The sequence below is a fragment of the Gopherus evgoodei genome, chromosome 2 (assembly GCF_007399415.2).
Source record: "Gopherus evgoodei ecotype Sinaloan lineage chromosome 2, rGopEvg1_v1.p, whole genome shotgun sequence".
NCBI classification, from domain to species: domain Eukaryota; kingdom Metazoa; phylum Chordata; order Testudines; family Testudinidae; genus Gopherus; species Gopherus evgoodei.
Genome location: NC_044323.1, coordinates 206,756,098 through 207,740,551, shown reverse-complemented (window position 1 = coordinate 207,740,551; position 984,454 = coordinate 206,756,098). Strand labels below are relative to the sequence as shown.

The 984,454-nt window shown below is 41.1% G+C and overlaps 3 protein-coding genes across 4 annotated transcripts; all 3 read left to right on the top strand.

Annotated features, from left to right (window-relative positions):
* Positions 1–30,970: 30,970 nt before the first annotated feature.
* LRRC30 (leucine rich repeat containing 30) lies at positions 30,971–32,384 on the top strand. The gene has a single exon (XM_030549549.1). The coding sequence runs from the start codon at positions 31,217–31,219 to the stop codon at positions 32,111–32,113; it is 897 nt and encodes a 298-aa protein (XP_030405409.1). The 5' UTR covers positions 30,971–31,216; the 3' UTR covers positions 32,114–32,384.
* Positions 32,385–169,829: 137,445 nt separating this feature from the next.
* On the top strand, positions 169,830–889,652 carry PTPRM (protein tyrosine phosphatase receptor type M). The gene is given in 36 exon segments (XM_030552787.1): positions 169,830–169,995; positions 345,808–345,929; positions 443,705–443,976; positions 460,925–461,003; positions 465,788–465,903; positions 489,478–489,652; positions 502,203–502,496; positions 570,356–570,664; positions 576,594–576,703; positions 581,443–581,644; positions 588,629–588,731; positions 630,119–630,392; positions 631,509–631,545; positions 636,809–636,883; positions 668,743–668,875; positions 675,718–675,747; positions 746,057–746,208; positions 750,579–750,653; positions 750,901–750,927; positions 755,341–755,352; positions 756,133–756,191; positions 756,193–756,321; positions 808,225–808,312; positions 814,447–814,523; positions 817,678–817,714; positions 844,930–845,027; positions 860,550–860,666; positions 865,775–865,929; positions 866,233–866,368; positions 866,940–867,089; positions 867,614–867,787; positions 869,680–869,811; positions 875,130–875,255; positions 879,145–879,308; positions 881,299–881,434; positions 888,878–889,652. Coding segments are annotated over 35 exon segments (4,317 nt in total). The 5' UTR covers positions 169,830–169,995; positions 345,808–345,919; the 3' UTR covers positions 888,932–889,652.
* A 53,410-nt stretch (positions 889,653–943,062) lies between these two features.
* Positions 943,063–984,013, top strand: RAB12 (RAB12, member RAS oncogene family). Of its 2 annotated transcripts, none has more exons than XM_030552784.1 (6): positions 943,063–943,291; positions 962,115–962,175; positions 976,809–976,947; positions 977,484–977,573; positions 980,342–980,446; positions 981,925–984,013. In XM_030552784.1, the coding sequence occupies exons 1-6, from the start codon at positions 943,063–943,065 to the stop codon at positions 982,036–982,038; spliced, it is 738 nt and encodes a 245-aa protein (XP_030408644.1). In that variant the 3' UTR covers positions 982,039–984,013. The 2 variants fall into 2 exon arrangements, with proteins under 2 accessions (XP_030408644.1, XP_030408646.1); XM_030552786.1 differs by having other exon boundaries at positions 981,909–984,013.
* The last annotated feature ends 441 nt before the right edge of the window (positions 984,014–984,454 follow it).

Sequence of the window (984,454 nt, the reverse complement as noted above, 5' to 3'; positions counted from 1 at the left end):
CTTGCATCCAAACTCGAAAGCCTCTTGGGAGTGATTCTCAGATCCAGTATTGCTTCTGAATTGAGTCTCAGATCCAATATTGCGTCTGGAAACCCCCCCCCGTTTGGTTTGCTCCACCAGTAGCTGTGGTAGCAAGAGACGCTGAGTTGTGGGGCGGGGTGTAAGTTCCATGTGCGAAAAGAATTCCGAGCTCCTGAGTGGGTGAAATAGTGTAGCAATAAAAAGGGTCTGCAAGCCTCTAACTATTTAAGCTCAGCATCCTCTTAAAAAAATAAATGTCATTTTACAAATATAGTGAACAAATGATTGCTGGTAGAACATGTAATAAGTGTGTAACAAGGAGTAGAGTAATAAAATTAAGAAAAGGATCATTAAAGCTGGATTTCAGAGAAAACTTTCTGGCAATGAAATCTAGGGAACGGGAAATGGTGGAAACCCCGTTGTTTTCCACATTTAAAAATAGACTGGGGAATGCAAGGAAGAATACACAATGGAGATCAATCCTGCACTCGAAGTGGTCATTTCCATCAAAAATTTCTCCGACTCTTTGACTTACAGTATAGTGGAGCTCATCATATTGTGGCTTGTTTTCTTTTCACTACTCATTTTTTCACAAGATGTGTTTTTCTATACTGAGATGTCAAATCAATAACTAGGACTTCAGTGGTTTAACAACAGAAATATTCAGCTTACCATCAAGACACAACAAGTCATTAACGATGGGACATTTAAATAAACCCTTTAAACTATATTAACATAAAAAGTAACAAAGATGTCTTTATTATTATCTAATTTATTTGGGCATCAGCTTTTGTTGACTAAAACCGACTTCCTCAGATGCATGCAGTGGAATATATTTTCCAAATAAATTTGTTAGTCTCATAGTTTCCACAAGTACTCCTTGTTCTTTTTGTTGATATAGGCTAACATGGCTACCACTTTGAAACTGTTTATTATTATCATTATTAATAATAATTCCTAACATTTATGTGTTGATCAAAGTAATTTGAAGAATGACAGAACAATATTTTAAAAGTTTCTTCTGATTTTTAATGTGTTTATACATTAATATTTTTCTGATGTTCTTAATTTGAGACATTTAAATTTTGTCTTTAGGGTTTATTAGAGCTAGGGCACAGTAACAGCTTACATTTAAGGTTGCTAGAGCAGTTCCATTCTAAGACCCCATCCTTCGGTCATTCATAAATATATGAAAAGTTGCCTTTTTTGCTGTCTTTTTCAGTCATGGTCTCTGCCCAGGTGGAGAAATTCAGACATTTTTAAAAGTGAAAGGATTTGAATAAATATACCTTTGGCGTATATTACATTGGTGGACCTGCAGGTGAATGAACCAGTGATGGTGTGGCTGATCTGGTTAGATCCTGTGATGGTGTCCCTGGTGTAGATATGTGGGCAGAGTTGGCGTCGAGGTTTGTTGCATGGATTGGTTCCTGAGCTAGAGTTACTATGGTGCAGTGTGCAGTTACTGATGAGAATATGCTTCAGGTTGGCAGGTTGTTTGTGGGCGAGGACTGGCCTGCCACCCAAAGTCTGTGAAAGTGAGGGATCATTGTCCAGGATGGGTTGTAGATCCCTGATGATGCATTGGAGGGGTTTTAACTGGGGACTGTATGTGATGGCCAGTGGAGTTCTGTTGGTTTCTTTCTTGGGTTTGTCTTGTAGTAGGAGGCTTCTGGGTACACGCCTGGCTCTGTTGATCTGTTTCCTTATTTCCTCTTGTGGGTATTGTAGTTTTGAGAATGCTTGGTGAAGATTTTGTAGGTGTTGGCCTCTGTCTGAGGGGTTGGAGCAGATGCGGTTATACCTCAGTGCTTGGCTGTAGACGATCCATTGTCCATCACAGGACCTAACCAGATCAGCCACACCATCACCGGTTCATTCACCTGCACGTCCACCAATGTAATATACGCCAGCATATGCCAGCAATGCCCCTCTGCTATGTACATTGGCCAAACTGGACAGTCCCTACAGAAAAGGATAAATGGATACAAATCAGATATTAGGAATGGCAATATACAAAAACCTGTCGGAGAACATTTCCGTCTCCCTGGACACACAATAGCAGATTTAAAGGTAGCCATTCTGCAGCAAAAAAACTTCAGGACCAGACTTCAAAGAGAAACTGCTGAGCTTCAGTTCATCTGCAAATTTGACACCATCAACTCAGGATTAAACAAAGACTGTGAATGGCTAGCCAACTACAAAAGCAGTTTCTCCTCCCTTAGTTTTCACACCTCAGCTGCTAGAAGAGGGCCTCATTCTCCCTGACTGAACTAACCTCGTTACCTCTGGCCTGCTTCTTGCTTGCATATATATACCTGCCCCTCCAAATTTCCACTACATGCATCTGACGAAGTGTGTATTCACCCACGAAAGCTCATGCTCCAAAATGTCTGTTAGTCTATAAGGTGCCATAGGACTCTTTGTTGCTTTAGTAGTCAGGGAGTGATTCTTAGCACTTTTTCTGAACATTATACGTGAATAGTGGCTGAGCTGAAAATTAGCTCATAAGACACCTGTTCAGCATGCACAGAACAGGACCTGTCCATTAGTATGCAGTTAAGGTGAGATTGTGACGGGTGTGGAAATATTTAACACAGCAGACTTTGCCTCAGTTGCAAATTATGTATTCTCATTGACAACCTAGGGTGGGTTACAAAGTATAATAAGGCATATGAATTGCATAAGCAACGTCTAGGTTGTGCACACATCCTTAATGTTCTCTTAAGGTGTGTGGGGGCACTGTAAGTGTGGTGGTGGTGTTGCTATGCTGTCCTACATTAATCTTATCAGGCCATGAAGTTCAAGAATGAATCTGGCAACTTGTACAGGGGCCTTTGTAAGAGCTTGATCCAAGCTGTCAAATTCAAAAAGTTTCCCTTTTCTTACAATATTACATTCTAAAGTATGGGCAGGTGTTAAAACCTGCTCCCAACACATCTTGCAGAGGGGACATCTCTTGGTCCCATTTCTATTGATTTTCATTCTTGCAGTCCGCCCTGTCCACAGTCTCACAATAATGGATGTCAGCTAATATTTTCCTTGGTAGGGTGACAGTATCATTGATGTTGTCATTCCAGCTTGAGTTTCCAATCTTCTTCTAATTTTTGCCGGGTCATCAGCTACAACACTCTCATGTACATCAGCGTATGATGGAATCTTTTGAAAAGTCAATATATTGCCTTGCTTTCTGATCCTCCAAGCCTCCTTTTGAATTGCATTGTTGATAGCACTCTGGTTTATTCTAAAGTAACCAAGGATCACCATCTGCAAGCCAACAGTTATTATGACGTCCACCTCCATTTCTGCTCTGTTTATTTCTTGCAGTGCAGTGAGAATAGCTTTCAGTTCAGTCGTATAGTTTGAGCTGATAGATCCTGAACTAGTGCATTTTCTTGTATTTTCTCCATTAAACCACTGGGTAAAGACACCACCATTCTTGAAAGATATGTCTGATGAACCATCAGTGTACATAGGAATGGGTTTGTCTTGTGTCTTATATTGTTGAAGGGTCTTTTCTACAATTTTCCTTTAGTTGACAGTCTGTTCCTTTGAACAAGATTCCAAAGGGAAAGGCATTTACTAAAACAAATAGGTTCATGTGAAAAAATGACTGGTATACAAACTTCTTCACGCACACACTTTACCTTTCTAACATCATCAAGTGCTTCTTTTTCTTCAGTTGCCTTTACACACCTTTCAAAACAATATGATCATTGCGGTTTTGTTTTCCAGTTTTTGAGCAGATCCTGAACACTGATGATATTCAGATAGGGAAGGAAGACAATTTCCGTATCAAATTAGCTTTTCTTTTCTATGATTCTCAGGAGGTGGAACATCAGACTCTTGTTCACAAATTGCTTTTGGAGAGGATCTTACAGCTTATATTGTGAACTACAGCTGACTGCACAACACTGATCTTAGTAAGATTACTGGGAGCTGTATGTGACCATACAGGTAAGGCATATGCAAGTATTGCACAAAGTATCAAGCAGTAAGTTCATGTTCTAACACATGAACCCTAACTGGTACCAGCAATACATCACAGAAGATTCAATCTCTTCTTTGCTTTGGCTGTCATTTTTCTGACTTGTGGTCCAAATCTTAGTTCCGTATCCAAGGTCACTCCAAGGTATACTGGATTCTTCTCAGTGTCAATACATTCTCCATCCAATGTCAGTTTCAAACTGTACTTAAATCTCCTATGATTTGTGGTAAAGTAGACTGACTTTGTTTTTGCTGCATTCAGCTGAAATGTATTTTCCTTTGTCCATCTAGTTACAATTTCTAAGTCCTCATTCAGTTCATTTTCCAATGCATCTATTTGACAACCAGTGACACGAAGCACGCCATCTGCATACATGCATACAGATGATTTCAAGCAGCATGACTACTCAGAGGAGAACAGCAGGAAAATAAGAGACTTTAAACTGAGTCCTGTGGAATGCCTCCCTGATTGGCCTTGTCTTCGAAAAAGGAACATTTAGTCTATTATTTTCCTATAGTATAGGAAATTTCTTCTCCAAAGGTACATTTTACCAGATTCTCATCTCCCTGAGTTTAACTAAGAGCATATCATGTCAAACTCTTTGAAATGCTGCACTGAGATTCAAAAAGACTTTGCTGGCTTTTGTTGGAATCCATCAATAACAGTCTGACAGAAGGCCACCAATAGGCCCTTAATTAAGTGCCTGTATGCCATTTGGGTAGGTTTTATTTTCCCTTCTTTTAAAAGCCGCCACAGAAGCCTTGATTGTACCATTCTGGCTTTAGTCTTCTTCCCAAACTGCTTTATCATGTGGCCACAGACAAGGCCCAGCCTTGTAAAAGGATTAAATATGTATGTACTAGCGTAAACAAAGAAGATAAAAGAAACAGAAAACAGCAAAATAAACACAAAATAAAGCTAGAAATTATCACACAATATAGTGTACTCAAGATTATACATAGAAATGTTTAAATTCAAAACAGACAAATAGGAAAAAAATCAGTTCAAGGACAGAATAAGAGTATAAACAAAATTCCTATGCCGGCTATAAAATATTATCAAGGGCATTTAAGCCTAGGAATAAATAGTGTTCAACATCTGTCCATTTCTATAGACCAGTCATTTGCTAACACCAGGAACTTCTTACATTTCAGTGCAGACATGAAGGAGGAAAGCAAAACATCCGTAGAAAGAAAAGTCAACTCATTTCCAGAAGAAAAGTGTCATATGTCTTAAAATCATAGAAGTCAGGCTAAAGAATCCTCTGTGCAGGGTCATAAGCATCAGTTGGAGGCGAAGAACAAAGGACAAAATGTTGGTAAAGGAAAGAGGAGCATATGTGCAACATAAAGTCTCACATGGTCACAATCCTAAAATATATGTAAAATGGACTTAATCTTCTCCCCAAAATTCCAGCAGATTGAAGATTGATCTCTTAATTGCTGTAATAAATGAGTCCCTGTTTCTTTTTCTTTTTAGTTTAATGGTCATCACAACATTCCAAATGAAGCTAGCTACTGCATATTGAGACACAGCTCAGAACAAAACCATCAGACCTGTTACTGTTTTTTAACTAAGCATCTGTGTAAAAACCTTGCAACTGAAGAATCCAGTCTGAATGAATATATTTGTGTTTTTCAGTGTCTGTTATAGTCATCTCCATAGTACACTGATCCAGATCAAATTTCCCTTGAGCATTTAGTTCTGTTTAGATTAAAAACATAAAATGTTCTATATCAGAGATTGGCAACCTTTGGCATGCGGCTCATCAGGGAAATCCGCCAGCACATCCCTCGGCCCATGCCACTTCCCGCAGCCCCCATGGAATGGCGAACTGCAGCCAGTGGGAGCTGCGATCAGCTGAACCTGTGGACGCTGCAGGTAAACAAACCATCCTGGCCTGCCAGTGGATTTCCCTGATGGGCCGCATGCCAAAGGTTGCTGATCCCTGGTATAAAGTTAAACTCAGAGGCCAAGATTTTAATGCTGGTAATGTAAGCATGGCCTTCAGTGGCCTGGCTGCATAGCCACCCACTGCCTACGTTGACAGAGGGTTTTTTCTGCTGAGTAGATAATCCATCTCTCCAAAAGGGGGTAGATAGGTTAATGGAAGATTTCTTCCATCAACCTAGCCACGTCTACCCCAGCTAGATCAGCTTATCACAGTGCTCAGGGGTGTGTTCTTTTTCACACTCTTGAGCAATGCAGGCGAGGTCAACCCATATTTTAAGTGTAGACCTAAATAAGTGGCCTGACTTTTGACAAGTGCTGAGAACCCAACATCTCCCATTGATCTCAGAAATTTTGAAATCTTGTTCTTTAGATTCCTGAATATGCATTAGAAGCTTAATTTCATGCTTCTCTTCTTGAAAAAATTTAGTAATCAAATTTAAATTAAAGAGTCTATGCAATTTAGAAAAGAATAACATGTTCATAAGCCTAGCAATATTTGAATTATCTTAATTAATGTTTCTGACTCTTGCAAAAAGTTCCTTGCTCTCATTTTGGAAGCCATGACCTCCATCTGGCTTTTACTATTTCAACCTTTTCAAGCATTAAGTCTAGAGATAACAAAAGGCTAACTTAAACTTCATCTAAAATTTAAGGGCTAAATTGGTTTCCCACAGTAAGGGGGCAGCACAAGGTATTGTGCCCTAGTGGGAGCTCCTGGAAGCGTAATTCCAGTACCAACGCTAATTCTGCTCCCTGTACCTCACTAGTTCTCTCTATATAGGCAGAAGACCCTATCTTCCTATTCCCCCTCCCTGAGGATACAACTGGAGACCCACTCTTACCTCCACAGATCTAAGACAACCTTGTGTGAGCCAACCGCTCGATCCAGAGGCCTTCTTGTACCCCAACCTCCCCCTATAGTAGTTAGACTCACTTTTCTGACCACAAGCCACCCAAATAGGTTGGAATCCTCAATAGGTTGCTCATCCTCCCTTGTCCACCCCTCAATCTACCAATATCCATTCTCCTAATTTGTGCTGGAGACCCCTACCCCAGAGGACAGTGGGGATTTCATTACAATGTAACAAAATATTGTCAAGGGGCAGAGTTAAGGCTGGTGCTGGAACTTTAACTAAAGCTTTCTGGACTTTTTTAACTTTTAACTTTTTAACCTTAACTTGCATTACTACAAGCTTATGATGTAGGACTACTGAATTAAATACCGGTCGTCTGTAGGTTTATTCATTTAGTAGTGCATTGAAGAATAACCTGATTGTCAAAACTGTAAAAAATCAGGTGTGTCCTTCATAGAAAATAAGAATTATGAGAACAGAGTTCTTATGAAAATCCTTTGTCACTTGCTAACATGTGAAATTGCTATTTATGTAGATTGGGGCTGATTAGCATTTTACATTGCCTTTGCATTGTAAATGAGTACATAAAGTGCGGGGCAGTGGCCAGTCAATCCGAAATTACATAGATTCAGAACTGCTTATCAGTTGAGTTAGAAACTATTATTAATTACAAAATGTTACTAGGGGGGAGAGGCTTAAGAAATTGGAATTGCATAGGTCCTAAATTGTCTCACAAGAAGGGACAGCCCTGTCCTTACAATATTGTCAAAGTAAATATTACACAACTGATGGATGGGTTGATAAAATGGATTTACTCATTCATGAAGATAGTGTTTCCATGTAAACCAGGTCTTTAATTAGAGGCTTGTTCTGGAGAGAAAGATACACAATGGAATCAGTTTGAGGTGATAACTCAAGAGGTGGGTTTTCTACTTGGGGATTTATCAGTGATTCCATCAGGAGATGTCTGCAGTTAGACAAGTGAAAACATTTTCAGGTGTTTGTGAATTATCTCTAAAGGCATGTCATCTGTTTGTTTACCATGCAGAAATTCCTGTAACCTTAATCTTAGGCCTTGTCTACACTACAAAGTTGCAGCGCTGCTGAGGGGGTTACAGCGCTGCAACTTAGGGTGTGTACACACCTGCAGGGCATTACCAGCGCTGCAACTCCCTGTTTGCAGCGCTGGCCGTACACCCGGTCGTGCCTCGGGTGTAGAGGATCCAGCGCTGGATCACCAGCGCTGGTCATCAGGTGTAGACACTCACCAGCGTTTTTGTTGACCTCCATGGAATAAGCAGGTATCCCAGCATACCTGAGGAAGCCTCTCTGGTAATTAAGCAAACGCCACTGCCCTCCAAGCAGGTCTCCTTCCCCCCTCCAAGCAGGTCTCCTTCCCCGCGGTGTGCTCTGGCGTTCCCCGACCCCCCTCCAAGCAGGTCTCCTTCCCCGCGGTGTGCTCTGGCGTTCCCTGACCCCCCCTCCAAGCAGGTCTCCTTCCCCGCGGTGTGCTTTGGCGTTCTCCGACCCCCCCTCCAAGCAGGTCTCCTTCCCCGCGGTGTGCTCTGGCGTTCCCCAACCCCCTCTCCAAGCAGGTATCCAGCCCTGTGGTGTGCTCTGGCGTTCCCCAACCCCCCCTCCAAGCAGATCTCCTTCCCCGCGGTGTGCAACAGCGCTGCAGTGTGGCCACATCTAACACCACTTGCAGCGCTGGTTGCTGTAAGTGTGGCAACTCTGCAGCGCTGGCCCTATACAGCTGTACTAATACAGCTGTAACAACCAGCGCTGCAAAATTGTAGATGTAGACATACCCTTAGATACAGTTCATGGGTGTACACTTCTGATTTGCTCTGACAAAATTCGCTGCCCCTAGGTGTGGAGGAGCCATAGGTGTCATCTTCAAGGCAGCAATTAGAATTCTTCCCTCTCTAAAAACCACAGCTGTACTTCCCTTGGGCACTTTTCCTTTCATCATCATGCACCTGAAATGGTTTAATCAGGAACACGGGAACTTCAGTTAGGGGCACCATCAACTTGAAAATCACACTTGTGCCTGAACAATTCTGTTCTTACTGTAGTTACTAAAATATTTTCTCTATTTTTTTTATTTCCTTTGTGTATCAGAGAGCACTAAATACACAATCAGTTTCACTGTTTCTTCAGCATAGTTATTTAGGTAGTTTTTCTCTTACTTAAAAGACTCTTATAAATATCAGTGAGGAGCAGGGAGAAAAGAACTATAAATATTGTTACAGGAACCTAAAAAAAGTAAGTACATACTAATTAAAGATGTGTCAGACACATCTAAATTTTAAATTAGTCACTTCCAAAATGTTCAAGTTGTTGTAATGTCAAGTTTAGACAATGGTTCCTAGTAAATACTAATTATATTGTATAGACTTTATAGTGCCTTTCATTCTGAAGAATTGCAAAACACCATAATGCATATAGCTCAATTAGCTGTTCAGAAATGCATCCACCACTGGGATGAAGCACAGCTAGAAACATAGGAGAGAAAGTAAAGAACAATTATGCTGTAGAGATAGAAGCATACTGGTAGCATGTGACTTAAGATATTTCCTCATTCTAATTTTTAGATGCAATTCAGTTTTCATTTTCTGATCATTGTAGTTAGGACATCTGTGAAAAGTCTGTTATGGTGTATTATTCTTGTGCTAGCATAGAATATTTTATTTAGTTTCACTTTCCAAGTCCTATGTTCTGTTTTTATCCACCCTGGAAATCTTATTAAGCATAGAATTTCTGAAGATTTTGGAGTCTCACACTAACAAATTCAAAGAGTGCATTCTGGGAATTTAATTCTGCAGTTATTTTAAATGTCCACTAGATGGCACTATTAAACTGTGGCCTTAAAAGAAATCTACAATTTTTTTTTCAAAATAACACCTATACCGGTTTTACAGAAATAATCATAACTAGATTATTAACACACAAATTTCAAAATCCACTTACACATAACTGTCTAATTTTGGTACTTTTTGCACCAAAAATGCAATGAAAATCAATGCAGTCAACTTCATTTTTATTGACAGGACTTTAGGAAGTGTCACATTGGCCCAGAACCATCTAGTCTAGTATTCTATACCTCATCTGTGACAGTGGCTAGTTCCAGATGCTTCAGAGGAAGATGAACTCATGCTAATGAAAAAATTAGTAATTTGCTTGACTGAAGTGGAGTTTATTCCCTGCTGAACAGAGTTGGCTAATGTCCTAAGCATGAGGTCTATAACCTTTGTGCATTTTTTATCCAGTCTAATGCAGCGCATCTTCAACAAATGTTCTCCACATGCACATAAATGACTAAAGATTCAAAATTTGGAGCAGTAGCTCCCCACAGAGTGTCAGTTTTACTCTGAATGCTGTTCAGCGGGATTGCATCTTTGTAAGAAACTGTCCCGTGAAGGTGGGAGTAATGCAGATGGGAGGGGAATGTGAATGGATGTTGTTATTAATGTGCAAAACTGACAATTACTATTTATAACATGGTTTCAAATAACATGTTAAAGCTTATGAAGATGCAGTATCTTTTGAAACCAAGTGCTTCCTACCTGCTGGGCTTCATTTCATTAAAAGAAAATAGTGACTGCCTTCTTTCATGTGCCACTTTACACATATCTTTCTGCATTGGTGAGGTTGTCATTGCCTGAAAACTTCAAATCTTTGGTCCCTGCTGAAACTAGTTCTGTGCACCATATGCAACTGGTATGTCAAGAAGAGGAAAGCTTAGGGTTCATGGATATAATTGCTTTGTAAAGATGTGTGTGATTACTTTTGCATATGTCATGTAATGCTGACAGAGGACCCAATCCCGCATGCCTTATTCAAGTAAATCTCCCAGTAAAGTGACCAGCAGTTTTGCCTGAGCACAGAGTGCAGGATTGGGCCCAGAGTTTGTAAATATCACATGCTAGAATTTGCAGCAGTGATTTCAGTGAAGCCAAGAAATCTAAAAGCATATTTTGTTTGAGATTAGAACTTTCTGCTTACAGGAACCAGTTCATATTTGTGCTAATAAAACCTCTCTGGAACCTAAAAAACCCACCAAAACAAATATTAAGCTGTACATGATGTGTTTTTTCATAGATTCTTTTTAAAAACAATCTGTTTTAAAAACAAAGCTTGTTTGTTGGTGAACTATGTGAAATGGCCTTGCAGGAGTGTCAACACGCAGGAGTGACAAGTGGCAATAATTGGTACCTGGGTGGAAGTTTCAGAACAGACAAAAAACTAAATGGAGATTAAATTACTCATTCACTCCAAAGGTGATCCTCCTACATCAGAACTTTGGAGATTGGTCTTGGGACGCTTGCACTGCTGTTACCCAGGCTGGACCTACTCTGTGGATAAACAGAAAAACGGCGTCTCCCATAGGTTTGCCCAGGGGCGGCTCTAGGCCCAAGCACGCCAAGCGCCTGCGGCAAGCCGTGGGGGGTGCTCTGCCAGCGCCGCGTGAGCAGCAGGCAGGCTGCCTCTGGCAGCTTCCCTGCGGAGGGTCCGCTGGTCCCGTGGCTTCAGCGGACCTCCTGCAGGCCCGCCTGTGGGAGGTCCGCCGAAGCCGCAGGACCAGCGGACCCAGCACAGGCAAACCGCCGGAGGCAGCCTGCCTGCCGTGCTTGGGGAGGCAAAATCCCTAGAGCCGCCCCTGGGTTTGCCAACTTTCTAATCAGATAAAGTATCTAAAAGGGTGTCATAAGGAGGAGGAAGAAAACTTGTTCACCTTAGCCTCTAAGAATAGAACAAGAAGGAAGCAATGGGCTTAAACTGCAGCAAGGGAGGTTTAGGTTGGACATTAGGAAAAAGTTCCCAACTGTCAGGGTGGTTAAACACTGGAATAAATTGCCTAGGGATGTTGTGGAATATCCATCTCTGGAGATATTTAAGAGTAGGTTAGATAAATGTCTATCAGGGATGGTCTAGACAGTTTTTGGTCCTGCCATGAGGGCAGGGGACTGGACTCGATGACCTCTCAATGTCCCTTCCAGTCCTAGAATCTATGAAAACCGAACACCTCTGCCCTGCCCATACTCCAAGGCCCCTCTCTGCTCACTCCATTCCACCTCTCTTTGTAACTCACTCTCCCCAACTCTCACTCACTTTCACCAGGCTGGGTCATGGGGTGAGGGCTCCAGCTGAAGGTGCAGTCTCTGGGGTGGGCCCGGAGATGAGGGGTTTGGGATGCAGTGGGGTCTCTGGGATGGGGCCAAAGGGTTCAGAGTGTGGGAAGGGGGGTGCAGGCTCTGGGGCTGGGGATGAAGGGTTTGGGGTTCAGGACAGGGCTCTGGGCAGGGCTTAGGGTGCGGGCTCCAGGAGGAAGTTTGGGTGTGGGAGGTGACTCTGGGTTGGAGCAGGGAGTTGGAGTCCAAGGTCCTGGCAGCGCTTACCATGGCTGCCAGGTCCCTACAGCCCCTAGGCGCAGGGGCTGCCAGGGAGGTTCTGTGCACTGCCCTCACGGCTGCAGGCACCACCCCCACAGCTCCCATTGGTCACAGTTCCTGGTCAATGAGAGCTGCAGAGCTGGCACTAGGGGTAGCGTGCGGGACCTCCCTGGACACCTAGGGGCCGCAAGGACCTGGCGGCCTCTTCCAGTAGCCAAGTGGAACTAGGGCAGGCAGGGAGCCTGCTTTAGGCTTGGGCCCCCACTGCACCGCCGACTAGACTTTTAACAGCCCGGTCAGTGGTGCCAAACGAAGCTGCCAGAGTCCTTTTTTGACCAGGTGTTCCAGTCAAAAATTGGAAGCCTGGCAAACCTAGTCTCCCAAATAGGGTTGCCAACTTTCTAATTTCTGAAGACTGGACACTACAGCAGGAGAGCTGGAACGTCCCCTCCCTCTATCTCTTCCTCCGAGTCCCACCTCTGCTCCACCTCTCCCCCATCACTCACTACTCTCTCCCTCCCTCCTCGCTCGATCCTGTCTACCTCCCTCACCCCTACTAGCTGAGTTCCCTCTGCTCCAGGGCTAGGATCCTGCCTGCCCTCAAGATGCAGGAAGGAGGTGGCGTCAGCTGAGCAGGGGCTGATGTGGGTTGATGTCCCAGCCCCTCCTCCCTTGGCCTTCCCACCCATGGTAATCGGACTTTTGGTGTCCAGTCAGTACATGTGACTGGACACAACCCCTTTCACACAGACTTTCCAGTTGAAAACTGGACACCAGGCATCCCTTTTCTCAAACCTTCATTCGCTGTGTGGGATTTCCCTGCAGAGAGGGGAAGAATAGCCAAGGACTTGATTATGCTGGGGATCGGCGTTCTTAGGCATATGTGGCTGCATAGGGCACCCAAAAATTTGGGGCACCTCTGGGTCTTAGTGTTCACCCTCCAATTTTCCTGTCCCTGACCCTTCCTTCAGGCTCCCACCACAGCTGTTTGCTGCAGCCTGAATAGACTTCCTCTGGAGGAGATCTAGTATTTAAAAGTGAAAAAGCCTTCCAGCCTGCCAGACCTATTAGAACAACACTGAAACTGTTAAAGAGCCATTCAAGTTGTAATGAAGCCATTTAATAGACATTTGCCAACCCCTAAGTTTATACTGTCCGTTTCTGAATTTACTGACAAAAACAGTTGTGCATTACTGTAATATTTACTCAGAACATGTTAGTCTACAGGACCTTAGTTTAAAATTAGCTTTAAAAATATTTCATTAGTGTGTTGCTGAAGATTATAAAATCACATCTCTAAAAAATCCCTGCTTAGATTTTTAGATGCACAATATGAATATTCATCTTTAGCCTTAAATGCTTGGATCTTCCAGTTTTTTTAAATAAATCCTTCAAAAGACTACCCTTATCTAAAATACACATCCGAGCCCAGGCTGCCGTTGGGCATAGGGGCACCAGTTTAATAATACTGAATAGGGCCCCATAAATCCTAAGGACAGTCCTGCTGGGTATATTCATACTGGTGTGCCTACACTGGTGCTATATCCATGCAAAGCCCCAGTGTAAATAAACTGCACTAGTGTAATACAGGGCTCACACCAACTGCAGTTTACAAAAGTTGAAAAGTGAAGTAAGATGCACCAATGCAAGTTTAATTTTTCACTGGTGCAGATTATCTGCACTGGGCATTTGGACCTGTGTGACTACCTGGGTGACTACCAATACAAATACCTTCAGGAGAGATGCACCCTAAATTAATGTTGACATTATCTGCCTTTAAGACAAGATCAACCCCCAAGTCCTTCTCCCTTCTGTCCCTAGCACACACCCATCCTAGCTACAGAATCCGACATTTGTGAAGAATCACGTGTAGAGCCAGCAGCCACAATGTGGTAGAAGCACCACTCCCTGCATGCTCTCTCCCTAGAACTGCCAGTTTTCTGTCTCTTTTTCCTACAGTGGTGAAGGAGACAACCTGGCCCTTAGTCGGGAGGGCATTCTTGATGATCAGATTAACCGCTGAAACAAGAGGTTGGTTATAAAATAAGAATGATTTAAATATAACGATTGTTAAACTGAATACACTACTGTATTCAAAATATGTTCACTGAACGCTTACTTCCCCAAGGAACTGAATATTTTGTGTCTCAGCAAGTTTCCAAATGGAATCATCTTTTGTAAATAGCAAGCTCTCAGTCATAGGGCAAATGACACTGACAAAGTTCAGGCAACAGTTTTGGCCCCCAGGTAGCATCTCTTAAAGAACCAGTAAAAAGGACAATGTATGCACAGTTCAATTTCTTAGATCGATTCCTCCAGCCAAAATACAAAACTCAGTGAGACTTGTGCTCTTAAGTCACTCAGATGAACTTAGATAATGTTTTCACCCCTCAGAAATATTAAAAGCCCTATTCTTAGTAACCGTCTGATTAAAGGAACTTTTAACTTTCAAATATTTGGGTAGTGTTCGAATTCTCTGAACTGCACTTTCCTGAATTATGTATTACCAGCTCCAAACCTTATTTCTTCACACCATGATAAACCCAGAGCCGTAGCTCTTCCTGAAAATGCAGATCATTGACACCTTTTTAACCGTGTAATAATTATTTTGGATACAACATTATTAGTATCATACTTAGCTCTTGTCTTTAGATTATATGACTGCACATATATTTTAGCATATGAAAGTAATTGTTCTTAAATAATGTTTCACTCACTCCTTTGTGCTCCTCTGGGGAACCAGTGCTGTAAAACAGAAAGCATTCTGAAAGAAATTGCCAGCTCCAGAATTTCACAAATGCAGATGCATCTATTCTGATGGTATCTTTTACTTTTAAAAATCCTTGAATAAATGAGCATAACACTTTTATGTGATATTTACAATGTCATTTTATTTCCTAGATTTAATCAAACACCAGAAATTTTCAATTAATAAACGCATAGCATAAGTACATAGACAAAGTGGGTGAGGTAATATCTTTTATTGGTCTATGTAAGCTTAAAAGCTTGTCTCTTTCATCAACAGAAGTTGGTCCAATAAAAGATATTACCTTACCCACCTTGCCTCTGGGACCAGCATGGCTGTTGCAAGTAGCATAAATGAAATAAGTTTAGCATCGCATGGAAATCTTCATCCAACTAACAGATGTGACTCATAAGCCCCTATCCTTGCAATCTTCCCTGCCACACTAAGTCAATGGGTGTTGAATAACTCTAAACTACTAAAAATGTCACTATTGTGTTAAAATAAGAGGAAAGCAGCTGTGATTTTTCTGTTTTCAACAAACATAGAGCAACATCCCCGTCTAGTGTCAGAAGTGTGGAAGTGAATGCTTATTTTAACAGATACCAATCTGATGACTTAATTGTAAGAGCTTGTGATAAACTGCCTAGGTTTTTAACTTTGAGACTGTGAATGTTTTTTAAGATTCAGATCACTGGGCCAAATTCATACCTGATGTAAACAGGTGCAACTTGAAGCATCAAATGTATAAGCAGCAAAGAATCCTGTGGCACCTTATAGACTAACAGACGTTTTGGAGCATGAGCTTTCGTGGGTGAATACCCACTTCCTCAGATGCATGTAATGGAAATATCCAGGGGCAGGTATATATATGTGTGCTAGCAAGCAAGCTAGAGATAACGAGGTCAGTTCAGTCAGGGAGGATGAGGCCCTGTTCTAGCAGTTGAGGTGTGAAAACCTTTGGCTTGCCAATTACAGAACCAGTTTCTCCTCTCTTGGTTTTCACACCTCAACTGCTAGAACAGGGCCTCATCCTCCCTGATTGAACTGACCTCGTTATCTCTAGCTTGCTTGCTAGCACACATATATATACCTGCCCCTGGATATTTCCATTACATGCATCTGAGGAAGTGGGTATTCACCCACGAAAGCTCATGCTCCAAAACGTCTGTTAGTCTATAAGGTGCCACAGGATTCTTTGCTGCTTTTACAGATCCAGACTAACACGGCTACCCTCTGATACTTGACATCAAATGTATGATACCTGTTTACATTGGTTCTGAATTTGTTTTTCAAATCATGAACCAAGTGGCTGTTAACTCAGGAATCAGAACACAAAATGCCTTAATCCAACCATGGAGTCCCCAGCCTACCTAACAGCAAGGAGTTGTATTTAAAAAAAAAAAACACAACAATCTCTGAATCGATATTTGATTCTGGAACAAAGTAACATATTTTAACTTCAGGATCAGAGAGAGACTTGGCAGTGATTTGAGTTTGCATATTAAACTTTTTCTGCTGGAGCTGTGGGTTCCCATCCAGTCTCAGACAAACAGGTGAAAATGAATATAGTGGATTTCATCCTAAGGGCAGACTCATGCACTGGTTTAGGGAAAGACAGACAGCTTGAATATTCCCTATTCGGGGATTGGTGCAACCCTTTGCTTCACTCTACATTGATGCAGAAAAGCCAGCAAGCATATCTGCCTTGACTATGCCTCATCTTCTTCCCTCCTGTGGCCCACCTCTGCTCCTGGTCAGCTTTGGAACATCTGAGGAGGTGTCACAGAGAGCCAGAGATATTTCTTGAGTCTTTTTATATGTGCTATGCATTGTCAGCATTGTCTACGTCAACAACAAATCAGACCTTTAATCTTTATTTTCCACATCACACAATTGTGAGTACCTGCTCAAGGTAGTTACATGATTAGAGTAATGGGAATATTGTAGGTTAGGATGAAGGTGATCTGGTGGTGTTGTCTTGTGAACATTGTGCAATGCTCATCTATATTCATAAGCTAGAACTACAGTCTCTTGCTTTCATGTCACACTAAGGGCTTGTTTCTGAGAGGTGCCGAGGGCCACAACTCTCCGTGAAATTACAAGAAACTAAAGTGCTCAGAACTTTACAAGAATACTTAGCATTGTGCAGAATCAAACACCCACCAATTAAATAAAACACTTAAAATGTATGTTCAGTGACTGAAGATCTGGAGACATGGCCTCAAGCTGAAAAATGATGGAAAAAGCGAATGGCTTTCAGAAATAATGGTAAAGTCACATTAAGTGAAAATAACCTGAATATAACAGGTTTCAGAGTAGCAGCCGTGTTAGTCTGTATCCGCAAAAAGAACAGGAGTACTTGTGGCACCTTAGAGACTAACAAATTTATTTCAGCATGAGCTTTCGTGAGCTACAGCTCAGAAACACACAGACAGGAGATATTTATACACACAGAGAACATGAAAAGGTGGAAGTATGCATACCAACAGGAAGAGTCTAATCAATTGAGATGAGCTGTCATCAGCAGGAGAAAAAAAAATCTTTTGAAGTGATAATTGAGACTACCCATAGAAGGTGTGAGGAGAACTTAACATAGGGGAATAGATTCAATTAGTGTAATGACCCAATCATTCCCACAGTCTCTGTTTAAACCTAAGTTAATTGTATCTAATTTGCATATTAATTCGAGTTCAGCAGTCTCTCTTTGGAGTGTGTTTTTGAAGTTTTTTTGTTGCAAAATTGCCACTTTCGCTTACAGACAGCCTCCCAACCTGAAGCAAATACTCACCAGCAACCGCACACCATACAACATAAACACTAACCCAGGAACCTATCCTTGCAACAGAGCCCGATGCCAGCTCTGCCCACATATCTATTCAAGTGACACCATCATAGGACCTAATCACATCAGCCACGCCATCCAGGGGCTCGTTCACCTGCACATCTACCGACGTGATATATGACATCATGTGCCAATACCCCTTTGCCATGTGCATTGGCCAAACCAAACAGTCTCTACGCAAAAGAATAAATGGACACAAATCTGACATCAGGAATCATAACATTCAAAAACCAGTGGGAGAACACTTCAACCTCTCTAACCACTCAGTGACAGACTTGAAGGTGGCAATTTTGCAACAAAAAAAGTAAAAAACAGACTCCAAAGAGAGACTGCTGAACTCAAATTAATATGCAAATTAGATACATTTAACTTAGGTTTAAACAGAGACTGGGAATGATTGGGTCATAACACTAATTGAATCTATTCCCCTATGTTAAGTTCTCCTCACACCTTCTATGGGTCGTCTCAATTATCACTTCAAAAGATTTTTTTTTCTCCTGCTGATGATAGCTCATCTCAATTGATTAGACTCTTCCTGTTGGTATGCATACTTCCACCTTTTCATGTTCTCTGTATGTATAAACATCTCCTGTCTGTGTGTTCCATTCTATGCATCCGAAGAAGTGAGCTGTAGCTCACGAAAGCTCATGCTGAAATAAATTTGTTAGTCTCTAAGGTGCCAGAAGTACTCCTGTTCTTTTTTCTGAATACAACAAGTGTTCACACCTTGAAAATTAGTTATAGCCAGCCAAATAAATGGTTAAACTTTCCATGCAGCACACATCTCATGTACCGGAAGCACTTCAGAAATATTGTTATCCATATTCTTTTTCTGTCAAGCTCGCTTTTGGATTCTGGATGCATTTCTGTGAGAAAGGAACATTGTTACATTAAAAATGTCTTGTAAAGAAATAAATACCTTTCTTTAGTTGTGTTACTGAAAATGCTTAGATGACCAGTTAGTTTAACTTCTGTGCCAGGGAAGATAATGGAGCAAGTAATTAAAGAAATCATCTGCAAACACTTGGAAGGTGGTAAGGTGATAGGGAATAGCCAACATGGATTTGTAAAGAACAAATCGTGTCAAACCAATCTGATAGCTTTCTTTGATAGGATAATGAGTCTTGTGGATAAGGGAGAAGCGGTGGATGTGGTATACTTAGACTTTAGTAAGGCATTTGATACGATCTCGCATGATATCCTTATCGATAAACTAGGCAAATACAATTTAGATGGGGCTACTATAAGGTGGGTGCATAACTGGATGGATAACCGTACTCAGAGAGCAGTTATTAATGGCTCCCAATCCTGCTGGAAAGGTATAACAAGTGGGGTTCCGCAGGGGTCTGTTTTGGGACCGGCTCTGTTCAATATCTTCATCAACGACTTAGATGTTGGCATAGAAAGTACGCTTATTAAGTTTGCAGATGATGCCAAACTGGGAGGGATTGCAACTGCTTTGGAGGACAGGGTCAAAATTCAAAATGATCTGGACAAATTGGAGAAATGGTCTGAGGTAAACAGGATGAAGTTCAATAAAGACAAATGCAAAGTGCTCCACTTAGGAAGGAACAATCAGTTTCACACATACAGAATGGGATGAGAATGTCTAGGAAGGAGTATGGCAGAAAGAGATCTAGGGGTCATAGTGGACCACAAGCTAAATATGAATCAACAGTGTGATACTGTTGCAAAAAAAAGCAAACATGATTCTGGGATGCATTAACAGGTGTGTTGTGAGCAAGACACGAGAAGTCACTCTTCTGCTCTACTCTGTGCTGGTTAGGCCTCAACTGGAGTATTGTGTCCAGATCTGGGCACTGCATTTCAAGAAAGATGTGGAGAAATTGGAGAGGATCCAGAGAAGTTCAACAAGAATGATTAAAGGCCTTGAGAACATGACCTATGAAGGAAAACTGAAAGAATTAGTTTGGAAAAGAGATGACTGAGAGGGGACATGATAGTAGTTTTCAGGTATCTAAAAGAGTGTCATAAGGAGGAGGGAGAAAACTTGTTCACCTTAGCCTCTAATGATAGAATAAGAAGCAATGGGCTTAAACTGCAGCAAGGGAGATTTAGGGTGGACATTAGGAAAATGTTCCTAACTATCAGGGTAGTTAAACACTGGAATAAATTGCCTAGGGAGGTTGTGGAATCTCCATCTCTGGAGATATTTAAGAGTAGGTTAGATAAATGTCTATCAGGGATGGTCTAGACAGTATTTGGTCCTGCCGTGAGGGCAGGGAACTGGACTCGATGACATCTTGAGGTCCCTTCCAGTCCTAGAGTCTATGAATCTATGAATCACAACTGAAAAGTTTTAAATCCACTTAGGGTTTTTAATGCTTTGTTTATTCTTAAAATTTCTCTCTACTTGGACAACGAAAATCAGTGAAATCAGTTTAGCTTGTTATCGTTAATTACACTCACAGCATGTCATCTCAGCCAACATAATATTTGTTTAAAATGTGTAATTTAGAGAGAGAACTCCTGATGCCCTGAGCTCTCTCTAAAACTCTGCAACAGATTCTGCCACACTGACCTGCATGAGGACCTTATTATCCAACTGAACTACTTAAGGAATATGGTATTCTTCAACATGAGTAAAGGTATCAGAATCTTACAGACACACCCTTTTTTCTTTTTTCAAAACGAAAGGTGAAAATTTTGAAATTTAAAGAAATCTGTCTATAAGTAAAGCACCTACATAAGGACATCTATGAATCTAATTTTAGCCACCCACAGTGGAAAACTTCAGCCTAAATTTCAGGCCAAATTTCAATGTATAATGTAATTTTATGATGCAAAGATCTTTTAGAGTAATGCTAAATTTTTGGCCCTACTATACTTATCCTGTGTGTCTATCTAGTCCTCCTTTCACCTCTTAAGGAGTTAACAGTTTACTGAAGCTTTTTCAAAATACAAATGTTTCATCTTATTGAAATGCTGATTCCAAGCAGTTATTATTGCTCTTGAGTGAGTTTAATTTGCAAAATAATGGTTCAGGTTTCTATAGTTCACATTCACCTTTTCCCTCTCGTTCAGCCATGCTATCTTGTTCAGCACAAACATTCTACCACTCATATAGGAATGGGCATATCCTTTGACTTATCATCATCTGTGATTTTTCCCTTGACAGATGGAAAAATGTGAAACCCTATTTTCTTTAATGGTTCCCTTACTATTTGAGGCTAAGGCTTTGTCTACACTGCGAAATGAAGGACAAAACTTTGTTGCTCACAGGTGCTTAAAAAAGCATCCCCCAAAGTTTGTTGTAGGCAGGAGTGACAAAGAGAACCCCGCTCGAAGGAGATGGAAGTATTTTGTTCTCAGAAGTGCCAACAAACAGTGTTTACACTGCCTGACTTAGCAACACGGCCATGTTGCTAAAAACTGTTTCGTGTAGACAAAGCCTAAGCCTACTCAGCCATTCAATTTTGATTCTGGAAGCAATGGTAAGGCAATTAGTTGTGTCCACTTAAGGATGTTCTTATAAAACCTGACATGCTTATTAATCACAAATTTGGTACACATTCTGCTTCAGTCTTCCTAGGGTCTGCTGTTGCTTCACTTATTTTATGAAGTCAGACTTTTAATACTTTCAGATCTGTATTTATGGTGTATAATATTGCAGACCATGTTTAGTATTTCCGTATTAAAATTTGTGCCCATGGAAAAGTACTTGGTTTATTTCTGTTTGTATTATATATAGTTCACTCCAGAGTTATGTAATGAAAATATGAAGTTATGAAAGTTCAAGATGATATGCTAAACAGACAAGGTTCACTGTTTCTAACAGTGGCTTGAATAGCCTATCTACAACTGTAGGAAGAAATATTACTCAAGCATCATCACATCATTATTTGATGGTTGGGGAAAACAAAATCCTCATAAATATTTTTCTCTTGCCAATCCATTCTGCCACTCTTTTAAAGTGATGCTGCTAAAGAAATTAGACCTGTCTTAACTCTTAGAATGCTAGCGTTTGCCGGGCTGCTACCTAATGAAAGGAAGGTGTTCAGCATTGTGTCAAACTGGCCTGAATAAGGAGTATGTAAGGTCCCCAAAACTCAGTCCAGGTTCATAGACCAGTTCACCAGAGTTCATGAATGTTGAGCAAATCCAAATCCTGTTTTGAGTGAGACTTCTCCACTCAGGGTTTTGAGGGGAAAAACCAACATCATTCTGTTTATAACTTCATTTTTTCCAGAGATTATCTGTATTTGTTCAAACCCAGAATCTAAAAGTGAAACTCATGAAAGGGGATCCCACACAAATCAGCAAAATGTGCACATAGTGTCTTGTGAACAGAATCTGCTGTATTTTGCACAAGGAAGGGAGGGAGGAGTTGGTTTTTGTGTAGAGAGCAGAAGAGGTGGATCAGACTTTTGCCGTTGCTGGTAAATCTTTCATGACAAATGCATAGGAGCTTCCACCAACACACAGGCTGGCCCTATTTTATCATTTCTGCTGCAAGTACTTCATGAAGTCCTTCTGAGCCTAGAAAACAAATGGAAAAGAAATCCTCTTATTTTTGTATGAGTGATTCATCCTTGGTTTTCCTTAAGTGACGTTCCTGTTCCTTTTAAGCTGCATGTTCTTTTTCCCCTTTTGTGTAAAAAAAAACCCCAGACCTTGCCTTGTTGTTGGTTGACCTGGATACAAGTTATAGCTCTTGAGACACCTATTTATTTCCAAGGCTGTTGAATGTACTGTTCCACCTCGGGTAGAATCATTAACTATAATATATCTTCCAAGAGTCCAGTCACTCTAATGAAACTCCATTGACTTATGCCACAGTTAATCATCTGTGCTGTTTTGCTGCAGAACAATTTCATATTTTATTTCCTCTCTTAGGAAATTGCTCATTTAGATGTTCTTAAAAAGAGAGAACCATTTTGTGTAGGCCTTCCTTTTACTGTACTGGTTTAAGATGTGTTTGTTATTTTTCCTTTGATTTTTACTGTTCTTGCAAGTTATTTTTCACGTTCTTAGGCCATAGTCTTTCTGTCTCTGTGAGGTTCAGAGTGCCCTCACTTCCCTAACATACATCAAGAGTTAAAAACACACTGCACCTTGCAGGATCAGTCTCTGTATAATTTCCTATAAGACCCCAACTCACTTCACGAGATTTCAGATATCAGTGTCATACCACTGACACTGAGATGTATTGCTCTGCTGATTCTTTTAGAACTTCTATTTGCTCATTCAAACCTTTTGAAGCCAAGTCAATGTGTTTTTCTTAAGTTACAGCTCAATAATTTAAAAGTTGAGTTATTATTCAGTCTTCAAAAAATGGTGAGACACCTGCCCTTTCATTTGATAGTGTCTCTGATAAACAGAAGTGAGTTGGTGGGATGCATTTTAGGGGGTTTTAATTGGATTCTGTTTTGACATTTATGAGGCATATCAAAGTAAATGCACTGAGTTCCTTTTTATAACTGTAAAATGTGTGTAACATACGACTCATTAATCTGGGATTAATATCCCACAGAAGCTTTGAGTGAATTAACTTCTTGATTCTTTTTGTAATCTTTGTTGTATTGTATTGGAATTGTAGTTGGAACTTCCTAACCCCGTCACACTGGGTCCAATTGATTTACAGTGCTGACTTCCCAGTTTTCATCATGGCTACAAAAAAATTCTGGGGTTCTCAGTTTGAAGAATATGTGTTAGTTTTCAGTTCAAGAGAAGTCAGAACCAGATGGCTCTTTTGGTATTTTATTTAATTTAATCAAATACTTCACAGCTTCTTTTCAGTCCCTAGAGACATTACGGAGTATGGTAAAATTTTCAAAAGCACTTAAGCAATGTAGAAGCCTAAGCCCCATTTTCAAAAGTGATGTAGGCACTTAGCAACTTAAGTCCCATTGACTTGCACTTAGACTGCTAAGTGCCTAAGTCACTTTAGAAAATGGAACATAGGCTACTAAGTCATTTAGGCTCCCTTGAAAATTTTTACCCCCAGTCTAGTAAAATGAGCATGGTGCCAGGAGTACTTGACCTGCAGTGTGGCCTTGAGATAGTTTCTTAACTTTTCCTTGACTTGATTTCCCCATCTAAGCTATGAGGATAATGCTACTTACCTTCCTCACAGCGGTTTTGTAAGTTTATTAGTAAATGTTAATATAACACATCGCAACATTCACTGTTGTTTTTATGATGCCATGCACGTGTGTGAGGTCTATCAGCTCCAGCAATGCTATATGCCAAGGAGACCTATATCCCTCAACAGGAGCAGGACTGACCACTGGTCAAACAGCATCTAACATGAGCCGGAATTCAGAGTGCACATAAAAGGCACTTTGCTCAAAATATTTATATTTTGTTCCTATGAAAAAATATACTGAGTATTGTGACAAAAGTTCACCTCCTCCATAATGTGGAGTGGAGAGACTACTAATGAAGGCAAAGATTTTCAAAAAGTAACTACCTGATCTTGAAGGCTTCAATTTTTGGATTTCCAGCTTGAAACTCTTCGAAGGAGTCTAGTTTTCAGAGAGATGGGCTCCACAATTTCTAAAAGATATCCTAAGTTAGGCACCAAAATATCCTTTCTTAAGGTATCCTAAGTTAGGCACCAAAATATCAAGGCCTTTGATACCATTACTTACTTTTTACAGTCTTGGTTGGAGATATTCTATGCACCCTAGGGAGGGGCCTCTGCTGGAAGGCCTATTATCTGAATAACCCTGTTATTTGATGCATCCTGAAATTCCTTTTCAAAAGTATTATAATAAACAGAGATAAAGCATTTATGGCAGGGATGATGTAGCAATATCCAGAGAATGAGTAACTATATCCAATGCAAGGAATTCACTTCAACATTACCTTCAACTTGATGGCCAAATTTTAACAATTGTGTCCTGGAAACTCCACATCTGTAAGTTCTTAAGTACTTTGGGGTAAGATCTTTTGGTCTTGTTTCCCTGTTCCTCTACTTCCTTCATGGTCAACTAAAATTCTGTTAGTTCTCATATTTTAATAAGGAAATTGTTCCATCCCTATGGTATCTGTTACATTTTCAAAGCAGATGGGAAAACAAATAGTTCTAATGACATTTACTAATTTTATATATTTATTGATAACAGGCAGGTAATATAGTACCATTTTTTTCACAAATATGGGCATTCAGTAATTATAAATATTATTTCAGATTTCAATACCCCTTCCACATGATGACCACAAATCACTTTACGAACTAATGAATGCATCCTCCCAGTGACCAAGGATGGGATGTACTAATAGCCCCACTTTACATGTGAGGAAACTGAGGAATAGACAAAGTAAGTGATTTATCCATGGTCATGCAGGATGAGAATTGAACTCAGATCTCCTGACCTACTAGCAGTTAATTTATATTTATTTTTGTTGTTTTACTTTTAAAATGCTTTTTATATTTTAAAAAATAGAAACAAAACTAGCTGTTATTCCCTGGGATGAAAGAAGCATTGTTGGTACCTTGGTTACCTGGAGGAATAGTGCCTTTGGCTCTATACAGAAACTCATTTGGATTTATTCTGTAGTACGTATGTCCTGGATAGTCTGAACTTAACTTCTATGTCAGCAAAAGACTTGGGTTGTCTGCCAAAGCTCTTGTTAAATGAGCCCCTACAAGGGAACTCGTTCACCTCCAGTTCCAATTCTTCATGTGTCAGGGGAGCCACCAACTTCCCATAGGATCTTAGTAAAACATTGCAGCAGAGATCCATAGATATACAGGTGTGAAAGGCTCTGAGCAGCACCACAAACAAAAACAAATGAACAGGAAATCTGAAATTACCTTCAGAGTTGTTTCTTTTTTTGTATCAACTCTCATAAATCTCAAATTGCCTTTGAAATGCGACTGGTCATTCTGAATAGCTATAATATCGACAAACCACTGTAAAGAAGTCACAGAATTTGTAGTTGGCTGTAATTTCATTTTGGGGATCTAAGACTTGAGGATTGCCTGGGCTGTAATAAGTGTGTTATGACTTTAAAAAAATGATTTAATGAAACGGAAAACAGGAGTATAGTGGTTCAGTGTTTATTATGGACACTTTCCTATTAACAATCATTGCTAGCATAGGCATTCACATGATACGGCATTCCTAGTGGACCTGTAATGAGCAGGCAATGTTTACCTGAAACATTTCATCTGATAGAGAAAGCAGAACCTGTTTAATCCTGACTTACTGAGATAAGATAATTAAGGAAGGTGAAAGTGGACCTTTAGAAACAGAGGAACTAGAGCAGAGGTGGACAAACTATGGTCCGCTGGCCACATCCAGGCCACAGGACCCTCCTGCCTAGCACCTGAGTTCCTGGCCCAGGATGCTAGCCCCCAACCCCTCTCCTGCTGTTCCCCCTCCCCAGCAGCCTCAGCTCACCCCACTGCCAGCGAAATGCTCTGGGTGGCAGGGCTGCAAGCTCCTGGGGCACTGCAGCTGCAGAGCCCAGCCTGACCCAGTGCTCTGTGCTGCGGTGCATGGCTGTAGAGCTGCCAGCCACCGGTGCCCCAGGCAGTGCAGTAAGAGTGCAGGAGGTGGGGGGGTGTGGATAGGGGTCAGGGCAGTCAGAGGGTGGGTTGAAAGGGGGCAGGGGTCCAGGGAGGCAGTTAGGAAGGAAGGGGGGGTTGGATGGGGCAGCAGAGGGCAATCAGGGGTAGGGGTTCCAGGGGCAGTCAGGGGACAGGGAAAAGGGGTGGTTGGATGGAGCAGGAGTCCAGGGAGGCAGTCAAGAAGGAGGGGGTGTTGGATGGGGTGGTGGAGGGCAGTCAGGGGTGGGGGTTCCGGGGGTGGTCAGGGATAGGGAGCAGGGGTGGATGGGGCAGGAGTCCCGGGGGGCCATCAGGGGGCAAGAAGCAGGGGGGTTGATGGGGATGGGAGCCGAGCCATGCTCTCCTCCCCTAACTGGCCTCCATACAATTTCTAAAATCTGATGTGGCTCTCAGGCCAAAAAGTTTGCCCGCTCCTGATCTAGAGTGTTGGCTGAACACTAATGAGGTAGGAATCCTAGGAACAACTGAGCCTGTGGCAAAGGCTCAAGCTGAGCTTCCGGTTATCTTATTAATGTATTTGTTAATAAAGCCTACTCCAAGGAACTGGGTGGATTTTTGGCTTCACACAGAAGGTGGACTTTGCTTAAAAGTAGGCTGAGCAAGGCATAAAATATTTAGTATGAAAATACTACAGTGGTGGAGTATAGTTTTAGCACAAAATGTACAGTATTGAAATTTCCTTTAGAACATTGGCCTTTACTCTGTGTTTCAAACTCTCATAGTTTTTAATAGATTCAGAGATTCTAGAACTGGAAGGGACCTCGAGAGGTCATCGAGTCCAGTCCCCTGCCCTCGTGGCAGGACCAAATACTGTCTAGATCAGTGCTTCTCAAGCTATCTGATGTGGGGGACCGACAATTTTTTTTTCCAATAGGCCAGGGACCGGTGCTATATTATTATCTATTCGACGCTCTTATGAGGACTCTCGCCTCAGACCAGCAGCTGATGGCTCTCGGACTGGCACTGGTCCACGGACCACCACCTTGAGAAGCACTGGTCTAGACCATCCCGGATAGACATTTATCTAACCTACTCTTAAATATCTCCAGAGATGGAGATTCTACAACATCCCTAGGCAATTTATTCCAGTGTTTAACCACCCTGACAGTTAGGAACATTTTCCTAATGTCCAGCCTAAACCTCCCTTGCTGCAGTTTAAGCCCATTTCTTCTTGTTCTATCATTAGAGGCTAAGGTGAACAAGTTTTCTCCCTCCTCCTTATGACACCCTTTTAGAGACCTGAAAACTACCATCATGTCCCCTCTCAGTCGTCTCTTTTCCAAACTAATTCTTTCAGCTTTCCTTCATAGGTCATGTTCTCAAGGCCTTTAATCATTCTTGTTGATCTTCTCTGGATCCTCTCCAATTTCTCCACATCTTTCTTGAAATGCAGTGCCCAGATCTGGACACAATACTCCAGTTGAGGCCTAACCAGCGCAGAGTAGAGCAGAAGAGTGACTTCTCGTGTCTTGCTCACAACACACCTGTTAATGCATCCCAGAATCATGTTTGCTTTTTTTGCAACAGTATCACACCGTTGACTCATATTTAGCTTGTGGTCCACTATAACCCCTAGATCTCTTTCTGCCATACTCCTTCCTAGACAGTCTCATCCCATTCTGTATGTGTGAAACTGATTGTTCCTTCCTAAGTGGAGCACTTTGCATTTGTCTTTATCAAACTTCATCCTGTTTACCTCAGACCATTTCTCCAATTTGTCCAGATCATTTTGAATTTTGACCCTGTTCTCCAAAGCAGTTGCAATCCCACCCAGTTTGTTATCATCTGCAAACTTAATAAGCATACTTTCTATGCCAATATCTAAGTCATTTTATCATGTGTCTTTATCATGCTATTTGATGTTTTACTTAAAGCCCTGGCTCCTGTAGACAAGTGATTATGTGAGAATCTCAGCTTTCATTTGAAAACTAAGTACATTTTTAAGTCTAATGATTCCAAAAAAAGCTTGAAAATGTGTCTCAAGTGCACGCTAACAGCTCAGAAACAGAAGGCAAATTAAAAAAAAACAGCATTTATTTTTATTTAAAAACAAATATATCCTGTAAGTCAGTCTCAGGATTTTTTGGAAACCTGTCTCACAATTTTTGAATGTTCAGGGTTGGCAATATTGCTTACTTTTCTTGGATAAAAAAGCATATCCTAGTTACGTACTATGTCACACAGTTCCCTGGTATGCTCTTATTTGCCCATCAATTACTGAGATCTTTATCAACCTTTTTTTTATCATATTCTTACATCATAAAGATTCTTAAACCCAGCAAGTTTCATGTGTTGATATTTTTGTTTAATCCAAACCCCACTATGGGCTAATTCCTGCTACTTTATTTATGCAAAACTTTCATGGGTGAAATTCACCCTTGTGCAAAGGGCTAGCATAAGGCCTGTAGGTCATTTAAAGTGTATTTTAAGAGGTGTAAATAGGTGTTCAGTGATAGACACCTAGGGCTGGCCTTCTCAAGAGGACAGAATGTCACCCCATATGAGTATCCTAGGTAAATAAAAGTTGTTGATATGGAATAATGCATTAACTAGATAATTAACCAGATAATAGGTGTTCAAACAAAGAGGGGTTAAATTTGACCAAGTCTTTCTTCAATTAATCCCGGAAAGCAATATAAAATTCCTCAAAATCTTTTCACTAGGACATAATAATTTCCCTCCAGTAGGAGGTGTAGACCTGCCCCTTTCGAGCACTAACTTAACCATAATGCAGAAGAGGGGAACTAGGATCATGTTTCAACAAGAACATTAGTAGGCAGGGGACAATTCTGACTAGAAATTCAGTTGTGGACAGTACAGATGTGGCTACTGTTTTCTTATTCTGATCTCAAGAGAGAACTTAATTCAGTTATCTGCGAGTTTTCTCTCTCCCTGACAGTAAGAGTGCACTCAATTATCTATGGTTCTGTTGGAGAATACAAGAAAAAAAGATTATTATTATTGTGTGCAGTAGTTGCGTGACATTCAGAAGCAGGAACAGTGCTGGACAATGGAATCTGCTGAGGTGGATTCTTTTTATCCCCGCTGCTGCTGACTGAATGGTAAATAAAGGTTCATCAGCATCATGGCAGGAGTTACCGTGGGAATGAAGTAAAACAGGGATTATAATGGTATTGTAACAGGATGGTGAGATTCTTCTGTTGACCCACTGTGTTAGGTGGTGGTGGACCTGTATGTGCAGATGCTCACTGCGCCCTGCATGCATCCTGGGCAGGTAGGTGCCGCACACTGGAGATAAAGGCAAAGGAGATGGCTCTCTGATCAAAAGAATCTATGGAGTTGAACAGTCTTAGGCATGTGGAGGAAAGCTCGGACAGTACTTTGTGTTTGTTTTGTATTCATTTTTTAATAAAGCCAAACTCCAGGAAGGGATGCGTTTTGATCCCACAATGTCTCTTGATTATTTTGGAGCTGGGTGGAAATGCCACTTGCGTTTACAATTATGGGTTGCTGGTTCAAACTATTAGATTTGGGCCCAATTACTAGTGAGGGAAAACTATTACTTACCAAATGGTTACCTGTGGATCATGTAGAATTATGGAGAAGTTTCAGTCTAGTGCCTAGTGTACAAGTTTCCATATTACAAAATCACTACCAGGGCACCACAATGTTCATCCTCAATAGAAAGGCCAATGGCTGAGCAGTGAAACTGAACCACTCACTTGCCCCTTCAAGGGGGACCATCCTGTTGAAACTTCAGCACGTTATTGCATCACTAAGAATATGTCTTCATTCCAGGGTTCATCCGGGCTATTACTTGGATGTTGTCCATAACCCCCCTCCAGTCCACACACAGCGCCTCTCACCTGAGTTCACGGGTGCTTTCAATCTGAGTTACCTGGCATGGCTGGAGGTGTGGATTAGAGCCAGGTTTCACTTTCACTCAGGCTCGTAATCCATCCACACAGGCTAAATCACTCAAGTGTTGATGTCCTCCAATAATTTGCAACAATTCCTCCTGTGTGCTCAGAAAGACAGACAAGTTCTCACCTAATCTTCTGGGAAAGAATCAGAGCAACTCACCTTACTCAAGCACAAAAGAATCATGGGATATGTCCCCAGAAGTCCTAATGACACACATGTATGTGACTGCACAGTAACTTGGGTAGGACTTTGATCCCAGATGTGAGTAGCTGTAATGCACCCAGGCTAACTGTAGTGAAGATATATCCTAAGGGGCAACTCCACTTCTGCTATGTGTTCTGTACCCTTTCTGTGGATAAAGAGAGGAGTGTCATCACCATAGAGTGGAAAAAGGCCAGTACCTTTCACAAGCACTAAATGCATTTTATAAAAAAAATGGAAAGGAAAACAAGATGTGAAGATTCTTCACCAGTCCTTCTGTGGAACGTAAAATTTGCTACAGGGTTCTAAGCTGTTTAATGAGCCCCGTAGGAGTCACTTTTTAAAGTCACTCTTGTTGATTATCTGCATGCACCAGATATCCAAGAAAGCTGACATAGTAAAGTTATATACAGCGTCTCAGTGACCTCTTTGCAATGAAGATAATATCTGTCCAATAAAGCCTCGACAAAATGACAGTGACAGCTGCACTGTGGTATTCAGTTTGATTTGAACAGGTCTGTTCAGCAGTGTTGGGAGCAAGTCTTTCATTACAGTCTGCAGCACCAAGAAAAACAACTTAAACCCATCCTAAAAAAGTGAAAATTTCCCTTCATAGCTGCAGAAGCTGGTTTTGGTAACCAGAAGCAGGTGATCTTCATAGTTTTCTCCATATCTCTATGGTTTGATTTTTTTACTGTCTTCAAAAGGCTGCAATCCTCTCTTCATTACTGATTTCAGAAAGGAAGGAAACCTCACTTCTTTCAAAAGCAGCAGCAGTCTGGAGTGTTATGGGAGCAGAACACTCGAAGGACAAGCATCAGAGAAGAATGTTTTTGCTGAGGAAAGGTCAGAGACTTCCTGCATGGGAAGAAGCTCTTATCCCAGGAAAAGATCCAAAGTCACTGCTGAAGCGTGGATTGCGTTATGTCAATCTGAGCCTCATAATGAAGGGGATGACAAATGTGCCTGATTTTTTGTGGGGCTTGTCGGAGGTGCAGAAATTGAACCTTTCACACAACCAGCTGGTGGTTCTTTCTCCGGCTTTGGGGAAACTAGACAGATTAGCAGTGCTGAACTTGTGTGGCAATCGCCTCAAGTGTCTGCCTAAAGAGACCGGGCTACTCAGAAACCTGAAGGTTTTATTTGTCGATATGAATTGCCTGAGTGAAGTGCCAGCAGAGCTCAGTCTGTGCACAAAGCTGGAAGTTTTGAGCCTTTCGCACAATTGCATCTCACAACTCCCTTCAAGCTTCACTGATTTGACAAACCTAAGGAAGTTAAATCTGAGTAACAATCGTTTCGTTAACATCCCCTTATGTGTTTTTGCATTGAGGAGTTTAGATTTCTTGCACTTAGGCTCCAACAGACTTGAAAACATTGCAGAAAGTGTCCAGTACCTGGTAAATTTGCAGATCTTTATTGTAGAAGATAACAACATTCGCACCTTGCCACGGTCTCTCTGCTCCATCACTGCACTTGAGTTACTAAATGTAGCTTACAATTCTATTCAGACCCTTCCACATGATCTCTATCTGCTGCACAGATTGCCAAAAATTGCTTGGAATCCAATGGATAAAGGGCTCCATATTTTACATAACCCATTGTCCAGACCACTGCCAGAGATTGTAGAGGGAGGACTGGATGTGCTCTTCAACTACCTTAAAGAGAAAAAGCAACACAACTAAACTTGCACTGTGTTTGGGATCAACGCTGTCACCAAGACTCAGTCCTGTCAGTGCACTTTCTTAATCAGTGGTTTCCATTTCATGACACAGGGAGACAATAAAGACTAAAGATGGTTTCAGTAAAGTTTGCTGAAAACGTGAAATCTGACTATCTGGTTTTAACTGTGCATAGAGTGTATTTTCTAAAACATCCCTCTCTGTAACTTTTTCAGTATTTGGTGTGTCTTTTAGGAAAAACTATGGTCAAAATTTTGCTCTTTATTATAAATAAACAGATTAATGCAGGCCATTAGCATTGTCAAGAGTACATTTGCCATCTTTCAGACTGTAGTAATATTAATATAAATGAGATTTTCTGTATGTGGTGTGCATTTGCACTTTAATACGTGTTCATTTCTTCCTACACAGATAAACCACTCCACAAACATTCACTGCAATCTAAGTGACTTTCAAGGGGGAACATTTGATTTATTCACAAAAGAGATTTGCTAATATGTCCCAAACTCTATTAACGGTCAAGTATTACATTATTAGTGTGGTTCAACACCATGTGGCTATGGGCCAGGATGAGCAGGGATGGTGTCTCTAGCCTCTGTTTGCCAGAAGCTGAGAATGGATGACAGGGGATGGATCACTTGATTACCTGTTCTGTTCATTCCCTCTGATGCACCTGGCATTGGCCACTGTCAGAAGACAGGGCACCTTTGGTCCAACCCAGTATGGCTGTTCTTAAGTTCAATTTTACAGCGTGAGCTAACCACTATAAGTTAAAAGTAAATTTTGAAGGCAATTGGGGGATATCCCAGTTGTTTGGATCAAATGTCCTCGAAGGTAAACAAGTCTCTCACCCTCCGCACCCCGCAACATGCAAACTTCCCCACAAAGGCTGCCAGGGCCCCTACAACACTATTATCACAGAAACCTGGATCATCAGAACTTCTAGATGGAATTCACACATGCTTTCATGAGATATCATCATTCTACCAAATGAAGATTGTCTGAATAAGATGTGACTAATATTACTGGATAAACAACTGCACTCATTTCCTTGCCATACTTCCCTACACCTGAGCCATAAAGTAACTTTATTCAGGAGACAGAATATATTTTAGGTGAACTAAAAGTATTTTTTTATCAGGAAAGCACTACCCATCCAATCATCAGCTTGTGAGATCCTCAAAACCAACTACTTCTGTAATTTTCAGCATTAGTGGGGAGCATATAAGTCATGTCTGATGCAGTTCTATATATTGATCTTTTGTAAATGACCATTAAAATTTCATACTCAGTGAGAGCAGGTAATACACAAGAGCTGTTAAAAGTTGTTCAACCTAATTCTCCTCTCAAACCAGTATAAACAGGCTTGGCAGTATTCAGTTTTAATTTTTTTTATAATTTTGATAGTATATCACTTATTTTTAAGAATTTTTCAATGTTTATCTATTTAACTTTCAGTTGCAGAAAGTTATAGGGGGCGTCAAACAATAATTATTTAATGACATCAGATAGATTCAAAACATATATTTATAACCGTTAAAACACAAATTGTCAACATCAGGTTTCAAAACATATAAAGAAAATATCCTTAAACTCTAATACATTCACAAGTTCTCACTTAGCCTAGCTGTAAATATCTGTTATCAATGGAAATATTTTTTCGTTGGTTTGTATTTGTATGCTGCATTTGACATTTACTGATAAAAATCTAATCCTTCCAAGCCTTAATATAACTCTGGAATAACTCCACTGAGGTCAGTGGAGACTGGTGTAAAGCTGGTAAAAATGAAAGAAAAAGCAGGCCTCTTGTTTTTAAAAAAATTAATTAAGAAAATACAGAAAAACTTTGAGAATTTAACTTCTTATGTCAAATCTCAGAAATCACTGGTTCTTAAATTTAATTTGTTCTCCTTCTGTAGTTGTGGGGTGTAGAGCCTTCCCCCCAGTGAATTTAATGGAAAACAATTGATTGCTGTGAATAACCATTTGTTTCACTGGCAGCAGAAACAGCCTAATATCAACAAACAGTGAAGTAATTTCTGGATAAATGCAATGTACTTTGTAAGTTGTGAAGCTAATAGCTTCAGCTGTTACCCTAGTGCTGCAGTACAAATGCAGTATTGAGCTAAAGATTCTGCTAATTAAAGGGGTGAGAACCAGTTACCATAATTTTTGATGTTGGTATGGTTTGCATCTCATGTGGTTCTTTTAACAGAGGAATTTCAGTGCTATGCTCAGCAATTGCAGTTTTCAAACGTACAATTAAGGATTAAACCCTATGTTCCTAGAGAAGGTAGAGACCTTTCTAAAAGGCACTTTGGTTTGAGGAGTAGTACAAGAAAATGAACAAACCTGCTGTGTATCAGACAGCAAAATGTAGTCTTTACTTGAATTGTTAATGTAAAATAGGGTTGATGAATTCATTTACTGCATACTCAGGCTTTACATTTATTTATTTTTTTTACTCAAGTAACAGGATATATAGTAAGTTCTGCTTTTTATAAACTTTTATTGAGCATACATTTGTGTTTCATACAGCGATAAGTGAAGCAATACTGCAATTATTAGTAATGAGAGAGAAATATAACCCCTGTTTTTATTTCAGGCATGGATTATTATACTTTTAAATGTCCATTTCGCAAGCTCTAAATCTTCCACTGCATGTGAGTGTTGATAGCCATGCATTAGAGGGCTACAGGAAGGTTAAATGCTTGTAACATTAATCACCTGGAAATTTTATTCCCCACCCCCACCCCCTTATATCAGTAGGCAAGGATAGCATGACACTAATTTGTACATGAAATGAGTTGACTGGGAATGCAATTCACAGTAATTTATATGGAAGGTAGAGAGACTGGTCAAGATGTTTTATGCCCGAACTACAACTCCCATGAAGCATCAGTGACATTTTCAAATAGAAATTTTTGGATTTCAACCAAAAGCTTTTAAATCTCAACTGAAAGGTTTTGGATTTGGGTTGAAAAATCTCAGCATTTTCTGTTAATTTTTTGTTTTGTGTTCATCAACATTTTTCATCGGGAAAAAAATCATTTTCTGAGCAGCTCTAGTATATATATGCAAAATCACATAATTGTATGGCCTTATTCATTTTAAACTGTGCTAAGGTATGAACAGATTGCATTCGGTTCCAATTATTGTACTGTAAGTAATTTAATGAAAAAACAGTAAATGACAGGCTTTTAGACTTTAAGGCCAGAAGGAACATTGTGAACATCTAATCTGACCTCCTGTATAGCAAAGTGCATAGAACCTCATCCACCCACTCTCCTAATAACCTAAAGGTGAGTTACTGATGTCCTCAAATCTTGATGTAAAGAGTTAATGTTACAGAGAATGCACTATTCCCTGTAGTTCAAAGCAGCAAGTGACCTGTGCCCCAGGCTGCAGAAGAAAGTGAACTCCCCTCTTCTCCCCATGATTTCTGCCAATTTGACCTAGGGAAAATTCCTTCCTGACCCCAAATATAGTGATCAGTTAGACCCTGGGCATCTCCACGAGACCCACCAGCCAGACATTTGGGAAAGAATTGTCTGTAGTAACTCAGAGCCCTCCCCCTCTAGTGTCCCATCTCCAGCTGTTGACTAATTAGCTAATAGCAGTTGCGGATGGGCCATATGCCATGGTAGGCAATCTCATCTTATCATCCACTCCATAAATGTATCAAGCTCAGTCTTGAAACAAGTTAGGTTTTCCCTCCCACTGCTCCCCTTGGAAAGCTGTTCCAAAACTTCTCTCCTCTGATGGTTAGAAACCTTCTTCTAATTTCACACCTGAACTTATTGATGGCCAATTTATATCCATTTGATCTTGTGCCAGCATTTCTCCTTAATTAAAATAACTTCTTTCTTTCTCTAGTGTTTATCGCCCTGATGTATTTACATAGAGCAATTATATCTCCCCTCAGCCTTAGTTATGTTAGACTAAACATGTCAGGCTCCTTAAGTCTCCTTGTCCTGTTGGTATCCAGGAAGCTCTGCCTGCTCACTGCTAAAGGACCTCCCCCCAGCCTAAGGGGAGGATCCACAGGTCCGTGATACCAAATAATTGTGGTGGACAACTAATGAGATAACAGGAATGGGAGTGAGGTCACAGGGCTAAATGAAGGGAACCTCATGTAAGGTAGGTTCTTCATTCATCTGATCATTCTAGTAGCCTTTCTCTGCACCTGTTCCAGTCTGAATTAATCGTTCTTAAACATGGGAGACCAGAATTGAACACGCAGTATTCCAGATGAGGTCTCACCACTGCCTTGTATAATGGGTGATAACACTTCCCTGTCTCTACTGGCAGTACCTCACTTGAGACATCGTAGGTCTGCATTTGCCTTTTTCACAGACTCATCACATTGGCAGCTCATAGTCACCCTGTGTTGACCAGTACACCCAGGTCTTTCTCTGATAGTCATTTCCAACTGATACATAATCAGTTTAAAGCAAAAATTCTTTTGGTCAGTCCCTAAGTGCATGACTTGCACTTCTAAATGTTCAAATCTTCTAATTCTCCTCCCCGTTGGCAATACCTCCCAACTTTGTCATCTGCAAATTTTGTTAGCGCACTCTGACATTTTTATTGCCATGCCCTCCCATTCCCACTGCTCAAAGGGGAGGAAGGGGAGGGTCAGGTGGTATTGGCTCTGTGTTCCTGGGTTGCCCTACTGGAGCCAGCTCTAGGTAAATTGCTCCCCCCACCCACTTGGGGGGCAGGGGTAGAAGCTGGAGGTCACATGATGCCTCTACAGTGGCTGAGGGGGGGCTGTGTCCCTATGGAGCTCTGTGGCAGGTCTTTTGCACTGGTCCCTCACCCTGCATGTGGGAGGAGAGTCTGCGGGTGTACTGCAGCTGCTGCAGGAGCACACTGCTTTTTGTGTCCGGCTGCAACCCCCTCCAATTCCAGCTTCTGGTGGGACAGAAAAGGCTTGTGAGGCCTTAGCCAAGTACAGCCAGCAGGCCAGCAGGAGCCGCTCGGCGGGACCCAGGCAAAAACCAAGTTCCTTCTGCCACCTCCCTTCCCCCCCCCAAAGCGGCAAGAGTCGGGACGTAGGTGGTAGTGTGCCTTCTTGCAGGCACAGAAGGGACCCAGCTCTGCCCTAATGGAGTCTGTGATGCTGGCAGACCAGGTGCCAACTAATGTCCAGGCCCTGTGCCTCACTGAACACAGACAAACGCATAGCTGCAAATCCGTGTGTTACTATTGTTAAAATAGATATTAGAATTACAAGAAAGTGGTTAGTGTTTTGAGTTTCAGAAGTTATCCAGAGCATATGCAATATTTGGACTTGTGGGCGCCCTATGGTGCATTGGGCCCGCAAGAGGGTAACCAGGATGGCAGCCAGATCTCAGTTGGGCTTCAGGACCAAAGCTGTTCTCGTCCAGAAGAGGCATTCAGTGGGATCAACCCATGCTACTTCTGCACACTCACTGAGAGGCCAGGGCTGGGAACAGATCCAGCCCACATGGCCAAAGCTAGAAAGAAAGTAAATAAGGGGTTTACCAAGATATTCCTGGGAAAAGGGGATTCGGTGATACAGCACAGGGGCATCCTTTACAATCGGCTAGAAGTTCTGAGGAATGATGGCATACACCTGTCAGATGGAGGTGCTGACACGTACAACTGTAGCATGTGTAGCCATGGATTGGGCTAGTGTCTGATACCAGACAGTGTGGTTGGGTGAGAAGTGACCAAGCTAGTCACTGGAGCCTCCTGTGGTCAGTGTGGTTAAGACATGGAATATCCATAGACTTTTGTATCTATAAATGCTACATTATATATAAAATCTTTTTGAGTTAGAGATTGTATTCTAGCTCCAAGAGGAGGGTTGCAGGGTTTCCTCCAAGATCTAAAATCAATGCAAGGCTTTGGACAATTAAACTGCTTCAGGGAAGTACAACCTTTGGGTGGACAATTATTGGAGTTTGGGCAATCATCCACATTGCCTAGGTCCCTAGAATTTCGTGAAACCTCTACATCCCCTGGGTGTATGCTGGTATCACCTGGTGTACCGGTAAGACACCAGATCTCAATGAACTAAAAGATGTCCACTAAAAGATGTCCTGCGTCACTGTGGAGATGCCTTGAGTGTAGGATGTAGAGGCTTTATGAAAAGTTACCATAATCATCCAGGATTATCTCCAGTGCAATACTTCAGGAATCATGAGCTAATCCCACTGTGAGGATTGAGAAACCCCCAGGGTTAGGCCAAGATGTTCCTAAATTCCCTAGGTCCCAGCGTTGGCCAAATAACCCTAACCCACATAGTAACCTTAGACCTTCGAGTGGGTCTGCCCCTCAACAGGTTTATGCGTTTGGATCCCATGTAGGAGCCCAGGACTGTGTTCCTTTCTTTTCAGATACCGCACAGAACAATTCACACCTGCAGAGACCTAAGTCACCACTTCCCAAGTCAAAAATGAGAACTCAGTTGTAATGAGGTTTAAGCAGACACTTGAGGCTCAACTCTGGGATATCTGGAAACTCCGAGCTCACGTGAATGAGCTAATAATGGAAGGCCAAGGCCTGGTACCCTCAAACTGTCCAGTGGCCTCCATTAACTCAGGTATATGAAGGTCCTTGGATGGCTTTGCAAATTGACTTTGTAGGTCCTTTGCCAAGGACTCAAAGAGGTAATCAATACCTATTAGTGGTCGATTCTTTTTCAAAGTGGGTAGAGGCATTTCCTCCTAAAGCCAATAGTGCAAAAGCCACTGCCAAGGCCCTAGTAGAGCAAGTCTTCTCTCGATGGGGGATCCCTGCAAAGATAAAATCAGACCAGGGATCACATTTCACTGGACAGTTCTTTAGGGACTATCTTAAATTATGAAAGTCATGCAGAGACTACACATCCCATACAGACCACAGTCATCTGGGATGGTGGAACGAATCAATCGGACTATAAAAGTGATTTTGAGGAAACTGGTTGATGCCAATGAACGTAAGTGGAACACTCTCATGCCTCTAATTTTAATGACATTTACTGCATAAAACACTCTTTTAGGCAATTAAATTACAGGAACATTTAATTGGGCACACCAGTAGCACTCAATTAGAGGAAATAAAAATGGGCACCTACCTGCAAAATCTGTAAAAACATTTAAATCAAATCCACTTGCAAGTAGCAGCAAAATTGGGAAATCCAAATGAAAGGCAAAGGCTTACTTTGACAAAACCAGAGAGAGAATACTTGAGAGGTTAAAACCCGGTAATGTTGTTGTTATATAAATCACCAAAACATGGGCTGTGTAACTGATGGCTTTGTAAATTCTGTGGATCCTGATTCGGGACAGGAACTTTTATCTTCTGATCAAACAGATTGGCAAGCCTAAGACCCATACTAATTAATATTAATGATTACTTGTGTTTATTATAAATTTAATTAAATTGATAAATTACATTAATATTATTAGTGCACCCTAAATCAGACTACAGGCACATCTCAGCATAATAGTCTATTGAATTTTCCATGATGTCAAGGGCTCATATCTGTCACAAGGCTGAAGCAATACTACAAAATATTTTAGAAAAGACAGGGATCTACTTTTTCATCACTGGGAAGGAGTTAAAGCAGGCCGGTTAGAGCCATGAGGCAACAGCATCCAAAAAACCCTCAACTGCTGGCCTGATCTGTATGCTGCACATGGTCTCGGACTTGATCCCACCACCGTTAGACACAACTCTGCCTTTGGATGACTTTCTGCTCTTCAAATAATGACTCCTAGCCTGCTGGCTAAGTGATCTGTAAGCCTGAGCAGCTTTTCCACTCGCACTTGTCACTCGCACATGCTGCACAAAGGCAGTTGCTCGGTATATGTCAGCTGGCTAGCAAGCAAAGAAATGGTGCTCAAGTGCAGCAAACCAAAATGGGAACCTGATCCTGTAAGCCCCTCATCTGTTGAACTCCTAGTGAAGTCCATGGGTATTTAATGCACATGGGGGCATGGATCAGTGTTCATGCACATGGGGGCATGGATCAGTTGTGCTTCCCATCAGTATCCTGGCTGGGCCAGAGAAGCTAATGATCCAACCAGCATACGAAGTTCGGTGATGAATCCTGGTCACATACCACCTGAGGCATGTTGTGCATATGCTAAGAAGAAGAGTGCACCTAGAAGGCTCCCAAGACTGGGATCAAGGCATATACAGCACATTAAGACATGGTAGAAATTTAATTTACTCTCTCTGGTTGCCTGTTCATATCAGAATCAAATGGGGCTGGGGATAGTGCTGTCATTAGCTATTGGTCCTCTAGTTGTGGTATGGATCTCACTGAGGTTGCATAAGCCTTTGCACTTTGGGGAAGGAGAGAAAAGTTTCTGTTCACACACCATAGTGAGACTTCTGATTTCAGGACCCTTTCAAGACTCAGAAATAGACCTGAACTGGTTATTCGCTATCAGCTGAATTTCCTTCCCGGCCCAAGAGAATAGAATATAAATTAAATCACTGTTTAATATAATAGAGGAAACTAGGAAGAGCCATGCTACAAACAGTCTAGCAAATAACATGACCAGAAGGGCAGTTTAATAAATTATAGCAGTAACTTGGTAATTTGCTGTCAAATAGATGACATATTAAACAAGATGTAACAATCCCTCCAGTAACGTAAAAATGATCACATTTGTTAAACTAAAGGTTTCACTGTTAACACAGTGCGATGGTTCAACATGCTGAAAGGCTGCTTTCTAAATCACAGTGTCCCCTGTGGTAAAAGAAGGAGGGATCTCAGACATCATGGAAGGAGCTCTTTTGTGTTCTCCCTAGTGGCATTTACATTTTAGCCCTGCAGCAGATTGAGTCACTCATGATGCTTCCTAAATTAACGAACACTACATTTAGGGATTCCTGGAAGGCTTATCTCTTGTCTAATATATCATTAGCTCAACATATAATTTCTTACATAATGTGCATAGCCCTTCTCAAAGAGCAAGTCTCCCACAAGTTAAATATAGTCTCATAGTGTAATTTTGTATCTGCACAGGAATTACAGCTAAATACAATAGAAACTATTTACCTCAGACCCCATAGTTTCTGTGCTTTCATCACCACAGGCTTGTGGTGGAATTGCTGGTCCCTTTTGTCATCATTTCTATATGAGACTATCAGAGAAAACAGCCCCACCTTCATATAAGAAAGCTGTTATTTTAAAGTTAGGATACTTGTTTCTATATCCAAAGCTCTTCTGGCTGTCTCAAACATCTACCTCGTAGTTACCTCCAGGCCAATCGCGTATCTCCATGTCACTGCTCAGCATAGTGCCAGGAAGCAAAGCAAAGAGACTAAGTGGGTGTTCTCCCACAAAAGCTCATGCTTCAAAACGTCTGTTAGTCTATAAGGTGTCACAGGATTCTTTGCTGCTTTTAAAGCAAAGAGAAGAACTGTGATAGAACAGTTCCCATTGGGAAGTAGTTGCTCATTTATATGCTTTCAAACAGTCATGTTTTGGTCAAAGGCATTTTCAACACTGGAGATCAACTACCTTTTCACCTCCTAAGCCTTTTCCACACTAGAAAATTTGACCCATCGCTGATGAAAGATGTGAGCAACTGGTGCAGCTGAACCAGTACTGATGATGGTTGAACCATCAACATAGGTAAGTTGTGCCCAGTTTTATATATCTTCCTTGAATCACCCATTTCTCTGCTTCTGCAATAGAGCGATCCTGTTAGCACCAGGATGTCAGGCTAGATTCAGGTAACACCAGCTTCTGGTGACTTATTCCCAGGCACAAGGCCACAGCAGCAGAAAGCTGTGTTTAGAAAAAAGCATCCTTCCCTTTCAAGGGGGATTCATGGAGGCCAGCACAGACCTTAAGGCGGCAATGCTGGCTGTGGAGTCATAGCCATAGCACACGGGCTATAGTGATTCATCACAGTGCAAAGGCAACCTGTACCATTGGGGTTCCTGTGGAAATTTTAAATTGCTTTCTCTTAGTAGAATTACTGGGGAGTGAGGTAGTACAAATGTTGATGGCATGCACATTCCTATTCTGGCACCAGACCACCTAGCCACCACGTACATTAATTAGAAAGAGTATTTCTCTATGGTTCTCCAGGCACTTGCAGATCAGCGTGGGCATTTCATGGACATTAACGCAGGCTGGTTCGGACTCATGATGCATGCATCTTTCGGAACACTGGCCTGTTCAGAAAGCTGCAAGCAGGGACTTTTTTCCCAGACCAGAAGATCACCATAGGGGAAGTTGAAATGCCCATTGTGATCCTGGGAGACCATTCCTACCGTGGCTTATGAAACCATACACGGAGCAACTTGACAGCAGCAAGGAGCAGTTCAACAACAGGATGAGCAAGTGCAATGACTGTTGTATGTGCTTTTGGCCATTTAAAGGCCTACTGCTGCTGCCACTGTGGAAAACTAGACCTGACCAATGACAATATTCCTATGCTTATAGCTGCATGCTGTACCCTCCATAATATATGTGGAGGGGAGGGTGAACGCTTCACTCAGGGCTGGACTGCAGAAGCTCCAAGCCTGGAGTCTGAGTTTGAACAGCCAGAGACCAGGGCTATTGGAGGGGTGCAGCATGGGGCCATAAGGATCAGGGATGCCTTGATGCAGTAATTTGAAGTTGCAAGCCACTAATATTTGTTGCCGTGCTTGTAAGGCTAGGAGGTGATTGTGATTAGTGCAAACAATGCAATATGAAAGTTTAACATAATTATCTGTTGCTTTGCAGGGCTCTATTTGCTTTCAGTTTACAGAATAAAGATTGCTTTCAAACCAATACAATTCTTTTATTAAAAAGCAACAATTGGAGGAGGCACACACGCACACACACACACACACACACACACACATACACATCAGCAGTGAGGGGAATGGGGGAACGGAAAGTCCCAGGAGAAGGTAGGGTCCTGGAATGGCTAAAGAGTTGTGTATGTCCAGGGATCATATTCAACCTTCTCCTTTGGATTACAATGCAGCAGGTACTGCATTGCCAAACTGCAGAGAAATGGATGTTGAGTGCAGTGGGTAGTGGGAGTCAACAGTGCTGGACTGTAAAGGGGGAGGAGTCAAATGCTACAGGTATAGACTGGAGCCAGGAGGTTGGTAAGAGTGTGTTGTTGGTGTCTGGGGGGAGCATGGGAAAGAGTTTTGAAACAGTGGCTGCAGGGGAGTGCGGGCGCGGAGCTGCTTGGTTTGCAGAGCTAGTATCGCCTGGAGCATGTCTGCTTGGCTCTCCATAACATTTAAGAGCTGCTCCATGGCTTCATTCTGGCTTACCACGTTCTCGTTGAGGTCCTTCTTCTCACCGTCCTGCCACTCCTTCAATTCCTGTTTCTTAGTGATGAAGTGCCTCCTCTTCTGTTTGTTCTTCACCAGCATCTGACAGCTGAGACTGGGTAGCCGCCTCTGGGTTAGAAAATAGCTCCTGGCTGCATGCATCTCTGACCTCTGAGTCATCCTCTGCCTCTGGGTCCCCCTCCCACTCCACATCCTTGTCCAAGATTTCCTCCTCCTAGCTCGGTCCACTCTTGACTAGCATGTGAGCTAACAAAGTATCCACAATGGTCTTTGCAGTGGAGGTGGAGTCACTGCTGAGTATTGCACCCAGCTCTTTATAGAACCATGGCTCGTGGGCGCAGCACCGGAGTAGCAGTTTGCCTCCCATGCCTTGTGCTAGGTGTTCCGCAGCTCCTTCACTTTTATCCTACACAGCAATGTGTCCTGGTCATGGACCCTTTCTGTCATAGATCACGAAATCTGTCTGTAGGTATCATAATTCCCATGGCTGAACTGCAGCTGGGACTGCACAGCCTCCTTTCCCCAAATGCTGATGAGGTCCAGCAGTTCGGCATTGCTTCAAGCAGAGGATCACCTGGTGCGTGGAGCAGGCATGGCCACCTGGAAAGTTTCGCTGAGACCACTGCACACATCACTGAGCAAACAGGAAGGGGACTTACAAAATTCTAAAGGAATTTATGGGGTGGGGATGATGGTTGGTCACCTGAGGGCAGGGCAGCAGAGTTCAAAATCTCTAACTTCTGAAGATACCCATTACCAACAAAGCCTCCCTGTTATAAACAGATAAGTAAGAGTTAATAGAACAGAAGTACTCCATATCTCTTTTGCCTGGAAAGGGTTAACAAGATCAGTGAGCTGTCACCTGACCAGAGGACCAATCAGGGGACAGAATACTTTCAAATCTTGAGGGAGAGAAGCTTTTGTGTGTGCTGTTAGTTTTTGGTGGTTGTTCTCTCTGGGTTCTGAGAGTGACCAGACGTGCAACCAGGTTTCTCTCCAATCTCTCTGATACAGTCTCTTATATGCCCAGAACAGTAAGTACTAGGTAATTAAGGCGAGTTAGGCTTATGTTTGTTTTCTTTATTTGCAAATGTGTATTTGGCTGGAAGGCGTTCAAATTTGTATTTTGCTGAAAGGATTTTAATTTGTACTTGTATACTTGCGCTGGGAGGGTATTCCCAGTGTCTATAGCTGAAAGACCCTGTAACATATTCCATCTTAAATTTACAAAGATAATTTTTACTGTTTTTCTTTCTTTAATTAAAAGCTTTTCTTGTTTAAGAACCTGATTTTTTTTTTCTGGTGAGACCCCAGGGGACTGGGTCTGGATTCACCAGGGAATTGGTGGGGAGAAAGGAGGGAAGGGGGAGAGAAAGGATTACTTTCTCTCTCAGGGAGAGTCTGGGAGGGGGAGAGATAAGGAGGGGGAAGGTGAATTTTCCTCTCTGTTTTGAGATTCAAGGAGTTTGAATCACAGTGATCTTCCAGGGTAACCCGGGGAGGGGAAGCCTGGGAGAGGCAACGGTGAGGGAAAGGGTTTAGTTTCCTTGTGTTAAGATCCAGAGGGTCTGGGTCTTGGGGGTCCCCAGGCAAGGTTTTGGGGGGACCAGAGTGTATCAGGCACTGGAATTCCTGGTTGGTGGCAGCGCTACAAGTACTAAGCTGGTAATTGAGCTTAGAGGAATTCATGCTGGTACCCCATCTTTTGGACGCTAAGGTTCAGAGTGGGGAATTATACCATGACACTCCCACTGGAAACTTGTGGGGTTTTAAACATAACAGTCTGTCATCCAAGTAAATAATTGTTGTGAAGCCTCAAGATTTGATAGCTACTTCAGTCTAAAGGAGTTAAAGAGACCCAGATATTGTCATATGAAAGACAGTAATTGGAGGTATTTTTGGTACTTCCTGTAAGGGCTGGTCCACACTGGGGGGGGGGGAAATCGATCTTAGATACGCAACTTCAGCTACATGAATAACGTAGCTGAAGTCGAATATATAAGATCGGATTACTCACCCGTCCACACCGCGCGGGATCGATGTTCGCGGCTTTCCGTGTTGATTCCGGAACTCCGTTGGGGTTGATGCAGTTCCGGAATCGATATAAGCGCACTCGGGGATCGATATACTAGATTAGACGCGATATATCGATCCCCGAGCAATCGATTTTAACCCGCCGATACGGTGGGTAGTCTGGACGTGGCCTAAGGCAACATATGGTGAGTCTTCATGTCAGCCCTTGTTATCTAGTTTATATGCATATGTAACCCTTCTGCCAGGCCAAATTGATAGCAGCAAGGGTTACATATGCATATCAACTAGATAACAAGGGCTGACATGAAGACTCAGGGGTACCTTCCCTACAACGTAATGCAAAACCGGCTCGAGCCCCACCCAGTGACCTGGGAAAATCTTACACACACCCCTGGGCACCTCAAAGAGGCAATACTTCCCCTGTCGCAAGCACAGAGTCTCAGTGTAGCAGAAAATGTTGAATAACATGAGATAAACAACATCAACATTAAAGTGGGAAAACACTTTGACTAGAGTTCATAGACCAAACCATGAGCAGACTCAACCCAGGAAATTGGGCCGTGTCCTTTTCCCTGGGCTCTTGAGTCCGGCAATCCCCAAATCACCCCAAGACTCCAAAGTCCAATACCCTAAATGCCCCTAGAGTCCAGCAACCCCAACATCACCCACAGTCCCAAAAGTCCCACAAGCCAAAAGTCTCTGTCCCAGGTCAGTGCAGCCACCGAGTTCAAGAGTCTATCTGCAGGGTTTCCCTCCCCCACCAGCCTGGGTAGAAAGGGGCAACTTACATGGTCCAGGGCCAACTGCCCTGCCTCTCCGTGGGGTTCTGCTTCTGCCTTCACCACAAACTGCTCAGCTCTACCAGCCACTCCGCTCTGCTACTCCAGCCGTCCCCACAAACTGCTCAGCTCCTCTCCGCTCTGCCAGCTGCTCTGCTCCACCAGCCGTCCTGTGACCCATTCCAGCCGTCCCTGCAAACCACTCGGCTCCGCAGGCAACTCCAACTGTCCCACAAACTGCTCCGCTCTGCAATATAGCTTCAGGCTGCCCCACTAGTTAGCACAGCACTCAGTGATCTCAGCTAAGTAATTTCAGCTCTTTAGTGATTTCAGCTCATAGTATGAGAACCCCAGTGCTGGCGCACCATTAGCCCAAAGCGAGTTCAGCTCAGTAACCTGTAACTAGATTCTTAATGGAATCAAAAATCAGCTCTGACATTCAACAGTAGAGAGAGAAGGAGGTGCAATTGGTGCTTCCAGCTCACACAAGGGGCCCACACCACCAGGTCCATATACCTATCCCCAGCTTCTCTCAATTCACTGGGTTTTGGAGCCCATGTCCCTTGTCTAGAAAGTTTTACTTAGTTTATGGTGAGACCCTCTGTCATAAAACAGTTTCATAGTTCCTCATTCACATAATCAGGGTGACAACACTTTATTCCTCCTGCCCCAATAAGAGAGAAATTGGGGATCCCACAGCTGTCAAAGTGACCATTTTAGGCTGCTGTGGGCTATGCTAGGCAGGGTAGGTGTGCCTATGCAAACAAGATCAGCCCCTGAAATTCTTTTCCACACTCATCATAATTCACCACCAGATGTCAGGGTATAGCTCATCCTGACTCTTCTTACACATAAAATGGCTGTGATGCTTCCTGGGGGCACCCAGGGTTGCAAGGCACCTCACTACCATCTGCCCTTAGCATGAGAAAGCTTCCTCTGTGCCTTCCGTGGTTCAGCTCCCTGACTCTCCAAGCCACAGGCAACACAAGCTCTCCCTTCTCAGCCCATACAGGCTTTTCAGTCCCTCTCTAAGTAAGTAATAGGCACACACCAACCCTTGAGCACTCTGAGCATTTGTATGCCCTCTGCGATTTGGCCCTGGGTCACAGTGATACCATGAGTTAATGCATTAGTTATTATCACCTGTAGTTACCTTGAGTCAAATCCATTTGGAACCCAGATTAAAAGTGAGTTTGGTGGTCTTCTAGTTCCCGATGGCTATTTCTCTACATCACCTAAACTTCAGCAAAACAGGCAGCTTCTCCTCCGTATGAGGATTCAGTCTGTTCAAAACCTCTACTAAAAGAGTCATATACACAACATGAGGCCTTTAAAGCAGTCATTGTCTTATCTCTGAGCAACTGGGGCATCATGCCACTGAGAGAATTAAAGTAAAGTAAAATAAATTTATCTTCATCCCAATCCTATGTGTCATTCACAGCTGTTAATTTAACAGTGTAGCACTTCTCCTGTGTTCCCAATGATCCATCCTGTAGGGCATTGTTTCAGTGTCCCAGGTGGAGTTCAAAAACACTAGCAGAAGCAATGCCGTGGGGGCATCCACACTTCACTAATGAGTCCAACAGCAAGAGCAAACAGAGACGACACATCCAAATGACGGAGCAGACTGCAGATTTATAGAAAACTAAAGAGCTTAATACTCATAATGGAAATGTCTCAGGGCTCTTTCAAGTCTACTTAATGAATGAGTGCATGTATCATGTTCATGGTATCAAAAAGAGCAGGTATCGGAGGACATCTAGATTACATCTTCTGGTATCCTTTGCAATGATTTTTAAATAGGGCGGTCCGATTAGTGTGGATAGTTTAGCAGGTTCTATTGAGTTCAACATCCATTGTAGCCAAACATGCAAGACTATGCCTACTATACCCACCATCAGCTCAGGATTAAACAAAGACTGTGAATGGCTTGCCAACTACAAAACCAGTTTCTCCTCCCTTGGTTTTCACACCTCAACTGCTAGAAGAGGGCCTCATCCTCCCTGATTGAACTAACCTTGTTGTCTCTAGCCTGCTTCTTGCTTGCATATATATACCTGCCCTTGGAAATTTCCACTACATGCATCCGACGAAGTGGGTATTCACCTACAAAAGCTCATGCTCCGATTCGTCTGTTAGTCTATAAGGTGCCACAGGACTCTTTGTTACTTTTACAGATCCAGACTAACATGGCTACCCCTCTAATACTTGCATTCTAGGTTACATTCATTGAACCCTGTCCATGCCAGTGAAAGTACTTGAGAAAAGGCTCTGGAGCTGGTTTTGATATTATCTAAACCAGCTCATTTTCCTAAGATTCTGATCAAATTACGTTACTGTTTGAAAGTACAGAGGTGGTCTAAAGTCCAGGGAAATGGGAATCGTTGTTGTTTTAAGCAGCAGGAAAAGATTGTTTGCAAACTTTTTTTAACAACAGCTAAATCAGCTGAGAGTCTACACAAAACTAGTGTATCTCATCAGTCTGGACAAGAGGAAAGAGCTCATCAGGGATGACAGGTCATCATACCAGAACCAATAACATGCTAGAGAAAATTTGGATATTTAAGCAAATCAAAGGGAGCAGTCTAGAAGTATTTAGAGCCCACCACTGGGAATCAGGAAGCCTGTGTTCTACTTATAGCTCTGCCAGTGACTCCCTATATGATATTGGGGAACTCCCTTAAATAGGCAGGGGCTTGAACTGAAACTCAGAATACTACTCCCCTAGAGTTCAAGTCCAAGCCCAAATCAAATTTTTTGGTTTGGGCCCATCTCTATGTCTAACCTCCCCATTCCTTGGTTTCCCGTGTAAAGTGATAAAACAGACATTTAAGGAATGATGTGAGACTTAATTAATATTTACAGAGTTTGGAGGGCTGCAGATAAGTATATTCATTACTACATTTTATGTAGTTACAAGACAAAATAAGGTTTTCTATAATTGTTTCAGGACACGTGTGATGGGAGTGTACACCTTACAGGCCTTGAAGGGATTAATGTGGGCCTGAGAAGCCAATTATGTTACCTGGCTGCACCTGGAGAGAGAGCCAAGGTTAACTGAACATGAATAATATATCATTTAGATCCGTAGTTCTCAACCTGAGGGCCGCTTGTGGCCCAATCAGCACTCAGCTGCAGCCCATGTGATATCCTCAGGGCCATAAAGGTAGTATGTATAGTGTGTGTATGTGGCCCACATAATGAGCTGCATATGTGGCTTACAATGGTAAAGAGGTTGAAACCACTGATTTAGATAATATTTAGCCTTGTCATGGGTGCAGGAGACTGGACTAGATGACCTCTTGAGATCCCTTCCAGTTCTATGTAACCCAGCTGGGCAGGAACAGGCTGGTTATTATAACGAGAGTAAGTTTGGTGTGGAAGTGGGCTGTAGAGAAAGGAGTTGGTCTCTGGGAGCAGGAGGTGGTGAGAAGGAAACCCAGGGGAAGAATAAGCCCTGGAATTCTAGCCCTGAAAGAAAAGTCAACTCAGAAAAGTGGTGGGGAAGAGAGTCTGAAAGTGTGGGTAGGAAGAGGCCTGTGGAAACAACAACAAGAACTAGGTGCAGACCTTGGTTGCTGGTTGTAGAGTCCCTGGGCTGGAACCCAGTGTAGAGGGAGGGCCTGGGTTCCCCTACCAGGTGCTGGGAAATTTGGCACAAAGTCCCATGATGTATGGGGATAAGGACATTCAAAGTCGTGAACCAAGAAGGTGCATAGACTATGTGACCCAGAGTTGAGTCTGAAGACCAGTTGTAATAACCTGGGACTGTTATTTGTGGAACTTTGTTACCCAGGAAGGGGAAGACTCTGTGGTGACCTGGCTGGAGGGCTGAGTTCTCACAAGGGAGCACCTCAAGCAGTGGAGAAAGGGTAGCTGATGGAAGAGGTTGCCAGATAGGGTTAAAGCTAATTTCCCAGAGGAGGCACTCCTGTGGTAAGTGGACCTCTTTACAACATCTAACATATATAAGTGCTCAGATACCATGGTGATATAAGCAGTTTTTATGCATTCAGGTAAAAAACCTATATAAAATACCCCCAGCTTTCCACTGTTTCTGAAAACAAAAGCTACCCTCTATTACAAAGTGACAGAGTTATGGAAGTGGAAAGTGGTTGGTCAGCAGTTGTTTGGTTATTTGTGCACTTGCTGGTATATTTCTCGATGATGTGCTAATTTCTGGCTAAACTGTATTCTGTGTGGATTGAGAGGGTGTGTGTGTGTGTGTATCTGTGTGTTTTAATACACCTAAGGAAAGTAACTCACTTTCTTTAATAGACTATTATTATTAAAGACACTCTTTAAAAATGATTTCCATATAGCTTCAGCATCTTATAAACCCAAACGCCTACAGTAGGTGAGCCCAATATAAATTACCATACAACTGCCAGTGACTTGACCCTGCCCTGCAAAACTCAGTGTACTTTATTGCTGTATGTATCAACATGTCAAATTAGCTACTGTAAATGCACCCAAACTGTTACAGCATAACATTAAAATCTGCCTTGTTCATGTAAGATTGAGCAGCAGATGGTGCTCTTGCTTTAGGAGTCCTAGTTCATACTGTAACTGTCTTTTTTCCTTTGTGGGAAGTTTTTCCTTTTGGGGTTGTTGGTCTTAGTTTTTCCCCCTTGCCAGGAGTCTACTCCATTTTCTTTAATCAGGTTCATTTGCAATCCTACTGTGCTGCTTTACTCCTGGAATAGACAAGCCTTTTTTTGTGTGCGCATGTGCTTTTCTATAAACAAGGCACTAGGGTGGAGATTCACTAGAGTGTTTGGCTAGTACTGCATTGATTCATAGCAGTTGCTTCATGCAGTGAAAACATATTTGCATAATTTATTCCCATTGGTTTCCTTGTATGCCCAATTTAATTAGTTTAACATTTCAGTAGTGTTTTTCTTGGATGTTAATAACATGCTGGGGAAGCCAGGCATGTTTCTGCCATATGTGGTCTCTTTTTGTTTTGTTTTTTTTTAAACCTCCCTTATAATGCTATCAGACACTTATCTGGTTCCATAACTTTGTTTCAGCACATTTCTTCATTTGGATTTTTTATTTCAGAAGTTCCTGATATTTATCTCCATTCACTTTACAATTCTTATGCACAATAAATATGAAAAATAAAGGGCTAAAATTTCTATTCTTTTGTTTCCTTTCTCATTAATCATTTAAATGCTAAATTAGTTTAGGCTTTCTTTGGTGTTTTTTAATTGGAGAGATTAGTTTTGTTTTATATTGATCACATGGTCTGGGCTGGCTGTGGTGATCAAATACTCCATTCCAAAAGCTGTTGTGCCCCCTATTCCCACTAATATCAATGAGTGTTAGGGTACCCAGCAACTGTCAAGATTGAACCCTTAATGAACTAATTAAACTGGGATTTTTGGTGTGGATTTTATAACTGAAGGGCCTAATCCAACAAACCCTTACCTGCACAGTCATTACTCAAATAAGCATACTTCTTTGCACCCCAACAATGTAATCAGGTCTGTCCCCACCGGGAGCCTCAATGATTTCCAGAACTGTACAGTGAATGAGACTCTGGCCAAGACTTGTAAAATTAAGCCAGTGGGGTTCTTCATGAGTGAAGGGGTTCACCTGTGTGGATCCAGTTGTGGGGACCAGAACCAAGGACTGAAGTGGGAGTACTGAGTTTTCAGGATCAGGCCTGAAATGGTAGAGATCCATAATGCTCTTTTGGCAAAACTATTCCCTGTCATTCTGTAAATTCTGTCCTTTTGTCTTTGAGTTAATTGAAATAGAATTTAGAGAGGGACTGGATGATCTAATTTCCCCATCTTCTTGTAAGTGCAGGGTTGTTATCCATACCACACAAATTGGTACATCTGTTAGACTGAACTATTGTTCCTTCCTTTGATATGTTTCCAATTAGTTCAGTCAGCATAGGAAGAGTCTCAAATGTGTGTGGTGGGGAAAAGATTACAAAAGACACATGAGGCCAAAAGGTTTATACGGAGTTGAACAAAATTAACACTGTGGGCTAGGTGCTGCAGTCCTGACTCTCATAAGTAATACTATTGATTTCACTGGGACCTCTCAGATGAGTATGGGATGGAGAATTAAGCCTGATACCTTTATAGACATGCTCCTTGATCAAAGAGGTGGAAAACAATGCAGTCTTTAATGACATTTGTAAGTTAATATAAAATGTATAGTCTCTACTCCTCTAATATGCATGAAATGAGCACATCAATCATGGAAAATTAACCAATAACATCTTACATGAACACATAATTCAATGAATATATTAAAAATAGACATGTCAGTTGGCTAGAACTGTACCATAGACATTGGCCTCCATTTGTGAAATAAAAAAACTGCGTTGGTCCAAGAATATTAGCGAGACAAGGTGGATGAGGCAATATTTATTTTAGTGGACCAACTTCTGTTGGTCAGGAGCTGAAGATGAGCTCTGTGTAAACTCCAAAGGTTGCCTCTTTCCACAACTGAAGTTGGTCTAATAAAACATTGCCTCACTCATCTTGTCTGTCTCATTGTTTGCTATAGCACTTTTGAAAAGTTGGATTCTGATTAACTTTGAAGATAAACTTGTTCTCCGTTCTAGCCACTGAAACATCATTTAATAGGATTTTTATGCATTGGCTATACCTTTCTGACTAAGGTAGCTATTTAAGTTAGTCATGACAACATATGATCTGTCCACATCACCACCCACTCATTTCATCCATAATGACTATACAGAGGGACTAAAATATTATTGTCAAGCCTAAAGAGTTCTGTAATGTTTGGTTCCAAGGACAGGAAATAGTCTGGCTGGTTCTGATTTAATCTCAGGCAGTTTGCCCTTCTCTTGCTGCAGGAAACATTAATATTTCTATACCTCTCAAGCACATTGGATTTTTGCGGGATGTTCTGTATTTTTTCTGAATCAGGTTACCTCTTCTACTTAACTACAAAATCAGACAATGTTCTGCAGAGAGAGACAGATGGAGGCCCACAAACTACCCTGTAGCTCAGTGTACCTTTCCTTCTGCTTAAAGCCAGGTGAGCAAACGTCTTTAAACCTCCATTCTACAGATGGCTGTTTCTACTTGCTTGCCTTTTGTTGCACACAAGAGCTTGTACTTGCAACCCAGAAGGCTGGCCAGTATTGCTCCTGATTTTACAAATAAGTTAACAGAGATTGCACAAGGTTACCTCAGGCAGAGCTGGAAATGGAAACCTAACTGTAAAATTTTCAAAAATCAATGAAGCGACTTAGAAGCCTAAGTCCCATGGAAAATCAATGAATCTTTGGGCTCCTAAGTCACTTTGACACTTTTTAAAAGTAAATTTTATCCTGTGACTCTTACATTTGACACATTCAATTTGAAAGACAGTATGGGTGATGGGATAAGATTTGGGTTTCCAATGTATGTGTTTTGGGTATTCTATCACTAGCTAAAAGACCACAAAAAGAACAGAAGTACTGTTGGTACCTTAGAGACTAACAAATTTATTTCAGCATAAGCTTTCATGGGCTACAGCCCACTTCATTGGATGCATAGAATGGAACACACAGACAGAATATATTTATACATACAGAGAACATGAAAAGGTGGAAGTACCCATACCAACTGTAAGAGGCCAATCAATTGAGATGAGCTATCATCAGCAGGAGAGAGAAAAAAAACCTTTGAAGTGATAATCGAGATGACCCATAGAAGGTGTGAGGAGAACTTGACATGGGGAAATAGATTCAATTAGCGTAATGACCCAACCATTCCCAGTTTCTGTTTAAGCCTGAGTTAATTGTATCTAATTTGCATATTAATTTGAGTTTAGCAGTCTCTCTTTGGAATCTGTTTTTGAAGTTTTTTGTTTCAAAATTGCCGCCTTCAAGTCTGTCACTGAGTGGTTAGAGAGCTTGAAGTGTTCTCCCATTGGTTTTTGAATGGTATGATTCCTGATGTCAGATTTGTGTCCATTTATTCTTTTGCATAGAGACTGTCTGGTTTGGCCAATGTACATGGGCAGAAGGACATTGCTGGCACATGATGGCATATATTACATTGGTAGATGTGCAGGTGAACGAGCTCCTGATGGTGTGGTTGATGTGATTAGGTCCTATGATGGTGTCACTTGAATAGATATGTGGACAGAGCAGGCATCGGGCTTTGTTGCAAAAATAGGTTCCTGGATTAGTGATTATGTTGTATGGTGTGTGGTTGCTAGTGAGTATTTGCTTCAGGTTGGGGGGCTGTCTGTAAGCAAGGACTGGCCTGTCTCCCAAGATCTGTGAGAGTGAGGGATCATCTTTCAAGATAGTTGTAGATCTTTAATGATGTGCTGGAGAGGTTTTAGTTGGGGGCTGAAGTTGACGGCTAGTGGTGTTCTGTTATTTTCTTTGTTGGTCCTGTCCAGTAGTAGGTGGCTTCTGGGTACTCATCTGGCTCTGTCAATCTGTTTTTTCACTTCAGCAGGTGAGTATTGTAGTTTTAAGAATGCTTAATAGAGATCTTGTGTGCAACCTACTGGCAAGTATATGTCACATCCTTTTCAAAGGGTCTGGTTCACAGAGGATAGCAATTACATCTCTACCCCGATATAAGGCTGTCCTTGGGAGCCAGAAAATCTTACTGTGTTATAGGTGAAACTGCGTTATATTGAACTTGCTTTGATCTGCCGTAGTGCGCAGCCCCCCCGGAGCGCTGCTTTATCGCGTTATATCGAGTGGCTTTTTATTGGGGTAGAGGTGTACTCCTATAACTGAAGTAACTAAAAAATTGTTCTAGTGATCTGAAGAACTATGGTTCAAACTGTACTGTCGACTTAAGCGGGGCAGGGGTTTATGGTTGCATATGATATAATTATTTTTGCTTTTTTTTTAAGAAAGTAGTTCAATTCATGCAGTGAGAACATCCTATAAAACAGATTTTAGAATTAAAATCCATTATATCATGTGGAATGACTGTGTTTTGTTGCATTGTGCACCATAATTTACATCAGCCATTTGTCTCACATTTTGATTGCTAGTGCTTCACATTGGGAGAGCTGTAGGTTGAGGAGTGTGGCTATTTCTAATGTGATAGGGACCTCTTTCTTCCATTTCTTAGACTATATAAGTTTGAAATGTCACTGGCAAACTAGGTGTTTGGAGGATACTCTTACATCATGGGATGCATCCTAAAGAACAACAGTTTAGCAGTTATGATTTGCATACATGTGACTCACTTCAGGGATAAGTATAGACTATATAGGATTAGATTCACAAGGGAGAATTAGGTTCCTAAAGCCAACATTTAGGCACAACTGGCATTCACAAACTACCACTCAGCAACTGCCTAATCCTGTAGGCACCAAGGGACTTCAGGCACCTTACTTTTCACTGTTTGTCCCTGGAGTGGGGCACCTAAATGTGAACAGCTGGGAAAGTTCTGACACTGCCCTGCAGCTTAGTGCCTAACTCACACTTAAATCCCAGTGGGATTTACAAATTGGACATTTCCTCACTTATCTTGCCTACTGGGTCTGATCTGGTAGGTGTGCTGGGAGCATGAAGGATCTCGAAGGAGGAGCAGCCTCTCTAGTTATCCAACAATTAAAGTTCTCAGATTGGATGTTGTAGACCTTGGTTACATCGCTGCTGTATATCAGGCAGAAGGGGAGGGGGTGTTTAAACCCAGGTTTCCCACATGCCACATGAAAAGGCTAACAATGGGGTTATTTGGGAGGTGTCATGTGAGTCCCCCAACCAGTGGGCTCTGGGTATTGTGGAGCAGATATTTCTCATTTCTCCTATTGAAATTGTTCCATTGTATATAAATAATTAATATTCATTGGAACAGGGCCTGGAGCTGGGTCTCCCACCCAAGTGTCAAAACCACTAAGCTATAAAGTCATTCTCGCTCTTTTTGGTGCAGTGAATAGTTAGTTTATACACAATGGAACAATTCCAACCGGAGAGATGGAAGACAACCCATTCCATAATACCCTATAGTCCAATGCCCCTAGGAGAAAGGTCCTGCCCCTAGGAGACAGAAGAGAGAGGTTCAAGTTCCTATTCCACAAAAGGGAACTTGAATGAGGCTTTCCTACATCCCAGGTCAGTGCTTTAACCAGTGAATTATTGTGTATAACAGTGGGAAAATTCGCCTCAATATTCCCACACACACACACACTCCCCTGCATTTGCTTGATTGAAGGATCTAATTACAGAAGAATGCTCACAGCTGTGAATTCTGAATGGAGTGCAGTGCCTTTCTCTAAGCCAGACTTAGGTACCTAACAACCTCTGAGGTCAGGGTTTAGGCTAAAGCCCTGTAGATGGCATTTTTGACTGACTGCTAGAGATGGCGCCCTGCTTAGTGTGCTGGTTCCTCTGAATGCCTTGTGATTAGGCACCTAACTCCCCCTATGCCTGGGCACTTAGCTCAGGCAGTCTGTCACCAAGTAGAACAACCCTAAGTCCCTCTTATGAATCTAGACCTATAGTCTTTCCAATGTATTTAATTTTTTTCATAACCTTCAAGACAGCTTTCCTAAGCAATTTCATGATTATATCATCCAGTTCCATCACCATCCTAGTGGATTCCCTGGCCTCTATTTAGTGTTTGTCAGTCTAAAGTGTCTCTTTTAGGAACTGTTTCACCACCATGCCTTTCCTGAGTTGATCCTTTAAATTTGGCAGCCCTAAAGTGGCCATTTTGCAATTAAGTGTTGCTTGCTGCCCTCTCTCTCATTTCCAGATGGTATATACTTGTGTTTTTCCTTTGTTATTGCTGAGGAGATGGAACACTCCCAGCACTTTATGGCTAACTCTCTCCCTCTAGGTTGTCCTTGGTTAAAACTTTCAAAAGCGCTTGAGTGGTTTAGTAGGCCAAGTACTATTGACTTTCAGGCTCCTAAATGCCTATCTCATGTTTGAAATGCAATTTAGACTTCTAAGACACAGCTGCTTTTGAAAATTTACCTCTTGTTTTAACTGAGTACCTGCCCCAAGGGGATACAGTCTTAATTTTCCTTGTAAAACTTGACACAGCTGTGGCATTGTGTAAGAAATAACTAGTAACCGTCTTAAAGTCAGATTTTGTTCCCTTCAACTCACTTTTACTTTATCTTTATACATGTTGGATCTGACTTCATTTGTAGTCAGATTACAGTATTAACTGCTGTATTAACTGCAAAATGCAGTCTTGATTTGGTCCAAAGCCTAATATTATCTGAACAATTTTGACAGAGAACGGGCTGAACTCATCCCATTGATTTCCATTGGCCTTCTGATTTTGCTGAAACTTCTGCAGCAATATTAGTGGTGACATTCCATTAAGTCCTTTGCTTCTATGTATCTTACTGCTGTGTATCAGTTCTTTCATTATCATCTGTAAAGGTCATAAATGAAGTTAATAATTATCCTAACAAAACTGGAATGTTTCTCATACACCATGATGTGTAATAGAGTTTGTTTTTCTTTAAGATCATATTTAGAGATGAGCCCACATCAGAATTTTGGTTCAGAACTTCCCCAAACATTGGACTTGGCTCAAGATCAAAACTTTCTTTTGGGATGCAATTTTCATGATGGACCAAAGCCATGAATCTTCCCCAAGTTGAGTGGAAAGGTGGAGGGAAAGTTCAGATTTGAACTTTAAAGCTCAGGCTGCTACCTGTTTAGAGTACATGGAAGTGTTGGTAGAAGGCAATGTGCTGCTGGAGGAGATGTATTTCTACAGGATATAAAACTTGCGCACCTGTGGTCATTAAAGATGCTGGCTTTGTTGGCCTTGTAAATTTCCAACTAGGTATTTAGTAGTGCAAATACCATGCACAGGAGCTTGCCAGAATGAAGTTGTTTTATTTAACAACCAGAGTGAAACAAGCTTGCAAATCTGGACTGGGGCATTCACACCGCATCTACTGGCAGCCCACTTCAGAGCCACATCTCTCCTGGCAAGGCCCCTTGGCCTCCTCACATTACCTTTTGATTTAGGGGCAGGAGTGATTCAGTGTTCCTGCAGTAACAACTTAACACACTCATGTATGCTCCTAAATATTTGTTTGGTATTGATAGACTGTTGCCATGCACTCCCCAGACATGGTTCAGCATTAGATTGTAATCTTCTATTTAGGCACTGAATAGGCCCACCACAGGCAGTGGCAGTGCAAGCTAGAAGTTACTTTGATTGAAAGGTCAAACACTTAGTGAAAAGTACCAGTTAACAAGCTGCAAATGTGTTTCTCAATCTTTTATCTTCACTACAATACATTCTGAGTCCATCTTTATCTACTAGGCAGCCTATTTACTTGCATAGTAAATTGAACTACTTTAAACTTTTGTGTACCCTGCGGAGTTAAAGAAATATGGTCTGTGTCACCAAATGCTTGATCTACTAATGCCCTCTGGCTTTAACAATAAATTACCTTACGTTTGGGCTGCCAAATGCATGCTTCTCTTAGCACAAATAATTGTGTTCAATCAGTGTGCTAATTTGCCTGTTTGCATAAGGCGCATTGTTACAAAATAGTCTATTAGCGTGTTCGAATTTTCAGAAACGTGCATTAAAAAAGATGTGTTCCAAAGGGTTAATAGCTGATTATACTGTACCTGCAATGGGTGTCTGCTCCAAGAGAAAACTGTTCTATATGAAACCTAAATGGAATCTCTGTAATTCACAAAATGTGAATTTTCATTTAAAGTATGTCCTTTCCTCTTTTGTGCTTCAAAAGATAATTTGACACATTTCTTCCTTGGCAGAGGTCTAAGCCTATCAAAAGAGGCTGAACCTGAATAGTGATAAATTGACTTGTTTTTAAAATTACTCCACCACTGACCATCAGTAGAGTTCTACTTCATTCCTGTGTGAAAGTTTCAATCAATTCTGAAGGTTCATTAAGTCATCCTAACTCATTTTTAATAATAAAACCAGTTGTATTAACATAATGCGCAAGATAATCCATGTGAGTTAAGATGAGTCCACAGAGTTCATTTGAGTTCTAATTAGAATCTGGAAATACATTTTCCACAATATGTTATATGGGCTAATCTTTCAAATTACCTACTCAGACCATATTAGTTCTATATTATAATTGTGCCTTTCATATGAATATCAATATAAAAAGGATTACTAACTTTAGTCATTTATCACAAGCACTGATCTGTACCTGTGGGAGTGATTATATTAAAGCTATTAAGCATATAGGAGGCATAAAGCTGCTTCTATTAAAATCAATGTGTTTTACCACTAACTTAAATGGAAGCAAGATTAGACCTATGATCTAGGTAGGTAAGATGCATCCTTTTAACTCTAGTGAATATTGAAAGGACGCTATCAGTAGAGGGCCAATTCCTCCCTTTGCTTAACACAGATGCCACTTCCACTGAGAGTTTTTTAAAAAAAAAAATCTCTCACTAATAGAGCTAGGTGAAAAACTTTCTTTTGGACCTGCCAGTGAATTAAAAAAAAAGTAACAATTTTTTTTTATTTTGGGGGAGAGGGTCAAAACACATCCACTAAATTTTTGGGGGCAGTTTTTGAATTGAGAAAAATCAGGGGTTGGGTGAAATAAATCAACCGGAAACAAATCAGAGTGGCTTCCCATCTATGTTTTATTAACATTAGTGATTAAGCACTCACCTGGGATGCGGGAGATGTGGGGTCACTTCCCCCTTCTGCCTGATGTGAAGCACGGATTTGAATGGGGGTCCCCCACATGGCAGGAGAATGCCCCAACGATTGGCATAATCTGGTTTGGATCTTTCTCAATCTTTCCTGTTGAAGTTGTTCTGTCATCTATAAATCACTAAATGGTCAACGAAGAAGGGACTTGAACATGTTTCCTACGTTGTAGGTGAGTTATTCTAAATCCGCTCCCGGTCAATGACTATTAATGGTCACTGGGAATGATTATATGGCAAGGGCACTCTTGTAGTCAGGTTGTTTTCTGTTGTCTTTTGCATTTTCTCTATCTTCGATAATGAAACTTCATTCATATATTCAGTTGCTTTTCAATTTCCTGTTCACATGCATTAACACAATGATGCTATGGTTGGATTTTTGAAGGGGATTTTTTTTATGAAAACAAACAAAAAAGAACGTGACCTGTTACCCCGGGGTTAAAAAACAAACAAACAAACAAACAAACATGGAAGCGTTTGTATTGGTTTTAGACTCCATAAAAATAAAACCTCAATTTGGGGAGTAGTCTGGTCTAAAAATAAAAAATATGCAATGACCAATTGAAGAATAGCCCCATATTACAGTTGCATTAAAAAATAAGAAAAAAGTGCTTGTAGGATGCTTAAGAAAAAATCAACATCTTGTATACAAATGCCAGCATCTATCAAATGTATACTACATTTATCATGTGTTTTCTGGTTCTATTTCCCCCGCCCCTATTTTTTTATCCTGCAAATGTCCTCATGTATGTTACATTGTAAGATGATTAATTTAATCCATTTTGGCACAAATCAATTTACAGCTCAATGTGTTTTAGTATTGTATTGCAAATCTGTTTTTCTGTGTAGGAAGGGATTTTAACTCGTTTTTCCCCTCTTCCCTCCTCCACTGCCTTCCCCCCCCCCCCAAAAAAGCTGCCTGCAGGTGTATTTTCAACTTTTAAACATATAATCATGTATATACATGGACTTGCTATTTTTTTTAAATCAAATGCCTAAAGCTGTCTAATTTTGCATAAAATAAATTATTTCCATCTCAACTTTTGTCTTTTCCCTCAAAGGAGTAGGATTTAAAAAGCAAAAAGTATCCTCAGCTGATGTTGTCTTCTTTTTCAGTGTCTTTCTTCAAAACCGTTTATATCTGCAGTTTGTAGCATCTTTATCCCCACCTTCCAGAGACTCTTACTGCTATCTCTGGAGGTTATCCCTGGTTTCACTGTGGGAGAGTTAAAAGATACAGGAAATCATGTATCATTAAGAACAATACAAACTTTTGTTTACTGAACACTTAAGAAAAGTAAGACTGAGGGGGAGGATGCTCTCAGCCACTCCTCCTGATATCCCAGAAGAACAATGGAACTTTATTGAGCATCAACTCTACATGGTGCATTCTAATTACATTGAAAATATTGTCGAGGTGCATAATTTTTTCTGGCATTTTCAGGTCTAGGATGTAAGTTGTCTATTGCTTCTAAGAACCGCTTTGAGATGTTTGGCAAATTGATCAAACCAACAAGATCCAACAAGTTGTGACTGCTGCTTCTGAGAACTGAATATTATCACAGAGCTGTCTGTTTCATATCGGTGATGTACAGTAGAACTTCAGTTATGAATATCTTGGGAATGGAGGTTGTCCGTAACTCTGAAAAAGAAGTTACGGATTTCAGCCACACGAAGGGTGGACCTGCAACCACGGGGGGGGGGGGCAGGGGAAGGGGGACTCAGGGCTCTGGGGCGTGAGGGGGAGTTGGGGCTTCTGACTCTCCAGGCAGGGAGTTCAGGGCTTCTGCCCCCAGGGCGCACTGGGGTTCAGCGTGTTAGACCTGGGAGGAGCGCTGGGGCTCGGGGCTTCAGCACCGTGGCTCTGCTCCTGACTTCTGCCCCATGGGGGCGGGGTGCTGGAGCTCAGGGATCCCTAGGTGTGGAGGGGAGGGCCCCAGGGCTCGGGGCTTTAGTATTGGGGTTAAAACCAGCACTGCCCTCTTAGCTAAAGCCCTGAGCCACAGCACCTCCCGCAAGGCTGAAACTTGGAACAGAAACACAGGGCTGAAGCCCTGACCCTGTGCTCCCCCTAATCTAGGGTGACCACGTGTCCCAATTTTATAGGGACAGTCCCGATTTTGGGGTCTTTTTCTTATATAGGTTCCTATTACCCCCCATCCCCTGTCCCGATTTTTCACACTTGCTGTCTGGTCACTCTACCCCAATCTAAAGACCTGAGCCCTGGTGCTCCTGAGGGTCAGAAGCCCTGGGGGTGTCCCATCCTCCCCACCTCACCTGACACACAGAGCCATGATTCCTCCCCACCCACCCTGGGGCTGCAGCTCTGAGGCAGTACAGAATTTACTCTGGTGTTTGTATCTCTGATGGTATACTGTTTCTGGCTTTGTTTTTAAGAGTAGCAGCCAATCCTACAATCCAATTGACTACTCTGTGGAATTGTAACATGGCTATTTTCAGAACCAGAAGCAGGCTTGCACAGAATTCTTCCCCTGTTCTCACCACAATTGAATCCTATGGCCATGGCTTTCACAGGGGCAAAATGGCCAGCCCAGGGACTGTGACTAATCTGATTATTTTTTTAAAAGTGATGATCTTCCCATACTACTCAAACTTTGCTGGTTTTTGTTTTCAATGTTGCTTTTGCAATGGAAAGGGAGCGACATTAATTTAGATCGATAACTAAGATTCTTCGTTTCCACAAAATGGGGGAGAGGTGCCTAACTACTAGCTTTGAAGGCACCAAGAAGCCAGCTCTGGCTATTGTTGATTATTGCAAATAGAAGACAGCTTTTTTTACCCTTGGAAACCATAGCCTTGCATTTTGTTAGTTTTACTCTTGAGTTACAAAGAACATTGCCAGTAAGTGCCTTGTACCAGTGTCGATGTTGAAAAACTTAGCAAGGCTGCTGTAAACATCCTTTTTAAACCATAAAAAGACTGTGCATCAGCAGGCCAAAACAGATCCATTTAAAAAAGAAAGAAAGGAATGCCACTTCCTTGAAGACCTAATAAAATTAGCCATGTGACACAAAAGCAATGTCCAAATAAGAGTCTATTGTTGCAGCTGCTTGGGATACATATGTCACTGCTCTGTTTGACTTACATGTGGGACTGCAGCAAATTGAAAGGAAAATTGGATCAGGTTATGCCAAGTCAACCAAAGAAATGTATTGTCTCCTTAAATGCACCTTTTCTCTGCCCCACTTTTTTTCTGAATAGTATCCAGAGGCTTTGTTATACTATCAGCAATGTCTGTATTATGACTTTTGTAAGCTTCATCATTCCATTGTGACATTTCATCCGTGAGGAACTCAGATGAGATTTAGCTTCATAAAGTTTCCTGCTTCTCTAGAAGGGGAGTTGAGTTGTGTATAACTTTCCCCTGCCTGCATTGAAGGATGCTTTGATGGTAGACATAAACTTGCGCAACTTATCATTTTGTTGACACTAACAATATCTTTTCCAGTGAATATTTCTGTCCTTAACCTTCTATGGTTCTCCTGCTTAATATGACTTCTTATACCATTTGTTGCATCATATAATCAGTATTGTGCCTTTTTGAATATTCCCATTATTAAAATTGTTCAGGTATTCCAAAGAGCGTTTATTTTCAGTCCCTTTCTCTGGCTGTGTACAGGGAATTGGCAACAGGGGATGGATCATTTGATTGCCTGTTCTGTTCATTCCCTCTGAAGCATCTGGCATTGGCCACTGTAGGAAAACAGGATACTAGGCTAGATGGACCTTTGGTCTGGCCCAGTATGGCCATTCTTATGTACAGGCTAGAGAATTTTAAAATATATAGTTTCATGAGATTATTTTTAAAAATGCCATTGTGGTGCAAACTGGGAATTGAGGCTGTCCTATTTGGCGGAGATAGGTGTTGGTATGATGTAGAACAAAATCATCTCAGTAATGAGAGGCTCGAGGGTACGATAATGTACCCTTTTGAATGTAATGCATTGCAGAAAAGAAAAACCTCAGACCATTCCTCCCCTGACAGTAAAAGCCCAGCTCTTCAAGGTGTCATAAACAGATGGTTAAGGGTTAGTCTCTTTTACCTGTAAAGGGTTAAGAAGCTCAGTGAACCTGGCTGACACCTGACCAGAGGACAATAAAGAGAAAAGATACTTTCAAATCTTGGTGGCGGGAAGTCTTTGTTTATGCTTTTTGTTTGGTTGGTTGTTCGCTCTCAGGACTGAGAGGAACGGGACATCATTCCAGGTTCTCCAATCTTTCTGAATCAGTCTTTCATGTTTCCAAATAGTAAGTAGTAGCAGGCAAGGCGGATTAGTCTTATGTTAGTTTTCTCAACTGGTAAATGTGTCTTTTTGCTGGAAGGATTTTTACCTCTGTTTGCTGTAACTTTGAACCTCAGGCTAGAGGGGTGGAGTCCCTCTAGTCTATATGAATCTAAGTACCCTGTAAAGCGTTTTCCATCCTGATTTTACAGAGATAAATTTTACCTTTTCTTTCTTTAATTAAAAGCTTTCTTTTTAAGAACCTGATTGATTTTTCCTTATTTTAGAATCCAAGGGATTGAGTCTAAACTCACCAGGAATTGATGGGGGGAAAAGGAGAGGGGGATGGTTAATTTCTCCTTGTTTTAAGACCCAAGGGGTTTGGGTCTTGGGTTCCCCAGGGAAGGTTTTGGGGGAACAGAAGTGTGCCAGACACAGACTTCTGGCTGGTGGCAGCGTACCAAATTTAAGCTAGTAATTAAGCTTAAAAGTGATCAGGCAGGTCCCCACTTCTTGAATCCTAAAGTTCAAAGTGGGGAAAAAACCTTGACACAAGGTGAGCAGCTCCCAAGATCAAAGTGTGGGGAGAGGTGCAGTCTACATTTTTCAAAAATGATCTTGCACGCTTTGACTTTTGGGTGCCCAAATTAGACACCAGAAAATGATGATCATCCACCTTCTGAACATCAGGTCCCTGTAGGGTGCGTCTAGATGGGGACCCAAAACATGAAGAACCTAAAGTCACAGGATATTTTTGAAAAACTAGGGTGTGCATGCAGTGACCACAATGAAAATATTTCCACCAGTTTGTAAGTTTTAACCTGTCTGAAAGATATTTCCTATGTATATAAAATAAGCAATATCAGTGGCAATAGTAAAAACTTTCAAATGATGTAATCTTTTTTCCACTGTGCAGATTCATAATAGACAACACAGGTAGCAACCTCTATAGTTATGATTGCCCAATACTTTCTATTACGACACTGTTTTCAGTTACTATTGACTTAGTCAAACTTTAACTTTTCAGGCTGAAATTTTCCATGCCAGCTACCTGCCTCAGTCTGAATCTTTTTGGGAAGCTTCAGTTAAAACAGTTCAGCTGATTCAAAGAATGAGATCAGAGGAAAATGGTTTTGTCCACTGTAAAACAGTTCTTAATTGCGGTATTTAAAAGCTCTAGCACCTCTTTGAGTTGAAGCATGGGCTTGAAACTTGCCAAGGAGCTCATCTTGGTGTAAGGGATGTGCCCTTTACTATGCCTGTGGAAACTTTGGCCAAGTTATAAGCCTATTGTCATAACTCTAGTCCCAGATTTGAACCTTAGCGTCCAAATTATGGGGGTTAGCATGAAAACCTCCAAGCTTAGTTACCAGCTTGGACCTGGTACTTGCTGCCACCACCCAAAAAATTAGAGTGTTTTGGGGCACTCTGGTCCCCCCGAAACCCTTCCCTGGGGACCCCAAGACCCAAACCCTTGAGTCTCACAACAAAGGGAAATAAATCTTTTCCCTTCCCCCCTCCAGGTGCTCCTGGAGAGATACACAGACACAAGCTCTGTGAATCTAAACAGAGGGAGTCCACCCTCTGTAATTCCAACCCTGGAAACAAAAGCACTTTCCTCTTCACCCAGGGGGAATGCAAAATCAGACTAGTAAATTTAGCCCACACAGACCTCCCCATGATTTCTTCCTCCCACCAATTCCCTGGTGAGCTGCAGACCCAATTCCCTGAAGTTCCCCACTAAAGAAAACTCCAACAGGTCTTAAAAGAAAGCTTTATATAAAAGAAAGAAAATACATACAAATGGTCTCTCTGTATTAAGGTGACAAATACAGGGTCAATTGCTTAAAAGAAATATGAATAAACAGCCTTATTCAAAAAGAATACAATTCAAAGCACTCCAGCAACTATATTCATGTAAATACAAAAGAAACATATAAATTCTATCTGATCTTTTTGTACTTACAACTGGAAACAGAAGATTAGAAGACAGAAATCACCTCTCAAAGCTGAGAGAAAAGCAGGCAGACAGACAGAGACTCAGCCACAAACTTCCCTCCACCCAGAGTTGAAAAAAAAATCCTGCTTCCTGATTGGTCCTCTGGTCAGGTGCTTCAGGTGAAAGAGACATTAACCCTTAGCTATCTGTTTATGACACCTATGAAAAATAACAATTTGTACATGATCAGTTTAGCTGCAGAACTAATTGATTCTCTGCTATCTGAACAGGGGCGGCTCTAGGCATTTTGCCACCCCAAGCACAGCAGGCAGGCTGCCTTTGGCAGCTTGCCTGTGAAGGGTCTGCTGGTCCCGCGACTTCAGTGGACCTCCCGCAGGCAAGGTCTGCCGGAAGGTCCGCCCAAGCCACGGGACCAGCAGACCCTCCGCAGGCAAGCCGCTGAAGGCAACCTGCCTGCCGCCCTCGCAGTGCCAACAGAGCACCCCCCGCGGCTTGCCGCCCCAAGCATGCGCTTGACGTGCTGGGGCCTGGAGCCGCCCCTGCATCTGAAGATGTTTCCAGTACTGTGCATGCTTCAGACAGACTTTCCCTGCAATTGCTGCATCCATTGACAGAAATATCTGTGGCCCTAGGCACAGGAACTGAGAGCAAGGAGAGGGTCTCCTGTTTTCCTCAGTGTTCATCCTGCTGGCACCCAGGCAGCATGCAGGAGGAGAAAGCAACCTTGAATGCAGATGGAGTGGGGAGGGAGAGTGAGGATAGGAGCCATGTGGGGTCAGGATTGGGGGATAAGGAGTAGGAAAAAAGTGTTGGAGAGGGGCAGAAGCCAGGGAAGAGAGATGGGAACATGAGCAAATAGCTGTGAAATCCACTGGCAAAGTGTCTCCATCCCCCTTTAATGTCTGAGTCAGAAAAAGGATAACAACCTTCTGCTGCTACCAGTTTCTCCGTTTGCTGAAGCAGTAGAGAACTGTGCTTCAGAGCTAAGGATCCCAATTCTGCTAATGACAGATTGGGGGATAGGGGATGGTGATCAGTATGGCTTCACATGAAGGCTGTTTGTTTGTTTGTTTTGTTTTGTTTTCAATGTTTGAGGTTTTTAAAAATCTTTTTAAAACTGTTAAAAGAACACTAAGGCTGCAAAGTCAAGCACTCAAGTTAGGAAATGCCAGAATTAAGGTTGCCTGTGTAAATTTAATTTGGTCCCCTGGTGCATATGTATAATGATATGTGATCATGGAATGAAAGATTACCTTTTCCACATGACCTCTGCCTAATTCATTTTACAGGGTGGAGAGTACTCATGGAAGGAATCTGGGTATGTGGTGAAGGAGACTGTTATCTGTGGGAGTCCTACCTGGTTTGTTGCAAATGTTGAAAGATGTGGGATGAATGAAACAGGGGACTGCAGGAGGGGAGACCATGGCATCATGACCGAGCAGAAGAATCCAGTTCTTCAGGGCAGCATTCTGTCTCTGCCACAGAGTTCCTGTGTAATGCTGGGAAAGCCACTTAAACTTTTCACAGGTGGTCACTAATTGTCTTTCTCAATTTCTGGGTGTCCAATTTGAGACACCTGAACCAGACTTGCAGATGCACCAAGCACTTAGAGGTGCAACTGAAGTCAATTGGAGCTGTGCTTTGAACATATACAGTGCTATAAAAATGCAAAGTACTCTGAAAAATTGGACCTAGGCATCTGAATTTGGGCACCCAAAATTAATGGAGACTTGACAGTTTTGTATCTCCATTCTCCAGCTGTAAAATGGGGAGGATAATACCATCTTATCTCACTGGAGTGTTGTGAATATAAATTCATATTTGTAAAGAACTAAGATGATACAAGGAGAGCAACTTAAAAAAGCCCATGAAGAAATTAATAATTCTGTATTCAGTGCACGGTTTGGATGGTGTGTAGTAAATAATGCATGGGACCATGCATTGAATGATGAAGATAAAAAGATTTGTGAATAGCTATCCATTCAAGGAACACCAACAATCCTGTGCACTGAATGAGTCAAGGGTCCTGTGGAAAAATGGTATATGATCAAGTAACTAAAGACAGTAGCATAATGCAGATGCACAAGGGGGGCTGAAGATTGCTTGGACAACTTTAAAATTAGCAATTAACTTTGGAGTGCTTGATTTTTTGCAATCTTTGTTTTTATGTAACTTTTAATATAACATGTATACAATCAATCCATATTACTACTTCCTTGGTAGATGGGTGTGTGTATAAACACAATGCAAGTATTCATCACCACTGAACAGCCATGACCTGACTTTCGATGTCAAAAATGTAATAGTGATTCAGTAAGTGTCCAAAACGGAATTTGGAAATTCTGTGTCTTCTCAGTATGACATAATCTCGTATTTTTCTCTCCTGTGTTTTTTGCTGGGCTTTGTCATGACAGTCCTTTTAAAAACTATTTACGTAATATAATTTCAGCCTTCAGAACTCAGTTGAAGGCTGACCACTTTAGTTTCATTGTTTTCTCTCTAGTGATCTAAATATTATTGGTTCTTTTGTTGTTTTTCTGGGTTACATTGCAAGAGGTTAACTTGTAGCCAGACAATTTTTATATCTTCATAGCATCTCCATTCTGTTTCTTTTGTTTCCTCTGAGCATGTCGTGAGAATCTTTTATGAATACTTTTCTTAGCTCCATTAACCTGTGAGCGACAAAGAGGTATGTTGTGAAATATCGTTTGTTACTTTATGAATAATAAGCTCTTCCAGAAACAAAAGGAGGTTGGTGCTGTGGAAGAAAAAACAATTTAATAATGCTTAGCACTACAGTTCTTAGACTCTCTTCATGTCTAAAACCATTCAGAATGGTATATTTAGAAATGCCCAAATGATTGTACTAACCACTTTGTGGTGTATTGAAAACTGTATTAAAATTGCAAGCTCTTCAGGTTTCACCCTAATTTCGCAGACTACGGGGTTCCATAGGTAAGCATGTGATCAATCAGTTCTGCAGACAGCCTAGAATAAGATGGCATGAGCTCTCTGTTTTAGGGAGCAGCCTGGTTTGTTTCTCTTTTGGGTTCGTTTGTTCTGAATTCTAAGAAATGTAGGAGGCGGAGGTAAGCTGGGGCGAGGGGGGAGCTGCTGGTGGGTGTTAAGCACCCATCAAGTTTTTTCCATGTGTGCACCAGGGCTGGAGCACCCACAGAGTTGGTGCCTATGTGTGCACTGTGAACGTAACACAGTTCTCCAGAGATATTGTCTGTTTCTTACCTTCTGCTCCCTAAGTACACATAGATGGAATTCTTGGCAAAGTTTACTAAAATAATCCTTCCTCTTTGACAGAAAATGCTAATCTGTTTTTGCTAGAGACAACTACTCAAGAACCCCTTTTAAATACCTTTCGTTATCAGAGAAAACATTGCCAATCTCTTGTAACTCCCAAGGGGTAGGATTTCATGGTTTATAGAAGACGATGTCCTGGGAAAGCCAAGGGTCAATCCGATCTTTAAAATGACAGTGTTGTAGCTGAGGTAGGAAAGATTGAACATTTCTTCAGAAAAATCAATCCTGTTGAGGAGTGGGAAAGATTGAGGGTATTTTCCCCAAACTGGGTATCCATTAACAGCTTTAATACATGTTTGTTGTACATATTCTCATCTCATTTACCCCCATATAATTCCAGAGTAATTCTGATTTCAGTAAAGTTGCATTGAAAAAACCCCAGTGCAACTGAGGAGGATGTGTCTTTCTCCAGAATAACAACAAGGATTAGTTTAATGAAATGATAGACAGAGTGCAATGTTTCTGATTATGCTAATACAAAATTGAGTGAAATCCTTCAATATCACATGTACATGAACAGTGGAACAAAATTTCTTACATGCATGTCAAACAGCAATTTCTTTCCTTTCTCTTACAGACAGGTTTAAAAGGAAAGATGATGAAACAAAATGACAGCTGAATCTGTAATGTCTGCATTACCCATCATTGCAGCAGTGGCTGTGTACTAGTGATAGGCATATTAGAAATGCTGAGAGAGATGAGATGTATATTTGTTTTTATTTACCAAGTGCCCAAAAACATGCTTGGTGCCTTTATAAAAGCAAGCTAAGGATGTGATTTCTGCCCCAAAGATATCTAATTTGTGTCTAGAGTTCTAGAGCAGCCTTCTAAGGGGAGTAGTGGGGATGAATATGGAGGGGATAGTATGATGAGATTTCCTGCAATGGCATATGGCCTATCCATGACCGCTATTAGCAAATATTTCTAATGGCCCCAAATAGGACACTAGATGGAGATGACTCTGAATTACTACAGAGAATTCTTTTCTACGTGTCTGGCTGGGGGACCTTGCCCACATGCTTAGGGTCTTACTGATCACCATATTTGGAATTGGGAAAGAATTTCCCCCAGGTCAAATTGACAGAGACCCTGGAGTTGTTTTGCCCTTCCTCTGCAGCATGGGACATGGGCCACTTGCTGGTTTGCATTAGAGTAAACAGTGGATTCTCTAACTTGAATTCTTTCAATCAAGATTTGAGGACTTCCAGAACTCAGCCCGAGGTTATGGGCCTGCTACTACAGGAGTGGGTGGGTCAGGCTCTGTGGCCTGCTGTGTGCAGGAGGTCAGACTGGATGATCATGATGGTCCTTTCTGACCTTAAAGTCTGAGAGGTGAGCAAAACATGCTGAGACCATTCATTCTGGCCTGGCGCTTGCCCCTTTTTGTGTTCTCTTCCTACCGACCTTGCCTTGGAATGGTGGAGCCTTACTTGTACCACTTATGAATGTATTTTAAGCTTTCATGCACAAATATGTGCACTAGCAATGGTGTATTTTATATTGGATAGGAGATGGCTTGACACAGCAGGGAGATAGGGAACTCAAATCCACTCACTAGAGTCCTTGCACTGGCAATTAAATGAGCCAGACAAGGCTCTGATCATACCATTGCAGCCAGAACCATGTATTCCTTTACACTTACTGTGTGCATATCTCATGGCTCGACCCTGCAAACACTTAAGCTTGTGAGTAACTTTCCTCATGAGTAGTCCCACTGAACTTATGTTGGTATGTGTTTACAGGATCTGGTGCTTGACTGCTTCCTCATGAAGACAGAAAATGCTGTTGGTCACAATCAAAGCACACAGGAGGTCTCTGCTTCATGCGAATGACATGGAAAAGGTTATTTTTTTAAAGGATAAACACAGACAAATGTAGACCTTACTCCCAGTGCACCTCTTACATGGGCACAGTACAGGTGTGGTGTGTTTTGTTTGTTTTTGTTGTTTTGTTTTTGTTTTTTTTGGAGGGGGGGTTGTAAAGGTAAAAAACCTGCAATCATTGACAGTGTCCTCTAACTTTTTTACCAAAACTAATAATAAAAAATAGATTAGTAGGGAGGCTCTCAAAGCTCTTGGACACTAAATAATAAATCGAGAACTGGACTGATGTATCCAGTCAAATGTTCTCAAACTTTGGGATCTGGATTTGTTGCTTGGGCCCATCTCTATTAATAATAATTTGCACTTACATTGCGTTTTTTCAGCCTAGGATCATTACAAACGCAATTCCATTTTACAGGCAGAGAAAATGAGGCAGTATAAGCTTCTCTGCATATCAGGTTACATAGCATATCGGAGACAAATTGGACCCAGGACTCCTTTAAAAAAAGACATTTTCACATTATCTAGCAACCCCTTTCAAATCTGTGCTAGCCAGTTCTGGGGGAAAACCCTCGAGATAGAGAACTGAGAGTTTGGCTAGTAGTGTAAATATGCTATTTCTTAAATCAGTTAACATTATTGCTGATTGCTTGTATCACAGGAGTCTTTGGCTGGGCCTCTGTAATAAGTGCTGTACAAACAGCATGAGTGTCTCTACCCCAGGGCTTCTCAAACTTTTTTTTCCTGGGACCTCCTCTGAAAATATTTCAGTCAGTGATGACACCCCGCCAATACCATGCCACCCTTAGTTCTCCGCTGCTGCTGGCGACAGCGCTGCCGTTAGAGCTGGGTGCTCAGCCAGCAGTTGCCACTCTCTAGCTGCCCAGCTCTGAAGGTGGTACCGCTTCCAGGCCTGCCAACAGCAATTCCAGGCCCTGGGGCACAATAGTCAATGCACCTCTGTGCACACATAAGCCGCACCTGTGTAGACATGGGCCGCCAGACATTTGGGTGGTGCTGCACCCATGCTGGCTGGTACCCATGCTCTTCCAGCACTGCCAGGGCTTCCACATGCCCACCTGTAGGGTTGCCAATTGTCTAATCCTGCAAACCCAAATAACCTTGTCCTGCCCCCTGCTCCGCCCCTTCCCTAAGACCACACCCTTGTCCTGCCCCTTCTCCAAGGCCCCGCCCCTTGCTCACTCCATTCCCCCTCCCTCGGTCACTTGCTCTCCCCCACCTTCACTCACTTTCACCAGACTGGGGCAGGGAGTTGGGATGCAGGAGGGGGTGCAGGCTCTCGGAGGTAGTTTGGGCACAGGGTGCAGGCTCTAGGCTGGGGCAGGAGATTGGGGTACAGGAGGAGTTCAGGGGCTGGCACTTATCTCCAGCAGCTCCCAAAAGTGACTGGCACACCCTTCTGGCAGTAGCTCCTAGGCAGGAGGTTCAGGGAGTCTCCACACACTGCTGACCGCAGGTACCACTGCCCAGAGGTACAGCCTCCACAGCTCCCATTGGCATTGGTGCTCGGGGTGAGGGCAGTGTGCGGAGACCCCTCCCCCGCAGGAGCCACATGGATGTGCTGATTGCTTCCGGGAGCAGCACGGAGCAAGGGGAGGCAGGAAGCCTGCCTTAACCCTGCTGCACTGCCGGTGGTGGTCAGGGGCCCCTGGGCCCTTTTAAATCTCCCAAGCCCCATGGCAATTGTCCCCTTCCTCTCCGCTCCCATTGGCAGGCCTAGCCACTTCTAGCAGCAGAGAAGTAAGGGTGGCAATACCATACCATGCCACCATTATTTCTGCACTGCTACCAACAGCAGCCCTGCCTTCAAAGCCGGACACCTGGCCAGCAGCTGCTGTTCTTGTGACCCCCCTACACACACACAATTGTCTTGTGACTCCACCCCCCTTTTTGGGTTTTGGGCCCCCGTTTGAGAAACACTACTCTATCCAGAAGTGCTTACAGTCTATATAAAGGATAGCGAGAGGCGAGATAGGCACAGAGATGAACAGACTTGCCCGAGGCCATACACCAGGTCACTCGCAGAGCTGGGAATAATACCCTAGTCTGCTGATTCCTAGCCCATTGTTCTGTCTACTAGACCTTGCTGCCTCCCCTAGAAATGCTTTATTTCAAGCACTCGTTTGCTGGTCTCCATGCAACTGACAGGACATAAGTGTTTGTTTTTCTTCAAAGAATCTCACAAAATAAAAACAGCTTTCAGTCCTGCGGCTAAGGCTTCTAAAGTAATACACAGCCGTTCCACAGAATGACAGCTTCCTGTACGTGCATGCTGCTAAAATGTATGAGTGAAAGATGACTTTGGAGATCCTCAGAAGGAGTAGCTCAAGAAGTTTGTGTCCTTCCACAGACAGAATGAGAAAATTACATAGTCAGGGACAAGGTGAAATCAAAACTGTTTTTAATTTGGCACTCTCCTCTGTTGTTAGGATTATTATCTCTACTGTCTTCAAACCGTAAATCTGGTTCTCCCCTTAGCCATGTCATTACAATTTTGGATTTTTTTGCTGGGGATGAAGAATCTAACTTGAGCAGAACAAAATGACAGACCAATATAATTAGTTTAAAGGGGAAAGATTCCTTCCTTTAAATAGTATATTTTGGGAAAATAATGTATGGGGACAATCAAAAATTTGTGGTGACTTTCTGGAATAAAAACAAGGGTTTAATTAAACATCTATCCCAGAATATATATTTGTTCCCTACTTGTAACAGTGTAGTTACAGGGTTTGTAAAAATATGAAGATGCTGTAAAAAGTTTCAATTCAGGCTGCAATTTTTGTCCTCCCCATTCCGTGTAATTCCAGGAGCAGCAAAAAGTGGTACTATGATATTAAAGGATATTTCTACTAGAGTAACAAGTTTAAAAGCTATAATTAGAGTCTTTGGGTGATAGTATACAGTGAGTCCTACCAGCAGTGAAATGACACATGAGCTTATCTTTGCTATTGATGGCAAAACCATATAAAGAGGAAACTTGCAATGTAACTCATTGAGGGGAAGATTTCCAACCTTAGATTTGATACTGAGAGCCACAAACCAAGCTGGCACCTTCATGGTCTGCATTACAGATTTTCTATTTAGCTGGACAATGGGAATCTGCTGTTACAATAATGTCCACAATTACAACACTCTTGAGTGTGTATTGCATTGTAATGTACTTGTTTACTTTATTCTGTGCCTCTTGCTTATGGCAATAGTATATCAGTATGATCAGGAGCCCAAGTCTAAGGAAATCGTTGTGCCTCATTATTTGGTAGAGCTGTCCTTAAGATAGACGCAGGTGAGAGTCACAGGTATTTAGTTTCCCTTCTGAGATTGTTCCACTGTAACTCAGATATCTGTCTCCAAAGAAAATCCCCTTTCAGCAGAGCTCTATAATTCTATAGCAGATACGTCTGTACTTCAATCATTTAGTCTGTTGAGGATACTCAGTCACATATAGTAGCGCAGTCATAAGCTACATAACACAGCAGAACAGACTTTTTCCTCTCTTTGTAGAACATGAGTTGAGAAAACTAGCCGGCACATTGCTTATATTTTTCCTAGCCTCTTTCAAAAATATGTGAATCTCTAAACAAAACTGTCTAGTGTTCCTATGATAGGTGCAGTCAGCTAGGACTTTGCATCTCTTAGCTCAGTCCAGCAGAAATGTGCCAGCCATGAAATGGCCAGACTGTCCTGGAACTTTAAAAGGGAGCTTTTCAAAGGCACAAAAGGGAGTCAGTTTCTCCATTCTTACGGAAAATCAACAGGAGCAAGACACCTAATTCCTCTTTGCGCCTTTGAACATCTAACAGTTCACTTGTCCCGAAGGCCGAATACCAATAAATACATCACTTTGTGCAAGATACCGTCCTGAAAATTCCACCAGACCTACAGAAGAGGAATGTATGTGGAGGAGACTCTTTCCCTTTGAATAGTGGTCAGCATCTCAAAGCTGGAAAACCATGAATGTGACTCGATCATTGTGCTTGAATTATTTGTAAAATAAATTCTGCAACTTTGTGTTCACATTGTGTTCACTTTGCCTAGTTCAGGTGAGAAAGTAGACCAGACAGGCCATGGGCCAGTAGCAGGATGGTTATTGTGCAGACAGTGGAGGTCTACAATGTGGATAGTTGCTAGACACAACTCAGGCAAAGCAGTGGTTGGCATACCAGTGCCCCATTAGAAACACTTTGTGAATATAAGGTGGTAAGGGGATCACGAGGTGATTTGGATGCTCTCTTCCTCAGCTATAGAGCGAATCACATTGTGAGGCATATACTGTGACTATCTGTCACTACATGCTAAATGGTGAATGAAATTCTTATTAATATTTTGCTAAAATGTAATAAAGTGCTGTTTTCACATAGCTGTATTCACTCTAAACTGTTACTTAATGTGTCATTAAGTCTGATCAAAAGCAAGTGTACCTTAGTTTCCCTAACATAGCTTATATTTGACTGAAAGTAACTGGCGTACACCACCTCCCATCCAGCCATTCCTGTTATTGCTATTTTAGGGCTATTAATTCACTGCAGTATACTTTAATGTGCTATAACACTTAAATATGTCACTTTGGATGTGCAGTATTATTTTACTCAATTAACTTATGGTCCCCATCAGTGTGAGCATTTTCAGAAGTAATATCAGTTATGCTATTTTCAAGTTAGAGTTTTTGTTCTTGCTGCTAGGATGTCCTTTTCTCAGATATTAGTAACACCCATTGAATTGTAATAACACCTTTATAGTCCATACAACACAAAAATTATAAGCCGGAGATGAGCCCAATCCCAACCTTAGACCTTAGTCCATCCCATGCTTTGCTGTACATTGGGTTACCCACACTTGCTATCCTTTCCTGTCAACTGTCCTTCTCTCCAAATCTTCCCATTTCATGTTGAGGTGCTTGATGTCATTCAGAACATTCCATGTTACTCACAGTCTTCCTCTCTTTCTTCTTGCGTTTTCTGGTTTCTATTCAAGGGCGGTATTTGGTAAGCGTTCTTTTTCCATTCTCAATACGTGTCTCAGCCACTGATGTCATCTTTTGTAGATTATTTGAGAGGGTGCCTTGTCCAGTAATTTTTCTAACTTCATTCATCTTCCTATCTCTATATGTTCCCAATATTCTTTTCAGACACTTGTGATGAAATGCATCCAGCTTTTGAGTCTCTTTCTTGGTAAGTTGCTCTGTCTCACTGCTATATCTTTTGATGGTGATAACAATTGCTTTGTACATGCTCAGTTTTGTTTTGAGGGAGATGTTTTTGCGTCTTCCAAATGCAGTGTTTGCCTTCCCGATTCTTATTATTTCCTCAGATCTGGTACCATCTTGGCTGATGGTACTTCCAAGATATGTAAAATTGTCCACCTTCTCCAGTTTCTTGTCTTCAGTTTTGATTTCTGGCCCAATCCCAAACCCTTGATTAAACATCCTCAAACTCAAGTGCTTGAAATCCAAACCCAGATCCAGATGCCCATTTTCCAAATGACCCTTTTTTCTGTTTATAATGAACAAAAAAAAATCTCCAAATGTGGATGTATCAAATCTCATTCAAGTCCAAGTTCTACAACTTGAGACCAGCCTAGTATATAAAAATTATTGGATGAATTTGACTATTTGTGGAAATGAGAAACCAAAGGGACTTGTTTAAAGCCTAGTATGGAGAAAATTGTTCAGGATTACCCAGATAATGATGTCAGTTTTAGGCAGCATACTCCTGTTATTCCAAACCGGGGCCTTTCCTGAGCAGAGACTTAGGTTCCAAAGTATGTGGTGGTTTTGAAGTCATCTTTACTTTTATTGGGAAGTATACAGATTTATTTCTAGGATACTGAATTCTTTTGGCATTCTTTTCAACAGCAGCTAGTTGACAATATCTCCTCTGGTAGGAGCTTGAAATTTAAGTGGGTTCTGTGTATTTAGAATGTCCCAGACCAAGTGCTGAACTCACTCCTGATTTGAGTAACACCTCTGAAGTCAGTGGAGCTAAGGACTTCACACAACGGTAACTGACAGAATCTATCCCTTAGTAGCTCTAATGAGCAAAATTTTACTTAGATCTACACACTGGATCTCAATTTTGATATTCTGCTCTCTCAACATCTCTCAACGCTACTCTTGACACCAGAGCAGAATATCATTGTCAAGATCCACCATGCAGTCTGAAAGAAGATTTCATCTGCAAGGATTTGAAACATGGAGGTTCAACTCTGATCTCTTACTTAGGTATTTTAAATGCATGTCACTCCATTTACTTCAGTGGAGTTACTCCAAACTTCTGATCCTAAGAGCAGATTAGACCCAGTAAGTGAAAATAGGCACTCAGTTGTTCAAGCATTACTCTTATTGACACCTATGGGAATTGTATGTGCACATCTGATGGCAGAATTTGGCCCAGGGTTTTCAGATCTTAATATTTACAAAACAGATTAAGTGCATGTCACTGACACAAATATATAGTTTTAATACTGCAGAGTTTTAAAAATGTATGTTCATGCATAAATGTGATATATCAGTAAAAGTGATGGAAGATCTTCCTAGTTACTGTGCTTATTTTCAGAGAGCAATGACGTCATTCAGAAAACAACTCTCCTCTGTGTACCACTTGCACTGACTTTCATCCAGCACCACAAAGGTTTTCAGGATAATATGTTCTTAATTTACTCCCCTCTCTAGATTTTTCTAATCTGTGGCTGGTACGATCAATCAATTGTGCACACACTTCTATCACCTGCGCTGTAAAAAAATATTTTCTATGTATTTTTTTAAAATAAGCTTTAATGTGTAACCAAGTTTGTGCTCTTCATTCTAGATTTCCAAGCAAAAAGTACATGTAATGAAAGGCCAACACTAATGTTAAAGAAAGAAAACAATATAAGAGACACTGTCAGCAAAGTCTTGCTCTCAAGTACACATGTAGAGTCAGAGAAAACGTTGGGGTTGCATTTGTGTAACTGGGAGCAGAGTTTGGCTTAAGGGATTCATCCCATTACTAAAAAAACGATAACGATTTGATCGTACATAGCACAAATGTAGAGTATTGCATGTAGATGTGGAGATGAAAGATAAAAAGTGATAAGCAGCATGGGGAACATGGGAGAATACCGCTGGATGGCCACCAAGTCACTCCTGCTTAATAGCAGGAATGAGGTCCAAAAGGGTTGTTGGTGATCCCTCAGAGTTTGAGAATGATTGTCTTCCATAAAATGATAGCCAGGCAGATCCTCAGGTGGCTAATGAGACTGATCTAGGATCCATAAATCTTGTCCCAACTGGGGAAGACATTTCCCAATGGAAGGGGAAGATCTCAATTGTTGAGTCGGGTTGTGGCACGTTCTTTCCTCCTTTCCCATTTACTCTGTTAGATCTTGAAATACTGGGATCCTTGCCACAAGGTCCTTTTCCATTTTGGTGGGTCAAGGGCTTGGGTTTCCCATGAGTTTGTCAATATTGCACTTCTTCATGTTGGCTCTGAGGGTGTCTGTGAAGCACTTTTTTTTTCTTTGGGGGGAGGCCACCCTTCATCCATTGGCCATGCCTTCGGGAGTCAATTCTCTGGCATTCAAAGAACATGACCAGCCCACCGGATTGGGTGGTGGATGATCACAGCTTCAGTCCTGGAGGTTTTGGCTTGGGACAGAACATTGATGATAGTGTGTCAGTCAATAGGGTAATACACAGCCAAATGCCTCATTAGCATACTGATGATAATACTTAAGCCAATATGTCCTCAGACATGCCTGTTCTTTGGCCACTCTCCTATTTTTAACCCTGAACACTTGTGAATAAAGGCATGGGTACACTGGGATCTGGACATTTACTGCCACTCCATGTGAAGGACTATGCTCAATATTTAACTTCACTTGTACTTATGAACACTGAAACACAACAGCTTTGTGCGCCATGTAAATATCTGAGAGGAATCTCAGATTCCTGAGGTCAGATAGTCCTGAAGTTACGGTATTAGACGGGAACTTGGGAAATTTGAGTTCTAATATATCCTATGCCATAGGTGTTCTGGGCGATCTTGGACAAGACACTAAGGGTACAGTTTTCTATTGCTCTGTGCCTTGTATAGTCATTTACATTAGTGCAGACTGAGTGTACTATACTGCCAAACAATAAAGGTAGCACTTTGCACTGATGACTACACAAAGTTCAAGACAATAGTGAATGTGGCCCTAAATCTATCTCTGCTTCAATTCCCCATTTCTCACATGAGGCTAATACGTCACTGTCTCTCACAGGGATTTAACACTTGTCATTTAGATAATATGATAAGTGCCTTGGAAAACATTATATATAAATGAGTTCCAGGGTAAAGGTTCAGGATCTCATTTAACAGTGCTGGTCATAAATTTTTTTTTTAAATAGATCATGCATCTTCACATTTCTCATAACAGTCTTCATATGTTTTTTTTTCTTTCACTCCCTCCCCAAGTTCACTTGAGCTACCACCTCTCTCTATTTGTCCCTCTTCTAATTTTATTCTCTCATCTCAGTTCTTTTTTCCCCCTCCTTCACCTCTCCTCCCTTTTATCACCCACTCTTGCCAATGTCACCTTTCACGTCGCTTTTCCATTTTCAAGCTTCTCTTCTTCCCATCACTCCATCTGTCACTTCTGAAAAGCCTGCCTCATGTCCCTTGGGCTGGCCAGTGAGTTCCACAGCTCCAGGAAGGTGACCTAACAGCTGTTAAATCTGAGCGAAAATCTCCAACCAATGTAAACATGATTGGATTTGTGATTTTTTTTTCTTAGGGATTTGGGACTCAAGTCCTTAGCTGTAATGCAGCATACAAGATACATGTGTATGAAAAAGACTGAATCTTCAGATAAAGTAATTCAGCAGTGTGCCCAAAAATAGTGTCTTAAACAGTGTAAAGTTATCTGTTTGCTAAAGTACCATAAGAGAGTATAATCCATAGATTCTGTAGCAAGTATAGATTTGAGTTCTCTTGGCTTATTGGAAAAAGGAGGCAGAATAATAGAATTTGTTCTGTCACAGAAGAGTCTTTTGTGCTGCTAATCAATTCAGTGGCCAAACTTGCCATTGTGATCTGAGGCTTTAGCTCTGCCAACTCTTCTAATTATCTCTTTCCCTTCTCCTTTAGTAGATTTTTCAAAGGATCTGAGTTTTCACATTGTCAGATTATGCAATGCGGCGAATACCACACCATAAATGCTTTGCAAACATAATACACCATAAATGTCTTACAAGTTCAGTCTCTTGCAATGGTACGGGAAAGGTGCAGTATGGATGTTCTTAAGCTTCAGAGTTGTGGTTACATGATATAACCCTTTCCTCCCTTTTCTGCACAGATTATGAGGTAGCAACAGTGCTTAATTTGTAAAGAAGGAGATGCCAAGGCTCAAGTAATTAGGTCCCAGAGCTCAAGCAATTTTTTTACATTCATACGGCAAGCCCAGAGATGCTGAGGCTATGAAGTGCCAAGCCTAGAGGTGCCAGGGCTCAGCCCTGGCAAGCCCCAGAACAAATTAAGCTCTGGGTTGCAGATTTTGTGCTCTATGATTAGGTTAAGAACAATTAGACCATATGAGTACCATCATATCTCTTCATATTTTCCACTGACAGGTAGCATAATAATTCAAGACCAATTAGAATACTCTAACCCATCATGCACTCTGTTATATTTCCCTGAAGCAGCACTTTTTAGAGGCTCTATTACAGGAGTGGGAAAACTACGACCTGAGGGCTGTTTTAAGCCAGCCCGCAGATGCGTAGCGAGTGCCCTCCATATCCTCTGACCGGAGGGGGCCCCGCAAGGAAGGGGGCCCCTAAAAGTGGCAAAAAAAATGTAAGGTATAACTAGGTAAGTGACATTTATTGACACTATTGCACAATCCATGTCGGTTTTACTGACAAAACCGTGAAGTCATTATGATACATCATAATGCTATTGGCTACATCAGTTGTCTGTCGGTCAGTTTCGAATTTTAGTTGGACCCATTCAAAGAATGTGTATTTGCGTTCATAATGGCGGTCGGCGGATAAATGTTATTAATTTAGTTGTTTAGTTTTTTATCGTTTCCAATGCAGAAGCATGCTTTGTGATGTTTAAAAGAATGTATAAGAGCGGAGCTAATAAACGAAAGGCAGCAAAAGATGCCGAGAAGGTACTTGAGAAAATTCCAAAGTTGTCAACGTATTTTGCGCTGCAATCCAACGTACAGGTACAGGCACATGAAACGGACAGCACTAGCAGCGACAAATCCTATCCAGAAGTGCTTCAAGTGAGGTCGAAGGTGAAGCCAGTTGTTCTACCAAACAAACTGTGACAGATATTCCGGCTGCTGCCGGGAAAGAAGTATCTGAATCTGAACCACTGATTGATGATCCAGGAGATTGGCAGTCTATAATATCAGACAGGCAAGTGTGTGACATTGTTGCACGTGGCCCACAGCAGCAGAATGAAAGTTACGAATTTCCATTTAACGAGGAAAGACGGAGGTTCACAAGTACTCATTTCTATCGAACCATGGCAAATGGCGAGAAAATAAGACGTTCATGGTTAATGTACTCAGTTCAGAAAGATGCCATTTTTTGTTTTTGTTGTAAATTATTTGGCACTGGCGACATACCGCTGCATCGTGGAACATCTGCTTGGAAAGCACTGTCAAAAAGACTTCAGCAGCATGAAACAGGCAAAGGTCATCAAGACTGTATAGTGAAATGGTTTGACCTTCAGTCAGGCATAGTAAACCGTACATCCATTGACCAACTCGAATTGCAGGCTTTTCTGAAAGAAAGAGATTTCTGGAGAAATGTTGTCAAATGCACGGTTGATGTCGTTATTTTCTTGTCCGAAAGAAACTTGGCATTTCGAGGAAGTAATGAAAAGCTCGGCGATCCTTCGAATGGCAACTTTTTGGGACTGTTTGAATTGCTTGCAAAGTATGATACTGTCCTCAGCGAACTTTTACAGAGGATTAAGAAGGCAGAGATACATGTTCAGTACCTCAGTCCACAGATCCAAAACGAGCTGATTCAACTTGTTGCCAGTAACATTCAAGAGGCCAACATAGCGCAGCTTAAAAAAGCAAAATATTTTTCAGTTATTTTGGACTGTACTCCCAACGTGTCACATGAAGAACAGATGTCTGTGATGTTACGCTTTGTTGAATGCAACGGTGAAGATGGTGTCAATATTCGTGAAGCGTTTGTTGGTTTTCTTAATGTTCATGATACAACTGGCGAGAGCTTATTGGAAGCGTTTCTTGAAAAGGCAAACAACTTAGGAATAGACATTGCTGACATGAGAGGCCAAGCTTATGATAACGGCGCAAATATGAGAGGAAAGAATAAAGGAGTTCAAGCCCGCATGCTAGAAATAAATGACCGTACCTTGTATGTACCATGTAGAGCTCACGCTTGGAATCTTGTGATCTCAGATGCGGCAAAGTCATCGAAATATGCCGTTGACTTTTTCGGTCTGATTAACAGAATATACGTTATCTTTTCTTCTTCACCTTCATGTTGGGATATACTTCAAGAACATATGCCAATATCTGTTAAAGGGTTATCGGACACTCGTTGAGAGTCGAGAATTGATGCTGTGAAGCCATTGCGTTATCACCTTGAAGAATTGTGCAATGCTTTGTCATCTTTGAGAGAATATGCGCTCGAAAAGAAAGATGGCAATACAGCAACAGAAGCCTGTGCGCTTTTAGACCATGTTACTACGTGGCCTTTTGTTCTGACTGTGTACACGTGGTACGATATACTATTTCACGTCAATAAAACCAGCAAATTAATTCAGTCACCAGATGTGTCAAGTGACGTACTGCAGGCAGAAGTCGGTGCTACAATGAAGTTTTTGGAAGACTATCGAAATACAGGATATAACTCTGTGGTCACAGATGCACGTGAAATAGCAGAGCATATGGGTATTGAGCAGGTGTTTCCAGAAACCAGGGTGCGACGTAAGAAGAGAATGTTTGATTACGAATGTGCTGATGATTCGAGTCGTCTTTCTGCCGAAGAAAAATTCAAATCGCAGTTCTTTCTTGTTCTCACTGATCAGGCCATATCTTCTGTTTGGTCGCGATTTGACCAACTCGTGAAGTGGTATAAGTTGTTTGGATTTCTGTACAACGCTAACAGCCTGAAGCAGTGTCACAGAGAAAATGAACTGGAGAATCACAGCAAAAATTTTGAAAGAAAAATGGGAGACATTGATGCCAACGAACTCATAATGGAATTGAATCATTTTATTTATGTCATCGAGAAAGAGAGGACTTGTCACGGCAAACAATTTTTTAACGTACATATACAAGAACAGCCTTCAGGAGATATATCCGAATCTTTGCATTTGCATCAGAATTCTTCTGACCACACCAGTTACTGTCGCTGGTGCTGAAAGGAGCTTCAGCAGAATGAAACTGATCAAGAATATCCTGCGCTCAACCATAACAGATGACAGGCTTTCTGCGCTTGCAGTTATCTCAATCGAAAACAAGATTGCTAGATCTCTGGACTATGACGCATTGATTAACCAATTTGAGGAGAACAAGGTTCGAAAGAAGCGCTTTGTGTAAATACGGAATACATATACACTGTAGGCCTATGTATACATAATATGAACCCTGTATATTGTATAAAATAAATACTGCATTCCAGTTTCTGCATTGTAAGAGGCCCCGGACATATGTTTGGAGGGGGCCACATTCTTTGTTGCTACGGCTCTGCCAGCCCGTGAGCGCCCGCTGAGGAGCAGGGTCTGGGGCTTGCCCCACTATGGTGGTCCGGCCAGGGCACTGGGTTGGGGGCCACACCACATGGCTTGGCCCCACTCCAGCCATGGCAGGGGCCGCACCAGGCGGGTCCCAGAAGCAGCCACATAGCACCACTCCGGTGCAGGATCAGGGGCCGTTCCACACGGCTCCTGGAATCTGCAGCATAGCCCTGCTCCAGCTCCTGTGCACTCCACTGGCCCCCTCCAGCATTCCAATGGGAGCTGCAGGGGTGGTGCCTGCAGATGGGGCAGCACGCAGAGCCACTTGTCCGTATCTCCATGTAAGAGCTAGAGAAGGGACATGCCACTGCTAGATATAATGGCAAAGCATCATCCAGCAAGAATATAAACCAAACTCTTCGAAGTTCTGTTCACTGGGAGCTGTACCCCATGCACTGATAGCAGGTATCTAAGTACCTGCTCTACCTGTGGGCCAGCATGCAGTGGTATGATTGAAGGCACAATGTCCGCTTTGACTAAAGGGAGATATAATGTATATCTAGAAACTAAAACCTGCTTCTGTGTTCTGTTTTAAACATCACTGCAGCATAGCACTTGGTAAACCCAGAAGTAACATGCTACAAACCTCAAACAGCACTTTTATTGAGCAAAGAGATGATTCCCAAGAGAATCTGATGATTAGCTGGCTAAGTCAGGACATCTGCAGGATGTAAGAATAATAGAAGGAAGCTGGGGTTTTGGCTACCACATTTATAATTAGCAATTGTAATGCTCTTAGCGGCGTTCTCCTGAAAGAACGTGAATATTCATGTTGAGGCATAGCATTATGTTTCAGTGCTTTTTGTAACTATAGCCACTTGCATAGAGTCAAGCACACACTCATATTAGGAAGTCAAAATGAGTGTTCCAAATGCTTCCTGTTGAAAATTATAAGGAAAGAGGTTGTTTGTAAGAGGGGGGTGAGAAGCATAACATCCAAGAGCTCACTTAGGCAGTTAGTTTCCTAAGTGATAGTGCTGTTTCTGTCCCATTTCTCACTGTCTAGGAAAGGTCATGCATTCATCCATCTCTTGTTGATTGGAATTTCATATGTAGCTACTTTTCAGTCCCCAGTTGAGACTGTAGCTCATATAGGCTTGACTTGTTACCCCACTGAACTATGATCACTTTAAAAAAAATTGAAATTCCTTGTTTAGTTCTAGTCCTTTCACAATTTAATAACATGCATATCTTGCTCCCCTGATCAGTGTCTCCCCTAAGTTTGTCAGGCAGGAGAGCAAAAGTATACAAGATACACCCCATGTCCCTAACAGCAGCAGAAGGTACATTAAATAGAAAGTACCAGTTGTGCATCTGCAAAGCAGTGGAAAAGTTGCTCCCCTATCTGCAGCTTTTTTGGGGCATAAGTTTTTGTGGGTAAAAAGCTTCACTTCTTCAGATGCATGAAGTGAAAGTTACAGATGCAGGCATTATATAATGACACATGAAGAGAAGGGAGTTACCCCACAAGTGGAGAACCAATGCTGACAGAGGCAATTCGATCAGGGTGGATATAGTCCACTCCCAATAATAGATGAGGACGTGTCAATTCCAGGAGAGGCAAAGCTGCTTTTGTAATGAGCCAGCCACTCCCAGTCCTTATTTAATGGTGTTAAATTTGCAAATGAATTTTAGTTCTGCTGTTTCTTTTTGAAGTCTGTTTCTGAAGTTTTTTTTGTTCAAGAATAGTTACTTTTCAATCTGTTATAGAATGTCCAGGGAGATTGAAGTGTTCACCTACTGCCTTTTGAATATTACCATTCCTGATGTCCAATTTGTGTCCATTTATTCTTTTACATAGGGACTGTCCGGTCTGGCAAATGTACCTGGCAGAGGGGCATTGCTGGCCCATATAACATTAGTAGACGTGCAGATGAATGAGCCCTTGATGGTGTGGCTGATGTGGTTGGGTCCTCTGATGGTGTCACTAGAGTAGACATGGAGACAGAGTACACAGCGAGGTTTGCTACAGGGATTGGTTCCTGTGGTGTGGTGTGTAGTTGCTGGTGAGTATTTGCTTCAGGTTGGGGGGTTGTCTGTAAGCGAGGACTGGCCTGACTCCCAAGGTGAGTGAAGGATCATTTTCCAGGATAGGTTGTAGATTGTTGATAATGCACTGGAGAGGTTTTAGCGGAGAGCTGTACATGATGGCCAGTGGTGTTCTATTATTTTCCTTGTTGGGCCGTCTCGCTCTGTCCCAGTGGGGTCCCCGGCAGACGGTACCACAGCATAGTTAACTGCTGCCATTGATGTATTCCTAACATCTGCAGTTATGATTGTCCATTGCTCTTATACTATTTATATATGCGAATTCAGGATAGAGTGCACTCTACAAGAGGGATTCATTATCCGAGAATGGGAGAGTACCAGGAATCCATACATCAGATATAAGAATATGTGGCCTGACTGTGATGAAGTGGTATCTGATGCAGAATCATCCCACTTCTTAGTGCCATCTTCAGTGAGTGTTAGTGGCATCCATCTCACAGTACAGCCAGGGTGAGACCCATCTTACCAGTTGGCCATACTTCCTATAGCATTGTGAACCTGCTGGTCCTGTCTCCTGCACTCCAGTCAGCCAGTAGAGGGATCTCCATCTACAGCACTAGCCCTATACTGACACTATCTTTGGTCCTTTGTTGTACAGGGAACTGACTATATCGGTTCCCTGGACAACAGGGAGACTCCTTTCTGTATCTTTTTTTGACATAGAGCACTCTTGCTAACCATGGAAGTCTCCATGCTTCCATTTAACTGCCAATCTGTATTTGTATGTCATGTTCATCACCATGATGTGAGTGCCTATCGTGCCCTGCAGAATGTGTTTTGGGGAGACTATAAGGATCAACTTCTTTAACATTGTGAGCATATTTTTGTGTGCATCTTTCTCTCCTGGCTACGTGTTTGCTCAAGTGGATGATAACCCAATATTTTGGTCTCACTTGTTTTTGTCACAGTGAGCATCACCGGCACAAGCATCAATTGCAGACTCTCTTTTGGCTGGGTCCTAATGTGAAAGCTGCTCAAGATGGGATCATTAAGCTCATTCTTTCAGTTATATTGTTTATCTTAATATGTGTCTATGGTACTTGGTGGCAAGAGAACAAAATACCAAACATATCCTCTGCCACCCTCTGCAAATGGTCTGACTCCTTCTGAAGCTACTGCCAATGATGCCTTGTAAACTAGATAGCCATTGCATTAGCTTTGTTGCTCCTCCTCAACTCACACTCCAGTCTTTGGTCTGGTGTTAATGGGCATCACCATTAGGATGCTCCTGAAGTCCCATCAGTTTGAGGACCAGAAATCTGAAGGTCCATCCTTGCTCTGGGCTGGCCTCTAAGTCTACAGCACTGTGGTTCTTTTTTCATTAGCACACAACATGTCTATTCTAAATCCCTCTGTCTTGCCTCAGTGAGCACTTTATTATCACACACAAATGTCACAGGGATGGCTTTTCCCCTTGCCATTTGTACAACAGTATATTCTCCAAGATTCAATTAAAATTGAACTTCAAACCATACTGTTACAGACAGTCAAACCTATTTTAAGTGAGGAAAGATCTGCATATGCAGAAAGGTTAAGTAAAACCAAGACAAGATAATGACAGTTGAGGGTGTTCAGCAACTCTGAAAATCAGCCACTTATTTAAGGACCCAATTCAGCAAGTTACATATGCATATGTTCAGTTTTATGCATGTGAGTGTTCCCATTGGCTTCAAGGAGATTACTCGCACTTATTTTGCCACGTGGGTAGATGCCTTGCTGAACTGAGGACCCTGGTGCCCAGCTGGATTTAGTTGCCCAACTTTATGTACCAACATTTAAAAAATTTTTGCTTCAGTCTTTTAAATGTTGTCTTGAGTTGGGATTATTTTTTTAAAGCAGCAACTTGAAATCTGTAGCTTTACAAATCCACTTCGAAAGTTTGGAAAGGAGACATGAGTAAAAGGAGGGGGAAATAATTTCTTTTTAGGAAAAGAAACTGTAGAAAAAACATTTTCTCCCAGCATATAAAAATCAACAGTTCAGACTTGTTCAAATTCTAAACATTTGCAGATAAACATTAGCTTGGTGTTTGTTGAAGACTTTCCTTTAATTCTAAAGTAAAAAGGACTTAACATTAAACAATATTTAAATTTTGGATTGGGTTCATATATGCAAATGTGCAACAAGTGAAATAGTTTCCATCCTAAATAATGGGATGGCACTGGAAGAGAGAGAGAGAGTTCAGAAACAACATGGTCAGATTCTCTATTACATAGAATCTAACAATGCAAACAAATTAGGAAGCTGGATTTTTTTTTCATTCAGATGAAATAACATTTGCACAGAAGACAAAATAATCCAAAATTCTCATGGACGGCAAAAGCCATGTAAAAAAATCATTCTTGCCAATAACCCTCCGAGGGTCTAAGCCTAGACTGTTGGGTATAGCTGGAACAGCAATTACAACTGCTGGGGAGACTCTTCTTTCTCAGACAAATGCTGGCTTGGGGTTGGTGGAAGGAAAAGGAGTGGCATCCTGTCTGTGTGAATTTCCCTGAAAGTAAAATAGTGATGGCAGAGCCAGGAAAGATGCTTTTCTATGATAGATCCAGTGTTTATTGTTTTGTACAATGTGGTTAGGATTCTTAAACACAGCATTCATGCTAAAATGCATTGTCTTATAGAAAATGTTAATACATGGATTTGAGTTGATAAATGGGTTTGCCCATGTGTGGGGGAGATGAAATAATTCCCAGAAGACACTGTTCCATGTGTAGGAACATAATTCAGAACTATTTCTATGTCACTTGTATCAAAAAGCTGCATAGTACTGTTGTGTGTACCTAAGACAACTTCACTTAAGGAATAAGGATATATTTCCCAGTTCCAAGTAACATGAAGACTGCAGCAAATGTGATGTTAGATTCCTTTCTATCAGTATGAAACAGACAATTGCCTCTTTACAGTATAGTATGCTTACAGGTTTTGTTGCTGCTTATACTCCACTATAGTTCAAGCTTGAAGAGAGAGGAAAAGCAAGGGAAAAAAAGTGATGGCAGGGCCAGTTTGTTACAACTCCCAAATATTTGGATACAACCAAATCCTGGTTTGGCAACCCATGAGTAAAGAAGTAAAAACACATACACACTACTTACATATACAGACAAAATCATGCCCTCTCTTCACTGGAGCTAGCTAAAACAGGATTTTCAGTTTGCAGGGAATTTTGAAATTTAGGTAGAACTTGCAATTTGTCAACAATTTGTTCAATCAAACTATTTTCATGAAATATTTTCCCCCATATAGTAGTACTTTGACTAACAAGTGAAAGAGTGCATTGTGTAGGTGGGGACTAGGGAGCATAATGGTAGTAGTCTGTGTGGAGAAGCAGAAGATTGTGCTTTGACTCCTGGGTTGCCAGTTTCTTGCTCCTTGAACTTGCATGATCTAGGAGGAAGAGAATGCAAAGGAAAAGACCATTTTATATTGCCCAACAGCAAATTGCCTCTACATTTATCTGGGAGACTATTTCATAGAAAATAATTTACTCAATGCATTTACCTATTTTTCTATTTGAAAACTGTCCACAAAAAAATCCCAAATTTTCACTTCTCTTCAGTTATTCAGTGAAGAATTTAGTGTGCAGATCATGCACAAGCAGATAATTGTTAATTTTATGTATGTGAAATTCTAGCTGGTTTGATTGTGAGCATCGATCATAGTATGTTTCCTTTTCTTGATTGAGCACAATCCTTTTGAATCAGGTTTCTGTTATGAATATTCACAATTATGCATCTGAAATTTGCTTTCCACTTAGGATGACCAGGTAGCAAGTGTGAAAAATCAGGATGGGGGTGGGTGGTAATAGGCGCCTATATAAGACACAGCCCTGAATAGTGGGACTGTCAGGGATGACTCCAGGCCCCAGCATGCCAAGTGCGTGCTTGGGGTGGCATGCCACGGGGGATGCTCTGCCGGGTGCCGGGAGGGCGGCAGGCAGGGCTCCAGTGGACCAGCAACTGGGAGAGCCCCCCCCATGGCATGCTGCCCTGCTTGAGGCGGCGAAATGTCTAGAGCCGCCCTTGAGGACTAGCCTATAAAATAGGGACATCTGGTCACTCTATTTCCACTAATATTCTGCTATACTTGTATAAAATACATTGTTTTGGCAAATGTTCCTGCCCAATCCTGTGAGACTCTTCAGGGATGTGAAAACAAAAGAAATGCAAAGCAAATGTAATTTAAAAGCTCAAATGTATATTTATGGAAAAATATTGCAGTGTTTGCCTAGTTCTGGAGTCTAATACTATTCCAGGATTGGAAGAATATTAGCCATGATGTGGTACTTTCAGGGAGTGGTCAAACACAGAACATAGGGAGTGCTCAAGGCTATGTCAGGGCAAAAGCAACATCTATGTTCTGTTGGTTGTGTTACAAAAATAGCTTTCAAAAGTGTTGGTATTTCATTTAATATGGATTTTTTTTATTTTAGCTGCTATTCTCTGCATATTTTTTTTACTGAAGTAATTGTCAATTTGTTTCTGTATTTGAATTATTTTTTATTCATATTGTCTCTATAGTATGTTTTCCAGAAGAAACATTTTAGAGAACTCTTCTGTTACATAACTGACAGTGAAGTATACTGGGTATAAATATCAAATTCAAGCATGCGGGGTGAAGGAGGGGGAATCAATACTTTTTCTTCTCTCCGCTCCTTATGTGGCCCCTTACCTAACTTTCTCCACACTGTTCAAACTTTGCTCTGAATACTGATTTCTTGATCTTCATGGGTTTTTCTATTATGCTTATCACTGTAGTATCTGAGTGCTTCATAAACATTAACAAATATATTTTCAAAAAGTCCGGTGAAGTTAGGGAGTGGAATTATACCCATTTTACAGATAGGGAGCCGAGGCATAAAGATTAAGGTCCAAAGTATTCCCCAATTTTGGATGCTCAATCTGAAATCTAGGACCTGATTTTTTTTCAGAGTACTTGGCTTTATATAGCACTCTGTGTTCAGAGCACAACTCCCACTGACATCAATTGCAGCTGTGAGTGCTCAGCACTTCTGCAAATCAGAATCCATGGTTTCATATTGGGCACCCAGAAAATGAGGAACACACAATTAGTGATCACATGTGAAAAGAGTTTGGTATTCGCAACTCACCTTGCATCACACAGGAATTCTGTGGCAGGGATAGAATCCAATTCTCCAGGGCAGTATCCAACTGCTTGATTGACTTACTTATTTACTTCCTAGCTCTTCTCATGGACTAGGACCCCCATTGTGCTAGGTGCTGTACAAATACAGAACAAAGAGACAATTTCTCCCTCAAGGAGCTTACAATCGAAGTATAAGACAAAAGATGGATATAGGTGTTTAGAGGAGGAATTTGAAGGAGGATAATGAGATTGCTTTGCACATATTTACAGGGAGCACTGCCCAAGCATGAGGAGCAGCCTAGGGGAAAAGCACAAAGGTGCTTGTATGAAAATTTAACACGTCAGACTCTATTGCATATGGTGTGTCAATTGGGAGTGCTTGATGGCGAGCAAGTGATAGGGTGGGGATTGATTGTGAAGGGCCTTGAAAGTAATGTAAACAACTGCTGTCTGATGTGATAGACAGTAGGAGCCTGTGGGAGGCATGCAAAGAGGAGTGACCTAGTCAAAGTCATGGGCTAGGAAACTCTTTTCAGTGGCTTGCAGAATGGATATTAGCTGGACAAGATTGCATTTGTCAAGGCCAGAGAGAAGAATGTTGCAGCAACTGAGGTACTAGATGATGAGAGCTTTAGCTATGTGGATGAGTTGGGAGAGGAAGTATCTCGGAAAAGTGATTTAGAAAGAATCAGCAAGATTTAAATATAGCCTGTATGTGAGGAAGAAGTCAAGAATGATGCCCAGAGTACGGGCCTAAGCAACAGCCACAATTGTGGTGTTGCCCACAGGGATTGAAAGAGAAGGTAGTGAAAAGAGTTTTGAAGGAGCAGAAAGTATGGTGACAACCCTGATTCATCCCAAGAGCTGGTCTATCCCATGCACTGAAAGAGGCAGGGGTCTTGTGGGGAAAAATACTGTGTAATCATGTAACTAATTATGTATAAGGCTAAGGTTGGTCATGGATATCTTTAGTGAAATTCATGGACAGGTTATGGGCAATAAAGAAAAATTCACAGAAGCCATGACCTGTCCCTGACTTTTACATAGAATATCCATGATAAAATGGGAAGGGGCTGGGCAGCTTCAGGGTTGCTGGGAGCTCCAGGGCCCCCACCACCCTGGGGACTCAAAGCTTCAGGGCCCCCTGCTCCCAGGACTGCAAGTGGCTGCGGTGGTTCCTTTGCTGTTGCCGTCATGACTAGGGGGCCGTGGGGGTCCCACTGCTGCCCATAACAGCTTGGAGCTTGGGGGCCTGCTGCCTCAGACTGCAGGGGTACCTCATAGCTCCCTGTTGCTCTGGGAAGCAGCAGGACCCTGCAACTCCCAGCCGCTGGGGCTGAAGTCATGGAGGTCTTTGCAAGTTGCGGATTCCATGACTTCCGCAACCTCTGTGACAAAATCATAGCCTTAATAATGTATGATGATGCATATACAAAAGGGACCAAATTGGGCACCCTCTGTGAGGTGGTATATGTACAGTCTTCTCACACATAGGAGCGGAAGGGAAAAATCTTCCCCTCAACTCATTGCCAGAATATCAATTCTTCAAGAGGCTTCTTGTCTCACCTAAATTAATAGCAATCTGTTCTTGTTAGTCTGTCATTCTTCTGCGAGGAGCCTTGCAACCTCTTTATTTCATTCCCCTTTCTCTCACTCCTGAAGAAGTAGCACATCCTCACACCAGGGAATCTGCACAAATCAATTTGCAATGATCCTCTTGTGGGCCATTCTGGCTGCTTTCTTTTGCAACCTTAAAATGAAGTAATAGCTAGCCTATTATAACTTTAAAGGGAACTGGACAAGGAATTGGATTGAAATGCGAGCATCTGAATACTGTGTGGGCATATTGTGCCTGATCCGGCTCTCAGTGAAGTCAATTGCCTTAACTTCAGTGGAAGCAGGATCAGTAAAACCTTAAAATCAAATCCTGGCCCTATTGAAGTAAAAGGCAAAACTCCTATTGTCATTACATGGGGTGAAATCCTTTGCCCTACTGAGGACCTTGTCCTGCATGGAAAGGGGGAGTCAATGTCTCTGCAAGCAAATTCCTCATCCCGTGGAAGGCTTTTTGTGGGAATGGAGATCCATAGATGGGGAAAGAGGTGTAAGGGGCAGTGGGAACAATACATTCGTAATAATTCAGGGTTGAAACCCCTCCCCCTTCACAGGTGGTTTTGGGGCCTACTGACAGCTGGGGAAGATCTCTTCCCCATCCCCTTCAATAGAGGAGTTTTGAGGAATCTGTGAAATATTGTGAATGTTTTTCTCCTCCGCCTCCCCACCAGTTGATATTTGTGTGGGATGAAACACTGACATATTGAAAGACAAAGGTACACATTCTGAAATCACTTTTCAAGAAGAGGAGAAATCTAAACCTTGCTCCCTTTCCTTGCCATCTTGATGCTTCAGAAAAACACAGTCTGCCTTTTTGGAAGTTTATCTTAATAAATAACTGGTTTCTAATAGTCTGAATCATGCAATAGATCTGTTCTCTAAGCCATGTAGGTGGACTCTGACTTCCAAACTGCTGCACTAACATCCATCCAATAAAATGACTACATTGCTGTAAATTATTTGGTGTTATAGAAATTGTTATAGAACATAAATGCTTTGACATCAGCTGTTTTAAAAATTAAATGTACTATCTCTGTCCCTACATTTTTTGTATCAGAAACTGTTACTTTGTGACAACAGTCTGTTCCGTCAATATCTTCTGGTAAATACATCCTAAAGATATGAATAAGAGAGAGAATTGCCTGGTCTAGGATTCTGATATCATCCTGGGCCTGACTGGTCCTAAAGTTCGGGAGGGAGAGGAAACCTCACAATATTCTCACACCATGATTAGGGGGATGGGTAGAGATTGGATAGATTTTATCCCAAAAAGGTCAGTGTTAAAGTAACATCACTCATTGTTCTTTTGGACAAGCCCCTCTCTCAGCTCACCCAATCACTGGACAAACAATAAGAAAGATTCTGAGAGAAGTAACTTAACTGGGCGCACACTGAGAGCAGAGATTGGCACATGAACCTTAGAGTTCAGTAAGAATAAATGGCAGAAATGAACTAGTCAGTCAGGTCTTCCTTGTTCTTTTGCTAGACTACACAGTGATGAATAGCTGGCAGACCCAACACTTCATTTTAATTTAAACTTTTCAAGGGTGAGTTTTGCTTGATGTCAGAACATAACTCCCACTAACTCTATTCAGAGTTATGCCTGGGCACCAAAGATGCCCCTCATTGTTCACAAGATTGGTTTACTGCAAGAAAACAACATACACAAGCAAATCTCTCAAATAGGACAGGATCCTAACAGAGCTATGAATTCTCTTAACGTTCAGAAAAACAGCATTAATAACCACTACCATAAACTAAATCCTAAAAACTGCAGAAATAATAATAATAAAAAATATTTATAGAGGGAATGCATGAGTTGCGCTAGTAAAAGACCCTTCCTTCAGATCATCAGGTCATGAGTTTTGTGAGCCTGGATAATGGCCACATTATCCAAAATAATAAAACAAAATCACATCACACCTTCATGACCACTATCATTCCCCTGGCACTCCTTAAAGGTGAATTGCAGCAAATATACACCTTTTAATATGTTGTAACTACTCTGTCTTCTACTATGAAAGGGAGTGAATTTCATAATATTGACTGGAAATCATTCTTTATTTTAAATTAACTTTAAAAAATGGTCATGGCAAATGGACCTGGCACAATATATAGACAATAGCATGGTGCTCATTGGCACAGCACCACAAGAAGAATAATCTGCCAACAATGGTGTCAGTAACATTAACTGGCTTGTAGTGCCTCCATGCTCTTTACTGGGCAGCAATCATGACCAAGAAAATATAATAGCGTGCTTAGCAGTCTAATCAGCCACTTTGCATTATTGAGATTCTGCGGACTTAAGTCCCCACTTCACCCTCGCTGGTCAGTTTGCTCTTTAAGTCTTGTGAATTAGATGCATTAAATACCATGCTTTCATTTGGGACCTTAAAAGCAGACATGAGGAGCCTGATTCACCACTGATTGCTCCTTGCATAGTAATTTATACTTGTGCAAAGTGGGTGTAAAATATTACTAATCCACATTCTCCACTCCCATCCCTGGTACCATCTTATCTCTGCTTTACACAGCTGTAGGATATTCAAGTGGCAATAGCTAAGAACCAGGGCCCTGTTATTTCTTCTGGGTGGACATTAAAGAATCCATGTCACTTTCTAAAAGTGTAAAAGATTTTTTTCACTGGTAGCCTTGGCCAATGTTTTCCCTACTTCCCAAAATTGTAGTGAGGTTTACTGTTAATGTTTAAAACACACATTACTGTGATGCCTAGAGGGCCCAGTCAGGATCAAGGCTAGATGTTTTACAAGCAGGTTCAGATCAGAGTCACAAAATTTACACTCTAAGGAGATGAAATATGTGAAGAAGGGGAGAGGAAAGGGAAGGAATGAAGTAAAATCTATAATCCAAACAGTATGTGTTCATTTATCATTACTATAGTAAATAGACAACCATGTACCAGCTAGCTCAACCTGAACATCATTAACTGGATTCCCTATAGGTGTCATGGTAGAGGTGGATCTTGAGAGAGCTAAAGGCAAAGAGGGTCTTTCTGATTGCCACTCTTCTGCCCCAATGGTCGGAGAAGTTGTCCCTTAATATTTATTGAAGTAAATGGAGTTTCAAGTCACGCCCATAGTTTGTAATATGTGTTGAGATGAAAAGAGCTATATAAATGCCATTGCCATCATTTCTGTTTTCTATGATTCTGGGAATCACCCAGCACCATAGGGATCTGGCCCCGGAATAATTATCATCTAACAGGAGGATGCAGCTTAGATTTTAAAATGTAAATTGTGTTACTTGCCAATAATGTGAGTTTTGCTTTCTTTGATAGTAAATTATTTAAAAAATAGTACAGTTCTACTAGCGAACCAGTCCTGAACTTTGGGGTCATTCAGACCAGGATCTGAACTTTGGGATTTCGGCCTATTGATAAATAACACTAAACAGAAGGTAAAATAACACTGTAAACATGAAAGAAATACAAAAACAGCAACATATGGTACATAATGCAATTACAAATCAGACCCCCACAAATCCCTAGTCTACCCCAAGAAGAGAGCCCCAAATGACCTTTTAATAACGCCACAGTAAAACACAGGATATTTTGTCTGTGATCCAATTTGAGGACCTCAGGGTTTGTTAGTAAATCATCAAACAGAAAAACTATTACCAACACTTGTATGTCTAAATGTAACTATTAGTCTTGTTTAATGCTTTAAGTTACTATTTGTAGCACCATATACAGTTCTAGCTTAATTCCCAAACTCAGACCAGGCAGTGTGGCCAAAATCAGATGTCTGAAGAAGTTTGTCTATTCCAGTGCATTCAAATCATAATCTACGCTCTCCTCTAAGAGATGAATTAGATAAGAGGTGAATTAGAACAGCAGAAATGTTGTCATTAAGAATTTAAGAAGGTAACCAAGAATTAGATATTAAATTTCCCTTTTTGGTTATTTATTTAGTACCAAGCTGTAAAAATGTCAGATGTAGACAATCCTTCATCTGACATTTCTTCACTTTGTTCCCTTATGAGGAATCTATCCCAGCAGGGACTTAAACTTGAGCCCTTTAGATCCCCAAAGTAGTAGTTCTAGCTGCTGCGTTAAAGGAGAATCTTGATTAGCTAATAGCAGTGGAAGTGCTGTCATCTTCTTTCAAACATCAAGACATCATAAAGAACAGACCATTCCCCTACCCCCCACATTTTCCTCAGCTACAACAGCAGAATGTTGCACTTTGCTGCAGCTCATATACTTTATTTGTCCAGGTCTTCATTTGCTATTTTCTTTCTTTGCTTAACATCACAATTTACAAGCAGGTGCTTGTGCTCAGGTACAAAGTGAAAAGGTAAGGAGAATCTCTGTTCTTTGACACTGGGAGCCATGGTCAGCATCAGTATGAGTTGCAGCCATAGGCAATGTGTCTCATTATGGAGCTATACTAATTCTCCCTTAACTAAGGTTGAAGCTAGGATCCATTATGAGGCCCAACTTTGAGCCATCTAATATTTTGGCTAAAAACTAAACCAAAGTGTCTGAAACTCCATTTGCAAGATCTTGTGCCAAGGTAGTGTTTTTTTTTCTGGAAAATCCAAGGTATTTTGGAGATGAATTCAAAAAGCAAAATCACCTTGCAACTTTGAACATTTACCTTTGTGTGTTTGTCTTAACTGCAGATCAGCCTGACCGATTTGTTTCAAGCTGCTTGCCTTGGTAAGGACTGGTATTTCTTGGGATGGAGAGTGCTTCCAGGTAGAATTATTTGGTTCTTAGGTCATCTATACCAAATTTAGTAGCTTTGCAGAGTTCTCAAATCCACATATTAACTTTTGGAGCTTAGGCAGCCTAGAGTAGCTGAATGTAAGTTTCCTAGTTTTCTGTGATGATGCATGCCTATCTTTGTCTATCTTTACAGTGATGAAATAGCATGTCCAAACAGATATGTACATAGGCACATTGTTTTTCTTGCATAACAGGCAAGACACTGCAGGATTTTCAATAGACAGAGTTGAGCAGAAGGTGGTGTTTCTACCCACCATCACAGACCACACAATTCCCTTGAAGTTTGGAACCCTAAGCTACCACATATCTCAAGATCTCCATGGAAATGAGCGTGCCTTCAGAGGCCCACTGACTTCTAACAACCACCCTCCTGGCCTCTTTCCCCAGGCAGCATGGTTCCTTCAGTAGCTAAGCTGCCAATAATTGCTTGACCGTGCAGCTATGCTGCATCACTTGCAAAAGGACATTGAATGGAATATCTGCAATATCTTTGTCAATATTACTGGGGCAATAGGAGTCCCAATCCTAAATATGTAAATCTCCAGTGGCCAGAAGGGGACGGGTGCAGGCACAGAGATATATGCTGCATAATGGAACTCATCCATTTCAGTTCCTCCAACTGGATTCCAACTTCTTTGTCTCTCCTCTTTGCTCACTGAAGCAGAGAGGAGAATCTGTTCCACAGAGACCTGTGAGAAAGAGGGACAGAATACATCGTTACTTATGTGTGTACTTCTCCCTACCACAGCACTGGAATTTATGGGTCACTGACCTTGAAATAAGGAATACAATATTTCCCGTATTGTGCCTCTGTTACTCACAGATGTTTCCACTTTTCTTTTCTGTGCCTCCATTAGTCCCATACCTGTGACACTGGCCCCAGCAGTTTAGACTCTTGAGGGGCAGGTCCAAAAGAGAAGAGATATGAGTAGCAGCAAAGATGGGTGCAAACTAATGGAGGGGGTGAAGTGGGAGTATGGCCCTTAGTCCTGCTCCTCTGGGTACAGCTGAGTGGTGGCACAGAGGAGTTTTTCCCCCACTGCTCTCTACTGGTAGAATGGAACAGGGGAAGTTTACCCAAGTTTTTCTGCTCCTGACCATCACTGCTACCCATATAGGTGATATTTGCCTGTGCTCTGCTCCAGTTGCCACTGCTGCTGTTGCCAAATGATGGAAACTTAAAAAAAAAATGTAAATATCCACAGGTGGCATCTGGAACCAGCTATGCAAATCAAGTTCTGCAAGGGGCCACCACCAGACAGGCGGTGACAGATAGTTGGATTCAATATAAACAACTCAGGTATAGGGTCCAGAAAGTAAACATGTGTGCTCTCCTGCTTCGTGTGGGATAATGGGGAGTACTCTTAAAAACTTGATGGTTTTTTAACCTTGGAAAATAAATAGTTAAGGGCTGTGTGAATGCCTGCAGTATTGTCTTGTCCTTTCCTTGACTTACTATAAGATATCTTGAATAGCAAAATGAAGTTATTGAGTGCTCTAAGGCCACTGTATACTTTTATAAGGGTGATCACTGAAGTTGTATCCATACTAAGGAGGAAGAATCCCTCATCACTTTGAGTTATGCTTATTTTAGGCCAGGAGGGTAGGACTTGTTTTGGGCCTGCGAACTTATCGGTGGCTGTAGGAGAAACCCAGATCCTTGAATCTCTGCTTGGCAAGTAAATATGTGCAGTTGCTACGTGTGTATATGCCCCCCAGACTCATCAGGCTGAGAAGCAGCGGAAGAATGGGGCACAAGTTGTCCACTTACTATTTTGCTCCACCCTACAGTGCAGTGACCTCACTCCAAAAGTCCTCAGTACCGGGAGCTATAAAGTTGCCTTTGAGGGGTTGGTTTTAGGGGCCACCAGGGCTGGTTCTATGGTTATGCATGTACATTCTCATTTCAGTCACACTGGTGTCAATCCAGAGTAATTCCACTGAAGTTATCCTGCATTATCACCAACATGACTGAAATAAGAATCTGGCCCTCTGCTGGCTCCTCTTTTGAACCACTTTCTCCTCAATTTCCAAGATTCAGTTCATTTTGTTTTAAGAGGTGATTTGTTATTTAAAATAAGCATATATAGTTACTGATTTGGGATCTTAATCAGTTTTATAATATTTTTTAATAAAAACTGTTCAGTTTATCTAAAACAAAATCTTAAATTCCTTTGTGAAAGGATCAGTTTGTTTTATTTCTTCTTTGGGCTTGCTGATTATTTCTGGTGATAGCTGGTTATTAGCATTAAAGTAAACATCAGATACAACATATATTATATTCTTTATCAGGCTGTTTAATCTGTACTTTAACAGCTATACACTGGAATCTCTTTAATAAACAATTTAATGGAAAAAGTAGCATATTAGTCTACATTAACTCTATTAGAAGAAATATGAAAAAACTGAAAAACACAGCAGTTGTGTATTTAAAAGCAATTTCATAGCTAAGTGAAAAATAATTACATTCAACTATATTAAAGTTGTGCTATGAGCTAGCTCTTCATATATTCAGTTCAAAATACACTAATATATTTTTGTGGAGTTAGCAGTCTGGATATCATTGGAAATTAAAGGTATTCTCATTTGCTTTTCTGTATTTATATGTTTAACTCATCTGCAGACTTGTATCTAATTAAAGCAAAAGCAGTTATGCTGTAAATAAAATTGTCCCATATCCATTCCAGTAGCAAGGGCCTAAATTGAAAAATATAACACAACAATTGTTTAGAAAATATCTTGCATGCATTGCTGTAAACCTGACTTATTTTCCTTGTATAAAATGTTACTTGTCCTTCAGAACACTGGATAAATGTATTAAACTGGACTTCAATGTCCCCCTTTAATAATATTCCTGTTGCTAGGTAACAGACCCCACAAGCCCTATCTTTGGGATTCTATTCATATTCTACCTAAAGCCCCTGCTCTGGCACTCGTGAAATTTTGCTTCCATTTTTCATTGTCTTTGCTGCTATTTCCCCCCATTTGTTTTTGCTTACAGAATCTAATTTTGCAAATGAGGTGGTACATATCATGTAACTAACCAGCTGTATAAAATGGAGACTTTTTTTAAAATGAACAGCCTTGGTGTATGCCCAAAGGTATTGCTGGAGTAGCTTTTTCTTTTTTAGTATATGTCTCAGAGTAGGTGTTACTATGTGTGTCGTTGCATATGGTGGGTCACCATGTGTTAAGCATTTACATACATTGCTGTATTCCTATGTAAAACTGAAGAGTTTTTTGCCCCTACCCCCCCATTTGACGCATCAGGTATTCACTACATTCCATTATTGCAAGGCTGTGTCTAGCTGACAACTTTTATTACTTTATCTGATGCTAATTTAGATGATTTAACTGTATGTGTGAAACAAACCATGGATTATTAGGGAGAAAAGAAAAGGGAACGCTGTGCTCTTGTTTATTAGGATTGTAACTAGATTTCATAGTATCCGGAAAAAAAACTAGGAAAACCAAAATGATAATTATACTTTTATAATTATATAACTATGTCCCTAGCTGAGCTTGTTATCGCCTCTCGAACATAGAAAAAGATGCTTTAGAATTGATGAGTGTTTTTTTGGTCCATCTTGTCTTACAAAGCACAAGTAAGTAGGTTCCCTCTAAAAGTCATGAAAGGTGGTAGAAAAGGGTGGATTCAGCATTCTGCTAGAGGAGGTGCTTCTCAATATCCTCCAAGGAAGTTTCTAAGAAGCAGGATTGAGATTTTTTTTAAAAAAACCTTCTATGCTTACCCTGTTTAACCTTTTACATATCCCTGATTCATCACAATCCACAGAATGTTACTGGGATGCTTTTCCATTACAGTATCAGGCTTCTGACCTTGCAGTTGCTGTAAGTCAATCACTATGACATATCCTAATGTACCATGTTATAAATAAAGGCGACTTGCTCATCCACTGTCAGAACTGCCAGTACCATTTGCTCTGATTGTGCAGTTCTTACCTGGGCAAGATTACCACTGAGTTGTGACTGTGTATCACTAATGGCCTGATTCTCTTCACACTGACAATTGTATAAATCAGGACTAACACCAGTGAAGTCAATGAAGTTACACTAGTACAAAAACAAGTGTGAGTGAAGAACCAGGCCCCTAGCAACAAAAATAAAATAAAATAAAAAGACAAATTATCTGCTGGTATAATCCTGTTGACCTCTGTGGTATTCTGTCAGCAGAGAATTTCACCCCCAAGTGTCTGCAGCCATTGGGAATTATGCCTGTGAGAGAGCTACAGTATTGGTTTAACTAGCAGAATTCCTGAAGAATTTTCAATCTTAACCTACTCATGTTTTACATGATATTATTGACTTGTTTTTCAGTTCTGTATGTTGGTTCCCTAAACTATGTAATATTACATTTAATTGTATCACAGAGAGGGCATTATTCAGGCCTGTAACAGCTCTTCTTCCCACAAAGAAAATTCCACTGAAAAGATATGGTTTTTAGTCAACATCCCTGATAGCTCTTGCTATGGGAATGTTCCTATTGTTTTGAAAGAAGGATCCTGATTTTTCTGTTCCTGGTTATAGGCCTCAGATTAATCATTATTCAGGAGCTGAAAAGCTTGATTTATATCACTAATAAGTATGTACTTGTGTTGCTGCCAATGCATGCTGTTCAGAATGTACAATGGAGAGGCTGTGAATTGATATACACAAACTGTAGATCATGCTGAGCTCAGAAAGGGGACAACATTGTAAAACAAATCTGTATCCCAGAGTGTGGTGCTGATATGCAAATCCCAGTGACCGTGATAACTGCCCTTTGCACACTAGAAATTGCCCAGCGAGTTTTCTTCATCCAGTGTTTGTTTGACTGGAAAACACAAGCATTTTGTCATAGATCTTGCAAACAAATCAAAGCACCACCTGAAAATCCTGGCTTCAGAAAAGACTAATTGCTCCCCTGATATGGTTTGTGTTTGGGTAGGATTGTTGAGGTAGCAACATATTTATAAGCCAAATTCAAATACAGATTTAAGCAAAGTTTTTGTTTCCCATGGAAGGGCTGATCACCACTTCCATCATTGGAATTAGTGTGACTGTCATTCATTAAAATAGGACAGTGTTTCTCAAACTAGGGTCGCTGCTTGTGTAGGGAAAGCCCCTGGCAGGCCGGGCTGGTTTGTTTACCTGCCCTGTCCGCAGGTCCGACGGATCGTGGCTCCCACTGGCCGCGGTTCGCCGCTCCAGGCCAATGGGAGCTGCTAGAAGCGGCACGGGCCGAGGAACTTACTGGCTGCTGCTTCCAGCAGCTCCCATTGGCCTGGAGCAGTGAACCACGGCCAGTGGGAGCCGCAATTGGCCGGACCTGCAGACGGGGCAGGTAAACAAACCGGCCCGGCCCACCAGGAGCTTTCCCTACACAAGCGGTGACCCCAGTTTGAGAAACACTGAAATAGGAGTACCTGCTATTTCACTCTGGGCCCAGTGACAAGACTAAATAGCAGCACGGAAAAGAACTGAGATACACTCCAGCTGTCCCTTGCAGCTCATCCCATACTCCAAACAAACTCTTTAGCAGTTTGTTTTAGTTTTCAAAAAGAATAGAAAATGCCAAGCTTTAAACAGGGTTAACAAATTTAATTGGCAATTTAAAAAAAAAAAGAGAGAGGAAGGGGTCTTGAAAGAGGTTTGTTTTCACAACACAGCACAAGGTATAGCATTTGAGAAGATGCTTCTGTGCCTTGAGTTAGTAAGAAATTTACAGACATAAGTCAAGCATCTTTTTTGCTATCCTCTTTCAAACCCTCTGTGTGATGCCTACAAAAAACTTAACAGTTAGGTTGCTGGTATGCTGGGGCCACTGCCTGCTATTTTGACCAATATAGTCTCATCGTGTCCTTGTACTCATCCCTCTGCCTATCCATCTGTTTTCTCTTGTCTTATAATTAGATTGCAAGCTCTTTGGGGCAGTTACTATCTTTTCATTTTGCATTTGTATAGCCTCTAGCACAATGAGTCCCTGATCTGGGGTGGGGGGTTCATAAGCACTACAAGAATACAAATAACTTTTATACCCCAAACTCCTGTTGACTTCAGCTGGAGCTTTGGATAAGCATGAAATGCAGGATTTGACTGCTGGAAATTTAAAATTCCACCTGTTTGTGTCAAGGGTTTCCTAATTTGTATGGTGAACTTCAAGAAATATAATTGCATTTACCAAAACAAAACTTTACTTTCTGCAGGGCTGACTAGTTTTAAGGTTCCAAGACTGTATGTGGGATTCAAGCATATTGTGCGTGTGGTGGTGTTGGCTCCTCCCAGACCTTACTGAATGAGTAGCTGGGCCCATAGCTGAGCCACACCGATCACCAGTTCCATCTGCAAGGTGACCTATGCCTCCACAGCAGCTCCAACCCCAGGTATTCTTCTGTTCATGCAAGCTCCACTGTGCAGCCCACAGAACTGAAGCTCTGTGAATCCATTGCTACCTAAAGGAAAGGTCCAGTATTCTTCATGGTCAAGTCCCCCTAATTACTAGGTTTCTCTACAGCAATTGAGATACATTGATGAGAAGGAGGCAGGCTGGGAGAGGGAGATGTAGCCATTCTCTTGCGACGCCATGGGGAATTTTTAGGAAAGCTGTATGGTTAGAAGTTGTATCAACTTCCCTGCAGAGTCCCTTGTTTGTTACCGCTCCTCCCAGCATAAGGCCCAGGGCTCTAGAACCCAGGTCTGAAAAGCTAGTAGGCAGCTAGTATCTCCGTGCTCTCACCTAGTAGCAACTATAACTGGTTTGTGCGCCACTGCCCATGACCTGCTGTGGATAGAGACCATGGGAAGTCCCACCTGAGAGTCACACAGACAGAAGCCCCATGGCTCGTGATTGGCACCCTGCTCTACATAAACCTAAGGGGTGTTCAAGGAAGTATCCAGGCAACAGTGTGGAATCACTGTAGATGTCATGACCATTCCTTGCTCCTAAACTCCTGACTTTGACTTATCTCTTGTTTATGACTTTGCCTTCTGACTCAAACCCTGAAGCCTGAGTCAGATGCTGATCCTCAGTATCAGCCCTGGTCTGGAGCCTCACTATGCACATCTCCACTATCCCGTGTCTCAGGTTTGCCCCTGCTCTGGCTGTTGAGCATGACTGTCTGTGTTGGGATCCTGACACCCAGGGCAGAGTCATCCCAACAGTGTAGCTCTAATGAAGTCACATTGCATGGGAGTTGAAGGATGGTCAGGGAGCCGCAGACCCTGGGACCTATGTGCAGATGGCCCTGAGAGCCCTGGAATTAGGGGGATGAATGCTCCTGATGGGAGAACGTGGAGGAAATTGCCAGAGGAACCATGCAGTCACCCTCCTCTGAAGCCTTTTTCATAGGGGCATGAACTAATTCTGGAATGGTTTGCAGGTGTCTGCACAGACATGCCACCTCTCTCATATTTGCTGTAATAAAAGAAATGCTCAATCCCTGTGACTTAATTATGGCGAGACTAGTTTTCACTTTTTCATAATGATTATAACTGGGAGGTTTCTGGTCCTCAGCTAAGCCAAAGTGTTTGTCACTGTAAAGGTATTAGGGCCAAATAAGGTCTGCCTTCAGATTTACATGTGCAGTGTCCATTTTTCTTTTTCACACTGCTTTTCTGGTAGTACAGATTCTGCCAAGCACCCTGCCTGCAGCGAAATAAATACAAGTGGGAGCATCAGTTAATGCAGTTTACAGGAGTGCAAATTTAGGCAGCATAATTGTTTGGGGGTCTGATGCACAGGAGGGTGGCTTTTCTGCTTTTTGTTCCTCACCTTGCCTCCAAAACTCTGGAAAATCCAAACTCCATTTTGTACCTCTATACGATCTGTTGCCCTGACAGGTGGGGATGATTCAATTAAGCTAGACCTTCTCCTCCTCTGATCCCCCTGGGTTAGGGATTCATCCTGTTAAAGAGAATCTTCTATAAACCCTGTACCTGACTCCTGAAAGTTTACTGGCTTGTTCAGTGGACTATTTTTCTTGTTCAGTTTAACACAATTTTGTAAAGCAGAATAATTTTGGTTCCACAATCCTAAGTCTCATTTCTTTTGATCTTTACAGTTCCTTCCTGTTGTGAGCCAAATAGTAAAGATATTAAAAGCTTTTCATCAGCATTCAGTCATTGGGAGCTTTGAATCTTATAGTAATAAAAGAAATGAACACAATATAAAATAGCCTCTTGCTTTTGCCTCTTGGCAGTCTCAGTTGAATAACCTATTACTCAGCAGTAGAAAAGGAACCCTTGGCTTTCATCTTGGCATCAATACTTATGTAAACAGCCCTTAGGACAAATCATTAGATTTTTTTCTATCTTGCTGGCTGTTTCACTACCAATTTATCACTTCATCCAAATTCAAGGGAAGCTGATCGGTCCTGTTTTCACCATAAATTCAAATCTGATTACTTATTCAGGGTCATCACAAGCTACAGCTCTGAACCTGATGTTTTCTTAGAAGATGTCCTTATTATTTTCTTGGAGGCTCTTTATCTGTGGTTATTACTTTGGCTGACTTAATAAATAAGAGCCATCTGGAGGCATGGTTGACCGAACTTGCACCTGCGTCTACATCTGCACTGTCTGGCCAAGTCAGGTGCCTCTTCACTTAACAGATCCATCTCTGTTTTGAAAAAAAGGAAAAGAACAGGAGAGAAAGGACATAAGACTATTATTACCGCCTCATTGCAACAGCAGGTGCACCAGATGGTTCACAAAGTAATCAGGGTGAAGTGGGAATGTCAAGACTTTGGGTGGTGTGGTCTGTAAATTATTATCAAATCAAACTTCATCAAAGTTCTCTCTCTCCATTGGCAAATCAATACACATTTAAACTGCACTTCTGATTCATTTCCTTACGTGTAGGAACCTTGCAGCCAGTGAAATCTGGTCAACAGACCACACTTTCTAGGCAACCATCTTAGGAACCTTGCAGCCAGAGAAATCTGGTCAACAGACCACACTTACTAGGCAACCATCTGTCTTAACAGCCAGCCCCAAAGTACCTCCAGGCCTGCTGAGTACAATTATACTCCACATTTATAAGAAGATCATCTATACTAAGTAACATTTTTTCAGTTCCTTATGTGGTCAGTCAGGACAAATTTCAGTGTACAGTGTTTGTGGTAAACTGAACAGAGCTTTCTAGCAACCTAGTTATTTAACACCATAACATAAACCCCAGCCTAAATTTCTTCCCCAAGCTTGATTCTTCCTACAGTTTCCCTCGGGGTCCTCCTCTGATTAACCTTTGTTAGGTTCAAAAGACATACAATGTCCTGCTGGGAGCCTGCTGGACCCACTTGCCAGCATGCCAATCTCAGTGTAAGATTACAGCATTTCATTTTAGGATGACTCAACGGAAGAGCACTGCATTCTCACACAGAACACTTGTCTGCCACCCTGTTACAGGCTGACACTACCCAGCTATCATGTATTCTTTCCCATATCCTGCTGCTTTTTGGGAACTCACCCAAATAACCATTCTAAGCCATTTGATCTTCTACTTACTTCTCCCAAATGCTCCAATACCCAGCCCATGCTGACTTTGTCCCATATTTCAGTACCTCCATCACACAAAAGTCCCTGGTGGCTCTGCATTACCTTAGAGCCTGATTCTTTCCCTTGTGGCAGTAGCAGCTCCAGCAGAGCCCTCTAGGCTCCTAGGTCCCCAAGCATTACTGGAGGGTTTGATAATAGATCCTAGACTCTTGGACACTTTCATCAAGGAGATCAGAAAGAACCCAGCCCTTACTCTCTGCCAGTTATGTTCTGGGACATAACTCTTCGATAGAATGAATAACCATGGTAGAGTAACATCACACTCAAAAGTAGCAGCCACATGTATGCCTAGAATAGGAAGGAGCTCAATTTCTAACACTATACTCAGAATTATCTGCCCACAATTAGATACAGAATAAGAGGAAGAACTGTCTGCCCACCTGGGCAACTCTTATTTTGTTTTTTGTACAATGCTTAGGAACTACCATGATAGGTACTTTAGAAAGACTTACTGATAAATAAAGAGAGAAAAGTTGTCTAAGATGTCTAAGATGGATGAACTATTAGCCTGTTGATATTTAATACAAAACTTCGTTATTGAAAATGGTTTGACTGTCAGCTTACCTGCCAAATGATCTCTTGCTACAGTACGCACAGGAACACGGTACTTGTAAAAGAGCGGTTATATGGTCTTGTGGTCAAGTTCATATGCTTTGCACAAGCAGAATGTAACAGCCACCAAACGTAGCAGATGAGAACCTTTGACTGGTCCAAGCAGAAGTTAGACCTCTAAAGGTTTCAATAGGCTTACCCCTAACTCCAGGCTAAAAGATACTTTAGGTGGATTGTAAATGCATTCCTATGCTGTTAGCTTAATTATGAGCCCTGTACATCTACATTAAAATAAGGGCTTGAGTCTCATTTCCAGCTCCTTACATCTATTCAAATAGCTGCTGATTTTTGCTTAATTATCTAATTCCCTAGTTAAAATTTTAAGTAGGCAGTCAGATCACTTATGCCTGCACATCTCCTATGTCCTGGTGGCTATCCACTGGGATGCTTTTCTGCTACACTCTAATTAAATGGAGCCAATTTTCACCACAAGTACTTCTAAAATTCCCTTGGCAAACTCAGCCTAAGCAAAGTCTTTTTTTCCCCCAAAAGTGGGTAGAGATACAAGATGCTTTGTATCCCACAGTTACTCATTTTGGCATCTGCACCAACCATCAAACAGGAGTCATAAAATATTAACTTGAGAAAACAATACATCTTTGAAATGTCTTCATATTCATTTCCTTGTAAAATATGTCTGAGGCAATTCCTTCAGTCTCTGTGAACCAGTTTTTGAATTTTTGTTTAGCCTTTGTTTGTAGTATCTTCATAGGAACTTCCCTATTGCTTTCGACTAATTCCTTTGTAAATACTGAAGTTTTATGGGTTTCTGATGTAACAGAAACCAAGATGACTTCCTGTCCACAAGCAGCATTAGTGATGTCAGCAGGAGGGGAGCATAAGCAGCACTGAGAACAGTGTTTTTAGTCCTCTATAGTTATTGAGAAAAAAAGGGAATTCATACATTGCAGTTATTAGTCAGTGTAGATAAACCTATAGTAAAAAGTAAGCAGTGGGCCAAACCTTAGATTCAGATTAAAATTGCTTAACTTTTGGCTTTGTTCCCTAAAGTTAACCAAGGCTGACTTTGCACTTCTTTAGTTCTTTTTTGTTTGTGTTTTAAAGGTTTGGGGTTCTGCTTGTTCTCCTAGCTTAGATATAACAGGAATATCTAATTTTAGCTACCATGGGTTCCCCAACAAAAAAAAAAACCATGGGAGTACTAGAAAACATGGCTGGGAACTATTTCAGTCCTCAGCGGAAGAGGCATGGAATTTGATTTGTAACAAAGAAAGCTTTGGAGGATAGGTCCATCAATGGCTATTAGCCAGGATGGGCAGGGACGCTGTCCCTAACTTTTGTTTGCCAGAAGCTGGGAATAAGCAACAGGAAATGGATCACTTGATGATTACCTGTTCAAGCAATGAGGAGTCCTTGTGGCACCTTACAGAGTAACAAATTTATTTGGGCATAAGCTTTCGTGGGCTAAAATCCACTTCATGCATATGATGAAGTTGGTTTTAGCCCACAAAAGCTTATGCCCAAATGAATTTGTTAGTCTCTAAGGTGCCACAAGGACTCCTAGTTGTTTTTGATGATACTGACTAACATGGCTACCACTCTGAAACCTGTTCTGTTCATTCCCTCTGGGGCACCTAGCATTGGCCACTGTCGGAAGACAGGATACTGAGCTAGATGGACCTTTGCTCTGACTCAGTATGTCCGTTCTTATGTTCTTTTCTCACAAATGCTTGTTAGAAGTTTGAGTTAAACAAAAGGAGGCTAGATTCACCCTGGAATGCCTGGCTGTAAAAACTGCAATCTGCAAACAAATGGAATGAATAAATTATTAATAATGAAATATATTTCACTTGGATCTCTTTGACAATGTCTCTTCAGAACACATGATTTGACTAATCTATTCAATATTGTTCCTACTTCACTGATGCTTAGATGGCCCCTATCACTATAGTATCTAAGCACTTTAAACACTCATGAGGTAAGGAAGTATTATTTATCTCCATTTTAGAGGTGAGGAACTAAAGCATAGCAAGAGTCAGATTCCTGCACTACAAATATTTATGTATTTGCTTAATGTCACTCATGTGAATAGTTTCACTGTATTCAATGGGACTTCTTATATGAATAATATTAAGCATACAAATGAGCCTTTGAAAGATCAGAGGCAAGAGACTTGCCTCAGGTCAAAGAGACAGACTGTGGAAGAACTCACTGAATTCAGGTCTCCTGTGGCCCAGTTTGGTACTTTAATCATAAAACTACCCTTCTTCTCTGACTTTGGTTGGAAGCTTTCCTGAGTATGGACTACAAATTCGGGTCCATATCATGTTATCAAGAAAATACACACATTGAAAAATAATTCCTTTACTAATTGAAAAATGTAAAAACCATATTTCCTTTTTTCCTGCCCAAGGGCCCTGTTTGCTCTGCATACATCACCTGAAGCTTCTGTACCCTATATATGTGTGGGACCGGACAACCGTAGCAGTGGGACAGAGCTGATGTCATTGAGAGGCATGATTGGACCAACAACAGCTCAGCAGGCCAGTGGCAGCAGAGCTGATGTAATAGAACTGAAACCCAGGTAGCTACCCATCAGCGTGGGACCTGGTGAAGCAATTCTCTCTGGGGTGAAGCAGACTAGTGGAGAAGGATTGCCATCTCTTGGTTACCACTGTGTTAATTAGACCTAGGAGTGGGGCTTGTAGTGTGACAAAGCACTCTAGACCTCAATGAACCAGACAATGATTATTTCAACTGTGGGGCTCACCCAACTCCTGATGGATTTTTCCCCAAATAAAATTATACTTGTGGTTCTATGTTCCCTCAGTGCTCATAAGTAGGGAAGAATCACTGCAAAGGTGACCAGGGAGGTTTTGTTTCAATTTCCCATAGTTTTGTTTTTAAGTACCTGTATTGGACCCTGCTCTTGTTGCTTCCATTGACACTAGTCAGGAGAGTTGTATAAAAATATTTTGAATTTTACCTCCATTTAGATCTTCCTAAATGTTGTTTTATTATGTCCATTATTCTCTGTCTCGGTTATGCTGATCGGAACTGCCTAGGTGGAAAAAAAAAATGTTAGTCAAAAAAATATGGTTCTGGTTTATAGAATAACTATTCATGAAGAAAAAGGCCTTGAAACATTTCCAGAACTGGAGGCACACAATTTATTTTTCCTGCTGGAACCCAGAATAACTACTGCTTTGTGTCATCGTTTTATAATCCTTATGTCAATAAACATAACTGTGGCTAGCAATAAAAATGATACAGGCTCAGTCAGGCAGTGCTACTCTGGTGAAACAAACTTTTAAGTTGGTTAATATTTTTAATCATGTTACAGAGATGACCTCAAAACCCCAACTATTTATCTGACCCTCTCTCTTCTCGAACACTGTGTTCGGGCTGGTGGGATTCAGATAAATAGAACCTGTATCTGAACTGTGCCTGGTCTTGGTCTGGAATTTGGAAAACTAAAACTCAACCAATGTGACTTTGCAGAAACTGAGAAGCTGCATTTGTACAGATGGGCCAAATGATATTGCAAATTTCAGAAACCTGTTCATATGACAACATAAAACCTAGGAAGTATGTCATATTTTTCCAGTCTGCACATCAATCACAAACCACTGATGGTCCAAATCCCTCAGAACAGTAATCCAAATTGACTTCTAATATTGGGGACACAAAGGGGGTGAGGTAATATCTTTTATTAGACCAACTTCTGTTGATGAGAGAGACATGGTCCATTCCATTTAAACTGCTTCACAAACTTCTGTAATTGTCTGGTCTACAGTATCTATTACACATACACGATACACTGCATTTTTACTTTTCACTAATTCTTTTTATTGTTTACTTGTATGATATGGCAATGGCACTGACTCTGTGTGTGTGGTTACTGTGGAATGCCAGATAGTGAACAGTTTTTTGACTTTTGCCCCTACCAATACAAATTTGACTGTTAATAACATGTGATGGTAATACCAGCTCTTTGGCAATCGACAGGGCACGTGCTTGGGCCTTGTTTTCAATGCTGTGACTAAACTGCCTTATCTTTGTAAATGGTGTTGAGATGTGTAAAGGCTACCAGCTGCTGCTGAGGAAGGGCAATTACTGCTCCTGCAGAATTAGGAAAATAAACATATATGAACCCTCACTGTTTTAAATCTCAGTCATATGGGTTCCTGGGAGATGAAATCCAGTTGGAGTTCCTCCCTTCCCACATTGTCTGGGTCTGGGAGGGCAGCTGAGGTTAGTCTGTAAGACAGCTCATCAAGACAGGTGGTCTCTACTACATTAACAAGCTCATTAAACCAGCTTCTAAAAATAAAGGGAGTGGGGGCACAGGGACAACACAGTGACCCAGATCCACAGAGGTACTTAGGCTCCTAAATGCTATTTATTTCAATAGAAATAAAGAATCTAAATAACTTTGTACCTCTGAGCAGTCTCACTGGTCCAGCAGGTCTCCTTGTTTATGAAAATCAGATAAGCAAATCTTGTAATAGATTCCACTGTTTGTTTTACCACTAATGCTTGTTTGGTGCATGAGACAGAATGATCCTCTGGACAGTCATCCTTGGAGTCAAAAAAGAAAATAATTTAAGTCCAAAAAAGAAAGTTTTTTTCATCTCAGCTATTTGTACAGTATATATGTTCTTAGACTCTGATACAGACCCTAACCTTCCACATTAGCTTGTATTTTTGATAGACTAAGTATTAAATCTAAAAATGCCTTATACTACACATGGTTGTGTCTGGAAACTGTTGAACAGGCAAATTGAAATGGTGCTTTTTAGAGATGGTGTCAGTTAATTAGTGAGGTTTGTGATGATTATTTAGGAACTGGGGTGTAATTAGCTAAAGTTATGGATAATGGAAGATTACCAGATAGGTGAAAGTATATGTAGGTACCTGGTTAGGTGGGAGAGAGGGATTGAATTTGAGCACTCTCACCCCCCCTTTTTTTTTTTTTAATTTGGGGATGTTAAGGACTTGCAGCCACCAATGAAGTAAGTCAGAGTCGTGTATGCTCATCAGCTTTGAAAATCAGGGCACAAGATTCTTTTTTATCCTGTTATATGCTTCTAGTGTGTGTTCTAAAATTAAATTAGGAACCAAGCAGGCTGCTGTACATTAAATTAGATTTCTGTGACTTTTTGTAACACATGACTCTTTGTGCATTGCTTAAAAATGGATAGGGACTAGACGGCATTCACCAGAAAAATTAATGTGCCCGAAAAAGTTTTTAAAAACTAAGTTTCCATTCCATCTAGGAAAAATAACTTCAGGCAAATAAATGTTAGGTGTAATAATAGAACACCGACTATAGCAAGAATATATCATTAATTTTTAGTAATTATAATGTCTCTCTGGGTTCGATTTGGAAGAACCCTTACGAGACTTAGGAGGTAAGAGCCCAAGTTTTAGATGAGCATAGTGGAAAGGCACACTTAATTAGTGATGCTATAGGCTGAAGTCTAAGGATAACCAATCCTTACATTTTGTTTTCTTACACTACTGCAAGAAGGAGGCCATGCATGATTTTAATCAGTTATGATGCTACAGGCTAATAGCGAATCCCTGCACTTTTTACCCCATGTAGCATGCAGTTAGGCTGGCAAAGAGAACATAAGAATGGCCATACTGGGTCAGACCAAAGATCCATCTAGGTCAGTATCCTGTCTTCCGGCAGTGGTCAGATAAACTGACGAGTTCATTATGAGTAAACTGATGAGTACAGCCTGGACAAAATAACTGATGCATTTTTCTTCAAAATCTGCTCCTGAAAGAGCAAACGTTTCCCCAGTTTGATCTGATTCCCCATCTTCAGTTCAGGATGAGTTTCAAGTTTTACCTGTGCATGTTCGCCCCCCGCCCCCGCCATATGTGCTTTTCTGTTTTCTTTTTTCACTTGCTAGATTGTTCTTTGTTTTCTCCTTTTGATCATAACAGTAGTGCATTCAAAATAAAAAAAGACAAAAAGAGTGAAGACACCAATAAAATAAAGAATACCTCATTGAGTTTTTGCTTTCCATTCTCTTGGACAGTCCTTTTCCTTATGGTGAAAGCTTCAGAATTAAATTGAGGAGGACCACAATCAGAGTGTTACTGAGCAGGCATCCAGCTGGAGACAAAACTCAGCAACTTCATACATATAAGGTGATTTAAGCCCCTGGTACATGAGATCTGTCTTTCCCTCTCCTGCACAGTGCATGTAACCCTGGCTCTTGTCACACCAACTGTCCCAACAGACAGTTTGACATTCATTTCACAAAATGCCACCTCCAAAACACATTTTCAAAACTTTATTGATGATTAGAGAGGAGAGCTGAAGACTTAACATTTGAATCAAACTAACTAGCTCTTTACTGAGTTTGCCCTGAGCTGTCATTGTGTTGTACCAATTATATTAGACCAGTAAAAACCAGCAGGATCTTATTAAAGGGGACAAGGCAAAGATGCCACATTTATTATGATAACAATTTATGACTAATAACTAATATCTTAATTCTTATACACACACATTATACCTAATACCTATATATACACACATTATACCTAATACCTATACACACACACACACACTCACACACACACACACACTCACTCATCAGGTGTTCTGCAGCTGCTGCATAGTTACCAATCCTGAAGATAGCTTAAGTTCATGGCTTGATTTTGCAGCTTGGGTTCGTAGCTTGTGGCAGCTAACTGGCCAGGAAAGCTGGGCACAAGGCTGAGCTGGATCTCTGTTGGGCAGGCACCGATGTTCTTCCATGTTGGCAGCAGAATGTTACCCAGAGTCTCTCATCTCACCCTTCTTTTTTATAGGCTTTTCGTTTGGATTCAAAGTCTATAGGTCTTGCTGTGTCACGCTGCCTCTGGGTTTAGACTGATCACCCATCAATTGCAGGCGTGACTTTCAGCCTTGGACCTGGCTTTGATCTTCCTTCTGTTGTTCTGTTGTCCTTTTCTTTTTAGGGTGGATGCTTCTTACTTTGTTTAGGGCTGTTGTCTAGGTCTTCAGCCGTTGGTATTTGAACTTTATCTCATCAGGACAGGCTGGGGCTGGAGGTTGATTCCATCATTCATACATACCTCATTCACACATCTAAACTAAACTAATAAGATTACAGCAGGGTTTGCAAAAATGAAGGTTGGAGGAAGCTTTTACAAAATGGAGTGAGTGTTTTAAAATGGGGTTTCAATTACAATATGGAACAGAAGTTACAGTATAGGCAACTGTAGTGACTGGTGAACAGAAGTTACATTAATAAAGTGAACAATTGAAAACAATTTCGTTTATCAGTTCTACAATTGTAGATGAATCTACTAGAAGAGTCACAATGAGTAATCGGAGGGAGCCAGTGTGCTGCAGCTTTTATGCTTCTGCAATGTCTCGCACGCAGTTTAGAATTAATCTAGGGCATCTTTTTTTTTAATAAATTAATATTCTGTGAAAACATTATCACTCCTCGATCAAGTTTAAGGATGGAGTGATAGTTATGGAGTCCCCGGGTCTACGCATTTAACAGAAACAGTGCCACAGATTTCATCACGTGGCTCTGTTCATGTGCCTTAGTCCTACTATGGAAGGACCTAGGCTAGATGTGTGGAAATAGCTCATCCTTGAGATCCATTTAGACTTTCACAGGAAGCTCTTGGTTGAAACTGTTCTTTGAGAGCCGGAGGCTTCTACTCAGTGCACATATTCAGTTGAATAATCCACCATTGATAACTTGTTCTCTGCTGGTCTGTGCTGAATCTGAGCCACTAACTAAAAAGTGAAGGGCTACATAATTCACTACTAATGCCTATTCTTTTGCATGAATACCTTTGTTAGGAATTCTGTACAAAAGATTTTCAAAACTAGGAAACTGAAGCTTAATTTAGGCTCCTAAACCCATATTTAGGTACCTAAAAGAGTGGCCTGATTTTAAAAATTGCTTAGCACAGGGGAGCCAGTGTGGTCCAGTGGATTGGGCACTGCACTGGGAGTCAGAGGACTTTGATTCTATTTCTAACTTTGGCATGGACTGATTCTGTGTCTGTGCCTTGATTTCCCTTTCCACCCTTTGTCTGTCTTGCCTATATTGTAAGTGCTGTGGGTCAGCATTTGTCTTTTACTATGCATTTGTACGGTGCCTAACACCTTGAGGTCTCTAGTTGTTACAGTATTACAAATAATAACTTAATCAGATGCCTAACTGTGGATGTAAAAACTTAACTTCAGTTCATGATTCAAATTTGGCAGGGACTGAAGGGTATTACACAAAGCTCTGCCCACCTGAGTTGGCAAAATGAGATGCTTGCACTCACAGTAGATTATTCAAAATATAATCATGCATGCTACTATCACACATGCTTTCATGAGCATTGAAATAATTTACAATGTTATTTGAAAATACCATCTTTGATACCTAACTTCACATTTTTCAGAGCCATAGTTTCAGGCTTTCTGCGGACTCGGGTAGATGTTACTGCATTTAGTTCACATTTTCAAGGTTTGCTTTGCAACAGTAACAACTAGAAGACTTTCTTGAAAGTTGAGATTCTGAAGCACAAGGTGGCAGAATGGAAAATGTGTCAGTATCCGATACCTCTGCATACCAGCCCAGTTTGATTCCAGATTGAGTTTCCTATTTTTTGCTAGATATTTGACAATAGCTTTAAAGATTGTGTTATTAATTAATAAATTATTTGTTCACATTATAACTTGTGGATGTAAATATTGCAACTGAGGTAAAATAATCCAAAACAAAAACCGATGTGCAAAATCATAATCTATATTCTTAGAGCAATAGTGAGAAACATCATAATAAGAAAAGGCTATGCTCACGCATAGAATTGATGTCACTGGAAACAATATGAAGTTATGTATTTATACTCACAATAACAATTTGTATACTGGACGTGTTCAATGTGGAGAGATTAAAGAAGGATGTATTACAGTTTAACACCAATGGTCACTAAAATGTAGTATTCCTGAACGGTTTTTGTCACAGAATTCTGGCAATTTGAGAATGAGGGAGCGGGGAAGGAACTTTTTGTATGGTGTAGGCATAACTCAGTGTTCATAAAGATACTGTAGCTATTAAAAGACAGAAAAGATTAATAGTTCTAAAATAGCAAATTTTAAATGAACACTAATATTAAATATGAATTTATTTCTAAATGCAAAAAGGAACCACAGCATTACAAACATTCTGAGGTCTCTTACTACTACAGGTCATCTTGTACTAATAGCATTGCTAAGCATTCAAATTCTAGTCAATATTTACTTCCTGTACTTCTAAAAGTACCAGCAAGTGATTGTTTTCTGTGTATATCTCTGGAGATTTATTTTTAACAAGAAACCACATTTCTACAAATAAAGATTACCTAGTTGCTCTTTACATAGACACTCCAAATACGAGCAGTCATGCAATAAGGTGTTATTTTCTTGGTGTAAGTACTATTTAAACGTAAATTGCCTCTGAAGAGACTTCAGTTATGTTTTTCTCCTTGTTAGGTAACCTTCTAATTAAGTGGATGTCCTTTAAAACATGATGGTAAGTGTTACCAGACTGCAAGGCACATCAATAACTTGCATCTTAAATTGAAAACATCTGTTAGTCTTTAAACAAAAATTTAAAAAAGCACCCTTCATGGCCATCAGTGCTATTAGGTGCTTGTTTACAGCTAATATCCTTAAGGAAAAATAACTGAAACCTTGTCATAATGGTGGAAACTAAAATAGAAAACCAGCTAGCTCCCTTACTTCATTTCCGTTCTAAGTGGCTGGAGTAGCAGCACTGTTCAAAGCATCTTCCTGTGTGATATAGTCAAAACTTAACAATGGTGCATGTGGAAAACATTTAAACAATTTTTTTATAGTTTAAACTATACATGCCGTTCTAAAACAATGTTCAGCTATTTGTTCTTGTTTGGCAGATCTTTTAAAGTAAAGTTCAATAACATGCCTGCAGTGTTTTAGTAGTTACAGTGTTTTAGTAGTTACAGAAGTTATATACGTCAAAGATTATTTTTTGGGGGGAAAGTTTACCCCTCTGGTTTCATTTTAAACACAAAGTCGTATGAAAGCAAATTCCTCAATTATATCTTTCCTCAGTGTTGGAGGGGAAGCCGAAGGAGGAAGACTGTCAGTTTAAAACATTGGGAGAGTGTTAATGTCATTCCTTTACTTGTGTAGCAAACATCTGGAACATCAGAACTGTGAGTATTCATGGCAAGAAGAACTCAAACAATTCAGTGAAATGTCTATTATAGGATACTGTATTTGGAGTCTATACCGTAGCTGTTTGAATTCATGAGTGACTGACTCAATTATAGCAATCCTGGTATTGTTAATCATTGAGAGGAGCAAAGTAATTTTGATAATAAAATGGGCTTCGATATATTGCCATGCTAATGTGTAAGGCTATGTCTACACTATTCTCCACTTTTGGGGGTTTGTAGGGTATGCATAGCTACACGTTGCAGCGAAAAGCAGGCTACATCCACAATGGGGACGTGTAGCTACACGTCAGTAAAAGGCTCTGGCAAGGGATAGGCTGAGCCTTTCCTTGCTGTCTCCCTCCTGCCAGAGCCTTTCTCTGCAGCCAGAGTCTTTACAGGCAGCAGGGAAAGGCTCCAGCAGGAGGAAAGCAGTTGGGAAACCACACAGCTAAAAATAGCATTGACTTGGGAAGGCGTGGCTTGGGTAAGTAGAGATCTGGGTGGGCTGTGTATTCAGATACAGTAACACCCCACTTAACATCCTCTCGCTTAACGTTGTTTCAATCTTACGTCCCTGCTCAATTACAAAACATGCTCCATTTAAAGTTGTGCAATGCTTCGCTATAACATCCTTTCGCTACCTGCTTTGTCCACAGCTGGCAGCCCCCCATCAGCTCCCCTATACCGCCCACAGTGCCTCCTACCCACTGGCAGACCCCGCGGAACAGCGCTTTCCCCCTCTTCCCCTGCCTCCTGCCCGGACAATCAGTTGGCTTGAGGCATTCAGGAGGGATGGGGGAGGAGTGAGGACTTGACACGCAGGCTCCCCCTCCCTCCCCTGCCTAGTGAATGCTGCAAACCAGCTGATTGCCATGGGCAGGAGGCAGGGGAGGGAGGGGGGAGCCTGCGCGCTGAGTCCTCTCTCCTCCCCCCTCCCTCCTGCCCCCAAATGTCATAAGCCAGCTGATTGCCGTGGGCAGGAGGCAGGGGAGTGGGGAGAGGAGCGAGGACGCAGTGTGCAGAGTAAAGGTTGGGAGGAGAAGAGGCAGGTTAAGAGTGGGGGCTGCGGGGAGGAGTGGAGTTGGCGGGCCAAGAGTTGAGCCCCCTGCCCCTGGTGCTTGCAGAGTAGGGGAAGCTGCCACTGCTGCAGCACAACGTGCTTCTCCTAGCCTTCAGCACCTTCAGCCTCCTTGCCTGCCTCATTGTCTCCAGTGCCAGTGGGCTGCACCTGTGTAGGGTAAGGCAGGGACACCTCCCAACTATAGTACTGAACCGTACTGTGTGGCCAAAAAAAAATTCCCTGTAACCTAACCCCTCCCCTCATTTACATTCATTCTTATGGGGAAATTGGATTTGCTTAACATCGTTTCACTTAAAGTCACATTTTTCAGGAACATAACTACAACGGTAAGTGAGGAGTTACTGTACATACCCATGACCTTCAGGCCTATCTGTACTCTACCCGCCTAAGCTATGCTTCACTGTCTACCCAGCTACTTAAACCCGTGATAGGGGGGCTACTCAAGTACACATTCTACACACTTGCCAAAAGATATATAGTATATATATACAGTATAGATGTAGCGTAAGAGATATTTTGGTTGGTTATATATATATATTTAGGAGTAGAGGATCAGAGTGAAGTACGGATTTCTGTAGGGGGCTGAATTTTGTTGGTTGTCATGGATTTGTTTTGTTGTTGTAATTTTATGATGAGAGGTCTAGTGTTTGAATAGGCACCCCAGCTTTTTTTCTGTAAATCAAAATGAAAAAATAGAAGCAAATGGGAGCTATGTATGTACATAGAATCATAGGGATCTCATCTAGTCCAACTCCCTGCTCAAAGCTGGACCAATCCCCAATTTCTCTCCCCATCCCTAAATGGCCCCCTTGACAGCTGAACTCAGAACCCTGAGTTTAGCAGGCTGATGCTCAAACCACTGTGCTATCCCTCCATCCACAGGAGACAATAGAATTTGGTCCATATTACACAGACAACAGTTTAAAATATCCATGGTGATTATTAGAATACCTTTGTGTGTCACACTGTAACCTTTCACTAAAAACTGGAAAATGGTATAGTGCTCAAACATAAGGGAGGAAATAAATCTTCACTTAATAATATACATTGTAAAATATAATTCAATCTGACAAAGCAGCACTGACTTAAAGACAGCAGTGTTAGTGAGGATTCTCTTGGTTGATGCCAGAAGATGGTGATTTTGTGGAGTATAAAATGTGATGGAGGTTAAATCCTTCTGGTCTTACTCATGCAAAATGCCGCTCATATCAAATAGGAAGGTTGTATGAGTCAAGGAAGCAGAATTTTGGCTGGAAAAAGTAAAGACTTTTTCCTTCCACTGAACATATACTCACTTCAGCAAGAACAGGATTCAGTTTAAAAAAAAAGTCACAGCTGGTTACAAAATAAAGATACAGAAGAAGAAATTTTTGCCTTAAAGATCACACTTCTTCAACTCCAACCAAATACTTTATCCCAGTGCTAAGATAAAATATCAGCTAATCTGTCTAAGCAGCTCTCCTTGGTTTAACCTAAGCCACCTTTGAATATGTAGCATGATTGTTCCAGTTTTGAAAACAATAACAAACCAATACAAAATGCTTCCCACCAGGATATATTTTTCACCTTAACATCATTAAGCAAAATGTTCAAAGCAGTTTTTCCTTTCACTTTGAAAAATTAAAAAGCTGTTTGCTGTGTTCTTTGGTTCCACACACTCCTTTAGTGTTTTCCTCTGGTTTTGCGTGCAGCAAATGCTTCCAGCATTGCCAGCTCTACTTTAGGATGTGTGCAATGAAGCTGCAAGTTCCCCTTGCAATTTATGACCTTAATACCGTTCCTGGCATTGAATACACAGTTCATAACATAAAGAGAGGGAAAAGTCCAGGAGTGGATGATGTTTGGCCGGAATATCTCAAAGCAGGGGAAGATACTCTCTTCAAAGCATTGGCGTAACAGTTCAGGTCAATAGCAAGCATGTTCCAGATGCATGGAAGAAATTGAAAACAATACTATTGATGAAGAAAGGGGATCCAGAAAAACTGAGCAACTGCCATCTGATCACACTCCTCTCACAAGTGTATAGTCTTCACCCACATCATACTCAATTGGATTAAGAAGGATCTTGGAATGCAGGAAAGCAGAGAACAAGCTGGCTTCTGCTCAGGATATTCGACAATTGATCGCATCTACTCAGTTCAGCAGCTCATCGAAAAATGCTAGGAATACAAAGTACCATTGTGTATTGCATTTGTTGACTACCAAAAGGCATTCAACTTGGTAGAGATTAACGCTGTACTCAACATACTCAATGAAATTGGAATTGACCAAGGTACATCAACCTGCTGGAAGAAATTAACCACAATTGTTCGGCAAAGATAACATTATTCAATGTCCTCTGCATTATTACTATATGCAGAGGAGTCAGACAAGGCAGCACAAGCGCACCAAAGCTGTTTGCAGCAGTACTGGAGTCACTGTTCGAGAAATTGAACTGGGAGGAAGGAATCAGAATTGATGGAGAACAGTTAACTCATCTTTTCTTCACTAACAACTGTGTAATACTGGCAAAGGACATAGCAGAACTGGAGAACAAATTGCAGCAACTGCAAACACTTTTGCATGATATTGGGTTGGAAGTGAACATGTCGAAGACGATGTGGATGCAGAATGAGCACTGTGCAGAAGGAATCATCACTGTAAACAGGAAAGAAATTGAGGAGGTTGACAAATACATTTACCTGGATCAGCAGCTGAGCAGAGACAACTAATTCGAAGGGGAATGCAGTAGGAGGCGAAAGGCGGGGTGAGCAAGTTTCAACACAATAAAAGAGTCTCTAACTGATGATGAGCTGCCCATGAAGAAAAGAAAAGAACTGTTTGACTCTACTGTTCTGCCAGCAATGATATACGGAGCAGAAAGCTGGTCAACGGCGAAAGCAGAGGAAGAAAAATTCTCTGTTACCCAGAGAGCAATGGAAAGGCGAATATGTAAGATATCACTCCATGATCATATACCAAATAAGGAGATCAGAAGGCATACAGAAGCGACCAATGTAGTGCAGGCAATGTACGACGCAAAGCAAAGATGGGCCAGTCATGTAGTCCGCAGGCAAAACAATAGGTGGACAACTCGCATCCCCAGAGACCACAAGCGACCTTTGGGGAGACTGAAAACATGGTGGGCCAATCCCATGACAAAACTATTTGGCCAGAAATTGAAAGAATGTGCTCATAACAAAATAGAATGTTATGGTGTCAACTTGTGTTTGTGGAGGGACGGATGAGGACAAGCCAGACAAAACTGAATGCCTTTCCTAAGCACTGGCATTTCAGGCCTGGGAGACTGCAAAAATGGAATTGCTAGATGTTAACTCTCTCATTAGCCTTGACAAAAGCACTGACCTCCACTACTAACTTCCTTAACATGGTTGTCATCAAACATCAGACTCCCCTACCCACTGGCCTAGGTATCTCACCATGGTCACTCCCTTATCTTCCTGCCTGCTTGATTCTTTAACTATAATATACATACCAAATATATACTTCCAGCCCCCCAGGTCCCATTGCTGATTCTAACCCATTTTTCTTTACCTATCCTGCCTGCTGTACCTCTTGAGACTCTGTTCTCTATAAAGCATGGAGTTTAGCACTGGTTGTTAGCATGAACAGTCTAAAAAGTTTCTTGCCACCAAAGCTATGCAAAGCTCTTGATGCATTTTTCTGTTATCACACTAGTCAAAGTACTGAAACAGTAACCTCAAGGAAGGCTTTCCTTATCCTTGCATCAGCCATTATTTCTGCTGATCACTGATATTCTTTCTGAGCCTGGCTTCAATATGCTGGACACTGTTCCTCCTGGCTCATGCTTGTTCTTTGACTGCCATCTGACCATAGTCCCCCACAGCTTTTAGCTGTGTTCATCCAAAGGCTTTTTCTAAAACGTAAAATGCTGGCCTCCAGCCAGCATGTCTCTTACTTGTACCATGGCCCTGACCCGAACCACTAAAGCTTTAACAAAAGCAGAAGAGCTCTGCCTCAACTGGAATAAAGTGTCAAAGTTTTCCAGAATGGAATGCTGGACTTTTCGAGGGCAAATCTTAACTTCTACTCTTCACCAGCAGAATAGTAACCATTAAAATTTAAAACAAGCTATGTTCATGGCAAAGAAGGAAATTGATTTTGTGAGGAAAAATCTAAACGTACTCCAGGAATGGTGTGTAATTTTTTCTTGTGCTTGATTTTATTTTATTAAAGCTACATATTTTTTGCTGAAAGACTAAAGCAAATTATATTGTGTATCTGGTGGGATGACCTTTCTGCACTTTTCAGTGTTGTTCTGGGAACATGGTTTAATGACAGCTGCTTGCACTTTAGTGAAAAACACTCCACATGGCTTTTACTTGTAAACCTGTAATCAGGCCTCCTGGCTCCCCAGGGCAGAAGTGGTTGTTGTGAGTTCTTCCTCATGTTTGTAAGATTCCTCTCTATGCAAAGATCTACATGCCGAGTGGAATGTCTGGCTTTGGCAAATGGTGTATACCCAGTGGCAAAGTGTTTGCTTTTGAACATCAGAAGCAGATCCCCCATTTTAACAAACCACTCTGAGATAAAACTGTTCTGCTCAGGGGAATCTGCTTCATAAATCCTGTTGAGAGGGAAAGATGGTTGAAAGCCAATTATCTACATGCTTATTACACTGTGAGATTTTGCTTGATAATGCCATGAATTTACAAGTGGAGAAACTCAGATGAAAGGGGGTGTGTGAGGTAAACTCTTTCCCTCCCCTTTCCAAATGACATCTTTACTGCAACATTTTTATATACAGTATTCCTAGCAAGCTTTTACAAGTATAAAGTGCTGCTCAAACATCATGATGATGACTACAATTTTCTGTCTTTAGCTCACAGAAATTGGAGAGTTAAAGGATCTCTGATTGGGTCATTTGCATGCCAGGGATTGGACCAAGGTAGATCCCTACACTATATGGTATATTAAATTTTTTCCCTCCCTGTGCAGTAGTCATGAGTTCAGTGTGAATGCGTGTACCCATGGGAGCAATAGGAGCGTGTGATGCATAGATTTTTTTTCCTATTGTGGGGGAAGGAAGTACTAGAGGTATCATTGAAAGAGAAAATTCAGGGGGGATTCATGGAAGAAAAACATTTCTGTATGAATATGACAAGCATGTTTACAATATGTGACAAAGTAACATGGTCTGACTGGATGAATACGATTTATGAGTAGGCAGTGAATTTCTACCTTGATAACTTTGAGAGAGGGAGACTGTTTTATGTTTTTTTTCCTTTCCTTGCAACACGCTAAGCTTTGCTACTTAGTTCTCAGAAATGTCTTGTTCAACATACAGTGGACCATAGTTTCTGAACCATTAGTACAGTAAGTTTAATTCATGAAAATACAATTAAATTGGTTAATAATTAATCTTTAAGATTTAGTTTCATATAGTGTTTGTATATAAAGTTGGACCAGTTCTTTTCTTTCCATGCTCTTAGATATTGTCATATTTGATCAACTGTATATTTTATCTCTCTTTTTTCTATGGATTCTGGCACAAGCTTTCGAAGCTGAAGCTCTGTTGGTGGAGAAGTTGATCTGTTGACTCCTGTAGAACCTCAAGATGTTCCAGTACATCTTAGTTAGCAACTTTGGGTCACAAATGTTGGCATTTCATATGATGTTCAAGGATGATCATTAACTAAATTGAGGAACCTACTCCTGGTGCCAGGTGTTCAACACTGTCTGTGGATGAGGAAGGGAATAAATGTGTGGTTAGGTGCAAGAAGGCAGGTAGGTGACAAAACAGTTGGTGAGTGGAAAGGAGTAAGTAGGGGAGAACATAAAGAGAAATACAATGGGCAGAGAAAGACACAAAGAATAGAGCTCACACTGAATAGAAACAAAAAGAGAAAGGCAGAGGATGTGAGAGCAAATCAAGTAGGATACAGAACAGGAAACTGTGAAAATACACTAAATTAAATGTAAAGACATTGGGCCTGCAGGGACAGGGAATACATATATGTACATAGACATACATAAATGTAGATAAAATGCATAATTGTGTTTGTATTAGGATATAGATGACCTTCAGAGCTCACTCATGGCTACTTAGAACCCCTGTTGTCAGACAAGCTAACACTCATTTTGAATGTGGGATGTTGTCTCTTGAAAAAATTACTGACGTAGGGTATTTTCACCTGAGACATTTTCAATGGGAACCAAAATGTTCTAAAGTATAATGTCTATATTATAGCATTCCTGCCCTTTGAAATACCTTTAGACTGTATCTTCCTATGATAACAAGATAAGAATGCCCTGAGAATTGTTTTAGCAGCATTTCACTCAGTTCCTGACTAATAAAGATGCAGATGAAATTCCCCACAGTACAATCTGGACTGTTGGACAGTCTTTAACACTGATTCTGGTCTGTTTACACACAGCTTCTAGCATTCAAAAGCACTCCCGGATGAATTATATGAGTGCTTCTAGCTAGCCACTCCCGAATTACACTGCAGAGTGACACCAGCAAATTCCCAGTTCCAGACTTGTCCCCAGAAACATGTATCTTGAACTGCCCAGCTCTTAACATTTGTGCAGTACAAGCTCATAAAAGGTCCATCATTCCATTAATAGAAAATGATATGCACAAACTCTGTTGTCTCAAATGGAGGTTTCAAACATTTCAGTCAAAAACACACTGGTTTAGATAAAACAATAAAACAAGTTTATTAACTATAAAAGATAGATTTAAAGCAATTACAAGTAATGAGGCATAAAAGTCAGAACTGGTTACAAAGAAATAAAAGGTAAAACACAAATTAATATCTAACTTAACAAGCTAAGTGAATTCAAAGCGAAGATTTTTCTCACCATAGGCTTAGAGCAGTCTTACTGGCTGAAAGCCAGTTCTAGCCAGGACCCCTCTCTTGGTTCAGTGATGCTCCTTTCGTCTTTCAGATGTTGTTGATACTGTGCATAGAGATGAGGGGAGAGAGGTAATTTGTGTCCACTGTTCTTCCTTCTTATAGCATTTCTCTTCTTGGAGAGTCATCTCCAGCTAGCAACAGCAAGTCTGTCAGCCCAGATGTAAATTTCTTGCTGACACCTTTCTTGCTGCCAAAGAATGGCCTCTCAACCAATAATAGTTCCATTTATTATGTTAATATGTGGCTGAAGTACTGGCTAACATTTTATCTCTGAGGAACTCATTTGGGCAACTTTTCTAAACTCGGAGTACGTCTCAGCAATGTTGTATTGTAAATCTTATAACCTTGCACACAGTGTTGCTACACACATTTTACCAGGACAATAATGTTCAGTAGATTGAGTGTTCAAATTATACCTCACAAGGCATACTTTGTACAAAATGTATTACAGTCTTGTAAAAGTGGTGAATATAGGAGTACAATCTGTCACACCAGAAAATTTATATGGAGTGAATTTTGTTTTGAAAAATGTAAAAAGCTATATTCCTATATACCGAAAACCTTTGCTTGAAATGGATGCTTTTGGCATTTGCAGGTGCCAAAGTTTGGCTCTTCTGCATGTCATAGTTTGCAAGTATCTCTGCCTTGTACAAGAGAGATTTTTTTTCACAAGGATCTTCAAGAGGATTTTGTACTATCTGCAAATTCACAGTTAGAATGTGTGATTTGTCAGGGGCAAAAAAAATAAGATTTCAGTTATATTGTGGTCACAATACTTCCTTCTTCCAATTTTTTGTTCTATTCACAAATACATTCTTCGAACACTAGTTCCTCTCCACTATAAAACTTTTCTTCTCATTTTCATATTCATACTGTTTATATGCTGACTCATTAGCATGGTCCTAATATGGTGTGTTTTACATAAAACCTGGCTGCACTAATAGGGATCCTTAACTAGATACTTTCATAACTACAATAGAAGAAGTGTCAAGTACAGTATAAACAGCACAAACTAATAACAGCATCCGTGGTGTTAAGTCTCTGAAGTCTATTTTCCAAGCATTTGATAATCTTTTCCTGACTTGAACAACATGACTCAGGAAAGTCACACCAAAATGCATAATAATGAGTTAGAGAAGGAGGAAGCTAAGGAAACAGCAGATTTAAAAAATAAGGCTGGTTATGAGTGTCATATGTTGAAATAAACAACATTGAAAAAACAGAGAATGTTGTGCTAATCAAAGAAGATAACAAAATAACTATCATTCAGAGTGTTTCAAACATCTTTTTATAGCCACTCTTTTTCTGCAGTGATTCATTGTTTTTTTTCCCTTTGATTAATAGAAAACAGGGCTGCCCAGAGGGGGAGGGGCAAGTGGGGCAATTTGCCCCAGGCCCCACAGGGCCCCCCACGAGAATATAGTATTTTATAGTATTGCAACTTTTTTTTTATGGAAGGGGCCCCTGAAATTGCTTTGCCCCAGGCCCCCTGAATCCTCTGGGCAGTCCTGATAGAAAAATATGTTCAGTGCCTCATGCTTGTGGATGAAGACTAATGCAATTAGATTTATTTAGCCACTGAGTACTGAAGAAGCATCTGAACACAAATTGTATGCTCAATTGAAAAGTAAGAAAACATATAGTCAGACCAGAACTAGATCCTGTTCCAAAGAGCTTATCACTAACTCTGTATTAAACATTAAGAATAATATCTTTGAGCTAGATTCTGCCATATTGACTCAAAGTAAATAATAAATAAAACTGGTTTGTGATTTTTTGACACACTTTTTTTTTTACAAAAAAAGTGCCAATTCATTAAAACCAAAATTGTTCACAAACTGAGGTCAGTTTTGATTAATTATACAACTAAAATAAATATGTGGGGGGATGTTAAAATATCCTGTTTTCACATTTTTGAATTGGAAAGTTTCAGTTTTTCAAATCAAAAGGACTTTCCATTTTGAGATTTTAGTAAATTTATACTAAAGTAGGTTAAAAGAGATCAGAATATTGTGTTTTCTTTTTAAAGTAATCAAAATGACACATTTTGATTGACTGAAAGTGAAAATTTTGGATTTTCAGTTTGTGAACCCTACTGTCCAATTCTGATTACCTGTTAGCAAAACTGAAATTTATTTTTCTCTTGAGAGGAAGCTATTAAAGTAACATGAATTAAATATTTAAACTAGATATGAGCTAAATAAAATTAGGCTTGATGCTTGTAGAGGCTTTTGGACAGATGTTAAAAATATGAAAGGAATTTAGTTTAAACAAGTTGAGAGGGAATATATATAACAAGCTTAGAGTTACGTTGTTTTACAGGTGGTGTCGTAGAACAGACTTGCAGATCAATGCAGGAATCAAGAACTTTTAATATTTTCAAACAAAAGACTCATAGACTTTAAGACCAGAAGGCACCATTGTGACCATCTAGTCTGACCACCTGCACATCGCAGAACCTCACACACCCACTCCTGTAGTAGGCCTACAATCTCAGGCTGAGTCACAGATGTCCTCTTGACTGAAAGACTTTGAGTTACAGTGAATCCATCATTTACTCTAGTTCAAATCATCAAGTGACCTATGCCCCGTGCTACAGAAGGCGGCAGGAACCCCCTAGGGTCTCTGTCAATCTGACCTGGGGGGAAATTACTTCCTGACCCCAAATGTAGTGATCAATCAGAATCTGAGTATGTTCCCACAGTCAGAGACTGGGAAAGAATTATCTGTAGTAATTCAGAGCCCTCCCCCTCTAATGTTAGTCTTTGGTCATTAGAGATATTTGCTAACAGCAGTTGTGGATGGTGCACAGGTTATTGTAGGCAGCCACATCATACCATTCCCTCCATAAAGTTTTTATAGTTCAGTCTTGAAACAAGTTAGTTTTTTTGCCTCAACTACTCCCCTTAGAAGACTATTCCAGAACTTCAATCCTCTGATGGTTAGAAACTTTCTTCTAATTTCAAGCCTAAATTTATCGATGGCCAGCTTATATCCATTTGTTCTTGTGACAACATTACCCTTTAACTTAAATAACTCTTCTTTCTCCCGAGTGTTTATCCCCATGATGTATTTATAGAGAGCAATCATATCTCCTTCCAGTCTTCATTTTGTTAGGCTAAATAAACCACGTCCCTTAAGTCTTCTCTTGTAAGGTAACCTCCATTCCTCTGATCATTTTATTAGCCTTTCTTTGGATCTGTTTCAGTTTGAATTCATCTTTCTTAAACATGGGAGACCAGAACTTCACACAGTATTCCAGATGAGGTCTCACCAGTTCCTTGTATAATGGTACTAACATTTCCCTGTCTCTATTGGAAATACCTCACCTGATGCATCCAAGGATTGCATTTGCCTTTTTCATGGGCGCATCACGTTGGTGGTTCATAGTCCTCCGGTGTCAAACAATATACCCAATATACCCAGATCTTTCTCCTGCTCTGTTGCTTCCAACTGATACATCCCCAGCTTATAGCAAAAATTCTTCTGGGTCACTAACTGTATGACCTTGCACTTTGCACTATTACATTTCATCCCATTTCTCTTACTCCAGTTTTCAAGGTTGTTCAAATCTTCTTGTATGATGTTCTAGTCATCCTTTCTATTGGCAATACCTCCCAACTTTGTGTCATCTGCAAATTCTGCCCAGGTCATTAATGAAAATGTCAAATAAGATTGGTTCCAAGACTAATCAATGAGGAATTCCACTAATAACCTCCCTCCAGCCTGACAGTCCACTTGTCGGCATGATCCATTGTCTCCTCATTAGTTAGTTCCTTACCCACCTTTCTATTCTTGTATTAAGTCATAGAATAATAGATGATTAGTGTTGGGAGAGACCTCAATAGGTCATCTAGTCCAACCTTCCTGCTCAAAGCAGGACCATTCCCAACTAAATCATCCGAACCAGGGCTTTGTCAAGCTGGGCATTAAAAATCTCTAAGGATGGAGATTACACCACCTTCCCAGGTAACCCATTCCAATGTGAAATAGTGTTTCCTAATATCCAACCTAGACCTCCCCTGCTGCAACTTGAGACTATTTCTCCTTGTTCTATCATCTGCCACCACTCTGAACAGCCTAGCACCATCCTCTTTGGAATCCCCCTTTAGGTAGATAGCTGTTATCAAATCCCACCTCACTCTTCTCTTCTGCAGACTAAATAAGACCAGTTCCCTCAGCCTCTCCTCATAAGTCATGTGCCCTAGATGCCTAATAATTTTCATTGCCCTCCATTGGATTCTCTCCAATTGGTCCACATCCTTTCTGTACTAAGGGGCCCCAAACAGGACACAATACTCCAGATGTGGCCTCACCACTGACAAATAGAGGGGAATAATCACTTCCCTCCATCTGCTGGCAATTCTCCTACTAATGTAGCCCAATATGCCATTAGACTTCTTGGTAACAAGGTTACACTATTGACTCATATCCAGCTTCTCATCCACTGCAATCCCTAGGTCCTTTTCTGCAGAACTGCCGCTTAGCCAGTTGGTCCCAGCCTGTAGCAGTGCATGGGACTCTTCCATCCTAAGTGCAGGAATCTGTACTTCTTCTTGTTGATCCTCATCAGATTTCTTTTGCCCCAATCCTCCAATTTGTCTAGCTCGCTCTGGACCCTATCCCTATTCTCCAGCATATCTACCTCTCCCCCCAGTTTAGTGTAATCCACGAACTTGCTGAGAGTGCAATCCATCCCATCATCTAGATCATTAATGAAGATGTTGAAAAAAAAGGCTCCAGGACCGACCCCTGGGGCACTCTGCTTGATACTAGCTGCCAACTAGACATCGAGACGTTGATCACTACCTGTTGAGCCCGACAATCTAGCCATCTTTTTATGCACCTTATAGTCCGTCCATCCAATCCATACTTTTTTAACTTGCTGACAAAAATACTGTGGGAGGCCATATCAAAAGCTTTGCTAAAGTCAAGATATATCATGGCCACCGCTTTCCCCATATCCACAGCACCAGCTATCTCATCATAGAAAGCAATCAGGTTGGTCAGGCATGACTTTGCCCTTGGTGAATCCATGTTGCCTGTTCCTGATCACCACCTTCTCCTCCAAGTGCTTCAAAACGGATTCCTTGAGGACTTGCTCCATGATTTTTTCAGGGTCTGGGGTGAGGCTGACTGGTCTGTAGCTCCCTGGATTCTCCTTCTTCCCTTTTTTAAAGATGGAAACTATATTTGCCTTTTTCCAATTGTCCAGGACCTCCCCCAATGGCCACAAGTTTTCAAAGATAATGACTAATGGCTCTGCAATCACATCATCCAACTCCCTCAGCACCCTCGGATGCATTAGATCTGGACCTCTGGACTTGTCCATGTCCAGTTTTTCTGAATAGTTCTTAACCTGTTCTTTCACCACTGAGGGCTACTTACTTCCTCCCCATACTGTTCTGCCCAGTGCAGCAGTCTGGGAACTGACCTTGTCTGTGAAGACTGAGTCCCATCTTCTCCAATTTAGCTAATAATTTCCCATGTGGGACTATATCAAATACTATACTGAAATCTAGGTAGATTAGATCTACTTCATTTCCTTTATCTAGAAAATCAGTTGTCTTCTTAAAGAAAGAGATATGATTGATCTGGCACAATCTACCTTTTGCAAACCCATGTTGCATTTTATCCCAAATACTGTTTACATCTATATCCTTATCTGCTCTCTCTTTCAAAACTTGTTCTAGAACCTTGCATACATTTTGAGGTCAAACTAATGGGCCTGTAGTCTCCTGAATCACTTTTTTCTTTCTTAATTATAGGTACTATATTTGTAATTCTCTAGTCAGAGGGTATATTCTATATTCTATACACTATATTCTGTAGTTTACAGATTCATTAAAAATCCTTGCTATTGGGCTTGTAATTTCACGTGCCAGTCCTTTTAATATTCATGGATGGAGATTATCTAGGCTCTCCAGTTTGGTTCCATTAACCTGTTTGAATTTGGCTTCCACCTCAGATGTAGTAATTTCTGTTTACATATCTGTGCTCTCATTAGCCACCCCACTACTGCTCCCTAGCTCCTTATTATCCTTATTTAAAATCTGAGGCAAAGTATTTATTTAGGTGTTGGGCTATACCAAGACTATTTTTAATCTCTGCATTGGAGGATTATGAAATTTCATGTATCAATTAGGCATTGAGATCCATCCTGTGAGACGAACATCCTCAGAAGAGTTGAGTATCCTTAACTTCCATTGATCTGATTAGGAATTGATGGAGAGTACCAGCACTCGAGAGATCAGACACGTATTCAGTTTTGTGCTTTGAACTTGTCGACCAACTACCTTTTCTTGAGGTGTAATGTCTCTGCTCTTTAGAGATTTAGCACCTCGTGAACTGCTTGAGGAAAATGCACTTAACTTCTTTTCAGCTTGAAGCGATGAGAAGTGTGTAGATATGGCATGTCCAGTTCAAATGCTGGGTGCAAGTTGTATATTCTTTTTCTTCTTCTCTCTCTCTCTCAAATGTGTACACAAATTTCATTCCCTAGAATGTTAGTACAACAGCCATATGCTGGTGGAGCAAAAATGCTATTAAAAATCTACCAATGTTACAGCTTATTACTGGACACAATGAGAAAAAATTAGTTAGCACCCTCTATAAAGCAGCTTATAATGACAAAATGGTCCTTGGCTGCACAGAAAGAAATAGAGGACAAAATACTAAAGCAGTCACTTAAAAATATAATAATTTTGCTAAACTACTGATCTTCACACACATACATATCTGGGGGGTAAGCAGCCTTAGCCACCTCTGTAAGTACTTTGTTAAATTAAAACAAGAATCATGATGCTGAAAAAAAATTGCTTCTATTTTAATTCAAATTAAAATCTTTAGTAGCAAAACAAAAATATAGAAGTACTGAAAATAAACATAGAATGTTTTCTTATATAATTCCAACACATTTTAAAAGTAACTTAAATAATGTTAGTATTACATGAAAAATGCCAATACAGTTTAAAAATCTGATTGCATTACAGATTTTTTTAGGTTAATAGGCACACTTAAGGGAACAAGTTCTGTAAAACTCCATTGACTTTACTGAGACCAGAACTTGACCCAGTGGAAGTTTTTGTTGAATAATGAATGAGTAAAGAGAACAATGTAAAGCTTTTGATTAACATATGTAGTGCTCATGTGGGAGAATGATAGTTAGCATAACATAATTTTTAAAAACACTTCAAATATCTGTGCATATTTCATAGACATATCTTTGTATTTGTTGTATTTCTTTTATAACAAGCGCCATATTGCATAGTGGGATGTTGCCTTATTTTCACTTATTTTGAGATCTCTAAATGTTTGTCTCTTAAATTGTGCATGTATAACACTTGTAATTCAGTTGAACTCTCCCAAAACATGGCCTCAGTTTATCCCACAAGAATGCTTCAGCAAAAGTCTGAGTAAATGGGTAAGATCTATGCTGTTGCTGAGGTCAACAAACTCCAACTTTGGTCAGACAGCAGCAGGATTTAATTCTGGATATTAGAACTCCCCCCTATAAACTCCTGGTCTCCTGTCCCACAGATTTTGAATACCGAGGTTGTTAGTAGAAGCACCCAGAGGGTCTCTCTGAGAAAAACTAGGACCCAAACCATGTTACAGACCAGAATCGATATTATGAATTGCACCTGAATATGAAATGGGAATCAGTGTAGCCTTTGGAGGTCAGCTCCTCCTAGATAAAACACATGCCCTCTCCTGGAACGTGCTCCCTATCTCAGTGCAGCAAATGCTCGACATCTCCTCTTTTTCAAATCCACCCTCAAAATTCGCTTATTCTACAAAGCACATCAATGTAAAATTATGACTTATCTGTTTGTGTATATAATTTAAAGATGACGACAAGAAAGAAGTACTCAACTATAGAAACATTCCCCTGTCCTCCTAATGTGATTTTTTTTTGTGTTTTGATTGACCTATTTAGCCTGTATGTTCATTGCATTGCTTTATCTGTTTAGGCTGTAAGTTCATTAGGCCAAAGACCATGTCTTCTTCTCTGTCTTGAACAGCGTCTAACCTGAAGCCAATGTTAAATGGTGCTGGCTGGGATTTTCAAACAGGCCTAAGGGAATTAGGTTCCCGACTCCCATTGACTTTCAATGGCAGTTGAGCACTAAATACTAAATTCCTTAGACTTCCAACTGCTATCATTATTAGTTTGAGGGCTAGCCGTGTTCTACATTAGCTTAATCTGAATAACTTTTGAAGTTAACCCTATGTAGTTCCCATTACAGATAACCAATATAGAGGTCCCAAAGCATGGTTCAATATGGGGCGGCCACAATAACTTACAACATCTTACAAAACTTATCAGAGTAAAAGGAATGTGGGGCTAATAATGCTGCCTGATTTTCCGGTGTAAATGTAGCTCCAGAAATAACTTCTGTTTGCAGAGATTTTTACTGGTAAGGTAGGTGCACTCCAATCACAGGGGCAAATGCACTTGCTATGACCTTTATGATCTCCCAACCAAATAGCATCACTTCTTATCTAGACAGAGTTTCAGCCAGCTCACTCTTGTCCATGCTTTTATTTTGTCCAAGTACTGCAACAGCCAAGAAATCTCCCCATCTGGTCTGATATGAGGGAGAAGGAGGTGGCAAAGTGGAGGTTATCAGTATACTGATGATACTGAAGCCCAAATTGTCTCTGTATTCCTCTAGTGGCCTTCTCTGTGTTAGTAGAAATCTGAGGGACTCCAGGATAGGAAGGATGAACAATTGTCCAAAAACGTCTTTGGGAATTTCTTTTAGAATCGAATGAACAGAACCACTGATGCATGACTAAGGAGGGTGACTTAAGTCTATAAATGTTAGAAAGGTGTAAATATTATGGAGGAAGATGCCCTAGCTATGACAATAGTAGGTGGGGGATAATTTATTTTAATTTTCTACGGTATTAATTTTGTATTTAATTTATATAAATTTTCTAACGTCAGAAAATAAGTCTGTCAGTTGGAACATTCCTAGAAGATTTGAAGGTGGCTTCTTATACCATAGCATTCCTTTAATCATTTTGCGATTATTTTATTTCTTAAGACTAGTGTTTGAAAACAACTAATAAAAATTTTCTGTTAGTATCATCTCTGTGGAAAGAATTCTCACAGTTCTTAGTGATCATTCCAATCCTCAGGAGAGACTTGCTGGTTCATTTCATTTTCCCAGTATAACTTCATATTGTCAATATTGCCATGTAGTTCTTTAGGAAAATGTATATACCTATTTGTTTTTAATGGAGATCTGATTATCTTGTAATTTCCTTACACAGTCCTGAATTGAAGATAAATCTAGTTTAAATTGTTTTTATTTCTTACAATTTTGCAAATAGTATCATCAGTACAATGTAAGAAAATAGAAAAACATAACTGATATTCTTGCAATTGTGTGAAAGACTTTAATTATTTTAATCAAATTTCTTATGTATTTTAATCTATTTTTCCCATCATTCCTTTATTTTTTGTGAAATTAATATCTGATATACTTTAAATGGTGATCAGTTAAAGGGAGATGCCTATTTAGAATCTTTATGAGTACAGCCAATAAACATATTTAATCACTGTTTGCAAAAACTTATATTATTACAGAAATGTGGTTGAGAATAAATTGAGATAAATGGAATAATTGCATTAATTACAATTGAATTATTTGATGAAAGGACAAGTGGGATAGATTTTTGTTAAAAAGCCATTGACCTCCCATAACCAATTACTTTCCTGCTTCAATGTGCTCGTTTAATTTGTATAACAAACACCTTCCTTTATGCTTATATGAGAAAATGATTTGTATTATCACAAACTTTTTGGTAAGGAGACTTTTTTATAGAATTAAAACATTGCTTTGTCTCTTGGAAAATCTACATTCTGAGAAATAATCCATTAACCTGGCTTTGACACTCATCCAAATATAACCCAGTGAATGCTTTAAACATAAAGCCTGGTTTTATGTTCATTACAACATAGTAAGTTTGTGACTGGCTTTCTTTTAAAGCCATACTACTCCATTCTGTTTCAGATGCATTTGACTGAAATATCCTATCCATGATTCATAAAAATGTTTCATTAACTGATTATAGATCTTATCTCATCCACAGGAAGAATGAGAAGTGCACTTCTTCTGACCTAAAACTCCCATTGCACAGATTGAGTGATAGTCTAAGTGTTACTATTCCCTGTGCAATTGCTACTGAATGTAAGAGCTACAAAACTGAGAAAGGAACATTCCTTTTTAACCAAGAGACAACCACACTTTAAACAGAAACTTTTTCCTAGTCCTCTTGAAAAACGGAAATGTTGGGATGTTTTTAAATGTACAGATTTCTATAAATGGACTGATTTTCTAGGTAATCACATTACGGAGCAAACAGATTTACATTAGTAGGGATGCCTGATTATGAACCTCCCATTGGTGAGCAGCTATTCATATATGTAATCCCACTGAAGTCCCCAATGGGACTAAAGAGTTCACAGTCTGACCCACATTGGACATTATGGGTTAGGCTGGAAGTTGAGACAACCCTGAGCAAAAGGTGTTAGCAGCACCAATCCAGGAATAGCCCCAGGAGGGCTGTAGAGATACTCCTCTGAGTCATAACTCCTTCCCTGCTTTCTCTTTCCTCCCTGGGGTAAAGGGGTAGTAATTTGTTGCTGGCCTATAGAAGAGGTAAATTATCACCTAGCATTCAGTACTGGCTCAGTTACATAGATCTAAGATCTTAATCACTGACGTAAGAGTATAAGAAGGTGTCAGGGGGAGAGGTTCTTACTGAGTTGTCTCTGTATGTAATCAATGAGACTCTTCCCCTTAAAAATTATATAGGGCCAGATTCAGCCATCCTTGCTCACCTTGTGTAGTCCCATTGATTGTCAATGTGGTTACCTGTGGACTGAAATACTACTCAGCATGAGGAAGGGTAGCAGAATATGGCCATATGGGTATGAAACACATATTGTATTTTTAATCAGTCTCATTCTCTGCTAAGCTAAACCCTCTGATGCAACAAAACCATCTGGGTCCAAAGTGGTTGCACTTTACTGATGCCACTAGGCCCACTCCATAAGAACTGAGCGGATTTGACCTTCTTAGTAGACTTTTTAAAAACTAGAATCCAAAATCTAAACAGACAATAGGATCTCATAGCTGCTTATAGCTATACCTATCAGCTTTGTGTTTACTTTAGAAGTTTCCTTTTAAGTTTCCTGCTGTTACCCCACTGCAGCGCAGTTTACTTCAATAGAATTGCACCAGTGCAATTGATACCATTTGACCAAGTGCTACTAACTATTCTCAGTGAGACGACTGAGGGTCTTGTTCATACACTAAAAGTATGTAGCTTTTTCTTTTTTCTTTTAGAAGCCAAAGTGAATTTTTAAAATGGAATGGTTTCTTGGTAAATGTTTTGCAGACCGTTTTGCCCCGATTAAATTATGACCTTGAAGAAACTAGGTGAAACCACAAAAAGACAGACTATTAGTTCTAATTGTTTCAGTTCCTGGAAAAATTGCTACTAAAATGTTGCTTTTTTAAAAATTAGGAAAAAGGCAACTGTAATGTATATCATAATACAAAACTAAGTATTGCTCTTATCCTATGCAAGTAAGTACCAATTACTTTCAATTGATCCTGAATCAAATAAGGACTTCTCCTGTATGTCTCATGCCAAGAATTAGATAAGGTTTTCTCTGCCACAAGATCTCATAGGCTAAGTACTGTAGAAGTGCTTTCCTTCACCAAAAAAGAGACAGACGTGTTAAAACTGTGAATACAAGATGAAACAAGGCTCATGAAAAGGAATATATAGGGAATAGGCATTAGGCTTAATATCTATAAAGCAAGCAACCAAATGAAGCGCTAGTAATTAAGGATGGAGACCAGTGGTTACATATGATAAATTATTTGGCAGTGGCTATTTGTTTTAAAACTCTCCCCCTTAAAGGGGTGTATTTATTATTCCAGAAAGCTTATGCAGGGTCAAGGAGAAACTCCAGATGAAGGTGAGATGCAGTGACTGGAACAACTTCCCAAATGATTTATTTTGTAAAGGCTACATATTATTTCTAAATTATTTATGTATATAGATTTTTTTTATAAATTACTGGTATAATTATAATACATAATAAATTCATAATTGTTTTATGTATTTATTTTGTATACAGTGGTTTCCCAGTTATGATTTAAATCAAATTCTGTTTGCGTTCATATTACAAATTGTTATTGTATAAACAGTTGTTTAAATTTTTCAGTTATGAATAAAATGGAATATCAAATTTACTATACTTTGAAACTGAGTCAGCAGTGATACATGAGACAGTCCATTTAAACTCATGACCAGTTGCCAGAATTGCCCATTTACTGAGCAGTTAGAAAGTATTCATAACTAACAAGATGCATTTCTTTATCTTGAGATGACAACCCATTAAATAAGACTATTAAGAGGTACTTTTTCATTTATATTGCAAATAAAGTTTGGAGGTATACTGCATCTTTTCATTGCTATGATTAAATCCAGAGTAAAGGTAAACATACAAGCTAGTAAAAGCAGCAAAGAATCCTGTGGCACCTTATAGACTAACAGACGTTTTGGAGCATGAGCTTTCGTGGGTGAATACCCACTTCGTCAGATGCATGTAGTGGAAATTTCCAGGGGCAGGTATATATATGCAGGCAAGCTAGAGACAATGAGGTTAGTTCAATCAGGGAGGATGAGGCCTTTAAGGTCTTAAATCCTGCTTCATACCTCTGTAGGGACTTTGCTACAAACAGAAGCTTTACACAAAGGACTGACGACCCATCCCAGCTGTGGATGTACTCCAGAGACTTGATTTGAACTTGCAGTTTATTCTATCACTGCTACAAGCCTGAACCAAGAACTTTGCCATTACTGTATGTAATTGATTCCATTTGGCCAATTCTAGCTCTCATCTATATCTTTTTCCTTTTACGAATAAACCTTTAGATTTTAGATTCTAAAGGACTGGCACAGCGTGATTTGCAGCACTTCAAGATAAAATTAACAAATACATGAAGGAATCCAAAGACATACTTTGCTTTTGATTGCTTTGAAAACAACTACAACAAGGCCTTGGGTGGCAGGCCAGTCCTCGCCCACAGGCAACCTGCCAACCTGAAACATATTCTCATCAGTAACTGCACACCGCACCATAGTAACTCTAGCTCAGGAACCAATCCATGCAACAAACCTCAATGCCAACTCTGCCCACATATCTACACCAGCGACACCATCACAGGACCTAACCAGATCAGCCATACCATCACCGGTTCATTCACCAGCATGTCCACCAATGTAATATATGCCATCATATGCCAGCAATGCCCCTCTGCTATGTACATTGGCCAAACTGGACAGTCGCTACGGAAAAGGATAAATGGACACAAATCAGATATTAGGAATGGCAATATACAAAAACCTGTAGGAGAACACTTCAGCCTTCCTGGCCACACTATAGCAGACCTTAAGGTGGCCATCCTGCAGCAAAAAAACTTCAGGACCAGACTTCAAAGAGAAACTGCTGAGCTTCAGTTCATCTGCAAATTTGACACCATCAGCTCAGGATTAAACAAAGACTGTGAATGGCTTGCCAACTACAAAACCAGTTTCTCCTCCCTTGGTTTTCACACCTCAACTGCTAGAACAGGGCCTCATCCTCCCGGACTTAACTAACCGCATTATCTATAGCTTGCCTGCATATATATACCTGCCCCTGGAAATTTCCACTACATGCATCTGACGAAGTGGGTATTCACCCACGAAAGCTAATGCTCCAATTCGTCTGTTAGTCTATAAGGTGCCCCAGGATTCTTTGCTGCTTTTACAGATCCAGACTAACACGGCTACCCCTCTGATACAAGCTTGTATTTCCAGCTGAGCTGACTACCTCCTTGTTAGGGAATAGGTACCTTCCCAGTAAGATCAATTTTAGGATACGTTAACACTAATCATCTCAATAAAACCATACTCAAAGTCTATAGCGGAAGCAATACTTACCAAAAAGATATTGCATCTAATGAACTTCCAAATTGTGCATTTAAATACTTACAAAGCTATTTGCACACATGTTCCATTTGTAACATTCATGTTCCATTATGGCTTCATGTTTTCTCCCCCTTCCCACCTTACAATCATTTCTGAGATGAGAGAAAGGCCAGTTTCTTAATGGGGTGGGTGGAGTAATATCTTTGTTGTTTAACCTATAGAGGCCCCTGACTGATGTTCTCACTTTGCTTCCTGACTGCAGTTAGGAGCTCCACTCACACCCTTACATTATATAGCAGGACTTAAGGCCAACTTGGCTAGGAGCTGCAGTAACTCTAAGGAGACACGGTGAGGTTAGCAAAGATACATGCACCTGTATCTCCTTGACTCAAAGTGGTTTAGAACAAACTTTTTTTATCCATCTGTGCTGTCTTCCACAAGAGGCCATTTTGGAGTGCAGAGAGTAAAGCCCAGGCAGCACTAACCATAGCTTTCCCCCATTTCTGGAAGTGCGAGTCGCAGCCTTAATTTTCTATAGAAATATATTACTTAGGGCAACTCTTCTGCCAACTCTCATTGCCTGTTTGTTCTTTCAACTTCTTCCTTTGTGTTGGCCCACTACAGCCTGATGACCTTCTCGCTTGCTGGAAGCACATGCTTCTGTACTTGCCTTTTGATTGAGAGCGAGAGAATAATTTTCTCTACAGCACCTCTCATCAGAGATTATAGGTTTTTTTTTTCCCTCTGTGATGTTGGCATGAAATTACTCATTCATTTTTTATTTTACAGACACACCTTAGATCCTCTGCCTCAACTAGTTCCATCGCTATTAAATTCTATAATTTCATAATGGTTTGTTCCCTACTTCCTACAAATAAAACCAGAGAGGAAAAGGTTTGATTTTTGAAATATTTGAATAATTTTGAACATTTGGTTAATTAGAATTAGAAAAAGGTTTTTCACTTTAATATTCTGCTTTTTAAAAGTGGGGAGACAGAGATTAATGTGTGTTGTGCTTTTAAAAATACATGTGGAGCTGTGCCTAATTTTATGTGGCTGGCACATTGGACCTCAATTCTTTTAATTTTCTCTTCTCTTTTCTTTTCTCCAGTACCACATTCTGCAGTACAGAGAAATGTCTATAGTAACATTTGTGAAAGGAAAGCTAGAGTGCCTCAGTTTAGGCATTGAGTTTCCCCTAGGGCCAAATTTACAAACACAGACCCTGATCATTCATTCTTATGCAGATGCTTAACTTTATGTATTGTGAGTAGTCTAATTTACGTGAACATGTTTTTGCAGGACTGGGTCCCCATCCTGACTCTTGAAACTTGCTCCACACTGGGAAAAATTTCCAGTAATGTGGCCTGCAGAAAACCACCCAGGAAATCATTAAGAGAATAAACTATTTAAACTTCCTTAGGTTATTCTTTAACATTCTTGAAAGAAGCAGATTGGGAAGGGAGGCACTGTTAGTTTTTCCTTGTTTGCCTTGTTACCTCTGGAAAAAATTGCTATCAAAATGTTTAAAATTAATGCATAATCATACAAGATGGAAAGCCTCTTTTAAAAACAAAGCTGTTAAGGAATCCAATGTAATTCACCCAGGAGCAAGGTGAAACGTATTGACCCCCTTCCACATGATGTTAAACTGGGGTATATGCCCAGTTATGTTTTGTAATTCAGAGGAACCATTGTAATCCTAAATCTGACTGTAGACTAAACTTCATCTATGGGTGTCTGGGTAAGACTCAGGGCCGGCTCCAGGCACCAGCTAAGGAAGCAGGTGTTTGGGGCAGCCAATATCAAGGGGCGGCCCTCTGGCCACTACTAGGGCAGCACGTCTGAGTCTTCGGTGGCAATTTGGTGGCAGGTCCCTCAGTCCCTGTCAGAATGAAGGACCTGCTGCCGAATTGCTGACGAGTGGAGAGGCACGATCTTGCTGCCGTGGCTTCTTTTTTCTTTTTTATTTCCACTTGAGACAGCAGAAAACCTGGAGCCGGCCATAGTAAGACTCCCTTGGAAGTAGGGTGACCAGATAGCAAATGTGAAAAATCGGGATGGGGGCAATAGGAGCCTATATAAGAAAAAGACCCAAAAATCAGGACTGTCCCTATAAAATCGGGACATCTGGTCACCCTACTTGGAAGTCAACAGGGAGCTGTGTTTACATCCAAAGGCCAAAACTTGTTCTAAGGACAGTTAGTCCTTCAGCATAAGGCACTCTATGGTTTTAGTGGTTTTAATTTCAAAATGAAGGTGAAGAATATTTGGTCACTGTAGAGATTTGATTGGTGGCTTTAATAGATGCAGATGAGTAACCAGCATAGCATATACTGTATAATCATCTATATGTTTTTTGTTTAAAGCAGGAAAATAAAATGATACAAATGTAGCTACTAATTATTTTTCCAATAACTGAAACAATTAAATTAGTCTGTCTCTTTGGTGGTTAAAATGGATTTTTTCTCCAAGGCTATATTAGTTTGCCAGGATGTACATCAAAAGAAGTTCATGAAGTCCAGGTACTATGTTTATAGACCGTATAAGTGAGGGGAACTGTCACAATACACATGGTAAAATCTCAAGTGAGCTATGATACCCCTTCCCCTTTTGAAGGGGTAGTGAAGACAAATATACTATCTCAGATCTCACCATGTTGAGAGTAAGATGTAAGTGCCATCTTTTTGTTATTGTTGTCTCACAGTAGCAAACCAAGAATAGATCACTATGGAAAGACAAGGGCCCTGTCTGCAACAGGGAAATTTTAACATTTCTTATAACACCATTGAGAGTAGATGGGGTGATAATTTTTTTAATTATGTATTATGAAACACTGTTCAGAGCAAATTTATCTGAAACAATGGTTAAAAATGGTAGCAGTGACCTGCCTAGGCTATGGTTCTTAATGTCGCTAACATAGTAGAGTTGAACTGGTTTTAGCAATGGTGGGAAGTTTTTTAAAAAATTCCTTAGCATAGCTGGATCACAGATAAGGAAAGTGAAGAGGACAAATAAAAGAAACTGTTTTGGGGGGGTATTTAAGACCCTGAATTAGTGCCCTCCATAAAAGGCATGGAGACTAGTCTTTCTGAATAATTGTATATTTATATTATAGGTCAGTGCGCAGAAGATGTGAATTTTAAATCCATGGATGGCTAGAGCATGTATGCTGTTTATACAGTATCACTAATTACCTTATCCTAAGTAGACTTAAAGAAAATATCATAAAAAGTAATATAACAGTGATACAGATATCAAAACAAATAGATCCAAGAATTGTTGATGATCATTGGACTGGAAAACAGACCTTGAAATTTGAAATCTCATTATCCCTGTTACAAGGAGCTGTCCAATGCTGTGAGTCATCTAGAGCAGAGGTCAGCAACCTTGCAGAAGTGGTGTGCCGAGTCTTCATTTATTCATTCTAATTTAAGGTTTTGTGTGCCAGTAATACATGTTAACGTTTTTAGAAGGTCTCTTTCTATAAGTCTAGAATATATAACTAAACTATTGATGTATGTAAAGTAAATATGGTTTTTAAAATGTTTAAGAAGCTTCATTAAAAATTAAATTAAAATGCAGAGCCCCCCGGACCAGTGGCCAGGACCCGGGCAGTGAGAGTGCCACTGAAAATCATCTCACGTGCTGCCTTTGGCACACGTGCCATTAGGTTGCCTACCTCTGATCTAGAGCAATCTTTTTAATGTTTCGGACAGTGGTCTTTTTGTCTTTGATAGTGCAGGTCTGAAGGCAAAAAACTGGTTTGGTTTCTGGTTGGAATATGTTCAGGATTAGTAAAAGGTCATGCTGGATCCTTCAGAATTTGCTTCTTTCAAGGCCTTGGATCAAGCAAATGATTCCTCATGAGCAATGCTCTTGGTTCAATACAGCTTCTAAAAATGTATGGTGCACCCTCTTTCCAGGGTCTGAGCAGACTGCCTCCATAGCAAGCCAGCTTATGTCAACTAGGGACTGAGTTAAGACCCAAATTTGCTCCTTATGACCACCCACAATTGTAATTTAAAGTTTTGTAATCCTAACCATTTATTTAAAAAATGTACATCTAAATAGATTAAAGGAATGAGATCCTTTACACCATGTAAGAGTGCCAGAGAAGCATAAAGAGGCCCTAAAAGAGCTGGTTGTGGGTTGAGAATGATTGCTTTTATACAAGAACTGCAGTAGACAGCTGTAAGGCTGGCCTCCAAGGACCAGCCTGCAAGTCCTGGACAGTATAGGGGTTGTGTCAGGGACAGGACTGGGGATAAGAAGAGTGGGTTGGGGCAGAGCCACAGCACACAATGCTGCTGAAATTCTGAGTGGTGCTGTAGCCTATAGTGTAGCCCTGGGCAGATGCAGTAACACAGATCCCAGGGTTTTAGTCAGGATTGGGATGGTTCAAAGTCATCTTAGCCCTTGCTCCCACTCATGTGCAAGTTCTATGCTATGCCTCTTAAAGGCAAGCACAGACTCTCACCCTTGGGCCCCAATCCAAAAAAGTACTTAAACGTGCATAATTTAAAGTATGCATAGAGTCCCATTGTCCTTTGGAAACTGTACGGAGGCCACCAATTTATTTCACACAGACCACTGAACAAAGAGCAGATGATAGTATCTAAAATTCAGCCTAGACAAAGAGCTGAGTCTCACTACCCTATTACCAGTTCCCTTAGCTCTCTAGTCCCCCAGCATCTTATATGTTTCTCTGGTCCCTTTTTGATTCTCACATACTTTTCAGTATACTACTGTTGTAAAATGCTTTAGATATGATACATAATTTTCATTCTACAAATTAAATTCAATAGGCTGTTCGGCCCACACTGCTTCAGAATTGTTGGCTATTTATAAAAAGTATGCATAATTAAATTCTGTCTCAATTAAAGCCCCATTTTACATATTCAGCTACTGTTGTCAGATTCCTTTATATCCACCACCTTCTTATCCTTTTTTCCTTCTTTCCTTTGTTTGTTTCTCTTTCATTTCCCTTTTTATTTTTTTCTGTTCCCTTTGATCCTGCTTGTTCACCTTGATCTTCACCCATCTTCTGTTCACATTCTTTTCCATTTCAAATCTTCAGGTACAAACAACATATGTTTTCACACACTCTTCTCCTTCAGCATGCTCCCACTTCTTCAGCTGAGTCAAACCTCATTCACATGGTGCCTGGTCCTGTTCTTCAGTACTATTTACACTGAACACTAGACACAGTATCTTAATGAGATAAATTCAGATGGAAACGAAGCATATGGGTGGAAGGAACAGTGGGAAAATGTGGTTATGCAATCATCAGTATGAAAACTAATTTAATTACATTATTCTTATCATTCTATCATCAAAATGATCATTTGCCTTGAGAATAACTTCCCCTCTGCATATATGACATTCCTGACATATACTTAATACAGAAGTTTGTCTCTCACATATGGAAAATCTTTGATTTATCATTAAAAACACAGCGAGATTAGCTAAATGAAGTCAGAACAGAACAGAAGAACAGTTACATGAATAATATAACTGAAATCCACTGTGCTGTGTTGACGGGAGACGCTCCCCCGCTGACTTACAGTACTCTTCTTGGGTGGTGGAGTATACAAATTGACAGGAGAGCGCTTTCTCATTGATTTAGCATGCCTTCACCAGACCCTCCAAATCGATGCCGATTTAGCTCTGTAGCGAAGACGTGCCCTAACAGAGAATGATCCTGCCAAGACCTTGCAGGTCACATCTATATCCATCTGTTTTGCTTACTCTCATATAATATGTATTTGTGCATATGTATAATGTGAATAATGCACATATGAATCTGTGTTAGTGCTGTTCATAGGTGTTACACACAACTAGCCCTGTAACTCACTCTATGATCACCAGTCTGTTGCAAGTGGACCCAGTCACTCAGTCCCACGTGCTTCCAAACCAATTGGGTAGGGTCTAGTCACTGTTTCTAGCTCAGGGACTCTAGGAAAAACTCCTGGGCTCCTTGTCTGATGCCCCTCTTTGGGGTACGTGAGGCTGGACATTGGTGTCCCTAGGCACTGAAACCAGTGTCTGAAGCCTTCCTATACCCCTTTCCCTAACGTCACTTACACACACTTCCTTGGAGCTGCATCTTGGTTGTGGGCTCTCTGGGCTCATTTAATCTATTGAGAGACAACACAGTAGGAAAACAAGGAACACAGGTTTAGGAGAGAAATTTATTAATTGCAGGAACTTTATACTTAAAACCACTCAAGCGTTACAGGTCTTTGAAAATAACAAATGTCCTAAAACACACCATCCTTTCTGTGAATTTGTGGTTCACCAGTATTTCAGGCTGGGCAGAGTCCTCCCAGCCCTCTCGTCCTGCATGTTGTTATAAGTGGCTATGGTGGGCAGAGCAGAACCAGCTCTTAAATGGGGCCTCCATCTCTGTACTATGTGCTTAAATGGGGAAGATACAGATCCACTAGTCATGATTAAACCTCCCTTCCCTGTGTAGAAATGTCATTGTTCCATATGGGTGGGCCAGTAGTTCAGAATCAAAGTTTATATGCTTGATGGTTCTTATGCCTGTACGAAATTAGGTCGGTATAACTGAAAAATCCACACCCTTTGAGAAATGCAGTTAAATCAACCTAACGCCTGGTGTAGACAGCACTAGGTCAATGGGAGAATTCTCCTTTGACCTAGCTAACCCCTCTTGGGGAGGTAGATTACCTATGCCTAGGGCCCTAACAAATTCACAGCCATGAAAAATATGACATGGATCATGAAATCTGGTCTCTCCCATGAAGTCTGGCTATTATACAGTGTTGGAGTATAGCCACCCTTACTTCTGCACTGCCTTCAGAGTTGGACAGTCAGGGAGCAGTGGCTGCTAGCAAGGCACCCAACCCAGAAGGCAGCACCACCCTTACTTCTTTGCTACTGCTGGCCGCAGCGGCATTGCCTTCAGAACTGGATGCCCTCCCAGCAGCCACCACTCTCCAGCCACTCAGCTTTAAAAGCATCACCGCTATTAGCAGCAGCACAGAAGTAAGGGTGACATGGTATGGTATTGCAAGCCTTACTTCTCTGCTGCTGTCAGTGGTACTGCCTTCAGAGCTGGGTTCCTGGCCAGCAGTCGCCACTCTCCAGCCACCCAGCTCTGAAGGCAGTGCAGAAGTAAGGGTGGCAATACTGCAACATCCTATAACAGCTTTGTGACACACACACACCCTGTGACTCTCTTTTGGGTCAGGACTCTCATGGTTTTAAGATTTAACACCATGTAATTTAAGATTTAAATATCTAAAACTGTGAAATTCAAGATTTTTAAAATGCTATGATTGTGAAATTTACCAAAATGGACCATTAATTTAATAGGGCCCCACTTATGCTGATGGGAGAAGCCCTCCCATCAGTGTGGATAGTATCTTCACTGAAGTGCTACAGCGGCACAGCTGCGGCAGTTTAAGTGTAGACAAGCCTTTCAACAAGGTGTCAAACCCTTTTGTCTGGATGGCTGCATAATAGCCTTCTCTTGTGCAAGTCCAAACTAGTACAGCCTCAGTCCATTCCCTTCAACACACAGTATATAAACAGACTCCATGATTTACTATAGTTATACTCCCCACCCTATCATAATACTAAAAAAAAATGTTTTCCATGTTCTATAGAAATCTTTTGTCCTGTTTATGCACTACTTACATCCCTTTCTTAATATGTAAAGTAATTTTCTGCAACCTTTTGGTATATGAGGATGTTCATAAAATTGAATTATTTAAGTATATAAAATAGTTTGTGTTTAACACTATTTAATACAATAATCAATATAAAAATGAGTATTGTGCACCTATAACACATGATGGTTCATCTTTATTATGACCCTCACATTTACCTTTAATCCTGAGTGGAGCCAAGAGAATGCCACTGGGGCATTTGCCTATTTCTCTCACCTAAAGCACTTAGAAAATTCATAAAGAGAAATGTCATCATCAGAGAGCAGCAATCCTATAATGTATATAATCAGGGTTTTCTGTCCATTATGTCTGGTAGGATGTTCTCTAATATTTTTTTTAAATGCTATGAGTTCAAAAGATCTATTATATGTTAAGGAGGGGGGCAAAGGGAGGAATTATTTCATAAATTCTGTTAATCACAGTAGCTTCTAAATTGCATTGTTCTGTGTCAGTCACATCTGTTTCATGTCCCCCCACCCTTTCTTTATTCTAGGCCTTTGTTTCATTTCCTACTCTGTCATTCATCCCTCTTTGATTCTGTTTCTGTCCCAACTAGTTCCTGTGTCGCGCACACTTGCCTTTGGGTTTCTGTGATTCTCTTCCCCTGCTTTATTTCTCTCTCTTCAGTCCTTACTTTTCTCTAGTTTCTCCATCTTTCCCCACCCCCACACCGGCTTTGTCAAAAGAAATGAAATCACTGAAAAGAATTAAGAAAAATGAGACAAATTACTCTCAAGGGCATCAAGAGCTGCCCAGAAAAAGTTCTCTTTCTTTGTAAAAACTAAATTGTTCAATGAATGTGAGAGACGTATTCACTCACATTTATCTGAAATGGATATTACTAATATCGCTGGAGCTCTGCTGTTAGCTTAGACGGTCTCATGGCGATGTGACCAGAAACAGAATAAAAAAGCGTAAGAACATTTAGGTCAAAAAGGCATTTGTAAAGGTTAAAATACAACTTATGTAAGCTTTCAGAGAAAAGTCTTGCATTTGGTTTGAAGAAAGTAATTTCCAGTGGGCAAAAATAATCTTATACTATGACATGAGGTATGGGTTCCTTGGTTACTCTTTCAACCTGCAGAGCAATGGCTTTTTATTACAAAGCTCAGTGACAGCCATTATATTGACTATGACAAGCTTGTGACCTAAAATAATACTTATTCACCTCCTATTTTATTAGTATTTTAAATAGTAACTGACATGGTGTCATATGATACACAAGTTGGGTTAATAAAAAACTATTAATCTATAAAATTTCAATCCCCTTCCCCAACTATTCCCAAATCCCATCTGATAAAAACATAAAATAAAAAATATCCATATACACAATATAGATAATTTACAGATATTTCTTGCTAAATTGCTAATATATTCACAAGCAGAATCTGAACTCAGATCTGACCAGATTTAAACAAATCAGATGTTTCCTTTTGATACCCACATAGTATATGCTTAATCATGCTACTACAGCAAGTATTTTAAAACATTGGGCCCCTCACTTTGAAGGATATAACCTGTTTGTAAATGCAGAGAGGCAGGAACTGAGAAGAAAGGCTAATGCAGACAAGACTCAGATAGGTTCAGGCCTGCAGGGTTAGACTATACAGTGATAAAATGCCAGAGTTATGTCTACATTAGAGCTACAGTGGGCAAAGCTGCATTCTCTACAAATTATGAGTCTGAAAAATCCTAGTGTAAGACAAGGTCTTATCCCACTGGGGAAAACTACACATGCAAGCATGAAAAAGGGAAAGTTGTCTGATTTCCATTCTCAATTTCTTTATAGTTTCTTCACCTCACATATTGTGTCTATTTTTTTAAGTCTTTAAGGCAGTGGTCCCTAACGCGGTGCCCATGGGCACCATGGCACCCGCGGGGGCATCTTAATGCACCTGCATCCTGACTCGTGGGATAGCACCCGCTGAAATGCCACCGAATTTCAGCAGCATTTCGGCGGGGACGTCTCTCGATGACGATGCTTGTCGCTGACAAGTGATGTCATTGAGAGGCATCCCTGCCGAAATGCCACCAAAATTCGGCAGCATTTCAGCGGGTGCTCCACCGCCGCAATGGTCCTTTGGCTGGCACCCGCCAGCCAAAAAGGTTGGGAACCACTGCTTTAAGGAAACTTATCGAAACAAGGAGAAAAGTAGAAGCAGCTAAGTTCTGGTCCAGATTTGACTTTTCTTGAGGTGTTCAGATCAGAGAACTTCTAGTTCAGATCTGCTTCTATTTTGAAATGAAGATTTTTTGCTTACATTATCTGGGATCTGATTATGACCCAAGATCGTAGGTTACCTAACACTTTCCACGTTAAAAATCCTTCCAGCTATATTCTGAAGAGCTATAATATCTCCAAGACTTGCAGCAGAACCTTGAAATTTATCAGGAAGATAGTTCTGGGGTCAGGGAAGTGACTTTTAACCCCGCAACCTTAATTCAGATGTTTCTTGACTTATAGGTAGTTTGATTTTGAAATTTAGTAGCATTCTTTTAGTGTCTCCTTTTCTGTAATACAATATATAGTTTATATATAGACTGGAGTTAATGGTGACAACATATTGCTTCTTGGGTATAGTCCCTGCCACTCTCTGGAAATAACATACCCTTAGCTTATGGCTTCAGACAATAGCTGGTCGGGTTTTGAACATGAGGCAATAATTTTCCTCAACTCTGCTGAACATACCATTAAGAAGAAAACAGAATTGTTTCAGTAGCCACTGAGGTTCATCTCTCTGAGACCTGTAAATGATGGCAGACTTTGGCCCTTTGATTCTCCTTTGCAAAGGCTGAATGTATCTTAATAGATTTTCTTTATGCTGGTTCTGACACATATGTAACCCTCATTAATGCTGATGTGAATTATACTTGCTTATCAAGAGGAAATCAAAAGACCTACCACTCTGTAGCCTTCCTGTGCACAGAATTCCCATTGACTTCAATGGGAGTTCTGCCAATAAATAGCTGTGGGATTAGCCCAAAGTTTGAAAAGCAAAGTAATACGTAATGATTTGCACATCTGCAAAGCCTTCCTGGCTTTTATTTTGTATTTTATTGGTGTTTGGTATTTTATTTAGTAATCACTCTTGTTTCACTGGAGTAGTTATTTCAGACTGAGAGGAATCTATATGAGCATTATGAGTTTTAGGGCATATATTTGTATTTATCATAACTCTTAATTTATACTTAATAAAATAATTGAACAGTTATTATAAAATCAATTATTAAATAATAGAATTCTTTTTAGTATTGTTAGTACCATAGTGAATGCAGCAGGAGAGTTAATAGCATTCATGACCACAACAAATTGCAAGTAGTTGTTCCAAATGGCTTTGATAAATCAATGGAACAGCTGAATTCCTACTAGTTTTGTTATTTATAACTTGTTAAAAATTTTCACTGCATGCAAATACTGAGCACATTTCAGTTCTTGTCTTCTCCTGTGTAACATCTCCTTGCTTACTCAGAGCCATACTATTTAAATAAGCTCCCGTTATTGTCAGTGGAATGACTTCCTACAGGGAAATATTTGTGTCCCTTCATTGGACATCTGCTGTTGGTACTAAAGCAATCAAGGGGGAAAAATGACTGCATGAAGCACATTTAACTTTCATGCCTCTTCATCCTCCCGCACAAGTGAACACCAGGCAGTGCTTCAATCAAAAGAATTATGGAAGGATTTTCCCTTCCTACCCTAAAAAAGCAGTAATATAGAAAAGGGAGACAAAATGGCATATATGATGATGATTGATTTTTACATTCAGACAATTTAGTTCCAAGAGCCTTACCCATCCTTCACTATTATCATTTTGCTTCCAAAAAACTAAGTACTTCCAAATGCAATTATCTTTTCTTTTCTACAAAACAGCACTTGACACAAATGGCATAATTTGAGAAAACCACAGGGTCTACATCTTTAACCTCTAAATTTATCCCCTCTCAACTTGATAAACCTTTTAAAATAAAATATAAAGTCAGTGCAGGTGGTGGGATTAAGGGTTGTAGTGACACCTGTGCTTCCTGCATTGCCTCTTTCATGGACTTTGCATCACTGATGTATCTGCTTGCTCTGAGTTGTTTTAGATTAGATGGTGGCACAGTGCTTTGCAATGGTATGAATTGCTGTTAAAGTAGTGCTCATGGAAAAATCAATGTTTTCATGAAAGATAGGAACAAGATATAAAGTGCACTTCCTTTACTGTTCAAATATAACAGCGAGAAACAAAACAAAAAAAGCCACCTACTTCAAATTCCCATAGGACCCCATTTAATTACATGTCATACATCCTATGAAATGATTGTATCAAACCAGCTGTAGAAACAGGTCTAACGGTGGTGTTGACAACATGAACATAACAATGAGTAAAAAAAACATCTCTGGAGAAGTGTTAACCATGTAAAAATGGAAGTAACTTTCATTCTATTTGCACAGTCAACTTTTTTAAACAAAAGAGAGAGAGAGAGTTAGGAAGAGAAACAAAGTAGCTGCATATTTTACTTCTTGTATTTCCTAGAATGTTAATTAACCTGCAAGCTGTACTTTTTTGGGAAAAAAAATACCATCTTATGCCAGGGTACATAGGCTGATATACAATGCCAGCTTAAAGCCATAGAAAAAAATATTTAGAAGTAGACAAACTCTAGACAAGTCCATTAGCTGAGCACTAACTAATTAGACAAAGTGTGGCTGCTTAGTTAGCTACTGCTGTTATACATCTTAAATAGAATGAACCTCAGACATAGAAATATTTTTCTCCTGTCTGTGAAAGGAAAGAGTCTGAAAGTGATGGAAATGAATGCAAAGGTAACATCACTGCGTAGCAGGAACACAAAGATATTTGGGAAGGCTGTTTTCTTGCCACAACTCTGGGTGTTACCAATTAAGGGAAGTGTTCCACCCATTAGTAAGCTGCAGAGAACTCTCCCTTAGACATGAAGATATAGGATACTGTAGCTATTGTGGAATAATTATGCTAATATAGCTATACCAGTACAACTCCCTGTGTGAGCACTCAGTTCTGGAATAAAAGTGACTCTATTCCAAAATAATTATTCTGCTTTGGAATTTTGAGAAGTCTGTTTGTCTTATAGTGCTATTTTCCCAAAATTGTATTATTTTCAGTCTTATTGCTTGAGATAGTTGGAAGTAGAAACATTGTTAAGCAGTGATGGTGGCAAACCAAAGCTCAGCTAAGTAGAAACGGGCAGAACAATGTAGAGCTTTGAACGTGGTGAAAAGAACTTACATTTGTTGTGGATGGAGACCTGAGAAGGAGATGAAAATAGGTGAGTCACATGGTCTTATCAATAGGCAAGGTTATGACGTTAGGGTCTGCATTTTGTATAGGCAGAAGACGGGCCATGCCTGTGCTTGGGAAGCCAGACAGAATATCAGACCATGGTTCTGTGATATTTTTGAGAATGTAAAGAACAATAGGCCAAGACTGGACTCTCAGTCTGTGTCATGATAAAGTAGTTTTAAATAAAAAGTAAAAACCCACAAACCTTTTCAACCTTTGTAGACAGCTAAAGGGGCCAAAGGTCCTGCCTTAAATGTAGGACATCAGAAGGACAGAAAGGATTTGAGTTGGCAGTGGATGCAGCTTCCCTAAAATATATTCAAGCAGGATCTAGTTTAAGGTAAATTTCTTCCATCTTAATTCATGGGAATATATACAGGGGTTGATTGAGACTACACTGGACTTGGGTCAACCAAAAGTTTGCTCTCTAGCTGAGTTAGTCATGAAACTACCAGCTGATGTCTGCTCACACCTCACTTGACCTCACCCATGGTCTCTCAAGTCACATCATGACAACCTATGACATGATGGAGGGTACTCTCTTGTTCCATGGTGCATTTCCTCTCTAAGTCATAAGCCAGCAGCAAACAATGGTGTTCTGTACCACCTGCTGCTCACTGACCCACTCCTGCATCTGGGCCCTGTCTTAGGTCTCAGACTGTAAGATGCTGATTTCCCCTGAATATTTCAGCTCTTCTCTCAACTAATTTCTCTCCTCTCCCCCAGAAAACTACATATTGGTAACTAGGAACTCCTAGGTTCCCAATGAGTCAAAGTTAAAAGTTGTTCCTCCTTTTCCTTTTGGAGATTTTTCTTAAAGGGACCTCTATTTTTCACTTCAAGATCCAGACACAGTTTAAGAGTAAGTAAAGAAATGATAAGTAGGATTTTTCTAAAACATTTTTAGGGCTTTGGTTTTTCATTAAAAACAAACAATTAAACCCCAATTTGTTTCCATCATCCCCACCCCTCACACTGCTCACATATCATCAAGAGGGAGTGAATAAGAAAAGGATTCTTTGGTACAATTATGTCTTTCATTTTGCTTGCACAAATCATCATCAGTACCAAGAAGGCATCCAATCATGTTACACATGACAATATTTCAGTAGATTTGGCAAAGCTTGCGGTGGTTTAAGCATTGCACAGCCAAGTGAGAGACTTTGGAACAATTCCAATGCCAGCAGGCCCTGGTAGTAATGAGCAGGAAATATGATCAGCCTTTGTGGGTGATGGAACATCTTGCATCACTCTGCAGTGATTCTTTTAGATGAGCAAGGAGAGACCTTGGACTCCAAAAAGCATTCAGTCTAGCTTTCCACATTTGAGAAAAAAGACAGAGCCTGAGGATGAAGAAGATTTTTAAGAATCTTTCAAAAAAGAGAGACTTAACTATATTTGATACTACTACACCTTTACCCTGATATAACGCAGTCATGGGGAGCCAAAAATTCCTACCGCACTATAGGTGAAATGCCGTTATATTGGAATAGCGGTGGCAGGGCTGCAGCAGTGATTTAAAGAGCCCAGGCTCCGGCTGTGGGGAGCCCCAGGCTCTTTACGTCGCTGGCAGAGCCCCGCTGCCGCAGCCCTGGGGTAGCAGTGGCAGGGCTCCAGCGGTGATTTTAAGGGCCCTGGGCTCCCTGCAGCATCTGGAGCCCTGGACCCTTTAAAGTGCCGAGGGAGCCCCGCTTCTACCTCACTATATATGAACCCGTGTTATATCGGGTGGCATTATAGCGGGGTAGAGGTGTAGTAGTAGGCTTACTCAAAATACTGAGCACTTATTCAACACTCTTCATCATCAAAACACTTCACAAATATGAAGTCATTCTCACTACATCTCTGGATGTATGTAATTTTAGTACTATTCCTCTAAGATAACTAAGATTTTATTTTAAATGAGCTGGGTGAATAACAGATTTTTCAGTTTATTGGCAATTCTGAAAAAAATAGCAAAAATGTTTGAATAAAATGTTTTTGTTTTTAAATGTTTTTGAATTTTCTTTTAATAAAAGAAATTTTTAAATATCAAAACATTCCGTTTCAAAAATGTCAAAACTATTTTTATTTTTTCAGATTTTTAAGGCCTTTTTAATAGACCAAAACAATTAGGCAAAACCGACATGAATTTGTGAAACATTATGATGTTGCTTAATGTGCATTTTTCAATGAAAAAAGATTTGGCCAAAAATTTTGCCCAGCTCTAATCTTAATCTGGAGTTGGTTAAGATTTTTATCACTGCGGCATGGTAACACATGGGATTAAAATCTGTACTATTTAGACCTTTTTTCCATCAAGGTATGTCAGTATATGTAGCTGCTATGAAACATCTAGCTGCCAAAAATGAAGTGAGAATACTCTGTTTACCAGAGCTGTGCTAGACCCCTGCCTTCCCATTCCTTCTTCATACTTTGCACTGTAGTTCCTTTTCAAGAATCAACCAATTACTGCCCTTCCATTAAAGCAATTGTGACACAAGTTGGGATATGACAGTGAAAGGAAGTCTCTCCTATTTGCCCTACAGTGTGCAAAATAATTTAGGGCTGTGTATGTGATGCTATCTGCCACTGATCTAAAAGGTCAGGAGACAGTCCTGTAGCTTGCTCTCCTGACCACTTGATCAACATTGTCATGGACCAAAAAAAGGCCCGGGGATGATCCAACATAATTTTTGGGCCTTCCTCCAATATTTGAATAAGAATCTCCAATTTTCTATTTGTGTTGTAACATGAGTAACAAAGAGTTCCTGCTTCATATCTTTATAGGAAGGGTGACTTCACACTATGATCATGTGGGATGGCCTTGATGTCTTATGGGATTTGAGATATGTTTATTTGTTCTTGTGCCAGTGGCACAGAAAAGATAGCTGTCTGTGAGTATCCTTAGCACCTTAAAGGAAAACTGCAGTTATTGGGTATAGATAAATATATTCAAGATAAATATTTACAGTATAAGCATGTGTCTCCCACTGCAAACCTAGTAATCTCCTCTTCCTGTTAGTACCAAGCACCTGTTTCTATTCCTGCACTGTACTGTTGTGAGAAATTGGACAGTAAATAGTATATACCTAGATAGTATTCATCACCATGTATTTTTGATAGGTTTCCAGGCCCCATTTTGGGGTTATGTCCCACCCTCCATTCCCATTTCCATTGGTGTTGAGGTTTGGCACCATCGGCCATTTTAATTTTTTTTTTATTATTTCTGGGTTTGAATAGGTTTGAATTTATCTGTGCTTCTTGTGCCACTTGATTGTTTAGAGGAAAAGGCTGAAAGAATAGCGTGAGAGAGCTTAAAGAAAAGGACTTTTTTTTTAAAGAAAGCTTTGGTTAGGTTTAGAGTGAAAAAGGAAAGAAAGGTTATTAAACAGAAGAAAGATTGTTTGGTTAGGGTTAGTAAGGAGAGATGATTTTAAAGGCCTACTTTGGCATGTTATTAAAGAATAGAAAGAACTTAAAGAAAAATAAAGATTTTTCTTTTTAAAGGGTTAGTTTGAAAAATATGGAAAAAAAGAAAGGTTAATAGAAAAACATTTAAAATATTAAATATAAGGGTAGATTAACAAAAGAGCATTTAAAAGAGTTAAATAAAAGAGAAACATATAACGGTAAGTTAAAAGAAAGAACATGGCAGGAAAAGGGAAAATGGCAAAGATAAGCAGCATGTGGTTGAGTCAGAGAGAGAGAGAAAGAGATCTTACCTGTGCGACTGTTCCTGGGGAAAGAGGGAGCTCCAAAGACTCACAACCACCCCGGCTAGTTATCTCCTCTTTTGGATCAGATCAGTCAGATGCTGTTCTACAGCTGTGTCACAGAATTTATTTTCCTGAACCAATCCTATAGTCCCAAGATTTGTAAACAAGAGCTATCTCTCTCCCCTCCCTTCACTCCCCCTGTCCCTTTTAACTGCCTTATTCTTATCTGAAAAAACAGACCCAAAGCATCTTTCCTGCCATGTAGTACTTTTACATAGGTGCTTTAATAAAGGTTAAAACCATTAACCCTTAATAACAAACAGTTTTTAAAAGTTTTTCTCTATGCTTTTGGTGAGGACAATTTGAAGCTGCAGCAAAAGCAGTGAATTACAGATAAAGAAGGCTGTTAGATGTCCAGAATGTAGAGATAAGAAGTTTTTCTTTTTAAACTTTTGAACAAAAGCAAGTTATATTAAATTTTGTAAAGGAATAAAGCTCTATTTTATAATCACTTGAAAAGCCTATTTGAAGAAACAGCCCTTTATTTGTAGTTGTTTTAATAAAAAATGAGCATGCAGAAACACCCCAGGGTTAAAACCACAGATAACCAGTTTATCAAAGTAATTTAAAGTAATAAAAAAAGTTTTCCCCTGTGCTTTTGCTAACATTGGTTATTTTTTTAGTGAGGACAATTTGAAGCAACCTTTTTAAGTTACTGGATTAGAAAAGAAGACCACTTTGAAAGAGAAGCCTATCAGAAGAAACATCCCTCCATTCATAGGTGCTGACTATGTGGTTATTCTGGGGCTAGAGCACACACGGGGAAAAATTAGTGAGTGCTCTGCACCCACCAGCAGCCAAACTTCCCTCCCACCCCGCCCCACCTCCCCCCGAGTGCGCTGTGTCCCCACTCCTCTGCCTACATCCCAGAACTTTCCACCCAGCCACTGCCAAACAGTTGTTTCTCAGCGTAGCAAGCTCCAAGACAGGGGGGTGAGGAGCAGGAACATGGCACATTAAGGGGAGAAGGCATGGAAGAGGTGAGGCTGCGGTAGGGATTTGGGGCAGCAGTTGGAATAGATGCAGGGAGAGGGCAGAGTTGGGGTGGGTACTTTGGAGAAGGGATTGGAATAGGGGCGAGACAGGGCTGGGAGGTAAATGCTATCTGTGCTCCACAGCCTCACAAATGCTGTTTTTGCTAACAGTAGTTTTGCTGCAAAAGAATGCTGTTTCAAATTGTCCTAATTAAAAAATTACCAATGTTAGTCTAAAACAGGAAAAACTTTTATATCACTATAAATTACTTTTATAAAGAGTTTGTCCATGCTTTTAACCCTGAGATGGTTTCTGTGTGCTAATTTTTTATTGAAATTAATGTATAAAAGTGCTAAGTGAAGGTATATGTCTTCATATAGGCTTGTGTTTTAAAGTGTTTACTCCTTTACAAGATTTAATATAACTTTCATGTTTATTTGTTTTATCTTTTAAATTTAACTCAAAATTTTTATTCTTTAATAACATGCCAAACTAGTCTTTAAAAACACCTCTCCTTACTAACCTTAACCAAAATCTTTATTTTCTTTAATAACTTGCCTCTATTGTTTCAAACTAACCGTTTAAAAATAAAAAAAATTATTTTTCCTTAAGTTCTCTCTTTCAATTCTTTAATAAACATGCCAAACTAGGCCTTTAAAATCATATCTCCTTACTAAACCTAACCAAACAATATTTCTTCTGTTTAATAACCTTTCTTTCCTTTTTCCCTTTAAACCTAACCAAAGCTTTCTTTTTTTTTTAAAAACCGCTCCTTTCCTTTAAGTTCTCTCACTCTGTTCTTTCAACCTTTTTCTCTAAACAATCAATAAAATGTATCAAAGCACAAGCATGCAACATACCCCTATTCAAACATAAAAAAAAAAAAAAAAAAAATTAAAATGGCCGTTGGCACCAAACCTCGACACCAATGGAAATGGGAATGGAGGGCGGCACATAAACCCAAAATGGCTCATGGAACCCTGTAAAAAATACATGGTGATGAATACTATTGAGGTATATACTACTACCGTAAACCATAATCTGTGCTAATCATTCTTGGACTTAGCCAGATGTAGTTGGAGCAGGGGAAAAGAAAGGAAACATTTTTCTGGAAGTCTAACATTTTATTAAAAATGGAATCTGCTTGAAGCTGCTCAGATGTCTGTAATATTGGAAATGGACCTGGGAAAGATATTTGTGAGCAGAGACAAATGAGCCAGTCAAGGATACATAATAAATTGTGGAATAATGTAATAAGTTTTATTTATGACATGATTGTACAGTTCAGCATTACATGTGTAATATATATATATCCCCACATTTAAAAATAAAACAAAAAACGTGCATTTAAGATTGCTCAGCTGCATTTCTTGTCAACATAATTAAAATGTAGGAAATCAACAGTTACGTCAACATTCCCATTCACCTCAATCTCATCTTGCATTCCTTACCATCCAAGCAACATATTACTATTATTCCTTTTGAGTTGACTCAAGCAGTTAGCTAAAATTCAGGGTTTTATGGGTTGTTTCTGTTAGGGGTAGCAAATGATGATGAAATCAGGTATTTCTTTATGCAGTCCTGTTTATTTACAAAAAATGTACAAGTCCTGTTTCCCTGAACACATTAGGATTAAAAAAGCAGGAGACATTTTCTTTGCTGACTGTTCCAAGCCCCCTTTTAGCCAGTATTTAACCCAAAGCTTTCTTTATTAGCTTTTTCTTATGATCACGCTACCAGTGCTTCTGTAGCCATACCTGGCACTTCCTTGCTGCCTTCTCTGTCTATCTGCATCTGCTACATACACATGCAGACCCCTCCAACAATCAATAGCCAGTAACCTGCTTGGCCTGTGTTTTTGGGCAGCAACTCCTATATATGCTGTATTGAAATCTGTGTAAAATAAATTACAAATTGTCACTTTAAATTTCAGGGGGTTTCTTGCTCCTGCTTGCAGTCTATTGAGGTCTGTAGGGAAGTGTGCAGTCTGGGCCTAGCCCTATCAGCAGAATCAGTCTTCACACAAACAGCCTAGAGCAGTGGTGGGCAACCTGTGGCCTGCGGGCCTCAGTTTGCCCACCACTGGCCTAGAATAAGTAGAGATGAACTGTACCTCACTGTCTTAGGGAGCATCCTGCTCTCTCTCTCTCTCTTTGTGTGTGTGTGCATGTGTGTGTGTGTTTTAGGTATCTGTGTGATATCATTCTGAATTGTAAGATGTAAAGTCATGTTCCATTACAACCTTCCAGCAAGAGTATTTTATGTTTGTATCTAACTTTTTCTGTTTATGGAACAGAAAACTGTTGTTTCAAAAATGTATTCCATAAAAGAGCTTGTTTCTTACATTTATCCTGAAACAAGGGCATCAGTTATTCTCACCATCTTCAAGGAGCTTTAGCCCAACTCCAAGCCTTACATTATCAAACACATCTCATAAGAACAGCCAAACTGCATCAGACCAATGGTTCATCTAACCCAGTATCCTGTCTTCCCACAGTGGCCAATGCGAGGTGCTTCAGAGGGAATGAAAGAACAGGTAATCATCAAGTGTTTACCAGTCACCCATTACCAGCTTCTGGCAAACAGAGGTTAGGGACACCATCATTGCCCATTCTGGCTAATAGCTATTGATGGATCTATCCTCCATTATCTTATCTAGTTCTTTTTTTTTTTTTGAACTCTGTTATAGTCTTCGCCTTCACAACATCCTCTTGCAAATAGTTTCACAGGTTGACAGGGTGTTGTGTGAAGAAATACTTCCTTCTGTTCATTTTAAACCTGCTACCTATTAATTTCATTTGGTGACCCCAGTCCTTGTGTTATGAGAAGAAGTAAATAACACTTCCTTATAGGGTGACCAGATTTCCTGATTTTATAGGGACAGTCCTGATATTTGGGGCTTTTTCTTATATAGGCTCCTATCACCCCACCCCCACCCCACACTCTGTCCCAATTTTTCACACTTGCTGTCTGGTCACTCTACTTCCTTATTTACTTTCTCAGCACCAGTCATGATTTTATATACCTCTATTATATCTCTCCTTAGTCATCTCTTTTCCAGCCTGAAAAGTCCCAGTCTTATTAATCTTTCTTCATATGGAAGCTGTTCTGTACCGCTAATAATTTTTGTTGCCCTTGTCTGTACCTTTTCCAATTCCAATATATCTTTTTTGAGATGGAGTGACCACATCTGCATGAGTATGTTTTCAGAAAGGGGATGTTTTCAGAGAACTGTCCACAATGGCTCAAAGATCATTTTCTTGAGTGCTAACAGCTAATCTAGATCCCATCATTTTATATTTGGGATTATATTTTCCAATGTGCAATGCTTTGCATTTATCAACACTGAATTTCATCATCCATTTTGTTGCCCTGTCACCCAGTTTTGTGAGATCCCTTTGTAACTCTTTGCAGTCTGCTTTGGACTTAACTATCTTGAGTTGTTTTGTATCATCTGCTAATTTTGCCACCTCACTGTTTACTCCTTTTTCCAGATCATTTATGAATATGTTGAACAGTACTGGTCCCAACACTGAAGTCCATAACTATTTCAGACCTCAGCTAGACAGAAAGAAATTACCTGTAGACATATGAGAAATGGCCTGAAATAAATTAGATGAAATTCAATAAGGACAAATATAAAGTACGACATGTAGGAACGACTAATCAATTGCACAAATACAAAATAGGAAATGACTGCCTAGGAAGGAGTACTTCAGAAAAAGATCTGGGGGTTATAATGGATCACAAACTAAATGAGTCAACAATGTAATACTGTTGCAAAAAAAAGTGAACATCATTCTGAGATATATTAGCAGGAGTATTGCAACCAAGATGTGACCTGGTATGCCTGGAGCAGCCCTCACTGAAAATGCTATGGTTAGGGCAGGCTGCAAAAAGGAGAGCAGATATTCCCAAAACTGGTGGCTAACGCTGAAGTTAAACTCATCAACCAGTCACAAACTGTGCTTCAGATCCCTCACACTGGTTATCAAGAAGCTGAAAAAAGAAATCATACAGCCCCCTTTATTGCATTTCAGTTCTCTGGCCCAAATCAGCACATAGGTCTGGTACGGTGAGAAGTTATTTAAAAACTCTGCTCACATATACAAAATGTTCTTCTGACTCCAAAGTGTCAGCCACGTTACCAGGTCAATATTAGTTTGGATGGTACCCAAAATACCACGCTGGCAGCCAATCCTTTAATATTTAAAACTAAAGGTTTATTATAAAGAAAGAACAAGAATTGTTAAATGGTAAAACAGTCAGATACATACAGAGACTTCAAAGTCCATATATCAGGTTCTTAGCAGTATTGGTGAGTTCAGAGGCTTGAAAGTCCCTCTGGAACAAATCCAAAGCTTGGATGGGTCATTCAGTCCTTTGTTCATTGCTTCATTTGTACAAAAGCTACTCCAGAGGTAAGAAGCAGGAATGAAGACAAAATGGAGAAGATGCAGCTTCCTTTTTATATCCATTGCCATGTGGCTTGTAATTCCTTTGTCCCAAACACAAGCTTCACAGCACAGGGCATGGAAAAGCCTTAGAGTTTTGTTCATAGGCATGTCCCTACATATCTTGCTGACTCATACGATGTATTCCCTGTACAATAAGTTAATTGTACAGCTGATGACCCTTCCTGGGGCATCAAACAGGCTAGGCAAGGTTGATGCCAATCTGTCTGGAGGTGTCACCCAGCAACACAGCGCGAGTTTTGAAATACAGATATATTATACATATCTATAACTCACAATACAAAGGTGATACAAACATATAAACAAGATTATCATGCTTGCAAATCATAACATTTCACTGACACCTTATATGCCATACCTAATACGATTTACTGCAATTTTATCATATTGGTATTAATAATATAAATGGTCACCCATATTCCATACAGCATCACACAAGAGGTGTAATTCTTCCACTCTACTCAGCACTGATAAGGCCTCAACTAGAGTATTGTGTCCAGTTCTGGGCACCACACTTCGGGAAAGATATGGACAAATTGGAGAAAGTCCAGAGGAGAGCAACAAAGATGATTTCAGGTCTAGAAAACATAATCTACAAGGAAAGATTGAAATAATGGACGTGTTTAGTCTGGAGAAGTGAAGACTGAGGGGAACATGATAACAATCTTCAAGTATGTAAAAGGTTGTTATAAAGAGGAGGGTGATAAATTGTTCTCCTTAACCACTGAGTTCAGGACAAGAAGTAACAGGTTTAAATTGTGACAAGGGAGATTTAGGTTAGACATTAGGATAAACTTCCTAAGTGTAAGGGTAGTTATGCACTAGAGCAATCTATCTAGGGAGGTGGAATCTCAGTCACTGGAAGTTTTTAAGAACAGGTTAGACAAACACCTGTCAGGTATGGTCTAGATAATACTTAGTCATGCCTTAGTGCAGGGAACTGGACTAGTTTACCTGACAAGATCCCTTCCAGTCTCACATCACTGTGATTTTATGTGCCGCTAGGTTAATTGTATGTAATTTGCATATGACTAGGGCAGGGGTCAGCAAGCTTTCAGAAGTGGTGTGCCGAGTCTTCATTTATTCACTCTAATTTAAAGTTTCGCGTGCCAGTAATACATTTTAACATTTTTTAGAAGGTCTCTTTATATAAGTCTATAATATATAACTAAACTATTGTTGTATGTAAAGTAACTAAGATTTTAAAAAATATTTAAGAAGCTTAATTTAAAATTAAATTAAAATGCAGAGGCCCCGGACTGGTGGCCAGGACCAGGGCAGTGAGAGTGCCACTGAAAATCAGCTTGCGTGCCGAAGGCGGCACGTGTCATAAACAGATAGCTAAGGGTTAATGTTCTTTTACCTATAAAGGGGTAACACCAGTAACCTGAAACACCTGACCAGAGGACCAATCAGGAACAAGACTTTTTCAAATCTGGGTGGAGGGAAGTTTGTGTGTGAGTTCTTTGTTCTTTGTCTTGGGTCTGACCCTCTCGGCTATGAGAGTGATTTTTCTATCTCCTGGCTTTCTAATCTTCTGTTTCCAAGTTGTAAATACAAAAGAAAACAATATAAACCTTATTGTCTTACTATCTTTGTACTTACAACTTGGAAACAGAAGATTAGAAAGCTTGGAGACAGAGAGAGATCACTCTCATAGCTGAGAGGGTCAGACCCAAGACAAAGAACAAAGAACTCACACACAAACTTCCCTCCGTCCAGATTTGAAAAAGTCTTGTTTCCTGATTGGTCCTCTGGTCAGGTGTTTCAGGTCACTGGTGTTACCCCTTTACAGGTAAAAGAACATTAATCCTTAGTTATCTGTTTATGACACGCCCCCAAATTGCAGACAGTGGGGAACCTCACTGGCGGCGATTTCCTCCTAGAACTTTAAAATAAACAGATTAATACAACACATGCACCTTTACATATACCACTAAGTATATAACTAACAGACTTTTACATTTTAAGAACACCTTTTAACTACTGGATTCTGGGAAACTCTCACGGGAGAGTGCATCAGCTACTTTGTTAGAAGCTCCTGAGATGTGCTGAATTTTAAAATCAAAATCTTGGAGAGCTAAACTCCAACGAAGAAGTTTCTTGTTGTTCCCCTTGGCAGTATGAAGCCACTTTAGTGCAGCATGGTCAGTTTGTAGCTGGAACCGCCGTCCCCAAACATATGGGCGTAGCTTTTCCAGGGCGTACACAATGGCGTAGCATTCCTTTTCACTGACTGACCAGTGACTTTCCCTCTCAGACAGTTTCTTGCTGAGAAACACGACAGGATGGAAGTTGTGATCCGTTGCTTCCTGCATGAGAACTGCTCCTATACCATGCTCAGATACACCTGTGGTTACTAGGAATGGCTTGTCAACGTCCGGGGCCCTTAGCACAGGGTCAGACATGAGTGTTGCCTTAAGTTGGGTAAAGGCCTTTTGACACTCATCAGTTCACTTAACTGCATTTGGCTGGGTCTTTTTGGTCAGGTCGGTCAGTGAGGCAGCGATTTGGCTGTAGTGTGGTACAAATTGCCTGTAGTACCCGGCCAAGCCTAAGAAGGATTGGACCTGTTTCTTTGACTTTGGGATAGGCCACTTTTGGATAGCATCCACCTTGGCCTGTAGGGGGTTTATAGTTCCTCGACCCACCTGGTGTCCCAGGTAAGTTACTCTGTTTTGGCCTATACAGTTAGTCCGGCCTGCCTGATGCGCTCAAAGACCTTTTCCAGGTGTAGTAGGTGTTCGGGCCAGGAGTCTGAAAAACCCCTGGACTAGGGTGAGGTCAGAGTTAAGATGGTGTATAGGAGTTTGATTTTGGTTGGTCATGTGTTGGAACTGAAAGGGAGTAGGGTGGATTGATTTAAATAATTGATTTTAATCATGCAAGCAGGAAACCTTGATTTAAATAATTGATTTGAATCTTGTTTTGCATTTGTACTTTTACATTATTTTCCAAAAGATAATTTAGTCTTTTTGGTGGTATAACCATTAGAACATGCTGGTTTGCAATCAGATATAGCATTTACACCAAATTTGATACTTCTTTTTACAAATCAGGAGGATAGGCTGTATCTATACAAAGTTATTTAAGCAATTATACAGCTTAATATAAATTTATTCTGTTTTTTAGTTTTTACATTTTTATGTTAGAAAATGGTGAATGGTACATTTCTTATTTACTAGATGCTTTTTTTAAAAAATCATGATTGATATTGTCATAAATGGATAGTTAAGAGTTAATAGAACAGAAGTACTTCATGTCTCTTTTGGCTGTAAAGGGTTAACAAGATTAGTGAGCCTGGCTGTCACCTGACCAGAGGACCAATCAGGGGACAGGATACTTTCAAATCTTGAGGGAGGGAAGTTTTTGTGTGTGCTGCTAGATTTTGGTTGTTGTTCTCTCTGGGTTCTGAGAGTGACCAGATGTGCAACTAGGTTTCTCTCCAATCTCTTTGATACAGTCTCTTATATGTCCAGAATAGTGAGTACTAGGTAGATAAGGCGAGTTAGGCTTATGTTTGTTTTCTTTATTTGCAAATGTGTATTTGGCTGGAAGAAGCTCAAATTTGTATTTTGCTGAAAGGATTTTAATTTGTACTTGTATAGTTAGGTTGGGAGGGTATTCCCAGTGTCTATAGCTGAAAGACACTGTAACATATTCCATTTTAAATTTACAAAGATAATTTTTACTGTTTTTTTCTTTCTTTAATTAAAAGCTTTTCTTGTTTAAGAACCTGATTGTTTTTTTTTTCTGGTGAGACCCCAGGGGACTGGGTCTGGATCCACTAGGGAATTGGTGGGGAGAAAGGAGGGAAGGGGGAGAGGAAGGTTAATTTTCTCTCTGTGTTAGGATTACTTTCTCTCTCAGGGAGAGTCTGGGAGGGGGAGAGAGAAGGAGGGGGAAAGGTGGATTTTCCTCTCTGTTTTAAGATTCAAGGAGTTTAAATCACAGTGATCTTCCAGGGTAACCCAGGGAGGGGAAGTCTGGGAGAGGCAATGGTGAGGGAAAGGGTTTACTTTCCTTGTGTTAAGATCCAGAGGTCTGGGTCTTGGGGGTCCTCAGGCAAGGTTTTGGGGGGACCAGAGTGTATCAGGCACTGGAATTCCTGGTTGGTGGCAGCGCTACAAGTACTAAGCTGGTAACTGAGCTTAGAGGAATTCATGCTGGTACCCCATCTTTTGGATGCTAAGGTTCAGAGTGGGGAATTATGCCATGACAGATATCAAGCTGCATTTGGATGAAAACTGGAATGAAAATTAAAAATGTACATTTTTTTTTACAAATAGTTTTATTTAACCAATAAAATAATCTTAAATGTCCTGGATACATATTTTTTTCTCTTATTAAAACCTATTTTTTCACTTAAAATTAACTGATATATTAAATGAAATATTAACTGCACTTAGTGAAATAACACATTGTTTCTGGTCAACATGGACCAGATTTTCAAAGGTATTTTGGTGCCTAAAGATGAACATTGGCAATTCTGAAAATACCACTTGGCCCTAACCTGCTTAAGTATCTAACTCACATTGAAATTAATGGGAGATGTGCTTAGACTGGTACAGGGCTTTTGAAAATCCCACTGACCACTTATCTGCATTTTTAGTTGCCTAAATACCTTTGAAAATCTGTCCCCATGTCTTTCAGAATTTTGGAATTAGTAGATCTCATATTTTCCCACCTGGTTTTAATCTGGTGCTTGGAAGAGAAAAACAAACTTCCGCGCTTGTTTCCTCATTGGTTTCTTGAGTTTGAACTAGTCCAAATGAGTGAGTAATTTGATCTTCACCTGCTAGTTAAATTGAACCCAAAAATAATTAGGACAAAATCTTTTCTGCACAACAGAAAATAAAAGTAACTACATTTGGGAAAAAATACCAGCATTTGCTCCACTGTATAGAACAAGAATAATATAATTAATGTAGTATATGACATTGTGACATTTATAAAGGTTGAGTAGACTTCAAAAGGTAAGGTTTCTCTCTTGTTCTGTATGTAACTGCATGTAAAAAACAACACCCCTTAACTCATTACAATTTGAGGGAGACTCCTTGATGCAGCATATTATTGTTTTTATTTATTTAAATGATTTTTAATAAATGTTAGTAAGTTTTATCCTTAGCATGTTATCACAATTTTCAATTTAATTTTTAAAAAAACCCACAATGTACTTAATTGAAATGTTAAAAGTCCAGTTTAAATTAAAAAGATTGATATATATAAAAAAGTCAATTTTTATCCACCTTGACAGGGAGTTTGCTATAGAAAGGAGGCATATAAATTTGCTTGAGTATTATGAAATTAAAGTGGTGATGAATGCAAGTTTAGGTCAGTGTAGATGAGAGATTGGATTAATAGGTGATTTCCTGGATTTTAGTGATTTTGTTAATAGCAAATGCATCTTGAGTGAATTTAACTTTAAGTTAAAGAACTTCTTTGCGTAGAAATGTCTTGTTTTCAATAGCAATATACAGAAATCAAAATACATACTGAAACAAGGCCAACATTTTCAAAAGGGGCCTTTCCTTTTGGGTTTATGATGTTAGAGCCATTCAGCTTTTGAAGCTCAGAATAGACAGGATCTTTTTTGCACAACTCCTAAACTAAACAGGACAGGTGGGTGAGAAGACCCAGTGGTGTCTAGACAAGTAGCCCAAATTATAGAAGCAACATGTGCTATTGCCAATTTGCTCAGAACCAGCCAAACATCAAAGTTTTCAGGAATGAACTGTCTTATTTTTTAAAAGCTAGGAAATTCCATACAAATAAGTGAAGAAAATGCTCAGAATTCAGTTAAATACTCACATGCCAGGAACTTGGTACAATTAATGTTATTCTGCTGCCTTGTGATAGTTTTTCAGTTAACTGCCTTTTCCCTAAAATTTTAAATGCTACCTAGGGAATGTATTGGACAAGGAATTTGTCAATAACGTTATACTGAGCCATTAATTGTGACAATTAAATTAGTTTATAAGAAAATGGGAAAAATGTAAGGTAGCACAACTACATAAACTTGTAGACAAAACTGTATAATATATTCAATATTACATGAACATGTAACTAAAATATATTGTAACCTGCAATACACAAGGGGACAGAATTAAGGCTTCATCTGCAACCAGGGCCAACCCTGCTAATTTGCATGTAAGTGACAGTGAAATCAAGTCTAAGTGTGAGTAAAATTATACATATATGTTTGCTGGCTAAGCCTCTGTGGCATTTTCTGACTTTTTAATGCTTAACTGTGGAACCTTAAAGAATCTGTGTGAAATTAAATTTGGCACATTTAAATTTTATACAAAAATAAAGCTTTTATAAAACTAGGAAAAATAAACATGTTTCCACAATAAAAATTTTTTTTAAAACATTTGTATTTAAACAAACATCTCCTGTGCAATGTTTGAAACCTAAATAATACATTAGGGAAAGTGAAACTGACTATAAACAAAATAACCAGATTTTCATTGTCAAAGTGGAGAGATATGCAAGAAATAGAGAATGAACAGCAACTGGAAAATTGAATTTTAAAAATTATTTCACTTTTAATAGTACCCAACCTTGCAAACACTTAAGCAAGCACATGCTTAATTTTACTCTCATCCCTAGTCACACTGAAGTTAATGAAACTAGGTTCAAGAATGGTCTTTTTGTGCTGTTTGTACAGCATCGCTCATGATGCTGGTCCATGACTAGGGTTCCTAGGTGCGATGGTAATTTAAATATTAATAATAATACCCACAAAAGTAAAGCAGCTGCAGATATGGTTGTAGGATTAGGGGTCTAGAGTTTTAGCAGCAGCCTACATAAAAAAATATGTTTACACACTGGCATTTTAGTGCACGGAAACATATTTAAGATGTTTTACTTTCTTTTTGAGAAGGACTCTTTGCTGTACTTAAAGGCTGGCATACAAACTCGCAGTTTTGCTGTTTTTACATAAAAATGAGTGGCCTGGAACCAATTCTTCCTGCTGCCAGGGTCTCCGTGTAAAAAAACACCACCACTAGTTGCGGTCGCTTTTTTGCTTTTTCCCCTGGCGTTTGGTGCCTCGGAATAACACCAGGGCAGTGCATGTGGGGAAGGTGGAGACTGGCTCAGCTGTCAAAGGGCCAGGGCTTCAAGGAAACTGCGCAGCACGGCAAGGGAGTGCGGATTAACTACTGTGTGGGAAGCGTCTGCTGCTCGTGGTGTGTTACGCTGTATTAATCAGCCGCATCTCTCTTCCGCTGGAGCGTTAAGAGGAACGAAGCTCTCCACACTTTTCCCTGGACTGTGCCGCGGCTGCCCTGCTGAGTGGCAGCCGAGGAGCAAGTTAAGGAGGGTTTGGGGCCGTGCTGAACCGCGGGCTTTCCGATCCCCCAGCTGAGGAGAACTTTTCAAGCCTTCCCGCGGGGACCCAGGCGCACAGCACCCAACCCGGCTTTGGGGAAGGGGGAACCCCCCCCGCATTTACCTCCCCCCGCACCCTCCGCAGCCGCTCAGCTCGCCTCCCAGCCCCGGAGCTGCAGCCCGGGCGGCACTCGCCCTCTAGCGGGGGCCAGGCGGCGGCAGTGCTGGCGGCTGGGCGTGACTTCAGCGCAGTCTTTAGCCCGCCTGCCGGGGGTACCGCGAGGCAGAGAGGGAGGCGAGCAAAGCGCTGAGACTGCAGGGCTAGGGCTGCGCAACAGGACGGAAAGCGGCGGGCTGGAGGAGGCGGGGACGGGACTCCCAGGCGAGGGCAACGGCGGGACTGGGAGGCGGCTCTGCGACCCCCCTCCTTCCCCCGAAACAGGAAAACAGCGCCCCAGAGCCAGCCCCGCCCCGCCGCCGCACCCCGCCCGGCTCCAGCCTGCCCCCGGGAGCCGGCTGGCCGGGAGTGGGGCGCCTGCGAGCGCCCAGCTGCCTTGCACCTCGCGGAGCCGCGCGCGGAGCGGGGGAGACATGGGGAAAGTTGGAACTTGCCTGCTGACTTTGGCTGGACTTTTGCTGGCAGCCGGAGCGGAGCCCTTCACAGGTAAGAGGAGCCTCCCCCGAGCCCCGCTGGCTGGGAGGCTGCGGTGGGGAGCCGGTTTGCCCGCAGGGTGTGAGCCTAGGAGCGGTGGTGGACGCGAGTCCAGCCCCGGGAACCAGGGGAGGGGGAGGAGGGCAGCTGAGCGCCGACCGGTCCCGTTAGACTGGGCGCTTCGTGCCCCGGTGGAGAACAGAGAGGGGAAGGCGCTGAGTTGTTTGGAGTCAAGCGGGACGGAGCCCCCCCTCCGGCGCACCGCACCTAGAGGCGGCAGGGAGCAGAGCCGCGGGCACGCGGGGCCGGGGGGGTTACATTATTTTATTGCTAGGGGATCTTCTTCTTTTCCTTGGAGTCTCTCCAAGTTTCCTGCCGCCCAGAGTTACTTGGAGGCGGAGTGGGGTGCGCGGAGTGCAAAGGGGCTGGGTCTCTTCCTGGGCACATCCTGGCCGGGCACGAGTGCTACAAGGTGACAAGCAAGGGTGCAGCACGCTGCGCTTAGCGGAATGCTGGCAGCCGGCTGGGCTGGGGCTTGGGCCGGGAGGGAGACGGGCAGGGGTTGCTTGCGGAGTGGGTTGGAGTTGCACTAGACAGCCGAGCAGCGGCTGAAAATTTGGGAGAAAGAGAACTTTTGATTTCCACCAGACAGGTCTGGGAGCCGCACCCTGCCTCCAGAAAACAACGCACGGAGGGGCAACAGCAAACTTCCAGCGCCGCCCCCCCCCCATCGCTCTTCCTCCTTTCCCATCAGTTTGTCCCGTCATCAAAGCTGAAGCTTCAGTATTAACTTAAAAATTCGCACTGCATTTAAGTGCGATTGTGCAGTGACAGCGGTTGATCAGTCTAAAAAGCGGGGGAAGGCCCCTTTTAAAAGCACAGAAGAGTCTTCAGCCTATAGTGAAAACCCTCGGAAAGGGGAAAAACTCTGTGTGTCCTAGACATGCTAGGTTTTTATGTCCATGGTGCAACTCCAGAAAATAACTTTTTTTTGTTTTGTTTTTAATTGCAATTTTAGGTTTGCCCTTCAATGTCTTTATTGGTCTGTGTTTTTCCTCCCCCATCCATAACAAAATCCATCATATATTTAAAATGTATATTAAAGAAACCTATAATTCTAGGTGGAAAGTTGGGTTGTGAAACAGTGCATTTAAGACATCTGGCCTTCACTTCATGCTAAATGTGCTTTCTGGTCGGGAGTAGTACTCTCTGCTTGACTTATTTCTGAGGTTGCTGGGTGGTTTGTATTTTGTATGTTACATGTTGCTTGCATGCAGCCTATAGTACAGCCAAGTTTTGTGCTTAAAGGATTTTTTAAAAATAAACTTATTCTGGTTCAGTGGTACATTTCGAGAACACTGTATGTTCAAGCTGTTTTTCCTCTAGTTTCTTTTGAACATTTGCAGATAAGCCGGAGGATTCAAGTGTGTGTGGGTGGGGGGAAGAGGGGGGAAATGGTCCTGAGGATGCATTAGGATGATACCTCTTCCAGTAATCTTGTTAGGATGAGGCTATCCTGAGCAGTGGGTTATAGAACCGAACTCATGTATATTAGTGCTATAACTCGTTAATGTTGGAAATCTAGGGTTCGGACTTCATAGAAGCATAGGACTGGAAGGGACCCCAAGAGGTTATCAAGTCCGGCTCCCTGCGCTGAGGCAGAACCAAGTAAATGTTGACAACAAGTCTCACTTTATTAAGATAAATCCATAATGCATTCCGTACCTGCATGATCTTATTACAGTTTGTTTAAAGTTAAACTAGGGCAACTATCCTTTTGTTAGATTTTTAATTTAGTTGCATGCAAGGATGTGTTAATACTTGCATTAGGGTCAAAATTTAAGTGCTGTTCATCTTGCTTCAGTACAGTCCTGCCTTAGTCTTATTGTTGTTGCTCTTGGTTATAGTATTAGTTTACATTACCACATGCTGAGAAGAAGATCGTGATGTGGAACACAAACTATTCAGAAATGTTTTTATGTTGCTTTAATGTCCTATGTATAGAGTTAGTTCAACTGTATAATTATATAGCACTCTCTGTGAACTGGCTGGGCTTTGGAGTGTTGCATGAAACTTTTTTTTTTTTTTTTTTTAAAGCTTAATGGGCCAGTGGATATAACTGAGCACAGAATTTGGCCTACTCTGTATGGTTATTTTTTGTGTATATGTAAAAGTAAGGCATGAATTACCATGCATTTACTAAGAACAAAATTGATGAATTTTGCCGTTGTGATACTGCATCATAAAAAGTGTCAAGGGGTTATTTTTGCTCTTTGTATGCCCTGGGAAAAAATGGTTGCTGCTGCTTTTGTTAAAAGCTTGATGCACCAGTCCCATTGATGATACATTACAATACAGTTTGTCTATGAGTTGTGTAGTTGCCTGTCTCCTGCCATAAAAGTGAACTATGTGATCACGCTATTAAAAAAGCAAAGAAACAATCTTTTAAGCAAAGAATAGCAATGGACTGGAAAAGTAATCTTTGCAAGTTGTACTTTCATCTTTATTTTTGCACTGACTTATTTGTACAGAAGTTCATTCTGTCGTCTTCAGGTGTTTATCTTCTTATCTGGGAACTAAGGAAAAAACAGATCTTTTTGTTATTTAAAGTCTTGAAGCTTTCAGGTAATCATCTGAAATTAGCTTAACAGTTAATAAAAATAGGGTTTCTGTGATGGTCTTAATTGATGAATCTGAAATTCTAGGTTCATCAATTCAAGATGAAAATGATCATAAGAAATAAAACTCAGGAAACAATAACAAAGAGGATAGCTCAGTGGTTTGAGCATTGGCCTGCTAAACCCGGGGTTATGAGTTCAGTCCTTGAGGGGGGTCATTTAGGAATCTGGGGCAACAATCAGTACTTGGTCCTGCTAGTGAAGGCAGGGGGCTGGACTTTATGACCTTTCAGGGTCCCTTCCAGCTCTATGAGATAGGTATATCTGATTTAAAAAGAAAACATTGGTTGTCTGGAGCAGTTAAAAACAAACCTAGGTTTGTTATTCAAAAGCATGGTGTGTTAGTCCTTACAGTAGTCTTTTTTTGAGAAGCATTTTAATTTTTAAAATAATTACTTCTTTTAATAATTTAACAGGTTTTTCTTCATTTTAGTTTGACTGTGTATTTAATGGCCCTATATGAAGACTGATTTCTAAAATTACAAAAGTTTGTAAACACCGAGAGGTAGGATTATTGTGGTTATATGAAATCCTAATTTGAATTCATAGTATTTCTTCTTTCGTCTCTTTGGTAGATTACTCAGACTAGAAGAATCAAACTATTTCTGAAAATGATATGGGTCAAACAAAAATATGATGCAAGCTGTAGTGTTCCAAAGAATGTTGTAAGCCTAAATGTCACCTTTTATATAAAATGAAAGGTCTAGACATGATGAGCTCTGTCAAATATAAAATTGCTTAACTGAAATTGAAGGTAGAGATGTAGTAGAATTCAAAATCTATGCATTTTTATAAAAGCATCACGTTTCTCATAAACTTAAATACACACATCCTTCTGAAATTGGTGCTTTTTGCTTATAACCCAGGCTTGTCCTAGAGAGAGGCCCGTTATTAGATTGTACTGTATTTTGTTGTTGTTGTAGAAATTGACTGTCAAGTTGTATGTCAACTAATTTTTTACCCATAATTGTTTTTTTTCACTTGTATCTGATGAGTCCAACTGCAATTTAAAACAACAACAAAAAGTCTGGCTGAAAAGTGTGTGTAAGTAGGTCAGGGGTAACTTGTCTGGTGCCAGTACTAACTCTGATTATGAAGAAAATAATTTGAAATAAAGTGCCTTACAAAAATTGGAAATTATTGCCTTGCCTGTCACATTTTCATTTCTTTGGGCAGGGACTATGTAAATAGGAATCTCAAATTTTTCACAATAAAATCTGCAACAACACACAGTAATCAGCACTCATAAGGGAACAGTTAACTCACTGGGCTTTAAACTTCATAGGGATAGTACTGATATTTGGTCACTGAAAAGAAAGAAGATATACTCAGATCCATAAGTGCTCTCTTAGCTGAAATGAAAATTCTGGTACAGTGAAATATGTAGATGTTGATAGAACATTAACCTGATTTAAGTTTGTTTTTTTGCTTTTGTAAATTAGGCCAGGCCTACACTTGGAAGGCTTTACTAGTATGCTATATCTGCACAGCACTTCTGCTTTGGATGTAGGTTATACTGGCAGAAGGGCACTTCTGCCAGTATAAACCTATTCCAGTCAAGTGCCCGTCTGCCCCTCTTCCCATTCCTTATAGGTGAAATAAGCTATACCAGCAAATGTATAACCGTGTCTACGCTAGCGGTTTCTGCTAGCTCAGCTGTGTCATTCAAAGATCACGTCTCACTACATACAACTCTGGCCAACACAGCAAAGGTTTGTAGTGTAGACCAGGCCTCAGTGAACCAAACCAAAGCCATTGCAATCTAAGGTCCTCCTGCTGTTAACTCCAGGAGTCACATGTGTAAATGGTATCTCATTGATTTCAATGTGGCTACTCATGTGAGTAAAGTTGCAAATGTATGTAAAAATTTGAAGGATCAGGCCCTAAGTGCATAATTATTTAAAAAAAAATTGAAATCATAAACAAGTGCTCTTGAGTAATATAAACATAAACACATCTTTTGCTGTAAACTGAAACAATACTTGTGATGTTTCATATTAAATAATTATTTAGGTATTAAGCTTTAATATTTTATGTGAGAAAGGTATTTCTACAAAAAGAAAGTGTTCATATTTTTCTAACCATTATTGCTATTCTGACTTTGTGTGCATATAACAAGTTAAATAAAACCATATCAGTCTTAGTTTTGTGTTACTTATTAAAAATTAAAGCTTTTCTGTTAAGTCATTGATTAAGATGATGGTATTATTATGATGATAAATGGGAAAAAGTATACGCTACAGGATATTACAAGGAGGTTATGACACTGAAAAATTCCTATAATGTCTCTTTGGTCTCACAGTTGAATCATCAGAATCCATGGGAACAAAAATTACAGTTTCTTGAAACAACCCAGCAGGATATAATATTTTTGAAAGTAGTATTTTTAATGCTCATGGAAGCTGCTGGATTGACAGCAGTAAGGACTGAATCCCCTGTCTAGCCACAGAATATGTGCAGGGTGAATTGAATAAACTTCTTCACACCCCTTCCAAGTCACGGTCAAATTACATTACTGGAATGTATTGAAGGTAGTTCATTTTCCATGCGTATTCATTCATCATCGGGGATAATGGATAAGTGTGCCAACCAGTTGTAATGTGTGCACCTGCCCTGCTCACTAGAAATTGGACTGAGACAATCAGCTCACTTCATATAAATCACTGACCACGCATCTGAAAATAATTGGTATGGATTCGATTTGGCAACCCGGAGAAGTAATCTCCATGGACCTGTTCTAAAGCCTATTGAAGTCAGTGGGATCGGGACCCATACACCAGTCCTCTAGATCACTTGTAATTTTATATTAATGAATCATTTGAGAGAATGTTTTTTAATTTAGGGGCTATTGCCAAAATACTTACTTGATGTTTTAACAATCTTGCCTTGAGTAATGACAAACATCTAGAACTATGAGACTTCCTAAATGTGACATTAGCACTAAACAGTTTAAAAGATACATAGCTTTGAAAATTCTAGCCATGGTAAGCTATTTGTATACTGTTGTAATAAAATTAAACCTTGATATTTTTTTCTTTTTCTTTTTCAGTTCACTGATAGTGTAACCTTATCAATGCATATGTTAAGGACAAAGTCTTTCTGACAAGTTTGGCATTCCTTTTTAAAAATAATTTGTTAATAATAATTCTACTGTTTTACTTCTCCTACTCCATTATTTTCAGCTTCCCCCCACCTCCCTTTTCTGATTTCACCTATGCAAAATTACCGGTGTTTTTAGTTGTAGTGTTTTGCCTGCTGTGATCTGTTGCTGATCACTAGGTGTAGCTGCATCTCTAAATCCACTTTTTCCAGGCAAAGAAAGATGAAGGATTGTAAACTGGGTTTTCTGAGCTAGCTCGAAGTGTAGAATACTGTGTCTTTGTAGCCATATAAAACTCTGATTTGACAGAAATTTGCGAGCACAGGTTTGAGGTTATACAGATTAGCTGTTGGTTAATTTTGCAAAAAGGCAGCTTTCTTGGAGTATGTTCTAGTGACATTCAGCATTTGACTGAACAAAAAGCAGAGAATGGGGGATGAATGTGCCTGTGTAGTAAATGCAGTGCCTATAATCAGATTACAAAAAAGTGCTAATATTTGCTAGTGGCTTAAATGTAGAAGTAGTAACTGACAAGAGTATCTTACATGTATGCTGGTAAGGTTACATTTTATGCCTCTGGATAGATTCATAAATCCGTCTTCAATAACAGTTTAAGTATTTGCTCAAAGTTACTTTTTTTTTTTTTAAAGGTTGATGTCTTGACAATTGAATTCTAAATTGACTTTGGAATGGCTGTGGGGTGGATATTGAGTGTTGTATGGGATTTTAGTCATTTGAGTTGCATTAAGTTTACTAAGAATTGCATGGATAAATCTCTGCCTGCACTGTGCTACAAAAAATGTAGAGAGAAATATATGTTTATGTACAGGATTTTTTATTTACGTTTCTAAGACTAATAGAGCAAATCCAAATTTTTTTTTAAGCTTTATGAAACTTGAGTATCTGTTAGCTGCGGGGAATGGGAAATAGTGTCTATTACTCTGCAGTGACCCTTTGCCAATTAAGGAGTGATGGTAAGGACCAGAGTCCTGTCCTGGTTTACTGAGACAAAATAATGGTCATGTTAAAGGGGAGTTCTACAGACACTAGAATTAAAGTTATGAGATTTTTGGGGGGAAGGGGGGAATGTGAGATTTCCAGAGCTTTGTGAAGGAATTGGTGAAATCCATGGAGGGGGAAGGGAGGGAGCGTATGGAAGATTTCTTATATCGGGGTAGACAACCTATGGCATGTGTGCCGAAGGTGGCACAAGAGCTGATTTTCAGTGGCATTCTCACTGCCCAGATCCTGGCCACTGGTCCAGGGGGCTCTGCATTTTAATTTAATTTTAAATAAAGCTTCTTAAACGTTTTAAAAACCTTATTTACTTTCTATACAAAAATAGTTTAGTTATATATTCTAGACTTATAGAAAGAGACCTTCTAAAAACATTAAAATGTATTACTGGCACCTGAAACCTTAATTTAGAATGAATAAATGAAGACTCGGCACACCACTTCTGAAAGGTTGCCGACCCCTGTCTTATATAAATAAAAGTATTAGATAACAGCTAGAAAACATGCCTTGAAATGTTTTTATTATACTTCTTTTTATTTTCTTAATTTTGTACAGGCCTTGTTTTTTTCATAGTATATAAAATAGTCTTGAGGATTAGTCAAAACTTTGTTTTGCAACAGCTTTACATAGTAGCAGTTGGTTGTTTTTTTTGCATGTGTCATTGTGTGATGTTAATGATTAATGTGTAGAAAGCTATGAAAACAATGTCCTCCTTAAGAGTCTTATTTTCTGCACATATTTGCACTCTGTTTCTGAACTTAGGTGTCCTAATATGCAACACCAGAAGCTGTAGCTACATGAGGGTTTTTTTCTGCAGTATGCAGCTATTCTTATTATAACTGTCCTTTTATGACATTCTTTTGTAAGGCAATAGCATGACATTTGTATTTTTGCTTTCAATTAAGTAATATCTAATTACTTCTTTCTTCACTCTATTTTGGTGTAATTTCTCCTACCAATTGCTTTATCTCTTAATGTACTTCTATATGAAATATAATACATATGATTATTATTTATGAGCAATTTGTACCATATTTATTAAGAGGGAGACTTCCTATGGGACTTGTGCTTCTAAAATCCTTAGATGCTTTGAAAAATGTCCTTAAATAACTAATTTATATAATTCTTTGGCTTTATTTAAAAAAAATGGAAAAGAATGGGTTTGAGTTTGAAGACCTTTTTGAAACTTTGTGCTGTAACTATACTTACATAGATTCCTTATTTATAATAACCATTTGCAGTCATCCTGATTTTAAGGTAAAATTCTTCCCTTGAAATAAAAATAGGAAAAAGTCTGAGAGAGTTTCAGCTTACTTATGCACCCCAAGAGAATAACGGAATTTATAAAGTATTCTGCCATGTGATATTTATCATGGATCTGTTCTTGTGCATCAGCCTGTGGTAAATAATGAAGAGGACAGGTCACTGACTCAGAGCGATCCAGATCGTTTGGTAAACTGGGTGCAAGCAAACAATATGCGTTTTAATATGGCTAAATGTTAGGGACAAAGAATGTAGGCCATACTTGTGGGATGGAGGATTTTATCTTGGGAAGCAGTGACTCTGAAAAAGATTTGGGGGTTATGGTGGATAATCATCTGACCATGAGCTCCCAGTGTGATGCTGTGACCAAAAGATGTTATCCTGGGATGCATAAACAGGGGAATCTTGACTGGAGTAGAGAGGATATTTTATCATATATTTGGCATTGGTGTGATCATTACTGGAATTACCGGTTCTGGTATCCACAATTCAAGAAGGGTATTTTTAAATTGGAGAGGGTTCAGAGAAGAGCCACGAGAATGATTAACAGATTAGAAAACATGTCTCCCAGTGAGAGACCCAAGGAGCTCAATCTAAATATCTTAACAAAGAGAGGATTAAAGGGTGACTTGATTACAGTCTACAAGTATCTACATGGGGAACAAATATTTAATAATGGGCACTTCAGTCTAGCAGAGAAAGGTAAAACATGATCCAGTGGATCTGGAAGTTGCAGCTAAAGAAATTCAGACTGCATATAAGATGTGAATTTTTAATGAGAGTAATTAACCATTTACCAAGGATTGTGGTGGATTCTTCTTTACTGACAATTTTTTAAATCAAAATTGGATGGTTTTCTAAAAAGATGTTCTAGGAATTATTTTGCGGAAAGTTCTAAGGTCTGTGCTATACAGGAGGTCAGACTAAATAATCACAGTGGTTTGTTCTGGCCTTAGAATCTGATTTGGCTTTGACTGAATAATTAATTTCCATTTCTAATACATATATTTCTGTACTTTATAGATCATTGTAATCCATACCCTGGTTTAGAGACCCAGATCTTCTAGAAACAGTGCCTGGTTCACGTTTTCCCTTAGGGCAATATTTTGCATTTTCCTTGATATAGCTGAAAGCATTTTGGTTTTTTTGGAGTTTATTTTGGACTTGTTTAAGTCATCCATCTGAACAGCTAAGTGAGCTGGTCCTTCTAAATTATTGTACAGTGGTTGGTATTCGTTTGTGATCATAAAATAAACCCACAATCACCAGTTTCAGATGATTGTATGAATACATCTTCAAGTTTTGGTGTAAACCATTGTGTTAAGATCAAACCCATTCTGTTTTTCAGGCTTTACCATATGGAAAAAGATATTCAATACTGGAGAAAGGCAGAATGCTGGCTGCTGATGATTTAAATGCAAAAGTTGGTACTATCTCCTCAAGATACATACTGTCCTCCATCTGCATTAGTAATCCCATTGATATCAGTGGGAGTTCTTTACATGGGCTCAGGGCAGCATGCTACTCTTCGGGTACATCTATACTACCTGCTAGATTGGCGGGTAGTGATCGATCTATCGGGGATCGATTTATCATGTGTAGTGTAGATGTGATAAATCAATCCCTGATCACTCTCCCGTCGACTGCTGAACTCCAGCAGTGCGAGGGGTGGAAGCAAAGTTGACGAGGGAGCCGCGGCCATCGATCCAATGCCACAACGATGCAAAGTAAGTAATTTTTTAATTAGATCTAAAATACGTCGACTTCAGCTATGCTTTTATTGTAGCTGAAGTTGCATATCTTAGATCGACTCTTGCCTCCCCCCAGTGTAGACCAGGCCTCAGATGCGGGGCTGCTTCCAAGTTTTAATGAAGTGCAGTTCAGAGCTGATAGCACAATTTGGTGGCAAACTTAAAAGTAGGGAATATTATAAAGGTTGATAGGCCACTTTCTATATCTGGTTGCAATGTCTGTTCCATCCTCTTACCTGTGGTTTTGCTTCATTCCAAAATATAGATTTCAATATTACCCATTTCCTCCTGTGTCCTCTGACACACTAAAAATAAAATAAATATTAAAAGGCCAGAAGCAGCATACTCACCAGCAACTCTGCAGTCTGTTTATAGAGTGCTTGCAAAATAGAGAAAATATTTGTGCAAGGTTATTTCTTTCACCTTGGACTTGCGGGGTGTGTGTGTGTGTGTGTGTATACATACATGTATAATTTAAATTATGGTTATCTTGATGTTACCATCAAATTAAACACTAAAATGCAGTATCTAAAAGTTTTTTACTAGAGCTTTTGGAAGTTTGAAGTGCTACATGATGATTTATATAATCCCTCTTGTTTTATAGTTTAAGATATAATGTGAAATCCTAGCTCCATAAAGGAAATGAGAGTTTGGCTATTGGCTTCAGTGAGGCCAGGATTTCTCAAAGATCTTAACAAATCCTAGAAATTTTGTACTTACGTCTGGGGAAATAGGAAATAGAAGGACAGACTGACTCAGACATATGTAGGAACTAAAATATTCAGTGAATACCCTCTAACATTTTGAGAATTACTCTAGTTCTTTTTCCCCTTTACCTACCTACCCTTTTCTGAAATCTACTAAAAAAACTAAGGGGCTTTCAGCTGTCGCATTTGAACTGCATTTTCCCTTTGATTTCTCCTTCAGCGGTGGTTACTAAAACACAAGCCAGCCTTTCATTACAAGATGGATTTAATGGTGTCTTCTAAGAATAACTGTAAGGCAGGGGTAGTCAAATTTTTTTTTTTGTCAAGGTTCAAATTTCTTCGTCAAGGTTCAGACTCCAGAGAAAATAATACAAACAGTAATGATAACTATAAGTAAATAGAGTTCAGGGTCCATTCAACAGTAGTTGGTGGTTCGAATTTGGCCTGCAGTCCTCTTATAGACTAACCCTGTTGTAAGGAGTTCTGCTGTTGATGCCCTTTTCTATGTATCTCAAGAATATCCTGTTTGTGGCATGCATTCTTTTCAGCACTGTCCCAGAAGACAAAACACAAGGTTACTTGCACTTTTAAAACTATTGGTTAGGGAGGTTCCCGCTAATGATTAACAAGCAGGTCTGCCCCTGATGTCTTTTTAAATTAACAAACAAAAAACCCCACAATGAATGAGCAAGTATTTATTTAAAAATGAAAAGTTGAAAATGAGAAGTTTAGGGCCATAAATTGTATGATATGACTGTACTCTGTTTATGGTGACAGTATAGGACGTGGATTGAGGATGGCATAAAAGGCCCCTGAGAGGTTTCATTTGTGTTTACTTTCAATACTGTCTTTGAGAGTTGCATATGTATACCTAGGGCAATAAGGGTTTTATGTAGATTACTCTGATATTTTGGATGTTGAAGATGTTCGCCTCTACTTTGATTTACTCTGCGGTGTCTTTAAGAAAAGGTAAGTCCTTTAAAAGATATATACTGTACATCCTGAGGTCTAGAAGCAGTGGTGGATTAGCCAATTGGAGGCCCCTGGAAAAATGGATGCCCCTGTGCCCCAACCTGCTTCACTGCCTGCCTGGCACTCCTTTTCTTAAAGACACCGCAGAGTAAATCTCTCTTCCCCCACTGTGCCCGCCCGGTGCTCCTGCTGGGAATCAGGGGAAGCCCCTGCATCCCGACCTCACTCCCCGGCAGGAGTGCCGAGCCATGGGGGTGGGGCAGACCCCCACACCCTGACCCCATTTCCCTGGCAGGAGCGCTGGTGGAGTTTGGACTGTAGGGGGAAGGGATGGGGAAGGTCCCAGAAACCCCTAATCCACCTCTGTCTAGAAGCCCAGGACTAATAGAAGTGTCATCTGGGTGAGTAAGATATTGGCTTTCCTGCCTGCTAGACAAGGACAGTAGGGGAGACTAGGGCAGGCTGTCTTGACATCAGACACAGCAGTATGTAGTGGGCTATTCAGAGAGAATAGTGGCTGTTGGGGCTGAGAAGGAGTGGAGCAGAGAACTGAGCTTTCAGGTGTAGGAAAATAAGGGGCTCAACAGAGCAACAGAAATCAGCTGCCAGTCAGAAGAGTGAACAGGAGGCGGAAAGGCTGGGCGGAGCAATAGAATTGAAATGCCAGTCAGAGGAGAGGAAGATGTCATATGCACAAGTAAATGGGGACAGTAGGTGCAGGGACAAATGTGCTCCTGAGGAAGCCTCAATTTCAGTGTGTGTTTTTTGTTAGTTCACTAATCAGAAGTCTGTGGTGACTGGGGGAGGGGAAAGATTGAGGTTGAGCTTTCAGTTAGTCAGGTTGCTATCCTTGCCAGAAAATTAAGCATAAGTTTAATTTGCTATCAAAGCCAGAGTAAGTAGTAAAAGAGAGAGTCTGATTTCCTGCTGGTGCAAAACAACCGTATTGATTTTTAGGAGGGAGATGTCCTCTTTCTAATACTTTATTACAGGCTTGCAGTTGAAGACATAGCTGCTGATGTTTGTGCAAAAAAAATTACTTTTAACATCAGTCCTCAATCATACATGTTGTTGTTACACACAGACTGTTTTAAATACATGTGTATAAAATGCACTGTTGGATGATTTTTAAAATGAAGTATTGAAAAATGTTTGGAATATATCAATTTACCTAAACAAATATGGGCTTGAATCAACAGAGTAGAGTACTGAAGTCATGCAAAGGAAGCATCAGGAGCATGACAAAGGAGAATATGTGGAAAACTTAAACATAAATGCGTTTCCCACAATTACAAAAAACATTTATTTTTTTCATTAATTTGCAGTAATGTATAGGAAGTAGGAAAAGCTTTCTGGTGAGGGCTGGTGTTTTGTAAATGAATAGTACAATACCTTTAGAGTTTATCTTTTACATGTATGTGAACTCTCTGCTGCTAGTGTGGCAGCAGAAAATGTCTTTGTCCACCAGAATCTCATATGACCAGATTGCTCTATGAAATGAAACATCTGGAGAACTTAAAGTGTACCATCTTATTTTGTGACTGTGTAAACAGTTTTAAACATGATTTCAGCTTTAGAGATTTTTTTTAAATACTCTCCAATTTACAGAACACAGTTTGCCTTAATGGAGTCAGATTTCAAGATTAACACCTATAGAGTGAAATACTCTATAGTTGCTTTCCATAGTATCTTAAGGCTTGTCTATACTTGGAAACATTCCAAAATAGTTATTCCATTATAAGTCCACATAGGAGTTTATACTGAAATAACTTTTCTGGAATAATTATTCTGGAGTAACTGTTTTGGTAAATTTCCAAGTGTAGACATGCCCTTAGGAATGCACACAAAAAGTTAAATGCATGACTGTTGTCTGATGGATTCACTAACAGATCTGTTGCTGAACAATGATCCGTGTACATTAAATTTATTCAGGGAAGGAAACAGTTATTTTCTTTGATGTAGAAGACTCATAATCTGGGACAACTGATGATGATACCTGTAGGGTTGAAACAGCTTGAGGTGCTGTGAACTTCAGAGCAGTAGAGCTGGCTCTAGACCAAATGGTGCCCCAGGAGATGAGTGTCTTTGATGTCCCCCCTCCATTTGTTAAAATTTTTAATACTTAATTTTTTTATTACATGTGTAGCCCATTTCACGACTTTGATGCATGATTTATCCCTTTCATATAAGATAAATTTGCACACTAGGATCTGTAAATCTGTATTTATTCATGCCATATATAAGCAAATAAAAAAATTCTTCCTTCTAAGCTAATAGAAACTTTTTAATTCCAGAAATAACTGAAATGTAGTAACATCAAGAATTTGAAATGAGCACCAACATTGGGTAGACCAGCATTAAATAGTGTTATAGTAGTTGACAGCCTCAGAATGTTAAGCCTAGTCCTTTAGTTAAAAATGTTGCTTTTTTTCATCTTTGCCCTTATGAACTGAAGCACTGAATCACAGAGATCCAAAGCGATAAAATAACAAGCAATGTTAGTCTCTCATCAGCCATCATCTATCGAAGATATGTTTTAATGAGCCCGAGCTTTGAAAAGCTGAGCTCACCACTTGCGACTGTGACCGGCAGTGTGAGCAGAATCCTCAAAGCTATCCACACATTACGATAAGTGTCCTTCAGCTCTGCATCATGAATGAATTGGAGAACTTGAAATGGAGAGTGTTTCCTGTGTGGCAAAATGTGATGGAGGTTGTCCAATTTGATATAGAGGTCTTTATCATTGACGTCTGAACATTCCCCATGTGTCAGCCTCTGTTGAAGGTCTGTACAGTTGTTCAAGAGTGTTTTCTTGGCAGCTTTTGAAGGCCGTACAATCCCCACCCAGGTCTTTTCGTGGTGCTTCATTTGTCTAAATGTTTATTCAATGGACACTTGAGCAGTGTCAGTGAGCGTGGAAAAAACCTCCCTCTTGAATTTTCTTTTGAGCTTCCCATTGTCTCATCTCTGCCATTGTAACCAAACTGTCCCTTCTTGTGATGAATACATGTTTCCTTGAAGACAGGCTCAACTCTTAAATTTTCTGTCATTTCTTTGGCAGCAGTGATAGCATCTTCAACTTTATCCTTGTAGGCCAAAATGCAATCAAGGCAGCTTCTTATCACAATAGTAGCGGTTGTGATGTCCATCAACTGAGTTTGTATTGTCTTGCTTACAGCATTTACTTGTAAAGGATATCATGCCAAACCATAACTGAGACCAGAAATTTGAAGTCCGTGATCTGGTTTGCCAGGCTTTGTGCCTCATGTTAGATTTCAGCCTTAGCTTTACTCGACTGCACCAGTTACATCAGGGTGTCGTAAACCTCAGTCACTTGATACCTCACTGGCCTTACATTGGCAATGCGGCTTTCCCAGTGAGTGTTACTTAGTGGCTTCATGGTCAGCTTTGTAACCTTGTACATGAAGTTCTTCCTCCTGATAGTTGATGCTGAAAACAGGACATATATACTTTATAGTACTCTGAAGAGAGATCCTGAATCTAAAGAAGATGATGCTGCATCTGACACAACCAGGTTGAGGGAATGGCAGTCATATGGCACAAAGAAAGCTCTTCGATTCAGCACAAGGATCCTTGCCTGGATGCCATTGTTCATGTTCTCTTTGGCTGCGGCAGTCCCGAAGCTTTATTTAATTCTTATTCAAAATGTTCATAAACAGTTCTGTTAGGAATTTTCCAGTAGTCATCTGCAGACCGGAAACCAAAAAGTGTTTTTACTTGGGTACAGCCATCCAGGTCATCAACAAATCTTACTGTAAATGACGTCTTTACACTGACTAATCTTAGGCGTGCAGTCCAGTATTACGGTGTGGTACTTCGTTTTGCTGAGCTTCATCAGTATGTTATCAAGCACCTTCCTTGTCATAAGGTCAATCAGTTAGTTTTGAATTGGTTTTGCTGCAGTCATGGTCCATAGCTTCTTTGCAAACTACTTGACGTTGGTGTTCCTGCATGACATCATTGTATTTCCCAAGGAGCTCTACCAAACTGAGGAAATTACCATTATGTTCAGTGAGCAATTTATCCGAGTCCCAGAAAGCCAAATTATTCTTTGCAAGGAAGAGGGTAATTGAGATCAGATGAGATCCTTGAGCAGTTCCTCCAGTGCTGGATTTCTACCTTAATAATGCGCTGGTTTTCTGTGTTTATGCATTTATTCAGCTTGAACCTGGACTTGAGCTCCATCCATTTGGAAGCCATAAAATGGTTGGGTGACTTTTCATGTTGCTTCAGAGCATCAGCTAAATTATGTCAGTAACTGTACCCAGAAAGCACAAGGAATAATTTGGTATTCTTGTCAAATATTGTGCAACAAAAACAGAATACTTTGAGTTGATTTTGAGTAAATTAGCTAACACTGATTCAGTTTCTCACCATTCTTGAGTACTCTTTCGCAGTGTGACTTTGAGAAGTGTCACTTCTGCTCAGTGACTGGAAACGTCATATCTTTGGTTTTGTGTTTGCCCAGCCCATTCAAAATGATATAATCAATAAAGGCAGAGTTTAGGATCGCCGCCGGTCACAAAGCAGAATCTGATGTATCTATTTGTGGTGTGCAATTTTTCTCAGTGCTGTTTTTGTTATCATGCAAGACTAATTCATCTTTATCCTTTCTCTCCTTTTCATGTGAGCCAGATTTTTTCTTTGTCATAATTCTCTTTTTCATGTGAGCCATGTTCTTCATCATCACTCTCCTTTACGCCACCAGGAAAACTGGACAATTCTCCATCTCTTTCTTCACATTGCCATTTCTTATCTTCAGGTAAATCTCTGCTAATTCCTTAGTAATAGGACTTAACATCATTTACACTTTGTGCCTCAATTTCTTCTGCACTGAGATGATCACTACTGCCTGAATTAACTTCCAGAATTAAACTAAACTGAATAAATGCCACTTTAATTCTGATTAACAGTGTTCCTCACACCAGGGTTCAATGCAGTTTATTTTGAAAAACTTTTTCGTTTGTTTCTAAGGCTGAAAAGATGAGTACATCTACAAACTCTTTCTGGTGCTCACTCTGAGCTGTTTTGGAGGTATTAGCCATGTCTGCTGCATTTCTTGTTAGATCAGAACACTGAAGGCAATGGCCTAAAACTTTTATTTGCTTGTCAATCATTGCCTGGAACACATTGCAGAAACTGAGTCAGTATCCGATGTAGTCTGAGTTAGGGATGTTGTTAAGGAAATTGACACAGGCATCACAGAAACCCCTTGTGAACTGCCAACTGATGTGCTGAGACTACCTCTGAGCCTGTTTTCCCTGGCAGCTTGATACTTCAGTATCCTACCTGGTTGGAGCCAGACACGCTAGCCTGCTACAAACACAGACCCAGCTCTGAACTGCTCCTCCCCCCCCCCAAAGCTGCAGGCTTAACTGAAAACCACTTAAGAAGTGTGCTTGTCACCCACACTCAGATGCCAAGCTCCCAATGGGGTCCAAACCCCCAAATAAATCTGTTTTACTCTGTATAAAGCTTGTGCAGGGTAAACTCATAAATTGTTTGTCCTCTGTAACACTGATAGATAGAGATGCACAGCTGTCTTCCCCTCCCCCCAGGTATTAATACATACTCTGGATTAATTAATAAATAAAAATTGATTTTTATTAAATATAAAAATAGGATTTAAGTGGTTCCAAGTGATAACAGACAGAACAGGGTGAATTACCAAGCAAAATAAAATAAAACATGCAAGTCTAAACCTAATACAGTAAGAAAATGATTACAGATGAAATCTCACCCTCAGACATGTTCAATAAGTTTCTTTTACAGACTAGCCTCCTTCTAGTCTGGGTCCAGCAATCACTCACACACCTGTGCTTGTTGCCTTTGTTCCAGTTTCTTTCGGGTATCCTTTGGGGGTAGAGAGGCTACCTCTTGAACCAGCTGATGACAATATGGCTTAAGTAGACTTTCTCATGTGGATGGAAACCCTCTCCTCTCTCTGCAAACTGGAGTTTTGGAGTCACATGGGCAAGTCACTCAGAACTTTACAGGTGGCAGCCATTGTTCACATGCTACCTTGATCATCCCTAGGTTGACTTCTTATGTGGATTTTAGTCTTCCAAGGTTCTATTGTCCATTAAGTGTTTCTTGATTGGGCACTTAACTTGCAAATTCCTTTCTTAAGAAGCTGACCAAATGCCTTACTAAGGATACTTAAACAAGTACACAGCCAATATTCATAACTTTGAATATAAAAATGATACATGCATACAATATATTCAGTATATCATAATATTTGCAGAGATGTTACATGGCATATGAAGGATAAAACATATTCCAGTTATGTCATATATACATTGATATGCGTATTTCCATAAAGCATTATGGGGTGTAACCTTGCACATTGTATTTTAAGATGGGTTTAAATCACCATTGTGGCTGAAGTCTTTCTTGATGTTTGCGGCTTTGCAAAAACTAGGAAGTGCTCTTCTGGAACTCACAGCAGTAAAAGATAATCCTGGCCCTTATGTCTCTGAATTTGAAGGAGTACAGATTTCTGGACCTTCAGTGGCAAAGCTACAGAAAAATCAGATCTACATACGTTAAGCTGCCATTAAACAAATGGATGCCAGATTTACCAGAAACCCCCATTCTCGTGATTACAGTGGTTTGACTTGACATAGTCTAGCAACAAAAGAAAGAAATTGGCCATTATAGCAATCTGCTACAGCACTGTACAGTGGTTTTATGGGGGTGGAGGGAGGGGTGCTTCTAAAAGTGTACTTTAATACCATCTAATCCCCAGCAAATAACATGTACATTTAACATTGCTGTTAACCAGCAGGCCATCTTTTAAGAATATACTGGGTAAATACCAAGTTGTGTGCAACTCAATGTGTCTCTTATCTCCCCTAGCTCCCATTCCCTCAGTCTGTTCCCTTCTGATCTTCACCACTGTGCCAGCAAGTCATTTGTGCTGCTTCCTCCTTCTCTTGCTTGTTTGAATGTGAGTCAAAGTAGCAATGAAAATAGAAGAGGCAACCCCCCATGCCTTCAGTGCTGGTGCTCTGAGTTGCATTTACCCTCTGGCAAATGGGAGGAACTGCAGGAAGGCTGTAAAGGTCTGGCATCCTTCTGAGTTCATGAGTCCAGTGACTGCAGGAATGCCTGACAGTCCTGCCAAGTAAGTGATACTTGGCTATGCTAGTATCCCTAGTGAAAATAATGTTCTGTTGAGTAATATCACAGTGATACAGCATGGTTTTTCTACTGTGAACTTAAATCAAAACAAGCACATGCAAGGATATGATACAGGTGAAAGAGAGTATACTTATTCTTTATTATTTGTATTCCCCTATAAACTAGGGGCTCTAGTCCTAGATCAAGATCCCTTTGTGCTAGTTATTTTTAATTGTTTGAAAGGAACACAGCCCAAGTGAACACTGAAACCCAACAGCAGGCAGCACTAGTGGAGCACTAGACTAGTTACTGTAATGTATGACACAATCTATGGACATTATTGGTGGTGATACATTTTATTATTATTTTTACTTTAACTTGAAATAAACTGACATACAGTCGACTGATGTGCAAACTCAAGATTGGTGGTCGTGGCATTTCTAATGGATACTAAAGCAAGTACATAAGACTCAAGTGAGAGTCGGACACACTATAAACAATAAAAAATGAGGAATGCTCACAGTAATCCTAAACAAAGCATATGTAATGCAGAAAAACATCTCTAGACAATCACAGCAACAATACTATTTCATTCTAATAAACTTGTGAGAATGATAACATAGCTTGAAAATTGGGACAGGTACATTTTTGGACATCCCCATTTGGAGTCTTAGCTGCCTGGGAACAAATGATCAATATTTTCTACCCTTCTCAACCTGCTTTGAAAATTCAGTCAGAATTGATTTCTGAGAGGTCTAAAGTGGTGTTAAGTAATATATATCTTATCAAAGTTTGGTAGAGGTGGTCATTGTGGGCTCTATAAATATGGGATTTTTAATGTAACTTTTTGTTTTTCACAGAGAGGCTAGTGAAAAATCTAAGGTGGACATACCTACTACTTACATTGAAAAATGTATAATTTTTGTATACAGACAATTAGAAAATTGTTACATTTTTACTTTTTATTTATGTATTTTTGCAATATTACAACTGGATTTCTTTTAAGGCTAAAACCTCTTGGTCTGTGTCAGTAGTATGCCTTTTAAAACTGATTGTTACGTCCGTTAGTAATACATTCCATATTGCTGTTTAATTTGAAAGAGACCATTTTACAATATGTATTTTGGCCAGTTCAAGCTGTTGCTTTGATAGATGGGCTTGGGAGTTGCCAGTTTCCATGCAGTATAATCCAAACTGTTAATGTTTCCCATCATTAAATGGTAAGTAGAGTAACAGGAGGAAAATATTGCTTCACAATATCCTTTAATTTTAAATATATTCATATCTTCCTGTGCAATAGAAAAAGCAATCTATTGCAGGATTCAACATTGCATTCCTTTTTGGGAGCAGCAGATTTCCTCTTAATCTTCAGATTGGCTGGTGTTTCTCTGGAATTGTCTTTGCTGGAGTGTTAATGGACTGGTTAATTTGTGAGCTACATTACTAATTGTATTAAGGGTCTAAACCTTATTAAGCCTTTGTGTAGAATTAGATCACAGAGCTTTGGGAAGTTGAATTGGTCGAAGAATGGTGGAAAAAATAAGTGAGCTTCCCTACTCTACTCTAATCAATGTAACAGCTAAGAAGGAACATGAAGGGAGATTTGCTTAAAGACACTGCAGTGAAACCACAACATAGGAACACTGGCTTATTTTCTTAACTGAGTAACTATAATGTAGATCTCTTAATCTTTGTTTGGGAGTAGGAATGTGGCCTTAAACTGTATGGAAAGGGATGGGGAAATTAGAAACTGCTATCCCTGAGGATTCAAGAGGTTAGTGTCAGTCTACACTGAAAAGATGCTATGTAAAAAGTGGCACCTTGTGTGTAGTCAAGGCTCACTTCAATGATGAGGAAATTTTAGTACCATATTTCCTGTAGAGGTGGGACAGCTCTGAGAGAGCTAACTGAATTCTTTTGTTGGCTCACATATTACTGACATAATTGCGAATACCAGTTGCAGGGAGTCTTGGAATTACTTTCAAACTGAACTCTGTTACCTGTGCCACCCCACAGAAAGTAAAAGGCTTTTCTGCATTTAATTGAGGGAAAATTTTGAATGCAGAAGTGTTGCACAGATGTCACATGGGCAGTATTTGACCTGCCGAAGCTTTGGACTTGTCCACATACACATGCACTTTGTGTAACTTTATATATATGATCCCTGCCCTACTGTCTATGCAGTTACATCAGTAGAAAGGTGCTTATACTGGTATCACTTGTACTTGTAAAGGAAGGGAAATAATCTATATTGGTATATGGCATCTTTTATATCAATACAATAAGTCCTCAATTTACGTCATCCCGGTTAACGTTGTTTCATCATTATGTCGCTGATCTATTAGAGAACACACTAATTTAAAGTTGTGCAATGTTTGCTTATAACGTTGTTTGGCGGTGGATGCTTGGAACCAGGTTGGTCCGGCAGCTTCCTATCAACTCCCCTCCACCCACTCCCCCAGCACCTCCCGCCCGCTAGTGGCCCCATAGATCAGCTTCCGCCGGCACTTTGGAAAGAACAGCAAGAGGAGCAGCTGGACGATCCACCCTCTGACTCTACTGCCTCAACCAGGCTTCACAATCATTATTGCTCAGCTTGATATTAAATTGTTTAAAACTTGGACTGTATATGTATATAATGTCTTTTGTCTGGCAAAAAAAATTTCCCTGGAACCTAACCCTCCTCTCCCATTTGCATTAATTCTTATGGGGAAATTGGGTTTGCTTAACATTGTTTTGCTTAAAGTTTCATTTTTCAAGAATATAACTACAATGTTAAGCAAGGAGTTACTGTATAATTGTGTCCACAGTTGTACTGATATAACTGTTTTGGTAGATAATCATACTCTTGTGTGTAGACCAGGCCTATATGAGTGGTGACAATGCATAAACCAGAAAGAACATAGCTTAGTCTCAATGTGAGTTTAAAGACCTAGCAGCTAGAAAATACATTTGTACTTGTTATGAAAATTGTTGTTGTGCAATATGTGGAACCTGAAAATGCCATTCTTTTACAAACTTACTTTATGAGTAGAACCACACATAAACCACTGAAGTTTTTCTGAATTACTTTAGTTTGCATGCTAGAGACTTGACTGTATTGTATGGTGCGCCTTACCATGTGCTGCTTTGAACTTGAAAACAAAATGTTAGAATATTTTTTTAAAAAGACTGGTCTGTACTTTTTGCATTTTGAAATAGTATTAATGAAATCTGCATGTGAAAATTCCAAGATCAGGCAGGGCTACTGTGCCACTGATACACGGGTGTAACTCCCATTAACGGTGTGCATGCAGGTTATGCAAGAGGGAGCAATCAGGACTCCTCCCTGCCCCTTTCTACAATGAAAAGGTAAGATGCATCCTGAACGGTATCACACTTTACTAATGTTAGAAAAAGATAGGACTAATCTATAACCTGTTCTCATTTATCTAAAATTATCTCAGTCCCACAAGCATGTAATACTGTTGCAAGTTACTGAAATTAATATGCGGTGACATTAAATGAAAATAATAAACTATGTAACTCATGTTAAATGAATTCCACATCTTCTTATAGCTTCCTATAGTTTATATATAATTTTCTCAGTTTAGGCGTGCCTGTGGTGAGGAAGGGAAATGAGAAACTGTTTGCATGAAATTATTGGTTGATTCGTTCACTTTGCCCTTGTGTTGGTTCTGTGAACTACAGACAGTATATTTATACAACTGTGGGGATATCAGTGTGTTCTGGGAGCTCTGAACCAAGTATCTTATGGCATCTGGCACAGCCAACTTGAACAAGGGCTTCTGAGGAACATCCAAAATGGGTGTCCTAGTGAAGTATTTTGGAAGATGAAGGACTTTGAAATATCATAGAGTTGCCTAGGCTTAGTCGCTACTATTTCCTCTGCTAGCATGGACCTCTTGCAGCCCATGACTCTTACTTATGTGAAGTGCCAGTTTTGAATCTGATTATAGTGTGCTGGCTTGTGGGATGATGTAGAGTTGGGATCCTGGTGTGTGTGTGTGTGAATGCTTGGAGAATATCTGAATGTTTAAGGTTGCCTCTTACTATGTCTCTGTGAGGTATGGCTAGACTGTATAGTGAGGCCTGGTCTAAACTACGCATTTAAACCGAATTTAGCAGCATTAAACCGATTTAACCCTGCACCCGTCCACACAATGAGGCCCTTTATATTGATATAAAGGGCCTCACTGCATATTAATTTCAGTAACATGCAACATTGATATAAAGGGCTGTTTAAACCGGTTTCTGTACTCTTCCCCGACGAGAGGAGTAGCACTGAAATCGGTATTGCCATGTCGGATTAGGGTTAGTGTGGCTGCAAATCGACGATATTGACCTCCGCGCGGTATCCCACATTGTGACCGCTCTGGAAAGCAATCTTAACTCGGATGCACTGGCCAGGTAGACAGGAAAAGCCCCGCGAACTTTTGAATTGCATTTCCTGTTTGCCCAGCGTGGAGCTCTGATCAGCACGGATGGCGATGCAGTCCCAAATCCAAAAAGAGCTCCAGCATGGACCGTACGGAAGATACTGGATCTGATCGCTGTATGGGGAGACAAATCTATCAGAGTTCCGTTACAGAAGACGAAATGACAAAGCATTTGAAAAAAATCTCCAGGCTATGAACAGAGTCCACAGCACAGTGCTGTGTGACAAGCGTAATGGAAAGCCAAAGAATAAATGGATGCTCATGGAGGAAGGGAGGGGGTACTGAGATCTCCAGCTATCCCACAGTCCCCGCAGTCTCCGAAAATCATTTGCATTCTTGGCTGAGCTTCCAGTGCCTGAAGGGTCAAACACATTGTCCGGGGTGGTTCAGGGTATGTTTCGTCAATTTACCCCCCTCTCTCCTCCCGTGAAAGAAAAGGGAAAAAAATTGTTTCTTGACTTCTTTCAATGTCACCGTATGTCTACTGCATGCTGCTGGTAGACGCGGTGCTGCAGCACTGAACAGCAGCATCCTCTCCTCTCCCTTCCCCGGTGGCAGACGGTACAATGCAGAATGACTGATAGCCGTCCTCGTCATCATCCTGTGAGTGCTCCTGGCTGGCCTCAGGTGAGGTTGTCCGGGGGCGCCTGGGTAAAAACAGGAATGATTACCGGTCATTCCCGGCAGATGGTATAGAACGGCTGGTGACCATCTTCATCATAGCAACTGGGGGCTGAGCTCCATCAGCCCCCCACTTTCAGATTCTGTACTGCCTGGACTATCATAGCAGCGGGATGCTGGGCTCCTCTCTCCCCCACCGTTTAATGTGCTGCCTGGACTATCATAGCAGCTGGAGGCTGCCTCCCCCTCATTTTATCTCACTAAAAAGTGTTTCTTATTCCTGCATTCTTTATTACTTCATCACACAAATGAGGGCACACTGCAACGGTAGCCCAGGAGGGTTGGGGGAGGAGGGAAGCAACGGGTGGGGTTGTTGCAGGAGCACCTCCTAGAATGGCGTGCAGCTCATCATTTCTGCGGGATCTGACACGGAGCGGCTGTGCTCTCCGGTTCTCTGGTACTCTAGTACACTTGCCCCATATTCTAGACAGGACTGACTCTATTTTTAGATAAAACATAAAGGAGGGAATGACTCAAATTTGTCTTTGCGCCCCCAGCCAACCTCAGCGAAGGCCAGCCAGGAGCACCCATGACAGCAGCAGACAGTACAGAACGACTGATAACCATCATCTCATCGCCAATTTACACTGGCACGGCAGATGGTACAGAATGACTGATAGCTGTCTCTGCTACCTTGCAAAGGCAAATGAATGCTGCTGTGTAGCACTGCAATACCGCCTCTGTCAGCGGCATCCAGTACACATACGATGACAGTGACAAAAGGCAAAACGGGCTCCATGATTGCCATGCTGTGGCATCTCCCAGGGCAATCCAGGGAAAAAGGGCGTGAAATGATTGTCTGCCGTTGCTTTCACAGAGGAAGGAACGAGTGACAACATTTACCCAGAATCACCCGCTACACTGTTTTTGCCCCATCATGCATTGGGATCTCAACCCAGAATTCCAATGGGCGGGGGAGACTGTAGGAACTATGGGATAGCTACAGGATAGCTACCCACAGTGCAACACTCCAGAAATCGATGCTAGCCTCAGTACATGGATGCACACCGCCGAATTATTGTGCTTTGTGTGGCCGCATGCACTCGACTTTATACAATCTGTTTTACAAAACCGGTTTATGTAAAATCGGAATAATCCCATAGTGTAGACATACCCTGAGAGTCTACCTTAATCTGACCTGTGATCCTCCTGGACAGGTAAACAGAATAGAGCACATACTTAATATGAGGAAGTCTATAGTCTGCTTAGACCATAAACTAAGCCATTGTGCTAGAGGTGTATATAAAAATAAAACCCTGTGAAGGCATGTTACTGCTTTTAAAAATATCCCTGAGATAACAGAAGGGTTTGAGAATTAATATACTTCCCCCAAGTATAATGAAGTTTTTGTAAGAACTTGTTTTTCTGTTTTCTGTCTACCATATAAAGCACTGGAGTATCTTACCCAGAGAGTCTGCTACCTTATTGTGAAGCAGCTCTGATGGATCAGAGGCAAGTTTTTAGGCTGACCAGGCAACGCAGATGGCACACATTTTCAGTGACTCAGGCATATATAAAAGCAGAAAGAGACTCTTTCCTACCACAAACCTTAAAAAATTACAAAGTCTCTCTTCATACTAGGATTCTTGTTTATCTTTTATTCTTTCGGCTTATGACGTTAAATGTCATTGTTGAAAAGTTTAAATGTGCCTTTCGAGGCTGCAGATGAGGTACGTGCTTTATAAAGCATGATGATTGATGATGATATGATATTGATGTTCCTCGTGGTGTTTAGTACGGTTTATATATTTGTGAATCAAAGGGAAGAAGACTTCTTCAGGAAATGGGATGAGCAAGGCAGAAAGGGGCTACTGAATTTCACCATAGAGAAGCACCAGGGATGAAAGAATCAATTGCTGCTGCTAGTCTCAGAAAAAGCAAATGTGATAGGGCAGGGGTAGGGAACCTATGACACGGGCGCCAAAGGCGGCACGTCAACTGATTTTCAGTGGCACTCACACTGCCCAGGTCCTGTCCACCGGTCCGGGGGGGCTCTGCATTTTAATTTAATTTTAAATGAAGCTTAAACATTTTAAAAAACCTTATTTACTTTACATACAATACTTTAGTTATATATTATAGACTTATAGAAAGAGACCTTCTAAAAATGTTAAAATGTATTACTGGCACGCAAAAGCTTAAATTAGAGTGAATAAATGAAGACTGGGCACACCACTTCTGAAAGGTTGCCGACCCCTGTGACAGGGGATGCCGTGTGCCTGTATTCTGAGGCTGTAGTGGAAGAGGAGGAGGGAAACTGTTCACTGACATCCATTGTCAATAGTAGCTGCTCTGGGCAACAATTAAGCAATTTGTTAATTGAGTTTAGCTAGCTTTCTGATTATGTATGCTTGTTTATCACATCATTCTTGGATATTGAGAGTGGGACATGAAACTGCCTGTGGAACAGTAACATAAGTTCTTTTGTGTTACCTGTCTTTGACATTTTGTTTAAGCATGTCCGCTATGATGCATTTTACTCTGTAAATGTGAGACAGATTTGATGATGACTAACCTTGTGCTGAAAATGGGTAACACTTTTCTAGCACATTTGGATGAGGTCTCTCAGCTTCAGAGGGAGAAATACTTTATAAGTTGGACCTATTGAGTTTTTGAAATATCTTATTAATATATGGCCTAACAAAGGATACGGGGGAAAGTACAGGGGACAGTGGGTAGGTTGAGGGAGACTGGAGATTGTGAAGGGCTTAGGGCTTGGCTACACTCGAAACTTCAAAGCGCTGCTGCGGGAGTGCTGCCGTGGCAGCGCTTTGAAGTGTGAGTGTGGTCGCAGTGCCAGCGCTGGGAGAGAGCTCTCCCAGCGTTGCATGTACTCCACCTCCCCATGGGGATTAGCTTGCAGCGCTGGGAGCCGCGCTCCCAGCGCTGCGGCACTGTTTACACTGGCACTTTACAGCGCTGTAGCTTGCAGCGCTCGAGGGTGTTTTTTTCACACCCCAGAACAAGAAAGTTGCAGCGCTGTAAAGTGCCAATGTAGCCAAGGCCTTAAAGCAGTAACTAGACTGGAAAGTACTTGACTTGACGAGGCTGGCAGAAGGAAGTGTGAGGCTGCTGTTCCTGACTGTCCCTGCTCTATGCAGTGCTGTTATACTTATAAAAAGAACAGGAGTACTTGTGGCATCTTAGAGACTAACAAATTTATTTGAGCATAAGCTTTCCTGGGCTATAGCCCACTTTATCAGATGCACGTAGTGGAAAATACAGTAGGAAGATAGATATATACACACAGAGAACATGAAACAGTGGGTGTTACCATACACACTATAAGGAGAGTGATCAGTTAAGGTGAGCTATTATCAGCAGGAGAGAAAAAGAACTGTTTGTAGTGTAATGAAAATAGGCCATTTCTAGCAATTGACAAGAAGATGTAAGGGACTGTGTGTGTGTGTGGGGGGGGAGGGAATAAATATGGGGAAATAGTTTTACTTTGTATAATGGCCCTTTCGCTCCCAGTATTTATTCAAGCCTAATTTGATGGTGTCCAGTTTGCAAATTAATTCCAATTCAGCAGTCTCTTGGAGTTTTTTTGTTGTAATATTGCGACTTTTAGGTCTGTATTCGAGTGACCAGGGAGACTGAAGTGTTCTCCAGCTCGTTTTTGAATGTTAAAATTCTCGACGTCTGATTTGTGTCCATTTATTCTTTTACATAGAGACTGTCTGGTTTGGCCAAAGTACATGGCAAAGGGGCATTGCTGGCACATGATGGCATATATCACATTGGTAGATGTGCATGTGAACGAGCCCCTTATGGCGTGGCTGATGTGATTAGGTCCTATGATGGTCTCCCCTGAATAGGTATGTGGACAGAGTTGGCAACCAGTTGGAGAACACTTCAGTCTCCCTAAGTCACAATATTACACCAAAAAAATTTCAAAAACAGACTCCAACGAGAGACTGCTGAATTGGAATTAATTTTCAAATTGGACACCATCAAATTAGGCTTGAATAAAGACTGGGAGTGGATGGGCCATTACACAAAGTAAAACTATTTCTCCATGTTTATTCTCCCCCCCCACCCCAGTTTCTTACATCTCCTTGTCAATTGCTGGAAATGGGCCATTTTGATTACCACTACAAACAGTTCTTTTTCTCTCCTGCTGATAATAGCTCACCTTAACTGATCATTCTCCTTATAGTGTGTATGGTAACACCCATTGTTTCATGTTCTCTGTGTGTCTATATATCTTCCTACTGTATTTTCCACTACATGCATCCGATGAAGTGGGTTTTAGCCCATGAAAGCTTATGCTCAAATAAATTTGTTAGTCTCTAAGGTGCCACAAGTACTCATGTTCTTTTTGCAGATACAGACTAACATGGCTGCTACTCTGACACCTGTTATACCTATGTTGGTCACAGGATATTGGAGAGACAAGGTGAATGAGGGTAAATATCTCTTATTGCAGTGGCTCTCAACCTTTCCAGACTACTGTACTCCTTTCAGGAGTCTGATTTGTCTTGCATAGCCCCAAATTACACTTCACTTAAACTACCTGCTTATAAAATCAGACCTAAAAATACAAAAGTGTCACTGCACACTGTTTCTGAAGAATTGCTCACTTTCTAATTTGTACAAAATTTTAGTTTGTACTCACTTCACTAATGCTTTTTATGTAGCCTGTTGTAAAACTAGGCAAATATCTAGATGAGTTGATACACCCCCTGGAAGACCTCTGGATACCCACAGGGTACATGTAGCCCTGGTTGAGAACCACTGTCTTATTGGACCAACTTCTGTTGGTGAGGAGAGAGACAAGCTTCTGAGCTTGTCTCTGCTGGTCTTTCTCATGATGGCTTGGAATCTATAATGTGCTTGATAAATTGAGGCTGGATTTTCAGGGAAGAGGATGTATAAAACACAGGACTGGGAGCTGGAGATGGGTTCCATTCACAGCTCTCCCACAGGCTTCCTTTGTGACTTTGGGCAAGCTACTAAAGGCCAGATTTCAAAAAGTGACACTGAGTGTGGTTACCTCAGCTTTTGGCTGCCCCAAAATGGAGGTGCACAAAATTAATGTTTACGTTGAAGGAATTGACTTTACCAGATGTATGCTTAAGGCTCCTCATCTGTAAAATAATACATTTCTTCATAGGAATATTGAGGCATTAATGTTTGTAAAGTGCTTTGAGACCTTTGGGTTGAAGAATACAAAGTATTACTGTCACCATTCACCTCATACTATCTAGTGTTCCATATACTCATAGCTCCTTTTTGTGTTTTGTTCTCCAACTGCAGACGGCATTCTCTTTCTCCGTATTTACCTTCTACATTTATTCTCTCTGGGCTTGTCTATGTGGTGTGTTAGTGCACACCAGCTGGGGTGTAAATTCTAGTGCGCATTAGTGTGTCATACATTTACCGTCCATGTGAACCCTGCTGGTGCATGCTAAGGGAAAGTGCACTAGGGAATTTTTAGTGTGTGCCAATAGAGTCCACATGGACAGTTAGTATGTGATACGCTAGTGCCTGCTAGAATTTACAACCTAGCTGGTGTGCACTATGCACTGTGTAGATAACTCTTTCCCCACTCCCCGTGCCCTGCGTCCTTCTCCAGAAGATTTTGCATTCTGTCTCCTCTCACCCTGAGTGAGCTGCAGCACTGACCTTCTTTTTATCCCCTGAATATTTTGTACTGTGATAACTTCTTCCTTAAATTAAAGTATGATGTGTTTCTCTCTTGCTCCTTTAAAACAGCTCTGGTGGTATGGGAAAGGATATTGTGGGAGGGGGTCATCAACAACCTTCTCATTTGGCACACTGGTCTTCTGTGATGGCAGAAATTCAGAGAAAGGGCACACAGAGTTTTATGATAGCTTTGAACTGCTTAAATGTTGCAGGTTTGGAATGCAGCTGTTTAGTATGGAGATACGGCTTTACAGAGCTCAGTTAAGTGCTAGGTTTGGAAAATCAATAGTAAAATGCTGCGTACGTATTCCTAAACTACATCAAATGGCAGACTGTTTTATTCTTGCCTGTAGCAATTGAGAGGAAAAAGAAGAAAACAGAAATGCAGGCCATTATGGTAATTAAACTCTTCCCCCCCCAGATTATTTTATTTTTTATTTTTGGAATTGTTTGAATTCAGTTTGGATGCTTGGCAACTATCTGTGTTATAGGGCAATGGAAGAAGGCGAGAAGGTAATGGGTCAGTGATAGATGTTGCACGGTAGAAGATCTTTCTATCACGGCCTTTAAATGGAAGTGTCTTTTTGGTATTGCTTGAGGATATCCTGGTAAATTGTTTTATATGGATCACTACTGATACTCTGATTCATTGGAAGGGACATCTAATTACATAGGATGTGGGGTGGGGGATAGCTCAGTGATTTGAGCATTGGCCTGCTAAACCCAGGGTTGTGAGTTCAATAGAGATCTGGGGCAAAAATCAGTACTTGGTCCTGAAGGTAGGGGGCTGGACTCAATGACCTTTAAAGGTCCCTTCCAGTTCTAGGAGATAGGTATGTCTTCAATTATTATAGAGACTCACTCAGAAAAAAGAACATTTTGCCTGTGTAATCTGGTGAGGAAGGTGGAGGAGTAGCTCAAGAGTGTACTGCATTCACAGCAGGAAATTTGAAAGACTGGATCCAAGCTGAATGTGTCCTGATCACACCTGTCAATTATAATATTCTAATTTACATTGATCAGTATTTTTAACTGGATCATTGGTGTAGCCTGTGGGACATACTGGAATAAATAGTTTTGTTTTCTGAGTAGGTTTTTTAAAACATCTTTGTTTTTAACTCCATAATCATTTTTGCGCTAACCACAATGCAAGTGAAGTAATCCACAGTTGCAGAAGGCAGTTTCTTTCTTGAGAGTGATCAGGGGCAGCTCCAGGCACCAGCACACCACGCGTGTGCCTGGGGTGGCAAGCCACGGGGGGCGCTCTGCCGGTCGCCGCTAGGGCGGCAGGCAGGTTGCCTTCGGTGGCATGCCTGCGGAGGTTCCGCTGGTCCTGTGGTTTCGGCGGACCTCCTGCAGGCTGCCGCCGAATCCACGGGACCAGGGACCTCCCGCAGGCAAGCCACCAAAGGAAGCCTCCCTGCCGTGCTTGGGGCGGCAAAATACCTAGAGCCACCCCTGAGAATGATAGTAATAGTGGCAATGGGTCTGGGTTTATTGCATAGGGAGTGATCTGACTACAGAGATGGTGTGTCAAGATTTACTGTGTTAATGCAACTTCTGAGCTTGGTAAACACAGCCCAAGAGAGATTCTATGCTTTGGTTGCCATTTTGCCTCCATCAGAAAACTAAAATTTTGTATCTCACTGAATTTCAATTCATAAAATAATGTGTGGCCACCCAGTAACTCAGTTTTCCATAGACTGAATGAATAAATTTATCATCCCTTCAAACAAATACTATAAATGCTGTTCAGTTCCTTATATGGAGGATCCCATGTCTCCAGCCTGACTGCAGTTGTCTTGTTAGTGTGCTGACTCCATGACTACTCTTAATCCTGTCCCTCACCATTCTCTTCCTTTTCAGAATTGTATCATATGTTGATATCCTGGGTTGGCTTGCTGAAGGGCTTATTTGCCAATGTAGCCCAGCATCTCATGGAAAGGGCAGGTGATGTAGACAGCTCTGGAGTCTGGTTCTTCTCTTGGATTTGATCTTGTTCCAGTACTGCTTAGCACTATAGTTAGTGCTCAATTGGTCAAACTTCTGTGACACCACATTTTAGGTCTGGCTGCAGACAAAAGTAAGTTCCACCTGTGTTGTTTGAGTTGCTTCAGATCCCAAGCTGAGCTGTCAGATAAGCCAAAGGTCAGTTTGAAGCTTGAGTCAGTTTTTTCCCCTATTGGAGCAGGTGATGGAGAAGGCAAAGGCTGGGGATAACTGACATTTAAATTAGGCTCTCTCTCAGAAATGGTTGCTGACAACCAGGTGCATATTGTAGCTATAGGAAGCACTGGATTTTCTATGTTAGTAAGGCACTTCCTATTGTTACAGGCAGAAATACCCCATTGGAAGTCAGATGCAGAAGTACAGAGTGCTGAGAAGCCCTGGCCTATATTGCTCACTACAGAATGCAAGGCTCTGAATTATGAGATGAAGTTGGAAGGATTGACTGAAGCAGAGCTGCTGTAAACCATGAAGCTTCGCATCCATGATAGGGAAAACCATTGCAGGCTGTACTGATTCAGACAGAACTGAGCTAAAGAATTTTTGTTCCAGGAGTTTTCCAAGAAACCATTATAACTGACACTTGTGAAACCTAGGGACAATTTGTATGTGGACACAAAGCACCATAGAAGCATTGCAAACTAATAGCTTTTCAGATAACATTGTGTTGTAATGACTTTTTGCCTAATGTAGACATAGTTGTTAGTCTTTATCCTCCATTTAGACCTTGGGATGCTGAGAACTGTGGTCTTGGGAGGGAACAGTTGTAAACTTTAAAAATAAGTGGCTGTTATGCTAAATGAATTTTCAAGTGGCATTCCGAAGACAGGCATTCAGAGATGGGAATATTTGGGGATAGAAGTGATAGTGCAGCGGAGCAGCTTCCTCCCCTCGAGGGCTTTGGGCAGGATGGAGAAGAAGCAATGCATCCTGAAGCCTTGTTTATGGTCTTTCACTTACTGTTAATAAAATGAGGATGCTTTAAAAGGTTTCCATAATTAAAATGCAATCCTTGAGTATGGCGTATGTTCAGAATAGTCTAAAAAGCAATTGCCTTTCAAGTAGCTTAAACAAATGCTGCAGTGGACTTGGTATTTTGTGTGTCTGGTATTTTGAAGCTGTTTTTCATTTAGAAAGATGTTAAAAACGTTGGATAATGAATAAATGAAAGTAGAACTTGTGGTGAAGCTGATAAGTGTACAAATTGACTGTTAAGTGACTAATTACCAGTGCGGAGATTTTTGTTGCCCTCTTGTTTCTTAATTGGCTGAATATTTATAAATTCAGTTTATTTCTGAGACACACAAACTTTAATGGATTTACAAAAATTTATCATGAAAAGCTTCAGAATTAACATAATAAATAATTATTGCTTCCAGGGTTTTTGTTGCTAAGATAATAAAATGTTAAAAAGCAAACCACTTGAGTAGAAAGTAATTGCACTGACAAGCACCACACAGCTAGCATTCACAATAAAGTAAACCTCCCTCAATGTCAACCTGATTTGCTACCCACGTAAATGCTTCCTCACATTATGGAAATGAGCTTTTTCCTATCAACAGAAAAGAATAAAACTCCGGGCATCTAATTAATCTTGTCTGACGTTTGGTTTCATACCCAGGTTAAAGGCAAAAGGCAGGTGGGTCTGTGTGTCTCCTCCTGCCCTCTCCATGTGCATAACCACAGGCAAATCTCTCCATTAATGTCAAACTGCATCTGTGTGTCTCCGAGTTGCTGCCACATGTCAGTCATTAATGCATTAGTGTTACTTGTATTCAAGTCATATCCATCAGTTTTTTTTTGTCTGGAGGGCTTGGTAAATAGGGAACTACAAGCTGCAGTTATACATCACTGGCTTTTCACCTTGACTCTCCCTGTAAAAGAAGAGGCACTGTGCTCCTGAATAAGAGAAGGATTAGAAATTGTAGTTTATGGCAAAGAAAACTGTTTGTGAGACTAAACAGAGAAGAGCAACAAAACCAATTTAGTTTTGTTGTTTTCATTGACTATGTACATTCTTGTGCTGTACATGCTTGAGAACATTTTAATATTGGGTAATTCTGTATTACCCACACTGTTTAACATGTTGTTGAAAGGAATTATTTTATTTCATGTACATTACAGCATCGGACAGCTAGTCAGATATATTAAGGCTATTTTGTCTTCTTCTGAAACATCAGTTAATAGTTGTTGCCAGAGGAAGGATACCAGATTTGAAGGGCCAGTGGTTCTACCTAGTATGCTAAAATCTCTGCACCTCTACTGTGAATTACTCGATATTTATTGTGTTATCTTAAAATGACATTGTCAGGTAGGTAAGTTCCAAATTATAGGCTTTGTCTGTTTAAAAAGAAATCCTAATATTAAATGTGTTCACGATATTTAAAATAAAAAAAGCTTATGTGATGAAGATTTTTCACATTTAAAACATTCCCCTACAGCATTTGCAGCCCAGAAGCTATAGTATATTGCTTAAGAAATCTGAAAGTGACCTATCAATAACAAACAGCTTAGTTCCACTGACACCTTTTGCATTTCATCCAGAAGAAAGTGGCATCAGTTGTGAAAAGTAACTTAATTCTTTAACATACTTTTATTTGTAATAATCAAATATTACTCTCTAATGTAGGTAAGAAAAGTGTGTGTGCGGGTATGTGTAATCTTTATTTTACTAGTTTGCATATAGACGCAATCCTGTTTTGCAAGAGGTGTGTAGTCCCCTAAATTTGCATTAAAGTCAGTGAGAACTGAGGATGTTCAGCATCATGCATCAAGTTCTTACTCAATCTGAATACAAATAGTGGATGTCGAGGTGTTGGAAAAGGTATCTGGAGCAAGACTAGGAACTGCCTTGTCTCAGAGGGGGGTAATGAGGAAACCAAGCAGTAGTTGGGAGTATGTGGAGGGAGGTGATGGTTTATGACTACATTAGGGAAGATATGTGTGGGAGAGGGCATCTGAGGAACTTAAAGTCAAGCAGAGGTAGCAGGGGAGAACCATTAAGTAGGAAAAGGAGTCCCTGAAACTTGAGGAGGCATGTTAGGGTGGAACCGACTAGTAAGCTGAAGAAGATAGGTGAACTCAAAGGTTAGTTAGCTGAGAGATGGAGCAATAGGCTTGGTTTGGAGCTGGCATGACAAGACAGGTGAAGTTCCCTTTAAGAGACTTGAGAGTAAATGGCATAGCTAAAACAGCATAGGATTTTTAAAAAGATTTGTTCTATTTAAAAACAAAATATATGGGAATCACGTTCTTCTGAGAGGTGCCAAACTGACTCATGGAAACTAAGCCTTCTCCGTGCAGGCTTTCCGACACTGCCAATGCAGTATGCTTCCTACAGACTACAGGATCACCCCTTGAGGTGAGGCTAATTCAGATTCAGTGACTATTACATTCTTCACACATCTGTGGAGATGGCCAGTAAGAATGCAAGTTGTGGTGTTAATTTTTGTGGTGTAAACACCATGTCCCCTGAGAATTGAGACCACTAGTTCATTTCAGTGAGGCTATATGCTAACCTTCAGAGGATAGTTTTAGATCTCTCTCTTTTCTTATGTGGTTGCCTTCACCATAGTAATTGTTGACCTGGGCTGTGTTTGAGCCTTGGCTCTACCTAGAGTTCAAAGATTCTCAATCTCATTACCAACTAGTGCTCACCTATTTTAGTTTCTCCTGAATACTTATTCTAGTGTGAACACTTTTTAGTGTTCCATTTTAGGACAATAAATCCATTTCTGGCTTATTGTTTCGATATAAGAAAGTAATATTTTATTGAGAAAACAGATTCTAGTGTATATTAAAGCTAAAAGTAAAAACCTAAAGGATTTGTTTGGATTCTGAGCATCTGTTGTGTTCAATATATATAGCAATGAGCTAGTTGTTAATAGCTTTTTCCAGTGCTCATAGAATTGTATATAAAAGCCCTAAAGGGTGCCAAAAAGCTAACTTTTGAAGTTTATTTTTTCAGTCTAGTTTTGTTTGGCATAAATATGTCTTTACTAAAACCACCTATTATAGCTTATATTATTTTTGAATAATGAATTGATGACGTGTCCTCTGTAAGAGAGTATTCATTCCAGAAAGCAGGTTTTAACTTCTACGTTTTAAAAAACCCCAAACACTTTGAGCTAAGGCATGTTTTTTTTTTTCTCAAGAGCAAAGATTCTCAGATGTTACTAATAGCAGAGTACGTGCAGAAGACCACTCCAGAAATAATAATTTTTTTGGAATACAATCTTTATTGGAGAAAAAATACATTTAGAAAGTAAACAAGGAACAAATTACAAAACCCCGAAAAAGAGAAATGTGTGCGTGTTCCAGAGGAAAATTGGGGCATGGAGACCGTGGACTTCTGACTAATTTTGTGTTTTGCCTCTATTACACAAAGGCAAGGAAAGAAGAGGGTTTTTTTTGGTCACTGTTTGCTTTGGGACTTCTACTCTGTGGGAGAGATTTAAAAAGGAGCATTTATGGCTCTGGACAGGTTTTGTAAACAATGGTATAAATACATTTTCCCCTGTCATAGCTGTTGCAGTCAAACTAGATGTTGTTAAACCATTCCCAAACACTTTTTTGTAATGTCATTAAATATTCTTGCTACAGTTGGATTCTTCTCACTCCCAAGAGCGAGAGAAGCCTAAACTTGCCTCTGTACGTCGACGCCAGATTATTAAAATCCCAGAGGGGCAGACCTAACTAGACATTGTTCAGATCCCTGGCACACTGGAGAATTCAGGGATGCTAATTAATTGGGGGCTACTCCTTCTTTTGTAATTTTTTTTAAGTGGTCTCCTTTCTCATCCACTTCCTTTTGTTACTACTTTTCTTCAGTGAACCAGTCTCCTGGTTTACCTTCTGTAGGACATTTGTTTCTCACCTAGAGTGCATCCAGTGATGGCACAGACTATGCACTTCTAGGGGATTAAAATTTACATTTTGAGAACTCTTGCTTTTAGAATTATAGTCACTGTAAAAACATTTTTCTGGTAATCACTGAACAGTGAAAAGGTTATGGGTTATCCCACATTTAACTTAATTACCATGACAGATTTCTAATTAGGAGTTGGCATAGTAGCTGAGATTTCAGGAATGAATACAATAAATTAATACAGCCTTTCTTCCTTTCTAGAAGCTCAACAGGGTCTGCAAAACAGACCTGAGTATCAAAATCTAAGATTCAGTCTGTTTTGCTTCTAAGATAATGAATATATTAAAGAAATGTAGTGAGGGGACACCTCAAAACTGAGAAGTGCAGGCTAGTTTATTTTCAGAGCTCTTTTAAATATTTTAAATTGGCTCTTCTCCTACCCGCTATCTCATGCTGCATATTTTAAGTGTTGTCCAACATTTTTATCTAAAACATAGAGATGAAATTACTACATGGCTCTGCAGTTTATTACATTGCTAGAGGTGTCATTGGGGTGGGTGGGTGCCTGGTGGCGTGGGTGGGTATGTGAGACATTTTTATATTTGCTTGACACAGTTGTATATACTGTCAGTGCAGTGCAAAAGTGGATTGGTTTTGAATATGAATTTTATACTCTGATAAAGTCTAGATTTTAAATAATAAAACATTCATTAATTTTAAATACACATAGAACTTTGAAGCAGTTAGGGTTGCTACACAAATAAGATAATTGACATTTTTTCATTTCACTGCATATGTAGGTTTAAGCCATCTTGCAGTACATATTCTCTTCTCCACCCACCCACAGGCACATACATTGTTGTTACCAAAACTACAATACAACACTTACTGCAACTTTAACTCTGCTTCCTGCAAGATACCTTTCTCCAAACCCCCGGTTATCAGACTATCCTCTTCTAATGCTATTCTGGTATGTCTCCACAGCAGCTGAGAGAGTGCTTCCAAGCACAGGTAGACAGACAGCCAGGAGCTCTGCTCAACCTAGTATGCTAAATATAGCAGTGTGGCTGCAGTGGTTTAATTGCATCATCCACACCCCTGAATGACCCAGTTAAACCAGCCCAACCCCTGATGTGGACATCGCCACATCAATGGGAGAATTCTCCCGTCGACCTTGCTATCACCTCTCGGGGAGATGGATTACCTGCACCAACAGGAGAGGCCTTCAGTCGGTGTAGGTAGTGTCTTCACTGAAGTGCTACGGCAGCACAGCTGCAGTGTTTTAAGTGTAGACAAGCTCTTAGTGGGGGAAGGGAAGTAAGCTAAGAAAATAGTCAACATAGGTTGAATGTTCAAAGCAACTTAAGATGGAATGCTGAAGTTGGAAACTATAAAGAAATGCTTGGAAAAGTTATACTTTCTTAAAACAAAGGCAAGAATTAGCTTCTGTCTTTGGTGGACTCTCAGCCCGATTGATAAGACAGAAAGCCTTTCTTTTAATTTTAATTTTCATTAGAAGTACTGAAGTAATTTTTGTATTTAAATTTATAAATTACTTTAACTCCATTGTAGTAGAGAGCCAGATAAATTGTGAACCACTGATTTCTTGATTTGATCATTATATTGTAATATATGATTAGGGAAATTAGAAGTAAATTAGTGACATTTCTCAAACACATACTTGATATTTGTTTATTCTTTTAATAAATCCATAAAAGTACACTGAACTGATTTTTCTCTCAAAACTTCAGTATGGGGCAAGAACCTAGAGATAAAGGTAAACACTCTGAGTAGCTCCTGGCCCTGTATCTTAATTATTGGATTAAAATCCTGTTACCACAGTGAGCAGCATTGTGAGAAAACAAATGTATATTTTTCCCATATTGTCTTCAACATCTATTATTTGGTGGTGGTAGGGGGGGAGAAATTGAGTGAAGCAAGAAAGGAAAAGACATAATCAAAGTAAGAGATGCAATATGTTAAAATGCTCTATTTAATAAAGTGAGTACTGTTTAGTTGTAACATATTTCAAAGTTTGGACAGCTGTTTTTTGTCACTTCCCCCCGCCACCCTCCCTGGGGAAGACATGGTGACAAAGGTATTTTTCATTCTGGCTTGTAGGCTTGGTCCTGAGGCTAGTAAGTGTTAGGCCAATTTTTCAAGCACTGGTCTACACTTCATTTTTAAGAGGACCTGTTCTGCTATTTGGTGACAGCTGTGAATATTTTTCTTCTTAATTTAGAGTTACGGAATGCCTTACAGAAGTTGGAAAATGGTTTCAATGCTTTATAAAAAATCCTTTTAAATTGGGCAAACACTTTTTTTTTTTTTTGGTTTGCCCTGAACCAACACTCTAGTCATGGTTTAATTGAGCATGAAATTAACATGGATTTCTTTACTTACTTAGTTTGTGTCCTTCATGCTATCAATGAGTGTAACACAGCAATGGGAACAGATTGTTAGTTGACTCTGCATTTATTTTGTTATCTAGGCCCACCATAAACTAGAGTGATGGTATCTTTTTTTAAAAAAAGATACAAAGTTTTAAAGGGGAGGAGGAAGCGCTCAGTCCTGTGCTCAGTCAAGTTGATATATATTGTTTACAGGCCAAATAGCAGATTTTTTTTTTTCAGGGTAATGTCATTTGTGTATTTACCACCTTAATATTTGATTTCATAGAATCAAAAGATATTCTTCACTATAGCTGGTGGAAAAATGCTACTTCTTGTGGGCAAATGGGGGGAAAAATGTCATTTTCATCAAAATTTCCTCTTAAAAATAATCTTTTCAAAAAAATGAAAACCTGAAACTAATCCCCCCCCCCCGAATTTTTAGTAACCTTTTTGGTTTTTAATTAAATCAATATCATCCCAATTTTTGAAAACCAAAATGTTTGCCAAAACTTTAGTTTTCTGCCTTCTTTTTAATTAAAAAAAGTTCCCAGTTGCAATTTTTAATTTTCATGAAAAGTACTTTACAACATATTTTCCACCATTCACGCTAGTCTATTGTAGTTGTCATTTAAATTAACTGGCACTTTAATGGCATCAATGAAAGAAAAATGTCAGACTTGTCTTTGAATTATCTGATTTAATTCTTTTTCATAGTTTAGTTATTTTCCTATCATTTTCATTTCTGATTTAATTTTATTTTGGAATGTATAAATAGGATGAAAAGCTCTGTGTTTATGGGCAGTTATAAAATGTGTACTACTTTCTGCCAAGATAAAAATACAAAATTGAGTAGTGAAATCACTTATTGATATGCTTGCCAGTCACAGGTTGTTTCCAGCCTGAAACAAACTGTCAAATTTCAGTCTTGAGTTAAAATTTTAGCAGAATTACATCCCAGCCCCTCAAAAATGTAATATGTAGTAGAAATGTAAAATGCCAAAGTGGTTTCAGTTAGAATCATAAAAATGTAGGGCTGGAAAAGACCTTGAGGTCATAGTTCATCTCCACCTGATCTGAGGCAAGACCAACCATTCCTAGTCCATCCATGACAGGTGTTTGTCTAACCTGTTCTTAAAAACCTCCAAGGGTAGAGATTCTTCAGTCTCTGTAGACAACCTGTTCCAGTGCTTAACTGCCTTTACAGTTAGATTTCCCCCCCTCCCCCATATCATGCCTAAATCTCCTTTGCTGCAATTTAAGCAGATTATTTCATGTTCTACTCTTGGTGGATATGGTGAAGAATTGATCATCTTTCTCTTTACATATTTGATGAATTACATCTCCCCTCAACCGTCGCTTCTGTAGACAAAAAATGCCCACTGCTTTCAACTTTTCTTCGTAGGTTGTTTTTCTAAACCTTTTCTTGTTTTTGTTCTTCTTCTTTACACTCTCTTCAATTTGTCCACATCTTTCTTTAAAGAAGGTGCCCAAAACTGAACACAGTACTCCTGCTGAGTCTTCACAAATACTGAGAAGAGCAGGTCAACTACCTTCCATGTCTTACTATGATACTCCTGAATGACACTTGTCTTTCACATAGCTGCATCACGTGGTTGACTTGTATTCAGTCTGTGATCCACTATAACCTCAAGATCCTTCTTTGGAATACCACTACCTATCTATTTATTTCCCTTTTTGTAGATGTGCATTTAACTTTTTCCTACAGAAGTGTAGTACTGTGTACTTGTCTTTATAGAATTTCGTATTGGATTGCAGACCAATTCTCCTAATTATCAGAATAATTTTGAATTCTAATCATGTCCTTTAAAGTGCTTGCAACTCCTCCCAGCTTGGTGATATTTGCAGATGTTATAAGCATGCTTTCTACTCTGTCATGTGGGTCCTTCATGAAAATATTGAATAGTACCAGACAGAAGCTTGCAGGATCTTACTTTATATGTTTTTCCATTTTGTCAGGGAGCCATTGATAACTACTCCTTGAGAACTGCCTTTTAACCAGTTTTGCATAATCTTTATAGGAATTTAATTAATTTAATAGACCATATTTCCCTGGTTGTTTTATGATACTGGCATGTGGGACTGTCAAAAGCCTTTCTAAAGTCTAGATATAGCACATCTTCTCTTTCCTCCCTATCAACTACGTCGATTACCCTGTCAGAGAAGGAAATTACATTAGTTTGACATGATTTTTTTTCTTGACAAATCCATTTTGGTGATTCCTTCTTATCTGCTAGATTTGAACAAAGTTATTAATTGCACTGTTGTAATTTAAGGAAGACCTATATTATTACTTTGCATATAGTTTGTACAAGCAAACTCAAGGAAAACTGTTTCACTATCATGTACGATTGTATAAATCAAAGAAAAAACAACTTTGTGTATATATATTCAGACTATGGAGGCTGCCAGTAACCCTTCTTGCATTATGTAGTCTGACATAACAGTTAACTACTTTCTTAGGTGGAGTTCATATTTTCATTCTACTGTTAGCTGATAATATTGCTGACATTGAGTGAAACACATTTTTGGGTTTCACATGGATGACTGTATTGTTGAAGTTTTTTATTTACTTGCTCTTCATTCCTCTGCAATGCCACTTTAATCTACAGTGTTATAACTGGTGTGTTTGATGTGAGTGTGGTATTATCCTTTAATGGGTACATTTAGATGAAATCAATTATTTGCAGGCAGAATTTTGTGTTTTGCAGAGTATCCTCTGTATATTATGAATAAATTACCTTTTCATTTAAAATATTTATTAAATACATTGTTTCTGCTGCAGATGCAATGGTACCAAGAGCAAGTAAGACTTATCTTAGAGAACTCCTCTGTGTGTATTTGTACATGTGTGCACATTCTGTTGTTTTCTCATACCTATCTTGGCCTCATTTCTAGCCTTAGAAGAATCATCATCTGTACATAATTTTTGAGGTACAGATGTGAAATTAATATGATGATCGAGGCAGAGCGTTCATTCGCATGCACTAACATGTCTGTTCCTTTCTATTAGTGTGTTTCAGCCTCTTATGAATGTGTCCAAAAGATTATTTCCCCTTAAAATTGTTTTCATACCGGTCATCTGCTGAGCAACAGGTGAATTTGAATCTTCAAGTTTGCTGCGATTTTGGCTTTGTTATTCACCAGGATAAAGATAATGCAGCAGTTTCTCCTGAAAACTTTCTCACCTTGTAGTCTGGCCAAAGTGGCCTTCCTTCCTTTGACTCCTGAAATGAGAGAGGTGTCAGAAGGGCTTTGATCATGTGTCAGAAAGTGACCTTTAAACTAGGAGAGAGACAAGATGGGTGAGGTGGTATCTTTTTATTGGGCTAACTTCTGTTGGTCAGAGAGACAAGCTTTTGAACCATTCAGAGCTCTTCTTCAGGTCTGAGCAAGGTACTCACAGCAGCAGAGCACACTTTGATTGGTCCCTTACAATGACACTGGGGTTCCTTTCCCAGACATAAAGAAATGCTATGTGTATCTCAAAAGCTCATTTCTTTCACCAACAGAAGTTGGTCCAGCAAATGGTTATTCCTCACCCACCCTGTCTCTCTAGTATCCTGGAACCGACATAGCTACAGCTTCAAACAAACTATAAGGTCGTTCATGGCTGCCAAGAAGGTACTGAAGACTTCTAAGAGTCTCTGCCTAGTCATAAGGATGCTATCTGTGCGATGACAACCTCATGGGCTTAAAAAATGGGAAACTTCCCCCTAAACCAGTTGGTTATGTATCCCTGAATGCTTTTTTTCTGTTACTATGGATTTGATGTGGAGGAGCTATAGACATCAGAGACAGATAATGCATTCTGGGGTCCATCAGGATTTCAGTTTCACTTCATTCTGTGTTCTAGGGTTTGGTGCTTCTGGTGGGGTTAATGCTATCTGTGATATTGGAGAAAAACTGTTTATTTTCTGTATCCCATAGTATATCATCCTTAACATCTTGCTTCATTTGCTGTAGTGGTGGCAGAGCCAGGAACATCCTTAGTATTAGATTTCTGTAATATATTTACTGTACTTTGTTTTCCATATGCATTTGTGTGGGATTTGCTGATGCTTTACAGCGTATTTTAATAAGTGTTTCAAACAGATTCTACATACTTATTTAATTTTATTGTGTATTTATTATATTCCACTTCACTTTTGCTGTCATTTCCCATGAGGATTTGAATAGAATTAGTTGAGCTGGTCAGGCCTGCTTGCTGTGGTTTGTCATGTCATAGTTTCCCTCCCCCGCAACAATCTGCATTTGCTGATTGGAGGATTGGCTGGAATTGGCATATTACGGGATTTGAAGAAATCAAGTTAATAGAAAATAGTAGAAGTTAGTAGTGATTTATGTTGCCAAAACCTTTGGAGGAACATGCATAAACATTACAGAATACAGTCATTCTGTATTTTTTTCTGTATTAAATTAAACCTTCCAAGACTACGGTTTTCCTTCTTAATATTATACAGTCCAATGCTGATCTCTTAAATTCACGTGCAATTTTCTGGAATTATATTGTTCACCTCTTAAAGTACCTACCTTTTTACTGTACCCATTAATTTGATCTTCAGATGTGTATGTGTAGAAATAATTTTTTTCCCCCTATTCAGTTTCTCTGAAGACCTCAGTGTTTTGTAAATATTAATTAAGCCATGGCATACACCTGTAAGGTACAATAATTGATCTATTACAGATTCAGAGATGGGGTAACTGAGGCACAGAGAGGCTGTGACTTGCACACTGTTACACAAGAAGTTGTGGCAGAGCCAAGAGCAGCATCTTAGGCCTCTTACCTTCAAATCTAGCACCAAGTCCATCTGGTTTTTGCCATATAAAATTTTTAATGAAACCTTCTGTATAGTCACTTTTATCTGAGGATCTCCAACACTTTGGCAAACATGAATGAGTTAAGCCTGTCATCATTCCCTAATATAAATACATTGTTATATGATCACAGGTAATTCCCACTTTATTTCATTGACTGTGAAAGAAGCACACATCATCTGCATAATTGAAATGATTCTGTGATCTGTCCCTTTATAAATGCATTACTGGATGCAAAGGGAAAACAAAACATTTCCTCAAAATGATGTGGGTCAAGTAGAGTCTCCTTAGGGATCCCTGCAAAGATCAGTTTCTAATATTGATGAAAACAGGTTTAAATGATCCTGGCTGTGCTAATATTAGCACCGCCGAACTGCTGGTACGTTATGTATAGTTTTAAATGTTCATACAAGTTGCTAAAAATAAGTGGCTTTTTTTAGGAACAGTTCTTCTGGTAAACCATGTCACAAGTAGCCACCACTGTGTTTATTCTAGCAAATTCTAGGTTCTTCTTAATTCAAGTATAGGCTCTTAATGCTTAAGATAGGTCATTTTTAATTTAGTTAGAAATTGAAGTAAACAACCTATCTCAAGCTTCATTTACTTTTTAAACAATAATTGAAAATACACACTAGGTAAAAATGCAAATCTAGGATCCAGTCCTCCTGCTTTAACAAAATTTAAACAGGACAGAAATGTACAAATTGAAAATAGTATATTCTCCTGGATAACCACGCTTCAGCATTCTCTTTCCCTCTCCCCAAGTCCTTGTCTAAAACCCAGGGGAGACAGGGGCCTGGTCCACACTACGCTGTTAAACTGACTTTAACAGCGTTAAATCGATTTAACGCTGCACCCGTCCGCACTACACTGCTCTTTATATTGATTTAAAGGGCACTTTAAATCGATTTCTGCACTCCTACAAAATGAGAGGAGTAACGCTAAAATCGATATTACTGTATTGATTTAGGGTTAGTATGTACGCAAATCGACGTTATTGGCCTCATTCTTTTACAGTAGCTACCCACAGTGCACCGCTCCAGAAATCGACGCTAGCCTCGGACCACGGACGTACACCACCGAATTAATGTGCCTAGTGTGGACGCGCACAATCGACTTTATAATATCTGTTTTATAAGATCGGTTTAAGCTAATTCGAGTTTATCCTGTAGTGTAGACATACCCAGAGAGGTATGCAGAGATTTGGGTGCTTATCTGAAACCTGTGAAACCACTCAAAGGGTTCTGTGACTTCTCACATGGACATACTTGTTTGGAGGAGGGGATGTGTGATTCTTGATAGCTACTGCGCTTGTACTGGTGATGGGGGCCGGTAGCCAGCTGTATATCCCCAAATGGTTTCCTTAGAGATGGGGAGCATGGCCCATTTGTGCTTCTGGAATCTTTAGCAAGGATGGCAGGACTATCCCATTCTATCATCTTAAAGGGCCACTCATTCTTTTTCCCTTATGTCTTTCCTCTAGATGAGAGAGAGAGTTTGGGTATTCCACTAGCTCCATTTAGTTTATTCCTTGTCTTGGTTCAGTGCTTCCATTTCCCTTTTCTTCCCTCATCTTGTCTCTGTCCGTCTCTGCTTTCCTACTTTCCTCCATTCACTACAGCAGAGGAGGCATGGATAGTATGTGTGTGTAGCTGTTTTTTTCCCTTGCGACTCTTCCATCTCTGTGATCCAGTCTTAGTCTTCAGCAGAGAACAATAAAGCTGAGGCAGGGAGAAGGGAATAATAATGATTAATAAATTAGGGCTATGATTTTTGTTATAGAAATTTTTAATACATTTCATAGCAGAGGTGCAGGGTGGAGGGGAAGATGAGTCACTGAAATGGGAAGAGCAGCGGGCCCGGGGGTGGTGGGAGTTGGAGAACAAGCTTTCCCTTCAGTGGCAGCTCCTGTTCTGCAGGGCTGGTCCGGGCTTCCTGCTCTGGGTGTTACAATCTGGCAGGCATAGTTGGTCACAGTGCCACTCAGATTTAGGATCTCTGCCCCTATGTAGATGGACATGCAGATGTGGAGGGTCTGATTTGATTGGCATTGCAATCTAGCTCATATGGTCATAGTGCCACTCAAATTTGGCTCTCTGTCCCTATCTATGGAGTGGTGGATGTGCCAGACCTGAGTGGCATTGTGACCATGTGGGCCAGGTCACAATGACTGGAGTTGGTCCCAGCTCTGCAGGACAGGAGTCACTGTTGCAGGGTCATGGACTTTATTTAAATGATTACTGTAACCCCAGTGACCTCCACACCAAGATAGGCAGTAGTATTATTAAAGCTTGACCATCTTAAAGTTTGTTATAGCTTTCGTCTTGAAAGTTCCAAAGCACTTAACAAACTATATATTCAAGGCTCATTTAGCACTCTACTGAGACACAGTTCCAGCTCAGGTGAAATAGGGTAGCTCTTTCTGTATTACAGCAAACAGCAATGTTATATTTATACTGGTAGCTGTCCAGGTTTGGAGGAATTACAAGTGGAATATGATTACCATGGTTATAAGATAGCCAGGACACAGGGGCTAACACTTCAACTGTAACAAGGGATGTGACTGTAATAACTATGACTGTAGATACTGTTAGATCAAAACCACTTTCTCATTGGCTGGTTGGGGCTTTTTGATGATTTGCATTTATGCATAACCAGCAAAGGTGCACAGCTGGGACCTTATCAGTGAAACATATAAAAAAATTCTGGGCCAGTTGAGTTAAATGGGGTTGGGGAGGAACTGTGATAATAGCGTCTGGATAATAATGCATGCGGTAGAGTTGGGGAGGAGGTACAGAGGAAGGGGTTGAAGGAAAACATGGAAACTTTAAACATTTAAACTCCTTCCCCACAGAGTTCCATATCTCAGTTTCAGCAGCAGTTTGTAGTCTGCCAACCTCTTTTAAGTCACTTTCTAGTGTAAGACATAAATTGGAAGGTGTTCCAATACTCCAAATTTAGAATATTTTTATAAAACAAAATGGTGCCGAATGGGTAGCTAGATTTCTGGTTTTGGGGGGTATGTTGTGGAACCCTAATGACGAAGACCTATAGAATTCTGTAGCATGGTTAAACACTATAGAAAAACTGTTAATTGTTTTCTATAGATTTTATGGCTAATACTCTACTAAATTTCTGTAGTATCCTATAGTCAATATTCCTATTATACTCTATTGGACTTTAACTGGATCTTTTCCCTGTTCAGTAAAATAATCTAGGGTACCTTAATTTTTTTTTTTAAAAAGCCTGACAAATATATTCGAAATAGAAGGAATTTATAACCATTTCCCTGTTACTTTCCCATGCTTTTTTACTAGAAGTTACTTTCATAGAGGAAGGTTATGTTGCATAAACCGTCTCAAAACATATTTTTATTTTTTTAGTTGAAATCTGTAATGAATCTTTTAGAAGTATGTTTTTAAAAAAATGTTTGTAGGCAGGTCACTAGATCTTTTATGGACCTCTGTTGTGCTCTGACAACTTTTTTGTGTGTGCTGGATTAAACTAGAAATGGTATGGGAAGGACAGTGGTGGAATTTTTCTTAGTTTTGTTTTAATTGGACAAGTTGTGTTAAGTTAAAATATAAGGGTGTTTTTTTTTTACAAGCCTAGTCCAAAGTATTTTGCTGAATATTTTTGCTCTCCATCTAGCTAGTGTGAATTACTAATCCAATATAATAATCATTCCTTATTGGCAGAAGGTCCTGACAAAGAGATAACAAAGCTGACATGACTCAATAAGAGTGTTAGTTTTGTACATAGCAAGTGCTTATCCCATACTTACCTGGTGAAGTTCTGGTTCTCTTAAGAGGATTTTTGTTTGCTGAAAATAGTATATGAAAGCTGATACTTCCTGGTGTTGAGCACATTCTAGAAGTTTAAGGTTAAAGTATTCACAGTTGGACTTGACTAAATAATAATGTGTGCAGAAATACACTTTTTTCCTAATGTTGCTAAAGAATATTTCTTCCTTCCTTGTTTTGTTCTTGTCCCACAATATTAGTTAGAACAAACAAACAAAAAAGTTAAAGAATTGTTGGCTCCATGTTGAATTTATTTTCCTACTGAAAAGGCTTGTGAGCAGCTCCCTTTCTACCTTAATAGGGCTAGATTAGAAGATTGCTGAGGTACCCAAAGCTGGAGATGGCTGCTCTTTTATGTAGATAAATCTGAGTAAAGTAATAAATATTTCAGGAATGGATTTTGGAGCCATACAACAGGGATTCCACCCACACACACACAGTTAGTGGGGTGGCTGTAGAAATCCTGTAATTTGTGTGCAGGTGTGTCAGAAGTAACTTCACAGAGTACATTCAGAAGGTCACAATGTTTTCTCTATTGCGGGGGGCGGGGGGCTATATATTTTATAGTACTGTGGCAGGGAAAGGCTCCAGCACCTGGGAGGTAGAGGCTAACTACGCTGCTACAAATAGTAATATAGATGGAGAGGCATGGCTTGGGCGAATAGAGATTTAGTAAATAGTGTGTGTTTACTTGCCTATGCCATGCCTCGCTGGCTACACCACTATTTATATTCATGCATGAGGGCTTCACACATATGTACACGACACGCACATGCCGTTGAAAGAAGCATGCAGTGTAGATGTACCTTAAGTATTAACACCATAAAGTAATTTGTCTTTATTGGGCTTTTATATGAATGTAGATAGGATGATCGATTACTAATCATATTTTACCTGCATGGAGAAGCACAGCTATTTTGTACACTTACTATCGTCAACCATCAAGTTATAGGAATAAACCATGTCCTAGATGGAAAAAATGTCATGAAGCAAAAAGGTCAAGTTTGATTGTTTTATTTTTTGGTCAGTTTTTTTTCATTTCTGGACATTTTAAACCTTTTCAAGAAAGGAAACTAAATACAAATTATTAAGGCTTTAGACTGGAAAATGCCAGACATCTCAAAGTTAGTTTCCCCTTCACCTAATCATATTTAATATGCAATGCCTATGTATTGTAGCACTCACTATACAGTTTACTCTATTCTAAGACTGCTGCAGAAATTTAGCACAACAGCAGCAATATAAACCCTATATTTGGTCCACTACATGAAGTAACACAGAACAGAAAATGACTAATTATTTTTAAGTGTCTTGACTTGAATGAAAAAAATAGCAAGTTTTCAGCCTATGTCTGATGACTTAAATAGGAAGGAGAAAATGCAGACCAAATTAATACTGGAGAAAGCCAAGGCTCTCAAAGTTGATTTAAGGTCTGTTGTGTTTTATACTCAAATTAACAGTAAGCAATTGTTAAGAAGTGTAAGTATAACTATATTTGTAACTTGTGCATAGGTCTTTATAAAATTTCTATTTTAAATTCACTCTGAATAAAAGGCTACACAATGTTACCTGTTATTTAAAAGAAATATAACTTGCCTCCCAATAACTATGGAAGTTTCTTCAGTTCCCATGTTCATTTTCTTGGCCCTGTTTTGGATTATTAGCCACTCTCTTGTTGGGAAGCACTGTTAAAATGGAAGAATTCACTGAAACTATTCATAGCTATGAAGAATATGAAAGAGTGACAAAAGAATTTTTAAAAACTGTTTTGAGAATTTGTGCTCTGGGAGAATGAGCATAGGGCTGGAAGTCAGAAGGTCCTTTTAATCCTGGTCTTGCCACTGATTTGCTGTCCACTGTTGGACAATCTAGTACACTTTTCTTCCTCAGTTTCCTGACGATTAAATGTGAATAATTACCCAACAGTCTCTCACAGAAGTGTTTGAGCATGTTGTTAAATGCATATACTGTGCTTTGAATATGTGAAGTTCTGTATAAATGCTAAATGTTAACTGTCCATTTCTGCTGTCTCCTACATTTCATCCAGCCTACCACTGAAGTTAGAGGCTGTATGTGTTGCAAGGGAGATCAGGATTTAGCCCTAAGTGTCTAAGGTATAGCTAATCACTACAGTTTCTATTTAATGTGGATATTCTTTCTTTTGTCATCTCAAGTATGACCCTTAAGGTTTCACCAGCAGTATTTTGCCTTCAACACTGCATAAGATTACAGCAACATTTTAAAAGAATAGTTTTTGTAATTCTACCATGAGGCTTCTCTTGTCAATTAAGGTATGTTGCAACAGAAAGTAATTATCTTTTTTCCCCGAGTCGGTTGATACTTGTTCTGAACTCTTTCTTTAACATTGCTGAACTTTTGTTGACAGAAAATGTAAACTAGAAGATAAGTATTCTTATGACATATGCAGTAGCGATGTATGCCATTCAGGGAGTGACAAAGTGACTGAATTCTTGAAAAAGCTTAATAATGTACATGGATATGAGTTAACGTGGCAGAAAAGATTTTCACGTATACTTTCTAAAGCATGTCTAAAAATGCCATCTTCAATCTTCCAGTAGTTCATTTAACATATATATTTGTTGCATAAAAGAAAAGGTTGGAACAACTAGTATTTTTACAGCCATATATGCAGTTTTGTTAGACTCGTGTTCTTCAGTGATAGGTCAATTTTCTTTGATATATAAAGTTACTTATTGACAGAAAGAAATGAGGAACGGCTACTTTGGCTCACCTTAACCACCTCCTAGGTCTCTCCCCAACATTACTAAACTTCACTTTTGTGAAATCTCTAATGTGTATTACACAAAATATAGTTGTTTGCTAACCAGCTCCATAGACCTTATTAAGCTTTTCTATTCTTCAGAGGCAGTAGCTCTGAAATACAGAAACAATTGCATTAAATCCTTGCCTGGCAATTCTGTGTGGGATTGAGTATTGAAATGCAGCAAAGCAAATAATGAAGGCATATGTTTACCTATAATTCTTTTTACCTTGGGAGAAGGATTAAATAGGAACAGTTTGGTTGTTGTCAAATTCTTAACAGTTGCTTTCAAGCATGAAACAGTCCCCGGGCTCTCGGAGGATTTACTTAGCAGTTTGAATAGAGAGGTCTTTACTGCTAATGGAACTGAGATGGCAGGCTTAAGCAATGGGGTGCTTTATAGCCTCTTTAGCCACTTGAGAAGATGTAACATCAAATAGCTGAAATCATCCTGGTCTCCACTGGTGTTTGGGAAGTTGCACAAAGATTGTTGAATAAATAATTCAGAGTTGTAAGAATGTCTGAATGCCAGTGTGTTGCAAGTATCTAAAAGCTTGGTTCACAGAAGAGGTAGTACCAGGGGACATTCAGTAGTTTTTACTTGAGCTTTGCCCCGAGGGAACATTTACTGATGATTTAAAAAAAAGAAATAAAAAAAAAAACTCTATTGGGAGTGACTGAGGTTTGTACAGAAGTATTTTGCTGGGAACATTCACTTTCAAAATGTTCTCCATTAAAAAGAATATTTTATCTTTTGTGCAGATGGCTGACAATTACTGTATTTTTCAGTTTTTATGTAAAAAGGAAATACCGAATACATAGTATATAAAGTACAGTATATTGGCTATTAAATTCCTGTTCTGTATAATGACAAATGTAGTATGCAAATAGTAATGGGCTCTTTCATAAAACATCCAGTAATGTAGGTAGGTAAACTATGATCAGGTATGAATACCTGATACCATCTGTAAGTCAGATTTCTACTTGTTTTAACCTTGCAGTTCCTTATAAATATTTTTGTGCATACTTAGGGATCACAGTTCTATAGAAGCTTTAATGCAGGAACTTGCTGGGCAATTAATTTGAGATTACCTTGGCCTCCTACTTTTGAAGATTTGAGAGAAAATTACATAGTCTCAGATAACCTCATCTTTTTCTCCTGATAATTCCTGTGTTCAGACTCTGATCTCATGCCAGGTGTACATTTTAGCTTCTCTGGTTCTACCCTAAAAGCCATCAGGTCTCTGCTATTGACTCGGGGTATTTCAATGAGGTGAATATGTTGTTTCATAGGTTCACAGATTTTAAGGCCCAAAGGGACTGTTATGGTCATCTAGCCTGACCTTCTGCATATGCAGGCCATAGTATCTCGCTCAGTAGACTCTCTGCCTCAAGCTTATAACTTCTGTTTGAGCTGTAGCATATACTTAAAAAGGTATTCAATCTTGATTTTAAAGACTGCAAGTTATAGAGCAGGGCTTGGCAATTTACGTCATGCGTGCCAAAGGAGGCACATGATCTGATTTTGCCTGGCACATGGTTGCCAGCTGCCAGCCCCGCTCAGCTCGCTGCTGGCTGAGTGAACGGAACCCCAGGCCGGCAGGAGGCTGAATGGGGCTGGCCTCAGAGACCCCAGACCGGCGGCAGGCATGCTCCTTGGCTCCCCTGTCACTGCACTCGGGTTCTGCGGGAGTGGGAGCTGCCAGAGTGCAGGGCCCTGAGCCTGCTGCGGGAGGGGCAGCGGCTCACAATCCCGCGAGCTACAGAGCCCGAGTGCGGTTAGGGAGGAGTTGGGGGGGGGCGCTCAGGGGCCGCCGCCCGCATGCATCTGCTACAGGAGCCCCCCAGGTGGGGCCACTGGGCTGCAGCCCGATCAGGCGCGCTCCCCGGTTCCCCCCTCACCGCGCTTGGGTTCTGCGGCTCCTGGAAGTGTGAGCCATCGCCGCTGCTGGCCCCCCCCCACAGCCCCTGCCCCCCTGCTGCCTCAGCACTCCACATGGAGCCAGCGTCTGACCGGCATGGGCATGGTAAGGGGAGTCCCTGGGGGCAGTCAAGGAGCAGGGGGAGGGTTGGATGGGTCGGGAGTTCTAGGGGTCCTGTCAGGGGCGGGGAGTGGTTGGATGGGGTGTGGGTGTCCTGGGGGTCTATCTGGGGGTGGGGGGTGTGGATAAGGGTTGGGGCAGTCAGGGGACAGGTAGGGGGTAGGGTCCTGGGGGGCAGTTAGGGTGGGAGGGTCTCAGGAGGGGGCAGTCATGGGACAAGGAGCAGGGGGAGACTGGGGGTTCTGATGGGGGGCAGTTGGGGTGGGAGTGGATGGGGGCTAGGGCAGGGCTCTCCCCTCTTTTTTAATTGTTGAAATATGGTAATCCTAGGCAAGGGGGGAGCTGGGAGGTGCATGGGACTGGTGTCTGCATACATCCACTGCAGCTGCAGGAGCCCCTGGTGGGTGCTGGGCCACAGCCTGGCAGGAGGAGCAGGGGGGCGCAGGGGGGCGCGGCTGCTCCCCATTAGCAGTGTCACCACCTTAGCAGGGCTTCTTCCCCCCACACCGCGCCGGCTCCTACATGTCTGGGGCTCGCTGCTGCTGCAAGCGGAATGCTCTGGCTCTCCGGTGCCTCTGGAAGGCGGCTCCTCCCTGCCGAGCTGCTGCAGCAGCCCAAGCTTGGCAAAGCCAGTGAGTGGACTCAGGGCGAGGACCACCGGAGTGGGGTGGGGAAGGGAGGACTTGCGGGGGAGCAGCCCCTGGGCACAGCTGGCCCCTGGGATCTGTAACGGCTCTTTGGGATTTGCCCCTCAATGAACCAATGTGCAAGTGGGGGGCGGGCAAGGTGGAAGTTTTGCTTAGAGCACAAAATATCCTTGCACTGGCCCTGCCCCAAGGGGTGCATGCACCCCAGGTTAAGAACCACTGCAGTAAACTGATAAGATCTGCATTTTAATTTATTTTTAAATGAAGCTTCTTAAACATTTTAAAAAACTTGTTTACTTTACATACAACATAGTTTATAGACAGAGAGAGAGACCTTCTAAAAACGTTAAACTGTATTACCGGCACACAAAACCTTAAATTAGAGTGAATAAATGAAGACTCGGCACATCACTTCTGAAAGGTTGCCGACCCCTGTTATAGAGAATCAATCACATCGTAGGTAAGTTGTTCCAGTGGTTAATTATCCTCATTGTTAAAATGTATGCCTTATTTCTAATGTGAATTGGTCTAAACTCTGCTCCCGGTCACTGGATCTCATTATGACTTTTTGCACTAGATCAAGGGCATCAAACTCACTTCATATGACAGACCTGATCCAATACCCTCCTGCTTGGCATAGGTCAGTGGTCACCAACTGGTCGATCGTGAACGACTGGTATCAATCCTAGAGGACCTCCCAGTCGATCGCAATCTCCAGTGGTGTAGTGGGGCTGCCATTAAGGCAGGCTCCCTGCCTGCCCTGGCCCCACAATGCTCCCGGAAGTGGCCAGCTGTCCCTGCAGCTCCCATTGGTTAGGAAAGGGGAGCTGTGGCTAATGGGAACTGTTGGGGTGGTGCTTGCAGAGAGAGGCAGTGCATGGAGCCATGTGCTCCCCACCTCCCTGCCCAGGGGCTGCAGGGGTGTGTTGGCCCTGTCTGGGAGTGGGGTGGGGCTGGGGTAGGCAGGGAGCTTGCCTTAGCGGTAGCCACGCTACACTGTGGACTGGGTACCACTGTACGTAAGTGCTGCCTGGCAGGAGGCTGCACCCCAACCCCCAGCCCTGAGCCCCCTCCTGGAGCCAGCACCCCGACCCCCTTCCTGCACCCTGAACCCCAGCCCTGACACCCCCTTCCCAGAGCTCGCACCCCTCACCCCTTTGGCCCCAGCTTGAACCCATACTCCAGCTTGGTGAAACTGAATGAGAGTTGGGGAGAACAAGTGATGGAGAGAAGTGGGGATGGAGTGAGCGGGGTGGGGCTTTGGGGAAGGGGTGGGGTAGATCCAGGGTTGCCCTTAAATTCAAAAAGTGATCTTGGGCGTAAAAAGATTGGAGACCACTGCCATGTTGGTAATTACTTACTTACATTCATCCTTGACCTATATGAAATTTCCTTTTCTTTGACTTTGCTAGGTTGGGATATCTACTTTGCAGTTGGTGGGGGACGTGCTCTTCAGAGCCATTTCCTGCTTGTACATACAGATACCATTTTCCACCAGACTTATGCTTCTCCAGTGTGTCTTAAACACAACCAAGTGGTTCTACACCTGTAAGTGATGTTTTGCTGGATTGCTACACCAGAGTCTGGACTACAGCGGTGTGATTTATATAGCAAACCAGTGTGATGTGCTCTAATCCCCTGGGTGCACCCGACTGGCATGCACTAAATGTTCCTCATGCACACTGAAGTAGTCCTGTTAAAAATATACTGCACAACAAACTGGTATGTTCTATAAATCACATATGTGTTGTGACTCTGGGGTTATACAGACAAGCTTGAAGATTCATGGGAAGTCTGTGGGCTGGATGAAACTGTTCTGTTGGCCATATCTGGCCCACATGCTGTACGTTTGACACTTCTGTGCCAGATTATGAAGCTGTCTATTGTCAGAAATCTCTTCCCCAGCTAGCTACTTGCAGACTGTGCTCAACTCCTCTCTTAACCTTTTCTGGGGTAAACTAAATAGATTGAGCTTAGGTCTCTCGCTACAAGACATGTTTTCTAGACCTCGAATCATTCTTGTAGCTCTTCTAAGGAAGCTTCCCTCTCTTTCTGAAAATAGCAATCTTCAGTGCACAATCTACCTAGCTGAGGGGGGTGGGGAGAGGAGGGGAGGGGAGGGGAGGGGAGGGGGGAAGGAATTTCATTTGAGAATTTGTCTGCCTCTGAACTTCAGGGATGCAGTGTTGACAGTCCCTAATGTTCAAAAATCATGAGTCAGATCCCCCCCGAGTAATGAGATTCTCTTGATTTATAAGCCATTTAAAATGTTTTTTTCTTTGCTTTCAGGTTTTTGAGCCTTTAGGTTATACGTGGGCTATGTTTTCCATTTTTTGTCCACAACCACAGGGGCTAGAAACTTTATTTAATTTTTAAGTGACAGTTAAGAGTCTGACTCCAGAAACTGAGGCATTTAGGAACAACTCCAAATATTGAGCAGAGGAGGGATACAATGTTCTCAAGTTTCATGATTTTATCTGGTTATGGGCACTACTCAGATGTTTAACAAAGGTTACATCCAGTGTTTCAACAGACCTGGCTTGTTTCACCTAATGTGGAACTTTTGCTTGCTAATGTTGACAGAAATTGGAACCCAGTATCAAGTTCTGACATCCTAGTCTCTCTGCCAGGTTTTATCCCAGGAGTCAGCAACCTCTGGCACACGGCTCGCCAGGGTAAGCACCCTGGCTGGCTGGGCCAGTTTGTTTACCTGCCGCGTCAGCCGGTTCGGCCGATCGCAGCTCCCACTGGCTGTGGTTCGCCATCCCAGGACAGTGGGGGCATCAAGAAGCAGTGGGGGCAAGGGATGCTTACCCTGGCAGGCCATGTGCCAGAGGTTGCCAACCCCTGATTTATCCAATTACTTTTTAGCAAAACTTACCTTCTCGGGAGCTGAAGCCGAGGTAGAATCTATAGTAATTGAAAATTTTTTCTTCCCTCTGAGAAAGGGCAATATTGCCTTAGGGGGGCACCCTGAAGAAAAGATGAATGGCTGCCTTAAAAGTGGTTGAAATAATTCGTTTCTCAAATGTCGAACACTGCATGCACTTTACACTGCAAGGGTCCTGTCAGAATGGTAGGATAAATTTAAAGGCCTCTGTGCGGGAGTGGAAAAATTAAATCCTTCTTCCAGAGTCTGTCTCTCTAAGAAGTTTCTGCCTTTGTTAGCTTTTAGTTGCATTCCTATATTTTTGTGCCAAAGACAACCTTCGATTAGTGATCCATTTAGTGGCCTTTCACTGTGGAAGGGATGGCATCTTTGTTCAGGTCAGCAGACCTACTCCTAATATATTGTTCTATTTACGTGCCTTTTAAAAAATTAGTATCTCTTCAGGGATATTCTTGACCAAACTTTGAAAGATTTTGCTGAACCTAAGGATTGCCCACCTTCTGTTATCCAAGAAACATTGTTCCGTGCATGTCTTCCAGTCACAGGCGACTTTTACAGGCTTTTCTTCTCATTGTAAAGATACAAAGGCACAGTTTTCCAGGTCACCCATGTCTTTTTCTCATCCTTTAGATGAGGCAGAGTCTCTTAAAGCTCACCAAGTATAAAATGGGACAAACTACCTCTCACTGAATCTTTTGGGAGCCATACTGTTATAGAAAGTCTTACTGCCTGCCAGTATTTCTGTAAAAGGAACAGGGTGAACTGCTTGTAAGGACATGTGACACTATATGAATAATCAGTTTGGAAGGGGATTGGTAAATTCTGGAAAAGAAATCCAGTGATAAAGTGCAGGTAAGTTCTTAAGTGCCATATACTGTTTTGGAATTGCATGCTGTGAAGCTGCCCAGGACCAGTTTGGCCTGAAGTAATTTAGAGCAGCCTCCCATCTTCCCTAAATTTGTCACTTTGTAATGGCCCCTGCCTGAGGTTCAAAGTGCTGAAGTTCAAGGCCACCTCTGCTGCAGAGCAAGGAGTGACACAGAACTACTCTGCTTCAGCCCAGATCCTGTACTTCACAAGACTCCTTACATGGCCAATTGTTGCAGCTCTAAATCCCCTTTTTGCTGCTATAACATTGCAAAGGGGCCTATGCATAGATTAGTATCTGGCCTAGTTTCTGGATATAAATATTAAATCCCTAGTAGAATGGTAATAATTTAAATTGATTGTTTTACTTCAATTCATTGCTTTTCCATAATATTGTATGTATATTTACATTGAGATTTTCTTAATTATTATAAAAAGCCATGCTTCAGTAACTACCCTCTTTGCAGATTATTTTTTATATACCACACGGTAATTGTTTTTGTTACTTTCTCTGCATTTTTTGGTTGTGCAGTTTCCCAAGCTAATTAACTCTCTCACACTGGGCTTGTTTTATTGTAGAAACTAGCAATGTTTCATTCCTAGCTTTACTTCCTTTACAATGTTTTAGATGCTGTGGTGTCTTTGTTCTGGTCTGGGATTGCCTCAGAAAGGAACTATTTTGTTAGTAATATGATTATTAGCAGATATTAGGGAAGAGTGTGCATTGCTATTTCATAGTCCCATATCTATAAAACCTGTCATATTTCAGCTCCTTTTCAAGAATGCCTAGGATGCTCCTGAACCTGATTCTTGTGGATGCCTTAAAGACTTAATCCTGTCAAGTATCTGTGGAGTACAGTTATTAATATAAATGGGGTTTTGTGTAGGCAGAAGTATAAGGCCTGTGTAATTCTTTTTGCCATATCTGGGCCTTAAAATGTTCATATTAAAGGGAGTGAAATAGTCTCCTTCTTCTGATGTTGAGTGGCATTCTTTGGTAACATCTTTCATTGTTTGATCTGAAATTTCTACTTTGCTGAGGTTTTTTGAGGTATTTGTGAAGGTATTGGATTTTTTTTATGATGTCAGTTCAGTGGGTTACTTAAATAATTTTTTAGAGACATATTCTTTGGAATTATCTCGTTACAAGCTAAATGCTAAAATGTCACTTCCAAATCTGTGTGCAATATTACAGAGACAACATGGTTGAGGTAATAACATTTATTGGAACAACTTCAGTTGGTGAGAGAGATGAGCATAAGTTGGTCCAAAGAAGATATTGCTTCCAAAGCTCTCATTCTCTCAAGACTGTTGGCTACTATATAAATGTGGTAGGTAGCTGCATTATGCTGAAGCAGAAATTGTATCTATTTTCACTTGTGATAAACCATAATATGTGTATGTGTTTCATGGACTTTAATATGTCTTAGTTACGTATCTATTACCTGACTCTCCTAGTTAAATCTGACGTAAATGTTGAATTCTGGATAAGTGAATACCAGCTGGATGTATCGGAACTTCCAAAGTTACCAATTTAGGTATATTTTTATTTATTTGTTTTGGTTTAATAGTAACCACTCTCTTTTAATTGTCTGCATGTTATGTCATGTGCGTTTTATAGCACTACTATAGAAGTCATGTATGGGCCTTTTGTTCAGGAAAGACAAGGTCAGCTTCCAGATTGCTGCACTGGGCAGCACGGTATGGGGAGGAGGTGAGCAGCCCTCAATAGTGAAAGAACAGGTTAAGGACTATTTAGAAAAGTTGGACATGGGGTCGTATGCAATGTATCTAGGTATGCTGAGGGAGTTGGCTGATGGGAATGCAGAGCCATTGGCCATTATCTTTGAAAACTCACAGTGATCGGGGGAGGTCCCGGACAATTGGAAAAAGGCAAATATAGTGCCCATCTTTAAAAAAGGGAAGGGGAATCCAGGGAACTACAGACCAGTCAGCCTCACCTCAGTCCTCAGAAAAATCATGGAGCAGGTTCTCAAGGAATCCATTTTGAAGCATTTGGAGGAGAGGAAGGTGATCAGGAACAGTCAACATGGATTCACCAAGGTCAAGTCATGCCTGACCAACCTGATTGCCTTCTATGATCAGATAACTGGCTCTGTGGATATGGGGAAAGTGGTGAACATGATATATCTTCACTTTAGCAAACTTTTGATATGGTCTCCCACAATATTCTTGCCAGCAAGTTAAAGTAGTATGGATTGGATGAATGGACTATAAGGTGAACAGAAAGCTGGCTCAATAGGTAGCGATCAATGGCTTGATTTCTAGTTGGCAGCCAGTATCAAGCGGAGTGCCCCAAGGGTCTTTCTTGGGGCCTGTTTTTGTTCAACATCTTCATGAATGATCTGGCTGATGGGATGGATTGCACCCTCGCAAGTTCGCGGATGACACTAAGCTGAGGGGAAAGGCAGATACGCACGAAAGTAGGGATATGGTCCAGAGTAACCTAGACAAATTGGAGGACTGGGCCAAAAGAAATCTGATGAGGTTCAAGAAGGACATGTGCAGAGTCCTGCACTTAGGATGGAAGAATTGCATGCACTGCTACAGGCTGGGGACCAACTGGCTAAACGGCAGTTCTGCAGAAAAGGACCTGGAGATTACAGTGTACGAGAAACTGGATGAGTGTTAATATTGTGCCCTTGTAGCCAAGAAGTCTAATGGCATATTGGACTGCATTAGTAGGAGCATTGCCAGCAGATGAAGGGAAGTGATTATTCCTTTCCATTTGGCACTGATGAGGCCAAATCTGGAGTATTGTGTCCAGTTTTGGGCTCCCCACTACAGAAAGGATGTGGACAAATTGGAGAGACTCCAGTGAAGGACAATTAAAATGATTAGGGGGCTGGGGCTTATGGGGAGAGGCTGAGGGAACTGGGCTTATTTAGTCAGCAGAAGAGAAGAGTGAGGGGGAATTTGATAGCAGCCTTCAAAGAGGATGGAGCTAGGCTGTTCAGAGTGGTGGCAGATGACAGAACAAGGAGAAATGGTCTCAAATTGCAGTGGGGAGGTCCTAGATTGGCTATTAGGAAAAACTGTTTTAATAGGAGAGTGGTGAAGCTCTGAAATGGGTTACCTAGGGAGGTGGTGGAATCTCCATCCGTAGAGATTTTTAAGGCCTGGTTTAACAAAACCCTAGCAGGGATAACTTAGTTGGGGTTGGTCCTGCTTTGAGCAGGGGATTGGACTAGATGACCTCCTTAGGTCTCTTCCAACCCTAATCTTCTATAATTCTATCAAGATTGTAATCAGATATTATGAAAACTTGATTTACTGGTTTTCTGCTGTAGCAACCCTCTTCGCTCCTATGCAGTTACCCTTTAATTATGGCAGCAGATTGCTCAGAAAAACTTCTTGGCTTCAAAAAGAAATTGAACTAAGACTAACTTAGTCTAAGTCTAACTTGCCCATTAAAGACCAATTTCCTTCTTTTGTTCCTTTCTTCACTTTCAACACCACCTAATCTGGATTTAGAATATGGAAATTGTTATATAGATTCATACATTAGAAAATCAGAAGGGACCATTGTGATCATGTGGTCTGACATCCTGCATAACAGGCCATAGGAGAGTCCGCCACAGCCCTTGGTAAGTTCTTTTTCCAATGGTTAATTATCTTTGCATTTGAAATTTGCCACTTATTTCTAATCTGACTTTGTCTAGCTTCACCTTTCAGTCATGGGATCTTGTTATACTGTTCGTTTGCTAGATTAAGGAGCCCTCTGTTTGTACTCACAGCGTAGGTACCTATAGACCAGGGGTCAGCAACCTGTGGCACGTGGCTCTCCAGGGTAAGCACCCTGACGGGCCGAGCCAGTTTGTTTACCTGCTACGTCAGCAAGTTCGGCCAATCACGGCTTCCACTGGTCACGGTTTGCCGTCTCAGGACAATGGGGGCGTCGGAAAGCGGCGCAGGCGAGGGATGTGCTGGTCGTGGCTTCCTGCCACCCCTATTGGCCTGTGACGGCAAACCACGGCCAGTGGGAGCCCTGATCAGCTGAACCTGCCGACGCAGCAGGTAAACAAACTGGCCTGGCCCAGTCCGCCAGGGTGCTTACCCTTGCAAGCCACGTGCGAGAGATTGCCGGCCCCTGCTGTAGACTATGATCAGCTCATCCCTAATGTTATCCTTTCTAATCTGAACTGATTGAGTTCCTTGAATCTGTCAGTCTAAGATGGGTCTTCCAATCCTTTATTTGTTCCTGTGTGTCTCCTCTGAACCACCTTCAGCTCATCAATAACCTTCATTAATTTGTGGAGAACAGAACTGACACTGCATTCTGGAGATGATCACACTAGTGCAAAATACATAGGGAATAACCTCTCTGTTCTTACTCAAAATAACCCCTGTTTGTACATCCAAGGATTGCATTGGCCCTTTTGGCCACAGGGTTGCACTGGGAGCTCAGATGATTATCCATCATGATGCCCAAGTCTTTTCAATCACCACTTCCCAGGATAGTTAATCACCCTATAAGTAAGGCCTTCATTCTTTGTTCCTAAATGTATCACTTTACACTTTGGATGCATTAAAAACACATATTGTTTGCTTGTGGCCAATTTACCAAGCGATCCAGATCACTTTGTATTGGTGTCATGTCCTCTTCAATATTTACCACTCTTGGAACACTGTTACTGTTATCAGCCAATCTTGTAATCTCATTTTTAAAAATATCATTAGTTTGACAGGATCTGTTTCCCATAAATCCATGCTGTTATATTAATATTCTTTTGTTCTTTATTAATCCAGTTCCATATCAGCCATTCCATTACTTTGCTTGGGATTGATTGTCAGACTGACAGGCCTATAATTACCCAGGTCATCCCATTTACCCATGTAAAACATTTGCACACTAGCTTTCTTTCTATCCTCTGGAACTCGTCCCAGTGTTCCAACACTTACTGAAAATCAACATAGACACTCCAGAGGGCTCCTCAGACTGTTCTTTTAAACCTCTTGGCATGTTCCAAGTCTGCTAATTTTAAAAATGTCTAGCTTTAGTAGCTCCTCTTTACCATCTTCTTAAATTACTATTGGAATGAAAAGTGTGTTATCTTCATAATACTAATACAGCATCTGTTTTATGTAAGGTAGTTGCAACTTCCTATTAAGATTGAAAATGGAGAAAAAGATGGCAGAGGAGTTCCAGAAATTAAAATATGATCTGTTAAAACTAATTTGATCTACTTTAACAACTTGGCATAATGCTGTTACTGATGTTTTTGCTTTATTTGCTTCAATAAATGATTCTAATCTCTGATGGTTAGCAATTTTTTTGGGCAAATTCATTGGTCAAATTCTGGCTTTATTTACACCAATGTAAATCTGAAATAATTTCTTTAACTTTAGCCAAATTCCTCTGGATCAATACTGCAAGCAACTAAGATTAAATACATGGAGGTAAATGAAATTTCTCTGGATTTATAGAGGTGTAACTGTGTCAAAAACTGTAACGTGAATCTGTCTTAGTCTTATTATACTCTACTGCGACAAAACAAATTTACTTCTTTATTTGAACACAAAGGTCAGGAAATATTACACATAATTAAGGATTATATTGGATGTAGTGTTTAAAATCTGGAGGATGAGAGAGGGGATGAGAGAGAATTTGAGAGTTAGAATAGGCATTCTATTTTTTTCTAAGTTATCTTTTCATACAAGGGAGATACTGAAGGTGAGATGCTTGCTTTTCAAAATCATGCAGTAGAGTTGTCTGGTCTTTGATATCAAAGCGCTCCAGCACTTCATTGCTGTTTAGTTTCTTTCACAATTTTTTAAAATTTATTTTTAATATTAAAAAATAAATTAATCAATGATAGGGGACAGTTTTTAAAGCTCTCTAATTTTAGTAGATTACCATTATTGAGTTAATACCCTTATTTAGTTTTAATGCAGTTTATTTTTATGCCGTGCTTTTTGCCCAAGATCACTTGCCCCAGGTAGTAACTTGAATATGGTCAGCTGGTTCGTCTCTCTTCTCCTATTTTTATTTTTTGCTTTTAATTCTAGCTTAAACCAAAACCAGGATTATTGAGTTGACAAAACATGCTTTTTATGGTTATGGAGGTCCAAAAATCAATAGAGAAGAGAAGAAAACAAAATACACAGCAGCTTGTTTGTGTTTCTGTTCAGTTATATTATTTCTTAGGGTCTTATTTTAGGAAAGTCTTAATTTGTGCATGTAAGGAAAATTTAGAAATGTTGATGGATGTGCATTTTTAAAAAAATATGGACAAGAGTTCTGCTTTAGGCAGGAGAGGAAAAGGTCATGGAGCTTTGCTGCACAAATGAGTTATTTGGTGCCAGCAGGATGGGCAGCAGCTATAATGAAACTCTTGGATTAGCCTGAATTGGTTCCTTTTGTTTCAGTACTTCAGGTAATGTTGAGTAAAAAAGAAAAATCGAATAACTTAAAATGCTATTTAAAAGGTTAGCATTTGCGGACAGCTACTATGCAGAGATATCTGAGATGCCATAGCTTCCCACTTTACTTAAAATAGTAAATAAATGTGGTGGCTGTGTGGTATCAAATGGAAAATTTAGACTTTTTCTAACAGTGAGCATTTTAAAATGCAGAGCTAAAACTCTGCAAGTTGCGAGTCAGATGTGTTCCATACCCCAAAGAGATTACAAAGGCCTCTTCTTTGCTTCCAGTCTGCCATCGGCATGTCCATTCCAGTTCTTTTCCTCAGAGAAAGGGGGGGAGTAGCTGGAGTATGCAGTTTGAAGAGGCCCATACACAAGGGGAATTCTCTTGTTAATCTGACCTTAACTCCTAAGAGGTGTGAGGACAGATTCTCCAGAATACTGGATTCATTTTGTGCTGTTTACGAAGTGCAAAATCATCTTAAACTAGCTGGAAGTTCCAACAGTATAATAATTCTATCCAGGAGAGGGAGTCTCTGCTGGTGTGAAGCTGATGTGAAGGTGGCATGCATTTCTTACATCAGCTTCCTTCTCCAACCCCTCCAGTTTAAGATGGAGGCAAGTGGGTGGGCACGGGAGCTGAGAGGGACAGGGTTTAATGCAACTGAACTGTAGTACGCCAAATCTTACGCTGGCATAAGCTCCATTATGCCACTGCAGAAGGTAGAATAAGCCTTCTCGTGCTCTAACTTCAGCCAGGGTTGGGAGGCTTAAGGAGCTACAACTGCCTCCATGTACAGGCCACTCTCTGCTTCTTCTGAGCATAGTTCAGATATAATGGCCACTTTCTCACTTCATCTGTTCTTTCTGTAGGTGTTACTTTATCCAGAGACACACAAATATAAACATTTTAAACTGGTTGCTAAACTTTTTAAACTGAAAACGTACCGATTTAAGAGCAGGTTCTCTTAGAACTTTGCTAAGGGGTTGAAAAAATTATTTAATTGTATTCCAACCTTCTTTCTGTCCCTTCACCTTTCTAAGCATTATTATAGCCCCAAACCACACAGATAATATGGGGCAAATCTTTCTCGCTTGAAAGGCTGTGAATGTGGTGGAGTGGCTGATGTTTTGCTGAGCAGAGGGTGAGGCAAGATGGGGGGAGCTTGTGCAGGACTTTTGGTAGACAAGGCAATGCAAACAGATGCATAAGAAGATTCTTCCATCTGACCCCTGTGAAACTGCAGTACATGCAGCCCGGGGCTCAGTCAGTGTTTAGGAAACCAATCTCTTGCCTCAATAGATGATTCTCAAAGGAGATACCAGTATGTAAAATTAAAATAGCCAGGGATTGCATTCAATACAACATCATTTTTTTTTCCTGGTTACCACAGTCTTGATTAGGAAACGGTTTAAAATAAAAGCGCAATAACATTAGTAAATACTGTTACATCCCAGTAATGTTAAAGATACAACTATTTGCAATATTAGTATACTGTGAAATATATATATTCTAGCAGTTTAATTTGTAAATTCTAATTTATAAAAAGCCAATACTTCAGTGCAAAAAATTAACAAAACATCGCTACTGAAATCCAAAAAACCCAAACAAACTGTAAACGCTGTCTATATTTTCAGTCCTTTTGCCTTTTTATATAAAGACAGGAGATTTGAAATGAATTCATTAACAATTTGTCTAAAACAAGTTTTGAGCTTCTTCCAATAGGAACGTGCTTGATATCAAATTAGTTAAGATTGCATTTAATATAATTGCATGTGACATTTCTTGTTCATGTATGTAAAACTGTACAGAATGATATGTAAAGGTCTGCAGAAAAAAATTAATGACAGGCATAAAAAATGTGAGCATATTTCTTAGTTAGCAGTTGCACTATGGAGTTGATCTGTTTAGATTAGTAGCTGTATAGTGAAGTACGTACTGTATTTTCCCTGTATAATACACTCCTGTAAACTACTAAAGCAGACTGTGTATAATATAATATAATAAAATAAAAATAGCGGTTGCCCAAATGTATGTAAAATTGCAAGATGTGTATATAACCAGCTTTTAGATACAAAATAGAGAACTTGCTGTTGATTGTAGAGTATCGCCAGTAAGCCATTTTTTTGTTTCAGTATGCTGTTCCAATGCCATTTCTGTTAAGGACGTAGTGTAGCATGATGCATCAGAGGCTAATCCCAAGGTTTAAACAAATGATTCTCCATTATCTCTTGCTCTTAGAATGTGCTGCATCAGAAATCTGTTGGATTAATGAAACATTGCTACTGCTAATTGCTGACATAGGAGTATTCAGGGCACTGAGGCAATCATAGGAGTGGGAAAAAACGTTTTCATAGCTTCCATGTGCAATGTATTTAATCAGTCATGCTAATTTCTAGATAAATAGTGCATGTCTCTTGTGAAAGATCTCTTAAAATTGTTCATTCTCACTTGGTCTCAAATATAATATGCTTGTTCCACATTAATGGTTGTTCAGGTTAACAGATGTACTAAGCAAAAAAATTGAAGCTTAAAGGGGAAAAAGGGCAAAATGTTCTTATGTCCATTTCCTGTTACAGTGTATTTAACACAATAAGAGTAATTCTGTGTAACTGATGAGAAGAGTCCTCAGCTGTAAAAAGTAGTGGGGCCTGATCCTGAAAGCTTTGGGAATATTGGCATGAGTAAATTTTCAGGATCTGGCCTTCAGTAACCATTTGTCCAGAGTATACATCTAAAGTTTTCCTTTGAAATGAAACAGCATTTTTTTTGTTTAACTTGCATACTTCTTTAAAGGCAGTTGACCTTACCAAGGAGTGTAAATCCATATGAGCAATTTTGGTATTTTGCAGGATCTTCTAGGAGAGTTTTTATATAGGGTTAAAGTATGTGTGTGTGTGTGGTGTGTTTGCATGCATGTACGTATTTATGCTTAATAATTAGAGGCCAGGACTTTCAAGAGAATGGGTGCCAGAATACAGGCTTTTCATTTAGGATTGTCAAATTCCTGTTGGCACAAAACTGTGTGCCGTAGCTCTGCCCCTTCGCTGAGGCCTGCCTGCCGCTCACTACATTCCCTCTGCCTTCTCCACCCTCACTCACTTTTTTACTAGGCTAGGGTTGGGGTGTGGGCTTTGGTGTGGGGCCAAAAATGAGGGGTTCAGTGTGTGGGAGGGGGCTCCGGGCTGGGGAGATGGGGCCAAGGGATTTGGAATGTGGGAGGGAGCTGCGGGTTGAGGCAGGGGTTGGTGTGTGAGAGGGATGAGGGCTTTGGACTGGGGGTGCTGGCTCTCGGGTGAGTGATCTGGGGTGGAGTGGTTTGGGGTGTAAGAGGAGGTGAGGGCTGGGGATGGGTAGAGTGATTTGGAGTGTGGGTTCGTGTTGTGAGAGGGAGCACTGGGTTGGGGCAGGGGGTTGAGGTGCAGGGGGATGAGGGCTCTGGGCTGGGGAGTACAGGGCTCCAGGTTTGAGGGGGCTCAGGGCTGGGGGTTGGGGTCCAGGAGGGTGTATGGGCTTGGGGATGAGGGGTTTGGGGTGTAGGAAGGGGCTCTGGGTTGAGAGGGCTCTGGGCTGGGGCAGGGGGTTGGGTGCGGGCTTACGTCTTACGGCTCCCAGTGAACGGCGTAGCAGGGGTGCTAAGGCAGGCTGCCTGCCTGTCCTGGGGCATCGCACTACACCCCGGAAGTGACCAGCAGGTCTGACTACTAGGTGGTGGGAAGGGGGTGCAGGAGGCTCTGCGGTGTGGCCTGCTCTCGCATGCAGACACCAGCCTCCTCAGCTCCCAGCCAGTGGGAGTGTGGAGCAGGTGCTTGGGACAGGGACAGCATGCAGAGGCCTGTTTTCCCCACCCACACACCTAGGAGCTGGACCTGCTGGCCACTTCCGGAGCGCAGCGCAGTGCCCCAGGACAGGTAGGGACTAGCCTACCTTGGCTCCACAGCACCGCCAACCAGACTATTAATGGAGCTCCCAGAGTCCCTTTTTGACTGAGTGTTCTGGTTGAAAACCAGACACCTGGTCACCCTATTTTCATTCCATACCTAGGACCTTAAGTGTCCTGACTATCGAAAATTTCTCAGAGGCTTTCCTTGATTTATCATGTATGTGCATTTTTTTGGTGTCTAAATATGGATTTAGAAACCTAACTTTAGACACCCATTTTTTTAAAATCTCAGTCATGATGTGTGTCCACTGTATGCAAAATATACATCACATAGACAAAGATGAAATACATATGATGAATTGCAAAGCCATGTAATAAACACATTGATCATGTACCTTTCTGACTCTTTCTTTGCCTCTGCCCACTAATTTATCTCCTCCAAGTCTGTTTTCTGATCATTTCAACTCTGGCCATTTGAAAACATCTGCCGTTTAAAAAAACAAAAACAAATTAACATAACCAGAAATATTTTCTCCCCGCTCCCCCTCTCCATTCTGAACATGGGATTGTCCCCAAAACTATATTAGGATGGACGAAGTTCAGGCCTCCACCAGCAATAGTTTTTCTAGAACAGTGGTCCCCAACCTTTTTCGTCTGGTAGGTGCTAGATGAGCCACGGAGGACTGTGGCGGCGGACGAGCATCCACCGAAATGTTGCCAACAAGCGGCAACGTCAATAGGCATCACTGCCGAAATGCCGCCCACGAGCGGCAATGTCAATAGGTGTTGCCGCCGACCAGCAGCGTCATCCATAGCCGTTGCCGCCGAAAATCAGCGGCATTTTGGCAGTGACGCCTCTGGATGACGCTGCTTGTTACCCAGTACACGGGTGCACTTAGGTGCCCTGGCGGGCGCCATGGCACCTGCTGCGGGCACTGCGTTGGGGACCCGTGTTCTAGACAATAAAGATGCCATGATATTTTTAGCTAAGGAATGTGTATGCCCTAAGTGGTCCTGGTATGGATTATGAAAAATCTATCATGACTCTATAGTGCTAGAAATGGAACTGTAAAACAGATGTGGCATGAGTGCTGATAAGTGTGATTTTCTTGTGGGGGTGGGGGCGGGAGGGAACCCCTAATCGTACAACATAAAATCAGAGATACAAAAGGGTATGTTACTGTCATAGCCTTGCACAGTTGGATTGATGGTAAATTAAGCATCTGAGTTTACAGATAGAGGGAAAGAAAAAAACAGTATCAACAAAGTGTTTAAAGCTCTCTAAAATGTTCCTACAATGTTTTTCTGTTCTATATGTGGTATATTATGGGGGGAGTGGTGGCAACGACTGTATTTAAGTTGTCGAATACTTTCCTTTATTAAAGTTGCTGGTAACCTTTTTATTTCTTAAGCTCTAACACCTTTATTGTTTCCCACAGACCTTTGAATTCTGCAGTCAGAAAGCTCTTGAGGATGATAGGGATCTTGTTTTTGTCCCATGAAATTTTGTCCAGGTTTTGCTGAGCTATAAACTGTTGTCTCTTGTGCTGTTCAGGAACTTTAAATACATGGTCACATACTACCTTTCAATGGCACTGTTGTCTCATTTTATACACAAGATGGAGGGGAAAAAAGGAAGGGGTTGCACAGACAACCTTAAATCTGGCATTTTAGCTTTTGAATCGAAACCTGACTTTACACCTAAATGGTGTTCTTCTAACATAGGTTCTTCTTCGAGTGCTTGCTCATATCCATTCCAGTTAGGTGTGTGCGCACTGCGTGCACGTTCGTCAGAGGTTTTTACCCTAGCAACACTCGGTGGGCCGGCAGGGCGCCCCCTGGAGTGGCACCGCTATGACGCCTGATATATACCCCTGCTGGCCCACCCGCTGCTCAGTTCCTTCTTAACGCCCGTGTCGGTCATTGGAACAGTGGAGCACGGCTTAGCTGATCTCCACCTCCCCAGCTCTTCGCTCGTTTATATAGTTATTGTGTACATAGTTCATTTTCTATAGTTCTAGTTAGCATTTATATTAGTAGTTCTTATAGTAGTTGTGTATATAGTTAAAGAGGATTGGGGGCTAGCCCCTTCTCCTGCCCCGGTACCGGGGCCCATGCTCGGTTCACCAGGCTTCAAACCCTGCGCGGCCTATCATCAGCCGATGCCCACAGGAGACCCGCACGACTCCTGTATAAAGTACCTGGGCGAATCCCACCTTGTGGACAAGTGCCGAATCTGCAAGGCTTTCAAGCCCCGGACAAAGAAAGAGCGGGACATTCGCCTCAAGCAACTTTTGATGGAGGCAGCTCTAACTCCTCCATCCTCGGCACCGACTCCGGCACCGGGGACAAATACCTCCTCCGCACCAGAGCGCACGGTTCCAGTAAAGGCTCCTCAGCACCAGCTTTCACTGGCTCAACCTTCTGGCCGGCACCGATCCCTCTCCCCAAGGAGCAAGAGGCACAAGGCTCCTGCGGCACCTGTATCTATGCCGCAGTTGGAGCGTACATCCAAGGCGGACCGCCTTGCACTGTCAACTGCCACGGCACCGCTTGCCTCCGCACCGTTGATTCCGGTCTCTCACAAGCCGTCGAGTCCGGTGCCTACCAGCTCCCCAGCACACGCTGTGGTTGAGCTCGTCGTGCCCTTGATGCCGGAGACCTTCTCCATGGCTTGGGAACTAATTGCTTTGACGGCGCCTGAGCTGCCCCAACCCCCGGCACCACCGGTGTGGGTTGTTCAGTCATTGGACAAGCCCGCCATGATGAGGCCATCTTCGCCAGGCACTATCGAACGCCGCTGGTCCCGATCCAGGTCCCGCTGACACTCTCGGTCCCACCATCGCTCCCGATCCCGACGCCACTCGCAGTCCCGGTACCGCTCTCCATCCCGGTACCGGTCGTATTCGCGGCACCGCTTGAGATCCCATTCTCTATCGTGGTACTCTTGGCACTGGTCCAGATCCCGGCACCGCCATACCTCTTGCAGATGATCTCGGCATGGAGACGTGAGGCACCGGTCGACCTCCCGGCACCGCACTGGTCGCAGGTCCCGGTCCTGCTCCCGGCACCGCTACGACTCCCGGTACCGTTCGCCGATACCGCGCAGACAAGAGTCCAATGGACACAGAGACCTGGTCCAATCGACTTCAGCTCCTCCATGGCCTTCGTGTCATTCATCCGTCTCCTCCCATGCCTCCTACCGGGATTCGGATACGCATGCCCATGGCCTGGACCACGGACCTCATCAGTGGTCCTTTTGGACACCTTGGGCTTATCATCAAGCCCAAGGCGAACTGACTGGCCCATCACGCTCCGGTCACTCAGAGCACTGTGTGCCCGAGGCCACTGTCAGCCGACCTCCCCCCACTGGCACAGAGGAAACCAGTGCACACGCACCGGACCTGCATGATCTTCCGGAGATGGAGGTTCCCCTGGACCAGGCGTCAGTGCAGGACCCACTCGTCCCGGAGCTGTCATCCTCCTCTTCCCCAGATGAGGCAGTAGCGGGGACATCCTCATCGGGGCCACTTCCAATTGATCTCCAGTCACACCAGGACCTTCTGCGGCGTGTCGCCCAGAATATCAACCTTCCGGTAGAGAAGGTTCCAGAGGTGGAGGACCCGGTGATTAGCATCTTGTCCGCAGAGACACCCACCAGAGTGGCTCTCCCATTCATCCATTCGATCCAGGCTAGAGCAGACACTATCTGGCAATCCCCGGCTTCCATCCCACCCACAGCCAAGGGGGTCGAATGGAAGTACATGGTGCCTTCCAAGGGGTATGAGTACCTCTATGTGCACCCCGCTCCCTGTTCATTGGTGGTACAGTCCGTCAACGAACGGGAGCGCCGCTGCCAACAAGCCCCTGCGCCTAAATCTAGGGAGGCCAGGCGCATGGTTTTGTTGGGACGGAAAATCTATTCCGTGGGAGGCCTCTAACTCCGCGTAGTGAACCAACAAGCCCTCCTGAGCAGATACAATTACAATACCTGGGAGGCAGTCGGGAAGTTTGCCGAGTTGGTTCCGCAGGATTCCCGCCAGGAATTTGCAGCACTCCTGGAGGAGGGGAAGAGGGTCGTGAGGACCTCCTTAAAAGCCTCGCTAGATGTCGCCGATTTGGCTGCTAGAACAGTCGCCTCTGGCATAGCCATGCGACGTATATCATGGTTGCAAGTGTCTGGCCTGCCACCTGAGCTGCAACATACCATACAAGACTTGCCGTTTGATGGCTAAGGCTTGTTTTCGCAAAAGACGGACCCCAGACTACAGAGTCTTAAGGACAACCGAGTAATTATGCATTAATTGGGAATGCATACGCCTCAGACTCAAAGATGATCCTTCCGCTCCCAACCTCAGCGCCCTTACCCCCCGCCTTGGCCAAGGCAAGACTTTGCCACAAGACGAGGTTGTACCAATCGCAGACATCAGTCTGGACCTCAAGGGGGTAACAATTCTGGTCCCACCAAACCAACACTGGGACCCAAATCAAACTTTTGAGCGTGCGCCCGAGAGCAGTGTACCAATTGCCTCCCCAGATCCCTTTCAGTTCTACAACCACCTTTCCCCGTTCCTTCCTGCGTGGTCCCAGTTGACTTCAGATCATCAGGTCCTACGTACGGTGGAGCTTGGATACCATCTTCAGTTTGTTTCACTCCCCCCTTACACACACCCCCCCTCGTCCCTCTTCAGGGACCCCTCTCATGAGCAACTCCTCATCCAGGAGGTCCGCAGGCTCCTCTCAATCGGAACTATAGAGGAGGTACTGGAGGAGTTAAGGGGCAAGGGGTTTTATTCCTGATATTTCCTAATTCCCAAGGCGAAAGGGGGCCTCCGGCCTATCCTAGACCTGCAAGGACTGAACAAATTCATCAAAAAGTTCAAGTTCCGCATGGTATCCCTGGGAACCATCATTCCTTCCCTGGATCCCGGAGATTGGTACGCCGCTCTCGACATGCAGGATGCATACTTCCACATTGCAGTTTATCCCCCGCATAGGCAGTGTCTGCGCTTTGTGGTAAATCATCGACACTACCAGTTTACTGTCCTCCACTTTGGCCTCTCCTCAGCCCCTCGTGTATTCACGAAGTGTATGGCGGTCGTCACTGCTTCCCTATGCCGGCATCGAATACACGTCTTCCCTTACCTCAACGACTGGCTTATCCGAGGGGCCTCCAAGGCACAAGTCATTAGCCATGTGACCATTATCAAAGACCTGTTTATGCGTCTAGGCCTGATCATCAATTTAGACAAGTCCACTCGGGTGCCTACGCAGAGGATAGAGTTTATCGGGGCAATGCTGGACTCCAACCTCACAACGGCCAGTTTACCCCCCCACCGGTTTCAGGCCATAGTCTCCCTTGTCCAAAGTCTTCGGAGTTTTCCAACAACCTCTGTTCATACTTTCCTTGGTCTCCTCGGTCACATGGCTGCATGCACATTCGTGACAAAGCACGCCAGGCTGCGAATGCGTCCTCTCCAAATCTGGCTCGCCTCCATCTATCGACCGGGCAGAGACGCCATAGACATCATTCTGACAGTTCCGCCGAGCGTTCGCGGCTCCCTCGACTGATGGCGAACGTCTTCCCGGGTGCGTGCAGGTCTGCCGTTCCATCCTCCCCAGCCCTCCACGTCCCTAACAATGGACGCGTCCTCCCTGGGCTGGGGTGCTCACCTAGGGCACCTACACACCCAAGGCCTTTGGTCGTCCCAGGAGTTGATGCTACACATCAATGTCCGAGAACTGAGAGCGGTCCGGCTGGCGTGCCAAGCGTTCCAGCGCCATCTGCAGGGCCATTGTGTTGCAGTATTCACGGACAACACAATGGCCATGTATTATATAAACAAACAGGGAGGGACACGGTCCTCCCCCTTGTGTCAGGAAGCGATCCAACTGTGGGACTTCTGCATAGCCCACTCCATAGACATAGTAGCCTCCTTCCTCCCAGGAGTCTGGAACACGCTCGCAGATCAGCTGAGCAGGTCCCTCCTGTCGCACGAGTGGTCCATCCGTCCGGACATTCTCCATTCAGTTTTCCGGAGGTGGAGCTTTCCCCACATAGACCTGTTTGCCTCCAGAGTGAACAGGAAATGCCAGGTGTTCTGCTCCCTACAAGGTCGCTCCCCGGGCTCCCTGTCGGACGTGTTCCTCATTCCATGGATGGGTCACCTCTGTTATGCCTTCCCACCGTTTCCTCTTGTCCACCGAGTTCTACTCAAGCTCCACAGGGACAAAGCTCGCCTTATCTTGATCGCTCCGGCTTGGCCGAGGCAGCATTGGTACACCATGCTGCTCGACCTGTCTCTGTCAGACCCGATTCTCCTGCCACTCTGCCCTGACCTGATCACGCAGGACTTCGGCAGGCTGCACCACCCGGACCTGCAGTCCCTTCATCTGACAGCAGGGCTGCTGGCTGGTTGAGCCAATCGGAGTTGCATTGTTCCGCCGCAGTGCAACAGGTGCTGCTGGGAAGCAGAAAGCTCTCCACGCGATCAACATACCTCGCTAAATGGAAGCGCTTCTATCACTGGTGCACCCAGCAGGACCTTTCTCCACAATCTGTATTAGTCCCCACTATCTTGGGCTATTTATGGTCTCTCAAAGAACAAGGTCTAGCGATCACTTCTCTAAGAGTGCATCTTACAGCTATTTCCACCTTCCATCCTGGGGAGGCTGGCAGTTCCATTTTTTCCCACCCTATAGTTTCCAGATTCCTCAAGGGCTTGGAGTGACTTTATCCCCAGGTCAAATGCCCAACCCCTACCTGGGACCTGAACCTCATCTTAACCAGGCTCATGGGGCCCCCCTTTGAGCCTTTAGCCTCATGCTTACTGCTGTACCTGTCCTGGAAGACAGCATTCCTAGTTGCTGTCACCTCGGCTAGACGAGTCTCAGAACTTCGAGCTTTGACTGTCGATCCTCCATATACGGTGTTCCATAAGGACAAGGTACAGCTGCGACCACACCCGGCATTCCTCCCTAAGGTCGTCTCTGCCTTTCACGTTAATCAGGACATCTTCCTGCCAGTGTTTTTTCCAAAGCTGCACTCATCGCGACGGGAACAGCAGCTGCATACTCTGGATGTCCGCAGGGCTCCCGCCTTTTACATCGAGAGGACCAAACCCTTCCGGCGTTCACCTCAGGTATTTGTAGCGGTGGCAGAACATATGAAGGGCATGGCAATCTGTTCCCAACGGATTGCATCTTAGGTGACATCCTGTATTCGGGCATGCTACGACTTGGCTCACGTTCCGACTGGCCATCTCACCGCCCACTCTACTTGGGCTCAAGCCTCATCTGCCACGTTCTTGGCCCATCTTCCCATATAGGAAATCTGCCACGCGGCCACCTGGTCTTCCATCCACACCTTTGCATCGCACTATGCATTGGTCCAACAGTCCAGAGATGATGCCGCCCTTGGCTCAGCGGTGTTACATTCCGCAACATCTCGCTCCGACCCCACCACCTAGATAAGGCTTGGGAATCACCTAACTGGAATGGATATGGGCAAGCACTCAAAGAAGAAAAGACGGTTACTCACCTTTGTAACTGTTGTTCTTCGAGATGTGTTGCTCATATCCATTATACACCCGCCCTCCTTCCCCACTGTCGGAGTAGCTGGCAAGAAGGAACTGAGGAGCGGATGGGCCGGCAGGGGTATATATCAGGTGCCATGGCGGCGCCACTCCAGGGGGCGCCCTGCCGGCCCACCGAGTGTTGCTAGGGTAAAAATCCCCAAACGTGCACACGGTGCGCGCACACCTAACTGGAATGGATATGAGCAACACATCTCGAAGAACAACAGTTACAAAGATGAGTAACCGTCTTTTCTTTTGTTATGTGATATAGAATATTGAATGACCCTACAGTGGTTTAATTGGCACACATTTTGGATGACTTGCATAACTCATTCCAGACTTCATCAGTTGTGAGTAATTTTTGACTACTAAATTCATGATTATAATGGGGTTCCCACTCACTGCTAGTGTGCCTCCTCCCCATGTTTAGGTCTGAGAAAGTAGCCCTCAGCATCAGGTGCTGCCTTCTGCTCTCTGGTAGCTCTGCAGTAGTTTCTCTTCTGGTAACTTGGTAGTCTGGCCAGGTCACTGTTTACTCAATCCCTTCTGGGGTTACCAAGTCCAACAGGACCACTGTCTCCACTCCAGACAGTGTTCAGCCCCAGCTCAGGGCTGTATGCCACTACGCTAGTGCCCATTGTACCAGGTTCCAGCCCAGGAACCCTATAAGCAGTAATCCAGGTTTGCTCTGTCCCATCTCTGTTGCTGTTTCCCTGGGCTCCGTCCTACCCTTCTTCTCTATCTTCTTGCCTGTTCCTGGGTTTATCAGTGGAGCTTACTCTACTCCCCATGGCTACTTCACCCCTTTGCCAGACTCCTCACTCCAGGGTGGGATCTCTAGGCATACTCTCCCCCGGACTTCTTCCTTGTCACTCTCTACCTCCCTCCTCTCAGGGAGTGACGGAGGTTCCTTCTCTTGCAGCCCCCTTCTGCTTTCAGTGTCCTTCCCCAGCTGGACTTTGCTCTTAATTTACCCCGACTCTCCCTCTCACAGATGATGCCAGGTGACCTAATTGGCCTCTCAGGCCCTCATTAACCCTATTTAGCTGGTGTGGGGTGCACACCCCAACTTAGTGATGATAGAATCTTTATTTCACATCATGTATTCTCTTTATATAGAGTGTGCTCATGTATCCATGCACACTATAATACTGTGTGTGTAGATAGGTAGCCTACGTGATGGGTGTTTCTCTTCTGTCACTCAGACAAGTTGCAGCCAGACTGGAGCCAGGGCATGCTTAGTCCTTCCTCTCCATCAGGAAGACAGTTTTCTCCCCCTTCCTCTCATGCCTTTTGCTTGAGAAGCTGCAGCTGGTGCCCTTTCTGTTGTGTTGTCCTCAGTATCCAGGGGGCCTTTCTTTATGGAGCAGAAGACTCCTCTAATATGTTGCTTTTGAGGGACAGAAATTGCACTACTGCTGTCTCGCACCTGTTGTCTATTGCAGGACTGTATTAGGCAGCATGCCCTGCTACTGCCAGGCCCAGTGGGAATATGTATGGGACCAGAAGTGATGTTCAGCCACTTGTGAAGCAGCCAGCCTGCACCAGGAATTTGAGTGGCACAGCCCAAGAGGAGATTATCAAGAAGACCCAGTGGATTTAGACTTTGAAGGAGAAATCAGCCTTGTGGAGGAAAGAGACACCAAGTTTCTTGGTCCCGCTACCTTCTTGTGGAGAGAGGTCCTCCATCTGGTGCCATAGCAAGGATCAGTTTTATGTTTGCTCATTTCCTGCATCCCCCTCATTAAGCAATCCCTTCATTTTCATTCCCTTAACACCCATTTTTGTTGACCTCTGCCTTCCCTCACTCGTCTCCATAACAACAAAATATCTTCTCCATCTGCCCCTTGCCAGGGAATCTCCATGGGAGGAAGTATTATACCCAGATTCTGATTGCATTTCCGCTTGCACTTTGCCCTATTTCTCAGTAGAGCAGATGTTACAAGAGAGTAAAGCCAGTCTCTTCTAGCTTTTCTAAAAAGAGGTTCATCAGAGCTTCCAGTTCATTGATATATCTTCAAAATGGGCATGGTAATGGTCTTACCACTCCTGCCCTTCTTAGAGAGTTCCTACTCTCTCTTCTCACTCCTAATCCCATATCTTTGTCTCCCTGGATCTTCAGAAGAAGGGTCATGTGTTGTATCACTTTTTGAGATAGGAGCCATCTCTATCCTCCTCAAATTCCCCTTCTTGGTGATCATAGTTAGTTTGGTTACCTCTGATGTGCTTTCTCTCTCAAGAGTTTAGATACCTCGTCTTCCTCTTTTGGGGAGCCCTGCAGAGGGGAAAAGGCCACTAAATGTGCCCTTACTCACAGGATTAGAGTATTTATGCAGCACTATTAGTCTTTAGTTGATTTCCTGGGCCCAGAAAACCTTATAGTGCACCAGAAAGGTAACTACCTCCTGCGGGGGGAAGGCTTTTGTGATTTTGAGCTTTGCTGTATGGCCTTACGGTATTCAGTTTGCACCTTCTTTAAACACTGCCAACTGGATAAATCCATGATGAATTACATACATTTTGGCTTCTATCATTTTGGTTTAATCTCTTCATATTCTCCGTTTTTTACGTTTCCCACTTACGGTATGGTCATTACTAGTCAAACTCATTTTACATTCTGATGTCAGCATCATCAAAAAAGAGAAAACATTTTCTAACACATTCTGGATGTTTTCTGTACACCAGAAGGTGTACTCACCCAGGACATCCCAACTGATGAAACATGCTCAGGCAAAGTGTCTAGCTAGCTATGATTGCAGGGCAGTCTAACTAATTTTTTTTTCCAGGTCTGGAAGTCTCATAAAGTGGTCTAGAGAAAAGAATTGGTTTCCTCCTTTCTTGGCTCCAGATGGGTTGCCACCTTTCTGTTAAATGAAAGAAGAGACACATCTTTGTAGATAGTAAATGTTCCCACTTCATGAAAAATGAATTTATTTTTAGAAACTAACCTATACACAATTTAAATGAAAAATAGTACTGTTCATGATTAAAATTTGGCACAAAATTTGACAAAGCTGCAGCTCTTGACTATGGACTGACAGCCTTTGGAGATTAGCAGTCTACAGTTAAAAAGTATGTTTATGGGCCAACTTTTTCTTCCCTGTACAATTATCTGAATATACACAAATCCAGATTCTTGAAATTTTAATCACTGGGATCCTGGCATAATTTTTTTCCACTCCAGTGATTGAGAGACATAACATTAGTCAATTCTACATGATCAGCCCATCATGTATTTTAATTTCAGCAGTGACTTGAAATTTGGATCAGAATAGCAAGAAGATAAAGTAACACAGAATATTTGGGTTGCATTGTAAGAGAATAATTTTATTTCTAAGTTACACCCAGGAAAACTTCTTTCTTGAGTTCAGACCTGAGCTGTATTGGCTTGCAATCGACAAATTTTTTTAACTGTTCCATACAGAATGTTCTAGATGTTAAAGGTGGCACAACTCACACAGTTGCCACAGTAATTAAAACTTGAATACCTCACAGCTAGTTCAGTTCCTCTGTTATGGTTTGATATGGAAAATCTTCCTGATGGTGGTTTTTCATGACCAAAAATGGCTGAAATTCTGGGTTTTCATCAGTAGTAAATTACGTCCAATATTCATGTAGTGGTACTGTAATACAAAAGTCTAACTTTGGCAATAAGCACATTTTTTTGAGATTATATTTATTTTTTATACCAGAAGAATGTTGCAAAGGTGATATTAAAGGAATCTATTATCCACATTCAGTATTCCACAATGGAAACTTCATGTTGCTGCTTGTTAGTGTTTTTGAAGAGTTCTTCAAAGTGAAACAGATGAAGTGAAAATATCTGCTAAGTTAACTCGTCCACGGATGAAAAAGAATAAAGTCACTAATGCAGACACAGAAGCCTCATATGTTGTTTTTCTGATCTGTTGACTTCTCTGTTGTCTTTACTCTTACTACAAACACCTATACTAAAATATTGCTTACATCTGTTTTTACATGTCCATTTTCCCACATTTTGCATTGTTCCAATAATGCAATCCTATTTGCTTGTTTCAGTATCAATGAGATTTCATTTTTAAATAATAGCTATTGCAGGATTAGAAGATATTGTCTATCGATTAAAAAATGAATTGATACTTTGTTATGAAAAAAATGAGAGAGTACAAATTACATGTTGTGTGATAGTATTTTAAATGTGCACTCCTGTAGGTTAAAGAAGAACCTACAGGATTGTAACTTCATCAGGAATGTTCTCCATACTAAAACTGATCCTTACATTTCTGTGTAGTGAAATATTTTGATTTTTAAATATGGAAATTTATGAAATCTCATAAATGTCTGAAAATTAAAATTTGGGAATTAATTGATGTTGTGGAAGGAATTTTCAAGCAACTAGAATTCCAGAAGCCCTACAAGTTGTAGTCCTGTTCTGCCAGTGAATAGTACCCAAGCAGGCTGCATAACTTCTGATGTCCATAATAGGAGTTTTTTTTCCAGTGCCAGACCCAGTGATAAATATTCCTGAGTTGGACACAACTCTGTTAGTACATTCTAATCCTATTCTGCCAACACTCCTAAATACCAGTCTTGAGCAGAGAATTCCGGTTGTATGGTGGACTGGTGAAATGCACAGTGGGTATAACAGAATGGCATTACTAGATCTGTATGTCTGAAAGCAGTTTTCTAAAGTTAAAAAGTGAACTGAATGCACCACTCAAACCCTGGTCTATTTTCTACAAAAACTACTATCCGTGCAAGCTTGGTTTATGTGACATAACATCCAAAAATGAGCATTTGCAGTTGATTAGTGGAGTAAGAAGAATACAGTGGCATAGCCCCAGAAAGTGAAATAACCCTACTTGTCTTTCATAGAAATGTCTACTGCAGGTCTTTAGACAGAAAAGTGATAAAGTGTAAATCTCATGACTTCTAAAATATTGATAGTACAGTTTTGTTAGATTAAATTTTAGCAAACTAGGCAGGAAAAAACCACAATAGTGCACGTAAACATTGCTGTGTTCTCTTTGGTGCTGCAGCATTTTACAAAAAAATAGGGAGGCGGCATGATCCAGTAGATCAGGTATTAGGGTGAGAGTCAGTGTGTGCAGGGATGTTTCCAGTTTTTCCATTGACTAGTGATTTGATGCGTGACCTTAGGCAAGTCACTTGCCCTCGCTATATGATAGGGGTGATAACTTTACGAATTGATAAGTATTTTGAGATCTACAGGTGAAATGTACCATATATTGTTAAATATACTTTGTGCTGCATATATTATAAGGCTAACAGCAGAAGGAGTGAGAGAGTAATTTAATAAGGTAGGCCAGGAGAAAAATCTTCCTTGATTAGGATTTAAACAGGGATGGATAGAGAAAGTAAGGTTCTTCCTTATGGCAGGAACCAGTGGAGAATAAAGACTCCTGCCAGCAATGTAAAAGTTGTGGAAAAGGATATTGAGGAGGCCTGTGTACAGTGGGTGGTAGGGGAGAGATCAGATCTGAGGGGCAGGATTGAAGCACTACATGAAATATTTTCTAGACTAGGCCAACTTTTAACTGGATTGTGATGGTGATGGGGAGCCAGTGAAAGTACTTGAAGTTGGTATGAAAAGATCATATTTCCTGATATGAGAAGCAAAAAAAAAAGAGTAACCAGCATTCTCCACATGTTGGAGAGCTGTCTTGGGCTGGTAACTTAGGAACATAAAATTAGCCGTACTGGATCAGATCAGCAGTACATCTTTTCCAGCATTCTGTCTCTGACAGTGACTAGAACTGGGTGTTTCAGGGGCTATCATAGGGACTGTACAGTAGACAGGTGAGGAATAATCTCCCGCTGCCCCCCCCCCAGGTTTCATGCTGACCCCTGGTCATTATTGATTGGCATAAGCCTTGAAGCACAAGATTTATATCCAGTCTAAAGAGTTGCCCTTTTGGTTTTTAAGTATTGTTTGACTATGGAGCCGGTGAATCACAGGCCATGGCTGAGCAAAGACAATTGCTCTTCATAGGAAATTTTGCCTCAGTTCCTGATTTCTGTAGTCCAGGTTCTGAGCCCATTCAGTTCATGAGCTCTTTACTAAATCTGCCAAAATGGTGTGTGTTCTGAGTACTAGCTCTCTTATAGGTCACCAAACGCACCAAAGCTCATTGGGTGTTAATTGACCTCTGTCAGGCTAGGTTTCCAATGGCCATTGTGAATGGTAACACACTTCTCAGGCCATACACCAACTATAAACAGAATATACAAACTGTCCCTTGTCACCAGTTGTTACATCTGTCTGCCTAGAAAATCATAACAGTTGTGACTGCAGTAGTCCAAGAAGTGAAGATGATTAGTTTCTGTTGTGTTGCCCTTTATTAGCAGATCCACCACCTACATGGTTCTGAAAGGTATGTGTCATTCAAGACAGTGCCGTGAAGCAGTTTTGATGTCTGTTCGATTTCCAAACACTGAAGGATTGGGGAGAAAAAAATATAATAAAGCATCTAATGATGTTTTAGATGTACTAAGTATTTATAGTCTTTTGCACATCACCCATTTTTAAAAGAAATACTGTAAGTCAGACTCCAAGTGTTTTGGTCCATTTCCGAACACTGCTAATCACTTTAATAAATGCATGCAGCGTACTGGACTATTTGTCTCAGAATTAGTCTCATTCTGATTTTTAGTGTAATTATTTTATCAGAGAAGATTTATTACAATTACTTGCTGTGGGAACAATGTAGTGGCACAAACAGAATTATAACTTCAGTGTATGACTGAGCAGGCAAAGCTTCATTAATGGAGACAAAATAATTAGAAATTCTCAAGAAAAAACTAGAAAATACCTGAAAGAGAGATGGCCTTATGTAAAGTGTCATTTAAATAAAAACTAGTTGACAGAGCAAAGGTGTTACAGTTCAGACTACTTAATTAAAATGGGGTGGTTTGCTGCTTTTAGAAACTTTTGTCTCCTTTTCTTTATTTTTCTGTTCAACAAATAAATTAGATTAACATTCACAAATCTACTTCTGGATTACTGGTAAACTTTCTATCTAATATAGTTCTTCTAGTAATTTCATCTAGAATTAGTATCCAAGCCTAGGAAATTGGTCTTTGCAAATAGAGCAGATTTTCAAGGTTCTTTATAATTTTATTAGAACTCCATTATTTACCATTATTCCCTTTTCAAGCTTTCTATCTTTTCAAACCATGCTCTAAGAGGGTAAAATTCCACTGGGGAGCACTTTAATTAGCCTAAATCCCGTTGTGAATACTGCCCAAAACACAGTATTTCTTCTTGTTTTTAGTACTACTCTCAGAAAGCAAACATATCTCCTACTAAGATTTAGTATAGCTATTGGTAGTGTGGTTTCTAGTTCCAGCTAGACTGGCTGCATCATGATTTGTAACAGCATGTGAGTGGAATAGGGGCAATCCACTGTTGTTCAGTTGTGCTGAACAACATGTACATGTACTAAATGTGCATGTGAGTCTTCAAACTTTTAGCCCATTAAAGCTTTTGAATTATTTAAAAATTCACTTGAATTGGTTGAGGACTTCTATGTAGTGTAAATCTTTGAATCTCTAGTCTCTGTTTAATTCTTTAAATTAGTATTGCAGTATTAATGCTTCCATTATTTGGACATTAATCTGCTGATTTCTTGTTGATTTAGTTTTATTAATGGATGCATTCAGTGCTCCCAGTTAATGACTTTTACTACTGACAAATTTTTTGGGAGATAGTGGGCAAACCACTCACTTTTTTTAGATTCCTGTGGAGCTTTCCTTTAGGCTCTCTCTTGCAAACTTATGCATTTGCTTGTGTTTTATGAAATACAAAAGTCTGCCCATTGCAGAAAAGAATATTCCTTTTCATCAGCAAATTAAACTGCACTTTTATTACTGGCACTCATAACCAGGTTGCTTGTGTTTAATGTTTTTTCTGTTTTTTGACCTCTCTGTTCTGCCAAATTGTTGTTTAGAACTTCATTTAAATGTTTCATTTTTATCTGCCCTTTCTCCTTGACATGTACATTATATGTTGTTCTTGTGATTGTTATATTGTTGTTACTACCCTAGTATAGTGATATACTGACCTACTTCTGTGCTTTCTGAGCTGCACTGCTTGGCGGTTGATTTCCAAGAGAAATTTAAAATTTTGGGTCTGACCTATAAAGTGCAAAATATTTTTGCACTTGGTTATTTGATAGCCCTCCCCGCCTTCCTGTGTGTTACTGTAGCAGGGCTTTTCAGTGGAGACTTTCTATGTCTGCAGTGGGTTGGGTTTCCAGAGCCCCAGGTTTGGTGACCTTAATGAAAAGCTGCAGAACACTCTAGTCCTTCCAGGCTTTTCCTAGGGAATGAGGGCTTATCTGAGTAGATCAGTGGAAAGGGCGGTGCCTTTGAGCTGGAAAAATTTTCTTTAGGAGGTCTGTGTTTATATGATTTGAGGTCTCCTTAATTTTGTATATTAAATTTTTGTAATGCACATAAAATGCTGGATAGGCACAACCCGGAATAAAGAGTCTAAGCAAACAGCAGCACTTTCTTCAAATTCCAGTACAGGAAATATCTAGGTTTCCTAACCTATGGTTCCTGGAGGAACAGAGCTAGCCAATATAGTTCCCTTGCTTTCACTGCCTCCTCCCAAAATTCAGCATCTGATCAGAAGAGAGAGTCTACCGCCACAAAGTGGGAAGAATTTAGGGATGCTTCTGTATATGTTTCAGTGCATTTACTACTTGTACTCGCTCTGGTTTTAATGGGAACCCTAAACCAACAAAATCTGTTTAAATTGTGTGGAACCTCTGTTTAAGGACTTTTTTTCCCTTTGAATTCATTGACAACCATATAATATGCTTCTGCCCCTTTTAAACCATTTGATTAGAAATAATAGAACCACTTCTACACAGATGGCTGATGGGAGGCATAAGTTGTTATTATTGTAGGGCTGCTCATATTCTCGATCAGAAGTATTTGTACAGCATCTGCCTCAATGTGATACTGAAGATGCAATCCTTGTAATCTAGGAAAACGTGGGGTGAATTTGTGAAGGAAGTTTACGGTCTCCAACATAGGCCTCCTGGTGTGCCATCCAATAAAGAACTTGCATATTCCCATTGAATAAACAGGAGCACCTGTCTTACTCCAGACGCTACCCTGTACATCAGCATCCATCACAATGATGGCATAGCTGCCTGCCTCAAATATTTACAAGAGAATAGATAACCCTGAGAGATTCACCCCAAACATATTGCCAAACTCATCCATTTCATCCTCACCATAACCATTTTATATTCGCTGGTCAGTATTGTCCTGATATAATGTGTGGCAACTTTGTATGTGAAGTTATAAGATTTCCCTGTATGATGTTATTAACACGTTCCAAACCCTATAACCCTGCCCAAACAACAAGTGAGCGAACAAGTCTGTACTAAATAAAGGAATGCGTAATTGCCTTAATTTGCATTTAAGCAATGAACAGAATAATCAAACAGGGATGAAAAACAATGAAAGTTCAAACAGGTGAGAAAAAAGAGGGAGAATACCTTTCACATAGACTCTTTTTTTGTCTCCTGGGTCTCAGCTGGAAATGTTTTTCAAGTGGGGGACTGAAACTATAAAAAGGAGGGACATACCTCCCAAGACACCCTTTTCTCTCTTCCTGCCTATTGCATTTGCAGAACCTGAAGAGACAAAGGAAGCAGCCATTGGACTTTGTGCTAGGGGTCCTGACCTAAAGAATTTTGTCAGTAAGACTGCTGAAAGCATATGGTGAGAGAACTTTTGCTTTGAATCTAATGTAGTTTATTAGGCACCTGTAAGCATTTTATTTCATTTTTCTTGTAACCGCTTCTGACTTTTATGTTTCATTACTTAGAATCTCTCCCTTTGTAATTGTTAAACTTGTTTTATTATTTGATACAGTTTTTTCATGTTGAAGCGTTTGGGATCTTCACTTGGGGGTAATCCCTTAACGGACTCAGTATATTTGTACTGTACAGGAGAGGGCTTGGCTGTACAGAACGTATGTTCCTGGAGAGGAAATCTGGGACTGTGAGGGTGTTAGGGTCGTGCTGTGGTAATTTTTAAGATTAGTAAGAGCCAAGGTGTGGCTTGCTGGCTGCAGCACACACAGACATAGCTGGAAGTGATTTACATGCTGGAGATGTTTGTGAGTGGTCCAGGTTGGAAACTACAGCAGCAACTCATTGTAAAGGGTTCCCCAAGTTGCAGGACAGGGGTGACCCAGCTACTGATTGGTCTGGATTGTACCCTGCTATGTCACAGGGGTGAAAGCATTTCAGTGTTTTAAAATTAAATTGACAGTGTTAATATACCAATTTTATTTTAATATTAAACTTTAATGATTTCTTCTGTTGTATTAACCAGCTATAATTTTATTTATGAGGAGTTCCTGGCCGAGGCTCTCAGGGCAGTACCTAAACTTTTAAAAAAGTACAGTAATAATATCATCATGGAATATACTTTAAAAATCAGAGGGGTGTGTTCCTAAAGTCAGGCTAAGCAGTTTAGGCTCTTACAACCCAATCCTGCCAACACTTACTGCTGGGCATAATGCTAGTGCATTTCTGTTTTCAGGATGAAGCCTTTCTTTGTAGCACTCATACTGCTAGAGTCACCAGTTTAATTTATGCAGCTGCCATTTGGCATTTAAAAAGTGTGTGTTTGTATTTATATTTTCATGACTTATTCATGGTAAGAATGCTCCTTTTGGGGCTTTCAGAGTGCTGGGCTGAAAAGAACACTGGCATTTCTCATTAAGATTTATAAAAATTATAATATCAGAATTAGTGAAACCTCTTTGCTTTCAAACTGCTGTTTGTTAGTTTAAAAAAAAGTGAATCACTTTTATATGAAAAGGATTTTACTACTTAGAGAAAAATGGTAGTATCCACCCTAATACTGCTGAATTTAGAAGGAACCACTGAGGAATTTACCACTTACTTAAGTCTTCTGTGGCTTTCATCTTCTTGTAAATTTATTGTTTTCTTCTGAGATCATTGCAAATTAACATTATTTTAAGCAGTTTGGATGTGGTCAGTCAAGCACGTGCTACTATTAGAGAGATACTGTTATGATCAGAGAAGGCTGAAGCTCAATTACTTTTACATTTGGGTTGCCATTTATGCGTGTAGTAATAATCCATTAAATGAGAAACCATTTTAAAATGTGCATTGAGAGTAAAGCTATCCGGCTAAGAAAATCTCTCCATCTCTTATGGATGGTGAATCAATAATTTCCTGCCATATAAAAAGTGTTCGACAAAGACGTTTCCATTTTAGTAGAATAAATTGAGAGAATCCCTTCTCTGATAGAAATTTTGTGTGATCAATCTCCAAGCTGCTTTCCCCTTCCCCACACATTTTTGTTTCATATAAGGCATATAAGGAGTCAAGAAAGAAAGAAAAACTCCTGAGAATATCCCCAGTTTTGGATTTTCCAGAAGGGAGTATTGAGAGACAGTCAAGGAATCCTCTTAAGTCTCTTTATATATAGAGGTACTTTTTTTTAGAAGGGTGACCTTCAGTTTGTTATTACAGTTTGTACCCATCTTTTTCTATTCTGTTCTATTGTTTCAGTTTAGGATCTTATATGAGGTGCACTTTGTGTCTTCAGTCTGGAAGTACACACTTTTTTTGGTCAGAAGAAAACTTCTATGTTAACAGAGGACCTAATTTAATTGGGACAACTCTAGGATTTAAGATACTCCATTTCATGAGTACAGGTGGCAGAATCCGGCTCAGAGAAAGATCAGGTTTACATCCTGTATTAATCAACGCACTCATTTAATATCTCCCACTATACTCCAACTTGTTATTTCATAAAGGAAGAGCAAATCAATACCAACATCTAGGAGTTGGGTGTAAAATGTGCATCACTGGGTGTTCAGGCACAAACTTTCTTACAGGTAGGTGCCTGGGCCACACTTCGGGTCATCCAAGTTTTGAGAACATGGTTCTTTGTATAATAAGGAGGCTTTTCAATTAAGTAAACCTCTCTTCCATGGAAGATGATATGACTTTCAACAGAAGCTTTTTTTCATGCCTGTGAAATGTAGCTTTACTTGTAATGAATTTATCTTAATCTGCAGAATCTTAAAATTACATAAAATATGTAGAATGGGTAAGGAAACTGAACCTGAACTCCACTGCATGCAGTATCTTTAAGGGAGGCACCAGAAGAAGCAGTGTAGGTCTATCAGCCTTTCCAGGGCTTCCTCAATAGATTATTTAAAATTCAATAGCTGCCTCAGAACACTGTGTCCAGGTGTAAATGTACATAGCACAGAATTCCTGTTTAGAGCTTTATCTTTCTGTGTAGTGGCTCCGGAGGAGAAACATTGGAATAGAAGATTTCGTATACAACGTTTGCTGTGGACTTGGAGTAGATGGGATTCCTCTGTGATATGAGAGAGTGAAATTGTGTGGTCAGTGCTTGTAGGAACGAATCCCTGCACAACAAAGTAACCCAGCCAATCTCAAAATATGTGATGTAGTGTACAGTAAATGCAGTGTAATGCGTAAATATACTGTGACAAAGTTCCTCCTCTACCTTGGTGGGTCCTGCACTTATTGGCAGATTTGCTCACCTCAGTGATCTTCCCCACAGTCTGGGTCAACTCCTTCTGTGACTGATCAGGAGTTGGGAGGCTTGGGGGGAACCCGGGCCGCCCTCTACTCCGGGTTCCAGCCCAGGGCCCTGTGGATTGCAGCTGTCTATAGTACCTCCTGTAACAGCTGCTGGACAGCAACACCTCCCTGGGCTACTTCACCATGGGCTCCTCCAAACACCTTCTTTATCCTTGTCACAGGATCTTCCTCCTGGTGTCTGATAATGCTTGTACTCCTTAGTCCTCCAGCAGCACACCCTCTCACTCTCAGCTCCTTGTGCCTCTTGCTCCCAGCTCCTCACACACACTTCCTCTCCTCTGGCTCCCCCGTCCCTGACTGGGGTGAGCTTTTTTTTAAATCCAGATGCTCTGATTAGCCTGCGTTGATTGGCTGCAGATGTTCTAATCAGCTTGTCTGCCTGAATTGGTTCTAGCAGGTTCCTGATTAGTCTAGTGCAGCCCCTGCTCTGGTCACTCAAGGAACAGAAAACTACTCAGCCAGTGACCAGTATATTTGCCCTCTACCAGACACCTGTACCCCACTGGCCTGGATTTGTCACAGTACATAAAGGAAGAGGTTTATTGCGTAACTTTAGATCAGTGGTTCCCAAACTGGGGTTCACAAAATGTTACAGGGGGTTCTCAAGGAAAAAAATCCCTAATAGTGGACAGAGCTGTCCCTAGGAACCTGGCGGCATGGGGCCAGCAGCCTCGAGCCCCTGGACTTCCAAGAGCTAAGCAGATCAAAGCAAGCATATCTATCACACTGAGGTGATTTCAACTTCAAGACTCCTTATAAGAAATGGAAAGGAAGGTGGATAATTTTTTGCTGTTTTTAAAATTAAATAGGTAGCTAGTGTTTTAAAAATTATGAAGAAGAACAAGTTTAAGCTTTGTTTTAACATGCATTGTTTGCCTGGACTGCTCAAGACCTGAATGCTTATGTAGGAGGATCTCTTTGAGTTGGCTTCTTAAATACCTTCATGCTGTTTCACATCTGACATTCTTTGATGAAAAATAGGAGCCTTGTCTTATAACAGGTTTATTCAAAGTAATACAAGCTATGAAAATGAGATCTTGGAAGAGTGTTGCCGTTTTCATAATGTAATAAAAATTTTGCCATGATTAATTATTAATAGTGTGTAATAAGCATGTCATAAAAACAAATTTTATATTTCCAAGATCATAGCTTTTATAATTTATACTCGGGTAAAGGAGAAAATCGCCTAGAAATGTTCATTTTCAGGAGGGGGTTCATGAGACTTGACATTTTAGTGAAAGGGGTTCACAGGTTGTTAAAGTTTAGGAACTACTGCTTTAGATTTGTGGTATGGTCTATACCCACCTGCTATGCTTGAGTCTGATCAACTCAGCAATAGCCTTGCAGCATGCCAACTAAAAATGCCTGAATGACTATTCAGTCAAACTGAATTATTGGGAAGCTGAGTGGAAAGAGCTCTTGGAGGGAATCCCAACACACAGCCTATGATTCTTTAGCTGCTTGACTGATATGATCAAATAATAGGGATAAAATTGTTGGGGTGGAGAGAGAGAGAATAATAAAATAAAACATTATGTATTGCCCCCCATTTTAGAATTTTGAAGCTCCTGCACTTGAATATATATCACAGATCTGTCCACTGATGTACTTGTTTATAGGTGAAACTCATTGTCCTTGTCTGTGTATGCCTGGTATATAGATAGTGTGATCAGATGTTCTGATTCTATAGGCTTTGTCTTATATTTGGAGCTTTGTCTTATATAGGTGTATATTACCCCTATCCCTGTCCTGATTTTTCATACTTACTGTCTGGTCACCCTACTGGTATACAAAAAGTGCCTTTGGAATATTTCGGAAAGAGAGCCCAAAGAAGAAGACCATACTCTAATCACTTTATCTTCGGTTTATTCATTTTGGGGGAAGAAGGGTGGTGGAAAAGCATGCAAAAACATGACCTGTCTTGCAAAATGACCCTATAGGAAAAATTCAGTAGACTCATTGGTGACAGAATCAGATTTAAAGTGACTGCCTTTTGCCAGGTCACCTGTGCCAACAAACAGTTACGATTCTGGAGCCTATTCAAAAATCCTTTTTAGCTAACAGCCATAATTCTAATAACTGTATACTGGAGGCCTGTTGACTTTTGTCTGGCTGCCTGCTTAAAGCATCTGGTAATTGGATATGAATCCCCACAGCCAGAGCATTCATGTTTGTATTTTCAGCATCCATTTCACCTTCTTTGTTAAAGTGCCAGCATATGTTTGGTCTTTAGTGGGTTGATGTGCGATTGGAAGATCACAAATTTTGCACCAAACTAGCAACAAGCTTAATAGTGCCATCATCTCCAGTCATAAATAAATGAAATGTAAATGCAACATTAACACAATGAATGATATGTGCATAGACAAATCTTAGGTTATTTTGAGTTAAGATTCCTGTAGCAGCCAGAATTCATCCCACTCATGCATGTGTAGGATAAGATTTCCAAAACCTACAAGTGTTGGCCTAACTCTTTCACTGAAGTCAATGGAAGTTTTAACATTGACTTCATTGACAGTGGAGTTTAACCAATATTGATTACTTATGAAATCACAGTCTATTTTCTATTGTTGCATATAGTGGGGACTTCTACATTTTGTGCACGTATGTGTACACTGTACGTGATATTGAGCATAACTTAAAAATTCTTGACTTTTCTGTGTTTAAAATGTCAAGCTTTAAATGAAACAAAGTGTTTCCTCCTTTGATATTTCCAGAATATATAAATTGATTGTACGTTATGTGATTATTTCCATGGGGTAAATATGTATCCCAATTTTAATTAACTCACAATTTAAACTTCACAATTTCAGTGCAAGATCACATTATGATCCAGAATCCTTAAAAAAGTTGGTGCATATATTTAGGCAACTTCTTGATAAATCTGGTTAGAGATTTGAGTTTGTAACTGAAGATGAAAGGTTAATTTGTCTTGTTGATTATTATTTCAGACAATTCACAATACTTTATATGCCTTCTCTGATTTGCATTATATTCACATTATGGCATCTTTGTAGACTTGTACTTCTTGCTGGGTGGTGGTTGTTTTGTTTTAAGTGCTATAAAAATTTAGAAGCAAACAAAAACCAATAGCCCAGCTTTAAATCTCTTGTGTCTGATCAAATACAGTAACTCCTCGCTTAACATTGCATTTTTCAGGAACATAACTACAACTCTAAGTGAAACGATGTTAAGCGAATCCAATTTCCCTCTAAGAATTAATGTAAATGGCGGGGTTAGTTTCAAGGGAAATTTTTTTTCACCAGACAAACTATATATTATATAGATACACACACAGTATACATTTTAAACAAACAGTTTAATACTGTTCACAGCTATGATGATTGTGAAGCTTGATTGAGTAACGTAGCCTCTCACACAAGGCAGCACGAACACAAGGGAGGGGAGACAGCATAGCAGACAGAGACAGACAGACACCGTGTGTGTGGGAATGAGAGAGAGAGATGCACACTACCCCTTTAAGTAAACTGACCCACTCTTTTTAAGCCCATTGTCTTTTAAAGTGGATCAGGAAGTTGAGACAGCAGCTGCTGCCCCAAACTCTCTCTATCTCTCTTCAACCATGTCTGGGGTGACCAGTTGTCCCGATTTTATAGGGACAGTCTCGATTTTTGGGTCTTTTTCTTATATTGGCTCCTATTATCCCCTACCTCGTGTCCCAGTTTTTCACACTTGCTGTCTGGTTGCCCTATCTATGTCCCCTCCGTGTCCCCTCCCTGCTCTATATGGAGAAGGGGTAAGCGGGGTGCATGGGGGAGGGGGACACACTCACATTAGGCCTCCCCTTCCCCCCCGTAGAGAAAGCAGGAGTCTCTGGGAGCAGCTCCAAGGCAGAGGGCAAGAGTGGCATATGGCAGTAGGGGGAGGGACAGCTGAACTGCCTGACACTTTATAGCCTGCTGGGTCACTGCAGCACAGGGAACTTAGGGGAGCGGGGAGCTGACAGGGGGGCTGCCGGTCCACCCTGGTTCCAAGCCCCCACCAGCTAGCTGCAACAGGCTGCTCTTCCTGCAAGCAGTGGGCAAAGCAGGCAGCTGCCAAACAATGTTAGAAGGGAGCAGTGCACAACTTCAAATGAGCATGTTCCCTAATTGATCAGCAACAAAACAACGTTAACCCGGATGACTTTAAGTGAGGAGTTACTGTAGGATGTTAATCCACATCTTAGGGTATAGTTGGTGTTTCCTTGTGTTTTGTTTTTGCGCGCGTGTGTGTGTGTGTGTGCTCCTTTGCTGGATGTCCTCAGGAAGCTTATGTAGGGTATAAGATTTCTGAATTAAGAATTCTCTTCAGGGTGTCTTCTCTTTGCCATGTGCTCAAACATCTTCTTCTTCCCGCTACCATTTTTTAAAATAACTCTTCAGCAGTACTGGATGTACCTAGCTGAGATAAGATGGTTGAGATACCCAATATGTCAGTGCTTACACGATTTTCAAATGCTAGTACACCACTGGCTTTTTAATTAGCATTGTCTTGCTTCCCTGTGCTACAGTATCTCTTTGGACCATATACAGCGTACAATCCATTAGTTTTCCTCCAGCGTAGTCTCTCTTTACTGCCAAGGAGACCTAAACTGACATGACAGCAACTTTACCTTATTTCAATGTCTCTTCTTTTCTTTTTTATCATCTTTAACTATGTCACTGTAAGCTTCTTTTATTCCAGTGCTATGGCCATTTCCTAGGGTGACTGTGAGCATGCTGAAGGGACTCCTGTTTCCATATTCTTTATATTGACATTAGAACTTCCTTTCACTTTCCCAGCGCATATTTTTATTTCATGGGCAGATGGCTATTTGGGCCAACCACCTCTGGTTAGTCTTTCAGCCATCACAAGTGGTTTAAGAGAGAGAAATAGGGCAAACCATACTCAAGTACTCACCCCCCTCCCATGCTTTTATCCCTCTAGAAAATGCCTCTTCCATTGTTTATCACTTATAAAAGTGTATAGCCTTTATTCTGAAGGCTATAAGTCACATCAGATTTCAATATCTGAATTTCACATTGACAGGAGGCAGATTGCAGTGAAGACCATAAACTGACAGTTTAGGGCAAGCATGCTATTGCCTCAGGCAGTCAGTGATGTAGCCCACTCCATCCTTCTGACTTAGGACATTCATCCCTCCTGAGGTGCCTTGTCCTTTCTGATGATAGATTGAGAAAGACAAGCAGCACATGGGTAGACAAACACCTCGCCCGGGCACTTGGTGCCATTTAACAGTTTCCTCTTGCTTTTGACATTTTCATTTTCCTTCTTCACCCTTCTCATCACTAAATGTTTGTATCTTATTTTTTATGAATAGCACTAATGTAAAATGACAGAATACATATACAAGCTCCATTACTCATGTGCTTTATATTCTAACTAAATTACATAGCGAGTCTTACACTAGGTGAGCCATGAAAGCAACATTTTACAATTTTAATTGTACATTGGCTTCATGCAAACATCATTCAAAATAAACTGAAATTTGTAGAAAACATAGCTGCTCAAAATATATATACGTGTTCCACTTATAGCTTCCATAGTGTGGTTCTGATCTTAGTTACTATCACAATATGCTTTATTTGAACACATGCTAATCTTACAAGTTCTCATTCCCTTGTTTATTACATATCATTACTATATTTGTATCCAGCTTCAGTGGTACAGTAGGATTCTAATGTAGAGATAAGAAATGGCAACGCAAAACAAATTCCTTGTACGACTTGAGACATGAGTTTCATGAATTTTCAAATGTAACATTCTGTTGTGGATCACACTTGCTTTCTCTGAGGTCTCAGAAGATGTAAACTCATTTCTGTAGTGCAGGTGTCTTGAAGAGCATATTTTTGCATGCTACTTTTTTTAAAGGTATGCATCTGTTTACTAACTTTATTTCATTAAAGTGGAACATGCAAAGCAAGGCTGAGTGTTTTTTATTTATTTATTTTAAATTAGCCATCTACTATCCATAGACCATAAGAAAGGTGGTGGGCTGGGCCACCAACAAAGTCTAGAGACAGGGCTTTGGTGTGAAGCCGGTACTCACAGTTTTCTTAGGGAATAGCTGCAGCGTGAGGAAAAACCTGATATAATTATGGTCAGTTTCACTGGTACCTACAGAGTTTGATAAGCAGCAATAAAACTGGCTAGAGACTTCAGCTTCACTCTGCTGCCACTTGGAAAAGCCTTGAACATCAGCAGACAAATTGGAGGTATATGTTGATTAAAATCAGAGTGCCTCAGTTCATTCATTTCACATGTGGAGATTTATCTTTTCAGCGACATATCCAGAAAACGTTTATTTTTAAAGGAAAGCTTAAATTCTATGGAAACGGATGGGTTAGATCAGCATTTTCCAGAGAAGGTTTCCTACTTCACAGAATCAGGAGTTAGCTGTGTTAGTCTGTATCCACAAAAACAACAAGGAGTCCGGTGGCACCTTAAAGACTAACAGACTTATTTGGGCATAAGCTTTCGTGGGTAACTTGTGAGGTAACTCCCTTCTCTTCATGTGTCATTATATAATGCCTGCATCTGTAATTTTCACTCCATGCATCTGAAGAAGTGAGGTTTTTTACTCATGAAAGCTTATGCCCAAATAAATCATCTTCACAGCGTTGAGCATGAGTACATTTTCCCCGCCCCCTCCAGTTCTTGTGGGGGAAGATCCAGAGACACATGGCTGGCTATTGTTGGGAAAGAAAATAATGCTGATCATAGCTCAGAGTATTTGAACCACACTCCACGAAAAAAATTCAAACATCATTAGTAGTTGACAACTCAATCTGAATTCTAAGAAAATGGAGGCTTTTGCTCCTGCTTTCTCTCTACCACTCTTCTCTTCTTCATTTGCTGAAATTCATATTGTAACAAAGTTTGGATTGCTTAATTATCTGCTCCATTATCTTGACTCACAGTAAACATCTGGCCCTCAGGCTGCATGTTAGGAACCCCAGGCTTTTTGGGGAAACTTAATTCAAGCTTCTTTTAAAACACTTCAGGAATATGTATGATCACATTTTATAGCAATCAATTTGCAGACATCTAGAAAATAATAAGGTGATAAGTAACAGTCAGCATGGATTTGTCAAGAACAAACCATGGCAAGCCAACCTAATATCTTTCTTTGACAGGCTAACAAGCCTTGTGGATGTGGGGGAAGTGGTAGATGTGGCATACCTTGATTTTATTAAAGCTTTCGATACTGTCTTGCATGACCTTTGTCATAAACAAACAAGGGAAATACATCCTAGATGAAGCTCCTATAAAATGGGCGCATAACTAGTTGGAAAACCATTCTCAGAAAGTAATTATCAGTGGTTCACAGTCAAGCTGGAAGGGCATATCGAGTGGGGTCCCACAGGAATCAGTTCAGGGTCCGGTTCTGTTCAATATCCTCACCAATGATTTAGATGATGGCATAGAGAATACACTTACAAAGTTTGTGGACAATACCAGGCTGGGAGGGGTTGCAGGTGCTTTGAAGGATGGATTAACATAACAATGGCCATACTGGGTCAGACCAAAGGTCCATCTAGCCCAGTATCCTGTCTTCCGACAGTGGCCAATGCTAGATGCTTCAGAGGGAATGAACAGAAGAGGTAATCAAATTCAAAAAGATCTGGACAAACTGGAAAAATGATCTAAAGTAAATAGGATGAAATGCAATAAAGACAATACAAAGTACTCTGTTTAGGAAGGAACAATCAGTTGCACACAATCAAAATGGGAAATGACGGCCAAGGAAGGAGTACTGTGGAAAGTGGATCACAAGTTAAATATCACAAGCTCAGATTAGGCCTCAACTGGAGTATTGTGTCCAGTTCTGGGCACCACATTTCAGGAAAGAAGCGAGCAAAGTTGGAAACAGTCCAGAGAAGAGCAACAAAAATGATGAAGGGTCTAGAAAACATGACAATGAAGAAAGACTGAAAAAAAAATGGTTTTCTTTAGTCTGGAGAAGAAAAGACTGAGGGGGGACATAAGTTTTCAAGTACGTAAGAAGTTGTTACAAGGAAGAGGGAGAAAAATTGTTCTCTTTAACCTCTGAAGATAGGACAAGAAGGAAAGACTTAAATTGCAACAAGGGCAGTTTAGGTTAGACGTTAGGAAAAACTTCCTAACTGTTAGGGTAGTTAAGCACTGGAGCAAACTGTGTAGGGAGGTTGTGGAATCTCAGTCACTGGAGATTTTTAAGAGCATGTTAGTCAACCCCCTGTCAGGTATGGTTTAGATAATATTTAGTCCTGCCATGAGTGCAGGGTATGGTATTAGAAGACCTCTGAATGTCCCTTCCAGTCCTATGATTCTGTGATAAAACCCTGATTGTCTTCTCCCTGTGAATGCAAGGTGAAGATGAGGCTGATCAGCTGCAGGTTTCAGTTGCTGGAGAACTCAATCAGTTTCTGAACATCTTTTCAGGGATGATATGAGAAAAAGATAATTTTGTTAATTTGTGTGTGTGTGTATGTACATATTATAATATGCATGCAAATTATGTGCATCCGTGGGCCTCCTGCCAAGTGGGCAGTGTAGCTTTAAGAACATGAATGGCCATGCGGGGTCAGACCAATAGTCAATCTAGCACATCCTGTCTTCTGATAATGGCCAGATGTTTCAGAAGGAGTTAACAGGGCAAATATTGAGAGATCTATCTTGTCACCCAGTTGCAGCTTCTGGCACTCGGAGGTTTAGAGAAACTTGGAGCATGGGGTTGCACCGACCATCTTGGCTAAAAGCCGTGAACAGACCGGTCCTCCATGAACTTATCTAATTCTTTTTTGAACCCAGTTATACTTTCGACTTTCATAACATCCCCTGCCTTATATTTGTTGTAAGTACTGCCTTATGTTTGTTATAAACCTGTTGCCTGCTAATTCCATTGGATGAACTCCAGTTCTTGTGTTATGTGAAGGGACAAGATGCATGTAGATACAGTCATATAAATTAGCTCCTTTTCAGTGATGCTAAATTAATCATTGAATTAAATAAGAATGTTTTACCAACTTGCAAAAATTGATCAATGAAGTCGTCTTCCTCCATATACCCCAAACAGGACCAGATTATGTCAAGGCCTTAAGGAGGTGTTTTGGAATGAGAGGTGAAGAAATATAATTGAGGTTAGTACATCCATTGAGTTGCCAGTCACCTCTTATGTTGGTGTGGCTATGTAATCCCCCTGCATGCTAACTTGCTTGGGGAGAGATTGTGAAAGTCTGAGGAACTGCTACAGGTAGGTCTGTATTGTATAGTGGTTTAGTGTGCCAGGAGGTTCAGAGGTTATACATGTGGATGATGTGTTCATTTATTTCTAATGTCAAACTCAAGAAATATTAGTTTCTCACTATGATGAAGCTGGTTTTGGTCAGTACGGTATCCATTTTATCTTTTTGTAGAAATTGCTTGTTAAAATTCAAACGTATTCAGAAGATGCTGCTAATGTACTTTTAGTATTTATCTAGAAAAGCTGCTTGTTTAAAGTGTGTGAATGAATGACTTGAATATTTACAAGCTTTTCCCTGTGTTTTAAAATGAGGAACAGATAGCAAGATTGCTTCAAGGGAAAAAAAAAACTATTTGAAAATTATTTTTTATAAGAAAACATGTCACTTATATGTTTTCCAATTTCTTTGCTATTTGGCTGTCCTACGTTATTTGGAACATAAAAGGTATTAATTTTAAAAGACTGATCTCTAGAGAGAGCCAACTATCCTTTCTAATAAACCATTGGAAGTACAGTGTGCCTAGCAGGAGTTTTTGCTGATAATATTTCTGATTTCATTAAAATGATTGCTGAGTTCAGGTAGCATTCATACAGACACTTGCACTATTATGTAGACATAAATATCTTGCTTCAAGTTGAAGGATTTAGACTTCATTAACAAGTAACAGACATGGCTGTTTATACTGTATCTAATACCTTTACTCATGTTGAATAGCACCTTACTCTTTTTTAGCATTGAGCTTTATGGAGTAAGGTACTACTTGGCATGGGTAAAGAGATCAGAATCTGGTCCTTAAAGAGTTACTGTTAGCCTAAGAATATTTGTAAAACCTTTTCCTTTGCTTTGTTACTAATACCAGTTTAGAAAATGTTTCTCTTTCCCATCAGTGTTTCACTTTTTCCTGCCTTGAAATTTATTTCTCTTCCTCACAAATATTTATGAAAATCGAGGCACTTTTGTATATATGTCCTGATATTTGTTTATTCTTAGGTGTTACAGTCATGCTCATGTGCTGCTATACAATCCTAGACCATATGTACATGTTATCATTTTTTCATCTTTTTAGATTGTGAATGGAAAAAATCCAATAGTTGCTCTGTTTGTTAGATTAATATTATATTTAGAGTGTTTGGGAAATATTAGCTCTCTGTGGAAGATGTCTTCAGAAAAGACCCTTGAGGAAAACTCAGATTTTTTTCTGTCGAGGAGTTCATCCACAATGCATTTGCTTAGTGGTGGGGAAGTTTGATGCCATCCTCCACCCTAGAATAAGTAGCAGGTACTAACCCCAACCATCGTGGCTCCATCTAGATATCTGTGGATCTTGGACAATCCACTGGATGCTCTGTGCTGGCACACCAGCATTTCTTTGAAATTGTGTTGTCAGGGTCTCACCTGCATGCAGCTACCCTGCAACTCTCTTTAAAGGAGGGTTCACCAGTGTGGAGGAGGCGCTGTCCAAATATTAATGCAGCCTTAGTCCTTTCTAAATGACTCTCTGCCTCAGTTTAGGACTAGTGGGCTCTGGGTTCCGTATGCTCCTTTGGCTGATGGCAGGTGTCAGCCTTTAGCTTGCTGGCTGCTGGAGTTGTACTGGATTCTTAATGCACGTTGTTGCTGCCTAGTGGCTATGTGAATAAATTAATTTACACAACCTATGATTTCTAGGACTTGTAGAATTAAAAGGAATCTGGAACTTTTCTCTTTCAAAAAGAAACACACTGCATCAGGGAATAGTGTTGTGTTAAAAGTTGGGCTAGGAATTGGGTAAAAAGGAGAAGATGGGTGTCAAGAGGAATAAATAGCTAGTAAATAAACCCCACAATGGTCACCAGACCTCCCCATTAAAAATGTATCTTCACGTTACTGAATATAAACAAGTTGGTGAGGCTGGCAAACATTCCTCTTCCTCTAGATATGGAGTCTTGGGGGCTCTCCCTGTTGAGATGGGTTTGTGGCTGGTGATTGCTTGGCTTCTTTCTCCACCCAAAGTCTTCTGCAATCAAGCTCTTTCAGCAGTAGCTACCTGGTGAGGACACTCCCAGCTGGGAGATAGAGGAGAATGAGCTGCATGTTGCCTGGGAAGAAGCCCAGCTGGCTCTGTAGAAGACCAGAGTACTACAGTATTTGTTTACACAATCAGTGCAAGAATGGAATTTGCTAACCAGGTCATCTCTTAGATCTGCAGCTGATGAAGACTTTAAGGCAGTCTCAGATTTCAAGCTCTTGCCAGGTTATGAGTGGCATATGCTCTTACTCTCTGCTTCTTTTGCAACCAACACAAGACTAGATTTTATAGTTTTATCTGTGTGATGACAGATTGTTCAAGGGTGGTGGAAAATTGGTGTTCCAATGGCAAGCGTAATACCATCTGTTTCTCTTGTCCAGCATAAGTTGGACTTCAGATGTTACATTTTTCCCATGCAATTTCAGAGCAAAATCAGGGAAATGTATATATCTTTTCTTGGCTCAGATAATGCGGCTTCCTTCCTTTATGCAAAACTAAACCCAATGCATCTTGAAACATCCCTGCATCCCTCGAAGTGGATGGTGCTGTAAGTTCTGAGTTAATACAAAACATAGTGTATTGTTGGTCCTGTGAAACAACAAATGATCATGTTTTGGAGAAGAATTAGGAATTTAGGTTTGATATCAGAATTTTTAGTTCTAATCTGACATAATTTACTATTTTAATTTATAAATATTATTTCTGGGTATATATGTTGTATCCAAATCATTCTGATCCTGCAGGGGCCTGCTATGGGTTCTGCACACCTGGGGTTGGGGTAGCTTTAAGTGCCGTATCCGTAAGGTAGCTTTAGGCTCCGTATCCATTGGCTACTTTTATTGGATTGAGCCATTGTTGGCTGGGAGTTTTCTGGAACACAGTGTTCTCTGGTCTTGCCCCTTCTTGTCTGGACATGTGGCCTATGCTTGGAGGGGCTAATTACCAGCTGAGGATGCCCCCAGCATGGAGGAATCACCAGGTGCCCATTTAGCTGGGAAAAGCACAAAAGGAGGGTTCTAAGCAGGGAGCAAGATTGATCTCTAAATCTGTTATAGGGTATGTTGTAGGTTTGCACTGGAACACTCTTCCTCATAATGCTCAGTTGTCAGACTTTTGATAGTAATCTTGATCAATTTTTCTTGCCCTATCTTGTCCTTCCAATTACTACATACAATTTTGGTGTCTTCTGTCAGATTTGGGTGCATTCATGTTGTTGTATGAGAATATAAACTTCTTTATTTAAGGAGAATTTTTATCCTCCTTCAGTTTTCAAGCTTAATCTGCATTGTGATTTTTTTCAGAATGTATGCTTCAGGATTAGAGGGTGCATGCTTTGCCTTTTTTCCAAGAAATCTGTCTTTGAATTAACATGTTTTTATGTAGTTCATTTGGTACACACAGGGCAGAAGGGCCCTGATTCTGCAACAAGTTTGGCACGGGAGGACCCCTAAGTCATAATTTCTAACCAATTTAAGCAAATACCAGGGCATGCGGTAACAAATGCTTGTAAGATCAGATGTTTATTTGTGCAATCCTTATCTTAGCAAACTGTGACTCTAGTCCATTTCACAATCAATAGAGGCAAGAGGGAACTTTTAGAGGTAGTAGTCTTCCAAACTTGAAGATTTTTTGGAAAGGAGGATTACATTCTAACATACCTGGACCTTTTATTTAGGATGAGTACCACTCTACACCCTTTCCCAGCAGCAATGATGCTTCCTAACTTTTCAACTTGTTTGTCTTGTTGTTTATAAAATCTGGTTTTTATTACATATTCAGTAATTAAGAACAGCAGGACTGTGCTGCTCTGAACAAGACTGTTTTCATTTGATTGGTTTGGAATGGTAGGCAGAACCAAGTCTACTTAGTATTTATCTTAGCCAGGGGGCTTCAAAGGTATAATGTTTCCCTACGTGGCAGATGGAGAGGTCGGGCCTCAAAAGGCAAGATGCTTGTCTCAATCAACCAAAATCCCAGGTAATAACATGTTGAGCACGTTCTACTGGCAAATGGTATTACAGTGAGGGAAGAGATAGATATCTCCCCAGTTTGGACTGGCCTCATCTACTGCCTTCCTTCCTACATCCTGTGTTAGGGAATCAGGCACTGGGTTTCAGAGCCACTTCATCCTGCATAAAGGTGCCTGAATAGCAGCTCTTGTAAACAGTGTCTCTATTGCATCCAGGCATGCAATGAACATAACCTTTACTCGTTGTGTACAAAAATCAACAACCTCAGCCTGAATTTGTTGACCTTTTGGGCATGTTGCCAGGTTTGTCTGCTCAACTGGACATCTTTGGAGGGCAGAAGCTGTTGGGAGTAGGATTTTTTTGCCTGTTGAGAAAATGAGGAGTAGATGAAGGAAGGAAAAGTGCTGCTGTTTTGATTGGGTTTTGTTTATAATTTTTTTGAGTGGTATTTTAATTTTTATCAAGGACCCCTCAGGGCTTTGGATGGGCATTTTTTGGCCTATGTAGCTTAAATCAAATAATAAACAACAAAACAAATTGTAGGTATAAATTTGTTATTTTGACACAATTTGAAACCATAAATAGAGAATTTATACATGAAAACTTTAAATGCAATGTTTTAGAGACACTTTAGTCGAAGTTCTCTGTTTATACAGAAGTTCTCTTGTGATTAAGACTTGTTTACTTATGTTCTAATACAGAATATGGCCTGTTTATAAATATGTATGCTAGGCTTAAAGCGGAAGAATGTTTTTATTCATCTTGTATACATACATAGTAGCTCTTCTGTTTTGGATCAAAAGTAGAACTCAAACTGTCTGCACTGCAGAAAAAAAAGAAAAAATATGAATTTCTTTTTAGTAATTGCATACAGGAAAACTTTGTAGTAAATGGGGTTTTCAATAGACAAATGGTATTGAATGGTTCTAATGAGTTTATGCATTCTGACTGAAAATAGAATTTTGAAATTGATTCAAGTTTCTGTGCTTGAAATGATGCTGTACGTTATCTATGTAAACTAATGCAAAAATTCTCTGCAAAGCACATTTTTTTTCAGCAGGATTGCTCAAAATAGTTTGATTTATGCTATAGATCATATTAAATCCACTGTTGGAAAAATGATATTGTCTTTACCAGAATTCAGTTTTAAATAACTCAAAAATGTAATCATTGTAAAGATCAATACATACAGTAGTTAGCCAATAGCTCCCAAAGTGTAAAGGAAGTTTGGAGTTTCAGTACTTCAATGAATTATTGAATGATACTTGGAGAGGCAGACTTAAAAGTGAGACACTCAGTAAACCATCCATAGGCTGGGAAGAAAAGACTGTTTGCATAGAAGTCACTTACCAGGCAAAATGTGCCCCAGAATAATTTGGAACAATAGTATAATAAATGCATGGACTTTCAGAGTTACATACAAACTGCATGCAAAATGAATAATAAATATATAATAAATTATTCATAACAGCCCAAAGGTATAATTATTCAGTGAAGTGAAAACTAAGAAAATTAGTTCCTTATTAATATTTGTTTATGGTGATGATTATTTTTATTAATGTTGATGCAAGATTTTAATCCTAAAATCTTTGGGGCCAGTTTCTATAGAACATATTCATAACTTACATGTATTTTTCCTCCATGTTACTGAATACAAAAACATGAAAGATGTATAAAATATATATTGAATATTTTTGAACAAATTACATATTTTATTTCACTAGCACCCTGTTTAATCTTACATTTTCAAATAACCACCTCATTTATCTCAAGTGAGTGGAGAATAAAGACTTTCCACAATGTGTCGCATGTTGTAATGCATAAGAGGACAGTAGAAAAGCCATAGGTGAAAAGGTTAATGAAAGTGAGGAACTCCAAACTGCAACATATAAAATGTTAGCATAGGATATGGAAAATAAAAAATCCTTTGCATAAAAAGAACGACAAGTAGCACAATATGCCTTTAAGGTCTGAACCAGTAAATACATATGCAGGTGAATAACTGACTGACATGAATAGTCCTACTGAATAACGTTAATCACACGTCTGAGTGCTTGGAAGTTGAGCCCTATATCATCCCCACACCCAAAATTACATAACTTACTATAGCAATTTCTCTACTGCATGTCAAGATCCTGGGTGAAGGTGGGCGGGTCTAGTTGCAGGAGGTTGGTAGACAGTTCAGAGTCAATATCAGGGTCAGTAGTCGGAGCTGGAAACAGGTTGGAGATCAGGCTGCTGGTCAGTACTGGGTATCAAGGTATGTGTGGGTATTGTGAGGTTCAAGTGGGACTCAAGTCCAAGTCAGAGCTGAGGTCAATACAGGGAGGTCAGGAACAGAGAATGCACAGGGTCTGTGGCAGCTAGCTAATGATCTGCCTTATTGCCTGGACACTTCTTGGAATACCCATTGGGGTTATATAGGGTGGGGAGCCAATCAGGTGCCACGAGGCTGCTGCTTGTTGAACTCCTTAAGGTGTGACTTCCTATAGTCTGTGTCCGCAGTGGGTTGTGGGTAGGGGAGCACAAGCTGGTTACAGCTGCTGCTGGGTGGCAGTAAGAAGGTGTTTCTTGCCTGGCAACTCTGCAAGCCTGTGTCACTGGGATGCCAACCTGAAAAGCAGAAATTGACAACATTCAAGTTTTTTTGTGATAACTTTTTATGAACAAAATATCAAACACAAGCAAGGCCATTAAACTCAGAGGACACATTGAAGAAAACATTTTACAAATACGTTAGAAGCAAGAGAAAGACCAAGGACAGAGTGGGCCCATTACTCAGTGAAGGGGGAAAGACCGTAACAGAAAATGTGGAAATGGCAGAGGTGCTTAATGACTTCTTTGTTTCTGTTTTCACCAAGAAGGTTGGTGGTGATTGGAGGTCTAACATAGTAAATGCCAGTGAAAATGAGGTAGAATCCGAGTCTAAAATAGGGAAAAAATAAGTCAGAAATTACTTAGACAAGTTAGATGTCTTCAAATCACGAAGGCCTGATGAAATGCATCCTAGAATACTCAAGGAGCTGTCTGAGGAGATGTCTGAGCCATTAGCAATTATCTTTGAAAAGTCATGGAAGACGGGAGACATTCCAGCAGACTTGAAAAGGGCAAATATAGTGCCAATCTATAAAAAGAGAAATAAGGACAACCCGGGGGATTACAGATCAGTCAGCTCAACTTCTGTACCCAGAAAGATAATGGAACAAATAATTAAGAAATCAGTTTGTAAACACCTACAAGGTAATGAGGTGATAAGTAACAGTAAGCATGGAGTTGTCAAGAACAAATAATATCAAACTAACCTGATAGCTTTCTTTGACAGGGATAGTGGGGAAGTGATAGATGTGGTATATCTTGACTTTAGTAAGGCTTTTGATACTGTCTCACATGACCTTGTCATAAACAAACTAGGGAAATACATCCTAGATAAGGCTCCTATAAGATGGGTGCATAACTAGTTGGAAAACCATTCTCAGAAAGTAGTTATCAGACTGAGATATGACATAACAGTTTTCAAGTACATAAAAGGTTGTTACAAGGAGGAGGGAGAAAAATTGTTCTTCTTAACCTCTGAAGATAGGACAAGAAGCAATGGGGCTTAAATTGCAGAAGGGCAGTTGGGCATTAGGAAAAACTTCCTAACTGTCAGAGTGGTTAAGAACTGGAATAAATTGCCTAGAGAGGTTGTGGAGTCTCCATTATTGGGGAATTTTAAGAGCAGGTTATACAAACACCTGTCGGGGATGGTCTAGACCAGTGTTTCCCAAACTTGGGATGCCGCTTGTGTAGGGAAAGCCCCTGGTGGGCTGGGCCAGTTCGTTTACCTGCCGCGTCTGCAGGTTCAGCCGATAGCTGTCCCAGGCCAATGGGAGCTGCTGGAATCGGTGGCTAGTATGTCCCTCGGCCCGCGCCGCTTCCAGCAGCTCCCATTGGCCTGGGACAGCGAACCGTGGCCAGTGGGAGCCGTGATCAGCCAAACCTGCGGACGCATCAGGTAAACAAACCGGGCCGGCCCGCCAGGGGCTTTCCATACACAAGCGTCGTCCCAAATTTGGGAAACACTGGTCTAGATAATACTAAGTCCTGTTTTGAGTGCAGGGGACTGGACTAGATGACCTCTCGAGGTCCCTTCCAGTTCTATGGTTTGATGAAGCCCTGGAGAGGACCGAGTTCTGTTCCAAATTATGCCTGAGCAACCTAGCTGACTTCACTGGTTTGAGATTCACTAAGCCTTACACTACACAACAAATGGTGTAAAGAAATATTTCATCTTCATCAATATTTCATCCTCACTTTTCTGTTTTAAACAGGGGTAGAAAACAAGACCACCATGTATTAGGAAATAATATTTAAAATTAATTTCAGACAATTGAATCTACAGTTTCCCAGCATGCTTTGTAGTTCTGGCAGTAAGCAAGTTCTGACAGTAAGCATCTTTTCACCGGAGTTTTCCTTTCTTTACCTTTCCTTTGTGTTGTTTTCTTCTATTTGGATATATCATTCATCTGTATTTCATAAAAAAATGTGCAGCATGCTGTTTTAGCTGAGATAAATCAAGTTATACATATCGCAGTCATGTGTATCAATCACTTCTCGGTTCTCTGAGCTAAGAAGTGAAAACATTATCTAAAAGATGTATCATAACCAATTTTGATTATCCCACTCATTGGTCCTTTTGCAAATGAGGCCACTTCACCTTCCTGTTTAGAATCAATATAGTAGTCTCCCGTATCTTAGTGTGTGTGTGTGTGTGTATAATCATATCATTTATATGTAATATAAAAATAACTTATGCCAATGACTCTACACAAACCCTCTGAATCCATCCATGGATTTTGAACTAATGTCCATCACTGCACTATCTTGAATTCTGTAAAACATAAATATACCAGTGCTCTTTGCCCTTTTCCTTTTCCTTTTCCTTCACCTCCGTTAGCTTCTTTCCTCTCCTGGTGGTTCATTTTTTAGTGCAGCAGAAAGATTTAGAAGCTTAGCCTTTAATTATTATATAATGTGTAATAACACAGTTGTTGCTGCAACAGTTGTATGTTCATATTTGAGAATATTGAGTGATTACATATGTCAGGAGTGGCCATCCTGTAGGTCTGGAGCCATATGTGGCTCTTCAGAAGTTAATATGCAGCTCCTTGTATAGGCACCAACTCTGGGGCTAGACCTACAGGCGCCAACTTTCCAAGGTGCTGCGGGGTGCTCACTGCTCAACCCCTGGCTCTGCCAGAGGCCCTGCCCCCACTTCACCCCTTCCTGCCCCCTCCCCTGAGCCTGCCGTGCCCTTGCTCCTCCCCCTCCCCCTAGAGTCTCCTGCACGTCACTAAAGAGCTGACTGGGAGGTGTGGAGAGGGAGGGAGAGGCGCTGATTGGCAGGGATGCCAGTAGTTAGGAGGCACTGGGAGTGTGTGTGTGTGTGGGGGGCTGCTGACATATTACTGCAGCTCTTTGGCAATGTACATTGGTAAATTCTGGCTCCTTCTCAGGCTGGCCACCCCTGATATATGTAATTACTCCAGATTGTCATTAAGTAAAATATATGTTTAATAAAGATTAATAATTTGATAAGTATCACCCATAGTTTTGTCTGACTTTCCATGAGTCACTTCAATAAATCAGTTGGATGAAGTTGCTATGTCTGTTGGTCCATTATCATGTCAGAGGCATAAAAAAAATTGTAAAGAATTTCCCTCCCACAAAAATGCTTGTTTGTGAGATTTAAAAAATGTGTCTGAAATAAAGCAACTCATTGAAAAATCTAAATTTTTAATAACAAGAAATCAACAAAGCTTACAGCAACTTTGATTAACATTTTGAGATGGGAATTTGGATTGGTCAGTATTGGTTGTGTCAGCCAGCCTGGAAATGAAAATCACATCAGAGTGGCAGAGCCAATTTCAAGTCCGATCCTCAGGGAATGACTCTGTGCTCAGCTTTCTGTAGAAATAGTAGAAAGAGAGTAGAAAGATAACAGAAAAAAGGTTTTGAAATTTTATGGCCCCGCTCTCAAATGCTGTCTCAGTGCTCAACCTGGAGGTCACTGTAACTTAGAAATCCATCACCAAATGTATTAGATGGAGAAGAAACCTCCTGGTATTTCCCTAACTGAAGAAAACATAAGTTAAGATTGAACAGGGATTGCATGGTGTTAGAAACCCATATGGCTTGGTGGGGGATCTTCTAGGTCACAAAAGCATCCAAGCTCTTTCCAGTGTTCCACATAATTAGATTTACTTGTACATTGTTTATGTTGAAGCTGACTTCGAGTTGGTCTCCTGCTTCTTTATCAACAAGTAACAATAATGGCCATTATGGCCTTATCCTCGAATTTCCTTCCCTTATGCTGTATAGCAAAAAATATCTATTATGAAGTTATAGATCTCTCTGTGTGGTTAGTGTAGGATCTGATGTAGATCGCTATGATGCTTCTGGAGTTGGAAGCAAAGCATATGGAATTCTGGTCAATTTCATTCCCACACTAACCTTATCTCTCTCTATGTTCATTTGTATTTGAGTCACTCAAATTATATGAAACTTGTTTGTACAAGTAGATTTGCCAAACTTCATGACAGAATTTTTTAGCAACTTCAGCCAGCCCAAAATATCACCTCTAAGTTGTATAAACACCCCAACGATTCACTGTGATAAATTTGTCATTTATCTTAATATCATGACCTGAGTGCCATCAGCACTAAGAAAGTTGATGGGTGAGAGATTTAGGATGATTCTCTGTCCGCAGCTATGGTGACACGGAATACTCCATTCTGAACTACTTTACTTTTCAAGGACTGCCTTTCAGAAACAGCACAGTAGTACAAGACTTTTCTCTTATCTCTTGACCTTTAGTTGATGTGCTGTTTTTTCTGTTCCACCATTTTACAGAATTCTAATTTTTTGGTGAAAGTTCAGTTTCAGCAGCCTTTTGTGGGCAATGCACACACACACAGTTGGATTGTATTTAGCTATATTTCTCCCACTTTCTGTAACTCTTACTTTTGTTTTTGCATTTAACTCTGCACTGTAGTGAATCTTGTTCCCTTCTATTTCTTATATGAGTGTAGATGGACGGCATACTTGGGAGGTTATGGAGTCAATCTGGCATTTAAAATGGCTGCTTAATGCTAGAGACTTAGGTATTTTTCTTGCCAAGGCTTTTTGCCAAGGGCGGCGTTTGTCATGCTGACTCTTTTGATAGATACACTTAAGAGTTCTATTGTATACCCAATATCAAACAGGGTCAATGTGTTGGAGATAGTGTTGCATGAATCGTGCTTCGGTGAGTTTTTCTGAGTCTTTTGGCTAAGATACAGCATAGTATCAGTTCAGTATCAGATTATTTATATATATATATATACACACACACACACACACACACACACACACACACACTCTCTGTCTGTCTGTCTGGCTCCCAAGAACAGTTTTAAAAACATGAAAACCCCAAAATTAGGAAGCCAGAGTATACTGTTCTATGTGGGATATAGCTTCATGAAGAAATGTATTCTGAATTTCAGCCCTGTTCCAATGTCCACTGAAACAAATGGGAGTTTTTCCATTGACTTCAGTGGTTTTGGATGAGACTTGTTTTATGATGAAGAAGGGAATCCTCTTAAACTTTATTTGAATTTCACATGTAATTCACATGTGAAGTTAGAAATTTCACCTCTACCCAAATGTGTATCTACATGAATTAAGAATGTTCATTGAAGATCTCTGAATGGAACAGACTCCAAGTTATATATATATATTTATTTTTCATAAACCAGAGCCTTTTAGGAAAAAAATAGACGTTATGAAAGTAAAAGGTAAATAACTGACTGTTTCTGAAGTTTAACTAAATTTGAAAGTAAGTCTCAAATTCGTTCTATGTGCAGTCTGGGATATTTCATTTGTTGACTTATTTTTCTTTCCCCTTCACTTTAACAAGTGATCACATGCGCACCAGCTAAATGTCTAATAAATCTCCAGGCAAAGTTGGGTTGTCTTGTGTGGGACTGACTTTAAAAATATTTGATGGAACATTGCTTCAGTCTCTGAATACTTGTCAGATTGGATTTATTAAAGCTGCTCCCATTACAAAGATGTGCACTTTGGTCCTAAGGGATCTTTCTCTTTTGGCATATAGTCCTAGCATTGAGGTGTCACAGTCAATCAATTATTCACTTTGACACTCTCAATCTGGCAGAACATTAAGAGTCACTTTTCACAGTAACTTTACTTTCTTATTTTTTCTTGTATATAGAAATGTTTCTCTCAGTGTAGAGCCCATTTACATTTCAAAGTGGGTGGGTGCCTATTACACTGCAATAATTGGAAATGAAATCTCAAAGGCTTTTGGAAGAATCAGTGTATTTTGAAAGAAACGAATAAATCAAACGTCAATTCCTTTTCTTAATATGTGTAATATCTAGGTTATATTTGTGGTACAGTAATACTAGGAAAATATTTTCGTTCAACCAGCAGTTCAGTTTTATGTCAGAAATATGAAGTTGGTTTATTAGAAGAAATAGAAAAATAGTGCCTTTGACCATATTACTGTCAGATCTTTTAAAAATGGAAATGGTTGGTAAGCAGAATTATGTTGGAGGTGAGATGAAACTTTTCTCTGATTCGCAGCCTAATTATACATAAACACAGATAGATAAGTATATACAAAGTCATTGAGAGTTGGGTGAGGGGAGAGGCTGAAAAATGATCTAGAATAAATTAAGAGTTAAAAGCATAAAATAAGTTAAGATCATAACATTTTTTAAGTCGAACTTGGCTTTTGCTTATGAAGATTCAGCATAAAATTTAGGATGATTCTGTATAAAATTATAGCTAGTATGCCATATTCTGTTAGTAATTATGATTGTAAAACAATTTTTTAAAAGTTTTTTCCTTTCTGTAACCAGTTCCAAAATCTCAGCTCAGATTGATATCAGCAGGAAGCAGAAGTTTTAGTCAAATTGGTGGAATGGGCCCCCACAGGGGATTTCTCAGGAGCAAGCAGAAGTGGTTGTATTCATTGTGTGCAGTTACTTAATTAGTGTTAAGTGACAAATATATACATTAAAAATCTCTTTAAAATGTCCTCCTTCCAAACCACGTGAATTTACGTACACTCAGTGTTAGTGTTTGTATGTAGAAAATATATTTGCTCATTTCAGGGTGAAGGCAATATGTGCTGTTTAAATTTGAAGCAACATTATTAAACCAAAAGACACAAGGGAGCTTATTGATCTTTTGGTTTTTCTACACTGCCTCACAGTTGCAATTACAGAGATCTATAGCAGTGCATACCGCAGTGCTGCACTGTAACTTCCTCATATGGACACCGTGGGTTCAAACTAAAAGGTTCCTAGTTCTCATAAATGTAACATTGTTTAAAGAGTATTGCATTAATGCAAACTAGGAATCTTATAGTTTGCACCCGCAGCATTCATACAGGGGAGTTACACCACAACACTTTGGTGCATGCTGCTATTCCCACCCCTGTAATCCAAATTGTGAGGCTGTGTAGATATAACCTCTGTCTGAAAAAAAAAATAGAAGAGCTAATTTCATTTCAGTGTATCTACTGCCGCATTTCATATCTTAGGAAATCTCAGAAACAAAACAAAGTCTCGGCATGGTTCAGGGTCAAATATGAAGTAAGCATGTTTGTTACTATCAGTAATAAAAAGGATATGATATGAGACAAATGTTACATAAAATAGAGGTCTATTTTACTCCCCCCTCCCGGCCCAACACAAAATTCTTTTCTATGCTTTTAAGCTTCAATGTAAGGTCAAAACAGCAGGTCTTTTAGTGTTAGTGATCAGTGACAGTTTTTAAAGTTCTTAAAAGCGGAACCATGCAGAGCTAGTCATTTCCCATTATAGAGTGGACTGACTTAGCACTGTGAGGTCAGTCAAATGCTCTTTCACTAATTTTCTTCTGTTCTCTGCCTTGGGGTAAAAAACAAAACAAAACAAAAAGTTGACTTCTTCCCAACTCTTGTCAGGCATTGTGCTAACAAGCTTGAAAGCAATTATGATCATGACACACAGCACTGAACCTCCTCTGCTTCATGATCAACTGCGATGCAAATTTACCCATTTTTCCTTTGGATGGCAAATCCCTCATTTCTTGCTCATAGTCAGATAAGTTTAGAGTTTTGTTTAATTGAAACAAAAACCTCTCTGCTGAACTATCCGAGTCTCTTCTGGAACCAAGTGATTTTGATTACAAATGAATGAGTGTATTAGTATTTTTTTTCCTTTTGGATTTATAAAAGCTTCTGTGGGTAACCATCCCAGAAATGAGAAAAACAAAACAAAAATACAAACAATACAATGTCTATAATGGTTCATCTCAGCTGTACTAAATATCCATCAACAAATATAATGATAAATGTTGAAAGACTCCTGTTTTTAGGCATGCCCTAATATTCTCAACATAAGTGCTCCATATATGGCAAGCACACATAAGACATATTTAATCAACAGCAGCATCCAAGAGGTTTTTTACTACTACAAAGTATATTCTGGACTGACTCTTTTTACTGTTTACCTTCATAATTAATCTGAGATTAAAATATTTAGAGCATGTTCTCTGCTGGAATGACTCATTAACTTCCTTGGAGTTGCACCATCAGAGAATCTGGCCCTTAGTTTTTAACTTTAATAGAGCATGTCATATTAACTTGAAAATCACACAGCTGAACTATGGTATGATGTTGATATTTCTACTGCTGTTTAATTTTCAATTGTGATTTTGAATAAAAAGTTACTTACTATGTTTTTGTAAGCTTTAATATTGGTCATGGTAAAGCTATGCATTCAAGCTCATCCATCTTTTTTCTCAAGTGACCTTAGAGTTTCTGCACCATGTGATCAGGCAGTACAGTGATGGGTAAGGCTACGATTTTGTCATAAATATTTTTAGTAAAAGTCAGGGACAGGTTACCGGCAGTGACCAAAAATTCATGGAAGTAGTGACCTGTCTCTGACTTTTATTAAAAACATCCCTTACAAATGGGCAGGGAGCTGTAGGAGGTCTCCTGCCGCTGGTGGGAGCTGTGAAACTCCAGGGGATCCCCCCCGCCCTGCAGAGCAAGGAGCTGGATGGCGGTACCTCCCCCAGTGGCTGGGAGCTGCGGAACTGGGCTGCTGCGGGGCCACAATGTCACAGAGGTCGCAGAAAGTCACAGAATCCATGACTTCTGTGACCTCTGTGAGATACTCCTAGCCTTATTAATGGGTCAGGGGCTGCCAGCCTGCAGTTTGCTTCTTTGAGGTTCAGTGTCTGTATCATACATTTATTTGCATTGAAACATTCATAACTCGGGAATCTAATTCTTTTCTTCCTCTGCTGCAACACGGTAGCAAGATTGATTTCATTCTGCCAAACCAGAATCCCTGATAGATAAATATCAGATCCAGCCTTGCATGTGGCAACAGATGTAATTGTTAAAGGTTAGCCAGGAAAAGGAAATTAAAACTCTCAACCGACCAGGTGACTCCCATGAAATGTGAAATACACAGCATAGCGCTATTGGTGTACACAAATCTAAAGAAAAAACTGTTCACGGTTAGATACTTCAGATTTAAAATACCTAAAAATGCAATGTGGGACACATCAGTTGGAAGTAACAGAGGAGGAGAAGGACCTTGGAGTACTGGTTGATCACAGGATGACTATGAGCTGCCAATGTGATATAGCCGTTAAAAAAGCTAATGCGGTTTTAGGATGCATTAGACGAGGTATTTCCAGTAAAGTTAAAGAGGTGTAGTACCATTATACAAGGCACTGGTGAGACCTCATCTGGAATAGTGTGTGCAGTTCTGGTCTCCCATGTTTAAGAAGGATGAATTCAGACTGGAACAGGTACAGAGAAGGGCTACTAGGATGATCTGAGAAATGGAAAACCTATCTTATAAAAGGAGACTGAAAGAGCTTGGCTTGTTCAGCCTAAGCAAAAGAAAGCTGAGAGGAGATATGATTGCTCTTTATAAATATATCAGAGGGATAAATATCTGGGAGGGAGAGGAATTATTTAAGCTTAGTACCAATGTGGACACAAGAACAAATATATATAAACTGGACACTAGGAAGTTTAGACTTGAAATTAGATGAAGGTTTCTAACCACTAGAGGAGTGAAGTTCTGGAGCAGCCTTCCAAGGGGAGTAGTGGGGGCAAAAGACATATCTGGCTTTCAAACTAAGCTTGATAAGTTTATGAAGGGGATGGTATGATGGGATAGCCTAATTTTGACAATTAATTGATCTTTGTTTATTATCAGGTAAATAGTCCCAATGGTCTGTGATGGGATGTTAGATGGGGTGGGATCTGAGTTGCTACAGAGAATTCTTTCCTGGATGCTGGCTGGTGAGTCTTGCCCACATGCTCAGGGTTTATCTGATTGCCATATTTGGGTCGGGAAGCAATTTTCCTCCAGGGAAGATTGACAGAGGACCTGGAGGTTTTTTGCCTTTCTCTGCAGCATGGGACACGGGTCACTTGCTGGAGGAGTCTGTGTACCTTGAGGTCTTTAAACAACGATTTGAGGACTTCAGTAACTCAGACATAGGTTAGGGGTTTGTTACAGGAGTGGGTGGGTGAGATTGTGGCCTGCGTTGTGCATGAGGTCAGACTAGATGACCATAATGGTCCCTTCTGACCTTAAGTCTATGAATCTATGAATAATGTTTCTTTTGAGTCCTGGGACTTGCGTTATTTTTAAAATTATTTTTTCAAATCATTGAGGGACATTTAGAAGTCCCTGGAGTACTATTAGCTGTCCCTGCTTATTTCATTTTTTGCAAGTGAAGTTAGTGATAAGCCAAGAGGGACAATCATAGAAATTATTTATACAACTCCAAGATTTCAAGTGGCATTTTTCACTAACCAGCAAATGTATTCTCGACAGGTGAAGTTCGGTATACTAGCCCAATTGTTTTCCTGTTTCTTCACTGTGAAAAGCAGATGCAGAAAGCTTGCTTTATATTTCAGCTTGGCAGAATTTTATTTTTATTTTTTATGATTATGACAGATAATGTCTAAGCATTTTTTTCTGATTTTTATCAATTTATATGTTCAGTTATGCAAAATTATGGGACTTAAGCATTTTAATTTTTTTTATCTAGTTAAATTTTCAAAGTTACAGGAAATTATGGACGGGGGTCAGACAGTGGGGACATCATACAATAATTCTTTAATGATAGTAGATGTTGAGATTCAGAAAGTTAGTTTTATAACAGTTAAAACACAAATTTTAACATCACATGTCAAAATATACAAAGTAAATATCCTTAAACTCCAATAAGTTCTCAACCAGTATTCTTACTTTGCCTATTTGTAAATTTATATTATCGTTGATGGAAGTAATTTTTATCAGTTTGTGTGTATGGTAAAATTGACATTTACCAGTAAAAATCTAATCCTTCCAAGCCTTTTATACATTTGTAGAAGCAAGCTGAAGTAGATAAGCATTCATCTGCTACTTTTTTGAAATTCCATTGATTCTCACTCTTGTGTCTCGTGCTTATGCTTTGTGGAAAATGTTGACATTTTGCCATGTGATTTTACTTGAAAACCTGTACTATTAATTTCATAGATTTGATGGCTAGGCTGATTCAACATTCAAAAATAGTTTATAGTTTAAAATGCAGATCAGTCCAATGCTTTTAAGAAGATGAGCACAGCAAGTGATTAAGATTATCAGCCACAGCATTTTGGGTTTGATTTTGATCTGAGAGATCACCTGTGCTGCCCCAAGTGTATGATTTGAGGATTGAGCTGAGCAGCTTCTGCTTAAAGTAGCTGTGACAAGAAATGTTTGTCCTCCAAAACATGTCTAATATACCTGGAAAATGGGAAGGTTCATCTTTGTGCATCAGTGGTGTATTCCTAGTAAAAACAAATGTAGCTGGTGGCACATCTTGTCTCCTCGATTTAAAAAAACAACTAAGGATGTGATTAATTCATTACTTTGGTTTTTGCCATTAGACAGTTTTTCTTTGAGTGCTGGTCCTTATGTGTAGCCCACATGTGGGAATGCATGCACTCCATGCACCTGACGTGAGAGAATTTGCAAGTAGTGTCTGTTAGTTGGTGGCTGTGCCTTGGCACTCCATGAGCTCAGCACTGAGAGTATAAGGGGAGATGTGGACCGACCGCCTCACCAGTTCCTTCTTACCGTCGCATTGCCTCAGTCTGAATTTTCTGTGTCTAAAGTTGTTTCAGCATTTTATTATCTGTAAATGTATAGTAAGTAATTTTTAGTGCTTTAATAATCTTATAGTTTAGAGTAGCTTCCCCTCCACTTCCCAGGACCTGTCCTGGTTATCCTTCAGAAGAACTACTATGCCCAGCATTCCAGGGTTTAAGAATTGCATCTCCTGCCCACACACCACCTTGGTTAGCAATGCCCACAAGTGCTTGCCTTTACTGCCTTGGCAAGGTTTGTATCTCTGCCAAGCACAGCGTCTGCTGCTCCTTACTCCAACCCAAGAGGGATGAGAGCTTCACTGGGGAAGTACCTAATGGAGATACCCCAGTTGGATCCATGTCTGGAGGATTCTCTCCCCTGCCCCCTTTGTACATTGGCTTGAGTCAACAAGTAGCGCCATGCTCAGCATGCGCCCCAGAGCTGAGGCCAGAGTTGTGAAGCCTAAGGACCCATTATGCTGACCCTCTCATAAGAGCAATGGTCACTCTCATAGGCACAAGACTAGGTCCCTTTCATATCTGCTCCCAGAATAAAAGATCCCTCCCTGACTCCTTCCAAATTGGGTGAGTTCCTATGCACAGGTTCTAAGGACTTAGGCCCTCCCCCGCCTCCTGAATATGAAGGTGAGGCGTGTAGGATAAAGGATCTGGCAGTACTGGCCTTGGTATCAACTCATAAGCCAAAAGATTGACACCCACTGACACCGATCAAGAGTTCCAAATAGGATGACTCTTTTCTGATGGTACTGACTTGGCAACTTGGTGGGAGGTCTGGATCTGTGTCCATTCCTTGCCCCCAGCCCAGTTGGGACTAGCAGCTGAGCCTGGTGCAGGGTAGAACCCCAGCCATGGCATCCCGGCCCTCCCCGTGGTGATTTACCTCTCTACCTGCTGCTCTGGGCATCCAAAATGATGTGCCCGTGCTTCTGCGGAGTGGCGCATGACCACTCTTGCGACTTCCCTTTGCTTCCCTGTCAGTCATTTTTCTGGGGAAGCAAAGAAATCTGCGGGGTACATGAATTCTGCATGTACGCAATGGCACAGAATTCCCCCAGGAGTACTCCTACAAGAAATGCCTGGGCTTATTTCTCAGCTAAAAGTAACTCTGTTTTAAGAAGTGTATATCTCTTTTGTTTTTTAAGAGGGGAATTGAAAAAATATTGGGGCAAAATGTTTATGGGTTGCTTGTAGTTACCTTGAGAGGATACTTGCGACACCATTGATTATATTCTAATTAATATTAGCCTTTTGAGAATAATTTAGTAAGTGATCAGCATAGAACCCTCTCTCAAACTGAACAAATACTTGTGAGTTTGGGGGTGGGTGACTTCTAAAAATTTGAGTGGGTAGTATTTTCACACATGCTTAGGGGAAGGAGTTTTATAATTAGTTCAGGATTTGGTTGTATGCGTACTTTGGGGGGTGCGGGAGAGTGAAATATTATTTTAAATCTGTGACTTCAAGTCTAATGACTATTCATGGTCTGTATCTCAAGTTTCTATAGAGTCCCCATTGGTGTAGAATCTTAGCCCCTTCCATTCTTAATGTATTTACCCTCACAGCACCCTGTGAGGAAGAGAAGTACTGTTATCCCCGTTTTACAGAGCCAAGGCAGAGAGAGACTAAGACCAAGTCAACACTAAAACCTTTTTCCAGCATAGCAGGGTCAGGTAGGGGTATTTATTTATTTTATGATGTTTCTATGTTTGCAAAAGCCCTGCGGCAGAAGCAGTTGTTTGAGTGCTTGCTCATGTTGATTCCAAGCAGGTGTGCGCGCCACGTGCTCAGTCGCCATAAGGTTTTTTTCCCCTGGCTCAGGAGCCTCCTGGAGTTGTGTCTTCATGGTGCCTCATATAGGGCCCTGCCGACCCACCACCTTTCCAGTTCCTTCTTACTGCCAGTGATGGTTGTTTGGAGCGTTCTTTTCTCTTTCATTTCGAACGATCCCCTAATGGACTTCTAGTTCCTACCTGTAAATAATTTAAATAATTTAGTTAATAGTTTTTAGTATAGTGTAGTGTTTGAACCCTCCTTGTTAGCTGGGGTTCTCTTCCCCATTCCCTTCCCCTTGCTGTGGCAAACCTCGATCCCAGGGGTTTAAGCCATGTGGGGTTTGCCAAAAGCCAATGCCAAAGGGACTCCAGGCTGAAAATGTTGCTGATGGGAGGCAGCCTTGCGGAACTGGCACCGGGTACTTTGACATCAGTGAGTAGCGCAACGGCTTTGATCAGGGAGGTTGCGACAATGAGGAAAGACTCTCAGGTCAGAGAACCTCAGCACCGACACTCCTCGGCACCAAAGGCTTGCTTGTGTGCGGAGACCCAGCAACGCTTGCAGTTGCCAGTGCCTTGCAAAAAACCCAAGAAGACAAACAGGGCGGTTTCCCACTTGAATGACAGAGCGTGAGCCTGCTAGCGGAGCGTGCCCTGTGCTGGGCCGCTCTGCACTATCCATGCCTAAGGTGGTACCATTGACTCCGGGCCCGCAGAGGGGTCTGTTGAGTCTGGTGCCAGTAGAGGAGGATCAAGTGGAGGACTTAGATCTCCCTCCATGCCATAGACCTTTGAGGCTGCCAGGGACCTCATAGCCCTAAGGGGCCCATGCTCTCCTGACCAACGCAAGAGATATTCAGTCCTGAAGCCTCCGGCACCACAAAGACCTTCAGTGGTGTCCAGGAGTGACACAGCACTGCTTGCCCTCACTGCAGCACTAATCTCCAGCATTGTCTGGCAGCGTACCAGCCTGATCTTTGCACTTGGACTCCTCAGCATCAAACTCAGAAGCGTATGCATTTAGGAGGAGCCGGCACCGAGAGGAACGGCATCCCCAGAGATCAGACATGGGAGAATCCTTCCTACCTGTGCCATGGCCAGCGCAGTGGCAGATGCCAGCGCAGAGGTCATTTTGGATCCTGTGGATATACCAGCAATCACAGGGATCCTTTTCATGGTCATCTTTCTCAGTTGCCTCAGATGGATGAGCCCCATCCATGTCTAGAGAGCTCTCTTGCGGCGTTGAGGTTGGCAATGCAGTTGACACCAAGACTGGCATGGATACTGATGACTGGGAACACATTGTCTAGGCAGAGACAGTCTGGACAAGGTAATCACACTCACTGTGGGTGCATGAGGCTCTTCAATGGTGGTTCAATCTGCAAGTGGTTGTGCAGGGGTCCCCTTCTCCAAACTGAATCCCTCACTGTGTATGGTCACTGATGTGTCTTTGATGGGATGGGCACTTCACCTGGGAGGATTCTGCCTCTGGTCCAAGCGGAGCTGTCACTTCATATCAATGTCAGGGAACTGAGAGCAATTCCAAGCTCATTTGGAAGGGAGATGTGTATGAATCCTGACCGACTTTATATAAACAGAGAGCGTAGAGCACACTCCTTTCCCCTATGTCAGGAAGCCCCCAATTCTGAGACTTCTGCATTGCCCATTCAGTACTCCTCGAGGCATCCTACCTGCCTGGATCTCAAAACTAGCTGGCGGATCATCTCAGCAGCTCCTTCCAGAATCAGGAGTGGCTTGTTCTCCCGGACATGGTGAACAACATTTTCCCATGGTGGGGAGTTCCTGCTGCTTTTTGTGATGAACAAGTTGATCTGAGGAAGTGTCTGCAGTTCTTCTCCTTCCTGAATCACAGTCCGGGCTCACCTGCAGACACATTCCTCCTCCTTTGAAAGGACCACCTGTTCTACACATTCCCACTTATTTGGCTCATCCACAAGGTTCTTCTCAAGATCCAGAGGGAAGAAGCCTCAGTGATACTGACAGTGCCCGTCTGGCCCTGCCAGTACTGATGCACCATGCTTCTGGAGCTGTTAGTGGACACCCCAATCACTCTACCTTCCATTCTGGACCTGATCATTCAGCACCACGGCCAACTTCAGCATCCTGACCTTGAGTCTCTCCACCTCATGTTTTGGAAGCTGCATGGTTAAACCTGGTAGGGCTGACATGCTCAGAATCTGTTAGGGAGGTTCTGCTTTGCAACAGGGCGACCTGCCTGGCCAAGTGTAAGAGATTCTCAATCTGGTATTTTCAGTTGTACCTCTACAATGCAATCATCAGTATCCTTTTATCTTAGACTATCTGCTACATTTAAAACAGCAGGACTTGTCGATCTCATCAATAAAGGTTCTCCTGGCCGCCATTTCGGCATTCCACCCAGGAGTGGCAGGCCGCTCAGTCTTTGCTAACTCGATGGTGAGTCGTTTCCTTAAAGGACTGGACGGGTTATACCCGCAAGTTCGGCAACCCATCCTGGCTTGGGACCTCAAGCTGGTGCTTTTGAAGCTGATGGGGCCTCCCTTAGAGTAATGACCATGTCGCTAAGGGCTCAATCTGTTATGGAAAGTGGCTTTCCTGATCACAATAACTTCAGCTAGGAGGGTGTCAGAGCTCAAGGCCCACACATCTGATCCTCCTTACGCACTCTTTTACAAGGGCAAGGTGCAGCTTCAGCCTCCCCTGGCATTTATCCCTAAAGTTGTCCCTCAGTTTCGTGCCAATCAAGACATTTTTCTTTCAGTCTTTTCCCCTAAGCCTCATGCAAACAGCCGGGAGCAGAGGCTCCATTCCCTGGACGTTCGGTGGGCATTGGCCTTTTATATTGATCATATGAAGCCATTTGGTAAATCGAACCAGCTGTTTCTTGCAGTAATAGACAGAATGAAGGGCCTCCCAGTGTCCTCCTAAAGGATCTCATTGTGGATCATGTCCTATATCCAAGCATGTTATGATTTGGCAAAGATACCTGCCCTGTGCTGATGGCACATTCTATCAGAGCACAGGCCTCCTTGGCGGCACCCTGGCCTGGGTCCCGAGCCAGGAGATCTGTAGGGCGGTGATGTGGTCCTCGATCCACACATTTACTGCTCACTATGCCATTACCTAGCATACCAGGGATGATGCAGTGCTTGGCAGAGTGGTGCTTCGATCAGTGAATGTATGAACTCCAATTCCGCCTCCTAGGTAAGGCGGGAGAGTCACCTGCTTGGAATCGACATGAGCAAGCACTTGAAGAAGAAAAAATGGTTACTTACATCTCAAAATGCTGTTCTTCAAGATGTGTTGCCCATGTCCATTTCAAGACCCACCCCCCTTGCCCTCTGTTGGAGTATCTGGCAAGAAGGAACTGGAGAGGAGGAGGGTCAACAGGGGCCTATATGTGACGCCCTGAAGGCTTGACTCCAGGGGGTGCCTGAGCTGACCCAATGGGCAATGCTAGGGGAAAAACCTTCTGGTTACTGTGCGCGTGGCGTGTGCATACTTACTTGGAAATAGACACGAGTAACACATCTCACAGAACAACAGTTATGAGAGGTAGGCAATAGTTTTTTATATGGATGTAAAAGTGCTTTTGCCAGTACGGTTTATTTCGTTTGCTGAAATGGTATAAGTCAGTGATTCCCAAACTTGTTCTGCTGCTTGTGCAGGGAAAGCCCCTGGCGGGTTGGGCCGGTTTGTGTACCTACTGCGTCCACCGGTTTGGCCAGTCGCGGCTCCCAGTGGCCGGAGTTCGCTGCTCCAGGCCAATGGGAGCTGCTGGAGGCAGTGGCCAGTATGTCCCTTGGCCCGCGCCAATTCCAGCAGCTCCTATTGGCCTAGAGCAGCAAACTGCAGCCACTGAGAGCTGCGATTGGCCAAACCTGTGGATGTGGCAGGTACACAAACCAGCCTGGCCCGCCAGGCTCTTTCCCTGCACAAGTGGCGGAACAAGTGTGGGAACCACTGGTCTAAGCTATATCTGCAAAAGCACTTTTTTTGCCAATATGAGCTGAGTATACTAGGAGAGTTTTTCTGTATAGCTATACCAGCAAAACCTTTTAAGTACAGGCTAGGCCAAAGTGAGTTGCCCAGGATCATGTAGGAAGGCTGTGGTACAGCAGGGAATTGAGCCCTGGTCGCCTGAGTCCCCAGATAACACTCTAACTGCTGGACCATGGTTCCTCACTTTGGTTCTCTAAATTGTTTGTCAGACTGTGAACCTCTGAGAAATGATGGTGTTTGTATATAAAACAAATTTTTGTTTTATCCTTATAAACAACACACAGTCTTCCCTAGATTCATAGTCAAAAAGGAATTCTGTGCATACACATCTTTCATCAAACTGTGAGATCTAAATTTAAAATCGAGTACTCAGGGATATCGTGTGGATTTGTACGCTCTCCAGAGGATTGTGTTCCATAAAACAATGAAGAGATTACGCTTATCCATGCTTATTGCATCTGTGACAGATGTAATAGTAATAATATTTTTATTTAAGTCACTCAGGTATAATCCAATGCAAATGACTAATACAGTAGAAATAGTCTTCAGTTTATTTTAATATTTCAGAATACCATGTGTGAGAGAACAGAGCTGAATGGAAGTCACTTATAAAAATTAGATGATGTTGAGATAGCAGCACTCGTTTTGGCATGTAGCTTGACTTTCACTGAAATAAGACATGTCACAGAGTGATTCATCCATTAAGCCATGTCACAGCCTTGGTGGCATGTCTGCCAAATAGTCAGCTTGCAATATGCCTTTTACTTTGTACTATAAAACGTTGCTGTGTTAACTGCAAAATACACCTCTACCTTGATATAACGCTGTCCTTGGGAACCAAAAAAATCTTACCATGTTATAGGTGAAACTGCATTATATTGAACTTGCTTTGATCCACCAGAGCGCGCAACCCCTCCCACCGGAGCACTGCTTTATCGCGTTATATCTGAATTCGTGTTATATTGAGTTGCGTTATATCGAGGTAGAGGTGTACTGTACAGTGAGGAAGGAAAAGAAAGGCACAAGACTAATCTCAATTCCCCCTGTGTGAGAGATCCTCAGTAGGTGTATTGTTAGCATAGCTGTCTCTAACACCACCTCACCCCCAGTATGCTTACCAGGATAGGAGTCATGTTGGGGCAGGGAGTGTGCTCCAGCTGTCCTCAGTTGGCCCCTTGGTATAGTTTAAAACAGGTATAATTTAAAGCTGGTATAGAACCCTTTTCTCCATATTTTGCCAGCTGTGCATAACCGAGTGTTTGACCCATGGTATTTCTTGCTCATACGTGTGCTTTGGTTAGCAGGTTCAGCCGAAGATTTTTTTGTTGGTAATGCTAATGTCAGTCACTATTGGTTTATGCATGTATATGTTTGTCAGTAAAGAAATAGTTTATAATCCCTAATTTGGATTGGAGCTGGTAGAATGAGGTGCATGGTGAATAAATGCATGTAATACAAGAGTAGTGTATTCTCTGTATTAGTTAAATATGGAGCATCTTACACAGTAGTTTAGGTATTGACATCCCATTATTGTTAGTGTAAATCATTGATTTAGTGCCCCAAATTTCCTCATTGCTTTATAAACATAGCAAGACACATTTCTTTATCCAGATAAAATGGCAAAATAAATTGTGTATATTGTGCTACCTTTATGATTTTAAAGAATACATCTTTTTTGCCTTGTGATTTGCTTTTCTATTTGGGCCTTTTTCCTTACAGAGTTCAAAATTTGAACCGTTAATTATATTGTTTGTATATTTTGGGGAGTTTTGTAAAATTAGCATAATTAATAAACAATTTCTTTTCACTTATAGTTAATATTCTGATATGAGAATTTGAGTGTCCTATTGTAGGTCCCTTGTAACGGGATTATGAAAACGTATCGAGAATGCGTTAAAATAATCCTATTTCTGTCATTTTGGAACAAAATATTTCTTTTTAAATTAACATGTATGTCTAACATACATTGATTTGACAGTTTATGGGTAAGCTATCATCATGTAATAGCATTGTACCAAAAGCTGCTTTTCTAGATAAGCCTTTATGTTTAATCCCTTGAACCAGCAAGCAACATGCTGCCCAGGGAATTAACTTCAGATTGAAGATAAAGAAGAGGCCAAAGTTAATGACCTCTAGAGAAAGGAACTGAAAGATGTAATATAATTCCAGTAGGAGCATGACAGTTTTGTAAAGCAAATATTATTTTGTAAAGAACAGCTAGTGTAGAATTAACTGTGTTGTTCACACTCGTACAAAACCATATTTTTTTTTGGTAAATATGACCTTAACTAATGCTACCATAAACATATTTTGAAATCAAGTTATAGTGGTCATGCTTGGAGTGATATTGGCCACAATGTTGCTGTTTGCACAAAATTGTTTAAACCTGATGATGCAATCTAAGGCTAATACAAAATAATTACTGTGGAGGGACTTATATTTTCCACTTCACATTGAGATGTTTTTGTTTTTTAAAAAACAAACAAAAGCAACCCTCCTCCCCAAACGATAGCCTTCTGCTTTACTAGGGAAGTACAAAATAAATCTAACTTAGGTTTGAAGTTTATGGTGTCAGGTACCATATTTTAAACACAAGAAAAAATGTTAATATAATTGTCTGAAGAAAATATTCTAAATTTTAGTAAGTATTCTGTAAACTATATGAACTAAAAATTAAAACTGTTGTTTCATTGCTTTTCAATAACATTTGATTAGATAAATATTTTATTTACATATTAATCTCCTTTTGGTTCCTAATAATTGATTTGATGGCTGCAAACCAGCTAATAGATAAAGATGATAAATTGTGGCAGAATCTGCTATTGTCTTAATTGCTTTAGGAAACCTTTACTTTGTTGAGTTTGTCTAGAATAATTTAATTTCAGCCTGATCGAAGGCTACATGTGTTAGCAACAAAGATGTTGAAGGACTAGCTAGAATGTCTAGCTCTTACAAAATGGTTCAGTTTAGGTTTGTATTGTCATAATTACAGATTCTGCTCATATATATTTTTCCTTATGGTAAATAAAAGAGAACTTATTACATCCCTCTCTCTTTACATTTATCAAGTGTAGCGGGATGAAAAAAGGTGTGTGATTCCACTGCTACCGCCTGAGGAATCCAGAGCTGCATGTATCCTACAATGTGTGCTAACAAAAACTGGGTATCTGTCCAAAACAGAGAGTGCTGTCTCAGCCCCTTCCTCTTCTGCTCCCTCATCAGTCAGCATCACTTCTCTGATCCAGACTAATCTATTGGTTTGGTCTCTTCCAAGTCTTCACTACTTTCAGACATTGGGATCCCAGCATCTGGATAAATGGGTATCTCCCCCCTATTGTTAATGCCAGAAACCTACGTTCTTTGGACCAGGGTTGTTTTTTATTCTGGTTTTGTGTAGTCCTTGGCATGCTGGGACACAAACTGTTATTGGGGTTCCTAACTGCTGCTGCTAATACTATTAATCGTACTGTCTTCCCCAAGTAGACATGTATGCAGAACAATAGAATGAAGCCTTTCAGGCCCTCAGCTTTACTTTTACCTCTGAGGCGGTGGTTTCAAATCCAGGTCTTGGGAAGACTAAGGACTTGTCAGGGGTGATGTGTAGTTTGGCCTGCTGGGGGTGGGGAAGGAGAGGGACTCAGTCCTTCTCTCCCTGCACCTTCCCACTGTATGTTCGGCTGCTCTCCCTGGCTGGGAGAGTCTCTCTCAGGCAGAAGCAGCTCTGTCCTGCTCCCCACCCAGTTGCGAGGGAGAGCAGCCGAAGGTATGAGGAGGTGTCACTGGGCAGAGGAGACACATGGAACAGTTGCATACCTCCCCTTAGCTTGTCCCTTCTGCCCCCCACTATGGGGAGGCACCTGTCCATGGGCGTGTCTACACTTCCCCGCAGTTTGGTGTGCACTGCTGTTCACAACCCTCCTGTACAAAGTGCTCTGCTGTAACTCCACCATGTGGATGCTGCAGGTGTGAACTTAAAGTTTGGAAGTGTGGGACCTTTTAAGTTTGTGGCCAAAGCATCCACACAGGGGAGTTAGTGCAACACTTTATGCCTATTGTTCACACCCTTGTAGTATGAACTGCAGGACAGTGTGGATTTGCCCTCAGGTTGCCTTTGCAATGCAGAGCTATTGAGGTCAGGAGTAAGACAGCTATTTCCACACAGTTAGAAGTATTATTATTATTATTATGCTGAGATGATAGGCAGAAGAGACCTTGGTTCATCTCTTTGTTGTCAGGGTAGAAATTAAGGATGTGACGGCACTTCTTGACAATAGTAGATGACGACCTTGGTATCCTAGAAACCTGCTTGACTACTCCAGTTCACATATACCAGACTATGTGTGAGCTAAAGCTTTGGCTGATGCGTATTAATTGTGATTTGCTTGTACGGGTCTTGCATTACTGGTATCTGCTGTAAAGCATTGACCAGTAAAGCATTAGGGGATACAATGAGTTTAAAAAGCACTATGCAAAATCAAATTTTAATTCTGAAAGTGTGCACAAAATCCAGAAGTACAGTAAAACGATTATGTAAATACTTAAAAATATTAAAGTAATGCAGCTATCAAGATAATATTCTAGATAGCAAGGCAAGAAAAGACACTAAGATCATTACATTCTCATCCCTAAAATATTTTTTTTATCCATTGTTGTACCTTTCAATACGAGAACTTGACCCTTAAAATACATGTATACTGTATTTAAACTAGTATTAAATCCTGCCTGTCTTCCCAATGAAATGAATAAATGGGTACTGTATTTTGGTAGGAACTGTCACTGTCAATGAACACTGTATACTGAAGTGCCCACATTAGGAACATTGATTTTAATCTGCAGAAATGTTACATACTTTAATCAACACCACGTAAATCTCTTTTGATGATACATCTGCTACAATATTGAGGGTTAAGTAGGACAGTTTATTAAAACACAGAGTAAGTGATCCATTGCGAGCTTTTTCAATCTCAGTTAGTAGACTAGAGCTGGAATAAGTACTACACAAGGGAACAGTTTAATGACAGAATCCTCTTATTTGAGGAATCAGGCAATAAAGATAGTTGTTGTTGTCTGGATGCATCTAGTTTAGCCTTGCTGTTAAGTACCATGAATAAGAATCTGTCTTTTTAAAGAATAACTAATGTGATAGGGCTAAGAGAGTGGGAACTGCTGTTTTTTTCTTGTGGGGAAGGTAGCAGGGAATGCCTTTTTTGGATATATCTGTAAATAGTTTATCAGACATTAGAGTGCAAAATGCTATGGTTTGTCTTAAAACAAAATTTAAGAAATTCTAAATATATTGGAGCAGACACCATTGTGCTGAGTGCTGTACAAGCACATATGAAGATAATTGCTGCCTTACGAGTTATCCCACAAAAAGCCCACTTGTGAAGTGCTGTATACCAATAGCACAGAAGTCCCCAAACTGTAAGGTGTGGATGAACATTGGGAGGGAGGGTGCGGCAGGGCCCCTGCGCCACCCAGCTCCTCTCTGCCCCTGACTGCTGTCCAGCTGCAGCTTCTGCTCCTGGCCCTGGCTCTGGCCCCAACCTTGGCTCCTGGCTGCGACTCTGTTCTGGCTCCAGACCCACACCCAACCTTGGCCCCCTTGCCCCTGTCCACACCTTCTTCCCCCCCCCCACGAGCTGTGGCCCTGCTCCCCAACAGGAGTGGGTTTTGCAGACAACGATAAGTGTCGCAGACAACGATAAGTGAGGGCACGACATGAGAAGTTTGAGGATCACTGTAGTAGCAGCATGTTATTTATACCAGTGCTCCTGGGTCTGTAATAGCTTCCTATTGTCTTTGGTGGCCCTTAAGGTGACAGGTTTTAGCTAGAGCTGGGAGAAATTTTTCAGCCAAATAGTTTATTCGCTGAAAAATGCAGTTTCAGATCAACTGAAACTAAACGTGAATCTGACACAAATTTGCCAGTGCTTTTGCCAAAACATTTGGAGAGGCAGCTAGATTCACCATTCACAAGGGAACTTAATTCCTCCTCTTCCTCCATGAATGGCACTTAAATATTCATTGGAGCAGGGACTTTTAATTCAGATGTTCCCACTCCTAGGTATGTCCCCTAAACACCACACTATACAGTTATTCTCTCTCTGTCTTAGTGACTATCATAAGCAGCGGGTTATATGGGCTCGAGGTGCCCGGGCTCCAGGAATATTTGGGGCTGGGTGCCCCGCTCCAGTGATATTTGGAGCTGGGTCTCTCCCCAGGTCCTGCCTGGATTGGGCCCCGGCCCCGGCCCCCGCACGTCTCCCCCCACCACCCCGCCCCGCCGCGTCCCTGCCTGGAGCTGGTCCCGGCCTCCGCCTTCCACCCCTCCCCCTGCATCCCTCCTCCGCTGCGTTCCTGCCTGCTCTGCTCATGCTGCCAGAGAACGACTCCCGGCAGAACTGCTGTCTGCTGTCCCAGGGTCCTAGCGCCTGCTCTCTGCTAATGGTAAGGCAGGCTGCCCTTACCCTGCCCTAGGCCTGAGCCTCTCCAACACCCCAAACCCTCAGCTCCAACCCTCATCCCCCTGAACCCTGATCCTCTGCCCCAGCCAGAGCCCTCATCCACCCGCACCCTGATCCTCATCCCCAGCCAGAGCCCTCATCCCCCTGCACCCTGATCCTCAGCCCCAGCCAGAGCCCTCATCCCCCTGCACCCTGATCCTCAGCCCCAGCCAGAGTCCTCATCCCCCTGCACCCTAATCCTCTGCCCCAGCGAGAGCCCTCATTCCCCCGCACCCTGAGCCTCTCTCCTAGCTCTGAGCGCCCTCGCATCATGAACCCCTCATCCTCAGCCCCAACCCTCATTCCCCTGCAGCCTGAACCTCTGCCCCAGCATGCACTACCTCCCCCTTCCTACAACCCCACTCCCAGCCGAGCCTGCACCCAAACTCCATCCCAAAGCCTGCACCCCTCACCCCCTCCTGCACACCCACCCCCTGCCCCAGCCCAGAGCCTGCACCCAGCACCCAAACTCCCTCCCAGAGCCTGCATCCCTCACTCCTTCCTACACCCCCACCACCAGCCCAGAGCCTGCATCCAAACTCCTTCCCAAAGCCTGCACCCCTCACCCCCTCCTGCACACCCACCCTCTGCCCCAGCTCAGAGCCTGCATCCAGCACCCAAACTCCTTCCCAAAGCCTGCACCCCTCCTGCACCCTAATCCCCAGCCCAGGACCTGCACCCCAGACCTCCCCACTGAAACCCTGCCCAGAGCCTTAGGCAGGTAGAGGCGGAGTTGGGGGGGCGGAGTTGGGGGGGCAGGTTCTGGGCACCACCAAAATTTCTACAAACTTGCCTCGCATGGTGACTATTTAAGTATTTATACACAGTAGAACAGCTTCAGCTGGAGAGAATGAGACCCCCACTGCAGAATACCCTGTAAACCAGCCACTGACCTTGCAGGTGGGTGATCCAAGTTCCAATTCCTTCTCTGAATCAGAAAGAGTGAGGCTTGAACTTGGCTCTCCCACATCATGGGTGAATCCTATCCCAGGTCTCTGAACCTCTTCTGTGCCCATTCCTCGCAACAGAGAAAAACAGATTAGTAGAATATTCTGGGTTAAATAAAATCATCTTATCTCTAAAACATTCCACACTTGCATGCTGCTAGTAATGACAGCAGTCATAGTACGTTCTCTTCTTTCATCTCTCTTTTAGGGACACAGTTCTTGCCAACAAATTCCGTAAGATTAGTAAAATTTGAAGTTTGTGAAACTTCAGGCAATCACTCTATCCATGTTGTCCTGTTTTCATTCTACTGAGGTAGCCAGTTTTTAAGGCATATCTGTTTTACATACACTAGTTACTCTCATAACATTTCTGTTTGAGCCGGAAGACAGGAAGTCTCCCAGCACACAGAAGTCGATCACGACTGGCACTAGGATCCAGGAGGTGGCGTTCAGCCTCAGAGTCAGTGGAGCTGAGATGCAGCCTCCTTCAGCTAGGCAGCTATGCGCTTGCAGAAATGAGGGGGAGCAATGGCATGTAACCCTGTGTACCTCCCATGCCCTTGCTTCTGGAGGGACGCTTCCCCCCCCCGACCAACTGCACCCATGATAGTCTCCCTCTGGTTTCCCTTTGCTTCCCTGCTGTTTTCTGCTGGGGGGCATTTTCTGTGGGCATGCAGTCCCGCAGAATTCCCGCAGGAGTAATACGCGTGTAACCAAATTAACCTGTAGTTGTTAAATCCTTTACATTATGTATACAGTTATACTCTATTGACATTAGATCAAAAGGCATGTAGCTTTAGGTATGAATTTACTTATTGGAGAATTGTTTGGTTATCACATTGTGTCTTACAAGACCTAAGCCTTAGGTCTGAAGCATTTGGTCTTCAAAGCAAGTGCTACTGGGACTTTTCACACACTCAGATATCTATTCTTTGTCAGAAGAAAGCACATGCTGGGATGGATTTTCTGTGAAGACACCTGTCAGCTTGCTTTCTGTGTGAGAGAGCTATAAATATGGATTCATGAGACTGATTCAACATCTCTGATTTGCTGAACTCTAAATGGGCGGAGTTAGATCTACAATGGAGTGAGATCTACAAAAAAAATGTTCATGGAGGGACTCTAAGAGACTTTTGGAGAATTTTAGCAGATATATCTGTGCTAACAACTGGACTCATTCTGATTCCATGGTAATGTATTTTATCTGCTTTGACCTTTTAATAACTCTCATTTCTTTTCTTAATACACGTATAGTTTAGTTATTAGAGAATTTGGCTACAGTGTTGGTTTTTGGTGAGATCCTGAACATCCAGTGCCTGCGGTGAATGACTGGTCTTTTGAGACTGGAAGAACCTGATGTGTGGTGTTTTTGGTTTTAATAACCAAACTCCAGTTTGCCTGAGTAATAAATAGGGGCTGGAATGCCAAGGGGATTGTCTATATTCCATGGTAAAACTAGTGTAATGATTCAGGAGTATACTTCATTAATGGCTGGGTATAGTCTACCTTTAGATTCACCATCAGTTTAGGGGTGTCTGCCCTATTTTCTGACAATCTGTCCTGAGTTTTGGTATTCGTGGCTGTAAGTCACTCCAAGCACCACAACAGCGTATGCTGTGTGCATGTAAAGAGTGCAAAATTGAAGAGGTCGTCATCATCATCAGAGCTTATCACTTCCAAACTGCAGCCAAAATCTGGTGATAAATAGGGTCCTCAGGAGTACAGGATGTTGACAGAGGGTACTGCATCGGGCTATGTTCAAGTGTTTGACTAGACTCTCCACATTCACAGTTGGCATCATTCCTCAGGTTCCACTCTCACTTGATTTAGAGTACACCACTGTTTTTGTCTGAGGTCAGTGCATGGAGAGAGTTGTCCTGAAGGAATCAGATTCGCTAAGATTATTGGCATTTCCCATCATTTTGCTACTCTGTAGACTTCCACAGTAGTATTTTGGGGTAAAGGATTTTCAGAGGCAAAGCAGTTTCTGGACTTTAGCATCTGGATTGATGGGATGTATCCAAGTAGTGGGTGTTCTGGATCACATGCGTGGGCTGGTTTTTTTTTTGTCTCACCTTTTTACTAAAGCATCACACCTCATTGGTGGTGGTGCAGTCCCTGCAAGGCAGTATAGCAAGAGTGTAGGAGTCAGTTTCAAAGACATTGTGTGATGATCTTACAAGATCAATTAAGTTCAGTATCAATTTTGTGTGCATGGCTCCAGTGTGACCACACTGGGGCACAGTACTCTGCAGCTTAAGACTAGTCTTGCCCTGTGTTACTCAACTGTGAAGTGCCCCAGTGTGGTCATGCTTCAGCCAATTAAATAGGTAATAAAAAGGCCTTTATGCAATTTCTATGCCAAATTTTAATTGTTAACTCAACCTTTTTGGTGCCAGAATGTTTTTATTTTAAAAAAGCTGTTAATTCCAGGTCTCTCGATGATCTGCCCTCTATACTGTCTATGGAGGCATGTCGTTAACTTTAATGCTTTTTTAGGAAACATTACACTAAATATTGATGGGGGTGGGAGCAATAGTTCCTTATCAGCTATGTAAATATAGCTGTCATTTAGGTTCCTGGTATTCTAAACCACTTGTTTCATCTTTGGGCCTGATTGTGCTCCTTCTGAAGTCAGTGGCAGAAATGTTTGTGATGGGCTGGACCCCTGGGATGTCACCTGGTGTGCTGGGATGCCACTGAGTCAGACTATTCTGCCAGTCTGGGCCCCCTTTTACCTGGTCTTGCTGGGCTAGGCTCCCTGTCTTGCTGGGCTAGGCTCCCCAAGCACACAGGCAGGATCATACCAGGCTGCATAGAGAGACAGAGATCTGCTCAGGGAAGCCTCAGCTTAAGGGACTTTCCACAGCACCTCTTGGAATGCAATTATATGAAATTTGCCTCTTCCCTCAACATGGAGGAGGGTATGCACAACTTCCCTCTGTCCCTCCCATCTCCCGGGTTAGAAATCACATAAACTGGGTTATATTGTAAACCAGAAATTAATTTATTAACTATAACAGGTGTATTTTAAGCAATTAAGGAGGTAGCAGACAAAACAAGGCAGATTACTAAGAAAATAAAACAGAGCATGCAAACTAAGCTTAATACACTGGTTACATTTAAGTTCTCACTCTAAATGTGGTTCTAATAATTATCTTCACAGGCCAGACACCCTTCCAGTGTGGTCCAGTTCTTTCGTCCGAGTTCAGTCTTAGTTGTTTCCAGCAGACTTCTTGGGTGGGGTAGCAGTGGAGAACTGAGGACCTGGATTACTTCACTCCCTTTGTTTCTAGTTTGAACCCCTTCCCCCCCCCCCAAGCTTCTTGTGGAAAAGTACAGAATTGAAGATGGGTTCCAGTATCAGGTGACATGTTCACATGCCTCTGTAGGGGCCCTCTAGCCATTCTTCACAGCTGACCCACATGTTCACAGGAAGACTATAAGCTCTTTTACAGTCCATTCTGTCTCGCTGATGGGCTTTTTCATTGTTGTACCTGGCAGGGGGCGTCATCCAAAGTAACATATTTGAAACATAGATATATAGTCAATATTCCTAATTTCAGATATAGATATGATACATGCATATAAATAGGATAATCATATTCAGTAAATTATAACCTTTCCAATGATACCTTATAAGAGTTATCTTGCATAAAGCATATCTTAGTTATGTCATATTCCTACCACAAACATATTTTCATAAAGAATATGGAGTATAATGTCAGTGTTGTTTGTTTTTAATGTTTAAATTAAAAATGGCTTATGCTGACTGGTAGGTTCTGAAAGTTACTGTTCAATGCTTCGGTTTTATGTCACTGTGTTCATAATGAAATTTGATAGTCTAATTAGCATACTTGTGTAATTTATGGCAGAACTCACATCACTAGGTAATCATCATCATTATTTGATATCTTCACTGAAACAAATTAAGGTTGACAGGAATATTGACACAGCTCCTTATCAGTGTTTAAGACAAATATTAAATACTGATTTTTTTTAATGTAAAATTAGTTCCTGTATACATTCTTTTCCGTATCCTGCCATACAACATTATTGATATATTAAAATTCCATTGTCAGCAATAGTCTTATACTGATTTAATCATTTTAATGGTTAACTTTGACATTTAACGTGTTCAATTAAATATCCCAGGAGAGTGTTTGATCTTCTTGAACAGATTTATTTTTCACTCTGGAAACTATGCACATCTTTTAAAATATACTCTTCTAGGTTTGGCTAGCCTAAAATCAAATCAGTGAAGCTCAAGCCTTTTTTAATGTCAAAAATTTAACCATTTTTTTTCATAAACATCTTTGAATATTTAGTTTAATTGGCTTATAAAATTACTGGTGTGTTTAGTTTGCAAGCCTGATTTTTCCTGAAAGGAATGTCCATACCCATCTTTGCTTGTCAAGACTTCTTGGTTTAAGACTAAAACTGCAAAGTTTAGTCTCTTATTTTTCAAAGGAAAAGATTTTTGTTCATATAGAATAGCACATGAGATTGATAACATTGGTAATTATATGAATTGTTTGTGGTTTATGGTGTCATGATGATAATGTATGGAAATGTGTAGCTTCATCATCGAATGTAAGAATATAAATGCACTGTGTAGCTGTGATTTTTTTCTCACAGAATACTGTATTTCCATATTTATCCTGTTTATGCTAATCATACTGTTGCCATATTTTCATTTTAGCATATTTCTATTCAATGCCCATATATGTGGCTGTTTTAACTCTGCAGTCTTTATGTTCACAGATGATCCATAGAAATACAAACAAGGCATTGCAGAGGCAGTATTTCATTACTAAAACAGAGAGGTGTCAGACATGATTACTTAGACTAACATCTGGAATGATTTATTGTAGGGAAAAATGCCAGGACAGTTAGCATATACATAGCTGTATTATCCATATGTGTGAAGCTTTATAATTATTGCAAGTTAGGTAAGTATTGTAAGAAAAAGGCATAAAATCTAGCAAAGATAGTCTGAGTACACCTGCTGCAATGATCTTTTTTTAGTTGAGCTCCATAGAGGAGTTTATCAGCAACAAAATAATAAGCATCATCCATCTGTAAAGGTGTTTGTGAAAAAAGGTACAGGTGCACTTGTGCTTGCATTGGGAACTAATTTTCACAAGTCTCCAAAGAGCTATTACCTGTTCCTTTGACCTTCCTTTATACAATGGGGGGAAAAAATAAGCTAGTTTTGACTTTCACAGTTTGGGAGGAATACAACTCAGGACTCTGTTCAGAAGAAAATAGATCTGCCGTCAGTGTGGGAATGGAGAACTTAGTGGTGAGCATTTCGCTGAAATAAGCAGGAGTAACCACCTCCATTTGTAGAGACATTTTTTCCCAGCTACATGATTGTTTACTGTACAGAACTTTTTGTAAGTTCTGAGGCCTGTTGCTAATGGGTTCTTTGCCACTAAGGAACTGTTGTCACGATCTAGAAAAATTAATTGACCTTTTTATAAATTCTGCCCTATACAACTGCAGACAGTTGTATGTAGTTCCTCATTACCAGCATGTGGGTACAAGGAAATGCCTAGAGATTCAGTGTTAGATTGCAACAGTGATCCATCTTTTCTGTTTAATTGATGCAGGATACGTGGGTATTGTCGCAGAGAAAGAGTAGAATGGTAGCCCATAAACAGTGTTCTATGTACTTAGAAAGGAAAGCCTTTTTCTTTCCTGAGTGAGATTTCCAGTCACTGCATCATAGAATTCTGTGCAACCTGAGTTTCTATTGAGCAAAGGCCTTCCATAGAACTGTGCTTCTTTTCAAAATCAGTCCCCAACACAATAAAAAATATGTACTGCCCTGTGTTCTATATAAGCAGTCTCTTCTCCCTTTAATGGCAAGGGATTCACATTGGCAACTCTCATTAACAATAATGTGATTATCCTCGTAAATCCTCCACACCCCTAAATGTGTACTTAGCAGCATCTCCTTAAAACAGTTGGATTAGGTTAATAGGTTATCAGTAAGAGCATTGGAGGGATAAATTGGATATTTTAAATAATGCTGCTGTTTTTCCTCAACATTAGTTAAAAGATTTTTATTTTATCCTGCTTTGTTATTTACATCAATATTGTCACAGGTATTCACTGCCTCTTGTGCTTTTTTCATTTGGATCCTTAATCTGCAAGATGATAAACTGATTGGCAGGATGACATCAAATACTTAATGATGTCAAATACTGCTTAAATAAGAAGAAAAAACAACACTGGCAATCTACATTTTTTAAGTGTCAGCTCCATTCAGCTATTAATTAATTTATTCTCTTATTAAATTCTATGAGGTTTCTTTTCAAAATTTGCTAGTGACAGAGGACACGAAGTGTTATGTCATTCCTTTGAACTCACTCGAGTATGCACAGTGTGATACTAGAATGTATAGAGAGATACATTTCAGAGTAATACTTGGCTGCATGTGAATTTGCCAAATAATTTTTCTGTAATTTTATGAAAGCTAATCTCCATTTTTTTATTTGAAGTACCTGAAATATTCATATTGTAATTTAACGTGATGTAGGCTCACTGAGTATAGACCAAACATTTGTACTGAAACCCGTATGTTGTCTTTGAATGTTGCTATGAGTTAGCAGTCAAATAGTTGTCCCAGCATCCTCCTGTTTTGATCACTACTGTAAACGCATGTTTGCAGATCTTTCCTTAGCAGGGGTTTAATTATTAAACACAAATATGTCACTGGGATAACTTCATTTATTCCATTATATATGGAAGGGCTAGAGCACCACTGTGCATTTCACATGCGTTCCTCACTTTCACCTATTTCACTCCCTTTAAATACATAATGGGAGTTTCCATGGTTTTCCTAAAAAAGTATTTGTATCCAGTAAAGAAACAGAAGAGTCTTGAAAAATCTGCAGTCTTTCCAGTCAAAGACAAGAGTGCTTAGTAATATATTGAGAAATTCATGTCTATATTGTAATTCCCAAATACACAACTTCATTAAAATGGAAGTAAGGTTGTTAATAGGCCATTAATTTAAGACATAGTAGAAAATTGTACTGTTTAAAAAAATTGCCATATAACATCAAGAAATTCAAAGTCAAGCTTAAAAACCAGTTTGAAACTGAAGTACTTAAAAATATTTTCTGCTCCTCCCTGCTCCCAACCAAAAAGCTAGAAACTCTGGACATAGACAGACATTAGCTCTGCCCTATAGTTTTGCCTTAGAAGTGGGTAAACCCCCCCCAACTTTTCACATGAAGTAAATTGTCTTCCTTGTTGCATGCATAGATCATAATACTGTGGTCTATTTGATGAAATAATCTGTGCTTTCCTTGCCTACGAGATGCACTGTTTCCAGGTTTCTCTTGCAGAGGCTTATTAGGCATTTCAGGTCTTCATGTGTCTATATTCAGGAAAGTACTGGAAAATTCAGTCTGTGGCCCATATATTGAATGTGTTGTCTGAATAGTTTTGGGAATATGAAAGGGATAGTTATCTTTCCCTCAGCAGAATGGTGGAAAGGAGAAAGGCCTAGAATGGTTGTAACATTCTGGGTTGCAATACAGGCCTGTGAGGCACCCTGCAACTGTGGTTGTCTCACTATGCTTTGCTGTTGTAGCTCCCAATCTGGGTTGCTCACAAACTTGTTGAGTGTGTGTGAGTGAGTGTGTGTGTAGCGGCAGCCCTGGTTCAACAGCTCTGAACCCAGGAGCCTGTCAGCAGCACATCAGCCACACTCTGGCTTCCACCTGCCTTGGTTACTACTTGCAAGATGACCCCACCACACCCCTAGCCTCGAATTTTCCCAAAAATTGTGTTCTGCACAGTCTAGACCTCTTCTGGGTGGTTCAGATATTAAAGTTCATTGCTCCTGTATGGAGTCGATATTCAACAGTTTGTTACTTAATTGGAGTTATTAAACAGTTCAGTTTGAGCACAGTGCTAGATTGGTTTAGATTAAAAAATAAGTTCATTAACAAAAGAGGATAGGATTTTAAGTGAATTCAGGTATAAGAGATTAAGTTAGAAAGTGTTACAAGCAAATAAAAGTGAAAATTTACTAGATTAAGTTTTGGGTCAAAGCTTTATTTATGATTGATTTTCTCTCCCATGGTCTTCAAGCAAGATGGTGACTGACCCTTTCCTTGGTCAGGATCTCTCCCAGAGGCCTAAAGGTGCCAGTGCCTTTGTCTTTCTTAGGTCAAAGAGAGAATTCGGGGTTTTACGCCCCTTTCTTTTATAGGTTTTGAAGTGGATTTTTCTGAAGATTACTGTTCAAAGCAAACTTTATTTAAACAGTGAGGCAGGTGACATGGAGTCTAGTGATGGAGGCTCCATTGTCTTTCTTCCCAGCTGTGTTTTCTGAAATGCAGGTTTGGCCTGTCTCCTGCCATCTTTCTTCCCCTGCTGTTTTGCTGGCCCTGTTTACTACTTATGTGTAAAATTCCTTTGTTTAGGATAGACCTATTTAACAGGCTTTGCCTAGGCAGGGCTGTGGTTTTGAACAGTTCTAATATCATATAAGGCGATTTCATAACTTTACATATAATGTTGCTGTATACATTTCACCATGATATTTTTGGCAAGTGAGTTATTAGTTTTCAAATGATACCTTTCAAGGCATATTTTCTACGAAGACTATTACAATAGCGTGTAAGGTGTGAATACAGAGGTGTTTTCGGTCAGCGGTTCTTATCGGCAGGTAATATGTGCGTAGGAAAACTGGTGTGCCCGGTCTGTAGTAAGAAGTGCCGTATACATGAAGGTGTGTGCCCTTTTTCAGTTTGATGGTGGTGATCTGTGGTGCAGAGCTAGTAGTAAGGAGTAGTTAAGGATACTGTTGAGATCTCTGCAGAATATTTTCAGAAACTCTGATGTTGAGTTTTGTGAACTATGATCTGAATTCTTGCGAGTCCAAGAATTACAGTAGCAACACAATGAACTCTTGGAAGATGTTTATCAATCACTGGCAGAAAAAATGGGGTATGGAACTATGGCAGTATCCAAAAGGAATTCAGTGAAGACTGCAGCCTAATAATTTGACCGGAGCTTCCCCTCTTTCAATCCATGCAGTAGAAAAAGACTAAGTAGACTGAACCCTTGCTTTCAGAGCAGGTGAATACCTTTTTGCTGAAAGGCTTTCAAGGATAAAAATGCTATTTCATTCCAGATGGGTGAATTCAAGACAGAGACATAATTGATGGGTTAAAAAAAATATTCTTCTAAAAGGAAAAAGTACTCTTACTATAATGGAACATTCAAGTGGAGGAAATACAATCTACATTACCAGCCAATCAGGACTGCAGTTGTTCTGAGAGCTAAACAAGGTAATATATTTAGCCAGATCAGAGTGCTTTAAAACTTTGGGAAATCCTCAATGGTAGTTGGGTGGGAAGGAGATAATCATTTATGAATACAATGTAACCTTGATTTTTACAAAGGTTTTGGAGATGGGGTGGAATGAAACATTTATAATAACATGGGTTTGGATTATTGGGATTCAGTACTGTAAAGCTCTGCAACCTAGTTTGAGTTCCATAAGACACAGGCTCCTGCAGGAGAGGAATTTCAATCATTGCAACCACAAGGGAAATAACTGACCTTCAGTTAACTGAGAGGTGGACAATTAGAGCTGAATTTGTCAGATTACATATACCATTTATAAATAATCACAGCAGCTGTAAATAATCGGAATGTTCTGTTCCTAAAGCTGTACCTTTGTGGTGAGCAGAAGCAGATTCCAAGCTTTGAAATTCTCCCTTAGAGGTGCACCACAACCTGTTTCCTGGGAATTTTTTTTTTTTTTTTGTATGGTACAAGACAGATTTAAAAAAAAAATTGGGACCAGTTGCTGGGGTCGTGTACTTTTTCCATCAAGAGGTGGAAGTCCAAGAGAACAGGGCAGACTTAATTTTGTCCCATTGTAAATTTTATAATCTGTTTTCATGTTTATAATGTAGTCTCAGATATCACAACCACAGGCATATTTTTCTTAAAAGGTAGTACTCAGACTTTGATATTTTATTTTTTAGAACATTTCATTTTTTTTTCTGTCTCTTTGTCATGGAAAAATGATGAGATTATTTCATCTCATTCATGGACGGTCTCCGTGGACAAAAATGCAGTCTATAATGTGGCTGTTCAGACTTGAATCTGTATTTTGAAATGATACAAATCTAACAAATTTGTTGCCTCCAAATTTTCCTAGACAATTAGAAGGCTCAGGTTAAGAAATTTTTATTTTTTTATTTTTATTACTTATTATGAAAAGTAAAGAAGAATGAAAACAACTCTCCCAAAAGCTTAAATAAAATAGTCCAAATACAAATTTATAACTTAAACTTCCAAACGGAATTTAAAAAAAAACCTCTTTAATAACCTTCTTGTAATCCTTTAATCCTGTAATCCTGTATCTTGGGCTTTGTGTATATTACCAGAGCAACTTTTTTTTTATTACCGCATCATCAAAGAATAGCATTCTGATGTTCTATAGTACATAAGGGACATTAAGGAAGTGGGGGGCTTATATTTATCTTTCTTTTGCTGTCTCTGCTTGGGCTCTTGTAAAATAGTGGGTCCTTTTCAAATGTATTTGGAAGCAAGAGAAGGAGAGAGAAAGAACTAAGAATGGATGTTTAGAGGTTTAATTATTAGAATTTTGGGACTCGCATATCTTATCACTTCACCAAAAAGCACTTTAATGTGGAATAAGATTGAATTCTGGAAAAATGTCTTGTAAATACAATCCATTCAGCTGTAGTCTGAGAGAGCTTTTTCTCTTGGGTGTGATGGGACACAGTACAGTAATGTTGATCTGCACCAAGTTATTGGGAATGCTGATAGTTGGAGAAATGAGAATATTTTCAGTGAAATGAAAGAAATTAAGATTTTTTTTTAATGTGGAAACAGTGTGTTTGTCATAGGTACTGGATTTTTGGTACTGAATGCTTGTTTTAAGCATGATCGAGGCACTAGTTTTGTGACTATAGTAGATTGAGTTCCAGTTTCCCCTTAAAGCAGGGATTCCCTCTTTTTGTTTTGTACTGAAAAATACAGCATGTCCTACCTAAACTTGTAGCACTGACAGATTACAGAATGAATTTTCTAATGATTCACAAGTAGACAATAGGATTAAGACCTGAAGGTGAGCTCTCTCTGGGAAGAAGAGTAGCTGCCAATCATGATACTCTGAGATCTGCCCAAGAGGAGACACAAACAGCACTTCATACATACTTGTTAGTCACTAGTTGGTCTAACAGTGTTGTCATGTATGGCCTAGCAAGATCATCTATTAGTGCAGCCAGCACAATCTCCATACCATACTCAAGTCTGAAGCTTGGAAAGGGTCTAAAATGTTGGGTGAGGTGAGGTGTTACTGAAGTTAGTTCAATGGTTCCTTGTGTGGCATTTTTCCTTCAAGGGGTTATTGTCGAGTGGTGATTTCCTGAGTGCTGCTTGGGCTGTCATGTTTAAAAATGGTCAGTAGTTTGCTTTCTTTGAGAACAACATGAACAATTCACTACAATGAGTGCATCACTGCTCCTGGACTCCATACTGACTTGAGCTAACAAACAGCTTGAGGAAATGGCTTAATTTCTTTCAGAATCCTAATTTGCATTTCTGGGCTCAGCTCTTTCATATAAGGTGGTAGGATTGTTGCCTTCCTCCTTGACTTTGTTTTATTGAAGGTAGAGAGATTCCCTTGAATTCGTTATTCTTTCTTGAGAAGAAGGTTGAAAGCTCCTCCTGATAGGATAGATCTTTTGAAAACAACACAGGTTGGTTAAGTCATTTGCTGACCCTAACAGTTCTGCAGATTGGGAATTATTAGAAGTCCTAATGGAGGAGAATCCCTCCTTCACAGCTCTGACATAGGATCATACACTTACTCTTCCATAGTTACAATACTCAGAGAATGTCTCATGTTATCTTCATTCTATTTTCTTTCCTTCTGATTCATCTGTTTTAGGTCACTGTAGGGAGAATGTTTTACCCTTTGTATCCTCTTCCTGTATCAGTGGTTGTGAACAACAGATAGCTGTAATATCCTTCCAACCTGTCAGTGAGGTACTGGTCTCATGGTTGGACAGCTGTTTTCACCAAAGACTTCTGAAAATCCACTGGACCCAAGAGTTTCAGAAGACAGACTAGTTTCACTGTGGTTTCACATCCCAAAAGTGAGAGTGTGAAAATCCTTACATCTGTTATTAAAAAAATGATAGTAAGACTAGCAGGGAGTATGATTGTGGTAACCCCAACATCTACATGTTGAAGATCTAGTCCATTGTGTGTCCAGCTGTGTACACGGTCCATCTGAGACATCCCATGGTTGCCATTAAGGCCATGACACCTCCATCTACTGGTCTGAGACCTCATCCAAATAAATATTAAATTCATCCAAGGCAATGAGGGGAAGATATTCAAAGGCAGATATGGTAATTAGGTGCCTGATGCTAGACACCTAGGTTACTGACTGCCATTTGTGCCTTTGAAAATCTTTGCTTCAGTGTTGGAGATTTCAGTATTGGGGTTTATCTAAAGGTGGCTTTAGTGCAGGGCAAGCTGGGGTTGTAAATCTATCACATGCTCGCCTGCAGTACACTGAGTGGCTGCGTGGATGGTGCATCACCTTCCTTACTCTGTACGGATTTGTGCTGTGCTCCGTCAGCTGGAGTGAACTGTGAGAGTGCAGGGTTTTGCGAGATGTCCAGCGGGGTGCTGGTGATACAAGCACGTTGTTCAAGATTAGATTATAGATGGTGCTTGTTTTATTGATCGAATAACCTTACAATAATCAATGGAAGCCTAAGTGTTTTATGTTGTTCTCCTGTTGAAGTGTTATATGTGAAGTGGGAGGTTAATGCCAGTTTCTGCATCCTTGTCTGGGGGCTGCTTCCTAGAATGTATTCTCATGCAAATTGTGGTGAGGTCACTGAGAAGTATCTTCAGTTCCCACTCCTAGAGTGTTGATCTCTTGGTCTGCCATAGCCCAAATACAGGAAAGAGATGTTTAAACTTTTTAATTTTATTTCTCATTAACCTTTTCAGCAATTGTACTCTATTAAAATAATTTTATAAACATTTTATTTCCTTTTCTGACACTTACAGTAACTGAAATGAAACAAAGTTTGGATTCCTAGGCTTTGTTTTATATAGCTTTGTGGTCAAAACTCATATACAGGATAACTGGCAGTAAGGAAAGCCCTTGTGAAAATGAATGTTCTTCCAACTTCTTCATGATAAATTACCCTATTCTAAAAAACTGCAAACTAATTAAAATGTTTTTGTGTAATTTACTAGAGATTACAGTTTTAAGAGAATAACATCCTTTGCTAAAAGGCTTTTAACACATTATTGCCATAAAGTGCACTTTCCATCCTTTTGAATGAAAGTTTCTAACCTAATATTACCTTCTCTGGGCTTTTAACCTGTAAACTATTACAGAGACAGTGTAATAGGTATTGAAACTTATCCAGATTATTCAAAATGGGGTTAAATTAACTGTGGCACTTCACTTGCCCTTAAGAGGCAGGGAAAAAGTCATGTATTAAATGTTTGTGTATATTAGAAAGAATTTTTTTCAATGGTAATAAATGGCATGGTGCTGAGAGTACAGTATGATTAGTTCAGTTCAAGATTAAAATAACTGAGATATTAGTGCATTTCCATAATAGTCTTTCTAGCTGGAAAATATTCACTGCTGATTTTTATATTTTCTGTTCCTTCATACCAACTTAATTTTTGAGCAATCTAAGCTTATATTCAGTTTTATTGTCTGTAGTCAGTTGACCTTCTCCCCTCTTAAGTTTCCATCTCAGGAAAAAAAGATGTAAGGACTCTTTTTTAGCATCTCTTGGTGCTTGAGTTCAGCCACAGCAGAAGTTAGTTTGCTTAGGTGAACTGATGCAAGAAGGGTGAAACCTTGCCCTAAATAACAATTGAGATAAACTTGCTTTGCAAGACCTCAGACCCGTGTTATTTCTAAGCTATCACTAAATTTAGCACACTGTTCCAGGGATTCATTTTAGTTGCTCCTTCACCATCTGATTAATTTGTTGAGGATACTGGGCCTTCAGTATCAGGGAGTAGGCGGAGTTCCAGTCCACAGTTGGATTTGGGGTGGGAAGTAACATAAATGTCACTCAAGAAGCGATGAGATATTCCAGCATTTTCTAAACTTTTTCAAGTAGCTGTGAAAAGTAGGGATATGGCATATCCCTCTATCACCTACAGTTTAAATATTGGTTCTGGTTACACAAATGTGGTCAAAGATAGAAATGGTACTGTGGTAGCATGGTACCTTAAATAGTTAAACAGATCTCTGGCTGCAAAACTTCCACACACATACATTGTATGAGAAAGTCAGGTGTTGACTGGATTAAACGGGAAGTCTAGAGAGGAGATAGTGCCAGATGTTTATCATCAGTCCTCTATTCTTCAAGCAATCTTTGGCAAATGAAAGAACAGCTTTGGCCAGTAAGCAGTTACAGCATATAGTCTGGAAAGCATTGTGTTACAGGTTTGAACAGCAACCCGCTTTGCTTGTTAGCAATTATTCTCAGTTATTGCTGCGGGGGGGAGGGGGGGAGTTGTGCTCAGTATTCTCATTGGGTGGGTAAAAGTTCACAGTAGCAATTTAAGCCCCAATTTGCTCCTCAAACTACTTCGGTCAGTGGCCCTCAGGATCCATCAATTAAATTAAATTGCATGTTCTTACTAACAAACTGCTATATGTGCTGCCCCCTTTTCCCCTCAAGCTATTGTTCTTGTAAAGCAAGTGGTGAACTTGACCCTTTAAGTCTCATTATAACACATGATGCTCACAAGGGTAGAAGTACCAAATAAGCTTTGTAAGTGCACTGTGTCCCTTAACTGGATGTATTTATCCCCTTTGATAGTGACCTCTAAACCCATTACAGGTGCCAAGGGAACTTTAAAGTCACTATGACCAACATCAGCCCCTCAAGTCTCTGAGTCAGTGCTGTGCCTGAGCTCCTCACTCCAGTTATCAAGTAGCATATCTGGAGTCTCTCCATTCATGCTGCTCTTTATTTCCTGGATAGCCAGGCTGTCAGTTTTCCCGGTCACTTACATTCCAGTTGACAGTTGCTGCCTGTGCAGTGAGATTCCAGAGTAAAACTTTGCTGCTGGCAAGTTTCACTTTGCCAGAGTCACCAGCTCTAAAGCAGAATGGAGGAGAGGAGCAGAACCATGTGTTCTCCTGTACTGTGAGACAAATTTAGACTTACTAGTAAACTACATGGAGGGAGAGATAGCTCAGTGGTTTATGCATTGGCCTGCTAAACCCAGGGTTGTGAGTTCAGCCCTTGAGGGGGCAACTTAGGGATCTGGGGCAAAATCAGTACTTGGTCCTGCTAGTGAAGGCAGGGGACTGGACTCAATGACCTTTCAGATTCCCTTCCAGCTCTATGAGATAGGTATATACACACACAAGTTTTACTTTAAAAAGCGACAGAGTCCCGTGGCACCTTATAGACTAACAGAAGTATTGGAGCATGAGCTTTTGTGGGTGAATACCCACTTTGTCAGATGCATGTGGTGGAAATTTCCAGCTGTACTTCTGCAAGTTTCTTCATGAGGTTGATGGATTTCCACTCCATGCGGCTAAATGCAGTGCCTTGCATGGTGTCAATCCCACTCTGCAGAAAGGCCAGTAGGCTGTAAAGCACCTCCCAGCTGCCAGTCAGCTGCCCACATTTCCCCTTGTCCATCTAATGCAGGAGTCGGCAACCTATGTGCCAAAGACAGCACGCGAGCCAATTTTTAATGGCATGCTGCTGCCTGCCATGGTCCCGCTCAGCCCACTGCTGAACCCAGGCAGCAGGCTGAAGTGGATCCTGACAGACAGCAGTGTGCCATTAAAAATGTTGTCCAACCCAGCCCGCTCTTCTCTGCCCCTCGCCTACTGCTCTCTCTGACGGGGGCAGGAGGCAGAAGCAAGCTTGGTCCTGCCGGCTGCTGCTGTATGGCAGGCTTCACCAGCAGCCAAGCTTCCCCCTCCCCTGCCTCTTCCCCTAGCGTGCTGCGTTGAGCCCTGCATCCTCTCCCTCCCTGAGAGCATCCCCCTGATCCCAGCCCACTCACCCCCAGCCCTCTGCCCTGACCCCTGCACCCCCTTGCACCCAAGCCCCCTGCATCCCCCCCACTCCCCACACATACCCAGCCTCCCCACACCCCCTTCCCTGACTCTTGCACCCCCCACATCCCCACCCTGAGAACCAAATGGGAGCTCCTTCATCCCCTGCACCCACATTCCCACCTGCACCCCTTGCACCAAATGGGAGCTGCCCAGATAAGCGCTCCACACCCAAACCTCCTGCCCCAACCCTGAGCCCCCTCCCTCATTCTAGCTCTTGGCCAGACCCTGCACCCCAACCTCCAGCCTGCTCCTTCACCCCCAGCCCTGTGCTCAGTGCACCCCCACTCTCAGCTCAGTGCAGAGAGAGAGAGAGAAAGAGAGTGGGCCAGAACCAGGGAGAAGGTAGGTACTCACTCTATGTGGGCAGGGTTGGGACCCCAGGCTGGCAGTGGGCTGAGCTGGGCTGGTGGCTGGGACCCCAACGGCAAGGGGCTGGCAACCAAAACCCCAGACTGGCAGCGGGCTGAGCGGGGCTGGCAGCCAGGACTCGGGCTGGCCGAAGCCAGCGAACGGAACCCCAGATTGGCAGCGGGCTGAGCAGCTCGGCCTGCTGCTAGTCTGGGGTGCTGGCCCCGCTCAGCCCACCGCCGGTCTGGGGTTCTGGCTGCTGGCTCCTTGCCAGTTGGGGTCCCAGCCACCGTCCCCACTCAGCCTGCTGCTGACCTGGGGTCCCAGCCGCAGACCCCGCTTACCCGCTGCCGGCCTAGATGAACAGAACCCTAGGCCAGGAGCGGGCTGAGCAGGCCAGCGGCTTAAGATCAGCATTTTAACTTAATTTTAAGTGAAGCTTCTTAAACATTTTGAAAACCTTGTTTACTTTACCTACAAGAGTAGTTTAGTTATATTCTATATAGACTTATAGAGAGAAGCCTAAAAAAACGTTAAAATGTATTACCAGCACACGAAACCTTAAATTAAAGTGAATAAATGAAGACTCGGCACAGCACTGCTGAATGATTGCTGACCCCTGATCTAATGGCTAAACAAAAAGTAGATTTTGGGGTGGCACATGTGCATTTTGGGCTTCTCTGGTTCCCTGCTGTCCAGCGAAAGGTCCTTCCCTGCTAAAGTTGGTCAGAGGACAGTGGGAGGGTGAGAGAGTCAAAGAAGGTAGCAGTGAGGTGTGGAGAAGGGATGGAATAGAGAAGTGGGAGAAAAGACTACATAGTTTGGGGAAGCAGGAGGAAGAGAGAAACCAGAAGGCTTGACCGTAGAACAGAGTGACTGTTCCAGTCATATTTCCAGCTCCTACAGGTGTTGTGGTACCAGAATGGGATGTCAAACGCTGCTCTAAGGAGTGCCCTCTTAACACAACATGTTTCTTTCTTGACCCCCCACTCTGGCCATGTTGATCTTTTTAAAAGATTCACTGTCAAATGCTATAATGCAATAAAAACTGTGTTACTCATATTTTTCTTCAGAGAATTTTTTTTACTTCATTAGTATAGGCATGCTTGATTTGGAATCAGAAAAAATGGTGGGGTGTATCCTTTTTAACTTCTTCAGTTTTTTTTTTTCCTCCCCCTAAATATCAGGGAAGTAACAATGATGAAATAGGAAACATTTATAGCAAGTACAGGCTCAACTACTTAGGATAAAGTAAAAAATACAACAATTTGATTGCTCTATATATTGTTGAGGGACCTTTTCTGTAACATTTTTGGCCTTCATCACCTTTATCATAATTATGAGATGTTAGAATCCCACGTTTATCCTTTATCATAATTTTGGGATGTCACATTGTTCTGATGGAGATTGATTGAGAACAATTGTTGATTGGATGTTTTTCATGAAAACAGGGATTGTGCACTGAAATGCAGTTATGTACATAATTCATCTATCATAATTTAAGAAGTGGAAAAGATGAAGACAAGCTGCCATCCATCGTATCTATTTAACTGCTTTCCTGAATGAATTAAATTGTATTTAACAACTTTTACCTTAACTGAGTAAGAAAATAATATAGAATAAATCGCATTGCTTTTATACACTTATTGCTTTCTGTTTATTGATTTACAGTGGAGAAACTTGTGACAAAACGTTTCATTTGTGGTACAGGGTTTTTAAAAAATAAATAAATTTGTAGGTGTGGGGATAAAGTTTTATATGTGTAACTTCTGAATAGCAGGAACAGAACATGGAAATCAGGAGCAGTAGTATTGTAAATGCAAATAATTAACTGAGGGCATCCTAGAAATTTACAAAAGTTACTGTACAAATATGAGGCCTGGTCTCACAGCCACACTACAGCGTTAAATCGATTTAAACAGCGTTAAATCTATTTAACGCTGTACCCGTCCACACTACAAGGCACTTTAAATCGATTTTAAGGGGTCTTAAAATCGATTTCTGTACTCCTCCCCAACGAGAGGAGTAACCCTAAAATCGATATTACTATATCGATTTAGGGTTAGTGTGGATGGAAATCGAAGTTATTGGTCTCATTCTTTTACTGAGCTACCCAGAGTGCACTGCTCCGGAAATCGATAGTAGCCTAGGACCATGGACGCACACCACCGAATTAATGTGCCCTAGTGTGGACGTGTAAAATCGATTTTATAAAACCAGTTTTATAAAACTGGTTTTAATAATTTCGATTTTATGCTGTAGTGTAGACGTGGCCTGAGGCTTTTACAGCTGTAAAGACCACGACAAATTTTACTAGGCATAAGATAGTGAGCTTTACATCACGTGAAGTTCTGCTGTTTTGAGAGTATATAGGGACCTGAATTCAACTTTTATTTCAAATGGAAAAACAGCATTTTAATTAAGGTGTCATTCTCCCCTGAAAGGTGACAGTGTTTTTGTACCCACCAGATCTGCTTCCATGTAATGCTGACAGAGAGATCTATTCATTTCTTCTGGGCAAGAGAGGGGGATGTGGTCACCTGACTGGGTGCAGCGTGGTGCTTTACAGCCTATTATGTTTTCTGAAGAGTGGGACTGAAAAGTAGAACTTAGTCTCAATTTGTCTTGCATCTTATGGCTCTCACAGCACAGAGTACACTTGGTTCTGGTCCTCTCCCCTGTGCTTCTAGTGCCACCAGCTCTAAAGCAATGTGAAACTTGCTAGCACCAAGACTTTGCTTTGGAATCTCGCAGGGCAGGCAGCAACTGTAATCTGGGGAAATGAGTGACAGGGAGAATTGACAGTCTGGCTATGCAGGATATAAAGAGCAGTATGAAGGGAGAGACTCCAGCTATGCTGCTTGATAACTGGAGTATGGAGCTCAGGCAGAGCACAGTATTCATCTCGGTATAAAGAGTGTAGGCCCTGTTTACAGGATAGGGGACTATCCTGGGAAGCAGTGACTCTGAAAAATAATTTGAGCATCAGGGTGGATAACCAGCTGACTATGAGCTCCAAGTGTGAAGCTGTGGCCAAAAGAGCGAATGTGATCCTGAGATGCATAAATAATGGAAACTCAAGTAGGAGTAGATAGGTTATTTTACGGCTATCAATTAATCACAGTTAACTCAAAAAAAAGTAATTGCGTTAAAAAATTAATCGTGATTAATCACACTGTTAAACAATAGAATACCAATTGAAACTTATTTAATATTTTGGGATGTTTTTCTACATTTTCAAATATATTGATTTCAATTACAACACAGAATACAAAGTGTACAGTGCGCACTTTATATTATATATTGTAAAAACTATAAGCAAGAGTATTTTTCAATTCACCTCCTGCAAGTACTGTAGTGCAATCACTTTATTGTGAAAGTGCTACTTACAAATGTAGGATTTTTTGTGACATAACTGGGAAAGAGGTTGGAGTGGGGGTGGGGAAGGGGTGGGAAGAGGGGCAGGGGTGGGGCCTCATGGAAGGGGTGGAGTGGGGGCGGGGCTGGGCGCAGAGGGGGGACTTTTGTATCTTTATATTAAAAGGTGTCAGTGGTAGGCCCTTGGGCCAATGTACTAGTCCTCATGTGGCCCTAGTGGTGATTTAAGTTTGATATCCCTAATATAGCGCTTAGCTGCTGCCTCCATTTCCCTTTTCTGTGCCTTGGTTTTTGTCTGCTCATATGGGAGTGTAGCTGTCTGGCCAAGCTAAAAATCCTTCCCATTTCAGTGTAAATAGAGTCCTCGAGAGAACAACCCATATATATCGGGTAGCTATTGACTATTTTTCTAGTTTTGTAGAGATCGTCATTAGATCCCTATGTCAACAGCCCTTAGATAAGTTAAGGGAGAGTAATGCGTACTACAGAGAGGATACTACAAGAGAGAGAATCTATATTAGCTCTGCTAGGCTGCAGAGCAACCCTCACATTAGTTACTGGAGTTAGCCTAGCTTGTGGGCTGACACACTAGAATAACATTGCCAACTACAGAGTTAAATCTTAATCCTGTGGCCATGTTAACAGGATGTGAAACACATCAAATGTAAGAGCTCTGACTTCCATCTTTAATCAGTGAAATGCAACCCAAAGCTTATCCCTATGCTTAGACCTGGAGACCCACCCTTAATAGAATTTGAAGAGTCACGTATCTATTGACACGAGTCAATACTTGTTATGTAGGTAAAGTCAGTCAACTGAACACATTGTCATGAAGGCTAAAGTGTGATCAGACCAGGTTGTGTGGCGAAGCTGGTGATTCAGACATATAATTTGTTCTTAAATATTAATTCTTGTTAAATGTTGTTTATACAGAGGTGAAAAAAGAAGAGAGAGATGAGGATTTTTGTACTATATGTTTCAGTGTATCTCTGTAAGCCAGTCTGGATGGGATTATGGAGGTCTTTAGGCAGAAGCTCGGCAGTGAAGCAAATGGAAACTCAGACAGAATAGTTGTAGAGATGATCTTTTTTTCTGTATTCTGATAAAGTTCCTTGTTTGGCGTTGTAAGGAAGTGACTTTATGATATTTTATCATTGTCATGGGATAGATCTGCACCTGGAGCCATATTTTTTATCTTGTATAAATCGTATAGATCAGCATAGGTTTATGGATTTCAGTGGAGCTGTGATGACTTGCACCAGCTGAGGATCTGGCCCTTGAAATTCTAGGTGGAGCTACATATTCATCAACCATAATGCATAGAGTTTTGTTTCTAAAATGCTGCAGTTGAATTGTGGAATGGATTCATAAGCTATGATACTTCATAAGCTGCAGCTCCTCTTTTATATTTTGATCACGATGCAGAGCAATCTCTACAAAATATACTAATTACAAGAGTAGAGAATTACAACTTGTGCGTATTTAAGTTCCAGTTTTTCTTGATCCTAACATTATCTCAATAAACTTGAATTAACATAATTTTGTTTAATCTTAACACAATAACACCATCCCCTCAGACTTGCATTGACATCGACTTAGGGACTTTATGTTATTGCCCTGTGTCATTAAACTGAGTGCCGAATGAGCATTGCCATAACAAATATATCTGTATGTGAAAAGTGCTTGTGCATTTTCAGTAGATATTTGTGAAACCTTTTCTGGTGCTCTCAAAACATTTTTATAAAACTTCGGGCTTTTTGTATTAAGAACCTGATCCTTCAGTATCCTGAATATGCTCATCTCTGCTAATGTGGTGGAAGTTGAGTGCTCAGCTCCTTGCAAGACCAAGCCTTGTTTACTTATTTTTGTCCTTTGATAATTTAAATGTTCATTTAGTTACCATTAAATGAACTGGATTAAGAACTCCAGAGTGCCGTGCAAGCTTTTAGTTCCTCTACCAGCATTTCTCAGACCTGAACCAGAAGCTCCACCATTCCAGGTAAGAGGGTTGTTCAGTCTTCGTGCTCATTAAATACTGTGCTTCTCTGCTGAGGCTGACCACCAAAACAGACACACTGTTTTCATTTTAAAAAGTTAGGACTTGTAAAGGAAAATATTTGTAAAGGCCTGCAGGAAACTTTTTGCCTCTAAAATTAATAATAAGCTTAATGATTTTTAATTTTTTTTTCAAAAACTGATTTTAACACAATTTTTTGAAAAAGGTTAACTATTACATCTTGAAAATGTATTCCCATTTTACTCTCCCCTGGCTATCGTGACTAACGCTTCTCTTGGTCATCTACCGCTGTCCTTTCACACGCACTCTTTCAATGAGTCATCTTATTCTCCTCTCCCTCTCTTCATAGGGATCCCATCTATAGTTCCCTTCTCTTCTCCTTTTACATCCTTTTCCTGAATTATCTCCTTTGCTTCTCCTTCCACAACTTATCTTTATGATGGTGACTCACAAATCCATTTCTCTACTTCTGTCCTGTGTTCCTCAATCCAGTCCAATTTACTATGGCCAAAATTGAACTCATTATCTTTCTTACCAAATCCTTCCCACCTTTCTCGGTTACTATTGGATACCCCCATCCACTGTGTCAGTAAGGCCTTGTACATAGGGTACTTTTTGACCCTTCCCCTCTCTTGTTGCATACATCCAAGCTGTCTTCAAATGTTGCCCTTCCTGTAACGTTAAGAGCTGATATTTCCTTTTGTTCATGAAGCCACAACTCTCATGCAGCCCTTCATTATTTCCCATTGTAATTATTTCTCCGATACCCACATCACTTTTCCCTAGTCCATTTAGAACTCTGCTGTTAAGGTCGTTTTCCTTGCCTGTTGTCCAAACGATGTTACCTCTTCCCAATTTCAGATTCCTCCACTGGTTTGCTCACTGCATCAAGTTCAGGCTTCTCCTCTCCTTTTAAGTCCTGTCACAGATCTGTCCCTCCAACTTCATCTCTTGCTGCATCTCTCTAACACTCTTCCTCCTGTTTCTTCTCGGCCAGTGACGTTAGCTTTGTCTACCCGCTCTTGGTCCACTTCTCCACAATTGTCTTTGTGACTCCTTCCATGCTGTATGGAACGTCCTCCCTCTGCTTATCCTGAAGGACATTCTTTCAAAAATGAAAAACAAAAATAAAACAAAAATCCCTCCTCAAGACTGACTCATTTGTGATGTGTTGTGTTGTATTTTATCCAGCTGAATAGGTTGAGGGACACTCAGACATAGTGTTATAACTAGAATTAACAGAGCGCCTATGAGCCCTAGTCGTGGTCCAAGACCCCATTGTGCTTGGTGTTGCATAAATAAAGAGCAGAAAGATGATCCCTACTCCAAAGAACCTGCAATCAAAGTATAAGTCCAGAGACAACAGATGGGAAAGTGGAGACAATGGGACAGTATTGATCAGCATGATAGTCAGTGGTCTCAGCACATTTGCAGCCTGTTGTCAAGTTAATTGTAGATATCATGGTAAGGGAGAATTTAAAGGAGAATAAGGAAATGGGCTTTACACTTCACCCAAACATGAGGTTAGGAATGGCGGCATGAGGGGGTGCAGGTGGTGGGGACAGGTGTGGGACATAGAGAGGGTAGGGATGGATGGAGGGAGGGCTGGGGCTCAGGCAAATTTCACCAGCGATATGAAGGAGGGAGTGAGTGGATTTGAGATATCTGGATTTGTGCTGGTGGGAGATTGGGATGGAGAGGAGAAGAAGGGCAGGTAGAACTGTAAGGGGTGAGGGTAACAAAGATGAAGCCAGTGTAGGGGAGGAGGAGGATGGATGCCATGATACAGAAGAGTGTGGTGAGAGCTTATAGGTCAAGGGTACATGTACACACAATCTCCCCCTCAGGTAGCTAGAATGCATTCTTACCCTGCTAGATATGGGCAGTGGTATAGCTGAATGGATTTATTTCTTTAGAAAACAACCCAATATATATAAAAATCTATTAAGTATATAAAAATTGCTTCCATTGTATGCCTCCTTTCTACCCTCCATAAGTTGCTTGTTTCTTAAGGCAGGTTTACATTAGAAATGTAAGTCAACCTGTGTTAGACCAACTTACAGCCATCGGAGTAATTACTGTGGTGGTGCATGGCCACACTGTCCTCCTTGGGTTGTTAGTATGTGTCCTCAGCAGGAGCCCTTCCACTGATCTAAGAGGGTTAGTGTGAGGAGCTGAGAGCTGGTCTCTCAGCTCTGCTGGCAATTCCCTGCTGGGAGCCCGGCTGCCCCACACGCTCCCGGTGGGCTACCTCTCTCGCATCCCCTTGCCTGCCTTCAAATCAGGGCCTGATAGCTATTGTACATGACACTGAGTCTTGAAGATATCTTAACAAAGGGATTGCTTTATCCCAGCTAAGAAAATGCTGAGAGAGCTTTTACGTATGCCATGGCCAAATACAGCCATTGGGCTCTTCCATGATGGATAGGGACATTCCTCAGGTCAGCAAGGAACAGCTGTTCTTGCCATCTATTTGTCTTAATATATTTACCTTTATATTGGTGATGTAAGATAGAGGATAGGGGATGGTATAAATATTATAGGTCTTTCTGGCCTCAGGAACAGATCTGTCATTTAACAGCGGTGAAGGAGCCAGACATGGAATGGAATACTTTGTTGTTTTTTTTCAAAAGTATTTAATATAGCAAACTTTTTACTTTAAGAAACTAGTAGGTATTGGTGCAGTACCAAGAACCAACTGAAAATGGACCAAAACACACACTTAACAGATTAGAAGAATAAAGGATGTCATGTGCATAAGGAAAGGATAACCAACATTGGCACAAGAAAGCGATTGCTTCATCCTGTTGACACTGATTTTTATTGCTGTTTACTTTAGTGCATGTACGAAGGTTAAATACATTTAGAAAGGAGCAAGTGTTAAACCTCAAGGAGCTCATGAAAATATGGCTCTGTGTGTGTTTAAAAAAAAAAAAAAAAAGCTCCCATGGCAAACTTGAGCTTTCTTATGAATAGGGCAGCCTACCTTAGACAGGATCCATGATGATGCAGCACATTCACATCTGTGAAGGTCATAGTTATGTTTTGCTAAATAGGACTTAAATTTATGGAATATTCTGTTAGTTTAAAATACCACTGAGGTAGCTTTGGTGGTACTATCAGAACAAATAAAGTGGAAATTGGCAACTTTTCTTTAACTGCTTATTTCAATTTTGTAGAACAGAAATTTAGTATAAATCTTTCCTGAGGAAGTTCGCATGCAGAGAAGTTCCTGTCTGCATGAATGTCTGCTTAGTCGGTTATTTATTTTTGCCAAGACCCATTGTAGTCCTGATGTGCATTGTTTGAAGCTCAGCACATTTATAAAGAAATGTTTCCCAGAATACTGTTAATTAATTCTTACCACAGATGAGTTGGTTGCAAATTTTTCTTTCCCAGAATTTAAAAAAAAAAAAATGGCATAGGGTAGGATCAAGAGGTTACTTAAAATTATGTGACAACAAATTGGCAATTGTTAGGATTAGTGGCGGTACTGAATAGGAGTCGCCTAGTTTGGCAGGGAGGGCATTCTCTTCTATATGCCCTCTGCTTTGGAACTTATTCTTCCTGCCAAATCCCAAATTAGTTTCCCTTCCAGGTATTATGCTACACGCTCTTTTTCCTGGGGCATTTTGGGAGTGGAGAGACTGACGGGTTGGGATAGAATGAATAGTTTTGCTCTGGTGTTTTGGCTGTTGTGTGGGTAGTTTCAGAACTGGTACAGTTGCTAGTGAAATACTGTCCAGCTGTCATATGTTGAAAAATTGTAGAGGGTTCAGAAAAGAGCTACAGGAGTGATTAAAGGATTGGAAAACGTGCCTTATAATGATAGGCTCCAGGAGCTCAACCTGTTTGGTATAAAACAGAGGGATGAAGACTTTTATCACAGTCTACAAGTACTATGTGCTAATTACTTATGCTAAACTATCTGTTTGATCTTCTATTTAGCTGTGATACTGAGTGTCTTTTCCAGACCTGAGGAAGAGTTCTTTGTAGCTCAAAAGCTTGTCTCGCTCACCAACAGAAGTTGGTCCAATAAAAGATATTACCTTATCCACCTTGTGTGTCTACCTGAGGAAGAGAAATTTGATAGAGGGCTCTGCAACAGACTAGATCTACGGCACACCTTTAACAAAGTGAGGGTAATTAACCATTGGAACAACTTACAAAGAACATGATGGATTTTCCTCTGGTGAACATAGAACAGCTATGTAATAATCTAAGAATACTGAGATGTAGTAATTTTATCAACACTGTGTGACCTAGCTGGTGATTTTAAGGTTCTGACTTTCATGTCTGAATGTTTAGTCGGATTTATTAGGGGGCAATTTGAAAAACAAGCAGGAAATGCAATAGCTATCAATCAGTAACCTCCCACTGAACATGGGGGTGGGAGGCAAGTACAAGACAGTGACCTACTCCCAGGCCAAACTGATACTATTCTGCCAGTACTGGGAACTAAGAGATCAAACGGTCATAAATAGTTGAAAAGCCCAACACAAGAGAAAAATGAGGAGGGGATCAAGTGTCAGGAGCTATTTTGGGGGCAGGCTGACAGAGTGAGAGTTTAAAGAAGATGGGCCTTCTCCCAGAGCCAAGGAGTGGTAAGCCTTAGGAAAAGTGAGGCCTGAGTATAGACTAATTTATTATTTCAAGAAGTTTTATTTGAAATGCTTTTGTTCTAAATAAGTAATACTTTGCTTTAAGAAGGCTGCTTGGTTACTGGTTACCACTGCCATTGCTCCCAGAAGGAACAGAATTACAGGGTCTGAATATAAGTCAGACCTGCTGAGGTAATCACAGTTGATTGCAGAGGATTACAGCCCAGGACCCAGGCTAAGAGTGGAAAACCATGTGATTCCACCTTGAGAAAGGTGATGGCTGAAGCCTGAAACCTGAGTAGAGTGCTCTCAGGCCACGTCCAGACTAGGTATTAAAATCGATTTTAGATACGCAACTTCAGCTACGGGAATAACGTAGCTGAAGTCGAATTTCTAAAATCGAGGTACTCGCCCGTCTGGACGGCGCTGCATCGATGTCCGCGGCTCTCCGTGTCGATTCTGGAACTCCGTTCGGGTTGATGGAGTTCCGGAATCGATGTAAGCGCGCTCGGGGATCGATACATCGTGTCCAGACTAGACGCGATATATCGATCCCCGAGCAATCGATTTTAACCCGCCGATGCCGCGGGTTAGTCTGGACGTGGGCTCAGAGATCAGGAGAGGTTAGATGTGCAGATAGCCTGTTAACTGTGACACCTCCATCACTTGGCAATTTTTAAATGAAGAGTGGATGTTTTTCTAAAAGAGATGCTCTAGTTCAAACAGCAATTAATTCAGGGAAGTCCTGTGGCCTGTGTTATGCAGGAGATTAGACTAGATGACCACAATGATCCCTTTTTGCCTTAGAATCTATGAATACCTCATAGTTTATTGCATATATATGTCCTATGTTGGGCTGAAACTTTAGTGCACAAATTGTCAGCACAAATTCAATTTCCCAACCCTCTCCATCTTTCCCCTTTCTCAAATAAAGATCAGACAAAAGCAAATTGTCATTAAGCTTTTAGAAATTGTAATGGGGGAAAATGCATCTCACTAACTTTAGATACATTTTGAAAAGAAAAGCTTAAAAAACAATAAATGAATGTTGCCTTTTCTTGCATAAAGTTGTGGAATGGTTACAGTTAAATGGAAAAGTCAGTGAGTTAGTATAAATCAGATGGTATAAAACAATGGAACTATACTCATTTACATCAGTTGGTAATATAACCCTAAGGTTTACCAAATAATCTTGTCTAGGGAGTAACATTTAGGAGCCCACATAGGGGGAAAGGTGATGAAGGACATGGCCTTCCAACTCCAGTGATGTCCTAGGGTCAGTGAGGTCATCCTGCATAACACCTGATTCTTTTTACAAAAGATCAGACCATTAGTGACACTCTCCTTGTCAACCCTCCGGATCTTCCCAGTAGTATGGTGTAGTGGTTGCACTCTGTCCTGCCATGTGGGAGGACTTGGGCTAGCAAAAATGTCAGTGTTGTGGGGAGGGAGAGTCTCAGGTTCACATGCATCTCCTAGCTGTCCAGGCACTGTAGAAATATCAAGAGTTTCCTAAGTTAATTCCTGTATATCTCTCCAGCAGATTATAGATGAAGTAAAGAATAATTATTACCAGAGATAATGCATAAGAATGAAAAACCAGCAGCAAACTAAATTGAAAAATAGAATGTTATTTATACCTGTAGCACTGTGGAAGCATGTTGTGCTGACTGATTTAACAAGCAGACTTGGAAACTTGGTTTGGGGCTGCAAGAGACCAGAGGTGGTATTGATGTAGTGAACTAATTACCAGTGTGCTGAGGTTGCCTAGTGGAGGTTTTTTGAGTGTTTCGTTGTCGTGTTATCTCCTGCTGGCTAATTCATTGAGTAGCCGAGGTCGTGGTGGGCATCTGCTACAGACCACTGGACGAAGAGGATGAGGTAGATGAGGCTTTCTTTGGACAACTAACAGAAATTTCCAGATCACAGGCCCTGGTTCTCTTGGGGGACTTCAATCACCCTGACATCTGCTGGGAGAGCAATACAGCAGTGCACAGACAATCCAGGAAGTTTTTGGAGAGTGTTGGGGACAGCTTTCTGGTGCAAGTGCTGGAGGAACCAACTAGGGGCTGTGCTCCTCTTGACCTGCAGCTCACAAACAGGGAAGACTTGGTAAGGGAAGTAGAAGTGGGTGGCAACCTGGGCAATAGTGACCATGAGATAGTTGAGTTCAGGATCCTGACAAAAGAGAGAAAGGAGAGCAGCAGAATATGGACCCTAGAATTCAGACGTTGACTCCCTCTGGGAACTAATGGGCAGGATCCCCTGGGAGGCAAATATGAGGAGGAAAGGAGTCCAGGAGGGCTGGTTGTATTTTAAAGAAGCCTTATTGAGGGCACAGGAATAAACCATTCCAATGTTCAGAAAGAATAGCAAATATGGCAGGTGATCAGCTTGGCTTAACAGAGAAATCTTCGGTGAGCTTAAACACAAAAAGGAAGCTTACAAGAAGTGGAAACTTGGACAGATGACAGGGAGGAGTATGAAAATATTGCTCAAGCATGCTGGGGTGTAATCAGGAAGGTCAAAGCACAACTGGAGTTGCAGCTAGCAAGGGATGTGAAGGATAACAAGAAGGGTTTCTGCAGGTATGTTAGCAACAAGAAGGTGGTCACGGAAAGTGTGGGACCCTTTCTGGAGGATAGGTATAGGCTCCAGAATGACCTAGACAAATTGGGGGATTAGGCCAAAAGAAATCTGATGAGGTTCAACAAGTGCAGATTCCTGCATTTAGGACGGAAGAATCGCATGCAATGCTAAGTGGCAGTTCTGCAGAAAAGGACTTGGGGATTACAATGGTTGAGAAGCTGGATATGAGTCAACAGTGTGCCCTTGTTGCAAAGCAGGCTAACAGCATATTGGGCTGCATTAGTGGGAGCATTGCCAGCAGATGAAGGGAAGTGATTATTCCCCTCTATTCAGCACTGGTGAGGCCACATCTGGAGTATTGAGTCTAGTTTTGGGTGCCCCACTACAGAAAGGATGTGGACAAATTGGAGAGAGTCCAGTGGAGGGCAATGAAAATGATTAGGGGGCACATGACTTACGAGGAGAGGCTGAGGAAACTGGGCCTACTTAGTCCTCAAAAGAGAAGAGTGGAGGGGGGGGATTTCATAGCTACCTGAAGGGGGCTTCCAAAGAGAATGGAGCTAGGCTGTTGTCAGTGGTGGCAGATGACAGAACAAGAAGCAATGGTCTCAAGTTACAGTGGGGGAGGTCTCGGTTCGATATTAGGAAAAACTATTTCACTAGGAGGGTGGTGAAGCAGTGGAATGGGTTAAGTAGGGAGGTGGTGAAATCTCCATCCTTGGAGGTTTTTAAGGCCCGACTTGACAGAGCCCTGGCTGGGATTCTTTAGTTGGAGTTGGTCCTGCTTTGAGCAGGGGGTTGGACTAGATGACCTCCTGAGTTCTCTTCCAAGTCTAATCTTCTGTGATTCTAAAGCCTCTAGAGCAGGGGTCGGCAACCTCTGGCATGCAGCTCACTAGGGTAAGCACTCTGGCAGGCCGGGCCAGTTTATCTGCCGTGTCTGCAGGTTCAGCCGATTGCGGCTCCCGCTGGCCACGGTTCGCCACTCAGGCCAATGGGAGAGGCGGGAAGCCGCAGCCAGCACATCCCTCGCCCGCGCTGCCTCCTGCCTCCCTCATTGGCCTGGGATGGCGAATCGCGGCTAGTGGGAGCCGAGATCGGCTTAACCTGCAGACACGGCAGATGAACAAACTGGCCCGTCCCGTCAAGGTACTTACCCTGGCGAGCCACATGCCCGAGGTTGCCGACCTCTGCTCTAGATAGGAGATATTGTCCTCTTTTCAGCCAAGAAGTAAAGTGCTGTACTGACAGCTGCTCTAAAGGAAGGTATCTTCATTCTTCTAGGCCAGTTTTGATACCTAGAGTTGAGGCATAGGGCTGAATAGATTGGGATGTGTTTATGGGAGCCCTTTAGCATCATAGTCACAGAGTGGAAAGAAACATACTTTTCAATTTAAAAAGCAAAATAAAATGTAAAATACCCCTCTCCCCCAAACTAAATTAAGCCCTACAGTTGGGTATAGAAGTTAGGGAGGGAACCTGTAGATCAAAAAATATATCTGTATTATGCATAGTGTATTTCAACAGGCTTTTTGTTTTATTTCTTTCGGTGTATAAAATTCTCACATTGACACCTGTTCTAATGGGAAAGGGGATGGAGGGCATTATTCAAAATAAAATTCGTAACATACATTGTCACCTGTTCAAATACAATGGGCTGCGTACCTCACTTCAAAAATAGATAAAATGCCCACCACCTCCAGCAAAAACTTTAGTAATAAAGTATAATAAAATAACAAACATAATGGCTGCCAATATTTACTGTAAACTTGGTGGATTTAGAGAGTATATTTTATTATATATTCTGTTTAAATTTGGACATAAGAAATATAAAATACATTATACATGTTATATATCATTTATAAAAGTATTTTAAAACTGTAGCACCTTTACTGTGGAAGTGTTTACTGTTTGTTTTTAATTGAAGAATAATTGAAACCCCTTAGACTAATAAAACTAATATTGCTTCTTTGCTTAAAACTTGAAATGCATTCTGAAATGGTCTGGATTTCTCATCCCAGTTTAATATACTGTTCTCTAGCAGGATGCACTGAGAGTTCTTTAACAACCGCAAAACTCATCAAGCAAATGGAGAAGACTATCCATGAAATCAAGCTTCAAACTTTTATTTTCTCACAATCGATAGAGCAATGCACTTGGATTTATTATGATATAGAGATTGACTATTTAAATCCTTTATAAAGTTCAAAGCACGAAACAGACTGTTTGCACAAGTGAGCCGCTGTGGAGCTTCAGTCCCATATGGGTTTAAGGGGAAGATTTCAGGCTCAAAAAGACAGGGTTTGGGGAAGCATCAGGTATTGGTTTCAAATTACCTGAGATTGCTTTGTGGATTTTGTCTTCCGGGAGATGAGAAGACAAGATACTCTTTAAAGATGAGCAGCACCGTAGAGGGTGATTGAGCATCGAGTACTCTTGTGGTTGTTAGCTTAAAGAGTTTAAAGATGAAAATATCTGTTTTAAAAGCTGATGTAGCAGATGAAGAGGAATACTGCCAGGTTTCTCATTGAAATACCTTATATATGTATTGTGACATGGTCGGGTCAGATGGTTACAGGAGAGTGATAGAAGGCAGATATATTAGCCTTAGATTAAGCAGGCCCCTTTTCCCTGGGTAAGAACAATCAGGAACTTGCTGGAACCAGTTAAGGCAGGCAGGCTAATTAAGATACCTGGAGCCAATTAAGAAGCTGCTAGAATCCATTAAGACAGGCAGACTAATCAGGGCACCTGGTTTAAAAAGAACCTTACTGCAGTCAGTGAGGGGTGTGCGAGGAGCTGGGAGCAAGAGGTTTGCAAGAAGCTGAGGGTGAGTAGGTGTACTTCTGGAGGACTAAGGAGTACAAGCATTATCAGACATCAGGAGGAAGGTCCTGTGGTGAGGATAAAGAAGGTGTTGGGAGCAAGCCATGGGGGAAGTAATCCAGGGAGTTGTAGCTGTCACACAACTGTTACAGGAGACACTGTAGACAGCTGCAATCCCCTCATCCCACCCAACTCCCTATTTGATATAAGAAGAGTTGATCTGGACTGTGGATCCCACGAGAGGGGAAGGTCTCTGGTCTGCCCCCTGACCCATTAGGTGGGCCAGCAGAGACTGTGGGGATTATTCTCCTCCTTTTCCCCATGCTGGCCAGTGATGAGGTTAGCCGAATGAACAGCAGGTTTGTGCCACTAACAAAAGGAGTCAAACTGAGGGCTGCCGTGAACCTCTGAGGCAAGCAAATCTGCCAGAAAGCACAGAACCCACCACGGGAAAGGAGGAACTTTGTCACAGAATATAAAAAGAAATTTCGTATAGTGTTTCTGACAACAGCAAAAAAAAAAAAAAAAGTGTTCAGAATATCCTGTGTGTGAATGAAATGGCTGAAACATCATCTTGGATTTGATAGCATTGCAAGCCCTTAGTTCTTCTGTCTAGTGAAATCAAAACTGTAGCGAGAATGTGAGAGTATTCATCATGTAAATGAATACAGATCTTCAGTGGAAAGAAGATGTATGTCCCTATAATGACTGAAGGACAAAGTGCCATTGATCTCCACTTTAATATCATAACTGACTACTATATCTGACCAGAGCCAAACATGAAAGTTACCTTTCCTCCTCACTTAGCCTGTAAACAGCACCAAAGAACAGTTGCACCCATGTTGTACTTGAGGTGAACACATTGGTGTGCTCTTCCTAAAGAAACAGGAGATGCAAATTTGACGTGATTTTGCAGTTAAACACAAAATACATACATACACACACATTTTGGGGAGAAAAAATTCCCTTCACCTTTATTATTTGGTTTATCTTTTCTCATCATTTTGTTTGAACTGTCTTTGCTGTATTCTGATTTTGGTGCAGCCACACTGTATTATGTAGGCTTCACATTCTTTTCTTTCATTTGACTTTATACACCTTATTACATTTTGGATGCAGTTACATTCTATAGTGTTGAATTTACTTACTTTGTTCTTTTTGCGCTCCTAAGTTTTTGTTTTACTTCATAATCATTCAGATGACTGATGGATGGCAGGAGAGAGTTCACTTGATCATAGCCTCTTAGGTTCGCTCCCTCTGGGGCACCTGGCCTTGGCCGCTGTTGACAGACAGGATACTGGGCTGGCTGGACCTTTTGGTCTGATCCAGTATGACCGTTCTTATGTTCACTTGTACATTTTAAGCCTTTCGTATACGGCTTTAATAATGGGCTTTAATAGTTCTTTTGATCCCAAAGGGTCAGCCGCACACTCAGATGAGTATATAACTCAGATCTTATCCAATAATCACTCTGTTGCCAATCCTTTAGTATCTAAAATCTAAAGGTTTATTTATAAAAAGAAAGAAAAGTGAGCATTAAAATTGGTTAAAGAAATCATACATACAACAATTGCAAAGTTAATGGTTCAGGCTTGTAGCTGCTGGCTTAAGTCAAGTCTCTGGTTGCTTCCAAATCATTGGATGGTCCTCAATCCCTTGGTTAGAATGCTCCCATTAGTATAAGTCCATTGTTCAGAAGTTTGAGCAGGAAAGAGGCAAAATGGACGTGTTTCCAGGGCCTTTTATAGCTTCTGCCATGTGGAGGGAAATAGATTGTTTCAAACAAAGCTTTCAGCACAGCTAGTGGAGTTTGATGGAGTAGATGGAGTTTGGAGTCACAAGGAAAAGTCACATGTCCATGCATGATTTCACTTACGGTTTGTCTACACTGGCAATTAATAGCACTGCAACGTTCTTGCTCAGGGAAAAAACCACACCCCTGAGTGCAGCAACTTGCAGCACTAAAGCGCCAGTGTAAACAGTGCCCCAGCACTGGGAGCTATGCCCCTTGTCGAGATGTTTTTTTTACACTCTGCCATCACTGTGCTGCGACCACACAAAGCATGTTAAAACGCTGCTGCGGCAGCGCTTTATGTTGCCAGTGTAAACTAGCCCTAAGTCACAGAAGAAGCCATTACCTATGTCCCAGACAGAATGTTCATAGGACACTCCATTCAGTGTACATGGATGTTGTCCATTGTGAGTTAAGTGTCCTTTTGATGAGCCACTTAACTTGAATAGTTCCTTCACAGTGTGCTGGCTAAACACCTTGTTGGTGTTTCCCAGAAGCAAACTCTTTAGAAATACAGGTACATAGTTAATATTCATAACTTTATATACAAAAATGATACATGCATGCAAATAGCATAATCATATTCAGCGAATCATGACCTTTCCATAGACATCTTACATGCCACATTTTGTACAGGATTTGTTGCAATTATATAACAGTGGTGGTAGAAACAATGGTCTGTGCGGTCATAGTTTAATCAGATAATGCCACAAGCTGCTAAAGTTAGACCTTTTTAAATCAGCAGGTCCAGATAATTTGCATACAGGAGGGTTTTGTTTTTTTTAATATCTGGCTCAGGAGTTCACTGTACTGTTAAAGTTTTTTTCAATGTGTCTTGGAACACTAGGGAAGTTCCAGAAGACTGAAAGAAACTTCTGTTTTGCCAATATTTAAAAAGGGCAAATGGGATGACCGGGGTAATTATGAGCCTGTCAGTCTGATACTGATTCGTGCTGATATGTACTCAATTAATAATAAATTAAAGGAGGATAATGTTAATGTCAATCAAAGTGCATTTTTGGAAAATAGATCTCAAACTAACTTGATTTTTTATGAGATTACAAGTGTGGTTGATAAAGGTGATAGTATAATATACTAAGACTTCTGTAAGGCATTTTATTTGGTAGCACGACATTTTGTTTAAAAATTGGAAAGACATTAAATGGATTAGAAGTTGGTTAACTGTTAGATCTTAAAATGTAGTTATAAACAGGGAATCATCAGAGCATGTGTGTTTTATCACTGGGTTCCTGCGGTGGTTCTTGGCCCTAGACTGTTTAACATTGTTATTAATGACCTGGAAGAAAACAAAATAATCACTGAAAGTTTGCAGGTTACACAAAAAGTGGGGGAATTGGTAAATAATGAAGAGGATAGGTCACTGACACAGGAATGTTCTTGTAAGCTGGGCCAACTAAAAATGTGTTTTAATACAGCTAAATATATACATTTGAAGAACAAAGAACGTAGGCCTACGTAAAGGAAAGGGCGGGGACGGACTGTATCCTGGGAAGTAGTGACTCAAAAATATTTTGGGGTCATGGTGGATAATGAGAGATGCTCCCAATTTAATGTTTTGACCAAAAGGACTGATGTGATCCTGAGATGCATAAACAGGGGGATCTCGAGCAGGAGTATAGAGGTTATTTTACCTCTGCGACAATGATGTGACTGCTTTTGGAATACTGTGTCCAGTTCTGGTGTTCACAGTTCAAGAAGGATGTTGATAAATTGGAGAGGGTTCAAAAAAGAACCACGAGGATTTGAAATCATGCCTTGTAGTGATCGACTCAGGGAGAGAATCTGTTTATCTTAACAAAGAAGGTTAAAGGATGACATGGTTACAGTCTGTAAGTATCTGCATGGAGAACAAATATTTAATGATGGGCTCTTCAATCTAGCAGAGAAAGTTATGACATGATCCAATGGCTAGAAGTTGAAGCTAGACAACTTCAGACTGGAAATAAGGTGTAAATTTTCAATGGTGAGAGCAATTGCCCATTGGAGCAACTGTCATAAACAGATAGTTAAGGGTTAATGTCTCTTTTACCTGTAAAGGGTTAACAAACTGTGAACCGGACACCTGACCAGAGGACCAATCAGGAAACAAGATACTTTCAAATCTCGGTGGAGGGAAGCCTTTGTTTGTGGTTTTTGGGTTTTGCTTTGTTCTCTCTGGGTCTTGGAAGGGACTAGACGTGCAACCACGTTTCTTGCCAATCTCCCTGCTACAGTCTTTTATATATTCAGAATAGTGAGTATTTAGTAGAAAAGGTGGTTATAGTCTTTTGATTGTTTTCTGTATTTGCAAATGTGTAGTTTGCTGGAAGTATTTTAAATTGTATTTTTGCTGGGGGGAGGCTTCTTTCTAGTGTCTATAAGCTGTAAGACCCTGTAACTTTTACCATCTAAATTACAGAGATAACTTTTACTTTTTTTCTTTCTTTTTATTAAAAGTTTTGCTTTTTAAGACCTGTTTGATTTTTTCCCCTTGTTGAGGCTCAAGGGAATTGAGTCTTTACTTAACAGGGAAGGAGAAGGGAGGGGGGGAGGGTGGAATCCTTTTGTTTTAGATTCACGGAGCTTGAATCTGTCTATCTCTCCAAGAGCCCAGGGAGGGAACACCTGGAGGGGAAGAGAAGAGTGGGGAACAAACCTGATTTCTCTGTGTTGTTATTCAAGGAGTTTGAATCACAGTAGTCTTCCAGGGTAACCCAGGGAGGGGAAATCTGGGAGAGGCAACGGTGAGGGAAGGAGTTTACTTTCCTTGTGTTAAGATCCAGAGGGTCTGGCTCTTGGGGGTCCCCAGGCAAGGTTTTGTGGGGGGCCCAGAGTTTACCAGGCATTCCAAGTCCTGGTTGGTGGCAACTTATCAGATCTAAGCTGGTAATTAAGCTTAGGGGAATTCATGCTGGTACCCCAACTTTTGGACTCTAAGGTTCAGATTGGGGAAATATACCATGACAGCAACTCACCAAGATCTTAGCAGATTCTCTATCATTTAAAAATTATCAATCAAGGTTGGCTGTTTTTAAAAAAGATCTGCTCTAGGAATTATTTTGGGGATTTCTATGACGTGTGCTATACAGGAGGTCAGACTAGATCATCACCTCTGGCCTTGGAATCTATGAATCCATAAACGAGCAAAACATGCATATTTACACGCATGATTTACCAACTTATCCTAACCTTTCTCCAATTGTAATAAATGGGAGAAGAGATCAGCACTAACCACATCATTTTCCTCTCTTTTCCTGTTTGTTAAAGTGAGAAGTCGTACATAATTGACGGAGTAGGAAGTAGCATGATCCAGTGGATAGATTTCCAGCTTGGAAATCTGGGTTCTATTCTTGGCATTGCCATTGACTCATTTTGTTATTTTTTGTCAAGACACTTAATTTCCCTGCACCTCAACTTTGTACATCTGGGGTAATATTTACCCGTCTTCATAAAGCACTTTGAGCTCTTTTGATGGAGAGCTGCATAAGTGCTAAATATTAGACAACTCAATGATGATTATTATATCAAGACTTCCCCTAAAAGTGGGAGGATGAATTATGTACTTCTGATAATAGCTTATATGTGTGTGCATGAACAACTTGCTTTTGTCATATATTACCTCCTGGAATTTGGTTGAGGAAGTTGAGTTTTCCAGGAAGGGAATGAAGGAGCAGGTTTATGGAATGGGCTGGAGAGCATGATCCCTGATTTAGTGAATGACTAAATGCACATGGAGGGAATCCTGTTTTATTGAGAACTGCTAGCCGAGAACTACTATGCGCATAGTTCCCTAGCAAAGAAAAATAAGTCATTCCTTGGGACTGAGGCTAAAGCATCACTGATATGCATGTGTATATATAAATATAAATAGCAAGAATGTGTAGTTCTTGAATTCATGGAGTTATGCATCAAAAAGGTTTTATGTGGGGTTTCATTGTTCTTGGTCACTTTATTGAAAGCAGATATTTAGGATCATCTTCTTGAGAAAATCGTTTCAAAGGAATCGTATAAGATCAGAGTCTTCTGTTGTATTTCTCGATTTGTATAAGGCTTTTTCCCCCTCCCCAATGGCAGAAAATCTTTTAATGTGTGAATTCTATTTTGAAGACATTGCATATTCCTCCTCCAGTTATTTGTAGCTTAGTGTTTTTGGTCTAAGCAATTGAAGCAATTTATGAAAGAGCTTTTGGTATCTGAAATATGGCATTGTCATTTATATGTAACAAACAGGATACAAAGCATAAAGAAGTTTGACTTTGATTTTGATTTAATCATTTTGTAGAATTTTTTTGTCAGAACTGAATATTTTTGTAGTTTGGGACAATTCCAAAATACATGTTGATCACTTGCCTCCAGTTTGACCCTCCTATGCATGATTGATTTTTTTTTAAGTTGCCTCTTTGTTTAGAGGGGTTTGTTTGTATCTATTTACCAATTATATATAAATTTCAAATTTATATACATATATATAAATTTGAAAGCTGATCTGCACCGCCCACCCCAGCATTCTAATTGCATGACATACCTGAGCATATTAACGTTTTACACAGACTTCAGTCTTTGGCAATACAGAGGGATTGGTTCCCGATGGGCTGCTTTGATAGTTATTTCCTTTGTAGTAAAGCATTTGCCAGTATATTTCTACTGTAGGTGTCATTTCTGGCAGAAGGTGTGAGGCTTTGATCACCATTTCTTCTCCTTGTTGTTTGTTTTGATTATTTCAGTTTGTATGTTTTGTTTATGTATGTTCCTGCTGTGCTTTTTCTCTCCTTGTTTTTATTAGTCTCAATGAGTTTCTTATTTTACGTTTGTGTATATTTTATATATAAACTTAAGTTGTTTGGAAATCAATTTGTTTGACAGAGTATAACTTTTACAACTTTTAAAGTAGTATTAGTTACGCTATATAAACAAGTAAAATAATTAAAATGATATAAAAAGGAATCAAATTCTAAAAGGTTATGGTGGCTTTTGTTTTGTACCAGTAACTTATCTTTGTTAATATTAACTTATAATCTTATTAAAAACCCACATGCTTATTTTAATAGCTAACATGATACCTTTCATACTATTAATCCATAAAACTCTGAATAGATTCTGTGAACATCTGTTTTAGTAATTCTTTCAATACTAGTAAAAAACCCTTTAAATTTCTTATGAATTTGAGGATCTGTCTGTTTGCTTTGGTGCATGTTCTGAAAAACCCTTCATGGCTGACTTCTTAATGGAGGAGAGGTCTATCAATGGTTGTTAGCCAAGATGGTCAGGGAACAACTCAATGCTCTGGTGTTCCTAAACCTCTGACTTCCAGAAGCTTGGACTGGATGTCAGACAATGAATCGCTCAATAAATTGCCCAGTTCTGTTCATTTCCTCTGAAGCATCTGGCACCTGCCACTGTCAGAGGACAGGATACTAGGCTAGACAGATCATTGGTCTGACCCAGTATAGCCATTCTTGTGGCTGTAATATACAGCTATTACACACACAATTGTCAAAACAACGTAATAATTAAATCTGAAAAGTCAAGCACTCAAAGTTGGGAAATCCAGAATGAAGGTTGCCTGTATGCAACCTTAATTTGGCATTCTTGTGCATAGGCATTCTGAGACATTCTTGAATTATATGATTGCATGTTATTTTCCCCACAATAATTCTGCCTCATTCAGTGCACAGAACTCACTTAGTGAGCAGGTATTCATTGTTTCCTTTATTCTCAGTGTTCAGTGCATGGCCCCGTGCCTTATGTACAGCACAGTATTCAAACCATCTCTGGAGAGGGAGGCTATGGCTACATAGCCCCATATTTCAGACTGCAGGGGTCTGAATTGCACTTGTGTGCTGCACTGTAACTCCCCCATGTGGGCACTGTGAGCACCAACAAAAGGTAGCTAATTCGCATTAACATAGTACTCTTTTTAAACATAGGGGGTAGGGGGGTTCAACGCAGCATGTGACCTTGCACCGCAGTTCAAAACCCCTTTAGCCTGAACTGTGGGGCTGTGTAGACAAGTTAATAATTTCATTATGGGTTTTTCTGTGGCACTCATCACTACAATATCTGAGTACTTCACAGACCTAAATTAATTTATTTTTGCAACACCCTTGTGAGATGGTGGGGTATTATCATTTTATAGATAGCAAGCTGAGACACAGAGATTAAGGTCAAAAGTTTCCACTAATTTTGAGTGCTCAATTTGAGATCTGTTCTTTCAGAGTACTTATTCTATAGCACTGCATATGTTCAAGGCAGAGCTCTCACTGACCCCAGCGGCAGCTGTGAGTGCTCACCACTCCTGCAAATCAGACTCTAATGTATCAAGGCACCCAGAAAGAGGAACACGCAATTAGTTACCACCTCTGGAAAGTTTAGTTTAAGTGACTTGCCTAGCATCACACGGGAACTCTGTGGCAGAGGGATGAATAGAAACTAGTTTTCCTGAACAGCATACAACTGTCTTAATCGTTAAACCATCTTTTTTCCTTCCTGCAATCCCTTACCTCATTCACTGCATGCCTTCCAACTTGTGCAACAAATGAGGAAGGGAGTCCTGCATAGAAATAGCCTCCTTTACTACACAGCTCTGATTCATCACCAGAGTAGATTTATCCTTTGATCTGAGTGAGGCAGGAGTCATGTGGAAAAAAATGCATGCACACAAGAGGGCCAGATTAAGATTGCCTGCACAATCTGGCAGTTTCTAAAGTAAGAGTTCTACTTTGCAACCTTAATAATGTTCTTTTAACTAGTTCATGTATAATAATTTCCTAGGTGTGTGTGGTTTTTTTTTAAAGCAAACTAATTTCATCATGGAGTATCATATTGACGCCCACATAGTTCATAAGATGGGACAGAAACATTCGATTCACCAAACTGACTTCTACCCCTTGAGATTATAGTATAACTGATAGCAGAAGTAGGTTGTTATCCTGTATATGGACCAACACTAGAGGGTGATGAAATACTTCACCAGTGGGGTTTATAAATATTTGCTGATAGCAGGGGAATGGAGAGACTCAGGAATTTTAGCTTCCTTTTCCAGACACTGGAAAAATATTTGTACAGTGGGCATAGACCAGGGGTAGGCAGCCTAAGGCATGCATGCCAAAGGGGGCATGTGAACTGATTTTCACTGGCACTCTCACTGCCTGGGTCCTGGCCACTGGTCTGGGGGGCTCTGCATTTTAATTTCATTTTACATACAACAATAGTTTAATTATATATGATAGACTTATAGAAAGAGACCTTCTAAAAACGTTAAAATGTATTACTGGCTCACACAACTTTAAATTAGAGTGAATAAATGAAGACTCGGCACACCACTGCTGAAAGGTTGCAGACTCCTGGCATAGACTCTTCTGCCTGTTTGACCAAGTCTGACCCCTTCTGTCCTGCTCCAATCCATTCTGTCATGTCTTGTCTTTTTTCCACTCCTGGCTCTTTGTCCCAATCCCATTCTCCTAGCCTCCCCTAAACCGTAGGTTTCTTGTCCCAGTCTCTTTGCCCAGCCAATCCTAGTCTCCCCTTCTGGGTTTCCTCTGAGTCCCAATCCCTCTTCCCCCTGTCCCCAATTCCCAGTCTTCATGCCCAGCTAGTCGCTGTTCTCCCTTCCTGGCTTGCCTGTCTCCCATTTCCCTCTCCTCACTGGCTCGCAGGCCTAGTTTTCCTGTCCAGGTTTCTCACCCAATCTTCCCCGAACCCTTTCTTTGGCTCCATCCAGTTTCCATCATTCCTGGCTCTTTGTCCCAGCCTCACTACATTCATTGTTCCAGTCAACTCCATTACCTCCTCCTGGGTCTATTCTTTGTCTAGTCTGCATTTGAATCAGACAGCTTCTTCTCCCATGCTGCCTGGATGTCAGGATGAGAGTCATTGAGAGCACAGGTTCCCTATTCCCAGTTCTGGGGCCTAACCCATCCTGCCCAGGACAGCCATTACAGGGAAAGGCCATTTTAGGCAAAGGCCAGCTTCACCCCTGGGCTGGAGCATGGCAATTCCACTGTGGGGAAGGTGCATTCAGTCTGGTCAGCACTAGGAGCTGAGAACGCGTACTTGGTGGTTTGGTAGCATGGCACATGCAAAGTCCAGTCAGCAGATGTGAGGAGATGAAGTATGCTTAGTGAGGGTGCAATCTTCATGAGTTTTAGCAACTAAAATCTGTGAAGTCTCTGAGCATGTGCAAATGGATTTTTTTTTTTTTAAGTCTTATAGTAACTTGAACAAATTTGGGCAGATTTTCAGAGGGGCTTTCTAGTTGGTTGGAACATTGCTGAAATATGCTGCTCCGTAGTTGAAATGTTTTGCAGAGACATATTGGTGTTGACAACATTTTGAAAGGGGTGGAGGGTGGGAGAACAGACAGAATGGCAACAAATGTTTGATGAAAATTCTCGGTTGTTTTTGAAGTGTCATCAAAACTTTTTGACCCTCTTTAATGAAACATCAAAATTGGATTCTCCACTCTACCAGCCACTATGAGAAGCTCCCAAAACCTTTCTAAGCTCCAGAACAAGCCTGTGCCCATACTCGCCCACCCATACACCCCAGTGCAACTCCCTAGCATATCCCAGCTGTGAAAGTCCTCCCACACCCCTCAGGATAAAACTTTCCACATCAACAACTGCATCCCAGGCTGATAAAACCCTTCCATGGTCCTAGGACAGCTTCCCCCTCCCCCCCCCTTTGTCAAAACCATTCCTGTACACATGCAAACCTACACGTACACAATATGGCGAATAGTGTCCCAATTTTCATTTGAAAAATCTCTCTGCCCCCTCTCCCCTATATCCACATTATTCACTCACTATTAATCTAGAAGTAATCAGGCTTTTATTTTATGCAACAGATTTCTTTTCAGATTCTATAACCAGTAATTTATATTAGAGTATTGTTAACAACTCTGGACATTAGCCCAATATTGCAAATTGAAGTCTTTGTATATTTTGAAAACCCAAAATAGAAGTAGTTATTTGGTTTCAAAAAGAGTTGCTGCACATGCTTGAGACCTCTCTTGCAAAATGTTTATAAGAATTTTTTTATATGTGTACTTCATTGCAGACATGTGTCAGTTGTATTGACACATTTGAGGCGGTTGCAGTTTGTTGTGATAATTATCTGTGAAATAAGACATCTGGAAAGTCCTTTTAACTTGATAGGCTATAATAGCACTGAAGGAATAGTTTTATATTGTTTTGTCAAGAATCTGCATAGAAAGGACTTTCCAAGTAAGTCAGTAAGCCACATGCCTAAATACAAAAGTCTGTTGAAAATTGCCCATTCGCCTAGCCTTATTAGGACAATCTAAGTGCGATCACTGTCTTTGCAAATTTGACTGACTGCGGGGCCTCCAGCAGGGGCTGCAAAGGCAGGGGGCATCCCATCACAGATAGGATTCCCTTCCTCTCTGCCCCTCTCCCTTTCCCCCCCCCCCCAAAAAGTCCACTGGCCCTGTGCGCCTGTCATTGAGGAAAGAGGAATTGCTTCCTCTCCCCGTTACCAAAAGCACCAATACCTCATGGGTGCTAAAAGCTCAAATTGCTTCCCATGTCTTCTCTTCTGCCAAAAGCCCCAAATATCTTTGAACTAGCTGTTAAAACCTTTATCCTCTTCCAACATCTCTTACAGTGTAGTTATGTTTCGACAACACAACCATCTGTGCCACATTAAACAATGAAAATATGAGGACAACAAAATGTAAATTAAAATTAATATCAACCAGGACATAAATAGTGCTTTACTTGTATTATTCATGTTCATGTTTAATTCAGTAAACTCAAACTGAGTTTACCTGTCTCTGCCACAGAATTTTCTATTTGCTTTTCATAGAAGTGCTGCAGAAACCAGCCTTACAGTGAAAATTGGATTTAATTTGTCACAGAGTATTTGGGTTCTTGGTTATGGTGCATTGTGTTAGCCTGCATACATTTCCCTGGCAAAACAACTAACATTTAAATCTGATACTCCTAGCCGTAACATGTGCCGTTACCCTTACATTTTGTAGCATATATTTGGATAAAACACCACAAAGAGGTCTGATATCCCTGTGGTATGTAAACACAGCAGGAACAAGGCAAAGTGTCTGGCTTAGCTTTGAATTTCTTTATTTTTGTTGAGTTGTGTCATACTGCCAACCTGAATGCCTTTTTAACATTCAAAATTATGTTGTATCCTTCCATACAATAAGCCTAATGTAAAATAAATACCTTGAAAAACTTAATTCTTGTTGGAAAAAATTAAGTCAGTAATAGCTTCTATTTTATCTTAACTTTCTGGCTGAATCCAACAGTGTATTCAAGATCTGCAATAAATTAGCCATGTAAAAACAGAACATTTTTTCTCAAGAAATAGAGTTCTACAGTTGCACAGTGGCATAAAGTGAACTGGATGCAACACTACAATTACTGAGGACAATTTTATTCATTCTGAATGCCACAGCTTTTAATATCTATAAGAAACAATAAACTCTTTGTCCATTGAATTTTTCTCAAGAATCCACAAATTTGTATAAAAGCAGTACAAACCAGAGAACCTTAATGAAACAGACACATACTATTTTCTTTAAAATATTTCAGCAAGTCTAGAAATAGTACTTTTAAAATAAAGTTCAGCTTGTGGACACTTTAATACCAGGGTAACAAGGAAAATTGCTTTGCTTGATTAAATTGTATAACTTTAAAAATAATGAGGGAGGGGGAGGGATAGCTCAGTGGCTTGAGCATTGGTCTGCTAAACCCAGGGTTGTGAGTTCAATCTTTGAGAGGCTACTTAGGGGCAAAATCAGTACCTGGTCCTGCTAGTAAAGGCAGGGGGCTGGACTCAATGACCTTTCAGGCTCCCTTCCAGTTCTGTGAGTTAGGTATATCACCATGTTTCTGCAGTGCTCAGTGTCACTAGATGTGATTAAAGTTAGGATGCATTTTATTCACCTTTGTCAATTAAATTCAGAAGTGAAAACACGATTTAGAGAAGGTGATGTATTCTGTATTTGAATTGTTAAAATAAACTCAGTTAAATAGAATAATGATTTTAAGTAAAACCTATCAAACATTTGTAGCTGAGCATTAACAATCCTCTAATTTGTTGGTTGCAAGTGTTTTTTCTAGAAAAGTGGAAGAGACATGAGGAACTGAGGTCGTTTGGGAATATTGATGCATATTTTTCCTTGTTGTCTGTCTATATCATGTACAATTAACTGAACATCAGTGCAGAAGGAAAGCATTCAGTCTTCATTTTGTGCAGATAGATACCAAGTATAGTAATAGCATTGTGCCAAAACAGGGAGTAGAAAAGAAAGATGGAGAGCTTGACTAGAAATGAGTGTAAGATATTGTTGTCAGCTGTTTTGACCTATTTATGAACAGCTTTGCCACATTTCTAACTAAATTATAAGTGAATATCAGAATTACCTGCGAACAAAAAAAAGCCATTCAGATTGACATGATTCTTGATTGTCAATATTTTGTTCTCTCATTCAGTTATGCTCTCCATTTGTTTCTCAAATATCCTCAGGTTTTAGTTCAGCCTGTGAAAGTTCCCCTGCACCCTGTATACGTATCTGACACACAGTTTTTAATCTACAAAACACTTTCTAATAAGTCAAATTTTGTCTAATTGAATGTATTAACCTATGTCTTAACCTCTGCATTGGTTTGCAGCAGGTAACATGGGTTGACATCTGTACTATTAAGGATCTTATGTACTTCAGTCAGTTCAGTTGTCTTCTTACCTAACTATTTAAGGCTAGGCTATCTTCCAGTGTGATAACTTGGTCACTGTGGTAGCATAGAATGTAAAAGTTCATATTAAGTCTTCCTCTTACATATCGTGTCCATGTGTGAAGATTAGATTAATTTAACTTTTAAAAGAGCTAAATATATATAAGGCGATGACTGTCAAGTGTTTGATGGGTATAAATGCCAAAGATGGAGAGCAGTTATTTGGGGAAACACATATGGTCAGTAATAGGAAAAAAAACCCTATACAAATTATCAGACTTCATGATGTATGACTTTGCAATAGTTTCACAAGCGAAATGAGGGAAAACAGTAGAAATGCTGTGGTGAGAAATGCTCCTGCATTGGCAGAGAAAGATGGCCTGGATGGACTTGTAGGTCTTCCCATCTTCTCAATTCTGTTTATCTATATTTATGTGAACTTCATAACTGGAGAGAATGGGAGAAACATCTAATGGCCATATAAAATTCACAAAATTTTCACTTTTTACAAGTATTGACTTTCTAGGAGCTCTGTTCTTATCCTGGGTTTAGGAAAGAATGGATATTTTTATGTACCATTTCAGTTCATAAAGACCTTTTCATAATGGAGAGAATTAAATTGATACACTATACTTTTTCAACTGTAAATCCTAATGTAGTGCTAACTTTTTATTTGGTCATATGTATTCTTCCAGTATTTACTTTGTAAATCATCCCTTGAACCATCCCCTGGGTTTTCTCTGGATCCCTTTTCTGAGAGACATTCCCTATAAAAAATTCATGCATATTTTTCTCTTCAGACTGTGAAATGCAAGGTCAAGTCTGCTTTGCTCTGTGTCTGAAACTAGGCACCTAGACAAAATTTACTACATCAAGTAATATTTATGTGAACATTGGAGCATATGTCCTGCAAATGACTGCATAATAGTTTAGACCTTCCCACCAAAAATGTTACAGATGTCGCTTCATGCTTTAAACAAATCTGTTTTATTTCTGAATTTGATAAACTTGGTAAGAGTGATGACTTAAATCTGTTGTCAAGGTGAACGATTGAGTTTCATGCTGTAAGTTCTTTAATGAGTTTTTTGGTCCCAATGGAATATCTATTTGAGACTCTGTACTCCTAAAAGTGATACAGAAAGACAGTGTCGATTGGTGTTAATTTCCCTGGCATACCTAGAGCTAATGAATAAGACTCTTCTACATAGCATGGTTTAGAACAGTGTAGGTTGACCTATGCCTCTGAACTAGGGCATACACAGTATGTTAAGTGAGATTCACAATAAAAGGAAAACAGATGGCAGTATTTAGGTGAGGGGGAGGGGAAGGAAGAGTTGCTTTATTGACTGTTCATTAATGAAAAAAATAATTTTATAGTTGTCTCATTTCTCAGTTATGAGCTAGCTAGGGTGACCAGATGTCCTGATTTTATAGGGACAGTCCTGATATTCAGGGCTTTTTCTTATATAGGCTTCTATTACCCACTACCCTCTGTCCCAATGTTTCATACTTGCTGTCTGGTCACTTCAGAGCCAGCAGTATGTAACAGGAAGGCAGTAATACACCTAGGCTCTTCTTGTGGGTTGTGGTAAGACTGTTTTGCTTATATTTTGTTTATTTTATCCATAACTCATTTATTTCCTTAAAGTATTTTGGAAACTCTTTAGTCATGGATTTAATAATATTGTAGAAGCAATTCAGGGTCTTTTTAAGGTTTTGTATCTATATTTTGTTTGAAGCTCCCTTTTCAGTGAAGCTTGGCAAATTTAGGTCTTTTATGTCTGTGCAGACTGGTCTCAAAATTGAGGGACAGCCCCGAAGTTTAATTTCATATGAACAAGTGCATCACCTGTTTTAATGTGGACTGGAGTATGCATGACTCTGGCTGTATTTTTTTTCCACAAAGTTTCGTTTTCATGGAGTAAAATGGCAGACGTCAGGGGACAAGATAGCATTTTATAAACACATTTTAGTGACCTTAATGAACAGAACTATGTTAAGAATGCTTACACACCTGAGAAAAGAAACAAAGAATTTCCATTTCCGTTGTGGTTACTGGACCCTTACTATGTTCATAATGTATTCTCTAGGAGGTTGAGGAGTGAAACAGTACTGTTAACAAAATAAAGCTCTAGCAACTATAAAAGTGAGCAGACATTCTAGGTTTTCTTTCATCGTTATGCTTGATATTTTATTTTTCCTCTGCTCTGCCTTTGAATGTTCTAGTCCCCTGAAACAAGGATCCTGCTCTGATGACTGGACAACTGAGGAGGAAGGAAAGGAAAACACAGAAACAGTACTGTTTCTTTTTGGAGAATTTTCTCCAGAGCTGCCTGTGTTTTCTTCTCCCTTCTCTCCTGCTTGCTGTCAAAGATGTGATCTTCAGGGTCAGGTCTGTTGGCTCCAGCCAGTGCTCAGTGCTGAAGGCATGTGCCCTCAGATTGTTTTTGATTTGCATACTTGGAGTTCTCTTGTACTCCTTTTTTTTTTGTACTGGACAACCAAATAGTAAGTGAAACATTGACTGAAACTCTAAATTTCTTTTTTGTGCCCTCTGAGATCAGTTTTTCACAGCAAAAAGTCTGTTTCCTATTTTCTGTGAATCTATCATGACCATAAAATAGTCATATGATTATTTATTCTAAGAAACTCAAATTCAGTTTGGTATCCAAATGATTCGAAAGGAGTAAACTCATCTGATAGTTGCTTGCTTGATTAATTTGTACCTGTGCATTTATTTTACAGGAGGTTGTTCTTCGATGAGCCATTTAGCTCCTGTGGATATAGTCAATCTGATGATGATGATCTTAACTGGGACCAGGTGAACACACTGTTAAAGCCCTCATCTGATCCATGGATGCCATCAGGTTGTTTCAGCTGAAACTCCTTTTCTTTCATTTTAGGCTTGTAGCGCTGTGTGACAGTGCTATTGATAGAACATTGCTTTATCTAAATCTTATTGCAGTTGTAGTACTTAGCTCTTAAATGTGATTTGGTTAACTGTGCAAAACGAAATTATATTTTGTTATGGTTAAAACTGTAGGCAAAAGGTTTCAAACTTTGATACCTGTAATTAGGGAAGAGAGAAGAAAACTACAATGAAGGAATAAAAATTAATATTGTAGTAGTAGTAGTAGATAGAAATCTTTTAAAAAGGAATATTCAAAGGGAAAAAAATCTTGGAGGGAAAACAAAGATGGTTTTAATATTTTTTTTTAAACAAACTGAAAGGTAATACAAACTGTTTTGAAGAGCAACACTCAAAAAAAGACTAAATAAGGGGCCAGATGCAAAATACTGAACAAAGTTCTGCTTATTATATGTGCTGTATGCACACAGTATTTAAAAAGCATTTTGATTGTGGTATCTCATGAAGGGAATGTGCTGTGGCCACAATCCCTAGTTCTTCTTCGAGTGATTGCTCACATCCATTCCAGTTAGGTGTGCGCGCCGTGCGTGCACGTTCGTCGGAAACTTTTTACCCTAGCAACTCCAGTGGGCCGGCAGGTCGCCCCCTGGAGTGACGCCGCCATGGCGCCCAATATATATCCCTGCCGGCCCGCCCGCTCCTCAGTTCCTTCTTACCGCCGTGTCGGTCGTTGGAACTGTGGAGCGCGGCATAGCTGTCCTCCACGTCCCTAGCTCTCCTAGTTCTCTATCGTTTATCTATCGTTCATCTCTAGTTCCATTATAGTTGTTAATTAGTTTGTTAAGCAGATAGTTAAGTTAAATAGTTGCTAAGTAGTTCTTTGCCGGGGGCTTAGCCCTTCCCGGCACCCGGCGCCAGGCTCATGCCTGTTTCGCCGGGCTTCAAGCAGTGTGCGGCCTGCAAGAAGCCCATGCCTACCAGCGATCCCCACGAAGCGTGCCTGAAGTGCCTCGGGGAATCGCACAGATCCGACAAGTGCCGCATCTGTAAGGCCTTTAAGCCGAGGACAAAGAAGGAGAGGGATCAAAGGCTCCGAACTCTCCTAATGGAGGCGGCACTTGACCCGACGGCTTCGCAGGCCGTGGTATCGGCACCGGCACCGGATCGCTCTGGCACCGAGAAGACTCCTCGGCACCGACCCTCTCCGGCACTGGAGTCAGAGCCAAGGCCGTCGAAGTCTGATACTCCGCCAGGAAGACCCGGCTAGAGCGCCCGGCCTCGACATCGGCCGTGCGCCGCCGGCACCGTCAGCACCGTTGACTCCGGGCCAGCGGGTCCGTTGAGTCCGGTACCCGCCGAGCTCCCCCATGAGATCTGGGGTTGAGATAGTGGTCCCGTCCACACCGGAGACCTTCGCCTCGGCTCGGGACCTTATTGCCCTGACTGAGCCCACTCGGCTGCCACCCCCGGTACCTCCGGTGCGGGTCGTGTCCAGAGGCAAGCCCATGATATCGGCACCGCCCAGAGACAGTCGTTCACGATCCAGGTCCCGACGTCTTGGGCGCTCCAGATCCCGACGCCGCTCGCAGTCCCGGCACCGCTCCCCTCAGCGGTACCGGTCGCACTCGTGGCACCGGTCGGCATCGAGACGGTCGCGGTCAGGCTCCAGTCCGTCGACACCGGCACCGCGATTCCAGGAGCGGTCCCGACGCTACTCGCCGCAACCGGTCGACCTCCCGGCACCGAGCTGGTGGCAGGTCCCGGTCGACCTTCCCGGCACCGAGCTGGTGGCAGGTCCCGGTCGACCTCCCGCACCGAGCTGGTGGCAGGTCCCGGCACCGAAGCGGCGCCTGGTACTGATCAGGATCCCGGCACCTGACAGATCCCGGTCCCGATCCCGATCCCGGCACCGATATGACTCCCGGCACCGGTCCCGGCACCGAGACGATCTTCCGTGCCGGCCCGCGCAGACCCTTACCATCCAGGTCGGCCCCACCATGGCCCTCGAGACAGCCGTCCGTATCGTCCCAGACGGACAGCGGGTATGCGCTGGGCACCGACAGGCAGGCGGCGCTGTTCGGTGATCCGCCGCTGCAGGACCAAGGCCCACAACAGTGGGGATTCTGGACACCCTGGGCATACCATCAGGCCCAGGGCCCCCAGCAGCTCCCTGCTAGACCGGCGACTGCGGAGCGTAGGGCCCCTGAAGCCTCGTTGTCTCGCCCCCCTCCCTCCCCGGAAGGGGAGGAAGGGTCCAAGCAGAAGGACTTCCGCTACGGCTCCGGAGGCAGAGAGCGAGGGCTGAGGAAAGACCCTCAGTTAGACCACTCTCGTGCCTGGGTCTCATCTTCCTCCTCCCCGGATGAGGCGGTGGCGGGTACCATCCTCCAAACAGTCCCCCCCCGCTGGATCTCAGGGCGCACCAAGACCTCCTCAGGCGCTTGGCTCAAAATCTGAGTCTGCAGGCAGAGGAGGGTCTCGGAGATAGAGGATCCAATTGTAACCATCCTCTCTTCTGATGCTCCCACCAGGGTCGCCCTGCCCTTCATACGGACCATCCAGGCCAACGCCAATACCATCTGGCAGTCCCCCGGCCTCCATCCCTCCGACAGCGAAAGGGGTCGAGAGGAAGTACATGGCCCCTTCTAGGGGATACGAATATTCTCCATGTACACCCGACTCCGGGTTCACTGGTGGTGCAATCAGTGAACGATAGGGAGCGTCACGGCCAGGAGGCTCCAGCCCCCAAATCCAGAGAAGCCAGGCGGGTGGACCTCCTTGGCCGTAAGGTGTATTCGGCTGGGGCGCTGCAGCTCAGGGTCTCCAACCAGCAGGCCCTGCTGAGCAGATATGCCTTTAATTCCTGGGTGGCAGTGGACAAATTTAAGGAGCTGCTGCCACAGGATGCCCGCCAAGAGTTTACGGCCATCTTGGACGAAGGCAAGAAGGTCGCACGCACGGCCTTACAAGCCTCCTTGGACGCTGCGGACTCGGCTGCCCGTACCCTCGCGTCAGGAGTTACGATGCGTCGCATCTCCTGGCTGCAGGTTTCCGGACTTCCGCCGGAGCTCCAGCATACCATACAGGACCTTCCTTTTCGAGGCCAGGGCCCTGTTTTCTGATAAGACAGACCCCAGACTCAAGAGTCTAAAAGACAACCGGGTTATTATGCGGTCCCTCGGGATGCACACCCCCGGACGCAGCGTAGACCCTTTAGGTCGCAACAACAGAAGCAACGTAGGCCGTTTTCCCAGTTCCGCCAGCGGCAGGACCTTTACAGGCGCCGCGGCAGGAACGGAAGCGCAGACAGTCGGGGAACCAAGGGGGGCAGAACCAAGGCTCCTCAAAACCCCCGCCTGGTCCTAAGCCTTCATTTTGAAGGTGCGCCCGAGGGCGCGGTAACAGTTTCCCCTATGGATCCTTCCCCCCCGTTTTCCAACCGCCTTTCGTTTTTCCTCCCGCTTGGTCCCAAATAACATCGGACCGCTGGGTCTTGAGCATGGTGCAGACAGGATCCGCCTGCAGTTTGTTTCATTTCCTCCTTCCCGCCCTCCTCGTCCCTCTTCAGGGACCCCCTCTCACGAGCAATTCCTTCGGCAGGAGGTGCAGACGCTTCCTCAGCAAAGGAGCTATAGAGGCGGTTCCGGAAAACGAGAAAGGCAAGGGGTTTTATTCCCGCTACTTTCTGATCCCCAAGGCCAAGGGGGGCCTCAGGCCTATCCTCGACCTGCGAGAACTCAACAAATACCTCGTGAAGTTGAAGTTCCGCATGGTATCCCTGGGGACCATTATTCCATCCCTGGATCCGGGAGAGTGGTACGCCGCCCTCGACATGCAGGACGCGTATTTCCACATTGCCATTTGGCCACGCCACAGACGCTTTCTCCGCTTCGTTGTGGGGGCTCTTCATTATCAGTTTGCAGTCCTCCCATTCGGCCTGTCCACGGCCCCGAGGGTGTTTACAAAATGCATGGCAGTTGTCGTGGCGCATCTTCGGCGCAACCGTGTCCACGTGTTCCCTTATCTGGACGACTGGTTGATTCGGGGCACGTCGGAACAGCAAGTCAACAGCCATGTCCGCGTGATCACCGGCATGTTTGCAAGTCTGGGCCTCTTGATAAACACAGACAAGTCCACCGTGAGGCCCACGCAGAAGGTGGAATTTATCGGGGCCGTCCTGGATGCCACTGTGGGCAGGGCCTCCCTGCCTCTGCAACGGTTTCAGACCATGGCGGCGATCGTTCAACGTTTGCGGTCAGCCCCATTGACGTCAGTGAGGACATGTCTAACCCTGTTAGGCCACATGGCGGCGTGCACCTTTGTGATCGACTACGCTCGGCTCCACATGAGGCCTCTCCAGCTGTGGCTTATCAGTCATTACAGGCCGGCAAGGCAACCGTTAGACATGTTAGTCACAATCCCCCAGAAGGTCTTAGATTCTCTCGGCTGGTGGTTAGACCAGTCCGTATTATGTGCGGGTCTTCCCTTCCACCCCTCTCAGCCCTCGGTATCCCTGACAACGGATGCCTCAGATCTAGGCTGGGGGGCCCACCTAGGGGCCCTGCGGACACAGGGCCTGTGGTCCCAGGAGGAGGTGGGGCTACACATCAACATGCGGGAGTTGAGAGCGGTCCGCCTTGCTTGTCAAGCGTTCTGTCATCAGCTTCAGGGTCGTTGTGTCGCCGTGTTCACGGACAACACGACGACCATGTACTATATCAACAAGCAGGGCGGCACCAGGTCCTCCTCCCTGTGCCACGAGGCGATACGACTCTGGGACTTTTGCGTAGCCCACTCCATTCACCTCAGGGCTTCCTTCCTCCCTGGAGTATGGAACACGCTGGCGGATCGATTGAGCAGATCCTTCCTGTCACACGAGTGGTCCCTTCGCCCGGACGTCGCTCTCTCCATTTTCCGGAGGTGGGGTTATCCCCGGGTGGACCTCTTCGCGTCCAAGGGGAACAGGAAGTGCCAAGCGTTCTGCTCCTTTCAGGGCAGGGAGCCGGGGTCGATAGCGGATGCCTTCCTCATCCAGTGGTCGACCCACCTGTACTATGCGTTTCCCCCGTTCCCTCTGGTCCACAAGGTCCTCCTGAAGGTGCGCAGAGACAGGGCTCTCGTGATCATGGTGGCCCCGGCATGGCCCAGGCAGCACTGGTACACCATGCTGCTGGACTTGGCCATAGCCGACCCAGTTCCCCTGCCCCTTCATCCGGACCTGATTACCCAGGACCACGGGACCCTCTGTCACCCAGACCTGCAGTCGCTGCACCTAGCGGCGTGGCTCCTGCGTGGCTGACTGGTTCCGAGCTGCGCTGCTCCACGCCTGTGAGAGAGGTGCTCTTGAGCAGCAGGAAACCGTCCACAAGAGCCACATATTCGGCGAAATGGAAGCGCTTCTCCTGTTGGTGCGTAGAGAGAAATCTCCGCCCTATGGAAGTTTCGGTAACCGAAATCTTAGACTACGTTTGGTCCCTCAAAGGGCAAGGTCTGGCCTTATCGTCGTTGCGAGTCCACCTAGCAGCTATCTCCACCTTTCACCCGGGTGCGGACGGTCGCTCCGTTTTTTCTCACCCGACGGTGTCGAGATTCCTGAAAGGGCTGGAACGTTTATTCCCTAACGTCCGTCCCCCTGCTCCAACCTGGGATCTTAACCTGGTGTTGTCCCGGCTCATGGGGCCCCCCTTTGATCCGTTAGCTACTTGCTCCCTGCTCTACCTCTCTTGGAAAACTGCCTTTCTAGTGGCTATCACCTCAGCTAGACGGGTGTCGGAGCTCCGAGCTCTTGTGGTAGACCCCCCATATACGGTCTTCCACAGGGACAAGGTGCAGCTGAGACCACACCCTGCTTTTCTGCCCAAGGTGGTCTCAGCCTTCCACGTCAACCAGAGATTTTCCTTCCGGTTTTTTTCCCAAACCTCACTCCTCAGGCAGGGAGCAGCAGCTCCACTCGCTGGATGTCCGTAGGGCTCTCGCGTTCTACATAGAGAGGACTAAGCCCTTCCGAAAATCCCCCCAGCTTTTCGTGGCGGTAGCAGATCGTATGAAAGGGCTTCCTATCTCCTCCCAGACGGTATCCTCTTGGGTTACGTCCTGTATCAGGACCTGTTATGACTTGGCCCATGTCCCTACGGGCCGTGTGACTGCGCATTCTACCAGGGCGCAGGCGTCGTCGCTGGCTTTCCTCGCCCGCGTGCCCATCCAGGAAATCTGTCGGGCAGCGACCTGGTCATCGGTCCACACCTTTGCTTCCCACTACGCCCTGGTCCAGCAGTCGAGGGAGGATGCGGCCTTCGGAACTGCAGTGCTCCGTGCCGCGACTTCTCACTCCGACCCCACCGCCTAGGTATGGCTTGGGAGTCACCTAACTGGAATGGATGTGAGCAATCACTCGAAGAAGAAAAGACGGTTACTTACCTTTGTAACTGTTGTTCTTCGAGATGTGTTGCTCACATCCATTCCACACCCGCCCTCCTTCCCCACTGTCGGAGTAGCCGGCAAGAAGGAACTGAGGAGCGGGCGGGCCGGCAGGGATATATATTGGGCGCCATCGCGGCGCCACTCCAGGGGGCGACCTGCCGGCCCACTGGAGTTGCTAGGGTAAAAAGTTTCCGACGAACGTGCACGCGCGGCGCGCACACCTAACTGGAATGGATGTGAGCAACACATCTCAAAGAACAACAGTTACAAAGGTGAGTAACCGTCTTATTCCAATGCAATATTTATTTTATTCTATTTCCATGAAATGCTCTTTTGCCTGTATCCTCTACCCCACATGTAAGAATTGAGACCTGTGCCTCAGGGTTGAAAACATTCATGGATATAAAATTCATTATTGATTATTTTCAAGGATGCCCTCCTGTGGGTCCCTTCTGTACTCCCTGACTGCCAACTCCTGTGATGTTGGCTGGGTAGCTTTTAGATATCGAGACGTCATGTAGTCATTGCTATCCACCTTCGAATGCCAAAAATAAAAACATCACCTCCTGAGTGTAGTGGTTTTTAACAGTACAGCACTTCCTCTGTATTAATGAACAGCACCAGCTATTATGTATTATCCTCACACTATGTAAGAAAATTATTTCTATTTTAAATATACCCAGACGGTTTGATAGCCTTACAGACTGGTGGTGGTGGTGGTGGTTGTTGTTTCATTAATGTCCCAGATAATTTAGTGCCGTAACATCCCAGTACTATACCTTAGGGGTTTGCTTGAAATCCCATTAATTGTCTTCTCTGTATAAGAATAAGAAAATGCTATTAAAGTGTATTTTTAAAAATACATAAAAACTATTAGAAGCAATCACTGCATGAGCGTACATAATAGTCCTTTAGTACATGCATCTATTGTTCAAAGATCCCTTCTTCAACCTATTATAATAATTCTGCCAACTAAGTGATATAAAAGGAGAGTTTAGGGTCTAATCGACATGGCTGATTCTTAGTAAGTTTATAGCAGTAGTTGTCTAATGAATTTAATTGGCCAGACCACTTTGTCAAAGAGAATTATCTCATGGGTCCTAACCTCCCATTGAACATTACAGTTCTGCACTGCTTGGTTCCAATGTTTCATTCAGTGTGACAATGGATGTGTAAAGTATGTGCTGACTTGTGGTTATCTACCATGCACCCTTTCCTAAATACATCCTCAGAGGTCACCAAATACATGGGGGCATGGAAAATATTATTCACCAGAGAGCAGGGGGTTGTTGGATGGAGAGAAGAGAATAGGAAGGGCTGGGGAAATTTGAGGGGCAGATGTAAGTGATAGTGTTGTTATACTCTGTGGTAGAAATGCACATGGCTGGTTGGGGGGAGTGGAGAAACATCCTTAGGAATCTTGCAAAAACCTGGGATTTTGGATCTACAGCAGTTATATGGACCTTCTTCCTAGAAAACAAGAAGCAGGGAAAGCCAGGGTGCTCTCTGGATATATATCTGTCACTGCCAGTCATCTATTATTATAGACGGAATCAGATCTGGTGTTGACACTTGCACTGAAATGCCTTTCCACTTTCCTTTCGGTTTCCTATGTCTAAATTAGAACTCTTTAAAACAAATGCTCCTGTTGACTGACTGACTACTGGGATTTGACCTTCGTGTTAGAGTTCATCCTACTTGTTTAAGGATGTTTTAGAAGATTCCTTATAAAGTTGGTCCTTGTCGTCTAGCCCTGCCACTTGCTATATAAATTTCTAGAGCATTTTATTAATGAATAGTAAAATTTCTCAAACAGGTGCTAGTGCAAAAGAATCAATATCTTAATACTTGAATTGCTTTCAGTACAAACCATATCTTCTTGTCCTCAGAGTCGTCATGGTGCTAACAGTTCAATGTCTATTTGAGGGTTTCTCGTCAACTTTCCCTCTTTCTGTTCATGTAAGGGAAGAGATTTCAGGAAGTTTCCCCAATTTGGGGCTATTTGGAACACCTCAGACGGGTTTTTGCTCTACTACAATTTGATGAATGTACTTTTCAAGGTGCTCAGTTTCCAAGGACGATGATCTAGTTAATGTAGGTAGTGTTATTGTTAGAGAAAGGAAAATGACTTGTATGTAATATAATTTATCATATGTCACTTGACTTGATTCTTTGTCCTCCTGCCTTCCTGTCAGAGTGGGAGGTGAAAATCCTTTATGTGTTAACTTCCTGGTTATCTAGTTACATGGATATTTAATTTGGGAATAAATTATATTTGAGAGATTAAGGAGCTCTTTTCTCTCCATTCAGAAAGGAAGTGAAATGTTCTCGGAGTTCTGGACAAGAACATGGACAATTGCTCTCTGGAAAGGACATACATACTGATGCTTTGAAAGGTCAAAAACCCCTTTGAGAGCAGAGGAATTTTCATTTGTCAAACAATAAAGGCAACAGATTCAAGGGCAGAGATCCAGTCAAGTAGTATCAATTTTTTCTCGTCACTTGGTGTAGACATTTTTTTTCTTTTCTTCTTGTTCAAATCGTTTTCTTGACAATTTTAATTAATTTTCAGTTAGCCTTGAACAATGAGTTATTCGAAATGTTAAAAAAAATTGATTTGAAGTAGTTTGTCAGCAGTTTCTGAGCTACATATTTTAGAAAAACTAATTTCTGATGGTAATGAATAGAACATCTTAGATTAATGGTTTGTGGGGAATTCTTGACTTTCACAGCAAAAAGTTTTATGCCACAGTATTAAAATACTAGACTAAAACAAGTACACTCAGTTCAGTAGTCCCTTGGCAACAGCAAAATTAATGTATATGACATGGCTAATTTTAGGCAGTATGCTTCAGTGAGTGAGTTGATGTCAAAATATAACATTTCATATTAATTAGGTGGCAGTGGGGGGAAGCACACCATTTAGTTCTTGAATTGGGTATTTGATTTATTTTACTCCACAGAGACTATTAAAGGTTAAGATAGCTCTGCTTCAAATAGATAGCTGTGTTAGCTTTAAGCAGTAAACTATTTAAATAGGACCAAAAATAAGAAGTATTATATTGCAAAAAAAAGAGAGGATTTTTAGAATTCCTAATATTTACCAAAATTCTTTTGTCAGATTTACAGTGTTGTAACATCTTTCTGAACTGCATTAAAAATAAAAGCTGGAATCAAATGTGTTTTTACAACACTTTGCACAATGGGGTTCTGATCTTAATTGGGGCCTTGGCATGCTACTGCACTGCAAACATAAATAATGAATTAATTGTTACTAAAAGAAGTAGGAGCATTCAGTGTCCTGTTTTATTTGGAAACTATCATCAATTTACTATAGATGTTAATCTGAAAATGGATAGAACAGACCAAGAAAGGAATGAAATTTGTGCATTTATACACAAAATCATATAGCCTGAATATTTGTTTAAAGTATTACGAGCAGGGCCGGCTCTAGCCATTTCGCCGTGCCAAGCATGGCGACACGCTGCAGGGGGCGCTCTGCAGCTCGCTGGTCCCGTGGCTCCGGTGCCTGCGGGAGGTCCACGGGAGCCGCCTGCCGCCCTCCCAGCAATCGGCAGGGCGTCCCCATGGCATGCCGCCCCAAGCAAGCGCTTGGCGTGCTGGGGTCTGGAGCTGGCCCTGGTTACGAGTCAAGTGTACAGGGAGTCAGCTGAAATAAACAGTTTAGTTTTAGAGTTTAGTTTAGTAACTTATTTCAGAAAAGATGTTCACACGATGAAAATAAATTCATTTAAACTGTAAATTTGGCTTCACAATTACATCATCTTATTCCTGCACATGAAAATTCTATACCAATGGTGGCCATTCCTTCTCTCTAACCCTCCATCTCTCTCCTCACATTCTTACTTTATGAACTTTTATCTTTTATAAATGATATTAGAAAACCAGATTTGATTAACATAGTATAATATTCAGTAGTTACATCTAACTGCATAGCCCGACTGAATTCCTGCCCCTTGTTACTTTGACATAATGGCATGCATGCCTTACTGAAAATTGTGCAAATGATTAAATCCTGTTATAGCTGCAGGAAAACGTATGAAGAGCATAAGGAATTATTTTGGACCAGTGATCAATATCTGACCTCTTACTAGCAGACTGGGTTAGGAGCTGAGTTTTTGTTTTAGGTTAATTGTCCCTTGGCTGGGATTCCTGCTAATATGGTCCCTAGAGATGCCACCTCCTCCCCCCAATGTGTTTGTACCATATAATGAAATAATAGGCTGTAGAAGAAAAAATTTCTTCATCCAATTACAATCTGCCCTCTGCCTGATCTCAGGCTCCTTTCCACACCCGTTTTACTCCTTTTCTCTTTCTTGCTTGTGTTCTGTTTCTGTCTCTCAGGCCTGGTCTACACTACACGTTTAAACCGAATTTAGCAGCGTTAAACCAATTTAACCTTGCACCTGTCCACACAACGAGGCCCTTTATATCGATATAAAGGGCTCCTTAAATCGGTTTCTGTACTCTCCCCCGACAAGAGGAGCAGTGCTGAAATTGGTATTGCCATGTCGGATTAGAGTTAGTGTGGCCGCAAATCGACGGTATTGGCCTCCAGGCAGTATCCCACAGTGCACCATTGTGACCGGTCTGGAAAGCAATCTGAACTCGGATGCACTGGCCAGGTAGACAGGAAAAGCCCCGCGAACTTCTGAATTTCATTTCCTGTTTGCCCAGCGTGGAGTTCTGATCAGCATGGGTGGCGATGCAGTCCCAAATCCAAAAAGAGTTCCAGCATGGACCGTACGGGAGATACTTGATCTGATCGCTGTATGGGGAGAGAAATCTGTTCTATCAGAGCTCCGTTACAGAAGACAAAATGACAAAGCATTTGAAAAAATCTCCAGGCTGTGATAGACAGAGGCCACAGCAGGGACTCAGCACAGTGCTGCATGATAAGTGTAACGGAAAGCCAAAGAATAAAATGGACGCTTATGGAGGGAGGGAGGGGGTACTGAGGACTCCAGCTATCCCACAGTCCCCGCAGTCTCCGAAAAGCATTTGCATTCTCAGCTGAGCTTCCAATGCCTGTAGGGTCAAAAACATTGTCTGGGGTGGTTCAGGATATATCTTGTCAATTTACTCCTCCCCTCTCCATGAAAGAAAAGGGAAAAAAATCATTCCTTGCCATTTTTCAGTGTCACCGTATGTCTACTGCATGCTGCTGGTAGACGCAGTGCTGCGGTACTGAACAGCAGCATCCTCTCCCCTTCCTTTCCTGATGGCAGACGGTACAAAATGGTGGAAAACCATCATCATCCCATGAGTGCTCCTGGCTGGCCTCGGTGAAGTGGGCCGAGGGCACCTGGGTAAAAATGGGAATGACTCCCTGTCATTCCTGACAGATGGTACAAAATGCTTGGTAACTGTCTTCATCATAGCAGCTGGAGCCTGAGCTCCATCAGCCTGCCCCCCCCCAACTTTCATGTCTAAAGAAAAGATTCTGTACTCCCTGGACTATCATAGCAGCGGGAGGTTGCGCTCCTCTCCCCCACACCCTTTAATGTCCTGCCTGAACTATCATAGCAGCTGAAGGCTGCCTCCCCCTCATTTTATCTCACTAAAAAGTCAGTATTTCTTATTCCTGCATTCTTTATTACTTCGTCACACAAATGGGGGGACATTGCAACAGTAGCCCAGGAGGGTTGGGGGAGGAGGGAAGCAACGAGTGGGGTTGTTGCAGAGGCACCCTCTAGAATGGCGTGCAGCTCATCATTTCTGCGGGATCTCGGGGGCTCTGACCCAGAGCGCTGTGCTCTCTGGTAGACTTGCCCCATATTCTAGGCAGGACTGACTCTATTTTTAGACAAAACATAAAGAAGGGAATGACCCAGGGAGTCATTCCCATTTTTGTCCATGCGCCCCCGACTGACCTCAGCAAGGCCAGCCAGGAGCACCCATAACAGCAGCAGACGGTAGAAAATGATTGATAACGGTCATCTCATCGCCAATTTACAATGGCAGATGGTGCAATAGGGATGTAACCTCTCTGCTGCCTTACAAAGGCAATTGAATGCTGCTGTGTAGCTCTGCAGTACCGCTTCTGTCAGCAGCATCCAGTACACATACAGTGACAAAAGGCAAAACAGGCTCCATGGTTGTCATGCTATGGCATCTGCCAGGGCAATCCAGGGGAAAAAGGGCGTGAAATGATTGTCTGCTGTTGCTTTCACGGAGGAAGGATTGAGTGACGACATTTACCCAAAATCACCCGCGACACTGTTTTTGTCCCATCATGCATTGGGATCTCAACCCAGAATTGCAATGGGCGGGGGAGACTGCAGGAACTATGGGATAGTTATGGGATAGCTACCTACAGTGCAATGCTCCTCAAATCGACGCTAGCCTCCGTACATGGATGCACACCACCAAATTAACGTGCTTAGTGTGGCCGTGTGCACTCGACTTTATACAATCTGTTTTACAAAACCGGTTTATGTAAAATCGGAATAATCCCGTAGTGTAGACATTCTAGCATTCCCTTCGTACCTGTCCCCATCCCATCCCGTTCCCCTCCCCCCCCCCACACCATGTACACCTTTGCTGATGTCCTGACAAATGCATCATGGAGCCTCAGTGTTCTGAAGATAGCTTCTTGCTCCAAACTCATTATCTCTGGAGTTTCCTCAGAGAAGCCCCAGAGTGGCATAATAATAATTCTAATACTTGGTCACTTAATGGTGCTTTACATTATTGTCAAAGCAGAGTACAGAGATTCTTGAATTATCACATGCCCCTGATATGCATAGGAATGTATTTACGTAATACATGAGATTTGTAGAGAGCAGCTGGCCCTGCAATTATGAAACCTCACAATGACACTTGGTGGGTGGCCAAAAAAGTAGGGAGGGGAGGCAGAACTTGGATCAGGAAAAGAGAAGAATAGAAGAGAAGAGAGCAATGTAGCTGAATGGATAAAGAATGAGAAAAAGTTAGGATGTAGGCTGGAGTTGGGGGATCTATGTCAAGGAGATGACTGTACTCAGACGGAGGACAGGAAGCAGGATCAGATTCTAGATCACAGGATTGAGAAGGAATTAGATAGGGATCTGCAGAAAAAGGTGGGATGAAAGAGAATATTCAAATGGCTCAGATAAGAATCTGAAGTTGTTCAGACTCTTCTGAATCAAATAATGTTCCCCTATTATCAGTTTGCATGCTGCAGATGTGACTCTTCTCACTGATTGTGTTGTAATGATAAATGTAAGTGAGAAATAGAAATATTACCAATAGTGTGCTTATGTGTTTGGCACTTCCTGCTTATAATTTTCATTAGTGTTCTTGTAATAAAATACTTAATTCAGTTGTGCGCCGTCCTTTCTGCTTCACAGTCCTTCCTCAGTTAATTTCCAAAGTGTAGTGGAATCATTTCTCTTATCTGCGGCAGCAGTTTGATGTCAATGAAAGAATGTCATTGAATTCACAGAGTGGCTGATCTCTCATTCTGTTGTGATTTCGGATTGTTCAAGATCAGTTGTAAATCATGCAGTCACAGGCTACCTTTTGGATACTCAAAAGGTGTTCTAAGTTTAACTACCTTCATGCTATTCATAAATGTGGTATTGGTCAAATTTTGGGGGAGGAATTTTGTCTGTATCGTGTGAGATGAAAAATATGTGATTTTCATAGTTGTTTTTGGATGTGGTTATGCTTATTTGCATCATGTATACAGAGCACTGCTGAATGCATAACAATACACATACAATTCATTGGCAAATTCACATAATGTTTGATGCAAATGATTATATTTTAAGTAAGTGGCCTGTTAATATATGGCTAACTGATATTCCATACAATGAGATAGTGATTACATTAAGTCTTTAATATTAAGGACCTTTAAGTGGTTGAAGTTACAATTACACAAATTTATTTTTATGTCAGAATGTCATTATCCCTCTCTGGAAGGTGGATAAATCTAATAGAAATCAATTGATTAGCCTACTATTTTAAATTCAAATAGTGTCTAACCATAAAGTGGTTATGGTACTTTGCTTTGATTACAAGAGCAGTGTTTTAGCATTTAATATATTTTCTCAGTAGGTTTTGTTTTCCTATTTAGCAGCAATGTTCCTGCTTCATTTAAATTTTTGTAGCATAGGATTATATGTCACCATATCTCTCTCATGATGAGCTGTTTCTCCTAAGTAATGCTAAATAGCTATGTTCTGAGGTTTGTTCAAGTGTTATCTACAGAAAATGTAAATTAACATCAAAAGGTGGGATTGGCATGTGCCACATTCTTTGTTTAAAATTCCATGACAAATAAAATGTAACTTTAAGATTTTACAACACTGGAAAATGAAGCGTATTATTCTGCCCGAGTGGTACCAATACAAGCTTTCCTCTATAGCCTCAAATGGGTGCCTTTCAAACACCCAGAAAGTAGTTCACTTTACGTATCTTGTCAATGTTTGGAGCCTCTGCTGAGACTGCCAATAAGGGTGCCACTAACAGTGGCTGAATTTGTCATGTGATGACTGTAGCCTGATTTTAGGATGTCCTGATAATATTATTTTGGATATGGGAATTTAGTTTATTAATATTTTATTTTATCTTAATAATATTAATAATTATTAATATTAATTAGTATGGGTTTAGGCTCGCCAATCTGTTTGATCAGAAGATAAAAGTTCTTGTCCTGAATCAGGCTCCACAGAACTTATAAAGGACAGATATTGATTTTAATAAGTCTTCAAGGCTATAATAAGTAAAATGGTAAAATACTCAAGAGTTACAAAGTTACAATTGCATTTCTGCTATTGAAGAGATACGTATGAGAATATAGTATTATATGCAACAAATCTTTGATTAATATACTCACACTCTTCCTTGATAACCTGGTGGTAAGAAACACAGGACCAGCCTCGCAGTTCGGGTTTCTCAATTCTTGAGTGAGGGATGCAGTGCTTAGAAAATCCTAAGAACTGTTAAAGATAGCTAGAGTTTACTTGACTATCTTAAACTTAAATCAAAACCTAATAAATAAACTAAGAATAAAACTTAGGGAAACCAAGCTTACCCTAGTTCCCTTGAAACTTAAAGTTTAAGAAGAACAAGTATAGCCTACAAATAGTAGCAATCATCATAGATAGAGTGGAAGAAGTGAGAGAGAAATGGAGATAGCGAGAAATGGAGTGCATGAAAAAGAGAAATGGAGAAAATGGAAATCTAAAGCTAGTAAGCAAATGGAGATACTCTATTGAGGGTGGTTACCTCTTTTATAGGGCAAATGCTGGATCTCCTTCCTCTTATGCCCAAATCTTTCATCACCCACAGAAATGTTAGGGTACACTTACCCCATAGGCTAGTATGTATGTGCATATTGATGACAGCTATGTACGCACATTAGTCTCTTGTGGTGTACTTGTTAAGTCTGTGGGAAAACCTCCCTATGCCATTCATCATTGTCTATCAGTCTAAATAAAAGGTCATAGACAGAGGCGTGGGTACTCATCTATTTAGATGACAAGATATAGGTCAACTTTGCTTTCTGAATAAAAGGTATTAATATAGATATGCCAACTTTGGTTTAGCTTAACATACAGGATATGGCTTGTAGGTCTCTTGCATTACAGTCAAACTTACTTTAATATAAATCTATAAACCTATTACAATAAACCAAATACTTAAACTATAAGAAAAGATACACACATACGCACACACGTAAGCAAGCAGATTAGTCCTATAGGCTACAGACACGAGTCATGAAGTATTGTTTTTGTGACCCTATCCAACACCTTCCTGTTGTTTCCTCATTTACTTGAGGCTTGTCTACAATATAATTTGTAATCTGCTCAGGCCAGGGACGTTGTCTGTCTGTTCTTGGAGGTTCCTAGCATAACTTTGGTCATTGTACAAATAATTTAATATTAAAAGCATTCACCCTTATTCTCATGAGGAGGGAGCGTGTGGGGGGAGGGAAACCATTACAGAGATGACCACATTTTTCTTTTCTGAACAGTCCACTTCCCTTGGTCAGAAATGTGTGTTTTGTTTTTTTGTTTTTCCAAATTGTATGAATTCTGTTGAACTTGTATAATATACTGGTAACCCTAGCCCAGTTCAGGGGAAATTGGTATTCTCTATTTTCTCTTTTGTAACATTTGCTAAAAGTTGCTTGTGGCTAGAGCACAGAAGAGTTCATGTTTCACTCTGAATCATAGGGTAATAGATTAGTTCCCATCATCTGCAGGGCTGAGATGTGATGGTGATATGTAGGGCTGTCAAGTGATTAAAAAAATTAATTGCAATTAATCACATGATTAATCCCACTGCTAGACAATGTTGTTAAATATTTTTGGATGTTTTCTACATTTTCAAATTGATTTCAATTACAACATAATACAAAGTGTACAACACTTATTTTATATTTATTTTTATTACAAGTATTTGCACTGTAAAAAAACAAAAGAAATAGTATTTTTCAATTGACCTAATACAAGTACTGTAGTGCCATCTCTTTATCATAAAAGTTGAACTTACAAATGTAGAATTATATACAAAAAAACTACATTCAAAAATAAAACAAAGTAAAATTTTAGTGCATGTAGATCCACTCAGTCCTACTTCTTGTTCAGCCAATTACTCAGACAAACAAGTTTGATTACACTTGCAGGAGATAATGCTGTCTACTTCTTCTTTACAATGTCACCTGAAAGTGAGAACAGGTGTTCTCATGGCATTGTTGTAGCCGGCATCGCAAGATATTTGTGCCAGATGTGCTAAAGATTCAAATGTCCCTTCACGCTTCAGCCACCATTCCAGGGCATGTGCGACCATGCTAATGACGGGTTCTGCTCAATAACAGTCCAAAGCAGTGCGCAACGACGCATGTTTATTTTCATCATCCTAGTCAGATGCCACCAGCAGAAGGTTGATTTTTCTTTTTTGGTAGTTCGGGTTCTGTAGTTTCTGCATTGTAGTGTTGCTCTTTTAAGACTTCTGAAAGCATGCTTCACACCTCGTCCCTCTGAGATTTTGGAAGGCACTTCAGATTCTTAAATCTTGGGTCGAGTGCTGTAGCTATTTTTACAAATCTCACATTGGTACCTTCTTTGCGTTTTGTCAAATCTGCAGTGAAAGTGTGCTGGGTCATCATCCAAGACTGCTCTAACATGAAATATATGGCAGAATGCAGATAAAACAGAGCAGGAGGCATGCAGTTCTCCCCCAAGGAGTTCAGTCAGAAATTTAATTAATGCATTATTTTTTGAATGAGCATCATCAGCATGGAATCATATCCTTCGGAATGGTGGCTGAAGCATGAAGGGGCATGTGAATGTTTAGCATATCTGTCATGTAATACCTTGCAATCTTGGTTACAAAAGTGCCAGGCAAATGCCTGTTCTCACTTTCTGGTGAAATTGTAAATAAGAAGTGAGCAGTATTATCTCCCGTAAATGTAAACAAACTTGTTCGTCTCAGTGATTGGCTAAACAAGAAGTAGGACTGAGTGGGCTTGTAGGCGCTGAAGTTTTACATTGTTTTGTTTTTGAGTGCAGTTATATAACAAAAATCTACATTTGTAAGTTGCATTTTCAGGACAAAGAGATTGCACTGCAGTACTTGTATGAGGTTAAGTGAAATATACTATTTTGTTTATCATTTTACAGTGGAAATATTTATAATAAACATACACTTGGATTTCTATTACAATGCAGAATACAAAATATGTGAAAATGCAGAAAACCATCCAAAATATGTAATAAATTTCAATTGGTATTCTGTTGTTTAAAAGTGCAATTAAAATTGCGATTAATCGTGATTATGTTTTTTAATCGCAATTAATTTTTTGAGTTAATTGTGGGAGTTAACTGCGATTAGTCGACAGCCCTAGTGATAAGTGTTACATAAGCTAGAGATATTATCCAGCAGATTGAAGCAATGGTGCTGATTCTTCTCTCAATTTAATGAATATAATTTAGGAGTTGCCCCATTAAAATCAATGGAGTTATCCCAGTGTAAATGAAAGGAGAATCGGGCCCAGTGTGTAGTTCTTTATTTGTCACGTAAGCTAGTTCTCCTTCTATTGCTCTACTACTAGAGGTTTTGTTTCCTGCCTGTGATGGAATTGCTCCTCCCCCAGAACCCACCTTGGTTATGATGACTTCTGCAGATTTTCATTCACTTAATGTCCAGCTTCCTTTTCCTGCTTGGCTAGGTCAGAGTCCTCACTATTCACTCACAACTCTCATCATATGTTGCAACATTCCCAACAGGTTGGCACAATATTTTTCTTCTCTAATTCAGGGGATGATTAGGCACAGAGCATAAGAATATTTCCGGGATGTGAGAAGGACATTAAAATCTTATGCAGTTGATTCATGGGCAACAATCAGTGATTTTTCTATAGGTTGCCTAAAACGCCAGTCATCTTTCAAATCGGGACAGGATTCTGCCACAGATGGCAGTGGTTAGCAAGCAGTTTGCAATAACCACCTGTCATTAATGGACAAAGTAGAAACCTAAGAGGGATCCTCAGTGTGGTTCTGATAGGAAGGGACCTTAATATTTTCAGCCTCTCTCTAAGGTCATTTCTGCACTAGAAGCACTACAGTGGGATAGCTACAGTGCCATAGCTAAGCCTGTAGTGTAGCTGTAAACTGCAGCCACAGAAGGGTTTTTTCCATTGCTGTAAGAACTGCACCTACTTGAGTTACAGTAGCTAGTTTGACAGAACCATTCTTTCATCAACCTAGCTGCATCTGCCCCAGGGGTTAGGTCAGCGTAGTTACAACCGTTGGGGTATGGATTTTTCATAAGCTTGAGCACTGTAGCTATGTTCACATACATTTTAAGTGTAGACCAGGCCTCAGATTTCCTCTCTTTGTTACTTTCACCAGGCCCATTATACATTTAGCTCTCACTGAAAGATAGTCTAAGGGAGGAGCTGAAAACAGGAAGAGCCTTTGTCATTTGAGGAGAGGAATGAATTTTTTCTTCAAACTCCTTGCTGGTCTCTAACATCTGTAGCAGAATTTTTCCATTTCTGTCCTAAGATGAAAGTTGCTAATTTTTCCAGGTGAGGACTCATCTCAGTTAAGCAGTTGGCAGAATAGCCTAGAGACTATTGCCTCTGAAGAGACTGTGTAGGATTTGTTTATTCTTCTCTATGCCCCAAAAGGACTCTTGTGCTCTGGAACTCTTGTGCTCAGTCACAAATTTAATTAACACTTTTTTTTAAACAAGCATCATCAGCAGGGACGCATGTCCTCTAGAATGGTGGTTGAAGCATGAAGGGACGTAAGAATCTTTAGCACATCTGGCACAAAATATCTTGCGATGCCGGCTACAACGCCTACAAACACCTGTTTTCACTTTCAGGTGACATTGTAAACAAGAAGCAGGCAGCATTATCTCCTGCAAATGAAAAAAAAATACTTTTGTCTGACTGGCTGAACAAGAAATAGGACTGAGTGGACTTGTACGCTCTAAAGTTTTACATTGTTTGATTTTTGAATATAGTGACTTTTTGTACATAATTCTACATTTGTAAGTTCAACTTTCATGATAGAGATTTCACTACAGTATTTGTATTAGGTGAATTGAAAAATACTATTTCCTTTATTACAAATATTTGCACTGTAAGAAACAGTGAGCACTGTACACTTTGTGTTCTGTGTTCTAATTGAAATCAATTTTTTTGAAAATGTAGAGAACATCCAAAAATATTTAAAGAAATGGTATTCTATTATTGTTTAACAGCACGATTAATCGCACGATTAATTGTGATTAATCTTTTTAATTGCTTGACAGCCCTAGTTTTAATGAGTCTGACTCAAGCTCTGAAAAGCTACGCTCACCTCTCGTGACTGTGACCAGTATAGTGATAAGAATCCTCAAAGCTGTCCACACATGAGGAAAAGTGTCCTTCAACAGCATGAATGAAGTGGAGAACTTGGAGAGTGCTTCCTGTGTGACAAAATGTAATGGATGTTGTCTGCTTCAACATAGATGTCTTAATCATTGATGTCTGAATGTTTCCCATGTGTCAGCATCTGGTGAAGGTCTGTACAATTGTTAGTGTTTTCCTGTTCACCAGCAGCTTACAAAGAATCACCAAGTCTTTTCTTGGTGCTTCATTTATCTGAATGTTTCTTCGATGTACATCTGAGCAGTGTAAAAGAGCGAACAAAAAAAGCCTTGAATTTTTCTTCTGAGCTTTGCATCACCTTATCTCTGCCTTTGTAACCAAACTGTCTTTTTTTTTCCAACAAATATGAATTTCCTTGAAGACAGGCTCAATTCCTAAGTTTTCTGACATTTCTTTGGCAGCTTCTCATCTGTCAAAGTTAGAATCAGGACTCACAATTTGTCAGACCACTCTGTTTATTAGCGCAGCGCTCCGCCAATAACATTCAGAATATGTGAGTGGCCATGCAAGGCCCAAACAGTCTTATTTATACAGATAAAAGAGCGGGAATTTAGACAAAGGGACAAAGAAATCAAAACAGTAAAATTCACCTGGGACACAGCATGCATATCCTATTTCCTTACTAACTGTTATCGATCTAAGGCTAATGCTTCACCAATTGCCCTTAAACAGTGCAGTTGTTCTATGTTAATGTCTGTATTCCTGACACCTGGTTGTAACATTCCAACAACTTTGCTTAAAGGTACAGACAACATTTCTTTAATCCTTTCTATTCTTACTATATAATTCATTCTACTTTCACACATCAAAGTAGTGGAGATCGCAATGTCCATTGACTGAGTTTGTAATACCTTTCTTACAAAATTTACTTGGAACAGGATATTGTGCCAAACTACAGTTGAGACCAGAAATTTGAAGTCTGTGATTTGGTTTGCCAGGCTTTGCACGTCGTGTCAGATTCCAGCCTCCGCTTTACTCAACTGTGCCAGTACCATCAGGGCATCGAAAACCTCAGTCTTGGTATCTCCCTGGCCTAACACTGTCAATGTGGCTGTCCCAGGGAGTATCACTTAGTGGCTTTATGGACAGATTTATAACATTGTCTATGAGGATCTTCTATCTGATAGCTGATGCTGAAAACAGGATGGACATCCTCTGCAGTACTCCAAAGAGAGATACTGAATCTAAAGAAGATGACGCTTCATCTGACATAACCAGGTTGAGGGAATGACAGCCACAAGGCCTGAAGAAAGCTCTTGGATTCAATGCAAGGATCCTTGTTTGGAAGCCACTGTTTCTTCCCTTCATGTTCATGCCATTGTCATAGCTTTGGTTGCAGCAGTCCTGAAGCTTCATTTTACTCTCATTCAAAACAGTTCTGTTAGGCATTTTCCAGTACTGGAAATGGATAGTGTCTCTTTGCTTGGATTCAGCCATCCTCGTTGTCAACAAATCCTACTGTAAATGACATATTTTCACAGTGACTAACATTAAGAGTGCAGTCCATTATTATGGCATAGTACTTCACTTTGCCAAGCCGCATCAGTGTGTTATCAAGTACCTTTCTTGCCATAAGATCAATCAATCAATTCATTTTGAATTTGTTTTGCTGCAGTAATGGTCCATCACTTCATGAACTACTTGATGTAGGTGCTCACGCATAACATCATTGTATTTCCCAAGGAGCTCTACCAAGCCGAGGGAAATTACCATTATGTTCAATGAGTAACTTATCCGATGAGCCCTGAAAAGCCAAATTATTCTTTGCAAGAAAGAGGGTAATTGCGATCAGATGCTCGAGCACGTTCCTCTCATGCTGGGTTTCTACCTTAATAATGAACTGGTTTTCTGCTTCTGAGTCTGGACTCAACTTCCATCCATTTGGAGTAGGCCATAAAAGGGCTGGGTGATTTTTCATGTTGCTTCAGAGTATCAGCTAAGTTATGCCAGTAATTGTACTTGGAAAGTGCAAGCAATGATTTGGCATTCTTGTTAAGTATTCGCAACAAAAACAGAACACTTTTACATGAAATAAACTGCCAACTAGCTAACACCGATTCAGTTTCTCACCATTCTCAAGCACTCTTTCGCAGTGTGGCTTTGAGTAGTGTTGCTTCTGTTTATTTACTAGAAACATCATATCTTTGATTTTGCCCGGTCTGTTCAAATTTGTGCAATCAGTATTGGCAGAATTTAGGGTCACTAGTCATAAAGTAGTATCTGATGTATCGATTTGTGGTGTGCAGTTTTTCTCACTGCTGTTAGTGTCATCATGTGAGGCTGATGCTTTATCATTTCTTTCCTTTTCACGTAAACCAGATTTTTTTTTTGTCATTACTCTCTTTCATTTGAGCCACATTTTTCTTTATCATCCCTATCCTTAGTGCCGCCAGGAAAACTGGACGATTCTCCATCACTTTCCTCACATTTCCATTACTTATCGTCAGGTAAATCTCTAATTCCTTAGTAGTAGGGCTTCCATCATTTACGCTTTGCCTGTTAATTTCTTCTGCACTGGGACGATTGCTACTGCCTAAAGCCCAGTTGGTTGTTCTGTTTCAGATATTTTCCCATCAAATTTGCCCCTTGCTGCCAACTAGGTTGCAATTGAGCTTTTCGCTTCTAATACTGAGCTCCTGAAGGCTTCTTCAGGGGCTTCTTTTTTTTTTCTACTGGGGAAAAAAGACATTATTAGGAAGAGCAAAAGTCTATGTTCCACGGTCAGAGTAAGTCATCAAAAATTACATGTTAAGCATGGCAAAAGAATATAAAAGAAATACTGTTACTTGTTTTGTAAAGATGACAGATATCTATTGAATCCCTATAATTGTCCTTTATTAATCAGTACTTACACTCTTCAGGTTGTAAAACACAAGTACATTTTCACAATTACACAATAAAACAAGGTTCATAGTATCACAGCTGAGCTGTCACTTCACTTCAGTTATTTCTTGTATCTCACTGACTGAATGGTGATGCCTCACCCTTTACATACCCACATAGGCATGGCTGACAACCTTGTAGGAGGTTCGAGGAAAATGTAGTTCTCAAAGTTTGGAAGATTCCATGAGATTCTGAAAAGGTTGATAACATTCTAGGAGGTTAGTGAAAAATGAATCCACATACAGAATAGCTGAAACATGTTATTTCAGACATTCTATTTTCCACTTTGACTAACAACGAAAACAGCACTCCAAGCCTGGCGCGCGTACTCCTCCTCCCCTCCTTCCCCCCCACAGAGTCTGGTATCCCTGGTTGCCTATGCTATCTGTCCCTAAATTTGGCTCTGGAGCTCACTGAGCAGGAGTCACAGAACCTTGCAAGTTCAGGATGGAGGGGAAATATCACTGTATTGCCTATTTACTAATTGTTCTAGTGAGGAAAAAAAATCTTAATTCATTATAAGGCTTTTCTTTCTTTTTGCCACATTGGTTAGTCCCATTAGATTTCTTCTCATGGATCCTTCCATTTAGAAATGAAGGAATGGGCCAAAGCTCTTCCTAACTAGATCTGGCTAAAATGTGGGATTTTTGGTTTGCAAGAAATTTTGACATTTTTGAAAATTTCCCATGAACTGGAAAGTCCATGAATTTTTCATTTTGTAAACACTGACACATTTTTTTTTCTAAATCTAAAATATGCTCCCAGCCACCTTGTCATGTCAACCAGCATCTGTCAGGGCCTCCAGATTCTGTGACTCTGAGGCAGCTTCACGATGTGGACTGTGCTGGGGTTTCCAGGGCTTCCTAGCTGCCCACTCTGTGGAGTTAGAAAGCCTGGTATGATGGGGCTGCCCCAGAGCCTGGGATCCCCACTAGCCTATCATGATTCCATCAGAAACATACCTGGTTTCATATCTCTAAGGTGCCACAAGGATGCCTTGTTCTTTTTGCAGATACAGACTAACATGGCTACCACTCTAAAACCTGAACCAGAGATGTTTCTGCAAAAATTCCTCACCAGCTCTATTCCTAACATCTAAAAGTTTACTAAAAGAAGTGTGTAACATGACCCCTTCCATTTCCATGGCTCAATCAGTTATTTTCCATTGATCTTTTAAGACAGTTGTTCTAGATAAAAGGGCATATAGTCAGTCCTACTCAAAGTCAAAATTCAGGTGAACAGAAGATGGCCTCAGTCACTCCCCTTTACAAGCAATAGTATAATTCTCCAGGGAGCCATTTCCTTGGCGTATTATTTTAAGGCTTACTGCAGAAATTAAAGAGGGAATTATTACCTCAATCAGATTTGTGGGAGATTAAAAAGATTTTGTTCATCCCTCTTTATAGCATTTAATGTGTTGTTAATTGTTGATCTTTGACAGTATTTTTGTGGGCATTTGGAGCTGTGGCTTTAGGAAAAGCAGCCAGAAAGTCACTATCTGTGAATTGGGGCAGAGGTCATTGGATGCTGCACCGTAGATAGGCGAGGTAGAATTCGATTTTTATTTTTGTGTAATTTTGATGGATAATAGAAAAGTTTAAAAATAAAAACATTGATATTTTCATCTATTTAAATTTTCACAGTTGCAGGAAATTATGGGTTGTGTCATGCAATGGGAGAGGGGCAAACAATTTTTTTAAGACAGATGTTGATATTCAAAAAGTTAAAGCTTCATAAATTTTAAAATGAATTTTCAACATCGCATGTCAAAATATACAAAATTTCTTAAATCAAACTCTAATTTCACAAGCAACACTTTTCCTTCTTTTCATATCTGTGAATTTCTATTATCAATGGAAATATTTTTTAGTTGCTTGGTGTGTGTGATGAAATTGACATTTATCAACACTTACCGATATAAATCTAGTCCTTCCAAGTCTAATCACAAAGCCATTTAATAAATCTGCCATTCACAGAGTGCTTGTTGTTTTGAGTTGAATTTGATATCACTCTGAAGTACATAGAGAAGATAAAAAAAAAAAATCTTTTCTTCCACATTGGTGCCAAAGACCAAGTCCTTACTCTGCCAAATAATTTATAACATCTTTAGGAACAATATTTTTTTTTTAGTATTTAATGTGTTCTTACTTTACTTATCAGTAGATTTCTATGTTCCCATTATTTAATTAACATTCTTTTTATGTGGTTCACAGTACTCTGTGATACTTTATACTCTGTAAAAATGCACAAAAAATTGTCTGTACAAGAGGAAAATGTTGAATTTAAAACATTTTCTTCACTTACTATTTGTGCATACACAATATTTTTCAATTCAAAGTAATCAGCTCAGCCCAAATCACCACAGTTAGACTATATATATAAACTTTATAATATAATTATCTCACAATATCATCTCTAAGCCTAGACTTCTAATACTTTCAGCTCAGCTCCCAAAGTCTTGATCATTAACATGGAAGCATGTCACGTTGAGTGTTTTCACTGCTCTAGCTTAATGGTCACACAGAAGGGACCAGTTTTATCTTGTATTAAATTTAAGTTACCTTGTATCTGAAACCAAGACATTTTCCATAGTGATAAACTCTGAATTCCACTCTACGTTTTCAAAACTTCTCCAGTCGTGGAAGAAGCAATTAAATTGCTTTCATGAATTTCATATGCTGAATTAAAGAGCTTAATACTTCTGTGCTGTGTGTGAAATCAGTGTAGTTATTTTCCCTACAAACTGAAATAATGCAGTCTTCATCTAAAAGTCACAACATTTCTAATCAGCTGCATTTCAATAGCACAATGACAAGAAAATATCATTTGGACCTTAGGGAAAATGTAATGTTGTACACAGCCATTTAATTACAGGAAAGCAGGTGCAGGTAATTATCCTAATCATAATGTTGCGATAGTTAATAACGTCAAATATCTAATAATTCCACACATGCAATTCATATCTGTAGTTCTGCTTCATGCATATTATGATACATGGCATGTATTTTTTTTTAAAACATGAGCAAATATGTATCTATATTAAAACGTTGAAATTGCTCATTATAAGAATCAGGTCAATATACTATATATTTATTTACTGTATATACTTGCATTTTTAACTATTAGAATTTTGAACCTATTTCTAAATCTTTATATTATTATTTTGTTTTTCTCTCCCTTTGATTTTGAGGGAAGAGACATCTTTATCCATCAGACTCCTCAGAGTCCTTTATTCTTCAAACGATAGCTCATGTGTATTCCCCAATAGGTGTGCGTGCTCGCCACGTGCACTGGTGCTGGAAGTTTTTCCCCTAGCAGTACCCGTAGGGAAGTACCCCTAGCGACCCCTGGAGTGGCGCCTCTATGGCACAGTATAAGTGGTGCTGCACACTCCCCCTACCCATAGTTTCTTCTTGCTGCCAGTGAAGGTGTATCGGAACTGCTCTGCTCCAGCTTGTCTGCAGCTTTCCTCTTGAACTCTTGTTCATTCACATTTAATAGTACCTGTAATTAAGTAGTTTAGATTAGTGTTAGTTTAGTTTAGTGTGCCTGGCTCAGGGCATGCCACATGCCCCGGGCTTTAAGTCGTGCGACACTTGCAGGCGGCCGATGCCAGTGAGTGACCTGCACACGGACTGTTTGTGCTGTCTAGGGGAAACCCATTTCAGTGATCGCGGCAAGATTTGCAAATCTTTCAAGTCTCTGACCAAGAAGGAAAGGGACATTTGGCTCCGAGCTATTCTGATGTAGTCAGCATTGGCGCCCACTCCGGTGAGACGCTCCAAGTTGGCACCGGGTACTGTGGTGTTGGTGCACAGCAACTCTTTGGTGCCTTCTGCCAGTCGGCACCACTCCCCATCCGCAGGTCACACGAAGAAGGGTAAGAAGAGGTCTTCTCTGCCAAGGCACCAGAGTAAGACTGGAGGAGAGACTAGACCCACGTTGGGTAGTTCTCAGTCCCTATCAGTCTTCAGGCCTCCGATTCAGGTTGAGCGGAGTAGCCCAACCCATTTGGCGCAGGCTTACCCAGATGTCCAGGTGCCCTCCATGCCAGAGGCCCTGCAAGCAACCCAGGATATTACATCTGCTGGTACCAGGGGCACCGCTACTGTTGGCTCCGCGGTCCAGAAGCAAGCCACTGCTTGGGTCTCCACAGGTGCCGCCTGGTCGGTACTGTTCGCAGTTGAAGAAATGTTCCTGGTGCTGTTTGCCACTCAGCAACCACCCCCTGCGCAGTCCGCGCCGGTCCCCGACGACCCCCACCAGGTTGTCTGGCTGGGTTCCAACTGATGGAGGATCCAGGCACCGCTCCGCCTCGAGGGACTGAGACAGATGGCACCGGAAGTCCTTGTCTCCGAGAGGCTACTGTAGCCTGACGCGATATGGGCATTGGCACCATTCCCATTCTTTGTCTTGCTCCAGGACCCCGTGGTGGCACCGCCCCCGCAGTCTCAGACGTTGATTGCCGGCACCTCGCCGTCACAGAACTGCCTGCTGGAGCCGATCGCAGAGCAGCTGCTACTGGTGGTACTGCTCCTCCATGTCAGGATCACAGTCTCATGGTTGGCACTGTTCCCGACGCCACCGCTCCTCCCAGTCCAGGGACAGCGGCAGGTCATATGCCAGCCTGGCCTCCCTTCGTAGTCGTCAGTCGATGGGACAGACTAGTCAGGCTGAACAACCTGCTTCTTGGCCGGCACCATGGTACCAATGGGCCCCTTGGCCCCCAACGCAGCAGGGCTCGCTCCGTGGCCGGAACCTCGGAGAGACCATTGGCCTCCCTTTCCCAGCCTCCCAGAAAGGAGTTGATGGGGCTTGCATCTTCAGTTCTGTGCCCAGAGGGTGACCAAGGGGGGTGGGACCTCCGGTACTGCTGGGTACACAGAATACCACACCCACATCCTCATCCTCCTGAGGCGATTATGGCACCTCCTCCCTCTGTTCTGCCAGAGGACTCTAAGGCCCACCAAGAACTACTGAATAGGGTGGCATCAAGCCTCAATCTTCAGGCCAAGGAGATGAAGAGGGAGTGCAAGGGTTCCTCCAATGTCCTCTCGACCTTGGCACAGGGCAGGGTGGCTCTTCCACTCCACGAAGGGGTGGCAAAAATTTCAAATGCCTTGTGGCAAATCCCGGCTTCCTTGCTCCCCATCTCTAAGATGAGAGAACGGAAGTACTTTGTGCCCACCAAGGGGCATGAATACCTGTACACTCACCCTGTCCCCAACTCCCTGGTGATTGAGTTGGTCAACCACAGGGAGAGGCAGGGCCAATCAGCCTCTATACTGAAAAATAAAGACTCGAGGCTGGATTTGGGGGAAAGGTTTATTTGTCCTCGAGCTTCCAGCTAAGGGTGGTGAACCATCAGGCTCTCCTGGGTCGGTATGAGTTCTATTTGCAAAGCGCTCTACTCAAATTCGAGGATTCCCTCCAGAAGCAACAAGAAGGAGTTCAAAGCTGTGATGGAAGAGGGTACAGCAGCTGCCAGAGCAACCCCGCAGGCAGCATCGGGTGCTGCGGATACAGCTGCAAAGTCTATGGCCTCCGTGTTGTCCATGAGGAGGGCGTTGTGGCTTCTGCTGTCTTCGCTGTCCAGTGAGGCCCGGAACTCCTTGCAGGACCTCCCGTTCAATGGCAAGGTTCTGTTTGTGGAACAGACAGACGTGAAATTGCATGGCCTGAAAGATTTCCGCACAATGCTTAAGACACTTGGCCTCTACGTCCTGGCTCTGGCCAGGACCAAGCTTAAGCCTCAACAGGCGGCCACCCACTCTAAATATGGGCACCCTTATAAAAAGTCACAAGACTATAAGAAACGCCCGCAGGGGAAGTCCCAATCTGCCTCCCAGCTGGACCCTCCAATGGTAATCAGGCGGGGAAATGTCAGTTTTGACGGGATGCCTGTGGGTAACCTACCAGTTCATACCAGGGATCCACCCTGATAAAGATTCCCTTCTCCAACTAGTTGTGTGCTTTTCTCCCAGAGTGGCCACGGCTGACTTCAGACTGTTGGGTCCTCAACACCATCTCCCAGAGCTACGTCCTCCAGTTTACCTCTACCTCGCCCAACCACCCTCCGCCCCCATTCCTCCTGTGGGACCCTTCTCAAGAGGCCCTGCTCGAGCAGGAGGTGGGGTGGCTCATTGTCTTAGGAGCGGTGGAAGTGGTGCCAGTGGAGTTCAAATGCAAGGGGTATTACTCCCACTATTTCCTGATCCTGAAGGCCAAAGTGGGGCTGGGCCTGTGAGGCCTGAACCAGTAAATGATAAAGCTCAAGTTTCGCCTGGTCTCTCTGGCCTCCATCATACCCTCCTTGGATCCTGGGGACCGGCACTTCCACATTTATATATTCGAGGGACAAGATGCTTCCTCCATTTCATGGTTGGGCAGGAGCACTACCAATTTATGGTCCTCCTGTTTGGCCTGTCCACTACTCCTACGGTATTCACAAAGTGAATGTCTGTGGTGGCGGCCTACCTCAGACATTGTGGGGTCCAGATTTTCCCCTATCTGGATGACTGGCTGGTCAAGGGCTACTTCCGGTGGCAGGTGTGGGATCATGTGGTGCCCCTCCTGTCTGTGTGCCACCCTGGGTCTGTTGGTGAATGACACTAAGTCCATGTTAGTCCTGGTGCATCACATAGAGTGGGGCAGTCCTGGACGCGACTTCAGCCAGGGCCTCCCTCCCACCAGACAGATTCGAGACCCTGAAGGGCCTCATGGACACAATTGCAAGGTTTCCTGTGACCACAGCCAGAGTGTGCCTCCAGCTCCTGGGTCACATGTCTGCGTTCACATATGTTGTTCACTACTCCAGACTCGGGATGAGGCCCCTCCAGCTATGGTTGGCCTCAGTGTTCTCCCAGGCCAGAGACAGGATGGACAAAGTCCTCACAGTGCCGGTGCCGGTGATTGCCTCCCTACAATGATGGTCCTTCTCAGGGAACATGCTCCATGGGGTCCCGTTCAGGGGCAGGCCCCCATTGGTGGAGCTGGTGTCCAATGCGTCAGACCTGGGGTGGGGAGACCATGTAGGGGATGTTCAGACCCAAGGTCTGTGGTCAGTGCAGGACCTTGCTCTTCATATAAACGTCAAGGAACTCAGGGCGGTCCAGCTGGCATGAGTGGCCTTTCGCTCGCACCTGGAGGGCAGATTAGTCAGGTTCTCACAGACAACATGGCCTCGATATTTTACATCAACAGGCAAGATGGGGTCCGCTCCTTTGCCCTCTGCCAGGAAACCCTCAGGCTGTGGGACTTCTGTATAGCTCACAACATTTACCTATAGGCCTACCACCTACCAGGTGTCCGGAACTCATGGGCGGATCTCCTGAACTGAGACATCTCCTCTCAGTATGAGTGGTCACTACACCCAGAGGTGGTGCACAGGATTTTCCAAGAGTAGGGAACTGTGGACCTGTTTGTGACTTGGCAGAACTGCTGGCGTCCCCTGTTCTGCTCCCGAGGAGTTGGGAGTGGATGCCATTTCCGATGCCTTCCTCCTGTCCTGGTTGGGCCAGCTTCTCTATGCCTTCCCCCTAATCCCGCTGATCAGCAAGGTCCTGGACAAGATAGAAACAGACAGGGCCCGGGTCCTCCTGATTGCCCTGGCGTGGCCCAGGCAACATTGGTATGGGACTCTCATGAGCCTGGCAGTCACCCCACCGTGGCTATTGCCCTCACGCCCAGACCTGCTCTCCGAGGACCAGGGTCGCCTCTTCCACCCCAACCTAGTGGCACTCCAGCTCACAGCGTGGTTGCTTGATGATTAGGAAAGGACGTGCTTGGAAGGGGTTCAGCGTGTCCTCTTGGAAAGTAGGTGACCCTCCACATGTTGAGTCTACTTGGCAAAATGGTCTCAGTTTTCCCGGTAGAGAGCTGAGCGGGGTGTTTCACCCATGGCTGCCCTGATTCAGCTCATTTTAGACTACCTCCTTCACCAAGGCCTAGTGTCCTTGTCCATCAAGGTGCACTTGGTGGCCATATCGGCCTTCCACTCACCAAGGCAGGGGTACACACAGTATTCTTCTGTGCTATGACTGGCCGATTTCTTTAAGAGATTGGATAGTCTCTTCCCATACATTAGACCCCTAGTCCTGCAGTGGGACCTGAACTTGGTGCTGGCCCGGTTGATGGGTCCCCCACCTTCTGATCCGCCAGCTACATGCTCCTGGTCGCACCTCTCGTGGAAGGTAACCTTCCTGGTGGTGATCACATCAGCTAGACAAGCCCCTGTACATACCCATAAGGGTAAGGTCCAGCTCCGACCAAGTCTTTCATTACTCCCTAAGGTGGTCTCCGCCTACCACATGGGTCAGGACATATTCCTGACGGTCCTCAGTCCCAAGCCCCATGTGTCCAGGGAGGAGCGCTGCCTCAACACGCTGGATGTGAGGCGGGCTCTGACCTTTTATGTGGAGCGGACTAAGTCTTCGCTGCTGTTCATTGCCTCGGCTGAACGCATGATCTCCACTCTGGCTCTCCAACAGGAGAAACTGCTTTTGTAGTTGGCAAAAAAAAAAAAAGAAAAAAAAAAGCCAACTACAAAAGCAGTTTCTCCTCCCTTGCTTTTCACACCTCAACTGATAAAAGAGGGCCTTATCCTCCCTGATTGAACTAACCTCGTTATCTCTAATCTGCTTCTTCCTTGCATAGTTATACCTGCTCCTGGAAATTTCCACTACATTCATTCGACGAAGTGGGTATTCACCCCCAAAAGCTCATGCTCCAATACGTCTGTTAGTCTATAAGGTGCCACAGGACTCTGCTGCTTTTACAGATCCAGACTAACATGGCTACCCCTCTGATACCAATTGGTTAGTTTAATTGCCCTTGAGCAACATGGGTCACTCAGTTCTCCACAGCTCTCTAAGTCCTTCAGACCAGGAGAGAGAGAATAATACATAGAAATGAACTGGGGTCTCTGGCATTGCAATGCAGATCTCTGTCACTGGGACATAGTCAGCCTTTATCTGTTGTAACTGAAGCATGCACTGTTTCTACATACAGCTAAGGGCATGGATAAGCACTCATTAATTGGGACATTGTGACGGGGTGCACTCACCCCACACTGGATGGGGAAGGGTTAACTCCTCATGATGGGCTGAGGAAGCTACTGGGCATGCTTGAGGTGTAGCACCAGTATAAGAGGGAGCAGCCCAGATCAGTCGGGGCTGGCCGCCAGACAGGAAGGATGCATGCTGCAGGCTCCAGCTCAGGAGCTGCCGAAGACCCAGACTGCAGGAGGTAGAGACACTGAGACTCAAGGAGGTGCCCAGATACCTGAGGATGCCACTCAGAAGTCAGAGAGCCCGGGAACAGCACAACCCGAGGACACCAAACACCATGAAGATGGCTGGACCAGGACTGCAGGAGTCATGGTAGGAAGTAGCCCAGGAAGGGACTAGCTATTGTTCCTACAGCAGTCAATATATTACTGGCAGATCCTCGCTGACTTAGTGGTGAGGCCACTCGCCACTACCAGGGCCCTGGACTGTGACCCAGTGGAGCAGAGAGGGCCAGGGTTTCCCTACCCCAGCCACCACCTGCTTGGGAGGTGGCCCAACCTTATTGACTCCAGTCCCTAAGCCTAACAGCACTGCGGACAAGGGCAAACCTATTGATTCTGGCTGCTAGGCCTCGCTCCCCTGAGAGTCAAGGTATTGATATGGACTCTAACCACTAGGCATTACTGCCCAGGGAGTCAGAGGACCACTGTTGACTGACTCCTAGGCCGCACAATCCTACAGCAAGGAACCAATTGGTGGACTTAAACCCTGAGGCCTCATCGGCTAGATGCAGAAGGCAGATTGAGGAATGGGGTGCACTCACCCTGCATAGGACAGGGACATCACTGACGTAACTGATTTATACAGTAATAAATTGTATTTTTGTTTGTTTTACAGTAGTGCTTAGGGGTTTCCATTAGGAATCATGATCTCGGGCACTATTATCCTAAGTGCTATACAAATATCTAATAGACCATCCCTGCTCCAAAGAGCTCAACATTAAATGTTTTGTTGTATGATGATATATTTTTTGTATAAAAAATGACATTAGGGATGTAAAATATTAAACCGTTACATGATTATCCAATAAGTATTAGTCTTACCATTAACATATTGTAGTTACTGTTTAAAACAGATTGGTAAAATCATTTGTGACACTAGAATATCTAATGTACACATTAAAAACATCATAGCTGTACCAGCAAATATGCAGCAATTGTGTTGAGAATTGAGTTTTAAGTGTCATTATTTTATGTGGGCTTTATTTCCTTACTTGTATATTTTTCTACAGTTCCTAGTGTATGCAGAACTAGGTTCCGCATTATTAGGACCATTGCTATGGAACTGATGTCACACTTTGGTAGCTTAAAACTTCAAACAGCATCACGTAGGTTATCGCTGATTTTGGTAACTACTTTACCAGAGCAGTAAGCTCACCCATAGTTAGAGGATGGAGCGATTGAAAAGGAGTAATGCCTGGAATTATTTCACAAAAATAACAAAAGACACTGCTGAATGGAAACTGTAATACAGAGCTGAGGTATGCAGACAGCACTGGAGCACTGCTGAAACGTCCATCTGTTTCATGGGGAAAAGGTCAACATTTGTTTCTGGAAGTTCAAGAAAATGCAACACACAACATGCCGAAAAACTTATGGAGTAGTTGTGCAGCATGATAACTATATATATGTTGCCTTTAAGTGTCATTCAGGGTGCAGGTTTTGTGCATTGATGAGTTTTGTAGAACCTGAATACTGTCTGCCTGTGAGACAGACTATAACCTTGCAACTAGAGAAGTGCTATGAAGTCTCTCCGGGGAAAAATTGGAAAACACCAATTACCATCTACCATCGTAATATATATGTGGGGTAGATTGTGAACTTGTTAATGATTAAACAGTTAACCAATATAATTTTAATAGTTTAAATAGCTACTTTTTAAAATATTTACATCCCTAAATGACATACGGGTCATTTTAAGAATACTTAGCTGTTGTGTATGCAATTTTGTTTTTCTTGGCATATTTAATTTTAACATAAAGGATACAATGCAATAATGACAATCTAAATTAAATTGTAATGAATTGCGAGTCTGGTATTAAAACATTTGGGTGGTTTGGATTTGGGGGAGTTCTGATGCTATATGATTGACTATGACAATTTATATAATTTGATATTGCCACTGTTACACAATTGCAGAAATACTTGTATAAAGTAGGTCATGTATGGTGTCAATGGAAAGTTATAATTTGCTAAGTACGATTATCCTGTTTATATGCATGTATTATTTTTGTATATAAAGTTATGAATGTTGCTCATTGATTTGTTTTGCATTCCTGGAATGCAAGGTTGTTTTGAGGGATTCCCTTTTGTGGAAGAACATCAGCACAGGCATTTTACTTATTTGAGTTAATAAATAATATTACTGGGAGCATAAAAAGTGGTGTTTCTCTTTTTGTTGTCTGTTTAGTACAGCAGAGGCAATAATTGTATAATTTAGTAAGATATTTGTTATTTACATAGTACTGCTTACATATAAGAAAAATCTGTTTTACAAAAGTATATTACAGTGCACATTAAATTTAAAATGTCCATACTGAAAAAGTCAATATGTCTACTGCCAAGCTTGCTTTTAAATTATGTAAAGCGTTGGAATGACTGATCTTAAGGTCTTGTGTAGGGCTGTGGATAAGCTGTTGGAATATATCTTGCTATGATGTTTAGTAAAATGAATGATTGGGATTATCATGCACATAAAATTAATCTATTATGTTGCATTCATGTGAAGCACAAGCGCTGAATGGCATCTTAAAAACATGCACAGCATTTTAAGTCCCAACGTTTCTGTATGTTAAGCTATAGATTTCATTATGTGTTTGTAACCCGCCTCTAATTAGCTCCATGCAGCTCCCGGAAGTGGCCGCCAGGTGCTTAGGACGCCAGGCCCTTGGGCACATGGATGGCCAGAGTGGCTCTGCATGCCTCCCCTGCTCCTAGTGCTGGCTGTTCAGCTCCCAATGGGAGCTGAATTGGAACTGCAGCCAATGGGCACTGCGAGGGCGACACCTGTGGGTGTGACAGCAGTGTACGGAGCCTCCCTGGCCACCCATACACCTAGAGGCTGGACTGCAGGGACTGCAGCCGCTTCCTGGGACCCGCGGTAAGCACCACTGGGATCCCACACCTCAACCCCCCTCCTGCACCCCAATCCCCTGCCCCAGCTTGGAGTCCCCTCCTGCACCCAAACTCCTTCCCAGGGCCTGCTCCCCGCATGCCCCCCAACACCCTGTCCCAGCCCTGAGCCCCCAGCCCCACCCCAGAGCCCATACCGCCAGCCCTCCCCCTTCCCCCACAACTCTGTCCCATCCAAGAGCCCCCTCCTGCACCCCAAACCTCTCATCCCCAGTCCCCCAACCCCCTGCGCCAACCCAGAGCCCTCTCCCGCACCTTGGACCCCTCATCTCCAGCCAGAGCCCTCACCTCCCTCCTGCACCCCAATCCCCTGCCCCATCCCAGTGAAAGTGAGCGAGGGTGGGGCAGAGTGAGTGAGTGACTGAGGGAGGGGGGACTGGAGTGAGTGGGGGCAGGTCCTTGGGGAAGGAGTGTTCAGTTTTGTGCAATTAGAAAGTTGGCAACCATAGCATCAGGGAGATCATGGAAGATCTTTTCCAACATGGATTACTTTTTGAATTTTATTGCCTTGAACAACACACTGAAAGTTTACTCACTCATGTGAGTTTGAAGTTAGGATCCAGCTGCAGATGAAATACTTTGTAGTTAACCTTTTGGTTAATTTACCTTATAAGTTCCAAGAAGAAAGTGGCCAAGAGTTTGTCATCTTTGCTGCAATACAGATAGGCTTTCGAAAAGGTTTATTCTCCATCTGTTCTTTATTGAAACTGCAGAGCCACTGCTGGCACTAGAGCACTGCCATTTATTTGGGTTTTAAAACTTATAAATGGGACCAACACTGTTTTTCTTAAGGGAGCACTATATCTATGAGGCGAGTGCATGGAAAGTACTGTAGTATAATCTTGAGTCCGGCTGAGGCTCCAATTTTATTTTTCTTAAGAAGTCAAAGTGATTGAAATTATGTAACTAGAGGCTACTACTTTCTTTAGACCATTGTATGTCCTCCTTAATGACTCCTTTAATCATGCAGGTACACATCATCGTCATTATACCAATGTCTTTGAGAGCCAACTATTTTTTGAGTGCTACTGTAAGGCTGATTATAATGAAATCTAATATAGTTAAGAAGCCCAACCAGCATTGTCCTGTATTAAAGAGAAGTCTTAGATGAGAGATCCTAAAAATGAGAGCAGAGTTTAATTTTAAAAGGGCTATTCATTTTTATCATCTTCAGGAGTTTGTCCTCTTCCCTGTTCGCAGTTTACATGCTTTAATGCTTCTTGAGAGGACGTGGTATTTGGCAAATGTTTCATGCTGTTCTCAATTGTCCACTTAAAAACCTGTGTGCGCTTGTATGGTCAGGGCACTGTTGCAGTCCGGTCCTTGATTCTACTGATTATGTTACACCTAGACTTCAGTCTTTCCATAAACCATTATGTCTGTTATTAGATACCATTTTTCTCTGCTTAAGTGTTATTACTTCTTTGCAGATTACAGTTTCTTATGTAAAGCTTAGTGTTGATTTTCTGCATTTTAACATATCAATGGAATGGAGTCTAGATAGCATGGACTGTCAGATTCCCTGAAGCATTCTGGGAAATCCCTGTTGGCTTTAGATGGCTGCCTAAGCTTTGCTCTTCCCATTAAAATTCATCCCTTTGTTTCCCATCATTTAAAGAAAATTTGATGGAACAGTCGATAAGACTGAAAAACTGCATACATTAGTATTTATGGCTTTATGAATTCCAGCTCTGGAAAACTCGACTAACAATTGGTTGTAACTACATTGATTATTTTGAATATATCTGGCTATAGGATATTCTGAGCCAGATATTTGACCTTCTCCTGAAATGAACATGTGAAGCAATTCAGCCATTTAAAGATCCCCTACAGTTTCACTTTGCTTACAAATGTATTATTTACATTACAGATAAACAGTTATGGTTTGTTCTTCAGTACTCAGCACAAAGCTTCACAAGATGTGCTTGCTTCTGTGCCAAGGCCAAATATGTGAACAGTGTGGTTTTTAGAAACATACAAATTGAAAAAAGAGTGTATTTAATTAAGCAGAAATAACAGTGGATAAGACAGAATTTTATCCCACATCTGATATTGATTCTTTGTCTACAATGCTAAAGCTTATCTATAGCATTTTAATTATAGCATAATAATTAAAAGTATAATTACTGTTTTTCTTTGTTCAGTGCATTCTTTGTGTGGTATCACAAAAGCATTTTGCTATAGTTAGATATTCTCAATATTCTAAAAGAGCCAAATCTTGTTTTTGCAAGCAAAATTGCTAAATGAAAGTGAATCTTAACATATCCTTTTTTTCCCCAGAGGTAGGTAAAGCATTGTGTTGGCATGAAGTTATCTCTTCACAGGAACTAAAGAGTACCATAATATCCATGGAAATATGGAGACTTGTACTTGAGCTCTGTATACCAATATTTCACTGAATTTTTATTAGTACATTATTTTAAAAAATTAGGGCCCTAACCTTAATTGAGCTTACGATTATCAACTGCTATTGACTTCACAGGTCTTGATTATTGCAGAATCAGGCCATTAATTAATAATGCTACAAACCTTAAGTACTATTACATTTCCTTTTAAGTTTGTTGCTGCTACTATGTAAGAATGTACTTTTTTTTAAATAGACTGTGGCAAAGTGATACTTCTCCAGTAGACCCAAAAGGTAGAAAATAGACTGTTGTTCTGGGGTCGTGCTAGTTGTATTTACATATACAAATCTGAACTGGCCTACAGACATGTAAATGTAACTTCATGGTAGTAAATGAGTTTTATTAAGAATTCTTGTAGCAGGGTGGACCCCTGCTCCTGCCCTGAAGGGGTTAAAAACAGCCCTGGGAAGGGGCTGTGGCTGGAGAAAGCAGCCTTTAGACTGGGGCAAGAAGCCTGAGCTGATTGGGGAAAGTAGGCCCAGCTATGGCCATGCTCCACTCAGGCCCAGCTGGCCCCCTATAAGAGGCTGTGAGCCAGAAGCCCAAAATAGTCTCTCTCTGTTTGTAGAGGGAGAAGGGCCTGGCTGCAGGGAGCTAGACACAAGGTACCTGAGTGAAGCAGGGCTGGGGAAAGGCTGAGGAGCTCCAGCCTAGAAAGCCCCAGGCTGTGGCCTAGCGTTGGGCTAAAAGGTACTGGGGGTTGCAGAGGGCAGCCCAGGGGTAGGCCAAGGCAGCAGGTCCAAACCCTCCTTGCCAGTGATGAGCAGGCTGATACTGCAGTCTGCTCCAGGGCATGGGGCTGGACAATGACTGGCAGTAGTCATACACTGAGGCAAGGTGGGGATAGAGAATGGGGGTTCCCTGGGGAGGGGAGACCCAGCGAGTAAGGAGTTACTGCTAGGAGGCAGCACCCCATGTAAAAGGGCACTGGGTCCAGGGAGGGACATGGGGGCCAAGAGGACAGGTGGATCACTGGCCTGCAGAGGGTGCTCCGGAGCTGAATCAAGAAGTCACCAGCAGGAGGCACCGCAGGGGTGAGTCGGCATGTCTACAATCCTGAAATGTTGCTTTTTTGAGAGTTTCACAGGAATATACTTCTGTTTTCATCTGAGTGACTTTGGGAAAAGGGAACTATTTTTGTTGTGAGTAGTTTTGAAAAGAACTACCCTACATATGTCATTATTCAGCATGCACTTCTTGTAAATGTGTCTTCTTGCTACCTGTCTGGACAAGAGTATTATTTATTTGTTTTGTTTTGACACGTGCAGAAATCCACACACTAATGTTAGGACACAGGGCAGAAACCAGTCTCTTCTGTCTCTCTCTGTCATTTGCTCTCAGAGTTCAGATTAACTATTCTGTCCTTCCTGCTAATTGTCCTTAAGGTTTCTCTAGTGCAGTAGTCCCCAAACTATGGGGTGCGTCCACTTAAGAGGAAAAGGGGAACATTCAGGGGAGCGCATAGCAGGCCCCTGGACCAGCCCCCCCCCTGGGGGCAGTGGAGAGAGAGCGCCTCCCAGCCCCAACTCTGGCCCCCAGCTGCACTCTCTGCCCCTTGCTCTCTCCACTCTAACACCAGGTCTTCCCCCATCCCCAATTCTGCCCCAGCTCTGCCTTCACCCCAAGCTCCTCTGCTCCTCTTTGGCTGTCCAGTAACGGAGGAGGTTGCGGACAGATTCCATCACTAGCTTTCATGCCCCCCTTACCAAAGTTGGGACATCACTGCTCTAGTGTGTCCTCATTTCTTCACAACAGTTGGTTTCCATTTTACAGCTTCATGTGGGAGTCTGCTGACATCCAGAGTACTTGCCCCAGATATGTCCAGCACTGCCTTCTGATTATGAGGGAAACACTCTGGTTGATGATTTCTTTGATCTCTTCTTTGGTAATGAAGTATTTCTAACCACTGCCCAGAATCATTCATAGGCACTCATTTTTGAAGGTGTCTAGTTTTTCTAATGTTTTGGTAGATCTCCAGCTCTCACATCTGTTAGCACCGAGATTGTCTTTGAATTGAATATCTTCGGTTACCAAATGTTGTTGAGCTTAGTAAATGCTGTGGATGCCTTTCCTATCATTGGTGTCACTTCTTGAGGTCTCAGTTGGCTAATATAGTGCTGCCCAGAGGGATGAACTGTTTTACTTTCTTGATATTTTTGCTGTCCAATATGATTTTACTGCTTGTTGTCTGGGTTTCAAGGATATTTGTTTTAGTATAACTAATTTTGAACCCCACATGGGCCACCTATTTTTGCCCCGTTGTCCAACTTTGTAGCTTTTCAGGGATGTTGCTCACTAGTGCAATATCACCAAAGTCTAGTCTTTATGTCTTGCCATCTACCTATGCTATATCACTGTTTGTGTGTATAATACTTAATTATTCAGTCTGTGGCAATGCCAAACAACACTGGAGATAAAATGTAGCCCTGTTTCACACCAAAGTCCATGCTGAACCACTCTGTTGTCTGACTGTTCACCCTTACAGAGCACTTCACATCCATGTACGTGATCTTGATGATGACAATAAGTTTAGCTGGGAATCCTTAGGACTGAAGAATATTTCACAATGTCTGTCTGTTCAGATTGTCAAATGCCTTTTGACAATCAATTAAATTGATGAAGAGGGGAGCTTGTCATTCTATACGGTCTTCTGTGGTAGTCCTTAGTGTTTTCAGGGTCCTGGCATCCGGAGACGGGCTTTCACCAGGAGCCTTCATGCAGCATGAGGGGTCAGCCGTGTTCATTTTTACCAGAATGGTAGCCTGATTCAGTTTCTATTACCGGTGAATGTTTTTATGAGGGTGGGTGTGGCTAGCTTTGCACTCAACCTTTCCCTCTTTATCTAGGCTTGGGATCAGCATCCACATCAAGGAGAAGCAGGTGGGGTTATTGTGCCCCTAATGAAATACAGGTCTTCTGTTCTCAGTTTAAATCAACCAATTTATAAGCCAACCAGTTGTGTGCATTTGGTTGTATAATTATGCCATGCAGTGCTTAATGTCAAGCTGCCTGCAGTGATTCAAGACCATGAGTACTAACCTCGGGACAGACCATTAAGAACCAGGGCACAGACTTCAGATTGGTTGTGATCTATAGTTACACTTGACAATGGGCAGGCAATGTCTAAACTTCTCCGACACTAGAACAGCCTTAACATGGAGTCAGACAGTCCCCAATCTAGCTTGACACCTAGGTGAACATCCCGTTGTGATAGATGATCCCTTACACCATGGATCACAGTAATAGTTAAGTTACTCTCAGTCCCAAAGGACCAGTCACTTTCCCCAGGTCAATTGCACCTTGGATCTCACACCAAGGATTATGCTTGTAGCCAATCTTATAATAAACTATATAAAGATTTATGAAGTAGAAAAAAGGAAACAAGGATTATTTACAAGGTTAAATCAGATAAACATAGATACATTTTGAAACTTAAGATTGCAACTCATTTGTATAATAGAAGCTTTTGTGAAAAGCATGCCCCTCTAGGGTTGACCCAGGCTAAGTACTGGGATGTCTTGCTTGTGCCTAGTAAAGCTTGTCCCCTAGAGTACAAGCAGCATAGAGATAATCAGTTCTTTTTGTTTAGGGTTTTTATCACCCTTCTGCCATGTGCTCTGAGTTGCAAACTCAGCTGATGAGAGGAATCCACTTGAGGGGTTCATCTTCATGGGGGGTGGGTGGGGGGAGAAGAGTGTAATAGCAGAGCAACAAATTCTTTGTCCACTTTAATGTTCTGTACCAGTCCATCTGATGTTGATCGGTCTTTCATGGGCAGGATGTAACTCCTTCTGTTGCAGATAGTCACTTCACACTAGTTATTGTCTCTCTCCTGTCTTGTGATTTAATATTCGCAGAGGCTCGCTGTACAACTGCTCAAATGATAGCCCGTACCCTATATTGTGAGGTATTAGGAGTGAGATTAATACATACAGCAATTCACAATGATTCAATAAAGTATTTATTTTATTTAGCATTTGCATATTTGCCGAGCCAAGCAATAGCATTATAGAGGCCAAGTGGAGCTCTCAGAGCCCACTGCTGAATTTAGTTAGCGGGCACTCCTTGACAATGTGTATCATTGTTTATTTGATCTGTGCCCACGCTTCAGCTTGTATTGTCTTGAAAACCCCAACAGTACTGCATGGAGGCCTTGACCAGTCTGCAATTGGTTAAGAAGGGCTCACTGATGATGTAGCAAGTTGAAGTTGGGTGGGTGAGCAGTAAGGTCTGTGACGAGGAACTGATTTAGTAGTTGATGTTAAGCACCAGTCCAAACACATTCTTATAATTCTAATACCTATTTTAACAATACTGACACACAGCTGAGCTAGACTGATTCCAGCTATGCGCTTTTCAGCATTCCATTGAGGCATAGGCACCTTGGCATGAGCTGGCACCTGGTCTGCCAGCATCATGCTTAAGAATTACAATGTAACTAGTGTATCCTAATGTCAGGTGCCACATGTCCGTACACAGAGCTTTAAAAAAAAAATAAAAACTTAAGAAGTAAAAAACCCTCACTAGATTGTAAAGTTATTTATAATTAAGCACCTACTCTGGCTTTAGCCACTATTACAAATTTAAAAAAATACTTAATACAGAATAAAAATCACAACACTGGAATATCTACTGTATATCCTATATGATATAAACAAACAAACAGCAGTGGTCCAAATCCTCAGCTATGTAAATTGGCATGGCTGAGTGAAGCTATGCCAGTTTTCACTATCTGAGAATTTGGCCTAGTAGTATTTGCCCACTACACCTATAAATACCTATAGGGGCCACCCCATAGGGATGTGAAAGTATATTGAAGTGTCCTGTGTATACAGATATGTGATCTCTTCTGCTGTTCCAAAAAACCAAAACCACATGAAAGATCTTCTTTGTAGTGAAGTTGCTATAGGTATTGCCACTAAGTTGGGAACTTCAGGCTCTCCTATGAGACTGACTGGCCTCAGATGGAAAAGAGTGCTGGTAGACCTTTAAACAGAGACTTGATGAGATCTAGGAGAGTCTTTCAACTCTTATAGAGGCACCAGTAAGATGTTGAATTAAATTAAGGTGGGTTATAAATTCTTTTTCTGGACATGGAAAAAAAATATTGATTGGCAATAGAATTACACTTTCAACTAAAGAGATTTAATTTTGGAGAAAACTGCAAGTCAATATATTCAGTAATTTAGGAGTTTGAAAGAGTTTTAAAAATGACTCATTGCCATCCATTGGCAAGCCCACAGATTCTAGCAGTGGTTCTTTGGGCGCCCTTGCTGCTTTGGAGGGACAGACAAACTTGTTAGCTATGGATGCCAGCTAAGACCTTCTCACAGAAGTACCAGGGCTGCACAGGATGTGATAATACAGGTCCCTCTGCAGAGTATGAGGACCGGGAAAATTTATTCCCCCCCCCCCCCAAAAAAAAAAAAATTCTGTTTAATTTTTATACTTGACTTCTAGGTAGTTTTTAATCAACATGGCTTCACTTTCTGATGTGATTTTGTTGGTTTTTGAATTTCTTGCTCCTGCACCTTTCCCTTGCTACAGGAGTGGGGCTTGCTGCAAATGGCAGACTTGCTCAGCGAGGAAACCAGGGGCACAAAAGGCCTGTGCACTGAGTGTGGCTTCTTGCCTTATTTGCAACCAGGGGAACCCTATGGTGCAGGGTATAGGTTTGACTCCAGAAATCCCCATGTCTTTCTTCAGGGCTTAAGTCAGTCTCTTAAATCATCTTATGTGTGGGACAGATTGTCCCACATCTGCCTATTGCATGGTTCTCACACCTTCCTCTAAAGCATCTAGTGCTGGACGCAATCAGAAGCAGAGTATTGGATTAGGATTAGGTTATGATCAGGCTCCCCAACCTGTAGCAGCTGTCAGTGAGAGGGGAAAAGAGGCAAGTTGTTCTCAAACACTTTCCAGACTGTGTTCAAAACAGATCTGTTTTTCAGTGTGTAAGGCTTCTTAATTTACCACGTCATGTTGTAAAACACTTTATTGCTTGAGTGATGGAAATATTAATGAGATTACAAATAAAACATTCTCAGCGCAAATACACAGATGTGACTTTACTAAATCAGTTCTCCTAACTAAACACAGGCATAAGAACATCCATACTCGAGACCAAAGGTCCATCTAGCCTAGTATCCTGTCTTCCGCCAGTGGCCAATACCAGGTAACCCAGAGGAAATGAACAGAACAGGTAATTATCAAGTGATCCATCCCCTGTCAACCCTAGGTAAGACAAACCTAGGTAAGGAAGAGAACTTGAGAAGGAAAAAAAAAGACAAAAGAATAGGTGCTCTGATTTATAGTCTATTGGTAGGTGGATAATTATTGTGAGCTTACAACCAGGATCTCTTCCTTCGGGTAAGCAGAATCCTTTCTCCAACAGAAGTCATGTTGGAAGGCTGGGTTGAGGATGCATATATTTAAGTTTTTCTACTCTCCTTGTGTCAGGAACTAACAAATTTTGCTAGATGAGCAGACAGAGATGAAATTTTGTAGCCTGGTAAGGATATGTTGGTGAAACATCAGGGTCTGTGGTCAATAGACTTAGTTGACCCATAGGTTGGAGTACAAAACAAAGAAGGCAAAAGAGTAGAATATAAGGGAAAAATCTAACTAAAATGGTGTTGAGACATTCAGAGTACTTGAGGTAGTATAATGCATATATTAATTCCAAGGAAAACTACTAAGCTTTCTTGAGCAGCCCTTTTCAGGGTTTTTCTGTTTTTGTTTTGGTTTTTTTACCCAGATGACTCTGGGCAGTGTCAGAATGTGTCTGTCTTACTGGTCCTGAAATATAATTTACAGACCGTCTGAAACCTATTAATGGAAGTTCAGTTTTTGGAACAAAGTTCCACAAGGTTCCAACATGTATTAGATGGTTCTTTGTAGTTCTACAAAAAAAAAATCACATACTAGAATATAGGCTTAAATCTATTTCTCTCTCTCCTGGAGGTAGGCTATGACAGCGATAATTGAGCTACAATCAATTTTTAACCTAAGGAAGTTAAGACTGTTTCCAGAAGAAGATTAAGGATGAGCAGTTGCAGACTTCCTTCTTCAGTCTGTTTTTCTGTAAAACTGTAGCTGTTACCGTTGCTGTGGAGAAGAGACTAAATTAAATTGAAGTTATATGATATGAGTTGTTGAAGGAGGAGTTAAGATAAGTGTGGTTAAGGGGTATTGTGCAGTGGGGTATGTTGTTGTAAGAAGACCAAATGCGCACATGCTTCTAGGTTCCCACAGGCCTTTGCTCCTGGATAGAAGATCCACGCACACTGCTTGTTGGAAAGTTTTGGGGGTATTTAATTTGAAAGTTGTCAGCTGGCACCTATGGAAAGAGTGAGCAGTCACAGAGATGGAGTTAGACTGTGATCAGGAAGGTGAAGCACTGCTGGGCTTTTATAAGATTAGGTTTTCCCTCTGGGGCATTTCTGCATTGCAGCTGGGAGGTGTAATTCCAAACTCACGTAGACGTATACATGCTCTAACTGGCACGCTAAAAATAGCAATGTGCCAGTGGAGGCATGGGTGGTGGTTTGGGCTAGCCACCAGAGTCCAAATCTGTTCAAGATCCTAGGTACATATGAAGGCAGCTAGCTTGAGCTGCTGCCTGGGCAACTGTGGCCACGTTGCTATTTTAGCATGATAACTTGAGCAGAGCTACTGAGTGTGTCTGTCCAAGCTGGGAATTACAGCTTCCAGCTGCATTGTAGGCATACCCCAGAGGGAAAACCTAATTTTATAAAAGCCCAGCAGTGCTTCCCCTTCTTATCATTTGTTCATTTCAGTGGGTGTTATCTCTTACAGTAGTTATGATGCTTTTAATATCAATATTGCTAACTATTTCACTGGTCATCAAGGCATGTAAAACAAGAGAGAAGGTATCAATGAAGCTCTGCAATAGCATTTCCCACAGGTGGGCTAAGGAGATGTATAAATTGAGATGTATAGGCCTTTAACAACACATGGTGGGTTGTGGTGAGGTGTATGATTGGTTTCATTTTCTTAAAAGGGGACTCAGTTTTCAAAAGTATGGGAAACACTAGGTTAAGGAGACCGTCGTTGGAATGATTCTTTGATAGTTTCCACACATTTGCCATCCAATGTATTATACATGTGGTACACAGTTCTACAGCCATTCCATACTCCATTTTGTCACTTCCAAACAAATATCATTCTTGCCTTGAAGTACCATGTAAACAGGCAGACTCACCCCAGTGGCGCCTCCTGCTGGTCTTCCTCAGGAATTAGCTCTTAGACCCAGGAGTGCCCTCTGCAGGCTGGTGATCCACATATCCTCTGCTGGCCCTGGGCCCATCCCTGGACCTCAGTGCCCCTTGTATCAGGGTCTCCCCTCTCCGAGGGGAACCCCCACTCCCTTTCCCCACGTCACCTCAGTTGTGGCTACTGCCAGTCTCTATTTAGCCCCTGCACCCTGGGGCAGATTGCAGTGTATTAGCCAATCATCACACGCAACAAGGGGTTTTGACTGGCTGCTTTTACCCACCCTCCGGCTGCCCCTCTGCAAGCCCAATACCTGGGAGGCCTAGAGCTAGGCCCTGCAGCCTGGGGAGTTGCTAGCCTAGGGCTTCCCAGCTCCTAAAGCCTTTCCCCAGCTCTACCTTCCCCTAGGACCCCTCAGTGAGTTCCCCAGCAGCCAGGCCCGTCTCCTTCTCCAGTCAGAGAGAAACTCCTTTTGCGTCTGACTCCCCTGGCCTTCTTATACCACCTTGTGGCTCAGTTTGGGGCATGGCCCCCAGCTGCAGCCACTCCTGCCATCAGCCCAGGCTTCTGGCTCCCTTCCCAGGGCTGCTTTTAACCCCTTCAGGGCAAGAGCAGGGATCCACCCTGCTACATACCATATTAGATATTATTTCAGTGGTAGTTCAAGAACTCCATTGTCTGTCTCAAAAAGAAGTCTACTTCTCAAGAACACATTCTCAGGGTGCAACTAGATAACTCCTAGACTAGTGAAAAATTAGTGTGCGCTCTGTTTTCCAAAAGTTTGTTTTCTAAAGACAGAAAATAGCTTACCTCCATTTTTTATTTTCAAAGATTGGTTATTTTACTGACAAGATGTTTCCTAGCAGTAGGCCAATACAAGTATATCCTTACACCACACTTCCCTGTAGTTGACATCTGTTCGACAGCTAAGGTCATGCTTTTCTTCTTGCCATGCCTCTACTTTTAGAGTCAAGCAAAAAAAAAAGTACAGTCCAACTTACTGTCAGTACATTTAACCCTCCACATTAATGGTAGAGTGCATATAAACATCTCCTCTGACATTTTGTAACACATCTGTCAAAGAAATAATAGCAAGCCCTGGTAAACTGTAGTCTGAGAGGATCTGGATTTGTGACCGTGCCATGTCTAAGCTTGCAAAGAGTGGCATAGAAGCTTTTCCTATTCTATGTGAACTCTTTTTGACTCTTCTCTTTGGTTTTGTAGTGAGACCTGAGGGCCAACAGCACAAATCTCTGGCCACATGTGCCTGTCCGTCACATGTTCCTTTTGGTTTCCACTTTTACCATCACTGCCATTATCAAATTATCCCCTCCTGATACACCAAACATACACAATAAGTATTCGGAGGCGATAATGCAAAATTGGCTGTGTAGAAAGGAATGATAAGAAGGTTTCTGATGTGTTTGCAGGGGGAAGTTTGGTAAAGGATATCCAGGTCTGGCATCCCAAGAGTAGCAGAATTAAAGTTGTGGTATATGGTCTGGGATGCACAGTAATCATGGATGTAGGAATAAAGTGTATGTACTATTGGGTGGCTTAACTTATCTTTTCCTTGCTTTTGTGGTTGTGTGTGAGAAATGTTGTGCAACTATTTCATTACTTCAGTGTATTAGTAAATCTAGAGGGTCATACTTCATAGCTTCTGTAGGCCAAGCTCGCTGCATATACCATGGGCTCCTTGCATCTTTCCATTTTCCCTGCTCCAAGCTTTCAATGTGCCACATTCCCATCACCCTCTCTTCAGGGAGTCCCTGCAACTCCCCCAAGCTTTCCCCCTGCATGACATTCTGTATGCTCCTATTCCCCTAGGGTCTCTGTGTGCTGATCCTTTCAGGCTGTCAACATGTTAAACTATTTAGAGGATAAGGGTGTTTGTTCTGCTGGAAGGTATTAATGGGTGCCATAAACCAGTTGCGGCTGTACTAAACATATGATGGTCTCCATGTGTCCCTCATTTCCCCCACTCTTGGTTTTCTGATTTTCCCCCCAAAATCTCTAGGGTTCTGGTCTTTGAGGCTTAGATAATTCCCTGAAACTTTAGAATTTGTCAGACATGCCATTGAAAAGTTGCAATGTTACAGACAGATGCCACCAAGTTGAGTATAAGACCTTTGCCAGATCAGCTGGCCATTAATATGATATGTAGTTTAAATGCACACAAAGTAGAAAACAGTTTTGAGAGGGAGAAGCTGGCCAACTAATGTTCAAAAAGCTGCTCTTGCTGCAGTCCTGCAAGTGGAATTACGCTGGTGAATTGTAAGTTGTTCTGCTTCTGCTGTTTGTTCTATCTTTGTTCAAGCTGATGTCCATAAGCGAGTGGCTTTTACCCTTCCCACATAAAAGTTAGTCTGCATAATTGACTTTTTGTAAGGAACTTCAGAAGGGCTGAGAGCAATGACATTCACCACCTACTAATACTATTATAGCCCAGTTTGTTGGCTCAGCGGTGTCTGCTGGGCTCTGCATATCCTTTTAGGGTGCTTAGGGCAGTCAATTCTGCATGAACACAGTCCCAGTATCCCACTTTGGTTCTCTTCTAATTACCCCTTTCGTGATTACTCTAGATAGGTCTCCCAGTATTGCTGCCCCACCCACTCACCTACCTTACTCTTCTGCACTTCATTGTGGGGTTGAAATAGTGCTGAGGGCAATGTATGAGGCCAGTGAACCTAGATGAATTTTCATGTTATAAATAAAAATGGATTACGAAAGACTTGAGTCCTGTATCCACTCATTGCTCTTCTAATGAGGAAATAACCTACTCCAGGAGTTCAAATGATTCTTGGCACATCATTCACAGAATCCAATTAATATCTGCCAGGGAAACTTTTTTGTATTAATGCACTGGAATTTAATTTGAGACTCTTATTTTAATACGTTGTGGACATCTACCTGATGATGCATCAAACAATATGCACATTCCTTTTAAGATTATTTGATGCTCTGTGGCAGTTTTGATATTATTGCATAAGAGAACATGTAATGTTTTCCTCACTGGAATTGCATCCTGAAGTGAAAGAGTTGTAAGGTTGTGTGTCAATCTTGCTGTGTAAGGATTTATGCTTTAGCTTTAATGAAAGATATGTAGAGGATATATTAATTTGAAAATACAGTCCATTATTTATTTAGCTTTATCTTTAAAATGGCCTGTTCTCTTGCCCAATGAATATGTATAGCAGAAATATAAACAAGTCACATAAAATAAGGCCATGAACCTTCAACACTTACATGAACAGTATTAACTTTACATATGTGAGAAGTCCTACTGAACTCACTAATGTGTGCAGTATTTGAAGTAGTGGGCTTTTAATCATTTACAAAATACAAATGACTGTCATTCATTTCTTCCTATCAGGATTAATAAATACCTTTTCTCTCCCTAGTTCCTTATAATATCCATGTTTTGAGGAAAGTCATGTAAACTCTGTCATCTTGCTTTAGTAAATATCTTCCTAAGCTTTAAAACCATTACTATTTTGGGTCTTAATTACTTTTGGACTGATTTGGTTCTTCTGCCAAATGTAAACAGTTTACTGTATTTTGAACAAATTCAACCCACACAGCTGAGATACTAATTCATTGTAGTCCTTGAGACTGATGTGATTTCTTGCATCAGCTTGTATTTGTTTTTTAGAGACAAACAAACAGAAAATAACTAAAGCTGATGGTGACCATGACGATAACTTGGAATTAAACCAGTATAAAATATTTTTTAAACTTTTTACACACTTCTGTAATATTTGGTTTCAATTTAAAATAGCGAATATATCCTTTTTGCAAGGAACAGTAACTTTAGACTCAAGTGTACCAAAATTGTTTTAAAATAAGAATATTATATTGTTGTTTTTATTCTGGTTGTCCATCCAATATTTTCCTACTGATAAACCAGTTCGAATGGACACTAATTGAAAGATCATGTTCCACAGATGCCAATGTCATCATTCAATTTGGCATGTTGGTCAGCTGGTGTCTGACCTTTCAGTCACACACATGTGGCTTTTTATCAGGGATGTAACTAATTTACTTCGCAAGTTGCCTCAAGATGAGTTTCGGTAAATAAAGTCTAGCTTATGTCCTAGTGGCATTTGGCAGCTGGGGTTTTGAGTTGATTCTTGTTTTGTTTCCTTCTTTCATTTGAAACAGAATTGCATTTTCTCATAATTATAGCCAGGCAAGAATAACTCCTTAAACTGGTGCTGAGCAGGGCAGAAAAGCACCACAAAGACATGGGAAAACACTCTTAAAAATCTGGATACTGAAATATGATTTCACATGCAAAATAATCATAACTGGCACAATGTGGCGCATTTATTGCCCTGTCATACAATAATGGCCCATCAGATAACAGTAATATACTTGTATTGCATTATTTGTCTGTGGATCTCAAAGGTGCTTTACAAAAATTAATTATGCCTTACAACAAACAATGAGATTCAGGTGTACTATGCATGTGATACAGATGGGCTAACTGAAGTACACAGGTTAAATGACTTGCTTGAGATCACAGTGCATCAGTAGCAGAGCATGAGATAGGGTCCAGAGGTACTGATGCCAGTTCATGGTTCTAAACTCTATAACACATTGCCTCCCACTCAGTAACAATGATGCTGTCATCCAGTGGCATACTGAGCGTGATTCAGCAGTCTGTACTTAGTGAAAACTCTCATTGACTTAAAAATTGGTCTCAGGGGAAGGATTGCCTGAGGATTGACTGCAGAATTGGGGTAATTATTTACTTGGTGTGAGAAGTATTTTAAAATAGATATTTTGCTTCTATTGTTTAGTAATTACTCTCAAGAACTATAATAGAAATGTAACATTTAAATCTCAGTGCACAGAAAGCTTAAAGATCATCGGTTTGATTGTAATCACCTATTTCTCACCGGTGTGCCTGTATGGACTCAAATTTACTTTGATTTACTTATGCAGGATCAGAATCAGGCCTGCCTATCCTTTGAAGAGCTTCTTTAATTGCACTCATGTCGTGTGAAAATGGGATTCTTTAAATTGACACTAGAATAAACTGAGTTTCAAGCGAAGCCTTTCTCTCTGGATATCATTTCCTTTGGGGGTCAGACACAAATCTTAATGTCCTGCTATCAGTTTCCAACAACACTTTGCTCAATCAGGATGTATAAGCTCCTTTTGAAACTTTAATGACCAATCAAAAACAAAACCACACTACATCATATCAATAAAATATATTAATTATAAAATAATCTTAAAACAAATTATATAAGTAAGGGTATCTTGTGCCATTTAATAACCCAAACTGAGAGGCAGTTTGGAGCTACACAATGCCAAGAGGAGTTGCTTGCTATCACCGGCATTTTGTGGGGGTGTCTTCATTTCCACCACCTTTGTGACCAACCATTGTCATGGGGGAAAGAGGCAGTGCAATGGTTCTGTTCTATGCTCCCCCAAGAGACCAGGAAGAGAGAAGCAGGGGTGGCTCCGGGCACCAGTGCAGCAAGTGTGTGCCTGGGGTGGCAAGATGCGGGGGCAGCCTACCGGTCGCTGTGAGGGTGGCAGTCAGGCTGCCTTCGGTGGCATTGCCGCGGCAGTGCAGCAATTCAGCGACAGGTACACCGAAGGCGTGGGACCATCTGACCTCTCACAGGCATACCGCTGAATCCGCGTTACCAGCAGATCTCCCACAGGCGCACCGCCGAAAACTGCCTGACTGCTGTGCTTGGGGCAGCAAAATACATAGAGCCGCCCCTGGAGAGAAGTTCTGGTACTTGGCAGGGTGGCTGGTCTGCAGTTCTGTTTGACCATTACCCTAGCCCACAAAATGTGAGGAGGGGTGCTCTTTACGCTCATCCTCCACCATTATGAATCTGTGTAAAGCCAAGGCAGAATCTGGCTATAAGATACGACAATAGAGGTTTTTATGTTTGTGTGTGCAGTTCAGACAGCTTGCTATACTCCCAGCCCCTTGCTTACACAAGGAGAACTTGTTAAAAGGCTGGAGAGTTGCCTCTACTGGAATCTTTAATTTTTTTAACTCTCTCTCCTATCTGAGAGACTGCATAGAGAAAAAGGCCCTGATCCTTCAAATGACTCCATGCAGGTGAACACATGTGCCAGTACATAGTCCCACTGACTTTGTTGGTGCTCTTCACAGATGTAGGAATCTACCCATGTGGTGTCAATTGAAGGATTGGGAACCCAGGAGTCCTAAAAGAACATAAGGACGCATGGAAGAACAGGACATGACATAGCTGTTGGGGAAGAAGGTATCTCATCTCCTAAGTGAGGTGGTGTGTGTTTGTTTCCTTGGGTCACCTGACTCTGACAAACCATTCTTCTCCTACTTTTAATGTTTGGATTGTGTGTAAATACTAGAGCTGGGGTGAAGATTTTTCAACAATGTTTTTCTGAGGGAAAATGAGTGCCATTTTTGTCAAAACTGAAATGTTTTGTGGAAGCATTTTGAAATTTCATTGGGAATGGCATTTCTGCTCAGAATGAGAGAGAGAGAATGTCTCTCTATTCTGCTGGCTAGGGCACTGGTTTGGGATATGGGTTCTTCCCCAATCTCCCCACCCCCCCCCCCACCAATGCAGAACAAAACAAAATTTCAAAACTTCAACATGTTTTGTGAAATGGAATTGTTGTTTTCTAGCCAGCTCTGGTAAACTTAAAGGGTCTTAATTTAAAGGATCAAATTTGTCCCCAAATTTAGGTATTGTAAAAATAACCCTAAGCCCAGTAGAAATGTTTGTATTGTGCTTTTTTAAGTTCTCAACTAGCTTTTTACAATCTGTTTAAATATTTGACATCCCTCCCTCCCCCCCCCCAACACCCTATAATCTTACTTGAGCTCTTCCATGGTATCTAACCTTAAAAAAAAAAATGACCTGCAATGTTTGCAACATCCAGGTCTGCTAGACTTCTACACTCCTTAGGAGGTTTTAAAAAAGAGAAGGTGGGGTCTGTAGGTTTTTTAAACAGTTCAGTGTTGGTTAAGCCTGAGTTCTACCCAAGCACTAAGATATTACCTTGATGGGAGCCATATCAATACCGAGTGAAATTGACTAGGACAAAAGTAAAAATGACTAGCCTACATCTATTCTCCTAACTGAGATAAATGGAGTGTAATAAACAATCAGCACTAGTCGAGTAGCAAATAAAAATTAAGCTTCTGATTTTTCTCCCAATTTTAATTGTATTTGGTGTTGGGAAAGGAAGGTATAAGTGAGGGAATATGTGGGTTTGCTTTTTTTAGATATGATTGCCAACCTAAATTTCCTTGTAATGGTGACTAGATAGCTCAGAATATTAGTTACTTCTGGAGGTGTGCTTTTAAAATTAACAAATATTGTTTGTGTTTTCTGAATGTGTGTAACATAGTTGGAGAGAATAAATCACTTCCCAGTTGTAGATGAGTGGACTTACCCCTGTGACACCTCCTGCTGGTCTCTCAGGGAATTAGCTTGATTTCCAGCCTCTAGAGCACACTCTGCAGGCTGGTGATCTGCCTGTTCTCTGGCCCCATGTCCCTCCTTGGACCCTGTGCCCTTTCGCCTGGGGTGCTGCCCCCTGGCAGTAACCTCTTTCTGTCAGAGTCTCCTCTCCTCAGGAAACCCCCACCCACTATCCCCATCTTGCCTCAGTATAAGGCTACTGCCAGTCATTGTCTAGCCTCCGCACCCTGGGGCAGACTGCAGTATCAGCCTGCTCATCACTAGCAAGAAGGGTTTGGACCTGCTGCCTTGGCCTACCCCTGGGCTGCCCTCTGCAACCCCCAGTACCTATTAGCCCAATGCTAGGCCACAGACTGGGGCTTTCCAGGCTGGAGCTCCCCAGCTCCTCTTCCTTTCCCCAGTCCTGCTCTAATCAGGTACCCTATCTCTAGCTCTCTGCAGCCAGGCCCTTCTCCCTCTACAAACAGAGACTGTCTGAGCTCCTGGTTTCTCTGCCTTTATCGGGCTAGCTTAGTCTGGGGCATGGCCCCAGCTGCAGCCACTTTCCCCAATCAGCCCAGCCTAAAAGCTGCTTTCTCCAGGCACAGCCCCCTCCCAGGGCTGTTTTTAACCCTTCAGGGCAGGAGTGGAGGTTCACCCCGCTACACTATTCTTTCCTTTCCTAATTGTTAGTGATCTGTTCATGCTCTTTTGAGAACTCTTAAGCAAGTATTCTGCTATTTTCACCAAAATCTGACAATACACAGAGACTTGAGCTTTTTCTAATGGATTGAACTGGTGAATTTAACTTTAAAAATTTGCTTTTATCTTCCATGAAATGAAATTTATGCTATAAAGACTGAGAACTGGTGATTTTCTGGATAAATCACTATATTTATATATTTCAGAAAGTCATTTGAGATTCCAAAGATATGTAATTTGATTGTCATTCTCTAATCCCTAGTAGAAAACAGGTCATCCAACAGGTTTGTTTCATGTGTAGTTGATGAACTGTGTGATGGGATGATCCACTCAGTGGTAGGATGGCGCTTCCTTCTGGTCACTCAGGGGATTAGCTTGCAAGGTGGACACCCCTTCTCGTGTTTACATGACATCCTCCACCTCTCTGTGTCTGCGGCCCCTCTCTCGTGACATGAGCTGCTGCTGCCTCTTGTGATTGAGACATCTTGCCAGGTCACTAAACATGTTGTCCCCTTCTTGGGGTATCAAAGACTTTCTTCAGCAGCCTTCCTGTTCACTGCCAGATAGTGCCACTCCCTCAGTGGCTGGCAGGGGAACCCAGGCTTGCCCTTTATTCCAGGTTCTGGCTCAGGGTTGCTGTAGCCAGATGTCAAGGTTTGGTCCCTTCTAGACCTTACTGCCTTTCCCTGATACTTTCTGGCCTCTCCCCACTCTGAGTTTGCCAACCCAAATCACTCCCTGGAAGTGATTGTAGACTACCCCCCTGCAGCCCTCTTTCTGCTGCCAATTTCCTGCTTTTATAGCCCCAGCCCAGATCATTCCTCCTCAGCTGGGTGCCCTCACTCTGTCAGGGAATAACTTAGTCACCTGATTCCTTTCAACTGAGGCCTGTTGTATTAATTTAACCCTTTCAGGGCAAGTGTGGGGATGGACACCCTATCACAGACTGTGTGTAACAGATTTGAATATTAAAGTAGTAAAAATCCTTTTCCTCAGGGAACCATCTCTCCATATTTGATTTGATATTTATTATATGTTAAGCAATGGTGCTCTGGTATTGTATAAAACTGTACACTTGTCTTAATCACTTTCAATGGGAGTTTACAGTCTAAGCCCCTGATCTTGCAGTCAGATCTGCCCAGGTGTATGTTTCAATTTGTGCAGTCTCATTGATGTCGGTATGGCTCTCTGCAGTCTCAGGGGTTCAACCACATGGACCCAGTTGCAAGATTGGGGCCAAAAAGATGAACATTAAACAAAGACACATACATAAGAGACAGTAGATATATTTTTCCCCAATAATTTTTATGGCAATTAAGGTTACAATGATAGATCTTGGCAAAAAAAAATCCTGTTTTTCCCAAGTGGGTTTGATTTGAATGGTGAAGGGAACAGATAATTGTGCACTGATATAGGCAATTAATTTCAGACTTGGAAGAAGACATGAAAGGTAGAAGTAGAGGGAAATGAACGGGGAGTGGTTCAGTCTGGCATAAATGGTGGAGTTAAAGAAGTGAGGTTAAAGAAGTGAAGTGGAATAGAGTATAAACTTCTTGGGACAAGGACCGTCTTTGTTCTTTCTTTATACAGCATTTAGTACAGTGGGGTCCTGCTTCATGACAAGGGGTCCTAGATGCTATGGTAACATAAATTAATAATACTAATGTGCTAAGATAAGAATGATATAATGGGGAAGATTTGGGAAAGCAAGAGTGAGAATCTTAAACTTCTTTTGGTAAATGTAAAATAAGTGGCAATCTCTTTTAGAAATAAATACATTCAGATAGTAAAATTGAGTGGGGAGAATGAAATACTTAGAAGTCTGATCCCACAAGCACTTTTTGTCAGGATTTGCAGAGCGTTTATAGGAACTTTCTTTTCCATTTCTGACTTTGATTTTTGTTTTGAAGGATCTGAAAGTGGTAGTTTGTATACAGAGAGAGGACACATTACCATAGGTGAAATGTTTACCCAGGATTGTAAAACAGCCCAGACAATGGCCAACTTTAATCCAACAGCAGTTTTTTCAAATCAAGTTTAAAGATTTTTACATCAGTGAAAACTGATCTTATAAATTGTAATCAATGGGGAGTAAATTTTCATTCCAGACCTTCCTTTCTCTTTGAGATGTGTGGCTGACAAAGAGAATTACAGAGAAAATTAACCAGCAAGTTTATTCTTCTAGATCTGCCATGCCTACATTGCAAAGGCATATGGAGTTACTGCAGTGACCATTGTTTTGCATTTCAGTATTTTTCCCCTTTGATTTTTGACCAACTACAAAGCAAATCCTAACACATTGCTCTCATTCACCAAAAGAGGCTGAAAATTAAATTTCATTTTAACAAAACCCCCACAGCTAAAGGAAGTGCAAGATGTAATTTAAAAAAAGTAATAAGAACTTGCCTCCCATTGACATTTTACAGTCATTGTCTTTTCCCTTTCCCAGTATGACCTCTGAATTTTATTACTAAAATACAAGAATAGGTGACCAAGCATTAGCAAAAGGTACTCATTCTGCCTGACCTCTATTATAATAATTGTATCAGCCAGTCCACCCACTGAAGTGATAATGAAGTAGAAGTAAGGAGGATTTAATAAAAATCTTACATTTTTCTTTCAGCAAATTAGTGTAAAATTTTTAAAGCTCACTGAGCTTTACCTCCTGTATCATGACAAATCTTACCAAAGAAGATGAGCACGGGTGGAGAAAAAAAGACTAATTGCATTTAACTATTAACTACTCTTTGTAGAGTGAAGGCTATATGACTGCTGACTAAATTAACAAACAAGTCTAGGAATATCAACTTTGAGGTTACCTCCTAACTGAGGAGCATTCTTTGAAAATATGCTTATTTCAAACTGATTCTAAAATGAACATCTGCATTTGTACTAAGACCTATACTGGGAAGTTCAAAAGCAAAATATTTTTTTATCAGATGGTATTTTGTTTGAGTATCCAGGGTCAATTCAAATTTTACTATCAGAAAAATAAGATTTCTACGTGTTTGCTGTTGTAGAAGATCAAACATCTGTAACTAAATGGACATTCTGTACTGTGCCTTTCAGAATGCTTAGCATGGTAACGTCCATATCCCAGCAGTTTCAGAACTCTAGTTTAAAAAAATACATAAATATTAACTACTTTTGATAGTTATCTGTAACAGTACATTTTAAAGCATTTTGCATTTATTCTTGAAAGCCTAGTCTCTGCAACCTACATGCAGTGCCGCCATACACTATTTTGGCAGTTCTCTAACTGCTGTCCCCCACTGCTTTGTGAGTGTCCATTATTGACTTGTCCATTTGCCCTCTACCAAATGGCTCCTGTCCCATTTACAAGCTGGAGAAATGCCAGGATTGGCCAGTACATCAACATTACAGTGATATTACTCCAGCTGCCTTTGTAACATGCTGCGACCCTAGCTCTATCACAGCATCAGTGCAGCAAGCTCTTAGGGCCAGGCACTGCAATAAAGATGTGTTTTGTGGACATTGCCAGAGATATTTTCTTTAGGGATCACAATTGGGATGCTGACTAGTGCCAGATAAGGAGCAAACAGTTCAGAGGAACTGACACTATAACCATGGATACTAGGAAATAATCTGGCTGTGGAGACATAACCTGTCCATTTTTTGAGAAGCTGGACAGGATTTTATGCAATTACACTATTACTGAACCCAAGGAGGTTGTGGACTCAGCCTCTGTAAAGATAAGCAGCAAGAGTCCTCACCAGAAGAGGGCAGTGAAGAGCTCTCCCTGGAAAGCTAGGATCTTTTCAGGACTCAGGACCTGGGGTTGACTGACTGTAGGAAGAGAGCCCAATTCCCAGCCAGAAACCAAGGCTGGGACTGAGGAGGCAGATTCTGTTTGGGAAAACCTTGGACTGCAAGTATGTCTTTACAATTTATTATACTATACTGCTGTACTAGCTGCTGTTGTGGGTGCCTCACTTCTGTGATTTTTGGCTAATGTGAGCTAGGAACCTTTCAGTCTCCAGCCCCTGCCACCCACAGCCCACACTGTGCCCCTTTGTTTACTTGCCCCCACTCTTGTCCACATTTTCAAATTGGCAGCTAGACTGGTTGGGCAGTCAGCTTCTGTCTTAGATAGCCCTGACCACTGACTGTGTTTACAAGCCCATGATATAGAGGGCACATACCGTTTTTTCCCTCCCTTTATCTGTCCTCCTCAACTTAATGCCCACTCTCAACACATTCGCCTGCTCAGAATAGTGGCTAGCAGAATGGTGCAGCCACACCCTCTATCCCACCTCCTCTCCCCTTACATGACACATTTAAATAACGAAAACGGTTGAGAATTCCACAGTTGATTGACACAGTGGATATAGGCAAAAAATTGGTTAGTATTCTCAGTTTACGTGAAGCAGACATAAACATTGCATGCCCATAAAAGCATTAAGATTGCAGCTCCCTGTGGGGTGTGTGTGTGTGTGTGTGTGTATACATAATATGCTTTGTATCAGACATTCATAAAGGGAAACAAGTAGGGCTGTCGAGATTAAAAAAATTAATTGCAATTAATCGCACTGTTAAACAATAATAGAATATCATTTATTTAAATATTTTTGGATGTTTTCTATACTTTCAAATATATTGATTTCAATTATAACAGAGTACAAAGTTTACAGTGCTCAACTTATATTTATTACAAATATTTGCACTGTAAAAACAAAAGAAATAGTATTTTCAGTTCACCTAATACAAGTACTGTAGTGCAATTGCTTTATCATGAAAGTTGAACTTACAAATGTAGAATTATTTACCAAAAAACTGCATTCAAAAATAAAACTTTGAAGACAAGTCCACTCAGTCCTACTTTTATTCAGCCAATTGCTCAGACAAACACATGTGTTTACATTTCCAGGGGAGAATGCTGCCTGCTTCTTGTTCACAATGTCACTTGAAAGTGAGAACAAGTGGTTACATGGCACTGTTATGTAGCTGGCATTGCAAGAGATTTACATGCCAGATGTGGTAAAGCAGGGATTGTCAACCTATGGCACGGATGCCGAAGTTGGCACGTGAGCTGATTTTCAGTGACACTCATACTGCCTGGGTCCTGGCCACCAGTCCAGGGGGCTCTGCTTTTTAATTTAATTTTAAATGAAGCTTCTTAAACATTTTAAAAGACTTATTTACTTTACATACAACAATAGTTTAGTTATATATTATAGACTTATAGAAAGAGACCTTCTAAAAATGTTAAAATGTGTTACTGGCATGAGAAACCTTAAATTAGAGTGAATAAATGAAGACTCGGCACACCACTTCTGAAAGGTTCCCGACCTCTGTGCTAAAGATTCGTATATGCCTTCACACTTCAACCACCATTCCAGAGGATATGCGTCCATGCTGATGATGTGTTCTGCTCAACAACAGTCCAAAGCAGTGCGCACCGACGCATGTTCATTTTCATTATTTGAGTCAGCTGCCATCAGCAGACGGCTGATTTTCTTTTATTGGTAGTTGGGGTTCTGTAATTTCTGCATCAGAGTGCTGCTCTTTTAAGACTTCTGAAAGTATACTCCATACCTCATCCATCTGAGATTTTGGAAAGTACTTCAGATTCTTAAATCTTGGGTCGAGTGCTGTAGCTATCTTTAGAAATCTCACATTGGTACCTTCCTTGCATTTTTTCAGATCTGCAGTGAAAGTGTTCTTAAAATGAACATGTGCTGAGTCATCATCTGAGACAACTATAACAGGAAATATATGGCAGAATGTGGGTAAAGTAGAGCCAAAGACATACAATTCTCCCCCGAGGAGTTCAGTCAGTAATTTAATTAATGCATTATTTTTTAACGTGCGGCATCAGCATGGAAGTATGTCCTCTGGAATGGTGGAAGCATGAAGGGGCATACCAGTGATTAGCATATCTGGCATGTAAATACCTTGCAGTGCCAGCTACAAAAGACCCATGCAAATGCGTGTTCTCACTTTCTGGTGATACTGTGACTGAGAAGAGGGCAGCATTATCTCCCGTAAATGTAAACAAACTTGTTTGTCTGAGGGTATGTCTACATCTACAATTTTGCAGCGCTGGTTGTTACAGCTGTATTAGTACAGCTGTATAGGGCCAGCGCTGCAGAGTGGCCAGACTTACAGCAACCAGCGCTGCAAGTGGTGTTAGATGTGGCCACACTGCAGCGCTGTTGGGCGGCTTCAAGGGGGGTTCGGGGAACGCGAGAGCAAACCGGGGAAGGAGACCAGCTTCGCCGCGGTTTGCTCTCGCGTTCCCCGAACCCCCCTGCAAACCGCAGGGAAGGAGACCTGCTTGCTCGGGGATTCGGGGAATGCGAGAGCAAACCGCAGGGAAGGAGACCTGCTTGCACGGGGGTTCGGGGAACGCGAGAGCAAACCGGGGGAGGAGACCAGCTTCGCCGCGGTTTGCTCTCGCGTTCCCCGAACCCCCCTGCAAACCGCAGGGAAGGAGACCTGCTTGCTCGGGGTTTGGGGAACGCGAGAGCAAACCGGGGAAGGAGACCTGCTTGATTACCAGAGGCTTCCTCAGGTATGCTGGGATACCTGCTTATTCCACGGAGGTCAAGAAAAGCGCTGGTAAGTGTCTACACTTGATTACCAGTGCTGGATCACCAGCGCTGGATCCTCTACAGCCGAGACAAAACGGGAGTACGGCCAGCGCTGCAAACAGGGAGTTGCAGCGCTGGTGATGCCCTGCAGATGTGTACACCTCCTAAGTTGCAGCGCTGTAACCCCCTCACCAGCGCTGCAACTTTGTGATGTAGACAAGCCCTGAGTGACTGTCTGAATGAGAAGTAGGACTGACTGGACTTGTAGGCTCTGAAGTTTTACATTGTTTTGTTTGAGTGCAGTTATGTAACAAAAAAAAATCTACATTTGTAATGTGCACTTTTACAATAAAGAGATTGCACTACAGTACTTGTAAAAAATGAATTGAAAAATGCTATTTTTTCATTTTTACAGAGCAAATATTTGTAATAAATATAAAGTGAACACTGTACAGTTTGTATTCTGTGTTGTAATTGAAACCAACATATTGAAAATGTAGAAAAACATCCAAAATATTTAATAAATTGTAATTAGTATTCTGTTGATTAACAGTGTGATTAATATTGATTAATTGTGATTAATTTTAACCACAATTATATTTTTAGTTAATTGCATGAGTTAACTGTGATTAATCAACAGCCCTAAAAACAAGGCATAATATAGTAGTACAGCTCTTAATCGCTTTTCACAGATGCACATGGAGAGAGAGAGAGAGCAGTTCAAACGATCAGTGCAGAACCCTGACTATATTTCTTTGCACTTTCAGCATGTCTGCAGAGAAGATAAAAACCAATGCAATAATATAATAATAGGAGATATACCAATCTCCTAGAACTGGAAGGGACCTCAAAAGGTCAGAGTCCAGCCTCCTGCCTTTACTAGCAGGACCAAGTACTGATTTTTGCCCAAGATCCCTAAGTGGCCCCTTCTCAAGAACTAAACTCACAACCCTGGGTTTAGCAGGCCAATGCTCAAACCACTGAGCTATCCCTCTCCCCTAAGAAGTGCTCAGTTATTGATCCAGACATTGTGGAATAGCTGCATGGTAATTGATCCCAGCATAACTCACAATTCCCTTCCATTCTTACACTGCTTCTGGGGTCCATCTTGGCAAACAACTTCACAGCATCCCTCACTGGTCTGTCCTTAGCTTTACTCAAAAAGGCAGTCTGCCTCCTAGTCACCTCTCAGTGTAAAGTCACAGAGTCAGGACAGCCTAATGGTGATTACTATCCTGCTTACCCTCAGGTGCCTTCTGCTAATCCCTCTTAGCCCCTGTATCTCCAAGGCACAGCCAAATTGCAAAGCCAAACTGGGAATATAATTCCCAAACCCCACTGCTTCCATGGCACAAAAGCACACCCAAACTGCATACACTACACTCCCCAAATGCCTAATCTAGTCCCCCTCATGTACGTACACTTACCATCTTTGATGTGGCTTCCTCCCCGCTCCCCACGACTGTGATAAATCTCGGAGAAGAAATCAGAAATGCATGTTAAAAATGCCATCTTAGCCTCTCTGGAATGTGAACAATTAAATTTTAGCAGACTCCCCTCAAAAATGAAAAGCAATGGAGTGATGGAGCTTGTATTTAAATTCAGAGAGGAGGAAAAAAGACAAATCTAGTCAAAGAGAGCATTGCAGTAGCCAGAGAAGGTGTTGCAGTGGCCGGAGACACTGGAGAAAGACAGGGATGTGTAGGGGTAACAGAAGCAGAAAGCTCTGCTGTAGAGCATGCTACTAGCAGGCACATAGACAATTCAGTGCCCTCAGCCAGGATCCAGCTAGCTTCTGCATCCCCTGGACAATATGGGGTACTGAGAACACCAGCAAATGTTCCGTGTTGCACCCCTGCTGCCACCCAAAACTCAGTGCACTGAGAACAGTCACAACTGGGAGCCCAGCATATTTGAGTCATCCCCCAATAACTTCAAGCCCTGATGCTCCACACCAGAAGGCCCAAGAAGAAGCAGAGGCAAGGTGTGTGTACCTGCTTGAAAGTGGAGCTCCGACTTGTTGCTGTGTTCTGCCCAGGGCCGTCCTTAGGATTTATGGGGCCCTACGCAGTATTATTAAACTGGTGCCCCTATGCCGGATGGCAGCCCAAGCTCACAGCCTGGTGGGGGAGGGGGAGGAGGGACTTGACAGCAAAGGATAAGGAGATGCCCGGCCTGCCTCATGGTGGCAGAGTCACAGTTCCCCGCAGAGAATTCCATGCCCTCTCCCTCATGCAGAATGGACATGAAGAAAGTACCTAATTAAAAGCACTAAAATTTGGGAATAAAAAATGTCAGTCACAGGTTTTTTGATATGCCCTGAAGTTTGTCAGAGATTTATTTGCAAAAACTTCATAGTAAGGGTGAGTCAGCTGTCCTGCTGAATACAACATTACATATAATGGAATACATGGTGCAGCTCTTCTCTGTTTTACATTTTTTTAATCAGTATTTCTAAACTGAATTTATATTTTAAATGTACTCAGATCTTAAGCCAGCGTTCCAGATTACTACATATTTAACTCACTGAAACAAAGACATTCTTCTAAATTAATCAGAGAGGTTTAGTGTGTTCATAACAATGTTCCTTGCTTTTAGAAAAAGGGAACAGTAATTTACTTTGTGTGATCTCCATAACAAGAGACATGGTTATGAAATTTCACCAACTTTAAAAAAATATGTTTCCAAAGATTTTAGGTATAACAAGGATTTTGTCTTACTAAGGTACTGATTTTGCTGGAGAGTTCTTTTAAAACTAGTTCGTCGGATAGTCAGAAGTAAAGAAAGGGAAACTCTTTGTCCAGCTATCTGGAAGGGAAGGACTGTTGTCCCTTTAAGGGCTCTCTTCAGTGGGGAGTGAGGGGTGAGGTGGTGAAGGGATGGACAGAAAGGACACAGGAAGACTTGGAAGCACTTTTTTTTTTAACTATAGTAATTAAAATGTGTATTTTAGATAAGGGAGGTCTTTTGAAGGATTTATTTAAAAAACTGTATGTCTGAAGATCCACACATTTAAGGCTAAAGATGATTGTGCATCTAAAACTCTATGCAAGCATTTTTTAGAAATGTGATTTTATAATCTTCACCAGCTCACTAATGAAATATTTTTAAAGCAAATTTTAAACTAAGGTCCTGTAGACTGACATGTTCTGTGTAAATATTACATTAATGCACAACTGTTTTTGTCAGTAAAGTCAGAAACTGACAGTATAAAAATTGATTTGGGCATAAGCTTTCGTGGACATCTGATGAAATGGGTTCTAGTCCACAAAAGCTATGCCCAAATAATTTGTTAGTCTTTGAGGTGACACAAGGACTCGTCCTTGTTTTTGCTGATACATACTGACAGGACTACCACTCTGAACCTGTCAGTATATACCTTGGGGTTGGCAAATGCTTGTTAAATGGCTTTATTACCCCTTGAATGTCTCTTTAACAGTTTCAGTGTTGTGCTAATAGGTCTGGCAGGCTGGAGGTTTTTTCACTTTTAACTACTAGATTCCCTCCTAAGGAAGACTCACCAGGCTAGAGCAGCCATCTGTGGGAGCCTGCAGGAAGGGTCAGAGCAGAGATAGGAAAACAAGAGGGTGGACACTAAGACCCAGTGGTGCCCCAAATTTTCAGGTGCCCTACGCAGCTGCCTATGTTGCCTATGCCTAAGGACAGCCCTGGTTCTGCCTTTCACTGCACTGTATCATTTTGAAGCTGTTTTATTGTTGTTTTAATTAAAAAGTTTATTTCTGCTTGCTAGATAATAAATTGTAGTTTAGTAATAAAACCCATTAAATTGATTCATAAAGAATTTGCAATGCATTGTATACAGAAAATCTGTGACTTCTGCATACATCACATTTTTTACAAAAAGTATAAAGGCACAGACAAGATGAAATAAGAAGTTGCCACTTCTTCTACTACTCTGTGAAGGAGTTGAATCCATTCTAGAGCCTCAGTGGAGCCAGGCATAGCTGCTCTTGCTCCATCAGGGTACCTTCTGCTGACAGTTGCTGTGGTGGTCAATCACTTCCTGCAACTTGGCCTTCCAGCTGGGTCACTTTAAAGTCTCTTTTTCCTTTGGAATTAGTCAATGAATGGAAAACGGAGAATTAACACAAATGAATTGTCCCAAAATTGTGTCAAGGTTCTCTTCCATCAGAGGGTGCGTGTTGGGCTGTGGCCTAAACTAACTTCACAAGTAATAGAGGGGAATGGTTCCCTCTCAAGGTGGCCTGAAAGGAAGGGGCCGTGTGGCAACATTCATCTAGAGTGCTCCTACCTTCATCAGCCCTCTCTCCAGGAGTGTAAGGCCTTGTCTACACTACAGAGTTGCAGCGCTGGTGAGGGGGTTACAGTGCTGCAACTTAGGATGTGTACACACTTGCACAGCACGGGCAGCACTGCAACTCCCTGGTTGCAGCGCTGGCTGTACACCTGGTCGAGCCTCGGGTATAGAGGATCCAGCGCTGGTAATCCAGCGCTGGTCAGCAAGTGTAGACACCCACCAGCGTTTTTATTGACCTCCGTGGCATAAGCAGGTATCCCAGCATACCTTAGAAGCCTCTCTGGTAATCATGCAAACTCCACTGCCCTGGACTCACCTGACCCCTCCTTTAAATGCCCCAGGAATTTTAAAAATCCCCTTCCTGTTTGCTCAGCCAGGTGTGGAGTGCAATTAATCAATCACTCAGCGACCATGCCTCCATGCACCAAATGAGCCCCAGCATGGACCAATGCAGAGCTGCAGGACCTCATAAGTGTTTGGGGAGAGGAGGCTGTGCAAGCACAGCTGCGCTCCAGAAGGAGAAATTATGATATCTATGGGCAGATATCGCAGTCCTTGATGAGAAGGGGCCATGAACAGGACGCGTTGCAGTGCAGGGTCAAAATTAAAGAGCTGAGGAGTGCTTACTGCAAAGCTCGTGAGGGAAATCGCTGCTCAGGAGCTGCCCCCACGACCTGCCGTTTTTACCAGGAGCTGGATGCCATACTTGGGTGTGACCCCACTGCCAATCCGAGGACCACGATGGAGAGTTCAGAGCAGGGAGAAGTGGGGGAGGTTGTAGAGGACGGCGACAGTGAGGCTACTGGCGTGGAGGGAGACACCCCGGAGTCCCAGTACACATGCAGCCAGGAGCTCTTCTCAAGCCAGGAGGAGACTAGCCAGTCACAGCAGTAGGAAGTTGATGGTGAGGAAGAAACTGAGGATCGTGCTTGGGGTAAGTAGATTTTTGTGTTTTGGGAGAGGAGGGTTTTGGGTATGGCTGCCTGCATGCATGCCTAAACATGGAATAGCCCATTGATTTGCTCTATCACGTCTCTGTAATCTGCCTCGGTAATCTCTTGAAAAGTTGCAGCAAGAGCGTTTGCAATTTGCTTTCTCAAGTTGATCGGGAGAGCCACCGTGGTCCCTGTCCCGGTCAGGCTAACTCGTCCGATCCACTGTGCAGTGAGGAGTGGGGGGACCATGGCTGCACACAGGCAAGCTGCATAGGGCCCAGGGCGGTATCCACATTCCTGTAGAAAGACCCTCCCTCTCTTCCCAGGTAACACGCAGCAGTGATATATCTGGCAGTAGGAAACCCTGTTGAGAATTTAGGGATACTTGAGTGCAGGGCGCCAGGTTCGCGTTTCCCCAGCCCATTGCGCTCTGTTGTTAACCCCCCCCTCCAAGCAGGCATCCAGCACCGCGGTGCGCTCCGGTGTTCCCCACCCCCCCTCCAAGCAGGCATCCAGCACCGCGGTGCGCTCCGGTGTTCACCACCCCCCCTCCCAGCACGTAGGCATCCAGCATCGCGGTGCGCTTTGGTGTTCACCACCCCCCCTCCCAGCACGTAGGCATCCACGCGGTGTACTCCGGTGTTATGCACCCCCCTCCAAGCAGGCATCCAGCACCGTGGTGTGCTCCGGTGTTATGCATCCCCCTCCAAGCAGGCATCCAGCACCGCGGTGTGCTCCAGTGTTCCCCACCCCCCCTCCAAGCAGGCATCCAGCACCGCGGTGCTTCTCCCCCCCCCCCCACCAGCAGGACGGCGTGAATGCGGACCAAAGCCCAACCCCCCCCCCAAGCAGCTCACCACCTTCCTGTTCACTACTGTCCCCTCTTCAGGACACCAGCTACCTCCTGTACCCATTGCAGATAAACCCCAGTGAACCATTGGTCAATTCCCACTCCCAAGGGGAAATCGGGGGAAAACCACTCACCCCATTTCTCGCCATGACGTTTAGCTTCCCTGCCCTCTCTGTGTTATGTGAGGTATGTGAGAAGGACGCTACCAAAAGTCTAAAAAGTCCTTCACTGTGTGATAATAAACAATGTAGCCTCTGTGTATTATATGGTTCTCTCTCTCTTTTTTCTAGTGACCTTGACTACTGCAGCCGGATCACCGGCCTCACGTAGGTTGCAGAACTTGAGAAGGAATCCCAGAAAATCAAAAGAGGAATTGATCAAATCAGTTATGAGTCACTACAACGGAGAAAGTAGGAAGACACAGGAATGGAGAGAGAAAATGTATGAATGGAGACAGAGTGTACATGAATGGAGGCAAACAGAAAGCAGGAGAAAGGAATTGTCTGCCAAAAAAACCACAAAGCAGATGATAAGCCTCCTGGCTCGCCAAACTGAGTCTTTCGAGTCTCTCGTAGCCATGCAGACAAATATGTACCGTTGTAACCCACAGCCCTCCCAAAGCCCTCTTTCTTGTTCCCCAGTATTTCCACAAAACAACTTTCTCCAGCAGCCAGTTCCTTATTATCCCCAGCTGCCCCCAACACCTGCCCCCATCACCTACCAGCCCTGATAACTATAATTCTTACCCTGTTCACTCCACCCCCATTATCCTGCAGCATAGTAATCCTGAAGTGCAGCAGACATTGAATAGTGATCAAAGTAGGACATATTCAAACCTGTGAATGTACAGTCCACCACCCCAACCCCCTTGCTTTTTATGTACTGTATGTTGAATAAAGGATTTTTTTTCTTTTTCACTACGTTATATTATTGCTGGAAGTGGTAAATATTGTACCCCAAGGTACAGCAAAGCACATCAAATGCACCAAACATTACTGTTGGCTCTCAGCATCAAATTGCTCCCTTAAAGCATCCCTAATCCTTGAAGCCCTTTCCTGGGCCTCCCTATTAGCCCTGCTCTCTGGCTGAGCAAACTCATCCTCCAGGCGTCGAACCTCGGAGGTCCATTCCTCACTGAATCTTTCACTCTTCCCTTCACAAATATTATGGAGGGTACAGCACGCGGATATAACAGCGGTGATGCTGCTTTCCCCCAAATCTAGCTTCCCATAAAGACAGCGCCAGCGTGCTTTCAAACGGCCAAAAGCACACTCCACAGTCATTCTGCACCGGCTCAGCCTGTAGTTGAACCGGTCCTTGCTCCTGTCAAGCTTCCCTGTATATGGTTTCATGAGCCAGGGCATTAAGGGGTAAGCGGGGTCTCCAAGGATCACAGTGGGCATTTCGACGTCCCCTACTGTGATCTTGCGGTCTGGGAAAAAAGTCCCATCCCTCAGCCTCCTGAACAGGGAACTGTTCCTAAAGATGCGTGCATCGTGCACCTTTCCAGGCCATCCTGAGTAAATGTCAGTGAAACGCCCACGGTGATCCACAAGCGCTTGCAGAACCACGGAGAAATTCCCCTTGCGATTAACGTACTCTGATGCCAGGTGGGGTGGTGACAGAATAGGAATATGCGTCCCATCTATTGCCCCTCCACAGTTAGGGAAACCCATTTCTGCAAAGCCATCCACAATGTCCTGCACGTTCCCAAGAGTCACGGTTCTTCTTAGCAGGGTGCGATTAATGGCTGTGCAAACTTGCATCAGCACCATTCCAACGGTAGACTTTCCCACTCCAAACTGGTTCGCCACCGATCTGAAGCAGTCTAGAGTTGCCAGCTTCCAGATTGCAATAGCCACCCGCTTCTCCACTGGCAGGGCAGCTCTCAATCTCGTGTCCCTGCGCCGCAGGGTAGGAGCGAGCTCAGCACACAGTGCCATGAAATTGGCTTTTCTCATCCGAAAGTTCTGCAGCCACTGCTCGTCGTCCCAGGATTGCAGGACGATGTGATCCCACCACTGAGTGCTGGTTTCCCGAGCCCAAAGGCGCCGTTCCACGGAGCTGAGCACGTCTGTTACTGCCACAAGCAATTTATTGTCTTCACCGTGAGGCGATTCAATATCATCGTCTGACTCCTCACTGTCACTGTCACTCTCATTTTGCAGCTGAAGGAATAGCTCCACTGCCATGCGTGATGTGCTGGCAACATTCATCAGCAAGGTCATCAGCAGTTCAGGCTCCATTTATAACAAAAACCGCAGAAATCGCGCTGCAGAATCACAATGCCGCCGAACTGCTCGAAATGTGTAGCAAAGCACCACGGGGCGTTGGAACAGGAAGCGGAAAGACCTCACACTTCCTTCCCCTTCCCACAAGCCACAGCACCGAAATGGGACGAGGTGATCTGTGGGATAGCTGCCCACAATGCACCACTCCCAACAGCGCTGCAAGTGCTGTAAATGTGGCCACACTGCAGCGCTGGTTGCTGTAAGTGTGGCCACTCTGCAGCGCTGGCCCTACACAGCTGTACTAACACAGCTGTAACTACCAGCGCTGCAAAACTGTAAGTGTAGACAAGCCCTAAGACTGAAGATCTCTACTCCTCCTAGGTCTGCCATTAACTGAGCTGAATTTCTCCTCCTTAAGCGCCTCCCTCCAATTCTGACATCTCTGAAGTGCGATGTGGTGGAGCCACCTGAGTCCATATTAGCTCATTAACCCTTCGTTGTCTGATATGAGGTTTGTATACCCCATCACACATCCATAAAAGCAACTGTGATGTTCACAAACCATTTCTCCACAATGGGATAACAGCTGGAGGTACAGCTGCACATTTTCAGCCCTGAGACTCAAAGTAAGAGCAACAGGCATCCCTGACAGTACTGTCCTGGCTGTTCCCATTTTATAGCGGACACCTCACTAGCTGCTCAAAGTAGGTCTCTGCAGCCTCCCATCCATTGTTACAGCTTTCTTCTTTCTTCTTACAAACTGCAAAATACAACATGCAGCTATAATCTTAGGCAAGTTTTTTTTTTGCTGCAGCTTCTAACCTAGCCCATATGCAGTGCCACCTTCCTGTCAGAAGGCCAAATGCACAGTCCAATGTCATTCTGCAACTACTGAAGCAATAGTTAAACAGTTCCTTCCTTCTGTCCAAGTGGCTAGTCAATGGCTTTGCTAGCCAAGGAAGCAGAAACTAAGCTCGATTTTTCAGGAAAACCAAAGCAATCTCTATTCCATTAATATGGATATGGAGGTTTCATTAAGGTAAATAGAGCTGAGTTCCAAAATGCACTAGCATCATGGACCTTCCCAGACCACCCTGCATTTATATTAGTGAAGCTGTCATGATGGTCAACCAGCCCTTTGAGCACCATGGTGAAATACCGCTTTGTTTATAAACTCCTAGCCCTGGTGCAGGCAGCAAATAGGCACATGGGTCCCTTCAGTTGCCCCAGTGTAATTTGGGAACTCTATGCCATTAATAATCTGAGCATAACCAAGTTTTATAACCCAGCGCAACATTATCTTTTGCATGGCATCACACGCCTGCATAACAATGGCTCAAACAGTTGATCTTTCTATGGTGAATTGGTTGGACTGATAACATTTGGGGGTGGTCAGCTCCTGATGGCAGTAGCAACGCACTTCTCCATAAGGATAGGTCATTGGTTGGTAGGCTGTCACCGCAGCTTCGAAGCCAGTTCAGTGTGGAAGTCCAGAGTTGCCTTCGCCATCCTGAAATTCTTCTGCTGCTGCTGATCACCCAGGTCTAGAATGATCCTGGTTTTCTGGGCCCAGAAACTGCGCTGCACTGTGTGAAGCTGCACCAGGAAGAGCTTGTGTAATAGTTGCTTGGGGTTGTCCTTGTCCTCATTCCTCTGCTGCTGCTGGAGGAGCTGCAGACACATCATCTGTTCAGTGGTGCAACAAGTGAAGTCCAAATCTGAAGCTGCTCAGTGCTAGGAGCTCAAATACAGCCCAAACAGCCTCTGTGTATTTGTGGTTACCAGCATAGCAGCACGGAGTGTTGTTGGGTCTGTGGTGGCTGGCGCAGTTCAGAGATGGTGCTCACCTGTCCAGAAGGAGAGGAAGCATGGGACAGAGATCTGAACCATGACATTTTTAGAAATGGATTCTCAAGTCCCAGAATTCCACCGGCTTCTGTGCATCCCACCGTGCACAGTGGGGAAAAAAATTCCAGAATGCACACAGCATAAAAGCAAAGGGCATAAGAATACACTCCTAGAATCACTCACTCACTCAAGAATACCATACACTTAGTATGTACCAAGCCCCTGCCATGCGTACACAATGATGTGACTGGAAAGAAGGCACAGCAGTCCCATGTGCACACTGTTAGTACAGCTTCCATATTGTGCACCAGCTAGTGCATGTCAACTCAGTGTGAACTAAACCCCCCATGTAGATAAGCCCTGAATATACAGAGAAAACTGTGGATTTTACTGTACTTAGAGTACTGTCAAATACAAGGAAAACTGGGAAAAAACATTTCTTTTGCCTCTGATCCTTACCAATTATAGCAATTTTACCAGTTAGTGGTAACAGAAATAGTTTAAAAAATAAGTTGGGCATAAGTGTGATCTAAATTGATGGTATCCCTTTTAAATTCTAATCCTGCCACTGACTTGATGATCTGCCTTGTCACTTGCGGTAAAATTTTCAAGCTTGGGTTTCTAAAGTTAGGTTCCTATTTAGGTGGCCTGATTTGCGAAGGTGCTAAGTCTTGACAACTCTCATTAAAGTCAATGGATGCTCAGCAACTCTAACAATCAGCTGCTTAAATGGATATTTAAATGTGACCTAACTTTAAACTCCCAAGTTTGAAAAGGACAGAGAATGGAAAAAGATAAATAGTGGTGTCCCCCAGGGGTCTGTACTGGGACCCGTGCTATTCAACATATTCATAAATTATCTTGAAAAAGGGGTAAATAGTGAGGTGTCAAAATTTGCAGATGATGCAAAACCACTCAAGATAGTTAAGTCCAAAACAGACTGCGAAGAGTTACAAAGGGACCTCACAAAACTGACTGGGCAACAAAATGGCAGATGAAATTCAATGTTGATAAATGCAAAGTAGTACACACTGGAAAACATAATCCCAACTATACATATAAAATGATGGGGTCTAAATTAGCTGTTACCACTCAAAAAAAGATCTTGGTATCATTGTGAATAGTTCTCTGAAAACATCCACTCATAGTGTAGCAGCAGTCAAAAAAGCTAACAATGTTGGGAATCATTAGGAAAGGGATAGATAATAAGACAGAAAATATCATATTGACTCTATATAAATCCATGGTACGCCCACATCTTGAATGCTGCGTGCAGATCTGGTTGCCCATTTCAAAAAAGATATATTGGAATTGGAAAAAGGACAGAGAAGGACAACAAAAATGATTAGGCATATGGAACAGCGTCCATATGAGGAGAGATTAATAAGGCTGGGACTTTTCAACTCGGAAATGCAATGACTAAGGGGGGGATAGGACAGAGGTCTATAAAATCATGACTGGGGTGGAGAAAGTAAATAAGGAAGTGTTTATTCCATCTCATAACACAAGAACTAGGAGTCACCAAAAGAAGTTAATAGGCAGCAGGTTTAAAACAAACAAAAGGAAGTATTTCTTCACACAACACAGTCAGTCTGTGGAACTCTTTGTTGTGAATGCCAAGATTATAACAGGGGTAAAAAAAAGAACTGGATAAATTCATGGAGGATAGATCCATCAATGGCTGTTAATCAGGATGGGCAGGGATCCAAAACCAGGCTCTGAAGTGTCCTTTGCCTATCTGCCAGAAGCTGGGAATAGGCAGTGGGGGATGGAATGCATGACTTGATGATTACCTGTTTGTTCATTCCCTTTGAAGCACCTGGCCATTGTAGGCAGATGGCATTACTGGGCTAGATTGACCATTGGTTTGACCCAGTATGGGTATTCTTACGTTCTTATCTGGTCAGTAAGGAATTCCCACAGAGTAAGTCAGAAGTTGTGCTACGTATGTTTTTGCAGCATTTGTTCCCCGTAAAAAAAATTTACTTTAAGAACTTTGCAAAAATTAAAGTTTCTCAGTACAGTAAAATAATAGAATCTCTTTAAAAATTGATATGTCTTTCCTCTGATTACATTCTCTAAACTATTAAAGCTGGGAAACAATGGATTTGCACCTATTCTCAGTATTAAAGTAGCTGTGCCTCGCAGTAACAAAGCGAAAATTACATGAGACAATTAGAAATTGTTGTGTCATCATATTTTAAATTAATCAAACCAGCTGTGTATTAGATGCTGACAAAACAAGGAAACAAGATGAGATGAGAGATTAAAACACGTAATGAAATAGAGACTTTGTTAAAACTCAGTACTTACAGTTCTCTTGTTTGCCTGAAAAGGAATTTGTTTTCCAGTTTCAAGTTCCTGTTTCTAACACAAGCAGAATAGCAGTCTGTGTGAAACATACTGAGTATTTATTGAATTATGAAAAATAAGTGAGGCTGACAATTATTCACACAGGATTTTCATTTTCCTTTCATATTTGAATGCAGTCTGGTTTATTATGGCAGTGTTTTTCAAGTGACAGTGTAATATTTTTTTTAAAAATTGTCTTGTTCTTCATCAGCATTTTTGTACAGCTTATTTTAGATTAGATGAAAAAGGCTTTTAAAATAACAAGGAAAAAACCTACAGTATTTAAGAAGTTCCATTAACATTTATATTTACAGAAAGTGAATGGAAATATGATGGAATTATGCTTTAAATATCATAGTTCACTCAAACTTAATAGACTAAATTACAATCAAATGCAGTGAATTTGAATCAGTTGGTAAACTACATTTTTAGCTGAATGTAAAAATACAAAACCATTATTTGATCAATCAGTGGTGCATAGAGTGCCTACTATTAAACTATTTTCTACATTACTTATGCTTTTTGTGGTTACCAGGATACAAAATTAAGCTTAACAAAGTCTGCTTTGCATAGCAATTTGTGTGTCATATTAAAGGGATCTGAGATCCAAGTTATTGATTTGAAACAGCTGTTAATAATGAGTGACAAGCAAGTGCTATTAAAGAAAATATGTATTGAAAACTTGCTGCACATACCATTGTTATGGTCAACCTTGAACTCTCTTGCCCATTGCAAGGGGACAAATTAGTTGGCCACAAAAAAGGTTTCACACTATTCATCAGCAGTTCAACAGCCATTACTTAGAGAAATTGACAGTTTAAACTACAACTTAGAATTCAAGCACAAGTTTTGGTTTATATTTAATGAAGTTTGAAATTGTTTATTGGTGTTGTCAGACAACTGTTCAATGACAGGATACCAGTCCATCCATCTTTAAAACCACAGAGGCTACTAAGAAATAGGAAAAATGCAAAGCTGTTTGTTGTTCTTGTTGTTTGGACTCTCCTTGTCTCTAGTTATCTTATGCGCATTTTAGAAAAAACATTTTAAGTATATTATAGGCTAGGAAAAGCTATTTAAAATGCCCTTTTTTCCAGATTTCCCCAAATCCCCAACTATTTCTTTTGAACCTAATATTTTCAACATCCGGGCTAATTAATTATAGAATGGGTGAAATTTTCCAAAATACCTAAGTACCATTTTCACCTAGTCTACTTTGAAACAGAGCTAGATCAAAGTGCATTAAGGAACTGTCAGTAAGGTGCACGTGGACAGTTAGTGTGTCGCCAATTGGGATGGAGTGGATTCACACCCCAGTTTTCCGTAAACTAAATATTTGTGTAGATGAGCCTTAAGTGTCATTGGTAGTCAATGTGACTTAGGTTCCTATATGCTTAAGTTGCCTCTGAAAATGGGATTTAGGTTTCTAAGACACTTAAGCGCTTTTGAAGATTTTTACCCTTGATCACGATACTATTTAGTTCTGGAAAGATTAAACTAGATGTGGAATTTAATGTTCCTACAACAGCTATGACTTAGGACCCGATTTTGGAAGCATCGCTATTCAGGAAGGCTTCTTAGGCACATGCTTAATTTTAAGGCCCATTTGTGTTTAAGTCCCATATAAGTCAAATTAAGCATGTGTTTAAATGTTTTTCTGAATAGCATGTTTCACATAATTAAATTCTTTCTTCAATTAGAGCCTTAGGTCTTGATTCATTTAAAAAAAAAAAAAGGTTTTCCCTACTGCTTTGCTGAACAGACTTCTTCAAAAATGAATATACGTCTTTAGGGCTCATGAAGTGTGGCAAATGAGAGGATTAGTATCTTGCTGAATCATGTCCAGATTAATGTACTAAATGTGTTTTTCTCCAGCAAACTAGAACCATATAAATTGACATCAAATAATATGGTTGAAGAGTTGCATAGAGAATAAACCAATATGTAATCCCATAAGGTAGATATGTCCATATCTTTGTGTAAATGGGTTAAATGATTTAGATTCTTTAAAAAAATATTTGTGTCATTAAGGATGGGCTCAAATTGATTCTCAATTAATTGGGGATTGAAACAAAAGCATAATAGGATAAGACTCTAAAGTACTCCTGCAATGGCTGGGAAAAATCTCCCGGAAAGATTTTTGTATGAGAAAACTCATGGCTCATCAGTACTCAGATGGCTTGTGAAAGTCTGGGATTTTGCTACAATGGTGTAAAATATTATGTGAATAAACATATAGATAGAGTGACAGCCTGGACAGTGTTGATCATGTATGGTTTAGGAAATGACATCATCTCTGCTAGATAAGAACTTGTAACATTTCATTGTACTATAACGATTAAGGTATCTGAGGAAAAAAAGAACAAATAGTTACAGAGCTCTTTTTTTCTGTTTTCTTTTTATGGTGATGTTATCTGTAAATAGATGTTTATAAAGTTTAGGGGTGGCTTTTCAGATTGCTATAGTATCTGGAGTAGTTCACCTATCCTTATTTCATAACATAATATCCTCATCTATTAAATTAATTCTTTTCTCTTTATATCCTATACTTAACCTTTTTCCATTGCATATTATAGCCTACATGCTGAACAACAACTAAATTTATATGTTTTTACTTGTCTTCTGGAAGATAGTATAGGAAATTGGGAATCTGAACTCTTGGTGTGTCTCCCCATTCCCCTTGTTGTTTTTCCTCTGCCCCATGAGAATACACGCATAGAAGGCACCTTGTGCATGTAGTTCTGCACTTTCTGTTATATAGAAAGTGGTGCCCACTGCTTTTGTGATAAAAGTGTCTGTGCATTGGGAAAGATATTTCAGAATGGGGGGTGGGAGTGGGGACTTTAACCATGAATCCAGGGGCTACTTAGGCACCTGAAAACGCTAGGCTTTTTTTTTTTTTTAAATATCATAGAAATTAGCGCTTAGAAGCACTGTATCTAATTCTTATATATATAAAAAAAGAGAACGAAATAAATATTAGACCCACTGAGCTCTAATACTCAAATCTTGTGTTCTCACATCTTGTGTCAAATCCCTTAAAGGTTACTAGTTAGGTTTAAAATTTCAATGTATATTCTTACTCTTAAATACAACAATTGAAACAATTTATAGAAAAATCTCTTTCTCTCTCTCTTGCACTTTTTTGCTGTTCATTAAGCTTGGATTAGATCATTTAACTTTGAAAACATCCTACTAGGCTAAGTGAGTTTATACTCCTACTTCTTGGGCTTTAGGTGTGTTACCTCACTACGAATAATAGACTAGAAACTAACCTTAAACAGGAGTGAAATGGACACTTTCAAATCACGTTCTCAATATTGCCAGGCCCAAATGTCCAAAAATCATGAATAAGGCTCACCAAAAACCACAAGATTGGCATTACGCTCACGAGATTATGTAAAAATAATAGATTTGTGTTTTTTTAATTTGCCTTCTGCTTTTTGAACCTTTAGAGTGCCCTGGGATCATATTTGGAAGCTTTCTCTGCAGCCATGAGAGTTAGAAACTTCATTTCATTATAACAGAACTGCTCTACCTCACCGAGGGGCTGTGAGGAGAAATAGGTTAGATCGTCTGAGGTGCTCAGAGAGTATAGTGATGGGGCCACATAAGTACCAAAGATAAAGTGGGAACTTCTCTATACCACTGCTATCCCTTCCCCTGGTTTTGGTCCTTTCTTTTCACCTCCAAACCTCCCCCTTTTCTTAATGTAACCTTGGTTCAGAGGGCTTGGCTGTATTTTTTTTCCTGAGTCCCCTGTGTTCACTCTAAAACCCCTCTTTCCCCCTCCTCCCAGGTAGTCCTGTTCTACAGGTTAGACTTCCAGATCCTTTACTGATTCTGCCTCTGTTTGTAAACAAAATACTGACTCCCTGCCCCAGGGGCACCTCTCCTCTGCAGAACTTACATTTCACACTAATGTTATGCTGTAGTTAAGAGCTCCATCCATGAGCTTGCACATTTCCTGTAAAAAACTCAGGGTCTGGGGGAGCTCCTCCCTCCCCCCCCAATGGTGCCCCAGGGTGCGACTCCTCACCTGGCTGCGGGCCTGGCTGCTGCTCTGCTTCCGCCCTCAGCCTTGGCCACTGGCTGCAGCTCCATTCTCGACCTGGTGCTGAGGCTGGGTCGGGGATGGGTTTGGGAACAGAGCCACACCTAGCCCTGGCCCAGCTGCCGGGCCCCACTGCAGCCCTGCTTCTGCCCCCGACCCTCAGCCCCTGACCATGGCCCCCTTACCCCTGACTGTGCCCCCACCCCGTGAGCCACTTCTCCACTCCTGGCCCTGGCTCTAGGGATGCGGGGCATGGATAGGAGTAAGAGGGGCCTACCCATGAATGTTTGAGGGCCACTGGTTAAGTTCTTCTCTACACATAAAAATAGGATGATTGTGACATAACCTCATAAGTCACTTAATTACTTTGGAAATTTTTATCCAATGAATCTAAATTACTATTTGTAAAGTGTTTTTGAATTTTTGGAATTAAAACGCCATAAATTCTAATTGAATATTGAGTTCTATTAAGTAGTATAAAAGTTAGCTTAATTGGGAAAAATACTTTCACGCAGTTGTCTAGAAGAGTAATGCCTTTTTAAAAAAAGACTTTACAGATGAATGTTACTAATTGTAGAACTATGTACATATCTAAACAATATCTAATATAAACAACATGTCTAAACTAAAACAATCTTGTTTGCAGTGTTGTGGTCGTATTGGTCCCAGGATATGAGACACACAAGGTGGGTGAGGTGTTATTATTATTTTTTCTTTTTTTTTTTTTTTGGACCAACTTCTGTTGATGAAAGAGACAAAGTTTTGAGCTATACAAAGCTGCTCTTCAGGTCTGAGAGCTGAAGACTTTCTGGGTAATAAAACTGCTGTGGCTGGTCATGTCAGCTGACTCAGGCTCGTGGGGCTTGGGCTGCAGGGCTATAAAATTGCAGGGCCCCTTTGCGGGGTCCAGAGCCTGGGCTCAGAGGGTCGACACTGCAATTATATAGCCCTGCGAGCCTGAGTCAGCTGACAATGGCTAGTGTCCGGTGTTGTAGTACAGTATAGACATACACTCTGAAACACAGGAAGAACTCTGTGTAATGTGAAACTTTCTCCTTCATCAACAGAACTTGGTCCAATAAAAAATATTACCTCACCTATCTTGTCTTTAAAATAATTTTGACTTTTATATGTTAGCGTGGGGGAGGGGGGAAGGGGAGGTTTAAAAATGAGTGTGCTCAGTGTATCAGAAAAAAGTGGTAATTTTGGTTCAAAGAGAAGCATTAATCATTATATTATAGTCAGGAAACTAACACTGATAAATCCTATTATAAATCTATGGAGCATGTTTTTATTTCACCTTATTTTTTGACAGATAAGGGAGATTTCTTGTGGGTTATCTTTGTTCAAAAGCATAAAAAAGGGAGTAAATTACTCGGTATCAGAATGGCCCCTGAGGCTAATATGCTTATAAAGTTACTGATACATCAAACAAGATTTTCAGAAGTCTTTGTGTAGTTATAGGATTTAGTGCCATAGAGAGTCATTGTATTTTGTTCCTATATTACAAGCCAGTGACAAACTGTCAGCTATTGAGTGCTTGTGGAAGTGGAATTCGAAAAATGGATGTCATTTTAATGTGCTATTGTTGCAAATACTAATCTGAACAATGCCTTATTAGTAGTTTATACACCTGACAGTATTATGGTGGCAGTCTGCCATTATCAGTAGTTGGGAAATTGGTAATTAGCCAAGTGACAGTAATTCTTCCATGGATACTATCTGCAGAAAGCATGATGACAGCCTGCTTCTGAATGAATAGTAACTTACTGCTGGTGTAGTTTGAAAACGTGAACAGTATATATAGATAAAATCATTAGTCAAATATTAACCCAGGAACCCTAAGCTGAAACAAAATTGAATTGCTATAAAAGTTGCAAAGCTCACTATCTTCCTGCCTCAAGAAGCTTTTTGTATTAACCTCTGTGTTTAACAAAGCTTTCAGCCTGTCATTGGGAAGGGAGGGAAATAACAATAGCACTTAACCCTGCTCTTGAAGATGTCCCCTTTTAATAAGGATAACATGCAACTTCATTCAAGGTTCTTTTGTTATTTCCCCAAAGGTTGTACCATCTTCTGAGAAACAGAGTTTGCCTTGGGAGCTCACCTATTACATGTTAAAAGCATTCTGTTTGATTTTCCTCCTGGGTGTATTGTTTAGTAAGTTCCTTGCTTGAATGCTTTCTTTCTTTCTTTCTTTCTTTCTTTCTTTCTTTCTTTCTTTCTTTCTTTCTTTTTGTAAAGGCATTGTTATGATGAAACAATGTATACATGCAGCCAATAGGAGAGAATGTGAGATGATGTAGCCTACAGTATTACCATTATGCAGCTGGTAATCAGCTCTACAGTATTTATCCTTGAAACAGGTACTGGAGAGAAAACTGGTTCATGCTATAAAAGCAAAATATATGCTGATTAGTAAGGGAAAACCTTGGAATTGTGCTTGCAGTTCTTGTTGTGTGCAGTGTATAACGCACACAGGCCCTAAAAGGATAAATGTGGGCCTAAGAGGCCAATCTTGCTACCTTGTTGCATTGCACAGAGGTCAGGAAGGAAGGAGAGTCAGATGAGAGGAGATCACTTAAGTCTCAAGGGTCTGCACTTGGAGAGTGGGCCAGGCTTAACTTAACTGATGATAAAGCTCAGCTGGGTGGTTAGTATAAAGAAAGGAAGTTGAAAGCAGAAAGGATTTGTAGGGAGAAAATCTGCAATCATTCCCTGAGATGTAGTGATGAGAGGAGGAAGCCCAGGCAGGGAGAGTTAGCCCTGGGGACCTTGCTTGACTGGTGAAGGCAAGTGGCCAAGACAGATGAAGCAGCTGTTGGTGGAGGGGGCAAGGCTGCACAGCTCCCTGCCTGCACTGTGATATTTACAGCAAGCCAGTCTGCCTAAAGCCCAGGGCTTGTCCTTTGCTTTCTCTCTCAGGTCCATGGACAGTGTATTGTAGAACTGATAAATGAAATTGGTTTTTAATTGTTCACTTTATTAATGTAACTTCTGTTCACACACTAACTTCTGTTCCATATTGTAATTCAAACCCCAATTTAAAACACTCGCTCCATTTTGTAAAAGCTTCCTCCAACCTTCATTTTTGCAAACCCTGCTGTAATCTTATTAGTTTCGTTTAGATGTGTGAATGACATATGTATGAATGACGGAATCAACCTCCAGCCCCAGCCTGTCCTGATGAGATAAAGTTCAAATACCAACGGCTGAAGACCTAGACAACAGCCCTAAACAAAGTAAGAAGCATCCGCCCTAAAAAGAAAAGGACAACAGAACAACAGAAGGAAGATCAAAGCCAGGTTTAAGGCTGAAAGTCACACCTGCAATTGATGGGTGATCAATCTAAACCCAGAGGCAGCATGACACAGCAAGACCTATAGACTTTGAATCCAAACTAAAAGCTATAAAAAAAGAAGAGTGAGATGAGAGACCCTGGGTAACATTCTGCTGCCAACATGGAAGAACATCGGTGCCTGCCCAACAGAGATCCAGCTTGGCCTTGTACCCGGCTTTCCTGGCCAGTTAGCTGCCATAAGCTATGAACCCAAGCTGCAAAATCAAGCCATGAACTTAAGCTATCTTCACGACTGGTAACTATGCAGCAGCTGCAGAACACCTGATGAATGTGTGTGTGTGTGTGAATGTGTGTGTATAGATATTAGGTATAATGTGTGTGTGTATAAGAATTAAGATATTAGTTATTAGTCATAAATCAAATTGTTATCATAATAAATGTGGCATCTTTGTCTTGTCCCCTTTAATAAGATCCTGCTGGTTTTTACTGGTCTAATATAATTGGTATAACATTTTGGTGGAGAATAGCGAAGGGGGGATTATTGGTTTACAATAAGTGAGGCAAAAATACCAATCTGTGTGCACGCAGCCAGCTCTACAGAGCATAGTTCTATTCTTGGTTAACCAAACCTGCTGGCCCCCGTGTGGGTAGCAGGAAAATAAAGAGCTCATAAAATTGTTAACAAAACCTGCTGGCCTCCGAAGAGGTAGTAGAAAACATAAAATTGTTAACAAAACCTGCTGGCCTCCGAATAGGTAGCAAGAAAAGAAAAAAAAAAAAAACAGGGGCAGCAAGAGGGTCCCAGGGGCCAGCAGTGCTGCTTGCTGAACAAAATTAAAAATGTTTAAAAAAAAAAAGGCAAGGGAAAACAGTCTCAGAGGGAGGAATGGAGTCAAAAGTAGCTTCTGCCTCACCTTTTATTAAAAAGATAATGCCTTCTAAACAAATCCTTCAGAGATATGGGCACAGTCCTTAGACTGAACAAGCCCTTAGACTGAACAAGCACCATTTCGGACCTAGAGGATAGGTTGGTCCAATATATCCTCATACGTAAACCCCCAAATGCAACAAAAACAGACGCTGCAGGAATCTGGCTGCTGTGGGAGGCTTGTAATGACAGCTACCTCCACCTAACAGCCTGTAAAAAGAAAAAAATATCTCTAAAAGAGAAACTATTCCAACTGAAAAAAGGGGTAGAAAATTGGAAAGTAATGGAACATTGGGAAAAAGAGGCTTGGGACCCCCCGGGAAATGTGGGAAGAAGATATGTGAAACAACCGTTGTAAGCTGCTTTTTTTTTTAGAAATTAGGAGTTATAGTGCTTAATATTAATATTTATCAATTTGGTTTTGTTGTGGTTGGTTGGTTGGTTGTTCACAACTGTTGGGAAAATGTTTAAGAAAACACTATCTAAAGAGATCCTTAAAAACAAACAAACAAAAACAAACAAATGGGCTAGGTACATATTAATATATAAACCCTCAACTCCAATCAAAAAGGAAGCAGCTGCAGTTTGACTCCCATGGAAAACCTGTAATGAGGTATTCCTTCAATTGGCTAAATGTAAAAATGAAAAACTGCACCAAGATTTACAAGCCTCTTCTGCAAAAGCAGAGAAATAAAAATGTATGTAGTACTCAAACCTAGTTAAGTGCCCTTAAGGTTGGGCACAGAGAGTTAAAACAGCACTCTCACATCTTACAGCAGCAGTAATATAAAAAAAAAAACAAAAAAACATTTGAGACCCCAGAAGGGGCAGATTTTTGGGACCCCCCTGGAGAGTGGGAAGGGGGATATTTGGGTAGATTCCTCCTCCCAGGGCTAAAATGCCATTGCAACAGTAACAACAGTCCTGCTTCTGCCTCAAACCTCCAGGCCATGGCAAAGTGGCTGGAGATTTTAAAATAAAAAAAATCTAAAGTCACAAAGAAATGCACCACTTAATTGGCATTTGTGCAGCCCCAAGTACCGAACACACTGTGGCAAAGACTGAGCAGGGTCTGCCATGTGGGAGCACTGTGCTAATTTGTTTCTAAGCTTCTGTCTTTCAGGCTCTGAACCAGAACATCACGAAAGCTGGTACCAGCTGAAGAGTTATAAAATACCATGGTTATAGTGTCGCGACAAAGTCTGTGTTCATTGTTCTGTGTTGCATGTTCTGTGTCTGTCTCTAGTGGTGTCCTGTGCTAGCATTGGTCCAGAAAAAAAAAATACTACACTAAATAGGGCAAATGTCTTTTCCTTTTTCTACTTCTCCATGCCCTAAAGGGTAGTTCTTGGGCCCCCATAACCTGTAAGACGTTGGCCCATAATTGTAGGGCCCCATCTTTCAGGTCCCCAGAAACCTCTTGAAAACAACTGTTAAAAATAGGGGATTCTGCAACATTTTAGCAACAAAATGTTAGTTTAAGTCCAAATCAGCGTAACCTTGCATAACAACTGTGGTCCTCCTACAAAATCTTATTTGTTGTGTGTGCTTAAGGAGGTCCTGAACTCAGTAACTTTTATTGTTTAATGGCTATTGCAGCATCAAACTTGGTCCTCATTTTATTTGTCAATATACCCAAGAATTATAATGGTTATGGTTTTATTGTATTCCCAATTAATATAACTATAATTGTTTTCATTTGTGTGTAGATTATATCTGGTGTTTAGTCAATTGTAAAGGGTTTAGTTATATTCACCTAGTTATAATTGGTTTGGTTGCAACAAATCACTTTGCCCTACAATGTCAAGAACTACTGTAATGGTCATAAATCAAGGGGCAAAGTGTTGTAGAAGCAGCCCACCTGGTCAGCAGTTCTGAACATAATTTTTCATCCCCTCATTGTCCTATTAGTAATCCTAACTGTTATGTTGGTTCTGCCTTAAAACAATTACATAAAGTGTGACCCATTCAATGCCCCTGGATTGAAGGGTCAAAAGGGGGACAATGTAGAACTGATAAATGAAATTGTTTTTAATTGTTTACTTTATTAATGTAACTTCTGTTTGCTATTGTAATTCAAACCCCATTTTAAAACACTCCATTTTGTAAAAGCTTCCTCCAATCTTCATTTTTGCAAACCCTGCTGTAATCTTATTAGTTTAGTTTAGATGTGTGAATGAGGTATGTATGAATGACGGAATCAACCTCCAGCCCCAGCCTGTCCTGATGAGATAAAGTTCAAATACCAAAGGCTGAAGACCTAGACAACAGCCCTAAACAAAGTAAGAAGCATCCACCCTAAAAAGAAGAGGACAACAGAAGGAAGATCAAAGCAAGGTTCAAGGCTGAAAGTCACACCTGCAATTGATGGGTGATCAATCTAAACCCAGAGGCAGCATGACACAGCAAGACCTATAGACTTTGAATCCAAACTAAAAGCCTATAAAAAAGAAGAGTGAGATGAGAGACCCTGGGTAACATTCTGCTGCCAACATGGAAGAACATCGGTGCCTGCCCAACAGAGATCCAGCTTGGCCTTGTGCCCGGCTTTCCTGGCCAATTAGCCACCACAAGCTATGAACCCAAGCTGCAAAATCAAGCCATGAACTTAAGCTATCTTCAGGACTGGTAACTATGCAGCAGCTTCAGAACACCTGATGAGTGTGGGTGTGTGTATAGATATTAGGTATAATGTGAATGTGTGGGTGTGTATAAGTATTAGGTATAATGTGTGTGTGTATAAGAATTAAGATATTAGTTATTAGTCATAAATCAAATTATCATAATAAATGTGGCATCTTTGTCTTGTCCCCTTTAATAAGATCCTGCTGGTTTTTACTGGTCTAATATAATTGGTATAACAGTATTACCAGCAGTTACGAATTACCACACAGCTCTTTCTAAAGAAGCCCATTTATTCTAAAGGTAAAAGCATTAAAGAGAAAACATATAACATCAAAACAATAAATGTTCTTTTATGCATGCTAAAAGTTCACCAGAGATTACCCATCAGTTTTATGGTGCCCTATTAGACCAAGTCTTTCCAATCCTTTTGCAAAGGTTGGGGAGACTCTCCTTTGAACAAAAGGTTCTGCCTTTTTTGCTGGATGAGAAAAAAGGCCCCATGTCAAGTTAAGCTCACCTTTTTATACCCAAAGCCCTTTATTTGTCTTCTAGTTTCTGAGAAACCCAGCTTGAACTGGTATATGCAGACAACTCTGGGGGTACTACCCAAGGGTTTTGTTGTCTCAGTGATTCACCTTAATAACCTCCCACTTTTTAAAGCTTCTGCTGGAGCTGTGGTAACCCTCCCCTGTGGAACAGAACACGATAATTTTAACTATTCATAAATGTAATACTATATGGTCTGCGAAGACTTAGCATGTTATTTCAATATCTGTCACAGTATACATCAAGCCCTAAATGGTGTAGGAGCCAGCTATCTTTGAGAAACTGCTTCTCCACTCTGTTTTCAATCATTGGCTGAGATCTCTTGGATTCTTACTACTGTCTGTTCCTGGAATTGTGCTGTTTAGGACTGTTGGCTAAACAGTATTGACAGGGCTGATATGTCAGTTTCTGCAGGGGTAGTGAGAGGAGGTCGATCGAGTATCTAGAGTACTATGTCCTGCTTTGAACAGGTGGCAACTTTCTTGACCTTTGTGAAATCTCTAATGACATCATCACGTGGACTGCTTGCTGTGTGACACTCTTCTGAAACGGCCTGTTATCTGAAGAACAGCGTTGCTGCAGGGGGAGGTTGAAGTCTATTAGCCAAACGAGAGACACATCAACTGCTCTGCAATCTCTCCAGTGGTATTTTTAGAATTAAGATTTTTTGATATCTGTCTTTCTACTCCTGTTTCCCCACGCTAATGCTCTGCATTTCCTGCATCCTGGGTTTCTCCCCTGCCAAGGAGCCTAGAGTGCTGTGCTTCTCTTCCTCTATCGTGACTACACTGAGAAATGTTTAGAACTCTTCTGCCAAAGATGTTAGAGTGCTGTGCACAACCACAGGTAGCAAAATGTACAGTGTGGAAATTTTCTTTCTTCCTGTAGGAGAGATGAATGCACTATAGTCCAGGCTCTGTAATTACTGAGTTGGCTGGATTGGAATGATGTTTTGCAGAACAGTCTTTTTTGTGCCCTGTGAGAATCTCCGTATAGATACAGTAATTCCACACAGTGCAACTCTAAAAGGTGCTACTGTACTGACTAATTTCCTTGTATCCTTAGGAAATGCATAGAGTTGTGTTGTCTAGATTTTGCATGTCAGGTTTATAGATTGCAAAATGCTATATTTTTTCCACTGTTTCCCTCTCTTTCCCATTGCGAGTGCTGTCTTCAGTTCTAGGAGAGAGATTAAAGTTAAACTGGAGAAATTGGCACCCTTTGTTGTTTGTATAAAATCACTGTACTGAATTTCGATCATATGCTATGTATTTTGGAGGTTCATGCTATATATTCTGGATACCATTTATCAAGAATCAGTTGAGTATGCTTGCAGCATCACCTGTCAGCGCTTTCTGTGCCCCTAGAATATCTGTTGTCAAAAACTCTGCAGGAAGTGAGAAAATTACCTCTGGAAAAAAAGCATATTCATTTAATGAGAAAAATGATCTTACCTGAAAATTTTAAAGTTTATTTAAATGTAGAAATGTTACCGAGTGTATATATATTGTTATGCTGGCAGTGTTGTTAGTTTCCAGCAACTGTGCTTTGATGTGTTTGCAGTTGCAGACCTCTTGAAGCTGATGGGCATGCTAGCCACTTTTAATTTAATGAGGGAGCATTAGATGCTTCTTTTTTTAATGCTGCTTCTTTTTTTTTTGCCACCTGAAACAATAGCAGTCTCTGCCCAAAGCACTAGATCGTTTGGGAAGGCCTGGGCAAGAACTAATGCAGGTAGATTAGGAGGAGTTCCATATATTCATAGAGTTTCAGGCCAGAAGATGTCAGGTAGTTTGACCTCTCTTATATCACAGGCCATTAAATTTCACAGTTATCAATGTATTGAGCCCAATAACTTGCATTTTGGCTAAAGCATATCTTTCAAAAAAGCATCCAGTCTTGATCTGAAGACATGGAGATGGAGAAACTATCACTTACCTTGGTTGGTTGTTCCAATGGTTAAGAGCGTGCCTTATTCTTAATTTGTCTGGCTTCAACTTCCATCATTTGGTTCTTGTTATGCCTTTCTCTGCTAGTTACGAGCCCTTTAATCCCCTGCATTTTCTCCCTAGAAAGGTACTTATACATTGTAATAAAATCACATCTCAGTGTTCTTTGTGATGAACTAAACAGATTGAACTCTTTAAGTCTCTCACTTTAAGGCATTTTCTCCAGCCCTCATGTCTTTTCTGCACCCTCTCCCATTATTCAACATGCTTCTTAAAATGTGCAGACCAGAATTGTACACAGTATTCATCTCACTAATGCTCAGGTAAAATCGCCTCCCAACTCCCGTTTGCTACTCACCTGTTTATATTAAGGATCACAGTGCCCTTTTTGGCACATCATTGCAGTAGGAGCTCATGTTAAATTGCTTGTCCACTAAGATCCTTTTCAGAGCCACTGCTTTCCCTATCCCCCATTGTGTAGGTATGGTCTGCATTCGTTGTTCCTAGATGTATAACTTTGCATTTGGCTGTATTAGAATGCATTTTGTTTCAGTGGGCACAGATTACCAAGTGATCCAGTGGTTCCATGTGGCTGTCCTGTCCTCTATCATTCTGCCAATCTTTGTGTCATCCGCAAATTTTATCAGCAGTGATTTTATATTCACTTTCCAATCATTGAAAGTTTGGGGTCGAGTACCAATCCTTTGCTTTTCCACTGGAAACATCCCTATTTGATGATGATTCCTATTGTCGATTACTTTTTAAGGTAATCAGTTAACCAGTTCTTTATCCATTTAGCATGTTCTTTACTGATATTGTATAGTGCTAATTTTAATCAGAATGGCGTATAGTACCAAGTATGTGACAGCTACACATGTAACCTCTATCAACCAAATCTGCAATCTCAAAGAATGAAAGCAGGTTTGTTTGTCAAGTCCTATTTTCCATATATAAATCCATGTATTAATACTAACGCTAAATGTTTTCTTAGGGCATCAATCTTATTGCAGTCTTTCAAGATCATAAACATAAAGCATGATCTTGGAACCTCATTCTGCTCCTCAATACTATCCAGATTGAACTCTTGTAGAGGTGTTGTACTTTCTATCACTTAGAATAAGCCTTCTGATGCCTATTATTGCCAGTTAGCTCCCAACTCCAAATTAAAAATTCATCTTCCTTTAACGAGACCCAGTAGTGTACTTTGAATTCAGAGTGGCAGTCCTCACAGTTTTTGTAGAATTCATTCCCAAAGTAAATTAGGAAATATTCCTCTTTTGGTTAAGCATCTTAGTCCAAACCTTAGGAGCACTGAGTCTCAGGGCAGAGTAGTCATGCCTCCTGTACTGAGATCTACTAAAAGCAGCAAAGAATCCTGTGGAACCTTGTAGACTAACAGACGTTTTGGAGCATGAGCTTTCGTGGGTGAATACTCACTTCTTCAGATGCATGTGGTGGAAATTTCCAGGGGCAGGTATATATATGCTAGCAAGCAAGCTAGAGATAATGAGGTCAGTTCAATCAGGGAGGATGAGGCCCTGTTCTAGCAGTTGAGGTGTGAAAACCAAAAGAGGAGAAACTGGTTCTGTAGTCTTTGTTCCACATATCTACACCAGCCCACATATCTACACCAGCGACACCATCACAGGACCTAACCAGATCAGCCACACTATCACTGGTTCATACACCTGCACATCCACCAATGTAATATACGCCATCATATGCCAGCAATGCCCCTCTGCTATGTACATCGGCCAAACTGGACAATCTCTACGGAAGAGGATAAATGGACACAAATCAGACATTAGGAATGGCAATATACAAAAACCTGTAGGAGAGCACTTCAACCTCCCTGGTCACACTATTGCAGACCTTAAGGTGGCCATCCTGCAGCAAAAAAACTTCAGGACCAGACTTCAAAGAGAAACTGCTAAGCTTCAGTTCATCTGCAAATTTGACACCATCAGCTCAGGATTGAACAATGACTGTGAATGGCTTGCCAACTACAGAACCAGTTTCTCCTCTTTTGGTTTTCACACCTCAACTGCTAGAACAGGGCCTCATCCTCCCTGATTGAACTGACCTCGTTATCTCTAGCTTGCCTGCTAGCATATATATACCTGCCCCTGGAAATTTCCACCACATGCATCTGAAGAAGTGAGTATTCACCCACGAAAGCTCATGCTCCAAAACGTCTGTTAGTCTACAAGGTGCCACAGGATTCTTTGCTGCTTTTACAGATCCAGACTAACACGGCTACCCCTCTGATACTTGAGATCTACTAGATATCCACGTACCCTCAATACATAAGGTCACCAAACTCTGCAGTCTTTGTATTACATCTTTTCTTTTGGCAGAAGTCTTCCCCCTGCCTTACTGCCCAGAGTAGGCTAGAGGTAATGTTTCTATATAATCAACCTCATTTTTGGATGTCTACATTTAAAGGATGATCCTCCTTCTCACCTGGTAGGCACACTGCTGTGAAAATCCCATTGTAATGGATCTGTGGCCCTTAACATGAAGAAGAATAGGAAGATATAGAATCATAGACGATTAAGGTTGGAAGAGACCTTAGGAGGTCATCTAGTCCAGGACCAACACTAACTAAATCATCCCAGCCAGGGCTTTGTCAAGCCAGGCCTTAAAAACCTCTAAGGATGGAGATTTCATCATCTCCCTAGGTAACCCGTTCCAGTGCTTCACCACCCTCCTAGTGAAATAGTTTTTCCTAATATTCAACCTAGACTTCCCCCACTGTAACTTGACACTATTGCTCCTTGTTCTGTCATCTGCCATCACTGACAACAGCCTAGCTCCATCCTCTTTGGAACCCCTCTTCACGTAGTTTCCCCCCTTCCTCCCCAAAAATCCCCCATCACTTCTCTTTTGCAGACTACACAAGCCCAGTTCCCTCAGCCTCTTCTCTTAAGTCATGTGCCCCAGCCCCCAGATCATTTTCATTTAGCTCAGCTGGACTCTCTCCAATTTGTCCACATCATTTCTGTAGTGGGGGGGCCCAAAACTGGTTGCAGTGCTCCAGATGTGGCCTTACCAGTGCCGAATAGAGGGGAATAATTACTTCCCTCCACCTGCTGGCAGTGCTCCTGCTAATGCAGTCCAATGTGCCATTAGCCTGCTTGGCAACAGGAGCACATTGCTGACTCATATCCAGCTTCTCATCCGCTGTAATCCCTAAGTCCTTTTCTGCAGAACTGCCGCTTAGCCAGTTGGTCCCCAGCCTGTAGCAGTGCATGGGATTCTTCCATCCTAAATGCAGGACTCTGCACTTGTCCTTGTTGAACCTCATCAGATTTCTTTTGCCCCAGTCCTCCAATTTGTCTAGGACACTCTGGACCCTATCCGACCCTTCAGCATATCTACCTCTCCCCCCCAGTTTTGTGTCATCTGCAAACTTGCTGAGAGTGCAGTCCATCCCAACAGCCAGATAATTAATGAAGATGTTGAACAAAACAACCCCTGCGGTATTCTTCTTGATACCGGCTGCCAAGTAGACATTGAGCCATTGATCACTACCCATTGAGCCTGACAATCTAGCCAGCTTTCTATCCACCTTATAGTCCATTCATCCAGCCCATACTACTTTAACTTGCTGGCAAGAATACTGTGGGAGACCGTATCAAAAGCTTTTCTGAAGTCAAGGAATAGCACATCCACTGCTTTCTCCTCATCCACAGACCCAGTTATCTCCTCATAGAAGGCAATTAGGTTAGTCAGGCATGACTAGCCCTTGGTGAATCTATGCTGACTGTTCCTGGTCACTTTCCTCTCCTCTAAGTGCTTCAGAATGGATTCCTTGAGGACCTGCTCCATGATTTTTCCATGGACTGAGGTGAGGCTTACTGGCTGTACTTCCCTGGATCCTCCTTCTTCCCTTTTTTAAAGATAGGCCTTATATTTGCCTTTTTCTAATCATCTGGGACCTCCCCTGATCGCCGCGAATTTTCAAAGATAATGGCCAATGGCTCTGCAATCACATCAGCCAATTCCCTCAGCACCCTCAAATGCATTAGATCTGGACCCCAGACTTGTGCATGTCCAGCTTTTCTAAATAGTCCTTAACCTGTTCTTTCACCACACGTCTGTGCTTACCTGAAAATTTCCTTTTTTGGAGTAATAAAGTCCACAAATCTAGTCCACCTTGCCAGAACCACATTTATTTAAAAAAGCTCTGTTCTGCTGTAACAAAGATCTTGACTTGAAATGCTGCAGTGAAGAAGGTTGTGTTTTAGAACAGTGTTTGTTTTTCCAGAACACTATACATTGCACTGAACTGAAAGCCAAACAAAATCTAACCTTTTCTAAATCCAGGTCTCTGACTTTGCAATCCTGGTGGCATTGCAGTGAAGTAGACATTTTTATTAAAGATAATAATGAATAATTTTATAAGTAAAGCTATGTGTTTAATCAAATGAAACCATTTTATTCATGTAATAAGGTGATTTAATAACATCCTACTCACCAGCTTGATCTAGACACTCATAACAAAATATTTGAGTTGAAGTTAATATATGAAAAAGTATCTGAAGACCAGATCTGTTTCTCTGTTGTATTTAACACTCTTCTTTTAAATATTGAGAGCCAAAATCATCATTCAATCATGCACAAACAAATGATACCCCAATATTTCACCTACTGCATTACCATTTCAGCTAAATTACTTTTTCAGGGTAGATTTCATGTATTGAAGGAAAGCTGATCACTGTACAGGAGTCATGAAAAACCAACAAAGCAAATTTCTGCATTCTCTAGGCATTTTTTTTCTTGCGTGAAAAATGATGCTGCATTCAGTGTTATTGGATTTGACATTCCAGATATAAAAACTGTCTTTCAACAAGTTGATGTGACACTGTGAGAACTTGCAGAAGTGATTGAAAAATATCTCTTGTGCCATTTCCATCATTTTTGTAGGCGAGCATATTGCTATTCCAGTTGTCAGATTATTTAGTACAAACTAGACCCAGTCACTGCTCTTGGGCCACTCCATCTTTTGGTCATACCTTTTTATGTAAGAAATTCAAGCAGAGCTTCTGTAAATATAATTTATTATTTATTACTTGGAATAGCTGGTGAAATAAAGATTACAGACAGAGTCTTTGCTTCCTTTGGTACTTCTCTCACCTAAAACTCCCATTGATGTTAATGAAAGTTATGGGGATGTTTTCTGTCTAGAATAGATGCTTTTGTTTGCTCTTTCTTTAGTTTTTGTTCTCTTTCATGTCTTTCACCTTTTTGGAGGTAATATTTTGATGGTTTTCATATGAAACACTAAACTTTTCAGTGCTTAATGAAGTACCAAGTACTTGCTGAATTATTGATGAAGCACATGCAAGTTTTGGAAATAATTGTTGAACCACTGGTTGGTTGGTTTGTTTTTATTATTATTATTCATCCATTATTTAATTTATTTAGACTTTATAGTCAATATGTTGACATGGATGAACAAAATATATGGGTGATTATATATACACCTAAATAAAAGCAGTCTGATTTTTCACAGATGCTGAGCGCTCCTGTTGGCTTCAGTTGGAGTTGTTGGTGTTCAGTACCTCTGAAAAGCAGGGCACTTTCATTTACATATAGGTGCCTAAATATGGATTTAGGTGTCTCGTACTAGAAACTCACATTTAAACTTTTTGACTTACACTACCAGAATAAACCTCATATTTAAACATGAGTATTAGATCTAAGCAAATAATGTATTGTAAGCCAAGCACTTCTGTAATTGTTGGCACATTTGCAATGTTTTTCTACTAAAAATGCACATTGAGTATTATATTTTTCCCTTTGGGTAACCCAATAAATTTCCTATGTTCTTACAGGTAATCTCCTCTTCTTAATAATGCATGTTTCTGTCTGGATGATACTGATGAGCAGTAACGTTAATTTAATGCAGTGCTGTTCTCGTATTGCATCTTCTGTATACTGTACAATATGTGATAAACCTTTCTGTAGAGCTGAAATGCTCTCTTGCAAAGTATGCCATAATTTTTCATTCTTTGTAGCTGAGAAAGTCAAGAATGGTTTGCTTTTGCAGTGAAAACAGAGTGTTTATCCACTAATTTATCTAATTTAGCCACATACCCAATATTTATATAACCATCTGGCAGAGCAATATTTTAGCAGTCAATGTAACAGATGAGAATAGTAGAAGTTGATAGAGAAAATTTCTGCATGACTTACCTTTGAAGATAAGTTGATTAGGTTTTGAAAAGCTTCATAGAAAATATTTTAATGGGTTCAATTTGCATTTGTCTTTCCTGTGTACACTTTGTGTTTTAAGAAAAACGTATTTAATGTTTTCTGTCCAAACCTTGCCAGTTTAATAGTATGAGATTATTCTCATGGGAGATGCAAGATTTAACTAGATATACTTTTTAAGGACCAAACTCAGATGCGTTATTCTTGCACTGATTTCAACGGAGTTGCTTCTGTTTACCCCTGATTTTGAATTTGTCCTATGCCATTTTTTGCAACCATCAAAGGTGATCTTTTTTCATATCAGAGAAGATGCTGATGAAAAATTAGCACTGTACAATATCAATAATGCACATCTTAATAAAGATAAAGACCAGCTAACTGACAGATCTCAAAAAGTAGTTGGAAATTGGAAATTATCAAATAGAGATGTTTCAGGAAGTGAGGAAAGGAGTTGCGGAGAGATTGGTACTAGGCCCAATGTTGTTCAACATTTTCATCAGTGATCTGGAAGCAAATATAAAATCTTTGCTGGTAACATTGGTGGATGACACATGGATTAGCAGGATAGTAAATAATGATGACAAGTGATCTGGATTGCTTGGTAAGCTGGGCCCATGCAAATAAAATGTATTTTAATACTGCCAAATGCAAAGTCACATATCTAAGATCAAGGTCGTACCTACAGAATGGGGGTGTTATCCTGGCTCTGAAAGAGATATAGAGATCATAGTTGACAAGCAACTCAATATACAATCCTATTGTGATGCTGTGGCAAAAAGGGCTAATGTGATTGTTGGATAAATGGGGGAGTGATGATTAGGAGTAGGGAGATGATTTTACTGCTGTATTGGCAAGTACATTGGCAAGACAAACGAGAATACTGTGTACGGTTGTGATCTGCACATTTTAAAAAGGATGTAGAAAAACTTGGAAAGAGTGAAGAAGACCGAGACAACAGTGATTTGAGGTCTGGAGAAAATGCCTTACAGTGAGAGATCTAGAGTTCAGTCTGTTTAGGTTATCAAAAACAACACTGAGAGGTGACTTGATTAATGTATTTTCCTGGGGAGAAAATATTAAGTACTAAAGGTCTCTCTTTATCTAGCAGAGAAAGGCATAAGAACAACAGTCAGACAAATTCACATTAGAAATAAGGCATGTATTTTTAACGGTTGGGTAATTACCCAATGGAACAAATTACTGAGGAAAGTGTTAAATTCTCCATCTCTTGATGTCTGCAGATCAAGACTGGCTGCCTTTTTGGAAGATGTGTTTTAGTCAAAAACAAGATATGCTTTAGCGAAACACAAGGTGTTTTGGCTCAATACGGGGTAACTGAACGTAATGTAATGGCCTGTGTTGTGCAGGACGTCAAACTAGACAATCCTCATGTCCCTAAACTCTTTGAATCTATATAAAAAGTTTACACTGAGTGTGTGTATACTGGTCCTTGAACAGAAAAATGGCTTCAACTTCAAAGTTGTTGGTTATTAATACCTTCACAGGTGGGAAATCAAATAGTCCCATAAGACCCTTCTGAAGCAGGCTACCTGTCATGGCTCTGTTGTACCACTTGTATTTCATTTCCTGAAACCATTAGTTTAATCAAAGTATTAAAAGGCTCAATTTACTTTACTCTCAGATACTTCTTGCCTCATGTATTAAAAAATATATAAATGCCAAATATTTTCTAGATAAGCAGCTAAAACAGCTCATCTAAATATCATACTATAACTTAATTTAGTTTTCATTAAAGATTTACTTTTCTTGTAAAGGAAATCACATCCGTTTTCTAAATGGAACCGATAGGATTTCTTCTGTTTATTGGGAAGTTCTTTGCTGCTTGCTTGTTTCCTTTTAAAAGTTGGGTATCAAAAGTCTTTTTCACTATGTGTTGATTAATGTCTCTCTTTTCGTAGTCCACTGATGATTGATTGTTCATGTGCTTCAAGTCATATATGACTCATCTATTCAGGCTTTGGAAAACTAAGTGATTCTAATGTAGTCATATAAGAGTTTTATGATTCGTAATACTTGAATGTAGAAAACTGTGCCATGTTGTCACAAAAGTGTTTGGATGTTCTTTTTGAATGATTTTAAGAAAATAAGGGTTATTTTTCTCTGATACTGCAAATGTTAGAATAATGTGAAGATCCTCCTCAGTTTTTTGTTAATGCATCCCATAAACACTTTAAACATTGTTTTGCTGGTTAAAAGAAATTATAACCAGATTTTTTTTATTTAAAAGAGTAATACTTGGAATATACAAAAGTATAAGTTGAGCTTCATACTGTATGTACTGGAGTCTGACAGGATGAAAATTAATCAGTAGGTACTAGGAAAACAAAACTTGCCCTCCCCTCTATTTTTAAGCAACAGTCTAGCACACAGTTTTCAAATGTAGCTGTTTTGTTTTCGTAATGGACCATTTGTGGGGAGAGGCGTACATTTTATTGTAACCCTTCCCTTCAGTGTTATCAACGTGGAGAAAATGTGTTATCAAAAATTAATAGAGCCTGCCTCTGTTGGTGCTTGCCTACTCACAATTCTTTACACATCAGCACTTCAGCCAATCAGCAAAGAACAGGAGCTGAAATCAAGATACTTGTGCATATGATGTGGTTATATGCATAAAAAAAGCAAAGAAACAAATTAAAAAACTCATAATACTAAACAAATCGTGGTACATAAATATAAAAATGGTTGAGTGCTAAATAGTGGCTGTTCACCTTCCTTTGCACTCAGATGAGGGCAGGAGCCTTCTCCCTTTTGCTCCTTTGTGCAGAAGACAGCTGTGTTCCCAGGTATTGTGTTTTCTGAACCGAGGCACTGAAGAAATTTGTATTCCTATAGATAGGGTGTGTGTATGTTACAAGTGCTACAGCAGCACAGTTGCTGCTATATCCCTGAGCAACGTAGCTTGGTTGACCTAAGTTTTCATCATAGATCAGGTCTGACATAGTAAAGGATTGTAATGTTGGTACTGTTCCACTACACACCAGCTGACAGAGGGAGGGAACACGTTATTAATCCAGAAGCTAAAATAATCACTGCCCCTCAGTGTACTCCCACAGTGAGTCCAGAGGCATTCTACCTGTGTCCAGAGCAGGCAGATTTCTTCCTGTTCTTCCTTAGCAATCGGTGTGCACCCATCCTGCTGCAGCATTGATTATTAAGGCCACCGGATAGCCTAAAAATACTTCAGATGCCTGGATGTGTACATGAAAGGAATTAAATATAATGAAAACTGTGATTCACAAAAAACAGATTTTTGATGGAAAAGCGTTAGGATTTTTTTTCCTCTGCTGAATCAGAAACAAATGAACAAGCTTCTCCATGAATATATGGACAGCCAATATTCAGAATCCTGAGAAATTTAAATTTAAATTAATTAGAAATGGTGGTATGGACCAAATCTTTGCTTTCTTTAATCTGGCAAGAAATTCCAGTGACTTCTATTCATGTTAATAAAGCAAACAAGCCTTGGCCCAGTGTGTAAAAGTATTTACCATTACATGATCATATTATGCAATAATAGTTTACCAGGAATCAATAATACATGATCAGTTCAGATCCTTCATTATCACAGCTTATTGTAGTTTTTATCAGCTTTGGAAACTGGACTATTTTTGGCTAGAATAAAAATGATTTCAGGATTTTTGCTTCTTTAATAGTTCAACACAGCTAGAAAACTAGGTTCTTTAAACTTTATATCTATGTAAGACACATGAAAAATCTGGGGTAAAGTTTCTAAATGTGCTAAGTCCCATTTTCAAAAGATTACTTAAGGAGTTTTTCTCATTGAAATCAATGGAAATTAGGCTCCTAAATTCCTAAAATCGTTTCTAAAGATGTGATTTAGGCTCCTGATTTGCTTAGGCAAAATGAATCCTAGTTTATTATTGTGAAATTACTTGATCATCCATTTACACCTCATAGTTTCAATAACATATTCATTTTCATGTTTGGGGGAAACATAATAGAATTTGAATGAGCTAAAATGGTCTTCTGTCAGATTGTCCTTTACTCAGATTATTCATTCAATCATATTTGAAATCCATCCTTGTAACAATAATATAAGTATTGGTAGACAAGCCTCCATGTAGGGTTTAAGTTTTAGTTGTATACAGAAATAGAATTTCTGGAAAACCGTTTTTATCATTCTAATCAAAGACCTGTACAGCAATTACAGCTTCTTTATTTATTCATCAGTAAACTGATCCATTTCTTCCAATTTTTGCTTCAGTGGAATGAGTTTGTTACTGATGAAATGAAGAATCATTTTGCAGGGTGATTTAAGATCATCTGAATGCTATTTTAATCACTTTAGGAGTGCAACCTATACACTTTACTGATCTGTTATTTACTTGTTTGTTTTTTATAGTATTTGGAAATTCAAACACAAACCACTTTTTTTAAAGCTTAATTATCATGTCTGATCTTTTACTTTCTACAGTCTTGATAGGCCAGAAGTGTCACCTCAATGAAGGTGAAATTTCATCAGTCACAGAAGTGGTGGTGGTTAGAACAGTGGCCTGGAGTTCAGGAGATCTTTGGGCCTGATCATCCCGTCATTTGTGCATGCGTAATTCACCTTGACTTCAATGAGAGTCACATACCCGCAAATGATGCGGTGACTGGGACACTGGATTCTATTCCTAACTTCCGTTGACTCATCATGTGGCCTTGGGCAAGTTGTGTAGTCTTTCTGTGCCACTGCCTGTCAAATTAGGAAGATAATACTTACCATACTTCTGCAATACATACTACACTTGGAAAAGGTCCTTCAGATCCTTGAATGAAAGGCCTTGTATGAATGCTAAGTGCTATTATTAGACATAGAGCAGAATTGTTTTTTTCCTTTTAAATACAGGATGATGGTGGCAGTAAAGAGACAAAAACTGTGGCTGAGACTGTGGCTGTTTATTTTGCAGGATCTTTCATGCTGGTGAACACTTCTGGGAGGTTTGCTGAACAAAGAGCTCACCTCCTGCTACCCCACCTAAAAGAAAATGACACGCATTGTATCGATTTCCATTACTATGTTTCAAGCAAGAGTGGGTCCAATCCTGGTTCTCTGAATGTTTATGTGAAGGTCAATAATGGTCCGCTTGGTAACCCCATCTGGAACATGTCTGGAGCAGCTACTGGCACTTGGAACAGAGCAGAACTGGCAATTAGCACCTTTTGGCCTAATTTCTATCAGGTACATTTTATTTGTTGTTAAATTTTGTTTCTCATATTGAACGAATTTGCAGCCTAAATTTACAACTTGCTTTTTGTCATCAGCAAGACTGAATACAGGCTGAGATAGCCTGATTAGTGAGTAAAATCTAATGTATGTTATGTTGGTCAGTTTGTTTTAATTGGTCTTTTTTACAGTTGATGCTAAATATATATTTACTTATTTTAATATTTAAGAATGGATGATTTGTCATTGATTTCAATGGCCCAGGATTTCACCCATTACCTGTACATCAGGAACATTAGAATTTAGTAACAGAAGATTTTACGTTGTTAGGCTTGTTTATTTTGCTTTATATTGATAACACTCAGTTGTGGCTCTAGAACCAGATGTGTATGAGTCCACAGGCCTGAATTGCAATTTTAGTTTGTAATTTCAGTTTTTGATTACAGCAGCATTCTTCTGATTAAAGCCTAAAGGTGAAGTAGTAGTAGCTTAATGTGGCCATTTCTTAAGATGCTGCCTTTCTGTAGGAAAGTTTACCATGGTTCCACAAACACACACATGTGCACCCTATACCCCACACCCCAAAAGGATGTGGGGGGAAAGGAGATTTTGGCAAACTTATAGTAAAATATTTCTGTAACATAAGAATGAGGCTAAAATGCCATATTGATAGAGATACAGGCAATCTCAGAAGACATTCATGTGCTCTCCCTATCTATATAATCTGCATCAAATTTCAACTAATATATTTTAGCTAATTGAAGTCCAAGGAATCAAGATACTTCCAAATAGCTTTTTTCACTCTAATGGGACCAGTTTAACAGAAGTGTGTAGCTCAGGCTACCTAGATAACTGCAATCCAGCTTTTCAGGCTTAGACACAGCCTCAGGGGAAGATCCTTAGCTTTTGCAAGAAGCTCCAGTGACTTGAATAGTTACTCTGATTTACACCAGCTAAGGATCTGTCTCTCTGTTCCCAATTGCTGTGCCATCTCCTGTCTCTTTGGTTGCATCCTCGCTCTCAAGGATCTCTGTCATAGTCTCCTCAGCTTCCCCATCACAATTATAATTTCCACAGCTGTTTCTGTACTCCACGCCTACCTTGGTCCCACTGCTCTTAAAGCTTCCCCTCTAATGAACTCCTTAACCATTCATCTTTTGTCACAGAATCCCTGGGAGTAGGTTTTTCACATCCTATCCAGAACTTGGGTGTCTTTCCCAGTGACCCACCAGATGCTGCAGCACTTATTACTTCTCACAAGGCTTTAGCCATCTTGTCTCTGCTCTATTTCCTAGAAAGAATAGGGACAGGAAAAACCTTCATAGCAGAATGTGCAGTGGTCTTGCAACAGTAGTGACGGAAGCCCATTACTTGCCATATATAAAAGATAATGGGACAATGTACAAATAAATAAGTACTGCAGGAAAACATCCTGCATTGGTGTGGGGATGGACTAGGTAATGTAACAATAGTTTTGTTTTTTATTTTTATAATCGTAGCGATACCTGCCTACATGACAGTGCTATACAGTTCCAATCCATTAATAGGACACCCACGGTGTACCTACCAACAAACAAATCAAAATTAAGGCATAAATATTAACACAGGCTACATGGTAGTGTTTTAAAGAAATAGTATTTGCACAATGCAGATCTCTTAAAAACATTTTTGAGTCTATTTTCCTAATGATTCATGAAAAATGTAGGCAAGTAACTCCCACTAATGCTAACTGAATAAAAAGCAAGACCGATTATTGTGGAGTAAATCCAATTCTAGTCCAACCGCTTAGTATTTATTTGGTATTTAAAGTGGTTTTAGCCTGCATATTATTAACATAAACACAGGCAAAGCTTTTAAAAGATTTAATAATTAGCTTTTTTCTTATATTATGTTCCTATAGTTAATTCGTGTTATGGCACCTTTTTATGTCAGGTTTCCATTTAGAAATGACTCTTTAAAAGTACAGGCTCTGAGCATAGTAATCATGTTCATCCAATATATATTTTCTTTGTACCAGATAATTATTTGTGTAGGTTTTACCCTACATGGCAAACTACTGTACTAGATATATAAATCACATTGATAACCTGCATCTAGCAAAGCTAATTATAGGTGAATTACTTGTCATTTCAAATTAAATTGTCAAGTATTCTGATTATTAAGATGTGTTTAATTCTTCAATTAATTCTTGTTCAAATTGCTGCTACTTGAAGCCTGCCCCTCACTTAGAACTGCACCAGTCAGGAAGTATTGGCTATGTGCTTTCATCAGAGGGCAACAGAATAAAATATCTGATTTCTTTAAGTATATATGACCTGCTTGCTACCTCTTTAATAGGAGAAAAATTTGTTATTTCATAGGGTTATTTTATGTTGTCAGACCAGTGTGCAGTATTAAAATGTGCTTTAATTTTTTAAGCATAAATAATTGTACAACTCCATAGATTGTAAGATACAATACCCCCCAGCTGAGTTCAGATTGGTGAGTTTCTCAGCAACTGTTGCAAACAGGGCCAGCTCCAAGTTTTTTGCCGCCCCAAGCAAAAAAATTTTCCCGCATCCCCCCGGCTCTGCCCCAACTCCTCCCCTTCCCCGCTCCATTCCAATCCCTTCCTCAAATCCCCGGTCCACCTCCTCCCCCGGGCGCAGCGCATTTCCCCTCCTATCCCTCCCTGTGAGGGAGGGGGAGAAGCGGAGCAGCTGTGCACTTGGGGGAGGAGGCGGAGGTGAGCTGTGGGGGGGAGGAGCGGTTCCTCTGCTCCCCCTCCCCTTACTTCCTGCGGCCCTCCCGACACCCCGCACTGCCGCAGGTCACCGCCACTCAGGGCCAGCACCCAGCTTTTCACGCCGCAAGCAAAAAAAAAAAAAAAAGGTGGGGGGGAGCCGGAGTGCCGCCCCTTGGAAGATGCCTCCCCAAGCAGTTAGGCATACTGTTAAGGGCTTTTCTATGCTAAAGAATTTTGTCAAAGCAAGTTACTCTAACAATCAAAAACTTGTATAATTATGTTGTTTGTGCATGTTCACACAACGTTCCTTCTATTGGTGAAACGCATCCACAGGTATTGCTCTAGCATCGACAGTGAGAACAGTGCACTGTGGGTAGCTATCCTACTGTGCTACTAGTCACCTTCTGCAGCTAGGAATTGTGGGAAGGGAGAGTGGACAATAACGCATCATGGGTGTGGGCTCAATGTCCAATGATGCAGTTTTTTCGGTCCCATCATTCCATGGACTGCATGTTGTGGCATTTTTCAGTGGTTCCTGTTTACTATGCACCCACCATCTCCGTTTGAAAGAGTTGATCCTGCACTGCTCTCTACTGTTGTGGTCACTGTTAGGAACACATTTCAGCTGATCATACAGTATATCATGAAAATCTGAACAGGAATCAGAGATGCCTGACCTTCTGCGTGCCATGAAAAGAAACAACACCAGATTACTTTTGGCATTCTAGAGTAGTTGCACACTGTGGACCATCATTTCTGGGCTTGAAAAATAAGCACTGAGTGGTAGGATCACATCGTTATGCAGGTCTGGGCTGCAGAACTTTTGGATATGGAAAACCACCTTCCTGGAACTGTGTGCGCTGCTTGCCTCAGCGCTGTGGCGCAAAGACACCAAAATGAGGGCTGCCCTCTTGGTGGAGAATCATGTAGCGATCTCTCATGGAAACTGGCGACTCCAAATTGCTACCAATCAGTGACAATCAGTTTGGAGTTGGAAAGCCCATCACTGGGGCTGTGTTAACGCAAGTGTGCAGAACCGTTAATCACATCCTGCTACAAAGGACTATGACTCTTGGCAATGTGTGTGAAATAGTGGATGGGTTTGTGCAATGTGTGCAAGTGTGGCAGGACGATCAATTACATGCATATCTCAATTTTGGCCCTGGATCATCTGGCGACTGAGTACATCAATAAAAGGGGTACTTTTATTGGACGCATTTGTGGATCACTGTGGGCATTTCACTGACATTAATGTGGGGTGGTCTGAGAAGGTGCATGACACATGCGTCTTTAGGAACACTGGCCTGTACAGAAAGCTGCAAGCAGGGACTTTCTTTCCAGACCAGAAGATTCCAATAGGGGATGTTGAAATCCTGTAGTGATCCTGGGAGACTCAGCGAACCCCTTACTTCCATGGCTCATAAAACTTTACACGGGAAACCTGGACAGCTGCAAGGAGCACTTCAACAATACGCTGAGCAGGAGGAGAAGGCCTGTATAATGTGCTTTTGGCAGATTAAAAACATGTTTGCACTGCCTTTATGGCAGGTTAGACCTAAAAGAGGAAAATATTCCCATGGTCATAGTAGCTGGCTGTGCACTCCATAATATTTGTGAGGCTAAGGGTGAAAAGTTTCCCCTAAAGTGGAACACAGTGACAGATTGCCTGATGGCTGATTTTGAGCAGCTAGATACCAGGGCTATTGGCAGGGCACAATGGGGGACTATTCGAATCAGGGAGGCTTTGAGGCACCATTATGACAATGAACACCAGTAATGTGTCTTTCTTTACAGCACTCTGCCATATTTTGTTAACTTGTTGCCTTCCATGAAAATTGTGGTGATTCCCGACGTGATATGTAGTCAGCAAATGATCAAATTGCAACTGTGTATTAATTTCAGCAACAATCACCATGTATGAGAGACAAATAAAGATTGGTTATCTTTCAGAGAGTATGTTTTTCTTAAATATCAATTAACAGCACATACAAAAGGCTTGGTGGGAATGCAGATAACAAGGAAGGGTAATGTAGGCTCTTCTAGTTATGTGTAAGTCCAGCTATCATTTTGGAAGCTGTCCAAAGGAGTAGAGTGAACACGGTACCAAGATGGGCTGGAAAGCTGCAAGGAACATGTGGGAGGAGTTTGGGGAGGGCATAGAAGGCAGTTCTGTATTGGCTGCAGGTGGGACTGAGCATGCATGTATTCTGCCTGCAGCATGATTAGGGACTTCAACATCTCCTCCATCGCTTTTATAATCTGCTCCTGGCCCATTACAGTTTTATCTTGGCTCTCCTCTCCTGTCTTTTTTATAATTTTCTTTTAAAGCCTCTCTCTACATTGTGCATTCTTGTTTTTCTACCTGTGAGGATAGAAGCACCTCTTTAAACATGTCCTCCTTGTTCCTTCATGGTTGTTTCCATATCTGGTGTAGGTACTCGCTGGTGTGTAGGAGGTTCCCCTAAACGACACATCTGCAGAAACACAAGAAACAATAAACATAAACATGATTGTTAGTGCACCTTTTTTTAAAAATACGAATCAGTTTCTCACTGTCCCTTGGCAAACACAGAGCTTGGCAAATGCCCTAAACATGGTGAGTTTGGCCTGTAGGGGCTCAATATGGGGCAAAGGTCTAGGTTTTTTTTTAAAAGAGGATCACTGCAGGCGACTAGGAACAATATTGTAAATTCTGCCACCATTTTCACAGTGGGGATGTAGAGCGGGGGAAGGAGTCATTGAAGCCGATATCTCACTTCTTAGGATAAGCAAGGATGCATCTCCTTATGCTGCTCGCCTGTGTGCCATTTTGGTCCCTGCACAAGTGACTGCCAATTGGCACGGCAAAGTTTCCTACAATGGGGGAAAGAACAAAGCAGCTCTGCCAAGGAACCTTCAGCAGAGGGATTGACGAGTACCTCCAGGAAAGTTTCTTAGAGATCTCTCGGGAGGATACCTGTGAAATCTCGGTGTGCATTAACACATTGTTCTGCCGTACTGCTTAGCTGTACAGGGGAATGTGAAGCACGTACAAACACAACTAGTCTTGTACATTTCTATCCCTTTACCCACTTCTAGAATATACAAAGAAAAGAACAGCTTCACCTCATATAACCAAGCAGCATCAACTCAAAGATTACTTACCAGAGCTCTCCTTTCCTGCATCATGCATGCCAGAGATGGCCTCCGGAGACTGGCTAGACCCCCTCCGAAGTAAAAAAGAGGTCCCAGCTTTCCATGCTACAGTATGGCCCTGCCATGTGCGCCTCATTGTCATCCAATTCAACCTCCTTGTCCATGACTTCATCCTCCAGGTTGAGTCTGCTCTCCGCTGTCTCTAGCCCTGCCAAAGCATCCACAGGGCTCTTGGTGGTGGAGGTGAGGTCACTGTTGAGGATGGTGTCCACCTCCTTATAGAAGAGGCAGGTCTTTGGCGCAGCACCAGAGTGACGGTTTGTCTTCCTTGCCTTCTGGTACGCTTACCCGAGCTCCTTTATCTTCACACAGCATTCATGTGTGTCTCATTCAGATCCCTTATCCAACATGCCATAAGAAATCTAACCGTAGTTATCGAAGTTCCTATGACTGGAGCAGAGCTAGACTGCACAGCCTTTTCTCCCCACAGTGCCAGCAGATCCAACAACTCAGATGTGCTCCTAGCAGGAGAGCTTTTGTTTCATGGAACTGCCATGATCAGCTAGGAAGATATGCTGTGAAATCTCCACGCTAAGGAAACAGGAAGTGGAATTTCAGAAATTCCCAGGTCCTTAAAGGGGGAGGGGCAGATGCTTGTGTACATGTGTGCAAGGCAGCGGAGTTCGAACTGCTGATCAAAGCAGTCAGGATGGGCATTGTAGGATACCTCCTGGAGGCCATTTATAGTGACATAACCAAGTGCCGTGTCTACACTGTCATTTTGTTGTTCTAAATTTGCCACAAAAAGCTCTACGCCTCTTGTTGATGGTTTTGTTTTGTCAGCAAAGTGGGAGAGTTTTGTGAGTGAAAGGAGCATTGTCGTGTATACACTGCTACTATTTTGTCGACAAAACTATGAAGGGTAGACAAGTCCTTAGTTACACTCTCTCCCCTCTTTTTGAATGATTTGCTTTCTAATTCATTCACTCTGGAAATGCAGAAAAGGACTGTAATACTTGATTAAAAAATTCCAACAAACATAATTTTAAAATAAGAAATGAAATTTGAAGAAAGATATAAAGTATTTTTAGTAGAGTACGCTTGTCTTTAGGCTATTGCATTTTGTTTAACATCATCTCTTAAGTAATTTGAAGGGCTGAGAGGGAATAAGAACTCTGTGGGAATTCTAGATTTCTTTCTAGTAACCACACACACGAGTTTGAAGGTATAACTTTACACTAAGCTAGGTTTTACCCTGTACTGTCTAATACCTTTCCTTATAAATGAGGAGTTTAGGGAATATGAAATACTAGATCCATCTTGTCTCTTCAAAACTGGTTGAAATTGTCCTTCGTGTCATTATCTGAATGTACTGTACTTGATGCTTGGGAATTAGGTTTAGACCCTGTACTTCAGAGTTTATCAGGAAGGACAAAGAGTGAAGTTTCTTGTACTGTAAATGTCAAACTCATATTCACATGCTTATATGTGGCATCAGTTGGGCTTAATACATTTAAAATGAGAAAGAAATGTTGTAACTGACAATTTTTAAGCATTGCCCCAAGTCCCAAGGGCTTAAAAAAAACCCCAAAAAACCTTGTTAAATTATATAGTTTATTACTAGAAATTCTGAAAAAGATGCATCTCTGCCTGGGTCATCCAAGTTTTTAAAATTGCTTTGTTTTAAACTTAGTTATGTGTCCAACAGTAAGCAGACATTTGATCCAAGTCATATCAGTAAGAGTCTGCCATCAGTTCTGACCTCCTATCCTTAAAATCAGAGTTGCCGGGCAGTTGTCGGAGAAATAGGACAAAATAACCTGCATAAATACAATTAATTTCTCTAGCTTTAAATATTATAAGCCCCATTTTCAATGTTTGGCATGGAAAGACATCCTCCTTTGGATTGCTCAGGTTGGCTGTAGGCACTTAAATGCCACTTTATGTGCAAATTTGGAAGCAGGATGATATTTGTAGGGGAGAGTGATAATGTAACATACAGCAGAAGAAAAGAGCTATGGGGAGAAGAGTATAGTATATACATAGGGGAGAAGTGAAGATGTGCTGTAAACAAAGAAACCAATACCTGCCCTGAGATGTAAAACTAATAGGAATCCCTGCAGGATTATTGATTTTTCTTTTTCTATATCCTTACATTAAGTAGACTTCTTAATATACTTTATTTCCTTCCCTTTTTCAGATAGATATTTTTAAATTATATGAATTACAGTGTGTTTATAATGAGGTACAGTGCACCTTTTGATTAAAAGTTTCGTAATTTCTTTGCAACAACAAGGGCAAGAATTTACTAAGTGAGGTCATTCATTAGAGGTAAAAATTACTTATTTCTTTTGTTCTTTGGAACCGGCAAGTTATCTGCAACAGCACATTTTCACTAGTAAGCATGTTGATAAGGAAACTCCCTTTCTTTGTTCACATATAGAAGGGGAAGTGGCAGAAATGAAAAGTTAATTTTGCTCTTCACTGAAGCAAGCAGGATCAGGGATGGTGTGATGTTAAACCGCTTCACTATTTCCTGTTTGGCAGGCATCTGAGGAATAGCCTGATGTAAAACATCTCTCAGCCAGACATTCAGCATAGTGTTTCATGAGCAAATGAAATCAGTGTTTTAACCAGTTGTTTCCTAACTGATAAGACAGCAAAATAATTTCCAAAGAAACAAAGGATTGTCATGTTTAGTGCAGGTTGCTGTGCTAGAATGTTGTTTTATTTTGATTAATGTGCCTCATGTATTGTCTTCAGATGTTGTCAGCTGTGATGAATAGAAAGTTGAGATTCTAGAATGAAAATGTTTATATTCTTCAGACCAGGCAACTCATCAAGTAGAAAAGTGATGAAAAAACTGTACATAGTTTTCACAAGAAATACAGGATGAGGGAGTTATAGTCTGCTCCGTAGGTTTGTTTTTGTTTTTTTTTAAATGAAGTTGATAAAAATTCAGAAAAAAATTAGTAATGGTGGAAGAATACAGCCAAAGAAGAGAGCTAGTAGGGGAGGGCACGTGTAGTAGAAAGCATAGGGAAGGAGTGGGGATGTGCTGCATACAAAGAAAGCAATACCTGTCCTGGGATGTTAAATTAAAATTCCCCTACAATTACCATCCTGTTTCCATTCTGCATTCAGATTTTCACTTAAGCATATAAAGCAGCATTTAATTGTCAGCTACTAGTAAATGCAAACTTCTTAGACACACAATTTGAATACTGGCCCAAATTCTAATCTCAGTTATACTATTGTAAATATGAAATAACTCCACAGAAGTCATTGTAAATTTCCACCAGTGTAACTGAGATCAGAATCAGACCTATTGTGTTTAAACCTTGTTATCTAATGATGACATTCACCATCAAATGCACATGCATAACTCTGTGGAGTAAGCTATGGCCTTTCCATAGCTCCTTTACAAGATGACCCCCCAGAACACTTATGTACTTTGATTGTCATAACCCTCTGCATGTGAAACTGGAAACCTCTAAAGGGCTGCTGTTTGACTCCAAGTGATATTATGGTTTGATCATATAACTGTCTTTACACTCTGCTGTCTGAAGTAAATAGTTCCTCAGTTCATATGATGGGTATTATATAGGGAGGCAAATGTTTATACATTTGTTAGCTAACTGACCTATTTACATTTAGAGTCATGTTTTTATGACAATAGACATTTAGGACAAACCTGCAAACATGGCAAGTACATGCAGTACATTTCTGCATGTACTTTTGTTCTTGCAACTACTGTAGTTGTCTGCCCAAAGACTTATATCCCTTACCAGTTCTTTGATCTACAGTAATCTGTTTGCGAGTGTGATCACACTGAGCGTATGCTTGTGATGTTTTTAAAAATCTGGTCTTTACTTCTAGTATATGTGGACAACCAGCATGTTTACTTGTGGAGTACTTATTGTTTAAGTGGAGTATTTATTGTTTAAAACTCAGTGTGACTTGGGATTTATAAACTTATTAATGAATTTATAACTTATGTACTAGTATAGGTGTACTAGTAATTTTGAAAATGTGTGATCTATGTAGGGTCAAATATCCTGCTGGTGTAAATGGGCAAAAATGGAGCTGTCCTCATTTACACTAGAGAATTTTGGCCCATAATCTTCATTCATTAATCAGAGTATAAGGGAATACTGTTTACTGATGCACATGCTAATATTATTTTAGAACACTGTGAACAGATGAAAATTATACTGTGAGAGAGATTTGCAGCTTTTTGTAGCATGTCATGTCTTTGAGTAAAGTGAAAGGCATGTCAGTGATGCCTTTTCGGCTGAGATATGTCACTGCTGGTTGTGGTATCTCTTTCACTTCACTGACATGCATATTATGTGTCAAAAAGGACTCGGTCCTGTTCCTATTTAAGATGGCAGCAGTCTGGCCGTTGACTTCAATGATTGTGTGATCTGGCCCAATGTATTTCAACTAGTGCTACTATTGATTGAAACCTAACGCCTGTGTGACTGTAACTGTAGTAACAGGTGCAAGAAAGAAAATAACAGAACGCCACTAGCCGTCACCTACAGCCCCCAACTAAAACCTGTCCAGCGTATCATCAAAGATCTACAACCTATCCTGAAAGATGATCCCTCACTCTCACAGATCTTCAGAGACAGACCAGTCCTTGCTTACAGACAGCCCCCCAACCTGAAGCAAATACTCACCAGCAACCGCACACCATACAACATAAACACTAATCCAGGAACCTATCCTTGCAACAAAGCCTGATGCCAATTCTGTCCACATATCTATTCAAGTGACACCATCATAGGACCTAATCACATCAGCCACGCCATCAGGAGCTTGTTCACCTGCACATCCAGCAACATGATATATGCCATTATGTGCCAGCAATGCCCCTCTGCCATGTACATTGGCCAATCCAGACAGTCTCTGCGCAAAAGAATAAATGGACACAAATCTGGCATCAGGAATCATAACATTCAAAAACCAATGGGAGAACACTTCAAGCTCTCTAACCACTCAGTGACAGACTTGAAGGTGGCAATTTTGCAACAAAAAAACTTCAAAAACAGACTCCAAAGAGAGACTGCTGAACTTAATTTAATATGCAAATTAGATACAATTAACTTAGGTTTGAACGGAGACTGGGAATGGTTGGGTCATTACATTAATTTAAATCTATTTCCTCATGTTAAAATATCCTCACACCTTCTATGGGTCATCTCGATTATCAGTTCAAAGGTTTTTTTTCTCTCTCCTGCTGATGATAGCTTATCTCAATTGATTGGCCTCTTACAGTTGGTATGGCCACTCTCACCTCTGTTCATGTTCTCTGTATGTATAAATATCTTCTTTCTGTGTGTTCCATTCTATGCATCCGATGAAGTAGGTTTTAGCCCACAAAAGTTTATTCTCGCATAAATTTGTTAGTCTCTAAGGTGCCACAAGTACTCCTGTTCTTTTTGTAGTTCAACAGAGAGTCCAGCACTGCTTTTTTCATTATATACCATGGGACCTTTATGGTATGTTATCTGGGAGTATGGTAGAATATTTTAGAATGCATCTCTGGTCTGTTACAAATGTCTTGTTTAAACTATCCTAATCTTGTAATTTCAATCTATGAAATTGCTTGAGAGATTATTTTGTATTTAGAAGCTCACAGCTTTGTTTGTTTATATGCATATTATAGCAATCAAGAACTTTGCTCCAGCCTTTCATACAGGTTCTGGACTGAAGACTACTGACCATTGTAGTGTTCGGAAAATATCCCCCTTTTTTTCTCCCCCTTCCCTGGAAATGTCATCGCAAATGAAAACAATTCCAGCTTCAGTGGAAAAAAAATGATTTGAAAACTGAAAAAAATTATTCAGCAATGCCGCTGTGATGCCTCAGTGGGATTTTTATTTTGGGTGCCTCTTGCTCCCATTCTTTATTGGCCGAGCTACCTGGTCATACTACATTTCCCGTGATGCACCGTAGTCTCTCTAATCACTGAGATACCATACAATCATAGAATGTCAGGGTTGGAAGGGACCTCAAGAGGTCATCTAGTCCAACCCCTGCTCAAAGCGAGACCAATTCCCAACTAAATCATCCCAGCCAGAGCTATGTCAAACCTGACCTTAAAAACCTCTAAGGAAGAAGATTCCATCACCCCCCTAGGTAACCCATTCCAGTGCTTCACCACCCTCCTAGTGAAAAAGTTTTTCCTAATATCCAACCTAAACCTACCCCACTGCAACTTGAGACCATTATTCCTTGTTCTGTCATCAGGTACCACTAAGAACAGTCTAGATCCATCCTCTTTGGAACCCCCTTTCAGGTAGTTGAAAGCAGCTATCAAATCCCCCCTTATTCTTCTCTTCTACAGACTAAACAATCCCAGTTCCCTCAGCCTCTCCTCATAAGTCATGTACTCCAGCCCCCTAATCATTTTTGTTGCCCTCTGCTGGACTCTTTCCAATTTTTCCACATCCTTCTTGTAGTGTGGGGCTCAAAACTGGACACAGTACTCCAGACGAGGCCTCACCAATGTCAAATAGAGGGGAATGATCATGTCCCTTCATCTGCTGGCAATGCCCCTACTTATACAGCCCAAAATGCCGTTAGCCTTCTTGGCAACAAGGGCACACTGTTGACTCATATCCACATTCTTGTCCACTGTAACTCCTACGTTCTTTTCTGCACAACTGCTTCCTCACCATTCGGTCCCTAGTCTGTAACAGTGAATGAGATTTTTCCATTCTAAGCGCAGGACTCTGCATTTGTCCTTGTTGAACCTCATCAGGTTTCTTTTGGCTCAATCCTCTAATTTGTTTAGGTCCCTCTGTATCCTATCCCTACCCTCCAGTGTATCTACCACTCCTCCCAGTTTAGTGTCATCTGCAAACTTGCTGAGAGTGCAGTCGACGCCATTCTCCAGATCCTTAATGAAGATATTGAACAAAACCGACCCCAGGACTGACCCTTGGGACACTCCGCTTGAAACCGGCCGCCAGCTTGACATGGAGCTGTTGATCACTACCCATTGAGCCCGACAATCTAGCCAGCTTTCCATCCACCTTTCATCCAGCCCATATTTCTTTAACTTGCTGGCAAGAATACTGTGGGAGACCATATCAAAAGCTTTTCTAAAGTCAAGGAATAGCACATCCACTGTTTTCCCCTCATCCACAGACCCAGTTATCTCCTCATAGAAGGCAATTAGGTAGTCAGGCATGACTAGCCCTGGGTGAATCCATGCTGACTGTTCCTGATCACTTTCCTCTCCTCTAAGTGCTGCAGAATTGATTCCTTGAGGACCTGCTCCATGATTTTTCTGTGGACTGAGGTGAGGCTGACTGGCCTGTAGTTCCCCCGATCCTTCTCCTTCCCTTTTTTAAAGATGGGCACTACATTAGCCTTTTTCCAGTCATCCGGGACCTCCCCGATCGCCATGAGTTTTCAAAGATAATGACCAATCGCTCTGCAATCACATCTGCCAACTCCTTTAGCACCTTTGGATGCAGCGCATCCTGCCCCATGGACTTGTGCTCATCTAGTTTTTCTAAATAGTCCTGAACCACTTCTTTCTCCACAGAGGGCTGGTCACCTTCTCCCCATTCTGTGCTGCCCAGTGCAGCAGTCTGGGAGCTGACTGACTTTGTGAAGACAGAGGCAAAAAAATCATTGAGTACATTAGCTTTTTCCACCTCCTCTGTCACTAGGTTGCCTTCCTCATTCAGTAAGAGGCCCACACTTTCCTTGACTTTCTTCTTGTTGCTAACATACCTGAAGAAACCTTTCTAGTTACTCCTAACATTACTTGCTAGCTGCAACTCCCAAGCGGGATTTGGCCTTCCTGATTTCACTCCTGCATGCCTGAGCGATATTTTTATACTCCTCCCTGGTCATTTGTCCAATCTTCCACTTCTTGTAAACTTCTTCTTTGCGTTTAAGATCAGCAAGGATTTCACTGTTAAGCCAAACTGGTTGCCTGCCGTATTTACTATTCTTTCTACACATTGGGATGTTTTTTTTTCTGCAACCATGGTGTATCACAGGAGTCCATGGCCAGGATACCTCCCAGGAGATGTAATCTGTCTAGGGAACCCAGCCCATAGTGGAGTACTTGGGGCATGAGACTTGCAAACTACAACTCTCATGAGGCAGCACAGCAGCTTTTCCAATTACAGATATTTGGGGTTTGAGGTGATTAGTTTTTCCAGAAAAAAAATTACTTTTTAATGAAAATCTGACACTTTAAAAATATATATATATTTGGTTGAAAAACCAGCTTTGCATCAATTGTCTTGTTGGTATATTTTCCAACAAAAGCCCTATTGGTCATTTATTTAAGATGTGTGTGTCTGGAATTTCCTCCAATACTTTCCCAGAGCTCACCTAGAAATCTGCATATGTTAAAGGGCAAGATTTGGAGTAAGTTCCCTTGCTCTGTTGAAAAAGAGATATGTCATGTCTTTTTTTTTCCCCAGGCAGTTGGACCAGAGGATAGAGCTCTGAACTATGTTAATAGAACTGGGTTCTATGCTCGACTCTGCTGCTGGATGACCTTGGGGGAGTCAGTTCCCCTCTCTATGCCTTCATTGCCGCATCTGTAAAATGAGGATGATAATTACCTCCTTTGCTAAAGCACTTTGAGATCTTTGTATACAAAATGAACATAAGAATAAGAACATAAGAATGGCCATACTGGATCAGACCAAAGGTCCATCCAGGCCAGTATCCTGTCTACTGACAGTGACCAAGGCCAGGTGTTCCAGAGGGAGCGAACCTAACAGGTAACGATCAAGTGATCTCTCTCAAACCATCCATCTCCACCCTCTGACAAACAGAGGTTAGGGACACCATTCCTTACCCATCCTGGCTAATAGCCGTTAATTGACTTAACCTCCATGAATTTATCTAGTTCTCTTTTAAACCCTGTTATAGCCTTAGCCTTCATAACCTCCTCAGGCTAGAAGTTCCACAGGTTGACTGGGCACTGTGTGAAGAACTCCCTTTTATTTGTTTTAAACCTGCTGCCCATTAATTTCATTTGGTGGCCCCTAGTTCTTATAGTATGGGAACAAATAAATATTTTTTCCTTATTCACTTTCTCTACACCACTCATGATTTTATATACCTCTATCATATCTCCCCTTAGTATCCTCTTTTCCATATCTCCCCTTAGTATCCTCTTTTCCATGTGCTCTAAAAGAGTTGGATACTACTACTCCGTTGCATTGTTTTCTTCAAAAGATTTCTTGAAGGATAGTTTTGTTGGTGGTAGAACCAGTTTTGTGTTTGTAGGACACTGTTTCCTTGAATCTTTAAATGGACTTGCACTGGATACTGTAGTAAACAGTAGGAGCCTATAGAAACCTGTACAACTCACTTTAGCAAATGGAATTGAGGTATAAGTGAGGTTAGAATTTGGCCTTAGTTTAGAATTAGTTATTAAGGGTCACTAGCTGTAACTGAAGAATACTCTTAGATTTTTTTTTTAGCAGAAATTGTTTTATGGAGTTTTAAACTGCCAGTCTTTCTCTTTTGGCCATGGTAAGTTTTTTTGTTGTTGGTTGGACCCACAAGGAGAATTCTGAAAGACATGCTGAGATTTTAGTTTGGAGATTGGTTCAGTGTCCAGAGGTAGATTTGTTATAAAGATGATGGACCTCTGCCCAATGAGACCCCCATCAAAAGGGGGAGAAGTAGCAGAAGCACCAAGTGAACAAGACACCAAAGGAGCAGTTACAGAGGTAGGAGAGGGCAGAGCCAAGAACGCCCAGGGTTGACAGGATTTCAAGAAGACGAGTATGGTCAATGGTGTTAAAGGAAGCTAGCGGGTCACAAAGGAAGAGGATGGAATTAAAGCCCTTATATTTGTCCAAGAAGAGTTCATTAGGGATCTTGGTGAGAATTGTTTAGTGGAGTATAGGGAATAGAAGCCGCATTTGTGGACTGGGGGGTCCAAATGAAATTATATGAGAGGAGTTTAAGGCTGCTTATTTGTTCAGTTAGTATAGAGATGAAGGGCAGAAAGACGATGGAGTGAAACTTTTACTGGGAGTTGTGACTAGAGCTGTGTTTTTTAAGATGGGACAAACCAATTCATGTATCTGTTGTGAGGACAAGGAATGATGAAGAATACTGTCATCTCAGGATTTTATTTTAAATTCATGATCCATGATTTTATAGTATTTATTCAACAGCAGAAAACCCATTACCTTATTTTAATATTATGCTAGCTCCATATTGTCATTGTGACATATTGCATTCTGTATTGGACTCTTGTCATTTAAATCATTGCAGCAAAGGATCATGGTACACTTGTGTCTTTATGCAACTTCTCCAAGGTCAAATATAGAGCATACCCGTGAAATTTCTCCCAAACTTTTTTTGTATGCTTTTGGAGCACAGTAGAGAAAAACAATTGAGGATAAATTTCCAAAGAAAAGCAGGATTAAAAAAAATAGCAGGATTTGAGCATGCATCTCCTGTGTATTACTTTGAAAAAGTACCCATTAATGCCACTGGCATTTTCTTTTCCTGTTCTGCATAAACAGACTTGAGTTGTTCAAAGAAGGGCTGCCAAAGTTTGCAGACGTTTACTTTTGAATGCTCTTAATTCGGCTGACAAGAGCAGTCCATTTATCTTGTGACCTATTTATAGCCATCAAACAAACTGTAGCCAATGGATCTGCTTTACTTAACTTAGTACAGTAGGTGCAGGAGTAAGAGCATGTCTAATGCACTCATGAAAGTAGCCATGCATATGTCTGATACAGTTCACTACAGAAATGTGGCTATACTGTATAATTGTCATGTATTAAATATAAACGGGTTTGCACTATAAAAGGCAGAAAATGAAAAGTTAATCTGACTGCCTTGTAGATCCAATAGCTTTTGGAGTCTCTTTAATGTGGTGTTTAACCCAGTGGGGAGTAACATTGTGAAAATGCAGTTTATGTTCTGGTCCTAAATCATCTGAAAGATGCATTCTTGACTTTTTATTATGAGTTCTCAACATACTATTTAAATAAACACTTAGTTGTCTTATTTTTCCATAGTAATGTAATGGATATAAGAGACTTTATTTCCACTGTGTAATTACAGAGTTCTCTCTTCACTTCTCAGGTTATTTTTGAAGTAGTCACTTCAGGTCATCAAGGATACCTGGCAATTGATGAGGTGAAGGTTTTAGGACATCCGTGCAGTAAGTGCATATATGTTATTTTGTAATAGTCTTCCTAAAATGTATTTGAGACATTATTCCAATATATGTCTAAAGCAAAGGAAACAGGAAATGTCGATAACAGTTCCAGTGTTATAAAAATTTGTTGACTTTTGAGCAACCATTGTAAGCATTAAGGTGCTTTACATCACAGCTGTAGAGATGATTGCTTATTCAAGTTTGTACAGTGCCTAACATGATGGGGCTCTCAATCCCTGATTGGGGCCTCTGTGTGCTACTCCAGTACAAATAATAACACTGACCCATGCCAACTCCACTTATCAGATATCACAGATTGCAGTAAAATTACGATGAACTAAACACGTGTGATTTCCTTCAGACCTTTTCAACCAGAACACTTATTTGGCTATGTGTCTGTTGCTTTGTTATGCAACATTGCATAATATACTTTCCACGGCACTGTTATTTGGGCCCAGGGCTTAAAGTTCTGCACATTTTTAATTTGTTTAAAATGTGTTTCCTGTAATATTCTTCCCCAGCTTAAAGGTTTATAGTCCATAGATATAAGTAAGTGTTTAAAGAAAAGTGGTACTGTAAGAATACAATAAATAAAATGCTTTATATGTAGTAATTTGTCATGGCTTTCAACAAACTGACCAAGTAAAATAAAATTATTTAGAATTATTAAAGCTTATTAAATTCAACTAATAAAGATTTATTAATATTTAATCATCATCACCTAATGGTTTGTAAACAGGCATTGTGTCATTTTAAATAAACTGTAGTTTATTGTTGAGTATTGGAGTGCCTCATAAAAATGGTTTTAGTGGTTAGTGTCAGGAAGACATAGAAACATCTTGAAATGTGGAGATGGGTATGCAGAATCAGCAGCTCTGTTATTTCTGATTCACTTAAGTTCTAATAAACATAGAATGTTCTCATGCTCCTTGTTCAGTTTTTGTGCTTAAACTACATTTTGAATTTGTATCTGTAGTTCAAATAGGCTAAGTAGCATTTTGTCATATTAATAATTTTGCCTGCAAAATATTTGAGTTTTGATCTGTGCGTTTATAATGATCAATTCTCAAAGCATGCATGTACTTCTTATTAAAGCAGAGAGCAGAATACACCCCACAGTGCACAATGTGCTAGCATAACCAATGAAACTTGTCTTGAAACTTAATTACTTTAATTAAACAGTAAAGCAATTAATTTTGGATATTAAGAATTCATTCTAAACATCGAAACAGTTATAGCATATAATAGAAGATTTAAAATATTGTGTTTGAATTGTTAGCGTGTAATTTTTTTGCAAAACAGATAATGCTATTCAGACACTGTACCAAGTTTTACAATGTTGCTGCCAAAATAAATAAACTCAGAGTAATTATCTTCAAATTTTTAAACAAAAAAATGAGAATGATAGAAGTTGGAGGTGGAAGTGTAGTTAATAGGTCGTCAGGTAGATTATGACCTGATTGCATTTCGTGTGGGCAAACAGAAGACAGTTCCAGTCAGTAAATATGTATATATTTGGTGCTTCAAAGGGAGTAATTTCCCAAAGCTGAGGAAAACTGAGTGAAATGGATTGAGTGGAAAAATGTACACAGAAAAATATGAATGAAAATTGGAGTTCTTTAAGAATTTGTATTAGATGGCCAAAAAGCTGATTCTGCAGTCCATAAGAGGACAACTTTAGCTATACCCCCATCCTAGTTCAATGATGAAGGGAAGACAGCAATTAGAAATTTAAAGCAATAAATCACAAACCAGAAAAAAGACGGAATTATATAGCAGTCGGTATAAATATGATATGGTGGGTAGAAAGTTGAGAAGGAAGGCTAAAGACAACAGAGGGGAAAAAATCCATTTTCTGACAGGGCTATGCAGAAAAAGGAGGAAGTTTTAAAGTATATTAAGAGTAAAGGAAGTCCTAGAAATGGGATAAGCCCATAACTATATTGAGATGATAAAATTGTTAATGGGGCAGAAAAAGGCAAAAGTGTTCAAAAATATATCTGTTCTGTATTTGGAAAGAAGCAGGATGATGTACTGGTATCACATGAGGACAATCAAATACTTTCCAGTCAATTAGTGACCAAGAAAAATGTTAAACAACAACTACTAGGGATAAATATTTTAAATCAGCAGGTCCCAGTAACTAGCACCCAAGACTCCTAAATGAGCTGGCTAAGATCATCTCTGGCCAGCCGTCTGCCCAAAAGCAGCTCTCTCTCTCTCCATTTTTTCCCAGAACCACACTGATCAGTGCTTTTCTGGTCCTGTCTGCTTCTGACACACATTACTCCACCTATCAATCTCCCTCTACTTGCAGTCAGTCCCAGAGAAACTGCTGGCCACTTAGCCTGACATCAGTCCTGGTCAAGATAATAGAAAAGCTGGTATAAAGTTCAAATAATAAAGAATAAAAGGATAGGATAATAATTTAATGCCAGTCAATGTTGTTTTATGGAAAATAACTCTTGTCAAACAAACCTGATTTCATTCTTCGAGGCATTCACAAGTTTGGTTGGGAAAGGTAACTTTGTAGACTTAATACACAGCAAATTCTGCTTAATAGCAATCCTGATACTGGCAACTTCTGGTTAGTGGCAACATTTTGCTGGGGATATTTGACCATTGTTAATGGGATTCAGATATTGGCAATGGCATGCCACTTACTAACAACTTTTCTTGAGACAGGCCCCAGCTGCATACAGATTTACAAGGCTGCACGTGGGGAAGGAAGTACTGAAACTTCCCTGGCTGCAACCCCACAAACCTGCCTGTGGTTGATGCTAAGCCCATCCCAGCACTTCCTTCTGAGGCTGCCGCCCAGCAAGCCTGCCTGCCTGCACATAGGGACCACATAGGAGATAAGAGGCTGCGGGCAGGGCAGTAGCAGGAGGAGGGTTGCAGCATGGATGTCAGAGCTGCACAATACCTCTCCTTGCACTCTGCCATGGAACTGCAACCAGTGAAGGAAGGGCTGGGATGTGCTGAGCCCCAGTTCCCAGAGAGCATGGGGAGAGGTACAGCCCCAAGGGGCCTCCAGGATCCCGCTCCCTGTAGAAAGCCCTGGCATCCTGGTCGCAGCCCAGTCTCCCCACTGCTTCTCTGCCTTCAGGAAGGTTTGCTGGGCTGCAACAGCCAAGAAAGGTATGACCCAGGGCTTCCTTTCCTGCCTGCTTCCTCACAAACCTGCTTTCTGCTTATTAGCAGTAGCAGAGACAGTAGCTAGGCTGACGAAAGAATTCTTCGGTCAAACTAGTGCTTTCTACACTGGGGGTTAGGTTGGGATAGCTATGTCTCGGGCATGTATTTTTCTCACCCCTGAGCAATTCGTAACTACACCAATGTAAAAATCCTAGTGTAGACTAGGCCTACGTCTTTTCCTTTGAACTCCCTTCTCCATGCCTGACATTGGCTGCAAGTTAATAGGCCAGGGTCAAATGGGTCTAAAGGCTCTCTTTAATTTTCTTGTTGCCAGTGTGGAGCCTAGCTGCCCCATTAGTCCCCTCATTGCTAGTGTGGTTCCTATCTGGTTCTTTATTGAGTCTGGTTTTAAAGGGAGGAGGTTCCACCACTTGCTTGTGAGACAAGTACTTGAATCCTGTACCCGAAGTCAATGGGATTTTCCCATTGACTAGAAGCAAGCAGGATCAAATCCCTATTACAAAGTCTAATAGCTTTCTCCACAGAGACATTTTTCATAGTATTCATCCAAAGTTTCTCCTGGTTATCGTATAATCCCTTGTGCTGACACTTAAACGATTGTTCCTCTTGAATTAATATAGATCTTTCTTATATCCCCTGTTATGCTTATGATTCCCGAAGTTATGCCTACAAAATTCTTTTAATGTTTTTTTTTAAGTCATCACCTTAATCGTTTGTTGTTCATCTGGTAGATCTCTTCAGTTTGTTGAAATATTTCTAGTACTGAGGTGGCTATAACTAGTCAATGGAAAGATTCCTCTTGACTTCTTTGGAGCTGGATTGTTTGGAACTATTGTCTTAGAGAGAATACTCTCTAATTTCTGATTTTTTTTCTTTGACTTTTTCTAGTAAAAACAAAAACCAATATAATATGTGTACCCAGTTAGGTGAAATTGAGATAATTCTCCTTTATATAGGTGTCATACTGAAAGAGTATTTACAGACACATTGCTTTTCTGTTATTGGGGGTGTTCTCCCAGCCTAATCTGGAAATAAGTATCAGCATGTAGCAGCTACTGTGTTTGTTTTCCTCAAATAGTCTTCAGAAGAGCTGTCTTTAAAGAATACCGCTCTTCTTGGTGGAAATGTTATGCTAGAACTGTAGCATACCAAGGAATCATGCTAAAATGCATTATCTACACACATTGTATCTAGTTAAAAGGAAAAAGTAGTTTCCTTGACAACATAATTTAACTTTTTACTGTTCTTGTCTAGTTGCTAGTAAAAATAGCTAATATGTTTTTGTTCAAAACATCAATTAGATTTCAGTATAATCTTTATTAATATAGAAGTGTTAATACAAGAGGGCTGTTGAGCTAAGATAATTTGCACAGCAGGAACAATAAGATAGCACCCTTCTCTTCTGTTGTATCCCAGATACATGCAAAATGAAATGAAGCTCACTTAACAGATTGTAGTATCTTCTACAAATAGAATCAAATACTTAAGACACTTGTTAGCACTTTTTTTCTCCAATGTAAATTTATTACTGGAACATTTTAAAACCGTATATATTTAATAAACTAGTATGAGTCTATCCCAGTCACACTGTGTGTTAATAACTCTATCCTTTTTTTCTCGTCCATCAGCCAAAACCCCCCATTTCCTGCGTCTTCAGAGTGTGGAAGTCAATGCTGGACAGTTTGCCACTTTTCAGTGCACTGCCAATGGTAAAACGAATTCAGGTGACCGGCTGTGGTTACAGGTAACTTATTTTCTTTCACAGTACAGTGAGATTTTTTGAAAGTATTATTCAGTCATCCCAAGGAGTGGCACAAAAGGAGAAATGATAGCTTAATCTCCTGTCTCATCAATACTAGCCTAATGGATTTGATAATGGATTTGAACCTTTCCATGGTATTTGTTCTTTTGCAGTATCTGATATTTTCTCACATGTCAATTATGAGTGGGTGAACGTAGAATGAGAAAAACTGTGGTAGCTCTGTTACCACTGTGTGGTAATTAAGGGTAAATACTCACTTTTTCCATAGTGACAGCTGTGCCTTTTGTTAGCAGTTGCTGTGACTGACCTAGGTGTAAGTGGTGATGATGGTGTGCATCTATTAACTAGAATGCTCTGTAGCACTGCCTATATCCAAGATAGGATGCCCTATGTTAAAACAGAATTGCTTTGCATAGATTCATTTATTTTAAGGGCAGAAAGTACTAATGAAGCCTGCACATTTAAATTATAAAATGTAATGAAGGGGTGAAAATATTAGCAGGTAGTCACCTTAACGCATATCCAAACAGAAGACTGTATGTGTAGCAGGAGGAAAGTGTAGCAGGTCCAGCTCCTACAAACAAGCAGATAAACCCCAGCCATTGGGGTGAGTACACAGGGCCTTCCTCTCCAGCCATCCGGCCTTAGGGTTGAAGATGAGGCCTAATACTACTACACCAGTCTTCTTGGGGCTATGGTGGGTACAGGGCCATGGAGTGAAACCACTAGGACATTGTACTTCAATGTGCTTAGGCCCCAATTTGCCTCAATCCAGCTCTGTGTACTTTACAATCTGTACCAGACAGAGTGCTGACTAGTGCCCACAACTCATTGGCTTGGCCCCTGACTGCCATGTTCTCCCTCTAGGACACACATATTGTATGAGCCAGGATGGTCCTGATGAACTAGGAGAGCTGTTGCTCATGCTTCACCTCAGTGAAAGCAGCACAGGAAGAGGAAGCAATAGTCAGGTCTGGCAGGACAGAAAAAACAAAATATTGGGCACCTGGCTGCAGCAAAATGGCAGATTCTAAGGCCAAAAATGGAATTCTGTGATATCTGGGCAAAACAGACAAAAACATATCCTTGTTAGAGAGAATATAGTTTGACAAAATGTTCCCATAGAGCTGTCTACTTATAACCTTTAACCCCGTGGTCAGGGCACTCACACAGGTTGTGTGAGACCTGTCTTCAATTCTTTCCTCTGCCTGTTGTGGAGCAGGGATTTGAACTTGTCTCCTAACTGGTGGGCGATAGTGTATTCTGGGGTGGATCTTGCACAGTCTAGTCTATTGAAGCTGTTCCAGTGTGTGTAAATAATTAAATATTCATTGGAGCAGGGGCCAGAACCTGTCTCTCCTGTAACCCATTGGAGTGCCCTAACCACAGGGCTGTAGAGTCATTCTAATTCTCTTTTTGGCCCAGTATCTGTTTATTCACAGTGGATCAGTTCCAACAAAAGAGACTGAGAGAGAATATCCAGAATATTCCACAGTTCAGTGATTAAGGGAATTCCCCAGAGTTGGGACAAGACCCAATTCTCTACATCTGGCAGAGGGGAGAATTGAACCTATGTCAGAGCCCTACTCACTGGGATAAAACTGTATAGTAGGAGGCAGCACCTCTGAGCATGCTTTGAGCATGCCTACCACATCTGGCTCTGAGCATGCCTACAACACAGGTTGTCTTGTTCTTCATGTACTATTTTTGTTTCTTCTGAGTTAGTTTGTTCTCCTTGGCTTTGCCCAGTAGTTGCTACCAACTACACCGATTATCTCCATTTAAAGGTCAGCAGGTCTTTAAAGTACTCCAGTGAAATGCCTGGGGAACACCAGTTCCCTTTAAAGTACACTTGGCTGATAGGGGTTTTATATTTTAGATGTGAAGGTAAGGAGAAACCTGGCTGTCTAGAGAGTGCCAACATTTTTCATTCCATATTAATTTCATTGTCTGAAAGAGGCTGTGGCCATCAGGTGACAAATACCCAATTCACAGATAAGAAATTACTGTTTTTGGCATTATGACTGTGCACTGGAAACAGAAAAACAACTGACCCAAACATTTGAAATTGAGAGCCATATCCTCAGCAGGTGTAAGGTGTAAAGAGCTTCACTGAAGTCCATTGTAAATTGATAACTGAAGTAGTTACTATTCATGCTCTTAGTTTTTTATGGGTTATTTGAAAACATTCATAATACAAACATATTAAAATTATACAAATCTTGTATCATCTGTTCTGAAGAACTGTCTTGAGATATTTTAAAGCACTTACTTCCACCCACAGTAGAAAAAAATGTTTTCTTTAAAATTTCCATTAGGATGTCTCATATGGAGATAAATTCACATCACATAATGCCATTCAACCCCACATAAAACCATGCATGCCTATTACAGCAGTCTGTGGGAAAACGCATATAGAACTCTCGTTAGCTAGTATGTGGGTTGCACGCCTAATTGTCCCTGCAGCGTGCTATAAGTTTCCTTGATACAACTCTCACATCATGGATAGTAAATTATATCCACAGCTTGTGAATTCATATCTATCTCTGTTCACTGAATATTCAGCGGCTTTCTGTAAGACTTTATGGTAATAGGCTGCCACTTGTGTAACAGCATTGATTGTGAAACAGAATAATATACATTGCCTTTTTTCGTGAAAATGTAGGGCATTGGCAGAAAGCAAATGATGCCCATTTACTTTCTTAACTATTGATGCACCTGCAATTGTAGGGTTAAGTTGGGGCAGCATTTACACAGCTCCCTAATGTTTTGGGGTTAGCCATTGTTGAAGAGCATTGGATTTGCTTTCCAAACACTTATTTCAACATGTGCAGTGACCATCATCTGATGTTTCAAAGAAAGAGGGACAAAAAGCAATTCATGTGATCAATTGTGCAATGATTTACATGAAGGAAAAGTACTCATCCTGACCCCTTTAGAAAATCATGTAGCCTGAAGCACAAGACTTTACGTGCTGTGCATGCAATTGTGAAGATAAATTGCGAGTAACTGAGCCAATATAACCTCAGGTTAAAGTCAAATGAAGGAAATTATGAATATAATATATTCATGAATATATGGAACCATATCTAAGTTCTAATTGTTTTCCTTCTGTTGTCACCAGCATTTAGTTTAAAAGGTCATTGGCTAGATCATAAGCACTATGAATTAAATGTCCTCATTAGCTGATGCGTTGAATGTAAACACACCACAAAAATAAATCTGATGACACTAATGAAGGAATGTTTATGATTAGCAGATGTGTCCCATCTGCTTACATTTTCTTTGTCACATCTGTGGACAGCACAGGTTATTGCCAGTATGTGACTAGTTGTTCTTTTGTACTGAAAGAATAAACAAAAATGTGATTCTTATGCATTCCATATGAGATTGTTTTTGTTTTAAACCATTCTCTTTCAAAAGTGCAAACTTCAAGAGTTAGTACTAATATTGAGTTAGATATATGCGTGTAAAGCAGTAGGAAAGCCAAAAGAGAGGAGATAGGATGTCAAAAGGAAGACAACATATATTTTTCCTTGTTCCTCTGCTAAGGTATATTTCTAGACTGAGGCAACGTTTCACAAGGGGGAAGAAATGAACATGCAAATAGATGACAGTGAATCAAAAAACAGTGAACAGTGAATCAAAAAACAAAGTACAAGTAGCCTGGGCAACATCTTTTGAAAAGTTCATATTATTAACATTTAGTAAATTGCCAGAAGAAATACCAGTCCTTATTGAGGGCCATGGGTGGGAGAGATGGGGTTGGGGGGGAATTTTAGAAAATACCTACCATTTGGTGCAATTTAGCCCCTTCTAAAGGCATGCTTCTGCTTTCCAGAGCTGCTTTTGAGACAGAATAAAAGGGGCTGGACTTAATCAGAGCCAAATAAATCGCTACCCTCTAATCCCAGCTTGTAGTCAAACAGTGATAACTCCATAGAAAGTTAGGGCTGGAAGTGACCTTGAGAGTTCATCTAGTCCAGTGGTTCTCAAACTTTTCCAATCATGTCACCCTTACCAGTGTCTGTGCCCTGTCCCCATTATTGCATAGCCAAGGCTCCCTCAACAGTGGGTTGGAGGTGGAGCTGGGGGTAGAACTGGGGGATAGGGGAGGAGCTGGTCTGGGGGCAGAGGGGGAATGAGGGCAGAGCTGAGCAGGGGGTGGAGTGGAGCTGCATCTGGGGGCAGAGCTTGGGGGTGAAGAGGAAGTGAGACAGAGCTGTGTGTGGAGGCGGTGCAAAACTGGTGACTGAATGGAATTGGAGGCGGAACTTGTCTGGGGGTGGAGTGGGGCTGGAAGTGTGGCACTCCCTCCCAGTCATTCCCCCCCCCCGAGGGGGCAGGCCCTGAACCTGAATATGCATCTACAGACATGCCAAACCCATGAAAAAACACAGAAATTGGGCTTGTTTTTGGCTTAATTGGCTTGAGTTGCTTGTTGGGTAGTTTTTGGCTTGTAGGTTGTTGCTTGTTGCTTCTTTTTTTTGATCGGCTTCCAGCAAGCAGGGGCATGAGAGTCAGGGGTGCACAGTGGGCCCAGCACAGTCCTAGACTGCATGCCAGGAGGATCTAGTCACATAGAGTTTTGGGGTTCTTAGGGACTGACTTGTTTTGGCATTGTTTTGAAATTGGATTCGTTTGATTTTTGGCTTATTGTGAAAGTTGGGGTGCTTATTTACTGCATGAAAGATGACAACTGTGCCTTCACCCCACACTTAAAGAACCACTGATTTAGTCCATTCCCTGTGCTGAGGCAGGACCAAGTATATCTAGACCATCCTTGAGGAGTTTTGATGGGGTGTGCATACCCCACACGGAGCCAGAAGAGGTTAACCACACATTATGGGTGGAGAAAATCCTGCCTCTCAGACTGTGCTTCAAGTACTATGCTAGTATAAAAGGGAGCATCCCAGCTCAATCTGGGCAGACCGCCAGAGAGGAAGGACCTTCAGTGAAGGCTCCAGCTGAGGAGCTGTCGCAGTCCTTGCCTGCAGCAGCCAGAGATCCCAAGATCTGGACTGGAGATCTGTGGCCAGTGGATCCCCAGGGAATTTCCTGTACTAAGGAGCCTATAGACACCGATGCCTCATGGACTGCAACTTCAGGAAGCGTGGTAGGAAGTAACCCAGGGAGAATGAGTGAGTGGTATCTTCCACCCATGTGAGTCAGCATGTTTCAGCATGGGATTCCCCACTGACCCAGTGGCGGACCACTTCACCACTGATAGGGCCCTGGGTTGGGGTCCTGTTGAATCCGGTAGGTCCAGGCCCCGCTACCAAGGCCACAAGCCCCATGGCAGCGGCCCCTTGGGTACTGGCCACTAGGCCATACTGTCCTGAACTCAAGGGCCACTGTATTGACTGTGGCTGCTAGGCCACGCTGCCAGGAACAAAAGGGCCGCTGTTTTGACTCCGGCCACTAGCCCACCGAGACCTGACCCTTGAACTTAGTGTGGTGAAGCCAAAAACAGTCAGGTAGACATTAACCATGGTGTCTGCACACCCCCTATCCGTGCAACCGGAGACGGGATATGCATACACCGCCACAAAAGTGTTTGGTAAAAAATCTGTTCTTAAAAACCTCAAAGCCCATTACAGTAATTAACTATCCTTTTAGATAGAAAATTTTCCTAATATTTAACATAAATCTCCCTGGCGGCAAATTGAGTCAATTACTTCTTGTCCGTGGACATGGAGAAAAATTATTCACAGTCCTTCCCATAAAAACTCTTAATATATTAGAAGACTGTTTTCAATCCCACACTCCCAATCTTCTTTTCTCAAGATTAAATATGTCCTTTTCTTAACTCTGCCTCAGAAATCAGGTTTTCTAAACCTTTGATTGTTTCATAAAATACGTGTTTGCATTTGTGTCTGTGTGTAAAGCTGATCAAAACTTGGAATTTCCATTCAGCAGAAAATTTTGATATTTCTAAGTTTGTTTTTGTTTCAAACTGGAACAAAAACAGAATTTCGGTTTTGGAAAATTTGTATAGGCATTTCAATTTTTTTGGTATGATTCTTACATTATTTCATGACATGTCAGTAGTAACAGTGGTGCACATTATGCCTATTATGAGCAGCTGCTACATTGCACTGCTGCAGACTAGAGACTGAGTGGCTAGGCAGCAGTTCTGTAGAAAAGGACATGGGGTTACAGTGGATGAGAAGGTGGATATGAGTCAACAGTGTGCCCTTGTTTCCAAGAAGGCTAACAGCATTTTGGGCTATATAAGTAGGGGCATTGCCAGCAGATCAAGGGACGTGATCATTCCCCTCTATTCAACATTGGTGAAGCCTCATCTGGAGGACTGTGTCCAGTTTTGAGCCCCACACTACAAGAAGGATGTGGAAAAATAGGGAAGAGTCCAGTGGAGGCGAACAAAAATGATTAGGGGGATGGAACACATGACTTATGAGGAGAGGCTGAGGGAACTGGCATTTAGTCTGCAGAAGAGAAGATTGAGGGGGGATTTGATAGCTGCTTGCAACTACCTGAAAGGGGGTTCCAAAGACGATGGATCTAGACTGTTCTCAGTGGTGCCAGATGACAAAACAAGGAATGACTGTCTCAAGTAGCTGTGGGGTGGTTTAGGTTGGATATTAGGAAAAACTTTTTCACTAAGAGGGTGGTGAAGCACTGGAATGGGTTACCTAGGGAGGTGGTAGAATCTCCTTCCTTAGTGGTTTTTAAAGTCAGGCTTGATAAAGCCCTGGGTGGGATGATTTAAATTGGGATTGGTCCTGCTTTGAGCAGGGGGTTGGACTAGATGACCTCCTGAGGTCCCTTCCAACCCGGATATTCTATGATTCTATTGATTGGAAGATCTACTTTAGAGCAACGGAGTCTTTGTACTCACTAAAGGTCTCCACTTCCTGGGTGTATATATATACCAGTCCTGAAGAGAAAACACCACAAATATCCCTATAAAGCAAGGCATATTCCTCAACTGTTTCACCAGTGTGATCCTCTGAACTGCCTCATAAAAGACAGACCCTGCACCTTACATGTCAACCACATCAACCTAACCACACTCCCCACCTAAAAGATACTTTGATGGGGTGTTCAGGAGTTGTGAACCACTACTAGTGCTATCTCCACCCAGTCCTCACACATTGTTTGGTGGATATCTATCACTGTTTTCCCCACATCTGGAGTGCAATAAGTGCATGCATTCATTCTGACTATACCACTGAGTTTCTCTCCCTAACCCCTCCAAAACCCTCTTCTCCATCCTTCTTCAGGAATCATTCTCACAAGTAGATCCTCTACCAGGAGGGGGGAATTCATTCTCCAGTAGTGAGTGATAGAGTGGGTACTACTTCAGCATAAAAGAATTTAAGAATGGCCATACTGGGTCAGACCAGTGGTCCTGTCTTCCAACAGTGACTGGTGCCGGGTGCTTCAGAGGTACTGAACAGAGCAGCCGGAGGGGTTCCAAACAGTATATATACCAAGCAAATACAGCACAATAGTGACGTTTCCTACCAGGGCAAGGACTGCACTAACTTGGTGGAAAGTTTCCCAGATGACATGTGTGACTATTTCTTTCTTATCCCCCACACTCCACAAAATGATAGTTATGGATTCCTCCCGGGTAGGCTGGGGAGCCCACATTGCGGTCATATGGTGAAAGGTGCTTGGATGCCCAGTGAGACCAGAATGTATATCAGACTTCTGGAACTCCGAACATTCTGACATTCATCCAGTTTCACCTTGTATTCATAATGTCAAAGAACCGTAAACAGGGAGGAAGAGATGCATCCCCCTGTGTATAGAAGCAGTCACCTTATGGCACTATTGTATCAAGAACCATATTGGCCTATCAGCAGGAAAACAGAATTTGCTGGCAGACAACCTCAGCGAGCATTTCACTACTGATCGTGAATGGGAGTTACATGATTCAGTAGTGAATAGCATTTTCACTCAGATGCGAACCTCCCCCCCTTTGGACCTGTTCACCTCACAGACAATAGGAAATGCAACTGCTCCAGGGGAACTCGGGCACTCCAGAGGTGGTGATCTCATACTGCCATGGCTTCCCTTCAATCCCACTACTATGGAAGATTTGACAGGATGGCATGATTCATCCTTGTCACCCCCAAACAGCCCTGACTATTCTGGTTTCCAAGCCTCCTCTGACTGTCATCCCATCCACTCATCAGCATCCGGTCCTTTCTGAATCTCTTGACTCATGAGAATGCCAGAGTCAAGCATCCCAACCCTGAGGTGCTTCATCTACCAGCTTGGTATTGGGATGTGTATCAAGCCTTGAGCGTTCCTGCTCGGAAACCATGCAGACCCTTCTTAATAATAGCAGAAAGGACTCCGCCAGAAAATGTTATCTAGCCAAGTGGATATGTTTCTCTGTCTGCACCCAGCAAGTTCATATATATCCAGAGAGAGTGGATGTTTCCACTGTTTTAGGCTGTCTTTTTATTCTCAAGATAATTGGTCACTCCCTTAGCTCACTGCAGGTTTCATCTAGTGGCAGTAAGCACTTTTCATGTGCCATTGGATGGTTACTCAATCCTTACTCACACAATTTTTTCCACCAGTAAAAAACAAAACAAAACAAAAACCAACCAGTCACTGGAACTTTAAATTGGTACTTTTGACACTCACTAAGTCACCCTTTGAACTGCTAGCTATGTATTCCACATTCCACCTGTCAATTAAGATTACCTTGTTTCCATCACCTTGGCCAGAAGGGTAAGTGAACTGAGGGCACTGACTGATTCACCATACACAATATTTCATAAGGACAAAATGTTGCCACAACTGCACCTGAAACTTACTCCTATGATAATTTGGAATTTCACATAAACCAGTCAATTCACTTGAATTCGCTTACCAGTGAGTTTTTTCCCCCTAAACCTCCATGCTTCTGTTGAGGAGAGGAGACTTCATTCCCTAAATGTGTGACAAACGTTGGCATTTTACCTGACGAGAATGAAACCAGGTATGTAGTAGATATGTAGTAGAGAAGGAACTGGTGAGATGGTCTATCCACCCTGCCCCATACCCTGCATGAGAATAGCAGGGGCATGGGCACAGACCAACGGAAACTGCTTGCAATAATTCTCCAGTTTCAGGCACATGGAACATATGTGTACTCACAGTGGAATACAGATAGGAACCATGTATTGTGAAAAGCTCCAGTTACAAGGTAAGTAACTTTCTGCTCCAAAGAATGGGGACGCTACAGCTTTTCAAAGAAAAGGTCACCAGAATGTTTTATCGGGGACAAAAAGACGTATTTTCCCATAGCCTCGTTCTTGGAAATGGCTGAAATACCCTGCCCCTCAAAAAAAAGGAAAAAAAAAAAAAAGGCAAGGCACACTTTGGCATGGAAAATTTTATTCCGTATAATTAAAGTTTAAGGTCTTATAATGGAAAGTTGGGGGCAACTTTAACAATAGGCGGTAATAGAACTGCTATAGAAGTGTTGTTTTGTTTGTTTGTTGTTACTGAGAAGTCTTATGAACATTCCTGCCTCAGAGATTGTTCTGGAAAGAAAATTGTTGCATATCAAAGTACACCGAAGATAGGTATTGAAAAAACAACCCCCCAGTAGAATATAGCACAAGGGGTTCTTATCTTCCTGGCAAATTACTAAATGGTATGTGTGGGGGGAAATATATATGAATATATCCTGGTGCAGTACACCCATAGAAGAAGCAAGCAACCATTAGTTAAATTTTCACAAGCATTATGTACCATCCAAGTTCTGTATTTTCAGTCCTACTCAGAACTTTTTGAAACTTTCATCCATATAGTTGAAATTTTCCTGGATCAGTCTGGAGACATCTAAGCAAAACTGGTTCAACCATTTTATGAGTACTGGGAGTACAACACCATTTTCCCTATTTATAAATAAAAACTTGTGCAACCTCTTTTTGAACAGTTTAGTAACCAAAATGGGTGGCAACCTTGCATAGGAGATAGTCATGAGTAAGAAGTTCTTTTGAAAATTTTAATAGTAAAAAAAAAAAAAGTAGTTTTGATCAAATTTGATTTGCGTGCTGCACTGTTCTTTCTTCTCTCCTCGTGAAGAGCTGAATCATACAAAGTGTCAAGCACTCTTGCCTTGATTCAGCAAACTTTTCTGGATTGGGATCAGATTGCTAAGCACCTTTCATGATCCAAGCCCAAAGTGTACAGCTAAGGAAGGATATGCAGTGCATTGGGTGTTAGCTAACTCTACTGCATCCCTGAAAACGTAGTGTGTTGTCATTGCCTTTGTCGGGGTGTGTGGTAAATTTTCATAGCTTGCTTTGACTTCAGTGGAGCCAAGGCGATGTATGTCTGTTGAGGATTTTGCCCAAAGTATATCCATTGCATGATTTCTGATTTCTTTCTCTTATCTGTTGTTCAAAAGACCTGCAGTGGTTCCACTGTTTGAGGGACCTCTGGAGCCATGTAGAAGTGGGGAAAGCTTGGGCCTAAGTGAATAAAATAAGAATGGAAATCTTAACATGTTCTCTCTTTAATCCAAATACTTAATGTTAATTCAATTTTTGTATTTTATTCACACTTTTTTTCCAGTGGATTTTTCTGCACAGTCTGTTTCTTGCATTCCATATGTTTTTCTATTGGTATCATTAACTGCATAGTATTCTTATTGCATAATGAAAAAAAAGCTTGTTTTCATTTGGATAATAGAATAACTTGCATGTAAATTAACACGATGCTACTGTGTAGTGATTATCTTTTAAAATGCAGTGATATTTAAAATCAGTATTCCGGTGCTGTTATATCAGGGTAGAGGTGTACTATAAAATGTAACATGATCCGATATAACATACATTCGGATATAATGCGGTAAAGCAGTGCTCTGTGGGGGCGGGGCTGCGTGCTCCAGCGGATCAAAGCAAGTTCAATATAACATGGTTTCACCTATAATGTGGTAAGATATTTTGGCTCCTGAGGACAGCCTTATATCAGGGTAGAGGTGTATATCTGATAGGAAATAAGTATTTCATAGTATTTTTGTGTTTATGTGGGGGGGCGCAGAAATTTAAGTGGTTGGTTGGTTTTCCTTTTCTCTCCCAATTTTAACCTGTCTGACTATCCTGCTGTTAATTCCTATTTGTGCCACTGCTGAGTGCTTTTACACCCTCTATTTCCTATTTAGTTTCTGTGTCAAGCACCGAGGGGAAGAAAAGGAAATGCTTAGCAATCAGAGCAAAAGGGAAAGATCAGCAAAGTAGAGGGGATAGGTTTGGCTATCAATGAACACTGACCTATTAAACCTTCGATCATGTTTGAGTTTCAGCAATTTATGTGGGAGAATAGAAAATAGCTCGGAAAGTGTCAGAAATAGAAAGGCTTTCGTTAATGCGGAGGCTACAGAGCTCTACTGAAACTGAAGTGACAATATAAAATGGAAAAAAAAGTCACTTTCTTCATGATTGGTGAAAGTGAACCAAATAAGAACAATGAACAGGTATTTATAAAGCATTTATAGTGCAATGTATTTTATTACCTGTATATTCTTATTCCCCAATTTTATTTTATATTTCAAATCCTGTCAGCAGTCATATGTAATATTCTCATATTAGTTTTTTGGTTTATATTAATGCAAACTATGCTTGAGATTTTAAATGCACAAATTAAATGTGGTCAGGGAGGTATAAAATAAAGTAATATAGCAAATCAAACACTTATGTAACCCTTCTGCCCATCTGAGTTGGCAGCAACAAGGGCCAGGTTCAGTATCTAGGGGTTCCGTTTCAATAACACAATGCAAAACTGGCTTGAGCTCCCACCTAGTGACCTGGGACAATTAATACCACCCCCCGGTCGCCTCTAAGAGGCAATACTTCCCCACTCGCAAGCCCGGAGTCCAACTGTAGCAAAATCCTTTTAATAAAGGAGGGAAACAATGAGAAATATGGGGAAATACCACAAACAAGATTTATAACACAACCCATGAGCAAAACACACCCTCTCCTCAACGTCTTAAGTTCAGCAACCCAAAAAATCACCCAAAGTCCCAAAGGTCCAACACCCCAAAAGTCTCTGTCCCTGGTCAGTGCAGCCCCAGAGTTGAAAAGTTTATCTGCAGAGTTTTACCTCACAGCCTGCAGGGTGGGCAGTGCAGCGGTGTTAAGGGGCACCTTACGTGGCCGAGGCCAACTGCCCCACCTCTCCATGGGGTTCTGCTGCAGCCTTCACCGTGAGCCACACCACCAGCTGCTTCGCTCCTCCAGCCATCCCATGAGCCACTCCAGCTGTTCCGCGAACTGCTCCGCTCCACTAGCTGTCCCACGAGCCACTCCAGTAGTCCCACAAATTGCTCTGCTCTACTGCCTCTATGGTCCCGGCCCTTTAAATAGCCCCCGGAGCCCTGGGGTAGCAGTGGCAGCTGGGGGCTCTGGCAGTGGTTTAAAGGGCCCGGGGTGGTAGTGGTAGCTGAGCCCTGGGCCCTTTAAACTGCTGCCAGAGCTCACGGCTGCCGCCGCTACCCTGGCAGGGGATGGGGAGGGCACTTACAGGGCAGGCTGGGGCTGGCTCTGACCCATCCCTTCCACCTGAGGCCCCGCCCCTACCGGGGACCAGAGCCAGCTCCAACCCAGTCCTGTACTGGTAAGTCCCTATTTCTACTTTCACCCCGGCTACAGCCTGTGAAGTGGACAGACAGAAAGGTAGAAAGCCAGTGGCACAAAATCCGTTTTGAATCCATCTGCCAGCAGCAGAAATAGCTCCTGCAGGACTGCACCACTTCAGTAAAGGAGGGAAAGAATCTGCCTACTCCTCCACAATCAGCATGGCTGTTTCGCATAGTGAACTGGTGAATCAACCAAGACTGCGTAGTCCAGATGCCAGACCTGAGCATCAACAACTGTGAAGTGTCAACACATTTTGTTGAGAGTATCATTCTTAAAATGGAGTGTTACAGCCTATGTCCGATTAAACCTCTACCATCATTAAAAAAGTATGAATTAAATTGAGTCCAAAGGGAAGACTATAGGACAGAGATACGAGTAAAATTTCTGGTTACTATGTCTGGTTTCATAATTCAATTTGAAATACCTCTGTCAAAAATGTCAACCTCCTGCTTACTACTTACTATTTATTGTTATTGCTATGATTATGTTTACAGTGCCAGTATTGTCCTAGGTACTTTTGTCCACCTCTGGACCTGTCTTGCTGTGGATTAGTCAGATATCTAACTTCCCATGCCCATAGGGATGTTCCTTCCGCTCCAAAAAGTCTCTCTTTCAGAAGGCTACTAGGTGGCTCACTGTCTTCCAGAATGTGGCCGAACAGCATGCTCCATTTGTCTGATTTATCTTGTTTCTTGTACCACTCCGCATTGCCCACACTTTGTTACATCAGAACCCAGTAGCGATTTTGATGGGTCTGCTACTCTGATGAGAACTTGCATATCAGAATATATTAAAGGGTTGGAATGTTCTTATTCCATCCCTCTTTCTCTTCCCAGGAAGTTAACACTTATGTGAAGAGGCTTGGGATGTCAGGTGTATCAATTTTATCTACCCTGTGATGCACTTAGATGGAAGAAGCAGGAAAACATTTGCAATATTCTATATAGCACTATTCTAATGAATTAAATCTTTAGCAGGAAACCCTTTCCTCCGCCCCCAGCCTTTCATGAAGTCGATATCTATAGAGCTCCAAAGAGGACAGTTATAAATATTTATTTTATGCTCGCTTCCTGGACAGGTGCTGATCCCAATTCTCAAGATTTTTAATAAGCAGGTGAAATATAATGTATTTTATATTTCAGAGAACCAGCCACGACTTGAGGTGTTGGCTACTTATTAATGGCATTTTATTAGCTGAACAGATTTAGACATGGACAGATTTATTAATGTGGGGGGAGGGATAGCTCAGTGGTTTGAGCATTGGCCTGCTAAACCGAGGGTTGTGAGTTCAATCCTTGAGGGGACCACTTAGGGATTTGGGGCAAAATCAGTTTTTGGTCCTGCTAGTGAAGGCAGAGGACTGGACTCAATGACTTTTCAGGGTCCCTTCCAGTTCTATGAGATAGATATATCTCCATATAAAAAAATTAAACATCAGAAATTTTTAACAATATTATATTTTGTTTCTGCTTCAAAGGTACAGGATTGCTGCAACAATTTTTCTTACAAAGAAGCACAAAGCATTTCTTGGGGGGCAGGGGTACATTTTCTAATTGTATAGTCTTTCTGGATAAGCTAGAGTTATCAACATGTAGGTTTGCTTCTATTCTCTTATGTTCTATTTAAAAGTGATGGAAAGAGGTTCTGTATAATTCTAATAAGCATTAAACGTTTAAGAAGCTGTAACACTTTTTACAGACCAAAAATATAAATTGTAGTGTGAACACTTTCTTTTAAAAACACATAGTAGTAATTAAAAAAACAAACAAACCTGGCTTTTGTCAGCATGATACCAAGGAACTTTAGTACATAAACTCAGAGCAACTATTGTGGGGAAATTACACTTAGCTTAATGACTCCAGGAAATGCAAAAAAGCCCTTGATACTTTCCTTCTGTCTATTTAATTTCATCTTCAGATAGGATGATTGGGATCACAATGTCATCAATAAATATTTGTTAATCAGACTGCTAGATCTGTAACTTGTATAGTATTATCTGATTGCTTTATTGAGCATTCATTTGCAGATGAAAAACACAGACTTACAGATAGCATTGTAATTTGGGGAGAAAGCTCAGTAACCAAATTTGAAATCTTCGCTGTATAGTCCCCCTGCCCCAATAATGTTTCATCTGAATATCTGATACTGACACTTGTACAATGCAGTTCCAGCTGGCATTTGAAATAGACTTATCCTAAACAGGACAGTAATATTTAACATTTCCATCTTTCAAGGTTGGCCTCGTTAGCTGATTTAAATGTACTTGTTAATTTATGCATGTGGAATAATCATGGGATAATCAATCACAGGATCTGGTTTTTCTGTCTAGGTTGGCAAACATTTTTCTTCTTTTAAAGCAATTCTAGACATTCAGAAGTCCAACTGTCTTCATTATTAGAATGAAAACAACTCTAGAAAACAATTGTGATGAGGAATTAAATGACTGCTTGATTATATTATATGCATGGTTTAAACAAAATTATTTCCGGCACTACTGCTGTTAGTAGTGATCCCAGTGGTATGAATTTAATAGTCCATTTTACAAATGTGCATATTTGAAAGTAGAATAATGCAGACTCTTTCTTTTATTAAATAAAGGAAAAGCTGCTTACTCCACCTGTATGAATATAAAGGATGATTGACCTAGCTTTCCTTTTAAGCCTGAACTGGCAGAAGAGTTTATTTAAAAAAAAAAGAAAAAAAAAAGCCTGGAGATTGATTAATTTACTTAAATTGCTGGAGTTAACATCCTGGAATGTCAATGTCTTTAAATTTATTGCTCTGATTTTTGTTAAAACTTACTGTATATCTTGTTGCTGGTAAAATGCTGTTCATTTATGTTAATTCATTGCATAAAGGAGACTGAAAGTCTATTTCAGGGGTAGGCAACCTGTGGCACGTGTGCAGAAGGCGGCACACAAGCTGATTTTCAGTGGCACTCACACTGTCCAGGTCCTGGCCACCGGTCTGCGGGGCTCTGCATTTTAATTTAATTTTAAATGAAGCTTCTTAAACATTTTTAAAACCTTATTTACTTTACATACAACAATAGTTTAGTTATATATTATAGACTTTTATAGAAAAAGACCTTCTAAAAATGTTAAAATGTATTACTGGCACACGAAACTTTAAATTAGAGTGAATAAATGAAGACTGGGCACACCACTGCTGAAAGGTTGCCGACCCCTTGTCTAATTTAACCATCAGCCTATTTCGTTTCATTCTAGATTGGCCACATTGAAAGTTGTGTGCATTTTAAGATGCTTCCAGTTTTCTTTTGTGTGTCTTTAACATGTTGTCACCATTACAGCTGGGGTTTCAGCCTGTGTATGTCTTCAAGTTAAATATAATGTTTTTCCACAACCATGAATACTAAATAATGAATGCTGGAGTATTTGGTTTAACAGAAATCTTTGTTCTAATAAGTGACTCATCAGTTAAAACTTAATCATCCAGGGTATGTCTACACTGTATTGTAAACCTGGGTTTGCAGGACCTAGGCTCCTGGGCTTGGAGTTTCTAAGCCCATACTTGAGCCTCCAGACTGTACTGAAAACCTGGGTTTACAATTGCTGGACTTGGATCTCCTGGCATACTCCATGCTGCACTATGCAGACCTTCTGACTCAGGTCTGCAGCTTGAGCTGTGTCCACACTGCAAAATGACAAGACTTGTACCCAAGTCTCAGTGGGACTCTGGCTCTGATCCACTCCTTCTCCTCCATTAGGGTCCTAAGATCTTCATTCTGCATAGAGCCCTACCAAATTCACAGCCATGAAAATTCTGGGCTGTGAAATCTGATCTTTTGTGTGCTTTTACCCTATACCAGAGGTTCTCAAACTGCGAGCCCCATTCAAGTGGTCCATAGATAGTTCCTTCTAAGGTGCGCACCTGAGTGGTCGCACTAGAGAGAATGAAGGACCATCCACCTAATTAGTGAAGTGTCGCAGGCGTGGCTCCACTAATTAGGTGCCTGGACCCTGGAAAAGACACATGTGTAAAGTGAGATGGTGGCCTTGGGAGAAATAGAAGGTAAGTAGGAGGGGGCAGTGGGGTGAGAAAAGGGGGTCTGGGAATTTGGGAACTGCAAGGCTGCAGTGGCCAGAGAAAGGTGACTTTCCCCAGCTCCAGAGCTGCAGCTGCCCGGAAGAGACAGCTTTCCTTCCCAGCCTCAGCTCTGTGGCTGCTGTGGCGGAGGAGAGACCCCCTACTCCTTCCCAGACCCAGCTCGGGGGCTGACGTGGTGGTTGAGAGAGGGCACATCCATTGCATTATCCATTGCAAATCCACTGATATTAAAATATGAGTCGAGTGCTTATATTTGTAGAACAAAAAATTTTAATTATTAGGGTTTTTTTTTATGTAGCGCTTTTATCCTGGAGTGTCCTTTACAATGCTTTCCTGTTGTAGCTTCCAGCCTGGACTGCTCACAAATAGCCTCCAGCATGCCAGCTGTGTCTTTATATGTGCAGCAACCTACCAGCACACCTTGGCTCTTACTAGGCTTGGTTATGCTGCAAGGTGACCCAAAACACTCCTAGTCTTAGATTTTCCCTCAGAAATGTATATCCTATACTGCCCAGCCCTCTCCTGAACAATACAAGTTTATATAAATGCCATTATTTCTTTAATAGAAATAATGTGCACACAACTTGCTATCACAAGTGGAGTTTCCCAAACTGCAATTAGAATAAAGTAAGTTTATTAACTACAAAGAGAGATATGAGGCATAAAAGTGAGAAATGGTTGCAAGAAAATAAAGGTAAAATGCTATTGGTGCCTGCCTTAATAAACTATATCAGATTCAAGCAAAGTTTCTCACCATATGCTTTCAGCAGTCTTACTGACCAGACTCTCTAGGTCAGGACCCCTTCTCTCAGAATCCAATGAAGGTTACCTCCGTTGCTTCAGGTGCAGAGAATCGATGGGCAGGGAGAGTGGGGCTGTGCGTTGGGGTATTTGTCCCTCCTTTTTACAGTGTCAGTCCCCCTCTTGAAAAACATTTCCTGCTGAGATGCAGGAGACAAAAAGTCTGTGAGTAAGAATATTTCCTGCTGCTTTTTCCTCGTGTTTGAGCTTTCTTTGTTTCCCCTTCCTGCTTGATGACTCTGTTTACTGCTTAAATGCAAATTAAGCAGAGCGCACATTCCTTTGTTTAGGACAGAGCTGTTTGTAGATTGCCAACTTTCTAGTTGCACGAAACTGAACACCCTAGCCCTGCCCCTTCCCCGATCCCCCACTCACTACATTCCCCCTCCAGCGGGGGCTTGCTTTCCCCCAAACTCACTCGCTTTCGCTGGGCTGGGGCAGGAGGTTGGGGCACGAGAGGGGGTGAGGGCTCTAACTTGGAGTGCAAGTTCCAGGGTAGGACCAGAAATGGGGCATAAGGATGTGGGATGGGGCTGCAGGCTGGGGCAGGGTGTTGAAATGTGGTAGGGGCTGAGGGCTTGAGATGGGGGCATGGGCTCTGGGCTGGGGCCTGAGATGAGGGGTTTGGGGTGCAGGAGGGGATTCCAGACTGTGGGGTGGGGCCAAGGGATTTGGAGTATGGGAGGGGGCTGTGGGTTGAGGCAGGGGGTTGGGGTGTGGGAGCAGGTGAGTGCTCTGGGCTGGGGCTGCTGGCTCTGAGGAGGGGATGAGAATGAGGGGATATAGGTGTGGGAGGAGACTCTAGGCTCGGGTAGGGCTTTGGGGTGCAGGAGGGTCCTCAGGTTTGGGGGGGCTCAGGGCTGGGGCTCGGGGTTGGGGCATGGGCTTACTTTGGGAGGATCCCAATAAGTGGCACAGCGGGGGCGGCTTCCAATCAGCAGTGCAGTGGGGAGCTAAGGCAGGCTAGTCCCAGAATAGGGTGACCAGACAGCAAATGCGAAAAATCGGGATGGGGTGGGGGATAATGGGGGGGGATAATAGAAAAAGACCCCAAAATCAGCACTGTCCCTATAAAATCGGGACATCTGGTAACCCTACCCCAGAAGCAGCCAGTAGGTCCAGGGGGCAGGGGCAGGGACAGGGACAGGAGACTCCACGCACTGCCCCTGCCTGCAGGCACTGCCCCTCCCAGCTTCTATTGGCTGGGAACCGGCTAATGGGAGTGCGGAGCCAGTACTTGGTGCAGGGGAAGTGCGTGGAGCCCCTTTCCCCCCTCTAGGTCAAGGGTTGGGAGGCATAGGCGAGATTACTATCTCTGTACTGTACTTTTTCTTTGGATAACAGGAATGGTGTTCCCTGGGACATCCATCTAACATCATTCACTGACATTAAATTTCCTTTGAAAAATCATTTTTTGAAAAGGGTGAAAATGAAAAAAAAATGTTTTTTCTGAGATCATCTCTGGAATCTTATGTTAATGATTTATTTCATCACTGTTTGAGTTCTGCCAGTCTCACTAAAATGGCAACTTAGAACTAGAGCTCTTTAAATGGGGGGGAAAATTTTTTTTTTAATTCAGTTAAGAATAATGTTTACTAATATCCATTTAACAATATTCAATAACTGTTGTAATGTTCTTCAGTAAAGTAAGCAATAAATATGTCTTGTTCTGGAAGTCATTTATGATTTTTAGAGCAACCTGTAACAACCTATTTGCTAAACTCTGTATTCTTGAGGGAGCTGAAATTGTGCAAAATCATCTCTAGCCAAGCTGTGCTCCGTTTGAGTTTCATGTATAGTGTTTATTTGAGCAAGAGAATGGAATAGATTGCGTTCAGGAAATGTGCTCCATGCTCCTCTAGTTTCAGTCAAGGTTATTGATATAAGAATAGCTGATGTGTACCTTACAGCTAAAAGTTCCCACACTTGGTCAAATCATTTTCCCTTTTTTGGGGCAGGAAGTGGGATATTAGAAATCAGGCAAATTAGCTTGTGTATGAGAACCCACCAGAGGCTTAAAGGGTGGCAGGATCCCAGTAGAACAGTAGGTTATATGTTATAATAAACTCCGCAGTTAGTCTCTCAAATGCATAAATCATTCTGGTTTCTCATTTTACATATGCACAGAAAAAGATATGAAATGTGCCCTTTAGAACCAGTATGAAGACAATTTTCTTCTTGGACTTCCTATATTTTACTTTTGGTAGATCTGAACCACAAAACAGACATACAAAAAGTATGTGGTGTTAACTCAGGTTAGCTAACCTGTGTTAGCTAAATTGGATTAAAATGACAGTGAATACACAGCAACTTGACTTAAAGCTCAGGTGAGCATCTTGAGTTAAAGCCTCTATGGGTATGTCTGCACTACAGTTGAGCAATGTGATTCCTAGTTCAGATAGACAGACTTGTGCTAGCTCCACTTGACTTAGGACTGCACTACTCACCGGATCGGTGGGCAGCAATCGATCCGGGGGGGATCAATTTATTGTGTCTAGCCTAGATGCAATAAATCAACCTCCAAGTGCTCTCCAGTTGACTCCTGTACTCCACTGCTGCGAGAGGCACAGACGGAGTCAATGGGGGAGTGGCAGCAGTCGACTCACCGCAGTGAAGACACCGCAGTGAGTAGGTCTAAGTATGTTGACTTCAGCTACATTATTTACATAGCTGAAGTTGTGTAACTTAGTTTGATGCCCCTCTAGCGTAGACCAGGTCTTAGTGTGCTAAAAATATCAGCATGGACAGTGTGGTATGGACAGCGGCTTGGGCTAGCACCCGCCCTCCACCTCCCCCCCCAACCAAACCTAAGCGGGGTTGGGTGGGCTTTGAATCAAGATGCTAGCCTGGGCTACTGGCTGTACTGCAACATCCACGGTGCTATTTGTAGCTGCTAACCCAAGCTCAAGCTGCTAACCAAGTTAAAAGATGAGTTGCCATGTTTTCACTGCTATTTTAACTGGCATTAACAACACACTTTTTTGTGCGGTATAGACGTGCCCTTTGTGTATGTTACAATCAGGTCTGTATTGGAGTAGGAATGGAGTGGCACAACCTCAGGAAGACCTCCAAGGAGACCAATCCTGGGAGAAAGGGGGAGAGTACGCAGTAAACCACTCTTTTGCCTGGTCTAGCCTTCTCTCCTCTTTCTGTTTGCTACCTGTGCAAATGGATGTGAAAGTTATGTAAAGTCATAACCCTGTCTCTCCTGACCTGCCTTTGGAGGGCCTTGTGCCCTTGCCATAGGAGGGGTCAGGACCTGAGCTCTACCAAGTGCAGGGAATATGAATGTGACTTGATCCTCCATGAGGGCAAAAGGCCAGTGGTTGGGAGCTTCTTATGGACCCTCCCACTCCCTTCACTGTTGCGAGGACAGGGTAAACTAGCCATCTGTTTCTTCTCTACTCCTGGCATCTAAAGTCAGTGAGTAAGTAAAATGTGTTTTCTCTGCCCAGAGGCTAAAATTGCCATCTTTTTGCTGTTTCTCCTGCAAAACAAACTGTTCACCTTATTATGCCATGAAGAGACATCATGTTAGCTAGAAGTAATTTTCAGTATACTTCGATAGTTCTGCAGTTGTAATTGAGACAATCCTGTAAACTTCAAGCTGGTCAGGAACTTGAGTCTAAGCCTGTTATCTGCTTTACTCACAACGCTAGCCTACTCTTAAAGCGTCCCAAAGCAGTCCACAAGATGAGTCTTCCAGCACCTTTTTTTGTGCCTGTCTGTCTTGTGTCTAAATTATATTTTTCACATTTGTTAGTAGGTTAGAAAGGAAGAAGATAGGTGCTGAGTACACAGAACTCTGCTTGAAATCAGTGGCAACTGTGATTGCTCAGCAGCTCTGATAATTAGGCCTAAATGACTGTTGTGTTAAAAATGAAATTAGTACTGCACTTAAACATTATTAATTCCTTAAATTCCTAATTAATCTTATCTGCTAACTTCCTAGTCTTTCTGCCAGAATGACATCACAACTACCGTAAGCAAAGGGAATGAAAATAGTAGTTTAGCTTGAAATGGTTCTTTCTCAGCTTTGCTTACAGTAATTGTGATGTCACTCTGGCAGGGGAAAAGATTTCTAGGAATTTTAAGGAGATGGTAATTGTTTCAAGTCGTGCTCAGATACAGGGCTAAATAATTTTAAAACAATGGCTCTCATACAGTTTTCCACTTCGGGAATCTTACATAGTTTTAAAATTTTAAATTACAATGCTGTCACGACAAATTTACATTTAAAAGAGAAATGACATATTACTGTACTCGTTAAAATAATGCAAATAGTTATTTACTGTGTAATATCCTGCTACGTTGGCATTAATACTGAATTATGTACAATAGCCAATTTAATGTGACCATTATTTGCAGCTTTCAATGGCTAGTAACAGTATTTTAAGGTTACTTTCAATATGTTGACAACTAAACACAACAACTAACAAACTGAGCTCAGCATTTCCTTAATGGGTCTTAAATTTTGCAACACAAACTACAAATTCCTGGGATAGAAAACAGTAAGGGCTAGCTGTCTTAGATAGTTAATAGGGCAGGCCTCATACAGTTTTGTAGCCTGCTCTGTGTTTTTAAATAAAGTCACAGGAACATAACAAAAACAACAAATACAGTTAAATGGAGTAGGCCGTTGCATTCCCCTCTGCGGAAAAAATGGCACCAAGGGCCTGAAATGCCACAAGATTCCATGAGCGGCTGGGTCACAGAAACCCCCTTGCGACTTCCACCTGATGTGCTCAAATTGCCCCTAAGCCTGTTCTCCCTGGCAATTTGGGACTTCAGTACCCTGCCTGGTTGTGCCAGAGACGCTAACCTGCTACAAACACAGACTCAGGTCTGAGCCACGTCCCCCAAAAGTTGCAGGCTTAACTGAAAACAGCTTAAGAAGTGCTCCTGTCTCCAACACCCAGGTACCCAGTTCCCAATGGGATCCTAACCCCAGATAAATCCATTTTACTCTGTATACAGGGTAAACTCATAAATTGTTCGCCCTCTATAACACTGATAGAGAGAGATGCACAGCCGTTTGTTCTCCCAGGTATTAATACTTGCTCTGAGTTAATTAATAAGTAAAAAGTGATTTTATTAAATATAAAAAGTAGGATTTAAATGGTTCCAAGTAATAACAGACAGAACAAAATAAATTGCCAAACAAAATAAAATAAAATACGCAAGTCTAAGCCTAGTACAGTAGAAAACAGCAGGTAAATCTCATCCTCCGAGATGTTCCAATAAACTTCTTTGACAGACTAGACTCCTTCATAGTCTGGGTCCAGCAATCACTCACACCCCTGTAGTTACTGTCCTTTGTTCCAGTTTCTTTCAGGCATCTCTTTGGGGTGGAGAGCCTATCTCTTGAGCCAGCTGAAGACAAAATGAAGGGGTTTCTAGGGGCTTATATAATCTTTCTCTTCTCCCACCTCACAGCCACAAGATGGGATCTCTAGCCACCTGGGCAAGTCACATGTCTCTGAATGATTCAGCTTTTTGCAGGCCAACACCATTGTTTACATGTTAGTTTGAATGTTCCCAGGAAAGCTCAGATGTGGATTGGCGTCTCCAAAGTACATTGCTAGTTAAGTACTCCCAGTTACTTGAATAACCCAACCCCGTCACACTGTGTTGACCAAATCTCTTATGTGCTTCCTACAGCAAACACTTTAAATACAAGCCTAGAGCCAACACTTATAACTTCAGATATAAAAATGATACATGCATACAAATAGGATGAATATAGTCGATAGATCATAACCTTTGCAAATATATGTTACATGGCATATGCAGCATAAAACATATTCCAGTTATGTCATATTTACACTCATAAGCATATTTCCATAAGCATTATGGGGTGCAACATCACAGATTCCTCTCAGGGTTTTCTGTGAATTCTTCCACTAGGGGAATGATGTTTCCTTTCAATCCTGTGGAAATTCAGAATAAGAAAGGGTTCAGCTCTCAGAAACTCCAGGTCCCCCTCTTTTGAGAGAGTTGGAGAAATAAAGTTGTTTTTCAGTATGTTTTTATTTTAAAACAATATTTTTACTTTTGTGTCTTACTCTAGGGCATTTATGTAAGGGATGCACCTTTGAAGGACATAAAGGTGTCTAATGATCGTCGATTCGTAGCTCTTTTTAATGTGGTGAATGCTACAAAGCGAGATGCTGGCAATTACCGCTGCATGATTCGTACAGAAGGAGGAGCTGGAGTATCAAGCTATGCAGAACTCATAGTCAAAGGTATTTCGGAATATAATATGTACATATTTGGTGTATGAAATAAGAGCATGCAATTGTTAAGTATGTCACCCATAGCCCATTAAAGCCAATGGGACTCAGCAAAAAGGTCCTGTGACTCAGGCCATTTTACGTAAATCTCAAGATCCTGTCCTGCTCTTAAAGACTGGTGGGAGATGCCACACTGGAGGGTTATTTATTAAATTCTACTATTGCTTGTGTACTAAAAGCATTATTTAAAAATATATGTATGTTCCTTGCAACCTATCTCCTATGTGGAGGCTTCATCCTAAAAATGTATTTAGTGTGAGCTATGAGAAAATAAAGGGAAACTCTTAAAATATAACTATTCAGCGTATGGGAGATATTAAAACAGCAGGAAAAGTTCAAAATGTGAAATGAACATGTATGAACATGACCAATTGCATCATAGAAAACAGTGCTAATGCAACTATATTGTGTTCTATTTGCTTCCTTCTTCTTATATCAGATTTTGAGAGAATATATTTGGGATCTTTTCAGAGAAATACAGATTCTGTAGCAGCTGGCCCTTGGAAGCTCTGCAGGGTACTCTAACGTGGAGGTTGATCCTGAGTCTGAAGAGTACTTAACCATAACAATGGCCACCTAATCTGTTCATGATTCCTACTTTCTAAAGGGAGTAGTCACAGATAAGGCCAAATGCTATAGATAGTGAACAGGAACCCTACAGCTAAAATGGGGCAAGGTCAGTTCTTGTATGACTGATATGCCATTAACTGATATGTTTTTTATAAAGCTCCATGCCATCTAAATGTGTTACATCTCTCTGGCTGACAGCTCCATACCTACCAGACAAGAAGAGGGCCTGGGACTGAAGACTGACTTATCGTCTCTTTCCTTTCACCTCCAAAGAAACTAATATTTTATTTGGTGGGTGAATGGGGACATAGAGAGTGTCCCCACACCAAACCCCCTAGGCAGTTAGGATCAGGATGCACTGTCCCTGAAAACTGATGGGGGTAAAGAAGTCCCCACCACAATAGCAGATTTTTTAAAAAATAGCATCCTCTAAGCTAGAGAGGGCCCATCTTTCTCTTCTTTTTGAGCCAGGATCATAACTCCCATAAGCTGTATGGCCCCAGTGTTGTGGTTGGTGTAGGGTGACCAGACATCCCAATAAAATTGGGACTGTCCCGATATTCAGCTGTCTGTCCCGTGTCCCGACGGATATGTGGTTGGGGGTGCCATTTGTCCCGATATTTGGCTTCGGTAGCGCTCTGGTTTTTTAATTTTTATTATTTTTTTTTTTTTGCTTCGGCGGCAGTGTCCTCATATTTTGTTCTTGTCATCTGGCCACCCTAGGTTGGTGTGAAAGGAGGTGATAGAACAGGGAATAGCAGGGTAAGGGAATTAATTTCAATAAACTCTACTCCCTTAATCCATCATCAGGGCAGTTTAATTTTTTGGCCTTAAGCGACAGGTTAACACTTCTGAATGGATCCACTAGTTTTGGAAAAAATACGCACAGCTCTATAAGAGGTTGCTGTAGTTTAGCCAGTGGATAAACAGGGCACTTGTAAGATATTGTGGTGGTAGGTGTGATATAAAATGTATCTAGGTAATTAGAATGGACAGATGGCGAAAAGGAAAGAATACAGCAGAAGAGGTGGGAGTCGGCATAGACCTGTGGGATTGAATGAGTGAGTAGAGGAAGACGAGGATGTGGCCTAGAATGTAAATATGTAGGACTCCAGCAAAGAGAAGGAGGGGCTGGAGAATGAGCCCTGAAGGAAATGCTGAAAGCTGGGTCAATAAGGTAAGAGGACGTCATGAGAATACAATACCACAGAAGCTCAGCAAAGGGGGAATGAGGAGGAAGAGGAAGTGATCAGAAAGAAAAGGGAAGGTGAGAAGGGGGACAGGGCAAGGGAGAAGAGGAAAAGAGGAGCATGTATGGACTGACAGGTGAATAGATTGTGAGGGAGAAGGAGGGTGAGGGTTGATGCAAACGGCCAGTCAGGCACAGGGCAGAAAAAAATCCAGGCAAAATTGTAGAAAGCACTCTGAGTGTCCAAGGGTCCCTGTTTTGGCTGTTTCTGCCTCTACCATCTGGAGTCTCTGTCTGGATCCTCTACGCAGTTTTTCCCCCAGGCCATGTGGCAGGAAGGCACCAACCAGGCTCTAGTGCCCCAAGAATGGGCGAGTTAATGGAAAGACTGCTAACTCCTTTGGGCTGTGGAGCCAGTCCAGGGAGCACAAGAACTGGGATTGTGCCTAGGGTTGCTAACTATCTAATCACACAAATCCAAACACTCTTGCCCTGCCCCTTCTCCCAAGCCCCACCCTGCTCACTCCATCCCCTCTTCTTCCATCGCTCGCTCTCCCCCACCCTCACTCACTGTCACCGGGGACTCTGTGTGCTGCCTGCACCCGCAAGTGCCACCCAGCTCCCATTGGCCGCAGTTCCTAGCAGCCAATGGGAGCTGCTGAGTCGGCGCTGGAGGTGGGGGCAATGCATGGAGATACCTGCCACGCCCCTCCCAGGGGCTTCAGGGACATGCCAGCCACTTTTGAGAGCGGCACAAGGCCAGGGCAAGCAGGGAGCCTGCTTTAGTCCCTCTGCACCACTAGACTTTCAGTGCCTAAAATCTCCCAGTTTGGCTCTAGTAGCCTCTAGGAAATCAGGCCTGATTCTGGGAGACTCCCGGTGAAACCGGGTGGGTTGGCAACCCTAACTGTGCCTGGCTCATGTGCAGGGATAGGAAAGCTCATTGTATCCTTACCCTAAACTTGTGTATCTGAGCAGGGATGGGTGTAACATAGCCTTTAGTATATGGGGGGGGAAGCCATTAAAGAGCTGTCAGTTAACCCCCAATGGTATGTTATTGTTGTACATTATTATTCTGGTAAATATGAATATTGCCTGGTTAGTGAACAAAAAGTTTGCCATTAAATAATGTATTAGGTCTCCACACATCAAGAAGAAAAGACAAAGACTACTGTTTATACATCTTCTGTCTTTTACATGAAAGTGAATAAAAGTAATGACTGCTTCATTTAAATAAATCCTAAAAGGAAACTTTTCAATTTACCTAACTGTTTGTTCTGATGGAAAAGACTGAACTGAGTCAGTGACTTGTCATTCTGTGTGTTCAGACTACACAATATCCTCATCTGTTTGTCAGGGAATTGGATTGAAATGTCACTTTATCTCTGTCTAATGTGAGCCATGAAATTGGTCTTGTCAGATCACCTGCTTATTGTAAAAAACAGCCGCTCTTTTCTAATAGGTGACATAAAAGTAATCAACTACTGAACAAAAAGCAAAAGAGTGGGGTGGAATTGAATAAGTGTATTTGGTAAAGTAAATTAGTCTTCTATATATGGTCCATGGATTGAACTTTTCTAATAGTGGTCAGATCCAGCATAGATTAAATTTAGGAGAACAGAAGGAACCTTTCTGAGAAGGACATCAGATTATTAGAATATGAACTGCTTATTGAGTTCAAACAAGGTAAACCTAGGTGTCAGACTGGTTAGTAGGAGGTTTGTTAGGTTTTTAAGTAAGGGCAGCCATCTGTACAGTCTGTGGCTCTTATTTCTGCATCTTGTCAAATGGAAGATTTAGCACTTTGAATAGAATTCAGTGTGTTTTGGACCTTTAGAAGAAAGAGTGTGTTACAAAATTGAGGGCAAGATCATTTTGAGACCAGGGCAAGATTTAAGAAATTATTAAAGACTTGTCATCAAGGGTGTCAACAGTTGTGAAATAGAGAATGCTTAAGTATATTTAAGTGTGTATATTCTCTTTATTTGCTTGCCTGCCTGTGCCTGTTTTTCTCTATACCTGTCTCGCATATAAGTAGAGCTGGTAGCACTGCCTGACACTTTCCAGTATAAGATCCTGTCTTTAGTTGCTTATAACTTTGCTGAATGTTAAAATTTTGAGCTAAAAATTTCCATACCAGTTTATTAACTACAAAGAGGGATATCAGCCTCTGCCTCTGTGTTATCTGATTTAGGCTCACAAATCAACAATCTAGAACCATTACCTGCTACTCTTGATTCCAGAGTTGTTGGGCCGTGTGGGGACTGCTCACATATTCACAAAACTGGATCTCTGGGAAGCTTAGAATTACTTCTATGTCTGAAAGAGACAACCTCTTGGAGCCTTATGGCCATGTTGAATATATATTGATGCAATTTGGACTGACTAATGCCCCAGAGAGGATCCAACACTTAATGAAAGATGTGCTATGAGACGTACTGGACCAGTTCATGGTGGTATGCTTAGTTTGAGAAGATCAGTATATTATCTATCTGGACCAAAATGCCACTCACGTCCACACAGTTTTGGAGAGACTATAACAACATGGTCTTTACGCTAAATTTAAGAAGTATGCATTTGATCAGACCTCAGCTGAGTTCCTGGGTTTCATCTTGTCCACAGAAAGAATCAAGATTGGTTGAGCTTTGCATGGATCTATCTGCAAGAGGGCATGCCCCCACAATATGTGTGACCTACAACAGTTTTTAGGCTTTGTAAATTTCTACTAGAGGTCATTTCAAATTTTTTGAAACATGCCAAACACACCTGTCCTCTGCCTACCATCCTTGATTGACCAGCTAAATGGAAAGAATCAACGAGATGCTCAAATACTTACGATGCTACATCAGTTGTCACCAGGATGACTGGTCTTCACCATTACTCTATGCAGAGTTCTCGTGCAATAATGTGAACCATGTATCTGCAGGCCACAGCCCCTTCTTTATCAACTATGGGTACCACCACCGATTTCACCTACAATTGTCCATATCCTCCCCCAGTGCATCTGCCTCAGACCTAGTACAACACATCCATCACATTCAAGAGAACGTGAAGGGACACCTTGACAAGGTCAAGAGGGAATACAAAAAGTGCATGTATAACAGGTCTCCATCTCCTACTTCATAGGGCAAAAAGTATGGCTTTCAACATACTTTCAACAGAACACCTCTGTAGTCAAACAGTCTCGGAAACTAGATTGCCAGTTCCTTGGCCTGTCCAGATTTGGCTACAAAACAACATGGTCACTTTAGAGCTCCTCTCAATCCTATAGAGTCCACCCCATATTCCGTGTCTCACTTCTAAAGCGTACACTGAGAACACATTTCCCCATATAGCCCAACCACCACCCCCACTGTTGCAAATACAGGTCAAGAGGAATACATTGTTCACAAAGTCCTTGACTGTAAGATCAAGCAAGGAGAATTATGGTACCTGACTGATTAGGAAGATTATGGCCCACAGGAATGCTTGGGAGCCAGATGAAAATGTTCACGTTCATGCTTCTGCTCTGGTTTGGGCCTTCCATGGCAGCTACCTTGAGAAACCTGGATCCATGTTCTAGAGGAGAGGGTGATGTAATGACCCCTGGGTCTCAAACCTGGACCTTTGTTCCAGTCCTCCAACTGGTAGCCTATAGCTTGATGATAACTCTGCCCCAAGGTCCTATTGGTGCTATCCCAGAGCAGCTGACTGGCCACTGACCGTATTTAAACCACCAACAGGAACAGGAAGCTGATCAAACAACTGGGTTCCACTCTGCTCTGGACTGGGTGCCTTTTGCTTCCTGCTCCTGCTACCCATTCCTGCTTCCTTGGCTTGATTTCCTGGTATCCTGACATAGCTTCACTCTTGGCATCCCAACCTCCAGTTTGTCTCCTGCCTCTCACCATTGGGTAGACCGGGGACACTGGAACAATTTGTATAGTGGAGGCGCTGAGAGCCATTGAACCAAACCACTTCAATGGAAACCACTTCAAACCAGGGGTGCTTCAGCACCTCCAACACCTGTGATAGACCTGACTTGGCCTCATTCTCGCCTCATGGCTCTGATCTCCAGTGTGTCATCTGCTTCTGACCTCTCAGTATTTGGACAGAGCCAGCTCTTGACTCCTGTCTCGTGACTGCGCATTCTGGCTATGACTATTAGGTTTGGCTGCCCACAAACCAGCCGTGACACTTTGAGCTGTATTTTTCTGGAAAATTTAAAACACCACAGTTGAATAATTTTTGAGAGTGAGGCCAGGGAAAAATACGTTGTTTTGCCCATGTTAAAAAAATTCTGGTGACCTTTTTCTTTGAAAAGCTGTAGCACCTCCATGCTTCAGAGTGGGACTTGACATTTGGTGAGACCTCAGCTGAAGTAGTGTGTCTAGTGATGGGCCACACGCTTTAAGAAGGATGTGGAGAAATTGGAGAGAGTCCAAAGGAGAGCAATAAAAATGATGAGAGGTTTGGAAAACATGATCTGTGAGAAAAGGTTGAAAGAACTGGGCATGTTTAATCTCAAGAAGAGAAAGCTGAGGGGGACAGAACAGTCTTCAAATATGTAAAAGATTGCTATAACGAGGATGGTGGTCAATTGTTGTCCATGTCTGCTGAGAGTAGGACAAGAAGTAATCAGCTTAGTTTGCAGCAAGGGAGATTTAGGTTGGAAATTAGAAAGCCTATGTTTCTACGATCCTGTGATCCAAATGAAAAATTGCAGGGCTCAGTGAGAATATATCTGTCATGTAGCTTTGGCCACCTCACCTGCTCTGTACCTGCTGAATCATCTTGATGGAACTAACTCTGAAATTCCAAATCTTTGAGTGTTTTTAACCAGTTGCTAATTACTTTTTTTTTAAAGCCTACTTAAGCCCAGAATGTGCAAGATTCCATAACAGCTTCTCTTAACACAAAAGCGTGACTGCTATGAAGTCAGATATCTTGCAGTCCTGGAACAAGCTCTACTAAGTAATCAACAGACAGGGCATATTTGTTTTTGACAGTGTGTAACTCATTTTAAACTGAACAAATTTTCATGAGGACAGAAAAGGAACTCTCTGCTTCCAAGGCTATTCTCCCTGCCAAATTTCACGTCTTTATGGAAAACCAGGGAAGTGCTAGAGCTCTTCCAAAAATGTTCAGAAGAATTTTATAATTAAAGTGTAAGGCAGCCTAAATATTGGGATTGTGCGCTCTCTCGTTCTCTCTCTCTCTCTCTCTGTATGTATGTCTATATGTATGCATGCATAGATAGATAGATAGATATACATACAAGTCCATATTTGTACATGTATTTAATATTTTACTTTATTGCATGTAACTCCTTTAGCATAAGCAAAAGGCTACTTTTCATTTTGGGTGTACTGTTTTTGTTCTCATTTTAATTGGTCCATTGGTGTTGGCCACCATTATAGCATCTATTTAAAGCTTTCCATTGTTCTGCCATCAATGGACATTAACTTCTGGTGCTGTAACAGGAGAGTGTTTGGTCCAGAGTTGTTAAAGCACTAAATCTGCTCCATGAAGAAATGAACTTTCTTTATCGGTCTGTATTGATATTTACTGTAGTTTTAAAAGCCAAACTGAAAAGGGGGTTGCAGTATCGAATAGCTTGGTTTACTTTACATCCATAAGAGTTAAGTGAGAAATAACTTTTTCTAACTTAAATAGTTTTATTGCCCTGATATTGCTACCTGCAAACTCCCCACAAAACAAATTAAAGTGTATTTTAAATATAAATAATTCCTACAGCCATTAAAAATATATCTTTTTGGTTAAGCCAACTATTTTCAAATTAAGATACAGTGCACCTGTATCTGGAAGGCTGGAGAAATAAAGATGAGAAAATATTTAGGATATTTAGTGAGACTCTATTTGATGGCCACCACTAAAATTGCCTCCAAGGGAAGAAAAAACCCATGCTGCTCCCAACTATAACATATGCAGAGTCTGGTACTTAATGGAACAGATCCCAACTCTTCATCGTCATACACAAAAACACTCCTTCTAGTGAAAAGGAGGAAAAGCTAAGCTATATGAAGGAATAACTTGGGTAAAACAATGGTCATTATGAGTTCATTATATAAAGTTTCATATTTTAACATATGCAGAAATAATATAGCCATTTATCTTTCATTTCATATCCTCTACTACTTCAATTTTCTTCTGTTACAGTATATACTTAACTTCAGGACCCTTATTTTTTTAGCCAATTGCCAATTAAATATAAGTGCTATATGTGTGATGATAGGTTTGTTTTATACGTGCTCAACCGTTAGCTGGAAGATTACCTTCAGAGTAAAATCGTGATATGTGCAGGCTTTTGCTGGAACCACACAACTGAATTGAACCTATTTTGTACTTTGGTCATAGGGAAATGAAAAAATACCCCAGGGGATGAAAAAGCAATAAAACAATGTCTATTTCAAATACTTGTAAGACTTTAAATGAATTGGTGTAACTACTGACCTTTATGACCTTACTCCTGAGTTTGCATTTTGATAGCAGTTGAACAGCCATTACTAGCATTTGAAACTCGAAAGTAATTAACTGTTCTTTCAGCCTGGCTACATAAATGGCTTAGAATGCTCTATAAAAGTTCTATTTCACGTCCTGGTTCAAGAGGGAGCCTAATGATTTCAACTGATGCTTAATCATTTTGAATTAAATCAAAACTATTTAAAGTTATACAGTTTCTACAGGAAGCCATAGTAATATATTTCAGAAACAATAATGTCAATAAAACTCTACTAAATTTCTAATTCCCAGAAGCTGAAGCTAGAGTTTGTCCTATATTGATGCTGACATATAATATAGTTTTTCTTGATAAAAATTAAAAAGCTTATAGGATATTGCTGTACTCTACATGTAGTAGCTTACCACTATAGTTTAAACTGGATTTGTGTGTCTGTACTAAGTAGTAATAATTCGTAAGCATCTTTGGAGACCTTTGGACTGTTGTCTAGTTTTACCCTGTTTTTTTCTTTCGGAATCAGTGAGAATATCTCATTAAGGCAAAAATAGGTAATGTATCTTGTATCTTCCCATTATGTGATGTCATACTTCAGCATGGCATTTACTATCCAAGTGCAGTCATTATTATTGGCACAGATCTAGGCCTGGCAGTAGCATGTAAAATAGGGGTTTATTGGGTCTATTTTCCAATAAAGATATAATATAGATCTCTTGCTCCTCCGTCCATAAGAGAAAATAGACTTTTAGTATACTTAGTGTACATCAAGTCTTCTTCAGTAATAAATTAAGTATGCTTATCCTACTTTTTGTAAGAGAAGTCCGTGTTAGTTATCGAGGCCTCATCTACATTACAGAGTTAAGTTGACATAAGACAGCTTACATCAACCTAACTCTGTCTGCAGGGCTGGTGCAAGGATGTTTCGTGCCCTAGGCGAAACTTCCACCCTGCGCCCCTCCCCCACCTTGAGGCACCGCCCGCGGCAGCTCCCCACCCTCCGCCCTGAGGTGCACCTCTTGCGGCAGCTCCCCGCCCTCCCCCCTGAGGCAACTCCCTTGCGGCAGCTCACCCCTGCTCCGCGCACGAGCACCCCGAGCACGCCATCGCTGCTTCACTTCTCCCGCCTCCCAGACTTGCAGCACCTAAGCTGATTGGCGCTGCAAGCCTGGGAGGTGGGAGAAGTGAAGCAGCTCACCGCTGCGGGGCAGGGATGAGCTGGGGCTGCAAGTTCCTCTGCATGCTGCCCCCCCCTTACTTGCTGCTGGCGGCCCTCCCCGCACTCCCCTGCCCCAGCTCCGTCCGCCTAAATGCTGGCGGCGACTGGGGCAGCCGAAGATCCATCCGCCGAAGTCACTGCCAAAGAAAATGGCGCCACCCAAATCCCAGCACCCTAGGCGACCGCCTACATTGCCTAAATGGTTGCACCGGCCCTGTCTGTCTGTCTGTCTACATTACAATGGTGATCCTGCCTATGTAAGTCTCCCACTACATTGAGTTAACAACTCCACCTCCATGAGCGGCGTAGCGCTTAGGTCAATGCAGTTAGGGCGATGCAGTGTCTGTGTAGACACTGCACTACTTACATTGCTTGTTGGCTGTCAACCCTCTCTCCCCATTCCCCAACATTAACAGCCCAAGCTGTGAGCCCCGCATGAGCCTCAATTTCACAACAGGGAGCCTATCAGCAGAGAAATTGACATTCTTGTCAGTGTCACAGCTGCTGCTATTTTAGATTTTGTCTTTGGCTCAGACTGTCAGACCCCGGGTGAGGCAAAATGTGAAATAGCAGCAGCCATGAAACTGAAAAGAATGTCAATTTCACTGCTGGTAAGTTCCCTGCTCTGCAGTTGAACCCTGCAACAGTTCAGGCTGTCAGCCCTGGGGCGGAGGGGCTTCAGCTGTAAGACCTGTGGAGCTGTCAGTGCCCCACACTCCAGCTGTCAGTGCTCCAGAATACCCCACTTCAGTCGGTGCAAGCGCTTTTGGTGAGGATGTGCATCACCAGCGGAAGGAGGGTAATGTGGACACCAAAAGCCAATTTAATTACTGCGGTGACGGTGGGTCAATCTAGCTTAAGTTGACCTAATTTTGTAGTATAAACAACCTTACAGTTAAAACAGGATATTGACCACTTTAAATCATCAGGAAATCATTAGTTTCACTCCATTCCTTACAACCTCATCCTCACCTACTGTTTGTCCCTTTCCCTCCCTCACTTAAGCTTCCACTTTGAGGCCAATCAGAATTCTTGAGAGGAACACGCATGCAGCCTCTTTTTTTTTTTTAAGTGATATGTTAACATATTAGCAAATGTACATCAGAACATCATATAGAACTGAAACTGTTGTGGGAGAACAAGCATTTATTCTTCTTTGTTTGGGTACTGTTCACAGAATAAGAAAAAACAAAAACCTTCTTGCTCTTCATGGTTTAAGTATGTTGGGCCAAATTCTCCTCTGTTACACTGGCATGATTCCATTCCAGTGAACCTGATTAGCCACTGTGTTACAACAGTTTTACCCTGGTAACCCAGTTGAAATCAGTGGAGTAACATTGGCATGAAAGTGGAATAACTTAGTGGTGACTCAGACTGATTGTGTAGGAAAAAAATGAATGTATCATTATTTACCTTTCATATGAGAGATGGCAGCCTGAAATTATAGCAGTTACCATATATATTCTTTCATAAGCCAAATTTTTTTAGTAAAAAAGGGAAGTATCAGAGAAGGGAGTCAGCCTATGAACGGATATAGAAAGAGGGAGAGGTGGGACACAGCCCTTCCCCCAAACAGAGGGAGCAAGAGAAGGCAGCACAGCCAGCAATGCCAGAAGGGAAGAGGTGGGGCCAGAGTCTCTTCGCTTCTGGCCACGCTGCTCTCCCCCCAGCCTCCATAGCAGCTGCAGCTCCAGGGCAGGCAAGCTGTGGCTGTGCTGCCCAGCCTGCCAGTGCTAGAGCAGCTCTGGCCAGGCCAGAGAAATCCTTACCTGGCCCACCCCAGCTAAGTTGGGAAGGGATGGGATGAGGAGAGTGTGGGGGGCCCCAGGCTAGGGGTGGGGTCATGTGGGGGGTGGTCACAGGGGTTATTCCCCCCCCACCTAAAATTTCCCCATCAGTTGCTGTCCCGGCCTATCAGGTAAGCCGCTGGCATGCTGGGACAGTTTATTTACTTGGTGTACCTCCGTGCCTGCGGACGCTCAAGGTAAACAAACCATCTCGGCCCACCAGTGGCTTACCTGATGGCCTGGGAGCCCAAGTTTGCTGACCCCTGAATTATATGGTTGGTTTATGAATGAGTCATAAAAAATTTCCATTTTTACTTATCCATCTTGGGGTAGTGGGGGGTCAGCTTATAAATGAACTGGCTTATGATTGAGTATACACAGCACGTAGTTTGAAAATGGAAAGTGATATATATCTGCTTATTACTAGCACACAGTAACAAACTTTTTTCAAAGTATTTTGAAAACAAACTGTTTGGTATATGAGGTGGTAGTATATCCCTTTCGCAGTTAGGGAAACTAGCATAAAATGATTTGCCCAAGGTCATTATGCAAAGTAGAGTCAGAATAAGAACAAGAACTCAGGAATTCCTAGTTCCCAGCTCTGGGCTTGCTCAGGTTGACAACACTGCCTCATATTAGATAGAAAAGTGCAGTATACTGAACCTGAATGAACAATTCATCCACTCTGCTCAGCTCAGAAGCCTGAAAGTTTACATAGTGAGAAGCACAAACTAAATTTTTTTGAAAATAAATATTCTCATTTCCTTTTCATCACAAATAATATCACAATTCAGCAAGATGGCTGCCATCAGAAATGGACTCAAATATCCATTTTAATTAAATACATTACTTTTGAATACAAGTCACAGGTTACACCTAGAGAGAGATGTCTTAACATGTGAACTTGGGTTCACCTCCCTTTTAAATTGCAAGTGAAAAGGATGCTGGAAATGCACACAGCTAACATTTGGTGAATAGGTAAAATATAAAATCAAGTTGTTTGGAATGTTTATATAAATGGAGTCTATATGTTAACCTTTCAGTAACATAATGTGAAAAAGTACATTTAGCAGGTCTTTATGAGTAGGAGTTTCTGTGTTGTGATTTATCCTTACACAATAAATAGGTAACTCTGACATTGTTTATAATCTCTTATATTTATGTTTGTTTGGTATTTTTAAGGCAGACTTCCAAATATGGTTTAGTGAAGATTGTTGTTTGATATTTTGGAAGTAGAAACAAATATTGGTAGAATAACTGCTTACAATTTTTTTTTGTTATAGAGCCACCTGTTCCCATTGCGCCCCCTCAGTTGTCTTCAGTTGGTGCAACCTACTTATGGATACAGTTGAATGCTAATTCCATCAATGGGGATGGGCCGATCATTGAGAGGGAGGTAGAGTATCACACTTCAAGTGGAAGCTGGTATGACAGACAGCCAGTAGACTCCACAAGCTACAAAATCGGGCACCTGGATCCTGATACAGAATATGAAATCAGTGTGCTGCTTACAAGACCGGGTGAAGGAGGTACCGGATCCCCAGGCCCAGCTCTCAAAACAAGGACAAAATGTGCTGGTGAGTACCAGAAGGAAGCCAGAAAATTGTAAACACTTTGCTTTGGTTGAAACTAGCAAGCTACTTTACTAACAGTTGTCACTGTATAGCTTGAACCTGCATGACACAGAAACTAAGTCCAGAATACTTATAAGTATAAACTATTTAGCTTTTGCGAATGATGACCTTGAAGCCAACCTAAGAAGTCATGGTACATTAAATCATACCTGTTCATGACTGGCATTAATTAGTACAGAATACAGTGCAGAATACAGTGCAGTTTCAAAACAGCAGACTTTCCTGATGTACTGTTGGGCTCCCTTCATTTCATGATATCCTACCTGCATCAATGCTAGCTTTTATCCGTTATTTTCTGAGCTCAAATTAGTAGCTATTTTTTGGCGTCAGTAGCAGATTCTTAAGTCTGTAGATGATGTGGAAAAATAGACTTCATAGTAGCAAATGCATTTACTGTTGTGTCTCCATTAATATATGGGATTTAACTAAGGGCTTCTTTCTCGGATGGCTGTCGGTGGGTCCTTTTGTTAAATGAAATACAGTGATTTATGTTGTAGTATAGAGCGTTTGGCTCTTATATTGTTAAGTGGTAATCAGTGGTGCTGATGTGCTTGTAAATGGATGCAAAGCAGGGCCATAGTAGAAATACAACTGTATAATAATCCTGTAGAAAAGTAGCAGTGATATTAGCATTGTTATTTATTTGCTATTCAGCTGTAGGAAGAATAAATGAAGGATAGTGAGATACAAAACATTTTTTATGTCAGCATTTTCATTGTCATTTTTTATGGGACTTGAACATTTGTTTTAAAATTGAGGAGTTTTCTAGGGTGAAAATAAGATTATGGGGACAAATTTTGAGAATCAAATTTCCCTTTCAGAACATGAATTATAGTAAGCAATACTGTGAACTGAGGTACATGCAGATTTTCAAAAGTGTAGCGGCCCATTTGAGTTTGGCCTTCCAGTAGGTCCCATTGGTCTGGAGCAGCGATCTGCAGCCAGTGGGAGCTGCGATTGGCCGAAATTGCGAATGGGGCAGGTAAACACACTGGCCTGGCCCGCCAGGGGCTTTCCCTGCACAAGCGACGACCCCTGTTTGAGAAACCCTACTGTATGTGATGTCAAATGTAGACATAGTGACTTTTTCAGCTTCCTAGTAATATGCTGTTGTCTCCAAACTATATTCTAAATAGTGGCTGATTTGTTGTTTTTTGTGTATGTATTTGTTGGTTTGTATGTTTAGGGTTTTTTTACAATCGCACTCCCGCCGCTCCTCCCCAAAAAATAGGACTAAAAAGGCAATAATAAAGTATCTCTGTATTTCTGATCTCCAAGATTTTCCTCATTAGAATATATTGATTTTAGGACAGTAAATGTTTTGGCATAAAATCCATTACAGAGTTCCTTTAACAAGGGCCTCTAGTCCAAGATGCCTTTCCTAAGTGAATAAAACATAATTATCTTTCCAAGTTATATATACTCCTTTCAGACTCACTCTAACTACCTTAAAACGAATCTATTTTTCTTTATATTTTGATTTCCTGCTTCTGTGAGTAGACACAATAGTGTCAGATGAGTTAGTGGAGAATCATTACTCAGAGAGTTACGTGGAGAATACAGAACTTTAATTACATGCAAATTCATCATATGTTTTTTCTGCTGTCATTTCAGTGGTAGGTATTATGGAGCATTAAGACAAACACCCATTCACATAAAATGTTAACTCAAAGTGTTTTATTATCTGGTAAACTATTGTAATATATCCCTATTATTTGTGATTTCATTAAGCTAACCAGTAACCTGCTGCATTCCTTTCTCAAATGAAATGCATAAAATGGAAGCTGAGTGAAAAATTGAAATTATGAATGACACTATTAAATCTAGCTCCACAAATTGGCTTTTTTATGTCTGGAAATGCTGCTTTGAAGATGTAGTAGTTGTTGTTTAACTACTAGTGAGCGACAGGCTAATAACTGGCTCAAGGGGTTAAAAAAGAGATGCTGATAAACTAATAAAGTAATTAAACTGGGTAGCAGTGAAATGATGCCATTCTCAAATGTGTGCCATAAAATGAATAATACAGGAGGCTTTTAAGAGAAGAATCATTGTATCTTTGTAATTGCTTTAATAATTGTGTGCTGCTTGCCTGTTCCCTTTGGGTCTAGAGTACTACTTTGAGACTTGAAGCAGCATGTTAGACATTCAATAATTCTCCAAAGTGCTTGAACTGTGTTTTTATTTTGGCAGAATGAGATTTCGGGGACTTATAATAGACAAGTGCTGTCTCTAGCTCTAGTAAATAAAAGCATCTATAAATAGAATGGAAAGAATATAAAGAAAAAACAATCTCTCCAAGGTTGGCAGTATCATCCACAGTGGAGCAGCATTGGTTAGCTTTGAAAAGTGCTTTGTTTCCTTGCGATGAAACATAATATAAATGGCAGATGATTTTTCTGTCAAGAGGGTTTGAAGAGATGATGTTTGGATTAGGATTAGGGTTAGGTAGTGGTTCGGAGCTCAGACTGGAGAAGAGCAATGGCTAGGGTGCAGGGTGGTGGCACTGAAATCTCTAGAATTTCTTGCTCAAGCTTTCTACATTTGAATCAGATCCAGAAAAAAGGCCTTTGCTAGTTTTGGGTCTGACCTGGTACCAAAACCTGCAAGAGTGAGTTTGGAGTTTAAAATTTGAATCTTAAGCCACCACACTCCAAAAATTTGACATGGGTGAAATGGTGGCTGCTGCTAAGAAAGCACCAACTATATTATTTATGAGAACACTTCTTTTATACTGTATATCACTGATTATTCTCATGCTTTCTCTCTCTACACACACACACACACACACCTGTACACATATGGAATGTGGACCAATTATTATTGCCATGAGAATTAACATTAGTTTTGCGCCCATATCACAGTGTTGAGAAAATTTAAATAAGGCAAAGTATAGTGAATTTCCTCAAAATACCTGTACATGTAAAGCAAAATATATGGTCACTAACGTTGCCCCCTATTATACAGTAACTCCTCACTTAAAGTTAGCCTGGTTAATGTTGTTTCGTTGTTACGTTGCTGATCAATTAGGAAACATGCTCATTTAAAGTTGTGCAATGCTCCCTTCTAACATCGTTTTCGGCAGCTGCCTGCTTTGTCCAGTGCCTTCAGGAAGAGCAGCCCAGTGGAGCTAGCTGGTGGGTGGTTGTAACCAGGGTGCACCGACAGCTCCCCTATCAGCTCCCCGCTCCCCTAAGTTCCCTGTGCAGCAGCTGCCCAGCAGGCTAGCAATTGCTGGCATTCAGCTGTCCCTCCCCCTACTGCTATGTGCTGCTCCTGCCCTCTGCCTTAGAGCTGCTCCCGGAGACTCCTGCTTGCTGTGGGGGGTGGGGAGGAGGGTTAATGTGAGGCTGTCCCCCTCCCCTGCACCCCGCTTACACCATCTTCCATAGAGCAGGGGGGACACATGACAGAGGGAGTTTCCAGGCAGCTGCAGCTGTGGTCCAATCCACTCTCAGCTTGGTGATCTAATTAACAAGGCAGTGTACTTCTGACCCCACTCTTTATACTTAAAGGGGAAATGCGCATCTCTAACACACACACACACACACACACACACACACACACACACACACACACACACACACACACACACACACACACACACACACACGGTGTGTGTCTCTGTCACTGTATGCCCTCCCTCCTTTCCTGCTGCCTTGTACAGTAGAGTGTGAGAGTTAGCCCTTGAGGGCTCAGCCAATTGCTAGTTCATCATTTAGCAGTAAGGCATTCCCTGGAAATATCCCACTCTCTGACTCCTCCACCTCAACCAAGCTTCACAGTCATCATCACTGTGTACCAGTATTAAATTTTTTGTTTAAAACTTTATACTCTATGTGTGTGTATGTGTGTGTGTGTAGTCTTTTTTCTGGTGAACATCATTTCGCTTAAAGTCACATTTTTCAGGAACATAACTACAATGTCAGGTGAGGAGTTACTGTACTTGGGTATTAAAATGCATGCTATCTGTTATCCCTTCCTTGATTGCATGCTTTTTTTTGGGTCCACAGCTATAATATTATTTATACATAATTTGTTTTAATTTACTTTTTTACGTTTGTTTTAAAAAGTGTTATTAACATACAGTATCTCCCATAAAATAGCAAAGACATCCTAATTCCCAGCAAATACTTAAGTAAGCAAGGCACATAATAATTACATAGCAACTTGAGCATATATTAGATCTTGTTTCTTTAGCATTCTGCCATATAGATTCTGTGTATTGAATACATTTGAAACAACAAAAAGAAACAATCCTAACGAACTCTTTAAGGTTTTGGGTCATCCATTTGAAATGAATCGCATAAAGTTGATGTCCCAGAAGGTCAGCAACATATGAAAGTTCCGTGCTGATATGACAGATAGTTTAAAAGAAAATAAATTTGCTCTGGTTCAGAAAAGGGAAATGAGAGTAAGTATTCCACCAGCTAGCAGGCTATGCGGTTTCTAGCTAGCATTTTCTCTCCCTTCTCGGAGGACAAGGGCTTGGGGCTTATTTTACAAACTGATAGTGAATGCAAGAAGAATTTGTTCTGATTTACACACAAAAATCTCATTTAAAAAATGCTGAATTATCCACTTTTTATTTTCTGTTGCTGTTCTGTGCTTTATGATAAAAATCCACACTTCATTACCAGTGTGGGAAAATTATTTGTGTGCTGGGAAGATGCTGTTAAAAAGAGCGAAGGTGAGGAAAAAAATCTTCCTCCGTCTTGTCTCTGATCATGGAGCAGCAGTGCTTCTCCCACCTATATCTAATGCAGTAGGTGCTTTTAAGAGGTTGCTCCCTCCCCAGTATCTAATGACCCCAACTCTACTGGTCAGACCCTGGGTGTTAGAGCCATTTTCTGCCCATTTCTATCCTCCAAGGGATTAGAGAGGAACCAGTGTCTGCCCTGTGGGGCTGAAATTCTCCCTAGTCCTCAAGTAGGCCACATAAATGGATGGGGAAAGATTCCATGTGCTCTCTCCCACCATTGCACATCTGCATGAAATCCAAGTGGAAGCTGACCCATAATTATATTAGGCTGATTACAGACAAATGAAAAACTTGAATATTAAGAGTGTAAGTATAGAATATCAGGATTGGAAGGGACCTCAGGAGGTCATCTAGTCCAGCCCCCTGCTCAAAGCAGGACCAGTCCCCAGACAGATTTTGCCCCAGATCCCTAAACGGTCCCCTCAAGGATTGAACTCACAACCCTGGGTTTAGAAGGCCAATGCTCAAACCACTGAGCTATCCTTCCCCCCATGTCAATATGTAAATGTCAGTATAAAAAAAGGCAATAGAATATGAACGCAAGAAACCGTGGTACAGAATGACAATATGGAATACTATGTCAAGAGAAAAATGTGATCCACCAATAGAAATAGGGCTGTCAATAAGGTTATGATTTTGGACTGGTGGATTCCAGAGCCAATGTAATCTCATTCCTGAGATGATCCTTTTAGAATGAGTAACGTGACCATTCATCTAAAATATTCTTAACACCTAGATTTTCAAATATATAATACTAGCTACTGGTATCTGAGTTAAGGCACATTTTCATATCTAACATCAAAGTATCTTTGTAGCATCCTTTTTATTGTTCTAAGAACAGGAGAAAGAAATCTGTGTGTCTGCCCATATTTATCACTGGGTCTCTTTAGCGGGATTAGATTTCTTGGAAGGAACAAAGAATATTTTTCAATTTTACCCATTAATATATATACCCTTCTACCCCGAGATAACGTGGTCGTGGGGAGCCATAATTCCCTACCATATTATAGGTGAAATGCTGTTATATTGGGGTAGCGGTGGCAGGGCTGCAGCAGTGATTTTAAAGAGCCCAGGGCTCCAGCCATGGGGAGCCCTAGGCCCTTTAAATCACCGGCTAAACCCCGCTGCCACAGCCCCAGGGGAGCAGCAGTAGGGCTTTAGCGGTGATTTAAAGGGCCCGGGGCTCCCCGCAGCAGATGAAGCCCTAGGCCCTTTAAATCACTGGTGAGCCACGCTGTCGCAGCCCTGGCGTAGCAGCGGCAGGGCTCCGGCAGTGATTTAAAGAGCTCAGGTCTCCAGCTGCTGCAGGGAGCCCGGGCCCTTTAAATCGCCAGCCGAGCCCTGCTGTCGCACCCCCGGGGTAGTGGCGGCAGGGCTCCAGCGGTGATTTAAAGAGATCGGGGCTCCCTGCAGCAACCGGAGCCCTGGACCCTTTAAAGCACCACTGGAGCCCCGCTGCTACCGTGCTATATGCAAACCCATGTTATATCGGGTCGCGTTATAGCTGGGTAGAGGGGTACTGTTAAGTACACTTTAGTTTGTAAACTAATATAGTCAAGAAGTGTTTTGGGTTGGTGTATTTTTGATAGAGTTTTTTGGTCCAGAAAGTGTGTTCTGGAAGATAAATAATGTTTACATTGGACTTTGTTAGCTGCTAGCACTATTGTATACTGAGAAAATAATTTTAAAGCAAATGAGTGTAGTAACTATTTAATCAGTCTTGATTGGCATTTTGGATATTAAAATTAATGCATTTTGAAAATAAAAATCAAACTGTCTGTCAGCTGCTATTTGTTTTGACAATTTGTAGAGCCATTTTATTTGCAATCCTTTTTTAAAAAAAAAGTCTGTTCAGTAATTCACTTCATTACTGTTGTACTGTGTTCAATTTAAGAAGATGACCTGATGTATAACTGGCATATTTGGCCAAGTAAATGACAAAATATCACTTTTTATGACCTGTGATAATTATGGATTGCTTTGAAATGACAACTGGCTAAACTTGTACTATAATTACATTTCCATTATAAAAGTTTCATCTTTTTATCTGACATGTAAGGCTAGATTGTGAAGAGCATTCATTTTTATAAGAGGGAGAATTAAAGAGCTATAATTTATAATTCAAGATTATCAATATAAGCATTTATTCTTTCAGAAGAAACTTTCACTGTCAAATACCACTCTGCATCGTTAGTTAGTTACTTAAAAAGGAAACTGACAATTCCTTGGGCATTTATTTAATTGATTATAAAAACAGATAAAAAGTATTGATTGTTTAATCATAGCATGCAGTAACTCAGAGGGACACTTTGAAGATAGATTTCATTTTTTTACATGAGCCTGGTCTCTGTCCCTCTATCCACAATTAATGCTCTTCAGCCAGAAGTACAATCTCTGTGAGGGTCCTCTATGGAGGCTCAAGAGACCTGTGGTTCTACCCAAATTAGAGAATCAAAAATGTCTTCTTAGTCCAGACAGAGATTAACTTTAGGAAAAAAGTCTGATTCCAAAGATTGCATTCTACATTCTTGTCTTTTCTCCAGTATTGCAACATTGTGACATTCTTCCTTTGGAAGTTGCATGCAAGTGATGTCTTTGGATAGACATCAAGTGAATATGGTCAGGAAATATAGGCTTTCTTGGGCTACCAGTAAGCAAGGTGCTCTAGGACCAGGGTTTCTTAAAAAGCTAAGAAGAAGTTTAAAATTGAAAAAGTAGTAAAAATAATGACTACAGAGTATAGTGTCTTCATCTGATTATCATAGAATTTTTTTACTAGAGTTTTTATAGGGATTATATCTATATCTCTCTATATAGAGAATACTGTACAACAGTTGGCATCACAGAGACCTGGTGGGATAATTCACATGACTGGAATATTGGTATAGAAGGGTACAACTTGCTCAGGAAGGATAGGAAAGGAAAAAAGGGAGGTGTTGCCTTGTATATTAAAAATGTATACACTTGGACTGAGGTTGAGATAGAAATCGGAGACAGACTTGTTGAAAGTCTCTGGGTAAGGATGAAAGAGGTAAAAAACAAGGGTGATGTCATGGTAAGGGTCTAGTCTAGACCCCGTAACCAGGAAGAAGAGGTGGATGAGGCTTTTTTTAAACAGCTAACAAAATTATCCGAATCACAGGACTTGGTGGTGATGGGGGAATTCAACTATCGAAACATCTGTTGGGAAAATAACACAGCAGGGCACCGATTATGCAATAAATTCTTGGAATGTATTGCAGACAATTTTTAATTTCAGAAGGTGGAAACAGTTCCTAGGGGAGAAGCTATTTTAGATTTGATTTTGACAAATAGAGAGAAACTTGAATTTGAAAGTGGAAGGCAGCTTGGGTGAAAGCGATCATGAAATGGTAGAGTTCATGATTCTAAGGAATGGTAGGAGGGAGAACAGTAAAATAAAGACAATGGATTTCAAGAAGGCAGACTTTAGCAAACTGAAGGAGTTGGTAGGTAAGATCCCATGGGAAGCAAGTCTAAGGGGAAAAACAATAAAAGACGGCTGTTTTTCAGAGAGACATTATTAAGGACACAAGAGCAAACTATCCCTCTGCATAGGAAAGATAGGAAGTATGGCAAGAGATCACCCTGGCTTAAGCAGATCTTCAGTGATCTAAAAATCAAAAAAGGGTCCTACAAAAAGTGGAAACTAGGTCAAATTATAAAGGATGAATATAAACAAATAACAAAGTATGTAGGGACAAAATTAGAAATGCCAAGGCACAAAATGAGATCAAACTAGCTAAAGACATAAAGAGTTACAAGAAAACATTCTACAAATACATTAGAAGCAAGAGGAAGACCAAGGACAAGGTAGGCCTGTTACTGAATGAGGTGGTGGTGGGGAATAACAACAGAAAATGTGAAAATGGCAGAGGTGCTTAATGACTTTTTTTGTTTCGGTTTTCACCATGAAGGTTGGTGGTGATTGGACGTCTAGAGTAATGAATACCAGTGAAAATGAGGTAGGATCAGAAGAGGCTAAAGTAGGGAAAGAACAAGTTAAAAATTACTTGGACAAATTAGATTTTTTCAAGTCACCAGGGCCTGATGAAATGCATCCTAGAATACTCAAGGAGCTGACTGAGGAGATATCTGAGCCATTAGCAATTATCTTTGAAAAGTCACGGAAGACAGGAGAGATTCCAGAAGACTGGAAAAGGGCAAATATACTGCCCATCTATATAAAGGGAAATAAAGACAACCCAAGGAATTACAAACCCATCAGTAGGACAAATAGCAATAGGCTTAAATTGCAGCAAGGGAGGTTTCGGTTGGACATTAGGAAAAACTTCCTAACTGTCAGGATGGTAAAGCACTGGAGTAAATTGCCTAGGGACGTTATGGAGTCTCCATCATTGGAGATTTTTAAGAGCAGGTTAGACAAACACCTGTCATGGATGATCTAAGTTTCTTTTTCATTGGTGGCCTGGGCTACAAAAGTCATGTGCCTTCTTCTCTCCTCCCCACCCTCCCACAAAAGTCTTTTGATCTCTTCACATTTCCCTTTCTATCCACAAGTTTGGACAGCACTACTTGTGTGAGCAATAGTGCACAATAAGATGTGTAGTTATAGTCTAGAGCAGTATCTTGCTGATAACTGCCTTAAGTATATGGTTACATGTGCAATATTTTTAATGAGGTTATATTTTGTGACTGGATAATGGTGTGTCACAGAAAAATAACTGCTGAGGCAAATTGAAAGCATTCATCAAAGATGAGTGTGAAAAGGAAGCAGAATTTTTTGTTTTCAAGGAAGCAGAAAGTAATCTGATTATAGCCGATAATTCTATTAACTTCACTGTTCTTATTCCAAGTAATTTTGTTTTAAAAAATGAAAAGCCAATGAGACCTGGCTAATTTTGATTTATACTGGTAGCCCAAACTAGCAACTTTCCTTGGATGTTTTATAAGAATCTTTGGGCTAAAATATGTCCTGAAACTCTTTGTGGTCCCAGTGACTTCAATGAGGCTGTGAGTGATGTGAGAGCAGAATTTTGCTCCTTCTCAAGTCCATGTCAAGAGCTCCTTGACCATAGTATGTAAACTATCTGTGAAATTCTTCACTACACCATATGAAAGTTTTTTCTTCTTTTTAAGAGAGCTAATCTCTTACTGTAAATTTTCAGTTTGAATTTTTCTTTTGATTAACTCACATCTCAACCTTCGTAGGGCTTCCATATATATATTTTAGACCGATCATGTGCTAATATTATAGTAGAGACTAAACCTTTTGTATGAAACCATTTTGACACTATTTTTGGGGATTTTTTTAAAAGGATGGTCAAGGCTTGTCCAAGTTTGATTTGACCTTTTTATCCTTTTTTTCGTTTTCTTTATGTAGAATCTGATATAAGATAAGGTTATATTTGATGGCCCAAATGGAAATAAGATTTGTTATATCTTGTGGGTCAGATTCAACTCTGTTCTTCTTTTTTCTTACGCAGTGTTTCCTCTACTGGAAAGTTTGCAACCTTGATAGCCCATTCTCTGTGATCGTCTACTAACCTCTTTGTGGCTGAATAGTCCTCTTGATCCATCCAAAATCTTTTCTTTCCTCGTGTTCTTTGGCCATCAGCTTTCCTTTCTGATGCCTGAAAATATGCATAGCTCACTAAACCTCTCAAAATGCACCTCACAGATCAAATATTTAATTTCATGGCATGTCTGACTAGGATTTGCTGACTTCCAATAATCACTAATATTTTTTCACTGGTTATGTGGTCCCTTCTGATAAGATGTTTATTCTTCCAGAATGTCGTTTCTGCTCTTGCTATTATGGTGCTAACTTCAATATCTAATCTTCCATCTTCTGTAAGATGCTTCTTAGGTAGAAGTAATTTCTCATGATGTACCAGTTTGCAGTTCACAGGAATCTTGCATGTTTTCCCAGAATCCTTACATACCACCATTGTTCTTGTCTTGCCCACATTCAACTCTAGACCATATTCTTTGCCATATTCATATATAATTTCCACCAACTTCATCAGACCTTCTAAATCAGCCAATAGCATTGTCTTCTGCATAACAAAGGTTATTAATCCATTCTCCATTCATTTTAATATCTTCTTCTGTTTCTTCATTAATTTCATCAAACGCTTATTATAAATGTTGATAAAGTTGGTGATACTATACAACCCCTTCTCTCACTGCTCTTGATCTCTATTAGATTTCCATTTTCATCTACCATTATAATTACCTTCTGATTCCAGTATAATTGTTATATTACTTGGAGTTTGTATCCATCAGTCTCTACAGATCTTAATTTGTTGAACAATTTCCAGTTGCAGATTCTGTAAATGCTTTTTTGGAAGTCATTGAAACACAAATATACCATTTTCCTCATTTCAGCTGATCTTTGTAATATGAACGTCAAGTCCATGATGGTATTTTTCATGCCCTTGCCACATTTAAAGACGTATTGTTGTTTGTTTATTTCCTTATCAGTCTTTCCTTGTATTCAGTCTGAACAACTTACAAAAATATCTTAGAGGCAAGCTTATACTAGGCTGATTGTATTAGGAAAGTGTGATGGCTTAAAAAGAAATAAGATTTTTTGTATCTTGTGGGTCAGATTCAGTTCTCAATTACATCAGTGTAAACCAGTGGAATTGTTCATGGAAGTTAATGGATTTATCCAAGAAACCTGTCTATTTTAGGCCACTGGGTACAGATGTTCATAAATTAATTGTTCTTGAAGCGGAAGATTTCATTCTTTGAAAAACATGCTTTCTTACTATTAATATAATAAAGATTTAGTCTGATGTAATTTAAAAGTATGGCTCTGGTGAAGCAAACACTTATTTGTTTTTAATTGGGCAGTAATGTGGAAAGCTCAGTGGCACTGTTCCCATGTGTAAAGTTATTCACATGCAGGATCTGAGCCCATATTTTTTAAATGTTATAGTAGATTAAACTTGTTATTTTAAGAAATCAGTAGCACATGTGGCATTTCTAAATTCTGTGATTAAAAAAAAGGTCATTCAAATTTAGAACCTACTGATGGCATTTCATCCCAGTTTTAGCTGCAGACATCTAATACATGTGAAGAAGACTGTCAAGAAAGGAAAATCTCAACACTGGAACATAGACAGAATTATGAGCAGTAAATTGCTATGGATTTCATGCATTTAAGGTGAAACACGGGGAAAGAAAGCAGTGAGCCTCATTGCTAAAGCGTAAATTAGCAGCAGTAACATAACAGTAGAATTACATCTTCTAGAACAGAGGTTCTCAACCTTTTTCTTTCTGAGGCCCCCCCAACATGCTATAAAAACTCCCCAGCCCACCCATACCACAACAATTTGTTTTTCTGTATATAAAAGCCAGGGCCAGTGTTAGGGGTTAGCAAGCGGGGCAGTTGTCTGGGGCCCCATGCCACAGGGGCTCCCACAAAGTTACGTTGTTCAGGCTTTGGCTTCAGCCCCATACAGTGGGGCTTTGGGTTTTTGCCCTGGGCTCCAGTGAGTCTAATGCTGGCCCTGCTTGGCAGACCTCTGGAAACCTGTGTGCAGCCCCCAAGAAGGCCCTGGACCCTTGCTTGAGAACCACTGTTCTAGAAAACTGGGGTCTTAATCAGGCAAACATAGTCTTATTACTTTGCGGGTTATTTTTGCTGTAACTGTTCTTACTAGAGAAGGGTCTTGTTTTTTGTCCCTTACATTTAATGAAAAACACTAAAAGATGCCCAAAAATTATGACTGAATTGCATGTGGTAAATATATATTATATGATTTTATCGAGTTCAGCTACCCAATTGAAAACTGCATTTCCTCTTACTGTGCCAATAGTTTTACATATCTACACATCTTTTTAAATGTGTGTTCAATCATACATGGTTATGCACTCAAATAGTTATGAAAATATATTTATTGAAACCATGTATTGTTGCTTGCCAAATTAGACAGGAAGTTACAGTGACTGTGCTAAGGTGATTGACCTGTTTTTTATCTTCTTGTAATAGTCAGTTCAGCTCAAATGCAATGATTTTCATTTTACATGTGGCTGACACTGAGAAGAACAAAGCTGTGATTTCAGCCAGTTTTCCTTTAATAAAACTAGGTAGGGGGAAAAGCCTGCAAGGGCTAAAGAAATAAGTAGCAGGAGAGGGAGAAAGAAGAGCCAAGGGAGGGGGAAAAGGCCAAGTGTACTAGAATCAAGGGAAACACAAGATTGAAAAGAGATACAGGAAGTTCTCTGATAAGTGCTTCACCAGCCATCCTTATGGTCAGGTGATCCATGCATCGATCAGAGTTCAGCGGTATTCTGCAAGCTGAAAGCTGGATAAAGACTAAATAGTTTTCCCTAGCCACTTGTTTGCCTCCATTCTGAGCAAGAGTGTAGTCTTTTGTTGCTACTTTTCAAGTTGTAGGCTTTCTTTTCAGCTTACAGTGGTGGTGAACAGTGCAGAATATCTTCTCTGCCACACTGTAGTCTAATTGCCATTCCTTTATTTTTAGCCTCAACTATTACGTTCTGGCTTCGGCTGAGAGGCAAAAGTAGTAAGTCTGGGTTCAAGTCAGAAAGTTGGAATTTGGTACTGGTCAGATAAATTTTAAAAACCCTGTTGTATTTCTCCCTTCCCGTTCTTTTCTGTAAATTTTGCTCCTATATGATGCATAACTTGTACTAATCAATATAAACTTGGTTGTAGAGCAACTGGCACATTTTATATTTGTTAATATAAATAATAATAAGGTCTACTGTTTTGTGGGCTTCTTGGCATAGTGTGAATTTGTGAGGAAAGATTATGGATAAGCCACTGAAGGCCAAGACCAGATGCCCTGGTGCCAAAGTAAGCTGAAAGACACAGTGACCTCCTATTTAAAGTATTCTGCCAATGAATAGCACTGCTAAATCACTAGAAAAACAAAACTGAAACACATCCGGTTAGCAGCACAGGACAAAAAGGGCACTTGATCACTCTCCGTTCATTGTATTAGCTCATACAGAGCATGAACTCAGCTTGCAGAACATGAACTCAGTGATGCAGTTCCCCATCTCCCTTCATCAGCAGATGACCCATTCCCCAGGAAGTGTATATACTCTGGAGAAGTCATCACCTACCAAAGTTTAAGCCTCACTGACAGTATCTTTGTGAGTTGCAGGCACTTCTGCTGATGTGTCACAGAGTGCCTGGCCCTTTAAGGGGATTTGGTGCCAGCCCCACATGTGACTAATCAGTTGTCTCCCAGCTGATGCTCTGAGGCTGAGGATCAGGTGACAGCTTGATGATTACCTGGTCTTCAGAACTGATCAACTTACTGGCTTTTAAGCTGAAGAGCTGCAGAAAATAGGAAGGCTTCAGCAGAAGAAGTCCAGTATGGACAAATCCTTCCCACAGAGACTGAATATATGGGCAATAGAAGTAGCCCCACCATAGCACTACTTCTTGAGTTGTAATTTAAAAAAAATTGAATGCCTGAGGGTAAAACTGGATTTGTCGGATACTGGATTCCATTCCCTTGACCAGGATGGAAACATCAGTCATTATCTTAAGCTCCAGGAGACTTCCTGACCTGAACTGGTATGTCAGATGCACATGTTTCCACACTGAAAGTTCCTCTGGACATGTATTAGACTCTGCCCAAGGGTTTGCAGGACGATTTGGTACTTGTCATTGTGGTCTTAAGGGAAAAAGGAATTCACTTTGTTCCATTACTTGGATGACACTTTCATCAAGGTATCATCCGAGGAAGACGTAATTCAGAGTGCACGCAGCATGATTTATGAGCTCTATGCGCTGATCTGCCATAATTCTAGACAAAAGCAATCTCATCCCCAGCTGGGCACCGACTTGTCAAGGGGTTCAGATAAATGCCAAAATAGACAGAACTATTATTTCAGAAGCCAGATTCAGAAAATTTGAAAGGTACTACAGCATAGATTGCCAGAGATACATTGTATTGGGTATGATGATTTCAAGCATAAATATTATACAGTGGACTATATGACACATCAACTTTTTTAACATTGTTTTTTTTTTCAATGAGATCATGTTGAGAATCCATGAGTAGATGAGATTCAATGCATAACATTCCACACCATCAAAGTCCCATCTGTCACTGTGCACAGAGATATTCTATTGGCAGATTCCAGCATCCTGGGATTGGGAGCATATGTGGAAAAGTGGTAGTACAGTAAAAGCTTTACCAACTGGAAAGCTCTAGAAACTGGCATTTTGGCATGCTGGATCCAGGCGGCGCTCACCTTGGATGGCTTCCTGCAAGTGGCAACATGTCCTTGATGCTCCCAGGAGGAGGAACGACCACAGGGGCTCTGTGCACTGCCCCTGCCTCTGCAGCTCTCATTGGCTGGGGACCACAGCCTATGGGGGCGGCGCTTGCAGGCAGAGGCAGCGCGCAGAGCGGCCTGACTGTACCTCTGCCTAGGAGCAGCAGGGATATGTTGCTGCTTGCAGGGAGCCGCCCGAGGTGAGCGCTGCCCAGATCTGGCACCCCAAAAACCCTCCTACACCCCAGCCCCTCCTGCACCCAAACTCGCTTTCTCCACTGGTAAGTGTAATTCTTAGTTAACTGGAATTTTTGACTAACCAGCACCCCACATTCCTTCAACATGCAAGATAACAAAGTTTTACACTAGTAGGAATTTGGACAACACTAAAAGAAGGCTTCAAGATCTGATAGCTTAAAAAAACCCATTAAATCTCTGAGAAAAGTCCCTAATGAGGGGTCTTTCAGAAGATAGTTTCTTGGTTTGAACTTCAGCTAGTAAATTTCTGCAGAAAGGGACCAGATCCAGGAATAGAAGTAGTGAATAATACCCTTTCCTAATCTTGGAAAAAAAACATATAACTGGTCAGAAGACCAAGGTAGCTATTAGATACCTGTCCATTTGGGAATTAGGCAAGATTTTGGCCCAGGGCTTTTCTCCTTCATCACTACTCAGCTTCTTTTCAATCTAACTGCCTTACTTTTGAAAGTGAAGCTTTGCGGAAGTTTGGATGTTCAGAAAAAGTTGTTTTTGCTCTCCAGTCATCTTGGACACCTTCCCCTCCTCCTTTTATTCTTTGATAATGGGGGGAATGCTGAAGGACATTTTCACTCTTTGTAAATCCTGTGACCATATGGCTAAGAAGCCAAGGTTCCTCTAGGTTGTGATCTGTGGGCTTTTTGATATAGCTTGTCAGAAAATACAAAAGTGATTTTTAAGTATTGTAATAAATAAAGGTAGTAAATTCATTCTGCTCCTTCATAGAATCAAATTATTCACTGTCTTAGTATTTTGCATGAACACCAATTTATAAGTGTTTGCAAATCTCAGATGTGTCATGAATTTTAGCACAAATAAATGTATCCAGTATATAGTTTCTCAGGATACAGTTATGCATAATTTGAGGATCACTACTAACGGAAGAACAGAGGAAGGGGTAATGTGGTCCAATTGTTACTGTAAGCTGCCAGCCATAGTGTTTTCCTATCACAAAATCAACATTCTGATGTACTCAGAAAGAAAGCAAATACGCCCTTTGTGTGTATGTGTTGTACGTTCCTGTTTGGAACACACACCAAGTTTAGAGTAGTTAAATGTTTCATGGAAATCAGAGATTATCTATTGCCATCTCATCTTCATACCAAAATTGACCGATGAGTTCAAAGTTTGTATTCCAGTTAGATGCTCTTTCCGAGAGAGAGATTGTAATGACCCTCAAACCAATGAAATATCTAACTAATCCTCAGTCACTCAGCTATCTCCAGCAAGTTGTTCAAAGTAAATGCGCCACAGCTTGCACTAACCTATACTGTAGTTCTTCAAAACTTCCTACAGTTCATTCATTAAGACTATTGTTATTGGAAGAACAGATAATCAAATTCAAGCCCTTCATATGTGCCCCTGGTGGCTAATCTGTGGTTGGTAGACCTGCAAATGCTTCTACCATCATAAAAGAAACAATTCCTTAACTTTAACGATGCCTGTAGTTAAATGTGGTTCCAAAACACATAGCACTAATGATGTAGAAACTACAGTATATGAAACTACTTACAGTATATGACTTTCCTTTATAACTTTGTCTTGTATAATAGGACCAATATCTGTTTTAATTCTGGATCTCATTCTTATATGGTTTTATCATACCTTGCATTGTCATCAACTCATCATTTTCTTTTTAATCAGTAGGTCTCTGATGTTTTCATGTTGTGTTGCCTTTTTCCTAGTCCTCTAATGAAAGAGGTGGTTAGTGCTCCCGACTGGATGCATCAGCACATTGCAAAATATCTAGAGCCCAGTTCTGCTCTCACTCTAGGATACCTCCACTGACTTTAGTGAAGTTACTTCTGTTGGTGTTGGGAGGAGAATCAGGTCCTAATCTCCAATGGCCACTAGTGCAATACAGCTGTTTTGCCTCAAGTTCAGATCTTGGTAATGAGCATCTTGTGTAACGTGAACATTCTAGCAAGCAGAAAAATAATTTTTAGTACCACTTCATTTTTAATTGGTATTCCTAAAACAATGACCGACAACTTTGTGTATTGCTTGTATAGTTTATTTCATTTTATAGTTTTCGCTTAATTTCTTATTCATGCTCCATATTAAGGAGGAGGGCAGAGTTTTTTGTTTTTTAGTTTTATTATATAATGAGCCATATGTTAAATATGAGAAAATGAAAGGGATGAAAAGTGAAAAATGTTCTGATTTTTCTCATATATTTGGATGAAGGATTTAGTGATTTTTGTGGAAAGTTATATGCCAAAATGTTGTTAGCTGCATGAAATCAAACTTTAAAGAATTGGAAAGATTATTGTAATATCTAATGAAATTATATGTGTGTCTGCTTGTTGTTGTATTGTTTGCTGTGATTTGACTTCAGGCATGAATTGACTTTCAAATATACAGGAAAATACAAAAACCTCTTATAGTCCCCTTCTCCCTTATCAAGAGACAAGGCAGAGAACAACTGCTTTGAGGTCTGTCCTTGCCCTGCCCCAATCTGCACCACCCAGTGAGGCATATAAACTGGTTTGACCAGTTTAAGGGACCAAGGGTATACCCAAAAGACTTTGGGGTTGAAGAAAGGGACACATTCCCTACAGGGAGGAGTCAGAGAGATGCGCTCTCTCTCTCTCTGCGCTAGAAAATAGTCTGAACCCTATTCCCAGATCAGGGTGCATGAACTAGGTCTACCTTAGCTTTAGGTAAGACAGTAGGGTTGCCAGTTTTGGTTCAATGTATTCCTGAAGATTTCATCACATATCTTTAATTAAAGATTAATCTTTAATTCCTGGAGACTCCAGGGCAATCCTGGAGGACTGGCAACTGTATAAAACAGCTATGCATGCAGATTGTTGTATAAAAACCATTTGGCCCCTGTTATGCTTTGTTGCTACTGCTGATATTATATAATCCTTTGTTTGTGAAAAGGCGGTATTCACACATTGGTCATGGCTACTGAAGTGAAGATGGCAGGCTTGAACCCCAGGGAACCTGCTGAGGAATCATGGTTGGTACTTACAGTACAGCACCGCAGGGTCCAGTGAGAGAGAGGGAGAATCACAAGATTCCTCCCTGGGAGCGGTTGAGGTAAAATGGCTTGTCACCTGAGGGGGGCACCCTTGGAGACCGTAGAATGGGGTTAAAGGTACAGATAGCCCTGAACCTTGACACAGACCAAATTGCTATATTTACTGTAAAATATTTGGAATAACTGATTATTATATAGAAAGCTTCTCAGGTTAAAAAGTTTTCTCATGAATGCAGGCCTTTTCTAAATTTAAGATAAAAAGTACATACAGCAACTACTGAGCATAATTTCTGTTCATTGTTTGACAGATAAAATATATGTTCTGTATTGGTAATGGTTGGTTAGCAGGAAGCATTTAGATATTTGTATTGTGAAGTTTCCTGGCTAGCCTTCCTGCAATTTGGTCTGTTCAAAATAGAGGTTACATTATGTATAGAACAAAGCAGTGATTAAAAGGAAATACCACCATTGTTAGAGTGTTTTATATGTCCAATGTTAAACTAATTTTATTTTAGAGACAATGAGACTAAATATTTTCAAAGATGAACTATAATAGATCCTTTCTGAGTGGCATCTGGTTCAGGGAGTATTCAGTAATTTGCTCTGAGTGGTTTTAAGAATGGTGCAATTGAGCTGTAAATCATTTGAGCATGATATCTGCTTGGTGAGGAGGGAAAAAAAGTGTAGTTGCTTCTAAAAAAACAGATGAAAATTTGAAGAGTGCAAATCTGCTGTGTTTGTATTTTGTAAAGTTTATAAACTGAGCAGTCTATCAATAAAGTTAGATCCAGATCCTGCGAACACTTAAGCAGTTCCATTGAAACAAATTTGAACTAAACTCAGCTGAATAAAGTTATAGACCTGTATAATAATTGCAGATTCAGGTCCTTATAGTGCAGTTATGCCTTCTTCTGCATTTCTAGTTTGCCATAAATGTGTTTACAAACAGGTTTTCTAAAGTAAATGAAACATATCCTCAACCTTTATTCGTGAACATATAGCGTTGCTTATACACACAAGTTTTGTATTCAGAATTGGCTGGCTATATTGGGGAAAAAAAATCATTGAAAGTTTAACACAAGGTTTCTAAGTAATCTCAGACTGAATATGCAACGTGTTTCATAAAACATCTAGACTGGTTTAAAAGGATCTGTGCTGCAGCTAATAAGCATGGGCAGATCCCCACTAAATTCAGTGGGTCTCTACATAGGCATAGGGCTCCGTCTCCACAGTCAGATTGTAGGGGTAGAGTTTTTGCTAAATAGAAGCTGCATAAAAGAAAAAAAAGATTAAATTAGGAAGGAGAGAGCAAGGATGACATAAAATAGAATTGTTAAGTTCTCAGTTCTTCCGTGTTACAGGTTGTGTTAGTGACACAGTCTTTTAAAAATAACAAACAATAATTTGGATTTAATTAAGTTGTCATGGAAGTGTGTGTTGTTGGAATGGCTGTGGAAAGAAGCAAGTTTTGATGTGGGAATTTGCAGGAAGAGTGGGATGTTGCATGGCATATAGGATCTGAGAGGATGTCAAGGTATTTTTCCCCCAGTTTGAACTTTAGCGTCCAAAAGTGGGGACCTGCATGTACCCTTCTAAGCTTAATCCCTAGCTTAGACCTGATAGCGCCACCACCAGCCAAAAATATAGTGTTTTGGCACACTTCCTGTTCCCCCAAAACCTTCCCTGGGGAACCCAAGACCCAAACCCCTTGGGTCTTAAAACAAAGTGAAATAAACCATTCCCCCTCCTTTCCCCCTCCCAGACTTTCCCCTCCCTGGGTTACCCTGAGAGATTACACTGATCCAAACTCCTTGGATCTTAAAACAGAGAGGAATTAACCTTCCCCTCCCCTTTCCCCCCACCAATCCCTGGTGAGTTCAGACCCAATCCCCTTGGGTTTTAAACAAGGGGGAAAAAAATCAATCAGGTTCTTAAAAAAGAAAGCTTTTAATTAAAGAAAAAAAAAGTAAAAATTATCTCTGTAAAATCAAGATGGAAAATGTTTACAGGGTATTCAGATCATATAGACTAGAGGGACTTCCTCCCCCTTAGCCTGAGATTAAAGTTACAGCAAACAGAGGTAAAACTCCTTCCAGCAAAATACACACTTGCAGTTAAGAAAACAAACATAAGACTAATCTGCCTTTTCTAGCTAGTACTTGCTATTTTGAACATGAGAGACTGTTTCAGAAAGATTGGAGAAACCTGGTTGCACGTCTGGCCCCTCTTAGCCCCAAGAGCGAACAAAGAACAAAACAAACAGCACAAAGACTTCCCTCCACCGAGATTTGAAAGTATCTTGTCCCCCGATTGGTCCTCTGGTCAGGTGTCAGCCAGGTTTACTGAGTTTCTTAATCCTTTACAGGTAAAAGAGACATTAACCCTTAACTATCTGTTTGATAGAGGAATTCTAGGTGGGCAGCATATAAGTATTCATTGAATATATTGTACTCCCCTGGATTTCTTGCTTCTGAAGTAATATTTCCATGTGATATTAATTTAGATAATGTGTATTTTACAATGTAAGTCGTGAGAAGAATATAAGGTATTTTAATATGTGCTCTCAAAAGAAGGCTGGCCAGCAGAATAAACTAGGGTCTGCTTACACACAGGTTTCAAAAGTTTAACTAAAGATCTGCTTTTAAACTGATTTAGTTTAGCTGTTTGCACAATTAGCTCTTATTTAAGTTTAAATCAGGTTATGGTGCTTCGGCTGTGCTATAGAGCACCAGGATCTGATTAGGGTATGGACAAAGACCTCTTTAATGTTCTTAATTAAATAAATGCTGCTGGGAATTGTGTTATTATGGGAGATTTTTAAATTCTCAGATACAGATTGGAGGGCAAGTGCTACTAATAATAGTGGAGCCCAGATTTTCCTGGATGTGATGATAATTGTTGATCTAACAAGAGGTGATGCCATTTTTTACTGGATATTGGTGAGTAGTGAGGACCTCATAGAAAAACTGGTTTAGAGGACAACCTTGGTTTGAGTGATTATGACCTAATTCAGTTTTAACTAAATGGAAGGATAAACAAAAATAGATCTGCAACGAGGAACCTTGATTTCAAAAGAGCTAACTTTAAAAAACTAAGGGAATTAGGGAAGTGGACTGGACTGAAAAACTCAAGGATCTGAATGTGGAGAAGGCTTAGAATAAGTTTCTGCAAGTTTAACTTAAAGTATCTGAATCCTACATCCCAGGCAAGAGGAAAAAATCCGTAGGGAAGAGTTGCAAACCATATTAGAAGAGCATCTCAAACAGGTGATTAAGGAAAGCAGAAAACCTATAAGGAATGGAAGATGGGAGGGATCAGCAAGGAAAGCTGCTACTTGGAGGTCAGAAAGTGTTGGGATCAAGTGAGAACTGCCAAAAGCCAAGCAAAGTTGGACCTTGCAAAGGGAATGAAAACCAGGAATAAAAGGTTCTGTAGCCATACAAATAAGAAAACAAAGAAGGAATAAGTGGGACGGCTAATCATTGAAGGTTATCTAGGCACGGCCCAACAGCTAAACAAATACTTTGTCTCAGTTTTTAATAAGGCTATTGAAGAGCTTAGGGGTAGTTTCAGGGTGGCTAATGGCAATGAGGATATGGAAGTAGAAATTACCACATCTGACGTGGAAGTCAAACTCAAAATGTTTAATGGGACTAAATCGGGGACCCCAGATAATCACCATCCAAGAATATTAAAGGAACTGGCACATGAAATTTCAAGTCCAATAGCAAGGATTTTTAATGAATCTGTAAACTCAGGGGTTATACCCTATGACTGGAGAATTGCTGATATAGTTCCTCTTTTTAAGAAAAGAAAAAGAACTGATCCAGGAAGCTACAGGCCTGTTAGTTTGACCTCAAATGTATGCAAGGTCTTGGAACAAATTTTGAAAGAGAAAGTAGTTAAGTACATACAGATGAATGATAATTGGGATCAAATACAACATGAGTTTACAAAAGGTAGATTGTGACAGACTAACCTGATCTCCTTCTTTGAGAAGATAACTGTTTTTTTAGACAAAGGAATGCAGTAGATCCAATTTACCTGGATTGCAGTAAGGCATTTGATTCAGTTCCACATGGGAAATATTTTGTTAAATTGGAGAAAATGGGAATTAATATGAGAACTGAAAGATGGATAAGGAACTTGTTAAAGGATAGACTAGCGGTGGTCATACTGATAGGTGAACTGTTAGGCCAGAGGGAGCTTACTTGTGGTGTTCCTCAGGAATTGGTCTTGGGACCAGTCTTATTTAACAGATTTATTACTGTGTACGGGAAAATTTTGGCAAACCAGTACAGTGCTTGAAACCACTCTGGGTTATTGCTAAAAGCAGCCTGGTTAGCAGTCTCAACTTAACCAAGTTAGAAGGGGAGGGGGGTTTTGGGTGCCACAAAAAGGGCAGCTTGACCCCGCGTCCTTCCTGATAAGAATTGTGTTGAAGTTGCTGATACATGCATTTTAGAAGAGCAGGATGTGCCCCAGGAATGTCTATTGGGGCCTCAAGGCTGCAAACTCTGGAAAAACCCACACCTGGTTAATCAGTAATCAGAAGGAGCCTCTTGCTTGACCATTGGAACTGCTTACTTAACAAGTTTTCTTTAAGGGACATGTCATTCTATTACTAATGTATAAATAAGGGTGGTAAGTTTGAGGTAGTTGGACTCTTTTGGGATTGTTTGGACTCTCCCTCTGGATACATCTTGCAGTCCCCACCAGCAGACGGAAGATTTGGCTACCGGAAGCCTGCTGCTGTGTCACTTGAGAGCCACACTCAGCTTCTGTAATTAACAAGGGTTGGGGGTGTTTTACTAACCTGTTGTGGACATGTGTAAGCGCTTGAAACTAAGTAAAGTTTAGCTTTAAGTGAAAACACTCTTGTGTTGTCCTGTTTGTGCCAGCCATCTATCGGTCGGACGGCCGTGTCTCCGCTGATTTATTTCCTGACGCCACCTCGCACAGAATAAAAGTTACCAAGAGCTTTGGGTTGAAAGAACCCCAGGTGGTAAGTGATCTTAGCCCAAAAAACTGAGTGTGCTAATAAAATTTGTGGATTACATAAAGTTGGAAGGTATAGCCAATATGGAGGAGGACCAGAGTGTCATAAAAGAAGCTCTGGATGACCTTATAAACTGAAGTAATAGAAATGGGATGAAATTTAATAGTGCAGGATCATGCATTTAGGGACTAACAAGATGATTTTTTTGCTATAACTGGGAAGTTATCAGTTGGAAGTGGGACCGTGCTTTCCAGCATGGGTAGACAGACACACACAATCTCTTTTTGAGCTAGTAAACTCGAAATAGCAGTGTACCCAGAGGTAGCACAGACAGTAGCTTGAACTAGCCACCTGAGTACAGATCTGCCCAGGCCCAGGCCACTGTACTCCAAATACACTGCTATTTTTAGTATGCTAACTGGAGCAGAGCTAGTGCCAGTCCATGTACTGGGAATGGGAAGCATGCTCCCAGTCACAGCATAGACACACCCCTAGATTCTTTTACACCCTTTTCTAGCACAGAGAGAGATGGAAAAGTACCAGAAACTGTGTCAGTTCACAATACTTCATGGAAAAGAACAGAAAGCAAGTCATCAAGATTTGTTTTTGATTTTCTAGAAAAGCAATACTAAGTTTTGGAATTACTACAAGGATATTAATACATTTCTTCTGTTGGAAGTTTCTTAACAAACATAATCAAGATCATAGAATGAGATTTTCTGTTCTTTTTTTCCTTTAACTATCTGTTCCAAAAACAATAACTAAAATTTATTTTAAGCTTAACAATCCAACATTTCACCACCTTTCTCTGTCACCCTTTAATTTTCCTATAGTGTGTCAGCAGCTGTTTATTGATTTCTTAGACATCTATTTTGTATTGTACAGGACTGAACTGTCGACCTCCTACTGTACACGTCTGATACTCTGCAATTTCCATGATAGGTAGGAGGATGATCTGATATTGGCTGTTAACAGGGCAGCAATATTAGCATCTCATTATGTAGGCACAAACTTCTTACACAATGTCACTCTGCTGGTTTACCAGATATCCAAATTATAGCAGACTAGAAACAATTAATCTATATTTTATGGATCACTTTCACAAAAAAAAAATTGCTACTTCTCTGAGGGGCCCTGCAGGGCATTTTCCATCTAAAAACTTTGCAATCCATATAAATCAGGTTGAATACTAGGCAACGGTGCAAAAATTTTCCAGAATGGTACCAAAATAGTACGTCTTTCATGCAGATTATAAAGATATTTCTAGACAGCATTTAAAAATTAGAATGCTTTACCACCTTAGACTATTTGTATCATACTTGCATTAGTGTTTTAGAGCCCCTTCCAAGTAACATTTTACGGTTGGCTCATATTCCCCTTGAGTCTTAGGATGGTACTATCAGTTCAGAGGCTCTAAAAGTTAAGAGACTTCTGAGGAACATATGACTGTGCCCTTCAAGTAGACTACTGTAGTTTGTGTATGCGGGATAGAATGATTAAGGTAATACAGTTTTATTTTGATGTTGTACTTTTTCATTTCTTAATTAAAGCGCATGGGGAATTGAATCTGATTATATTCTGTGATTATGGAACAGACACAGAAGAGGTACACTGATATAGTATGCGTGGCTCTATTCTGGTCCATCAGGTTTGGCAAACAAAAAGCTCCTGTATACACCTGCAGAGTAGGAGCTGTATAATCCTGATACCCCCTTCCCTCCTCAGCTGCCATTTTGAGTTTGCTGCTTAAAAGGAGAGAGATTCCCCAGGGCTTTTTTTTAAACTGCAGAAGCATATTTGAGCAAAGGCAGTGCTTGAATATAGCTCCTTAAAAAAAAGGAAAGCAAGCTTTTAAAAGCTTTAAAATAGCCCCCAAGTACTTGGTCTGTCCTCAAAGGAATAAATTCAAACAGGTGGAGGGGATTTCACAGCTCATACAAAACCATATAAAACCCTACATTTTGTTCTGCTGTTCTGTGACACTTCTTAAAAACAAAGTTATTGTACTGTGGACACGCATTATTTAAGTTTCCACCCACATCTTTTTACCAAATACCTCAAACCAAGTCTGTGGGACCTATCTTTATTCTAGTTTTGATCCTCTTCTAACCATATACTGCTAGTAATGCCAGGACATACGACCAACTGAGGTTGCAGACAGATATCCTCTAGAAACAGGATGAGACCAAAGTGATTCTATTTGTGATTCATCAGGAAAAAGGTTCAGCAAGCAGTTATCAACACTCAAATTTGCAAAACCTCAATAAAACCAGAGCAAGGCCCAGGGTGGATTCTCCTATTTAAGCTTCAGCATGGCTTACTTCAGTTTTGCTCAAACCAGTTCTTGGTTCACTTAAGTTAAACTGAAAGGGACTCAGACTCATAGATTTAAGGTCAGAAGGGACCATCGTGATCTAGTCTGACCTCCTGCATACTGCAGAAAACCTCACCCACCCACGCCTAACCTCTAGCTGAATTACTGAAGTCTTCAAATCATGGTTTAAAGACATCAAGTTACAGATAATTCATTATTTACACTCGTTTAAACCTGCAAGTGACCCATGTCCCATGCTTGCAGAGGAAAATGAAAATCTCCCAGGGTCTCTGCCAATCTGACCTGGGGGGGGATTCTTTCGCAACATCAAATATGGTGATCAGTTAGACACTGAGCACATGGGCAAGACCCACCAGGCAGATACCTGGGAAAAAATGCTTTGTAATAACTCAGAGCCTTCCCCATCTAGTGTCCCATCTCCAGCGGTTGGGGATTTTTGTTACTGGCCTTTGCCAATGGGCCACATGCCATCATAGGCAGTCCCATTATACCATTCCCTCCATAAACTTCTCAAGCTCAGTCTTGAAGCCAGTTAGGTTTCTTTCCCCCACTGCATCCCTTGGAAGGCTGTTCCAGAACTTCACTCCTCTGATGGTTAGAAACTTCCATCTAATTTCAAGCCTAAACTTTTTGATGGACAATTTATATCCATTTGTTCTTGCGTCCACATAGGTTCCTAACTTAAATAACTCTTCTCCCTCCCTAGTATTTGGGACCACTGGGCGTCCCCCATGCCAGCAGCTCCTTCAGTGTAGCTGCTGTATCACCCCCAGCCCCATCCTCCGGCAGTGCTGGCTGCCGTACGGACAGAAGACATCCTGCATGGAAGGGCTTTGGTGGTACTGCAGCTTTGCTGGGAGGAGGACAGACCGAAATCCCCTTTCCTGGGTAAGGGAGTGGATCATAGGGAGGGGATGGGGAGAATGTGGTTGTCCTGGGCTGGGGATGGGGTGGGAAGAAGTCACATAGAGGGTCACATGCCCCCTGGAGGTGGAGGGGCGGTGCACCAGTAAGAAATGGATTCCACTTGTACCACCGTCCTTCTCTGTATCTGTTCCAGTTTGAATTCATCTTTCTTAAACATGGGAGACCAGAACTGCACACAGTATTCCAGATGAAGTCTCATCAGTGCTTTGCATAATGGGGCTAACACTTCCCTGTCTCCGTTGAAAGTACCTTGCCTGATGGATCCTAGGACCTTTTCGTGGATGCATCACATTAATATTGTTGGCTCAGAGTCAGATCACATTGATACTGATGGCTCATAGTCATGATATTGATAGTCATAGTCAATCACACATCACATTCTGAGCTGTGCAAAAACATATGATTAGGGGGAAAGTCTAGTGGCAACATTTTGCTCTCAGATCTGTACTCCTAAGATGCATGGATCTCCCACTGGGACATCAATTAAAGTTCTGCAAAATAAAGGAAAGCAGCATTTCAGAATAAAGCTCCACCAGGGGGATCTCGGAGCAGATTTTTTTTTTTAATTATGGCATCATAATACCATATCTGGATCAGGATGCCAAAAGCCAAAATTAGAAGCATTTGGTTCTTTTTGAAGCATGTTTGGAGATGCCTAAAGCAACGAGGGTGGGGGAAAATACAGCAATATCAGAGCATCTAGATATGTTTTGCTCTGCTTTTTTATTGCTGCTTTCCAAACAGGCGAATCAAAAACCTGCAGAGAGCAATTTGCATGCTCCCCAGTGCATTTTCTTCAAGGGATGTAGGATTGCTGTACTGTGTTTGGAATCAAAGTTCTTCTTTGTAAGCAAAGTTTAATACCAATGAGATGAGTGTGAAATACAATAGTTTTTAACTGCTCAAAAGATCAGGAAAAAAGTGTGGAATTCATATTCACTTCTTATCAAATTAAGAGAGATGAAAGAGTAGTACATTTGAAATATAAAAGTAACTGCTCTGTCACTTTGTCATTATGTTAACATGTGTGACCACGGGCACACAATAATTTCTCATTCGCACCTATCATTTATATTTTTAATAACATAACATTTTTGGCCATCACAATGTCCCTTGGCCATGATTTCCACAGTCTTATTGTCTTGTGTGAAAAAGTATTTCTTCTCATTTGTATTTAACCTGCTGTCCATTAACTTCATTGGGAGACCCACCTCCCAGCTTTTGTGTTGTAGGAAAGAGTAAATAACACTTCTCTATTCATTTTTTCCACACAGTTTTATAGATTTCTATTATATCCCTGCTTAGCAATCTCTTGTCTGAACTGAACAAACCTAATCTGTTTAATCTCTCCTTGTGTGAAAGCTGTTCCAAACCCTGAATCATCTTTGTTGCCCTTCTCTGAACCTTTTCCAATTCCACTATATCCTTTTTGAGATACGCTGACCAGAACTGGATACAATATTCAAGGTGTGGGCACAGCTAGGATTTTATATAGTGGCATTATGATATTTTCTGTCTTATTTTCTATCCCTTTCATATTAGTTCCTAACACGCTGTTAGCTTTTTTGGCATCTGCTGCACATTGAGCTGAAGTTTTCAGAGAACTATCCATGGTGACCCAAGATCTTTCTTGAGTAGTAACAGCTATTTTAAAACCTATTGTTGTATATATGTAGCTGGGATTATTTTTCCAATGTGCATTACTTTGCGTTTATCAACATAGAATTTCGTCTGCCATTTTGTTGCCTAGTCACTCAGTTTTGTGGGATCCCTTTATAACTCTTTGCAGTCAGCTTTGGAATTAACTTGAATAATTTTGTATTTGCAAACTTTACCAGTTGACTGATCACTCTCTTTTCCAGATCATTAATGAATATGTTGAACGTCATTGGTCCCAGTACAGATCCTAGGATGGACCCCACTGTTTTCTTCTATCAGTCATGAAAACTGACCATTTATTCCTACCCTTTGGTGCTTATCTTTTATCCTGTTACTGATCCATGGAATGGCCTTCCCTTTTATCCCATTACTGCTTAATTTCCTTAAGATCCTTCGATGAGGGACCCTGTCAAAAGCTTTCTGAAAATCCAAGTACACTGTATCAACTGGATCACCCTTATCCTCATGCTTGTTGACCCCCTGTGATGGGTTCAGTCACAGAGACCCCTTTGGGACTGTCACGTGATGTGCTTAGACTACCTCTGACCTCATTTTCTCTGCCAGTTTGGGCCTCCAGAACCCTGCCTCATTGAGCCAGACATGCAAGCCTGCTGACCCATGCCCCTAAAGCTGCAGACTTAACTGAAAACAGCTTAAGAAGTGCTCCTGTCTCCAGCACCCAGACACCCAGCTCCCAATGGTATCCAAACCCCAAATAAATCCGTTTGACTCTGTACAAAGCTTATATAGGGTAAACTCATAAATTGTCCGCCCTCTATAACATTGATAGAGAGATATGCTCAGCTGTTTGCTCCCCCAGGTATTAACCTCTTACTCTGGGTTAATTAATAAACAGAAGTGATTTTATTAAGTATAAAAAGTAGGATTTAAGTGGTTCCAAGTAATAACAGACAGAACAAGGTAAGTTACTAAGTAAAATAAATCAAAATATGCAAGGCTAATGTAATACACTAAGGATCTAGTTACAAATACTAACTTCTCAGCCTAGATGTTATCTCAGGTACAATCCTTTTCAGACCCACATTGTAGTTTATGGCCTGGGTCTAGCAATCACTCACACCCCTATAGTTAGTGTCCTTTGTTTCAGTTTCGTTCAGGCATCTCTTTGGGGTGGAGAGGCCATCTCTTGAGCCAGCTGAAGAAAAAATGGAGAGGCTTCCAGGGTCTTTTATATTCTCTCTTTTGTGGGTGGAAACCTCTTTGTTCTCTGCAAAATCACAGCAACAAGATGGAGTTTGTAGCCACCTGAGAAAGTCACATGTCCATGAATGATTCAGCTTTTTGCATGCTGATGCCATTGTTTACGTGTTAGTTGTTCCCAGGAAAGCCCAGATGTGGATTGGCATTTCCCAAAGTCCATTGCTAGTTAAGTACTCCCAATTACTTGAAGATATGTTTGCCAAACCTCCCTTATGTGTTTCCTACAGCAAACACGTCAAATACAAGCATAGAGAGAGCGCTCATAACTTCAGATTTAAAAACGATACATGCATACAGAGAGGATGAATATATTCAGTATCTCATAACCTTTGCAAAGGTGTCACATGGCATATCTAGCATAAAGCATGTTCCTGTTATGATATATTTACACTTATAATCATATTTCCATAAACATATAGAGTGCAACATAACATATCCCTCAAAGAATTCTAGTAGGTTAGTGACGCACAACTTCCCTTTACAAAAGTCATGTTAACGCAGGTCATGTTTATCTCTGTGTCTGATAATTCTGTTCTTTACCATAGTTTATACCAGTGTGGTAATAAAGTTAGGCTCACTGGCTTGTAATTGTCCGGATCGTCTCTTGAGCCCTTTTTAAAAATCGGCATTAAATTAGCTACCTTCCAGTAATCTGGTAAAGAGGCTTGTTTTACCGAGAAGTTACATGCTACTATTGCTAGTTCTGCGATTTAATATTTGAGTTCCATCAGAACTCTTGGGTGGATACCATCTGGTCCTGGTGACTTATTACAGTTTAATTTATTAGTTTGTTCTAAAACCTCTTCTGTTGACAGTACTTCAGATTTGTCCTCCAAAAAGGATAGCTCTGATGTGGTATTTTCTCCACATCCTCTGCAGTGAAGACTGATGCAAAGAATTCATTTAGCTTCATTTGTCTTTCTTGAGTTGTCCTTGGTCATGAAGCAGCCCAACTGCCTGTTTGGCAGGCTTCCTGCTTCTGATGTACTTTAAAAAAAAAATTACTGTTAGTTTGTGCATCTTTAGTAAGCTGCTTCTCAAATTCCTTCTTGGCCTGTTTTATTACACTTTTACACTTAAGCTGCCAGCGTTTGTACACCTTCTTATGATCCTCACAAGGATTTGAATTCCAAATTTTAAAGGATGGCTTTTTGCCTCTAACGGCCTCCGGTACTCTGGTGTTTAGCCATGGCAGCATATTTTTTATCCTCTTATTGTCTTTTCTGATTTGGGGTATACATTTAGCTTCAGCCTGTATTGTGGTGTTTGGAGGCATTTAGCCCTTGTGATAGCTCCTTTTAGATAGCTTCTGTCTAACAAGCATCCATGTTCTTGTGTAGTTCCCCTTTTGATAGTTAAATGTACACATGGCGGGAGGGGGGGGGTATTTTCCCCCCTACAAGCATGTTACTTGCCAGCTGGTTCAGCTATAATTACCTTGTGGATCAGTCGTGTCTTCCACTTAGGACTAACCCCTTCTGGGTTCCAGGACTACCTGCTCCAAGAAGCAGTCACTTGTGATGTCTAGAAATTCTATCTTTGCATCATGCCCTAAGGTAACATTTACCTAGTGAATACGAGAATAGTTGAAATCACCCATTATTATTGCACTTTCATCTTTTGTAGCCTCTCTAACGTCCCTTAGCATTTTGCAGTCCCTGTCACCACCCTAGTCAGGTGGTCGGCAGTACTTGCCAATTGCTGTACTCTTTATTCAAGCATGGAATGTCTGTCTATAGAGTTTCTGTGATACAGTTCGTTTCATGTGAGATTTTTAACTTATTTGACTCTATGATTTAACATAATACTACTTCCCCACCAGTACTAACTACTCTGTAATTCCTAAATATTCTAAACCTAGTATTACAGTGTCCCATTGATTATCCTTATTCCATCAAGTTTCTCCATTGCCTACTATATCAGTATCCTCATTTAAAGCCACACACTCTCTAATTCATCCATCTTAGTATTTAGACTTCTAGCACTTGCACTTGCCAATATTCAGTTGCCTGCCTTCATGCATTATACCTAAATGAGATTCTATTTCATTCCTAAACTATTGCTTTGAAGGATGTGATTGAGAGTATGTCTGCACTGCAGTTGAGAACCTGCAGCTGACCAGTAACAGCTGACTTGGGATTGTGGGTCTTGGGCTTAGGGGCTGCCTAACTGCATCGTATATGTTCTGGCCCAAGCTCTGGGACCTCCCACCTTGCAGAGCCTAGAGCCCAGGCTCCAGCCGAAGCCTGAACATCTACACCAGGGGTCGGCAACCTCTGGCATGCGGCTCGCCAGGGTAAGCACCCTGGCGGGCTGGGCCAGTTTGTTTACCTGCCGCATCTGCAGGTTCAGCCCATCACGGCTCCCGCTGGCTGCGGTTTGCCACTCCAGGCCAATGAGGGCAGCGGAAAGCTGTGGCCAGCACATCCCTCGGCCTGCACTGCTTCCTGTAGCCCCCATTGGCCTGGAGCAACAAACCGTGGCCAGTGGGAGCCGCGATCGGCCGGACGTGCAGACACGGCAAGTAAACAAACTGGCTCGGCTCACCAGGGTGCGTACCCTTGCGAGCCGCATGCCAGAGGTTGCAGATCCCTGGTTTACATCACAGTTAAACAGACCCTTAGCCCAAGCTCTGCAAGCCTGAGTCAGCTAGTATGGGCCAGCTGTGGGTTTTAAATTGCAATGTAGACAACACCCCGAGTTATTCGTGTTATTAACTGGAATTGTATTGTCTGAATGTGTGTGCTTTTTTTAATTTGAAATTTTTGCTGTTTATTTGTAGGGGTGGCATTTTAATAGATTAGTGGAGTGTCTTAGAATAGCATAATCTTTTTCTTAGCTTTTTTCAGGAAAAAAAATACAAACATTTGCATGCTGTCATTCTTAATGAAGAGTTGCATATTTATTACAATTAGAACTGTTAAGATAAGTTTATTTTATGGGTACATTATGCCTCAGTTGTTTACTGCTAAATTAAATGTAAAAAGTTTATATGAAAGTGGGCAATAATGTAAGAGAGCTAAATATAAGAGGGGTTTTTTGGGTTTTTTTTTTGTTTTTTTTTTAACTTGCAGAACTAGACTAAATTAAGACGTTTGTCTGTTTATCTGTCTACCTGAAATGGAATATGTGAACACACTGATTTAGATCTATACATACTATCAAAAAATCTTCTGTGGCAAATATATGCCGTTCGCTGTGACTGCTCACCCTTTACATTGCATCCCAGTGATGTATCTCTGTGAATCCAGAGAACATTTGTCAATTACAAATATTCACTTCACATGCTCTGGTTGCAACTAGTGCCTTCTAGAAAAGGACTTTACTCATCTCTGTCCTTCACATTTCATTTCTAAGGGTGTCATGTGGTTTCATCTGCAGAACTCATTCTGATAAGCTCACTGAACTGAAGAAATTGTGTCCTTGCAGTAAATCCACACTTGCACATGTTGTTTAGAGCACTCGCCACTGACTAAATCACAGTATGAAAAGGCATAAAATTTGTACATGACAACGAATACAATGTATACACTTCCTTCTTCACTGACCCCAATCACTGCCTTAACCGAATGGCCTACCCCACAGAGATAGCACGTTCTAGACAAAATGAAAAATTGTTGTTCCCAAGCTCTCTAGTTACTTTTTTGCCATTTCATTTCATTCCCAGGAGGGAAAAAAGAGATTAAACATGTCTCAAACCTTTGGCTGGTATATGTTAAATAAAGTTATTCCCTTGTCCAGGTTACCCTCATAATGTGGCTTGGTTTAAAGAATACATATCAGTGTCATATAAAAACAAACCAAAATTTGACCAGTAGAAACTGGAGGAGAGGCATATATTATCATATTTGCAACTGAATTGATGCCAATTTAACCTCACTTGACAGTGGAATTAACTGAAGGTCAAATTCAGCAAATATCAATCTGACCCTAAATTAATCAGTGGAACTATTTGCAGAGTGAAGTGCTGCTCAACTTATGTAAGGACTGCAGAATTTGGCCGTGTACAGTGTAAGTCAGTAAATGACTTTTGTAGAGTTTGTCCTGTTTTCTTGCAGAAGAGCCATTGCATTAAAGAACAGAATACCTTGTTTTCCTATTCGAAACATTTCTTCTCGGGATGCTTACTTGCTCCAAAATAGAAACAGTGCTGATTACACACCATAGCTGCAGCAGACATTTCTGAGATGGAGAACGTACTTTGACCCAAAGGGACTTTTTAATCAGACTCACACTATATACCATCTATGAGGGGAAATGATTGATTTGCATCAGTTATCATGGAGGCAGAAACCCTGTGAGGATATATGTACAGCTTTGTTCATAAAGCCATACTTAAATCTGGCCATAAAGCAAACATTAAAATCTAGGACATCAAGTGGACATTTCCTGGAGGATTGTTTTCAGGTGAGCAATTTGTAACAAGTAAAATCTGGTTTCTGTGATAGGTTTGTCAAGCAAAAACTATAGTAAATGTATTATATCTATGTTCCTCATATCATTACAGTAAAAGGCCTAAATATTGGACACATTGCATGAGGGCACTCAGTGGAAAAGTACCATCTCTTTAAAACGGAGATCTCATCAAAGCACTGAATGGATGGGAGTTAACCACTGTTGAACACCTTCTGTTACTTCTCCATCCCTTCCATATTCGAGCTTGTGTCTGCATAGCTAAAATCTGTGACAGTCAGAAGAATTGCAGCAGTAGTCTGCGCTCTATGGCTGTAGCTGCTATGTTAGGATTCTATACCTTGTCACCGCGTTGAATGCAGGGAGTCTTAAGCCTATATGAAGATGAAACACTTTTTGGGCTGCACACTGCCGTATCTTGGTTCATATTTTACATGTGCTATAAGAATTATGTCAATTCTTCTTATGTTGGTTGACGATGACGGGTTTCGTTACGCATGTCTCCTTTTTTGTATACCGCATCTCTGTGATCTTTAAGGTGATAATTAGAGGGTGATGTTTGTAGTTTTCTATCATCTATGAAACTTGTACGTTTTTGTGATAATATGGTTTTGGTTGGCAGTACACCTCTACCTTGATATAACACTGTCCTTGGGAGCCAAAAAATCTTACTGCATTATAGATGAAATCATGTTATATTGAACTTGCTTTGATCCACCGGAGTGTGCAGCTGCACTCTCCCCCCCCCCCCCCCCCGAGCACTGATTTACCATGTTATATCTGAATTTATTATATTCATAGAATCACGGTTAGAAGGGACCTCAGGAGGTCATCTAGTCCAACCCCTGCTCAAAGCAGGACCAATCTCCAGATTTTTACCCCAGTTCCCCAAATGGCCCCCTCAAGAATTGAACTCACAACCCTGGGTTTAGCAGGCCAATGCTCAATTTGTGTTATATCGGGTGGTGTTATATCGAGGTAGCAGTGTATTTGATAAAGAGCATGAATTGATGAAAAATAGTCCAGTTGGTATTTAATTGGTCATCTGAGGATATGTGGCTGTTAGGGTAAATGTTCCTGTAACAAGGTCCTCCGCCACGCCTCTTCCTGGGACCCACTGGCTGCCCCAATAAAGCCCAGAGAGGCTTCTCTTGCTGCAGCACCCCTGGCTTTATTTACACAAGTTCCCACCACCAGTGATACTATTTACAGAGCTTGCAGACCTGACAATCTCCTCTCCTAATTGGAGTCTGCCCTCAGCCTGGAGACTGACCTTCCCCTGGCCATTTCCCCCCTTCTTCTGACTGCCAGCCAGCTTTTATAGCCCTTGAACCCTGAGGCCCTCAGGTGCAGCCAGTTCTAAAGGCTGGGCACCAGACTTCTCCCTAGCCCCAATCTATTTCCCCTGACTGGGGCTGGCTGAGCAGGGGCTAATTAGGTGCCTTTGCACCAGCACCCTGCTACACACCTCCCCCCTTAAGCTGGTGCCAGGCCTGTTCTTCCTCGGCCTCACTTTCCTCAGCTGGGGATTTTACTCTGGGGTTGGGCCCCCTGCCCAGCCGAGGGATCCCCAGGCAGAACCCCAAGGGGCTTTGGCACACCCCCCACCCACAAAAGGTGCATTGGATAGGGAGTGGGGCACCCCACAGGTCCACATTCACCCAGAGGTCCTCACACCAGTCACATGGTTGGGCCAGCCACCCCGAAGGCTCCCTTTCCTTTTCTAGTGGGGGTGATGGCTCAGCGCTTGCTGCCCCGAGTCGGCCCCCTGTCTCTGGTCCACGCCCTCTGTCCCTTTGCTGTTGGGCCTCCTCCACTGGGTTTCTTCCACCCTCCCCGGGGTTCCCTCCCCCGGGTGGTCCTGCCCAGGAAGCTCCCTTTGCTTCTCAGTTACTCCCTCAGGCTGCCTGTTTTGGCTTGGTTGTCTAGGCTGCTCGGCTTTTCCCCCTGGAGATTGTGGGGCCTTGCCTTGCTCCAGCTCCACCTCCACCTCCACCAGGGTCTTGCCCTCTCTTTCCAGGGTTCTCTTTCCCCCTTTTCATCGACGGTCCCTTTTCCATGGTCTCTCTCCCCTTTTGGGGAGGGCACCAGTCCAGCCCCAGGACCACGGGGTAGGCCAACCTTTCTATTACCCCCACCCGCTTCCAGGTAAACCACCCTTGCACTTCAAGGGGTACCTGGGCCACGGGACAATATTCCCTATCCCTGTGGATGCATTCTACCAACACCTGCTCCTCAGGGATAAGCCAATGCTGCTTCAGTAAGTGCAGCTGTATAAGGGAGCGAGTGGAGGCCGTGTCCACTAGACCCCCGTGGGGCCTTTTCCCCACCCGCACTGGGATAGTGGCCAACCCGCGTCTCTTTTTCCGCCCTCCAATCTTAGTCCATCCACAAAATTCAGCTGCCCCACACTCCATCTCTGGACAGTCCCAGCTTTTATGTCCCAGCTGTCCACCCCGCCAGCATATAAACTGCCCCAGGCTGCTAGGGGTCCCCTTGGGCTCTTCCCATATCCTGTCTACTGGCTTCACACTGGCATGCTCATGGGGTTTCCTGCCCCTCTCTGTGTCCCGCAGGGCTCGATGCTCCATCGGTTGGAAGTCAGCCTCTGCATACTCCTCCATTCTTTGCACGGCAGCTTCTACGGTGGCCGGCTGATGTCGCCGCACCCAAACCCGCACGCTGTCAGGGAGGCACTGGATAAACTGTTCAAGGATCACTTGTTCCATTATCTGTCCCACGGTGTGGGCATCGGGCCTCAACCACCGTGTTGCCCAGTCTGTTAATTTTTTAGCAAAAGCCCGAGATAGCACGCCCCCCACCCACCAGGTTGCCTGAAAATTTTGCTAATTTTGCCGAAAGCCCGAGGCGATCCAAAATCGCTGCCTTCACTGTATCATAGTCCCTAGCTTGGGCATCTGTCAGGGCCATATACGTGGCCTGTGCCTCTCCAGCGAGATAGGGGGCCAGCCTCAGGGCCCAGGTTGTCCGGTCCCATCTCGCGCCCAGGACCACGCGCTTGAAGGTACCCAAAAAGGCATTGAGGTCATCAGCTGGGACCATCTTACAGAGGCTGAGGCCTGGGGCTGGATGCCATCTCCCACAGCAGGACTCACCAGCTTTTGCAGGAACTGCTGCTGCACGGTCAACTGCTCCTTGATGAAGTCCTGTAGGGCCTTCTGCTGCTCTGTCTGCCAAGAGAGTAGAGTCTGCCTCTCTACCTGGTGGGACTGCGGGAAGGACTGAAGTGCCTTCTGCATTTCTGTCTGTTGCTTGGTGAGCCACTGCAAGGTGCTCTCCATTGCCAGGTTGCCAAACTGTGTCTTTGGCACTAGGATTCCGGACAAGCTCCCACTTGTAACATGGTCCTCCGTCCGCCCCTCTTCCTGGGGCCCACTGGCTGCCCCAATAAAGCACAGAGAGGCTTCTTCTTCTGCGGCACCCATGGCTTTATTTACACATTTCTCCCACCACCAGTGATATACTATATACAGCTCGCAGGCCTTACAATCTCCTCTTCCGCCCAGTGTCTGCCTCAGCCCAGAGACTGACCTTCCCATGGCCATCTCCCCCCTTCTTCTGGCTGCCAGCCAGCCTTTTTAGCCCTTGAACCCTCAGGCCCGCGGGTGCAGCCAGTTCTAAAGGCCAGACACCAGACTTCTTCCAAGCCCCAATCTGTTTCCCCTGATTGGGGCTGGCTGAGCAGGGGCTAATCAGGTGCCTTTGCACCAGCACCCTGCTACAGTTCCATAAACCAGATATCCATCAGTACCTGATATTTTGGCCAGTCTTATCAGTATCACGGCCAGTTTGTGTTTCTGTGTTTTTACTACATGGGTGGAAGAATGGGAGAAATGCATTTGGCTTTGTTACATTGGTCAGTGTAGCAGGTGAAAAGGAGAAGGAAAGAGCTGTTTCCTTGCATAGTTCTGTGGCCACAGAACAAAAGTCTCTTCACAGGGAGATCCATAATGTCCATGTTAACTAAGTGGAAAGGAAAGAGTTCCAAATGAGATCTACTCTTACATGTAGAATTGCAGGAGATAAGGGGATCTGTGCATGGATCTCCTTGGTGGGAAGATTTTCCCTTATAAAATAACTTTGCTAAGTATTTCACTATGTATAGAATGTTGTTAATTAGAAAAATCCCTAATGGCTATGTTTTAAAACTTCTATCTCAGCCTGGACCTTATGTATATATATAACCTGTTTAAATCCTTAAGGCATCAGTGGGAGAATACTACTCATTCTCTTGAACGTTTAATGACAAAACATATCTATAATTTTATTTAAATAGTGTCATATATTGAAGGCAGGCTGCTGTTGAAAGCCATGTTACAAATATATATATGACTGGTTCTTTTTAAAAGCCTTTTTTGAGGAATGTTTTCTCTGAACGATTGCAGTCATTTTGGGTGGGTTTGTTGCTTTTTATTTCTGCTTATACACTAGTCCATTATCCTCTCTGGGAAACCAGTGTTGCATTTTAAACCAGTCAAGTGAGTCGACTAGATTTGGCCGTGTACGTGTGTGGAAGGCTTGAAGAGAATGACACAATTGATTCCTTGTATTTATCTCCATTATCCCCCTTCGCTTTCGATAGATGGCCATTCAGAAGATGACTAGTTGGTGAAGACTTCAGTGAAATAAGGTGCTAATTGTTAAGAATATTAAAGGTCTCTGTAATTGTTTTTACTATCCAGTCTCGAATGAGAAAGTATTGTTGTCATTCTAATTGGGTATAACTAGAGGTTTACAATTTACATAATACAGCGAAGTATCAGAAATTTTTAGCAGGTAGCAATGAGGAAATGTTTTTGTTGTTTGTTTTTTTCCCCTCTTCTTTGTCACAGAACATTAAACCTCTTTTCCTCCAGGCAAAACCAGCCGTCTGCTACTTTGGCCTACTTATGAAGAAATGAAACTTTTAGTGACATGACATTCTTTTAAAGCTTCATCAGAATACAGGGAAAATAGATGGTTTTCAGGATTTCTAGTTTCTTTTTAGTAGAGCGCAGTATTGAGCTGCAACTGAGCACTGGAAGCCCATTCCCCTCTCCTTACTCTGTCCTTTGTGGGGAGTGGGAAAGAAGACTGTATTTTTGCTTTGGTGTTGAAGGAACCAGGGCGTCCCCTTTTGACCCTTGCCTCTCCCAGGGCGAGAAAGGAGAATGCCCCTGGCACCAGTCAGGAGGACCATGAAGCAGTGGCATTAACCAGATTTCAGAGTTAATACTTTATTGACATGAATGATGCATAATGCCCCTCTGAGACATTGTGTTAGGCAGTTGGCAGACTCAGAAAGACAACACTTCATCTGATTACCAGATGTTCACAGGTTAATGGTAGTTTTCACAATCATAAGGTGTAGAAGCTTTTTATTAAATATGAAAGCTGGGATTCTGGAGCTCACTTCTGGCTAGGATCAATTCTGTGAGTACAGTATACCTGAGACCTGCCATACATTCTTCTTACAAGATTGGAATTTTTCATTCACCCAGTGTACCATGATCTTCAAGGAGTTCATAAAATTTACATATAAAACACTGCTTTCAAGCATTTCCAAGAGGAAACTACTTTTTACCTTGTTTGGACTGTACAGATTATGGGTAGACTCCATATTTAATATCTTATTTCAATACTGTGCCTGCTTACAAGAACAGAACAAACAGGTACAGTAAGGGGACAGTTTTAGTCAAACATATATATACTCAGGTTTTCGTTCTTTTACTAAAATTCTTTGCGAGCAAATAGGATCTTATATTTTTTAGGGGCTAATCATCTCGAGTGCCTCAATCTGAAGTTGTAATCTTAAATCTGTGGCATAATAATCATCTGCAAAGCAAATAACTTTTGACACAAACAGAAGGGATAAGGCCTTTTAAAAAAAAATCAAGCGGTGACAATGCGTGACTTTGGCTCTTTGAGGAAATATACGTATGACATGATCCTTTTACTCATTAACTGAAATTTGACCCTCGTGTTTTTATAACTTGAACATGACTCAGTGACACAGTATTCTTAGACAGAAGAATATCATTTTCAAATGCTGTAAGCAACAGAAGAATATCACATCAAAAGCAGCCACACACATGTCAATTATTTGAGAACACCAGCTCTCAATTACTATGCTGTACTGGTATATGAGCAGTTACTTAGTGAAAGCCATAAACGTTTTCAACATCAATGGCTTGTTTAAAAAAAAATTAGTATTTGTTCTATTCAGTTTTAGGGTAGCATATTTTGTTTATCTGAGAATAGTTTTTCTGTCAAGATATGATTGACATTTTCAAATGAACAGCATTAAGATTCCAACAACAACCCAGACTACTTACACAACTCCTTAACTGTCAGAAGGCTTAGTAAGCTGGAAACTCTTTTACAAGTTTTATAAACCCATGAGAATTTCTTAGAAAATTATTTTTAAAAATTGAATGGCCTCTATGGATATAAAAGTACACCAAGTTTGGACATTTTGAATTAGCTAATTGAATTACTCCATAGACTCTTGGGACCTACTTAATATACACAGTCCAATTACATTTTCAGTTTGTTTTCTCCCCCCCCCCTTTTGAGTTGGGATATTGATTCTGTTCATTATTCACAAGAACATTTTCAATTTTATCCAAACATAAAAGACTATAGCAGCTTAGAAAAATAAAGCAGAGCATAGGATATATACAGGCTGAAATATATAATGCAATATATAGCATACACTGTAGGAATGATAACTTACCTCCTTATCATTTGTTTTCAGTATGTGTGACAGAGATATAAATACATTACTTGCACTAAAACCCTTGTCAAAGTTAGCAGTGCAAATAACACTCACATATCTCTTGTTTGTGTGTGTGTATGTACACCATAAAATATAATTCAATTTGTTTCTTCAAGATTGCAGTAACCTGTGCACTGGCCACTTTATATTTTATACTTTTCACTCATGCAGTGCAACCACATTCCACCTTATGGGTCTGACCCAAGGCCCATTGACCTCAATGAGTTTTAGATGCAGTTATATATTAGAGTTCGATAACACTGACTAGAGTCAGGCTAAACTGAGTAGGCACTATGCAAATCTTCTCACAGTATTTCAGTACACCTCATTTGTTAGTCATAATACTCTTGTCAATGCCTTTTTAAGTCTCATTACTACAGATGGAGACAGCCAGGTTGAATTATATGGTCCTTGTATAGTACTACTTTTAAAGTTGTATTATGAACTGTAGGAAATAAATAGATTACAAAAATGTGTAAGTGAGAAAAATGCAGAAAAGGTATTTACTGCGTAAAATGTCTGATTGGGGTGCTTTGGTTATAGCCATATCAGTCACTAATTGAAAACAGTGTACATTGGTTGCACTAAAATCTTTCTCAAAACTAGTTACATATGGGTACATTTATTTTACAAATTGACATTTTGAACATGAGTGGTAATTGAATTTTTTCTTATCCTAATGAGAGCAGGTTAGCTATAATACAAAATCTAATCTTATCTATCTATCTATCTATCTATCTATCTATCTATCTATCTAGTGTGATTTATGTGTGATTTTTTTTTCTAGAATGAGGGGTGGGTGTCAACTGAAGCGTAAACTCTGGCAAGTCAAGTGGAAAAGTATAATAAGACAGGCCAAGAAAGAATTTGAAGATCAACTAGCCAAGGACACAAATAGCCATTTTTTAAAAAGTACATCAGAAGCAGGAAGTCTGCTCTACAGTTAATGAGGCCACTGGATGATCAAGGTGCTAAAGGAGCACTCAGGGAAGAAAAGGCTGTTGTGAAGAAGTTAAATTTAATTCTTTGCATCAGTCTTCACTGCAAAGAATGGAGGGGAGATCCCCACACCCAGGCCATTCTTTTTAGTTGACAAATCTGAGGAACTGTCCCAGATTGAGGTGTCAATAGAGTTGGTTTTGGAACAAAATGATAAATTAAACAGCAATAAGTCGCCAGGACCAAATGGTATTCACTAGAGTTCTGAAGGAACTCAAATGTGAAATTTCATAATTTAAATCAGCTTCTGTACTAGATGACTGGAGGGCAGCTAATGTAACACCTGTTTTTTTTTAAAAAAGAATCCAATGATGAGCCTGGCAATTACAAGCCAGTGAGCCTAACTTTAGTACCAGTCAAATTGGTTGAAACTATAGTAAAGTACAGAATTATGAGATACACAGACTAACACAATATGTTGGTGAAGAGCCAGCCCCAGAATGATTAGGGTGTGGAACAGCTTCCATATGAGGAGAAATTTAAAAGACGGGGACTGTTCAGCTCAGAAGAGAGAAGGCTGAGGAGGGATAGGATAGAGGTCTATAAAATCATGAATGGTGTGGAGAAAGTGAATAGGGAAGTGTTATTTACCCCTGCACATAACAAAAGAACTAGGAGTCGCCTGATGAAATTAATTAAAACAAATGGAAGTACTTCTTCACACAATACACAATCAACCTGTGGAACTCATTGTCTGGGGATGCTGTGAAGACAAAGTGTAACTGGATTCAAAAAAGAATTAGAAAAGTTCATGGAGGGTAGGTCCATCAATGGCCAATAGCTAAGATGGTCAGGGACCCAGCCCCATGCTCCAGGTTTCTCTAAACCTCTAGCTGCCTGAAGCTTGGACTGGACAACAGGGGATGGATCACTCAGTAAATTGTCCTATTCTGTTCTCTCTCTCTGAAGCATCTGGCAACTGTTGGAAAACAGGATACTGGGCTTGATGGACCATTGGTCTGACCTAGCATGGCCATTTGTACATTACATAGAAGTAGCTTCTGTGCAGCATTCCAGGATTACTTGACAACACTGGACGGATTCCACTACCTGCCTGTTTTCTGTCCTGGCTATTAGAACTGGGTGTTAATGTTATACATATTTGGTATTTTGAGCTTGTCTTGTGCACCATCAATAAATACTGGTTCATTTCAATTGCTCTCTAAAATTTTGTTCAGGTAATTACTATATTTTATTTTTCTTTCTCTTTGAACTTAAATGCATACATGAGAAGCTGGATGTTAGGGCTTATTTTACTCAACAGATGTTAATGACTTCCTTACATCTTCATCCTCTTGAAGATCGTGTAATGTAACCAATTGGAAATGAATGCTGTAAATTTACAGGAAGGGATTTCAGCGTTGCTGTAATCAATATTTTGCTGATAGTGCTAACAGTTTATTCATATGAAATATGTTGGCTGTACGGTGGAAAATCAATGTTTGGAAATGAAAAACCACTGTCGAGTTCGACAGGGACATCATATGTCTGACGTTTGGAGGCCAGAGGGCTCTGTCAGCAAACAGCAGTAATTCTGCCAAATACAGTATGTGAAGAATTAATGAAAAAATCAGGAACAATGTATCCTCTGAGCCTGAGTTCTAAGTAATGTATTGATCTATTCTTGTTATTATCCCACATCCCTTATCCCCCATTTACTTTTAAGCTGCAATTCATAATACAAAACATATAGCCTCTCCCTCCTCCTCTATAACATGTTCTGAGAGCTGATTTTGTTTGATCATGGAGTGAGGCAAGCAAATGTAGTCTACTTGGTGTTCTTAACAAAAGTACTTAGTCAAAAGAGAGCTAGAACTGTAATATCATGCAAACTGTGAGTAGGCATCATAGAAGAAACTTTCAAAATAGCTGAAGTAGGCTTTTCTTTGCATGCATAAAATGGAATAATGCCAAACGTAATATGGAAAACGTAGCAGACTTTTTGTAAAACCGCTGATCTGAGACAAATAGGCAGCATCTCCAGGATAAATGTATACACACTTCTTCTGAGCCATAGGAGTTAAGTGAGAAGTTAAATCAGATCTAAAAATCTGATTAAAAGCTGAAGAAAAAATCAAAGACAGGTTGACTTAAGAAAGATAGAAATTAATATTTAGTAGATCAAAGTGATTCAATTTTGCCTTATTCAGTTTCTACATGTAAACTGACTGTCATTAAAAAAAAAAGCAACAGTACCATAAGGCACCATTCATCTTTCCTGTGATATTACCTGTATTCCTATTTTCAAAATACTATGGTAAAAATGTAGCAGCTGCCGATGCCAAATATCCAGTTTATAATGGAGTATAATGCATGTGTAACAATTTTATTACGGGAAAAAGTACACCCTTAAAGTAAGGTCTGCCAGGCTCCACTGCTGCTGTAGGAAATGGAGTAGATAGAGTTCTAACAATCACAGAACAACTGCTCAGGCTTTTCTTTGTGCAGTCACTCACTGGGAGCTCAGGCTCCATCACCTGCCATAGTGGTGTAGTCTAGCGTGTAAAGGGAGAAGGGAATGCAGCCATTCCTTCACTGCCAACTGCTGGGAGCCCTCAGAGCTCTGCCTCCACTACCTATGGCAGCTGCAGAGGCTGTTATCCTCAGCTCTGCAGTGGGATAAGTATCCAAACCAAGGCAAAAACTCCCTACCAGCTGAGGAGCACAGGTGGAAGACCTGTAAATTATTCTGCCCTAACTAAAATCAGAAGTTCGCATTATGGGCACCCACTAGGAAATGCAAACACGCTCCTCCATGCCACATGTACTTTGATCTGTTACTCCAGTTTCACCTTTACAAGAACTGCTGTGCGAACTCTTGACAAAATTTTAGCACAGTGCGGCCAGGCCCTTGAAATCTGTAGGTCTGAAATGCCTGCTCCTTCCATGGATCCAGGTCACAAATATACTTCCAGCTGTTACTAAGATGGAGAGCTGAGACCTGAGAATACTATGCCTGTGGGATAGCCCTCCAAACAGACACATGAGGCTACTTCTCCTAATATCCTTACCCCAAAATACCAGTAATTATGGCAGCAAAACCATTAAGCTTCTGCTGATGAAGCCAGAGCTGGCCACCAACAAAATCAGTATAATTTGTAAACAAATTCTGGATCTTTCCTGCCATCTCCAACCCTGTTCTAGTTAATCTAGTACCCAAAGGAAATTCAGGAGAATACAAATGAAGAAAAATTCCATAATGAGCCAAAAAGAAGAAAATTAAGGGTGGAGTATGATTCTGTGCATATTCATATTAATTATTTATACTACCATCGCATCTAGGAGTCCTACTCAGGGATCAGGACCCATCTCTTCTAGGCAGCGTACAAACACACAACAAGACGACAATCCCTTCCCCAGAGAATTTACAAGAGACGTTACAGATGGAGATGGATTGGCCAACAGGTGAATTCAAGGAAACAGTGAGACAGTATTTGGTTAGCATGATAGGCAGTGGTCTTAGCACACCACTGGCTTAACTGTTATCATGTTTTTGTAGGGATCCTGGCAAAGAAAAGTTGTAAGGAAAGTTCTGAAGAAGGATAATGAGCTTCCAGATGAACAAACATTATTTCTTAAATCCAGGGAAGGGAAGAGATCAGAAGACTCATGAAATCTACAGGGGCTCTCACTATTCAGCGCTCATTTATCTCGGAAGCATACATTTACATTTTACAGTGCTATAGAATACACTAGTATTATATTAGTCTATTCTGTAGTACAGAGAGAATGTAACATTTTTGTTAGTAAAGGAATCCAAGTGTTCCAAAATAATTTGGAAAATCTATATTCCTGCAGAAGAAATTCTGATGAACAGGTTGCTTTTAAAAGCCACACACAATTGTTTGGGTATGACATGTTAGATGCACACACATTATTTTGAATTATGCTTTTCTTGAAAATAATGCCAGCATAATTTTTGTTTCATTCCATAAAGAGTACCTAGCTTAGTTTTAAAGGCATAAAGCCTTCCTGACGTATGTACAGCCCTTAATGGAATATCCTAAACCTGCAAATCCTTGGAATTTTCTCTGCAAGAGCTAAGTAATCACCGCATATTTAAATAGAGTAAATGCTGACAATATTTTATCACACTAGGAATCACCAATATGAAAAATTAAATAAATATAATGTAAAGTAACTGGAAGCCATCAAGTGAAAATACATGTAAAACAGTTAAATTAACAGGAAAATATTCTGAAAGCACTGCTACACTGTAAATCTAAGGACCTCCAGTCCTTTCTCTTTTTCTATGTTAGCACCAGTAGATGAACAGTTTGCATGAGGTTCAAAATCCCCTAGTGGTGTAGCTTTGTCATTTGTCTTTTGTTGAAAGGATAAATTCATTTCTTTTTGCATTCATACGGCAAATTGTGCCCTTGGATATGTGCATATGGCAGCAGTTTGCCTGAATCAAGGGCCAGTGTTTAGTCTGTAGTAGGTAATATTTCACTGTAGTGCAAGATGTAGCCTTTAGTTTTTAGTCATTATCCTGGACACATGGGAAAAAATACAAGATGCAAGGATGTGGTTTAATTAGGTCACAGCTTTATTCACTTAACTCATCTGGGAACTATCTGGCAATAACTCATACAGTGCAGGCCATTATTCCTTCCTTAATTGTTTCTACCTGGTGGAGGGCAGCTCCCAACCTTCCACAGCTGGGTCCCAGTCCACTGCTGGGACCTCACTGCCTTTCCTTCATATGAGGATTAAGAGGCTGGTAAAAAGGTATTGTCTTCTCCCTGTACCAGGCATTAAAACCGCCAGCTTCATTCCTTGGTTTCTTTAGGAAATACCTTCACCACCTTTAATTCCAGTTTATCAAGGAATAGGGTTGCCAGGCGTCTGGTTTTCAACCAGAACGCTCGGTTGAAAGGAACCCTGGCAGCTCTGGTCTGTACCACTGACCAGGCCATTAAAAATCCTATCAGTGGTGCAGCGGAGCTAAGGTGGGCTTCGCGTGACTCCCAGAAGTGACCGGCATATCTGGCTCCTAGTCTCAGGGGCCAGGGAGGCGCCGTGGTCTGCCTCTACCCTGAGTGCCGGCTCTGCAGCTCTCATTGTCCGGGAACCATGGCCAATGAGAGCTGCGGGGGTGGCGCCTGGGGGTGCGGGCAGAGTGCAGAGATCTTTGGCCCCGGCACCTAGGAGTTGGACATGCCTGTCAGTTCTGGGAGCTGCACGGTGCCCTACTGAGCCACCGACTGGGAACCACCTGAGGTAAGCAACATCCGGCCAGAGCCCACACCCCACACACCCTAACCCCCTGCCCCAGCCCTGAACCGCCTCCTACATCCAAACTGAATCCTGGAGCCTGAACCACAAACCCCTGCCCCACCCCCGAGTCCAAACTCCCTGCCTCTTCCTGCAGCCCAAACCCCTCCCCTGTCAAGGAACCAGACCCATTGTGGAATGAAAACCAGCACCAGATATCAGCCACCTGCTAAATTGTGAGAACTTGTACCTTGTCTCCTGCCCTACCCTGCCAGGTCCCTGAACTGCTATGTGGGGAAGGTGAAAAATCCCACCCCAAACAATTGAGTGGGAAGGAAAAATTCCTTCCCACTCTATAAAGGATACTAATGCAATGCCACCAGCATACCAAAGAAACTGGTCCTACTGTGATTCCAGGGATCGGAGTGTGGGAGCTGTTCATTGTGTGTGAGAAGGGACTCAAGGAGAAGAGACAGGATTTATACACTCTCCCCTAGGTCCTCAGGGACCATTGGCTTACCTGAGCCCCACCACTCTGCCCCCGAGCTCAGGTGATGCCTTCCTCCAACTCCTATGATGTGGGGAGAGGGAGAGAGGAAATGGGACCTTTAAAGGAGCCACTACCCTTTTTTCCTGCCAGTTCAGACAACACTCCCCTCCTTTTGAGGTTGTGGGTGTTCCATTAGGCAAGTCGTTTGCCATTTGATGGAATTATTTGCATTTTTGCTGCAACTAAAAGAATTTCAGTTAAAAACAGTTATTAATAAAATCTTTCTAAACAATTGTCTGTATTTTATCAGATATTGATAAGACATAAAGACAACAGAGAGCAGTTTGTTTTATCCAAAGGATTTCTCTGCTCTGTGCTTCACACATACTCCATTAAAAAAGCTTTTTATCTCAGCAACAGCCTTTGAAAAGTGACTTTATTTACAGCAGCAAAGCAAAAACCTCTTTGCTAATCTCTGTTTGCATATAAAGTGGGTGAGTGAGATCATCCATTCACTCTTCAGATTAGGGTGATAAAAAAATAAGCTATTATTTTGTCCCCAGAAAATAGAGTCACCAGGTACCTCTTACAAACCTTTCTATGAGGAAAGAGGACTTTGTGTCCTTTCTGGAATCTGAGCCTATTGGCCTTATCTAAACTCCACTCTAATACCTTTTGGTATGTTTAAATCACATTCTTTGTAGCAAAACCAGTCACTTGTAAAATGCTGATTGTGGCATGAGGTAACTAACCCTCCTTTACTTCCAGCCATTACAGCCAGCTGTACTGCTGTACTGAACTGCTGCTGCCATACCATCAGGATGACTTTAATATTCAGTATATAATGTTTTAGGGGCCAGATCCTGCTGAGTGCTTTTTCACACATATAGTCCCATTTACTTCAGTGGGGTTACTTGTCAATAAGAAAACCCCTGTGAGAAAGAATCAAATAAATCAAGTCCATTCATTTGGTTTGGAGCAAGGAGGTCATGTTTCCAATATATTTTGTGGAAATTTAGTTTTCAGTAAAAACAAAACTGCTTTAATCTTGAGGTTAGTACATCCCCTATTCCCTGTTCAGTGACTTTTTTTTCATTTCTTCTTGACCCTTTCTTTACCACTTCAAGTAATGACGCTTAAAATCATCCATTCTTTTAATAAACTAAGAAACTACTTGTGAAGCTCATGCTGCTCTCAGTAGCGATTTATATAATGGCTATGGTATTTTCAAATAACTTAATTTTATTTTATATATACCTAATTTTGGAGACAAAATTAGTGTATCAGCATATTCTAATCTTAAATTTTGTACAACATCATAGAACAGGGGTAGGCAACCTATGGCACGAGTGCCGAAGTTGGTATGTGAGCTGATTTTCAGTGGCACTCACACTGCCCAGGTCCTGGCCACTGGTCCAGAGGGCTCTGCATTTTAATTTAGTTTTAAATGAATCTTCTTAAACATTTAAAAAACCTTATGTACTTTACATACAACAATAGTTTAGTTATATATTATAGACTTATAGAAAGAGAGCTTCTAAAAATGTTAAAACGTATGACTGGCACACGAAACTTTAAATTAGAGTGAATGAATGAAGACTCAGCACACCACTTCCAAAAGGTTGCCGACCCCTGGCATAGAACATGCCTTTTATATTAATACAGCATCTGCTAGTGTTGTACTTTGCACTCAGAACAAATACACTGCTAGCGTAACCCTACTTTTGAAACTAATGTTCTATACATTACTTTTCAGATTCTCTACCTGGAAAATATACAACTATACTAATTTCTACATTTAATATTAAAAAGCATTTAACATAACACAAGAGTGTTTGGTGGAGGTCAGAATTGTTTCTTTTGATTACTTTGGCTTATAATGGACTGGATCCTCAACTTGTATAAATCAGTATAGTTTTATTGACTTAAATAGAGCTACAGCAATTTGTGCCAGCTGAGGATCTGGCCCATTGTTTTTTACTGATGTATGTGATCACGTGCTTTTGTTTTGAATTACGATTAGCAAACTTAACTTTGAGTTAATAACTGTGTGTGTGTGTAAAATTGTTTTTAAACTACTGAGTATTAAATTGAATACACTGAGCTCTGTGTATGCCACTGTTGTAGGTAGATAACCTCCAGAGTATTTCAGATGCTCTTCCTTGATTCTTCCTCAGCTGGTTGAATAGAGAAAGCTCAAACAAGCTGATTTTCTGGGACATTTCAAACAGTGCCTTAGGCAAAAGTAAAATATTTGCATATATATTTAGTACATCCTTTATGTATGCATATATATGTCTGGGTGTATGTATATGTATATTTTATGGGTATATATACAGTGTCTGTTAAAGTCCACTAAATTCATTTTTCTGTCTTTTCCTTTTCTGTTTTTAGAAATACCCTTACATTAAGAAAAGAATAACTACTTGCCATTTTTAAATTTGAAATCAAGTGCAAACTATGTCAAAGCAAATAGGGACTTCTACTGGTATCTTTGAAGAGATTTTGTTTGCAATGACAGGAAAAATATGTCAGCATCTCACAGCCACACAGCTAATAATATAGCCTGCTCTACATACTGTAGGACTAATGTATTCATAGCTGTAAATAATATGGTTTTAATTCCATCAAGATGTTCTAGCAACATCATAAACAACAAGAATGAGACTTGGGTCATTTGTTCATGTCATCAGTTGCCATGGATGGAATTACCGCCTTATTTTATGTTGATTCTGGGGAGATCCTTTTCTGTATGGATAGTGATAAATGCTATGAAGCTGCCATATACCTTCTAGCTGCCATTTTGTAGTTAATTTGTGTATGTGTTCTTAAACTTGCTATTGCAAATATATCTAGAGATTTATGCTAGGTGAATAGTATTAACTGAAAAATAAATATTGTGAACCCCATTTTGGATTTCCCCTATCTGAAGATGGAATCTTCAAGGTCACATCTGCAGCCTTTATTTACAAAAAAAAAAAAAAAAATCACCGCACAAGCAAGCAAACAAAAAACTTCCCTATTATGGAAGCTTTTCCTTTCTGAATCAAAGTGTGAGATAGAGATATGCAAATCTGTAACATGAAATGTTATGATACTTCTCTCTGAGGATTTGTTATTTGATAGGAAATTGTGAGCATTACGTGTCTTTCTTACCTATTTGACCTGCAGTAATAGTAGTTGTACATCCAAACTTTAGGTCTATTGAGGGCAAACCCTGTCCTCCTCCACTTCCCCATCACTGATAAGTTTGGACTCAGGTTGAACTGGTGAGGGTCTTGTGCATGGGGGCAGAGGGCTGGTGCAGAGAGCATGTACAACACAGAGCCCTGTGTGAACTCACTGTGCATTGTCATATTGGGGAGGAGCAATTGATTTATAACTTATGGATCCACTGGCTATTCCCCCGGTGTATTGGGCCACTATGCAGGAGTAGCCACAGTAACACTTCTACTACCCCATGGCCTCTGGAAAGGATTTCTTTCCCTCATAGAATCATAGTTATGTAGGGCTGGAAGGGACCTTGAGAATTCGTCAAGTCCAGCGACTTGCACTGAGAAAGGACCAAGTTAAACCTAGACCATCCCCAACACGTGTTTGTCCAACTGCTTTTAAAAACCTTGAAGGATGGAGATTCCACAACCTCCCTTGGAAGCCTATTCCAGAGCTTAAATATAATTATAGTTAGAACATTTTCGCTTATATCTAACCTAAATCGCTCTTGCTGCAAATTAAAACCATTACTACTTGACCTACCTCCAGTGTACATGGAGAACATCTTAACCCAGACACCATGTGTCAAGGCTGAGTGCACACTTATCTCAGGCAAACTGATCTGGGGCTTTCTGGATGGCCTTTTGCATCTCTTATTTTCCCCAATTCTGTAATATTCTTTGCTGGTGACTCAAACTTGTGTTATGGAAGATCATGTGCAGGGAACTGCACTGCCTCAGAATCCTTGCCCCTTGTCTTCAGTGCCAAAAGAGGCGTGTGTGTTTTATATTCACATAAGTATCTCAGTGTAAAATCCTAGTGAAAACAAAGCATGCGGGTAGTTTTTATTTCAGTTTAGCTAGGCAAGCTATAAGGTTGACCTTGACACTCCCGTGTCTACACAAGAACATTCCCTTCCAGTCCTATATTTCTGTGATTCTGTAGTTAGCTATCTAGATGTAAAACCACACTTTTTTGCTGTTAGACATAGCCTTGCACTTCACTCCCAACATGCAAACATTTTTAATAATTCTTTAAAGATGCCCCAAATCCATTGAAATGCAGAAATAATAAAACTCTTTTATAGTTTAGATCACGTACAAAACCAGTTACCGTGAATGGTATGACATCTGGCTCCTGCATATTCTGATATCCACAGTAGCTCTAGCAATTGATATGTTCCTGTCGGATGGACGTTTCTGACGGTACGTCTTCACTTGCTGGTAGATCAACACTGCTGCATTCGAAGCATCGAGTGTCGATTTAGCAGGTCTCGTGAAGACACGGTAAATCGATGGGAGAGCACTCTCCCATCGATTTGAGTACTCCACCTCTCCAAGAAGCACAAGGGAAGTTGACGGGAGACGCTCTCCCATTGACACAGCACAGTGAAGCCACTAACAACATCAACTTCAGTTATGTTATTCATGTAACTGAAGTTGCTCAAATTAGAGTGATTTACCATGATAGTATAGACCATCCCTGAGAGTCCTCATTTCTAATAAATAACTTATCTGGCTTGATTTCACAAAGGAACAGATGATCGGATGTTACAGAGAGGGAGAGCAGAGTAACTGTGTGTCCTTTAAGTCAGTGGCTCTCAACCTTTCCAGGCTACTGTACCTCTTTCAGGAGTCTGATTTCTCTTGTGTACCCCCAAGTTTCATCTCACTTAAGAACTACTTGCTTACAAAATCAGACATAAAAATACAAAAGCGTCACAGCACAGTATTTCTGAAAAATTGCTGATTTTCTCATGTTACCATATAAAATAAATCCATTGGAATATAAATATTGTACTTACATTTCATTGTATAGCATACAGAGCAGAATAAACAAGTCATTGTATGAAATTTTAGTTTGTACTGACTTTGCTAGTACTTTTTATGTAGCCTGTTATGTAGCCTGTTTTTATGTAGCCTGTTGTAAAACTAGGCAAATATCTAGTTGAGTTGATGTACCCCCTGCCTAGAAGACCTCTGCATACCCCTGCTTGAGAACCATTGCTTTAAATTACAGTCAACTAGCAATTTCACTTTGTGTGATTCCATTCAGGCCAGGAATGCATTTGGTCCAGTCTAAACAATGTTAGCATTTTACATAATAAGCTGTTGTTTGGATTTCCATACCTCATCTGTGTGTTATAGTTTTTTCCTGCTAAGCAGAATAAACACTTTCTATTTATTGTTAGACTCAGTGCTTACTTATATTTATAACGCTTGGTTGCAGGTGCGTGCATAGCAAATAGGTTGAAATGGAGTTGTATGCTACGCTGTCATGCAGGGATGCCCAGAGGATTCAGGGGGCCTGGGGCAAAGCAATTTTGGGGGCCTCTTCCATAAAAAAAGTTGCAATACTATAGAATACTATATTCTCATGGGGGCACCTGGGAGGCCGGGGCCTGGGGCAATGCCCCTCTCCTCCCCCCTCCCCCCCCCCGGCAGCCCTGCTGTCATGAGAGCATCTTGTGCCTGAACTCACAGAAGGCCTGATTTTTGCAACCATTTCTCAGTTGTTTCTGGAGTAAGGTACTGGTCAGTGTGAATAAAGATAGTAAAACCATGCCATACTCTTAAGAGTTTGTGGGGGTTAAATGCATTAGGACTTTGAGGCTTCTTGGAAGTCTTACTCACTTTCCATCCCTCACTTAATTTAATTTTTTATTAGAATAATTATTCTATAGCATCTGTACCAATTTAGTTAACAGAAATAGAATTTTGCTGCATCACTGTTAATTTTGCAGACTCTCAGAAATGTTATCAGGAGAAGTATTTTCTTTCTCAGATACTGGTTTCTTAGATGTCTGAATTGTCTTTTCTAATTTTGTAGAGACAATTGCTCTATTTAATTATCATGGGAACATGCTACCACTTTGTTACTGCTGAAGCAGCTTTTTAAGTTGACTAACTTATACTACAATACTTACTAAACTGTGCACTTGTCAAACATTTCAAAAAAACTGTTTACCTTCTAAATGCAGATCTCTGCTGGATTGTAGTCTTCTCTACTATAGTCCTGATCCTGCAGTCCTCATGCAGTCAAAACCCCCATTGCAAGCTGGATCAGACACTAAATACCGTATATACTCATTCATAAGCCGAATTTTTTTAGTAAAAAAAGGAAGCACCAGAGAAGGGGGTCAGCTTATGAACGAGTATAGAGACGGAGAGGTGGGACACAGCCCCTCCCCCCACAACAGAGGGAGGAAGGAGAGGCAGCACAGCCAGAAGGGAAGAGGCGGGGCCAGAGTCTCTCCACTGCAGCTCAGCCCTGCCCCCCAGAGCAGGCTGTGGCCACGCTGCTGGAGCACGCTGCGGCTGTGCCACTCTGCCCAGCCCACTGGAACAGGTTGCATCTGCGCCACCCGGTCTGGGTTGCTGGAACAGGCTGCAGCTGCACCACCCGGTCTGGCTCGCTGGAACAGGCTGCGGCCACGCAGCCCAGCATGACGGAGCAGCTCCAACCAGGTGAGAAACATCCTCGCCTGCCCCTCTCCAGACAATGTGGGAAGGGATGGGATGGAGAGAGTGTGGGGGTCCCGGGCTAGGGGTGGGGTCATGTGGGGGGTGGTTACGGGTTACTCCCCTGACTCCCAGCTTCTCCCCCAAAAAAAAGTTGCTGTCCCGGTCCGTCGAGGTAAGCAGCTGGCGCGCCAGGACATTTTGTTTGTGCCTGCGAATGCTCGAGGTAAGCAAACCATCTCGGCCCACCAGCGGCTTATCCTGGTGGCCCAGGAGCCAAAGTTTCCTGACCCCTGAATTATAGGGTCGGCTTATGAATGGGTTATAAAAATTTTTCCATTTTTACTAATCAATCTTTGGGGGCGGTCGGCTTATAAATGAACCAATTATGATCTAATATATACGGTACTTAAATGACGCAAAGCAATCTTAATTCATCTGCTCCTCTAAATTAAACGTGATTCTTTATTTTCTCCTTTAAAAAACTTTTAATTTTTCCCCTTTGTTGGGGACCCCTATCTCCATCGGGGTATGCCTGGCTCACTGGGCTTCAAGAAGTGCCTCTCATGTGAGGAGGCCATCCCTGTGGTGGATAAGCATTGTCATCGTATACGCTGCCTCAGGGAAGGCCACATTCCTCGGAATTATGGTCTCTGTCAACAACATAGACCCAGCTTAGGGAACTGAGACAGAAAATTATGCTGATGGAGGCAGCCCTTCTGCCTTCCCCGGATCTGTGCCAGGAATCACTCAGAAGGTGCGAATCTTCTCCACGGCCCTGGATATCCAGGGACTGTGGGTCAAAGAAATTTAGTCACAGACCCCTCATGTAAAGGCTTCTAAAAAAGAGCTCTGAGTCCCCAGAGTGAGCCCTAAGCTAGCCAAAAAATATTGCTGGCATGTTCAGTATTGTCAGTACCATCAGAACCGAGACCGTCCAAGCATGGTACTCAGCTCACAAGGGTCTGGAGCGCCAGGTACCACTGATGCACCTAAAAACCTGATGGGTGCCCGTGGATAAGGACAGGAGCAGGGAGCACATTGGAAGATGCTGTAGATACAAAGGATACCTTCGGCACCATTAATAGTGAGCCAGTCAGCACTGGAGTGCTCAGTATGGGCAAGATCCCTGACTCCCTCCATACCACTATCAACACTAGGTCTGTTGGCACCACAAGAGTTCTGGCACTAAAGAGAACTCTCAAAACAGCACACCAGTCAGCCCTGAATGCAACTGACACAGGAACCCCCCCCCCCTTTCTCCACTGTGGTGGTTATGTGGTGAGCGTCTTGATTGCACTATCTGGTTTCCCTAAGGAAGTGCAGACTGCTATAGAAAACCTTCTCTTCAAAGGCATCAAACTGTTCGCCATAAAGACTGATGCATCCCTCCATATCCTTAAAGATTCCAGGGCCACTCTCCACTCATTAGGGATTTGTACTCTTGAACAAAAGAGAAAGTTTAGTCCACAACCTCAACATAAATCCTGCACTTAGCAATTACCAGCCCAGCATTTTTATGACTAGACTATACCAGGGTTCAAAAAAGAACTAAATAAGTTCATGGGGGATAGGTCCATCAATGGCTATTAGCAAGGATGGGCAGGGATGGTGTCCCTAGCCTCTGTTTGCCAGAATCTAGGAATGGGTGACAAGGGATGGATCACTTGATGATTACCTGTTCTGTTCATTCCCTCTGAAGCACCTGGCTTTGGCCACTCTCGAAAGATAGGATACTGGGCTAGATGGACCTTTGGTCTCACCCAGTATGGCCATTCTTATGTTCTTGTGAGTCTCAGAGAAAGAAATCCAGAGACCCATCAGGTTACATTGCAACCATCTACCTCAAAACATCAGTTTGATGTTGGTTGAGATGTTGACAGACCACTCCCCTCAATCGCTACAGCTGACCAATGCATTGCATCCATTTGGTTACTGACTTGCCCCATTCAGCAGCAACTGGCGTGGGCTGAAGGATGTGCTGGCCGCAGCTTCCCACAGCCCCCATTGGCCTGGGATGCTGAACTGCAGCCAGTGGGAGAAGCGATCTGCCGAACCTGCGGACGTGGCAGGTAGACAAACTGGCCCGGCCCGCCAGGGTGCTTACTTGCAGAGCTGTGGTTATTGCTGGATAAAAAGGGCACGTAGCCAGAATACCCCTCACAATGTCCTGAAGCAGCCAGAAAGGCTTCTTGGGATTGCTGGCAACTAGCAAAGTTTAGAGCAGCCTTCAGATTGCTTTGATCTTCACTGGATGCCACCACACAGCACCTATGCCCACCTCCCTCCTGGTCTGCACTATGTACTACTCAGTTGCAGCTCATGATCTGACGGGTTTGTATTTCAGACAAATGTGTTTGTTTATTCAGTATGAATAAATAATATTAAATATTAAAGTGTTATATTTTGCACATCTATATTGTCTTATATCTAAAGATTTCAGTGCTCTTTACAAACATGTTAACTTACCCTCTCAGTTCCCTTATTATGTAGGTAGATTTTATCCCCTTTCTACAGATAAGGAAACTGAAGCACTGACTGATTAAGTGATTTCCCAGATATGGCTGCTGCATAGCTTGGGGAGAAAGAATCAGACCTTGTGTTTCCCAGTCTTAATTTACAAAATTGTATCTTAATTTACAAAATTGTCCTTCCAGTGTCTGAGAGGAATGCTAGGCCTTAATGAATAAATGCTGTAAAATGTCAACAATGGTTGGATTTACTCCAGAACAGATTTGTAGCAGTTATCTTGAAGTTCTTGCCTGGATGATTCTTGCATGTATATCCTACGCAGGCAGGAGAGAGTCTGTGGTCAGAAACCCCTTCTAGCAGAAGAAAAAAAAATCATTTGCAACAGATGTCAGCAATGTATAAGTTGAAAATAGAGCACTATAAAAATAGCCCCTTTTGTGAAGTGTTCCTTTTTGTATTACTTCATAAGCGGCCTTTTCCTGAGTAGCAATTACTTTCCATTAGTTTAGTTCAATTGAGAAAAACAGAGTTTAATGGACTTTGGATCGTGGATCGTGGGTCACTGATGATACAAGCAGACAGTTGCCAGCATTATGTAACCGCTTTCATATACAGTCCAGTAGCTCCACTCCACCAGTCAAACCTTGGTGACTGTGTACGTGGCCCCTTCCACCCTTTCTTCAAACTGTGTAGGGCTTGTGATCAACCTGGAGCTGCTTTTATCATAATGGTAAAACATCTGTCAGTCTTCAAGCTATTAAACTTCCTGCTAACTGTAACCCAGACCTGGCTTCTTTCCTCTTTTGAGGCTTCCAGGGAATTTTTTTTTTTAACCGAGTGTATCCCCATTCACCCCCACTTTTCTGAATCTTCCATTGCTGCTTCATGTCTTTCTCTGTCAGGTGTGGTTCTAGAATAAATCCAACCATTGTTCAATTTATTTGACAACACTAAATTTGGAAGGGTAGAAAACACACAAGAGGACATAGCCAACTGCAATGTGACCTGTGGAGATTTGAGAAGTGGAGGTTTCAGGCAATAAGGGACTATTTGGTCTTAGTAAATATGAATCTTACACCAATAGGGAGAAAATAACACAGGTTCAAGACTGAGAGTGCTGGACAAGAAGGGCATTACCTAACTAGTGATGCATATCACATGAAAGCAAGCTTATTTTCATCTGTCCTTACGTTCTTTTGTGAACGCTATTTTAATATTACCAACTTTCACACTGTTATCATGAGCCTTAGTATTTTGGTGTTTTTCCTCAAGTCCCAACTCCTAAGGTACGTCAACACTGCAATAAAAATCCCATGCCACTGAGTCTCAGAGCCTGGTCAATTGACTCAGACTAACATATTCAGAGTCAGAGTCCTGCAGGCTCTGAGACTGTAGAGCTAAAAATAGCAGTATAGATGGTTGGGGTCAGACTGGAGCCCAGGCTCTGAGACCCACCCCACTCACTGGGAGTGAGAGCCTGGGTTGCAGTCCATGCCCGAATGTCTACACTGTAATTTTTAGTCCTGAGGCCTACAAGTGTGAGTTAGTTGACCCAGGCCAGCTTTGGCAGTGACGTGGGTCTCTTATTGCAGTGTTGAAATACCCCTAGAGTGATGTCATTATATGGGAATCTGAACTTCCATTATTTTAAAGAAGAAAGTTTCTAGCCACCATGGTTGTGGAGAAAGTCTTGAAAACATGACCCCTTAAAAGCTCAATCACCAGAAGGCAAAAAAATCCCCAAACCCAAAATGTAATTATTTTTAAAAGTTCATAATTTTTAAGCTAGTATGATTTTTCAAGGCCTGATGCATGATTTTTGACTCCTTGGAGTCGGCAATGCTACGCTAGTAATGGGATGGGGAAAATGATCCACAAGGGCTCTCTTTCATATGAAGTGGTCTGATACACAGAAGGCAAGGGAAGAAAATTTAAAAAAAATAGTTTTAAAAGGAATTACTGTTCATGTTAATTTTATTTTAAATTTCAGTTGATTGAAGCAGCCTAAGTGTTGTAAATATTCCAGATAAAATAGCAAAAATACATGTTTTGTTTTTATAAAAATGCACAGAAAAATTACTCTTATCAAATGAGCTGGCCTGAGTGAGGAGTCAGAGTTCAACACTTCAGATCATAGTCTGACTCTCAGTTTTGTTAAGGGCTCAGCATAGTCCGAAGATAATGTCTTCCTCGTGGTAGTCTTGGGATGAGGGGTACCACCTTTCATTACTCTGTAGCTAGTAATCCTCTGGCAAATGTATGCTCCTTGTTTATAGGCTCCAGAAGTTAGACAAGTCCAGTCATTCCAGAGGATGAGACGTGGGGGAGGCAAAAGGTGTAAAGTGTAAGGGAACCTTAAGGCTCTGAGTCTGATAAGCTCTTACCCCCCAAAATAAATAAATAAATTTAAAATATAAGTAGTTATGGGGAAAGAGCCTTTGCTGTGTAGTGAATGGAAAAGTTATTTTTAATCTCGCATTTTCTGAATCCTACAGTAATTCTCTCTCATTTTATCTTGTATCTAGATGCTTAAAAAAGTTCATATGTAATTACGTAGTAGGGAAAGAAACAATGTTCTGTTCACTTGTGACATATGTATTTTAAAGCTAAAAGTTTATTTTATCAGTTGAGCCAGAGAATCCTATTCATTTATCAGTTTTATCCATTTGAGAGTTATTTGTCAAGGCTGATTTCATTCTATATCTCTTGGTTAAGGTTGGTTGCACATATTAGATTAGAAAAATTTTAAATATTCTTCCTATATGAGCAGCATTAATTGGTGGCGTTTTCTCTTTTACATAGATTTATATGACCAAGCAGTCCTGTCACTTAGGTTCATTGAAGTCCTGTCTTGAATCCCCAATTTAACTAACAGTGCTGTGGATAACAGCTCTGAATTAATTTAGTTTGTCGGTAGCAACAAACTGCAGTGATAGCTAGAACACCCTGCTACATCATCTTCTGACTGATCTATGAAACAGCCTCTCCCATTTATTTTTGCACAATATAATAAACAACCTCTGTGCCTCTGCACAGCCAAAAGCCCAAATTCATTTACACCAGTGTTTATAAATTGTTCCAGGCGATTTTCATAGTAATCTGAAATGTTATGCCTTAAATTTTAACACCCCTCCACCCAAAAAAACCCCCAATCACTGCTGTAATAATTTATTGAAATCAAGTTTTTCTGTTGTTTAATTGGGGGTGCAATATTACATCTTTCACCTTCAGATGCCAGGTGCATACTTTACTGTTAATATTAATGAGTGTTAGCATAGCACTTTGATTTTACACTGTTAGTGTCCATATCATCCAATAGTATAAGTATGTGCGAGCCATTTCCATCTCACTGTACACTGTGGATGATGCAATATGAGCTTTATAAAACAGTGTATGTTGGCCCATGAGTGTTCCCAGTATTCCTTAACATGTGGTGAGTTTAAAGATGTGTGTCTAATGAGTGCACAGTGGCAGGGTGTGAATGGCTTTCATAATTATGGACTCAGGGCCTGCATTATCTCTAGTATAACTTGAATGGTTTTCTTTATTCCTAGCTGCTTAAACATTTTGCCAAAAGCCTTAACCCAGAAGGTCAGCATCAGTATTTGTCAGTCAACAGAGCTGACCCCAAATCCTTGGCTAGTTTAAATCAACATAGCTCCATTGATTTCAATGAGTCTATGGCAGTTTACCTGAGCCAAATCTCTACTGAAGACTTGACAGTCATACTATGTAAGTATGTTCTTGAGCAGTGAAGTCACCTCTGTGTTGTAGTAGTTCTTCCTAATTTGTGCTGAAAGAGAATTATCAGAGCCTTTTTATTTCGTGTCGATTTGCATAGTCACCATGGCACCAGGGGTGCATTTGGGGTAAATTGTCACTGACATACATGTGAAGTGAAAAGTATATGTCTGCACTCCTTTATTTTTCATTTATCAGTAAGACGCCTGTTTCCTTCAAGCAAAAGAAAGAAAACCATAAGAGCACATGCTTGTCTGTCATTCGAACTCTCTAGAATTAGCTTGTCATGAAATGTAAAACTAATGTGTACTTGTAAAAACCACTGCAGCATTCTCTTCACTACTGGCTGATGTCTAAGTAGATTTGGAAATGAAAGGGGTTATTATAAAGTGATTACTGAATAGCTAGGTATGTCATTTTAACAAGCAGCTAAATTCTCTGTTACAGATTCAAAATGTAATCTTGTTTGTATCATGCATAGTTAAAACCTGATTTTCGTTGTAGAGGAGCAATCAAGCAATGGAGGTAATTTGAGAGAAATATATTGAATGATGTTTTTCTTTCATTCTTTATTCAAATACATTAGAATTTAAATGAGTCACTCTAAAATCACTATAAAATGGCAATAACAAAATAAATATTAGAGTCACTTGGCCTTGGTTCATATTTAAGTTCTGCTATAGACTAAAAAGTCCTCAACAAAATCAGTAGATGTCTGATGGAAGAACACACTGAAAAGAAACAGCATATATGAAAATACTGCTGACTTTAAAAGGGAATTATTGATGATTACACCAATATTTTACGACTGCGAATTTGAGCCTGGAGGACACATGCCTCAGGGGTATGTGCTGCCATGAATTGAAGGATGTGAAATGAAAAAGATTAGAAAAGCTGTTTCTTGCTGGGATTTTTTCACTCTTTCATGTTTCTCTGTATTGAGTAATTTTTGTGGTATATTATTAGATAGCTCCATTCAGATATAACATCAGTAAAGTGCAATCTGAAAAGCTTGCATGCTTATTATGTATCTCAAATGAGCCTTCTGTACATGGTTAGACATCTTGGGGAGACCAGGATTCTGTCATCAGATTTCCTGGACTTCCAGCTTCTGGCCAAGCTAAACATACTTCAAGAAGAGTCCACCTTGTGGTATATCTGGATTAATGCTTCTGGTCTAGGATAGAGAAAAGAATTGCAGAACTGTGTGATAATAAAATGTATTTTAAACTTTTTTGTTCAAGCTCTTTCAAATCTTAAAGGTCAGTTCTCAGGCATAATAAGTGAAGATTCCAGTTGACTCTTATTTTATGAATTTTACTTATTTTTTCAGTTGGTTTGGCTGAACCACATGTTTGTATTTTGCCACACTTTCTATCCCCAGATTTTGGGACTGGCCAGTCCCGGGTATATACTGAAAGAAGCCTACGTGGGGTGCTAAATTCTGGTGGGGAGAGGTTTCTAATCCTTGTTCTGCTCACATGCTTTGTGACCTTGAGCAAATCATTTAGTATCTCTGAGCCTCCATTCCCTTATATATGAACTAGGAGTAATCATATTTCATTACATCATACAGTGTAGTAGGCGTATAACTAAGTGAGGTTTGTAGATCATTTCAGTGGCAGATGTAGGAATATATTGCAGGGATCTCTGGCTTCCCAGCATAGAGTCCCCACATCAGCAGCAGTGTTGTGAAGGCTGCCCTCATTAGCTATGGGATGGGCAGACAGGAGGAGCTGGCCTCTGCTCCCACAGAGCCCTGGTCAGCTAGAGATTTGGCAGGTATGTAGCAGCCCACAGTAATGGGATTGGTAAAAGTCATAGAATATGTTCACTAACACAGAATGATTTGCTGTGTCAGGGAGGTGTCTGTCAACACAAAATTTTATCTGGAATGGTGAATTTGGGAACAGTTTTTACTATGTGGAATAACAAAAAGAAACAAGTAACCGCTGTTATTTATTTTGCTAAATCAATCATCTTTTTTGCTCCATATGAGATTCAGCATTGTTAGCAGACTTTAAAAGTCACGTCAGGGAACACTGAAGTATGGTCCTGTCATAGAGATGAAGGACAGTGTAATATCCCTTGCCCACACTTTCCAGAGAAGCAGTGATAAGGGATGGAATAACAGAAATCCTTGTAACTGGAGAAACCATGCTGAAGGTTAAGTGGTGAAGACAGAGGGGATAAAATAGGTTTGAAAGAGGAATTGTCAGATTTTGTTCTTTACATTTTGGCAAAATAGTCCTAGGTAAAAGAAAGGGAAAATGTGATTCCTGATCTTTTAAAATAAAAGACACTAATTTATCTCTTTAAGGTAGCACTCATCCTATCCATACTATTAAAATCCTCTTATAGGATGTCTGTGATTAAATAACAGTAATTCTTCCAAATTAATGACCAGATCCTGCAAATCCTTAACTGCCTTCTTTTGTAAGTACTAATCACATGAGTTTGCAGAACTGAACCCTGTGGCCAGATATTCAGCTCATGTAATAGTGGTGTATTTCTATTGAACTAAATAAAGCTAAGCAAGTTTACACCAGCTAAAGACATGGTACATCATTTCTCACCCTGCATTCTCTGAGCTTCTTTGGCAGATTAAAAGGGTGGGAAGACCCAGGTTTCATCATAAGAGCTGTTAAATCATGTACTATTTTAAACAAAAGAAAGCTCTTTTTAAAATGGCTTGTTGATGAACACACGCAAGAATAATTACAGTATAACAATCAGTCCATCAAAGTTGAATGTGGTCTTTCATGAAACCATTTTCCCAGGTTTGTAAACAGCTTCAAACAGCATACTTTTCAAGCATGTACAAATTAGAGTAAAGGCAGATTAGAGGAATTGAAAGGTAAAATATTGTACATAGTAATTTAATCCTTGCTGTTGACCAGAGTTTGAAACTCATAAAAATTGAGACTTTGAAAGAAAGAAAGAAAGAAAGAAAGAAAGAAAGAAGTTGCTACATTTTAGCAATTGTTACAGGAGATACATCATATTCCCCTATCTATTGTATCCTTGTATGCAAGGTAAAGAGTATGAGTTTTATTAGTAGTAACTGTTTATTTTAATCTTTTTATTTAACTTTATTTGTTCTGAAGAGAATTCTGAAATCTCCATTTCTACTTAGCAACCATCTTCACGGCTACCGTGTTGCCCTGATCCAACAAAGGACTAAAGAGCCTGATCTCACTGAAATCAGTGGCAAAATCCCATTGGCTTCAGTGATGCAGAGCAAGCCCTTAGAACATACGCTTCAAGTTAAACATGTGAGTAGTCCCATGTTTAAAGTTAAGCACCTGCTTAAGTGCATTCCTGGATCAGGGCCACAATGAGCAGGAGCTTGCAGGATCAATTCAAGACCAAGGTGTTTCTCTGCTTATCACTTCTCCCTCACTCTCCTCTGCCCCCCAGAATTCTAGTATTTGAGCGCCATACAAAGATTCATAAAATTATGCCAAGCACCCTCTGACACCCAGGGAAGCTTTATTCCCCCTCCCCCCCGCCCCATTACAGGTAGGGAACTGAGGCACAGGGACATTAAGGGTATGTCTACACTGCAATAAAAACCCACAGCTGGCCAGTGCCAACTGAGTCAGGCTTGCGGTGCTCGGGCAAAGAGGTCACTTAATTACAGTGTAAACATTCAGGGTTGGTCCAAACTCTTGGACACACTCACCTTGTAAGTGGGGGGCAGATGTCCGTGCAGGTACTCCATAGAGAAGGCATCCAGTGACCATATAAATGGCCTGGGAAAGAACTTTTAAAGAAGGTGCTGATTAAAGGAACAGAACAGGAGGGAGGAGGTTGAGGCTTCTATGAATGGTATGGCAGGGAGCCAACCACCCCTTTCTTATAGCCCGCCTTAAATCTTCTACCAGGATGGTAGAGGGGTCGATGGTAAGGTCCCAGCCATGGAATGGCTGGGGTACCTGGATGAAAAATGAAGGGGGGGCTGGTGGAAGCCCCATGGACAGCTATTGAATGAATGTGGAGTTGGCTGCAATGTACTCTTTTAACTGCTGGGTAGTCCCAGGCATCTAATAATAAAGATACGTCCTGATTAAAGCCATATCAAGAGTCTCCTGTCCTTCTTTTCAGTAGAGCCAGACAAAGTGCTGTTGGTGTAATAGGAGGTAAAGTTTGAAATTCTAGAGAAATGAGAAGTGAATTGAACCTGCAATGGAAATTGCTCCTATCAGTCAGTTTCTATTCCATATTCTCAGGAAAACGCTGCTGAATGTAGAAGATGCTAGGATCACTGATTAAATGGGATGCTACAGTGCCAGGGGCTAGAACTGGGCTTGCTGGTCCCTCAGGTCAGAGTTGCAACTGTCAGACTTCACTGCTTGATACCCAGCTGAAAGTGGCAGAAAGAGAGCAGTATGAAAAATGCTGCAGGCACCGTCAGGGGAATTTGTAAGAACTACCTGACTAAACTTCAAGCATGACAGACAGTGCACTCCTTAGGGAAGCAATCCTATTCTCTTGTCATGAGTCAGTAGACCCAGATTTCCCCAGCTTGCCTCATGATTCATGCCAATGGGGCCTATTATAATGGCCAGAATACTGAGGAACAACATAATGTCGGTTTATCCAGGGAGCTGCAGTGTGAGTAGAAGGGTCTAGCTTTGTAATCTCCACAAGAAGAGTTTTACCAAGTGCAAAGAAAACAAATGTTTAGCAATTAGCTCTAGTCTTCTATTTGTGAAATTATAATTAATTACCCCATTACCTAACCCTAAGAGATTTATATGTTGCATATAAAACTATAATAATGGTATGTAAACCTTATGTTAGAAATACTGTATTTGTCTTCTAGTCTAAGAAATGTGGTTTGAATTCTGATTAGCACTGTGAATTATGAAGTTGTCAATTTATGCAATACAGTGTAATTCTAGGCCAATGGCCTTCATGTGCTGCAGGGATCATCAGTGCAGTTCTCAAGAGCACAAAAGCAAATGTCACTACTGAATTTCTAATTCGTGTTGTTTCACTTCATTTAAAGTTGGGAATTGACCCATCAGAAAGAGTGAATGTAAAAATCCCATTGAAAACTAAAACAAGATATGATTATCATAAAATCTTAGTTAACTTGAATCTCAGTTTTATAAAATAGCAGCAAAATTCATACCCTGATTCCTCTTGGGTTACTACACCAGGGTGCATCGGTCATTCTCCTAGTACCGTGAATATATTTCACTTCAGCTATCCAAAGGATAAAGTGAACACACTTCCACATTATTGGAAGCCATGTGCTGTGCTTTAGGTGTTAGTGCCATATAAATGAAAATGTTACTTTAGATATATACAAGGTAGGGCGCTTTCATATTAGCTTACACTTACCTGTTGGTGCTAAGCTATTTTGGATCTTTTGATAGACGAGCTGTTTCCTTTGACCCCTGTATACTGGTCCACATTTTAGTTAACAATGAAAAAATTGACCTGACTCTTTGGTTAAAACACAAAGTGAAATCAAACCCTAGTTTCCTTTGGAGTTCAAAAAGTTCTAATCAGCATTTTCTTCTAGTTTCTCATATCTATTGTGTACACTTAGTTGCTTCCAACCACAAATGGCAGTGGAAGTTCCAAAATGTCAGAAGAAATGCTGTTCTTTCAGTATTCCCAGCTCAATCTGAATCAAAATGCTGGAAACTGAGATAGGAATTAAGAGAAGAGCACCTTTTCTCAGGAGATTTCTGGCTAAATTGTGTAGACATAAAAGTTTAGCAAAATGTTCAAACTATTGGGGGCTTATCCAGACTGATTTTTGGGGGTGAGGGGAGGTTATTTCTCACTAATCTTAATGTGGTAGCATACAAAACTTAAACCCAATGGTCCAAATTCACAGCTGGAGTGAATGACCTTGGTCACTGAGTGAAGTGAATGGAGTCATACCAGGTTACACCAACTGAGGATTTGGCCCAATGAGTCTAGTCACTGGATGTGGGGTAATGTATTATTTAGTTAAATTCATTCTGGTGTCTGGTTGCCAGTTGACAAATGCAATGTGAAACTTATTGGCTGACTACATTAAAAAATATTCTGCAAAGCTAGTCAAGGCTATGTAGTTCATCAGCAATTAATAAATGAATATCTGAAAGATTTAAAGGAAACAGGGGTTATCTATTTTTCACAGCAATAAAAAGCACGAAGGAAAAAACATTAAGATCTTTGTAGGTTATAGAGAAAGCATGCAATATCTTAACACCTTTTCTTGAAGGAGTTAAGAGAGATGAATAATATCTTTGAAGAAATATATTTAGTATGCAGGGATCTTATTAACAGGTAAAAGTGATGAAATTTTGAGGAAAGCGTTTAGAATATTCTTGGTGAAAACATGTTGATTAATAAACATAAGAGAGGGAAGATGCATATTAATTTGTTTATGTATGAGAGGTTTCTAGCTCATTAAAACTCTTCTGAGCATTTAACTAGTGAAGCAATAGATAAAGCTAGACATTGGCTTTAATCTCATTGAGGGCTCCAATATGAAAAAAAAGATTATTGCTAAATATGTGTAATAGCTCCACTAATGACGTGTTTTGCATACATAGTTAATTCACTACAAATGCAGGCCAGTATAGTGCTGTTCTGTGATGGAAATTTGGGTTCATTTCCCATCCCAATCTCTCATTGTTTGTGCCAGTGTGAGTGGAGAGAGTGTTGATTCTCTAAGCAGCATCCTTTGATCAAGTAGCAGCTAGTCTTCCTCTGCTTTGCATGCAGCCATATATCCCTGGGCTATGATCTTATCAGATCAGAAGGTTGCTCTTGTCCAGATGTTGGTTTGGAGACCCAAGGGAAAACCCAGGTGTGTGTGTGTGAGACTCAGTTTTCATATGTTTAGCCTCTGAATCTTTACGGAACAAGTGTCCTAAAGTGGTATCTTGTGCTGCTTTCATCTTTTGGATGAAATATAAAACCAAAGCCTTGACTCTTTGTGATCATTAAAGAAACTATAGCATGTTTGCAAGAACTAGAAGTATTTGCTTCAGATCCTAACCGGATTGCTTGTTGATTAATTGCATTCTGTCTAACTGATTGAAAAAAAGAGACGAATAAAGAAATTACTTTTAAAAATCAATGTTTTTCTGTATAAAAACTCTCCTTGGGAAGAAGTTTGTCATTTACTGGAAAGTTTCCCTTTAAAATTACCTTCTGCTTTATATATTTGCTTTACTTTTCAATGTCTCTTACTTTAAAAGTGCTAGCACAAATATAAGAAAGTGAATGTATTAACTAACATACTTCTAAATTCTGTAAAAGCAATTTGACATCATGGAGGTTCTTTATTAACATTTGTTTCTCAATTTTCGTCTTTTCATTTAAACATATTTAAAGGTTTTGTTATACTCTCTCTTTTTATCTGTCTTGTATTGTATCTTCTATTGTTTTCTTTATCAAAGATACTTCTCTCTTCTGTGATCAATGATTGCTCTGATTTAAAAAAATCAAAATATAATCATCAAATCTGTTTTTATTCTCCTTTCACACTGTCCTAGCAGTGTGTATATATTCACAAGGATATAATACAGAACTGTGTATCAGTTTCTTCTTTTTGACAGTAATATGCATAAATAGTACATCAAAATCATATGGATATTTTTACAGATCCAATGCGTGGGCCACGAAAACTAGAGGTTTTGGAGATCAAATCCCGGCAAATCACTATTCGTTGGGAGCCATTTGGATACAATGTGACACGTTGCCATCGATATAACCTCACAGTCCATTACCGCTACCAAGCTGGAGGACAAGAGCAAGTCAGAGAGGAAGTAAGCTGGGATACAGAAAGTTCACACCCGCAGCACACGATTACCAATCTGTCACCCTACACAAACGTCAGTGTAAAACTGGTTCTCATGAATCCGGAAGGACGAAAAGAAAGCGAAGAACTTGTAGTACAAACTGATGAAGATGGTGAGTTTTTACATTTACTACTTTGAACAAATATATTAAAAAATATATTCAGCTTCCAACCATTAGATCTCATTATGCCCTTTTTTGCTAGATTACTATCAGAAATCTCTTCCATATGGGCAGTTATATACCATGGTCAAGTCAATTCTCTACCTTCTATTTGATAAACTAAAGAGGTTTTCTTGTGTCTCATTATAAGGAATGTTTTCCAGATCTCAAAATAATTTTTGAAACTCTTTTCTGAACACTTTCCAATTTTTCAACATCCTCTTTGAAATGTAGACACCAGAATTGGACATAACAGTCTTGCTAATGCCCTGAGCAGAAGTAATGCCATCTTCTTAATCCTACTTGATATTACCCTGCTTGCTTCCAAGGATTGCATTAATTCTCTTTGCTACAGCATGCCACTGGCAGCTCATGTTTAGCTGTTATCTACCATAACGCCTACATTCTTTTCAGTGTCACCGTACTCCAGGATACAGTTTTGCACCCTATAAGTGTGACCTGCATTCTTTGTTCCTAGATGTAGAACCTTGTTTTTGGCTCTATTAAAGTGCGATTTGGCAACTGACCCAGAAAGCTTTGTATAACTGATCTGTCCTATCATTATTTACCACACAATTAATTTGTGTGCCATCTGCAAATTTTTAATGCAATGATTTTTATTTTTTTTGAGATTATAAATATTACAAACTGCTATTGCACTGGGCCAGAAACAGATATCTGTAAGACTCCTCTGGAAGCACCCCTTTTTAATTATGATTTCCCATTTACGATTAATTTTTGAGATCTACCAGTTAACCAGTTTTTAGCTATTCAATGTTGTAAGAGTCCGGGGCTGCAGTTCCTCCCTCTCAGGCATGGCGGGGAGCCAGGGCGTCTCCCTACAGGCAGCAATCCGTCCAGGGCCTAGACCCCTCAGCGGGAGCTGAGAAAACAAATGGTCTTTAAACAAGGCAGAGTCTTGGCCTGTCAGCAGGGACCGGGTAAGCACGGAGTCTATAGGCTTGGCCCTGAGGCAGGGCGGGGCAGTAGCAGTTCAGGCTCAGCTCGTTCAGCAAGGGGCTGAGCAAACACAGAGTCTCTAGGCCCGGCCCTGGAGCAGGGCGGGGCAGTAGCAGTTCAAGCTCAGCTCCTTCAGCAAGCGGCTGAGCAAACACAGTATCTAGGCCCAGGCCCTTGGGCAGGGCGGGGCAATAGCAGTTCAAGCAGTGAGTCTATAAGGCCCAAGCCCTGGCTCAGGGTGGGCAACCAACAGGTACAGAGCTCAGACTCTCAGGCAGAGGCTGCGCAGCGGTTTAAACCGTAAGTCTATAAAGAAGGCCTCCTCAGGCCAGGGAGAGGGGGAATCTGCCACCCTTGGCAGGGGGAACGCAGGCCCTCCCACTCCACTGCGTTCCAGCCCGGGGCCCTAGCAGCGGCCAAGATTCGCTGCTGTCAGTGGGGATCCTGGCCGCAACACACTGACATGGGTTCAGGCTCTTCGGGAGCCAAACCAGGGCTGGCTGTCCCTGGGCCACTTCCGACCTCCCCCTCTCTAGGTACCTGTCCTTCACCGGCGTCATCCAGTGAAGGACAGGATATCAGGCTATCGGGATATCGGGCGGAGGGAAGCTCGGGCGGCTCCTCTGGATACCGGGCGTAGGGGAGCTCAGGCCGCTCCTCAGGATACCGAGCGTAGGGGAGCTCAGGCCGCTCCTCAGGATACCGAGCGTAGGGGAGCTCAGGCCGCTCCTCAGGATACCGAGCGTAGGGGAGCTCAGGCCGCTCCCCAGGATACCGAGCGTAGGGGAGCTTAGGCCGCTCCCCAGGATACCGAGCGTAGGGGAGCTGAGGCCAGCGTTCCTCCGGGTAGTGAGCACGGGGCAGGCTAGGCCCAGCGGGAGCTCAGGCCCTAGCGTCTGTCCTCTCCGGCAGTCAGCGGCCAACTGAGTGCTGAGGCTGGGCTTTTAGACTTCCTGTCCTGCCCCTTGACTTCCAGGGGGCGGGGACAGGCGGCGGTAGCTCCGCCCACTGAGGCACCTGTGCTGGCTTGTCCCTCTCAGGCACGGCGGGGAGCCAGGGCACCTCCCTACAAATGTATGCTACACTGATTTTGTATAGTGCTATTTTTAAATCAGACTTATGAAAGGCACATGCCATTCTACGTATATAATGTCAGCATAGTTATCTCTATCAACCAACTTCTTATCTCATCAAAAATTATATCAAGTTTGTTTGACAAGCCCTATTTTTCCATTAAACTGTGTTGATTGGCATTAATTATGTAACATTCTTTAATTCTTTACTGATTGTGTCCCATATTAGCCATTCTGATATTTGCCCGGGATTAGCAGCCTATAGTTACCCAAGTCATTCAGTTTACCCTTTTTAGGTTTTGACATAACATTTACTGATTTCCAGTCCTTTAGAACTTACCCAGTGTTCCAAGACTTGTTAAAAATCAGCACCAAAGATTGAGAGAGCTTTTTGGCCAATTCTTTTAATCATTGGTGTCATATGAAGACTGCAATTATCATGACTCTATTTGTTGTTATAGTATTTGTGCATGAATTTTTGTGAATACAGTTCTAAAAACATGGCCCTAGAATGCATAGAGAGAGATCGATAGACATTTGCAGTAAGCTCTAGTAGCTACTCTGTATAAATCCATCCGTAATGCAACAGGGAATATCATTAGCCCAAATCATTATCATTGTACTGCTCTGTGGTGTATTTTTAAAAGAGACACAAGATTGTTTCCCATATTTCCATTTACATGAATAGCTTGCCTTTTAACAGTGGAACGCTAAAACATTTTTTCTGGCCAATCAATTGTTCACTGCAGAATTGCAAAAGTTCACTTATTTCTCAAAAGAATATGGCTGTTCAGGGATGACTTATTCTGTTGTCTTGAAGTAAAGCCCCTATTTTTCTTGCAGTCAGGATACTTTACATATTCTGAAGACCAAAAAATTAGATATATTTGCTATTTCCAAATATTCTTAGTTAGAAACAACAATAGCAGAAGACTGAAAGGTTCAGATCCTACCAAACCAAATCAAACACGTAGATATCTATAATTATGTCAAGAAAGTTTTAGTGTTTGTGTAGATCAAGGTAATTCCTTAAACCTAAAAACCAAGACCCCACCCCTACTAATTTATTGCCCTCGAAAAGCCAGAACACTATACTATCTTTTTATTGATTGCTGCATGTCTCGGCAAAGACAGGAACTGGAGGAAACAGAATTTAAACTATTTCAAAATGTACAATTATTATGATATAGAATAGCTCATAAAAGCCCTGATCCTAGAAATTGTTCTGGAAAAACTTGAAGTTTGGATCTACCGTAATTGCAAAGAATACACTCCTTTTTCTTTTAGATACATTACTCATGCCCCAAAAAGAGACTAGAAAGGGAGAATCCTTTAGTTTAAGGATGAAATGACCCTTTTTCTTATGCAGCCATTTTTACATCATGTTATTTAATGTGTTATTTGACAAGGTTCAGCACTCTTTGATGTTCTGTTACAAATAACTTATTGATGAGAAGGCGTAGAAGAAAGGTTTGTATCTACACTGAATTACACTGTCCCATGCATGTTGATTTTGCAAGATATTTTGACATGCACCTGCATATTGGAGTATAGGAGCAAGTTTTTACCTTGCAAAAGTAGTTGTGTTCCAATACCTAATAATTTTCAATTTACAAAGAGTCATGCATGTCATAGAAATTGGAGTTAGGGCTTGTCCACAGAGACTGTGTGTGGCAAGCCATCGTAGCCTGCTGTGCATTAAGGTGCTGTGTGGACCCTGTTACTGCACACTGAAAGTTTCATAGGGCACTCTGCCAAAGTGGGTATGAAACTTTTATTACGTAGGTTCACTCCTCAACTTAGTGTGTAGTAAACTAGTGCTCTATGCTCATAGACTCTCAAGGTTGGAAGGGACCTCAGGAGATCATCTAGTCCAAGCCCCTGCTCAAAGCAGGCCCAATCCCCTGACAGATTTTTGCCCCGGATCCCTAAATGGGCCCCTCAAGGATTGAACTCAGAACTCTGGGTTTAGCAGGCCAATGCTCAAACCACTGAGCTGTCCTTCTCCTGCCCCCACTGTGGGTTGCCATGCACTAACTCGCCATATGGACAAAGTCTTAGAAAAGACATACTCCTCTAGTCCATCTTTCTGCCAATACGGGACCATTCCTTACAGTGTGTTTTTTAGTCAAATTCAGTTTTAAATGACCCAATAGAAATGGCTTCTGCCATTTCCTTTGGGAGAGTATGCCACAATCTAATATAATTAATTAATTATGAAATAGGATCATCTCAAATTTTCCTTTTCTTGCTTTAATCCCATTACTCTTAATTAACCCCCCAAAACATAATTTATCGCTCTCCTTAGGGTTTACACTCTTCAGACGTTTGTAGATGGTGGTCAGACTGATTTTCTTTACTCATAATTTAGCCAAGCTATGTTTAGTTCTCATCTCTGTCACTTTGAATCCAGATCTTAATCAGTTTTGGTGCTGTTCTCCAAGTTCCCTCCACTTTGTCAGCAGACTTCAGATAGTGAGCTGCCTATACTGAAGTCAGCATTATATAGATATAGTCTTGCCAGTTCATATCATATAGGGGCAAGCAAATTGAGAAACCTTCTGTGGCCTCAGAGTCCATCTTTGCAGTAGAACCTGAACAGTTCTTCTGTGTAAGGGATGGATTTGAGGAAGCATGGGGTAGCCTTCATGGAGTGGAGTCCTTTTCCACACAAGCTTCCAGTCTGGCAGTGTGCAGGGATGGGAAAGATTAGTAGATAGCTTGACCAAGCATGAGGAGGAGTTAGGAGTTTAATTGCTAAACAAATTATCCCTTTATTTCCCTGTTAGGGAAGACTGAAAAAAATACTTCAGTCATTGGGTATATAGCCTCCACCTTCTATCCTCATGTATCTGGTCAGTGCCTAGCACAGCTACTTAGTTTGGACTCTGGATGTGCTACATAGAGGAGTGCGTATACCCCGTGTAAATTTTCCTGCTCGAAATACTGTGTTCTGGGTGTTCTACTAAGGCGAGTGTGGGAAAGCAAACTGCTACAGAGGTAGGAGGAGACAATATTAGATACCTGACACTTCTGATAATGCTGATTCTTCAGTCATGGGTGTCTCATGCAATAAGAGGCCTTAAGAAAGGTGCCAGGTCTTCAGATTGTCATCATCACTGTTTCCTACTGCCCACTCTATTGTAAGGCTTCAGTCGTAATGACAGCCAGCATCGTTGTCCAAATACCATGTGTGACACTGTAGCCCTTATACAGGCTAATTACAGTACCTTAATCTACTACAACACTACCTTATACCTCAGTATATTTATATATGTTATAGATGAGTGTTTCATATACTTCTAGTTTAGGAAATTTGTAGGATAGTGGCTAAGGAAGAGGTCCTGAAAATTGACTTGTAAACAAGACACTTCACTTAAATCCTAGCAAAAAAGCCAAATTCCCCACCTTTTTCATCAATGACATTTTACTGGAAAAGCCTTATGTTCCGTGCTGTTTCTCTGTTTTAGACTGTTGTGTTCTGCAAGTGGCACATATGTTTATACTTCTTCCTTAACAGCTGTATCCATTAACAGTCGAACACCTCATTGATAATGTTAGCTTCGTTCTGTAGGGAAGAGATAGTGACTGTTATTTCCTAACAGGCACGTAATCTGTTATACCCCTGTTATAGCCAGGGAGAAAGAGAAGAGAAAAGGGTTGCCCAGAATCTGTTTAACAATTTGCCAAAGAGTATTTATATCTGCAGAATGTAAACTGCTATACTCAACAGGAGATTGAAACCTGGTGAACTGGTATCACGCCCAGAGAATGTAAATGTTAGTTTGAACATCTCTATATGCTACTTTCCAAAACAGTACTTTTTTCTTTTCTTTCCTTTTCATTAGTCCCAAGTGCTGTACCACTTGAATCAATCCAAGGAAGTACTTTTGAGGAGAAGATTTTTCTTCAGTGGAGAGAGCCAGTGCAAACATATGGTGTGATCACTTTGTATGAGGTAGATATTTTTTATATGGTTTCTCAAACGCACATTTTTTATCATGGTTTCATTTTTACCTACAATTTTGATTCATTGGCATCCTGTTGATAAGTGTGTACTCTTGAAAATGTTTGTAGATTTCAGAGCCCAATGTCTCGTAAAAAAGTGTGTAGTAGGTATACAACAAATTGTGTTGTGCTTGGTTGATTGTCCATACTGCATGTCGGACTGAGGCACATGAAGAGGCAGTGTGGTCTAGTGAACTGGGCATTGGACTAGGAATCAAAAGATGTGGATTCTGTCCGTAGCTGCCACCAACCTGCTCTGTGCCCTTATGCACCTCACCTGTCTATGGCTCTGATCCCACCCTCCCATCCCACTGTTATCGGTCTTGCCTATTTCAGTTGTAAGCTCTAGGGGCTGAATATTAGTTATATTTGGTGCTTATTTATTTTGTCCCTGCTATAGTAAAGCAATTAAACATGTGCTTAAGTCCCATTGACTTCAGTCCTCAAGTCCTTTGTCAAATTGGGGCGACAGTTGATAAGAGATTTAGAAATGAGAGGAAAGGCACTAAATAAGTTTACAATATTACCTAGGCTGAAATGAAACACACTTTAAAATACTGTATTTCTTTGAGAAATTTGGCCATGTCTTGTACATTTACAGGAAACAATGCAAAAATTAAAAGAGCGTAATTGGTATAAGATAATTAAAAATGAAAATGATGATTGAGTTTATTAAAAATGCAGATATTTCTTTGAAAATGGTCCCCATTAGAACACAAGCTGACAACACAAATAAAATCTAATGCAGGAGAAAATTACAGGAACTGAGGATGGCACTGGATTACTATACCTGAGGATGCCTCTTGCTAATCCTGTGAGATATATTGTTCAATTTAGTAATATAGATCAAATATTTGAATGATACAAGGGTAGATCTTAGAGTGAATTGTTAAAAAGAAAAAAATGGAAGAGATAATAGTAATGACAGTCATCATCACATTTATGTGGGACTCATTTCAGGAAGCCTATTGTAATAGAAACAAGCAGGCGCAATTTAAAAAAAATAAGCTAGCATTTTTTAATGCAAATTCAACAAAATTACATGTTGTTAGGTTTCTAAAAATTGCTGTTCTTCCTCATATGGAACCTTTGCCTGAATACCTTTCAGAAAAACTGACAAAGGACTGCACAGATTAAGCTGTCAGACAGTAATCATTGTTAAACCTCTTACCTGACCTTACTACTAAATTAGTATTGAAATGCTTAAGAGAGAGAGAGAAAAAGAGAAAGATACAATAAAAGAAAAGAGTAAATTTAAATGCTAAGCTATTGATGCTGTTTTGCAGACTGTATTATTATGAAAGGTTATGATAATGTATGGCTTGGTTTTGGTAGAACTAACTTTCATAATGTCGCAAACTAAACAATTACACATCTTCCTCAATGATCAGAATGTTTTAATTGATACATATTTTAGTATCTTTGCTGATTTTCAACCTGACTGGTACAGAAAGATGTATTGTCAAACTTTCTGCCTAAAAACATACAGGCATAACCTTATTGCTGACTAATTTGTGCCCCCTGGCGTAGCTCTCTCCTTAATACATACACGTAACTTACATCAACTGTAATAGGAGTTGAATAGGTGCGTTCATTGAAAGGAGAATAATAGACCAACTCTGAACTTGTAATGTTAATGGGAAATTTCGAGCTTTTGCATTTCAAAACAACTTAGAATTCTAACAATGAAAACAAACTAGATCAAAGAAAATAAAATATTAATATCTTTCCGTGCTTGATTGAAGACTCCTATTTACTTGCCTGGGTCTAGTTCAGTGGCTCTCCAGCCTGTTGTTTATGAGTCTGAGATGTGATACTCTGGATTTTTATCATCACAAAGTGTTCTGTTCCTTAGAGGCACTCAGTGGATCACAGGAGAGCACTGTGCCTGATGTGGTGGTTAAGAAAGGTTTCTTAACCCACTTCTGGGGCAAAGGGAAAAACCACACAAAGTTATCCTCTTCTTAGATGCCAATGAGCGGGGAAGAGACTGGAACTCCCACTATAAACAACAGGACAGAGAGAAAGTACAGCGTAGATGAATAAGATCTTCATTATTCATTAGGCTTTTATGTAGTTGGAGATATGTAATGTCTTCAAAAATACTGTAGAACCTCAGAGTTACTAACACCTTGGAAACTGAGGTTGCTTGTAACTCTGAAATGTTCGTAACTCTGAACAAAACATTGTGGGTTATTCTTTCAAAAGTTTACAACTGAACATTGACTTAATACACCTTTGAAACTTTACTATGCAGAAGAAAAATGCTGCTTTCCCTTAATTTTTTTAGTAGCTTATGTTTGAAACAGAACTGTACTGTATTTGCTTCTTTTATTTATTTATTTTTTGGACTGTGCTACTGCTCGATTGTGTACTTCTGGATCCAATCGAGCTGTGGGGTTAACTGTTCAGTTCGTAACTCTGGTGTTTGTAGTTCTAAGGTTTTACTATAAAACAAACCTGAATCTGCCTTTAAACTAGGTAAAACAATCTGCAACTTCCAGGTAGCCACTTATATTTCTGGTGGAGAAAACTGTGGAATGAAAATATCATGGGTCCAGTTCACCACTTGTGTAATTAGGTGCAAATCCACTGATTTCAACACTGTTTGAAACTCAGAACCTCAGTGAGTAAGAGACAGAATTTGGAGGACAAAATGGTTCTAACATGTGTAGACATGCCTATATAAAGCTCTTTTTATTTCCGCCCCATTTCCCACCATTGCCAACATCAGTGTAGCAATGCAGTTGGTGGTAATGAAAGGAGTGCTACCTGTATGCAGGATTCTAACCAGCCCACCAGCATTTTAAGCAAGGTTACTTAAACCTGGTAAGAGTGAAAAATTGCTGTCACTCCTTTTTCCATGTTAACTTTCCCACTGCTGCTGCCGTCTGTAAAGGTGCCCTGGTCTCCCAAGTGTTGGGAGAATTTTCAGAAAAAAAAAGATCTTGAGTGGGTAAAGCTTTACTGAATGATAGCAGGAGTGTAATGTAAATACTGCGAGAACAAATGTATGCTTAGTTTCCTCAAGCAAGTCACTTTTTGTTAAATGAACAAGTTGTTTATGAGCTGTGAAAGAGCTTGTTTTTGTAGTGCATTCTCCTGGTAGCTAATCTAGTACAATAAACATAATTTGTTAGTCTCTAAGGTGCCACAAGTACTCCTGTTCTTTTTGCATAATTAATAGCTATAGCTCTACCACAGGGGTCACAGAATCTGTGACCTCCTGTGTATTTTAAATAAAACTGGGCCGAGTCATTGGGAAATCCAACTAAGAACCACCATATCTGGTGGCTCTACCACTCTCTCTGGCTCCCCACAGGCTCTGTGGGAAGAGGTTTTTTTAGATCAGTCCTTGCTCAGGGAATTTCAGGAGACTAGAAGTCCTGACGAAAGTGTATCCAAGTTTTTTCGGGGGCACTAATGCCTGTCCTCAGCATTTTATTGACACTAGGCGAGATGTATTATGTAAAATTACATTTTTCACTGATTTGGAGATTTTAGGAAATTATCGATATTTAACCACAATTGGAAGGATTAGTATTGTACCTGAGTGAGTGCCAGTTCCCCGTCTATAAAAATTTAGATAATACCTCACAGAGATATTCTGAGCATAAGTACATTAAACATTGTGAAGTGATTTGTAAGCTACTGATGAAAAGAACTATATAAGGAATAATATTATTATTATGTACTGTATCTGTCATTCAGGCCCTTGATTAATATACACAGCATACACTTTCTCTTCGTGTTTCTATCTAAATATTCCTTCAGATAGATAAGTATAATAATGTGCTATAAATATAAACAAATGTCAATTTTCACTGTATATAACAACAGCGCTGGAGTTATGTATAAATCTACTTATTTAAAAGCAAAAAAGAGGGGAATCAATTTTACATTTTAATTTTTTTTAATGAGTTTTTTGTTTTTAAATTATCCTGTTGTTGCTGTAGGTCATAGATGTTAAGTAACCAGGTAGAAACACTGCACACTACTTTACTGTGAAATTGTATTGCTGTTTTAATGAAAACAAGTAACAGTATTTGAAAGGAAGGAATGAAAAATGAAGGATATGTTTTGCTGATATTTAACATATTTTTTCCCAAAATGGGAATCTGAGTTTCATGCAATGCAATCACAAACTGAAGAATTACAATGCAGCAATTATAAGACATGAGCTCCAGACTGAAGCATAAGTGTCACCCACTTTGTGGAGCATTCACTTAAAACTGCCCTTGTCATCTTGTGAGGCTAATCTTATTCAGTGCAAAGTGTAATTATATTTAGACAGCTTAGAAATGAGGCTACACCTTTGTCACTTGCGTATCTGTTTTTGCTAGTTGTGTTTTTTTTGTTGTTGTTGAAAACCAACAGTAATATGGTTTCAGAAAAATGACATTGTGAAAGCCAGCAACTTAAAGGTATTAACTTAAGCCTGAACCCATCCTTTTACAGTTGTAATCTAACTGCCTTTAAGTCCCTGTATCTATAAAAGTAATAACTCATAACAGTTTTGGCTGAGTTCCTGTGTCCCTTCATTGGATTCAGGATTTGAAAAGTATAAGGCAGGAAGATTGTTTATCATAAAATGTCTGACAGCGCATACATCAGAAGGGTTTATGGGATAAAGATACAATCTTTGTCCGTCTGCTCAAGATATTTTATAACTTTCTTATTCTTTTGCAGATCACCTACAAGGCTGTCAGTTCCTTTGACCCAGAAATAGATTTATCGAATCAAAGTGGACGAGTTTTGAAGCTAGGAAATGAAACTCATTACCTTTTTTTTGGACTGTATCCTGGGACCACCTATTCTTTTACCATTAGAGCCAGCACAGCCAAAGGATTTGGACCTCCAATCACAAACCAATTCACAACTAAAATCTCAGGTATTATATTAAAGTAATGATTATTTCTGTTTCCTTACTATGGTAACCATTATTTTCTTTGTTATTCACCTCTCTTTTAAAGCTTTACAGGCAGTTTGTCAGAAAGATAAGATCAGTTTTCTTCCTTGAAAGTACCAGACAAACTGATATATATTTATGTATTTGAATAATTTTCGGGTGCTTGAAGATCAGTTAGAAGATACAGTTGTTGAAGTACTGCTTCAAAACCATGCAACTTATCACCCAAGAAAATGAGATTTATATGCCTTTGGAGTCAGTCCCAGCTGTTGCAAAATTTTGCATAGAGTTTTTTGGACATGAATCTGAGACGGTTTCATTCAGAGCTCATTCAGCCTCAACATGATTCTAAATTAGTACAGTAGCAGTGCTGGAAAATCTCTTTAATGTGGCATGAACAATTGAGAGTACAGCAGAAATGCTCCATGTCTAGCACTCGCTTAGGAAATATAGTGAGTTGCCACGCTGCACGCATTCCTAACAACAGGCATGTTGACTGAGGCAGATTTGAAACTGCATTAGACAAGAACATCAGGACCTGTGGTTTTAAGAGAGCGGGAAGACACAACTTCTCTAAAAGCCCATGCACAATCACTTAAAGCCCCCAAAGACTCAGGAACATTTTATTCCCTTCGTTGATGGAATGTGATCTTACTGCATGTTTTAAAACACCTATATAATTGATAACAAAATGTGTTCCAAATCTGTAGTGGAGGTGTCCTTATACTCAGCTTATCTATCATGTTTCTGGGAATTAAACTGACAATCAGTAATGAACTGGAAGCGTGGTCTCAGACCAGTATTCATTCCCAAAAAATGCATTAGCTCTCTTTCCCCCCAACTTACCTTTTTGGAAAATATAAAGCAAGCTAATAGGGGTACAGTGTGTTTCATCTTGTGTCCCCGTTACTCCTATTCTCCCCGCATCGCATTGTAACTTTTTCATCTTTGTGGTAGAATGAACATAGAGCAATGCAAAAGCATTAATCAGAAGCACAGGAATTTATATTTGGGGAAGGGCAATAAATGCAAGTTGGTCATTTTTGTTATTACTGTACCTCGTAATTGTAGGGATAAATTCATTGGATGATTATCAGCTAAAAAGCCTTGAACATAATAAGCACTGGAATGTAAAGCACTAGGGATCCAATTCCGCCACCCCACCTCTCATTGTCTGCAAGAAATCAACTGGACTGCTTGCATTGTAAGATATTGCTCAATGTGAATGAGGGTGGCAGAATCAGGCCCTATGAGAATAGAGAGAAAGAACAGAGTATTGGAAGAGGAAGGGAATCTAGAGAGGTAGGAACAGCACTGAAAGGTTAGGATATCTCCGGGGTCGGCAACCTTTCAGCAGTGGGGTGCCGAGGCTTCATTTATTCACTCTAATTTAAGGTTTCACATGCCAGTAATACATTTTAACATTTTTAGAAGGTCTCTTTCTGTAAGTCTATAATATAGAACAAAACTATACTTGTATGGAAAGTAACTAAGGTTTTTAAAATGTTTAAGACGCTTCATTTAAAATTAAATTAAAATGCAGAGCCCCCCGGACCGGTGACCAGGACCTGGGCAGTGTCAATGCCACTGAAAATCAGCTCGCATGCCGCCTTTGGCACCCGTGCCATAGGTTGCCTACCCCCGGGATAGCTATTCTCTTTTAAATGGTGGTGAATCACCATGTAACTCCCATTAACATGAATGGGAATTATGCACATGCATTGAGGGTAAGATATGCCCCATGAAGCTGCACCAGTTGGTTCCATGAGTACATCAGATCTCCCCACACCACCAGCAATCGGCAGGATTTCTCCCCTTCCCCCTCTCCAATCTAGGTAGGGTTAGGCCTACTCCTGTTTTTTGGTGGGACACCAACAGAGAATGCCTCTCCCTGGGATTTTCACAGGAACCCAAGGGGCTTAGACACCCAGTCCCCGCTGAATTTTAAATAGGAGTTAAGTATCTATTTCCTTTAGGCTTCTTTAAAAATTCCAGCCTGAAGTAGTGGGGAGGTGGGGATGATTCAGTAGGTGACACTCTTCCCTCTGAGTCAGTCCTACACCAGTGTTCCACTGTGAGGTTGGAGGACGCTTTGTGCTGTGAGTACCCTTCTCTAGTGAGATGTAAAACCAAAGTGCTAAGATCTCCTAGGAGTTTTTACAATTGGTCTGGCCAGTTTCCAATGTGTGTAATTACATTTTAATCTCTTAAATCTATACTGCATTTTCAGTAGAATAAGATATACTTAACTTCCCATCCTAATAGTGTTGTTATGCACCGTTAAACAGTTGCCATGTTTCATCACAGAATTGGCTGTTTGTCAGTGATGGAAAAAGTGATTCCTGTGTAAATTTGTGGTGTTTTAGGCAGAGCTAGTAGCACCACCTACTAAAGTTGCCTGACACTTCCCATTATAAAACCCTGTTTTCAATTGCTTATAAGTTTGCCAAACTTCAACTGAGCAGGCTAAAATTTTCCATGCTGTCTGACTCAGGCTGGTTCTTTTATTATTTTTTATTTCAGCAAATATGGTTCAGCAATTTCCAGGAATAAAGTTAGGAAATAATACATTGTTTTGCTCAAGTTAAAATTACAAAATTCTGGCAACTACTGTGCTTAGTAAATTGAAATTTTGCAGGATGGGTGGCCTTTGTGTCAAAGATGTGCCTTTTACTTGAAAATCCCTCCACATTTGGCCCAAGTTATAAGCCTTTGAAAAATCACAGTTCAAACATGTGCCATAGGGACCTGCTAGAATTTAGCAATTAAAGTCTCTAAAGATTCTGTCCTCACTGAGCATACTTGACTCTGTCATAGTTCCTTGTGCTAACCAAACTGCACGTTCCCAAGGAGTAGCTGAGCATGCTCCAGCCCAGGCTATGGGGGGCTCAGAAGGACTTTCTATGTAATGTCTGCACTCAGCTGCTCCAGGTTAGGGTGGAGCCAAGCACCAGAACTGAGAACAGGAAGCCTGTCTCTCCTGTGCTCAGTGACCACACTGCTGACATCCAGACAGCATGGAAGAGGAAACCATCTAATTTGAATGCAGAAGGGACAAAATAGGAATGGGGGGAGGGAAAGGAGTAGATTGAGAAAAGAAGTCTGGTGAGACTGGGGCTGGAGTGGAGTAAGAGAAACTAGGACTGCGAGTTGGGGAAATTGAGAGGCAGGGACTGGGACTAGTGAGAGACCTGGTAGTAGGGGACGGGGACCAAGAGGGGAACAATGAAATTAGACAAGGAGCTGGAGGGAGGAGAGAGTTTGGGACTGGTTGAGCAAGGAGATTGGTACTAGGACCAGTGTGTGGGGGGGGGCGAGACTGATGGTGAGGGGAGGACAGACACCAGGAATTGGGACGTGGCAGGAGAACTGGGATAAGAAGCCCTGAGGAGCAGAGGGGAAGGGAAAGACTAGATGAGAAGCCCAGGGAAGGAGTTTGGGAGCCTTTGAGTAGGGAGGGAGAAACAGATCTGACAAAGAGCCAAGAAGAGGAAACTGGGACTGACTGGGAACAAGGAGTTCGGGTGAATGGGGTGCAGGATTGGCCCTGACTGTGCAAAGAGACAGGCATTGGGTGTGGAGAAGATGACCAACTGGAACTTGGGGAAATTGGAACGCAGATGACGAGCCGGGAGGGGGAGTCTAGGGCTGACTGGGCAAGGAGACGGAGATGAGAAGGCTGATGTGTGGAGGCTGGGGGTGGGGAGGCAAAGCGAATGAGACTCGGATACAGATCTAGGAGTGTGGAAATAATAAGACTTGGACACAGATAGGTTGGAGGGGAAGGGGAAGAAGAAGTGAAGCTTAGGGGAAATGCGCTGAAGAGTCTAGGTGCACTCCCTTCCAGAGTCTGGAATGGAGCTGATGGTTCCTGAGTCTCCCCATTTCTCTGCTGTCAACAACTATCTGTGAAAACCACTGGCAAAGTGTCCCATCCCCCTCCAGTGCTAATTCACAGAGAGGATGGCAACCTCCTGCTGCTATCAGTTACTTCATTAGATCAAATAGGAGAGATCTGTGTGGACCATCAGAGGGTTCCAGCTCTGCTGAAAGGCCACATGGGAACATGGGAGTCAGTATGATGCCGCATGACTGAACTTCTGTTTTTTTCAGTTTGCTTTTTTAAAACCTGGGAAATTACTGCATGACAAAACTATGCTAAAAGAACGTTAATAAGGTTGCAAAGTCAAGCTTTCAAAAGTTAGTAAATGCCAGAATTAAGGGTGCCTTTGCATCCTTAATTCAGCCCCCTTGTGTGTAAGCATTATGATATAGTCTTTAATTACATGATGAAGTACTATTTTTTGCAAAAGACACCTGCCTCATTCAGTGCACAATTGGACCTGTTCTAGGGATGAATCAGATGGCATAGTAATGGAGACTGTTACCTGTAAGACTCCTGCCTTATTTTTTTGCAGAAGTTGGAAGGAGTGTAGTGAATGAGGTAAGGGGTTGCATGCAGGAAGAGAATGGATGATCTCATGGTTAAGGCAGTTAAAGGTTGCCGTGGAGAATTGAATTCTATGTCTGCCTCTGGCACAGAGTTCCTGTTTGATGCTAGGCAAGTCACTTAGACCAAACTTTTCAGAGATGGTCACTAACTGTATGTTCCTCATTTTCTGGGCTCCTGACTTGAGACCCCGGGACATTATTTCTGGAAGTGCTGAGCGCTCATAACTGCAGCTGAAATGAATGGGAACTCTGCTTGAATATATAAAGTGCTATATGATACTAGGTACTCTGAAAATCTGGTCCTAGGTGTCTCAAACTGGGCACTCAAATTTAGTGGATACTTTGTTCTTAATCTTCCTGGTCTTAGTGCTCCATCTGTAAAATGGAGATAATACCATCCTCTCACCTCACAAGCAATAGCATAGCTAGGGGGGGAGCGGGGTAGCGGCCACTCTGCCACTGAGCAGAAGTGGCGCCTTTTTAATTTTTACTCACCCAGCGGCGCTCCGGGTCTTTGGCAGCACTTCGGTGGCAGGTCCTTCACTCGCTCCGGGTGTGTTCGGTGGCACTGAAGGCCCCACTGCCGAAATGCCACCGAAGACCTGCGGAGTGAGCGAAGGATCCACGACTAAAGTGCTGCCGAAGACCTGGAGCGCCATCCCATTAGTAAAAGCGCCACTGGGTGAGTAAAAGCACCGCAGTGGGTGACGCCTTTTTTGTGATCGCTCCCCCTGTTCGTTCCACCTGGCTACGCCACTGCTTACAGGACAGTTGTGAAGATAAATTAATTAATGTCTGTGAAATACTCGGATACTATGGTGATGAACACCGTGAAAAACCCATGGGGAAATTAATAAATTCGTCTTCATAGCAGATTTTGTGATGCTGTGGCCAAAAGAGCTAATGTGATCCTTGGATATATAAACAGGAATCTTGAGTTGCAGAAGAGAGATTATATTACCTCTGTATTTGGCAACCACTACTGGAATACTGTATCCACAATTCAGGAAGGATATTGATAAATGGAAGAGGGTTCAGAGAAGAGCCATGAGAATGATTAAAGGATTGGAAGATGTGTCTTACATCTGATCTACACTTGGGAGGGCGGGGGGGATCAATCTAAGTTATGCAGCTTCAGCTATGTGAACAACGTAGCTGAAATCGACGTACTTAGATCTACTTACCATGGTGTCTTCACTGCGGTAAGTCGATGGCTAACACTCCCCTGTCAACTCCACCTGCGCCTCTCACCCTGGTGGAGTACCAGAGTCGATCGCTGCCTGTCGATCCAGCCAGTAATATAGACAAGCCCTTAAAGTGATAGACTAGAGGAGCCCATTATGTTTAGTTTAGCAAAGCGGCCGTTAAGAGGTTACTTGATCACAGTCTGTAACTACCTACCTGGGGAACAGAAATTTGATAATACAGGGCTCTTCAATCTAGCACAAAGCTATAGCAAGATCCCAATGACTGGAAGCTGGAGCTAGACAAATTCATACCTGAAACAAGGTGCAAATTTTTAATTGGGTAATTATCCAGTGGAACAATTTACTGATGGTTATGGTGGATTCTCCATCACTGGAAACATTTTACATTAAGATTAGAATTTTTTTAAAGATATGCTGTAGTTCAGTCAAGAATTAATTCAGAGAAGTCCTGTGTCCTATGTTATGGAGAAAGTCAGACTAGAAATCACAATGGCCCCTTCTGGCCTTTTAACTTCCGAATCAGTGAATAGTGTGCAGTAAATAAGGCCTAGGGCCAAATGTTGAACAGTGAGGATAAAAGAAAATATTGAATAGCGATTGAACACTGTCCAACCTATGTACAGAATGATGCAAAGTCCTTAATGACAATTAAAAAAGTAACAACCACCACTTAACAAAGGCCTTATCTACACTGGGATTTCAGGCACCAGTGTAGACAATTTGCACCAGCACAGCTTACTCTGGTTTTAAGCTGGATAAACTGCACTAATGCTAATCCTGTTGCACTGTTGTAAATGGTGTAAAGGGATGGCCTCACTAGCTACATGAATAGCTGAAATGTCCATGGTGACAAGATCTGAGGTTAGCTCTGATGTCCATCCACCATAGGTATAGCAAGAAAGTTGGGTCTATATTTTCAAAAGTAATTGGTCATTTTGCATGCTTCAATTTTTGTGTGTTCAAATTGCCAACTGAAAAAAAAGTTTTGACCTATAAAGACTGGGTTCTCAGCACTCTCTGAGTGTCAGGCACTTTGAAGGTGTATCAAGTTGGGTATCCAAACTGACTAGCTGCTTTTTGAAAATGGCCATGAAGTGTGTTTTTTGTTTCATTTTTATTGTAGTTCTGTGTTTTGTTTTTGTTTTTCTGAAGTCATTTACTTAATTATATGTTGTTTAATTTGTGATGTTGTGCTAGCTCTGTATTTTAAAGAGATCTTTATATGTGTCAAATCGATTTTTAAAATAAACTGTTAGAACAAACCTAGAAATAATTAGTCTGTTTTGCCTCTTGTTTTTCCCCCTAGCACCATCTATGCCACCATATGAGCTGGAAACACCTTTGAATCAAACTGACAGTACTGTGACAATCCTGCTGAAACCTGCACAGAGCAGAGGAGCTCCTGTCAGGTATAAAGGGGGACATCTTTACAAAATTAAAATTAAATCGATTAATTTCTTGAATGTGTTTTCTGGGGATTTTCTACACTGAAATCAGAGTCTAAATCCATGTCTGTATTAGTGCTAATTAAAATAAATAACTGAAGAAAATGGAAGTGCTTTGATGTTGAGTGTTCGGGTGTTGTTTAAAGGATTTGATCCAGATGCAAGTGGCTTGTTCTTTGAAGATAAGGAACAAAGCCACAGTGCTGTTCTGTGGGTGGCTTCTTTACTACTTTAAGGTAATTGCTTACTACAATGTTATGAGTTCAAGGACATAGCGCACTTTTTATCCTGACTTGCTATGTTTTTATATCTGCTCTTTCTGTTTACCTCAGGATTTACTTACAACTATTTAAGACTTTTACTAAGTTAACTAATACAAAAATGTATTATAAAATTAATAACGTTTAACAGTTAGACCCGTTTGGCAGGAAGAGGAAAGAACACTGAAAAATCAACAACTCAACCTGTTTAGATTTTTCTATAACCCATTTACATGAGTATAACTTCCCATTTGTAATGGTTTGTATTCCACAAGTAGGTACACGATTCTGTCTAAATCTTACAATGTTTTAGATTAAAAGAATTTCATTCTTTACAGAAAGAAACAGAAGAATGACCCGCTGCTTTGAATATAAACCATTGAGGATCTCAGCATTCTGAATATTTGTAATTAAAGACTACAGAAATACAGATTTCTGCAAGATTAGACTCTTTACTTCTGAATTATCAGATAGATTCTAGAACAGTAAATCCTACTGTTACTGAAAGAAAGCATTTACATCCATAATTAAGAACTTTCAAGGCACTTTGTTGATATAGTTTTTGATAATTTTTGTCAGTTTCTGAAGTATGGTTCTGATATATCCAGACATGAGTAAATTGAGCTATTCAACTGCACGTTATTATTTAATATAGTATTACAGCAAGGTATCCTACCTTTAATTAGATTATTTTCTATTTTTGAATGGTTGAATCCAAAAGAAGGAAGGCGCAATCTTATTTACTGTTTAGATCTTTTTGAATGAGACATTTTCTCTTGGGAACTGTGGCAGGGCACTGCGGGGGAAGCCCTAATCAGCTCCTGCCACTCCAGCCCCAATCAGGGGAAATGGGTTGGAGCTGGGCCTTTGGCTAGGACCGGCCTGGAAACTGGCCACACCTGCCAGCCTTGTTAACAGGGGCTAAAAGCTCGGGAGGAAGTGAGTTCAAGAAGGGGGACGGAGACCAGGAGGAGAGAGTAGGCCCCAAAGGCGCCAAGAGTCTGCTACTCTTTTGCCACTGAGACCTGTGCTAGAACAAATCTATAATTAATCTGTAAATAGTTGGCGTCTGGTGGTGGGAACTGGATACAGGAATAAAGAGCACAGATGTTGCACCAGCTTGAAGTGGTCCTGACTCATTGGAGAGCAGGACCAGAAGGCTGAACCCAGCGGGGCACAGTGAGCAGCCCCATTACAGGAACATACCAAACAGTTGAGAAAAATTGAAAGCAATAAAATCAGATTTTATCTGAACTGGCCTGTTTTGCAGATTATACACCTCTACCCCGATATAATGCGGTCCTCGGGAGCCAAAAAATCTCTCTGCCTTATAGGTGAGACTGTATTATATTGGGTTTGGTCTGGTACGGCATACTGGCAAGAGCCGGTACAGTGTACTGGCGAGAACTGGGCTCCGGTGGTGATTTAAAGGACCCAGGGCACCACACACATTTGGATATAACGTGGTAAAGCAGCGGGGCTTGGGTGGCACTTTAGGGGCCCAGGGCTCCCCGCTGCTTTACTGCATTATATCCGAATTCATGCTTTATTATGTTGCATTCTATTTGGGTAGAGGTGTACTAGAACTGGAATCACATAAATTTTTCCTCTTTCTAGCTTTCCTGTTTCAAACCATTTTATTAAATAACTTTGGTTCATCTCATCTTATTTCTCAATGCTGTAGTACAGTCCTGAATATAAACATTGAGATTAAAATGGCAAAAGTAGTTATGTTACTACATAAACACAAGCTTGTTAGACCATAACTAAAGAATGAGTTCATTTGCTTTTATCTAGCCTACTGAATTAAATACAGTTGACTCCTGGAAGTATTGATAGGTTGAAAATCTCACCTATAATACAAAGGCCAAGTAAGGGAATAAGTGGTTAGAGAAATAGAAAGAGGAATTTAGAGTAACATCAAACTACAGAGCCGCAGAATCAGATGAACGCCTGATAGCAAATTTAAAAAGCTCTTTTGCAATAAAATAGGTGCAGATGTCAAACTAGTAGTGTAAATAATGAGTGAAAGAGGGAATAAAAATTAAAGTGGGGATTTCTTTAATATTATTTTAAGTTTTATTGTGCATTACACACTCAGATATACTGTCATTGCATTGTTTACAGAACATGTTCTGGGAATGGATTTTTTTTTTTAATCTGTATTCACTGGGTCTTGAAAATTCAGCTATACTTCATGAATGCACTTCACTAAGATGGTTGTCTATTGATTCTGTTATAACCATCCTGCTTCGTTAATGCAGATTCTTGGAAGTGCACTAAACTTTTCAGTGTAAATTGTTGTTGTCATTTTATTGATCAACAAATCAGCTGCGTCACATAAATTATTTAATTCCTGAAGTAGGTAAGGAAAGTACAGATTCTAGTATTCATGTCACTGACGTTAATACTTGAGGTAACTAAGAGCTTTGGTTTCTTTTCCATGATTAAATATTTTTCTTTAGTGATATATAAAAACTTTTTTTTTTACCTTGTTTAGAATCCCCTCACCCATAATCGCAATATACAAAAGAAATGCTTATTGTTTGGCACTTAAAGGACATTTCAAAAAGTAGACTTTGTAGACATGTTCAAGAGCCTCTATTTGCCACTGTAAAGTTCATGTTAATCAGACCGAGCTGTACATCAGGTTTAAAAGAATCACACAATTTAACATTGTTAAAATATATTTTAACAGTTATAATACAGTAAAATATTATACAGATTGGTTGTTTTGTCTTCTGTTTTGTATTTGTGTGTTTTATGACTGTTACTTCGTTTATTTCCAGGTAATTATTTTTCAGTTATATTTCGGTAAAGAAATATTACATTCAATAATAATTAATATATTCACTTATTTATCTGTTGGTTTAACTATATTGGTGTGTAGAATATTTGTGATTTACAAGACTTTTTCTCCTTTGAGTTTCTAAAGGCTTCTGGCTGAGTGGAAATTATCTGAATATGTTTACTACATACAGGTCTCTTTTTGCAAATTTTATAAACATACACTCGCAATGTGTATGTGGTGTTATGTTATGTGAAACCAAGTACATTATAAAAAGATATATAATATTTTAAAACCATACTCACAACTTTAGTTTCCATTGAAAAATCCCAAAGGTGTGCCAAAACATAAATTGTCCAGAGCAGCAGCATAATTCGCCACATATAAATTGTCCACCCCTCTACTACATGTCTTCTAGTGTAGGACCATTGTAGCACCTTTTAATGAGGGGAAAGTGACATAAAATCTTAGGGTCAGATTCTGTCTGGCTCTTGTGAGTGGTTTACGGTATGGGGGAACCCCTTTTTGCACCCTGAGCCAGTCCACTCAGAATTACAGCTTGTTTAGAGCACAGTGGCTGCTCCATATTTACTACCTGGAAGTACAACGTTCCTTAGAGATGATAAAAAGGAGAATTTCCTACATACACACTGGCAAGCACAATAGGCTGGCCAAAGGTATAGAACAGGGGTAGGCAACCTATGGCATGGGTGCCGAAGCTGTCATGCGAGCTGATTTTCAGTGGCACTCACACTGCCTGGGTCCTGGCTACTGGTCAGGGGGGCTCTGCATTTTAATTTAATTTTAAATGAAGCTTCTTAAACATTTTTAAAACCTTATTTACTTACTAGTTTAGTTATATATTATAGACTTATAGAAAGAGATATTCTAAAAATGTTAAAATGTATTACTGGCACTCAAAACCTTAAATTAGAGTGAATAAATGAAAACTCGGCACACCACTTCTGAAAGGTTGCCGACCCCTGGTATAGAAGTAAATAGCAACACACACAGCAGTTGGGCCGCAGCCACTCTGTACCCAGAAGGTATTCTGGCTCCTCATGGCAAAGAGCATCTTAGTTCTCCCTTTGGGGTGATAGGGCTTTGCCCCAGCCCTTGTGTAGGGCTGTGCCTAAATGGCACTGTGGACCCCCTAAAGAGGGGGAGAGAGCAATACCTAAGTCCATGTTTACATGAAGTGAGGTCAGAGAGCAGGATGCAGTTTCATGCATGATTTGTGTAAGCAGATACCACAAGTGTGAGCACAAACTCAGGGTCCAAGCACATAAGCGTTTAGACATTTGAATACTGAATTATGTAGTCCGAGGCCATGTTTGCACATAATGTTGCCCAGTTTATATGCAAAAGTGTGGTAATAGCACATGCATAAGAAGGCATCCAAATGAATGCAGATTTAACTCTGACCTTTGGCCCTTTACAAGCTTACCTATGTTACCTTTACTGATTTATTTATTTGTAATGTCCCACCATTCCCACTGCTGACAGTGCATGAGTGTTAGTGCAATCTCTTTAAAATGCTAGTGTAGACATAGCTGAAGAGGAAAAGACATAGACCCAGGGAGGGAGAGATATAGACACCTAAGGAAAAGAATTGGTAGTCTCTACAAGGTGTTCCTATTAATATTGGAAGCACATTTCTGCCTTTTACAAAGCACATTGAAAAACATTTGAGATATCAATTGACAGATAATGGTATGGTTTTATGTTCAAATACTACTACTGCATTATTAAAATTCAGAAATACAGTATTTTTAAAATGCTATATGCTGAACATACATTAAGACTCTGCAGTCTAACTGGCATCACGTGAGTTTGATTTTCTTGTAGAAATGTCTGTTCTCTGTTTGCCTATCACACCCTTCCCTGCTATTTATGTTTTATTTAGAATGCATAATTTAGGAGTTTGTAAAGGTGTGTAGTTGAATGCTGGTCTGTTGGCTCAGCCCCTGCTACCTGCCATCGTCTGCAAACTGTATTTCCAAATCATAGTTTTACAACCTGTAAGTCAGCCAACAAGCTTGCTTGAGCAAGTTTGAGATAGAGAAATGATGGAGCTTTATTGATGCTCATCATTGTCACTACTTTATGGCAAATAAGTTTTCTTATTTACAGCTGAAAGGTCAATCTCAGTTTAATTGAGGGAGCAGTGCAATAATTGCTTATGCTGTAAAAATGTTGTAATCCTTTTTTGTTATACTAGAGAACTTGCTTTGAATTTTTGGTCCAAGTTGCTTAGGTGCTTTTACAGCAGCTCATGTGTTATGCTGCCTTGTTTTGAAATTTGCACGATCTTTTTACTGCAGCTAGTCCCAGGATCCCTTAGCAAATGAGACTTTGATTCCTTAACTCCTACAGGCAGTGCCAAGTATCACTGATAGATAATGGTACCTGCAGGGCTGGCTCCAGGCACCAGCATTCCAAGCAGGTGCTTGGGGCGGCAATCTGCAAGGGGCGGCAGTGTGTGTGTTTTTTCCCCCAAGCAGCGCGCCGAATTGTTGACGGGGGCGCGGGGGCAAGTCTGTGTGCCATTAGGGCAGCACGTGCATATCCATAGTGGCGGCAATTTGGCGGCAACTTCTATGTTCAGCTGTCCGTGACAGTGCAGCTTCTGTCTTCCAGCTGAAGACAGAAGCTGCCGCCGAATTGCCACCGCCGCGGAAATACACGTGCTGCCCTAACGCACACGCACTGCCCCCGCCGTCAGCGGCAGCAATTCAGTGCGCTGCTTGAGGCAGCAAAAACAGTAGAGCTGGTCCTGGATACCTGTCATTTATTAACATGATTATTAAAACTTAATCTATAACAATTAAAATAAGATGGATCTTAAGCAACTCCAGTGTTAGAACAGGATGGGTAAAGTACATCTTAAATCTAATCAGATAACTTTTCTGTTTCATATAGACCTATGAAAAGTCAGAGGGGAGAGCAAACCCAGGATTGGGGAACGGGGACTGCTCCCCTTCCCCTATAGTAAATGATGCTTATTTGGTTTGTTCTCTCTTGAGTGTTAAAGCGAGTAAAAAGTGATAAAAACATGCTTTGTCCATTATAGTGAGCAGATCAGTCTCTGAATATATACACACAGCGGTGCCAGCTTTACAGTCGCTCTTCAGAATAGGACCACGCTTTAAGCACTGAGTCATTGCAGCCCACATTTTAAAAAGTGCAAACACACTTCTGTGCCTGCCTGACTTCCATGCACGTAATGATCAGTGCATGCACACAAGTCCACTGTTTAAAAACCATAATAGAAAGATGCTGTTGTGCTGTGTTCCTGCATTTGTCAAAGTAAAACAGGGCTTGCTTTTGTTTTTTACTGTGTTATCTGTAAGGATAAGGCTGTATAATTCAGGTATTCCCTAAGTAGCTGATGAACAGGACTGCATAGGAATGTATCGTTCAACACTGTTTCTTATTTCTTTGTTTTTTCCCCTTTTTGAAGAGATTTATCACCCTAACTGTTTGTAACATCAAACTTCTTGTTCTTGTTTTGTTTATTAATATTACCATGGCCCCATTCAGAATTAATGCCACGTTGAGCTTAGAACTGCCGGACATACAGAAGGATATGATCCTTGTCTTGAGCAGCTTTCAGTCTGTTAGTGTTACTGTATGATATACATGTGCTCTTTTCCCAGTTGAGCAGTGGGATTTTGCACAGCGTGGTTTATGTCCCATGGAAGCCATCTTTTCCATAAAAACAATGGTAGCCAAGAAAATTAATTTACTCTTTACCATGCAATTATTGTTACCGTATTCCACAATGATGGGAAGAAATAACCTGGATCACTATTTAATTTTGTTACCCACAACTATTTTTCTTTGTTTTTGACAAATTTCCTAGAGAGGTTAACTTCACCATGGTTTGAATCTCATTAGTTTTTCTCCTCTTGAGGGTCACATTCCAAGGTGAAGTGAGGTCCCAAGTGAAAGGAATAGAATAGTTTCTAGTGAGCATTCATCTACTTCACAGAATCATTAGTTGGCTCAACCTCGTCAGTTATATTTGGAAGTCATAGCAGGCTAGGCACTGAAAAGCTTGAGGTGTTGCCCATCAAGTCAAATATGCATTGACAGTATTGTGTGGAGATGTTCTTTCATCTTGTTTGGCTCTTGCAGACTCAGTTAGTTTTCATGAACATTAACATTTACTGAGCATTTTAATATGAAGAAAGACAAAAATTTGATTGCAGTGATTGTGACTTAAAGCAAATGCATTGTACTGCATTGTGTACTCTGAGATTATATGACAAAATGTCTAGTAATTTGTACATTTCAAATGTTAAGATAATTTTAAAATACATTTCATAGTAAAAGTAGATCAAGTAACTGAGTAAAACCGTGGCAACGGATTCACATGGCCATTTTCACCATCAGGCCCAAAATCTTGTGTGATTTCCTTAGTTTCAGGTTCTATTACAAAAGTCCAGCTCTAATAATTACTGAGTATTAGGTTGAATTTCCTATAGGTATTTGTCCTTCTACAATGGCACATTTTTATACTGCTGTAGACCCTGGACTTTGTCTTCTACATATAATTGTTAAATGTTTGTTTTGTTTTTCATTAGTGATAGAGTGCCGTGTTTGTAAGTAGAGAGCTCACAGAGTTTGCTGGCCTTTTAACCTTAGTATCAGCCAGGCACAGCACAAGTCTTCCCTGATCATGGGCCTCAGATTGTCAGTTCCAGTCCTGAATCTCTTGACTAGAAAATGTCACCCATGCATAACTGTGCGAGTTTCTGTGATATGTTCAAAAGGATATTAAAATATGGCCACCAAACACCGATTTGCTTATGACTCTGACAACTTCTTTCCCTCAAGAGAGCCCCATTTCTAAATGAGAATAAAGGTGACAGGCAGTGCCCAGCATCAGTGTGTAAAGCTTGGTTCAGGCTTTTTGGTGTGCATGTAGACCTTGATGATGGCATTTAGCCGTGGACCTGCACTCAGGGCAATGCAGATTCACATCACTGCATCGCTCCAGGGAAGTTACATAGGGATTGTGCCTCCTGTGTTTAGGGGGAGGGTGCACACTACCTCATCCTTTTGGAGGCTGGTATGAATAAACCAAGCACACCGCCTTCTATTCAACTGCTAGGAACTATCTCCATGGATCCATACATTCCCATGCCAGAAGAGGCCATTGTGATCAACTAGTCTGATCTTCGGTATAACACAGGCCATAGAACTTCCCCAAAATAATTTATTGAACATACATTTAAAAAATTATCTAATCTTAATTTAAAATTTGACAATGATGGCGAATTCACTACGACTCTTGGTAGATTGTTCCAATGGTTAATTACTCTCACTGTCTTGCAGAGGTCTTGTGGAAAGAATATGGCATCGTGTAATTAAATTTAAAGACTGAATCATAACACAAACTTGTAAGGAGGCAGAATTAAGGTTGCAAGAGCAAAGTAGCATCTTGAGCAGACATTCCAAGCCAACAAGTCAGTGTCCTCATTTGATCACAAGTGAAATTAGGAAGAAGAGGAGAAACTGTATGTGGAGGGAGAAAAAAGTAGCTATTAATGTGCTCCCAATGAAACATTACCATCGTATGCTGAATAATGTTTCATTTTGCTGAACATTAATATGAAAAACTTTCTTTTCACAGTACTGTTCATTTAAGCAGATGGAGAAATTAATGGCATATCCAACAAGTGTCATGACAGTAAAACATTGCTAAGTAAGACCTAATCTGCAAAACCAGCTTATTTTAAATGACATAAAGAAACATTACAGCCACTTACTGGGCTGTACGACTGACAGCATTTGCTATTTAGAAAGGAGCAATAGAAATACTTCATCGTGACACAGATGCTGAGAATGGTAAGATAAATGTCTAAGGCCCTATAGAAATGTTGAATTTGGGGAGAGATTACTGTGGGGATATATGATGGGGGTAAAGGAATTAACTACATTCTAACCTTTAGAGTTTCAGGATTAGCATTACAGGGCAGTAGCAGCACAAGGCTAGAACCTCATCTGTATTTTAACAGCTGTTTTGATCCTAAATTATGCAGAAGCTCACATCTAGCTCTGAAGAGCTGTAAGGGGTCATGCTGGCAGAAACACCTCTGCTCCTCCTGTGTTCCTGCCTGCAGAGAGAGAATACAAAGTCAGCAATAACTTACCACAGCAGACGTGCATCTGGGGAAGAGGAGACAATGCCTCAAAGCAGCTGTTCCCCTGGACCTGCTTATCTCATTCCATGCTGCTGGACATTGCCCTGCAGAATCTCCACAGAGGCATTATTAGACTCAAAGGAAAGGGGAATGATGCCACAGAGATGCCACAATCTCCTATTACAGTTTCCTGAGCTGAAATCCACTAGCTCCCCATCCTCTCCACTTATGGAAACAGAGACTATGATATGGCCCTAAATTGAATAGAGGGAAAGATGTGGATATGTGTACACTGCAGTTAAACATCAATGGGCTGGCCCATGTCACCTGACTTGGACTTGTGGGGCTCAGGCTTGTGTATTTGGTTGTCCTGGTAATAGCCCCTTGTTGTTGCTATGGCAACTGAGTTAGATTATTAGAGGATAGCCCAACCAGTTTTGGCTAGATTGGTTAGTTCAGTGTGTGTAAATAAATGGTTGCTTATTAAGGCTTACAGCTCTCTGGTCTCCAGTGATTTCTTCCTAAACCTGCTGCCCCCAAGAATACAACAAAGTGGCGATGAGGGTGGGATACCTCTGCTACCCCAGCAACAGAAGGATGTAGAAGTCAAGGTAAAGGGAGAAAAAAAAAAACCTACTAAACTCTTGTAGCTGCTGCTTGTTGGCACTGACTGTGAAACTGAAACTAAAACCATGGCTACACTTACAGGGCCACTGGAACCTTTTGAGGAGAATATAGTGCAATGGCATGTGTATGCTGAGCGTTTTGAGCTTTTTGTTGTTGCAAATGACATTACAGAAGTGAAGAAGGTCCCAATATTCTTAAATGTTGTGGGGGCTAAAACCTACTCCCTGCTACGTAGCTTACTGCCTGACACCAAACCTTACAGTGACACTGTGGAAATCCTGAGGTCCCATTTTCTCCCAAAACCACTGGTAATTGCTGAAAGATATAGGTTCCACAAAAGAGACCAAAAAGAAGATGAAACAGTTGTACAATTTGTAGCAACTTTAAAAAAGCTAGCAGAACATGGTGAATTTAAGCAGATGTTAAATGATGCCCTATGTGACAGGTTAGTATGTGGCCTGTACAGTGAAGCTATACGGAAGCACCTACTGACAGAGGCTCAGCTTACTTTATAGAAGGCCATTGATATTGCAGTTTCCATGGAACTGGCTACAAAGGAGGTGCAACACATCACTGCATTCCCTAGGGTGCATAAAGTGTCACAATAACCTACCCACAAAACTGTGCAGAGTCAGGAATGTTACTGCTGTGGTAAGTCAGGTCACCAGGCATCAGAATGCTGGTGTAAGGACCTGGTGTGTCAACACTGTGGCAAAGAGAGACACATTGCGTGTGCCTGTAAACAAAGAAAAAGAGGCCTATGGTCTGGCCAACCAAAAGGGGGAACCCTGCATACCCTGGAGCAGACCCAGGATGACCAAGGTGACACCTCATCGCAAGAAATGCCACTGCACGTTTTGTCTTTGGCAGTGGGCTCACATGAATACTGGGTAACCCCATTGTTGGATGGCAAACCTACACGCATGGAACTGGACACCGGTGCTGCTGTCTCGTTGGTCTCCAAGGCTGTTTATAAAGAAAAGCTACAACATCTTCCGCTTAAGGCAACAAAAACTGTTCTGAAGACGTATATGGGAGAAGCTGTGCCCATGTTGAGCACTACTGATGTTAAGGTGGAGCTCAATGGACAGGCTGCTAAATTGCCACTGTTTGTGGTGAGAGGTAATTACCCAGCCTTGATGGGTAGGTCTTGCCTTGGGAAGATTCAGCTGAACTGGGCAGAAGTGCACCAAATGACTAAAGAAGAAACCGGTATGACCACTATACTAAGGAAACATGCTGCTGTTTTTGGAGAGGATCTGGGAAGTGTGAAGGGAATCACTGTGACACTGAACATTAAACCTGATAGTCAACCAAAGTATCTGAAAGCCCAAATGGTGCCATATGCCATCAGGCCAAAAGTTGAAGTCACCAGTGGAATCTTAATACCAGTTACCCATAGTCTATAGGCCACTCCTATCGTTCTAATAGTGAAGAAAGATGGCTCCCTTCAGATCTGTGGTGACTTTAAAGTCACTGTCAACCCGGTGTTGTGTGAGGAGCAATACCCGCTTCCCCGCATCGATGACCTCTTCGCAGGCCTGGCTGGGGGACAAAAGTTCAGTAAAATTGACGTGAGTCAAGCGTATTTACAGATGCACGTCGATGAAAAGTCTCAAGAGCTGTTGACTATTGTGACTCATAAGGGGCTTTATCAATACTGTCGCCTACCCTACAGAATAATGTCTGCTCCCACCCTGTTCCAGAGGGCTATGGACCAGATCTTGTGTGGCTTGCCAGGAGTTCAGTGCTATCTGGATGACATCCTGGTCACTGGAAGGAATGAAGAGGATCACTTAAAGAATTTAGAGGTTACCCTACAAAGACTGAAAGAGTATGGTCTATGAGTCTGCAAAGACAAGTGTGAATTCTTCCAGCCTTCTGCTGAATATTTGGGACACATCATTGATGCTGCGGGTCTTCATAAGGCTCCTGAAAAAGTTAAGGCTATTGTGGAGGCTTCCCCACTTCGAAATGTTAGCCAGATACACTTGTTTCTAGGACTATTGAACTATCATAGAAAGTTCCTCTCACAGTTTCCACACTTCTAAAACCATTTCACGAACTCCTTGGGCAGAACAAGACCTGGAAGTGGACTGACACACCTGCAATGTTGCATTTAACAAAGCTAAGGACGCATTGCTAAATTCTGAAGTTCTAACACACTTTGATCCAATCCTACCCCTACAACTGGCCTGCGATGCCTCCCCTTATGGAGCGGGAGCAGTCGTGTCACACATTATGCCTTCGGGAGAAGAAAGATCTATTGCTTTTGCTTCACACACTCTAAGCAAAGCAGAAACTAACTATGCCCAAATAGAACGTGACGTATTGGGAATCGTTCTTGGAATTCGGAAGTTTCATCAGTACCTGTTTGGGCAGAAGTTTCTCTTCTCACAGACCATCGACCTCTGGCGTCAATTTTTGGGCCCTACGCAGGCATTCCCCCCATTAGCTGCTAGTCGTATGCAACGTGGGACATTACTTTCAGCACACACACATGAAATCAAATATCGGAAATCCACTCTGCATGGCAACGCAGATGGTCTCTCAAGGTTTCCTTTGCCAGTCAAACATCAAGATACTGCCCAAAAGGAAATCTACTTTGGACAGGTAGAGAATACACCCATCACTGCTACTCAGATAAAGAAGGCAACTCGCGTTGACCCAGTATTGTCTCAAGTTATGGACCTGGTGATGCATGGCAAATCTCAACGAACCTCTCTGGTCCCACCCGACCTTGTTACCTACATGTCCAAGAGGATGGAGTTATCGATCCAATCTGGTTATTTATTGTGGGGGAGACGTGTCATTATCCCACCACCACTGGGATCACAGATGTTAGAACAGCTATATTCGGGTCACTGTGGAATAATGTGCATGAAGGAAACTACACAAAGCTATTTTTGGTGGCCTGGATTGGACAGTGCTATTGAAGAGAAGGCAAGAGCTTGTATGTCATGTCAGGGTGTCAGGAATGCACCCCAGTGGGTGCCCTACACCCATGCGACTGGCCTGAAAACCCATGGCAACGTATTCATGTTGACTTTGCTGGCCCCTTTGAAGGAAGCATGTTCTTGGTGGTGGTCGATGCCTATTCTAAATGGCCAGAAGTCTCTATAATGCAGTCTACTACTGCAGAGAGTACTATCCAAAAACTACAGGGACTCTTTAGTCCTTTTGGTCTGCCAGAACAACTTGTTGTCCGAGACCAATACAGGTTCGAGTAAGTTTTTGATCGAGTGAGGAAAATCAAAACGTGACAGATTGAAAGTTCAAAACCATGTGGCCATTTATTGATGGGGGATAAGTTGCAACTTGGGCTGGGGAGGAGCGCTTTAACCAACTAACAATGCTATCAGAACAAGAATAACAATCTATTTACATCCAACAACAGGAAACCAAATGATCTGTGATTAACTGCTCACCAGAAATTAGAGCAGATACACCAAACTGAGTAAACTATATACATTAACCAAATATTGTAAAGTACAACAATTAACCACAATAGCAATCAGTACAACAATTTAACTTTCATATACTATATACATAACTTAGTATCAAGTAAAAGAGGGGAAAAAGGAAGAAGCTAAGCAGACAGAGTATTTACAGCAATTAGAATACAAATACCACACTCCAGGTGCAGCTGACCAGCAGTACAGACACCAAGGGCATGGCAAATTGGCGGGACACAACACAACATGAGCCGGCAGGATACACAGGAGACCCTTCTAGCTGGAAGGAGGATCCAAGTCTTTCAGCTAACATGCAGATACTCCCGCGGATCCTGGCATGAGACCTGGTTTTATTCGAAAGCTCTCTTACTCGTGTCAGCATCTGATTTGGTCCCTAGCTCCTTCCCCAACCAGGTTCTGAGCTGGTGCCCTCTACGTCAATGGGAGCTGCACTTGGCACACCACTTTTGCACACAGCCCTTTGCTTTTGCACGCAGCACCAACTTGACCTTTTGACTGACAGAAGGTTCAAGAACAGGCACACTACCCTTATGCACATGGCGCGCTGGTATTTTTGCACAAGGCACTAGCCTGACCCCTAGGTAGCCAGGCAAAAAGAGTGGGAGAATGCACACGGCACTATAATGTTGCACACCGCACTAGCAGGACCCTTAGATGATCAGGGAAAAAGAGTGGGAAAATGCACACGGCACTATAATGTTGCACACTGTACTACGGTGTTGCACATGGTACCAGTGTGACCTTTTGACTGACAGTTGGCCATACAGATGCCATATTTGAGCATAGGCTTTAGGGCTGCGACACTTGTGAGCAACAACGGACCACAGTTCATGTCTCAGGAGTTCCAAAATTTTATGAAGGCAAATGTGATACACCACATCACTTCAGCACCATATCATCCGTCCACCAATGGATATGCTGAAAGATTTCTGCAGACAATGAAACAAGCTTTGAAATCGGCAAGGGGATGACACTCCATTCAAAAGCATCTGGACACCTTTTTACTTTCCTGCAGAAACACACCTCATGCTATGACCAAGGCATCCTCGGCTTTCTAATGATGGGATAACAGCTGTGCACTTGCTTTGATCTGCTGAAACAAGCCCCCAAATTGTCGGAGAAAAATTTAGTTTTTGCTTTTTGTTTGGGTGCAGCAAAATTAAATACTTTATTTTAACTTTAGCAATTGCAATAAAAAAAAATGCCCTAAAACACTGGGTTGCCCCAGTTCCAAACAGGTCTCTCAACAAATAAACAATTACAGCAAGCATTTATACCTTTGTTACAAACAATAACAAGCAATAATATAAACAATAATAAGCAACAGCTGCATTTTATTTATACATAGGCTATTTTGCTATTTTATTTTTTTTACGTTGGGCGCCAGGTTACGTATTTAATTATTATTCCAAGGTTGTAATAACTTTTTACACAGTTTTTTTTTACTTGCCTTACACTAACCTTGCTTTTACAAATTTTACGTTATTAGGGTTACAGCTGGCCTAACTCTTGCTAACAAACTAACATGCATTAAAATTTTTTTACAAATTTTTGTTAATTTTTTCCCTACTTCCACACTTCTGAACCCCGACAAATTGTACAACATCAGCAGCAATATTAAGTCATCAAATGGGCACCTAGAGCAAAAGACTGAACCTTTAGCTCGGGACAGCCAGTTTTGGCTTGGAATTATACTTCTGGAGCTAAGTGGGTCCCTGCCACGATCATCGCTCAGACCTGACCGGTTTCCTACACAGTCTGGACTGCAGAGAATCTCACCTGGCGGTGAGATGTAGATCAGCTGTTGCCAGGTCATGCCAGTCCTCAGGACACATCTTCAGTTGAGTTGTCTGACTTCACCTCTTCTGGTGAGATACCAAATCAAGAATCATCTGTTCCTGACTGTTGTCCTCCATTACTGCCGGAGGCAGAGATACCTCTCTGCCCGGAACTACCTCCTCACCCATTCTCGCTACAAACCCTGAGCCCATTGTCAGACCTGTGCCCAAGATACTTTCAGGTGCAACACCACCAGAAATTCACCATAATCCACCTAGAGACAGAAGACCTCCTCAATGGCTGGATCTTTAGCTAGGGCGAACTCACAGTTATGGAGCAAAATAATCCCCGGGATTTAGCCCGGAATGGAGGCAGTCTACCCTCCTTCTCTAGTTTAGTGTTTATTTTATTTAGGGTATGTTCTTATTAAGTGGGGAGGAATATGCTGTGTATTTGGTTGTCCTGGTAATAGCCCCTTGTTGCTGTGGCAACTGAGTTAGATTATTAGGGGATAACCCAGCCAGTTTTGGCTGGTTTGCTTAGTTCAGTGTGTGTAAATAAATGATTGCTTTTTAAGGCTTACAGCTCTCTGGTCTCCAGTGATTTCTTCCTAAACCTGCTGCCCCCAAGGATACAACAAGGCTGTGGGGCTATAAAACTGTAGTGTAGACATCTGGGATTGGGCTGGAGCAAGCAAGTCTCTTTTTCTGTGCTACAGCACAGCATAGCAAATTAGAGAACAGCCTTGAAGGGGGGGGGAGAGGTTTGTGAGAAGCATTCCTTCTCTACTCATGGCCTGCTAATTCTGATGCATCCAGTTATTTAATTCTTCAGACTAATTTAAGAATAACTCTCCAGCATAAATGTGGAATGGCAAATAGGCTCAGTGCTCCAGTGTTAACATTACATTTGCAAATCTATTAGCTAGGCTCCTGCTCTTGAAATTACTTCTCCATTTCTTTATGGTACACAAGGAGTTTGATCCATCTGCATGTGCATTATTTTGCATTTACATGTATGTCTTAATGACAGCCTTCTACTTAAACATGATGTGTCCAGTTTCCCATAGCTATAGGTTTGGGTGTTGTAGCATTTGTAGAGCTTCCCTGTCTCATGTGCCTTTCCCAAAACATAGTTGTATCACTGCAATAGTTTTAGTTGTTGAAAAGCACAGGAGTAAAGCAGCAGTTACTAAAGTCTGTTTCTTATAGGTTGCACATTCTGAGTATAATGGAGATACATCAGATATTAATACTTGTTCTTCTATAAAAAGAAGAGGAGTACTTGTGGCACCTTGGAGACTAACAAATTTATTTGAGCATAAGCTTTCGTGGGCTTATGCTAAAATAAATTTGTTAGTCTCCAAGGTGCCACAAGTACTCCTCTTCTTTTTGTGGATACAGACTAACACAGCTGCTACTCTGAAAACTGTTCTTCTATAGAAACTTTCATCAAAAGATCTCAAAACATGTCTGAGAAACAGTACCATTAGTTCATCAAGGCAGGTGGTATCCCATCTCTCACCATGTCTACTACCAGAAAGGTGGGGACACAAAAAAAATAGCTATAATGCAACCGGTCACTTGTGCATGATCTGGGACTGAAGATACTTCCTGTTTCCCTAAGACCATCACTTTATTTCTTAAACCACAATTTGCACTGCCACCGATTTTTGTTTGCAGTCTTCAGTGTTATACCAATTATATTAGACCAGTAAAAACCAGCAGGATCTTATCAAAGGGGACAAGGCAAAGATGCCACATTTGTTATGATAACAATTTATGACTAATGACTAATATTTTAATTCTTATACACACACATTATACCTATTACACACACACACACACACACACACACACACACACACACACACACACTTACATTATACCTAATACCTATACACACACACACATTCACACACACACATCCACATTCATTAGGTGTTCTGCAGCTGCTGCATAGTTACCAGTCCTGAAGATAACTTAAATTCATGGCTTGATTTTGCAGCTTGGGTTCGTAGCTTGTGGCAGCTAACTGGCCAGGAAAGCTGGGCACAAGGCTGAGCTGGATCTCTGTTGGGCAGGCAACGATGTTCTTCCATATTGGCAGCAGAATGTTACCCAGAGTCTCTCATCTCACCCTTCTTTTTTATAGGCTTTTCGTTTGGATTCAAAGTCTATAGGTCTTGCTGTGTCACGCTGCCTCTGGGTTTAGATTGATCACCCATCAATTGCAGGCGTGACTTTCAGCCTTGGACCTGGCTTTGATCTTCCTTCTGTTGTTTCTGTTGTCCTTTTCTTTTTAGGGTGGATGCTTCTTACTTTGTTTAGGGCTGTTGTCTAGGTCTTCAGCCGTTGGTATTTGAACTTTATCTCATCAGGACAGGCTGGGGCTGGAGGTTGATTCCGTCATTCATACATACCTCATTCACACATCTAAACTAAACTAATAAGATTACAGCAGGGTTTGCAAAAATGAAGGTTGGAGGAAGCTTTTACAAAATGGAACAGAAGTTACAGTATAGGCAAGTGTAGTGAAGGTGAACAGAAGTTACATTAATAAAATGAACAATTGAAAACAATTTCATTTATCAGTTCTACATCAGATTATCCAACACCCTCCCAAATCCAGCCACAATATGTAATTATCTGACCTCAAGACTTCAGGGTGAATTCCTTAAACTGATTACAGCGTAAAGTATTTCCTAGAGATGTGTATAGATGTCAAATTTAATTATTCTGGAGGTTTGGATTTGTGACCAGGTACATTCATCCTATTTAGATTAATGAAAAAGAGAGCCCCTGTTGATTGCTGGAACTTATCCTCTGTTCTCTTAGTAGACCCTGAATGCTTTTTCTCTTCCTACGCTTGGAGGGGAGGAAAAGTGAGTCTTTGTCTAGTCCCTTCTGTCCCCCACATTGTGGAGATGGGGGACAGCACTGAAGAAAGAAGACCTGATGGGGTCCTTCTCCCTCTTCATTTTCCCTAGCTTCTATAGCTGGAAGGAGGTGGGAAGAGGCTGATCACCTGAATGACGCTAACTCTTTTTTGTTACAAAATGAACTGGCTGCACTATTCAGGCTGAGTTAATGGAATTCCATCTAGTCTATTCAGCAATGGATCTCATGGTCCGAAGTTGTCCCTGGGCCTCCTTGGGCATGAAAAGTAGTCAAACTGACTGCCTACCTTGTGAATGTTAACAAATATTTGAGAGTTCAGAACAGCACCACTGTGTCATAAATTTGTGACAGTTAATTTTGTTTTTCCTTTTGCTTCTTCTGAATGATCTGCACTTCAATATAACTGAGCATTCATGTTCTCCTTTTGTGAGACAGAATAAAAAGAAAGAACCAATCAGTTTCCACCAGGCTTTCAGTGATTTGAATACTTCATCCAAGTCCTCTACCTCGGTTTCTTTCCAGGCTAATAATCCTAACTGTTGCTCTCTTTGTTTCTTTTGGTTAACCAGTTTTTAATCTACAACAAGACTTTGCTCTTTACTCCATAGTCGTTGGTTGTTTTGTAAATTGGTCTTGGCAACCTGAAAACTTGTGAGTTAAATAGTGTCATGTTGGCTGATTAAGCACTTTGCTTGCTGTAACCATGGTGCATTTTTCTACATGTATTTATGCACTTGCCTTTTTTTCTTCTTAAGCAAAGAGCATAAAGCTGATTAAAAAGCTTTGGATTGCTCTTTGGATTGTTTTAAGTGTCACAAATGTAAATTCATGACAAACATTTTTTGGCTTGGTTCCAAAAATTACTGCCACAGTTTCAGCAAATCTCATTGAAATTGAAAGCATTGTTAAAACCCTGAAGTGTCAAGTATTCATTTTTCTGAAAAGAAAAATATTACTTTATCACATAATGACACATTTCAGCTTGCAGTAGTAGGTAGGTAACATCACATGATTAGGGCCATACCAAATTCGTGGTCATGAAAAACATGCCAAGGACTGTGAAATCTGGTCTCTTGTGTGCTTTTACCCTATATTATAAGGATTTCACAGGGGAGACCAGCGTTCCTCAAATTGGGGGTCCTGATCCAAAAGGGAGTTGCAGAGGGGTGGCAAGATTATTTTAGGGGGGGTCATGGTATTGCCACCCTTATTTCTTCACTGCCTTTAGAGCTAGGAGGCCAGAGAGTGGTGGCTGTTGGCCAGGTGCCCAGTTCTGAAGGCAGCACCCCACCAGCAGCAGCGCCGAAGTAAGGATGGCAATGCTATATCATGCCACCCTTAATTCTGTGCTGCTGCCTTCAGAGCTGGACGGCCACAGAGTGGCGGCTGATGATTGAGGGCCCCTTTCTGCTGGCACCAGTGCAGAAGTAAGGGTGGCAATACCATACCATGCCATCCTTACTTCTTTGCTGCTGCTGGCGGTGGCACTGCCTTCAAAGCTAAGCTCGCAACCAGAAGCCAACGCTCTCCATCTGCCCACCGCCTGCAACATCACAACGCCTGAAACAGCACAGAAGTAAGTGTAGCAGTACCACAAACCCACTCCCCACAGTAACCTTGTGACGACCCCCCCCACACACACACAACTCTTTTCTGGATCAGGACCCATACAATTACAACACCGTGAATTTAAAATTTAAATATCTAAAATCATGAAATTTTCTATTTTAAAAATCCTATGACCGTGAATTGAACAAAATGGACCATGAATTTGGTAAGCCCTACTCATGGTTCACTTATTTGCATAGGATATAGATGTTATATTGTTTGAACTGATTTGAGTAACTTCTGCCCGTAGTTACACCAGTTTATAATCTAGCCATATTCTATTAAGCCATATTCTCATAACGCCAGTGGACTCTGCACCCACGCATAAATCTCACTGACATCAATGTTTCTCTCTGCAGAACTAAGAGTCCTTCTGCATAGATCAAATTGCATCATAGGGTCCCAAGTTAGAGGGTATATTAACATATATTGTATTTTTATTGGAAAATTAGAGACATTAATTTTCCATTGTGGACTGTGGGGGAGGTGGGACATTAGTATACTGGCACATCTGTTTGAAAACTCACTTTGAGGGTCCAAATCTTTAATTGGGCCGCCATTTCTGGAGGCTCAGAATTAGAAGTGCAGTTTTGCTCAAGCTAGTATTGGAATTGCCTGGAATAGCAGGGAACTGGATTTGATCACTCAGGAGGTCTCTTCCAGTCCTATGTCCTTATGAGTCCATGATTTTGATGTAAGCGGCCTAAACTGAATCTGTAATGAGTTGTGCCTGCAAAAATAAAGGCCAGCATGTGAAAATATAGCCCTGAGAAACTAAGATTTGGCTGCAAGAAAATCTATGAAAAAGTTTTTATGCCTCAAGGCACTTAAAGTCTAAATAAAAAGACAATGCAAGAGCACTCTGCAAGACCCAAAATTTCTTTAAAATGACATGTTGACTGCTTTTACTCACATTTGAACGCCTACTAGAAGAAGGTTTTCAGGAGGGATTTGAATGATGTGAGAGTGGATTCTCACTGAGCTAGGGTTTAGAGATTATTATTCCAGGTGTTAGGGGACAGCATGGAAGAAGGCACAGAAATAAGACTGGGAGGAAGAAACAAAGGATAGTAACATAGGTTTTATAAACTTTGAAAGATCTGTAAACTTCTGAACTTGGGGTTGACTCTTCAGACCTGACTGAGAACCTTTTGTGGCTCATCCATCTGTAATAATAAGGGGCCTGATCCTGTGAAGTGTGAATTTATGAACACCCTGAACTTGTATTGAAGTAGTTCTGAGTTAAACGAACAAAGCACTTCAAAGTAGTTTTTCAACATCTTGTGGAAATCTGATAATTTCTCCATTTATATTTAGAGCAATAATGCATATCACTTACCTGTGCCTTACAAATATAAGCTAATTTTCATAAAACACTTGTAAATTACAGTCCTGGAGCCCTTAAAATTCCACCTCTTCAAGGGGATTTTCTGTTTTGCAGGATGAATTTTATTGTATGACATTGAGTTTCTGTAGAACAGGTGGAATTGTAGGGCTCCAAGGTCAAATGTAGCTGGGTGAGTTTAGTCATGCTATATAGATAGGAGAAAACTGAAGCAAAGGGGCTTGCCCAAGGCAGCAAAGCAAATCAGTGGCAGAGCTGGGGGTTAGAATTGAGTAGTTCCTTACTTCCAGGATCAGTCCAGCAAACTCTGTTGTATTACTTGTAAGGGTAAATGAAATAGAAAAACTCTCATTAATAACAAATATCTAAAATGTTCTACTGTTGATATTTTGCAAAGTAATCAGGCTTTTTGGAAGGCAAAACCACATTTGAGTCAGTTCTGCAATGAGCATCTGCCTGAGCAGACAGGATTAAAAAAGTTTAGAATTAACTGCTCATTTTATTTCATTTACTATGACCCTTTTGGATAGCATGTACAATATTTGGTATTTAATTATAATTGGTATGTCCTTGTGTTTGTTACATAATTTAAATAATTGAATTATGATGACTTGAAGGAAAAAATTAAATGCACAGATAAAGAAATCTTTAAATTAGTTTGGAAAATATCACTTTCGTCCAGGGATAATTTACTTGAAATTCTATGCCTGATGTGAAGATTAATAGCAGATTGCCTTTTAGGGAGCTCTCAGCCTGATTCTAATGTCCAAGTTGTTCTATTATCCAAAACCTCCATAACTAAAGGATTTTTTCACCCTGCCCTTTGTTCACAATATGGGACTGTAATTGAGTTCATATTTCTCATCCTACCTTTCAGCTGTAATTAATATTTTATTATACCAGATTTTATCACTAAATAGCCTAGCAGCAGAGTATTGAGTCACACATGTTCACAAAAAAGGCAGGAGTGACTTATTGATGCCAAGCAAGTTCCTTATGATGAGTTATAGTTGAGAGAATACAAAATACATTCACAGTACCCAGCTAATATTCTCAAGCAATGTATGACTTGACCTATCTTGATCAAACCAGGACAAAGAGAAATTAAAGTTAGGAAAATTGAATATTCAGCCTAGTGGATCTATTTAGGATATCAAATATGTGGAGCACCTAATAAAATTGTCTGTGCAAGACCAGGTATCTGTTTTCATTATTACATTTTATGAACAGGACTAGTTTGTCATATGTTTTTTGTATTCTAAGTGATTTGAGGTTTTCTAAGCTGTGTTAACTACCTCCACAGTGTGAGAAATGTAAAAATCTGAACATTGAGTGCTGTGCGCGTTGTTCATCTTTAAGCTGGTGTAAACCAGAATGAAGGGGAAGGTGCTTTTAATAAGTATTTGAAAATGTGAGCAGTTTTTTATTTATGAATAGTAGTAAACAGGACTGGGGGAAATTGAATCATTTTTGTTGCCTGAAATTTAACAACTTTGGTGACCAATGGTTTTCATCATAAAACCATCCACATAGTTTGGGCATAATTGATATTCCAGCTCAGGGGAGAGTCTGCTGAGGCACTAATATCTGTATCTCGGCTATGAATAGGTGATTGCTGAAAAAAATCAAATTAAAGATAGAGGTCACTGGCAGAACAGATCAGAAGAAGCTCTGTGCTTGAGAATAGACTATTAATTCTTTGATACCAGCACAAGTACCCGCTCCAAAGTATGTAAAACTGCAATAAAAATTTCTTCTCTTTTTGTGTTTGTATACCAACTGGCTAGCCCATAGGATAATGGTGTAAGGCCTAGACTTTCCTTTAGGCAGAGCTGTGTAAGGGCAGTTTGTAACTGTGCCTCCACAGCAATTCCTTCCATGCTTCTGCCTTGTTTCCAGGAGAAGTAATCTTCTATAGCCCTTGAATGTTGGATGGATGGTCGAGTGGATAGGGAACTGGAGTTGGGATGCAGGAGACATGGGTTTTATTTCTGGCTCAGCTACAGACTTCCTTTGTACTCTTGGATAACTCATTTAATCTACCTGGTGTCTCAGTTCCCATCCACAAAATGGGGATAATATTTCACTGTCTCACAGGGATTTGTGAGGATAAAAATAATGATCAAGAGGAACTCAGGGATGAGTGCCATATCATTTAGCTTCATAGATAGATTACCAGGTGCAGATTGCTTCCACTTCTTCCTCATTCCCCAACATACCAGCCAACAAAGCTCTGCTTTGGAGAATAGTGGCTCTATGAGCATTCTTTTCCACCCCTTCCTGGCCCCCACACACCTGAAGCTGTGATAGGGGCAGGGTGCACAAGGGAGTGGGAGCAGTCTTACATCCTGCACAACCATATACATGGTAAAAGGCCCTGAATAGCTAAAGCCCACTCTGCTCTATTTAGGGTTCAATCCTGCACTCATTAAAATTAATAGGACTGCGCATGTGCTTAATATTAACTGCTTAAGTGCTTTGCTGGACCGAGGGCAAGGCGCTCATCACATTGTGAGATTGAGTTCTTAGCTTGTATGTAGTCTGAGTAAAGACTTTAGAGAGGTCAAACTAAACGAACAACCCGCACTGACTCGCCTACTTAACCTGTGCGCAATTGAATACCAAAGATAATAGTACTTAAACTTTCATCATTGGCTTGAAATAGACAATTACCTTTGATTTTTAGAACAAGTAATTCTACTGGAAAGTAGTAATGCCAAATTATGTTTCACTTTGTGGAGTGTTTCACTTTCTGTCTCTTTAGACCAACATCAGGTAAGAGTTCTAATGTTCTCATACCAAAAATTCCATTCTGCCCTTGTCTATGTGTAGGGATTACAATACCTTCTGTGCCAAACCATATTTGAAAGACTAAGATGCTTGATAAACGTAAACAGAATTTTAATGTCTCCCTCAAGGGGGAAAAAGAGGTTTTTGTTGTTGTTGTTGTTGTTGTTGTTTTAGACACACAGCACAAATCCAAAAATAAACTGGTCGTATGTGTTAAAAGGGAGCTCGACCTCATTTGTGGATTAGCAGGTGTGAGGAGCCCTGTGAATATATATATTGAGCAGCCCAGAAAGTATTAAATAAGTCATCCTGGGTACTATTGTGGGGGTAATTCTTGGGTAAACTTCCCAAGAAAATATTTTGAAAAATATATGCCATGGTACAGTTGTAACCCACACACCTCCTGGGTGTGGTGTTCTGTCCCATCTAGTAGCACCAAGACCACTTAGAGAGAGAGAGAGATTAATGAGTCTGCTCTACAGCCTTAGCTAAGGGCCATTATATGGCTTGAAGCTCATGCATTTAGCTCCACAGGTCCCATGCTTGATCCTGCCCGCCGACGACCAGGGTCTGTCGGCGTTACACAGTCTGATACATTCTGAAGGTAAATATGATTGAACATTTTATATGTGTATTGTATTATATTGTCACTTATTGGCAATCAACTATCTGTAGAGTACAGTGTTTAAAATATAACTTTACTATGTCTCCCTGGCTTTTGTTTTACCTTCATTTCTTTCCTTTACTCCACTTTTTCTTTTTCCTTTCCTATCATATATCATGGGTTCATCGTTTCATAATTTCAGTGTGCTGTTCTCTTTTCTTCTTTCTTCTTTATGCCTTTTCCTCTTTCTTTTGATATATTATGGTTTCTCCTTCCTTCCTTCTAGATTCTGTCTCTCCATCTTCATCACCTCTATTTCTTATTCCTTTCCTACCCCTGTTTTTCTTTTATCATATCCTTTCAATCTCACTTGTGTTTCTTTCTCTCCTCTGACTATGGTCAGTCATTGCAAACCCACAGCCACTTAGCCATACACCCACTACCTCCTCACTTGGTACTTTTCCTCTGGTAGAAAATACACTAGCAGATCTCTGATACCCTTACTCCTAAGATCATCACTTACTGCCGTGCGCTTCACAGATAACAGCTTGCCAAATTTCATTGATTCAACATAGATGATAGATTTCAGAGTAGCAGCTGTGTTAGTCTGTATCCGCAAAAAGAACAAGAGTACTTGTGGCACCTTAGAGACTAACAAATTTATTTCAGCATGAGCTTTTGGGAGCTACAGCTAAGTGAGCTGTAGCTCACGAAAGCTCATGCTGAAATAAATTTGTTAGTCTCTAAGGTGTAACATAGATGATGGTGAGCTAGCCCTGCAGCCTAGGAAATCACTGACTCACCAGGCAAATGTTCAGTTGCCTCGTGAGCAAGTCTAAGACAGCTTATACATATAGGCTTGAGGATACTCTCTGGCCACGTGTAGTTATTTATATCAGTATAATGTTAGTGAATAATGCTGCACATTCAGTGCCATTATCATTTTAAGTCTGCTTGTCACATACTTTACACTGGTTTAAAACACTACACCAGACACAGGGCAACAGAAAATCTGTCCCAAAAAATACACTTTTCCCTGATACTTGGGATATTGAGGTACAAGGAACAAAACCTGTAGCATTGATTAGCAAGTTTGAAAAGCACAAGTCATGTCGAGGACATCTGAGTGGCTCAAAAGTGATTAAGGGGACTTTAATCCTTGTGACCTGAGTTCTTTGACACCATCTTCTTCCTTCAGGTGAAGAAAGAATGAATGAATAAGAGAGCTTACCTTTACCATAACAAAGCAAGAGGTCTGAGTATGTGTGCTCAGAAGGTGGGAAACGCTATATAATGAAGATATACTATTTTATGTGCTTCTTATGAATACATAATTGTGCAGAGAAAATGAGTGGTTCTCTTCAAATATACAAAATTACCACTACAGTCTCCTCCCTCAAATCTGCCCCCTCCTTGTCTCAATATGCATTCAAAATAATCCAGTTATTAATGGCTTGAAAGGCAGATGAGGTTAGCTTGCACTTACTTTATATTTTTATAACTAAAAGAAAACAATTCCAAGCGTGTAAATGTGTGTAGTAGTTGCAGAGATTCATTTGCATCCCTCTCACCCTATCCTCCATTACTTATTTCACTTCTTAGAGTGTAAGTTGTCTTCTGTTGTGTTTGTACGGTACCTAATAAAAGGGTCCCCTATTCTTACTGGGCACTACCATAATATTACATCTTTGAAACTAATTAGTATTTGAGGTTTAGTTTTCTCAAATAGAAAAATTGTGTGCACCCATCAAGATTTTACTTCATCAGGGGTCAATGTTTTTTTAAGATGACCAGTTCTGAGACCCTGGCAGACCAGTGAGGGATTGGGTATCAATTTTAGAAGCTGGGGCTCGTCTATGCTAGAAAATTAGATCAACCCCCATAGTTAAGCCAACCTAATGCCCTGTGTATACAGCACTAGGTTGATGGAAGAATTCTTCTGTCAACCTCGCTGTTGCCTGTCCGAGAGGTGGATTTACCACAGGAGTCAGAGAACCCCTCCAATCGCTGTACTAAGTATCTCCCCTGTATTGTGCTGCGGTGCCATTTAAGTGTAGACATAGCCCAAATCTCTGATGCCGCAAGTGTAGTTGACAATAAAGGCATACAGCCACCTTCTGAAACATTTACTCATGCTCTCATTCAGCAAGTAGTCCTACTGAGTTCAGTGGCATGGTTCAAGTAGTCAGATACTACTCAGCGTGAATAAGGGTAGCAAAATCTGGCCGTAAGGCTATGTCTTCACTGCACAGTTAACCCAATGATTGGCATCTCCACAGCAGAGTTCTACACATTAATGTGTCCTCACTGTTTATGCCAGGGGTTGGCAACCTATGGCACGCATGCCGATTTACAGTGGCACGCTGCTGCCGGCCTGGGGTCCCTGCTGCCGGCCCCGCTCAGCCCACTGCCGACCTGGATGGATAGAACCCCGAGCTGGCAGTGGGCTGAGCGAGGCCGGTGGCCAGTGTCCCAGCTGGGAGGGACCAGTGGATGGAACCCCAGACGAGCAGCGGGCTGAGCGGCTCAGCCCACTGCCAGCCTAGGGTCTCAGCCACCAGCCCCACTCAGCCTGCTGCCAATCTGGGGTTCCATGCGCCGGCCCCTGTAAATGTAAAATGTATTACTTGGCACGTGAAACCTTAAATTACAGCGAATAAATGAAGACTTGGCACACCACTTCTGAGAGATTGCCGACCCCTGGTTTATGCACTTCTCCATGTGTGTCTGGTAGCACATCCCATGGTTCTTTGTGCTGAGATGCTCTAGGATTCTTTCCCAGTCTCTTGTGTCAAATGCAGAAGAACTTGTCTGTGCTTCGGGGGAAATTGTGGGAAGGGAGGGCCATCAGCATGTGAGTGAGTTAGCTTGCACAGCGAAGTGGGCAGGTTCCAGCCTGACTTAAACTGGAGCCTAGATTCTAACTCCCCAAACTGACACCCAGTTCAGCTAGCCCAGGCTTAGCACTTCCAATCCCAGGTCAGTGTTTTTTATGGATGGTAGGGGAGGTTGGGCTAAAACCCAAGTAACAACCTGTGTTAACTGTTCGGTGAAGACCTACTGTGATGGTCTTCACTTGTGGGGAGTGATGCCCATTGCTCAGGAGCTTAGGCCCTTTGACATGGAGAGGGGTATGGTATGGGAACCCAGGCCCTCCCACTCCATTTGGCTCTGGCCCAAAGCTGCCCTGTGAGGGTGATAAAAGGGCCTGACACCCAGGAGCACCTTAAGGCTGTCCTGCCTGGGCCACTTCATACCACCTGACTGTTGTCCATTTGCAGTATGTAACAGGAAAGTATGAAGGGGATCAGCTTACCACATGGCACCTCTCTACAGTCGGGCATGGCATGATAACTCTCTTCCTCTTGGGGTGACAGCTGCTTCCTCTTGTGCCTTGGCCCTCTGGCCAGGTCATTTCCAAGTCTTTCAGGGATAGTCCTTAAAGAAAACACGGGGAATCCACGCAAATAAATTGGGTTAGTATGTGAGAGGACATAGCCTAAGTCTGTGCCTCCCTCTCAAAGTCTATCAGGAGCAGCTTCTCCTTTCCCTCAGAAAGGGACTTTCAGGCAGTTGTTGATGAGAGATCCTGCCTTTCCTCAGGTGCTGCAAGGTAAAGGTCCTTTCTCTTCCCTGGCCTGCTCACAAGTGAGCTGTTCTGCTCCCTTTTAACTCCTCCTACCCAGTCTGTGCATCTTTTGCAAGTGTGGCGAGGCGGGGCTGGCTGAGCCCAGAGAAGCTCCTCAACCCCTTGTTAGCCCATTGTGGGATTTGTACACCCCATCATTCATGCCCTAAGTGATTTAGCAACATATTACTAAATAATTCTCATATTTGTGCTTTATTGGGTTGGCAAGCGAGGCAACTGTGGTTCAAGGGACCTCAGGAGAAATGAGTCAGCTCAGGATTGAACAAAGACTGTGAATGGCTTGCCAACTACAGAACCAGTTTCTCCTCTCTTGGTTTTCACACCTCAACTGCTAGAACAGTGCTTCATCCTCCCTGATTGAACTGACCTCGTTTTTTCTAGCTTGCTTGCTAGCATATATATACCTGCCCCTTGAAATTTCCACTACATGCATCTGAGGAAGTGGGTATTCACCCACGAAAGCTCATGCTCCAAAACGTCTGTTAGTCTATAAGGTGCCACAGGATTCTTTGCTGCTTTTACAGATCCAGACTAACACGGCTACCCCTCTGATGCATGTTTTGAGAATGTTTGTAAACTGTCTTCTGCTACTTACCTGTTAAACAGGTTCCACTCTACTTTCTAAATAATCAGTGTTTAGAAGCCTAATTCATGAAAAGGATTATTTTTCCTCTTGGGTTTGATTTGCCCACAAACAAATTCAAGTTTTGGGAGCTACAGCAACCTGAGTGATAAATTATGATAATGTAGCCTAAAAGCAGGAGTTTGATAGAAAGCCTGCAGTTTGCAAAGTTTCTGTTATAATTAGGGATGTTATTGTTAAAGAGTCCTAGACTAAGAAGTCCCTGATCTCTGTCAGTGGATCAGTGTGCTTAGTTTCCCCAGAACTATGGATACATCTGTCAGGATACTATAGGAAAGAATTAAACTATAGTATGGACAATTTGTCGTTAGGATCAAGTGATGTTAGTCAAACCTGTCTTACGTTAATTCTTCTTTGAGTACACTTATAGGAGAACGAAAGTAGAAAAACTGTGGGATTGTCCAAGGAAAAATGAGAATGAATCTTTGCCTATTTTAGCTGTAAATGGGAATCTTGGGGGAAAAATTCAGAGTTTGGGGTTTGTAAGGCCTGGCAAAGACATTCAACTCCAATCTGGCATAGTTGGCTCTACGTGAAGAATATCTGTAGATTCAGAAATGCTTTATCCAATTGACTTTTGACCACAGGGAATTCGTTAGTGACCATATTCTCTGTCCCTGTCTTTGTAATATTTGGAATTTTTAGTTTCCTGGTTAAGCAAAGCATCTAAATTCCTCTGACCTATGTGCTTTAGTCTGAGATCCGGAGCATGCGGCTGTCCTGAGATCTCTGTAATCTGTCTAGGTTTTTCCAAGTAGAAGTTCACTTAGCATTGTTAGTTTGTTCTCAAAGAAACTTCTGGCAGATGTCGTAGCCAGTTTACCTTCTATAAACAGATTAACTATCCATACATGACTTTGTAACCAAGCAGCCTTTAAGAGGCAATGGTTTGCTTCCCATTTCCTTTCATCAAGATGTATCTGTAATAGAGTCATATAGAAGATGGTGAGCTAATTCCAGAGACCTCAGTAGCTGTGCTAATTCTGGAGACAGAAGGAGCAGACATCATTTCTGGATGTTAATTTGTTACAAATTTATTTTTGGATTGTTCAGGGCCAAGTTCCTGGCATCAACTTTGAATCCTAGAAAGTCTAAACTAAATATTTCTGTATTTAATGGAAACCTTAAAATTCATGGCAGATGAACTGTGGCCAGAATATGCAGTCTTCAGAGCTCCTCTGACTCTTCTGCAACTAAGATACCATCTAAGTAAATAAGCATTTTAACTCTCAGGGCCCTTGGGAGATGAATAGTTGGGTCACATTCTTGTAATGAATGCCCTTGTAGCAATACACAGGCAAAATAACTTTGCCTTCCACTGATACAGTACTCCTCTACAGGAGAACCTTTCCTGTTTGTATGCATAGGAAGGCTTTGCTTGGATCTATTTTTGCCAGAAAATCCCCTTTGTAAACCTTGACTTTTAAGTCTTTGAGACTATTCATGCGAAACAGTTTGGCAGTCATAAAAAGGCTTAAGGGTTTTGTATTAAAAACTAGATGCCATCCCCGGTGGACTTGGGCCTGTGAAGATATAGCTTATTTAGGCCACCTGAGAATTAGCTTTTGGCAGTATCTCTAGGATCTCAAACTGAGCCTTCTTTTATCTCCTCAATTACAGCTATTGAGGTATATCTATCTGCCTATGACTCCTCTCACTAGAATGTAGGTGAAATATACCATTAGTCCTCTGACACCCACTATAAGATACAGGGATATTTAGTCTTTCTCAGATTTGAATAAAACACGTCAGCTTTCCTGCTGTTGCCTGTAACTGCACTAGCCAAAGATGAGGAAAGACTTGCTGCAAGTGACTGCAGAGAGGCTGCCTAGAAGGGGCTACGAAGGTTTGAGTTCTTCTTCGAGTGCTTGCTCATATCCATTCCAGTTAGGTGTGCGCATGCCGCGTGCACATTCGTCGGAGATTTTTGCCGTAGCAACACTCGGTGGGCCGGCAGGGCGCCCCCTGGAGTGGCACCCAATATATACCCCTGCTGGCCCCACTGCTCCTCAGTTCTTTCTTACCGCCCGTGTCGGTCGTTGGAACAGTGGAACGCGGCTTAGCTGATCTCCACCTCCCTAGCTCTTCGCTCGTTTATATAGTTATTGTGTATATAGTTATAGTTAACTTTTATATTATTAGTAGTTGTATAGTAGTTGTGTATATAGTTAGAGGGTCGGGGGCTAGCCCCTTCTCCTCCCCTGGTACCGGGACCCATGCCCGGTTCACCGGGCTTCAAACCTTGCACGGCCTGTCATCGGCCGATGCCCACAGGAGATCTGCACGACTCCTGTTTAAAGTGTCTGGGAGAATCCCACCTTGTGGACAAGTGCCGAATCTGCAAGGCGTTCAAGCCCCAGACGAAGAAAGAGCGGGACATTCGCCTAAAGCAACTCTTGATGGAGGCAGCTCTAACTCCTTCATCTTCGGCACCAACTCCGGCACCGGGGACGAGTGCTTCCTCCGCACCGGAGCGCATGGTGCCAGTGAAGACCCCTCAGCACCAGCCTTCGCCGGCTCAACCCGCTGGCAGGCACCGATCCCTCTCCCCGAGAAGCAAGAGGCACAAGGCTCCTGCGGCACCTGTGTCTATGCCGCAGTCTGAGCGTACGTCTAAGGTGGACCGCCCAGCACCGTCAACTGCTGCGGCACCGCTTGCCTCCGCACCGTCGATTCCGGTCTCTCAGGAGCCGTCGAGTCCGGTGCCTACCAGCTCCCCAGCACACGCTCTGGTCAAGCTCATCGTGCCCTCGATGCCGGAAACTTTCTCCACATCTCAGGAGCTAATTGCTCTGACGGAGCCTGAGCTGCCCCAACCTCTGGCACCGCCAGTGCGGGTTCTTCAGTCACTGGGTAAGCCTGCCATGATGAGGCCATCTTCGCCGGACACAGTGCAACGCCGCCGGTCCCGATCCAGGTCTCGCGGACGCTCTCGATCCTGACATCGCTCCCGCTCTCGGCACCGCTCACAGTCCCGGTACTGCTCTCCATCCCGGTACCGGTCGTACTCGCGGCACCGCTCGAGATCCTGCTGTCCATCACGGTACTCTCGGCACCGGTCCAGATCCCGGCACCACTGTACCTCTCGCAGCAGATCTCAGCACGGCGGTACGAGGCACCGGTCGACCTCCCGGCACTGCGCTGGTCACAGGTCCCGGTCCCGCTCCCTGCACCGTTATGACTCTTGGTACCGTTCACCGGTACCGCGTAGACAGGAGTCCAATGGACGCAGAGACCTGGTCCAAGCGACTTCAGCTCCTCTGTGGCCCTCGTGTCACCCATCCGTCTCCTCCCATGCGGACAGTGCCTCCTACGGAAACTCGGATACGCATGCCCATGGCCCGGACCACGGACCTCCTCAGTGGTCCTTTTGGACACCTTGGGCGTATCATCAAGCCCAAGGTGAACTGACTGGCCCATCACGCTCCGATCACTCAGAGCACTGTGCGCCCGAGGTCACCGTCAGCCGACCTCTCCCCGCTGACTCAGAGGAAAACGATGCACACGCACCAGAACCACATGACCTTCCGGAGACGGAGGTCCCCCCAGACCAGGCATCAGTGCAGGACCCACTCGTCCCGGGGCTGTCATCCTCCTCTTCCTCGGATGAGGCACTAGCGGGGACGTCATCATCGGGACCACCTCCGATAGACCTCCGGTCTCTCCAGGACCTTCTGCGGCGTGTCACCCAGAATATCAACCTGCCGGTTGAAGAGGTCCCGGAGGTGGAGGACCCGGAGATTAGTATCTTATCTGCAGAGACACCCACCAGAGTGGCTCTCCCATTCGTCCGTTCGATCCAGGCTAGAGCTGACACCATCTGGCAATCCCCGGTTTCCATCCCACCCTCAGCCAAGGGGGTCGAACAGAAGTACATGGTGCCTTCCAAGGGGTATGAGTACCTCTGTGTGCACCCTGCTCCCTGTTCCTTGGTGGTACAGTCCGTCAACAAATGGGAGCTATCATAACCTAGTCCCAGATTTGGACCTTAGCATCCAAAATATGGGGGTTAGCATGAAAACCTCCAAGCTTAGTTACCAGCTTGGACCTGGTAAAGCTGCCACCACCCAAAAAATTAGAGTGTTTTGGGGCACTCTGGTCCTCCCAAAAACTTTCCCTGGGGACCCGAAGACTCAAATCCCTTGAGTCTCACAACAAAGGGAAATAAACCTTTTCCCTTCCCCCCCTCCAGGTGTTCCTGGAAAGATACACAGAAGCAAACTCTGTGAATCTAAACAGAGGGAGTCCACCCTCTTTATTTCCAGTCCTGGAAACACAAGCACTTTCCTCTTCACCCAGAGGGTATGCAAAGTCAGGCTAGTAAATCTAACACACACAGATTTCCCCCTGACTTCTTCCTCCCACCAGTTCCCTGGTGAGCTGCAGACTCAATTCCCTGGAGTTCCCCACTAAAGAAAAACTCCAACAGGTCTAAAAAGAAAGCTTTATATAAAAAGAAAGGAAAATACATAAAAATGGTCTCTCTGTATTAAGGTGACAAATACAGGGTCATTTGCTTAAAAGAATATTGAATAAACAGCCTTATTCAAAAAGAATACAATTTAAAGCACTTCAGCAACTATAGACATGTAAATACAAAACAACAAACCATCTTTGTACTCACAACTTGGAAACAGAAGATTAGAAAGCAGGAAATAGAAAAAATCACTTCTTATAGCCGAGAGAGTACAGGCAGAAGACCAGAACAAAGGACTCAGACACAAACTTCCCTCCCCCCAGATTTGAAAAAGTCCTGTTTCCTGATTGGTCCTCTGGTCAGGTGTTTCAGATTACTTCTTTCCAGGTGAAAGAGACGTTAACCCTTAGCTATCTGTTTATGACAGGAGCGCCACGGTCAACAAGTCCCCGCACCTAAAACTAGAGAAGCCCGGCGCATGGACTTGTTGGGACGAAAAATCTATTCTGCGGGAGGTCTCCAACTCCGCATAGCAAACCAACAAGCCCTCCTCGGCAGATACAGCTACAACACCTGGGAGGCTGTCGGGAAGTTTGCTGAGTTGGTTCTGCAGGATTCCCGCCAGGAATTTACAGCACTCTTGAAGGATGAGAAGACGGTCGCGAGGACCTTGTTACAAACTTCATTAGATGCCGCTGATTTGGCCGCCAGAACGATCGCTTCTGGCATAGCCATGCTCCGCATATCATGGTTGCAAGTGTCCGGCCTGCCTCCTGAGTTGCAACACACAGTACAAGACTTGCCGTTTGATGGCCAAGGCTTTTTTTCCCACAAGACGGACCCCAGACTGCAGAGTCTGAAGGACAGCAGAGTAATTATGCGTTCGTTGGGAATGCATACGCCTCAGACTCAAAGACGGTCCCTCCGTTCTCAACCACAGCGCCCTTACCCCCCACCTCGGCCATGGCAAGACTTTGCCAGACAAAGGAGTCGTACTAATCGCAGACGTCAGTCTGGCCCTCAAGAGGGGGCAACAATTCCGGTCCCACCAAACCAACACAGGGACCCAAATCAAACTTTTGAGGGTGCGCCCGAGAGCAGTGTACCAATTGCCTCTCCAGATCCCTTTCAGTTTTACAACCGCCTTTCCCCGTTCCTTCCGGCGTGGTCCCAGTTGACGTCAGATCGTTGGGTCCTACGCACGGCGGAGCTTGGATACCGTCTTCAGTTTGTTTCACCCCCTCCCTTCCATCCGCCCCATCCCTCTTCAGGAACCCCTCTCACGAGCAACTCCTCATCCAGGATGTCCACAAGCTCCTCTCAATCGGAGCTATAAAGGAGGTACCAGAGGAGTTAAGGGGCAACGGGTTTTATTCCCGATACTTCCTCATTCCCAAGGCGAAAGGGGGCCTTCGGCCTATCCTAGACCTGCGAGGACTGAACAAATTCATCAAAAAGTTCAAGTTCCGCATGGTATCCCTGGGAACCATCATTCTGTCCCTGGATCCCGGAGATTGGTACGCCGCTCTCGACATGCAGGATGCATATTTCCACATAGCAATTTATCCCCCTCACAGGAGGTATCTGCGCTTTGTGGTAAACCACTGTCACTACCAGTTTACTGTCCTCCCCTTTGGCCTCTCCTCGGCCCCTCGGGTGTTCACGAAGTGTATGGCGGTTGTCGCTGCTTCCCTACACTGTTGTCGGATACACGTCTTCCCCTACCTCGATGACTGGTTCATCCGAGGGGCTTCCGAGGCACAAGTCATCAGCCATGTGGCCATTATCAAGGACCTCTTTCTGCGTCTAGGCCTGATCATCAACTTAGACAAGTCCACTCTGGTGCCTACGCAGAGGATAGAGTTTATCAGGGCAATGCTGGACTCCAGCCTTGCGACAGCCAGTCAACCCCCCCCCACCGGTTTCAGGCCATAGTCTCACTTGTCCAAGGTCTTCAGCATTTTCCAACAACCTCTGCACGCACCTGCCTTGGTCTCCTCGGTCACATGGCTGCATGCACATTCGTCACACAGCACGCCAGGCTGCGAATGCGGCCTCTCCAAATCTGGCTCGCTTCCATCTATCGGCCGCGCAGAGACACCATAGTCATCATTCTGACAATTCCGCTGAGTGTTCTCAGCTCCCTCGACTGGTGGTGAACGCCTTCCCGGGTGTGTGCAGGACGACCGTTCCATCCTCCCCAACCCTCCATGTCCCTAACAATGGACACGTCTTCTCTGGGCTGGGGTGCTCACCTAGGGCACCTGTGCACCCAAGGCCTTTGGTCGTCCCGGGAGTTAACTCTACACATCAATGTCCGGGAGCTGAGAGCAGTCCGGCTGGCGTGCCAAGCATTTCAGCGCCATCTGCAGGGCTGTTGTGTTGCAGTCTTCACGGACAACACAACGGCCATGTATTATATAAACAAACAGGGAGGGACGCGGTCCTCCCCCTTGTGTCAGGAGGCGATACTACTGTGGGACTTCTGCATAGCCCACTCCATAGACCTAGTAGCTTCCTTCCTCCCAGGAGTCCAGAACACACTCGCAGATCACCTGAGCAGGTCCTTCCTGGCACACGAGTAGTCCATCCGTCCGGACATTCTCCATTCAGTTTTCCAGAGGTGGGGTTTTCCCCAAATAGACCTCTTTGCCTCCAGGGACAACAGGAAATGCCAGGTGTTCTGCTCCCTGCAAGGTCGCTCCCCGGGCTCTCTGTCGGACGCGTTCCTCATTCCGTGGACGGGCCACTTCTGTTATGCCTTCCCTCCGTTTCCTCTGGTCCACCGAGTTCTGATCAAGATGTGCAGAGACAAAGCCCGCCTTATCCTGATCGCTCCGGCTTGGCCCAGGCAGCATTGGTACACCATGCTGCTCGACCTGTCCCTGTCAGACCCGATTCCCCTGCCACTCTGCCCGAACCTGATCATGCAGGACTTCGGCAGGGTACACCACCCAGACCTGCAGTCCCTTCATCTGACTGCATGGTTGCTGGCTATTTGAGCTGATCGGAGTTGTGTTGTTCCGCTGCAGTGCAACAGTGCTGCTGGGTAGCAGAAAGCCCTCCACGCGATCAACGTACCTCGCTAAATGGAAGCGCTTCTGTCACTGATGCACTCAGCAGGACCTTTCTCCGCAGACTGTATCGGTCCCCACCATTTTGGACTATTTATGGTCTCTCAAAGAGCAAGGTCTAGTGATCTCTTCGCTAAGAGTGCACCTTGCAGCTATTTCCACCTTCCATCCTGGGGAGGCTGGCAGTTCCGTTTTTTCCCATCCTATAGTTTCCAGATTCCTTAAGGGCTTGGAGCGACTCTATCCTCAGGTCAGACAACCAGCCCCTACCTGGGACCTGAACCTTGTCTTGGCCAGGCTCATGGGGCCCCCTTTGAACCTTTAGCCACATGCTCGCTGCTGTACCTGTCCTGGAAGACAGCGTTCCTAGTTGCTGTCACCTCAGCTAGACGAGTCTCGGAACTTAGAGCTTTGACTGTGGATCCTCCGTATACGGTGTTCCATAAGGACAAGGTACAGCTGCGACCACACCCGGCGTTTCTCCCTAAGGTCGTCTCTGTCATTCATGTCAATCAGGACATCTTCCTGCCAGTTTTTTTCCAAAACCGCACTCATCGCGAAGGGAACAGCAGCTGCATACTCTGGATGTCTGTAGGGCTCTCACGTTTTACATCGAGAGGACCAGACCCTTCCGATGTTCACCTCAGCTATTTGTAGCGGTGGCAGAACGTATGAAGGGCCTGGCAATCTCTTCCCAGCGGATTGCATCTTGGGTGACATTCTGCATTCAGGCATGCTACGACTTGGATCATATTCCGACTGGCCATCTTACCGCCCACTCTACTCGGGCTCAAGCCTCATCTGCCACGTTATTGGCCCATGTTCCCATACAGGAAATCCGCCGCGCGGCCACCTGGTCTTCCGTCCACACCTTTGCATCGCACTACGCATTGGTCCAACAGTCTAGAGACGATGCCGCCTTCGGCTCAGTGGTCTTACATTCCGCAACGTCTCACTCCAACCCCGCCGCCTAGGTAAGGCTTGGGAATCACCTAACTGGAATGGATATGAGCAAGCACTCAAAGAAGAAAAGACGGTTACTCACCTTTGTAAATGTTGTTCTTCGAGATGTGTTGCTCATATCCATTCCACACCCACCCTCCTTCCCTACTGTCGGAGTAGCCGGCAAGAAGGAACTGAGGAGCGGTGGGGCTGACAGGGGTATATATTGGATGCCATGGTGGCGCTACTCCAGGGGGCGCCCTGCTGGCCCACCGAGTGTTGGTAGGGTAAAAATCTCCGACGAACGTGCATGCGGCACGCGCACACCTAACTGGAATGGATATGAGCAACACATCTTGAAGAACAACAGTTACAAAGGTGAGTAACCGTCTTTTGCTTACTTTACAAGTCAATAAAAAAGCACCATTTTCCTGTACCAATATTTTGTTGTAGTGGGATCATACTGTTCAAGACTCAGCAGGTCATTAGCACTGAATGCTACATTTTTCAGTCCCTTTCCTGCTTGTCATGGGGCACTGACCATCCTATGAGCATAGAGATATGATAAAGCCTATGGAACTTGTAACTTCTGTAAATCATCTTACTCCTCTTTTTACTTCAGACATATGGACACAAGTGACAGGAATTTAAATATGCACATCTTTAATTACAGGAACATCTTTCTTCTAAACAGACAAAAATCTGATGGATTCAACCAGTTGAAAGCATCAAGGCAGGTTAAGAAATTGGGAACTGACATTCAGTAATAGTAATTGCTTAAGTTCTTTTTCATTTGGAATTACTTTTGACTGAACTAGAACTGGTAGTTCCATAGTTTTCAGGTGACATAAAGCTAGACTGGTAAATTGTAAAGAATTGTTAAGGGTCCGTAGTTTCATACTGGTATCAAAACTGCTTCTTTGAATGGAATAAGTGCAGAATAAGTTTGCTGCTTTGTAATATTATGTTATAATTACAATTTGATTTATTACGCCTAAGCATTAAGGCCCCTGTTTGGCAAGGTACTTGAGTACATGCCTAACTTTAAGCACATGAACTCACGTGCTTAAAATTAAGCATGTACTTAATTACCTTAATGAATTACCCTACTTCTTTAATTCATTCTTCTGAATATTGTCAATAATATAAGTTGCAGTGTTTAACCTCTTTCACTTGCTTCATATTATACTTGATATTCGGTTTTCATTGGTAACATTTCGAAATTTAGGAGAAGTTTTGAGTGTCTAGTTTAAGCAACCCAGAATTCAATAAATTTGTGAGAAGCCAAATAAATTAAAATTACCAAACCAATAAGTATTTTATACAATACCCAAAAGGCCACACATGACCATAATATATATAATTTAATTGTTTAAGTTTGGAACTCGTTTGGGAGTATTAAAAAAAACATCAAAATTGCAAGAATTGTTTTCCCCACGTTTTTCAAAATTGTACATAACATTTGAATCCTCAAATTAAAGAAAAATCTCAGATGCTCTTCTCTAGATTAAATATCATATCATTCTGATTAAAGTGAGCTTTTGAATTCTACTTACAGAGGCCTTAGAGTCTTGTAGTAGAAAAGCATAGCACAAGCTAAACTTAAAATTAAATTTCATTTGTCAAGAAAGTTCAGTTTTAGTTATACCGATATCTAGAATATTTTTTGCGCTGTCTACTTCAGTGTAGGTTTTATTTTCATATCACAGGTAGGTAGATTTTATTCTAATTAAAATGTAGATGTATGAATGGAAAAGGAATAATGCAACACTAAACAAATGGAAAATATGACTAATATATTAGAGGAAAAATAGAGTTCTGATGCAGTGCTTGCTCAGTTCACTAAGCTTGAACCTTAAGATCCCTTTTCAGCATTAGCAATTCAGTTGTTACATATAAAAAGTAAGCGGTTTTAACAGTGAGATTTTGAGCAAGGTTTTGGATTATAATTGTAATTGGTGAATTTATAAAATTCATTAGCAAGATGATCGCATTTATACAAATGTAAAACATTACTCATAAAGGCAGCAGATAGGATTTAGATATTTTTCATTAGCACTTGGACTTTGATAAAGGGGAGCAGAAAAGAGCTGCTTGACCTTTCAGTTGTTAAATTATTAAAGAGCAAATAGATTTGAGGTCTGGATGCTTGCAAATCTAATTTGTCTTGTGGAGTAAGGATGAAATGACATTTTGGGTTGGAAATTGCTCCAGTCAACTTAGTTCTTTCTTTAATATATCTGAGGATGAATAGATGGAAAGCATTGACAATGTAATAATACATGGAGTAGTGCATGTAATATGACTGATACGAACTTCCCAGAGTAAAGACACATGTGAATGACAATTTTGTTTCTAAAACATTTACAATTTCCAGTTATAATTGCTGTGTGGAAAATGAAAAGAATATTTATTTTAAACAAAACTCAAGCAAGCATTCAAAATTATCCTGGTCCAGGGTCCTGGATTTTTTGGTCCTGGACTGGTGCAGAAATAGCTCTGTTTGACTGAAGGGCCAAAACAAGTGTAAGGTCCAAAGCTTTGCAGTCCATCAGTAACAGCGTCAGACATCATTGAGAACCATGGATACTTACCTTTTGAAATAGTATAAGGCATGAATTTCTAACTTCCAAGTAGCATAAAGCAATGATCTATAACTATAAAAACTCATATCAGTTGCTAAATCATGTCAGAAATTAAACTGAGGGAAAATCAAGAGTGTAATCAGAGACCTGTGATTTAAAAATGTGACCAACTAGAAGTAGAAATCCTTTGGTGGTCCAATACAAATGTTTGCTGGACCAGTTTAAAAAAAAAAAGTGTTGGTCTTAAACTATTAATCAGCTGTTTGGGGCAGAGCCAGCACCTAACACAATGGGGTCCATTACAAGGACTCCTCGGTGCTATAGCAATACAAATAATTAATAATAATCAGAACAAAATATGGTATCTTAATTTATCAGGGGATTGTATTCTCCAAAGCATACATAATGTTGTGGCTTTGTAGCAATTATATACTTAAAATGTAATTCATGTATTAATACATACAAACTGCACAAGAAAATGCAGTCAATTATTACATTTTAGCTACCCTAAACATACTCTAGCTAGCCTTACCAACTCCCTGCCTGCAATCTATGATCACTGTCCTCCTCATGGAGATGAATAATGATCAAGAGTCATTAGTCCTCAGGGAACCAATAAAGTTGCAACCAAATCCTCTTTAGAGAGATGGGTTTCCCATTTGAGAAATTTAGAAGCACTATCTCACTGTTTTGAACAATTATAAAAATGTTATGATTTCATTGTTTTCATGTACATTCAGAAATAATGTTTCCTCAGTTCCTGTTTGAATGTCCATGAGCTTTTACATTTGAGGAAGATGGGCTGTTTCTTCTAGGCCCCTGATTCATCAAAGCACTTCAGCACGTTTAACTGCTTGGCAGAATACAGATGGACTTAAACACATGCTTATCTTTAAACATGTGCTTAAGTGGTTTGATGAATCAGAATTATGACAACTATACAATTATGGGAATTTATTCACTCACTATTAACAGAAAGTTTATGCAGAATTAGGCAATTAGACTATTTAGTATTTTGTTTCTGTTTTGTATTCGTGAATGGGATTTCTGTTTCCCCACTGTTATCAGACTTACCAAACTTCACTAACAAAATAAATGTAAAACAACTTTTGTACTTTAGCCATCAAAAAGTATATTCTGTTTGCTCAATAACAATCTGCTACAAAAATTTTAAACAGATTTTCACTTTATTATATATTTCATAAGCAATTGTAATGCCAACAGTTAAGCAAATATGATTCCCTGGCTGATTTTTTTTTCTATTTATCTCACTTTTCTTCGTCTGTATTGATAGTTGTGCTTTTTTTTCCATGCAAGTTAACAAGCTAAAGGATTGAATCCACAGCCTCTTATCTACTTTTTGTAAATAAAATACTTGTTCAACATTTTAATACCGATCAAATACATTTCTATGTATGTTCCAACTAGGAAGTATTATGCATTATTTTTCATAAAAAGTCTTAGATATTCACAGCCAATTTTATTTTCCAAAAAGAAATGAGGTTATTTGGGAGTAGAAGGGGATGTATGCTATAAATTTCTAGACCTGAGTATTGACAGTGTTTTTATACTATGTCCTTTGCCTTCAGCTGTCATCACCTTTTCCATAAATGTTTGTCGGTGTGATGATGTGATTTCATAATGAATTGGCTGATTCAGATGTCTTTAAATAACTCATATTTTCTCTCATTCTTTCTTTTCCGATTTCCTAGTGTCTATCAAATAGTTGTTGAGGAAGAGCGCCCTCGCAGGACTAAAAAGACAACTGAAATCCTGAAATGCTACCCAGTGCCCATTCACTTCCAGAATGCTTCGCTTTTGAACTCTCATTACTATTTTGCCGCAGAGTTTCCAGCCAACAGTCTTCAAGCTGCTCAGTCTTTTACAATTGGTGATAACAGAACCTACAGTGGTTTCTGGAACACTCCTCTTCTACCTCATAAAAGCTACAGCATTTATTTCCAAGCTGCTAGCAGAGCCAATGGGGTAAGTCTTATGACAGGTGTAGAGTGTAAGCAGATTGTTGGTTCAGGACCTGGTATTGTTCAATGTAGTTGCTAATGAGAGAATGAATAAAACCATAAAATTTAACAAATTGAGTTTAAAAAATAACAGTTTAATAACCAGTGTTGCATAATTATTAAGAACGACAGAAAAGGGAAAGGAGGAAACCGCATACTTTTGTCAATGGAGAGTGGGTCTGATAGCGCATCATTGCCAGTAATGCTACCGTTCTGCTTTATTTTCATTTCTTACTAATGCTTCCAAAAGTTGGCCAGTGTTTCTATCTAGCTGCCTTTTTTAAAGAGGAAAATACTGTGGATACTTTGGTTAAGTTCAAGCCAAACTTGATTTTTGCTCTAATAGCACATGTATTCTTGGCCTGTCCAATCACATTACCTTGGTTTATAATAGTTTGAACTTCCATTTTCACTTTTGCCTGTCTTGACTGAATTAGAAACAGACTCTCCCTCCCCTCCCCCCCCGCAACAGTAAAATAAAATAAGTAGATGGAACTGAAATGAGAAGTATGTACAAAGGCCCTTGCAGATCATGTTTCATCTGGCTGATTCTTCCTGGAATTGTTTTCCATTTCCTGGGCAGACATACCCTTCAATTCCTGATAAGCTTTGGCTGTTTCCATTGACAGCCTAGAAATGTTTTCTGCCAGATACCATAATGGCCATTTTTTCACAGTACACTAGCAGTACAGAAATTTGAACACCATTGATTATTTTCTTTCTTAAATTGTCTAGTATGATGCTTAGTACTGTATTTGTAAGAAAAAGAAAAATCTCGTAAGGTCAATGAATCACAAGAGAAAAAATGCTGCATACATCACGTCCTATACATTTATTTAATCTTCTGGTGAATGTTAAGTGACGTATTGATGGCACATGGCCAAGTGTATTGTGTTTTAGTTGTCCATAGCATGAAAAGTGCATTGGAGTCATTTTTGGAGACTGTTATATGTGTGATCAAATACACAGAATGGACAGTTTCCTTAGATCTTATCAACAGTTTAAAAATAAAACAATAGATGGTTTTCTTTGTTTTGGATACAACACAAGAAATGACCTTTTTCCTCTTTATTTGACACAGGAAACCAAAATTGACTGCGTCAGGGTGGCCACAAAAGGTATGATTAAATTGTGTCAAATTTTCTGGATGTAAATCTGTTGACCTCTCTTTCATACAGTTATGCAGACCTGCAGAAATGTTTACTTAGCTAAAAGGACATCTCTGAACCTGATGCTATATTTTAAAGTAATCACTCACATGTTCAGCTGAGACTTAGGAAGTTTTCTACAAAAGCACAAATTTATTATACATTTGTAGTTGCCTACATGAACAAGTTTTCTTTTTAAACATTCTCTGTGATTTTTATATGATCTCAAAATAAGTATTTTTGACATTTGTATATTTGTGTATATAATAGGACTGTTAAAGTGCTGATAGCAGAGTACCCACTAGCTGCTTGCACAGGTGAACAATGAAAAATTACTCTTTCCTTATAAGCAATTCTGTTGTTTGAATTGCTTTATAAAAGAGAAGTGGAGGCTCTTCACAGACCAGCTCTTTATGCTTCAATGCCAGTATATTATACTGCCCAGTAGGAGATACAAGTTCAGACAGCAATAGCTATAATCCTGGTCCCCAAGTAGAAAAGATTAGTCATATTGCTCAGATGATATGCTTTAGCTTTGGAAGCTGAGGGAGTGGTTTGTGTATATCTGAGTGTAGCCACACTTCTTTAGTACCTCCACTGAATGACAAGACAGAGGTCTGAAAGAAAAATTGGGGATGGCAATTTAGAGGTGGAAGGGTAGAAAAGGGAAGGATTTGGGTGCCTGGACAGCCTGCAATAAAAGTATTTCATAAGCATTCGATCATAGTCCATTCTTGGAGGATCACACATCTCAGGTTAAGTGACTCGACATAACCTCATGTAGCTTAGCACAATGAAATGTCCTGGTTGCAATGCAGAATCAACATGTGGAGATTGTACAATTCAGCAACCACAGGTGTCCTTTTTTCTCCATCCTAGACAAGGTAGATGAGACCCTTATTATTTTGAAGTAACAGAAATATCAGCATGTACGCCTCACATCTGTGCCTCAGAACTTAAACTGAAGGTGGACTGCCACCCTCCAGAATACAATAAATGGAATTTTGGTCACTCTCTTCTCATCTAGTTCCCAAATATCTGGAAATGAAAAAAAAAATCCCTAGTTTTCAAGTTACTGAGCCCATTGCTTGGTAAATAATTACTAACTTTCAAATATCTTCATTCTAATCAGATGAAACATAGAACAACAGATGAATTTCAGTGGAAAGTAAAACACTACTCTGTTATCCAGTAGCATAAATGAATCAGCAATTGATTAATTTACACCACAAATCATGATAAATGATTAGATTAATTTTTTTTTTTACAAAACACATTTTTAAATGATTTGGTGATTATTTAATGGCTAATGAATGTTCAGTCATTTGGACCACTTGATGGAATATTTGTAATGCTCATTTTGAGAGGAGAATTAGTTTGTGCAATGAAATTGCTTTTATAGCAAGAGACCATTTCAAAGTAACCTATTTGTTGAAAGGGAAGTGAGAAAATGGAGCTCTTATTTTAAACACGTCAGTTTGTTTTATGTTTTGAAAGCATATTTCCGAGTACTTTGTAATATCCCATAAGATCGTTAGAGAGATAAGAGGTGAGGACTTTGAAACAAGAATTCCCCAAGTTGGGCTTTGCAATCCTAAATGTTCCAAATTTTAATGAGGTGCTGCTGTAAAGCATTGTTTCCTTTGCTACTAAACTTATAATGACATAATACAAAGCAATTTCACTGGTTGCTCAAAATGACATGCAGAGTCTGTTTATATTTCAACATGTAATATATAATTGTTTTATCTATAGTTTAAAGGTCAAGATTATGCCTGAATCTCGCAAGGTTGCTTAAGGTCCCGTGAGCTTTTCACCCCTTGGGTTTTCCACAACTGCTAAGTAGAATAGCAGAACCTCTTATTCTTGAGGTGCAAATCACCTCATCTGTCATGGGAAGAAGGGGGGCCATGACCTCACACCCTTGTCTACACTTGTCTGCTGAATTGATCGACCATGCAGTGGGGTGTTGTGTGAACCATCCAAAGGGCTGGTGCAACATGCACACTTCCCCTACTCTGAGGAACTGAAAGGCCTCTCTGACAAGAGGCTCTCTCTGACCGCGATTTCCCTGGGTCAGTAAAGCTTTACACTGCTTGTAACTATACAACCTAGTGTGGTTATTTTAATACATATAAAGTTCTTTATTAGACAATTATAGCTGTGTTGTGTGGTTGTGTTGATATATGTATTACAGCAGGCACTTGTGCTTCCCATAGAAAAGGTTGCAAAACAGTCTCCATTTTCACATTTGTTTTAACATATTCATGTCTTTCCAAAGCATCTGTATTTTGTGCTGAAATCATCGTTTTGGACTGAAATTTGAAGATTTTTAAAGCTAGAGCAAAATCTCTTTAGCCATTAATCAGGAATATAGGTGGCAGAATCTGGTTCTCAACTGAGACCTAATCTTGCAGCCATTTACAGTTCTTACTACCCTGCATGCTGTCATATGCTTTAAGGCCCTGATCCCAAAAACACTTGCATATGCACTTAACTTGAAGCACGTTAATAGTCCCATTGACTAAACTCGGACTGCTCATGTGCTTAAAGTTAAACATATACTTAAGTGTTTTCCTGGATCAGGGCCTGGATCATAAAATGTATCCAGTAAAACACACTAGCTGTGCAGTACAGTCAGGTTGCTATTTTTCTCCTAAATTCCACCAGAGTAGAAGGCTTCTGCAGCTCCACTCCGTGGAATTTAAGGAGTCCAGGGAGCATGTCAATATCCTCCTCCAAATTCTCATTACCCCAGATTACCTGCTGATCAGCTGAGCCAACTGGTTTTGGCAGAGCCACCTGGTTGTCTACACTCAAGGAATGTAGCCAGCAAGTTTTGAAGTCTGCACCCACAGGAGAAATCCAGGACTTGAATTGATCATGGACTTTAAAGCCTTTTCATTATTTCCCACCCTCCCCCCAGGTGTCTCAGTTTAAGATTATTTAAAAGTTTTGTGTGTCCCTCAAGACATTCATGTAGTTGAAATTGTGGTAGAACATGGATTGAGTTTTGCAATAGTTAATCCATGGTATATTGGATGCTTTTCTCATTTTTATATAATTTGTGGGACAGATTCAGAGCATTCTTGCCCTGATCCAGCAAAGCACTTAATGAAGGACTTAACTTTAAGTACGTGTAGTGCTGAGTGAAGTCAATGGAATGTCAGCATAAACACAAGAAGAAAATGTCTTGTGTGTAAAATATACTTTTACTTGAAGGCTTTCTACAAAATATGGCCTTAACCCTGTATCCCCATACCCATGTGTATGCAGGTTCTATGTCTTTATCTGGATAATGCTTTGTAATTCCATTATTTTAAATCGTCAATGCATAACAGTTGAAACAAACCTCTTGTAAGCATCAACTCTTTACAAATTAAACCTATATTAAATATCAGTGTCAGAGATCATATAAAAATCCTGATTGCAATGATTATAATGTTATTTTAAGATTAGCATACCGGGTTCTGTATAACTGAAGTGCCCAGTCCTGCTCCTTTAGAAATCAAATAGGGTCTTGCCACTGGCTGCACTGGGAGATGGATTAGCTCCATGTTTCTTTTTATATAAGTATGGTGAAGAGTTTTCTGGTGCTGCAAATTAAGGCTTCTGTTATTTTTATGAATATTCAATGTGCATACAAATGTGAGGACTGAAGGGTGCCTCCTATGTGAGATAAGAAAATTAAAATAAAAACAGGATAGATTTTCATGCAGATAACAAAAATGGCTTTCATATGTCTGCTCTTTCTTTAAACTAAATGATGACAGAATCTGTGAAGAGAAGGTTGAAAAACACCAAAACATGCTAACTATACAATTATCAACATTGTGGTGATTCTTGATTATATTAAGAATGTATTTCCTGATATGACTTGTTACAATGTCTGAATAGTGACCATTTTGGCATCTCCTAGGATTCCAATTCTCAGACCAAATAGAAAGAGAGGTTATTATTCTGCTCTTGCCACACTGGGAGGCTTTCATTAATTATGAGAGAGAAAAGGCTATTATAATATTTTAAATCCAATAGCAACAGTACTCTAGCAGCTACTAACAGCACTGTGTTTCAGTGTTGCAGAGGAGTATTTCAAAATATTATGCAGCAGCAGTTTTGAGTTTAATTGTCTGCAGATGGTAGATGATCTATTGTCCTCACTCCTTGCCACATTTCTAATAGCACCCAGGCTGTTCTATGTAAATTAGTGATCTTTCATATAATCTTGTCTTTAATTTTCCAATATTTTTCTTTGCATCATTTTCCAGCTGCATCATGTTGGATCTGGCCTTTTTATTTTGTTAAGTATTTCTTAATCTATATGTACCATACTGTGTTTAACCATTTAATGACAATCATAGTGCTTCTGGCAAACAAAGAATCAGAAGCTTTCATTGCGAACCACAATAATACTTATCTGTTGGTACAGCCCTACAAAAACAAACACCTGCCAGGAATAGGTTAGATATACTCGGTCCTGCCTCCATGCAGGGGCCTTAACTAGATAACCTCTCGAGGTCCCTTCCAGCTGTACATTTCTGTGATTATATGAAGAAGAGTCAAGATATTTTAGGTGTGTAGGGAATTCTACTTTTGCCTTTCATTGTTTTAGTGGGAGAATATAAACTTGTTTAGGTCCAATCTAGCAAACAGTTACACACGTGTTTAACTTAAAGCATGTGAAAAGTCAGTAGTACTGCTTGCATGTGTAAGTGTTTACGTTTGCAAAATCTTCTATAAGGAAGATTCAGGAAAAAAGATTGAAGAATATTGTGCTGGAAAATGATATTTTAAATAAACATAGGAAAAATGTGCTGTGAAAGTTTAAAAAGCAAAAAAGAAATTGGTGTGATTTACCTTGACAAATTAAGGTTGGAGTCCTCTGAATAAGCACTGAATTTTTGCAGCTTAAATCCAATGATGTGGCGAATGGAGCCAAGCCTCAGTCTTTAGTTAATCAGATTTGTATTTTCTAAATAATACACTTTGATTCCTTTTTCTGGGTGAAGGTTATATAAAAAAGCTTATTAATATCACAGAATAACCAAACTAACAAATTAAGAAAAGATGAAGAGGAGCTTTTGTGGCTTTTTGTTTCTTTGGTTTGGGTTTTGGGTTTTTTTGCTAAAACTTTGAGACAATAATATTGACCAAGATTCTTCTTGCTAGCATAGCTTCAGTCTGGCTTTTTTTTCCTCATGCATGCTGACCTGGAAATCTTCCTTTGCCTTAGCTGCGATAATCGTGACTCAGCTTACAACACCATACATTCGCATCGCCCCTGCTGCAGGCGACGACCAGCTAACAGGTCAGACATTCAAGTACAGACAAGTCACCTTGCACATTTCAGAGTCATTTTATTTGTTTCATTTTCCTTCCATGTGTTCTTCATTTTCTGCTCATAGATGGTTTACCACTATGTAGGTTTTTGTGGGGTTTTTTTTTTTTTGTTCAGCTACTACATCCATTGAATTAAGTTATGTGCTTGGCATCAAAGACTTACACACTTATATCCATGTATGTAAAACAACTCCACTGCATGTTTCCATTGTGTGTTTGATCTTTGGGATGTTCCTTCAAGCCTAATGTTGTAATGAAATGTAGCTATCCTAGCTTTGCTGCAGCAGTAATATCAGTCAGGGTTTTTGTGTGTGTGTGTGTGTGTGTGTGTGTGTGTGTGTGTGTGTGTGTGTGTGTGTGTGTGTGTGTGTGTGTGTCTATTTTTTCCTGCATTATTAGATCCAGGCATTGTGGTTATCATCTTGTCAATTTATTTGAGGTCGAAGAGGGACGCTTTCATAAATCAGAAAATATTATGGGTTTTTTTTAACTGCAGAGTGGTTTGAAGATAGTTGCATCTAACAGTATTTCAATATATATAAAATAAAAGATAAAGAAATAAAACTGAAACGGTGGTAATTGCATCACTGATGGGTCTTAGATTTAAAAGAAAATGGCCAACAAAGTGACATACAGAAATGCACAAAGCTATAAAGTTTTTAAATCTAATTTACAAAATAAATTCAGTACACATGTGAGACAGTTATTAGGTGATGGTTTGCCCAAAGGCCAGTTCAGAATGTAGCTAAAAATCTGTATATGGGAAATGATTCATTTTCTCATAAAATAAACACACTCATAAAGCTTTTGAGGAATTTGGAAACCAGCATATTATGAAACAGAAGAAAAGTGCATTAAATTATTTTAAGGTGAGTTTGATGGAATATGTAATATAGGAAGTTAGATCTACTCCATCAACATGTAGTGCTGTGATAAACCCATAGGCATTTCCAAAATTACTATCATAATTACTTGGGAAGGATCCAGATGTTGCTGTTGGAAGGGAAGAAAACAGTTCAAATGCTTTGGCATCTGGATACCATTACAGCCAACCAGAGAAAATTATGAAATATGTGTTTGTAGTAGTTGATAAAATATTAACTGATTCATATACAATTATTTCTATTGAAAATAAGGAGATACTGTAGTTGTAAATACTAAAGTACTTAATTTGCTGCTTTCTCACTGGATACTTCATAACAAAACAAAACAAAAGTGGCTAAGGCCACTCCTAGTAACCCTCATGCTTCAACTGCCTTTCAGATCTGCTGTTTTTTACAGTTTTTCAAATTTTCATTTACTGCACAATAATAATTTGTACAGTAGAAGAAAAGATATCAAATAATAAGTGGGCGACTAAAAGGGAAAAAGTATCTCCTTGATTTCCCTGAGTAGATCCCTCCCTAATAGTTCTTCTGCAAAGAAGAGTGAAGGACAAACAAGCAACGGACCCTGTCCACAAACCCTGTGAATCCCAAGACAATAGCAGGAGGCCACGCTCATCCACACAGAGATGTGTGCCTCCATGCCTTCTCTGAGGCCTGGTCTACACTACGCGTTTAAACTGATTTTAGCAGCATTAAACCGATTTAATGCTGCACCCGTCCACACTACGAGGCCCTTTATGTCGATATAAAGGGCTCTTTAAATCGGTTTCTGTACTCCTCCCCGACGAGAGGAGTAGCGCTAAAATTGGTATTACCATATCGGATTAGGATTAGTGTGGCCGCAAATCGACGGTATTGGCCTCCGGGCGGTATCCCACAATGCACCACTGTGACCACTCTGGATAGCAATTTGAACTCGGATGCACTGACCAGGTAAACAGGAAAAGCCCCACAAAAATTTTATTTTCATTTCCTGTTTGCCCTGCGTGGAGCTCTGATCAGCATGGGTAGCAATGCAGTCCCAAATCCAAAAAGAGCTCCAGCATGGACCGTACGTGAGATACTGGATCTGATCGCTGTATGGGGAAACAAATCCGTTCTAGCAGAGCTCCGTTACAGAAGACGAAATGCCAAGGCGTTTGAAAAATAAATCTACCGGCTACACAGTGCTGCGTGACAAGCGTAACGGGAAGCCAGAGACTCAAATGGACGCTCATCGAGGGAGGGAGGGGGTACTGAGGACTCCAGCTATCCCACAGTCCCCAGCAGTCTCCGAAAAGTATTTGCATTCTTGGCTGAGCTCCCAATGCCTGTAGGGTCAAACACATTGTCCGGCGTGGTTCAGGGAATAGATCGTCAATTTACCCCCCCCCCCCGGTGAAAGAAAAGGGAAAGAAAGCGTTTCTTGACTTCTTTCAATGTCACCCTATATCTACTGAATGCTGCTGGTAGACGCGATGCTGCAGCAGTGAAGAGCAATATCCACTCCTCTCCCATCCCTAGTGGCAGATGGTACATGCTTGATAACTGCTGAATACCCCTAGCTGGCCTCAGGGGTGCCTGGGTAAAAATAGGAATGATTCCTGGTCATTCCCAGTAGATGGTACAGAATGGCTGGTAACCGTCTTCATCATAGCCACTGGAGGCTGAGCTCCATCAGCCCCGTCCCTTTCCTGTGTAAAGAAAAGATTCTGTCCTGCCTGGACTATCATAGCAGCGGGATGCTGGGCTTCTCTCCCCCGCAGCGCTTAATGTCCTGCCTGGACTGTCATAGCAGCGGGATGCTGGGCTTCTCTCCCCCGCAGCGCTTAATGTCCTGCCTGCACTGTCATAGCACCGGGAGGCTGCCTCCCCCTCATTTTATCTCACTAACAAGTCACTGTTTCTTATTCCTGCATTCTTTATAACATCATGACACAAATGGGGGGGACACTGCCACGGTAGCCCAGGAAGGTTGGGGGAGGAGGGAAGCAACAGGTAGGGTTGTTGCAGGGGCACCCGCCGTGAATGGCATGTAGCTCATCATTTCTGCGGGATCTGACACAGAGCAGCTGTACTCTCTGATACACTGCTTCTCTGGTACACGTGCCCCAAATTCTAGGCAGGACTGACTCTATTTTTAGAAACCATAAAGGAGGGATTGACTCGGGGAGTCATTCAGTTTTGCTTTTGCGCCCCCGGCTGATCTCAGCCAGGGGCACCCATGATAGCAGGAGACAGCACAGAAGGACAGATAACCGTCATCTCATTGCCAAATTACACTGGCAGCAGACGGTACAGAACGACTGGTAACCATCTCTGCTATCATGGAAAAGCAAGTGAATGCTGCTGTGTAGCGCTGGAGTATCGCCTCCATTCGGGGCATCCAGTACACATACGGTGACTGTAAAAAAAAAAAGCTAAATGGGCTCCATGGTTGCCATGCTATGGCGTCTGCCAGGGCAATCCAGGGAAAAGGGGCGCGAAATGATTGTCTACTGTTGCTTTCCCGGAGGAAGGAATGACTGACGACATTTACCCAGAACCACCCACCACAATGATTTTTGCCCCATCAGCCACTGGGCTCTCAACCCAGAATTCTAAGGGACGGGGGGAGACTGCGGGAACTATGGGATAGCTATGGAATAGCTATCCACAGTGCTATGCTCCGGAAATCGACGCTAGCCTCGGACCATGGACGCACACTGCCGAATTATTGTGCTTAGTGTGGCCGTGTGCACTCAACTTTATACAATCTGTTTTATAAAACCGGTTTATGTAAAATCGGAATAATCCCATAGTATAGACATACCCTCAGTCTCCAACAAATTTCTCCCTCAATGGCAGTGGTCTGACTCTAATAGAACCAAATTATAAAGACTTATGCTCCCAGTTTTCCTTTAAGAGGGATTCCCACATTTGAGGAGGATGAGTCCATATTTAATTGCCTTCCTCAGCAATGCTGGGCACAGGGAAGCAGGGAACAATGTGCGTACTCCTTTGGGACATCCATTGCCCATCCACTGGCCTTGTACCGACTTCTGGGTTTTCATAGATTCATAGACTCTAGGACTGGAAGGGACCTCGAGAGGTCATCGAGTCCAGTCCCCTGCCCTCATGGCAGGACCAAATACTGTCTAGACCATCCCTGATAGACATTTATCTAACCTACTCTTAAATATCTCCAGAGATGGAGATTCCACAACCTCCCTAGGCAATCTATTCCAGTGTTCCTGACAGTTAGGAACTTTTTCCTAATGTCCAGCCTAAACCTCCCTTGCTGCAGTTTAAGCTCATTGCTTCTTGTTCTATCATTGGAGGCTAAGGTGAACAAGTTTTCTCCTTCCTCCTGATGACACCCTTTTAGATACCTGAAAACTGCTATCAGGTCCCCTCTCAGTCTTCTCTTTTCCAAACTAAACAAACCCAATTCTTTCAGTCTTCCTTCATAGGTCAAGTTCTCAAGACCTTTAATCATTCTTGTTGCTCTTCTCTGGACCCTCTCCAGTTTCTCCACATCTTTCTTGAAATGCGGTGCCCAGAACTGGACACAATACTCCAGTTGAGGCCTAACCAGCACAGAGTAAAGCGGAAGAATGACTTCTCGTGTCTTGTTTACAACACACCTGTTAATGCATCCCAGAATCACGTTTGCTTTTTTTGCAGCAATATCACTCTGTTGACTCATATTTAGCTTGTGGTCCACTATGACCCCTAGATCTCTCTCTGCCATACTCCTTCCTAGACAGTCTCTTCCCATTCTGTATGTGTGAAACTGATTGTTCCTTCCTAAGTGGAGCACTTTGCATTTGTCTTTATTGAACTTCATCCGTTTTACCTCAGACCATTTCTCCAATTTGTCCAGATCATTTTGAATTTTGACCCTGTCCTCCAAAGCAGTTGCAATCCCTCCCAGTTTGGTATCATCTGCAAACTTAATAAGCGTACTTTCTATGCCAACATCTAAGTCGTTGATGAAGATATTGAACAGAGCCGGTCCCAAAAGAGACCCCTGCGGAACCCCACTTGTTATACCTTTCCAGCAGGATTGGGAGCCATTAATAATTACTCTCTGAGTACGGTTATCCAGCCAGTTATGCACCCACCTTATAGTAGCCCCATCTAAATTGTATTTGCCTAGTTTATCGATAAGGATATCATGCGAGACCGTATCAAATGCCTTACTAAAGTCTAGGTATACCACATTCACCGCTTCTCCCTTATCCAGAAGGCTCATTATCCTATCAAAGAACGTTATCAGATTGGTTTGACACGATTTGTTCTTTACAAATCCATGTTGGCTATTCCCTATGACCTTACCACCTTCCAAGTGTTTGCAGATGATTTCTTTAGTTACTTGCTCCATTATCTTCCCTGGCACAGGGTTGTGAAGGTCCCTCTTTGGAGAGCGTGGAAAAACTGTCAAAGAGGTGCTTGAGCACCCTTTCTGCATGGAAGAATCTGCCTGTGGAGAGTCTTCTCCATCTGGGGATCTTAGTGATATAATTGGATGATTGATTACTGTGAGGCTTGCATTGTAAGTCAGGTTGCATAGCATTTTCTGTTACAACACCCTGTTTCCCTTACTTTTCTATTTCAACATATAACTTTTGAGATTGAAAATGTCCATGCTTGATTCCACCCAAAAGTGATTTCTGTTTTTTAACACTAAGTGATGGAGGGAGGGATTTCCATTTATTTTTTTTAATTGTGGGAAATGGAAGGCAAATGCTTCTCCCATAGTTTAAATTAAAAATCTTGACCACTTTCCTAAACACTGGTAAAGCCAGCTGCTCTTCCAGCTCAACCCCAGTTCAACTCAGCTCTCAGCACAAACCTTCCCCCTCTCAGTTTTTTCCCTCCTCTATCAGCAACCTGTCCTGGCCCTCCCTATACAGTTTGTCTCCCAGCATTATTCTTTTTTGCTGTCTTTCTCCCACGCACACCCACCCCCCTTTCTTATATATAAAAGAAGAGGGCTGCCTGGTGCAGGAACAGCCTCCATTCACCTTACATGTCTTGTCAGCCTCTCCATGGCCTGGATCCTACTACTGGAGGCAGCAGCAAATGGCAGTTCTCCTTTAGCTGCTGCTAAATACCTTGGATGAAACTGGGGCTACATTAGTACCACATAATGTGTTACCGAGGCAACTGTTCAGTTTTATCAGCAACTGGGGAAAATAGGCAAATAAAGCTGACAGAAATGATCAGTGAATACATTACACTGATCTACAATTTTTGAGAAGTCATCTGCTTCAGAGATAAAATGTGCTATTTATTATGTATTTTGATGTGCTGAATTCAAATATGACAATTAAAACAACTGATTGGCTACTGTTTCTAAGATATTTAAGTTTTTACATTTTATGTCTATGTATATTGTGTAGATAGTAGAGTTTTAATCATAAATTGTAAACCTAGGTCTTTTCATGTGTTTATGGTTGCTTTACATGATAATATTTCACCTGTCCTGTTTATGTAACACTTTAAAAATCAGCAAAAGGGTTATATAAATAAAATTGATTATGAAACAAAAGGCAAAAAACTGTTATGTACATAGTTTAGTCCTATTCAGTGTCTGCTCGGCTCTTCTTGGCTTGTCTCTTGTATTCATTAAATGGAGCATCTCTTGTCACTGTCCAGCAATAGTCTGCAAGCATTGATGGGCTCCATTTGCCCTGATAGCGTTTCTCCATTGTTGCAATGTCCTGGTGAAATCGCTCGTCGTTCACTGCTCCGCAGTTCGGTGGAAAAATATCTAGATGAGAGTGCAAAAAATGTATCTTTGGTGACATGTTGCAACCAAGGCTTTTGTATGCCTTGTGGAGGTTTTCCACCAACAACCTGTAGTTGTCTGCCTTGCTGTTTCTGAGAAAATTTATTGCCACTAACTGGAAGGCTTTCCATGCCGTCTTTTCCTTGCCACGCAGTGCATGGTCAAATGCATCATCTTGAAGAAGTTCACGAATCTGAGGACCAACAAAGACACCTTCCTTTATCTTAGCTTCACTTGACCTTGGAAATTTTCCACGGAGGTACTTGAAAGCTGCTTGTGTTTTGTCAATGGCCTTGACAAAGTTCTTCATCAGACCCAGCTTGATGTGTAAGAGTGATAACAAAATCTTCCTTGATTCAACAAGTGGTGGATGCTGAACACTTTTCCTCTCAGGCTCCAGTGACTGTCGGAGTGGTCAATCTTTCTTGATGTAGTGGAAATCTCTTGCACGACTATCCCATTCGCATAGAAAACAGCAGTACTTTGTGTATCCAGTCTGCAGACCAAACAAGAGAGCAACAACCTTCAAATCGCCACAAAGCTGCCACTAATGTTGGTCATAGTTTAAGCACCTCAAAAGTTGTTTCATGTTGTCATAGGTTTCCTTCATATGGACCACATGACCAACTGGAATTGATGGCAAAACATTGCCATTATGCAGCAAAACAGCTTTATGACTCGTCTTCGATGAATCAATGAACGGTCTCCACTCATCTGGATCATGAACAATGTTGAGGGCTGCCATCACACCATCGATGTTGTTGCAGGCTACAAGATCACCTTCCATGAAGAAGAATGGGACAAGATCCTTTTGATGGTCACGGAACATCCATGACTTCTAGGAATAACGTGATGCAATTCATATCATGTATGCCGCAATACGAGCTTCAGATTGCATCATTCATTGTTTTGCCTAAAAAGCAAGTACTGTCCAAAGCCAGTAATAGATTTATTCATAGATCCAGTCAAAGATGTATTTTAGTCATTTCTGGTTTAAATTGAGATCCTCCCTTTATTACTCACTTATCCTCTGCCATTCCCAAGTCAAGGGTCATATATACTGACCCAATAGCATATCTTGAAAACTAGAGCCAATCAACAATTTTAAGCATCATTTTCGTTCTCAGTGACCCAGAATTAGTAAAGTTGGACTACATTTATTTCAGAAGCATTTTGGCTGTAGAGCAGTGTTGTTATCAGTAGCTGGATGATGCAGGAACTTTTTTTTTAATTTTAACATTACAAAAATAACTTAGTTCACCCATATGGTCAGAAAGATAAGGAGATATTTCAATATATTGTATCTGTTCATCTTATGCCAGTAGAACAGACTGGATATACATGGAACAGAAAATGTTTATTACAGACCAATTATTATATTGTCTGGCCCTGATTTTTAGACTGGCCATGACATGGGCTCCGTGTTTGCACCAACAGTGGTTTGCAGATATGATTGGTGTCATTTACAGGTTTAACTACCTGATTGTACCTGCATATTATGTAGCTAAGCATCTAAATGGCATCAGTTGTACTTGCAGTTATTTGCAAATTGAAGGCACGAAAAGGGAGGGCACGTTTTAAATCCAGCGAAATAAATATAATGTTGTTGAATTAAAACCACATTATGTGTGAAAACGGTTTTCATTTAAGTCAGTTGTCAGAAGCCGTTAAGGGGCCATACCTAAAACAAGGCATAATGGAGTTTGCCTAGAAACTAGCACCATGCGAGTAGAGGGTTCCACAGGGGGCGTGTTCTAACCAGGTGCATGTGTGTGTCTGTGGATATGCAAAAAGTCTAGTGAAGTTGTGGGGCACAGGAGGAGAGAGGAAGAGCAGACAACAAACAGAGAGGCTCGGAAGCAGGAAGTAAGCCAAGAAGCAGTCTATAAGCACAGTGTGACCGTGGAGAACTCTGCAGTAAGGTTCCAAGAGCGGTGCTGGTTAAAGAGGCTTGGGGCTGTGAAGAAGTTATCCTTTGTGGTTTGATTCCTCCTGCATTTGGAGAAGAAAGACTTTGTGCATTCTTTGTAAGTAAACGTGGTTGCATCAAAGAAAATACCAGGCTTCATCATCCATTTCTGCTCCAAGCTGGAACATCCCCAAGGCCCCAAACTTTGACTAGCTGCTCAGGTTAAAAAGGGGCAATACTATGAATATAGGAAAACCCCATTTTCCAACCACCTTTAACCAAAACTCACTCATGCGTGAATCTAGGGTGAGCTCCCTCTTTGTAAACCACTTACCTAATAACTCCGTTACTTATCTGAACCACTCTGTAAGTTTAGATATTTTGAAGGTCTCAAAATATTTGTGATAGGTTTGTATTTATACATATTTTTTCATTTTCTATTGAAAGTTGAAGATGAAATTCAGATGTTCTCATACTTGGGGGAAAAATCAAGGACAACATGAAAAATGTCTGAACATAAACACACAAGAAATTAGTGCATAAATTATGTATTAGAATAAAATGAGAATTATTTGGGTATTAAAGCATAGTGACACATAAGAGAACATTAAGCTACTGCACCTCGCTTCACCATTTTGTAAGTCACTTCATTCAAAAGATTCAGAATGGCCATATTTGGTATTCAGTGGGCCCTCATCTCTTTTCCTCCTGCTTCCATTTTAATGAAATAACATGCTTGAACTTATGATTAAAATGTTCCATTTTTGAATGCATGTTCCTTAGTTGTTGAAAAATGTCTGGGCTACTTACTTTTAAATTTTAAAAAAATTCATTTATCATTTAGTAGCAGACACCTACTGTATCTGATGCTTTTCAGATTGATTTCCATCAACACACTGCTTTTATCATCCACATATAGCTGGAAGGCTAAACTTTGTGTTGCACACTCTTTGTAAATGAAGTACCTGTGATGATTCACATTCAAAAAAGATACATCAGAGGCTTTTTGTAATTTCTTGCTAGAATAAAAATACCTTTAAAAATTAGAAAAACTAAAAAATAGTGAAACTCGTAAAGCTTAAATTAATTACACCATAGATAACTGAAGATCTAGATGAACAGTGTTTAGAACCATGGTAAAAACTGATACAAAACTATTCCCAATTGTTTTTTTTTCCTGACTTATAGAATTATTGGCCTAATAACATTTAGAGATTTATCAAAATGTGAAATTCACTGCATGAGAATTATTGGAATACACGGGGTCAAATTCTGCTCACAGTCATTACAATGTAAATCTGGAGTAATTCCATGGAAAGTCATTGAATGACTAAATTGAGATCTAGATTGATTTTTTGTGTGTCAGTAGATTTACTCTGGATTTACACTAGTATTACTGGCAGCACAATTTGGCATTAAATGTTTGTTAAAACAAACTATAGCATTGTGAATTTGGGAAGGATTATTTTCCCATTTATCTGTGTCATTAGACAGGACCTCCTAGGAGGAGGAGTGACATTTTTCCAATAATTGTGATACAATGTCTAGCTGCTAACAATAATAAAAAGAAGTTAATTTGTCATTCTGTTTAAAATGTTGATCCTCTATTAGAGCATTAAGTAAGCAGGTCAGGGGATCTACACAATCACCAAATGTATGTTCCCTTTTCCCTGCAATCCCTCCAGCAGAGTACCGCCCTAGCAGCAAAAATATGATGTATCTTAACTGAAGTCACATGTCATCTATATAGTAATTCATTAAAAAATGTCCTTATGAGTTACTCAAATTGCAGTTATATATCCCCTTTCCCATACAGAGACCAACTCATCCAGATCAGTTTCTTTGTCTGAGTCCCCCTCCCATCTTTTCATCTAGGTGGTTTTCTTATCAACATCTTTTTCAGTCAAAAAGGTATGTAGGTCAGACGGAAAACTTTTTGTTCCAGCTTGCGTCTGGGTCAACTCCTCAAATGTGGTTAATAACATATTTGACTTGTAAATATTTAAAATGCAGGATCTTTATTTTATTTACATTATTACATATCTCTTGGTGTGATTTCAAATCAAGACCAAGGAACAGCTGTCCAAATTGAGTAATCTCAGCTCTGACCCACAATGAATAGTCGTTTTGCTGTTTCCTTGAGATAAACTCTGAATTATTAATTAAAAGGAAGAGGGCCTCGGTGATAGGAATTTTTAAAAAATTATCCAAACCTGCTAAGGCTGTCTAGATGAATTGGATGATTCTTTTATTTTTGGAGCTCTAGATACCTTTTTAATCAAACAATTACTATGAATAGCTACATTTGGGTTCCAGTATTTGAGTTTTGGATGGTTTATTTTAACCCAGTTGATGGCATATTTTAATTGAGATATTTAACAATAATAAGCCAAATTAGGGAAAGCTAGTCCACTCCACTTTGGAGACTTATACAGATCTATAGAATACACTCTATAATGTATAACACTTTTGTGTTTCCATCTGAATTTTAATAATGAAACCCGCCATGTTTTTAATATCATGTCAGGGATACCAACAGGGATACACTGAAACAAAAATAATAACTTCGAGAGAACATTCCTGTTTACTGAGGCTACCCTACCTATCCCAGAAATTTCATATTTATTCCATTCCTCCAAGTCTTTCTTTTATTACTGTGTTCCACAATGGAGGTAAATTGCCTTAAAAAAATTAAGTTTCTACACCATATTTAGTCCTAATTTTTTTTAAAGATTCCTTTACTCATTTATCTGACAACAGTTCGATATGACTCTTTTGGTAAAATTAATTCCTAAAGTTTCAGATTTATCATAGTTTATTTTGAAGCCTGAAACCTGCCCAAATTCAATGGTGTAACTTTTAATGAGGCTTCTGGATCCTGCAAGTACAAGGCATTGTCAGATATAAAGCTATTTTGCATTTGGATGCACCTTACCAAGATGCTATTTCTCATCTTTTTTCCAAAAGACTCCATTGCCAAAGCAAACGGCGGATAACAAGAAACCCTGTCCTGTATCCTAGACCAGTGGTTTTCAAACTTTTTTTCTGGGGACCTAGTTGAAGAAAATTGTTGATGCCCACACCCAACAGAGCTGGGGATGAGGGGTTTGGGATGCGAGAGGGGCTCAGGGCTGTGGGGTATGGCTGAGAATTAGGTGTTCAGGATGTGGGAAGGGGCTCTGGGCTGGGGCAGGGGGATGGAGTGCAGGAGGGGGTCAGGGCTCTGAGCTGGGGCTGGAGGTGAGGGGTTTGGGTGCAGAAAGGGGTTTTAGGTTTAGGGGAGCTCAGGGTTGGGGCGCAGGTTTTGGGCATGGACTTACCTCCTAGGCAGAGGGCCCATGGGGCTTCAAGTGCTTCCCACTTGTTCTGGCACCGCAGACCGCATTGTGCCCCAGAAGCAACCAGCAGCAGGTCTGGCTCCTAGGCACGGGCTCCGCGCAGCTCTTGCCCGCAGACACTGCCCTCCTCCCCACCCCCGTTCCCGGCCAATCGGAGTGCGGAGCTGGTGTTTGGGTGCAGCCAGCGCATGGAGCCCCAGGGCCCCTCTGCCTAGGAGCCAGACCTGCTGCTGGCTGCTTCCAAGGCGCAGTGCAGTGTCGGAGAAGGTAGGCATTAGCCTGCCTTAGCTGGGCAGCACCGTTAACAGGACTTTTAACGTCCTGGTCAGCAGTGCTGAGCAGAGCAAGGTGACCCAGTGCCTTACATGCTGTGACCCAGTAGTGGGTCATGACCCACAGTTTGAAAAACACTGCCCTAGACATATTAAAAGGAGGAGATTGGTGATCATTAACCAATGCTGAGGCTCAAGAATAAGTAGATAGGGATGATATGCCAATATATAACTGATTTCCGTAACCGAACCTTATCCAAATCTGTCTGAGTTACTCCCACAGCAACTGGTCAAGGGTTTTTTCAGTGTACAAAGAAAGCGGAAAAAATAGCTAGAATTAATGTTATAGATCAAATTCAGAGTTCTTTTGATATTATCAGATAGACAACTACCAGCAACAAACCCAGATTGGTCAGGGTGAACATATATGGGCAAGATGACAATCTGTTTGCTAGTATTTTAGCATCACATTAATTAAAGAAAGAGGTTTGTATGATACACATCAGGCATGATGAGATTGTTATGTTATCTTTGAGTTCACTTATTCTGAAATTTTTCCACCATAGATGACTTTTCTCCAACTTTGGAATGATTATGATAATTCTAAAGTCAAACTTACTTTAAGAGGGGAGATCTGAGTCTCCTGCTATTTTGTTATTAACTTTACCTGTAATATAAATTGCAGCATTAAATTAACTGTAATGTTCTACCCGTTAAGTATACTTTATCCACATAGAGTATAATATCCCGGGAGCTATACAGCTCAGCTTCCATTTAACTATATTCCTTTATCATTGTAATCACATGAGTATAATATCCATTATTTATTTAAATGTCTTAGCAAATTATTTTCTTTGGGATCTGGACTGCTTCTTCTGCTCTCATTTCTGTCATGGTGTATTCCTGCTGCATCTGTTTCGAGCAATTCCGGCTCTCTTGACTCTCACCAATTCCCAGTGATTTATTGATAATCTGTGGGACTGATGCCTTTGATCTCATTCAGATTGTTCTTGAGCTGATTTGTCTATTCCAGTGTCCATAAGTACCTGTTCCCCTTCTATTGGATCTGAACTGGACATATTTGTCTTTCCATGTAATGGATAGTCTTGATGGGAACCCCCATTTCTATCTTCTATTGTTCTTTCCAAGAATTGTGGTCATCTGGTAGGGTTCTCTTCACTTCTAAGGGTTGAGATTGCAAGATCAGGGAAAATTTGTATTGGCTGGTTAAGAATCATCTGTGGTTCAGTTCTCTCCCTCATTGCCCTCAGCATTTTATCCTTGTCTTCATAGTAGTGTAGATCGACAATCACATCTCTAGGTCTGGAGCCTGCTGGGGGCCTGGGGAAAAGGGATCTGGAAGGCATCTCAGTATGAATGTAATCCTTATTGTCAAGTTTTAATATATCGTGGAAAATATTGTTCAGTGTGTCCAGCAATTTCTCCCTTCCCTTTTCCCTCTGGAATACCTTTAATCCTTGTGGTGTTCTTGCATTCTCTATTTTCCATGTCCTCCAGTTTTAATTCTGTTCCTTTTTATCTTTTTTAATTATTTGGATTCTTTCATCTAGATTAATAATGCTGTCCCATTGCTCGTTGAATTCCGCTTCCACTTCTGATATTTTCCAATTAATCTCATTAATTTCATTTTGTATATCTTTATATCATCTATGGGAGTTATGCAGAGTTATCAAGAGGAGAATGAATACCTTCTATTGTGAAATGTCAAAGCAAGGTACAGGGTCACTTCCTTCCATGACAAGGAAGCAATATGAGCGAGGATCTCCATACTGAAATTCTTATCCCGTCTTTCCTTTAGAGCTCCAACATTTGTTATATTGCTGGTAGTTTAAGGATTCTGATCATCCCTGTTCAGCTGGGCAGAATATAAAGTGAGAAGAAAATTCTCTGCTTTCTGCAACACCAGCTGAGTGCATTTTAATGGGCTGTAGTGTCGCTTCTGATTTATTGCCCTTTTTGTTCTTTTATATGTTATATTTGTCATTTTTGCTATGGCAGTTTCATTTATAAAACAATATAGTTACAAGAAAATATTAAGGCATGCCATGGGAGCCACCTTTTTTTGGGAGGGGGGCACAATGTACTACTGAGTCAAGTGTCAGGTATTCTCCTTCCAAAACAGTGCTGCAAAAGCAAGTAATATTTTAAACATAGGCAAGTTTCCATGTATAGCACAAACAAAGCAGCTAACATTAAACAATTTATACTGAGGGAGTATAATGATAACACTGATGACTATTGTCACCAGAAATGCTGAAGTACAGCATCCAAGTGTAAACCTGCGCCATTTGTATAAAAATAGGAATCTGAATTGATTAGAAGTCAATTGATAGTGTGGTAATGTCCACAATATTAAGAATTTTGTTTCATTATTTTTATTGTAATAAGGATTTACTAGACGACTTGGTGAGAATAAAGTAGTAGCCTTAAATATGAATGTGGTCTTATAATTACAATAACAACTAGAGGCATCAGTCACGGATACAGGGCCACATTGTAATGAGTTACTATTATTTGAACAATGGCTGCGTGGAAGGTTCTGTCATCAGTGGAATCAATACAGTTCTGTTGCATGGTTAGGAGAATAGGGAACAAGATTTGGAGAACCTACGCAAGGAATCCTCCTTAGGTACTGCATGCATATAGTCACCAAAGGGACAGATTGACAGCAAGGGTAAAGAAGAATCACAAATCTACCAGCCATTCTCCCTACATGAGGATGTGGTGGAGGCAACCAGAAACAAGCCTACTACTGCAGGCCATAGAATATCTCTCCAGGAGCCGATCTACTGCTGCTTTGTGGCCTGGAAGAAGTTGGTAATCCTTCCCCAGCCCCCAGAAAGGACTCTAGTCCACAACCCAGTTATTTAGACTTTGCACTAGAAAGTGAGCATTAGTGCATTTGCTCAGGAGAGCTGAAGATTGATGGGGTCATATAATCAGTATGGAGGCTGTTTTCAATCCCTTAAAGACACAGCTAACTGATTTGGAATTCTGTGGATTCCAGACCAGGTCTCAGAGAAGGATTTGGCCTTACGTACTCGTAAAATATCTGGTTTTGGCACAAAGGTAATTGAAGCCACCAAAACTTGACCATTTTGTCCATTCTAATTTGAAAAAAAATTAATTCAGTCAGTAATTTGCAATACACTGTGAAAAAGATTATTTTTTTCCTTTCTCATCATTGTGAAATATGGAATGGTAAAAAACTTGAAGTAAAAGCAAAAAATATGAATGAGCTGAGCACGAGTATAAACTATAACGAATTAGAGACATCTCTACCATTTGTATGGTACAGATTGACATTGTGCCTCATCCAAAATGTGTGAGTTTCAACAACAGACTGGAGTAGCAGCTAGTACAAATACAAGAGAATAAAATCATGAATTAATTTCTAGAGAAAGTTTATGTATCATGTAATCTGCAATTTCACTATTTGTGAAAAATTATGCCTCTGATTATTGCTTTCCAAAACTGAACATGTTCTGCATTGCCCCACAGTAGAAAATTAAGGCAAGACAAGAGAAGAGTGAGAAATTCTGAAATGTAATCAGGATATAAAGAAAAGAGTGTGAATTCAATTTTTTCCATCTGTAGTTTTTGACTATATTCATAAATTGTAAACAATAAAGGCAATTTAAAGAGCATTTTGGACCTCTTTGGGTAAGATAGTATGTAGTTCTAAGGTTATCAGTAAAAAAACATTGAGTGTACTACTATAAATAGAGGCTATAGTGTATAGAAAGGAACAGCAAGCAGGAGGGCATTACTGTTTGGCTATAACCAAGAGGGCCAAAGTGCATGCCACTTTGAGCAAAATAATGTTATGATAGTGTTATCATATGACTCACATGGCTTCTGGATTGCATGAAAAGAGTTAAAATGTTAATACATAATATCTATGGCAACATTAGCTCTTTGGAGTAATTTTTCAACGCTATGCAAGACACCACCATTCTTGTTAAGGGGAGTTGCACACCTAATTCCCCATGTATTATACTGAAAATGTGCATCTTTAATAATGGGAGTTAGACTGTGATAATAGATTACTTTAGAACACTGTAATTGTTAGGGTGGCCATTAAATGTGTGTGTGTGTATTTTCAAACATATTTCTCCTAAACTTTAAACTTTCGTGTACTTTTTCGTCATTTCACTTTCCATTATTGCTGATAACTAAGAAGTTTGGATGTAAACATCTCAAATGAGCCAGGGCTGATTTACAGTTTTACAATCAAAGCCATATGAATTTTGCAGTCTCATGGTTCTGAAGACAAACTGGGCAAAATGCAGCAATTTTGACTAAGGTCTGCTTTCATCGTTTCTGTTAGTTCAGACTTGAAACTCAAAGTGAAGCACAGGAGGAGTTGCACACTTGTGTAAGTCAGAACCAAAGAAATTATACATGAAAACCCTGTGAAGCAAAGTACCCATATTTCAAAAAAGCCTAGTTTTGGTATCATTGAATAAGACAGCTTCTGTTTATGACTAATTATTGTGATAATTAGCAGTGAAGGGAAAGGAGCTATAGGAAAAAAATACTATTTAAAGTATTCTTGCTAAAATGTGGTAGCTTAGAAAGTTTCCCCTGGTCCCTAAAAGACTGCTACCAATTTATGAGAAATGAAGTGTAAATCAGTAATAAGCAATTATGCATTCAGAGGGGTCTATTCTTGTTGATACATTTAACATTCCTTCAATTTGGACAGCTCTTTTATTGCCAAAACTGCAAATGTTTCTGAGATTTGCACAAATACAGCATTAGTACTGTAATCTAGCTAGAGAGGCAGATTTCTGTGGGATTATTCCCCCCCCCCATACTTTTTTTTAACTCCAGTTTCCCTTCCCAGTCTTCTCTTTTTCTCATCCAAAAATTGGATGAAACCTTCTACAGCAATGTATTTTAAACTTGAAATTGAATGGAAATAAAAAGAATAATGAAAAGATACTTTGTCTTTTTGTCCAATGTTTTAAAAAGGAAGTCTCTTGCATATTTTTATTCTATCACAGATAATACTTTCTTGCTCTTGTAATGCTGTGGCCTCCATTATGCCCTCCTCCAAGGAAACCCACAAGTTGGGAATGAAGGAGTCAGGGCATTATGAGAGACTGACTTTGCAACATTACTAGTGAAGCCTCTTAATAAATGGCAAGTAGGCTGGGGGTGGTGATTGTGGAGTAGACAGAGAGTGCAGACTTTCAATCTATACATGGGGAAATGACAACTTAGATCAGAGATGAAAGGCTGACCAGTTTTAGAGCTGGGGGACTCAGCACTGCCCTGCCGTGCTTCTTCCTGCTACCCCCGTGGCCACACGAAAATAGAGCTTTCTGCCGTTGACAAGTGGGATTGAATGCTCATTGGATTTAACTCTCAGCTGGCAATTTGCAGGGGTATCAGAAAACAATTTCAGTGAAAACCCCAACTTCCTAGGCACAAAATCTCAAATAACTCCAGTTAATCAGCTTCTATTGGATACCAGGTTCTTTGCCTGCACTTCCATGGCATATCTGCTGGATGTGGCCTCTTCTGTTCATGGAAGCACTGGGAATAGTCTAGCTACCTGTGTCCATGCTACCAGAGCAAATTGTCTTGGCTGGTTAAGTTTCAGCGTGTGCAGCTCGCTGATATTCCAGAGGTGTGGGAGAACTGTATTCCACAGCCTGTAATCTGGTCCCATGTGTTTCCTTCCTGGTGATGGCAAACTGGGGTAGCAGAGGGTGAACTGCTATTGGGGATTGCCATTCTCTCTCCTAAAGACAGCAGAGTGCCAGTTATCCTTGAGGAAGCTCTCATGTACCCGAGGCTCAGACACATGCCCATGACACTGACAATCTGGCTAGCTGTAAACCTATTTTAAATCTTTTTCTGTTTAAGACAGTGGAGAGGTGGAAGCAAGACAAACTCGTGGGATATCTGATTTTACTGACCTTTCTTATTCTAGTTTCAGGCCTAGGTTTGGCACAGAAACTTTCTTTGTGTGTTGGTCAGTGATCTCCCCCAGGCAATGGGTGAAGATCAGATGTCCTTGATGGTGATCGTTCTAACTACTGCCTTGGTAGCACTGACTATAAGGTGGTGATGACTTGCCCGTGGACCGTAGAAGGAATGGGTGTGGTTCCTCTGGACTAAAGTCGATTCCTTTCTTTCACAGGTGAATTTGGGATGATACATTTTTGGCCCAAGAGGTCATGTAGGCAAGTGCTCCAAGTTGAGGGAGGATTAAATATACCTAGACCATCCTTGAGAGGTGTTTGTCTAACCTATTTTTAAAACCCTCCAGTGATGGGATTCCATAACTTCCCTGAGTAACCTATTCCAGCACTTAACTATCCTTATAGTTAGAAAGTTTTTCCTACCTAAATCTTGCTAGCTGCAGATTAAGCCCATTACTTCTTGTCCTACCCTCTGTGAACATGGAGAATAATTGATCACTGTCCTCTTTATAACAACCTTTTACATATTTGAAAATTGTTAACAAGTCCCCCCTCAACCTTCTCTACACTATACATGTTCAGTTCTTTCAGCCTTTCCTCATTTTGTTTTCTAAATCTCTTATCATTTTTTTTGTTCTTCTCTGGACTGTCTCCCATTTGTTCATATCTTTCTTAACGTGATGTAGTTGAACACTTTACTGTGCCTTGGAGCGGGGCCCCTTGTACACAGAATAGGGCGAAATTCCACAGCAACAACCCCAATGTTTCTCAACAACATTAACTTATTTTATTATCATGAAATATCCTTCCCTCTAGTCCCCCGTGCCTTTGCTCTCTCACAAACTCATACAACTATGGCGCACAAATGAAAATGCTACTTGATGTACAATTTGTCTTTTCTTCTTGAGGATAGAATGTTTTCCCACAGGCAACTCAGCTACCTGGGCCTTGGTTCTTGTGATGTTGCCCAGGTAGTTTAGTCTAGATTAATCTCTCCATATGTTTCAGGTAAGTGAGGAGCTTGTAGCTGGCTGCAACGACACATCTCCCTTCTCCAGGTCCCAGGCCAGCCTTCTGCACCAGTCTGCACTTCTGGTTTCCCCATTCCATGGGTGCATGCTGGACTCCAGCTCTGGTGGGAGCCTGCAGTGTGATAAAATTAACTTTTCATCTGGAGAAAGCTGGACAGCAAGAGGCAGGCAGGGTGACCAGAAACAAAATGGCTAGCTACAACAAACTGGCAAAGTTTATGGGAAAATTGCGGAATTCCATAGTATCTTGGTAAAATGCCAAATTCCATTGCTTACAAAATCTAAGTCCATAGGGCAAGACCCTGATTGAAATAAGTAGGGCAGTTTACACCTCTTAGAGTTATTGTTTCAAGCTCCCAGCAGACTCACTTGGACATCACGACGACAGTTTGCAGGGTGTTGGTGTTTGAGTGGTTATCTTCGCAATCGAAAGAAACATTTATTTCTAATGAAAGCTCAGATTCTAGATTACCCTTCTGTGGAAGGAGGTGAAATCCATGGCAAATAATGTGGCAGTGGAATCATGGAATGCAAGTGACCTGGCATTTGGAGCATGAATGAGAGCTGGCTATCTAAGTCTAAAGTGATGGAAGTGGATTGTCATAGTCTCCTGTTGCTGTTCCATGAGTCCCCTTGATTGGAGGCGTGATCTCACCTTACAACTCGTGTGATTGCAATTCATGGGGTCTTGTTAGACTTCAGCTGCACTTAGATGACCAGATAGCAGTTGTGAACCCAACTGCTTCTTTGCATATGTAGTTGGCCAAGAGGCTTTTACCTTTTATTTCTGATATAGACTTTGCTACTGTAAACCATGTTTTTGTCACTGTGGGATTAGAGTCCTGTAGTGTGCTCTACAATGGCTGACATTTTTTGGCCATGTCCACCCAAGAAAAAAGATATGTTTTATCACATGATAAAATGCACTTTTTTCCTTGGCCTTTAAGGCCTGTAAAATTATTTGAAAATTTAAGCTTGTGGAGAATGGGGCTTCCTGTTTTTCAGCAAGTTATCTGTACAAGAACACAGCATCACAGCTCTATGCTCTGCAGTGACTGCTTATTAGTTTACTGGTATAGGTTAGGGTATTGATTATGACCCGCGAATCCCTAATGGTCTAAGGTCTAGCTACATGAGAGACAAGATCTCCCTCCTTATACCCTTTATTTCCAGCACAGGGGAGTGTTTGGGACTATTTTATCACCTGGTGAAGAAAGGAATCTTTTATTTTTGTTACTTTCTTGTTGATAAAAGGAGCTATTGGAAAATAATTTCTTTCCATGAGGAAAGGGGCACTATTGTGGGGCCTTTTGTGTTTGCTTTCTTTTCCACCCTGTCCTAAGATTTGGCAACTATAAACCAAGAAGTGGGTCAGAGATTCTAGTACAAAGGGAGTTTTAGCAAGAGTGGAATAAGTTCTTTTTGTTGTACAATTGTACATCAATTAGCATTTCTCCGACTCAAAGAATACTTCCAGGACAACACTGAACAGTGCACTGATACACGGGTGCCCTCCCACCAACAGCACAAGAAAAAGAATTCCACATGGACTCCTCCTGAGGGTCGAAATGACAGCCTGGACCTATACATTGAATGCTTCCGCCGGCGTGCACAGGCAGAAATCGTGGAACAACAACATCGCTTGCCTCACAACCTAAGTCGTGCAGAACGCAATGCCATCCACAGCCTCAGAAACCACCCTGACATTATCATCAAAGAGGCTGATAAAGGAGGTGCCGTTGTCATCATGAACAGGTCTGACTATCAAAAGGAGGCAGCCAGACAACTCTCCAATACCAAATTCTACAGGCCACTTCCCTCAGATCCCACTGAGAAATACACTAAGAAACTATAGCATCTACTCAGGACACTCCCTACACTAACACCAGAAGAAATCAACATACCCCTAGAGCCCCGACCAGGGTTATTCTATCTACTACCCAAGATCCACAAACCTGGCAATCCTGGACGCCCCATCATCTCGGGCATTGGCACTCTCACTGAAGGACTGTCTGGATATATGGACTCTCTACTCAGACCCTATGCCACCAGCACTCCCAGCTATCTCCGTGACACCACTGATTTCCTGAGGAAACTACAATGCATTGGTGATCTCCCAGAAAACACCATCCTAGCCACCATGGATGTAGAGGCTCTCTACACAAACATCCCACACACAGACGGAATACAAGCTGTCAGGAACACTATCCCCGATTATGCCACAGCACAACTGGCTGCTGAGCTCTGTGCCTTTATACTTACACACAACTATTTCAAATTTGATGACAATATATATCTCCAGATCAGTGGCACTGCTATGGGCACCCGCATGGCCCCACAATATGCCAATATCTTCATGGCCGACCTGGAACAACGCTTCCTCAGCTCTCGTCCACTCACACCTCTTCTCTACCTACGCTACATTGATGACATCTTCATCATCTGGACCCATGGGAAGGAGACTCTGGAAAAATTCCACCATGATTTCAACAGCTTCCACCCCACCATCAACCTCAGCCTGGACCAATCTACACGGGAGGTCCACTTTCTTGACACCACGGTGCAAATAAGTGATGGTCACATTAACACCACCCTATATCGAAAACCCACCGACCGCTATGCCTATCTTCATGCCTCCAGCTTCCATCCCGGGCACATCACACGATCCATTGTCTACAGCCAAGCACTGAGGTACAACCGCATCTGCTCTGACCCCTCAGACAGAGACCAACACCTACAAAATCTCCACCAAGCATTCTCAAAACTACAATACCCACACGAGGAAATAAGGAAACAGATCAACAGAGCCAGACGTGTACCCAGAAGCCTCCTACTGCAAAACAAACCCAAGAGAGAAACCAACAGGACTCACTGGCCATCACATACAGCCCCCAGCTAAAACCCCTCCAACGCATCATCAAGGATCTACAACCCATCCTGGACAATGATCCCACACTTTCACAGGCCTTGGGTGGCAGGCCAATCCTTGCCCACAGACAACCTGCCAACCTGAAACATATTCTCACCAGTAACTGCACACCACACCATAATAACTCTAGCTCAGGAACCAATCCATGCAACAAACCTCGATGCCAACTCTGCCCACATATCTACACCAGCGACACCATCACAGGACCTAACCAGATCAGCCACACCATCACTGGTTCATTCACCTGCACATCCACCAATGTAATATACGCCATCATATGCCAGCAATGCCCCTCTGCTATGTACATCGGCCAAACTGGACAGTCTCTACGGAAAAGGATAAATGGACACAAATCAGACATTAGGAATGGCAATATACAAAAACCTGTAGGAGAGCACTTCAACCTCCCTGGCCACACTATAGCAGACCTTAAGGTGGCCATCCTGCAGCAAAAAAACTTCAGGACCAGACTTCAAAGAGAAACTGCTGAGCTTCAGTTCATCTGCAAATTTGACACCATCAGCTCAGGATTGAACAAAGACTGTGAATGGCTTGCCAATTACAGAACCAGTTTCTCCTCTCTTGGTTTTCACACCTCAACTGCTAGAACAGGGCCTCATCCCCCCTGATTGAACTGACCTCGTTATCTCTAGCTTGCTTGCTAGCACACATATATATACCTGCCCCTGGATATTTCCATTACATGCATCTGAGGAAGTGGGTATTCACCCACGAAAGCTCATGCTCCAAAACGTCTGTTAGTCTATAAGGTGCCACAGGATTCTTTGCTGCTTTTACAGATCCAGACTAACACGGCTACCCTCTGATTCTTTTTGTTGGTGCTTTGTTGTGTGGCTGGTTGTTTGGGGAATAGTCGAGGTTGATTTAGCTTGAGGGGCTGTTTTAATTTTCTTCCTTTTCTTTTTTTTGTTTTAGTGGATTGACTCTTTAAAATTATGTGTAGGCCTCTGAAGTTTTAAGGAGAGGCTTTAAAAAAAAAAAAAAAGCCCCATGACAGGCAATAAAGCTAATCACGGGAGTGTAGATCAGGGTGAGGCCAAGGGATGCACATCACGTTGGCAACTGGGTTTGGTGATGGCAGCTATGAATGTTATTTCTTATGTTTACCAAAAGTATAAATGTTTAAAAAACAAACAAATCCTACTTTGTGCTCACATGCGCTAAAATGAATCACCTAAAAGTGAGTTTAGAATTACAACCAAATTGAAAATCAAACAGATTAGACATATCCATCAGTGACACTTTTGCATTTCTTTTCGTGCTGTTCTCCATTCTTTTTTTTTTTACATCTTTGCACCAGTGAGGAATGTCATAAACAAAGTTAATCATTCATAATTAGTATTAGGAAGCGTGCTGTTATTTTGATAAGCCTTTTCTGATAGACTCCTCCTGCTTAGGAACTCTGAATTTAATTGTATCACATGACTCACACCTTTATTCAGGGTCTGTTCATAAGACATATTTTCACGAGTGTATGTGTGCACACACATGCCCCAGCATGACTTTTGCTAAAGTACAAAGCGCTGTTAATGAAGGAAAGACAACTGAGCATCAGTATATAGTGTAAAATAATCACAAATAAAGAGCAAATACTCTGTCATGAAAATTAGGGCCCTGTTCTCCCTACACAGTGTGTGAGTAACTCACCAAAACAAAAAAGATTGAATGGGAGTTATGTTATAGGGTGAGAAAGTCTGGCTACAGAGTTTTTAGCACTGACAGTTGACTAAACAAAACGCAGAGAAAGACACATTTCCTGCCAAGCAGAGAATACCATCTACAACTGAGCATTTGACAAGGGAACAACAATGCAGAAAGGGGAAATACTGTAAAAAGATAATAGACCTTAAGCCAGTGAGTTTACAAAACTAATATATTCAAGACATGAGCTAGAAAGGGGGAGAAAATTGATCAAAACCACCTTCCTTCACAAATTATACCCTGCCCAGGGTCTATCAACACCTCATAACTTCAACCATAGGGACAGAAAAGCAGTATATTTTTCAAAGAAGAAATAAGAATGTTGATGTGAAAGCAACCAATGAAGTGTGTTGGGGGCTTTCTACAGTTGCTGGAATTCTGATGAGAGTCATGAAACAAAGACTTTTGTGAGCAGAATACTTGCTGGTTAGCAGATGAGGACTGAATGTCAGTTGTTTACAGTACAAACAGACTAGCTGGGGTGATAATTCATTTAATCTACACATTTGTATGTCTTTTGGATCTTCTTCAGTACAATCTAAAATCTTGGCATCTGGACCAAAAATTAAACTCAAATAGAAGGTGCTTTGGACTTGCTTGTTGTATCCTTGTAGCAGTGCCTCTTCTGCCACCGACTTAGAAATTAGAGCTCAACTATTCATTCTCACGAAAAAACCCATATGAGGGGGAAAACTGGCATGGAGTTTTCTAGCCAATATCCTCTCAAGGAGAGAGTTAGTTTTTTTTATCAGTCCATGGAAAAGAGTTGGCCTCCTAAGAATGTGGATTCCAAGGTTCAACAGGGATCCCTACTCTGTGGATCTCTTTGCATTCACAAGGAGGACCTACCTCTCTACAATGCTTTTTTTCCCTTTCAGCAGCATAGCTCAGTCAGGAGAAAGCTATTGATATGCTTTTATATTTTATCATAGCCTAACTTTCTACAACCAACAGCAAAGTTACCTAGTTGTCTGGTTTTCCCACAAGCATCTTCACTTTCCTGCCCTCCAGCATGAAGCATCCTACCCAAACTCTTCCATAAAGACACTGTCCTGTACTCCTTCAGGCTCCTCCTCAAGACCTACAGTAATGCTTACAGAAGTGCCAAGTCATAACAGCTAGCTGGATAGGCAGAAGGAATTATTTATACCCATTGTGCACTGTGTAAATATATTTTCTTATAATTGTTTCCCTCCCTCTTCCATTTCTTCTGATAGTTTGTGACATTCACTTGTTATAGCTTGTCTTAATTAGACTGAACCTCTTTGGGGTGAAGGCTTGTTTTGCTCTGTGTTTGAATTGTTCCTAGTCCAATGGAGTTCCAATCTGATTTGGAGTTTCTAGGTGCTACTAAAATATCAGTTGTAGTAATAATAATACCTTCCCCACCTATTCTTATGCTTTGCTGTGTCCTTGGAAGCTTTGGGGGTCTTTAAAGCCAAATTTTCTGATCTTTTCAATCTTGTTGCTATGTGGCAGTGAGAGTAGAGCCTTTGGAATGGATAATCAAAGGCAGCACCACATGTCCATGCTTCCCATTTTGCATGATTCCAACTGCCTAATCATAATGCAGCTGTCACACGGGGGTATAACATTTCATTTCCCTGACCTGCTCTGTAAAATGAGTTAAAGGTAGGTGTTGAAAAGCGATAATACTTGGATCATGCTGCCTGCATAATAATTTGATTGCATGTCTCAAAAGAGTATGAAATCTTGTAGGTGTGATTATCAATTTTTCCCTAGGGAGAAGCAGATGGACATTTACCAGTTTCTGTGTAACACAGGTCAATAGTTAAAGAAAAAAAAATCATGGGCTGGTTAATAACAGGAAAAGTAAGTTTCATTGGAGATTGAGATGGTCTAGACTACCTGTGTTGTTATCTAGGAGGTGTTTAAATGTATCCATTACATCAGTCAAAGTAACACCTGTGAATGAAATTTAGCTGGAAAAAACTTGGAAATGACTTACTGAGCAAGTACGGTTAGAGACCATGAAGCTGCAGAGTAGAAGTAAAGAGACACCCAACTGGTCAGCCTTGAGTGGGAAATAAAGTGGAGATCAACCTGCTTTAGGTAAAGGAAGGGATTATTTGTTGATGTAAATAAACAGCAGAAAAATCGTAGAGGTTTTGAATGAATTGCTTTAGTCAGAATAAGTGAAGTTGTTTTGTGCGGTTGTTGTTTTTAATCTCATTTCTTTGTTGTGCTTGTTTATAAGTATGACTGGTAGGCCATTGGGATAGGATTTTTTTAATGATTGCTTATTCATTTACAGTGACTCAGTTATCTCTCTTAGTAGACATTTCATAAAAATCCCCAAACAAGCAAGTTCAAGCCTTATTAATTTAAAACAAGCATATGGTGTTCTCTCTTGCATGCTCTCTCTCTCTCTCTAATATTATTTTGATTTTATCTGGTGGAGGGCTCTTTTATTATTCAAGAAAATTATCAAATTTGACAAGCAAATTCAAACCAGTGTACATTCTATGTAAAAGAATTAGATTATATTTTTGAGTTCATTCAAACAATTTTCTTAACTTAATTTTAATAAAGCGTGAGTAATACACTACTTATTTACCCTTACTTTACAAGCAAGAGGCTATTATTGTCTATCATTATTTTTTAACCACCAGCATTGTGCTTGTCTCCTTACAGACCACAGCTGCTGCCTAAATAGATAAGCAAAATTATTCAGACACAAAGGGGCAAATCCTTCTCATAGCACCTAGACAGAGTAACTCGGCTGGGCCCTGGGAACTCTGTCGGGGAAAAGAGAGAGGAATTTTCCACCAATTTCTTCAAGCCATGGAGCAGTCACAGGATTATTTTGCTGGAGTTAATTCAAGAATTAAAAGTAGCTGAGCCACTAAGTAATAGTGACCATAATATTGTTAGGTTCAACATCCCAATGGGAAAGAAGTTACCAAAAAGTGACACTAAACGTGATAAAGGGAGACTTTAATAAAATGAAGAGGCTAGTCAAAAAGGCCCTAGAGTCAAAAGTAAATGAAGTAAAATCCTTACAGGTGGCATAGGTAAGAAGACATTAACTGATTCCTACAAGACATGTATACCACTGAACAAAAACAAAATCAGAAAGCATGATGTAAACCAGTCTGCCTAGATGGCAAATTTTGAGAGGTTATTTGAACCAAGTAGAGATCTTTCAAAATCTGGAAATTTAACCCCAGTGAAACCAGTAAACAGAAGGCAATATGTAAAAGGGAAAGTAAGAGGGATAAGATGGATTTTGAAGAACAAATGGGTATAAAAACAACCATGAAATTCTTTTAATAGATCAGAAACAGGAAGCCTTGGAAAGAAACTCACTGGGTTCACTGGATCACCAAGGGAGAAGTTAAGGAATAAAAGAACATTGCTCACAAGCTAAATGATTTATTTGCATCAGTCTCCACCACAAAGGGATATACCCATACCACACTTTTCTGGTAATAAAAAATGAGGTACTATCACAGATTGAGATGTCAGAAGAAATTGATGAAGCTGATTGATAATTTAAAAAGTAATAAGTCACCAGACCCAGATGCTATAAATCTAAGAGTTCTGAAGGAGATTGAGTATGAAGTGGTTGAGCAGCTAACAAAAATATGCCATCTCTCATTAAAAACACCTATGATACTGGAGAATTTGAAGGTAGCAGATCTTGTAACTATATTTTTAAAAGGCTCCGTGGGAGATCTGGGCAATTACAAACTAGTAAACCTTATATCTGTACCTGCCAAATTGGTTAAAACTGTAATAAAAATAGTGTAATAAAATGCCAGGACTGTTACATGGTATAACAGAGTATAACCAGCCCAGGTTCTGAAAAGGAAAATCATGTCTCACGAAAGTCTTAGGATTTGTTGTACTTCTTAATTAAATAAAGGCTATAAGAGAACCAGCTGATGTAATTTTTTAGATTTTAAATAGGCTATTGGCAAAGTCTCTCACAAGAGGTACTAAAGAAACTAATAGTCATGGGGTGAGAAACAAAGTATTGTCATGAATCAGAAATTGATTAAGAGACAGGAAACAGAGTAGGAATAAAAAGGCAATTTTCATCATGGCAAATGGTTAGCAGTGGGGTACCTCGAAGTTCCATGGTAAATCAGTGGTTGCTGAATATATCTATTAATTCCCTGGCAGGATGAGTGAGCAATAAGATAGTAAAATTTTTAGATGACACAAAGTTACTTAGGTTAGTCGTGTCCAGGTAAGATTATGAGGAACTTCAGAGGGACAAAACAAAACTTAAGTGAATGGGCGGCAGCATGATCGATGAAGTTCAGAGTTGATAAATGCAAAGTAATGCACATTGGAGAGAAAAATCTGAACTACTCACAAACCTGACATATCTTGGTGAAGACCTCTGCTCAATGTGCAGCTATGGTCAAAAAAAGCAAATGAGATATTAGGAACGGGATGGAAAATAATTCAGAAAATATAATAATTCCCTTATAAATCAATGGTTCAGCCCTATATAGAATAGTGAACTCTTCACTAAAAGGATTCAAAATGAAAGGGAGTTCAAAGAAGGGTGACAAGAATTGATTGGGATAGTTGACCTTAGCGAGGTAAGAAGGGGCATGATAAAGGTATATAAAATAATGAATGGTGTATATAAGGTAAAACAGGAGTTTCTGTTCCCCCTGTGACATAACACAAGAACAATGGGACATTCAATAAAATTGAAAAGTGGGAAAGTCAAAACTGATGAAAGGAGTACTTTTTCACTCAAAATGTGAATCAGACCAAGCATTTATTCCCACGTGATGTCACTGACTCTAAGAACAAAGTAATGGTCAAAGAGGAATTGGACAATTACAGGGGTAACAAGAACATCCAGATTTAGAATAGCTCATGCTTAAAGAGTTTAGAAAGGGATATAAAACATTATGCTTCAGGGTTTAAACCAATAGGATGAAGCCATGGGAGGGCAGTTCTATTCCACATCTGCCTTCTGAAGGGGTTTCTTGCACCTTCCTCTGAAGCATCTGATGCTAATGACTGAGACAGGACACTGGACTAGATGGACCATTGTCTGAACTACTATGGCAATTCCTATGTCCATATGTCCCTACTCTAACCTCTGGAGCTCCCATATCCCTTCTCCATGTGTGAAAAGCTCCATGTGTGAGCTGGAGGATCTGTATGATGGTGGATCCTCCTCCTAACTGTTCAACCCTGAAAAGCAGCCATGCAAAGAATGCAATTAACCTTAAAAGAGACGACCTCCATGACAGGGAGAATATGTGCATGCTTTTAATTGCCTCTTGGCTTTCTTCCCTTCTTTGCACATTGTAACCCATAGTGGTTCCATTATGTTGAGGGCCCTGTTCAGTTGTGGAGGAAGGTAATAGATGTTGAGAAAAGCATGTTGGATTGTGCAGAGCTCTACCTTAGAGTGTAGCAAGAGTTTATTTTATATCTTTTTATTGGTAGCCTTGTGCTTTTATTATTCTGTTGAATTAACACTGCTAGCTTTCATTGAAGGAAGAAAATTATAAGGAATGATTTTAGTTGAGAAGATAGTCATCTTGCACGCTAGAAGATGGTGAGTGTTCCAGTCATATTAGGCAGTGTGGAGGAGAGCACAAAGATGAGAATGTAAGAAGGATTGTTTGAAAGCTTAGATCAAGGGTCTCAAACTCAATTTACTTTAGGGCCAGTGCCAGTCCTCAAATCCTCCAGCGGGCCAATAATGTCACTGAAGGTGGTGTTCAGAAAACATTTATACTGTATTTTTTATTTCCAATTTCTTAGAAATAATAAAACTGTCATACAACTTTATACAATTCTTCACCTGCCAGAGAGTTTTTAGTGTTTGCCAGACACCTGGCAACACTTCAGTTCTGTCAGTTTGTTGATGTTTGGCCTCAGTGACTGAGCAGTTGAAACCTTCAGGATTGCAGCAAGGTGTGCATCAGATAGTTGTGTTTGGTATTTTGACTTGTATCTATTCATTGTGGGGAAAAAAATGACTCTGCTTCCATGACTTACTCTGCCTGGTGACTAGTGATAATATCTTTCTCCCTCTCCCCCAGCCAATGGGAGCTGCAGGGGGCAGTGCCTGCAGCAGACATTGCTGGCATCGTGTCTGCATGCATCTCTCCTTCGCAGGCCGCAGTGGGGAGGGTCTCAGGCCGCGGATGGCCTACGAGCTGGGACTTTGAGACCTCTGGCTTAGATCTTGCTATTGTTTCAATTCTCATTTCCCCTTGCTATAAACTCTGAATCTTCCCTTGTCATTGATATCACTCTTGATTCAGTGTTTCCCACCTGCCATTCGCAGCTCAACAGCTGTTTTCTGTTGAGAAGGTACAGTAGGTATCTTCTAGGTACCTAGCACACTTTGAGTGCTGTATAAATTATAATAGGAAGCTTTTTTAAAGAAATCCCTCATATGATACAAGGGAATTAAAAATAGTATTGTTTAGAGCAAAATTTTATGCATATCTGTTACAGAAAATATAAAGCCTGATTCCACTATCCTTACACATACTGAGTTTTACTAGTTCAGAACTCCCATTTATTTCAGTGGGACTATTTCTTAGTAAGATATTAGCTGTAGTAAACATGGTGGAATTGGGCCCATAGATAGTAAATATCTCTAGCGCATTATGTTTACAGTACACCCTGGCCAGAATTCTCAGACAGGTTTAGCACCCACAGTAGGTTCCAAATATTCAGAAGGGCTCAGCTCACATTTAGGCACCAGTAAAAGTGGCCAGATTGTCTCATCCGATACACTAAGCTCTTTCCAAAATCTGATCCATGAGTGTTTCAATGGGAACTGCTGGATGCTGACCACCTTTGAAAATCTGGCCCTGATCGTGGGAGAGGAGCAGAGGAAAATTTGGGCTCAGGTAAAATCCTCGCCTTAGCCATTTTTCATAAAAAGGCAAATAAAAGGACAAGTAGACAACAACTGTGCCTTTAAGTGCTCCTAATGAAACCAGGAGACTGTGATGGAAATGCTAGTTCTATAATATTATGGTTTAATTGCATTTTACCTCCCCTGCTTTCCCCATCCAAAAAAAAAGGTAATAAGAAAACTGATAAATAAATTCCTATTTCTAGGACTATCTGTCCACTTTGTAAAGGTGATATGGTGCCTCAAATGATAAATATGTGACATTTTGATTTTAAAAAGTGTAAGTTCTCAAAAAATATATATTCAGTTTAGTGAATTGAACATTATGTCCTTAACGTTTTTCATCCTGAACTCATTTAGTGGAGGAAATGGATATTTCATCAGACATGGATTTGACGTTCCATCACATTATACAATAAACAATACAAATGGTGGGTTTTTTTAAATGGGAAAGCTGGAAACACTAAGACAGTAGCTGCTGCAAGGCACTGGTTATCTCATTTAAACAGATATTAAATGTGGGTGCCAGTGGTGTGATCATCAGCTGCTTCCCACTTTGTGAATAAATTGCTTAGAAGGAGTCTTTTGCCTACCAGATGTGACCTAGATTTAGATTTCCAAAGGCAAAAAAAAAAAGGTCTATTGTACAAAAAAAACAATTGGTGGTAAAACGCGTGGTAAATGAGCTTATCTCACTTTTCCAGGTGTTTAAGCTAATATGTTATGGACTTACTGCTTCATTTCTGCAAAATAATTAAGGAAGATGTTCCAGCAAGTCAAATTAGGATAAAGGCTTAGGATAGTTATTGTGGTGTTAGCAAGTTTTTAAATGGCAGGAAGAACAGGGAGCCAACACAGATAATAAAAATACAGAAAATTGTATGTGTGAAGAGGGTCTTATAAAAGGGTCAGGCGTGTGTGTAGTATCCATCTTGTGTTGTGGTTTAGCAAAATATTGCAGAACAATATGAATAATTACATTCCTTTCAGTGCATATGAGACCAGTTTAAAAAAAAAAAATCAAAGCATTGCTGTCTGTCAGCTCTGATAAGACTTATTACTATGTATGTTAAATGTAACAGGAGAACAAAGTGTAATGTGTTTATTCTTTCCTCCCCCACTTCCTCTTTTAAATCCACTACCTTCATAGGAGCTGCTACTCGAAAACCAGACCCAGAGCCAGAGAAGGAGACAGACCATACTGTTAAAATCGCTGGAGTCATTGCAGGCATCTTGCTGTTCGTTATTATATTTCTGGGGGTTGTATTGGTAATGAAGAAAAGGTGAGCAGTTAATATATGTTTTCTATGTGCATATTTGTGTCAGAGCATCTCCTACAGCAGTTTTCAGTGTGATTCAGGTAAATGTATCCAGCCACCTTGCTGCCCTTTACCACAGAGTTAAGGAAATGCTGCTTATTTTCTCTGAAGCCTTGTGGCATTTTGTAAAACTGTGCTATATGAATTTTTCATCTTGCAGCACTTTTTTATGAATTAAGGTTTGTGGCTTTGTTATCAAAGAAAAACAACTGAAGGTTAATGATTCTAGCATTGTACATATTACTACTGCATGATGGGCCCAAATAATGTAAGAACAGTCTCTCTGTCCCAGAAGGGCAAGCCTTGTCTCTATGCAGCAGCTCAGCTGAAAGTTTGATATTATATGATTCCCCACAGAAATCTGAGAAAGTTGCCCATCTTGAATATAAAAGAAATGCTCATCTAAATAAAAAGGGAATGAGGGAGCTGAGATGAATTGTGGTATGGATTAAGTCTGTATTGTTCTGTGCAGATTTCATTCCATGAAAACAAATGAAAACGGTTCTCTTGGAAAGATGTTGGATGTTTCCAAAAGTAGGTTTAGCACACATGCATTTGGGTTTTGTGCTTTGGACATCATTAGAAAACTGCTATAACGATAGAGGTAGCTGCCTCTGTTTTAAATGGAGAAACCTACTTCCTTTCTGACTACCATCACAGTGTAAAGGGGCGAGGAAGGGAGAGAACTGGAAGTTTCTAGCAGCTAGGACATTGAAAGGCTGTTGCCTCTGTTGCGAGAATTTCAGTAGTAAGTTGAATCAAGGTTTGGCCATCTATTCTGAGGTATGAATGAGTTTGCAGCCCTAGTGTTCAGGTTGGGGGTAGTTGAAGGAGTGGATGAGTAGGGTTTGGCAGCTTGAAGAGGGGTTGGACTACAAATGTTTGTCCTCTGAGTGCTCATCTCTTGCGCTTTTTTTCCAATCTACTTCCACTTCCCTGGAATCTACTCTAACTTCCCTGGAACTCCACTCTGACCTCCCAATCACAGTCCAGTGTTCCCTTCTTTAAAGGAAATTCAGGCCCACTTGTGCTGGCCCTAGTCTACTGCTTGCAGGCTGGCGATTGAACTGTGTGTGTACCAGTAGTGTGTAATAGGTCTGGACTTTTTCCAAACCTGAAGCACATTGAGCAATTGGCGATAGTGCCAGGCTTGGAGCACATCAGATGCACATTTAAATAGCTGGCAGACAGGTTGTGCACTGGGGCACAACACAGAGCCAGCTGGGCCCCAGTTTTCTTTAAGATAGAGGGGGGGCAGTGGAGGGAAGAAGAGTGTCCTGGAAAGGGAATTCTGAGCTCCCCTAGTGGACGGGGGAGTGACCACTACAAGAACTAGGCGAGGCACCATCACAGATCAGAGAGGAAATTTGAGTCCATTCTAAATAGTATCTGGGACACTGGAGCAGTCTTGCAAAACCCAGACATTCCCAGTAAATTCCTGGGTTTATAATCCTGTGTAGCAAGAGTAAAATCTTTTCTGAAATGTAGTACCTTCTCCTTCCATACATTTTCTTTTAATTCTTTGCTGCAATCATACTTTCCATTTTAACTATAAATAATGAGTCCCAATAGCCCCTCCCTGGAGCCAGACATAATGCTGACATGCTGTGATTAAGGCTCTCCACATTGCTTTGCCAGTCCTGCATCACTTAATCCTGACCTACATGCAACACCCTTCTTAGTCCAGTTCTGAGCCTCTTCTGAGCCCAGATTGCCATTTTTTAACAAATTGTGCCAAAGTGTAGAGTAATTCCAGTTAAGAGAGAGACTCCTGCAAAGACTCTTCTTGCCTCCCAGGGAGAGCTGCCCAGGAGCAGAGGAAGGGTTGCTTAGGTCCTGCTCCCTCCGCAGTCTTTCTCCGAGCAGGCAAATGTTGGTCCCTCAGCTTCTCCAGTGGTTGTTGCTTTGCTGAGGCCTTTTATAAGCCAATCCCTGGGCAATGGGGAGGCTCCGCCCCCATATAGTTGGTGGCAGGTGTGGGTAGGGCACTCGGTTTTCTTCCCCTTCTCCCCATTGACATCATTTGGGACAAATGTTCTTAGTGATTGAGACAAGTCTGCTAGTGATTAAACAGAAACCACTAAGGCCTATTTACGGTAACCGTGTCCGTTAACTCTGTTACAAAATGTTGTCCCTTGACATTGTTAGAACGCCGTTCTACCTTGTAGTGTAGATGGGATTTATGGATAACTAATTTTTAACCATTTTCCTGAACCACGCTGCAGGCTTGAACAGAGACTGTAGAGTACAGTTAGGACTCATCTACATTATAAGATGTAGCCAGCTTTTAACCAGATATAGGGATGATTGTGTTTTGGCCAGGTCTCCAAACATATAGTTGTAGCATAGACAGGCCCTGAAATAATTTCACTTATGACCCAAGTAAAACTTGAACCAGTTATTCAGTAGAATATCAATTGACTATGCGACCTAGGGTCCCTGTGTTTCACCTAGGTTCAGTTACTGTGTACGTATTATGCATTCGAAGAGAATTTATAATTGTTTTGCAAGCTAAGTACAATTGTAATGTAAGGGCAATATCAGTATGTCATAAGTTTTATGGTACTTCAACTACTTCTGAGTGAAACAAGTTTATCAATATTGTACTATGTGATGATTATACTTGATAATTGGGCATCAGTTACTTCAACGGGAGTTTAAACTGAGTAAGGAATTCACTTAATCTTGAGTCAAAAAATATTACCTTGCATTTCTGTGGAACTTTGCATCCGAGAACCCAAAAAGCACTTCATAACCCTATATTAATTAAATCTTCCAATACTCCTCTAAAGTAGTTCTTAAATATTATTCTCATTTTATAAACTGAGGCACAGAGAAATTAAGTGACCTACCCAAGGGCATATAAGGAATCTGCGGCAAAGCTAAGAATAGTGCCCAGACTTTTGTCTCCTAGTTTGATGCGCCAACCACTAAACTCTTCTTCCAGCATAAAGATGCTGGTTGCTCTAATGACTACTACAAAGTATGGAGGGACCTGGATCATGATTGCAATATCAATTTACAGTGATGTCCGCAAAATCAGAATCAGGCCTGTGGAGTGGCCTGCTCTCAAATATGATCTGTCTATCTCACTTAAGACTTCGTCCAAAGCCCATTGAAGTCTATAGGAGTCTTTCCATTGACTTGAATGGAATTAGAATCTAACCTTCATTGCAGTTTCAAGCAACTTACCCAATCTCCCCCTGCCTCCAACATTCCTGCATTGAAAATTGCAGGTCCTCATTGACAACTACATGCATAAAGAAAGTTTTGCTTTCACTGGCAAATTATAAAAAAAGACAATGGAATGAAAGTGATAACAATATTCCTGTAATGTTTGGTAAACAGTAATAATAAATAGCATTGCTTTCCAAAATTATATTAAGGATCTTGGATAATAGCGGGGAGGGATGGATGGATAAAAGGCATAATTCAATCTACTATATTGTCTCTCTGTTCTTTTCTTTTTTAAATTATTGTTATTTCCAAAAAGTATGGAGGTTGAAAACTTAGATTTAATGGGAGAGGTTTGCTCAAGGATATGTTTATTTGGGATGCAGCAATTCCAGTTTGTGCTACCATCTTGTTGCTGCTGTGGGAGTGTAGTACACCAGTGGCTATTAATATTTGATTGGGTCAGAAACTGCCTCAGTTCTTCTCAACAAAAAAGAGTTGTTTTCTTGTGTGCTTCTTTTGTTTCTACTCTGAGATGCATATACACCTGAGCTTTCTAATAATTTCTAATGTCTGTATCTGTTTAAATGGGTAAGGAATGCTTAGTGCTACTCAGGAATGCCCTTTCCAACTCTCTGGCGCTGAACTTGCAGTGCACTAGTCCAGGGGTTCTCAGCCTTTTTCTTTCTGAGCCCTCCTCCCCGCCTCCAACATGCGATAAAAACTCCATGGCCCACCTGTGCCACAACAACTGTTTTTCTGCATATAAAAGCCAGAGCTGGTGTTAGGGGGTAGCAAGCAGGGCAATTACCCAGGCCCCATACCATAAGGGGCAACACAAAGCTCAGTTGCTCAGGCTTCAGCCCCAGGTGGTGGGGCTCGGGGCCCCAGGTTACAGTCCCACATGGCAGGGCTTTGGCTTTCTGCCTTGGGCCCTAGCGAGTCTAATACCAGCCATGCTTGGTGGACGCCCTGAAACTTGCTCATGGTCCCCCGGGAGCTCCGGACCCCTGGTTGAAAACAACTGCACTAGTCCATTCCCTTGATGTAGCTCAAATTGTTCTAATTTCCACCAGCTGCCAACATTTTCCAGCAGTCAGTATGGAAACAAGGGATAACTCAGGTCAAGGGGAGGACCCAACCAGGCCCTCCTTTCCCTTTGCCATACCTTCTATGCCAGTTGCAAAAGAGAGATGGCGCGGAAGCCACTATACTAACTATGCCACCTGGGTTAACCTCCACTTATAAAACGTGCCAACGGACCTATCCACATATATCAAAAGTAAAATGGAACTCAGTTGTTAAGGGTGCATTTCTAAAACTGAGATTTTTCCAAAGCATGGACAGTGTCTTTGCTAAATGATCTAATGTTTTTGTAAGTCTTCGTTTTCTATTTCTTAAATTACCCACGTTTAGAACATTATATTTTTATAACAAATTTTCTCCTTGTGGCACCTCAGAATTATTGGGGTTTTAAAACTTCCGAATCTAATTTTCAAGGAGTCTCATCTTCTAAAACCTCTTGCTCATATTATAAGAACTCAATATAAAAATAACTTGAACATGAGACATTTAATTTTTCTCCTATTATATCAAATTGTAATTTGATGTATTCACACAAATTAAAGCACCTGAGTTTTCAACATTTTTTAAACAGAATAATTTATCTCAATAACATGTTTGGCAGAATTATGCGTACAAGCACCAGCCGTGCTGCACTGATTAATTATATTTATTGTTGTTTCTAAAATTGCTATACATCTTTTAGACCTATGAGAACATTTGTACTAATTACATTAAATCTCTGTCACGGCAACATATGGTAAGGAATAGGGTTTGTGGTGTCATGAGATTCTAAATGGGAGCTAGAGAATGAATAATTTCTGAAAAGAGAAGGGGAAAAAAAGATAATTATGATTACACCACATACCAAAACAACCTCCTCCCAACACAATATAAGTAAACAGAACCGTTTTCATACAGCCCAGTCCTGCACCCTTCCTGCAGGCACTGAATATAGTAGCAGATACACCTGACTAAGAAGTGCAGGATTTTATCCATAGCCTTCCTGTTACCATATTCTTGGTTCTCTTTTTAAATCCAGTTTTAACAGGTGTGCATTTTGCAAATGTGCCACATATGATTAAATATTCAATACCAGCCTTTTGTGTTTAAACAATACTGTTAAGTATCAGAAAAATGGGAATAAAAACTGGAAAATATTTCTGAAGGCATCCTCAAACAAAGAAGATGAGAGAAAATGTGATGAAAGCCTAGTTTTCAAAGGAATGCTTGCAGCATGTAGCCTAAGGCAAGTTAGCATTACAAGTTTTTGCCATAGTCAAAGCACTGTGTCTGGGTGCTGTGAGAATTACAGATGCCTACCCAGTTGATTTCAGTCTTTTATCTTGCCAGTACATTAACATTATTTGTAGCTGTGGCGAGGCGATGGTTATTGGAGAATAAGCTTCTTTTTAATTAGAATCAATATTTTGAATCTGAGCAGGGTGAAATTCATCCCTTTGTGGAGGGCTTTGCCCCTCCCTACTTTCAGAAGCCTTGATCGGGGAGGGAGAGTGGTGCAGCAGCAGGCCGCGCAGCTGGGCAGGGGGCCCTGTGCACTCTGCCCACTGCAGGAGGGAGTTCCTCACTGGCTCTGAATGTGGAGTGGAGGGAATCATTGTGAGGGAGCTCAGGTGGGAAAGAATGCTGGATCCATGCTTACATGGATGAAGAGGCTTGGGATCCAAGTGGCCTTTTGTAGTATCCCCAGAGGCAGAAATAGTAGAGGTGCAGGATTCTGCCCACAGTCTGGCGATGGATTCTGTCTTCACACCACCAGTAAATCTCCACTGTGATCCCTGAATATAGTCCTTTTACTTGGGGAAGGAGTGAATTTCACTCTTTGTGAAGTAATATAGCCAAGGTTATAAGAGTAATTCTGACACAAAGGGGCAAGGAAGTTATTTCATTTTTCTTCTGCAATGAAATGCCTAATGAAAAGTGGAATCATACTTTGACAGTTTATTTGGCTTTCTGGCAACGAGCTTTGGGTGACAAGCTAGGCTAATCATATCCATGGTAGGCTAAGTTTTAAGGTCTCTAAGGAATGAGAGCAACTAGAAAGAGCCTCCAAAAAAAACTCCACAGTACTCTGATGGGAAGAGAAGCTACTTTATAAGCATTCTAAGACTTTTCATTCCTAAACATCTAACTAATGCAGTAGAGATGCCATGTCCTTCCTAAACCAGTTAATACAATGTGAAATAAAAGCATGTTTAGCACCTTACGTGTGTGTGTGTGTCTGTGTATGTATTATATAATGTATATAATACATAACTATTAGGTATCTAATATGTTACTTAGCTGTTACTCTTGTTTTAAACTGTCTAATTTAACATTTCAGTATGGTATTATGTATTTGATTGCTTAAAATTTTATGTAGATTTATGTCATATCTGGAATGGAGAGATATTGCATGATGTGCCTGAGATGCATTTGTACTACCTTTCATTTGTGTCACCACTTCTGGTCTCAGTTCATCTTGATTTTTCATACATTAATATTTGGCTTTTCTTTCCTTCCATTTCATCTTTTCCACCACTGCCTAAATCCTTCCACCATCATGGCAGAAGAAGCTATCACTCCTACACTTATTACCTGTAAGTAACTTCTTTGTGCATCATCAGAGACATGCTTTCTGCCATGTTGTTCCATGCGTGCATAGTGAATCCTAATGATGGAACTTCCTTTGTGAAACTCAAACTCTTTGAAGTTTTACAGTGCTAAAAACAACATGGTTAATAATTTCATGTCATTTTTACCAATTTGACATTTTCTTATGGTTTTCTTTGCCTCATACTGTGTGTTTCAGTTATTTTGAATACAATAATGTGATGATTTTTTTAAATTGAAAAATAGCGGTAGGCATCATAAATCTCACTGGCATTTTACAAATATTTTTGGAAGACAAATTCCTTTTAGGACTGATTTAGGCTTTTCCTTCTCATTTGTCCTGCTCAAAATATTACGATGTTTGGACATGTGTACAAGGATTTGCATCCATTTGCTCTGCAGATTTTCCTTTTATTTCATAAATAAAGATGGTGTTTAAATGTCATGAGTCGCCATTCTTTGAGTGGATCTAAAAGGCACAATACTGATTTAAAAGGAAGTATATCAGCTTCAGGAAGTATGTGGGCCTGAAGAAAAATAGTTTTCTGTATATAAAGAAATCAAGTGTTTTGATGCAGTCTTTAATAGTGTAATCACATAATACTTTTTTTTCACAGGACCCCTGTTTCATTTATTGCACTCAATGAATGGTGAATGAGATGAGGTTGTGCAGTGGATGAGGCTATGGCCTGTAGGAATCTTGCCTCATTCTCAGCAGAGGTTGAAAGGTGTATATATCGATTGAACCAGAGGGCAGTTGGATGGTCTGGTTATTAAGGCATAGGTTAAGATTCAAGAGACTGGATTCTATCCATAGATGTGTCACAGACTTCCTATGTGATCCTGGGCAAGTTGCTTAAACCATCATTTTTGGAGACTGTCAAGAAATCTCTGTTTTTCAGGTACCCAATCTGAGACATGTGGGGCCTGATTTTCAAAAGTGCTCAACACTCAGCACTCAGATTGAAATGAAGTACCCAACTCAGATTGAAATGAAGTACCCTTTGAAAAAAGCCTTAGGTGTCTGAAGCTGGGCACTCACTGAAGCACCCAAAATTAGTGGACTCTTTAGCAAATTTTGGCCTAAATCTCTCTCTGCCTCAGCTCTCGATCTGTAAAATGGGAATAAAAATAATACTTTCTATCTCACAGGAGAGTTTTGAAAATAAATGTATATGTATTTGTAAGATATTCAGATACTACAGAGATGAGCACAATAGAAGAGTTCATGGGGAAATAAAAAAAAATCTGTATTCGATGCATGGTGGGGGATTATGCAGCGAATTTCGAGGACAGAGAAAAATGCTGACCTGCTGCTTCATTCACTGAGCATCCTGTACATTAATGGATGAAGGGGACTTGTGCTTAAAGTACTATGTAACTATGTAATTAAAGATTGTATCATAATACACACAAATTGCATAGGTAACCTTAATTCTGTCATTTCCTAACTTCCGAATGCTTTACTTCGCAATCCTAATTACAATCTTTCAACAGTTTTTGTTATGAAAATAAGCACAGTCATGACGTATAGTGTATATAGTATAGATTTAGTACACACATATGTATGCTTGGGTTTACAAGTGTATATGAATTACTTAAAACAGGGATTAAAGATGGGACAGACCTCTCTCAAAGTTTGTAAGCCAAAATTATTACTTATTATTTTTCCTCTAAGTGTGCTAGGTCCTTCACAATAGGCACACAAGAGACACATTGCTATCCCAAAGATTTTACAAGCCCTGATCCTGTAACTGGACCCACACAGGCAGACCCTTTGCCTACATAGCTCCAATTACAGGATAAGGACAAGCAAGGATGCAATATACACACAAAGGGACAATATGGATACATGATTGGGTGATTACTCAGCTTAGCCATATTTTTGTCATGATTGTTCGTATATTTGCTTGTAATCCGCAAATGTAGGTAGACTCTGCTGCTGAAGTCGGGTTTTAGACTTTAGAAAATGTTGACTTTGAAATTGCCCATGTAAGACCTGGTTTCCTGCCATGTTATTTTCTTTTATGTTCATACGCAGTACAGAAAAGTAAGTATAGAAAAGTGGGCACTGGGAAAGGACCAAATTCTACACTGCTTTACAGCATACGTAACTCCACTGAAATCAGTGAGTTGCAAGTCAATACAGAATTTATGCCATTTTTCTTAACTGATCTAGGAAAGTGTAAGTAAATAAGGATTTTAGCACATTATTTATAAGAGTCCCTGAAGAATCTGGGTTGAAGTGTGGTGCCATCCTTAATTTATCATCGGTATTCTGGGTATCATATTAAAGTTTACTGATTAGACATTGCAAGCATAGGATGTGACATCCAGCCAGTTACATCATCCAGGAACCTATGTACTAAAATAGATATCATTGTCTTGCATGCAGCAAAGCTTTCTAATGGGCTCTCTCTTCCTAATGGCCTGCCACCTCTAAAACCATTCTAATATTTTTTAAAAATTGGCAGACAGCTTGCACTGCTGCTGGATCGTCAGAGGTGCTAGCTACTGCTGTGCATATTTGAGACACAACTGTATCATTTTATCTTGTATTTGCTAGGTGGCCAGTCAAGAGATGTCACACAGGAAGGGGTTGAGCACTGCCATTAATAATAATCTTTCTCCATAATAGGCTTTGGTGCTTATGCTAGAAACATTCCTCCCGTTATTCCCTTCGCCAAGTCACTATTGTATTCTATACCATTCACCACAATCAGGGAGCAGATTGTTTGGGCTGGAAGCGAGTAGATAAGTCTGTGTCCGTTTTTTTGTTCATAAGTTTATAGAAAATTCTGTAATAGTTAACTTTGCAGTAGTTCCCTGGACTTAACTGTTTATTCCATGTGGGAGAAGTAAGAATAGATAAGCTGCCGTTTGTGATGTTCATGTGTAATGACTAGTTTCCTCAAGATGACAACCAGCACAGACATAATTCTGTTTTCTCCTGACATGTTTTGATGGACAGAACCCCAATGATATTGGTGAGAGCAGTAAAATTACATTAGTAGCTTATTATGTAACTTCAGTTTAGCTTATGAACTAGAAAAGCCTGTGGATCACAAGTCCCATTTCTCTGGCCATAACCATTAACTTTTTTTAAGTCTTTTATTTTGTTTGATATTAAACCAAGGCCATATCTATCCTTTGAGCTTAGCAATAGTGTCCAGAAGCCAGAATAACTGCACTGATGCAAACCCCAGCAGTAGATAAGAAAAACTGTTGAGTTTGCCCTAGTTTCTGGCTACTGGCTGATTAAGTGGGCATATTCTCAAATATAGATGAGGTCTGAGTTTGAGGACAGACTAGTAACTGATTGCACTAACCAACTGCAATGAGACAGGAACATATAACATCACCCGGTAGCCACACATAAACTGTGTTCAAAATTCAAATGACAGAGTTGCAAAGGTAACGTTTCTTGTTGCTGTTGTTCGCTAGGTTGAGGTTAATATCTGAGATGATTTGTTGTGAAGGTGATTTAAAATTTAAATATTTCCTCAACATAATTGCAAAGAACTGGATGGTTGGGTTTTTTTTTGTTTCTTGCTAAGAACTGTGCCTTATCTCAAGTCATTTGTGATATTGTAGGTTAATGGAAATAAAATATTTTACCAATGTGCCTAAAAATGCAAATCATTCCGGGCTTTTGATATTAGGCCAATAATTTCCAGCTGATGAGACATGACCTAAAAATGAATTGCAAGTGTTGAAAACAAAATATCAAACAAACAAAAAAGAAGCAATATTAATACCTCCAAGAATTCAAAAATCAGAAGTCAAACCTCCCCCCAAATAGTGAGATTTAAAAAACAATAAATGTTTGGTTCTTTATTTGCCTTTTTTTTTTGTTCAACCTTTATAGTTCACATTGTCAATGTTTTTTTCTGCAACCATCAGGGCTAGAAATTTACTTTAAAATGAAAGCTAATATTCTCATGTAATCCCATAAATGCAGGAGTTGGGACTTTAGGAAAAACCCCAACTATTGTGAGACCCAAATAAAATCATGAGAGGAGTGGGCATCACTGGCTGCTTCTAAATCCCATGGGCAGTAGGTCCCATCAGGGATAAGTAAAGGAGAGAGAAAGAGAAGTTCTCTTCCCTTCTCCTGCAGCCCAGCATTGCTACATCTCTTCCCCTTCCCATCTGCCTACATGGTGCTCAGCCCTAGAGAAAGAGGCACTTTCCCCATAGCTAAACATTGTGTGAGAAAGCGGGCAAGAGTGAGGAGAACCCAATTTCCCCACATTGGGCTGGCCAACTCCTACTAAGAGCAGCACAACTCTCACCAGCCCAGTACCTAGCAACGTTCTGCACCATGCGTACACCCAATGCACACCTTACAAATCCTCTGTCCCCAGAAACTCTCCACCTAGAACCCAAAACCAATCACAGTGTGTTTTAATTATTTTAATCACACAATTCTTTACCATTGGCACTGGCCACTGTGGTAACATGATACTGCACTAGATGGACCACAAATCTGGTCCAACATGAGAATTCCTGTGTTCCAAAAATAGTTCTGTATCTTTGCCCTGATAGTCTTGTTTGGCTCAGAGATGTCAAAACTACTTACCTGTAAAAATTCAACTTCTTCACTCACTCTCAAAAGCATTAGTAATAGTAATAAAAACATATGAAAATCACACCTTCCCACTCATAAAAATAGCACAATAAAGGGCTCCACTAAGACACAATTGTCCTCTGTTGCCTATTTGAGCTCCAGAGCCCAGGAGGTTGTTTTTTATTGAGAAGGTTCAAAATATCCCCTCTCTGCCATATTTAAATGCTGGATTTAGGCCTTCTGCATGAGACCTCTGTACAGAATCCAAATCTGTGACTCTTCCTAAACCTGTCATGACTTTCACAGTGTCTGATGGCACAAAAGACAAAAACAGTTGACAGAAGACCTTATAATCTGCAGTATGAAAATATCCAAAATGGGGCACTTAAGATCTTGGGAATGACATGAAGCAACTTACTGAGCATTTTAGGAATTGTACAGTGGTCACACTTAAAACCTTCCATTTATGTAGAAAATTTCTATTGGTGCTGGAGTCAGTTCTGTGTTCCCATCCTCAGTCACACATTGGAGTTGCTCCTAGAACTCCAGCTGGCTGCAAATTCCCAGGTGAAGGAGAGAATTAGAAACAAAAATACTGGAGTGTGGGAGGAACTTACATGAGGTAGCATCCTTCTAACTAGCTATAAAACTTGTTCCAGAGAAAAGAGCTTTTGGAATAAATTATCTCCTGAGGTTAGAAGAACATGAATGTGTTGAGCTGACCATTAGATCTGTTACATTAGTTGTATATTTACAGTGTCCGCTTAGAACCCCTGAAAGATACCATACAAAGTTTATAGATATTGAAGTTTGGTTCTTTAATGACATCTCTGTAGCCACAAAAAATGTGATCAGTATCAGAGGGGTAGCCGTGTTAGTCTGGATCTGTAAAAGCAGCAAAGAGTCCTGTGGCACCATATAGACTAACAGACGTTTTGGGGCATGAGCTTTTGTGGGTGCCACAGGACTCTTTGCTGCTTTTACAAAAAATGTGATGTGTGTGGTCTGTGAAATCATCGGAATCCTGTCTTGCAAGCTAGTCTTTCAGGATTTAGGGACGTTGTCCCATAAATTTTGGTGCAGAGGGCCACAGATGTCTATAATAACATAAATTGACATCTTTGCTGAATCAACAGTGTCCACAATAACAAATTAACATGTTTAAGAAAATCCTTATGCCTACTACACAGAAAAAATACACGCTGCTGGGCTATTTGCTGTGTGTTTCTATACAGAGGCACAATATCTACTTTAAATGCAGATAATATGAAACTAATATGTTTTTGTAAATTAAAAAATCACGAGTCTTCCTTCTCCTTTTTATATATATATACACCTCTACCCCGATATAACGCTGTCCTCAGGAGCCAAAAAATCTTACTGTATTATAGGTGAAACCGCATTATATCGAACTTGCTTTGATCTGCCAGAGTGCGCAGCCCCGCCTCCCCCCACCGAGCTCCGCTTTACCGCATTATATCCGAATTCATGTTATATCGGGTCACGTTATATCAGGGTAGAGGTGTATTTTTTCCTTCTGCTAATTCACGGCTTCTTCACCATTCCCCCAATCAAATAATTGGCTTGTTTTACAGCCACAGATTACATACATGTTCCCACACAGAAAATATACACAAAAGAACCAACCAAATGCCATTTAAAATTCAGAATACTATTAAATAAAAGTTTGTTTTCTTTAAGATCTTTCTGAATTTTTTAGCAAGTTTTCTCACCCAGAGCCATGGTTAGACAAATTGAAATAATTTTTATGAAGTGATTCAGAGATCAGATCACAAAATGAGTTGACTTGGATGAATAACTTTGCTTTAGGTCATCTTTTCCAGGGAACCTTTAGATTCATACTCTAAACTTACCCCTTTTACGTCAACAGGTAAGTGGGCACTGCCATTTTCTGGAGGTAGTCCTCCAGACTACCAAAGTATTTTAGCCCAGTTCTCTTGAATGTGAAACCTTAATCTGCAGTGTGCTAGATTTTTGTTGTACTACAAAGAGAGTGAGAATTGATATCAGAGTTGATTGATTGCTATGCTGGTCACACAATTGCATTTAGTTACAATCGGTACTCCCTCAGTGTCAAGCAGTAAATTTTCAGATGAGTTTGAAGGTGGATTTTTTTCCTCTTCTTAAAGAGCCAGTCTCAATTTACATGTATTATTTTTGTATGCATCACATATTTAGAAGCTAAACTACAGTAGTATGTTGATAGCAAAGGGACTTTGAAGTCTATATCATTTGTTCTCTCTTCATTAATGAAAGATTAGTCATGTCTTTCAATCCAAACTAATATACAGATTTGAGTTGGTTTCTGAGTCATATACAAGAGACATCTGATACTCTGTAGCTTGATGCTAAAAGACTAATTTAATTACACTTAAAGGGCAGATGAAATACTCTATCTTTTATTTGGGGTGGGTGTGAGGGGAGAGCGGATCTTCCCTCTATGTGATGGACAACTCATCTCTGTTTCAGTGCCTGTGTTTCCTTCTTATAACTGAACTTGGCTCAGTCAGTGTGGGCCTTGTTCACTGTAAAGGTGTGGAAGAAAGGACTAAATACATACTTCACTGTTGCTGCTGGTGTTCAGAGTTTGCTAAGACTTTTGGTTCCCAAATCAATCACACTTAGATACAACAGCAGTCAGTCTGGGCAGAGCGGCTTTGCCACAAAATATACCAACATTTTGTTGAATAGAACCTTAAAAGAGAACATTATACACTGAATAATATTCATTCAGTTTCCTCAAGGCTAAAATAGAAACACCTTTAAGGTAAAAAGGACAATAGACTATTTCATGCCTTTCTGTCTCTGACATCTCATTCTGGATTCACAGATAACTAAAGCACAACTTTAAAATCTTTCACTGCAAATCTCAACAGTGCTTAGCAATTTTTTTTTCCTGCTAAGTATTGGTGTTTACTGTCTAAGAAGAGTAATGTCCTTGAAAACAGGTGCTCCTTAATCCCATAATATTCTACAACCCTGATGCTATAAATGTCTTAACACCAAATAGGCTATACTGCATAGTAAAACCACAATTTGCTAAGTAACTTTTGTTGCTTAAGGACTGTAGTTTTCTAAAAGAGGGAGTTGTTAGTTTGCAGGGTGATTTAATGAAATATCAAACCAAGTGCCATCAGGTGTCTGCTGAGTAGGACAATGAGGTAAATGTTGCTTTGTGTGCAACTGAGACTTCTATATAAAAAAAAATAAAATGAAAAGTTGGGGGGAAGTAATATTGTGAAATCAATCTAAAACTTTTTTGTTAATATACCATAGATTTAGTCTCTTGTATTGTACAGCAAAGAGCAGCTATAACATGATGTTGCTGTCTCTTGAATGATGTCAGAATAGGGCACTGAGTTTCTTTAGTCATTAGTATTGTATTAGTTCTCCTGAGTAATTATATTTTTGTTTGAACTTTTTAGTCTTTAATCCATTAAATACCCCTTGAATCCCATAAATGATGCTTTGGCTGAAATACTTTTATTTGACTGTATCAACCAGGGTTATGACTAGATTAATGATAATCTGTCTCAAGGTAGCATCTGTCAGTATTCTCTCATTTCCTCAAGGAAAATCTTCTCGGCATAAAGAGTTTGCACATCCTCCCCTCCCCCCTGTTTCTTTTCCACTTTTCTTCCTTGAGCAGCTTCTCTACCATAATGCAACTGAAAAGGATACAGTGCTACTACAAGACCCTCAGTGAAGGACAAGGGCCATTTGCTTTGAATGGCATGTACTTTTCTATTTTTATCTCTTTCAATTTTCTTTGCTATTGTTCTCCTGCGATGAAATGTCTTACTTGGACATTGGAGAATTTAAAAAATGCTTCAGTCACCCTCATCTGCTGCTTTCACAACAGTTGTGCTAATTTGTCATGCTGACCCTCTGCTTCCATTGTGAGCAGATACTTTAAGATTCTGCCATTAGTGAACAATTTTCTTGCACGGTTCAAGAAAATGGCCCAAATTCATCCAAAGCAGAACGTTAATGAAGTCAGTGGAAGTACTTCATAGATGGAACTGGCCAAATTACCGTTCGCAAGAACTAAGCAGGCAGGCAGAGTGGAAGGATAGTAGAAGGTGGTCAGAAATCAAAACACAACTTTGTAAGTCTTATCCGCCTTGACAAAGTGCCCCAATAAAAAAAAGAAATAATTTTGCAAGAATTATCATGGCTGTTGGAAGCAAGCTTATTTTTCAGTTGTGATATACGAGGAGAGTGAAATTATCAAATACTTTATTTTACTGCTGATTGCAAATAAGCTACAGAAAGAAATTCAAATTACTGTCAGAAGAATCTTACATAGTTTTGGTTAGTTCTTGTGCCAACCCAACGGCAGCAATGATCCAAATAAAAGGAGCCAGTATCTGGAGTAGAGGAGAATTTTATAGAGCTTATGCCAGATAAACCCTACTACTATCCGTGCTGAGCCGCAAAGCATATAAAGAAGCCAATTTATTTTTTTTTTAGTGACTGAAACTCAGGATGGCTTCTGTTGAGATTTCTCACACTAATTCTAAATTCTGAGATACAACAAAGTCAGATGTTGGGCCATGTGCTAAGGCGTTCCTAAGCTACACTCAGCGCAACTATGGGAGGGGATAATTTCTCCCACTCTTTCTGGTCCTCTAATCTTAGGGGCACAAGTTAGAACAGCCATGGGGTTACTCTAACTTGTCTGAAAGAGACTCAGTACACCAGAAGAAATCATTCTCTAGTCATGCACTTTACACAGGTTGGGGGATGGGAGGAGCATGTGGTTAGTGCCATTTAAGCTTGTTTAAGGCCACTCAGAGATTAACCTTGCAAAGTGTTGCCAGGCAGTACAAGCAGCCAGAATAGGGACAATGCATCTAGCCCACTGTGTTAATGCTTATAAGAATATGCTTATCAGTTACAGTACGTAGCCAGTTAGGATAGATTTGCATTTAAAATCTTTGTTCACCTACTACAAACATTTCCTAGATTATTCAATATGCACACAGCAATAAGATTATCATCATTTTAGGCCCAATTTTGCCTCAGTGTTGGTGGGAGTTTGGCCTTCAAAAGGACTGCAGGATGATGGCCTGTAATATTTTAAAAGGATCTAAATAAAGAACATTTATTTAGATCATAAAATGTTGTAGGCAAGGACTGTTACGTGTGTACAATGGGGCCCTGATCCTTAACAGGGACATCTAGTTGCTATCACAGTACCAGTTCTGCTGTTATTACTAACAATGAGACATCGTGGACAGTATTTTAATATTCTATATTCTACAAATTATACACCGATTAAAAAAAAAAAAGTAAAGTGAAGGTCCAGCGAGGGAAACCAGCTCTTGTTGCCTATAGAAACTGAACAAATGCTCCCAGCAGGAATATACTTAGATGTACATTGAATGAACTCTGCCTCTCTTTTGTTGGATTTAGAACAGTAATACTCCAGTAAGACTGGAGTACTGTACATTGGTTAAATGTTCTTTGCAAGTATCACTGTCCATCTACAAACAAAATTACTTTGTGTTCTAATTTACTTTTAAACCCTACCTTTGTCTCCCTCTTTTCTCCAGCTTTTTTTCTCTTTCACCACAAGTTCCACCCTCCTAGTCTGCAATATTCTAGTTTTCCTGCACCCTATCTTGTTGACTTTGTCCCTTTTCATCTTCTCTCCTCGCTGTCTCCTTCCTCCCTCTTCCTTCTCATTAGCTGCTCTCTTTCCTTGGGCTCCTTTCCCTCTTCCTGCAATCAGTGTCATGTTTATTCTGATTGGAAAATATTATCTTCAAACCTACCTCCTTCTCTTACTTCCATCCTTTCCCCTGCTGCCCTTTGTCTCCAGAGTCTTAGAGTATGTAATCTACTAGTGCATCTTCCACTTCCTTCCCTCCAACTCTTTCCTTGAGCCCTTCCAAATTGACCTGTGTCTAAACATGACATCCAGAAAAAAAGGACTAACTACTTCTTCCCACGTTGGAAGCACATTGTGCTAGGCACTGTACACACACACAGAGTGTGTGTGCCCCAAAGAACTTTCAGTCTGAAAACACAGGTAAATAGCTGGAATAAGTAATTACTAATATTCCAGTTTTGCAGGTGGCTACTGAGGTACAAAGAAATTAAATTACTTGTCCCAGGTCACATAAGAAACCTGGGGCAGAACTGGGAATTGAAACCAAGTCTTCCAAATTCAAAACCTCATCCCTTTAGCCACAAGATCACCTTTCCTCTCCCCTTATTCTTTCTGACCTCTCTCTACTATAGTTTTTTGTAACAAAAGAGGCTATTTAAAAGAGCATTAAAGTGGAAGGAAAATATTTTACTTCAAACAATGACTTGGGGAATGTAATTATTTTTACTGTATACTGTTGAATGTCATATACTAATTTTTAATAAAGTAGAGTCTCTATTGGGTAGGTACGGCTAAGAATATATCCAAAACCTAGAAAAGCAAGATGATATTCAATGAATGCCACATCTGTGTACACTCAGTTTACTCCCAATGGTTTACTCCTAACATGTGTGAGATTAGTGTGTAATATATGTACTGTAGACCAAATTTGCACTTGCAGACATGGAGCATTTCTCTTTGCCCTCTATATATACATGTAGAGAAAACTGTCTGGGGAAGGGGGAAAGAAATTCACCCTGAAAAATGCCAGGGGCCAGTGCTGCTACCATTCTCCCACAGATTCTATTATGGGAGGTACAACTGTTAATTCTGACTGAGGATTTTAGAGCCCACCAATGCCTACACTACTTCTCTATGGTGAAATCAGCTCCCTTTGGCCTCCTATTTACTTCAGTGGGAGCCTTGCCCAGATAGGGAGACTTAGTTACTGTCACATGCTGCTTACAGGAGGTATAATGTTTGCTGATTATATTATATGAACCATTATAATATTGCACCTGCCTTCTCCAGAGTAATAACAAGGACTTGTGTCTCCAATGCATTGAGTCCATCAATTTTCATTACCTATGTAAAAGAAACCTGTAAGATATCTACAGATAAAAATATTTATCGCCTCACATTTTTTGTATCATGTTCTCATCCATTGGCTTGTATTGATAAGCATTTAAAAGAAAAAAGAAAAAAATTAAGAAATATATTTATAAATGATTTTTACTTCCTTGACTAACTTTAACTTTTTCCCCATTCAAATTGGTAGAAGGAATAGTCCTCAGAGAATGATACTTTATCAGAACATTTCATATGCTAAAGTTAAGGGAATTTTGAGCTAAAACCATAAAATTTTCTTAGTGGGAAAAGGTGAGTTTATATTTTTTCCATCTTTGCCCACTGAATGCAGTTAAAGGAATTTGCTCATATTTTCAAATATATTCACCTCTGAGTTGAAACCAATCATGGACAATTTTGACTCCAAAACGGAGAGTTTTTCAGTTTAAGACACTGAAATAGGGATTATAATGAAAGCTCTGATGAAACCTTAACTATAACAAGTACAATCAAGAGTCCTGTAATATATGTTTACATCTGTTAGAGAAAAACAATGCCCACCTATTGAGAATAACTTTCTATATTATGTCAAGTATCAGAGGGGTAGCCGTGTTAGTCTGGATCTGTAAAAGCAGCAAAGAGTCCTGTGGCACCTTGTAGGCTAACAGATGTATTGGAGCATGAGCTTTCGTGGATGAATACCCACTTCGTCGGATGCATGTATTCACCCACAAAAGTTCATGCGCCAATACGTCTGTTAGTCTATAAGATGCCACAGGACTCTTTGCTGCTTTCTATATTATGATTGCCTGTTGTTTGAATCATAACCTTCGTTATTTCTTTTATTTAAGAGAAAGGCATTAAACCCAAATACTTCCTGAATGTGCCTGTTGTGTGAAAGCTTTAATTAAATCTACAAGTAAAGCTTTAAAAGAACAAGAATTAAATTAATTGCAACAAGGGCCACACATTTGTTTCAGTGACAGTCCTTTGCGCTTCAGAGAAAAGGCAATCTGCGTACCCTTATCTGAATTAGTAAACTCAATATCACTTTTCATTAGGATGGCAGGTCATTGTCATGTGTTTTCCATCTGACACTGTTTACATGTTAATGGCCTCACAAATAGTCTGTTTCAACTACTTTTTGATAAGATTCCAAAGCTGTAAATCCATGAAGTGGAATAACTGTCTTCTGCTTTCTGCACCATTGGCTTTTGTGAGTTCTTCTCTAGATTGAGCTTCATAATTAGGCAGCAGCATAATTAAGGCAAATTCAATAATGCAAATAGGGCAAAAGGATTTATAGCTGATTATAGTTGTTATGCCATACTTGAGATTAATTAATTTATAAGCATCATTATTTGACTTTTCAATGATGCACAGTCTAAAAGTAGAAAATATTAGTTCTTAAGAAAAATTTCATAGCTAAAGTTGGTGAGTGCTGGCTTATTTAGAAAATAATGGAGAACCCGTATACATTTCCAGGCAAAGGTTCAATAGAACATGCTGCTTTAGTTGTTTAGTGTATGATGGCTTTGAATCACAACCTGATCATGGTGTGTGTGTGTGTGTGTGTGTGTGTGTGTGTGTTTTCCCCCAGTATAAGATAATCAGCATGCTGCCTAAAGTCGTACCCTTAAAAGGAAATGTCATATTTACATCCAATAATTTGACTAGACAAAGGAAAGCTTTACTGCCTTAAAATCTTGGAGTATTAAAACCTAGCTCAAATGAGTAAAACAAATTGAGCAGGAGAACTTAGATCTGATGACCTAAAAATACCTAAGATGAGGGTCTATTCCTGCACCCATGCTAAAGTATTTTCAAAAAGGTGCTAAGTGCTTTGAATGCCCATTAATTTTAGTTGGGGATCAAGGCTACTCAGCATCTTACAGTATCTGGGCCCAAGTTAGTGTGGCTCAGCCATACTGAAAAGAGAAGTATTTGGAAGCCTGTTTTGCACTGGTCTCTAACAGGATATAATTAGTATGGCAAGACTTACATTTTATGGCTGTCCCTGTAGAAGCCTTGGGACAGGCAAAGAGTAATGGTTTCTATTTTTCTTGTTCATCTAATATGCAAAACAAGTTTAACTATGTACTGTCCCGTCCATTCTACTGCATATTCTTGTACTTGCTTTTCACTTGCTGGTTACTGAAGGTTAAAATACAGGAATCCATCCTTTCTGTGTCTATTTAGCGGCAGACATACAGTGTGTACAGTCCACTGTAAAATTGAGTCAGATATTAATGATACTGTCAATTGGATAGAATTGCTGGGGCTCTCCAAAAAGCAAATGATGGAAGATTAAAGTCTGGGGGCCTCTGAATTTCCTTTCAGCACAGCAGAACATTAATAAATCACTGTTTTGGGATATGCAATGAATTTCCTCTTATACTGCATTTTATACAAACAAATATGGTTGCAGATTGTGTATGAGCAGGATGTACATTTGATTTTATTGTGTAAGTTAACATTGCTTTTATTCCCTGTATTTAAACATTAAAAATCATCCACAGCAAGATTGTACCCTTTCCTTCTGCAGGTGGAGAGGATGCCGATCTGACAGAAAGGGTTGGGCAGAAACTCACTTCCATAGCATTGTTCCCCCTCCTCAGTACCCCAGTGATATCTGACTGGGAGTTAACGTTGCTTGAAGCACCTTTTAATTCCCTTTGGATCTCTCCATGACTACTCCTATGCAGCCACAGGAGGAATTAGCCAGTAGCTGAAAGAGCCATGCTGAAAGAGAGAAAGCCAGACCTTTCTATGGACACCCCTGCTTCTGTGGGACTACAGCTGTCCCATAGGATCCCTGCTTTCTAGAAGGTTCCGATCTTCTGCAGCCTCCACACTCCCCCAAGATCCCTTGCACCCAAGTGGATGATCACTTAATCCTCCAGGGTTGACCTTTTGGAGTTTACTGGTCTCTCTGATCCTCTTCCCTGGGTTTCTTCATGGTATAGGACATGGGTAGGCAACTTATGGCATGCATGCCAAAGGTGGCACGTGAGCTGATTTTCAGTGGCACTCACACTGCCTAGGTCCTGGCCACTGGTCTGGGGGGCTCTGCATTTTAATTTAATTTTAAATGAAGCTTTTTAAACGTTGTAAAAAATGTATTTACTTTCCATGCAACAATAGTTTAGTTATATATTATAGACTTCTAGAAGGAGACCTTCTGAAAAGGTTAAAATGTATTACTGGCACGCAAAACCTTAAATTAGAGTGAATGAATGAAGACTCAGCACACCACTTCCGAAAGGTTGCCGACTCCTGGTATAGGAGATCTCTCATAATATCCATTGCTTTTCAAGTGAGCTTACAGAAAAGCAGCATGTTTTAGTTGTAAATAGCATGAGAGTAAGAAGCAGCAGTTCTAGGTTTATTTCTGGTTCTGCCACTTGCTCCCTGACAAGATCACTTACCCACTTAGTGTCTGTTTCCTCATCTGTTCAATATTGATAATACCCCACCATAAAGGAGTCTTGTGAGGATTAATTAGAGCCTGATTTTCTGAAGTGCTGAGTGCCCGTAAGCGCCCATTGACTTTGGTTGAGGTTGAGGGTGCTTCTGAAAAGTAGCCCCTTATGACTTGGTTTAGATTCCTAGTTCCAGTCATGTTGGGAGGCAAGAAAAGATGAACACCGCCTGAACAATAGCACATGGAGACACTATATGTGCTTAGGGCAGAAATAGTTATAAGTGCTTCCAGGACACTATGCACTTGCTAGTAGCCCTTGCTAAATCTTTAGGAGAGATACGGCTTGTGTTCCATCCAGCACTGGCTACTTTGTCACCTCTTATAGGAGGTTTTCAATACAGTACTTCTAGCTGGTACACCTCCTTTGCACTAAAGTGCACTGACTGCATTATTATAGTTGCGTCCTTCATGAGAGCATTAGAGGAGAGAGGTTCTATATATATTTTCCCCCGCCAGGAGCAGTTATAATGTGACCCTTAATGTTTGTACACTTTGAACATATAAATTGCTATTTAAGTGCTTGATGGATTATTGAAACCCAAATCAGTGATGGGCACCTTAGATATAAGTATAATAATGAATACAACAATAATTTAACCCACTCTCTTGTTCACATGTGCATAAATAAAGACATTAAATGTAGTATACCATTTACAGGCTGTTAATTTGCTATCAGATTTGAATAAATCAAATAGCCATGGGATGAAGTTAAGATGGAAAAAGTCGTATGAAATTAGCTACATTCACATAGGCATTACTTATAAAAGATTTTGCTATGATTAGAGAAAGACCTGCGGCAAGTCAAGCAAATGAGATCAAATGACCCACAGAAAGAGAAATTAACCTCAACAATAAATAAAAGGTTATTATCCACTATGAGCATTCCAAGACAAGCTGCTCTTGATTAGTCATATCTTTCACTTCTGGCTATAGGCCATGATTATAGCTGCCATTCAGATTATGGATGAAGGCATCTTAATGTAGAATAAAATACTGCTGCATATTTTACCCCTTTCTTTTAATATATTTTCTAGTATCTAATCCAGTCCTATTGCTTTTGTCACCATTATCCTACCAAATTCAGCACTATTTCTATATCTTTTGACAAACAGGTTTGTCTGTTTGATGCTGTTTTCTATCATGTTTAATCTGTGGTAGCTGTTTTTAATCTCTATGCCATTCCAAAGAGTTAAAAAAATTGCTTAGAACACTTTAATTCATTGATTTTTCCTCTTGGGGGATTTCTGGGACCTGAATATTGTTCAGTTTTCCCGTTTCTCCCCTCAGAAGTAGTATCACAATAGAGCTCCCATAAAATGTCTGAATGAGATGTTTTCTGAAGCCCAGTGAAGTCACTCCTGGTATCATCCAGAGCAGGTTGCTAGAAATTATTCTGCCCTTCCTTCCATCACGAGTTGATCACACTAATCATATTGTTCCCATCCCCTACATAACGCATCAAAAGAAAAGAACTCATTTTTACATTACCTCCACATGCTTACTAAAACACCAAGCAAGCCCCTAGAATGCTTTATAATACTACACAATTTGCAATACTTATAAACAAATTGACTATTCCAGCAAAATTGTTCTCGGAAGATCAGCAAAACTCTTATTGCGAAGAAACAGAAAAGCATACAGTAAGAAGTCTGGGTTAGGCAATGGAAATAAAGTGTATGTGTAGCAGTGCTGTGAAGGACTGTTCCATAAGGAATAAATGTAGGAAAAGTTTAACCTATTTGATTTGGCCTGCAGAAACTCTTGAGAGAGAATTTTCAGTGTAAGGAAGTGCTGTAAACATACAACTCTTGCCAAGTGTTAGAGATCTGCTTGTATTTGAAGATGGGTGCATATTTCCTGCACTCATGCAGCAACCCTGACAATGGACAGAGCTAGGAAGCAGGGGGTTTTTATTAGGCTCACCTACCCTTCATTTTAGAATGACTTTTCATCACATTTTCCCATCTCTTCCTTTCAGCCATAGTGATTGCTACACTCATTTAGCATCTTGAAACGGCTATTACTGAGCCTTTGTGCACTTAGTAAGATGGAAGTGATGAATCCAGTTTTGGTGCAATTGTCTGATATGAACATGAATTTGCTTAGTAAAAGAATAATTTTACTAATCTAAAAATTATATTTTAAAAAAGTAATATGCCTCTGTGTTCATTTTGTTTCTATGTTTAAAGTCTGTGAGCTATACCACTTTTCAGATTTTGAGTAGGAAATCTGCTTAATTTTCATACTGTTAACAGATAATTTTAAATTAAATTAAAGCAAATATTCTGTGGCACTCACAGAATATTGTCACGCACATTTTAAAAAGCAGTTTTTAGAGAGCCCTATTTCTCTGTGTAGGTGGCTTGAGTTTAGAAACAACAACAAAACATTACTTTATAAGGCCAACTTATTCTCAATCAACCAGGAGCTTCTCTCTCTCTCTCTCTCTCTCTCTCTCTCTCTCTCTCAAGGTACCTCTCCACAGAAATTAGACACTTGCAGCTGTTCTCTGCCAGCTGACTCGCTGGCAGGGGGGAGGGCGGAGAGGACTCAGGCTGCGGGGCTGTTTAATTGCAATGTAGACTTCCGGGCTTGGGCTGCAGCCCAAACTCTGGCACCCTTCCACCTCAGAGGCTTGTTTTAACCTTGGCAAAGAACTCCAAATTATATTATTTATAGTCAACAAAAACTTTCACTGTGTTTGAGGCATTAGCTCAGGGAATCATGTGGACTCTGTCTCTGGCAATCTGCCACCAGCATAGATGGATTTGGTGGGTCCATTGTATTTCCTGTAGATATGTATTATTATTTTTTTTTAATTGCTGCCCTGAATGTTTTAGGTACAATGCAAGGTACTGTCCTTGCCCAGTAAAGCTTACAGTGTCGTCGTCCCCGCTCCCCGTTTTTTTAATCTTTAGTGGTCCAATAAAAGTTTGTGTAGTCTTGTTCTGTATTTCTGCTGTCTTTCACCACCTATTATTTGTGGGCCAGAATATTCGTATATGTTGGGGTAGCTAGGGCAAAAAATTGCAGAAAGAATGTTCCTTTTGTGTTTCAAGCCTTCTGATTAGTTGTCAAAAGCTCCCAATCAAAATTAACTTATTATCATCTACCATCATTTCTTTTTAGTCATACTGGCCCCCAAAGTATTCATGCTACAGGACCTCTGGACTGTGTATTCCTCCATATATCAGAGGGGTAGCCATGTTAGTCGGGATCTGTAAAAGCAGCAAAGAGTCCTGTGGCACCTAATAGACTAACAGACGTTTTGGAGCATGAGCTTTCGTGGGTGAATACCCACTTCTTGGATGCACGTAGTGGAAATTTCCAGAGGCAGGTATATATATACAAGCAAGCTAGAGATAATGAGGTTAGTTCAATCGGGGAGGATGAGGCCCTGTTCTAGCAGTTGAGGTGTGAAAACCAAGGGAGGAGAAACTGGTTTTGTAGTTGGCAAGCCATTCACAGTCTTTGTTTAATCCTGAGCTGATGGTATCAAATTTGCAGATGACCTGAAGCTCAGCAAATTTGACACCATCAGCTCAGGATTAAACAAAGACAGTGAATGGCTTGCCAACTACAAAACCAGTTTCTCCTCCCTTGGTTTTCACACCTCAACTGCTAGAACAGGGCCTCATCCTCCCCGATTGAACTAACCTCATTATCTCTAGCTTGCTTGAATATATATACCTGCCCCTGGAAATTTCCACTACGTGCATTCGACGAAGTGGGTATTTACCCACGAAAGCGCATGCTCCAAAGCGTCTGTTAGTCTATTAGGTGCCACAGGACTCCTTGCTGCTTTTACTCCTCCATAAATACTTATACAGCCCTGCCTGTTTGTGAAAAGAGCAAAATTCTGTGTACACTGTGCTCTTTGGTTAACCCTTTCACCAATTCTTTTATAAGCTCCCAAACACTTGGTTTCATTACAGTTTTCGATAACTGGTGGTCTATTTCTCTGAGAAATTTCCACTTTACAGATATTACAGTGAGCTTTAGCAGCATTACTTTGCCTTATTGAGGGAAATTACCATACAGTGCTTCTCTTTATTGCTTATTCTGGCCTTAGAGCTTCAAAATAGAGGTCTTGCACCAAATAGTCCAAAATAGCTGTTTTTAAACATTGAATGACCAAACAAGAGCAGTGCAGGACACACACACAGAGGTCGGAAGATAGATTTACACAGCAAGAAGAAAAAAGTCCAGTGATTATCCAGGATTTGTACATTTTTAAGAGTCATCATTCACCTAACTCTGAATAATCCCCGAGAAGCTGGATTCATGTACCACTTTTAGGTATTGCTGGCTCTTTACTTGCCAACAAAATGTTCACAGAATCTTAGCCACGCTCACTTCTCCAAAAGCACTTGTTTTGTCACTCTGTGTCCTAGAATGTTGGTTATCCTCTTTATAAAATAACTTTTTTTCTGTCCAGGGCTGCTAGGGGAACAAAGTTACACGTGTCATGTGTACACAGACCATCCCCCGGCAGTCAGATGTCAAGGCCAGGTTAAATAGAAAGGCCAAAGCTCTAAGAAGTTCAGATATGTAACTTTGCTCCATCTAGCAAAAGTGACTTGGCAGCTGCACTTTGTAGTTTCTTTCTTTTGGAATGTGTGATTTTGCTTTGATACCAGCCCTTAATCTATTATTAATGCAGTTGTGTGTAGATCAAAACTGAGATCCTTAGTCACATCAGAAAAGAATTCTAGTCTATTTTTACATAAGATGATGTTCAATCCAGAAGGAAATGAAGTGCAAGGACACTAATGTGGGGTATTGTATATCCCTATTCCTCTCTTACAAACTGTATTCTGTGACTCTAAAGATGAATGTTTGTGTGTGCTGTCCATGTGGTACAATAACCCTCCTTAGATTTTTATCTGGAGAACTTGTAGGTGATAAGTATCTCCTTTTTTTTACCCCTGTGGTGAGCTGCATCTTTTTATCAAGCTTGAGCATAGAATCTGAAACCTTCTTGAATGATATCTACATAAACTTTTTTTATGCTAAAATATTCATCATTAGCCAGTATTCACCAGCTTTTCAACATTAACAGGGTTGATTCAGTCCCTCAAATAACATCATTATCATATGTAATTATAGCAAGGCTGTTCATGCCATTGTAGTTAATATTATGTCAGCACTTCCATTCTAAATCCTGTTTGTTCACAGGTTTATGACTGAGCCATAAAATTTTGCTCCAGGAAGAAGTTTGACCTACTACAGTTTCACCTTTGAACAATCATTCTGTTCTTTCTCTGTTGTTGTTGTTGTTGTTGTTGTGGCTATTTTAGTTTAGGCATTTTGTTCATTTGTAATTCTGGAAAACAAGCCATTCATCCCTTTTAAACTTCACTTTTGTAACTCAACACTTACAATTGTTAGATGAAAATTTGGAATCCCCTCCTGGATTGGATTGTAATTGAATTGTAATTCTGCTTTTTAATAATTATATATCAAGGCATATGGCATATGCAATAAATTTTGCTAGCTTCCCTGTAAAAAGCCCTTGTAACAACATATACGCATGAGAAATTAAAGATGGCAAGCCGTTAATGTCTGAAAGTTGGCAATAGCACAGGCCTAAATATCCTTGTGGCGGGGCGACGACTCACTGGCACGGCACCTCCTGCTGGTTGTCCTGGGAATTAGCTATTCCAGCCTGGAGCACCCTCTGCAGGCCGCTGTCTCACCTGCTGCTGGCCCCTGTATCCCTCCCAGACCCTGGTGCCCCTCTATATCAGGGTTCTGCCCCCAGAAGCAACCCACAATCTGGGTCTCCCCAGCCAGGGGAACCCCCATCCCCACCTTGCCTCAGTGGCTACTGCCAGTCACCATCTAGGCCCCACTCACTGGGGCGGACTGTAGTCTGCAAACCACTCATCATCAGCAAGGGGGTGTTGGACCAGCTGCCTCTGCCTATTCCAGGGCTGCCCCTCTGCAGCCCTAGTTCTCTTGTCGGCCCTTAACTCGGCCTGCAGCCTGGGGCTTAACTAGGCTGGAGCTCTCCAGCTACCTCTGCTCTTCCCCAGCACTGCTCCACCCTAGGTACCCTCCTCAGCTTCCCAGGCAGCCAGGTCGGTCCGTCTGTCCATCCTTCTCTTTCTCTCTCTCTAAGAGGCTAGAGAGAGTCTTTCAGTCTCTGGCCCTCAGTCCTCTTATAAGGCAGCTGTGGCCTGACTGTGGGGCATGGCCCACTTGTGACTGCTTCCCCTAATCAGCCTCACATTTCTCAGCCGCAGCCCTCTCCAGGGCTGCTTTAACCTCCTCAGGGCAGGAGCAAGGTGACCACTCCACTAAAATCCTGATCATTATGGACCATACCATTATTTGGAGGTGTGAGCGCTTCCTGCAGTGCCCTATCACTGCTTCTTGTGTGCTGACTCCACTTCCCTGCACAGACACACTCGGGAGCCCAGGCCTTTCCTTTCAGCCTCTAATCTGCCTTTCTGCTCTCTTCTCCTGCTGATTCCCAGTCTAACGAACATGTTGGTATATTGAAGTCCTGGGAATCAAAGCACAGTAAGAGGAAATATCAGGGACATGGAGGAGATGCCTACTAAGGGAAGGCAGGTCCAGTTGAAACTTACTGCAAGTAAAAGTCTCCATCTGACCCTGTTCCCGGGCCAGAAAACTTCTCTCCCAGGACTGGACTCTTAAACCCAGGAAATAATTATCCAATATCCTATGTGTAAGCAAGGGAATGGTCCTGCTATTGTGGAGACCTTTCCTGGCTTATACGCAGCCTTGGTGAACTGGGCTAGTGAAAGGATCTGAGTCCTCGCTCCCACTTCCTTTACCCCAGTGTGTCTCAAACTCTTTTACTGGTGACCCCTTTCACATCGCAAGCTTCTGAGTGCGATTCCCCCCCCCCCCCCAATAAGTTAAACATACTGTTTAATTTATTTAACACCATTATAAATGCTGGGGGCAAGTGGGGTTTGGGATGGAGGTTGACAGCTTGTGACCCCCCCATGTAATGACCTTGCAACCCCCTGAGGGGTCCCGACCCCCAGTTTGAGAACCCGTGCTTTACCCAGGGGTCTGCCTGATCTCAAGGGCTCCCCTTCCACTCTCCTGTGTGGCAGAGTTCTTGTAACCCCAACAAGCCTGGGCCCAGGATACCTGCGGGGCTTGATCCCCAACCTTCTCGTGGTCACTTAGGACAGGGGCTAGCATGTTCCCACTCCAGGGTGCTCTCTCTGCACTGGACACTTCCCTGACCTACTGATCATTACATGCAGTTCAAAGGAAATACAATTTATTAAACAGCAATCAATTAAAAAAAATAAGAAAAAAAAGTCTCTTTCTTGCTCTGTGGCATAACTAGCCATCTCTGGAATGTTCAGTCTGTTCCTCATATGTCCCAGGTCTCCTTCTCAGGATCTGGCTGTGCTGCAGGGATGCTGCGGGTCAGATACTTGCTTTGGCGATGGCCTCACACCTATAGGCTTCTTCCTAGCGTCACCCCCACCCTGTCGGGGTGACAATCCCCCTCCAAGTCTGGCCTGCAAGGCGTCTTGGCTGAGGGCATTCTCCTGCACTAGGTCAGCTTCCCAGGGTCCACCTCGCTTTCCCTAGCTGCTCACTGCACCTGGCTTCAGACTGCTCCAGCTCAGCTCCACTCTGCCTCAGCGCTGCTGCTCTCCCTTCAGCCCCCTGTGCTGTTTCTCTGGCCCCTCTGGCTCTGGTTGCTACAGCTCTCCTCCCAGTGCAGGTCTGCTCTCTGGGCTGCTTCTGTGACTCTGCTCCCAACTCTGACCTGCTTTTCTGACCCCTCTGGTTGGCATGGTTCTTCTTCCCAGCTCAGCTTGGGCCCCTGCTCTCTCCTTAGCTCAGCCCCAATTGGTCCCTGGCAATTCCAGCTCATCCAGAGGATGGGATCCACCCTGGCCTCCTGACTCCCTGATTAGCCTGCCCACCCTTGTCAATCAGACTGACCTGGAGCATTGGCCTCTCCCCATTGTTCCTGGGGACTGTCAGTCTCAGAGTCCTGATTTCCCATCGACCCTTCCCCTTCCTTGTGATACTGGGAGAAAGCCAACCAATGCCCCCCACCCCCACCCATTGAATTTTAGGAAGGGGCCAACAGTCCTCTTATATATGGTTTAAAATTCCTGGTGATTCAGGAGTACAGATATGCTGTGGGAGGAGAGAGAGCTTAAACCTTTCTTCCTCTTCTTCAGATCACTGTGGTCTGTTTCAACCCATGCACATCCACACAAAGTGCTGCAAATCAACTGACTGACTTTTTTGCTATGAATAGGTTGGCATGGTGTGAAACTAAGACCTGTGGCCCAAAGGTCATGATTATTTTATGTAACATAGACCAGTGCAAAGCAATGAGGTGTTGCACGGTGGAGTGCCAACTCAGTTATAATAGTATGGATGTCTGAGAATTTCCTACAGTAGCTAATTTACCAGTGAAATACATAAATTTAGGAATATTATTTTTCTATTTGCATTTTGGAGCTTGTATGCAGATGGCAATTTTATGCTTATATCTAATATCTATAAGAATTTTCCTCTGCCTGATTTCTTTTCAATGTCTCTTTGCAAAGCATGTCAGCTTTTCATCTTGGAAGCTAAAAATAAATGTTATACCAGAATCAGAGGAGATTGAAATTAGGGGTTGATTCATAAATAGAAAAAAGAAATCACACAAGCTTTCATTAATTACTCTATGGGTATTTTTTTTGTTGGTGGGAATGAGTGTGTTGAGCATCTAGTATTTTTTCTAAAGAAAGTAAAATATCTCAAGCTATGTGATTTTGCACATTTCATCTGTGTACTCCACAGGCATGTGGAATCTCTCTTTTGGTGTTACAATTGTAAGAGAAGACAGCATATCCACAGCTGGAATTTTTGCTCCCCTTCATTGTGGCAGCAGCAGCTGTTGTCTTTCTTTATAGCATTAAACCAACCTATAATTTTGAAGTAAACTGCCAGAAATGTGAATGCCGATATTTTATACTGAACAGGGTCTCTGGACATCAGGGCAGTGTGTTAGAATGCAAAACCAAATGGTATTCTCACATCGCTGTGGTTTCTATGAATTGTTTATACTTTACCTCTAGAATAATAGGACAGCCTCCTGTGAAACTTACAGGTGGTAAGTGAGTTAACAATGAAGACATAATAAAGTGGGCATTACCCTGTGCTGGGAAAAAGTAAAGCGGGCTAATCTGTAATGCCTTCAATTATCCTGAAGTTAGTGCTGGTGTTGCTATATGTAGTTTTATTCAGGAAATGCAATGTTCACTTCATTGTTGAGTATCCTATTAGGGAGGTTAAAAGCAGAGGTGCACTGACCAATGGTTTCATTTCCACAAATAATATGACGTGGCGTCATAAAAGGTTGCATTTCTATAGCACAGTGGTTCTCAAACTGTGAGTTGGGACCCCAAACTGGGTTGCCTCCCTGGTTGCCGGGGCTGGTGTTAGATTTGCCAGGGCCAAAGCGCAAGCCCCACCATGCAGGCCAAAGCCAAAGCCTGAGCCCCACCTTCTGAGGCTGAAGTTGAACCACAAGAGCTTTAGCCCTGAGGAGCGGGGCTCAGGTTACAGGCCCCTTGCCCGGGACTGAAGCCCTTGGGGTGACAGGGCTCTGGTTTCAGGCCCCCACTTCTGGGGTCGTGTAGTAATTTTTATTATCAGAAGGGGGTCAGGGTGCAGTGAAGTTTGAGACCTGCTGCTTATAGCAAATTTCATTAAGGATTTCAAAATGAATTAAGCTTCACAAAGCCCATGTGAGTTACTGCAGATAAGTAGTAGTGTACATATTTATTTATATCAGTGGCACATCCAAAAGCAGAACCCAAGAATCTCAAATCTCCTGCTCAGAAGTGCAGCCTTTTAGCCAAGTGTGACCCACAAACTTCTACAGTGAAGCACTTTGCTCTCCACTCAACTTTTTGTATATGAAGGTGTGGCCTGCAGATGCTATTAGTCCTGACATGTAATGCTCCACTTTGATCCAATAGAAGATCGTTTGAGTCATGATGAAGCATTGTGTACTGAGAGACCCATAGTATCTGACCATCGCACCTAACTATTAAATATGAAGGCAGCTGCAATCTGCTTCATTTTATTCAGCCCAGGTGCAGCCATTATTTGTATATCCCTGGAATAGCAGCTTTTGCAGACATTGTTAAATAATCGTTGTTTAAAATCAGCCATGTTATTCTCGTATATAAGATTGTCAGATCTAGGAGTAAGGTAAATAAAACAGAACTGCATAAGAAGCTAGCATTCAGCTAGTTCTCCGATAGGTTACTTTTAGCAAACTGGCTTTCTTTCCGAAAAGACCAATTAAATTGGAGAAAAGCTGACTCCAGCTAAAACAGCTTCTTATTAAGAAAAGCAACCTACCATGGCAATTTTTTAGTACAGGTTTGTTTTGACGTCAACTATTTTTCTCTTGACAACTGTCAGTGAATTCATATTCACATGATATTTACACTCATTATTCAGCTGGCAGTTAAAAGGCTATTTCTGATTTCAAGCAGCTATACCTCAGCTTCCAACTCAACTGAACCCCATTCCTTATGCCTTTTGTTTTGCGAAACACCTTGCTTCACTTTGCAGACATTCAGAACATTTGGTGATACAGTGAGACTGCAGTGTGGTTTCAGAGATTTTTTTTTTAATTGCCTGCAAAACTGTTAACTGCTTGAAGACCAGTTGCATAAAGTAAGCAGCAAGTATGTCTGTATACTCATGCTAGCCAAGTGGAACGTGAATTTTTAATACCTTTTTGTTGTTGTTGTGGAGATAGATGTCAGCAGAAGAGTAACAAAAAGCAAACAAAACAAAATAAATCAGATGGAGGATGTTGCAGCTACCAATGTGATACCACAATCAACACCCTATACTGAAAACAAGTAACACAGCAAGGAACAGGATGCTTTCAATCTGTTGCATAATAACCTATGGGGCAGAGTGTGCTGGAGAAAAGCCTAGAAATAAACATACTTTATGAATAGGAACTTCTTGCTCATGGTAGTTATGGGTATTTATTAAGCTTTATTTATTTGTTGTGATTATAGCACAGGAGTGATTTTTGCTTACTCCGTCTGGATATACCAGAGGCAGGAAGTAGCACGACCAGAGCCAATACATCCACATTATTCCATCTGTTGAGACTAAATGTAGAACTCTACTCCATGAATAACATCTTTATGATGCTTTTCTTTTAATTTCATTCTGTTGAAATATTGCTTTTCTTATGCTAGTGTGTGCTAATAGCATGTGCTTAAAGTAATGCAGTGTTTAAATGTGGCTATACTCAAGTTGTTCTCTCATTTATAATATTCGATTAGCAGGAGCTTCCCATCCAGTTAGACTATAGTTTCCTCTCAAATGCATGTTTCATTCTGACATAAGTGTTGAAAGGAAGAGTCAATTTATTTCTTATTTATCTGTCTAATCTGTCTCTTTATATTGTATGTATCTGAGTGCCTCTCCATTCCTGATAGAGATAATGCCTTTGTTTTTGAAGGAAAACAAATTTTCAATCTAAGTGTATCTGTACTTCTTTTCTGGTTACATAAAAACCTTTGGTGTGAAGTCAGTCAGAACAAAATAATATTCATCATCAGGACATTTGAGGAGAGCAGGAATGGAAGGGGCCTCTCTCTGAGTCTCTGGCTTCAGAGGGGGTGATATACCACCTGCAGCAGGTTCCCGCTGAATATCCAGATACAAGGAAGAGCACAGCCATCACGGGACTCCTTCTGAACATCCTTTTTCAGAGCACAGTCCTCTTTTATTCACATGCAGCCTATAGAAAGACTGTTTCTCTATTGGATGTAGCCCGCTTTCTCCATTCAGATCATATAAACTCTGGGCCAGTACCTCACCGGACGTAAACAGATGTAATTCCATTGATGTCTTTTCTGTCAGAGCTGTGTAAGACATTTGGAGGTGCCTTTGAGAAGGAAGCCACAGTGCTCAGAATCTGGCATTGGACCCAGCAGAGAAAGAGAGGCTAGAGAGCTGTGGTGCCCCACAGTGGGAAGCAAGATAATGGAGGAGGCCCAGGGGATCTTATAGGCTAGGTCAAAAGACAGGAAGAAGGGGATGGCCTTTAAAAGTTTAGTGGTTTGAATAACCTTCCAAACATTTGGATTCTTATCCAGATCTCTGCACTTTTTGTAGTTTGCCATCACTAATAGTATCATGACCCGTTAATTTATTTATAGAATTATTTCTGCTGAGTAATTTCATCAGTTTGTAATATCTATGGATATCCAATTACGTGGTGTTTCTTTGGTAAGTGAATCAGTGAAGATGTAGCTGCATCTATCAACTGGATCAAATTCTGGATCAAATCCTCATTTCTGGCCAAGTTATATGCAGTGCAGGTCAGGGGAAGAATGTGTGCATATGTGCTGTAAATAACAGCTTTGCACACCCACTATCCTGGGCTGGTTGGGTACTGAGTCAGTTGCCTCTTTTGTCTTAAGTCAGAGCACCCTGAAGTCTACTCTAAGTTATATTGTAGCAGACCCAAGTGGGTAAGGTATAGGGATGCCCTGGCCATGCCCACTTTGCTCCAACCGCACCCCATTCACCAGCACTAGTATTGGGGATAGCATCTTATGCTGGCTCTATATTGCCAGACCCTCTCCTCCCTGCCCCGCCCCCCCATTATACACTGGGGCAATTGTCTTATGGCTAATTATGCTAACCTTAAAGATAGATTCTCTCAGCACCATGGCACAGAGTGGTCAAAGAGTGGTCACTAGCTATCTGGCCTGCTGAGTCAGAAATTGTGAAAGCCATCTTGCCAGAATAAACAGAGAAAGATTACAAGGAAATCCTGTATCAATTCTGTTAAATATATTCAACAGAGCATCCTGGAACTGTTACAATACAGCGAGGAGCTGGCATGGTCTAAGAGCCCAAACTCATTCCTAAGTTCTCCTGCTGGGTCTGTTTGTGACTTGCTCTGTAATATTGGGCAAGTCACATAACCTCTCAATATCTCAGTTACCCTCTCTGTGAAATGAAAATAATAATATTACCTAATAATAATATCTGGGGCTCCATTAGAAATCAGACATGTATCACCTACAGTGGTGGTTAATTTACCGCAGCAGTTAACGTACTTCCCATTCTAATTATATGGAATATCGCAAACACTGAAGTAAGCATCAGTTTTTAAAGGTGTTCACTGTATATTCCCCACAGATATGTTGTGAAGCATCATCCATTAATCTTCGTCCTGAACTCTGAAGATAGTTAGAACTCATATATTAGTTTGTATTTTTTTATTTACTACTAGGCATGGCTATCAGTTAAGCATATGTAAGTTGGAGCCAATTTTATGCAAGATTAGATAAAAGAAATAATTTTATTTCAATTATATTAATGCCTTCAGTGATTCAAAGAAGGTTCGTTACTAACAAAGGCTATTAGTTTTCACTATAAATTAACAGAGTTTAATGCATCAACCTGCCCTCAGTTTTCAGCTAAACACCTGTTCTTCATCATCTCCCAGTAATACCATAAAGCTCTTTAGTTTAATTGATTGTATAGTCATGTGTAGCTGGCACAATAGCATGAGACACCATATTGGTACATGAGGATAGTGACACATTATCTATTAATGTGTGTGCTGAAGGGTGTTTAAGTATGTACCACAAGGTGCAATACAACAAGCGCAGTGTGATACATTGAAGAAGTTGCCAGTCTTTACTTTGACTCTTTGACTTCATGTTACAGCTTGAACATTTGTTAAGCAATTGTGCTGCCTGGGAAGTGCAAGTGAATGAAAGATGGCCATTGGAATGGATCTGAAGTGACACTGAAGGTAGGCCAAGAAGTAATCTGCTAAACCTGCAGCAAGGAAGATTTGGATTAAATATTAGGGCAAACTGTCTAACTGTAAGGGTAGTTAAGCTCTGGAATAGGTTTTGGAGCTTTGGAGGTTTTTAAGAACAGGTTGGAAAAACACCTGTCGGGGTAGTCTAGGTTTACTTGGTGGTTCTTCAGCTCAGGGAGCTGGACTTGATGACTTCTTGAGGTCCCTTCCAGCCTTACGTTTCTGTGATTATTTTACACCTTGTTATGATCATAGAACCATAGAATTGTAAAACTGGAAGAGACCCCAGTAAGTCACCTAGTCCAGTCCCCTGCACTAAAGGCAGGACTAAGTATAGTAACTCCTCACTTACCGTAGTAGTTATGTTCCTGAAAAATGCGACTTTAAGAGAAATGATGTTAAGCGAATCCCATTTCCCCATAAGAATTACCGTAAATAGGGGGGGTTAGGTTCCAGGGAAATTTTTTTTGCAAGACAAAAGGCATTATATACATTTTAAACAAACAATTTAATACAGGTATAAGTTTTAAACAATTTTCAACAAGCAGTTTTATACTATGCTGGGGGTGAGTAGTGTGCATGTGCTGTGTGTTTACCAACATACTGTACATACAGTACAGTACTATAGTTGGGAGCTGCCCCTGACTTACCCTACACAGGCACAGCCCACTGGCACTGGAGATGATGCAGGCAAGGAGGCCGAAGGTGCTGTAGGCTAGAAGAAGCACTTTGTGCAGCAGCAGCAGCTTCCCCTACCCTGCAAGCACCAGGGGCGGGGGCTCAACCCCCAGCCCGCCCCCTTCCCCCAAGCCACCATCCTTGACCGGCCTCTTCTCCCCTCCCCACCTCCTCCCCCTTTACTTCCCACACTGCGTCCTCACTCCTCCCCACTCTGTCCCCTTCCTTCTAAACGCCGCAAGCCAGCTGATTGCCTCTGGTGGGAAGGAGGGGGAGCCTGCACGCTGAGTCCTCACTCCTCCCCTCTCCCTCCTGCCCCTAAAACACCACAAGCCAGCTGATTGCCACAGGCGGGGAGGGTGGGGAGGGCGCTGATGCATGGGGTCTGCCAGCGGGCGGGAGGTGCTGTGGGGAGGGGGGAGTGTAGGGTGGCTGCCAGCTGTGGAGAAAGCAAGCAGCCAAACAGCATAAGAGTGAGCATTGCACAACTTTAAATGAGCATGTTCCCTAATTGATCAGCAATGTAACAACGAAACAACATTAACCAGGACAACTTAAAGTGAGGAGTTACTGTATTATGTACACCATCCCTGAGAGGTGTTTGTCTAACCTGTTCTTAAAAACCTCCAATGATGGAGTTTCCACAATCTCTCTAGATAATTTGTTCCAGTTCTTGACTCCCCTAACAATTAGGACGTTTTTCCTAGTGTCTAGCCAAAATCTCCCTTGCTGCAGTTTAAGCCCATTACTTCTTGTCCTGTCCTCAGTGGTCAAGGAGAACAATTTATCACCCTCTTCTTTAACAGCAACACTTTACGTACTTGAAGACTATGTCCCCTCTCAGTCTTCTCTTTTCCAAAGTAAACAAACCCATTTTTTTCAGTCTTTTTTGTAGACATGTTTTCTATACCTTTAATCTGTTTAATCTCACTTCTGTTGCTCTCCTCTGGACTTTCTCCAATTTATTCACATCTTTCCCAAAGTGTGGTGCCCATAACTGGACAAAATACTCCAGTTGAGGCCTTATCAGTACAGAGATCATTGGAAGAATTACTTCTTGTGTCTAGTTTACAACACTCCTGTTAATACATCCCGGAATGATGTTTGCTTTTTTGCAACACTATTACATTTTGACTCATATTTAGGTTATGGTCCACTATGATCCCCAGATCACTTTCTGCAGTACTCTTTTTTTTAGGCAGTCATTTCCTATTTTATATTTATATAATTGATTATTCCTTCCTAAGTGTAGTACTTTGCATTTGTTCTTATTGAATTTCATCCTGTTTATTTCAGACCATTTCTCCAGTTTGTCAAGATCATTTTGAATTCTAATCTTGTCCTTCAAAGTGCTTGCAACCCATTCCAGCTTGATATCATTTGCAAACTTTATACGTGTATTCTCTACGTCTTGATCCAAATAATTTATGAGGCTATTGAATAGAACTGGACCCAGGACAGATCCCTGAGGGACCCTATTCTATATACCCTTCAATCTCGATTGTGAATCATTGATGATTACTCTCTGAGTATGGTTTTCAAACCAGTTGTGCACCCACCTTTAGAGTAGGTTCATCTAGGCTGTATTTCTCTGGTTTGTTTGTGTATGACATATCTCAACTTTAGTAAGGCTTTTGATACTATCACATCTACTGCTTCTCCCCATCCACAAGGCTTGCTGCCCTGTCGAAGGAGGATATTAGGATATTTTGACATGCTTTGTTCTTGACAAATCCATGTTGACTCTTACTTATTTTTTTTCTAGGTGCTTCCAAATAATTATTTGCTCCATTATCTTAAGCTTACTGGTGTATAATTCCCTGGGTTGTCCCTGTTCCCCTTTTTATAGATAGGTATGATATTTGCCCTTTTACAGATCACAGTTACATCTCCTGTTCTCCACGAGTTCTCAAAGATAATTGCTAGTGGCTCAGAGATCTCTTCAGCCAGTTCCTTAAGTATTCTAGGATGTATTTAATCAGGCCCTACCAACCTGAAGACATCTAACTTGTCTAAATAATACTTAACTTGTTCTCTTCCTATTTTAGCATCAGATTCTACCCCATTTCACTAATGTTCATTGGGTTAATTGTCCAATCACTGCTCACTTTTTTGGGTAAGAACTGAAACAGAAAAGGCATTTAACATTTGGGCCATTGCTGCATTTTTTGTTATTGTCTTTCCCCCCTCATTGAGTAATGGGCCTACCCTGTCCTTGGCCTTAGTTTTGTTTCTTATGTATTTGTAAAATGTTTTCTTTGTAACCTGTATGTCCCTAGATAGTTTAATCTCTTTTTTTGCCTTGGCCTTTCTAATTTTGTCCTTATGTACTTGTGTTGTATTTTTTATATTCACCCTTTGAAATTTTTCCTGGTATCCACTTTTTGTATAACTCTTTTTTGAGTTTGTAATTGAAGATCTCCTGGATAAGCAGGGTAGTCTCCTACCATACTCTCTATCTTTCCTACACATTCCGATAGTTTGCTTTTGGTCACTTACAGGGGTGGCTCCAGGCACCAGCACGCCAAGCGCGTGCTTGGGGTGGCAAGCCCCGAGGTGCGCTCTGCTGAAGGCAGCCTGCCTGCCCTGCTCGGGGTGTCAAAATGCCTAGAGCCACCCCTGGTCACTTAATAATGTTTCTTTGAAAAGCTACCAACTCTCCTGAACTCTTATTTTCCCTTTGACTTGCTTCCCATAGGATCTTACCTACCAGTTTTCTGAGTTTGCTATAATCTGGCTTCTTGAAGTCCATTGTCTTTGTTCTGCCGTTTTCCCTCATTCCTTAGACTCATGAACTCTACCAATTCATAATCACTTTCACACAAGCTGTCTTCCACCTTCAAATTCTCAAATAATTCTTCCCTGTTTGATGGAATCAACTCTAGAAAGGCTTCTTCCCAAGTCACTTTCTCCACCTTCTGTAATAAAAAGTTGTCTCCACTGCATTCCAATAACTTGTTTTATAATCTGTGCCCTGCTATATTATTTTCCGAACAGATGTCTGGGTCCCCAATCACTACTAAGTCCTATGTTTTGGATGTTGATATTTATTTTTTAAAAATCTCATCCACCTTTTCTTTCTGGATAAGTGATCTATAGTAGACATCTTCCATGACACCACCTTAGGCAAAGGTAATAATTGGAGATATACCAATCTCCTAGAACTGGAAAGGACCTTGAAAGGTCATTGAGTCCAGCCCCCTGCCTTCACTAGCAGATCAATTTTTGCTCTAGATCCCTAAGTGGCCCCCTCAAGGATTGAACTCACAACCCTGGGTTTAAGCAGGCCAATGCTCAAACCACTGAACCATCCCTCTCTCCTTGTTTTTTCATGCCTTTTAATCTTACCCAGAGACTTTCAACAGTTCTGCCTCACTTCTATCTCAACCTCAGTGCAAGTGTGTACATATTCGATATACAAGGCAACACCACCTTTCTTTTTCCCCGCCTGTCCTTTATGAGCAATCTGTACCCTTCTATACGAATATTCCAGTCGTGTGAATTATCCCATTGTCATAACTGTGATTATTTGCTAGTATTTCTAATTCTTCCTGTTTATTCCCCACACTTCTTGCATTAGTTTACAGACATTTAAGATGTTCGTTAGATTTCCCCTCTATATTTCCTCTTATCTCTCCTTTGTCCCTTCTGTGATTATCCATGTTCCCCCAGATTCTGACCCTTCATACAGGTCTCTGTGTTTTGGACTTATCTGCAGGCTTTTGTCTTCTGCCCCCCTCAAACCTAGATTAAAGCCCACCTCACTAGGTTAGTCAGTCTGTATCCGAAGATAGTCTTTCCTGTCCTTGATAGGTGGACTCCATCTCTGGTTAGTACTTCTTTTCGGAACAGCATCCCGTGCTCGAGGAAGCCAAAGCGCTCCTGGAGACACCATCCACACAGCCATATAATAACGTGATTGCATTATTTCTTGATGAATCTGTAGGTACTTCTGGTCACTGCTCTGAAGCTTTTGTTCTTATTTGTAGAAGAGAATTCGTTCTCATAAGGCTATCAGAGTCTTGTTTTTCTTTATTGAAAGTTGATACGCTCATAAATTTATCATCCACATGGTGTTCTAGCAATATATTAATGATGAGTTCATAAGATTAATCGGGCCACATGCTGTCTTGTGGTTCCACTAATACAGTTTTGAGTAACATCAGCATTTTCACTCATTTCATTTGCAAACAAGAAACAACCCTTGCATGACACTATATTATGTAAGCAGACATAACACAGGCAGATTTTTTGATCATTGTTAAATTGCAGAAGCCTGAAGAAATAATGGCCTGCAACTGCGGTTGGTGAATGGGGTAATATCCTTACATGGTGAAACACTGCACTATCTGATATATACACTAATTTTATAAGTATGGGATTTGTCATGTAGCCAAAAAAGAATTCTGTGAGGAGACAATTTTTTTTTCAGAAGGTCTAAAAGTGCACTATATAACAATTAAAAGTAAACAAAAAAAAAAGGAAAGTTTAAGAGAGCACTGAGTTTGGAAATGTATGTACCTTTAACAAAAAGAACCTCATTACAATGTTGCAATTAAGGACAAAACAAAATCCTAAGGAACAGATTGGCTGGTATGTTACAACTGCTTCTGGGACACTCTGGTGATACAAATCAACCATTAACTCTATATAACATCCCAGTTAAGCCAAGTTTATGTCTGCTTTGCATTGCCACAGTAACACAAAGCAGCTGGTGCATAACAGTGGACTGGTCCTAAATGTGTGAAGAAAATGAAATTTAGGGTTAAGAGTTAACTATGAATTGTGTGTGCTATAAGACCATGGGGGATAGAGGGATGTTATCTTGGGTACCAGGAAGAACTTAAGAAGCTAAGTTATGCAATGTCTGTATGCTCAGCTTTGTAAATTTCTTGAGTACTCTATAGAGGTCAGCAGGTCTGTTACAGTCTGGTGTAAAACTGAGAGGATAATCATGCTCCGAAGGTCCAGCTACAGGGAATGCAGTTCTGTTTTGTGCTTTGTTTCAGGACTGGTGGACACTATTTTTTTTATTTTACAATGACTAAATCAAATTAATCAAATTTAGGGCCTCATCCTGAGAGATATCGAGCAGCCACAACTCCATTAAATTCAGCTGAGGGCAGCAGGGAGAGCAGATAGTCAGCATCTCTCAGGTGTAGGTCCTGAATGAGAAAAAATATTATTCAATGTAAAGACAGTTAAGACCCAAGCAGACTGCGAAGAGCTACAAAAGGAGCTCTCAAAACTGGGTTACTGGTAACAAAGTGGCTGATGAAATTTAATGTTGATAAATGCAAAATAATGCACATTGGAAAGCATAATCCCAACTATACATATAAAATAAAGGGGTCTAAATTAGCTGTTACCACTCAAGAAAGAGATCTTGGAATCATTGTGGATAGTTCTCTGAAAACATCCACTCAATGTGCAGCAGCAGTCAAAAAAGCAAAGAGAATGCTGGGAATAATTAAGAAAAGGATAGATAATAGGACAGAAAATATCATGTTGCCTCTGTATAAGTCCACATCTTTAATACTGTGTGCAGATGTGGTCGCCCTATCTCAAAAAAGATATATTGGAATTGGAAAAGGTTCAGAAAAGGGCAACAAAAATGATTAGGGGTATGGAATGGCTTCCGTATGAGGAGAGATTAATAAAACTGGAACTTTTCAGCTTGGAAAAGAGGCAGCTAAGGGGAGATATGATTGAGGTCCATAAAGTCGTGACTGGTGTAGAGAAAGTAGATAAGGAAGTGTTGTTTACTACTTCTCATAACACAAAAAGCAGGGGTCAGCAAATGAAATTAATAGGCAGCCGGTTTAAAACAAATAGGAAGTATTTCTTCAAACAATGCACAGTCAACCTGTAGAACTCCTTGCCAAAGGCTGTTGTGAAGGTCAAGACCATAAGAGGGTTCAAAAATGAACTAGATAAATTAATGGAGTGATCAGTCCATCTATGGCTATTAGCCAGGTTGGGCAGGAGTGGTGTCTCTAGCCTCTGTTTGCCAGAAGCTGGGAATGAGCGACCGTGGATGGATCACTTGATGATTACCTGTTCTGTTCATTCTCTCTGGGGCACCTGGCACTGTCCACTGGTGGAAGACAGGATACTGGGCTAGATAGACCTGTGGTCTGACCCAGTAGGGCCATTCTTATGTTCTTTAAAAGAATGCTAATGATATACCATTCGCTGGTGAAAAGATAAACCATGTTCACCATTTAAAGGTCCTATTCTGATCTTTCAGACAATGCACACAGACACGTTGTTTAGCTTCAGGAGTGTATAATAGTATGCCTGATGTTCTGTGCTTTACGATATGTCTATACGGAAATTAACTACCACAGCTGGCCTATGTCAGCTGACTCAGGCTTACAGGGCTCGGAGAGGGGACCCCATGAGGGGAGAGAGTCCCAGAGCCCAGGCTCCAGCACAAGCCCAAATCTCTACACCTTAATTAAAAACCCCATTGCCCAAGCCCTGCAAGCCTGAGTCAGCTGAGACTGGCCAGCTGTGGGTGTTTAATTGCAAAGTAGACATACCCTTAAAAAGCATGTACTGAGTTCAAATGCTGTCAGTGAGCCAGCCTGATTTTTGGTTTTGTCTCCTACTGACCAGAAAATTATGATCTATCTGGAATTCTGTGCTGTTTATCACATCGTGCTGTATACATTGCATTTGAGTGTAAACCTTTTTGGTTGGAATAGATGACAGGAGAGAAGTCACATGATGGAATTGGTAGTTTACTTCAGTCCTTGGCCGGTTGAGATGTCTCGTGATCAAGATGGTTAGTATGCATTACAGGGTTTACTCGCTCCTGGAGCACCCCTTTGTGGCTGTATCTGGGATTAGCTCTGCCCAGTCTGACCACAGCAGGCTCCAGCTTTTTTGCCACCCCAAGCGGCGAAGCGGGGAAAAATAATAATAAAGCCTTGATCGGAGGCACTTCGGCGGCAGCTCAACTGTGCCGCCTCATTCTTCTTTGGCAATTCGGCGGCAGGTCCTTCACTCCGAGAGGGACCCGCCGCTGAATTGCCGCTGAAGACCTGAAGTGCCATCCCTTTCCATTGGTCGCCCCAAGTACCTGCTTCCTTTGCTGGTGCCTGGAGCCAGCCCTGAGTCTGACACCACCACCTTTCGCTCGCTCATGCTATGGCCCCTCTTGCTCTCTAGGAGTCTCAGTGATTCCTCTTCATGCACAGCCATGAAGGCATCTTAGCACCTGGGACAACAAGCATATTTACTCCCCCTACCTTTTTTTGTCATTTTTCTGCACACTCCCCGGCTTTGAGCTCTGAGCAACTGCCCCGCTCACTGCATCCGGGCTATGGCCCTGTTTTCATGGCTTATCCAGGGTAACAAAGTCTCACCAGACTAGCTGTCTAGGTGCCATGCCAGGCATCTTACCAATCAGGACTATCCTGCTTTCCCAGTAGATGGCAGGGAAACCCAGGCCTGCCTTCTGTTCCAGGTTTCAACCTAGGGACGGTCAGCAGCCAAGGTCTGCACCATCTCAACCCTTGCTGCTATTTCCTTGGGCTTTTTCCTACACTGCTGGCTTTCTTCTCCCACCACCCCAGTGGATAAACCCCTTCCCTCGGGGTCAGGATCCCGGGGTATCTGCTCCACCCTCCACCCCACCCCAGAGTTCTTCCTTCTCTCCTCGCTAGCGCAGAGAGTGACTGCAGATTTCCACACTGCAGCCCCTTCTGCCTCCCTTCTTGGCTTTATACAAGCTCTGCCTACTCCTTCCCAGAAAGGCTCCACCTTCAATTAGGGCTTGTTAGTCAAATCTCCCCCCAAGTTCAGTCTGTGCCCTTCATTAGCCCCATCTGAGCCACCTTAACCCCTTTGGGGTGGGTTTGGAGTGAACATCCCATCACATTCCAGTTTGACATAAATCGTATTCAGTTTTTCCTTTGAGGTGAACACTCCGATCCTCCTCTAAATGTTCATGGGCATGACTGGCAAACAAGAGACCTAGTACATTATATATACCATCTCTCAACCTCCTCCTTTTATTGGATACTCTCATTATTATTGATATGTGGCCCAGTTCTGGAGTCGTTATCCAGACAAAACTTCTAAATAAACACTGCAAGACTGACACTATAATAATAGATCAAATATATCAGATGTAGTTATTTTGTTGCATAATTACAACCTTAATAGGGCTTTTTCTGTGAGGAATAATAATTATATTGACTGTAGGGCTCCCATCACCCCATTGTCTGTGCATCTCACAGCCATAAATGAATGTATCCTTACAACGCACACCTGTGTAGTAGGGGTTATTATCATACCATATCATTTTACACATGGCGAACTGAGGCAAAAAGAGACTGACTTGCCTCAGGACATACAGGGAGTCTGTGGCACAGCCAGGAAATGAACTTTGATTGTAGAAGTCCAACACCTTAACCACACATCCATTCTTTCTCCCTCCTAGAATATTGCACATATTATCAATGCTTTTTAAAAATACATAGTCATTCTAGTAATGGTTGATTGGAGGTGAAGAGGCAGCACAATATGATAGTTGAGAGTGTGGTCCTTAGGCTCTGGGGGGGTGAGGGTGTGGGACCATGGTTAGTGCTGCTCTTTGCATTATCTTGGACAAACAGTTTTCACCATGAAGAGGAGAATAAAGCATAACTTCTACATTGAGACAGATCAAGTCCATTTCATTTCGGTCCCTGATAATTTAGCTAATGTGCACCCTTCCTTGTGAATAGCCATTTCCTCGCCCTCCCCCCCGCCCCCCGCTCCTCTCTAGGCGTGCACACAGTGTGGTACTAATCTAAAGCAACCCAAAAGCTAAATCTTCTGACAAGAGAACAATAACCATGAATATCTATCTTAAATAGTTTACAGTATGTGGCCTATTCATTTGAACTACATGAAAATCATTATTACACAATGCAAATAATAGAATATTTTCTTAAATGGTATAGTATGTGTAAACAAAACTCCACCGTGTTGAAACCACAGTTTCCGGCTAGAAGTGTTGATGTAATAAATAAACAACTAATTACATACTCTAAATAACACAGAGAATATTTCTAGCTGCTAACGTGCAGTCTTTTCAGATTCTTCTCCTCCATAACCCCATCTTGCAGATTGTTAAAAATTGTGCTTTCAGAACTAACCTTCATTATGTATCTAGGAGTGATTTATTCTTTTTTTCCTCTTAACTGTCTATGAATTTTATTTGCAATAAACATGCTGTCATGAAAATGAGAGGAAAAGACACAAAGGAATTTCACTGAAGTTGAAAGTGTCCTCTTCAGATTATTTTACAATCAATCTCTCCAGAATAGAGAGACCCTTTTTCACAAATCAGAAGGGTGGAGGGAGGGCCTAAAAACTTCAGACAGTCTCTGATCCTTTAAGCTGCCATTGCTGCTTCTTCTGAAGCACCAAAACAATTAATCTGTGTTGGGTGCCTAAAAATGATGATAGTGAATTTGGGTTTTTTTCTTGTTGTTTTTGTTGTTGGCTAATATTTATCCTAGATTTTCTGCTTGGTTGTTTACATTCCCTATTGTCAGAGTTTTCCGTGTGTGTGTGCGTGCACGCGTGTGTGTAATTACTATAATTAGTGCCTACCTCTTACTGCTCTTCCCAGAGTTTCATAAATAGCCATCTCCCTAAATATGACATTTTTGATTGGTAGTCACTCTCAACGCTCCTGGGTGTATTTTAGCCTCTCCTTTGTGTGCACTGAGTAGCGTGAAGGGGTGAATTGAGTCCTGACATTTTGCAGTGAAATAGGCTTGTTTTCTTTTTTGAATCCTTGTAGTTGTTTAGTGAAATGCTGCAGCTGAGTTTTGTATTATTATTATTGATATATAAATAGAAGGAAGATTAGTTTTGAAAGCACAATAGCCTCCTAGAGAATACAAAAATTGGGGGGAAAAAACAGGAAAACCTGCACCTTGATGTCAGTAACAGCTTTAAGAAGGGAAAAAAGATTCAGAAATGAAAGGAAATTGCCCACAGCCTAACAGCTGCAACAGTGAAGTGCACCATTAATGGTATGAGAATGGAAAGTATTGTGATAAGGAAGGTCATTTTTCTGTAGTTCACTTCACTTAAAACTTGTCTAAAACTCAGTTTGAACTAGATTCAGAGCAGTGATTGGATTGAGAGCTTCACATCGGTCAGACGTACTTGACCAACGTATGCTGATTATTCTACCTATGCTGATTTATTCTTTTTAACATTTTCATCTTTCATCCTCTGTTACTTTTACTTCTTTGTATTCCCTCAAAGACTCCCTTGTGCTCTGTAATGCTGAACACTAGTAATAGTAACAGCCACTGTACCTGAAGCATTTTCTCAATGTTTTATTCTAGTTTTCTTCCATATTTGACCACACACAGTGAAAACTTTTTAAATGATATCTAAGCACTGAAGTTACCACATCTTTATGGAATAGTGTTGATGCTATTATTAACCAAAACATTGTATGGTTAAACGGTTCCAGTTTATTTAATTTGCTTGTCAATTAGATAATCATTAAAGCCAGAGGAGCAAAATTTATTCAGTGTAGAGAAATGTTATGACTGTGCTGTAGCATTCAAAGAACTGAGATATAAAGGCATTTAAAGAATGAAAATGTGATAGGAACTCCTTCCATAAAACAATCTTGGGAGTAGTCATTTGTCATTGAAATAAATTCTGCTACTGTCTGAAACAGGCAAAATGAAATTTATCAAATGTGACAATTTTGTGCTATTAAATCAGCATTATCTGCCTAATGATTCATCCATCACAAACATGCACGTAACATATATACAGCGTACATTATTGACAACTGTTTTGCAAAATTCTGGCTCTTTTTAACTAATTAAGTGCCATATGCCAAAGAAAAGTACAAAAGAACAGGCACTTTAGAAATATCTTCATCCTTTGGGACTGGAGAAGACTTCTCTAAATAATTTAGTCAATCCCTCTGCCCATAGCAATGCAGAGCGCAAGGTCTGTTTCCATTATCACTCATCACTCTATTGTCTTAAGCACAGTAATATTTTAGAATTATATAGCATCATGCATCCCAAAGGCTCCCCAAACTCACTAGAGCTGCAATACAGCCACTTCTTGGATAGGACACAGAAGCTAATTGATGCACAGCAGACTGTATAACTTGGGATGAAACAAGGGGAAATTTTGGCTTAAGATACTAGGGCAAACATCTATACTTTATGTAAAGTGCCATGTGAGCTTGCTGACAGGGTGTCAGCTATTAAACCCACACATAATTGTTTGCTACTTAATTTGTCTCCTTCAAGGATGATAGTGTGAGGAGTCTACCAAGGTGGAATTTGAACCAGCTGTTCTAGGGACGCCTGGGTATTCCATTCCCAACACTTACGTTAGTAAATCATCCTTAAGAAAACACATCAGTATTTTTTCCCATTGCAAACCAAGCTAAATGGATTTGCAAGTAGATTCCAATGAATAATACTGTACAGGAGGGATAGTTCAATAATTCTTGTTAATATACAGCTACTACAAAAGCAAATTCCATCTTAAAAAATTTGGAGTCCATATTCCTGCAAAGAGTTTACATGCAGAGATCCTACTCATGTCGTTGAAATCACTGATGCAAATTTTCCACTCCCCCTAACTGTCAATGGCAGAATAGAGTCTCAAGTCTACTTTTAGTAGCTTTAAGGAAAAAAGCAGTTTACAATACAGTAAGGTGCTAGAGCACACCTATGTTTGTGAAATTAAATCTTTAAAATGAAGAAATTTTAAAATGAGGCCCTGAGCAACCGCACGTTGAATGTGAAGTAGTAAGGTCAGTAAATTATGGCATCTACAGTTTGCATATAGTGTGGGCTTTCAATCAGAAAAAGTTGATTTTAAGGTTCAGTATTAGGCATACAGAATGTCACATCACAACATATCATATTATATTGCACTGTACCATTAGTCTGTGGGATGCAATATGGTGTACACACACAGTCAGTTGTTGTACATGCATTCCAAAATAATTTGACCTATCCAAAGCAAATACTGTATTTTTAGTTTATAGCTAGACTACCAAAAATGAATTCTTCTGTTTATCCATAGTTAGCTTTCTTTAATTGCCTTCCTGTTCATCTCTGGACATAATGTTGACATGTATAATATGATGTAATCTCATTTTAGGTATATACTGAATTTCAGTTTCCTAAGTGGAGTTCATATTTGGTGACATTTTCCTTCTTCAAAAAATTACATTTCTGAGAGAAGCTTTATGGCAAAAGCTTAGTAATCAAGGTTAGATTTGTTAGCTCTAACAAAACATTTGCAATGGCTCACAGTTAAGAAGTATACTAGATGTTTTGATGGCAGAGTCAAACAGACGAGACTATTAAGGTTCTATCAGTGAGACTTTCATAAGTCCTTGAATGCCCATGATTTCTGTTGGCTAGACTAGACCTCAAGACAGTGATACACATAGAGAAATGAACCTATAGGACTGCCAAGAAAATGTTGCATTCTTCTTAGTTAAATACAAGATAGGCAAAACAAAATCCAGCACACACTTTGTTCACTATGAAATTAGGCTTAGTGTTAAAGCTTAAATACTGGAAAAAACCGTTAACACCATTCAGAGGTGTGAGCATTTCTGGCAAACCTTTCACATGAGACATTTAAGTCAATGTCTGTTCTGTGTCTGATGTCTGTCCAGATGGATGTTAAACTCTCATGTCACTTCTTGATAAGAGTATTATATAATATCACATCACTATTGCTGTACAGGGACTGCTGCTCTCTTGCCTTCAACAGTTTTCATAAACCCAGTTCCTCTCCTAACAAGACTAGGAAGATGGGAAAGTAAAGAGTAGTTAATAAATGTAGCCCAGCTACCAGAATGTGTTACTTTCTTTCCTGTTTATTCATGGAGAGACACATCACAGAATCCTGGTTGGGTGAAACATCTGTCCCAGTGGTGGTAAAGCTCTCTTCAGATGGCAAACAGAAAACAACAGCCCTGACTAGTTTCAGTAAAATCTTGTGACCCTCATGTCGACCAAAAGCTTACAACAGAGGTCCTTGAATCCATAGCACTCAGAGAAGGCAAACTCTACCTAATTTTTGATCTATGGGAAAACTGAGGGGAACAGTGAATACTTGTGATCTATTTACCATCTCTTCCAAATGGAGGCCATGACTCTATTTTCCGATTAGAATATAAGACTTTTCCCATTTGGTCTCCATAAGAAGATTAATAGATCCTATGGCATTCCAGAAGTCACTGGGGAATAAGTCCTCCCTTTCCCTGATCCATAGTGAAGGTGGTCTGGTGGGGCACTGTCACTAATGTGATGGTTTCATAGACTCATAGAATATTAGGGTTGGAAGAGACCTCAGGAGGTCACCTAGTCCAACCCCCTGCTCAAAGCAGAACCAATCCCCAGACTGATTTTTCCCTAAATGGCCCCCTCAAAGATTCAACTCACAACCCTGGGTTTAGTAGGTCAATGCTCAAACCAGTGAGCTACCCCCCCCAATACTCTCTGCCCCCTAACAGTCCAGGTAAGACACCTTGGTTTACCAGTGACCTTAGGCAGATGAAGAGAGAGGGAAGAAGACTAGACCCTTACTGGTTGAGTTTCAGAGAGTGTGTGTTTGTTCCCCGGCAACTTAAGATTTCTATTGCTGCTGTGTTATGGTGGATGCTCTCCTCTTCTGCCGTTCCAAATCCCATTTCAGTTGTTAAGTCATTTTATGGAAGGAGCTGTTATCAGGTGCGGTCAACCTCATAAGGAATCAGGGTGATGAGATCCAAGCAAGAGGGAGCAAGTGCACTGTATCATGCTTTCCTGGACTACAACTAGTATCACAATCAGAGATTGCGCCACTGCATGTAGCCCAGCCAGCCTCATGCAAGCTTGATGCAAACACTACCTGGCTGTTTAATTCCTGTAAGGAATTCTTAGTCCATTTACTAGGCAGGATTGTCAGTACCTCCTACAGAGAAACCATACTGTTGTCAACCCTCACGCAAGATATAGTTGGAATTTTGCCAAAGAAACATCTGGGAGCCAGTGGAATAGCCAACTGCCTCTTGGTCTCTAACTTCCCACTTCTGGGAAAGACAACTCATAATGAAAAGATTGAATTATTTCCTTACTTTCTGGAGAGGAGTGATCATATTCCAGTAAAGTATTAAAAATTGGTTCAGAAATTAAGTGTAAAAATACATAATACTATTTTTAGTATCATTCAACAGTTTTATATAGTACAGTATAATAGTAAAAAAAAAAAAAAAAAAAAAAAAAAAGCCAAACCCTTCCATGGTTTTTGTCAAACATCTACATAAGAATGAAAAATAAAAGTTAGAGATGTTTTATATCACAACGGATTATGGCTATTTGGTGCCAAAGAAATACTATACTTGTGCAGTTGACATATGGATCTTTTCATTATGGCAAAAGGCTAACAATGAAGTGGCACAAAGTTCCATACTACAACCAATGTTGTTCCGTATATCTATTAATGATCTGGAAAAGATATATACAAATTAAGTGCCAACATTTGCAGATGACACAAAATTACTACATAAGTGAAGTCCAGGGAACACTATGAAAGAACTTCCATGGGACATAACCAAACAAAGTGAATGGACAACATGGTGGCAAATGGATTTCAGTGTTGATAAATGAAAAGTAGTGGACATTGGATGAAATATTTGTAGTACTCATATACTCATTATATATAGCTGTTCAGTGACAACCTTAACTCAGTGTGCAGCTGCTGTCAAAATGCAACAAAATATTAGGATATATAAAGAATGGAGAATCATATGGAAAATATTAGGAGAATTATATGGAAAATATGCCAATTCTATAAATCACTGGCTTCTCTTCATCTGGAATACTGTGTTCAGTAATGGGCACCGCTTCCAAAAATGGATACTGCAGCATTAGAGAGGGTTCAGAGACAGGCTACAGTAATGATTTAGGAGTATGGAAAAATGCTTATATGAAGCGAGATTGAAAGATTGGTATTGTTCAGATTAGAGAGGAGACAAATAAGGCGACGTGATAGAAGTGCAAAAAATAATGAATGGTACAAGAAGGTAGATAAGAAGCTTTTATTCTACATGATTCATAGTACAAGAATCAGGAAGACAATCAACGAAATTAAAATGAAGCAGACTTTCCTGGAGAGGGGCAGACTATCCCACATCTGCATTCTATGGAGTTTGTTGCATTTTCCTCCAAAGAATCTAATTAGCACTGGCCGCTGTCAGAAACGGGATATAGGACTAGATGGGCCACCGGTCTGATTCAATATGGCAAGTCTTAGGTTTTTATGAATAATGAGGTTGGCTTATCAAAAATTGTGATTCTGAGTTGTGTGACCCTGATTATCTCCATAAGTTATCAATGTTCATAAACCACTTCCATAACTTTATATAAATAAAATGTAAAATCTTGTAACTTTCCATTTTGAATGCTACTTACCTTTTCAAATATTTGCTGTCAACAAGGACATTCAGATAATTTGTTTACAGAATCAGATTGTGCATCAATAGAGCAGCACTCTTTTGAAGTGCTATACTGCTATCAAGAGAGTTTTTATATGCAAACTTATCTTATGAAAGGGGAAAAAAACCTTCGAAATTTTGGACTGAAATTTTATGGCTTATACAGACATCCTTCCATCTAAAGTTTGAATCCCTGCCCTTTCTGGAGACGCTGCCTTACAAATGTATTTATCTTTTATTTAATACCTTGGCAAAGTCAATAATATTTATAATTTTTTGTCCTATTTTGAGATGCTAGCATGAGTCAGGACATACTAGTTTGGTGTGTTATAAAATGTTCCAGTTTATCTTTAGGTTAGCTTGCGATCAGTGGAGACTCTACTTTTCCTTTGGGAACTGAATGTAAAATAACTGAACCAGATTGAAGTTGGCAGTGGCTAATGAAGTCTTGTTACAGAGTCAGGCAAGTCGGTGGGTTACCACATAGCATGGATTGAGATGAGAGTAATAGCAGCCTTTCTATTAAGTTTGTCTTCTTTTTTGGAATTTTAAGTGTTTTTGCAGATAAGTTTAAGAAAATATTTCCAGATACATATGTCTAACCCTTCCCCCTCCTTCCCACACGCAAATTTGTTACAGTGGCGATAATTCCAAGCTTCCGTGTTTAATGAGCCAGTCTGGTTGCCTAAAGGTGTTCAACATAATAATAGTGTTAATCAATCGCACAAAATTTATGAAGCTAGAACACCAGTTGAAATTAGCATGAGGTATAACTGCAGTCATTTATTCTCTGAGAACTCCCCCTACTTCAGCAGTTTGACTCTCTGGCTCCATTGTCATATGCTCTGACACAGGAAGTCATCAGTACTGTAAATACTTAGGCTATGAGGAAAAATTTATACACAGCACAAATACTGTGGTTAGAAAAAGTTGCGTTTTTGGTATATCATTTATTTATTTATTTATATGAGTGTGTCTTTGTGTGTATATATAGGGCTAGAGCAGTGTTACTCAATGACTGGTTCATGGACTAGCGCTGGTCCCTGACATCTCCCTGACATACTTTAGGAAGGCAGCAAACTGGTCCCTAGTATCAAAAAGGTTGAGAAGTACTGTGCTAGAGGACTGTGGTCTGTGCAGTAGTGTAAGGAGGAATACAGACACTTCCACCTAGGCCAACGACTTCGAGTTCAGGCATGCAGGAGAAAGGAAGTGGTAGAGCCAAGGCTCAGTCCTCTCAGCCCTCACATCCCCCAATGGAACAGCTGAGCCAGTGCAAAAATTCTCATAATTCCTGCTTTAGGCCACCAACAAATGACTGCCTCACCTCACCCCACCTGGAGCAAGGAGACAGCAAGGTGCAAATTGGCAAAGCTACAGTGTAGATCATAGTCTGTTTTTTCAGCAGTGCCGTAGCAGTTCAGTAAACCACTGCCATGGTGCATTACGTTTAGTCTCAAATGTCTGTTTAATAAAGACTTTATTAAAAAAACCTTTTAAAATATTTGTAGATGACAGTATCTAACGGTAATATAGAGACTTCAGTTGGAACATTTTATGAGTGAAAGAAACTGACTCAAGCTCTCCCTCCAGTTTAACTCTCCTAGCCTGTGTGCACAGAGAGCAGCAAGATTTGTGTTTTCCAGCTCATTAAACTGACAGCAGAAATTAGTTTGTGGTATTAAAAACTAAAAAGTTAAATTACATCTACACGTGTCCTTTATGCAGTGGGGCATGTGGAAATGTTTGATTTTAATGTTTGCTATAATGGAGAATTTAAATTACAGTGTTTGTCAAATCTCTAATCTTTGTTGCAGAGTGGAATATTAATTATGCTTTTAACTATGAGAGGTAAATAAAATGAGCATCTACTGCCTGCCTAGGGGTAAATTGCAGATTACTGACAACGTGACATGGCATACTAAATGTCAGTTTTGTCAAACAAATTTAGAGGAACAGTTAAACTATTAGCTTCCTGTTGTTAGAGGGGGTTTTTGCCGTGAATGACTGTTTCAAGCAGCAGGGGCACTGTACCATATGGAACACTAACGGAGTTAAATTGAATAAGCAAGATGAATGAGGAGATACCACTCAGACACACTCAGTTAGTTTATAACTGTCTATTAACTTCTGTTGGGGGCTTTTGAATAAACAATAGATAAACTACTACACACCTTTCCCCCCAGATTCTAAAACCAGCAGACAGACAATATGATGATGGCATATAGTATAAAGAAAACTAAACACAGCTTCTTTTTCTTATTTTTGCCCACTTTTGCATAGAGTTTCATGACTCAGCCTGTGTGGTGTTGGCAGTAGATGTGAAAAATAAAATGGTTCATCTTCAAGAAGCAGATCAAAATAATGTGTGTGTGTGTGTGTGTGTGTGTGTGTGTGTGTGTGTGTGTGTGTGTGTGTGTGTAAACTTGCTTTGCAGAATCACATTGTCTGTATCTTGGACCTTCATTTAATTTCACCCAGGACACGTGCCTATCTGTAGGGCAGCACCAGCCCATAGATGCTGCCAGGACCGGCGCTAGGGGTTTAGCGCCCTAGGCGCGCGGCAATTTCGCCACCCCGCGCCCTGGTCCCGCGGCTCCGGTGGAGCTGCTGCAATCGTGCCTGCGGAGGGTCCACTGGTCCGCTGCTCCGGTGGAGGTGCCGCAGTGGTCCCTGCAGGAGGTCCACCGGAGCCGCGGGAGCAGCCGACCATCCGCAGGCACCACTGTGGCAGCTCCACTGGAGCCGCGGACCAACGGACCTTCCGCAGGCACGACTGCGGCAGCTCCACCGGAGCCGCCTGCCGCCTCCTCCGGCAAAATGCTGCCCACCAATAATCCTGGCGCCCTAGGCGATTGCCTAGGCCACCTAAATGGAAGCGCCGGCCCTGGGTGCTGCAGGAAGTGGGAATGGTGAATCATCTGGCACTCAGAGGGAAGCATTAAGGTTCTAACCACTGCTCAAGAAAGAACTTAAATATTTAACTACTCTGTCTATTCCATAACCATCACTACCTTAAACAATTCAGGGGCCTTATCCAGCAGCTCGACCCTATCCAGCAAAGCACTTCGCTTATGTTTAATTTTAGGTATAGTTTTAAGTGCAGTTGAAGTCAGTGGGACTTAAGGCCATTATTGGTATATAATTTAGTATTTATACTGCAGTAGTGCCTAAAGGCCTCTGCCAAGTTGGGCCACATAGGCACACTGAACAAACAACATAAATGAGAGTCACTCTCCCAGAGAATTTACAGTCCAAAAAGACAAGACCTAACAGGTGGGGGAAACAAACAGGTATGCTGGAGTGAGGTTGGGAAGATGGGGTAAAAAATATAATAGGATGTGTCCATTTCTTAGCCAGTCAGTAATAGTGATTATACCTGCCTCCTGGCTGTCCAGGTTGCTTAAATTTCAGCATGAATACTGAATAGGCTTTGACTTAAGTCTTCCCTTAAATGCTGTGCTTCATTGGGACCAAAAAGTCTGTTCTGAATCAATACCCTGGTAAGGGAGTAGAGGCAATCTGCTACTTGAAGTGCCATCTTTTGGATGAGATTAAAAAAAAGTGAAAAAAACCACTTGTTGTCATTGAAAATGTCATGGCACTTTTTGAAAGTGTAAAAAGTTCCATTGTCCTGAACAAATTTCCATCTAGGTTATTAGACTCTTCCTGACTGAAACACTCCCTGCACTTGAATATGATATTCTTCTTCATCTGCCTGTCCTTCACTGGCTCTGCCCTGTTAAACAACTGCGGCATTCCACCCCAGATGTAGCTACACAGTATGGTGGGTGAAGAATCTTTTACGTATCCCTGTACCTCACAGGGTTTGACATGAGGCTTAATTAGAAAATATCTATAAACCATTTAGAATTTCCCCAATTAAAGAAGCAGTGGTAGTGCATAGTCTTAATATCATTACTGTCTTAAATTGCATAGAAACATATACTTCATATATCATTGTCTAAATCATTTCCAAGTATGAGGAAATGTTTAATTCTTCAGCATGGTTATGGCTTACTGTGATGAAGCATAGAAACTGCCTGCCAGCATGGCATAGGTTAAGAAGAGCCTTTGGGCCCAGCTAGTCCTGCCCCATTATACACCTCTACCCCGATATAACGCTGCCCTCGGGAGCCAAAAAATCTTACTGCGTTATAGGTGAAACTGTGTTATATCAAACTTGCTTTGATCCACCGGAGTGCGTAGCACAGCTCTCCTGGAGCGCTGCTTTACTGCATTATATCCAAATTCATGTTATATCGGACCGCGTTATATCGGGGTAGCAGTTTATCTGCGGTCAATGCCAGGCCCGGGAGGGGGAGAAAAAAAAAGAGAGCTGGGCCCACTTCAGGACTGACTGGTGAAGAGGCAGGAACCAGCCACTCCCCTGCCTGAAAGGAAGGATCGCAAACCTGCTAGCCAATGTAGCCACCAGGGAGTACATTCTATTTCCCAGCCAAGGGAAATGGTGGAGGAGACCTTGGAGCCTCCAGCAATTGAGGTTACTGACTGACCAGAGCCTAGAGACATTCTGGGGTTTAGCATCACCAAACCTATGGCTGCCCTGCCTGAAGAAGCCCAAGATCCAAAAGAGGGAACTACGAATGGGAGGCAAGCCACCCCAACAAATTGGATGATATGGGCCATGCCCCAAACTGAAGGAACACTGGTAGGAAGTAGTTCCGGACAGTGGGTTTAGACTCCCTGCTCGGAGTGCCCCCTTTCAGGGGTCAACTCACACATGGCCCTGAGCTGAGGACCCAGTGGAGTGGGAGGGCCCAGGTCTCCCTACCCCTACTGCTTGGAAGACTGAGGCACCTTGACCAGGGAAACAAGGGGCTGGAAATCAGGCGTGCCAACCACTAGGTCTCCAAGCACCCTGTTACTAAATTGTGGAGTCTTAACATTATTTTACTGTAATATGCAATATGTGCATACTTCCCTACCTTTCAAAAGCAGCCATTCTTCTACTGAGGAAGTATCATTCTTTTGCTGGTTGGTTGGTTCGTTTGCTGAAATTGTATCTCAACAGACAAAACAGGTGTCCATACAACTTCTTCAACTTGCATTTCACTGAGCATTCTGATACTGCAAAATTGTCATTTATCCGGCCCTTTTTGTAACCTGTATAGCTACCTGTCATTTTGTGTATCTTGGAAATCAAAGGGTCACACAGCACCAATTACCACTACTAGGGAGTCACCCACATAAGCTACGCTAGCAGAAAATGATTTTTAAAGAAAGCCACCATGTAAATAGGCTACATATGTCTTTAATTAACTGCACAGATGTCCACTTGTGCTTAAATGAATAATTTATTTTCTGGTTATTAAAGAAACTAGCATAATACTCATCCAGTGTTTATCCCTTTAAATGTTACCAGTAAATGTTACAAATTACTGTCTGATGGACTCTAATAAACACTGTACACAGTAATTTTTGTATATGGTTTAATATAACTCTTGTAATTACCTACAGTGCAGCACTTACATCATCTTTTCAATAGGAGCAAAATATTAGCTAATATACTAAAATAAGTATAGTGAAAACTTTTTTTTCATGCCGTGTTTGCGAATAAACGTTAACCGAGAGTTGTCCATTTAATACTTAAAAGAACACTGTACTCGTTCTGCTCAGCATGGCATTGACATTTCACAGTCCTGAAGTCCTCATTCAGGTAAATCTGCCATTGAAGTTAATAGAGAGAAGTAGTTCTCTTACTATGTAGAGAAAGAATTGTATCTGAAGATGTCACTTTTCAGCGAGATGGCTAGACCAAATAGGAAATGTCAATTTGAATTAAAACAGAAATTGAATCAAAAATACAGCGTTCAATTTCTATCTGCCAGGAAAGGTGTTTTGACACATGACCTTTCAAAAGTCTGTCCTTTGAACCAAATGGGAAGTTAGAGGGACGCTGTCTAGCCTTTTTATGTTAGCATTGTGACATGTTTGAAGTGATGCATTCTTATTTATTTAGGTTTAGAAAGCAAACAAGCCCGCATTCCCCCCGCCATCTCATCCTCTTGGTGCTTTTCCATCATTTAATTTTCCAAATGAATATCTTAATAGAGTGCACATCCCATGCCAACAATAAATATACAAATATTCCCCCAGAATGCATGAAAATGACATAAAGCCTCTTCCACAGCAAGCAGAATGGTATTTTTAAAAGTCCTCCAATCCTTACCCACTCCCTCTTCAAAAGCCATGGAAAAGGCTTTTGTAGTCTGTGACAAAGCTGGCCGAATAACTGATTTTTCAATTGGCTGACAGTTCAGAAAAAAGAAAGAAAGAAAAAAGAGAGAGAAAGAAAGAATAAATCAGTTTGGATTGAACCAAATCCAAAAATTGCAAAAAAAATTATTTGAAGTTAAAAAAGCAATTTTGGGTTATATTATTAGTCACTTGCCTTTTATAAATAAGATTCAGCATCTCTTCTATCTTCCTCTACCAACACATCAACATTATCAAATTGTTGCTGTCCTGAGGAACTACTCTTTGTTGTACTTGCTCCCCATTTTTTACCTGGCAACTGTGTGAAATGGCATAGACCCAGCTAGAGCAGTTAAAAAAGAGTAAATGTATTTGTGGAGAAGCGGGGAGATAAAGAAATGAACATGTTTTCATTTAGTTATACATTTCTAAATAGACTTTTTTTTAATTTTGGAAAAATTCATTTTGGTAGAAATCAACACTTTTGCTTGTTAAAAGCTTGTTCTGGTGGAAAAATTCAAAAACTGAGAGGAATTGGGTTTATCCAACCACTTTTTTTTCTCTTATTGGGAAAACAAAGGGAGGAGCTATCAAACAGTAAAAGAGAGTGGGATTTTTTTTAACAGTACAAAACATGCTGAAATTTTCTTCGAAAGGCTGAAATATTTCTACAAAAATAGAAATTTGTGAAAATGTACATTTTGTTGAAAAGTCATTTTTTGTCAAAAAGTGCACTAGATCTAGATATGCCAGCCAGACACCACATTCACAATGTTAGTAGAATCCTCAGCCTGCAGAGCCAACTTTGCAGCTGCTTTGTGGCAAAAAAATTATTGCCATCTTCGTTCATTTTCAGGAGGAATTCAACACACACAACCAGTGCAGTTTTCTACCTATGACCCAGTCTCGTAACACAGATTGATCAAGGTCAAGAATGTTTAAGGTCTTCCCAAGCCACCAGTTTCCTGTCTACCACCTTCTCAATGAGTTTTCCTCTCAAAAAGGAAATGACAGACTTTCCTTGTAAGGAATAGCATTACAGGTTTGCATGTAGATGGGAGGAAGGAGTTATCAGTATTCAATAAGTGAAGCTACGTAGGTGAATTATTCAGAACCGGAAGGATCAATTGAAAACACTAAATTGCGACAGGGATCTTATTCTTTATTTGAATATACAAATTTAGGAGGCAGATTATGCAAATTAACCTATATTCCAATGGCAGTCACACTCCCTCACTAAGGGGTGACTAAACAATCTTGCTAGATCCTTAGGGTTACTCACATAAAATGATACTCAACAGGAGCAGTGATTTATGTAACCTGGCCTAAATAATCTGTTGAATGTTTTACATTTTAAAAAAATAACTTCTTAATTAGATCTGCATGTGGATCTGCATTTCTCTCCAAGCTGTTTCTGAGGTGCCTATCGCCAGGTTATCTAAAACATCAAATGGAAAAGTCCTATAGTTTTTAATAGAAAATTTTAACTTTTCTACATGCATTTTGCACCATTTTATGGAATTTAATAGAGCCTTGCAAATCCACGGGTCTCCACTTTATATCTGCAGGTGGGGATATCTGCAAACCATTTTTGTGGGTCGCAGCTTGGATGCGGGTACAAATTTTGTATCCCTGCAGAGGTGTGCAGCACGTGCTCACCAGAATGGAATGTCTGTCACCCAGCCCTGAAACTGCAACTCTACTGTCTGAATCATGCAGCAGCAGCAATGGCCCACTGGACATTCTGGGAGTAGTATCCCTAGTTTGCTCAGATGGAGAGGGTTAAACTACAGCTCCCAGAAGGAAGCTTGACCATGTGCTCCTGCACAGTGAGCCAAGCACAGCCATGTGTTAGAGCTGCCGCAGATGTGTGGAGATATCCAAGCCCCACACACAGGGCTCTATTAATAGAGAATTATATGCCTTGTATTATTGTCTATTAAACTCTGTAGGATTTACATCCTTGTTAAATTGTTGGATTTTTCAATAAAGGAAGTGTAACTTCTTCCTTGTAACAGTCACATTTTGCATCCTTGTTCTATCAATATTTAGAGCGTTATTTTTAGCACCAACACATTCTCTTTTTAATACATGAGTGGAAAAGGAGTAGTTTGTAATGGTCACAGCAGGCAACCTTGGCTTCTGGCTTCTGTTCTTGGCTGTGCTGCTACCTCCATACAAGAGTTTGGGCAGGTCACTTAATTCTCTGAGCCTCAGTTTACTCAAATACATTACATAGGTGTTGTGAACTTTAATATTTTACCATGGCATTTTCATAGTGCTCTTTAGACAATTATTATTGGTACAGAGAACTTCAGAGTTATGAACACCTTGGAAATGGAGATTGTAACTCTGAAATGTTCGTAACTCTGAACAAAACATTATGGTTGTTCTTTCACAAATGTACAACTGAACATTACCTGAATACAGCTTTGAAACTTCACTATGCAGAAAAAAAATTGCTGCATTGCCTTAATTTTTTTAGTAGTTTATGTTTAACACAGTACTGTATGGTGTGCTTTTTTTGTTTTTGTTTTTTTGTGGTTTGTTTTTTTGTGTCCGCTATTGCCTGATTGTGTACTTCCGGTTCCAAATGAGGTGTTTGGTTGACCTGGTGTTTGTAACTCTGAGGTTCTACTGTATTATAACAGCAAAACCTTATTTGCTAACATTCTTGAATGATGCTCAAGTATTTCAGTGGCTTGCAGGTGCCATTATCTGAAAAATGTCACATTGTATTGCAGCCAGTGATAAAATAGGTACAATTGCTGTGAAAGCTGCAGTTAGCAAAAGAAAGGGCTATGGCAATATTTACAGCGTTCTCCTTGTCTCCTTGAGAGGATTTGACTGTTCAAGCTCTGTTCATAAGCTTCAGAGTTTTTCCCAAATGCCCACATGCCTGCAAAAACCCATTTTTAACATAAGACAGAGATGGTGTTCGGATTGTTTTTTCCTTTTAAAAAAAAGAGAGAAAGTGTAAGAGTGTGTATGTGTGGGGTTGGGGAGGGGAGGGGGAGAGAGAGAGAGAGATCAGTAGACCAGCATGATACTGTATAAAGATTTTCTTGCTACGAGTTTGGGTTATCCACATTACTTTATGAATGGCAAAACCTGAGTATCTCACTCATGTCTTATCATAAACAAGTGAACATTTTTGTACCACATCACCATGTATTCTTTATACACCAATGACTTTAAAGAAAATCTATTTTAGAAAAGTTTTAGGACGTTTTCTTGGTACTATTCCTTGCTTTCTTCTGACTGGAAAGCCAATGATCTTAGTATTTTCCCACAATCAGAGAGGCAGAAAGATTATAATCAATACATCTTGACACCTTGACATAAAGCTGCTGCAGCCAGCTGCCACACTATGTATGGCATAGTGTACTTCTGGGGTGGTAGCTTGCAAACCGATCTCTGCAATATTAATCCTCTATTACGCACCCCAAACCAGTGATATATTTTAGAGCAGCCCAACAGTTACTGTAAACATCCTCAAGGCCAAGTCCAATGCAGACCTGCCCTCTGGATCGGGGAATCATAACCAGCTCCCTATCACTCCATCCCACCTCCCTTTTCCTGCACAAGTGAAACTTGGGCATAAGAGGGAATCTAGCCCACCATTTATGACGCTGATTGGTCACAAGATATCAGATCTTAAACCTATCACTAGTATATGTCTGAATATTTCCCATTCTGGGCTTTGGGTCAGTATGAATTTGGGGGCAAAGTAGAGGGGGGAGTGGATATTCTCTATTTATGGAGGAGGAGGAGGATGCCATTCTGTGGCAGGCTGATTTTGAAAAGAAAACCTCTGAATGGCTTGAAGCTGCTTGAGGGGCTTGGAATGTTAGAAAATGGCCTGGAGAGGATAGGAGATGGAAAAGGAGGACAGGCAGTGAAAGGTGCATGATAGGGATGGGGTGACATTATATAAAGTATTATGAGCATAAGATTGTGATAGCCATATTATTCATCATGAGTGACAAAGCCATGAGTAAGTCATGCAGGTTATCACATCAACACATATTTTGTAAGAGACACAGGAAATCTTTTAGAAATATTTTAGAGCACTTTAAAACATTTTATTTTGACTATATTTTATATCCCTGCACCTGTAAAACCAGATGCCATAGTTATTGTCAGTCCCACAGCATAGGGTTTGGGGGAATGCCAGAAATCTCTAAAAAGAAATAAAAATAGCTTTTTGAATTTAAAAATGTCAGTGTTAAACTCTAATAATTTGTACCCATGCGAGGCTTAGAAGCAAGTATTGAGGCTCATTGGGAAGATGGGACTCTCCCTCTCCAATGGTATAAAGATCCCATTTCAAGCCCTGCAAAATATTTGACTTATAGGGCTTGTCTATGTTAGTTCACTGCAAGCTGGATGAATCTAGCCTACGCTAGCCTGCTGCTGTCTGTTTGTGTGCACCTTCCTGGTGTGCATTAACAATCCACTAATGTGCTTTGATCAAGTTCTATTTCAAAGAGGACTATATCAGAGTGTTCTAACGAACTGTTAATCCATATCACTGGAGTGCTCACACACACACCAGGCCAGTGTGGGGTAGATTCACACCTCAATTTGCCTCAGTCTAATTTTTCGTGTAGACAAGTCCTAAACTGATGAGATTTTAATGTGGAGAAACCTGTCACTAGAGTAGGACTGAATCTTGCCCAACCTAGGCATCAGGCAGCAATAAATCGTGGGAGTAGGGATTTCACATTTATGGGAAGGAGAAGGAAACATTTCTGTGACTGATCGATTTATTTAAAAAAGGCAACTTTTTGATGCTCTGGAGTTTAGACTGTTAGAGTGAATCCCAAAGAGGTGTGCTAGTGGGCAGAATGCAATGAAGCAGCCAAGGTGCATGATAAATGAATTTATCACATGAGCCCTCCAGTTTGTTATAAAGATATCACCTCCACAAATGTGGTGTAATGGAGGGCAGAACATTATCGCAGAACATACTTGCATTAGTTTAAAATGCCTTCTATCTAGCTTTGCAAAAGGAACGGAAATCTGGGCACCTACAGTGCACACCACCCCTAGGAGTTTGAGGCTATGCTCACAGTTGACAGCTACAGAATAAGAAGGTAGCTTCTTTCATCCTTAATCAATATTTTTCTAAAATGATAATTAGTTTCAGGAAGAGAATTTCAAAATCTGTCATAAATGTATTTGCATGAAAACCTTTCATGTTTTGTTGTCCGGCAATATATATCACACCACCTGTGTAGGGCTAGATGTTTTCGGATTATTCACCCTTTGTTGAGATCAGACGATAGTACCGAGAGAAAGAGGGGCAACTCTTGCAGTGTCAAATGTGAATTTAAAAAAAAGTTTTAAAATGGTTTTCTAATAATTTTTTAAAAAGTCATGCACACAGTCTCTAAAAATCACCCTGCACTTTACATAGTATGTGGTATAAAACTTTTGCTATCTTGATATGATATGTACAACTCATTTCCCTATGAAATTTCTTTTATTGTGTATCTTTAAAACCAATATTGTGTACATGTGTGTGCGTACAAATAGGAATAAAGCATGCTCATTGACTATATATGAATAGATTGGAATGCGTGTTAACAAAAGGGAGACCCAAGTTTAAATGCAATATTTGGTTTATTGCTCTTTCATAGAGTTGGTCTATATATTTTCCTTCCTGGGGGGAAATCCAACATTTCGGAAAGGAAATAGTCCCAAATTGGGACAAATAATAAAAATTTTCCACAGAACAGAAATTTTGAAAATAAATATTCAGAAACAAAAAATATTTCATATTGATAATGTCCAATTTTTGTTTTGAAAATGTTAAAACATATAAAATATTAAATATAATATTAAAATTTATCAGATTATGTAATATAAAGGTCAGAACTAAATTATATTAAACTATAAAGGCAAACCAACACATTTTGATGTTATCAGAATGAAATGTTTCAACAGTACTGAAACAAAATGAGAAAGTCAAACCAAATTATTTTTAAATATTCTCATTGAAAATTACATCAAAATTGACATGTTCATGCCAAACATTTTGATATCAGTGAAACTGTATTTTCCCACGCAAAGCTGTGAAATCAGAATATTTCAACCAGCTCAACTCTTTAAACTCGTAGGGTGGTTGTGATAGGTAGGGTGTAGATGGCAATAAAATAAATAACTAAACAAGGCATGTTTCTAACATTATCTCAAAAATTTCATTTGTATGTGTCTCCCTAGTGTGTTCTCTCTCTCTCTCTCTCCCCCCTCCTATTTGCATTGTATACCTGCCAGATACCTGTGTCTTCCATGATTGGAAAATGCTTAGCAAACTTTGGTCTCTGGCATGTTCTAAATTATAACTTTAGCCCCAATCCTGCACAGAATTCTGCATGTGCTGCTGCTCAGCATGTGCGTAAGTCTTTGCAGTATCACAACCTATATGTAATGCATTTGTGTTTGCATTCCTTTCTAAAATAAAGTATTGAAATGCTAGTGGAAAGATATAACAAGTGGGGTTCTGCAGGGGTCTGTTTTGGGATCGGCTCTGTTCAATATGTTCATCAACGACTTAGATATTGGCATTGAAAGTACGCTTATTAAGTTTGCAGATGATACCACACTGGGAGGGATTGTAACTGTTTTGGAGGATAGGGTGATAATTCAAAATGATCTGGTCAAATTGGAGAAATGGTATTAGGTAAACAGGATGAAGTTTAATTAAGACAAATGCAAAGTGCTCCACTTAGGAAGGAACAATCAGTTTCACACATACAGAATGGGAAGTGACTGTCTAGGAAGGAGTACGGCAGAAAGGGATCTAGGGGTTATAGTGGACCACAAGCTAAATATGAGTCAACAGTGTGATGCTGTTGCAAAAAAAGGAAACAAGATTCTGGGTTTGTTTAGTTTGGAAAAGAGAAAACTGAGAGGGGACATGATAGCAGTTTTCAGGTATCTAAAAGGGTGTCATAAGGAGGAGGATAGAAGGATAGAACAAGAAGCAATGGGCTTAAACTGCAGCAGGGAGGTTTTGGTTGGACATTAGGAAAAAGTTCCTAACTGTCAAGGTGGTTCAACACTGGAATAAACTGCCTAGGGAGGTTGTGGAATCTCCATCTCTGGAGATATTTAAGAGTAGGTTAGATAAATATCTATCAAGGATGGTCTAGACAGTATTTGGTCCTGCCATGAGGGCAGGGGACTGGACTCGATGAACTCTGGAGGTCCCTTCCAGCCTTAGAATCTATTAATAAATTCTAGCTATGGATTTTCACTGCACTCTTTAGGAGTTCAATAAGTCCTGCTGACCAAGTTAAATATTTTACTTACTAGGTTCTTCGTTAGTCTTGGAATAATGGCCTCACTGCACTTTAGGTGGTAGGGCTGTTATCTGGCTGGTCAGAAAAGGTGTGCTCCCCTTTAAGGACTAGATAGCCAGGGAGTGATTTAGTGCAGCAGCTTCATACTGGGAACCCTGGGTGACCAGAAGTGAGAGGGGGTTATGAATGTCCACACAGGTACAGCAAAAGCCTTCTTTTACTTGGACCAGATGGAGCAGCACCCACTCTCCCTCCCAAGGAAGTAGTTAAATACCAGGTTTTGTCATGATGCGCTGTGGGCTTTACGCTAGCTGCTCCTTTCTCACGAGGCTGAGAATGACTGCACCAAAACTGAGGTGGTGCAGTTTGTCTGGGCAGCTCTGCTTTGAGGGGTGGGGTGAGAAAGGAGGTCAGAAACTGCTGTGTAAAAGAAAAAAAAAAGGTGCTCAGTGGTCAGCTTTGCAGCAATGACTCACCTCCCCACATGCCCCAGGAATGTGCATAAAGGTACGAAACCTGGGTGGGGCAAGTCTCTGTTCCATGCAGCAAGGAAGCCAGCACCCACCCTCCCTCCCCTAGTGGAGGCGAATGGTAGGCTGGGTTAGGACCTGCTGTGCGCATTACACTAGTCACTCCTTTTAAAGGGGGGCTGGGAAGGAATTTTTCCCTCACCACTAGATTTAGGTTCGGTGGAGTGTGCTTTTTCTGCCTTCCCCACTGCGGGTGTGAGGGAGAACCTTTTCTGATGAGAAGAAAAGGTGGTACGCCATATGTTGCAACTTATTTTATAAGGTTGGGCGGATGTTCAGTGTAGGTACTCCACAGGGAGGGCAGCCCATGACCAGATAAATGGCCTGGTACTGGATAAAGTACCATATCATAGCCCTCCTTAACCCTCTTATGAGGGTGGTGGATGGTAAGGTCCAAGCCATGGGTCAGCTGGGGGACCTGGATGGAAACAAAGGGGTCTAGTAGAAGTCCCGGAAAATTGATTTGAATAAGCATGGATTTGCCTGCACTGTACACTTTATCTGCTAGGTAGTCCTAAACATCTATATAATAAAGTTTCAACCTGATTAAAACCCATAACAAGTCTCCTGTCCTCCTTGCAGTGTACTCAGACCCAAGGAATTTTTTCTCCCTCCACCAAATTTGCCATGGTGGGGGCGGGGGTTGCTTTCTCCACAGTAGTTTAGTTGGGGCAAAAATGAGACAGAGGTTAGGCTATGATGTCACAATTCATTGTGCAAGCTTGGGGCAGATGTCCAGTGCAGACATTCTTTAGGGAAGGGATATGGTGGTTAAAAAAAAATAGATTGGTAAAAGATTTAAACAAAGTATGATTTAAAGGAGTGGAAGCGGAGGAGATTTGGGGCTCTTATGACTGGTATGTCAGGAAGTCAACTCTCCCCCTCTCTATAACCCCTCCCCCCCACCGCATTCAAGGGTGGGGTGGCAAGGTTTGTGGGAAACAGGATGGGTAAAGGGGGATGTCTGACAGCAGTCCCCACCCTGCACCCTCCAGATTTATGTAAATGATTATGGAATTACCTGCACAGTATCGTTTTATCTGCCAGTTACTCACATACATTTAGGAATAAAGTTGCAGTCGAATTAAACCACATCCAGTGTCTCCTGTCCTCCTTCAGGTGTAGCTGCCAATAAGAGATGAGTGGCAGTAAAATAACTAGGGCTCTAGCTTTTAATTTAACTTTTAATTGTCACGTTTCCATTATTTTTTTTGTATTCCATTCAAACGGCTCCCACCCAATCATATTTTTTGTTGTTTTTTTCTACTGGTTCATTTCAATAAAAATGTAAATAGTGCAGCTTGAATTGTTTTTCATTGTGACCAAAATCATGCAATCACTTGTGGACAATGCTAAAAAATAAAATTTGTCACTTGTCATTATGTACTTTGTGCAGTTTTCCCATTTCTGAGTTTATGGGTGAATTTCACTAAGGCAGTCCTGGCTGACAGTCAAGCATGCGCCAAAATGCCGCCGAAATTTGGCGGCATTTCGGCGGCGACGCCTCTCGATGACGCTGCTTGCCACCAACAAACGACGTCATCGAGAGGCATCGCCACCAAAATTCGGCAGCATTTTGGCGGATGCTCGACCGCCACCACAGTCCTTAGTCTAGCGCCCGCCAGATGAAAAGGTTGGGGACCACTGTACTAAGGGCTACAAGCCGTGTCTCAAACCAGAAACAGTACAGGCAGGAGCTGTTCAGACATTCACACATGGCTTTTCAAATGTTTTGCGAGTCTTTTCTTCAAAATCCCTTCCCTTTTAACCCAGGATCTTACATGAGTAGCCTGTCAGTCAAGCTAAAATGTATCGTGGTCTTTTTATGTGGACAAAGACTAAGATGTGACCACGACATTCATTTTCCCTGTTACCTAAGTTAGCGGTTGAACTCATTTCAAGTAAAGGCTGATGTACCATTGCAGTGCACCACTATCACCAGTTTGCCCACTCTCTTTGAGACAGTCCACCAGTGTTCCCACTCGGACAGACACTGCATTAGCAATGAAAGAAGAGCTGTCAAAGCAGTAAGGTCAGTGTGGGCCTAATCCTATAACTTCTTTAGGCAAATTCAGATGAGATCAGATGCCATGGGTGTTTGTGCAAGGCAGAGATCTGGGATTTGGAAGAAAACAGCCTAATTTTTAATAATGTCATTATAAATCAAATCTCAAGATTGTTGTGAGTACAAGGATCTCAGAATTTAGTGGGACCAGGACAAGAAGTAGAAGCAAGGCCCATCTGTGGGTTGTTTACTGTTGCAGTTATGCCACTTGCTTTCTTTTTTCCCATGATTGTCTTCCCTCCCTTGCTGTTGGAACAACTTTTATAGTGGAGGTGCTGAAGATTGAAACCATGTATTTGGGTGCTTATTACTGCTTGAAGCCAGGGGGTGGGGCAGCACTCTGAGTTCCAGCACCCATGTCTTCCCTTCCTGTGTTTCCACCTGCTACCATCCTTATTTTCTTTCTCTTCTTCCTGTCCCCATTGTTCTTTCGTTACATTTTCTTAAGTCATATATTATTTTGCACATGCATGCCAAATAAAATTGTAATAAATAAATAAAATTGTAGCACTTTATTCCTTTTTCTTACTAAGTTTCTGAGACCTTATCTAGCATTAACATAGCCTGTTCATTCAATACAGGCAAAGTGTAGAAAAGATAGCTGAAAATCTACTAGGTGATGTGTAAAAAGGCATGAAATGGTCAAAATAGAGGGCCAAATTCTGTCCTCGGTTATGGTGGTGTAAATCCAGGGTAAGTCCATTGACTCAAGAACTTTAAACAAGTCAGTACTCTTTTTGCACACTGGAAATTAATTTATTCTTGCTGCTCCATAATTTAAGTATAATCCTCATGCACACACACTTTCTTTTGGCCTGTCAGTTCTTGTTCTGACGTGAATGAATATATTTCTTTGTCAGTGTGGCATAGGGGAACAAAAAATGAAGGTGGTAGTATTCTTGAAACACTACGGCTGCAGAAATACTGTATTTCAAAATTATAGCAGTGGCGTGGCAATTTTTGTCAGAGAGATAGCATGGCAGAAATGAAATGAGCAATGTTAGCACTTGCTGTGAAGCAGGAAATCGATAATGAAAGAGGGGACAAGGCATCAAAAATATATAATAATATTCCACATCTCTGATGTCAGGCAAGGACCTGGTCACTGTCAACCTCTTATGATCTGTATTATTGTACCCCATGCTGTTGCAACTTTGCTTTGTTATAATGTGTATATATTATGTGTGCTGGACTTCATAGGAGCAACGTTGCTTAAATGGTCTAGTACAAGATTACAATGGAGATTCTAAGTCAGGGACAATTCTAATATAGGCTTCTGCTTATCTTTGTTTATTTCTTCTTGACTACTACTCTCCCTATGACTGTTCTATAGAAACATTGTTCTCCTGAGGGTGGCAGAACTAGTAAAGCACTTTGCAAACCTAATCACCAGATCTTGCTGCACAATATTTTGCCTTTTAAAAAATGTTTCTCCTAACTCTCTTTATTTGCTGTCTGATAGAGTGTTGACAGTACATAGTTTAATGTCAGTGTGAAATGGCATTTCTGAGCATATCCATTTCAATATATAGCATATAAATGTGGAATTGAACAACATAAGTTTGTTATGAGCAGAGCTTCACTATCATTAATGTCAAATTATTCCTATTTTTCCACCTCACTTGATTTCACCTGCTTCATATTTCTATCTCTGTCTATAAAAGAGTCTATCTGGAATTTTATTGTTTTGCTGAGAAATATAAAGCTGAACAAAAATATTTATTACTTATGATGGGAGATATTATTTCTATTGTGTAATGCTTAAAAACCTTCACCATTTGGGGTAAATTAAGTTAGGTGCCGAGGTTCCAAAGTTTTGCTTTCTGGAAGGAGCCTCTTAAAATAAGCAGCAATCTAATAAATGTAGATTGGGAAACTGTTTACAGCTCTTTATACATTCAGGGTGTGCCCTTTTAAATAATGATAGGATGATAAGGAATTCTTCAGATGGAATTATTATTCCATATGTAGTTGTTTTATAACAGTGGGTCTCAAACTTTTTTACTAGTGACCCTTTTCACACAGCAAGCCTCTGAGTGCGACCCCTCCCCAATAAATTAAACACACTTTTTTATATACTTAACCCCATTATAAATGCTGGAGACAAGCGGGTTTGACGTGGAGGTTGACAGCTCGCAACTCCCCATGTAATAACCTTGCGACCCCCTGGGGGGTCCCGACCCCAGGTTTGAGAACCCCTGTTTTAAAACATTTGAGCAGGTTGCTTTTAAAATTGCATTTATAAATGCAGTCTGAAAAATATTTTTAAAAAACCGTTCTTTGGAGTAATATATAAAATAATATTTTTGTAGCAACACACAGAATTCTAAAATATTAAGCCAAGATCAATGCTGGTGCAAGAAAATTCAGTTCGAATGGCTTCAATGGAGTTGCACATATTTAAGCTCCCATTGAAGTGAATAGGAATCTTTACATTTAACTTAGAGGCTTGTATCAAGCTCCAGGAATTAATTTGGTCCAATGTCCTTTGCACAAGTCTTGCTCTGGCCCAGATCTCTGGAATTTTTTGTATAACATAAAATAATCAAATATCTCATTTAATTCAATTTATCCACATGTGTATGTACTTTGGTGGATCAGAGCTAGTGTATTCAACACCTGGCTGGATTGAGCCATGTAAGAAAGCTTTCTCCAGAGCTGATATGTCTTTAAATCATGAAAGAGGAAATTTCCATATAGTATGCAAGATTAATGTGGCAGAAAAGTGTTTTGAAATTTTGGGGGTTTGCTTTGTGGAATTTTTTGTTGGGGGAGGTTTGCTTTTATTTGTGCTCTAAAGATAGAGATTTTGGTGTGCAGTTTTGTATTTGTGACTTCTTTTCACCCCATATAAAAACAAGGTGAGCCCTAAGACATAAATGAGTCTGAAGAAATATTTGTCTTGACAAACCACCTATTTTCAGGGGATTTCATGGCACCCCTCCCCTACATTCTTGTCTTATTAGTCCTCAACTCATTACAAAGACTGGTTGCGTATCTTACAGCATCCTGTCGGGTGGGATCCACCTAAACGTCCTTACCAGCTGTCGTCATCTCCTCCTTAGAAGTAAACCTCTCTTGACTTCAGAAGGAGCTACATATCTCCAGGAACTGTAGGATCACATAGAAAAAAAACAGAAAAAGAAACTTAGTCCTTTCATGTACCATTCCCCACATATCATATCTCTCTATTGGCATTTATACTATGGTACATGACCTCTTCTCACTTTGATTTAAAATCATATTTTTCTGAAGTATTGACATCAAAGCATCTTGACTTTGCAACAGTTTCTGACTTTTGAGGCTATGTACTGAAGAGAAGGTCCTCTCCTGTAAAAATTATGACTCAGAGGTGACACATGGTGGAGGGGAGGTTTCCATGCAGGTTGATGTCCCCCTTCTTCCCCACCCAATTTATGCCAGGGCTTTAGATTTTTATTTCTTTTGTTGCAGGGAGTGGGTTCAAAATACCTGCTCTCCCACTATCAACACTAACGCGTTGCCTCTGCCTTGTGTAAATTTTCTCATTTCCTCTTGTATTGATAGTGACACTGCTTGTGGGGTCTGTTTGTAATTTTTGCTTTCCTTGTGTAATGTTGCAGAATTTGCTTCCTGGATAATTAGAGTGGAAATTTGCTTCTGTGTTGCTTGTCTCCCTTGTTTATTGCATTCTCTGCTCTTCTCTGAAGAAAGACGGGAATCTTTAGAGACTAGGCATGAGGTTACTTTGCTGTAGAGGAGTTCATCAAACATTCTATCTCCTTTGTCTCCACATTTTACTCTAGATCTAAGAGGGTGAGGGGTGAATGGTTATATGAACCATCAGGGGTTTGTGTATTTCTTACATCTTTTGTAGTTAAAGGCTCCTGAGATTCATGTGGCTCTCTGCAAATGATATGGGATCTGCAGAGATTAAAGCATTAGGCAATATCCAGAGTACCTGAGTGTAAATTTTTTATGTTCAGCTTAAGTTTATTTGCTTGAGTCCAGCGGATTTTTTTTTGCTCACACTACAAAAGTCTAACTGTTATATATCAAATTCTTGAAATAGTTGTTTCAGCTTTGATATTTTCCCATAAAGCCTGTATTCCAGCATTAGATTCAGAATGTTTTTATGATAGTAACAACTGTACAGTACCTCTCAATCTGTCATAGCCTAAATGTGGAACAAAAACTTAAAATGAAGGACTGAGAAAATATTAGCGCAAGAAGATAATAATGTCTTGGATTAATTCTCAAGGAAAATTCTCTGTTGTAGGATGTCGAGTTGTACTGTCAAAACAGTAATAGAAGTGAGAACTTTAGCTTTCTTGGGGAAGGATGCAAATTTCAGTCTAAAATAAAGGACTCTCTTATAATGGCAGATGATTGTGATGTACGCTATCAATCAAATCTCTTTTTATAATGCTGTTGAGTAACCAGGGTCAATGCTGTGACTGTCAGTTCGCAGATATGGATCCATATCCCTGGAATGCAGTCCAAGGCAGTCATATTGCATGGCTTCTCTGGGAAACTTTTAAAAAGCTGAGAAAGTCTTGTGACACAGCAGTTACTCACCACCATACAAGAAATCTAGATATAAGTACTGAGCGTGGGAGCAGTTAAGGGCTTTGTGGAGATGGATAATGCTCACTACTCTGGTTATGGGGAAAGGAAGATGACTGAGATTATCTAAAAAGATATATAATTATATCGATAATTGGTAGACTAGTACTAGATTTCCCTCACTCTATCTTCTAGACCAAAATTATCTGCATATTTCAGGGCCTGTGTAGAAGTAGATAGACAGGGAACTCTCTCACTGGAGATGTACCGTTGTGTGTTCTTGGACAGGAGTATTTTCCAGTGGTCTGAGTGACACAGAAATAAAGAGAAATATGACTCATGAATGAAACTCCAGAGGTCAAATTTAGACATCCTCCTTGTTACTATCTAGGTTGTGGATTCAGGTCCGAGCCTGTATATTTGGAGAGTGCACTGTGGCCAGGAAGGAGGTCTATGCACTGGTAATTTGGGGTTAGAGAGGACATGCAGAAGGAGAGAGAACCACTGCCCTGCTTACCCTGCTGCATCCTTGAAACAAATTTGAAAGCTTTTCAGTGGTAGTCTATTTATTATGGTGGAGAAGTCACCAGACCACAGTTAGGGTTAATCAGGATTTTCAGTTTCTCAGGGTAATGATTTCTTAATATTTTCTAAATCTTTAGAGAATAATAAAACTGGAAAAACTAGAGATGATAGTTTTGAAGGAGCTCTAATTTTCTATGTATCTGTTATATATGTTACTCTTTTCCTGTGAAATACTGTTTAAAAACAGGTCAGAAAATAGATTTGGGATCAAAGTGTTTCATGATCATCTCCAGTGTGTATTAATTTGAAATGTGGGTACTTTTATAAACTGCAAGGAGATTTAATTTCATACCATTGTGTTTATAAGTCAACATTCTTTATAAGGAAGAAATTGGCAAAGGAGAAAATAGATGCCATTTTCGTGGGTGATCTAAGGACTTCTGTTCAGTTATTAATGCATTAGGAAATAGATATCCGAAAATAAATAGATTATAGTTTTTAAGGAAAATATTGTTCTTTTCTTATGAAATAGTGAGGGGCTAGGTAGGAAATGCAGGGATATAGGGCAGTTTCCTGCTGTTTTGGTTATAAGATACTCCAATGTCGTTCATAAAGGAATTTCTGGATATGCCAACATTACATTAAAATTCAGAAATGAAAATTTCATTTTAAGATGAGTTATGGTTGCTCTTTATCAACCCATAAAATAATTAGGAAATAGAACGTAAAGGAGTAAATTTCAACTACAAGTTTAGAATAGGGTATAACAACTCATAATATATATTTTTATCTTTACAAATCACACTCCCATCTAAATTCCAACCAAAAAATGTAATACATTTTAGGGGGGATATCTAATAATAAGCATGCTTGGAACAATTATGGTTAGTGATTAACATATTGTTAACATGGTCGTTTTTACACTTAGAACTGTTTTAACTTATAAATGGGATTGCAATCCGCTTTCTAAACCGTATCAAAAGGGGCACTGGCAAGAACCACCCTAAACATGAGGAGTGCGAACAAGCCAAAGGGAACTAGGTTCGATTATAGAAAGTTAAAGTATGATGATATTTCTTCATACTTGGAATACTTGGCAGAGCTTATAGAAAGCTTTTGTTGGGAAGGATGGATACAAAAATAATTTTAATGCAAAGTCCTAATTTAAATTTTATAATTTTAATAAGTACCTTCAGTTATTTCAGTTTGTATTTTGGTAGAGATAAAGATGAGTGTGTGTCAAGGTCTCAGTTGGTCCGCCGAGCTAGGGGTGGTGGGGAGCTACTGCCTCTCCGAAAGCCTTGGTCACACCTCTCCGTTCATGAGGAATTACTGGAGGGAGATGTGCCGTCACAGTTGCCGTGACACAGGAAGTACCAGCCAGAATCCATGACACACCCCTCAGGCAGGGGAGTGTCAGCAAGAGCCAGGGATGCGCCCCGAGGTGGGGTGGTAGAATGCAGGCCCACCCAGCTCCAGTGTGTTCCAGCCCAGGGCCCTGACAGTGGTGCAGGGAGAGGGTCCCACCACTGGGTCAGCAGGGGTCCGTCTACACCAGAATGATCAAACATTAACTCAATGCACTGTCCAGTTTTGCCCCTGGGCTACTTCCTACCCAGTCTCTCGAGTGGGTCCTTGCGATTCCTCCATTGGGGTATTTAACCGCCAGTAGCTCTAGCGCACCCTCAGCATTGGGATCACTTGGGCTCTGGTCACTGCCCAGCTCCTCCAGTGCCTCAGGGTACTCTGCTACCAGCAGTCCTGGTAGCCCGAGTCCTTCCTCTGGGTCAGGTTTCCCCTGGTCCAGGGCATCTCTTGGTTCGGCAGCAGGGTCTACAGGGAACAGCGAACAGCCTGTGTCTGTCTCCCTCCCTGTTGCTGCCCTGACTGGGCTAAGGGCCTCACCCTTTGTACTTCGTATTCCACCCCTCCCCTTCCGGGGGCTGAAGTAAGCTTGCCCTGGCTCCGTCCACTCAGGCTGAGAGAGTGGCTCTTTACCCTCTGCTTCAGAGGGAGGCCATCCCGGCTCCCTACAGGGAGTATGGTTTTATAAAGACAATAAAAAACATGAGTTGACATATCCTATTCCAAACTTGAGGTTTAATCCTTAACTTTGTATTTCCTAATTTTTTATAATTTGATAGCGAGCAGTTGGGGTCCATAACTCATGTTTAAACAAAGTGTTTTGTTTCTGAATTTTAATGCAAACACATATTTGTCTGGAGTATATATTCTGTGACATTTGATTAATTATTTAGGACCAGATTCTTATTCCTTTACTATGACTGAGTAGTACCTTACTCGGCAATTAACTCTACTGATTTGAAAGGGACTGTTCGAGCTACTTCCTAGAGTAAGGGTGGCAAACCAGGCCCTTAATTTGCCAATTTATTTTATAACTTTAAAGCAATTAAAATTGTTTAACTAACAAACAACATAAACCATATAAATAAGCTCTGCCTTTTATTCTTCCAAATAACCCACACGTTTTAGTATGATCTATTATTAAGGGCCAATTTCAGACACTTTCTCATGCTGAATAGCATCTTACTCCACAAACAGTTCCATTGGCTTTCAGGGGACCACTCATGGAGTAAGGGTATCAGAATCTATGTCAAGATTCCACTGCCCTTACTCACGTCACAGCACCTTACTCCAGAAGTAGTGCCATTGTAATCAGTGTGACTAACAGTGGCAGAATTGGGTTCTTATAGCCCATGTCACTTTGAAATGTCACTCAGTTGTGAAAACCGGCATATGTGAGAGTAGACTCAGGCCCAGGGTATATGATCTAAATCAATGGTATATATTTATCACTTATTTAAAAATATATACTATACACCAGAGATAATACAGAATGAGGCTCGGGAGCCACAAGTGGCTCTGTAATATGTCTTCTGCGACTCTTTGCAGCACATGATATTAAAATACCATGTGATTTAATTATTAACCAATCAGAATGCTTTTATTGTATTATTAACCAATTGTAGTTGATAAACTAGTCATTTTGCAGTGAGAATTTTGTATATATATTATATTTATAAATATATATATTTATAATTTTTTTTTAAATATTATGTAAAACTATAAATATCTAATATAATAAAAAGTAAATATTTCCCCTGTCATACAGTTTAAATACGAATATATCATACTATAGTAAAAGAAACAATGAATTCACATGACTGTGGCTCTTTGAAGTAATGTTGATCATTAATTTGGCTCCTGAACCATTGAGGTCTTAGTATCACTGCTATACACAGTCCAATTATAAAAGTACCCCACCACTGGTATCAATCTGAGACCAAGACTGTCTTTTGCCCCCAGATCCAGTTGCTTTCAAGATCTTGGTCACTAAGAACTTTTCTACACTAGGGTGACCAGATGCTAACTGTCAAATAGCGGGACTACCGCAAGGGGGGCACCTTTTTAATTGTTACACTCACCCGTCCGGATCTTCGGTGGCATTTCGGCAGAGAGTAATAAGTCTTGCCACCAAAGACAGAAGCACCCACCGCCAAAATGCCGCCGAAGACCATCAGTGACTGAGGGACCCACCGGATGGGTAAGTGTAACAAAAAAATCGAAACAAAATATCAGGACAAATGGTGTCCCGACTGTACTTCAGTCGGGATGCGGGACAAACTGCACAAAATCGGGACAGTCCCGATTTTATCATGGAGTCTGGTCACCCTATTCTACACAGAAAGGAAAAAAAAAGAAAGACAGACCTGCAGCAGCAAGTTTCAGAGCCATAGCTTTTTATTTATTTATTAATTTTATTTTCTATTCTTGAGACGAATCTGTTACCCTAACTCAGCACTTTTCGAATAGTCCTACCTACATCAGTGGCATTTTCCCAGAACCAGGTGCTGTTCTAAATATGTAAGAGTATCAAAAACTGGCCCTTGATCAACAGATGATATTTAATAAGTGTTAGGTTGATTACAATTGTTTGAAATAACACTAATGATTGCAATAAGTTATTCCACAAAATAGTTACAAACTATTAAAAAAAACAGCTGTTCTGTGTGTGCTTACCAAATTTTATTTCCTCCCACCCATGTTCATTTCTTAAGAAAATTGGCTAAAAAGCGGAAAGAGACATTGAGTAGTACCCGGCAGGAAATGACAGTGATGGTGAATTCAATGGATAAAAGCTACACTGAGCAAGGCACCAACTGTGATGAAGCTTTCTCTTTCATGGACACGCACAATCTAAATGGAAGATGTAAGTTCAAAATGCTTGGGTATGCAGCAGTCTCTTTTATTTCTGCAGAGGGGAGGAGGGTGGAAATGGTTCTTAAAATACTTCTCGTTACCCAATCAATTCAGCGGACAGGTTATTCATTTGTGGAAAATCCTTGGGATCCAGTATCTCCCACTGTGCAACACATGACAGCATGTATTCTAATGAGCAGGACTGTCAGACATCAAGAATAGGCTTCTTTAAAAATAATAAGGATAATTGAGCTTTTCTCTTTCCTTTTCTTTCACACGAACAGCAAAGACATTCTGCAGCAGGTGTGGATTTGCATTTCCCCATCTGTTTATTGTGCTGAAAGTTTTATAGTCTTTATGCTGCCCCCACATCCTTCACCTCCCCCCCCCACGTTAGGCAAAATTTATTTTTTAAATGTCATCACTTAGTATCTTTGGTTGTCCCAAAGCTCAGTTTATCAGTGTTATAGCTGTCTCATTATATCAGGTGCCAGATGATGCTTTCTCACTTGCTAGTGCAGAGAAAGAGCTAACTGAAATTAATCAGTGTGGCGTTTGATAGGCAATTCTCCAAATGTCTCATGTTTGTGATATATCCTGGAAATGAAATTTTGGGGAGTGAAATTTCACACATTAAATTTTTAACTCACCTGCAGACCTTTGTTTGGGGTAAGAACTGTGCCAGGACCCTACTACAAATAGAACAGTCGTTTTCACAGCTGCTGAACAGGAAGAAAAAATAGAGAACCAAAAATGTTTACATGAAGTAACACAGCGAAAACCTTAAACAAAAATCCCATTTGTTGGGGGTTTGGGTGGGTTTTTTTGCATACCACAATGTTTGCACAGTTTGCAAATTTATCAAAGTTTTAATTTTGTTTCTCATAGTAACATTATACAAAGAGTTGTTTCTGCTTTTCAATAATATGCTTAAGATTTTATCTTTAAAGAGCTGAGTCGTGCAAACCCTTTCTAGATTTATGCAATGAGGCTTCTCTCGATAGTGAGTATCAGGCTCAAAGTTTGTAGATATTAAATTACAATTTCATCTCTGTTTAGCATTTGCTTTTAAATAGCACTTATTTGGGGTCCAGTCTTAGTTGCATTACTCATGAGAACAGCCCATTGCAGTCTCTGAGATTAGTTATAGATTTGAAGGACAGAAGGGCTCACCAGATCATCTAATCTGACCTCCTGTATATCACAGGCCACCACCAACACCCACGTCCCATACTTTACTCAAAGGAATAAGGGGATCAGGATTTAGCTGTATCTTTGTGCACCAAGACATATTTTTGCTGTGGAGCTATTAGCAAAAGCAGAATTACATTTTACAGTCTAGGAAGCAATAAGTACTTGAGGCCAGATCCTCATCTTTTGTAAATAATTGTAGCTCACTTGAAGTCAATGGAACTGTGATGTTTTACACTCACTGAAGATGAACTTTAAATGCAAACTTGTCATAATGAATGTGGCTGCCACAGGAACCAGGCTGGCAACGTAAACAATTTGTGCTGATCTTTTAGTAAGGATTCATTCCTATGAGGGGTTCAGAGCATCCTCCACTCTCATTACCATGTGTGGCCGAGATTCTGCCTTGCATTAGGGCAGTTTTGTTCTCACCAGTTCAGCCAGCCCCCAGCAGAAAGCAACCCTTGCCACTGCTTCTTGTCTACTGGTACAGGAGATGAGGCCATAAAAAAAGGGGACCATGGGGGAGGAATAGCTCAGTGGTTTGAGCATTGGCCTGCTAAACCCAGGGGTGTAAGCTCAATCCTTGAGGGGGCCACTTAGGAATATGGGGCAAAAATCAGTCTGGGGCTTGGTCCTGCTTTGAGCAGGGGTTGGATTAGATGACCTCCTGAGGTCCCTTCCACCCTTCATATTTCATGATTCTATCCCCAGCTGCACAGAACATTGACAGCCAGCATAAATAAGAACAGCTTTCAGGTTGCTCCATCTCATGCAAGGGATTGACACCTGGAGGGTCCAGAGACTCAGGAACAAAGATGGAGCTCAAGCTAGCACTGAAAGACAATTTGAAATTTCTCTGCTCTGTAGCTTCCTGGTCTCCACATTTGTCCTTCAGATCCTACCTTGCTCAATGTTTAGATCTCTGAACAACTTGTTTGAGTGATTGCTCATGTATATTCCACAATAGGATATGCTGCACCAGTGTCAGAAGTTTTTCCCCTAGCAGTACCTGTAGCTGAGCACCCCTACTGACCCCTGGAGTGGCACCTCCATGGCACGGTATTAGGGGCGCTGCGTGCTTCCCCCACCCTCAGTTCCTACTTGCCACCAGTGAAGTTGCTTCGGAACTGCTCTGCTCCAGCTTTGCTGTAGCTTGTCCCCAGAACTGCTTGTTCATTCAGTGTATGGTATTCTTCCATGCTATGACTGGCCAATTCCTTAAGGGATTGGATTGTCTCTTCCCATATGCTAGGCCCCCAGTCCCGCAGTGGGTCCTAAACCTGGTGTTGGCCTGCATCCTGGGCCCCCCATATAAGCCCCTAGCTATGTGCTCGTGGTCGCAGCTCTCGTGGAAGGTGGCCTTCCTGGTAGTGATCATGTCGGCTAGGCGGGTCTCAGAACTCAGGGCCCTGACCTCCGAGCCCCGGTACAAGGTGTTTCATAAAGATAAGGTCCAGCTCCACTCACACCCACCCTTCATTCCTCCCGAAGGTGGTGTCTGCCTATCACATGGGTCAGGACATTTTTTTGCCGGTCCTCTGCCCTAAACCCCATGCGTCCAGTGAGAAGCGCCGCCTCCACACTCTGGATTTGAGACAGGTTCTGGCTTTTTACCTGGAGAAGACTAAACCATTCAAGAAGTCCTCGCAGCTGTTCATCACCTTGGCCAAACGCATGAGGGGTCAGCCAATCTCCACTCAGCAGCTCTCCAACTGGATCACCTCATGCATCCGTACCTGTTATGAGCTGGTGGGAATCCCTCCACCACCAATTGTGAGGGCACACTTGACTAGGGTGCAGGACATTTGTAGGGCTGCCATATGGTCTTCAGTTCACACGTTCACCTTGCATTATGCGATCGTGTCTCAGACCAGGGAAGATGCCAGGTTTAGCAGGGCCATACTCCATCCCGAGAGTTTGTGAACTCCTACTCACCTCCAACAGATATAGCTTGGAATCATGTATTGTGGAATACACATGAGCAAGCACTCGAAGAAGAAAGGACAGTTACCTCTTCTGTAACTGGCGTTCTTTGAAATGTGTTGGTCATGTCTATTCCACATCCCGCCCTCCTTCCCCTCTGTCGGAGTTTTCTGGCAAGAAGGAACTGGGGTGGGGGGAAGCACACAGCACCCCTTATACTGTGCCATGGAGGCGCCACTCTAGGACTTGCTAGGGGCGTTCCCCTACGGGTGCTGCGGGTGCTGCTGAGGGAAAAACTTCTGACACTGGTGTTCATGGTGAGCACTCACACCTACCGTGGAATAGACATGAGCAACACATCTCAAACACCAGTTACGGAAAAGGTAACTGTCTTTTCTTGAGAGTTTACTAGGATGTCTAGAATATCCTTACATCTTGTGGAATAATTGAGATAGAGCTCTAGTGTAATGCACCACAACTTGCATCAGCCACGAGGGTTGCATGTGCAATAACCTTTGCTTAAAAGTCTTTGACGACTCTTTGGCTAAACATCCCGTGATGTTTTATAGTTAACAGTCTGTTGCCCATTGATTATTTCTGTCTCTTTAATGATAATGCATGTGTTGTATGTCATACTATGGAATTAATTCTGCTTAGATTGTTTCATTTAACACCCTTATAAAATTACCATTGTTTACATCTTTAAATACTAATACCAATACTGAAATGTGAATCACTGGTTGAAAAACACTATCAGAGAAGAAATAACATTCAGGAAACAATACTGTATTCATATATGTTACCTACCTATCTGAACTATTAGTAGTACAGCAGAGAAAAAAATGAATTGTAGAAGAATATTTGACCATCCTATTTGTGGTATTGTTAGGTAACCCTTTTAATTCTCAGAGCTACTGTAAAAAGCAAATGCTGTCATTGTTACTTGCTTATTTGAAGATCTGCATACAGTGTTACCTTTGAAACATAAAAATATGCTAGCCATCAATGGAAAACTTCACAATGATCAAATTGCTTTATCTGATCAAAATTATTTTCAGAAAATTGGTCCATATTAGTTAAACCATTTTAGTAATTACCCAGCATACTTTCTGCTCCCATTGAAATCATTGGGAGTTTTGCCATTGCCTTCAAAGGGAGCAGGATCAGGCCCTAAATTAAATCAATTGCATATGCTTTTATTTCCAATCTGAAACAGCCACATTTCTCTTTGCTGCCACTGACTGGATTTTCTTCTCTTTACAGCTGTATCATCCCCCTCTTCATTTACAATGAAAACTAACACACTGAGCACAACAGTGCCTAATTCTTATTACCCAGGTAACCATTTTTTTTGTCTCTGTTTCATCCCTTCATAATGCAATGCACCAGTTTCCTTCCTGAGAAATCAAAATGTATATTGTTATTATTTTATTATGTATTGCCATAAGAGTGTTATACATTGTAACATATTATAACTAGTTGCTTACTGTGGCTTTCTGCAGGAAAATGGGGGATCATTTATCAATCATTTACTGTTCTCTCTCTTTTTACCTTTCTGCATTGACCTGCTTATGATGTATGACAGATCCATTTGTGCCAACTGCAATTTTAGGTGAGAACATTTCCCTTTATCAAAGTTTATTGCAGAAATAATTTGGACAGGTGCAGCTCTGGGTTACAGACCATAGTTTCTAAGAGACTAGAGCATTAGGTTTTTGGGAGGGAGAGCAAGCTTTTCTCCAATGAGAATGCTCAGGACAGTTATTGGACTGGATTCCTACCATCATGGTGCAAAGTTGAGGAGGAAAAGGAGAAAAATTGCTTTCACATGTGGTTTTCTGAAGAAATGTTTATGCATGTATTTGGAATGACACACAAGAATTTGATTATCATGGCAATTAAAATAGCTTCTCACTGTTTTCAGTTTTATCTGTGAATTGAAGATATCTCTTTTGTAAAAATAATGTTTTCCTAATTAAAGCTGATCTAGAAAATCAGTCAAAATAAAGGTCTGGCCATCTACCAGCTATCATTTCTTCTTACAATACCACACGTTTTCCGACATGCCTGTCACAGTGAAGTTTCAGCAAAGATGGTGTTTTGAACAGCAAAATGACAATATGGCACTTTATAAAAATATTGTTGATTATGTGTCAGGTGTCACAAAAATGAATAAAATGGTAGCACTATAGGACTAAATGCATTTGAAGTATGAAACATTTCTGCTAGGAATTTAGGGAAAAAAACAACCCTCTTATTTGTGCAATATAAAAAGAATGAAGGAAAATGGCATTTTCAAGCTGTTATAATAAAAGTAGCATGAGACGCTATTGCATTCGCAATGAATATGTAACAAACCTGTGTTATGGCTTGTCCTTTGTTACTTTCACAGTACTAACCTTCACCTAAACAGAGATTTTAAAAAATTAAATAAAGGTATAACAATGCACCGTAGCAAGAATTCCAACCCAAGTGTTAAGCTGCTTCTTTAGTGCTGTCTTTACAATGGTTTATCTTTACAATACATATTTTTCTTACTCTTCCCTTTTCTTCAAGTCACTAGGAATTTGTATATGAAGTATAATACTTACATGTCATTTTCTGGCTTTAAGCAGTTGCATTGAGGTAAAAGAAATTAAGTAAAGTTAAGTGACAGTTACAGGGAGCTGCAGTGTAGGAATGTGACTTCTGAAAAACTAATGTAGCAAAGGTATTGTGCTGGAGGGATAATTAGGAAAGCTCATTTAAATATGACATCCAAAGAAAAAAAGTGTGCATTTTTATACTTTGTGTACATCAGGGAGAATGTAACGATAGTCACTGTAACAATATAATAACCTGCGTGCAAATGAAATTTGCAGAGCTTCTTAACTGCCTGAGATTTTAGATTCCTTTGTGCTTTCCATTCATTCAGCAACTCATCCAGTAGGTGTTCTGACCTTGTGGGTGGTCAGGAAGAAAAGCATTGTTGCCAGGAGAAAAATTTAGATATTTGTATCAGGATTATGATAATCTTTGCAAATGGATTCTCAGAAACTTTTTCAGTGACAATGAGAAATCTTTGGTAGGTTTCTCTAAGGAGAAATAATATTTAAACAAACATTTCCGATACAAAAAAAGATGCATTTGAGGGGACAAAATCTCCTTCTCTGAAGCTGTAAGACAGAAGTTCTTGAGTTAGCTAGCTAATGTATACAATCTGTATTTACTCTCCTCAGAAGTCCTCCCATTATTTTGTTGTAGAAAATAAATATTTTTGTTGCCTTACATGTTAAAGGTTAAGTATCCCTTTATGGTTGGTGTTCTGTTCAAACAGAAGTAATCACCAGAAAGCTGCATATATACATGTATTGGGCTAGAGCTTTAGCTGGTCTAAATCAGAGCAGCTCTACTTCAGTCAGTGAATCAACACAGATGCGGATCTAGCCTGTGACATTTTAAAACAATTAATTTTCAAGTCCATGTATTTTAATACATGAATGGCTGGCTTCTTACTGCATGTAATGCCCAACCCTGCAGTCCTTCCTTATCCAGTGGGAGTTTTCAGGACACAAGGGACTGCAGGGTCAAACTTCTATTTGCAACCAATTGAGCTGGCCTACATGACCTGCTGGGAAGTAGTATGACTGTGATTATTGTTTAGTTTTGTTACTAAAGGGATCACAAACATTTACATTTTCCAGAATGTTATGAGAGGAAACTTAGGGCTTGTCTTCACTACTGCACTAAATCGGTGGCTCTGCCATCAATGCAGCAGCATCGATTTAGCAGGTCTGGTGAAGACACGCTAACTTGATGGGGGAGCGTTCTCCCGTTGACTTCAATACTCCATCTCAATGAGAGGCAGAAGCTATGTTGACAGGAGAGTGTTTCCCGTCAACATAGCATGGTGTAGACACCACTTTAAGTCCATTGATGTAACATAACTAGCATAACTTACATCAACTTACAGCATTAGTGTAGACAAGGTCTTAAACTCAACATGCAAATTAACCTATTGAAACAATTGACTGAATTAATAGGAAACTTTTTAAATGAAGCAAATGGCAACAATCTGACCTCTTCTCAACTATTCAGTATTTCAATAATCACTAATTTCCAGACAACTGAGAGAAGCTTCATGTTTAGCCTAACCACTTAAGTGAAATCTTTACAAACAATCCCTTAATGTTCCTGGGTTGTGTATGCCTAAATTAATGTTCAGAGAGAGGCAACTGGTCTGGAAAAGGCAGGGTAGATAATGCCTGCCTGTCCTCCTATATTCTGAACAAAACTCAAAAAAAAGAGTGAAGTAACGGAAGAAAAGAAAAGGAACTCAACTCAGCTACTCCATTGTTCTTGCAGATGTCTGCAGCACCCATGGTTCTGATGAATGCTGGCTAAATATGCATTTTAATAGTTCTCAGACAGTACTGGACAAATATATTGGAATCAATAACTGGATAATATAATGGGGATCAATAACTATATTCACCAGCTAAACTAAATAAGCTATATGCTGTGGTGTGACCGCAATGTCAGCAGGCAAAAGCAATTGACTCTTACATCAGAGATTCTCTGTCTTGCTATCACTTTCAAAGGCAAAGCAAGAAGACAGCAAATATTGTATTTCTGGTGGATTTATATTGTACCATCCAAGCCAGGGAGCATAACCTTTTCACTTAAAGTAACTTTAAGAGATCAGTCCCAAACATAGAATAATAGTTTTAGTCTTGAAAGGGTGGGAGCTAGATGAGGCAGAGAGGCAGTCGGAGGGAGGGAGGAATGAATGTTCCATTTAGTCCACAACACAGAGAAGTCCCCTGGAGTGAGAGGCTTATGGGCTGAACTGTCTCACTTTCACAGCCCAGAGACCCTGACATTTGATAAGATTTGCCATCTGAATATTTAATACGAGTTTCAGAGTTATGGTGATACCTTAGTTTGAACAAAAATAAAACCTATAATCTAACTCTACATAAATTTTAAAAATCATACAATCAACTTCTACACTTTTTTTTTGTCTTTTGTGTCTTAGCCGCCTTGTAGTATTCAGGTGCCATTTCAACAACAACATGCTGTAACTACACATGTATATCGCCTTTCATGCCATGCATCCCAAGGTGCTTTGCAATACAGTTTTACTGCATGTTAGGCAAAAGTAGCCAAATTTAATTATTAAAATGTAAAATAATTTTCAACTATATGGATGAGGTTAGTAAAGTGGCAGGAGACATAGTGAAATATCCATATTCATATCCATATTGCTACATATTATTTTAAGTTTAGATGCATAGTTCACATTTTAAACTATTCACTGAGGACCAGATTTAATCTCATTTTCATCAGTGTAAACTGACTGTAATTCCATTGACCTCATGAATAACTCCCTTGACTCTAGTGGAGTAACTTTAATTTACACCGAGATAAAAAAACTGGCCCTTGATGAGCAGATGTAGCATTTTGGGTGTTTGTGTGAGATGTTGGGGCCTTTTCTTAAAGAAAATATTGGGGGCTCTAAACTGTAATATATTTAACTAAGAATATGGAAATCATATTATTTTAGCAGTCCCCTTTTATATAACACATTTTACACAGAAGTCATTTTTACAATATATTAACTTCATTAACCATTTCCCATAGTTAGTGTGCGGGCATTGCAGAGTATTTTGACCAAATTAAAAAACTATTTTTGTTATTTCAGTTAACTAACAGAAAATACTCTTAGAGAAATACAAAATTTTGGTCTTCATTTTTTTTCAGCAAAGAAAATATTTATGATAATACTTACTCCTCAGACTTTTGGGGTTTTTTTCTTGTCAAATATTAAATAAATTTAAAAACTCCATGAAATCAAGAGGAAAGTGATATTGCTTCTTGAATCGTGCCCTCTTTCACATAATCAGTGACTCAGCTAGGATACCAAGCTGTAAAAGTTAAATTACAAACATAAAATTACCTGTAATTATTAATGTAGTACTGTTGCTTATGCCCTGTTTCCTTTTTCTCCTCCTCTTTTTTCTCCTGATATGGTTCTTCTTAAAAGTGCCAATAAATGGTAAGTTGCCCATTTGCCCCATCAAAGAGGGGTGGAGGGGTGGGAGAGTGTGTGTTTCATACAAATTTTGAGCAACCCAGTGGGTTCTGTTGCGTGTTGGCTTGCATGTCAGTTGACATATAACATTTTATGCTTAATGTGATGGCCCATGATATATTGTGAAGTTGTTGGTTCTGCAGCATGCTAAACAACCAATCAAAACATTTACCCTAAGCAGATGATCTCTTGCATTTGTCCTCTTGTTGTTGTATCAGATCTACATTTTCATTGCAGTCCTAGCTTAATGAACCATAATCCATTTTGTGCATTTTTTTATTTTGCTCACACCAAACATTTGTTCTGAGTTCACAGTGTAAAATCTAATAGTTCACTAATCTAAGAAGAATACAAGTCCTATTTTATTCCAGTGGGACTTGATGAAGTTTCAAGATGAAACTTCTCTACAGCTTATAACTGAATGCCTAAATAATTTAAATATTGTTTATAATCAGTTAGTGTTTAAAACAATATTTATTTATATATATATTTAAAACAATATATAGTTTGGACTGTTCTGCAGTGCTTACTTTGTAGAAACATGGACATTGCCTCATTCCAATCAGTCTTGAAATCTCCCTGGATAATTTACTAAATGGATTTATCTTTTTTCTGGCACAGCCCTCATAAATAGTGGTTATATTAAACTTGATGATATCAAAATCATCTTTGAAGAAATCAGTGTATTTTATACTTTTAATAAGTGGAAACAACCTGGTATATTGTTCAATTTTCTTGTCGTAGATGAAACCCACACAATGGCCAGTGACACAAGCAGCTTGGTCCAGTCACCACCTTACAAGAAGCCGAGACCCTGTAGATGTGCCGTACCAGACGGGACAGCTTCATCCAGCCATCCGTGTGGCTGACTTGCTGCAGCATATCACGCAGATGAAATGCGCAGAGGGCTATGGATTCAAAGAGGAATATGAGGTAAGTGCCAGATCTATTGGCCTGATTGTTGTGCCTTCTGTGGTGCTGGCTCTCAACTTACTGCAATGTGCACCACAGAAACAGAAAAATAACCACCTCACACAGAAGGCCCTCAGTAGTGTGGACAAAGGATGTTTAGAGAAAGGCACCGTCTCTACTGTGCTAAAAAGGCCTGACAGTATTTTATGTGTACGAGTCAGAATAACCGTGAGATGTAAAAATACAGCTTTACATTCTGTATCTAATTCCAGATATCTATGAGTATATTTGAAAAGCCAGGCCACTGTGTGATCAAAGAGCCTCTGTTATAAGTTTTTATTTTCTCCTGAATAAAAGTAGCATTTCAAGTGTGACATCATAGCACTGGCCAATCAGAGTTGTCCTGTAATGTGGCACTGTGCTTTGAATACAGGTTCCATGGGGTGGTCGTGACTAGTGCATGCCAACAAAGACTGTAGGAATATAGCACATCATCAAGGCTATGGGAGTGCCTGCAATGCCAGCTCTATCTTCTTTGTGAGATCAATGGAAAAGGCAAAAAAAAAAATTTCTTTCCTATCTAAAAACAAAGCATTATAAATGACTGCCTTAAGCTTAGCTATGCTCTAAATCACAGGAATGGTACTCTCACGTTCCAAGTCATGTGGAATTGAATGGTCAGAGATTTCTCAGTCCAGAATCCCCTATTAAATGCAAACCTCATTCAGTTCCTTTATATTCTACTTTGTTCCATAATTTAGTGTCTAGGTCACAGAAATGAAGTTTCCTTTACACACTTCCTTCTGCCTTTTAGGACAGAGTTTAAGTTTATTTGTGTGAGTAGTTTTTACTTAAAGTGGATGGGATAACTAAGAAAACTAGAATTATTCACGTTTAAGAGTTTATGGGATTGAGGCCTAAGAGCTAGCAGAATTAAAAACATGAATTCAGGGGGAACAATTACATAAAGGTTGGACAATAAATTCGTATCAATAAAGTTCTGGAAAATAGCTAGAATACAAAATGAATCTGTCAGTGAAGTGTGTGATAATTCATGCCATAATTTGCATTGAGTGCTTAGGTTGTATGGTGATGGGCACCAAATGCAAACTTGGGCAGATGTAGATACTGGTAGGCAGGTGAGTTTTGAAGCTTTTATGGTCTATTTCAAATTACTCTGTGAACTTCTAAATACACAAACGATGGCCTATTCTATGACCCAGCCTAATATGGCCCATATTGGCCGTACAAGAGAGTAAGACCCCACCAAGCGCTCCTGTATTCCTCCCCACATCATGGCTCAGCAGAAGGAAGGCGAACACAGGCTGCATGCCCAATACCCCTCTCTCACCCTACAAGTTGGCAGAAAGGAGCAGAATGATATAGGTGCCGCTTTGGCTTCTTAGCACCCCAGCCAGCAGAGCTGAGGTGTTTTGAAGGAAGGGAGCTGCAATTCATAAAGATCGTCAGTAAATTACTTTTCCCCACCCATGCACACACATCTCTTTCTCTTCTTGGGGTGTACACAGCTATGCATAGCCCTTAGAGGCTCATTCTAGCCCTGTGTGAATATAGTACACGATGTACCATATTTAGGCACTTTGAAACGCTAAGTTAATGTCTTTACCTAATAGACTATTACAGACCCTTTGAGTAAAAACCTATCTACTGATGTAGAGTACGCTTTTTACAAATGAGCAATGGTCATGTTTTTCAAGTTTGTTGTGCCCTGCCATGCAAAATGTATGTTATGACAGTTGTTTAGATAAAATACATTTCTGATAACTGCTGTTTAAAAATGACAATTGAAAATCTTTGTCTTCGGAAAAAATTTTGTTCCGCAGCCTAGACCTTGTATACCAATTATAAGTGCAGAGGAAACCTACAACTAATTTATAAAAAGTACTGTGAAATGGAATCTATAATGGAACCACTGACATAGCTTTAACTTCAAAGAATCAAATGATGCTGCTGAAAAATGGTTTCCAGGAAAATCATTTAATTTTAAACTTTCCAACCTGATGGATGACAGGAGGTGTAGTCATGACTAATGTCTGTAGATAAAGTGCATCAGTGTAGTGTACTGGAGATGGTGGAAGAGTGGGACTTGTTGCACTAGTTGCACTTGTTGCACTAGTTGCAACATTTCTGTTTCCATGTGGAAATTGTTTATGATCAGAATAGACCATAAGAAGCCATGGAACAGTCCTTCTGTTATTGAATTTCTTAGGATCATTGACGCATAATTGAAGTCTTAGGCTGCCAAGCCTATTAAATACTTACCTTTGTCTCAAAATTATCTACAGAGATAAATGCACACTGTGCACATAGTTCTTGCCACAACTAAGCAATAGAACTGACTTTCTGGAATCTATCTTCTATGTGCAATAAAAAACTATCCAGAACTTCCAGTCCTGCTGAGACTGAAGAGCTCCCTGTTTAATCTGATTTTCAGACTGATACCTCTTCTCTTTGCCAAAGCTGGTACAAGCGTATGGAGGGATTTATTACCATTAAATTATCAGAAAGAAAACTGTCCAAATGAAAAGAGAGAAATATTTTGGCAGGGGATTTGTTTTGAATGGACTTTCATAGATGATTTTCCGTCTAACGAGATAGCAGGATTACATTCTCTCACCAGGGAAACACTTGATTCCAAAGACATGCGATCAGGATTCACAATGAAAATAAATACGTTGAACTGAGCAGAAAGTAATGTAGCACATTAACAGCTAGTAGCTGTTTTAAGGTAATAAAAGAGACCAAAGTATTAACTAGTATGCTTAGTTATAAGTGCTTTAAAATAAAATTTAACAATGAAGGCCATGAATCAGCAATGTGCTTAAGCACATGTGTAATTTTAAGTCCTATCAATTTCATCCAGAAGTTTTTGGAGTGACATAATTGATGTAAGGAAAAGAGTTGATAGGTCACCTCTAACCAAGAGCAGCCTGGTGCAAGCAGTGCCTGTGTATTGTTGATAAATCAATCGATTGCTTGACCACACTTTGGTTCATTATTTTGTTATGAAATATACTCAAGAGACCAAATTATCAATGCCAGTCAGGTTTATTAATATAGTACAGGAAAAAGATTCTGAATGATACCAATCTCCCAAGAGCAGTCTAGTGCAGCAGTGGTACATTCACCTTATGCAGAAGGTGTGCTCCCTTACATTACTAAAATCATCTTTTTGTTCCCTACTTGTTTACCAGTAAATGGTACTATATATGTCACCTGAAACTGGATTCAGTTTTCAGCTTTTTACCTTGTTTATTTCTGGTACAGTGGTGTACCTCTTCATCTTTTGGTCTCAACACATACATTCCAGGTCACGATACACCCTTATCTTTCTTCTCAACACATGCATTCCACATACTAAGGCCTGGTCTACACGACGCGTTTGTACCGATTTTAGCAGCGTTAACCGTTTAACACTGCACACACACACACAACGAGGCCCTTTATATCGCTATAAAGGGCTCTTTAAACCGGTTTCTGTACTCCTCCCCAACGAGAGGAGTAGTCCTGAAATCGGTATTACCATATCGGATTAGGGTTAGTGTGGCCGCAAATCGATGGTATTGGCCTCCGGGCGGTATCCCACAGTGCACCACTGTGGCCACCCTGGAAAGCAATCTGAACTCGGATGCAGTGGCCAGGCAGATAGGAAAATCGCCGCAAACTTTTGAATTGCATTTCCTGTTTGCCCAGCGTGGAGCTCTGATCAGCACGAGTGGCAATGCAGTCCCAAATCCAAAAAGAGTTCCAGCATGGGCCATATGGGAGATACTGGATCTGCTCGCTGTATGGGGAGACAAATCTGTTCTATCACAGCTCCATTACAGAAGACAAAATGCCAAAGCATTTGAAAAAAATCTCCAGGCTATGATACAGAGTCCACAGCACAGTGCTGTGTGACAAGCGTAACGGAAAGCCAAAGAATCAAATGGACACTCATGGAGGAAGGGAGGGGGGACTGAGGACTCCAGCTATCCCACAGTCCCACAGTCTCCAAAAAGCATTTGCATTCTTGGCTGAGCTCCCAATGCCTGTAGGGTCAAACACATTGTCCGGGGTGGTTCAGGGTATATTTTGTCAATTTACTCCCCCTCCCCCCCGCCGTGAAAGAAAAGGGGAAAAAATCATTTCTTGCCTTTTTTTCAATGTCACCGTATGTCTACTGCATGCTGCTGGTAGACATGGCGCTGGGGCACTGAACAGCAGCATCCTCTCCCCTCCCTTCCCTGGTGGCAGACGGTACACTGCAGTAGGACTGGTAGCCGTCCTCGTCATCATCCCTTGAGTGCTCCTGGATGGCCTCAGGTGAGGTCGGCCGGGGGCGCCTGGGTAAAAATAGGAATGACTCCCGGTTATTCCCGGCAGATGGTACAGAATGGCTGGTAACTGTCCTCATCATAGCAACTGGGGGTTGAACTCCATCAGCCCCCCCTTTTCATGTCTAAAGAAAGATTCTGTACTGCCTGGACTATCATAGCAGCGGGATGCTGGGCTCCTCTCCCCCTCACCATTTAATATCCTGCCTGGACTATCATAGCAGCTGGAGGCTGCCTCCCCCTCATTTTATCTCACTAAAAAGTCAGAGTTTCTTATTCCTGCATTCTTTATTACTTCATCACACAAATGGGGGGACACTACAACGGTAACCCAGGAGGGTTGGGGGAAGAAGGAAGCAATGGATGGGGTTGTTGCAGGGTCATCCCCTAGAATGGCATGCAACTCATCATTTTGTGGGATCTGACACGGAGTGGCTGTGCTCTCTGATTCTCTGATACACTGGTTCTCTAGTACACTTGCCCCATATTCTAAGCAGGACTGACTCTATTTTTAGATAAAACATAAAGGAGGGATTGACTCGGGGAGTCATTCCCATTTTTGTCTTTGCGCCCCCCGGCCAACCTCAGCAAAGGTCAGCCAGGAGCACCCATGACAGCAGCAGACGGTACAGAACGACTGATAACCATCATCTCATCGCTAATTTACAATGGCACAGCAGACGGTACAGAACTACTGGTAACCGTCTCTGTTACCTTGCAAAGGCAAATGAATGCTGCTGTGTAGCCCTGCAGTACCGCCTCTGTCAGCGGCATCCAGTACACATACAGTGACAGTGACAAAAGGCAAAACGGGCTCCAGAGTTGCCATGCTATGGCGTCTGCCAGGGCAATCCAGGGAAAAAGGGCGCGAAATGATTGTCTGCTGTTGCTTTCTCGGAGGAAGGAATGAGTGACGACATTTACCCAGAATCACACGCGACACTGTTTTTTCACTATCATGCATTGGAATCTCAACCCAGAATTCCAGTGAGCGGGGGAGACTGCGGGAACTATGGGAAAGCTGTGGGATAGCTACTCACAGTGCAACACTCCAGAAATCGATGCTAGCCTCAGTACATAGATGCACACCGCCGAATTATTGTGCTTTGTGTGGCCGCCTACACTCGACTTTATACAATGTGTTTTACAAAACCAGTTTATGTAAAATCGGAATAACCCTGTAGTGTAGACGTACCCTAAGGGACATGAAGATACACCCCTGGGTTCGTGAGGGTAACTCCATTTCTGTTGCTGTGAGGAAACAATTATATGTCCTGACACAGAAAGTTTTCCTACCTACTTAAGCCAAAGCTTACTTCAGCTAATGCAAGGTGTTATAAGATATTTAGCATAAATGAGCAGGATTATGGCATAGGCCAGTTTAGGCTATATAACTGTACAATATTTATGCTTAATATTGTCGGTGCCTAATGCACGCTTTTATATATATTTATATGTTTATCAACCGCATTTTGGGCATGATTTTGCAAGATGCTGAGTAATCGTGTGAGTTCCTGAGCATCCTCAAATCCCAAAAAACTCACTGGGTGTTTGAGGGCCTTGAGCACCCTTTTGCCCCAGTCCTGTGAGGTGCTCAGACTCCTCAACTCCCATTTACTGTGAACTTTCAGCAGCTTGCAGGAATGGGCCTTTCATGATTATTAATGAACAGACGTATGCTGTAAGGACCCAATCCTGCTTCTGCTCCAGCCAGTGGCAAAACTGCCATTGACTTGACTGGTGCAGGATCTGGCCCTGAATCTCCTAGTGATTCATTATGACTATGTAAGGGTGAGAGCCAATAAAGACATGTCTTTAACAGTACGTCTATAACAACTTCACCGTCCAGCTTCCCATATGTTTCTCAAGTTTCACATCTTTATTTATCATTTAATGGAGTGTAGATGATTGTAAAGGGATTCCGCAGAAATCTTTAAATTCAGAAGCATTGATACATATTTCCAAACAGCTTAGTACACAGTAGATCTTTATCTCTGCCGGACTTTAAAAAACGAAAAGTTGAGATTCTTCTTCGAGTGCTTGCTCATGTGTATTCCACAGCAGGTGTGTGTGCTCACCACGTGCACTGATGCCAGAAGTTTTTCCCTTAGTAATACCCATAGGGGGAGCACTGCTGTGACCCCTGGAGTGGCGCCTCTATAGCACCCTATAAGGAGAGCCATGCACTCCCCCCACCTTCAGTTCCTTCTTGCCGCCAGTAATGGTACATCGGAACTACCTGCTCCAGCTTTGCTGCAGCTCATCCCAGAACTCGTTTCGTCGTTAGTAGTACCTCTGTTAGTTAGTTCAAAAAAAGTTCTAGTTTAGTTAGTTAGTTAGTGTTCGGGCTGGGGCATGCCTGGGGCCCAGGGTTTAAATCAGTGGTCTACAACCTTTTTTGTCTGGCAGGCACCAGATGACGAGCCACAGAGGACCGTGGCGGCGGACGAGCATCTGCTGAAATGCCACCGACAAGCGGCATCATCCAGAGGCATCACTGCCGAAATGCCGTTGAATTTCGGTGGCATTTCAATGGATGCTCATCTGCCAGCCAGTACGTGGGCGCACTTAGACACCCTGGCGGACACCACAGCACTCACAGGCACTGCGTTGGGGACCCATGGTTTAAATCATTCGAGTCTTGCAGGCATTTGATGCCCAGAAGTTATCCGTACACCAACTATCTCTGCTGCCTGGGCGAATCTCACATCAGCGACCACTGTAAGATCTGCAGGTCCTTTAAACCCAGGACAAAAAAAGAGAGAGACATTAAACTTCGGGCCCTTCTCATGGAGTCAGCACCAAGCGCTTCGTCTTCGGTGCATGGCGAACTCCCAGCACCTTCCAGTGGCCGGCACCGCTCCCCGTCGAAGAAGCAGAGAAAGGCTCCATCTTCTCAGAGGCATCGAGAGAAAATGAGGGTGAGGCCTAGACCCAGTTTCAGTTTTCCTCCAGGGCTAGAGCTCCGACTCAGGTCGAGCAGAGCAGCCCAATTGCGTCGACTCAGGAACTCTCAGATGTCTGGATGCCTTCAACACCAGATGCCCTGCAGGCGGCCAAGGACATTATGACTCAGCAGGTGCCCGGGGCACTGCCGGCTCCCGGACCCCACTCTAGAGGCAAGCTGCCACTGGGCTCTCAACAGTCGATGCCAACTCAACACAGATCCTGGTCAGGGGACCGCTCTCAGGCCCTCTTGCCGCTCAGTGTCCTGTCAGGACACAGTTTCCAGCCTCCACTTTCATCACCCACCAGGTTGTCTAGTCGGGTGCCATCGGAGTGGAGCTCCAGGCACCGCTCCACGCCGAGTAGAGAGTATCAGCGGGACAGGCACAAAGGCTGTAGACGCTCCCATTCTCGGCGGAGCTACAGAAGCCACTCCTGGCACCGGGGCTGTCACCAGTCACGCTCCAGCTCTCTCACCCCGAGGCACCGTGCCCATGACTCCCAGTGGGGATCACCAGCTCCGTGTTGCCGTGGATCCAGGCATCACAGCATCTGAAGAAGCAGCCAGCTCGAGGTGGGCACCATTCCTCGACATCGGAGTGCTGGTCCCATGGCAGATGTCATTCTCGGTACCATCACTCGTACTGCTTCCCACGGGTACTGATGGGTCATTGGTAACCCTGAAACTCGACCCACACGTGGCCCCCTACGATCCAGCCAGGCCAACCCAACCAGCTGGTACCACAGCAGAGTCCATGGGAAGGACCCTATGGCAAGGGCCAGTGGTGCTAGTGGACCCCCTGGCCTCCCATGCACGCCAGCCAGGCCCTCGGTCAATAGCAGGGGCATCGGAGGCTCCCTCAGCCGCACTATCCAGATCTTCGAGGGATAGATTGGCGAGTCACAGCTCCTTGGCACCGCACGAGGAGTCTGACCAAGGGATGGATCCCGTAGCACCGGTCAACATGCAGAGCCCCATACCAGCCCCCTCCCCCACACCGGATGATAAGATTGCAGCCCCACCCCCCCCCACACTGCAAGAGGACTTCAGGGGGCATCAAGAGCTACTGAAATGAGTAATGTCCAGTCTCAAACTCCAAACTGAGGAGATGGAGGGACCCTTGGACTTACTGTTCAACGTGCTCTCGTCCTTGGTACCAGGAAGAGTGGCCCTCCCGCTGCATGAAGGGGTGGCTAACATCCCCTCTGGCGAACGCCAGCCTCCCTTGTGCCAATATCGAAAAAGGCAGAGCGCAAATATTTCGTGCCTATGAAAGGGTACAAATACCTTTATACTCACCTGGCCTCCAACTCCCTAATGGTGGAGTCCGTAAATCACAGAGAAAGACAGGGTCAACCAGGACCCACATCCAAAAATAAAGACACTAAAAAACAGGACTCATTTGGCAGGAAGCTTTATTCGTCAGCCAGCTTCCAGCTCCAGGTGGCCAACCACCAGACCCTCCTCAGTCACTCTGAGTTTAACTTCTGGGGGTCGCTGCCAAAATTTGAGCTCTTCCTTCTGGAGCATGAAAGGAAGGATTTTAAGGCACTGGTGGAGGAGGTCACCACTGCCACAAAGGCTGCTCTGCAGGCGACATCGGATGCAGCTGACACGGCTGCTTGGTCCATGGCCTCGGCTGTGTCTGTCCTTCAAACCCTTGGGCTCTGAAAGATAGACACAGCCTATCTGTGTCCACCTGTCTATGTGAACATCTGTCTATGTTCCGCCCAAGGAAAAGCCTAAGCCACAAACCTCCACCCCAGCCCCCAGCTGAGATACAAACCCGCCTACAAGAGGTCCAAACCCAAAAGAGGCGACCTCAGAGGCAGTCTCGCTCTGCCCTGCAATCTGGGCCCTCCAAGGGCAAGCAGCAGGGCAAGAGGCGTTTTTGACTGGTTGCAGGAGGGTACCCGGGTGGCCCCCGAGAGGACCCTCTTACCAATAAAGTTTGCTTTCAGCAACCGCTTGTCTGCATTCCTTGTGGAATGGTCCTGATAACGTCGACCAATGGGTCCTCAACACCATTTCCCAGGGTTACATGCTACAATTTTTCTCATCCCCACCCTCCCACCACCCTTCCTCGGACGGCGGGGGGATCCGTCGCATCTACCCCTGCTACAGCAGGAAGTGGGTCAGCTCCTCAGCTTGGTAGCTGTGGAAAAGGTTCTGGGGGAGTTCTGGGGGAAAGGGTTTTACTCCCATTACTTCCTGATCCCCAAGGCAAAAGGGAGGCTTGGGCATACTTCTATATCCGTATATTCGAGGGGCACAGAAGCTTCCTCCATTTCCTAGTGGGACAGGACCACTACCAATTTACAGTCCTTCCATTTGGCCTGTCCACCGCACCCAGGCTGTTCACAAAGTGTATGGCAGTAGTAGCGGCCTACCTCAGACGCTGAGGGGGAGCTCATGGCTTCAGGTACAGAACCACGTGGACCTCCTCTTGGCTGTGTTGCCAACCTAGGCCTCTTAGTAAACGAGACCAAGTCGACATTGGTTCCGGTGCAGCACATAGAATTCATAGGCACTCTCCTGGATGCCTGCAAGGCCACAGCCGCCCTTCCCCTGGGCAGGTTCCAGACCCTGAAGGGGCTTCTAGCCTCGCTCACAGAGTTCCCCAACACCATGGCCAGGGCATGCCTACAGCTCTTGGGCCACATGGCGGCGTGCACGTACATGGTCTGCCACGCCAGACTTCGGATGAGGCCCCTCCAGCTCTGGCTGGCCTCTGAGTTCTCCCAGGCCCTGGACAAACTAGACAAGGTCCTCTCAGTTCCGGCGCAGGTGATCGCCATGCTACAATGGTGGTCCTGCCCAGCCAATATGCTTCAGGGAATTCCCTTCCAGGACCCGACCCCATCACTAGACCTAGTGTCCGACACATTGGACTTGGGCTGGAGGGCCCACATAGGGAATGCACAGACCCAAGGAATGTGGTCAGCCGTGGAGCTGTCCCTTCACATAAATGTCAGGGAACTCAGGGCGATACGCTTAGCCTGTGGGGCATTCAGCTGACAGAGCTACGTGGCAAGGTGGTCAGAGTTCTCACGGACAACACCGCCATGATGTTTTACATCAACAGGCAAGGTGGGACGAGGTCCTCGACCCTCTGCCTGGAAGCCCTCAACATCTGGGAATTCTGCATAGTCCACGACATCTCCCTGAAGGCTTTCCACCTGCCAGGCATCAACAACACACAGGCCAATCGCTTGAGCAGGGGGTGGTGAGGAATGTGATCTCAGATGCCTTCCCTCTGTAATGGTCAGGTCAAATCCTTTGCACCTTTCCACCGTTTCCTCTCATCGTCAAGGTTCTGGGGAAAGTAAAAATGGACAAGGCACACATCCTCCTGATCGCCCCAGCCTGGTCCTGGCAACATTGGTACGGGACCCTCCTGGGCTTGCTGATGGCCCCTCCACCCAGACCTACTCGACCAGGACCAGGGCCGCTGCCTCCACCCCAGCCTGGCCACCCTCCATTTGAGAGTGTGGCTGCGCAATGGCTGGATTCGGAGGAGGCAAGGTGTTCTGAAGGGGTCAAGTGTGTCCTCCTAGAAAGTAGAAAACCATCCATGTGCTGAGCCTACCTAGCGAAGTGGTCCCGGTTCTCCAGGTGGGCAGGCGAGCGGGGTTCTTCCCCAATGGCTGCCCCGCTCCCACTTATCCTTGAGTACCTCCTTCACCGTATAACTCAGGGCCTGACACCTTCCTCCGTCAGGGTGTACCTGGCGGCTATTTCAGCGTTCCATCCACCGGTCCAGGGCTACTCGGTTTTCTCCCACGCTATGACCGGGCATTTCCTCAAGGGACTAGACTGGTCCTTTCCTTATGCTAGAACCCCGGTTCCTCAGTGGGATCTAAACTTGGTGTTATCCCATCTCATGGGGCCCTCATTCGAACCCTTGGCCACATGCTCATCGTCTCACTTTTCACGGAAGGTGGCCTTCCTCGTGGCTATCATATCGTGCATCTGGACATGCTACGACCTAGCATGGGTTCCCTCACCACCTATCTTGAGGACGCACTCGACAAGGGCTCAGGCCTCATTGGCTGCCTTTGTGGCCAATGTCCATATCCAGGTCATCTGTAGAGCCGCTACTTGGTCCTCAGTACACATGTTCACGTCACACTATGAGATTGTCTCCCACGCCAGGATGACGCTGGTTTCGGTAGGGCTGTGCTTCAGCTAGGGAATCTGTGAACTCCTACCCACCTCCATCAGACATAGCTTGCAATCACCTACTGTGGAATACACATGAGCAAGCACTCGAAGAAGAAAGGACAGTTACCTCTTCTGTAACTGGCATTCTTCGAGATGTGTTGCACATATCTATTCCACATCCCGCCCTCATTCCCCTCTGTCAGAGTTGGTCTGGCAAGAAGGAACTGAGGGTGGGGGTAATGCACAGGTTCCCTTATAACACACTATAGAGGCGCCACTCCAGGGATTGCAGCAGCTCCCCCTATGGGTACTACTAAGGGAAAAGCTTCCAGCACTGGTGCACATGGCGAGCACACACACCTACTGTGGAATAGACATGGGCAACACATCTCGAAGAACAGCAGTTACGGAACAGGTAACTGTCCTTTTTGGTTTGGTCTGGCAGTGTCAGACAGTGGTATGGTTTCCTATACCCAACCTACTCCAGCACAGCTTTATTAGAGCTCACCAGTTCTAGAGTAAGAAGGATATTATTTACCTTTGAAAAGTCTCTGTTTCCTATCCCAGTATTCACTCGGTCATCATTTTCACTAATTATCTCCTCTCCACATTACAATAACAGAAGATAAGAAGAGTGAAAATTATCTCTGTATTTTATTCACTGTGCCATTGTCCTCCTCTTCTACTTTGACTTCATAGTTCAATAATACTTTACACTTGCATGGTGCCTTTCATCTGAGACTGTCAAAGTGCTTTAACACATTAAGCCTCACAGCGCCATGCAAACTATTGTATGAATCTGCTCACTCCCTCCTGAGAAAGTAAACTTGTATCCATTACAGGAGCCCGGCACAGCCTACTAGTATTGGTAGGAACTTAAGACTACTCTAAACGCAAAGTTTGGTACGATTTTAACCAAAATTGTTTTAAACCCCTTTTGTGGATGCTCTTATATCAATTTAAACTTGGCTTATATCTTCTCAATATAAGTTGATTCCTTACCAAATTAAGCTAAATTGACATATACCAGGTTTAAATCAATTTCAGAACATCCGCACAGGAGTTTAGACTGGTTTAACTACATTGATTTTAAAAGAACTTTAACATAAAGTACAGCTTTGTGTGTAAACAAAACCTTAGAAAATAAGTACCATATTATACTCAAATAAGGGCATTTCTCAGCTCCCATTGTCTGAATGACAGAGGTTCCTTTAAAATGCCAGGACTTGTAAATGGGACCCTTTTCAAGCTTCCCTTTGTGGCTAATCCTGATGGAATTGCATTAGAGTTGCCAGGCATCTGATTTTTCAATCAGAACGCCCAGTTGAAAAAGGACCCTGATGTCTCTGGTTAAAAGTCTGGTTTGGGGCACAGGGCTAAGGCAGGCTCCCTGCCTATCCTAGCTCCATGAGGCTCCTGGAAATAGCCACCAGGCCTCTAGGTTCATGGGCAGCCAGGTAGGCTCCGCACACTGCCCCCATCCCTAGTGCTAGATCCGCAGCTCCCATTGGTGAGGGCAGCACAAGGGCAGTGTGTGGAGCCTCCTTGGCCACCATACAGCTGCTTCCTGGGAGCCCCGGTAAGTACTGCTGGGACCCCACACCCCAACCCCCTGCCCCAGCCCAGGGTCCCCTCCCACACCCTAACACCCTCTGGAGCCCAACACCCCATTCCAGCCCTGAGCCCCTTCTGCACCCCAAACCCTTCATCCCCAGCCCCACCCCGAGTCCTCACCCACACCACACACACCCTAATGATCTGCCTGTGACTGGGATCCGAGGGGAGCCAGCTGAGGTCACTCAATTAGGGTGAACTGCAAAGAATGGGGCAGACAATCCCCTAAGATGGTGGATAGTCCAATACTTAGATATACCAAACCAGCAGAAAACAGCTTCTGTAATACCTTACTGGTCACCCAAAAGCCAACAACACAGTTTCCTTAAAGCAACCCCGCCGTAGGACTCCACCCAGACACCCAAGTCAAATATGATGAGGATTACTGAAAACCTTTTTCATCATATAAGAAAGTTCTGCCAATCCCAAAGCATCGGACACATTACCTCTCAGGTTAATGAATGTTCCAGATCTAACCCAAATACATGCTTACAACCAATTCTTAACTAAACTAAAATGTATTAAAAAAGAAAAGAGAGAGAGTATTGGTTCAGAGATCAGTATACATAAATATATGAGTACAGTTCTGAGATCCGATTCATAGTAGAGATCCTGAAAGAGTTCTTTCAGAATTAGTCTGTAGGTTATAGTCCAATGTCCCTATTCAGGGTGATCCAGTTAGAACTGGAGATCTCAGTCTTTTGACTTAAGCTTTCCTGGCATGAAGCATCAAGCAGATCTGAGATAAAAAGGATCAGGACCCAAGGAGTTTTTACAGAGTTCCAGGCCTTTTCTTGACAGGTCAGAGTCCTTAGGCGAACAATAGGCAATCATGGAGACTTTGAAGTAGACCTATTTTCTAAGCATCACCTGTAATTAGCTACATGGATTAACATAAGGCAATTCCTTGTTTTCCACCATTCACAGATGATTTGCTGTACATTTCAAAGAGAGAGGAATGCAGTTCATTTAAATGTTAAGATGTCCTTCTGTTCTCTGAATTAACAAAATACAGCATAGACAGGGACTGTTTGATTGCATTGTTAACCGCTATATGTGTAAACATACAAAAACATAAACATTGTCTACCAAAATATATTTAAGGGTTGAATTTGGATCAATTAGACTGCAAGCTGCTTAACCCTTTCTGGCCATGTGTCACACTTTGTATAAGATTTGTTGAAATTATATAACAATGGTAGCAACAATGATATTTTAATCAGATAATGCCAAAGTGATATTTTAATTAGATAACACCACACTGCCCCAGTCCTGACCCCCTCCTGCACCCCAAACCCCTCATCTCTGGCCCCACCCCCAGCCAGAGCCTGAACCCCCTCCAACACTCCAAACCCCTCAGCCCCAGCCCAAAGCCCCCTCCTGCATCCCCAACCCCTCATACCCGGCCCCACCCCGAGCCTGCACCCCGAGCAACAGTCCTCATTCCCCCTCTCCGCAGCCCAACCCCCCGCCACAGCCCGGAGCCCTCTCCTGCACCCTGAATCCTCATTTCTGTCCCACCTGCAGCCCGCACCCACACCCCAAACCCCTCATCCCCAACCCCACCCCAGAGCCCAGACCCTAAACCGGAGCCCTCACTCCCTCCCACACCCCAACCGCCTGCCCCAGCCTGGTGAAGGTGAGTGAGCGTGAGGGAGGGCAAGCGACGGAGGGCGGGGGAATGGCGCAACCGGGAGGTGGGGCCTCAGAGAAGGGGTGGGGCATGGTCTGGCCTTGGGGCAGGGGCAGGACAGGGGTGTTCGTTTTTGTGCAGTTAGAAAGTTGGCAACCCTAAATTGCATAACTGGGAGAATTTAAGGGAAGAAACTTCAACTCTCTTGGTCCACACATAATTTTTATACTAATTTGGCTATTTCAGTTGGAGAGTTATTTTATAGTAATATAGTTAAATCAATACAACCCCTAGTGTTAAATCAATACAACGTAATAGTGATACGATAGTAAATTATACCAAATTTAATCCCCTTGACACCAATAGAACTGCCATCCAAACTAGGGGTTGCACCAGTTTAACTATATCAATTTCTAAACCAACATATTTAAAGCAGTACCAAAATTATGTCTATACAAGCCCAAAGGGATCGTTGAGGCCAGGAAAATGAGGTGTAGTTAGCAAACTTGTCAGTTAACACATGTTAATGAACACATTTTTAGCACCACTTAGCACCTATTGTAGATGAAGACAGAAATGTTTTAAATTTGTTAGCTGGTTCTGGTCAGTCCTTAAAATTCTGTGTTGCAATCTGATCACCTTATCACAAAGAGGAGATAGCATATTTGGTGAGAGTGCAGAAATGGGCCGTAAGAATCATTGGGGCATAGAAAAATTCTCATGTAAAGAGAGATTTAAAAGTTTGAGATTGTTTATCTTAGCACGAAAACAAATAAGGAGATGTGATCAAAGGAAATAAAATTCTGAATGGCACAGAGACGGTAGATTGGGAATTTCTGTTCACTCTCTTTCTTGTTACGGAAACATTCAATGAAGTTGAAAGGTGGCAAATGCAAAGGAAATGCAGATGGAAAATGCTAACAGGTCATATGAAGAAATACTTTTTCACAGAGTGTACAATTTGCCTGTGAAACTCATTGCCACAAGATATCATTGAGGCCAAGAGTTTAGCAGGATTCAAAATAGGATTTGATAGTCATGTGGATAATAAGAATAGCCAGAGCTATGGAAGAATACATTAAAAAATTAAAACTAAGACCTTGGAAGGGCTATAAATCCTCAAGCCTCAGGGTGTAAGCTAATCTCTAAATATTGGAGGTTAGGAGGAAGCTTTCTCTGGGTGGCAGGCTATCCCATAACTGCCCACTGCAGGCTCTCTCCCCTCATGCATCAGGTATGGGCCAGTGTTGAAGAAAGGATACTGCACTAGAAGGCCAGTAATCTCATTCATCTTTCATTATTGGTGCTTAAAGCAGAGCATAACCTCTTTCCTATCGTTTTTGTCCCTCCACTCCAGTCATAACTCTTCTTCCTTTTTGTCTGATTGAAGGACACACATGCTGCCAGAGAACAGTTTTAAGTGTTGTGCAGCTGGGACCCTTTTCTGAAATCCTGGAGATGGCAGGAAAAAGTAGTATTTTTTTGTTATTGTTAAGCTGAAATAGCAATTGACAGGACCCAGCTGGTGCTTCAACTCTACATGCATTCACTGTGACAGAGACAGCCCTTTTCTCACCTCCAACCTGCACACGTTTCACATGCTCTTTTCAATTCTTATTTTTTATTCTGAAGCACCAGCTGAGTCAATCAATTGCCACAATCAGCGAAGGTTATTCTCTATCCCACAGGATACAAATAACAAAACAAAAAAACATGGGAACATAGAATAGAAATGGGGATATTGGCAAGCACTTTAAACCCATTAAGGACAACAGCAGCAGCTGCATCTTGAAGTGTCTGGAGAAACCAAACTGCTTTTTTTGCTTGATTTCTCCCCCTTTGATGATGATGATGATGATGAAAATCCATCAGAAAAGTATGGAGACTTGTCTAAAAATAGTGAGAATTTTGCCCTTTATTATGAAAATTGTCAGCAACACTTCTCCTTAAAGATCATGCTTTGGTTTTTCTTTGTTTTTAGTTTCCTATTATTTTATTACTTTTTTCTGTAAATAAACATATTATGCACCCAGCTTATTTAAATCACAAAAGAAAAGTACATCTTTCCAGCTCTGTATTTGTATTTATCGTATTAATCTTTGTGTAATCTCACATCTCTGAGAGTGAATGGTTTCCAGGTCTTGTTGGACTTGTTCATTTTTTTTCATAAGTCCCAAACATTAGACCTATCAGCCTCTTTTGTAACTGAATCTCTGAGGCCTGGTCTCCAATTGAAAGTTATAATGGTATAACTATGTCAACTGGGGGTGTGATTTTTTATTTTTTACTAATACCGTTATCTGAGTAGAAGCCCCTGTGTGAACACAGATATACTGGTATAAAGGTGCCTTATATGAGTGTAGTTATTCCCCTTCCTATTTGGGAATAGCTGTACAGGTTGGAGCTGGTCGGGAATTCTCCGATGAAGCAGAGTTTAATTGGAAAATATCAATTTGTCAGACTGGAAACTTTTCATGAAAACATCCCAGGCATGGCAAACTTTCAATGAACCACAGGCATCTGAACCCTACTTGGTTTCCTGGTGGGCTGCTTGGAAGTCTGGGCTTCAAGGGTTCCTTGCTCCACAGAAGCCCCACCAAGCAAACTGCTCTAGGGCTGGAGGTCTGGTACTTCTGGGGTCTGCAGCAGGCCCACCATGCCAGAGCTTCCAGGCTTCCCGTTGTGGAGCCAGGAGCCTGAAACTCCTGGGAGCCCCAGCTGTAATTGAGGCTTAGCTCCCAACTTCACAGCAGGGAATCTAAAAGCCCTAAGAACCTGATCTTGAGCTGAGGAGGGTTCCTAGTATCCCTGGCACAGAGCAAGGCACTTAGAAGCCTTGGGACAGGCTTCCTTATCACGTAGACTGTGTTTCCAGGGTCGGCGGCTATGGAGCAGCCTTGCCATGCAGACTGCCTTGGGGCCAGGGATCAAGAGCTTCCAGGGTCGATAGCTCCAGGACAGTACTTCCATGAGGACTGCAGTGGACTAGGGACCCCAAGGACTTCCATACTCCTGAGCTAGTTGGTGCCCCAAGATACCTGACTCACTGAATAGCTGTGGTGAATCTGTAAAGAATGTTGTTTCTGTCAACAGCAGATAGAGTCCTGGGTAGCATATTTCATCTCAGAAGCACCATTTATCGGTGGTTCCAAAATAATATTTTGTCGCCATTTCCAGTTTGTGGAAAATGTTAAAATATTGAAATTTCCTGTAAATCAGAAAATCTTGAGTTTCAGCCAGCACTAATTTGATGTAAAGTTATAGCAATCTAACTGCGTCCCCACTTGAGGAGTTGTACTGTTTCAGTGTAGACATGCCTAATTCTCTTTCTCTTTCAATTGTTTGTTTTTTAATAACTGTTACAACATAGTGGATAGTTTCTACTCTTGCAGGACAATAAACATTCATTGCCGTCAAGGTTTCATTTTAAAGCAGTTGATAATGTCTAGTTTGTCTTCAGTTTAGAGGATAAAAGTCCTTCCATTAGCTTCTCAGCCAGTTTGTTGGTCATTTTGCACATGCAAATACAGATCTTTGCTTGCTAGATACATATCTTCCTTTATAGTCAATGTGTGTGTGCATGCACCATGAAGAACCCTACAAAGTTATCTGTATCTTTACATCATTGATAACACACTGCCTTCCTGTGCCTACTGTAGCAAACTGTCCAGTGATCTTCTCTAATACTGAACAAAATAATTTATTTGAATAAGAAAAATAGTATTTTCCCTAAAACTCTGTCTCTCTCTCTTCCCCTCTCCACTGCTTAGCTTCTACCCACACCCTTCTAGGGTTCACTGTTCCACTCCCTCCGACCTGCCTTCCTGCTGCAATGTCAAATAAAGTGTGTATTAATATACCCACAGTTTTCTCCCTTTGTTTTTTGTATAAGCAATTTTAACAAGAATTAATTTTTTAGCAAGAAACTATAGATCTACACAAGTCACTGGCTTCACTGCTTGTCACTACCGGTCATCTTCTAGGCTTGATAAAGGTTTTGTCCACTTGAGTCACTTGGATTATGTAGTTGCAGAGGTGTATATTCCCATACCATAACTCTAGGACTCTTCTCAACAGAGCTGTCTCCTCAGTGCTGCAATGTGTTTGCCATTGCTACTAGTTTGGGTTTGGAACCATTAGAAAATGCCTCCTGTTCTTCTATAATCAGTAGCTGGAAAAGTCTCAACCATATAGGATCATGAGCAGCAAGCAAGCCCGAGGATGATAACAGCTAGTTTTGTCCAATATTTTCTTCACATAGTTTTATCAGGTTTATGCTGAGGTAAGGTTTGGGCTGCACTCTGCGGTTAAAGAGGAAAGCCTGGGATCTGTTGAATTTAGCACCTGTCATCCCTATATCCTTTAAGCAGAGACACTTACAATGAAGATTAACCTGTAAGGTTGGCAGTGTTGCTCTGTTCCCTCCTTGATGTGTAAGAGTTATGGTATGCCGATAAGTAAATGGGCCGATATTGTCTGATACCCAACTGCAAACTGTATCCAGATTTATCAGCACTAGAGGCTATTTTAATTCGTTGTCATTAGTGTTGTGAGGCTGGTAGCTAATCCAAAATGGCACTCTTAAGTACTTCCATGGTATGCTAAATTATCAATAGGGCTCCTCAGCTAAGCACTAGCCACAACTAAGGACATTGCTGGTGCATATTCTGCATTAGACTGTCACTCACCTCACCTACCTTGTCTCTAAGCCATCTCTGGAATTTGAGGGATATCTTGTGTAAGTCTTTACTAAGTATTAACAATACAAGTGGCTTCTGGTCTGTCAATGACCTTGAAATTATCAAGGCCCTGCAAATATCTTGGGAGCCTCTCCTATGCCTCTATAACCACTAGACATTCCTCCTTTGGGCATATCACGTGTCAGCATCTGAAAGCCATGTGGAGCAACATGCTACGAACTCCTCAGCTTTTTTCCCTGTTCTCTTTTCCTTTTTTTCCCTTTTAGGTAGTGGTATTTCAACTGTAGCACTGTCTTTTTATGGACATACCATCGCCCCCTCATTAACTTATGTCCAGGAACCATAGTTGGGTTTCTTTTCACATACGCCTTTCTTTCCTACTAGTCTTGCACCCTTAAAACTTGTTTTAATTTTGCTGTTTTCTTACTCAGATGTCTCCTAATCTAAAGTACCATCCATAGAAACTTTTAGTCCCTTCAGGCCATGCAGAACCTTGCTCAATTTCCTCTGGATGCCAAAGGGGATGCAACAAATATCTTCCAAACCACATTATGAAAATTGTCAACTTGGCACTGAGAAGAATTTGTCAGAATCCAGTATCTGCAAGAAGTAACTCCAGTTATCTTGGAGATTATATCTTCTGTAGTGGGAGAATAAACCTTTTCCTCCTTGTTTCTCCAAGCTCTTTAGGTCTACACCCATACAAATGCTAACCCCTCCAACACCCCTCCTCCCCCCACTTTTTTTTAATATAACAAGCACCAAAGAGAGACACCATTCAGTTGGTTCAGGATTCTATTACACACATTTACTTCTCCATCCTGTTGTTCCTTCATGTTGAGAAGCAGTAGGTTTAATAGTCTCCAAACTATCCAAGCATATGGAGTACCCCCCACCATTTTATAGATCTAATGCTGGTCCTTCTTTAAGCAGATCCCTTTTGCTGAACCAGCGCTCCCTGGGTTTTATTCATTAGTGTTAAATTCATATTCCTTGTCTTTTAGAATAAGGTGGGTTTCAGCTTTACCCAGGCAACCTGTGTGTCCTCTCAGGCTGTTGAGCATTACTTTAAGGACTAGGGTTGGGATTCACAAAGACTTACGTGCTGCAATGCTGAGCTTTTAGGCACCCTGCCACCAAGTGGAATTTATGATCCCAAGTTAGACACGTAGGCTCCCTGAACAATGCCTGAGAAGGGGATGCACAAAAGCTAGCCAGAGGGAGTTAGGAACCTAAATCCAGGCCAGGAAGAGGCGCTTATCTCTGTTCAGTATTCACAGCCATGAAGCTAGGTCCTCCTTCAAGAAAAAATGAGGAGGAGGAGGTGTTCCCCACCACCTTGTAATGTTCATACCCCGTGGTTAAAGTAGTCACCCAGGGGGAGGACAGTCTGCAATATTCCTAAAGGAAGTCCATTATACTCCACCCTGCCTAGCTAGCTCTGTTGGCCGATACATATGGTGGAACATCCAAGGTTATGTCTACTCCCCAACTTTTGGAACATTCCACCTGGAACATCAAGGAAGTTCCTTATTTCCTCTTCCCCATTTCATGATAATGTAAACATGGCCATAATCTACATAAGAGCAGCCATACTAGGTCAGACCTAAGGTCCCTCTAGCCCTGTATCCTGTCTTCCGACAGTGGCCAATGCCAGGTGCCCCAGAGGGAATGAACGGACCAAGGCAATCATCGAGTGATCCAACCCCTGTCATCCAGTCCCACCTTCTGGCAATCAGAGGCTAGGGATGCCCAGAGCACGGGGTTGCATCCCTGACCATCTTGACTAATTTTTTTCCCATCGAACGGTACAGAAAAGCACAAAGCACTTTGTGCCTTGTCAGTCATGAATCTTTATTTCCAATGGATAGAACAGCTCTTGGTAAAATCACCCATAATGGATTCTTATGACAGATAGGAGTTCAACATTTGTCACCAGCATATAGCGTATAAAAATGAATGTTTGGTGTCTACAGCATATAATAGGTATCAGGGGCTTGATACTGCTTCCACTGCAGGAAAAAAAAATTCCATTGTATTGAATAAGAGGACTCAATTCAGGAAGAAAGCTTCTAAGTATGTACCTAACTCCAAATGCAGTCAGTTGGACCTAAGCATGTACTTAATCATAAGGATGTGCTCATACTTTTGTGAATCAAGGACTAAGTTAGTGTTTAGATTTGGGAGTTAAGTTTGGGCTCATCTTTACTGCTTAAATAATCATCTAACTAGAGCTGGCTGGGAGATAACAAAGTCCCACGAAATATTTGGAAATTTCAGTTTTATCTCTGCCAAATCAGGACATAGAATCATAGAAGGTTAGGGTTGGAAGAGACCTCAGGAGGTCAACTAGTCCAACCCCCTGCTCAAAGCAGGACCAACCCCAACTAAATCATCCCAGCCAGGGCTTTGTCAAGCCGGGCCTTAAAAACCTCTAAGGATGGAGATTCCACCATCTCCCTAGGTAACCCATTCCAGTGCTTCACCACCCTCCTAGTGAAATATTATTTTCTAATATCCAACCTGGACCTCCCCTGCTGCAGCTTGACACAATTGCTCCTTGTTCTCTCATCTGCTAACACTGAAAACAGACTAGCTCCATCCTTTTTGGAACCACCCCCTTCAGGTAGTTGAAGGCTGCTATCAAATGCCCCCCTCACTCTTCTCTTCTGCAGACTAAATAAGCCCAGTTCCCTCAGCATCTCCTTGTGAGTCATGTGCCCCAGCCCCTTAATCATTTTCATTGCCCTCCGCTGGTCTGTCTCTAATTTGTCCACATCCTTTCTGTAGTGGGGACCCCAAAACTGGACACAGATGTGGCCTCACCAGTGCCGAATAGAGGGGAATAATCACTTCCCTTAAACTGCTGGCAGTGCTCCTACTAATGCAACCCAATATGCTGTTAGCCTTCTTGGCTACAAGGGCACAATATTGACACTTATCCAGCTTCTCGTCCACTGTAATCCCAGAACTGCAACTTAGCCAGTTGGTCCCCAGCCTGTAGCAGTGCATGGGATTCTTCCATCGTAAGTGCAGGACTCTGCACTTGTCCTTTTTGAATCTCATCAGATTTCATTTGGCCCAGTGCTCCAATTTGTTTAGGTCACACTGGACCGTATCCCTACCTCCCAGCATATCTACTTTTCCCCCCAATTTAGTGTCATCCGCGAACTTGCTGAGGGTGTAATCCATCCCATCAGCCAGATCATTCATGAATATGCTGAACAAAACAGGCCCCAGGAAAGACTCCTGGGGTACTCTGCTTGATACCGGCTGGCAACTACACACTGAGCCATTGATCACTCACTACCTGTTGAGCCCGACGATCTAGCCAGCTTTCTATCCACCTTATAGTCCATTCATTCAATCCATACTTTTTTAACTTGCTGGAAAGAATACTGTGGGAGACAGTATCAAAAGGTTTGCTAAACTCAAGATGTATCACGTTCACTGCTTTCCCCATATCCAGAGAGCCAGTTATCTCATCACAGAAGGCAATCAGATTGATCAGGCATTATTTGCTCTTGGTGAATCCATATTGACTGTTCCTGATCACCTTCCTTTCCTCCAAGTGTTTTCAAATGGATTCCTTGAGGACCTGCTCCATGATTTTTCCAGGGACTGAGGTGAGCCTGTAGTTCCCCAGATTCTCCTTCTTCCCTTTTTTAAAGATGGGCACTATATTTGCCTTTTTCCAATCCTCCGGGACCTCCCTCAATCACCATGAATTTTCAAAGGTAATGGCTAATGGCTCTACAATCACATCAGCCAACTCCCAAAGCACCCTCGGATGCATTAGATCTGGACCCATGGACTTCTGCATGTCCACCACCTGTTCTTTCACCTCTGAGGGCTGCTCACTTCCTCCCCCAGTGCAGCAGTCTGGGAGCTGATCTTGTCTGTGAAGACCGAGGCAAAAAGAGCATTGAGTACTTCAGCTTTTTCCACATCGTCTGTCACTAGATTGCCTCCTCCATTCAGTAAGGGTCACACACTTTCCCTGACCACCTTCTTGTTGCTAACATACCTGTAGAAACCCTTCTTGTTACCTTTCACATCCCTTGCTAGCTGCAACTCCAATTGTGCCTTGGCCTTCCTGATTACACCCGTGCATGCTCGAGCAATATTTTAAATATTCCAAAGCAGAAATGTTCCAGGCTGCAGAGCTTCTGAAACAAAATATGCTCCACAGAATCTCATGCTCCTTGAGCTGGCTGACTATTCCTCTGCTTTCCTGGCAGGCTGTCCTGAGTTCTAGGTTGTTTATCTACCTGCTGAGTGAGCTTTCAGGCTGCCCCACTCCCTAGGCTCCATGGGCTGGTCGCCTCCCCCTCTGCTGAGCTTCCCATCTGCCTGCCTGGCAGGCCCCACTTCCGAAGCTACTCAGCTTCACATTTGCGTGTGTGGTGGGCAGCCAAGCTGCTCCAACTCCACTGCCTCCCCATCTGCCCTATCAGGTTGGGAGACCAGGTAGCAGGGCAGCTCACAAGGCAGGCAAATAGGAGCTGGGAAGCCCACAACCCACTGGGCTGGCAGATTGGGAAGACAGGCTGTCAGGAAACCCGGCACTCTGAGGTCTCTTCCAACCCTGATATCCTGATATTCTAAGTGAAAATTCCCACAGAATCAACATTTCCCACAGAAAGTTTCAGTTCTGTGAAATCAGAAAGTCTGATGAGAAAGTGTTCCATTGGAAAACTTTCAACCAGCTCTGCATCTAACAAACTGATTACACAAGCATGGGAGGAAATAGAAATAATAGGTAGAGAGTGCCAATGACAAAACCACTTTAAAGGGAACACAAGGCAGCAGACTGTGTAAGGGAACACTTTTTCAAACCCTGTGTAGAGTTACCAGGATTACTTTAGCTCATTTAAAACAAATGCATTATACAGAAATATATGCATAGTTTAGGAATATAGTAGATGAACTATTGCTAAATTAGAACTCTTTTAGCAGCTAAATTATGTTAATTTGATTTAAAATGTGTTTCTCTAGCTTTTAAATAGCCAAGAATAATGTTCTGGTTGTGAAATTGGCAATGGATTACAATGCCTAATTATGTATAGTGACTAAATACAATCCATATAAAACATGCGGGGTGTATTTATAATAAATAATGAATATGTTATAATTACATTTAACATTATTTGCATAATTTAAAATGGAATAAATACATGAATGATTTTTATGTCCTTTTAAAGGGCAATAATAAAATATAAAGGAAGTTCTAAGATTATACGGAATAAGAAGCAATGAATAATATCTTGAACATTAAAGTACAATGTTTTAATCTTTGTACTTAAATTGGACCAACCCATTTTCACAGGTGCAGAAGGAAAAACATGTCAGCAGTTTTAAACCTGTAAATAATTACTGAAGAAAGGATTATGGATTCTGATCAAATATTCAGTGTTTTATTTAAATTATTAATACATCAGTATATGGGGCACGTATAGAGTATTTATTCGGCAATTTTCATAAAACAAACATTTTTCCCCATGTCATTAGCATTTCGAGTTTTACCTAAAATTGGGAGTATTGAGCAGTAAGGTGGTTCAGTGGATTTTCCATCTGGAGACCTAGGTCAGGAGTGAAAATAAGTTTGATGAGCTCATCCTATGGTGTTATTCACAAGGGGGACTTATGCGCCTGTCACCATAGGTGCCTACGTCCAACATTTAGATGTCACTGGCATTCAAAAAATCATCATTCACCTGCTGCCTAATCCTGTAAATGCCTGGCGCCCCTAAGCCCCTGTGTTTCCACCATTAAAATCCCCAAGGTGCCTAAATTCCAGCAGCGGGGCACACACACAGCCACCTCAGTCCTGATGGCACCAAGCTGCTGGGCACCTAACTCATGCCTATGCCTCAGTGAGATTCACGATAGGGCCCACACCTATCGTACTCTTTCAGTCTGATCTGGGAGGTGTGCTCTGCTTTTAGCCCAATGGTAGGGTCCTCACACAGGTTGTGGGAACCCAGGACTCAATTCCCCCCTCTGCCTCATTTGTAGAAGGGATCTGAACTTGAGTCTCCCCCTTCCTAGAAGAGACCTGACAACTGGGCTGTCATCCCGCTGGCACAGCTGCAGAGCTCCAAGCAGTCTCCTTTCAGAATGCCACCTGTTGCTCACCTTGGAGTGGTGCAGGTTCTACAGGGCACAGTACAGTCTCCTTATACCTCAGTTCAGCAAGGTACTTAAGCATATGCCTCACTATAAGCACATGAATAGTTGCTTTGAAGTCATTGGGAATATTTATGTACTTAAATTCCTTGTTGAATCAGGCAGTTAGAGTTTGGCATGAGAGAACATCAGGTTTTGTATTTGGCTTTACCTGTGGTGGTTTATAGGCTGTTTTGTTTTCCATAGCAGGAGTGGTGATGGGTCAACAAAGTTTGAATTTTAAATAAGACCGGCTGAAAATCAGGGACCCAGTTGTGCAGTTCTTAGTCTGTTTTTATCCAAAACTCCCATTGATTTTAATTAGCTCTTGCAGAGCTACAGGATCCAGCCCTGAATTAACAGGCAGGAAGGACAGTAGGTGACTCAGAACTGATGGGGAAATTTTACAGTGCAAAGCTCTTTAAGGTTTTTATGCCCTTTCAGGATGCCTCTGAATCCACATATAACTGTCAAGTTGAGACATTTCCTTTTAATCCTGAGAAAGAGTGGATACACTTGTTCTGCTGTCTAATGTGATATTGGTATTGCCCTTCAAAGAGCTGTCAGCCATTCTTCATTGCCAGGATGTATTGTGTGCATTAGACGTCTTTCAGAAAGTACCTGCTTGATTTAGATTTTTATGTCAATTCAGCTGTGGTTCACTTACCTTTGCTTTTTGCTTGCAACTGTTACAAAGTTTTTTGGCTGCGTATTTGATCAGAATGGACAAAATACTACATGTAACACCCAGGATGTTCCTTCGCTGTGGCCGCCTCCTTGGTGCTCGCTACTTGGAGTGACTTCGTCCCTCTCCTTGCATGAGTTGGGTCCTGTATTCTTTTCTGGGGCCTGGTGACTCCACCCAAGGTAATTCCCTTGTCCCTTGGGAATAATGAATACTGCTGCCACTGCTGGCAAGGAGTATAAAACCCAGTACACATGAAACAATCAAGTACATCAACACAAACTCTAGCAAAAGAATGATACATCCCAAAATCACTGTACAACAAAGAGGGATTTTATTTAGAGCAGGAAATCTAGGATGTGTGGGGAGGAAAGCATTAGAGTTAACTAAGAATTACTAAATATCAACAACTCAATCAGTTCACCTCTCAAGCCTCACAACTCTTCCTAACCCCAGCTCCCTCCCTGGCACCTTCCTAGGCAGATGGTATGCTGGGGTGAAGGCCTGCAGCACTGTGAATGTTGGCCATTGGAGCTCTTTGTCTTCGTCCTTCTGGTAGGGCAGGGTCCGCTCCTGGGTCTCTGCTGGCTCTCAGTAGCCAGCGCCATGTTGGACCTCTGCAGAGTTCCTGGAACAATTTGTATAGTGGGGGCGCTGAGAGACATTGAACCAAACTATAAACCCTATATATAATGGAAACCACTTCAAGCCAGGGGTTGCAGCCACAACAGCCCCACCATCCCTAGTTCCAGCACCTCTGTATCTCTGCCACTCTGGGCACTGATCTGTGCAGGGCTAGATCTCCCTGACCCATGCACAGGATCTCACAGCAGTTCAAAGACTCTCTTTGGAGGAGGAGTTAATCAGAGACTCTGTGAGCTTTCTGCTCCTTTCCACACCCCCAAATTCACAGCTCAAAACTGAAACTAAAGGCTAGTCTTTTTGTATCTGAGTCAGGCTGTCTCCTTCCATGCAGAAACCTCCCTACTGGGGAAACTCAGCAGGAGTTTCTAGTTCAGTCTGTCCCTGCCCCTGACTCTGAGCATGCTGGGAAATAAAGCAGGCTGTACTAGGCATTACTGTTGTAGTCCTTAGAGTAGGGGCTTCCCTAAACTGTGCAGTAGACTGTTCCACATACAGTTCTGGCTACCCTTTGCAAATAGGTATATACCTTCTAACAGGTGATGGTAGTATACACACAAAAAGCTACATCAATTTATGCCAAAACTCTGGCTAGCATCAGTCCAAATATTTGCTCATGTATAAATCAGTAAAAGTAAGAAGTCTAGATACCAACAGTGATAAGTACAATATTACTACCTAGAAGGAAAGCTCAAAATTCCACTTAACAGCCACCCAGTACCAAAAAAAATATCAATGCTAACTTTGTTGTTCTGTTTCAGACAAAGCTTTAAGTGCTATACACAAAGCAATCCAAAAGTTGTATCTCCACATTCTATTATATAGGTTTGCAAGTCTCCTACAAAAACTACATCCCCTTTTCAATGCTGAACTTTTCACTCCTACATCACTCATGAATGTATATTTTAGCCTGTGTTTTTACCGTCAGAATTGTGGTGTAAAGTTTAGTTTGTGCATAGCAGAATTAGCCACTCTGTGTGCACAATCATTTTCTTTTTGGTCCATAATCCTGTTTATTTCTCCTGGCAGAATTTGGCCTGTATTGTTTAGGTTTCTTAATATACTAATATCTGTGCAATTCTGGTAATAGAAATTTCATAAATGTGCACTTTATTAGATTATTTTAAACAATGTGTAATTGGTTTAATGAGAAACAGATGCCTGGAATCTTTGTATTGCCTTCAAAAAGAAATATTTATACAGATTCATTTTTTTTAAAAAGTATTTTATGGAGGGATGAAGAGAACAAAGGCATCTGGTGTTGTACAGCTGAGCTTTTATAATATTGGTTCCCATCAATTAATCTAACTTGAGTGCACGATCCTAATGAAAGGAAATGCAGAATACAAATTTGGAGTAGCAATGTATATAGATCTTGAAATGTCCATGGATTGCTGATAAATTGTTTTCTTTTGTAAGATCTTGCAAATAGAAACTGAAGAGGTGTTAAGCCTCAATCTTTATTACTTTAAGATGGTTTAGATATTCAACAACAGTAGAGTACAAACAAAACGTCTAACAAGGTGACATGTTTGCAGAACTTTCTGATATCAAAAAAAGATCCTCATCATAATGTCATGGGTGTGATATACCGGCAGAACCTTTATTATTCCCTTTTTTGTTCTTGAAGCCATGCATAACTCACTTAAGATTTTTCACAACTGCTTTTTAGCTCTTTAATTTTGCAACTAGTTCTTACACACTTGTGGAGGAAAATTCATTAAAAAAAAAAACAGATCTGCCTGCCTTAACTGATATTCCATTGTCAGCCATTTAGCTTTGTGGCCTCTGTTAGCAAAACTTGCTCTCGTGTCTATTGTGCTTAGTATTTGTCCTAACAAGAGGAACACTTTTCTTTAGGCCTAAGGGGACATTCCATTCCATTAGCCATCCTTCCTTTTATGTTTTCTCTGAACCTCAGGCCTTGGGCAGTTGTTGATACCAATGCAAAGTAGATGTAAATTGCTACCAAACTAGAAAGCAACAGGAAATTTGTGCCTTTGTGTTTTGAGGCACTTGAATTGCCACACCTGGTGGGTGTTGGCTTTGCTATCAGTCAACCATATACCTATCCCATTGTATTCCTATCAGGAGAACAACCTGATATTCTCTGATATGAGACTTGCCCATGATCTTCCATATCTAGCCATCAAAGGAGCCCTGGCTTTGAACTTCTGCATGAACGGTGCAAAAAAGGGACAAAGAATACGAACTCAAACTCTAATGATTAGCACCCTTTGTTATGTTTATAGTAAACATATGTTTGTAAGACCTGTAGGGTTCCCTTATCAGACTGTAGAGCAATCCCAGCTGCATGGAGTGGTGTGGAATTAGACTTTTAAAACATCCATTATAATGGCATTGCTAGTACTTTCTATTGTAAACTCTTGCAATTTGTTCTGCTATTGATCTGATGACAAGGTAGTAATACCAAAAATCTGATGTCAGAACAGTGATGTAAAATGTTTTTGAGGAAGTGACAGCTTGTGCAGATGGAATATTAAACCAAAATGTTTTTCTCCTTCACTGTTAAAACAACACAATCTACTTCTGACTCTAGAGAAGGAGGATGGAACCTTTTTTCTATCAGGGGCCATTGACCACCGAAAACATCAGTCGCAGGCCACATACAGCCCGGGGGGGGGCGCGTGCACAGCGGATCAGGGCTTCCCCCTGCAGTGAGGAAAGCTGGCGCTCATGGCTCCAGCCCTGTGGGGGGGCACAGAGGCTCGGGGAATCCCCTAGGCTCCAGGGTGAGGCCAGAAATTAGGGTGTTCGGATGCAGGAGGGGGTGAGGGCTCTGGCTGGAGGTGCAGGCTCTGGGGTGGGATTGGGGTAGGGGGTTGGGGTGTGGGCTTTCGGAGGGAGTTTGGGTACAGGAGGGGGTTCCAACTTAGGGCAGGGGGTTGGGGTGCAGAGTCTGGAAAGGAGTTAGGGTGCAGGAGGGGGTTTTGACCTGGGGAAGATGGATTAGGGTGTGGACTCTGGCCGGATGGCACTTACCTCACATAGCTCCCAGTTGGCAGCACAGCAGAACTAAGGCAGGCTCCCTACCTGCCCTGACTCCACGCTCCTCCCGGAAGCAACCACCATGTCCAGCCCCTAGGCAGAGGTGCAGCCACATGTCCGTGCAGTGCACGTTGCCTGTACCCACAGGCGCCACCCCTGCAGCTCCCATTGGCCGCGGTTCCCACCCAATGGGATGTGCGGAGGCGGCACTCGGGGCGGGAGAGTGTGCAGAGCTTCTCTGATCGTACCTGTGCGTAGGGGCTGCAGGGAGCCGCTTCCGGGAGCTGCACGGAGACTTTTAACAGCCTGGCAACTCTAGCTTTCCCCCGCAGCGGGGAGAGCTGGCATCGAGGCTCGAGGCTTCTAGCCTGTGGTGCAGAGACTTGCCATGGGCTGTATGAAATTAGGCGGGGCTGTAAGTTCCCCACCCCTGCTCTAGAGGCACCAGCTGAGTCTGAATCAATGTCAACTGCCTGTGATTTCCCTCCCTCTCCCCCATTATATATATGTGAATATATTGTGCATGAGGGATAAGAACAGGGATATTTTTTTATTAATCTTTATATTATATTAAAATATATATCCTACTAAGACATTTTGAAAGTTCACAATCCACGTAGTGTTAGTTTCAACCAATGAAATAATAGTACAGCAAATAAAATACAAGATCACTAGAGCCCTGGGTGGATACAAAATTTGTATCTGCAACTGATCTGCAAAAACAGATGTGGCTATCTGTAGTTATAAAGCAGATAAATGCAGATTTGCAGGGCTCTAAAGATTACCACTATTTTGAAATCCCTTTTTTGCTTTTTCTCAACCACCTGAAAGAAAGTAAGAAATGTAACAAAGACAATCCAGAATTATAATTAGCTTAATAAAGTATCGTTTGACCATATGGGAAACAGTAGCAGAAGTTCAGTGCTCCAGAGGTCCCATACAAAAGGTTACAAAGCCTCATTAACTAGCTTGTCCCACCATTTCTTTTAATTGCAGAGAACATGGTGTTTAAAATCATCCAGTTTGGATATTCACATGCATAAATGAGCTTCTGCTTACTATGGAATTTATCTAAAAGAGTATCTTTAAAATTAAAGAACTCATGGCAGAATTCTAGAAAAATATGTCCACTTTCCACAAAAGTCTAATATATGGAGATTTCGGTGGCATTGTGCAGACTTCTGTGGAAGTTGATATTGTGCACGTGCATGTGTGTGTAGGGGAGATCTCCAACATCCCACTGCTTTTCTCCATGGATTTTCTCCCTTCAAAGGCCCAGTAGCAGGCCAGCCTTTCTTACTGGCCTATATGGACTGGATACTACAGCTTCCAGAGTGTATTAATACTGCTCCTGGGTCACTCGCATGGGCAGTGGTATCAAAGACAGGGGAAGGGTGAGTCTACCCAAACTGCCTGTATGACCCCACCCACACTCCACCCTCAGGGCCCTCCTGCTTCCCTTCCTGAGACGGGAGTTCCAAAAGCAAGATTGGCTGGAGCACTCCTCTCACTGCTGAGGCATCCAGCTGCTGTCATGGACTTCATTTTTCTTCTCCAACCAGAAGAGCAGGGCAGGCTGAAAATTATAATCACTAAGGCAGATAGGATGGTAGCCCAGATGTCGGCAAGGCCTGTTGGGAAGGAGGCTGGTGTATAAGGATCTCGTTTCTCTTAGAACAAGGAGAAGCTCAGAAGGCGCTGGAGAGGGTGAGAGGTCTCTCTGAAAGGAACAGGTAAGTATCTCCGCATACTCACACCAATAAAAAAGTGTGATTGCAAACACTGGTGACTTTGAGGCAGACCCCTCTGGAGATGGCCATGTGGAGAGTAAAACACCCTAGCAGTGACGTGATTTTATTTGTTTCTTTGAAAGGACACTACAAGTGTGGCCCTTGTGTGTCTCAGCCTGTCACATTGTTATTTTCCTTATAATATGCAACATTATCTATAGGAGAAAACAACAGAATGTGCATAAAACTCCATATGTGAGTTCCAGGGAACCCAAACTTTATTCTTGGGGTTATTAGGATGCCATGTCTCCCCTTAGCAGAATTAAAAACATATTATGCAAGCTTGTTTTTTCCTTCTCGTTTATCCTTTTTATATTACCTAAAGGGGGCCATGCATGGGAGCCCTTCTGGTTCATTGAATTAGCAATCTCTGGATAGTGTTTTATTGGTTCTGAAAGTTCAGATCAGTTGAAGGTATGTTACAATTTAGCTGAAGGTAGGAGTCTTTCATATGTGCTTTCCAAAACTCGCCATTTATGTTTGCTTTTGTCTTCCACTGCTTTTGGCTTTCTAATCTCCATAAATGTTTTCTGAGCAGTAGACCCCATCTTCCAGGGAGTTTTATTACTTTCAAGATGTTTCTAAACTTTATGGTTCTAAATCAGGAACTGCATGTCGTCCCAGAGGATTTTAGGATGTTATCAAGTTTCTTCTGCTGGGGTCTTCTATTAACTTGAAAAAGTCAGAAAATTCCACTCTTAGCCACTTTTCTTTAAATTCTGAGCTTTAGGGTGTTTTTATTTTGTTGATAAAATAAAAATAAACAATGTTAGGACTTTCCTTTGGTTTATCTAGGAATGTGTCAGAATGCAGTTCTCTCACAAATGTATAATGTAGGCCACAGCACTGAGTCAGTATTACTCACCCAACTAGAATCATTTTCCCTCCCATGGGGAGGCTCTCCACGAAGCAGATAGCAAAGGTGCACCACTATTATAAAAAAGGGAAGGATCCATTCAAGTAAACTTAGTCATACAAATTAAAATATGGTGCAACATATGACCCAACATCTATGACTCAATTGCACCTGCCTTTGAAGTGAATGTGAGTCTTCAACTAATTTCAATGGGAGATGCATTGAGCCCATTCAATATATAAATAAAGGAATATTGTATTTGTACTTTATTGGTTATATCACAAACATTAGCAGCACAAAAAGTAATAATTATAACAACAAAATTATTCAGATCTCACAATTTGAATTAAATACACACTTTTGTAATGTTTCTTTTCCTGCTAGTTAAAAAAAAGCTTTATTCTAATTTTCAAAGTTGTGGTTATGTTTTAAACCCATTGCCAGCTCTTCCCTTTTATTGTATGGAGGGGGAAAATTAGTAACTCCTTGTATTCCTTTCACAGCACATTGTAGCTTCATGTTTGGCTTTAATGGCATTTCATTAGCTCTTCGAAACTGTTCCCTCAGGCAAACTTTTATTATTTGTAAATTAATTCAAACATCACAGTGCAACTCTTCAGGGATAGCGGGGACAGGCTATTGTCAAAAAAATATTCAAAATCTTCTGTCAGAATTTGTCCTGGAGTTGAAGCTAAAATGCTTAGAAATATCCAAATTAGTCATACCAGAGAGGAATTCTAAGATTTTTAAACATGTTTTCTGAACCCACTTATCAGTTAAGATTCTTAGATTTAATATAGAAGTCTGAGAACTAACAGATGTCTGATTTCCAAGAACTGCTCTGGAACGAATGCTTTGCTTATCACAAAGGCAATTTGAAGAGCATTTCTGGTGGAAAGTATAGAAATGTAACCAGGGGCGGCTACAGGCCCCAGCACGCCAAGCGTGTGCTTGGGACGGCAAGCTGCGGGGGGCACTCTACCGGCGCCCCAAGGGTGGCAGGCAGGCTGCCTTCAGCAGCTTGCCTGTGGAGGGTACGCCAAAGCCGCGGGACCAGTGGACCCTCCGCAGGCAAACCGCCAAAGGCAGCCTGCCTGCCGTGCTTGGGGCGGCAAAATCCCTAGAGCCGCCCCAAATGTAACAGTCACAAAAGGTTTTCAAATTCTCACAGAACATGTATACATGTGTACAAACACACACTCCGACCAACTGAGCATAAATGGTGACTGGACCCATAAGGAGGAAGGGTGCAGGCGGGGAGAAAGAGGATGAACAAAACACTGCTGCTGATATAGTTTTGTATTTTAAGGTAAAATATAAATCCATTCCTCTTCTCCTACAAAGTCTTACCCAGCCTTAATTAATACTAAGGAAATTATGAGCCTCAGCTCAGCCTTAGTTAATACTAATAACCACGGTGTTATTAGAATCCGCAGCACATGGCAACGTCAGCCAGTGATGTAGATACTATCAGCTGAAGTTCTAGGAGTCTGCTACTGTGGCTACTTTAAAAAAAATCTGAAGCAGAACAGCACTAGACATTCTAAAATCACTTTTGAAGAACTCAAAAGGGAATTGATTTAAACCCACCTGAAACACTGGCAGCAGTTCATCAAACTACCATTTGAGAGCTACTTTGGGCTCTTCCTCCCCGACTGGGGTATCTGAGATGGCATTTCAAAGATGACACTCGGAGAATGAAGGGAAACAGAGAAAAATGTCAGCTAATTTTATAAATACATTCTACTGCCTAATTTAGAGCATGGCATTAGCATGAGTTTTGGAAGATGTTCACCTTCCTGCTTCGATAATGAGCAATTGACCCTTGGATATCTGTGGTTGAAGTGTAACCTGCTACACACAAAGCAAAGTTTCAGTGGACTAGGTGAGAGCTTGGCCTCTCCTTTTCCCTGAAGATGATTAACATGCAAAGTGGGGGCTTCTTCAGAACGGCTTTGGTTTTTCACATGAGGAATTGTACACATCTTGTGCTGTGAGATCATTATTCTCATAAGCTAAACAGGGCCATGCCTAGCTTGCTGGAGCAAGTGGTTTTAGTGATTCAGCAGGTGTCCCTCTCGTCATTGAGGCAAAACTGATTTAGTGCCCAGCATTGTGAGCCAGACCATGTCCTCAGAGCCACACGAAAAGGGGAACTGCCACATCTAGATCTTCCCCTGACCACATGGAGGGTGTGAGGCCAGCATCTCTTTGGCACCATCAGCCTTGTCTTTGACCCACACAGGGCCCTCTAAGGAGGAAGTTAAAGATCTGCAGGATGGCTGGGTCAACTGACTTTCCTGTTGAACTCCCTTTAAGGCAGTGGGGGGAATTATGGGGAAGCAATGGACAAGAAGCTAGACTGGGCAGTGACTCCAAAGTTGAGTGAGTGGGCCTGGCCTCTCATAGATAATTAATATTTGTTCTGTGCTTTGAAGCTGTAACATGACAAGGATTATTAATGGAACTCTGAAAGCCAAAAGAGAGGCAGACAATAGTTCAAACAACCCCATCTGCAGTAGAGACGGCTTGATGTGGATCTGGAAACAATGATACAGACACCATAATATGATTAAATACAGAGGCTTTTATTTAAAATTGTTACCTAACTGAGGTAATCACCCAAAGCTACCCAGAAGGATTATTCAGTTTGGTTCTCAATGATCACCAGTGGCCAGGTGACCCATAGAGCTGATGGCAGACATGAAGGCCATGCCCACCACCGCTACACCCTCAAATCTGTGAGAGGAACTTGAGTGGAAGACAGAGTCCCAATCTGCTCCACTCCTCCATGCCAGAGGTTGGAGACATAGAGGCAAATCCCAGCACCGTGCATCACTGTGCCTGGCAGTAATGCCCTTTCTTCTTCAGCGGCTCTTCAGCAGACGGTCCTTCTCTCCAAGGGACCTGCCGCCAAATTGCTGCCTAAGAACCCAACGTGCCACCCGTTCCCCTTGACCGCCCCAAGCACCTGCTTGCTGAGCTGATGCCTGGAGCTGGCCCTGACTCTTGCCCCTCTCATTTAAAAAAAAAAAAATCTCTGCAACATTTTCTAGTCACATATTCTTGAGTTATGTAATTGAGATGTGTAATTACATCCTATCGAAAATGATATTGGGAGGGGGAAGAGGTTATAGAATTGCAGACCATGTTTCTTATTCAGGAAAAAAACTGATAGCATATATGTGAAGTTCAGTTTCTTTCTGTATTGCAGCCATAGAGGATGTTTCTTCTTAAAATGCAGAAGTAGTTGGTATTCACTGGAGCCTGTGCAATTGTTTTATAGATATTTTACTGCTATGAGTGGTGTCTAGGTTCACTGCCTTTCTCCAAAATGTATTAGACAGCATAGTCAGAGACAACACTTTTAATTACATATTAAGCTGAATAAAACCCCAAATACAGTACAGAAAAAACATCCACTCAAATCCCCTAAAAGCAGGAATCTAATTTCATCAGCAGAAATAGATACTGTTTGAGACTAACTAAATTTTATGTACACAAATTGAAAATATATCCTGTACATTAGTTACAGTATAAATGTGCATATGGTGCCCAGAGGATTCTTCCTGTAAAAGAAAGATCATAAAATCCCTTCAACAGACTTTATTCATTGCATTAGCAATAAATCTGGAAGATGAATTATGTTAAGTTACTGCTAACTAGTGTGCCAGGGAGTAAGTTGTTAAATTAGAATTTTAATTGTGCTTCCTATTGCAGTCTTCATATTAATTCACACTGAACCTCATTTCAAAAACATCCTAAAGAATTTTAAACGGTATGAAGCTAATAGGGTCTTATAAACCTTACATAGGATTCTATGGAAATTACTTCAAAAATCTACCGAATTTATTAGAGAATGCCTTCCTTATCTGTAGAAGTTTTAAACCAAACAATAAAATTTGATGAAAATTATATTTCTGCTCTTGAATCCTATAAGAAGTGTCAGGTACTACAGCAATAGCACCAGCATAAGAAACTAGATGCACAGATAAGTTAGTTCAAAAATTATATAGAAAGTGTATCATTCTCTATTAATTTCTATAGGATTATGATTGGCTGCCTCGGATGGAACACACTGACAATACCACACACAGGCAGACTGCAAGAATCAGGGCAGACAATCCCCCAAAACTGGTGGTTTAGTCTATAATTAGATTCACCAAGCCAGTAACAAAAGAGCTTCTGTAGTACCGCACTGGTTAACCAGAAGCCAAACACAGTCGCCCTTAGCCATTTCAACTCTTAGCTCCCATCCAGACAAACAGGTCTAATATGTGAGAGGTTACTGAGAACCAAGTTCACCATATGTGAAGTTCAGCTAATCAAAAGGATCAGACACTTACCTCCAGGTCAATATGTATCTCAGATCTTACCCAAAGAGCACGCTGTCAGCCAATCCTTAGTAAACAAACTAAAGATTTATTAACAAAAGAAAAGAAGAGAGTTATAAATGGCTAATACGTTATATACAGACAAATGATTGCAAGGTCCTTATATCAGGTTTGTAGCAGTGATGGAATAGACTGCTGGCTTGCAACAGTCTCTCTAGTAACTTCCAAAAGATTGAATGGTGCTTAGTCCATAGTTTAAGATACTCCTTTTAGTTGTAAATCCATAGTCCAGAGAACTGGAGCAGGGAAGAGGCAAAATGGAGATGTCTTGGGAGTCTTTTATATCCTCTGCCATGTGTATGGAAATTTACTGTCACAAACAAAGCCCACAGCCCCTGTGTATGGAAAGTTACTGGCCCAACATGGAGTCCAGGATCACATGAGCATATCACATGCCTCTACATCTTTTGCTGAATCACAGGGGTTGGCAATTGGCTCCTGGCTGTCTGAGGCATCCACAGGAAAAACCACTGGGAGGGATGGGTTTCTTCAATGGCCCATTGTGAGAGTTGAGTGTCCTTAATGGGCCATCAACATATAGCTGCCTAGCCCTGATATAAATCTATCTTGTGAGTATCACCCAAGAACAAAACACATATATGAGTTAAAAACACATAGCAAATATTCATAACTTCAGGTACAAAGATGATACCTGCATATAAACAAGATGGTCATTCTTAGTGATTTATAACTTTCCTATTGATACCTTATGTAACATACTCTCTATCTGATTGATTGCAAGTTTGTGCTCATGGTGACTGTGTTTGTGCAGTAATGTGAGAATTGCAGAAGTCAAGCATGGGTGTAGACAGACCCAGCATGGTCACCTATTTGAGACTCGCACACACCTCCGTTGGGCACTGATGATGAAACCACTGAGCATGTTTAGAATCTCTTGATTCCATTTTGCAGGGATGCATTAAGCAGGCTGATTAGCAGTCCAGGGAGCTCCAAAATTTATAGCTTTAAAAATATAAAAATAAAAAGATGAACTGAGGGCATTTTCCCCTTGAAGAAAGATCACCTTGATGTAAACTTATGGGAAGTATCATATTTTGTTCTTATTGTGTGTTCTTATTGTGTTTTAAACAAAAAAAAAAAGTGACTGAGGTGGTAGTTAATCTGCAGTCAGTCAAAGGAGAGAGTGTAGTTCAGCTCTCATTCTTCTTCAAGTGGTGTCCCTGTGGGTGCTCCAATTAGATGTTGATCTGACACCTAAAGCGGAGCACTCACAGAGAGACACATCTCGAAATATACTGCACAAGGTGAGTAACTTTCTGTTTTTAAAAAGTTAATGCCAGTAAGGGCTATGGGGATTAATACTCTAAAGAGTTGGGGGGGTTGCTGTCTTCCTCATTAAAGTGTTTGTAGACTAATTGAAATATGTCCGGCCTCGACAGCTTTGTAGCTCAGGTGAGTCTACATCTAAAATGTGTGCAGTGCACATCATTTCTTTTGAATCAGGCTAGATAGAAACAACCATGCGATGTGTCTCTGTAATTAAGGTTATAACTAGGGATCTGTTTTAAGACAGATTTTCAGCTCCCCTCATACTCCAAAAATAGAATACTAAAATTTTCAAAATTGTATTAGAAAGTCTCAGCAGGTAGAAGAATTTTCCCAGAAAATCTCAAAGATGCCGATGATTTGCTACCCTCAGTCAGCCATTATTGTTTTTTAATCCATGTACACACTTCAGTTTCAATAACATAGTGATAAGTGCTTTATAAATGATGATAGGTTGATTACGTTGATTAGAGATTTTTACATTGGCTTGTGCAACAGACAGTTTAAGGACAGTCATAGTAAAATGTTTAAAATATTCTCAGTGCTTGAAAACTAGACATGGATTCTCAGTTATTGGAGCTGACTGAGGAGAAAGGGCTGACGGTAAATATATTCTCCTCTGGCCCCATTACTATCAAATTCTCTTTCAAAGACCAAAGCAGTGATAGCAGAATGAAGTATTGCTTGTGAACAGTGGAGCTGCCAACATTGAGTGTGTGTGACATTCCTCACAAACATTTGGGGTGATGTACAGCTTGTAGACCATCTGTTTCAACCAACTCTTTCGTCAAAGCTACTTAAGGAGTATGCATGTTGGGTTTTAAAACACTTATAATAAAACCAACAAACCAACCTGGGAAATTCCAAAAAATTTTCTTTCAAAATCTAGTTGAGGTTTTCAGGTGACAAGTATACTTACCTATCGCACTATTTGCAAACCTCTGAAAAACAAAGAAATTAAAGGCCAAGAACATCATGAAAACTGTTCTTGCCACATGGGTTACATAAACACCCTGATCCTGCAAACACTCAGACACTGTTTAAAATAAACCACGTGTATAAGTTTTGCAGGATCTGGGCCAAAAAACATTCTTAGTATAAAGAATATTCTATCATGAGACCATAACCTTAACTCTGACTCAAAATAAATGGAGTTCTGTCATCTGTGATCTCAAAATATAAGCTCAACAGCTGTCCGAATAAGTAATATAAAAATTATATATATAAAATATGTATATGATCCTAAGAGCACCCCAGTGCCAGACAGCACACTGTTGTCATGCTATGTATACAAAAGGTAGCATGTAATATATCATTGATAAATTAAGAAGTCATTGGTTATTAATATTTTTTTGTGATGTCTGTACAATTCCTCCACAAAACTTTATATATGTGCTGGTGATATGTGAATAAAATGTGTTTCAATCAGACATGTCAGGGAGAGTTGATAAACTGGTTTCCTCAACACAAACAAATGAGACTAATACCTCAAACCAGGCATGGCCAAATTCAGTGGGCTATTCATTTGTATTGGAGGTTACAGGAAGAGCTTATTTGCATATTAAAAATCACCAGGATGGGAGAAAACAGCATGGAGTCTTGCCCAGACAGCACAGCATCTACACCTAGCAGGGAAAAGGAACTTTATCTTGGAATTCCCTTTAGAGCAGTGGTTCTCAACCAGGGGTACGCTGAGAACTTCCAGGGGTACATCAACTCATCTAGGTATTTGCCAAGTTTTACAACAGGCTACATGAAAAGCACTAGCGAAATCAGTACAAACTAAAATTTCATACGGACAGTTACTTGTTTATACTGCTCTGTATACTGTACACTGAAATATAAATACAATATTTATATTTAAATTGATTTATTTCATAATTTTATGGTAAAATGAGTCAGCAATTTTACAGTAACAGAGTACTGTGACACTTTTGTATTTTTATGTCTGATTTTGTAAGCAAGTAGTGTTTAAGTGAGGTGAAACTTTGGGTTATGCAAGACAAATTGGACTTCTGAAAGGGGTACAGTAGTCTGGAAAGGCAGAGAGACACGGGGCTTTAGAATAATACTGGGCTATACAGAAAGAGGGAGAGAATCCCTAGATTACCTTTCATCTGAGGAGACAAAGAAACTGAGCACTCTGAGCTCTGTGAAGGATGCTGGCTAAAGAGTCTGGTCAGTCATGCTAGAAAAGAGACTTGATGAGAAACATATCTTTGAACAAGACAGTATAGTTTGTTAAATCATGTTTTAGTTTTAGAAGCATATATGTAGTTTTGGGAGGTTTGTTATCCTTTCTATCTTTATTCCTTATCCTTGGTATCACTTAAACCTATGACTTTTTGTTTAATAAACTTGTTTTACTTTTACCGTATACCAGTTTAGTGTTTTGGTTAAAATAGAGTGTTTGTTGACCCCAGTTAAGATAATAAACTGCTACAGGAAGCAGCAAACTTAATAGCCTCTGAGTGTTCATGGAGAGGGCAGAAGACTGCAAGATAAATCTCTGAGGAACTCGGCAGTTGGGTTTCTCTGATAGTTATCTGCTAGGCCAGTGATTTTCAATCTTATTAAATTTGCAGACCCTTAAAAATTTTTAATTGAGGTGTGGACCCCTTTGGAAATCTTAGACGTAGTCTGCAGACCTCCACAGAACACAGGTTGATAACCACTGTGCTAGACAAAGTTTTGACTGACAGAGTCTGAAGAGTTTGCTAGCTGTGCAGACAAGCTGGTGTGTCAAGGAAGTGATACATACTTTAGCAGCAGCAAAACTCTCCACTGCTGTGTCTGAGAGGTAGCACAGTAACTCACAATTCTGAGTGTTATACCAATTATATTAGACCAATAAAAACCAACAGGATCTTATTAAAGGGGACAAGACAAAGATGCCACATTTATTATGATAATTTGATTTATGACTAATAACTAATATCTTAATTCTTATACACACACATTATACCTAATACCTATACACACACACACACACACACACACACACACACACACATCCATCAAATGTTCTGCAGCTGCTGCATAGTTACCAGTCCTGAAGATAGCTTAAGTTCATAGCTTGATTTTGTAGCTTGGATTCGTAGCTTGTGGCGGCTAACTGGCCAGGAAAGCCAGGCACAAGGACAAGCTGGATCTCTGTTGGGCAGGCACTGATGTCCTTCCATGTTGACAGCAGAATGTTACCCGGAGTCTTTCATCTCACCCTTCTTTTTTATAGGCTTTTAGTTTGGATTCAAAGTCTATAGGTCTTGCTGTGTCATGCTGCCTCTGGGTTTAGATTGATCAGCCATCAATTGCAGGCGTGACTTTCAGCCCTGAACCTGGCTTTGATCTTCCTTCTGTTGTTCTGTTGTCCTTTTCTTTTTAGAATGGATGCTTCTTACTTTGTTTAGGGCTGTTGTCTAGGTCTTCAGCCATTGGTATTTGAACTTTATCTCATCAGGACAGGCTGGGGCTGGAGGTTGATTCCGTCATTCATACATACCTCATTCACACATCTAAACTAAACTAATAAGATTACAGCAGGGTTTGCAAAAATGAATGTTGGAGGAAGCTTTTACAAAATGGAGTGAGTGTTTTAAAATGGGGTTTGAATTACAATATGGAACAGAAGTTAAGGGCTTGTCTACATCAGAAAGTTGCAGCGCTGGTGAGGGAGTTACAGCGCTGCAACTTTGAAGGTGTACACATCTGCAGGGCACCACCAGCGCTGCAACTCCCTGTTTGCAGCGCTGGCCGTACTCCCGTTTTGTCTCGGGTGTAGAGGATCCAGCGCTGGTGATCCAGCGCTGGTAATCCAATGTAGACACTTACCAGCGCTTTTCTTGACCTCCGTGGAAGGAGGAAGCCTCTGGTAATCAAGCTGGTCTCCTTTCCCGGTTTGCTCTCTCGTTCCCGGAACCCCGAGCAAGCAGGTCTCCTTCCCTGCGGTTTGCTGGGTGGCTCCGGGAACGCGAGAGCAAACCGCGGCGAAGCTGGTCTCCTTTCCCGGTTTGCTCTCTCGTTGCCGGAACCCCAGCAAGCAGGTCTCCTTCCCTGCGGTTTGCTGGGTGGCTCCGGGAACGCGAGAGCAAACTGCGGCGAAGCTGGTCTCCTTTCCCGGTTTGCTCTCTCGTTCCCGGAACCCCGAGCAAGCAGGTCTCCTTCCCTGCGGTTTGCTGGGTGGCTCCGGGAACGCGAGAGCAAACCGCGGCGAAGCTGGTCTCCTTTCCCGGTTTGCTCTCTCGTTCCTGGAACCCCGAGCAAGCAGGTCTCCTTCCCTGCGGTTTGCTGGGTGGCTCCGGGAACGCGAGAGCAAACCGCGGCGAAGCTGGTCTCCTTTCCCGGTTTGCTCTCTCGTTCCCGGAACCCCGAGCAAGCAGGTCTCCTTCCCTGCGGTTTGCTGGGTGGCTCCGGGAACGCGAGAGCAAACCGCGGCGAAGCTGGTCTCCTTTCCCGGTTTGCTCTCTCGTTCCCGGAACCCCGAGCAAGCAGGTCTCCTTCCCTGCGGTTTGCTGGGTGGCTCCGGGAACGCGAGAGCAAACCGCGGCGAAGCTGGTCTCCTTTCCCGGTTTGCTCTCTCGTTCCCGGAACCCCGAGCAAGCAGGTCTCCTTCCCTGCGGTTTGCTGGGTGGCTCCGGGAATGCGAGAGCAAACCGCGGCGAAGCTGGTCTCCTTTCCCGGTTTGCTCTCGCGTTCCCGGAACCCCGAGCAAGCAGGTCTCCTTCCCTGCGGTTTGCTGGGTGGCTCCGGGAACGCGAGAGCAAACCGCGGCGAAGCTGGTCTCCTTTCCCGGTTTGCTCTCGCGTTCCCGGAACCCCCCTTGAAGCCGCCCAACAGCGCTGCAGTGTGGCCACATCTAACACCACTTGCAGCGCTGGTTGCTGTAAGTGTGGCCACTCTGCAGCGCTGGCCCTATACAGCTGTACTAATACAGCTGTAACAACCAGCGCTGCAAAATTTTAGATGTAGACATGGCCTTACAGTGTAGGCAAGTGTAGTGAATGGTGAACAGAAGTTACATTAATAAAGTGAACAATTAAAAACAATTTCATTTATCAGTTCTACACGGGAACCGCATCCAATTTTCACAGTGTACGTTGTGAATGGCACAATGATCAGCATCAATGCAAGTCCATATATATACACATGATTGTATCATATATAATAACATTGTGTACTTTTCTGTTAAACTACATATGAACCTTATCAAGAAACAGCTGTGTGAAGTACTTAACAAAAAATTTGTTCTGTCAGTTGATAAAAAAGTACTGATATTTTCCACTCAACAATATCACTTTTAAAAATTCAGATACAAGAAATTTGATGTAATAACAAAAATCTTACATTTAAAAGCAGATCAGTGGATCAGAGTTAAAGTTGTGCTGTAATGAAATATGCATATCTTTGTACTTGTGCATAATGTGTTTATTATTCAGGCAGCATAAGATTTATGATGGTCTTAACTTTTCATTTCCTTGCTTTTCAGTACTTTCATTTTGTAAATGATGTGGTAGGTACTTACATTGTTGTCACCTAGTAACCCTAGCTATTTTTTTTTTAAGTCTTTTGCCTTTGTATTAATAGTAGTAATAATAATAATAATAGTCATGTAACATTCTTCACTGGAAGATCTCGAAGCACTTACAAGGTAGATTCATTTTACTACCCTTATTTACAGATAGAAAAACTGAGAGAGAGAGCAAGCGAGTTGCCCAAGGTAACAAAGTCAATGACAGAGCTGTGAATAGTACCCAGATCTCTAGACCCTCAGTCTACCCATAAGACCACACACTCACATCTCTATCTTCTGACGCCCACCCCTTCCAAACATATTTTTAGAGAGGTTCCAACATTTCTATCGTAGGACTTTCTAATGACATAGTTAAAAAGTCATCAATAAAATTCAAAATTTACAACAGTTATCTCATACTCTTATTTGAGATATTGCAATTGTTTCCTAGTGTAAGCAGCACAGTGCATTAATTCTTAGCAAATGTTGAATTTTTAATGGTGACCGTTGCAGCATTGATTTAAAGCAAGCAGAGCCATCCTAGATGGTTGCTGCTTTATTGATCACTCTGTATCCCTGTTACATACCACTGTATAGCTGTTACATTTTCATTTTTAAAAAAAAAATCATGGTTTTTCTTGTTAATGAAAAGTAACAAATTTGACGTTTTCATACTGAAATTTTCACTCTAAGAAAAGGTAGTTTTTTGCATAGGCAATGCGTAAGGGGGGCATTCTGGGTCAAGATTTCTGCTTAGCCTAACGGGCGTGGAGGGGTGGGGCAAACAGGGGTTTTATCCTTCCTCTGCTGTGCCTGCTCCCTGGCACCCTCAGCACCTGGCCCTGGCAGCTAGGCCAGGTGGAGAGTGGGAAGGGGTGGGACCAGCCACTTCTAATGCAGGCTGCTCACGGTCACTGCTGTGTGCAGCATCATGACTATCTGTGAGAGATCCTGGCTGGAGAGATGGCAACGGTGGTGGGGTGCTCCCCCAGGCCCACTCGAGTCCCCACTTCCTCCTGGCACATTTCCAGCTCATTTTTCCCCTACCCCAGCAACCAGGCCTAGGGTCTTTGCAATCATTGGTGAACTGAAGGATGTCTTCAGGCATTTTTTCTGGCTAAGGATCTACTGTTAAAGAGAATTATTAATACCGATGACTCAATATGGACAGCTGTCATGATACCCTGTGCAGTTCAGTGAACTTTTGTACAACTCTATCCCAGGAGGGCAACGTGCTTAAAAGACACTGAAAAAAAAAATAAGGCACTGGAATGAAGCTTGTATTTCTCACAAGTAATTAAAGGTCTTGCTAGGACACTTGTGAGTGATTTGCTTTTTCCTTTACCTACGGGACAAATATGATCTCTTCTAATCCAGTATGGATTATTGCTCTGTCTCTGGGTTTGTCTACATGGTGGGATAATGCTTTGCAGGTTACACATTAATTAGTCTGCATAATCCCTGCTGGTGCGCACTAGCAGTTGCATAGTGCACTTTAATGTACTGTTTCAAAAACACTATATTAAAGCGCACCAGCAGGGTCTACGTGGACTAATTAATGCACAACATGTTAGTGTGCATTAGAAATCACAATCCTCATACAGCATATTTTCCCCCTTGTAGGCATACTGGGAATCTAAGAAATTGTTCAACAGCTGTCTTTTGCAATAACTGTTTATTTTTTCTGGTCAAGCAGTGCATTAGTTACCTCTTTCTTCCATTTATCTCACCTCTCCAGTCATCACTGTAGTACTGGAGCAACTCCTAAGAGAAAACTTAACAGGACAGGGTCTGCATAAGTGGACATTGTTCTTCCATTCTCCTTAGAAGTTGCTTGATTTTCATTTTTTATTTTTTTTTAAGAGTAACATTTATGGAAGAGAAAAACAAAACCCCAAAGAAAACATTTTGGTTTATTTGTAGATCTTTTTTAAAAAATTAATCAAAACAATCTAAAGCACTTTGAAAAATGTAGATATTTAACATAAACATGTATTACTCACAATGGGAATAGACTACGAAAGCTCATGGTAGGAATCAGGATTTCTCAGTGTGATGCAAAACAACCTGTCTGTTGGTGTCACGGGGCTAAGGAGTCAGGCATTTGTATTTCCTATGCAACTGTCTAAACTCAGCCCTTGTGCAAGAGGGTAGAACTTCACTAAAGCCACTGGATTTGTGCTTGCTTACATGAGGCATGAATTCGGTCCATTGTGTATCTATCATATAACTTAGCTCTCTAGATTATTTATTCAAAGTGCTCATTTGGGAGCTGCAAGTTCTTGTCTCCCATTGATTCTAGCAAGAAATTAAGAGCTTCTTTGGATTCTTCCTCCCTTTGCTAGTGTAATTCATGAAGGATTTCATGGATTACATGTTTGAAGTGTGAAGGAAAAGGAGACAAACGGTATTCCATTTTATAAGCACTTTCTAGCTGTCTAAGTTAGTAATAACTCACTGTGTCTTTGAGGGATAGAAATTTCACTTGTTTCCCTGTCTGACTTGGGAACTTTACTGTTTTATACCCCAGGTCAGTAAATCACTTAAACACATGCCCTGGTGCTGTACTGAATCTGGGTTTAGTGAACATTCAGACAAAAAGATTAAAACATGGCTTGTCACCATCCCATTCTGACAATAGGATTCCACATTAATCTTATTAACGAGACCACTAAAAACCTTAAACTCAAAGCAAATATTCCAATATAAAATGATACAATCCATTTGTGTTACATTACATTACTTTTATCAGGGCCATCCTTAGGATTTATGGGGCCCTATGCAGTATTATTAAACTGGTGTCCCTATGCCCGACAGCACCCCAAGCTCGCATGTGTATTTTAGATAAGAGTGGTCTTTTAAAGGAATTATTTAAAAAACTCATGTCTGAAGATCCAAGCATTTAAGGCTAAAGATGAATACTCAGATTGTGCATCTAAAAATCTAAGCAAGGTTGAGATGTAATTTTATAATCTTCAGCAACACCCTAATGAAATATTGTTAAAGCAAATTTTAAACTAAGGTCCAGTAGACTGACATGTTCTGAGTAAATATTACAGTAATGCACAACTGTTTTTGGATATGTCCACATTGGCAGAATTACAGCGCTGGCAGTTACAGCGCTGCTCAGAGAGCGCTGAAGAGAAATCTCTGTTGTGTGTTTGCACTGTCAGATGCCTGCGCAATAACATGCTCACACGTGCAGCAGTATTCAGAGTGGTGCACTCTGGTCAGCTATCCCACGGAACATGTCTTCCTTTTCTGCTGCTAACAGTTGTGGGAAGGCAGAGGGGGTCGTGGGGCATCCTGGGTCCTGTCCCAATCCCCCATCATGCATTGTTTTGCATCCCAGAAATCCCTGTGATTCTATCCGCATTTGGCACCATCTTTCAACAGTTTGTGTACTGCGCACTCTGCCTCTTTGGTCTGGATCCCGAGCTGTTGACCAGTATGCTGCTCACTCTGACTAAAACATCATGGGTGGCAGTGGAGTTATTCCTTAAATTATGAAGGTAAGAGGAGTGTGACATTGATCTCCCCATGCGTACTAGCTATGACACGAAAATGCTTGTGGCATTCACAGAGGTGCTGACCATAGTGGAACACTGCTTTTGGGCTTGGGAAACAAGCACTGAGTGGTGGGATCACATCATCATGCATGTCTGGGATGATGAGCAGTGGCTGCAGAACTTTCGGATGAGGAAACCCACATTCATGGGACTGTGTGAGGAGCTCGCCCTAGCCCTATGGTGCAAGGACACAAGAATGAGAGCTGCCCTGCCGTTGGAGAAGCACAGGGTGGTTGCATTGTGGAAGCTGGCTACTCCAGACTGCTACCAATCGGTCGCTAGCAAGTTCAGAGTGGGAAAGTCAATTGTTGGACTTGTGTTGAGGGAAGTGTGCAGGGCAATTAATCACATCCTGCTCCAAAAAAAACATGATTCTGGGCAACGTGCTTGACATTGTGGATGTCTTTGCACAAATGGGCTTCCCTAACAGTGGAGGGGGTGATAGATGGCATGCATATTCCAATTCTGGCATCAGATCACTCAGCCACCAAGTACATTAATCACAAGGGGTATTTCTCAATGGTTCTCCAGGAGCTTGTGGATCACTGTGGGTGTTTCATAGACATTAATGCAGGCTGGTCTGGAAAGATGCATGATGCACACATCTTTGGGAACACTGGACTGTTTAGGATGTTGCAAGCAGAGACTTTCTTCCTAGACCAAAAGATCACCGTAGGGGAAGTTGAAATGCCTATTATGATTCTGGGAGACTCTGTCCACCCCTTCATGCCGTGGCTTATGAAGCCATACACGGGGGACCTGGACAGCAGCAAGGAGCAGTTCAAAACAGGATGAGCAAGTGCAGAATGACTGTTGTGTGCGCTTTTGGTCATTTAAAGGCCTGCTGGTGCTGCCTCTATGGGAAGCTGGAACTGGCCGATGACAATATTCCTATGCTTATAGCTGCATGCTGTACGCTCCATAATATTTGTGAAAGGAAGGGTGGAAGCTTCACTCGGCTGGACCGCTAAGGGTCAGTGCTTGGAGGCTGAATTTGAACAGCCAGAGACCAGGGCTGTTAGAGGGGTGCAGCGCGGGGCCATAAGGATCAAGGATGCCTTGAGGCAGCAATTTGAAGCTTAAAGCCACTAGTATTTGTTGCTATGCTTGGGAGTGCAGTGCTTGTAATGCTAGGCAGTGATTGTGATTGCTGCAGACGATGCAATATGAAGGTTTACGATAATTCTCTGTTGCTTTGCAGGGCTCTGTTTGCTTTCAATTAATAGAATAAAGATTGCTTTCAAACCAACACAATTCTTTTATTAAAAAACAGCAACCAGAAGGCAGAGTCAAACAAATAACACATTAGCACTGAGGGGGATGGGGGAAGGGAAGGTCCCAGGAGGAGGTGGGGTGCCGGGATGGTAAAAGATTTGTGTATGTCCTGGGATCATATCCAACCTTCTCCTTTGGAGTACAGTGCAGTGGGTACTGTACTTCAGCAGGGCCAAACTGCAGAGGGAGGGGTGTTGAGTGTAGTGGGAGTCCACAGTGTTGGACTGTGATGGGGAGGAGTTGAATGCCATGGGTACAGACTGGAGCCAGGAGGTTGATATGAGTGTGTTGGTGGTGTCTGGGGGGGTTCATGGGAAAGTGTTTTGCAACAGCAGCCTGCAAAGGAGGGCGGCCATAGAGCTGCTCGGTTTGCAGTGCTAGTATCGCCTGGAGTGTATCCAGTTGGTGCTCCATAACGTTTAAGAGCTGCTCCATGGCTTCATTCTGGCACGCCGCATTCTCCTTTTGGTCCCTCTTCTCGCTGTTCTGCCACTCATTTTTCAGCCATGAAGTGTATCATAACATCATGCAGAAAGTCTTTCTTAGTTCTTCGTGGCCACTTTCTAATTCTGCACAGCCATTCAGCCGGCAGTAACAAAGTGGGAGACTGGGCTCCCAAGATCATCTCTGTGATGCCAAAACACAACATTTTACAGAAGAGGTATTATTTGCAACACACAGAATACTGGTTCAGTGATTTTAAAACACAGCCAGTATTCATACACCTGTCACTAACTGGTTGACCCCAGGCAAGCACACATGAGCCACAAGACCCCCAAAATGGTGAATAGCCGCAGGAGCAGGGTAAATCCCTCTCCCAGACCCTGCTGTACACTGGGCATGTGGCTCTTGGGCAGAGCCAGCACTGTAGGGGGGCCTGATAACCATTCCCGTCCCCACATTTTCCACAGGATGTGATCATTATGGAAGATATCTCGTTGTTGAAGGTGAGCAGGGAATCATTGGAGGGTCGTCTCCAAGCCTGCAGCTTCTGCCCTGTCCCTAATGTGGCCTGCCTATGTGCAGCAATGGTCCCTCCCCCTCCCGCTCTCTGACAGCATGGTGGTGCAGGAAAGTTACCGTTAATGGGGCAAGAAACAAAGCAGCTCTGCCAAAGAACCTACGGCAGCAAATTGCCTAGTATCTCCATGAAGGTTTCCTGGAGATCTGAGGCAGATTCCCATGAAGTGAGAGAGTCAATCAACAGCCTATTCTGCCGCTCAGACTAGAGACGTGCTGGTATATGCATCATACAGACACAAGCCTGCTTTCTGCAACCCTCCTGCACACAATAACTTGCTTCAGTGATTCCCAAAATCAAATCCACTTACCAGGGGCCTCCTCTCTTGTTCGCACTTTGCCAAGATCCAACAGCTGTAACTGGTTAGTGGTCTCCAGGGTAGAAAATTGCTCCTGGCTGTATGCATCTCTGACCTCCAAGTCATCCTCTGCCTCTGGGTCCCCCTCTCCCTCTACATCCTCATCCAAGATTTCCTCCTTCTGGCTCAGTGTGCTCTTGACTGGCACGCAAGCCACCAAAGTATCCACATTGGCCTTCTCAGTGGAGGTGGGGTCACCACCAAGTGTCATGTCCAGCTCTCTGTAGAACCAGCAGCTCGTGGACACAGCACCGGAGTGGCAGTTTGCCTCCTACACCTTGTGATAGGCATTCCACAGCTCCTTCACTTTTACCCTACACTGCAGTGTGTCCCAATCATGGCCTCTTTCTGTCATGCATCGTGAAATCTGTCTGTAGGTATCATAATTCCTACAGCCGGAGCGCAGCTGGGACTGGACAGTCTCCTCTCCCTAAATGCTGATGAGGTCCAGCAGCTCAGCATTGCTCCAAGTGGGGGATTGCCTGGTGCGTGGAGCAGGCTTGGCCACCTGGAAAGATGTGCTGAAACCACTGCAAACAGGAAGGGGACTTTCAAAATTCCCAAGAAGTTTACGGGGTGGGGCTCACAGTTTGTCACCTGAAGGCAGGGCAGTAGAGTTCAAACCAATCGCCAGAGAGGCAAGAATAGTCGTTGTGGGACACCTCCCTGAGGCCAATCACAGCACTGTACCCCTGGCGCAGAAAGCTGTATGCCTCTCATTGGATGGTATTTTTACAGCACTGCAGCTGTGCAGTTTCTGTGCACTAAGTGGCTTGGCAGTGTACAACTCAGGAGTTACAGAGCAGAAAGCTGCTTGACTGCACAGAAACTTGCCAGTGTAGGCAGGGGCAGTAAATTCAGAAACTGACCCTGTATACCTGGGGTTGGCAAATGCCTGTTAAATGGCTTAATTACCACTTCAATGGATCTTTAACAGTTTCACTGTTGTACTAATATGTCTGGCAGGCTGGAGGCTTTTTCACTTTTAAGTACTAGATCTCAGACTCAGGAGGCTGCAGCAGTCTGCTGTGGTGGGAGCCTTCAGGAAGGGTCAGAACAGGGATAGGAAGAGGCAGAAGGGTGGACACCAAGACCCAGGGTTGCCCCAAATTTTTGGGTGCCCTACGCAGCCACATATGCCTAAGGATGACCCTGACTTGTATGTACACAGTGCACACAAAGACACTGCATGAAAGTCATTATTTTAGATCCCGAACTGCACATGAAAAGTGGATAAGAGAGTATTGTTTTTCTTATACCAAGTGGTCTATTTTATTAATAGAAAGAGATATTGTTAGCATCTTTACTTGTATCTAATATTCACCCAACCTCTATACTGTATTTAATAAAACTAATACAAATAATAAGATTGTATTTTTCACAAAATTACATCATTTTTCTTTTCTGACAATCTAATAATCTTGGGGATGTTGTAAATAATGTATTTAATAAAAGGCCAATTGAATGCAAATTAAGAAAAATGCCACTGTTGTGTTAAGAGACTGAGTGGCCACCTATCACCAGGTAAATGTGAAACTGTTGGTAGTATATTATTAACACTGGGTCAAATTCTGCTACAGTAATATCACTGGGTTTATTCCAGTTTTGCTCTGGTGTAATTAAGAGCAGATTTTGGACAATGCACATTAATTAGTCAATTATGCTTAGCATTACAAACACGGAACTTTTGCAAGGTTAACTAACTGTCCTCGCACAAAAATCATTCTTGCTGATACACACTTTATTCTTGTGTCAAACTCTCCATGTGAAAAAAAGTGCTGTTCAAAGAAGAACCTGGTATCATTATCAGATAAGCAAATTAGTTAAATGTCACTTTAACAACTGTAATTTTGGCTGTTGTAGTATTTCTTACCTGCTCCATTGCTTTATCCTTTACTCTTAAGGTTCCTGTTGCTACATACTGAATTTCTTAATGTCACTTTCTTTCTGTCTTTTTTTTAAATAGAGTTTCTTTGAAGGACAGTCTGCACCCTGGGACTCAGCTAAGAAAGATGAGAACAGAATGAAGAATAGATATGGGAATATCATTGCATGTAAGTGTTGGCAGCATAATTGTGCTACTGTGTTAACTTCCGTTTAGCTTCTGGGAGACAAGGTGGGTGAGGTAAAATCTTTTATTGGACCAACTTCTGTTGGTGAGAGAGACAAGCTTTCCAGCTACACAGAGCTCTTCCTCAGGTTTGTTAAAGGTACTTAGAATGCCACAGCTAAATACAAGATCAAACAGATAGTTTATCATTAGTAGTTAGCACCTATTCTGAGAGACCATTCAAGGTGAAGTGGTTACTGGCTTGAGTGGCAGGGAAGATAATAGTGTTGTCCACAGTGATCCGAAAGATCAAAAGCTCAACTTTTCATCATGTTGAGCTTGAGTTGACAGCTGGACATCCATGAGGAGATGTCAGAAACACAAGCCACGATTTTGGTGTAGATGACAGGAGAAGGGTAGATCTCTGGGTCATCATTACAGAGATGTTAATTAAATCCTCGTTTGTGAATGAGATTACCAGTGTGGAGGAAGAAGAGGAGGGGCCAAGTACAGAAGCTTGTGGGAGCTGAGTGAAAGTTGGCAAGAGGAGGATCCTCCTAATGAAATAATGATTAGAGATGTAGGAGGAGAACCAGCAGATGGTGGAGTTTCAAAAGCTTAGTGAGGGCAAGATTTCGAGATAAGGACCATGGTGGACTACAGCAGAAAACCAGTGTTTGCTCTTTTGTACAAAATATATAGTTCCCATCTACCTCAACATTCACACAGATGTCGGTTTATTTCCTTTTTTAACTATATCTCCCTTTTTTCCTAAATCTTATAATCTGTCTCTACATAGCTGAAAATAAAACAGTGAAGCTGCTGAATTTCATGTATTTTACAATAACATTAAGATACACTTCTTTAAATTGCACTACTATGCAGAATCTTAATGCTGACCTGATACTTCTCCATGGAAAAATAACACACGTAGGTCACTGGTATATAGATGACTGACAGACATGAGTGTTGATGTTGCTAAAGACAGAGTTTTATGTTACAGGGTGTAAAAGGATACTCACTTCTTGAGCCCCTCCGAGAGGCAAGGTGCAGCACCACAGTCCTTTTTCACCCCCAGCAGTTCCTGCAGGCTGACCTCGTTGGGTCTTCAGTGGCTTGGTCCATTGGCCAAGTCACAAAGACCAAATGAACCTCTTCTGGGATATTAAAGAGTCTAATAACTAAAAAGTCTTTTTGGCTTCAGCCCTGGCTTTGGAACTTTTAAATTCATCCCTTTGTTCGGGATCCCCAACAAGATCTGTTCCCTTCTTGGGGTTTACACCACTTCATCTGTGGCTGGTTGGGAACCTGGGTCTACAACTATTCTGGGTTCCAATCCAGGGGCCCTGTACACAGCAGCCATGTACTGCTCCTGTTTCTCTGGGCCTTGTCCTACCAGGCCCTTCTGTCTATAGTCTTATCTCAGAGCCAGTTTCCTCAGATTCTTCTCCATCTCCATGCCAGGGAGGAGCACTTTTCTTCTCTCTTCTGGTCCCAGCCAGGAACTGACCTGCTAATGCCCTGTAGCCGCTTTTATTTGAGCCTGCTGAGCTCTGATTGGCTATCGCTAGCCCTTTTAGCCCTTGGAGGACCAGGTCTTTCTAGCTTCCCAGATGGCTGCATCAGTGAAGTCACTCTAGGCAGGTCTTGGAGAATCCCTTTGCTGCTCTTTTCTTCCTACCTCGCTCTTCCTGGGGCAGAGTTTAGTAGGTCTGTAATAGGGAGTCACAAAAGCCAGCTACATCCCATCAAACAGGGTAATTGAGACAAAGGTGGTGTGGGTATTGTTCTACTGGACATGTTGGAGACCTATGGTACTTCTTTATAGACGGGTAGAACCTGCTAATGAAAATAGTGAATGTGATGTTTAGATGTTAGAGAAGGACACGTTAGCTGGATATTTCCTTGCTTTAAATGTTTGGGTAGGTGGATACTGTTAAAGAATCCTATGTTTTTTTAACAAAGTTTTTCTTTGTGAGAGTATATTGCAAAGAAACTGAGGCACCACCTGATCAGCATCCTATACAGCAAACAGGCAAACATCAAAAAAGAGCTCTCCAACCTGGAGACTCTCATTATTAACCAAACTTCCATACAAATGGACTTCACTAAAATAAGACAGGAGATCTACATTACTCACTTCACCTCTCTACAAAGGAAAAAGGACTGTAAACCATGCACTGCATTGATATAATTATTATTTAGGCATAAAAATGCCCATGGTGCAAATAAGAACAGGTTCTTAATAACAGAGATATGGAGATCTGTATGCCTCCTGTTCCTTTATAAAATTTTATCTCCTGATGTGATAATAGATCCACATTTTTAGTTAGGGTTTTGCTGCATCAGGCACCTCTTTTAAAGTGTTCTAAATAGCCTGTCATTTTGGGTCCCCAGTTGAAGTAAGTAGAAGACTAGTAGCACTACAGATCTGGGGTAAAGAAGTGATGACTAGCAGAGGGAAAAAAAGTAAAAGATACTAGATGCATGAAACAATTGTAATTACAAGTAATACTGAAGACTCTCTCAGAAGGCAAATGTTACTTTAGATTGTATCTCAACTTACTTTTAATATGTAAATCGATATTTAAGAAACAAATAGTTGCATGGAGATGAGTTATCAATAGACCATACTATTTAAGTGGCAGTAAGAATTTAGAATAATACAAATTACAATTACAACACATTATTTATGTTGAGGGGCAACCTTTTTAAAAGAGCCTCTAAAATTGTGCCAACAAATGTGCTGTATGTTAATTAGTTTTATGCAAATGGTGTAGTTAGTTGTTGAAATTACCTGAACTGTGTGAGGGCATTATGTAAACAAATGGGTGCATGGGCAAAATTGGGGAGAATAATTTTAGAGGTCTGCTTTTAAAATTGTGTCCCTAGGTTATCATCAAAATATTGGCTTCTTCTTTTAAGGCATTTAAAAAAAACAAAACTCTTGCTACACTGTATTTAAGAAGTTAAAAGTACTGTAGATAGCTTAGATGCCATATATTCTAGGTATATTTTTTGCAGTGAAACATATGTTGTTTTGGAATGTGAGTTTAATGTAGGTTTTTCAGTGCTTTTATCCTCTCTGTTTAAATCCTCCAAGATGCCATCATTATGCTATTGTTTGTAGTCAGTATTGCTTTGTAAGGAAATTAAAGCAATAGCGCCAAGCTGCCAACACAGAGGGAGCTTGTCAAAGTAGCAGTGTACATTACATTACCCAGGTGATGTAAATTTAATTAGATACAAGCCTGCCCCATTTACAATGAGAAGGTGGCTACAGCAGCTTGTGAGCTGCTTCATCATTATGCTAAATGCTGACCACGATCTAATCACCTATACAAAATGTGTTTCTTCCTTATTAAATATAAATGTCTTTTTTATGTTGTTTCTACATTAAGAATCAAAAAAATGGCTTTGATGCTGTTAAATGAATCTTATGCTTGAGAATAGAGTTGTGTCTGTATTTACTGTACAGTGATTACTTATGAGCGTAGGTAATATTCAATTGTCCCTTAAGAAAGATTTATACTCTCTATAAGAATTCATTTTTAACCTACTGCAGCCCTCATCAAATGAGAAAAGAATATTGACCAAGATTTTCAAAAGCGACATGACTTTGGGTGCCCAATTTGAGATACCTTTGTTAGGGACGTGAATTTCAGACATTCGGCACTTTCTGAAAGTCAGTTGTCCATTCATGTATTGTAGGGGGAAAACAGGGCACACAGAATCACTTTTGAAAATATTGGCCATAGGCTGGTGTGTATGTGCGTGTGCGCATGCATAAGGAAGGGGCAGGATGAAATGCTCGTGTTCATGCTTAGAAAGGAAAATGAATTTCAGCATAAGGAATTTTGAAGATTGAAGTGGTTGGTGGTGTGATCAGTGCAAAATTAGGTTTGATATCATAATAGAGGGTGACACCCACCCCTCCATGGGTAACACACTAACAGTGAACTTGAAATGAGACTGTTTAAAAGCTTTGAGGAAAGTAGTAAACTTCAGACTGAAGGGTAAAGGAAAAATGTAAAAACCCAGGTAATCAGCGTGGAGACCATTTAAGAACAATGTGTTAGAAGCACATATATATAGCCTGTGTATCTCTGAGTCAAAAAGCTATGTGATTAAGCACACACATAAAAAAGTGCCTGTTTAATATTTGTTAAAAAACCTTTAAAAATCACAAAATGGGCCCAAACCACACAAATACTGGCTGGGATTTTCAAAGAGATCAAGGAAGTTAGCCACCTAAATCCCCAAAAAAGCGAATAGAAATTGTGTAATTGTCTTTCTTCAGCCCCTGTAGTATTCCTAGCCACTATCTATGGAACACAGGTTCTCCTAAGTAAGATTCACATGTGAAGTAACAAGGGGAAAGAGATTATATGAAGATAACTAAAGAATGAAGCTAAATAATTTTTAAAAGACTTCAAATCTGAAGTAATAAAAGCTGCACCTGTGACTGAAAGCTGGCCATCATGGAGAGAGTGGAGAAAAAAAAAGTAATGAAATAGTGAAGAAGTTGATGGACATTTAGCATTGGACTTTACCAGGCTTTATTAGTTGGCCTGTAGGGAAAAACAAGGAAATTTATATTCTTAAAATATTTATTAATTTATGAGAAATCTAAGTGTGGCCTTCACAGAGATTGAAATCATAGAGGAAGATTCAGCAGGTAACCTGAGAAGCTCAAGTGAAGGAGGTCAGTAGAATGGCAGGTTCTCTTGAGGGTGTTTTAAAGGAAATAAACATGAAATCATGGCGATACGGAGGAGGATATTCAGTACTAGTCCAAACTAGCTCCCGTTGAAGTCAATGGGAGTCTCTCCATTGACTTCATTGGGAGCTGGATCAGGCCCCAAATCTATAAGCCAGCAAACGTGCCTGAAGATTGGAAAGTTGTTAATGTGGTATCTTTTTTAAATAAGATCCTGGGAATTAAAGGCCTGTGACATGGATATTCCAAGATTTTTTGATAAGCACCCCACTTAGAAACTATTAATTAGAACAACATAAAAGGGAGAAATGTGTAAAAACTAGCGAAGTAATAATCAATTGTGGGGAACCTTGGGTTGGAATTTGGTTCAGATTTATTTAATATATTAGGACTAGAAGGTCTCTAGGGACAACCCAGAGCTGCAACACCCTAGGCGAAGCACTGGGAAGGAACTGTGATTGTGAGAGTCACAGACCCTCTTCGCTTCAGGGGTGCAAGATGGGAAGGAACCAAGGGATTGCCTACTTCCTGACATTCCCTGCCCATTCTCCTACCTTAGCCATCCCTTTCCCACCAACTTGCCGTGGCAGGAGGAGGGAATATGGGACATGAATCTATGTTCTCCCTGATTCTCAGAGCCATAACCCCAGTGAGTCTTCCATTGTCCTGCAGGGTGGTGAGCTTGGGTCCTTCTCCTGTCCGTAGCCATATATTATTTCATTATTTATTTCTTTAGTTCTTAACTACAATAGAGATTCCCCCATACAGAAAGCATTAGGTGCCCTAACAATTACTTATACTTACAACAACATCATGATGACCGCCTAATAGCACTACGTACTCAGATACAGGTAACCTCAGTTCAAAAGAAATCATTGAAACAACATATAGAGGGAATGAAACTAATTTGTATTAACAAATATATATATGAGATATATATTTTTAGTCTTGGTTATTTTGTCTCTTCAAATAATGATCTCCCACAAGACCTTGTTATATGCCTTAAATAATCACTATGCACTGATAACAGGAGAACTTTGCAAAAGACTGAACTTTTGACAATTGAGTGCTGTTAAATGTATTAATGAAAGATAATTTGACTGTTGCAAAAACTGTTTCACATTCTCCAGGAGGAAGGAGCAGTGGTAGCAGTGGTTTGAATATCAGATGTATTCAGCTCCAAAATCATTGGGAATTTTGAAGTTCATAAATAATTTAAGTGCAAAGTGGAAAGGTTTTACTGTATATATAACCATCTAATAGCTCATTTTGAGCCAAAACCAAAAGACAGGAAACTTGAAAAGTGCAGACTTTGTAATTTGACTTTAAAGTAATATGTGTTTTAAGGATTTCTTTTGGAATGTGACCTTATATTTTGTGAGCAAACTACTTCGTTTTATCTGTTGTTTCCATTTCAGATGATCATTCCCGAGTGAGACTGCAGCCCATTGAAGGAGAAACAAACTCAGATTACATCAATGGAAATTATATTGACGTACGTATACTGATGTAGTAAACAAAGTTAACATCGCTGTTCAGCCAAACATGTGGTCCATGTTATTTTTACACTTTATTAACCACTTCTTATAACTAGCAGAGCTGATCACAGTTTTGGCTGCCAAACATTATAGGAAACCACAGTCATGGGAATCCACATATACAATAAAGAAAAAATAAACCACCAAATATTTGCCAGTAAGAAAATGAGCTCACTCATTTCTTGAAACTTCCACACTCTGGAGTGAAATTTTGCCACTAACATTACGTGGCTATTTTGGCTCCTGATGCTTATGTGGACCAAGGAAATGTTATTTATATTGTCTGTCAACAACTTGGCATAATTCCACATTTAAAAGAAAGCTGTTTGCATATTAATGTGACAAAACTCTGTAAATCCTAATGCAGTGATTTGCAATCTCTTGTCATTGCTACACTTTTAAGTCGCCTTCAAAGTATAGTCTGCAGCTGTTAACGAGTACTTCTAATGCAAGCAAGACATTTCATTAAATATGTAGGGTGTTTAATTATTGAAGACTGCTTCTTTGTTCATTCTGCATCACGTTAGCTTAATGTTTTACATTAGAATAAATTCTTTAAGAGACAGCATGTTTTTTGGTTGAAAGAATAAAATCAAAAGTAGAACTGAAAATCAAGAAAAAGTCAAGACTGTCTAAAGCCTGAAATCTAGAGATGAAAACTTCAGTAATTTTAATGTTCATGAGGAACACTAGACGTGAGAGTACAGAAGAACTGCTGATTCTTAGGCAGCAGTCTACATTCAGTGATTCCTTTTTCCCCAGTGACACCTTTTAATGAAGGTGTCACAGTCTCTGGTTCACACATGTCCACCAGGTATGACAAGGGAATTTAGTAAAAAAAATTTCTCAGACAGTAAAGAGCAACCAAATTAATCCTTATTTTTATATAACAATCTTTGAGTTATCTCCTTCAAATGATACTTAGGAGTATGTTTCAAAGGCAGTCAAATTAGCGTTATATTTCTACCCTATTCTTTACAGTTTCAGAAACTAACACATTAACCATGAGGTAAAGATAAAAACAGAAACATTTCCATTTAAAAGAGTAATAAAATTGTAGACAGAAATTTGTGTAATAAAAAGTAGAGATGGACCCAAATTGAGGGGTTGGATTGCGATTTCAATTCAAACTTTCCCAAGGTTCAGGGGTGTTCAGACTTCAGGTTCAGGGTTTAGTTGCTTATGTATAATTCAGATTATGCTTTGGATCCAGATCTGAACATCCACAAAATGTATGTGTGGCGGGGGAAGGTTTGGATCGCATGCTCTTGTTCAAGACACTGATTTAATGGCTTCATATCATGTCTTCTTACTCCTGGGGGGAAAAAAAAAAGGCAGAATGGATTTAGTGGAACAACTGTGTGGGCATAAAAGACACTACCAGTGAGGGTTGTAAGGGCATAAAGCTTCCCATTCCCATCAATACAAAGCATCAAAGCTGTAGTACGAAGCATCCAAGTTTCTTTGGATCATCAGAAATCAGTAGGCAAAGTGGTCATAAACAGGGAGACACCATGGTTGTTTATTAGCAAGAAAGTATTCAAGATTCGATTGCAAATGGCAATTTGTCTGTCCTTAGTTTCACAGATGCAGATGTGCAGCCTGTCTCATGCAGGCAGATTGTAACAGATGTCATATCAGAACAATGGAGTTACAATGGGAATGGCAGCTTCTTAGGCATTTGCATGGAAAAGGCTTTGTTTTTATAGTGAGACATTCCCTTGAACTAAATCTCCCAATGCCTGTTTGGTTGGTAGTCTGAATGAATCCAACCCCGCAGCTAGTAGATAACAAGAGAAATGCCAACTCTATCCACCGTTGTACAAATAAATCTCAGTCCGGGCACTCAAAGTTTGCCTCAGAATGGCATATAGAGGAACCACCTGAGTAGTTCTTGTAACATTTTCTGTTCTCCAGGGTTCTTCAGATTACTTCAGTCTTTGTGCCTCACTTCACTCCTTACCCCTAACACACACTACGCTGGCAAGCGGATATGGAGTATGAGTTATAACTTTACATTTCTTCCTTTTGTTACTTGGTGTCATAACCTAACCATTATTTAAAGCTTTTGGAATTAATATTGATATAACTGTCTATAATGATGTACTGTTACACACGTTAAATCCTTGGCAATAATCCTGTAGCATCAGAAACAAAAATACTATACAAATTCTGTTGTTTCTAGTTTGCATCCTATCAAGAGCCAATATTCTTTGTTATAAAGAATGCATAAGTTGTTAGTGTTGATTGCTCAGCCAGCATATGATTAAGTTTCTCTTGCCATCACAGAAAGAAACCGAGAATTACTTTTCAATGTAATTCCTATTTAGAGCTGGACAAACTATTTACACCAAGACATTTCTTCATAGATTTTTACCCTTTTTCTGTTCTGAAATCATTTGTGAACAGACCAGAGGGCACAGAGAACCTCTTTCTTCCCACCCTAGTGCAGACACGCAGCATCCATTCTGACTATAAATCTAGCGCTCTCTTAGCTGCTGAGCAGGGGACTAGCATTGCACTCAGCAGCACTTCACAGCTCGAGGACTTGGGGATGTGTCCAGGAAGGGCCAGTGCAACCATTTAGGCGACCTAGGCGGTCGCCTAGGGCACTGGGATTTGGGGAGCGCCATTTTCTTCGGCAGCGACTGCAGCGGCCGGATCTTCGGCTGCCGCGGTCGGCATTTAGGCAGAGGGAGCCGGGGCAGGGGAACGCTGGGAGGGCCGCTTGCAGCAAGTAAGGGGGGAGGGCACGCAGGGGAACTCCCCACCCCAGGTCACCCCTGCTCCACCTCCTCCCCGAGCACACCGTGGCTGCTTCACTTCTCCCGCCTCCCAAGCTTGCGGCGCCTAAGCTGATTGTCCCCTCCCCAAGCACTGCACAAGCCAGTAGCTCAGGGACCCTCCCGTCCAGACAACATAGTTGCTTCTTGTGCCCCCGCAATATGCCTCTCATTAGAAAGACCAGAATTTGCCCCTAATACGTAATTTTTATTGTGGTGTTATTCAGTAGGGTTCTGAACACTAGTCTCTATGACATGACAATAATACCAGCACACGATGGTGCATTGCACTGCAAACTGACTCAAAACTTTTTTTCCATTTTTTTAGGGTTATCACAGGCCAAATCACTACATTGCTACCCAAGGTAAGCTAATCTCACTTTATATATTTATTGCTGGTTGCGTGAACAGAAAACTACAAACATCCTTGTATTATGGTTTATACTCTGTAATACGTATTTTTGCCACAGTAAATAACAAATACAAAATTATTCTATGAACCCAGATATGGCAAGGAGCTTTAATTCAGACTCTCCAGCTTCAAAAGCTTAGTGTCAGTTTGTCTTTACCTTTGGGTTCAGTAGCTTTGTGAAGAAAAACAAACAATATCTACCCTTACTTTTGGCTTATGTTACTCAGTAGGACTTGCTAAAGGACAAATAAGTAGTGAAAAAGATGACAGGCAAAATTTTCGAAAGTGCCTAAGTGACATAGGAACCTCCTATCAGAGTTAGGTGCCTAAATATCTTTTAGTATCTGGCCCCTATTGAAAGTCAGGCTTCTAAATTAATTAGATTCTTTGGAAAATTTTAGCCAGCAAGTTTTAATACAGGACCTAAAGACACACTAGACTTGCAGTACTTTGAAAAGAAAATAGGACTTCTGAAAGTCAGATGGTTTTTTAGCCTATCCTTTAAATGTTTGCTTGTTAAAATCTGACCATTCCTTTTGTTAACGTACAAAAGGATTGTCAGCTGTTAACTTTCTTCATAGACATGACTTGCCAATTTTGACACAGTTCTTATTTCACTTTTGGCCAAGATCAAACCTGGAAAGTTAAGTGAGAAAGTTAAGTCTGCAATGATTGATTAATTGTTGTGGTTTAACAATCTCTGCTATTGCTCAGAAAAGAGCATTGGATAGAATACATATGAAAACTTAATTACCCTTCCACAGCTGAAAGGAGTGTCTCTCCATGTTAAATCTTCTACACCAGAGGGAGTGATTGGGTATTTACAAAACCTAAACTTAATTTCACCAGTACTAATTTCTCCCTACTGTTAGTCACACCTTCTTGTCAACTGTCTGTAATGGGCCACTCTCTTACCACTTCAAAAGTTATTTTTCCTCCTTTGGTATCCTGCTGTTAATTGATTTATCTCATTAGACTGACTTCACATTTGATAAAGCAACCCCCCTCCTTTCAAGTATTTATACCTGCTCCTGTATTTTTCACTCCATGCATCTGATGAAGTGGGTTCTAGTCCACAAAAGCTTATGCCCAAATAAATTTGTGAGTCTCTATGGTGCCACAAAGACTCCTTGTTGTTTATGCTCTTTTCAGAGAACCAGCTAGGACAAAAAGGTTTCATTTCCCATGTATTGGATTTAGAAATAAATATGTACCTTTTTAATGACAAACTGTTGAGACAGATGAAGATCAGAGCCAGGCATCTCAAATAAGAGCACTTTCTGTGACTGCAACTGCCACTCAAGCAGCTCAATGTCTGCGGCCTCCAGCCGCTCGCCCTTAGTTTTACCAAAGGGAGGCTATTTCAACTCTTCCCCACCATCTCCCCCCCACCCAAACCTGCTATCGCTAGTCTCAAATATTCTGCTCCTTCACTGCAGCCTCCAGGGCATGAAATCATTGCAGCAGGGTACATCAACTGGACTCCACCCAGAACAGTGTTATCACCACAGGCCTTAACATCTTAGGGAACCAGGGGAGGCCATGTAAACTTGCCACTGCGGTCACCCAACCACAGTGATCCATAGCCCCTAACCTCCCTACTGGTAGACTGGGGAAGGGAAACAAGGATATTTTCTGGTGTTGGTTGCTATGGCTAGTTTTTTACACCACTCTGCAGGAGAGTATAATTGTTCTGTTTATCCTTTAATTTATGCTACTGTTAGTTATTGTGTCTTAAAAATTAAAACAGCAGCAGCTATGGTTGGCATTTCATTTGCAGTCCAGAGTATAGTTGCTGTCGGCAAGGGAGCAACTGGAGGGCCTTCCTGGGAGTTCATTACAAATCATTCTGATACTGAGCCATTCTCTGAAGCAATTTTAAATGCTGTTTTACCAGTCATTGCAGTACTTGAATAACAGATACTAAACTTGAAACCTTTACTCAATGGGCTTTCAAATCAGAGAATCAGATACAAGAATGTGAAAAAAAACTATATAATTTATTAAATAAAATGGTGATAACTTGAATATGGAGTAGCTATAAGTGCGCTTCCACCCCTAAATCCCACCCAATATAGTGGTAAAGAGAAGTCGTTAGTGAGGAGAAAGAACAAAGACAGTGAACACAAGTCTTTCAAAATTTAAAGAAGAAATTACTATTTAGGTTGCAATCTCTTTGGGGCAGGGACTGTCTTTTTGCTTTGTGACTGTGCAATGCCTAGCACGCTGTGGTCCTGGTCCGTGATTGGGGCTCATAGGCGCTGCTGCAATACAAATAAATAAAATTAATGTAAAAAAAAACTTACCGGGAAATAAAAAGCGAATAGAGACCAACTTGTTACAAGTTCAAATTGGTTTTGCATTTGGATCTTTGGATCTGTTTTGTTTTGTTTTTGTTTTTTTAATGGACGAGATCCTCTAAAATCTGTTTCTCACATGAATTTGGATCAGTTCTCCAGCATCCTAACTTCAAGCCAAAACCTCAGATCCCTAGTGTGATATTTTCTCTTCTTAAAATAATTCAATGGAAGGTATGGTCTTGATTTTGAACAGTGTTGGCAAACATGCTGAAACCCAGCTTTTACACTGGATTAATTATAATCCTTAAAAGAAATCATAGAGGGAAAAAGGCATTTGCTCCATATATTAAATTTTCTGTTTCTCTTTGTCATTTTCATTTGTAAATCTGTCACTGAGCATAGCTTTCAGACATAGCCAGAGGTGTTCATATTCTGTCTTGGAACAGTTTTTCTTATAGAAAAGTACAAACACATGGATGTGATCAAACATTTTGAACTGCGTATTTAATTCTGTGAAGATACTTTACAGCAATCTTAGGAATCCAACCTCCCTCTACACTACATTATCTTTTACAGGAAGATTTCATTAAAAAAAGTCAGTTCCAGGTCTCTGTGGAGTTAGTATGATTAATATTTAATTGTCTTAGTATTTTTCCTCAGCTGAATTAAACATATCAAGTGTTAATGAGGAAATATAATTGTATGTAGCTAAAAAGTGGAAAATTTAATCAGTTCATAATAGGCTACGAATCTGGTTTTAACAGAGCTGGGAGTTCCATAATCACCTGTTTATTAGAGTGTTACCATCTTCCATGAGACAATGTGGGTGAGGTAATATCTTTAGTGGGCCAACTTCTGTTGGTGAGAGGGACAAGCTTTCGAGCTACACAGAGCTCTTCTTCAGGTATGGGAAAGGTACTTTGTGTCACAGCTAAATACAAGGTTGAACAGATAGTTTAGCATAAGTAGTTAGCACATATTCTAAGGGCCCATTCAAAATGAAGTGGCCTCTTAACACCCCTGTAGACAATCTTCCATGGTAACCAGTTTGGTTTACAGACCCTTATCTTCCATCCTGGAAATGTATACACCAATGCTGCTATTCAGTTGATTAGGAGGCAGATGCATTTTTATAAGAACTAGCAAATGAAGTGTGTTTTCGTTAATATCCAATCAAGGGAACTTCTTACTGCACTTCAAGTGTAATAAATTCAAAACCTGTGCTTTGGATTAGAAAATCAGCATCTCTCTCTCTCACTCTTTTTTTTTTCTTCTCTTAATGCCATAACTGCAATGGGACTGATGGGCTGAACTTGCCATTAATGAAGACATTTTGTGGTCTGCGTAGTTGCCACCAACAGATAAATAATGCACTTGGGTCACCTTGATAATAAAGAATCCTTTGTCACAACTCAACACAGTGGGTCATGTAGGGCTAACAAGCAGGTGCATCTTAAAAATCACCACTTGCTTTTTTCCTCTCTCTTTTTTAATATGGATTAAATTCTGTAAAGTTCATTCACAGCAAGCTGTCTGAACTGTACAATTTATTGAAATCTAGCTCTGTTTCCAGGAGATAGATATGCAGTGAATTTTCTCTAAATTCTTTTAATATGAGCATAAGGCATACATTTTTATACAGTATTTTGTCACTCCCATACTACTTAGTTTTCATTTGCCATTGGACCATATCTGACCCTCATGCACAGGAAAAAAATTACTATTGATTCCTTCTATTTTGTATTTAATTATTTTCTGTCCTGTGAAGTTCATTTAATAAACTTAGTATTAACACAGCTGTTTCTAACAAGACTCTAGCAAAGGTTTTATAATGTTTCTTCAGCTAAAGTACTAGTATTACATTCTGAATGCCAAATTCATGTAAGTATAGTTCTTCTTCGAGTGCTTATTCATGTCAATTCCAGTCAGGTGCGTGCATGCTGCATGCACGACAGCCGAAAGATTTTCCCCCTAGCAGAATCCATCGGGTCGGCCTCGACGCCCCCTGGAGCCCAGTTTAGGTTCCCAGCTGACCCAACCCCCCTTCAGTTCCTTCTTACCACTGGTGACGGCCAGCTGGAACGTCTCTTGCTCTTGCTTCTGCAAATGCCATTAGCAGTGTCCCACTGTAATTTGCATATAATTAGTTTTCTTAGTAGTAGTAGTGTTAGAAGTCGTTTCTCTACGTTTCCGTTACAGGGGTGCCCCCCACATTTTGTTCCCCAACACCGGGGCATTCCTCAGTCGCCAGGGTTCAAAGCTTGTGAAGTCTGCGGTAAGTTGATGCCAAAAAGTGACCCTCAAACTTCTTGTTTAAAGTGCCTTGGCGAGAGTCACCAAAAGGACAAGTGCCACATTTGTAAGGGGTTTCTTCCAAGGACTCTTAAGGATCGCGAGCAGAGACTCAGAATTATCCTCATGGAGGCAGCCCTCCACCACAGTCCGACCCTCCAATCACTGTGCACTCCACCACTGTATATCTCTTTCTCTTAGGTGTTGTGGCTTTGAGCCTCCTAGCGCTGGCAGTTCTTCCTCCTCAGCATTTGGGTCTGTTGCTCTCTGCTGTTGCCAGTACAGTATACTAGTTCTTGACCTCTCTAAACTAGGTCCTGGATGTGATGGAACATTGTCTACTGCTGAGGTGGACTTTTTAGTTTGTGAGTTATGATGGGAGCTTTATATCACTGAAAAGAGGAAATACCTACTGTGTATTGTAAACAGTGGCAGCCATTAACAAGTCAATATTTATCAACTGTTATCATGCAGTGGTATCTGAGAGTAGCAGAGTTTTTCCCATTCTGTACTTAAAAGCAGAGATAACAGTAATAACATGCACTGCTATGGGCACCCGCATGGCCCCACAATATGCCAATATCTTCATGGCCGACCTGGAACAACGCTTCCTCAGCTCTCGTCCACTCACACCCCTTCTCTATCTACGCTACATTGATGACATCTTCATCATCTGGACCCATGGGAAGGAGACTCTGGAAAAATTCCACCATGATTTCAACAGCTTCCACCCCACCATCAACCTCAGCCTGGACCAATCTACACGGGAGGTCCACTTTCTTGACACCACGGTGCAAATAAGTGATGGTCACATTAACACCACCCTATATCGAAAACCCACCGACCGCTATGCCTACCTTCATGCCTCCAGCTTCCATCCCGGGCACATCACACGATCCATTGTCTACAGCCAAGCACTGAGGTACAACCGCATCTGCTCTAACCCCTCAGACAGAGACCAACACCTACAAAATCTCCACCAAGCATTCTCAAAACTACAATACCCGCATGAGGAAATAAGGAAACAGATCAACAGAGCCAGACGTGTACCCAGAAGCCTCCTACTGCAAGACAAACCCAAGAGAGAAACCAACAGGACTCCACTGGCCATCACATACAGCCCCCAGCTAAAACCCCTCCAACGCATCATCAAGGATCTACAACCCATCCTGGACAATGATCCCACACTTTCGCAGGCCTTGGGTGGCAGGCCAATCCTTGCCCACAGACAACCTGCCAACCTGAAACATATTCTCACCAGTAACTGCACACCACACCATAATAACTCTAGCTCAGGAACCAATCCATGCAACAAACCTCGATGCCAACTCTGCCCACATATCTACACCAGCGACACCATCACAGGACCTAACCAGATCAGCCACACCATCACTGGTTCATTCACCTGCACATCCACCAATGTAATATACGCCATCATATGCCAGCAATGCCCCTCTGCTATGTACATCGGCCAAACTGGACAGTCTCTACGGAAAAGGATAAATGGACACAAATCAGACATTAGGAATGGCAATATACAAAAACCTGTAGGAGAGCACTTCAACCTCCCTGGCCACACTATAGCAGACCTTAAGGTGGCCATCCTGCAGCAAAAAAACTTCAGGACCAGACTTCAAAGAGAAACAGCTGAGCTTCAGTTCATCTGCAAATTTGACACCATCAGCTCAGGATTGAACAAAGACTGTGAATGGCTTGCCAATTACAGAACCAGTTTCTCCTCTCTTGGTTTTCACACCTCAACTGCTAGAACAGGGCCTCATCCTCCCTGATTGAACCGACCTCGTTATCTCTAGCTTGCTTGCTAGCACACATATATATACCTGCCCCTGGATATTTCCATTACATGCATCTGAGGAAGTGGATATTCACCCACGAAAGCTCATGCTCCAAAACATCTGTTAGTCTATAAGGTGCCACAGGATTCTTTGCTGCTTTTACAGTAATAACTGTGTGAGAGCTGTTGGTGTTTTAATGGTTTCCTGATTAGTCTAGTCTTTGTGCTAATAATCTAGTGTGGTGGTTTTGTACACACTCTAGAGGATCAAATGCTTCCCCCCTTCTTCCTCTTAGTTGCAGAAAGCCCTAAATGTGGAACCTCTGACAAACCATGAGGACACTGTGACAGGGTGATCTGCCCCTTTAAGAGTCAGGGAGCAGCCAGCCCTGTTCTGGAGAGAAACCCAGCAGGCAGGTTCTGTGAACCAGCTGACCCTGCTGAACAGCATCTAGTGATTGACTGAGTCTGATGATTCTCAGCTGAGGGATATAAATGAGGGCCCCAGCTCCACAAGGGAGCCTTGTAGGAGAGCACGGGAAGTGCACCTTCCTGTGACTGCAACAGAAGGCCATAAGAGGAAAGCCAGGCCCCTGTGGACCCTCCTTGGCTGGGAATAGGGTTGCCAACCCTCCAGGATTGGCCTGGAGTCTCCCGTAATTGGCATTGATCTCCCAGCGGTCACTGAAAGCAATCCAGGACATTTTAATAGGCTATTTTAAGAAAATGACATTACGTCATGTTGGGGGGAAAATCCCAGAATAACTTCAGTCAGAGTTTGCAACCCTAGCTGGGAAAAGTCTGAAGTCATTCAACTACTGGAGGCCAAAGGGCCCCTCAAACTCAGTTGAGAACAGGACTGTTGCTTTTTGTTATTGTTCTATTTTTCTTTTTGTTTATGTGTTGAAAAATAAACAGAGCCCTGAGATAAAGGCTACAAACAGAACTGGGCATGGATGATTGTTTGCCCCAGGCTATTAGACCTACCAGCCTATAGAAACCAACTGTGCCTTTCTTCAGCTCAGTATGTGTGGTCAGGATGGATTATTAGCATGGGAGGAAAGTAGCCAAGGAATGCATCCCTAGGTAGATGCACAAACTTTAGCCCTCCTCCCCCCAAGCAAATGGGCCCAAGAGGCTTCAGGAACCCATGTAAAATATGGATAACAATACTTCTATGATCACCTTTTAGAGAGTGTGAAAACTTAAAACACTTTTTAAAAGTGCTTTGAAGATGTGAACAAGCTACAAAAGTGCTAAATATTAATAATTGATTATATAGTTGTGAGGAATGAGTTTCCTGGTCTCAGACATGCTGTTTCTTTTATTTGATTGCTGGTGTTTGGCTCATGTGATACTGATGCAGTACAGTTAGTGAAAACAAAAGCAGACCCTCCTGTGAAGAACAATAAGAAGTTGGAGGAGTGCATATATCCTGGCAATATTTATAGATCCCTGATTCAACAACGTCATGTTGGCTTTATTTCTCTGTTGTGAAGCCAACCTAGAATACTGAAGAAAGATTCTTACATATGAACTTACTCCATGCCAGAATTGTGTAGAGAAATATACAAGATCTAACTCTGTTGACTAGGAGGAAGCAGCTTTTCAGCTGAAAGCAATGAGACTGTTTTGTCATGTCATTTACACAGAGGGAGATGATTCAAGGCTCTGGGAAAATATTCACTGTTACAGAAATTAGAAAAATATTTTTGTGAGAAGTAAAATATTTTAAAATGAGACTACAAGCCAGTTTTTGCAGGCAGATAATTTACTTTTATGACTTCCTGAAAATCTAGATAGTGAGCATGTTGGTCTTATGAGCCAAGGTCCAAATTTTAAAAAACAAAATCCTTGGCAGACTGTGCTTCTTGGTTCAGAAGCTTCTCAAATCCCTAGTGGACTAGCACATGTCCTCTTTTTGGCTGAAAGTTTTATCCAGGAAAGAACTGTATATAGTGTGGAAATTTAGGAATTTGTACTACTCTAGATGTGTCCATGATTTTTCTGTGTGTTTTGTGAAAAAAATTGTCTGATTATTTGTTTCCCCTCCTGGCTGAAGAATGCTGCCCTATTTTGGGATTGATGAGGGAAGGGATGGAAAACTCTTGGTGCAGTACTACTAATGTGCCTATCAGTCATCATGTGTGAGGACACAGAAAGGAGTAGAGAAAGATATCTTCTGTAGAAATCATAAGTTCAAAACTTCTGCTTCCCCGCTTTGTTCTCTAGGACCTCTCTGAATCCTAGTTTCCAGCCAGGCTTCAGCAGTCTAAAGGAAGCCTAGCACTTGATGTGAGGAGGCCTTTGGTTGCCTCATTTCCTGAAAAACAACAGTTCATTGAGTTCAAAAACAAAATGTATTTCCTTTTCCAACAACAAATACAACAGTTTTTCTGAACCTGAATGCAAGTCTTTGAAATCTATCGTCTTTTTTTTCTGCAACTTTCCATGCAATTACATTCTTCCCAAGTTGTGATAACCACCGGCAGATATAGTACTTTGGGTGACATCAAAACACTGCTTTTATATAGGCTGATTGGATTAATGTTGTATTTCTTGATGCATCTGCATTGTGTCTTTGTGCAGTTGCATGTTGAGATGAAGGCTTTGTAGAGATTCCCTCTGCAGCTACTAAGCGTCATTCCTGGGCAGGTATGCTCATTTAGTATTTTCAGTATAAGATAATACTGTCCAGGCTACACTATTGGAATGGTTCCCCTTATTTAAACTCCCAGCACAAGTTTAAGAAACATGCCACCTGAACACATAGTACACAGATTTCGACTACATTCATTCGCAGTGTGTTCTTTTGAAAAAAAATATAAGAAACAAATAGCCAATATGAAATCATATTGTTGAGTTAAAGAAAAGTAATTATAAGCATTAGGGGATAATTATATGCTTGATTCGACCAGCTGAATAAATTAAAACAAAAAAGAACAAAAGAAAAGAAAACTCTTAGAATAAGTTGTATTGTCCATTCCCCAACAAATCCCTCACTGTCGGGGGGGCCAAAATGACCTTAAAGCTCACATCCATTGTTAATATCGATGAGTCTCCATTATATGATGGTACTAATTCCCCAATCCAACAAATCATTTACTTCATACTCTCAAGCTAGATACTTGTGCGCAACATCCTCTTTACGAAATAAATTCCTTGTCTTTCAGAATCTTCTATTTGAGACTTGACCATTTGGAATATGTGGATGATCAGTAATTATATAGAAGATAATACTTTTTCTTCTGTGAATTATTATAATTGAGACAAATAGATTAGTAAGAGTCCAAAAAGGACTGAACATTTATTATATGAATAGGTAAAGATTCTGCAGTTATACTAGCCAGGATAAATTTGCAAAGGCTTAAATCAATCATCAGCTAAGATCAGAAGCCGGAAACTTCCTTTCGTGGTCTAATTTGGCACAACTGGCCAGGTGTATTATGTACAGAGATTTATGCCTTCACCTGCATCCAGCATTGCCCACTGTCAGAGACAGCATCACTGGATTAGCTAGACCACTGATATTGTTGGCTTTCGGTATGTTCCCACAGTATAGTGTTTCTGAGGGCTTGTCTACATCAGAAAGTTGCAGCGCTGGTGAGGGAGTTACAGCGCTGCAACTTTGAAGGTGTACACATCTGCAGGGCACCACCAGCGCTGCAACTCCCTGTTTGCAGCGCTGGCCGTACTCCCATTTTGTCTCGGGTGTAGAGGATCCAGCGCTGGTGATCCAGCGCTGGTAATCCAATGTAGACAGTTACCAGCGCTTTTCTTGACCTCCGTGGAAGGAGGAAGCCTCTGGTAATCAAGCTGGTTTCCTTTCCCGGTTTGCTCTCTCGGTCCCGGAGCCACCCAGCAAACCGCAGGGAAGGAGACCTGCTTGCTCGGGGTTCCGGGACCGAGAGAGCAAACCGGGAACGCCGCGGTTTGCTCTCTCGGTCCCGGAGCCACCCAGCAAACCGCAGGGAAGGAGACCTGCTTGCTCGGGGTTCCGGCACCGAGAGAGCAAACCGGGAACGCCGCGGTTTGCTCTCTCGGTCCCGGAGCCACCCAGCAAACCGCAGGGAAGGAGACCTGCTTGCTCGGGGTTCCGGGACCGAGAGAGCAAACCGGGAACGCCGCGGTTTGCTCTCTCGGTCCCGGAGCCACCCAGCAAACCGCAGGGAAGGAGACCTGCTTGCTCGGGGTTCCGGGACCAAGAGAGCAAACCGGGAACGCCGCGGTTTGCTCTCTCGGTCCCGGAGCCAGCCAGCAAACCGCAGGGAAGGAGACCTGCTTGCTCGGGGTTCCGGGACCGAGAGAGCAAACCGGGAAAGGAAACCAGCTTCGCCGCGGTTTGCTCTCTCGGTCCCGGAACCCCGAGCAAGCAGGTCTCCTTCCCTGCGGTTTGCTGGCTGGCTCCGGGACCGAGAGAGCAAACCGCGGCGTTCCCGGTTTGCTCTCTCGGTCCCGGAACCCCGAGCAAGCAGGTCTCCTTCCCTGCGGTTTGCTGGCTGGCTCCGGGACCGAGAGAGCAAACCGCGGCGTTCCCGGTTTGCTCTCTCGGTCCCGGAACCCCGAGCAAGCAGGTCTCCTTCCCTGCGGTTTGCTGGGTGGCTCCGGGACCGAGAGAGCAAACCGCGGCGTTCCCGGTTTGCTCTCTCGGTCCCGGAACCCCGAGCAAGCAGGTCTCCTTCCCTGCGGTTTGCTGGGTGGCTCCGGGACCGAGAGAGCAAACCGCGGCGTTCCCGGTTTGCTCTCTCGTCCCGGAACCCCCCTTGAAGCCGCCCAACAGCGCTGCAGTGTGGCCACATCTAACACCACTTGCAGCGCTGGTTGCTGTAAGTGTGGCCACGCTGCAGCGCTGGCCCTATACAGCTGTACTAATACAGCTGTAACAACCAGCGCTGCAAAATTTTAGATGTAGACATGGCCTGAGTAGTCAAAAGATATTACAGAGAACAGCAGTTCGTTCTTTGGAAAATCATATGATATTTCATTTTATTTTGTTGATACAGAACAAATAGAGCTGGTATTGTCTTAAATAGCACCTGCGAAACGTGCACAAGCAAAGGCTGGCCTTGGATTTAATAATATATCTAAGTGCAGCTATGTCTTGTGTGTGAACTGGATGGAAATATTAATGTTGGCCAGGGATAGCTGATACTGCCATAAGTGGCTAGGGAGTTGGCATGTTGTGGCTGCTACACATTGTACCAAACCTAGTTTGTTCACTCCAACCCTGTCCTCCATTCTGTTGCCTCTTATCATGTGCTTAGATTTTAAACTCTGTGGGGACAGGAACACTCTTTTTATTTTAATGTGTATAAAGTTCCTAGCACAACAGAGTCCCAATCCCTAACTGGAGCTTCTAGACACTACTGCAATACAAACACACATAAATAAATAGTGAAGAGAAATTTGTGATATTCCTGCATCTGTTTGTAAACTAGAGATGGGCAAAATACAGGGAAAAATTTATCTATGCTTTATTAATTAATTAATTTACCCAGTTTTGTGAATTGAGTAAATATTTTTGTTTAAGGATTGTGAAATTTGTTGTATAAAATTTTCAGGAGATGTTATTCAGTCACTTCTATTCTAAACTGCCAGGAAATTCAGAGTAGCTATTTAGTTAAGCTAAAGATCCATTCCAGGGTGAAGTGAAGACAGATGCACACATTCCATGAACCACTGGTGCCACAGCTCATAGCTTCAGTACATTGTAGAAGGCACATTACGGGCTAAGTCCTTCCGTGTTCTCATGGAGTTGGAGGAGAATCAGAGGATTTAGAGAATCACTTCCCTAATTCTGTGTAAGCTCTAGTACAGAATCCCTGTATAGACACAGAAGGAGCTAGTGCGCTGGCCTGGGCCATGCCCCGTGTCCAAATGAGTTGCAGTTGGGGAGCCTTAGGCCATGTCTACATCTAAAATTTTGCAGCGCTGGTTGTTACAGCTGTATTAGTACAGCTGTATAGGGCCAGCGCTGCAGAGTGGCCACACTTACAGCAACCAGCGCTGCAAGTGGTGTTAGATGTGGCCACACTGCAGCGCTGTTTGGCGGCTTCAAGGGGGGTTTGGGGAACGCGAGAGCAAACCGGGAAAGGAGACCAGCTTCGCCGCGGTTTGCTCTCGCGTTCCCCGAACCCCCCTGCAAACCGCAGGGAAGGAGACCTGCTTGCTCGGGGGTTCGGGGAACGAGAGAGCAAACCGGGAAAGGAGACCAGCTTCGCCGCGGTTTGCTCTCGCGTTCCCCGAACCACCCTGCAAACCGCAGGGAAGGAGACCTGCTTGCTCGGGGAACGCGAGAGCAAACTGGGAAAGGAGACCAGCTTTGCCGCGGTTTGCTCTCGCGTTCCCCGAACCCCCCTGCAAACCGCAGGGAAGGAGACCTGCTTGCTCGGGGGTTCGGGGAACGAGAGAGCAAACCGGGAAAGGAGACCAGCTTCGCCGCGGTTTGCTCTCGCGTTCCCCGAACCACTCTGCAAACCGCAGGGAAGGAGACCTGCTTGTTCGGGAACGCGAGAGCAAGCTGGGGAAGGAGACCAGTTTGATTACCAGAGGCTTCCTCAGGTATGCTGGGATACCTGCTTATTCCACGGAGGTCAAGAAAAGCGCTGGTAAGTGTCTATACTTGATTACCAGCGCTGGATCACCAGCGCTGGATCCTCTACACCCGAGACAAAACGGGAGTACGGCCAGCGCTGCAAACAGGGAGTTGCAGCTCTGGTGGTGCCCTGCAGATGTGTACACCTCCTAAGTTGCAGCGCTGTAACTCCCTCACCAGCGCTGCAACTTTCTGATGTAGACAAGCCCTTAGTCTCATTGAAAGTCAGTGGGCCTTAGGCTCCTGAATTACTTAAGCACTTTTGGAATTTTAACCCTGTGTCTAATTACCAAATCTGGCTAGCGGGTTGTAAGATGTAGGGCTTGGCTCCTGCTTGATAATCAGAAAAGTACTCTCCACGGTGCTTGGCTGGTTATAATCTTGGACTGGTCAGAAGGAGTTTTTTTCAAAGAGGGTACAGCAGACAATATCTTGCTGCACAGTTCAGGGCATTTATGTTAGATATTAAAATTGCATTAAGTGTTTTCTTGAAACATCATGTTAACAAGATTTAGTAAAATCTGTTTCTTATTAACAGTCCATATAGGGTGTGCGAATCATGAAAAATTCATCTTAAAATTAATAGTTAAAGTATAAATCCTAGTTAACTCATCTGAATCAGATCAACTGCTGTGGAATTATGATATTACTGGTTTTTTTTTACATTATAAAATAGGAGCATCATATCAGTTTTAAAGGTCAAAAAAAGAAACTGAGGACTAAATACAGTTAAAGTTATGAGAGAGTTTGATTTGTGATAGAACATATTTTAATGCCCAGTTTCAAACTAGAAGTAAATGAATCTGGAGAAAATCTGTTTGATTATGTTTTATGTCATGATGTTTTGGTAAAATCCTAACTCACAAACACAAAATAGTACTTATTAGAAAAGAAATAGAATCTGTGAAGAAGAGAATATGTTTTCTAAGCACTTTTTCTGCAGGGGAAGGGAGATCTGAAGAGATATTTCTCTAGTGTGAACCCCTCTGAGGCAGAGACTGTGTCTTTTTTCCTGTTTATTCAGCACAGTCACATTCTGGATGGTATTGGAAACAAAAAATAATTAATAGCCATGTGTGCCTTCCACAAATTCAGCAATTAATAGGTAGCACTTTAGCTCTTAGTCATTACTTAAGGCCAAATGTTGCCACATCCTGTGTAAGTACAGTTGGACAAGACCATATGAGTTACTGTACCAGATGGTGTCGGCCCTATTGGAGGGCTTATGTGGGACTTAAGAGGTGCACAGGAATTTCACCTTTGGGGACTTCTTAGTTTTCTTGGTAAACTCTTGTGAGCTCTTTGAAAGTCCAGATTATATCAACCAATTTTTCTTTAGCCACTGATGTGCTGACATCCTTAAAAGAATTGTAGCAGATTGGAAAGATTGCCCTGTATGCAAGCTGATAACCATTGTGTGTAGCATGTTCTGCCCGGATGGGCCATCACAGTTTAATGATATCTCAGACTGAATAATTCTCCAGTATGTGAGGAAGAGAAGGTACAACAGTCCCAGGACAGAAAATTTTAGGTGTGCCCGGGACAGAAAATTTTCAACAGCAGTATCTATTGGTCCATGCCTGTGCTCAGTGTCTCCTCATTCTGTGAACCAATGGCATAAGTGATGATCTGGACCAACTGTCTCTTCAAGTCATCTTCTACTGCTCACAGTCTGGAACGGAATCTTCCTGTGCCTGTATTCTCTATTGCTAAATTGATGTTTACTTGTAAATAATTGTGAATATTTAATTTTTAGATCGTTTGCTGATGTCTAGTTTAGTGAGAGTTATGTGGGGGGAGGGAGTTCCTTCCCCACCCTTTCTCTCCCTGATGCCAGAGCATTATGCCAGGGTTCTGTGCTTCAAACCTTGTCTTGCCTGTCCCCTGGTCTTTCCGGTGAGCGACTCTCATGACACTTGCCTTTACTGTTTAGGAGAGACACACATCCCATTTAAGTGTGTGTTTGTTTCCCCCTCACACCAGGCAGACTCAGGAGTTCCAGCTCCGTCGATACCTTAGAGCTGGCCTGGGACCTGGAGTGGTTTCGTGGGCCCTCCCATTCTCCAAGTCATTGCCATGGACCTCCAAGCAGTACTCCATTGGCACTGGCAAAATGCCTTGCCAAGCGGAAAACTCCACCAAGGGTGGAGCACAGACAGGGTAAGGAGACGTACTTGAGAGCAGAGATATCTGCTCATAATTCCTGAAAGAGGAGAGAGGCTTTTCCCCTTACTTCAGGTTTGAGCAAGGCTCCATGCCCTACACACGGTTTCACTTGGAGCTCATGGTGAAATCAGGCAGACACTGATGATACTGGGAGCTTCTTCTCCATAACTGTCCTCTGAGCAACGCAAAGATAGTAATGAGTGCATGCTCTCTACACCCATCGGTCCTGTCACTGAAGACACCAGTAAGCTCTCCTCCAGTAAAACCAAGAAATGCAGTTCTAGAGGATCTGATGATCTACTCAGCTCCAGAGTCCCTGATGCTGATAGACCAAGTGTTAGTATGAGATATCAAAACATCATCCATCCACCACTTCCCAGTCCAGATCTGCAGCAGAGCTATGATATCAGGATGTTTTCCCTAGCCCAACTCCAGCGGCGCCACCCTCACACAGGTGATGCTAACAATCTCACCACTTGAGTGAGAACAGTTCTTGGAGGAGAACCAAGAGATGGCCCTATTCCAGCAAGAGCCTCACCACAACAATCTAGCCTGGATAGGACTTCCAGGGCTTTATAGAGACCCTTCCATACCCAGGATCCATATTCTCCCCTGAGGGATCACTGGTACCCATCATATGGTCCACCTACCTATGCTTACAACCCTGCATGATCACATTGGACACTTACCATTGGGTCTCAAATTCTGACCTCAATCTCCAATATTTAGAGAGGAAGCTCCTGGTTACAGACATCTGGGGTCCCTAAAGAGATACAGGCAACAATGCAAAGCCTCTCTTCGAAGGGAATACCCTCTTCAGTGAGAAAAAAGTTGAGGCACTCTACTCGCTGAAAGATTCTTGCGCCAGCCTCTACTCATTGGGTGTATATATACCCCATCTTCATGGAGAGAATGCTCAAGACTACAATAACAGAGATAATAACTACCACCACAGCCATTGTTCCACTAATTATCTTATGAGCCACCAAGAAAGCACCGAAGACTGCAACAAGGCGAGCTCTCTGCTCCATCACCATCTTCCTTCAGACTCATCAGCCCTTTAGAAAGGCATTTTGGCAGATGGCCCACGAGCTTTCAACCATCAGAGGGGTAGCCGTGTTAGTCTGGATCTGTACAAGCAGCAAAGAATCCTGTGGCACCTTATAGACTAACAGACGTTTTGGAGCATGAGCTTTCGTGGGTGAATACCCACTTCGTCACATGCATGTAGTGGAAATTTCCAGGGGCAGGTATATATATGCAGGCAAGCTAGAGATAATGAGGTCAGTTCAATCAGAGAGGATGAGGCCCTGTTCTAGCAGTTGAGGTGTGAAAACCAAGGGAGGAGAAACTGGTTTTGTAGTTGGCAAGCCATTCACAGTCTTTGTTCAATCCTGAGCTGATGGTATCAAATTTACAGATGAACTGAAGCTCAGCAGTTTCTCTTTGAAGTCTGGTCCTGAAGTTTTTTTGCTGCAGGATGACCACCTTAAGGTCTGCTATAGTGTGGCCAGGAAGGTTGAAGTGTTCTCCTACAGGTTTTTGTATATTGCCATTCCTAATATCTGATTTGTGTCCATTTATTCTTTTCCGTAGGGACTGGCCGATGTACATAGCAGAGGGGCATTGCTGGCATATGATGGCATATATTACATTGATGGACGTGCAGGTGAATGAACTGGTGATGGTATGGCTGATCTGGTTAGTTTCCTGTGATGGTGTCGCTGGTGTAGGTATGTGAGCAGAGTTGGCATCGAGGTTTGTTGCATGGATTGGTTCCTGAGCTAGAGTTACTATGGTGCGGATAGAGTTACTATGGTCCAGATCAGCCATACCATCACCAGTTCATTCACCTGCATGTCCACCAATGTAATAAGATGTAATAATTGGGAAAAGTACAGAGAAAGGCCACAAAAATGATTAGGGGTATGGCACAGCTTCCACAAAGGAGAGATTAAAAAGATTGGAACTGTTCAGCTTGGAAAAGAGATGACTGCGGTGAGATATAATAGAGTCTATAAAATCGTGAATAGTGTGGAGCAAGTGAATAAGGAAATGTTATTTATTCTTTTAGATAACACACGAACCAGGGATCACCCAATGAAATTAGTAGGCAGCAGATTTTAAAAAAAGATAAGGAAGTACTTCTTCACACACTGCAAGTTAACCTGTGGAACTCATTGCCAGAGGATGTTTTGAAGGCCAAAAGTATAACTGGGTTAAAAAAAAAGAATTAGATAAGTTCATGGAGGATAGGTCGATTGGTGGCTATTAGCCAAGATGTCTAGTGACACAATCCATGCTCTGGGTGTCCTTAAACATCTGACTGCTAGAAACTGGAACTGGACGATGGAATGGATCACTCGATAAATTGCCTGGTTCTGTTCACTCCCTCTAAAGCATCTGGCACCAACCATCCACCACTGTCAGAAGACAGCATACTGGGCTAGATGGACCATTGGTCTACCCTAGTATGGCCATTCCTACGTTTTTGTTATTTATACTGTATCTTTTAATTTCTTATCTAGAAAATGAAAAGCCACTTGTATGAAATTACAAGCCTCAGTATGAATAGAAGCTGGGGAAATTTTTGGTTCAGCTCAGAACTTTTTTTTTTTTAAACGGAGAATCCAGCTGCCCCTTTTCTTTGTACCAAAATCCCAGACCCAAATCCTGTGAACTGTGTGGGGAACTAAAATTCCAGATGCAAACATTCCATTTTAGAGCACTCTTTACTAGAAACACAATACTTGACAATCCCAAATCATTGCAGTTGTATTCATGTCTTATCAGTAGTAGGCTTTAGGTAAGGCTTGTGATCAGAGGTGAAAGTAAGCTGGGACGCCCCGGTACGGCATACCAGCATGGATCAGCTTCCCCTGGCAGCAATTTAAAGGGCCTGGGGCTCTTGATGCACATTGGTTCCATTTGCTTTTTATAGCAATACAGTTTGATACTAGTTTACTTTTTGCTTCTCATTTCTTTCTGAACTTCAATATTTCAGTTCCAGGTAAGTTTATCTCTTAAACTGTTCACCTGACTCAGTGAAAAATATCAGGTGTAGGAATTGGATCATACAATACCAAGCATAACAGAAGAAAGATGTAGAAAGTCTCTGTGTACAGTATATCAGTTGTTAGTGTTTAAACCTCTTTTTAAAGCTCCATGATTGTTCACCTCGTACTATGTGTTTATCCTTTTGGGCTTGTCGCTACTACTGGTAATACAGCGAATGGTAATTTGTCATGAAATTGCTTATATCTTTCAGTTTTCTTCACTACTTCATTTAAATATTTATTTATATTCTTACTTTCCTTTGCTTTGCACCTTCTGGTTGCATCAAGCAAGAGCTCAGTTGCTGATTTTCTTCACATTAGAGATCTTTGATACCAACTACAATATTATATAGCTAATGTAATGTGCCAAAGGCTTAATGTTTGAGAAATATAGTACCTTCCCTTCAGAACTTTTACGACCACAAGGGGGCAACTGCTGCCAAATAACCTTATTGCCTATTGTGTGAACATCTAAACTTGATCCTGATAACAATGATAGTGTCTCTCTCTTTCTGTCTCTCCCCCTCCCCTCCATCATGAGTCTCTGCAATCAAATTGTGCAGCTCTTGACAATAAATTCTACACCCCTACCTGGCCTCTAATGCTTTGCAGGTCTGTCTGGCAACAGGTGGCAGAGTAATAATTTTTTCAGGTGTCAAAAAATAATTTTAAAAATGTCATGAAGAAAAGAAAAATAGGGTAGGAAAGAATTACTTTCAAAGACTTTTAACTAGCTTATTCCCTCCCTCTTCTCCATCCTCCCGTGTACCCCAGCAATGTTCTGAATCTGAAAGAAGTTTGGAGGCTGGTTGAGTGGATGGATGTAACAGGAAAACACTTATAAGAATAAGCTGACTCCACTTCCCCCCATCTTACTATGGCAGACAAGATGGAGAAGAGCACATCTGACATTACAGAAGACGATATTTCTTGCATCACTCGTTCCAAGAAGAATGTGACGCAAAACTAAGCTAAAGAAGAGTGAATGAGGAAAACAAAGACAATGAATTATGGTTGGAGGAAAGATTGACCCTGTTCATGCATCTGAGGAAGTGGGTATTCACCCACGAAAGCTCATGCTCCAAAACGTCTGTTAGTCTATAAGGTGCCACAGGATTCTTTGCTGCTTTTACAGATCCAGACTAACACGGCTACCCTCTGATACTTGACCCTGTTCAGTTCCTTCTGAAGCCATAGTTGTTATCATTAGGATTCTTGTTCTCATGAAAACTTTTTTCAGCCTGATTTCTTTCATGATCTTTATTTCCCTTCTTCTTAAGAACAGAAAATGAAAAAATTTCAAGACGTAACCTGTGCTTAGGAGCTGTTTCTTGGCTTGATTTGTGAGTTCAATACCTGAAATACAGAAGTCTTGAAACCCACAAGGAAAACTCTGGTTACTGAGAAAAAGATTCAAGTCAAGTACAAATAGTTGCAAAATATCCCAGAACTGTCAATGAGCCACTCTTCTAGACTATAGCCCAACTGCCCACTGCCACAGATGGTCCTGTAAAAGGGGAAAAAATATTCTAAAAATACTCTGTCTCTTCCTGCGTCACCACTTCGGTTACTCAGGGATGGTGGCTTCACAGAAGGGGAAGAAAAAAGTTTGCTTAGACAGAGGATCTGTAACCCCAAACCCCACAGGTGCAGTGAGAAAGTAAACCACTGCATGATCTTGAAGCATCTAATTCTCTTACAACAACAGCGTGGACAGCTGCTTTGCTGTGCTTCCATTTACTCCCCCACTTCTAGAGCTGGTTGAAAATTGGAATTCTGTCCCATAGGAAATATGGATATTCTGACATTTGTTTTTTGCCCAGACTTGATACTGCCAAGAATGACCTTGAGCAAATCACTGCAGATTATGTGGCTCTGGGAAGAAGGATAAAGGAGTTTGAGGCACAAGTGGTGTTCTCGTCCATCTTCCCTGTGCAAGGAAGAGGACTGGGTAGAGATGTCGAATCTTGGAAGTCAATGAATGGCTACGCAGGTGGTGTCGGAGAGAAGGCTTTGAATTTTTTTGACCATGGGATGGTGTTCCAAGAAGGAGGAGTGCTAGGCAGAGACTGGCTCCACCTAACGAAGAGAGGGAAGAGCATCTTCACAAGCAGGCTGGCCAATATAATGAAGAGGGCTTTAAACTAGGTTCACCGGGGCAAGGAGACCAAAGCCCTGACGTAAGTGGGGCAATGGGATACGAGGAAGAAGCACAAGCAGGAGAGTGCAAGAGAGAAGGACTCCTGTCTCATTCTGAGAAAGTGGAATGATCAGCGAGTTATCTTAAGTGCCTATACACAAATGCAAGAAGCCTGGGAAACGAGCAGGGAGAACTGAAAGTCCTGGTACAGTCAAGGAACTATGATGTGATTGGAATAACAGAGACTTGGTAGGGTAAGTCACATGACTGAAGTACTGTCATGGGTGTATATAAAGTGTTCAAGAGGAACAGGCAGGGCGGAAAAGGTGGGGGAGTTTCAATGTATGTAAGAGAGTAGTATGACTGCTCAGATCTCTGATATGAAACTGCAGAAAAACCTGAGAGTCTTTGGATTAAGTTTAGAAGTGTGAGCAACAAGGGTGATGTCGTGGTGGGAGTCTGCTATAGACCACCAGACCAGCGGGATGAGGTGGACGAGGCTTTCTTTCAGCAACTAACAGACGTTACTAGATCACAGGCCTTGGTTCTCATGGGAGGCTTCAATCACCCTGATATCTGCTGGGAGAGCAATACAGAGGTGCACAGACAGACCATCCAGGAAGTTTTTGGAAAGTATAGGGGACAATTTCCTGATGCAAGTGCTGGAGGAATCAACTAGGGGCAGAGCTCTTCTTGACCTGCTGCTCACAAACCGAGAAGAATTGGTAGGGGAAGCAAAAGTGGATGGGAACCTGGGAGGCAGTGACCATGAGATGATCAAGTTCAGGATCCTGACACAAGGAAGAAAGGAGAGCAGCAGAATATGGACCCTGGACTTCAGAAAAGCAGACTTTGACTCCCTCAGGGAGCTGATGGGCAGGATCCCCTGAGAGAATTACATTAGGGGGAAAAGAGTCCAAGAGAGCTGGCTGTATTTTAAAGAATCCTTATTGAAGTTGCAGGAACAAACCATCCCAATGTATAGAAAGAATAGTAAATATGACAGGTGACCAGCATGGCTTAACAGTGAAATCCTTGCTGATCTTAAACACAAAAAAAGAAGCTTACAAGAAGTGGAAGATTGGACAAATGACCAGGGAGGAATATAAAAATATTGCTCAAGCATGCAGGAGTGAAATCAGGAAGGCCAAATCACACTTGGAGTTGCAGCTAGCAAGAGATGTTAAGAGTAACAAGAAGAGTTTCTTCAGGTGTGTTAGCAACAAGAAGAAAGTCTGGGCTGTATAAGTAGGGGCATTGCCAGCAGATTGAGGGACGTGATCATTCCCCTCTATTCGACATTGGCGAGGCCTCATCTGGAGTACTGTGTCCAGTTTTGGGCTCCACACTACAAGAAGGATGTGGAAAAATTGAAAAGAGTCCAGCGGAGGGCAACAAAAATGATTGGGGGCTGGAGCACATGACTTATGAGGAGAGGCTGAGGGAACTGGGATTGTTTAATCTGCAGAGGAGAAGAACGAGGGGGGATTTGATAGATGTATTCAGCTACCTGAAAGGGGGTTCCAAAGAGGATGGATCTAGACTCTTCTCAGTGGTACTAGATGACAGAACAAGGAATAATGGTCTCAGGTTGCAGTGGGGGAGGTTTAAGTTGGATATTAGGAAAAACTTTTTCACTAGGAGGGTGGTGAAGCACTGGAATACGTTACCTAAGGAGGTGGTGGAATCTCCATCCTTAGAGGTTTTTAAGGTCAGGCTTGACAAAGTCTGGCTGGGATGATTTAGTTGGGAATTGGCCTTGCTTTGAGCAGAGGGCTGGACTAGATGACCTCTTGAGGTCCCTTCCAACCCTGATATTCTATGATTCTATGATTTTCTTAGAATGGAAATTTCAGAAAAATATTCTTTTGGAAATATTGAAACATTTCATTTTGACATTGGCACTTAAAACAAAAGGTTTCTGCATTCCTGAATTTAAATGTTTCATTTTGGCTCGATTCCACATTGAACCGCTGTGGAGTTTCATGGAATTTGTAGGTCAGGGACCTTACATAGCATTCTTTTCTTTAGGCCAGCCAACGTGTCCCAGGCTGCACCAGGGTCACATAATTCTCGTGGTTCAGCACAGTGGTTTGCCCCGAGGTTTAACAAACTGACCCAGAACAAGTTGTTTTGATGCCATTTTCCAACAAAAAATTGAAAAATTTCAACAAAATTAAAATTTTCCTTTGAAAATTTTTGATTTTCCAGGAGCTATATTTTCCCATGGATAAAACATTTTGATGGAAAATTTCCAACTAGCTCTACTGATTACAGCTTCCCATTGCTACCCCTTCTTCAGGAGCCAAGGACAAGAGCGTCGGTCAAATGAGATCAGTACTAACTAATATCTGATATGATATGCCTGATACTCCCTACTCACCTTCTCCCAGCTAGTCCCCATTGTTATTGTCTCTTAGGGCATGTCTGCACTGCAGTGTAAGCCCAGGCCTAGTAGAACTTGAGTTAGCAGACCCTGGGTTTGTTGACCTAGGGTTTGAGCATCTACCCTCATTTGTAAGCCCAGGTTAGGAATTGGTGAAGTGAGGGTCCCAACCCTAGGGTTCCTGCACATATAGTGCATTACTCAGGCCCAATTCCAACCCTCATATCCCAGGCTTCCTAGAAGCCTCCCAGAATGTGGCTGCTCTAGCCCTTTGTTCATGATGCAGTGTGGGAAAACTTAACTGTCCACCAAACTTAACTGTTCACAGAGCAAAGAAAATCAGCCCATGGAATTGTGGAATACTTTTGGTAGACTCCCAGACCACAGGTCTAGAGAGGCTATGTCTGTACTGCAAAGCAGTACTCTTGAACCCTGGGTCTTAGCTTGGCTCAGCCTCGGACCCTCCGCTAACGTGGGGTCATGGGACCTTGGGTCAGCACAATTTGTGTGTAGACAGAAATGTGGGTTAGGCTTGAGCCTGAGTTTGAATCCTGGACTTACATAGCAGCTTAGACATGTCCTGCAATTTGTATATCCATTTTAAAAATTAGGAGTAGAAAGATGGAAAGGTTAAGTGACACACTGAAGGCCCAGAGACAGCTGCTGTCAGAGGGCAGGGGAGTGGAAGGGCAGAGGGACAGAAAGAGGAGTTGGGGGAGGTACTGAGACTTAGGGGGAGTGGAGCTGAGTCCAGCTACAAAGGAGAGTTCCTACTGCTCCTGGACCCATTCCAGCCCCTCTAGCTTCCTGCTCACTGTTCCCGGCCCAATTCTAGGCCCACAGAAACCACTCCAGACCCTCTGGGTCTCGCTCTTGCCTCCACCTTCCTCCAGGCATACACAAATTTACATGAGGATGAGTCCCCACAACATTGTCATTGCGGGAGCTTTAGCCCCTATGTTCTTTCCCACTCCTGGGTCTGGCACCACTGGTTGGTGTCAGGTCAAGATTAAAGCTCATAAATTCTTGGACCCTTATCCTGTACTCAAACAACTAGACCTTGCCTCTAACAATGAATTACAAGTCACCCAGGTAAGATGTTGGATATATCCCTTGGAAGAAGGGGTAAAAAAATCATGTGGACAGTTGATGAATTAAAGATATTTGGAACTAGGGCTAGATTTGTTTTGTATCATGTCACAATGTGTTTCATGTTATGGAGGCATCCTAGCAGGATTCCATAATTAAAACTGCATTGCATTTTCCTTTGGAGTGGGGATTAAATCTGCTAAATAAACAGGAATTCCAATGAATAGGGAAAAGAAACCAAAAGCTGGCCGGCTCGGTGGCTCGCCTCAGTTACACTAAGGTCATAGGCACGAATTCATTGGGCTCAGTCCTCAAGTGTATTGAATTCATGCCTGGCATATCTAACAGAAATGAGGGGGGCAAAAGTTGCTCTGAGTTACCTTTATGCCTCCTCCGATCCTGAGCTTGGAGTGGAGAGACTGAATTAGCCCATGACATATATTACAGCAGGCACAGGGCTGCTCTAATTTACACTCATTGAAACAATTCCCTAGGGGGCCATTCCACTGGGTGAGGATTAGCAGAGCACATCACTCACCAGTCCAATCCCCACCCTGGTCCCTTAGCTATTCTTAGTTTCTCCATTAGAGAAGCTGCAAGGTCACTTTCCACCTCTCCAGCAATACAAAGCAATTTAATGGAACCTGGGATCGGTCCTATTATCTTCTGACTTTTTTTTGTCTAAAAAGCTATACTGAATCTTACATTACATAAAAATACAAAAATAAAACAAAGCAAAAATTCACCCATCATGTACATGATCAATGGAACATAAGAAAATGGAGCACAGATCAATCTTGAATAATATATACAGGATACTTATGAGGTGAGATATTCAGCTTCAGGATTCCAAACGCTGAGGAATAATTTCAACTTGTCATGTTTGAGAACACAGTGTTTCTTAAAAGTATCAGATGTTCTGCATTTTAAATTAAAAAATGGACTTGAGTTTTTAAGTCCACACCATCAGCTTGGAATCTAGCACAGTTCAAAAACTGAAGTAGAAGTAAATAGATTCAGGTTCTACACCTGCCTCAAGACTTATGTGCTCTTACAATCACATTTTCCGATTATTTTAAATGCCCTTTTCTCCTGTAATGTTATGTGAAACACCTACACAAGTAAAGGGAAAACTGACTGCCCCTGGGGAAAACAGTGAAACTGACTATACACAAAGTGCTGTCAAATGCACAAAGCAGAGAAGTAGGAAACATTTTTTTAAATAATTTCTGTGTATTAAAGAAAATAATTATAGTGCTTTTAAATGTCACATGTAAATTAAATTTTAAAAACATTTTGCAGAGAAGTGTGGTTTTTAAGTTGACACTATCTTTGTAAAACATTGCACTCTAGCTCAGGGGTGGGCAAACTTTTTGGCCCGAGGGCCACATCTTGGTATGAAAATGGTATGGTGGGCCATGAATGCTCATGAAATTGGAGTTGGGTGCAGAAGGTGGTGCGGGCTCTGGGGTGGGGGTGTGGCTCTGGGGTAGGGCCAGAAATGAGGAGTTCAGGGTATGGGAGAGGGCTCTGGGCTGGGACAAGGGGTTGGGGTGCGTGGGGGAGAGGGGAAAGGCTCCAGCTGGAGGTGCAGGCTCTGGGGTGAGGCTGAGGATGAGTGATTTGGGGTTTAGGAGGGTGCTTGAGGCTGGAACCAAGGGGTTCAGAGGGCAGGAGAGTGCTCCAGGCTGGGGCAGGAGAGTGCTCCAGGCTGGGGCAGGGGGTTGGGGTTCGAGAGAGGGTCAGGGATGCAGGCTCCAGGTGGCGCTTTCCTGAAGGAGCTCCTGGAACCGGCAGCATGTTCCCCTCCAGCTCTATGCAGAGGTGTGACCAGGTGGCTCTGTTCGCTGCCCGGTCCGCAGGCACCGTCCGTGCAGCTCCCATTAGCAACAATTCCCAGCCAATGAGAGCTGCGGGGGTGACGCTTGGGGTGGGGGCAGTGCACGCAGCCCCCGGCTGCCCCTAAGCATAGGAGCCATAGAGGAGACATGCTGCTGCTTCCAAGAGCCTTGGCATGCACGCGCAGAGCGGCCTTGGATCCCGTTCCCCGTCTGGAGCACAGGAGCAGGGCAAGCCCCAGACCCCGCTCTCTAACAGGAGTTTGAGGGCCAGTATAAACCAGCTGAAGGGCTGGATGTGGCCCCTGGGCTGTAGTTTGCCCACCCCTGCTGTAGCTAGTCCATTGAGGTGTGATTGCTTGATATTTTAATTGCTGTAAAATTATTATTATTTTATAAATATAATGTTCCCATCCTGAGTGTAGGAATGACAACACTTTCCAAAGAAGCTTCACACTGTCAAAACTTATCAACTGGACACAACCCTTTAATGTAATTGTAAATTAAGTAAATAAATCGAGGGCTTTATTAATGCTTCAAGCATGTAGGTCTCTGTTTTTTAGAGAGGGAAGGTGGATAAATTTGTCTATTTGTCTTGTAATGGATAGACTAATGGCACTCTCCTGAATAAGCAACTAATTGCTTACTGCAGTATAGAGGTTCAGTAGATGATTCACTGTGAATGCTAGGTTTTTAGTAATTGACATTATTTTATAACTGTTTATTCTCTTTGCCTTGAAGTGGTTTCAGATCCAAAAGTTGGGATGAATACCAGGTGTAACAGAAAAGATGTAGAAGTAAATGAAACCAATGACGTGGGCGATCTAGCAATTTTACATTTCTGTCATTAGTATTTACAATACTGTACTACAATGGATTGACTCTCCACTTTTAGCACAATGCTCCAAGACCTGAGCATGCAGGGTTTTGAATTTTAAAGCACACTGATTTTTCAAGGTCATTCCTCAGAATAAATGTGGCAGAATAGACTATTGTCATGTCATGCCAGGGATCTTTACCATTTCCCCCACTATTTTAAAAATGATATACTGCAACTCAGAAAAACTATAACCTCTGCTTTGCTTCAGAAAGTACAATTTAGGTGTTGGACTAATCTGATAATGAACACTAAGAAAAATATTTGAAACTAGAAAAGGCCATGTAGTCCATTGAGACTCATTTTATTCCATATATACTTTCCCCAGAATATCATCAAATTGTTACCAGAAAGAGTAATGTTATCCATTTGTCTAATGCCACTTCTGAGTATTATGGTGATAAATATCTAAATGTTGGAGAACTAGCTTTCTTTCACAGCACTGTTTCGGGGGTGGGGGTGGGAAATAACTTAAATGCTGGTGGGCTGGATAGTGAGAGAAATTCAATCCTAAATGAAAAATATGACAATACTGATATGTACAGATAAAAACCGTCTCTCAAAATTCCCTGGAGATAAGCTTCCAATCCCAAGACTTTCAGAAAATAACCTTACCTTTGATATACTATTTCAGGACCAATGCAGGAGACGATATACGACTTCTGGAGAATGGTGTGGCATGAGAACACAGCCAGCATAGTCATGGTAACAAATCTAGTGGAAGTAGGAAGGGTAAGTAATTTTTGCACTTACAATAATGAAAGACTTTAGAGATGTTTACTTTTGGATATTAAATAACAGACCCACAAGATGCTTGTACACAGACTATAACACATAAAATATTTACCGCTTCTTCTACTAAAAGGTGTATTGTTAATTAATTTTAAGATGGCTTGAAGTCTTGGCTTTGGTAATATTTCATAACATTTGGCCAACAGAGGCAAAGTATTATAACTTTATGTGCACCTAATTATTAATACTTACAATAAGCACCAAGGAAACCCTTCTGAGGCAATTTACATAGTCTTCTTTCAGATTAATTCTGGACCTGATTGTTCAGACAAGAGATTAAACTCTGAGACTGCACATGTTGCACAGAGCTGTGCTGTGATACATTAGATAAAATCCATCATATTTTTATTCCCCTGACCCCTCCCCACCCCCTGTAAAAAATGACTCGCCCTCTTAACCAGGAACTTAATCAAATTGCATGTCCAGGTCATAATCCTGTGCTTACTTGAGCTTCTAGGGGTGGCTCAGCATAGACATGACTTAAATTTGCTTGCATGTGGGAATAATAAGAAGATGCTGTTTTACCCTGTGCACTGTAAATGGAACAATTAGCCTGACTCACAAGTGCACTGAAATCAGAAAATAGAATCAGTGTGCTGACCAGGAGCTTTTATTCATGAATTGATTTATAAAGAAAAAAGTGGAGTTAGTCACTTGATACTTCACCTTTTTCCATACAGATTGCTTCTGAAGAAGGTCTCCTGGTAGGGTGTCCCGGTGGCCAGTTTTCAACCAGGAAGTTCGATCGAATAGGGAACCGGACAGTGTTCAGACAAGTCTACTGACCAGACACCCAAAGTCCAGTTACTGCAGGCGGGGGAGGTGGGGAAGCACCAGGTCATCACGTGTGCCAGCCCCTATGCAGACGTGGCTGCCTCTACCTATGTTGGGCTGCTGCAGCACCCAGCCGCAGCCCCACAGGCGAGTCCCTTCTGACCCAGCTGTAGGGGGAAGAGGAACAAATGGGGCAGGGGAGGTAGGAGTGGGCTCTAGGGGGAAAAGGAGGGGCCTCAGGGGAAGAGGTGGGATGGGGGAGGAACCTATACTCCTGCTGGAGTTTCCAACTTTTAAATATTACAATGTTGGCAACCCTATCTCCTGGTCATGTCTTTGTTGCTAATATGATTTTCAGCAGGTATTCAAAAGAGCCACTCTCTTTTTAAAACACACCAATGATGGACCATTTTATTTTACTACTGGGTCTCTGTGCTAGCATCAGATCTTAGCTAAAATTTTCTAAGGAAAATTCAAGAAGAGTAGAGCACCTAACTTTCCTATGTCTCATTGAAAATCGTAGCTGAAATCAGCAGAAACATTGGCTACTCTAAGTCCAGCATTTTCATTAACTGCTGAAGTATGGGGAAACAGTACATACATTCTGCTGTGAGCCAAAATGGTTTTGATGCATGTTTTTAATTTCTTGGTAATGAGGTGGTTGACATTTTCTGCTGAAAAATGTTTGTATTATAGGGAGATCAATTTTTAGATATCATGCATCAGATTGTCAGATCTAGCTTTTTGTTTGCAAGTTCAGTTTTACATTCTCAGTTTATTGTACTTGTATTTTGAGTCTGTGGTTAATTGTTAGTTTAAATCCTACTGTTTAGACATCTCGGTGTCTCAGACTGCCCACAGATCAAGTACCAGTACTGTACTTAGACATCAAAATGATAGGATTTGTGACTGCAATTAACACCAGCTACAAAAACACAGGTACCATTAATTGCCGAGGCAAAAAGAAAGACTAGGTTGAGGCCACTTAAAAAATCCAGTCCTGTGAATCAAATATAGGCTTAAACAATGTGACAGTCACACTTGCATTCAAACCAAAATTAAAGAAATATATTTGTAATAGTACACTCTTAAGTATACTTAATTTGTTGCAGCTTTATCTAGAAATCCCTCAAGAAGGGATATTTCCCCCACCTTAGGGCTTGTCTACATGAGGATACCCAGAAAATTTATCCCGTTTAACTAAAGCTGTGAATTTGAAGTAAATTAAACTGCATTAAACCCTGTATGTACACTGTTAATTCAGAAATTAGATGGCCTTAACTTGGTTTAGTTTAGTTCACTTTGGAAGTCAATTAAACTAGACTGAATTAAGGCCCCTTCATTTCTGAACAAGGGAATTCACAGAGGGGATTAATGCAATTTAACTAACTCACTTCAAATTCACACCTTTTAGTTAATTTGTATTAACTTTCTTGGATGACCCCATGTAGACAAGCCGTTAAAGACAAAAACAGTTTATCAGATGAAACAGTATATTATTATCTTAGAATCAGCTTTCTGCCGCATAAACTCAAGTGGACTATCAGGTTTCACCCAGAGGAGAGAGTGAAGATCTTGGTCATATCCTTCAGCCCTCAACAATAGTTCTTATTAACTCAACACATCCCCTCAGCAACTTCTGCTGTCAGGGGTCCCATTGTGCTTCTGCACAGGTAAAAGCAGAAATCCCAAAGGCAGGCAGGAAGGCAGGCTTCAGTACCATCATGCATCTTACGTCATGCAAATCCTATAGGGCCCACGGTACAACAGTCCACCTGGGATACAAAGTTGTGGCTTGTCGAGATATAGGTCCACTCGATAAGGGAGCAGTGATACTGTTTTTAAAAAGGAATGAAAACTGTATTTTAAGAACAGTGAGATTATGACACGCAAAGAAATGTAGTTAATAGCCCCTGAGCTTTGCCCTGTAAGTGATCACATTCCTAAAATGGGGCTGTCATCCCCAAAGAATTAAATTACAAACATGCCATCTGTCTCTCAACACCGAGCACAAAGGGCTGTGCTACCTTGATTATTAATGATTTTAATGGGGCTCTGTCCTTGAATTGTGGTCATCATTTTCTGTTTTGACAACAGGGCAAATTCCTGCAGGGCAAACCCAGTAACCTTTCCTGACTCTGAAGTTTTACTTTTTTGTTGCATTTGCAAGTATTAGATTTACAGATTTGCTTACAGACCACTTGTTCTATTTAAGTTGAAAAGCAAGGGAAAGTATCTTATTTTTAAGGAAAGAAGAACATCTATTTAATATGTACCTCACATAAATGTGCGTCCTTCATGAATTAATCATTAAGAGGGGGTATGTGTATTTGTTTACCAAGACTGGCTGGATGGTCATTAAATCAGTTCTGCGCACTTGCTTTTTGCCCTGGAGTATTATACATCAGGGCTGTTTTAATTGCTGGTGGAGGAGCCACCATGAGGCTTTCCCTAATGCAAGCACCTGCTGCAGATGACTCATTCCCTGCATTCCCCTCCAGCAGGGTCAGGGTACATCTGCCAATACCTGTCATTATCTGAGACACACTTGTCAGAATCGTGCATCCCTTTAAGCTCTTGTGTGTTCCAGCAAGGGACCCTTGTCAGTTTTTCTGGCACCTGCAGACTGCTGTACACCTGGTATTTAAATGGCACAGAAATCTGTTTTGACTGTTTTCCCTCTTTAATGAATCTACTTGAGGGACATTTAGCTCTTTATCTAGTAGCCTGTTACCCAGTCACTCACATTTGCATTGTTTGTGTGGAGACTCAAAACTCACTTGTGTTGTTATATCAATCCATCTGCCAGAAGTCTTATCACAAAATCTGCAAGGCTCCCAAAGGAGACTTTTGCACTGGTAATTTAAGCTAATGATTTCTAAACATATTTAGTCAGTTTTATGAAGACCTCATTAGAATGTGACTGTTTATTAAAAATCTAAATGAGGTCTCACAGTCGTTTAGGAAAATCATTGTTGAGTTTCCCTGAACAGTTCTTTGATAACAGGTGATGAAGTGGTTTGAGGCAAAGAGAGGTTGACACAGATGTGAGAGCCTCAACCAAAAAACTACAAGTTCTTTAATAGCATGTATAAAAAATCTGTTTCTTCATTAGGTTGGTATTGGCCAGATTTTTCATTTAAAATGAGGTTTTGCATACAAGAAATGACACGCCGCTTAAGGAATAAGATGCAGACAGTTTTAGTGCCAGAATCAAAGTTTTCCAAGCCACTGACTAGGGGGTAGAAAATAAAGCCAAGACCGCATAAAAATGCTCCAGACAGACAAAGCTATTCCAGAATAGTAGGCTAATCTGAGAGACCTCTAATTTTCTGTGTTTAAACTGTGTAACTACGAAGTTGTTTAATGTGAATCAAGTTATTTTCCTGAGTTGGAGTTAGCTTAACATGGGGGATTTTTCTTCTAGTAACTGGTATGTTTATCCCAAAAAAATGTGGATGATTAGCAAACATAGACAACAAATCATCATTGTCAGTTCTCAAAGACTGCATGTAAAGCTTGATCCTCCCACTGAAGTCAACAGGAGCCGTTTCATTAACTTCAGTGGGAGTTGGATTAGGCCCTTACATCAGAATCATATTGGCCAAAGTCCCCTTCTGATTCTTGTTGGAGACCTGTATAGAATCTCACACCTTGAAACATCACTTCCTTCGCAAAAGCTTTATGGTGAAGGTTTGGAAAGCTGGAGAGTTCTGCTCATGTACCTGTATCAGTTTCTTGTAATCTCCTTTTCACTCATTGAACTGTTACTTATTTTTGTTAGGCATCCAATTGGCTTGTCACATCACTTTACATTAGATTCTTTCAGGAGTCACTTTCCACACCCTTTTGCTTGATGGAGGAGTTTGGAAATAAATAAATGATGAAAGCAATGATGAAACTCAACAGAAGCAGCTGATATATAAATTCACTGCTAGTCCTCATGTTCTTCTATCATTATTTTAGTATCATGAAATATTCACCAACAGGTGGCAGCAGAAATAATTATGCAAAATAAAACCAAAGCAGAAGCATCATATGAGAAGCATAAAAGTTAATTATAGTGTCACAGTTATTATCAAGAACTAAAGCCAGCAAGTTCTGACAATATTTATCTACAGTACACAAATAGTTTGGAAGCAGGCAGGGTTCCAATAATGTAACATACCTGAGACATACACACAGAGCAAGGAAATGAATAGTTAAGCCAGTAACCCTCTACTCCTTCCCCTGTTCTCCTCTACTACTTCACGCATACCTTATCTTTACCACAGCCACTGTATACAACGGACTATGCGTTGCAACCTTAATTATGCCCCTCTTCCACACATATGCCCACACTCCTTTATTGGATTATTTTCCCCCAACAATAGTAGCCATGGTTGCTTGATGTAGTAGTTAGTTGTACTGGGACATGGCAGTTTAGTGTTTGCAGAATGGCAATTGAAAGTGATGATGATAGGCTGGCATCCTTATGAGTGCACAGTTAAGGTTGCACTACATGGTCTGTGTTGTGTGGTAGTTGTGGTAATAATAGGGTATGGAGGGAAAAGTAGGGAGTATGTGCAGTTAGGTATTTTAACTTTTCATATCCTTGCTGTTACGGATTTGTCTTGGGTATGTTATGTGTGTAGCAATCTTAACTATTTCACAGAAATGTTTTTGAGGTATTAATATCCTAGAGTGTTTCAAAGTGTAAGTAAGAGTGGGTACATAGGTGAGGCTAAGCAGACCTTTATGAAGGTAGAAGATTTTACCTGCCAGCAGCTGCATGTGAGCCCTTCTTAACCAGTGGCTGCCCAAGAAACTACTGTAGGGTAAAATCTGACAGGAAAGGGTGGTTCCTGTTAGAGAAGATTTTATGTATACCCAGCCCCCATCAATCAAATGTCCATGCACTTGGCACTCATCAATCAAGCTTGGGTGCACAGCACATACATTTTTAATGTTAACGTGAATAATGGTTAAAAATGACCCCAAGTCCATAATCTGTTTTGTTTTTTTTAATTAATTACACCAGATCTACTCAGGATCCACATATTTGCCATTTTTTGTTTAAACAGACATTGGTTCATAAAAGATATCCATCAACAGTGAAAAGTAGGACTGCCAAGGACAAATATCAGCCAGATCACAATTCCAAAGACATTGTATTATAAATATATAATGAGAAACCAGACACAAACTACATGTAAAATTTAATAGGCATAAAACTAACCATGTGTGAAATTTCACACCAATTAGCCATCCACTTTTAGAGTAAAACGGGAATTTATAGCCCACATTTGAATAGAACTCTAACCATAAAGCTGCTACCAAGCACCTCCATAATACTGCATTTATATTGCATTTCATGTGCAGAAGGATCCCAAAGCACTTTTAATACATAATGTATGCAAACTATACATGAGGTTCATTTAATCCACTACTGAAGTGCAGCCACTGCTGGGGTGAAACACAGTAACTGTTTAACAGCACACAAAATTCTACATTAATATTTAGGTTAAAGTGTAGAATATTTTATCTAATTGAAACTGCAGGGAAATTTAATAAGACTTATAATTTCACAGGTTGGAATTAGTTCTGGACATTGGGGTTAATACACTTGTTCTTATGAGAAGTGTCATAGATTTTTTAATGACCATCAATGACTAAGATTTCTTTTCTCTCTGAAGATGGAAACAAAAATATAGAGATGGGGAAAAACAACAGATGCATTAAATCCAGTCTCTGACTCCAGGCCCTATCTAATCTGTGCTCTACAACTAAAAATATTGTAATTCCCCATTTAGTATTTATTTTATTCGTAAATATATTTTTTTCCTGGTAACTTCTATACATAGTGGTGGTGGTGGTAGTTGTTTTTAACAGAACGTGATGGCAGATATGTTTTTTAACAGAATGCCAAACTAAAAAATTAGAAAATCTCATAGTTTAAAACTATTGTTAATCTGGCAATCAGGGAATAACGTTCTATGTCTAGCAGTCTAAACACATTTCTGCTTTCTAAACTTATAACCTGAAATAACAAGTTAGCCTTATTCCATCATGCTTAGCAGGGAAGGAGTCCTCAGGGGAAAGAATTGACTGTTACTCTCCAGGAAGCTAGAAGGACTCTTTTGTAATCAGTGAATAAAGATGTCCACAAATCAACAACGTGTACCTCATTGAGCAGAGCAGCAGCATACATGTGCACAACATTGTCTGGTGTAACTTCAAGCAAAGATGAATTTAGTTTTCAGTGTTTTGTTGCATTCCCTTGTTTGCAGTAGAACAGATGCTCTAGAAAATATTCCTCAATTGAGATGAATATCTTAGTTCTCACTAATCCAATTTAGACAGCTCAATTTGAGAAGTAAACACTAGTGGTTTAAGGAAACACAAATATATGGATAAATGTGTTGGGGGAGATGTGTTGGAGCACATGCACAGAGCAAAAGTTAAAGGATGTAAAGATGAAAGCTCACCTTTTCACTGCCTTGAGCATCTGGTCTTACGTACTTATATGACCCTCATCACCGTAAAATATCTGCATGTCTTACAAGCTGTAATGTATTTAGCTTTATAACATCCTTGTGAGACAGGGAAATACTACAGTCCTCATTTTTCAGATGGAAAACTGAGGCTCAGCTCCTCAAAGGTATTTAGGCATGTAATTCCTGTTGATTTCAGTGGGAGTTAATTGCCTAAATACCTTTGAGGGTCTGGGCCAGAGAGACTAAGTGACTCGCCCCAGGTCACACAGGATACACCACAGTCTGTGGTGGAGCAGGGAATTGAAGTCCCAGGCTAATGGTCTAACCACTGGACTATCCTTCCTCTTTCCACTGGACTACAATCCATATATGTAATGATCCATTGGACCATCCTTCTTTATGATGCTGCTTTGTGCTTGACCAGTTCTCTAGGACCACTCTTATTTGCATAAACCTTTAATGGCCACAGAGGTCAAAATCACCCCAAGATAAGCAATGACATAGAGGCATCCAGCCACACCAATTTCTTCATGCTGTACAAGCAAAGGGAATAAGGCATGTGGCATATGAACCGTTTTGTCAGCTCTAAATTGGATCACCTTAGAAATAGTATGATCTTCCTTGGGCCTGCTCACCCTGTTTTATGGCTAGATTATGCCAGCAGTGCAGCACAAAGCAACCACACCGCACCAGAAGTCCTAGGCCATCATATAGATTTTAGTGAACTAGATAACTTTCTGGTTTTATTTTTTAATAAATCATTTTGGCTCCAGTCCTGCAACCATTTAAGCATGTGCTAAACTTTATGTATGTTTACTCAATGTGCCGAATGTTAAGCAAGCACAGAAGAACCTGCTTCTGATCTACCCTAAGGCCTTTCACATTAATGTAAAGTGTATTCAGCAAAATCGTGTAAATTGGAATCAGGTCCATAAATGTTTGCTGCATCAAGACCTTTAATGGTTTGAAGTAAATACCTTTACAATGAGGACAGAAAAGATTTAACATAACTGTAAAAAACACTGCTAGTAAAAATACCAAAATGTGTAGGTCAAAAATTTTAACAGAGCCTCATTAGTTTACATCTGGATACATTTCTTCGGTTTTTGTGAAAATATTTGGAACATATTTTAAAGTACAAGTCGAACAGAATGATACAGATATATCTATCTCTATTTATGTATATATGTTATACCTAAACCTTCTATATATATGTATATATAGTTAAAATAAATATTAAATGTATTATAATTGGTTTTCATACAGCAAAATAAAAACACCAATTAAAATAGGTTTTTGCACCATAAAATACTGATAAATGTCAGCCACAGGATAGAGAATACAATTTTCAATGCTCATATAAGTAGAACAAAGATTGAGAAGTAGCTTTGAGATTATCCTACATTCGTTTCCATTCACATTGCCAAATAATACAGGTGTACTCCCCTTAGAAGGTAAAAGTGTGATTGGAGGGATGTCAAGACAGCTCTGTGGGCATAAAACCCCAGGTGCATTTGTCCATCTGTTACATATGTATTTATTTTACTAATAGCTTTTGGGATATGTAAGCAGATCATCATCTACTTACATCTCAAAGACAGCAAAATGGGGTAACATTAGAATCTAAATGATAAAGATAACGGTGGCAAGTTGTGCTCACCAGTAAATATGGCAAACAAAATGGGAGGCATATAAACAGTGAAATGGAATAGTGATTCAGCTTGATTGCTTTGAAACAGTGTATATGGCCTTAGGCAAGTAACATGCTTTGAAACTATGGCCATGAAAAGCAAGAACCAGAATTCACTCATCTTTGGAATAGGAACATTACAGAACTGATATGTGAACTGGCAGGGAAATAAACCTCATAGTTAGTATTCAGCAGTTTAAATAACACTGATCATTCAGATTTCCTAATTTGCTTTGATTCTAAAATATCCTTAACAAGATGTCATATAGCTAGCTATTGCCTGTGCACTGCATGGCTTATTGTTAATGTGGGACAGGTTTATACACTCTAATTTAAAATTAATCCTGAACTAAGTAAAGATAATAAAATAGATATAAAATTTGAAACAGAATTTCATGGAAGTAAAATGAAATAGCCATCTAAAGTCATCTGTGAAAACTTTTTATACTTTTTACTGCTGTAAATCAGGATAACTAATATAACTTTTATTTTACTAATTTGAAGAAAAAGAAGATCAAATAAGTGAAAGAATTCCACTAATTATAATGATTAGATATGTGTCTCAAATCTCTAGACTCTTTTGAAAATCGCAGTCAAGGTATCTGAGTTATATTCCCAGCTCTGGTGCAAATTTGCTGTTTGATCTTGTGTAAATCAGTTATCTACCTGTGCCTCATTTTACACACCTGTAAAATAGTTAAGAACACTAGTGTTGTAAGGCTTAATTAATGCTTACAGTGTGCTTTGGGATCCCCATACGAAAGGCTCAGTACAAATGCAAGGTATCATTCCGCTGCACTGGGGACCAGAACTGGCCAATAAAGACCCCAAAGTGGCAGTACCAGTATAGCAGGGCAGTTGCAACTCACCTGTGAGATGCACTACAATTCAACACCTATCCAGGACAGTCTCCTCCGATTGATTGCCCTGGCTGCCCTAACTCAGTTGTTAGGCCTGAGTGCTAATAGCAACATACCACATGTTCTCCCCTTGAGGGGATGAATCTGGCGATTGTCTTTAGAACCAATGTATAATGTTTAGCATATAAACATATAGCATATAGTTATCTTCTCCTAGCCTGTGAAACACATAGCAGAGTCAGTTGATGGCTACAGCTGCAGCCTTGGCATTGTTCCCATAACTCATGCACCTCTCTTCCACCAGAGAGAATTGTCAGGGGATTGTGTTGTCATGGACCTATCAGCACTACTCCCAATCTGCCCCACATCCAAAATTCCCTGTGCAGTGGAAAGCAAAAAGCCTTTATGTGGCAGAGCTGCACGGAGCACTGAGGTTCATAACCTCTGAACTCTACCACAACAGTTCCATTGGGTAATCTTAAATGAGAATTGTAAAGAAAACAAAATCCAGCCATTAAGACAAAAGAAAGGGGAAGTGTGCATCAGAAAATCTGCCACAGAAGTGGTCCTTTTAAATGTTCCTATTCCTTAATCATAATCCGGACTGTCTAGGCTGCACCTGTGACCTGAAGAAGAGCTCTATATAGCTTAAAAGCTTGTCTATATTCACCAATAGAAATTGGTTCAATAACTTTGTCTCTCGAGACTGCACCAAGTTAGAAACATGCATGTTTTCCTTCAGACCCAAGCAGTTTAGGTGAATCTATGTTTTAAATAGTTTATTTTACTAACCTTAGCTGTTTTGAGATGGCAGGAACCCATCTGAAAGGAGCTGAGCTAAAGTTAGAAACATGATGATCAGTAGTTGTGTTGTGACTAGGACCACTGCTGCAGCTGCTTCCTCTTTCAGACGTGCCTTGAACATGTGTATGCATATCATATTTCACCTGTGAAAAAGCTACAGGCAGGAAGAGGAAATTAAGGTCAGAAACAGGGCTGTCAGTAGGCTGTACCAGTCTGGTGACAATGAGAAGAGATGCTTACTCTGCACAGGAGACAGGAGAACATCTTCACCATGTGGGGAAAAAAACTATTTCAAATAGTTCCCTGACAACAAATGTAAAGGTTCATTCAGTTTGAGTCAGGGATTTGAACAAAAGCAGCGGCCTGGATTATCAAATAGAATAGACATACAGATAAACAATGAACCTCCAATATGTTTCTGATGGCTTCCCTTTTCCTAACTTCAGGGCTTTCAGAAAATCTTCTAAATGGAATTTTTAAAAAGTATTATAGACAGTAGAATAGAAGTACCAGCACTATGAACTGCATGCAGCTATTTTTAATATTTCAAATGGTGTGTGTTCATTGCTGGCAACAGATATTTAGATACATTTCTCCAGTGAAGAATGAGACTAAATATAGTGCCTATTTTTATTACTGTTCTATTCATTTCCAGTGTAAAATTTGCAGTAACTTTTGTATGCAGCCAATCAAGAATTGTATATTTATGCAAAACTATGTACTTGCATATATTAGAAGATTAACATTTAATTTCCCCTTGGTGAGAGGAAGGGAGAAACATCATGTGTGAGATACATAATAGGTGCTTGTCCTATCATTTAATGCACTACTGGAACATGCCCATATACAAAAGGGATGGTTGTGATATAAGAACCTGCATAGAGAAGAATAGAATTTAAATATTTAACTAATCAATGTGTAATGTTCCTCACCAACCATCTAATTGACAAAAATTGGAGAAAGGGGACCATTTTTCAGTACAGTAACAGCTCACATAACGTTGTAGTTATGTGCCTGAAAATTGCAAATTTAAATGAAACGATGTTAAATGAATCCAATTTTCCCATAAGATTTAATGTAAATGTGGGGGATTAGGTTCCAAGGAAATGTTTTGGGGGCAGACAAAAGGCATTATATATTGTACAATACTGTACTATACTGTGGTAGGGAGGTGCCCCTGGCTTACCCCTGGGGCTCAGAGCTGGGGGTTCAGGTTCTGGGAGGGAATTAGGGTGCAGGAGGGCGCTTAGGGTGGGGTGCGTGGTCTGGGAGGGAGTTAGGGTGCGGGAGGGCGCTTAGGGTGGGTTGCAGGGTCTGAAAGGGAGTTAGGGTGCGGGAGGGTGCTCAGGGTAGGGCTGTCGGAGGAGGATCAGGGCTGGGGCAGGCAGGAGGTGCAGAGCATTTACCTGGGGCAGTTCCTGTTTGGTGCAGGGAGAGTGCAGGTGGCTCTGCGCAGCACAGCATCGCCCTCATGGCAACAATTCTGGGAGCTGCCCGTCTCCTGTCCCTCCCAGCAGGCAGGGCCACCCGGAACGCAGGGGCCTTAGGGGCTTCAGGGCCCTGGGCTAACAGGGCCCCGGGGCTCTGGCCTGCAGCTCTAAAGCCCCTTTCAGAATGCAGCCCTGGAGCATGGGCCGGAGGACTAAGGAGGAGCAGGGGCAACTGCGCAGCCAGCGGCCGGAGAGAAGCACCACTTTCCCCTTCAAAGCAACACTCCTATCTGGCCAGCTTTGAAGGGGAGAGTGGTGCTGCCCCTGCTCCTCCTGAGACCCTCGGCCCATGCTTGCAGGGCCACATTCCGAAAGGGGCTTTAGAGCTGCAGGCCAGGGCCCCGAGGCCCCCTTAGCCCATGGCCCTGCAGCCCCTAAGGCCCCTGCGTTCCGGGTGGCCCTGCCTGCAGAGGGTGGGGGAGGGAGCTTCCCTGCTCCCTCCCTCCCTCCCTCCCTCCCTCCCAGAAAGTCCTAAGCTCCGCCAAACAGCTGAAACTTGTGCAATGCTCCCTTGTAACATCAGCTAGATGACGTTATAAGGGAGCATTGCACAGCTTTAGTCTGGTATGTTCCCTAATGGAGCAGCAACGTAACTTGGAAACGTTAAGTGAGAGGACATTAAGCGAGGATTTACTGTATTTACAGCTACCTGTTTCTTCTTCACGTAGTGTCCCTAGGGTGCTCCACTTCCACCCCCTGCTCCTTTGAATGGAGATTTCTCATAGTAGTGTCCGTTCAGCCTGTGCATACATGCTAGTCACTCAGCCTCATGCCCCATGCCGTTGTTACATAGCACTGTGAAGACAAACCACCCTCAGTTCCTTCTCAAGTCATAACTCAGGCTAAAAATATGCTCTGGAAGTTGAGATATCTCAACTTTATTCTAGTACTTAGTTTATAGACGTTCTTAGTATTGGTGTAATTAGTAAGTAGTAGTAGCTTTAGCTTCTTCTTCGAGTAGTGTCCCTATGGATGCTCCACTGTAGGTGTATCTGAGCTTTCCCCGTGCCTCTAATCAGAGAATTTTGGTAGCAGTATCTGTTCAGCTTCCATACGCACCCTCTCTCCTGGTCTGCTTCGAGGCTATCTAGCGCTGGCAGGCAAACCACCCTCAGTTCCTTCTCAACTGCCCTTTGCCTGAGATGGAATGAGTAGCAGTCCAATTTACTTGTTTACTTTATATTTGATAGTGTTCGTTTATAATTGTTCTAATGCTCTGCAAATTCCTCTAGAAGAGGTGAAAGACTCTAACCATAAATTGCTGGACATACTACACACATCTTCCTCGTTGAGAATTGCCCTCCCAAACAATGAGGCGCTTTTAGACCCTGACAAGGTCATTAACCAAACACCAGCCTCTATTCCACCAATATATAAAAGGGCTGGCAAAAAAGTTTTACATGCTCGCCAAGCAGGTAGACTTTCTTTTCATGCACCCTCAGCCCACCTCTATAGTAGTGGACACTGTTAACGCACGGGGAAAGCAACATCACACCAAAACAACCCCCTATGATAGAGATTGTAAGAGGCTCAACCTGTTCGGGTGAAATGCATACTTCTCTGTGACTTTACAATTCAGAATGTCAAACTACCAAGCCCTAATGACTAAATATGATTATATGAACTACAGCAAACTTAATGCCTTTATTGACCACTTGCCAGATATGCAAAAAGAGAAATTGCAACCATTAGCCAAAAGGGCCAGTTGGTAGCAAGAACAGCACTACAAATCATGGATAGTTCAAAAGGTTCTGCAGCTTCTAATCAAAGACTTTCCAAGTGGGTATCCAACTGCATTAATTCTTGCTACGAATATCATAATATTCAAGCATTTTGAGTAATATGAATTCACTATACAAGGTCCATTTCCACCTCTACGGCATTTCTTGAAAACTGCCCATTATTGAAAAATGTAAAGCTGCTAATTGAGCTTCTATACATACATTAGCTGAACATTACGCAGTAACTCATGATACTGCTTTCGATGCTGTGTTTGGCCCAGCTCTACTGTCTTCCATATTGTACTTGACTCCAAAGCTCCCTCCTCCTTAAAGGGGCTTTGTTTGGTAATCATCTACAGTGAAGGACCTGTAAGAAGACTACTTGAAGAAGAAACAGTGGTTGCTCACCCTGTGTGGTAACTGTAGTTCTTCAAAATGCGTGCCCCGCTACCCACCCTCCTTCCCCTCTGCTTGGAGTTCTCTGCTATAGGGCTTTGCAGTAGAGAAGGAACTGAGGACAGTTTGCCCGCACACTGCTATATAACAATGGCACGGGGCATGAGGCTGACGAGCACGCGTGCACGGGCTGAGCAGACACTGCTGTGAAAAACCTCTGATCAAAGGCATTGAAGGGACAAATGCACCTAGAGCGGAGCACATATCTCAAAGAACTACAGGGTTGAGTAAGGGTGAGTAACCATTTCATCACAATACACAACTCTCCTCATCCCAGCCACCCTCAGAAAGGTGACTAGCACAAAGGTGCTTCACATTTTAATTTTACATACTTTATGAAGGTTGTGCTAGGCTGAACTGGGGTGCACCAAACCACGGCAGCTCTTGAATAGAGTTCATGCAAGCCGCCTCTCCTCTTTCCTTTCACTCTGATGAATTCCCCAAAGCCCACTGAAGTCAATGATTGTTCAGAGTCACACAGAGAGTCAGTGTTAAAGCCAGGAATAGAATCTCCTGACTCCCAGTCCTGTGCTTTAGCTATATGACCACCTCTGACAAGTTCTTTTAAGAAGTTAATTCTAAGCTGGGAAAATAGATGCTTTTTCTTTCCAACATTAGACAAACCCTTATGTCGGCAGCATGCATTGCCATTTTAAAAGAATGCAAGATATTTTTGAAACAAGTAACAACTGCAGGTGGAAGAAAAAATCCAGAGGAGCTTAAGTTTATTCAAGCTTCTATCTGTAGCTTTTCCCTCTGGATACTCCCTGACTTGGAAAGAACAAGAAATGAATGGTTATTGTAACTGAGCTATGCACAGTGTAAACATCCTTCATGCTACATAGAGATTTGCCTTATTTTACTGAATATTATTCCCACCTAGAATCCCCAGACTGTCTTTAAGAAAGGTATGTCCTTTAGATCAGTGGTGAAGTGGTTAAAAAAAGAAGAAGAAGTAGGATAACTAACCAAGCTAAACTATATTCCCCAAATGAGAAGTTGGCAAACTCCATTTACCCACATTTACCCTCAGCTACGCTACTGCTTTAAATACATGGACCATTTCCTTATGTAAGCAGCCTGACTTTTTTATGTGTGGTTGAATTTGATATCATAAATCACTGCAAAAGGTACAGAACAGGTTCAGATGCTGAAAAATATGAACCTTAAATTCTTTTGTATTTTTAAAAGGTCAAATGCTGCAAATACTGGCCAGATGACACAGAGATATATAAAGACATTAAAGTTACCCTAATAGAAACAGAACTCCTGGCTGAATATGTGATTCGAACATTTGCAGTAGAAAAGGTAAGTTTGGAAAACTGTATTTTCTGAATATGTTGTTGTTTTCCCATACAAGTTAAATACATGTACTTTTTGCCACTTTGGAAAGATCCTAGATTTCACTGGCTAACAGGCAGCCCATTTTTCATAGCAAATTACTTTTGGGTAGTCTTCCAGTGCTCCCTTATGGAAGATTAGATTTTCCCCTTTCTTTAAATGCAGATCCCTTCCGCCTTGCCCTGGCCCAGACTTGAAATGGAAACAGAAATTCCATTCCCTTCGGGCACTAGAGGAGGAGAGGGCTCTGACCCACCCATCAATGAAACAGGACATTGATGTGGTTTTCCTGTCTTCTGTTCACGACAATCAAGCCAGTCTGTGTCAAAAATAAGTCTTTTCATATACTGCTATTATTCAGACGTCTAGCATGATTATAAGCCCTGTAGTCCACTGGTCCAATATATTTCCTGGTCTACAGCAGAATTCTTTTAGAATGAAGTAATTTTTTTAACAAGACTTTAAGCAGGGGAGGTCCTTTGCAAGCACAGTTACAAATGGCATATTGTATTGTCTTTTAGTTGATTTGAATAATGCCATTCATTTGGTTGTCACTTAATTAACAGGTACTGTATTAAAACCAGGTTGTTTCAGACAGTTTACAGCCTAGAGAGGCAATAAAACTACCAACGGGTGTGCTGGAAGCAGTGACAAAAGCACCATGGTTCAATGCTGAGATATAGCATGCATTCTGGGTGTGCCATGATTTTTGTTCACTCACTAGTGTGTCTTGAATATCAAATAAGTCATTTTCAGTTATGTATTCCTATTTGCCATGGCATCAGTTTTCTTTAAAACAAGGTTTTAAAGGTGTTCCCATCAAGTTACTGAGGCCATGTCTACATCTAAAATTTTGCAGCGCTGGTAGTTACAGCTGTATTAGTACAGCTGTATAGGGCCAGCGCTGCAGAGTGGCCACACTTACAGCAACCAGCGCTGCAAGTGGTGTTAGATGTGGCCACACTGCAGCGCTGTTGGGCGGCTTCAAGGGGGGGTTCCGGGAACGGGAGAGCAAACCGGGAAAGGAGACCCGCTTCGCCGCGGTTTGCTCTCGCGTTCCCGGAGCCACCCAGCAAACCGCAGGGAAGGAGACCTGCTTGCTCGGGGTTCCGGGAACGAGAGAGCAAACCGGGAAAGGAGACCAGCTTCGCCGCGGTTTGCTCTCGCGTTCCCGGAGCCACCCAGCAAACCGCAGGGAAGGAGACCTGCTTGCTCGGGGAACGGGAGAGCAAACCGCGGCGAAGCTGGTCTCCTTTCCTGGTTTGCTCTCGCGTTCCCGGAGCCACCCAGCAAACCGCAGGGAAGGAGACCTGCTTGCTCGGGGCTCCGGGAACTAGAGAGCAAACTGGGAAAGGAGACCCGCTTCGCCGCGGTTTGCTCTCGCGTTCCCGGAGCCACCCTGCAAACCGCTGGGAAGGAGACCTGCTTGCTCGGGTAACGGGAGAGCAAACCGCGGCGAAGCTGGTCTCCTTTCCCGGTTTGCTCTCGCGTTCCCGGAGCCACCCAGCAAACCGCAGGGAAGGAGACCTGCTTGCTCGGGGCTCCGGGAACTAGAGAGCAAACCGGGAAAGGAGACCCGCTTCGCCGCGGTTTGCTCTCGCGTTCCCGGAGCCACCCTGCAAACCGCAGGGAAGGAGACCTGCTTGCTCGGGGAACGGGAGAGCAAACCGCGGCGAAGCTGGTCTCCTTTCCCGGTTTGCTCTCGCGTTCCCGGAGCCACCCAGCAAACCGCAGGGAAGGAGACCTGCTTGCTCGGGGCTCCGGGAACTAGAGAGCAAACCGGGAAAGGAGACCCGCTTCGCCGCGGTTTGCTCTCGCGTTCCCGGAGCCACCCTGCAAACCGCAGGGAAGGAGACCTGCTTGCTCGGGGAACGGGAGAGCAAACCGCGGCGAAGCTGGTCTCCTTTCCCGGTTTGCTCTCGCGTTCCCGAACCCCCCTGCAAACCGCAGGGAAGGAGACCTGCTTGCTCGGGGTTCCGGGAACGCGAGAGCAAGCTGGGGAAGGAGACCAGCTTGATTACCAGAGGCTTCCTCCTTCCACGGAGGTCAAGAAAAGCGCTGGTAAGTGTTTACATTGGATTACCAGCGCTGGATCACTTCAAAGTTGCAGCGCTGTAACTCCCTCACCAGCGCTGCAACTTTCTGATGTAGACAAGCCCTGAATCAGCTAATCTCAGTTTGTGTCAGAGCATCTTGTCCATGATCTCACAATACATGACAAAGGCAGATTCAGGAAGATGAGCAATGAATTTTTCCTATTACATTCTTCAGCCTGATTGTTAAATATACACCAGTCCAGCAAATAGAATCTAATATTAATAATACTTTTTCCTCGGCTTATTCAAACCTGTTGGCTCCTACTATTTAGATATTTTTTAATAAACAGATGAGAAGCGGGTGATTAGACTTTGAAGAAGATGTGGTTTGGGTGATTTGTATTCATCAAGTTCTAAGCTCATGCTTTGAAGTTAGCTTTTCACTTCTTAGTCAGGACTGTGAAAAAAAGACATGGAGGATTTTACAGTTACTCATGACCAAAAGCTCATGAATCAGTGAATTGAAACAGATAGGGATAAACAATCCTATTTTATTTCAAAAAAAAATTCTCCATTTGAAAATACCACATTTAAGACATTAGTTTTTTAACAATAGGCAGCTTTTCAATAAGCTGATAAAGCAGCTTCTGTGTGGTTCTGAAAGGAATATGTTTGTTTCCCCCCCGCCCCCCGTTCTTTATTTTTTTTGTTTTCCTTATTGTGCAGAACAGTCAGGGCTACCCATATCCTCCACCATATACTCTTCTCTGAATTTAGATTGTATAAAATGTTTCTGACCTACTTAGTTATTCAGGTCATTTTTTTCTGTATGCTCCTAAAAGAAAACTAAGGAGTTTATTTGTTGAGGAGGGAGTTGATTGATGCATTTTAGAAAAGAAATGACAGTTTAGTTAATTTCAAGGTGTGATGGTTGTAATCCTGCTCCTGTGTAATTTAAGACTTAAAGAGATTTAAGCCCTGATCCTGCAAACACTTTCATATATGCTTAACTTTGTGCATATGAGTAGTTTTTCAGGAACTTCTAGTCAATGGGACTAGTCATGTGTAACAGCAAGCAGCTGAGTAAGTGTTTCAGGAGCAAAGCCTAAATTATTAACAGTCTAGGGACAGTTTATAATATGACAGACTTTTCATCCCTTTGATTTCAAAGAAAAGGTGAAAAATATTGTCTTTCCAAGCTGAGCATATGCTTTCATGATTCACACAGTTGTGATTCTGTTTTGGGTATAAAACTCAGTAGGGAGGCTACAGAGAGATGAAAATGGGTCTTTGTAGATACAATAAAAATAACTCATTATAGCAATAAGCTATATGCAAAATCCTGTCTAAAATAGTGGAACACTATCACAAATGGTAGACAAAAATTACACTTGAAATATTTAAGTGTGAATCCATTGGGTGTATACAGCTCACATTTTGAAGGTACATTGTCATTTGCACTTGCCAGACAAGTAAATGTGCTTGCAGACAGGCAATCACATGTACAACTACCTATTCTGCATGTGCAAATGGAGGTTTTGCATGTGTAATGGATGTACACTTAAATTTTGAAGGTGCAATTTAGGTGGTATGTTGACTAACAAATATAAAATCCTTGTGTAGACAGGGCAAATTATATTTTAACATATTAGGTGATAGAGTATCAGCCTCCCTGTTAATGTGTGTAAAAATATTGCCATGTCTACATTAGGGTTTGAACATAGTTTAAAAACACATCTTTTTCCCAGTGAAGACATAGCCTAAAACAGAACACATTCAAATTTGGATATATTTTCTTAACCATTGCTTGTTCCTGTTGCAAACATACATGAACATTAGGTAATCTCTCAAAATGATCCATTCTCCTTAATTTCCAGGTCTCTGTCTCTCTGATCTTGATCTTGCTCCCACTCCCATTGAAGACAATTAAGGTTTTGCTATTAGCGTAAGGGGGAACAGGAATGGGCGCTCTGACACATTGCTTGTTTCCAACAGCCCCTTTGAGATGCAGATTTCCTAAGTGTTGGAAATCCCTGCCCTGGTTCTTGCATATTATTAATAAAGCTAAACAACAATTTTATACTACTTCATTACCATGCAAATAGAGTTAGGCCTTTTATATGCAAAGTAGTTCAAGACAGAGAAATATAGCCTTAAGAAGAAGAAACACAGAATACCAGATGACACCCCTTGTCACAATATTGTTTGCTTTTGAAATGTATATGGTGGCCTCTGGTGTATAGGTTTGTAAAAGACTATGTTATACTGGCAAATACACAGGGCTGCAATTTTACAGAGGAAAAAATAGATTTAATAAAATCCATCTACTTAACTAGATGCCGTACAGGTTGATATTTTAAATGACAGTAGCATTTGGTTTCTTGGCAAATACAATTCCAATAGGCCCTCTGTAGGTATGTCACGATATGCATTTACTACAGTTGTTAAATTATTAAGGGCTAAGTGGTGGTTAGCCCTTAGGTGGCTGAGCAGTGGAGGGGAAGTAAAGAGCCTTCTTCCCATCTCCAGTGCTGCCCACATAAGGGCCACCCAAACTGCAACCTTTGTGATTGGAGGAGCACACACAGGTGCTGCTACTACTGGGTGGCTTCCCTAGGAACAAGGAATGAGAGAAATGAACATCAGAAATTCTAGGGTGAAATCCTGACATCACTGAAGTCAATGGGAGTTTGCCACATGATTTCTGTTCCTGGCTTTGTTGTTAATTTACTCCCTTAGCACTAAATTGTTAAAACTGTTTAGGTGCCTAAAGATGCAGGTGGGCATTTAGTGGGATTTTCAGAAGCACCTGAGCAGGTTAGTATTAAACCAACCTATTTTATGCTAAGGTTTTGAATCCAGTTTAAAATCCACACCTCATCTTGCCTTTTAAAGAACTCCAGTAGTTCTTTTTTAAGCCAGGCCTAAGTTGTTAAATTCATGTTCAAACAAAGTCTCTCTCCTAATTTCTTCCCCATTTTCATTTCTACATTTTTTTTTTCTTCTTCTTCTTCTTCTTGTTTATTTGATTCTGGACAGAGAGGTGCTCATGAAATCCGAGAAATCAGGCAGTTTCACTTCACAGGCTGGCCAGACCATGGCGTACCATATCATGCAACAGGACTGCTGGGATTTGTACGGCAGGTGAAGTCTAAGAGCCCACCTAATGCCGGCCCACTGGTTGTACACTGCAGGTAAACAGGATGAAAATGTATGCTTTCCGTTTTCCCACTAAGACTCTGGGCCTCATTCCTCCCCCACTACGTTGTGTAATCACTCCATAAGTAATTGAAGCCATAAGAGCTACTCATAATAAAGTACTAGGTAAAAACTTAAGAAAAAATGGCAAAATCGAGCCTAAGTTTTGCAAACCCCCGTACACAGAACTCTTGTTGACGTCAGTAGGTATCCCACACCTGAAGCACTTGCAGAATCAGACTCAAAACCTTATATTTTCTAAGAATTCATACAGCATGGACTGTGCTCTTTGATTTTAGCGCTGGTGCTGGTAGAACCGGATGCTTCATTGTCATTGACATCATGCTAGATATGGCAGAAAGAGAAGGTGTCGTAGATATATACAACTGTGTCAGGGAGCTTCGATCTCGAAGAGTTAACATGGTGCAAACTGAGGTATTGGCATCTTTCTTTGACTGTTACTGTATCATTTTCAGTGAAAGTACTGCTCTTTATAACATATGCTACCTGCCACAACACATGGAAAATACCTCATATGGTGCAGTGAGGAACAGCGAAGCCATTCCATATTTAAACAAACAAGCATATGGGTGGTACCTGATCGGATTCTGATTTTTGGGGTGTTAAATGCTTTTAAAAAGATAGTTTGGGGGATATTGTTTAGTCAGAGCTACGATCCACCACTTTGGGTCCCATTTATGAGCAGAAGTGCCCGTGGAGCTGTGCAAAAAGAAAAATGCAAGATGAGGCCACTGTAAAAACCATTTGGGTTTTTTCTGGTGTACTGGTCGGTTGGCTTATTTATCATAACTGATTGGGCCCAACCCTTACACAGCTTTTTCTGTATATAATAGTATATTTCATGAACTACTTTTGCTCCCTACAGGCTCTACTCAGTGTACATTGATGTTAATGGGAGCTTTATAGATTATTTACTGTTTACTTGAGCACTAATACTTGAGGTGTGCTCCCTCTAAGTCAGTAATTGTGTTGATTGCTTTACCAGGAGCAGTACGTATTTATCCACGATGCAATACTGGAAGCCTGTCTTTGTGGAGATACTTCTATTCCAGCTTCTCAAGTTAGGTCTGTGTACTATGAAATGAATAAACTGGATCCTCAGACTAACTCAAGTCAGATCAAAGAAGAATTTAGGGTAAGTCATGGACAGCGCAACGTGGATACATACAATATGGCTCCTCATCCCATGCCCACTGAAGTCAATGGAGACCTTCCTTTGATTTCAGTGGGGTTTGGATCAGGCCTAAGAGAGAAGAACTACAAAACAGGGCAATAATATGTCACACATTTCTGTTGAAATATGTAAAATAATAAAGATATAGATATAGGGCAGTTGTAAAGTTCTCTCTTTCCTCATAAACAGAGGTTGGAATCTTATGTGGTTTCCCTCCATGATCCTTTCTCCAGAATACGGGTAACCCTGCAACTATCTTTCAGGATCTTCCTTCAGATGTGCTCATGTTCAGCAATCCAAGGTTTTAGCTTCTGATCCCAGCTGTTTGTTCATTCGTTTGTTTTTCTTATGTTTTTTTTTTTACATTTGTAAATTCTTTTTGAAACTGTAGCCCAGGTTGATTTGCAGTTCTATTATTTAACTATTTTAGGATTCATTCACTGATGAGCTAACCTTGCTCGTGTATTGTTTATTCTTTTTCATAGACTCTAAACATGGTGACTCCAACACTGCGTGTAGAAGATTGCAGTATAGCACTTTTGCCCCGTAATCATGAAAAGAACCGCTGTATGGATGTTCTGCCTCCAGATAGATGCCTGCCTTTCCTCATAACAATAGATGGGGAGAGCAGTAACTACATTAACGCCGCACTGATGGATGTAAGTCCAATTATGTCATCAATAATAAAGCAGGAATAAACTCCAAACTGGAAAATCCTGGGAAGCACAGTCAGCACCAGAGCACTCAGATCCTTCCACTTCCCTTTCAAAAAATGACATAAAATCTTTAAACCTCTGAGTACATTTAGGATCCCTCATATGTTATGTCACAGCCAAGGTTCCAAAACCACACAGAGAAAGCCAGCCAGGGAGTACTGACAAATTAAAAATGTCTGCATTTCTCTCTAGCTCTTGAATTTTTAACCATTTGGCCTAAGAGAAAAAGAGTTACCTATTAAGTCACCAAGGCAGCTAAATGGGATAATAGAGTTTGCAGCAGTATTTTAGTTCCCTTTCCTTTAATTTACGCAGTAATTAACAGAAAAAATAATTGCCTGTCAGCACAGATAGCACGCAAGACATTACTTCAGTTGTTCTATTTATATCTGTCTGAATGAACATTTCCTGTTCGGATGATGAAAAAATGAATATTTTTAAATGCAGTTATGGTAATTTTAATAGTGCTAATGGGATATCAGTAAAAAGACTCTTAACTGTGTTTTACACTCTCTAGAGATTTGTAGTATATCTCTGACATTTTAGAACTGGAGTAATTAAAATTGTGACACACACACATACAACAAGAAAGTAGTGTTTAGGAAAGAATGAACACATTTCAAATATTCTTTCTGAAAAGTAAAGCTTCAGTAATAATAATAGTTTGTACCCATATAGGACTTTCCATCCAAGATCTCAAAGCATTTTACTAACATTAGATAAGGCTCAAAGCTAGGTGTTGTTATCTTTGTTTATATGAATAGGGAAACATGCAACAAAAGCTTAAATGGCTTGTCTAGGTTCACACAGTGTCCTGGGTCACACAGGAAGCCAGTGGCAAATCTCAGATTATAATATCTCCTGTCTTGCCGTTATACCACGTCCCATCATAGAGAGGTCAATATTATTTTGTTTTGTAAATAAGTACTGATCAAAAAAGAGGATTCCTTAGTATTAGCTTTTGCAGCTACTTATCTTATTATGAACTGTTTACCTTTGATATCAAATTGTTGTGCTGGATCCTCAGATGTACCTGAGCCATGCTTGGTGCTCCAGGGCAGGAGAGTTAGGGGGCTTTCTGCTACTTTTCCATCCTCCTAATCTTGGAGGCGGTCCATGCTTGGTTCAGCAACTCCATCTCCCGGCAAGCCTCTTAGAGCAGCATCGGGACTCTTATAAACTGTGCTGACTGGTCTGGTCACCTGGGGGCTGATCCATTTCCCCAGAATCATTGGTGCACTATGTACTCCCCAGAATAGTTCCTACATTAGAGGCCAGGAGCAGGTGGTTTGCTCTTTCTTGTACCCCAGTCTCTACCAGCCAGTGGGCCAGGTGCTCAGTTGCTGTCTTCTCCCGTTGTATCAGTTGAGATGGAAATGCAGAACTGGGTGTCATCAGTGTACTTAAAGGACCATAACCCATGGCTCCTCATTAACTCCCCTGATGGAACTGTATGTGCTTTGAATAAGAGGGGTGAAATTTTGAATCCTGCATCGTGCTACATCTGTCAACAACTCAAAACAAATCTGCTCCCCAACATGTTATGGGTGCTACACTGGAAGCAAGAATCTTTTTTTTTTCCCCTTCTGTATGTCCATGGCATAAAATTTTTACAAATATGATCTGTTAAAGCCATTTTGCCTCCAGATGTAAATTTACAGTTTATTAGATTGCACGCAAACATCTCAGGGAAGATCTGAAAACACTGTGTGAGTAATCTTCAAAATAAGAATAATATTTATTTTCCTAGGGTTTGGGGCCATTACTGACATTTTGCTGGATGGATTTCTTCTCTTATCACTTTCATTTTATCATCTGTTGCTATTGTTTTGCAGAGCTATAAGCAACCCTCCGCTTTTATAGTTACCCAGCATCCTTTACCAAACACCGTCAAAGATTTCTGGAGGCTGGTCCTAGACTACCATTGCACATCAATCGTTATGCTGAATGATGTGGATCCAGCACAAGTAAGTCCTAGAAACTGCTCCAATCAATGTACTTCACAGAGTAATGCTTGTGTTTAGGTAATACATGTGTGCTTTGAAACAGCATTAGGACATAATTAGGTTTATAAAATATCATTCACAAACACTAGAAAATTGATTCATAGCTCGAGGATAAGCAAAGAGGAAGGAGGGAGGAATGAATGAGGCCGCCATAAGTTGGTCCACCGTATTGTAAATGCACACACATACCCCTAACTCCTTGGGAATTGGTAATAGGATGTAGAACCTTTCAATTCTAGGAATTGGCTCAGAATTTAAAACAAGTTCGTAGTGGCCAAAAGTGAACAGAAATTCACAGCTTTCCCATGTTGCTTGCCTGAAATCAGTCTGTGGTCAGTCATTCCCATCACAAAAATCAGCATTACATTTGGCACAAATTTGATCTGTAAGTGTCAGCCTCAGTGGAGAGGACAAGAACTAAACAGGAATGGAGACTGGATTATCTTTTCTCCTTGCGGGGGTCTCTCCAGAACAGGGATGAGGCAAATGTATGGGGCATTTTTAGTTAACTTATAATATAGCTGCTCATTGTTTGCTAGAAAGATATATCTGTTCTTTTAAAAAGTGGAGAACTTGAGCTTTTCTGGGCTTCTGATATTGCAACTTTCTTAAGCACTGACTTTACCTTTTAACAACAGCATTAAATGGGAGCAATGTAGTGAACAGGACACTACTCTATAAATGTTCTAAAATGCTTTGGTATTTGGTTAAAATAAGGCCAAAATTTCATGTGTTGTAATATGCTGCATGTGATATTTATTTCTGATGTGTTCAAGAATCTTTTTTCTTAAGAAAGTTTAAGTCATACACAGAAAAATGCTCACTTTTATTTCATGTTAACATTGTTTTTGTTTTAAAAAACATAAAAGTTTTCAACCTGGGCTTTCAAAAAAGTGCCTATAAATTCCAAACACTGTCTTAAATACTAAACTTCTGAATCCCTAACCACTCTTACCTGGTCTAGAAATTAAAGACAAAACTTTTATTCATGAGTCTGAGGTTATTTTCAGCATGAATGAGGAAACACTCTGGGGAGTCAGCCTTTTAGTAACTGCTGCACCGAGTTTTTTAATTTGTAGGCTGTGTCTTGAATGTAGAATAGTGTTTGCCTATTTTAGGCATTTATTGGCCTTACTCACTATTAAAAGCTTTTGGGATATATAATGAATCAGGTAATAACACCTACCTTTGCAATTCATTAAACTTTTTTCTCCAATGTAAGTGACAAGCTTTTCATTAGGAATACATCTCAAAACTCAAAAAGCAAAAAGAAGGGAAAAGAGGGTGCAGTTTATTGAAAACCATGCGTTGTCTTTCAGCTTTATTACTAATTATCATGATAATCATTATTTACTGTGGCAGACCCAGGCCAGTGGGCTACAGGAGTCTGGTAGAGGGCAAATATACTGGTCACTGGGTGAGTAGTTTTCTGTTCCCTGAGTGACCAGAGCAGGGGCTGCACTAGACTAATCAGGAACCTGCTAGAACCAATTAAGGCAGATAGGCTGATTAGAACACCTGCAGCCAATCAAAGCAGGCTAATCAGGGCATCTGGGTTTAAAAAGGAGCTCACTCCAGTCAGGCAAGGGGGAGCCAGAGGAGAGGAAGTGTGTGTGAGGAGCTGGGAGCAAGAGGCACAAGAAGCTGAGAGTGAGAGGGTGTGCTGCTGGAGGACTAAGGAGTACAAGCATTATCAGACACCAGGAGGAAGGTCCTGTGGTGAGGAGAAAGAAGGTGTTTGGAGGAGGCCATGGGGAAGTAGCCCAGGGAGTTGTAGCTGTCATGCAGCTGTTACAGGAAGCACTATAGACAACTGCAATCCACAGGGCCCTGGGCTAGAACCCGGAGTAAAGGGCGGGCCCGGGTTCCCCCGAAACCTCCCAACTCCTGATCAGACACAGGAGAAGTTGACCCAGACTGTGGGGAAGATCACTGAGGTGAGCAAATCTACCAATAAGTGCAGGACCCACCAAGGTAGAGGAGGAACTTTGTCACATTACGTATTTATTTCCATAATAAGTATTTGCATATTAATGTAATACACTATATCAGATGCTTTGTTAGAACATTAAATAACATAGGTAAGAGGAAGCAATCCTGGTACACTCCTGATTCTGCTGAAAACCAGTCTGTAGAACAGCCATTGACCCTCACATAGCTAAACATACCATGGTAGTTTGTCCACTAGGAAGGAACATTAAGTCCTCAGGCACCCAATACTGGTGTATCATTATTCACAGCGGTGATTGGTGCTCTGAGTCAAAACCAGCTACAAAGTCTATAAACATGACATTAACTGTCTTTTGTTGCCCTAATCGTTTTTCAGTAACATTTCACAGAGCATATATAGCAGAGATTGTAAATTGACCAGTACGGAAACCACACTAGTTATCTGTCATTTTTGGTTTAAGGCACAATTTCAAGTCTGTTCAGCAGTATGGTCATAAACACCTTCCCTGACACTGACAGGAGCATTATTCCCCTGTAATCTGAACAAACTAATCACTCTCCCTTTTGGAAGAAAAGAGAGGATACAGCCCCTCTTCCAATCCAAAACTGATTGAAGCCCAAGTAGGAGTTTCAAAATTTAGAATCTTGAGTATGCAGATAATATTTCTGTACTTGAAATGACTACTGACCAACTACAGCTAATGCTGGAAGAGCTACAAAAAATTTCAAAATCTATGGGACTTAAGATGAATGGATAAAAAACCAAAGCTATGCATGCTTGCTGTAAAATGGAAGTGACTGGCCTACTGATGCTGCATGTAGATGGCAATGACATTGAGTGGGTGAATAGTTTGACCTATCTGGGTAGCTGGTTGCAGCAGGAGGTTCTACAACCAAAGAATTCACATGTCAAATTGATCTTGCATCGGTGGCATTTCAGAATCTCCAAAGGCCTCTGTGTGGCAGGATGTCTCTGTGACATCTAAGATACGAGTGTTCAACATGTTTGTGATGACAACCCTGCTACGTGGGGCAGAATCATGGCCACTAAATAAAACATAAGAAAGGAAAATAAATAGTTTTTAGTTGCAAACGTTACGGCACATTCTTAACATATGTTGAGATGGTTTTGTCACAAATGAAGAGATATTTAGATGATCCCAGGAAGTTGCAGTCTTGCCCCAGTTGAGAGCAACTGTGGTGGGGTCATGTCCAGCAGGCCGAAGAAGGTATGCTTTTATAGAAGGTTTGTAGAGCTGAGGTCGAAACAAGTAGACATGAGGCCGACCACAAATGAAGTTGGAAGATGGAATTTGGAGAGATTTAAGAAGCCTAAATTTTCCCATACTGACTCTTGTCAAACGAAGATTTGCAAGGAACCATTCAAGAAAGTCCATTTTATGAATGGCCATGGCTGCTACATTCTAGCCATGTGGATCTGCAGCTGCTGTATATATACACTACAGTTTAGGAAGAATTTCTTACTTTCCTGAGAAATCAAACCCTAAAAGCATCTACCCTAAAAAAGTTGATACCATCACATACAGCCAGCCCCTCACATTCACAAAAAACCCCTCAACCCAAATGTCCTACATACTTGAAAATCATGGTTTTCTACAACTGCTGTGCCAAACATCTTAGCTTTTATATGATATTTAAGTATTTTTCAAAAAGCCATTGGATTGGTATTACTACGTAATGGAGGACCTACAGTGAGTTGTGCAGCATGTTGGAAATCTACATTAGCTATCTGTATTCATTGTATTTTGTTACACAATACATATAAGTGTATTTCATAATGAAAACATGATTAAGATTCAGAGCAGAGTCTAAAAGTAATTTGCTCATCAGTGTGAGCTGTGAATGTAGAGTGTTTTAAAAAAGAAAATACATTTTCCTAATTGGATTTTTTTGTTTTTAATTTGTTAAATTGAACTGATATGCAAATCAGACTTTGTCCTATTTTTACTCTGTTTTAAATGGCCACATTTTCCTAAAATGCAGTAATTTGTGAGTGGCTCTGTTGAGGGATGAGTGTTATAAGAAGTGCAAAACAACAGCTGTAGCATGTCTGATTTGTCAGCTCAGCTGTGGATCACCAGCAGTAGTACAGCAGAATGAAGACCACTGCTACTTTTTTGAATAAAATGAAGCTTTAAAATATGTGATCAATGCTCCTGCAAGCAAGCATAAGTTTGCTCATTTGCATACTTAATTTTGCTGCATGCCTGGCCACGAACTGCTATAGCTATCCCTGGTAGGTGAGGTAATATCTTTTATTGGACCAATTTCTGTTGGTGAAAGAAAATCTTTTGAACTTATACAAAGCTCTTCTTCAGTAAGCTTGAAAACTTGTCTCTTTCCCCAACAGAAGTTGGTCCAATAAAATATATCACCTCATCCCCCTTGTCTTTCTAATGTCCTGGGACCAACACAGCCACAACAGCACTGCAAACCTAAATATCCCAGAAAGTGAACATACTATATAGAGGGTAATTCTGAGAATCCCCATCAAAGTGTTGAATTAATCTTTAAAGTATTAGGGGTAGAAGACCAAGTGTCAGGTGATTCATTTCAGGATTAAGCCATAATTTTTTTATTGGACACTTAAATTGTTCAAAATACATATTAATATTCTTCCGTGATCTCTAGGTATCCACCACTAACGTATTTCTGGACATAAGTGAGTTCACGTTTTCTACTGCAAAGTGGCATTCACAAATGTAAGACTGACTGGTCACTGAAAATTTCAAGCAATGCTGATTTTAGCCAGTTCACTGGTCTGGAGATAAACTGAGAACAGAATTTAGGCACTGGAGTTTTGAGAAAAGCTATACCTTGATAACAGCAATAACACATTCTGCTGTCGTTATGAACTGGTATCAACACACTTAGAACACTTTAAGATTTCAGACCTTTGGTCCTGTGCTCGCAGCGCACTCTAAATGTGATGTTCTTCAACAGCATCCCCACATCCAATCATATCTGAATGTTGAATTGATGTTGAGTGTCAAAAATGTGTAACTCCAAACACCAAAGAGTTAAGAATACAGCAATGAGCCATATGAGGTTCAGTCTCTTAAGAATTTATTTGGTTAAATTTGTTCTGCAAAAGTAAAGTTGAAATACTGAAAAAACTGGCTCAGAGATTGGGAAACTACAATTTTATAATAATGTGTTTGAGAATTTTTGTAATACTTTAAAAAGACAAAAATATAAATGAAATGATCCATATTCAAAGACAATAAAAATGCATTCTCCAGGGATGTTACAAGATATCAATGTTCTTATAAATAACTGTGCTTGCCTGTGATGTTGATCTCCTCTAGTTGTGTCCCCAGTACTGGCCAGAAAATGGGGTGCATCGACATGGTCCCATTCAGGTGGAATTTGTATCAGCTGATTTAGAAGAAGACATAATCAGCCGGATATTCCGAATTTATAATGCAGCAAGAGTAAGAACCTTATTCAGTTTCTCTCTTTTTTTAAACTTAATAATTTGGATTGATGGGGGGAAACGTTAACTAAGAAATCTTTCTTTCAAATATCCAGTTAGTTTTAATCAGGACTATATATTAATAAAATAAAATGTGTATAACTTAGTAAAATTGAAGGTAATGGACAAACCTTACTGAGGTTATAAAAGTAAAGGTTAAACATGCAAAAGCACTCATAGACTCATAGACTCTAGGACTGGAAGGGACCTCGAGAGGTCATCGAGTCCAGTCCCCTGCCCTCATGGCAGGACCAAATACTGCCTAGACCATCCCTGATAGACATTTATCTAACCTACTCTTAAATATCTCCAGCGATGGAGATTCCACAACTTCCCTAGGCAATCTGTTCCAGTGTTTAACTACCCTGACAGTTAGGAACTTTTTCCTAATGTCCAACCTAAATCTCCCTTGCTGCAGTTTAAGCCCATTGCTTCTTGTTCTATCATCGGAGGCCAAGGTGAACAAGTTTTCTCCCTCCTCCTGATGACACCCTTTTAGATACCTGAAAACTGCTATCATGTCCCCTCTCAGTCTTCTCTTTTCCAAACTAAACAAACCCAATTCCTTCAGCCTTCCTTCATAGGTCATGTTCTCAAGACCTTTAATCATTCTTGTTGCTCTTCTCTGGACCCTCTCCAATTTCTCCACATCTTTCTTGAAATGCGGTGCCCAGAACTGGACACAATACTCCAGTTGAGGCCTAACCAGTGCAGAGTAAAGCGGAAGAATGACTTCTCGTGTCTTGTTTACAACACACCTGTTAATGCATCCCAGAATCATGTTTGCTTTTTTTGCAACAGTATCACACTGTTGACTCATATTAAGCTTGTGGTCCACTATGACCCCTAGATCTCTTTCTGCCATACTCCTTCCTAGACAGTCTCTTCCCATTCTGTATGTGTGAAACTGATTGTTCCTTCCTAAGTGGAGCACTTTGCATTTATCTTTATTGAACTTCATCCTGTTTACCTCAGACCATTTCTCCAACTTGTCCAGATCATTTTGAATTTTGACCCTGTCCTCCAAAGCAGTTGCAATCCCTCCCAGTTTGGTATCATCTGCAAACTTAATAAGCGTACTTTCTATGCCAACATCTAAATTGTTGATGAAGATATTGAACAGAACCGGTCCCAAAACAGACCCCTGCGGAACCCCACTTGTTATACCTTTCCAGCAGGATTGGGAGCCATTAACAACTACTCTCTGAGTACAGTTATCCAGCCAGTTATGCACCCACCTTATAGTAGCCCCATCTAAATTGTACTTTCCTAGCTTATCTATAAGAATATCATGCGAGACTGTATCAAATGCCTTACTAAAGTCTAGGTATATCACATCCACCGCTTCTCCCTTATCCACAAGGCTCGTTATCCTATCAAAGAACGCTATCAGATTAGTTTGACACGATTTGTTCTTTACAAATCCATGCTGGCTATTCCCTATCACCTTACCACCTTCCAAGTGTTTGCAGATGATTTCTTTGATTACCTGCTCCATTATCTTCCCTGGCACAGAAGTTAAACTAACTGGTCTGTAGTTTCCTGGGTTGTAGTTTCCTGGGTTGTAGCACCTCACACTCTGAAGTCTGTTTGAGAACAAGCTTATATATACACCTCTACCTTGATATAACGCTGTCCTTGGGAGCCAAAAAATCTTACTGCATTATAGGTGAAATGGTGTTATATTGAACTTGCTTTGATCCACCAGAGTGCGCAGTCGTCCCCCCCGGAGCACTGCTTTACCGTGTTATATCCAAATTCATGTTATATCAGGTGGCGTTATATCGAGGTAGTGGTGTATATGGTTCATACATAGAATCAGAATAAGGCCATGTACATGTAATCAGAATAAAGACATTTTTCTACCATATGCCTTTTTATGTCTATTACATTCACATGAGAAGAATACAGCATTAAGCTTGTACTGTTAAGCAGGATTTGCAGAAATTAATGTTGTTACAGCAGTTAGCCCACATTGCGTATTTTGTTGTGCGTATAATTCTGTTTATGTTTTAAAATACATTGTGTTAATTTATTGAATAAATGTAACAAAAAATAAAAACCAAAGGCTTTATGAGCAACTTTACTTTGATACAAGAATCATGACCTAAATTTTCAAAAATGAGTTGTGATTTGGGGTACCTTAACTTTGAAGTTCCCAACTTGAAACATCTTAAAGGGATGTAATTGCCAGAAAGCACTGAGCACCAAACCCTGAAAAATAGGTTCTTTTGACGTGTCTCAAGTTGGGCCCCCAAAACTCACTAGGTCATTTTTGAAAATGGAGGCCTTTGACATCTGCATTTTTTTACACTTATACTTGAAGAGTGCAGCCTTATCATAGTCTGCACTGAATGTCCTGGCGCTTTAAATAAAGAAAAAAAAACTAAATGCACCAATACCCACTTCTTTGAGAGATAGACTTGTTTCTTGTAAGTACTGTACCAGGATCTCTATGAAGTGCACACTCCTTTAAGTGCACCTTTTAATATAGGTGCATTTCAAAGAAGTGAGCACTTTATAAAGATACTAATGTGGTGTGATTATGTATTGCACACATACCTCCTGAAGCCAGCAGACATCCACGTAAGCCAGGTTGAGAGAGACCATGAAGAAGATCAGGCATTCCATCCCATCCAGGCAGAGAGGACCCAGTGAAATGGACTGGCACCTCCTCCCAAAACTGAGGAGACATTGAAAGAATGGGCAGCACTCCCTAGTCAGTCTGTGAGGTCATGGATTGCACTGAGGACCAGTCCTCCCCAGAACAAGCAAAGACAAGTCCTGTGACCTGCTCCCCCAACAAGAGAGGAAAGAGACAAAGAGGTACCTGGGGCCCTACTTTCCAGTCCAGGGAACCAGTGAACAAGCCTTCACTCCCCATTCTTTCATATTTCTAGGGCCTTGAAGTCCCCAGTGATTTTTGATGAGTAAAATCTGAAAACCCATGAAATGTTAATAGGATGTTTGATTTAATAATCACTGATCAATATTAATCCTATTGTGAGGGGAGGGGCAGTCAGAGGGAAGGGACCGGCCCGGGGGGCAATAGGTTCTAAATTTTGACAGAAAGCAGGCACATCCCATATAAGCCTTGAGTACAGGGGACTGGACTTGATGACCTATGGATGTCCCTTACAGTTCTATACTTCTATGATTCTATGACAATCAAAATTTACTTTGCCTCAGCTCTGCTGTAGTCCCTTCTCGCGTTAATCTGATACCCTCTCTATTACTACTGTGTAACAGCAATAACAACAACATTGTCATGTAAACACTTCTGGATTTTTGTTCCATGCATTAATTAATATAGCAAAGCCACTCTTCAGAACTATTTCTCTAAAGAGTTTGAGCATAGCCCAGTTAATAAAGTGCACTTTGATTTTTTTTTTAAACAGAAGTTTATTTTTTTCACTGCTGCTTTCCTCAAAATGGCTTGAAAGATTTTGCTCAAACTTTCTTTTTAAAATGAGAGGAACATGGGAAGTTTCTTCCAAAAAGCTGAAAATTATGAGCATGTGAAAAACCAGAGGTTATAATTGAAATTGTATTGTGACTTTCACTTTGCTATCAAGTGACTACTACAATATTAAATCATCATTTACTTGACTCTTGCAGCTGTACCATTGTTCTGCTCTAGTCTCTTTGTATATCCTGCTGTTTAAAACATCTTGTGCTGTTGGAGATTAAAAGCCATGACTCTTAAGGGCAGTTGAAGTTACTTTAGTAATTTGTAAGCAATGATGTCCTATACCAACTTTGATGAGAATGTTTAAATTGTATGCCATTTGAGTATAGGGTAAATAATGCCTTTGCTTTTTTCTTGCTTGTTGTTCGGCTCTTTGCAGCCCCAAGATGGGTATCGAATGGTGCAACAGTTTCAGTTCCTGGGATGGCCCATGTACAGAGATACTCCAGTGTCCAAACGTTCTTTCTTGAAACAAATACGTCAGGTGGAGAAATGGCAGGAAGAATACAATGGAGGAGAAGGACGTACAGTCGTACATTGTTTGTAAGTATTTGAAGGTAGGAAAGCAAGGGAGTAGTATGAATATTTACTGTACTTCGAGTTTCAAAGGATTTGCATGAAGGTAAGAGGCATCCTAGTAATTTATCCCATAATTTGGAATTGAATTACACAGCGCCTCATTGAAAAACAGTGGAAGCTCATGAAGGTTTATCATTTGTGGGAAGTTGGGGTTTCCATTCATGTTCTCTGGGAGAAATCTGAATGCCTCTTGCTTGAGGACCTTGTATACGTGCACGAGGGCCTCAAGTTTACACTGCTCCATGCGGAGGTACAAGTTCTTAATCTGCCCACTATTCCTCTCTTAGGACTTAGAACCTGCCATGTGCTGTTTTTCCTCAGCTCCCACAGAGGGCTGAGTTCTCATTAATTGAGGCTGCAGTTCAGGAAAGCATTCCTGTTCAATTGAGCATTGGTTGAAGTTCTGCCCTGATTAGTGATGGAATTATGCTAACTCTTAAGTACTTTCATGAATTGGGACCTAAATTAGAAAATAACTTTCTGACCTTTCTGTTTATATGTAATACAAATTAGTAACTACAGATGAAAACTGCAAGTTTACTACTATTGCCCACTTAAACACTGACCTTGCACAAGTCACTCAATTTTTTTGTGCTTTAGTTTCCCCGTCTGTAGAATGGGGATAATGATACTGACATCAAAGGAGTATTGTGTGGTTTAACTAATTAATGTTTTGAGATCCTCAGCTGAAAGGCCCTTTTGAAGTGCAAATTACTGTTATTGCTATTGTTGCTGATGATATTAAATAGTTGTACCACATCATGCACGCGTCACTTCCAGGCAGCAGAGAAAAGAAAAAGGCTCTGACATAATCCTTTTAAATGACTTTAGTTTAATGAAAATTCTCAGAGTCCCACAATATCAGCCAATGTTTTGGCAGCAGAGAGCATTCTTTTCCATACTGCTTGGATGTGACAGATGTGCGATTTCGTAGCTTCCTTTGAAAATCAACCATTTGAGAGTGCTGGTTTGAAAGACCCGCTAGCTAACTAGTCTGCACTTCGGTAATTATTAAGGTTTATTATTTCCAATGAAGTACTCTGATTAGAATAGCTGTAGAAATAATAGGGTTTCCAGAAAGAGATTCTCTTGAAGATTAAAAATAGCTGAATATAAAGCACTATTAAATACTATATTTGATCATGTCTATGAACATTTATGCCTGGCTTCTAGTCAGCAAGTCAGTGTGGGTTCTCATCTTCTGAAACTATGAATGATGAGAGAACATACAGTTGTAAAAGCACTCCTTCCCACGCAGTGAATGTAGTGCTTGTACCTAATGTCACAAGGTACAGGTAAAATGTAGTGGGATATTGCAGCACCACCTAATGGCTATGTTAAGAGTACAGCTATCAATACGAATTATACGACAACTTGGGCAAGGCTTTTACTGTTACCTGGGAACCTTTGAGTCCAGAAATAAGGCACCATAACCTAGAATAGAAAAACTTGTAACCAGCTCAAAAGCAAATTCCAAAATCTGTTTAATGTTTTCTCATTTCTGAGTCTCATTACACTAAGGTTGCTATGTAAGTGTAATGGGACCTCAAACTGAACAGAAATGTAATTTACCGCACTTTAAGACTCCTTTGCACTGCCAGAGCAAGGGAATGGAGCTAGTGTGAATGAGAATCAGGCCCCTCTGTCTCAATTCTGTTTTCCAGATAGTTACTTTGTTCTTCAGATTTATGAATTAATAGAAAAGACTAGTGCAAAATTGAAACATTCTGTTACCCTCAGGCTTCCAAGCTGATGGATTCTGTAGCATACATGTTGGATAATTCAGCCTATTCACTTTAATTAGAAATTACATCCTTCTTAGAGTTCAGAGGCATTAATAGCCATTGGTTCACCACTATTTGGATCGCATGTCTCGTAGAACATTCAGACACAGTATGAGAACTAGTAACATACAGTCATGAGTAATGGAGCCATTTTATCACTTTTATTGTAGAAATGGAGGTGGCCGCAGTGGGACATTTTGTGCAATCAGCATTGTTTGTGAAATGCTTCGGCACCAGAGGGCAGTTGATGTATTCCATGCTGTGAAGACACTGAGAAATAATAAGCCTAACATGGTGGACCTTCTGGTATGAGCTTTTTTAACTGAACCACTAAATAGAAAATGTTTCCTTTTATCATAAAACTTGGGGAGATTTCCAAGATTTTCAGTGGGAGTTGTTGAGAAAGCATGCAAGTTGTTTTCAAAGGAAATAATGAAATCATTTCACTTGTAAGAGTATTTTTACACTGCTTTCTTCCCAAGGAGACTTTGTCTCTGTTCATTTCAATTTTTGAAATAGTTTAAAACTTTCAACAGAACATCTTTATTAATTTGCCCTTCTAGCAATGAGATCCATGTGGAGAGTAGTCATCGCACAGCAGAAATAATAATAATGTAAAATGAAATGCCAGATTTTCAAATTATATGTTTTATAAATAGCTTAATCGCCTAATATTTATCAAAGCCGTGAATTTCAGTTTGACATCCAGAATATTGCATTTAATTACGGTTGCTCTACCTCATAGAGAGATTAAAGGAGTTCAGAAACAAGGGGCCATGTGCAATTATTTTCTTATAGAGTGTTTTATTGAATCTTTTAGATGTAGAATTGCAGAAACACTAGCAGCTATGACACAAGAGCTGTAGGCCAGCTTAAATCAGCAGGCTGTTATGTTCTGCTTTATAGTTCTGTATTGGGAGAAGGATGTACAGTTCCACCCAATTCAAATGTGATGCTCTCAGGACCTTCAAAACCTATGTAGAAACAGGATATTGAATTAAGGGGGACAGTGCCACTGTACTTTCTGGTGGGGTGCCTTAAAAGCACTGCTTTTAGAGACTGGCTTTTTGAAAGCAGATTGGCTTCAATGACAGATGCAGTATTTGTATAACTTCAGGAATCATAACCCAGTATGAGTTAACAATGTGAATTCTGGACAAGAGGGAATTGGTTAATTGAGACTGAACTGTGTTCAGGCTGGGGTGACCAAATGTCCTGATTTTATAAGGAAAGTCATGATTTTTGGGTCTTTTTCTTATATAGGCTCCTATTACCCCCTATCCCTGTCCCGATTTTTCATACTTGCTGTCTGGTCACCCTAGTTTGGGCATCTTTTCTACCCCAAAAACCCAAGGAAGAGGCAGGAAGAGCCCACAGAAAACTGTGACACCCTCCACCCCTCTACTCTTAGGAGAGATCTCCGCTCCCAGTCTGGCCTCACGTGTTGAACACTTTGAGGAACAGTGAATGCTAGTGGGTTGGTCAAGCTACTTAGGGGTGATGTGCTAGGAAGAGGGACCATTTCTTCCTTCTATGAGGTAGGACCAGGTCCATATTTTTGGCTGCAGCAAGTTCCAGTATGTCCCGCCTTTCTTTTGAAGAAACCCTTTCTCCTTAGACCTATCAAGGTGCCCCACCTCCACTGCTGTGAATTCCTGTCCCTCCCTCAGCCCAGGCACCAGTAAGAAGGAGACATCTAGCTGGGTCCTGAGGTGAACCAGCACCTTGCCAGCAGCATGAGATGAGCAGGGAGTTTGAGGCTGCCACTATGAGGAAACAAGGTAGCAATGTAAGACAGTCAGTCATGTGGAAGTGAGGGACCTTCCAGCTTTCATGATGTTGGGAGCGGGCCATTCATTTGGCTCCTGTCCCTCAGTTTAGAACTCTCAGGACACTCCTAATTTTTTATTGCTGAATGTAAAGAAAAATGTCCTACTTTTCCACACAGTCCATATAGATGTGGATTTGTACCTGGCATGACTGCTGTTTTCAGGTCTCTGTGAGTTTAAGTCAGAGGTGACTGCTAATTGCTGATTGTGGGGGGCAGGGGCACAATTTAAACGTTCTGGTGGTATGCAGCGGGGTTCAGGGCAGGTACTCAAGAGACAAAAGAGTTTTGATTTCTAGAGCTACTTTTGACATTCATATTTTACGATACTATGTAATAGCTGATGAAGATTGTGCTAAAAGAGAGCTACACATGAAGAAGCTCTGGAGTGCACTGGTGTGTTATATCAGTTTGAAGAACAGAGATATTTTCAAACCAATCAGCACCCAATAATTATGTCAGGAATCAGTTCTAATTTAACCTTATAAAATTATTTTCCCTCTTCATTTGAATCTGCTCTCTCTTCTGGGTTTACAAGGAGACATTGGCTGTCTTGGGCATCACAAGTACCAGAAATCTTATGCTAACCCTCCTGGTGGCTATGATGTCTCTCCTGGCATCTGACTCTTCTGGTATCTATAGTACTATAGAATGGTGACTATGGGGCATCATTAGCAAACCTGGAAAAACAGATTTCATGGCAGGCAGACAGTAGTTTGAAAGAATGTTTGGAAAGTAAATTTAAACAGATTTCTGTGATCAAATCTCCTATGCCCAGCCCAGTTAGCAGGGACATTCACATCATGTTTCTGAGCTTGCCTGCAATTCCATTTTCTCTTTACAGTTCACTTGTAACTAGAGATGGATCCAAAATTAAGATACAAAATCCAAACCACTCAGAAACACGAGGAAGATCAGATCTAGGTCCAGATTTCAACTTCACAGCTCAGGTTTATTTTTATAATTGGGCCAGTTCAGAGCTCCAAATCTCAACACTCTTGTGAGTGGCTTCGGTTTGGACCATTACTGAGCTCCCACCTACCTCCCCATTCCCCTTGACCCCACTGCCTCTTCCCCAGCCCCCTCACTAGTTCCCCCTGCCCCTGCCGCTTCTCTGAGCCCCATCACCCCTGATTCCCACTACCTCCCCAGGCTTCCCACCCATCCCCCATTGCCCTGGCCCCCACTGCCTGCCCTGGGCTCCCCACACACTCATCCCCTCACTGCCCCTGCTGCCTCCCCACCTCATTGCCCCAAGCTCCCTTCTGTAGCCTGGCACACACCCCAGGCAGGCTCCACTGGCCAGCCTAGAAGTTCCCAAACTTTAACAACCTGTGAACCCCTTTCACTAAAATGTCAAGTCTCATGAATCCCCTCCTAAAAATGAATATTTCCAGGGATTTTCTCCTTTACCTGAGTATAAATTATAAAAGCAATGATCTTGGAAATATAAAATTTATTTTTATAACATGCCTATTACACACTTATTATTATTTATAATTACAATATTTTATTACATTATGAAAATGGCAACACTCTTCCAAGATCTCACTTTAGTAGCTCATATCACTTTGAATAAGCCTGTTATAAGACAAGGCTCCTATGTTTCATCAAGGAGTATCAGATGCAAAACAGCGTGAAGGTATTTGAGAAGCCAACTCAAAGAGTTCCTCCTACACAAGCATTCAGGTCTTGAGCAGTACAGGCAAACAATGCACGTTACAACAAAGCTTAAACTTCTTCATAATAATTTTAAAAACAATACAAGCTGCCTATTTAATTTTAAAAACAGCAAAAAAGATCCACCTCCATTTCTATTTCTTATGAGTCTTGAAGTTTAAATCTCCTCAGTGTGATAGATATGTTTGCTTTGATCTGCTTAGCTCTTGGAAGTCTAGGGGCTCTAGGCTGCTGGCCCTGTGCTGCCCGGGGTCTCTAGGGACAGCTTTGTCTGCCACTAGGGAATTTTTCCCCGAGAACCCCCTGGAACATTTCGCGAACCCCCAGGGGTTCACATACCCCAGTTTGGGAACCACTGTGCTAGCCTAATGTCACTTCCCTGTTCCAGGAGCCACCTAGCAGAGCTCAGTGGGAGCGCATGGTGTTGGTGCCTTTCCCCAGCACGTCCCCTACAGCTGTGCTCAGCCCAACTCCCACCCTGGCAGAAATCTGTGGGGACATGTGACCCCACGTGTCTCTCCCATGCATCATCTGCAGATAAATTCATAGATCTCGGTGATGTCTGATTCATTTATTTCACAGGAATAAAAATAAAATGGGGTGGTAATATACAGTTGTAGAAAATGCTAGCTAAAAATCGCAGTTTGGAATGAGTCTTCAGGAGCAGATTTCCCAGCCAGAGAATTTACCCCCACCCCCACCCTGCCATTGGTCTCCACACTTTTTTTATTTTATTTTATTTTTACCAAATAGCAAATGTTTTTCTCAGATACCAAACAAATATGTATAATAACAATAATGCTGATGTCTTCTACAGTGCTTTTCATCAGTCCATCTCAGAGCGCTTTAGAGGGGTCAGCTTCATTAGCTCCCTTTTACACATGAGAAAACTGAGACACAGTATGGTGAAGTGCCTTGCTCAAGGTGACCCAGAAGGCCGTGGCAGAGCCAGGAGTAGATCCACAGTCTCCTGAGTCCCAGTCCAGTGCTCTACAGCAGGGCTGCCCAGAGGATTCAGGGGGTCTGGGGCAAAGCAATTTTGGGGACCCCTTCCAGACAAAAAAGTTGCAATACTATAGAATACTATATTCTCACTGGGGCCCCGCCTGGGGCAAATTGCCTCACTTGCCCCCTCCTCCCCCAGGCAGCCCTGTTCTACAGGAGGATATCGTTTAATAAATGGCAACAATTCAAATGAGTTGGTTTGAAAATGTGCATGAGGAGTAGCATTGTGTAGTGGTGAAAAGCAGTGATTTAGTGTCAGGAGTTCTGGGTTCTCTTCCTGATGTGGCCACTGACCATTCGCTTTGTGACCCTTAAGGAGTGAAAAAGTTCCTTTTCTCAGTTTCCCCATCTGTAAAATAAGGATATTAACGCTTACCCACCTATGTAAAGTGATTGCCTTTCTTCAAAGGATATCAAATCTATAAATGCACAGGATTGTTAGTGCTACAGTGTTTCATGAGAGGAGTTCCAGGATTGTTGTGTAAATATTACGCACATTTTCTCACTGGATTAAGAATACTCTTTGTGGTACACATTTACAGGTTCATCTCCTAATTGCATTGAACCTTTCCAGTTTCCTGGGGGTGCAAAAATCTGAGTGACACATTCATCTAACAGAAAATTCATGAAATTCTATAGTTCTAATATACATGTAACATTTAGCAGTAGGTATCTTTACTGAAGCATGTCAAAGAATTTCATAATAAACATTACCAGGTCTACCAATATGTGCTCCATATAAATATGCCTCTCTGAAGCTAGGTAACATAAAAAGGGTTTTAATATTTATCATCAAACAAATAGTAAAATGTGCAAAGGAGACACAGCAGTGAGCATGGGGGAATAATAGTGTCTATTCTAAAAGGCGGTTATCTAGGGCTTGCATTTACGGGAAATGCCAGTTATTCCGCTGAATCAGTAAACCACTATAAAATGAGCTTGGAAAAAATGAGAGTGGCTGGCTGGTTGATCATTGTCCCAATGTGTGTTCCATAATGATAACATGACTGTGATTTAGTCACCTACACATATGCAGTAAAACTAGTAAAGATATAAATTACCCCATATTTCTGGGTTTTTTTCCTCATTCAAAAGAGATCCAGATACACCACAGGACCCTGCAGGATCTTAAAACCTTCAGTACACTCACTCACAGTCGTGGTGGTTTAAGTCCAAACAACTTTGTTCCTTAACTTTTAAAGTGGCAGCTGCAAAATGAAGACACTAGGAAAATGCATCTCTTTGTTTTAAACAATTGCTGTTGGCGTTTTTTCTTCTTCTTCTATTCTACATCAAAAGTAGCTATTGGAATCATTCAGGTACATGCTTTTCTCAATAAACATGTGACTTGAGTGGACAATAGACAGAATCCCCTCAAATATTTTCTTCAGGCAAAAGAAGACTATTGCTGAAGTATAATGATATCCTACCTACTTGTGGTGTTCAGCAGAAAGGTAAAGGCTGAGTGCTGTCAGCCAGCTAGCTATGTCATTATTACTATGCAGCAGCACATGAGCTGTCATACTTTATTGCTTAGTGTACATGATAGAGGCAGTGCTTACTCCATTGACAGAAAATGATATCTAGTTGGCAATACACTGAACCTTAATTTTTGGAAATCAGAGCAGCTTACACTTAGATTTAATGGAATAACAGCCATGTTCTTATCAGCTTTTTGTTACATTTAAATGTTTATAATTTTACAAAATAAAGCTAGCAGAAACAGAGAGGAAATGAAGACAAAACACAGAACCCTCAGAACTACCTACCACACCTTGTACAAGTACTCAGAAGACTAGAATGTGCCTCACCCATATGTGGATGAGCAGCCAGCAGGAGGTATAAGAGCCAGGCCCTTGCAGTCCCCCTGTGTCCCTGGAGATGCAAAGGGAAAGTGCAAAGTAGTCCTGTCTCTTCCTCCACCTCTGTGACATGCACACACCATTTGCTCACCAGGGCAGGGGTGGCAGGTTTGTACAATTTTTGGTGGTGCCCAGAATGGGTCCAAGTCCTCACACACACACACACCTGCCTAAGGCTCTGGGAGGGAGTTTTGGTGCATGGTGCGGGCTCTGGGCTGGGGCAGGCGGTTGGGGTGCGGGAAGGGGGAGGGGCACAGCTCTTACCTCAAGTAGCTCCAGAAAGTGACCTGCACATCCCTCTGGCAGCAGCTCCTGGGCGGGGTTGCTCAGGAAGTCTCTGTGTGCCACTGCCTGCAGGCACCGCCCACACAGCTATTGGCCACAGTTCCCAGCCAATGGAACCTGCGGAGTTGTAGCTCAGGACGGACACACTCCCCACTTCCTGGGGCCTAGGGCCATTCCAGCCACTTCCGGGAGCGGCGCGGAGTGAGGCCAGGCAGGAAGCCACCTTAACCCCGCTGCATGGCTGGTGGTGGTGGCAGCAGCTGGGGCCCGCGGCCCTTTTAAATTCCCCGGGGGTGGCAGGTGGGGCCAGGAGACGCTCCGGGTGAGCCGCGCAGGGGCGGCAGGCAGGGCTGGGGGAGACACTCAACCCCGAACATTGGTGGAGCCAGGCCCCTGGGTCCTGAATATTCCTGTAGCATGGGCACCACGGGCCCATATAACTCGCCACTCCTGCACCAGGGTGCTTCTTCAGGGATTGTGCTGGGTTGCTCCCCTAGTTCCACTATAAGCACAGGCCTGTGTGCAGAGACAGTTTGGTAGCTGAAAATACTCCTTATGTGGCAGTAAAACTCAATACCTCATGTATGTGCTTCAGTGTGAGAGGAAAAATAACTGGAGTGTGGACTTGTGGGGATTTTAAATTAGGTGTAGAGGAACAGTAATAAAGAAACTGAGTGAGTTCATAGACAAAAATAAAATAAAACTTATCAGCTGGAAAACAGTAGAAACCAGGCCTATTTTAACATAAATTTTACCACAAAGGAATTCCAATATCTACTGTGTATGAGATTTTTGACGAGTTACTAAAGGTTTACAAGACAGTTTGCTTACTGGTTTCCAAATTTCCCATTATAGGCATGTTTGCGTAACTAAATTGTTATAGTATGATCAGCAATGTCAGTTACTGTATGTACTATTGAATTAATAGTGTGAAGCTTTTCTTATCTAAATACAAATTGATTTTGCAAACTCATTCACACTGACCATGTCTGATAGTAAATAATTTTAATAGAACTGAAATACTAAAGTCCTTAATTAAATTTCTTCTGTGAATGACTTTGTGGGGGGTTGTTTCTGTTGATTTTTCAGGATCAGTACAAATTCTGCTATGAAGTGGCTTTGGAATACTTGAATTCTGGGTGATCGCACAAACAGCAGTGAGAAAGCTCGTCTCTCCACCACAAACAAAGCAAATTATTTCATGATATTTGCGTATATGAGATGAAGACTTCTCAGTGTTATGCTTCTATTGCTTTGTATAATTGGCTCTTTTTAAGAGCTGGAGAAAGTGTTTATAAAAACTGCTTGCACTGCCCAATTTCCACTGTAATGCCGCTGCTTGACACACATACAAACACACACACAAACACATGGTGGTTGTTGGATGCTGCATTTATGCAAAACCATCAACTTGGTAGAGCAGCATAGTCATCTGGTAAATTAAAGAGCACAATTATATTCTTATGAAGGAATTTGTATTTTTCTGTTATATTTTGTTGCCTGTGATCCTCTGTTATTGTCACAGCATAGTGTACATTTCTGTTTTGTGGAGAATGCTGTCTAACATTCTGATAATATATGATTTTAGTTATATTTGTATTCTAACACTTGCATATTAGATGAAGCATATGTAGCTTATTTGAACTAATGGATACACATGTAACAAACCCCATTAACTTGGTTGAGTTGCAGTTTCTGTCCAGTTTGTATCATTTCAGAGTCAGTCTTGATAGAAATACAGTTAGAACATGCAAAATACAGGATGCTCATATTAATATATCCAAAGCTTTTTTCATTTGTCTATATTGTAAATATTTTTTGATTTCATCAAATTATTTATTCATTAAAAGAAATTTTTTGTGAAGCACGGTGAGTGACAATCATTTTTATTAAACCCTGGAAATGCTTACTGTATGATATTATAAACATCTGTTTACCTTCTATGGATTCTCAGCTCAATAAATAATTACTTACATGATAAAATCTCGTTTAATTTATAGTATTTCATGGCATGTAATTGCCTTCAGTTGAACCCCATAAAAGGCTCTGTTCTCAAAAGTGCTGAGCCATCTCTAAAGGTAATTTGGCACATGTCATAACCTAGTCCCAGATTTGGACCTTAGCGTCCAAAATATGGGGGTTAGCATGAAAACCTCCAAGCTTAGTTACCAGCTTGGACCTGGTAAAGCTGCCACCACCCAAAAAATTAGAGTGTTTTGGGGCACTCTGGTCCCCCCAAAAACCTTCCCTGGTGACCCCAAGACCCAAATCCCTTGAGTCTCACAACAAAGGGAAATAAACCTTTTCCCTTCCCCCCTCCAGGTGTTCCTGGAGAGATACACAGAAGCAAGTTCCGTGAATCTAAACAGAGGGATTCCACCCTCCCCGTTTCCAGCCTTGGAAAACAGAAGTACCGAGAGCTAATCTCTCTTCCCCCCTCACCCAGAGGGAATGCAAAGTCAGGCTAGTAAATCGAACACACACAGATTTCCCCCTGACTTCTTCCTCCCACCAATTCCCTGGTGAGCACAGACTCAATTCCCTGGAGTTCCCCACTAAAGAAAAACTCCAACAGGTCTAAAAAAGAAAGCTTTATATAAAAAGAAAGAAAAATACATAAAAATGGTCTCTCTGTATTAAGGTGACAAATACAGGGTCAATTGCTTAAAAGAAATATGAATAAACAGCCTTATTCAAAAAGAATACAATTTAAAGCACTCCAGCAACTACACACATGTAACTACAAAAAAACAAACCTATCTTTTTGTACTTACAACTGGGAAACAGAAGATTAGAAAGCAGGAAATAGAGAAATCCTTTCCATAGCCGAGAGAGACACAGGCACGAGACAAAGAACTCAGACACAAACTTCCCTCCACCCAAACCTGAAAAAGTCTGGTTTCCTGATTGGTCCTCTGGTCAGGTGTTTCAGGTTACTTCTTTCCAGGTGTAAGAGATATTAACCCTTAGCTATCTGTTTATGACAGCACATCAAGAAGCAGCAACAGCAGTCAAGCCAGTGACTGTAATGCCCCATACAAAATAAATAAAAATAAAAATATTTTTACAAGGCAAGTGCACACGTTAGAGATCTGGAAACTGGCTTACTTTATAAGAGGGAGGAGGGTCTTGTGGTTCAGTTCTGAGGCCTGCCACAAGCTTCTTATGTGACCCTGGGTTGCTCTGTACCTCAGTTTCCCCATCTATAAATTGGAGATGATAATACATCCCAGAAGACTAGGCAACAATGAGTGTTGTGAGAATAAATTAATTCATGTTGGTGAAGTGCTTTCATATTATGATTATGGTTGAAGAAATAAATAGAGCTTCCCTGTTAATTGGGTCACTGCCTGATCTGCCCCCTGATAGCTTTTTGTAATTAGAAGTCATTACTTTCATGGGGGCAGGCGTTATGGCTGGTTCCTCTTTGTCCCAACTACCCACCAGTGTTTTCAGAGGGATGGGCTGAAGGGAGCTTCTGTATATACATGGATGACAACCACACATTAAGTGCAATAGAGAGCCAGCAAGAAGGCTAATTCAAGATGGAAAAGGTTCCACAGTTTACTGCGCCACACGTGAATCATGAGTCTTTCCCTCCTTCATCAGGATAAATCAGACATTCCAGAGTAGTTTACTGATTTATACTGAAGTCTTCCAAAAACCTAGGCTAAGCAACAACTATTTAGGAATCATGATAAGGAAACTGGTTGGCTGCCTTCAAGTGGTAACATTTTAGTCCTTAGGATAGTGGTCACTGCTAATGACTTAGCCATCCTCAGGGCCCCTGTGTCTGTGAAACAAAATTTATTGGGTGGCCCTTCTCCCCAGCTGGAAATCATAAAATCTAAAATGAAACCTCTCATAAAAATCCGATAGCAGCCAACAAAACCTCCCTAAAGAAAATGTTTACAAAATATATGGTGGTACCAGGGAAACAATATTAGAAAAACACACTAGCATCATGAAGAATGATACCCAGAGCCTTACCAGGGAGATATCTCTACTTTAATAGCTCTGAGGCTATTGATGAGTTGTATGACAAAATAGAGCACCCGATGTACTACCTTTTAAGCTACATACTAGAGCTTGTGTATATTTTCATGTAGCTATTGTAGTCTGCCATGAAACGATAACTTCATGGGCATAATCCTGTACAAATAATGTATTGATATTGTATATGCACTTTTTGCATGCCAGCTCGTTTTACCAGATGTGCAGGCCAAGATAATACACACACCAAGGACATACGATTATAATGTGTGTATCCAGTTTTTATTGGAAGTTCAAGAGAAATGTATGTAAGAAATTCTAACTCCAATACAATTACTGGATTTGTGTACATATTAGTGCTAGTTTGGGGAGCTGATTTCTCCAACTCCTAGGATGTAAAAGATATATAAACGGGTGGAGAGATTTAGAAATTTTTTTAATCCATATTATCAGATTTATGGGCTTCCTATAATGTGAGAGGTGGATGATTTTGCTAAGCTTTCTGAAACTGGTGATGATGGGGTTATCAGATGCAGGTAGCTATTTCTGGCCATTTTTACAACTACCTTTGTTATACTCCTACAAAGCACATGGGATCTTTATAAAGAAAGGTATATACACAGCATTTATTGAGAATACACACACATACACACATATACATACACGTAGTCCTGCCAGTGATGTTCATAGTTACCAGTCTGTTGTAGCTCGAGTCACTCTAATACCCAGTTAGATTGAGCACGAGTGTGGAGCTGGGCTCTTGTCAGTCGCAGTCTGATGCTCCTGGAGTGTGGCAAGATGAACCCAAACCCATGACCAAGCACACTGGGGTTCTTATAGATTTTTTTCCTTTGTTGAAGTCTATGGATTTTGCTGTGGCACTTTGTGAATTGGTGTAAACATTCCAATACACTTACGAGGGTCATCCTGTCCTTTGTTCTGATTTAATCAATCTGCCCTTCATTATGGATGCGCGTTGATGATTCTTTGATGTCCTTTAAGTCTCTTTACTTCTTCCTTGACTCGAGCTATAACAATGGCCATTTACACCTTATCTTTTCCTGATCCATACATCCTCATTCACACAAACAGATTGAGAATACAAACAGTAGTATTTTCTATCAAACAAAAAAAAAAAGGCATTGTAAGTTAAACCTTACTAAGTTTTACAATCAATAACCAAGACCAAGTCTTCAACGTTCTTCTAATCTACTTAACATAGACCCAATAGAGAATCCTGTCTCTTACTTGCTAAACCTTAAAACAAAGAAATGTATATTTAACTAGCGTGCCTAATTTGTAATACATATAGGAAACCATAGTAGACATAACACATCCTAAAACAAAAGGGTGACCATAATCACTCATAAGGATTGTTCTGGTCTGTCATTCCTTTCTGCTATTCAAAAAGAGTGGCTGACAGGATGAAATCAAATCATACATTAATTCTTATAGTACATTATAAAATCCGATTCCTACACCTGGGCGTCTTTTCAGCAAAAATGGACAAATCCATAGCATTTTTCTTTGATGTAGCACCCATCCAAAATGTAGGAACCACATAAAATTAAAGAACATAAGGTAAATATCCCTGATATAATTTAAATTCAAATATAAAGACACCCATAATATAGCCCACAAAAACATATACCACAATAATCAGGACATCACAGTTCATACATAATTTACCCATGAAGCTGGCAAAATCCCCCATTTTTGTTTTGATTTTTCTGCCTCCGTTGGGTATGTTTCAGTCAGTATATTTGACAACACTGCTTTTTATTTCATTGTGATGTGTGGTTGTTTCTATCTAAAATACGCATATTACTATATATGCCCATTTTATTTTCAGTTAAGTGCTTTAATAAAGTGAAATAAGAATTAAATCCATTTTATTCTTTTAATTGTGACAAGTTTAATAAGGACAAGTAGAATCTGGTACCCATTCAGCTTCAAAGTCAAAAGCTTAGTTTTAGAATTATGTAACATTAAATATCAAACCAAAACCCTAACACTCAGACTTACTCATCCCAAAATATTCAGACCAACAGGAATCATTGAAATTTAAGTACAAGGTTCAATTGAGTCTGGGTTGGTTATTGTTCTCCTCTGAGGATGACTAAATAATAGAGAGAGAGATTTCAGCTCTTATTTGTAACTTTACTTGTGGTTTAACAGCTATATGAGTTCAGTGAGTCAAATGTGATTTAGCTGCTCTGCATCCCATGAGTAACATCTCCAAGTGGTAGCATTTTTGGCTGGAGAAAATAGAAAGCTATCTAGGTAGATCACCGGGAGAGGATAGCCATGTCACTGGATTTTCTTCTGCCCTTAAACACAGTTTTACTTTTATAGCTGTTTTTTAAGACTAGTCTATCAGACAAGAGCCTTGTTGAACATAAAAACGCTTTACACATTTTTTTTAAAACTTGCAGTACTCTAATAGAAAGGAATCTGATTGGAGCTTTTGAGAAGTAAATTCCCCAGTTGGGATTTCTGAGAACTACTTAAACGATTAAGCGAGAAACAAACATGATTTTAAGTAAATAAAACATATTGGGCCTGATTCTACTCCCATTTACTCTAGTTTTACACTTGTAGAACTCTATTGAATGGAGCTTACTCCTGATTTACACTAATTTGGGAGCAGCGTCATGCCCATTTACTGTAGGTCTGACTTTCACTGACACATAGACTAAAGCAGACTTCCTAAAGAAGAGTAAAGTCCGGGCTGCATGTGCACAAACTAGTATTGTCGATTTGATACTAGTCAAGGATTTGTCAACCATGTAACTTTTGTACAAAGTAGCAGTGAAGAGAATATAAAAGCCAGCAGAGCAAATGGACAGCACCTGAAAAAGAATGCACAGTTCATTTGCATTTGTTGATCATTAGTTCTTCAAGACTTGCACACAGGCCTAGTATTCACACCTCCAAACCCAGCCCTCTTCTGCAGTATCCTGATATCTGACTTGTCATAAATAGTTATTAGAGACATAAACAACACCACCACCATACTCAGCCCTGCTGTTTCAAAACCTGACAATAGCAAGCAGACTTTTATGTGGGGGAAAAAATGTCTCCAGTTTGGTCATTTGTTTATGAGAAGCCAGTGGATTAGCTTTGTCGTTGGGGGGTGGGGAGGAGTTAAGCACAGAAGCTTGATCTTTAGCTGTCTGTGACTTATTAAAGCATTGAAAAGGTTGGATGTCAGTCACTAACAGAGACCCCTGTTCTCTGTGCTGTCTGTGCAGAGTGTAAGTGGACATTAATATTTCAGGCTTACTCATAGCCTTTTAAAGCAATAGTGTTTTAACTCCTGAAATTGTTACAGTCCGTTTGTTGAACAGCAGACTGATGACTTCTAAGTGTATCTATAAAACCATACTAGTTCTGCTAATTATTATTATGCATGTTAAATAGTGAAGAGAGGACACACCTGAGATCAAAGCCCTGTTGTGCTGGGCACTGTACAGGCACATAGTAACAGCCACTTCCGGGCCAAAAGAGCTTACAATCAAAACTTCCAATCCTGCAATTTATTATGCATGTATTCAATTTTACACATGCGAGTAGCCCCATTGAGGTCAATTTTACTGCTCACCTACATAAAGTTAAGCACACATGTAACTGAATGGGACCTGAGACACTTTGGCCCCAAGTCAACAAGAATCAGAAGAGTCCGGAACTGAATTCAGCACTGTCATTGCATTATACTCCTCATTACAAGCCATTTGTTACTTTTAATCACACAACTCAAGATATAATGAAAGGAAACTTGAGGTTCAGCTGCAGAAAGCATTTGAGGCAGGAATCTGTCATATTCTATGTCTATAAAGTATCAGAACATTTTAGGTGTTATATGAAAATAAAAATTACTACAATTAAAAATTGTTTGCCGTGTTGGTCCCAGGATATTAGAGATACAAGACGGGTGAGATGATACCTTTTATTGAATCAACTTCTTCTGGGGAAAGAGACAAGGTTTTCTTGGTTATTTTTAGTGTCTAGCAAAGTTGTGAATTTAAGATCCCAGGCTCATTTTTTGAAGGTGTTGTTCAGGTTTCCTGTGAGGATGAGGACTGAGACATCAGAGTTGGAGTGATCATTTTGTGAAAAGCATTCATCCACAGGGGATACGGTATTTTGTCATTGATCGTGTCTCTGGGTGAGTTCATTCAAGGTCATAGGGATTGTCTGATTTCACCCACCTAGTTGTTACTGGGACAGTTAGTGCACTGAATGAGGTACACCACATGTTGTGATAGGCATGTGTGGGACACATGGATCTTGAAAGGTGCGTTCTGAGGTGTATTAATCATGGCAGCAGAGGAGATGCATCTGTAGGTTTTACATCTGTTGTATGGCAGGATGTGGTTCCACTTTGAGTTGGTGGGTCTGTGGGGATCTTTTTTCTGATGACAAGCTTGAAAAGGCTGTGGGGGGCTGCTTGAAGGCCAGAACGGGTTCGGGAAAGATTTCTTTCAGGATGGGATCCCCATTGAGTATGGGTTGTAGCTGTTTGATGGTACCCCATTTGGGTTCCAGTGTGGCATGGCAGGTGACATCTAAGGATATGTGGTCAGAGGAGAGTATTTTCTGTACTGAAGCAGGTTCTCTCTTGGTATTTAGATGGCCCACTCTATGATGTAAGCTACTTCTCAGGTGGAGCATCCTTGTTTGGTGAAGCCAGTTTTAAATGTTTTACGGTGTATATCCTGGACTTTCTCCTAGAAGCACATTCTGTGGTATCTGAGTGCCTGGCTGTAGACAATGGATTTATTGGTGTGTTTGGGCTGGTTACTGGATCTGTAAAGGTAAGTGTGGTGATTCCTGGATAACAATTTTACATTAAAAAATAAACACTTTGTCCAAACCCTGGGAACAGCCATGGATACTAGGATGACTCCCCAATATGCCAACCTCTTCATGTCCAAACTGAGGAATCATTTCTGGATAAATGAAACCAATGTTATACATAAATACATGATTGTCATAAATCTTGGGGCAAGGGTAGCAAACTTTATGTATGCAGTAGCATAAAATCCATCCTTGGCAGCCGTACTGGATTGTTTTACCTATAAGAGGTTAAGCAGTTCAAATAACCTAGTTAGCACCTGACCAGAAGGACCAATGAGGAAAGAAGATACTTTCAAATCTGTTGGGGGGAAGGATTTGTTGTTGTTCTCTTTGTTGTTGTTCCCCCTCCAGATGGAGGGAGAAACCAAGCAGGTACATCATCTCCTGAAAATATACCTGGTATAATACATATAAAGCCACAGAAATTGTAAGTAGGGCAAGGGAATGCATCAGGTTGTCTTTTGTTTGGGGTTGTGAATTTTCCTATGCAACGGAAGTAGTTTCATTCCTGTTTTTGTAACTGTGAAGCTGAGCCCAGAAGGGAATCCACTGTGATTTAAATCTTTTTATTACCCTGAAAAGTTATCTTCCATCTTGATTTTGCAGGTGTGATTTTTTTTTCTTTTAAATTAAGTTCTTTTAAGAACCTGATTGATTTCAGAGTCCTGAAGACAAAGTGCTCACATAGCTAAGGCCATTGGTTGGTAAATTATTCTCGAGCCTCCTCAGGAAAGGGAGTGAAGAAGCTTGGGGGGATACAGATTCCAAGTGACCCTTCCCTGAATTTTTGTGTAAATCACTTGTGGTGGCAGCAATACCATCCAAGGACAAGGAAAGAATTTGTGCCTTGGGGAAGTTTTAACCTAAGATGGTAGAATATAAGCTTAGGGAGGTCTTTCATGCAGGTCCCCACATCAGCGTTCAGAGTGGGACAGAGCGGGGGCTGACAATGATATTTCCATCCTCTGGAGAGATGACCTAAAATCCCTCATAGATTTCCACCACAACATCAGCAACCACCATCCTTCCATCACACTCTCTCTAGAACACTCGTGCACCAGCATCAGCTTCCTGGACACCACAATCAGCTTCAACAAGGGAATCCTACAGACAATTATTTACCAGAAACCCACAGATCCCCACACCTAGCTTCACAGATCAAGGAATCAGCCCAAACACACCAAGAAAGCTGTTATCTACTGCCCGACACTCATATACCACAGAATATGCTCCAAGGAGACCATTAACTACAGTGACAGTTTGCACACCATGCAGGACTGGGGACTCAGTGCTCATTTGTTCCATTTGGTGTAAGAAATCATAGTCTCAAAATAGATACAGGAATATATCTGTTCCCAAGTTGCTGTGTTTGCAACCTTTTCGAGGCTCTGCACTGTCTGTGGTCAAATTTTATGGCAGGCTCTACTCAGATTGGACTAGTCCTTTGTGTTGTCCCTGAGCAATCCTGATTTATAGTATGTGGCAATCAATATAAAATATACAGCCCACTGGGGCTGAGAAGTTTTGGGAGTGAATTATAGATACTGCCTTGTCTTGCCACATGAGAATGGAAATGAAATTTGATGTAGGTCCTTGAAGGCTTCATTATCTGCTACTCTTTCTTAGTGTTCTTTATAGTTTGCAATTCTGTGTGGACTCCTGTGAAACTCCTGCAAGCAAGACTTTAGGAGAATGACCTTTGCTGGTTATATACAGTAACTTTCCTAGTAGCACAAACAACATAAGACTAAATGTATCCCTGTTGTATTTCTGTTAACTTCAATGGAATTACAAAAGGGATAGATTTGAATGCAGCCACTTCCATAGGTGTTTCGGGTTTTGTTACATTAAGTAAAACCATTAGAACTAAGAATATGTAAAATAAATGGACTCTTCCATAGATAATTACATAGATCATTAACCATCATGTGTTCCTCTTATAAACTTCTGAGTTAAAATGACGCATTCACCCTGTGTTAATAGTGGAACGTTCGCCTTGATGTCTGATGAGACCCAGATCTTCAATCTTGTTCTAATCAATAATTGGTATTATAGTTATAAGATATTAAATAATTTAATCACAGGAATTCTGAGGCTGATGTCTTTATTTTGCAAGTTCAAAGTAATCACATAACAGTAAACAGTTCTGTCATACTTTACACAGTCTGTTACCTATGAGCTTCAGGGCTGAATTTTCTCTTCTTTCCACTAAAATGGAGATTTCCCTCTTTTTGGATTCAAACTTGTCAGTAAATTTAAAGCCCTTCTCTGTTTCCCTATAAAATGCTAAAGAGCAGCCTTCATTTTCTTTTCCAAGTCAGTGATACTCCTGTGCTGAAAACAATTAGCTCCCTAAATAACGCCAAATGTTAGCATTGCTAAAAACATCTGCTCTTTGCTTGTATCTCTTTTTACTCATTGTTGTATATTTTTTTCCATACAGTCTTGTCTCCACTGAATGGGAACTAACAAAAGCTATTCCATTCCACAAAATCAGAGATTCTTCAGACCCCAGCAATTATCGTCCCCAGCTCTATCCCTCCAGCTGTGTCTGAAATCACTAAGATGATAGTACCTAGACAAATCTATAATCCTTTCAATAAAAATAAACCAATGAATCCATAAAAATCTGGCTTCTGATGCCTTTATGCAACCAGTGTTGATCTCTGCTTTATTTCTATAGATAATACCCACTAAGTTCTTGAAAAAGGTTATTATGTAGAAGCAATCTTTATTGATTTGAAAAACAAAATTTTGATACACTAAACAATACAGTCTTACTGTCAGTACTCAAAGTCTACTGTCCAGCTCATATTTCACTTTCATTTGTACCTTTTCTTCCTTACCATTACCAAGATGTTTTTTTGCAAAGTTGTTACTCTGAGTCTCTTTCTATATCACAGTGATCACTTCTTGTCCATCTTTTGTTTGTTCTTTAATAACAGTCTTGCCAAATGTTTGCACTCGAGCTAAGATTTTAATGTATGATGATTGCTTTGTTCTTATTCCTAAACTTCTTTTCTTTTGTCAGCAGTATCCTGGGCCAGATCTTCATCTGGGATAAGTGAGCATGGCATCAAAGGCATTTATCCTCTGCATTGTTATATCTAGCATACACCTTGAAATCTTTCTTGCCAATGCTATGTTTCAACATTCAGATTGATTACGTGGGATTTCTGCTTAACTGAATCTCTTGTGAAAAATTACACACTGGCTCATAACTGGTACTGCTAGTAGAATTGTAAATTAATTTATTACACTTCATCTGGACTAGTGGAATATAATTTGGTCGAACCTTTCACATAAAACCATTAAGTGCTTTCTATAACCAAGCAGTCAGAACAATAGCACAATGCAATTTTCATGCTCAGCATTGTAAAATGTATTAAGGCAATGCTGGTTACGGCTGAGAGGCAGACAGGCAAGAGCAGCATCTTCCCATTACACTTTATAAATGTTGACACAATGTGGCACCAAATTATTCAACAGACAAATTAACTTGAAATATTCATACATGTAACAGTAGGCCAAATAAACGGCATATTCTAATGTTCCCCGGTAAACACTGAAGGTTTGCTTTTGCTTTTAGGATACCCAGTCTTTAAACAACTTTCAGTATTTCCAACTAACTGATAAACAAGGTGCTGGCAGCATTTAAACGTCATTCTTTGCACAAACAAAAAGGCATTGCCCCACCTCTAACATGGACCAGTGCCTACCAAGCACAATTGAGAGTTTTATTTTCAAATGAAACACATGCACTTATAGCAATGAGTAAATTGTAAGTATATTCATCATGATAAGGATAACTTTAACAACTGGGGACATTCATTTTTAAAAAATATTAAATTAAAAGTGCTCTTATCGATTAATGGGAATTAATTGATAATAGTTCTGCCTGGATAACTTTAACTTTTACCAGGTTTCCTAACCTTTGTCCAGTAAGTTTTTGAACAGGAATGATCTTTGAGAGCTGCTTTTTAAAGGCTGTCAGTAACTTAGCAAGTTTCATTCTTCCTGCAAAATGAATACAGAGTTGGAATCAAATCTACCACTGCAGTGTTTCATGGGAGCCAGTAGGCTAAAAAATGACATGAAATTATATTGCTTGGATAAGCTAATTTTAAGGCCCTTTGTTCTCACTCAGTTGTCTAGTAGTTGTGATTTAGATTTGAAAACCAGTCGCAGAAAGGAAATGTAACAAGGAAGAAAGCCTTTGGTGGTGAGAATGCAATCCCCAGCACCTCAGGACTATGGGGGGTGGGGGCTTTGTCTTACTGGTGGAAAAAGGGGTGGTGGCTCCTTTAAGGCAGTGGTCTCAACCAGGGGGACATGTACTCTGGGGGTACACAGAGGTCTTCCAGGAGGTCCATCCACACATCTAGATATTTGCCTAGTTTTACAACTGGCTACACATAAAAAGCACTAGCGAAGTCAGTACAACTAATCTAAACTAAAATTTCATATTGGCAATTACTTGTTTATACTGCTGTATATACTATACATTGAAATGTAAGTACAATATTTATATTCCAATGGTTTTATTTTATAACTGTATGGTAAAAATGAGAAAGTCAGCAATTCTTCAGTAATAGTGGGTTGTGACACTTGTATTTTTATGTCTGATTTTGTAAGCAAGTATTTTTTAATGGAGGCTAAACTTGGGGATATGCAAGACAAATCAGACTCCTGAAAGGGATACTGTAGTCTGGAAAGGTTGAGAGCCACTGCTTTAAGGGTCCAACCCCCCTTTCAGAACTTGGGAGAGAGGTGGTGAGTTGATGGGCTGGGTGCTGGTACTCAGGTAAGCCACTGGCCCTAGTGCATTTGGGGGAAGGTATATAAACTCTGTCCCCACAGCCTAAGCCCCCTCTCACAGCTGATTATGAGCTCCCACCCCTCCAACCCTGGAATTAGCATAATAGTTGTTTTTTGCTTTTCTGTAGAAATTGCACTAGTTGTCTTTTGGGGGTTAGGAAGAAATTTTTCCTTCATCACTAGATTGATGAGGGTGAGATGGAGTTTTTTGCCTTCAAAGTTCAAGTTATCACAATTTAGGAGGTGGCAAGTGTCCAGGCCAAGTATTTGTTCCGGGGAGGGCCCAGTTCCCTGAGAAACTGGAATTGAACATGACCTTAGGGGGAAGGCATCTCCTAAAGAAGCTGGGGAATTGGACTGGGGGCTTTTAATGTCTGTTACAGCAGAGATAATGCCCTTTCCCTGGTTCATTAACACTTGTATGAGGGGGGGGTTGGTAGGGTCCTAGCAATGGGCTGTGGTCCAGCTGTCGAGGGATGGGGGGGCTACAGCAACCCTCCCCCAGATTGAAATAATTAAGAAAGGAACCATGACCTGCACCATATGAGTTATTGCATATAACTTGAGCTACATTAATAAAGTTGCAGCCAAATTAAACCACGTCCCTTGCATCTTGTCTTTCTCTGTGTCCAGGACATGAGAAGCCAAGCTGACTGAGTAAGAACAACTGAGGTAAGATTGCTCATATAAATTCTGTGTTCAACAGGTGGAAATGTGCTTGTAATTTCATCACTGTATTTGAGTCTTCCCTTCACTTGATAACCCAGCTGTATATAAATGCAACATAGGTACTGAACATAGCCAGGCAGGAAGTGCCATTTGTGCTCAGAGCGTTAAAGTCATTTCATAATTATTATGCAATACATTTTGCCAGCAAATGTACATATATGAAGGGCACTTGCATCACAACTCACACCAAACTTTTATATATGTTATCATATGTTTAATTCACAGGTTTGGGCATATGAACAGATTTTTCTTGATAAGGGTGTATGTTTATTAAAATTCGATTCTGTTTGATTTAACTGCCAGAAAAGCAGTTAAGCCTTTCTCCACTGACATGCATTCCCAGAGATATCTCGGTTTTGGATTTCCTTGGATTGCAGTGACCTGATGCAGTGACCCGGATGTGACTTTCTGCACAGAGGTTACAAGGAAGCCATGGCCTTGATTAGGAGAAGTGAAATATCCTTCTATCCCTGACTCTTTACTTACGCATAACTTTTTGTAATTTACAGTACCAGAAAGAATCCCAGGTAATCTGGCATAGTTGTTGCATGTAACCTGAGCTGCTCTGTATGTATGATCTTTTAAGTGTGTTTACCGAATGCTGGCCTTGGGAGAAAGAGATAGAGACAGACCTGTAGAGGGTAAGTGACACTGATGGAATTTCAGTGGGCAGCCAGTGCAGAATTTGGCCCCAGGATACAGAGTGAATTTCCAAGCAATAAGGACACTTGTAAATCCTGATTTGCCTTTTACCATTCAGTTTTGTGTCATATAAATACAGTTTGTAAAGGATGAAAATAAGTTTGTGGTGCAGACGACTTTGTAACTGTTATGATTTTGATTTCTATACTGCATCTTTTCATTTCTGTCTGCAAAGGCAGTTGCCATTCTGTGGGACAGAACTGATTCAGCATGATCCAGAGGAGACACTCTTTGTCCTCTCTCATTGACACTTCAGATTCTAGCTGCACCACTGACCCCTTCAGTGGTCTTCATCTGAGTGAACCGCTCCAGGTCTTAAGTCTCGAGCCCTTACCTCCTTGGGATGGAGACTAGTTCCACAATTCTTCTTCTCTATGCCCAGCTGCTGGGCTACTGTACCCCAGGTATCAACTGTGACTACTCAGCAGGTCTGACTGATTTTGACTACCTTCAGGAGCAGTGACCAGTGGGGAATACAGTGACCCTTCTTAAAATAAAGCATTGTTTAATTCCAGCAGTAGGAACAAAGCATAACAAGAGACAAGGTTTTTTTAAAAACAAGAAAAGGCCTACAGGAAGGTTTATCTTACCTAAAGGCTTCTGTTCTCTTGGCAGAGACCCTAGACAGGCTAAGCTTCCTTGACACCCACCAAACTTTTGAGGTCTGGGGGACAGTTTCTGCCCCCGTAGCCCTCTGAGTTCTTGAGAGAATGTGTCTGTGTCTTTAAACCCAAGTGAGTCCTTTAATCTCCCTCTCCTTCATGGCTCTTGGACATTCCAGGAGAAATGTGTTTAGCAAGCCCAGAGTGGACCTAGCTAGCATATCACAGCAAGTGACTCCAGCATTGTTCTGGTGTTTTCCTGCATATGTGCATATCAGGAACCAAACTCTTTCCTGGGTAGATTTCCTGACAAACCTGATAGCAAATTAACCAATATACACATACAGTAACCAACACAATAACCCGATCAAGACACCACATTCATAAATTATTACAGGCAACTCCAAATCCATCACACCCAAATTCTGCAGCTTCAGTGGAGCCATGGAGTTCAATGTGCTTTCCTCTTAGGCTGTATGAGGTGGTGTTGGTGTTGGTGTGTGGAGTGGGCAGGTGCTGGCACCAATATAAAATATAAAGAGCAGCTGCATGTAACCATACCAGCCTTTGGTAGCTTTATGGCAGGACTGTAGCAGCCCCGTGCAGCCAAGGAAGCACATCAGAACCATTGCCTCCCTGTCTCCACTGTGTTCTGTGACTCTTCACAAAGCATGGACTGGAGAGAGAATGCTGCCTTAGGCAGCACTAACTCAGCAAATTTTCTTTCACTTTGTGTGGGTTCATGCCACTTAATGCAGCTCTTCCTGATTCCTCCTCACCTTTGGTCCCACCTGCTTCTCTCACACAGCCCAGGAACCAGGCAAATATTATGTGGAGAGCCAGGACATATTCCACTTAACCATTGCAAGGGACCATATAATTTCCTCCTAAAATTCTGCATAGCCGCACCATGCAAAATTATTCCTTATCTGCAGCTTCCATATAAGTGTACAGAGTCTATGCTGGCAATATGAGATATGAATAGCTTAATTCTCTTCCATTATTTGTTGTCAATAAAGGTACTGGTAGACCTGGTCAAAAAAATTCCCTCAAAATGTTTTTATTTCCCAGAAAAACTGATTTTCAACAAAGATAGACACTTTTGCCAAAAAAGTCCATTTTTGTTGTAATATTTTTATCTTTCATTGAAAAATCAAAATTGTGAAAACTACAAAATGTTCAGCTTGCCGTTTTTCAATGAAAACTTGAAAAGTTTGAAAGAAAATTAATTTTAACTGAAATTTTGCACAGGAACTTTTTTTTTGTGTGTGACCAGCTCTAATGACTGGGCCCCAGTATCCGGACTGAGAATCACATTTAGGTTTCCAATATAGTTTCCTATGAGCTGATGCAGAATACTTTGATACTGAAACAGAACCAGCAGCATCGGTCCCAAACACGTTCACTGTATTAAAGAGACGTAGAGATCTGTCAAGCTTAAAAGTTCAGTCTTTATAGCGGAAAAGCATTTAAAGTGGTATCTTCATCTCACGCATTCCTGTTTGCGCAACTTAAGACGTTTTGGGTGCCCAAGGATGAGAGAGAGGCCAAACCGCTTCAGCCTTTTTCATAACATGACTTCTCCCAGGTATTGTAAATGAAGTCACACTTCTCTGCTGAAACAGTGAATCTTATTAATTGAATGTCGTCTCTCATTTGTAAGGGCTCTTCAGTCTGCCAGCAAAGCATCCCTGTCCATAGCCCCTCCAGAGTGCTCCAGGGCTTCCATAAAATGCTTACACTTTTTGTGGCATGAATGCAAGCTGAGGAGCTCATTTTGTTTTACGACACTCCAAAGAGTAGGACTCACTCTTCCAAACTAAATCTATTGCAGCAGTTTTGTGACTCTAAAAAAAAAAAAAAAAAAAAATTCACCAAAAATGTGTCCTGGATTTTGATCACCTTAATAATAACTTCATTCAACAGCTATTTCAAATTGCCTAAGGTCTATTCTTCTACTGGATTTTCTGTGGCACCTGTGCTGATGATGTGTGTGTATCACCTTTGCGATGTATCCATCCTGTACTGGAGAGCAAGAGGCAGGGACTAGAAATTGAACTCACGTCTCTCACACGTCAGTGTAGTAGGGTACAAATGCTGTGTTGCGGGATGGTAGCACCAAATGCTGAACCTTTCTGAGCCAGAAAACAGTTGAGTTTAAAAGTTTAATATATGCTGCTGCATAATTCTATCATCTCTGCTATGCAGGTGTGACATTACTTATTTATTTGAAAACCAAAGTGGTAATTAGAGGAAGTAGATTTTAATCAGAGAGGAGACACTGGAATCTTAAGAGAGCTCCAGTTAGCATCATACTGACTATGGAATCGACACAGAACCCTCAGCCCCCTGAGCAAGATGGCTGCTCACAAAAAGCTGTATGTCTTCTTGACTTTGACGCCAACTCACAAGTTTTTAACAGCCCAACTTTCCCTTGGAAGTCTTAAATCACACCCAGCCATCATCCCCTCCCAACGTAAGAGCTGATCACTGATTCTCATCAGACACTGTAAGAGCTGATCACTGATTCTCATCAGACACCGGCACAGCCTTGGCTCATTCAGCACCCTACAGATAGCTGCTGAGTAAAGCACTTGCAGAGAGAGAAAGTGAACAACAGTCTGGAGCATTTTCCTCCCAGTGTCGTAGTAAATTCATCAGCCAAGAGAGTTCTTTTGTATCCAAAATGGAATCCCATTAATCTCTGTAACAGAAGAAAATTAATCCTTTTGTATGGCAAGGTTCTACTTATCACTCATAGTTTGCTGCTGTACTTGCACAGAGATCAGTAAACACCTGAAAAATGGGTAGCAAAAGGTCCAAGGTCTGTGGAACACAAATTGCTATGACAGTTACACAAGAATAAAAGGCACTCTCCGCATCTACAAATAGCTGTAATCCATAAAATTGCAGGTTAAATGCTAACAAAGATCAGATTCTGTGTGAGAAAACTGTGTTTTTAAATAGACACGAAAAAACTTGGGTAGCTTCATAGTCCAGGGGCTGGAGCCCAATAGGGGAAATCAGAAGACCTACCTCTTGTCCCCAGCTTTGCAACTGTCTTACTGTGTGGCCTTTGGCAAATTGCCTAACCTCTCTGCACTCATTCTTCCACTTCCAGATTGGGGATAACAACACTTCCTCAGTTTGGTAAAGCACTTTCAGATCTCCTGGTGAAAAAGCACTATATATGCTAGGAAGCATTATTTATTATTGAAACCAAAGAGAGAGTGACAGAAGCTGTATTTGAAGTGAAGTCTCATCAGAGATCAACAGAAAGAAATTCTTACCTTCCAGTTCTATAATGTGGGTCCTCTGTATGTGCAACCTAAAGTCACATTAATTTTTTGTACCAAGTGCATTGCATATTTCATTTACTTTCCATAATTCCCACCTCTTCAAGTCTCTTTTGGCATCACAGCTTTCAAGATGTTTTTATTAGTTACTCCCTCCCATTAAATGCTGTTGACTTATTCTGAATTTTTTTTTCAACTGTATTCACTTGCATTTGTTCAGGTTGATTTTACTGATAACTCCTGCTCATATTTCTAACCCTGATAAGTCTCTTTCTAGTATTTCTTTATTCCTACAAATGCTTATACCACCTCCTAATTTAATATTATCTTCACATTTCATTAACAGATCATTAAGGTGTTAAATAAGATCAAAACAAACACCAATCTTTGCAGAACCCCACACTAATTTATTGCCAATTATCATTAGCCCTTGTTTATGGTCCTTTGTCCTGTCTTCATTCAACATGGCAGGCATCTCCAAGCTAAACTGGTATTATTTTTCAAATAAGGCTTTGTTACTCATCATGTCAAATGCTTTGCTGAAAGCAAGATCTATTTAATCTACTAAGTATCAGAGGGGTAGCCGTGTCAGTCTGGATCTTTAAAAGCAGCAAAGAGTCCTTTGGCACCTTATAGACTAACAGACGTTTTGGAGCATTAATCAACTTTAATCACCTAAGTTCTTTTCATCCACTAATTTAGTAATTATATAAAAACAACCAATTTAATGTGTGTCACATAATTTGTTCTTTATAACTCTGTGCTTTTTTTCTCATAGTTCTATTAACTTCCAGACATTTATAGATGCTTTTCTTCCTGTTAGTATTCCATTGTTTAACTAAGAATTGAAATTAGTCTTACGAGAGGGTATAGTCCTGCAGCCTCAAAAATCCACTGGTCCAGTGGGAAGATAGCATCTTTCTTACTGGAATGTAATGTTATTTGATGGAATTCAATCTTCAAGGCAGGCAATGTCCTGTGGGATTAGAACTGTAACTACCAGGATCATTCTTCCTACTTTTTTAAAAAATACTGGTATCACATATACTTTTCTCCAATCTTCTCGTACTTCCCTAGTTCTTCCTAACTTTGCTAGTGCCTTCAAGAATCCCAGAGGGCAGTCCACTGTGGCCCACTGGGCTTTTTTTTTTTTTTTTTTTAAATCTGAGGGTTAATATGTAATATTTCCAGAATGGTGATGTCTTTCAATAACATATTGTAAATGGACACTCATTGCAGAGCAGGTGTGTTTCCAGTGGGATCCTAAGTTAACTTGGCCCTAAGTTATTTAAAATTGTTATCAATGACCTGGAAGAAAACATAAAATCATCACTGATAAAGTTTGTATATAAGAAAAAAATTGGAGGGAGTGATAAATACTGAAGAAGACGGGTCACTGATATAGAATGATCTAGATTGCATGATCAACTGGGCGCGAGCAAACAATATGTTTTAATATGGCTAAATGTACATATATACATCTAGGAACAAAGAATATAGATCATGCTTACAGGGTGCTGGGCAGCACTGGCTCTGAAAAAGATTTGCAGATTCAGTTGAACATAAGCTCCCAGTGCAAGGCTGTGGCCAAAAGAGCTCATGTGATCCTGGGATGCATAAATAGGCAAATCTCCAGAAAGAGTAGAGAGGTTATTTTATCTCTATATTTGGCACAGATGTGACCACTGCTGGAATACTGTGTCCACTTCTGGTGCCCACAATTCAAGAAGGATGTTGATAAATTGGAGAGAGTTCAGAGAAGAGCCACAAGAATGATTAGAAAACCTGCCTTATAGTGATAGACTCAAGGAGCTCAATCTATTTAGCTTAACACAGGGAAGGCTAAATGGTGACTTGATTACAGTCTGTAGGTATCATCATGGGGAACAAATATTTAATAATGGGCTTTTCGGTCTGGCAGGTATAGTACAATTCTCTGGTATTCCTGTCAAGCTTTTTCTTTAATTAAAAGTCTTCTTTTAAAACCTGATTGATTTTTCCTTGTTTTAAGATCCAAGGGTTTTTTGGATCTGAGCTCACCAGGAATTGCTGGGAGGTGAATCAGTCTCAGTCCTGCCAGGAAAAGGGGGATAAAGACTGGGGAAATATTTGGGGGGAAGACAGAGTTTCCGAATGACTCTCCCATAAACGGTTGTTTAAACTATTTGGTGGTGGCAGCTACTAGATCTAAGCTGGTAAATAACCTTAGGGATTATCTCATGAAGGTCCCCACATCTGTACCCTAAAGTTCAAAGTGGGGGTGACACCTTGACAGTCTTTATCCCAATTTCAGCTAGGCACAGCCCCCTCCTCTCTCAGGATCTGTCTGTCAGATTCTTCCCTACTTCTTGGGCAGGGTCCCTCCCTACCCAGAGAGCTTTCTCCTGCTTGTTGTCCGGCTCAGTTAGTCTCTCAACCAGCCACCTCCAGCAGCTTTCTGCTGCCTTTTGTATTATGCCAAATGATTCAACCCTGGTTCTCCAGCCCTTGGGACAAGCCACCCTGTTACAAACTTTATTTGTGATATTACCTATAATTTTCCCCATATGGTGACTTGATTGCTTTAGTACAAGGTGGAGGAAAGATAACAGGATTTAGCTCTTTTATGAGTGTTCTCAACCTGGAGATTGAGACAGATTCCAGGGTTTTGTGATGACCCTCTCTTTCTATATGACTAGCTGGGAGTGGGGAGAGGGACAAAACGTTTGTATGTTGTTACATGGGGTCACAATGTGGAAAAGGTAGAGAGAACCACTGCTCTGTAACACTCTTTGCCCCTTTTACTTCTTTGCCTCTCTTCCTACATGAGCTTGCTCACCATTCTCATTTAATCTCCTGAAATAGGTGACAGGCCCCTGACCTGAATACTTTTACCCCAGAGAACTGATTCCCTGAAATCTAGTCAGATCTAAGAGGTAGTCATGGATACTGACTAGAGACTGATACAGTTGGAGGAACAAATGTAATAGCAAGAGGAAAGAGAAACGACTTGGAATACAGAGATTTTTGTAGTCTTGTAGCTATAATAATTGGAATAAGATGAAAAGGGGATAGAAAGTTCCCTTGAAAAGATCTGTCAACAATTTTTTCTAGGTTAATTTTTCTCTAAAATTTATTGTGACAAGACCTGGCATATTTCATGTGAACTGCAGGATCTGTGATTAAAATTAGGATAATGTTCACATGCAACACTGTTTTATTTCAACATATGTCTTCTTATCTTCACACAGAGAGACTATCAAAACCTGTGTACAGACCATAGGCCATAGCACACCTGGAATTCCAGAGATGTTAACAAATTTTTAATCTCCAATGTCTTTGCAAGGAAATTGTGAGATTCAACGTGAATACCATAATGGCTTATGTACATTAACTCTGATGACAGTGATGCCATGTAGCTGGTTGATGGCTGGACGTGATGTTCCCTGTGAGCGTCTATAAAAGTTCCCTGTTGGATAAGACACAGAGAGCCTCTTCCCTGATCTCTTCGTCCTGTTAACTAGGCTCTTGGTTCTTTGCTTTGCGAAGTTCTTGAATGGCATAAGTATGTTTCTGCATACTTATGTAGCATCACTGCAGCCATTTTGGGAAGCTAAATCTATTGTCTGCAATCCTGCTTCTCCTTGTATCTTTCTCAGTTAAAACATGCTCTTAGGGCTGTCAAGGTTTCGTTCCCCACTCTGAACTTTAGGGTACAGATATGGGGACCTGCATGGACACTTCTAAGCCTAATTACTATCTTAGCTCTGGTATACTGCCATCACCCAGAATTCCAGTGTGTAGGGCACTCTCTGTTCCCCAAAAACTTCTTCCCCTCCCTGGGTTGCTTTGAGGGACTTTGCTAATTCCCTGGTGAACACAGATCCAACCCCCCCCTTGGATCTTAAAACAAGGAGAAATTTACCATTCCCCCCCCTTCCCACCACCAATCCCTGGTGAGTCCAGATCCAATCCCCTTGGATCTTAACACAAGGGGATATTAACTATCCCCCCTCCTTTCCCCCATCAATCCCTAGTGAGTCCAGATCCAATCCCCTTGGATCTTAAAACAAGGAAAAATCAGTCAAGTTCTTAAAAAGAAGGCTTTTAATTAAAGAAAGAAAAGGTTAAAATTATCTCTGTAAAATCAGGATGGAAAATGCTTTACAGGGTAATCAGATTCCTATAGACCAGAGGGCCCCCCCCCCAGCCTTAGGTTCAAAGTTACAGCAAACAGAGGTAAAATCCTTCCAGCAAAAAGAAACATTTACAAGTTGAGGAAACAAAAATAAGACTAACACACCTTGCCTGGCTAATTACTTACAAGTTTGAAACATGAGAGACTGATTCAGAAAGATTTGGAGAGCCTTGATGGATGTCTGGTCCCTCTTAGTCCCAAGAACGAACAACAACACAAAGAGCAGAAACAAAAGACTTCCTCCCACCAAGATTTGAAAGTATCTTGTCCCCTATTGGTCCTCTGGTCAGGTGTCAGCCAGGTTTACTGAGCTTCTTAACCCTTTACAGATAAAAGAGACATTAACCCTTAACTATCTGTTTATGACAAGGGCAACAAAAGCCATCCTAGACTTGAGAGAGTCCTGGGGGTAACAAAGAGCATGCACTTTTCCTTCTCCACTGCTTGAATTCTGTTTCCCCTGAAGGCCCTGTGCCTCAATACATGGCTTTCATTAGTGCTGCCCACTGTGCTAAGAATTTTGCCCAGAATGTACAAAAAGATGGAAGGTGCTCGTTGCTCTTGGAGTTAAAGGCAACAAACCATCAATGTGTGGATTTTCCTTTCTTGTGCTGGAATGGCTAGAGTTGGTACTTGAAATGATTAAAGATGATTAGTGTGTCCACTCAAGCATTTACAACAGGTTTTCCAACTGGATCCCATCTGATTTTTATTTAAGAAAAAATAAAATAAAATAAAAAAATCATAATTTGGATGGCTTAGAATGACGTGCTGATTTATATTTTATTTTAGTAGCAAAATCCAAGCCTTTATGAAGGGGATAAAATTCCACTGAGAATGAGTGACAGAGCCTCCTGTAAGAGGCTTTAACATTTTATTCATTTATAAGTATGTATTTGTATTCACTGTAATGCCAAACAATTCCAAATAACTATGGTGATTTAAAATATGCCATTAGTAAAATAGAAGGAATATGTTAATAGAAGTCTGTGTAGAAATACAGTATTTGGAACATTATTTATGCAAATAACTGTCTTCCAGGGTTATTTTATAACTTGTCATTCTCTCAAAGGGCATGTTATAATGATTCTTGACTGGCTACCCACAGATAAAACACCTAATCTGAAACAAACTGGAAAGTTGAGGGTATTTGGGTACAATTCAGATATGAAAGCCAAGTTCAGGTATAGCCTGGGTGTAACTGGGTGCAACTCCATTGACCTCAGTGGAGGTGCAACCAGTTACATTTTATTAGGTTCGAATTTGGCTCATAGTGCCATGAAAGTTTCCCCATGCAGTTCTACCAGTGTATCTGTATCCCAGCTTTCAATAGCTCTGCTATTACAATCCTGGGCTGCTTTTGTTCAGCAATTGCCATTTGTGCAGTTTGTTTTGTGATTAAATAAATATTAAGGACTAGGATAAGAGACCATAATCCTAAATGTAGGTCTGTAGGGGTGAGAGACTAATGCACTAACCTGCTCTGCCTCCTAGTGCGGTGAGTAGGGTAAATTTGATAAATGAATGGGATAAAAGAGGATCAAACCAGCATTTTGACAAATCAACTTGCAAGTCAATTGTCTATGCATATCCACATGCGTGCATAGACACTGAGTTGTGTACATGCATTGCCTGATCCAATTCCTGGTGGCCAAAGGATGAGGCTTCAGCCACTCTAATGCTGCAGGACATGGGTAGATGGCAGGAGATTGGTCTATGGAGCCCGGAAAGCTAGCTATTTACAGTGAATTGCTTGTGACAAGAAGAGAGAGGATGTGGATACTTAATAGCACCTTCTTTCCCAGTGATAGGATTTTAAAAAAGGGATCAGCACTGCCCTAACTCTGCTCCCATTGAAAATCCCACCCCAAATTTATTTCTCTTCATATTTACATTCTTAACTATAATTTACATGTGGCTCTGGTACCTGATGACAACATGAGCTGGATACATCAAAGATAACAAATAATTTTAAATAGTGAGTAAATGGAATTCTTATAAACCTACTTTACAAAATGCAATCAGTAGAGTGGCAATTTGCTACTATTTTTCTGTTTAGAAAACTAGCACTTGTGACCATTGAATTGTGGACTCATTAGCCACTGTACAGTTGTGTATTTTTTATAAATGTGAAAAATGTAGTAACTATCACTAAAACTGTTTGTTAAAGCTTGAAAGGAGATAAATGATTAATAGGAATGTCATTTATTCATTACAGTTAAAATATATATATCTGCTTGTCACCTTGATGAGTTCAGTTCCTTGTCTCATCTCAGTTTATTGACATCACATATGAAAAGAGCTTGCTTGCTACATTCCTATTTGAGGTTTAAAACCTTTACGATGGTTTATTGATGAACTAAATATTTGAAAAATGAAGCATTTTGATGTTTAATATCATAATGACAACGGCGTTTTGTTTTGTTGTTAAGCTAACAATTTGTATGGCATTGTTGATATCTCAACATTAAGCAAATCAAATACATTTTTACTATTATAATTCTACCGTTCAGTGTGCTCAGTGCACAGCATTCAATGAATGTACTAGCAGCGCTGTAGACTCCATTCTACACAAAAAATTTCTACTGAGGTCTCAGAAACCTGGCCTTTGCCACTGTATGGTACAAATATAGGCCCCCTAAGGCTGAAAACACTAAGACTCATGAGTAAATTAATCTATGTGAGTAATCCCACTGAGGAGTGCTTACCTGCCTGAAGTTACTCATGTGCCTAAATGTCTAGGGAACTGGCGTTGTTGGACATGCTATACCTATATTTGGTAACATACAATATAAAATACTACTACAGTTGCTTGAAGAGATTTTTTTCAGGTGTTAAGACTGCTGCCTAAAATGCATCTTCACTGGAAAACAAATGCAAAGCTGATGAATATACTATATATATTGTGGTATCCCATTGCTTTCAGTAGAACATCTGAAAAATGTAGCAGAACAGCAATGACCTAGCTAAACCATTCCTCCTGGAACACCGATATCAGTAGTTTAATAACATTGCATTGAAGGTAGGTCTAAAAAATATGTAAACATGAAAGTCAGTCTATGAATATGAAACCAGAGGAGCAATTATATTTGATGCACAAAACCTACTGTATGTCAATGAGGTGTAACTGCTGAGAATTTTGCTCCCCTCCCAAAAAGTCAGTGAATTCAAAATTATAATGCCCCCAGCAAATATTACTTTGGGCTGCTGTAAAAATTTCAATGCTACTAAATGTATTTTGTATATGCAATTGGCAAGATGCACCAATGTAGTTTTTTGCCCTGCATTTCCTTGGTTTTTAACAATATATATCACTCCTAAAGTGCCTCATACATATTCCGAGCTAATTTCAGCCTTTTCCTATGTGGGTTATTAGGGAGAAAGATGGTGCAGGGATCCTTTCCACAGCCCATCCCAGTGAACTCGCTCAGGACCATTATTTCCTGAGCACTCAGGAAAGAGGGGCAGTTGAGGACATCTGATGATGAATCAAAATGGCATTTTGACCTTGGTATTTTACACCCTGATCTGAACACCATCAAGATGGAGCTTGCCAAATCTCTTCTGGAAAGGAGTTACTGCAGTCCTAACGTCCAGTAGGATTGGTTCCTTGTGCCTGATAGTCAGAACCTGGACCTGTCCTGCTGCTTCGTCTCTGTGAAGCTGAATTGTCCCTGTGGACTATCCCTGTGCCACTGAAATCATCACCAAGATTAATTGTGTGTTACATTCTTCAGTTACAATTTGACATGTCTTGGTGAAACTTCTCAGCTGTAAAAATATAAACCCTCACGGATAAAGCTGGGTCTTCAGTGCTACATCAGCTGCCTAGAAACATAACCTCACCATGTGGAAAAAAATGCCACCTCTCCTAGCATTGATCAGTGATGCAACATCATGCTAGAAACAGCTAGAAATTTTTGCTTTGACAATCCATGCATACATACATAATCAAGTATGCAGCCTTTTGGTGAGGTGTATGTGGATTAATAACATTGCTCCACCGACATTAAATACATTGACTATAGCTTTGATGCAACATTATTCACTACTCATATGCTGAATAGGGGCTCGACTTTATGGGGACAGTTAGGAAAATTAATCTGAATTAACTAAAGCTGTAAATTTGAAGTGCATTTTTCAAACCACATTAAATCTCAGTGTGGGTGCTGTAATTCAGAATTAAAGTGGCCTTAATTTGGTTTAGCTTAATTCACTTTAGAAGTGAATTAAGCTAAACCAAATTAAGGCCACTTTACTTCTGAATGAGGATATTCCTGCAGAATTTTAATGCAGTTTTACTAATCCCCTTCAAAGTCACACCTTTAGATATTTAGGATTAAATTTCCTGGATGCCACCATGAAGACAAGCCCTCAGTTAATAGAAAAGACCAAAAAAGTACATTTTTAATCAAACATATCATCTCTGTAAGCAATGGAATGTATATAGGGTGACCAGACAGCAAGTGTGAAAAATCGGGACAGGGAGTGGAGGGTGGGATTTGGCACCTGTGTAAGACAAAGGCCCAAATATCAGGACTGTCCCTATAAAATCAGGACATCTGGTCACCCTAAATGCATATATTGTTTTATTTCCTGCTCTCTCATCTTGTGATATTAAATGTTGTATCTTTTTTGTGTCATTTCCATATAGGATAATGGCCACTCATCAGTGCTTTATAATCAAATGGAATTAAGAATATCAATGATGAAGCCATGCAAATTAGAAATCTCATGATATGTTGATATGTCTGAATCCCTAGAAGGGCACTCCTATTGCTTTATTTTAACTCATGTGATATTATTATTATTTTAATTCACATTTTAATTCACTAAAATTATTAATTTTTGAGCACATCCAATTTGTACCATAATTGCTATTCATGGTGTATTATTATTTTGTGATTAATGCAATCACAAATCAGTCTATAAAAGATACCAGCCCTCTAATTTGACCTGAAAAGATTTGGGCAGCATAACCTAGCATGGGATCATTACACCTGTACTATGCCCTAACCTCTTCCAACAGCCTCATTGACATACCAGATGTAATGAAAACTTGACAGTCCAGAAACAGCTCTCCCTTAAGGGGCAATCAGTGGATTAATATGCTGACTGGACAATTCAGGCTAGAAGGATTTAAGTGTAAATATATGTTGTCCAATATTGTAGCAAATGTTATTTTATTTAGACAATGGAAAGCTTTGTTACTCTCCTTGAAAATTAAATGCGGTCTTTACAGTCCAGTAGCAAGAACCTGTGCACCCTGAGATGTACAGTTTGTAGTTTGCTGTGCAGGGAGATGGGGTAGTATTTCTATAGAAATGCATGTCTATTAGCTTTTGCCCTAGGGAAATTTTCCAACAAACTCCCACTTTTACTAACACGCTGGTTCAGCTCCATGGGCATTGCATTGTTGGGAGCTTTAGTGTTGACAGGCCACCAGTGTTTAAGCATTATGTCAATCAGACCTGCCCTGAGCACAATTCAATGACACACTAGCAGCAGTCATTATACACTAGAGCTCCTCATTGGAACTGACCAAGTATTAGCAGTAATATTTTTGTAAAATTAGACAAAGCTTTTGCACACATTGCTACTTAGGTTAGGAAGGAGCATTGTATTGAGTCCAATGCCGCAGTGCTTCCTTCTAGCATGCAGGTATTGTTGTTTCCTCTGCTGAGATTGCTGCTGCCAAGGAATGACCATAAGGAGGAGCTGGTGCCAGTGACAACAGTGCTTATCATGAGGTGTGGGTGAAAGGAGAAACAGTCCCATCTCCTTATCTTCACAGTCAAAATGGGGTCTAATGGAAAGGAACTTTCACAGGCTAAAGAATCCCACTCATCTTCTGAATGTGTGATGAAACTAGTTCAGCAGGCACAAGGTTCAATGTGCAGAGGTCACCCCAGTAAGAGATTGCGCTGACAGCCATGGGACCTGTTGAGAAGGAAGTAGACAGAGCCTATCACCTGATTTCTTACAGGCTACCAAACACGCAACAGGTAGTTACAAATATCAGGCATTACCTACCTGATGGCAAATGTCTATAACCTCAGTTTCACGATTCTATATCTTTAACATAAATAGTTTACAGTAATCAGAGATATGTCCAAACCAAAGCACCTGATCCAAACACCCTAAATTTTGGAGACATCTAAGTCCAAACCTTTGCAGCTGGGATCCATCACACACTAGAAGTGAGAAGACCAGTTATAAATCTGAGTCTAAGGCAATGATCCTCTTGTGTAGTCCATTACCGGTAATATGAGCCATTAAGAGTGGTGTACATTAGATCAATGGCTCCCAAGAAATGACTGCACAATTCTAATGATGAACTAAAATCTGAAAACTGAAGTATGCTTTTAAACTTTGATACAGCTATTTCCACAGAAGTGCTGAGCCCTGTTGTCATGCTACTTGCTAATAAGGACAAAAGATGTTTTGGCAAGTTAAAAAGTTTGTGATTAATCCCCAGCATGTCTCTTAAATAAATATGGAGATATATCTATTTCATAGAACTGGAAGGAACCTTGAAAGGTTGAGTCCAGTCCCCTGCCTTCACTAGCAGGACCAAGTACTGTCCTTGACAGTTTTTTTGGATTGTTCCCCCCCATCCCTAAATGGCCCCCTCAAGGATTGAGTTCGCAACTCTGGATTTAAGCAGGCCAATGCTCAAACCACTGAGCTATCCCTCCTGTTGTGAGAGGCTACCTTTATTTATCTGGGGAAGCAGAAGCAGGGCCTATTGAACATATACCGTGGACCATATTTTTATTGGGCTTATTTTGTGCACATGCAAATTCTATCCCTGCACTTATGCATGCATGCAAAACCTGCATTTGTGCATGTAAATCTGGAAGTTAAGCACAAATTAATAGATTTCTATGCATAAGTGTGGGTTTGGAACGTGCCTATAGTTCTTCCAATCTGAAAATATAGAACAAGAAATATATAAACAAAATCTGGAAGTTAAGGACATAATTAACAGATTTCTGTGCACAAACAGGGGTTTGGAACATGCCAAAGTTCCTTTCAAACTTGTAGTGGAGAGCAAGAAATGTATAAACAAGAAGCAATTGCTCAATAGCTTCTTGCCATTTACTGGATACGGATTACTCCAGAACGCTAGTTTGGCAACAGATTTCAGAAGGAGTCACTTATAGTATCATTCTGCAATTTAAACAAAATTAATATAACATATCCTGTAAAGTATAGGTAGCTGTGACTATTTAATGTTGCACCTTTATAAGGAACTCTTTTACATTCTAGTTTCTCCCTTAACTAGGGTGACCAGACAGCAAGTGTAAAAAATTGGGACGGGAGTGGTGGGGGGTAATAGGTGCCTATATAAGAAAAAGCCCCCCAAATCAGGATTGTCCCTCTAAAATCAGGACATCTGGTCACCCTATCCCTAACATAGTAACATTATCCAGTGATATATCTGGTACTATGAAGATATCGGAGATGTCTCAAATTCTCTTCAGTTCCAACAGCACCACATGCTGGTCTCTGTCTGAACTATATCCAACAACATTTTTCAGTGACTCATTTTATCAACTGTAGAACTAACTGCACCAGTATATTTGTTGTTAGAGGGCCATCTTGTGGTACAGTATGTTCATACATATCATTAAAGTACAAAGCTGCTGCTCAATAATGCAGGTTTATCAATGGGGGCTCTGGTCTCTATATCCTATACATATAGCTGTTCTTCACAAAGCCCCTTTTGAAATGGAAATGCCCTGATCTCAAACTGCATTTCTGAATGGCAATAGTATTTGTTTAGGAGTGGGGAAGAGGACACATTTTTCTTTATCTTTATTATTATTATTGAATTGAAAGGGCTTAGAGTTCTAATAAATATCTACAGTGTACATTCAGCAGATTCACTTGTTCCTTGACAGTTAAGCTGTTGGTCAAGACGATGGGTGCAGTTGGTTAGCTTTGTCAGTGGGATAAGTGTAATTTTTCCAGCAGCAAAAAACCCTTTAAAATTTTAGCAATCACTTGAATTCAACTAACATCTGCTGTCACTGGAGTTATATGAAAAATTGAGTTTTAAACAGATCACCAAAACATATCTCGGAATTCCAGCTGATTATGGAGATCACTGGAGTGTCATGATAGCTGGAATTTTTAAAATGTGTTTAAAATAAATCCCATGAGTAACATGAGTTTTTTTGTCAGCAGAACAATTCAGGAAGTGGTGTTATTTATCTGGGATAGATTTCCCTTCCCAAAAAGCATGAATCCACTTTGCAGTAAAAATACATAAATAACACACAGTGTAAAATCTTCACAGCCTTTGGAGGTCTGGTTTCTAGAGGAAAAACAAATCTTTTTCATAAACCAAGATGAATCTTCATCTTTAAAGAATTTTTTCCCTAAAGGTTAAAATAATCTTCTAATATTTCTTTCTTCACCATGCATAGTACCATTTTCCTGTCCTTTTCTAAGCTATAATTATCTATTGTCCTTTTATTGAAAAGAAAAAGAACAGCATGTAGCCAAAGGCTCATAATTGATCCATCCTCTGCCATCAGTTGAGTCAGAGAATATGAAAATGTAATTATAGGGGGTCCTAAGAGAAGCATATAATAATTAACATCTTTTCTTAAAAGTTCAATTTTATATTTAAAATCATTTTATTTTTCAGCACAGTGTTATCCAAGTAAGTTCTGCTGGACTCGTGAGGTAAATTGCAGCTTAGCTTTCTTATCTGAGGTTTGCTTTATAGAATCATAGAATATCAGGGTTGGAAGGGACCTCGGGAGGTTATCTAGTCCAACCCCCTGCTCAAAGCAGGACCAATTCCCAACTAAATCATCCCAGCCAGGACTTTGTCAAGCCTGACCTTAAAAACCTCTAAGGAAGGAGATTCTACCACCTCCCTAGGTAACCCATTCCAGTGCACCCTCCTAGTGAAAAAGTTTTTCCTAATATCCAACCTAAACCTCCCCCACTGCAACTTGAGACCATTATTCCTTGTTCTGTCATCTGCTACCACTGAGAAGAGCCTAGATCCATCCTCTTTGGAACCCCCTTTCAGGTAGTTGAAAGCAGCTATCAAATCCCCCGCTCATTCTTCTCTTCTGCAGACTAAACAATCCCAGTTCCCTCAGCCTTTCCTCATAAGTCATGTGCTCCAGCCCCCTAATCATTTTTGTTGCCCTCTGCTGGATGCTTTCCAATTTTTCCACATCATTCTTTTAGTGTGGGGCCCAAAACTGAACACAGTACTCCAGATGAGGCCTCACCAATGTTGAATAGAGGGGAATGGTCACGTCCCTAGATCTGCTGGCAATGCCCCTACTTATACAGCCCAAAATGCTGTTAGCCATCTTGGCAACAAGGGCACACTGTCAACTCATATCCAGCTTCCCGTACACTGTAACCCTAAGTCCTTTTCTGCAGCACTGCTGCTTAGCCATTCGGTCCCTAGTCTGTAGCAGTGCATGGGATTTTTCCATCCTAAGTGCAGGACTCTGCACTTGTCCTTGTTGAACCTCATCAGATTTCTTTTGGCCCAATCCTCTAATTTGTCTAGGTCCCTCTGTATCCTATCCCTACCCTCCAGCGTATCTACCACTCCTCCCAGTTTAGTGTCATCTGCAAACTTGCTGAGGGTGCAGTCCACTCTATCTCAGATGGACAATAGGTTTTCATAACAAGAAAAGGGAGAGGATGCAGAGTGGCATATTGGGACCAGGTTGAAACCAGCTGGGCAATGATTAAGGTGGAAAAAGACAAAGGAGGGGAAAGGGGAACTGTAGGAAGAGGAGAAATACTGTAGCGGAAGTAGAAAAACACTAGGACACAATGTGGGAGAATCAAATGATTTGCCAAAAATCACAAACACTGGACATATTTGGCTAATAAACTACTGCTGAATATCTCTAGCCTAGATTTGTCCTAACCAGGTAATAAATTGTCCATCCTGAGGGGAGTCATTAGTCAGTGCTCCTATTTTTGTGCTTCCTGGCTTGAGTCACAACTAGTCAGGCATTATTCTCCTTTCCTCCATTCTCTAGGGGAAGACAATAACCTAGGATACATCCTGTGACCCTCCTCACCACCAGGTTTAAAGTGGTAATAGCACCCAAAAGCCACATAAGAGCTGGGGGAAGAAGCAGCTGGCTTGGCTGCGAAGGCCTCTGAGCCTCTAAATGAGAGACCCTGGAGGAATAAGGGAGCTGGCTAGCTGCTGACAGTATCAAACACTAGAGGATTTATCCTCTTCCTCCTCCTCCTCAAGGAGACAACTAAAAAGGAGGAAAATCAAGGAACTGCTGAGGGAAGAGAGGTCTTGTGGAGAGGGAGTAGTCCTTCAAGATGGATGATATTTGTATTTGTGGTTTTTAATAGCCAAATACAGTGATTCCCAAATACAGATATTACCCCAGTCTGAATGCTGAGATATTTGTCTAGCATTACAAAGGAACTATTTGGGCCAAGAAAGAAGCTGCGAGGAAGTGGAGAATGTATGAAAAAAATCTATGTATGAGCTACCTTTCTGGACAGCTTAGCAATGGCACAGGGCTAAGACCCTTCAGTAAGGAGCCTTTCTTCAGAAACAGAAATGGTGAGACTCCTGAGACAACTACCTTTCATTTGAGCTCAGGCACCACCCAGGACCTGCCATCAGCTCAAGGAATATCAGAGGAAATCAAATTCAAGCTGTTCCCTGCCTCAGACTTCCACCATTCATATATGACCAGCTTAAAGGTCACTGGGTGGGGGTCTACTACATGAGCCATAAACAGATATTTTGGTTTGGAAAAAATATCTGTTTCTTTGATTTGTTCAACTGTTCACACAGCCCCTTTTTTTTTCTTTTTGTCTTAAGTGAAGCTCAGTGTATTAAAAACACCTTAACGTGAAAGTACTCATAAACTCAGCACCACAGATGGTACTTTGATGGGGTAATATAATAGCACATACAGATTTTTCTCCACAGGGTGATAGAAAAGAGCTTAACTCTTTCCCTTTGGCTAGGGGAACCATTACAGTTGCCTGCTCTCAGGGAAGGGATTAGCAGCATTGCATAGCTGGACAAAAGGAATCAATTCATTTTCAGTAGCAAAGGAATAATGTTGAGAGGGATTTGGGGGTTGACTCTGGCAGACTGGAACCAGGGAAGAAGTCTGGAGCTGAGAGATGAATCAGGATGTTTTCTTCTTCCTCTGGAAATAGATTGAGTGAGTTTCAATTTAGAACACTGCTTGGTACTTGGCAGGAGCATGCCGCCTTTTAAGAGCCTCAGCTCTTCTGTGGACTCCACAGAATGGCAGGGAGGCTGGTCAGAGGTGGAATTAGAGCACATAGTACTGATCCTCAGCCAGTGGAATGGCCTCTCCAGGTCTGCTGCAGCTGGCATAATTTAGAGCAGAAGTTACAGTGGCAGCCATTTTGGACCCTGACAGCCCAAGCATCAGGATGTAGAGTTCCTTCCTTTATCCTCATTCAGCTGTCCCAGCTATATGAAGTGTGACCAACTAAGTTCTATGAGCTTGCCAACTGTGGCTACCTGCTGCCCTCATTTTTATATCAAGGCAAAGTACTTGAAGACTACAGCCCCACATACAATGTTCTATTTTCACTTCAATAGAAGTGAGTCAGCTCAAGATGGAGCATTGCACATTAACATTTTGTCATCTCCTCAAACTGTGCCTGCAGTAAGAGATGGGTGCTTACATTTTGCTCCATTTTAATGCAAATTATATGTAGCCAGCCAGTAGATTCCTGGGATGTTGTCAGTACAGTCCTCAGTTAGACAAAGTCTAGGCACCCTTGACATTGTGAAGCCTGTGTCTGAGGCTTAAGAAAAGAATGAATCAATCACGGTATGAGTGGTTATTTGCAGTGTGTGTGTGATACATGGCTAGACAGGGTTAAACATCCTGCAAAACAAATAACCTTCATAAGATATGTGGGGAGAAAATATTTGTGTATTTTGTGTGTGAATAGGGTGGACAATGTAATCGACAGTCCGTGTCTATGCTGTATTCTGTTAATTCAGAGGTCAAAAGAACATCCTAGCATTTAAATGAATTGTAAACACAGAATATCCTTCAGAACAGGTAGAACCTTTTCTTTTATCTGATGAAATAAGATTTACAGACATTTTCATCAGATTTGATGTGGGTACCTGGATGGAGGCCTGAGGCTGGATCACTTTAAGGGAACTGTGTTGTTTGGACTTCTGAGTAACCAATAAGGTAATAAAGTAGCTGTTTTATGCTGGCTTGGTGAATCGAAGTATTGGAATATCCGCCAGCTTTATGGGGATTGTCTGTGCCATGGTTTGCAGTTCACCCTAATTGAGTGACCATAGTTGGCTCCCCACTGGGACTCCAGTCACAGTGGCATAGTCATGCTTAGATACACATTACCACAGATTAATTGGGTTTTTGGATCAGAACCACATGCTTGTCAAAAATTTAATTTTGATATTGGAGAGTTACAGTGAGTGACCCATGATCAAGATCCTGACAGAAAAAGCCTGGAAGAATTGTGTTCACAGAAGGGGTTGTATTTTAAGAAAAAGGCCCCAGAGCAGGAACTGAAAAATCTGTTAATTGCCAGTGATAAGGAAGCAAAATGCTTGCAGTAAGAAATGTGCAGCAGTCTGAACATGAACAAAAAATAGCTGATATGGAAAGAGAAAGTGCTGAAATACAATGCCTGTGTTTTGAACATGAACAAAGAATGGCATCTATTTGATTTCAGGAACTAGAAGCTAAGGCAAAAGTGGATAGACTTATGCTCCAACTCAAAAGAATAAAAGAACAGGAACTGTATCATCCTGAAAAGCCAGCTTCTCTGAACAGCAAGGATGGGGATAAAATCTATCCAGTTTGTGACAATGTTGGTATGTTGTTTGACTCTAAGCAGTTGTCTGTGTGTAACCAAATTTAACCCAACACTGCCACCTTTTATGTAAATGCTTTTACTATAAACTCATGTATGTGAAGATAACCCCATAACTTGTGCAGAGAATGTAAAAGTCAATGGTGAAAGCTGTTTAGGACAAATTACAGCTTCTAACATCACTCTTGTTAAAGCAGATCTTGTCAAAGAGGAAGATTATTTACCAGATAAGAGTGTGAATATTATAATCCTCTATGAATTTACTATCATAGGGGTAGCCGTGTTAGTCTGGGTCTGTAAAAGCAGCAAAGAGTCCCATGGCACCTTATAGACTAACAGACATATTGGAGCATGTGCTTTCATGGGTGAATACCCACTTCGTTGGATGACATGCATGTATTCACCCACGGAAGCTCATGCTCAGATACGTCTGTTAATCTATAAGGTGTCACAGGACTCTTTGCTGCTTTTATGAGTTTACTGTAGCTGTGCCTTTAGCCAGACTCCATCTTGAATGGAATGGTGTTAAACATGAAATTATTGCAGGTGCAAGGAAGTTGTTGCCTAAGTATCTTTTGACTGGGGATGATATTAAAGCTTTGTTCAATCAGATTGACGTAAATCAGTCACAGGAAAGAAATAATCCTGAACCTGTGTCTACTAGGGGCAAGGATTTGCCTATGGAGGATTTCTCCAGTTATTTGTCTGAGGAAGATAGCTGTTTATCTGTACACAGAAGCAGTGCATATGTGTAAGAAATTTCTAAGTGTCTGTCTGGTATCTCAGAAGTGAATCTGGTATTAGATAGGGCTCAGAGAAATGTTTCTCTAGAGGAAATTAAAGTTGGTGATCAGGTGGAAGCCCTAATTGAGGAAGAAAAGGGTAGATTTTTTATGGGTGATTAATTGTTGGCAAGTAAAGTTTGTGAACGTAAGCCTGAAAAAGGTAGAAATGCAGCTCAGTGTAGTGAGACACTATTTGTGGAAAGCAACAGTTTATCTGTTGAAGGAAAAACTGTTCCAATTGTTTGTCTGCTGCAAATAGTAGTGTGCCTAATGAAGGAGAATGTACCTCCAGTCTTTTGTCTGCGGAGCAGACAGAAAGTGTTTCTCAGTTTACGCTACTTAAGAATTTGTCAGTTGGCCCAGAGTTGGTTCTGGATAAACTAAGGCCCGTGAAAAGAATGTTTCTAAGTTTGTATCTGCTAGGAATTATGACATTGCAACTAGGTTGCATCCAGTTGATGTCATAAATAACTCCCAGAGACCAAGCAATTCTGGTGTTTCTATTTTGCCTGTTGCTAGTGTGTTGCTGGGTAAAGATATGACAACCTTGTCTGATCAGGTTGACAAAGCCAGGGCACAAGGAAAGCATGAAGGTGATTTGCCTATGTTACCTGCTGACAGTGTGGAAACTAGAAGCATTTTCTTCCTTGTTACAAATCTTTTGACTATGAAGTCTAGCAGCTTACCTGTAAAAATTCTCCTGTTGGGCCAGAGATGATTCTGGATGTAAGTGAAACCCAGAAGAAGTTTGGTGATTTGTCTGTTGTGCCAAAGTCAGTTCTGGACATTAATAAAGCTCAGAAAGAATCTTTTGCAGTGCAGGATTTTGCAAAGGGAAGGAATTTCTTGGTGAAGTCTTGAAAGTCTATGAGAAGGAACTGTTTCTATTGACTCTTAATGGGGCATCGCTGACAGTAAACAGTCTATATTCTGAGGAAAGTGTGTTGGTGCCTAATGGCAAAAGTCCTTCAAATGTGTATGAATCCACTGGCCTTGGTTTAGAAAGACCCAGTGTGAATAGCTTTGAAAAGATTTCAGATGAAATAAAAATTGTGAGCGAGTTAAAACAGACCTATAAGCTTAACCAGCTTGTTGGGGAGACAATGTTGTTGGAACATGAATGTCTCCATGTTGATTCTTTAAGTAAGCAATCTGTGACTCAGGTACTGTAGAAAGATCGGGTTACTGGTTTTTCAGAGCAGAACAACCTTATAACTGAACCCACAAGAATGCAGGGGAGAGCAGGCAAACTATCATCTCTAGATATTTTGGATATAACTTGTAGGCTCTTAGTGGACTTGGCATCTGATTCCATGTGGAAGCAGAGGTTGGTAATCGAAGGACAAAAGAACCTTGAGTCTAACATGTGAGTGAAAATGGATGGTATCTCTTTAAGACAGAGTCCAGCCTTGGAATTGGTAAAGCTTGAGGATCTGAAAACTAGTAAACAAGCTAGTGTCTGTGTTGATGCAAATTACCCGACTGGGGGGAAACAGACTTGCCTGTAGCTATTATCAGAAAGGACACACCCAGCCAGTCAATGGATTCTGTTAAGCAAAAGAGCTCGGATTTTGACTCTCCAGAACAGGAAGGAAGGGAATAAGTTTATTATGCTAATGGAAGCTACAGGTTAACCCTAAAACACCAAAACACCAAGGAAGTGGTTAAACTAAAATCCTATGTTAAGCAAGACCCTAAGGTCAAGAAAAAGCTACAAAGGTTCAAAAGGGATATTCAATGAATGTTTTATCTAAACCAAATACTTGGCATGACAAAAATGACATAAATGTACACTTGTGATAAAACTGATGCTATTGCTAATGATTGTAACTACTTGTTGCTGATACCAAAAACTGTAAAAATGTACAATGTGCATGGTCTTTTGGAAAAGCCCTTGAACATGTTAAGAGTGGTACATAATAGAAACCCTTCTGATTTTGCTGTTTGGTTCAACAAGAACACACTTTGTGCTAATACGCGTAATAAAATTAGGTTTCACAGCTAATGCATAGACACATTTCTAAAACTTTCCATAGCAAAAAAACCACTACAAGCTTGAACTGCTGTGCAAAAGGGGAAACTGAGGTACAACACCTCACAACCTTCATGTCTGAATGCCCATATAAGTGCTATTTGAAGAACATTAATGGCTATGTTAACTCAACACATAGACCAAACCCTGGAATCACTAAAATGTTTCACAAAGTATGGACTAAGCTTCTGGCTGGGACCAAAGCATGCATCAATAATTTGGCCTTACAAAGAATTCAATGTAAACATAGCTCAGATCAATGTTGGAAGGTCCTTAAGGTGTATCCAGGAGCTCTAATTTTGCCCTTCGATGCCAGTCTCACATTGGGGGTGGGACGCATGGCTTAAAAGGGTTAAACATCCTGCAAAATAAATAACCCTCATAAGACATGTGGGGAGATAATGTTTATGTTGTTGTGTATTTACATACGTATGAGTAGAGTGGACAATGTAATCAACAGTCCCTGTCTATGCTATATTCTGATAATTCAGAGGTCAAAAGAATTTAAATCTAGCATTTAAATGAATTGTAAACAAGGGATATCTCGGTATTCATCTCTCTTTGAAATGTACTGTGAATGGTGGAGAAACAAGCGAATTGCCTTCTATAGCTAAGCACCAGTGATGGACCTCCTTCAAAGTCATGCTAATTACGTTTTGAACTACCAACTTATCAAAAGACATGAAATTGTATAAAAAATCCTTGGGTCCTGATTTTGTCATCTCAGATCTGCTTAGGCTTCATCAGGGGAAGTTTGAGTTGCAAGACTGAGATCCCAGTTATGCTGGTATGCCCTGAATATGAGATTTGGACATTGAACTATAACCTATGAACTATTTCTGAAAGAACTCTTTGCAACTATCAAGCTCACCATCTCTGCTATGAATCTGCACCTCAGTGAATTGAACTCTGTGTCTGTGTGTCTGTATATTGATATTTTAACCATACTATCTCTCTTGTTTTTTAATAAATTTTAGTTTAGTTAATAAAAGTTAACCGTAGCATGTATTTGGGTGAGATCTGAAACATGCATTAACCTGGGAGGTAACGTATCCGATCTTTTGGGATTGGTAGACCCTTTTCTTTTCTTTTCTTTTCCAGAAATTTTCATCATATTTGATGTGAGTACCTGGAGGGAGGCCTGAGGCTGGTTCACTTTAAGGGAACTGGACTTCTGAGTGACCAGTAAGTTAATAAAGAAGCTGTTTTATGCTGGCTTGGTGAATCTAAGTTTTTGAATATCCACCAGCTTTATGAGCATTGTCTGCCCCATTCTTTGCTGTTCACCCTAATTGAGTGACTATAACTGGCTCCCCACTAGGACCCCGGTAAAATAAAGAATTGCAGAACTTCTGTTTTGCTCAAGTGACCTATCAGAGGCACAGATCGCAAGCTAGTGAGGCAGCCATAATTCAATGAAAAACTGGAAACGTGAAAGCAAGTAGAAAGTATAAATAATGTTTTTCAGCAAAAGCAAATTAAATAATTTTCAGAGTTATCTAAATTATTAGATGGGTTGCTTGTCCTTTTGCATGCTAAATTGGACATTTTCTCCAGATCTGCAACCATTCTCGCTTTCCTTCATCATGATAAGTAGGTTTCATGCACCATTAGTTATCAGGCTTATTTTTCAGAGAATGAATATAGAATTAACATGGGCACAGTGATTCCACACTGATATTTTAAATAATTAATTTTCTAAAATGCAACCAAAATGGAGAAGAAAATTTCATTTACAAATGAGATAGTTTAAAAAAACTGTAAGCATTTTCCTCAGCATACTAATCTCATGTGTGAGCTAACTGCACTGGAACAGGCCCCAACCCTTCTCCACTGAAAAGAATGGGAGCGGATCCAAGCAGAACATTTGAAAATAAATTGATCATTTCTGAGCCTGCTGCCAATGCAGGCCACCTGGCACTTGGACACGCCCACCAAGCAGGTCCCGCTGTGGAACAAACTCCAATGAGTAACTGAAAAAAATCATTCTACAGGTATAACCAAGATGATTTCAAGCATTTGGAATTCCAGGTTTCCTGTCTGGCAGAAGATTTTCACTGTTAGCCACAACCAGATAATATCATTATTCAATGCATCCTCCGGGCAGCCTCTGTCACCAGAGTTCCTAGGTATGGTTTAAAGTTGTCTTTCCTGGTGTAACAGCAGGAGAGGGCAGTGGTGCAGATAATTCTTGCCCTCCCGAAGCATGAATTCCTGTTAATAATAAGCTGTTCCCACTGGTGCTAGAAGGTGCAATTTGCACATCTCTATGTATTTGGGGCGGGAGTGAACAGACCATTGTGTTAACTTGCCACCTTGGTTACTACACATCCAACATATGCCATTATCTGTTAGTCCACATTTGTATAAATGTTGGAGGATCCAGTAGACCTGAGTATTGGGATCCACTGCTTAAGTCCTGTCCTGCACAGGGTGGATACATCTGCAATGAGACCACGATAGGTGTGTGGTCCCTAGCCTGCCCGTAAGTGTAGTTACCAAACCTAAGAAACCAAAAGTTTCAGAAATGCTAATATGAATGCTATGCTTGTTCCACACAACAGATACCTGCCATTGTTAACAATCCAGCAATGAAACTGAAGGGATAGCTCACAGAGGCTGTGGTTAAATCCTGGCCTCATGGAAATCAATGTCAAAGCTCTCAATGGCTTTAATGGAGTCAAGAGTTCACATTGTAAGTGCCAACATGGCATGCTTTATTTTGAGTTAAGTGTCTTTCTCAGTTTGGATCATAGCCTCTTTTTTGGTACGTGTAAGCTCCATGGCTTCCATCTTCTTGCTAAAGATGAGGGAAGCTGAAAACTATATTGTATACTTCAGTGGGCTGCATATAGACTCTGGTAACCCTTGCTTAAGGGTTATACAAGGGCAGTTACTTACAACCAATTTGAATCTTGAGAATATCTCTCTTAAAGAGTTCCACCTTCCATACAGCCTTACTAGACTGATTTTTTCCATGTTTGATTATCTCTATATGAAGACTACTAACCAATGAATTTTATCATTTGCCTCAACAGTTTTTAACATTTTAAGACAATATAGGGCCAGATTCTCCCCATATGTAACTCTCCATGACATGGAATTACCCTGGGGATGAATTTGGTCCATTTGTTTTATAAAGATGTTTGACTGTGGATCCAGTGGGCTTAATTCTTGGTCAAAGTAAAGGGGCTAAATTCTGTTGAAGGTGTCATGGTGTAAATCCCCACTCTGAACCTTAGTGTCCAAAAGATGGGGTACCAGCATGAATCCTCCTAAGCTTAATTACCAGCTTAGATCTTGTAGTGCTGCCACCAACCAGGACTTGCAGTGCCTGGTATACTCTGGTCCCCCCAAAACCTTCTCAGAGGACCCCAAGACCCAGACCCCTGGATCTTACACAAGGAAAGTAAACCCTTTCCATCACCGTTGCCTCTCCCAGGCTTTCCCTCCCTAGGTTGCCCTGGAAGATCACTGTGATTCAAACTCCTTGAATCTTAAAACAGAGAGGAATGCACCTTTCCCCCTGCTCTTTACTCCTCCCCGTCTCCCACCAATCTCCTGGTGAGTACAGACTCAATTCCCTTGAGCCTCAACAAGGGGAAAAAATCAATCAGGTCTTAAAAAGCAAAACTATTAATAAAAAGAAAGAAAAAAAGTAAAAGTTGTCTCTGTAATTTAGATGGTAAATATTACAGTCTTTCAGCTTATAGACACTAGAGAGGAGCCTTCCACCCAGCACAAATACACATTAAAATCATTCCAGCAAAATACACATTTGCAAATAAAGAAAACAATCAAAAAGACTAAACCGCCTTCTACTGGTACTTACTATTTAAATAGAAAATTAGAGAGCCTGTAGGTATGTCTGGTTGCCCTCTCAGAACCCAGAGAGAACAACAGACAAAAAAACACACAAACAAAGACTTCCCTCCACCGAGATTTTAAAGTATCTTGTCTCCTGATTGGTCCTCTGGTCAGGTGTTCCAGGTTCACTGTTTGTTAACCCTTTGCAGGTGAAAGAGACATTAACCCTTAACTATCTGTTTATGACAGAAGGCAATGGAGTTGTGCCCATTTACAATAGCAGATAGTTTGATACAGACTCCAGGGAGAGATATCAGAATTATAAATGTCTAAACTTTACTGTACAACTTTTGACAAGGTCAGCCTCTCCTTTTGCTTTGCAGTCTAATTTCTGTTTTTCCTGCAAATAGGAGCAAAGCATTGTTTCAGTGCCTCCTTTAGCTAAACATTCTGTTGGTATAATCATGAGCTATACCATTAAAACCAGATTTACAAATGTATGTAGGTGCCTAAAGATTCAAATAGGTGACTATTGGGATTTACAAAAGCTCTCAAGCAAGTTAGGCCGCCAACTCCCTTTAATTTTCGATGGAAGATAGATGCCTAAATCTGAAGTGCCTAGTAGGATTTTAACAAGTGCCTAGCTGTATCTTCAGGTGTCTAAATATCTTTGTAAATGGGACCATTTGGTTCTCCATGTATAGAAGAGAGAGAGAGCTCAGTTGTTATGTCTAGCTAATACACACCACATTGGGAATTTAACTAACTTGCAGATTATTTCAGAAAATGTTTTTGTCAGAATAACAAGTCACTTCTTCCTTACAAATAGGGCAAAAAAGTGGCATCAGAACAATCTTCAAATGCACCTAACAGTGGAAATGTTCCTCTGCTCATGCCGCATTTTATTTTAAAACAGTCTTATTTATATCCTACCACTACTACCACATTAGCTATATTCTGTGCTTCTAATATTGCCTGCCTGATTTCCATGCTTATCCTGCTCCATCTTTTAGAAAACAATAGTACTGATTTGTCAATGGCATCACAACAATTACAAAAAATTTCAGCCCATTAAGAATAAGTTCTGCATTTCTGATGGTCCGTGGATGGCTTATTTGCATGCAACATTTACTATTGGCATCTCTCTGCTGGGCACAGCTTACAACTGCTAAAGACAGTCTTGTTTAAATCCACATTTTTAATTGCTTCTTTCTAGTGTAATCATGCAGAAGAATTTCTTCTTCCATTCCTGCCAGTATTAATCTTTAGCTGCATGCGCAGAATTAGCAGGTGATGAAATGTATTAAGAAGGGCTGAGTATTTAAGACCCCAACTTCACTTGTTATTTAAAAAGCAATGGATGGCACATTTAAGATATTGATGAATGGGAAAGCTAAAGATAGATTAAAAACTATCTTTTAAGTGACCCTTAACTTGATTTTTCAATTTTTGGTAATCACCAAACAATAAATCCCTTATATGACACTCAGACCAGGATATTATAAGTTATCTGTGTTTTTCTCTCTTTAAAATTGGAAGGGCCGTTTGCAGAAGTTTGATTGACACCCTTTTTATTCTTTCTGTGAGTTGTTAAGTGTTTAGCCAAGCCGATAGGGTGACCAGATAGCAAGTATGAAAAATCGGGACAGGGGTAGGAGGTAATAGGACCCTTTGAAAGAAAAAGCCCCAAATATTGGGCTGTCCCTATAAAATCAGGACATCTGGTCACCCTACAAGCTGATGTAGGAAACATTTCACCCAGTCACACAACTAAGTCCTCTATAATACTTATAACTTTACTCCAAGCTCCTCACAAGTTACATAAGGAGGCAAAGACTCCAAAAGTTAGCCTAGGAGCTATGAATATTTTCAGTCAATCTACTGCACAAATTCTACATGAGGCAGCACCTATGTTTCCCCTAGTGGCCATCCATTACCATTTTTTGGATCTTCACATAAAACAAAAAGCTAAAAACACATACCAGATTTTACCGGAATAGATATTAAGTCCTTCATTTCTTGTTTTCTTCATCTCTACATATTAATGGAGCATTCAGAGAACGTGTCATTTAATATTTCTCAGTTATCTGTACAAAGTGTGTGTGTGTGTGGGGGGGAAAGCATATGTTTTTAAAGGCTATTGATTACAATGGAGCAGAAAAATATAGCCATTCCAGATTTTATTAAAGGTCCATCACTTTTTGTTGGTGGAAAATAGTATGAATGCCAGCATCTAATTATGGCCCTAGATTTTTAAATTCAAGTTTTCAAAATCAATAATAATTGGTAATATGGCTTGTCAAAGCTTAGACCAGCTCTGGATATATTTGTTAAAACAAACTATTTGAATGGCTCCGACTGCTCGGTCTAGCCACCCATGACCCAGCCATGACAATGCATCTAGGAACAAGGAATGTAGGCCATACTTACAGGATGGGGCAAACTCTACTCTGGGAAGTAGTGGTTCTGAAAAAGATTTGGGGGTTGTCATGGATAATCAGCTGAACATGAACTCCCAGTGCTATGCTGTAGCCAAAATGTCTAATGCAATGGTTCTCAAACTTCTTATAGGTGACCCCTTTCACATAGCAAGCCTCTGAGTACAACCCCCCCTTATAAATTAAAACCACATTTTTTTATATTAAACACTATTATAAATGCTGAAGGCAAAGCAGGGTTTGGGGGTGGATGCTGACAGCTCGCCACCCCCACATAATAACCTCACGACCCCCTAAGGAGTCACGACTCCCAGTTTGAGAACTCCTGGTCTAATGAGATCCTTGGATGCATGCACAAGGGAATCTCAAATAGGAGTTGAGAGGTTATTTTATCTCTGTATACAGCACAGGCACAACTGCTGCTGGAATACATTGTCCAGTTCTGGTGTCAACAATTAAAGAAGGATGTTGTTAAATTGGAGAGAGTTCAGAAAAGAGCCACAAGACCAATTAAAAGATTAGAAAACATACCTGAAAGTGATAGACTCAAGGCTCAATCTGTTTAGCTTAATAAAGAGAAGGCTAAGGGGTGACTGCAATATATAAATACTTACATAGGGAACTAATATTTGATAATGGGCTCTTCAGTCTAGAAGGGAAAGATATAACATGATCCAATAGCTGGAAAATGAGTCTAGACAAACTGAGACTGGAAATGAGGCATACATTTTTAACACCGAGGGTAATTAAACTTCAAACAATTTTCCAAGGGCTGTGGTGGATTCTCCACCACTGACAATTTTTAAATGAAGATTGGATGTTTTTCTAAAAGATAAACTCTAGGAATTATTTTGGGGAAGTTCTATGGCCTATGCTGTACAGGAAGTCAGACTAGATGATTACAATGGTCCCTTTTGTTCTATCCTCACATAGGCTAGCATGAAAGGCCATGATATGGATGGACCAGGGAAAGAGCCATGAGATTAACATTTAAAGCTTGTACTGGGGCTGTGACAACTATTTCAGACATTCCTTGTCCCAGGTTGGAGGAAGGATTTCACCTCTCCAACTCTGCCTCAATCCAACTGCACAGAGCAAGATTAATCAAGCTTTAAGGACAGGGAAAGGGTGGGTGGTGAAGAAATTTCATTCAGTATCTCGTATGCATGTGTTAAAAACCTTTAAACCCATCATTTTCTTAATGTATGACTGTCGTATTACATTTAAACTAAATACAAAATTGGAAAATTCAATTTAAAGCATGACTACAGAGTTAAGGCACCAGATCTGGCCCAATTCTGATCTCATTTACACCAGTGTAAATGTGAAACAATTCCCTTACATTAATGCAGTGTTTCCCAAACTTGGGACATCCCTTGTTTAGGGAAAGCCCCTGGTGGGCCTGACCAGTTTGTTTACCTGCCGTGTCTGCAGGTCTGGCCGATCACAGCTCCCACTGGCTGTGGTTCGCTGCTCCAGGCCAATGGGAGCTGCTGGAAGCGGCATGGGCCGAGGGACGTACTGGCTGCCGCTTCTAGCAGCTCCCATTGGCCTGGAGCGGTGAACCCAGGCCAGTGGGAGCTGCGATCGGCCGGACTTGCGGACACAGCAGGTAAACAAACCAGCCCGGCCCACCAGGGACTTTCCTTAAACAAGTGGCATCCCAAGTTTGGGAAACACTGGATTAATACAAGGGTAAAGTGTGCTCCTACATTCTAACATCTGCACAGAGGATTCAGCAAAATCCCCTTCACAGAGTTTCCTCTTGGTCCATTCATTAAAAGGCACAATTAGTGCCCCCACCAAAGCAAGTAGAGCTGCAGCACACAGCTCCTTTGAGCTCCAGGGATCTGTTGGGAGTATGGAGTTATCTGCATCTCTGGACCTCTTGTGGCTCTTCCCAACCTCCCTGGAAGAGTATCTCCAATGGAGCCAGCCTGCCAGGGCTTGCTTGTAGGAAGAGAGCTAAGGCATTCTCCAGCATCCAGGCAGCTATTATGTTTGTGCTTGGATTGGCAGGGGAAGGGGGTGGGACACACAATATGTATGTCTGTTTCCCTTCTTGCTGCAGCTTGGCCTACTCGGTCCTCTTCTCCAGCCCACCTCCTCTTTACCTGTGATCCCTGCATGCATGGAAATCCCTCCATGATCACAGGGAAGGTGTGGAATGCTGCCATGTTGGCTGATGATCTCCCCCACCTTCTGCATAAGTGTTCTATACACAAGGTCCGTTTTGCATATGGATCTGCAAGACATGATGTGGCCAGAAGTACAGATGTGACTGAGATCAGAATATGGCGCACTCCCTCACACACCAACAGCATTGATAAAGGGCCCCTATTCATTTCATGTATTTGCACACTTTTTTAAAAAGTGCAGTGAAGGAGCCACCTCTTGGAATCAATTTTTTAAGCAGAACTCCCCACTGAAATCAATGAGGAGTTGTGCTTAAAAATCAATAGCCTATTTTAAAAAGGCTGTTTAGAGTAGGACATTTTCTAATTTTTTGTTTTTTTTATTTAATCCTACTTGATCTGACATGTTACAATTGGATGATGAATGTTCCATATGTGTACAGAAATGTGAACATAATGTTAGTATTGGATTTGAAAAAGAAAAAAGATATTAAAAACAAATATGATGGCTTGATATAATCCAAGATTATTATTCCTTCAGGTCTGGATATGGGAGCTGCTGATGCTACTGGCTCAGGAAACTAGTTCTTTCTGATACAATAAGCAAAATATTCATGTCTGGAAACAAACCAATTAAAGTTATGGTTTTATTGCTCAGAATAAACACCAGTCAGAAAAAACAGTCTCAAATTTACAAGGGAACAGTATTTAATAACTGCAAAAGAAGAAAAAATATAGTGTTAATGACATTTCTCAGCAGATGAAACAGACATTTGTTTGTATGCAGCCAGGTACAATTGTGAAGATGTCTAGTATTTCATTAAAAAAACAAGGAGTACTTGTGGCACCTTAGAGACTAACAAATTTATTTGGGCAAAAGCTTTCATGGGCTAAAGCCCACTTCAACAGATGCATGCTACAATACAGAGATACCAAAAAGAAGGAAATATATATTAAAGATCATTTCCAATCCATCTACACAGTAACTATACTGATTTTAGACTTCAATGGTTAAATATTAATATTCTTAAAAGGATTTTTCCATGATGCACAGTATTTATAATACCAAACCTCTTATGAAAGAAACCTCCATCATCTCACACAGAAAAAGTAGAAATAATAATTTGAAACTTTTAAAATCATTGTAACATTATGCATGATCAAATATTTCTGGGCCAGCTCCTCCCATATGTAAAGCTCTGATTGTGAAAGCTTAAACATGGCATGCAAGTGTTATATGCCAAACTGAGGGGAAATGTGTGGGTAATTTCCCTTCCCACTAAAGCTCATAAGAGCCCCATTTGTGGTTTTACAATTCTGGGGAGGCATAATGGAGGCTGAAACCAAAGGCTCGCCACTCTCCACAAAATCATCTCTCTCCGATAGTCTGGTTTACATCATAGAACGTCCTATGATGCCAACTTTTTGCTTAGTGGAGATCTAGAAAGGGGGCAGAGGGGTTCATTTAAGCAATAGTGAGTAATCTACCCAACTAGTATTTACCAGCGAGCAATTAATGGGCATGTAGTAAACTCTGGGATGCACACTACTTTAGCTGTTCTACATCTTATTTTTCTGTTGTTATAGGTCTCAGACTGCAGGTGGAATTGGTATCATTGTGGTTAAAGCACTAAACTTGAGCTCAAGACATTTATGTTTCATTCTCAGTTCCACCACTGACTTCCTGCATGACCTTGGGCAAGTTACTGTGCTGGAGTTTCCCATCTGTAAAATGGGGATAATAATGCTACTTTACTGTTTCACAGAAGTGTTGAAAGAGAAATCCATTAATGTTTGTGAAGGGCTCAAATACCAGGGTGAGAAGAGTCACCGTAAAGTCTTAGCATATAAACCAAGTGCTATAATTGCCCTGGGAAGGCATGTGACTGAAAGGATGGTTGGGGAATTGAACCCTGACAGGATTTTTGCCTTAAGGAATGGTCTATAATGGAAAATGTATGAAAGCTGTCGTATGTCTGTTCCTTTTCAAAAATTCTGTTGGCATTTTAAAAGTTCAGTAGTCCTTGTTCTGCTCTTCCAAGCTGCTGTGCAAATGCTGTCAGCTCTGCCCCAAGCTCTTATCTGCTGTCCAGTACTCATTTGATTTCTAATGACAATAGTGCTACTCACAGCATAAGACCCATTAATTTATTGATTTTTTTCCCCAGCAAATAATTACAAAGAAATCAAAATTCCATTCCTTCCTCTGCATTTATTTAGTTTTGGTCTCATATTTTTTCAGGGCCTGGTATTTTATTATATATTGTATATATGAAATGTTTTAAGATTTTAAAGTGTAAATTATTGTCCTTGTCTACACGAAAGTTCAACCACTTTAGCTATACTAGTACATTTAAAGTGGGACAACCTACCCTTGTATGGCTGCAGTTCTACTAGTATAAAAGTGCCTATACCGGGTGCAGCTTGTTCCTATATGGAAAGGGGGGAAAGCTATACTGGTATAAGTCACCTTTATACCAATTATCAGAGGGGTAGCTGTGTTAGTCTGGATCTGTAAAAGCAGCAGGGTCTGCATGCATCCGACGAAGTGGGTATTCCCTTACGAAAGCTCATGCTCCAATACATTTGTTAGTCATTAAGGTGCCACAGGTCTCTCTGCTGCTTTATACCAATGTATCTATGTACACGCTAGGGGTTGAACTAGTATAACTATTTTGATTAAACAAATTACACCTGTAACTGAAATAGTTACAATAGTACAAAAACTGCATGCAGATCAGACCTTAGTCCTTCATTCTTCCCATCAAGATAAAATTTTAAATTCTTAAAAATCAGAGAAACTTGCCTGAGCTAAGATGAACTGATTTAAACTCTAACCAGAAATGAGTTCTAATCCAGATTAATCTATCTAGCCTCTGGAGACTAGTTTTATAGTTCCTTGGCTCCATCTAAATTTGGATTGGACAACCTTTCCATGTCTTTTTGTAATCATTGTAACTCCTCTGCTACATTCCTAGTGACAGATGGTGCTCTGTGAGGATAAAAAAGCAGTAGCATGCAAAGCCCCCTTCTTCAAAACAGTACTGATAGCTTCTTCTAGTTAAAAAAAAAAACACAAACAAAAAAACCTCACAACAGGGACATAAAGACAATTCTACTTCTGAGGTAAGAGTGTGTGTTCTGTTTTGTAGTATAAGGAAGGATGAAACCACATCTGCAGTGCACCCTCTCCAGATGCTTTCTCCTTCTGGCTTTACCTGGGCGTTTGATGCTACTGATTTTAACATGAGTGGGATACCTTACTATGTTACTCCTTTAACTGCTTTGCCTATGGGGCTGGCTCACCTGCAGTGTTGGATTGTTCCATCACATATTAAACCACACATGTGGTCTTGACAGCTGTTTGCTGTTATCTTGCCATTGGCGGCTCCATCCCTGACAATATTCAGCACTGGAGAAAATCAAAATTCAGAATCCTGTCATAATTATTTGTTAAACACTTTCACTAAAATATCATAAGTTTGAAAGATTTCATCCACTGTATAACCTGGATACAAAACAGCAATTTTTTTTTTCCAAGTTCCATTAACTTCCTTTGTTCACCTCAGCCTAGCCTGTCTACCAGGACTATCACCATACTCTCCAAGAATGCTGACTCTAGACTGTTCCCTTCTCTGTCAGCTATCTCATTATTATATTCAGTGTTGTTGTAGCTGTGTTGGGCATTTTGCTGCCCCAAGCACGGCAGGCAGCGGACCAGCGGACCCTCCGCAGGCAAGCCACCGAAGACAGCCTGCCTGCCACCCTTGCTGTGCTGGCAGAGCGCCCCCCACATCTTGCCACCCCAAGCACGCGCTTGGCGTGCTGGGGCCTGGAGCCGCCCCTGTTTGGAAGTTCTCAGAGCATCACAGTTAAATACAAGGTTGAACAGATAGTTTAGCATGTGTGCTAACTTCTTATGCTAAACTATCTGTTTGGCCTTGTATTTCGCTGTGACACTCTGAGTACATTTCCCAGACATGAAGAAGAGCTCTGTGTATCTCGAAGGCTTGTCTCTCTCACCAACAAAAGTTGGTCCAATGAAAGAAATTACGTCACCCTCGTCTCTCTAATTATCTCATGATTCATTTTCAACTTCTCTTCTGAATATTATATGGTTTAAATGTGGGATTGGGAATCTGGAAACCTGGGACAAAATTCTTATATCTCTTCTCACTAATTTTGGGTGCCTTTTAGATAACTTCAGCACCTCTGAAAAGTAATCTTCACATCCTCATGTTGACTCCATATGAAAAATGAGACTTCCATTGTGCTGGCTTCCAGTGCTCAGTCTACATATAAATCAAAGCAGACAAGTGAATCTACATTCCTTTGTCAGGCAAAACTTGTTTGTCCACTCTGCCTGGGACACAGATTTTAACACATCTTTTCAGTACATATACACAACTCCTTAAATATCATCAATATGCACATCTCACAAGGATTATGAGGATCAGGGTGACATGTTATTAGATACATCTCACTTGCCTCTCGCTGGATAAATACTATGAAAACAATATGCTGGCTGTAGTGAGTTTGTCAGGCCTGTCAGAGAACAGTGGACACTTTACCAGTTGGCACTGAGGGTTTCTTAGGGCCACAGAGGGGCCGGGGGCAAAGGATGTGATCTAGGAACTAGGAGTGCTTTCTAAGGAGCAGAGACTTTCTCCAGAGGTTCTATTTTGTTCTGGGTTCCACACCTAAAGTTTCTGCACCTTGTGTTGCATCAACTGGTGGGATGATGCCAGAATGGACTAATGGTGGTGGCAGTGCAGAGACGGACTTTGCAGTGAGACCTGACCTGACCCAACTAGCAGCAATTCATAGCTAAATTGTGCACTGCCCTAAAAGAGAGCAGCAGCATTGAGCTAAATTTGCAGCACCAGACCAGTGTAAGCTGAGTTTGTATCACATCACTGAACCATGTAGCCCCTACATCAGCCTGGCACCTGGCACAGCAGTTCTCTCTGTACTGGAGTAGAGCCAACCTTGATGCTTCTCTACCACTGAGTTTAATAGGACTTATAAGTTGGGTTTTAGGTGGGTGGCATTTGTGGCGAACTAAGAATCTGGATGCTATTAAGCCAGACAATTTGGAACCATGTGTTGACCAGACTCCTTATGCTTGGCTTTAGGTTGCTCATTTTCTTATATGTAACTATATAGAGAATTTTCTCATGTTTCTCTTGATTGTCTTTTCCTTTCCCCTAAATACTTGTGGTTCCAAGTACTGAGTGTTTGTGAGTGGGGAAGAACCATCTAAAAACGTGACTGGGGAGGTTCATTTTAATTTCCCAGAGCATGACATAGAAGTGTGCCACGGGATGTGAGTGGTTGTTTTATTGATTTTTAGAAAAGAACCACTAGACAGATTGAACCCAACCCTTGCTGTTGTGAGTGGTTGTTTTATTGATTTTTAGAAAAGAACTACTAGACAGATTGAACCCAACCCTCGCTGTTGCCATTGGTACCTGACAGAAGGGTTATACTTCTATTCCTGATTAGATCACATGCACATAGAATGAAGGAAAGCTATGGAAGCTGCATTAGAGCTAGCTGACTGTGCTCTGATATCTTCAGAAGGCGGAACACCTTTTAAGTCCTAATAATTGTACATACATACTCTGTCCACTTGGCAAGCCTTTGAGCTGGGACAGGCTGACCCCTAGTTTTGCCCCCATAGACTTTTTGTGGTGAATATACAAATTATGAGATGAATCAGCTAAGCTGCAATAGGTTCTCAGAGGGCAGCAGAAGGAAATAGGCTAAGGGTGAATCCTCTGTTGCTCTTGTCTTTCTCAGGAAGGATGCAGGTTACCATGATAAGAGATGGTCCATTGCACTTGGCTAGAAGTTGTCAAGGACTGGATCACAGAGGCAGAGCATCTGGGGCAGGGGATGGGGTGCCCTAGGAAGAGTGGGCTGGTTGCAGACTACTGGCAAAGTGCTCTTTGGGACCTAACAGCTGCTAGAAGGGGAAGTTTATATAGTATTTGCCTGGCACATGATGAGACATCTGGGAAGCAACTAGGGACTGTTTCAAGATAAAGTTTGGCAAACACAACACTACAGAGACCCCATAAGGGCACTACAGTTATCATGGCTTGATGACTGACATCTCTGGATGTGAATGAGGCTTGAGGACAGAATTGCCTGATCAAGTTGGAACAAGGAATTTGGAATGAGGCTACAGGACCACCTTATCTTTATAAAACACAATGTAGGGAGGACTGGCCACCAGGAATGCTGTCTTCACAAGGAGAGGAATGAAGATCAATATGACAGAAACCACCAGTAGCTTTGGGAAAACCAGTTTAAAATGGTGGAGATGCTTCATGCACCAGAGACAATACATAAACAAACTCTTTCATAAACTTGATTGCAGTGGGGTAAGTTTCAACTGCATCAGCCTGACAGAACTTTGAAACAGTTTTGAGTGCTCCAAGATAAAAGTGATGGAGGATCATCTCAGGTCTGTTTTCTTTCCAATTGCCTAGTTGGAGAATTTCTACCACTTTGCTGAGTAGGGTTTAGTGTTCAATGACTGTGCACTGCAAGCTTAATGCCATCCCATTAGGAATGACATCCTTCCATCATCACCTTTAAAAAACTACATTCTCCACCACAACAATATTCTGCAGCAAACAGCCACAACTGCTAGTATTGGAAGGGAAGGAGCTTGGTAAGTGGATAGACTGGACCAGAGTTAAGGTTGCAGTGAGCATGGGAAGTGGTGTACAATTGTTGTGAGAAGGTTAAGTAAAGTGTAGGTACTTTAAACAACTTTGGTTGTTTTTGTGGGTTTGTGCCTCATATGTTGTGTGTAGCAATCCTAATTGATTCACAACCATAGGTTTAGTGTATTAATTGAATTAAGAACTATGATGGCACAATTAAGGACTTCTTCAGGGGGCTGGGAACACTGACCGGAGAAGATGAAGACAGGAAATGAGAGCTCAGAAGCCACACTGAGCACCCTGGTTAAAAAAAAAAAAACCTTTACAAAACAAAAAATAAAAAAATAAAAAAATACCCAACTCACCCTGGTCTTTTGAAATACAATTCTCCTGCTAGAAGAGAGTGTGGTGGATGTAGGAGGGGCAGATCCCAGGAGCTGTATGCTGCAGCCTGTCTTATATATCAGGTCACACCTAATAATTATTGTGGCATTAAAATCTGTGAATCAGCCAGGAACTCAGTGATATGATTTCCAAAGTTAGCCATGTGCAAACAGTTATGTGCCCTGAAAGAGACAAGGTCGATGAGGTAATATCTTTTACTGGATCAGCTTCTGTTGGTGAAAGAGGCAAGCTGTCTAGCCACACACAGCTTGTCTTCAGGTCTGAGAGAGGTGGAATAGACTGTTTACCATAAGTATGGGCCCAATCATGGTAGACTAACACCGCAATACTGCTGCAGTCACAGGACAAAAAGGGGGTTATTGGTTATAGGCTGTTGTAAAAAGCCATAAATCCGATGGGTGGATTTAACAGCTGTGTTGCTCCAAAGTTTCTCTCTCTCCCCACCAGAACTTGTTTCCACAAAACCTCACCTACTTCCTCTCTCTAATATCCTGGGACCCACATGGCTAAAACTACATTGCAGGTGCACTAGCCTACTTGGGAAATGCTGATCCCCATTTCCGGCTGCTTCACTTCCAGCCAGGGGCAAGGGCAAGCCCAGGACCCCCGGGGCTAGTTGAGCTCAGCACAGGCAGCACCAGAGGTTACATACACGCCCGACCCCAGGCGTGCCCCACACTGTTAGCTGCTACACACATACGGGGCGTGTTTATTCCTTTTAGCCCCCGCGGGGGTGTGTGTGAGGGCGGTTTCCCAGCTCGGCCCTCCCGCGCTCTAGGGGGCGCTGCTCCTCCGGCGGCGGGTCCCGCTCGCTGCGGCGCGGGGCGCTCGTTGTCCGGGCGGCCGCGGCGTTCCCCTTCCCCTCAGGCCTGGGGCAGCGGGGCGCGCGCTCGCTCGCTCGCGGGGAGCCGGCGGGGCGGAGTCGCGCAGGAGCCGCCCGCGGTCATGGAGCCGGGCTCCGGGCTGCAGCGCAGGGGCGGCGCGGGGCGGGAGTTCGCGGCGGGGGGCTCCCCGGCGCTCTCGGGGCCGCAGTCCCGCCGCAGGAAGCAGCCGCCGCGCCCGGCCGACTTCAAGCTGCAAGTCATCATCATCGGCTCGCGGGGCGTGGGCAAGACCAGCCTGATGGAGCGCTTCACCGACGACACCTTCTGCGAGGCCTGCAAGTCAACCGTGGGTAAGAGCCGCGGGCGGGCGGGCGCCGGGATCCCCCAGCCCCGCCTCGCGGGAGAGCGGCCTGGCCGGGCCGGAGCGAGCGCCGCGCCTCCCGCATTGCCCCCGTGCCCGCTGGGGCCGGGCTCTGGCAGTGACCCGCCAGCCTGCCCGCCCCTCGGCCCGGTGCCCGGAGCTGCAGCCCGCCCCCGTCACTGAACTCCCGCCGCCAGCAACCTGTCGTGTCCCCTCGCTGCTCCTCTGTCAACAGCTCTGCCCGGGCCATCTCCGCGCCCCTGCAGCAGCCGCAGTTCTCCTGAGCCCCGCACGTACGGGCCGGCTGGTCGCTCTGCCCACCTGACATCGCGGGGGGGTGGACATTAGTTCCCCTCTCCTCCTGCTCCAAGCCTCGCTCCTCTGAACTCCTCTGACTCCCGCGTCACCCTCGGCCCCAACAGCCCCTGGAACCGTAACATGAGCCCTGAGCATAGGGGAAAGGCGAGTAACGCGTTAGAAAGCTCCCAGAGAGCCTCTTCCCGGGCGGGCGGCGGTCAGTGGTGTGGAGAGGAGTTTAGAGCCCTTGCTCCTCAGGATAAGTCTGGCACATACTGCCATCAATTCCAGCCCCTTGCATTGTGTTCTTAAAAAAGACACTCAAACCCTTAATGATGCTCTTGTAATAGGAAATGGATCTCAAGGCTTCCCCTGCTGCATGTTAAAAAAGCAAGTATTTTAAACGTCAACAATAAAAAGGTGCCTGAGTACGTAGCAAATTGAATGTGCATTCAAGTATTGGTTCAGGATTTTAAAGCATTTCCCTTGGAAAATGTAATGGGTGCTCAGCATAAGGTTCTAGATTTGTAGAAAGCTTTAGTTTGAGATTGACAATTAGTATCATCTCTTACCTTGTGTATGTAGTTCACTGTCTTGGACAGCAACTAGCAGAGCAAACAAATTGTTTTATAGCAAATCTTGCTATAGAGTTTAGTCATCAGTACGCACCCTCTCCAGGTGGAGTATTTTTTGGCACAGAAGGGTGAAGGATTAAGGGGAGGAAGAAAGAAAGAATCAAGCCTAGAGCAACCTGAAAACAAATTTTAGTCTGCCTTTTTATTACAGGCCTAATTTTGGAGCTGAACTTTCAGTGTTGTGACAAGTTGGTGGTTATTTTAAGGCTATCTTTCTGTAAAATGTGTGCTTAATTGCAGCTTGGAGCCTGAAGAGTTCTAAACATTTGATGGAAAGTAATAATGCTGCTTTTTAGAAATAGAGAGATCTTCCTCTGACAAATTAATTCTAAAATGGTTGTTATAGTTTTAGTGTTTATTTTGACAGCTTTAATGTTTATTTTGACAGTTCTTATTCCTTGCTGCTTTCTTTTAAAAGCTAAACTTGGTAGTGCTTATGGTTTTCTGTTAACAACTGTATATTGTTCTGAAGTTAGGAGCACAGGATCTGCTTTTTGTTGCAAAACCTTAAATGTGCAATATAAAAGTGCCAGAGCGGTGGGATCATCTAAAGAGATGTTAATATAGATTTGATTTTGGTGGTGGTATGAAAAAACGCTTATAGCTTCCATAACCCATGGCAAGATCATTTAAGGCTAAGGAAATGAAACTAGGATTAGAATTTATCCTCTTTAAGGCTGTGTCTACACTCCCACTTTCAGTGCTAAAACTTTAGTCATTCAGGGGTATGAAAAAACACCGCCCTGAGCGATAAAAGTTTTAGAACTGAAAAGCGCCAGTATAGATAGCACTTTATAAAGCACTCACTGCTTGTTCTGTGTGGGCTTTTTTTATCACCGGGAGAGCTCTCCCATGGCGATAAAGCATGTCTACCCACTCATAATCTCCTCTGGTGATGAACAAAGTGTATGTAGGAAAACTTGTTATTGACCTATGGGTGGGATTAGCAATAAAACCCGGTTGATTTTCCATGGTGAATAAGGGTGTGCAAAAAGTGCTGGAGGGAGGTGTGCTTTGGAAACTGGTCAGTTTTTATCTGAGTAATGAGGAAATCTGATTTGCTAGATAAACCAGTGATTCAAGCACAGAAGGTTCCTAATTTTAGCAAAACAGGAAATAAATAATGGTGTGGTTACAAAAGATTACAAAATATTTTATCTAAAAAGTATAGCAACATCAAAGGAGCATAGGAATCTACTTGCACCAAACTACATGTAGAAATACTTGAAAATAAAAGCATTATTTTGAGCCTTCACGACTAAAGTTTTAAAGTTGAGAGCTGTTGAGAGCTCTGAAGTAAGTAGAACACGAGCTTTTCATAGCCCCAAATTAAAGTTGCCCCTTAATTCTTCGTACCATATAGCACTGAGTCTTCAAGTTGGGAAGAAAATACAAGATAGAATAAACTCTATTTTTATACTAATGGTGTAAATCCAAAATAACCCCATACTGAAGTTAAACTGAGATCAGAATTTGGTCTTCAATTGTAATCATCAAGCACCTCCCTATTTTTTTCATGTTATCACCTTTCCAGGGAGAATGATTTTCTGGAATTACAAACAAAGAGTGTGATTGAAGCCGAAGTGAAAATCTTGTGACTGATCCAGCAGGACGTGCTTCCCTGGTTTTTGGGTGTTTTGGGAGGTTGGGGGAGAAGTTCTGTAAATTGAATGTGCTTTGAGCTCAAATTTGGGAGGAGAAAGCTAGATGTAACTGAAGAAACAGATACACATGGGGGATGGGATTTAGTGATTATATTGTGAATCTGTATTTAAAATAGTTTGAACTTTAGAATAAAAATTCCTTCCTTTTTTTTACTTAATATTGACAGTCCCAGCTCAGCTATATACTAATTTTTATATTTAGTTGTACCAATGTAAGCCCAACAGACCAAAGTTCAAAATGTTTTCTTTAGCTGCTTAATAATTTCTTAAGTGAAACTTATAGGCTGTTCAGGGCACCAGGCTGACACAAAGGATTTCAAATGTGATTGATAAAATGGTTGGGTGTCTCAGGTCTGTAGGAGCCAATGGCTGCTTTCTGCCCCTACTGATGTTATGGGCACACCGGGCTGGTGCATTTGGAGGGGAAGAAGTGATTCAATAGAAAAGATGAGGAATTTTAATACTTGTTTACATATTCCGCAACGCAAAATTAGTTGACTAAATTATAAATTTCTGTTGTATAAATTATACAACAAATCTCACCTCAAAAGCACACTACTTCTGTGAAGACTTTCAGAAATGACCTGTCAGATTTCAACAGCACATCCTTATAGCAACACATGGTGTACTATATATCTATAGTTCTTCGCTGTTTTAAATACTAAACTTCTTGGCTAGAGCATTGTTTTCTTAATTTTATATGTACATAGCAGGAGCCTACTGGATCTCAAATATTTGCTGATTTTGGATACTGTTGCCAAATGAGTAACAAAATGTTATGTAGAGTTATTTTGTATGCCAGACCTTAAGATTGTGACTCTTAGTTGTTCTGTAGTCTTACTATTAGACCACAGCTTGTATTTGTACTTTTAGGTATTTTGACAAAGATGCTATTTTGTTTAGAAAAGTCATTCTCTTATATATGCACAAACTAATGGTATAGTTCTTGTTATCCTTTTAGGGATTGCATCTCCACTTTCCACTGACACCCGAGATTACTATAACTGAAAGAAAATAGAGAATAAAAGTATTGATCTTTCATAATATTAGCACATTTGACAATATTGTGTCATTCAGATTTCCTTGTTTCCCTGTGTAGTCAGTGACTTCTTTAGGAGTTCCTCACACAGCAACAAGAGAGTTTGGGGATTTTTAATAGGAAAATGTGGTTTGAAAACAACAAATTGTCAGGATTCAGGGGTCTTCTAGGTCTTTTCCAAGAAACTACATTTAAGTTCAGTGTAGGTGGTTTTTAACTTAAAATCTAGTCAAATTTTTTTTATTTGATCCTTTTACTTATTAGAAATACTTGGTATTATCTTGAGCCGAAATCTTCAGGCACTGGATAATTATGATAAAATATATTGATACCAAAAATGTTTTAAATATTAGCATATACAAGATGTCTCTCTTCCCCCCGCCCCCCAGCAATTTGAGGCAGCAGATGATGAAAGATTTGTATTTAAATCTCACTCCTGCCATTTGTCACCTCTCTAAAACTCCATGCTTTCACAGGCCTTCTGTCTGTCTTGCTCATGGGTTGGGGTTTTTTATGTGTGTCGTGGGGGTATGGCGGAATGGAGAGATCTAGAACACTTGCTCTCAAATGGAAATTGGTGAGTGGATTGAGTACAGTCTTGTGTGACTTGTTGCCATCTGACAGGCAGAAATGCAAAGGACTCTCCAATAACTGATATGATTGTAGCTGTGAGCTAAGAAAGAAGACAGTAATTCTGTGAGTTCAGAGAAGACTTGCTGTAGATGAGGAGTGCCTTTTTAATGAAAAATCAGCTCAGTTTACATTAATACATTTATTCAGTTAAGCTTGATTATAGAAATGCTCTATATTTCTATAATGTGTTTAATATGTTAAGTAGTAAAATCAATCTGGGTGTGTGCTAAACAAGTGGTGCATCTGGTACTATTTTCAGGTAATAGTTAAAGAAGCCACTTGTATTTGCAGGAGGTCAGTTTAATGCCAGAAGAAACAGTGTTCTCAACTTTTCTTCTGGTAAAATCCAGTTGTTCACACACAAAGCTGTTGGCATGCTTACTGCAGAAAGTTTAATCAGTACTAGCTGTTGTAACACTTTGTGATGCAAGTAATCTACAGATGTCATGGTATTTAGGAATGTATAGTGCATGGGTTAAGTGTGCTCCCCCACCCCCCGTAAATACACAAAATAATTTGTTCTCTTTAAAACTTTTCTTGTGTTGGTTATATTGGCACCATGGGACAATCTGAACAAGTAGTAGCCCATAATTGGTACTAGTTTAGTGCTCATTCTAATGACAGTAAATATAGGGGCTCTAAGTTAGCAAGGAGTGTGGAGTGCAGCTGTCAAACTCAGTCCAGGCTGTGAACAGCTGAGATAGTGTCAGAAGCAACAAAACATGCAGATGATACTTAATTATGGGTTTGTATTTTTATCTCTGGAAACTGAGAATTATATATAGTGAAATTTTTTTACCTGTGACAGAAGTATAATAATCTCTGAGGTGAAACCTGGCTGCTGCTTTACATAGTAGCAATTGATAATTTAGAATAAGCAGTGAATAAGTATATGATAACCAGTTGAAAGGAAAAATAAGATACCTCCATCTGAATTTGGCCATTGTTGGGGCAAGTCCCCTCCCTCATATTCTTGCACAAAGTACCGTGAGATCATTTGTGACAAGTATTACTACCTAGTTAAAAAAAAAAAAGTGTATTTTAAATGTTAGATTTCAGATTCAAAGGACTGAGTTCATGGCATGAATAGTTTCCACTTTTTTAAAAGCTGGGCAATGCAGTTGGCTTAAAAGTGTCTTAACAAGTTTTCTGTTTGGTCTGAGTATTGGGAACCCAGTAGTTTATCACAGATGCAGCTTCCTCCATCACAAGTCTTAGAAATACAAATATTTGTTCAAGTTAACCCATAAAGCTAGTTAATACAGGAAGTCTGCAACTCATCTTTTCCTATTCCCATTGCCAAAATGTTGGTACACTTCTTAGCCTAAAGTACTGTAAATCTACTTCTGCCCACTCTTCTGCCATTGCAAGTTAAAAATGTATTTGAAGATTTACTTTATAAAAAGCTGTTCAATGATTAAAACATTTTGGAAATCAATTACAGCTTTCTGTTTAGTGTGTAATATCCTAGTGAATATATTTACAAGGATGTTGGCCTAAATTTTCAAAAGTGACTAATGACTTTGGGCATCTCAATTTTTGGGTGCTCTACTTAATACCTTCTATTACTGTAAAGCATAAAGGCCCTGACCAGGATTGAATCCTCATTGTGCTAGGCACTGCTCAAACTTTTAAGGGCAGTTGATAATACCTGCCTCTAATGTATTAACTATACCTGCACCAGTTTAGTTTTCATCCATGAATCATTCTTGATCTTTAGCCTGTTCTATGCTCTTTGAAATGCGTGGTTTCACTTAAATTTATTTTAAAAATAACTTATTAAAAGAACCTTGATAGAGCATGATGGGCATACCATTTTACATTTCTTTTAAAAAGGTTTCCATATGAGTTTTCTTCTCCTTTGTTGATTACATGAGTCATTTCAGTCAGGAAAAAAGTAAGGGCCTGATTCAATGCTCATTTAAGTCAATGGGAGCCTTTCTATTGACCTCACTGCACATTGGTTCAAAGCTTTAGTATGGTTAGTTTATAGGCTTTAAATTTAACATGTTCAAATAATTTTGAATTCATCTACTCTGTTTGTCTGTATTTGTTGCTGCTTTCCTCTCCTCCTCAAAGTCACTTGTGTGCTGAAATGACTCCAACTGCCCCTTTCCTTCACTACACTTGTTACCTGCCCTTTTTAAAATTGTAAACCTTAAATAATAAATGTTTAACCAGAGGAGCTTCCTTTAGTCCGTTTAAAAAACTAAACAAATTGTTGTACGTTAACTAGGAGAACTATCCCAACTATATTTTTTCAACTGTATTTTTCAGTTTGTGCCTTGCTTGAGAATCCTGTTGCCTCAAAGCCAGAATAATGCATTTTAATCTGCCCTGGGCCAGGCTTTGCCTCTAATCAATCTGTGATATACGCAACAATATCAAATGATTTTTCAGTATTAAGATGCATCATACTAACCATACTCACCGATTTACCCTTATTTTGACTGTCACTAATGCACACAATGTTTTTCAGCAAATTTCACATGCATGCTGTTACTTTTTTTGACCTGTTCAGTCACCTTTTTAAAAGGATACTGTCAGTTTAGTTCCTCATATAACATGCCCGTTAGAAGTTGAAGATTAAGGTATCCTAAAACCTGATTAGTAGTTCTTAGAAATGTGATCATTGCAAAAGGTTGTATGGACTCTTGTAACAAAAGTATGCTTTTAAAAATGCACATGTTGATCATTTATAGGAATCACTTTAATACAGAGTTCACATGTTTATTCTATCAGTACGTTCTCTGTTAGGTTTTGAAGGTTTTACAGCATGGCTTAATGCATAATCTTGTATTTGTTATATATTTTAATAAGGGTTTGCTCAAGCTTTTAATCATATTTTGACAAACACATTCAATTTGCAGGAAAAATCACTTGATTAATAGAATTATCCAGGACAGCACGTTAGGCAAGTTTCAAGAAAGAAATACATTGAATCAATACAATGTGAGAACACTTAAATGTAAATTAGAGGCTCAAATCTGCACTCCTTACTCATGCAAATCTCCCTTTTGAAGATCCTGGGAGTCTTGAATGTGTAGGCAATACAGATTCCAACGGGAGGCTTTCAGATGGCAAACGTGTTTGTAAAATAAGGTGGTGTTTGTAAAATAAGGGCATCCAAAACACACAGCCCTCAATTCCAACATGCACACAAAGAAAAGACATTTTGGGATTTTTCTTTTAATTTTCACAGTGAGTAGTATGATTTTATATTAAACATATTTATTGCTTGTGGTACACTGAAGACTTGGTGTGGGAGGAGGGATTTTTTTAAAAAAGGGAGGGGAATTATAAAAGCCTGTTGGCTCTTCCCAAAACATCACATGCTGACACAAAGTTCATGCCTCATTTCAAAGTAAGTGTAAGCAGGTACACTTGCCGTCTCCTAACATAGCTTGCTTACATTTGACCACTGGTTTATGAAGATTAGCATGTTAGACTTTTAAAATACAGATTGGGTAGAGTTAGGATCCTGACTCAGTATCTGGGCACCTTCTTAGCATAGGCACAAAGTGCCTCAGGTGTTATGTGACCAGGATTCCTCATTGAATTTGGTCTGCTGGTTGGATCATTAGCTTTGCCGAGCCAGGTACTGGCAGGGAGTGCAATGTGAACACTGATCCATGCTCCTCTTTGGGCACCTACATAAGTTTAAGTGGCCTCATTTTCAGTATTGCTGACATGTGCCAAACAGCTCCCTCAGTGAAATTTAGATGTGTTTAATTAGTGGCATAGAGAACTTGCATGAACTTTTTTTAAAAAAGATTTTATTTAGATTTAATACGCTTTTTACTACTAACAGTTATCAAGTGTTCTGTTTTATTAGATTATATCCTGTGCAGTTCAGTTTTTGCAGTGTTTGCATAATTAAGCACCCAAATTCCAAGGTGGCAGATTAAATTAAAGTTTTTGTTGATCTCTTTTGATGCGGGTCATGTTCTGATCCGTTGCTGCTATTTCCTCAGGTTTGGCTGCTTTTATCTCCTGTCTCTTCTACTCCTTCTTTAGTAATATTTTGATACTTTGGCTATAATTAAAAAAAATGTTGGGTATATCATGCACCTTTTCATGTGTCCATTATTTTATTTTATTTAAGGTTTGAAGAATTTTCTACCAAACTCAAAATCTGTGTCTAATTCTGCTCTCCTAAAAGTCGGTGATGGGGACATTAGAAGGAACCTGTAGAAATCAGAAGTTTATATTTAAATTTTAATCTCTGAAATATTAAATCAGTTAGCAAAGATGATTTGACTGATCTTTGAGGAGACTAGGAATGATTTATGTTGTATGCTGTCCTTGTTCTCTTACTGTCAAAATGAGGTACACATACACTGACAAAAGATATTTTTAAACAACATTCTTGTAACAGTATTATTAATGTGGAAAGCAACCAAGAAATTACAAATCTGAATAGTTTTTCCCTTTTTTTAAGCTTGCTCATTCAGAAATTTTGTTTTTGTTAATTAAATTAAAAGTTGCCATAGTCAGTGATTTAAGTTATGCAAAATTTGGTCAACAAAAGGGATTTGTGAGGTTTTAATACAATTACATGTAGTTTTCAGATAGTGTTCAAATTAAGTGGCAAGCACTAGAGTTGGTTAGAAATGCCAAAAGTTTTGTGTGGGACAGCTAGATGTATTGTTAGTAATACTGATGTTGCATTTCTGTGCTGTATAAGAAAAATCAAGCTGACCAAAACAAGATATTTCACTGCACATGCTTCTTCCTTTAGGGAAAGAGAATGAGACAATAGACACATGATAGATGTGTAGTCACTTTGCTTAATGCACTGCAGGATTGTGCTCATATACAACAGTAATGAGCGCAATATAAAAACCTATTTAGAATAGAGCAGAAATTGTGAATTAAGCTGATTCCAAATAGTTTCTTAAGGCCAAAATTATCTCGCCCTAATTTACATTGGCTTACAGCCACCAACCACAGTTATTAAAACATTTGTGTGTGTGCGCACACATATTTGAGTCCTTGTGTCGGAGTTGTACAACCTCACCATGAGCGCTTGTATCAATTGTATTGTCAGCATGGGGCATTGTGGGATGGCTTCTGAAATCCGGTAACAGTTGACATAAGCAATGCAGTGTCATAACCTAATTGCATCGACCTTGAATCCATTCTGCCTGGGCTGGTGGTGTTACTAAATCGGTGTAGAGAGGCACTTATGTTAGCGGGAGCCAGATTTAAGTGAAGAAACTTCTACTGCTAGGTTGACGCAAAGCAGCTTATGTTGACCTAACCACGTAGTGTAGACTAGGCTTAAGGATAACCACACAGGCTAAAATAAATAGCACATTTCAAGGTCCAAAATATTATGTATAGAAGGGATAATAAGAAAATGATGGAAGGTTTAATGTTGTCCAGCAGTTTTGATTGACTTCTTTAAAAATTAAACTGTCATGAAACCAAGCAGTGAAATAAATTTGATACTGAAATTAGTGTTTTAGTCTTCTTTGGAATGTTTATAAACAGTTTTAATCTTAAGTATATAATACATGCTTTTAAGGTTTTTAAGACCCATTGGTATGTTTGAATATACTTCATATTATAAAGTGTGCTCTTATAGCAGACTGTTTGATCTTTACGTCACTGTTAATGTAATGATCACTTCATCAATCCAGGGAGCCAAATATTGAATATTTGAGAACTAGCTAAAACAGTGTCTTCTGATTTAAAGGTAACCTGCACAGGAAAATAAAATTGTGCCCTCCCTTTGCAGTGTTGTTATAAATGGAAGGGGTGGAAGTTTTACCTCAGAAATATCAGAACTATCAAGTCTTTTCTTTCCATATTTGCTGGAGGATGCCTTGGAGAATTAGAGAAATGTTGGGAGCTTTCTCAGCATTCAGTTAAGAGAGTGAGGATTGTTTGTTTGTTTAAACTGAACAGAGCGTTAACTTAAAATTTCTTTCCCTCTCAGTTGGTTTTCACTGGGGATCTCATCTTACTAAATTTTCCAATTTGAAGAGCCTTTGAGCAAAAACTGGTAGACAGTATCTAATATTTCTGATGTAAAAAACAACTCTTGCGCGGGTAAGGACAGAACATCTTAGGTTGTCTTTATACATCATGAAGAATTAAAGCACTTTCTCTTTTGCAATGCACCTTTTAAATTAATATTAAGAGAAATATTTTGAATAGTTCATGTTCCGTGTGAGAGGAATTGTTTTGCTCCTGCTTCAGTCAAATTTTTGCCATTAAGGAATTTTAATTAAACATTCCTTGCTCTTTTTGATTAAAAACGGTTAACCATATTTATAATGAACTCAGTTGACTTACTGTTGTCCTATCAACTTCATTTTTCACAAACTGTATTTTCTTAATATATCAGTGGCAAAACATTAAGGGTGTAGAACCCCCGCCAAGAGTTAAGGTATGTCTGCATAGCAAATGAAGGTGGTGGTGTAGTGTGGGTAGGCGTGGCTGCACTAACATTAATTTAGCTAGCACAGGTAATAGTAGTAGTGACGATGTGATGGCATAGACTTCAGTGCATTTTAGCAACCCAAGTTCTTAAAGTGAGCCCTTGGTGGACTTAGTATTCAGATGGCTACAATGACATGTTCATTTGCTCTGTAGCTTTACCCTTCAATGAATAAACTGAGCAAACTCAGGCTTTGTCTACACTGGAACTTTGGCCATGTCTACATCTAAAATTTTGCAGCGCTGGTTGTTACAGCTGTATTAGTACAGCTGTATAGGGCCAGCGCTGCAGAGTGGCCACACTTACAGCAACCAGCGCTGCAAGTGGTGTTAGATGTGGCCACACTGCAGCGCTGTTGGGCGGCTTCAAGGGGGGGTTCGGGGAACGCGAGAGCAAACCGGGAAAGGAGACCAGCTTCGCCGCGGTTTGCTCTCGCGTTCCCTGAACCACCCTGCAAACCGCAGGGAAGGAGACCTGCTTGCTCGGGGGTTCGGGGAACGAGAGAGCAAACCGGGAAAGGAGACCAGCTTCGCCGCGGTTTGCTCTCGCGTTCCCCGAACCACCCTGCAAACCGTAGGAAAGGAGACCTGCTTGTTCGGGGAACGCGATAGCAAACCGGGGAAGGAGACCAGCTTCGCCGCGGTTTGCTCTCGCGTTCCCGGAACCACCCAGCAAACCTCAGGGAAGGAGACCTGCTTGCTCGGGGTTCGGGGAACGTGAGAGCAAGCTGGGGAAGGAGACCAGTTTGATTACCAGAGGCTTCCTCAGGTATGCTGGGATACCTGCTTATTCCACGGAGGTCAAGAAAAGCGCTGGTAAGTGTCTATACTTGATTACCAGCGCTGGATCACCAGCGCTGGATCCTCTACACCCGAGACAAAACGGGAGTACGGCCAGCGCTGCAGATGGGGAGTTGCAGCGCTGGTGGTGCCCTGCAGATGTGTACACCTCCTAAGTTGCAGCGCTGTAACTCCCTCACCAGCGCTGCAACTTTCTGATGTAGACAAGCCCTTAGTTGGCAAAACTTTTGTCATTTTGGGATGTTAAAAACACACACACACACCCATACCAAATGACAAAAGTTTTACCAATGAAAAGCACCGGTGTGAAGGGCGTTTTGGTGGCATGAGCGCTCTCCTGCCGGGCCACTCATTGGGGGTGGAAGTTTTTTGTCCGGAGAGCTGTCTCCTGCTGACAAATGGCAGCTACACTGCACACCTTTTAGTGGCACGGCTGTAGTGTCACAGACATGTCGCTAAAAGCTGGGCAGTGTAAACAAAGCCTCAGGATTAAAAGGCAGAGGAGATGCAATATTCCTACTCCGCAGAAAAGCTAATTTTAAATCCTCACCAATGACTTTTGGAAGATGCACAATTTTGGAGCAAAGCTCTGTTAGGTTTATTGCATTTTTCTCATGAGAAATATCCATAGAGGGACCCTTGTTTTTTTTTTTAATTTTTGTGTAAAATGCATTTCTTAAACTCTACCTAAAATGAGTAGTCATATTTTTATAGCACTGATCCATTTTAGGACCACCCACTGCATGAATGACTAATAATAATCTAACTATACCATCAGCCAGTGTTAAAATAGGCTAATCTAGGTTGTTTTGTAATGACCAGAGGCAAACTGACAATTTGTAAATTGGCACAATGTCAAGAATACTGAACCAATTGATACTTGGAAGTTTCAATTACTGCTTTTTAGATTTCAGAAGTGTAATGTGTTTTGCAAGTCATATTTTCGAGAGCTGATTATGCAAAGTAAATATTTGTAAATGGCTTAGTTTGTACTTGAAACAGATGGTTAGATGTTTGGTTTTTTTACTTTGAAGGTCCTGTTTGATAGAAAATCATTTCTAATGTCTGGCTTAAACATGCTGTACAGTTGGTTCTGATTTTTATGGTGCCATATTTTCAGAAAATTTTCTATAAATAACTAGGCTGTCAGTTGCAGTTAATTCACAGGATTAGCTTAAAGTAATCACAATTAATAGCAGTTTTAGTCACACTCATAATAAAATCTGAATTGAATTTTATTAAATATTTTGAATGTCTTACTACATTTTCATATATGTAGTATTCTGTGTTGTAATTTAAATCTAAGTGTGTATTATTTTTATTACAAATATTTACACTGTAAAAATGGTAAAAGAAATAGTATTTTTCTGTTCACCTCATACAAGTACTGTAATGCAATCTCTTGGTCGTGAAAGTGCAACTTACAAATGTAGAATTTTAATATTTTTTTGGTTACAAAACTGCACTCAAAAACAAAACAATGTAAAACTTCAGCGCCTGCAAGTCCACTCACTCCTCCTTCTTGTTCAGCCAACTGCTAAGACAAACAAGTTTATTTACATTTAGGGGAGATAATGCTGCTTGCTTCTTATTTACAGTGTCACCAAAAAGTGAAAACAGGCGTTTGCATTGCACTTTTGTAGCTGGATTGCAAGGTATTTATGTGCCAGATATACTAAACATTCGTATGCCCTTTCACACTTCAGACCCCATTCCATTGGACGTGCTTCCGTGCCGATGGCACTCGTTTAAAAAAAAAAGTGTTAATTAAACTTGTGACTGAACTCCTTGACGGAGAATTGTATGTCTCCTGCTCTGTTTTACCCACATTCTATATATATTTCATGTTATAGCAGTCTCGGATGATGACCCAGCACATGTTGTTCATTTTAAGAACACTTTCACTGCAGATTTCACAAAACACAAAAGTTACTAATGGGAGATTTCTAAAGGTGGCTATAGCACTTGAACCAAGGTTTAAGAATCTGAAATGCCTTCCAAAATCTGAGCAACATTTTGATGCAGAAACTACAGAATCTGAACCACCAAAAAAGAAAATCAACCTTCTGTTGGTGGCCTCTGACTCAGATAATGAAAATGAACATGCATTGGTCTGCACAGCTTTGGATTCTTATTGAGCAGAGCCTGTCATCAGCATGTATGCATGTCTCCTGCAGTGGTGGTTGAAGCATGAAGAGACTTGTGAATCCTTAGCGCATCTGGCATGTAAATATCTTGTGATGCCAGCTACAACAGTGCCATGAGAATGCCTGTTCTCACTTTCAGGTGACATTGTAAACAAGAAGAGGGCAGCATTATCTCCTGCAAATGTAAACAAACTAGTTTGTCTGAGCAATTGGCTGAACAAGTAGTACGACTGAGTGGACTTACAGGCTCTAAAATTTTTTACATTTTTTTTGTATATAATTCTATATTTGTAAGTTCAACTTTCATGATAAAGAGATTGCACTACAATACTTGTATTAGGTGTACTGAAAAAAACTACTTTTGTTTTTTACAGTGCAGATACTTGTAATAAAAAATAAAGTGAGTATTGTACACTTTGTATTTTGTGTTGTAATTGAAATCAGTATATTTGGAAGTGTAGAAAAATCCAAAAAATATTTAAATTATATTCTATTATTAACAGTGCAATTAATCATTAATTTTTAATTGAGGATAATCACAATTAATTTTAATCACTTGACAGCCCTATGAATAACACTTTATTGTAAAAACACTTGTAATAAGTATCAAATTAACTTTTGAATTTGAGAAACAGATGAGGTTGCAAAAATTAAAACTGGAATCAGATGATTCAGAATCTTCCATTGGCTTTCGGAATGTTCATTTTTATTTAGAAGTAAATTCCACTTTGTAGAGAAGCAGCAGCATAATCTGGTGGTGACGGTTTTGCATGTGTATGGCCTTGCATGTACCTTTAGAGTTTGTCTACATAGCATTTTGTAGACTGCAGGAGTAAGCTTGCTAGCCCAAGTTGTGTGAACAAACTTGGGGGCTAGCAGGGCTCCCTTTGGCTCTCTAAAAACAGCTGCAGAGATGATGGCTGGAAGTTGCAGCTCAGGCTGGAGCTTTAGCTCTGAAGCCTATTGAGGGGGCCAGTCATAACTTTAGTCCCAGATTTGGACCTTAGCGTCCAAAATATGGGGGTTAGCATGAAAACCTCCAAGCTTAGTTACCAGCTTGGACCTGGTACTTGCTGCCACCACCCAAAAAATTAGAGTGTTTTGGGGCACTCTGGTCCCCCTGAAAAACCTTCCCTGGGGACCCCAAGACCCAAATCCCTTGAGTCTCACAACAAAGGGAAATAATCCTTTTTCCCTTCCCCCCTCCAGGTACTCCTGGAGAGATACACAGACACAAGCTCTGTGAATCCAAACAGAGTGACTCCCCCTCTCCGTTCCCAGTCCTGGAAACAAAAGCACTTTCCTCTTCACCCAGAGGGAATGCAAAATCAGGCTAGCAAATCCAACACACACAGATCTCCCCCTGATTTCTTCCTCCCACCAATTCCCTGGTGTAAAGAAAAACTCCACCAGGTCTTAAAAGAAAGCTTTATATAAAAAAAGAAAGAAAAATACATACAAATGGTCTCTCTGTATTAAGGTGACAAAATACAGGGTTAATTGCTTAAAAGAAATATGAATAAACAGCCTTATTCAAAAAGAATACAAATCAAAGCACTCCAGCACTTATATTCATGCAAATACCAAAGAAAAGAAACCATATAACTTACTATCTGATCTCTTTGTCCTTACACTTAGAAACAGAAGATTAGAAAACAGAAACTACTTCTCCAAAGCTCAGAGAAAGCAGGCAGACAGACAACAAAGACCTCAGACACAAAATTCCCTCCACCCAAAGTTGAAAATATCTGGTTTCCTGATTGGTCCTCTGGTCAGGTGCTTCAGGTGAAAGAGACATTAACCCTTAGCTATCTGTTTATGACAGGGCCCAACTAACTTTTAAATGTTAAATCACTGGAATAATTCTGTTAAAGAATGCACTCCTCCACTCTGCACTTCTGCATCCTATCAGTTGTTTCCTTCAAGACATCAGCTTACAAAGCTCCTGTTTGGAACATATGATGCATTTCAACAGACCAGCAGCACGGTATTGTTTCTGCTTTTTTTTTGATTTAATCTAGCATTTGGCCCCTCACTCTGAGTTTCCTGCTCTCCTTCTCTACTCAAGCAAATGGGTAGATTCTTGTAGTGTTAGGCAAAAAAGTTGATGTACTGTTCCATTTCTCAGGGTTGGGAAATACTGAATGTTGAAATTAAGAACTCCATTTAAAGAAAATTCACTAGATGGTAAGTCATGAACAGAATGTTACATACTAGACTTCATGGTTGGATTGGGAGTTGTTCTAGATAAATTTAAGCCAAATTTCCTTGTTTCTTGAGTTATATCTTTGTATGTTGATGTAATATTTTAAAATCATGATGATGATTTCTGTAGCATGTTAATTATCCTCTACAGACAAAATAATGATACTTTGGATGCTTACATTTTGCAGATTAAAGAGGACTGTCAAGAAATTATGTTTTAAAAAACAACTTCTAGCTGTGTTACTAACACTTTTAAAAAAAAATTATGTTGTCCTTTTGTACTTCACATACTTTGGACAGTATATTCAGACTGATCAGTTTCATTTTCTTTTACTTTAGCATAATGTTATAATTAGGCTTTCAAGAATGCAGAAAAAATTGATTAGTTTTTAATCAGTTTCATTAAAATATTCTGAATTTTATAGACTCTTTAAAAAAAAACACATCCTAAAGTAAGGGGCTTATAAAGTATTTGACAATGTCTGCTGAAATTTCAGGCTACATATTATAATTCATCTTACTCCTTACTGCTTGTATTGCAGTAGGGTCCTGAACCCCCGAAGATGATTTGGGGTCCATTTTGTTAGATGTAAACATAAGTCACATTCTTTGCTTTGAAGAACTTTACAGTATACCTTAAGATGCAGTGAGTGTGCTAAATATTTGGAAGGAGGCAGGAGGAAGTATAAGGGTAATACTTGGAAAACTTGGTTCTGTAGTTTAGCTGTGTGTACAGTTTGATAGGATTTTTTTTTTTAATGTACGTGTTCTTTGTTTAAGCAAATAGATATTGTCTATCCCCCTGGTTCTGAGCCTAGCCAGACTAAAGTAGGGTAGACTAAAATAGAGTTGAGGGGATCTTGTTTCTTAAAATGTAACCTTGTATATTAAAATTTGGTCAAATATTTATATTTGGCATCTCTGTTCTGCAGCAATATAGCTAAATCAGCTAAGGTAAACTGCTGTGTTGACAGAATAGCCTTTAAACAAAGCTCCTAACTTTTAGACTATACCTCTACCCCGATATAACGCTGTCCTTGGGAGCCAAAAAATCTTACTGTGTTAGATTGAACTTGCTTTGATCCACCGGAGTGCGCCGTGCCCCGCCCTCCCCTCCCCCCCCGGAGTGCTGCTTTACCACGTTATATCCAAATTCATGTTATATCAGGTCGCGTTATATCGGGGTAGAGGTGTATTCCAAATTTGCCATATAACAGGTTTTAGACCATTAGTCATGAAAAACAATGTTAAAATATTTTGGTGTGTGTAGAAGTCAAGTGTTGTAAAACCAGAGGGCCAAATTCAGCTTTTTTTAATAAAAGCTTTATAGTCCAATTCTCTACTAAGCACTATTAGCTGGAGACTTGGCAATTGGCCAATGCAATCTTTAGAAAAACAGCTTTCCAAAATATTTTATCTCCTCTGTTTCTATTGTTTTACCATACTGGTTTACACTGTTATGTGAAATAATTGGAGTGGCGGGGAGAGTTTCCGACACATTATACGTCTGCGTTTCTGTGTAAGTTTAATGGTATTAGTCTGAACCATCCCTTCCTGTCTTTTCTTTCTCTTAAATGTAGTAGTATTTTGTGGGGGTATGGGTTTCAAGAATAAGATTTAAAGGAAAATATCTTCATACAAAATCACATTAAGAGAATGGGGCTGAAACTGAAAAACAGGAAAATGTATGTAAAATATCCTGGAACACTAAGCATATTGGCACTTCACGTAGTTGAGGAGCTATTCTTGTGTGCTTGGGTTTTATGGATTTATGCACCATTTTTATATTGTCAATTGCCTGTGATTTTTCTATCAACTTAAATTTTATTTTGAAATATTACTTTTCATATGAATGTCTTGTATGAATTTATCGTTAAGTAATATTTTTAGCGTGCACTCTATAACTTGGCAAATCTTTTGGATAATACTTGACCACAAGGCCATATAACAGGGGTTCTCAAACTGGGGGTCAGGATCCCTTATGGGGTCATGAGGTTATTACATGGGGGGTCGTGAGCTGTCAGCCGCCACCCCAAACCCCATTTTGCATCCACCATTTATAATGGTGTTTTTAATTTATAAGGGAGGGTCGCACTCAGAGGCTTGCTATGTGAAAGGGGTCACCAGTACAAAAGTTTGAGAATCACTGCCATGTAACCGCTATAATATCAAAGTACTGTTCTTTTTGGTTGATTTGTGAGAGATCACCCATAGAAATTGCTAATTAACCCTTCACAATATAACCAAAAAATTGAAACTGGAGTATTTTCACTCATAAGGAACAATATTTTTTTATATTTCACCCCCAGATATGTTCCTTCACAAAGTATGGGAAGCCATATTTCAGAGTTTAACAATGTGTACAGAATACACAGCTGTCAAATTTATAACAGAAACACTAATGTAAAAGCCATTGATGATAATTTAAACCAGGTACAACTCCAGGATAAAAACATAGAGCACTATCATCTTCAGAGTGCTTTACAAATACTAAACATCAACACCTAGAAATATCATTTCCATTTTACAGATAGCAAAATTGAAGCAGAGAGGTTGACTCTGTTCATGACATGGGAGGAGTCTGTGACAATCATAATTAGAGCTTGGTTGTTCCTGGCAATCACTATAAAACATGAATAGAGGGAAGGAAGTGATCATACCCTATTTTTTTCCTATTGTGTCATTAGAGCTGCTAGTGACAATACTGCATAGCTTGAAAAACATTTTCAACAGTGGTTGAGCTGAATAGTTCAGATTATATGAAATAACTCTATTCCCTCCCCCTGCTGGCCCACAGTGGTGTAAATCTATGTTTGTTCAAAGTGTTGTGAGTGTATTAGTATAACACATGCACGGGTACAAAAAAATTCATTTTAAATTACACCCTCATTGCTTTTGCTTCTTATTCCTCCTTTTCTTTTTGTTTACTGTATTTTATTTATAGGTGTTGATTTTAAAATCAAAACAGTAGAGCTAAGAGGAAAGAAAATTAGATTACAAATCTGGTAAGTAAAACAAGAATGCAACTAGCAGTATGTTTTTAATTTTTGTGTTTCTGGCATGGATCAATATGCTTGTTTAATATGATTGTTATAAGCTGGTTTAGCTCTTATCCTTCTGCTCCTTCCCTTACAAATCTGTTAGCCATTTATTTTTTTTCAAGAGCAAGAGGGGGAATGATGGATGATGTAATAAATGTAATATTACTGTGCTGACACAAATTTGCTTGTGTTACAGAGGTGTCAAAGCCTTTCTTGAGACAAACAAAATCAGCTATGTAAGAAAACAGCATAGGAGTAAACAAACACAAACCAACCAACCAACCCCCAAATCCAAAATTTATTAAGATGATCATCCACTTTCTTCATAGTAAACATGAGGAAGCTACTACAAGGGAAGGAGGGGAAAAATACCTCTAGTTTCAATTTCATTCACTCATATGGAAATCACCTCAGTTATAACTGCCATCCTAGAGTAAATGAATCTATTTAGCCTTTTCTGAACTTTTTATCAGAAATTTCATATAGTAGGTGCTCTTTCTGTGACATTACATGTAACAATGTAATTACAAGTAAAACACTCATTTACAAACAAAAAAAGTATGTGTTAACAGTTATGGTATTAATGTCCTCCTATGCAAATTCAGTTTGGACTGCACATTTTTTCTGTTCAGGGGAAGGTTACATACTACTTGGTAAGAATTGCTCAAGTGATATTATTGATCAATAATGATAGTACAGTGCATTCAGTTAGAAATTGTTAGTCCTGAGAGGTCCCTTATGATGCACAATAGCATGATACAAATCACAGTTAGGAGAGAGTAAACCAGCTATGTTAATGTAGATTCTAATCCTGTAAATTATCTAATAGCTTTAGTGTATTAACAGTGCTTGATGCATAATTGGCATTAGAGATCAATTGTTATAGATGCTAACAACTCATAGAAAAAGCAAATCAAAGCACATAGGTTGTTGAAATGACACCAGTGGGATGTTCTGGTAGTATTTCATTTTTAATTACATAGATGAAGTGAGTTTAGCTTACTAACGCCTCTTGGCAGGTCACCATCAACTCTGTTTGTTGCACCATGTGTTTGTCTTGCTTCCCTTTGAGTTAACTGCTGCTGCATCTTTGGTATCATGAGTCATCTAACACTTGAATATTACTGGCATGTCTTCATCCCTCATCTGCGTCCCTGTTTGGAAACCTATGACTACAGAGCTGGTGGTTGAGCCACCATTGTTAGCCAGGGTCTACTGAAGCTGGCAGAGGTAATGCACATTTTTTATGTCAAGATGTTATTGTAGCACTGAATGAGAAATGTATATAGCTTGTCAGACGTTCTTAAAATGTTGAATAAATGTTTTATAGCATCAGTTTTTTTGTCAGAAAAGATACCCTTAAACTCCTTATCATTCCCACTTATTAAGAATATCTTCGTAGACCTTTGTTTGAAAATATAATTTAAAAAACAAATGTAGAGGGATATTAAAGTGTGGCCCTTACTCAGTTGCTGAGGCATGCCTAAAATAGTCATGTAGCATGTAAATTAATGCAGAAATGAAATACATAAAAATTATCTAAGTATCTGAATTTATACCAATATACGTCAGTTATTACAAGGAAGCATCAATACACTTAGTCCCAAAGTGTCTTTCTCCTTGATTCTCACTATTAAAATGTCTTTGCTGTAAGTAACCCTTACTTAAAAAAAAAAATAAATCTCTGGACATACATATAAAATCATGTTGGAAAACACTTCTTATATTAGCAAAGAGAGAAGATAAATCAACAGTTGTTTCCTACAACACATTCTCGAATGCTTTGCCTGTCTGTTTATAAATTACATTTTTTAAAAAGTACATTGCAAGAACATTAAGGTTATAAAATCAAGCCCCCTTGTGTGTATGCATTATGATATAGTCTCTTACTGTGTGATCACGTACTATTTTTTTTTCCTGTAGGACCCCAGCCTTATTCAGTGAATTAGTAGCAGAGGCAGCACATAACTATTGATTGAAGGGGTGGCACAATTTAATGGTTGGGAGGGGCACTGGATATAGAACACCTTGTCTTTTGTCTAGAACAGAGGTTTTCAAACTGGGGACGCGCTTACAAGGGGGCCGTGGAGGAATATTCGAGGGAGCGAGCAATACTTCCAAGTGGGTCAGGCCAGCCCCGTGTGGTGGGGCTCAGGAAGGGATTGCCACCCGCCACTTCTGCTCCCTCACTCATCTCAGGGTATGTCTACATCTACAATTTTGCAGCGCTGGTTGTTACAGCTGTATTAGTACAGCTGTATAGGGCAGGCGCTGCAGAGTGGCTACACTTACAGCAACCAGCGCTGCAAGTGGTGTTAGATGTGGCCACACTGCAGCGCTGTTGGGCGGCTTCAAGGGGGGTTCGGGGAACGCGAGAGCAAACCGGGGAAGGAGACCAGCTTCGCCGCGGTTTGCTCTTGCGTTCCCCGAACCCCCCTGCAAACCGCAGGGAAGGAGACCTGCTTGCTCGGGGATTCGGGGAACGCGAGAGCAAACCGCAGGGAAGGAGACCTGCTTGCACGGGGGTTCGGGGAACGCGAGAGCAAACCGCAGGGAAGGAGACCTGCTTGCACGGGGGTTTGGGGAACGCGAGAGCAAACCGGGGAAGGAGACCAGCTTCGCTGCGGTTTGCTCTCGCGTTCCCCGAACCCCCCTGCAAACCGCAGGGAAGGAGACCTGCTTGCTCGGGGATTCGGGGAACGTGAGAGCAAACTGCAGGGAAGGAGACCTGCTTGCACGGGAGTTCGGGGAACGCGAGAGCAAACCGGGGAAGGAGACCAGCTTCGCCGCGGTTTGCTCTCGCGTTCCCCGAACCCCTCTGCAAACCGCAGGGAAGGAGACCTGCTTGCTCGGGGATTCGGGGAACGCGAGAGCAAACCGCAGGGAAGGAGACCTGCTTGCTCGGGGATTCGGGGAACGCGAGAGCAAACCGCAGGGAAGGAGACCTGCTTGCACGGGGGTTCGGGGAACGCGAGAGCAAACCGGGGAAGGAGACCAGCTTCGCCGCGGTTTGCTCTCGCGTTCCCCGAACCCCCCGGCAAACCGCAGGGAAGGAGACCTGCTTGCTCGGGGTTTTGGGGAACGCGAGAGCAAACCGGGGAAGGAGACCTGCTTGATTACCAGAGGCTTCCTCAGGTATGCTGGGATACCTGCTTATTCCACGGAGGTCAAGAAAAGCGCTGGTAAGTGTCTACACTTGATTACCAGCGCTGGATCACCAGCGCTGGATCCTCTACAGCCGAGACAAAACGGGAGTACGGCCAGCGCTGCAAACAGGGAGTTGCAGCGCTGGTGATGCCCTGCAGATGTGTACACCTCCTAAGTTGCAGCGCTGTAACCCCCTCACCAGCGCTGCAACTTTGTGATGTAGACAAGCCCTTAGAAGCTGTAGCTGTAGAAGACATGGCAACTCCCACTGCAGTGCAAGGGGGGCAGTTTTCCCTGTGTAGAGCCCCTGCTCTGCTATATGAGTGGGAGAGCAGCTCCTGCCCTGGGAACAGCCACGGGGCGTTTGCCCCAGGGTAACCTGCAAAGTAGGCAATGGGAGGCACTGGGACTCCAGCAGCAGGGAGGGAGAAGCAGTCCCATGTAGCAGGGGGTGGGAAGGGTCAACCCACAGCCAGCTGTATGGATACATGGTGAGGGGGAGCTGCTGCCTCCTCACTGCTGGGCCTCCTGACAAGAGGCAGCCCAAGGCCTTGCCCATTCCCCACCCCCACTCTGTGGGGCAGAGCGTGAAGTGGCCTCTCTGGATGGGTCCCCCTTGTAACATTTAGCTGTTGCTAAATGGAAGGCAGAAATCTGGGGGAGAGCATGGGACCTTGCGTGCCCCCATGTGTATTGTCTCTGGTAGTTTGTTCTGTTTTTTTATCCTCCTTGCATTGTGTGTCCACTGGCTTTGTTAATGCACAGTTTCCAAACCCTGCACTGACTAAAGAATTATTAATTTCGTCCTGGGTGTTTCTATGGTACTCTAAGTGTCTTAATTATTTCACAAATATTAATAAATTTTTCTTCACAATACCAGCAACCTAATTCTGCCAGTTCCTAGCTTTTGAATGATTGACTTTGTAACCTTAATGTTCTTTCAGCATAGGATTTTTTTAATACAATTTCCTATATTGAAAAAAAAACTGAAAAAACAAAAGTTTTATCATGTGGAATCATATTGACCTCCAACTAGGGTTATCAGTGGATTCAGACCTTCAGATCTACAGCATAGACCTCTGCCACTTGGCCTTATGGAGTAACTGGTAGCAGTAGTAGGTTGAGTATATGGATCAGGCATTAGAGGCAGATGACATACACCCTTTGCCAGCGTGTTTCACAGCTATTTGCTGACAGCAGAGGAATGTGGAGATTGAGAACTTCTTTATTTCTCCCTTTCTCTCATTTCTCACCCTCTGCATCCCACTCTGACTGCATCCTCTTTCTCTTCCTTCCTGCCTCGGCATGAACAGAGTGCAGGAGAGTGTCTTCCTGGTCTCAATTCTGGTGCCTGAAACCATGCTGGCCCCCTCAGCTACAGAGGGGAGCAGTTGCAGGGAAAATACTGCTCTATCCATACAATCCTGAACTGGGACAAGCTCAGTCTATAGAAATGGTGTTATATGTAGTCCACTCAGTGCACAGACGCAAATGGAATCTTCTGGGAATTTAGCTGCCAAATGCTATGAATATCTACTGAGCATGTGCGAACTGTGATTTTTCAGATTTGGGCAGATTTCACCCAGTCAGCAAAAGGCACATCTCTGACATCAGTGCAACCCCTCAGCCAAATTTCAAGTTTCTGCTCCAATGGATTCTAGACCTGCTCAGTAATATAGCTGTATGATTTTTTTTAACGTGAGCAAACATTTTCCCCAACCCTTTTCTTCTAAATGGCTGAACCATATTAGCTGAAATATCCCCCAAAAAAGTTCAGTGTTGGGTTCAGCAGGTGAATGTGTGGAATAAACAGTAAAAGTAGTAAAGCTGTCTGGAAGATGAAAATAAGAAATTCCTTCCCATGAAAATTTTTTCATTCCAAATCAGAACAAAAACTTCAAATGTGTTCTGGTTTTTTTTGGTGGGGTGGGAGAGGAGGGAGAGAGAATTTCAGAAAAACTCCTTTCAGGAGAACTGAAATGTAATTTTTCAGCTTTCTGATGCCCACATGGAGGGTGAGTTGTGGGCTGCCTGGGAACCAGCCAAGCAGGTTACCAGGCAGCCCAAGAAGCAGGAAAGCCTGAGAGCTGGCCAGGGGTGGAGCAGGGTACTTAGGCAGCTGGCAATCCAGGTAGGTGAGCGAGCGAGCTGTCAGGAAACCAGGCAGTTTTCTAACAGGTCAGATTCCATAAGTTTTTTATTGAATTGACATGGTCAGTGTTGCTTCTGTTGAATCAGCTTTTTTTGATTAGAAGACTGTTTCATCAGAAAACTTATAGCCAGCCCTAAAGAGAAATCATGTGCTGAAAATATTTCAAGATGCTCATAGAGTTAGGTAGGTATAAAAATAAACAAGCTATGATTTAACATAATTAAAGCTTATCAGCCTTTTTGGGTTTTGGGGAGGAGGAGTTGATGCTTATTGGAAAAAAAAATTTCTTTGTTTTCATATGAACCCAATACACCACTTCAAAAATCTTCTCTAGCTAAAGATTTTTATTTTTCACTATCAAAAAAGCATGATGAAGCCCATTTTTACTTGGGTTTAAATTACTTCCTCTTTCCACTGCCATCCCATGCCACCCTCCAAAAAAAGTTTTTGGTGTGTGTGTGTGTGTGTGCGCGCGCACTTACACATGAAGTGCATTTGTATTAAAAAAAAAAATAGTTGTCTGACCTAAGCCATTAAATCCAAATTAAGACTTTCAGGGGTTTTCTAACAATATCTGATTTACAATTCTGAATCACTGTGTATGTTACAGTAACGAATATAGAGGGAAAGAAGTCAGAATCTTAACAGCATTTGGACATTGCTTTTATGTTTTTTAAATTTTCCCTTGTATGACATCTTTTACATGATGTCCCTCATTTTTATGTCATTAAGCAGAAAGACAATGATGAGTGGATTCTTTATTTGCAAAATCATAGTTAAGGAATAATATCACAATATTTGTTTGTGGTTGCACGTCGGAAAAGAAAGAAAAACATTTTTCCCATTCTCACAACTTTAGTTTGGGATGAGGAGTTGGAAGTGGAGAAATAGCATTATATAGACAAAACACAACATTTTAAAGTGAATTCCTTAAAAAAAAATAATAGGGACACCAAAAATTTTACTTAGCTAGCTACAGTAGCAGTACGTGCTAGGTATAAAAGTACCATAGATGAAAAAGCAATATTTGACATCCAGAATGTCTCAGCATGTTCAACATATTAGACTTAATTCAAGACAAAGTTCACCTCTATCCCGATGTAACACGGTCTTCGGAAGACAAAAAATCTCACCATGTTATAGGTGAGACCGTGTTATATCAAACTTGCATTGGCCCCCCCATTCCTTGTTCCCTGACCGCCCCCTCCAGAGACCCCCGTCCCTAATCACCTCCAGGACCCCACCTCCTACCCTGCTCCCCGCCCCCTGACAGGCACTCACCGGCAGTGGCGGGAAGCGGAGCAGCCCAGCCCCAGTCCGCTCCACTCTGCCACCTCCCAGCCGTGGCACTCAGCTTCCTGTACTGGTGAGTGCTGGGAGGTTGGGGAAAAAACACCCCCCGCACTCACTGGCAGCAGGAAGCGGAGCGCCGTGGCTGGGAGGTGGAGGAGTGGAGCGGGCTGAGACCTGGCTGCTCCGCTTCCGCCGCTGCTGGTGAGTGCGAGAGGACCCCTTCCCCTCAAGTCCCTCCCCAAAGCGACACAGTTGAGGCCAGGGCGAGGGAAGCAGAGTGGGCTGCTCCCGGCTTCCCCTCCCCCCCGCCCTGTTAAACCCCTGGGCCACTCTGGGACTGAGGGGCCCCCCAAAATGCCCCCTCACAGCTTCTGCCTCCTGGACCCTGGGATGGAAGCCCCTGACTGCCCCCAAGACCCTCTGCCTCTTATCCAACCCCTCGGTCCCGGCCTGGCACCCTTAACACGGTGCTCAGAGCATCATGTCACAGCTTTACCGCTTTATATGCGAACCCATGTTATATCAGGCCATGTTATATTGGGGTGTTCTTTGTAGTGTGTAAACTTTTGAATCCTGCCTCCAACACTCAAACTTATTACTTTAGACTATACATATGTGGCTGTTTGGATTTTTGTTTAACTTTAATGCCTGAACCCTGGACTTATGTTCAGAATTTTAAGAGGATACTGTAATTGAGGACTGGCAGTTCTTATTGTTTATTACATTGCATAATACACCTCTACCCCGATATAACGTGACCTGATAAACATGAATTTGGATATATTATGTGGTAAAGCTGTGCTCCAGGGAGACGAGGCTGCACACTCCAGTGGATCAAAGCAAGTTTGATATAACACGGTTTTACCTATAATGCGGTAAGATTTTTTGGCTCCTGAGGACAGCGTTATATCGAGGTAGAGGTGTATTACTAAATCAGTAATCTCATGAAGTGGGGATTGATCATGCTAATGCCTTATTGCCACTGCCTATGGATGGTTTGATAGATCTTCAGACTAAAATAATAAATGTCTTACTAATTATACCATGTGTTAATAGTTCTTATAATTGGAGTATAATATGGATGAGAGCAGCAAAACAAAACTGAATTGTTCCAACACGACATAACTGAGTCATCATAAAAGGTATCTCGATGTTAGAGACTGTGGGTTTTTTAATCACGCTTGCAGAATTTGTACACCCTGAACTTTTGAGTATCCCTGATAGATAGGGCCCTACCAAATTCACGGTCAATTTTGGTCAATTTCACGGTCATAGGATTTTAAAAATAGCTGAAATCATGACATTTACTATTTAAATCTGAAATTTCATGATGTTGTAATGGTAGGGGTCTGACCCAAAAAGGAGTCGTGGGGGAGTTGCAGTACTGCTACCCTTACTTCTGCGCTGCTAATAGCGGTGGCGCTGCCTTCAGAGCTGGGCAGTTGGAAAGTGGTGGCTGCTGGTCAGGAGCCCATCTCTGAAGGCAGAGCAGCAGCAGCACAGAAGTAAGGATGGCATCGTAGGGTATTGCCACCCTTACTTCTGCATTGCTGCTGTCAGGGCACTGCCTTCAGAGTTGGACACCTGGCCGGCAGCCGGCACTCTCCAGCTACTCAGCTCTGAAAGTAGTGCAAAAGTAAGGGTGGCAATACTGCAACCTCCCTAAAATAACCTTGCCATCCTCCTGCAGCTCCTTTTTGGGTCAGGACCGATAACTTGAGAAATGCTGGTTTCCTCTGTGAAGTCCTGTATAGTTGTAGCACGGCAGTTACTCATCACTGCGGCGCCTCCTGTTTGTCATCCGGAAATTAGCTTTTTCCAGTCTCAGAGCACCTCCTGCTGGCCGATTTCTCCCTATCAGTACCTGCTTCCTCGTCTCCACCACCTCCGGCCCCATGTCCCTCCTAGACCCCGGTGCCCCTTACCTGGGGTTGCTGCTCCACAGTAGTGCCCCCATACTCTGGGTCTCCTCTCCCAGGAAAACCCCCCTCCCCCTATGCCCACCTTGCCTCAGTGGGTGTCAGTCGTCATCTAGCCCCTTTCTCTGGGCAAACTGCAGTCTGTAATGGCCACTCATATTGACAAGGGAGTTGGACCTGCTGCCTTTCTAGCCCAGATGTCTCCCTGCAGCCCCAGGACCCCCTTAGGCCTTCTTGCCAGGCCTCAGCCTAGGAGGTAGCTAGGCCTGAGCTCCTCAGCTCAGCCTGCCCCTTCCTTAGGACTGCCAAAGGTACCCTGTCTCTCCCAGGAAGCTGGGTCCTTCTCACTCAGCTCCTTGCTCACAGCCCTCTTATCAGGGCCGGCCAGCCAGCCTCCCTCAGCTGCTCTTACTCCTTTTATCCCAGAAGCGGGGTAACAGCTCTGCTACAATAGTATAGGGCAAAAGCACAGAAAAGACCAGATTTTACAGTCTGTGATGCGTTTTTCATGGCTGTGAATTTAGTAGAGCCCTAGTGATAGAACATTACAACATACAGAAAATAATCTCCTCATCTGGCATTTGGGATCCTTCAGCATTTTGAAATAAGTTCATCTGAATTTGAGAGGGAGGGGACGATATTCTAAACTTATTGCTTCTTGAGGTTATGTGAATTCTATTTTTATACAATCTCACTGTAGTAAGGGGAGAGCCCTGTTAATAAAAAACGTAGTAGATTTTTTTCATAAAGAGAACTGCAGAAATCCAGCACACTTTTGAAATCTGAATATCACTTAGATACCTCCATCATTTGCATGTAAACTTATTCAAAATGTAATTGTGTAACTGTCTTTCTCTTTCACTGTACATGTTTTTCCTGCATGTGAATGGGTTCCCACCAATACTTCAGAAGCATGCCTGACTTACTGATTTGGTGAAACTTCCCTTTCTTTGTGTTCAAATTATTAAACCTCTTTAGTGCTGTACATTATTAGACAGTCAAGTGAGTCCATTAGTTCACTTCTTTCTGTGCACGGATGAGGGACACTAAAGGAAAAGGAGGAAAGAATTCTTTTGCAGCATGCTTTAGAGACAGTACCTATGGATATATTACAAATGAACATTCCACTTAAGCATAGTTTTGCTATACAGAGAAATAATGATAGTTTCAAGTGTAATTCACTGCAAAAAATAGTTTCCTTCTCCTTTTTTTTTAATATTGGCATCAAATTTTGGCACTTGCATTCTTGCTAATTCATGCTACAGTAACTGAAAATAGGACCAAAATTCGACAAATAATTAAATCACACAGTTTTTTAGTTTTATTTTTTTAAGCTTGATTCAGCAAGGAACTTACTTATATGGCTAACTTTAAACATATGGAACTATTTATGTGCTTAAAGTTAGATGTGTGTAAATACCTTGTTGATTCTGAGTGTTGGCACAGAATTGTGTTTGTGTTCCATCAGAGTGCTAATTTTTAGAATAACTGTTTCTCAGGGCTTTAGGGTTTTAATATTTCCACACTATATAACCTCCTTCCTTCCTTTTCCCATCGTTTTAGCTCTTTGGAGGGTTTTTTTTTTCCCTTTAGGAGGAGGAGCTTATATTTATACGGTTGATCTGGATCACCTTTTATTTAACTCTTGAATTTATAGAATTGAAGGATTGATAGAGCAGGAACTTAGTGTTCAATTAAATGAACAAATGCCTTTTGAGATAGCTAGAAGAGAAAATGCAACTGCTTGTGTTTAAATGATTCAGTGTAGTTGTTCTACAAGGTATGATTTAAAGAAATCCAGAATGTGTATTTTTAAAACCACTCAAGTCCAGCAGGACAGTGTTCTGCCACAAATACCATATCTTTACTGATCAGAAAATCTTATCTTTTGACAGTTACTATCAGCTTCCAGCTCTAACCATATAGTAACAATAATATTTCTCTATAGCATTCCTGCCCTCCCACCTCTATCATGTCTGGCATTCAATGTGATGGAACTAAAGGGATTCCTGTGACAGGTTGGATCACAGAAACCCCGTTGGGGCTGCCAACTGATGTGCCAAGACTGCTTCTGCCCTGCTTTCCCTGCCAGCTTGGGACTCCAGCACGCTGTCTTGTTGAGCCAGACGCGCCAGTCTGCTCCAGCACAGACCCAGGGTCTGAACCACGTGCCCCAAAGCTCCAGACTTAACTGAAAGCAACTTAACAAGTGTTCCTGTCTTTAACACTCAGATGCCCATCTCCCAATGGGGTCCAAATCCCAAATACATCTGTTTTACCTTGTATAAAGCTTATATAGGATAAACTCATAAATTGCTCACCCTCTATAACACTGATAGAGAGATAAGCACAGCTGTTTGCCACGCCTCCCCCCCCACAGATATTAATACTCTGGGTCAATTAATAAGTAAAAAGTGGTTTTATTAAGTACAGAAAGCAGGATTTAAGTGGTTCCAAGTAGTAACAGACAACAAAGTTAATTACCAAGCAAAATAAAATAAAACACGCAAGGCTATGTCTAATACAATAATAAAACTGAATACAGATAAAAATCTCACCCTCAGATGTTTCAATAAGTTTCTTTCACAGACTGGACTCCTTCCTAGTCTGGGCACAATTCTTTCCCCTGGACTAGCCCTTGTTCCAGCTCAGGTGGTAGCTAGGGGATTTCTCATGACTGCAGCCCCCTTTGTTCTGTTCCACCCACTTATATAGCTTTGACACAAGGCAGGAATCGTGTCTCTCTGGATCCCCCAGCCTCCTTCTAAATGGAAAAGCACCAGGTTAAAGATGGATTCCAGTTCAGGTGACATGATCACACGTCTCTGTAAGACTTCATTATCCCCTTGCCAGCACACACCGATACAGGAAGACTTACAAGTAAAACAGAGCCATCTATAGACAATTGTCCTGGTTAATGGGAACCATCAAGATTCCAAACCACCATTAATGACACACACTTTTCATAATTACAGTAGGCCCTCAGAGTTGTATTTCATATTTCTAGTGTCAGTTATAAGAGTGATACATTTATACAAATAGGATGACCACACTCAGTAGATTATAAGTTTTGTAATGATACCTTACAAGAGACCTTTTGCATGAAGCATATTTTAGTTACATTATATTCACACTCATCAGCATACTTTCATAAAATCATATAGAGTGCAATGTCACCATTCCTTTGTTTATTGACATGAATTGACAGATGCAATTCTACAAGAGTTATTTGGAGAAATCTCTTCATAAGCATTGAGATAATGTTTTCCATATGTGGAGATTCAGCAGTCTTGACTGGTATTTGAAAGTGTTAACCATGTTGAAAAGTCACGGGGGCTTTGCAAAAAATAAATTTGACTCCTGGTATGAAGATAGGTGAACTTAAAATAGGAGAAAATAAACTGTTGTAATAGTGAATAATAGCAGTATGTAATTTCAGCTGTAGAATAAAGAACACTTGCATTGCTTTAATTAAAATTAGTGTCATTAGTAAAAAGAAAGCAGCCAATTAAATATATAGAGGCAGTCTCACACGTCATTGGAACCAAACAGGTGATATGTTTTTGCTTCTTGTGGGGTATCAAAGTTTAGTGTGGGTAAATTTAGGTGTGTATTTTTTTTTTAAATCAGGAGATAGAAATAGTAGAAGACAGAACTGATTTTTTTCCCTTCACCATTGTATGATCGTGCCATCCTCCAGCTGCAAAATACTGGTCATAATGATCTAGCAGTTTTATTTTTTCACAATTCCTGGTGTAGCCTATCTGAAGCTGAGGCTTCAGTGAACAGTCATCTGCATCGTGAAACCATCTGTACAGAGTTGATGCTAACTGGTATCATTGTGGCAGTTACAGAAGAAAGGCCAAGGATTGACTTGACTGAGCATTAATGCTGAATTACCTGTCAGCCATAGGTGTGATCCATGGAGGTTTTGGTTGAGACTGGGCAGGGGAAAGGCAGTTTTCTCTGCAAATGTATGTCATGTGAATATGCTGTGGATAAATAAAAATTACTTTCTCCGAGACAGTCAGTTTGATCTTGTGAACCTGACACTTTTTGAAATACTCTAAAAAAATAAATAAATAAATAAATAAAAAAAATCCATCCATGTTATTAAAAATGTTTTGCTCCCTAAGGCTTCTCATAATGAAGTCATACAATGCCTGAGTACTAAATAGAGTTGGTTAAAGATTTTTATGCTGGAAGTTGCCCTCTCCCGCCTTGGAAAATACAATTTCATCAATTTAAATTTTTCACAGGGGAAAACATACGTTGTTTTCCCATGGGAAATTTCTAAGTGAAGTGACATTTTATAAATTAATTTTTATATTTCAAATTGGTTAGAAACTTCTCATGGGAAAACCGAAAATCTTTCTACAAAATAATTCAAATGTTTTTAACTGAGAAACTTCTCACAAGAAGAGTTTCTGGTTTTGACCAGCTCTCATACTAAACTTAAAAAAAAAAAAATCCACTAATTTTTGGAGGCCCCTGTTGAAACTCCTAAACCTTGAATCCATTAGAGCATTTTGTAACCTACTTTCTAGCAACAACGCTAACAACAATGAAAGTTCTGGGGTAAACAAGCTTCAGGCATTTTTATCAACTTGTCATGAAAAATCTGCTCTAAGCAGGCTTTTTGGTGATATGGTTGAAAATGGCTCAGAGCAGGTTTTCATGATATGGTGAAAACACCTTGGGTCTTGATAACACAAGGACATAAACTTGCTAGAAGAAGTACAGCTGCTGGTAAATGCACCCTAACTGAAGCCCCCATCACTTTTGAGAGCCAGGCCATAGGTGTGTCCACTTGGGCATCCTGGAGTGAGGTATTTAAATGCCACACTGGAGAGCAGGGGTTTAAGGACCAGCTTTGGGCCCAGGCAGCCCTGCCCAGACAGGCCTGCGCAAGCTGGAGGCAGGGCTTTAAAAAGAGGAGTGGAGCAGTTCAGAGGCAGGCAGTGGAAGGGAGCAGACAGCTGCTCTGAAGGGAAAGTACTGCCCAGGAGCCCATTGCCCCTACCTGACAACACAGACCTGTGCAAATCTACAAAGAAGTCAAGTGACTGAGTGTGCAAGTCAGAGACTAGATTGAAGTGACTTATTCTGTGAAGCTAAAGATGATGGGGGTAGGAAGTGGTCCCAAAGGGGTGGGGCAGGGCTGTTAGTACCCCAAGGTGCCGAGTGGAGCTGCCCACCATTGGGCCCTGGACTGAAGCCTAGTGAGAAGGGTGGACCCAAGAGGACATTACAAGAGCCTTCATGTACAGTGAGAGGCCAGCTGGAAAAGATGTTAACTGTTCAAGAGCCCAGTCCCCAAGTTCCCCGTGCTAAAGGAGAGGACTGGAAACCCTTGGGGTGGAAGTGCTGAAGGACGTGACTGTGTTTCAATGGGGAGATGACCTGCCAACCTCACCCTGACCACTCGGCAGCGCTGTCGGTGAATGTGCACCGTCTCTACACTCAAAATAAGTGGACACTTCAGAATTTAGAACTTGTCTTCAGGCTCACAGTGTACTCAGCTGTATGTGTGCCTCAAAGTCCTACCATACGTCCTCATGTTATTGGCTTGCTTTTATCAATAATATCTGCAGTTATTTTCTGCACTGTTTTTAAAAACATGGCTTAATTTTTTGTTGTTGATATGAAAACTCTTAAATCTTGTTAATCTGTGAATTACTGCTTTTATAGTACAAAGTCCAACAGTGCTAGCTTGATAGCATGCATCCTTTTCTTTTATCACTCTTCCAGGAAATATTGTTTTTAATTTTTTTTCCATCTGTTGATCTGTTTTCATTGGACAGCTCCATTCTCAAGGACATGTAAAAGTGATTTATGGCCTTGCCTTTTCAGTGAAGTTAGTGTGGGACAAAAAGATCTGATATAGAATTGCTTACTACTTCTGATCCAGTTAAAAATCTGGCTTACTTGGTGGTGTCTGAAATTAGTATTTATAGAAGGAAACTTAAAATATGGAATATGCCTGTAGAATGCATGATGTGTTTTTTATTAAAATCCAGTTTAGCTTAGTCTATGCTTTGTGAACTGGTAAAATACTTCCACCAATGTTTGCTGCTACTCTTTAGGGACACAGCAGGTCAGGAGAGATTCAACAGTATTACCTCAGCTTATTACAGAAGTGCCAAGGGAATCATATTGGTATATGATATCACCAAAAAGGAGACATTTGAGGATTTACCAAAATGGATGAAAATGATTGATAAGGTAGGCTCCAACTTTTCTGAAAATAGACAATACAATATATGTACTGCTTTATGTAAGGGACACTATTAAATTACATTTTTGTAATGTGGTTTTGTAATAAACCTTTAGAAGATAAAAAACTTCTGCTATAGATTTCCACTTCATTCTTTTAGCAAGCATTTAATTTTTGTGTGCTTATTCGTATTCTTCTTCTGCTGACTTCTATGAACTAAAATTGCTATCATTAGGGTTGTCAGAAATGTGCATAGATTTGGGCACCCAGTGGTGCACTGGAAAACCATGCATTCTGTTTACCTTCTTTGCATTAAAGTCGCAGTAGTCCCTCTGTGGGAAACTCAGTTATATTTCTCATGCAATATTATGGAATGTGTTTGGAAGCAGAAAGAAATAAGGATATATATCCTTGAGATAATGTTTGTAGAGAGCTTTGATGATACAGAACTCATGCAGGCACATAAGTAGTTTTTACCAACAGTGTAAAAACCTTACATTTGTGGATGTAGTTAACTAGAAGTACGGTATTTTTCTGTATTCAGTATGCCTCAGAAGATGCAGAGCTTCTACTGGTTGGAAATAAGTTGGACTGTGAAGTTGACAGAGAGATTACTCGACAACAGGGAGAAAAGGTAAGAGCAGATGGAATCAAATCATTAACATCCTTTAGCGATGGTGAAAGAAGGTGGTTGTGTGGGCTCATATTGGAGTTGTGAAGAATGTACAGCTGTAGGTTTGGGCTGTGCTGAATGTCTTGCAAGTTTGAGATAAATCTAATGATAGTTGAAATTCCAAGCCAGGCAAGCACTGAGTGGAATCACATTGCCCCTTGAAAAATACCTGACTCTTTGAGGGGAGAGAGGGAGAAATTAATTAGAAAAAAAGGTTTCTCCATTTTACCTAACCTAGTGTTTGATTAAAAACAGTTGTACCGCCTTTGCTATAAACAAGTACCTACAGCAGGCACGATGCTTTGATGTTTCATCTATGATACCACTCTCCTTCATACCCTTAGAGTTATAGAAGACATAGTGTTTTAAGCATACATTATTCTACCAAAATCTGTTTTAAGCTTATGCCAGGTGTTACAGAACATGCCCATATAAGTTTATTTAATGTAAGGAATATCATCTTGCCCTAAAGAAACAGAAGAAATTAGAAAGTACTAACTTGGACTGGGTCCTCAGACCCCCAAAGTAGCATGAAGTGTTGGAGAAATCAGCTGAAGATTCCCCTCACATCCTCAGCTGGTGTAGAACTGACTATGGGCTGCCCTTTCCATTCCCTCACAGAAGGGTAGGGAGGGAGGCTGTGGCACCTTGTGCTCAGGGCCAGCAAATGACCTCTGGGGGCTTGTTACAGCTGGTGTAGGTTAAAGCATCCATTAAACTTCTCTAACATATGAGGGACCAGAGTAGATCCTGACTGTCCAGAGATTAGTGAAGCACAAAATTGGCTTTAAGTGACTTCTGTACTGAGCACAGCTTGGCTAGACTCGAGAATTGGCTCCTTGTCTGATCATTACATACCTATTATTATTGAGTCAAAGTGATCATGATCCATTTCTTCCTCACTGGCATGACTTCTTCAGGAATCTTAAACTCCAGAAAGGAAGAGCATTTTCTTCTGTAAAAAGTATAATACGTGAATTCACCTAATTTCTACTGTAATAATATTCTAAGGGGAACTTATCCATTGCTGGACTTCTGCTTAGGTTCAATCTGCTATTTCATCCTCTTCCAAATTGCTTCTGATCACTTCAAGCTGTGAGAAAACCAGACCATGAAATCAACCCTTGACATCTCTTCCAGTAGTTTACTATCCAGGAGACTAACCATATGTACCCACAATGCTCAGGGTGTGTAAGGTTGGTTTTCTGTGGAAGAGAATCATTTGAATGTCTCCTGAAATTCTAGAAACATCAGACCAACCTGGGAAGATTTTGGAATATGAAGACAGCTTTTCAAAATCGAGGCTTTGACAGTGCATAAAATAAAGATTATGTAACCTGTCATGCTATCCATGTGTTGGAAATGAGCACAGAGGTGCTGCTGAAAGCTAATGCACTGTTGACATTGGTTCTCCATATTGTTAATGGGGTGCCGGGAGAGGGAAGAATTCTTGTTATAATATGTAAAGTATTGTCATGGCATGACTTCTGGAGGATACTGTGGACAGAGCACTGGAGGGGGAGAAGTATTTCTAAAACAGACTGCAGTAACCTTAGGGAAATCCAGATAAATACTAGCTGATAGCTGTTTGATTTAACAAACAAACAAACAAAAGAAAAGTTTCGACTTGTGTTTTTACTTGAAAAACTCCTCTTCTGGTATTCTGGAATTGTTTAGGGGCTAAGTATGTAAGTGCATGATGTGAAGGCATAAAGGGACATGTGAATAATTTGTCCTTTGGAAGAAGTTAAATATGTACCCAAACATTGTCTGAAAATTTGGTGTATTAATGCAGCAGCCCATAAGCGCTGCTTAGCTCAGGGCACTAAGATTGAAAATCTCTTCGCAGTTCATTACCAACTTATATAAAAACAAAGTAAAAAGGATACTCTTAACTGAGCATCTTCTAACTGCAATTTTGAAAATGCTTTTTCTCATGTGTTTGAACCTAAGTGCGTGTGTGTGTATTTTTCTACATGGATGTGTCATAGAATAAGAATTGGTGAGATATTAAAGTTCTGGTGCATGGAGTCCCTGAGAGCTTTGCATTTTTCCTTTTGAATTACTTAAAGCTGAGTGGAGGTGTTCCACTTCAAAGATGATTTTGCTATTTCAAAATCTGATTTCATTCCAATTCAGAACAAATTCTCACAATTTTGAAATCCTCCATGGAATGAGATGAAACCATAGCCCGGGGTTAAGTCTGCCTGGCAAGCTGCTCCAAAGCCATGGAGAATATATGCTTGCATTAATCCTGGCATTTTCTAGTGCTGCTAGATACTCATTTTCAAGAGCATCAACTCCATCTAAAAGCAAATGAAAAGAAGTAAAACAAAACAAACAAATATATGAACTGAAATGTTCTCTGTGAGCTGTGTATTCAGCACACTAAGTGTCCCATTTTTGTATGTCTGGTTTCATGGTTGAGCTAACATTTATCTTTTCATTAATGACATTTCATTATTTGGTTTTCCGTTATTTCTTGATTTCATCTTGACATGGTAAACTAACAGAATGAATGTTTTAAAGACAATATACATTTTTACACACTGATCCCATTCTGTTTTGAAAAGTGTAAAGAGAAAAAAATACCTTGCAGAACTGAAGTTGACTCAAAAGGATCTAATGTGACACTAGATTCAGTTTTGCTCATATTTTGTACAGTAGTTTTTCTTTTAATCTCTTAAAAAAATCCAGCTTCATGTAGTTACTTTATTTATTTCCATCAGTTTGCACAGCAAATAACTGGGATGCGGTTCTGTGAAGCAAGTGCCAAGGATAATTTTAATGTGGATGAAATATTTTTGAAACTTGTAGATGACATCCTGAAAAAGGTAATATATATGTACTGTGGAGATGGGGACTATATTTAACTACTGCTGGTACCACTATTTGTTCAGAGTACATAATGGCAAGTAAAATTTTGACTTAGTTTGGAGGTGCCAGCATGTAGCTTGAGGACCATCTGCTATCCTTCAGCTCTTCAGTAGCAGCTAAACACTGCACGGCTGTTGAAATTTTTGTGTGTGCTTCTCTGCATGGTAACTTCATTTTAGACCAAAGTTCAGTAGCTGACTGCATTTGCCTGCTTCCATTTGTTGCTATATGTTAATTGAGACTGATTTGGGGAATTGACCTAGGACAAAGCAGAAATAAATGTTCATCCTTAAATTGAAATGAGAGATAAGAACTACAAAGAGCTGGGAAAACAAGTAGTCGGCAATTTACATGTCAACTAGCAAGAGAGAATCATCCCTGGTATGTTTGCAGACCAGAGCTTCTGTCTACAGCATAGTCCAGAGGCTAGAGCATCAGAGCGGACAATAGAGACCTCTGTCTTCTGTTTGCTGTGACTTCAATATAGGGGAGTTTTTTCCTATCTATACAATGGCTATAACTGTTATCCAGCTTCGGAAAGGGCTGTGCAATCCTAGTTGAGCAGTGTTATGTAAGTGAGTATTATTAGTATCAGTGTAAATCACGGTGAGCTGTATTTAAAAAAATTATGGTCACCTGATAGAAATGTTACCTTTTGTATTTTCAGATACTGTAAAACAATGCAAATGTTTAGTCTTTCTCTGTGGAAATAGCCTCATTTGTGTTAAACTATGCTTAAAGTCAAATCACTACATTAACACTAGAAGGCAACAACTTCATTTTATGTATATTACTTATTAGTGTACATCTTTAAACCACAGGATTATTTGTGATCTTGAATCTTATCCCGCAATCTGCCATACACAGTTCCTTATAGGTGGTCAACAATACTACTTAGCACTTCTGAATGAGCTATAGAAAAATTAATCAATACCCCAAGAGAGAGGCAAGTATTATCCCCATTTTACAGATATGGAAGCTGGGACACAGAAGACTGAATGATTTGTCCAAGGCCAGCTACATTTGAGGCAAGGTTAGGAATTCTGCAGATTTTATTTGATCTCCCAGCATTGTTTAATTCATTAAATTGCACATGCTTTACATAGATAAAGCTTCTGGAATATTAAAAACTTTAAAATACATTCTCTATTATTGACAAACTGGCTACATGGAAACTTCTCCCCAAATTAAGTATATTTTCTTCATAACATACGATTTGTTCCATGCTTCTATTTGTCAACAGAGCAATACTGTATTTTTAACACTGATTTGTAACTTTTTCCTTTCTCTTTGAAAGTGGTTATTGAAATATTTTGATGTTGAGGTCCTTATGTTAATATTTTAGCTGAGCATTAGTTCTGCAGCTTTTCTTTTCAAATGAAATAAACTAAAAAGTTCAATGCAGTTAATCATTTATAGACTTTTTTTTTTAAAGATGCCTCTGGATATTATGAGGAACGAGTTGTCGAACAGTATACTATCCCTGCAACCAGAGCCAGAAATCCCACCTGAGTTGCCTCCGCCGAGACCACATGTCCGTTGCTGTTGACTTGTTGCTTCATACAGAGTGAGAGAGAGAAGAAAGTGTCTGCACTACAATCATTTGGCAGTTCCGTGTTACACTTTGTTTTTCAAGTCAGAACTACACACTTATTTGTAAATATGCAAATATGCAATCCTGTGTAAGATTCAGCTACAACCGTTAAATATTGCCCCTCTTCCCCAAAATAGTATATTCATTCATCACCGTAGTGTTATAAATATTGTACAGTTTATGGAGAACTGCAACACTCCCAGTCTAGGAGGAGGAGAAATTAAATCTATACTTATTCTTGACATAAATATTGTAATAGTCCTTGTTATTATAAACATGCAAGCAGAAGCTCTTCTTGTATGAAGATAAGTATATGGTGCTTTGCTAACTATTTTAAAGATGAATTTTTTTAAAACTGAAAACTTTATGTACAAAGCTTCCATAACCTACATTGTTTCCTTTAATATTCAGATTTTTTTTTTTAGAGAGTGGGGTGTAGCTGTAGCATCTTCAGCTGACTAGATCTACAGCAAAGCTACGTGTAATTTCCAGCAATCTGTCTTATTTATTATGTTTAATAATACATAGACCATTACTTTGTGTATTAAGACATCACATTTGGTGCAATTCTAAGGGTTCAGTGTCAACTCACACAGTTAATTTTCTGCTTAAACATAAGCTAAGTTGCAAGAAAAGTGGAGATGTATTTTGAATTCTAAAAGACGGTATGAAAAGCAATGCTGCTGTCCTAGACATTCTTTTTAAAAGGAATTTAATACATTTTCCTGTGTTGAGGGAATATATGTGTATTTATCTGAACATCTAGGTGGGTGATAGGGGTTTATGGAAAACCATTTTTTTCCCCTAATGGTGGAAATTATTCCCATCAAGCATATACTGTGTTAGGTTTTTGTCTGATAATGACTTTGTGAACTATATCTTTGGTATCTCTTTTATTACAATGCACTGTTTAGTTTAGTCGTAGTAAATCAGTATTTACATATTCGAATAACTTGGTGTGTCCTGAATGTTGTGGTACTGAAAAGCATTGTGGTCTTTCTAAACTAATGAAATGCAAATAAAATTTTGTATTTATGAATGACAGTGGAGCTGCACCTGTTATTAGAATGGTAAATATACCTGATGGTGAATAAAAGGTAAAATCAGTGATATAGAACAATTTTTTAAAAAAAATTCCTTGTAAAGAGCTGATTCTTAGCCTTTACATTTATTTTTCAAGATAGGAAAAACAAGGCGCATTAATAGCTTGCTTTGAATACTGCACTGTTGGGATGATCTAGCCAAACTGGTATCCTGTCATGGCATGTGATTGCTTTTCGTGACATCTTGGGAGGCAGTAGCAAAACTATTTATGACCCATGTGGGGACAAATGTAAACCAGTCTTGTGCAAAATATAGTTCATAACTACTCTTTTCTCGGTGTCTGAAATATCTTACCAGTTTTACCATTGTTCCACCGTGTACATTTACACAGACATAATAAGGTATACTCCGGACTTCTCCAGTTTCTCATGAGTTTTCTGGAAGGAACAAAGCATTCAAAATAATTGGTGGTAATTTATACTTTGCCCAAAGGCTCTTAGAGCTGTAGGGCTGCTGAACAAGTTATTACATTCTGCACACAGTACTGTGCAGGGAACACATCTTTGGCACATACAGTTTCAACTAACAACAAAAGGAAGCCTGGTTGAAGATTGTACTTATGTCTTCTGCCACCTTGTGCCTAAATGGTTAGCTGTTTTTACATAGTGAACTTGTGGTTTACTCTAATACTAACAGATGAAATCCACCATTTTCTATAGCATTTATAGGATTTCTGAAGGTACTGGGGGCAATACCAAGGAAGGGAAAGTTATGGAAAAATAAGATTTAACTTGACGATTATTTCAGCTGACTTGTTTTTACCTGTATTTAGAAATTTGTTAATTTTTCTGCAATTTTTGAATTTAATAAAAATTAAGAAAACGGACTTAGATAAACTTCTTCTTTTTTTTCTTGTGATTATGTGCTATTGTTTCTTTGTATAATGGAGGCATTTTAATACAAGGCAGTCCCAATTGTGACCTTTGAAGGTAACTGTAATAACTTTCATTTATTAATTGAAAATGTTTCCTGAGCCTTTGATTGTGTTTTTTAAACAATCTGCATTAACCTGATTGTTACAGGGAGGACAGAAAAGACACTGCCTCCTACCACTTCCTGTGCAGCTTTAGGAACAGCTCTGTGAGTCAGGAGCCCTCTAAGCCAGCATTTTTCAAAGTTTGGGTTGTGACCCAGTGCCGGGTTGCGGCATGTCAGGCACTGGGTCGCTCTGGTCAGCACTGCCAACCAGGACATTAAAAGTCCCATTGGCGGTGCTGCCCAGCTAAGGCAGGCTAGTGCCTACCTGTTCTAACACCGTGCTGCGCCC

What these genes read in the sequence shown, in the direction of transcription:
- LRRC30 (XM_030549549.1), top strand. Translation starts at nt 31,217, where the DNA reads ATGGGAGCAGAACACTCGAAGGACAAGCATCAGAGAAGAATGTTTTTG.
- RAB12 (XM_030552784.1), top strand. Translation starts at nt 943,063, where the DNA reads ATGGAGCCGGGCTCCGGGCTGCAGCGCAGGGGCGGCGCGGGGCGGGAG. An exon ending in CTCGACAACAGGGAGAAAAG is followed by an intron (nt 977,574 to 980,341) that starts GTAAGAGCAGAT and finishes TATTTCCATCAG; the next exon opens with TTTGCACAGCAAATAACTGG. An exon ending in TAGATGACATCCTGAAAAAG is followed by an intron (nt 980,447 to 981,924) that starts GTAATATATATG and finishes TTTTTTTTAAAG; the next exon opens with ATGCCTCTGGATATTATGAG.